The sequence below is a fragment of the Loxodonta africana genome, chromosome 18 (genome assembly GCF_030014295.1).
Source record: "Loxodonta africana isolate mLoxAfr1 chromosome 18, mLoxAfr1.hap2, whole genome shotgun sequence".
Classification (NCBI taxonomy): Eukaryota; Metazoa; Chordata; class Mammalia; order Proboscidea; family Elephantidae; genus Loxodonta; species Loxodonta africana.
In genome coordinates, this window is record NC_087359.1 from 71,693,257 (window position 1) to 72,724,672 (window position 1,031,416).

The following is a 1,031,416-nucleotide window of genomic DNA, read 5'->3' on the forward strand; positions in this document are numbered from 1 at the left end:
GTGACTTTGACCAGGCAGGCGGAAGCCGGCTTTGGCCCCGCGGGAGGGGTGGGCGGAGCAGGGGAGCGGCTTGGGGTCGGGGCTTGGGGAAGAAGGCGAAAGGGGAAGCTGCGACCTACGGCTTCCTTCTCTCGCTGCGACCCAGCGCCCCACTTCCTCCTCCTACTTCTATTTTCTTTTAACCCTTAAAATGCCTTCACCTCTGCTGTGCTGCCGGTCTCCGTGATCCCTCTCCCCCTTTTGCAGAACCCTTCCTAGAAATATCAGCCAATCCAGACTCTCAGCGCTGCTCCTCCAGCCTCTGGGTCTGACTTTCCCACCTTTCCTCGCGGGCTCCATTTCCCAGCCCCTGGGGGTCTTGCCTCCAGGGTCAGGCCCTCTACTTGCTTCTCGCCTTCTCCCTACAGCTGACAGGGCAGATGGTGTCATCACGGAATCCCAGAAGTCACTGCACTTCCCAGTGCCTCAGTTTCCGCATTTTCAAAGTGCGGATAAGAAGGTTGGTTTCTGCGCACGCAGGCAGTACTGGCAATGAAAGAATAGCAGTTTATTTAAGGGTTAACAAAGGGTAAAGCTGGAATTTCCACTGCCAGTATTAATTGGGACTCTGTGTTGCAATATCAGTTAAAACCAAAAAACAAAAGAACACCCGTTGCCGTCGAGTCGATTCTGATTCATAGCGACCTAATAGGAGAGAGGAAAACGGCCCATAGCGTTTCCAAGGAGCTGCTGGTGGATTCGAACTTCCTATCTTTTGGTGAACAGCCGTAGCTCTTAACCACTGCATCACCAGGGCTCTGCAATATCTGTTAGAGACATCCCAAATCGGCCGCAAGGTCATCGGAAGCCATAACCCTGCCTGAGGCCTTGAGAGACTTGACCGCCAAGGACTTCTTTTCCTGAATATTTAAATACCAAAAAAAGGCAACTTCCCCAAAGGAATAGAAACTGTACTCTCGGCTGAACACAGGACTTGCTCCAGCTTGTAGTTAGAAATGGAAGAGAGCTCCAAACCCATTGACTGCGACTTCTACTCTTCTCCTCCACAGCTGGAATCTCTAGGTGGCGAAAACAATTAAGTCCTCCACTACTAACTAGAAAGTTGGTGGTTCAAACCCACCCAGAGGCACATCAAAACAGAGGCCTGGTGATCTGCTCTGCACACATGGGGTCACCACAAGTCAGAGCCACCTTATTTTACAGATAAAGAGAGCTGTGTAAGGACGTGCACAAGGTCATACTACTTGATAAGAGTGAATAAGGACTCTAGGTTTTGGTCTCCCCAGACTCCTGCTTTTTCCACCACAAAAAATGCCAGCATTTGGAGGAAGAGAGAGGAGAAGGTGGAAACAGCCTGGAGGCGGCCAGGGTAGAAAAGAGGGGTTAGAAACTGATTTGGAATCGGGAACTGAGTAGCAAGAATGCCAGTGGGTGCCAGATCAAAATGGTGGATCACAAGAGCACTCTGAAAGGTCAAGATAATGCTAGAGAAGTTATGGGATTCTTGATTTCTTCTTCCATGGGCTGTATCCTTGGTGTTCCTAAAACTGTGATGGGGGAAAGCCAAACCAGAGTTGCTGGTTAGTGCTCACTCCTAGGGAGCTCAGCATCTGTTGAAGCTAACAGGGTCCCATCCTGCATCACCTCAGAGGTGGGTACTCTCTGCTCCACCAGTAGCTGTGACCCAGAGATTGAGCTTGTGTGTTCCTTTCCCCCTTAAACACCCAACTCCACCTGTGTTTCTCTGTCCCTAGTAGCACAGTGGTTAAGCGCTTGCCTACTATCAAAAGGTCGGCAGTTCAAATCCACCAGCTGCTCCTTGGAAGCCCTATGGGGCAGTTCTCTGTTCTGTAGGGTCACTATGAGTTGGAATCACTGGACAACAGGTTTGGTTTTTTTTTTTTAAGAGGGCAGCCTGCCAATCAGGAGATGTAATCAGCACCTGACACCTCGTGGCCAGAACTTAGAACTACAGCCACCAGGCACATTCTTCCCCTCTTCTGCTCCCTGCCTCCCCAGAGTGGCTGGTAAGACTTGGAAAGGCGCCTCTGTCATTAATTCCACACCTGATTACATACCACTTTGTTCAAGGAATGCTGACATCCTGGATGAGCCTAAAGGACTCAGACATACTGGATGCTTCAGCAGGACTGGTCGTCCACAACCGTCTGCACTGATCTGGTTAAAAGTCAGGGACCGGGCAGAGGGCTTATGAACGGGCCCTGGGGTGTGACATAGAGAGCGGACTCCAGTGGAAGCTCCAGAATGTCAGCACAGGATAGGCTTTGTTATCATTAGTTGCCACTGAGTCAGCTTCAACTCATGGCAATTCCACGTACGACAGAATGAAACGTTGCTCCGTCCTACGCCATCTTCACAACCGTCGGTACACTCGAGTCCATTGTTGTTGCTACTGTGTATTTTGAGTGCCTTTTTTTTTTCCAACCTAGGGGGCTCATCTTCCAGTACTGTATAGGACAATATTCTGATATGATCCATAGGGTTTTCCTTGGCTCATTTTTGGAAGTAGATTACCAGGCTTTTCTTCCTAGTCTGTCTTAGCCTGGAAGCTCCGCTGAAACCTGTCCACCATGGGTGACTCTGCTGGTATTTGAAATACTGGTGGGATAGCTTCCAGCATCACAGCAACACACAAACCACCACAGTACAGCAAACTAACAGACGGGTGGAAGACGATAGACTTAGGGTCACTATTTTTAAACTTAGATTATATGTTTTGGGAGGAGCTGATGGAGTGGGGCCAACCTTCATGTTCCACTCCCCCAAAGCCAGTCCCTTGGTGTTGCTACTTATGGAGGTCTGACCTTTGTCCCAGGCATCTGAACCCTTTGGGGAGAGATTTGCAAGCAGAAGCAAAATGAGCCATTTCATGGGGTTTTTTTTTTTTTTTTTGAGACATGGGTCACAGCAGCAGAGCAACTGGGTGAGAGGGTGGAGGAGGCACACGCTTTGGCTCTGCCCCCTGTGTTGTTGTTAGCTGCCATTGAGTAGACTCTCTCGACTCACGGCAACCCCACGGCAACCCCACGGCACCACGGAATGAAACGATGCAATCCCCATGATCAGCTGTGAATCAGACCATTGTGATCCATAAGGTTTTCACTGACTGATTTTTGGAAGTAGATGGCCAGGCCCTTCTTCCTACTCTGTCTTAGTCTGGAAGCTCCACTGAAACCTGTTCAGCATCATAGCAACGTGTAAGTTTCCACCGACAGAGGGGTGGTGGCTCTGCACGAGGTTCACTGGCCGAGAATCTAACCAGGTCTCCTGCGTGGGAGATGAGAATTCTACAACTGAACCACCATTGCCCCCGCTGGCCCTGTGCAGACTTCAGGAGAAGCATTGTCTTGAAACCACAAAGCCTTGCACCCTCGGGAGCACGGGAGCCTGACCCCGGCACAGTCACTGCTGTGAGACCACCCTGGGGACACCCACAAATAACTGAGGAGGCTTTCAGGGAGCTGGAGCAGAGGTCAGAAACTCACATGTCTCCAAGGGCCAAAGGGGTCGTAGAAACTCAGACAGAGCTAGTGAGATGGTGTTCCCTTAATATGTTATGACACATCACAGCAGCGTTGTTTATGCTCTGTGCCTCCTGAAACAAACCCTGTTGAAATTTCAGTCATTTTTTCCAGGTCAATAAGTTTTTCCTTCCCCACACAGCTTTTCCAGATTCGTCCTAGAAATTCTTTCCTAGTGGCATCTTACATCGCATTCTTTAAACAGACACACTTTGCATATTAAACATATAGGAATAGTCTTCACTTCCGCCAAGAAATGTGCTCTTGAATCACGTAGCTCTCTTGGCTTCTTTTATTTTTTTTCCACATTTGAATAGAGGCAGAATTACGAGAAACACTTCACTTTCATCTCACTTCCATTCTAAGAAAAACAATAACCCAAATGCAAAAACTGGCAATGACCCTGTACCCTGATGTCAGGGGAATAATAGGGGATGGAGACAATAGGGTATGGTGAGGATGCAAATGAGGACGTAAATGAGGGGGCCTCTGAAGGGGGCTCTGCACTCAGCTCCAGCCCACTATGGCCATGTGGGAATGAAAGACTGGTGTGGTTAGACCTTACGATTTTCTTTCTTTAAATGAGACAAAGTATACGTTTATTAGTATGCTTTTTCGTTTTGTTCTTTCAGTGAAAGTTTACAGCTCAATTTGTCATATAAAAATTTATACACATATTGTTATATGACACCAGTTGCAATCCCTATAATGTGACAACACACTCTCCCTTTCCACCCCGGGTTTCCCATGTCCATCCAGCCAACTCCCGTCCCTTCCTGCCTTCTCATCCTGCCTCTGGACAGGACCTGCCCATTTGGTCTCATGTATCTGCTTGATCTAAGAAGCACACTCTTCGCAAGTATGATTTTATGATTTGCAGTCCAGTCTAATCTTTGTCTGAAGAGGGGGCTTCGGGAATGGTTTTAGTTCTGGGTTAATAGATTGTCCGGGAGCCGTGGCTTCGAGGGTCCCTCCGGTCTCAGTCAGACCATTAAGTCTGGCCTTTTTACATGAATTTGAGTTCTGCTCCACACTTTTCTCCTGCTCTGTCAGGGACTTTCTGTTGTGTTCCCTGTCAGGGCGGTCATTGGTGGTAGCCGGGCACCATTTAGTCCTTCCAGTCTCAGGCTGATGGAGTCTCTGGTTTATGTGGCCCTTTCTGTCTCTTAGGCTCATAGTTTCCTTGTGTCTTTGGTGTTCTTCATTCCCTTTTGCTCCAAATGAGTTGGAACTAATTGATGCATCTTAGATGGCCGCTCGCTAGCTTTTAAGATCCCAGATGCCACTTACCAAAGTGGGATGCAGAACATTTTCTTAATAAACTTTGTTAGGCCAGTTGACCTAGATGTCCCCTGAAACCATGGTCCTCAGACTGCAGCCCCTGCTACTCTGTCCCTTGAAGTGTTTGATTGTGTTCAGGAAACTTCTTAGCTTTTGGTTTAGTCCATTGTGCTGACTTCCCCTGTATTGTGTGTTGTCCTTCCCTTCACCTAAGACGATTCTAGTCTACCGTCTAGCTAGTGAGTTCCCCTCTCCCTTTCTCCCCACCCTCGTAACCATCAAAGAATGTTTTCTTCTGTGCTTAAACCTTGTCTTGAGTTCTTATAATAGTGTAGACCTTACAATTTCTAAAGAGAAACCCAAACCCGTTGCTGTCAAGTCAGATTCCAACTCCTAATGACACTATAGGACAGAGTAGAACGGCCCTATAGAGTTTCCAAGGCTATAAATTTTCCAGAAGCTGACTGCCATATCTTTCTCTTTCGAGCAACTAGTGGGTTTGAACTGCCTACCTTTCCATTTCCATTAGCAACTGAGTGCTTAACCACTGCACCACCAGAAGTCCTAAAGAGAAAGGAGAAATTGGAATTCTTATCTGAGAGCTCCTGATTATAAAATGCTGCCAACTAATTCAAAACAGTATTTAAAAACCCTTTGCAGGCCAAACCACACGTGACCTACTGGCTTTTGACTTATGACATCTGTTTTATATTATATAGGTAGGAGCATGAAGCAGTGAAACCTGAATTATTTCTGCTAGTATGAGCTAATTGTTCCCACTGGCTCGAGAGACAGTTTATACAAGGAGGTATCAATGTTAACAGCTTATTAATGTTGTCCACCACATTAATAGGACACAGGAGAAAAACCATACAGTTGTCCTGATAAGATGTCCCTGATTAAAACTCATAATGACTAGGAATAAAAAGGGAGTTTGTCAACATGAAAAATAATATCTATCTCAGTACAACAGATAATTTGATGCTTAGTGATGACCTGGAGCCTTGGTGGTGTAGTGGTTAAAAGCTTGGCTGCTAACCAGAAGATCGGCAGTTTGAGTCCACCAGCCCCTCCTTGGAAACTCTATGGGCCAGTTCTACTCTGCCCTATAGGGTCGCTATCAGTTGGAATCCACTCGATGGCAACAGGTTTGGTTTTTGGTTTATTTTTAGTGATGACCTGGAAAAGAAGACACATACAGTCCTTGTCAACAAAGGCCGTCCTAGGAAAATGAGGAGCAAAACAAGGATGCTCACAATTGTGAATAGTTTTGACAATATTCTGACACTCAAAGCAAAACAGTAACAGAGGAAAAATAAATCTGGGAAGGAAGAGTCAAGTTTATCATCATTTGCAAGCGATATCCCTGTCTACCTGAGAATCCCTAGCTAATAGACTGAGGAATATTTAGAAGTAATAACAGCATTCAGTAAAGGTCAGTAAAGTAAAGCTGGACACAAAAATAACTATATGAAATGTAATAGCTTTTTATACATCAGCAATGACCAAATGCAAAATATAATAGAAAATAGAGCTCACTCAACCCAGCCTGAAGATAGGAAATTCAAAGGACCCAGAATAGACAAAACAATTTTTAAAAGGAAGAATAAAGTCGGAGGACTTTCATTTCAACTTATTCCAAAGCTACAGCATGATAACCAAAACAGTGGGATACTAACATAATATAGATTTATAGATCAATGCCATGGGGCAGTTCTACTCTGTCCTACAGGGTCACTATGAGTTGGCATCAACTCGACAGCAATGAGTATGGATCAATGGAATAAAATCAACAGTTGAGAAATAAGCCCTCACATTTGCAGTCAATTGATTTTCGACAAGCCTGCCAAGACAATTAAGTGGGGGGAAGAATAGTCTTTCAATAAATGGTGCTGAGACAACTGGATATCCATATACAAAGGAATGAAGTCTGGCCCCTACCTCACACCGTATACAAAAGTTAACTCAAATTGGATTAAAGACCTAAATGTAAGAGCTAAGACTCTTAGAATAAAACAGCTTGGAATTGGCAATGGTTTCTTAGATACGACATTAAAAGCACAAGCAACAAAAGAAAAAAATAGATAAATTGGACTTCATCAAAATTAAAAACTTAGTCCTTGGAATATATCCTAGAGAAATAAGAGCCTTTACACAAACAGATATCAGCACGCCCATGTTCATTGCAGCACTGTTTACAATAGCAAAAAATGGAAGCAACCAAGGTGCCCATCAACAGATGAATGGATAAATGAATTATGGTATATTCACACAATGGAATACTATGCATCGATAAAGAACAATGATGAATCAGTGAAATATTTCATAACATGGAGGAATCTGGAAGGCCTTATTCTGAGTGAAATTAGTCAGTTGCAAAAGGACAAATATTGTATGAGACCACTATTACAAGAACTTGAAAAACAGTTTAAACAGAAGAAAATATTCTTTGATGATTACAAGAGTGGGGAGGGAGGGAAGGAGAGGGTTTTTCACTAATTAGATAGTAGATAAGAACTATTTTAAGTGAAGGGAAAGACAACACACAATACAGGAGAGGTCAGCACAGCTGGACTAAACCAAAAGCAGTTTCCTGAATAAACTGAACACTTCAAAGGCCAGTGTAGCGGTGGAGGCGGGGGGAGGAGGGGCTTGGGGACCACGGTTTCAGGGGACATCTAAGTCAATTGGCATAATAAAATCTATTAAGAAAACATTCTGCCTCCCACTTTGGAGAGTGGCGTCTGGGGTCTTAAACGCTAGCAAGCGGCCATCTAAGATGCATCGATTGGTCTCAACCCACCTGGAGCAAAGGAGAATGAAGAACACCAAGGACACAAGATAATTATGAGCCCAAGAGGCAGAAAGGGCCACGTAACAGAGACTACATCAGCCTGAAACCAGAAGAACTAGAAGGTGCCTGGCTACAACCGATGACTGCCCTGACAGGGAACACAACGGAGAACCCCTGAGGGAGCAGGAGAGCAGTGGGTTGCAGACCCCAAATTCTCATAAAAAGACCAGACTTAATGGTCTGACTGAGACTAGAAGGACCCTGGAGGTCATGGTCCCCAGACCTTCTGTTAGCCTGAGACAGGAACCATTCCCAAAGCCAACTCTTCAGACAGGGATTGGACTGGATTATGGGATCGAAAATGATACTGGTGAGGAATGAGCTTCTTGGATCAAGTAGACACATGAGACTATGTGGGCAGCACCTGTCTGGAGGGGAGATGAGAGGGCACAGGGGGACAGAAGCTGGCCGAATGGACATGAAAATAGAAAGTGGAGGGAAGGAGTGCGCTGTTTCATTAGGGGGAGAGCAACTAGGAGTATATAGCAAGGTGTATATAAATTTTTGTATGAGAAACTGACTCGATTTGTAAATTTTCACTTAAACCACAATAAAATTTTTTTAAAAAATTAGAAATTTTTGTGCTTCAAAGGACACCATCAAGAAAGTGAAAAGATGAGGACTGGGGACCACGGTCTTGGGGGACATCTAGCTCAACTGATCCAACATAGTTTATAAAGAAAATCTTCTACATCATCCTTTGATGAGTAGCATCTGGGGTCTTAAAAGCTCACGAGCGGCTATCTAAGCTACATCTACTGGTTCCATCCCATCTGGAGCAAGGGAGAATGGAGAAAACCAAAGACACAAGGGAAAGATTAGTCTAAAGGACTAATGGACCACAAATACCACAGCCTCTACCAGACCGAGTCAGCACAGCTAAATGGTGCCTGGTTACCACCACCGACTGCTCTGACAGGGATCACAATAGAGTGTCCCACACAGAGCTGGAGAAAAATGTAGAACAAAATTCTAACTCACAAAGACCAGACTTACTTGTCTGACAGAGACTGGAGAAACCCTGAGGATATGGGCCCCGGACACCCTTTTAACTCAGCACTGAATTCACTCCTGAAGTTCACCCTTCAGCCAAAGATTAGACAAGCCTATAAGACAAACAATAACACATGTAGTTCAACCATGTGTACAAGACTAAATGGGCACACCAGCCCAAAAGCAAAGATGAGAAGGCAGGAAGGGACAGGAAGGCTGGACACATGGAAATGGAGAACCCAAGGTCAAGAAGGGGAGAGTGCTGACGTATTGTGGGGTTGGCAACCAATGTCACAAAACAATATGTGTGTTAATTTTTTAATGAGAAATTAATTTCCTCTGTAGACTTTCACCTAAAGCGCACACACACACACAAAGTGAAAGGACAAATCACATAATGGGAGAATATTTTTGCAAATCACATATCTGATAAGGGATTTATATCTATAGCATATAAAACCACATATAGCTTAATAATAAGAAGACAAAAATCCCAATGGAAAAAAAAAATGGGCAAAGGAGCTAAGTAGACATTTCTGCAAAGAAGCTATACAATAATGAATAAGCACATGATAAAAAGTTCGACACCATTAGTTTTCAGGGAAATGCAAATCAGAATCACAATGAGATACCACTTCACACCCACTACGATGGCTGGGATCAAAAAATTACATAATAACAAATATTACCAAGGATGTGGAGAGATCGAAACTTTCACACATTGCTGGTGGGAATGTAAAATGGTGCAGCCGCTTTGGAAAGTAGTCTAGCAGCTCCTCAAACAATTGAACAGAGTTGCCAAATGACCCGGCCTTTCATTCCAGGAGAAATGAAAACACGTCCACACAAAAATGTGTACATGAGTGTTTATAGCAGCATCATTCATAATAACCAATAGGTGAAAACAATCCAAATGTCTGTCACCTCATGAAATGACAAACAAAATGTGGTATAATACCCACATTTAATTACTAAAAATTACCAAAAATAGGTTGCTATCCAGTCGATTCCAACTCAAAGTGACTCCATGTGTTACAAAGTAGAGCTGAGCTCCATAGGGATTTTTCAGCTGTAATTTTTATGGAAAGAGATTGCCAGGCCTTTGCTCTGTGGTGCTGCTGGATGGATTCAAACCACCAATCTTTCGGTTAGGAGACCATAAACTGTTTGTGCGACCCAGGGACCCTCTGAGCTACTATAAAGCTTCAATAATCAAGACAGTGCGGTATTGGCAAAAGAAGATAAATAGATCAATGGAACAAAATATCCCCCAAAAAGACAAAACAAATATAGTCAGCTAATCTTTGACAAAGGAGCAAAGGTAATTCAATGGAAAATGATAGTTTTTTTGACAAATGGTGATGGAGCAACTGGATGGCTTCATGCAAAAAAAAAAAAAAAATGTAGACACTGATCTAATACCTTTCACAAAATTATCTCAAAACGGATCACAAAACTCAATGTAAAATGCAAAATGATATAACTTCTAGAACATAAAAAAAAACATAGGAGAAAATCCAGGTGACCTTGGGTTTGAATTTTTAGATAAAATATCAAAAGCACAATCCATGAAAGAAAAAATTGTTAAGTTAGACTTCATTAAAATGGTGCAGTTTAATAGAAATACCATTAAAAAACAAAACCAAACCTGTTGCCGTCGAGTCGATTCCGACTCATAGCGACCCTATATGATGAGAAATACCATACGATCCAGCAATCCCACTCCTAGCAATATATCCTAGAGAAATAAGAGCCGTCACATGAATAGATACATGCACACCCACGTTCGTTGCAGCATTGTTCACAATAGTAAAAAGATGGAAACAACCTTGGTGCCCATCAACAGACGAATGGATAAACAAACTGTGGTACACACACACAATGGAATACTACGCAACAATAAAGAACAACAATGAACCTGCGAAGCATCTCACACCATGGATGAATCTGGAGGGTGTTATGCTGAGTGAAATAAGTCAGTTACAAAAGGACTAATATTATATGAGACCACTATTATAAGAAGACATGAAAAGGTTTATACACAAAAAGAAACAATCTTTGATGATTACGAGGGAGGGGAGGAATTCAGAGCAAAAGACACTAAATAGACGATAGGCAAGTGGTAACTTTGATGAAGGGTAAGAAAGCACAATTTATACAAGGTCATGGAAGCTCCACAGACACATCCAAACTCCCTGAGGGACTGAACTGCTGGGCTGAGGGCTGTGGGGACCATGGTCTCGGGGAACATCTCACTCAACTGGCATAACATAGGTTACAAAGAAAATGTTCTACATTCTACTTTGCTGAGTAGCATCTGGGGTCTTAAAAGCTTGTGAGCGGCCATCTAGGATACTCCTCTGATCTCACTCCGTCTGGAGCAAGAGAGAATGAAGAAAACAACTGCCACAGCCTCCACCAGACTGAGTCCAGCACAACTAGGTGGTGCCCGGCTACCATCACTGACTGCTCTGCCAGGGATCACAATAGAGGGTCCTGGACAGAGCTGGAGAAAAATGTAGAACAAAATTCAAACTCATTAAAAAAAAAAAAAAAGACCAGACTTACTGGTCTGACAGAGACTGGAGAAACTCTGAGAGTATGGCCCCCGACACCCTTATAGCTCAGTGATGAAGTCACTCCTCAGATTCACCCTTCAGCCAAAGATTAGACAGGTCCATAAAACAAAATGAGACTAAATGGTCACACTAGCCCAGGGACAAGGATGGGGACAGGAAATCTGATAATGGGGACCCCAAGGTGGAAAAGGGGAGAGTGTGACATGTCATGGAGTTGGCAAGACAATATATATATTAACTGTTTAATGAGAAACCAGTTTGCTCTCTAACCCGTCATCTAAAGTACAAAAAATAAAATAAAGTGACACAGTTTATGGTACTTCTGCTCTACAAAAGACACTGTTAAGAAAATGATAAAACAAGCCCCAGACTGGGAGATCTTTGTAAAACATATAACTGAAAAAGGACTTGTATCCAAGAACACTTAAACACAGCAATAAGAAATTAAACAGCACAAATAAAAAATGGGCAGAAGATCTGAAGAGACACCTCACCAAGAAGACATACTGATGGCGAATAAACCTATGAAAAGATGCCTATCATGTATCATTAGGAAACTGCGTCTTACAATAGCAATGAGCTACCACTACACACTATTAAAATGGCTGAAGTCTAGACACTGACAACACTAGATGCTGGTGAGGACGTGGAGCAACAGAAACTCACCTCCATTACTGGTGGGAAGACAAAATGGTAGCCGCTCTGGAAGATGGTTTGCCAGTTTCTTACAAGGCCGAACGTAGTCTTACCCTCAATCCAGCAATCATGCTCCTGGGCACTTACCAAATGACTTGAAATTTTATGTCCATATAAATACCTGCACATTAACGGTCACATGTTGTCTGTCAACTTGGCCGGGCCATGATTCTCAGTGGTTTGGCAGTTATGATGTAGTTTGGCAGTTGTATGATGCTGTGATCACTTCCATGATGAGATTTGATATAATGTGATCACCTCCGTGGTAGCATCTGCTGTGAGTAGGCAATCAGTTGAAACGGTGTTTCTTTGGGAGTGTGGCCTGCATCCAATATAGGTGGACTCTCTGACAAGGCTCATGGGCTTTTGCTCACTCTGAATCCTGCAGCTGGCTCCTGTTCATTTGTCCTCTGGTTCCTGGGACTTGAGCTACCAACTTGCCTGTGGTCTTGTCTGCCGATCTTGGGATTCGTTGGTCTTCGCAGCCTGTGAGCAAGAGCCCTTGGGTTCGCCAGCCCCTGTGGCTACATGAATCAGGGGAAACCTCCAGCCTGACCCACAGATTTGGGACATTCCAGCATCTGCAACCCGTGAGCCATTTTGTTTATATAAATCTCTCTCTGTATATATTTATATGCTTTACTGGTTTTGCTTCTCTAGAGAACTCAGCTTAAGACAGAAACTTCATGATTGCCAAAAACCAAGGAACCAAGCTGTCCTTCAAAAGGCGAATGGATAAACAAGCTGTGGTATGTTCACACAGTGGAGTATTATTCAGTGATAAAAAGGAAATGAGCTATCAAACCACAAAAAGACATGGAGAAACCTTAAGTGCATGTTGCTAAATGAAAGAAGCCAGTCTGAAAACACTACATACTGTGTGATTCCAACTATATGACATTCTGGAAAAGTCAAAACTATAGAGAAAGTGGAAACCCTGGTGGCATAGTGGTTAAGGGCTACGGCTGTTAACCAAGAGGTCAGCAGTTCGAATCTGCCAGGTGCTCCTTGGAAACTCTATGGGGCAGTTCTACTCTGTCTTACAGGGTCGCTATGAGTCAGAATCGACCTGATGGCAGTGGGTTTGGCTTGGTTTGGTTTATAGAGAAAGGAAAAGGATTATTGGTTGCCAGGGGTTCGGGAGGAGGGGCATAGGGATGAATAGGTGGAGCACAGGGAATTTTTAAGGCAGTGAAACTATTCTGAATGATACCGTTATTGTGTATACACAGAACGGTACAACACAAAGAACGAACTCTCATGTCAACAGTGGATATTCTAGGCTGGGTTCTCTAGAGAAGCAAAACCAGTAAAGCGTAGAAATGTATATATACAGAGATCTATATTAAGGAAGTGGGTTCACTCAGTTGCAGAGGCTGGAACATGGGTCAGGTTGGAGGCTTCTCCTGATTCACCTAGGTGCAGGGTCTGGCAAGCCTAAGATCCAGAGGTCAGACAGCAGGGCTCTGGCTCACAGGCTTCCAAAGACCAATGAATCCCAAGATAGGCAGGCAAGACGTCAGGTAAGCTGCTAGCTCAAGTCCCAAGAACCGGAGGCCAGATGAACAGAAGCCAGCTGCAGGATGCAGTCTGAGCAAAAGCCCAACAACCTTGCCACGAAGTCCACTTATATTGGATGCAGGCCACACCCCCCAAGGAAACTCCCTTTCAGTTGATTGGCTTCTCACAGTAGATTCCATCATGGAGGTGATCAAGTTATATCAAATCTCATCACGGAAGTGATCACATCATCATACGACTACCAAACTGCTTCATAACCATCAAACCACTGAGAATCCTGGCCCAGCCAAGTTGGCACACAACCTTAATAATCACAATGGACTTTAGTTAGTGACGATGTATCCACACTGGTTCACCAGTTGTAGCAAATGTACCACACTAACAAGATATTAACAATCAGAGAAACCGTGAGGGTGCTAGAGGAAGCATGTGGGAGCTCTCCGTACTGTCTACTCAATTGTCTATAAACCTAAAAAGGCTTTAAAAAATAACGGCTGTTAATAATAATAAAGAAATGAAGTAGTGATACATGCTAACAGGAGTGAGCCTTGAAAACATTGTGCTAAGTGAAAAAACAAGTCACAAAAGACCACGTATTTATGATTTCATTCATATGAAATGTTCAAAAACCCATTGCTGTTGAGTCGATTTCCAACTCAGAGCGACCCTGCAGGGCAGAGTAGAAATGCCCCATTGGGTTTCCAAAGAGCAGCTGATGGCTTCAAACTGCTGACCTTTTGGTTAGCAATCAAGCTCTTTAACCACTGTGCAAGCAAATCCCATGGAATGCCTAGTACAGGCCAATCTAGAGACAGAAAGTGTATTCGTGGTTGCTTAGGGCTGAGGGAAGAAATGGGGGTGAGAGCTAAAGGGTACACGGTTTCTTTCAGAGGTGATCAAAATGATCTAAAATTTAAAAAAAAAAATTTTTTTTTTTTAATGGTTGCACATGTCTGTGAATATACTAAAAACCATTGAGTTGTACACTTTAGTTGGGTGAATTGTATAGTGTGTGAATTTTACCTTAATAAAACTGTTTTTAAAAAAGAAAGAGATGCTGACGAGAACATGGAAAAATTGGAACCTCACCCTTTACTGGTAGGATTGTAAAATGTTGCAGCTGCTACAGAGAACAGTTTGGTGGTTCCTTAAAAAGTTAAACATAGAACTACCCTATGACTCAGCACTTCCACCTCTAGGTATACACCCAAAGGAATTTAGAGCAGAGACTCAAACCGACACGTGTACACCAATGTTCATTGCAGCATTTTTCACAGCCTCCAAAAGGTAGAACAACCAAAATTGTCTTCAACAGATGAACAGATGAATAAACTGTGGATATACGTACAATGAAAAATTATTCAGCCATAAAAAGAAGTGAAATTCTGATACACGCTACAACACGGATGAACCTTGAAAAGGACAAATATTTATGATCCAAACTATATGAAACAGGCAAATGTATAGAGACCAAAGTTTATCAGTGGTTACCGGGGATGGGAGGGAGGGGGCAAGGGGAGCCCCAGCTTAGGGACCCCGAGTTTCTGTTCATGGTGGTGGAATCACTTGGGAATGGATAGACACGGATTATAATTAGTGTCACTGAGTTGTACACGTAAAAATGATTGAAATGGCAAAATTTTTTTTTTACCACAATCAAAAAAAAAAAAAAAAGAAATGAAAGTGAATGTCACCACAAATATTTACTACAGACATCAAAAATATGGGATGACAATATGAATACATTTATACCAATGTATTTGAAAATTTAGATGAAATGGACTAATTCATGGAAAACACAGCTTACCAAGACTGACACATAAAATAAAAAATCTGACTGGTGTTATATGTATTAATGAAATTAAATCTATACTTAAAAACATTCTCACAACTATGTTGGCACCTCCTGTCTGGAGGGGAGATGAGAGGGCAGAGGGGGCCAGAAGCTACCTGAATGGACAAAAGGAGAGAGAGTGGAGGGAAGAACTGTTCTATCCCATTAGAGGGAGAGCAATTAGGAGTGTATAACCACCCCCATAGCAAAAAAAGGTGTATATAAATTTCTGTATGAGAGACTGGCCTGATTTGTAAACTTTCACTTAAAGCACAATAAAAATTAATTAAAAAAAAAATTCTCACAAAGGAAAAAAAATTGGGGGAAGCAGTAAAAGCAGTACTTGGTAGGAAATGAAAAAAAAAATTTTTTTTCACAGCCTATTAAATGCTAAAAAGTAATTAAATGTCTACGGAGTTAGGAAAATAGCAACAGAATAAAAAAAAAAGAGAAGAAAATAAAAATAAGAGCAGAAATCAATGAAATTGAAAACATATATCAACAGAGAAAATCAACTAAAGCCAAAAGATGGTTATATGAAAAGACAAACACTTCTGGCAAGATAGGTAAGAAATAGAAGGCAGAAATAAATAATATTAGGAATTAAAAAGGAGAAATAACTACAAATGCAGTGTAGATTACAAAACTAATAATATAATGCTATGAACTATTTCATGCTAATAAATTTTAAAACTTAGATGAAATGGAGTTTTTTTTTTCCCTGGAAAAAAATAAAACCAGCTCAAGAAGGAAGGGATACAATGCCTACAGGTCCCATAACTTATTCAGAAATGGAAGCAGTAATTTAAAATCTTCTTATAAGAAATACCCCAGGCCCAGGCCATTTTATAGGTGATTTCTAGCAAACTTTCAAGGAACAGATCGTTTCAATCTATACATTTCAGAAATTGAAGAAAAAGGAATATTCCCCAACTCGTTTAATGAGGGCATCTTAACCTTGATACCCAAACTAGGTAAAGATAGTAGAAGAAAAGGAAATTACAGGTAACATGATTTCTGAGGCTAGGTAGAAAAATATTGTTGCTGTTGTTAGGTGCCATTGAGTCAGTTCAGACTCATAGCGACCCTACAGGACAGAGTCGAACTGCTCCGTAGGGTTCCCAAGGAGCGGCTGGTAGATTAGAACTGCTGACCTTTTGGCTAGCAGCCGAGCTCTTAACCACTGCACCATCAGATAGCAGAAGAAAAGAAAATTAGGGGCAATTATTTGTGAGCCTAGATGGAAAAATATTAGGAAACCAAAAATGATAATACATTATGACCACATGAGTTTATCCTAGGAATGCCAGGGTATTTCAACATTAGAAAATTCTATCGTGTTATTGAAGAACCTGAGCGGCTCAAACAGTTTGCACTCGACTACTAACCTAAAGGTTACAGTTCAAACCCACTCGGTGATGCTGTGAAAGAAAGGCCTGGTGATCTCCTTCTATAAAGATTATAGCCGAGGAAACACAATGGAGCAGTTCTTCTCTATAACGCATGGACCTACCATGAGTCAAGATCGTCTCTACGGCGAAGAGCTTTGTGGTGTTTTAAATTGCCCTATTCTCATTCTTCTCTCCCCAGCTCCATGGTAGACTTGGAAACGAGCAGCCTTAACACCATGGTAGCTGTGAAAATGAGCAACCTAGCAGCCACTAGAGATAGCAGAACAGGTTTGGAGCATCCCCAAAAAGCCCCTTCCCTGGAGAACTGTCACTATTTGAGCTGTCTGGAAGCTCCCTGTGAAAGCTCCATCCGCAGGGCGTGTTTTTGTTTGACCTGACTCAGAGCTTGCTCAGTGAGGAAAGCCCTACTCCCAGGACGTTTGTTGAAACCACTCTGCAGCGATTATTTGACAGTGCAGCTGCCTAAAGCAGCAATACCAGTTGAGACACACAAGAAGGTGGCCAAAAAATTGGAAGGAAAATCTGGGGAATGAGATGTCCATAGGGGGAAAAAAAAACCCTGCTCTCATCGAATCGATTCCAACTCACAGCGACCCTGTAGGTCAGAATAGAACTGCTTCATAAAGTTTCCAAGAAGTGTCTGGTGGATTTGAACTGCCGACCTTTTGGTTAGCAGCTGTAGCACTTAACCACTATGCCACCAGGGTTTCCAAAAAGCCAATGCCCAACATGAGGCTAAAGCCCATAATCCTAAGATTAAGAGTCTCTAGCTGTACAGACTGAGCTAGCCCAGCACTTGATGTCCATATGGGGACTTTAAAAAGCTTTGACATATTCCTTGGGATCTAGAAGGCTGAATACATGTGGGTGGATGTTCACATATCTAAGGGAAACCTGAGAAGGCCCTACTTTCTATGTCTAGCTGATCTTGAGGCTCTGCACAAGCAGGAAGTGAAAGCTAGGGCAGAGTTAAAAAACTGCTAGAACTTCGAAGGCATGCCACAACACACACACAAAGCCACTTGTCAAAGCATGGGAGACTTACTGGACTTTTCTGAAATTTTTCTACAGAGGTTTCTCTTTCCTCTGCTGGTGTCCTGCCCCTATGACAAGTCTGATTCTCAGTTTGTACTCAGATTCACCAAATGCCCTTTGGAAAAAAAGGCCTGATGATCTCAGCTTACCTAAAACGTATGCTTCCTTTTCTAGAATTTTAGTTAATCTAGTTCTCTTGGCTTCCACAGCTCTTTGATGTATTTAAAAATATGATTTTGTGTAATTAATGCAGTTGTTTCTACTTATTGCAACAGTAGCTGGCCACTACTTACTGCATTCTACTTGGAAGTAAAGTCTCCATATGGATTAAATGTGAAAAACAAAACTTTAAAACTTTAAAAGGAAAATATAGGAGAATATCTTTATGGCGGTAGGTTAAGAAAGGATTTGTGAAACAAGACACAGAAGTCTTAATCATAAAAGAAGATTAAAATATTTTCATCACCTTAAAATTAAGAATCTCTGTTCATGAAAAGACACTATAAAGAAAGTGAAAAACATATCTCAAACTTGGAGAAGGTATTTCCAACATAAGAGAGATAATAATTTATTTCTTGGTAGTAGTTATGTATTTTATAATTATTTATTAAGCTATTAATATCTGCCGTATGCCCTTTTCTGAATGTATGCCGTATTTCATAGTGAAAACATTTTTAAGTTCTTTGAAAGGGGTCATCTTTTTCATTGTGTCAACATATGCAGCAATGTTACGTGTTACAGTGTTAACAATGGAAGCCGTTTCCTCCCTTAAGTTGATTCTGTCTCAGTCTGCTGAGGCTCAAATCCGTCTCACCATATTATCTTACCGTTTTTCTCAAAAGGCAACCTCACCTCCAGTGTTTGCTGACTCCTGGGTGGAAACTCTGGTCGTGTAGTGGTTAAGAGTTCAGCTGCTAACCAAAAGGTTGGCAGTTCAGATCCACCAGGCGCTCCTTGGAAATCCTATGGGGCAGTTCTACTCTGTCCTACGGGGTCACTATGAGCCGGAATCGACTTGACAGCACCGGGAGGAACCCTCTTGCCACCCTCATACACCAGCACCAGCAGGCTTTGGGGATTCCAGATTTTGATATCTCTTCTCAAGTCACTGTGTCAACTATGCATCGTCCTTGAAAACAGTTGTACTCATTGTCATCCACACTCGCCTTGATCCTGGCTGTCCTGAGTCCCACACCCGTACTATGGGTCCACAGCCCCTGTCTAGTCAGCAGCCCCTACCCCAACAGCAGAAGATGACCTGATTAAACCAGCTGTTTCTAAAGCCGGGGTCCTTCATCATTCTTAAGTCGCAGACCCCTTTGGCAGTCCTGTGAAGCCTATGGACCCCTTTTTAGAATAATGTTTTAACTGCAGAAAACAAAATACATAGGATTACAAAGGACACCAACGATACCGACTTAGAGTCTTTACATAAAAAATGGATCATCTAGTAATGTACGTGTTTCTTTATTAATGCATTAAATAACACGATCTGTGGTGGATCTAAAGGCACAATTTTGAAGTTGTGGAAGCATTAGTGATATTTCGAGTCATCCACAGCGACTGCCATGTGAGAAGAAAACACCTGTTATCCCACTGGGGACAAAGTCACAGTACTGCCTGTTGATACCACTGTGGTCTGTTGCCTGGGTTCGTTATTAAAGGAAGTACTAAACGTCAGTGGGAGGTGAGTGAAAATAAAGACACAATTTTTCCCCTCCTAAGTTCAGGGGAAGGGGCCCTGGGGGTGCAGTGGTAAAGTGCTCAGCTGCTAACCAGAAGGTCGGTGGTTCAAACCCACCAGCCGCTCCACAGGGGGAAGATGTGACAGTCTACTTCTGTGAAGATTACAGCCTTGGAAGCCCTGTGGGCGGTTCTCTGTCCCATAGAGTCTCTGTGAATCCAAATTCACCCAATGGCGACGGTTAAATTCAGAGGCCTCAGGTTAAGCGTGAAGTGAGAATGGGGAACGAGCTCGCATTACGGGGTTCTGGTATTTTAGAAAGAGGAGCATACCCTTCCAACTGATGGAGAGTAACTGCCCGTGACAGTCTCCCGCCTTTTCTCTGACAGGCCTCAGAATCGGATTCCTGCGGCTTGTCTACTTTGCAGCCCTAGACCATCTCCTCCTCCCCTTCCACGCACCTCCAAACTCCCACACGTACACCCTGTGGACAGTGGAGCCACAACTCGTGGTGTAATTGCCCGGAGCTCACCCAGAAGGCCTCCTGAGGTGAATTTCTGTGGACCAGCCCTCAGAGGGGTGTGCAGACAGAGTGGGCACCAGGCGCAGCTGCCCAGGTCTAGGTCCTTGGCTGTAAAGATGGTCCTGACTCCAGGGATTGGGCCAGCAGGAACCCACAAGAATATTGCAGACTGTGCTCCCAGGGCCCCTGCCCCCCTGCTGCTGCTAGTGGGCAGCCAGGGCTCATAGGGATAAATGCCAAGGAGACAGCCACTTGCCTTCTGGAATATTCTCACCTCCAGATTTGGGAGCCCCTCAGGAGAGGATGAAGGTCTGCAAGTTGCCCGCACCTTAAGTCGTGATAATATGACCATCGGAGCTGCCTATGTTTCATAGGAGCCCTGGTGGTGCAGTGGCCGAGAGCTACGGCTGCTAACGAAAGGTCAGTCATTCAACTCCGCCAGTCACTCCTTGGAAACCCTATAGGGCAGTTCTACTCTGTCTCATAGGGTCGCTTTGAGTCGGACTCGACTGGATGGCAACGGGGAATTTTTCAGATTCCTGGGGCCTTCCTAATGCCTCTCAGAATTAGAGTAGAAATAACTTCCGTTTGGGACAGAGTTTGATTATATCATTATGTCCTCGTCCACATGCAAAGCCAAGAGCCATCCCCACCTTGTGCTCCCACTGCTCAATGAACCAGCTTTGAAATTACTTGGGAGGCTGTGTGGCTAACTGAAGAAGAAAACAGGTACCGGACAACCTGAGTTAGAAACCGCAGCCCAGTACACAGCTTGATGAAGGTAAATGGTGTCATTAAAAAAGTACACAAGAAAAAAGGACCTATTGGTAATTGCTATGGAATAGATAATCTTGAAAAAACAGCAAAACAACCAAAAAATATATGCATGGGTATATATGTATGCATATATGTGTATAGGTATGTATATACGTGTGTATACATAAAAAAATACATACATAAGCGTAAGCATATATATATTCATATATATATACATGTGGTTATATGCACATATATTCATATATATAATGAAAAACATAGGGACACAATCAAGAATACTTCTTAGACATATCCGAACACCTCACAGGATTGGATTTCTGGGTCTGAAGGATTAGGACCATAATCCTGTGGGAAATCTCAGTCAATTGGCAGACTATAATTCATAAAGTTATGTTCTACATCCTAGTTTGGTGAGTAGTGTCTGGGGTCTTAAAGGTGTGTGTGGTCTTTACTCATCCTTAGCAAAAAAGAAAGAGGGAAAACAAAGACTCAAAGACGAAACTAGTCCACAGGACAAATAGTCTGCACAAACATGGCTCATCCATCCTGAGACTAGAAGAACTAGATGGTGCCCAGCTATCACTACCAAATGTTCTAATCAGGGCCACAATTAGATGACCCTGATAGAATGGAAGAAAAATGTCAAACAGAACCTCAATTTCCTAAAAAACAAAAACCCAGACCTATTGGACTGGTTGAGACTGGAGAACTCCCTGAGAATGCCTTAAGATACTCTTCAAACCTTGAACTGAAACTAACCCCTGGGGTCACCTTGTAGCTAAAGATCAAATTGGCTCAAAAAATAATATCACCTGTAAGTATTATGCTTCTTTCAAAAATCACCTATATGAAACCAAACCGTCCACAATGACTTTAAAACAAAGATGAGACTGTATGGGGGGCAGGGAAACTAGATTAATGAAAATAGAACAACCAAAACAGAAATAATGAGAATGTTCATGCACTGTGAAGGGTATAACCAATGTCACTGAACAATTTGTGTAGAAATTATTGAATGGGAACCTAAACTGCTGTGTAGACCTTCACCAAAAACACAATAAAATATTATTTAAAAAAGAAAGAAACCGCAGCTCCTCCACCTACTTGTTATTTGACTTTAGGCAAGTTATTAAACCCTCTGTGCCTCTGTTTCTTCATCTCCAAAATGGAGGTAATAACAATACTGCTCTCATAAGGTTGTTATGTGGGTTAAATGAGATGATAGACAGAAAAGTGACAAGTACATTTGGTCTATAGTAAGTACCAACTGAGATTTTACTATTATTAGTAATTGGCATCAGTTTAATAAAATACCTCAGCTAAGTCCTTCTATCTGTGTCTCCACTTAGTCAACACACACTCCACTTTCTTTTTCATTTCATGACTCTGTTTTTCTCTCAGGAATTAGGCTCTCTTTCCCATTTTTTCAGAGTCCATTCCTTTTTGCCCCAAACTACTTCCTGACCCTCTTTCCCCCTGAATGACCTTTCTTGGGGAAAAGAGTGGGACAAGCATTGGAGGGGGAGTCCGAAAGCTGGCTCCTAATCCTACTTTTGAGGTACCCGTGCAGCCTTGCCCAAGTCACTTCCCCTCCCTGAGCCTCAGCTAAATGTCTAAGGTCCTTTCTACCATGAATGTGGCTTCGTCAGTCTTTTATACATGTCCTGCATGTGCCTGTGTGTACGCAGGTACTATGCTATTCAGCTCTTAGAATGCCCTGACTTTTTGTCTTCACTGTGGACTCTCACATAAAGGTTCAGGATATGGACTCTGGGGTCAGAGGACCTGGCTCCCAATGCTGGCTCTGTCACTTTCTAGCTGTGGGACTTTGGGAAAATTACTTTACCTCTCTGTGCTTCAGTTTCCTCGTTTGTAAAACGAGGGTGACAGTACCTTATTTCATAGCATTGAGGAGATTAGAAGAATTAATACCTGTACGGCACTTGGAACAGGCTGGGTACATAGAAGTGATCAATTAAGTGCTGGCTATTATTCTGATTTCTGGAACATTCCAAGCTACCTCCTGGCTTATGGCCTTCACCTGTGCTGCTCCCTTCTCCACCCTCTTCACCTTCTCATCCCCCAGGTTTCAACTTAGATGTCACTTCCTCAGGGTTGCCCAGCCCACCCCCACCCCCGGGCCATCCCAGCCCTTGTTCTGCTCTCGCCCATGGGTCCTGTGCTTTCTCGTAATGTAATGCCTACCTAAGTTGCAATGACATAGCTACCTGTGTTACTGTTTGTTGGATGTCTGTCTTTCCAGCTAGGCTGTAAGACCTGTGAGTATGGGAACTGTGTCTTCTCAGTTCCCACTGGTCCACCATAGTGCTTGGCATTCAACAGGAATTCAATAAGTGCTTGTGGACTAAATAAACCACACAGGTTTACAGCTGCAGGTGCATGGATGCTTGGGTGAGAAGACACCTGGACTGTTTGTCTGAATAGCAGACATCAACAGAGTTGCAGGCATTTAATCCTTTTGGGGAAGAGTTCTGGGTCCTTCATCTGTTCCTTTTAGACCAGACAGTCTGGGAGGGAATGCTTGAGGAGTCAGATCCATTTTGCAGGTGGCCAGCTGGCCCTGAGACATCAGTTGGCAGAGGGGGTGGAATGTGTCCAGAAAGACTAAGCTGCCCTGCCCAAGAGAGACCCTGAGCTCCTTATGCTAAATCAGCTGCATTCCAAGGATACCAGGGAGGGGATTGGGTCATGTCATACCTGCTTCTCAGGACAAACAAGCCGAAAGTTGGCAGGGAGGTGCCATAACTGCCAAGAGAAAGGAAGGGCCAGATGCCTGGGCCAGAAAAGCCCCATAGCAGGTGGAGGTAGACATAATTAATGGAGCCCAGTGAGCAAGCTTGTTCATGCCAACTTGTCAAAACGACATCCCAAGGAGCCCTGGTCTCGCTAGCTCCATCCCTGAGAGAGCAGAGTGAGGAGAGCTTGGAGCTGACATGCCAAGCCAATGTACAGCCGGAAATTCTCACAAGCCAGGGGTTTGGTCAGAGGCTCTGGTCCCTGTGGCTGAATCAGGATTATGTCTGCTGATTTACTTCCCAGCTGGGTTTCAGGGAAAGCCTCAAAAAGACCACTGGGTTGAGCTTGAGATTAACAGGAGAGGCCCAGCCTCCCTCAGGTTCCCCTTTTCTGGATAAACAGCTAACATGAAGGCGGACACTCAGGGGAAAAGGCCGCCTCCCACAGCCCCCCTCTCTCTGGAACCCCCTTTGAGTCCTGGGTCTAGTCTCAGCTAAGTCTATTTGTGTGGACTAGAGAAAAGAGAATACTTTTTACAAGTCGAGCCTCAAGCAGACCAAGTACCAGGTTTACTAGAAATGCCCAAAACAAGTTTGACCCTGGACCAGCGGTTCTCAGTGGAGATGCCATTGTTTCATACAGTGGCATTGGGTTGGAGGGGTACTACTGTTATTTAGTAGTTAGGGGCCAGAGATGCCAGATAGCTGCAACACATTCCACGTATGGGACCGCGTATACGACAAAGAACTCTTCTTCCTTTACAACTTTTGAATGACCCACTGGACATTCATGTGGATGAAAAATCACCTGTGTTTAGATCCTAATTTTATTTTGTCTATAAACACACACACAAAACCAGGTGCTATCGAGTCAGTTCTGACTCACAGCAACCCCATGTGTGCAGAATAGAATTGTTCCACAGGGTTTTCAAAGCTGTGACCTTTGAGAAGCAAATTGCCAGGCCTTTCTTCCAAGGCTTTTCTGGGTGGTTGAGGGCTTAATCATTTGTGCCACGCAAAGACTCCACAAACACTAAGGTTTCTTCATATTTTTTAACATACACCCCCTTTCCCAGAAGGGCAACTACTACCATGTACTAATGTTCTAAGCTCTTTTTATTCCCAGCCTAGAATCTTCCTGAAGGAAACTTTACACGATCGACGATGTTGCTTAGAATGCCCCAATGTCTCGGCCTGATAACTAGGCCTGTGATAGCATAGTGTCTTCCTCCCCGTGTCTCATCATGTTATTTTAAAGGCTGAATAAAGCACAAGCATAAAAGTGTGGCCATATGAAGCCACTCCACCCTGTTCACTGCCAGAGGGTACTGCATTTTTGTTGATGGTGACAGGTGTTGCTCATCTTCAGGTGCCACTTAGTCAAGAATTATTGACCATTTCAGAAAACTGTGTTTTCCTGGGCAATGCCACTCAACCTGTATCAGACCTCATTTGTTCCTGTAGTCTTCTTGATAATTCTATATATAGATGCTACATTTGACTTTTTCACTCTGTCATCTAATGGAATTGTGCCAAAGCATTTTCACATTGAAATACTTGTAATTGTACAATAAATGACTTGATTTTACTCTTCCTTTATGTTGATATGGGGAAAGAATTTATGGGCGTGGGAAGGCTATATTATCAACAATTTTCACTTCAGGATGATAAGGGAAAGTGTTATAAAATATTTCTTGTTAAAAAAAAAAAAAACCCAAATCAAACCCACTGCCATCGAGTCGATACCAACTCATAGCGACCCTACAGGACAAAGCAGGTCTGCCCCATAGGGTTTGCAAGGAGCAGCTGATGGATTCGAACTGCCAACCTTTTTATTAGCAGCCAAGCTCTTAGCCACTGCACCACCAGGGCTCCAAAAGAAGGGTGCTTTTTTTGCAATAAGAGAAAATAAACAACGGCAGCAAGGGAGAGTGCCATGGAACCCCTCTTCCAGTGATTGACGCAGATTAGAGAAATTTGCCACATTTTAGGTGATACTGCCATATACAGCAGCTTAGGGCCACAGCCACAGCATCAGCCAAGTTGCATTGTTAACCAAGGCCATACGTTAACTGTGCAGGGGACCCAGAGGCCACTTTCTCTGCCTGAAATGGTGTGCCTGCGCCACCTAGTGGGCCATGGGAAAGTAGCAGACCTGTGAAAAAGATTAACCAAAAAAAACCCCGCCAAACTCGTTGCCTTCCAGTCATTCCAAATCATAGCGACCCTACAGGACAGAGTAGAACTGCCCCCACAAGATTTCCAAGGCTGTAAATCTTTATGGAAGCAGACTGCCACATCTATCTCCCGCGGAGCGACTGGTGGGTTCCAACCGGGGACCTTTCGGTTAGCAGCCCACTGCTTAACCACTGGCCACCAGGGCTCCGTGAAATAGGTTGAAGCGCTGTAATTTGCAGAAAGATAACGATAATAACATGAATAATGGCGACGTCAGCTAACACTTATAGGATGCTTACCACAGGTCGTCACTTTACATATTTTAATTCATTCAATCCTCACAAAATCCCTGTGAAGTAGTCACTGTTATTCCCATTTTTCACATGAGGAAACTGAGGCACAGACAGGGTAAGTATCTTGACTGTGTTCAAGTAGCTAGGGAGGGGCAGGCTGGAGTTTGAACCCCGGTGGTCTGGCCCCACAGTTGCTGCACCTACCCCACTATGGCCTTGCAGGGACTACTCTCTTAGGAGACACTCTTCTGAGAGTCAAAGGTTATGCTGAGTGTGTGGAGCTATCTGCAGCCATTTATTTCAAGGCAGGGGGATTGCAAAGAGAAGGAAGAATAGAAAGTTAAAACCTAGGTATCAGGACATGGTAAGGTTCAGAACAGTCTTGCCGTTGTGTGGACCCTAGAAATCTTTGTGCATGTGAGGAGGAAGAGGACAACCGCCCCATAGGGCTTCCAAGGAGCAGCTCGTGCATGCAAACTGCCAACGTTTTGGTTAGCAGCCAAGCCCTTAACCACTGCGCCACCAGGGCTCCACCTTTGAAACGCTTAAATCCTCAGTTATGCTCTAAGCTCCACGAGGACAGAGACCGTGTCTCCTTGTTCACTTCTGTATCAGCAGTACTTACCCCAGGGTCTGAGGGGTACTGAATACTCAATAAATAATTTTTTTTACCTAACAGATTTATTGAGATATAATTCACATTCCACACAATTCACTCATAGAAAGTGTACAGTTCAATGGCCTTTAGTATAATCACAGAGCTGTATAACCATTACCACAGTAGATTTTTGTCACCCTCCCCATGAAAAAAAAAAACAGTACCCACCAGCACTCAGTCCTCCTTTTCTCCCAACCTTCGCCCCCAGCCCTAGACAACCACTAGTCTACTTCCTGTCTCTGCAGATTTGCCTATTCTGAACTTTCCATATAAATGGAACGTACTGTATGTGGTCTTTTGTGCCTGACTTCTTTCACTTAGCATGGTGTTCTCCAGGTTCATCCATGTTATAGCATGCATCAGTACTTCATTCTTTTTATGGCTGAACAACACTCCATTGTATGGATATATCACATTTTACTTACCCATGCACCAGCTAGTGGACATTTGTTGCCACCTTTTGGCTATTGTGGATAGTGTTGGTGTGAACATTCATGTACAAATTTTTGTTTGAGCACCTGTTTTCAGTTCTTATGGGTCTATAGGAAACCCTGGTGGCGTAGTGGTTAAGTGCTACGGCTGCTAACCAAAGGGTCGGCAGTTTGAATCGGCCCGTTTGCTCCTTGGAAACTCTGTGGGGCAGCTCTACTCTGTCCTGTATGGTCGCTATGAGTCAGAATCGACTCCACGGCACTGAGTTTGGTTTGGTTTGGTTTGGTTTGGTTTGGATGAGTCTATAACTACAAATGGAATTGCTGAGTCATATGATAACTATGTTTAACTTACTGAGGAACTGTCAAACTGTTTTCCAAAGTGGCCACACCATTTTACATTCCCACCAGCACTGTATGAGGGTTCCAATTTTTTCACATCATCACCAATATTTGCCATTATCTGTCTTTTTTATTACAGCCACCCTAGTGGGTGTGAAGTGGTATCTAATTGTGATGGGCCATTGCTTTTTAATCATAGACTAACAGGCTCCCAGAGGAGTCCTGGTGGCACAGTGGCTGAGCGCTTGCTGCTAACTGTAGGATCAGTGGTTGGCACCCATCGGCAGCTCCGCAGGAGAAAGATGTGGCAGTCTGCTTCAGTAAAGATTACAGCCTTGGAAACCCCATGGAGCAGTTCTGCTCTGTCCTATAGGGTTGCTGTAAGTTGGAACTGACTCTACAGCAATGGGTTGGTTTTGGTTTGAATAGGCTCCCAGACTGTTGGAGTTGGGTAGGACCACAGCAATCATCTGGGCCGATTGTTTATTTTACAGGAGAAGCAATAAAGGTGAAGAGTGAAGTCAGCAAACCAAGGTCAAAATTAGTAAAGGAGGCAGTAACAGAACCTATGTTTTTTCTTTAAAGAAAGTAAACGAAAGCCAGATGACCAAAAAAGATTAAAGGTCTGAATGATATTATCCTCTGAAAACCTAGAAGTTTCTGCAACAGTAAAAACCAGAAGACAATAATTCAATAACTAATAACTGACAGTTATAGTTAAGTCCATCCATTTATGTTCTAGCCTCAGAGTAAAGTAAGCACTTTACCTTCATTGTCTCATTTAATGCTAACAGAGCTGTAAGCGGAAAGGGTTATGACCTTAGAATCCTACATCTAGCTAGTGTCTAAGTTAATGGAGAGATATTTTCAGACTGGCAAAAAGTCCACCGGCTCTACACCCTTCCCCTAAGGGTTACTCAAAGTACTATTTCAGTTGTGTGAGAAATTAATCAAAATAAGGAACTCAGGAGTGAGGAAGTATAAAAAGAAACACCAGTAAATAATGAAGACAGAAAAACTGTGTTGCTAATGCAGTTTGCAGTCTTAGTACAAACGTCAAAAAGTAATTCTTGAAAGAGAAGACACTTGAGGTAAACTATTAATAACGGCCTGAAGCTAGAATCCTAGTTTATGCCAGCAAACCTGCGCCCTGGAGGAGCCTCGAGCTCTGAGGAGGGCTCCCCGTGCTGGCCTCGCCTGAACTGTCCCAGGCACTGGAGCTTGGAGGAGACACTCCGGGGAGCGGGCGCTCTCTGCCCTTCCCAGAAGGCTTCCTGCGTCTCGCCTGATGAATGGAGGGTTCCTTCAACCTCCCCTCAGGTCGTCTTCAACTTTCCTAAGTTTTAGGAGCGTGAATGACACCTTCCCCTAGTTTTTGGTGGCGACAGTCTCTGTGTTATCTGTTCAGTCATTTCGGTGGTAACTGGGGGGAGGCGTGTCAGCTCGCCATCTTGGAGCCAGGGCGAGGGGACCAGTGGAGCAGAGCCTTGAGACTCCGCCCTGAGGTGGTGACCAGAGGGACATAATCGCACGTCTTCGGATAAGACTTCTCCACTCCCTCCCCTCCCACCACCCGGCACCCGATCAGAAAAAAAAAAAATAGAGTGGGAGATCCAGCCCCCAGGGCAGCCAAAGTGGGTGGAATGGGTGGCCTTCGCTGGGGCTCCGGCGCTCCCCAGTTGATAGCCACCCTGCGCTTCGGTGCTCTGGCTCAGCTCTGCGGGAGCCGGCGCGGCAGGACGCGGGTGCGAGCGAGTGGCGGGCTTCTGCCGGGGCGGGCTGGGAAGCCGGGTGGCCGGGGGCTGCGGAGCCGCGGTGGTCGGCCGGCCTGACACCACCTGGCGGAGTCTCCGGGAAGAGTCTCAAAGGCGCGCTCCTCCGCGCCCCGCGCGCACGCACACCGGCAGGAGCCGCCGAGAGCTCGCCGCCTCCTCCCGTGGGCGCCTGGGGCGGTAAGTGCGGTCGGCCGGGCGGGAGTTCGGGGCCGGTGGGGGCCGCCCAGTGCGGCCCCGCGCCCGGGAAGCTCCGGCCCGGGCTGCGGGCGGGCGGCGCCCAAGTTTGGGGAAGGCCGGGGAGGGCAGATGGAGCGGCGCAGAGCCTGCGCGGGAATGGCTGGGCGGCCGCGGGTCGGGGCCGTCTGGGGGCGCCTTCCCGGGCCGACCGTGGGGCGAGGCCCCGCGCGCTTGGCGCCCTCTGGCCGCGGTCCCCGCGAGCCCAGCCTGCCCCGGGCCGCGCCCCCGGCTCCGCGCCTGCCCGCCCCGCGGTCGCGCACGGTCACGCCGGCAGGTCGCGCTCGGCAACCAGTCCGGCCCGGCCCCGCCGCGCCCGCGCCCCTGGCCACCCCGCCGGGCCTCTCGCGCCGCGCCCCTCGCCTTGCCCATCTCCAGCCGCTCGCTGTTTTCGCACCTCCCAGTGCCCCGGTCCCGGCGCCTGATTCAGTGCTTAGTAATTAATTTGGCGTTTCAGAATGGTCAGCGGGCTGGATAATGGGCGCATTCATCCCCCGGGCTAATCTGAACAGAGGTGGGAAGAAAGGCTTTCACAGACAGAAAATGCCATTCGCCGAGCGCTCAAAGGGGCTGTCACTCCTAGAATAAATCGCCGCCGCGCCCGCCGGCTTCTCGGGCCATTTCCATACAGCCCGGCCCGCGCCGCGGACCCGCGGGCCTCGGCCTCCGCTCCGGGAATCACTCACTCGAGTGCCTTCTCCTGCTCGACGGGAAAGTCGGGCGGGAGCGGGACCAAGGCGGGGGCCGAGGGGAAGCGGGGAGCCAGGAAGCTCGGGGTAAGGCCTCTGGGGACAAAGAGACTGATTATCAAATAAAATACTCAACTATAAGGAGGCGCGGCCTGGGGCGAATTCAAGTCGCAGACACTGGAGCTGCGATTCAGAGGGCAGCCGTCCAAACGCAGAAGACGCCCAGAGCCGTCAATAGCTCGCTCGAGGTCACACAGCAAGCCTCTGAGTTTCCCAAATTGTGAATCGAATTAACGCACAAGTATAGATCACAGATATAGGGACCGGCCGGTGCCGTCCCGACCCGCACACTGATATTTTATTCCGGGTTTCTCGTACCAGCTTGTCCGCCCGCGGGGCCTGGGAGGTGACCCGATGCCCTCTGCGGTCTGCTGCTCGCCATCACTGCCCAGACCCTAGAGCCCATCCGGGAACGTCAGCTGAGCGGAGGACGACGCCTTATTCTCTGACCCCTTTTCGACCCCGCGCGGTGCCCGGGATCTCCCCCCGAGAGTTGGGCGCAAACGGCCTTAGAGGTCCCAAGTGCACGGAGCCTTTCGCTGGAGGCGCCCTCTGCCCTTTGGATCTTGGGCTCCAGCCGCCGCCCTACCACGGAAGATCCCCCTTCGGGTGGAGAGCTCACGGCAGCACCCCCCAGCCAGGCTGTGGAGCCTCCGGGTGGGCAGGCCTGGCTCTATCTAGCGAGACGCTCCAGGACCTGATTTCCCAGCCGTCCGGGTTCGCGGTGTGTCCACCTCATGAGGCAGATTTGGCTGTGGGCTCTTCCGCCCAGTGCAACACTCCTGCCCTGTGAAGAGGTGGAGCTGTGGCTCTAAGGCTGAACCTAGGCTCCGTACGAAGCTGCAGTAGCAAGGGGAAGCGCTGGGGTGAAGAGATTTCTGGAATGGCCACATGATGTAGACAGCAGGTGGAATTCCATGAGTGGAACAAGGAAGCTCCCCTGTGTCTCAGCTTCCTTGTTTGCAAAGCAAGGGATGAAATGCCCTCATACTTGGGAAGCCCTCGACCCCGGTGCTCCACACGCAGTGGCCGAGTCCCACACCACTCACAACCCAGCCACCAGTCCTGCTGCACTCTCTCCTGGCTTCTCCCAAAGTTTACACCAGCTTCTTCCCTTGGAGCTTTGGTGAGTCCTTGAGTCTTCAATGGCACCAACGGTTTTTGCTTGGCTGCTGATAGTTGGCGGTTCAAGCTCACCCAATGGCCCCGTGGAAGAAAGGAAGAAAACCCTGTGGAACTCAGTTCTGTAACACGTGGGGTTTCCATGAATCAGAGTGACTCCGTGGGCAACCAGTCTTGAGTCTTCAGTCCCCAAATTTCCTCTTAGAATGTTCCTCCACTCACCTGCTTCTGGATTCTGATACGGAGTTCTCCTAGAGGGGAAGAGCTGGAAGGGGCCTTTCTGGGATTCGAGAGCCATTGTACAGATGGCTATACCAAGGCCTGAAGCCACTTGCCTGTGTATGTCACCCAGCCTGTGTTTGCAAGAGGGTTTGACCTGGAGTGGACTTCCTGGCCTCTGGGCCCTAATGCTCACGGCCCCACCCCTAGATGGTGCTTCCCTAGGCCTGGGGAAGGGCCCAGAAATCTGCATTTTAAACAAGCTTCCCCAAGCGTTTTTTGAACATCTTTTATTGATGTAAAAATGTAGATAACACATTTGCCAATTCGGCATCTTTCACGTGTACAAGTCGGTACACCATTTCCGTCAATTATGTTGTGTAACCATTACCAATATCCGTTGCCAGATTTCTCCCAAAGCATTTTGACGCAGCTGGTAAAGGACCACCCTTAGGGAGATGCAGCCGAAACTGGGCTCTGCCCCCAACAGCTGCTTTTCTGTGGCTTGTGTTTGATCTGTCCCTCACCAGCTCCACCAGGCTGTAGTAGGTGGGGATACCTCAGGATCCCCCAGACTGTGCGGGGGGAGGGGCTGAGCACCCTGATGGACAGCATATGGTATTAGTGTGCAGGCTGCTGGCAGACTGGGGACTGAGCCTCCAAACCCAGAGGCCTCCTCTTACCAACACGCTCTCACAGCTGGACCGAACGCTGCATACTGCAGGCCCCACACAGATGGCACAAATGTGCCCAAAGGCTCTCCTTAGCAAGGCAGACCCTGCCTGTGCTGGGGACAGAGCTGCCTGCCACAAGGGGATCTGTGCCAGCAATAACCCAGGTGTGAGCTGGGGCCCACATACCCAACACCTGCCTCTTCACCACTCTGGGGCTCGGAGGGAAGGAGGTGTGAAAGGGGGGCCGGGGAAAGCCTGGAAGAGTGGAAGAAAGCAAGCGGTGAGCAGAGGAGAAGCCGTTAGGAAAAGAGAGGGGGGAAGGGGAGGGGACGAGTCTTATTTGTGTCAGCCGTTTGTAGCTGTGGATTGTAAAACTGGGCAGGATTCTCTGGAGTAATTCATAGTGTTTGGACAAGACAAACATTGTTCTGCTTTAAACAAACCTCCAGAAAGGTCAGGCTAGTTCATCCCTTTGCTTCGAGTCGCTGAGACTATCCAGATGATGAGAAAATCAGATCTTAGCTGAGGGGGCCCAGGGAGGAGACAGCTGTCTCCCGAGCCCTTTGGATCCTGGGTGAGGGCACCCAGCACAGAGGGGGGCCTTGGCTCCCATTGCAAAGGGCTGGCTCCTACTCTGCACCCTGGATCCAGGAGACTTGGGGGCTGAGGGGTACACATCACAGGCTGAGGTTTGGATGACGCCGAGGACAGCCTGAGTTCTAGTGCAAGGCCAACGTGCCCTGCAATGTGAGTCTTGTTTATGTGGACGAGGAACTGTGGGAAATGAAGAAGGCTCATGGATGGACAACTGCATCAGATCAACTAAACTCAAGCCCAACTCCTGGACACCAAAAAACCCATCTTCTGTATCTGCAAAGACATTGGCTGGGACCCTCCGTTCATTTGCTGTTGTTTTTGTTAGTTGGCTCCGACTCGTGGACACCCCATGTACAACAGAATGAAGCATTGCCTCGTCCTGCACCATCTTCATGATCATTGGTGTGTTTGAGACTGTTGTTGTGACCACCTAGTCAATCCATTTCATTGAGGGTTTCCCTTGCTTCAACTGGCCTTCGAGTTTACTAAACATGATGTGCTTCTCTGCTATTGGTCTTTCCTGATGACATCTAGCACTATATCAGACAATATTCTGTTATAATCCATAGGGCTTTCATTGGCTAATTTTTGTAAGTAGATTGCCAGACCCTTCTTCCTAGTCTTAGCCCAGAAGCTCTGATGAAAACTATCCACCATGGGTGACCCTGCTGGTATTTGAAATACTGGTAGCATAGCTTCCAGCATCATAGCAACGTGAAAGCCACCACAGTACAACAAACTGACAGATGGGTGGTGGTGTGTTCATTTAGCAAATGTTTTTTTTAATACCTACTCTATGTACCAACAACCACTGTGCTAGGAGTTTGGGATTGTACTGAGACAGAAAGATGTAACACCCATTCTCATGGGACCTACAATTTGGCTTATCTTCCCCATCCTGTCTTCCCTGAGAAGCTTCTTCTCAAAATTTCACTTCAAGCTTCTCCACCACCACCATCGCCCCACCAAGCCCCTTTGCTGAGGCCCAACATACCAGTTTTCAGAAGCAGGCCTGACGCCGAGTGCTCAGTAAGTGCCAGTAGGGTTATGACTCCTGTCTTGAGGGATCTACTTGACCCCAAGCTGAAGCTGATACTTTTTATTGGTATTTATTATTCATGCTCATTGTCATATTAATTATTAATTAGCAATTTATTATTGATGCTCATTAATACTAAACCTCAGAACTTCTGTAGTGCTCATCATGACTGTCCTGTACATGATCTCCAGTTGCCCAGGGCAGTTTGTCATCCTCTAAAGGGACAGTGTCCTTGTGGTGCATGGTGATGGGAGTGGCCCTGGATTATCTGGTTCCACATAACTTTATAAAAGTTGTATTTGTTTAGGACAGTTCAATGTCCTTTGCATATGCTTTTTAACCCAGCACTCCTGATATCCGTAGAAGGGGTGGAAGGAAGGAAGGAGGCAAGCCAGACTACTCCCCACATTTTTCAGAATAGGAAGTTGGTGCTCAGAGGGGCAGAAGTGACTTACCCAACATCACAGACACATTAAGAGAGGGGAGAGTGCATGACTGAAACACAGTTGGAATAGTGCCCTTGGGCGCCCCACCCTGCCGACCCACCAAGGAGCTCCCTGCAAACAGTGCTAAGAACCCGGGCTCTCTGGCAGACCCCGTAAAGCAGGTATTTGACCAGAGGCTAGGAAGTTACTAGGCCAGATCATGTCTGTCAAGCTTGTGTCTAGTCTCTGGCATGATTCCACGGGCTGGCATGATGGCCCTCCTTGCCTAACACCAGCTTCCGTAGGTGAGGGAGCGGTCCCTATCTCTGCCCCAAATCCTCGCTTTCTTTATGTTGGTTGAATAATCCATGCATTTACCCATTCTGTTTGGAATCAATGGTCCGTGTCTGTTTTTATTCGTTACCACCTGTACCACCTCCTGGAGTTAAGTCCCCTAAATTTTCTCTGCGTGTGACATATAGACCAGTAATATCTTATTTTAGTAGTATTTAGGGAAAATGACCTATTCCACACAATCGATTTTTGTCTTCAGTGGAAACCTCCTTTAGCATGGAAATTCCTTATGTCATCATTATTCATGAAAAAATGTTTTCTATCAAAATCATGATTTTTTTTCCCCACCTAAGTTCGTGGATGCTCCTTAGATTCAAGGTTGGCAAGACTACATCTCACATCCTTTGGACATCTTATATCAGGAGGAATCAGTCCCTGGAGAAGGATATCATGCTAGGTAAAGTAGAGGGTCAGTGAAAAGGAGGGCCCTCAATGAGATGGATTGACACAATGACTACAACAATGGGCTCAAACGTAACAATGATTGTGAGGATGGCGCAGGACCAGACAGCGTTTCGTTCTGTTGTGCATAGGGTTCTGTTGTACACAGGGTCACTAAGAATCAAAACCAACTCAATGGCACCCAACAGCAAACAACAACAAAGTTAGTGGGATCAAATATAGCAGGTACCTTCTAAGTGTTGTTGAATGGGTGACCCACAATCCATTTTGATGACTCACAATTTGCTCAGCAAGTTGCGTAAGTTCCTGGGCAATTTGCTCAGCTTCCCGGGCCTCAGTTTCCTCATTTGTAAACTGGGAGCATTGGACAGGACACTCTCTAAGGTATGCTCCCATTCTTCTCTAATTCTTCTGGGCTCAAATTCAGTAGTGCCCTCAGAAATTCTTGGTGGTTGCATGACCTGCCTGAATTCTTAGATGGTGCCTGGGACAGATTCTCCTGTCAGCTGTCACTTCTCAGACTGTCAGTGCTCAGCTGTCACCTGTTCCCCGAGGGTCCTAGTCTGTGGTTCCCTGTGACCCTGGAAGAGCAGAAGATGGCTGACCTCAGCGTACCAACACTTCTAAGTGAGGAGGTTCTGATGTCTCCTGTGGACTTTCTCTGATGTTGTGGCTACTGTTCTCTCAAATGCCTATGAGGCTATTTTCTTACTTCTGGAACGTGTTCTGAATATGGTTGCTGGAACCCTGGCCTCCAGAAAAGAGAGTTTACAGTGCCTTAAGAAAAACAGTAAGCACTTGGCAAACTTCCATTGAAGGTGCTGAACTCAGCATTATGGGGAGGTTAAGGGTGGTGCAATGGTTAACATGCTTAGCTGCTAACTGAAAGATTGGAGGTTCAAGTCCACATAGAGGCACTCCAGAAGAAAGGCCTGGAGATCTACTTCTGAAAACATCAGCCATTGAAAACCCTACGGAGCACAGTTTCGCTGTGACACACAGGAGGTCACCATGAGTGGGAGTTGACTCAGCGGAAACTGGTTTTGGAGTCCCTGGCTGGTGCAAATGATTAATGCCCTCAGTTGCTAACCAAAAGGTTGGAAGTTCGAGTCCACCCGGAATGGTGCCTCTAAGTCAACTCAGTGGCAGATGGTTTTTAAGGAACCGTAATTTTTTAAGATGTTATCACTGCTCACGAGAAGAAAACTGAAAGAAGCCTTAAGGAATGTCTCAAGACCAGAGTATTACTGGTTTTTCTTTTTGATCCTTCCATTTACCCCAAGCGTGCATTTTAAGATTTGAAGAAGACCCTCTTAATCCTGGCATTCTGGGGACTCGCTGGCGTATTAGTTTCCCATTGCTGCTGCTACGATTTACCACAAACTTGGTGGATTAAAACAATAGAAACACCTTCTCCTGTGGTTCTGGAGGTCGGACGTCTGAAATCAAGGTGTCGGCAAGACAGCACTCCCTCCAGAGGTCCTAGGGGAGAATCTGTTCCTTGCCTAGTCCAGCATCTGATGTCTGCCAGCATTCCTCTGCTTGTGGCCACATTACTCTAATCTCTACCTGCATCTTCACATGGCCTTCTCCTCTTCTGTCTTGTCAGATCTCCCTCTACTTCTCTCTTACAAGAAAGTCTTTGATTGCATTTGGGATCCACATGAATAATTCAGAATTCCTCAAGATCTTTAATTTAATCACATCTGCAAAGTTGACGGGGTGTGTGTGTGTGTGTGTGTGTGTGTGTGTGTGCATATAATGTAACACTCACAGGTTCCAGGGATTAAGACATGGATATCTTTTGGGGGGCCATTCCCCAGCCTAGCGCAGCTGGTCACCCCTTCAGTTGTCCATGATGCTGTGGTTTTTAATTGATTAACTTTAACGAATTTGTAGTATGTGCCTATTTTGTGCCAGGCAACCTGTTTAATACTGGGGATTCAGAGGGGAAACATGCAGCTCCTCCCTCAGCAAACTCATGAGTAAGTCAGGGAGCCAGTATGGTATTAAGAGCTATGGAAAAGCAAGCACAGGGCTGTGGAAGCACCAGGAGGGATCCCTGGAAGAGTCCCAGTAAGTAAAATCCAAACTCCTTTTCAAAGTCTGCAAGGCCAGCATGGCCTGGCCCCTACCTACCTCTCTACCACTCCCTCTTGCTCACCAAGCCCCCACCAAGCTGGTCCCTTCCTGTCCTTACACCAGTCAAGCTCTGCCTCAGGACCTTTGCACTTACTGTTCCCTCTGCCTGGAATGCACCCCTGCAGCCCCATTGTATCCTCATGGCTCCCTTCCTCCTTAGTCACTCTTCTTATCTAGATCCTTCTCAGAGAAACCCTCCTTGATTGCTGTTGTTACCTGACATTGAGTCATCCCCTGACTCATGGTGACCCCATGCACAACTGAATGAAACACTGCCCTATCCTGTGCCATCCCTGTGACTGGTTATGGATCAGACTGTTGTGATCTGTAGGGCTGTTCATTGGCTAATTTTCAGAAGTAGATCACCCGGCCTTTCTTCCTAGTCCTTCTTAGTCTAGAAACTCTGCTGAAACGTGTTCAACATCATAGCAACATACAATCCTCCATGACAGACAGGGCTGGCTGCACCTGAGGTGCACTGGCTGGGAACTGAACTCACACAGAAGGTGAGAATTCTACCACTGAACCATCACCACGACCCTCTCCTCCCCAGTTATCTTGTCTCAGCCCCACCTCCCCTGCTTTGTTTTTTGTCCAATCACTTATCACAGTCTAATTGCTCTTCTCCTGGAGTCTCCACATCCACACACTTTTTTGAGGCTTGATGACTAGAACTTCCCAGAAGAACCTAAGTGTGTCCTGTTTTGTTTCCAGTTCTCTTTCTAGGAATGTATTTAGCCTTTTATTGGTCTTAGTAACTCAAGTGGATCAGAATGGAGGCAGTGTAGCACCTCTAGGGGTTATTTATATACGTGAGGAGCCATTTTTTGACTGTCGTAATGACCGGTGTATGTGTGTAGGGGGTGTGGGACCTACTGGCAGGGGTGGACAGGGGTCAGGAATGCTAAATGTCCTGTGGTGGACAGGACATTTCCACACAATGAAGAGTTTTCCAGCCCCAAATGCCAATAGCATCTCCATGGAGAAACACTTAAGGAAACACTTTGTATTTGAGTCCTAAAACCTTAACTGAGAACCTTTCTTCCTGTAAGGGTGCTTAAAATTATTTTCCCCAAATACATCATCTTTGACTAAATCTGCCTGTGTTCTGCGGCCCAGTCGTAAGCCCCCTGAGATCCTTCTTCAATTTATCCCCTTTTTATGGCATCACTTCAGTGTCATCTCTAAGCCTTGAGGTGACGGCGAGGGGACTCCCTCTTTCAGAGTTCGTATAAATGATCCATGAGCTGAGCCCCAACTCTGGGCTCAGAGGCCCCCCACTATTTTCTCCACCCAGAGAACCATCCTTTTATCTGCACCTTTTGTTTCCTTCCTCAAGGCCAGCCTTCCATCCATGACAAAGCTTCCCCCCATGGTGACCCATTTTCTTTATTTTAACAGCGTTTGGGGTGGGACCTTGTCAAAAGCTTTTTGCAAATGAAAATACACTACATCTGCTGGTTCCCCTTATCCACAGGCATTTTCACCCCTTCAAAGAGTTCTGGTAGATTAAAGGATTTGGCGGATTTGGGGTTTGTATGGGCTTCTATGCCCAACCCCGGAGTCCTCAGCCGAGAAGCAGAAGCCTGCAAAAGGGGAGGCCTAGGCTGAAAATGCAGATGAACAGCACGGAGGAATTAGATGCACACTGTCAAGCTGTCCTTCCATATTCCGAGGCCTTTTCCAGAATAGTTACACCTTCCGAAATCCTGTCAAGAGACCTGGGATCCCTTGAGCGTCAGCCATGAGGCTGGTCAGGTGAGCTGGTTACTAGAAGGCTGGAATGGGAAAAAAAAAAAAAGGATGTCCCTAATTCTGCCAGGGTGAGAGATTTGGTCACTAGAGCTGAGGATTATGATCATTTACACGCAAAACAAAACAAAATCCAACTATCATGCATTGAGCCCCAACTACGTGCCAGCTGCTCAGATACGTTTTTTAATTCCCATAATAAGCCTGGAAGGTAAGTGTGGTTTCCCCCATTTCACTGTGAGAAAACCGATGTTCAGATGGGTAAAGCAACTTGCTCAAGGCCACAGGAATTAATAAGCGATAAATCAGAATCTAACCACCCGTCTGTCAGTTTGTCATACCGCGGTGGCCCCGTGTGTTGCTCTGATGCTGAAAGCAATGCCACTGGTATTTCAAATACCAGGAGTCGCCTGTGGTGGACAGGATTCAGCAGAGCTTCCAGACAAAGACAGACCAGGGAGAAAGGCCTGGTGATCTACTTCTGAAAATTAGTCATTGAAATTCTTACGGGTCACAACAGAACATTATCTGACTCACTTGATTTGGACACATCAGAAGGGACCAGTCTCGGGAGGAGGATGTCATGTCTGATGAAGCAGAGGCTCAACAGGGCGAGGGAGATCCTCGGGGGATAGACTGGCACAGTGGTCACAGTGACCGACCGGCCAGCAGTCCTGAGGGTGACGCGGGACTGGGCAACGTTTCGTTCTGTTGTGCCTGTTTGCCATGAGTTGGAGTCGACTTGATGGCAGGTATCTGTCTGTCTGTCTGTCTGTCTATCAGTCTATCATCTAGCTAGCTAGCTATCTAGCTCTCTCTCTGTCTCTCTATCTGTCTCTCTATCTGTCTCTCTATCTATCTATCTATAGATTTGAATCAAGGCTTGTCTAAGTCAGGTTCTTTCCATTTCTGAAGGAAATACAATCAACCCAGGCCACAGCTGACCCTTTTGGAGGGGCCAGATGCCCCCGATCACCAGATGCTGCTGATCTTTCCATTCTGTATCTGGGGTCTGGGAACCAGATCACCTAGAAGCCCAATTAATCCAGGCCACAGTTCATACTTCCGATAGGGATGAGTCCCTTCCCTCTGTTGGGGGATGGCTGAGATCCATTTCTGTTGGAAAGCTTACGACCAGCCCGGCCTGTCTTGCCCGTGTTGTTCTTGTTATTAGCTGCCATCCACTTGGTCTCCGACTCATGGCGACCCCATGCACAACAGATTGGACCATTGGACCCATAGAGTTTCTGCTGCTGGTTTTCAGAAGTAGATCACCAAGCCTTTCTTCCTAGGCTGTCCTAGTTCGGAAGCTCCACTGAAACCTGTTCAGCATCAGAGCAACACGTAAGCTTCCACTGACGGGTGGGTGGTAGATGTTCACGATGTGCACTGGCCAGGAATTGAACCTGGGTCTCCCGCAGGGAAGGTGAGAATTCTACCACTGAACTACCACTCCCTGTCTTGCCCATGGGTGCCGATTAAGAACTCCAAGCTCTGGAACCAGACCATTCTGGTTCAAAATTCAGCTCCTCTACTTACTAGCGACGTGGCCTTTGCCAAATTACTTCTCTGTGTCTCAGTTTCCTCATCTGTAAAATGGAGATGATAATATACCTACCTCATAAGATTGTCATGAGGATTATGAGTTCATGATTTTAAAGTGTTTAAACGGTGCCTGACGCATAGTAAGCATTACGTAAAGGCTTGATTTTAAAAATAAAACTCTTGGTCATGTCCAAGAGGAAGGCTTTTCTGGTTATCTCATTTCTCTTAAGCCCTTACTCTCTTTCTATCCTCCTTCCTCATAAACCATTAATCTGTGCCATCTTGGGCCCCCAGCCCCTGGGGGTCCCCTCCCCTGCATCCTCACCCTGTTCCCTGGTTGCTTCCCCCACCTTTATGCTTACCCCACAACCTGGCTCTCCCCAGAGGCTCCACCGGCACTGCAGCCCTCTTTAGTGGGGTCTTCTTCCTCCCACACCACACACACCCCAGGCTCAGGAGGTGGAAGCTGTGGTCTTCCTCCATCCCCAGTGCTCCTTCTATCTTCATTAAAACAACAGCAATGAAACACTGCTCCTTTAAGACCAGAGCCAGCGGCGATTCCACCTTCTGCATCTCCTTGGAATCATCTTGTTGTCTAGTCACTGTCTTTTGTGCTGAAGACAGCCACACCTGGACCAGTCTTCATCTCTGCCCCAAGCTCTGATGCTGGCCCAGGTGACTTTAATACCCAGATGGACAGCCCACCCAACACCTTGGTCTCCTCATCTCCAATCACCTTCACCTCTGCTTCACAGCTGAACCCCCCCTCTTGCGCTTGTCATCACCCACAGCTGTTCCACCTCTGGAATCATCAGTTCAGACATCCGTTTTGGGAAGAGAACTTCCTCTGTTATCCCCTCCCCATCTCTTCATCTATATTCCTGAACCCTCTGGGCAAGCTGTGTCCAATAGAACTTCCTGAGCGGACAGAAATGCTCTTTATCTGCATTGTCCGATCAGGGGCCCCTTGTCACACGCGGCTATTGAGCAGTTGAAAGATGGCTAGTGCAACTTGAATTTTAAATTGCATTTCATTTTAATTAATTCAAGCTGAAATTGACAAAGCTACATATGGTTACCGGCTACGGCACAGCTACAGAGCCCTGGCCCCTCTGTTTCCTCTTTGCAGCTCTGTCCTTGTCTTAGTCATCCAGTGCTGCTGTAACAGAAATACCACAAGTGGGTGGCTTTAACAAACCGAAATTTATCTTCTCACAGTTTAGGAGACTAGAAGTCTGAATTCAGGGAGTCAGTACCAGGGAAGGCTTTCCCTCTCTGTCAGCTCCGGAGGAAGGTCCTTGTCTCTTTTGAGTTTCTGCTCTTGGGCAATCTTCATGTGGCTTGGCTTCTCTCTTCCCCCATCTCTAATCTGTTCCCTTGTTTAATCTCTTTCATATCTCAAAAGAGATTGACTCAAGACACCCCCTACACTAATCCTGCCTCATTCACAGGACAAAGACGGCCCATTCCCAAGTGGGATTATAACCACAGCATAGAGGCTAGGATTTACAACACAGATTTTGGGGAGACACAGTTCAGTCCATAACGGTCCTGTCTTTACTTCCTTCTCTCCTTGGCTTCATCTCCGTGGTCCCCCCCATCAGCCACATTCCTATCCCTGTTTTTCTGCCCCGCCTGCTGACTCCTGAGCGAACCTCAGCCCCGGACCACTCCAGCTGTCTGCTTCCTCTGGGTCTACGCTGGGGCTGCTAAGCATTGCTGGGGGTGGGGGCGTCCCATGACTTTGCTGGTTGGCATTTTTTCTCGTGGATGTTCGCCAACCTCAATCGCCATTACAGTCCAGTCGATTTCAGCGTATGGCGCCCCCACCTGTGTCGGAGTAAAACTGCTCCACAAGGTTTTCAGTAGCAGATTTCTCAGAAGTAAATCATCAGGTCTTTCTTCTCAGGAGCCTCTGGGTGGACTTGAACCTTCAACCTTTCAGTTAGCAGCTAGTGTATTACCATATGCACCACCCAGGGACTCCCTAACCTTAATAAACCTGAAACCGAACCGGTTGTCATCGAGTCGCTTCTGACTCATAGTGACCCTATAGCCCCACATAGGATTTCCAAGGAGTGGCTGGTAGATTTGGAGTGGCTGGTAGATTTGAACTGGCGATCTTTTGGTTAGCACCCGAGCTGTTAACCACTGTGCCACCAAGGCTCTTCAACCTCAATTTAAAAAAAAAAAAAAAAAAGCCTGTTGTCCTTGAGTCAATCCCGACTCACAGCGACCCTATAGGACAGAGCAGAACTGCCACATAGGGTTTCCGAGGCTGTAATCTTTACAGAAGCAGACTGCCCTATCTTTCTCCTATGGAGTGGTTGATGGGTTTGAACTTCCGATCTTTCAGTTAGCAGCTAAACGGTCAACCACTGTCCCATCAGGGCTCCTTTCAACCTCAGTAGGACCTTTAATTCCACCCAGCAAAGATTATCTTCTTCTCCGTAATGACCTTAACAAGGCTTCTCCCATCCTTTAACCTCCAATGCTCCCTCCTGCTTCCCTTCCTCTCAGCAGATGGTGTCATTTCCCACTTCATTGAAACAAGAGAAGCCTGCAGACCACCCGACCCACCCTGCTAATTTTACAAGGCTAATTTTATCTGTCTTCAACCTCCCTTTCTGCTGGCTCCTCCCTATCAACATTTACACGTGTTCAAATAACCTTATCTTATAAACAACAATAAAAAGTCCCGACCTTCCTTGGATCCCATGTCACCTTTCTGCCATCACCCCTATCTCTTCCCTCCCACTTGTATTCACACTTCTTGAAAGCAGTAGCCTACACTATCTCTGCTTTCTCACCTCCCAGTCACTCCATAACCTGAGGCCACACTATCTCTGCTTTCTCACCTCCCAGTCACTCCATAACCTGAGGCCGGCTGGCTTCTGTCCCCACCACTCTCTTCAACTGTTCTTGTCAAGGTCACCAATGACTTCCTTAAGTAGTTTAATCCCGAGGACTCTTTTCAGATCTTATCTTCAACTCCCAGGCTGTGACAGTGCTCAGGGCTCCCCCTTCCTTGCAACATTCTTGCCCCTTGGTTTCCAGAACACCTGACTCTCCTGCTTCTTTTCCTGCTCTGGCTACTTCCAAGTTTTCTAGAAACGGCCACATTCTCCCCTTCCCAGGGTGATCCCTTGGGCTTCGCAGGTAAGGCTGTCTGTGTGCCAAGAATGATGGTTCCCCCTCCCACCGCATTCCTTGCAGACACACCTGGGAATTTGCTTTCTCACCCCCCCGAGCCCCACTATTGTGTTTTGAACTCCGTTTTGTACCGTGGAGCCTGCTGCTCCGAGTCTGATCTGCCTTTGTAGGTGTGTATTTATAACCCCCACTTTGAGAGGCTCTCACAACACTTGGACATCTGTTTTTTTCATTTGTCCCATCAAAAGACAGCCTGCTTTAGGAAGGGACACTGACAAATTAGAGGGCATTGGGAAACTACCATGTGATCTAAAAGCAATGACCAGTCAGAAATCACTATGAGAACTGAGGGATGATACAACATAAAATAAAAACCCAAACTAGTTACTGTTGAGTCGACTCCCATTCATGGTGACCCCATGTGTGTCACAGTAGAACTGTGCTTCATAGAGTTTTCAATGGCTAATTTTCTGGAAGTAGATTGCCAGGCCTTTCTTCTGAGGTACCTCTAGGTGGACTCAAACCTCCAACCTTTCAGTTAGCAGCCAAGAGCATTAAATGTTTTTACCACCCAGAGATTCAGAGGGTGACAGAGAGCTGGTTTCAAAAATGTGAAGAGGCAGAGACTGGGTCAGGACTGCTATGTAGGCTGGAATTGGACCAAATATAGAAATAACAGGGAGGTGGGTTTTGAATGGAGGTAGGGCGGTCCTACTATGTCTCCAGAAGTTCTGTACCTCCAAGGTGAGTGTAACAATCCTGCCTACTGGGAATTACTAAATGAGATCAATGTAGCCCTACTTGACCACAATAATAGTAGAAAGTGCCCCACCCCAGCCCCATCCCCACTGAACACACTGGCCTAAGCTTAGCTGACGACTTGGAATAGCCACACTCCAGGGAGGGCGATTTCAAACTTGTTGCCACACAAGAGCCATCAAAAACCCTGCTGACAGAAACAATATAGCGGGAGGAAGGCTTGGTGTGCACTTGCCAATCCGGCCTTCTAGATACTCCAGAATATACCCAAATCGATGGGCAGTGACCTGGGCACCCTGATTGGCCTCTTTTGGACCCCTCTTTACCAGAATGTCTTTTCCTGACTTAGGTCTTGGTGTGATGCCATCAGCTCACATTGAGGGCTGATCACAGAAACCCCTCACTGTTGTGTCTATTGTGGGGATGTTGTCGAGGATGTTTGCTCATTACCTCACACTGTGTTCCCTTTATGAGGCCCCCCAGGAGAAATTCCTGTCTGATTTTAGTAGCAAGAATGGTTGTAATTCTCTTGAGCAATAGGTCTGTTTTTATCTCGTGGACACTGGGAATTGTGTAACTGACATGGTCTCCTTTTCATTTTGGCTGCGGGAAAGCTTAGGGATAAAACTGCAGCCCACCCACAGGAGGTGAATAGGGCATCCCAGGACCGTTTAGCTTCATTCCTCTCGCTACTCTGTCTTCCTTCCATTTTTCTTTCTCCTCTTAGCTTTCATTCTTATTTCATGGTACAAAATCTAGAACATACAAACAAATAAAAATCGCCTGTAATCTCATTAACCAGTGACAGCCACTATTAACAAAGCTGTCATTTTATAGTTTTTTAATAAAAATGAGATTATACTGTGCATAGTGTTTTTTGGGGGGCATAAAACTAAGCCAAACCAAACCCGTTGCTGTTGGTTCCCACTGTAGCGACCCTGTAGGACAGAGTAGAACTGCTGCATAGGCTTTCCAAGGCTGTAATCTTTAGGGAAGCAGACTGCCACGTCTTTCTCCCAAGAAGCAGCTGGTGGGTTCGAACTGCTGACCTTTCAGCGAGCAGCTGATCACTTTAACCACTGTGCCACTAGGGCTCGTTTTGGGGCATACTAAAGAAAACCCAAGCGCATTGCAGCCAAGTCGATTCCAATTCACAGCGACCCTATAGGACGGAGTAGAACTGCCCCATAGGGTTTCCAAGGAGCACCTAGTGGATTTGAACTGCCAAACTTTTGGTTAGCTAGCTTTTAGCCACTACACCATCAGGGTTTCCTGCACAGCGTTATGCAATTTACTTTTTATGTCATGAACATCTTTCCATTAATTAAATATTCTTCTTTAACATAATTAAAAATTTTTTTTTATAGATCTAGTAATTTAATACTAATAACAATTCAATACTAATAACTAACATTTCTACATCCACTCACTATGTCCCTGGCTTTATGCATATTTATATATGCATGTATGTAAAAATAAAACCAGTTGCTGTGGAGTTAATTCCAACTCATGTGTGTCAAAGTAGAACTGTGCTTCATAAGGTTTTCAGTGGCTGAGGCTGATTTTTGGAAAGTAGATTGCCAGGCCTTTCTTCCAATGCACGTCTGGGTGGGCTTGCACTGCCAACCCTTTGGTTAGCAGCCAAGTGCACTAACCATTTGTACCACCCAGGGACTCCATGTGAAAATATACACACTTGTGTTATATAATATACATATATGTTATGTAACTGTGATATTTATATGTGTTGACTCATTTGATGCTCACAACCCTATGAAGTAGATACTATTGTCCCCCTTTTACGGATGAGGAAACCAAGGCACAGAAAATTTAATAGACTTGCCAAGGTCACACAGTAGAACCGGAATTTGAACCCACCCCCTCTGGCTCCAAAGTGTGTCCTCTTAACTGCTATGCTGACTTTCAGCATACTATTGTATACTGTCCACAGTAGTTAAACATTTCCTTTATTTCCTTTTGCTTCACTTCTAATTTATGTCACTTTGCCATATTTTCAGTACGCTTGTGAGTCACCTGAAATCCTGTCTTCCCCAAGGCAAGGCATAAATAAACAGTGCAGAGAGTGGTAAATGGCGCAAGAAAGGCAAAGTGAAAGCACCACTCCAGGGGAGAGGAAGAACACAGGTTGCCCTGCAATGGAATGGATTTATTTCTTTGTGCTGTGCTGAGCTCCCATCCCTGGAAGTGCTGACTTGGATGGTGTCTCTCGGGAAGGCTGGGCCAGATGAGTCCTGAAGCCCCTTCCAAAGCATAGAGTTTTTGAATTTATGACAATACCAATAAGACAAAATGAGGCACTTAACGGAGATAAATGCAGCAAGTTAGCTGAAGGGCCAACACCAGGCACTGGGGCTTTCCATCCAAGTCTATTACTAGCTCAGGCATCTAAAAGTACCAAAGCAACAGAGACTTCAGTTCCAAACTCTCAGCCCACTGTGTTCTTTCCCAAAGCTGTTTGGCCGCTCCTGCAAGATGGCCAGAGAATGCTGTCACTGTCCTCAGTTCTTGTGCTAAACTGGCAGAGAATAAGGCCAGAGAGAAGCTGATGCCCCATGAGACTATAAATTGGATGGGATTCTCCACTTGACAAATGTGGCCTAGTGAGAGGAGCCCAGGTTTCTATTCCTGGAGTTAACGTTTACTAGCTGGCAGATCTTGGGCCAGTTTCTTGACCTCCTGAGACCTCAGTTTCTTCATCTGCAAGATGGAGTTAATGCCTACTCTTTGCAATGCTGTTGTGGGGATCTCATGAGGTAGTCCAGTGCAGGGGAGACCTAGTTAGGTAATAAACACGCCTCAGGGGAGCTGGGCAGAGCCAGGCTGCTCCCAGTCTGAAGCCTTGCAGAGCAGTCTGGGAGGGGCACTGGCCAGTGCCCAGGTGCCCTCGGCTTCTCGCCCCTTCAGACTCCTGCCCGCCACAGCTAACCCTGGCGCGAAGCCGCGTTCTGGATAGATAGGCCACCCTCACAGCGACAACTGGAGGGTGGGAAGCAGCTCCTTCCCCAGACCCCAGGGTCTTGGGCAGGAGTGGAGAGCAGGCAGAGGCCACCTCTTCCTCCTCGCGGATCCAGGCTGTCTGCCCGCAGGGGCAGGGCCCTGAATGCGGTGCCACAGGGGCCACGAGGCTGGGTTAGAGGAAGGCCCGACCTCGGCGCTGCAAAAAAAAAAAAACAAAAAAACAAACACAGATGTGTTTGGCTGGGACCGGAGAGAGAAAACCGTCCCCTCCCCCAGCCGGCGCGCTCCCCGCGCGGGGGCCGGCGGAAACCTGCGGAGATCTCAAGCAGCCGGGCCGAGGCGAGGTTGACAGTACCGGCCGACCACCCCTCGCCCCCCGCCGCGGGGCGCGTCGGGCCCAGCCCCCTCTCCGGGGCTTCCCCGGGCGCCCCTCTCGCTTTCTCTTTGTCTCTGCTTCTCTTTCTCGGGCTCCCCGGTTCCCACCCGCTCGCATCCTCGCTCCGTCGCCGCGCCCCCTCTCCCTCTCTTCGCGGCCCGAGCCGGGTCCCTTAACTTTCTTCTTTCCCGGGGTTAAAACTTTGCTCTCCGGCGGGCGGCTGCTCGCAGACGTTATTGGCCGGCGCCCCGCCCGGTGCCCCGCCCCCCGCCCCCGCGCTCCCCTCCGCCCCCCACTCTCAGCGCGAGTGGCGGCGGCGGCGGCGGCGGCGGCGGCGGCGGCGGCGGCGGCGGAGCCTTCGGGGGCGTGCGTGCGTGTGTGTGAGTGCGCGCCAGCCAGCGGGAGTGTGTGTGCGCCCCGGGCGCGGGCAGGGCAGGACTCCGACCTCGGCGGGAGCGGCGGAGCCGGTCGTCTGCGGCGTCACCAGGGCGCGAGCGGCGGCGGCGGCGGCCGAGGCTGGGGCAGCGGCGGCCGCGCCGGGCATGGAGCTGGCAAGCCCGCGCTGAGACAGGACGCGCCGGGAGCAGCGAGCAAGAAGCTCTCCGCCGTCCGGCGCGCGGACTCCTGGCTGGGGCCAGACAAACTTTTCTTTCTCTTTTGCCCTCTCCAGAGGTAAAGTCCCGAACGCAGACTTTCCGGCGGGGACGCCATCTGGGGAAGCCGAGAGGGAGCCCCCTGCTACGGGAGGAAGGGGCGCGGACCGTGCGGGTTTGGGGCACCCGAGCTCTCCTGCGTCCGGGACTTTGGGTGCGAGGCGGGCTGGCTGGAGACAGGCAGATGGGCGCGGGGATGCCTCTTGGGCGGCATGGAGGCGGCGGTAGCTGGGAAGCCGAACGTTCGCCAGCGGCCCCAGCTCACCGCCCTGCTGGGAGGAAGGGATGCGGGTAATGCGGGCTCAGGAACACCGGGACTCGCCTGCCCGCGGGACTCTGGGGAGCGAGGCGGGCGTTCGGCCGCGGGCTCAGTGCTGGGGAAGCCGGGCGTTCGCCCGCGCCTCCGCTCGCCGCCCTGCCGGGGGTGGAGGGCGCGGGGCGGGCCGGCTGAGCGCAGCTCCCCTCTCTCCGCAGGCGCCTTCAGCGGCGGGCGGACCGATTCCTCGGCGCGGCGGGGCCGGGGCAAGCTGGACCCAGCATGATGCGCGCAGTGTGGGAGGCGCTGGCGGCGCTGGCGGCGGTGGCGTGCCTGGTGGGCGCGGTGCGCGGCGGGCCCGGGCTGAGCATGTTCGCGGGCCAGGCGGCGCAGCCCGACCCTTGCTCGGACGAGAACGGCCACCCGCGCCGCTGCATCCCGGACTTCGTGAACGCGGCCTTCGGCAAGGACGTGCGCGTGTCCAGCACCTGCGGCCGGCCCCCGGCGCGCTACTGTGTGGTGAGCGAGCGCGGCGAGGAGCGGCTGCGCTCCTGCCACCTCTGCAACGCTTCGGACCCCAAGAAGGCGCACCCGCCGGCCTTCCTCACCGACCTCAACAACCCGCACAACCTGACGTGCTGGCAGTCCGAGAACTACCTGCAGTTCCCGCACAACGTCACGCTCACGTTGTCACTCGGCAAGAAGTTCGAGGTGACCTACGTGAGCCTGCAGTTCTGCTCGCCGCGGCCCGAGTCCATGGCCATCTACAAGTCCATGGACTACGGGCGCACGTGGGTGCCCTTCCAGTTCTACTCCACGCAGTGCCGCAGGATGTACAACCGGCCGCACCGCGCGCCCATCACCAAGCAGAACGAGCAGGAGGCCGTGTGCACTGACTCGCACACAGACATGCGCCCGCTCTCGGGCGGCCTCATCGCCTTCAGCACGCTGGACGGGCGCCCCTCGGCGCACGACTTCGACAACTCGCCGGTACTGCAGGACTGGGTCACGGCCACCGACATCCGCGTGGCCTTCAGCCGCCTTCACACCTTCGGCGATGAGAACGAGGACGACTCGGAGCTCGCGCGCGACTCCTACTTCTACGCGGTGTCAGACCTGCAGGTGGGAGGCCGTTGCAAGTGCAATGGCCACGCGGCCCGCTGCATGCGCGACCGCGACGACAGCCTGGTGTGCGACTGCAGGCACAACACGGCCGGCCCCGAGTGCGACCGCTGCAAACCCTTCCACTACGACCGGCCTTGGCAGCGAGCCACGGCCCGCGAGGCCAACGAGTGCGTGGGTGAGTGGGGCGCCGGGGCGGGAACGCGGGCGGTGGCTCCCAGGCCTCACAGCCGCGGGTCCTCGGGAGCACGGGTGGTGGCCACACCTGGTGATTGCCAGCCGCGTGGACGTCGTGGGAGCCGTGGAAGGCGCGTTGGGGATATCCTGGACCCGGGAGGGCTCAGAGCGAGTCCCCTCGACTCGCGTGGCGCCCGCTGTGGACCCCAGGGTTTGCACCCCTTGCGCTCTGCGAAGTTCAAAAATTGGAGAAATGCTGGTGGGGGGGGGGCGGCTTGGAGGGGGAGCTGCAGAAAATTTGCCCACAGGTACCCCTGAGTCCCTGATCGAAACGCAGACACTCACTGCCTTCCCCTAGGTTTCGCTAGAGCCCGGGATCCACCTCTGCGCCCACCCCCCCTTTCCTTAGGCTGCAGCTGGCCGCGCGGTTGGGGACCCCGGCCTCGTTCCCGGGAAGTTCCAGCTCCACAATCCCAAATCCCTTGGGAAATGGCACAGAACTCTTTGCAGCTTGGGGCCAGTTTGGTACCGGACAAGTATCGCTTATCCGTCTTCCATTTGTCTTTTATGGTTTGAAGAGAGAAAAATTTTTTTTTTCCTTTTGAACGGTGTGTTTGTGTTAGCAAAAGCAGAGTGATGTGATTTCAATTAATTGCTGTCTACAGATTACAAAGGAGAGGCCCGTAATTATTTTAAACTAATTCAGTCCTGGTCCAAAAAAGCCCACCACATTTTTTTGTTAGCTTCAGGGTTTGGTGAAATTAAACAGCTTTGAATTAACTAAAGGGCCCAGCTTCTCCCTTTTAATGGGGTTTCAATTCCTGAAAGAGAAATCTGACAAAACTGAGCACTGCTGAATACTGTTGGGTCAAAAATGAGGCTAAAAAAAGGGTGCGTTCTACTTAGCTGCTGTAGAAGCTGTCAGGCAGCAGTTTCTCCCCTGCCAAAAAAAAAAAAGTGAGGGGTGGGGTAGTACAAAAATTTTTTTAGTATGGAGTGTAAACTTCCAAACCGTAACATTTTAATTTAATGAGAATTACTTACCCTACCAAAAAAAAAAAAAGGGGGGGTGGGGGAAGGGAGCATTAGTACCTAAAAATTTTTGGTATGAGATGTAAACTTCCAAACCCTGGCCTTTTGCTTATTTATTTTTGTCTGTTATTGCACAGGGTTTGTCCATTCGTTTTTACAAAAGTGGAATAACTATAGCAGCTAACCTTTTACTTGAACGAAAATTACTTGGTCTGTCACTACGGCATTTGGCGTGCACCTTTTGTGAACTTGTAGATTTTTTCTACCCCTCCCCAAACCGCCAGTGACACTCTCTCGAGTTGCCTCCCCCTCTGAGGCACATTGCATAGTTCGCTGGTCCCCACAAACACACATTTTGAGGTCTGGTTCTGATTAATTGTGTCATGTTGTTGTCGAATAGTTTGCGCCTCATGACTGTGGATGCAGGCTTTTGAGCAGGCGAATGGAAAACATGTCTTGGAGGGCCGGGTCTGCGCAGAGGCCCAGCCAGGCCGGCCTTGTCTGCAGCGGCTTTGCCTCCTGTCGTACGGCCAGGCCTCCATTTTTGCACTGCATGTCCCGCGTTTGCAGACCTAATTGTTCTTTGCCCTCCTTCATGGGACAGAACGGGTGCGAGCTTGAAGAGACTTTTCAGTATTCCACAGAGGGGTAGTAGTTACGCCCCAACTTAGTGGTCTTCAAGAATAAAATCCCTTTGATCTGCTCAATTCCCTCAGAAATGTTGGTTTTTCCCATCTCTTCTCTTTTTTCTCCCCCTGCCTCTTTTCTTTTCTTTCTTTTGTGTGGAAAAAGTCCTTTATTGACATTTAAAGAGTGTTCCAGGGCTTTGCTGTATCAGTTTTAGTTTGTATGTACATATGAAAGATGACTCTGTATTATCACCAGCAGGCTCCAGTTGGACAAAGTCAAGTGAATACCCTGAAACAAGTAAATACGATGCTGAGGTAAAATGTGACTGGCTCGAGGATTCGTCTTAGCTGCTGGTATTGTTCAGGGTCACCACCTACCCATTCCCCACGTCAGTGTGCTTGTGGAGGGAGACCCAAACCGCGCTTGCTATCGTGGAAGTCACCCACTTGAAGTCATCCCTGTAGTTTGGGATTTTGTCTTTGTGGCCAAAGCACTAACTAGGCACACAAATTGGATTGACCATTTTGGTCAAATTGAGCAGTCAGCATATTAACTAATGTCATTAGTAATTGGTTTTGTTCAAAAAGATTAATTAGGCCAAATAACTGCATAATTTACATGACAAATGTTCGGTGAACAACATTTTCTAGGTTTTACGGAAGTGATTTTTAGTTCTCAGTAGTTAAAGTATCTTCGCATCTTGCCAATGATTCAGTCGTCTCATAAAAGCAAAGCCAGTTTAATTCTGTTAAGGTTATTTATAGTTTTCTTTTTTAATAGATGCTCTGATACCTTGTAGATTTAGCTGGGAACATCAGGTTGAAGTTCCATAAAGTCTTAATTGAAGCCTTGGTGATTTTTCCATCATTCTGCAAAAGAGAAAGCCAGCAAGGACAATTTCAGAGTGATTTACAATGAAAGGTCGAGAGCTTTTTATGAAAAGGCCCTGTAGCGGAGCTATGTGAATGAATTAGTATTTAACAGGTGTTCCGAGACACTAAAGGGCACTGTGCTAGGAAAAAACATTAATAAATCCTTCAAACACTAACTTTGGTACCATCATCGACTGAGATTTTTCCCCCCGACATAATCCCATTCTGCGAATTTCACTGTTGACGTATGAAGCCCAGCTACCCGGAGTATTTACAACTAAGGCAGAAAAGTACAGAAGTATATATTTTTTACATTCCAAAAATCAGTCTTGATAAAAATGAAGCATTATCACTGTCCCGTTCTGCCTTTGCCTTTATAAAGTAACGATATGTGGTTTATAATAGACTGACGTGACATCTTTCCCTAAGGTAAGCCGCCCCGCTCAAAACTCCCCCTCCCCCAAAAAAACCCCAAACTTTGAAACAAATGGTTCTTCAGCATGGGGCTGAAGTGTTTCAGATTATTAAGAAATGCACAATGCACCTTAGAAGATTTTTTTGGTCCAGCTTTCTGTTCAGTGGTGTTTGAAGCTTGAATTCTCTCTATGGACTAAACGTGGACTTTTGTAAAGCCCAATTTTATTTTAAAAGGAATTTTGGATTTCTTCTGGAAAAAAGGGGGAGAAAGAAAAGAAAAACCTTCCAAACAATATGAAAGACAAGAGTATGTATAACATTACAGCCTCGACAGTTCTCTGCGGAATAACTAAATACTTTCTTCCTCCCATATGTATCAGCAGTGTTCACAGGCCTCCGTTCACATGTGCACTGACATTCATCGTGTAAAGAATCATCCATGCATGGTGGGGGGGGGTGTGTACATTCAAGAGAAAATGCATGAACAGTTTTTAACCACCTGGGCTGCTAGGCCCTTTTTCCCCCTTCCTTTCTTTCAAAAGAGCATCTGAAGACCATATTGTGTTTCATAAATTATTGACATCAGTTTTAATCAGTGTCCCCCCGACGTCGGAGCTGTGTTAGTATTTAGTGCCTGCCGAAGCATGCTGTTTAATCTTACTGTGGGATGTCAGCATCAGCCCCTGCTCGGTTTGTGACAGGGCAAGCTTATGAAAACTTGTTTTGCGACTCACTCCGTGGCTTTGCATTGCCCAGTTGTAACCCAAAACCCACACAAAAGACGTCCCTGCAAGATGAGCACCCTGCCGGGCTGGCCTCCTATGGTCATGGGCACCTGCAATGTGATGCTGGTAATTGTTTAAACATGGCTTGGGTGTGAGTGGAGGGGGGTGGTCCCATGCTGTAAATGGCGCTTGTGCTTGGGCCCACTGACCATCTCAGGCAAGAGAGCGAGGTTCTATTGAGATGTTGCCATATGAAATCCAATGCCCTGCTAAAGACCTTTGGAAAAACCAGAAGGCTAAAATTATTTACTGCCTAGTTCAGAGCCTGGCACATAGCTGTAGATCAGTGGATGTTTTTTAGTAGTGTAATAATTATGATAATTATCATCATTATCATGATTAACCCTTGAGGGCTTATTCTTTGCCAAGCACTCTCATTAATTTAATCATCTCATCATTGTGACTATAGGTACTATGATTGTCCTTCTGTTACAATTAAGGAAGCCGGGGCTTAAAGACATTAAATGATTTACCCAAAGCCAGATAGCCAGTAGGTGGTGGAGCTGGGCTCCAGCCTGGTGCTTATGCATTGCTTCATTGCATCTTCTGTGGTGGTTCCCCATAGGAAGGAAGGAAGAGAGGGAGGGAGGGAGGGAGGGAGGGAGGGAGGGAGGGAGGGAGGGAGGGAGGGAGGGAGGAAGGAAGGAAGGAAGGAAGGAAGGAAGGAAGGAAGGAAGGAAGGAAGGAAGGAAGGGTAGATGGGTGGATGGGTGGGTCGGGGATGGATGGACGGACGGATGGATGGACGGATGGATGGGTGGGAGTTGCACATCCGCGTATAGGAGAACAGCTGGAACAACCTGTTATTTTTTGCTAGCACTAGAGGTGGTTCCCTAGTTGAATATATTACATTATTCATACATGCTTAAATATGAACATGTAATAAGAAGTCCTTTATCTTAACCATCAGGCCTAGTGGGAACTGGGAGGAATGTAAGTGACCCACCCATTATTGTCAAGCTGATTCCTACTCATAGTGACCCTATAGCACAGAATAGAACTACCCCGTGGGGTTTCCAAAGCTGTAAATCTTTACGGAAGCTGACTGCCACATCATTCTCCCGTAGAGTGGCTGGTGGGTTGGAACTGCCGACCTCCCAGTGAGCAGATGAGTGCTTTAACCACTGCACCACTAGAACTCCTTGGAATATAAGTGAAAGGGATTTAAATACTTATCTGTGGGTTCTCAGCCTTCACAGATGTAGCTGATGGCCACGTCTGTTGGCATCAGGGCCTGTGATCTCTCTCAAAGGTGGTGAAACAGAACAGAGCTCATAGTCAGAAAACCCTCTTTATAAGACTTCTCCTTTTGTCCCAGTGCTGAGCATCCCGTTGGTTCTCGGGAACATATTGAAGTCTAGGACGTGGTTAAGAAGCGTTGTTAAAGAGAGTGGTTTGGTGGGGAGTGGCATGTCTTGGTCGCTGGTGTGGTGCTGGTAGGAGATGTTCACGTATGTCAGCAGTCCAGGGCTGTCATTCATCCCTTGGGCTGTGTAGCAGCTGAAGAGAGGGTCTCTGCTGGGGTCCTCATTAGTGCCTGATGGGCAGGAACCCCCCAGCCCTGGCATCTCTGGACACATGTGTCCAGGTGGCCAAAAGTCCAAGGAGGCTGCTCCCTGCTATACTCTAGGAAGGGAGGCAGAGACCATTGGAGCAGACCTTCTGGGCTGGGTCTGCGTTTCCAGCCTTGCCAAGCTCTCCTGTAGCCCTGCCCAGACTTCTCTCTGACCTCCTCCTGTAGAAAAATGAGATCCTCGGAAAAGTATTTGAGACTTTATGTCCAGAGTAAATATTGGAAAGGCAGTGGGTTGAAATTCAGATGTTCCCTGGAAGGAATCCCCTCATTTTCTGCTCACAGCTGGTATCGATATTTCCTTCTTGAGATGAGTTGTGCTTTTCATTAAGTAAATTTTTTGTCTTGGGATTAAACCAACATTGTATTCTTAATAGACTTTTATGTTTACACTTCAAAAGTCCACTGGGTTGTTCTTCGGGTTATCTTGATGGCTTCTACGGTGTCTGCTGTGCGCGCTGGCTTCACCAAAATAAATGGCTCTCTGGGGAACTGGATTATCAAGCGGTCTTATCTGTCAATGTGTAAGTACAGATATTTTGTGAGCCGGGGTTTTTTTTTTTTCTCTCTCCCTTTTGTAAGCGATAATCATACTGTGGGTTTCTGCAGGGCTTTTCATTATGGGAAGCCCCCAGATCTCAGAGGGCTTTTGAAACTCTTAGGAGTTAAGCCTCATACTGGTAGAATGGCCCACCGCACTTTGCCTGTCGTCTGGAGAGCCTCGCCTGAGCCCTTGCTGGCTCCACAGCCTCGGAAGGTGGCTTGATGGCTGGGGAACTGCAGAGTTTAGAATGTCGGTCAGAGGTGAGGCCAGAGTTCTGAAGACAGACCACAAACCTTTACTTCATGTGCTAGGTGCACTATATGTGCTTTGTTTCAATTAGTCAGATAGCCACGAGGTATGGAAGCTTTCAAAAACAGATGTTCAGGCCACCAAAGGGCAGTTTTTATACAAACAGAACAAAGCGTACGCAAGTCTGCAGGGCACGTCTTGGCTTATTCAGCAACACTACTGCATACAGAGAGAGCAAGGGGCATCAGCAGCATTTATTTCAAAAGCTGATCAAGTAAATTTGTTGTTGTCGTGAGCTGCCATTGAGTTGGCCCGGACGCAAGGGGACCCCGTGCACCAAGGAATAAAATGCGGCCGGGTCCTGCATCATCCCTGTGATCGGTTGCGGATTAGACTGTTGTCATCCATAGGGTTTTCGCTGGATGATTTTTAGAAGTAGATTGCCAGGCCTTTCTTCCTAGACCGTGTTAGTCTGGCAGCTCCAGCGAAACCTGTTCAGCATCATAGCAACACGCGAGCCTCCGCTGACACACAGCCGGTGGTGACCCTGCTGAGCTTGAGTTGCTTTGGCCGGAACTGGATCTGGGCCTCTGCATGGGAGGGGAGAATTCTGCCACTGAAGCCCCAGTGCCTCCACCATGTAACAGCCATGTCCTTTTGTAACCAATTGCAAGGGAGAGTTGTTTGGAATTGTGCTAGATATCACCGAACTGCTGGCGCGGGGGGCACGGGTGAGGGAGGGAGTCTATAGACGCAGACATACTTGCCTCTGTGCTCTCCGCTGGTGTGCGATTTGACTAGTGCAAAACAGTGTAGTGAGCTCAGCATTGAATTTCTTTATTCTTATTCCAAAAATGTATCCCTCTTGTAGACTCAGAATGAGATATTAATTTGCCTTTAAAAGTGTCTCTCACTTGTGTGAATTTCCCCCATGTCAGAGGCAGTTTTTCAGAGGCAGAGGTGTGCTCTTATTCTCAGTCCTTTGCCTATAGAGATATTGCTCCCTCCCCGTCTCCAGGGCCTGGGAGGCCTGGGCCAGGTGTGTTCAGCCCTGAGGTGGTTCTGTCCCCTGACACAGAAGCAACTCGTCATGGGATGTTTGGATGTGGAAAGAGATTGTGTCTTGTCAGAGCCTTTCTCTCCCGACTTGTAGGTAGGCAGCCTCCTTCAGGACGGATGTTTCCATCAGAGGCATCCGCTGGCTTTCAGGCTACAAAGGAAGATGTCACCTGAAGGGCCAGGTATTCTGATCGTTCAGGAGTACCGTCAAGGAGCAGAGAGGTGGGCTCTCCCTTTGCTTGTGTTGGGCCATCCCTGAGGCTCCCTGAGCCTTCTGCTGTCAGAACTAGGACTAGCTGCAGTGATGTTGAAATGAATTCATGTTGTAGTGCATTTATGCACGCAAAGATGATCCAGAAGAAAGAAAGCTCTGTAGGTTTGGTAGCCAAAACCAAACCAGTTGCTGTCAAGTTGATTCTAACTCACGGTGACCCCATGTATGTCAGAGTAGAGCTGCTCCATAGGGTTTTCAATGGCTGATTTTTTTGAAAGTAGATCGTCAGGCCCTTCTTCCAAGGTGCTTCTGCGTGGACTTGACCCACCAACTTTTCAGTTAGAAGCCAAGTTTATTAACTGTTTGCACACCCGGGGACTCCACAGACTGAAAAAAAAAAACACCCAAAAACCAAACCCATTGCCATCAAGTCAATTCCAACTCGTGGTGACCCTATAGGACAGAGTAGAACTGCCCCATAGGGTTTCTAAGGAGTGGCTGGTGGATTCGAACTTGGCTAGCAGCCACGCTCTTAACTGCTGCGCCAACAGACTAAAGAAGCACCTTGTAAATAGACATTTATGGAGCCTTTACTCTTCAGGAAGCTGTGTTGGGTCAGGGGATGCGAAGAAGTGTGAGGTGGCTGTCTCCCACAGGTGGAATATGTTATCATCGGAAGGTTGTGCATGTAGAAAAGGTTGAGCACTTGCACTAAACTGTGCACGTGGGAAGCGCTCTGCTGCGTGCACAGGGCGCATGAGAGGTACTGAGTTTCTCAAGGGAAAAACCAACCATTTGCCGACTCGTAGCCACCTGACGTGTGTCAGGGTAGGGGACCCAAAACCGAAACCCAGTGCCGTCGAATCGATTTCGACTCATAGCAACCCTAAAGGACAGGGTAGAACTGCCCCATAGAGTTTCCAAGGAGCGCCTGGTGGATTCAAACTGCCGACCCTTTGGTTAGCAGCCGTAGCACTTAACCACTATGCCACCAGGGTTTCCAGGGTAGGGGAGGAGGGACGTATTTGGCTCCGGTGCCTCGGAAGGATTGGGGTTTAGTTCACTTCACGTTTTCCTCCTATACTTGTCCTATCGTAGTGTTTTGTTTTCTTCAATGCTAAGAGTTGGCCAGACCTTGGTTCTCTGAAAAAGGCAGTTTTCCTGGGAATATCGACCCTGAAGTTCCTGTGCAGGTCCTCTGAGCTGGCTGAGTTCCAGGACGGCCTTGGTGTGTGAGACAAAAAGCCCATCGCTGCCCTGAAACTCGAAGGAAATTAAATTATGCCCCAGCCTGGGTCAGAGCCCCAATGCCTGAGGCCTCCTGGGGCTTTTCCCACCCGAGAGGCTGGTCCCTCGACTCAGAATCACGTCTGTGCGGTATTGAGGGACAAGGACTCTTCACAAGTCTTCCCTCAGCACTCTGCTCACATTTGGGCCCACACAGAAAGTGCCGAACAATAACAGCTCCGATCCCAGCATGAAAAAGGAAACACATTGTGTTTACAGATACAGAATTTGGCGTCTGCAACGTGAAAGTACCTTTGGGTTGGGCGGCCCCAGGGCAGGGCGGTTGAAGACTTTGGCCCCCCTGCCCTCAGCCGTCAGTCCTGTGGCCAACTTGTTTTTCTCTCCCTGAGCCAGGCCTCAGAGGTGGGCAGGTAGATCTCAGCCAACTCTTTATTCCCACACCCAGCCCTGTCTCAGACCTGAGGGGAAATCACGGTGAGAAAGTGCTCAGCCTTCTGAGCTGCCACGAGGAAGGAAATTGCTTCCCACTCCAGTCCCCAGAAACCAATCCCTTGAAAACCACTTTCTTGGGCAGATTGGCCATCCTGATACCCAGAACTGCCAGGAGGAACGAGGTTCAGCCATCTTCTGAAGGTCTCACCCCAGTTTGTTTGAACCTGGGGTTGGAGTTGTTTTTTTAATTAAAAAGGCCCACAGAAGCATATGACCCACATGTAAGTGAAGAGCAAGTCCTTTTTTTCCCTGACCCACAGAAAGTACTCAGCTCTGAAGTCATGAGCAGAGAGCGCAGCATTCTGTCATAACAGAGGAGATACCAGCATATAAGTGGTGGGTGTTATGGTTGACGAGAACCCAGCTCCAGCTTCGCTGTGCCTGGCCTTAAACACCGCCTCTACTATCTGTGTCACCTCGGGCAAGTTACTCAACCTCTCTGTGCCTTTGATTCCTTAGTGTCCTGGGAGCCCAACTCAAGACCACGTTGGTATGTTGGGTGGGATGGAGAGGTCAGGATCCCTTGCATTGTGTCATGGAGAGGGCTTAGGGCAGGAGAGTAGGAAAAAGACCCAGAGGCAGGGCTATGATCCTAGATTTTTTTGCTTTTGTCAGTACACATTTCTGTACTATTGCCACGCTCTGTTCTGAATGCTTTACAAATACTACCTCATTTAATCCTCGCAACAGCCCTGTGGGATAGGTTCTGTTATTAAGTAGACTTCTTTATGGAAGTATACACAGAGAAAAGCACAGTTATAATCGTAAATCGATAACACCCATCTGTCAGTTCGCCATACTGTGGTGGCTTACATGTTGCTGTGATGTTGGGAGCTATGCTGCTGGTATTTCAAATACCAGCAAGATCACCCATGGTGGACAAGTTTCAGCAGAGCTTCCAGACTAAGACAGACTAGAAAGAAAGGCTTAGCAATCTACTTCCAAAAATTAACCAGTGAAAATGCTATGGATCACATCATAATGTTATGTGATACAGTGCTGGAAAATGAGCCCCCTAGGTTGGAAGGCACTCAGAATATACAGTGGCCCCCATGATGGATTGGAGCAAATCAAAGATCGTGGAGATGGTATAGGACCAGGCAACATTTCCTTCTGCTGACTCGATGGCAACTAAGAACAACAATCATGAAATGTAAGTATACAGCTCAAAGACTTCACAGCGTGAACAAGCCCCCATGAGCAGAACCCAGGTTAAGAGCATTACCTGCTCCAGAAGCTACCCTTGTGTTCCCTTCCAATCACTCTGGCCCCTTCCCTACCATGGATTGGCTTCGACTGTTTTTGAACTCTGTATAAATGGGATTGTATCTGGCTTCTCTTACTTGACGCTATCTTTTTGAGATTTATCTATGGGTTCACCTTGAGTTGGAATTGACTTGATGGCAACTAACAATAACAAGTAGTAATTTATTAGTTTTCATTGCTATATCATATTCTATGGTATAAATGTATCACAATTTATTTATCCATTCTACTTATGAAGGCATTTAGTTTGTTTTAAGGTTTCAGCTATTAAACATAGCGCTGCTATGACTGTACTTATCCATGAGTTTTATTTTATCTTTCAGTCATATATATCTTGGTGAAAATACACACACCAGAACGTTCCCGGATTCAGCAATTTCTACATGTATAACTTGATGCACTTGTGAATATGTTTCTGTTGGGTATATACGTAAAGTGGAATTGCTGGATCAATTTTTTTTTTTTTTTTAGGGTAGCTATAGGGTCGCTATGAGTCGGAATCGACTCGACGGCAGGTTGGGTGGGTAGGGTAGCTATCTGTTCAGCTTTAGTAGTTAGTGGTGATTTTAGGAGAAAGTGGTTATACAAAGTTACATTTGGTAGGTACTCTTATAATCTCCCATTTTACAGGTGAAGAAACTGAGGCACACAGAGGTGAAGTAACTTGCCCGAGGTCACACAGCTAGCTTGTGGTGGAGCTGGAATTAGAATTTAGGCAGTGTGGCTCTGGAGTCTTATTTTTTGCCCCTGTGCTAGGTTGCCTGTTGTCTTCAATCTATATAGCCCTGTCAGGGAAAATGCTAATTCTAGGGGACAGAGATGACTTTGGGCAAGTTGTCTTCCGTAAACTGAGGGTTTGGACTACTAAGACCATGTACGGCTCTGATATGCTATGGTCCAGTGGAATGCTGCCTCCTGCCTGAGGACTTTTCTGATCTTTATTACTCACCCCACCCCATCCCCTCTCAACTGGAGCAGCTCGACAGCTTGAATGATGTATTCCTGTCCTCTCCATCCTGTTGGAGTTTACTCAAAAGACTGTCCAGGTTCTAACTGGGGGACCTCACTTGGGCCTACCCTTGGAAACTGTTGAACATTGCCCTCTTTGTCACTTGTTGGCTCTCCCCCTTGAGAAAGGGAAGAACTGGGACCTTCCACTGTGTCAGCTAGGCAGTCTTCTCTTCAAATTATTATTCATGTTCAGCTGGGTGAATTTTCCCATGAACTGACCTCTTTAGCTAGCATGGCCATCAAGAAGTAAAATATTGCAGAAGGCCTCTTTATGCCCCTGCCGATCACCACTCCCTAGGGTAACCGCCATGTTGACTTCTAACAAGCCACAGATACAGTTTTGCCTGGTTTCGAACTTTATATAAATGAAATCATACTGTATGGACTCTGATGTCTGGCATCTTTTGCTCAGCGTTATTTCCTTGTGAATAGTCTTGAAACGTAACTTATAGTCGCTTTTAGCATGATGGATGATACCAACTTCTTGGGGATACTGCTTCTCTTGCTTGTTTTGTGTGCTGACCTTTGCTCATGGTGAATGAATTCCTCATTATTTTTATACTTTCTGACTGTAAATGTATCTTTATTTGGGATTTTGTGGAACTCCCACTATTCTTAGTTATGGAAATGCCTCTATCGAGTGATTTTGCGTTTGGTTCTGCCAGACATGTTAGAGGTATCGTTCGACTGGGAGTGATTTTTCCACTAATTAATCATCTTGGAAATTCTTGTATCAAATGAGTAGTCTGTGTTTGAACTCCAAACCCTCCCAGGCCTGAGGTTTTGTTTTTTCACTGTAGATTTTTTCCCCACTTTACTCAGAGCTTGGGGTAGAGAGAAACTTTGGCTGTCATCTTGGGTTAAATGACAAAGATTTTTAGTCTTCCTTTCATGGAGGATGCATTTGGAAGGTCCAGACTTTATGCCACCTTGGTTATTGCTTCAATTGCTTACCTGGTCTCTGCCTCTACCCTTGTCCAACCCCCAGTCTGTTCTCAACCCAGCAGCCAGAGGGAATGGCCAGTGCCTCAGCTCCTGCTCATCAGAGTAGCACCGGAGCCCTTTCAGTGTAGTGTAGTCGCCCCTGCTTCCTTTCTGTCCTTGTCTCCTAGCGCTCACTCTGCTCCAGCCACCAGGCTGCCTGGCTCTAACATGCCAGAGAGGTGCGCACCTTACCAACCTGGCACTGGCAGTTCCCTCTGCCCAGGTGTCCGAGTGGATGACTCCCTTGGCTCCTTCAGGTCTTTGAATGTCACTTCTCAGGGAAGCCTGCTGGAACTATCCTATTTAATCCTGCAAATATCTCTCCCATCCGTGTCTGGCTGTCTGTCTGTCTCGTACACACACACTCCACACAAACACACACAGGCTCTCCTGACCCCCCCATCCTGCTCTACTGTCTCTATTTTTCTGTAATACTTACCACCTTCTAACACACTATGTAATTTATTTATTCTGTATTCTTATCCCCCTCCTTGTTCCATTCTAACACTTGGTAGAATGTAAATTTATTAAAGAGCAGAGATCCTTGTCTGTTTTGTTTTCATAGGGGAGCTGGCATATAGTAAGAAAAAAAGAAAAAAAAATTTTTTTCTTACTATATGCATATAGTAGGTACTCATAAAATATTTGCCAAGGGAACGAATGCAGGGGGTCTTATTGCCAACTCACTTCCAGCTCCTCATCTCCTGTCGGTGTGTGGGTGTTAAAACCCAAGCCCAAAGCCATCAGGACCTGTTTCTAGGGCTAATAACCAGTCTTTCTTACCTCTTATCTTTCTCCTCCCTCTCTTTCCCTGCCCACTTATCACACGTCTCATGATCACTGTGGTGTCTCAGTGTTTCCCTTAATACTTTGGCTTTCAGATTCCCCTTTTATTTTTTATGAGACCCACTCTGTATTAAATCTTTTTTAAATTGTATTTTACCTAGTATTTCAGTGGTAGAGGCTCTTCGTTAGCTTAGCCCACCTTGTTGCCAAAACTCAAAATTGTGTATTTTAACACTTCATTCACGTGGAGTTACTTCTAACATATGGTGTGAGATAAGGATCTCATTTTTTTCCCCATCGAATATTTAGCCAGTTATTCATTGACAGTTATTAAAAAAAAAAATCACTCTTTGATTACTAATTTGAGATGCCATATTTATTAAATGCTCAAGTATTATATAAAATTGAATCTGTTTTCTGGATTTTCCGTTTTGTTTCACTGATCTGTTTTCCTGCCAGTTCCTGTTTGTTTGGGTAGTGCATTTCAGTGTCTGGTGGGGTCAGTATTCATTTATTCTTTTTTTGGTTATACTCATTGCTATTCTTGTTTATTTATTTATTTGTGCATAGGCTTTACATCAATTTGTCAGCTTTTAGTACAAACACTGTTGGTGTTTTGATGACAGTGGTGTTAAATAGAAACTTTGTGATAATTGATAGCTTTATAATATTTTAATTGTACGCATGTCAACATGACTGTTGTCACTTAATGATTCGGTTAGCTAAATGCCTTCATTAGGGTAGTTGGAAATAAAAAAGGTTGGGTTTAAGTCTGGACAAAATAATAAATTGTAGTGGTGTGTTTCACTTTGATTCTTCCAGACTAATTTTTTAAAACAGCTTAATCAAGGTATAATTGACATTCAATAAATTGCACATATTTAAAGAGTACAAGTTAGTAAGTTTTGACAAATGTATGTAGCTGTGAAACCACCACCACAATCAAGATAATAAACATATTCCTTACCCCAAAAAGCTTACTCAGGCCCATTGGCAATCTCTCCTTCCTACTCCTGCCCGTTTCCACTGTTGTGCTTTCTGTCATTATATATTAGTTTGCATTTTCTAGGGTTTTATATAAGTGGAATCATACAGTATGTATTCTTTTTGTCTTCTTTCATTCTGCATGACTATTTTGAAATTCATTCATGTTGTGTTCATCAGTAGTTTACTCCTTTTTATTGCTGGGCAATATTCCATTGTGTAAATGTTGCAAAGTTTATTCATTCACCTGCTGATGGACATTTAGGTTATTTCTGATTTTTGGCTATTACAGATAAAGCAGCTATGAACATTCCTGCACAAGTCTTTGCATGAACGTATACTTTCATTTTTCATCTTGTGGAATGACTGTATCCTGTGGTAGGTGTATATTTCACTTTTTAAGAAACTATTTTCCAAAGTGATTGTGTCACTTTGTGTTCATACCAGCAGTGCTTGAGAGTTCCAGTTCCTCCATATCCTCGTCAACATTTGATATGATCAGTCTTTTTCATTTTAGCCATTCTAATAGAAATGTTGTAAATGCCTATGTGATTTTAAGTCTTACAACCCAGAAGCACAGAACATCTCTTCATTTATTTATGTCTTTAATGTGCTCCAGCAGAGTTTATACTTTTCTTTATATTAGTCTTGCACATTTTTTATAAAAAGTTTATTTCTAGGTATTTATAAATTTGATTACTGTTATTCTTATTTTATTTTCCAACTGGGTATTTCATCATTAAATATGTTGTTTGCTACTGGTTTCAGGTAGATATTCTTTATTGTGCTCCGTGGAGCACAATAAAGTGACATTCCTGCTTTACTGGGAGGTTTGTTCTTTTTTTTTTTTAAGTCAGGAATATAGGAGGAATGTTAATCCTTTAGATGTCAATCAAAATGATCATATAGTTTTTCTGCTTTGACTATTAATACAATGAATTGCATTAGTTTCCTAATTTTTAAAATAGTTTTATGGAGGTATAGTTCACATACCGTACAATTGATACATTTAATTTGTATAGTTTAGTGGTCTTTAGTATACTATAGAGTGGTGCAACCATCACTAAAATCAATTTTAGAATATTTTATCATCTCAAAAAGAAACCCTGTACCCCCAATCAGTCACTCTTCATTTTCTCCTGACACCCTCCCCTGCTGCCCCACAATCGTAGGCAAACACTGATCAACTTTGGGTCTCTAGATTTGCCTAATCTGGACTTTAATGTGAATAGATAGAATATATAAATAGAATTATACAATATGGGGCCTTTTGTGACTGGTTTCTTTCACTTAGCATAATGTTTTCAAGTTACATGCATGTTGTGGCATGTATCAGTACTGCTTCCCTTTTTTAGCTGAATAGTATTTCATTGTATGGATGTATACCACGTTTGTATACTACATCTATCCATTTATCAGTTGATGGACATTTGGGTTGTTTCCACTTTTGGACCATTATGAATAATGTTCCAATGAACATTTGTGTACAGATTTTTGTGTGGACATATGTTTTCAATTCTTCTGGGTATATACCTAGGAGTGGGATTGCTGGATCATATGGTAACTCTATGTGTAACTTTTTGAGGAACTGCCAAACTGTTTTCCACAGCAGCTGCAACGTTTTACAATCCCACCAGCAATGTGTGAGGATTCCAATTTCTTGACTTCCTCGCCAATATTTGTTATTATCCATCTTTTTGATTATTGCCATCCTGGTGGGTGTGAAGTGTTATCTCACTGTGGTTTTGTGATTTCCTAAGTTTTAGCCATCCTAGTATTCTTGAAATAGAGTCTACTCGGTGATGTTATATTAGTCTTTGCTAATATTTTATTTTGGATTGTTACATCTGTTTAAAAGTAGGATTTGCCTGAATGTTTCTCACTTTATATTGCCTTTTGTATCAGGACTGTTCTAACCCTATAAAATGAAGTGGGAAACTCCTACTCTTTTCCGTGGTCTGGAATAGCTTAAGTAGTACGAGAGATAGTTGTTCATTGAAGTTTGCTAGAATTAGTCCATCTGGGCCTGGTGCCATTTTTGGAAGGAGTAATTTGATAACCATTTCATTTTTTTCCATGCTTACGTGTTTATTCAGGAATTTTTCAACTACTTTTGAGTCAAATCTGATGATTTATTTTCTTGGAAAATAATTAATTTTACCCGGGTTTTTATTTTTTAAGCATGGAGTGTTATATTAGTAATCTCTAAAAAAAAAAAAAAAAATCCCTATGTGGCTATAGCACCTTCCTGATTTCTAATAGTGGTCATATATTCTTTCTCATTGCCTAGATTTGGTTGTTTTCTTGGCATTTTTGAAGGTGATAATAGCAGCAGCTGATAATATTTATCGAACACTCACTGTGCACTGGGCCCATTGCTAAGTACTCCTCTTGTGCTGTTTAATTTTTAAAATCTTTACAACTCTATGAGTTAAGTGCTGTTATTCCCACTTTACAAGTGGTTCCCAAGTTAAGAAATTTAGCTTGCCTGGTGTCACGCAGCTACAAAATCCAGAGCTGGAACTCAAATAGCATCTCTCTGCTCTCAGAGCTGGCGCTCCTGTCTGCTTGCTATTCTAGACTGCCACTTATTTTTGAACACTTTCTATTGTTTTCTAATGCTCTGATTTCCCCCCTTTATCTTCCTAATTTCTTATTTAGGCCTTTTGGTGGACCCCCTGAGTTTTTGAATTGAATGCTAAGTTAAATTAATTTCGTTATTTTGTCATTCCTGTTTCACAGTGAAGCCACTTAAGGCAGTGACTTTTCCCTTCTAGAATAGCTTTGACACATCTTCCTGTCATTGCCCCTGTTGCTGCAATGACTGTGTTATCCTAGTTTTTATATTACCTTTGCTCTTGGGGAAACCCTGGTGGCGTAGTGGTTAAGTGCTATAGCTGCTAACCAAAAGGTCAGCAGTTCAAACCCACCAGGCTCTCCTTGGAAACTCTATAGGGCAGTTCTACTCTGTCCTGTAGGGTCTCCATGAGTTGGAATTGACTCGGCAGCAGTGGGTTTGGTTTCTGCTCCTGGAGTTATTTTTATATTGGACTTCCTTTCCAGGGGATTAGGCCCTTAAAACTACATATTTTGTTATTACTGTCTAGTTTTACTTTATTGCAGCTGGTACAGTTTTTGGTTTTGTAATGATCTCGTGTGCGTGTGTAAAATCACTTCTGTCGGTGTTCTATGGGAGCTGAAAGAGAACTTTGTTTTTAGAGTACAGAGTTCAATATATTTATTAAACTAACCTTATTGAGTGTATTCTTCAGATACTGTATCTCCTGGTTTTCCTTTCTGTCTGCTTGGGGCAAAAGCACACTATTAGTGGGAGACTTTAACACATCACTCTCAATGTTTAACAGATTAAGTGGCAAAGTCTACCAACTTTTTAAAAATTAAGAGATGTGCAGAAGTATATAAGGGGAATGAACACAAAGTGAAAGCAAGGGTCACAGAATAGAATTTAGAGCAGGATGCACTTAAATGGGACAAAACTGGCTATTTTGCACTGATTTCAGAAAAAATGTACAGTGATGTGAACTTGAATGTGCTGATTGTCACTGGGCCCTCCGTCTCCTTCCTGGTGAAAAGAAAGAGCTGGGCAGATGATTTCTCAGGCCCCTTCCAGCATACACATTCTGTGATGAAGGTTTTAGGGGTTACAGTTAGGTGATACTAAGGTTGGAATTAACTGGGAATAACGGTTAGAAGCACAGAAAAGGACAGGATGGTTTCTAGCCCGAAGCTGGAGCAGTTTGAGCTGACAGCTGGGGCCGAGTTTATTGCTTTGGCTCCTGCCTGTCTTTGCGTGAGCATCTGCCTTATTGCCTTTTGGCCTGGCAGAGGAGATTTGCTGAAATAGAAATCAGTCTGCAAGGACAAGATGGTGAGACCACAAGGACTCACTGATACGGGTGCCACCTCCCTTAATCAAATATAACCCCAAATGGCTTGGTTTGACTCTGGAATACACTAGCATCCCCAGGAGTTCTTAGCAGCCCAGAAGAGTATTTCCATAGGCAGTTTCCTACTGAAATGGGCAGGTACCCAGCTCTACTCCTGCCTCTATTTCTCCTCACCCTCTTGCCAAGGTGTGGTGGATTCATGGAAGAAAGAGGGAATGCTAAAGACAGGAGCGTGTTTCATAGAACCTCAGAACCATGAGAAAGACTGAGAATTAATGAACTAAGTGTCTAAGAAATTAAAAAAAAACACAGAATAAGCCTGGAAAAAAAAGGAGAGGTAAAAATAAGATCAGAAGTCAAGGAACTAGAAAACAAATACTCGGTAGAGAGGATCAACCAAAGCCAAAAGCTGGTTGTCTGAAAAGATGAATAAAATAAATATTTGGAAAGATTGATCAAGAAAAAAAGAGAAGGCACAAATAAACAACCTTAGGAATGGAAAAAGAGGTATAACTACAGATACAGCAGAACTGAAAAAAAAAAAAAAGAACATGGTAATACTGTGAACAACTTTATGCTAATACATTTTAAAACTGTGACCTCTGCACCATTTTCCCTAAGCCCTTAGAATATTTCCATACAGTGGTCCATAGATTCTCTGCATCGAAATCTTGTGGGAAATCAAAGAAAAGATAGATAACTTGGACTTTATTAAAATTAAAATCATTTGTGCTGCAAATAACACTTCCAAGAAAATGAAAAGACAGCCCATACAGTGGGGAAAAAAACCCTGCAAATCATGTAGCTGATGGAGCCCTGACAGCACAGTGGTTAAGAGCTGTGGCTGCTAACAAAAAGGTAGACAGTTCGAATTCACCAACCGCTCCTTGGAAACCGTATGGGGCAGCTCTGCTCTGTCCTGTGGGGTTGCTATGAGTCAAAATCAACTTGATGGCAACGGGTTTTGGTTTTTGGTGTAGCTGATAAGGGTCTTACCAGTTGCCATTGGGTTGACTGCAATTCCTGGCAACCCCGTTTATGTCAGAGTAGAACTGTGCTCCACAGGGTTTTCAGTGGCTGATTTTTAAAAAGTAGATCACCAAGCCTTTCTTCTGAGGTGTCTGTGAGTGGACTGAACCTCTAACCTTTTGGTTAGCAGCCAAGCGTGTTAACTGTTTGCACCACCCAGGGATTCCCGATAAGAGTCTGCTATCCAGGATGCATGAAGAACTCTCAGAACTCAAACATAAAAAGACAAGAAACCTGATTAAAAAATGGACAACAGATCTAAGTAGACGTTTCTCCAAAGATATACAAAGGGCCAATAAGCACATGAAAAGATGCTTGACATCATTAGTCATTAAGGATGTACAAATGAAAACCACAATAACTTCAGACCCACTAGGACGGCTGGAATCAAAACTACAATAACGTGTGCTGAGAGGATGTGGAGAAAGTGGACTCCTCACACTTTGCTGGTAGGAATGTAAAATGGTGCAGCTACTTTGGAAAATGAGCAGTCCCTCAAAACGTTACATGTGGAGTTACCATATGACCCAACAATTCTACTTTTAGGCATATACTCAGGAGAATTGAAAACACATGTCCACAAAGAAACCTGTAACAAATGTTCATAATAGCCAAAAAGTGGAAACAGCCCAAATGGCCACCAGCTGATGAATGGATAAACAAACGTGGTATATCCGTGAGCCAGACTGCACTCTTGGCAATTAACAACAACAGCGGTACAAACGGAATGGAATATTATTCAGCCATAAAAAGGGATGACGTACTGATTGATGCTGCAACATGGATGAACCTTGGAAACATTATGCTGAGTGAAAAAACTCCATCACAAGACCACATGTTGTAGTCATTGCATTTATATGAAATGTCCAGAGTTGGCAAATCCATAGAGACAGAAAGTAGTGGTTTCCAGGAGCTGAGAGAGTAGGGAATGAGGAGTGACTGCTCATGGATGTGGAGTTTCTCTTTAGGGTGATGAACATGTTTGAAAATTAGATAGTGGTGATACACAACCTTGTGAGTATAATAAGAACCACTGAACTGAACACTCTAAAAGGGTAAATTTTAGGGTATATCTCAATTAAAGAAAACCTTATGGGGAAGGGGGAAATGCTTATTAGAATGTGTATTTCCCATCCCTTCTGTGGCTTAATAAAATAAAATCTCTGGGGCTGGAATCTGGGAATCTGCATTTTAGCCAAAGCCTTAGATGAAACCAGTGGATACAGAGTTCTAGCAATCACTGTGCACTCTGTGTTTCAGGAGAGTCCCATTCCTAAATGTGGAAAGAAGAATGGAAATAGGAAATCACCATTTGACAAAAATCATAGTATTCATTGTTGCAGTCAAAGATCACACTGTCTGCTAAAATTGTTGTTGTTGTGTGCTGTTGAGTCCATTCTAACTCACAGAGACCCTATAGGGCGGAGTAGAACTGCCCCATGGGGTTTCCTAGGCTGTAGTCTTTATGGGAGCAGATCACTAGGTCTTTTTCCCTGCAGAATGGCTGGGGGTTTGAACCACCAACTTTAAGGTTAGCAGCCGAGTGCTTGACAATTGCACCACCAGGACTCCTGCTAAAATGAGTGGGTGAAAATAGGATGAGAAATAGAATATTTACATACTGTCAAAGTATCTTCCCATAATTACAAAAGGAAAACTAGCAACTGTACAGTGGAGAAACCTGCCAGGTACCGCCTTAACATTACCAGTACTGGGTTAACATCACCAGAACTGGGTTAACATTACCAGAACTGGGTTAACATTACCAGTATTGGGATAGCATTACCAGTACTAGGACATCCTGACATCGTGTGCCTCCCGATAGGATGCGCTGAGGAGAACATGTTACTTCTGTGGGATTCAAACAAAAAGTGGATAACCTGAATTCAATCATGAGGAGACATCAGGTAATCCCAAACTGAAAGACGTTCTACCAAATAACTGCCCAGGACACTTCAGGAGTACCAATGTCATTAAAGATAAGAAAGACTGTCACAGATAGAAGGAGACTGAGAAGACATGATATAAGATATAATGTAGGATCCTGTATCCTTCGTTGCACAGAAAAGAACATTATTGGAACAGTTGGTAAAATTTGAGTAAAGCTTGTAGGTTAAATAATAGTATTGTATCAATATTAATTTCTTGGTTTTGAAAATTGTATGATCAATATATAGGATATTAACACGTGGGCAAGGTGGGTGGAGAGTGTATGGGAAGTCTTTGTACCATTTTGGCTACTTTTTTTGGTCTAAAATGATCTCAAGTTGAAAAAAAAAAAAATCACTCCCCTAGAGCATCACCACTTCCAGTTGGAAAACCATTGGAATGATAGAAACCACCATCTGGCTCTGGAATCAGACAGCTGGACATCTAGCTCCATCACCTACCGGCTAGGTCTTGAGCCTCTCGGCCTCAGTTTTCTCATCTCTGATATCGGGATAATCACATCTCTGTGTGTGTGTGCGTGTTTGGTGCTGTCCTGTTGGTTCTGACTCATAGCGACCCTGTGTACAACGGAACGAAACACTGCCTCATCCTGCACCATCCTCACAATTGTTGCAGCCACTGTGTCAATCCATCTCCTTGAGGGTCTTCCTCTTTTTCGCTGATTCTCTACCAAGCATGATGTCCTTTTCCGGGACCTAGTCCCTCCTGATCACATGTCCTAAGTATGTGAGACAAAGTCGCACTATCCTCGCTTCTAAGGAGCATTCTGGCTGTACTTCTTCCAGGACAGGTTTATTCATTCTTCTGGCAGTCCGTGGTATATTCAATATTCTTTGCCAACACCATAATTCAAAGGCATCAATCCTTCTTTGATCTTCTTAGTCATTGTCCAGTTTTCACATGTATGTGAGGCGATAGAAAACACTATGGCTTGGGTCAGGTGCACCTTAGTCCTCAAACTGTCATCGTTGCTTTTCAACGCTTTAAAGAGATCTTTTGCAGCAGCTTTACTCAATGCAATACATTGTTTGATTCCTTGCTTTTTCTTAAATTTTATTGTGTTTTAGGTGAAAGTTTACAGTGCAAGTTACTTATTCAGAAATTCATATAAAATTGTTTCATGACATTGGGTGCAATCCCTGCAATGTGTCAGCACTTTACACCCCTTTCCCTTTACACCCTGGGTTCTCCCTGTCCATTCTTCCAGGTTTCCTGTCTCTTCCTAAGTTCTTGTGTTTGCTTTTGGCCAGGTGTTGCCCATTTGGTCTTGTATACTTGATGGAACTAAGAAGCACATTCCTCACATGTGTTATTGTTTGTTTTATAGGCCTGCCTAATCTTTGGCTGAAAGGTGGACTCTGGGAGTGGCTTCAGTTCTGAGTTAACAGGGTGTCCAGGGGCCATAGTCTCGGGGGTTCCTCCGGTCTCTGTCAGACCAGTAAGTCTGATCTTCTTTGTGAATTTGGATTTTATTCCACATTTGTCTCCCGCTGTGTCTGGGATGCTCTGTTACCAGAGCGGTTGGTGGTGGTAGCCAGGCACCATCTAGTTCTTCAAGACTCAGGCTGGTGGAGGCTGTGGTTCACGTGGTCACTTAGTCCTTTGGACTGATATTTTCCCTGTGTGTTTGGTTTTCATCATTCTTCTTCGCATCAAACACGATGGGACCAATAGATGTGTCTTAGATGGCCACTCGCAAGCTTTTAAGACCCTAGACTCTACTCTCCAAAGTAAGACGTAGAACATTTTCTTTACGAACTGTGTTATGCCGGTTGACCTAGATGCCCCCGAGACCGTGATCCCCAGCCCTTATCCCCAGTAACTCAGTTCCTCCAAGTGTTTGGATGTGTCTAGGAAGCGTCTATGACTTTGCCTTGTTCAGGTTCTACCGACTTTCCCTATATTGTGTGTTGTCTTTGCCTTCACCAGAGTTAACACTTCTCTACTGTCTAGTTAGTGATTTTCCCTCCCCACCCTTTCCCACCCTTGTAACCATCAAAGATTATTTTTTTCTGTGTGTAAACTTTCTCCTGGGGTTTTATGATAGTGGTCTCATACAATAGTTGTCCTTTTGTGATTGACTTATTTCACTCAGCGTAGTGCCCTCGAGATTCATTCATGTTGTGGATGTTTTTTGAATACATCATTGCTCTTTATTGTTGCATAGTATCCCATTGTGTGTCTGTACCATAACTTGTTTATCCCTTGATCTGTTGGTGGACACTTACGTTGTTTCCATCTTTTTCTATTGTGAATAATGCTGTAGCGAACATGGATGTGCATATGTCTAGTCATGTGACAGTTCTTATTTCTTTAGAATATATTCCTAAGAGTGGGATTGCTGGATCATATGGTATTTCTATTTCTAGTTTTCTAAGGAGGTGCCATATTGTTTTCCATAGTGGTTGTACCATTTTACGTTCTTACCAGTAGTGCATAAGAGTTCCAATCTCCCCTCAACCTAATTTGTTATTTATTTATTTATTGCCAGTAATGTCGGGGTGAGATGGTATCTTATTGTAGTTTTGATTTGCATTTCTCTAATGGCTAATGATGGCAAGCATTTCCTAATGTGTTTGTTAGCTGCCTGAAGGTCTTTTTTGGTCATGTGTCTTTTCACATGCTTTGTCCATTTTTTAATTGGATTATTTGTCTTTTTGTTGTTGAGGTGTTGAGCTAGTCTATAGATTTTAGAGATTAGACCCTTGTTGGATATGTGGTAGCCAAGGATTTTTTCCCAGCCTGTAGGTTCTCTTTTTACTCTTTTGGAGAAGTCTTTTGATGAGCATAAGTGTTTTATTTTTAGGAGCCCCCAGTTATCTGGCTTATCGTCTGTCGTTTGATTTCTTGACTGCTGCTTATGTCCTGGAATTGTTGGAGGGTTAAATGAAAGGCTTGTGTAAAATGCTGAGTGCAGTGCCTGTGTATACCAGGTGCTCCGGAAATGTATACACATGTCTATACCTGCTCAGGGGAGTTGCTGGGGGATGCAAACGGTTAACATGCTTGACCGCTAACTAAAAAGGTTGGTGGTTCAAATCCACCCAGAGGTGCCTTGGAAGAAAGGCCTGACCGTCTACATTGAAAACCCTGTGGAGCACATTTTTTCTCTGACACACACACATGGAGTCACCACAAGTTAGAATCGACTCAATGGCAACTGCTTATAGCTGCTGAGAGAGATTCCCTCCACCCTTCGGTCCCAGTCCCCCTCTTGCCTTGGGAGAGAGGAATCAGTCCTACCTAGACAGGCTCTTTTAGTCTGGCAGGGAGCCATATAAGCACCTTGGTCTGGCAATTGAGAAAAGGTACAGGATGGGAGAGGGGAGGCGACCCTTGAAATGGCCAAGCCCCAGCAGAGCAGCCTGGCCTGGGAAACTTCCTCAAAGGCTCTCATTGGCAGGCTGCTTAAAGTTACACCAACATCAAACAAAAAGGGTTTTCAGACACAAAGGAAGGCTCAACCTGGCCAGTGCCAGGCTCAGCTTGGCATCTGAGTCCAGAAATCCAACTCTTCGGAGCTCGCAGACAGGCCAGACCGTCCCTGGTGGCTTCCCAGCCCCCACTCCAGGAATGCCAAGAACCCAAGTTAGAGCTCCCCACCAGGACCTGCGCCCTGTTGTTAACCCCTGGGCTGTATTCACCAACATTCAGTAATAGCCGGTGCAACCAGGGCGCTTATTCTGCCGACAGCTGAGACTGGGCCACAGGCCCAAGGTTGGTAGTCCCCCTACCTGTCTTCAATTCTAACCCTGCCTGCTTTGCAGGATGTAGGTGTGTGTGCTGGGATGGTTTTCCTAATTCAAGATAAAGCAAAAAGTAGGTAGTCTCAGGTTCCCATTGGGCCAGGTACTTTGGGTAGTTTTTCAGCCTGTGTTTTTACGTAGGTCCCCCAGAGTCTGTCAGTTGGATCCCCCCATGTGACCAAAGGCACACGATTGTAAGAGGGTGAGCTATAGTTAAGGGCATAATCATAAAACATTGGAATTACCAAAAAACAAACAAACAAAAAAACCCGTTGCTGTTGAATCTACTTCGACTCATGACATCGCCATGTGTGTCAGAGTAGAACTGGCCTCTGTAGGATTTTCACTGGCTGATTTTTCAGAAGTAGGTTGCCAGACCTTTCTTCCAAGGTACTTCTGGGTCCACTTGAACCTCCAACCTTTAGGTTTGCAGCCCGGTGTGTTAACTGTTGGCACCACCCAGGGACCCCGGGAATAACCAGAGTACATTTTAAGTGTGCTTCCCTACAACCTGCCAATTCCCCCTCTCAGTGCCCACCCTAGAAGAACACATGAGGTTCTTGGGTGGTGCAAATGGCTAAGCATTTATCTGCTAACTGAAAGGTTGGCAGTTCTAACCCACTGCTGTAGCCTGGTCTCAGCTGTTGGCAGAATAAGCCCCGGAAGAAAGGCCCGGAGATCTGCTTCCGAAAGGTGACAACATTGAAAACCCTATGGAGTGCTTCTGCTCCGTCATCATCAGCCAGGCATGTGCAGGTCTCCCGGATTTATTGGTAATTGCCCCCCAAAAGAGAAAAAAAGAGAGAGAGAGAAAAAACAGTAGGTAAATGGCTAAACGAGCTGGTGTATACATGTTTGGAACATAATGCTGGAGGTCAAAACCTAAGACTGTAAGTGCTGTCGCGGACAGGGCCCCGTGATCTATAGACTGCAATACATGCAGTAGGATACCACTTAGGAGCTGACGCACACTGACACACAGTGAGCCCTTGAACATAGGGACCGTGTCCTCATCTCTGTATCCCTCGCTAGCCCAGCTCTGGCACAGAGCAAGCCCTTTTGAAATAGCACGAGTTTCAGAAAACTTGTGACTCAGCTGAGTTTGCTGTTATCATGAGGATTAATGAAGAACCAGGCCCGAAGATGATTTCTTTCTCAGTGCTGCACTGGATGACATCCAGTCTCCCAGGCCGGGGCTGGCAGACTGCAGCCTGTGGACTCAATTCTGTCCGCGGCCTGTTTTTGCGAGTAAACTCTTTTTGGAGTACAGCCACGCCCATTTGCTTACGCATTGTCTACGGCTGCTTTCGGGGTCCAACAGCAGAACTGAGTAGTTGCAACAGAGACCTTACGGCTGCAAAGCCCAAAATATTTATTATTTGGCTCTTCACAGAAAAAGTTTGTTGACAACATCCTAAGCCCTTCTCCCAGACCAGCCCAGTTTTTTCGATACCTGGGGAATATTGAACGGAATTAGCACCTCCTGCTGTTGTGTATGACTTGGTGGGGCTTGGAGTTGCTGTTGTTAGCTGCCATTGAGTCTGCCCGAGCCCACGGAACGAATTCTACCCGGTCCTGCGCCATCCTCATGATCGGTTGTGGATTGGACCATTGTGATCCACAGGGTTTTCATTGGTCGATTTTCAGAAGTAGATTGCCAGGCCTTTCTTCCTAGTCCATCTTAGTCTGGAAGCTCTGCTGAAACCTGTTCAGCATCACAGAAACATGCAAGCCTCCACCAGTGAATGGGTGGTAGCTGTGTATGAGGTGTGTTGACCGGGAATTGAACACAGGTCTCCCATACGGAACGTGAGAATTCTACCACTGAACCACTAATGCTCCCTGGAGGCTGGAAGCGCTCTCTGTAAAAATCTGGACTGATGGTTATTTTAGTTTAAATTAATCAGTTAAAAACACCTCCTTGTCCTTCCAACACACACATTAAATCCTGGGGCAAAAGTTCTCTGTGATGTCATTTCTCTGTGGGCATTTGTGTTGTTTCCTGAGTGTCCCCCAGCAGATTCTGATCCCCTCAAGGCCAAGGACTCTGGCTGTTGTCTTTTTGTCCTCAGGGCTTAGCAGGATCCCAGCACACAGTATAAAAAAGAGTGCACCTTTAGTGTCTTGCCCTATCCAGAGAGCATTAGCCAGAAATTAAGAAAATCTATTAATTAAAGGCTAGCAAATGGCTCATGAGTCTGGTGCCTTTGTGGGTTAAGGCTCCCTTTCTTAGCTGCATGGCTTATGAGGGCCTTGGTGGTTCAGTGGTAGAATTCTCACCTTCCAGACAGGAGGCCCAGGTTTGTTTCCTGTCCAGTGCATCTCATGTGCAGCCATCACCCTTGTGTAGTGGAGGCTTGGCCTTTCTATGATGCTGAACAGGTTTCAGGGGAGCTTTCAGACTAAGACAAACTAGGAAGAAAGGCCTGATGATCTACTTCTGAAAATCAGCCAATGAAAACCCTGTGGATTACAATGATCTGATCCTTAACTGACCATGGGGATGGTGCAGGACTGGCATCATTTTGTTTCATTGTGCGTGGGGTCCCATGAGCCAGGGGCTGACTTGATGGCAGCTGGCAACAATAACTGCTAGAGGGCTGAGAAGAGGGAGGGTGAACTAGGTGTCCTTTGGAGCAGGTCCAGCTTGCTGTGAATGCCTTGACCCCACAGATCCAGAGACATAAGTACCCATCACTCCAGGACATGCTCTTCGAGGCTGCTGAGCTGTGTTTCCTGGGGGCTGGGTGGTCGTGGGCTTGCCTTGGTAGGGATCCCCACAGGGGGCCCGACATTTGATGTTTTAGGCTGTACGTAGGAAACGGGAGGCTGCCACGAAAAAGAAGACTCGGTCTGATGGGAACTAAAGGGTAGACAGCGAACAGGATTCTCTGTCCTGGAGAACCTAGCAACTGGGCTAGCATTTCCAGAAGGGTTTTTGTCTGATTCACAGGCTAATTTCAGCAGCAGGGTGATTATCTAGAACAATGTGCCACACAGAGTGACATCCCTGACAAGCCGAAATGTTAACTTGAGGAGGCGTCACTTACTAGGGCCTGTCCAGGGCCTGGAAGCATGAGGGTCCTCATTATGGAGCGCTCTGGCCCAGGTTCCTTAGACTTGCCTCACGGAGAACCCGCTTCTGTTTTCTCTTTGAACAGGGATGGAGGGTGACACGGGGGGAGGGGGGTGTGTGGGGGGGTGGGGTATGTGGGGGCAGCGAGGGAAGGATTAACTCCCCCTTGTTTGTTCTATAATCAGTATATTCATCTTGCCTTGTCGAGGGGGGTCTTTCATTGCAATGAAAAAGTTTCCGCCAGGCAGTGTTTATCAAAAGGTGCCCTTATTAGGCAGAAAGAAAGAAAGAGAGAGAGAAATTCTTCAGAACGAGAGCGGGAGAACGAGAATAAATGCTACGTATCTGCAGTGAGAGGGCAACTTGAACTTGGTGAGTGAGGAGAGAGATGACTCCGAGTGTGGGGGACCTTCAGGGCTGAGTTTTAGCCCCAGCGTCTAGTCTGGCCCTGGTGGCCGCAGCTCGGGGAGCTGGAGCGCCCGTCCGTCAGGAGCACAAGCCTCCAGCCAGGCAGCACAACAGGAGCTTTGGGATGCTAATGGCCCTTTAGGAATGCTAAATGGAGCCTTTCTGTCATAACAAAGGGGCAAAATGAAGGGAGAAAGGAATTTTAGTTTTGAAGTTTCCTTGGGGAGGACCAAACAATGGGAGCTTAAATGGACAGTGTAAAAGTTTTATCTGTGTTATGAAAAAGAGGAATGGAGTACACATGCCCTCTTGGCAGCATCGTGGTTGAGTTAAATGGGTCCCAGAACGGCTCATTCGAGGCTGGGCTGGAGTTTGCTGGGTTTTAGCCACACTGGGCAAAACGCCGGAGTCCCTGGGTGGTGAAAACGGTTAATATACTCAGCTGCTAACCGAAAGGCTGGCGGTTAGAGTCCACCCAGGGGCTCCTCAGAAGAAGGGCCTGGCAGTCTACGTCCAAAAAGTCAGCCATTGAAAGCCTTATGGAGCACAGTGCTACTCTGACACACGTGGGGTCGCCATGAATCGGAGTCGACTTGACTTAGGTGCTTAGGTGAGCACCTCTCTGATCTGAGGAGCTTCTACCCACCTCACTGCATTCATTCATTCATCTCTTTACTCAGTCAGCATCCAGGCAGAGTTCTGCACGTTGCAAACACCACAGTTGACAAACAGGGCCTCTGCTCTCGTGACACTGACGTTCTATGGGGAAGACAGATGTTAAAGAAGTCCACGGTGAGAGAGAATACCAGGTAGCGAGAGAAGGGCATGTTACGCCTGATGCCGGGGAGGCCTCTCTGAGCAGGAGACATTTAACTGAGCCCTGAGTGAGGAGAAGGAGCCAAACATTTGGAGATTAGGAGGAAGACCGTTCCAGGTCAAGAGAACAAGTGCAGAGGTCCTGGCTCAGAAAGGGGCTTTCTTTGTTCGAGGAACAGAAAAAAAGGTCAGTGAGGAGAAAGCGGGGGGGGGGGGGGAGGTGGCTGAAGAGGTGGAGAGGAAGGCGAGAGGGCCGCCATCATGACTGGCTCTGGGGGCATGGTAAGGAAGTTAGTTTTTTTTTCTTTGCTGCCTTTTATTATCTTGCTCAGTTTTTTTCCCCCTAACTCCCCATTTCCTTCTCCCTCCAGTGCCTAGTAACCACTAATCTTCTGTCTGAAGGATTTACCTATTCCAGGTATTTCATGTCAGTAGGATCATGCATTATTTGTTCTTTTGTGTCGTACTTACATCATTTACATCACTCAGCGTAAGGTTTTCAAGGTTTACCTGTTTCATAGCACGTATCTGCACTTCATTTTTCTTATGGCTGAGCAATACGCCATTCTATGGATGTACACATTTTGTTTATCCAGCCATCTGTTGACAGACAACACTTGGGTGGTTTCCATCTTTTGGCTATTGTGAATAATGCTGCAGTGAACATTGGTGTACATGCGTCTATTTTCACATCTTTTGGGTATATGCCTGGGAATGGAATTACTGGGCCACATGGTAATTTGGGAGCCCTGGTGATGCAGTGGTTAAAAGCTCGGCTGCTAACCAAAAGGTCGACAGTTTGAATCCACCAGCCACGCCTTGGATACCCTATGGGCCAGTTCTGCTCCGTCCTATAGGGTCTGTATGAGTCGGAATCTTTATGGTAATTCTATATTTAAATTTTTTAGGAACTTGCAAATTGTTTTGCACAGCAGCTGTACTGTTTTACATTCCCCCCAGCAGTGGATGAGTGTTGCACTTTAGAAGTTTAGATTATATTCTGGGAAACAGTGGGAGGGGTTTAGGTAGGACAGTGGCCGGTCTGGCTGCTGGCAGAGAATAGGGGCAAAGGAGAAGCAGGGAGGGGCCTGGGCTGGATGGTGTGACTTACAGGTTGCCCAGGGTGTCTGCTCTGATGGCTCTGATCCAGGGCTGGCTGGCCTGAGACAGAGTGTGTGGGATGGTAACCTGAGGGATGGTCCCAGGCAGCTTGGGGCTAAGGAAGGGCACCTATGGGGTTTAGGCACCAGCCAGAAGACAAGTGAGGCCATTTGCCCAGCTCGTGGGGAACATGCCCCTGGTCCCAGCTTGTGATAGCTGAAACAGATGAACATTCACCTCAGCTGGCCCAGGGTCTCCTGAGAATCCAGAACTATGATTTCCACCCTGTGGGATGTGGTGAAGACACAGAGCCTGCAGAGGCGAATTTAGTTACCAAGTTATCAAACGCTGAAATTGAAAGGAAAGGTGTTCATACGCCTGGGCTCACCTCTCTCCTTTCAGGGGATCATGCCACCTCAGCAACTCCTGGTCTCCAGTGCACCCCCACTGCCCCCCGCAAAAAAACCAAACCCACTGCCTTCAAGTCAGTCCCGACTCATAGCGACCCAATAGGACAGACTAGAACTGGCCCCTGGGGTTTCTAAGGAGCGGCTGGTAGATTCCAACTGCTGACCTTTTGGTCAGCAGCCATAGCTCTTAGCCACTGCACTACCAGGGTTCCTAGGGAATGGTGAGGAGCCTTTGATCGAGCCTCAGTACGTGACTTGGGTAATGGTGTTGTAGTTACTGTGGGAAGGACAAGAGAGAAATTATTGGCTCGCTGAGACGAGGTGGTAAGCTGTTGCTAACCAATAAGCAGGTCCAGAGCGCCATGAGACACTTCCTGATGCCAGCGAGGATCCTTTGACCCTTTAGGCCACCGGTGACACCAGGAGAGCGTGCTCCAGGTGGGTGAACAGTGAAGAGGGTGAGCTGGCCACAGGAAGCCAGATGGCAGGAGAGGGCAGGCTCGCCTGGGCTGGTGGCACAGGGGATGAGAAGGAAGTGAGATCTTTGAAGGAAGAGTTAGTAGGGTTAGGGCTGGTCTAGTATCAAGGACAAAGAGCAGCGGGAGAGATGAGATAGCATCTACTGGGCGTGCTGGGCTGGCTCTGTGCTCCAGTCTGCTGGCGCAGGGCCCCCTCTTAAAAATTTTCCAGGACCCCAAAGAGCTTCCTTATGGGCTTCTATCTACTGACATTAGTGTACTAGTAATTAAATCTGAGAAATTTTATTTATTTATTTATTTATATTGTGTTTTAGGTGAAAGTTTACAGTGCAAATGAGTTTCTCATTCAAAAATTTATATCACAAATTGTTTTGTGACATTGGTTGCAATCTTGGCAACGAGTCAGCACTCTTCCCCTTTCCTATTCCACCCTGGGTTCCCCATGTCCATTCATCCAGTTTTCCTGTCCCTTCCTGCCTTCTCGTCTTTGCTTTTGGGCGGATGTTGCCCATTTGGTCTCGTATACTTGATAGAACTAAGAAGCACATTCCTCACGTGTGTTACTGTTTGTTTTATAGGCCTGTCTAATCTTTGGCTGAAAGGTAGGCTTCGGAGAGTGGCTTCAGTTCTGAGTTAGCAGGGTGTCGGGCGCCGTAATCTCAGGGGTCCCTCCAGTCTCTGTCAGACCAGTAAGTCTGGTCTTTTTTTTGTTAATTTGGATTTTTTTCTACATTTTTCTCCCACTCTGTCCGAGACCCTCTTTTGTGATCCCTGTCAGAGTGGTTGGTGGAGGTAGTGGGGCACCATCTAGTTCTTCTGGGCTCAGGCTGGTAGAGGCTGTGGTTAAAACTGGGAAATTTTTTAAACACATGAATACACCTCCCCTTAGCAGCCAGACTGATGATATCAACACATATCAAGTAGCCTCTAGAGAACTCCATTGTGCACTCATGAGACTGAAAAGGGCAAATAACTTCATGGGCCTCCTGAAGAGGTCTTGGGGGACCCGAGAGGTCCTGGGGCCATACTTTGAGAACTAGTCCTCTGGATGCTTTAGGGCTTTATGCATGTGGTTTGGGTATAAGTCTTCAGTAAATATTTGCTGCCTGGAGAATGTATCAGAAGCCACTGGAAGGCATTGGACTTTTAAAAATATGGAGCTGAATGTGGTTCGAGAAATAAGAACTTTGGTCATAGACAAAGAGGTATGAGCTGGTAAGACTGAGTAGCTCAGAGGGAAGAACAGAAAGAGCGGATTGCAGAGGGACAGGAGTTCGAGGCTGGGAGTGGGAGCATTGTTAGGTAACCATCCGCTCTAGAGCTCACAAGAATTTCCCTAGCTCCGGCTTCTCTCCTTTAGCTATTTTGCTTTTGGGTAGGGTGTGAGGGTAAAAGAGGAGCTGGAGAGCCTTGGTTTTTTATTTACTAAGAAAGTCAGGAATTATTTATACTCTTTAAATGGCAGGAAATTGGGCGACCAAAGTCACAGGCGCTTTTCATGCGTTACTTCATTTAATCTTTAGAGGAGAACCCTATAGAGTAGACATGATTTCTCCCCATTTCATAGATGCGTTCATTGAGACTCAGGGAAGTTAAATTACTTGCCCAAGGGCACACAGGTGAACAGGTGGGAGAACCAGGATTTGAACCTCGATTGAACAAAGATCAATCAGACCTAGTCCTTGAGGACAGAGACCTTGTAGTCTAGAAAGAGAGATAAGATACGTGGATAATATGCCAGTTTAAGGGAAATGTGGTGTGAGTGTCATACGAAAGGATGGCTGGGGAGAGATGAGAAATGGTTGGGACAGTTAGGAAATGTTTCAGATTCTTGAAGGTTGGACGGTGATGGGGTGAAACTTCCCAGACCAAGTGGGAGCATGGGGGTGGACTTGGGGCCGTTTATAGGATGTCTTAGATTCCAACGGAAGCCCCGGTAGCATAGTGGTTAAGAGCTATGTCTGCTAACCAAAAGGTCGGCAGTTTGAATCCACCAGGCAGTTCTTGGAAACCGAATGCGGCAATTCTACTCTGTCCTGTAGGGTTGCTATGAGTCGAAATCGACTCAACGGCAATGGGTTTTTTTTTTTTGTTTGTTTGTTTAGATACCAACATGGATGGTACGAATGGTTAATGCTTTCAGCTGCTAACTGAAAGATTGGGGGTTGGAGTCCACCCAGAGATAACTTGGAAGAAAGGCCTGGCAATCCACTTCTAAAAAATCAGCCATTGAAAACCCTATGGAGCATAGTTCTACTCTGAGTAGTTTACTAGTTAGATACCAGTGGGAAGATTTCTTAACCTGTGGAAATTTTTTTAAAAAGTAGAGAAGGAGCCTTGGTGGTGCAGTGGCTAAGTGCTTGGCTGCTAACTGAAAGGTCAATGGTTCGAGCCCACCAGCCAATCTGCAGAGGAAAGATGTGGAAGTCTACTTCCGTGATGATTACAGCCTTGGAAACCCTTTGGGGCAGTTCTACCCTGTCCTATAAGGTCACCATGGGTTGGAACCGACTCGGTAGCAGTGGTTTTTTGTTTTGGTTGTAAAAATAGAGAGAATAGTATAAAAAGCCATCATCTGTTATCCAACTTGCACAGTTTTCATCTCCTGGTCAATTGTGCTTTGTCTATATCCTGCCATAATCCTCTTCCCTTCCAATTATCTTTAAATCCCAGAGATCCTATCGTTTCAGTCATAAATATCTCAGTATGGATCTAAATGATTGGGACTCTTCTTTTGTAAGCATGGTCATAATACCATTATATGCCTATAGAATGAACAATAATTTCTTAATATCATTAAATATCCAATCAGTGTCCAGAGTTCCCCATTGTCTCATGAATTTTTTAAAAAAGTTTCTTTGAATCAGGGTCCATATAAGCTCCACATATTTCAATCTGTTGACCTGTCTCCTAAGTTCTCATTGAGTCTGGAAGCCCCTCTCCCTTTGCATTTGTTGAAACCCAGATGTTTGTTTGGTAGCCTTGCTGGTGGCAGGGTGCTATAGTTGGTTTGTTAGGCAGAGAAGACCTAGAGAAGCACACCATCAGAGAAGAGCCACATTCCCGCCGAGGGGACCAGGCCCTGTGGGCCTGCCCGGACTGTCCTTTCCAGCCTTGTGTCTTGGTGACCCCTGGGCATCCTGGTCTACTTCCCCTCTCTATACTCCATCTCCTGCTGGAGCTCACAAGACCTGCCCCATCTGCACCTCTCTGCTGCTCTGATCCACAGGGGTCAGTTTATTCGCCAAGTAGCCATCCGGTGCCTACTGCATGCCAGGCTCCAGACTGGAACCCAGCATTGACCCAGAAAAGATTCCTGGCCTCAGGAATCTCCCTTCTAGTGCAGGGAGCTGGTAGACCGTGCGGCTTCCTTATCCCCAGGGATTTGTATCCCACCCAACCAAAAACCTAGCCGCTGTGGAGTTGATTCTGACTCATGGCGACCTCACGTGTTACAGAGTAGAACCGAGTTCCTTAGGGTTCTCTCCGCTGTAATCTTTACAGAAGCAAATTGCCAGGCCTTTCTTTCCCTGCACCACTGGGTGAGTTTGAACCGCCAATATTTTGATTAGCAGCTGAGTGTACACTGTTTGCTTCGCCCAGGGACCTTCCATAGGGTCTTCAATGGCGGACTTTTTAGTAGACCTCCAGGCCTTTCTTTCAAGGTGTCTCTGAGTGGACTTGAACTTCCAACCTTTTGGTTAGCAGCTGTTTATGTTAACCTTAACAGCTAATGCCACCCGGGGACTCTTTGTGTTAATCAGAGACCACCCTGTGATATTGTGGGGGGCCAACTCTGGTATAACCTTTCATTTTTGACCTCACCGAATTTATTACGTAAACAATAGACAATTGGGGTCTTTTGGCTGAAATAATGTCATCACTTAATCTTCAATTTTACGTGTGACTGGTTGATTGCACACAGGTCCCATGACCCCCGGAGCCTGTTCCCTAGTGATTACCCAGGGTCATCAAGTCTTGTTTGCTTTTTGCTGTTCTTGGTGATTTGCTTTGCAGGGCCCATTGCACAACCTGATTCCCTTCTTGGTTAGCACACCTTTGTCCCTGTTGCCATTGATTTCTGAGGCATTTTCCATCCCATAATATTTTGGCTTTGGTTTCTTTCTTGTTTTTGTAATGCATTCTCTGACTGCCGTTTACAAAAGACTTCCATAAAACCATCAGGCTGGAAGGCGGGACTGTTGACCCACAGCGAAGCTTCATTGGCCTGCTGGCCAGGATCAGGTTTGAGAGGTTCCATGTAAGAGAATTTTCCTGAAAATTACAAATGATTCCTTTAAGTGCAGCACTTTTTATTTCATTTTACTCATTTTGAATAGCAATCTTTCTGCAACACACTTTATACTTACCTACCTTCCTAAACAGAGTGCTCCAACTCTAAGTTAGCTTTTTCTTAATGGCTCAGATCATCTGTTATGTTGTCTCTAGTGCACCAAGGTGTGTAGGCCTCAATGTTCTGGCCCTAATCATCCCAGACAGCTAAGTCTTAAGAGTTAGTATTGTGTGTGTTAGAAGCCCTGCTTTTCTTATTCATGAAACAGGGATAATGGTACCTACCTTACAGGATTTTGTGAGAATCAGGACCTACGTGGCCCATGGTAGGGCCCTGGTGGCACAGTGGTTACAAGCAACACTACTAACCGAAAGATCAGCAGTTTAAATCCACCAGCTGCTACTTGGAAACCCTGTGGTCCAGTTCTGCTCTGTCCTATAAGGTCACTATGACTTGGAATTGACTTAATGGCAACGAGTTTGGTTTTTGGTTTGGCCCATGGTAGGCACTCAAAAAAAAAAAGAAAAAGATAGCTTAAAGAAAAGAATGAAAAGTGGCAATAGACGGAGGCCGGATGTTTTCCATCATGAGTTCTTTTACTGTGTTTGACCTGATTTTAGTTTTTTGAGTCCTGAGCATTCAGGAAGCTCCTCTTCCCCCTAATATTTGTCCTTAAGCTGTTGAGGGAAAGGTGAACCTAAGAGAGGCTGATGGTATAGTGCTTTAAAACCAAAAAACTAGTTGCCATCGAGTCGATTCCCACTCTTGGTGACCCTGTATGTGTCAGAGCAGGACTGGGCTTCATCAGGCACATGGTCAACCTCTATGACAGCGTGTGTGGCAGGCACATGCCGGGGCCTGAGTATAATATGAAGGTGCCCAAGGTGTGGTTCTGGCCCACAAATTACCCTGGGGGAGAATGAAACAGGTACAAAAATGACTCAGGCAGATGGGAAGACCCCAGAGCTCAAGTCCAAACCACCGGGGCCACGTGTGGCTGAGTGAGGGTGTCTGTGAGCACGAGAGCATGGGGAGGGGAGTGGCAGGGTGGCCAGAGCTGACCTCTGTCAGAGCACACTGGAAACTGGATAAACCACACATGTGGTCTGAGCTGTTGAGTCAGCTCCAACTCACGCCTACCCCACGTACAACAGAACAGTATGTTGCTTGGTCCTACACCATCTTCATGATTGTTGGTATGTTTGAGTCCATTGTTGCGGCTGTTGTCGAGTACCTGCCAACCTGGGGGGCTCATCGTCTGGCACTATATTGGACTGTATTCTCTTGCGACCCACAGGGCTTTCCTTGGGTAATTTTTGGATGTCGATCACCAGGCCTTTCTTCCTAGTCTTAGTCTAGAAGTTCCACTGAAACCTGTCCACCATGGGGGACCCTGCTGGTATAGCAGTGGCATAGCTTCTGGTATCATAGCAACACGCAAGCCACCACATTGTGACAAGCTGACAGACCAGTAGTGGACACACAGTATACATGTAAGTAAATGTGTGTGTGCACAGTTATACAAAATAGTGGCCATTGTAATCACTGTAAGATATCTAAAGATATACATTTTTTTAAATTTTTATTGTGCTTTAAGTGAAAGTTCATAAATCAAGTCAGTCTCTCATACAAAAATTTATATACACCTTTCTATATACTCCTAGTTGATCTCCCCCTTATAAGACGGCACACTCCTTCCCTTCACTCTCTATGTTCTTGTCCATTAGGCCAGCTTCTGACCCCCTCTGCCCTCTCATCACCCCTCCAGACAGGAGCTGCCCACATAGTCTCATGTGCCTGCTAGATCCAAGAAGCTCACTCCTCACCAGTATCATTTTCTATATCTTAGTCCAGTCCAACCCCTGTCTGAAGAGTTGGCTTTGGGAACGGTTCCTGTCTTGGGCTAACAGAAGGTCTGGGGACCATGACCTCCAAGGTGCTTCTAGTCTCAGAACATTAAGTCTGGTCTTTTTATGAGAATTTGGGGTCTGCATCCCACTGCTCTCCTGCTCCCTCAGGGGTTCTCTGTTGTGTTTCCTGTCAGGGCAGTCATCGGTTGTAGCCGGACACCACCTAGTTCTTCTGGTCTTAGGCTGATGTAGTCTCTGTTCATGTGGCCCTTTCTGTCTCTCAGGCTCATAAAATTACCTTGTGTCTTTGGTGTTCTTCATTCTCCTTTGCTCGGGTGGACTGAGACCAATTGATGCATCTTAGATGGCTGCTTGCTAGCGTTTAAGACACCAGAAGCCACTCTTCAAAGTGGGATACAGAATATTTTTTTAATAGATTTTATTATGCCAGTTGACTTAGATGTCCCCTGAAACCATGGTTCTCAAGTCCCTGCCCCTGCTACGCTGGCCTTGGAAGCATTCAGTTTATTCAGGAAACTTCTTTGCTTTTGCTTTAGTCCAGTTGTGCTGACCTCCCCTGTATTGTGTGCTGTCTTTCCCTTCACCTAAAATAGTCCTTATCTACTATCTAATTAGCGACAACCTCTCTCCTTTCCTCTCGTCCCACTTTCGTAACCATCAAAGAATATTTTCTTCTCTGTTTAAGTTATTTTTTCGAGTTCTTATAATAGTGGTCTCGTACAATAATTGCCCGTTTGCAACTGACTAATTTCACTCAGCATAATGCCTTCCACATTCCTCCATGTTATGAAATGTTTCACAGATTCATCACTGTTCCTTATCGTTGTGTAGTATTCCTTTGTGTGAATATACCATAATTTATTTATCCATGCATCCACTGATGGGCAGCTTGGTTGTTTCCACCTTTTTTGCTATTGTAAACAGTGCTGCAGTGAACATGGGTGTGCGTATATCTGTTTGTATGAAGGCTCTTATATCTCTAGGATATATTCCAAGGAGTGGTATTGCTGGGTCGTATGGTAGTCCTATTTCTGGCTTTTGAAGGAAGCGCCAAATCGATTTCCAAAGTGATTGTACCATTTGACGTTCCCACCAGCAGTGTATGTGTTCCAGTCTCTCCACAGCCTCTCCAACATTTATTATTTTGTGTTTTTTGGATTAATGCCAGCCTTGTTGGAGTGAGATGGAATCTCATTGTAGTTTTGATTTGCGTTTCTCTACTGGCTAATGACGGTGAGCATTTCCTCATGTATCTGTTAGCTACCTGAATGTTTTCTTTAGTGAAGTGCCTGTTCATATCCTTTGCCCATTTTTTAACTGGGTTATTTGTCTTTTCGTAGCTGAGTTTTTGCAGTATCGTGTAGATTTTAGAGATCAGACCCAGATCGGCAATGTCATAGCTAAAATTTTTTTTCCCAGGCTGTAGGTAATCTTTTTACTCTTTTGGTGAAGTCTTTGGATGAGCATAGGTGTTTGATTTTTAGAGGCTCCCGGTTATCTAGTTTCTTTTCTGCATTGTTAGTAATGTTTTGTATACTGTTTATGCCATGTATTAGGGCTCCTAACGTTGTCCCTATTTTTTCTTCCATGATTTTTATCATTTTAGATTTTTATATTTAGGTGTTTGATCCATTTTGAGCTTGTTTTTGTGCATGGAGTGAGGTATGAGTCTTGTTTCGTTTTTTTGCAGATGGATATCCAGTTATGCTAGCATCATTTATTAAAGAGACTGTCTTTTCCCCCATTTAACTGACTTTGGGCCTTTGTCAAATGTCAGCTCTCATATGTGGATGGATTTATGTCTGGATTCTCAATTCTGTTCCATTGGTCTGTGTATCTGTTGTTGTACCAGTACCAGGCTGTTTTGACTACTGTGGCGGTATAGTAGGTTCTAAAATCAGGTAGAGTGAGGCCTCCCACTTTCTTCTTCTTTTTCAGTAATGCTTTACTTATCCAAGGCCTCTTTCCCTTCCATATGAAGTTGATGATAATGTTTCTCCATCTCATTAAAAAATGTCGTTGGAATTTGGATCGGAATTGCATTGTATCTATAGATCACTTTTGGTAGAATAGACATTTTTACTATGTGAAGTCTTTCTATCAATGAGCAAGGTATGTTTTTCCTCTTATGTAGGTCTCTTTTGGTTTCTTGCAGTAGTGTCTTGTAGCTTTCTTTGTATAGGTCTCTTATGTCTCTGGTAAGGTTTATTCCTAAGTATTTTATCTTCTTGGGGGTTACTGTAAATGGTATTGATTTGGTGATTTCCTCTTCGTTGTTCTTTTTGTTGGTGTAGAGGAATCCGACTGATTTTTGTATGTTTATCTTATATCCTGACACTCTGCTTAACTCTTCTATTAGTTTCAGTAGTTTTCTTGAGGGTTTTCTGTGTATAAGATCATGTCATCTGCAAATAGAGATACTTTTACTTCTTCCTTATCAGTCTGGATGCCCTTTATTTCTTTATCTAGCCTAATTGCTCTGGCTAGGACCTCCAGCCCAATGTTGAATAAGAGTGGTGATAAAGGGCATCCTTGTGTGGTTCTGGATCTCAAGGGGAATGCTTTCAGACTCTCTCCATTTAGGATGATGTTGGCTGTTGGCTTTGTATAAATGCCCTTTATTATGTTGAGGAATTTTCCTTCTATCCCTGTTTTGCTGAGAGCTTTTATAATGAATGGGTGTTGAGATTTGTCAAATGTTTTTTCTGCATCAATTGATAAGATCATATGGTTCTTTTGTTTTTTCTGTGATGGATTACATTAATTGTTTTTCTAATGTTGAACCATCCGTGTATACCTGGTATGAGTCTTGCTTGGTCATTTTGTTGAATTCTATTGGCTATAATTTTGTTGAGGATTTTTGCATCTAAGTTCATGAGGGATATAGGTCTGTAATTTTCTTTTTTTGTGGTGCCTTTTTTTTTTTTACCTGGTTTTGGTATCAGGGGTATGCTGGCTTCATAGAATGAGCTTGGGAATATTCCATCCTTTTCTGTGCTCTGAAATACCTTTAGTAGTAGTGGTGTTAACTGTTCTCTGAAAGTTTGGTAGAACTCTGCAGTGAAGCCTCCCAGGCCGGGGACTTTTTTTGTTGGGAGTTTTTAAATTACCTTTTCAATCTCTTCTTTTGTTATAGGTTTATTTATTTGTTCTACCTCTATTTGTATTCGTTTAGGTAGGTAGTGTGCTTCTAGAAATTCATCCATATCTTCTAGGTTTTCAAATTTGTTAGAGTATAATTTTTCGTAGTAATCTGATATGATTCTTTTAATTTCAGTTTGGTCTGTTGTAATATTGCTCATCTCATTTCTTATTTAGGTTATCTGCTTCCTTTCCTGTTTTTCTTTTGTCAGTTTTGTTAATTTTTTCGAAGAACCAGCTTTTGGTCTTGTTAACTCTTGCAATTGTTTTTTTGGTCTCTATTTCATTTAATTCTGCTCCAATTTTTATTATTTGCTTTCCTCTGGTGCCCGGGGGTGTCTTTTGTTGCTCTCTTTCTATTTGTTCTAGTTGCAGGGATAATCCTTTGATTTCGGCCCTTTTTTCTTTTTGTATGTGTGCGTTTATTGATATAAATTGACCTCTGAGCACTGCTTTCACTGTGTCCCAAAGGTTCTGATAGGAAGTATTTTCATTCTTATTGGATTCTATGAATTTCTTTATTCCATCCTTCATGTCTTCTATAACCCAGTCATTTTTGAGCAGGGTATTGTTTAGTTTCAAAGTGTTTGATTTCTTTTCCCTGCTTTTTCTGTTATCGATTTCTACTTTTATGGCCTTATGGTCAGAGAAGATGCTTTGTAATAATTTCAATGTTTCGGATTCTGCTAAGGCTTGCTTTATGACCTAATATGTGGGCTATTCAAGAGAACGTTTCATGTGCACTAGAAAAGAAAGTATGCTTGTCCACTGTTGGGTGGAATGTTCTGTATATGTCTATGAGGTCAAGTTGGTTGATTGTGGCATTTAGATCTTCCGTGTCTTTATTGAGCTTCTTCCTGGATGTCCTGTCCTTCACTGAAAGTGGTGGGTTGAAGTCTCCTACTATAATTCTGGAGCTGTCTATCTCACTTTTCAATGCTGTTAGAGTTTGTTTTATGTATGTTGCAGCCCAGTCTTTGGGTGCATAAATATTTAGCATGGTTATATCCTCCTGGTGTATTGTCCCTTTAATCATTATATAGTGTCCTTCCTTATCCTTTGTGGTGGATTTAACTTTAAAGTCTATTTTGTCAGAAATTAATATTGCCACTCCTGCTCTTTTTTTGATTGTTGTTTGCTTGATGTATTTTTTCCCATCCTTTGAGTTTTAGTATGTTTGTGTCTATAAGTCTAAGGTGTGTCTCTTTTAGGCAGCATATAGGCAGATCGAGTTTTTTTATCCATTCTGCACTTTCTGTCTCTTTATTGGTGCATTTAGTCCATTTATATTCAGCGTACTTGTGAATAGTGGAAAAGAGGAAGACCCTCAACGAGGTGGATTGACAGAGTGGCTGCAACAATGAGCTCAAGCATAACAATGATTGTAAGGATGGCTCAGGACTGGGCAGTGTTTCGTTGTGTTGTGCATAGGGTTGCTATGAGTCAGACCCAACTCGACGCACCTAAGAACAACAACAACAACATTAGTTTAGTGCTGTCATTTTGATGTCTTTTTTGTGTGTGTTGTTGACAGTTCCTTTTTCCCAAGGCACATGTTTTATATCTGAAGAGAATGAGCAGGCAGTCCAAGGTGTCGCCATTAATTGCCAAATGAATGGCAGTGACAGTGGGCGCTAGGGCATGTGTGGAAGACAATATAGGGAGTCATAATGCTCTTTGTGAAACACCTAGTGGTTTCATCTGCTCTGTCATTAGCTAGCACTGATGTGGGGTCGCAAGGAGCAGGCAACAAAGGTTTAGGGAAAATATGTAAGGAAAACTTAAAATTGAGAAAATTGCTTTGCAACTGATTAATAAACAAACAAAAAAACCAACCCAGTCGCTGTGGAGTCAGTTGTGATTCACGGCAACCCCGTGTGCGTCAGAGCTGAACTGTGCTCCACAGGGTTTTCAGTGGCTGAGTTTTTGTAAGTCCATCACCGGACCTTTCTTCTGAGGAGCCTGTGGGTGGACCTGAACTTCCAATTTTTGGGTTAGTGGCCAAGCATGTGTTTGCACCGGCCGGGGACTCTGTACAGCTAATTACCCGGCCATTCATTTCCTTAATTGAGCCACGCTAGTTTGTTTGATTTGTGCTCGTGAAAGACTACCGTGTTCTGTTGTGGTGGTAGAACACTTCGGTATGACAAGCAGAAACTCACAGCTCCTGGGGAGGTGGAGAGGCCCTGGTAGAAGAGACTAGGGAGGGCTCAGCCTGGGATGCTTTCCCTAGAGAGTACAGGAGTTGACTGGAGGTGGAAGAATGAGGTGAAGAAGGCAGCTGATTCTAGATTGGTGAGAGGAGTTACTCCCAAGACAAAGGGTGGAGCTGGCATTTTAAGGGAACATACAGTCTGTAAGACCATCTGGCTAGAACTTAGGCCCCAAGTGGGAGAGCAGTGGAGGATGGAGCAGAGCAAGGTGCTTGAGTAAGACAGCTTCGGCAAGATGGCGGTCAGGTTAAGGAATGTGGGATTTATGTAAGCAAGTAGTTCTCAAACTTCAACATGCATCAGAGTCACAGAGTGCTGAACTCCACCCTCAGAGGTTCTGATCTAGTAGGTCTGGGTGGAACCCCAGAATTTTCATTTCTAACAAGTTCCCAGCTGGTGCTGATGCTGCTGGTCTGGAAACCACACTTTGAGAATCATTGACGTAGGCAATGGGGAAACAGGGACAATCCTGATGATAATGGTGGCCACTGAATATGGCTATAGGAGCAATAACTCCTTAAAGCAGATGATTTTGTTCCTGAATCAATCTCACGTCACCTCAGATTTTTAGCCCCCAGTACTTAACCTCTATGGGGTCGCCATGAGTTAAAATCAATCCTCTAGCAACCGGCTTGACTTGGCTCAACCTCTAACAGGTTTGAGACCATTGTTATATTTTGATAAGCATAGGCATTCTTAATATGGAGCTTTCCCAGCTCCAAATTTTCGGAGCTGTGGCCTAACAGAAGATTTTTATATTACTTCCTGGACTGGAGAAGCAGTCTAGAAATTGCTGTTCCTGTGCCTAAACTGTCGGGATTTTTTAGGATGTAAAAAAAAAAAAAATTTTTTTTACTTCTTTTAGTGAGTTTTAAGGATATTGAAGAGAATATTGGGGCTTAAACCCTTTCTGGAAATTTCAGGCTGTGTTTATTGAGCCAGTGTTTCTGATAGGTTTTTGAGGTCCCTATCCACTCTTCCCATACAGAACAAAGGCTTCTCCAGGTGTGCACTTCACACTTGCTTCTTTGCAGCCAGCGGAACCTTTAGCTAAGGGAAAAGCCCTCCTACCTTTGGCTTCAAAGGGTTTTGAAATGCTAATTTGGAGCGATAAAATATTCTGACAGCCTGGAAAGTTATTCAGGGCAATCAGGCATCCTTGATTATTACAGAAACGTGAAGGGTAAATTGCTGCCGCCCAAGAAGTCACCTGCTCTTCCAGAGAAAGCTCAGAAAATAGCACATAAAATGGTTTTCAGACACTGCCTTTCAAGTATCATGCGATGGGGGTATCTGACACCCAGTGGTATCTGTGGATGTGAGAGTGTCAGCTCGTAGTAGAAATCTTACTTATTTTCTACCATTGTCCTCATGTTAAAAAAAAAAAAAAAGCAGGATTGTGGCAGACAGTTTCAGAATACGTTATAAAACCTGTTCTAATGTCTGTCTAAAATCTGAAAGCACATATTCTCGAACTTCTACTTTTCTTGTTTTTCACTGAGAAATCCTGCCCCAGAAATTACCATCAATATCTTTAAAAATTGTTGTTTAGAATAAGACTCTAATTTTCCTCCATTCTGTGGCCTCTTATAGGTGTTTTCACCAATGACTTTGAAAACTTAGCTGTGTTTTTGCCACAATAAGCATGAAATGGTGTTTCTCCTTGGTCGGAGCTCAAAGGCAAGGCTTAGTCGTCAATCCAAAGGCTCCCCTCCACCCCCCGCTGTGATGAGGTTCAGTACGTGGTGTCACAGAGTGAATTGTCTCCTTTAGCCAAGGCGGGTGCATGTCTGCAGGATGAGCCATTGTTCCCTCCCACTGCTGATGGAAATGAGAAAAGTACACCTTGATCACTTGCCCAGGGTATCCAGTATGATTTATTTATTTTTTAAGTTATTAAGTAAGACATAGAGCATCCTATTTACATAGGTCCCTTATCTGTTTTCTGCTCAAGTTCCAGTGGGTAGTTGTAGTTTATTGCTCTCCTTGAGGGAGTAGGAAAGAGGGGCTATGTTGTCTTGTAGGTATGTAGAAACCAAACAGTCGGTGGGGAGGAAAATGAGTATATTGAGTAAATAATATTGTTTACTGTGATGCTTACAGTAATTGGTTGGGGGTGTTAGCCCATAAATCTGTCTCTCCATCCATTCATCCACCCACCTGCCCACCCACCCCTCCATCCATCCATCTACCATCCATCTATCCGTCCATCCGTCCGTCCGTCCGTCCGTCTGTCCGTCTGTCTGTCCATCCAATCTGTCCATCCATTTCTGGCTCAGACTTCTCTCCTGGCTCCTCCTCCACATTTAGGAGATTCCCCTAGGGTCCTTCTCTCTCTTCTGTCTACAAATTATCTCTGTAGAGAATCTCATCTATGTTCTTGGCCTTACATAAAGCCATGCAAAGCCTCTCGGTTTTACCCCTCTGTCCCTGGCCTCTCTTCTGACCCCAGACTCCACAACTTCCAGTTTCTTACCGCCGCTTGGGGTGACTTATAGGCACCTCAAAGTTGCTTAGGCCAAATACTTAGTCACCCTTAATTCTCTTTTTCTCTCACTTCCCCCAATTCAGTTCATCACCAAGTCCTATCTCCACAGTGTTTCTCATCAGTCTATATCATGTCATCTCTCAAGCCGCCACCACCATCACCCACCTGGGTAGCTGCGGTGGCCTCCTCCCTGGTCTCCTGCTTCCACTCATGCCTCGCTTTCATCTGTTCCCACATGGCAGCAGTGTGATCTTACTAAAAGGTAAAACTCTCTGCTTTAGACCCTGAATGGCTTCCCTTGACCTGCAGTGCAGACTCCTGACCTGACAGGAGCCTGCCTCTCATCTCTGCATTCCCCACCCTGAAGCTGCACTGGCTTCCCCCTCAGACTTGCACAGCTCCTCCTTCTGTCACCTTAGGCTGACTCCTTCTCCTTTCTAAGACTGCAGCGCAAATGCCTCACTCAGAGAGGCCTTCCCTGACCACCTGCTCTGAAGTGAACCCCCACACCCATGTCATCGCATCGTCTTGTTTGCACAGTCTGAATTTATCTTGTTTATGTGTTTGTTCACTCGTTTAATGCTGGTCTCCTGACACCGCGAGTTCCTGTTTAAGGGCGATTCAGGCGGGCACAGATTCTGTCTGGGGATCGCTGTGCCTGCTCCCTGGATGAGTCCTGAGGGTAGCCTGTGAGAGAGGAAGAGGAAGCAAGGACGGCTCAGTAGGATTCTGTGCACTGAGGGAAGACACGAATGACCATGAGCAGAACACTGTGCTGGGCTCTTTGGCATGTGAAATTGTTGACCGTGTTACAGTGTGAGAAGAATGTAGAAATTTTAATACAGTTTACAGTTAATTCCAAGAAAGGCAAGAAGGCTTATTAAACAAATTATTACATTTAAAGTTGACTAAATGAGCAAACCCCTCCTTTATCATTTTGCTAATCCTGGCTTCTCTGCTAGAATATCTGTCTTTAGCCTGGGATTATCTAAGCTCATACATGTCTGTAAAAAAGGTACAAAATATAGGTACAATATCTACGTGTGGGAAGGCAGTAGAATGAATGTCCCAATGTGACTGTATTAATAAAACATTAGAATATGGATAGAAATACTGTAATGTATGTTATTGTCTGATGAAGAAAATTTCTAGTTGTGTTAGAGACATCGTAGGCTTGCGTCAGTTACATTCCGTGTGGGTCAAACCAAGGAAATTCAATGGCAGAAATTCAGAGTGGTAGGATCGAACGCATGAACTGTGTAACGTAAGTAGTGTGGAAAATAGAAACGTTGGTAGGAATGCAAGCAGTAATGACTGTGAAGGTCATTACATAATACACCTGCATTAGAGTGTAGCTGGCAGATGAATATCAAGAAGGGATGTGAGCTTTGAGTTTTATTTATTTATTTTTTAAATTGCGCTTTAGGTGAAAGTTTGCAGAGCATATTAGTTTCTCATTAAACGGTTAATGCAGAAATTGTTTGGTGACATTGGTTGCCAACTCCGCAACGTGTCAACACTTTCCCCATCAGCACCCTGGGTTCCCTGTTTCCATTCATCCAGTTTTCCTGTCCCTTCCTGTCTTCGCTTTTGGGCTGGTGTGCCCATTAGTCTCGTATATGTGATTGAACTATGAAGCATGTTCCTCACGTGTATTATTCTTGGCCTTGTAGACCTGTCTAATCTTTGGCTCAAGGGTGAACCTCAGGAGTAACTTCTGCACTGAGTCAAAAGGTCGTCTAGGGGCCATACCTTGGGGTTTCTCCAGTCTCTGTCAGACCAGTAAGTCTGGTCTTTTTTTGTGAGTTAGAATTTTGTTCTACGTTTATCTCCAGCTCTGTCTGAGACCCTCTATTGTGATCCCTGTCAGAGCAGTCAGTGGTGGTAGCCAGGCACCATCTAGTTGTTCTGGGCAGCTTTGAACCATGTTGCTGTTGTTGTTACTACTGTTGAGTCAGCCCCCAACTCGTGGCGACTCCCTGCACAACCGAATGAGATGCTTCCCAGCCCTGTGCCATCCCCATGATCAGTTGTGGATCAGAGTCTTGTAATCTATAGAGTATTCTTTAGCTGATTTTTGGAAAGTAGATCACTAAGCCTTTCTTCTTAGCCCATCTTAGTCTGGAAACTCCACTGAAACCTGTTCAGTGTCATAGCAACATGCAGCCCACCATTGACATGGGTGGTGAGATGCATTAGCTGGGAACTGAGCCTGGGTCTCCCTCATGGAGGGTGAGAATTCTACCACTGAACAACTACTGCCCCCAAAGTGAAACATAACACCAAAAAAACCAAACCAGCTGCCGTGGAGTCAGTTCCGACTCATGGTGACCCCGTGTGCTGCAGAGTAGAATTGTGCTTCACTAAGTCTTCACGGCTGTGACCTTTGGCTAGTAGTTTAGTGCTTAACTGTGCCATTCAGGGACTCCAAGTGAACCATAAACAAACAAACAAAAAAACTGTTGCCTTTGAATCGATTCCAACTCATAGTGACTCTATAGGACAGAGTAGAACTGCCACATAGGGTTTCCAAGGAGCAGCTGGTGGATTCGAACTGCTGATCTCTTGGTTAGCAGCCAAGCTCTTAACCACTGCGCCATCAGGGCTCCAAGTGATTCAGTAAATGTCTTGGACCCTCAGGCTATCATAAGATAGCACTTTTCATTATACTAAATACGTGGGTGGGATAAGGTACATTATATTCAGACATATTACAGGTGCATCCACGTACACCCATTCTGCACTGGGCCCCCTGCAACGAGAGCCATCTTCCTACATGACCCTGAGTTTCCATCGCTGGCTCTTACAGCATCAATCCCAGCTGCTTAGCGTGGAATCCCATTCTGTGTACTGTCTGTCCCAAACTACCTGTCTTTCTAACCTCTTTATGTTTGTGCTGGGCAAGTACACTTGGGTCTGTGTCTGTTGTTCTTCAAGTCCTCTGTCTGTCCGACTTCTCAACAGGTGAGATGGGGGCGGGGGCTCAGGCTTGGGGGATGAGTGCCAAGTCAGTTGCTTATCAGCCAGGAGGCTCTCTGCCCAGATGCTGAATCCTCTGGCACAAACCCACATATTTGCTTCTGCCTGCATGGAGTTTAGGTTTTGACCTTAAGCACAGTGCCTTAGTACCTTCTGTAACCTCTTACTCATCAGAGACGCTTAATAAATGTTTATTGACTGGATAAATGTGTAAATGGCCGGGCTAAAAAGGGATTCATGAGGTTTTTAGTGTGACCAGACAGTCAGATTATGTCCCCTAGTAAAGATCTTTTTTATAGGCCTTTTCTCGTTTTAGACCCTTGGGAGGGAACAGAGTGTCAACCTCAAATTTCTGGTGGAGGCTCTAAGATGCAGAAAGAGGAGAGGCTGGTTTCTAAATCATACGACAGAGATACAGAGCAACTCATGGCTCTCTTTCTGGCTGGTGCTCTGGACTCCAGACACACATCCATGAGTCCAGAAATAAACTTGTCTGATCTTCAAAGCAGGAAGCTGAAATTTCCCACCCTTGCAAGTAGTCTCTGGCCTCCCAGCCTGGCTTCCTCCATCTTTCACGAAGACCTGGTACCAAGTGCATGGTGCTGATGGATTTCACAATCCTGTGAGGTGAGCCGGCTGCTAAAACACTTTTTTCAGCCGTTACATTTGAATCGCCTAGGCACTAAGATCTCACTTCCCCTTCCAGGAATTTTCCTATTAAAATATTTTAAAGGTCTATTCAACTAGTTTATAGTTTTGGGAATTAAAGAAAGAAAAAGAGTAGAAATTAAGTTTTAAGGACACTTCTTTCTGGTCATTAAAGATCAGTTTGATTTCCACTTTATTGGCTTTTTGTTATTCCAAAGCAGAAGAATGTGCATTTTTTTTTCATATTTCGTAATTAAAATCCCTCAGCAGACTCTGCGTGAAGCTATTTTAGTTTGAATATAGATGAATCACTTTCACTGTGTTAAAAGCAAAATGATGGAGCCAAAGAAAGGCATTTTCTTTTTCAGAGGCCTTTGGGTCTTCTGAGCAGCATCTTCCCTTACTCTTCCCATCTTTGTCACACTGGAGGTCTTGCCCTGTCTGCATCTCAAGGACCCATCTTCTTGTAACCAACTGGGATTTGGGGCCAGAGAGGCCAGAAGGCAGGAGCCACTTGAAGCAAGAATGTGTAGACCCTGAGGAGAAGTGTTGTTCAGGGCTACTGGTTGCCCCGAAGGAAGAAAGACTGGTAAGGTTGACCTCTCTGTTAACAAAATGAAGTCTTGCTCCCACATTCATGACTACAATATGGTTGTTCTACCTTTGCCTCCCTTGGTGAGTATAGCAAGACCCCATGTCATGCCATAAACCAAATGAACCGCCTATGGACTATCCTCCTGGGAAGAGTTTGTGGATAACCCAAATACAAGCAAGCAGTCCCTTGGGAGGAAAACATTAATCAGTCTGGCAATGTTCCTGTGCGAATGGCTGAGAGCTTTCATGCTGGAGCAAGCTGGGCATCTTGCCCTTGCGTCTTCTTTAGTTGGCCATGTTGTCTTGTGAGTTAAGAGCTGGACTTCGGTGCCAGATTGTCTAGGTTCAAAACCCAGTTCTACCGCCTACCAACTCTAACTTCGGGCAGGTTTTGTGAATTAAATGAGTTAATTCAAGTGCTTGGAACAATGTTCATAGCAAGCACTTGATAAACGTTAGCTATGACCTTCTGAGTAGATTTTACTTAAGCCACTGGACTCCCCAAAAAGCAAATAAATCAGTCTTAGAAGGAGTACAACCAGAATGTTCCCAAGAAGTGAGGATGGTGAGACTTCAACTTGCTTACTTTGGACACGTCATCAGGAAAGCTAAATCACTAGGAAAGGAGATCATGTTTGGTAACGTGAGGGCCAGTGAAAACAAGAGAAACTCTCATGGGGTGGGTTGACATGATGGCCGCAATAATGGACTCAAACATACTAATGATTATAAAGATGGCACAAGAACTGGGCAACATTTTGTTCTGTTACACGTAAGGTTGCCATGAGTCGGAGCTGATTCGATGATAGCTAATAACAATAACAACATTAGTTAGGAAGACTCAGAAAATTTAATCTGTGGTTGTTTCTCCCCGCTAGAAAGTGAATTTTGCTTTACTTTTATCTGAACTCATTTCTCTGTTTAGAGAGGTCACAGAGGCCTAGGAAGTAAACATAGGGCAATTACTGTTAGTCTAATCCTCTTAAGATTTTGGAAAACTGAAATATGGTGAAAATATGGATTTAGAACCTTTATCTCCTACCTCCTAGTCCAGTACTCTGATCACTAACCTAAGCTGCCACTGATTTATACTTTACTTTTCAAAGACATAGGCTTGATGTATCAAAGCTGTCACTTTGTGGGGGTTAGACCCACAATTTGGTCTTCCTAGGACTTTTGGAATACTGTTTCAAAGTGTTCCTGTTACGTGTGACCACCACATTGTTTTCCTCAAGAGCTTTTCTACTGGTCCACGTTTTACCCCACTCCCCACAGGCCTCAATTCCTCCAACTCCTTGGAACTTTCCATGTGGGAGAATAGCCACAAGCCAACAGGCAATAGGACTGATGAACTCAGCTCTTTTCAACCTCTGTCAGCTGCCGTGAGCGAGCCTGTTCTCTCTGGGACACATCTATTTCTGAGGTAACATGGACTGACTGAACACTGATGCCCGTGGACAGAGTGATTTTCTTTAGTATTTCTCAAGTATTTAAAGGGCAGCCTCTGGAACCGCCGTATTAAGCTCCTGACATGGTCCAAGGCTCACTCTAAGCCTGTTTTGATCACTTTTCTAATATCTCTTCTCATGATCTGTAATTAGACTTTGTAATCCCTCCATTCTACTCTGTTTGACCTTTATCTTAAATTAAAAATTTAACGTAAAGTTTAAAGAACAAAAACATTGTTTGTGAAGAAAATAAAAAGCATTAGAATGAATTATAGTTCCTAAGCCCAGACTATCACGCCCTCACCGGGGCCCAAGGACTTGGCTGAGCCACTATAGTAGTGGGCTGAATAAAACCAAACCACACCAAACCCATTGCCGTGGAGTCAATTTCGACTCCTAGCCACCCTATAGGATGAAGTAGAACTGCCCCATAGGGTTTCCAAGGAGCGGCTGGTGGATTCGAGCTGCAGATCTTTTGGTTAATAGCCAAGTTCTTAACCACTGTGCCACCAGAGCCCCGTGGGCTGAATAGTGTCCCCCAAAACTCATGTCCACCCAGAACCTCGGAATGTAACCTTACTTGGAGAGAGGGCTGGTTAAGGATCTTGAGATAAAATCATTCTGGGTTTAGGGTGGGCCCTGAATCCAAGAACTGGTGTCTTTATAAGAGAAAAGAGATGGAGATTTGGATATAGAGGCACAGGTACACACACAGGGAAGGTGGCCAGGTGAAGATGGAGGCAGAGACTGGAGTTACTGTCACAAGCCAGGAGACAGGGGTTGTCGGCAACCACCAGACATGAGAAGACAGGCATGGAACAGATTCTCCTCTGGAGCCCAAAGAAGGAACCAACCCTGCTGACACCTCAATTTTGGACTTCTGGTCTCCAGAACTGTGAGAAAATACATTTCTGTTGTCTCAAGCCTCCTTGTTTGAGGTAATTTGTTACAGCCGCCTTAGGAGACTAATACAGCCACTGGCCCGAGCTACCAGCCCTGTGCTGAAGAGGGTGCACACCTGCCTTTCTGAGTGGCACAGTGCCCACCCATGGAGGCCGGGTTGTTTCGGGGGGTGGCAACGTGCCCGTCATGTAATGGCCAATTCCCCTACCCCCTAGCAAAGCACTTCAGCTGCAAACATATGCTTCCAAAGCCATGTTTAGGGTCTGGTGTCCCTCCCGAATCCCTAAGACATTCCGAGCTTGGCCTTCAAATCTGAACGGATGCAGGCGTCTGCCGAATGACAGGGGTGTGAGAGGCGCTTCCCTTGGCACCCTGGTCCCTACGTATCAGGGCAACTCGCAGAGCCTGTGATTCCAGCATCTACAGAGAGGAGAGAGCCCACATCTGCCTATGAGGGGCTGAGCAGACAGCAGCTCTGAGAAATGGGCGGGAAGCCAGGGTGGGCAGCGAGCTTTTCACCCCTCCTGCACTGAGGTCTGGCAGATGTTTCCTGGGAAGCAACCCCAAGGGGAGGACTTTCGCGGTGTGACCTGCCGTTTCCCGGGTGTCTGAGTGAAATCCTTCACCCCGGCTTCCTAGCCTCACTCCAACCCCGTCTCTGGTGGCCCTGGAGCCTGGGTTATTTGCTGTTTTTTCAAGAGAGCACCACACCCTCCAACTGTCTGCCAAGAGGGACCATTGTTCATGAGAATTCTCCCTGTCTCCAGCTAACCCCTAGATGCACTATTCTGGGTTTGTGGCCCTGACTTCTTTTTTTTTTTTTTCCCAAAACCCCCTCCTGACTTATTCTTGCCTTCTCCCAACCTGGCCTTCTCCTCCAGCTTCCTTTTGTGGTCCTAAAAGCTTGGTGAGGTAGGCAGGAGAGGCCTGGAGATGAAGCACGTCAGGAAAAATCTGAAGTGGCTGCTTGACCTGATCTGCAAAGCCTCTCTGCCACCGGCCTCAGAGTGGAGGCTGGGAGATGGCCTGAGCTCAGGAGAGAGATGTCAGCCGCCTGAGGGGGGCAAGCAGAGTTGGGGTGGGAAGGGTTGGGAGTGGGGGAGGGTGGGGTGGGAATGGGAGGGAGGAGAAGAGGAGAAGGTAGGCTAAAGAGTGAAAACCAGTCTCTCTCCCCCCAGAATGGAGCCGATTAACCTGTAGAAACGGAGGCCCTGCCAAGCCCAACTTCCTTGTTTTCAGAAACCTTGGCACACAGGCCCGGCTTCTGGCAGAGGCCAGGCCTCATCAGTGGAACCAGCAAGGCAGCTGCTGTGATTTTCTTTTTCCTCTCATTTCTGGCAATCGTGGAGGGAACTGTTTACTTTTTTCTTCCTCTTTCCTTCCCCACCCTCCTGTAGCAGGGAGTTGGTCCTGGTTAATGTTGAAGATCATAACATGATTACCCAAAGTCTCATGAAATTAAATCAACTTTTCTTCAAAGAGCAAGGGCTGGGGGGACTGTCTGATTGGTAGGCCAGTGAGGGACGAGGGGATATTGAAAGCAGACTGGCAGCCGAGCAGCACTCTGCACCAGGGAGGCCTGGCCGGGTGGAGGTGGAGGTGGAGGCGTACGGGACTGAGTTTGCAGACAGTGGCCCTGAGGAGTCAAGGTCTCCCACTTAGGCCCCAGACACCTGCTTCCTGAATGCAGGGACATGGGGGTGGAAGGTAGAAGTTGGAGCTGGGGGTGAAGGTGAATATGGTTCAGGAAGCTGAACCTGAAAATGAATCATCTGGGAAGAAACTAAACTCTGGAGGCTGGGCCCTCTGGGAGTTGTCCATCACCCCTGCCCTGGGAGTTCAGCAGGCCAGGTACAAACGCTAGGGCAGCCTCCCCGCTGTGACGGCAGCCTCCCCGCTGTGACGGCAGCCTCCCCGCTGTGACGGCAGCCTCCCCGCTGTGACGGCAGCCTCCCCGCTGTGACGGCAGCCTCCCCGCTGTGACGGCAGGCTCCCCGCTGTGACGGCAGCCTCCCCGCTGTGACGGCAGCCTCCCCGCTGTGACGGCAGCCTCCCCGCTGTGATGGAAATCTCCGTTTTCTCAGGGAAGGCACTGACATTGGTGGTAGGGTGGGTGTGCGGGGTGTGTGTGTGCGTGCACGTGCGTGTTCATGCTTTCTTGCATTAGATTTTCACAGACTGATGACTTTTTAGGGATTGAGAGGACCATAGAGATTATCGCACTTCTGACCTCCTGCCCAGTGCAGGAATCCCCTTTACCCTTAACCCCAGAAAGAACATCCAGCCTGTGCTTTCTCACCTCCAGGGACGAGTGTTCATGCTCTCCAAAGGCCAGTGCTTGGAGAGAGATTCTGGGAGTTCCTACCTGTTGATCCAGGTTCTGCCTTCTGGGACCATGGAGAGGAATGGTCCAGCTTGGTCAGTGCCCAGCACATGGTAGATTCTTCAGGTGAGCAAGATGGTTGCTTTCCCTTTGGCATGGCAGCCCATTGGGGTTCTCGGTTCTCCTTGATGTAGTGGGCTCAGTATCCCCTGCCTGGGTGTTTTCTGGAGCCAGGCCCCCACCACTTTTCAATGGTCTTGCAAAGGCAACAAGAAAGAAGGGAGCCATTTGGAAACAGGACCTGAAAGGTGTGTGATTCTTGTTGCCAATGTCCCAGCACCCTGGCCTCTTTGGGGGCATTGACCAGCTTGGGAGGCCCAGGAAATAGTGGATATGTTGCGTGAAGACTTCAGATGCTTGGTCTCCTGGCCTCAGAGGCAGAGGGCACCACTTAAGCAATGAAGGGAGCATCTGAGAGATGGCATTGGTGCTGGCCACTCGCAGCATTGAAGTCAAACCAGCGCAGGAAGGAAACTTGATGTTGGCGAGGGTGGCTTCCCGCAAGACCGCCTGTAAGGTCAGCAGCTGCATTTTTCTGAGGGTTTAGGGATGGGAAGCGGCCAGCTCGCTCCTGTTGGAGCTCAGGGCTGTGACTCACTCTCATCAAGGGTCACCGAGTGTCTCTCTGTGCATGGCCTTGGGCTGAACTCCTCACCTGGCCAGCCTTCTCGAAAATGTGTGTCATTCCTTACGAGCGGGTGAGCGAGTGTGCAAATCAGTGGAAATTCATCTCCACCATTGGAAAAACAACTCCAAGTTCATGACTTGTTGGCGTCAGAGGTGTGACTGCGAAAGATGGAGCCGAGTTTTTTGTTTTTCACCAAACAGACCCGAGTCGGCAGATCCACTTGAGTGCCCTGTCCACTTTAGTAGCCACCTTGGGAGGTGAAACACTTCTCCCACTGGCCTGTGGAGCCATTTTACCATTCCTATGGGAAAAGTCAGTCTTGTTACTTTACAGCACTGTTAGTTTTCGTCCAAAAACAGCATCATCCAAGCTTGATCCCCAAGCCTGTTCACGAGATCTGACATATCAGGGTTGGGGCTGGATGTGAAAGTCTTATCCAGCTCCAAGGGCGAGGAGCTGCCCCCACCTGGGATGTTCAGAAGTCCCTGAAGGCAGCTCCCAAACACAAGTCCTGGCAATGTTTTAGGCAGTGGTGGCATCGATGGAATAACTGAGCGGTTCTCACCCTATACCCAAGAGTCTAACTCAAAGGAATGTGTAGATGTGGCTGTTCTGGCTCATTAAAAAGTCAACCTTGCCACTTTGTACTCAGGCCTAGGTGGTTTGTGTACCAAAGAGTCTCTTTGTGTGGCACTGTAGCATTGTGATTCAGAGCATGGACTCTGGGTTCAAATCCCAGCTCTACTACTTCATGATGGTATGACCTTGAACAGGTTACCTACCTCTGTGCCTGTTTCTCTATGTAGAAAGTGGGAGTCTATAAGAGTTCTTATCTGGTTGTGGTGTTAGGTTAGTTAGATGAGTTTGTGCCTGGAGGTGACAGGAATGGAAAGGTGGAGAGGGCCTTCAGCATCCTCCTGTCAGAAGCCCCTCCCTTAGCTGCCTTGGGAGGAGGCCTTGGGTACCTCAGGGACTTCAGACCTAGGCTTCAGGCTGGGGCTGTATGTGGTCCTGCCTCAGTCTGCAGCCACCTGAAGGCATGGCTCCATGCCAATCTTAGCACCAAAGGGGCAGGACAGAAGTGAGAAGAAAACATGTTTCCCTGGAGAAGAAACCCGCCATTGAGCTGGTCAGTGGTTGGCAGACTTTTAGTTGACAAAATCCTACATGGAACCTGAATGTATCAAAACAAAAAACAAAAAACAAAACCTGTTGCCATTTGTGTCAATTCCTACTTGTGGAGACCCCGTTTGTGTCAGAGTAGAACTGTGCTCTGTAGGGTTTTCAGTGGCTGGTTTTTGGAAGCACCTTGTCTCCCAGTTTTGTGTCCCAAGTGTGAATCTGAATGTTTTGCTCACTTATATTGGAAGTCGGGGGACTGGGGTGTGGAGAGTGCATTTTTGGAGCCGAAATCTTGGCCACGTTGCTGCTTTTCTCTCTTCTTCCTGGAAATGGGTCCTTCTCTGTTCTTGTGGCAGGTAATGGTCAGACAGTTGGATGAGTGTCGAGTTGGCTGTGGTGCTTGTTTTCTGTCCTGTTTTGGGCATCTAAGAAATAAGGACAGAATTAAGAAAGGAAGAGAGAGAAGAAGGAACTGATAACAGCTGCAGTTAAAATGTGTCCAATAGTTGGGCAACCAGCTCTAACTCTCCAGTTGGAAATAGAAATATTAAAAAAAAGAAAGAAAGAAAGAAAAAAAGGGGAAGAAATTCTGTAGATTTTGGCCCAGAAGAAGGACAAGATTTGGGGCTCCATGTTGTTTGAGGAGCAAACCCAGGAGAACATAAGGTCAGATGCATTAAAGGTGACAGGGAGGGCACCCAGAGGCAACAGGATACTGGAGCCAGAGCCCTGGGCTGGGAGTCAAGAGACTTGGCTTCTGATTCAGACCATACCATCAACTCATGTTTGCACTTGCAGCAAGTCACTTCACCTTTCTGAGCGACACTTTCCTCACCTGTAAAATGGAGATAATAATCCCCAGCTCCCTCACAAAGTAGTTGTGAAAACCAAGCAGGCTAAGACAAAGAGGCCATACTTTATTTTTAAGGTGCTGTATGAATAATGAAGCTCCTGGTGGCTCAGTGGTTAAGTGCTGGGCTGCTAACCGAAAGGTTGATGGTTCAAAATTCTGCTTCTGTAAAAGTTACAGCCTTGGAAACCCTGTGGGACAGTTCTACTCTGTCCTGTAGAGTCACTGTGAGTTGGAATTGGCTCACCAGCAGCAAGTTTGGTGTATGAATAATAATACTAATAACTGTTATTATTATTATTAATGGCTGTTTCTGCTGGAAACAACAAACTGAGTAAAGATTGGGAAGATTAAACTGCTAGTAAAATATCTAGAAAGATTGGAAAGACGCCAGAGATGTTATCGGTGAAAATTTAAGGCAGGGGAAATGATGCATAAACCACCCATTTCTTTAGTTTAGGTATCAACAAACCTCAACCCTGCAGGAAAGCTCAGAATCCCTCTGAGGGGATGTGGTAGGGCTGATGCTAAAGGATCATCTATTAGTCACAGCATCCATGGCGGCTTATAGGACACTGGGCTTCGTGTTGGGAATGTGGAGCTCATCCCAAGGAAGATGACCTGCAGCGTTGTTGCTGTTAGGTGCCGTCATGCCGGTTCCTATTCATAGTGAACCTACGTACAACAGAACGAAACACTGCTCAGTCCTGTGCCATCCTCACAGTCATTGCTGTGTTTGAGCCCATCGTTGCAGGCACCTGTCAGTCCATCTCATTGAGGGTCTTCCTCTTTTTTGCCGACTCTTTATTTACCAAGCATGATGTCATTCTCCGGGGAGTGGTTCCTCCTGATAACACGCCCAATGTATGCAAGTCTAAGTCTTGCCATCCTCGTATCTGGGGAGCATTCTGGCTGTACTGCTTCAAAGACCGATTTGGTCATTCTTATGGCTGTCCATGGTATGTTCAATATTCTTTGCCAACACCATAATTCAGAGGCATGAATTCTTCTTTGGTCTTCCTTATTCATTGTCCAGCTTTTGCATAAATATGAGGCAATTGAAAATACCATGGCTTGGGTCAGGCGCACCCTAATCCTCAAAGTGACATGTTTGCTTTTTAAAACTCCAAAGAGGTCTTTCGCATTTTGCACATGACGTATTGCACTGGGCACTACAGTAACAGGTTTAATTATCATCACTCGACACTGCTGTTCCCGTTCTCAGACAGTGGTCAAGTACTCCCTGTCACCACTCAGGATTTTGTCCATCTGTCCGTCCATCCATCCAGGATTTTTTGAGCCCCTGATCTGTGTCAGGCACTGGGGATATGGTGGTGAGCAGGAGTCATGGTCCCTGCCTGCAAGGGGCACACAGTCTAGTATGGAGTTAGATAAGTAAGCATTATAAGCTGGGATGAAGCAACAGGGGAAGGCTAGGTTGCTATTTGAATATCAGGCCCAGTTCCCGGGGGTGGTAGGAGCATCACCTGGGAGGAAGGACATGGAGGGGTTAGCCAGATGAAAGGGACCACCAGTGCAGAGACCCAGAGGTGAGAGAGATGTGGCACTCTCCAAGTCCTCTTACTTAAAGGCCAGTCCAACCTTGAGCAGGTGGGGAGTGAAGCACAAGCATTCTGTCTTTCAATATCTCTGGCTGTTAGAATCCCAGCAACATCTTAAGAGGAGGACCCAGGAGGCTCCTTATACTTTGGGAGAAATTTGTTTAGCATCAGTCTCACCACGTGGCAGAGTGACTGCTATTCTAAGTTCTTCCTTATGGCTGAGGTTTTACGTTCTAGAGCACGACTTGCCCAGCGTCCCCCTCTCTAGAAAGACAAGGTACCTGAGTCTAACACCCGGGCAACATGAGGTAAAAAATAAGAAAAAAATGATGAGCAGTGTTTCACAGAATGAAACTGAGTTGGAGCCAACTCAATGGCAGCTAACAACAAGGTGGGTTTCTGCGATAGAGATGCGATCCCTGAAGTGTCTCCAGGGAAAACTTGATCACCTGAGTCACCCTTCTGAACTTCTCAGAAAGGGCCACAGAGTGCCTTGGACTTCACAGGTGAGCATCCTGGGAGGAGGCAGAGGATGGCATGGCCCAGAGGCTTTGAGCTGGGTAGATCTGGGTTCGAATCCCAGCTCTGCCACTTACTGGCTACATGACCTGGTAGTTCACCTTTCTGAGCCTGGTTTCCAGACTTGTAGAGTAGGGCTGATAATGTTCCCTGCCTCTCAGAGTTTTTGTAAGGATTAAATGAGACAGTGTATGTAAAACAGTTTAAACACAGGTGCTATCGGAAGTTATTAGAATAAAACTGAGTCTAGGAGAGGAAACTCCCGGGAAAGAAGAGCTACCATTCCTGAGCTGGTTAAATCCTAGACCAGATCCTGTGCTTCAGAGAGGGTCTATGTTTTATAATACGGGGAGCAGAAGATGAGTTGGGACGTGAACCCAGCATAAGTACCACACAGTGGCCAAGCACTCCCTGTCACCACTCAGAATTTTGTTCATCCATTCATCCGCTCATCCATCCCCCACCTTCGGAGCCCTTGTCCTGCAACCCACAGGATGTTCCCTGTTCTGCCTGGGGCCCAGGCCTGAGCACACAGTGGAAGCAGTGCAGGTGAAGTGTCTGAGACAAAATGAACCCTGGATGGGGAGGGACCTTAGACACCAGGAGCAAAACTCCTACCTTTTGTGGATACAAAAACTTCAACCTAAAGAACTCAACAAACAAGCCAAACAACAAGAATTTATGGAGCACCTATTATGTACCAGGGCCAGTTCTAGTACTTGGGGACACACCAGTGAATCAAGCAGACACAAAAGTCCGCATGGAGCTAGTAATGTGGAGGGGTAATGTGGTTTGCCCAAGATCACAGGTCTTCTCTCCTAGGCTTCTAGTTTACTTTGAACTCTTTCTTTGGGGTACATAGAAACTGACGTAAGAGGTCTGGGGTAATCCAGCTGAGCCCCCACGGGAAGAAATCAAACATCTAGGCGTGCTCTTGGTGGCTTCTGTAGTTCTTCCTAATAGCTCTCCAGCCTCTCCCCCACACATCTGCCTTGAGCCTGGGGAGAGAAGACCCATTGGCAGGAAGCAGGTCTCCCAATGGCAGAGAAGCAGAAACTTGACCGTACGTGACTCCCAGAATCCTTTGTGCAGCCCAGAGTTGAGGTCCTGACAGAAGTGCCCCTTATGCAGCTCCCATGTCGCTGCTCAATGGCAGTGGGGTTAGTCCTTCTTGGGGGAGGCAGACACCCAGTGGGTGAGCCTAGGTGAGTTACGTGCTATCTCCTTCCACCCTGGCTGCTGCTTCAGCATCTGGAATGCTTCTTCCTGAGCTTTGGGCTTTTTCCTATTCCCCTTTACACAGCGTCTTGCACAGCAGAGTGGAGCGGGGAGCTTATTTTCTCCTTCCCCACTGTATTGATGGCGTCAACGTTAAGTGGTGTTCCTTTTTCCTTGAAAACCATCCCTTGACCTAGCACCCTTCTAGCTACTTCTCTGATTCTCCCTTTCCTTTACTAGCCCCCGAAGGAGTGGTTTCCGAGGCAGCCATGTTTCCTGAGTCTGCGCTGTCTCTCAACAGTTTGTCTTCTGTCTTCAGCACACTGTTGAAACTGTTAAACAGAGGTAACCAATGACCTTGATAGATAAGTCCAGGGGCTCCATCTAGCCCCTGTCCTGCTTGACTTCTCTGAGGCTTTGGCCATACTGACCTCTCCTTCTCTTCTGAAACTCTCTTCAGCCTTGGCTTCAGTGATCATATACTCATTCACCTGCCCTCCTCTATGTCTTTGCTCAGGCCTTGTCTGTCACCTTGGCTTGCCCTCCTTCTCCAGCTCCTGAAAGGTATATGCTTCCTGAGGTAAGCCCTGCCTTCTGCTTAACTCTCCACACCTTTTGTCTCAAAGACCCCATTCATCCTTATGGTTGAGATGAAGATGATTCCAAATTATTCATTTAGATTCCAGGCTTTTCTGAAACATCAAATATTGTTCTGTCAAGCTCAGGATGCTTGAAGTGGAACTTTTCATCTTATTAACCGAAATGCCCTTTCCTCGTGGTCTTTTCTACTGATGCCAATGAGAGCCCTGCCTTCTTCTTTGACTTCTCAACTCGTTGTCTGGTCTTGTTAATTATCCCTTTGTTAGGTCCCATTTACACCTGTTCCTTTCCGTTCTTATTGCCAATACCCAGGCTTTCTGCACCTGGAGACTTCAGTGTCTTCCCAGCTAGTCTTCTTACCTCTTACTTTCCTCTCCAATCCCACCTGCACCTCAGAACCACCCTCTGTCATGAAGTACCGCCTCCCATTGTGATAGCATCTACATGGAAGCCAACCTGAGGGACAGAGAGAGTTCTAGTCTCAGGCCTGCCTTTCTCACCATTTTTACGTCTTTGAGGAGAAGGTTGATGACAGGCTGGCCAAATTTATGAATGGCAGGAAGCTGGAGTCGGGGAGAGGTGGGGTAGCCACAGGGGAAGCTCTTTAATGTCCCAGAGTTGAAGGCATGAGTTGGCCGGATAATCACATAAGTCAGATAAATATTTAAATAATATATTTTAACTTAAGATGTGTAAACGCCAAGCTTTTGATACAGGGCCCAGACTTTTTCTTTGAGCATGGATTGCTGGTTGGGTTCTGTGTTGTCTTTCTTACATAAACTTTGCCCATAATACATTGTCTGCAGCCTTGGGTTTCAGTTTCATGAGAGTGAAGTGATTCCTTAGAGACGCTTGTGAGGTTACCCAAGTTCAAAATCATATTTTTAAAAATAATTTTTCCTCCGTCTTTTCTGGGTATCTCTTTCATACCTCATTTGACAGCACTTCTTTTTTAAATTTAGTGACTTTTGTGGAGCCTTTCCAGCTTAGTTTTCCTAGAAACAGCACAACTTTTGACGCTGTTTGAAATGACGCTGTTTGGCAACACACACAACTGCCTGGTAAGTGCAGGATTGCTCAGAACACCACGGGGAGCCTGGCAGCCTCGAGGAGCACACACCTTCCTGTGGGCACCGGTTGGTGGGTTTTACAGAGAGAAGGTGTTATGGGTTGAATTATGTCCCCTCAAAAGTTATGTTCAAGTCCTAACCCTTGTACCTCTAAATAGACCTTGCTTGGAAATGGAGGTTTTCTTTATGTTAATGAGGCCTAAACCTAATCTCTTCTGAGTGGTGTCTTATGAAGAGAGCTGAAGAGACACAGACACACACAGGGAGGAGATGCCGTGCGATAACAGAAGCAGATACATGTTCAAGTCCAGGAACACCAAGGATTGCTAGCAGCTATGAGTAGCTGGAAGGATCCCTGCTGGTGCACTGGTTAAAGTGGTCAACTGCTAACCCAAAGGTTGGCAGTTCGAACCCACCAGCCACTGTGCAGGAGAAAGATGGGGTAGTCTGCTTCTGTAAAGATTGACAGCCTTGGAAACCCTATGGGGCAGTTCTGCTCTGTCCTTTAGGGTCGCTATGAGTTAGAATTGACTTGATGGCAGTGGGTTTGGTTTTTTGGACTAAAAGCTGAAAGAGACAAAGAAACTTCCCCTAGATCTGATGCCCTGAATTTGGACTTCTAGCCTCCAGAACTATGAGAAAATAAATTTGTTTTTTAAAGCCACCCACTTGTGGTCTTTTTCATTAAGGCAGCACTAAACCAAACCAAACCAAACCCACTGCTCTTGAGTCGATTCCGACTCATAGCGACCCTGTAGGACAGAGTAGAACCGCCCCATAGAGTTTCCAAGGAGCTCCTGGCGGATTTGAACTGCCGACCTCTTGGTTAGCAGCTGTAGCACTTAACCACTATGCCACCAGGATTTCCAAGGCAAGGCAGCACTACTAGGTAACTAACACAGAAAGGAACATGTAAATTAAACCAGAGATTGGTCATGAGAGGTGGTTTTTTTTTTTTTTTTTAAAAGACTGCATAACAGAATCAGTTTTGAAACTTGTCTTGGCTTACTAAAATGATGGAAACAATCTAATCAGATGAAAAATTTTGGGATAAATATGAAATCTCTGCCTCAGGTCCAAAAAAAAAAAAAAATGGATTGCACCATTACAGAATGGTGGATACTCATATCGGCAGCACATAGGGGAGACTTAAGGGTTTGAGCTGAAAGGAAGATTTACATGAGTCACCCATGGAGTGCGGCTGCCAAGGAAGGTTAATGTAGTCTTAGATCACTGTAGCTGTCTAGAAACAGGGAGGCTGTAGGGCATGCTGATCATCCACCCATACCCGTTCCATCCCTCCTCCTCCGTGTACAGCCATGTGACTCTGGGGGAATTGTACTGGATTTATCTAATCCAATCAGATGATTCTCTCCTCCTTGCCATAGTGATTGGTTCAGATAAACCAGGTCTGAGCCTGTCAACACACAGCATTTCCCTGGCTACAGGGATTGGTTCAGGAACAGGCATGTGACTCAGTGTAGGCTAATGAGACTTGAGAGGGCATTGGCTGGAGGCTTTCTGTAACTCTTTCCTAACTCTTCTGGGGAGATTCTGGAAGCCAGTCTTCCCTCTTACCTTGGATGATGTGGTGTATGGAAATGAATCTAGAATTTCTGCATCCATTTTGTACCACAAGGGACACCCACCCTCGGACGACACCAATACTGTGAAGGCCTAGTGAACAGATAGGTGAAACCAAGTCCTTTTTGACCTCCTTGAAGAAAACCGGATCTGTCTTTGGACTTTTCACTTACCTGAACCCGTGAAATCCTCTGAGGTGTGTGAGCCATTTAGAATAGAACTTTCGGTTACTTGGCACATGTTGTTAGCAGCTGTGGAGTCCACCTGACTCACAGTGACCCGTGAATGAATGAGACCCTTCCTGGTCCTGCACCGTCCCCATAATGACCTGTGAATTGGACTGTTGTGATCCATAGGGTTTTCATCAGCTGATTTTGGGAAGTAGATCTCCAGGCCTTTCTTCCTAGTCTTAGTTTGGAAACTCCACCGATACCTGTTCAGCATCATAGCAACACGCAAACCTCCACTGACAGATAGGTGGTAGCTGCACATGAGGGGCAATGGCTGGGAATTGAACTCAGGACTTCTGCATGGAAGGTGAGAATTCTGCCACTAAACCATCACTGCCTCCTTACTTGGTGTGTCTGTGTGTGTGTGTGTGTGCACACCCTGTCAAGTCATTCCCGACTCAGAGTGACCCTATGTGGGTTTGACTTTTAGGTTAGCAACTGAGCACTTAACCATTGTCCCACCATGACACATAGAGAGTCTCAGTTGCCCTGGAGGTGGGAACCCTTACTTCCTCGGTGTGAGACAGATGTCTTTGGAATATCGCATTTGCTTCAGAGCCCTGGACTTTTAGAGGCAGACCGAGGAACTGCAGGGAGACTTAAAAAGAGCTGCTGGTGGAGAAGGCTCGTGAACTTCAGGTTTAAAAAGCAAATACAATGGAGGTGACAATCCAGATTTATACATAGACTCACAACAGCACTTGTTTATATAGAAACCTCATCAGATACGTTTTTGAAAGTCTAAGGTTTGTAGAAATGCAGGTTGTCGTTAGCTTCAGGAGCACGTGTCTTGCATGAGATAAGATACACGTGTAGCTGCCACAGACATGCAGGGAATAGCAAGAAAAAGTTTTCACAAGGGTTCGGGACGATTTGAATAAAAAGAAGCTCTTTTGTCTTATTTCGGTAGGGGGATGCCCAAATCCCAAATGTCATCATTCCAGTGTCGAAACAGCCACCAAAGCACTGTTTCTACAAGATGCTGTCACGGGATGGCCCTTCCAGGGGGTGTGGAATGACTTGTCACAGGAGATGTCCATCTGGGGTCCAGTGTCCCTTGAGTGTTGGCTACTTTTTCCTGCCACACTCCAGAGCACCGGTGGGAGGAGACCTCTGGACATTCACCAGCCTCTGAGGGCCTCTTACAGCTTCGGTTTTGCTCTTTGCACTTTTTAACACTTGCTTCAGAGGCGATTTACTTCCAAAAAATCAGCCATTGAAAACCCTATGGAGGTATTGAAAACATACGTAGGATCACCAGGAGTTGGAATTGGCTTGATGGCAACTGGATTTTTGGTTCTGGTGCTTACAGGAACAAGTGAAGGAAGCAGCTATGTGCACTCGTACCAGTAACAGAGCCTAAATAAGATGCATTTCTGCCTCAATCGATAATGTATTAAAGCTGCTGAATAAAAACCAGGTGGCATGCTATGGAAAGGAACAAAAGAAATGAGCTGTGTGACCTGAGCAAGCAGTCTTCATTATTGTAACACCAAAAAAAAAAAACCCTTTGCCATTGAGTTTATTCTGACTCTTAGCGACCCTCTAGGACAGAGTAGAACTGCCCAGTAGGGTTTCCAAGGCTGTAGTCTTTTTTTTTTTTTAATTGTGCTTTAGGTGAAAGTTTACGGCACAAAGTAGTTTCCTATTCAAAAATTTATACACAAATTGTTTTGTGACATGGTTGCAATCCCTTCAATGTGTCAGCACTCTCCCCCTTTCCTGTTCCACCCCGGCTCCCTGTGTCCATTCGTTCAGTTTTCCTGTCCCTTCCTGCCTTCTCATCTTTGCTTTTGGGTGGGTGTTGTCCATTTGGTCTCCTATACTTGATTGAACTAAGAAACATGTTCCTTATGTATGTGTTGTTTGTTTATAGGCCTGTCTAATCTTTGGCTCAAAGGTGGACTTGGGGAGTGCCCTCAGTTCTGAGTTAGCAGGGTGTTCGGGGCCATAGTCTTGGGGTTTCTCCAGTCTCTGTCAGACTAGTAAGTCTGGTCTTTTTTTGTCAGTTTGAATTTTGTTCAACATTTTTCTCCTGCTCTGTCTGGAACCTTCCGTTGTGATCCTTGTCAGAGCAGTTGGTGGTGGTAGCTGGGCACCATCTAGTTCTTCTGGGCTCAGACTGGTAGACGCTGGGGTTCATGTGGTCCTTTAGTCCTTTGGACTAATATTTTCCTTGTGTCTTTGGTTTTCTTCATTCTCCTTTGCTCTGGACAGGACGGGACCAATAGATATATCTTAGATGGCTGCTTGCAAGCTTTTAAGACCCCCGATGCTACTCACCAAAGTAGTTGTAGAGTATTTCCTTTATGAACTATGTTATGCCAGTTGAGCTAGATGTCCCCCAAGACCATGGTCCCCAGCCCTCAGCTCCAGTGACTCAGCCCCTCAAGGTGTTTGGATGTGTCTAGAAAGCTTCCTTGGTCAAGTTGTGCTGACTTCCCCTATATTGTATGTTGTCTTTCTCTTTACCAAAATTTAACACTTGTCTGCTCTCTAGTTAGTAATTTTCCCTTACCGCTCCTCTCCTCCTTCTTAACCATCAAAGATTGCTTTTTTGTGTGTATAAACCTTTTCTTGGGTTTTTATAATAGTGGTCTTACAGAATATTTGTCCTTTTGTGATTGCCTTGTTTCACTCAGCATAATGCCCTCCAGATTCATCCATGTTGTGAGATGTTTCGTTGTTGTTCTTTATTGTTGTGTAGTATTCCATAATTTGTTTATCCATTCATCTGTTGATGGGCACTTAGGTTGTTTCCATCTTTGTGCTGTTGTGAATAATGCTGTTATGAACATGGGTGTGCATATGTCTATTCATGTGATGGCTCTTATTTCTCTAGGGTATGTATATTCAGTAGTTTCCCTGTGTAATCTTTTGTGTTCTCTATGTATAAAAAAAATCATATAATTTGTGAAAGGGATAGTTTTACTTCTTTCTTTCCAATCTGGATGCACTTTATTTCTTTTTCTTGCTTTATTGCACTAGCTAGGTTAGGACTTCCAACGCAGTGTTAAATAGGAGTGGTGGTAGAGGGCATCCTTATCTTGTTTCCATTCTCAGGAGGAATGCTTTCAGTCTCTCTCTCTTGAGAATGATATTGGCTGTTGGTTTTGTACAAAACCCAAACCAAGCCCTTTGCTGTCAAGTCAATTCCAACTCATAGCAACCCTGTAGGACAGAGTAGAACTGCCCCCATAGGGTTTCCAAGGAGTGCCTGGTGGGTTCGGACTCCCAACCTTTTGGTTAGCAGCCGTAGCTCTTAACCACTACGCCACCAGGGTTTTCAAAGATGCCCTTTATTATGTTGAGGAATCTCCCTTCTATTTCTATTTTATTAAGAGTTTTTATCAGGAATGAGTGTTGGACTTTATCAAATGTCTTTTCTGCACTGATTGAGATGATCATGTAATTCTTTTTTTTTTTTTGTTCTATTTATGTGGTGGATTATGTTGATTGATTTTCTAATATTGCATCATCCTTGCATACCTGGTATGAATCCCATACCTTGGCCATGGTGTATTATTATTTTTTTTAATATGGTGCTGAATTTTATTGGCTAGAATTTTGTTGAGAATGTTTACATCTATATTCATGAGAGATATTGGTATTTAATTTTCTTTTTTTTGTGGTGTCTTTTCCTGCCTTTGTTATTAGGGTTCTTCTGGCTTCATAGGATGAATTTGGGAGCATTTTTTCTTTTTTATGCTCTGAGATAGTTTGACTAGTACTGGTGTGAGCTCTTCTCAGGATGTTTGGTAGAAGTCTTCAGTGAAGCCATCCAGGCTGGGGCTTTTTGTTGTTGTTGTTGGGAGTTTTTTAAAATTATCTCTTTAATCTCTTCTTGTGTTACAAATCTGTTTAGATTTTCTATCTCAAGTTTGTGTTAGTTTAGGTAGATAATGTTTCTAGAAATCTGCCCATATCCTCGAGGTTTTTCGTATTTGTTGGAGTAGAATTTTTCAAAGTATTCTGCCATGACTTCCTTTTATTTCATTTGGGTCTGTTGTAATGCCCTCCATCTCATTTCTTATTTGAGTTATTTGCTTCCTCTCCTGTGTTTTCTTTTTTTGGGTCACAAGGCTGTAATCATTTTTTTTCTCTGAATTTTATTATTATTTTTTATTTTAATTTTTTAAATTTTACTTTAAATGAAGGTTTACAGAGCAAACTAGTTTCTCATTAAACACACAATATACATATTGTTTTGTGACATTGGTTGCCAACCCCACAGCACATCAACTCTCCCCTTCTCGACCTTGGGTTCCCTACTACCAGCTTTCCTGTCCCCTCTTGCCTTCTCGTCCTTGCCCCCGGGCTGGTGTGCACATTTAGTCTTGCTTTGTTTGATGGACCTGTCTAATACTTGGCTGTAGGGTAAATCTCAGGAGTGACTTCATTACTGAACAAGGCTGTTAATCTTTACAAAAGTAGACTTCCATATCTTTGTCCCACAGAGTGGCTGGTGGAGTCTAGCTGCCAAACTTTCAGTTAGCGCTTAACCATTGCGCCACCAGGGCTCCTTACTGTAACACAGAGACCTCAAAACACATTGGCTCAAGCAAATTAAAAAAAAAAAAAAAGTAAAACTGCTTGCCGCGGAATCAGTTCCAACTCCTGGTGACTCCATGTATATCAGAAACAAACTGTACTCTAGAGGGTTTTTATGACTGGGATCTTTTGAAAGTAAATTTCCAGGCCTTTTTTCTGAGGTGCCTCTGGTGGATTTGAACCTCCAACCTTTCAGATAGCAGCTGAGCACTTAACTATTTGTGCTGCCCAGGGACTCTTGGCTTAAGCAAGATGGATGTTTATTTTTCTCTCACTTAATAGCCAGTGGGTAGGGTATGGGCGCAAGTAAAATTATGCTAAAGATAATTAAAAAACGGTTGGAGCGGTTCATTGATAAGGAACTGCCAGAAATTCAGGCCAGATACAGAAGAGGATGCGGAACAAGGGATATCATTGCTGATGTCAGATGGATCTTGGCTTGAAGCGGAGACTACCAGAAAGATGTTTACTTGTGTTTTATTGACTATGCAAAGGCATTCTACTGTGTGGATCATAACAAATTATGGATAACATTGTGAAGAATGGAAATTCTAGAACACTTAATTGTGCTCATGTGGACCCTGTGCATGGTCCAAGAGGCAGTCGTTCGAACAGAACAAGGGGATACTGCATGGTTTAAAATCAGGAAAGGTGTGTGTCAGGGTTTTATCCTTTCACCATACTTATTCAGTCTGTGTAAACCCATTGCCATTGAGTTGATTCTGACTCATAGTGACCCTATAGGACAAAGTAGAACTGCCCCATAGAATTTCCAAGGAGCACCTGGTGGATTCTAACTGCCAGCCTCTTGGTTAGCAGCCATAGCACTTAAGCACTATGCCACCTGGGTTTCCGTTCAGTCTGTGTGCTGAGCAAATCTGAGAAGCTGGACTGTATGAAGAAGAATGCGGCATCAGAATTGGAGTAAGACTTAGTACAAAACCTGTAACAAGCAGACAACACAACCCTCCTTGCTGAAAGCGAAGAGGACTTGAGGTGCTTACTGATGAAAATCAAAGACTATAGTCTTCAGTATGGATTACACCTTAGCATAAAGAAAACAAAAATCCTCACAACTAGACCAATAAGCAATATCATGATGAATGGAGAAAATATTAAAGTTGTCATGAATTTCATTTTCCTTGGATCCACAATCAACATCCAGGGAAACAATGGTCAGGAAATCAAACGTCGCGTTGCACTGGGCAAATCTGCTGCAAAAGACCTTTTCAAAGTGTTAAAAAGCAAAGATGTCACCTTGAGGACTAAGGTGAGTCTGACCCAATGATAGTTTCAATCACCTCATATGCATGGGAAAGCTGGATAATAAATAAGGAAGACCAAGGAAGAATTGATGCCTTTGAATTATGGTGTTGGCAAAGAATATTGAATATACCATGGACTACCAGAAAAACAAACAAAACTGCCTTGGAAGAAGTACAGCCAGAATGCTCCTTAGAAGTGAGGATGATGAGACTTTGTCTCATATCCTTTGGACATGTTATCAGGAGGGACCAGTCCCTGGAGAAGGACATCGTGCTTGGTAAAGTAGAGGGTCAGTGAAAAAGAGGAAGATGCTCAATGAGATGGATGGACACAGTGGCTGCAACAACGGTCTGAAAATACCAATCACTGTGAGGATGATACAGGACCAGGCAGTATCCCTGGGGGTGGCTGAGTGAGTAGTCATCTCTGCTCCATGATGTCTTGCAGGACCCAACAATTACCCTGTTGCTCTGCCACCCTCTAGGATGTAGTCCTCATCCTCATGGTGGAAGCTGGTCCACCAGTACCGTCTTCCTTACAGCCTGCCAGAAGAGGGAAAGAGAGGAAGTGGTAGAAGAACAATTTCCTTTAAAGAAGTGATGTGGAAGTTGCACATGTCAGTTCCCCTCATAGTCTGTTGCCTCCAAATTAGACACATGGCCACACCTAGCTGCAAGGTATCCTGGAAAGTATGGTCTAGATCTAGCCGGTGGCCACGTTCCCCCAATAACTAAAAAGAAGGGAAGGAATGGATACTGGGGACAATTAGCTGTCTCTGCCACAGAGCCCCACGCAGTTCCTGCATGTATAGAACAAAGTCCATAGGATCATTAACAGTCCCTCCAGCCCTAGCCCTAACCCTTCTAAGCCTCAGTTCCTTCTTCTGTGAAATGGGAATGATAAAACTACCAATCTCAATGACACATATGAAAGGACTTTGCACAGTGCCCCACACATAGCTGCATAGTCAAGTGATAGCTGCCAGTATAGCTGTTTTCATTGAGTCGATGAAGAAATAAGTTTTGAACACCTACAAGGTGCCAGGCACGTTCAAGGCACTGTGAACTCAGCACTGAACAAACCAGACCAAAGCCCCAGTCCTCACGGGGCTAGCTTTCTCGTGGGGAGACAGGCAGCTCACACTCCAGGAGAACTGTCTCCTCTCCTAGCCACTCTCCTTCCCGGTTCTCCCTGTTACGGTACGCGTGATTTCCAAGTCAGGGCTGTCTGCAGTAGCCTTCCAGGTGGTCCCTTGCAGTAAGTAATGGAGCCTAAGGGAGATGCATTTCCACCCCAACTGATAAAGCTATTTAATAAACACTAGGTAGCATCTCATTTTTTTCTCATTAAAAAAAAAAAATGACAGTTTTCCTCCATTTTTTTCATGAAGGTTGTTATTATTTACTGGTATCAAGTGGAAGTAGGTGTGGGGTGGTAAGTTATCATGGCATCTTCATAACCAAAAACAAACTAACAGACATTAAAAAAATTCAGTTACTATTTCCTAAGCATCCGTCTCATGCTAATCTCGGTGCGTGGTGATGGAAATACGGTGGAGACCACCACGTGGATCCTGCCCTCAAGAAACTGACACTCTAGGGGGGACCACACTCCAGCTGTTATAATGAAATCTAGGATAATAAGTGCCATAGGTGGTCCTGTGGAAGCAGGAGGAGGAGGCCCCTGAGTCGTGGGACTGGGTCAGAGAAGGCTTACTGGAGGAAGTGAAATCATCATCAGATAAGTCATCACCGCCACTGTCATTATCACCACGATTGTCATCGCCATCATCAACACCACTGACATCATCATCACTGTTCTTGTCCCCATCAGAGTCACTATCACCATCATCATCATTATGCTTGCCTTCATCACCATTGTCATCGCTGCCACCGTCATCATCACCATCATCATCATTGTCATCGCTGCCACCATCATCACCATCACCATCATCATCATTGTTGTCATCATGCTTGCCTTCATCACCATTGTCATCACTGTCACCATCATCATCGTCACCATCACCATCATCGTCACAGTTAACATTCATTGGGTACCTACTACAATGTACTTGGTACTGTGCAAAGCTTTTTGCCTTCATTCTCCCACTTATTGCTCCCCATGATCCTGTAATTATTCTCATTTTTGAGATGAGGAAGATGAGACTCATAAAAGTTAAGTAGCTTGACCAAGGGTCACAGTAGGTTTCTTAGGGTCAGACTTAGGAATCAAGCCTTGTTTTTACCCACCACAGTAGAAGGATGAGCAGGAGTTGGCTGAGTGGGTTGGGGTCAGGTAGGGAGGGGTTCAGAAGCATTCCAGGGAGTGGGGATCTCAGCACAGAGGCCCAGGATGACAGAGCTGGGGTCAGGTTAGGACCCAGAGAGGCTCTGGGTGGCTGCACTGCAGAGGGTAAGGGGTGAGAGATGAGACTGGAGGGTGGAGGATGGTCCCATCCTTCAAGCCCTTGTCCGCCATATCAAGCATTTGGACTCCATCTTGATGACAACAGGAAGAAGATAATTAAAGAGTTTTTAAGTGAGGGATGGGAGAAGAGGACATGACTGAATTTGGCTGTAGAAAGATGACTGGCCTGCTCAGTGGACACTGAGCTGAGGAGAGGAGACAGAGGCAGGAAGATAGCAGCTGGGGTCTGAACCATCTACTCCCTTCCTCATCTGAGAGCCCTGGGGCTGAAAGAGGAAGGGGTCACCTCTGCAAATACGGCCATCTTTCGCTTCCCCCCAGGGGCTTGTCCCCTCAGATGCCCAGAACTCAAGCTGGGAGGCAGTATTCACTGCACTCTTTGCTCAGGACTGCTGCCTCTGACTTTGTTTGGGACCCTAGACCCGTGCTGATTTCCCTGATAGCTTTAAAGTGAATTCATGATCTACTCAAGAAAGCGATAGCCTCTGTCTCCTATTTATTTTCTTTTTTTAAGGCTAAAGACAAGGTACACATTCAGCCAGACCGTGCTTCCTAGACTTGATCCTATCTGGAACTGATCCTGTGGTATGGAGAATCAGAGGATTTAAGTCAGAGTCCTCCCCTGAGTGCTGCTGCGCTGTGGCAGCTTGGTTTCTCACACCTGGTCCTGGGGTTCAGGGATGGTGGAGTGGATCCTAAGTACTCCTCTTAAAGGGTTAGGGTCTGGGCCGAGAGGTCCATAGTTGGAAATTCCTAAGTTCTCCAGGTAACAAAGATGGCTCCTTGGGCTTACTGCCCTCAGAGAGCTCATAATCTAGTCAGGGGCAGATGTAGAAACACCGGCTCTACCAAGAGGCTGAAGGAAGACTCTTCTGTCCCCTCCTTCCCTCAGGCTGTGGCATAGCTTTCTGTGATTTTCCTGAAAATGAGGCTGCCACATCCAGAGCCGAGTGCCACATCGCCATACTGGAGTGGGTCAGCCTGGTCCCCAACTCCATCAAGCTGGCATTGGTGGGAAGCAAGAGGCAGGAGAAAACTACAGCAGCTTCTGAGGCCTGGGTGAGGGAGTTGGTGGGTGCCCAGGTGGGCATCTGTCTGCAGGTCAACTGAATTCAGGGGTCTTTTGACCATAGGAGTGTTTCATGACTTGAAGTTTCCCATTGTCTTGCCCTTGAAGACTTGGAAGAATCCCTGGTGCGTTGGGATCAGGAGTTTTGGGTCCCATTGTTGTTAGTTGCTGTGGACTTGGCTCCGACTCATGGTGACCCCATGTATAGCAGAACAAAACATTGCCCGGTCCCGCACCGTCTTCATAATCCTTGGTATGTTTGAGCCCATTGTTGTGGCCATTGTGTCAATCCATCTCAGTAAGGGTTTCCCTCAGCCCCCTTGGCCCTTCGCTTTACCAAGCGTGATGTCCTTCTCCAGCCGTCGGTTACTTCTAATGATGTGTTCAAGGTAAGTGAGTTGAAGTCTGGACAGTAGCCTGTGATCCATAAAATTTTCATTGGCTGATTTTTGGAAGCAGATCACCAGGCCTTTCTTCCTAGTCGATCTTAGTTTGGAAGCTCTGTCCACCCTGGGTGACCCTGCTGATATTTGAAATACCAGTGGCAGAGTTTACAGCATCATGGCAATACCATGGTATGACAAACCGATAGAAAAAAAAAAAAAAATCAGTTGCCATTGAGTTGATTCTGACTCATGGTGACCTTAGGGTGGAACTATGCTCCATGGGGTTTTCAGTAGCTGATTTTTTGGAAGTAGATCACCAAGCCTTTCTTGTTAGGTGCCTCTTGGTAGACTTGAACTATCAACCTTAGGTGAGCAGCCAAGTGTGTTAACTGTTTGCACCAGGTCTGGGCCCTAGGCCTAGGCTTTATCACTGAGTTACTGTGTGACGTTGGGCCAATCCCTTCCCTCTCTTGACCTCGGTCACCGTTTTGGGAAATGAAGGGTTGGCCTTAGATGTCCTCTGAGTCCCCTCCAGCTGAGATGCTGTACAATTCTCTGGAACTCCCAGTACCCCAGCGATGAACAGATGGTTGGATGGGCTCAGAGTCCAGCCTCTACACCGCTCCCAGGTGGATTATGCCTTTGAGGACTGAGACCTCGGTGCAGACCCGGAAGCCTGGAACATGTTCAGATAGCGCAGATGGAGGATTTTTCTGCTTCAATTATCTTCTTTGCAGGTTGTGGGTTTTCAGACGGGGCTGGCAGCTTGGCTGAACCGGGTGTCTATTTCCGAGCTGGTTGGAAGCAGGCATGGAGGACCTCAGGGTTGGAAATCTGTTCTTCTTCCAGTATCAAGAGTTTGAGCAATTCTAAACACAGAGAAGCAGCCATGCTTTGGGTTTCTTGTGGTCGACCGTCATGAAGCCCTCTCTCGCACCTGTCCAGCCCTGCCACATGGGATGTGTCTGAACTATTTAAACGGTTGGGTTTGCTGATTAATTTCTCCCAGCACCATGCCTGGCGCTTGGGTGGCCGCCATCGGAATGGTGGCGACTGATTTGAAGTCAACATAACCAGCCAAGGAGATAGACTTTGCTCCGTGATGGAGAACTGAGAACTCGAGGCATCGGGAGCCTCATTTCCACTTTAACTCTTTATTAACAAATTAGCAACAAGTATTTTGGTTACTTTCTATTTTCTACCTTGATAAACAAATTGCAGCAATGTTCTAGATGATGACGGTTTCTCGGTAAAGTACACAGTAATGAAAGTGTTATTTTTTAATTAAATGGCCTTTTAATTTGACTTCGTATTGAGTTTTTTGGGTTTTTTTTAGTGCCTTTTTTGGGGAATTTTTTTTTTGTGGTAAAGTATATTGGGGGTTCAGTGGTAGAATTTTCACCTTCTATGCAGGAGACCGGGGTTCAATTTCCGGCCAGTGTACCTCATGTGTCGCCACCACCTGCCTTTCTGTGGAGGCTTGCGTGTTGCTATGATGCTGAAAAGATTTCAGCAGAGCTGACAGACTAGGAAGAAAGGCCTGGAGATCTACTTCTGAAAACCAGCCAGTGAAAACCCTGTGGACAGGGGCTGATTAACCAGTAAGCACCATTTTACAGTAATCAAGGTACGCACAGGCTGAATTGTGCTTACGAATCTGTAGTGCACAGTTTTGCCTGGCTTTCAGTGTGGTGAAAACCAAGTGACGTTGTGCAGTACTGATTAGTAAGTGAGCACAATCAAACCCACGTGTAGCTTGGAAATGTCTCGTTCTGTTGTGCGCGGGGTTGACCTGAGTCGGGGGTGCACTCCATGGCAGCTAACAACAGCAACAAAATATTGTGACATAAAATTTGCCAGAGTCACCATTTTGAAGTGTCCAGTTCAGTGGCATTAATTACATTGACCATGTTGTAAGCCACCGCCACTAACCATTTCTTAAAGTTTTTTTTTACCCCAAAGGTAGTGGAAGTCTTTGCTAAAGTTTTCTCAGATGCACCCTCTTCCGATTCCCCGGGGGGGTTCTCACTCTTGGTCGGAATGTGCTAATTGCCACTTCTGAGGACCCCTCCTCTAACGCCTCTCCTTCCTTCCTGGAAAGGCCACCCTGAGTGTCGTGTCGGTGACTCGGCCACTTGGGGACCATCTCTCTCCGGCTCACCCCCAACACTGCAGACCTGGAGACACAGCTTTGTGTCCTCAGCTGCAGCCAGCCACTTGCCTGTGACAGTCTTTTTCCAGTCAGGGGTTTCATCTCCCTTTTACAACCTGGCTCCCTCCACCAGCCTCCTGCAGTTTCTGGCGAGGACTTGTTAGAGTGACCAAATAGACTTTTTTTTTTTGATGCACTAACAAAGCTATAACACAGCCTTGTGGTTACTAAGCAAAATTAACACTGCTATCTTCCATCCCTGAGAAATCCAAGGCCCACGCGTCCGCCCATACCTGTCTGCCCTGCGGGGTTGAGAGCGAGTGGCGGGGGGGGGGGCGGGTTGAGCATTTGACCACAGGCCACGGGTGGGTGGACAGCACCTGGTGTTCACACCTGCCTCCTCCCAACTTCAGTCATTGCTTCATCTTTTGGTGAGAACCAGGGAGGGCATGGGCGTCCTGAGGGGGACTGTTGATTTCTGTCACTTTCCAAAGCAGTCGACATTGAGCAAGGAAGCCTTTTAATGCTTGGGGCCATTTTTGAGCAGAGAGATGGGGACGTTGATGCTGGTTCATGAAGCCTGATGGGTGCGAGGCTGCTGCTCTGGAGACTGTGCTGGGACTGGCTTCTCGCTGCCCTCCCTCCCTGGCCATCTCTCTGCTCAGGCACAGAAACCAGGCCAAGTGCCTGAGGAACATTGAGCTTTTTGTTGTAAGGACGGGGGAATTAGAAAGTCAAATGCTTCTGCAGACTGGGCGCCAAGAGAAGGGGGCAGGGAAGTAGGCAGGAGGTGAGGAGGCTCAGTGCTCTCTGGGGTTTGCAGAGCCTGAGGTGGAGCAGGCAGATCAGGGCTGGCAGGAGCTTGCTTCTGCCCCAGCATCCTCCCACGGAACCCGTGCAGCCCAGGAGCCTGGCAGGGCAGGGGCGGGTGAAGCCGACCCAAGGAGATGGGCTGAGGAAGAGCTGGCTCGAGAAGGATCTGCATGCCAGGCTACAGAGTTGGCGGCGCCAAATGAAAGGTCTCTGGAGTGGGGGTCATGTCTCACCTTCTACACTAACACCTCCTTTCTTTGGCATTATCAGTGAGCGAGCCTTTGTTCCTAAGTGACTTTTCCAAAGAATCCAAGCTTTTAGGAGGGAACTATTTTATGTGTCACTCTTCCTTTGACAAAATAACTTTTTTCTTTTTGGTGTGAATTAAAAAAAAAATTATTTGGTTGTTGTTGTTGAGAATATACACAGCAAGTCATACACCAATTCAACAGCCTCTACACGTACAATTCGGTGATGCCGATTTCATTGTGGAGTTGTGCAACCAATCTCACCTTCCTTTTCTGAGTTGTCCCTCCCTGCTTAACATAAATCCACTGCACCCTACGGTTCCTGTTTAATCTTTCAAGTTGCTGTTGTCAATTTGATCCCATTTAGATAGTTCTTAGAAGAGCACACTGCTCAAGGCAGACATTTTTTACTGGTTAAGCTAAACTATTGCTTGGTTTTAAGAAGACTTCAGGGAATATTTTTGATTTAAGACTTAAAGATTATCTCAGGGCAATAGTCCCGGGGATTCATCCAACCTCTGTGGCTCCAGAAAGTCTGGAGTCTGTGAGGTTTTGAAATTCTGTTCTATATTTCCCCCTTTTGACCAGGATTCATCTATGGAGCCTTTCACCAAAGTGCTCAGTAATGATAGCCGGGCACCGTCCAGTTCTTCTGGTCTCACGGCAAAGGAGGCAGTCGTTCATGGAGGCAGTTAGCCACACATTCCATATCCTCCTTCTGTTCCTGACTCTCCTTCTTCCTCTGTTGGTCCAGGCAAACAAGACCAATTGTTGTGCCTTGGATGGCCACTTGCAAGCATTTAAGACCCCGGGCACTATGCAGAGAACTAAGAGGTAGAACAGAAGCACTAAGCGTGTTACTAGGCCAATTTATTAGAATGTCCCGTGAAACCATGACCCTAGTCCTCCAAACCAAAACCAAATCCAAAAAGCTCGAAGAACCTCATGGTACCAATAACTTTTTAAAATGTGTTTCTTATTTCAGTAGTATATTCATTTTAGAACATTTAGAAAACGTAGATAAGCTAAAAGAAGACAGTGACCCGCAATCCTGTTATACAGGGAAACTTTTGTTTACATTTTGGTATATACACTCCCTTTTACCTTTCAATGCATAGACCTTCAGTTTTTAAAAACAGTATTTTATATTCAAACAAGGACTATTTTGTAACCCACTTTTTTGAACTTACTGATATCTTGAGTATCCTACTGCACCATAATTTTAATGATTGCTTAGCATTTTGTTACATGAATGTACCATAAATTCTAACCAGCTTTACACTTAAGGTTTCTTTTTTTTTTCCTTCAAGTTTTCTCCTATTACCAACAGCACGTGAAGTGCGTCCTTGGAGCTAGCCCTCAGCGCTCATGTTTAATTCTTTCTTTGGGATAGATTCTTAGAACCACACCGGATAGGTCAGGGCCTATGTACGTCCTAAAGTTTTCTGAGTCTTTTATGCTGTTAGCTGCCATCGAGTAGGCCCCCGACTCATGGCGACCCCGGGCCCAACAGAAAAGTTTCAGAAATGCATAGTGGTGATGGTTGTGCAACGTGGTAACTGTGACTAATGACACCGAATTGTACTTCAAAATGGTTAAAATGACAAATTTTATGTCATATGTGTTTTATGGAAACTCAGGTAGCATAGTGGTTAAGTGGCTGCTAACCAAAATGTCGGCAGTTCGAATCCACCAGGCGCTCCTTGAAAACTCTATGGGGCAGCTCTACTCTGTCCTGTAGAGTTGCTGTGAGTCAGAATCGACTCCACAGCATGGGTTTATTGTTGTTGTTAGCTGCCATCACGTCAGCCCCTGACTCAAGGTAACCCCATGCCAAAGCAACGAAAGGCCGTCTGGTCCTGCACCATCCCTGTGATTGGCTGTGGAGCAGACCGTTGTGATCTGTAGGGTTTTCGTTGGCTGATTTTCATAAGCAGATCACCAGGCCTTTCCTTCTTATCCTGTTCCGAATCACAGGAGCATGAAAATCTCCACGGACAGATGAGGGCGTGTTGGCTGGGAATCGAACCCAGGTCTCCCTGTGGAAGGTGAGCATCCTACCGCTGAACCACCAATGCCCTGAGTCTTTTATACATACCGGCAAAATTCTTGTTAGAGAAGTTTTATTTGTTTGTGTATTTTCATTGGTACACTGAAGAGTAACGGCTTTCCATACCCACACTAATACTGTGTGTTGTCATTTAAAAAAATGGTCAGTTTAAATGGTAAAAAAGAGCACCTTGGTTTAAAAAGTATACATTTATTTCAACTTTTTTTTGTATATATGTCAGCCATTTGTATTCTTTCTTTTGGGAACTGCTTATTCATGAACTTTCTGTATTTTTCTATGGGGGATTAATATTTTATTAATACGTAAGGATTCTTTGTATCTTTAGGATATAAATTATTTGTTAAACCTGTTGCAAATAATTTCCTCAAGTCTGTCCTTGGCCTCTTGGTTTTGCTTCTACTGCTTGTCGATGTAAAAAAAAAAAAAAAAAAAAAAAAGCTTTTTTTTTATTGTGGTAAAATAAATATAACAGAGCATTTGGGATTTCAGCCATTTTTCTGTGCACAGTTTAGGGGCGTTAATTACATAACAATCGTATCGTGTAACCATCACCACTCTCCGTCTTCACACTTCTTCGTCATCCTTCTCAGAAACTCAGCGCCCCTCCAGCAATCACTTCTCTTCTTCCCCTCCCACCTGTCCCTGGCAACCACTGATGAACTTTGGTCTTTATGCGTTTGCCTGTGCTAGATAATTCATGTACGTGGGGTCATATAAGTGGGGTCATACAGTATTTGTCCTTAAAAACAAAGCGTTTCTTATGTGGAGACATCTCAAAGTATTTTCTTCGTATCATCTGCTTCAGTGGTCACTCTTAGCGACCTTGCTTCTCTAAGATGTCATAGATACTCATCTATATTTTATTCTAGCAATTCCAATAGCTTGACTTTTTTACATGAACGTCTTGAATCCATTTCTAAAATGATCTGATGTCTAGTGTGAGGTAAAGAATCTGACCTTGTAGGTTCCCAACATTGTCTCTGTTTTCCCACTGGTTCAGAATGCCCCCTTTCTCGTGTATAATCTTGGGTCTGTTCTTGGAGTTCTTTCTGCTCGATGCTGTGAACCTATATTCTTTTGCCAGTATCACACTGTTTTAATATTTTAATTATTTTAAGTCATGAATCCCGTGATTGCAAAAATTTCTTGCCTCTTCTCTTGCTCTCTTTTTCCAGATGAATTTTAGAGCTATTTGGTCAACCACAACAAATTCCTTTTGATTCTGATTGAAATGACATTAAGTTTATAGATGAATATTGAGGGAGTGGGAATCTTTATACTATTGAATCTTCTTGTCTGGAACTTGGAAACCCTGGTGGTGTAGTGGTTAAGAGCTACAGCCTCTAACCACAAGGTCAGCAGTTCGAATCCACCAGGTGCTCCTTGAAAACTCTGTGGGGCAGTTCTGCTGTGTCCCACAGGGTCGCTATAAGTTATAATCAGCTCAATGGCAACGGGTTATCTGGAATTTAGTGTGTCCATCAGAAGTCCATGTAGTTTTCTCATGTGGGTCTCTGTGTGTTTCTTGTTAAGTTTAAAGTTAGGCATTTTGAATTGGCAGCCATGTTAAATGGAGTCATTTCCCAGTGTATTTTCTAATTGTTTGTTGCTGATATATATCAAATAAATTGGTTTTCACATATTTATTTAGTAACTGGTCTTCTCACTGAACTGATGGACTGTCTTTCTGGGTTGTGTGGGTATAATATTATAACACCTTCAAATAGCAATTGTTCTGTCTCTTCCTTTCTAACATTTCTGCTGTATGGTTCCCTTTTCTTGTCTTATTGCATTGGCTAGAACACCCAGAACAATTTCAAGTAGGAGGAGTGATAGCAGGCATCTTTGCCTTAATTCTGACTCGAGTGGAAATGTCTCTACTGTTGTAAATTTCTTAAAGAGTGTTAAATGCAACCTAATCTTATTTTGGTGCTTCAGAAGGCGCTGTTAAGATATACTTTAAAATTGTGATATAATACAGCACGATCATCAGGAACCAGTGGGTCCCAGACTTATGTTTTTCTCTCATTCTCTCTCTTTTGCATTACTGACTTACTGAAACTTTCCTTAAATCTTTTCTTTTGCTGCCGAGCCTTCCGTTATCAATTATTGCTTTTGTCACTGAGTCAACTTCTAAAAGTTATCCTCCCCTTTTCCTTTTTTAAACTGATGTTTTAATTGAAGTCACAATTTGTGAACATGGAAAAAATTTCAGACACTACAAAAGTAAAAATTTAAAAGCAAAAAATTCAAACACTCTAATAAAAAGAGCTCCACCCACACCAAATGCTTTTCATACCTGAAAAACCAGCCACTGAAGTGACTTTTTATATCCGTCCAGGTGTATACTATGTGTGTACCAGGACATACACGAATATGTGTATCTTCAAATTTTTTACACTGATAGAAGCATGCTATTCACACAGTTGAGTGCTTTTTTTTTTCCCCCCCCTTTTAAAACTTATTTATTCTTAGTTTACATTCAATTTTATGTAGCTTACCTATTCTCTTTCTTGGTAAGGTCAGCATAAGAAGATGAACAGCAGAAAATTAGAAGATATATATATGTATATATACACATAGAGAGAGGGGGAGAGATCGTTTTTAAAATGTAAGCAGAGGCTTATATTTATAAGGATGTTCACCACAGCTGTTTTTGTTATAGCAAAGGACCAGAAAATCCTAAGTGCATAGGGGACTGTTCAAATAAATTACGTTGTGTGCATTCAGTGGAATAATGAGGGCTTGTGGTTGTTGTTGTTGTGAGGTGCTGTCAAGTCAGTTCCCACTCATAGCGACCCTACGCACCATAGAACGAAACACTGCTCAGCCCTGCACCACGCTTACAGTCCTTGTGCTAGACCCCACTGTTGTGGCCACTGTGTCAGTCCAGGGAGGGATTGGTATTTCCTTATTTAGAAAGATTGTCACAATATATTAAGTGTTGCAAATAATTTTTCCAGTGTGGTATTTGCCTTTTAATTATGTTTGTTTGTATTAAATTTAATCCAGAGGTTTTAATTTTTATGCCGTCAAACCAGTTACTGTTTTTTTCATGTGTTTTGCATTTGTCGGTCTACTGGCAAACTGAAACTTTGTCTAGTTGGTCTCTACTTTCCTACCTCTTTGTCTTTGTTCACGTTGTTCCTCTCTTTGGAGGACCATCCCCACAAATGTCCCGCTGTTGAGATCTCCTAGCCAATGTTGGAGTCTGTATCAAGTTCCTCTTCCTCCAGGAAGCCTCCTTAACTTTCTATAGCCAGTCAGTTTCTCTCTCTTCATTCTATTCATTAGGTTCTGCTTGTATTATGTTCAAGGGGCCCTGGTAGCACACTGGTTACAGTACTCGACTGCTAACCGAAAGATCGACAGTTCGAACCCATCAGCAGCTCTGGGAGATAAAGATGTGGGAGTCTGCTTCCATAAAAACAACAGCTTGGAAACCCTGTGGGGCAGTTCTACCCTGTCCCACAGGGTTTGCTATGAGTTGAAATTGACTCAATGGCAGTGGGTTGGTTTGTTTGTTTGTTTTGTATTATGTTCATACCTTACTGGAGCCGTGGTAGCTCAGTGGCTAAAGCGCTCAGCTGCTAACCAAAAGGTTGGCAGTTGAAACTCACCAGCTGCTCTGTGGGAGAAAGATGTGGCAGTCTGCTTCTGTACATTGCTTATAACATTTATCACATTCTGCGTTATAGCACAGTTTTGCCCATGTAGACTCTAAACTCTCTGAGGTCTAGAACCGTCTTCCATGTCCACTACCCTAGTAGCATCCAACTCAGGGAGCCCTGGTGGCACAGTAGTTAAGAGCTACAGCTGCTAACCAAAAGGTTGGCAGTTCGAATCCACCAGCTGCTTCATGGAAACCCTATGGGGCAGTTCTGCTCTGTCCCATTGGGTGTCTATGAGTTGGAATCATGGCAGCAGGTTTGGTTTCGGGTATCCAGCTCAGTGGTTGGCAGGTAGTAGGAGCTCAGTAAATATTTACTAGATTGAATCAAGTTGAATTTGGGTAGACCAAAGGATCAAGTCTAGCTCAGGGGGTTGGTTGGTGGGACAGAGTTCCTTACTGGTGGTGGAATTCTCCATATTGCTTGTGATGTCTGTTCCAAAAAGGAACTTGTTGTTTAAAAATTGCACACTTTTATTTATGGAGTCCTTAGCTTTTTGCATAAGCCGGTGCACAGTCAGTGATATCTGGCATTCTTGGCAAAAGGCCTGATCCCTGGGAGACTGTTGTAGGCAAACAGAGTGATTGAGGAGCTGGCCAGCCATGTCGTGTCCAGCCCAGAGCCTGTGACAGGGACCTGGCCAGGTGAGTGGAGAACCTAGCCTCATCTTATGCGACACAGAGCAAGACTGGATTTCATTACCAATCCCTGGCTGGGTGGGAGGCTTGGGGAGACCCAGCTATGTAAGATGTTGAGACCTCTGCTGTACCTTTTTATTGGGGGCTTGTGACCTGTGCCTAAAACATAAGAGGAAATAATAAACATGACAAGGTGCTCAACTTCATTAGCCATCAGGGAAATGCAAATTAAAACCACAAGGCACTACTAATACATACCCACCAGAAGAGCTAAAAAAGAAAAAAAGAGAGGGAGTATCAAGTGTTGGTGAAGTGCTCTGCTGGTGGGAATGTCAACTGGTACAACCACTGTAGAAAACTGTTTGGCAGGATCTACTAAAGTTGACATACGCACACCCTATGACCCAGCAATTCCACTCCCAGGCACATACCCATTAGAAATGTGTACACACGCTCACCACAAGTCATGCATTTGAATGTACATAGCAACAATATTTCTAATAGCCCCAAACTGGACATACCCATAAATGCCTGTCTTAGTTTCCTTGGCTGCCATAACAAATACCACAAAGTGGGTGGCTTTACAGAGCAGAAATTTATTCTCTCAGTTCCAGCGTCTGAATCCCATGTGTCCGTTGTCAGGACCATGCTCTTTCTCTGTTGGGTCTAGGAGAAGATCCTGCCTTGTCTCTTCCAGCTTCTGGCTCGTAGACAGACCCTTGTGTGCTATCTTTCTCCTGTTTGTGACCCTATTTTCGTGTCTGTTCTCCTTTTTCATAAGACACCGCTCAGAAAGGTTAGAAGTAGGACCCACCCTACTCCAGTGTGACTTAACTGATAAAACCTTCAAAAGAAGACCCCACTTCCCCAGACATTCACATTCACAGGTACAGGACTTAGGACTTCAGCGTATTTCTTTGGGAGACACAATTCAATCCGTAACAATGCCTATCAACAATAGAATGGAAAAACCAATTGTCATATATCGTGTGATGGAATACCATACAATAATAAGAAAGAGAACCCATAACTATGTGCAAAGTTGCCTGTAGTTGAGTAAAAGAAGCCAGGTGCATACTCTACAATTCCATTTAAAAACCAGTAAAGTTATGTAAGGTAAAAAAAAAAAAATCAGGCCCAGTTAATGTATGTGGTTGAAAGTCAGGTTACCCTGTTTGGGGATGGGGCCGGGGGCAGTGACTGTGGAAGGGACAGCATGATGGGGCTTTTGGGGGGTGGCTGTGTAATGTTCTGTTCCTTAATCTGGGTGCTGATTACATTGTGGGTCCTGTCAGTGGAAATTCTCTGAGCAGTGCCCATCTCTGAGCAATTTTCTGACGAATGTTATATGTTACTAGGAAGTTGTCAAGCGACCGGTAGCACAAGCCAGCTCTCCTGAGGGACTGGGCGGCGGGGTGGGAATTGATGGGTCAGTGGCATCCTCGCCTTCCATGTGGGAGACCCAGGTTCGATTCCCATCCGTTGCGTCTCATGCACAGCCACCCCCGGTCTGTAATGGAGGCTTGTGTGTTGCTGTGATACTGAACAGGTTTCAGCAGAGCTTCTAGACTAAGGAGAACCAGGAAGTAAGGGCTGGCAATCTACTTAAGAAAATCAGCCAGTAAAAACCCTACGGATTACAACAATTGGATCCCAAGCCCCTCATGGGGATGGCACAGGACCAGGCAGTGTTTCATTCCATTGTGTGTAGGGTCACCATAAGTTGGAGGCCACTCCATGGCCGCCGACAACACTGAGGGACTGGTGAGAAGTGTCAGCAGAAAGTGCTGCTGCTGAGCCCAGGACGGGCTCTAGGGGCAGAGGGACCCAGGAAAACCTTCCGGGGTGGGGAGTGCCTGATTTGACCTTGGAGGCAGGAGTGGCATCAGAACAGCCAAGCAAATAGGCTGACATGTAGAAGCTGGCACACTTGAAGGTGCTAATGCCAGCTAGAATGAAACTTTTCTCTCCCTGGCATATCTGGGCCAAACATTCAACACCAAAACGCCCTGGTCTGGGTGCTTTCTAAACCTGCTGCAGCATCTTGGGCATGTCCTGGAGACCGGGGGGACTTCAGATGAGGTGATCTGGCCTGTGGGAGGGCTGAATTTCCCACGTGGGCTTTATTCTGTGGCGTGAGAAGTTGGGACCACAGTCCTGGCCTGACATCCAAGGGCCCGCTGCCCAGAGGACATTTCAGAGTCAGATTCAAATTCCTGAACACTTACGGAGCGTTACTACACTAGGCCCCAGGCCCCAGGCCCCAGATTACAGCCAGGACCTGTAAGTGGGGCAGGTGGGGGGTACCGGTCCTGGGCCTCACTATGGGTAGGAGACCCTGTTAACTACATGAGGCCTGTCGGAGACCCAGCACTCTGGGGTCTTGGGGAAACACCTGTTCTCCAGCCCCATTGGGGGAAGCATTCATGCTGCCTCTCTGGGGCCAGAACCCTGGGGAGCTTCGTGACCAAGTGCCTTGTTTTGAGAATTCACTTAGATATGGGAGGTATGATGTTAACCTTCTTGCCAAGTGGGACAGGGTTCCCAGAAAAGCTGCCTTCAAACAGATGGCATTGAGGGAGAAACCAGGAAGGCTCTGCCCCTGGACTTGCAGGCCAGCTCAGATGGGTCAGCTCAGCCCGAGCTGTCTACCCAGCCCTAACAAATCGGATTTTCCCTCTCCACCACCCAACCCCAGACTTGTTCTTTAGGCAGCCAGTCACTTCCCCGGGCCTTTTCTACCTGGAGCCTAGTGTGTGTGAATGGAGGCCCCGGAAGGCTGAGGAACATTTTGGGGCTGAGAAAAGAATGCCTGCAGCCGGCAGGTGGGACGTAGGAGGCATTAATCCAGAATAATTTTCCATGACAGACAGTTTTGTTATAAATCTGTGAGGCGTGGGAGTTCCTCAGTGTGTGTGATATTACCTCTGGCTTGTGCAGGGAGAGTGGGGTGGGGGCTCCACGCTAAGGAAGAGCCAGGTTGCCCCAAAAAGGTTTTGGTTCCTTTGAATCTGGGCACACTCTCTTGCTTTCTTTTGTCATCCTGTTGGTAAAGAACAGCCAGTTGGCTATTACTGGTTACCACTGGTTCTTTAGGAACTGAAAATCTTACCCTCCCCCAAACCCCTAGGTGGGGATGGAAAAGACCCAAAGGTATGGGCAAAGGGGTTGACGAGAAGGAGAAAGAAAGTAAATGGAGAACAGACTTGTCCTAGTGTCCTTATCAAAGCTTGCTAGCCTTGGGGGAGACAAGAGATCATATCAGCCCTTGGTTCCCAAAGCAGTATCACTTGGGAACTTGTTAGAAATGCTCACTGGGCCCCACCCCAGCCTTACTGAATCAGAAACTCTAGTGTATTTTAATAAGCCCTTTGGGGATCACAAGACCTCTAAAGTTTAAGGACCACTGCTCCAGGCCTTTGCTTCACTAGGAGTGGTCCAAGGACCAGTGGCATCAGCATCACCTGGGAGCCTGTTAGAAATGCTGAATTTTGGGCCCCCCGCAGGCCTGCTGAATCAGAATTTGCACTCTATCAAGATCCCAGGTGATTTGCTGCACATGGAAGTTTGAGAAGCACTCAGTAGGCCACATTTCTTAGTCCAGAGATGGGAAGTGACTTGTCTGTGGTCACTCAGGTGGTAAATTGCAGAGGTGGGACTCTAGTCCACGACCTCACCTGCCTTGTAGATGAGATAGGGCAGTAGTACCTGACTCTGGGTACTAAGGATTTGTGCCTGGGTGAATCCATTCGCATTTTGTATCTTGAGGACAGAATTTTTATGTGAGCTGTCATCATGGGAAGATGATAGACTTGTGAAATTGTAGACCTGACTCAGAGTTAACCAAAACCAAAACCAAAGCCAGTGCCGTCGAGTCGATTCCGACTCATAGTGACCCTATAGGACAGAGTAGAACCGCCCCATAGAGTTTCCAGGGAGCGCCTGGCGGATTCGAACTGCCAACCCTTTGGTTAGCAGCCATAGCACTTAACCACTGCGCCACCAGGCTTCCTCAGAGTTAACACACAGAGCTAAATACCCTAAATGCTGTGGGTTTGGTTCTGGTCACAAATTTGCCATCTAAAAAAACAAAAACAAACCAGTTGCCCTTGAGTGGGCCCCACGTGCGTCAGAGTAGAACTGTGCTCCACTGGGTTTTTAATGGCTGGGACGTTTGGGAAGCAGTTCATCAGGACTTCTTCAGATGTGCCTCGGGTGCATTCAAATCGCCAACCTTTCGGGTGGTAGCCGAGCGCTTAACCATTTGTGCTACCAAGGGACTCCTTTTGCCATCTAGCCACTGGCATTTCAAACATATTTCTTTGCGTCATCATGCTCTTCATCATCATCCTCACAGCCCTGACCATTTATTGAACACTTAACTGGCCTCCATGCCCCGGGCCAAACACTTAAGTTGTCTCATTTGTCACACCGACCACATATTAATCTCATTTAAACTTGAGGAAACTGAGGCTCAGGCAGATAAGTAACTTGCTGACAGCCACTCATTTAGATCATAAGAGAGATGGAATTTGGACCTACCTACATCTCACTTATCCAGGTAAGCTAAGCAGCAACTTACCTTCTCTCCGGGAGCTTAGGTCAAAGAGTAGAACATTTTGTATTTGTGACTCTCTCCCAGTTCTGTGATTCTGGGGCAGAGTTAGCCTGTAAATGCCAGATTTTTTTTATTATTATTACCATATGTGGAAGTGTATCAAGACGTTTTATAACACAAACACTAATATCTGTATCAGTTTAAGCTTCCATATGTATTTTAATTAAAGACCGAAGTGGGAATTTTGTGTATCTCAGCCAGTTGGGAAAAAAAAGAGACTTAGAAGCCCAAATAAATGTGATTTATGCTCTTGCAGAAATGTGAAGGACATGGGTGCTCACTCCCCAGTTATGACTGATTCAGACTGTACATTTTAAGAGAGACAGGACGTTTGGGGAAAAAGCCCTCTGTGAACATGAAGACAGAGGGTTAGACTCAGAGGACTTTCAGCTGTGGATGTGACATAAATGCCCAGGGTATGGCTGACTTCTCCCGACTTTTCTTCCAGGCTATGGTCAGCAAACTAAAGCCTATAGGCAAAATCTGGCCACATGTCTGTTTTTGTCAATAAAGTTTTATTGGAACACACCCACACCATTTGTTGATGTGTTGTTGTCTGTGGATGCTTTCATGTTACAGTGTCAGAGTTGAGTAGATGGAATAGAGACTGCCCTGCAAAGCCAAAGATCTTTACTCTCTGACCCTTTACAGAAAAACGTTTGCCATCCCCTGGCTTATATCACCTTTTTGGATAATGTTTCATAAGTTTTCTTTCTGCTATCTGTCCTAAATGTTTAAAATCCATTCATTTATTCACTGGTTCATTCATCCAGCAAACATGTTTTGATCATAGTGGTAAGAAATGGTAGCTCCAGGACTGTGGACTCGTAAGAAAAAAACTATAATCACAGATCATATGCTTGATAAAAAGCAATATTCAGTACCTTTGCAGAAGGCAGGGGTGTTAGTAGCAAATAACAGAATCCATTAATTGAAGCAGAAAGGGATTCATTGAAGAGTTTAGCTAGCTCTCAGAATTGTTGGGAGGGACTGAAGAAAAAGACTCTAGGCTGATCTTTCAGGAACAGACTCCTCAAGCCACCCCTAGAATAAGCCACCAAGGGAGCTGCCACCTCCGCTCTCTTTCTGCGCTGTCTTCATGATTGCTGGTATGTTTGAATCCACTGTTGGTGCCATTTACCCTACTTGGCTGGTGACTGCCACACTGCTCTCCCAGGGGATTGCACGAATTCCCACCAGCTCTGCATGGAAGTTTTCCTTCCCCACATTCTAGCTAACACTTGGTATTATTAAACATGTGCATTTTTGCCAGTCTGATGGGTAGGTTAAGTTTGCATTGCATTGTTGTTCTAATTTGTATATGCCCGGTTGCTAGAGAGGCTGAGCATCTTTTAATGTTTATCAACTATTCACGTTTCCTTGTCTGTAACATGCATATGTGTAGCGTGTGTGTGTGTTATTGGGCTGTCTTTTTCTTATTTGTTGGAGTTCTTTATGTATTCCGGGTACTAACCCTTTGTCTGTTATACATGGTGCCGATATTTTCTCCCAGTCTGGTGTGGTCCTCTTTCCTGCTGCCCTTTGTGTTCCCTGACTTGATTTTATTTCGTGCAAGTGCTTGAATGAGGCCACAGCGATGCTTCCTCCCCAATGCACCTGACTTAGAATCTCAGGGTCTGTGTCAGTGAGAAAACCCAAGACCCCCTCCTCCCCTTTGCCACCTCCTGCTTCTTTCGCTGTCTAGGTAGAGTGAGCCCTAGAGCTGCCGCAACAAAGGACCGCAAACTGGCAGCCTTAAAAGAACAGAAGTGCAATTTCTTACTGTTCTGGAGGGCAGAAGCCCAAAACCTAAGGAGATGGGTTCCATGCCTCTTGCCTAGCTTCTGGTGATGGCTGGCAATCCTTGGTGTTCCTTGGCTTGTAGACACATTACTCCAATGTCTTCCTCCTTCTTCCCATGGCCTTCTTTCCTCTGTATCTCCGTGTCTTCTCCTTGCCTGTGTCTTCTAAAGACACTTGTCGTTGGATTTAGGGTCCACCCTAGCTCCTGAATGATCTCATCTTGTGATCCTTAACTTAATTACATCTGCAAAGACCCACTTTCCAAATAAGGTCACACTCACCGGTTCCTGCAGTGAGGACTTGGACATATCTTTTTGGGGCCATTCTTCAACGTACCAGGAGTCCCTGAGTGGTGCAAACAGTTAAAGTGCTCAGCTGCTAACCGAAAGATTGGATGTTCCAATCCACCCAGAGGTGCCTTGGAAGAAAGGCCTGGCGGTCTCCTTTGGAAAAGTCAGCCATCGAAAGTCTTAGGGGGCATGATTCCACTCTGACACACATGGATGCGGTCACCATGAGTCAGACTCGACTTGACGGCCACTGGTTTGGTTTTTGTTTTTTTATTCAACCTATTACACTAGGCAAAAACTATGCATCCCAGAGAACGACCAGGCTAAAAGCAGAGTGTCTGTGTGTGTGTGGCGGGGGAGGGTCCAGTGCTGTGAAGGAGCAGGAGTGCCTCCTGGGAGAGGCAGTGTATTCTGGGAGCTGTAGTCCCTCCACAGAGGAGTGGGGGACATGTTGGACATTGTGGTTTTTCACGTTTCTGTGGAGCTGAGCAGTGATCATAGGCCTGCAGAGTGGCCTATAGTGGAGACAGGTGCCGGCCGACTACTCTGTTAGCAGACATTTCGTTTGTACAGATCCTGCCCTTTTGAGGATAAGCAAAGGGAAGATAAACGGGACCCATGGAAAAATGCTGCAGAACACAGGAAAGAGAATGGCACCTGAAAGAAATGCCATTGCCGTTGCTGTCAAGTTGATATCCGACTCATAGCCACCCTACAGGCCAGAGTAGAACTGCCCCTTAGGGTTTCCAAGCAGCAGCTGGTGGATTTGAGCTGCTGACCTTTTAGTATAGCAGCCAAGCGCTTAAGCAATGCACCACCAGGGCTCCATCTGAAAGAGCCCGCCTCTAAAAATGATTACACTGCTGAACTAGGAGAAAATGTCAGGAGATCGGTACCCTCAAATTGCAAGAAAAGACACGTACTCTGTGAAGCTAAAGCAGACATCCCTTAGTAGAGATCTGAGATTAAAAGGCAGCTGCATGAACTGGGACTGGAGATGGAATATAGGGAAAGATGACAAGAAAACGAAAATCTAAGTCCAGAATCAAAATTCACACAGCACACCATAAGGAGTGAATTTTCTTTAAGGATGTTTGTTACAGCACTGTTTATAATAGCAAAAAAAAAAAAAAGGTCCAACAATAGGAGATTAGTTACATAAACTCTAACATGGCCACACAGTGAACCATGTATGATTCATAAAAGTATTGTATATTATTTATTGACTTAATAAGAGAAAGAAGCAGTAAGAATTTTTATTTCTTTTTTTAAAAAATGTACACGTGTTTACTTAGAAAAAGGGCTGGATGATTATTTTAAGTACTTAAGGTAGGAGTGAAAGTTACTTGTAATATATAAAAGGCATAGATTTCTGCAGTGTTTTATTTTTTGCAGAAATGTATTGATGTACTGTTGTTGTTAGGTGCCATCTTCACAGTCCTTGTTATGCTTGAGCTCATTCTTGCAGCCACTGTGTAGATCCATCTGGTCGAGGGTCTTCCTCTTTTTTGCTGACCCTCTACTTTACCGGGCGTGATGTCCTTCTCCAGGGATTTATCCTGACTGATAACATGTGTTACTTGGGTTAAAAGAAAAAAAAAAAAAAATAGGCATAAGGAAAAAAACCATGAGCATGGTAAACTGTTGGGAAGCACTTCCTTCTCTGAGGTTCTTTCATACCCTGGTTCGGACCCGACTGGCAACATTGCTGTACCTATTTGTGCTCCTTAGACGCGAGAATGGTGAGACTTCGGCTCGCTTGCTTTGGACGCATCATAGGAAAGACCAATCACTAGAAAAGGACATTGTGCTTGGTAGAGGGAGATGCTCAGTGAGACAGACGGATGCAGTGACTGCATTCAAACACAGCTACAGTCGTGAGGTTGGCGTGGACCGGGCACGTCTCGTCCTGTCTCACGTGTTGTTTGTTACTCACAGTGAGTCGGAGCCGACTCGATGGCACGTGACAACATCTGTGTTTGTGCCCACCTGTCTCTGCAGACTGTACCCACCTGACAGCATTCTCTACATTTCCAGAGCCTGCCACAGTGGGAGGCTCAGGCGAGATGCCCTGTGCATTTTGCTTGGGTGGGTTGGTGGTGGGAGAGGTGCCGGAAGACGGCACTGGCCTGGCTTAGCCCACAGCCCCACACGCTGCGTCTTCCCACCCACCAGCTTAGCCGTGAGGGCTCCCTTTCCTCCAGCCCGAGGGTGCACGTGAGGTTCCCACGGAAGCAGGGGAATGAGAGACCCACAGACCTGAGCTTGCTCTTCCAGTGAGCCAGAGGCATCTTGAGAGTTAAGGCTTTTGAGAAAAACCTTCGGGTTTGGGATGAGAAGTAGGAAATGGAGGCAGCTCAGGGGTGTTCTTTGAAGAACCACAATGCTGGTGTCAGCTTAGCGTGTCTCCCCAGGGTTGGGCTGGGGTACTCAGGCTTCCCTCTGACTAGTTAAAAAAGTCCTTCTTGATAGGACTTCCAGTAACAAGCTCAGTTGAGACACGGAAGACCTAATTGCTACAGTCAACCAACTTGACCTCATAGACTTATACGGAACACTCCACCCAACAGTTGCAAAGTATACTTTTTTTTTCTAGTGCACATGGAGCATTCTCTAGAATAGATCACATATTAGGTCATAAAACAAACCTTTGCAGACTCCAAAACATCAGAATATTACAAAACATCTTCTCAGACCACAAGGCCATAAAAGTGGAAATCAATAACAGAAAAATCAGGGAAAAGAAATCAAATACTTTGAAACTGAACAATACCCTGCTCAGAAAAGACTGGGTTATAGAAGACATTAAGGAGGGACTAAAGAAATTCATAGAATGCAACGAGAATGAAAACACTTCCTATCAAAACCTCTGGGACACAGCAAAAGCAGCGCTCAGAGGCAAATTTATATCAATAAATGCACACATACATAAAGAAGAAAGAGCCAAAATCAGAGAACTGTCCCTACAATTTGAACAAATAGAAAGTGAGCAACTAGAGAATCCATCAGACGCCAGAAGAAAACAAAAAATAAAAATCAGAGCTGAACTAAATGAATTAGAGAACAGAAAAACAATTGAAAGAATTAACAAAGCCAAAAGCTGGTTCTTTAAAAAAATTAAGAAAATTGATAAACCATTGGCCAGACTGACTAAAGAAATACAGGAAAGGAAACAGATAAACCGAATAAGAAACAAGATGGGCCATATCACAACAGACCCAACTGAAATTAAAAGAATCATATCAGATTATTATGAAAAATTGTACTCTAACAAATTTGCAAACCTAGAAGAAATGGATGAATTCCTAGAAAAACACTACCTACCTAAACTAACACAATCAAAAGTAGAACAACTAAATAGACCCATAACAAAAAAAGAGATTGAAAAGGTAATAAAAAAACTCCCAACAAAAAAAAAAACCCTGGCCTGGACGGCTTCACTGCAGAGTTCTACCAAACTTTCAGAGAAGAGTTAACACCAGTACTACTAAAGGTATTTCAAAGCATAGAAAATGATGGAATACTACCTAACTCATTCTATGAAGCCACCATATCCCTGATACCAAAACCAGGTAAAGACACCAAAAAAAAAAAAAAAAGAAAATTACAGACCTATATCCCTCATGAACATAGATGCAAAAATCCTCGACAAAATTCTAGCCAATAGAATTCAACAACATATCAAAAAATAATCCACCACGATCAAGTGGGATTTATACATTTTTTTTTAATGCAAGGTTGGTTTAATATTAGAAAAAGCATTAATGTCATCCACCATATAAATAAAACAAAAGACAAAAACCACATGATCTTCTCAATTGATGCAGAAAAGGCATTTGACAAAGTCCAACACCCATTCATGATAAAAACTCTCAGCAAAATAGGAATTGAAGGAAAATTCCTCAACATAATAAAGGGCATCTTTTTTTTTATACAAAGCCAACAGCCAATATCATTCTAAATGGAGAGAGCCTGAAAGCATTCCCCTTGAGAATGGGAACCAGACAAGGATGCCCTTTATCACCACTCTTATTCAACATTGTGCTAGAGGTCCTAGCCAGAGCAATTAGGCTAGACAAAGAATAAAGGGCATCCCAATTGGCAAGGAAGAAGTAAAATTATCTCTATTTTCAGATGACATGATCTTATACACAGAAAACCCTAAGGAATCCTCCAGAAAACTACTGAAACTAATAAAAGAGTTTGGCAGAGTCTCAGGTTACAAGATAAACATACAAAAATCACTTGGATCCCTCTACATCAACAAAAAGAACATCGAAGAGGAAATCACCAAATCGATACCATTCACAGTAGCCCCCAAGAAGATAAAATACTTAGGAATAAATCTTACCAAAGATGTTAAAGACCTATACAAAGAAGACTACAAAGTACTAGTGCAAGAAACAAAAAGGGACCTGCGTAAGTGGAAAACCATACCTTGCTCATGGATAGGAAGACTTAACATAGTAAAAATGTCTATTCTACCAAAAGCCATCTATACATACAATGCACTTCCGATCCAAATTCCAATGTCATTTTTTAATGTGATGGAGAAACAAATCACCAACTTCATATGGAAGGGAAAGAAGCCCCGGATAAGTAAAGCATTACTGAAAAAGAAGAAGAAAGTGGGAGGCCTCACTCTGCCTGATTTTAGAACCTATTATACAGCCACAGTAGTCAAAACAGCCTGGTACTGGTACAAAAACAGGCACATAGAACAATGGAACAGAATTGAGAACCCAGATATAAATTCATCCATGTATGAGCAGCTGATATTTGACAAAGGCCCAGTGTCCGTTAATTGGGGAAAAGACAGTCTTTTTAACAAATGGTGCTGGCATAACTGGATATCCATTTGCGAAAAAATGAAACAGGACCCATACCTCACACCATGCACAAAAACTAACTATAAGTGGATCAAAGACCTAAACATAAAGACTAAAACAATAAAGATCATGGAAGAAAAAATAGGGACAATGTTAGGAGCCCTAATACAAGGCATAAACAGAATACAAAACATTACTAAAAATGACGAAGAGAAACCAGGTAACTGGTAGCTCCTAAAAATCAAACACCTCTGCTCATCTAAAGACTTCACCAAAAGAGTAAAAAGACCACCTACAGATTGGGAAAAAATTTTCAGCTATGACATCTCCGGCCCGTGCCTGATCGCTAAGATCTATATGATTCTGTTAAAACTCAACCACAAAAAGACAAACAACTCAGTCAAAAATTGGGCAAAGGATATGAACATGCACTTCACTAAAGAAGATATTCAGGCAGCTAACAGATACATGAGAAAATGCTCTCGATCGTTAGCCATTAATAATAATAATAATAAAGCTATTAGAGAAATGCAAATTAAAACTATGATGAGATTCCATCTCACTCCAACAAGGCTGGCATTAATCCAAAAAACACAAAATAATAAATGTTGGAGAGGCTGCGGAGAGACTGAAACTCTTATACACTGCTGGTGGGAATGTAAAATGGTACAACCACTTTGGAAATCTATCTGGCATTTTCTTAAAAAGTTAGAAATAGAACTACCATACAACCCAGAAATCCCACTCCTCGGAATATACCCTAGAGAACATTTTTTTTTTTTTACACGAACAGATGTATGCACACCCATGTTTATTGTAGCACTGTTTACAATACCAAAAAGCTGGAAGCAACCAAGGTGTCCATCAACAGATGAATGGTTAAATAAATTATGGTATATTCATACAATGGAATACTACGCATCGATAAAGAACAGTGACGAATCTGTGTAACATTTCATACCATGGAGGAACCTGGAAGGCATTATGCTGAGTGAAATTAAAAAAACTAAAATTAGTCAGATGCAAAAGGACAAATATTGTATAAGACCACTATTATAAGATCTTGAGAAATAGTACAAACTGAGAAGAACACATACTTTTGTGGTTACGAGAGGGGGGAGGGAGGGAGGGTGGGAGAGGGTTATTTACTGATTAGATAGTAGATAAGAACTACTTTAGGTGAAGGGAAGGACAATACTCAATACAGGGAAGGTCAGCTCAACTGGACTGGACCAAAAGCAGTTTCCAGAATAAACTGAATGATTCGAAGGTCAGCGGAGCAAGGGTGGGGGTTTGGGGACTATGGCTTAAGGGGACTTCTAAGTCAATTGGCATAATAAATTCTATTATGAAAACATTCTGCATCTCACTTTGAAGTGTGGCGTCTGGGGTCTTAAATGCTAACAAGCAGCCATCTAAGATGCATCAATTGGTCTCAACCCACCTGGATCAAAGGAGAATGAAGAACACCAAGGTCACACAACAACTAAGAGCCCAAGAGACAGAAAGGGCCACATGAACCAGAGACCTACATCATCCTGAAACCAGAAGAACTAGATGGTGCCCGGCCACAACAGATGACTGCCCTGATAGGGAGCACAACAGAGAACCCTTGAGAGAGAAGGAGATCAGTGGGATGCAGACCCCAAATTCTCATAAAAAGACCAGACTTAATGGTCTGACTGTGACTGGAGGAATCCTGGCGGTCATGGTCCCCAAACCTTCTGTTGGCCCAGGACAGGAACCATTCCCGAAGCCAACTCATCAGACCTGGAAGGGACTGAACAATGGGTTGGAGAGAGATGCTGACGAAGAGTGAGCTACTTGTATCAGGTGGACGCTTGAGACTGTGTTGGCATCTCCTGTCTGGAGGGGAGATGGGAGGGTAGAGGGGGTTAGAAACTGGCAAAATTGTCACGAAAGGAGAGACTGAAAGGAGGGAGCGGGCTGACTCATTAGGGGGAGAGTAAGTGGGAGTATGGAGTAAGGTGTATATAAGTTTATAAGTGACAGACTGACTTGATTTGTAAACTTTGACTTAAAGCACAATAAAAATTATTAAAAAAAAAGTCCTTCTTGTGTAATGTCACTACATCATATGCTCAAAAATGGTTAAAATGACACATTTCCTGTTATATGTATTTTGTAGTTGTTAGTTGCTGTCGAGTCTGTGTGAGCTCCTGGCAACCCCGTGTGCAATGGAGTAAAATGCTGCCTGGTCCTGCGCCATCCCTACGATTGGTTGTGGATTGGACCGTTGTGTTCTGTAGGGTTTTCATTGGCAGATTTTCAAAAGTAGATTACCAGGCCTTTCTTCCTAGTCTGTCCTAGTCTGGAAGCTCCGCTGAAACCTGTTCAGTGTCACAGCAGCACACAAGCCCCCAATGAGGGACAGGTGGTGGCTGCACGTGAGCTGTGTTGACTGGGAGAAAAGTTTTCTGTCTCAGAGTCCACTGTCCGGAAAAGAAAGCTGTGTCCCAGGCTGAAACAACATCCTTGTCCACGGGAGGTTCCTGGAGCTGGACAGATCCCAGCTGAAATCCGGAGAACAATTCGATAAATGCTATGAACGCTCCCATCCATGTGGACCAGAGTTAATTTAAAAATCAGCTTCCGGGACACCATCAGGCGACATCACAAGAAAGGAAGAAGGCAGGCAGGAGCTGAGTTTGTGCCTGACTCCTCCTGCCACCAGGAGCAGTGACACAGGTCCCTGACGTGGCACGGCCACAGCTCCCAGAGAGGTGGGCTGTGGTGGGGCACTCTCGGAGGTGTCTGGGTAGCACTGGACGGAGCCTGCTGCCCTTGAGCGGCCTGCCCGCAGGGAGGGGAGCCTGCGAGGCAAGTAGAGCCCAGGCGTTGGCGTTTTCAAGCCGCAGAGGAAGGAGGTTCATGTCTCCCCCTCTGTGAACAGATTGAGGATTTTCCTCTCATCGGTAACACAAACATGAGCTTACAGGGTGGAGGCCCCAGGGACAGGCTGGGTGGCCGTTTCTTCAGCCTCTGCACATTCGCCTCTTCCAGGGGGCTGACGGCAGAAAAGCTCCTTAGAGGCCCGGCGAGCAGCGTGTGGGTCTCGTCATCTTGTTTGGTTAACCGAGCTCACCGCCTCTTGGTGCTGGTGTGGGCTCTGTTATCCTTGGAGGAGCAGCTGGGAGCCTTTCAGACCTTTGTCCACAGAAGCCGGTGGCTCTGGGAATACCCTGCGATCCTGATGGAACAGGTGCTCCTTGGTGAGGACAAGCAGTGTGGCAAGTGGGCAGAGCCGCCACAGGAGTCGGGAAGCAGTGGTCCAGGATCCACCCCCCCACCAACTAGCTGTGTGGCCTCAGGCACGCTCCTTCACGTCACTGGGCTTTACGTTCTCCATCTTTTGTTCCAGAAGGTCAAATAGGTGATTTCTGGGGTCCCTACTAGCTGTCTGATTCTGTGAATCATTAAGGGGCAGCTGTGATGGGGTGCTTCCTCCTGAGGGTCCTTCCTCCCCTTGCCCCCTTTGTCTTCCCACACCTCTCTGACTTCCCCTATTTCATCGTTGTTGTTAGTTGCTGTCAAGTCAGCTCCGACTCATGGGACCTTACATACAACAGAATGAAACAGCATTCCGCCCCGCACCTTCCTCACGGTTGTTATGTTGGAGCCCATTGTTGCAGCCACAGTGTTGGTCCCTCTCGTTGAGGGTTTCCTTTGCTTTCGCTGACCCTCCTCATTACCAAACATGGTACCCTTTTCTAGGGGTTGGCCTTTCCTGATAACGTGTCCAAAGAAAGCGAGACGAAGTCTTTCCATCCTCACTCGTAAGAAGCTTTACAAAGTTTAAATCCCAAGCCTTTCCATGGATAGTGGAGCTGAAGATGGTGTTGCCTCAGCTTGAACAGTGGGGCCAGAGAGAGCTCTCATCCACTGCGTTCTCACTGTCTCTTTAGAACCCTGAGAAGGTCAGCTCCGTTTGCCTCTCCATACAGAGTCTTGTTTGTGTTGCTTGGGGTCTGCCCTTTCACAGAACTTGTGCACGAATTCCTTCTTCTCCCCAGAAAAGGTGATAAGAAACATGCTGTTTTAAAGGCCGACCAGGTGGAGGACTATTCCATTATATTAAAATCCAAATATGGGGCATAAATATTTTAAAATTTTGAATAAAAAAAAAAATTTTTTTTTTTTTTTTAAATTTTGAATACTTCCTATTTATTTGAATTATCATTGGTTGCAAATACCTTGCCTGCTTTCAAGGTTTGTAGCCAAGACACAAGGGGTGGCTTTTGAGATGAAAGTGTGTGTTGTGACTCCCTGAATGGGGTGTGGGCAAGGGGCTGGGTGGCCCCCTTGTCACAGGAGGGGCACCAGTGCTATGGGTCCAGGTGGGTGAGTGACACACACCCAGTGAATCCGCTAGGAGTGAAAGGGTGCTTTTAGGGAAGTCTGCATCAGACATGATGTTATAGGAAAAACTGCAGCGTCTAGGGAAACTGTGTGAATAGAAGGAGGCAGAAAGGATATGAAGCAGATGGGTATGGGGAGCCAGGAGCAGGAGCTGCCTGGCAGCTGGCCGTGCTGCCGACTGGAGGGAGGATGGCCGAGGGTGGTGGTGCAGGACCGTGGAATGGCCCGTGACACAGGCCAGACCATCTGAGACCGGCCCCTGGTCTGTGCCCAAGCCCAAGAAAACCAAACCAAACCAGTTGTCGTCAAGTCGATTCTCACTCATGGTGGTCTTATGCGTGTCAAAGTAAAACTGTGCTCCATAGGGTTTTCATGGCTGAAGTTTTTTGGAAGTAGCTTCCCAGGTCTTTCTTCTGAGGTGCCTCTGGGTGGACTAGAACTGCCAACCTTTTGGTTAGTGGCCAAGCGCGTTAACTGTTGCACCACTCAGGGACTACTGATTTGCGCCCAGAGGGTGTGAACTGTTGACTTGCGAAGCCTCAGCTGTGCAGGGTTTATGTCCCCCACCCCCTCATCCCCCTTCACCTTCAAGCCTTTGGGGTGGAGGGCATAGTTCACCGTTGTGGAAGGGAAGCCATCTTGCCCAAGACCTTCACTGGAAAGGCCTGAGATGAGTGGAATCTGCCATTTTTGCTCACCACCCCCATGTTGGAAGAGAAGCGAGGAGTTCCCAGGGGTGCTTGAGAGCATGGGCTGTGGAACTACACTGTCCGGCTTCAAATCCTGGCTCTGCCTTTCTAAGTGTGTGACCTTGGGCAGGTTACTTCCTCTCATGTGCCTTAGTTTCCTCAACTTTACCCATTGCCGTGGAGTCCATTCTGACTCATAGCGACCCTAGAGGGCAGAGCAGAGCTGCCCCGTAGGGTTTCCAAGGCTTTAAGTCTTTACGGAAGCAGACCGCCACATCTTTCTTCCGTGGACCAGCTGGTGGGTTCAAACCACTGGCCTTTCGGTTACCAGCCACCAGGGCTCCCTCTGCTCAGCTTTAACAGGGGGATAATGTCAGTACCTGCCTCAAAGGGATATGAAGATTAAGTTCATTCTTTTCTTTAAACAGTGTTATTGAGAGATAATTCACATACCGTATAATTCACCCATTTAAAGTGGTTTTTAGTATATTCTGAGTTGTGCAACCATCATCCCAATCATTTTTGTCACCCCCAAGAGAAACTTCACACCCCTTAGCAGTCACTCCCCATTTCTTCCCAATGCCCCCCCGCCCCCGACAACCAGGACTACTTTCTGTCTCTCTGGATTTGCCTATTCTGAATATTTCAGATAATTGAAATCATATAATATGTGGTCTTTTTTGACTGACTTCTTTCATTCAGCACAGTGTTTTCGAGCTCATCCAGATTGTAGTGTGTATCAGTACTTCATCCTTCTTTATGGCTGAATAGTATCCCAATGTATGGATATACCACAGTGTATTTACCCATTTTTCAATTGAGGAGATTTGGGTTGTTTCCGCTTTTTGTCTGTTATGAATAATGCTGCTGAGCATTCATGTTCAAGTCTTTGGATGGATGTATGTTTTCTTTTCTCTTGGGTGTATATCTAGGAGTAGAATTGCTGGGTCATATGGTAACTCTGTATTTAACCTTTTGAGAAGCTACTAGGCTCGTTTCCAATGTGGCTGCACCATTGTCCATTCCCACCAACAATGCTTGAGAGTTCCAGTTTCTCCACAGGCTGGCCAACACTTGTTATCATCTCTTTTTGATAACAACCATCCTAGTGGGTGTGAAGTGCTATCTTATTATGGTTTTGATTTGCATGTCCCTCCCTGATATCTGATGACTTTAAACATCTTTCCATATGGATATTGGTCATTCGTAGATCTTTGGTGAAATGTCTATCCAGATCCTTTGCCCATGTTTTAAATTGGTAAGTGAGTTCTTGGAAGTGCTTAGAAGGAATGCCTTCCTCTTGGGAAGTGCTGTGTAAGTTCCTGTTAGGAAGATTATCCAGAATCAGAGACTACATCAGCCTGAGACCAGAAGAACTAGATGGTGCCTGGCTACAACCAATGACTGCCATGACAGGGAACACAACAGAGAATTCCTGAAGGAGCAGAACAGTGGAATGCAGACCTCAAATTCCCGTAAAAAGACCAGACTTAATGGTCTGACTGAGACTAGAAGGACCCCGGAGGTCATGGTCCCTGGATGTTCTGTTAGCCCAACTCAAGAACCGTTTGCAAAGCCAACTCTTCAGATAGGGGTTGGACTGGACTATAAGATAGAAAATGATACTGGTGAGGAGTGAGCCTCTTGGATCAAGTAGGCACATGACACTATGTGGTAGCTCCTGTCTGGAGGGGAGATGAGAAAGCAGAGGGGGGTCAGAAGCTGGCTGAATGGACGTGGAAATAGAGGGTGGAGAGAAGGAGTGTGCTGTCTCATTAGGGGGAGAGCAACTAGGATTATATAAGGTGTATATAAATTTTTTATGAGAGACTGACTTGTAAACTTTCACTTAAAGCAAAGCACAATAAAAAATAAATAAATAAATGAGAAAAAAAAAATTCTCCAGAATCTGGGATACCAGCTTCCACCTACCTGTGCCGGAGGTTTGAGGGGGCCTACATAAATGGATCAACATGTTGGGGTGGGTAGTTCACCTTTTCTTCAGATAGTCCTCCTCTAGGGGAGAGGCTGGACTTTTGGCCCCCACCTGCAGGCCAGTCTCTTACCTGACCCTTTCCACGTTACCTTCCGCGAAGTCCCTATAGTAGGGCACACCTGGCTGCCCACACCTGGTTGCCCCTGGTGTTAACGTCAGTGTTGCTCAGTATTTGGATTCTGTCCATCCTCGAGTACCCACAAGAGGCTGCTGAGGGGAGTGTGGATCGCCATGTGCGGTGCTGATGGGGGCCTGTCAGGACTGTACATGTTCTGCTGCGTCCCCCTTCTGCTGGCCCCTTAGCCCCTCCAACCGGTCATGGTGACTTTGTCTTGTGGCTACAGTTCCCCTGGTCTCCCATCCTTTCTGTGTTGTTTTGTAGCAGCTGCTTGCTGTTGAGGTGGTCCTTTGGCTCTGTAGGAGCTTTCCTTTTCCTTCTCTTTTTACTTAAAAATACTCAGGTTTATCAATCGATAAATTAAGTTCTGGGTGATGATCGGACTCAGGCGTGGTTTGACCCCAGCATTTCACCTCGGTCTTTCCTCCAGCCCTCCCCGGAGACCTGCTGTGAGCCTCAAGGGAGGAATCATACCAGGGACCTTGCTGATTAAACCACCTGGGTGAATGTCACTCCAAGTGGTGGGACAAGGGGGTAGGGTTATCCCTGTGTTAGTACAGGGCCGGGCACTTCAAGGACAGAGAAGGAAGCAGGTGGCACAGATGGACACGTCAGGGAGATAGCTGGATGTCATCATTTAAACCCCCTGAGGGATGAGCTGGTTGCAGAGTGAACTCCTCCACACAGCCAACTTGTTAATGAAAACACCCCAGTGGTGATAAAATGCCATGTCCTCCCAAAGGACCATTTTCTCTTCTTTTCCTAGAAGCCATTTATATTCAGATTTAGGTTCATGGTGCCTTTCACTTCTTTTCCCCTTGAACTAGCACCTCCCTGGCCTCCCTCTCCTGGTTGTGCGGGGGTAGTTACTTTTTCCTGCCGCGGTATAATATATCAGGCAATTGTGCCTCATCCTATTTTTGGTTTCCTCCCCCATCTTCTCTGCTACTCCGTGCCTGCTCAGAGCACGCCTCCTCTGTGGTTTTCCCCACTCAGCGCAGCCACTTATTTGTTCTCTGGACCCTCGCGGCACTTTTGTGCATATCTGTGATTATCGTACTGGCACTCTGTAGAGGCTTGGCTGCCCCTCTTCTTTACTGCCTGTGAGCCATCCAGCTGGTCCCTCTCCACCCACCCAGCCCTCCATAGGAATGTGGTCTGCAGCGTCCCCCAGCAGCTCAGCTAATGGGCCACACGAAGGCCCCATCCAGGGGTACACAGCTCTGGACAGGGACTGGCTTCCCTTGGACAGTAGAGTCCCTCCCCCTGTTCCCCCACCACCACACACACACCTCCCCATCTTTTCTTCCCTAGGTAATTACACCTACTTCCTCACATCAGTCCTCCTATGACCATTTCAGGAATCCCCGGGTGCTGTCAACAGTTAACGTGCTCAGTTACTAACCGAAAGGTTGGAAGTTCGGGTCCACCTGGAGGCACCTTGGAAGAAAGGCCTGGTGATCTATTTCCCAAAAATCAGCCATTGAAAACCCTATGGAGTACAGTTCGACTCTGACACACATAGGGTTGCCATGAGTCGGAGTCAATGGCAGCTGGTTTGGTTTGGTTTGGTTTTGGGGGACCATTTCCAGACCTTTCATTGTCTCAGCTACCTTCCGTGACACCCTCCAATTTGTCAGCACCCCTCTTGATAAAAGGAAAGCTGGAATGTGATCTAGTCCCTGCAAAGGGGATAGTATCTTTCTTGTTCTATAGACTTTTCAGGTTCTAGAGAGTTAGTTTCAGAATTGCTTTTTTTTTTCTTAAAGCAGCAACACTCTCCCCACACCTCAGAGCCCCTACGGTTTTGTTTATAACTAGCAAATGAATATTTGGATTGGAGGCTTTGGGGTTAGGGCAATGGCTTTTATTTCCCAGTAATACTCTTGACCAGACAGGGCATTTTACCGCCACTGGGGGGTTTTCATTAACAAGTGGGCTGTGTGGACTGAGTTCCCTTTATGACTAGCTCGTCCTCAGGGGAATTTAAATTACGACCTCTAGCCACCCACCTGATGTGTCCACCTGCAGCACTTTCATGCTTCTCTGTGCTGTGAAGTTTGACCCAGAGCAGGTGGGTCTAGGAGGGCGTTAAACACCATTGAGTGGCTGGGTGTCAAGGTACGATGCCAGCCCCCACAATCCTGTGTTTTTGTTTCTGGTTAAACTATTTTTATTGTTTTATTTTTCATATTATGAAAGTAATACCTGGTCATTGTAGAAAAATGAGAAAATAAAATTAGGAAAAAATAAGAAAATGCAAGTCACAGTTAATGACACTATGGCGTTTATTGCCTCCTAGACCTTTTTGTACTTCATTGTTATTAGCTGCTGTGGGGTTGGACCCCCTGCCCATGGTGACTCCATGCACAACAGGATCACTCGCTGATTCTTGGAAGCAGATTGCCAGGCCTTTGTTCCTAGTCCATCTTAGTCTGGAAGCTCTGCTGAAACCTGTTCAGCATCACAGCAACACGCAAACCTCCACTGATAGAGAGGCGGTGGCTGCAGATGAAGTACATTGACCGGGAATCGAACCCAGGTCTCTTTTATGGAAGATGAGAATTCTATCACTGAATTACCAGTGCCTCGTATCCTCATGGAAACCCTGGTGGCGTAGTGGTTAAGTGCCACAGGTGCTAACCCAAGGGTCGGCAGTTCAAATCCACCAGGTGCTCCTTGGAAGCTCTACGGGGCAGTTCTACTCTGTCCTATAGGGTCGCTATGAGTCGGAATTGACTCAATGGCACTGGGTTTGGTTTGGTTTTTTGGTCATATCCTCACGTGTACCACAAAAAACCAAACCCATTGCCATCGAGTCGATTCTGACTCATAGCGACTCTGTAGGACTGAGTAGAACTGCTCCATAAGGTTTCCAAAGAGTGGCTGATGGATTCGAACTGCTGACCTTTTGGTTAGCAGCTGAGCTTAACCACTGCGCCACAAGGGCTCCATCATCCTAAAAAGTTTTGGCTGGTTTAAAAGGCAAAAAGTGACACTTGATCATTTTAAATTGTATTTCTTTGATAGCTAATTAGCAAGGTTGAACATTTTTCAGAAGTTATATTTTATGAATTATCTGTTTGGGGCATTAATATATTTGTCTATTAAGAGTTCACCTTTTTTCTTAACGAAGTTGTTATCTATTAAGGGTGTAAACTTTTTGGTCATCTTTGGTCTTAAAAATATTTCTCCCAAGCTGTTGTTGATTTTTTTAAATTTGGATACTTTTTGACATATAGAAGCTTAAAATTGTTGTCTATTCAGATATGCATTTTATGGTTTTTGCTTTGGGTGTCATCCTTTAGAAAGGCCTTCTTGATCCCAAGATGATATAAATATTGACTTATAATTTCTTCTGGTAATTTTCCCTGTTTCCATTTTTACACTTAAGCTTTTTAATCTGTTTGAAATCTCTTGGTATAAGGTACGAAGGTAGAATATAACTATTCTCAAATGGTTATCTAGTTACTCCAGCACTAAGTATTACCCAGTCTGTCATTTTCCCCCCAGTTTTTCCTCAGTTTATCATATAAGTGGATCTCATTTTGGATTTACGATTTGATTGAGTTTTCTCTCTATTCTTATGCCAGTTCATGCTGTTTTGATTCTCGTGGTCTCTTCAAGAGACTTGTGTGAACATAAAACACCAGGCAGAACGTAAAGGAATATTAATGTCCTTGTCCCAAGTCTTTGAATACACTTACAGCAATTACCGTCACCCCTCGGCCCTCCTCATGGGAATAAATAGTCTGCGATTTTTAAAGCTCTTCAAGGGTCCTGGGTAGAGCAACTTCGCCCTTTGAACCAGGGAGTGGTCAGGTCTTGTTGGCGTGTTTAGCTTGCCCCCCGACAAGCACGCTGCCCCGACACCCAGGAAAGGCTGGGCCTGTGTCAGCATGGATCCCCACTCCCACCACCGCATCTCATGATCACATCCGTTTTTCTTAAAAAATCAGCAGCCCCACTCTGCTGACTCATGTTCTCTGCCTCCTAGTCTTTTCTTCCATAATTGGGTGTGCTGGGCACGATCCCTGTTTTTTCCTTCTCGAAGTGGGAATTCGGGGTGGAAATGTGGTGGAGGACACCGAGCTTGAGCAAGCTAAACGCCCCTTCGCTGCTCCCGCCCCAGGGTGTTGCCATGACGGCAGGCCCGTAGACCGTAGACTGAGAGGTTTCTAGCTTGTGCCCTCCTCCCACCAGCTTCTCTCTGGACTCCACTTCCGGAACTTGGACGGGAGCTCGTGGGTGGGAAGCTGCTGGGTGGTCTACCCAGACTTCCAAGGGCTGGTCGGCCACACCTTGTGCAGGGCCTGGGCCACTCTCAGGCCACACTTGGTGAAGCTTGCTTTTCCAATGCTGAGGACGACGGTGATGATGTGCTCAATGGTGACCAGACAGTGGTAGAGGTGATGGACTGGAAATCCTGGCTGGGCCTCCTGTTCACAGACCATCATTTAATTCACAGAGCACCTGCCTACTTTGTGCCCTAAACTGTGATAGATGGTAAAAGAAACCTGTTCCTCAGTGTTTCCCTTCACTCTTTGGGGTCCTGTTAGATACGACAGTAGAGCCAAGTGACTGATCACTCAGACCTTGCCTCAGGTTGGACCCTGACTCTGCCACTGCTATATGAAACTCAGTGCCACACTTTTCCTCATCTGTAAAATGGGGATAATGGTCCATAAGGCTGATGTAAGTATTATGTGAGGTAACATGTGGACATTTATAGTGTCTGGTTAGGAGTCCCTGGGTGCAAGCAGTTAATGTACCCAGCTGCTAATAGACAGATTGGAAGTTTGAGTCCACTCAGAGGTGCCTTGGACAAAAGGCCTGCTGGTCTACTTCCAAAAACTCAGTCACTGAAAACCCCGTGGAGCACAGTTCTACTCTGACACACTTGGGGTTGCCGTGAGTGGAAATTGACTCGCTGGCAACTAGTTTTGGTTGGGCACACGCCGAGTGTTTGCTGGTATTGTTGTAGTGGTTGTTGTCATTGTGTGCACATATGTCTTACACCTCTAGCGTGTCTAGCCTTGAGAACCTTGTACTCTTTTGTGTTCACCATCGCTCACCCTTCCACACAGTGGGCACTCAGCAGATGTATACTGAATTGATAAAATGAGTGCAGAATGATTCTTAACACTTACTGTGGTGGACTCTGGCACATCCGATTTAATCTTTCACAAAGCCTTTACATTAGATCTTATGTCCATTTTACAGATGCGAAACCCAAAGCTCAAGGAGCTTCAGTAACTTGGCAAAGGTTGTTCTGCGGACAGGTGGCAGGGCCAAGACTCGTCACCAGTTGCCCTGACTCCAGAGCCCATTCTTTCCCTCCCTTATAGCGAGACACAGGCAGTGGTGGGTGCTGGATGGGATCAGTTTGCTGGGGAAGCAAGAGAACTGCATTTCAAACATTGGAGATCATGTGGCACCTCATGGATTTAATAGAACCCAGTGAAGAGGTGGCATACAGGGGAAGGGCTAACAGTATTCAGGAGGGAGGGGCCTAGGCTTTTTGGAGCTGAGTAGACCTCACTGCCCTTGGGTTTGCTGTAGAAATTAGGAGAGAGAGGGTGTGGAAAGTGCTTGGTACATGGAAGGGGTTAAAACACTCAATTCCCGCCCCTCCCCAGGCCAACGCTCTTGCCTGGCCTGCTCTGCCCTGCTCAGTGTGGCCAGAGCTTTCTGAAAGGGTTCCTGGAGGGAGGAGGGCTTGGAGTTAGGCTCTGATGACACGTAGGAGGTGTGTGGTCAGGAGTCACAGAGTGAAGCACACACGGGGGTGAAAACCAGGCGTACTGGGGAGTTGTGGCCTTGAGAGACAGCATAGAGTCACATATCAGCGACGGGTTTGTGTCTGACCGACGAGGCAATGGGGAGCCAGGATGGGTGTTTGAGTAAGGGTTTGTCTTCACCTCCGGGGTGGATGTGTGTAGCATGCTATCCTGTGTCCCAGGCACATCTGGGAGAAGGACCTGTAGAAGATAGCCCTGGAGAGAGCAGAGTGGGAGAGGGAAGCCTGGGAGATGAGGTCAGAGAGGTAGTCAGGGGCTAAACCATGTGAAGCCAGAGGTGTTTGGACTTTGTTCCAGGTGTGAAGGGACGGGAGGGACGTGCGTTAAGCCAGCAGCCCCATGCTCCTGTTTCAGTTTTGATAAGATTGCTCGGGCTGCCCCGTGGCGAATGGACTTAGGAGGCAGGTGGAGGTTGGGAGAGTGGTGAGGAGGCCCTGCAAGTGGCCAGGGAGAGGGGAGGGTGGCTAATGTAGAAAGGATGGTGGAAAGAAGTTGGCACATTTGGGATATACTTTGGAGGTAATGTCCCCACAACATGGTGGGTTACTCATGGGGGCAAAAGGAAAGAGACAAGGTCCCATGGGTCCTCCTCCCCACTCCATGCTGGAGCTTTGTGGCCACTTGTTGGAGGACACAGGTCTTGTGGCAGGAACGGGAGCAATGGCTTCTTTGTTCGTCTTTGCGACAGGTTAGGAGGTGGCCCCAGGCCCGTGGGGAGGGCAGGAGAGGGGACAGTGAAAGGGGTGGCAGACGCAGAGAGAGGGACCAGCTGCCAGCCCTGGAGGCACTCTGCCTGCACTGGGCACACTTGGTCTTAAAAATCACTGTGGGCACAGGGGCTGGGGGGCCAAGTCCCAGGTACCCTAGATGTCCTGAGCCGTGGCCCTGGATTGGGAACCGGGGAATGTCTTCTCAGAAACTGTATGCCACAGCCAGTGATTCTGTTAATGAACTGGTCATGAATGGCTGGGGTGGGGTTAATTCTAGGACTGATTCAGGAATAGAGCGCTCACGTTTGTCTAAGGGCATCCCAGGCTACCCTTGGCCTCCGGGGGTCAGGGACAGGAATTTCTGATCTGACCCAGCCCCGCCTCAGAACTGTCCTGTGGTTCACCAGTGAAGTAGAGAGGATGCCGCTGCTAGCAGTCAGCCCTGGGCCCAGGGCAACAGCTGGAGGGACGCAGGAGGTGGCTCCCCAGCCTGACATCTACCCTGGGCCACGGGCTCCCTCAGCCCCTCGAGCAAAGCAGAGACTGCCCCCACCTCCCCCCGCCTGACTGTCTTTTTTCTCCTCTAAACCTCAAGGCTGCATGTGGATGTTTTCCTTGGATTCGGATCTTGAGAGGAGGAAAGACCCAAGGTCCTTGGCATGGCCGGTCCGTTTGGTATTCCCACCCCTTATAATGCTCCCTCCCCCATCCCCAGGCTGCCTGGCTGGAGGTCCCCTACCCTACCACAAAGTCCCCATGATAGGAATCTTCCTGGGATGTCCTGGCCCTGAGAGAGCAGAAAGACACAGCCCCCAGAGTCAAGCTAAAAACCCATTTGCCTTTCATCTGAGGTGATGTAGAACAGAAGAAACCAAACCGAACTGAATCCGTTGCCATTGAGCCGCTATGAGAACAGAAGAAACAATTTAAAAAGGAACCCAGGGGTCTGCACTGCCATTCCATTACTGCCGCTGCCACACGGGACCTGGGGCAAGGCCTCCGTTTCGTCACTTGCAGAGTTAGGGCTTGGCTCTGTGATCTGCAAGTCCTTTTCTGTGGTAACACTATCCGATGCAATGATGACTTTCATTACCTCGTCCAGCAAAAAAGAGAGGGCGGAGATTAACACCCTCCATTACGTCTTTGCAGAACTCAGACCTGAGGAAATTGAAAAACACTCAGGCCAGCGTGGAGCTGGGTTTACAGTGGGCCCGTCAGAGACTCCATCGCGAGACTCCACTGCTCATAAAGCTCTGGGACTCCTTGGGCCTCATTAAAAGGCACTTTACCTGAAGGGCCCCAGAGAGCCATCTGCACTGGGTGAGCAGAGTCAGAAGGAAGGCAGGGGCCCTGAGCCAGGGGAGGTGAGCGCCTGATGTCTGATGTAGTGGAAAGAATGCTCAACGTTGGGTTTCCAGTGTGGCTTCTGGTCCGAGTGCTGTTGCTCACTAGTTATTTTCATTCACTTTATCACTTTTCCTCTCTGGGAGGAAGGGGTCCCTTCAAGGCCAACTTTCTAAGGAAAATACTGAATTTCTGCTGAAGAAATGGAAGTTGTCAAGGATTTCATTCCACTCGGGTCAACAATCAATGCCCATGGAAGCAGCAGTCAGGAAATCAAATGACTTATTCTTTTGGGACAATCTACTGGAAAACATCTCTATGAAGTGTCAAACAGCAAAGATGTCACTTTGGTAACTGAGATGTTCTGGACCCAGCCATGGTGTTTTCAGTCGGCACACGTGTAGGTGAAAGCTGGACGATGAAAAAGGAAGGTGGAAGAAGAGTTGACAATTGCGTTTGAATTGCGGTGTTGGCGAAGGACATTGAATATGCTGTGGACGGCCAGCGGAATGAACCAGTCAGCCTTGGAGGAGGTACAGCCGGAACGCACCTTAGAAGTGAGGATGGCTACACTTTGGCTTGCTTACTTTGGAGACGTTAACGGGAAAGACCAGTCGCTAGAAAAGGACATCACGCTTGGTAAAGTAGAGGGTCAGTGAAAACAAGAGAGGTTCCCCACGAGCTGGACTGACAGAATAGCTGGAACAACGGGCTCAGACACACCAACAGTTGTGAAAATGGTGCCGGATCGGGCAACGTTTCCTTCTGTTGTACGTGGGGTTGCTGTGAGTCGAAGCTGACTTGATGGCAACTAACAACAACAGCAAGATTCTTTTACTTGTGTGTGTATTAAAAGGGAGATATAAATAACATAAGGAATCCCCCAGCTGTGGCACATTCAACGTCTGACTCCCCTGGTGCGAGTTGGCGATGCCTGTCATTTCTATGCCCTGTCATCCTCCGTGCCGTCAAGAGGGCAGGTAACACAACTTGCTAAAAGAAGGCTCCGCTGCTGCCTCCCTGTCTTCTTTCAGCTTTGCCTTTGGTGAACATGTGCCAAAAAAAAAAGACCAAACCCATTGCCATTAAGTCCATTTCAACTCATAGTGACCCTATAGGACAGAATAGAACTGCCCCCAGGGCTCCCAAGACTGTAAATCTTCACAGAAGCAGACGGCCACATCTTTCTCCTGCGGAATGGATGGCAGATTCCAACCACCAACCTTCCAGTTAGCGGCCGAGTGCTTAGCCACTGGGCTACCAGGGCTCCTTTTTGTACACGTGCAGACAGCAGCTATTTCTCCCTGGCTGACGGTGGTTCTAGAGGTGGCAAAACGCAGGGAAATGTATGTCTTTTGTTGCTGTTAGCTGCCGCCCTGTCGGCCTGACTCAGGTGATCCCACACACGATGGAACGAAGTGTTGCTCAGTCCTTTGCCATCTTCATGATTCCTGGCAGCTTGAGTTCATTGTTGTGGCCACTGTATATTTTGAGTGCCTTCTAGCCTAGGGGGCTGGTGTTCCAGCACTATTGTCAGGCAGTATTCTGTTTTCGTCCATAGGGTTTTCATTGGCTGATTTTCAGAAGTACATTGCCAGGCCTTTCTTTCTAGTCTGGAAGCTCCACTGAGACCTGGTCAGCATCATAACAACAGGCAAGCCTCCGATGACAGGATTGGCTGGGAATTGAACACAGGTCTCCCGCATGGAAGGCGAGAATTCTACCACTGAACCACCCGAATGCCCACATATTGTTTACATTAAACCAAACCATATCAAACCCACTGCCCTTGATTCGATTCTGACTTGTAGCGACCCTGTAGGACGGGGTAGAACTGCCCCATAGGGTTTCCAAGGAATGACTGGTGGATTTGAACTGCCGACCTTTTGGTTATTAGCCGTAGCTCTTACCCACTATGCCACCAGAGTTTCCTAGTTTACATTAGGGTTTTGTACAATCCTATGGGTTTTCACAAACGCATAATGCTTGTGTGTCCACCTTACAGCATCCTGCAGAGTAGTGTCACTGCCCGGTGCTCCACCTGTTCACCCCTCTCTCCTCCCGCTGAACTCCTGGCAACCACTGAACTTTTTATTGTAGTTTTGCTTTTGCCAGCTCCAGTATATAATGTTTTCAGACTGGTCCTTGATTCCCTTTTGATGAATGAATTGTTATCTCAGCCTCCATCTGAAGCCTGTCTCTAAATTCAAGTCTGGCCACATCACTTTGGTCTTTGACAGGCTAGCATTTGGGATGGTTTCTGCATAGCACTCTCTCAACCCCTTATAACCTGCCACAGCCTAAGCAGCTGCTCCCCCCATCCCTCAGCCCCACACACTCCTCGTGCTCACGTTCACACTCAAGCTCGTGGTCACGCTTGTGGTCACGCTCACGCTCTGGGCTCATTTCATCACCCCTGCGCTTTGAGCGCTAACCATCCATGCGCTTTCAGGAACATCCTGTGGTCCCACCTCCAGGCCTTTGCTCCCACTGTCTCACCTGCTGGGAACAACTCGCCCTTGGCCTCCTGGAAAACTCCTATGGGTCCTTACCTGCTTTGGACCCTCGTCCCCAGTACACACCCTGTACCTCCCCCCAGCAGGGGCCTGCTCCCACACACCAGGCCTGTCTCCATTGCTAGAATATGAACCTTCCAAGTGCAGCCACCATCCTGTTCACCTGTGTGCCCCACAGCCCCAGCACAGCGTGAGGTTGTCCTGGGTGTGTAGCGAGTCAGCAAAGCAATGAACGTTTTGGCCACGCTGACTGCAAAGCTCCACTGACTGAGGGTCAGAGTGACGTGGCTCAGCCTGACCCCTAGAGCATTTTAAATGCCTTTGGTTAAGGGTTCCGGCCACATCCCGATTGTAAAAGCTCGCAGTCCGAGATGAGGTTCTCCCCCTTACCCATTGACCATGCCTTCACCCAGCGATGGCCAGGGGAGCCATGCCAACTTCTCCAGGCCCTGGGCAACTGTTTCACTCCCTTCTGTCTTCATTACCTAGGCTGCCGTAACAGGAATACCACAAGTGGGTGACTTTAAAATGTAGAAATTTATTTTCTCACAGTTCAGGAGGCTAGAAGTCTGAATTCAGGGTGTGGCCCGAAGGGGAAGTGCTTCTTGGTTTATATCTGCTTCCTATTTCTGTCTTAGCCCACAGCTCTCGGAGTTGGTTAGATAGTATTTGTCTTCCCCACTGTCTGCTGGTGCGTGTTTCTGTCTTTGTGCTGCTCTTCTACCCTGCACCAGTATGACCGCAAATGACAGATTCTATCCTATTAAATTGCGTTGTGGAAGATGATTGTATTACATTACATCCACAGGTAGAGGGGTTAGGATTCCAACATATATTCTGGGGGGACACAGTTCATTCCACAACACCTTCCCTTCCCTTCAAAGTGCTCTGAAGCTGCATGTTTCCAGGGGTGAGTCCCAGGCACAAGGCTAATTGCCTTGGTCTGATAAGAATCCACAGGAGGTCTCTGAGAAGTCAGGCATAGGACACTGAGCTGGCAGCTCCGGTCCTCTATCCTGAGGCACCCCTCCAGAGAGGTGGCTTGGCTGCAGTTCTCCTCACTCACTGGACCTGTTGAGCTGTGGCCAGGAGGTCGGATGTCTACTTGAGTTTGTGTGAAAGGACCTGGACAGCCCAGCAGGCACAGAGCAAGCTCACCACCTTGCCCCCAGGCAACTGCTGTTTCTGACCCTAGGCCTAATTCCCTCAGCAGGTTGTGTTTCCTCCTGCAGCAGCCTTGGGGGTGTGTAAGCAAGGTCCCCTTGGCTCATTCTTGCCCTAGCTGGAAAGCAGGTGGGCCGTGGTCTTCTGTTTTTCGCGAGGACCTTCCCAGTGAATGTCTAAAAGCCCTGCCCATCACAGAAATGAGAATCTCCTCAAAGGCTGTTTGTGGGACCCCTCTGTTCCCGGGGAGTGAGCGCTCAGTGCCTCCTGAAGCCCAGCTGACTGATTTCCTGCCAGTCTCTCCTTTGAGTACCTGCGTACTCACCTTTCCCCAGCCTCACGTGCACCCCCTTGTGTTCCTAGCACTGCTGAGGTCGCCTCCATCTCTCCCCCAGACCAGTGATCTCATGTGCAAAACAAAGCTCGGTTAGATGGGGGCTTCTTCATCCTTGTGTGTTAGAGTCACCTGGGAGCTTTTAAAACTCCCCATGCCTGGACCCCTCTCAAAAAATCAGGGACTCCGGGGGTGGGGCCGTATGCTTTCCTTTTTAAAGCTTTCCAGGTGAGTCTAATGTGCAGCCAGGGCAGAGAATGGCCAGAATAGACAACTGCTCCCCTCTCCAAATCAGGTATTCCTTTTGTGCAGCCCTGTGTTTTTGGGGGTTCCATTTCACACGAAGGCACTTGTGGCTCACTGCCCTGCCAAGAACGTTCCAGGTGCAAGGTGAACGTCAGCCACAGTCCCTGCATCCTTGAGCCCATAGTGCTTAAGCCTGAGGCCTAGGGCCTTTTTAATGGTGGTAGCTTGATAGATATTTTTATTTGGTGACCTGAAATGAACCTAGCCAGGACTCAGCCATCTCTGGTGCTCCATAAAGAGTCCTTTCCTGCCGCTGGAGTCCCTGGTTGGTGCAAATGGCTAATGCACTCGGCTGCTAACCAAAAGATTGGAGGTTCGAGTCCACTCAGAGATGCTTTGGAATAAAGCCCTGGTGATCTACTTCCAAAAATTTAGCCGCCGAAAACCCTGTGGAGCAAAATTCTGCTCTGACGCACATGGGTCACCGTGAGTTGGAACCGACTTGATGGAACCTGGTTTTTTTTTTTTTTTTTCTTTCTGTCCCTACTTTGGTTCCTGAGAGAGGTGAGGAAGCCTACCCCTGGGTTCCAGACTCAGGAGTGCTGCCTCCTGGGTGGGCACCCCCATCCACATGCCCCCCGACCCTCTAACTCTCATGCCCTAAATCAAACCCTCGGAGTTCTTTACCCCTGAAACTGGCACCCAGTCCCCTCAGGGGACTCAGTAAGGCACAATTCCCTTCATCGCTGACTCTCCCCAGCAGTCCCTCCATTCCCCTGCTGGCTTGATTGAGGTCTTTGCTGTCCCCTACGTTTGTCTGTTCTTTGCATCTTCACCCTCGTCGCCTAGCTGGCCCCTTCTGTATTCCTACCAGAGGGTCACTGTCCTGGCTAGAAGGTTTGGAGAGCAGCTGTCTTCTGAGTCTGAAATGGGGCCACCTCCACGCCCGTCTCTAGCTGCCGCCCGGTGTAGCCCGCACACCAACCAGGCTGCGCCGACGTGGTTCTCCGCCATGCACTGCCGCTTCTCGCTGCTGAGCCTTTGCGTGTCCCTTCTTGGAAGACTCGGCTTGCTTCCTGCTCCCAGCAGTTGCTTGTCAGCCACTGGCAGGGGTCAGCTCCTTCCTGCTTGACCATCAGACCCTCTCCTGATCCCTGACGCCAAGGATTAGCCAGAGTCCTCTTCCCTGGGGGCCCATCATCTTCCTCCTGGATGGTAAAGATGGCCTGGCACGGTGGGGTTCAGATGGTTTATGTGGAGCCTGCTCTTTCTGCAGAGACTGGACTCCTGTGTCTGTGGGGCCAGTGCCTCACCTGCAGGTTAAGGCTCTGGAGCTCCCTGGGGTACTCACAGTGGAGTCTTTGCTGCTAAATCCCCTCCCTGGTCATCTGGATTTGGCTTTCAGAGTGGACAGGACATTGGCCTTGCTTTTAGGGACCAGAGGTCCAGTCCTTGGTCCCCCCACTAACTCTCTGAGCTCCTTTTCACACCTGCTGACTGAGCTCAACATGCATGTGTGAACATGCATGAACACACGTGAACACATGTGCAAACACACATGCAGTGCCAACACCCCCAGCTACAGAGTGCAGTGTGCGCACACACCATGCAGCACGTGATACCTGTCCTCCTCACTCCCTCCTGGGAAACTCTGAGCCCATTTCTTCCCATCTTCCTGGTGTTCTGAGTCACACTGCTTTCTGGAATCTTCCTAGAGCCAGCCCCCATTGAGGGGAAGCTGAGTCACAGGCCGTGGAAGGGACAGCTTGCCCTGCAAGGAGTGGGCAGGAAATTTTCTGGCCTCAGGCCAGTTGCTGGGGTCAGCAGGACAAGAGCTTTCCCTCATATTTCAGATCTGAAAAAACAAGACCAAACCGAACTTAAATTTATTTTATTCTGAAATAGTTAAGGATCAGGGATAGTGTGATGAATGCTGTCTGCCCACCAGCTTTACCAGATCTTAACAGTATTTTTTTTAAAGAAACTGGTCTTTATGAGGCCCCTCCCCCACAACCCCACCCCAGCGTTGCAAAGTGGGAACACACTTTGAGGAGAGAGGAAAGGACGTGGGAACCAAAGGCCAGGCCCTCACCTCTGCTCCCGTCACACGTTCCTTGTGGAATTTGAGGCTCTTCCTCTCACCTGTGGGCCGAACGAGGACAGAGAGCAGCCCTTTACAGTCAGCCCGGGTCTCTGCCGTGAATGTGAAGGAATGCACTTGAAGGGTGAGGAAAAGCAAGTAGAGGGGCCCTTCTCTCAGACAAATCATCCACTGTGGGGATACATGGAAAGTCTGATGGTCAGGAATCCTGTGGTAGTCTTCATTATTATTTTTTTTAATATAATTTTTATTGTGCTTTAAGTGAAAGTTTACAAATCAAGTCAGCCTCTCACATAAAAACTTATATACACCTTGCTACATACTCCCAATTACTCTCCCCCTAATGAGACTTTTTTTTTTTTTAATGAGACAGCCTGCTTTCTCCCTCCACTCTCTCTTTCGTGTCCATTTCGCCGGCTTCTAACCCCCTCCACCCTCTCATTTCCCCTCCAGGCAGGAGATGCCAACATAGTCTCAAGTGTCCACCCGATCCAAGAAGCTCACTCCTCACCAGCATCCCTCTCCAACCCATTGCCCGGTCCAGTCCATGTCTGAAGAGTTGGCTTCGGGAATGGTTCCTGTCCTGGGCCAACAGAAGGTCTGGGGGCCATGACCACCGGGGTCCTTCTAGTCTCAGTTAGACCATTAAGTCTGGTCTTTTTATGAGAATTTGGGGTCTGCATCCCACCGCTCTCCTGCTCCCTCAGGGGTTCTCTGTTGTGTTCCCTGTCAGGGCAGTCATTGGTTGTAGCCGGTACCATCTAGTTCTTCTGGTCTCAGGCTGATGTAGTCTCTGGTTCATGTGGCCCTTTCTGTCTCTTGGGCTCGTAATCACCTTGTGTCCTTGGTGTTCTTCATTCTCCTTTGATGCATCTTAGATGGCTGCTTGCTAGTGTTTAGACCCCAGACGCCACTCTTCAAAGTGGGATGCAGAATGTTTCTTAATAGATTTTATTATGCCAATTGACTTAGACGTCCCCTGAAACCATGGTCCCCAGACCCCTGCCCATGCTACGCTGGCCTTCGAAGCATTCAGTTTATTCAGGAGGTGGTCTTCATTTTTCCTGTGCTGTTTTCTTGGCTGGAATGCTTTTCTCCCCTCCATCAGGCACTCAACTCCTATGTGTCCTGCAAGGCCTGGCTAAAGTGATACCCCCTCCATGAAGCCTTCCTTGATGCCCCTTCAGAAATGGCCTCTCAATTTTCCAAGTCCTCCTCTCACGTCGTCAGGACGGTCCACCATCTGCCTGGAATTGAGTTATGCCCACTTGCATTCCCTTCCATCACATTGTAAACTTGCGGAGGCAGCGACAGATGGCATCTCATATTCACTTTTTTATTTTATTGGGGTAAAATATGTAGAGCATAGAATGGGCCTGTGTAACTATTTTTAAGGGAGCAATTCAGTGGCATTAATTACATTCCCTGCGTTAGGCAACCATCGCTGCTGTCCATTTTCGAATGCTTTTCATCACCCTCAACTCAGTACCCCTTAAAGAAAACCCCCACTGCCCACTACCCCGGCCCTTGATAACTGACCAGTAAACTTTAGTCTTGATGCATTTGCCTATTCTAGATATTTAAGTGGTGTCATACGATAGTTGTCTTTTTGTGTCTGATTTATTTCACTCAGCATGTTTTCATGGTTCAGCCACGTCGTAGCATGTATCAGGACTTTGTTTCTCTTTTTGGCCGAGTAGTATTCCATTGTATGTATGTGCGCACCACATTTTGTTTGTCCATTCATCTGTTGATGGACACTTGGGTTGTTTCCACCTGTTGGCTGTTTTGAGTAGGGCTACACATGACATGGCTGTACAAGCTTCTGTGTGAGTCACTGCTTTCAGTCCTTTTGGGTATATAGCTAGGAGCGGAATTGCGGGGTCACATGGCAGTTCTCTGGGTAGCCTTTTGGGGAACTGTCACACTGTTTTGTGCAGGGCTGTGCCGCTCGCTTTGGTACCCCCAGCCCTTCTTCCTAGGTCAATGTCTAGTGTGGAGCAGTGCATGGTGGGTGTTTGCTGAGTAAATGTGCTCTCTTTGTGTCTCTAGCACCTAGCCTGGAACCTGCCCGCGGCGGCGCTCGGTTAAGATGTGATGAGTGAATGAATGAATGAGCAAATACACACGGTGCCCTTGCCCTGGGGCAGGCAGGTCTTGACTAGTAAAAGTTGGTGAGCATTTGGAGCCTTCTGGGCTGGCCCAGCAGCTTTGCCTGCGTCTAACTCCAGGAATGAGGTGGGTGTTGCAGGATGCCCAGGCTGGGGCTCATGTCCCTGCAGTAAGCCCAGGGCAGGTTCCACTGAAGTCACGCTTGTCCACTCATGGAGTAGAATGGGCAACAAGGTGTGTCCCTCGTCCCCTCCCTAGCCCAGCCTCCTCTGCTCCCAACAGTGAGGCAGGCGGCCTCCCGAAGCCACAAGGCCTGCTGATTTGCATGAATCCTGGTGTGTTTTTTCCAGCGAGTGACTGACTTTCAATCGTCTTTGAAATGATTGCTCAACTTGAAAACCCCTCCAGGCGGGTGTCTGGGGTGGTTTGGATCACTGCTCAGCATTTCATTCCTTTCTCCAAATTGCTCATTATTTCATTTGCATAAATTTTAGTGGCAAGATCTTGCCCTGGGTATAGGAAGCGCAAATAGACCTTGTCATGGCAGCACAGCCCAGATGCCTTGCGAGGGGGTCAGTCTCACCGGAGCACGTGCCTCTCTCTGTAAGGGCTGTGGCTAGGCAGTCTCAGGAGGAAGATAAGAATGTGCTTCCAGAAGGCCTGTGTCGTATGTGGCTCGACGGCTGTACCCCAGATGCTGCCCCTCCCTGACCTCAGCCTGTCCCTTCCCCTCCCCAGCATGCTGTCACTAACGGCCCTGCCTGGGCGGGAGACAGCGGCCAGACAGACCCTCGCTCCCACCTGGGCTCTGGCATCCCCCTTGTCAGTCAGTCCATCCACACCTACTTATTGCTTGAGCACCCAGGTCTTGACAGCTGTGTGTGTGCTGGCCGACAAAGAAGCATAAGACACAGGAGATAAGACCCTGACTTACGGGCAGTGCAGACAAGACAAGACAGCTGTGTTAGGTACCTGGTGAGGGGACGGGCAGTAAGAGCTCTGGGGAGGGGGACCGAGCTTTGGGCCTGAGGCCATGCAGGGTTGAAGACGGGGGTTTGAGGAGGGTCTTGAAGATAGGCTTGGACCCCTTGAGAGCCGAGCTTCCCCCAGGTGTGCTGCAGGTTGCTGGTTCCCTCAGCCCTCAGGGCCATGGGGTGTCTCGGGGAGCCTGGCTGGTCTCCAGCAGCAAGCGGACCTAGGGCTCAGGTCCCTTGGGTTAACATGAATGTGCTGTTCAAAGAGTATCATTTCTTGGTGTGGCATGCAGTGGAGGAGGTTTGGAAGGCTGCTCTGGGCTAGTCTCCGAACAGCCTGGAGAGGGTTTGGTGAAAGAGTCTTCAGGGGAGAGTGAAGAAGCGGGCGTGGTTGCAACACAGTTTTCAGTGGAGAGCCATTGTGGGAGATGAGACCAGCAGGGTTGGTTGGGGCGAGATTGTGGAGAGCCTCCCGTGCCAAGCCAAGGAATCTAGACATTTCCTTTAGGCCCTGTGGAATCAGGGCAGGTCTCTAACCAGATAAGCAGCTTGATCAGAGAGATGACCTAGACCTGTCGAGTGGCCAAGGCCTGACACCCCATCTGTGGGCCAAATGAGGGCAGACAGGGAGGGGCCTTTTACAGGCAGCCCCAGTCTCTCAGCCTAGCACCTGCGCCCTACAGCTGTCAGCCTCCTACCCAGGCAGGACACCGAGGAAAACCATTTTTCACTGAACCCTGGCTTCAGAGTCGAAAGTTGAGAACACAGACTTTCCCTTCACCTGGCAAGGTCCAGGTGGTACATTTGCTGGGACCCAACAGGCTTCAGTTTCCCCCTTCCCCAAACCAGGGTTTCTTCCCCCTCAAACCAAGGTTTCACTTTTCCAATGATTCCTTCACCTTCTCCAGAAACCCAATCAATCCAGTGTCTCTCAGTATTGCCAAGAACCTCCTGTGAGCCCAGCATGCTTCTACGTTTAGTGAGAGAAAAAAAAAAAAAACATGGCACTTGTCCGTAAAGACGAACCATAACCACATTCAGTGGAATTTAAATGCAACGTTTTTGGACCATAATCCACTGTAAAAATATATATACTGTTACGAATCATGACCCAGTAATATATGGATCTGTGGAAACCCTGGTGGCATAGTGGTTAAGTGCTATGGCTGCTAACCAAGAGGTCGGCAGTTCGAATCCACCAGGCGCTCCTTGGAAGCTCTATGGGGCAGTTCTACTCTGTCCTATAGGGTTGCTATGGGTTGCAGTCGACTCGACAGCAGTGGGTTTAGGGTTTATATGCATCTGTGTATCTATCTGGAGTCACTGGGTGGTGCGAAGAGTTCATGTGCTTAACTGCTAACTGAAAGGTTGGAGGTTCGAGCTCACCCAGAGGTGCCCAAGAAGAAGGCCCTGGTGATCTGCTTCCAAAAGGTCACATCCTGGAAAACCCTACAGAGCACAGCTCTGCTCTGTGCACATGGGGTCACTGTGAGTCGTGGTGGACTCAAGGGCAACTGTGATTTTTGTTTTTTTTTTTAAGTCTATCCATACTGAAGATCAAAGATATAGCCTTCAGTATGGATTGCACCTCAACATAAAGAAAACAAAAATCCTCGCAAGTGGATCCATAAGCAACATCATGATAAACAGAGAGAAGACTGAAGTCGTCAAGGGTTCCATTTTATTTGGATCCGCAATCAGTCCACAATGCCCGTGGAAGCAGCAGTCAGGAAATCAAACAACGCATTGCATTGGGCAGATCTGCTGCAAGAGACTTCTGTTAAGTATTAGAAACAAAGATGTCACTTTGAGGACAAAGGTGTGCCTAACCCAAGCCATTGTGTTTGCAGTCACCTCATATGCGTGGGAAAGCTGGACGGTGACTAAGGAAGACCAATGAAGAATTAATGCATTTGAATTATGGTGTTGGCAGAGACTATTGAATATACCATGGACTGCCAGAAGGATGAATAAGTCTGTCTTGGAAGAAGTACAACCAGAATGCTCCTTAGAAGTGAAGATGTTAAGACTTTGTCTCAAGTACTTTGGACGTGTTATCAGGAGGGACCAGTCCCTGGAGAAGGACGTCATGGTTGGTAAGGTAGAGTGTCAGTGAAACAGAGGAAGACACTCAACAAGATGGATTGGCGCAGTGGCTGCAACAATGGGCTCAAACGTAGCAACGATTGTGAGGATGGCACAGGACCAGGCAACGTTTTGCTCTGTTATATATAAGGCTGCTCTGAGTTGGAATAGACTCAATGGCACCTAACAACAACAGCAACTATCTATCTATGTCTGTCTGTCTATCTGTTTATCCAAATAAAAGTTTAATAAGCCCTTGGGTATGTATGGTCCACTCTGACATTTTCTAAGAGCTCAGACTGCTTATCAAAAGGTCAGCAGTTCGAATCCATCGACTGGTCCTTGGAAACCCCGTGGGGCAGCTCTACTCTGTCTTCTAGGGTCACTTTGAGTCTGAATCACTCTGTTGACTTGATGGCAACAGGTTTGGTTTTAGATTTTTTTTTTTCATGCTGTTCATAATCCACAAAACGGATCCCATGACCCCCCGGTGGCCTGTTACCTGCAGTTTGATAAGCCCTGGTGCACTGAGAGTTGATGCTAGGGGACTCACACCACGCAGCAGACAGGCTGGGAGAGCTGTGTGCGCGGAACGTCTCTGCGGGCTGGTGGAGGCCATGTGCTGTGGTCACCGTGTGTTTTCTGGGTCACCAGGCAAGCTTGCCTGGCTGATACTGGCACCGTCACCTCTGGCAGCGTGGTAGAGTGGATTCCCTGCCTTTGCCAACTGCCGAATCAAAGAACACGGTGAAATATTTTTAAATGAACAAACAAAAAAAGAAGCTTAAAAAATGCACCACTGAGCTGGCAGGAGAGTAAAGGAACCCGTTGAGGCCTGCGTTTGTTTCTGAGAGCTGCCATAACAAAGTAACGAAACTGGGCGGCTTAAAACAACATGCTTGTCCTCTCACAGTTATGGAGACCAGCGGCCAAAATCAAGGTGCTGCAGAGCCATCCGCCCTCAGAAGGCCCAAGGGAGGAATCTTCACCTGCCGACCTCTCTTTTTATGAGGACACCACTCATATTGGATTAGGGCCCACCCCACTCAAGTATAACCTCATGTTAACGTCACTAATGACATCTGCAAAGACTGTGTTCCCAAAAAAGGTCACATTCACAAGTACTGGGGATTAAGACTTGAACGTATCTTTTGTGGGGACGCAAATCAACCCATCACAAGGTCCAAAAAGGGAAAGCAGATTTCATGGAGCAAGTCCTGGAGCTGGCTTTCAACAGGAAGATGGTTGTCAACCCCTTGTGACCTTGAGGCTCTGTGTGATGGCTGTGTGGATCTCAGAGACCTGAGGTAATACCAGGGCTCCCCCAGTGTAGGAAGTCTACCAGGAGACTGCCACACTCTCAGTGTAAGCGTACATGAGAAACACATCTGCCCTGCAGAAGGGAGAGCAAGGAACGCAGGTTGTTTTGACCTTCAAGCTGAGTGGAGGAGAAAAGATGATGCCCCTTGGTTATTCATAGCCATGAGCCAGCCTGCAGGTGGGTGTAAGGCCCATGTTCGTGGTACCTGTGCAGGTCAACAGAATCCCTGAGTGGTGCAAACGGTTAACACGATCAGGTGCTAACTGAAAGGTTGGTGGTTCAAGTCCACCCAGAGGCACCTTGGAAGAAAGGCCTGGCAATCTATTTCTGAAAAATCAGCCATGGAAAACCCTGTGGAGCAGAGCTCTACTCGGAGGCACGTGAGGTCACCATGAGCAGAGGTGACTCCATGACAACTGTTTTTTGTGCAGATTAAACATAATGGTGGCTTGGACTAGGGTGGTGGCAGTGCAGATGGAGAGAAGTGGACAGCTTGGAGAGAAATTTGAGAATTGACAATATAAAGGACTTGTTGATGGTTCAGCTAACGGGGCAGAGGGAGTGGGAGGTGACAAAAGTGACTCCTAGATTTCCAGCTTGCACTTTTGGGTAGATGAAAGCATCATTTCCTGGAAGACAACTGGTTTGGGAGGGGCTATCATGACTTTGTTTGATCTTGGAACATATGAAGTTTGAATTGTCTTTAAGAGATCCAAGATGTGGGGTTGGCAGTTAGATATATGTACCAGAAGCTCAGAGATTCCTGGTCTGGAGATAAATTTGAGAGTCATTTCTCTGCAAGAAGATAATAAGTGAACTGCATGAGATCACCAAGGGAGATAGTGAAGCAAGAGAAGAGGCCCAGCTTCTCCTGGAGGGACTCCAGCTTTCATTATGGGATAGAGAAGGGTGAGCATGTAAGGGAGACGGAGGCAGGAGAAAAACCAAGTGCTTGTGCTGCCGTGAACACCAAAGGAAGAGAGGATTGCAGGAAGAGATGTGGTGAGCCGTGTCAAAACTGCTGAGAGATCCAGCAAGAGAGATGGAAACATCTACTGGGTTTGCAGTGCAGTGATCAAGGGTGTCCTTAGCACGGGTGTTCTGGCGGAATAATGGCAGCAGAGAAGCAAGAGATGAGGCAATGGAGAGGCTTAGCTTATGTGGGGTGGGGGAAGAACTTATAAAGAGGGGAGCAGTTGGAGTGTCCGCCACCTGACTGTCACATTGTCATACTTTGGTGGCTTGAGTGTTGGTGTCATGCTGGAAGCTGTGTCACTGGTATTTCGTATACTAGCAGGTTCACCAATGGTGGACAGTTTTAGTGGAGCTTCCAGACTAAGACAGACTAGGACGAAGGTTCTGGCAATTTACTTCCGGAAGTGAGCCAGTGAAAACCCTATGGGTCACAACAGAGTATTGTCCAACACAGTGCTGGGAGATGAGCCCCTTAGGTTAGAAGATGGTTAAAATACACAGTGGCCACAACAGTGGACTCAAGCATACATGGGGTTGCCATGAGTTGGACTTGACTTGACGGCAACAACCACAAATTGAGCAAATTAAATGCCAGTGGGCTAGAGCAAACGAAAGGGAGAGACTGAGTCGGTGAGAGAGAGCAGGGAACGTAGCGTCTGTTTCTGAAGGAGGCAGGAAGGGGTGGGGCCCAAAACACAGTGGGCGACTGGCCCTAAGCTGGGGGTGAAGGAGCCTGGGGTCCTAGTGAAAGTGGCTTCCAGGTTGGGTATCAGGAGGTTGTCAGAGTTCTTGTCTAACGGCTGCCAGTTCCTCTGAGAAGTGGGAGGTGGGGCCGTAAATTGCACGTGTACAGATTGAGGAGGAAGATGGCTGAGCTGGAGGCTTGAAGAGGGCAGAACGGTTTGAAACAGGTAGTCTTACAGGGAGGTGACGGGAGAGAGAGTTGGCAAGAGAAGCAAGCAGGATTCCCAAGAAATCTCAAGGACTGAGCCATTCATTCATGAATGTAACAGATATCCCTGTGTTCCTGCTGTATGCCAGGCACTGTTCTCATCCTTGGGGATGTATTAGTGAACAAAATAGATAAAACATCCCTGCCCTCATGGAGCTTACGTTCCAGAGCGGGGGAGGCATAATAAACAAAACCAGTGTGTAAGGTATGAGTATGCTGCCAGATGATATAACAAAGTTAGTACGTACAGTATGTGCATGCTGTAAGATGACAGATCTTACATGAACCAGTTCAGGGAGACTAAACCCACCCTGACGCCACATTCTGTGATGGGTAACAAATCCCACACCACACACCAACTGAGACCTGTGGAAATCTCAGCTTCTTTTCCCTGTTTAGTTTAGACCCTAGCTGCCCGCACAACCCTTCTCTCTGACCCTAGGCACCCGGGGCTAGATCACTGGATACCAGCCAGAAGCTTGGAAGTCCACACAACTCCCTCCACTTCAGATCAGCCAGCTCATGCTACTACTTTGGGTCCTACAATTTGCTGGAATGACTCACAGAATTCATGGAGAGTATTTTTTTTATACCATACTTGGAGTCCTGGTGGCGCAGTGGTTAAGAGCTCAACTGCTAACCAAAATGTTGGCAGCTTGAATCCACCAGCTGCTCCTTGGAAACCCTATGGGGTGGTTCTACTCTGTCCTGTAGGGTCACTATGAGTCAGAATCAACTCGACGGCAACGGGTTTGGTTTTTGGTTTTATACCATACTTACTACAGATTTATTACAACCAAAAAGGATACAAACAAAGAGACACAAAGAGTGAGGTCTGGGAGGGGTCACTGCAGAACTTCCATGTCCCAAAGAGGGAAGTACCACCCTATTTCAAACATGGTCACCACCAGGAAGCTCCCCAAGTTTCTGGTTTCTGAGGCCTTTATCATCCTCACCACATGACTGTGATAGATTACATCATGGCTTTATGAGGCTAGTCACCACTGGACTCCCCCGGTCTGATAAGCCCCCACTCATTAGCCTCAGGTGTTGGTATGGTTTGAAAGAACCGAGAGCAAAGGCCAAATGACTTTCTGCCAGGTGGTTACACACCTTGGAGAGGCTATGGAGAAAAATAAAACAGAGGAGGCATTCGAGAGGGCTGCGGTGGTGGGATTGTAATCTTAAATGGGGTGGTCAGGGCCTGCCCCACTGAGATGGGACAACTCAGAAGTGAGGAGGTGGGGAGTGATGCGTGGCTGGCTGGGGAGACGTGGTCATGGATCTATGGAGGGACTGGTCATGGAGATGAAGGGGCCATGGACTGAAGGCATCTGAGCACTGACTTGTTTGTTCATGTAGATGCTTTTATGACCCAAGATGGTGGTAGGGCAAGGAGTGGAGAGAAAGCAGAGGCATGACCAAGAGGCTGTGAGGGAATGTGACTGGGAGGGGGTGGAATAGCATAGCCCATGATGGGAGAAGAAATCTCCTGGTAGCATACCAGGGCTGCATTTTTCTCAGCTGGAATGTCAGCGGTGCATGGGACCATTCTCTAAGGTCTCTGCCAGTGTGCCCAGCTCCACCACTCTGTAAATATCAATTATTTTGTTGCAACAGAGGAATACTGGAGTATGCTAGGCAGCTTGCCCTCTTCTGCCCTCACATTGCTATGCTAGTTTTGATTCTTTCTTTGCCTGCCAGACTTCAACTCTCTCTCCTTCTTGCTATGATGTGAAGTAAGAGTAAAGAGAGCCTGGGGAAGGACTACTTTTGTAGCATCAATCTTAGTATGGAAAATTGGTGACAACTATTTCGACAGATCAGAATTTTTTTTTTTTTTTAGTTACTAGATTATGTTTTAGAGCAGTTTTAGGTTTACGGAAAAATTGAGCAGATAATATAGAGAGTTCTCATATGCCCTCTCTCCCCTGCACATGGTTTCTTCTATTGTAACATCTTGCATTGTTGTGGTACATTTATTACAAATGATAAACCAATATTGATACATTGTTACCTGACATCCATAGTTTACACTAGGGTTCAATCTTAGTGTTGTACAGTCTTATGGATTTTGAGAGATGTCACCATTACAGTATCACACAAAACAGTTTCACCTCTGTAAAATCTCCTGTGCTCCCCCTAGTCACCCCTTTTCCCTCCACCCCTCACCCCCAGGCTCCTGGCAACCACTGATTTTTTTACTGTCTCTTTATACAAATTGGTTTTTGGGTTATAGAGAAATGGGGAGCCCTGGTGGTGCAGTGGTTAAGAGCTAGGCTGCTAACCAAGAGGTCAGCAGTTCGAATCCACCAGCTGCTCCTTGGAAGCCTTATGGGGTGGTTCTACTCTGTCCTGTAGGGTTGGTTTAAGTTGGGTGTTTTCTTTAGGCGGTGCAAATGGTTTATGTTCAACTACTAACCTAAAGGTTGGCAGTTTGAACCTACCTAGTGGTGCTGAGGAAGAAAGGCCTGGCAGCTTGCTTCTGTAAAGATTATAGCCAAGAAAACCCTTTGGAGCCGTTCTACTCTGTAACACATGGGTCACCATGTGTTGGAATTGACACAATGGTCAGGGGTTTGGTTTTGGTTATAGACGTATAGACATATATTGAGAGATTCTTTTCTTACTTTCTGTTCTTGACTCTGTTCTAGATGGTTTACATTCTGGAAAGAAAAGCTTGTCACAATGAGAATCCCTTAAAACTGTGGGCACAAGCCGTGCCAGGCCAATGCTAGAACAGTCATGTCTTAAATCTGGAGGTCCCTGAGAGATGAGCTGGGGTTACTTCCTCAGGGACTGAGGCCTGGACAGTCAAGGGCCTCCCCTGAGGTGAACCATGGTTGTGGTGCTGCTCTGGGTGTATTGTTACCTGCTTTTGTCTCTGTCCCTCCATAACGGACTCATCCAGGGCATAGACTATTTCTTACTCTGTGTCCCTAGCATCCAGTAGATCTATTCAGATGCCTGAAGCGCTGCTATCAGTAACGACAACAATAATTTCAGCTGAGCTTTTCCCCTGTGTCAGCCACTGTTAATGGGTGGGCACCATCATTGTCCTCACTCCCAGATAAGGCAGCAGAGTCACAGAGAGGGTAACAAACATGCCCAAGGTCAAGTACATGGTGGCTAGTGGTGACAGACTGGACTTGAACTCATGTATCCACTCCAGGCTCAACCTGTTCGTCTCCAAGTTGGTGGTTAGATTCTTGCCTTCTTTGTGGGAGACCCAGGTTCAGTTCCTGGCCAAGGCACCTCGTGTGCAGTACCACTCATCTGTCAGTGGAGGGTTGCATGTTGCTAAGATGCTGACCAGGTTTCAGTGGAACTGCCAGACTGAGTCAGACTAGGAAGAAAGGCCTGGCTAACTACGTCTGAAAATCAGCCAGTGAAAACGGCCTGGATCACAGCGGTCCAGTCTACAACCAATCACAGGGATGCAGCCGGATCAGGCGTTTCGTTCTGTTGTGCATGGGGTCGCCATGAGTCAGGGCAGCTCACGGCAGCTGGCAACAACAGCACTTGTCGAGAGGGTGCAAGCTCTGGGTAAGTGTTTAATAGGAGCTTTATCTCATGTGATAACGAGGTGCTTGTAATGACTTAGGGAGGCCAGGCAATTAGCCCTGGCCGCTCAGGTGGAAGGTTGGCTGGCGCATGCCCCAGGGCCCCATCTCCATGTCCCACCCCTCTGCCTTAGGATGTGTTTGCTGGTGACATGCACAAGCCAGTGGATGAAGCCCGTCCCTGATGCCCGGCCTCACGAGCCCAACTGTTGCAGTTTGTTTGCATTTATCATCTTAATGCGTTTTCCAGACAGAACCACAGACCAGTGTCCCTACCTCCTTTCCGAGTGTGTGCCTCCCCTGGGGCTGTGACATCTGCCCTGCAGACAGCTTGCTGCATGGCCCCAAATGGAGAGAGGACTGGAGGGAGGAGAAGGGGCCAGACTGACCAGGGCTGGAGGCCAGGCAGTGAGGAAGGCGGTGCCTCCTACCCAGGCCGGCCGGCTGCCCGCTCGCCCGCGCAGTTGTGCCGGCGCATGAAACCTGAACTCTGCAGGGAAATTTGCTGCACAATAAAGGAAGAGCGTTCTGCTTTGGGGACAATTAAAGCCATATTACTGTGGAATGACAGAAGATGCCCGGGGAATTCGCCAAACCCAAAGCAGCCAAAAGCACCAAGGCCAGGAAGTGTGGGGCATTCACATATGGGTCCCTCTGCATTTACAAGGGGCCTGTCTGGTTCCCAAACCCCCTAATTTTAGGGCAAGAAAAAACATTTCTAAAAACTTTACCCGAGGGGAACTATTGTCATTAAACAGCCCCCACCCAGCAGCCTTAAATAGTTCTATTCTGGTTATAAAACCAGCTGAGTTCTTGGTGAAGATGCCTTGGGGGAGGACCACGCCTCTTCATTCGTAGCCAAAGAGGAGGGGAGGGGTCAGGATTTGGAGCCAAAGTTGAGCCTTCCCGCACCACCACCCACCGCCTGTGAGCAGTGTGAGCTCAGCCTGGACCTCAACATCCTCATCTGCAAAATGGGATCATAGTGCCTTCCTCACCAGGTGTTTGGGAGAATACTGGGTGGAGTGTCTCTATCTTTTTTGTTTGGTTGGTTTTTAATGCTTTCCTTTGTGAGAGAAAGCAAAGTTGAAAAGCGTGGAGTGTTTAGCAGGGCAGATAGGTTTGTAGTAGCTTTCTATGCAAGCCTTCCGTGGCACGGTTTGAACTTCTGGAGAGGAAGAGGGATACGGAGATCACCTTTGCCAGGTCATTAGGTGGGCTGCTTGGGCTCTAAAGTTTGGGAGACCTCTCGGGAGGGCCCCATAGCCTTTCACAACACCCTCATTTACCTTCGTGACATACCTTCAGGGTGGTGGTGCGTGGATTTTATGAGGATGTGACAGGGAAGCAGCTTAGTAAGGTTCGAGGTGCAGACACCCACCATCCCTGCCTCATGGGGAGGTTGTGACTTGAAACTGTGTATGTCAGGTACTTACCTGGCTACCTGGTACACCATGATGACTCCAGCAGGTAGCTTGTTACTGTTTCATTGGCTAAGGTGAGCAGAGATGGGCAGGTGTGAGCTGCTCCATCTTTTTTCCTTCAATTATGGTAAATTCTGTATAACAGAACATTTGCCGTTTTAGCTGTTTTGAAGTATACAATTCAGTGGCATTAATTATATTCACCATGTCGTGCACCCATCACCACTACTGATTTCTAAAACATTTTCATCAGCCCAAACAGAAACTCAGTGCCCCTTCAGCAAGCGCTCTCTGTTGCCCTCTCTCCCAGTGCATGGTGACTGTTAATAAACTCCTACCTCTAGGCACTTGCCTACCCTAGATATTGCATAGAAGTGGGACCATACCATATTAGTCCTTTTGTGACTGACTTATTTCACCCAGCATAATGTCTTCAATGCTCTTTCATGTCGTAGCATGTCTCAGCACTTCATTTCTCTTTATGGCTGAGTAACATTCCATTGTCTGTATATACCACATTTTGTTTATCCACTCATCTCTTGATGACACTTGAGTTGTTTCCACATTTTGGCTGTTGTGAATAGTGCCGCAGTGAACATTAATGTCCAATACCTGTTTGAGTCCCTGCTGTAAGTTCTTTTGGGTTATGCTCCGGCAGTGGTTCCATCTTTGAGAGCCTCCTTTGGCTCCCATCACCCACCCTCTCCTTCCCACCCACCGCCTACCACATCTGGAAGACAATGGAGCCCCTTTGCTCTTTCTGCACCCCGCAGAGCTCTAGCACAGGTGGTCCTGCTGGATCTGGGCAGGAGAGTCTGGTCACCTCCTACCTCCCAAAATCTTCTGCCCATTAATTAGCAAACTGGAAGGACCCGCCAGCCTTTGGACTTGTCTGGGGGAAATCCAGCAGCCATGCCTTGGGTGGCTCAGCCAGGGACCAAGGCAGCAGCCCACCTTTGATGGTTAGCGAGCTAGGTATTCAGCCAAGCTATTGGCACTTAAGACATTTTGGAGGAGGAAGGTACAGGGACCAACTCATCAGGGTCTCTCCTATCCATTCCCTGGAAGGGTCAGTTCCTTGCTTTGATGCTTGCCTGGGAGTCTCAGCATGGCAGGACTAGGGATTGGGGTAGCTTGTGGTCTCTGAAGCCAAGGAGAAGTTCAAAATATTTAACAGCCGGTACTTCATGGCACCACCCTGTCACTTAGATGCCAGCTGTGTATAGCCATATTGTGGCGTTCCCAGGAGAGTCACCTGGCCCAGAGCATTTGAAACTCTGAAAGCGTGACTGCCTTTTTTTTTTTTTTAACTAAGCTACTGCTGTCCCTCTGTCTCAGCCGTACCCCCCTCCGTCACTGTCCTTTCAGAAGGCCCAGAAGCCGTTTGGGTAGTTGCTCAGTGGCAGAGCCGTTATCTGCCCACGAGAAAGCGTTTTCAGTAATCCGAAGGCTTTTCCCTGGCTGTAACTGATAACTTAGGACATCATTCCAGAAGGACCATTTGTTTTCCACAAACAAATCCCCCATACTTGCCTGCAGGGAAGCTTCTCTACCTGTCTTCTTCCAATGTAGATAGTCCCTACCCCAAAGACTTAGGGTCATTTTACTCAGACCCGCAATCAATGCCACTGGAAACAGCAATCCAGAAATCAAACGATGCAACAATAAAGAACAAGGATGAATTTGTGAAGCATCTCATAACGTGGATGAATCTGGAGGGCATTATGCTGAGTGAAGTAAGTCAATCACAAAAGGACAAATATTGTATGAGACCTCTACTGTAAAGACTCATGAAAAGGTTTACACACAAAAAGAAACAATCTTTGATGGTTACAAAGCAGGGGGAGGTGGGAATGGAAAAACACTAAATAGATTATAGGTAAGTGGTAACTTTGGTGAAGGGTAAGACAGTACACAATACTGGGGAAGCCAGCACAACCTGTACTAGGCAAGGTCATGGAAGCTCCATAGACACATCCCAACTCCCTGAGGAACCAAATTGCTGGGCTGAGGGCTGTGGGGACCATGGACTTGGGGAACATCTAGCTCAATTGGCATAACATAGTTTATAAAGAAAATATTCTACATTCTACTTTGGTAAGTAGCCTCTGGGGTCTTAAAAGCCTATGAGCAGCCACCTAGGATACTCCACTGGTCTCACCCCTTCAAGAGCAAGAAGAATGAAGAAAACTAAAGACACAAGGGAAAGTTTAGTCCAAAGGACTAATGGGCCTCCACTAGACGGAGTCCAGTACAGCTATATGGTACCCAGCTACCACCGCTGACTGCTCTGACAGGGATCACAATAGAGGGTCCTAGACAGAGCTGGAGAAAAATGTAGAACAAAATTCGGACTCAAAAAGAAAGACCAGGCTTGCTGGCCTGACAGAGACTGGAGAAACTCCAAGAGTATGGCCCCCAGATACCCTTACAGCTGAGTAATGAAGTCACTATCAAGGTTCACCCTTCAGCTAAAGATTGAACAGGCCATAAAGCAAAATGAGACTAAAGGGGCACACCAGCCCAAGGGCAAGGACTAGAAGGTAGGAGGGGACAGGAAAGCTGGTAACAGGGAACTCAAGGTTGAGAAGGGAGAGTGTTGACATATTGTGGGGCTGTTAACCAATGTCATAAAACAGTATGTATACTAACTGTTTAACGAGAAACTAGCTTGTTCTGTAAACCTTCATCTAAAGTACAATAAGAAAAAAAAAAGAGAAAGAAATCAAACTACCATTGCGTTGGACAAATCTGCTGCAAAAGACCTCTTTAAAGTGTTACAAAGCAAAGATGTCACCTTGAGGACTAAGGTTCACCTGACCCAAGCTATGGTTTTTTTTCAATTGCCTCATATGCATGTGAAAGCTGGACAATGAATAAGGAAGACTGAAGAAGAGTTGACACCTTTGAATTGTGGTGTCAGCAATGAATATCAAATATACTGTGAACTGCCAAAAGAATGAACAAATCTGTCTTGGAAGAAGTACAGCCAGAATGCTCCTTAGAAGCGAGAATGGTGAGACTACGTCTCACATACTTTGGACCTGTGTTATCAGGAAGGATTAGTCCCTGAAGAAGGACAGACCCTCAACGAGGTGGATTAACACAGTGGTTACAACAGTGGGCTTAATCATAACAACGATTGTGAGGATGGTGCAGTACTGGGCAGTGTTCCGTTCTCTTGTACGTAGGGTCGCTATGAGTCAGCTCAACAACACCTAACAACAACAACAACAGAGAGTGGACGATTTTGCCGGGACATCCCTTTCACTAACTCCTGTATAAGAATGTTAACATGGCCACTGGAAGCCTCAGCCTGGAGCGTCTCAGCACAGGGGCAAAGCAGTGTGTCTCCTCTAAGTCTCTTGAATTGAGAGGGGCCCTCCTCCCCAGAGCTGGAACCCCCTGTCCTGTGGCCCTCTACTTGAATGTGCCCAGAGTCAGAGAGAACATTCTCTCCCAGGGTGGCACATTCTGTTCTTGGTCAGCTCAACTCCCGTGGAGTGACCTGGAATCTGCTGTCTCCTATCACTCCCTCTGTTCTGTGGTAGGCCACCTAAGTTCTACAGTGATATGATTTTTAATTGAAGTCTTTCATTGTAATCTGTAAGAATGGCATGGGGACGGTATCTGACCTCTCACTTCACAAAGGGGAAGGAGAATCAAGATAACAGCCCAAGGCTGATTCCCAGGAGACGGAGGTCAGACATGCCTCCTCTCTCCACCATCTTTACCAGTTCTGACACCAAATGCCCCTCCCACAGCACTCTGTACTTCTGTGCTAGGTTTGATTATTCGTTGCAGTGACCACACAGAACTCACAGACAATACTCACAGTTATGGGGTTTATTAGCGAAGTAACAGGATTCAGGTTCAGAAACACTCAGGATACAGTTCTTCCATCAGGACAGCCTCTCAGGCATGGGATTTGTTCTCATTTAGCAGGTGGGGAGTCTCTGGGTGGTGCAAATAGTTAATACACTTGGCTGCTGACTAAAAGATTGGAGGTTCACATCTACCCAGAGGCACCTTGGAAGAAAGGCCTGGCTTCTGAAAAACCAGCCATTTGAAAACACTACGAATCACAGCACTACTCCAACACACGTAGGATTTCCATGAATTGGAATTGACTGAATAGCAGCTGGTTGGTTAGCACCTGGAGAAAGGGAAGCAATTAGGAAATGACAAGTTGGCATTTACCAGACAGAAACTGAATCACAACGCTTTGAGTTCAGAAAACCCAAATAGGCCTCTTCCCTCCTGCCCTGGTGAATTGAGAGAGCCTTTTATTTAACCTCTTCTGGGATTTGAGGTGTCGTGAATATTAGAGTTACTTTGATAAAAACCATCTTGTCAAATCACACATTGTATGCCTCCTTTGCCACGAGACCAGAAGCACTGGATGGTGCCGGCTACCATTACTGAATGTTTCGATCAAAGATTCTGTAGGAGAATTCTGATCAAAAGGGGAAAAATGCACAACAGAAGTTCAGAAGCTCATGAAATCCAGACTTTCTGGAGCCATGGAGGCTGGATGAACCCCCAAAGCTATTGCCCTGAGATAATATTTAAACCCTAAACCAAAAATATCCCCTGAAGTCTTTAATACGCCATAGTTTAGCTTAAATAGTAAAGAATGTCTGTCTTGAGCAGTGTGCTCTTTTAAGAACTATCTATCTGGAATCAAATTGACAATAGCAACTCAAACGATTAGATAGGAAACTTAGGGGGCAGTGAGTTTATGACAATGGGAAGGAACGATTCAGAAGAGGAAGGTGAGAATGGTTGTACAACTTGAAGGTGTAATCAGTGTCAATGAATTGTATTCGTAGAATTTCTTGAATTGGCGTATGTTCTGCCGTGTAGATTCTCAACAACAACAAAAATAAATTTCAAAAAAAACTGTACACTGTAGGCTAAGCATATGTTTGATGGGGGTCTGGAAGGCATTAGAGAGAGGGTTGCCATGCAATATTTGGGGCATTCTTATACTAGAAATTATTCACTGTTTACCTGAAATTCAGATTTCCCTGGGCATCCTGTATTTTTGCTTGCTAAATCTGGCAAACCTAGTTGGAATCTGAATTGGTGTTGACCTGTAGTGGCTCTCCAGGACCTGGATTTCCACCTGTCCCTGTCCCCGTCAGGAACCTCAGTCTCTTGGGTTGGTGACCCCATGTGCAGTATTGGATCCTGGGAGCAGTTTAGCCTGGTGCCCTGGTTTCTGGAACTTAACAACCCAACTCAGATAGCACTGATGGGCAGAAAAGCTGTCTGGCCTCCGACCCAGAGTCACTTAAAGAATTAAGTAAGCAGAGAGGGATGCTGCCTGTGGTAGGTACAGTGGGGAATGAAGGGTGGGCGTAGGGAAGGTGTCCCGGGAATTGCATGTTTCCCTGGCTGGTGTCAGGGGAACAGAATCGACTGCAAGTCGTTAGGCCTCCCTCGCCACCTGCCTGGCATGGACCCCACCCAGTGACGGGACCCTTTACAGAATGGGAAATGACTCCAGGGAGCTGGGAGCCAGGCCTGGCCTGCTCAGCTGGCAAGACAGCCCTCATATGTCTGTTTAATAAAGCACAGCCGGCATGTGCGCCACCTCTGGGGAAAAGAGATTGGAAGGGGGCCCCTCTGCTGCGAAGCAGGCATCTGGCCTGGGCGGACCAGTCACAAGGCGGAGATGATTTCCGGGCAGCACAGGCTGCCGGGTAGCTTTGCTCAAATACGCCTTAAACTTGGAAAATTCTCTGCCTCCAGGAATGAATTCCAACAGCCAGGGGGGTTTACCAAGCTTCTTGCTGCCCAAGGCTGGGCCACCCTAGCCACGCTGGAGGTCACAGAAAGCACCGTTTTGGGAGTCACCACTAACTAGCTCCAGGTCCTCGGCAAAGTCTCCGCCTCTCGGGGCCTCATTTTTCTCATCTTTTCTATGACGTGAGGGTGAGCTAGGAAAACTTTGAAGTCGCACCAGCACTGAAATCCTGTTTTTTGTGCTCAGCAGGCAACTTCCCCATCCCCTATTTGGCTGATAGATCTTAGGGCCTGGATGGGGATGGGGTGGAGTGTTCACTTAGGGACCAATTTTAAGGAAGAAGCAAGACCCCTGTATCCAAAACTCCATTTTGAAACCAATATCCTTGAGGGGAAGAGAGTTTGTATCTTGTAGGCCATGGGCAGCCACGGAACATTCTAGAACATTGGAGTGACAGGCTGAGGACCACAAAAGGTTCCAGAACGTTGGAGTGACAAGATGAGAAGAGTGTTTAGGGAGGGATTTGGGGTGGAGGGCCGACTAGGGGTGAGGGAAGCCTCGAGTCGGGAATGCCACAGAGTGGGGCCAGGGCTGAAGTCTGAGGGAGGTGACAGGGTGCGGCTGCCTGGGGCGGGGCTCTGGGAAGGGAACACAGAGGGAGGATCTGAGGAAGGCTGCAGACAACGAATTGATGACTGCTCAGGGCTTACCAAAGCCTGCTCAGCATTTCCTCCGCTGAGAGGGGCCTACCCGCCCAGCGAAATGAGGGTGTTTGTGCAGCAGAAGCCCTGAGTTATTCCTTAGCAGCCGAGGGCCTGGGAGACGTTAGGAGGGGATGATTTCAAAGCTGTAGGGGGAGATGCAGCAGCCAAAAAAGGGCAGGGGAAAGAAAGGCTAAGATGTTTACAGAGAAAAAAAAAGTCAGTGGAAAAAATGACAGTGAGGGCAAGAGGATTTGGGGGATGGCCCTGCATCCAGCGGGGGTGGGGCTGTACCCCACACAGCAGGAGAGCAACAAGGCCATGCTGTGCTTTTTTGGAAGGCGTGGCCTCTGACCCCACTCCCCTGATCCTGCCTGGGGGCCTGATCTCAACCCCCTGAAATTCCCTGTGCTGTCTGCTCTCCAGCAGACTCTTTGTGGAGACGATGTTAATAGGGTCGGCCTCCCTGCCCAGTTCAAGTTCACATTTCTGCTGGAAGAAGAAGGCAAGACCCACCGAACTCGAGACTTATCCCTCCTGCAACCCCTTCGCCAGAAGCCCAGGAGGGTCTGGCTAGATGGGGGCCCACACCCCTAATAGCGCTTTTGTCTGACATCTTGACAAAGGGGCCCGGGGCTTTTCCCAAGCCCTACAGGTGTGAAGAACTTGTTACTGTAGTGTTTGTTCAGCCCTGTGAGTGGCCGGGAGGGCTGTTGACAGAGGGCCCCTTTGTGTTCAGACTTGGCTGAAGCTCTCTAAGCCCTCGACAAACACAGGCCACTTATCTCCAGGGACTTTATCAGAAACCATCTAAAGCCTGTCTTTGGCAAGCAGGGGAACTCCAGCTTCCCCGGCTGACGCTGGGGACTGGGGTCTGAAAGCGTTTCCCGGTTTTTCATTTCCCTACTGCCTAGGTCCACCCCTTGTCGATTTTGTTTCTGATAGCGGAGATAAGCACAGGCCAGGGGGTCAGAGACTTTGTTTGGGAAGTTGGCGCTTTTGAAGAAATGTGTGGTTCTGCATATCTTCTGTCTGCCAAGAGGAGGCGCCGTCCAAGAGCGATTTAGAGACAGGTGGACATCTCTCTGGAGCCCTGGTGGCACAGTGGTTAAGACTCGGCTGCTAACCAAAAGGTCAGCAGTTCAAATCCACCAGCCACTCCTTGGAGACCCTATGGGAGTAGTTCTACTCTGTCCTACAGGGTTGCTATGAGTTGGAATCTACCTGATGGCAATGGGTTTGGTTTGGGTTTGGGCATCTCTGTAAGAACTTGGCTTCAGGGGCTTCCAGGCTGAACAGGGAAGCTTCCTGCTGCCAACTGTCCTCCTGAAAACCTTCTCACCAAGCCTTTCACCTGTCAAAAGCAGACTATTTTTTCTTCCTCAGCTACAAATGAATGGATAATCAAAACGTGGTACGTACAGTCAATGGAATATTACTCAGCCATAAAGAGAAAGGAAGTCCTGATACATGCTACGACATGGATGAAACTTGAAAACATTATGCCGAGTGCAGTAGTCAGTCACAGGACAAATAGTGTAAGATCCCATGTACGTGAACTATCTAGAACGAACAAGTGCAGAGACCAAAGTTTATTAGTGGTTACCAGGGGCGGGCAGGAGGGGGAAAGGAAGACACGGCACTTGGGGGACACTGAGCTTCTGTGAAGGGTGACAGAGAAAACTGGGAACAGATAAGGGTGACGGTTGGACAACATGACGAACATAATTAATGTCACTGAGTGTGTGTGTGAAGGTTGGCGAAATGGCAAATGTTTTGTTACATGTGTATTTACCACAATAAAAAAGGAAAAGAAGGAAGGGAGGGAGGAAGAAAATGGTTCCGTCTACCCGGTGTCCTAGCCAGCCACACCCTCTCTCTCCAGGACACAGGTGGGCCCCAGTCCTGTTGACTGTGTCCCTTCTGACGCTGTTACTCTGCGGCAGGCCTGTTACCTCCTGCCTGGAGCATGGAGAGTGTGCAGGGCTCCCTTCGGGGCTATAATATCATCCTGCCCCATCTCTGATCAGCCCTGCAGGCTGGAGGGAGTCTTACTGCTCTTCTCTCAGCCCTGTCACTGCCACGTGCAGTCCCACCCCGTGACCTGTCCACAGCATCGTTACCTCACCCCTGCCCACCCCTCCTGAATGCCCAGGACCCTCCTGGAGGCTTCCCTGCTGATGGGAACCTGTCCGTTCACCCGTAAGAGTTTAGGCATTGTGCAGTTACAGAACCTTCAAGGCTGGAAAGGAACGGAGAGATCATCAGAGCCAAATGTCCTCTTTTTTTTTTTAAGTTGTGATAAGATACACATAACAAGATGTTTGCCATTTCAACCAGTTTTACATGTACAGTTCAGTGACATTGGCAGTCCCTTGGTGGTGCAAATGGTTTCTGTTGGAACCCTAGGGTTTTCACTGGCTAATTTTCTAAAATATATCACCAGCCCTTTTTCCTAGTCCCTTAGTCTGGAAGCTCCGCTGCAGTCTGTCCACCATGGGTGACCCTGCTGGTGTTTGAATACCGATGACACAGCTTCCAGCATCTTAGCTACGTGCCAGCCACCACAGTATGACAGACTGACAGATGGCTGGGTTGAAGTTCCCAACGACAGCTCACCTGTAGATACGAGAGGGTCCAGGTCCCAGAAATGCTCAATTCAGCTCGGGCTTGACCCCTTTCCTAAACGGAGAACTTTGAAAGCCGTCTTAGTCATCTAGTGCTGCTATAACAGAAATACCACAAGTGGATGGCTTTAACAGGGAGAAGTTTATTTTCTCACAATCTAGTAGTTAGAAATCCAAATTCAGGGTGTCAGCTCCAGGGGCAGGCTTTGTCTCTCTGTCAGCTCTGGAGGAAGGTCCTTGTTCTCAACCTTCCCCTGGACTAGGAGCTTCTCTGTGCAGGAACCCGGGTTCCAAAGGACACACTCTGCTCCTGGTGCTTCTTTCTTGGTGGTATGAGGTCCCCCACTCTCTGCTTGCTCCCCTTTCCTTTTATCTCTTGTAAGATAAAAGGTGGTGCAGGCCACACTCCAGGGAAACTCCCTTTACATAGAATCAGGGATGTGACCTTAGTGAGGGATACAATCCCACCCTAATCCTCTTTAACATAAAATTACAATCACAAAATGGAGGACAACCACACAATACTGGGAATGATGGCCTAACCAAGTTGACACATATTTTTGGGGACACAATTCAATCTATGACAAAAGCCCAGCTCAGAATGTTACCAGCTCTACCATTTCAAGTGTTGGCAAGAGCTGGTCATTTCAGGAGAAGCTCAAAACTGGACTCGGAAGGAGTCCTAAGTGGCACAAACGGTTAAGCGCTCGACTACTAACCAAAAGTTGGCAGTTCAAACCCACTCAGACGTGTCTTGGAAGACAGGCCTGGCTATCTGCTTCCAAAGGGTATAGCCTTAAAAACCCTGTGGAAAAGGAAACAACCAGAACAGAAATAATGAGAATGCTCACACATTGTGAAGAATGTAGGCAATGTCACCGAACAATTTGTGTAGAAATTGTTGACTGGGAACCTAAACTGCTATGTAAACCTTCACCAAAAAGCACGATAAAGTATAATTAAAAAGCAACCCTATGGAACAGTTCTACTCTGCACACATGGGATCAACCATGAGTCAGAATCGACTCAATGGCAGCTGACAATAGCAACAACAAAGGGTGGCTGCAGAGTTTGCACTTGGAGACAGCCATCTTAGCAGCAAAAAACAAACAGAAAAAAACAAAACCAGTTGCCGTCTAGTGGATTCCAACTCGTGGTGACCCCATGTGTGTCAGAGTAGAACTGTGCTCCGTAGGGTTTTCAATGGCTAATTTTTTTGGAAATAGATCACCAGGCCTTTCTTCCCAGGCACGTCTGGGTGGACTCAAACCTGCCACCTTTTGGTTAGCAGCTGATCGAGTTAACCATGTGCACCACTTGGGGACTCCCAGGCAGCAGCAAAAGGGTATAAAAATTTAAATACCCTGGGGCGAGGGGTTGTCACAGTCTCTCTAACCCAGGGTTTCCCAACCTCAGCACTGTTGACATTTTGGACTGGATAACTCTGTGGTGAGGGGCTGTCCTGTGGAGAGTAGGATGTTTAGTAGCATCCTGGCCTCTGCCCACTAGACGCCCTTAGCACACCTCGTAGTGTGACAGACAAAATATCTCCAGGCATTGCCAAATATCCACTGGGGTGATTTTTCCCCTCGTTGAGGACCATAGTTCCAGTCCCACTTTGGGGAAGTTGTAAGAGCACTTTGTGGATGTTGTTAGGTGTTGTCGAGTTGATTTAGACTCATAGTGAGCTGATGTACAATAGCACGAACACGGCTCAGTCCTGCGCCATCCTCACAACCTTTTATGCTTGAGCCCATTGTTGCAGCCACTGTGTCAATCCATCTCGTTGAGGGTCTTCCTCTTTTTCATTGACCCTCTACTTTCCTAAGCATGATGCCCTTCTCCAGGGACTGGCCCCTCCTGACAACATGTCCAAAGTATGTGAGGGGAAGTCTCGCCATCCTTGCTTCTAAGGAGCATTCTGGCTGTACTTCTTCCAAGACAGATCTGTTCGTTTTTCTGGCAGTTCATGGTATATTCAGTATTCTTTGCCAGCACCATAATTCAAAGGCATCAATTCTTTGATCTTCTTTATTCATAGTCCACCTTTCACATGCATATGAGGCGATTGAAAACAGCAAACTTGGGTCAGGTGCACCTTAGTCCTCGAAGTGACATCTTTGCTTTTCAACACTTCAAAGAGGTCTTTTGCAGCAGATTTGCCCAGTGCAATGCATCGTTTAATATCTTGACTGCTGCTTCCATGAGTGTTCATTGTGGATCCAAGTAAAATGAAACCCTTGACAACTTCAACCTTTGCTGCGTTTATCATGATGTTGCTTATTGGTCCGCTTGTGAGGATTTTTGTTTTCCTTATGTTGAGGTATAATCCATACTGAAGACTGTGGTCTTTGATCTTCATTGATAAGTGCTTCAAGTCCTCATCACTTTCAGAAAGTGAGATTGTGTCATCTGTATATCGCAGGTTGTTAACGAGTCTTCCTCCAATCCTGCTGCCTCATTCTTTCTGCTTAACCCAGTGCCGTGGAGTCGATTCCGACTCACAGCGACCCTGTATGAGTCGGAATCGACTCGATGACCTTGGGTTAGGCAGAAAGAATGAGGCAGCAGGAGTGAGTAGATATTGTGGCCTTTACCAAGTGGCCACAGATGTAACTAGGAAAGGAGCTGGTAAGGGAAGCAGCAGGCCCTTCTCCCAAGCATTCAAGTGCCCAGTGCGCCCCAACCTACCTTGTGACCTGGACCTGGCGACAGTGCTGCGCATCAAGACAGGCCTGAGAGCTGTGCCTGCCCAGGCACCCAGGTAGCCTGGGTTTCCTGCATAGAGAGCCCCAGCCTGCAGATATTTTGGACAGTTCAGCTGCACTGGTTAAAGCGCTCGGCTGCTAACCAAAAGTTGGCAGTTTGAACTCACCAGCTGCTCCACGGGAGAAAAAGATGTGGCAGTCTGCTTCTGTAAAGATTACAGCCTTGGAAACCCTATGAGGCAGTTCTGCTCTGTCCTATGGGGTCCCTGTGAGTTGGAATTGACTCGATGGCAGTGGTTTTGGTTTTGGTTAAGCTGTAGACACTTCAGTCCCGAGTTCCCTGTTATGCTGCAGAAATGATACAGGCCCATTCTCAAGGCCCTGCCCCAGAAGGGAGGAAAGAATGGTGGGAGTGGGCCTGTGCGCTTGAGGATAGGAGGGGCTCTATGGTCTCCGTGTTCCACTGAGAGCACCCCTGGCCACGTGAAGTGTGACTGAGGGAGCCAGGGTCAGAGCCCCAGAGACTGGGCCTGAATATGGCTCACCAATGCCTGCTGCGTGTTTTGTGGGCCTGGGGTAGCCCTGGCGGATTGGGGCTTAGTTCGTCAGGATCTTTTGGGAGAAGGCCAGCATCTGTGCTGGATAAGCTCATCAAACCTGTGGATTCAGACTCAGTCCCTACTGTGTGCAAGGCTCTACTTAGCGTCCAACAGACCCGGTCCCTACTGTGTGCAAGGCTCCACTCAGCGTCCAACAGACCCAGTCCCTACTGTGTGCAAGGCTCCACTCAGTGTCCAAGGAGGAGCCCAGAACACCTTAGATGCGGGTTTTTCTCCTAAAGGACCGCAGTTTGCTTGAGCAGACAGAGGCGAATGGTTGAGTTAAAGCAGCAAGGCAAGTTTAAAGTAGCTCAAAATAATAGTAAAAGAAATATCACAAATATCCTAAGGCCTCATCTTGCCAGGGTGTGGTTTAGGCAGTATATATTTCTGACTGTCCCATCTGTCCTTCCTGTCTAACCTCCTTCCTCCTCTCTTCCATCCATCCAACTACTGACTCATCCAACCATCCACCCACCCACCCATCCACCCTTCTACCCACCCATCCACCCTCCTACCCACCCACTCATCCACCCACATACCCACCTACTCATCCACCCACCTACCCACCCATCCACCCACCTACCCACCCATCCACCCACCTACCCACCCACTCATCTACCCACCTACCCACCCATCCACCCACATACCCACCTACTCATCTACCCACCTACCCACCCATCCACCCACCTACCCACCCATCCACCCACCTACCCACCCATCCACCCACCTACCCACCCATCCACCCACCTACCCACCCCACCTACCCACCTACCCACCCACTCATCTACCCACCTATGCACCCTTCCACCCACCCCACCTACCCACCCATCCACCCACCTACCCACCCATCCACCCACCTACACACCCACTCATCTACCCACCTATGCACCCATCCACCCACCCCACCCACCCACCTACCCACCCACTCATCCACCCACCTACCCACCCACCCATCCACCCACCTACCCACCCGTCCACCCACCTACCCACCCATCCACCCACCTACCCACCCCACCTACCCACCTACCCACCCACCCATCCACCCACCCACCCACCTATCAACCCAACCACCTACCCACCCACCTACCCACCCACCCATCCATGTACCTACCCACTCATCCATCCACCCACCCAACCACCATCTACTCACCTATCTTTATCTTTGTATCTAGCCTTCTCTCTTACTCACATCCTCTCACTGGTTTTTCTCTGTGTCTCATTTGTAGGGTTTCAAACAACATGGTTCAGCCGGTTTGAACCCCTGCTGAGAATTTGCATTTCTAACAAGTTCCTTGCTGAGAACTTGCATTTCTACCCCAGATAAACTGAATCAGGATTTACATTTTAACAAGATCCCTAGTGATTCTTATGTATACCTTCCTGGGAACTTGTTCGAAGCCCTGCTCATTTGTACAACAAAAATTTACTGAGGCTGCTCTGGGTCAGGTGCCCAGGATATAAGGACAATCAGTCCTTGCCCTCAAGGCACCAACTCAGTTGATGAGAGCACTTGTCCCACTTGATCTAGGAGCTTGCTAGTGTTAGATGGGGCCCCTGGAGAGCTGAGAGTGTGCCTCCTCTCTGTATCCCCCCTAGTAAGTGGCACAGTGCCTGGCACCTAGCTCTCACCAGACACCCGTTGCCATCAAGTCGGTTCTGACTCACGGCAGCCCCATGTGTGTCAGAGTAGAACTGTACTCCACAGGGCTTTCACTGGCTGAGTTTTCGGAACTAGATTGCCAGGCCTTTCTTCTGAGTGGACTCGAACCTCAACCTTTGGGTTACCAGCCAAGTGTGTTAACCATTTGTATCACCCAGAGGCAAGTGTGTGTTGAACTTAACTGACCTGGGGGTGGTAGATGGTTGGGCAATTTCAGCTTGGTGGGGGAGATTCAGAAAAGCCCAAGGATCAACGGGAGCTCAGAATTGGTGATGTGCATTTGTTAGAATAGGACGAGGGGGCCCTTTTCAGTGGGTCCCTCTCCCCGTCTGGTTTCTAGGTAGGGAGTTAGGTGGGGAGCATCCCTTCCTCCTGCCTCCCTGCTCCTTGTTATGCCCCTGTGCCTGGAAGTCATCCTCACTGATTCCCACATGACTGCTGAGGGAGGGACCAGACCAGATCTAGCCAGGTGGCTGGGGGATCCCAGGATTCGCTGCAGAAACCAGGTACAGCTCCTTGTCCAGGCCCCATGCTGGTCCCTCAGCAGTTGCCCTGCTGCCCCCTCGTTCCCCGGCCCCATGCTGGTCCCTCAGCAGTTGCCCTGCTGCCCCCTCGTTCCCCGGCCCCATGCTGGTCCCTCAGCAGTTGCCCTGCTGCCCCCTCGTTCCTTGGCCCCATGCTGGTCCCTCAGCAGTTGCCCTGCCGCTCCCTCGTTTCCTGGCCCCATGCTGGTCCCTCAGCAGTTGCCCTGCTGTCCCCTTGTTCCTTGGCCCCCTGGCTGCTCCTCTGGCAGGACCAGGCCAGGCGGTGGCTGCTGAGCGAGATTAGCCACCTGACCTCTCTGTTCTTACAGAGCTGCCCTTCCCTTCCCCGCTTGAAATCCGATAATGAAACTAATACCCAATATTTTTGCCTCTGAGAGAAGCTGGAGATAAACAGGAAGGCCTGAGGGATTAAGGTGTCTGTGCGAGGAAGGGGCTGGGGTCAAGCCAGGAGCTGGGTGACACCTCTGTGTGCAGCTGATGGGTCCAGATGTGTGCTGCTCTGCCCGGTGCATTTTTCCGTTTGTGTCGAGAAAATAAAACAAAGAGAAAAGAAAACAAGCCATAAAATACTTTGGAGAAGCCTGAGTGCGGGCAATTGCCACTTGATGTCCCTCTGACAGCTCCAGGAGGAGGGGAGCAGGGAGGGTAGCCCTGGCTTTTATGTTCGGCCTCTGTGTTTCCTTTGCATGACCAGTTGTTTGGGAAGAGCCCTTTGTTGATGTGAAGTGCGTATGGAAGGGAGACCCCAGCACTAACACCCCCTTGCATGGGTGGGGAAGGGGGCTCAGAGGCTGGGCCCAGCCCTTTGGGGGATGCAGGACAGCTGGCGTTGCCCTGACAGGGGAGGACATGGTAGTGTCTGCCTCCAAGAAAGACCAGAAGATGCTGCTCCTGAGGTTGCCCTCTGTACAAGGGAGGCCTGAGGGCATGAGACCGAGTGACCCTTCTAGACCCCTGTCCGCAGGCCCATGTGCCAGGCACCCTGGCTCTTGTGCTTGTAGGAAAGATCCAGATTCTGGCTGTAGTCCAGGCCCAGCTATGACTTCTGGTGATGTGGGTCCTTTCCACTGGGGCAGTGGGCCAGAAGCAGAAGACCTGAGCTCCTCCTGTCCTGGCCCCCCCGGTTATCGTCTCCGTGGTCCTGGGCTGCGCTAGTCATTTAACCCCTCCGAGCACCCCACCATCACCCTTGTCTGTCTGGGTGAGTCCAAAGACACACTGAATTTGGGTGGGCAGGACAGTCCTCTGTGCCAGAGGGAAGGGAGTGTTCTTCTTTGTAGCTGCCTGAACTCAGCTCCAAGGGCTGGAGGTGCTGAGGGACCTTTGGTGAAGCTCTTAGGAGTCATTCTTCAGCCTAATTTGGCTTCCAGCTGCTTCCAGACTTCAGGGCGTGAGCTGAGCCTTCTCTCGCGTTCTTTCGTGTCCCCCACGGCACCTCCTCTGATACCACATCCATTCCTGCTGGTGACATGACTAACAAGTGAGAAATTTGGATGATGACTCTCAGAAGAGCATTTAAAGAAGCTTACCATAATGTCAGAGAGAAAAATTAAAGAGGCAAGTGTTTATTAAGTCACAAATAAAAATAATAAATGACCTTTCAGAAGCAGATCACCAGGCTTTTTTTCTGAGGCGTTTCTGGGTGGACTCAAACATCCATCCTTTTGGTTATCAGCCAAGCATGTTAACCATTTGCACCACCCAGAGACTCCCCAGGGAGGGAGACCACTGGGAACCAGAAGAGGGTGGTGTTGAGAAGGACAGAGACCCAGAGACCAGTTGTTGGCTGGACCACCCATGTGGTGGGAGAATTGTCCAAGTTGACGTGGAAGGGAAGGTGGAGCTGTGGGTCCAGAGGGCTCAGTGGGTGAGCAGAAGAAGGCAGCCCGAGCCTTGAACAAGTGGGGACTATGTGTGAGGGTAGAGATGAATGCCTGTGTATTGGCTTCCTAGGGCTGCTGTAACAAAGTCCCACAAAGTAGGTGCCTAGACAACAGAAATCGATTGCCTCCCATTTCTCGAGGCCAGGAGCCCAAATTCAAGATGTCAGCTGGGCCTTGCTCCCTCTGAAAGCTCTCAGGGATCCTTGTCTCTCCCAGCTTCGGATAGTCCAGATGTACCTTGGTGTGTAGATGCCTCTTCACATGGCTGTCCTTCCTCCCCATGTGTCAGTCTCTGTGTCTCTCCTCCTCTTTGGGTTAGGACCCACCTTCCTCCGGTATGGAACCCTGGTGGTGCAGTGGTTAAGAGCTCGGCTGCTAAGCAAAAGGTCGGCAGTTCAGATTCACGAGTGCTCTTTGGAAGCCCTATGGGGCAGTTCTACTCTGTCCTGTAGGGTCACTGAGTCAGAATCGACTCGACGGCAATAGATTTTCCACCAGCATGACCTCATTAACTTAACTGCTAATACCTTCGAAAACCTTATTTCCAAACAAGGTCTCATCGGCAAGTGCCGGGGGTCAGGACTTCAGTGTATTTCTGAGGGGGACACAATTCTGTCCATAGCACCTTGGAAGTAGTACTTGGAACAAGGAGGGTGCCAGCTTCACCTCCCATCTCTGAGGTGTGTAAGTGGCATGGGGGAGGTTTGGGGACTAAGTGGGGTTGAAGTAAATGAATAGCTTTCGTTTGAGAGGTGTCTTAGTCATCTAGTGCTGCTATAACAGAAATACCACGAGTGGATGGCTTTAACAAAGAGAAGTTTATCCTCTCACAGTCGAGTAGGCTAGACGTCCAAATTCACGGCACTGGCTCCAGGGGAGGCTCTGTCGGCTCTGGAGGAAGGTCCTTGTCATCAGCCTTCCCTTGGTCTGGGAGCATCTCAGAGCAGGAACCTCAGGTCCAAAGGACGTGCTCTGCTCCTGGCACTGCTTTCTTGGTGGTATGAGGTCCCCATGTCTCTCTGCTCATTTTTCTTATATCTCAAAAGAGATTGGCTTAAAATACTACCTAATCTTGTAGACCTCATCAACATAACTGCCGCTAATCCGTCTTATTACATCATAGTCATAGGATTTACAACACACAGGGAAATCACATCCGAAGATAAAATGGTAGACAACCAAACAATCATACAAGGGAATTGTGACCTAGCCAAGCTGACAGATATTTTCGGGGGACACAATTCAATCCATGACAAGAGGGAAGAGGAGGCTCAGGTATGGTCCAGGTCCCGCTAAACCCAACCCAGTACGTCCTGCTAGTTGTCCAATAAATGTGTACTGACACCAATAGTGGAACCAAGTAGAAGGCTTCTGAAGCACTAGAGCCTGGCTGGGTCCAGCAGTGGAGTGGAAGGGAGATGTCTCTTGGACCCCGTGAGTACCTGCCTGCCCAGTGCCCTTGCGTACCTCTGCCTAACAGCCTCTCCCTCTCTCCCCCTCAGCCTGTAACTGCAACCTCCACGCCCGGCGCTGTCGCTTCAACATGGAGCTCTACAAACTCTCGGGGCGCAAGAGCGGGGGTGTCTGCCTCAACTGCCGCCACAACACGGCCGGCCGCCACTGCCATTACTGCAAGGAGGGCTACTACCGAGACATGGGCAAGCCCATCACCCACCGGAAGGCCTGCAAAGGTAGGCGGTGCTCAGGGTGGGCCGTGGGGGCTGGGCACTGCCCCCAAGCCTGGGGCCTTGGGAACACCAGTCCTCCCTCTCTTTCCTCTCTGCTCCTCCCTTTCTATTTCTTTTTTCTAGCCCTCATATAGATCAGCGTAGCAGTTACACACACACGCAGCCTCCCTGGTATTTGGAGGTGCAAGCAAAAACAAAGGGGCGATGGAGAAATGGCTCAAAGGAGAAGAAAGGAGAAGGTGTGATACCTGCGAAGGTGCAGGGCTCGCGGGCCCCTGCGACACCTCCCCTCCCCCTATGGGCTTCTCATCCGCACAGGTGTGCCGCATACCAGAGCAGCCGGAGTCATGTTCACCAGGCTTAGTGTCGGGACAAAGGACTCTCTTTTACCAAACCCACGCAGACGTACTTCTTTGGATGTGTGGCCCCCCCTTTCCCCCCCAGACACACACACAGACACATACAGTTGCAGCAGGTCGGCAGCTTCAGGGGGCAGGGTGGCAGAAGGAACATTTAATCCATCTGCAAATAGGTTTACTTCTTGGGACAAAAAATTAAAAGAGACAGGAGACCATTTTCGTTCACTGAAGTAAGCACTAATGTTTTAACGTTCTGCTGTTTGTTTTTCTGCCACCAACAAAACCAAAGCAATGGTTGGATGACTCAGAGGAGCTGACGGAATGCCAGGGAGTTAGGTGATGTTGGGGGTGAGGAAGGTGCCTGGGTGGCGCAAACGGTTTGGGCTCGACTACGAACCTAAACTTGGCGGTTCACAGCCACCCGGCAGCGCCACAGAAGAAAGGCCTGGCGACCTGCTTCTGTAAAGATTTCGGCGAAGACTATCCTATGGAACAGTTCTACTCTGTAACACATGCGGTCGCCATGAGTTGCAGTCAACTCAGTGGCAGTGGGTTTGGTTTTTATGATTTTGGGAGAGTGTGAGAAGTGGGACCTGGAATTCCCACATCAGCTTTTGAAAATGTGAGGAACCAGGGCTTTCCTGGTCCAAAATGTTGTGCCGAGGGCCAGGGCCTGCTGTGAGCACGGCTTCCCAAGATGGTATTTGTCTCAGAGAGTTCTTAGGCCACAACCCAGCATGGATGGGGAAGAAGGGGTCCTGACTTGGACCAGGGTGCACCCTGATACAGGAGGGACCCCTGCCGTTACAGAATTAGGCCCAGGTGTTGAGTGGCAGAATTCTTGCCTTGCAGGTGGGAGACCAGGTTTGATTCCTGGCCAAGGTACCTCATGCGCACCCACCGCCCGTCTGTCATTGGGAGCTTGTGTGTTGCTATGATGCTGAACAGGTTTCATCAGAGTTTCCAGACTAAGACTGGAAAGGCCTGGTGATCTACTTTTGAAAATTAGCCAATGAAAACCCTGTGGATCACAACAGATTATTGTCCGATATCGTGCTGGAAGGTGAGCCCCCTAGGGTGGAAGGCACTGCACAGTGGCAGCTGCAGTGGACTTCAGACATGCCAAGGATCATGAAGATGGTGCAGGTTTGGGCAGCGTTTTGTTTTGTTATGCACAGGGTCGCCATGCTCAGGGGCCAACTCGACCACAGCTAATAACAACAACAGCAATGAGCTGCAGCAGAGAAACCCTTCGTGGCCACTGCTGAGCCTTTGGAGGAAGCAAAGTGTCATCTTCTTAACAAGAAATCCCCCAGAGGAAGGGCACTTGTGTACAGGACCGATTACATATTTTGTGGGGCTCAGTGCAAAAATTATTAAGAATTTCAAGATAAAACACGTGCAGGCCTTTCTGAGCTTAGGTTCCCATGCAACCGCACAGGTCGCCCACTCAAGTAGCCGCCTGCTTCTTGGGACACTTTTCCCAATAAACCCAGATTCCCCATCTGTCTCCTCCAGGAGAAATCCCTGCAATTCAAAATGAATGGTGATGAGTAGAGTGGCTCCCAGAAGGCTAGCAAGCTCCCCTTCTACCTCTGTGGACTTGCCTCTACCTCTGCTGGATGCCAAGAGAAATTTGAGCATCAAGGTAGCTGGACACTTCCATGTCAGAGAACAACCGAGCCTGGCGAGAATTCCCCCGGGAAACTGAGCAGAGAACAGGAAGGTGGTGCCGCCAAAGGGACCAAAGTCATGCAGGAAGAGGGCAGAAGGTTTGGGGTTTTTACAGATGAAACTGGAACACCTCCAGCTCCTTTGCCTGGGCCCAAAGTGTCTGTTGCCTCTTCTTTACAGAAAAAATTGAGGCTGCGGTCTTGTCAGCAACTGGCCTGCACATAGATTTCAGGGGGGATTGGCCAAGAAATTTTAATCAACAGAGGCTGCTGTGCAGAGGTGGGTTGCCCTGTGCCCAGGGGTGAGATGTTCTGAGCTGCTGCTGGATTCCACATGGGAGGGCACCGGTTATCTCCTGCTGTGCCAGCAAAGCATGTCTCCTGAGAGGCAGGAATGAGCAGGGCCTGGGTCATTGGGCCGTCTGCCCCCCACCCTCTCCTCTGTCGCTGGGACGAAGAGCAAGGGAGAAGTGCTGCCTCTCACTATTTGGTGTGGGAGATGCTGGGAAACCACAGGGCCCTGCTCACTTGGTTGGTGGCTTGGAAATGTCCTGCTCTTTTGCTGGTTCCAAGAGGAACAGATGTGGGCAGAGGAGAATGTGGTCTTGTTTTATTCTTTCCACTGCTGTAGCCAGCCTAGGTGGCTGGGTCTTCCTTCCCAGCCCCTGGACAGCAGCTGCCCCAGCTTTGGCGAGAATGCTGGGAGAAGAACCCGCAAGAGAGGAGAACCTAAAGATGGATTTTTCTAGAAGGACCTACCTGCATCCCTGTTGAGGAAATGTAGGAAAAGGTGAGACCCTGAATATTACCTGACTGGACATGCTTTCCAGGGCCCTGGCACCTGGTGGGTGAAGGAAAGCACCATCTGATCAGTCCTACCACAGACTGGGTGAGAAAAAGGATTCCTGGAAAGGCCCTACCCACAGGATTGGTGAGAAAAGACACTGCCTAAAAGATCCTGCTATGTAATTGTTGAGAAAAAAACACGACCTGAAAAGTCCTGCCATTTGATTGGTGAAGAAAGGCGTCTCCTGAAAGTTACAGATTGTCCTTGTTCTGACGTCACCACCTTGGGGGATATGGGGACTTTGGATCCCAAGTTCCCCCAGGGGACAGCCCCTGCCAAAATGAGAGACTTTGAGATCTTGACTGGAACAGCTTTGGAGCAGTTCCGGCTCCAGCAGGGGGCTGTGTTCCCTTGAGATCTTCACACGGGGCTTGTCCATCACGCTCCATCACAGGGTCCTCTACCTTATCCTTCCAGGACCTCTGGCTTAAGGAAATGGCTCCTTTGGTGGAAGACTTTGGCCCCATCATCTCGGTCTCCAATGTAAAGGTGTTTTTTTCTCAGAGCCTTCCAAATCTTATGGGAATGGAGCAAGCCCAGGCCTGAGCCCCCTTGGGTTGTCCCAGGGGGCCCTATTTGGGGCCTCAAGTGAAAGCTGCACCACTTTGCTCTGTTTTAGAAAAATTACACGGGGGAACTGGGGTGACTGGCAGGGGCCCTGGACTCCCAAGTTGGCGGTTGACCTGAGGATGCTTGGGAACAGTCTTGGGCCCTCTTTACCTCTTAACTTCCCAGGGCCTGGGAGGCCAGGGTGGGGGCTGAGGCCACCCATTCAGTGCTGGCAATTGGCTGGTTCAGGACCTTGATAAGTTTAGAGCCGGGCCGGGCCTGGACAAGAACAGCTCTGAGCAAGGGCGTTTGGTCCAAATATTATTATACAGGCCCTCAGTTGGGACGTTTCATAGCAACAAATTTGTTTGGTTCTTTCTTGCCTCCCCTAGTTTATACCCAAGCCAGGCTGGCGGTGCTGGTGCATACAAAGGGCCGTGATAAACATGCCCAGGGAACAGGCGGCTGCACTCTCCGGCTATTCAGCACGATTTCACAGCGCTGGGAAGGCCTCATTATGGTGTGGGCTGTCCTCCTATACCGAGTCAGAGGGGAGGAATTCTTCCTTTTCTCCGCAGAATGGTTTGTGAATGATACTCGTCCTGGAATCTGTCAAAAGAGAGAAGGTTTTGTTTACCATTTGTCTTCTTTATGGACTTTGGAGGCTCTTTCTCTTTAAAGCCGCCATTGAAGACGTGGCCATTTAACCATTTCAGCCATGTCTCCATTGATAGCCATATTAATTTATCATCCTCCCAAACCATCTGTGATGGATAAAGACATTCCAGGAGTCTCCCGTGAGCCGAATTGCGATGAGAATGAAGAAATGAACCACCGCATCCAGTACCGCTGTACAAAGGGCTCACGTTCCGTCCCACTGAGCAGCCTGCTTCTCGCAGGCCCTGCCCTGCCCCCTTCACGTCGACAGTTAACAGAGCAGAATGAAGGCCACTAAAAAGATGCCCAAGTCCCAAGAAGACACAGTCAGTAGCAGAAGCATGGATCGTTGTCTCTGTCTTTGCCAGTGTGTGTTTACAGCTCCTCTCCTGCCTTTAGTTCTGGCCGGTCTGCCAAGGGCTGGGTTGGGGAGGAAGTGAGCCCTAGCCTAGCCTCCTCTGGCTCCCTGAACTGTGGTGGCAGCTCCCCACGCCTTGCTCATTCTGGCAGTCTTGACCTTCACCTCCTGGCACAGTCAGCGCATTTGTCTCTGACTTGTGCCGTGGCTGTCGACCTTGGCTGTGGAGATTTACAAATACCGGTGCCTGGTCCCCCTTCCTGTCCCCACCCCCTGGTTAATTCGTAGTCCAGGTGAGACCTGAGCGTTGGGAATTTTAAAAACTCCGCAGCTAATTCTGTTGTGTAGCCAAGTTGAGAATCACTGTAGTTGAAGAATAAGAAATGTGGATGTTGAGTTGCTCTTGGTGCTGGTGGTAAAGGGAAGAGATTTGAGGGGAGAGATTTATTAGCAATGGATTTAAATGTTTTTATGACTCTGTTGATGAAAACCAGGGTATTTACAATTTCAAGTCTTGCTCGGCAGGGCTGGGAGCTTCGCTAGTGCGGCCTGATATGTGTTACAGTGTCCAAATCAGGGCCTGGGATCAGGGTTCACTGCTGCCAGATTGTGTGCGAGTGTGTGTGTGCACGTATGTGTAGTGTGTGCATGCGTACACGTGTGTGCACGTGTGTGCATGCATGTGTGTGTAGTGTGCGCATGTGAGTGTACATGTGTACACATGCGTGTGTGCACATATGGTGTGTATGTACATGTATGTGTAGTGTGCACACTCGTGTACACGTGCGTGTATGTTTATCCATGTATGTGTACGCGTGTGTGCATGTGAGCGTGAGCACACGTGTGGTGTGTATGCCTGCAGGTATGGGGTGTGCCTGTGTGTGTGTATGCGTGTGCAGATTCGATCAGTTGAGGGTTTAGGTATAGCACAGTCAAGTACCTGAGACCCCCCTCTTGGCCTTCCTGACTCCAAGGTAGTGTCCACACAGCCTGGAAAGGCCTCAGAACCTCAGCAGTGGCCTTTCACATTGTGAGGCCCTTGCCACTTTTCCATTTCTTCATAACTTTCTGGAGCTCTAGAGAAAGGGGCTGGTCATCTTAAGCAGGAAGGTACGCAGTGGCTCGTATGGCTCCCAGCTTAGAGGACAGAGACCATGACCTCAGGGGTGGACTCCGTTAGGGTGTGACTAAGACCAGCACCCGTGGAAGAGAAAGCAGTGCCTCAGGTCCTGCAGTCAACGAAAGAGCACAACTCCAGCTGTCGCCTGTGCTGGGGCATCTATTGCCTGTTGCCTAGGGAATGTGGGAGTCAGTACCCTGGTCTCCACATTTGACTCCATGTTTAAAGCCTGTAGGGCATTGGAGAAGCCATGTGACCTCCCTGGACCTCAGTCTCCTTATGTATAAAATTGTATCTGGATTTACGATCTCTGCCTCCCTTCCAGCTTTGACACTCCGTGTTCTGCATGCTCTTTTAAAATTCTCCAAATTCTCTGAGTCCCTGGTACAACGTGATTGTTTCTTGTAGCAGTGAAGTGTGTGGTCCAATAACTCGGAAAAGCTGGGGAACGGGAAATCAGGTGGAGGTGGTATTGTCCCGTGGTCTTTACAAATGATGACAGTCCCTGATCTGGAGACTCAGCCCACGTGGTCACCACTCTGAATCAGAATCTCCCAGGACCAGCCCTGCAGCTCACCCGTGGCCAGTGCCTTCCCCGCCGTGGGTGTCAGTCTTCCTGCCTATTGGGTCCTCTCTCATCCCCTAGATTCCACATGGACATTCCCAGAGGATCCCAGGGGTCCCTTGCACTGGAGAGAAGAGGCCCCTGGTCTTTGAGCCACCCCCAGCGAATGGGGCCCCAGGCTCAGCACCAGAGCGCTGAGGGCGTTTCACTTGGGAACTGGTAACGTAAGGGAAGGCAGCACCTCAGCCCCAGTGAACAGACTCAGGGTGAATAACTTTTAAAAGCATGGACCTTGAACTTACTCAGAAAGAGTTTAAGTTCCACCCCGGGCAAGTGACTTATTCCTGGGAGCCTCGGTTTTCGCATCTGAAACTGGGGGTGATAGTAGATCCTCCTGCCTCCTACGGTTACCGTGCTGATTAAATGAGATGGCGTAGGAGAAGTTTCTGGGTGTCTGTCATAGCATGCACTCCCTGAATGTGGACGGCTATTCCTACTTGTTCAGATAAAGAACAATACAATAACTCTCAAGTCTACCATTGACTGCCAGCGTACACACACAATGCAGGCAATTCTGGTGCTGGGAGAACTGCCACCTGGCCCCCTCACTGAAGGGCTCAGTCCTGGGGCGCACTTTGACGCGATTCCCACGGGAGCAGGCAGGGCCCCAGGGATTTGCCCTAACACCGTTGCACTGTCCCGGTAAAGGATTTACACGCTTTGAGAGCACAAATGACGAAGGAGTCTGATGGCAGAGACGAGTGCCCTGCAGCTGCTCCTGCAGGCCCAGGCAGAGGGGGGGACAGGTGGCAGGGTAGCTGCGCAGCCAGACACCATTCTGAGGAGGCTCCCTGACCAGCCTGGGGCTAGAAGCTGGATGACACACATGCATGTACACACAAAGACACATCATACATATACATACATACAGACATACAGACACACCACTCACATGCACAGACACACAAACACACCACGCATGTAGATATACACAGACATAAAGACATACACCACACACAGACGCACAAGTGTCTTCCCCCCACACAACCCCCCCACAGACACACACACACATATCCCTCCACACACAGGCACACACACACATCCCTCCACACACAGGCACACACACACATCCCTCCACACACAGGCACACACACACATCCCTCCACACACAGGCACACACAGACATCCCTCCACACACAGGCACACACATAATCCCGCACACAGACACACACACTCACAGTCCGACTATGGGAACCATCTGTACAACCTGTGCCTTACGCCTCAGCTGTGAAACAGGTGCAGGAAGACTCTCGTTAACTAGATCACTGAGGGTCAAATAACCCAGTTTGGGATTACGGGCTCCCCTCCCCCTTCACTTCCTGCTGTCTGCACCTTGATCTGAAAGTGGCAGGGGAAAGGAAAGGTCGAGCAACTTGAAACGTTTATTCTTTTGTGCCTCGTTAGCGACTGCTGGGGAAAGAAAGCATAGCTGCGGAGGAGGTTGACACGGACAGCTGCCACCAAGTCTGTGGATTACCTGTGGATTTAGCTTATCCCGGCTCCCTCATTAGCGTGGAGGATGGAAGAGCAGAGAGCGGCCACGGTGGAGGTTGCAGATGATCTAGGATATGAGGGGTTCTCTCTCCTCCTGCCCCCTCACTTCCTTCCTCCAGATGCACGGCGTAACTGAAATGGCTTTTCCCCACGGGAAGGGCAGCAGATCTGCCCTGAATTATGTCTGAACTGATAGAGACCATTTGCTTATGGAGTCAGCAAATACTGAGCACCTACTGTATGCTAGGCGCTGGGGCTACAGCGGTGACTAAAACAGACGTACTCCCTTGGAGCTTGCTTACTGGTGGAGGGTTGACAATAAAGAAGAAAACAACAAGAAGATAATTATAGATTGTGGTGAGTTACATGAAGGAAATAAACAGGGTGGCAATAGTCTCTGTGAGGGGGTCTAGGAGGGCCTCTCTGAGGAAAGGACGCCTGAAGTCAGAGCTGGAGTGTGAGCACCGAACAGTTGTGAGGAAGCTGAGGGAAGAACAGTCCAGGCAGAGGGAAAGACAAATGGGAAAGCCTGGAGGCAGAAGGTCCTGGTGGGCCCTTGGTCTGAAGGGATGCGAAGGAGGGAGCGGGTGTCTGAAGGTGGAGAGAGGGCAGGGTCAGCTCACTGGAGCCTGGAGAGGAAGTGGGGTTCTATTCTAAGACCACTGGAAGCCGCTGGGGGTCTTTAAGGACAGGGGTGACATGAATGGCATTGTCTGGCTTACTTTGCAAGAAGCCCCTTCTGTAAGACAAACCACAGATGGGGAGAAAATTTTTGCAAATCCTATGTTGGACAAAAGACTTGAATCCAGAATATATAAACCATTTGCTGTGGAGTTGATTGTGATTCATGGCGACCCCACGTGTGTCAGAGTAAAACTGTGCTCCATAGGGTTTTCAATTGCTGATTTCGTTCAGGCGGGGCCTATCGTCCAAGGCACCGCTGGGTGGACTCGAACCTCTAACCTGTTGGTTAGCAGCCCGGCGCATTAGCCGTTTGTATCACCCAGAGGCTCCAGAATATATAAAGAACTCTCGAGATTCAACAATAAGAAAACAAACAATTAGAAATGGGCAAAATACTTGACCAGACACTTCACCCAAAGTATATGGATAGCAAAAAAATATATGAAACATCATTTGTCCTTAGGGAAATACAAATTAAAACCATAGTAAGATACCAACACACCGCATAAGAATGTGTAAAATAAAAAGTGTTGACAATTCCAAGAGCTGGCGAGGATATGGAAAAACTGGAGCTCTCTTACACTGCTGGTGGGAGTGCAAAATGGTACAAACGCTCTGGAGGACCATTTCACAGTTTCTTATGACGTTAAATATATACTTACCATGTAACCCAGCAATCCCACTTCTAGGTACTTACCCCAGGGAAATGGAAATTTATGTTCATGACAAAACCTGAATTACCAGTGTTTGTAGTAACATTATTCATAGTGTCCAGAAACTGGAAACAACAGAAATGTCCATCAGCAGGTGAACGGATGAACAAAGTGTGGTCTATCCATACACTGGAACATTACTCAGCAATAAAGATGAATGAACTGTTGAGGCACCCAACAATGTGGGTGAATCTCAAATACATGTGCTCAGTGGAAGGAACCAGTCATACAGAACTGCTCACTGTACAGTTCCATCTCTAAGACATTCTAGAAAAGGCAACTGGTGCAAAGTTTTACCGTGCTCTACCGCTAACTGAGAGGCGGGAGGTTTTCGTCCACCCAGAGATACCTTAGAAGAAAGGCCTGATGATCTACTTCCAAAAGTCAGCCATTGAAAACCCTGTGGAGCACAGTTCTATTCTGACATGCATGGAGTTGCCATGAGTTGGGATCAACTCAACGGCAACTGGTTTTTTGTTTTTGTTTTTTTAGGTTTTCTAATGTACTTTTGGAGTCCCTGGGTAGTGCAGACAGTTAAGCACTTGACTGACAACTGAAGGATTGGCAGTTCAAACTCACTCAGAGGCACCTCGGAAGACAGGCCTGGCAATCTGCTTCTGAAAAGTCACAGCCGTGAAAACTCTATGGGGCAGTTCTACTCTGCAACACACTGGGTCACCACGAGTTGGAATCAATTTGTCGGCAATGGGTTTGGTGTTTTGGTTTAATACGTGTCTAGGTTAGCTTTGCCGGGGCTCTTGGAAGTCCTGGGATGTGCTTTTCTTCACTGGCAAACCAAGTCTCAACAAAAAGATTTTGGCACAATGAGGGCAGGTCACGGTGTCAGGACAGGGCCACCGGTAGGTGTGTGCCAAAGGCCTCATGTGCCCTGCAGCACAGTTAGTTTCCCTGTCCCCTCGGCTAGGACACGAAAATGAACAGTGGAAGTGGGGGCGATGGTCCAGGGGGCAGGCCACCACCCTGGTTCCTTTGGAGCCAATATGGAAGCAAACCATAGACTGATGGATTGGAAGTGACCTGAGTGAGCATAGACCTCTCCTTACAGATGAGCCACCCATGGTCCAGAGAAGGGAAGGCACTAATCCAGGTCCCATGGTGAATTACTGGCAGAGCAGAGGCCAGGCCTGGCTTTCCTGACCCCCATCTGAAACCATTTGGGTCTCCTAGCTGTGTGTCTCTGTCTGATGACCCAGAGTAAGGACAGTCTGGGTTCTCCTCCTCATCGGGAAGGCCTCCAGCTGGCTGCGTTTGTGAGAAGCCTAATTCTGCCTAGTTCTCAGGGACCTAAGGCTTCCATCTGCTCTCACCTTGCTCTTTATGGAAAAGGCTCGGGTAGCCTGTTTCCCAGGCCCAGGTGCAGCCTGCTCCATCCACCCAGGAGTGACCTCCGTGGAAAGGACTGACCCCTCTGAAGAAAATGGCTGACTTCCAGGGAAATGGGAGTCACCAAAGGCCCTTCCTCTGGCAGAAGTCGCTCTGACCTGGAGCGTATTCTCAGAAGAATTAGGAAGGCTTTCTTTGTCTCTTCACCATACACCCCGGCAGAGGAAAAGGCCTCACCTCATCCTACATTCTCCCTGGCTCAGCCCCACCTCTCGGCAACCCTGCCCACTGTGGCTCTCTGTGAACCTGTGTGTGTGTGTGTGTGTGTGTGTGTGTGTGTGCGTGCATGCACAAGTCTGACTGTGTGGTGTGTGAGTTTGTCGGAATGTATGTGTGTTGTGACTCTGTGTCTTTGTGTGTTTTGGGATGCACCCGGATGGAATGCCTTTGGTTTTCTCCTTCCGAGGGGTCAGGGTTTGGGGCTTCCTTGGTAACCACTGGGCGTGGACTCTTTTTTGACGTTGCTAGGCAGATTCCCTTCTCCAAGGTGGTAGAGGAACTCACTATGAGGCATTACCTTCTGTCCACTCCCTCCACCCCTTGAACTCACCCTTCTTTGCACAGAGGGTATAATTTGGGCCATCCCTAACAACAAGTGTTTGGGAAACATCCTTACTTTGGGTCATTTTGCTAGGAATTGAGGATGAGTTTAACGCATATATATGTTAGGATTGCATTTGGCTGCAAGAAACAGAAAACCCACCTAGCATGCTTTAAACAAGTAAGAGCTTATTTTTCCTGGCAGAACAAAAAGTATAGAGGTGGGCGGGCAGGCAGACTGGATAAGGAGCCTTGGGAGGCCCTCCGAGGTCCAGGCTCTTTCCATCTCTGCACTCCCCACCCCTTCAGCCTATGGTTTTCCTCACTAGTCCTTGGCTTTCTCGTCTGTGGAGTCATGCTAATTTCATCAGCTGTTAGGAGGATCAGAAGAGATGCCTTTTGTGAGAGTATGGCTGCCCTAAGGCGGTTTACAAATATATGGGCGGTAGTACACTTGCTAGATGAATGCTCTGCCTCTGGCAAAATGAAGTTGGTGGGTTTTCTGTCACACTGCACTGCAGAAGACCCAAGTACCCTTTTGAGGCTCCACCCACCCACCCTTTGGGACTCTGATGGCTTCTTTTTCTGGAACAATGATATGCTGGCATGGAGGAACAAGTCAACTTGCCACCTCTTTTAGACCAAGGTAAGAGGGGGCATTGGTGGTTTAGTGGTAGAATTCTCACCTTCCATGCAGGAGACCCAGGTTCAATTCCCAGCCAAGGCTAGTCATGTACGGCCACCGTCCGTCTATTACTGGAGGCTTGTGTGTTACTATGATGCTGACCAGGCTTCAGTGGAACTTCCAGACTAAGATGAACTAGGAAGAAAGACCTGCAATCCACTTCCAAAAATCAGCCTGTGAAAACCACATGGGTCACAATGATCTGATCCACAGCCAGTCATGGGATGGCACAAGACCAGGCAGTGTTCTGTTATGCTTGGGGTTGCCATGAGTCCAGGCTGACTCTGTGGCAGCTCACAACAACAAGGGGCTACTGTTCAGATTATTATAGAATCTTCGGAAAAGGATTGGCACCTCCTCACATTTAATCAAAGGATGGGCCCCTAAGAAGTACGCAGCCACAGCCGCTCTGTCATCACTGGGGGTGGCCCTCAGCCCCAGCAGACCTCAGCTAGCCCCAGTGCCTCACCAGCAGCTGAGCCAGTCGCCACCGCTGGGAGGGGGGTAGTGTGTGAGAACAATGGCATGCCCCCCAAGCTGTACCCACATTCTGCTCTGGGTCAGTTCCTGCCAAGAGGGACAACAGGGCCAAGGTGGCGCCCGTGTATGACTTGGTCCTACACCTTCAGTGACCGAGCAACCTTTAGTGACCCCCCTTCAGCCAAGTCCAACCCAAAGGCACTGCCATCAAGTCAATTCCGACTCATTATGACCCTATGGGACAGAGTAGAACTGCCCCATAGGGTTTTCAAGGCAGTAAATCTTTGCGGAAGCAGACTGCCACATCTTTCTCCCATAGAGCAGCTGGTGGGTTCAAACTGCTGACCTTCCGGTTAGCAGCTGAGCAGTTTTAACCACTGCACCACCAGGGCTCCATCAGCCAAGTCCGAGGAGCCAGAAATTACTGATGCACAGCTGTGTCCCATCAGCACCAAAGGGAGAGCGTTTTGGCATGAATTTTAGGATTTACCAGCAGGCTCGCGAAGCATGCCAAAGGAGGTCAGCAGGCCCGAGCCTCGGAGTCCACATCCGCCCAGTGTCCACGCCCATGTCAAGTGGCCTGGGACAGCTGTGGCCCTCTGCTTTCAAACGGCCAGCCTAGAGATGTCCCCCATGCTCAGTCACCTTTCCTGTCATGGGGACAGATTTAAGAGGCCTTAGGAAAAGATCGGAGTCCCTGGGTGGTGAAAACAGTGAACACACTTGGGTGCTAACCAAAAGGTCGGAGACTAAAGTCCACCCAGAGGCACCTCGGAAGAAAGGCCTGGGGATCTGCTTCTGAAAACTCAGCCATTGAAAGCCCTACCGAGCACAGTTCTGCTCTGACACACAGCGGGGCGCCATGAGTTGGCGTCCACTCCACGGCCACTGGAAATGAGGGAAAGGTCAAAAGCAGTCATCTCAACTCTCCACCCTCTCCCGCCACCCCTTCCTGCCATCATCATTGTCAGCATGCCCCAGGAACACTCAAGGCTGAACCTTTGGAATTCCTGGGTTCTCCTTTTCTTCTTACTAAATTTAAAATAACGGGGAATGAACTTAAATTTTGAGTAGATTTCAGCAGACTATTTCCGAATAAATGGTGTTACTCCTTATATATACGCAGTGGAATATTCCTGCTCAGAGCAACCCCATGTGACAGAGTACAGCTGCCCCTAGGGTGTCCTAGGCTGTACTCTTTATGGGAGCAGAGCGCCATGTCTCTTTTCCCCCTTGGAGCCTCTGGCTGGGTTCCAACCATCAGCCGGCATTTTGGTTAGCAGCCTGGCACTTAACCATTGTGCTACCAGGGCTCCTTAATGGAGCCATAAAGAGTTACGAAGTCCTGATGCATGCCACAACATGGGTGGACCTCGATAACATCATGCTGAGCCAAATAAGTTGGTCACAAAAGGGCAAATACTGTATGGGCTCTCTTATATGGGGAGGGGGCAGTTTGTGCCCCGGGGGCAGTGAGTTTATTGAATGGTGGTGGAACGATTCGGAAAGGAGGGGGAGAATGGTTGCACAACTTGAAGCATGTAATCAATGTCATTGAGTCGTCCGCATAGAAACTACTGAGTCTTTGTCTCTTCTGTCATGTGTATTTTCACTACAATTAAAAAAAAAAAAAGGCATGACTCCTGCCTACGAGGGGCAAGATGAAACGGTTCTATTTATTCCATGTGGATCCTCAAATGGGAGAAGCCAGCTGTCACACAGGCTGCCTGATTGGGGACCCTAGGGCTTGTCCCCTGGGCCTGTCCCCCCATCCCCTTCCTGACCTGACAGAGCACCCATGGCTAGCACCCTCATTACGAGCTTTTTCAGAAGCTCTCCCAGGTCCAGACACACCTTCAACAAACAGTTGTTCACATTCCTTTCCGCTTTCCTCCCTCCTCCCTCTTCCTAGTTCTCCGCATTCACCGCTGGCTGGGGAGGCCGTTTCCATCTGCAGACTGGTGCCCTCACGCTGAGCAGTGCTTGCAGGGGGAGTTCTCTTTTAGTGCTTGTGAGATCTCTGCTCTCACTTATTTTCTTGGATATCTTTCCCCATTTGGAGTAGAGACAATAGCGGCTTGTGGCGCCAATCGAGACTGCTGCAGAATGCCGTCTTGCAGAGAGTCCCCACCCTCTCTGGTTTGCCTCCTGAGTCCTGCTGTCCCCTCCCGCACCCATGCGAGGAGGCCACTGCCTGGAGACAGGGAGGCAGGCTTTAGCTGGCAATTCTGGTGCCTTGTACCTGCTGGTGGAGTTGCCAGATGGTGCAAATAATTTACACGCTCCGTTGCTAACAGAAGGGTTGGAGGTTCGAGTCCACCTTGGAAGAAAGGCCTGATGATCCAATTCTGAAAAATACCCATTACCTTCTAGTCGATTTCGACTCATATGAACCCTATAGGACAGAGTAGAGCTGCCCCATAGGGTTTCCAAGGAGCGGCTGGGGGATTCGAACTGCCAACTTTTTGGTTAGCAGCCTGAGCTCTTAACCACTGTGCCACCAGGGCTCCAAAAAGCAGCTGTTGAAAACCCAGTGGAGCACAGTTCTGCTCTGACACACACAGGGTTACCATGAGTCGGGGCCAACTTGACAGCAGCTGTTTTTTTTTTGGTACCTGCTGGCATAGCTGTTCCTGCCCAGAATGTCACGGTATTGGTGGGGACGTCTTCCCAAAGCCCTCTGGCCACCACATCACTCAGATGGGCTTCCTGAAACACAGGGAGGGAGCCTCGGGGGGCAGCGTGATGAGGGACAACCCCTACTCTCTACCCCTTTGAATCCGGGTGGAGGGTCGTGGAGCCTGCCCTTGATGCAGTGGCCACCCACTGAGAATCGGGGGCCTCTCGGCTCCAGCTAGGCCCTCCTTCTCCGAGACCCTGGAAGTTCCTGTAAGTCTCCAATCTTAGTTTGCACATTTTATCCCTGTGGTTATAGATTATAAATTACACTGTGGCTGTTTCTACTGCTACAGTGTGTGGGTTTTATGATCCAGAAGCTGGGTGCCCTGGTTGCAAAGCAAGGTAGACAGGCAGAGTAGGGTGGGAGCAGCAGCCTGGGGGAGCCGCACCTCCCTGTGACTCCCTCTGACGTGACGGAACTCTACAGCTATGGCTTCATCAGGCCCCAGACCCCATGACTCCCACCCAAAGGGTCAGCAAGGAAACCCATGGGCTGGAGGAATTAAAACCCGTGCATCTACCCTGTCCAGGGAAGTGCACCTCCACAGGCTGACTCCTGCGCTGACCATCAGGGCTGTGCCCGTTACATTCCTGAAAACATGTTTGAACGTAGGCCTTCCTCCTGGAACATCAGAAGCGCTCCCCAGCTTCACGTTCCTGCCACAAAAACAGTCCTTTCAAGTCTGTTAATTTTGATTTTCATTCCCCATTTCCAGGTAGGTGGGTGGCCAGGGTCAGAGTTTCTGGAATGTATGCAGGCTTGGCTGCTCATCCACTGGGCTGGGGTCCCTTGGGCGCTCCCGGGTGGGGAAGGGCCTGGGAAGTGTATGCCCTGGGCCTGGCTGGCCTCTCAGGGGCCCCTGCCCACATCTCTGACCCTTTCATTGTGTGTTCTCCTCAGCTTGCGATTGCCACCCCGTGGGCGCCGCTGGCAAAACCTGCAACCAGACCACAGGCCAGTGCCCCTGCAAGGATGGCGTGACGGGCATCACCTGCAACCGCTGTGCCAAAGGCTACCAGCAGAGCCGGTCCCCCATCGCCCCCTGCATAAGTACGTGGCTCCATCTTTATGAAGTCCCCGGCTGGGACTGGGGGCAACCCCTTCAGGACGCTTGTCCCTGGTGTCCCAGTGGGTTGAGCACTCATCAGCATGGATCTCTGTGTTCAGTGCCTGGTGCTCAATGAGACCCTGTTTGTCTGCCTGTGGGATTGTTGTAGCAAGAGCTATGGGATCAGCTGAGCCAGCCTGGCCCAGCAAATCCCTGTCTCAGCCCAGGGTCCTTTCCCAAGTTCCACCTTGACCCAGACCTTGGCTCGGCCTGCACTAGGAACTGCTACTGCTGCTGCTGCCACTGCCGTGGGATCCCAGCCTTCCCACGGCCCCCAGCAGACTCAGAACAGGAAGAACTGGAAACCCAAGGCCTCTGAGGGGAGCTGGGCAGAGCTCCTGGGCCTGGCACCCGCTTCCCAGGTCGCTACTTCTGAAGGGTGTCCCTGAAGGGTCCTAGGGGCCCTGTTAGACCAGGCATTAACCCTTTAGTGCTGGAATGTAGGGAGGTGGTAGTCCAGATGGCAGGGGTCACTCAGAAGGGTTTCAGTAGTTTATCACCAGTAGGGTCACCCCAGTGAGGATTAGCCCTGATTCGAAGAATCAAGCCTGGTTGAGAGCTGGCCCCTGCCCTTGGCCTTGCTGATTCCTTCTGCTGGGCTGACCTAGACCAAGAAAGGAGCGTGGAAGAAGCAGTGAGTCCCAGCTAACTAGGGAGACCTCAGGGATGAAGTTTGATTCTCTAGACCAGGGGTTGGTAAACTTGGGCCCATTTGGGCAGGTTTCCATCCCCCTCATAGGCTACCCCTGCCATGGGATCCTTCTCCACCAATGAGTGGAGGTTACAGGTGAGCAGGGCCCAGGTAACCCCATCATGTTGAGCAGGTAGGTTTGGGAAGCCCCTCTCTGCTGCTGGAGGGACTGAGCCCTGTTGTTGACACCCAAATAGTTGAGACCCTGTAAGACACACACGGAATTCGCTGGCCTAGGAGCAAGGGCAGCTCTCCACGTGCCGGCGTGCCCCTGCCTTCTCCCTGAATCCCAGCCCTCCTCACCAACCAGGGGCTGCTGCCATGCCAGCCAGCGGCAGGGATAGCTCCAGCTTCTACCACATGCCATGTCCCCAGCTGTGCTCCTGGCTTCGCTCTTCTCGCTGACTTTCTGTTCTTGAGCTGTCGATTAGGAAAGGGAGAAGGGGGGCCCCCAGGCAGAGGTGCAACCAAGGCAGGGCAGATGGGGCATGTGCCCTGGGCGCCGCTTGAGGAGGGGTGCCAATGAGCAGTTTCTATTGGCCATCATAGCTTCCATCACCAGCTGTAAGAGACTGTCCAGCAACTTAAAGCTAATTGCCATAGGCGACATTTTCTGTGGGTAGGCGCCCACCCCAGAAAGGTTGGGAGGAGGTGGCACTGTGCTTATTCTCTGAGGTCAAAAATAATGTTTTCTTACCTTGTTTTCTCTTCCTCCCATCCTGAACCTCACGAAGAGATTCCTGTAGCACCACCGACCACAGCAGCCAGCAGTGTGGAGGAGCCTGAGGGTAGGTTTCCCCTTTAGCTTCTCATGTCTTGCCATTGCTCTGTGGTGGGTAGGGGAGGGGCCGGAGAGGGGGGCATTAGTAAGGATGGGATCCTCCGCTAACCACCATCTCGGCACTGCTCAACTGCAGTGGTGCCCTCTAGGCTGTGATGTGGAGGAGGGATGGATCCACAGGGCATTGGTGACTCCTCCTCCAAGAATAAAAGACGGCGGGGATTAATGATGTCAGAGGCCAAGCCTCTACCCCAGGCCTGAAAACCTGTTGAGCTAAGGTCTGAGGTCACTGGGAAAGACATGAGTTACACACAGGCACTGGTTAGAACAAGGCTTTACTCACACAGAGAAGAGACAGAGCAAGGTCAGCTTCAGCCATGGACATCAGTTCCCCGTGGCCAGCGGGTCTCACTTTGCAGTTGATGCAGGGCTGGTGTTCTGCACGCACCCCTCTTTCATGCAGCAGTTGAAGGAACTCATTCCTTCCCCGCCAGGAACAGATATGGAAACGGGGCTGACCAAGTACCATGTGACACACATGGCATAAGCAGAGAAGAGAGTTTACTCTGTACCCAGAACAGGGAGAGGTTCCTTGATAAGGAGAAGAAATTGGGAGACAGAGCGAGAAGCTTAGCCTTCAGCCTGCATTATCAGGGACTGCTCTGGGGCCAAGGCTTCTGATTAGGTGGTCTAGGGGAAAGTTGCTGGGGCCACGGCAGACTGGCCTCCCAAAAAGCCCCACAAATTGAGCTCCTTCTACGTGTCCATCAAGGTCGCCAGCCCAACGCCATCTGAGCTGAGGGCACGTACTCCTTCCCAAGGCTCCACTTGGCTACAGAAAAGGAAGGGGCTGAATGATGGCAATGAAGAAAGAGTTCTTGAACACAGGGATGCGTGGTAGGACAGTGGGTGGGAGGTAGTGAAGGGGGACAGGGAAAAAAAACACATCCCTGCTTTTACTCACCTCTAACTGAAATTTGGTGCTTGACCAAGGTGTCCCTGGGTGGCACAGGAGCCCTGGTGGCATAATGGTTAAGAACTCGGCCGCTAACCAAAAGGCCACCATTCGAATCCACCAGCCACTCCTCGGAAACCCTATGGGGCAGTTCTACTGTGTCCTGTAGGGTCGCTATGAATCGGAATCAACCCAAAGGCAACAGGTTTTGGGTGGCAAAAATGGTTAAGCACTTGGCTGCTAACTGGTAGTTCAAGTCCACCCAGAGGTGCCGTGGAAGAAGGCCCTGGCAATCTACTTCTGAAAATCAGCCACTGAAAACTTCGTGGAGCACAGCTTTATTCTGACACACGTGGGGTCGCCACGCGTTGGGGTCAACTCGACCGCAGCTGTTTTTTTTAACTGAAATTTAGCATTTCCTCAGTGACGAATGTGGGCCACCAACCACAGCAGGATTAGCAGCACCTGTGACCTGGCCACCGGTAGAAATCACAGCTATTTTTACATCACATTCTAGTTGTTGCAGATAGCATGAAGTAGTGTTTATGCTCGTTATTTCTCCAAAATTACAGTCATTGTTAAACCCACCGTTAGATGATGATTTATAACGCATTAATAAAGAAGCACGTACATAATGAAACGGTACCATAAATCTGAGTTTTTAAAAATATTTGGATAACTGTATTTCAGTATTATTGGTTTCTTTTGTAGACCTATATCTTCTTTTTTATGCATTTAAGGTTATTATTCTGAGAAGGGGGCCGAGGCCTTCAGCAGGTTGTCAGAAGGGCCCCTGGCACAGAAGAGGTCGCGCACCCCTAGCTTTGGGCATGCAGAGGGCTTGGAGCCTGGGGACGGGCCGTCGTGCTGAGAGCGGCCCAGGCCTGCACTCAAAGCACTGGTCCTGGAGTCACATGGGACTCGGAGTAGGCGTGGGAAGGGGGGCAGAAAGAGTGACAGTGGGCGTCCCCACGTGGACATTCATGCCAGCTCTGGGAGCCTTTCCCTCTCCAGATAGGACTGTAGGAGCTGGGGGAAGGGCTGGCAAACCCGTGTGGTCACCTGAATATTTCACCATAAAGACTGTGGATACTGTGAGTATTGACGGTGCACTGGGAATTTGAGAGAAAGCAGATTCAGAGCTTGCAGAGATGCAGTCAGCAAACAGCCCGCCAACGGAAGGGACAGCGTGCGTTTTCAGAGTGCCCGAGGCCACGCTGGGGAAAGCCAGAGGTATTTTGGTCTTGGGTTGTTTGCAGAGTCGTTGGTCACCTTTGGTTGAGTGGCAGGGGATACTCCTTTCAGGAAAAACATCAATGAGAGTGGCCTGAAGGGAGCATCGTCAGGGCGAGCAGGGCTGCTGGGCGACAGAAAATAAAATAGAGAATGAAGGAGTGCTCTCTCTAAAACCACAATTCGAAGAACCATCCCACATGAGGTCAGCTTTAGGGTAGAGCAGAGTCCCTGAGTGGTGCAAACAGTTAATGTGCTCGGCTGCTAATGGAAAATTTGGCAGCTGGGGTCCACCCAGAGGCACCTCGGAAGAAAGGCCTGGCGATCTGCTTCTGGAAAAATCATCCATCAACAATCCTACGGAGCACAGTTCTACTCTGACACACATGGGGTTGTCATGAATCAGAATCAAGTGGACAGAAACTGATTTTTTCTAGGGTAGAGCTGTTTTGAAGCTATAATGCACAAAATGAAGTCTCAATCCTAGCTCTCCTTGATCTGATGTCTGTCATTGTCTAACTTCACAGTGATTTGCCTGAGCGGGACTCACCTGGACAAGATCTTTGGGGCTGTGCGTCCTTGTTCAGGTGACGCTTCCGAGCAGCGCTGTGTACGTGGCTCATCCAAGGACTAGGCAGGCATTAAGACCTCTCCCGCGACCCACTTTCCTAGTTCTTGCAGCTTGACTTTGAGCTTCTTACATTGTTTTTTTTTTTTTTAATTGTAGTAAATATATATGTAGGGGGCCGTTGGTGGTTGAATGGTAGACTTCTCACCTTCCGTGTGGGAGACCCACGTTGGATTCCCATCCGATATACATGATGCCCAGTTGCCACCCATCAGTCTTTGGAGGCTTGTGTTTTGCTATTATGTTGAACAGGCTTCAGCAGAGCTTCTAGAATAAGACAAACTGGGCAGAAAGGCCTGGTGGTCTGCTTCCAGAAAACCAGCCGGTGAAGACCCTGTGGCTCACAACGGTCCGATCCTGTTATGCATGGGGCTGCCATGAATTGGGGGCTATGATGGCAGCTAATATCAACAACAAATATGTATGTAACAAAACATTTACCATTTCAACATTTTTCACATGTACAGTTCAGTGACATTGATTACTTTCATCATGTTCAGCCATTACCATTATCCATTTCCAAATTCTTCCATCACCCTTAACAGAAGTGCAGTGTCCCCTAAACAGTGAGTCCCCCTTTTCCCCTCCCTGGCGACCACTAATAAGCTCTGTCTCTATGCATTTCCCTGTTCTGGATATATAAAACCAAAACCAAATCTATTGTCATCGAGTCAATTCTGACTCATAGTGACCCTATAGGACAGACTAGAACTGCCCCATAGTGTTTCCAAGGAGTGCCTGGTGGATTCGAACTGCCGACCTTTTGATTAGCAGATGAGCTCTTAACCACTGAGCCGTCAGGGCTCCATTCTTTCTTTCTTTTTTTTTGTAAATTGTGCTTTAGGTGAAAGTTTACAGCTCAAGCTAATTCCTCATACAAACATTTATACAATATTGTTATGTGACCCTAGTTGCAATCCCTGTAATGTGACAGCACACTCCTCTCCACCCTGTGTTTCCCGAGTCCATTCAACCAGCTCCCGTCCCTTTGTGCCTCTCGTCCCACCTCAGGACAGGAGCTGCTCAGGGCTCCATTCTCGATATGTAAGTGGGTTCGTATATCTGTCCTTTTGTGGCTGACTGATTTCACTCAACATAATGTTTCCGTGGTTCTTCCAACTTACAATGGCTTTTTGCCTTTTCCCTTCCAAATCAAAAATGGGACATGGGTGGGGGGGTGGGGTCAGGAGGAAAAAGCCCCATGAAGTTTCTGCACAGGCTACAAGTGGGAATAAAGCTCGGACGGTCTCCGCTCAACCAGCCAAGATTCCTGAGCAGCTGCGTGTAAACCCTCGTAGCTCCCTGCTCTGAAATGCTTTCCTTAGCCACCTTTGCTGACTGATTAGCTTTTCTGACTCCTTTTGATTGTTACTGTTAATTTCTTTTCTTTATTCTGAACCTTGAAAAACATAATTTAATCTGAAGCTAGCAGTTAATAAACCGAAAAACAGTTGAATTCTGACTCACGGCGACCCCATGCGGGTCAGAGTAGAACCGTGCTTCTTCCTAGGGTTTTCATCGCTGTGACCTTTCAGAAGCAGATTGCCAGGACTTCCGTCAGAGGCGTCACTGGCTGGGTTTGAACTGCCAACCTTTGGTTAGTAGCCAGATGTTTAACTGTTTCGCCACCCTGGGATAAACAACGTCCTTATAAGGTGCTTTCCTCACAGAGGGGCTGATGAAGCAGGTGCAGTCTTGTAGCTCCAGGACTCTCCGGCCAGAGACCCCGTCTGACCTGTTCCAGTGGCCTCCAGATTCCCAGACCCTCTCCTGGTATCTCTGGGGAACACAGGCCATCCTAAGACCCAGCTGCTGGGCTCTGTCAGCCTCCCACCACAAAGCGGCTGGGCTGGCCTTGTCTCAGCAGGCCAGGACATTGTCGGCAGGGGGCCAGGAGGCCCCCTGGGAAGCAGGTCCAGGAAGCTCAGTGCTTCCAAGCCTGTCGAGTCTTGCAGGTTTGAATAAGGAAGGCTCTGTGCAAGGCTGCCCAAGAAAAGCTTATTTACTTTTGCCTGCGCAATGGAGGAGGATTAATAAACCAAGAATTTGTCCTGAAAGCTGATGGACATAACCTCACCCTGAACCCCTCCTCCTGAAGGGCCAGCTCACTCGGGGAATGTCCTCACCTGCCCGCCAAGCTAGTCGGCAGCCCATCATGCAGCAGGGAGGTGAGGAACGCCGTGCGGTGGGAGGTCTGGAGAAGGACAGGTGGGGGAATTGGGCAGGAAGGGAGATAGAGACCCCCCACCCAAAAGGAATTGTGCTCAGAGCTCCCAGCGCACACCCGCTTAGTGCTTGGAGAGACCTCCACATTTGGGGCTGATGGGGGCCGTATGCCTTCCCTTCCCCTCCGTCTATCAGCTAGCTCAACAGTTGTTCTTGGTTTGCACATTATTCCGTTTGGTGGAGGTGCTTGGCTTAGTGGAGGGAGCCCTGTTCTAGGAGCCAAGAGATTTGGGGTGGACTTATTATTATTATTATTTTCTTCACTAGCGGTGAGGCTGGGGGCCTTTCTACCTCCCTTGATACATGAAGGAGTGGGAATAAGTGCCCCCTGGAGCCCTCCCTCCCCTGGTTCTCTGGGGCAGAGTGAGTTTTCTCATGCAGTAGGAATGAATGACCCTCTTCTTCTGTGATGATTTCATCAGAGATGCCTCTGACAAGCCCATATGCAAGCCCTTTCAGTGGGCAGAGGTGCGCCAGTAAGTATCTAACAACTGGCTGTTCAGGGGAATGCCAGTTTCCCTGGTGTAAATACTCCCTCCATGGCCAACTTCAGGCTACCCATCATGATGTCACTGAGCATGGAATTGAGACGATATGTACAATTGGTTCTTGGAGCCCACGTGACTCCAGCCACCACTGTCTCCCCCCCAAACCCCGGATGCCTCAAGTGGAATTTTGACACCGAGATGAGGAAATTCAGAGGGATGAAGGGCCACCTTTGCTGGTGAGAAGCTGCTGATCTTTTGCTGACCTCCTCGGTTTGAAGGGGTAAGGCTGCCTTTTGAGTAGGAGCTGGACCCGGGGTTGAGGTACAAGAGTGAAGAGTCTACTCCTGGGCACCACCAACCTCTTTGGGTCCTCTCTCATGGCCCTGTCTCCCCATTACCTTCACCCCATTTGGAGCCCTATGTAGTACCTTTTGCTATCTGCTCTATTGGTCCCAGCCTGGGGGTGCGGGTGGGGGACTTCCAGAGCAGCCCTCACAGCCCTCCAGGAGAACCCATGGCAGACTGGCAACTGAGCCCAAACAAGCTCTGGTGTTACCTGGTGTGTGTGTTGGTGGTGGGGTGAGGGGTGACCTTAGAGACATCACATCTGGCAGTCTCTCAGCACCCCTGTTTTTTAAATCTAAGACAACTGGGTTTATACCAGGGCTTTGAACTGGTTCATTCCAGTTTGAACCCCTACTGAGAATTTCCATTTCAGATATACTGAATCAAAATCTACATTTTAACAAGATCCCCAGGTGACTCTTATGTATAACTCCCTGGGATCTTGTTAGAAATGCAAATTATAAAAAAATCACCAGCTTCATATGGAAGGGAAAGAGGCCCTGGATAAGAAAAGCATTACTGAAAAGGAAGAACAAAGTGGGGGGCCTCACACTGCCTGATTTTAGAACCTATTATACCACCACAGTAGTCAAAACAGCCTGGTACTGGTACAACAACAGATACATAGACCAATGGAACAGAATTGAGAATCCAGACATAAATCCATCCCCATATGAGCAGCTGATATTTGACAAAGGCCCAAAGTCAGTTAAATGGGGAAAAGACAGTCTCTTTAACAAATGGTGCTGGCATAACTGGATATCCATCTGCAAAACAATGAAACAAGACCCATACCTCACACCATGCACAAAAATGAACTCAAAATGGATCAAAGGCCTAAATATAAAATCTAAAACGATAAAGATCATGGGAGAAAAAGTAGGGACAATGCTAGGAGCCCTAATACATGGCATAAAGAGTATAGAAGACATTACTAACAATGCAGAAAAGAAACTAGATAACCAGGAGCTCCTAAAAATCAAACACCTATGCTCATCCAAAGACTTCACCAAAAGAGTATAAAGATTACCTACAGACTGGGAAAAAGTTTTTAGCTGTGACATTTCTGACCAGCGTCTGATCTCTAAAATCTACATGATATTGCAAAAACTCAGCAAGAAAAGGCAAATAACGCAATTAAAAAATGGGCAAAGGATATGAACAGGCACTTCACTAAAGAAGGCATTCAGGTAGCTAACAGATACATGAGGAAATGCTCACGATCATTAACCATTAGAGAAATGCAAATCAAAACTACAATGAGATTCCATCTCACTCCAACAAGGCTGGCATTAATCCAAGAAACACAAAATAATAAATGTTGGAGAGGCTGTGGAGAGACTGGAACACTTATACACTACTGGTGGAAATGCAAAATGGCACAGCCACTTTGTAAATCAATTTGGTGCTTCCTTAAAAAGCTAGAAATAGAACTGCCATAGGATCCAGCAGTCCCACTCCTTGGAATATATCCTAGAGAAATAAGACCCTTTACATGAACAGATATATGCACACTCATGTTCACTGCAACGCTGTTTACAATAGCAAAAAGATGGAAGTGACCAAGGTGCCCATCAACAGATGAATGGATAAATAAATTATGGTATATTCACACAATGGAATACTATGCATCGATAAAGAACAATGATGAATCCACGAAACATTCCATAACATGAAGGAATCTGGAAGGCATTATGCTGAGTGAAATTAGTCAGTTGCAAAAGGACAAATATTGTATGAGACCACTATTATAAGAACTCAAGAAATAGTTTAAACAGAAAAGGAAATACTCTTCGATGGTTACGAGAGTGGGGAGGGAGGGAGGGAGGGAGAGGGGTATTCACGAAATAGATTAGATAGTAGACAAGAACTATTTTAGGTGAAGGGAAAGACAACATACAATACAGGAGAGGTCAGCACAACTGGACTAAACCAAAAGCAAAGAAGTTTCCTGAATAAACTGAATGCTTTGAAGGCCACAGTAGCAGGGGTGGGGGTTTGGGGACCACGGTTTCAGGGGACACCTAGGCCAATTGGCATAATAAAATCTATTAAGAAAAACATTCTGCATCTCACTTTGGTGAGTGGTGTCTGTGGTCTTAAACGCTAGCAAGCGGCCATCTAAGATGCATCAGTTGGCTTCAACCTACCTGGAGCAAAGGAGAATGAAGAACACCAAAGACACAAGGTAATTACGAACCCAAGAGACAGAAAGGGCCACATAAGCCAGAGACTACATCAGCCTGAGACCAGAAGAACTAGATGGTGCCTTGCTACAACCGATGAGTGCCCTGACAGGGAACACAACAGAGAACCCCTGAGGGAGCAGGAGAGCAGTGGGATGCAGACCTCAAATTCTCCTAAAAAGACCAGACTTAATGGTCTAACTGAGACTAGGAGGGCCCCAGAGGTTATGGTCCCCAGACCTTCTGTTGGCCCAGGACAGGAACCATTCCCAAAGCCAACTCTTCAGACAGGGATTGGACCGGACTATGGGATAGAAAATGGTACTGGTGAAGAGTGAGCTTCTTGGCTCATGTAGACGCATGAGACTATGTGGGCAGCTCCTGTCTGGAGAGGAGATGAGAGGGCAGAGGGCGTCAGGAGCTGGTTGAATGGACATGAAAATAGAGTGGAGGGAAGGAGCATGCTGTCTCGTTAAAGGGAGAGCAACTAGGAGTATACAGGAAGGTGTATATAAATTTTTGTATGAGAGACTGACTTGATTTGTAAACTTTCCCTTAAAGCACAATAAAAATTAAAAAAAAAGAAATGCAGATTCTCAGCAGGGGCTTGAACTAGAGCAAAGAGGTCAAAGCCCTTGTTTATACAGATCCTGCAACCTGGATAAGCATGAATTAGTCTCTAATTTTAGGTTTTTGTTTTTAAAGATAAGGAGTTGTTGTTGTCAGCTGCCATCAGGTTGACTCAGGGCAACCCCATGCGTAATGGGATTAAATGCTTCCAGTTTCTGTGCCACCCCATGACCAGTTTTGGATTGGACTGTTGTGATCCACAGGGTTTTCACTGACTGATTTTTGGAAGTAGATCGCTAGGACTTCCTTTCTTCCTAATCCATCTTAGTTTGGAAGCTCCACTGAAACCTGCATCATAAACCATCATAAACCGAACATCATAAAGCATGAGAAACCAAACCACAAAACAAACCTGTTGCTGTCGAGTCAATTCCGACTCATAGAACCCTATAGGGCAGAGTAGAACTGCCCTGTGGGGTTTCCAAGGAGCAGCTGGTGGATTCAAACTGCTGACATTTTGGCTAGCAGCCGTATCACTTAACCATTGTGCCACCAGGATCTGGCATTCAGCATTATAGCAACACGCAAACGCCCACCGACAAACGGGTGGTAGCTGTGCACGAGGTGATTTGATTGGGGATCAAACCCAGGTCTCCCTTACAGAAGGCAAGAATTCTACCACCGAACCACCATTGCCCTCAAGGCAGGGAATAGGCTGCGAAATATGGGAAGTCGTGCCAGTAAGACTTGAATGCAGTATTGGCAAGATATAGGGGGGACATGGGCAGGGAGAGGAGGGAGGAAAGAACACTGAATTGGGAGCCTAAGACCTGAGTTCTGCCTGATCTCCCGTGGCTTCCTCTTTCCTCTGTGAAACAGGGCAATGATAGCGCTGCCTTGGAGGGTTGTGGAGAGGGTCAAATGGGATGATCCACGTAAAGCCCTTGATCCACTGGGGGGCCTATCGTGGGTAGGTACTTGCTTAATAAAACCCAATGAAAAATACAAACACAACAGTATAGCGAGGGGTTGAACTGAGCTCTGTCTAAGATCATGTCAGCTCCTCCATCCAGGGAGGTGGGATGAGTTGTCAGCATGGGGACAGGTGTGGAGTGTCAACTGGATGAGGCCTCTAGGGAAGACCTCGGAGGCCTAGCCCCCCAGATGACATCTATTCGGTGGAATACTGTTCAGCATAAAAAGGAATGGAGGTGAACTTTGAAAACGTGCTTCTTGAAAGAAGCCAGTCGCAAAAGATGGCATATTGCTTGATTCTGTTTTAATGAAATGTCTAAAACAGGCAAATCCAGAGAGAAATTGGTGGTTGCCAGAGGCTAGGGGGAGCAAGGAGTGACTGCTTAATGGGTATAGGATCTCCTTTTGAGGTGACGAGAAAGTTCTTTTTGTTGTTGTTTGGTTTGTTTAATTTTGTTGTGCTGTAAGTAAAAGTTCATAGCTGAAGTTAATTTCTCATTCAAAAATTTATACATACATTGTTTTGTGACATTGATTGCAATCCCTGCAATGTGACAGCACACTCTGCCTTTCCACTCCGGGTTCCCTGTGCCTATTCGTCCAGTGCCTGTCCTTTCCTGCCTTCTCGTCTTGCTTTGGGGCAGGAGTTGCCCGTTTGGTCTCGTGTACTTGATTGAACTAAGAAGCACATTCCTCACATGTGATATTTTGTTTTATAGGCCTGTCTAATCTTTGTCTGAAGAGTGGGTTTCGGGAGTGGTTTCAGTTCTGAGTTAGCAGGGTGTCTGGGAGCTGTAGTCTCGGGGGTTCCTCCAGTCTCTGTCAGACCACTAAGTCTGGTCTTTTGTTGTGAATTTGACTTCTGTTCCATGAGAAGTTCTTGCACTAAATAGTGGTGATGGTTGTACAACGTTGTGGATGTACTTAACGCCACTGAACTGTATGCTTTAAAATGGTTAAAACAGCACATTTTATATTATGTATATTTTACCATGATTTTTAAAAAGGTTAAGTGCTTGAGGTCAGAGCCCAAGACTGGAGCGAGTCTGGTTTGTCCGTGGCTGAGATGGGTAGAGAGCAGTGGCCGTGGTAACGGGGCACTGGGGCATGGCCACAATGGAGGAGCTGGGTACATGTTTGCCTTCCTGTCCTCTCACTCACCAGAGCCTTTTCAGGACAGCGGGTGTTTCTCAGCCCCTCGTCCCTAAGCAGGAGTAGCTCAGCCAACCCGGCAAAATGGTGGACACCCTCCGTTGCCTTCCAGACGTACAGCAGTGGGCGCACTGCCTCATGCCGTACTGGAGAGTCCAGATTCACAGCTCGATGCCTCTTCCTTCTCTTGGAGTCATCTGGGGAAGGTGCCGTTCCCTGGGCCCAAGCAGAGGAGCCTTCAATAATCCTGGCATAGCAGAAAGGCACCTGTGGGGCCCGCAGAGGGGGCTGCTGGAGGGAGCTAGGATCACTGGCCATGCAGGCAGCTGGCTGCTTGTAAGAAGGTGGTCTGTTACTTGACCAAGACACTGGGTCCCAGAGTGTGGAATGAAACGAGGTATGAGGCTGTTTACCTCCCCAGCGAGGGCTAGTGAGGTAAAGAACATCACCAGACAAGCTTTATCCCAAGGACAGATTGGGCCAGAACCAATCTAATAAAATCTAATACAAGATAAATACATTCTGGCTAAAAGAAAGAGGAGACAACTTGTATATAATGCTTGCTCTGTGCCAGGCACTGTTCTAAATGGTTTACACTGGTAACTATTTAACCATCTTGTCAACCCATATGAAGTAAGTACTGTGCTTATCCCTGTTTTACGTAAGAGGAAACAGGTACAGAGGTTACTAAGCACGAGCAAGCAGTGGGGCTGGGATTCTAACCCACGTCGCCTGGCCTCAGAGTTTGCGAGTGATATTGACCACCATGTCATTCTGTCAAGAGGCAGAGTGTTGTTTAGTCAGTTTAGGGTAAATTTTTACATTTCTGACCCATACTGTGGTAACGTCCTAACGAGAGAGAAGACAAACGTGTGTGTTCACAGGGACGAGAAACCAAGGTAGAGATAAGGGTTACCAGTTAGAAGCTGGAATCTTCTGTGGTGCCAGAGTCCCTGGGTGCTAACCAAGGTTGAAGGTTCAGGTCCACCCAGAGGTGTCTCAGAAGAAAGGCCTGGGGATCTATTTCCAAAAAGCCAGCCATTGAAAACCCTGTGGAGCACAGTTCTGCTCTGATACACACGGGGTCATCATGAGATGAGTCAACTCAATGGCAAATGGTATTCCTGAAGGTACCCGTTAAAGTGGCTCGTGTGCGTGTGGTCAGGGTACTGACGTGGAGACTAGAGTGTCTGAGGCCATCAGTTCAGGCCATGGGCAAAGCGGTTAGCACAGCCTGTCCCTTTGGTCACAAGGGGGCCCTGTCAGATGGGACAGATGAATCAGCTAGTACCGGAAAGCTGGCAGGGGACGGGCTGGGGCGGGAGGGCCATGGTGCCCTCTTCACACACACACAGGACAGCACTTGTTGGGAGCCATAAGAACAAACGGAAAAACACGGGAAGAAAATCCACTGGAAATTGTTAGAACTGATAGGCGAATTCTTCAAGGGGGCCATCACAGAATTAACACGGGGTCAACGTCTCTTCATGTCAGCAGTAACTAGTTAGGTTAAGTGGGCAAGAGCATACAGTGGGCTACCTGGCTGTAGAACGAGCTCAGTAAACGTACATCGTTTCATGATAGGGCAAGTCTCGGGTTACCGCTGTCTGTCTGACTTACAGCAACTCAAACCTGCCCTTTAATGTTGTGTAAATTTGCCCTCACTTTGAAACAATTGAACCAACCCCTGCTGGCAACAAGTTCTCCACTGCAGTCACCTTCACTTGGTGCCTGTGCAGCTTTGAAATCTTTGAAAATCATTTTAAATCACTGAAAAGGCTTCCAGGAACAGGGCTTCCAAGGAACAGCTGGTGGATTTGAACTGCCAGCCATTTGGTTAGCAGCCTGAACTCTTAACCGCTGTGCCACCAGGGCTCCACTAAAGTAAGGTTAGATAAGAACTATATGTACCTGTTTCGACTTACCTACAAATTCAATTTAAACACACGCTTAGGAAAGGATCTCATTGGTAACCCGGGGACCACCTGTAGTGGAAACAAAATCTCACTTCTAATAGGGACAAATAACAAATGCACAGAAATAAATGTAGCAATAAAAGGACAGCCTGTGCAGGAAAAAAAAGATACTACTTCAATGGAGGTTAACAAAGACTAGAGAAAATAGAGGGTTTTCCCATGTTGTGGGAGGGCAAGACTCAGCACAGTAAAATGTCAGTTCTACAGTCAATCTACAAATTTTGCATAATTCCAGTCCAAGCCCCAATAGGATGGGGTATGATCCTAAAGTTCAGCTGGAAGAACAAATGAGTGAGAATAGCCAGGAATACTTTAAGAAGAATAACAAAGGGTGACTTACCCTACCAGATATTTTAAAATATTGTAAACATGGTATTTAAGGTAGTGTGGTAGTTGCCTAGGAATACAGAAATCACTAAAGCTGAGCAGGAACTCCAGAAAGGCTCAAACGTAAACACAAGAACTGAGTATATGGTAGAGCTGTGATGGTAAATCAGTGAGGAAAAGGATAAGTTCATCATTAATGTTGGATAAATTAATCAGTGCCGTCGGGTTGGTTCTGACTCATAGTGACTCATGTACAACAGAACGAAAGGCTGCCTGGTCCTGCACCATCCTCACAATTGTCATTATGGTTGAGCCGATTGCTGTAGCCGCTGTGTCAACCCATCTTGTCGAGGGTCTTCCTCTTTTTTGCTGACCCTCTACTTTACCAAGCATGATGTCCTTCTGTAGGGTCTGATCCCTCCTGACAACGTGTCCAAAGTATGTAAGACGCAGTCTCACCATCCTTGCTTCTAAGGAGCATTCTGGTTGTACTTCCTCCAAGACAGATTTGTTTGTTCTTTTGGCAGTGAGTAGTGTTGGGAAAACTGGCTATTTAAAAATATAATAAAATTAGATTTTTACTTCATGGTATATACAAAATCCTCAACAGACTACACACATATATATTTTTAATGAATCCATAAAAGTTCTAGAATAAAATATATATAAGTATCAATGTAATCCTGGGGTGAGAAAAGCTTTCTAGATGTGATACAAAAGTCAGAAATCAGAAAGGGAGAGATTTGAGTAGATAAAAATGGGAAACTTCTGTACTTCAAAAAAGCTGTGAAAAATATTTGTGAAATGGCAGACCAAAGATTAATATCCTCAGTAAATAAAGAGCATTTATACTTTAATAAGGGAGAAAGACCCTACTACAAAACTGAGCTGAGAAAATGAACTGGAAATTTAGGAAAGAACCGTAGTAATAAGCATAGTAATTATTACGCTTACTTATAATCAAAGAAATAACAAGCGTACAATTTTTTAGAACCTATAAGGTCCCTGGGTAGAGCAAATGGTTTGCCTGGGGCTGGTAACTAAATAGGTTGGCATTTCAAACTCACCCAAAGGTACAGCAGAAGAAAAGGCTTGGCATCTACTTCCCTAAAGATTATAACCAAGAAAACCCTAAGGAGCAGTTCTACTCTGTAACACCTGGGGTTGCCATGAGTCGGAATTGACTCAATGGCACAAAAGAATGGTAATGTGAGATTGGTGCTATTGAAAATGAAAAATAATTCTCCATGTTGGAAAAAAATAAAACCCAAACCATTGCCGTTGAGTTGATTTAGACTCATGGCAGCCCTGTGTGCTTCAGAGTAGAACTGTGTGTCATAAGGTTTTCTTGACTGTAATCTTATGGAAACATCTCCAGGCTTTTATTCTGTGGTGCAGCTGGGTGAATTCGAACTGCCACCCTTTGGGTTAGCAGTCAAGTGCAAACCATTTACACCACCCAGGGACAGAGGGTTGGAAAACAGGCACTTACCTACTCTGGTGGTAGGAGGGTAGCTTGGTACCACTTTTATGATGGCTGATTTGGCATCATGTATCAAAATTCCAGGAGTCACTGGGTGGTGCAGAAGGTTAACCCACTTGGCTGCTAACCCAAAGGTTGGAGGTTGATGTCTACCCAGAGGTACCTTGGAAGAAAGGCCTGGTGATTGACTTCCCAAAAACCAGCCATTGAAAATCCTACGGACCACAGTTCTACTCTGACACACACGGGGTCGCCATGAGTCAGAATCAACTCGATGGCAAAGGGTTTTTTGTTTTAATACCCAATCCGTATTCAAAATTTCTTGGCTTTACTAAAAGTGCCTTTTACAGCTGGTTTGTTCAGAGGTTCAATTATTAAAACATTGTGCAATAGTGTGACATACGAAGTATTGTATTTAGAAATACATCTGTCCTCTCAGTCATGACTGCTTTTGAGAATATAATGGGTGTGAAGTGGTGTATAAAATGGGTAGTGGTACCCACTTAATGTTGTCATCATTAACCCCATTCCCATCTAGTTGATACTAACTCACAGTGACCCTACAGGACAGAGTATAGCAGCCCCATACGGCTTCCAAGGCTGTAGGTCTTTACAGAAGCAGACTGCCACATCTTTCTCCCGCAGAACAGCTGGTGGGTTCAAACCACTGACCTTTCATTTAGCAGCTGGGTGTTTAACTGCTGTGCCACCAGGGCTCCTGTCGTTAACCCCACAGGCTCCTAAAGAAGGGGCAGTGCGCGTCCAGGCAAAACTCGGGTGCCTGTGACTTTGTGGGGGTGCGAGCTCAGCCTTGTTCAGAGTTGATGTCCCCGAAGAAGGGGCACCTCTGCAGCAGAGGGGATAAGGGAGCAAGACACCATCAGAAATACACGTCATGCCTCCTGTCGGTGGAAGCAGAGGATGCGGAAGATAAAAGACACTCAGTAGTCATCCAAGGTGCCCATCACGGGCAGGGATTTAAACCAGGCTTTCTCAACCTCAGCACTGTGGCATTTGGGGCCAGAAAATTCCTTGTTGTGGGGCTGCCCCGTGAACTGTAAGATGTTTAACAGAGTCCCTGACCTCTACCCAGTAGATGCCATTACCCTGCCCTCTGGCCAGTTGTGACAATCAAAACCATCTCCAAACATTGCCCAATGTCCCCTGGGGGCACAGCAGCCCCTGGTTGAGAAGCACTGGGTTAAACCCAGCTGCCCTGACCGGCTTCAGCCCATTTCCCAGAGCTCTCATCTTGAAAAGCTCATCGAGAGACTGACCCAAGGGAGCCTGGGACTTTTCTAGCAAGGGAAACCTGTTCACAGCTCGCTGGCTTGAGCCCAGACAGATCCCACGTGGCATTAGGCTGAACCATATGTAATTGCCAATACTGGATCATTTGTGACCCACAAAAATGGCAGTTTCATATGGTCCAACTTAATGTTAGCTTCCCCTGGGCCAAGAGACCCTGCTTCGGGAAAGCCTTCCTGAATTAGTTTCTGTCTGGTCTTTCTTTTTCTTGCTCTGTCTCTTTCTCTCAGTCACTTTCTCAGGCTCTGTCTCTGTCTCTGCTTTTCCTCTATCTCTCTCTCTCTCTCTCTCGCTCTGTCTGTCTGTCTTCTCTGCTTCCACCCCCACCACCTCCGCTTCACTCTCCCTGGTCACCTCCTCCCCTCCCCCCCTCCATTCTCCCTTTTTTGTGCCCTCCCCCCAGTAAGGCTGCTCTGGTTGGGGTCTGCACAAAGGGCAGGGGCAGAGGTCAGGCTGGGGGTGAGCAGGAGCCGGGAGAGCACGCTGCCCCCCGCCGCCCCGTGGCCAGGAGCTTCAGTCACCCCAAGGAGCACAAAGGGAGCCATTTGCATTGTGGGGTTTCAGGACCCCCATTGTTCCCCTGTTGGGGGCCTTTGCAGGTGGAGCTGCCTTCCGCCCTGAGGGGATAAAGGGATGAGCAGGGAGGCCAGAGGAGCAAGTAGGGGCGGAATATTTAGCTCTTCTTGGGAGCTCTTCCCACTGGAGGCTCAAGGGGGCTGGCTGATGGGAACGGGAAAAAAGTGACAGGTGTCAGCGAGAGAGAGAGGATCGCAATCCCTGGGACCCGCCCCGTGTCACGCAGCTGTCACAGCGTCCTGCTGGCAGACTATGAGAAGGGGGCTTGTGGTCTACAGAGCTGGGCTGAGGCGGGGGTGGTGCAGAGACCCCCCAGGACGGCCTCTGCCCCAGAGCTCTGCTGGGAAACACTCTGGGGGCTCCTGCCAGGGTCCTGGGCTGGCTGTGGTGGGGAGGGACACGCAGTGGCTGGGCCATGCAGGTATCGTGTCCTGTGGACCTCCAGTGCACAGGTGGCCCCCTTCAGCCCCCAACTGCTGTTGGTCTCAGCCCTGCAGAACCTCAATAGTCCCTGACCTGGAGGAAGTAAAGCTCCTCCACCCTCCACCACCAATAACCCTAGGGATGAGGGTGGGCAGTACCCACAATGGTTTCTTTGCTACCTTAAATACCTTGCCAGATGTAAAACCACTCTAAACTTAAAGTAATAACAGTAATGACGACAACCACAGCAGCCATAAACTCAATCTCTTACTTCAGGTCGTGAGTTTTGAGTATTTCATGACCCCCACCCAGGTTTTTTTACCCACACCCTAGTGAAGGCCTCTACAAGCCCTGTGAGAGCTTTGGGCTCAGTCTTCTCAATGGAATGGAGGGGCTGGGCTAGGCAATCTGTTTGGCCCCCTCCCAGTTCAGAATCCCTGAGTCCCAGCTGGAGCACTGGGGAAGACCAGTTTGGAGGCGACTGGATTACCAAGACTGCCCTCCCATTCTCCCAGGGTGCAGTCTGCAGCTCAGCAGCTGGGCAGGGCCTGGTGGGCAGAGGGGCCCTGGGTGCTTAGCCACAGTATCCAGGGACTTGCCTGGGGGCCTCTCTCAGGGCTGTGTTGAGGGGACTACAGAGGGATTTGGGTCAGGAAGGGTGCCTGCTCCAGGGAGGTGAAGATGCTGGGTTGCCTCGCTGGTGGAGACGCAGACCATCAGAGTTGGAAGGGACCACCACGGTGCTGAGGCTGGGAGGCTACCAGCTGCTTCCCTCCACGGCTGGTAGGATGCTTAGAATGTCCTCCCGCACCACCACCGCCTGTTGAGAGGTCTCTCCTTTCTGCTGCCCTCTCCCTTCTCCTGAAGCTACAGGGTGGCCACAGGAAACAAGCTTACTGCCTCTGCCCCGAGACATGGCTGAGATTTGACCCTGTCAGTCTTGACCCTTGTATCTTTGCCACTCAGGCCCGAGCTTCCACTTCAGCAAGGGCAGAAACCAAAAAAACCAAACCTGTTGCATTGATTCCAATTCATAGCAACCCTATTGGACAGAGTAGAACTGCGCCACAGGGTTTCCAGGGAGCACCTCGTGGATTCAAACCGCTGACCTTTTTATTAGTTAGCAGCTGTAGCTTTTAACTGCTACACCACCAGGGTTTCCTCAGTAAGAGCAGTGAGTCAGTAGTTCTTGGAGCAGTGGGGACCATCTTCTCCAGCGGACCTTCTGGGGAGGTCAGCTCCTCTCCAGGGGAGATCATGGCTGCTATCATTTACACTGGTTTGTGGTCTCATGAGAAAAGGAGAGAGTCCTTTGGTTGGCAGAGATTTGAAGCGAACCAAGGTCTGAAATGGATGTGTTGGAGCTGGGATGCACCGGCTGACTCGTGAGAGCTGATGGCACTTCTCTCTGCCCTGCTCTATGTTCAGGGCAGCGTACAGGTAGCTTGAAATTGGGCCACGGTGGGAATATTTATACTCTGGAAACTGACAAATGCTACAAATCCAGCCTTTTTCTCCTCAGAGAGCTGATTGTTAAGCATTTATCAGCATGGTGCTGTTAGCCGCTGTCGAGTGAGCCCTGACTCAAGACGACCCCGTGTACAACAGAACTAAACGCTGTCCGGTCTTGAGCCACCCCCATGATTGGTTGCAGATTAGACCATTGTGATCCAGAGGGTTTTCAGTGGCTGATTTTCGGCAGTAGGTCACCAGGCCTTTCTTCCTTGTCAGTCTTAGTCTGGAAGCTCTCCTGAAGTCTGTTCAGCATCATAGTAACATGCAAGCTTCCACTGACAGACAGGTGGTAGCTGCGCATGGAGTACGTTGGCCAGGCTGTACCTGTAAGTAGTTTGATGGGAAGGGAAATTTTATTGAGATTTGGAACCATCTGTGGATTTATGTTTTGTCTACTCTGCATCAGCCCTACAGTGCGCAAAGACCTGATGGTAAATACCTAGGGTCCTGTGCTCTCCTGCTGATACCTAATTAGTCACTCAGTCTTCCTGATATCGCTGAAATCGCCCTTCTCTTCCATCCACACAACAGCTGCTGCTGTCCTAAGTCAAGCTGTCTTTACTTCGCACCAGCCCTGTCTTGGTCAGGGCAGGCTAAGTGCTGTAACAAATAGCCCCAACAGTTCAGCAGTTTCTTGCTGACACAGCAGTTATTGCAGGTGCTCCTGGCTGAACGGCTCCCTTCCAGGCAGTGAGTCAGGAGCCCAGGCCCCTTCCATCATGTGGCTCTGCCATCTGCTAGGGGCTTAGAGTCATCCGCTGGTTTCTCTGCATCCTGTCTGCAGATGGAGAAGAGAGAGCATAAAGGATCCCATGGGAGACTTTTATGAGCCAGGCCTGTTGTGCATCACATTCCATTGTCCTGAACTCAGGCACATGGCCACACCCAACTGCACAGGGTGCTGGGTAATACAGTCTGTATGCCAAGGAGGAAAATAAAATGGTGTTTGGTGACCATATATAAAAAAAAAAAATATATATAGAACCACGGAAACCCTGGTGGCGTAGTGGTTAAGTCCTATGGCTGCTAACCAAGAGATTGGCAGTTCAAATCCACCAGGTGCTCCTTGGAAACTCTATGGGGCAGTTCTACTCTGTCCTGTAGGGTCGCTATGAGTCGGAATTGACTCCGCAGCAGTGGGTTTTTTATATAAAACCACACCAATTGCCGTCGAGTCAATTCCAACTCATGGCAACCCCATGTGTTTCACAATAGAACTGGGTTTTTCAAGGCTTTGACTTTTTGGAAGCAGATTGCCAGGCTTTTCTTCAGAGGTGCCTCTGGATGGGTTTGAACCTCCAACCTTTAGGTTAGTAGCCGAGAGCTTAACCATCTGTGCCAGCCAAGGACTCCGACCACATGTAGCCTTTGTCGTAGACTCTTGTTCACTCAGCTGACTCCAGCGGTGTCTGTGGCCACCATGGTGTCCAGTCATAGGTGTTAGAAAGTGATGTGTGAGCTTCAAGGGCCTTTCTCTGTGTAGGAAGCATCTAGCCCAGTCTTGGCCCAGGGCTATGTGCCCTGCCTGACAGCTGACTAGGTCTGGGGTGTAGGGACCCCCAGGGAAGTAAGCAAAGGTGACACCAGATTCCAGGGCATGACTTCATTGGTACTGGCTGAACTAGCCGAGCTAATCGGCTAGCGAACTGGCCAGGTGGACGCAAGGATCCCTCTCTTTCATGACCACCCCAGGGAGCCCCAGCTTAGCTTCCCATTCTCTGCTCGGCTGAATCACCCTTCAGTGTCAGCAGCAGCTCCAGGCTGTGTCCACCGTTGGCTCTCACTGGTGGAGTATGTGCCAACTGGATCCCCATTGGGACAGCTTTGTTTTCCCCGCTGAACACAAAATCCCCTGTTCACTCAGAGAGCCGACAGGGAGACCCCATGGGGCTGGCCTGATGGGAGCAGATACCAGTGAATACAGTGCACCAAGGGCTTCAGCTTATTAAAGGCGACTATACAGGATAACTCTGCCGCCGAGTGGGAGATAGAATGGAGGGCACAGAGCCGTTCCAGGAGATTAGCAGCCACAGACTGACAGAGGCAGGTGCAGCCTTTTTCGCAATTTGGAAGGGTTTATGAAATACTGATCCTGTGCTCTGTAAATCCTTCCCTTGGCCTTTCCCGGGCTACAGGCTGAAAATGGGGGATTTCTTGTTCACCCAGGCTTGGTAGTGGTTTTTAGTACTTCCCCCTACCCCCACCAACTCCCAGCAATCTTGGGAAGCCTGATCAGAGGATTCCTGCCTTTGTTCATTTATTCATTTCTGTTCATTCACTCATCAACCACACGTTTACTGAGGACCTGGGCTAGGCGTTGGAGTTAGAGAGATGAGTAGACCATGGATCCCTGCTTTGGGGACTCAGGGTTTACTACGCAAGAATGATGCATAAAGTTGTTGTTGTTAGTTGCCGTCGAGTTGCCTTCAAACTCGGACTCACCTACCACAGAAGAAAATGTTGCCTGGTCCTGTGTCATCCTCACGATTGCTGGTGTGTTTGAACCCATCATCGTAGCTATTGTATCAGTCCATCTCAGTGAGGGTCTCCCTTGACCTCGCTGGGCCTCCACTTCAGCAGACATGATGTTCTCCTCTAGCGATTGGTCCCTCCTGGTGACGTGTCCAAAGGGAGTAAACCAGACAGTGTTCTGTTGTGATCCACAAGGTTCGCATTAGCTAATTTTGGGAAGTAGATCACTAGATTTTCTTTCTAGGCTTAGTCTGGAAGCTCCACTGAAACTTGTCCGCCATGGGTGACCCTGCTGGCATTTGAAATGCTGGTAGTGTGGCTTTCAGCATCACAGCAACACACAAGCCACCACAGTCAGACAGACTGACAGTCGGGTGGTGGGGTCTATTGTTACTTGGAGTATGTAGAGAATTCTTTACTTCCCTGAAGCAAACACAATGCCTTTATTCTCCGTACGACAAGGTAGCAGATTTTGGTCTTGTCAGGGAGGACTCCGGTACCTGCCATAGTTCAGACATTGTTGCGGACTGAGTTGTTCCCCATAAATGCGGCTTTCAGATACATGAAGTTTAATTGATTGAAATGCCACAAAACTTTTTTTTTTTTTAAAAGCATTTTGGATGGAAATCTTTTCCCAATGTTTCACCAACTATCCTGCCTTATTAAGGAATATACACTGAACATAATTTCACCTTTCAGGATGATTCAGGCATCCTAAGAAGGAGTTGTGCTGTAACACTGTCGTACCCTTGCAGCTTATTCAGCTGTTTTCAGGACAGTTCACCTCTATTAAAAATGGCCCTTGGCTAGGGCGGGGGTTTGGGGACCATGGTTTAAGGGGACTTGTAAGTCAATTGGCAAAATAATTCTATTATGAAAACATTCTGCATCCCACTTTGAAATGTGGCATCTGGGGTCTTAAATGCTAACAAGCGGCCATCTAAGATGCATCCATTGGTCTCAACCCACCTGAATCAAAGGAGAATGAAGAACACCAAGGTCACACGATAACTAAGAGCCCAAGAGACAGAAAGGGCCACATGAACCAGAGACTTACATCATCCTGAGACCAGAAGAACTAGTTGGTGTCCGGCCACAACCGATGACTACCCTGACAGGGAGCACAACAGAGAACCCCTGAGGGAGCAGGAGATCAGTGGGATGCAGACCCCAAATTCTTATAAAAAGACCAGACTTAATGGTCTGACTGAGACTAGAGGAATCCCGGCGGTCATGGTCCCCAAACCTTCTGTTGGCACAGGACAGGAACCATTCCCGAAGACAACTCAGCAGACATGAAAGGGACTGGACAGTGGGTAGGAGAGAGATGCTGATGAAGAGTGAGCTATTTGTATCAGGTGGACACTTGAGACTGTGTTGGCATCTCCTGTCTGGAGGGGGTATGGGAGGGTAGAGGGAGTTGGAAGCTGGCAAAATTGTCACAAAAGGAGAGACTGGAAGGGCTGACTCATTAGGGGGGGAGCAAGTGGGAATACGGAGTAAGGTGTATGTAAACTTATATGTGACAGTTTGACTTGATTTGTAAACGTTCACTTGAAGCACAATGAAAGTTAATAAAAAAAAAAAATGGCCCTTGGCTATTCTACGTCTGCTCTTCATAGTTTCTTGCAGAGAGCTCTTCTTTGTTCTCTGTTTGCTAGCTGTTCCTTCTTCCTGCCAATGTGTCTGTCTCTAGAAGGTTGCCTGTCCTTTAACTGTATTGATTCTAATGTACTATGTTCTAGAAGTGGTGATACCAACGTTTACTATCGTTGTTCGTAAACAAAGAGTAAATAAACTATGGGTGAGGGCCTGAAGGGATTTCCTTTGTGATAACTGTTTGACTGCTTTAGCCCTCTTCCCCCTTGGTTCTCATCTGTTCTAGAGGATTGACAGTAACAGACAAGTGGCCTCCAGTTAAATGAGATTTTACAGTCATGAGCACTATATTCAATTTACATTGTACCTTCTAAAAAATCTGAAGAATTTTCACCTTCGATATAGATGTCCGTAAGGTAAACCCTGGTGGGGGAGTGGTTAAGTGCTATGGCTGCTAACCAAAGGGTCAGCAGTTCGAATCCGCCAGGCACTCCTTGGAAACTCTATGGGACAGTGCTACTCTGTCCTATAGTGTCACTATGAGTCGGAATCAACTCGACGGCACTGGGGTTTGTAAGGTAAAAAGGCGAGGGATGAGGCTTTTTAATTCTCACATCAGAGAACTGAGGAGCAGAGAAGTTACGAAGAGGGGCCAGCTGGGACTGTAAAGTGGTGCAGCTGCTGTGGAAAAGTTTGGAGGTCCTTCAAAAAGTTAAGCACATAATTACCAGATGATCCATCAGTTCTACTCCTAGGTATATACCGAGAAGAATTGAAAGCAGGAATGCAAACAGGCACATGTACCCCAGTGTGCATTGCAGCACTACTCACAATAGCCAAAAGGTGGAAACAGCCCAAATATCCATCCACAGATGAATGGATCAACAAAATGTGGTCCATCTCTACATTACTCAGCCATAAGGAGAAATGAAGTGCTGATACACGTTACAACATGAATGAACCTTGAAAACATTATTCCAAGTGAAATGTCAGTCACAAAAGGACAAGTACTGTATGATCCTACTTGTATGAAATACCTAGAATAAGCAAGTATAGAGAGACCAAAGTTTATTAGTGGTTACCAGAGGCAGGAAGGAGAGAAGGGGAAAGACAGAGTTATTGTTTGGGGGTCCTGAGCTTCTTTTAAGGACTATAGAAAACTTTGGAAATGGTTAGTGGTGAAGGTTGCACAGTTTGCTAAGTGTAGTTAATGTCACTGAATTATACATGTAAGAAAATGATGACATGGCAAATGTTTTGTTATATATATACTTATCACAATAAAATAAAAAAAGAAGTAGAAGAGTGACCAGCATGATGAGGTTTCTAAAACCCATGACCCCTGAGGACTGACGAAGGAAGCAGGGAAACTTGGAAGAAGGGGGGCACTTCCTCCAAAAGCCTTGAGAGCTATTCTTTGGGTGAAGCAGGTGGTTGGCTATCCTGGGATGCTCCAGAAGGTGGAACCAAGGCCATCGGGGGGATGTTATAGAAAGGAAGGGGAGACTCAGCTGACAGAAGTCCTGTCTAACCCTAGGATAGGTGGTAAGGCAGACTCAGGTGGCAAGAGTGACAACAGGAGGTGCAAGGTGAACTGACCTTTTAGAACCTTTTCAACTCTGAATTGGTAGGTTCTGTGGCCTGTGTCCAGTCCGTCAGTCAGTTGCAAGTGACAGAATAGATCAGGGATGGCAAGAATATGTCACCTTTAATATCAAGCAACTAGGAGCACCTTATCGAGTATTCTGGGTCCCTTTAGGGTTCTGCAGTTGATTAGTGATGTCTGCTATGAGATTGGACAGGGAAACTGGTGGCCTGTGTGCTACCTGTTTACTCTCCCTGGCCTTGGTACTTGCTCTCAGTGATTACTTCCTCTGTCAATCTTCATTTTTTCCAGAGATAAGTTGCTCATCATCAAGCCTTTCAAACTAGGAACCCTGAGTTTCATACCTGCTTTCCTGTTTTTTCTTTTCCCTCTTGCCTGCCTGGGCTCTCATTAGTCACCAAGGGCCAGAAGTCTGGTCTGCCATTTCTGATACCACTGAGGGAAGAGACATCTTGGGTCCTTTGGATGTGGCCTATCTGCTCCTTCCTTTCTCTGGCTGGTTGTGAACACAGCTGTGTTTCCTGAGGGCATGGCTGGCGGGAGAGGGGGAGGGGGCGTCAGGTGGAAGCTGGTGTTCGGGGAAGGGGTATGACAGTAGGGATGGATGGGAGTGGGGACACGGAAGCTGAGAGGATGGGCCCATGAGAAGGGGCTGCCCCTTGCATTGGGGTGTGGGAGGCCAGAGTCAGTGCTCAGTGGGCATCAGATTGTCCATGGCTTCAGGGACAGAGACCTCTCTGAGTGGCCCTGAGCTGGAGTGAAGTGCAGCTGCTGTTCGGGAAAGTGCCCCACCAGCACAGTTTTAGGCCTCAGTTTTCTCATGTGTGTAATGGATGTGACAGTTCTAATAATACCCACCCTGCTGACTTACGGGGTCATTGTGCAGCTCAAATGAGGTTTTCAGAGGTGTAGGGGGTCCCTGGGTGGTGCTTTGCTGCCAGTTGATAGGTGGACGGGTTGACTCCACTCAAAGGTACCTCGAAAGATAGGCCTGGTGATCTGTTTCTGAAAATCAGCCAATGAAAACCTTATGGAGCACAGTCCTACTCTGACATACATGGAGTCGCCATGAGTTGGAATTGACTCCATGGTAATGGGCTTTACTGGTGGGTTGTAGACTCATCAGCATCTCAGGTGTTCCCTCTGGAGACGGCTGAGCTCCTGGTGGGTCACGTGGATTAGACACAGCTGACCTCCGAGGCTGAGATCTGCAGGCAGGAAATGGGGTGACCCAAGATCTATGGGGACAGGTGGTAGAGCAGGTCTGAGGTGATGTGTGGGCTAGAATTAATCCCCTCAGTGTAGGTGACACTAGGATTGGGGGTGGGCAGCCGAGGGTCCAGAGAAAATTCTGGATGTCCAGAGCTGTTTCAGTCTGCTGAGGTCTCCAGCCTCCAGTCAAGAGGGCTTTTTTCAGTCCCAAAGGCTCTGAGCAAGAGGCTTTAATCTAATTACATGCTTTATTTGAACCAATTTGTTTTCCAATCCATCTTGTTCAGTAAGAAGAAAGAGCGTGCTGGGTACTCATTTGCACCCTCTTGTTCCAGGTAGAGAAGACGGACTGCTTCCCTGCCTTACAGGGTCAGCGCAGCCCGACCTCTCCGGCTTGCTACCGTACCCGCAAACCAGGCTGCAGCCTGCCCTGCCCTGTGAGGTGGGGGCTGGGGCGGGGACACCCACTAGGGGTGGGAAGTCTTGCTGGTTTGCTTGTCCAGTCCTAGGAAAGCTGGCCTGTGCACACCCCTGTTTTCTTTTCCTTCAGGGACCCCAGTGTACCAGGCAGGGCCAAAATGAGGATGGGCTTCTGAGCCAGGCGACCTGGGAAGGAACTCTCGTTCCCACAAGGGTAGCTGGCCCAGCACCTCCTTGACTCTTCCTGTGAGAGCTGTCCTCAGAACCCAAGGCCAATGATTTCAGACCCGCACGTGTGTTTTTATAACAAGAAACCCAAACCAGTTGCCGTCAGGTCGATTCCAGCTCAGTGCAATCCTGTGTGTGCAGAGTAGGACTGCGCACCATAGGGCTTTTCATGGCTGTGGCCTTTCAGAAATAGATGGCCAGACCTTTCTTCCAAAGTGTCTCTGGGTGGGTTTGAACCGCCAATCTTTCAGATAGCGGTGGATTTACAATCTGCATGATTAAAGCCCAAACAAAACACTGGAGCCCTGCAAAGCTCCCTGGAGAGGGAAGATGCCCTGGCTCCCACTGCATTCCCCGTGGGAGGAGCTGCAGTCTCTAAGCCTCAGCTTTTTGTGTTTAACAGGGTTTTCCAAAATTGCCTTTTTGTGCTCTCTGTGTTTTTTCGGTAATCCTGCTTTAGGCCTTTGCTGCCCTGTTGTTTATGCAGACTTGCTTCTTGGTGCCAGGCTTCTTTGCAGAGTCTGCGTCTTCTACCCTTTGCCTAGGGAGTGCAGGGCTTGTCTGGGGCCGTGCGTTCCTTTGCCAGCTACGCGGTGGTGGCGGCTGTTGTCGTTGTGTGAAGCAGAGTTGATTCCGACTCATAGTGACCCCACAGGACAGAGGAGAGCTCTTCCATAGGGTTTCCAAGACTGTATTCTTTACGGAAGCTGACTGCCACATCTTTCTCCCAAGGAGCGGCTGGTAGGTTCGAACTGCCGACCTTTTGGTTTGCAAACAAGTACTTTAACCACTGCACCACCAGGACCCCTAGGTCCCCCTTTTATCCAATTCATTCAACAAACACTTATTAAGTGCTTGTTGTGTGTCCTGGGCCCTGGGGATGAGCCAGTGAAACAGACACTGGTCCCTGTCTTCAGAGAGGAAGACAGACAATGAAGAAACCAAATTGAAAAATAAGTGGTAAGTGCTGTGAAGGAATCGGGTCCTCTGAAGATGGATTGCCTTTTGGAATAGCCAAAGGTCAGTCATTGTTGCGTGAAGTAAGTGCCTGCTTGAGCGAGAAATATCTTTGGGTATACAAAACAAATTGGATGTGCCAGAAACACAATGAGATGAGTTTTCTGTCCCCTAAATTATAGTAATAATAATAATAAAACCAGTTACTATGGACTCGACTCCAACTCATGGGAACCCAATGTGTGTCGTAGTGGAACTGTGCTCCATAGACTTTTCATGGCTGCTTTTTTGGAAGTAGATTGCCAAGGCCTTCTTCTAAGGCACCTCTGAGTGAACTCGAACCTACAACCTTTCAGTTAGCAGCAGAGCCGATTAACCTTTTGCATCACCCAGGGACTCCAGAAACAATAATGTTGTTTGGTGCTGTTGAGTCAGTTCCGACTCATAGCGACCCTGTATACAACAGAACAAAACACTGCCTGGTCCTGTGCCATCCTCACAATTGTTGCTGTGTTTGACGCCATTGTTGCAGCCACTGTTCAGTCCATGTCAATGAGGGTCTTCCTCTTTTTTCTGACCTTCCAACTTACCAACCTCGATGTCATTTTCTAGGGACTGGTCCTTCCTGATAACATGTCCAAAGTACGTGAGAAGCAGTCTCACCATCCTTGCTTCCAAGGAGTGCTCTGCTGTACTTCCTCCAAGACAGACTAGTTCATTCTTCTGGTAGTCTGTGGTATGCTTAAGATTCTTCACCAGCACCATAATTCAAAGGCATCAATTCATTGTCCAGCCTTCACATGGTTATGAGGCAATTAAAAATATCGTGGCTTGGGTCAGACGCACTTTAGTTCTCAAAGTGACGTCTTTGCTTCTCAACACTTTAAAAAGGTCTGCTGCAGCAGATTTGCCCGATGCAGCACATCGTTTGATTTCTTGACTGCTGCATCCGCGGGCGTTGATTGTGGATCCAAGTAAAAGGAAATCCTTGACAACTTCAGTCTTTTCTCTGTTTATTATGATGCTACTTACTCGTCCAATTTTGAAGATTTTTGTTTTCCTTTTGTTGAGGTATGATCCACACTGAAGGCTGTGGTCTTTGATCTTCATCAGCAAGTGCTTCAAGTCCTCTTTGTTTTCAGCAAACAAGGATGTATCATCTGGGTATCATAAAGTGTTAATGAGTCTTCCTCTAATCCCAATGCCCTGTTCTTCTTCATATAGTCCAGCTTCTTGGATTATTTTCCCAGCATACAGATTGAATAAGTATGGTGAAAGGGTACAACCCTGACGCACACCTTTCCGGACTTTAAACCATGCAGTATCCCCTTGTTATATTCGAAGGACTGCCTCTCGGTCTACGTACAGGTTCCACATGAGCACAATTAAGTGTTCTGGAATTCTTATTCTTCCCAATGTTATCCATAATTTGTTATAGTCCACACAGTGGAATGCCTTTGCATAGTCTATAAAACACAGGTGAACATCTTTCTGGTATTCTCTGCTTTCGGCCAGGATCCATCTGACATCAGCAGTGATATCTCTTGTTCCACGTCTTCTTCTGAATCGAGCTTGAATTTCTGGCCATTCCCTGTCGATGTACTGCTGCAACCCATTTTGAATGATCTTCAGCAGTTTAACTTGTGTGTGATATTAATGATATTGTTTGGTAATTGCTGCATTCTGTTGGATCACCTTTCTTTGGAATGGGCACAGATATGGATCTCTTCCAGTCAGTTGGCCAAATTTCTTGGCATAGATAAGAGAACGCTTCCAGCGTTGCGTCTGTTTGTTAAAACATCTCAGTTGGTGTTCCGTTAATTCCTGGAGCCTTGTTTTTCGTCAGTCCTTCGGTGCAGCTTGGACTCCTTCCTTCAGTACCATTGGTTCTTGATCATATGCTACCTCCTGAAATGGTTGAACATCGACCAGTTCTTTTTGGTGCAGTGTCTCTGTGTATTCCTTCCATCTTCTTTTGATGCTTCCTGCGTCGTTCAATATTTTGCCCATAAAATCCTTCAAAATTGCAACTTGAGGCTTGAATTTTTTCTTCAGTTCTTTATGCTTGAGAAATGCTGAGCTTGATCTTCTCTTCTGGTTTTCTAACTCCAGGTCTTTGTACATGTTATTATAATACTTTGTCTTCTTGAGCTGTCCTTTGAAATCTTCTGTTCACCTCTTTTATTTCATCATCTCTTCATTTGCTTTAGCTACTCGATGTTTACCTGTGTTTTATCGACTATGCAAAGGCATTCAACTGTGTGGATCATAACAAACTATGGATAACACTGTGAAGAATGGGAATTCTGGAACACGTAATTGTGCTCATGAGGAACCTTTACATAGATCAAGAGGCAGTTGTTTGGACAGAACAAGGGGATACTGATTGGTTTAAAGTCAGGAAAGGTGTGCATCAGGGCTGTATTCTTTCACCATACCTATTTAATCTGTATGCTGAACAAATAATACCAGAAGCTGGACTATATGAAGAAGAACAGGGCATCAGGATTGGAGGAAGACTCATTAACAACCTGCGTTATGCAGATGACACAACCTTGCTTGCTGAAAGTGACGAGGACTTGAAGCACTTACTAATGAAGATCAAAGACCACAGCCTTCAGTATGGATTGCACCTCAACATAAAGAAAACAAAAATCCTCACAACTAGACTAATGAGCAACATCATGGTAAACGGAGAAAAGACTGAAGTTGTCAAGGATTTCATTTTACTTGGATCCACAATCAACTGCCATGGAAGCAGCAGTCAAGAAATCAAAAGGCACATTGCATTGGGCAAATCTGCTGCAAAGGACCTCTTCAAAGTGTTGAAGAGCAAAGATGTCACCCTGAAGACTAAGGTGCGCCTAACCCAAGCCATGGTATTTTCAATCACATCATATGCATGTGAAGTGAATGAATGAATAATGAATAAGGAAGACCAAAGAAGAATTGATGCCTTTGAATTGTGGTGTTGGCAAAGAATATTGAACATACCATGGACTGCCAGAATGCTCCTTCGAGGCAAGGATGGCGAGACTGCATCTTCCATACTTTGGACATGTTGTCAGGAGGGATCAGTCCCTGGAGAAGGACATCATGCTTGGCAGAGTACAGGGTCAGCAGAAAAGAGGAAGACCCTCAATGAGGTGGATTGACACAGTGGCTGCAACAATGAGCTCAAGCATAACAACGATTGTAAGGATGGCGCAGGACCGGGCAGTGTTTCGTTCTGTTGTGCATAGGGTCGCTATGAGTTGGAACCAACTCAAGGGCACCTAACAACAACTAACACTTGATGTTCAAGAGCAAGTTCTAGCATCTCTTCTGACATCCACTTTAGTCTTTTCTTTCTTTCTTGTCTTTTTTAATGACCTTTTGCTTTCTTCATATATGATGTCCTTAATGTCATCTTACAACTCATCTGGTCTTTGGTCATGACTGTTCAGTGCATCAAATCTATTCTCGAGATGGTCTCCAAATTCAGGTAGACTATACTAAAGGTCCTATTTTGGCTCTTGCAGACTTGATTTAATTTTCTTCAGCTTCAACTTGAACTTGCATATAAGCGATTAATGGCCTGGTTCCACAGTTGGCTCCTGACCTTGTTCTGACTGATTATATTGAGCTTTTCCATCATTTCTTTCCATAGATGTAATCCATTTGATTCCTTGTTTTCCGTGTGGTGAGGTTCATGTGTATAGTTGCTGTTTATGTTATTGAAAATAGGTATTTGCAATGGATAAGTGGTTGATCTTGCAATATTCTATCATGCAGTCTCTGGCATCGTTTCTATCACCAAGCCCATATTTTCCAACTACAGATCCTTCTTCTTTGTTTCCAGCTTTTGCATTCTAATCACCAGTAATTACCAATGCATCTTGACTGCATGTGTGATCAATTTCAGACTGCAGAAGTTGGCAAAAATCTTCAGTTTCCTCATCTTTGGCATGAGTGGTTGGTGCATAAATTTGAATAACAGTCGTATTAACTGGTCTTCCTTGAGGCATATGGATATTATCCTATCACTGACAGAGTTGTACTTCAGCATAGAGCTTGAAGTATCCTGTCAGTTTGTCACACTGTGGTGACTTGCTTGTTGTTGTGGTGCTGAAGCTATGCCACTAGTATTTTGAATGCCAGCAGGGTTACCCATGGTAGACAGGTTTCAGCTAAGCTTCCAGACTAAGATAGACTAGGAAGAAGGACTTGGCGATCTACTTCTGAAAAAAATTGGCCAGTAAAAACCTTATGCACAGCAGCAGAACAGTGCCTGATATAGTGCCGGAAGATGAGTCCCCCAGGTTGGAAGGCACTTAAAATACAACTGGAGAAGAGCTGCCTCCTCAAAGTAGAGTCGACCTTAATGATATGGATGGAGTCAAGCTTTCGGGACCTTCATTTGCTGAGGTGGCGCAACTCAAAATGAGAAGAAACAGCTGCAAATGTCCATTAATAGTGGAACGTGGAAAGTACAAAGTATGAATCTAGGAAAATTGGAAGTCGTCAAACATGAAACAGAACGCATAAAGGTTAATATCCTAGGCATTAGTGAGCCGAAATGGACTGGTATTGGCCATTCTGAATCAGACAATCATGTGGTCTACTGTGCTGGGAACGACAAATTGAGAAATTCAAAAAACAATAATAGCTAACAATTTTTAGTGCTTATCATGTTGCTTGACCTTTAAACGATTACAAACTCGAGTCCTCATTTAATAGATGGGGACTCTGAGGTGTAAGAAGTCCAGCAACGTGGGCACATGGCTGACGAGTCACGGAGCCTGCTGCTACCCCATGACTTGCCGGGTTCTCCCCACTCCCGGATTCCCATCCTGAAAGTTGGGGCAGCTGATGGTGTCCTGACATCTGTTGTTGTTGGGTGCCATCGAGTCACTTCTGACTCATAGCAACCCAATAGGACAGAGTGGAGCTGCCACATAGGGCTTCCTGGGCTGTAACTTTTACTTAAGAAAATTGTCAGGCCTTTTGTCCCAAGGAGCAGCTGGTAGGTTCAAACTGCAGACCTTTCAGTTAGCAGCTGAGCACTTAACCATTGTGCCACCCGGGCTCCTCTCATGCTGGCATCTAGGTCTGCGCACTGACACTCCACACCCCAAAGTTAGCCGGCCAGGTCTAACCTGACCGAGGTTTCTGCCTCCTGATGTCGGGTGCCACTCTAGCCCTCTCCATCCCAACCCATGCCCTCTTTGTTGTAAAAGAGCTTTAAAAAAAAAAAAAAAAAACTTGTTGCTGTTGCGTCGATTCAGACTCATAACGATCTAATAGGACAGAGTAGAACTGCCCCGTAGGGTTTCCAAGGAGCGCCTGGTGGATTTTGAACTGCTGACCTTTTCCCTAGCAGCTGAGCTCTTAACCACCATGTCACCAGGGTTTGAACATGAAAGAGCTTAGCTGCTTTTAAAAGATGCATAAGCCCTTTACCCAGCCTTGCTCAGGGATGTCACCAGAATTATTGCAAAGGGAGCTGACCGATGTATTTGTTTGGGGAGCCTGTGTCTGAGGGTTTTCTGTTCAGGCAGCCTTGGTATCTTACAGGGGCAAAGCACCCAGCATGTTTTAGTCTGCTGTGTTCAGGATCGTGCTGGAGAACTCAGTGCTTATGTTTCAATGGGTCCAAGAGTCATACAGCAGTGCACCCACCATCACCCACACTTCACTGGGTGCTGGGGCACAAGGACCACTTCACCACTGAGGGAGGAGGCAGACAGACAATTCTGGGCTCTGAGGTGGGTGCTGAGAACAGCGGGGGTGCCCAGCTGTGCTTGGGGGCAGAGAGGAAGGGAGAGACGGCTTCACAGGGAAATGGCTCGGGGACGGGTTTTCGTGCGCTGGGGTTCTCCGAGAGGAAAGGCACTCGAGGCCGAGGTGTGCTGGCTGTGCCTGTGAATGGCCCCAGTGAAGTTTCTGCATCTCCCTGTATCCATGGCGTTAGGTCCTGTTCTGTCCAGACACTCAGCAAGCGGAAGGACTCAGCCACCATTCACCCTGTTGGAGAAAAAGACGCATCTGAGTTAGTGGAGCAAGTGTTCTAGGACTCTAGGCTGCAGGCATCGACAAGGGCTGCATCTTTATCCCGGGCACCTTTCCTCCCCCGCTGCCTGGCCTCTGGGGCCACAGCACAGCCAAACAGGGCCTTGGAGGCAGGTGCACACCTACTGGGGGGACAGGCTTCATCGTTCAGATCTGCCACGCCAACCACTTCTTGGCTTGTTTGTAGTTTCTGCTGAGGACCAGGGCCAATGACTCCTTCTCAGAACTCAACCCTTCTCCCTGCCATAGAAGCCCCACCCGCCTGGCCCCGCCTCTCCTGTTGTCCTGTCTTCGTTCCCCCTTCACTCTCTGAGCCTACCACACCCGATTGGCAGCACCTGCTCATCCCCTTCGGGTCCTGGATGAGAGGCCATCTTCTTGAGAGACTGTCTCTGACCACCCTCGTCTCTGTTCCTGCACCTTAGTTGTCATTGTTGTTGCCATTGAGTCGGCTGCAACTCATGGTGACCCCATATACAACAGAATGAAATGTGGCCCAGTCTTGTGCCATCTTCACAATTGTTGGTATGCTTGAGCCCATGATTGTGGCCACTATGTATTTTAAGTGCCTTTCAACCTAGAGGACTCATCTTCTAGCACAATGTCAGACAATATTCTGTTGTTACCCATAGGGTTCTCTTGAGCTGATTTTGAGAAGCAGATCACCAGGTCTTTCTTCCTAGTCTTAATTGGGAAACTCCACTGAAACCTGTCCACCATGGGTGACTCTACTAGTAACTGAAGTGCCAGTGGCATAGTTTCAGAATCATAGCAACATGCCTGCCACCAGTCTGACAAACTGACAGATGGGTGGTGGCACCATAGTCCTTCACCCCCAAATTCTGTGAATGGGTAGGACAGTTATTATTATCACTGTTGTCGTTAGTTGCATCAAGTCAGTTCTGTCTCATGGCGCCCCCATGTGTGCAGAGTAGAACTGTGTTCTGGGTTTTTCCTGGCTATGACTTTTTGAAAGCAGATTGCCAGGCCTGTGTTCCGAGGTGCCGCTGGGTGGGTACAAACTGCCATCCTCCTGGATAGTAGTCAAGCAGCTAACCCTTTGTGCCACCCAGGGACTCTTCATTATCACTGCTGTCCCATTTTACTGATGAGGAAACTGAGGCTCAGAATGGCCAAGGGCCCCAGATCACAGGGCTGGTGCAGTGATACCTTTTTTACAAGAAAGACTTGTCTCTGGAGCCCCAATCGGTAGACTTCCACTTGCATCCTTGGGCCAGAAGTGGGTTCCGTGGCCATGGGGAGCTGTAAAAGAGTTTTTAGAGACTTTCTTGATCTAGAAGCTTTGAGTTTGCTATTTGGGAAAAAAAGGAGAATGGGTGTCAGGGAGGCAGTAGCAGACATATCAAACCTAGGCCTGACGGTCGCGGCTGTCACAGTAGGCGGCTTTAGAGTAAAGCACCCAGAAAGGAGAGCGCTGGCCTGGGTGTGCCCTTGTACAGTTGTGCGCCCTCCAGGACGCCAGGGGACCTGCCTTACTTCTGCTGGTAGAGCGAAGGAACTGTCTGTGAAGTCAAGGTAAAGGTGGCCACACTGGAGAAGGGACAGAAAGAAGGGGACAGGGGTTCCCTGGGGAGCGCACAGTAGTGGGGGCTGCAGCAGAGCCCCCGGAACCCATCTTGATGCTGGAGGAGGATCCAGTGCTTGAGTCTGCCAGGACAGAGCACGCACGTCTGTGCTTCTTTACCCAGGGCGTTTGTGCGCCATCCTTTACCCGGAGGGAGGTTCCTGCGGGAAATGGCAGTTTTCTACTCAGACCAGTTCAGGCTTCTCAGGGAGTCCCTGGGTGGTGCAGTGGTTAACATGCTCAGCTGCTAACCAAAAGGTTGGAGGTTCAGGCCCACCCAGAGGTGCCTGAGAAGAAAGGCCTGGTGATCTGCTTCTGAAAAACCAGCCATTGAAAACCCTGTGGAGCACAGTCCTGCTCTGACACACGTGGGTCACCAGGAGTCGGGGTCGGTCGACTCAATGGCAACTGGCCGTTAGACTTCTAAGAGCCTAGAAACTGGCTCTTTGTAACCACAATACACAGTAGGGCTCATGTTCTGGTGACTTCAGGTGTGAGGGTGGGCCTGGTCAGCGCAGGGGACCCACCCTGGGTAGTGAGAACATGAAAGCCAGCCTCAGCCCCGTGCAACTAAAGACCTCACACCCAGCAGCCCCAGGTGGTCCAGGCCCGGCCCGGAAACTCTGGTGGCTTTGCATTTAAAATAGAATCCAAACCTTATCAAGCCCCACACGGCCCACTGGGCTTTGTAACTCACTTCTGCTCCTCTGCACAAGGCACCCAGCCTTCATTCAGCCCCTGGAATATGCTGGGCACTGTTCTGCCTCAGGGCCTTTGCACAAGCTCTTCTTCCTGCTTGGGAACTTCTTCCCTCAGAGCTCCTCAGCCCGGTCTCCTTCTCCTTCACCCTGGTCAGCTTTCACCCTTGTGACCACCTCGTTAGAGCAGCGTCTTCACTCCCAATCACAGCACCCAGTGAAGTGTCTCCAAAGTGTTCCCAGGACCTGAAATTATCTCGGGAACCATTTTTGCCTGTGCTTATTATTTTTCCCTCCCCCCCGCCCCCTCACCCCAGACAAGCCTAGGAGCTCCTTGAAGGCAAGGAGCTCTATCTAGTTTGTCCTCCCCTTACCCATGCAACTGGCACGGTGCACGCAGCTGAAATGCGGTAAATTTCTGTGGGCCCACTGCTCGCTGTTCCATTGACCCTCCTTGGTGTTGACATGTGCGGGGTTGGGAGAGAGTAAAACGTCTCTCCCTCTCTCTCTCTCTCACACACACACACGCTCACAGGCACACACACACGTACACCCACCATCTCTCAGAGAAGGCTGTAGCACTGCCCAGCTGCTGAAGCCCCATGGATTAGGAATACACACGTCACCTCATTGAATACAGACATCACCTCGTTACAGGATTCCTGGCCCCCCATAAGTAGGTGTTCTTCATCTTCACTAAAGAAAGGATTCGTTGAAGAATACTTTTAGTGCTTTTGTTAAATGCACGAATTGTATCCGCATTGTAGTAAAATTAAAAATAAAGATAAGGAAACAACCCAAGTGTCCGTCGACAGATGAATGGATAAGCTTTATTACTCAGCCATAAAGAGAAATGAAGTCCTGATACATGCTACAGTACAACGTGGATGGACCTTGAAAACATTGTGTTGAGTGAAATAAGTCAGACACAGAAGGACAAATATCGTCTGTTCCGACTTACCTGAAATATCTAGAACAGGCAAATGCATAGAAACGGCAGTTGATTCCTGCTTACTAGGGACTGGGGGAAGGAAGGAATGGAGAGTTACTGGCGAAGGGGTACTGAGTTTTTGATTTGTTTGGGGTGATGGATAATAGTGATGGGAACACAACACGGTGAATGTAATTAATGTCACGGAGTTGTACACTTAAAAATGGTTAAAATGGCGAACTTTAAAATTTAAGAATATATACTGAGAGATAAGGCAAAGCCAAAAAATAAAAAAACAAATCTGTTGCCATCAAGTCGATTCCAACTCATAGTGACCCTGAAGGACAGAGTATAACTGCCCCCATTTGAGTTTCCAGGGAGTGCCTGGTGGATTTGAACTGCCAACCTTTTGATTAGTAGCTATAGCTCTTAACCACTATGCCCCCAGGGTTTCCTAAGGCAAAGCAAGACTGTAAAAACTAGCTGACGTTCTGTCTGTCACCCAGAGATCACCACTGTTAACACTTTAGTGTGCACTATATTCTTCTAGGCTAAAATCCAAACCGCTGCCCTGGTTGGCAAGTCCCCAGGGACCCCCTGTGAGCCCCATAGCCTCATCCCTGGCTGGAGTCTCCCCCTCCCCAGCTCTGACCTCACCTCCTTTTGGGTTCTCCTTTCCCACTCTGGGGGCTCAGCACCGAGTGGGGCCTAGGATGCGCCTGTTCTACACTTGCCAGGGCTGGCTCCTCATCCCAAATGTTACCTCCAGGGCTGGCCAGCACATCTGAGCAGGTTTCCACCTTTGTCCCCCATTCTCCACCACGCATCCTGCCTGTTGTCTTCATGCCAATCTTATGAGTGTGACTGTTGTCGTTAGCTATTGCCAAGTCAGCCCCAACTTACAGCGACCCCACGCACAACAGAATTGGACCATTGTGATCCATAGGGTTTTCACTGGCTGATTTTCCAAAAGTAGATTGTCAGGTTCTTCCTAGTTTGTCCTAGTCTGGAAGCTCTGCTGAAGCTTGTTCAGCATCACAGCAACACTCAAACGTCCACTGACAGATGGGTGGTGGCTGTCCTTAAGGTGCTTTCACCGAGAATCCAGCCTGGGTCTCCTGCATGGAAGGTGGGAATTCTACCACTGACCCACTGCTGCCCCCTGATTGCTTGACATGTCCCTTGCTTTAATGCCGCCACGACTCTCCCATTAGCTGCAGGATATACCCCGTGGCTTCCAGAACCAGCCATGTGGAGGTGCCTAGTAAAACTCTGAGTGAATTCATGTTGTTGTTGTTAGGCGCTATCGAGTCCGTTCTGACTCATAGCAACCCCATGTACAACAGAACGAAACACTGCCTGGTCTGTGCCATCCTCACAATTGTCGTTACGCTTGAGCCCATTGCTGCAGCCACTGTGTCAACCCATCTCGTTGAGGGTCTTCCTCTTTTTTGTGGGCCCCCTGGTTTACCAAGCATGATGTCCTTCTCCAGGGACTGATCCCTCCTGATAACATGTCCAAAGTATGCGAGACTTAGTCTCACCATTCTTGCTTCCAAGGAGCATTCTGGTTGTACTTCTTCCAAGACAGATTTGTTCATTCTTCTGGCAGTCCATGGTATATTCAATATTCTTCACCAACACCACCATTCGAAGGTGTCAATTTTTCTTCAGTCTTCCTTATTCATTATCCAGCTTTCACATGCATATGAGGCGATTAAAAACACCATGGCTTGGGTCAGGCGCACCTTAGTCTTTAAGGTGACATCTTCACTTTTCAACACTTTAAAGAGGTCTTTTGCAACAGATTTGCCCAATGCAATACATCGTTTGATTTCTTGACTGCTGTTTCCACAGGTGTTGATTATAGATCCAAGTAAAATGAAATCCTTGACAACTTCAGTCTTTTCTCCATTTATCATGATGTTGCTTATTGGTCCAGCTGTCAGAATTTTTGTTTTCTTTATGTTGAGCTGTAATCCATACTGAAGGCTGTGGTCTTTGATCTTCATCAGTAAGTGCTTCAAGTCCTCTTCACTTTCAGCAAGTAAGGTTGTGTCATCTGCATCACACAGGTCTTCCTCTAATCCTGATGCCCCTTTCTTCTTCATATAGCCCAGCTTCGCAGATTATTTGCTCAGCACGCAGATTGACTAGGTGTGGTGAAAGGGTACAACCCTGAACACACCTTTCCTGACTTTAAACCACACAGTATCCCTGTCCTGTATGAACAACTGCCTTTTGATCTGTGTACAGGTTCTGCGTGAGCACAATTAAGTGTTCTGGAGTTCCAATTCTTCACAATGTTACCCATAATTTATTATGATCCACACAGTCAAATGCCTTTGCATAGTCAATAAAACACAGGTGAACATCCTTCTGTATTCTCTGCTTTCAGCCAGGATCCAGCTGACGTCAGCAGTGATATCCCTGGTTCCACGTCCTCTTCTGAATCCAGCCTGAATTTCTGGCAGTTCCCTGTCGATGTACTGCTGCAGCTGCTTTTGAATGATCTTCAACAGAATTTTACTTGCGTGTGATATTAATGATATTGTTCAATAATTTCCGCATTCTGTTGGATCACCCTTCTTGAGAATAGAAAAAATGTGGATCTCTTCCAGTTGTTTGGCCACGTAGCTATATTCCAAATTTCTTGGCATAGATGAGTATTTCCAGTGCTGCATCCGTTTGTTGAAACATCTCAGTTGATATTCCATCAATTCCTGGAGCCTTGTTTTTTGCCAACGCCTTCAGAGCAGCTTGGACTTCTTCCCTCTGTACCAGTGGTTCCTGATCATATGCTACGTCCTGAAATGGTTGGCCATCGACCAGTTCTTTTTGGTATAGTGACTCTGTGTATTCCTGCCATCTTCTTTTGATGCTTCCTGCATCGTTTAATATTTTCCCCATAGAATCCTTCACTATTGCAACTCAAGGCTTTAGTTTTTTTCTTCAGTTCTTTCAGCTTGAGAAATGCCAAGTGTATTCTTCCCCTTCTGTTTTCTGCCTCCAGGTCTTTGCACATTTCATTATAATACTTTACTCTGTCTTCTGGAGCCACCCTTTGAAATCTTCTGTTCAGCTCTTTTACTTCATTTCTTCCTTTTGGTTTAGTTACTTGACATTCAAGAGCAAGTTTCAGAGTCTCTTCTGACATCGATTTTGGTCTTTTCTTTCTTTCCTATCTTTTTAATGACCTCTTGTTTTTTTATGTATGACGTCCTTGATATTCCACAACTCGTCTGGTCTTCAGTCATTAGTGTTCAGTGCGTCAAATCTATTCTTTAGATGGTCTCTAAATTCAGGTGGGATGTACTCAAGGTCATATTTTGGCTCTTGTGGACTTGCTCTGATTTTCTCCAGTTTCAGCTTGAACTTGCATATGAGCAATTGATGGTCTGTTCCACAGTTGGCCCCTGGCCTTGTTCTGACATGATATTGAGCTTTTCCATGGTCTCTTTCCACAGAGGTAGTCAATTTGATTCCTGTGTATTCCATCTGGCGAGGTCCACATGTATAGTTGCTGCTTGCGTTGGTGAAAAAAGTTGTTTGCAGTGAAGAAGTCATTGGTCTTGCAAAATTCTATCATGTGATCTCCAACATCGTTTCTATCACCAAGGCCGTATTTTCCAACTACCGATCCTTCTCCTTTGTCTCCAACTTTTGTATTCCAGTCACCAGTAATTATCAGTGCATCCTAACTGCATGTTTGATCAATTTCAGACCACGGAAGTTGGTAAAAATCTTCAGTTTCTTCATCTTTGGCCTTAGTGTTTGGTTCGTAAATCTGAATAATAATAATAACTGGTTTTCCTTGTAGTCGTATGTATATTACCCTATCACTAACAGTGTTGTATTTCAGGATAGATCTTGAATTGTTCTTTTTGACGATGAACGCAACGCCTTTCGTCTTCAATTTGTCATACCCAGCATAGTAGACTCTATGATTGTCCAATTCAAAATGGCCAATACCAGTTCACTTCAGCTCACTAATGCTTAGGATGTCAATGTTTATGTGTTCTGTTTCATTTTTGACAGTTTCCAATTTTCTTAGATTCATGCTTCGTACATTGCAGGTTCCGATTGTTAATGGATGTTTACAGCTGTTTCTTCTCATTTTGAGTCGTGCCACATCAGCCAAAGAAGGTCCCGAAAGCTTGACTCCATCCACATCATTAAGGTTGACTCTACTTTGAGGAGACAGCTCTTCCCCAGTCATATTTTGAGTGCCTTGCAACTTGGGGTGCACATCTCCCGGCACTGTATCAGACAGTGTTCCACTGCTATTCATAAGGTTTTCACGGCTAATTCTTTTCAGATGTAGACTGCTGGGTCCTTCTTCCTAGTCTGTAAGCTCCGATGAAACCTGTCCACCTTGGGTGACCCTACTGGTATTTGAATACCAGTGGCATAGCTCCAGCATCACAGCAACACGTAAGCCCCCGCAGTACAACAAACTGTCAGACACATGGGGGGAATGGGTGATACATTCATGGAAGTGGGGTTGCTGCACCAAAGGTGTGTGTGCTTGCCAGGTACTCTCAGGAAAGTCTGTATTAATTTGCACCCCCAACCACTTGGGTATGTGTGTTTGCTTTTGCTAACTTCCTAGGCAAGCGTGGTATATTCCTGGTGATTTAAGATGTGTTTCTTGGATTATTTGAAGTAGAACATTTTTTCATCCCCTTGTGGTGGGTTTGTAAACTAGCTATTCTTTCATTTGTACTTTAGATTGCTGTCTTTCTTATTGATTCAGAAGAATTCTTTATAAAGATACCAATCTTTTGCTATGTTACAGGGTTTTTTTTTTGTTTTTTGTTTTTTTTACCAGTCGTTTGCCCTCATAAGTCACAAAGTACCTCACGCCTAGCCCCCCTGCCAGTCCATTGCTAGAGAATGCCTCATGTGCAGGGGTGGGAGGCTCTTGGTCTCTATGCCCTAGACCACAAAGTTAAACGCACGTTATGCTATCAAGGCAGGTAGGGCTTGGGGGTGATGAAGTGGGTGCACGAGACCAACACAAGCTTGGAGAGATACGTGGGGGCTACAGAACTGCCTGTGGACTTGGCTGTCCCAGGGAGGTGGCCAGACCACTGGACAAAGTGCTTGTTGGTGAGGGCGGCAAGAGGGTGGTGATGGGGGAGAGTCATGGAGCCACCTGCAGCCCAGGACCAGGGTGCGAGATTTGGTATGGCGGGGAGTGCCTCCTCCATCCTCAGTGAGCCTTCCCTGTGATGGCTGTCGTCAAACCCACAGACACCTGCAGCACCTTGACAATCAAACACATTGAAAATTGGGCTCACCGGCTGGCAGATCCCAAGCAACTCTGCAGCTCCAGGTCAGGTGGAGCCAAAACTCTCTGGGCAGCCTGGCCTCACCTGCCTTTTGTCACCTGCTGGTAGGCAGAGAGGCCAAGTCAAAATGCTGGTTGCCCCTCCTAACCCCACCCCCCTTTTTCTTGAGCTCTTTCACCCAGGGCCCCTCACCATGCCCACCCTTCCTGTTGGCGCCTGAAACCCCAACCCTCCAGGTTTCTCTGCCCTGGGGAGGAAGGATGTTGGTGGGGTGTCCATCACTCATTACACCCACCACCCGCCTTCCTGAGCCCGACAGCCCAGAGGCAGAGAAGCAGAGGTGCTGTGCTGGGGCTTTGAGAGCGAGACCCCTGCCAGCTCCCCGCCCTGCACCAAGGGGAGGTGCCAGATGCGGTGGCCCTGGCTCCGGTGGTGGGACGTGGCTCTGCCTGCCATATGCTGGGAGATGAGCTCCGATTGGTGAGCAGGCCTGCCCAGCAGGCTTCTGGCACCTGGCGCCCAGGAACAGACCAGAGGGCGAGCTACCCAAGGTGGAGGAAGAGGGCGGGAGGGCTGGCCACTGGGATTGGGCCTGCAGGGCCACCTCTTGGCGCTTGGCTGTAGGTTGGCCAGGGGAGCAGGTGGGAGGAATAAAAGGAAGGGCAGGCTGCTCCCGGGAGGAGCCGGATGCCAGCCAGCCAGGATGGGCCCGCTGTGAGCCGGGCAGATGGCGGCCTCCGGTCTCAGCGGCTCTCCCTGGGACTGAGCGTGTGCAAGTAGGGAGCCAGGCGGTACCCAGACCCAGCCCTGGCAACTCCTGTCTCTTGTTAGGGAGGGCAGGAGGGTGATCCTGCAGGTCAGCCAGTACTTACCTGCACCCTCTATGTCAGCCCCAAGGGTCCCCTGAGCAAGCGGAGTAAGCACCCACTGGACAAGAGTCTCGGCCAGGTGATGGGGATCAGTCTTTACTCAAAAATGAGATGGATCAGTTAGTCTACAGGGCTTGTGTGCATTTAAGGTTATGCTAGCTTTTATATTTGCTCCTGAACCGTTTCAGCCTTGAAAACCCTTTCTGCCCTGCACGCAGGAGGTCGCCATGAGTCAGAATCCACTTGACGGCAACAAACAACAACAGGCTTTTATATTAAGGCTGAACCGTGTAAAACTGCTTTTTCTTTTTTTTTTGTAGTTGAAGAATAATTGGTTATTGGCAATTTCGAGTCGTTCAGCCTAATAGCGTTCTGTTTGTTGCTGTGTTTCTGAACAGATCAAATGGCATAAAAATGAACTGCCCTTTAAATGTTTCAATGGACCGTTGTCTGAAACTGTCTAGAGCCAAAGATTTCTAAGACCATTAGTCTATTCAGATTTTATATCTCTTCTTTAGCTCAACCTGGTCATTTATATCTTCCTTAAAAAATAATGCATTGCATTCAGAGTTCCAAAATTTTAGTCTCCAGTCGTATGTTATAGTCTTAAAATTTATAAAGTGTTCTCTGCATTGTGGTTATGCCCTTTTTCTCATTGCTTGCTATATTGTGCCTGTTTTCTCTCTTTTATTCATAATTAGACATGACAGTGTTTTGTTGGGTTTCTTGTTTGTTTGTTTGTTTTGTGGCTTTTCAGGAAATCAGTTCTTGGATGTATTTGTAATTTTTGAGTTTTTTCAGTAAGCACTCTAATTTCTGCTTCTGTTTTTATTAATTCCTTCTGCTTGCTTTCTTCAGGTTTTGTTTACTCATCTTCTAACTTCTAGACTTAAGTACGCTTCATTTATTTTCATTCTTTCTTGTTCAATGATGGAAAATTATTGTTATGCCATGGTCAGGAGATGTGGCCTGTACAGTTTCAGCTTCCTGGAATTCATTTAGCCACCTCTCACTACTTCCGTGTTTCTGTTGCGCTATGTATTTCTATCAGTTTTTGCTTAATCTATTTCCTTGAGATGTTATTCCACACAAAACGATAAATGTGCTTATTGCCAGGGCGTCTGCTTTGTCTGTCTTAAATACTTTGGCCTTGGGTTCTGCTCTGTCTGATATTAGCGTTTGCACCTGTTGTTTTAGTCTTCGGTTTTCATTTGCTGATACGCCTTTGCCATTGCTTCCGTTATGAGCTTTTTCTAAAATCGCTTTATTTAGCATTATTTAATATTTTTAAATCAGCTTTCCCATAGAGCTGAGTCCATTAGAGTTATTATTTTATTTTTCAGGTGGTTGTTTTTCTGTTATCCTAATCTGTCATACTTGCTTTTTATCTTTTCTATTATTTTCTGGTTTGCCTTTTGACATATTAATCACTATTTATTTCCTATCTTTCCAGTATTTTGTGGGTATATTTTAGTGTTTCAAAAGCATTATGTGATCTGTTAGCTCTTATTGGTCGGAGTCAAGCGTAAGATAGCACCTTTTGCGTTCTCTGTGTTTAACACAGGGCGCTGCACTTTTGTTCCCTGCCTCATTCTGCTTAGCTTTTGTCAACATGATCTAAAGTTTCAAACTAAGTTTTTATAGTTATTTACGCCTGTGTAGGCTGATATTTCCTCTCGGACATTTAAAATTTATTTTCATGTCTGTATTCACTTTTAAAACCAAATTTGAAATCTGTTTGTTCACTGGTTCAGTGCTCATCATAGCCCATTTATAGCATGACGTTCCCCTCTTAAACTCATATTTTTGATTCACTTCAGTTGATTGAAAAACATTCTCAAGTACTTTTTTCAAAAAAGGATGCATGATCAGAGTATTTTCTGAACCTTGCACAGTGGAGAATATTTTTCGTTATTATGGCTTGCACACATATAAGACAGTCTAGCTAGGTATAAAATTCTCCAGTCACAAACTTTTCCCCCTCAAGACCTTATAGACATTGCTCCGTGGTCATTTGGCCACTTGTTTTTTATTTATTTTCTTAATCTTTACATTTTTCCCTTATACCGTATTTCATACATTTGCCAATGTATGTCTACATGTTGGTCTCTTTTCCCTGATTTTTCCAAGAATTCGAGTAGCCCTTCCCTTTTGCAAAGGAGCCCTGGTGGCACAGTGGTTAAGTGATCGGCTGCTAACTGAAAGGTCGGTGATTCAAACCCACCAGCTGCTCCATGGGAGAAAGATGTGGCAATCTGCTTCCATTAAGAATCCAGCCTTGGCAACCGTATGGGGCAGTTCTACTCTCTCCTATAGGGTCTCTATGAGTCAGAATCAACTCGACAGCAATGGGTTGGGTTTCCCTTCCAGATACCTAGGTCTGCCTTCATCACAGGAATCCTATGTTTGCTTTTTGTTTCTACTCTATTTAACCTCTGCCCTGGTTCTCTACTAATCACATGTCACCCCTTCACATTCTGTCTCAGATTTTTATCATTTTCTTTCATAGTTTCCATGTCTTTATTGCTTTCCCCTAAACTTTGTGAGAGTTTTTCCAATTTATTCTCCACGTTTCTGATTCAATTTTCTACAATATCATTTCCCATTACTGCTTCCAAAGTGGATTTTAATTGAGCTACTGGGATTTTAGGTTTTTGTTCTAGCTTTTGTTTTATCAACTCTTCTTTCTGTCTTGTATGGCCCTTTTTATATCACTACACGGCCTTTTCAGCACAGCCTGGCCTCTCCTTATGGTTTTCTGCCCCTATTTCACAGAGGCTGTGTCTTTTTAGAGCTTAAGTCTGCCACCTCCATTGGGTTACCTACCGTCTATGGCTGACCCTTGTACTAGAGAGTGACGGCTGGCTTCCTGTCTCAAATCCACACTGGGTGGCAGGGGGACATGCCCACCTCCGTCTCCAGTTTCCTGTTCCTACTAGGCTTTTATGTAGAGTCACTTCTGCTCCCTGGAAGTGATATCTTTGCCCTTTTCCCATTGACTGACTTTCTGAGTCTTTGCATCAGTGATTTAGATCAAGATGCACGTTCACAAATGCACTGCCACCACTGCCCTTCCACTCTCTCTCCCTCCCCTCCTGAGCTTCCTCTCCCTGTAGGACGGCGTCACCACCATGGCCCCTGCCCACGTGTTTCCTGGTGGTTGTCTGTCATCCTCCCTCCTTCCAGGATCTTTCTCTTCATCAGACAAAGGGCTATGTCTGGAGGTAAAACCTGGGCAGGTTTTGCTTATTCCACCCCCATCTGCCTCTAATTATTGGAGATTGCTCCCAGATTCCAACATGGGGTCATCTATCAGTTTTGTTTTTGGTGTTACTGCGAATTTTCGTTCTTTCACTGTCTTAATAGCTATTTTAGAACAGAACTGGGAGAGCCTATGTGGGTTGCTGCCAAGCAGATACCATTCTGAAGACAAAGTCAAAGCTGCATGTGAAAGCTGTGGTTTGTCTACCTAAAGCTGTCTCTGTAAGCTGGGTGTATATTTGATAGAGGAAGAAATTACAGGAATAATTCTCTTATCCAGGGTCACTTGTCCAATGCAGCTATCTGGAATATGACCAAAACAACTAGTTCCCAAGCAGCCAAGCAGTTCTTACAATGTGCACGTCCTGAAGGTTATTCATTTTACCCGAAGGAGGACATTTCAGTCTCTCACCCCAAGACTGTCTACCCATGTTTTACATACAATACTAACAAGCTTGGTTTTTCAATCGTCGTAGCTCACAACGGATTTGTCTTTATTAGTTCCTGTAGAGCGGACTCGGATTCATGGTTACCCCACGCACAGCAGAACAAAACGTCGCCTAGTCCTGAGCCATCTTCTCGATGGTTGGTGTGCTCAAGTCCGTTGTTGCGGCCACTGTGTATTTTGAGTGCCTCCATCCTAGGGGCTCATCTTCCAGCACTATATCAGGCAGTGCTCTGTTGTGATCCATAGGGTTTTCATTGGCTGGTTTCTGAAAGTAGATCACCAGGCCTTTTTCTTAGTCTGTCTTAATCTGGAAGCTCCTCCGAAACCTGCCCACTGTGGCTGATCCCGCTGGTATTTGAAGTAACTAGCGGCACAGTTTCCAGCATCACAGCAACATGAAAGTCACCACAGTAGGACAAACTGACAGGTGGGTGATGGCACAACTGAGTTAGAGTCAGCAGATCTGAAGGAAGTAGGGGACGCTTTGCAACAAGCACACTGGACAAGAATTTTCAGCTGACTGAGAGGAAAGACGGTAAACCCACCAAAAATAATAAATAATTGCCAGCACTCCGAGGCTGACGCCAGTTGCTGTAAGGGCAGACAGCTCGAGGTTCTCTTCCAGCTTAAGTCAGTAAAGCACCCGTCCAGGCCTTTCATCCAGGAAGCTGGTGCTCTGTGTACGTCTTAGATGCAGAGACCCCGGGCCTGCCCTCCTGACATCTTACAGTTGGTTACGACAGGGGCTCTAACCCCGGCTGCCTGTGAGAATCCTCCGAGTGGGGAGCTTTGAAAATGCAGACCCTCAGGCTGCTCTCTCAATCACAATCTGTGGGTGTGCGACCCAGGCCATCTGTGGTCTCTAAAGCTCCCTGGTGGTTCCATTGTACAGCAGCACTGGGGGCCACTGGGTTGAGAGCGTAGACTCTGCAGCCAGGCTGCTTCACTAGCCACAGGACCTTGGTCAAGTCCCTGAGGTCTATGTACCTCAGTTTCCTCTGTAAAATGGGCTAAAGGAAGAGTTGAGAGGAGCCATGTAAACCATTAGGACAGTGACATCTTGAAAGCGCCATGTCTGTGGCTGCGATTCTTGAGGTGCAGACTCTTGGTATTCATCAGTTCCTCATTGTTATCACAGTTCATTCAGTCACTCTTGTGATTTGTCAAGACAGGGCCTGGGAGCTTGATTTAATTGGCCAGCAATGGATGCCACACCTTCTGGACAAGTTCTGTCCCAGGTGGATACTTGGCTCTGAAAATGGGAGCTTTAGATGGAGATGGGTTACTCCAACACCGTTTATCATTTGTCATCCTGTGGTGGCTTGCATGTAGCTAGATGCTGGAAACTGTGCCAGCAGTATTTCAAATACCACCAGGGTCACCCATGGTGGACAGGTTTCAGTGGAACTTCCAGACTAAGACTAGGAAGAAAGGCCTGGCAAACTAATTCCAAAAATCAGCCAGTGAAAGCCCTATGGTTCACAATAGTATACTGTCCAATAGAGTGCTGGGAGATGAGCCCATAGGTTGGAAAATACCAGTGAACTGGAGCATGCCAGTGGTCATGAGCACGCCACGTGACCAGGCAGTGTTTCGTTCTGTCTTATGTGGGGTTGCCATTCAACAACAACAAAGATCCTCCCCAGCCGGGAGAGTGGTGCAGAGGGAAGGAGAGGAGGTGAGCTGGCGATGCAGACGGCAGACTGTTGGGAAGACTCGGCTGCTGCCCTCTGCCCCGCACTGCAGGGCTGGATTTGGGAGGCCCGTCTAGTGTCTGTCTGAGCTGTGGCTGGGAATAGCATCTTCAAGGTGAGAGTAGCAACACCTCTCTCGCAAAGGTGTCCTGAGGCTCAGAAGGGCTGACATGCTAAGGGGCGCTCTGTGAACCCAGGCAGTTGACAGCAGGGCCAGGACGCAGCAACGTGTCCCGACCCGCTGAGAGGAGGCAGCTCGTGATTTCCTGTGATGGGAATTAAGTCCTGACATGGGCGAGAGCCTTCCTTAAAGACCAACAAGAAAGACGTTAGAGTGGATTCATGGCTGTCCTGCGGGGATGTCACTCAGCCTGCTTGCATTCCAGTACACTTTCCTAAGTGGCGCAAGTGGGGCGAGCCCAGCCGGCTCACTCAGGACTGCCAGGACTTGCTCACAGCCGGGTTCAGCCACAATAGTGGCTTTGCTGTGCGTCGTCTGCCCCGTGAGCTGGCAGAGACACGGCTGAGAGACGTAGTTGAGGGAAGGGATGATGATGGTGGTGACGACGTGCTGATCTGTGTATCGGAACTGCCGTTACCTCTCATCTTGACTCCTCGGGCTTGGCCATAGTAGAATGAAGGTCACCCTGGATGACCCAGCCCCTCCGTCCCAACAGGGCCCTACGTGGATAACCAGCCAGTCTTCCAGCTGGTGGACTATCTCTGTACTCTGCCATCCCTGTGTCCCACAGGGCAGTGGGAAGGGGCTGATTTTCTCTCACTTCTTGGGACTGGTTGCTAACTGGGGTCCAAGAACTGGCCCGGGAGGGGCAGGGGGCTGCTAGGCCCATGGCTGCAGGACACTGGGTGGGATCGACTTTAGTTGAGGCTGCAGTCAGTGCACCCCAGAGTTTAGGAGGCAGCTGCCTCCCACGAGGCCAGGGTGCTGACTTAGGATGGGGGACGTCTCCAGTTTTGCTCTTCTGTCCTCTGAATACTCCCTGCTGGTCTAAGCCATAGGGGCGCTGGGGGGCCTGGCTGTGCCCTGTGCTCCCAGGCAAGTCTCCCCTCCCCCACCTGAGCCTGGGTTTTTCACCATGCAGGATGAGGGGCTGGCAGCTGCTCCTGAGAGGTCACCTGTTGATGTGTGTGTGTATCCCCTCACATGCCCAGTTGCCCTCTGGCCACCCGTCACCAGCACACACCCAGCCCACATGACCAGCTGTGCCTCACCTCGACACCGAGAACACAGCCTGGCTGCTGGTCTCTAGCTGTGCTTCACACCTGGCTCGCACTGAGTGGGACTCCATTGGAGTTTATCCAGATGCAGCCTGACATACCAAGAGCCCAGTGGCCTCGGCAACTCAGACCCAAGTTCAAGGCCCAGTCTTGGCACTGTCTGTAATTCACTGGGCGGGTAGAATGCTCTCTCTGGGCCTCAGCTCTCTTGTCTGCAGAATAGGAATAACACATTGAGGCATAGTTGTGAGAATGGAATACAGTCCACATGTAAAGTGTTGGGGGTGCTTGTCAGGCATGAGGACCTAGTGACAGAATTACATCACCTTCCCAAAGAGCAGGAAGAGGCGGCAGGGAGAGGGCATGGTGGGGTGGGATGGAGGTCTGTATCTGGGGTAGATGCCAGCTGCCCCAGAAGAAGCAGTCCGATTGCTGGCAGGCCTGGGCACCCCGCACACGCTGCCTGCTCGTTCTGGGCTCCGGAAGCCCCTGAAGTGACACCGGCAGCAGCAGGCTGGGCAACCCTGCCTCTCAGCAGTAGAGCCCATTAGAACTGAACTCCCTCCGTGGGGCATTTTATTTGCACACTCCAGTAGAGTGGACACCAAAGGGGTTTTCTAATGCTTCATGGGCTGCTAATTTCCTCTGTGACCCCTTTTGTTGGGGCCTGACCCCAGCCAGAGGCTCTGTGCTGTGAAAGCCAGCATCTGACACAGACCCAGGGCGCGGGGTGACAATGAGGCCTCTATCGGTTTTAATCAGGCTCCAGTTGCGTCTTAAGAACAGGGGGAATTTGTGTGGCGCTCGGAAGCCCTGGGTGGCACAATACGAGTGCACGGAGTCTCATGAAGGCTGGGGCGGCCTGCAGGCAGCGGCTAAAGGATTCGTCAGGCCAGAGGAGGGGCTGGCTGGGGGCCCTTTGTCCCAATGCCTCTTTAGAAGACCGGGCCTGCCCTGAATGGCCGCCTGCCTGAGCCCGCGCCGAGGCCTGACCGAGGGGTATCAGGGCTGCGGGTATTCAGAGAGGCGGCCTCCCACCCGCCCCACCAGGCTATTCATCGCCAGCCTAATTAGCTTCTGTCTCTGCTCTCTCCCCTGCCCTCAGACTGCGACTCCTACTGCAAGGCCTCCAAAGGGAAGCTGAAGATTAACATGAAAAAGTACTGCAAGAAGGACTATGGTAAGTGAGGGGGTCCCCAGTGTCTGGGGAGGGGGAGCGACTGTAGGACCAGTGGGGAGTGGGGCTGGGGTGCAGGTGGCCCTGGGTGGGTGTGGGAGGCCAGGAGCCCAACCTGTGGACACAGGCAGGCGCCAAGCCGGATGGATTCTATGCCCAGGGATTTCTCATCTCTTCCATCTTGGCCCTCAGAGGCAAGGGGTGTGAGGGGGCCCCAGCTGGCCTGTGGGGAGGCCTTCAGGCCAGCAGAGCAGTCCAGAGGCTGGGATTTCCAAGCTGGGCTCTGGTTCCCCACTTTGCCCCAATGGACTTTGTGACTGTATACCAATCGCTTTACCTCTCTGGTCTTCAGTTTCCTCATCTGTACCGTACTGATCCTGAGTCCGTGTTTCTCAGAGTGCAGTCCTCCAGGCAGGCAGAAAGGGGTGGGAACTCCATGTGTGTTTTACATGCAGGCCCTGAGGCTGCACCCTTCAGGGAGGCGCTTCTGCAAGGCCGAGGTAGCATGGGGGGAGCTGCACTTTTTGGTGGTTCAGTGATGGAATTCTTGCTTTCCATGTGGGAGACCTGAGTTCGATTCCCAGCCAATGCGCCTCACGCACAGCCACCGGAGGCCTGCATGTTGCTGTGATGCTGAACAGGTTTCAGTGGAGCTTCCAGACTGAGAGACTAGGAAGAAAGACCTGGCAACCATTAAATAATCAGCCAGTGAAACCCTATAAATCACAACAGTGTGATCTGCAGTTGATTGTGGGGATGGTGCAGCACGGGGCAGTGTTTCATTCCGTCGTACGTGCGGGTCACCGTAAGTCGGGGGCCTGACTCCATGGCAGCCAGCAACAACTGGTAATTCTGATGCACTTGCAGTTTGAGTATCTTGCAAGGGGGGATCCCCGAGGGCCTTTCCCAGGTGAGGGCCTCCCTGTCAGCCGCACCCTCCGGTCCCTTCACCGGAAAGCGTGTCCTGTCCCCACTCTTGTTGCACCCCATCCTCCTTGGCCCCGGTGACAGTGGACCCCCCTCCATCTGACCCTTCTTACCTGCCTGCTCTGAGCACTTGCTGAGGCTCTCGTCAGCCACCCCAGCCTGTGGCAGGCTCTGTGGGGCTTGGTCCCTGCGTGTGGTCCTGCTGTCTGGGGCCTGGGATCTTCCACCATGGGGCCCTCATCCCGACCCTGGTCAGCCTGGCTGCCTCAGGCCAGGGCTGTGCCTGCTCTTTGCATACCTGCCTGCCTCCCTCCCCGCCCCGTCCTGTCTTGCTTGTCCCCTCTCCCGCTGGTCCTGGAGGCAAGTTCCCGCCCAAGTCCTCGGCAGCCCCGCAACCCCAGCATGAGCCTGGCATCCTCTGGGGGGATAGAATGGCCTTGCTCTCCCAGCCAGCCTCCCAAGGCCACCGCATCACACTCCTCTTCCTTCCCGCCCCGTTTGAAGGAGAGTGCTCACAGCATAGCCCCCGTACGTTCCAAGAAGGGGGCCTCAGAACCACTCAGACGTGGGTTCCAGTCCAGTGGGACCTGGGGTGAGGCTGGCGCTTATATGAGCCTCAGTTTCCTTGTCTGTAAAACAGAGATGATACCACCTGCTGTGCCGGTGTGGAAAGCACCCAGCACTGCCGTCCAGGGTATCTACTGGGGACCCAGTAGGAATGGCCTCTACCACTGTTGGTCCCAAGGAAGTTGTGAGAAAGGTAGGAAGGAAGAGATAGGTGAGGAAGGGAAGACCAGCTGTGGAGGAAGTGTTACTGTCCAGGGCCCCGCCTCCTTCCCCAAGGCCTGTGGGGAGCTCCGGGGCCAGGGGTCTGGCAGCCCTACCTTGGAACTCCAGCCCCGTGGGTCCTAACTGGTCCAGCTGTTGGAAACCAGATTTAAGGGCTTTTTCCCTTTAATAAGGAAAATGGTCAGGAAATTTTATCATAATGGAATGAATGATGAGGCCCCAAGGACCCTAAAGGAATTTTGAGAACTTCTAAAACTTTCTCTTTTTATTGTGTGTGTGCACGCGTGCGTGTGTGTGTGTGCACATGTACATACATACAGAGTACACACTGAGGCTCACCCACCCCCCAGGTTGCTTGATCCCCCACCCCTACCCCACCAGGATGAAGCCAGAGCAAGCTGGCAGGTTTCAGCGTGTCATTTCAGAATTCATGGGGCTGTGGAAGTCCACCTTCATAATCCCTCTGGGTTTCACAGTAAATTCTCAACAGCCCCGTTAAAGTGCCTATGGCCCAAGGTAGTATGGAAACTCCCACGGGAAAAGAAATCCTGATTTTGCAAACACACTGTGAGACTGTTTAAAGATAAAGGAAGTGCTGCCTCCAAGCCAGGATGGCAGCCGCATAGAGAGGCCCCAGGCTGTGTCAAAATAAGCTGGTGTGGCCCTGGACCCTTCGCACACCAGCAGGCAAGCCCCCTCTATCTGCTGTAGGGGGCCTGGCCCCCTCTTTTATAGACCCTCAAGAGCCCCTTAGCCCCTGCTGGCGGCGCCCTCTTGGGGCGGGGAGGGGAGGGCCTCTGGGTTCCATTTTGCCCTGTGCGCCTGACCCCGCCCTGCCCTGACCCACCTCAGGCCCCACACCTCACCTGTCCTTTTCACTTCCTCATGGGTTATCGGTGTGAAAGCAGGTGCCAAAGATAGCAGCTTCAGATAGCAGCGTCATTCTCTCATGTATGTCCCAGATGGGGATGCTGGCCCAGCCAGGCAAGGTCACACAGCCTAGTGCCACAGCCAGGTGGTGGCCCAGCCTCCCTCTCCTTCCAGTGCTGCCTTCCCAGGGCTGTCCCTCCCCCACCACCTTTAGGCCCCAGGGCCATACCTGTCACAGGACCAAGAGAGGTGAGCGTGCCCAGCCTTCCAGACTTCACCATACCTGGCCACCATGGTCCTTCCTGGAGTGTTGCTGGGACCTCCACATTCCTGCTGCAGGACAAGACTGAGGAGCAGCGCGTGGGGTGGGGAGAAGCGGGTGCCGCCTCAGGGAGCTGATGGAGCTGAAGCAGTTGGGCTGTCAGCCTTAACGTCCTCCTAACCAGGTCCCCAGTCTGCCTCCCCAAGGCTGGGACTGGCACTGCCCCGTGGTTCCCCAAAACCCCTCTGTACCCTTTCTAGGGTCTCTAGTCCCCAGAGCTGTCCTTGGCATTCTTGGGGTCACTTGTCAAAAGCTGGGGAGTCATGCCCACCCCAGCTCAGCTTCTAGGCTCATGTGTTCAGGCAGGAGGCAGGACAAAGAAAGCGTCAGGATGGGGTTGAATGAGTGTTGGGCTTGTTGAGGGGGGCGGGGCCTCAGGGAGTGACACCCACAGGGCCTGGGTGGGCAATGGGAACAGCCCAGGGTCCATGGGCTGTGGGTGGGGGCAGCCCAGGCAGCAGGTGCAGGCCTTGCTCTGAGCTGGGGAGTGAGGTCTTAAGTTGGGGTCTACCTGATCGTGTGGAGACTCTGCATGGAGTGTGGAGGGGCACCCCTCTCATACCTCTCTGCTTCCTGGGCAGACCTGGGCCACCCTTGGGGGAAGGAGGAGCTAGAGGAGGAGGAGCCAGAGAGCAGGTGAGGCCAGGCCAAGGAGGGCTGGGAGGGAAAGGCCCAGGGCCAGCATAGCCCTGCTCTGGCAGACCCCCAGCAGCCCCAGGACCCCTTTCCTGTTTCAAGGCCAGCTGAGGAGGGTCTTGATGTTGTGTGGCTGGAGCACATAGATTTGGGCCTCACGGACCCTGTGAAGGGGCCAGTGCATGACAGGTGGGGAGGGGGCTTGGGAAGTGGCCTGGAGTGGGCTGGTCCTGCCCTGTGATCTCTCTGGCACTGTTTACTAATGAGAGAGGGCCCAACCAAGGAGGGCTGGGATGAGCACTGAGCAAGGTGAGAAGGAATTGGGGGCCGCCTTAGGTCCCTGGGTGGCGCACACAGTTTGCATTCAACTACTAACGTAAAGGTTGGAGGTTCAAACCCACCCGGTGCCACTGAAGAAGAAAGGCCTGGCAGTCTGCTTCTGTAAAGATTACAGCCCAGAAAAGCCTATGGGGCAATTTCACTCTACAGCACATGGGGTCGCCGTGAGTGAGAAGCAACTCAATGACAATGGGATGGGGTTTTTTTGTTTTGTTTTGTTTTCAAAGCTAAGGCCCTGCCATGCGTCTCACATGGAGAGACCCCGTGACAGGGAAGCGTGGCCTGTGCCCATCTGTAGGGCAAGGAGCACTGGCCCAAGAGTCTGGAGATGTGATTCCCAATTTGCTGTGGGACTTTGGACAGCCTGGGCCTCAGTTTCCTCACTCATCAAATGGCAATGTGACCTGGGGACATGGCGCCTTTCCAGATGAGACACTGAGAAGGCCCCACCACGCCAGGCACCATCTGTAAGGCACCGGGGTCAGTGGGGACGCTGCCATCTCCCTTGCTCACATCTTGGGGTGCCACCTCTGTCCTCTGTTGCCCTCTAGGGGAATCCAGTTCACCTTGCAAATGCCTGAAAAAGAGCCGAACAGAAGGCCAAGTAAAGGGAAGAGGGGTTTTTTTATTTTCAAACGTCTTAGCATTTCCTGCCAAGTTCTCCAGGGAATCCTAACCTCAGAGGGCCCTTCCTCTCTGGAAAAACTCTGAGTTGTGCACGCGTGCGTGTGTGAGTGTGTATGTGTGTGCGTGACTGTGCTGTGTGGTGCACGTGCTCGCATGTGCTCACACACAGTTTGCCTCCTTTGGGCCTGCGAACCATGGGCAGAGCGCCTCCCTGTGGTGGTTAAATGCCTGTCTGATGGGGCATTTACCCGGAAACCAGGCTTCACCAGTCGACTCCAGGCAGTGAGGATGGCACTGGTTCCCTGTGCTCATGGTCCCCAAACCTGGGTTTTTTGTTAGGGATGTTGGACCAGGCCTGAGTGGGGGCTGGGCACTTTAGGCTGAGGCCTGGCGAAGGTTTGGAACCTGGAATATTCTTTGGCTGGTGTAGAAAACAGCATCCTCTAGCCTCTGCTCTGGCCTGAGACGGAAGTTGGGAGCCAAGAGAGGTCCTGGCTTTGCCGCTCTCCTGGCTTTCTGCTGTGAATGCCCCCAGCCCCTCTTGGCAGGTCCTCTCCCCACTCCGCACCCTTTCCCCGGCTGTAAGAGGCTCATTGGCCTTCCCCCAGCCCCCTGCACTCTCTCCTCCAGCTCCCTGCTGTCTTTATTCTGTCTGTCCCTGTCCCCTTTGGATGCAGCTGCTCACAGGAGCGTAAAGGCTCCACTGTCCTGCAGCCTTCACTTGCTTCCTCCCCGCCTCCCACAGCTGTAGCCCACAGGCACCCTCCACACACACAAGCACACACCACATACACCCACATGCACCCATACGCACGCACACTCACACATGAGCACACACTGCATACATGCGCACACATGTGCGTACTCACATGCACACATGAGCACTCACATGCACACACTCACACATGCACAGGGATGCACGTCTCAAGAAATCCTGGCTGCTCACACGCCCATGCCCCCAGGCCTTCCCTCCACACGTTCATCGTTCATTGAGCAGCGGCTGCAGGCCCGTCCCAGCATGGTGCTGAGGTTGCATGTGTGAGGTTACGTGGCCTCTGCCCTCACGGAGCTTACAGTCTAGGAGGGGACAGAGACACAGATGAGAGCCACAGAAGGTGGTTGGTGCCGTGGGTGTCAGCACAGGTGCAGCCCGAGGTGGGTGCCCAAGGGGCCAGTGTTTACCAGCAAAGCAGGGATCCCAGGCAGAGGGGGAAGTTCTCCAGGGCACAGAAGCTGGAAACAGGCCGTGAAATCAGAGAACAGCGAGTGGGCGGTAGGGAGCATGCTGGGTACAAGGGAGCAGCACAGGGAGGATGGAGGGGGCTAGGGAGGGTCCCTGGAAGGCCTCAGGGCAAGCCTGTGCCCCAATAACACTCTCACCCCATGGAGAGCCACTCTGGCTGGGGGGCACACGGGGCTCCTGCCTGCACCCCAGCATGGCCTGGGTGCTGCTGCCTGCCCCTTCTGCCACCCTGGGATTCAGGACAACGGGGAAGATGGACCGTTCACTCTGAAAGGGGAGATCATCTCAATTTTGCCAGTTCCTGGAAAAATTACCCATTCCCAGAAATGTTTATTAGTCACCTCTTTTGTTGAAAGACAGTTTGGCACCACCAGATGGAAAAATCAAAATACTTGTCACAAGATGGTTTGTCTCCAGTCTTCATCCTGAGATCCCATAAGGATTAGTCCTGAGGACGCCGCTCAGGGGGCAGTCCTGTCAGCATCTGTGGGGAGAAGCTGGTTTGCTAGGCTGTGTGCTTGTGGACTTTCTTGGGGGCCTGGTGGCAGAGGGTGGTCTGGGGACCTAAGCAAGATTATGACATATCAGCACATGCACCCCACCCCCTGTGTGCTCTGGCACCTTCTGAGGCAACAGAAATCCAGGAGAAGGGTTTCCCATTTCCTGTCCTGGCCAGGCACTGGACTAGGCATTTCACCCCCTTCATTCTCATCCCTACTGAACCCTCACCAATGTGGTGCGACAGAGGGAGTTTTATCCCTGTGGATGGGACACCGAGGCTCAACCAGATATGTAACACTCCCAAGACCAGGACTCCAAGGCCTGAGATCTTTCTCCTCCCTCCTACCAGGGAGCTGAGCCTTTGGCAGCATGGGGAGCAGGCACAGCAGTTCCTTAGAAGGCTCCAGAACTGGTACCTTGACTCTCCCTTGACCAACGGGATTCTTGACTCTTGGCTCTTGGTCAGCCTCGGCAGACAGGCCACAAAGACACCTTCATGGACAGAGCCAGGAACGGTCTCCGTGGTGGGGGGGCTGTCAGTGACGCTGGGAGAGGTGAGGTTGGCCTGACCATTCCAGCGACGGGCATGGCCATGGGGCTGGAGGAAGGTTATGGGGAGATCTGTGACGGCTGGTGGCCAGTCCCGCCACCCGTGGAGGTGAGGTGGAGATAGGCTAATGGTGGAAATGGTGGAGACTGCCAGGGTGCTGATGTGGATCGAAGGTCCCTGGGTGGTACAAATGGCTTGCGCTTGACTACTAACCTAAAGTAGGTGGTTTGAACCCACCCAGTCGCGCTGTGGAAGAAGGTCCTGGCAGTCTGCTTCTGTAAAGATCACAGCCAAGAACGCCCTTTGGAGCAGCCCTACTGTGTAACGTGGGGTCGCTCGGAGTTGAAGTGACTTGAGTTCTTTTGGATGTGGATTAGATCGTAGTGTCAGTGGTGGTAGGGATGGAGGTGGCAGTGGGGGTGCAGGTGGAGCCCCATCTTCCTCCAGCTCTTGTCTGGTCCCTTTTGCTGGATAGAAGGGGAGTCGGGGTGGTGAGGGGGGTCACACAATTTGGACCTCTTTCCTCCATCTAGCCCAGGGGACATGGGGCCTCCCACATGGTGGCCTTTCCTCCCTTTTTACACCCCTCCCCTTCCTGTTCTGACCTGGGGGTCAATAGCTATTTGGGTCAGGGTTGGTCCCTTCAAGTGCTGAGAACAGACAGGTTACCCACCCAGCATGTGGGTGAAGCTCCTGCATTGAGAGCATGGCGTGAGTTTGGGGCTTGGGTGTGGGCACAGATGATAGAGTAGCACTCGGGGGCTGTCCCCCAATGGGAGGGTCACATGGGGAGGCAGGCAGTTGACAGGGCCCCAGCTGAGGCCAGGGAGGCAGCTGGCAGTGGTGGCTGGAGAGGCCACCTCCCGGGATTGTCCTCAGGAGACCAGGCAGCAGCACGTGGCGTGGTATTTCAGAGGCTCTCTGACCCTTCCCTGGGGGTCACTGGCCTCCTGGGGATCCTCCAATTTCCCCAGCCAGATGTGACCTCCCCCCATGAGTGCCAGCCCCATATGGAGTCCAGATGTGGAGCTGGATTCGTGTGAGTCAGCCTGAGGTCGCAGGATGTGGTGACCACCAGGTTGAGCAGGGAGAGCTAGCTGGGCCCAGTCACAGCTTGACAGAAAGCCCCCGAGCCCACAGGACACTCTGCTACTCAGGGCCAGGCTGTGGGGGCACTGTGTGCCAGGGGGTTCCTGTGTGGCCAGGTCTGGGGTGGACAGAGCCCATCCCAGCAGAGCTACCCACTCCCACAGTGAGGGCACCACAGCCTCAGCTCAGGCCTCCCCAGAGCATGGCAAGGGGCTGTGTTGAGGGAGGGGTGGGCTCCAGAGTGGCCTGCCCTGGATGGGCAAAGTCTGGCCCAGCCCTCATCAGTCTGTTCTCCCTGGGATGTCCTTCCTCCTGAAGTCTCCATACCTGGGTCCCCCCTGCTCTGAGCCTTCTGGTTTTAGGAAGGAAGAGTGGGCAAGGAAAGCTCCGAGGGGCCTCAAGGTTGTCGAATGAAAGGTATGGTCTCTCCTTTTACAGCCAGGGACCCTGAGGCTCAGAGGGTGGGGTGGGGTTAGGGACCTGTCCAAGGTGACAGAGAGCCCACCAGCCAGCCCTGCTGCTAACCAGGCCCCCTGTGATCACAGAGCGCTCCCCCTTAACCCGAGGCGGGATGGGGTGTGTGTGTTTCCCAGGAAGTGCACCAGGTGGTGTGGTGGGTCCTGACACTCCACCTGCCTTCCGTGGATTACTGTGTTATGGCCTCCAGGATTCCAGCACCCCAAATGCTCTTGCCAGGCTCCCTCCCTGAGACCGGCTCTGCAGCACCCCCACCCCCAACCCCCCACCACCCCACTCCCCCCCCCCCACATGAGAGATGGGGCAGACCCGCCCTTCTGAGGCTGCCCTGGACCCTGCACCCTCCTACCAGTAGGGGGTGTGGCGTGAGATCAGGAGGCACCTTTTCATCTCAAGCACCAGCATTGACCCATCCGAGTGCGTGTGACTGACAAAGGTCACCCCCCAACCTGGGGCTTCCTAGCAGGGCTCCACTATACCTCTCTCCTCGGGGTCTTCCTAGGTTCCTGTCTCCAGAACCTGGGGCACGTTCTTGGGGTTTCCTTGGGGAAGCAGGTTGGATCCTTGAGGAGGGTTTGACTTTTAGGGATGGACAGAAAGTGCTCAGAGAGGGTGCGGCACATGAGGGTGCATGGGGGGACCCAGGCTGGGCTTCAGGCCGTGTCCTGGAGCTGGTAGGGAGCGCTGCCCTGCATGGCCAGCTGGGGGAAGAGGGGGTCCGCTTTGTTCTCATGCAGAGGGGCTCACTGGTTGTGGGGCCTTGATGTGGGGATGGGCTGTGGGCAGGTCTGTTACATGAGGGTTCCCCATGGGCTGCTCCCCTCCGTGTGGTTCCTGTTGTTAGTTGCCTTCGAGTTGGTCCCGACTCACAGTGACCCCGCCAACAACAGAAGGAAACACTGCCTGCTCCTACATCACCTTTACAATCGTTGGTATGCTTGAATCCACTTTTGTAGCCACTGTGTAGTTTGAGTGCCTTCCAACCTAGGGGGCTCATCTTCCCGCACTATATTGAACAATATTCTGTGTGATCCATAGCGATCCAATTGCTTGCTTTTGAAGTAGATTTCCAGGTCTTTCTTCCTAGTCTGTCTTATTCTGGAAGCTCCCCTGACGCCTGTTCACCACAGGTGACTCTGCTCATATTTGAAATACCGGTGGCATAGTTGCCAGCACCACAGCAACATAAAAGCCCCCATAGTACGACAAACTGACAGACGAGTGGTGGGTTCCTCTCCGGTATGGGCATGAATTTGCAACCCTGATGAACCTCTGGCCAGAAACACCCTCTGCACCAAGCTTCCTGTGAACCCTGGAAGGACCCAGGGGTGAAGGGGGCTGGGCTGAGGCCCTGTTGGGTAGGCCGGCCCTCTCACCTCTCCTCCTCCAGAGCCCAGCTTCATTAATGCCAAGGGCCCTGGTCTGGGAGAACCCTCACTGCTAGACCTTCCCCGCACCCAGAAGGCCCCACCCGCCCCCGTCTGTGGGCGGGGGCTGGGTTGGGTTGCCTAGCCAAGCTTCGAACACTGGACTGAGGATCTGGGCAATGGAGACCTCTCAAGGGGCTGTCCTCTAATGTCCCGCCCTGGGCAGCCCACCTCAAGGACGGGGGAAGAGCACTGGGTGAGGAGTCAGCCGGGCCGCTCCAGTTCCTGGGCACACAGGGAGAGCGAGGCAGCCTCCCTTGGGCTGCTTTGTGGGCGGGACCAGCCTCCACCCTGGGATGAGGCAGGGTGGGGGCCAGTGGCACACTTCTACCAAGCTGGAGCCCCTTGCAAAGTAGGGTGCTCTCTCCTCCCCGAGAGCCTGGGGGTGCAGGTGGCCAAGCTGGGCCAGACTGGGCCGCCCCCTGGGGAATAGGGCCAGTGTCCTTCCTGGAGCCCAGCACTTGAACCTTCTGACGGTCCCTCCTCCTGGGATCACAGCAAGTGATAGATGGTCTCAAGCTCGGCACCCCTCTCCTCTCCTGAGAAAAGCCCCCCAGCACCAGGACCCAGCAGGGGAAACTGAGGCAGTATCCGTGTTGGTTCAGTGAGGGGCATACCATTATTTCTTTAGCTGAAGAGGAAAACCAATGGCCAGGCCTAAGTTGGGGATTCCTCCTTTTCCAAGACCTGATACAGTGGAGGGGGGTGGGTGCGGGGCATGGCAGAAAGTGGCTGCCCCAATTCCCAAGGACTCCCGGAGCTGGTGGCTGTGGCTGGTGGGCGGGGTCTGCTCACAGTGAACCTCCATCCCTCCACCTCACTAATGGCAGTGGGGCAGGGCTGTAGTGACAACTTGTCCTGGGTGTCAGCTGGCCTGGGCCGCCCTGCACCCCTGCCCAGCACCCCTGCCCAGCACCCCCGCCCAGCACCCCCTGGCGCCCTTGCTGCATCTGCTCACCCCCGCACAGCCGTATCCCTGAATGCAGGACCTGGCTCTGCTGGCGGTTTCTGCCTTCATAGGCGGCTGGGAAACATGTGGTCAGAGCTGCGTTTTATGAAGGCAGCTGGAACTCATGACACGCTTTCTATACTGGGAGATTTATGGGGCTGTGCGGTTTTAATGGTTGCTGTGAGCTTAGTGTCCTCCCCCATTGAGTCCTGGCCACTGTCCCTGAGGCTGATGGGTGACAAGCCTTCCTGAGCTTGACGGGCCTAACAGGAAGGTATGGCTGGGGTGGGGGGGGGGGGTGCGGTCAGAGACTCACCACCCAAGCCTCCTTTGGGGGGCAGCGCTGCAAGGTCCCCGGGCCACCCTGAGCATCCCATAAATCCAGGAGACCTCCTGGAGGCAGGAAGACTCCCTGCAGGCGTGTCCCCAAGCTTGGCTGGGGGAGGCGCTCCGGCAGGTTATTTTCCTGCTGGGCGTCGGTTCCCCACAGGCAGATGAGTGAGCACATCTGGGTTCTCCACGATGGCCAAGCAGCTCCACCAGAACCTGCCCGGCCCAAGTGGGAGCTTTGATCCCAGCAGGAGGTCCCCAACCCATGCAAGGCCGGCAGTCCCTGCCAAGCTGCCTCCAGCCACTAGCTTTCCATGGTGGTGGCAATACCAGGTTTTTGGAGGGCCCGGAGGTGACAGGCTCTGGTGGCTCCTGGGGTCGGAGAGGGAAAGAGGGAGGGGAGGAAGCAGGTTTTGGATCCCCAGGGCTCTGGACAGAAAGCAGGGGTGCTGCAGGCAGCAAGCCACCTTTTGGAGGCATCCATGCCAAGGCTGTGACCTGAAGCTGTTGCACTTGGTGGCCTGATAATGCCCCCAACACTGGGACTCTGGGAAGGTCAAGGACCCTGGGAAGGATGGCCAGGCCTGCTTCTGTGGGAGGACACGCAGGTGCCTTGAAACGTGGCCCAAGGTGTGGCAGTCAGGCCCACAGGGGTGCTAGGCAGGGCAGGCTGTATTCTGCCCTTCTTGCCCAAGAGGGTGCACCTCAAGACACTCAGCTCCCCCTGGCCCTGCCTCCTGGCCTCCTGCATCCTTGGCCAGAACCAACCCAATACAGTCTGCCTCTCCCAACCCTGGTCTCCATGGGCCTGGGTCTCAGCCTCCTCCTCAGCCCCTTACAGCCCTGGCCAGCCCTTCAGAGCCAGGTGTGGGTACCGAGGAACAGAGTAAGTGCCCACTGCCAGCCACAATGCTTAAGCCCTTGGGTTAGGGCAAGGGAGGCAGCCCTGATACTCCTCCTGCCTTGGGGCTGAGAAGGGTTCCCTGCACAGAAATCTTTTCTGTGAACCCGAGAATTGCTGGTTGAGGTGGGGGCTGCTGTCTGCCTGGCCTGGTGAACGGTCCTGGGGGGCCAGCTAGAGGAACGAGGGTTCACATGCAGGCAGGAGACACAGTCCAGCTTGGCCTGGGCTCTGCTCCACAGAGTCCTGGACCGCAGAGGCCGGCTCTTTGCCTTTTCTCTTGTATTCCTGGGGGCCTGCTCTACCCTGCAGACCCTCTGCCCCCACAGCTTGCTTGGGGCCCTGGGCGAGGGGGGGTGCCACTGCCCTCAGGTGGGCTTCCCATAGCCAGCCTAACCTGGTCGGCTGCTCGGGCTCCAGTTCTCAAACCCCAGCACCGACCGTGTCTATACCAAGAGCAGAGGTCTCTTCCGGGACAGAGCCTGGGGGACAAGGTATGAGACTCTCAAAGAACCCTTCTAGACCCAGCCTGAGCCCTCATTCTGTGTGGTGAACAAGGACTCAGAGGAAGGGAGGGATTCAAACATGGACCTCAAGTTGTACCAGCCCTGGCTCCCACTCCCCTAGAAAGGCTGGGGACCGTGCCAGCCTCTGCCTCAGTGACTCTTTGTCTCGACTTCAGGAGATGGTTGCTCCCACTTAATGCTGGTACCTCTCCCTATAGACAGTCTCTTCCCCTGAAGGGCACTTAGTGGAGCCCTACACCCGGTCTGATTTCGTGGTCTGCCTTTGTGAGGGTGGACTCAGTAGGTGGTGCCAGTGGTTAACACTCTTGGCTCCTAACCAAAAGGTTGGTGGTTTGAGTCCACCCAAAGGTGGCTCGGAAGACCTGGTGAGCAGTCACTGGAACCCTGTGGAGCAGAGTTCCCCTGTGACCCACCTGGGGTGGCCAGGAGTCCGAGTCCACTGACAGCACCTGGTCTTTCTGAGGTGACCTCATCTTCCTCACTTCTGAATTGGGTGAGGGGTCCACACTGTAGCCCCGTGCTTGGGCCTGGCTGAGGACAACTGAGGACAGGAGTGCAAGCACGCGCAGTGGGGTTTGTGTGTCTTACGAGCTGAGGCTAAGTGGCTCGGGGTAAGTTTCAGTAGCGTGGGTCTAAGGGGGCTGCCCTGGGGGGCCATGGTCATACGATGAGGCATGGCTGCCTGTGCCCCCGGTCCTGGGCTGGGCGATCCCACAGGAATGTCTGGGCTGGTGGGGCCCCAGGCTCCTTGTAGCCCCGAGACCCTGGTGGTTGCCGGCTTGCAGCCAAACAGGGCCGTCCTCGGTGGCGGCAGCGCTGGCCACGAGCCTGCGCGCTGCTGCCCGCCCCCACCAAGCGTGCGGCGCAGGCCTGCCTGAGGTCAGTGCTCAGCGTGTATTGTGAATATTTTCAGCTGTGTGTGCACTGTGGGGACTTGGCCCGTGCACCGCGTGCGCAGCTCATACTTGGTGGGCTGTGTAATGCGCTGGGCGCTGCCAAGTGCGGCGGAACTGTGGATGCCTTCCAGCAGGGTCACATGAATCCGACCATCACCCTTCCCCGGGGGCGGGGGCGGGGGCGGGGGCCACTCCCACCCGGGGTGCGTCCAGGGTGGGAGGAGAACAAGGGCCAGTTGCTTTGTCCCCGTTGACCTGTGTCGACTTCTCTGTCCCTCTGGGTTCTCGAGGACAGCAAGGTGTCCAGGGAGGGCACCTCTCAGTGCTGTGTCCCCAGTGGCAAATCAGGTCATCTTCGGTCCTGTGCTGGCTATGCCTGGGGACAGGGAGCCTGCTCAGGTGCTGCTGCAGCACACCCTGGGGTGGCAGTGAGGGTCCTGTCTGGGTTTCTGGGGCGTTCACTGAGGGAAGGGTGAAGTCCAAAGACCAGGAAGGTGGAGCAGGGGTCACTTAGCCCCTGCTGTGAAGGTCTCCCAGGGAGTGAGGAGGTCCCTTGGGGGACTGGAAGGCCAATCCAAGGGCAGACCTTGTCCAGCCAGCTCTCTCTGAGGTCGCTGCTCAGCAAGATCTGCCCTCGCAGCCGCCCTGAGCTGAGGCCTACCAAGACCCCAGAGGTGCGTGGTGCGTGGCCTCGAAGCTGCATTCTCCGGGGCCTCAGCCAGAGGCACCTCCCCAGCCAGGGGGACACTGTGATCCGGCCAGGGTCTGAGGTGCCGCACAGGGAGACAGCCACACACTGAGGGAGGCTCATTCTGCATTCGGCTCAGCCCTGGGGAGAGGAAACCAGGGCTCTCAGGGACGTGGGGTGGGAGGGGTCTCCCCTGTTGCTTAGCGGAGGGGCACTCAGTTGCCACGGCGACCTTGGTCTGCACAGTCAAACACACACAGCCCAGCCACTTCTCCAGGCTGGAGGACTCCCTGCCCCCTCTCCGAGTTCATACTAAGTGTTGAGTCCCCTGGTGACAAAAACATGGAAACGGTTGCCATGGCAGCCATCCTTTGGAGCCCTCAGACTGGAGTGCAAAGTTCAGGGTGCCCAGGAACAGCTGAAACAAAAATATGGGACAATTCACCACTTCTCGCACCCGAGAAGGATGAGTCAGATGGTGTTTGCTGGGCCCCTGGGCCCTGCTGGCCCCTGCCCCTCCCCATGACCCTGTCCAAGCGTGAGCACAGGAGGAGAGCCCCAAGGGCCCCTGGGAGGAGGGCAGAGTGGTCCCCAGAGACCTGGGGAAGAACTGGCAGCACGGGGAGGCAGGGGAGCTGGGGGTGGGCACGCTGCCTGGATACACGACTGGGAGTGATGTCCGCCTCCATGGGCGCTCTCTGGGGGATGCAGCCTCGTGGCTGTCCCAGGCTGGGTGTGGAGGTCACCAAGAGGGGCAAACTACTCCTCGCTCAGCTGGGCTCAGTCTGCTCAGCAGCCAGTGCAGTCCTCAGCCTGGCCCAGGGGACAAGTCTCTCTCTGCTCAGCGGGGGAGGGGACAGGGCACAGTGGGCGGGCTCAGCAGGGGCAAGAGGCCTCGCTCTGAGCTGTGCCAGGAGGGAGGGGAAGATGGCCAAGTTGTCCCTGAATGGACGTTAGTGGGGCAGCAGCCTCCCCATTTCCCCTGGACTGGGGAGGGGGAGTGATCAGGTGTCCCACGGGGAGTTCCCATGTGGGGCCCACGATGCTCTGGTGACTGAGATGCACCCCAGCCAAAGGTTCCTGGGTAGGTGGACTGCTTGAGAAACTAGTACACACACACACACACACACAAAGCAGTAGACTAAAGGCTCTGAAAAGTCTTGTAGTAAGGAAACCTGTTCCCTTTGATTATTCCAGTTCTGCACAAATTTATTGAGCAAGGTTCCCCCTCTTTTTTAAAGGGTATTTTCCTCCTTTTTTCTAAACACTTCTTAATATCCTACAGAAATAACGTTGGTTAAAACTTACCAGGGCGGTGATGCTCCCACATGTTCCCTGGACCAGCAGCATCAACATCACCTGGGAACTTGTCAGAAGTGGATATCCTGCCCTCCTCCCCTGCCCCCAGATCTGTTGAAACTCTGGGGCTGGGCCCAGGAATGTGTGTTTTCACAAACCCTCTAGGTGATCTTCACCCACACTCCAGTCTGAGAATGCCCATAGCAGGGGGCATGCTGTCAGGGAGTGGGGAGGACAGGAAGTAATCTGGGGACATGAGAGGGTCAGGAGGGAAGGAGGTGTCAGCACAGGACCCTGATGCCGGAAGAAGGCTCTGTGTTTCTTCAGAGAAGGCTGAGGAGACAGGGCCAGACTCCAGTACCTTCTGCATGTGGGCACTGGGCCCCCATTCTGGTTTTCTGAGTTTGGGTTGAGGGCATGTGTGGGGTGTCAGGAGGCCGGGTGTGAAGTGATGGGGGAATGTCTGGGGGCCACTGACATGTCCCCAGCTTGTGAGGAGAGGCTAGCACTGGTCTCTGAGGGCACCTATAGGCTTCCTCTGGCCTTCCTGGGCCTTGGTGGGAAGCAACTGCCAAGAGGGGGCTCGTCCCCGAGGGTAGTGCTGGGTGGCACTTTCAAAACAGGGAGACACAGGCAGGAACGGCTTCTTGGAGCAGTGGCCCTGGCCCGGGCATCGGGGATGAGGGTTCCAGGATCGGCATTGCCACCACTGTGGGGTACGCTGTGCAGTCACCCCCAGTTCTGGGTCTCCTTTTCCTCAGACCAACCGGGCTGCCCCTCCCCCAGGCGCCCTCTGCAGGCAGGGTGGACACAGCCTGAGGAGCTGGGGGCCCAGGTGCACCCCTGCCCGTGGCCCACCCGCTGCCTGTGCTTCCTCACAGCCGTCCAGATTCACATCCTGAAGGCCGACAAAGCGGGGGACTGGTGGAAGTTCACGGTCAACATCATCTCCGTGTACAAGCAGGGCACCAGCCGCATCCGCCGTGGTGACCAGAGCCTGTGGGTCCGCTCGCGGGACATCGCCTGCAAGTGCCCCAAGATCAAGCCTCTCAAGAAGTACCTGCTCCTGGGCAACGCGGAGGACTCGCCCGACCAGAGCGGCATCGTGGCCGACAAGAGCAGCCTGGTGATCCAGTGGCGGGACACGTGGGCGCGGCGGCTGCGCAAGTTCCAGCAGCGCGAGAAGAAGGGCAAGTGCAAGAAGGCCTAGCGGAGCGGCGGCGGCCGGGGCGGGCGGGCGGCGAGCGCGCAGGCGCCCAGGGCCACGGCCCCGGCCACGGCCACGGCCCGGCCACTCCCACGCCCAGTACCGCGGCCACGGCCAGGCCACGCCCACGCACAGGCCACGCCCACACCCGGTACCAGGGCCACGGCCCGGCCACGCCCACGCCCAGTACCGCGGCCACGGCCAGGCCACGCCCACGCACAGGCCACGCCCACACCCGGTACCAGGGCCACGGCCCGGCCACGCCCACGCCCAGTACCGCGGCCAGACCACGCCCACGGCCCGGCCACTCCCACGCCCAGTGCCACGGCCACGCCCACGGCCCGGCCACGCCCACGGCCCGGCAGGGACTTGGGCCGGCGCCGGCTTTCCCAGCGGGGTGGGGGGTGGGGAGGGGCGGTGGGCGGCCCGGGGGCGGGGCCTGGGCGGCCCCTCCCCGCCCCCTGCGAGCCCCCGGCCTGGTGCGCGGTGCGCGGTGCGAGCGGGCGAGGCCCTGGAGAAATGAGGACGACACTTAGCTACCTCACGGGGCTCCTTCCAGAGCTGAGACGCGCTTCCTTAGGGCTGGGCGGGGTGGCGGTGGAGGGGTTGGGGGCCTGACCTGGGGCCCGAGGGACTGGCCCAGAGCCGCACGGTTGGGGTCGTTGATGGTTGCGAGAAGGGGACCGGAGAGGGAGAACTGTGAAGTCTCAGGCCGGCAGCCACGGGGAGGGGGGAAGGGGCTGAGCAAGCCCAGCGGAACCACCACCCCAACCACGAAAGCCGGCAAAGCTCCGTCCCTTCTCCCCAGCCTTTCTCTGGGAAGTCCCACGGAGGGCTTGGCTGGGATGACCTGGGCCTATGTGGAGGGGCCTGGCAAGCATTTGTGGGAAGGGGAAGCAGTCCCCACGTGTCCTGGAGGTCTCCATTGCCACCTGCTGACTTGGTCCTCCCTGGGTGGGGCCCTGGGGTGGGAGACAGAAGACCCCTCTGGTACCTGCCCTTGTCCAGCAGGGGACTGGGAGCTGGCCCGAGACTGTGGCCCATGCAGAGGGCACTGTGCCCAAGGACACCCCTGAGAAGCCCGAGCCGGGTGGTCACTGCCTCATGCTGGCACTGCCTGTTTGAGGAGGCACTACGAAGGCAAAACCTCCCAGAGAGTTTCCTTTTTGGAAACTTGGAACCAGCGCCTTTTATGACATTTTCCAGGGAAGGGGGATGGGGGCACTGGCTGGGTTTAGGGCAGTGACACTATTTGTATAATGACATCAGCTCCCACAAGGCCCCTCAGCAATGTCAACAGCTGGAAGGGCCTGGCTGGGCATGAATTGCAGCCTGGAAGGGTGGGTGGGTCCAGCCGGGGGGGAAGGGGCTTGTTGGGTCAGGGGAGCATTTGCTGGCCCAGCGGGTGCCACGGACAGGCAGGGCAGGGACGGCCAGCTTTCTGGGGCCAAGGAAGCCATGACCACTTCCTGTTGCTGCTCTCCCTCTCAGCTCCCCAAGGGAAGGAACATAGGCTGCTGGGCCAAGAAAGCCTGCAGCAGCCACCCCACCCTGGGGCTGTGCCCATGGCTGTCTTGGTCTAGCCTGGGCTGCACCTTGCTGACTCCCATACCCCCAGTGTGCCCAAGACCCCCTTCCAGAGCCTCCTAGAGACACTGCCCCCAAGCAGGCATCCTTGGGCCTTCTGGCCAGATGCCTCATATTCCTGTGCTCTTGGGCCTCCAGGCTCCTGACCTCCCCAGCTCTATGCACTGCCGAAGGGCCACTAGCTGTCCCTACACCCCCCGCACTGAATCGGAGGCCTGGCACCCCCCCGCAGTCAGAAAATTGGTTTCATTTTCTCTGCCTGAATTTGGTTGCTTCAACACGTTGTACCAGGAATGAAGCTCAGCCCTCGGTGGGCTGGCTTCCCTTGGCCTCCTGATGCTGCCTGTATAATGGCTGCTGTTCCCTGAGTACTTGCTCTGGGCTGGGCATTTTGCACACGTAATGTCATCTTCGTGACAGCCCTGGGAGGCGAGATGCTCTGTCATTTTCACCGGTGAGGAAATGGAAGCACACATGCCCCAGGTGGCTCTGCTAGTCAGTGGCAGAACTGGGGTCCAGACCCCAGAGCCAGGCTTTCTAATCACGGGCGCGCGGCCTGGCCCTGCACACTGCTCAGAAGCTCACCCACTTACCTCCCAAAGCAGGCAGCGGGTGCTCCTGGGTGGGCTCCAGGGGGCGCCATGGAGACACCCTAGTTACTGCCCCTAAGATCCTGCATCTGGCCTGGAGAATAGAAGTCTGGGGGCTAGGGAGGGCACAATAACACCTTTGGAGGTGGCAGCAGGGGCTGTGGGTGAAGCGGGGTGTAGACTTGTCAGAGGACAGCCCATGCTGGGTGGGGTGGGGCACCAGGAAGGTAGCCCTTGGTGGTTCCCAAGAGTCATCAGAAAGGAGGTTTAGCTGCTTGGGGCTGGTTGGAGGGATTCCAGCAGAGTCTGGTGGAGCTGACTTCAGGGGCAAGGAGAAGACCCAGTGGCCAGGAGAAGACCCAGTGGCCCTGGGAAGGGGTATCTGATGTCCCTGAGTCCAGGCCCCTGAGGCCGGAAGGTGATGCTGGTTTGCTGGCTGCTGTTAATATGTCAGGCCTCTGCGTTTTCCTGGGCCAGTCCTTGAAAGGATTTCTAGGGCACTTGTTGAGTTTCTTTGTTCTCAGCTGGATGGCAGCTTGGCCCTAACACTTCCCACTCTGGGTCTCACTGCCCACCCTGGGTCTCACTCTTGGGGCAAATGAGGGGCTTGTACTTGTGGCCTCCGAGGCCCCTCCAGCTCCACAGGCAGCAGCCCGGCAGGCAACATGGTATCTTGCTTAAATTCAACCACCCTCCAGCCTTGCCCTCTAGCACCCAGAGGGAAAGGCTGTCCACCTCGTGGCCTGGCTCCCGGGGATATGTCAGGTAGGAGAAGAGGTCACTATTGGGACCTCCCAGTCATCACAGGCTGCCTTCCCCACATCACAGACCCCTGCTCTTCTCTGAGTCCAGCCACCAACCCTCAGTGGGGAGGCCCTGTCCCTGGGGAAGCCCCCCCCACTCACCCCTGGCCCCAAGGAAGAGACAGAAATAGGACTGGAGGTATTCCGGTTGTATAGTTAGGAAGGGATGTAAAATGGGATAGATTTGATTTTGAAGAGTGTATTAACCAGAATTGTGCTATGTAGGTGTTTGAAGAAAAACATATCAAATTAGTTTTTTTAAAAAAAACAGGTTCCCCAGTTGCCCCTTTTCTTATCTGCTGGGTGGTCTGGTGGCTCTGACAGCTGATTGCCTGCTTTACTGACACACAGCCATGCTGGGGACCTGGGGTGGAGGAAGGGGGGTCATGGGGCAGCCCCCACGCCATCCTGCCTGACTTGAGGAAGACAGTGGGACCCTGGACCCACCTGTAGGCGGCGTCCTCGGGGCCCTCAAGTTGGAGGAAAGGACACCTCTGGTCAACCCCCAGGGAAGCTGGGAGTTACCCCCAGGTCCCGAGTGACCTCCTGGGACTCTGCCTCAGTAGTAGCAGGTAGAAAATGGGTCCAGACTTTCTTGGACTTGCCCCAGGTTGGAATGAGACTGAAATCAAGAAGAGACCCTAAGGGGTCCCTTTAGGAAACTGAAGAATGTTGGGGTCTCAACATCCAAGGGGAGCCCCCCTGAGGCATAGAATGTGGACAGACTAGACTCATGGGGTCACTGGGCCATCACGGCTCCTGGACAGGCCATCTGAAGAGCCCGAGCCGTGCCATACCCCAGGGGTACCCAAATGTGTATCTCTGGGGCTTACCCTGCCAAAAACAAACCCCCACCCTGGTGTCACTGGACACCTCTTCCCAGTCCCTGCTCCCAGATGCACTTCCATCCTCCCTTGGCTCCCTCCTGGATGTCGGATTTCTGTTCCCTCAAAATTATTGTAAATGTTTAGTTGTGACCATGACATATTGTTTGGGTCAGTGTTCCTTCCCAATGCATACTAATATATTATGGTTATTATATATGAATATATTTAATGACATGGAAAAAGTTGTGGATTTTCTTTTCTTTTTTAAGTTTTTTTTTTTTTTTTTGGCTAGAGTTGTAATGGACCCAGATGGAACTTGTAACGTGGGCCCCACATGATAGAACTAAATTCAGATATCAGTTCAATAAACTCTTGTACACTGTTCTCTATCTCCCAGTCTTCCTTGGTGGCCAGGTCTCTGGGGTGGCGGGCGTGTGGGAGGGAGGAGAAGGATGGTGAGTCTTCAGACCCCTTAAGGAATGTGGTTTCTGGCCTAGGAATTCCCGGCAAGAGAGAGACCCCAGGGTTTTCACTCGGTGTACGGGACAGAGCCCTAACTCACCCTGAGAAGGCAGGATAAGGAAGCTTCACTGGGGAAGTCCCAGGGGCTTGCTGAAATCTTGAGCTACAAGGCCCTCAAGTGGGACCATCTCTATTTCAGTTCCCCAAGAAACAATCCCTGGGTGCTCTCCTTGCCACTCCCTGGGGCTCCAGGACAGGGGGGAATACAGGAATGAGAAATGAGGGGCTCCTCCCACTTGCCCCCCAAACAACAGCAGGGCAAAGGGGACCCTGGAACATGCCCTTGTGACTCAGAACCTGCCAGCAAGGTTCCTGCCTTTCACATAACCAGTTTCCTCTAGTCAGAGTCAGATAAAGGCTCATAAGAAAATGCGACAGGATTAGTGACACTCAAGAGATCTGGCAAGAGTTTTTTTCAGACCGTTGCTCAAGGCTTCGTGCAGCCAGAGACTGGGCAGACGCCAGTGCCGGCAGCCCCCTGGAGCTGAGCTTGCTGAGTTTGGAGAGGCTATATTTAAACCTCTGCATGGTTGTGATTTCTTTATTAAATAAACAACTCAGTCATTAGGAACACGTTGTGTTGCCACGCAGAGTGGAGCTGGTCATCACCAGGAAGCCGTGGTTTCTGCACCCAGCTGTTTTGACGAGAAGCCTCAGCCATGGGGCATGGTCAGCCCCTAGGCAGTTTGGGCTCAGCTGGCCCCGGAGGCATGAAAAGCACATCCCTGCTGCATGGAGGGCTGGCTGGAAACGCCTTGAGCTCCTTCTCCAGAAGAAACAGGTCCAGCCCAGCCTCCTTCTGGGGCCGGTGGATACATGTGTGGTCTTGATGTCCCTGCTGGAATGCCGTGCCTGGCAGTGGGTTGGCAGGGACAGGACCCGGGATGCAGGTCTCAGGGGGTCTGGCAGCCTGTTGTGCAGTCTCAGGCTCTCCCTAGGGCCAACTCATACCCAACTGGAGCATTTGCGTAATTGAAGACCCCTCTGAGACGGGGACTGAGACTTCTGTGCTGCTCTTGGAAGTCTGACTCACACACAGTTTTCGTCGTTTTACTCGAGGGTTTGGTTCTCAAGGACGCTGGCCATGTAGCTATCTTCATCCTTTCTGAGGATGCAGTGCTTCCTCTGGGACTCCCCACAGCCAATCCCTGGGGCAGCTGCCACCCCATGCCCAGGCCTAGAGGAAGCACACTGTTGACCAGAGACTCTGTCAGAATGTGAATGGTCAACAGCTCTGCTGCAGGCTGCTCATTCACCCTTGCTTCCTGGGGGCTTACACTCTAGGTGGGAAGGGAAGTCTTTAACATCCGCCCAACTCAAACAGTAGGGGAAGTAAGCTGCTTCAGCGACCTAGAGGCCCAGGATGGTTGGAAAAGCCCATTTTAGAGATGGGACTGCTGAGTGATCCCCATCAGGGACCCAGGGTCCAGGGCAGTCCAGTCCAAAGCCCAGGCCCCTGCCAGGTCACAAAGCTCCCTGGGGCCTGCCTGACATTCCAGGGGACTCACACATGTGGAAAGCTCCTCTTCTCCTCCCTTCTTAGCCCCCCAGAGAGAGTGCCTGGAATGGGTACTGGCCACTCAGGGTAGAGACACCCGTAGGTTTCAGGTTCTGATGAACGGCCATCCCTTCCTATGCTCTGTTGGGACTAAAGACATGAGAAATATGCCAAGAGACGCTGGGAGGGAAAGGACCAACAGAGTGCCAGCGAGAAGTACAGTGTACGGGTAGGTTAGCTCGCTGCCTTATCAACGGGAGGCTCCACAGGACAGTCACTTCAGGGAAGAGGCAAATGCTTTCTGCCACTGGCATGAGGTTTGGAGGGAGTCTGTGGGGTTGTCTGAAGCAGTGAGAGGAAAGACAAGTCTTAGCCTCCTTTTGACATAAGAAGAAAACAAATACTTAACTTCAGCAGGGCAAGGTTAGAAAACCCAGCTAGTTAGGAGGTGATCTTTAGTCTGTGCCAGAGGCTCAGGGGAACTCTGAACCTGAGGAAGCCAGGAGCACAGGTGTCTAAGGAAGCTGAGGGACGCTTCCGTGGGGAGGCAAACGTGGAGGTAAGACCGCGGCTCTCTTTCTGTCCACTCGTCGGGAGAGACCTGGCAGTCCCCGCACACAGGGCAGCCAGGATTTCAGCAGCGGTCGCGTGGAGGAAAGGTCCAGGGATCTCGGCTAGAAGGCTGTGGGCAGCTGAGGAAAGCAGCTGGAGTATCTTTCACATCAAACCACAACCAACTGTGTCCAGGCCAGGCCTGCGGGCTCCTGAACAGCACTTCTGGGGGCTAACAAGAGCTAAGACTTAGTTACAGTTATTAATGGTCACCAAGTTTAGATGGAACAAAAGCACCAGTTGTACCCAGATATTTGTATTTCTTTATATGGTATCCAGACTTAAAGTGTTTATAATTAATAATCAGGTAAGTTAAACAATACTTACACTGTTATTTTAACAAAGCATATTTTCATTGAGAAAGCCCAGGGCCGAGGCTGTGTCTTGCCTCTATTCTTTATGCTTGGGGTGCGGGCTCAAGGCTCACCCATCATGTCCACAGCACCGCAGGCCACCCGGGACTGCAGTCCTGACACCTTTGGGGTAAAAGGCCATGCCTTGCCAAACCTGACTGGAAATGCCACCTTCAAATTAGCCACCTTAGCTAGGATGGGTCTTGATGCAACAGATCCCAAAAGAGGCCCATCCAGGGATTGGGTATCTGTGCCACTTTTGGTCTGCCCTTCAGTTAAGACTGGGGTGGCGGTCTCCCGGGAGAAGCCCCCACCTTGAGGGAGATGAACCAAGGAAAGCAGCGCCTTCCTGCCTGGCACCTCCCCACCTCTGCTGCCTGACACCACCTGAGGCTTCCACATCGGGGCCTCACAATCCATCCTCCCCACCTGTGGGACCAGAGAAGTGAAGTAACGTGTCCAGAGCCACACAGCTAGCAGTGTGGGGGCTGGGCCTGGGGCCCATTTGGTCCAGAGAACAGAGGCTGTTGTGTGCACACATGGGCTCGGTGTTGTGGCTGAAAAGGCCTTTCAATGGGACGGAGCCAGGACTCTGTGGCTCTGGCTCAAAGACACCCTACGAGTTGCCGGGGCTCCGTGCTGAGCAAGTCAAGAGGAGGTGAGAAAGTCAAACAGACCTTCAATGCCGCCTTGCAGGAGCCCCAAAGTGGGGGAGTCCCCAGAGACGGCTGTTTATCCAGATGCGGGTTTCACATGGCAGAACGAAGAGACACGGCCCTGCAGATTCCTGCTCTTCCAGCGGGTGATCTAGTGGCAACCACCCACCCCCGACCAGGGAAGTGCTTTCCAGGGCAAGTGATTTCCCTTCACCATCCGATTCCCTGACGGCAGGGCTCACCCTCCTCAGGCTCACCTCCCCACCCTCTCACCGCTCTGCCCTCTCCAGGCGTAGCTTGGCCCTGGCCATGCTGTGGAATCTGCCTAGCTAAACCCCAAGGCCTTGGCTGCGTGTGGCTGGTACCCTGGAGGTCAGCCTGGATTGGGGTCTGAACAGACGGGAGCCTGGGCTCATGTGTCTGTCCTCACCATAGTTTCTGTCCACTGTCTGTCCTCATGCTGGTTTGTTCTAGTGCCTCGGTTGAAAGCATTGCTAGAACCCCTTACTCTGGAGCTGAGATTGCTCGGAGGCCATCTGGTCCACTGTCTTTTTAGACTTGTGGTAGAGGAAGTACCCTTTTTTCAGCCGGGCCAAACAGGGGGCCGTGTGCTGACATGTGCTACTAACTCGCTCTTCACAACGACCCAATGTTCTGATCTCCATTTTCCAGGTTGAGAAGAAGAAGGCATGGAAAGGGCATTCTGCCTCTGGTCATGTGGCTGTGAGTGGTGTGGTGGTCCCTAGGGCAAGTCCCTGCACACATTTCTTTTCTCTGCCGTCTGGGCACTTCCTGGTCCCCTCACCGTTAAGGAGGGCCATGGGACTAGTTCTGCCCAGTGAGCTGTGAGCAAAGGTGAAGGTGACCTTCCAAAGCCCTCTCTTCCTCTGCTCCAGAGACCTGGCAGTCCAGACGGCGGCTGTCCCACCAGCCTGGGCTCTGGATGAGGAGACATGTTTGGAGCCCCCGGCCCAGGTATGAGCCAGGCAGTCCCCTTCAGGGCCCGCACCCTAACCCACGTGCTGGGCTGCCTCCAGAAGCACAGGGTCACTAGCTAGTACACGCAGCGCACGGAGGCAGGGCTGCTCAGGTGAAGCAGGGCGGGCAGGGCCGGGAGTGACCAGCACCTCTCTGGGAGAGCTGCCATCGGGACGTCACTGCGTACAGCTCCCAAAACACTGGAAGGCAGGATCCCCTCTGAGGCAGCCAGGTGCCTGGGCTCCCAGACCATGGCTCTTCTCAGCACCTGGCGTCTCAGGACCAAAGGTCTCCAGGTCCTAGGACATAACGCCAGGCAGGCTGCACTGCGGCTTTCCTCGACGGCCATCTTTGTCCAGAGGGGGCTTCCGGTCGTGACTTCTGATGACAGAGGCAGGCAGTATCTGGGAAATCCACAAGAGGGTCCCACAGGCCCCACCACCTGCCCACGTTCTCCTTTTCTCAAGTGTGAAATCAGTGGAACCCTGGGCTTTGGAAACCGCCCACCACCAACCCCAATTCATTTTCCTCATGCCATGGTGGGCCTGCCCGGCCTGTTGGCTCGTTCTGCCTCCCGATGCAGAAGAGAAAGGGCACAGTACGGCCCCCACCCCATTCCACCTCAGACCTCACCAATGCGCCTGTGAGCTGGTATCCTCTGCGGGCCTACCCTGAGTGTCTGCCGTGTTTTATACACACACACGCACGCACGCACGCGTGTGCACATGTACCCCACACTGCGTGCTCAGAGCCAGTATAGGAGCCAAATACAGACCCTGTTCTCCTAAAGTCAGGTGTTTCCTGTCACGCCGCCAGCCTGATCACCCCGCCCCATCCACCTTGGAAAATGAGGAGTCCCCATCACTGAGGAACCAGAAAAGGATGTGCTCCCAGTTCTGAGGGTGGTTCCCAAAGTAGAGCCCGAGAGTAACTCTGAGCAATGGCAGCGAGCCCACCAAAAGGAGTGCTGTGGCTTGGTACAGTGCCAGCGCCCCTGTGGGAGTCCTGGTGTGGGGGCCACATGCCCAGCCAGGTGGCAGCCTACCGCCCCTCCCCACGCCTTCTCCCTGCTCCTCCCCTACCTGTACACCCATGACCCTGACTGTTCACTAGCTGCTGCATACATGGGCATGTGCTTCCCCAGGCCGACCAGATCCTGGGCATTACAAACCGCCTATTAATTCTGTACCCCAGGATGCCCAGCACAGGGCAGGTGGCCAGAGTCCACTGGTGGCCGTGGCCAGCTGCCCTGGTTACAGCGACCACTGAGGAGCCTCTGCACGGTTCCCCGAGGAGCTCGGCCACACGAGGCCTGCCCCTCCAGGCCCCCTTTCTGAAACAACGCACATGGAGAGTTCAGAGCACAGAGGGCGTTTATTGAAGGCAGGTTTTGTGTACCAGGAGGTGCCGGGCCTTGATCCGGTGTCAGCAGGTGGCAGCCCGTGCTGCATTAGTTGGTAGGCCAGACTGCCACGACGACAATAGCCACGAGCAGCAATAAAATCACCACTATCATCCCTGAAAGACAAGCGGAAAATCTCCTTAATGATTCCTACCTGAAATCTTCGCACGCCCTGTCAGCTGTGTGTGGAGAAGAGGGTGGCCCAGCTCTCCACATGTTCACTCCCTCTGAGGACAGTCTTCTGGTGGGTGGATGGGGGTCAGCAGCAGCCTCTCTAAGGACAGTCTTCTCGGGGGGGAGAGGACAGGGGTCAGCAGCGGCCTCTCTGAGGACAGTCTTCTGGGGGGGGAGGACAGGGGTCAGCAGTGGCTTCTCTGAGGACAGTCTTCTGGGGGGTGACAGGGGTCAGCAGTGGCCTCTCTGAGGACAGTCTTATGGGGGGGTGGGGGTCAGCAGAAGCCCGAAGACAGTCTTCTGCAGGGGAAGACAGGGGTCAGCAGCGGCCTCTCTGAGGACAGTCTTCTGTGGGGGGGATGGGGGTCAGCAGCCTCTCTGAGAACAGTCTTCTGGGGAGGGGATGGGGATCAGCAACAGCCTGAGGACAGTCTTCTTGGGGGGAGGAAAGGGGTCAGCAGCAGCCTCTCTGAGGACAGTCTTCTTGAAGGGGGACAGCGGTCAGCAGTGGCCTCTCTGAGGAAAGTGTTCTGGGGAGGGATGGGGTCAGCAGCGGGCTCTCAACCCTGGCTTTGCAGGCTGCTGGTAGTGGTGGGGAGGTGCTCCAGGGAAACCAGAAATAGCCCAGCCCCCTCAAGAGTAGTGCCAGCAAAGTGCCAGGACTGCTGACTGCAAGACTCGGGGGATCTGGGAGAGTGGAAGCTGCTGAAAATGCCCCCTCATGACCCAGTCAGCTTTTGCATTGATGAAGCATAGACACAGTAAAGGGCTTCAGTTACAAAACATTAATTCTAGGGTCCATTTTCTCCCCTAGCCACATGGCTTCACCTTTTCTTCTTGAGTCTAAGATATCACTATCTGTAAAAACAGTCCTCAATAGAGGGACTTTTTCTTACTATTTTTGGAATTGGTATTTTCTAGTTTTATTTCCTAAAATGTTTGGCTGGCAACACAACTTGACCAAGACAAAGTCATAGACGCTTCACAGACACATCCCAACTCCCTCAGGGATTGAGTTACTGGGCTGAGGGCTGGGGACCATGGTCTCGGGGGACATCTAGCTCAACTGGCGTGACATAGTTAATAAGGAAAATGTTCCACATCCTACTCTGGTGAGTAGCGTCTGGGTTCTTAAAATCTTGTAAGCAGCCATCTAATATATGTCTACTGGTCCCACCCCACGTGGAGCAAGGGAGAATGAAGACAACTGAGACACAGGGGAAAGATCAGTCCAGAGGACCAATGGACCACAACTACCGCAGCCTCCACAGACTGAGTCCAGCAAAACCAGATGGGGCCCAGCTACCATCACTGAATGCTCTGACAGGGATCACAATAAAGGGTCTCAGACAGAGGTGGAGAAAAACATAGAACAAAATTCAAACTTACAAAAAAAGACCAGACTTACTGGTCTGATGGAGACTGGAGAAACCCCAAGAGTATGGCCCTCAGATACCCTTCCAACTCAGTACCGAAGACACTCCTGAGGTTCATCCCTCAGCCAAAGATCAGACAGGCCCATAAAACTAACAATAGTACACACAGCTCAACCATGTATATGAGACTAGATGGGCACCCCAGCCCAGCGAGGGGACAGGATAGCTGGACAAATGGAAATGGGGAACTCCAGGTCAGGAAGGGGAGAGTGCTGACACGTTGCAGGGTTGGCAACCAATGTCACAAAACAATATGTGTATGAATTGTTTAATGAGAAACTAATCTGCTCTGTAAACCTTCACCTAAAGCACAATTACAAAAAAAAAGTTCACTCGCAGTCTCCAAATAAGATAAAACGTTTGGCTGGAAAACACCAAGGTGAGCATCAGCCCTTCCAACGAGTCTGCTCTGAACCCAACGCTGCCTCACCCCCCCAGGGTGACTTTGATGAATCAGGCCCCAGAGAACACAGCCCACACTCAGTTAGTGCCCCGTCTTCCACATTTACTCACCTGGTATTTAATGAGCGCGTCCCACGTGTCATGGGAAGCAGCGGTAGAAATGTCGCCTCACATGCGGGAGACTTGGGATAGATTCCTGGCCAATGCATCTCATGATAACCACCACCTGTCTGTCATCGGAGGTTTACGTGTGGCTATGATGCTGAATAGGTTTCTGCAGAGCTTCCACACTAAGATGGACTAGGAAGAAAGGCCTGGCAATAAAGTCCTATAGGTCACAATGGTCCAATCCCATTGTGTATGGGGTCACCACGAGCTGGGGCTGACTGGACTGCAGCTAACAACTACCAAGAGCCAGGCACCAGACGCAATGTAGTTACAGCCTAGGGGCTAGAGCTTATTGCTACAAGGTGAGCACTCACCCAAGTTGGTGGGCTGAAGAGCCCCTGGGCTACAGATGGCCCAAGATGGAAGTCAGGTACAGACGAGACAAGGATGTGAAAATGCCCTGGGGAGGCCCCTGTCAGAAGACCTTCCTCCCACAGTCCCTCAGGAGGCCCCTGTCAGAAGACCTTCCTCCCGCAATCCCTCAGGGGACAGCTGCAGAGCCCACCAAGGATGTTCCATGTAGGCACTGTGAGGGCTATAGGGAATCAGTTTCCTTACTTCCTGCTCAGACCACACAATCTTCTGACAAAGTGTCTTCCTTCTTGCAACACTGGGAGAGAAAGGAGAACAGGAGGCCCAGGGCGAGCGGCGGTGCCGTGGAGAGGCTGTGGGAATGTGCACAGGCCCTGCCCTCAGCATGGGCTTCTCTCCCCCGCTGTGGGCAGTGAGCTAGCACACTCCCCGGCACAGCACCTGACTTTATAACATGCACTTCGGGGATGCTGGCTTTTGTTGTGACTACTCTGCTCCAGGACAGTCTTCCCTGGCCAGAACCTACATCCTTTCCCCACTCCCAGCCTTGTTCCCAAAGGCCCTCACTTCCTTCTGCCCAGTCAAGTCCCACCTACTTCTCAGGCCCAGTGGAAGATGTATTCCTTTCTCTCCAGGAATCCTGGCATCGTCCCTGAGCTCTGGGCATACGCCCGGTTGTCCTGTTCACTTGGCCATTGTCATTGACCATCTTGGACTGAGAGGTCTTGTATGTATTTAAAAGTTTAATCAGAGAACAGAAAATAAAACACCCGCGACCCACTTAGCCCCACTGGACACCTGACTGGCATGCCAATCTCCCTCTCAGCAAACGGCAGCCTCGCCCGGTCAGCTGCTTCAATTAAGACCCTTACCATCCTTGGTTTCTCCCTTCTCTTGGGCCCACATCCAATCTGTCAGACTGTGTCATAGGCCTGGAGAGGCCAATTCTGGTACCAGATCTAAAAACACATTCTATACCTCTCTCTGCTTAGTATTTTCTACTTGGGGCATATCACTAACATACTAAATAATTTTATTTATTTATCTTATTAGCTAGAGCTGGACTCTAGAGAGACAGTGTCCACATGTGGCTATTTAAATTAATTCAAATTAAATTACATTAAAAACTCCGTTTCTCAGTTGCAGTAACCATATTCAGGTGCTCACTAGCCACATGTGGCTAAAGGCTACCATATGGGACGACAGAAAACAGTCCTATCATTGCAGAGGGTTCTGTTGGACAGCACTGGTGTTGCTGTGGGGTTTTGATTATTTTATTTACCCCTGTATCCTCGGCATCTACAACAGTGCCCTGGCGCACAGTGGAGACGCCACACAGATGTGCTGAAGAATACATGAATGAATGGCTGCCCCATGTCTTTTAAACCCTCACTCTATACTTGGGTAGTTTTTACGAGTTCTGCGTTCTCTTCTTCCTGAGTTGGTTTTGTTAAATTATAATTTTTCTAGGAAGCTGCCCATTTTTTTTCTGAATATTCAAAATTATTGGCATAAAGCTGTTCATTATATATTCTCTTATAATTTAAAACGGACGCTGCACCTACGCCCTTTTCATTCCTAACATCCGTTAGCTGTGCCTTCTTTTTCCTGGCCTCCCTTGCTTGCCATTTTTAGTAACTTTTTCCAAGAACAAATTTTGACTTTGTTGATCACCTCGTTTCTTTGTTTTCTGTTTTATTAATTTCTGCTTTTATTTTTATTAACTGTACTCATAGATTTTCTTTGGAATTACTTTATTGCTCTTTCGCTAACTTTTGAATTGGAACTTAACTCGTTTTCCATCTTCCTCCTAAATATTACCTTCTAAGCCTGTAAGTTTTGATATGGCATAACGTCATTTGTTGTTGATTTCTAAATTCTAAATATTTAAAAAATTTCAATGATGATTTCTTCTTTGGCCCAATAATTATTTAGAGGTGTGGTTTTGAATTTGCAAGTATATTAAAGCATGCTTATCAAAATACCTTCCTGTTTTTAATTCTGAGATAATACATGTGCTAGACTTTGATGTGAAAACACCTGTGACTTCCATTAATGATAAAGTCACAAGTACTACTAATACTGCTATGGTTTGTTGCCTACATTTGTAATTTAAGAAAATACTAACCCTCAATTAGAGGTTAAAACCAAACCAAAACCAAAATGAAAAAACAAAACCCATTGCTGTTGAGTTGCTCCCAACTCCGAGTGACCCTGTAGGACAGAATGGAACTGCCCCGGAGGGTTTTCAAGGCTGTGTTTTTTATGGAAGCAGACCGCTACATCTTTCTCCTGGGGAGCAGCTGGTGGGTTCAAACTGCTTGCCTTTCAGTTAGCAGCTGAGCGCTTTAACCGCTGCATCATCGTGCTCCTTAATTAGAGGCTAGTGAAAACAAAAATGCAATTTCTTTCCCATCCAAGTTCATGGACTCCCTGAATTCTATCCACTGATCCCTGGAGTTCACGGAGGTCTGGTAGTGTGAATTTTAGCCTGTGGTTTTAAATATTGAGAAACAACTTAAAAATACATGCCATGCTTCCCTGTCATCTCCCTGTGATGGCAGATAAATGTTTCCTAATACGCCTTCTTTCTCTGAGGATACAGCCTTGGAGGGTCCTCTCCCTCAGGGCCCTAAGGGTTTTTCTCCTGGCTTCCTGAGGACGGACACTCAAGCCTCTATATCAGGGGTCAGCAAACTATGGCCCATGGGCCGTATATGGCTTGTGGTCTGGTTTTGTACAGCTTGTCAGCTAAGGATGGTTTCTGCATTTGTATAGGTTTTAAAAAAAGAAAAAAAACTGAAGAGGAGGAAGAACATGTAACAGACACCATAGGCGGCCTACGAGTCTAAACCACTACTGCCCAGCCCTTTACAGAACACGTGTGCCGACCCCTCCACTCCACCATCATGGCTGCACCCCTTCACTCGGGCACTGCTGGCTTCCTGTTCTCTCTCCATTCTCTCAGTGGGGGGTTTCTCTTTCTTCCTCGCAAATTCAGCTATGCATTAACAATTTGGAGGAAGGGGTGAAATGTTTTATCCAGCATTTCAAGATGTTTGTAGCTAGGTTTCTGTTTGCGTGGTGTGTGTGTTAATATTATCTTAGTCCACTTTGTTGCCAAAACCAGGAGAACAAATGTCCTTTTCATTTACTTCAGCCTCACATCTTCAGGGTGACCAAAGGCTTCACCTGGGCAGGAGTCACACTAATTCTTGGTCATTCTGCCACGTACATGATGTTTGGTGGAAAACTTGTTCCAGGCTGGAATGGAAGGCTTACGTGGTACAGTATCAGGAGAAAATAATGGAGACAGAGGGGTGGATGGGCTGGGATGGAGCCATACTGGGAGCATTAATGGCACCCCGGAGCCTAGGCTTACCCTACAGGCAACAGGGAGGAGCTGAGTTCTGAAAACCAGGGAGGTGATGAGTGATGTTTTAGGAAGAAGCATTGTTACTGCTGCTCACGGATCACAGTGGGGAGAGTACTTGAGCAGAGAAGCTCTTTCTACAGCAAGGGCTCTGGACTGAGGTCACGATGGCCTGATGAGACAGCTGAGGCCAGGAGAGTGAGATAAGGAAGGGATGGCTATGAATAAATCATTTTTAAAACGTGACCTTGGGTGATTATGTGAACAGAAGAACAAGTGATGAAAACAAAGAAACCAAGAACAGCTGGGTGGGAGAGAAAAACCATACAACCAGTCTTAGTTTATACACGTGAAGCTTGAGATCCAAGGGAAGAGGCCTCACAGTATCAGTTGTGACCACCATCTCCTGTGTGGACCACCACCATGATCTGCTAACCTGCGCTTGCTTTCCTCAATTTATTCTCCACAGGTTAGCTGGAGGAAATCCCTTTAGGTGGGGCAGTGGTGGTTCCGTGGTAGAATTCTCACCTTCCAGCTGGAGATCGGGTTCAATGGCTGGCCAACGCACCTCATGGACGGCCACTACCCATCTGTCAGTGGAAGCCTGCACGTTGCTCTGACGCTGAACAGGTTCCAGCAGAGCTTCCAGACTAAGGTGGACTAGAAAGAAACGTCCGGCGATCTACTTCTGAAAAGCAACCAGTGAAAACCCTGTTTATCACAACGGTCAGATCTGCAAACGATCACAGGGGTGGCACACGAGCTGGCGGCGGTTCCTTCCATTGTGCATGGGGTCTCCATGAGTTGGGGCAGGACTGGTGGTGACTCAATGGCAGGTAACAACAGGACCGATCTTTTTAGGCCGTACGTAACATGATGCTACTTCCTGCTGAAAACCCTCCAACAGCTTCCACTGAAATGCAAACTCTTGGTTGTGGTCTAGAAGGCACTGACGGTCTGGCCCCTGCAGCCGCATTCCGTGCCCTGTGACCGGGCACCCTGCTCCTGTCCCTTCCGCACGCTGTGCTCCTCCCCGCCTCCTGGCTCTCCCGTGTGTCCTCTGCGCCCCAAGCGCACTCTTCTCTCTGGCTTAGTTAATCCCCACGTGTCCTTCAAAACTTGGTAGCAGTGTCACCTCCTCAAGGAACTCCTTCCTGACCTCCATACAGTGGCTCTTACCATCCCCTGGTTCTGCCGCAGCTGCCCTTATTCCATCACCACACGTGTGCTGAGCTGTCTCTCATCTGTCTCCTTCATCAGCACGTGAGCTTCTACAGAGGGACTGTGCCCGTCCTGTCCCCACCATATCCCCAGGACCTAGAACACAGCCTGGCACACAAAAGAGCTCCAACATTTTTCTGAATAAATGAGTATATGTATTGAATACCTGGAAGGAACGAGAGGAGCCAATAAGAAAAACACAGAAGTAGTAGTCAGCAGGGGGGAAGAGACTGAGAAAATATGTTAAGGAGGCTGAGAGAAGAGAAAATTCAAGAAGTGGTCAATACCACCAACGAACACTACAAAATGCCCAAGGGGATGAGGACAGAGGACAGTTTTAGCAAATGGCGGCTGGGTTTATACGAACCATTATTAATGTAGTGATTCTTTCACAGCTGCTAATTTTTCCATCACAGAAACTAAATTATTCTAATTCTGCCATAAAAAACAAAGCAAAACAAAAAAACAGTTGCCATGTAGTTGACCTCAACTCATGGAGACCCCATGTGTGTCACTGTAATACTGTGCTCCATGGAGTTTTCAATGCCTGATTTTTCAGTAGATTGCCAGGTCTTTCTTCCAAGGCACCCCTGGGTGAAGTCACACCTCCAACCGTTCAGTTAGCAGCCAAGAACGTTAATTAAGCATTTGCTCTGCCCAGGGACTCCCTCCCATTGCCATAGTGAAAGTAAAGGTATGACTTGTGGAAAATGAACCTGCACTTCAGTTGTGACATCTGAGATAGGAACCTGATGATATGGGATAAACCAGGCTCTTGTTCAAAGACGAAAAGTGGGACTTTAAGAGCAGTGACAAATATGACTTTTACATTCTAAACCCTTTCAGAGCAAACAGGGGTCCTCCAGGTAGGAGAAGTTCAACAGGTTTAAGTAAACTGGTATGCACTCAGGGTCAAGTGACAAAGTCATTTTACGATGGCAAGTGACGGTGATAAGCAAAAATCAATTGTAGCCCTTTAGATTCTTTTGGTCAAAGAGAAGGTGTTTGCACACCTTATCAGTGCAATCCTTTCTTTTGGAGAAATTTGGCTTTCTTGGAATACGATCACAGCCCTGGCACCTCGCCTGAGTAGAGTTTCTCTCCTCTGAAGGGTGGTGTTTCAGAGTGAGTAACCGAGGGTCTTTTTAAAACCAGGGACAGCTATGCCACACCGTACATTAATACTCACACCTGTAGGCTTTGTACAAGCGCTACAGGTATATCACCTTGCTTGATTCTCCCCAACAAAGAGCTCCTCGCTCCAGTTTGTACACGAGGAAGCTGAGGTTCTAGAAGGCTAACCTACCTAAACTCCTATGGCTGGTAAGAGGAAGAGCTGGAACTGGAACCCAGGTGGGTCTGGTCCCTCAGTCCATGCTTTAACCCTTTCTTGCACACAAGGGAGCCTGCCGGGGGATCCCAACTTATAACAGAGTGGGCTTTATCAGGGAGAGAGGCTTTCATCCTTCAGGATGAAAGACTGAGATGAAGATTTTCTTCTCTTTTTCCTACTTTCTTTTCTCTCTCTCTCTCTCTCTCCCTCTTCTTTCTTTCCTTCCCCCCCCCCTCAATTTTTAATTATGGAAAAATTTAAACATTATACAAAAGTAGACAGACTAGTGTAATGAACGGCACCTAATCACTTAGCTTTAACAATTATCGGTTCATGGCCTATCTTGCTTTACCTATACCTTCACCTGCACCCCGCCCCCAGTGTATTATTTTAAAGCAAATCCCAGACATATTTCTTCTATAAATACTCCAGCAAGTATCACTAAAAGGTAACAACAACAAAAAGTGTCAGACCAGTTCCTGTCACATCAATCCCAAACCCTGGTGACCCCACATGCGTCACAGTAGACCTGCGCCTGAAGGGTTTTCAATGGCTGTGATCTTTCAGAAGTAGATCGCCAGGCCTTTCTTCTGAGGCGCCTCTGGGTGAACTCGAACTGCCAAGCTTTTGATTAATAGCCCACGCTACACCATCTGTGCCACCAAGGGACTGCCACTAAAAGGTCAGGCATCATTAAGACACACACAGGCAGAGCCAAGATGGCGGAACAGACACTTCCAGCGAGTCCTCTTTACGACAAAGACCCGAAAAAACAAGTGAAATGAGTATATTTGTGACAAGCTGGGAGCCCTGAGCATCAAAGGCAAGCTTAGAAAATGAACTGAGCGGCAGGGGGAGGAAGAGACGGTTCAGAAGCGGAGAGGAGTTACTGGACCTGAATCACGTGGAGCCCTCAGGCACCATTCCCGGAGCGGCGGCAGCGGCAGGCTGGTCCTAGCATTTGGCCGCAGTTTCCTCGGGGAGAAGCAGCCAGCCACACAGCCTGCTCACACCTCTAGAACCTGAGGAGAACGGTGCTCTGGGCAAAAGCTAAGCACTTGAGTATACTTTACTGCGCCCCACCCCACCCCCAAGCCGGCTTCAGCGGCTGAATCCCTAGGCCTCAGATAGACTCTGGTGAGCACTTAGAGCCATCCTCCAGGCTTTGGGGAAGGAAAAAATTTGCATTTGGGGGAAAAGATAATTTGCTAGCTCCACTAACCGGGGGAGCTCAGGACAAAAGCAGCTCCTGTCCAGGCATAAACTGTCTGTGGACTTTGAGCACCTTTCCCTTCTGCGTGGACCTGTGTGGACCTATCTCGGGAGAACAGCCCCTTGTTGGCAGGCTCCAACCATTTCAGCTGTGTGGTGGAAAGGTGGGTGTTTGACATTTGACATTGCTTTGCCTATTAAACAAGGTCCTCACCTACCCACATCAGGGACCTAAGGACTGGCAGCTCCACTCAGGTCACCAAGCCACCTGCAACACACGTCCAAGGATAACTGGTACCTCCCTGTCCTTACAACCAAAACCTTTGGGTGCCCATGGTCTGTCTGCAGAACACACCCACTTGCACACTCTAGGGAACAGGGACATGCTTTCCTCAGAGACACTTGGGGGTTGGTTCTCAGGCCCCTGCCTTGTTCAGAGCATGACCCCCTGCAGCAATCAGATACTGGTATATACGTCAATCACCCCTGCCCCTGTAAGATTGTAGGATAGAGCCTGTACCACACACTTGATGATCAGCTACCTGGACACCTGAGCTGAATTCATATAAGAAAACTGAATAGACTCCTAGACTGATATACCTGATAACAGCTCTAGTCATCTGGGGACAGGACATCAGAGCTCTGAAGGTGAAAATAATCAAGCTAGCTCACTCAAGCAACCCATAGGGGTACACCAAAACAAAACAAAGCAAGAACCTACAACACAGTAAGCAAGCATAAACTAATACAATAACTTATTGATAGCTTGGAGACAACACTGAATATCAAGTCACATAAAGAAACAGGCCATGATCACCTCAACAGGCTCTCAAAACAAAGAATCCAGGGATCTTCTAGATGAAAGTGCATTCCTGCAATTACCAGATGCAGAATACAAAAGTTTAATATACAGAACCCTTCAAGACATCAGGAAGGAAATGAGGAAATACGCAAAACAAGCCAAGGAACACACAGATAAAGCAACTGAAGAAATTAGAAAGTTTATTCAGGAACATAATGAAAAGTTTAATAAGCTGGAAAAATCCATAGACAGGCAGCAATCAGAAATTCAGAAGATTAACAATAAAATTACAGAAGTAGACAACTCGATGGAAAGTCAGAAGAGCAGAATTGAGCAAGTGGAGGGCAGAATTTCTGAACCTGAAGATAAATCACTTGGCACTAATACATCTGAAGAAAAATCAGATGAAAGAATTTTTAAAAAATGAAGAAAACTTAAGAATCATGTGGGACTCCATTGAGAGAAATAACCTACCACTGACTGGAGTACAGAATAGGGAGGGATGACAGAAAATACAGAGAGAACTGTTGAAGATTTGTTGGCAGAAAACTTCCCTGATTTCGTGAAAGATGAGAAGATATCTATCCAAGATGCTCATCAAACTCCACATAAGGTAGATGTTAAAAGAAAGTCACCAAGGCATATTATAATCAAACTTGCCAAAACCAAAGATACAGAGAGAATTATAAGAGCAGTGAGGGATAAATGAAAAGTCACCTACAAAGGAGATCCAATAAGAACAAGCTCAGACTATTTGGCAGAAACCATCCAGGCAAGAAGGCAATGGGATGACATATTTTAAAAATTGAAGGAAAAAAACTGCCTGCCAAGAATCATATATCCAGCAAAACTGTCTCTTAAAATATGAAGGTGAAATTAAGACATTTCCAGATAAACACAAGTTGAGGGAATTCGTAAAAGCCAAACCAAAACTACAAGAAATACTAAAGGGAGTTCTTTGGTTACAAAATCAATAATATCAGGTATCGACCCAAGACGAGAACACTGGGCAGAGCAACCAGAAGTCAACCCAGACAGGGAAATCGAAAAAAACAAAGAAAGACTATAACAAAAAAATGCTCGAAACAGGGTAACAGCCGTTATTCTATAAAAGAAGACAACATTAAAACAATAAAGAGGGACTAAGAAATGTAAATATAGATCTTTCATATGGAGAGGAAGTTACCGTGATACAAAGAAATAAAATTAGGTTTAAATTTAGAAAAATAGGGGTAAGTACTAAGGTAACCACAAAGGAGACAAACTATCCTACTCATAAAAATAAAATAACAAGAAAAAAATACTCACCAGAAACAAAATCAACAATAACAAATATGAGGAAAGGACAATATATAAAGATAATCTACTCAGTGCATAAAATTAACTGGTAAAAAGAAACTGTCAACAACACACAAAAAAAGACATCAAAATGACAGCACTAAATTCATACCTATCCGTAATTACCCTGAATGTAAATGGACTAAATGTACCAATAAAGAGACAGACAGTGGCAGAATGGATTAAAAAACAAGATCCATCTCTATGCTGCCTACAAAAGACACACCTTAGACTTAGAGACACAAACAAACTAAAACTCAAAGGATGGAAAGAAATATATGAAGCAAACAACAGTCAAAAAAGAGCAGGAGTGGCAATATTAATTTCTGACAAAATACTTTAAAATTAAATCCATCAGAAAGGATAAGGAAGGACACTATATAATGATTAAAGGGACAATATACCAAGAAGATATAACCATATTAAATATTTATGCACCCAACGACAGAGCTGCAAGATAAATAAAACAAACTCTATCAGCATTGAAAAGTGAGATAGACAGCTCCACAATAATAGTAGGAGACTTCAACACACCACTTTCGGTGAAGGACAGGACATCCAGAAAGAAGCTCAATAAAGACACGGAAGATCTAAATGCCACAATCAACCAACTTGACCTTGTAGACATATACAGAACACTCCACTCAACAGCAACCAAATATACTTTCTTTTCCAGTGCACATGGAACATTCTCTAGCATAGACCACATATTAGGTCATAAAGCAAGCCTTAGCAAAATCCAAAACATTGAAATCTTACAAAGCATCTTCTCTGACCATAAGGCCATAAAAGTAGAAATCAATAACGGGAAAAAAAAATCAAACACTTGGAAACTGAACAATACCCTGCTCAAAAAACACTGGATTATAGAAGACATTAAGGATGGAATAAAGAAATTCAGAGAATCCAATGAGAATGAAAACACTTCCTATCAGAACCTTTGGGACAGAGCAAAAGCAGTGCTCAGAGTCCAATTTATATCAATAAATGCACACACCCAAAAAGAAGAAAGGGCCAAAATCAAAGAATTATCCCTACAACTTGAACAAATAGAAAGAGAGCAACAAAAGACACCCACAGGCACCAGAAGAAAACAGATAATAAAAGTTAGAGCAGAACTAAATGAAATAGAAAACAGAAAAACCTTTGAAAGAATTAAGAAGACCAAAAGCTGCTTTTTTGAAAAAAATCAACAAAATTAATAAACCACTGGCCAAACTGACAAAAGAAAAACAGGAGAGGAAGCAAGTAACCCGGACAAGAAATGAGAGGGGCGGTATTACAACAGACCCAACTGAAATTAAAAGAATCCTATCAGATTACTATGAAAAATTGTACTCCAATAAATTTGAAAACCTAGAAGAAATGGATAAATTCCTAGAAACATACCACCTACCTAAACTAACACAAACAGAGGTAGGACAACAAAATAGACACATAACAAAAGAAGAGATTGAAAAGGTAATAAAACTCCCAACAAAAAAAAGCCCTGGCTCAGACAGCTTCACTGCAGAGTTCTAGCAAACTTTCAGAGAAGAGTTAACACCACTACTACTAAAGGTTCTTCAGAGTATAGAAAAGGACGGAATACTACTAAACTCATTCAGTGAAGCCACCATATCCCTGATACCAAAACCAGGTAAAGATAACACAAGAAAAGAAAATTATAGACCTATATTCCTCATGAACGTAGATGCAAAAATCCTCAACAAAATTCTAGCCAATAGACTTCAACATATCAAAAAAATAATTCACCATGACCAAGTGGGATTCACATCAGGTATGCAGGGATGGTTCAACATTACAAAAACAATTAATGTAATTCACCACATAAATAAAACAAAAGACAAGAATCACATGATTTTATCAATTGATGCAGAAAAGGCATTTGACAAAGTTCAACACCCATTCATGACAAAAACTCTCAGCAAAACAGGAATAGAAGGAAAATTCCTCAACATAATAAAGGGCATTTATACAAAGCCAACAGCCAACATCACCCTAAATGGAGAGAGCCTGAAAACACTCCCATTGAGATCGGGAACCAGAGAAGGATGCCCTTTATCACCACTCTTATTCAACATTGTGCTGGAGGTCCTAGCCAGAGCAATTAGGCTAGATAAAGAAATAAAGGCATCCAGATTGGCAAGGAAGAAGTCAAAGTATCTCTATTTGCAGATGACATGATCTTATATACAGAAAACCCTAAGGAATCCTCCAGAAAACTACTGAAACTAATAGAAGAGTTCAGCAGAGTATCAGGTTACAAGATAAACATACAAAAATCAGTTGGATTCCTCTACACCAACAAAAAGAACACCGAAGAGGAAATCACCAAATCAAGGCCATTTACAGTAGCCCCCAAGAAGATAAAATACTTAGGAATAAATCTTACCAGAGATGTAAAAGACTTATACAAAGAAAACTACAGTACACTTCCGCAAGAAACCAAAAGAGACTTAAGTGGAAAAACGTACCTTCCTCGTGGATAGGAAGACTTAACATTATAAAAAAGTCTACTCTACCAAAAGCGATCTATACATTTAATGCAATTCTGATCCAAATCCCAACGACATTCTTTAATGAGATGGAGAAACAAATCACCAACTTCATATGCAAGAGAAAGAGGCCCCAGATAAATAAGGCATTACTGAAAAAGAAGAATAAAGTGGGAGGCCTTACTTTACCTGATTTTAGAACCTATCATACCGCCACAGTAGTCAAAACAGCCTGGTACTAGTACAACAACAGATACATAGACCAATGGAACAGAATTGAGAACCCAGACATAAATCCATCCACATATGAGCAGCTGATCATTTGACAAAGGCCCCAAAACAGTTAAATGAGGAAAAGACAGTCTTTTTAACAAATGGTGCTGGCATAACTGGATATCCATCTGCAAAAAAATGAAACAAGACACATACCTCACTCCATGCACAAAAACGAGCTCAAAATGGATCAAAGACCTAAATATAAAATCTAAAACGATAAAGATCATGGAAGAAAAAATAGGGACAATGTTAGGAGCCCTAATACACGGCAGAAACAGTATACAAAACCTTATAAAGAATGTAGAAGAAAAACTAGATAACTGAGAGCTCCTAAAAATCAAACACCTATGCTCATCCAAAGACTTCATCAAAAGAATACAAAGACTACCTACAGACTGGGAAAAAGTTTTTAGCTATGACATTTCCGATCAGCGTCTGGTTAAAATCTACATGATACTGAAAAAACTCAACTGCAAAAAGACAAGTAACCCAATCAAAAAATGGGCAAAAGATATGAATAGGCACTTCACTAAAGAACACATTCAGGTAGCTAACAGATACATGAGGAAATGTTCATGATCATTAGCCATTGGAGAAATGCAGATCAAAACAATGAGATTTCATCTCACTCCAACAAGGCTGGCATTAATCCAAAAAACACAAAATAACAAATGTTGGAGAGGCTGTGGAGTGATTGGAACACTTACACACTGCTGTTGGGAAATAAAATGGTACAACCACTTTGGAAATCGATTAAAAAAAAATTTTTTTTTTTATTTTAAAAAGCTAGAAATAGACTTGCCATACGATCCAGCAATCCCACTTCTCGGAATACATCCTAGAGAAATAAGGACCTTTACACGAACAGATATATGCACACCCATGTTTACTGCAGCTCTGTTTACAACAGCAAAAACATGGAAGCAACCAAGGTGCCCATCAACGGATGAGTGGATAAATAAATTACGGTATATTCACACAATGGAATACTACGCATCGATAAAGAACAGTGAGGAATCTGTGAAACATTTCATAACATGGAGGAACCTGGAAGGCATTATGCTGAGTGAAATTAGTCAGTTGCAAAAGGACAAATATTGTATAAGACCACTATTATAAGAACTTGAGAAATACTTTAAATTGAGAAGAAAACATTCTTTTGTGGTTATGAGAGGGGGGAGGAAGGGAGTGTGGGAGAGGGGTATTCACTAGTTAGAAAGTAGATAAGAACTACTTTAAGTGAAGGGAAAGACAGCACACAATACAGGGAAGGTCAGCACAATTGGACTAAACCAAACGCAAAGAAGTTTCCTGAATGAACTGAATGCTTCAAAGGTCAGGGTAGCAGGGACAGGGGTTTGGGGGCCATGATTTCAGGGGACATCTAAGTCAATTGGCATAATAAAATCTATTAAGAAAACATTCTGCATCCCACTTTGAAGAGTGGCGTCTGGGGTCTTAAACACTAGCAAGCAGCCATCTAAGATGCATCAATGGGTCTCAAGCCACCTGGATCAAAGGAGAATGAAGAACACCAAGGACACAAGGTAATTACAAGCCCAAGAGACAGAAAGGGCCACATGAACCAGAGACTACATCATCCTGAGACCAGAAGAACTAGACGGTGCCCGGCTACAATCAATGACTGCCCTGACAGGGAACACAACAGAGAACCCCTGAGGGAGCAGTAGAGCAGTAGGATGCAGACCCCAAATTCTCATAAAAGACCAGACTTAATGATCTGACTGAGACTAGAAGGACCCCGGTGGTCATGGCCCCCAGACCTTCTGTTGGCCCAGGACAGGAACCATTCCTGAAGCCAACTCTTCAAACATGGATTGGACTGAACAATGGGTTGGACAGGGATGCTGGTGAGGAGTGAGCTTCTTGGATCAGGTGGACACTTGGGACTATGTTGGCATCTCCTACCTGGAGGGGAGATGAGAGGGTGGAGGGGGTTAGAAGTTGGTGAAATGGACACAAAAAGAGAGCGTGGAGGGAGAGAGCGGGCTGTCTAATTAGGGGGAAAGTAACTGGGAGTATGCAGCAAGGTGTATAGAAGTTTTTATGTGAGGGACTGGACTTAATTTGTAAACTTTCACTTAAAGCACAATAAAAATTATAAAAAACAAAACACACACACACACACCCCACACATCCACAAACAGTTTGCTATTTCTTGAAGACAGAGCCAGAGAAGAGCCTCTGGCTGGGATGCAGGCAAGTGGTTCATCCTAGTGGATAGGGAGACCCTCCTGCCGGACACAAGGAGAACTTGAATAATACGCAGTCACGTGTGAGGGAGGGAACTTATTTCTTCTGCCTCCGAATAGCTTAAGCCTCAGGGGAGCTGGTCATCCATCCCCAGCGAAGGAAATGTCTGACATTTCAGAACGAGGAAAGACAACTGAATTTCTGGGAACCTGCCAAATTCTTAGACAATGGTGCTCTTTGCCACCAACCTGAGCACAAGAACACCTGGCAGCAGCTCCGACCAGGCGTCACTCAGCTCTGTGCACTGGCCTGCGGGCACCTGGAGGGGCGGGTTTTCCCTTCCAGTACCCAGTATCCCTCTCCAGGGCAGGAATGGGAGGCCAGAGTTTCCAGAGTGGAAAAAAATGTCCGCTTCCTTTGGTCAGTTTACCAGATGAGTATTACTCAACCACTTACAATATTTGTAAGTCCAGCTCATAGCAATTAAAAAAAGATGTAAGAAAACAAACTCCTTTCCAAACTGGGAAAGGAACGGTGTTGTGTTTTCTGAAGATCATTCATCTGGTTCATGTTTTTTTTCCAGTGAAAGACTGGAAACCAGGAAATTCCGGAGGCTGCCACAGTTGGGCACAGGTAACAGCTCTTAGCACTAACTGACATCTGAGGAAGATGAGGAGGAGGAGGAAACATGAAGTCCTGCGTACCCTGAGAGAGTGACCGTGGATCTCTGTACTGGCCGGTTCCACCCTTTAGCTATGGGGGATGTGGGAAGACAATCATGGGAGGACGGGATGGGGTGGGGTGGGTGGGGTGGGAGATTTTGAGGGCAGTTTGATGTGAAAGTGCTTTTATCTGGCTTTGTGTAATACCCCCCACCCCCCCGCCCCAGCCACACACACACACCAAAAAAACCAAACCAGGCGCCCTGGAGTCAACTCCGACTCATGGCAATGCCCCGTGTCACAGGGGAACTGTGTTCCGCAGGTTTTCGATGGCTGATTTTTGGGAAGGAGATTCCCAGGCCTTTCTTCCTGAGTGCCTCTGGGTGGACTTGAGCCTCCGACCATCTGGTTAGCAGCCGAGTGTGTCAAATGTTTGCACCACCCAGGGACTCCCAGAGAAAGCCATACTGGCTGCCTGTTATTGTTGGTTGCATTGAACCAAAATATGAATCCTCTTGTACCTCATACTGGAAAAGTCAGGGCCAACCAACCATGCCCACCCCACGTAGCTCATACAGGAAAGACCAACAGGGGACGTTCATGGAAGACTCATGGAGGCCCCCCCCCCAGTTCTGCCTGTCAATAAGTGACATTTGCTTATGAATTAACCAGTCGGTTCTCACTGATCAAACAGAATTTTTGCAGCCGACTCCTGAGTTTAGGTGGGGAATAAGTAGGAGAAAAGACAAAACTGGAATATTTGTTTTCAAAAGTTCATGTAAATGTCCTCTTTAATCCCATTACTGGGCAAATAAGCTCAGAATAGGGTAGACGCTGTGCAGAGAAGGCGAACATATTTACATTCTGATTTTCGGATTGAATGCTTTGAGGGCTACAGCTCCCCTCCAGGTCACTGCCCTACCAGGACCTGCCCATGCTGACGCTGACTTAGTCCGCTTCACAGTCACCAGCAGCCAGCCACTCTCTGGGGGCCCAGAGGCTCAGCTGGGTCGAGGAGCCAACACTGGGAGCTGGGGTTGCCGGCACGCTGGTGGGGGCAAAGGGCGCTTTCCTGTTTCCCTGTTCTCCCCTTCTGAATCTATTTTACCCGGCAGTACCACAGTTTTTAATTTCCCCCAGACAGTGCTTTCAGGAAAACACTGTGCAAAAGTCTTATCTGGTTTTCTGAGTTTGGTTTTGGTTCTTAGCCAGCTTATCCCTCCAGGCTTTCCTTTTTCTGCTCCGTGGCTAGCCATTTCTCTGCGGCTCAGCGGGGCCACCATCCACCTCCCAGATAGACTTTACAATCTCTTGTCCCTCTGCTCATACCCCATTCCCTTCTCCTGCCATCTCAGGGCCAAAGTCTCAAAGGCTCGGCTCAGATTCCACTTCTGCGGTCAAGTTCTGGCCTCCCCCAAAGTCAGAGAAGCATTTACAGTTCCTTGTCTTCCATCTTTCAATTCTTATGTTATTTTTTCCTTAGGTGGTAGGATCTCCACAAACAGGGAGCATACAGTTTGGTGGGGTAGGAGGGCCCTGGCTTTGGCATCGAGCAGACCTGAATTCAATCTGCCACTTAGTACCTATGCAATGTTGGGAAAGTCCCTGAACTCTCTGAGTTTATAAAATGAGACAAAAATACTGACTTCACAAGCTTGTCATGAGGATTCAGTAAGATGATGTATATAAAACTTGTGGAGCCCCTGTGTGCGGCAAACGATAACGCACTTGGCTGTTAACCAAAAGGTTGGTGGCTCCAGTCCACCCAGAGGTGCCACTTCCCGAAAAAAACAGTCATTGAAAACCCTATGGAGTACAGCTCTACTCTGACACACCTGTGGTCACCATGAATTCGAATCGATTTGATGGCAACTTTTTTTTTTTTTTTAATATAAAACTTCTATAACATAGCTGGCACTCGATAAATGGTAGCTATGACAATAACAATGATTACTGCTGGTATATATAACCCATTGCCTCAGAACGGGGACTGTGTACGGCCAACACTCCATAAGAGTTCTGGAGAAAGCCAGTTTCAGGTTAACAACAGAAATAAAACGTCACTCACTCCAAAACAGAGGGGAGAGGAGCAAAAACAGAGAGACACCTGGCTGGCATTCAGTTTAGAAGCAAAGAGGCCAGTTTACGCCACGGCCGGGTGGTGATGACGGGCATCACGAAAGGCTGGAAGTTCAGAGTGGAAGATCTGGCAGCATCCGCTGAAGTCATTAGCCACAGGAAGGGCAGCTGCTCGGGGCTAAATCCTGGCTTCGGTCAAAAGGCGGCGTCACACAATCCCGTGGACACCAGGTGAGGGGAGCTGTGAAAAACAGCCACGTGAAAGGCCTGCCAGGGAGGCAGCCGAGGTCAGGGCAGGACACGCACTCAGGGTGGGTCACAGGCAGGAGAAGAGAAGGCTAAAGCAAACCAAAAGGGGAACCTGGAAGACTGACAGAAAACTTGAGGGCAGCTCTGCCGTCGTGCCTGACGTTATAACGTGGCCAACAGCACAGAGAAGAAGCAGGGGTGGGCAGTCTGACCATGCTGCCACATGTAGTAATAACAATGATAATAGTAACAGAAACATAACAGGAAATAGAAGTCACGGTATTAAGAACTACTGTTACTACCAGAAAGTTTGACAGTATCCAAATTCTGTATTATTCTCATGGTAAGGCAATGAGGCTAGTACACTAACAATTCTCCCCATTTTACAGGTATGAAAATGGAGGCTCAGAGGTTAAGCAACATACCCCAGAGAGCGAAGCAAAGAACCGAGGCTAGAAACCAGTTCTCCTCCTGCCTCCCAGCGAGCCCCAGCCCCCATGCTGCCCTGGAGAGAGCCCTGTGAAGGCAGCATGCCCACAGCAGAGCAGCAGAAATGACCATGTTCTCTGGGAGGGAGCACCCCGGGGCTCAGCCTGCCTGGGTTGTGGGGGAGCAGGACAGAACATGGGAGTTCTGCAGGACAAAGGTAGAAAACAAGGTTTTTGACACAGAAGTGACAACATGACTCCTCAAAGAAATACATTAAAAGGCAAAGGATCGTCACCAAACATTGTTTTGGTTCTGACTGAAAACAAAGAAACACCTGAACCAGCCAGATCTTTATACCATGCTCACTGAATGCCTTGAAAACGATGATGGCCTAGAGGACGGTGCAGTGGGCAGGGGAGGGGCCCTGGCTCCAGGTGGCCTTTCCAGCCTGTGTGGGCAGGTGGCCCACATTGCTGCAGTCCGGCTTCCTCGTGGGTAACAGGATGACGTACACTTCCCAGGGCCGCGGGAGGATGACATGACGTTTTGTCTGCACACGGCCAGTGCTGACTAAAGGCTGGCTCCTTTCTTTTAAAAAGTGCAAGCTTCTTGAAGGTCAGAACTGTGCTTTTCTCTGAGGTCATTCTGTGAAGTGGCCAGCCCAGTGCCACCGGGTGTGTCTGGGCTGAGCTGAGATGACCCTGGGAGAGGCCTTCCTTACACTGGCAACACACCCCTGTCCTCCAAAGGCCAAGCTCCCACCTGGTGAAAATTCACCTCCCCAGTCCCCAGCCTGGTCCCCCACCTCAATGTGGACGAGCGGTAACGCTCGGTGAAAATACAGAAACTGGAAGAGAATTAGCTCTCAGGAAGGTGACGGCAGGCAGTGTGGAGACACATCTGGGGCCCAGAGAGAGTGAGCGCGTTCTCAGGCAGGAAGTGGGAATCAGGGTAAGGTCACCTGAGGAGTGGGGGTTGGGAGGAGAGAAAAAGGACTTGCCTAGCAACAGGAAATTAAAGGGGATTAGGAGTGCACAAGACGGGGCAGAAGAGCTGGGCGCTGGCTGTGTGAGAGGCAGCTCCTGGGGTCTGGAGTCCAGGACCCAGGCACCTCTAGGACGTCAGGTGGCTCTGGAGCAACAGCAGAACCCAAAGGCCTTGGAGGCCTGGCCATTAGAGCGCATCTCGCCAGCCCAGGGCTGACCAGGCTGCAAGGAAAGTTTCAGACCTGCTGGCCAAGCTGTCTCGACGGGCAGCTGGTCACAAGCACTGTCCTAGAGAGGAGTCCCGGAGTTCGACTTACCCACAGCAGAACTGAATCTGGCAAATGTTTGTTTGCTGCCTGCTACCATGGTGAAGGAGCCCTGGTGGCTCAACAGCTAAGCACTCAGATGCTAACTGAAAGGTTGGTGGTTCAAACCTACCCAGTGTCCCCACAGGAGAAAGACCTGTTGATCTGCTCCCGTAAAGATCACAACCTAGAAAAGCCTACGGGGCAGCTCTACTCTGTCGCATGGCATCACTATGATAGCACCTAACGACATGACTGTGGTGGAATTCTTGCCTTCTATGTGGGAGAGTCAGGTCTGATTCCTGGCTAAGGTACTCAAGTGCAGCCACCACCTGTCTGTCAGTGAAGGGTTGCGTGGTGCTATGATGCTGAATAGGTAGGTTTCAGCAGCACCTCCAGACTAAGACAGACTAGAAAGAAAGGTCTGGCAATCTACTTCCAAGATTGGCCAATGAACATTCTGCAGATCTCAGTGGTCTGGGACCAGGGCAGCGTTTTGTTCTGTTGTGTATGGAGGTCACTGGTTGCCGTGTGTCAGGGGCTGACTCGACAGCAACTGAACAACAACACGACTGTGGGTCAGGCCCTTTGGATGCTAAGATGTCCACCTGGCTCTCTGCGGGCCTCACGGTCTCATGAGAGAGGCAGAAAGTCAGCCCTATCCATGCCCCCAAACAAAACAAAGCTCTGCCAGTGATAACTGTTCCCAGAGGGAGAGTGTAAAAACTCACCGTTGTTTCCTCCACGGAAAATGCCAAAGAGTTTCTAGGCCCTACCTGTGCTCTTAACATGTTATTCACTTCCCGTCCCTGAAATGAGTTCCTCCTAGCAATCCCCACAGTCCAACAGCAGAGCTCACTTGTAAATAGATAATCCTTCCTATCAGCAAGCAAAAGTATCTTATTAGGACCTGTCAAGTCAATAATTTAATGCCAATTCTCTGACGCATCAGTATTTGCTAGGAAACAGCCCCTCGTTGGGCCGCTGAGTATTACTCCTGGGAACGTGAGTCTGCCTGGAGTCTGGCAGAAATTCAAGCGTCTTTGAAAAGACAGTCAGGAACTCTGCTACGGATATCTTGTTTTGACAATTCCCCCTTGACGGTGTGTCAAACGATTTCTGGATGGCTCCAGTAAGGCTATGGATTCGCCATTCCTGATCCCTTCATCTGTCTTCTGTGGACTGGGACACAGAAGCTGGCACCAGCTAGGAATACCCAGACAGGTAACAGAGGGCACAGTTGTCAACGTTCTCACTCAGGTGGAGAAAGGCAGGGCAGAGAGGCACGGCCATCGAGTGGATGCTTCTTAAATACATCAAATGCTTCTCCATGTGATTTTTTTTTAAAAAAGCAAAGCATTTGACCAAAATGCAAAGAGGCTACTGGGTAGGAGATCTGAACCAGGCCTCTGAGCTCCAAACCTCACAACAACACTCCGTAGGGTCATGTCTGTTCCACTTGACCCTGCCTCCAGAGACGTAGCTGACTGGTCTAGAGCTTACAGTGAGGCCAACTGCATTCTCCTCTCCAGGAATTCTGGGTTTTGAACTGAGCCCAGCTGGGGCTGAGTTACAGTAGTGGTAACACTTGGGAGAAGTGGCCCACAACCTCAGGCTGGAAAGTGCCAGGACCTGCCTAAGTTCCCACACTTCCTGAGATTCTCACAACTTTATTCAAATAAATTACATTTTTTTAAACCCCCCAGTGAGCCAGAGTCATTTCCTTTTAATTGTAACCAAGAGCTTTCGGTAAAGAGGTCATCAAAAATAACTATGTGTCTCTAGTTACTTAAAAAAAATATAAGAGTAACATGGGAACAACTTTGCTTTCCTAGTTTTGTCTTGAAAGGACTGTACAACGGCACTGCTCCTCGGGACACACAGTCTCCTGCTGCATCAAGCCTAACTCTGATTAGTTAGGGTCACAACAGACTAGCTATTGCCATTAAGAGGCCTTTCCCGATACCAAACTCTTATCTTTCAGCCACATATCCTATTAATTTACAAGTATGCTTTGATTAATGATGCAGATGTAGCCCCAAACAGTCAAACTAAATAAAAAAGATAGGCTCAAGTCCTGAGCAAAGATGAGGCCAGGAGAGTTCACCCACTGGAATCAAAGCTAACAAGAAGACCCTGGATAGGGTGAAGTAGCCGCATGTTGGGGATTCCTCCTTCCCCAGGGAGCACTGTGTCGGGGCACATCAGTTGCCTGGCTCAGGCAGGTCCCAGACAAATGCACAGTCTTCCTTCTGCTACAGTGCTTCTCACAAGAGCCGTGATGATCACCATTGCTGATGCCCTCATTATCTCCTGCTCAATAACTTCAATCGACAAAGAAATGGGAGGTCCCCACTCTGGATGTGGTTAGTAAAGCAAGGCCAATCTTGATATCCTATTTTGCATCTCTATGGTGGCTTTTAATTTATTCAACAAATATTTATAGAGCATCTAGAGGTGTCAGCACTGTTGTAGGCACTGGGAATCCAGCAATGAACAAAACAGACAAAAGTCCCTACCCTCATTGAGTTTATATTTTAGTATCGTAGCGGTAGAAACCCTGGTGGTGTAGTGGTAAGTGCTTCAGCTGCTAACCAAATGGCTGGCAGTCCAAATCTGCCAGGTGCTTCTTGGAAACCCTACAGGGCAGTTCTACTGTCCTACAGGGTCGCCACGAGAATTGACTCAACGGCAACAGATTTTTTTTTTTTTTTATGGTAGTGGCAAGGGTGGAGATAACAAAATAAGTAAATTATGTAGTGAACTAGAAGGTGATAAGTGTCATAAAGAAAAACACAACTTATCTCTTCCACTGTGCCTCCTAGATGGTAGCTGAAAGATACACAGCCCCTTTCCCTCGGGTTCTAGGGGCATATGCGGGAGGGTGCGCTAATACTTCCCAGACACGAGCAGTCATACAGTGGGATTTGGAAACATATTGCGGGTAAGATCAGGGTGCCTTCCTACATGGCATCAGGAAACTGCCATCCTTAAATGTCAACAATATGTAAGCTTAGAAATAACACATTATGCAAGTTGGTTGGAATGAAGAGTGATGTAATGACAACTGGAAACAGAAAGGAGACTTATTATGAGTGTAGAAAAAGGAGAACTGGAGAGGAAGGACTTGTCGATGGGCTCCCAGCACTTTCCAGGAGAGGGGTACGCTGGCCCGCCAGCTCTGGTACCTGCTTGGTCTGCTGGAACATGTGGTCTAACATGAAGCAAGAAGTGGCATGCTGCTTCCTGGAGAGCGGCTACCTCTTGGAGGGCTGTTTTGACAGCTCTGTGCCATTATTAGGGGCCACTGCACTTCATACTAGCTGAGGGTTGCAAAGGGCTGGCCACCAGCTGGTTGCTGAAATCAGAAGGCAGCCAATTTGTGGTGGTAGGAGGAGGATGAGATAGTCGACGCACAATGTCAGCAAAAGTTTGGAAGAACTCGAGCAGACGCATTTCAATTACAGTGGGGGCTGCAAGCACTAGAACACCCTTGGGTGGAGAGCTACTCTGTCATTTTCGAGGCCACATTTCCTCCCACCTAACCTTGGCCTGGAAACTGTGGTGGTGCAGTGGTTAAGAGCTACAACTGGCAGTTCGAATCCACCAGGTGCCCCTTGGAAACTCTGTGGGGCAGTTTTACTCTGTCCTACAGGGTTGCTATGAGTCAGAATCAACTCGACAGCAATGGGTTTGGTTTGGTTTTTAATCCTGGCATTCCTTTGGCCTCCAAGGTGACATGCATTATATATAATCAAGAGCCACAGTAGGGAGGGCAGAAGAAAGATGACTGTTAAGGGCTGTGAAAGAAGAGAAAAAAAAAAAGCTTCATCTTTTCTCAATCAATCAGAACATACATCATAGTTATTCAGTTTGGCTGTGAAACCTATACGCATCATTGAGGCAGAAAAATTAACTCCACTGTGTTCAAGAGGCCACCATTAAGTGGTCCTAAGATCTATGGCCCCTGACTTCCTGCATCATATGTGGGACTTCCCAGCGGCGCAACAAAACGGCGGAGGGCCCGAGCGTGGATGTGGATGCAAAGCTGCCCTCTCTCGGAAGCCCTAGAGTGTCCCAACTGAAGTTGTATTGCGGCCTGTGAAGTCAGTCGGCTTCCATTTAAATCATGGCTCTGTCATTGGGGTAAGGCACCCAATTCTTTGGAGGCTCTGGGTGGTGCAAATGGAGAGTGTACTCAGCCGCTAACCAAAAGGTTGGAAGTTTGAGTCCACCCAGAGGTGCCTCAGAAGAAAGGCCTAGAGAGCAACTTCTGAAAAACCAACCATTGAAAACCCTATGGAGCACAGTTCTACTTCGACACACACAGGGTCACCATGAGTTGGAAATGACTTGACAGCAGCTGGTTACTGAATCCTCTAAGCCTGAAATAGGAAAAATAACAACTGTTAGCCACAGAGTTGTCATGGAGACAAACCAAGATAATGCTTCATGCTCATGCTGAGCACATCACCTGGCACATGGTAAGTTCTCGACTGATATTAGCTGCTATCATTACCTGCTGGAAATTGTTCTTGCTATAAAAGTAGCATTCACAACCATCAATCCCTAGACAGAAGGCACCCTGACCCGCTCCCTAACCGTGACCACGTCATGGGGGCTGTCACAGAGGCACTGCTTTGTCAGAGTCTGAGTATCTAGGGCTGCCATGCCCTCCGCACTGCAGGACACTCAGCTAGAAAGGGCTGGAGGGGAAGTCAGCCACTGCCCACCCTCAGGCACAACTGCCATCCGTGTAACCAAACGTGGTTGCCATCACTGCTTGAAAATCTTCTCTAGCTCTCTCTTCAAAGACTGTCATACAGGCTTCTCCAAAGGCCTGTATGTCTAAATTAAGAAAGAACACCTCCATAAAATACAGTTCCTATTTACTCTATCAGAAAGGACGTGTCTCTTCTACCCAGAGTGCCCTGGTGGTCTCCCCTCCACGCCTGGGACGCTAACCCAACAGCATCACTGCAGTTAGACACTGGATGGTGGGGACAGCGTGACAGTGGCCCAGCACAGAGGCCGACTGCTAACTTTTCATTAGTAGCAGGAAGAGAGCCATCAGACCCGGGGCCCTGGAACAGGCATGACCAAGGGCAGTGGAGTAAGAACGAAATAGAGATTTAGTTCTACACTGCTCTACATGGGTCAGGCAAAAGGGCCTCTTACCAAATGCAGCATTGGGGCACGCAGTTCATTCAAGGAAATAAATACGTGGGAGACACAGTGACAGGCTGCAGAGCCCTCGCACCAAAGCAAGGTGTGAACAGACATGCTCACACTGTGGAGTGAAGCAGCCTCTCCTTCGTCATGATGGAACACTGCAGTTACGTCACCACCATCTAGTCCTATTCACAAACACTTTCCACCACCCCAAAGAGATCCTTCCATGAGGAGAATATGATCCCCAAAACATCCCTCCTTGGCATACAGGGAGGCTGATACTTTCAGAGTTTGCTGTCGTGGAGTGGCTGACGGTCAGTGGTCCTAAGTGAAAACTTAAGAGTAGGAACTGGTGCCCTGCAATGCCCCTACGTGGGTCTTGGACACAGCCCCACAGGCTCTAGGAGTAGATTCAACCCTGTCACCAGCGAGCCTACCAAGAACAAACAGGCGAGATGGCAAACCACAAATTCTAGAATATGGTCAGGCCAAAACTTGTTGAACAAGGCTTCTACCAGCAAGAAGGATGGAGAGAAGTATCTGAGGCCGAAGGATTCACTGGCAGAGCTGAAAGTCAGGGAAATGGCTTCACCCAAGGAAACCAGCTGGAGTGCTGTTGTTATAAGAAACCAGGCTTAAGTCACTTCCAGGGATAGAGCAACCCAGGTAAAAGTCCTTTCCTCCTAAGGTGTTCACCGTGGAAGGGTCTTAAATAGGCCAGAGAGACAGAGCTGTGAAGAGGCATACTGAGGCCACAACCGTGTGTCATGAGTTGTGGTAATACCAGGCATTTGCCTATCAGTACCACACACAAGGACACAAAATATCTGCCCTTCGGGTGTGTGTTGTTGGTGCAACTAATCAAAGGTGCTTAAGAATAATATTAAAATAATGTCAGCAACTTCTGCTTGCCCAGTACCCTGGAAAGAAGCAGCACAGACAATTCAAAATGTTCGATTTGGCTCTGCGGTATCTGCTGGTTTTCATCCAACACGGTCTGTCAGATACTTCAGAGTTCATTTCAAAGCAGAATAATAAAGTTTATTTCTGACGCATTCCCAAGGAAATTACCCAGTTTTCCCATGTTGGCCCCCCACTTTCATCATGCCACACTCGCCCCCACTCTGGGCCTTGGTAGAACCTTTCCACACTGCTTCCCACGTCCTCCGCCTGCTTCTACACCCCAGCAAGCTGACACGCCCTAGGCCTTGGGTAAAAGATACTCCCTCCCCAGGGACGCCTTCTCTCCCAGGCCCAAGGCAATCCTAGAAGCTTGTCCTATAGTTATTCTGCATCCTGAACACTTACATTACAGAAGTTAACTACTTGGTTCATGATGTACCTTCCCTGATAGGCTGTAAATTCTTTGGGAGAACAGACCACGTTTCTATGATCTGCGTCCCCAACATGGTATCCACACGTGCCTAGCAGAGATTGACAAATTACATATACACATATACATGTATGTATACACACATACATACATGTTATATGTGTGTTGTACGTTATACGTGTGTGTATATATACACATATATATGTATTACATATACATATACCTGAGGCATTGGCAGTTCAGTGGTAGAACTCTTTTTTAAATTGTACTTTAGATGAAGGTTTACAGGACAAACTTGATTCTCATTAAACAGTATCTATATTGTTTTATGACATTGGTTAAGAGCCCCATGACATGCCCGTACTCTCCCTTCTCGACCTTGGGTTCCCTTTTACTAGCTTTCCTGTCCCCTCTTACCTTCTAGTCCTTGCCCCCGTGCTCGTGTGACCCCTTAGCCTCGTTTTGTCCTATGGGTCTGTCAAATCTCAGACTAAAAGGTGAACCTCCAGAGTGACTTCACTACTGAGCTAAAGGGCATCCAGGGGCCATACTCTCGGGGTTTCTCCAGTCTCTGTCAGGCCAGTAAGTCTGGTCTTTTTCTGAGTTAGAATTTTGTTCTACATTTTTCTCCAGCTCTGTCTGGGACCCTCTATTGTGATCCCTGTCAGAGCAGTCAGTGGTGGTAGCTAATTGTGCTGGCTCAGTCTGGTGGAGGCCATGGTAGTTGTGGTCTAGTAGTCCCTTGTGTCTTTGATTTTCATCATTTTCCCTTGCTCCTGAAGGGGTGAGGCCAGTGCAGTATCTTAGATGGCTGCTCACAGGCTTTTAAGACCCCAGACACTAGTCACCAAAGTAGAATGTAGACCATTTTCTTTATAAAATGTTACGCCAATTGAGCTAGATATTCCCTACAACCATGGTCCCCACAGCTCTCAGCCCAGTAATTCAGTCCCTAAGGGAGTTTGGATATGTCCAGAGAGCTTCCATGACCTCACCCGGAACAAGTTGTGCTGGCTTCCCCAGTATTGTGTACTACCTTACCCTTCACCAAATTTATCTGTGGCAGAATCCTTGCCTTCCATGCAGGAGTCCCGGATTCAATTCCCTGCCATTACGCCTCATGTGCAGCTCTATACTTATCTTTCAAATAAATGAACAGAGTTACATTTTAGTGAGATGTCTACGAGATTGCCCGAAATGTACCCTTCCCCACTTTCTACCCTTTCTGTGTGAAACAGCCTCGTGAGAAAACCTGCTACAGGGTTTTACCAAACCCTCGTTGGTTTTTTTCTAACACCAATGACTCAGAGTTTTCAGCCAAGTGGACCTTTTTTGTATCTCATCAAACTGTCCCAGTTCACCTTCCATTCATTCTCTGTAACTTTCTATCACCCTTGTGATGGCTTATTTTACTTGTAAACTTGGCTAGGCTATGGTGCCCAGCCGTTTGGCCAAACGTTAGTCTAGGTGTTGCTATGTGATTAAACATGAAAATCAGCTGACCTTAAATAAAGCAGGTTACCCTCCATAACGTGGGTGGGCCTCACCCAATAAGGTGAAGGCCTTAAGACCAAAAATTTGAGGTTTCCTGAGAGAGAAGTATTACGCCTTGAGACTAGGACATAGCTATCTTGCCAGAGTCTCCAGCCCGCTGCCTGGCCTATGGATTTTGGACTTGCCCATGATTGTATGAGCCAATTCCTTAAACTGAATGAATGAATGAACAAATAAATAAATCTCTATATATGTATGTATGTATCTTACTGGTTCTGCCTCTCTGAAGAATCCTGACTAATACAACTTTACAACTACAGACATTCCTGGGAAGTAACCAAAAGTTACACGACAATAGAAATGCTAATGTTTGTGTTTAGAGCAGGTTACTCACAGTATGATGGGGGCCCAGGAGCATCAGCGTCACCTGAGAGCAAAATCAAGGGCTCCACCTCACACCTAATCAGTCAGAATCTCTGGAAGCGAGCCCAGGAATCTGTGTTTTCACAAACTCTCCAAGTGATTCTTCTGGTGCAAGTGGGAGAACCACTGGTTCAGAGGTCAGAATCAAAAGCTCTGCACCACAAAATGAAATCTCGTCTGTCGACGTGACAGGAAGAGCTGCGGCTTTCCCTGGGTACCAGGAAGAGAACAGGATGGAGGCAATAAATCACAGAAGCTCATGGCAGAGTCCCCAGTTGGTGGGAAGGTCAGTCCTAAGGGCAAGGCAGGCACCCAATGACTGTCCCTGCTGGATGTACCACTTTGCAATGACGTGGAGCACCATAGGACGTGTCTGACCCTCAAAACTCATTTGCCCTCATAATCACCCCTACCCTCATGCCAATACTGCCTGGGCCTCAATTCCTCTTGACAAGAACGTTCTGTTCTGAGGAGTTCTGCAGGACCCATAGCAGCAGATGGAGTGACCGAAAGACTGCTCCTTGCTTAGAATAACTTCGACCGGAATGCTGGACTTTTCTACCTGGCATCAGGTTGGTTAACACAGATGGCCTTAGCTGCTAAGGAACTCCTCTTTCTAACAGAAAAGGCTCTAGAGAGCAGGAAGAGCTGTAGATGTGGACAACAGGGCAGGAAGCGGCTGGCGTGATTTCCGCTTCAAATGTGATTCGATAGGCCCAGTGTGAAATCTACTTCCCCGCACAGGGATCCGAACCTTGGATCCTAATCTTGTTATTTCCAGGGCACCTAAAGATTGAAGATTGCAGATTCTGAAGTGCTGGGTGCAAAATAAAGAGGTGCTTTGCCCCTCACTCACACACAGCTAGCCATAGCTGCCCGTCATCACGGGGGCTCACCAAGGCCGGCCTGCTGAAGAGCGTGTTTCCAAGTACCCCAGCCTCTCAGAGCGCCGTGGGTGAGGAAATGAGAGAGGGAATGTCTAATGATTAGTTCCTTATGGGCCTTCCATTCTTTACACCCGCTGGAACACTTCTGCAGCATTCCTGATGGCAGGGCTACGAGAGGAGTTCTTTCTTTCCCGAGCACTGTCTTTATTGACACACTAAAGAGGGACCCGCCTTCCCTCCCTGCTCATGTCCCTCCCTCACCACGGCCACGCTCTCCACACCACTGCTCGCTCTCTAAGAATGCAATAAACATTTCAGCACAATCTTCTCAATCCACATTATTTATAATATTCCGAACATCCGTGGAGCCTGGCTAGAATGCTAAGTAATAAATCAAACTTAACAACACCAAAGAAGGAAGGGCGGGGGGCAGGGCGATCACCCTTTGGCTAGGCGAGCGCCTGAGACATTTCATTCCCCAAAGGGTTTAGTTATGTTAGGAAAAGTGAGATGGGGACGAGACTCAAGGTTTAGAATGACAGAGAGGCAGGAACTCAAATCTATAGGCATAATCATAACTTTTTATAAATCTCAAACAAGCTTACCTCTCTGGGGTGTCATGAGGATAAATGAGATACGTGGGAAGTACTCTGAGGGCCTTGAATAAGTGCAACTGGAGCCCAGTTCTCCAATCTGGGTCCAAAAGGTCATCTTCTTGGAATGGAGAGGACTAAACGCTGCCTCCTCTCCTGGACCTCCAGTCATGGCTCATTAACGTCCCCTCTGAAGGTTCGAAGGTGGCACGGGTGAGCCTTGAGGTGGGCCATGCGGCAGACCAGGCGTGCAGTGTGATTATGGCAGCTCGGCGGCGAGGGCCAGCTCCGGCCGCCACTCTTGGCAGCGACCCTGCCCCCGCTCTAGTGAGGACCGAGCCAGGCGGCCACACACAGACAGAGGTCTCTCTGCTCCTGCCTGGGGTGGAAACAGAACTTGCCCTACACCCATATTGCCGGGTGCTGTGCAGGTTTATATAGTCTGGTTTTCTCCTCACGGAGGGAAGAATCTGGCTCACAAGTTAACTGATGATTGCAAAATTTATCTAAACAAACATGGAGGCCAGCAGAGGCTATTGGCTAATTGCATAATTGGCCTGAGGCCTTTCTGCTTTGGCGATTCCCCACTGGTTCCGAGCCTCGTGCTGGAAGTCCAAGCTGCGCAGTCTGGCCTCGAAGCGGGCCTGTGTTTACGTGGCTAGACCTCACTTCAGCGTCTCTGTTGGTGTATAGTCTAACATGCTCTGCAAGCTGCTGGGAGCGGTCCCTTCTGACAGGTTCCTGGACATGACGGGCGCTGCTTTTTCCTTCTCGTTGAAGGGCACCAAACATAAGATTACAGTAAGCAAATCACAACCCACATTGTTATCACCACAGGACCGTGTTGGCTCTGGAAAACCAGTCATAACTAGTGCGTGGTTCTGAGCATTCTCTGCAAGAAAGTCAGGCAAGAAGGTTCTTCTTATTAAAGTGGCCAGGCTTGCCAACTGAACTAGCTTCTTTACTCTCCCATTTTGTATTTCAATCTAGTTTGGTTTGTTTATAGGACAGACACGTCTTCCCGTTCAGATGTGTCACCTGCCTGTTGGCTCAGGTGGGGATATGATCTCGATCAACGTTCCGTTCCAGGAAGAACTTGATACCAGCTTTATCTTCTGTTCATCACTTCTACGAATAAATGTCTAGAAAATAGATTTATGGGTGATAGCCACATTTGTTTAAACAAAGTCTTCTAAAATAGTTGTATCGAATGTCACCAAGTCATAGAAGCCACCAAAATCTTAATGACTTGACTATTAAAGTTTAATGGTCTCTTTACTTCTGTTCCTCTTCTTTTGCTTCTGATGACACCGACGCTCTCGTTAGCTCTGCCCGGCAGGACGGAGTGGTCTACCCAGAGCTCCTGGCTTCTTTGCCACTCTCACTCCAAGCATTCATGAGCTCTCCACCACCGCCCAGGCTGCGCTCCCGTCCCTTAGGGCTTCCCCCATCGCTGTAAATAGAGCTGCCCCCCGACACCTGACTCCTCCTTCCGAGCCCCCTCCCCGGGCTCCCCCTCACCCACGGATATACCCTGTCATCCCCTCTCTATCCGTACAGTGCCAGTGACCTGCAGCCAGCAGCCAGTTGCTGTCAAGCCGGCCCCAACTCCTGGCCACCCCCCGTGTGTCACGGGAGAACTGCACCCCCCAGGGCTTCTCAAGAGATGATTTTTGGGACACAGATCACCAGACCTTTCCTCTGAGGCACCTCTGCACCGACTCAAACTTCCAATCTTTTGTTTATCAGCCAAGTGCGTTAACTGTTTGGACTACCTGATGACTCCCAGTGATTTCTACGGAGTGGTCAAACACATGGACTTTAGAGCCGGCCTGCCTGGGCTCAAATCCTAGCTACCCACCCCCTCTCTGGGTGATTATGGGCAAGCCACTTGACCCGTCTGGGTCTTACTTGTAAAAGGAGGATAACAGTAGTACCGTAAAACCTACGAAAGCCAGAACCTGGGTAAAGTGTCAGAGAAGGAAAACTCACTAAAAAGAGTGATAGAAAAGTGGTAGGTAAGACTGCACCCTGTGAAAGGTGGAAAACCTGTCAGACCTGGAAAAACAAGGCAGTCCTGTTGCGTTCCGGCGCTCACAGGTTTTACTGTATATTCAGTATGCTGGGAAGAGTATGCGTAACACAGTAAGTGCTCAATAAACACTTGCTTTTCTTCTAACGAAGGCTTCACACGTTTCACAGTATACCTACAAGCCTCTTCAAATGGGATCTATTTTGACCAAAATCCTGGCTGAGGGGTGAGCAAAGGCAGCTGTGGTTTATACCCATGATTGCAGCCATCAAGCCATGGGTGACTTGGGCATACAATCGACAGGCTGGCCAGCCGCCTGTGACCCATTATAGCCCAGCACGTGAGCTGAGCTGGGTAATGAGATTCTTTTCTCTGGAATAAAACTAGAAAATAAGGAGCAATGCAGGCTTGCCAGGTCTGTCTCAGTCCTGACAACGGTAACTTGTGTCCTTATGATAAGTCTACCTCTCCTACTGTAATGTGAGTGGTTCTCTGTGTGCTTTTTTTCCCAACCCAAAGATCCCGATAAGAAAAAGCCTTAATTAATTAAAAAAAAAAAATTTTTTTTTTTTTTTTTATACAGTAAAACCTGTGAAAGCCAGAGCCTGTGTAAGGCAGAAACCCGTGAAAGAAGGAAAATTCAAATATTTCCCACTTAAACAGGCGGTACAAAAGTGGTAAGACTGCAGAAAACTTGAAAAGACCCGGAAAAACAAGGTAGTCCCACTGACTTCTAGCTTTTACAGGTTTCACTGTATCTTATGCTATAGATACAGGCACTTTTAACAAAAGACAGATTTTGATTAAAGGAATAAATTTCTAACTGCAAAATTTGGGGTCATCAGCAAGATGGATAGAAAGCTTTCGATCACTTCTGAAATTAGACTTTTTTGGGCCATTAACATGCTTAAGATATGAACAATATCAGCTTTAGTCAAAGCCGCCTTTTAACATCCACCCGCATTTCCAGCCCAGGTTCTACGCTGTCTGTAGGTTTCATCAGGATAAAAGACTTCATGGTTTAAGGTGAGTAAAGAACAAACTCTGTTCTGATTAACTTCCTTGTCACTCTGGAGAGTATCCCTACCACTACTTTTCAAATAAGAAAGCCTGAAGCTCTCTGGAGAAAAGGGTATAGGTGGAGATATAGGAAAAGGGATAGCCAGAAATGACAACTGGTTAGTGAGGGCAGAACTTAAGTGGGGGGTCTAGGCTGAGTAGACAGAAGAGAAGCCAGTCCTCCTCCATCCATCCCTCCCCTACTATGTGCCAGGCACCATGCTAGGTGCTGGTAATATGACAATGGTCAAGATGGACAGGACATCTGCCCCCGAAGAACATGCAAATGGGGAAGGCAGGCATTATTCAAATAATCACACAATTTAAGAAATCGCAAATCAGGGACAAGTGCTAAGAAGGAAACAAACGGTGCTATGATAAGAACTGCTTTAATGGGGTGGGTAGTTGGGTAGGTATGGCCTCCTGAGGTGGTGATAAGTTGAGACCTGAAAGTTAAGGAGCCAGTTACAGGAAAAACTGGGTTAAGACCATACCAGCTGGAGGAGCACAGAGCACTTGGTGATTCCACCGACCAGAAAGGAAGCCACTGGGGCTAGAATTGGCAAGTGAGGACAGAGGTCAGGACGAGTTTGGTGAGAAAGGCAAAGGCCAAGTTCTTAAGTCTCTTGGGGGTCATGGTAAGCAGTTGGATTTTATTCTAAGTACAAGTGAATACACTTATGAGTTTAAGCAGATTTATGTAATACAATCATTTAGGCCACTGTGTAGAGATGGGATTGTAGGGGACTGTGAGTAAAGTCAGCAAGACCATTCAAAAGGACTACTGCAGTATCCAGGTAAGAGGGTGGCCAGGAACGCGGTATTTTAGAGTAGAACCACCAGGGTTTCCTTCTGCATAAGAATGGGAGAGGAGTGGTGAAAGAAAATAAGATTTCCACCTTGAATAACTGGGTCAGTAGGATACCATCTACTGAGACGGAGAATACTGGGCGGGGAGGCGGTGGAGTACAGATACGCTGTAGAGGGATTTAAGTTGAGATAGCAAATAAGTAGTTGGGTGAGCAGTATCAATCTGGAGCTCAGAAGAGAGGTCTTTGTCGGGATGATGGTGACAGATTGTGAGGCCAAACAGGAGTGGAGAGAGGAAACATCCTGGGGGGTGCGGAGCCCTGGTGGGGAGAGGAGCAGCAGCAGGAGGAGGTAAGAATGGGGAGGGTAGAGAGCAGGAGCTCCAAGTTTGGGGGCTTCTAAGGCTAGGACCAAGAGCTGGTGAAGGAGAGGACTGAAAGGACGTCTGTGGCTCTACCACTATCTGAAGACGACAGCAGCGGCAGTACCCATGACAGCTGGCGCTTACTGAGTGTCTACCGTGTGCCCAGCACAGTGCTGTTTTACGTCCATCATCTCTAGTACTCACAGCAGTCCTGAACACTGGTATCGTTATGGTCATTGAGTAACCTGGGGTCCGAAGCTCAGAAAAGTTAAGCAATCTATCTAAGGTTTCAGAGCTCTTCAGTGTTGGACCTGGGCTTTGAACCCAGGTTTGATTAACTCCAACAGTCATAGCCATAAAGAGTTTACAATAAAGGTAAGGCTGCGTGTAAGTACAAAAGGACCTAAGAGTGCCGATAACCCAACCTGCAAACCATCTCTTCTGCCTCCGCGGCCTGCTGTTCAGTTCCAGCCTAGTCTGCTCCGGATTTCTTCCCGTCGTCTCTCTGGTCTCTACCATAAAACACCCCTCGTAGCTGTGTGCCTCCCTTTTGCCGTCCAAGTCAACCTTCTTCCTAACTATGAACTCAAGAGTTTAACCACATCTATTCCTTAGTTTCCCCTCAAGAACTACTATTAGAACTAAAGGAAAGAGGCTGGTTAACAAATAACTGGATAAATTCCAACCGCTTTCTTATAAACCAGACACAATTAGAAAACATAATGAAACAAGTTTATTAATAACTAAACTAAGAAACACAGGACAAAGGAGTTAACAAAAACGTACATAGCTGATGTTTTAAAAATTCTACGACTTTATTGAGAGACATAAAGGAGAATCTGAATAATAAAAGAGACATTCCCCTAATCCTGGATGGGAAGATTCCATAAAGTCAGCATGTCAGTTCTCTCTAAATTAATATAAACATCTAAATCAATTATATTAAAAATAACAGCTGGGTGTTCAGGAACTTGCCAATTTTTTTGTGAGGCCACTAGGACTATTCCCATTTTACAGATGAGGAAACTAAGGCTTAGAGAGGTTCAGAAAGTGGAATCTATTCTAAGGAAATAAACGTGGTGGCACAGAACAAGGTACTTACATAGTTGCTTGCTGCAGAATTGTTTACGAGTGAAATAATTAAAAATACCCTAAATGTCCAACAACAACAACAAAAAAGGGCAGGTTAAATATATGTATATAAAATTTAATATTATATAGGTATTAAAAAGCATATTGTAGAGTATACTTACAATGGACACAGAAAATTTCCCCCATGATATTATTTGATTTAGCACACTGGAAAATACAGCATGGTATTTCTCATCGTTGTTAGATAAATAATAATAATAAAGAAAACAGACAAAAGGCGGAGCAGAATGTAATGCATTAATTAACAGTGGTTATTTCTGGCTGGCAGGACTTCAGGTTTTTGATGATCTTTAATTTTTTTTTTTTTTCCAAGAAAGATTTGTAAAAAGAAAAGCGAAAACAGGAAAAGGTTCCAATCAAAAATGGCTTTCCACCATAGGTGACCCTGCTGATATCTGAAATACTGGTGGCGAGGCTTCCAGCATCACAGCAATATGCAGGCCACCACAGTACAACAAATCGACAGGTGGGTTCGAAAAAGGCGGAGGGAAAATGGAGAGAACACTCTTCCTCCAACTTCTTGGGTTATTTGTCGCATGAAGAAGGCCAGTAGCTTTGCCCCTCAAAACACAAAGCTATTACGTGGCCCTCTGGACAGGTACCAATTTTGCCCCAGAAGGTATGTCCCTATTCACGTTCCCAAACCTGGTGGAAATCAGGTCAGAATCACCAAAGCCCCAATCTCTAGTTTGTCATCTCCTTCTCCTGTGAAAAACCTCAGAACCACTGGTTACAGCTCGGACCAAAGGAATATGACTGGTGCACCTGCTTCCCAGGGCCTCCCCAGGACAGAGCAGCACCCCACAGGCAGCACCCTACCGGGGCTGCTGGGCATTTGTGCGTAAGAATAATGGCTTTAAAAATCCTGTGTCAGGGTGCTCCATATTCTCCCTAAGAGTCCATCCTCCCATCTTCCCCTCCATCATCCCTCCCCCATGGCTCTTCTCGGAGGCAGCTCCACAGTGAGCGGAGAGAACTCTGTGAAAATCTGATGACAAAACAGTGATTATGCACTGGTTGATAGCAAATGGAGTCCCTTGGTGGTGCCAACGGTTAACATCCTTGGCTGCTAACTGAAAGGCTGGAGGTTTGAGTCCACCCAGAGGTGCCTTGGAAGAAAGGTCTGCCGATTTACTCCCCAAAACTCAGCCACTGAAAACCCTACGGAGCACAGTTCCACTTTGATCTACATGGGGGCACCATGTGCCAATCGACTCCATGGCAACTTTTTTTTTTAAATAGCAATTAGCACTTGGTGTGTGTTTCCAATATTTTGAATTACAATGAGTAACATTTGATGAAATTGATAAAGGCCTTGAAAAAATACATTATTTTGAAAATGAAATACAAAGCTAAAGAACACGCATTCAGAAGTCACTCAGATAGAGCTGGTGGGCACCACTACCCAAACACATGCACTGATGCAAATCGAATGCTTCTAGAAGCAGCTCCTGTTGGAAACCAACAGGGCAATGTGAGGCAAAGCTGCGCAGGTAAGTCTGCCTTCTAAGCCACGAAAACTCTACTTCCATGGCAAACTCGTTCCTGTTTTTTTTTTCAATTCAAAGAGGAAAGGATCTGGTATCAATTGTTTTCACTTATAGATTCCTTGTTATGCAGTCCACAAACATATATTTAGCATTCTGTATGTGCCAGGTGCTGGGCTAGGCCCTGGGACAATGAGGCAAATAAGACAGAGGCTCTCTATGAGCTCATTATTTGGCTCAGGGGCTGGCAAACTTTTTCTGCTAACGACTAGATTTTAAATAGTTTAGCCTTTGTGGGCCACACATCTCTGTCACAACCACTCAGCTCTGCATTGTAAATGGCAAGTAGCCATAGACACTATGTAAACGAATGAGCGTGGCTTTGTTCCAATAAAACTTTATGGATGCTGAAATTTGAATTTCGAACAATTTTCACATGTTGCAAAACATTACTCTTCTTTTTTGATTTTTTCCCAACCATTTAAAAATGTGAAAACTATTCTCAGCTTGCAGGCTGTACAAAAACAGGTGGCCGGCCAGATTTGACTCATGGGCTGCAGTTTGCTGACCCCTGGTTTAATGAGAGAGATGACAGACAGCCAGAGTCTGTGACAAGGGCTATGACAGAAACATGTAAAACATGCAGTGGGAGCAGAGAGGAGAACCAAGCCAAGGTGAGACTGAGCGAGAGTGGGTGGGAAAGAGTGGGGCGTGGGTTAGAAATCAAGGAAGGATCAAGGGGATGGAAGGGAATCCCAAGGAAAGGGAACAGCCCTGAGATGAAATGCAATTTGCAAACGTGAGGAGCTACAAGGAAGCCTGTACGTTGCTATGTGTGTATGTGGGTGCATGTGCAGGAGATAAGAAGGGAAGCAGATCCTGGAGGGTCCTAAGTGTCATCACAAGGAGTTTGGGCAACAGGGAGCCTCTGAGAGGTTTTAGGGGGAGAAGTGAGAGTGAAAGGGAAGAAAGGGAAGGGCTGATAAAAGCAAATCTGTGTTTTCCAGAGCTCACTCAGGCTTAAGTGTGGAGACAGGACTGGAAGGGAGCTGGGCTGGAGAAAGGGAGGTCAATTAGGAAACAGCAGGGCGAACCCAGGAGATGAGAGGGACCTGAGCTAAGGCTGAGCGTGGGGACGGAAAGATGGGCATGAATGGGAACCCAGGAGATGAGAGGGACCCGAGCTAAGGCTGCGTGTGGGGACAGAAAGACGGGTACGGATCGTATACATATTAAGGAGGGAGAACCAACAAGACTCAGCGTGTGGGGGTGGAATGACGGATATGGATCGCATAGATAAAAGGAGGGAGAACCAACAAGACTTGGCGACAGATTGGATGTGGGGGGCTGAGCGAGAAGGAAGAGGCAGGAATGATTCCCGGGTATTTGCCTTGAGAAACTGAGTGGTTGGTGGTCTCGCTTATCAAAGTAGAAAATAAAACCAAAAACCTGTTGCCATCGAGTCGATTCTGACTCATAGCGACCCTATAGGATAGAGTAGAACTGCCCTAGAGGGTTTCCAGCCATTTGGTAAGCAGCCGTAGCTCTTAATCACTGTATCACCAGGGTTCCAAAGAAGAAAACAGAGAAAGAAAAGCAGGATTGGAGATCAGGAAATCAGTTTTGGACATGCTAGGTATTACTCTGAACAAGCCTTTGACAGTATAGTACTGGTTTTCTTTACCAGGACTGCAGAGAACTTGTCTTTTGGGCTGGCAGACAATTGGGGAAAATGTCCTATCCGGTGGGGGCTGGGGGAAGAACTATACCTACTTTTAGCATCCTACATGTGAAGCTGATATAGTCCTTTGAAGCAATTACAAAAGTGTTAAGAGGGCTAGGACATGGTCCAGCACCACTGGCTGGTAGAGGCCTCCCCAGCAGGCTCTCTTTGGGAACTTTCTGCTGCTATCCTATGGGAGCCAAGTCAGATGTCATTTCTCCATTTTCTTCCCTTTACCCCAAGACTCCCCAAATGGACACTTTTATGTTTTTGTACATTTTGGTTGATGCTTGATGATATTTTCTTATTATAATTCTTCCCCCTTGACATTCCAGAGTACATACCTTCATTTCTTACATTGTTTCAAAGTATGGTAAGAAAGTTTTCAACAGAAAGGCATGTTACTGGAAGCCATCCTATTTATTAACGAAGCATTCAAAAAAAAAAAAAAAAAAAAACCCATTGCCGTCCAGTCAATTACAACTCCTAGCGATGCTGTAGGACACAGAACTGCCCCATATGGTTTCCAAGGACCACCTGGTGGATTCAAACTGCCAATCTTCTGGTTAGGAGCCGTAGCTCTTAACCACTAAGCCACCAGCGTTGCTATGAGTCGGAATCGAAGCCTTAGTGCTCAGGAAAGTCTCTAGGTGTCTGTTTTCTTAACTTATAACTACCTGCATCACCCTAATTCTTATATATTCCACCACCCATCTGTCAGTTTGTTGTATTGTGGTGGTTTGCATGTTGCTATGATGCTGGAAGCTATGCCACCGGTATTTCAAATACCAGCAGGGTCACCCATGGTGGACAGGTTTCAGCTGAGCTTCCAGACTAAGACAGTCTAGGAAGGCCAGAACTTTTGAATATTAGCCAACAAAAACCCTATGGATTACAACAGCATATTGTCCTTTATGTAGTGCTAGAAGATGAGCCCCCTAGCTTGAAAGGCATTTAAAATACACCACAACAATAGACTCTAGCATGCCAAGGATGATGAGGACGGTACAGGACCAGGTAACGTTTCTTTCTGTTGAAGATGGGGCTGTCATGGACCGGAGCTGATCTGAGGGCAACGAACAATAATCCCTATACTTAGCTGTTTATCAGAGTGTGAGGGGAAAAAGTCAGCCAAAGGAAAGGTAGCCTTTTTCTCTGTTAAGACTCCTACCTGGTCAGTCTATCTGGCCAAGAAGAACAGAACTGAGATTCTCCTGCTCACCTGGTGGCAGCACACCTAACTGAAAGAATAATTCTGAGAGGGAATTTCCAGGCAAGAGCTAAGCTTGCAAATTTGAATACATGAAATGAGAGAGTAGCTTTAGAAGGATGAACCCCCCACCCCCAATACCCCCCAAGTGAGGATTTGCACATATCTGGCTTCTAGCCAACAGATATCTATGATATTGGCACAAGGTGGTAGAAAGTCACGAAGCAAGAGAGTTTATGTACTTGTTGTGGAACACAGACAGGGGTCCCAGGGAATAAAGGAGTCCAGAAACTCTGACAGCATCTTCAGTAGGAAAAAATGGAGGTTCACAAACTGGCTGTGACCCCAAGTGAGCAGGATCTCAGAGAATCTACTTTAGGAAGCTCACGGGGCTGCCAGTAGAAAGTCCTGAATCTTGCTGCCATCAAGTAATATCCTTCACTCTGTCAAAAAGTTGTGGGTAATCAGAGATTACTCTTTTTAAATGGAAGAGTTTTTTTCCCTTTCTATATAAATACCCAGCCTTCAGTGTTTGAGACGGAATTCTCAGAGTTCTCATTTCACTGGGGTTACAGTATCACCTCAAGACAAGTGCCGACCAGGGCACCTTGGAATGCAGAGCTTTTGCAATGGTAGAGTGATACTCTGTTCATTTAATACGCTTAAAACGTACCCACCTTTTAAAATTTATATATATATAAATATATGTATATCTATAAATATATATATAAGTACCAAAGGTTTCCAACAACTTCTCAGTCTATATGGATTAAATTACAGTTCTTTTTATTTTCTGGAATCATTTTCTTAATCAAATACACAAAATTATTATAGTCTCTTCAGAGAAGTTTGATGGAAACTGTAGCCAGAATAGTATCAGGGATTTTCTTTTGATGCTGAGAGCCAGCAATCACGGTACTGGGCACGGCTCTCTGACTGGGGTGCGTTTCCTCAGGAGAGGAAATGATTTTTGAGAATACTGAAGCCTTTTTTTATCCTAGGGCAGACTAGCAACACCTGTACACAATCTTGCTGGACAACAATAAGACTTTTCTGAGGTTTCATGTCACGACCATTTAATTTAATAGCTCTGAGATTTTAAACAGGACACTAATACCTCAGTTAACTGGTACAATTGGTGAACTGGGGATTCCAGCTAAGTTAATTTTTCCATCAACTAATAGTAACCCATTTATGCAATGAAATTTCCTGAGCAGGGTACAGGGGATATGGGCATCTCTTTTCAGGTATGTACAATTGTATGGTTTGTCTCTCTCTGTTTTATTTATTCTTTTAGAAAAATCAGCATTTTACCTCCATAAATCTTCTAACAGACCAATAACCAACCACATGTAAGAGGCCTCACCAAGTGAGTAAAATAATAATAATAACGAAAGTGAAAGAAAAGGAAAAGGTTAACTCTGAAGATCTTAGCTAAAGAAAATAAACCCAGAGCGTAAAAGAAAATCTGTTCCCCTCAATCCGTATAGCACTCACGTAACGTGCCAGGCACAGATCCACACACCGGGGATACAGAGGTAAACAACACATGTTCCTGTGGACCTCGGAGGCTCGCAGTTTACATATGGGTGAGGGAGAAGACTTCAGAAGATTCAGTAAATGACAGGTGTTTAAAAAAGTTCCTTTTAAAGCATAAAAAGCCAGTCTTGCCTTTACAAAGTCAAGGCAAATAGAATGTGCTATTTTTTTGACAGTTTCTATATGTACCATTTAGTGACACTGACTACATTCTTCGAGTTACTGAAATGTACTTTTTAAAATAATTAGCAAAAAGAAAATACATTTCAAGTTGCCTCTAGATCTTTCAGTCAGCAGAATAGTAAGGACTTTGTATCTCAACTTCAACTTAGCAGAATTAGAGCACTCCCAAAGTTCTTAGGAATGGTAGAGGTAAATGGGTAAAATTAACCTAAAAAAGCACCTGGTTGGACTTGCCTGGGGCTCAAATACCCTCATTCTCCTTGGCCTCTCCCCATAGCTTTGTTTTAAACTGACATATACAAAGTCCTTCAAAGTGACGGGTGGAGCTTTGTTTCTTTCCTCTGATGGTTTCCAGCAGGCAACCTTGGCCTTAAGATGGTAAGTTTTCTGGAATACAGGGTTCATTCTCCCAGATTCCCAGGCTCCTCCCCTGGAGACCCTGATTCAGTGGCTCTGGGATGGGGCCCAGGACTTTGTATTTTTAGCGAGAACATCATGTGATTCTTATCATCAAGGAACTTTGGGAAACATGGCCCCTGGACGAAAGATCTGCCTAAGACTCACCAGGGGCTGCTTGGAGGGAGAGGCAGATTCCCAGGCCTGAAGACCCAGAGAGTCAGGTTCAATAAGTCTGAGGTTAGGCTCAGGAATCTGCATTTTTAGCAAGTAGCTTAGGCAGCATCTGGTTGACAGAAACACTGCCCTTGGTGCTGATGAGCCTCCAGGCTCTATTCTGCACGTGTCAGATGTAAAACAACAGGAACCAGGGAGAGCTGTGCTGAGATCCTAAGTCGTGATACAAAGGAGCGGCATCCAGGACATTTCAGTCCACCTGGGACTCCAGGCTGTCCACTGACCTGGATGGGACCACCTCTCTGAGGCCAGGGTCGAGCCCAAAGTATTACTGACAGAGAGATGCCTCTCTGCCCCTGTCTGGGACAGATCTAGAGTGCCTATGGATGCAAGTCTGGCAGTTGGAAACAGTGATCCCCTTGGTTAAATAAATACAGAGTGGTAGAATGCCTTGGAATGGTTATAGGCAGGTTATATCACGCCTGAAATCGCAAACGAAGCTACCACATGCACCATAGTCTGGTGGTAAATGAACACGTTGTTTACTACAAACTCTGCTGGAATAAACCATCCTCACACACGGCTGCTAAGGCATTTGTGCTCAGAAAAACAAATACTTGAAAGATGAACAATACTTGCACATTTTTCCTTCAAAAGTGCTGACTTTACTCCATAGTTTTGAAAAGTTGTAATGAATTTCTTCTGGAATTCCCATGGTACAGCATCTCACATTGTCAATAACTATATGGGCCCCTCTGGTGATGCCAAAGGAAATTTCAGACTCGGTAGGGCTGAGAAAATAGGCAAGGTCCTAAGTGGGATGAAAAACCCCACTTGAACGATTACCCATGAAGGTAGCGTGCACTCCAGCCAAGTGGGTGGATTCCAAAAGCACCGTGGCAGTTCAGCTGTCTTGATTTCAAACCCCTGCCCACATGGCTCGGATTCGCAACTTAAATATTCGGTATGAAAAGAAAGTTATTTAACTGTTAACACAGGATTCTACTCCAAAAGGGAGAAGGAAAAGCACGTTTCGCCCCCCGCCCCCCGCCAGATACTGATCTTTGACCTCTAGGTATCGGTGAGCAACACACAATGATTCTGGGTTTGGAAACCTACGCTGCCTGCTATGTTGGGGTGGGCAGTTACAAAAAAACCTTGTCTCCAGCACGGCCAGAACGGAAGATTTTTATGCATGGATAGTACAAGCGGATCTTTTTCATTCTGGAAAGAAAGAGCACTTAAAAAAGGTTTGGTGAGGAGGCTTTACGGTGGTATTTCAACTCAATACATCTTTCAAGTTTGATAGCTTATAAGCTCATGGCTTTGGTTCTCCTCTACAACCTTCACACAACTCTAAGCTGTCCGCCACAGCTGCAGAGGTCAGGTCTTTAAATGAAATAAAGAAATTATGGCTTCAGGGAACAAAGGAAAGGGAAAAAAAGCCCTGTTAGCTGAACCACACGGCCCCACGGGATTGTGTGTGGTATGTATTACTGATTAACACTGCTCACTGTGGCAAGGCGGAATCCTTGAGAGATCCAGAAAATCAGGAAGAGTGCAACGTGGGAGAAAGGGCGTGGGCTTCAGAGGCATACCTGGGTTCAGACTGCCACTTGGCTACTGCTGAGCTACAGGACCTCGCAAAAGGGCCTTCACCTCTCAGAGGCTTAGTTCCTTAACTGCAACGGGGGATTGACATGACCTAGCTCACAGGGCTGTACTGAGGCCTGGAAGGGAGGATGTGTGTGATACGCTGGCTTCTGTTGGACAGGGCAAACTGAACACCCACGGCTATCCTGCCTCCTCCCAAAACTCCACTGAAAGGAGGCAAAATGGCATAAATCCATAAACCAGACGAACAGGAGAGAAAGTGACATCAGATCAGATTTAGCAACAACGTGTTGGAGATGGGAAATAAATGCACAGGTGAGAAATGACTTAGACTGGAAGACGATACCAAGGAGCTGAGTGGGGACGGGGTGAGAATCCAAAGCAGGAAGCTGAGTGGTGGGAGGCACTTCTGAAGGCAGAGCTGGAAACGGGGGGCTGGTTAAAGACTGGAATCCCTGGGTGGTGCCAACAGTTAAATTCTGGGCCACCAACCTAAAACTTGGTGGCTCGAACCCACCCAGAGATGCCTTAGAAGTAAGACCTGGCAACCTGCTTCCAAGAGGTCACAGCTATGAAAACCCTATGGAGCATACTTCTACTCTGCGCACGTGGGGTCGTCTTGGCTTGACAGCAACTGGTGCTTTGGTTAAAGACTACATGAGGCCCAGGTACACCCAGAACCCCTCCTGCACCCCATACAGTCAGGTAAACTACTTCCCTGTCCTCTTAAGAGAGGTTCACCCAAGAAACTGGACCACGAGGATAACAGGCACAGAAGAAGGAAGAGTAAGGAAAGAGGCTGAAAATAGGGTGATTAAGTAAAGTTTTCACATAGAATGGGGAGCTCACTGTCCCCTCCCTTGTCAGGCTTCCAGAGCACTAACAGCTAAGCTTCTACTCCTCCAGTCTTCTTAGCCAAAATGGACCAACCAAAGAGAAACGACCTTCAGATACTTGGGATCCCCTAGTAAAATGACTAGGTCCTTCCCTACCTGATCATCTTCCTCTGAAACCTACAACAGGTGCCACCCATACATGTAGCACTTTTAAATGTTTCTTTTAGTGCTTCATTTTTAAACATTCATAGGGGGCCAAGCATCACTAGACATTTGAGGGAGGTGAAACAGAAACAAGAAAACAAAAGAACAACAAGCTCCCCCTCTCCCCCACCAAACAACAAAAAACGGAAGTCAGCGAAAAGATACAATGCAAAGAATGAAAGAAAACTTCAAAGAAAGTATAATCAATATCTTCAGAGAGGTAAGAAAAGATTTTGTATCTATGAAACTAAATTAAAATAGAATGGCATTAAAAGATTAGAAAACAAAACTTGAAAGTTGAAAAATAAGACAGCAGCAGTAAAGAAATCTGATAGGCAGATTTTAAGATGCACCTGAAGAAATGCCCTAGAAATGAACAAAAAAGACAAAAAAATAAAAAATAGGGGAGAAAAAAAATATGGAAATTAAAGGATTAAACCAGTAAGCACAATATCCAATTAATGGGTGTACCAAACAAAAGGAAGAAAAGAGAAAACACAGCAGGAAATTATCAAAGTTACACTATAAGAAACTTTTTTCAGAAAAGAAGGGCATGAGTTTCTGAATTGAAGTGTCTACAAAGTGCTCAACTCAACCAAAGAGGGGTGGGGTCACTCTAAGGCCTTCTCTGTGAAATGCAGACTGAGGCTGAGGAGAAGCTCTCAAAGGCAAAGCAGCACGCAACAAGGTTCAGGAGTCAGAATGCATCACCATCAACACTGGAAGCTAGAAGACAATGAAAAATACCTTCCAAATTCCAAGAGCAAATTGTTCCCAACTTAAAATTCTACTTGTAGCCAGTCTATCAATCAACTGAAAGGAGAAGAATAAAGATATTTTCAGGCATGTAAATATCTCAAGAAATTTACTTCTCACATACTCTTTCTCAGAAAGCTAAGGGGAGGGGGCAGGGCCAAGATGGCACAGTAGTCAGGAAATTCCTGTGGTCCCTCTTACAACAAAGACCTGAAAAAACAAGTGAATTGATTATATATAAGCTAGGAGCCCTGAACATCAAAGGCAAAGTTGAGGAATTGGACTGAGTAGCAGGGGGAGGGAGAAACAGTACAGAAGCTGTAAGGAGTTGCAAGACCTGACCCGGCAGGAACCGACACCCCACAGGCCAATTCCACTGGCTGGAGAGCGGTAAAGCAAGCAGTGGTGTTTGGGACACCTTTTCCACATTGGGAGAGAACGAGCAGCAGAGAGTCTGCTCAACCCTCCAGACCAAGTGAGAAGCAGTGCTCAATCGGCAATAGACTAACTACCTGAGTTTAACCTACCTCACGGATCCAAAAATACCTCTTTGGGAAAAACCTCTCTCTCACTTAACTGCTCCCTTCCTACTCTGCACTGGGTCCCAGTTGGCTGATCCCCTGGGCTGGAAGAAGGACCCTGCACTTGCCTTGAGCCATTCTCCTGGCCTTGGAGACTAAACACATTAACAAACAGGTAAAAAATAATCTACAAGCTCCCCTAAGCTGGGAACTCAGGACAGAAACAGCTCCTTTGCCTAGGCTGTCCATGGACTTTGAATGCCTTTCACTTCTGCACAGACCTGAGCGGGCCCATTTCAACAGCATAGGTAGGCCCTCGTTAGCACAGGGTATACGCCTGAAGTCTAACCTCGACTGTATCAGCTGTATGGTGGAGAAGCAGGGTTGTGAGATCTGACACTGCTCTGCCTATTAAGCAGGGTCCTCACCTACTCACCTAAGAGGCCTGAGGACTGGTGGCTCCACCACAACACCTAGCCACCCCCAACAGTGGTCCAAGAATAAGTGGTGCCTCCCAGTCCTTACAGCCAACAGCACCGGGTGCCCACAGTTCCGCTGCAAAACCTAACCACCTACGCGCTCTAGGGAATAGGGATATGTTTTCCTCATAGACACTCAGGGGCAGTTGTCAGCCCCCTGCCTTGCTCAGCTGTGTGACCCCTTACTGCACCCAGATACCTGTGCCTACACCCATCATTCCTGCTTGTCTAGGACTGTAGGTGAGAGCCTGTACCACACACTTGGTGACTGACTACCTGGACACCTGTGCTGAATCCATACAAGAAAAGCGAATAATCCTGGGCTCACATATCTAGTAACAGCTCTAAGCACCTGGTGACAGGATGTTAGAGCTTCAAAGGTGCCAATAATCAAACAAGCTCACTCAAGCAGCCTATCTGGGCATACCAAAACAAAACAAAACGAGAAGCTAGGACACAGTAAGCGAACATAAAATAAACACAATAACTTATCGATGGCTTGGAGACAAAAGTCAATATCAAATCACATAAAGAGGCAGACCATGACGGCTTCAGAAAGCTCCCAAAACAAAGACTCAAGAAATCTTCCAGATGAAGAGAACCTCCTGGAATTACTGGAGGTGGGATACAAAAGATTAATATACAGAACTCGTCAAGAGATCAGGAAGGCGATCAGGCAAAATGCAGAACAAGCCAAGCAGTGCACAGATAAAGCATTAGAAGAACTTAAGCAGATTAGACAAGAGCATAATGACAAATTTAATAGGCTGCAAGAATCCACAGAGAGACAACAAACAGGAATTCAGAAGATTAACAATAAAATTTCAGAATTAGACAATTCAATAGAAAGTCCTAAGAGCAGAACTGAGGCAATGGAAGTCTGAATTAGTGAGACTGAAGATAAGGCATTTGGCACCAACATATTTGAGGAAAAATCAGATAAAAGAATTAAAAAAAAAAAAAAATGAAGAAACCCTAAGAATTATGTGGGACTCTATCAACAGGAATAACCTACGAATGATTGGAGTACCAGAACAGGGGGGATAACAGAAAACACAGGGAGATTTGTTGAAGATTTGTTGGCAGATAACTTCCCTGATATCGTGAAAGATGAGAAGATATCTATCCAAGAAGCTCACCAAACCCCACACAAGGTAGATCCCAAAAGAAAGTCACCAAGACGTATTATAATCAAACTTGCCAAAACCAAAGATAAAACGAGAATTTTACAAGCAGCTAGGGATAAATGAAAAGTCACCTACGAAGGAGAGTCAATAAGAGAAAGCCAGGGGGAAGACATGTTCCATCACAATGAAGGATTCTGTAAAACAAGGAAGAAGATATGAGTTCGAGGAAACAGGGGCTCTGACAAAGAGAGAGGTGATGGCAATTCTCAGGAAGATATTGAAGAGAAGTCTTAGAACAGTAGGCCTCCTCGAGAACGGCCATTTCAGATTGGAACAGAAGGATGGAGGTTCCTGGAGGGCTGGCTCCAAGGAATACATGGAAAAGACAGATTATTGGATGAGTGTTGACCATATCCAGAAGAATTTCATAGCTCTGCAGTAATTTAGGGCAAGAATTGTAAGAAGCAAAGGAAAGAAATATGATAAGTCCAGGAAAAACAAAATAGTGTATAAAAAAAGGAAATCTAATTATAGTAAACTATGTGGCCACCTAATAATGTTGCTATAGTCAAAATGGAAATCACTGAATAAGGATCAACTAACAACTGTGATTTCCCCCTATTAACACGTGGAGGGAGGAGCACCTGTATGTGGAATGGGGGAGGGAGACGACTAACTTGACATCTTTCATAGCAGGAAGTTAACAGACAACATCTAAAATTTTAAGAAAATCAAAGCATATTAGCTTCAGCATATTATATAGAAATATGAAAGTAAAACCAGAAGAAACATGTAGAAGACAAAAGAGTTGGAAGTACTTGCCTCTGGGGAGTGGAATGGGGAAAGGAGAGTGGAACAAGTAACTGTTGGTTTCTATTTTGTTTTTAAATACACCCCGTAGTACTATTTGTCTTTTAAAACTATGCCCAGATATTATTTTGATCCATCACCAGGCCAGGTTCTACATTAAAAGCTCACCTCTGTGGTCTGGCCTGGGGATCAAGGGCAGGTGTGGGGGAGAGGGGTGAGTCTCACTTCATCTGAACCACATAGAATAAGCAGACAGTGGGTACAAGACAGAAGACAAAGACAGATGTCCATGCAAGCATCCCCTCGGCTGCCCGGCACACAAACCCACACATACACAAAATTTCAATAATCTAACATACATCTATCTGCTTAACATGGCCCTCCCATGTGCAACCAACAAAACCCCTGGGTGGCACAAGTATTTAGGCGCTTGGCTGCTAACCAGAAGGTTGATGGTTGAGATCCACCCAGAGGTGCCTCACAGAAAGCCCGGGTGATCTCCTTCAGAAAGATCACAGCCACTGACAACTCCGTGGAGCACAGTCCTACTCTGACACACACGGGGTTGCCACGGGGTGGAATCGACTCAACGGCAAATGGGTTTTTTTATTTCTGTTTTTTGTTTATGTGCAGCTGAAACTGCATGCACCTCTGTCTCAGTTACCCGGCGCTGCTGTAACAGGAACACCCCACACGGGTGGCTTTAACAGAAGGAATTTATTCTCTCACGTTTAGGAGGCTGGAAATCCGAGTTCAGGGTGCGGCTCCAGGGGAAGGTTTTTTCTTTCTGTCAGCTCTGGAGGAAGGTCCTTCTCTCTTTTGAACTTCTGCTCCTGGGTGATGTTCACTTGGCTTGGCTTCTCTCTCGCCTCATCTCTCCTCTGCTCACTTGTTTAATCTCTTTTACATCTCAAAAGAGACCGACTCAGAATACACCCAACACTAATCCTGCCTCATAAACATAACAAAGACAACACATTCCCAAATGGGATTATAACCACAGGCTTAGAGGTTAGGATTTACAACACGTATTTTATTTTTTTTGGTGGGGGAGGAATTCAGTCCATAACAACTTCCTTCCCAAAGGGAAAAAAGTCTCAAATCACATCTGGCTACTGTATACACAGGGAATGTCCAGGGACCTCCATTCAACAAGTCCTGGATCTCTGGACTCCCAACTTGGTCCATACTATGACTAAATGACAAACTTAATCACCTGCAACACATCCACTGTAACAAACAAAGGTAGAAGGAAAACCTGGTTTTGCTCCTCAAGGCTCCCATCTGGAAAAAAGGAACTGGGGAAACGACCTTTCCCAAGCACATACCCTTCCTATTAGGCCCTGAAAACTCCCTTCTCCAGGAGGCTCAATCCTGTCTAGCACCCTGTGCTGAGGAGGCTACCCAGTGGGACCTCTACCACTTAGGGAAGGTCAGCTTCGAAGAGGGAAGCCTCACAGTGAGGTGAGGATGCAAACCAGTGCTGGGAAGAAATGAGGACTCCATCAGATCCAAGAGTGTCAACTCAAATGAACCTTGCTATCAACCAAATGGAGCAAGTCTCTGTGTGTTCTGTCAAATTACTGTGGGGTTACGTGTTTTAATGACCGTGACAAACACTGAGTACCCGGAAAAATCTTGCCTCTCTTGGAATAGTGTTTCCTTTTTTTTTTTTTCCTGTGAGACGTTATCATTATGTAACACATCACATTTCCCTTTTTGTGTTGGTTTTCCAGGGTTCTCGGTGCTAAACTCAAGGCTCAAATGTGCTATCAGTTTACGGGTTTGATATATTGTATTTATACTCCCTTCTAACAAACATGGAGTCGTCATGAGTTGGAGCTGACTGGATGGGAACTGGGTTTTTGGTTTTTTTTTTTAATCTTTAAACATTTTCTTTTACAGCTTGGTTATATAAATGTCTTTTATTATAAGTTACCCCATGTCGTCTTTGAAATATGGAGGTTTACAAATTATAAATAAAATCAATCCTGAGAGAGAGGCTGGGCTATGTTTCTTGGTTTTCTCTACAAGGTTCTTAGAGACTGAGGCCAGAGGAAGAAATGGGGCTTTGGATACTCTACAAGCTAAACTCTGTGAACTTACCCATTTATTTATGCTTTTGTGTATGTTTTGCTGTTGTTTCCAAGGAAAAGTTCTTTTTAAAATCTTCCAGCCTTGCCTTAGTTGAACTAAGGGAAAGAGGAATTTATTTATTTATTTTTTTCATGTCTACGTATTCCTGAGTACTGGATATGGTGGTGCCAGCTAACTAGACCAGAACTAGAATTTGGGAATGAATGTCAGAGCTGGGGGCTGATGCACTTTGAGAATCCAGGAGGTAAGAACCAGGCCAAACGTGGATAGATGCTGTCCCTGCCCCCCGGCAATTCCTCTTCACGGTCAAGGAAAAGCACCAGACAAATAAATAGACACTGAACGTAGGAATCATATAGGGTAAAGAAAGAAGCGCTTTTAAATTCAGTGACACAATCTGGAGGGAGGTGCCAACTGGTGGGGCTTCAAGTGTTGATTGGCTTTGAGACTAGCCCCTGCAGCTTAGATGTGTCACCACCATGTGGCGGAACAGAGAGTAACAGGCACATAGAACCAAGTGGGTTTCTGCTTCAAGGACTTCAAAAGCTTTTCTAAGCCATAGCTCAGAACAAAAATGGAATCTGTTTTTATTAACCTTGTCTCTTTCATAACACAACACAGACTTCAGAAAGATAACTTTTACAGCAGACAAAATAAAGAGGAAGCACTCATATACTTCCCTGTTGTTAGCTGCTGCCAAGTCGGTTCCCAACTTATGGTGACCCCATGCACGACGGAAGGAAATGCCGCCCAGTCGCGTACCATCCCCGTGAGCAGTTGCAGATCAGACCATTGTGATCCATGGAGTTTTCATTGGCTGGTTGTTGGCAGTACCTTGCCAGGTCTTTCTTCCTAGTCTATTTAGTCCGTAAGCTCCAGTGCAACCTGTTCAGCACCACAGTAACATGGGATCCACCACAGATGGACAGGCTGTGGTAGCACACGAGGTGCACTGGCTGGGAATCCAACTCTAGCCTTTCGCACGGAAGGTGAGAATTCTGCCGCTGAATCGCCTTAAACCAAAAACCAAACCCCTTGCAGTCACGTTGATTCTGACTCGTGGCAATCCCACGTGTTAACCTATGTGTTAGGTGCCATCAAGTTGGTTCTGACTCATACTGACCCCATGTACAAAAGAACAAAACGCTGCCCGGTCCTGCACCATCCTCACAATCGTTGCTATGTTTGAGCCTATTGCTGCAGCCACTGTGTCAATCCATCTCACTGAGGGTCTTTCTCTTTTTCGCTGACCCTCGACTTTACCAAGCATGATTTCCTTCTCCAGGGACGGATCCCTCCTGATAACATGTCCAAAGTACGTGAGGCGAACTCTCACCATCCTTGCTTCTAAGAAGCATTCTAGTTATACTTCTTCCAAGACAGATTTATTCGTTCTTTTGGCAGTCCATGGTGTATAGTCAATATCCTTTGCTAACACCATAATTTAAAGCATCAATTCTTCATGGGTCTTCCTTATTCATTGTCCAGCTTCCATATGCATATGAGGCAACTGAAAATACCACGGCTTGGGTCAGGCACATCTTAATCCTCAAGGGGACATCTTTGCTTTTTAACACTTTAAAGAGGTCTTTTGCAGTAGATGTGCCCAATGCAATATTTCGTTTGATTTCTTTTTTTAATTTTTATTGTGCTTTAAGTGAAAGTTTACAAATCAAGACAGTCTCTCACAAAAAAACTTACATACACCTTGCTACATATTCCCAATTGCTCGCCCCCTAATGAGACAGCCTGCTCCATCCCTCTACTCTCTCGTCTGGTGTCCATCTCGCCGACTTTTAAACCCCTCTACCCTCTCATCTCCCCCCCAGGGAGGAGATGACAACGAAGTCTCAAGTGTCCACCTGATCCAAGAAGATCCCCCCCAGGGAGGAGATGACAACGAAGTCTCAAGTGTCCACCTGATCCAAGAAGATCACTCCTCACCAGCATCCCTCTCCAACCCATTGTCCAGTCCAATCCCTGTCTGAAGAGTTGGCTTTGGGAATGGTTCCTGTCCTGGGCTAAAAGAAGGTCTGGGGGCCATGACCACTGGGGTTCTTATAGTCTCAGTCAGACCATTAAGTCTGGTCTTTTATGAGAATTTGGGGTCTGCATCCCACTGCTCTCCTGCTCCCTCAGGGGTTCTCTGTTCTGTTCCTTGTCAGAGCGGTCGTTGGTTGAGCCAGGCACAATCTAGATTTTCTGGTCTCAGGCTAATGTAGTCTCTGCTTTATGTGGCCCTTTCTGCCTCTTGGGCTCATAATTACCTTGTGTCTTTGGTCTTCTTCATTCTCCTATGCTCCAGGTGGGTTGAGACCAATTGATGCATCTTAGATGGCTGCTTGCTAGCGTTTAAGACTCCAGATGCCACTCTTCAAAGTGGGATGCAGAATGTTTTTTTAATAGATTTTATTATGCCAATTGACTTAGATGTCCCCTGAAACCGTGGTCCCAAAACCCCTGCCCCTGCTACACTGGCCTTTGAAGCATTCAGTTTATTCAGGAAACTTCCTTGATTTTGATTTAGTCCAGTTGTGCTGACCTCCCCTGTATTGTGTGTTGTCTTTCCCTTCACCTAAAGTAGTTCCTATCTGCTATCTAACTAGTGAGTACCCCGCTCCCACCCTCCCTCCCTCCCCCCTCTCATAACCACAAAAGAAATGTTTTCTTCTCAGTTTAAACTATTTCTCAAGTTCTTATAATAGTGGTCATATACAATATTTGTCCTTTTGCAACTGAGTAATTCCACTCAGCATATTGCCTTCCAGATTCCTCCATGTCATGAAATGTTTCACAGATTCATCACTGTTCTTTATCGATGTGCAGTATTCCATTGTGTGAATATACCATCATTTATTTAACCATTCATCTGTTGATGGGCACCTTGGTTGTTTCCACCTTTTTGCTATTGTAAACAATGCTGCAATGAACATGGGTGTGCATATATCTGTTCGTATAAAGGCTCTTATTTCTCTAGGATATATTCCAAGGAGTGGGATTGCTGGATTGTATGGTAGTTCTATTTCTAGCTTTTTAAGGAAGCGCCAAATTGATTTCCAAAGTGGTTGTACCATTTGACATTCCCACCAGCAGTGTGTAAGTGTTCCACTTTCTTCACAGCCTCTCCAACATTTACTATTTTGTGTTTTTTGGATTAATGCCAGCCTTGTTGGAGTGAGACGAAATCTCATTGTAGTTTTGATTTGAATTTCTCCAATGACTAATGATCCTAAGCATTTCCTCACCTATCTGTTAGCTACCTGGATGTCTTCTTTAGTGAAGTGTCTGTTCATATCTTTTGCCTGTTTTCTAATTGGGTTATTTGTCTTTTTGTAGTTGAGTTTTTGCAGTATCATGTACAGTTTAGAGATCAGGTGCTGCAAGGAAGTGTCATAGCTAAAAACTTTTTCCCAGTCTGTGGGTAATCTTTGTATGCTTTTGGTGAAGTCTTTGGATGACCATAGGTGTTTGATTTTTAGGAGCTCCCAGTTGTCTAGTTTCTGTTCTGCATTGTTAGTAATGTTTTGTATACTGTTTATGCCATGTATTAGGGCTCCTAATGTTGTCCCTATTTTTTCTTCCATCATCTTTATTGTTTTAGATTTTATATTTAGGTCTTTGATCCATTTTGAGCTCGTTTTTGTGCATGGAGTGAGGTATGGGTCTTGTGTCATTTTTTTGCAGATGGATATCCAGTTATGCCAGCACCATTTGCTAAAAAGACTGTCTTTTCCCCATTTAACTGTTTTGGGGCCTTTGCCAAATATCAACCGCTCATATGTGGATGGATTTAAGTCTGGATTCTCAATTCTGTTCTATTGGTTTATGTACCTGTTGTTGTACCAGTAACAGGCTATTTTGACTACTGTGGTGGTATAATAGGTTCTAAAACCAGGTAGAGTAAAGCCTCCCACTTTGTTCTTGTTTTTCAGTAATGCTTTACTTATATACGAAGTTGGTGATTTGTTTCTCCATCTTATTAAAGAATGTCACTGGAATTTGGATTGGAATTGCATTAAATCTACCGATCACTTTTGGTAGAATAGACATTTTTATAATGTTAAGTCTTCCTATTTATGAAGAAGGTATGTTTTTCCACTTACGTAGGTCTCTTTACTCTGTCCTATAGGGTCGCTATGAGTCGGAATCAACTCGACGGCACTGGGTCTTTTTTTTTCTGGGAGGTCTCTTTTGGTTTCTTGCAGAAGTGTTTTGTAGTTTTCTTTGTATAAGTCTTTTACATCTCTGGTAAGATTTATTCCTAAGTATTTTACCTTCTTGGGGGCTACTGCAAACGGTATTGATTTGGTGATTGCCTCCTCGATGTTCTTTTTGTTGGTGTAGAGGAATCCAATTGATTTTTTATGTTTCGTATGTTTATCTTCTATCCCGATACTCTGCTGATACTCCCCATATGGAAGATCTATGACTACATTTCTTAGTCCCTCTTTATTGTTTTAATGTTGTCTTCTTTTACACAATAACATCGCTGTTACCCTGTTTTGAGCATTTTTTTAATCTTGCTTTGTTTTTTTGATTTCCCTGTCTGGGTTGACTTCTGATTGCCCTGCCCAGTGTTCTAGTCTTGGGTTGATACCTGATATCATTGATTTTCTAACCAAAGAACTCCCTTTAGTATTTCTTGTAGTTTTGGTTTGGTTTTTACAAATTCCCTAAACTTCTGTTTATCTGGAAATATCCTAATTTCACCTTCATATTTAAGAGACGGTTTTGCTGGATATATGATTCCTGGATGGCAATTTTTTTCCTTCAATTTTTTAAATAAGTCCTCCCATTGCCTTCTTGCCTGCATGGTTTCTGCCAGGTAGTCTGAGCTTATTCTTATTGGCTCTCCTTTGTAGGTGACTTTTTGTTTATCCCTAGCCGCTCTTAAAATTCTCTCTTTATCTTTGGTTTTGGCAAGTTCGATTATAATATGTCTTGGTGACTTTCTTTTAACATCTACCTTATGTGGAGTTCAATAAGCATCTTGGGTAGATATCTTCTCATCTTTCACAATATCAGAGAAGTTTTCTGCCAACAAATCTTAAACAATTCTCTGTATTTTCTGTTATCCCTCCCTGTTCTAGTACTCCAATCACTCGTAGGTTATTTCTCTTGATAGAAGTCCCACATGATTCTTAAGGTTTCTTCATTTTGTTTAATTCTTTTATCTGATTTTTCTTTAAATATATTAGTGCCAAGTGATTTATCTTACAGTTCAGAAATTCTGGCTTCTACTTGCTCAATTCTGCTCCTCTGACTTTCCATTGAGTTGTCTACTTCTGTAATTTTATTATTAATCTTCTGAATTTCTGATTGCTGTCTATGGATTTTTCCAGCTTATTAAATTTTTGATTATGTTCCTGAATAATCTTTTTAATTTCTTCAACTGCTATATCTGTGTGTTCCTTGGCTCGTTCTGCATATTGCCTCATTTCCTTCCTAATGTCTTGAAGGGTTCTGTGTATTAATCTTTTGTATTCTTCCTCTGGTAATTCCAGGAATGCACTTTCATGTAGAAGATCCCTTGATTCTTTGTTTTGACAGCTTGTTGAGGCAATCGTGGTCTGTTTCTTTATGTGACTTGATATTGGCTGTTGTCTCCAAGCCATCTATAAGTTATTGTATTAGTTTATTTTATGTTTGCTTACTGTGTCGTAGCTTCTTGCTTTGTTTTGTTTTGATATGCCCAAATGGGTTGCTTGAGTGAGCTAGCTTGATTATTTTTGCCTTTGGAGCTGTGACATCCTGTCCCCAGATGGCCAGACCTGTTATCAGGTGTATCAGTCTAGCAGTCCATTCACTTTTCTTGCATGAATTCAGCTCTGGTGTCCAGGTAGCTGATCATAAAGTGTGTGGTACAAGCTCTGTCCTACAGTCTTAGAGGGGCAGGGGTGACTGGTATAGGTACCGGTATCTGGTTGCAGCAGGGGGTCACACTCTGAAGAAGGAAGGAGGCTGAGAATTGTTCCCCATTTGTCTCTGAGGAAAGTGTGCCGTGATGCCTAAAGCGTAGATAGGTGGGTTCTGCAGATGAACCATGGGTACTCAGTGTTTTTGGTTGTAAGGACTGGGAGGTACCAGTTATGCTTGGACCCCGGTGCGGGTGGCTGGGTGACCTGAGTGGAGCTACCAGTCCTTAGGGCCCTGATGTGGGTAGGTGAGGACCCTGTTTAATAGGCAAAGCAATGTCAAACATCAAACACCCAACTCTCTGCCACACAGCTGAAACGGTTGGAGTCTGCCAACAAGGCCCTATTCTCCTGAAATAGGCCCACACAGGTCCACGCAGAGGGGAAAGGTACTCAAAGGCCATGGACTGTTTATGCCTGGACAGGAGCCACTTCTGTCGTGAGCTCCCCTGATTAGTGGAGCTGGCAAATTATCTTTTCTCCCAATTGCAAATTTTTTCCTTCTCCAAGGTCGGGAGGATGGCTCTCTGCACTCTTCAGGGCCTGTCTCAGGCCCAGGGAATTCAGCCACTGAGGCCAGCTTGGGCAGGGGCAGTGGGGGTGGGAGGGGGGACGTTAAAATATAAGCAAGTACTTAGCTTTTGCCGAGAGCGCAGTTCTTCTCTGGTTCCAGCGGTGCAAGTTGGCTGTGTGGCTGGCTGCTTTTCCCTGAGGAAACTGTGTCTGAACGCTAGTACCAGCCCACAACCTCCGCTCCGGGAATGGTGCCTGAGGGCTTCCTGCGATTCAGGTCTGGTAATTCCTCTCCGCTTCTGAACCATCTCTTCCTCTCCCTGCCCCTCAGTTCGTTTTCTAAGCTTGCCTTTAGGGTTCCTAGCTTGTCATAAATATACTTGTTTCACTTGTTTTCTTGGGTCTTTGTCGTAAAGAAGGCTGGCCAGAAGCATCTGTCTATACTACCATCTTGGCTCCACCTCCAAAGAGGTATCTCATTTGATTCCGTGACTGCTGTTTCCATGGGCGTTGACTGTGGATCCAAGTAAAATGAAATCCTGAACAACTTCAATATTTTCTCCGTTTATCATGATGTTGCTTATTGGTCCAGTTGTGAGGATTTTTGTTTTCTTTACGTTGAGGTGGAATTTATACTGAAGGCTGTGGGGCTTTGATCTCCATCAGTCCTTTTCACTTTCAGCAAGCAAGGTTGTGTCATTTTGCTTCAAATAATCCAGCTTCACAGATTATTTGCTCAGCATATACACTGAATAAGTATGGTGAAAGGGTACAACGCTGATGCATACCTTTCCTGATTTTAAACCCTTGTTCTGCTCAAGCGACTGCCTCTTGGTCTACGCAGAGGTTCTGCATGACCACAATTAAGTGTTCTGGTACCCATATATATAAAAAAAAAATAGCTCCATATATATTACAGCACTCTTAAACATTATAGCTTCCTATAGCACCCATATATAGCTCCATAGGGTTTTCTTGGCTGTAATCTTTATGGAAGCAGATTGCCAGGCCTTTCTTCCACAGCACCACTGGATGGATTCAAACACCTAACCTTCAGGTTAGTAGCTGACTGCAAACTGCCTGCACCACCCAGGGACCTTGGAATCACCTTGTTGTTGTGTGCTGTTGAGTCAATTCTGACTCATAGTGGCCCTATACGACAGAGAAGAACTGCCCCACAGGGTTTCCTGCCTGTAATCTTTACGGGAGCAGATCATCAGGTCTTTTCTACTATGGAGCCCCTGGTGGGTTCAAATGGCCGACCCCTTGGTTAGCTGCTGAGTGCTTAACCATTGTGCCACCAGGGTTCCTTGGAATCACTTTAGCACCCATATATTTCTCTAAAAAAAAAAATATTTCTCTAAAAAATAGCTACCTGCTAATGGCTAATCTCTAGCAGGCTTCATTCTAAGGCCTACAGGGAGAAATTCCCTCTTCCCATCTCCAACTAAAAGAATGCCCCTTCTTGACTCTGACATTGAAGCCCTTCAGCAGCAGAGATTTCAGTCCTGGCTCTAGCTTACTAAGGCTTGCAGAATCATCTTGTTAACTACCCTGCACAGGTCTGCAAAAGGTGGAATTTCTTTTTGAGCCAACAAGGCTTCCCTTCACTCTCTGTCCTCTGGCTGTCTTTCAGAACCTGCCTGGCCCAGTTCTTGTGCCCCCAGTCTTCAAATACCAGTAGGTATGCAAATGGCATTCCGCACCCCCGCCCTCAAAAACATACAGCTGTATTCCTGGTCAGCAGGTTCTGTGAAAACTATTTCTAATACGGTTTAAATTTTTTAAACAAAGTGATGAAAAATGGTATAGAGCATGAGTGTTTGCTAGCTTTCATCATGGGTACTGGTTGGTTAATTTAAATTCAACTCACCAACATTATTGAATTGGGTTGAACCACCAAATAACCATGGGGAGGCAGTAGTCATATACCTTCATGTCTACCGGGAAGATGAGAAAAAGTCACTAATATTGAGCACTTACGATGTACCAAGCATTGTTTTAAGGGCTATAAAGAATTTAATTCATTTCATCCCCAGGCCTTTCTTCCAAGATGCCTCCGGGTGGATCTGAACTGCCAGCCTTTGGTTTAGCAGCTGCCTGCGTTAACTGTTTGTGCCACCCAGGGACTCCTAACTTGCTCAAAGCCACAAAGCTGGCACTAACAGAGCTGGCTGGATTCAAAGGCAGAAAGTCTGGCTGCCGAACCCTCACTCTTAACTATTGTGTTCCACAGCCTCCTGGGGAAGCCATTTGCAGCTCTCTTTTTTTTTAAATCAGTTTAGGAAGGGTTCACAGAAGGTCTGGAACGTTAGCAAGTGTTTTATAAAACGCGAATGGGCACGTGGGACAAATGGTTTACGTGTATGAGACAGCTTCAGAGAACTCTCAAAGATTTAAGTTCCTTCTAGTACGTAACTACAGTGAGACAGGAGATGTGAGAAGGTCCAATGATCTACCCAGAAAACATTATAAAAATAAAATATTATAATCGATTCTGAAATGAATACTGCACTTTGTACCTGGCAAAGAATCTTTATATATTATCCATTTTCGCTTTGCAATAACCCCAGGGTGTTATATTTGTTTAAATTTTTTAATTGGTCACAACTTGTAGCCATAAGTTTTTTTTTCTTCATTTTACAGATGAAGCGACTAAGGCTCAGAAAGATGATGTGACCTGCCCAGCTCATTGGTGGCTAGGGTCTGGGTTCTGAGACACCTATTACAGCGCTGTTTGCCACTATATCATGCTAACTTGACTCACAGGGCCACCAAAGAACTACTAGCGAGAAGGGCGGCAGAACACAAGAAATGAGAAATAGAACTCCAGCTGGAAGGCCCGGTGGTGCTAAAGGGGAAAGGGGAGAACTCACATTTTCTGAGCCCTTACTGTGGGCCCCAATGGCTGGGAGAACTGGAGACAGAACAGAATCCCTGAAAGAGAAGGTCCCTGAGTAGAAAGCAATCGCTGATTCTCCACCATGGCCAGCTTCGGACGATGGTGGACCAGCCGAAGCCTGAGGCTTTGTAAGCAAGCGTTTTGGCTGTCTTACATTCCTTAGAACAGAAAGCAAGGAAAAGTTGGATCACTATTTAAAGACTTCCTGGGTCAAGCAGGATGTATGGGAAGGAGTCTTAAAAACAGCACGTGCAGAGGGAACACAGGATAGATGCCTCAGTAAAGGGCTGGGAAAAAAGGAAGTAAATTGTTGAATGAAAAGATTTAAAATAAGTAAGGTCATTTCTAGATAATGAAGAAATGACAAAATAAGGATTAGCTGTGTGAGAGAATACGAATACCGGTTATTTGCATGAACTACCACCTACCATGCAACATGACTGTGATTTATAATTAAATGAAAAGGATGGCAGTACAGAGTAGGGGCTAGGCGGCTCCAGAGTGAGAAAAAGGTCATGGCCGAATCGTCATGACCAAATCCTGTTTCTGCTAATACCCACTGGGTGGCTTTGGGCAAGTTACTTAACGTCTCTGGGCCTCAAAGGCCCCGTCTTTCTTTCTTTTTTTTTAAAAACATAAATTTTACTGAAGTATAATACATATGGAAACCCTGGTGGCATAGCAGTTAAGTGCTACAGCTGCTGCTAACCAACAGGTCGGCAGTTCCAATCCGCAAGGCGCTCCTTGGGAACTCTATGGGGCAGTTCTACTCGGTCCTGTAGGGTCGCTATGAGTCAGAATCAACTCGATAGCACTGGGTTTGGTTTTTTTCGGTATAATACATACACAGAATAGTGTACTAACTGTAAGAAGAACTGGATAATTTTCTAGTTGCCCTATCTCGTAAATTGGAATAATAATAGTATTTGTCCCATAGGGTACTATTATTAGACCCACACGGTAAGGAGCCCTGGTAGTACAGAGTTACATGCTCGGCTGCTAAACGAAAGGTTGGCAGTTTGAACCCACCCAATGGCTCCATGGGAAAAAGACCTGGTGATCTGCCTACATAAAGATTACAGCCAAGAAAACCCTATGAGGCTATTACACGGGGCCGCTATGAGCTGAAATCGACTCAGTGGCACCCAACAACAACAACAGCACCACACAGGGTAGGTATACAGGCTAAACGACACATGCTTGTGAAGCACTCAGCTCTGCCGTGCCCGATGCCCACAGATGCTCCGCAAATGTCAGCTCTCATTATGCAGGTATGGTGGCCTCATTTCACTGCAATTCTAAAACTGATTCACAGATGTTCAAACCTTACATTATTTTTCATATAGCCTGGTAATATATGTCCAACCTAAGGGGGAAAAACGTGCCTGCTGCTCCCAGTACAGTTTAGTGAACGCAGCAACTCCCCTTTAAAGCTGAGTATAAGAATCTCAAGAGTCCCTGGGTGGTGCAAACAGTTGATACCCTCACCTGCTAACTGGAAGGCTGACAATTCAACTCCACCCAGAGGTGCCTTGGAAGAAAGCACTGGCAATCTACTTCTGAAAAATCAGCCACTGAAAACCCTGTGGCCACAGTTCTACTCTGACACACGCGGGGTGGTCACGCGACAGAATCAACTCCAGGGCAAGTGGGACTCATCTAGGAATCTCGTTACCGCCACTCTAGTTTAACGGGGTAAATGACGGTCTTTCCTGACTCTTCACTTACTTAAAATGCCTAGTAAGTTTAGAGTTACAAGCAGGGATAAGGGAGGCAATAGAAAAGATTTGAAAAGCTTCTTTGGTTGATACATGGGAATGAAAAAAGGAAGCTCTTAATTTTAGCATATGTGACTTCTCAAACTAGTTGGGTAGGTGTTACAGCTTCAGTGCCAGGCAAGAACAGGTACTAAACACATGTTTATTAACCAGGGACACGATTAGAAGGCACTTTCTGGACAGCCATTTGGGCTCCCAGTGCTCCTTTATAAACAAAGCTCCGTCTATGTACCTTACAAGGCTAGACCAAGTGGTCACCCACACGGGCCTAACCTGATGACTCAGAGGAAGTCCTTTCTGCTCCCAAATATCTTCCCAGCACAGCATCAGGGTGCCTGAAATTCTGCCACCCAGGTGGATGCCTGTTTGGGTCATGGTCCTTCTCCTCCTCTGTTCCCATTTAAAATGGAAATATTGCTGGCTGGAAAAACCCATTCAGTCCCCGATATGCTGATTCCTCTGAGCATAAATCAACCCACTGGAGTCCTTTCCTCTTGAGCAGAAGAGGTGGATGTGGAAAGAGCGCAGCGACTGCAGGAGGGGTGGGTGTGGTTAAGCATAGGAGTGGGTGGGGGTGGGCCTCGGCAAAAAGGTTGGGCACAAAAAAAGGAACTTTTCCCACATCCTTCATTTTGCCCAGAGCCAGCGCTGGAACCCACAGGCGTAAGAGAGGATCTGGCAATGGAAAAGCTGGCAGGGAAACTAACTGAGGTTTTCCTAAGTGTCCCTTCACCTTCTCCCTCACCCTATCCTATTCCTGCCTTATCCTTTCCCTCGTCTAAGGACTTCTCTGTAAGCAGACATACTTCTGTTGTTCCACTTCAAAAAGGAAAAAAATCTGAGTGGCATCCACGCTTGCGAACATTCCTCCGCCACCTCTCAGAGGACCCAGGTCCTTTTAAGTATAAGTAGTGAGGGCAGATGTGGCTTAAAAGAAAGATGCTTGAGGGAAACTTACAGTCTGTGACCAATCGGCCAGATGCGCTCACCTTACCACCACCTGGTTTTTCTCTTGTCTGTGTTCTGTGAGGGCTCTTACTTTCATTCGCTCTCCATTAGCTCAAGAAGGTCATTTCCCTTTGGCCTGGGGTTCACAGTCTGAAGGCCACCTTGGGTTCACATATGCTTCTGTGCTTCAGACGGCACTGGTGACCAGGACAAGCTCTTTCCAGCATGCGTTCAGCACAGGCACTGTGACCTTCTCTCTCAGATTCCTATCTCACCACAGTTTTCCACACTTTTTTAAGCTGCAACTTCAGCTGGTGCAAATGTGGTTACCTGATTAATTCGGAACACATGCTACTCAGAATGCTGAATCTCACCATATCTGCATATCATTTGCAAAGCAAACTGAAGAACTGGATTTTAGCTATAAAATCCCAATTATTTGAAGGAGAGACGTGCCTGTTTCTGCACCATTCTCACACTGTTCAACACTGATCATATCACTTCTTGCTTCCAATCAGTGGAGCAGGGTTTTCTGTCTTTAGAATCTATCCTTTCAGGTTTTTTATTACTCTGAACTTAATGTAAACACCTTTACTTTCTGTTTGGGTTTACCTTAATCAACTAATTTTTCCAACACTTGAGGATGAAGAGATCTTTAAGTAGTTATCTAGTAGAGATCTTTGAACCCAGGCATGCTGTGAACATAAATCACAAAAGATCAACATTGATTTTGCCTCTTTTTACAAATTTTCAGAGTTGAAAATTCCCCCGTTTCAAAAACTGAAGAAATTAGGCATGACACATATTTACAAAGCTCTATCATGTGTTACACATTCTCTTTCCTTTTCAGACATGGGTTTACTTTCCCAGAAGCATGCCGTTTGCAAACACAAAAACAAAATACAATTGCTGGTTTTTCTTACCAACATTATTTCCCATGCAAACATTTTTTTTTTTAACTGACACTTTTGGTGGGGCCAAGATGGCAGAATAGTCAGACGCTTCCTGTGGTCCCTCTTAAAACAAAGACCCGAAAAAACAAGTGAATCAATTATATATGACAATCTAGGAGCCCTGAACATCAAAGACAAAGTTAAGGAGCTAGGCTGAGTGGCGGGGGGAGAGAGAGACAGTTCAGAAGCTGTGAGGATTTGCTAGACCAGACCTGGCCCATACCCTGCAGGCTGGACTGCCTGGCATGCACGGGCTGAGGCAAGCAGTAGCACTTAGGATGCATTTTCCACATCGGGAGAAACTGCATAGTGGACAGTCTGCTCAAGCCTCCGGAACCAGGGAGAAGTGGTGCTGAATCAGTGAAAGTTAAGTATAAGCCTCTAACCTACAGTACCAGATCAAAAAAATCCTCCCCCCCCAGAAGCACTTTTCGTCCATTTACCTGTCCCCTCCCCACTCTGCTCAGGGGCCCAGTCCAGCTTCAGCGATTGCCACAGCCCCCAGATCGGAAGTAGGACCCATCATGTACCCCAAGTCATTCTCCCAGCTTTGGAGAGGGAACAAAATTAACAGAGAGGAAAAAATAATCTGCCAGCTCCCCTAAGCCAGGAAGTTAGGGCAGCCACAGCCCTTTGCCTAGGCACAGGCATAAGGGGTCCATGGAATTTGAATGCCTTTCACCCTGCCTAGACCTGTGGGGGCTCATTTCAACAGCGTAGGCTCTAATTAGCACAGTACAACAGGATATATACTGAAGCCTATTTTCAACTGCAACAGCTAAGGGGAGGTGACAGATTTGTGACATTTGATACCATCCTGCCCACTGAACAAGGTTCTCACCCACCCACATCAGGGGCCTGAGGACTGGTGGTTCCACTCACTCCACCTAGCCACCTGCAACAGGAGTCTGAGAATAAGTGGTGCCTCCCAGTCCTTGGCCAACAGCATTGCGTACCCAAACTCCAGCTTCAAAGTCTACCCATCTATGTGCTCTAGGGAACAGAGACATGCCTTCCACCTAGGCACTCAGGGGCAGTCATCAGCCCCCTGCCTTCCTCAGCACATGACCCTGTACTGCAGTCAGATACCTGTGCCTACTCCAGTCACCCCTCTCCATCCTGTCCATCTGGGACTGTAGATGAGAGCCTGTACCACAAGCTTGGTGACTGACGACTTGAACACCTGAGCTGAATCCACACAAGAAAAGTAAATGGACTCCTGGGCTCACATATCTAGTAATACCTCTAACCACCTGATGACAGGATGTGAAAGTTTCAAAGGCACCAATAATCAAACAGCTCACATGACCAGCCTATTTGGGGCACATCAAAACAAAACAACAAGCTAGGACACAATAAACAAACATAAAATAAATATAATAACTTCTTGATGGCTCAGAGACAATAGTCAATATCAAATCACATTAAGAGGCAGGCCATAATGGCTTCAGCAAGAATCAAAACAAAGAACCAAGAAATCTCCTGGAGGAACATAATTTCTGGGAATTACCAGAGGTAGAATTCAAAAGATTAATATACAGAGCTCTTCAAGAGATCAGAAAGGAGATCAGGCAAAATGCAGACCAAGCCAAGGAACACACAGACAAAGCAACAGAGGATCATAAGAAAGTTATACAACAGCATAATGACAAATTCAATAGGCTGCAAAAATCCATATAGAGACAGCAAACAGAAATCCAAAACATTAACAATAAAATTTCAGAATTACACAACTCAATAGAAAGTCATAGGAGCAGAATTGAGGCAATGGAAGTCAGAATTAGTGAGACTGAAGATAAAGCGCTTGGCACCAATTTATTTAACGAATTAAAAAAATAAAGAAACCCTAAGAATTATGTGGGACTGCATCAAGAGGAATAACCTAAGAGTGACTGGAATACCAGAACGGGGTGGGGGAGGGGGGAGGGCGGATAACAGACAACCCAGAGAGAATTATTGAAGACTTGTTGGCAGAAAATTTTCCTGATATCAAGAAAGATGAGAAGATAGCTGTCCAAGAAGCTCATTGAACCCCACACAGGGTAGATCCCAAAAGAAAGTCACCAAGACATATTATAATCAAACTTCCCAGAACCAAAGATAAAGAGAATTTTAAGAGTGCCTAGGGATAAAATGAAAAGTCATCTACAAAGGAGGGTCAATAAGACTAAACTCTGACTACTCAGCAGAAACTATGCAGGCAAGAAGGCAATGGGATGACATATAGATAAAGCCTTGAAGGAAAAAATTGCCAGCCAAGAATTATATACCCAACAAAACTGTCTCTCGAATATGATGGAGAAATTAGAGCATTTCCAGATAAAGAGAAGTTAAGGGAATCTGTAAAAACCAAGTCAAAATTAAAAGAAATGCTAAAGGAAGTCCTCTGGATAGAAAACCGGTAACATCAGATGACAACCCAAGACTAGAACAACCAGATATCAACCCAGATAGGGAAATCAAAATGAATCAAAGCAAAAACACTGAAAATAGGGAAACAGAGACACCATTATGTAAAAGATGACAACGTTAAACAAAAAAGACAGACTAAATAATTTAGTCATAGAACTTTGATATGGAGAGTAAGTCAAGGCCATATTAAGAAATAAAAGATTGGTTTAAACTTAGAAAAACAGAGGTAAATATTAAGGTAACCACAAAGGAAACTAACAATCCTATACATCAAAATAAAAAAGAAGAAAAACATAAAAGACCTAGCAAATACAAAATCAACAACAATGAAAAAGATTAAAAGAAAATACATAAAGAAAAATGACTCGGAATAGGAAATTAAGTGGAACAAAGAAACTGTCAACAAAACAAAAACATACATCAAAATGACAGCACTAAACTCATAAAAAAAAAAGTTATAATTACACTGAATGTAAATGGATTAAATGCACCAATAAAGAGACAGAGAGTGGCAGAGTGAATAAAAAACCACACTCAGTCTATATGGTACCTACAAGAGACACACCTTAGACTCAAAGACACAAACAAACTAGAACTCAAAGGATGGAAAAAAATATATCAAGCTAACAACAACCAAAAAAAGAGCAGGAGTGGCAATACTAATCTCTGACAAAACAGACTTTAAAGCAAAATCCACCACAAAGGATAATGGACACTATATAACGATTAAAGGGTCAGTACCCCAGGAGGACATAACCATAATGACATGGCTCCAAAATACATAAAACAAACTCTAACAGCACTGAAAAGAGAAATAGACAGCTCTACAACAATAATAGGAGACTTCAACACACCACTTTTGGTGAAGGACAGAACATCCAGAAAGAAGCTCAATAAAGACACGGAAGATCTAAATGCCACAATCAACCAACCTGATCTCACAGACATATACAGAACACTCCACCCAACAGAAGCCAAGCATACTTTCTTTTCTAATACAGGTACAACATTCTCCAGAATAGACCACATATTAGGCCACAAAGCAAGCCTTAACAAAATCCAGAACACTGAAATATTAAAAAGCATCTTTTCTGACCATAAAGCCATAAAAGTAGAAATCAATGACAGAAAAAGCAAGGACAAAAAATCAAATACATGGAAAACGAACAACACCTTGCTCAAAACCTACTGGGTTACAGAAGAAATTAAGGATGGAATAAAGAAATTCACAGAATCAAGTAAGAATGAAAACACATCCTACCAGAACCTTTGGGACATAGCAAAAGCAGTACTCACAGGTCAATTTATAGCAATAAATGCACACATCCAAAAAGAAGAAAGGCCCAAAATCAAAACATTCACCCTACAATTCGAACACATAGAAAGAGAGCAGAAAAAGAAGGCCACAGGCACCAGAAGAAAGGAAATAATAAAATTAGAGCAGAAATAGAAAATAGAAAAACAACTGAAAGAGTTAACAAGACCAAAATCTGGTTCTTTGAAAAGACAAGAGAGGAAGCAAATAACCCAAATAAGAAATGAGATGGGCAATATCACAACAAGCTCAACTGAAATTAAAAGATTCATAACAGAATACTATGAGAAATTGTTCTTCGACAAATTTGAAAACCTAGAGGAAATGGACAAAATTTCTAGAAACACACTACCTATCTCAACTAACACAAACAGAGGTAGAACAACTAAATAAAACTATAGCAAAAGACGAGATTGAAAAGGTAATTTAAAAACTCACAACAAAAAAAAGCCCTGGCCCAGAGGGCTTCACTGGAGAATTCTACCTAACTTTCAGAGAAGAATTAACACAACTACTACTAAAAGGTATTTCAGAGCATAGAAAAGGATGGAATACTCCCAAACTCATTCTACGAAGCCAGCATAACCCTGATACCAAAACCAGGTAAAGACACCACAAAAAAAGAAAATTACAGACCAATATCTCTCATGAACATAGATGTGAAAATCCTCAACAAAACTCTAGCCAATAGAATTCAACAACATATCAAAAAAATAATTCACCATGACCCAGTGGGATTCATACCAGGTATGTAGGGATGGTTTAATATTAGAAAAACAATCAATGTAATCCATCACATAAATAAAAGACAAGAACTGCATGATCTTATCAATTGATGCAGAAAAGCCCAACACTCATTCATGATAAAAACTCTCAGCAAAATAGGAAAAGAAGGGAAATTCCTCAACATAATACAGGGCATTTATACAAAGCCAACAGCCAACATTATCCTCAACAGAGAGAGTCTAAAAGCATTCCCCCTGAGATCGGGAACCACACAAGGATGCCCTTTATCACCACTCTTATTCAACACTGTGTCGGAGGTCCTAGCCAGAGCAATTAGGCTAGAAAAAGAAATAAAGTGCATCCAAATTGGTAAGGAAGAAGTAAAACTGTCTCTATTTGCAGATGATATGATCTTATATACGGAAAACCCTAAAGAATCCACAACAATTGGAACTAATCGACGATTTCAGCAAAGTATCAGGATACAAGATAAACAAAGAAAAATCAGTTGGATTCCTCTACACCAACAAAGAGAACTTCAAAAAGAAATCACCAAATCAATACCATTTACAGTAGCTCCCAAGAAGATAAAATACTTAGGAATAAATCTAATCAGAGATGTAAAAGACCTATACAAAGAAATCTACAAGACACTACTGCAAGAAACCAAAAGACACACACATAATCAGAAAAACATATCTTGCTCATGGATAATAAGACTCAACATTGTGAAAATGTCCATTCTACCCAAAGCAATCTATACATACAATGCAATTCCAATCAAATTCCAATGACGTTTTTGAACGAGATGGAGAAACAAATCACCAACTTCAGATGAACAGGGAAGAAGCCCCAGATAAGTAAAGCATTACTAAAGGAGAAGAACAAAGTGGGAGGTATCACACTAGAACATATTATACCCCCCACGGTAGTCAAAACAGCCTGGTACTGGTACAACAACAGATACTTAGACCAATGGAGCAGAATTGAGAATTCAGATGTAAATTCATCCACTTATAAGCAGCTGATATTTGACAATGGCCCAAAATCCATTAAATGGGGAAAAGACAGCCTCTTTAACAAATGGTGCTGGCATAACTGAATATCCATCTGCAAAAAATTAAACAAGACCTCATACCACACACAAAGACTAACTCAAGATGGATCAAAAACCTAAATATAAAATCTAAAATGATAAAGATCATGGAAGAAAAAATAGGGACAATGCTAGGATCCCTAATACATGGCATAAAGAGAATACAAAACATAACTAACAATAAATAAACATCAGAAAAGAAACTACGTAACTGGGAGCTCTTGAAAATCAAACTCTTATGCTCATCAAAAGACCTTACCAAAAGAGTAATAAGAGAACCTACAGACTGGGAAAAAATTTTTGGCTACGACATATCCAATAAAGGTCTCATCTCTAAAATCTGTAAGATACTGTAAAACTTCAACAACAAAAAGACAATAACTCAATTAAAAAATGGGCAAAGGATATGAAGAGGCATTTCACCAAATAAGACATTCAGACGGCTAACAGATACATGAGGAAATGCTCACGATCATTAACCAATAGAGAAATGCAAATCAAAACTACAACGAGATACCATCTCACTCCAACAAGGCTGGCATTAATCCAAAAAACACAAAATAATAAATGTTGGAGAGGTTGTGGAGAGACTGGAACACTTATACACTGCTGGTGGGAATGTAAAATGGTACAATCACTCTGGAAAACTATTTGGCCCTTCCTTAAAAAGCAAGAAATAGAAGCACCATACAATCCAGCAATCCTACTCCTTGGAATATACCCGAGAGGAGTAAGAGCTGTCACACCAAGAGATATATGCACACCCACGTTCATTACAGCACTGTTCGCAACAGCAAAAAGATGGAAGCAACCTAGGTGCCCATCAACAGACGAGTGGAGAAGCAAATTATGGTATATTCACACAATGGAATTCTACGCAACCATAAAGAACAATGACGAATCCTTGAACCATTTCACAGCATGGATGAATCTGGAAGGCATCACGCTGAGTGAAATCAGTCAGTCGCAAAAGGACAAATATTGTATGAGACCACTATTACTAGAACTCAAGAAAAGGTTTAAACACAGAAGAAAACATTCTTTGATGGTTACAAGGGTAGAGAGAGTGAGAGAGGGGAATTCACTAACTAGATAGTAGACAAGAATTAGGTGAAGGGTAGGATAACACACAATACAGGGGAAGACAGCACAATTGGACTAACCCAAAAGCTAAGAAGTTTCCTGAACACAACCAAACACTTTGAGGGACAGAGTAGCAGGGGCTGAAGTCTGGGGACCATGGTTTCAGGGGACACCTAGGTCAACTGGTGGCATAACAAAGTTTATTAAGAAAACGTTCTGCATCCCACTTTGGTGAGTGACACCTGGGGCCTTAAAAGCTTGGGAGCGGCCATCTAAGATGCATCAATTGGTCCCAACCCACCTAGAGCAAAGGAGAATGAAGAACACCAATGACACAAGGAAAATATTAGCCCAAGAGACAAAAGGGCCACATAAACCAGAGACTCCATCAGTCTGAAACCAGAAGAACTAAATGGTACCGGCCACCATCAATGACTGCCCTGACAGGAAACACAAGAGAATCCCTGATGGAGCAAGAACAAAGTGGGGTCCAGAACTTAAATTCACCTAAAAAGACCAGCCTTGATGTCTGACTGAGGCTAGAGGAACCCCGGAAGACATGGCCCCCGGACTCTCTGTCAACCCAGAACTAAAACCATTCCTGAAGCAAACTCTTCAGACAAAGATTAGATTGGACTATAAAACATAAAATAATACTGGTGAAGAGTGTGCTTCTTAATTCAAGTAAATACAGGAGACTAAATGGACAGCTCCTCTCCGGAGGCGAGATGAGAAGGCAGATAAGGATAGGAGCTGGTTGAGTGGACAAAGGAAATCCTACCCCTTTGCAAATGTGGTGATCTTCCTTTCTCCTCTTTTATTTTCCTTTGCTTACTGCAGAGGCTAGGTCTTCCAAATTAATATAGATCAGTGGTGAGAAGGGACATTCTTGTTTTGTCCCTGACTCGATCTCCTAACTTTTCACCATTAAGCAAAATGATTGTATTTAATTTGTCATTAAGGTGCCCTAGTGGTGCAGTGATTAAGCACTTGGCTGCTAACCGAAAGGTTGGGGCTGAAACCCACCATCAGCTCAGTGGGAGAAAGATGTGGCATTCTGGTTCTGTAAAGTTAACAGCCTTGGAAACCCCGTGGGGCAATTCTACCCTGGGGCCACTATGAGTCCGAATGGACTCTATGGCAATGGGTTCAGTTTTTTTGGTTTTAGTTTGTGACAGTTACAATTTAGTGTGGCAATGGAGTACACTTTAAGTCCTAGTTTCTGAACAGTTCTTTTTTTTTTTTTTTTAAACTAGGAACAGATACTGAGCTCCATCAAATGTCTTTTTAACATCTACTATGTTGATCACATGGCTTTTCTCCTTCAGTTTAATAATGTGATGAATTATGTTAATATATTTCCTAATATAAGCTCTCTTCATACTTTCGGGAAACCGGGTGGCATAGCGGTTAAGAGCTACAGCTGCTAACCAACAGGTTGGCAGTTCAGGTTGGCAGTTCGAATCCACCAGGTGCTCCCTGGTAACTCTATGGGGCAGTTCTACTCTGTCCTACAGGGTCGCTGTAAGTCAGAATCGACTTGATGGCAACAGGGTTTTGGTTATATTTTTTAGATCAATTTGACTTAGACAGTGTTTTGATCTTTCAGTAGAGAACTGGAATCAATTTCCTAGTGTTTTATTTAGGATTTTTCTAATTATATTCATAAGTGAGGCTGGCCTGTACATTTGTGTGTAATGTTATCCTTGTTGGGTTTTGATACCAGAGTTATTCTAGCTTCATAAAGTGAACCGAGAAGCTTTCCTTCTTTTCTGTATCCTGAACAGCTTATATAGCCTGGAAAGTGTTTGTTCTTGGAAAGCCTGAAAGAATTTTCCTATACGACTGCCTAACACCAGGGTATTTTCTGGTAGATAATTCTTTGTATGCTTCTCAAATTTCTTTCACAGTTACTACCCTGTTCAAGTTTTGTAGCTCTTCTTTAAACTATTTTGGAAATTAGTAGTTTCCTAGAAAACATCTTCATTTAGTTATTAATTAGCATAAATCTATGTCATATTCTCCTATTTTTAAAATCTCAGCATTTGTGTTTTACATCCCCTTTCTCATTCTTAATATGGTGTCCTTGAGGGTTTTTTCTTTTTTGTTATAATGCTTAACATACATTTATCTATTTAGTTTCACCACCACCATCAGTGGCCCTCCAGTTGACCCCAACTCAAGGCCATCCCATGTGTGTCAGAGTAGAACTGTGCTCCATAGGGTTTCCAATGGCTGATTTTTTTCCCCTAAATAGTTAACCAGGTCTTTCTTCCAATCTATTTAATTAGACTTTCCAAAGAGGCAGCTTTTATTTTTATTAATAAACCTACCATTTATATGTTTTCAAACGTAATGACCTTTTTTTGTCCTTCATTCTTTAAGTTGGTTTGGTCTAAATTCTTAAGTAAAATCCTCACTTTATCTACTCTCATTTTTCTGGTTTATATTCTTCTATTCCTGTGAGGATTCTAAGTTATAAAATCAAAACACCAAACCTAGAGCCATCGAGTCAATTCCGACTCACAGCGACCCTATAGCAACCCTATAGGACAGAGTAGAGCTGCCCCATAGAGTTTCCAAGGAGCACCTGGCGGATTCAAACTGCTGACCCTTTGGTTAGCAGCTGTAGTACTTAACCACTACGCCCCCAGAGTTTCCATTCTAGTTTATAACTGTGCTTAAATAGTCATCCTTTTGCAAAAGTTACAGATTAGCCTTTTCATTAGCCTCCCCTGTGGCATAATATGCCATCTGACCAGTCTCTAAACGAAAAACGACTGAGTCCTTGCCCAAGTTTACAGAGCACTTACACTACCCCGTCAATGCCCGAAGGAGCCTTGGTGGTGCAGCGGCTAACCGAAAGGTCAACGGTTTGAACCCATGAGCCACTCCATGCAAGAAAGAGGTAGCAGTCTGCTTGGGTAAAGATTACAGCCTAGGAACTCTAGGGGCAGTTCTACCCTATCCTATAGGGTTGCTATGAGTAGGAATGGACTTGACGGCAACAGATCAGGGTTTGTCAATACTCTGTACCTCTCCACCCTATCAACAGTGCTGGCAATGAATGCTGCTTTTTGGACTATTACTAACATCTCTTTATATGTTTGATTTGAAAGATCTGGTTTCTTAAGGAATTTATATGAACATGAAAGTGTCAGCACTGGTGAAAGGCAGAATTAGAGTTACTTCATCTTTTAAGTTTTGTTTGTATTATCTTCAGAAATATGCATTAATTTTACAACATTAAAAGAAGATATTTTAAGGAATGTCACATATTTTAGATATATTTTCAGCCAAAAAGTTAAAATAAATTTCTAGCACTTAAAAATTAACCTTTCAAAATCAGTGATCAAGGTGGCATCTACAATCAGTAGGAATAAGGACGAACTTTTTTAATAAATGGTGCTGGAACAACTGAGTAGCCATTTGAAAAAACATCAAGTTGAACCTTTATCTCACACCAGGATAAACTCCAAAAGATCAAAAATTTAAACACAACAAAGAGAATCTTTAAAGTCCTAGAAAAGAAATCCACGAAAGAATTCCTTTATATCCTTGGAGTCAACTATTCAAAATCTGGATGTCATAAAAGAAAAGACTGACAATTATAATTACATAAAAATTAGAAACTTTTAAACAACAAAACAATATCACAAGCAAAGACAAATGGCAAATTAGGAAAAAAAAAAAAAAAAACTTGAAACTCATTATCACAAAGGATTTTTCTCCCTAATTAAAAAAAAAACAACCAAACCCGTTGCCGTCGAGTCAAAAAGATTAGCAATCTATAGAAAAATGCACCAGGAACGCTGATAGACAGTTGAGGGGAAAAAAAGAAATACAAATATATCAAAAGGTATTCTACTTCACTCACAATAAGATAAGTAAATAAAAACTATCAGGTCAAGTCATATGAAATTACCAACGTCTAACAATTTCTGATCTACGCGATGGCAATTTTACGTGTCTAGGCCTGATACGATGGAATGGCATTTTTCATCTATCAGGCTGACTGAATTCTACAAGCTGAGCAACACACTCTTCTGGTGAGGCTGTGGGGGCAGCAGACACTAATACAGTGCTGCCGGGATTATAAAACGGTTTAATACCTACGGAGAGCAAACGGGCAAATTTATCAAAATTTCCACTTCTAGGAATGATAATCCTACACATATATAAAATGATTTATCTGCTAGGTGCTGAAGAGTATACATAATATGCTACCTTTCATATAAGAAAGGGAAAGGAAATATAGAATGTATATATATACACGCATACATACCCACCCATTGCTGTCGAGTCAATTCTAACTCATAGCAACCCTATAAGATGGAGTAGAACTGCCCCACAGAGTTTCCAAGGAGTGCCTGGCAGATTGGAACTGCTGACTCTTTGGTTAGCAGCCATAGCACTTAGCCACTATGCCACCAGGGTTTCCACATGCATACATATGCGGAATATATATATATATACATATACACACACACATACACATAGAATATATATATATATATATATTTGCTTGAATTTGCAAAAAGAAATACTAGAAGGAGACATGAGAAGTTGATAAAAGTGGTTATATGGGGAAGAGGGGAGTGGGGAAGACAGGGAGAGGGGAGTGAAACTCACAGAGTATACTCTTCACTACATTGGTGGTTATAGTATATAAACTCATTGCCGTTGAGTTGATTCCAATTCATAGTGACACTATATGACAGAGTAGAATTGACCCATAGAGCTTCCAAGGACCGCCTGGTGGATTTGAACTGCTGACCTTTTGGTTAGCAGCCATAGCACTTAACCACTATGCTACCAGGGTTTCCTTATAGTATACTCAAAATAAAAAGTAAATTTTAAAAACTTAGTCTAATCTCCAAAATTTACAGGAAAGTCCAACATCTCTGCAACAAAAAGACAAACAATTCAGTTAAAAAATGGGCAAAGGATATGAACAGATACTTCACCAAAGAAGACAATCCAATGGCTAACAGACACATGAGGAAATGCTCATGATCACTAGCCATTAGAGAAATGCAAATCAAAACCGCAATGAGGTATCATCTCACCCTGACATTACTGGCACGAATCAAAAAAACAGAAAATAATAAATGTTGGAGAAGCTGCAGGGAGATTGGAACTCTTAAGCACTGCTGGTGGAAATACAAAATGGTACAACCATTTTGGAGAACGATACGGCACTTCCTTAAAAAGCTATGATCCAGCAATCCCACTATCCTAGAGAAATAATAGCCATCACACGAATAGACATATGCACAGCTATGTTCACTGCAGCATTATTAACAATAGCAAAAAGATGGAGACAACCTAAATGCCCATCAACAGAAGAATGGATAAACAAACTATGGTACATATACACACAATGGAATACTACACTAAGAGAAAGAGCAACGATGAATCTGTCAAGCATTTCACACCATGGATGACTCTGAAGGGCATTATGCTGAGTGAAGTTAAGTCAATCACAAAAGGATAAATACTGTATGAGATCACTACTATGAAAACTCATGAAAAGGTTTACACACAAAAGAAACAATCTTTGATGGCTACAAAGGAGGGGGGAGGTAGGGAGGAAACAACATTAAGTAGTGAAGGGTAAGACAGTATACAATACTGGGGAAGCCAGCACAACTTGACCAAGTCAAGGTCATGGAAGCTCCATAGACACAAGCAAACTCCCTGAGGGACCGAATTACTGGGCTGAGGGCTGGGGACCATGGTCTGAGGGAACATCTAGCTTAACTGGCACAACACAGTGTTTATAAAGAAAATGTTCTACATCCTACTTTGGTGAGTAGGGGTCTTAAAAGCTTGTGAGCTGCCATCTAAGATACCAACCCCCCCCCCAAAAAAAAAAACCCAGTGCTGTCGAGTCGATTCCAACTCATAGCAACCCTATAGGACAAAGTAGAACTGCTGCATAGAGTTTCCAAGGAGCGCCTGGCAGATTCGAACTGCCCACCCTTTGGTTAGCAGCCGTAGCACTTAACCACTATGCCACCAGGGTTTCCTCTAAGATACTACTCTGGTCCTTTTCCATCTGGAGCAAGGGAGAATGAAGAAAACCAAAGACACAAGGGAAAGCTTAGTTCAAAGGAGTAATGGACCACAACTACCATAGCCTGCACCAGACTGAGTTCAGCATAACTAGATGGTGCCTAGCTACCACCAATGACTGCTTTGACAGGGATCACAATAGAGGGTCCTGGACAGAGCTGCAGAAAAAAGTAGAGCAAAATTCTAACACACAAAAAAAGACCAGACACTTACTGGCCTGACAGAGACTGGGAAAACCCTGAGAGTATGGCCCTTGGACTCCCTTTTAACTCAGTACTGAAGTTACTCCTGAGGTTTACCTTTCAGCCAATGATGAGACAGGCCCATAAAACAAAATGAGACGAAATGGGCACACCAGTCCAAGATTAAGGACAAGAAGGTAGGGGGGAACAGGAAAGCTGGTAACAGGGAACCCAAGGTCAAGAAGAGGAGAACGCTGACATGTTGTGGAGGTAGCAACCAATGTCACATAAACGATGTGTAGTGTTTAGTGAGAAACTAATTTGCTCTGTAATCCTTTATCTAAAATACAATAATAAAAAAATTTAAGTAAAATTACGGGTATTGAAAATGTTGACAATTAAAATGACTCCTTCACCAATGTTCTCCATAAATGATCAGTGTTGCTGCAATGTAGAGCTGAGATGCAGTGACACCCGTGAGCGCCAGAACTTGACGGGACTGCCTTCCTTTTCCAGGTCTCGCAAGTTTGCTGCCTTTGATAGGGTGCAATTACCCCTTTTTTATCGCTCCCTGTTTAATAGGAAATATTTGAGTTTTCCTCCTCTGACAGGTTCCTGCCTTAACACAGGTTCTGGCTTTCTCAGGTTTTGCCATATTTACAAATATTTTTACCACTCCAACAAAACAAACAAAAAACCATGAATCTAAAGTTTCACCACTGGGCTGATTATTCTCCATTTGTCTCTCTAGATCCTTTCTCCACTCTTCTCTGTACCTTGTTTCCGGGGACTGACTGCTACACACTGCATCACCAGGGCTCTCCAACCTTCTGGTTTCCTGTTGGGCTCTGCCAATGGAGGCACAGGCTAGCGGACTGAGGTCAGGAGAGAGGCTGGGGTATTTCTTCTCCTGTTTCTTCCTTGCTTCAGCACTGTGGTTCTGGCAATGGCTGCATCCCCTTACAACCATACCTCCTGTCTTCTGTCCCCTTCTGTGTGGCTCTAGTCTTAAGGAGTTCCCACAGCACTGCTTTCCCCCTTGCTCCTTTGCGTCCAGGGGTAGTAACAGCTTCCTACTACTGCTAGTCTCTAGGTGCGTCAATATCTCTTGTTCGTTCCCTTATCCCTGCCCATACCTCTGTAGATTAAATTATTTCCAAAATCCCAGTTTAGTGTGCCATATATTTCCTGCTGGAAACCTGGCTGATAAATTCACTCATCTGTTTTTTTAAAAAAATAAAAATTTTATTATTTTCTTGTTTTGAGATCCCAAGGCCAGTTTATTCAGGGAATATTTCACACGCACACATGCCGCAGTATTATTGCTCTCAAAGTATCTTTTGACTTTCCAAATTCATGATTCTTCCTCCTTCTTTCTCCTTTTGATAAGCCTCTTAAATTTTTTCTGTATAGCCATCACTTTACTACTTAACTCACCTGAATAACCTTTGTCAGAAATCTTCCTAACCATTGTTCTCTCACCCCTCCCCTCCCTCCCTCCATCCAGCAAATTTTTTTTTTTTTAGTATTGGCCAGGTACTGGGATTACAATGGTGTGTAAAAGCAGACAAGATCCTTGCATACTCATAGGAGTTTAAATTCTTGTGGAGAGAGAGATAATAATTTGATCATACAAAAAATGTGAAATTGCAATTGGAAAAGCGCTATGGAAGGAAGTGTAGGAGTGTCTAACTCCCTGGTATGGAAGTCAGAAAAGGCTCCCCTGAGGAAGTGAGAGGTTGAACAGAAAGAGAGGAGGCAGGTGCTTCTGGTCCTTCTCTTTTCCGAGAGCCTTCCTTTGGGCAGGAATTTGCTCTCCTCCCTCTGAACTTTCTGAGTTTTCCCTAATAGCTATGTGATGTGGGCAATATAGCATATTTGTTCTGACCCAATTTTTGAATCAACCTCATCACACTCCATACTTTCATTTCAAAAAGACTGTGTGTATCCCTCTGTCCTTTAAAGACACAGTGCAGAATATTCGGATTCCTTCTCTCTGACTACACTGTATTCTAATGAGATATATATATATATTTAAAAAGAAAATCTATTTTGTACTTGTTAGCTGATGGCATTGAATTTTTAAAAAAATAAATGTGAAATGAACCTAAAAAAAAAACAATAAAAAAACTTCAAGAAGTATATTTCATTTTTTCTGCAGTGATCTTGTCTAGTTGTTTGCTTGCCATAACTAGATTATTCTTTAAATTCTCATTTAACTAAAAAAAAAAGGGGGGGGTGGGGCAAATTAGCATGGTCCATTGGAAAAATAAAAACCTCCCCACTTCCAAGCAGCCAACATCCAGAGCTATTTGCCAAACTGCTAGTCCTACCTCTGGATGGACATTTTTCTCACTCATTTATGTTGTGAGGGAGAATATCTTCCATGAAGCAAACATTTTTCAGATTTCAGCTTTTCAAATGCACGGTACTTGTGATAAAGGGTGTTTTCAAGCCCTCTTCTCCACTTAACCTGCCAGCTAACTTGGGAAACCATTAGCTCAGGCTGCTACAATTAACTCAGGGCTGCTTCTTGAAAAAAAAGGCTCACACAATTCCCAGCTACTTATCATGCAAACAACCTGGGAGACTCATTTTCCTTGCAAGGCAGCAGGAGGGCTAAATTACTGCGATAAGTAGATTATTGGGGAAAAAGTCACACTCAGAGGCCTTATGAAATGATTAAACCCTGGGAAATTCATCCCCCTAAATTCCTGGCCCTTGATAGTACACATTCATTACTGACTCCTGGATCATCTGCAATGAAGAACCTTCTTTGGAGGCAATAAATACTCCCACTCCGCTGAATTTTCATTTAACTTTTCCAACAGTTCTGTGGCCCTGATGAGTGACATTCATCATATACGCAAATTAAAAGAAAGGAGGTTTCAGACTGCTAATATTTTTTACATTTCAAAATAATAAAAGTACAAACCTAAAGGCAATAAAATGATTACTCTTGGAAAATATGGTCTTACTTCTTTTCGTTAACCTCATAATTTCATATGAGTAGAAATTTTTTTTTTTTTTAGAAACCATTTAGCGTTCAATTAACAACAATCTTCAATCTATTGTGACAAAAACAGGCTTTCCTCTAGAAGTACTTCCTTATGAGGTGTTGATGACCTTACTAATCAAGTTGATGAACAGCCTGAAATGACGTTTTTGAAAAGAAAATGTCCAGGAAAGGGACTTGAATAAATGTAGACATGAGCTGGAGAAAGAAAATAAACCCTCAAAACTGGCAAGAAGCAAAAACAAAGAACAAACCAACCAACCAGGAGCTCTGATAACCTGAATCTAAATAAGAGAACTTCACTGTAAGACTGTTAGGATCAGTGTGGAATTTATACTTGGAGCTACTGCGTTGTGAACAGTCAGATAAACTGTACGGAGCACAAGAGCAACCCGAGTTATCCAAAATATGGCAGAGCACTCACATGAAAATACTCAAAGAATTACCAACTCTCTAAGTAAAACTGATGGGGCAAATGGTGGTTCAGTGGTAGAATTCTTGCCTTCCATGTGGGAGACCCAGGTTCGATTCCCAGCCAATGTACCTAAAGTACAGCCACCGCCCATCAGTGGAGGACTGCATGTTGCTATGAGCTGAACGGAATCCTGGTGGTGCAGTGGTTAAGAGCTCGGGTGCTAACCAAAAGGCTGGTGGTTCAAATCCACCAGCCACTCCTCGGAAACCCTATGGGACAGTTCTACTCCGTCCTATAGGGTTGCTATGAGTCGGAATCAACCCGACAGCAACAGGTTTGGTTTCTGTTTTTGGTATGATGCTGAACAGGTTTCAGTGGAGCTTCCAGACTGAGGTTGACTAGGAAGAAAGGCCCGGCAATCTATTTCTGAAAATTAGCCACTGAAAACCCTGGGGATCACAAGAGTCTGATCACCAGCTGATCATGTACATAGATCATGGGATGGCACAGGAATGGGCACATTTTGCGCCATTGTCCATGGGGTCACCAGGAGTCTGGGGCCAACATGAAGGTAGCTAACAAGCACACCTGAGCCTGTTTAATAGAATGAAACACTTTTGCTTCTTCTTGTACAAATGGCATAGTCATTAACTCCCAGGAATGCAGGTCTCCTCCCACCTGTGGGATAAAGGGAAACCCTGGCGGTGTAGTGGTTAAGTGCTACAGCTGCCAACCAGAAGCTCGGCGGTTCAAATCCACCAGGTGCTCCTTGGAAACTCTATGGGGCAGTTCTCCTCGGTCCTATAGGGTCGCTTTGAGTCGGAATCGACTCGAGGGCAGTGGGTTTGGCTTTTGGTTTTGGTTGGATAAAGTGGAAGACCTGGAGTGAGCAGAGTCTCTGCTGGGTGGTCGGATGGAACAAGAGGCGAGGACCACTGAGGCTGAGGAGGGCAGCTGGGGAAAGAGCACTGGATGAAAAAGTAGTGTCTCCTTTTATTTTTTAATCCAGCCTGCTCTTCTCTCTGAATACGAAACCTTCAGCAAACCATATAATTTTTCAAAAATTCTTGGAGCCGGTTTTACATGTACATAAGGAGTATGTGCTTATTTTTGGAGGAGAGTGTGATATGGAGTCCCTGGGTGCTGCAAATGGTTAAGTGCTCAACTACTAACTGAAAGGCTGGTCGTTCAAAGCCACCCAGAGGTACCTCTGAAGAAAGGTCTGATGATTCTACTTCTCAAAGGTCACACAGTCTTGAAAACCCTACGGAACAGTTCTATTCTATACACATGAAGTCATCGTGAGTCAAAATCGACTGGATGGCAACTTTTTTTTGTGATATAATCTGCTGAGGTTAGCCTTGTGGGGTAGGAGTTGTGGGTGGTCTGTGGTGATCTGTTCACACTCAATTTACAATATGGTTATCCCCATTTTTATAGATAAAATACCAGAAGCTCAATGCTAGAGCTGGATTTCAAATCTGTCTGTCTGATTTTGGAACCCAAAGTCTAAACACTAAAAAAAAAAAAAACACTACACTAAAAAAAAAAAACTTACCCTAAAAGACCAAAAACAAAAAAAACCAAATCCACTGCTGCTGAGCCGATTCTGACCCATAGCAACCCTACAGGACAGAGTAGAACTGCCCCATACGGTTTCTTTCCAAGGAGCCGCTGGTGACCACTGTGCCAGACAGTAGAGAAAAAAGTACTAATTGATATTCCAAATTTGCTGTACTTTATCAGAATACATACTACTGGATATAACAAATTTGATATTTTGAAAGAGGACCAGCAAGTTGAGATAATATACAAAAAACATCACCCTACCTATTCAATTGCTGTCTGAAACATTTATCTGCAATAGTATAACAGTATATTTCAAAACAGATTTGAGATTCAAATCAGAAAGTACATCAAGGAAATAATACTGAATGGAGAAAGCAGCAGTTTTCACTTAAAAAAAAAAACAGAAAAAAATTTGGTAATGGAGTATTGCTTGTATAAACCTTAATAGGTGACATTAACAGTGAAATATTAATCATCATTTATAGTTAAACAGGAAAAAAATGTTTTTGATACCTAGGTAAAGATGCACAGATATCTTGGTATTCCCATGTCAATTTTGACTATAGTAGACTGAGGGAATGCAAATACAGTATAATTATTAAGAACATGAACTGTTCAAATCCCAGCTCAACAACTAGCTAGGTGTGTGACCTTGGGCAAATTACTTAAGCTCTCTGTGCCTCAGTTCTTCATCTGTAAAATATGGACATTAAGTGTGCCTGTCTCACTGGACTGTGGTGAGGATTCAATGAATTCATATGTTAAAGTGCTTGGAAAAGTGCCTGGATCATAGCAACCAGTTTATAAGTATCAGCTAAAATTACTCTTAACTATAGGGGAGAAACCTAGACCAGCACAGAATATTTTAAGGGATAGCTTAAAAGGCAGAAGATGCATAAGTAGGTCAAAGGATTGAGGAAATTGAGGGCTGGTAAGAGTTGAAATCCCCCACGTGTCTGTCACTTTGTCCTACTGTGGGGGCTTGGGTGTTGCTGTGGTGCTGGAAGCTATGCCACCAGTATTCAGATACCAGCAGGGTCACCCATGGAGGACAGGTTTCAGCTGAGCTTCCAGACTAAGACAGACTAGGAAGAAGGACCCGGCACTCTACTTCTGAAAAGCATTAGCCAGTGAAAACCTTATGAATAGCAGCGGAACATTGTCTGATATAGTGCTGGAAGATGAGCCCCCCAGGTTGGAAGGCACTCAAAAGATGACTGGGGACGAGCTGCCTCCTCAAAGTAGAGTCGACCTTAATGACGTGGATGGAGTAAAGCTTTCGGGACCTTCATTTGCTGATGTGGCATGACTCAAAACGAGAAGAAATAGCTGCAAACATCCATTAATAATCCGAACCTGGAATGTACGAAGCATGACTCTAAGAAAATTGGAAATCGTCAAAAATGAAATGGAACTCATAAACATCAATATCCTAGGCATTAGTGAGCTGAAATGGACTGGTATTGGCCATTTTGAATCAGACAATCATATAGTCTACTATGCTGGGAATGACAACTCGAAGAGGAATGGTGTCGCATTCATCGTCAAAAAGAACGTTTCAAGATCTATCCTGAAGTACAACGCTGTCAGTGATGGGATAATATCCATACGCCTACAAGGAAGACCAGTTAATACAACTATTGTTCAAATTTACGCACCAACCACCAGGGCCAAAGCTTAAGAAATATAAGATTTCTATCAGCTACTGCAGTCTGAGATTGATCAAACATGCAGTCAAGATGCATTGATAATTACTGGTGATTGGAATGCGAAAGTTGGAAACAAAGAAGAAGGATCAGTAGTTGGAAAATATGGCCTTGGTGATAGAAATAATGCCAGAGATCGAATGACAGAATTTTGCAAGACCAGTGACTTCTTCACTGCAAATACCTTCTTTCACCAACATAAATGCTGACTATACGCATGGACCTTGCCAGATGGAACACGCAGAAATCAATTTGACTACATCTGTCGAAAGAAACAATGGAAAAGCTCAATATCATCAGTCAGAACAAGGCCAGGGGCCGACTGTGGAACAGACCATCAATTGCTCATATGCAAGTTCAAGCTGAAACTGAAGAAAATCAGAGCAAGTCCACGAGAGCCAAAATATGACTTTGAGCATATCCCACCTGAATTTAGAGACCACCTGAAGAATAGATTTGACGCACTGAACACTAGTGACCGAACACCAAACGAATTGTGGCATGACATCAAGGACGTCATCCATGAAGAAAGCAAGAGGTCACTGAAAAGACAGGAAAGAAAGAAAAGACCAAGGTGGATGTCAGAGGAGACTCTGAAACTTGCTCTTGAGCATCGAGCAGCTAAAGCAAAAGGAAGAATGGATGAAAGTAAAAGAACTGAACAGAAGATTTCAAAGGGCATCTTGAGAAGACAAAGTATTATAATGACATGTGCAAAGAGCTGGAGATGGAAAACCAAAAGGGAAGAACATGCTCAGCGTTTCTTAAGCTGAAAGACCTGAAGAAAAAATTCAAGCCTCGAGTTGCAATAGTGAAGGAGTCCATGGGGAAAATATTAAACAATGCGGGAAGCATCAAAAGAAGATGGAAGGAATACACAGAGTCATTATACCAAAAAGAATTAGTTGATATTCAACCATTTCAAGAGGTGGCATGTGATCAGGAACCAATGGTACTGAAGGAAGAAGTCCAAGCTGCTCTGAAGGCATTGGCGAAAAACAAGGCTCCAGGAATCGATGGAATATCAACTGAGATGTTTCAACAAACAGATGCAGCGCTGGAGGTGTTCACTCGTCTATGCCCAGAAATATGGAAGACAGCTTCCCGGCCAACTGACTGGAAGAGATCCGTATTTATGCTTATTCCCAAGAAAGGTGATCCAACCAAATGTGGAAATTATAGAACAATATCATTAATATCACACGCAAGCAAAATTTTGCTGAAGATCATTCAAAAACGGCTGTAGCAATATATCGACAGGGAAGTGCCAGAAATTGAGGCCGGTTTCAGAAGAGGACGTGGAACCAGGGATATCATTGCTGATGTCAGATGGATCCTGGCTGAAAGCAGAGAATACCAGAAGGATGTTTACCTGTGTTTTATTGACTATGCAAAGGCATTCAACTGTGGGGATCATAACAAACTATGGATAACACTGCGAAGAATGGGAATTCCAGAACACTTAATTGTGCTTATGAGGAACCTTTACATAGATCAAGAGGCAGTTGTTCGGACAGAACAAGAGGATACTGATTGGTTTAAAGTCAGGAAAGGTGTGCATCAGGGTTGTACTCTTTCACCATACCTATTTAATCTGTATGCTGAACAAATAATACCAGAAGCTGGACTATATGAAGAAGAACAGGGCATCAGGATTGGAGGAAGACTCATTAACAACCTGCGTTATGCAGATGACACAACCCTGCTTCTGAAAGTGAAGAGGACTTGAAGCACTTACTAATGAAGATCAAAGACCACAGCCTTCAGTTTGGATTACATCTCAACACAAAGAAAACAAAAATCCTCACAACTGGACCAATGAGCAACATCACAATAAACGGAGAAAAGATTGAAGTTGTCAAGGATTTCATTTTACTTGGATCCACAATCAACAGTCATGGAAGCAGCAGTCAAGAAATCAAAAGACACATTGCAACGGGCAAATCTGTTGCAAAGGACCTCTTCAAAGTGTTGAAGAACAAAGATGTCACCCTGAAGACTAAGTGCGCCTGACCCAAGCCATGGTATTTTCAAGCCATCATATGCATGTGAAAGCTGGACAATGAATAAGGAAGGCCGAAGAAGAGCTGATGCCTTCGAACTGTGGTGTTGGTGAAGAATATTGAATATACCATGTACTGCCAGAAGAACGAACAAATCTGTCTTGGAAGAAGTGCAGCCAGAATGGTCCTTAGAGGCAAGGATGGCGAGACTGCGTCTTCCATACTTTGGACATGTTGTCAGGAGGGATCAGTCCCTGGAGAAGGGCATCATGCTTGGCAGAGTACAGGGACAGCGGAAAAGAGGAAGACCCTCAATGAAGTGGATTGACACAGTGGCTGCAACAATGAGCTCAGGCATAACAACGATTGTAAGGATGGCTCAGGACCAGGCAATGTTTCGTTCTGTTGTATACAGGGTCGCTATGAGTCGGAACCGACTCAAAGGCACCTAACAACAACAAGAGTTGAAATTAGTGCCATGGGGTTGAGGCTTACAGGGAAAGCAAGCAAGCTGGGCTGATGTGTTAGAATAGGGAAGGATCAGGAGACTGAAGGTCACTGTGAGGTTAAAGAGCAGGTCTGGGAGGAGTGAGAAAGGAGGGATGACAGAAAGTGTCGCTGAGCTGTTTCCAACTCATAGCGAGTGACCCATGTACAACAGAACAAAACACTGCCCATCCTGTGCCATCTTCATTTCTGGCAGGTCCCTGTCAATACACAGCTGTAACTAGTTTTGAATGATCTTCAACGAAGTTTTACTTATGTGTCATATTAACGATATTGCTTGATAATTCCTACATTCTATTGGATCACCTTTCTTTGGAATGGGGACAAATATGGATCTCTTCCAGTCAGCTGGCCACGTAGCTGTCTTCCAAATTTCTTGACATAGACAAGTAAGAGCTTCCTGTACTGCATTTGTTTGTTGAAATATCTCAGTTCGTGTTCCATCAATTCCTGGAGTCTTGTTTTACACCAATCACTTCAGTGCAGCTCAGACTTCTTCCTTCAATACCATCGGTTCTTGATCATATGCTACCTCCTAAAATGGTTGAATGTCGACCAGTTCTTTTTGTTACAATGACTGTGTTTTTCTTCCATCTTCTTTTGATGCTTCCTGTGTCGTTCAATATTTTGCCCACAGGATCCTTCAAAATTGCAACTCGAGGCTTGAATTTTTTCTTCAGCTCTTTCAGCTTGAGAAATGTTGAGCATGTTCCTCCCTCTTGGTTTTCTAACTCCAGATCTTTTCACATTTCATTATAATATTTTACTTTGTCTTCTGGAGCTGCCCTTTGAAATCTTCTGTTTAGCTCTTTTACTTCATCATTTCTTCCATTTGCTTTGGCTACTCCACATTCAAGAGCAAGTTTCATAGTCTCTTCTGACATCCATTTTGGTCTCTTCTTTCTTTCCTGTCTTTTTAATGACCTCTTGCTTTCTTCACGTATGATGTCCTTGATATCATCCCACAACTCGTCTGGTCTAGTGTTCAATGTGTCACGTCTATTCTTAAGACGGTCTCCAAATTCAGTGGGATATACTCAAGGTTGTATTTTGGTTCTCATGGACTTGTTTTAATTTTTTTCATCTTCAACTTAAACTTGCCTATGAGCAATTGATGGTCTGTTCCACAGTTGGCCCTGGGCCTTGTTCTGACTGACGATATTGAGCTTTTCCATTGTCTCTTTCCACAGATGTAGTTGATTTGATTCCCATGTATTTCACCTAGTGAGGTCACGTGTATGGTCCCCATTTATGTTGTTGAAAAATGGTATTTGCAATGAAGAAGCCATTGGTCTTGCAAAATTCTATCATGCGACCTCTGGCATTATTTCTATCACCAAGGCCATATTTTCCAAGTACCAATCCTTCTTTGTTTCCAACTTCTGCTTTCCAAACACCAGTAATTATCAATGCATCTTGACTGCATGTTTGATCAATTTAAGACTGCAGATGTTGGTAAAAATGTTCAATTTCCTTATCTTTGGCATTAGTGGTTGGCACGTAAATGTAATAGTCGTATTAACTGGTGTTCCTTGTAGGCATATAGATATTATCCTATCACTGATAGTGTTGTACTTCAGGATAGATCCTGAAATGTTCTTTTTGACAATAAATCCGATGCCATTCCTCTTCAATTTGCCATACCTGGCATAGTAGACCACAGGACTGTCTGACTCAAAATGGTCAATACCAGTCCATTTCAGCTCACTAATGCCTAGGATATCGATCTTTATGTGTTCTATTTCACTTTTTGGCAACTTCTAATTTTCCTAGTTTCATACTTTACAATTTCACGTTCTGATTACTAATGGATATTTGCAGTTGTTTCTTCTCATTTTGAGTGGTTCCATATCAGCAAATGAAGGTCCCAAAAGCTTTACTTCATCCATGTTATTAAGCTTGACTCTACTTTGAGGAGGCAGCTCTGCCCCAGTCGTATTTTCAGTGCCTTCCAACCTGAGTGGCTCATCTTCTGGCACTGTATCAGACATTGTTCCACTGCTTTTCATAAGGTTTTCACTGGTCAATTTTTTCCAAAGTAGACCACCAGGTTCTTCTTCCTAGTCTTAGCCTAGAAGCTCTACCGAAACCCATCCACCATGGGTGACCCTGCTGGAATTTGAAATACCAGTGGCACAGCTTCCAGCATTACAGCAACATGCAAACCACCACAGTACGACAAAGTGACAGAAATGTGCTGGAAAGGAAATCTAGGTTTTCATTATGTAGAGCTGGAAGCAATGTTCTAGGAAAGGACATTACTTGATAATGGCATCCTTAAAATATTATAAGCATCCTTGGAATTCTGGTTCCAGTCAAGATGAAGTATTCCATGTGCCCTAGACTCACACAAGTTCAAGCCTGTAGTCACAGTGGTCTGTCTACCTGGAGTAACTCCCTCTCCTTACTTTCATTTCACCTTATCTTCTCAAAGTGCCATTTTTCAAGGAGCAAGTTTTAATTTCCCTTATTCCACATACACTTACAGCAAGTCATCGCTCCCTTTACCTTAAATTCCCAAAGCATCTTACCTACATTGCTGTTACATCATTAATCTCTTTTTGCCTCATATTTAAAAATTATTTACATGTGTTTCTCATATCTTGGACGGAACTAAGCTCCTTGAGGCAAGGTATATATCTGACCGACTTTTGTGTTCTTCTCAGCTCCTAGATCAGTATTTTGTATTCCAAAAATCTTTGATGAATGAAGAATTAATGATTACGTACCTTTCACCACATCACTTTAAGATTTCCAATGTCTGTGAGGAAAAGGATTGCCAGATGGCCAGCCCATCTGTTTGAGGCTCATTCTAACCAAAATGGTAAACCTCTAAAAATGTCTATAATTCTAGGCCCTATAATACTTATGGAAACCCTGGTGGCGTAGTGGTTAAGTGCTATGGCTGCTAACCAAAGGGTCAGCAGTTTGAATCTGCCAAGGCTCCTTGGAAACTCTATGGTGCAGTTCTACTCTGTCCTATAGGGTCGCTATGAGTCAGAATCGACTCGATGGCACTGGGTTTATAATACTTATACTGTGGGCTTTTCCCTAAAGGATGAGGTTGGGAATATATCTTTTATATCTTTATATACTCCATAATGCCTAATATAGTACATACACAAAGAATGGTTATTGACCTAAGTCGTTATTATCTGGGACATGCGGATGAGCCTGAACTTTGTCTCACTAAGGTTGTCTACCTATTAGATTTTTGTATGAAATGTTTGGGCAGATGAAACACAGTAAAAGACATTAGATCAGATTGACTCTGGAAAAGCTATGGTTTAAGAAAGCAGACTGTAGTCATATGTTTGTCTCCTCTCCCTCTTAAGAAGAGATAATGAGGATGAGAGGAATGAAAAAGCTATAGAATTCTGCAAAAAAGACAAGAACTAGAGAGGAATCCTCAATGAAAGGGAAACCTCCACAGATTTTTTGAAGACAGTGGTAAATGGGATAGGGGAGCCAGAACTGAAGAGGGTGCCAACTGGCCAAGCACCGTCCCTGAGAGATTCCAGACTTAGAGACAGCGAGAGTGAGAAATGGGGCTACAAGCAGGGGAATTCACTGAAGATCTTTGTACGACCCCCTCCTACTTACAGAGTGACAAAACCGCCAGGCGACCAGAAGCTGTCGTGTTTCCTCTACAGAAATTCAGCAAACTATTTCTGGGGCGCTAGAGCTGCTGGTGTGGATATTGCCATCCTAAGCTGAATCCTCTTGCTTTTTGGCGTACTGGAGAAGGGGAGTATCCCCCAGCAACCTAGCTATGAGGGTTATCACTTAACCAGATCCATTTATACACAGATCTTCCCAACAGCCTATTTCCAAATTCTTACATACGAACTAGACCCCAAGATTCATCAAGCATTTAAACAAAGCCTAAAGCACAACACAAAAAGCACAAGATAAACAAATAGGAAAATTGACCCTGGAGAATACGGAAATAATTCTGATAACAGAAGAGAACTTAAAACCAAGATAAAACAAGACAAAAAAAAAAAATGCTGGCTAGTACCCTTGAAGAGGTTTGGAGAAAATATTGCACCCATAAAAAAAAGGACAAGATCCAATGGAAGAGAACCAAGGATAAGAAAGCCTCTAGGGAATTAAAACACCCACACCCAGATATTTAGACATTTCAGAATGGCAGCAATAAAGCAAAGACCCCAAAATCTTCCAGGATGAAAGACAAACAAAATGACAAAAAGAAGATACATAAAAGCAGGTCACAAACAAAAGAATAAGAATCAGACTGGCATCAGACTTCTCAGCAACCCTGGATAGTAGTAGACATTAAAGCAAGTTCTGAAGGAAAATAATTTGCAATTTAGAATTCTATACTTAGTCAAACTACCAATTAAGCATGAGGGAACAAAGAATTTTCATACATATAAGTATTTATAAGACATACCATTCATAACCTCCTGTTTTAAAAAAAAAGTCGAGGATCTAGTCCAGCAAAATGGTTAAAAAAAAAAAAAAATGAGAAAAAGGAAGACATGAGATCAGAGAAACAGTATAAAGACCCAGGGTAACAATGAATAGAAATGCCAGGATGACAAGAAGTGTAATAAGCTCAAGAAAAAAACAAACCGAACAAAAAACCAATTATTCAGATTGGAGCAGAAGGGGTCTAGAAAGGGGCTCCACTGGAAAACAAATAAACCAACGAGTTAAAACAGGAAATAACAAACAAACCAAAATATAAATAAATATTCTCATAGATTATCTGATGAATTTTCCAATGTGGAAATCAGTATTGCAAGGCATTTTATAAAGATGCTGATGCATTTGGAAAAAATTACCCAAAAGTGCACTGAAACCCAAACAGAAGAAACAAGGGAATTATCAACACCGGGAAAATCAAAACATTAACAAAACAGAAAATGTAATAGCAGCATATAACTTAATACTAGTAAACAATATTTACAGAGTCAAGATCCCACTCAGATTAGAAGTCTAAGGACTCTAGGATCTAGGTCTCCACAAAAAAAAAAAGGAATTCAGTTCAGAAAACCTTTAATACATAATAAAGGCAAAGAATGCAAGAAAAAAAGAAAGGCAATTGGAAACTCCAGGAAATATAAAAGGCAGTATTAAAAATTTTTAGTATAGACAAAAAGCCACTTAGAACAAGCAAATAAGAACGGGAAGTCAGTGGGATTCTAGAAGAATGGAATGGCTTCTGAGTAACAGAATGAGTTTAAAACTGGAAGATATCAGGGGTATGGTAAAGAAGGCACACGTTTCTTCTCCCAAAAGAAAAACAATGAGAAGAACTACAAAAAAAAAAAAAAGAAAAAAACATCAAATCTGAAAAAAAAGAATTTTTGTCTTAGCAAAATAAAATGTAGCATGGTTTTAAGCCAATGATGGAATGTATCAATCTCCTTTGATTAACACAGGGATTGTGACTTTGGAATTATAGAGAAGGAAATGGGATCAACATGGCTCAATTCTTGGTTTTTCATATAGACATAATAATATGGAAGCTATTTATTATCTTTTAACTTCTGGAATCAAATAATAGACTCAAACATACCAAGGATCATGAAGATGGCACAGGACCAGGCAACATTTCATTGTGTTAAACAGAAGGTCAACTCGACGGGAAACTAACAACCACATCAACAAAGTTGAGAAATCAAAAAATAGTGAGTATACACACATAATTAAGTAAAAAAGAAGTAATTACCAGAAGAAGCAAAACAAAAAATAGTCCAAAGTTTTTGACAGCAGAGGTCTGGCTGATTTTTTTAAAAACTGTGCACATGTATTATTTGATTATGTTAAAAGGTTAAAAAATGAATGTTTACTCTGAAACTGGAATTTTTGGCTCATGACTACCAAGAAATTAACCTTTAACATGTACTACTAGATAAGTTGATTTCTACTCATCTTTTTTTCTGTCCTTGGGTTATCCAGACACGGGATGGCAGTACACAAGTCCTAGGGGAACGGTACCCAAACAGCGCCCCACAGCGTATGTATGATGTAGGAAGTTTAAACTGTGAGCTACTGGTCATCTCAGGGAACTTCTACTACAAATCATTACAAAGAGGAAGATCTCCCCACTGCCAGAATAACCCTGGGTCTTACCAGACGTCCATGTTCCTGCTAGACAGAATAAGTGAAATGTCTTATATTTTCCTTTTGAAAGAACTAGGAACAGCTCAAGGATTTGCAGAGCAGAATGAAAGAGGAGCTGTCACTGAGTTCCTTAGGACTCACAGCTTGAAAGGAAAGAGGAGGCCCACAGGGGGCCTGTGGACCAGGCCCAGAGGGGAGGCTGAGCACTTCCCCAGCCCGGGGGGTGGGACCACAGCTCTTAAAGCCACAGATCTCCTCTGTAAGCACAGAGACCCTCACAGCAGGAATCCATTCACACCAGTCACCCTTGGAGACTGCTATTTATGCTAAAGAAATTTATCCCACTCCATTGTATATTTCTTGTCCAGAGCTCTCTTGGATCCCTTGTTTGGGGCCTTAGTCCTACATTGTGAGGAATGGGAAGGGAGAGGCCATTTGAGAGGGCAGGGATGGCTCATGATGGGTCTGTTAGCTTTGCAGTCATTCTTTCCTTTGGGAACCAAACTCAATTTGGGTGCATTTGCTTAAAAAAAAAAAAACAAACTCATTTCAGGATGAAGAAATGTTAGTTGTGTCTCATTCTTTTTTGCAAGAAAAATAACAGTAGAAGAAACCAAAGGCTTTCTAATGCATATAATCCATTCACGTGAGGAAGATGCAGTTGCCGTTATTCCAGGCATCGGTGCGAACACTGCAGCTATAGCTCCTGAAAACTGAGAGGACCTTAAAGACAGGGGACCTTTCCTCACCAGAGAGGCGCTAATCTTTATCTTGCAAAAAGTTAAGGGGAAGCCCCTTCTCAAACATTTTCTTTCCATACAGGACATAAACATATGCTACTGCTTTCAGGAATTCTGTGAGCCAAATCCTCATAAATCCTTTCAGTTGTCAGATCAATTATTTCTTCTAACAGCTAATGAACTAATAACCCTTGGAAATTTCTCCTTCCCTGGGTTTAAGAGAGAGAGAGAGAACTTGATGGGGAAAATCAATTACGGGCCACACAGCAATAAAAATAACAAATTCCTTATCATTGTTTTTTTAGAGAGAGCTTTATTTTGTCCAAGAGCTACATTCTGGACCTGCTGCCCAGGGAATCCCTCAGCTGTTAGCAAATGGGCCCTGTGTCCTGAGGGCAAATGTGCTGGGCTCTTTGTGGCTGGTGCCGGACATGAGCGCTCAAGCTGTCCCACGTGGGGGGACCCTGAAGGTCATCTGGGCCACACTCTTTCTAAAAGCAGGAATCCTTCACAAATAATTCAGGATCTGGACAATAGTAAAAAAAAAAAAAAAAAATTTCCCCCCTGATAACCAGAGGGCACACTAAACAGAAAGCATTTATGATAGGTGACAAATCTGAAGGCTGGGCAGTTTCCAGTCATAACCTTCAGGGTCAGTGGTCATCTTAGGGCTTGTGAGGATATCCCTACCTGTCATTAAATTGTCAAGGATGAAGTTCAGGGAAATGTCACATCACTCATGGCCAGAATATGAAGTGCCAGGTATGTAATTAAGATGGTGGCTGAGCCCCGGATGGACTTCCAGAGCAGGATGGGCTAAGAAAAAAAAAAACCTAATAAACAGGGACCACCTAGAAAGATGGCACACAAATAGTATGACCGTGGGAATATAACAGACATGCTGAACGTGGTGATGCTGCCTCTGGCTTCTGGGTCAAGGATGCTCCAGGAAATTATTTTCTTTACCTTCCACAGGCATGTTCTATCAGTAAGTAATATGTTTAAAAAGTGACAACAACAATATTCAAAATTTTGCCAGGGGCTGGGGGAGACAGGGGACAGAGAGTTGAGCCAAACTCAATTTCCAGCACTTGAACTGAACTCTTAGCTGAAGCAAAATCACTTGATCTCTGACGTTACTGCTCTGTCTCTAGAGGGCCACCTAGCTGACTGGGTGAACTTGCAGTCACTGTGTGAGTGACGCTGGGCACAGGGCAGGGTCATCATTCCATGAGAGCAGAAAGGCCACTCATGAGGAGCCCACACCACCCAACACCAGGCAGGCGAGGAGGGGCCGAGGAGACACAGAACCGCTTTGAGTCCTATCAGGCCACTGAAAACAAAAAGCCAGTTGCCATCAAGTGAACTCCAACTCACGGTGACCCTATGTGTTTCAGAGTAGAACTACACTCCATAAGGTTTGGCTGTGAACCTTCCTAAGTAGATTGCCAGAGGCGCCTCTGGGCAGATTCGAACTGCCAACTTACCGGTTAGTAGCTGAGGGCTTAACTGTCTGCCCCACCCAGGGACCCACTGACAACTTGGGCAATCACAAAGTCAGGAGGGCAGGGAGCCAGGGCGTTGGGGCAGCTATAACTACAACCCAGAAGGTAGAGCACTTAATGGTAAAGAAACAAAATCACAACCAAGTAAATAGCAAATGGATGAGCAGCACAGATCAGAAGAGGCAGAGATGAGAGAATGAGAGTTTGGGTCCCAGCAAGGTGGAAAGGAACACGAGGGTCCTGGTAAACAAGGGCCAGGGTCTGGCAAGTCTGAGAAAGCCAGCCAGGGTGGTTGCCAAACCAAAAAAAAACCATTGCCATCAAGTTGATTCCAACTCATAAGGACCCTACAGGACAGAGGAGAACTGCCCCATAGGGTCCAAGAAGGAGCTGGTGGATTCCACTTGTCAACCTTACGGTTAGCAGGCAAGGTCCTAACCACTGTACCACCAGGGTTGCTAGGAGCAGCAAACCCCAAAGGGTGCCTGCTCTCCAGGTCTACTGATGACAGCCGGAAGGAAGGTGACGCTATGGTGACAGCCCACAGGTCCCTGCTCTGAGTGAGGCGAGGGTGCAGATCCCCTGGGAGGTCCTGGCAGATTCAAAGGGAAAAGGAGAGATAGGCAGGGAGAGAAGCAGAAGGAGAGAGGCTCCGTGTGCCTCCTAGTACTCATACCCAGGGCTTTATTTGAATTTATCACCTCTTATTAGTGTCTTTTGAAATGCGAATTAGCTGATTAACCACTGTTCACAGCCTTCCAACTGTTCTTTATTCTCTAGCATTCAGTAACTTTGTTCTAAATAGGCTAGGCCACAGTAGCCCACCAGGGGGAAATTATTCTCAAGGTTACAAGAACAGTGACCACAGTAAAATTACTCCCTACATTGGATGGAATCAAGTTGGGGGTGAGACTGTGCCTGGAGCCGGGCTCTAGCCACCCCTGGTTTACATACAAAGCCCTGGAGGACACTGTTTATCTCTTGTGTTAGCCCTCCAACCCATCGGTAGGATTTATGAACAAGATGCTGGAAAGCAAGACCCGCTATTTTCAACCCCCTACCACTTTTTTGTTGATTATATTCGTTTCATAAAAGGTTCATTAGTTCTAGGTCCCTGAGAACTGGCCGTACACTTGCTTTAGCTTTCTGTTTGGGACGTGAGTTCACATCCATGAACAACATGGGGTGACCTCTGGCAAAGCCTCCTTCGCACTTGCTCCTGTCTCCAGTTTGGCAACACCACACAAAGGCAGTATGGCATGTATACACTTTCCGGGCTGGGCCCCCATTCAGAGGGGACTGGAGCCTGTGCGTAATGGGTCCCCTACAGACAAAGCCAGCAAGTTTCTTAATTAAGTCTAAGTGAAAGACAGAGCCTCCTCACATCTTCAGAGAACCTTCCTTCAGGACTTCAAAAACACCCTACACTGCCTATCAAACCCAGGCACCAATAACCAGCTGACCATTTTTCTCTTTTTAAATATAGAAAGCCGAGCCTCCAGCGCCAACTCTTCAGGCTCCTCTCACTTTCCCTGCAATTGTAGACAGGCCTCTGGTTTCTAAAACAGGAAACAAAGGGACTGCTTGTGTGTCAGGGAAGGCCTCGGAGGGTCTGCGTGTCATTCCGGCCTTCCCCAAAGCACGGCACTGTCTAAAGAGCTTTTAAACTGGCTTAGCCTCACTACCATTTCCATAGGTATCAAAGAATACGCTGAAAAACCAGCATAACGTACATGTATCCCTTAAACACAAGTCCTAGGGTGGGACGATATTAAAAAAAACAATTATTATCTAATTGCCTTTTCAAGTATGTGATTTCTCACCTCCCCGACGACCTGCCCCCCTCCGTCCAATCCCCAGTAGCCCTCTCTCTCTCTCTCTCTCAGGCAGGCCTTTCTGTTTTCCGGGCTTTGCTGTGATAATGTTCTCTGCAAACAGAAACCAATTATTCTGCAGCAGTAAGTCACCGGGAGTATGAATTGCTTTAATTTTTCCCCCTTTTAGCAGCTGCCCAGGGTGGGTTGGGAGGTGGACGCAATAATGAAGCTGGAATGAATACTAAAACCACACTGAGGCAGGCTGTCCTGTGGGGAAAACGATGCTCAAAAATCAGGGTCCGTTTTTGTTGCAAGAAGCTAATCAATGAGTCAGGCATGGCCGTAAATGAGCTTTCTGCTCTGAATCTGCACCGCCACTTCTCAGCTCTCCCCGGTGGGTCCTGTGCACCTGACCAGCTTGTAAAAACGTCACCTCACTGTTAAAGTGCTAAACACGCCCTGTTTTTCCTTGCCTGTTCTCTCCCTCCCTCCCCCCTTTGCCTTTTCCTCCTGCAATTCTTTGCTTTCTCATTAGAAATGCCCAGCAACGTCTGGCAGACAAAGACACCGCAAACAAAGTGTATGGAAAGGGGGGAAAAAAATTAAAAAGGAAAAAAGTGCAGAGGAATTCTTCATTCACTGATCTCTAGAACACACTAATATCTGAAACTGTTGGCACAGCCGAAGACACTTGGGCGGCGAACAATGCGAGCAGTGATTCGAAGTCTGGGATCTTCAAATAAACGGCCTCGCTGTCAGGGCCACCAGGAAGGAGAAGAATGGCGATATTAGCTGACCTTCATGTGCTGTTTCTTCAGACCTGACTGCTGAACCTCTGTTTGCTTGTTACTGGGATCTCTTGGCTAAAAAATTTAGCATTTCCCAGGCAACTGAAGAGCCAGTTTATTAGGTAAATAAACCAAGCCTTTCGCAGTCTTTTCTCCGTGATGGCAACAGGGGTGAATCGGAATGAGGGTTGAGTTGGAGTCAGGGAGGATGACTAAGAGGCAAAGATCGCATCATTTTTCCTTCATTCCAAGCACCAATGAACAATGAAGACAGAGTTTACAAATCACGAGTGCAATACCCTGGCTTTGGTTAACTAACCCGCGTCACCCACCAAGTAAGGGGGACCAGACTCACCAAACTAGGCAACAAAAACAGCCGCCTTCTTCCTCTAGAGATCTAGATCTTCAATGACATTTCAATTACCCCACGTTGACGAGTAACTGGAGACTATATTATAACACATAAAAATGGAGTTATTGGTGGTGTATTTCATTCAGCTGCCATAATTATTTAAACGCTCTTATGTTTTTTTTATGTTATCCAAACCACTCTCTGGTGAAAATCTTAATGATGTTAATAAATAAGTAACGCAGAACTGTATCATTTTTCAGAGTCTAGATTCAGAGGGCCTCCTGGCTGTCTAGACTGTATCACAATCAGAAATTATTGTATTTCTGTGTCTGTTTACTGTTGACTATCTCTCCTCCCTCGCTGCTGTGATATAAGCTCCATGAGGACAGGGATCACTGTTGAACCCTCACACAGCGCCCACCAGAAGCCAAAAACCATTTGTCAAACGAGGTAATGTTATTTTTACCTGCCTTTATGAAAATGCAATGTCTTTGAAAGCTCCCCGCTGCCACACCTAAAGGGCTATGAGATGAGAACAAGACTCAACTCTTCTCATACGGGGGCAGTTCCCTACTGGAAACGAATACAGGAGTCCAAGTTTCCTGCGGTTCCCAACTTTCCAGCGAAAACGTACCTTATAATAAACGGTAGAAATGTTTACTCTTACTTAAAGCTGGAGATCATGTAAACATATATAATATACACATTCTCAAAAAGTTATACAGTCGTTAGAGACGCTTTGTTGGAAAATATGTAGACAGAAATTCTTCAGACTTCAGGAAGTGAGAAAAAGCAAATCATATGGTGTGTAAGGTATGATCCTACAACGGTTTTAAAAAAGGTCAACACGTGTCTATATATATACACATAGAAAAAAGATTTTAAAATATACCTAAAATGTTAATAGTGTAAGTGATAGGTTTTTATTTTTCTTGTTTACTGTTCTCTACTTAACTATTTTTTTACAGTAAATCTACAATTATAATCAGAGAAAACCTTCAATAAGCCGTTTATGAAAAGATAATGTATTAGTAAACGCAGGGGTCTCTGCCTCAAGAGCTTTGAAACATAAATTACAGTTACGTCAATACAACAACAGGCACCCCAGGTGGCGTATGTTCACTCACACACACTCACACACACACTCTCTCTCTCTCCGTGGGTGTACACGTCTAAGGCTATGCGGCAACATCTCAGCGGATTCTGTGGGTAAGTGTGTATCTTTTTGCTTATTGAGAGGAGACCGCTACACAAGTTTCGGGGAAGTTTTTCTCTCTCAGCTTGAAGCAATCCAGTTTCACATTTCCGTGTTTTAAGGGAGATTTTACTCCAGGATGCTCAGTTACTCTGAATAGGTGTGACATTCCAGGCTGATGGGTATTCATACCTGTCAACAGCTGTAAATTAGCATTTCAAAACCCTTCTAAAGTGCTTTATGAACTTTTGCAGTATGAGGATTCAGCGCCTTGCGGAAAAGCAAATACTGAGAGCAAACCCGTGAAAAGGCTTTCCACTAGGGAGGAGCAGTCAAAAGGAATGCTGAAGAAAAAGAGCCACCCAAAAAAACCAAACCCATTGTTGTCAAGTCGATTCTGACTCCTAGCGACCCTAGGACAGAGTAGAACTGCCCCACGGGGTTTCCAAGGCTGATCTTAACAGGAGCAGGCTGCCACATCTTTCTCCCGAAACGGGGACGGGGGGTTCAAACTGCTGACCTTTCAGTTAGCAGCCTAGCGCTTAACCACTGCACCACCAGGGCCCCTTCATTAGAGATCTAGGTGCCAAATATAACTTCAGAAATCTATAGGCCCAAAATTACCACGTTGGGAATTAGGAATATAAACCCTTACCTTAAATTTTTAATTGGATACTTAGAGGGGTAATAAATATACTTGAGAGGAAAAACTCCAGGATGAAACTGGAAAACTGGCAATATTTACTCATCAAGGTTTTTCCCCTTTCGCTTCCCGTTCTGTGGTTCCTTTTCCTCTCTTGTTCCTACAAGGCTACAGCTAAAAATGAGTGGAGGGCTTGAGGCTCAGAACAATTAAATACATGTTTATTTCAGCTCAAAACATTCCCTTGAAAATGTAACTTTCCCGTAAAATGGAATCAGGTAGTCCTAACTGCTCAGGAAACAATCAAAGGGAACCCAGAGCTTGGCAGATCAAGAAGACTCTTGGACAACGCCTAAGAGGACTGGAGATAGATTTCTAAAACATGTCATCTCTTCAAATGAATGTGAAAAAATATCTTGAGAATTCCAAGGGAACATACACACTGGTTCTTAAAATAAACTTTGAAGTACAAAAATTAAAGAGAAAGAGCTGCTTCTCTGAGTACAAGACACTGTTGAAGCTGTGGAAGCAGCAGCTCACTGGTATTTCAAAGGAGGGTGAGGATTTATTCTAATTTCCACAGCCGCAGGACAGCAGGACAAAACCCTAGGGACCCTTTCTCTCCCCGTCTGTGAGGCTGCCTTGACTTTCTCCTGGGCCACTCGCTTCTTTTCCATGCCTCTCCCTCTTTTTATTATTTATTAATTGATAAGTTTTTCAAGCCTCTCATTCTTAATTACTCAAGTACAGCATAATAATTTAAGCATACAGTAATATCTTCTGGAATATGAGAGTTGTGATTGTTAAGGAGTCCTGGTGACGCAGTGGTTAAAGCGCTCGCCTGCTAATCCAAAGGTGGCCGTTCAAACCCACCAGCCCCACAGCGGGAGAAAGATGTGGCAGTCTGCTGCCATAAAAATTACAGCCTTGGGAACCTTATGGGGCAGTCTACCCTGTCCTACAGGGTCACTATGTGTTGGAATCGACTGTGGCAATGGGATTGTAGTGACCCTTAGTCACCTTTGAGTGATTCCGATTTCACGGTGACCCCATATGGAGAGCTGCATCATAGGGCTTCCCAGGCTGAAATCTTCATAGTCTCTGCTGAGGGGTAGCTAAGAGTCCAGTGAAGGACACAAATAATCAACACACGAATAATGTCCGATGTCATGCTGGACGACAAGCCCCTAGGTTGGAAGGTACTACACAGTTGCCTCAACAGTGAACTCAAACACACCAACGATCACGAAGATGGCACAGGACCGTGTGAGGCTTCATTCTATTACACACAAGGTCGCCATGAGTCGGAGCTGGCTGGACGGCGACCAACAACAACAACAACAAAGTCAGTACCTGACTGAGGAGGGGCATCCTGTTCCATGAGGACACACAGGCATGTGTCCACCAACACCCAGATGTGGAGAGAAGGGTGTCGGGAAGGTTTTCTACCACAGTCGTTCCAGCTTGACTGAACATTAGAGTCATCTGGGCAGCTTTTAAAATCCTGATTTACTACACCCCGGACAAATGACATCAGAATTTACAGGAAGGGGGACTCCAGGCACTGTTCTCTTTTAAAGCTCTCCAGGTGATTCTGCTGTGTAGCGAGAGCAGGGAACTGCTGTTCTAGGGCCTCTCCACTTAGTGTGCGTCTGTGTGCGGGCCTTGGGCCAGCAGCATCCACTCCATATCACCTGGCAGCTGCTACATAATATCTGTTTTTGTCCTTACCCCAATTGTGGGAAGGTTTGAATCCAGCCTGTTGGATTCTCAGTTCCCCTACTTCAGATCCACTGAGGCCGAGTCCGTATTTAACAAGAGCCCCAAGGGCTTTGAATGACCTGCTCTTGAGGATGTGCCTTCTAAACCGAATGCTGAAGTGCTGAACTGTTAGCAAAGAGAAATGAGGCAGCAAAAAGCAGGTATTCTGAACAGACGGAGCTACCTGTGCAAAGCCACCAAGATCAAAGAAGACCTGGGGGGTGGGGGGTAGCAACTAGTTCAGGATGGCCAGACTACAGTCCCCTGGAGAGAAGAATGTGTGGTGGGGGGGGGCGGGCGGAGGGGGGTGCAGTATGGCAGGAGAGGAAGTCGGAGGGAGGAAAGAAGTGCTAAACTATGTAAACCATGCTAAGAGGTTTGGACTTTATCCTAAGGGCCCTGGGGTGCCCTGAAGGGTTTTTCAGCTAGAGATGACTCAGATTCCCTGAGCCCTCTGGGGATACCTCCTGAAGACACACTGTTCCCCTGGGCCTCAGGGCTTTAGCTCATTTCATTCCCTTGGCCCAGAGTGGATTATCCAATACACAAGGTAAACACAGGCTTACTTGTGCTTATTTACTAATCTGTAGTGAACAGTTTCACATGGGTTTCACTTTGATGTAGCGTGGTAAAACCCGTGTGAAATTGTTCACTACAGATCAGTAAGTAAGCTTGTTGGATAATCCACCCTTGCCTTAGCCTGAAACTCCTTACTCATTTCAAACTATCAAAATCCTACCCATCTTTTCTGCACTAACTGGATTCGAAATGCCTTCCAGTCACTGTGGCTGGAAATGACCCCTCTCTGGACCTGAACTCAACAGCACTTTGGATGAAACACTCACAGGGCCCTTATTACCAGGCTACTTTATTTCTGAAGTTAGGTTAAAAGTTCAGCTGCTAACCAAAAGGTCAGCTGTTCGAATCCACCAGCCGGTCCCTGGAAACCCTACGGGGCAGCTTTACTCTATCCTATAAGGTCGCTATGCGTCGGAATCAACTTGATGGCAATGGGTTTGTTCTGGTTTCTTTTCCTACTCCCAGACCAAAGCTTGTCAAAGAGTAGTTCAAGGATCACCTATGGGGGGGAGAGTGTGCTTGTTAAAATGCAGACTCCCAGGCCCAAGACCCATGGAATCAGTTTCTCTGTGCATGGGGCCCAGATGTTTACATTTCCCAAAGCACTCCAGGTGACTGTCATGAGTACCAGAGCTAGAGAATCACTGCACAAGATGACGGTCTCCTGGAGACCTGGGGCCACTTTAGAATCCTAGAACCTGACATTGCACCTCAGCACCCCATCCTTGGCACACTATTACTCAGGAATTGAGTAAGTGAAATGTCTTGACTTTCTCTCTCTAGTAATCCATGATAAATTAACTAAATCAAGGTGTTTCCAAAACCAACAACAACAAAACCGTATACGCCTTAATTAAATACGGCAGAAAAGCACTTCCTCGTTCCTGACTTGAACCCAGTCTGTGCTCAGAAAGGGCTTTTTCTGCAAGAGTGGGGGATGTGCCTGGTTTCCCCCATCATGGGTAATCAACAGGCTGGATCCAAACCTTCCTACAGCTTGGGTAAGGACAAAAACAGATATTATGCATATCTGCAAGTATGCTGTAAAACTGAGAATGCCTTACCTCTGTTACTATCACTAATTTTTTAAAATTGTCATTTAAAAAAAGCCAGATGCTGTTGAGTTGATTCGGATTCCCAGGGACCCCATGTGTGTCAGAGTAGGACTGTGCTCCACAAGGGTTTCAGCGGCTGGTTTTTCAGGAGAGCACCAGGCCTTTCTTCCAAGGCGCCTCTAGGTGGCCTCCAACCTTTCTGACACCAGCCGAGCACATTATCAGTTCGCACCTCCCGGGGAAAAACACTAATCACACATTATGGCGGTTGCAGCTCTGTCTTGTATTCTGGTGGCTGTGATGGTTCTTGGTCTCTCCGTTAGACTTCAAGCAAACTAGAGGCTGGGCCACAGCTTCTGCACCTCAGTGTCCTCCCTGGAGCACAGCGGTATGGAAGGGACTGAATAAAAATGTGATGCGTGGGCTAAAGACAAAGACATCACAGGAGCCTAAAGGTAATGTCCACTAGTTGGCTTGGAACCTGGACCTGTGTGGGAATTCTCCAAACACCTATTGAGGCCTGAGGCTTCTGTTTTCTCAGCCTATCAGAGAGGGAGCTGCTTCATTCCCTCCTGTGACTCTCTCTGCCTCATTGGACCATGAAAGGGCTGTGATTCTGCCCCCCATCCCCATACACAGAGACTCTCAGCATTTAACACCCCCCCAAACCCCCAAATCTCAATCTGGTGAAATTCCATTTAAAAATTCATTGCACTGAATTTTTGTAAAATGAAAATAACAAAAAGATTATTAAAGACATCTGGTTATATGAATTAACGGAGACTTTTATTACTAAACTCAACCGTAAAAACGTAAAAGTGATAAACACTGGCGTGTTTTTCTCCTATCCTTTAAATCCCAAATCCATAGTATCAATATTCGATTCCCGATTTTCCAGAAAAATCTACTTTTACAGATCCCAAACCCATTCCAAAAAGGGGAACTGCTCTTCTCCTTATTTTGATTTGTACACTGAGCATATTAACATTTAACGGCCACGCTGCATGTGGAATCGTCTCTAAGTCGTAACTGTAAGAGACTGGGTTCCTCTGGTTGTACCACCTTAAGAGTATGCTGCCAAAAATTTTAAATTAAGCAATTTCACGTGGAAATTCAGATTTCTGGATTTCCTTGAAAAATCAGAAGAGACAGCACTATCGGGCCCACATGGCTACCTGGCAACAGTCACCTGTGGCTCACGCCTTGTGAAAGGGCATGGGGTCTCTAGTCCAACGCCTCTCCACTCCAAAGTGTACCTGTTCCTGTCCCTGCCCCACTTCTGCAGGCATCTGATGCCCTGTGGTGAACACAGAGGAAAGCACGGTTCCTTTCCCAAAGACATTCATGTCCAAACATTTTTAATAAACCGAAGAGTAAAAACATATCAGCACAGAGAGAAAATAGAGTATTAGCTACAACAAGACACAACTCTTAAGTGATGCTGAAGAAGATTTGAAGCAGCGAGGACGCCAGTGTGGGCAAATGCTGATAAGCAGAAAAGCACAAACTATGCTCGCAGAGGCGGGCAGAGATTGGTGGCTCACTGGTAGGATTCCTGCCTTCCATTCAGGAGACCTGGGTCCAGTTCCCAGCCGATGCACCTCAAGCACAACCACCACCGGTCTGTCCGTGGAAGCTTGCGTGTTGCTCTGACGCTGAATAGGCTTCCGCGGAGCTTCCAGACTAAGGTGGACACGGAAGAAAAGCCTGTTGATCTAGTTCCAAAAACCAGCCAATGAAAACCCTATGGATCACAACTGTGTGATCAGCAACCCATCACAGGGATAGACTGGGCAGCATTTTGTCAGATTGTGTGTGGGGTAGCCATGAATCGAGGGCTGCCTCGACAGCTGCTAACGACACCATGTTTGGAGGAGTGGAAACGAAGTGGTCTGGCTGAATGGCAAGCTTCCACAGGGGCACAGGCACGAGCGGAAGGTTTCCATAGGGGCACAGGATCAAGGTGGCGGACAAGACCGCAGGTGGAGAGACTGTGAAGGCCTCAGATCCAGGGCAGAAGAGTGTGCAGTGTGGGCTGTGTTCTGGGGCAGGCAGGCACTCTGGAAGGTTCACTGTGAGGTGCCTGGCAGAAGAAGAGCAGTGGTCAGGATGGTCAAGGTGGTAGCTGTATCTAAGGTGCACAGAAGAGAAGCGAGGGCAGACAGGGAGATAGAGGAGCCTATGCAGGAAGCTACAGCTGTAGCCCTCATGGCCGACTGAGAGTGGTGACACTGAGGATGCAGAAGGGAGAGACCCGAGTGGCTGAGAACTGCTACGTATGCCCAGTGAGCAGTAATGAAGGAAGATGAGGAGGAAGGAATCAAATGTGAAAGAAAAGGTCCGGGCTCGAGCCACTGGCAGAACATTGGCGCGAAACACAAATACTGGAGCGAGACTAGCCCTTTGCTTTGGCTTCACACGTGTACAGGTGTGAGCGTGTGCGTGTGTGTTTATGGTAGTGGGTGAGGGGTTAGATGATGAATTTGGTTTCACACATGTCGAGTGCCAGAAAATGACAGGATGATCGAGAGGAGGGTGTGTGGGCCCAGAACACACTCAAATGACAGGTGTGACCACAGGTCTGCACTGAACTGTGCGGACTCCTGAGAAAGAAGAGCGGACGCTGAAGACGAAACGCACCACAAAACCCAGAAACATTTCTACGCCGTCTCAAGAAACAGCAGAGATTTAATTCTTCAATAAGTAGCTGTAGAAACCAAACCAAACTGTTACCCTGGATACTCCCAACAACTCCAAGTTTTTACTTAGCCTTTGGAATGATGGATGGGGCTCAGTTTACCCAGGGACAGTAAAAGTTGGTGAAAGGGGGTCATTGCAACTATTGTCTCTACTGTGAGGGGCAGAGTCACAATGAAGCCATGACAGAGCTAGGTCTATTTAAACAGCCGAAATGATCACTGTAACTGTTTTCTCTCTTAAAACACAACATACTTTTAGCCATATTTCTGCTTCTCAAAGCCTCTCATACAAAGAACCCAAAAGTGGAAGATGCCAAAATAGTCCTGGGCCCTAAAGAGGCCTTCATTTATCAATTCCCAACTGGTTCCCATGCACCCCCTTGCCAGGCCCTTTCACTTTTACAGAACCAAGCTATAAATCCTGCCATCGGATCAGGGGTGGCAGCAGCAGTGGAGATGGATGTCAGACCAAGGGTGGGGAGGTGGAGTGGAATTCCCAACTGGGAACAGATAAGTATGCTCACTGGCAACGGCTGCTTCCAGATTTCTCACGGGCTGCTCCTGTTCAGACTCAACCTGCCACCCTCGCTCCCTCTTCACGCTCTCTGGGTTCCGCGCTTCCATGCCTTCCATCGTCTTGGTTTGGGTTCTTTTGTAAAAAATCAGGTTAATCAACTGTAACTATTAAAAAATAAAGGTTAATTTTCATCCTGTGCCTTTAACCTTTTTTAAAGGAGAGAAACATGTTACATGAGCAACAAACAATGAGTACATATGAACTGACTCATGGCACAGCAATTTAAGTTACAAAGTGAATCTACCTTGCTCGTGTCCCAGGGTTTGTGCTGCACAGGGACAGAAGCCTTCCCTGCACTTCCTTGTTGTTGTCATCGTCAGGTGCCGTTAAGTCGGTTCCGACTCCTAGCGACCCTATGTGCCACAGAATGAAACACTGCCCGGTACTGCACCAGCCTCACAATTGTTGTGTTTCAGTCCATTGTTGCAGCCACTGTGTCAATTCCTCTTTGTCGCTGACCCTCTACTTTATCAAGCATGATGTCCTCCTCCAGGGACTGGTCCCTCCTGATAACACGTCCAAAGTATGTGAGATGTAGTCTCACCATCCTTGCTTTGAAGGAGCATTCTGCCTGTATATCTTCCAAGACAGATTTGTTTGTTCTTTTGGTAGTCCATGGTATGTTCCTTGTAGGTGTCACCTCTTAAGGTGTCCCATTTGACTTGGGCATGGAGGGGTGAAGAGAGTGGGAGCTTTGGAAGGTTTACTACCCAGACTACTTTCCAAGACTGTGGAAGTTCCAGGTACAATGCTGAGGCCAGGGCAGCCTGCCTTTGATACTAAACTTCTTTCTTTCTGTGCTCGCTTCCCAACCCCTAGTGCTACTCTGCCCAGCTCCCAGGTACCCGGCTATCCCAGCTGTCCCCAGCCTATAAGATTCACAGTGCCACCTCATCTAGCCTGTCTCCCCTCATCCCCACAAATTATAAAATTATAAAATCATTTTCCCACTAATAAACCAATTCCCCTAACATGGATGATTTCCTGGCAATTAAAAAAAATGCTCTAAAATGAATAACAAGCTCTATGACCTCCCTCTACGCAACGCCAAACTCAACCTTTTCACCTGTGTTAGTAATTTGTTGACTTACACCATGGATCATTACTTGGCAGCCAAGGGGCCAAGTCTGATTTGTAGGTATGTTTTGAGCTGGGCAGTGTTGTAAAAATTGGCAAATTTCACATAAACCCAGGTTTCTCTCTTTCTTAAAAAAAAAAAAAGGGCACCAGATCTAGTTGCCCTGGACCCCCAGTTTCAAGCAGCAACAATCAATGGGGGTGGACAGCAAGCCCCCATCTCTAGATGGGCAGGAGCTCTCCAGCTCACAGGGTACTCACCACTCCCGACTGTCATATACCTGATGTCTTAGTTATCTAGTGGATGACTTTAACAAAGAGAAATTTATTCTCTCACAGTTTAGGAGGATAGAAGTCTGAATTCAGGGCGCCAGCTCCAGGGCAAGGCTTTCCCTGTTGGCTCTGGGAGAAGGTCCTTGTCATCAATCTTCCCATGGTCTAGAAGCTTCTCAGCACAAGGACCATGGGTCCAAAGGACACCCTCTGCTCTTGGCTCTGCTTGCTTGGTGGTAATGAGGTCACTCTCCTCCCTGTTTGCATCTTTTTTTTATATCTCAAAAGAGACTGACTCAGAATACAACCTAATCCTATAAAGATTGTGGAGATTATGTCCGGCCTCTTTAACGTAACTGCCTCTAATCTTGCCTCTTTTATATCATATACAACATATAGGATAATTACATCAGGATCACAAAACGGAGGACAACCACACAATACTGGGAATCATGGCCTAGCCCAGTTGACACACATTTTTCAGGGGTACAATTCAATCTATAGCACCTGGTATGATGGTTAAGATTGTGTGTTAACTTGTTTGTGCCATGATTCTGATTCTCAGTAGTTTGGCAGTTATGTAATGATGTAATTTGCAGTTATATAATGATACAGTCATCTTCCATGATATGATCAGCCAATCAGTTGTATGGGGAGTTTCCCTGAGGGTGTGTCCTGCATCCAATATATGTATACATGGACATTCTGGTAAAGCTCGCGTGCTTGCTCTGGTTCCTGCATCCTGTTTATCATCATTTGACCTCCGGTTGTTGGGACTTGAGCCAGCAGCCTGCTGCAATGCCTGCCGATCTCAGGATTCATCAGCCTCCACAGCCTGTGAGCCAGCAGCCTGCCGTCTGACCTGCCAATCTTGGGTTCATCAGTCCCTGCAGCTACATGAGTCAGAAGCTTCCAGCCTGACACGTGACCCACAGATTCATGACTTGCCAGCCTCTACAACTGAGTTAACCATTTCTCTCTCTCTCTCTCACACACACACACAGAGCCCTGGTGGCACAGTAGTTAAGAGCTTGGCTGCTAACCAAAAGGTCCACAGTTCAAATCCACTAGCCACTCCTTGAAAACCTCTAGGGTCATTATGAGTTGGAATTGACTCAATGGCATTGAGTTTGGTTTTTTGGATATAAATGTATATATGCATCACTGGTTTTGCTTCTCTAGAGATCTCAGCCTAAGGCACCCAGTCAGTTTGCAGGGCACCCACCACTCCCGGCTGTCTGTGGCTCTCATTTTCTTCTCCTGACTGGCATTTGAATTTGTGGTCCCTAGCCTAAACGAGTCTACAAATAACCAAACCCCACTGCCATCAAGTCAATTTCGACTCATAGTAACCCTACAGGACAGAGTAGAACTGCCCCATAGGGTTTCCCAGACAGTATATCTTTACGGGAGCAGACTCTCACATCTTTCTCCCTCGGAGGAACTGGTGGGTTTGAACCGCCAACCTTTAGGTTAGCAGCCAAACTCTTTAACCACTGCACCACCAAGGTTCCTTCTCCAAATAACAGCAATAAAAACCAAACCCACTGCCATCAAGTGGATTCCAACTCACAGTGACCCTATATGACAGAGTAGAACTGCCCCGCAGAGGGTCACCTGGTAGATTTGAACTGTCGACCTTTTGGTTAGCAGCCATAGCTCTTAACCACTATGCCAAATTTCATTGAGGTGGGGAGAAGAAATACTTTAACGTAGGGGTCTTTTCTAGTTTTTTGCTATATATCTGAACGTCTGCAATGCCTAATCCAAATACATACATATTCTTCACAGTTAAAATTGATTCAGGAAATCTTCTAAAAATAAGTCACTGGTGGTCCCTTCTCTATTAAGACAAAGAAAGGCAATCACGGCAGAGGAAGCAGACTCCACGCAGGGACACGGAGGCCTTCTTGACTGAGCACCTCTCTTTCCCTCTCGGTCCCACTCTTCTCTCCTTTTCTTCCTCTCTCGTCTTTTAAATGTCCTTCCTCTCACCTCTCCTTTTCTCCTCCTCATCTCTCTCGCCTCGACTCAACCATTGATTACCACAGGAGCACACATCTTTGAGAAGTCTGCTGTCCATCCCACTCAACCTCACTGCTCAGTGCTCTGCCTTCCTGGTGTGTCATGGAAAATTAAGAACTTTTGAGAGGTTCCATGGAAAGAATCAGTTTAGCAAGCAAGGACCACAAACCACTAACACTGCTCACATCTGGTCACTGTTCTTTACAAAACTAAAAAACTTTATCAAACACTCAATGGAGAGCCTTCCAGCCTGTGCAGGTCTAAGGGCTGATTTCATATGTATCCAAATAAAGTATTTTGGGAAAAAGAAAATAAACTCAGAAACCAGGAGGCCAGGAAGTGAGCAGATTCCCTTGTGCTCCTAACTTGCTGACTGGCGCTAGTAAGACCACAGGAGCGGCCACACTGAGTCAGACCTGGTGCTCCTCCCTTGCCGGTTTTCTGACGGTAACACAGAGGGACACGCTGCAAAAAGGAACGCCTCTCCTTGTCAGCAGCTTCGAAGGCTAGATGTGCCTCCAACTTACCCTAGTTTACTGCAGTGATCCATTATCATACTACAGAGAGCGGTTCTTAATCCTTGAAACCAGGAAACCCCCAGCTTTCCCAAATTGCCTGGGCTGCCCGGAACCAAGGGATCATAGAAAAATTACTCTTTATGAAAACCGGTCCTTGTTTTTAACGGAGGAATGCTGTGTGTGGAAGCCTTTTCTCCATTTTTAAAAATATTGTGGTAAAATACACATAACAAAATGTATCGTTTTAACCATTTTAAAGTGAACAATTTAATGGCGTTAAGTAAATTTGCAATGTCGTACAATCATCACCGCTATCTTGTTCCAGAGCTTTTTCATCACCCCAAGTGGAAACTTCAGCCCTCCTGTGCCTGGCAACCACTAATCTCCTTTCTGTCTCTATGGATCTGCCCATCCTGAATATTTCACATAGACGGAATCATACAAAATGTGGCCTTGCGTGTCTGGCTTCTTTCACTCAGCACAATGTTTTCAAGGTTTATCCATGTGGTAGCGTGCATCGGTACTTCATCCCTTTTTATGGCTGAATAATACACCATTGGATGGTGTGTGCAGAAGCTTTTAACAAACAAACAATGGTGGCTGGGACTGGTTTGGTTTGGTTTGGTTTTGGGTAGTATGTGGCTTGTTTTCATTTATCCTAAATATCTGAGCATTGTAAACTATGGGGGACAAATCCAAGTATATCCTTGGATTTGGTATAGACCGTTCATAATCTGATAAAATCTCCATCCCTGTTCAAATTTCATCTTTCCAGACTGACAAGACCTTGGAAACAAAAAGTGTGACAACTCAGAAAATCTCCGTTCACATTGTTATCTCAGTTGCCTTTTGCAGAAATTCAATTCAAAGCCAATCATTTTGCTGCTTGCTGGGAATCAGAGAGATACTGTTACTGCCCTCAAGAAGCTCAAGGCCTAGTGAGAAGATAAACAATTTCACCACAGAGTGCCAGCTTTCAGGATGGAAATCTAAATTCTAAGTGACAAGTTCACACAGTATTCCAGCTGAGGGAGCACATTAGCTTAGTACAAGGACTAAAATGCTTTGGCTTCTTCTCGACGTCCAAGTTCTTCTAAGAAAAAGGCTACAGTGGAATCGGTGTTGCTTTCTTCAGTGGCTGGAGCCTTACAACCCTATAGGTGAGGCACCTATTATGTTTGCTACGGCAATGCCTTGCCCACATTAAGATGCATTTGTCTTCACATATCTTCCTGAGATTTCAGACTAGATTGAAAGAGCTTGCTAGAAATTTCACTAGGTATCCATTTGTTGTACTGGGGTGGCTTGCGTGTTGCTATGATGCCGGAAGCTATGCCACCGGCATTTCAAATACCAGCAGGATCTCCCATGGTGGGCAGGCTTCAGCAGAGCTTCCAGACTAAGACAGACTAGTAAGAAAGGCCTAGAGTTCTATTTCCGAAAATTACCTAATGAAAACCCTGTGGATCACAACAGGATATTGTCTGATATAGTGCTGGAAGATGAGCCCCTTAGGCTGGAAGTCACTCAAAATACACAGTGGCTGCAACAACGGACTCAAGGATACCAATGAGGGTGAAGATGGTGCAGGACTGGACAATGGTTTGTGCTATTAGCCGTGGGATTTTCATGAGCTAGAGCCAACCCAGTGGCAACCAACAACAACATTCATTTTCTCCTTAGATAACGTATCAAAACGTGAACAAAGACATTAATCTGTGAAACTTCACTGTCTGTCTATATTTCCCTTTTTCCTTTCTTATTTTGAAAAATTTGAAACCTACGTAGAAAAAGCAGTACAATGAACACCTATATCCCCTTCATTGAGAGCCGCCAATTAACATCTTGCCACATTTGCTTTCTCTTTATATGTGCGTGTGTGTGTGTGTGTGTGTGTGTGTATGTTTTGCTAAAACTTTCTAAAGTAAACCGCAAACACTGTGACACTTCATTCCTAAAAACTTCAGCATTCTTAAGAACAGGGACATTCTCCAACAAAATCACTACAGCATTGTTACGTCCAAGAACTTCAACATTCATACAATATTATCTAATACAGTTCCTAATCAAATGTCCTCACTATTCCAATAATGTACTTCTGGCTGTTTTTTTTTTTTCAATCTAGAATCCAATCAAAATCACAAATTGCATTTAGTGTCCACGTCTCTTACAGACTGCCCCCCAATCCGGGATGCTGTCCTACAGACTGCCCCCCAATCCGGGATGTTGTCTTACAGGCTGCCCCCCAATCCGGGATGTTGTCTTACAGGCTGCCCCCCAATCCGGGATGTTGTCTTACAGGCTGACCCCCAATCCGGGATGTTGTCTTACAGGCTGACCCCCAATCCGGGATGTTGTCTTACAGGCTGACCCCCAATCCGGGATGTTGTCTTACAGGCTGACCCCCAATCCGGGATGTTGTCTTACAGGCTGACCCCCAATCCGGGATGTTGTCTTACAGGCTGCCCCCCAATCCGGGATGTTGTCTTACAGGCTGCCCCCCAATCCGGGACGTTGTCTTACAGGCTGACCCCCATGGGATGTTGTCTTACAGGCTGCCCCCCAGTCCGGGATGTTGTCTTACAGGCTGCCCCCCAATCCAGGATGTTGTCTTACAGGCTGCCCCCCAATCTGAATCACGCTCATTGTTTGTCTTCATCAGATTAAAAGCCTCTGCGTGGTACAAATGGTTAACGCACTTGACGGCTAACAGAAAAGTTGGAGGTTCAAGTCTAGCCAGAGGCACCTTAGAAGAAAGGCCTGATGACCTACTTCCAAAAAAGCAGCTATTGAAAACCCTATGGAGCACAGTTTTACTCTGACACACGTGGGGTCTCCGTGAGTGGGAAGCGACTGGATGTCGCCTGGAGGAGGAGGGGGCTGATGAGGCTGAAGCTCACGTTTGTGGCACAAACACTATGCAGGTGATGCTCTGGTGCTCCCCAGTGCGTCCGTTTGGAGCCACACAACGCCACCTCGTCACTACTGCTGATGCTCAGTTCAGTCACTCTGTTAGAGTGTTGCTATGCATTGAACTGTGTCCCCCAAAATTATGCGTTGTAAATACTAATCTCGGTACCTGTGGTTATAATCCCATCTGGGAATGGGTTTTCTTGATTATGTTAATGAGGCAGGATTAGTGTAGGGTATGTCTTCAGTCTGTTTCTTTTGAGATACAAAAGCAGAGGTGAGGGAAGACAGATGCCCAGCCACCTGAAGATCCCTGATGAACACAAGCTAAAAAGAGACAAGGACCTTCCTCCTGAGCCAACAGGGAAAGAAAGCCTTTCCCTAGAGCCGGCACCCTGAATTTGAACTTCTAGCCTCCTAACTGTGAGAAAATAAATTTCTGTTTGTTAAAGCCACCCACTTGTGGTCTTTCTGTTACAGCTACACTAGATACCTAAGACAAGTCTCTTTCCTCCTTTGTAGTTAATGAATCATCTGTGGGGTAAAACACTGTGAGAAAGGTGAGTATGCTACTTCCCACAACCTTTTACCCCATAGTTTTAGCGTTCATTCTAATTCTGAAACATTCACACTGGTGGTTGTAAAGTGGTGATTTTCTGACTTTATCGACATTTATTACTGGCAAAAAGCCTCTCCCCATCCTCACTTTTACCTATTTTTCAGCATCACTGTGGATTCACGGATATACCTGTTAATCCAGTGTTTATAACCCATTACCATCATGATTCTTTTTATTGCCTCATCTGCCCCATGTGTGACCAGCAGGAGTTCCTTTCAGCCAGCTCCTGTGTTCCTTGGAAATGACCTCATTATTCTTTGAGTATGTCCTTGATTTCTGACACAGGGGGTTCTAGACTTGCCTTATATTTCCCTGTCCTAGACCTGGAGTCAGTTTTTCTACAAGCAGCCTTGGTTCCTTTTTTATGGTGAATAGTATTTAGAAACCAAAATCTGGGTGCTAATTGTGCTCACTGCCATTGGAGTATCATTGCTTCTAGGCTCTTTCAGTGGTTAAAGATAGGAAAATTATTATTTTTAAATTACAAGTTCATAATAACATTTCCAATTCAAATCTAACACTATGCTATGGATTGAACTGGGTCCCTCAAACAGATATGTTGAAGTCCTAACCCTGGTACCTGTAAGTATGAGCTTGTTTGGAAATAGGGTCTTTGAAGATGTTATCAGCTATGTTAACACGAAGTCATACTAGCATATGATGGGTCCTGATCCAATCTGAGTGGTGTTCTATAAAGGAGAAGAGATGCAGACAGGCACAGGAAGGACGGCCATGTGATGACGCATCTACAAACCAACGAACGCCTGGGCTAAAAGAAGCTGGGAAAGACAAGAAAGGATCTTTCCCTACAGACTCAGACCAAGCGTGGTCGGGCCAACAGGTGAGTGGACTCCTAACAACCAGAACTGTGAGACAATAAATTTCTGTCCCTATAAGTCACCCAGTTTGTGGTATTTTATTATGGCAGTCCTAGAGGACTAATACACACCACAAAGTTCTTTCTTAACTTTTCCAATTTGTACCATCCTGGTTCCCAACAGCATCAATACCCTTAGTCAGTCTCTCCTGTAAACACACAAAGTCTTTCCAGAATTTCTCTACTAATACCACTCCCAACAACAAATCTACTTAGTAAAGTTCGAGATTTCTACAGTTCATTGTCCTCAGAATACACCCAACAAAGGGTGTACGAAGTACTTTGTTTAGAAGTTATTTGACTTTATTTTTTCTGAATGAACTCTGTATTTTTTAATTAACAGATCTTTGTTTACTATTTGTAAGTTTATCCCCCAAGACACAACAGAACCTACATACCTAAAGAACCTCAATATAAAAAAGTATTTTATCAAAATGATTCATGCACAAATAAAAAAAAGTCAAATAATTCTACAAAGGATTGCAATAAAAAGACTCACCAATCTCTGCCTACTCCTTCTGACTACCCCCATTATTATAGTAGACATTCATTTTTCACTTCTTTTAGCTGTTTCTTGTGTTATGTACCTCTACAAATAATACACCCATACTATAGTCTCTGAATTTCATCAGTTTTAGATAGTACATAGTCACTTTTCTTAGATTATATGAGAATTTAGCTCTCTTACACTGCACCTCTTCCCTCTCCCATCTTCCTTATAGTTGTATCATATAATTTGGTCAAATTAACATCTAATTATGGCTATATATAAACTCACCGTTAACTCAAATAACATACTATAATCATGTTTCCTTTCTTTGTATTCCTTTTTGTTTCCCTGGAGTTAACAATGGCCTCACTTTTTCATTTGCTTAGATTCCCTCCAGCTAAGCCTTCTCACATCCTCATACAGCAAAACACATCATTGTTTTCCCCTTGATCTTCAGTGCCATCCGACAACGGTCTACTGGTCTACTGCACAGTTGACATCCTGGGTCTTCCCACTGCTATCCTTCCGGGAATTCCTTCATTTCTGGCATCCCAGACCTTCTTGCTGAGGTTACTTCCCCATTTAGGGAGAAATGTCTGCCAGTAGCTTCCTGCGATAGTCCACTACCATCCAGTGTTTCTATTATACTATTGGAGGCCATTCTGATTTCAGATCCTATGAACATGATCTGTTTTCATTTTGTTTTGTTTTTCCAGCCCTTTGAAGCTTGTAGAAGCTTCTCTTCATCTGGGTGTTCTGAAATGTCATTATGTTACGAAATTCACGCTGACCTTTTTTCATTTCTTAATCTGGGTACCTAGTAGGCTCTTTCAAAATGGTCACTTACGTCCTCCTTCAGTTCTAGGGAGATCCCTATATTATTTTCTTTGATGATTTCCTCCGTCCTGTTTTCTCATGGTGGCATTCCTGTTTTTTGGATCTTGGACAGATCCCCTAATTTTTATATCCTTCCTTAGTCTTCTGGCTCTACTTTCTGGAAGATCTCCTCAACTTTATCTTCCAATATTCTACTAACTACAATGATTTTGGAGTATTTTGAAATTCACCTGGCCTGGCATGACTTGAAGAACACTTCTAACCCAACAGTCCTTTAGAATACATATAAGCCTCTTCCAGTGCAACAGGTCCATGAAGAACCTGAAAACTCTGAAAGAAACATCAAAGGCTGGGGAAACATCTCAGACAATTTTCAGTGAAATAGGTACAGAACATCTCAACGTTCCCTATCCAAAGAACGCTGTCACCACTGTTGGCCTATGTTGCCTCTCAGCCCCACGCCTGCCCTTCTCAACTTCGCCGTTGTCATACTGGAGCTTCGAGTCATAGACTACTCTTCCCTGGCTCTCTTGCCAGCTGGCTTCCTGTTATGTTCTACCAATATAAGGTACTGGCAGGAGTTCAGAAAGCAAGAAGAGGGGTGAAGCTGTTCTTCCTCTCTTTCCCCATCTGCTTCTAGCAGTGTCTCTGGAAATGTCTACATTGCCTCAGTGTTCCCCGCTTCAGCTGTGACAGCCTCTCTTTAGCAGCCCCAGAACGAGTAAGGCAGCCCCTCCTCTGGTCTGGGGGCATCTCTTCATGGCCCCAGAATTAACCCAGGAGCCCCTCCGAGGAGGTTCCAGCAATGGCTGAGCAGCAGTCCCAGGAGTACAGCAGTGAGTGTGCTCTTGGGCTCTGGTAAGACTTCTTCCACATCTTTGTTCTCCTGGATCTACGGGTGGTAGCTGCTTTACACAGTTACTAACTGCCCCTTTGCATTCTCTCAGTCCTTCTGACACTATTGTAACAAGTTCTCTGTATTAAATCTCCTCTGGGTGAAGTATCTACTATGGTTTCTCTTTTTCCTGACTGGCGCCTGACTCACATAGCCTCCTTCAGGGATTTTAAAAAAAGCCTGTAGAAGTTTCATTAGCAGAAAGAGCTAAAGGCACAAAGCCTCATCTACGGTTATGACTTCAAAAGTATAGTCTGACTTAAATTGTCCTACAGATTAAAAAAAAAAAACCCGTTGCCGTTGAGTTGATTCCGACTCATAGCGACCCTATAGGACAGAGTAGAACTGCCTCATAGAGTTTCCAAGGAGTGCCTGGTGGATTCAAACTGCCAACCTCTTGGTTAGCAGCCGTAGCACTTAACCACTGTGCCACCAGGGTTTCTGTTTACAGATAAAGTTATTGTGGAATACAGAATCTGGTTGGCCTTTGTCTCTGGTTCCTGGGAGGTGGCCTCTAAAGTCTTGAAATTTCCCAAGTGACTGGAATGTCTTTATAATTCCTGGTGGGTCTCCGAGACTACACCTGATGGTTTGTGCTAACAACGTGACTCCCGGTGGGCTCCTGGATAGTTTCTGCTAATGACATGACTCAGGATGGGGCTGTCCACGCCAGAAGCACTAACCACGTGATCAGAGGTTTGGAGCCACAAGACATCAGCCCGACCACAGGAATGGAAGGGGGCCTGGAGACTGTGCTTGATCACATGGCCAATGATGTAATCAATAATGTCCATGCAATGAATCCTCAATATAAACTCTGGACACTGAGGCTTCGGTGAGCTTCCCTGATTGCTAGTATTCTTCTGTACTGTCCCATGTCAACGTGCCAGGAGGGTGACACGTCCTGATGCCCCAGGGAGAGAGCCCTCCCAGACCTCACCCTATGAGCCTCTCCCTTTGGCTGGTTCTGATTTACATCCTTTGGCTACAACACAACTGTAATCATAAGTGTAGCACTTTCAGTGAGTTCTGTGAGTCATTCCAGCAAATTATCAAACCTGAGCGAGAACTCCCCAAATTTGTAGCCGGCTGGTCAGAAGTGAGGGTGGCCTGGGATTCCCTGGGCTTATGGCTGGTGTCTGACGTCTTGGGCAGACTTGGCAGTCTAGGGGACTGTGATCTGATTTGGCCCAACTGCAGGAAGCAGGTGAAGGAAGCCCTCTACATTCCTACACCTTTAGAAGATGGCAAAGTTATCCTGATGTGAACTAAAGTGGATATCCACTCATTTCCAGAATAAGCAGCCAGGTGAGTAACAGACCCCCTTCATAAGTTGTGACTGATGCAAAAAAAAATAAGGAAAATGGTTTGCATATTGCAAGATGACAAAAACAAAAACAAAAAAGAAACACCCTTTCATGAAGAGATGAAACTGAGCTGCAAGAAGGGTGCGTCAATCTTCAACCTTGCAAAAAAGGCAGCCGTGCTACATCAGCCAGGTGTTGACTCGCTATCTGTGACACACTTTTAAAACAGGTAATGAAAATGGCAGGAAAACAGGTACGTAAGGGGTTTGTTTAAAAGTAAGTTGTAGAGTATATCGTAAAAATATTACATAACAACATTTTAAAACCTACATTTCTAGGACCATTCCTATCTTCTAATGTATCCTGTAACACCCTGCCAGATGGCTGCATGCTCTCTGACACATCACGGAGAGGGAGTTGCTGGCTGGGACAGAAAAAATGAAACAGGATGGCATGGTTTCATGGATGCCGGCTGAGAGGGTGGGATGAGGTGGAGGGCCTTTGAAAGGAATATTCTTGACAGAGATAACGAACAGAGAAGAGCTGTGAAGAGAGGAAGACTGAGGGGCTGAGAGAAAACAGAAGAGAGAAAAAAAAAAGATGACTTTTCTTTAAAAATATGAGGCGTTTTTTAAAAAGTTACGGAGAAGAGAAAAAGAGAGCGAGAAGAGTGGAAAGAGGAGAGAGGGTGGGTGGAAGGCAGGAAGGCAGGAGAGAGCCCGGGAGCAGGGCAGGAGATGTAATTGAAAGATGGATGGATGAAGGCTCTCCTTGACTGGTGTATGTGTGATAATCCAGAGCCCATCAGTTGTTCATGCTCCAGGGTTGTCCGCTCAGAGGGACCTGGTTGGGATTATTTCTAGCATGTTCTCACTGAAGCTAAGGAGCTTCGCTTGGACTTTGATCATTAACATGGAGGAAAAGAGATTACTGTCTGCGAAGTTACTATTCTCAAAAAAACACATCATCTCTGGGAGGAAAGGTTAAATAGAGAACCTCGAATTCCCAAAAAGAATTTCTCCAAAGGGTTCCTTATAACCTTTTGTCACCTACAAACCCAACAGTTCTCCAAGTATTCAGCAATGCCAAAGACACCTGATTGGGTTTATCTGAAATGAGCACTGTAGATAAAAAAGAGTTTGTATTTCACCTTATATAGTAAAACTACTAGGTTCATTTTGAGAATTACCACTTTTCAGTCACCTCATATTCATGTGGAAGTTGGATAATGAAAAAGGAAGACAGGAGAAGCATTGGTGCATTCAAACTATAGTGCTGGCAAAGAATACTGAGTATACTGTGCACTGTCAGAAAAATGAACAAATCAGTCTTAAAAGAAATACAACCAGATGTTGTTTAGAAGAGAGGATGGTGAGATTTTGCCCACTGACTTTGGACACATCATCAGGAAAGGACATTCTCTAGAAAAGGACATCATGGTTGGTAAAGTAGAGGGCCAACAAAAACCAGGAAAACCCTCAGTGAGCTGGAATGACACCATGGCTGCAACAATGGACTCAAACATACCAACGATCATGAAGATGGCACGGGACTGGGCAACATTTTGTTCTATGTGGGATCACCACCATGAGTCGGAGCCAACTTGATGGCAACATAACAATATAACAACGAATTGGTATAAGCTATAGTAATTTTATTTCCCCTTTTTTTGAAGAACCCATATATGCCTTTAAATAGGTAAATATTCCGATTTGCTAAAAACAAGTTATGCTCAGCTTATCAAAGGCTAGAGGAAGCAACCACAGGAGAAAGAGAAGCCTTTCTAGTTGATTCTTCTTTTCCTTTTCCTTCAAATATAAAATTATTTCACGATCATAATCTCTACTTTGCAAAGTGGTTGGAAATATGTTTATTTAGTGCTTAAAGTCTGCTGGCTTTTTTTTTTCCCCCCTGAAAAATCCACCTACCATCTGCTACTGGTGTAAAAGTATTTTTTTGAGGGGATGGAGGAATATTTAAACTTAACTACAACCTGTGATATGCAGATGATAAACCTTGCTTGGTGAAAGCAAAGATGACTTGAAGCACTTACTGATGAAGACCAAAGACTACAGTCTTCAGTACAGATTACACCTCACCATAAAGAAAACAAAAATCCTCACCACTGGGCCAATAAACAACATCATGACAAAAGATTGAGGTTGTGAACGATCTTACTTTACTTGGATCTACAATCAATGCCAATGGAAGTAGCAGTCAAAAAATTAGACCATGTACTGCATTGGGCAAATCTGCTGCAAAAGATCTCTTTAAAGTGTTAAAAGCAAAGATGTCACTTTGAGGAGTAAGGTGAGTCTGATCCAAGTCACAGTATTTTCAATCACCTCACATGCACGCGAAAGCCAGACAATGAAAAAGAAAGACCAAAGAAGAACTGACGCCTTTGAATTATGGTGTTGGTGAAGAATACGGAATATACCATGGACTGCCAGAATGAAAAAACAAATTTATCTTGGAAGAAGTACAGCCAGAATGCTCCTTAGAAGTGGGGATGGTAAGACTTCATCTCACATACCTTGGACATGTTATCAGGAGGTACCAGTCCCTGGAGAAGGACATTATGCTTGGTAAAGTACAGGGTCAGTGAAAAAGAAGAAGACCCTCAAAGAGATCGACTGACACAGTGGCTACAACAATGGGCTCAAACATAGCAATGAATTGTGAAGATGGCGCAGGACCAGGCAGTGTTTTGTTCTGTTGTACACAGGGCCGTTATGAATTGGAACTGATTTGATGCCACCTAACAACAACAAAAACATTATAACCATTAAGCAACAACAAAAACATTATGACCATTAAATAGACTGGAGCCATCACGTGGCACCAAGGATATGAGACACAGCTTAAGAAATACTTACACAAGGAAAAAACCCAGGTGGTAGTTCCAAAACACATTTATAAAAGAGAGAGAAGCAGCATTGAAAAAACAGGCAAATTGGAACCTTCGTCCATTGTTGGTAGGAATGTAAAATGGATACAGATAAGATAATCATCTTTTTGTTCGTTTTGTTTTTTGGGAGAACTGGAAGTTTAGCCTTTTTAAGGAACAGAAAGTATAAAACAAGAAATTCAGTGTCACAGAGAATATGCCTGTCGCCTACCAAGATGAAAAGCATACCCCCTAATTCTTTCAAACATGATTATCTATAAACAAAATGGAAGTCAGAGTAGCAAAATGGAATAAATGGCATTCTTTATTTATCAAGGATATAAAGAACATGATTTAAAAAAGTTGATGTTAGTGAAATCATTCAAAGAGTATAAAGTCAGAGAACTGTTAAATAAGAATGGTGAAGTCACTGCAAATTAAATACGCCAGGCATAAAATTTTAATTTTCTATCTAGGCTTCAAAAATAAATTGCCGGTATTTTGGATGTATGTATATATCAGTGATCAGTTAAGTGTGCTTTACCAATATTAACAGAAGCGATAAGAATGAGAGATGGCAATAATGACGCTCACTTCACACACGGGCAGGTGTTGGGGTGCCCTTTGCCCCTTAAGTAGGCGCACGAATAGTAGGTAACGCGCACTGTGAGCACGCACAACTCACTGTCTCGGGACTACGGGGGATGCTGCTCAGCCCAGCCAGTATCTGCTGTCCCCACAGGGCCGGGTGAAAGAAGATGAATTAACTGGTGAACAACTATTACCAGAGAACACGCACAAACACGAACATAAGTAATATCATCACTCAAGTCCCAAACAGTGTAATTATTACTCAATATGAACAGAAACTGCTCCTAGAAATCACACCTTATCTTTCCAAACCACACCAAGCAAAAACAATCATCAAAAAACAATTCAACTTTGTGATCATCTCTGACCCTGTGATGATAGCAAAAATCACTGCCTCGTAACAGATGATAAGCGTGGTGGTCTCCAAGGTGGTCACGGAGAGAGCTCTGAGGCTGTCAGCCCGTATCAGTCACTTTCTATTAAATAAAGGCTTTCCCATTTTGTGCTTCTCTCAGAGGCTTCATTTTGCCTGGATGAAGCTGAAGCATCAACAATGAACTTCCTGTTGCTATTCCCACTCCCCAAATAAATGCTGTTGGCAGAAAAACAGGCTTTCCCCAGTAAAAACCCAACACAGACAACCGTGATAGGGTCCCATATAAAGGACGTTCTGACTACAAACACTTAGCATGTGCGTTATACAAACTTCATGAGCAACCACGGGACATGGGAGTTGGTATTTTAGGGTGCCAACAGAAAGGGGGAGGTCCACGTGTTATACAATTCACCTCCTGAAGTGAGAAGGAAGCAATTCCAAACAGCCATCTGAGTGTTCTCCTGTATCGCACGAGCAGGTCTCCGATGCCTTTTACACTGTATCACTTCACTCCTTCACGTCTGGGGGCAGGGGTGGCTCAGTGGTGGAATTCCCACCTTCCTGCGGGAGACCTGGGGTGGATTCCCGGCCAACGGACCTCATGTTTGGCCACCACCTGTCTGTCACTGGGGGCTTGTGTGTTGCTCTGATGTTGAATAGGTTTCACCGGAGCTTCCAGACTAAGACAGACTAGAAAGAAAAGCCTGGTGATCTACTTCTGAATATCAGCCAGTGAAGACCCTATGGATCACAACGGCCTGACCCTGTTGTGCACCGAGACACCACGGGCTGCAGGCTGATTCAACAGTAGCAAACAACAACATTTAGTATCTGTTATCTCCATGACGGAAAAAAGGTCATTTTTCTAAAATAATCCAGATATGCCTAAAGGGGGATATAGTTTTAAATCAATTGAAAAAGGTTTGTTTCAGTAACAGCAGCATCTTATTTACTTTTGTTAATACTGATAGCTAGGTGGATGTTTTCTGCATTAACGTACCAAAGCCATAAGTTGGGGTTTACAGTCTTCATAAATGTGATCGAAGTTACAATCACGCACATTTTTCTGTGCCAATAAATAGACTTCTACATTATCAGTTATTTTATTTTTTTTATTGTGATAAAATACATCACATAAAGTTTGCCATTTTAATCATTTTCAAGTGTACAATTCAGTGGTATTAATTACAGTAACAATGTTTTGTAACCATCACTACTATTGGTTTCCAAAACTTTTTAATCACCCCAAACCGAAGCTCAGTGCCCCTTAAACATTAACTTCTCCACCTCCCCCCAGCCCCCAGTAACCACTCATCTTCTTTCTGTCTCTACGCATTTACCTATTCTAGATACTTCATGGAAGTGGGATCACAAGATATTTGTCCTTTTATGTCTGGCTTATTTCACGCAACATAATAGTTTTAAGATTCATCCGTGTTGTAGCATGCATCAGAACTTCACTTCTCTTCGTGGCTGAGTCATGTTCCATCGTATGTGTACATGGCATTTTGTTTATCTACCATCAGCTGATGGACGTTTGGGTTGTTTCCATCTTTTGGCTATTGGGAATAATGGTGTAATGAACACAGGTGTACAAGAATCTGTCTGAGTTCCTGCCTTCAAGTCTTTTGCATGTATGTCTAGGAGTGGAATTGCTGGATCACACGGTAATTCTGTATTTAACCTTTTAAGAACTGCCACAATGTTTTCTACAGTGGCTGCACCATTTTACATTCCCACCAATGGACGCTCCCGATGAACGGGCATTCCAATTTCTCCATTATCATTTATAATGGCCACGTAAAGGTGGTAAGTACCAGAAACAGGGTGTGAGAGCAGAAAGTAATGAAGAGGAAAGAGAGAAATGTCAGAGAGAGAACAAACAGATAGGGGTTGTCTAGGTAGATGTGAAATAGTGGTCCCAAAGTAGTATACCACAGATACATTCTTATTTGACCCACATGTACTTTTTTAAAATGCGAATTTATTATTGAAGCTAAAAAATTGGGATATTTCCCTTAAAGATCTAGATTTCAGGCTTCTCTTAAAAAAAAAAAACAGATGATCTGGCATTTCTAGGCTCACATTCCCACTTGGCAGAAATCTGCTGCTTACTCTCTAGTTTGCCACGGGACAATCAGAGCTACCTGTTTCATTCATAAAGGCTCTGTCTTGTTCCTGTCTAGTCCCTGAAGGCATCTGAAGGGATGAAGGAAGCTTTGAACTTGGAAAAATAGGAAGCATAGGACAGGAAGCTGATTTGGGGATAAAGTTAACACGTCTCCCCAAAACATGCAGTGAGTACGAGCTTGTTGGGGGCAGTGAGGAGAAACTGGCAGCAGATGAGACAGACCTTGAGATTCAGGCGAGGTACAGCCTTACAGTGTAGAAGTGTTAGTTGTGACAGCATCCTGGAGAGCAGATGAACCAGCTTCAGGAAAAAGTGTCAAGAAACAGAGGGCAGAAGACTGGGACCTAAACGTTGTCCTCAACAGAGAGGAGGCAGAGGAAGAAAAACCAAAGAGACACAAAGACTGAGTTAGCCCCCTAGGTTCCTCATGATCTTGTTCCAGCCTAGCTCTAGCTTCGTTTTCCACGTCTCTTCGGCAGGCACCATTAATCCTAGCCAGACAGTTCTACTTCCAGTTTGAGAAAGTGTGTGTTGTTTCCTGTGAAGTGCCTTCTTCAAGCCTGTATTTCCCATTGTCTGAAATCAATTTCTCCTACCTGCTTTTGTTAAATTTCTATTCAACTTTCTAAAATTAGTTCAAGAGTTGCCCCAACCAGGTTGCTTCCACATGTCCTGTGTATTAGAGTTTTTACCACACTGTCCTGAGTTTGCTGTCTTCCCACTAGCCTAAGTCCTCCAGGAGGTCAGAGATCAGGGTCAGAGGCCAGGTTGTATTGGATGCTTTATCCTCAGAACCTGACATGCAGTGGTACTCACTAAATGATAACAGAGCAAAGGAAGGAAAGCAGCAAGCCCCTAGAGTGGTAGGATAGATCTTGGGATAATGCTGGGTCACAGAAACTAAGGAAGAAGAGCTATTTTTGATGGAGAGAACCACCTCAAATGCCAGAAGTTACAGAGAATGAAGACAGAAGAGAGGCACTGAATGTTGGCAGGAATCTGTCAACAATTGACCTAACTGTTACAGAGTGGGGGACACAGTTTCTGATACATTATTAGAAAATAATCTGGCAATATACATCAAAAGGCTTAACACCACTTGCACACTGTGGCTAAATAAATCTACTTGGGAAATAGTGTGTCTGTAATGGATAACTATTTTTTACTTTTCTGGCTGTCCAGATCCAACTCGTTTCCTGTTTTGAGGGTGTTCCATCACATGAAGTCCCGCAGGGCATCACCTCTGCCTGCGACATGCCCAAGTTGCCAGGTCTGGTCAACTGGGCAGTGCCCCCTCTGACCACATGGCTGTGGCGGTGGCTGGCCTCAGCACCCAACCAGACTCTTCCTGCCCAGAGACGGCTGCTTTGCCCCACCCCCAGCTTGCTGACAATGCTCGGGGTCTCACAAAACCTTCCCGCCAGGTACCCACTGTCATCTCATAAGACTGTCACGAGTCAGCCTCTGATTCTGGCATGTGGGAGCACCCTAACCGATACCCTACTTGAAAGAAAAAATCCTAAACATAGGAAAGTTTTGTGCAGCCAGTGCAGCATGGTTATATAGAGCAAAATGCGGAAATATCTAACGTCCCCAAGCAGAGCTGCTTGATTAAACGATGGCCACTCTACTTGACAGAACAGTACTAACCACTAAAAAAAAAAAAATTTGTTTATGACAACAGGGAAAATGCTTACCTTAAAACATTGACAAAGGGAAGGATTTTAAGTACAGTATTATAATCTTGCAGAAAAAAATGACTAGAAATAAAGTACCAAAATATTAAGAGTAGATGTGAATTTTTTTCCTCAAAATTTTAAATTAATTTTTAAATTACATAAGTAATACAGGCTTACTATAAAATATTCTCAAGATACATAAAGAAAACTTTAACAAGGTCCCTTGGCCCATGCCTTGTCCACCCACCGCGCTGAAATAACCAACATTAACTAAGTCCGCCGTGTACCTGTTCTCTGCTTAACTTCACGCTCTCACAAACACTTCTACACGGAACTTCATGAGGTCTCTCTTCTCTGCCCTTCTCCCCTCCCCCCATTTAGGGGTCATACTGTACACATTCTGCTCGGTCTGGGTTTGCTTTTTCACTTCCCACACTCAGAAGAAGCTTCTTCTACTCATTCTCCCTGGGTGGTGCAAATGGTTAAAGGGTTTGGCTGCTAACGGACAGATTGGAGGTTCTAGTCCACCTAGAGTAGAGCTGACACACGTGGGGTTGCCATGAATTGGAATCGACTCGACGGCAGCTTTTTTTTTTTTTTAATTCTTCAGACCTGTGCTGTAGTGTCATGTCTTCTGGGAAGACTCTGAATACTTAGGCTTATGGAGGCCCTTTCCAGGCTGTGTAACCCGCAGGCATTAGTGATTCACACTCTGAGTGTCCTCAGGGCAGGGGCTGCGCCCTCCCTACCTTTTAGCTCCAGTACCTAGCCCAGTGCCTGGCACACAGACGATGACAATAACTACGGTGCCATGAAAGATGAAAGCACTGAATGAGGTAGCAATAAGCTTGAGGAGAAGACAGCTCTGAGTGCAGACAAGGCCTGAAGGACTGAGCGTTTTTTCAGCGAGGCTGAATTAAGGATAACACAGAGGGTACAGAGACAGACACCAAATCAAGCAAGCTTGTCTGCTGTCCTATTGATTCCGAGTCATGCTGACCCGAGGCGTTATGGAGTAGAACTGAGCCATAGGTTTTCCCGGCTGTAATTTCCATGGAAGCAGATTGCCAGGCCCTTCTTCCACGCACCACTGGATGGGCCCAAACCACCAGCCTTTTGGTTAGCAGCTGACGGCAACCTGCCTGCACCACCCGGGACCGCCTTAGAGATGACACCATGCATGTGAAGAAGAAGGGGTCCGAGGAACTGAACTAGATTATCTCAGCAAAGGATGGTAAGAGACAGAAAAGTAGGGGAAGAGTAACCAAGAAGAAATAGTCTTGGTAAACAGTAAGAGGTAATTAAAAAAGCTCACACAGTTATTCTTTTGCTCCAAATTGTTAGTGTTTGTGGTAAGGTTTCTAAAACAATTTTTTGAAGGACTAAAGAGTCCCTAGGGTCAGTCAGATAAACTGTCTGACAACTTGGAGCCCACTTTCTTACCTAGGTTTCTTAAGGTTCAAAAGAATTCACATAAGAAAAGTATGTTGAGTGCCACGTAAAGGTAAGGAAGCACCATTACCATCCACATCCGCACTAGAGGTGGCATCTACTGATTCCATGACTGAGAGCAGGCTTCAGTCACAAAATTCTAAATTTGAGTTTATTTAAAAAAAAAAAAAAAAAATTCTATTCAGAGGATGATGCTACCTTCTTAGCTTTGGAATATCTCTGCATAACTTATTCAAGTCATCACTGTTCTCCTTAAAGGGCCTTCTATGCTAGAGCCCTGGTGGCACAGTAGTTAAAAGCTCAGGTGTTAACCAAAAGATCAGCAGTTCAAATCCACCAGCTGCTCCTTGGAAACCCTACAGGGCAGTTCTACTCTATCCTATGGGGTCACTATGCTTCAGAGTTAGAAGCCTAAGGAAGAGCAACCCTTTTAAATCTGTATTTTAAAATGTTGTTGTTAGCTGCCGTTAATTGGTTGTGTGACTCACAACAACTCTGTACAACAGAGCATAACGTTCCCCACTCCTGTACCATCCTCACCATCATTGGTATGCTTGAGTTCATGGTGAAGGCCGCTGCGTATTTTGAGAGCCTTCTAATCTAGGGGGCTCATCTTCCAGCATTATATTGAACAATATTCTGTTGTGATTCATAGGGTTTTCATTGGTTTATTTTCAGAAGTAGATTTCCAGGCCTTTCTTCCTAGTCTCTTACACTATAAACACCACTGAAGGCTGTCCACCATGGGTGACCTTGCTGGTATTTGAAATACCGGTGGCATAGCTTCCGGCATCACAGCAATACGTAAGCCACCACAGTATGCCGAACTGATCAGGCAGGTTGGGAACATTCTTCTCATAGCTGACATTTACTGAGGGTTCACTAGTACCAGTCACTATGCTCAGCTACATTTTCTCATTTAATCCACAAAATAACTGTGTCTGCTAGTAATCTCTATGCTCATTTAGAATTAGAGAAGGCAAGTAACTCTTCACTTCCGCAGGCTGTAAGTGGCAGGGCCCAAGTTTTGACCCAGGTTTGTCTGGCCCCATGCCCAGGGGCCTGAGTACCGCCTACTCCATCTTCCTAAGACTATGAGGATGTTGTGAAGAGCCGGAAGGCAAAATCAATGGTTCTAGGCTGTGGGAGTATTGCTGCTGTGTCCGCTGGCCTTATTTCTAACCACATCACTGAAACTGAAACATTGCTAAAATCACAATAAATGTGCTTAGACAACATTACGTAATAGTCAACATGCTGAGAAACAATACCGTCCCTCAGCCCGAGTCATTCAGAATTCTTAGTCTGAGCTTTCACAATTGGCTCCCTCAGTCAGACCCAGACAAGGCTCTATTTTGAATTCTAATGAGGACGTGGCGCGCTGAATATTTAAACTGCAATTACAAGATCCAGGTCCTGCTTTTACAGAAATGCCCTATTTCTTTCTTTTCCTAAATACAAGTCACAGACCTGAAAACACAGGTCGGCACCGGTAGGAAAACATCAGTCTAATGTACGTTTAAAAGCTAGAAAAAAATATCTTGTTTTCTGTCCTATAGTACTAATGGGGTGGGGGAGGGGAGAGGAAAAAGGAAAACCACGCAGAGATCGTGGAAATGTCTAAAGTGGGGGCTCCGAGTGAAAGGTCCACAAAGAGGTGCTTGAGTCCTTTGTGAACAACTGAATAAACAAATTCATCGTCAGGGCCTTCTTGTGGGTGGCCCCCTCGCAATTTGGTCTGTATTTACAACCAGAAATGGACTCACTGCTAAAGCATCTATTTGTGATCTATCAGACCAGCAAGGAAGAAATGCCGAGGGCAGGAAAACTAAAGAACATTTCATAGCTCATCGTCTATTTTTGAACCCCTTTGAGTAAAGTGATGATACACAGGCTGCTATCCCCAGCTCACTCGAGTCCTCTGGTTAAACTGTAACCAAGTGCAGTGTGAACACACTGGAATCGACATGCACTTGAATCCCCACTCAACTGCACACGTACGAATAGTTAAAACATACCCTGCCTGCAATTTTGTGTATGCATGTGTTTTTTAAATATATAATGATCAATCTAGCTTTGAATTTGGGAAGGCCAGGTGATTAACTCTGTGTTACGTCTTGAGGTTCTTGGACTAATCTCCTGCCTCCCAAATGACTTTCTTATTAAGGTCTTAAATGAACTTGCACGGCTTTGAACATCCTCTTCTAAACGCTAGCATTTATACAAAGGGAACAGGGTTTACTTTTTTCTGATCTGTCCTGTGGTTGATTCTCTGTACTGCTGCTACCCAATACGTCCACCGAGTTTTAAATTTCAGCTATTTTTCATTTCTCTAAGTTCCATTTAATGATTTTTCAAATTTGCTTTGTTACTTTTTAGAGTTTCCTGTTCTCAGAATATACTTTCAAGCTTGTCATTTATTTCTTTCCACAGAATAAGCATAGTTGATTTTATAATCCGTGTCTGATAATTCTAACATTGTTTTAGTCAATGCGATTGGTTTCCACAGCCTGTTGCTGGTCCTTGGTCAGGCTGTCCTGTTTACATGTATGCTTAGGCTATCTTTGAGTGTGTGCTGGTCATTGCCTTTAAAAAATTACTTTTAGTTGATTCTTAAAGACCTAGGATAAATATGCCTTCCTCCAGAGCAGTATTTCATTTGATTTTGGTGCCTGATCCACCCTGCGTATGTATGCACAGGGTATAAATCCATACAGAGGGCCTTTCTGTGACCACAGCTTGTCAGGAACTGTCTTTTTTCCTTTCCTTTTTCCTCTATTCTGCTCAATGCCAAGGCTGCAACAATCTCCAATAGCTGGAGAGAATGGAGAAAGTTCACATTTCGTTCACTTTTACCCTGAAGGTGTGGCTCTCTGGGGTCCCAGCTTAATGTGAAAAGGGTCTATTACGCTTCCCAATTTAAGTGGGCTCCTGGCCTTAATTTCCCCCTCTCCCCCTTCGCTTGCCTGTTCAGGCTATGGAGGTTCCTGATTCCTGCCTGCAAATGGGCTTTATCAGATAAAGAAAGAGACTACAGGAAAATACCTAAGAGTCTAGAGGCTGGACACAAAACAATGATCAGACAATGATCAGTCTCAGTTTGCCAAGGGTTTACTGGATCTACTCAGGAAATTCCACAATATGCCTGTGTTCATAGGGTTAACAGTAATCAGTTGAAGACTTAGAAGGAAACTGTTAACCCAGTTAGGTGTCATAAATACAAGTCTGATCTCCCCAGAGCTTTAGAGGTCATATCCTGAAACCATCAATATGCAAAACTAGCACTGCATGTCAACAAACGCATATGTAACTGCAAACTTCCCTTAAAAAAATAAAAATTCAAGTTATTTTCCTTTCCAGGTATCAGCCATCAGAAATGATACAAGGCTCGCTTTTTGGTTGTTGAGCTATGATATCAGTGAAACAGTAAGGAAATACTAGAAAAAATAATTGAAGGGATAAGAGAAGAACTTCTTTCTAAAGTATTTCCACTAAAAGAATATGTGCTGAGGACCACTATATTGCAAATATAAAAAACTACCAATATATCAATAAAAATGTTCATTCCAAATTAATAGCAATATGGTTGCTCAACACACAAATACGGCCTCAGGAAAGTTGTCACTTAATCTGTGAACACTCTCCCTACTTGAGACATACAATAATAAAAGCTAATAATTGCTCACTGCTTACAACGTGCCAAACACCGTTCTAACTGATCTATATAAAAAACACACACGTACACAAAATTGCACACAGGTGTGTGTATGTATGTGTATATATATTTACATTCATTTATTCCTCACAACAACCCTCTGAGGTACACGACATTATTATCCCCTTTTCGGAGATGGGGAAACCAAGGCAAAGGGTAGTTGAGTGGCTTTCCTGAGCTCACACAGGGGGTGAGTGGTGGAGCTGGGATGTGAGTCCAGGCTCTAGGGTCCACACCCTTGACCACAAGGCTATAGTGCCTCTCCACATACATATGGAGAGCCAGGGAGGCTGGCCCGCATTAGACATTTCACATATTCTGTACAACTGAATTTTGACAACCAGGTATCCACTTTTTTACAGCTGAAGAAACTAAGGCTCAGCAAGATTGTTTATACAAGAGTCAAAGAGAATAAGAGACAGTGGTGCGAGTGAACCCACATCTCTCTGTCTCTCAAGTTTTAGGATTTAGTGTGAAAAACAAAGTTTCCATAGACATAAGTTATGTGGGAAAACTGGCAAAGCAAAATCAGGGTGGGTTTGCTTCTGCCAGGAAGCAGAAACGAGCATAGGACAATTCCAACAGAATCAGGAAGGCATGGGCTGGTATCTGAAGGAGGAGAATTGCTAGCAGGAGGGGAAGCAGAGCCAGGTGATAAAAAGAAAACCAGCAGGGCCCCTCAGGGCTCCAGTGCCTCCAACTTCCAGGTAGCTGTCTGCCTGACACCTGTTGTAGAGTTTTCAGTTTCAACCAGCAAACACAGGCAAGGAAGGTAATGAATGATTCTCCAGCCGTACATCTCAGGTCACCCTTGTACTGAGGTACTTGTTCTAAAACTGGAGAGATTGGATCCATTTTTCATATCAAAAGGGCTAAAAGTTAGGCAAAGCATGTCCTCAGATCACTAGTTTTTATTCCTGTTGTATTTCTACTTTTAGTGAAGAGGTTAGCTTTACACTTGGTCCGCCTCTGAGAACAAGTGCTGATTACCGCTGCTGTCAGGCCATTTATTATCACCTGCCTTTGGGGAAGGCACTGTAGGCAGACAATGATTTACACCTCACAGAAATCTGCATCTGAATGACTGCGGAATAACAAGTGCAGGTAAGCCTTGCTTAATGTCAGTTAGGCGACATCCCACCATCCTACCGCATATACCGCATATTTCTTTTTAAAGGGAAAGCGGCTCTTCTTTCCTTTATTATTTCCCCCAATGGTTTTAAAGACCTCAGACCCAGACTCTTGCAGCACTGGACCACAGGCAGGATACAGGCAGGTGAGGCAGAGGACAAGGCTCTGGGCGCAAGCTTGGGCTTTGAAAGTCCTTGGGTAGGCAGCGGGGCTGGGCTCGGAGCGCTCCGCTCCGCCTCCCTCGCTTCCTCTTGCTCTCCTGCCTCTGGGCTCTCAGCTGCTGCTGCTGCTGCTGCCTGTTCCTCTGGCCTCTGCGGCAGCTCCAGCAGCAGCAGTGGCAGCGGTGCGGACTGGGGCAAGGACGGGGATGACCAAAAGCGGGCTCCTCTAAGATTTTAATAGGATGTTTGTACAACATCCAAATCACATAATGTCCTATTTCACAGAACGTATGGTGGACGTTAAACAACGCACATCGGTACCTGCATCAGAATTGCTTGGCGTACTTGTTAAATAATGAATACTTTCGTAGCAACCCTCTATGACAGAGGAGAACTGCCCCACTGGATTTCTTGGGTGGGTTTAATCTTTACAGAAGCAGATCACCAGGTCCTTTCTCCTGAGAGCGGCTGGTGGGTTTGAACTGCCAACCTTTCAGTTAGCATCTGAGCACTCAACCACTGCACCACCAGGGCTCTAGAAACACCACCTTAGACCTTCTCAATCAGAATCTCCAGAGGAGGGCCCAGGAATCAATACTTTAAGCAAGTACTCCAAGTGATTCTTATCTTGGCATCCAAAACAAAACCAAGCCCATGCTGTCCAGTTGATGGCAACTCATAGTGACCCCACAGGACAGAGTACAACTGCCCCATAGTGTTTCCAAGGCTGTGATCTTTATGGAAGCAGGCTGTAACATCTTTCTGGGGCAGAGTGGCTGGTAGGTTTGAACCGCTGACCTTTCGGCTAGCCGCCAAGCGCTTAACCACCGCATCACCAAGGCTCCCTCACATGAGGTATCAAGACGTAAAGTGACTTGTTCAAATAAAACATTACTAAACATAGGGTTGGAACCCCAGAGGACTTCAGAACCTGGTGTCTAACTACTCTGCAGTCCAAGCTTGAACAATTAAGCGTATGATTGCAAAGGGCAAGCTAGGTCACCTTTAAACTCAAAAAGTCCCCAACCAACCACCTGTATGATGTCATACAATTTCCCAAACTATATCCGTTGTAAACATAAAGTTTTCTTAATTAAAAAAAAAAAGTTAACAATGTATTATACTACCTCTGAATCTAAAACAATTCCCTTCATTTTAACCTGATTTAAGGATCCTTTAGCAATGTCAATGCTTCATCAAATGGGACTGTCCGTATCGGAGGAGCGACCAAATCCCCACAGCAATTAGACAAACGCGGGAAACTCTAAGCAGAGTAAACCTGCAAGCAGTCAGAGGAGCAAAACCGTAATTACGGCTATGTCTTACCACAAGATGTTGACCTTCTGTCCACCATAGTCACACGCCTGGTTTCAGTGCGAAGCTTCTCATCAGTATTCTCCACCAGGTTGGCAAGGTCGTCAATTATCTCTGGGAAGGAAGACAAAGAGGCATGACTAGCACTCTAAAAATACCACGGTTTACATCAAAGCAATACAGCTGCGGTAGAGTCCTGGAAATAATTCTCTCAAGTCCAGTAAGTAAAAAGGTAAAGAACGCATGCAAATTCTTTGAAAATTGCAATTCTAGCTCAAAAAGAAAAAAAAAAAAGTAGTATAGAAAAAAAAAAACTGGTTTCCCACAATTCCAGGTGACAGAGGAGAAATGTCAATACATTCTAGGGAAAAGAAAGCGTGGCCCAGCCAACCTGTCCTGTCAGTAAAAAGGCAACAGAAAATACAGAAGACTTCAAGGAACACCTGGGTGCTTCCTGTGAAAACCCGGTGACGATGAAATCTAGCGAACCAAGAGATGACTAAAAAGAAAGAACTCTAATCCATAAAAAGAAAAATCGGTAAGTTGGACTTTGCTGAAATTAGAAAACTTCTGCTCTGCAAAAGACACTATTAAGAGAATGAAGAGACAAGCCAGAGACCGGCAGAAAATATTTGCAAAACATTTATCTGATAAAGAGGCTATATCCAAGATATAAAGAACTCAAAACTCAAAAACAAGAAAAAAAAAAACAACCTGAATTAAAAAAATGGACAAAAGATATTAATACACATCTCCCCAAAGAAGACACGCAGGCAACAAATAAGCATATGAAAAGATGCTCGACATGACATGTCCTTAGGGGATTAAAAACTAAAGCAACAATGAGACGCTGCTACACACCTCTTGTTGCTGCAGTCACTTGCTATGGAGTCGATCCCTACTCACAGCACAACCCAGAGCGCAGAGTAGGGCTGCTCCAAAGGGCTTTCAAGGCTGTGACCTTTTGGAAGCAGATCACCAGACCTATCTTCTGAGGCACCTCTAGGTAGGTTCGAACAGCCAAACTTTCGGCTATTTTTTCAACGCTTTTTGGCCATTTGTGTCACCCAGAGCCACATCTACTGGAACAGCTAAAATCGAAAACACTGACACCACTAAGTGCTAGACAAGATGTGGGGCAACAGAAACTCTCACCTGCCGGCGGGGGAAAGGCAAAGTGGTACAGCCGCTTTGAGGGGCCTGGGGGCTTCTCACACAAAGCGAAGTATATGCCTGCCACAAAACCCAGCAATTGTACTCCTAGGGACTTACCCAAACGAGCTGGAAACTTCTATTCACAGGAAAACCCGCACACACGTTTATAGGAGCTTTATTCACACCCGTCAAAATCGCAAACAACCAAGATGTCCTTCACTAGGTGAATGAATAAACAAACTGTGGTCCATCCACACAATGGAGTATTGTTGTTGTGATGTTGTTAGGTGCCATCGACTCGGTTCTGACTCATAGCGACCCTATGCATAACAGAACGAAACACTGCCCGCCCGGTCCTGCGCCGTCCTTACAGTCGTTGTTATGCTTGAGCTCACTGTTGCAGCCACTGTGTCAATCCACCTCGTTGAGGGTCTTCCTCTTTTCCGCTGACCCTGTACTCTGCCAAGCATGATGTCCTTCTCCAGGGACTGATCCCTCCTGACAACATGTCCAAAGTATGTAAGACGCAGTCTTGCCATCCTTGCCTCTAAGGAGCATTGTCTGTACTTCTAAGACAGATTTGTTCCTTCTTTTGGGAGTCCGTGATATATTCAACATTCTTCGCCAACACCACAATTCAAAGGCGTCAATTCTTCTTCAGTCTTCCTTATTCATTGTCCAGCTTTCACATGCATATGATGCGATTGAAAATACTATGGCTTGGGTCAGGCGCACCTTAGTCTTCAGGGTGACATCTTTGCTCTTCAACACTTTAAGGGAGGTCCTCTGCAGCAGATTTGCCCAATGCAACGCGTCTTTTGATTTCTTGACTGCTGCTTCCACAGCTGTTGATTGTGGATCCAAATAAAACGAAATCCTTGACAACTTCAATCTTCATTTATCATGATGTTGCTCACTGGTCAACTTGTGAGGATTTTTGTTTTCTTTATGTTGAGGTATAATCCATACTGAAGGCTGTGGTCTTTGATCTTCATTAGCAAGTGCTTCAAGTCCTCTTCACTTTCAGCAAGCAAGGTTGTGTCATCTGCATAATGCAGGTTGTTAATGAGTCTTCTTCCAATCCTGATGCCCCGTTCTTCTTCATATAGTCCAGCTTCTCCTATTATCTGCTCAACATACACATTGAATAGGTATGGTGAAAGAATACAACCCTGACGCACACCTTTCCTGACTTTAAACCAATCAGTATCCCCTTGTTCTGTTCAAACAACTGCCTCTTGATCTATGTAAAGGTTCCTAATGAGCACAATTAAGTGTTCTGGAATTCCCATTCTTCGCACATGCTATCCATAATTTGTTATGATCCACACAGTCAAATGCCTTTGCATAGTCAATAAAACACAGGTAAACATCCTTCTGGTATTCTCTGCTTTCAGCCAGGATCCATCTGACATCAGCAATGATATCCCTGATTCCACATCCTCTTCTGAAACTGGCCTCAATTTCTGGCAGTTCCCTGTCGGTATCCTTTTCTGAATGATCTTCAGCAAAATTTTGCTTGCGTGTGATATTAATGATATTGTTCTATAATTTCCACATTCGGTTAGATCACCTTTGTTGGGAATAGGCATAAATATGGATCTCTTCCAGTCAGTTGGCCAAGAAGGTGTCTTCCATATTTCTTGGCACAGACGAGGGAGCACCTCCAGCGCTGCATCTGTTTGCTAAACATCTCAATTGATATTCCATCAATTCCTGGAGCCTTGTTTTTCGCCAATGCCTTCAGAGCAGCTTGGACTTCTTCCTTCAGTACCATTGGTTCCTGATCATATGCCACCTCTTGAAATGGTTGAATAGTGACTAATTCTTTTTGGTATAATGACTCTGTGTATTCCTTCCATCTTCTTTTGATGCTTCCAGCGTCATTTAATATTTTCCCCATGGAATTCTTCACTATTGCAACTCGAGGCTTTAATTTTTTTCCTCAGTTCTTTCAGCTTGAGAAACGCTGAGCGTGTTCTTCCCTTTTGGTTTTCCATCTCCAGCTCTTTGCACATGTCATTATAATACTTTACTTTGTCTTCTCGAGAGGCCCTTTGAAATCTTCTGTTCAGTTCTTTCACTTCATCCATTCTTCCTTTTGCTTTAGCTGCTTGATGCTCAAGAGCAAGTTTCAGAGTCTCCTCTGACATCCACCTTGGTCTTTTCTTTCTTTCCTGTCTTTTCAGTGACCTCTTGCGTTCTTCATGGATGACGTCCTTGATGTCATTCCACAACTCGCCTGGTCTTCGGTCACTAGTGTTCAATGCATCAAATCTACTCTTCAGATGGTCTCTATATTCAGGTGGGATATACTCAAGGTCATATTTTGGCTCTCATAGACTTGCTCTGATTTTCTTCAGTTTCACCTTGAACTTGCATATGAACAACTGATGGTCTGTTCCACAGTCGGCCCCTGGCCTCGTTCTGACTGATGATATTGAGCTTTTCCATTGTCTCTTTCCACAGATGTAGTCAATTTGATTTCTGTGTGTTGCATCTGGCGAGGTCCATGTGTATACTCACAGTTTATGTTGGTGAAAGAAGGTATTTGCAATGAAGAAGTTGTTGGTCTTGCAAAACTCTATCATTCGATTTCCGGCATCGTTTCTATCACCAAGGCCGTATTTTCCAACTACCGATCCTTCTTCTCTGTTCCCAACTTTAGCGCTCCAATTGCCAGTAATTATCAGTGCATCTTGATTGCATGTTCGATCATTTTCACACTGCAGCAGCTGATAAAAATCTGTTTCTTCATCTTTGGCCCCAGTGGTTGGTGCGTAAATTTGAATAACAGTCGTATCAACTCGTCTTCCTAGTAGGTATAGGGATATTATTCTATCACTGACAGCATTGTATTTCAGGATAGATCTTGAAACATTCTTTTTGACGAATGCAACACCATTCCTCTTCGAGTTGTCATTCCCAGCATAGTAGACTATATGATTGTCTGATTCAAAATGGCCAATACCAGTCCATTTCAGCTCACTAATGCCTAGGATATTGATGTTCATGCGCTCCATTTCATTTTTGACGATTTCCAATTTTCCCAGATTCAGAGTTCGTACATTCCAGGTTCCGATTATTAATGCATGTTTGCAGCTGTTTCTTCTCATTTTGAGTCGTGCCACATCACCAAATGAAGGTCCCAAAAGCTTTACTCCATCCATGTCAATCAGTCGACTCTACTTTGAGGAGGCAGCTCTTCCCCAGTCATTTTTTGAGTGTCTTCCAACCTGGGGGCTCATCTTCCAGCACTGTATCAGACAATGTTCCGCTGCTATTCATAAGGTTTTCACCGGCTAATGCTTTTCAGAAGTAGACTGCTGGGTCCTTGTCCCTAGTCTTAGTCTGGAAGCTCAGCTGAAACCTGTCCTCCATGGGTGACCCTGCTGGTATGTGAATACCGGTGGCATAGCTTCCAGCATCACAGCAACAGCCTAGCCCCCACAGTACCACAAACTGACAGACACGTGGGGGAATGGAGTATTATTACTCACCATTAAAGAGAAATGAAGTATCATCGTGTGAGAAGACATGGAGGAACTTTAAATGTATGCTGCTAAGTGAAAGAATCCAGTTTGAAGGAGCTACAAACTATCCGATTTCAACTAAGTAACATTCTGGAAAAAACAAGACTATAGGGACAATAAAAAGACCAGTGATTGCCAGGGGTTCAGGATCGGAGGAGGGATGAAAAAAGTGGAGCCCACGGCATTTTTAGGGCAGTGAAGCTATTCTGCATGCTGTAATGGTGGACACATGACATTATGCATTTGTCAAGATTCACAGAGTGAACCCAAATGTAAACTATGGACTTTAGTTAATAACTATGTATCAATACTGGCTCATCAGTTGGAACAAATGCACCACAGAGGTGCAAGTTAACAGAGGAAACTGTCTGGGGGAGAGCAGGTATAGGGAGCACCCTGCGCTTTCTGCACAGTTTTCTGTATACTTAGCACTGCTCTAAAAAACAAAACCGTGGCCGTCGAGTCAATTCTAACGCATAGTGACCCTAGAGGACAGAGGAGAACTGCCCCATAGTGTTTCCAAGGAGCCGCTGGTGGATTCAAACTGCTGACCTTTTAGTTAGCAGCCAAAGTCTTACAAAGTGTATTAAAAAACAAAAACAAAAAAAATCTAGAATGGAGAAGTGAGAGACCATGTCATAAGAGATAATAGAACTGAATCCATTTAAATACTGAGCTAAGAATAAAACACTGGATTACATTACAGAAAGATACCTAACGTTAAAAGAGTCAGCAGAGTAACTATGACTGAGAAGTCAGGAAGCAGTTGAGGAGAGAAGAAAGGGGGAAAGGGGTTGAAGCCACTGAGCTTCATCACTCATGAAAAGGCTGCATTGGTTGCTGAAAAGTGAAACACAGTGAAACTTACAGCTTTCTTAAATGACCAGAACTTCAGCGTTGCATGTAAGTTACTCAACCTTCTATGGACCTTTTACTAATTACTATCTCTTCTAAGGAATCAATGCTGTAAAGTTTATCATTTTTATGTTAATTTTTAAAGTGAAATTAAGCACTTATCAAAACTTAAAATAGCAGATACAGTATGATCCTAATCATTTCTAGCCATCTTTTATATTTACAAAGCCAAAGGGATAAACCTGGATGACGTTAACCTAATGGTAATCTGTGGCATCACTAAGGGGGTGCAGTCTGTACCCCCGAGACTGTCCGAGGGAATGACACCAAAATGACCCCAGTGTCCACCAGTGGCGGTGGCAGCGGGTGGGCAGCAGCGCCATGGGAGGGGCTGCCATAGCAGTGGCATCATTAGGGTTGGTGTTACCCAGTGCGGTAGCTCGTTGCCGCCACCACCACTCGCCTCCCATCAACTTCAAGCAACCAGGCCCTGGCGCCCGCCACTGGGCAGAGAGGAGGGTCTCCACCTTGGCCAATGGGAGAAGTGGGGAGCTGTGGGGAGCGACACTTACTGATGAAGATCAAAGACCACAGCCTTCTGTGTGGATTACACCTCACCATAAAGAAAACAAAAACCCTCACAACTGGACCAATAAGCCACATCATGATAAATGCAGAAAAGTTTGAAGTTGTCAAGGATTTCATTTTACTTGGATCCACAATCAATGCCTATGGAAGCAGCAGTCAAGAAATCAAACGACCTATTGCATGGGGCAAATGTGCTCCTAAAAACCTCTTAAAAGTGTTAAAAATAAAAAATGTCACCTTGAGGGCTAAGGTGTGCCTAACCCAAGCTATGGTCTTTTCAACTGCCTCATATGCATGTGAAAGCTGGACAACAAATAAGGAAGACAGAAGAGGAAGAAGAATATTGAATATATTACCATGGACTGCCAGAAGAAGGAACAAATCGGTTTGGGGATAAGTACAGCCAGAATGCGCCTTAGAAGCAAGGATGGCTAAACTTCATCTCATGTACTTTGGATATGTTATTAGTAAGGACCAGTCCCTGAAGAAGAATATGATGCTGGGTAAAGTAGAAGGTCAGTGAAGAAGAGGAAGACCCTCAACGAGATGAACTGACACAACACAGTGACTTCAACAGTGGGCTCAAACATAGCAATGACTCTGAGGATGACGCAGGACCAAGCAGTGTTTCGTTCTGTTATACCTGGGGTCGCTATGAGTCAGACAGCACCTAACAACAACCTCTATTCCCTGTCTCAGTTAATGGCACAACCATTCATTTGCTTGCCCAAGCTAGAAATCTTCAGAGTCACTTTGCCTCCTCCCATTTTCTTCTTAATCTGATGTTCCATTTGTTAGCCACTGTTGTTGGTTCTGCCTCCCCAGTACCTCTCAATCCTATCATTCTCTTAAACTGTGATTAATATCTCACAAAATTGTGCCAGTCTTTCTGAAACGATGTGCTAACTTATCTTCCTGTTTCTAGTCCTGAACCCTTTCAACCCATTCTCCATAGTATGTTGTTGTTCGGTGCCACTGAGTCTATTTCAACTCATAGCAACCCCATATGACAAAGCAGAGCTGCCCTATAGGGTTTCCTAGGCTATAATCTTTATGCAAACAGAGCACCATATCTGTCTCCCGCAGAGCCACAGGGTGGGCTCAAACTGACAATCTTCGGTTGGCAGCCCAGTACTTAACTGTTGCACCACTGGGGCTCCTTCTCTATACTACAGCCAAGAACATATTGTTTTCTCATATTTTAATTAATTAAAATTTAAACAGCCACATGTGGCTAGTGGCTACTGTACTGAACAATGCCGCTCTGAAGCAATCACTTAAAAGAAGAAAACCAAACATATGCATACACCCCACCAAGAGATACAGCTTTAAAAAAAATAGAGGAAATAAAATGAAATACAAAAAAATGCACAATTCACCCAAAAGGAGGCACAAAGAGCAAATAGGACAAAACCCCCACAAGTATCTAGATGGCAGACTTCACCTCGACCATATGGATGTTGTTGTCATTATTACTTGCTGTTGAGTCAGTTCCAACTCATGGCAACCCCACGTGTGCAGGGTAGAGCTGCTCCACAAGGGTTTCAAGACTGTGAGCTTTTGGGAGCTGATCACCAGGCCTGTCTTCTGAGGTGCCTCTGAGTGGGTTCAAACCACCAACCTTTGAGTGCTTAAGCATTTGCCCCACCCAGGGATGCCTCAACCATATCAATAGCACATTAAATTCAATAGACTAAAGTCCTCAGCTAAAAGTCACAGAATGTTAGACAAGATTTAAAAAAAAAAAAAAGGAAGATCCAAGGATATGCTTTTACCAGAAGCTCACTGTAAATATAAAGAAGAGACAGTGTCTGCACAGGAGAAGCCAGCATGGCTATATTAATATCAGACAAGGGAGACATCAAGGCAGGAAGTCCTACCAGAGATAAAAAGGAACCTTTCATCATTATGCACAGACACATGTAACGAAAATGGAAAACCCTCCAACATTAAGGGAATCGTTTCTAAATAACCCATGGATCAAAGACGAAATAATAAGTTATAACAGAATGTTGATAATGACAACCCAAAATAAAATTGTGGGTTGCAAATAAAGTTGTGCTTCCAGGGAAGTTTATTGCTCTAAGTACATACATTAGAAAAGAAGAAGGATGAAAAATCAATTATCAGACTAAAGGAAATAAGTATATCATCATCTCAGTATGTGTGGAAAAAGGGTCTGACAAAGTCCACTGCCCATTCATGATACAAATGTTCAGCAAATAAGAATGAAAGGGAACATCTGCAGTGGGATGAGGGACATCTTTGGAAAACGTAGAGCTAACATCATCCTTTACGGTCAAACACTGAGTACGTTTTCCCTAAGATTGGGAACAAGGCAAGGATATCTGTTCTGGTAACTTCTGTTCAACACTGTATTGGAAGTCCTATGATAGTCAATAAAGCAACTGTCTCAGTTAATGGCACAACCATTCATTTGCTTGCCCAAGCTAGAAATCTTCAGAGTCACCTTGCCTCTTCCCATTTTCTTCTTAATCTGATGTTCCATTTGTTTGTTGGAATCTATTCTTTACACCTACTAGAGCTACTAGGTGAACTGAACCAGTTTGCAGATGGAAGGTCCATTACACAGGAATGCTTTTTACAATACGCCTGGCAGCTAGATGTTTAACCTTTGGCTGAACACTTCCAGTGACTGGTAACATGGAAATTCACGACACAATCAGTTCCATGGCTGAACTTGGGGATGGCTCTACTTACTATAAAGTTCTCTATACTGAGCTGAAAACCTGCCTGCTTTCAGCTTTCACCTTAGTTATTTCTAGAACAACACATACCAGTGTTCCTTATTTCACAAGACAATTCTCCCAATATATCTCAGTCTTCTCTAAGCTCCAAGCATTAGCAGATCCCCTAAGGAAGTGATTTCCAGGTCTTGTGACACCCTGATGCTAAATTCAGGCAGTATTCTTCCTAAAACATGATTCAAGGACTTAGATACATGGTTTCAGCTTTTTTCTGGTCAGCAAAGAATATAGTTGAGTTTATATACAGTTATTCTACAGGACAGAATAGAACTGCCCCACAGGGTTTCCAAAGAGCGGCTAGTAGATTTGAACTGCTGACCTTTCGGTTAGCAGTTGCAGCACTTAACCCACTGTGCCACCATATATATAAAAGTGAGTATTTTTATGATCCATTTCTCATGCCCTGATAGAATATTCCACAGTAACAGTTTTGCTTTGCACATTTCTTCGTACATTGTTCTTTTGCAACTAATTACAGTCAGGTTTGCATGATATGTTTTAATGCCTCAATACGTCATAAAATTCAGGCTTAATAAGCCTCTGCCATTATCAGAAAGCCAGCTGCAAACTATTCTTTGTCTGACACCAACTATGTCAACTGTTACATGTCATCTGAGTTTCTAGGGAGTTTTTTTAAAGTTTGTGAATATTCATAACCATGACATTGTTAACTACCGTCAACTCATGATGACCTTATCTAAACAGGACAAAATGTTGTCCAATCGTGTGTCATCCTCACAACCGCCAGCGTATTCAAGTCCATCTTTGCTGCTAACATGCCAATCCACCTCATCTTCCATGTCCTTGTCGGCCTCCTGTTGTTGTTTACTGTTGAGTCAATTCTGACTCATAGCGACCCTACAGGACAGAGCAGATCTGCCCCATAAGGTTTCCAAGGCTATAAATCTTTATGGAAGCTGACTTTCACATCTTTCTCCCACAGAGCAGCTGGTGGGCTCAAACCACTGACCTTTTCGTTAGCAGGTGAGCACTTAACCACTGTGTCACCAGGGCTCTTGTTGGCCCTCTACTTCACCAAATATGATGTTCTCTAGCAACTGATACCTTCTGATGTCATGTCCACCAGCAAGTGAGTCAGACAGTGTTCTGTGGTGATCAGCAGGGTTTTTATTGGCTAATTTTCAGAAACAGATTGCCAGGCCTTTCTTCCTAGTCTGTCTTCAGGAAGCTCCACTGAAACCTGCCCATCATGGGCGATCCTGCTGGTATTTGAAATACTGATGACATAGTTTCCAGCATCACAGCAACACACAAGCCACCACAATATGACAAACTGCCCCCAATTCTTTTTTATGCCCTTCATTTTTTAAAATTATTTTTTCTGATTTTTCCTCAAATAAATTGGGGTCAGCAGGTTCATCTTCAATCTCACTAATTCTGACTTCCATTGCCTTGATTCTGCTCCTAAGACCTTCTATCAAGTTGTCTAATTCTGAGATATTATTGTTAATCTTTTGGATTTCTTGTGACTTTCTCTGTGTGGATCCTATCAGCCTGTTAATTTTGTCGTTTTGTTCTTGTATTGTTTTCCTGAGCTCTTCTATTGCTTTGTCTGTGTGTTCCTGGCTTGGTCTGAGTTTTGTCTGATCTCCTTCCTGATCTCTTGGAGAGCTCTGTATATTAGTCTTTTGAATTTTATCTCAGTAGTTTCACTACCTTACCTTCCTCTGGAAGGTTAACTGGTTCTTTATTTTAGTCGCTTGTTGGAGCCATCTTGACCTGCTACTTTATGTGATTTGATATTGACTGTTGTCTCTGAGGTATCAATAAGTTATTATACTTATTTATAGTATGCTTGTTTACTGTGTCCTAACTTTTTGTTTTATTTTGTTTTGATATGCCCAAGTAGGCTGGGTGTGTAAGCTACTTTGGTTATTGGCGTCTTTGAAGCTCTCAAGTCCTCTCACCAGGTGGTTAGAGCAGCTATTAGGTACGTGAGCCCAGGAGTCTGTTCACTTTTCCTGTAGAGGTCTGACACAGGTGTCCAGGTTGTAAGTCACCAAGTGTGTGGTACAGACTCTCACCTATAGTCCTAGACAGGCAGGGCTGCATAGGGTGTTTGGAGCAGGCACAGGTATCTAGCTGCAGTAGGGGGCTATGTACGGAGCAAGACAGGGGGCTGAAGGCTGCCCCTGGGTGCCTGGGTGGAGGGCATGTCCGTGACCCCTAGAGCGCATGGTGGGGGCGGGTATTGCAGCTGGTCCTTGCGCAACCAATACTCTTGGCTGGAGGGACTGGGAGGTACCACTTATTCTCAGAGCCCAGTCATGGGTGGCTAGATGGAGTGAGTGGTACCACCAGGCCTCAGGGTCTGGTGTCAGTGGGTAAGGCCCCTGTTTAAGGAGCAGGGTGGTGTCAAATGTCACACATCTGCAGCTCCCCCTTGGCTGCTGCAGTTGAAAATTGGCTTCAGGTGTACGCAGACTAATGCAGCAAAACTCAGTAGTCAACAACAGACAACGCTGAAGAGGGGAAGGTTTTAACTCAGACCAAACACAAGGTTTTTCGTTTTGGTTGTCAGTGAAACCTCTTCTGATAACTAGGTTTTGTTGTTGTTGTTTGTTTTTCAACAACTCTATTTTTTAAGTTATAAAACTTAATAGACTCTAGACCCAGTGCCGTCGAGTCAATTCCAACTCATAGCAACCCTACAAAACTTAATAGCAGTTTAAAATGAGAGAGGAAAAAACGTCAATCATTATCTAAACATCCCAGTATAATAACTATTGTAGTCACTTCCCTTGAAAGATTTTACATAAACGTATACATTTTTATGTAATTGTAACATATATAAAAGCCTTTTTCTCCCTTAACATGATGTCATTTGTGCTTTTTATGTAGTGATATAGTCTTCAGTTACAATTTTTAATGGTTACAAATATTCAATCCATTACATAACATTCATTAAATAATGGCCCATTGCTGGATACTGAGAATGCTCCTATATTTCTAAGTAGGCAACGAACAAAACCAAAAGCCTGTTACCATCGATTCGACTCCAACTCAGAGCAACCCTGTAAGGACATGCCGTTTCCCAGGAGTGGCTGGTGGGTCCAACTGCCAACACTTTGGTTAGCAGCTGAGCTCCTGACCACTGCGCCACCAGGGCTCCATACAACGACTACTTCCCTGCATGTCATTTTCTTTCTTTTGTATCATTTCTTTCAGTTAATGAAGTGTGACTATGACTGCAGCGTGGACTTTGAAACATATTGCCAATTATTTTTTAAAGGTTTATACTGCCAGTGTTGGCTGGTTTAATCGAATTCACTCCACTTGTCAGTCACTGCAATATCAAAAGGAGATTCCCTCAGCCAGGGAGCCTAGGGGAATTCCCACCTGGCAGACCACTGGGTGGAAACTCCCCTCACCTCAGCCTATTAAGAACAAATTAAATACAGGTTTGAGAGCACAGGCTGTGAAACAAACAGATGACTGTTTTCAGGTTCCTGAGAAGAAAGCCTCCAAAGAAAAACCGATATGTGGCTTCCCAGTAAGTATTTGTGCTTGGTTTCAAGAAGGAGCTCGTATTTCTATAATGTGTTGCTTTGAGACACTTGAGTGCCATTCCAGCATGGAACAGAAAAACAGACAATGTAAAGTTTGACAGGAAGCTGACAGAATCAAAAGCAGTAAGAATATCACATGGCATCAAAATACCTGACTCCAATTATACATCATCATTTTTCTATACTTCTAATTACAGTCTCCACAAACGCTGTGTAAAGGCAGAAAGTGTGCTATATATTTTCAAATGAGTTTGGTGCCTTTTTGCGCTCATAATGGATGCTAGCAGTGGTAAAGTCATTTGTCATTATGACTTTCCCTTATATTACTGTTATGGACTGAATTATGTCCCCCCCAAAATATGTGTTATAAATCTCAACCTCCATGTCTGTCGGTGGTTATAATCCCATTTGGGAATGGGTTGTCTTTGCTATGTTAATGACGCAGGATTATTGTAGGGTGTGTTTTGAGTCAGTCTCTTCAGAGAAAAAAAAAAAAGATTGGGACAAGCAAGCAAGCAGAGATGGAGCAAATATAGATGCCAAGCACATGGAGATCTCCTAGGAACTAGGAAACAGAAGCTGAAGAGACAAGGACCTTCCCACAGAACCCACAGAGAGAGAAAGCCTTCCCTTAGAGCTCGGACCCTGAATTCAGAATTCTAACCTCCTAAACTGTGAGAAAATAAATTTGTTTGTTAAAACCAACCACTTATGGTGTTTCAGTTACAGCAGCACTAGGTAACTAAGACCATTGCTAGTAATATTTGAGGAAAATGCTGAAACAAAACTGTGAATAAAGAGCCTTCCTGGAGGCATCAGCTTAACACCCTCTACTCCCTACAAACACAGCAATGATTGTGAGGATGGAGCAGGACCAGGCAGTGTTTTGTCCTGATGTGCACAGGGTTGCTATGAGTCAGAGCTGATTCAACAGCACCTAACAACTCCCTACAATTAGAACCACGTTTCAAATTATCAGTGACAACTAAAATAAAGTAGGGGGAATCTCTAATAATACCACACCCTACGAGAAGTTGACATATATATTGTAGAAACCAGGAACACAAGGCAAGACCAATCTGCGTCCCAGCAAAGGAAAGGTAACAGCTTGTCTATGGCACCCTGTAGCAAGGAAGCCAGCTGGCCACTCAGGAGATCCCAGGAGAGCCTCTGGGAAGAACTCTGGCTTTGGAGAAACTCCCCTGGGCCACACCAGCTCACACCTTATCACAGCAAATGGGCCAGGTTCAACAGAAAGGCTCTTGTTCCTTCTCTCCTTCCTCCCCACCACAGACCAAGGCCTTTTCATTCCTTCTTCATCTGGGTCTAAATATATGTAGCAGAGGCCTTCCCTAAGCTAGAATCCTTCCCAACTTCTAATAATGGACAGACATGGGTTGCTATCTGCCGATGAGCAAACAGACAACAGGCAGAAATAAAGAGTTCAAAATGAAGGAATGACCTGAGGAAGATCAGACAGAATGTCCTCTCCCTCTTCCTCCTTCTGCCTAGAAAATAAAATACTGTCATGAAAAGGATAAACCTTGAGAAACTGTTTGGTTTCTTTTTTTTTAAACAATATTCAAGAGGACACTAAATCAATTCAACAACAGAAAGCCACAACAAGGGAACACTTTAAGATTACTGAAAACAGAAACATACTTGTCAAGTTAAAAACCACAAAGAAGGCAGTTAGGCGGACTGTAAAACAGATTTTTTTTAAAAAGGCTTGAATAATCTCCCAGAAGTCACGCAAAAAGGGTTGGAGAGTAGAAAATGTGGACCGGGGGCGGGGTAGGGGAGAGGGAAAGACAGGGATAAAGATCTAGGAAAACAGGAACAAACACAATAACCAAATAAACAATAAATTTTCCTTGAGCTGAAAAAATAATTGAGTCTTCCTATTAAAAAAAACTCACCAAGTTCCACGCAAAATTAATGAGAAAGGTCTAGAAATATTTCAGAAAATTTCTGAATTTCAGGTAGACTATTAGTCCTGTAGACTATTCTCTGAGTCTTTGGCCTCCTTGTTTCTCTTTTGCTCCAGACTCTTTATGGCTGTGTAGTATTCCATTACGTGTATGTACCACATTTTGTTTACCCATTCATCTGTGACAGGCACTTAGATTGTTTCCATCTTTTTGCTATTGTAAATAACACTGCAATGAACATAGGTGTGTATATATCTGCTCATGTCAGTAGTTTTAGTTCTCTAGGGTATATACCCAGGAGTGGAACTGCTGGATCACAAGGTAGTGTTATTTCTATTTTTCGAGGAAGCACCATACTGTTTTCCAAGGTGATTATACCATTTTACAACCCCACCAGCAGTGGATAAGGGTTCCAATCTCTCCACTTCCTTGCCAGCATTTGTTTCCTGTTTCTTTTAACTCAGTGCCATTTTAGCAGGGGTAAGACGATAACTCATTGTAGTTATAATTTGCATCTCTTTAATGCCTTATTGGAAACCCTGGTGGTGTAGTGGTTAAGTGCTATGGCTGCTACCCAAGAGGTTGGCAGTTTGAATCCACCAGGCGCTCCTTGGAAACTCTATGGGGCAGTTCTACTCTATCCTGTAGGGTTGCTATGAGTCGGAATCGACTCAACAGCAGTGGGTTGGTTTTGTTGGTTGGGTAATGGCTTATAGGAGCCCTGGCAGCACAGTGGTTAAGCACTCAGCTGCTAAATTGAAATGTTTGCAATTTGAACCCATCAGCCACTGCCCCAGAGAAAGATGTGGCACTCAGCTTCCATAAAGATTACAGCCTTGGAAACCCTATAGGGCAGTTCTACACTGTCCTATAGGGTTGTTATGAGTCAGACGTGACTCGACAGCAGTGGGTACGGTACTGAAATGAACTATTACATGGGTGTATGTGTGTATTATATATACATATATATAAATTATATCTATATATGTGTGTGTATATATATGTATTTATATAAAATAAAATGACCTTTAGGAAAATATTTGAGAGACAAATGACACTTTACCATCCCCCCAAGTATGTGTGTATACTACTCAAAAGTATCATTCTTGAAAAAAAATTTTAAGTATTTTCAGATGGTGAAGAAATGAATGAAAAAGGAAATCAAGACTAGGTGAATCACGGTATAACATAAAACAAATCACGGTAAGCAACGAATCCATCAAAACAAATCTAACGTTGTGAAACTTAATATTAACACAAACTTTTTCATTGTGAAATGTAAGTCACATAAAGAGAAGTATTTTTAAAAATGTACAATTTATACAATATGGATGGAGCTTGAAGTCATTATGCTGAGTGAAATAAGTCAATCACAAAAGGACAAATATTTTATGACCTCACTTCTACATAAAGACAAGAAAAGGCAAATGTATAGAGACCAAAGCTTACTAGTGGTTACCAGGGACGGGCTGGATGGGGAAGGGGGCTGGTTAACAGGGACGGAAAAATTGCACTGATTCAGGGTGGGGTTACACAGCTAATTATTGCTTCTGTTCTACCTCCTAGTTCACTGCACAGTGCCTGGGGCCTTAAAAGCTTGCAAGCAGCCATCCAGGGTACAATTGGTCTCTACTTACTTGGAGCAACAGAGAAGGAGAGTCAGGACTAGGAGGAGTATGGAATGTGTAGCTTATTTGCCTCCATAAATAACTACCTCCTTTGCTATGAGACCAGAAGAACCAGATGGTGCCCGGCTACCATTACTGCATGTCTTAGTTATCTAGTGCTGCTTTAACAAAAACACCCCAAGTGGGTGGAACAGAAGTTTATTGTCTCAGAGTTTAGGAAACTAGAAGTCCAAATTCAGCAACCCAGCTCCCCGAGAAAGCTTTCTCTCTCTGTCAATTCTGGAGGAAGGTCCTTGTCATAAATCTTCCCCGGTCTAAGAGCTTCTCTCAGCACAGGGGCTCCAGGTCCAAAGGACACGCTCCGCTCCCAGCTCTGCTTTCTTAGTAGCAGGAGGTCCCCCTATCTCTCTGCTTGTTTCTCTCTTTTGTATCTCAAAAGAGATTGACTCAAAATGCAAGCAAATCTTATAGATTGAGTCATTTGTCATTCTCATTAACATAACTGCCTCTAATCCTGCCTCATTAACATCATAGAGGCAGGATTTACAACACATAGGAAAATCACATCAGATGACAAAATGGTGGACAATCACACAACACTGGGGATCATGGCCTAGCCAAGTTGATACACAGTTTTGAGAGACACAATTCAATCCATAACACTGCACATTTTGAGCAAAGATTCTATAGAAGAATCCTGATCAAAAGGAGAAAAATGCTGAACAGAATTTCAAATTCTCATGGACTCCAGACTTTCTGAAGCCATGCAGGCTCAATGAAACCCTGAACTATTGTCCTGAGATGATCTTTAAACCTTAAACCAAAAATATCCCCTGAAGTCTTCTTAAAATCAAACAATAGTTTAACTTGACTAGTAAAGAATGTCTGCCTTGAGCATTGTGCTCTTTTAACAACTATCTATATGGGATCAAATTGACAATAGCAAATCAAAAGATTAGATAGGAACCTTAGGGGGCAGTGAGTTTATGTTAATGGGGAAGAAACAACTGAGAAAAGGAGAGTGAGAATAGTTGCACAACTCAAAGAATGTAATCAGTGTCACTGAACTGTACATGTAGAAACTGTTGAAATGGTATATGTTTTGCTGTACATTTCTCAACAAAATAAGTTTTTAAAGTATACAATTTAATGAGTTATCACAAAGTGAACATTCATTTAATTATCACACAGTTGGAAAAAAAAAAAAGCTGCTAACATTTCAAAAGCCACCCACGTGTCCCCATCTAAGCACTACATCCTCCCTCTCCTCCCCAAGTACTCAACATTCTGATTTTTATATAATCACTTCCATGCTTTTCCTTATAGTTTTACCACCTATAGAAAGTCAATGATTCATGCCATTTTGCAACCACCAATGTAATAACTGATTCAGGGAAGGATCATCTATTGATATTAAACCACAGGGTGAAATGCTGTTGGGATGCAATATTTTCATAATCTCGAAGTATTAGCCAACAGATTACTTATTAGTTACAGCAAAGAAACATGGACAATGCACTTCAACCAAGTAAGCAGAAAGCATCAGCAATAATGCAACAAGCCATCACTTTAGATCTCCTGGTGTGATGCAATGGAAAGTACACAGCTTTACTTATGTGGTCTTTTTGCCAAAAATATTTAACGTGAATGTGATCATAAGGAAACACTTGGCCAAATTTAGATTGTGGGAACTCCTACAAAATAATTCGCGTGGACATCTTTAAAAATGTCTGTGGCAAAAAAAAAAAGGGGGAGAACTAAATTAAAGGACATTAAAGAGATGCAACAACTAAATGCAATGGTCGAATGCTAGAGCACAGCCTCCCAGGTGATAAAGGACATTATTGCAGCAATTGAAGAAATTTAATTCTGGACTCTATATTAAACAATATTATTATATCAAAGTTAAGTTTCTTGAATATGCTAATGATATTGTGGTTACGCAGGAGAATATCCTAGTTCTTAGGAGATACATACTTAAGTGTGAGGCACCCTCACCTTGCTTTTAAATGGTTCACAGAAATATTACACACAAAGGAAAGGAAAGAGGGAGGCAGGGAAGGAGAGAAGGAGCGAGAAAGGAAGGAAGAGCTAAAATGTTAATAGTTGGCAAATCTAGACGAAGGGTAGCCAAGTATGCCCTTCAGGAATACCTTCAACTTTTCTGTAGGTTCGGGAAAATTTTTTAAATAAAAAGCCCTCACCCCCACCAAAAAAAGCCAAAAACTTGGATTAGGTTAAAGAAAAAAAGAAAAAGAAACCCTACTACTATATACTGTAGGAGTACAAGGCAGAATGGGGTAACTAAAGCCCCAGATTTCAAGCTGGAGGAACAAAAGGGGAGGCTGGAGGAAACAAAAAGTACCAAGAAGGTCATGTAAAGGGAGGGGCTTAGGAAAGCAACCCCTTAAAGGTGTTTATGAACTACTAGATTCAGCCCTGAGCTGTACATGCATAGAACAGATCCTAAATAGCATACACAGACACAGAAAACTGAAAACCACCCAAGCCCAAGATTAGCCGCTGACTGGCACACATGCAGAGCAGACCCAGAATACCACTGCAAAAGCTATGAAAACTTAACCGACACTGGAATCACAGTGCATAGAAGGCTGTCGGAACTTGTGGCCTGAACCCAACTAGGTCAATTTTCTGATAAAACAAAAATATCAACATTATCCACAGGATTTAAACAAAAATTCGAGTCTCATAACATAATAATCAAAATGACCAGGATACAAACCGAAATTACTTAGCACATGAAGAACCGGACAATCTCACGTGGCATGGGAAAAGACATTCAAAAGATGCCAATGCTGAGATGACATAGTTAGTGGAATTATCAGACAAAGACTTTAAACAGCTATAATAAAAATGTTCCAATATGTAAGTATTGAAATAAATGGTAAGATAGAAAGTCTCAGCAAAGAAACAGAAGATATACAGAAGAAACAAACATAAAATTTAGAACTGAAAAATATAATAATTGAATTGAAAAACTCACTGGGTGAGCTCAATAGCAGAATGGAGATGACAAAGGAAAGAGTCAAAGACTTGGAAAGATAGGTCAATAGAAATTATATAATCTGAACAATAAGAAGAAAAGAGATTGGAAAAATATCCAAAACAAACAGAACCACAGGGACTTATGGGACAATGCCAAAGGTCTAATATTCATGACATCAGAGTTCCAGAAAGGGTGAAAAGAATGTGGTGAGGGCGGGAGGAAATGTAAATATATATATGAATATGAAGGAAAAATGACTGAAAATTTCCTAAAGTTGGGGAAAAAACAAAAACCTACAGATTCAAGAAGCTCAGCAAACCCCAAATAAGATGAACCCAGAGAAATCCATGCCCAGACACATAATAATTAAACTACTGAACACGAAAGACAAAGAAAAAAATTGAAAGCAATTAAAGAAAACCGGCACATTATTTATAGAGGAACAAAGATCCGAAAGACTGGATTTCTCATCAGAAATCATGGGGGCCAGAGGGAAGTGGAACACTACTTTCACAGTGCTAAGAGGAAAGAACTATTAACACAGAATTCTATATCCAGCAAAAATATCCTTCAGGAATGAAGGTGAAAAAAAGATACCCTCAGAAGAATAAAAACTAAGAGAATCGATTGTCAGCAGACCTCTAAATGAACTGTCAAAAGAAGTTCTTTAGACAAAAGGGAAACGATTATCAGGACACTCGGAATATCAGGAGCAAAGGAAGAGCAACGGGAATGGTAAATATCTGAGTAAATAGAGCAGACTATTCTTCTCCAATTGAGTTATTTAACATATGTTTGACAGCTGAAAGCAAAACTTATTATGTCTGATTTTCAGTGTATGTAAACACAATACATATGACAAATACAACATAAAGGGGAGAGGGTAAAGGGACCTACATGGTGGTAACATTTCCACACCCCAGTTAAAGGTGGTAACGTTTCCACACCCCAGTTAAAGGTGTAGACTACAAAATGTTAAGTATGTATAATCCCATCCCTAGAACCACCACTAAAAAAAAACACAATGGAAAAACTAATATGGGATACTAAAAAAGCTGACATGTATGATTTCTTTTATATGACATTCTCCAAAAGACAAACCTATAGTGATACAGAAGAGACCAGTGGGTGGGTGCCAGCAGCTGGAGATGGGGGGAGGGTATGACCGCAATGGAACAGCAGGAGGTAGTGTTTTGGAGTGATGGAACTCTGGGTCCTATTTGTGGTAGTGGTTACACAAATCCATACATGTGTTAAAATCCACCAACCTATACACACAAGAAAGGGTCATTTTACTGTAAGTTAATGTAAAAATTGAAATAAAAAATATAATGAACAGAGAGGCATGGGTAAACGCAGAATCTCATCAAACGTAGTGCTTACAGATGAAGAGAAATAAAAAAAAGAAAGAAGGAGGTTTAAAGAAACAACAGAAGAGAATGTTGTCACCCAGGACAGCCTATCAAGAAGAGAGTGTGGCATATTCCATGTCTGGTGGATGGGCAATTAGGCAGTCAGTGTTGACCAAGCTCAGAGCTGCTCTGTGTGTGGGCGGCGAGGGTGGGCGAGGGTGATGTCCCTGAGTCGCAACAGTGAATGCATGCCAAATGTGGGGAAGAAGAGACAGCCAGACTACACTGGTTTATTTTTAAAAGCCCCTGTTATTTAAAACCATAACAATAGCTGCTAATATTTACTGAAGACTTACCATGCACTAAGCCATTTATTCCCAATCTTGAGTTGCACATAAACCAAAAAACCAAACTCGTTGCCACTGAGTCGATTTCAGCTCATAGCAATCCCATAGGACAGAGTACCACTGTTCCATAGGGCTTCCAAGGAGCAGCAGATGGGTTCGAATTGCTGACCTTTTGGTTTGCAGCCTGAGCTCTTAACCACTGTGCCACATATGGAGACCCCTTTTAAAGCTGAAAAAAAAAAGTCTACACCCCTCAATATTGATGTTATTTTATTTAAATAATTTAATTAAACATAAGAACAAATGTAGGTGTGCATTGTTTTTAATGCTCTTCATTGGTGTGCATTGTTTTTAATGCTCTTCATTCTAGAGTGTTAAAAGCAAATATTCTTTTTTTTAAAAAAACTTGTTTACAACAATAATTTAATGTTGACAGGTAAAGAATTTTTTGTGATTACTAAACTGCACCTTGAAAGGTGACTATGACATAGGTCCCTTGGGTTTGTCCTGCTCCACCACTGTGGGCTATGTGAACACTCCATTTTCCCCTCCAGTTTCTTTATTCCAGCTGTGAAGATAGCCTTTACACGGTGCATAATGACAGCTTTTGGCCTTCTCTTGGAAGCTCATGTTTGATTTATATATTAAGTACACTTCTTTTCTCATCAGTGAAGTACTACTGGGATCAAAGATAACTACACACACAAACACAAATGGGGGCTGGGATAGCATTACAACACAAAACACAGAGGCGGAGCCAAGATGGCAGAATAGACAGGCGCTTCCAGTGACCCCTCTTTACAACAAAGACCCAAAAAAACAAATGAAATGAGTATATTTGTGACAAACTGGGAGCGCTGAGCTTCAAAGCCAAGCTTAGAAAATGAACTGAGGGGCAGGGGCAGGAAGAGACCCTTCAGAAGCGGAAAGGAGTTACCGGACCTGAATCATGGGGAGCCCTCAGGCACCATTCCGGGAGCTGCGGTAGCAGGCTGGTACTAGCGTTTGGCTGCAGTTTCCTCACGGAGGAGCAGCCAGCCACACAACTCACTCACACCTCTGGAACCTGAGAAGAATGGCACTCTTGACAAAAGCTAACTACTTGCATATATTTTACCGCGCCTCCCCATCCCCAAGCCAGCTTCAGCGGCTGAATCCCTGGGCCTCAGATAGGCCCTGTTGAGCAACTAAAGCCATCCACCGGGCCTTGGAGAAGGAAAAAAAATTGCAATTGGGGGAAAAGATAATTTGCCAGCTCCACTAACCAGGGGAGCTCAGGACAGAAGTGGTTCCCGTCCAGGCATAAACCGTCCGTGGACCTCGAGCAACGTTCCCTTCTGTATGGACCTGTGTGGGCCTATTTCAGTAGCATAGGTCCTTGTTGGCAGACTCCCACCATTTCAGCTGTGTGGTGGAGAGGTGGGTGTTTGATGTTTCACATTGCTTTGCCTATTAAACAAGGTCCTCAATTACCTACATCAGAAATCTAAAGACTGGTAGCTTCACTCAGGTCACCCAGCCACCCACGACAGGAGTCCAAGGATAACTGGTACCTCCTAGTCCTTACAACAGAAAAACTTGGGTCCCCATGGTCAGTCTGCAGAACCCACCCACCTACACGCTCTAGGGAACAGGAATGTGCCTTCCTCATAGACACTCGGGGGTCAGTTCTCAGCACAGCACCCTGCCCTGTTCAGAGAGTGACCCCCTGCTGCAATGAGATAGTGCTACGTACACCAATCACCCCTGCCCCTCTAAGACTGTAGGACGAAGCCTTTACCACACACTTAATGATCAGCTACCTGGACACATGAGCTGAATTCATACAACAAAAGTGAATGGACTCCTAGACTGATATACCTGGTAACAGCTCTAGGAATCTGTGGACAGGATGTCACAGCTCCAAAGCTGAAAATAATCAAGCTAGCTCACTCAAGCAACCCATTTGGGTGTATCAAAACAAAACAAAGCAAGAAGCTATGCCACAGTAAGCAAACATAAAGTAATAGAATAACTTATAGATGGCTCACAGACAACAGTCAATATCAAGTCACAGAAAGAAACAGACCATGATCACCTCAACAAGTTCTCAGAACAAAGAATTCAGGGATCTTCTAGATGAAAGTGCATTCCTGAAATCATCACACCAGAATACAAAAGATTAATATACAGAACTCTTCAAGACATCAGGAAGGAAATGAGGCAATATGCAGAACAAGCCAAGGAACACACAGATAAAGCAACTGAAGAAATTAAAAAGATTATTCAGGAACATAATCAAAAATTTAAAAAGCTGGAAAAATCCATACACAGACAGCAATTCAGAAATTCAGAAAACTAATAAAATTACTAAAGTAGAAAACTCAATAGAAAGTCAGAGGAGCAGAATTGAACAAGTAGAAGCTAGAATTTCTGAACTCAAAGATAAATCACTTGGCACTAATATATTTGAAGAAAAATCTGACAAAAGAATTAAACAAAATGAAGAAACCTTAAGAATCATGTGGGACTCTATCAAGAGAAATAACCTTCGAGTGATTGGAATACCAGAACAGGGAGGGATAACAGAAAATACAGAGAGAATTGCTGAAGATTTGTTGGCAGAAAACTTCCATGATATCGTCAAAGATCAGAAGATATCTATCCAAGACGCTCATCAACCTCCACGTAAGGTAGATGCTAAAAGAAAGTCACCAAGGCATATTATAATCAAACATGCCAAAACCAAAGATAAAGAGAAAATTTTAAGAGAAGCTAGGGATAAATGAAAAGTCACCTACAAAGGACAGTCAATGAGAATAACTTTGGACTACTCTGCAGAAACCACGCAGGCAAGAAGGCAATGGGATGACTTATATAAAAAACTGAATGAAAAAAATTGCCTGCCAAAATCATATATCCAGCAAAGGTGTCTTTTAAATATGAAGGTGAAATTAGGACGTTTCCAGATGAACAAAATTTAGGGAATTCATAAACACCAAGTCAAAACCACAAGAAATAATAAAGGGAGTTCTATGGTTAGAAAATCAATAATATCAGGTATCAACCCAAGACTAGAACACTAGACTGAGCAATCATGTCAAACCAGACAGAGAAATCACAAAAATAGAGCAAGATTATTAAAAAAAAGCTCAAAACAGGGTAACGGTGGTTATTCTATAAAAGCAGACAATATTAAAACAATAAAGAGGGACTAAGAAATGTAATTATAGATCTTTCATATGGAGAAGGAGATACAGCGATACAAAGAAATAAAAGTTAGGTTCAAATTTAGAAAAATAGGGGTAAATAATAAGGTAACCACAAAGGAGACAAACAATCCTACTAATAAAAATAAAATACAAGAAAAAAAAAAAAATACAGACTCAGAAGAAACAAGATCAACAACAAAGAATCTGAGGAAAGGACAATATATAAAGATAGTCTACTCAGTACATAAAATTGAGTGGGAAACAGAAACTGTCAACAACACACAAAAAAGACATCAAAATGACAGCACTAAATTCATACCTATCCCTAATTACGCTGAATGTAAATGGACTAAGTACACCAATAAAGAGACAGATAGTGGCAGAATGGATTAAAAAACAAGATCCGTCTATATGGTGCCTGCAAGAGACATACCTTAGACTTACAGACACAAACAAACTAAAACTCAAAGGATGGAAAAAAATATATCAAGCAAACAACAATCAAAAAAGAGCTGGAGAAGCAATATTAATTTCTGACAAAATAGACTTTAAAGTTAAATCCATCAGAAAGGGTACAGAAGAACACTATATAATGATTAAAGGGACAATATACCAAGAAGATATAATCATATTAAATATTTCCACACCCAATGACAGGGCTGCAAGATACATAAAACAAACTCTATAAGCATTGAAAAGTGAGATAGAAAGCTCCACAATAATAGTAGGAGACATCAACCCCACCACTTTCGGTAAAGGACAGGACATCCGGGAAGAAGCTCAATAAAGACAGGGAAGATCTAAATGCCACAATCAAACGACTCGAACTCATAGACATATACAGAAAACTCCACCCAACAGCAACCAAGTATACTTTCTTTTCTAGTGCACACGCAACATTATCTAGAATAGACCATATATTAGGTCATAAAGCAAGCCTTAGCAGAATCCAAAACACTGAAATATTACAAAGCATCTTCTCTGACCATAAGCGAAAAGCAATAACAGGAAAAGCAAGAAAAAGAAATCAAACACTTGGAAACTGAACAAAACCCTGTTCAAAAAACACTGGATTATAGAAGACATTAAGAATGGAATAAAGAAATTCTAGAATCCAATGAGAATGAAAATACTTCCCATCAGAACCTTTGGGACACAGCGAAAGCAGTGCTCAGAGGTCAATTTATATCAATAAATGCACACATACAAAAAGAAGGGCCAAAATCAAAGAATTATCCCTACAACTTGAACAAATAGAAAGAGAGCAACAAAGAAACCCTCACATACCAGAAGAAAACAAATAATAAAAACTAGAGCAGAACTAAATGAAATAGAAAACAGAAAAACAACTGAAAGAATTAACAAGACCAAAACCTGATTCTTTGAAAAAATCAACAAAATTGATAAACCATTGGCCAAAATGACAAAAGAAAAACAGGTGAGGAAGCAAATAACCCAAATAAGAACTGAGATGGGCGATATTACAACAGACCCAACTGAAATTAGAAGAATCATAATCAGATTACTATGAAAAACTATACTCAAACAAATTTGAAAACCTAGAAGAAATGCATGATTTCCTAGAAACACACTACCTACCTAAACTAACACAAACAGATGTAGAAGAACCAAATAGACCCATAACAAAAGAAGAGATTGAAAAGGTAATAAAAAAATTCCCAACTAAAAAAAGTCCTGGCCTGGACAGCTTCACTGCAGAGTTCCACCAAACTTTCAAAGAACAGTTACACCACTACTATTAAAGGTATTTCAGAGCATAGAAAAGGACGGAATACTACCAAACTCATTCTTTGAAGCCAGCATATCCCTGACACCAAAACCAGGTACAGACTCCACAAAAAAAAAAGTACAGACCTATATCCCTCATGAGTTTAGTTGCAAAAACCCTCAACAAATTCCAGCCAATAGAATTCAACAACATATCAAAAAAATAATTCACCGTGACCAAGTGCGATTCATACCAGATATGCTGCGATGGTTCAACATTACAAAAACAATTAATGTAATCCACCACATAAATAAAACAAAAGAATCACACAATATTATCAATTGATGTAGAAAAGGCATTTGACAAAGTTCAACACCAATTCATGTTAAAAACTCTCACCAAAATAGTGAGAAGGAAAATTCCTAAATGTAATCAAACCACCAAAAAAAAAAAAAAAAAAAAAGTAATAAAGGGCATTTATTCAAAGCCAACAGCCAACGTCATCCTAAATGGAGAGAGCCTGAAAGCATTTCCTTTGAGATTGGGAACGAGACAAGGATGCCCTTTATCACTGCTCTTATTCAACATTGTGCTGGAGGTCCAGATCAGAACAATTAGGCTAGATAAAGAAATAAAGAGCATCCAGATTGGTAAGGAAGAAGTAAAAGTATCTCTATTTGCAGATGACATGATCTTATACGCAGAAAACCCTAAGGAATCCTCAAGAAAACCACTGAAACTAATAGAAGAGTTCAGCAGAGTATTGGGATATAAGATAAACATACAAAAATCAGTTGGATTCCTCTCCACCAACAAAAAGAACATCAAAGAGGAAATCACAAAGAAGATAGAATACTTAGGAATAAATCTTACCAGAGATGTAAAAGACTTATACAAAGAAAACTACAATATACTTCTACAAGAAACCAAAAAACATACCTTGCTCATGGATAGGAAGACTTAACATTATAAAAATGTCTATTCTACCAAAATCTATCTATACATTTAATGCAATTCCGATCCAAATCCCAACGAAATTCTTCAATGAGATGGAGAAACAAATCACCAACTTCATATGGAAGGGAAAGAGGCCCCAGAAAAGTAAAGCATTACTGAAAAAGAAGAACAAAGTGGGAGGCCTTACTCTACCTGATCTTAGAACCTATTATATCGCCACAGTAGTAAAAACAGCCTGGTACTGGTACAACAACAGATACATAGACCAATGGAACAGAATTGAGAATCCAGACATAAATCCATCCCCATATAAGCAGTTAATATTTGACAAAGGCGCCAAAACAGTTAAATGGGGAAAAGACAGTCTTTTTTAAAAAAGGTGCTGGCATAACTGGATACCCATCTGCAAAAGAATGAAACAAGACCCATACCTCACTCCTTGCACAAAAACGAGCTGAAAATGGATCAAAGACCTAAATATAAAATCGAAAACAATAAAGATCATGGAAGAAAAAATAAGGACAACGTTAGGAGCCCTAATACATGGCATAAACAGTATACAAGACATTATTAACAATGCAGAGGAAAAACTAGATAACTGGGAGCTCCTAAAAATCAAACACCTGTGCTCATCCAAAGACTTCACCAAAAGAGTAAAAAGACTACCTACACACAAGGAAAAGGTTCTTAGGTATGACATTTCTGATCGGCGCCTGATCTCTAAAATCTACATGATACTGCAAAAACTCAACTACAAAAAGACAAATAACCCAGTTAAAAGATGGGCAAAAGATATAAACTGATACTTCACTAAATAAGATATTCAGGTAGCTAACAGATACATGGGGAAATGCTCACGATCATTAGCCATTAGAGAAATGGAAAACAAAACTAAACTGAGATTTCATCTCACTCTAACAAGGCTGGCATTAATCCAAAGAACATAAAATAATAAATGTTGGAGAGGCTGTGGAGAGACTGGAACACTTACACACTGCTAGTGGGAACGTAAAATGGTACAGCCACTTTGGAAATTGGGCGCTTCCTTAAAAAGCTAGAAATAGAACTACCACAGGATCCAGGAATATCACTCCTTGAAATATATCCTAGAGAAATAAGAGCCTTTACACGAACAGATATATGCACACCCATGTTTATTGCAGCATTATTTACAATAGCAAAAAGATGGAAGCAACCAAGGTACCCATTAACAGATGAGTGGATAAATAAATTATGGTATATTCATACAACAGAATACTACGCATCAATAAAGACCAGTGATGAATCTGTGAAACATTTCATAACATGGAGGAACCTGGCAGGCATTATACTGAGTGAAAATAGTCAGTTGCAAAAGAACAAATATTGTATAAGACCATTATTATAAGAACTTGAGAAATAGTTTAAACTGAGAAGACAACATTCTTTTGTGGTTATGGGGGGGAGGATAAAGAACAGGGATGAATCTGTGAAACATTTCATAACAGGGAGGAACCTGGAAGGCATTATGCTGAGTGAAATTAGTAGCTGCAAAAGGACAAATATTGTATAAGACCGCTATTATAAGAACTTGAGAAATAGTTTAAACTGAGAAGAAAACATTCTTTTGAGGTTATGGGGGGGGTAGGAGGGGGTACTCACTAATTTGATACTAGATAAGAACTACTTTAGGTGAAGGGAAAGACAACACACAATACAGGGGAGGTCAGCACAACTGGACTAAACCAAAAGCAAAGAAGTTTCCTGAATAAACTGAATGCTTCGAAGGCCCCTGGGTTTGGGGACCATGGTTTCAGGGGACATCTAAGACAATTGGCATAATAAAATCTATTAAGAAAACATTCTGCATCCTATTTTGAAGAGTGGCATCTGGGGTCTTAAACACTAGCAAGCAGCCATCTAATATGCATCAATCAGTCTCAACCCACCTGAATCAAAGGAGAATGAAGAACACCAAAGACACAAGGAAATTATGAGCCCAAGAGACAGAAAGGGCCACATGAACCAGAAACTACATCATCCTGAGACCAGAAGAACTAGATGGTGCCCGGCTACAACCAATGACTGCCCTGACAGGGAACACAACAGAGAACCCCTGAGGAAGCAGGACAATAGTGGGGTGCAGACCCCAAATTCTCATAAAAAGACCAGACTTAATGGTCTGTCTGAGACTAGAAGGGCTCCAGTGGGTCATGGCCCTCAGAACTTCTGTTAGCCCACAACAGGAACCATTCCTGAAGCCAACTCTTCAGGCATGGATTGGACTGGACAATGGATTGGAGAGGGATGCTGGTGAGAAGTGAGCTTCTTGGATCACGTGGACACTTGAGATTAGGTTGGCATCTCCTGTGTGGAGGGGAGATGAGAGGGTGGAAGGGGTTAGAAGCTGGAGAAACTGACACGGAAATTGAGAGTGGAGGGAGGGAGCGGGGAGTCTCATTAGGGGAAGAGTAATTGGGAGTATGTGTTATGTTGTTGTTAGTTGCCCTCGAGTCGATTCCGACTCATAGCAACTATACGCACAACAGAACGAAACACTGCCCCGTCCTGCGCCATCCTTACAATCGTTGTTATGCTTGAGCTCATTGTTGCAGCCACTGTGTCAATCCACCTCGTTGAGGGTTTTCCTCTTTTCCGCTGACCCTGTACTCTGCCAAGCATGATGTCCTTCTCCAGGGACTGATCCCTCCCGACAACATCTCCAAAGTAGGTAGGACTCAGTCTCGCCATCCTTGCCTCTAAGGAGCATTCTGGCCGCGCTTCTTCCAAGATAGATTTGTTCGTTCTTTTGGCAGTCCATGGTATATTCAATATTCTTTGCCAACGCCACAATTCAAAGGCATCAACTCTTCTTCGGTCTTCCTTATTCATTGTCCAGCTTTCATATGCATATGATGTGGCTGAAAATACCATGGCTTGGGTCAGGCGCACCTTAGTCTTCAGGGTGACATCTTTGCTCTTCAACACTTTAAAGAGGTCCTTTGCAGCAGATTTGCCCAAATGCAATGTGTCTTTTGATTTCTTGACTGCTGCTTCCATGGCTGTTGATTGTGGATCCAAATAAAACGAAATCCTTGACAACTTCAATCTTTTCTCCGTTTATCATGATGTTGCGCATTGGTCCAGTTGCGAGGATTTTTGCTTTCTTTATGTTGAGGTATAACTTTGATCTTCATTAGCAAGTGCTTCAAGTCCTCTTCACTTTCATCGAGCAAGGTTGTGTCATCTGCATAACACAGGTTGTTAATGAGTCTTCCTCCAATTGTGATACCCCGTTCTTCTTCATATAATCCAGCTTCTCGTATTATTTGCTCAGCATACAGATTAAATAGGTATGGTAAAGAATACAACCCTGACGCAGACCTTTCCTGACTTTAAACCAATCAGTATCCCCTTGTTCTGTTCAAACAACTGCCTCTTGATCTATGTAAAGGTTCCTCATGAGCTCAGTTAAGTGTTCTGGAATTCCCATTCTTCGCAGTGTTATCCATAGTTTGTTATCCACGCAGTCAAATGCCTTTGCTTAGTCAATAAGACACAGGTAAACATGCTTCTGGTATTCACTGCTTTCAGCCAGGATCCATCTGACATCAGCAGTGATATCCCTGGTTCCACGTCCTCTCCTGAAACTGGCCTCAATTTCTGGCAGTTCCCTGTCGATATATACTGCTGCAGCTCTTTCGGAATGATCTTCAGCAAAATTTTGCTTGCGTGTGATATTAATGATATTGTTCTATAATTTCCACATTCGGTTGGATCACCTTTCTTGGGAACAGGCATAAATATGGATCTCTTCCAGTCAGTTGGCCAAGAAGCTGTCTTCCATATTTCTTGGCATAGACGAGTGAGCACCTCCAGCACTGCATCTGTTTGCTGAAACATCTCAATTGATATTCCATCAATTCCTGGAGCCTTGTTTTTCACCAATGCCTTCATAGCAGCTTGGACTTCTTCCTTCAGTACCATTGGTTCCTGATCATATGTCGCCTCTTAAAATGGTTGAATATCAACTAATTCTTTTTGGTATAATGACTCTGTGTATTCCTTCCATCTTCTTTTGATGCTTCCCTCATCGTTTAATATTTTCCCCATGGACTCCTTCACTATTGCAACTCGAGGCTTGAATTTTTTCTTCAGGTCTTTCAGCTTGAGAAATGCTGAGCATGTTCTTCCCTTTTGGTTTTCCATCTCCAGCTCTTTGCACATGTCATTATAATACTTTACTTTGTCTTCTCAAGATGCCCTTTAAAATCTTCTGTTCAGTTCTTTTACTTCATCCATTCTTCCTTTTGCTTTAGCTGCTCGATGCTCAAGAGCAAGTTTCAGAGTCTCCTCTGACATCCACCTTGGTCTTTTCTTTCTTTCCTGTCTTTTCAGTGACCTCTTGCTTTCTTCATGGATGACGTCCTTGATGTCATGCCACAATTCGTTTGGTGTTCGGTCACTAGTGTTCAGTGCGTCAAATCTATTCTTCAGGTGGTCTCTAAATTCAGGTGGGATATACTCAAGGTCATATTTTGGCTCTCATGGGAGTATGTAGCAAGGTGTACGTAAGTTTTTGTGTGAGAGACTGACTGGATTTGTAAACTTTCACTTAAAGCGCAATAAAATTAAAAAAAAAAAAAAAAAGATAACACAGTGGTCATCCAGATGATCCAGAATGTTAATGTTTGAATATTATCACATTTTTGTGCGTGGAAACACAAAAAACAATAAAAGAATTTCCAGAGTCCAGAGACAAAACCTGTCAACCCCAATTCGGGACACAGTGCTAAAAACATTACATACATTATCTCATGGAGGCATTGAACAACCCTATAGCAGGTAAAATAAGACCTCACCAGTTTTCTTGGCCCTTTAATAGAAAGTTTATTTTTTTAAATGTAAGCCAGGGGAAAAACTTTTGCAGTTCTTCAAAAATCTAAACATAGAGTTACCGTAACATCCCAACAATTCCATTCCTAGGAATGTACCCAAAAGAATTGAAAACAAGAACTCAAACAAATACTTGTACACCAGTGTTCACTGCAGCTTTGGTCATAACAGCCAACAAGTGGAAATAACCCAAGTATCCATCAACAGATTAATGGATAAATAAAATGTTGTGTATCCATACAATGGAATATTATTCAACCATAAAGAGGAATGAAGCTCTATGTTACAACATGGATGAACCTTGAAAACATTATGCTGAACAAAGTAAGTCAGACACAAAAGGACAAATACTATATGATCCCACTTATATAAAATGCTTGGAATAGGCAAATGCATAGAGATGAAAGTTTATTAGTGGTTACACGTGACTGTGGGGAAGGGAAATGGGTAATTATTACTGAAAGCATACTGAGTTTCTGTTTAAATACCAAACCCATTGCTGTCGAGTCAATTCTGACCCGTAGCAACTCTATAGGACAGAACAGCACTGCCCCATAGGGTTTCCAAGGAGCAGCTGGTAGGTTTGAAGTGCTGACCTTTTGGGTTAGCAGCCATAGCTCTTAGCCACTGCACTACTGGGGCTTCCAGTTTCTGTTTGGAGGGATGAAAAACATTTGAAAATGGGTAGCGGCGAGGGATGCAAAACATGGTGCATGCAATTCATGTCACTGGACTGTACACTTAAAAATGGTTAAAATGGCAAATGTTTTGTTAAATAGATTTAACCACAATAAAAAAATATATATAAACCAAATCAGAATCTTCGCTAAACAAGGTGACAAAAGAATGCTTTCCGTCATTATAGAAGACTGGAATCCTGGTGGTAATGTGCTCTGCTCGGGGTGAAGCAGTTTACAGATAATCACCACGTGTTCTGTAGCATCATGCATGCATGAAAATTGGTGGCTGAAGCTACTTTTTATAGCAGCTGTTGTCAATAACTTTGCCTCTTGGGCTTGTAGGCCCACTCTGCTCACCTCATATCCTGGTGCTGCACACTGGCTCAGTCTACCTCTTAATGTTTGTATCTCACAATCTACAGTCAAGAAACACAACATGTTAGCCTCCACATTTTTTTTTTTTTAAGCTTTTTACAGCCGTAGACAGAATAGTATAACGAGCCCCTACACCCATCATCCAGCTTCACTACATCTTCAAGGCTCTCTGTTGACTTCACTGCTGTAACATCTACATACATTCCCAGTAAATGTTGGTTGGTTGCTTAGGTATCTTCCTATGATCAAACGTTCATACATGTTCTGCCTGGCAGAGCTGTGCCCCAATGAACTTCAGTTTAATTAACTATCTATAAGGGTCTTATTCTTAAAGATTTTGTGATTTGCCATGAAATACAGATCACAATGGGTTAAGATAAATTCTGGAGAATTCAAACTGGACTCTGGGTTAGGTCTAAGATTCAGAACCTTAGAGAAATACTAGGGGCAAATGAAACAAGATGGAAGACTGCAAAATTCATCTATTTCCCATGTTAAATTCCATGATACTGCAAGAAAGATATATACCAAGAGTATCAATCCATACCAGCCAAGGGGGGGGGATAAAAAAAAAAATGAGTTACGTAACGGGCCATAAAACGTTGAAAGCAGCATCTTCTCTACAGAGAAATAAAGTCAGAGGAAAACACAATGTGAGGGATTCCAAGTCTAGAGTCACTGTATATAAGAAAAGGGACAGGACTCAACGGCATTTGCTGGATGAGTAATTACAGAGACAGATTTAAGCCATATCCACACACTGGTTTCCCATTTGGGCCAAACACTGGGCAGCAGTGGTATCTGCCCACAGGCATAATTACTGTTAGAGTAGGAGCCAGAGAGGCAGGACAATGCCTCAGGTGGTTTCTGATACCCAAAAAACATAGACCCCTTCATAGCATTCTGGGCTTTCTGCTGTCAAGGGCTGGGCGTGGGCTAGGAAAGCCAAGAGAAACACCTCCAAGGAACTCCGTGTCAGGAAGGATCTCTCAAGACAACTAACAGGGAATACTTCCCAGAGACTCAAAGAGCTGGTAGCCAAGCTGTGAAGACCTCTGATGTGGCTACTGAGCACTTGCAATGTAGTTAGTGTGACTGAGGAACTAATTATTTTATTTTAATTAATTTAAATAGCCACATGTGGCTAGTAGCTATTCTATTGGATAACATAACTCTAGAACAACCTCTAAATGCACACACACACACACACACAGAGATATCTAAAAATTCAATGGAAGAGATAAAATGGAATGCTAAAAAAAAAAACTCAATTGACTCAAAGAGAAGGCAAGACTAAAGGACCAAAGAACAAACTGGATGAATAAAACTAAATAAAAAATAACCTAACCTAGTCTGTTGCTATCGCTTTGATTCCGACTCATGGCGACCCCATGGGTTACAGAGTAGGACTGTTCCATAGGGTTTTCTTGGCTTTAATCTGTATAGAAGCAGACTACCAGGGCGTTCTTTTGCAACGCCACTGGATGGGTTCAAACTGCCAACCTTTAGGTTAGTAGTCAAGTGCAAACTATTTGCGCCACCATTATATGTAACTGGATTAAACACCCAAAATAAAAGGCAGAGATGATCAGATTGGATAAAAGGAAAGACTCAAATATAAGCTCTTCACAAAGACATAGGTTGAAAGTAAGAGGCTAAATAAATATATACCATGTAAACACTAAAAATGAGAAAACAAGGTTGGCTATACTATTATCAGGTAAAGTATATTTCAAGATTTATATCCAACCATTTCAGGAGGTAGCATATGATCAAGAACCAGTGGTACTGAAGGAAGAATTCCAAGCTGCACTTGTAAAAAACAAGCCTTCAGGAACCGACAGAATACCAACTGAGATGTTGCAACAAACAGACACAACACTGGAAGCGCTCGCTCATCTGTGCTAAGAAATTTGACAGGTAGATACCCAGCCAACTGACTGGAACAGATCCATACGCACGCCCATTCCAAAGAAAGGAGATCCAGTGGAATGTGAAAATTACCAAACAATAGCATTAATATCACAGGCAAGCAAAATTTTGCCAAAGATAATTTAAAAATGGCTACAGCCATATATCAACAGGAAACTGCCAAAAATTCAAGCCAGGTTCAGAAGAGGACATAGAACGAGGGATATCGTCACTGATGTCAGGTGGATATTGGCTGAAAGCTGAGAACACCTGAAGGATGTATACCTGTGTTTTATTGACTACGCAAAGGCATTTCTGTGAATCATAATAAATTAGGGATAACCAAAGAATGCGAATTCCAGAACACTTAACTGTGCTCATGTGGAACCTGTGCATAGATCATGAGGTAGTTGTTTGAACAGAACAAGGGCATACAATGTGATTTAAAATCAGAAAAGGTATGCGTCGGGGTTGTATCCTTTCATCATACCTATTCAATCTGTATGCTGTGCAAATAATCTGAGATGCTGGACTGTATGAAGAAGAACGGGGCATCAGGATTGGAGGAAGACTCATTAACAACCTGCAATATGTAGGTGACACAATCTTGCTTGCCGGAAGTGAAGACAACTTGAAACACCGATGAAGATCAAACACTACAGCCTTCAGTATAGAGTACATCTCAACTTGAGGAAAACAAAAATTCTCACAACTGGACCAATAAGGAGCATCATAATAGATGTAGAAACTACTGAAGATGTCAAGGATTTTATTTTACTTGAATCCAAAACCAATGCCCATGGAAGCAGCAGCCAAGAAAACAAAGGGCGCGTTCCATTTCTGCAAATCTGCTGCAAAAGACCTCTTTAAAGTGTTAGAAAGCAAAGATGTCACTTTGAGGATTAAGGTGTGCCTCTTGTTTTCAATCACCTCATATGCATGTGAAAGCTGCACAAAGAATAAGGAAAAGGAAAGGGGAATTGATGCCTTTGATTTATGATGTTGGCAAAGAATACTGAATATACCATGGACTGCTAGAAAAACAAATAAATCTGCCTTCAAGGAAGTACAGCCAGAATGTCCTTAGAAGCGAGGATGGCAAGACTTCATCTCACTTACTTTGGACATGTTATCAGGAGGGACCCATCCTTGGAGACATCATGTTTGGTAAAGAGAGGATCAGTGAAAAAGAGAAAGACCCTCAGTTAGATGGACCGGCCTAGTGGCTGCAACAATGGCCTTAAACATAGAAACGATTGTGAGGATGGCACAGGACCAGGCAGCATTTTGTTCTGTTGCAGACAGGGTTGCTATGAATCAAAGGCAATTCAACAGCACCTAACAACAACAACAAGAAGTAAATTTCAAGATCTACTTCCAAAAAAAATTAGCCACTGAAAACCCTATGGAGCACATTTCTACTCTGACACACAGGAGGCTGCCTTGAATTGGAACCTATTTAACTGGTTGGTTAAATTTGAAGACGAAGAGTTTTACTACAGACAATGAAGAATTTTTTTGTTTGTTTAAATTTTTACTGTGCTTTAAGTAAAAGGTTACAAATTGAGTCAGTCTCTCATACAAAAATTTATATACACCTTGCTATATACTCCTAATTGCTGTCCCCCTAATGAGACAGCACACTCTTTCCCTCCACTCTATATTTTCGTGTCCTTTCCGCCAGCTTCTGACCCCCTCTGCCCTCTCATCGCCCCTCCAAACAGAACATGCCAACATAGTCTCATGCGTCTACCTGAACCAAGAAGCTCACTCTTCACCAGTATCATTTTCTATCCAATAGTCCAGTCCAATCCCTGTCTGAAGAGTTGGCTTTGGGAATGGTTCCTGTCTTGGGCTAACAGAAGGTCTGGGGACCATGACCTTCGGGGTCCTCCTAGTCTTAGTCAGACCATTAAGTCTGGTCTTTTTACGAGAATTTCGGGTCTCCATCCCACTGCTCTCCTCCTCCCTCAGGGGTTCTCTGTTGTGTTCCCTGTCAGGGCAGTCATCGGTTGTAGCCGGGCACCATCTAGTTCTTCTGGTCTCAGGCTGATGTAGTCTCTGGTTTATGTGGTCCTTTCTGTCTCTTGGGCTGATAATTACCTTGTGTCTTTGGTGTTCTTCATTCTCCGTTGTTCCAGGTAGGTTGAGACCCACTGATGCATTTTAGATGGCCACTTGCTAGCATTTAAGACCCCAGAAGCCGCTTTGCAAAGCAGGATGTAGAATGCTCTCTTAACAGATTTTATTATGCCAATTGCCTTAGATGTACCCTGAAACCGTGGTCCCCAAACCCCTGCCCCTGCTACGCTGACCTTTGAAGCATTCACTTCACTCGGGAAATCTCTTTGCTTTTAGTTTAGTCCAGTTGTGCTGACCTCACCTGTACTGTGTTGTCTTTCCCTTCACCTAAAATAATTCTTATCTACTATCTAATAAGTGTAAACCTCTCGCCCTCCCTTCCTCCCTCCCCCCTCTAGCAACCATCAAAGAACATTTTCTTCTCTTTAAACTACTTCTCCCGCTATTATAATAGTGATCTTATACAGTATTTGTCCTTTTGCAACTGACTAATTTCACTCAGCATAATGCCCTCCAGATTCCTCCATGTAATGAAATGTTTCACAGATTCATCGTTCTTTATCGTTGCGTAGTACACCACTGTGTGAATATGCCATAATTTAACCGTTCATCCGTTGATGGGTACCTTGGTTGCTTCCATCTTTTTGCTATTGTAAACAGTGCTGCAATGAACATGGGTGTGCGTCTATCTGTTTGTGTAAAGGCTCTTAAATCTCTATGAGTTATTCCAAGGAGTGGGATTGCTGGATCATATGATAGTTCTATTTCTTGTTTTTTAAGGAAGCGCCAATTCAATTCCCAAAGTGGTTGTACCATTTGACATTCCTATCAGCAGTGTATAAGTGTTCCAGTCTCTCCACAACCTCTCCAACATTTATTAGTTTGTGTTTTTTGGATTAATGCCAGCCTCGTTGGAATGAGATGGAATCTCATTGTAGTTTTGATTTGCATTTCTCTAACGGGTAATGATCGTGAGCATTTCCTCATCTGTTAGCTACCTGAATGTCTTCTTTAGTGAAGTGCCTGTTCATATCCTTTGCCCATCTTTTAATTGGGTTGTCTTTTTGCAGTATCATGTAGATTTTAGAGATCACACACTGACTGGAAATGTCATAGCTAAAAACTTTTCCCCAGTCTGTAGGTAATCTTTTTACTCTTTTGGTGAAGTCTTCAGATGAGCATAGGTGTTTGATTTTTAGGAGCTTCCAGTTATCTAGTTTCTCTTCTGCACTGTTAGTAATGTTTTGTATACTGTTTAGGCCGTGTATTAGGGCTCCTAGCGCTGTCCCTATTTTTTCTCCCACAATCTTCGTCATTTTAGATTTTATATTTAGGTCTTTGATCCATTTTGAGTTCATTTTTGTGCATGGTGTGAAGTATGGGTTTTGTTTCATTTTTTTTGCAGATGGATATGCAGCTATGCCAGCACCGTTTGTTAAACAGGCTACCTTTTCCCCATTTAACTGACTTGGGGCCTTTGTCAAACATCAGCTGCTCATATGTGGATGGATTTATGTCTGGGTTCTCAATTCTGTTCCATTGGTCTATGTATCTGTTGTTGTACCAGTACCAGGCTATTTTGACTACTGTGGCAGTATAATAGGTGCTAAAATCAGGCAGAGTGAGGTCTCCCACTTTATTCTTCTTTTTCAGTAATGCTTTACTTATCCGGGGCCTCTTTCCCTTCCATGTGAAGTTGGTGATTTGTTTCTCCATCCGTTAAAAAATGTTGCTGGAATCTGAATCGGAATTGCATCGTATCCATATATCGCTTTTAGTAGAATAGACATTTTTACAATGTTAAGTATTCCTAACCATGAGCAAGGTATGGTTTTCCACTTATGAAGGTCTTTCCTGGTTTCCTGCGGTAGTGTTTTGTAGTGTTCTTTGTACAGGCCTTTTACACCTCTGGTAAGGTTTACTCTTAAGTATTTTATCTTCTTGGAGGCCACTGTAAATGGTATTGATTTGGTGATTTCCTCTTCGATGTTCTTTTCGTTGGTGCAGAGGAATCCAATGGATTTCTGTATGTGTATCCTGTATCCTGATACTCTGCTGAACTCTTCTATCAGTTTTAGCAGTTTTCTTCAGGATTCTTTAGGGTTTTCTGTGTATAAGATCATGTCATCTGCAAATAGAGACACTTTTACTTCTTCCTTACGATCTGGGTGTTCTTTATCTCTCTAGCGTAATTGCTCTGGCTAGGACCTCCAGCACAATGTTGAATAAGAGTGGTGATAAAGGGCATCCTTGTCTGGTTCCCGATCTCAAGGGGAATGCTTTCAGACTCTCCATTTAGGACGATGTTGGCTATTGGCTTTGTATAAACGCCCTTTATTATGCTGAGGAATTTTCCTTCTATTCCTATTTTGCTCAGAGTTTTTATCATGAATGGTGTTGAACTTTGTCAAATGCCTTTTCTGCATCAATTGATAAAATCACGTGGTTCTTATCTTTTATTTCTATGATGGATTACATTGTATTTTTAATGTTGAACCATCCCTGCATACCTGGTATGAATCCCACTTCATCATGGTGAATTATTTGATATATTGTTGAATTCTACTGGCTAGAATTTTGTTGAGGATTTTTGCATCTAAGTTCATGGGGGATATAGGTCTGTAATCTTCTCTTTTTGTGGAGTCTTTACCTGGTTTTCGTATCAGGGATATGCTGGCTTCATAGAATGAGTTTGGGAGTATTCTGTCCTTTTCTATGCTCTGAAATACCTTTAGTAGTAGTGGGGTTAAGTCTTCTCTGAAAGTTTGGTAGAACTCTGCAGTGAAACCGTCCGGACCAGGGCTTTTTTTTTTTGTTGGGAGTTTTTTGATTACCTTTTCAATCTCTTCTTTTGTTATGGGTCTATTTAGTTGTTCTACCTCTGTTTGTGTTAGTTTACTTAGGTAGGTGTTTCTAGGAATTCATGCATTTCTTCTAGGTTTTCAAATTTTGTTAAGAGTACAATTTTTCAGAGTAATCTGATATGATTCTTTTAATTTCAGTTGGGTCTGTTGTAATATCTCCCACCTCATTTCTTATTCAGGTTATTTGCTTCCTCACCTGTTTTTCTTTTGTCAGTTTGGCCAATGGTTTATCAATTTTGTTAATTTTCTCAAGGAACCAGCTTTTGGTCTTGTTAATTCTTTGAACTGTTTTTCTGTTTCATTTAATTCTGTTCTAATTTTTATTATTTGCCTTCTTCTGGTACGTAAGGGTTTCTTTTGTTGCTCTCTTTATATTTGTTTAAGATGTAGGGATAATTCTTTGATTTTGGCCCTTTAAAGAAGAATATTTTATAATTTAAAAGGCTCAGTTCTTCTAGATATAATAGACCTAAATGTGAATGTATCCAATTATAGGACTTCAAAAGATAGAGAGTAAAAATTAACAGAAGAGGGAAATATACATCTATAATCATAGTTATATTTTTTATCTTCCTTCTTGGATATTAATAGAACAGATAAATATAAAATCAGTAAAGAGAAAAGATCTGAAGAACATAATCAATCAACTTGATCTAATTTACTTTTGTAAAAAATCCCACACAATAGTAGTATAAAACATATTTTTTTCAAGTACACATGGAACATTCACCAAGAAAGACCATATGCTAGGCCATAAAATAAGATATATTAAATATCCATATGAATATAGGTGTAAAAATCTTTGACAAGATATTAACAAAGTAAATTCAGCAATATATAAAAAGGGAATACCGAGAACAAGTAGGGCTTATCCCATCAATGAAAGTTTAGTGTAAATATTCAGTCAATGTAATTCACCACACTAACAAAATAAAAGAGAAAAACCACACGATCACCTCATAGAAGCAGAAAAAAAAGCATTTGAATGAATGGCCATTCATGATACAAGCTCTCAGCAAACTAGGAATGAGAGGGAACGTCTGCAATGTGATAAATGACATCTATGAAACACCTCCAATGTACACACCTATTATAAAAATAAAAAGAATGGCTAAAATACAATGACTTACAATACCAAATGCTGATGAGGACACCAGCATCAGAAACCCTAATTCATTATTCATAGCTAGTACTAATACAAAATAGTATCGCCACTTTGGAAGACGGTCAGTTTCTTTCAAAGCTAGATATCATCTTACAGTATAATCCAATAATTTCACTCATAGGTACTTACAATTGATTTAAAAACTTAAAAAAACCAAAACCAAACCCAGTGCCGTCGAGTCGATTCCGACTCATAGCGACCCTATAGAACAGAGTAGAACTGCCCGAGAGAGTTTCCAAGGAGAGCCTGGCGTATTCAAACTGCTGACCATTTGGTTAGCAGCCGTAGCACTTAACCACTATACCACCAGGGTTTCCTTTAAAAACTTAGGCTCACTCAAAAACTTGCATGCAAATGTTTATAGCAGCTTATTCATAACCACCAAAAAACTGCAAGAACCCAGATGTTCTTTGATAAATGGATAAACTGTGGCTATTATTCAGCAATAAATTCATTCTCAATTCATTGTATTTAAAAATACAATGGAATATTATTCAGCAATAAAGAGAAATGAGCCATTATGCCACAGAGTGACACAGATGAACCATAAGCGGATACCGCTAAGTGAAAGAAGCCAGTCTGAAAAGTACACTGTATGTTTCCAGTTACATGACATCCTGGAAATGGCAGAACTGTGGAGGTGACATAACCATCAGTGGTTGCCAAGGATTTGGGAGGAAGGGAAGAATAGGGGAAATACAGGGGATTTTTAGGGCAGTGAAACTAGTTTGTGTAATACTACAATGGTGGATATATGATAGTATACATTTGTAGAAACCCATAGGACTATACAGCACTAAGAGTGAACCTTAATGTATGCAAATAAAAAAGTAATTTAGAAAGCCAGAGGATCCCAGGGAGGAATGCACACTGACAAGAGCATCTAACTGTATTACAAACGTAGGAACAGCCTCACCGAAACAGGTGGGGACAAGGTACTGACTTAAGTAACGCTGGAAATGAGTGGAGTCTGTAAGAATAAGGCCAGAGGAACCGCATGCAGTGCTGAATTCTAGTTAGCAAGTTTTTTTTCCCACAGGAGTATGGGTGAAGAATTCTGATACTGGTATACACGTATGTTGTTGTTAGTTGCCATTAAGTCGGTTCCCCCTCATAGCAACCTTATGTACAAGAGAACGAAACACCGCCCAGTCGTGCTCCATCGTCACAACTGTTGTTATGCTTGAGCCCATTGTTGCAGCCACTGTGTCAGTTCACCTTGTTGAGTGTCGTCTTCTTTTCACTGACCCTCTATTTTACCAAGCATGGTGTCTTTCTCCAGGGACTGGTCCCTCCTGATAACATGTCCAAAGTGAGGAAGATGAAGTCTTGTCATCCTCGCTTCTAAGGAACATTCTAGACTGTATTTCTTCTAAGACAGATTTGCTTGTTTTTCTAGCAGTTCATGGTACTCTCAATATTCTTCACCAACACCTTAATCCAAAGGCATCAATTCTTCTTGAGTCTTCCTTACTCATTGTCCAGGTTTCGCATGCATATGAGGTGATCAAAAAAACCATGGCTTGGGCAGGTGCATCTTAGTCCTCAAGGTGACATCTTTGTTTTCTAACACTTTAAAGAGGTCTTTTGCAGCAGATTTGCCCAATATAATATGTCGTTTGATTTCTTGACTGCCACTTCCATGGGCGTTGATTTTGGATTCAAGTAAAATGAAATCCTTGACAACTTCAATAGTTTCTCCATTTACCATGATGCTGCTTATTGTATACTGAAATTTAAAAATTAAGTAAATGGATGACAGATCATGGGAGCCAGTTTTCTCACTACTGGAACAGGAATTTACAGATAAGCAAGGGATCAAGGCTAGAACGATACATGTGGTAATGGATTAGAGTAGAAGACATAAGTATGAACTCATGTTTGGCTTAACATAAAATTTGGTGCTGGCGAAGAATACTGAACATACCATGGATTGTCAGAAGAAATCTGTCTTGGAGGAAGTACAGCCAGAATAATCCTCACAAGTGGACCAATAAGCAACATCATCTGCAGGTGTACATATACAGGTGAGTATACACACATATATTTTTTAGTGCTCTGTCATCTGAGAGAGTCTAAAAGAAACAACACTCCAGTAGCAACAAGCACCCTGAGCACCCAGATCGTGGTTAGTAATATCACTCTCCAGTGACAGGGACTAGGGCTCCTTGGAGAAAAGGCTGATTTTAGGACTGAGTGAGGAAATACACAAGATGAGCCCAGAGCATCACGTACTGCCAGGAAGTAAGGAAGTGCTAAAATAACAAAAACACATTGATGGGGGTACGTCCAAGGAGCATGGGAACCAACTAAAAGAGCTCCCAAAGGTCAAAGCTGGAACAATTCCGCAACATAATCAAGTAGCATTGGATTATAACCCAAAGTATAAAGTAAATATCCATGAGTTCATATCGATATAAACAACTGAATAAATTAATAAATGAAGGAGATGAGACAAATCTCCCATACAGAAGAACTTCAGGTAACTTAGGTACATACTCTGCTGCCCACAAGGGAAAGCATAACTCCCCACTCCTTAAGCGTGGGCTGTACACAGTAACTTCATTCCAAAGAGCAGACTACAGAAAACAGGATAGGAGAATGGAATAACTGTACAGTGGAGAAATGTGACAAACACGGCCTCAGCCAGGTGATCAAGGTCAATATTAACAGTCACAAATCATGTTGATAGTAAAAATTCTTGATATGATGTGATGAAAATGGCACTTCACCTCTACGGTCTTCCTCCTAATAGCCCATAACCCCAGTCTTATCATGGTAACAGCATCAGACAAATTCCAATACTAGGGCATCCCAGTACTTCTCGAAACTGTCAAGGTCATCAAGAAGGAAAGCCTGAGGAGTTGGCACAGCTCAGAAGAGGAGTCTAAAGATTTAAGCCTTGCCCCACGAGACAGAAAGGGCCACATAAACCAGGGGCTACATCAGCCTGAGACCCGAAGAACTAGATGGTGCCCAGCTACAACCAACAACTGCCCTGACAGGGAACACAACAGAGAATCCCTGATGGAGCAGGAGAGCAGTGGGGTGCTCACCTCAAATTCTCATAAAAAGACCAGACTTAATGGTCTGACTGAGACGAGAAGGACCCCGGAGGTCATGGTCCCCGACCTTCTGTTAGCCCAAGACTGGAACCATTCCCAAGGCCAACTCTTCAGACAGCGATTGGATTGAACTATAAGATAGAAAACAATACTGGTGAGGAGTGGACTTCTTCGATCAAGTAGACACATGAGACTATGTGGGCACCTCCTGTCTGGAGGAGAGAGAAAAAGGCAGAGGGGGACAGATGCTGGCTGAACGGACACGGGAATACAGGGCGGAGAGGAGCGTGCTGTCTCATTAGGAGGAGAGCAACTAGGAGTATATAGCAAGGTGTATATAAATTTTTATATGAGAGACTGACTTGATTTGTAAACTTTCACTTAAAGCACAATAAAAATAAAAAAAAAGATTTACAGCCTTGGAAACCCTATGGGGCAGTTCTACTCTGTCCTATAGGGTCACTATGCATTGGACTCGAAGGCAATGGGTTTTTTGGTTTGCTGATCTTTACAGGGAAACCCTGGTGGCATAGGTCAGCAGCTCAAATCCACCAGGAGCTCCTCGGGCAGTTTTACTGTCCTATAGCATTGTTGTGAGTTGGAATCGACACAGTGGCAACGAGGTTTTGTTTGTTTGTTTGTTTGTTTTTTAAGGAAGCAGATTGCCACATCTTTTTCCCATGGAGCAGTTGGTTGAACCTCCGGCCTTTCAGTTAGCAGCCAAGTGCTTTAACCACTACACCACCAGGGCTCCTTTTAATATTCTTAGGATCCCTATTTATATGCAAGAGTGAGAATACAGTAAGAGAACTTATTAATTCCTGAGTGACTCCAGTGAGCAAGGGACTATTATCTTCAGCCTTTACAATAAGCCATGAGGCAAGTTTGAAGAAGTTAAGTGATTTCTCCAAAGTTACACAGCTAGTAAGTGGCAACGCTGGGTGTGAATTGCAATCTCTCCAATTCCTGAGGCATTTTTACAACATTCAGAAAGGAAAAAGAGGCTATCAGATCAAGCATCACATGACTGCCTTGTTTGTTCTATTTCTGTTTTGTTTTGTTTGAAAGATGGATCTTTCAAGTTTCCTCATAAGTACCTTCTAAACTATTGTTAAGTAAATGTTTAGTTAGTATCCACCGCAATGAACACACAAGTTTCAGGCCAAATTTATGATCCAGTTGAGAGTAAGTCGGTTCTGATGTAAATCGAATACCTCTTTTTTATTTTAGTTTTCATTATTATTGCCTTTATTATCAGTATCTTTATAAATATATATTTGTCTTTTGAGGTTGGAAACATTACATATAAACTCACAGCTATGATGATATTAGCAAATTACACGCTGCTACACTATATGTAGTACCTATTACTAACAATAAGATGTACCAAAAAAAAAAAAAAAAGGGGGATGTTCTTAAAGGTGGTTTGTTGTAACGTGAATATGTCATAAATTGGGGACTACCTGTACTTTGTAATAATTTTTTTTTAATAGTCAGTGGAATTATTTAAATGCTATAAAACTAAAAATACAAACTTATTTTTAATTGTTACAAATATATACAGTTGTTACTTGTTGTTATGCTGTATCTTATCGGTCAAAACTATGATTTACCTAAATGTCAAATCCTTGGTCAAGAATACAATCAACAACTGTAAGCCAAGGTCATTTGTGTATATTTTCCCTCCTCACAATTAACTGCATTGCACTGGGCAACTCAGCTGCAAAAGACCTCTTTAAAGTGTTGAAGAGCAAAGATGTCACCTTGAAGACTAAGGTGCGCCTGACCCAAGCCGTGATACTTTCCATCACCTCCTATGCATGAGAAAGCTGGATAATGAATAAGGAAGACCGAAGAAGAGTTGACACCTTTGAATTGTGGTGTTGGTGAAGAATAATGAATGTATCATGGACTGCCAAAACCATGGACTGCCAAAAGAACGAACAAATCGGTCTTGGAAGAAGTACAGCCAGAATACTCCTTAGAAGGAAGGATGGGGAGGCTGCATCTTATATACTTTGGACATGTTGTCAGGAGGGATCAGTCCCTGGAGAAGGATATCATGCTTGGTAAAGTAGAGGTAGAGGGCCAGTGAAAGAGAGGAAGGCTCTCAATGAGATGGATTGACACAGTGGCTGCAACAATGGGCTCAAGCATGGCACAGTACGAGGCAGTGCTTCATTTTGTGGTACAAACGGTCGCTATGAGTAGGAATAGACTCAATGGCACCTAAGAGCAACAACACAATTCACTATAGAAAACCCTGGATAATTTTTTTGTTCTCTATTTTATCACTCAAGCTTCTAGAAAGTCTTTCATGAAATATCTAGACCCAAAAAACTGAATCTCTGATCTTTTTGAAAAATAGCCTACACTTCAAATCCAACAGAATCTGTCCGCCTGAATAATTTTCTTTACTCTGGGACTCAGAAATGCTCACAGAATCACAGCCTTAAGTTCCCATATCTGCCCCTGCTACTGCATATTTACAGCATGTTCAAATTCATATAACATGGTTAGAACAAAACATGTAAAACAAAAAGAAAACAGGAATGAAAAAAGTCTTGAATATTATTTCTGAATTCTTCCAGTTAGATCTCAACAAAACAGATTAGCTTTTTATGATGTTCATAAAACTACATTATTTCTAAGGTAGGGCTTACCCTCCCTGTTTCCACCTAATCTTACATAAATGAAGCTTTTTATTTAAATATTTATGATGCTATCTAAATGTAAAAATTAAAACTATAAAATTCTCAGGAGAAAATTTAATGGCAAGGCTGTTGGGCCTAGCTTTTAATAATGGATTATCTAATAATACAAGCACAAACTTCAAAAGACAAAATAAATAAATGGGACCTCATAAAAATTAAAAATTGTGTTCATCAAAAGACTTTACCCAAAAAGTGAAAAGACAAGCTACCGACTGGGCGATCATCTTTGGAAACCGTATCTCCAATAAGAGCCTAATAACCAAAAAAATATGTAAAACTTTGACAACAACAAAAAGGCAAATAACCCAATCCAAAAAATGGGCAAAGACTTGAAAAGGGACTTCATCAAAAAGGAAATTCAAATGGCTGCCAAACACATGAAAAAATGCTCAATGCCCTTAGCCATCGGAGAGATGCAAATCAAAACCACAATGAGACACCATTTCACTCTCACTAGGATGGCTAAGACAAAGAAAACAGCAAATGCTGGCGAGGATGTGGGGAAATTGGAACCCTTGCCTATTGCCGGTGGGAATGAAAAATGGTACAGAGGTTGTGGAAAACAATGTAGTGGTTCCCCAAAAAACTAAAAATAGGACTACTGTACGATCCAGCAATTCCACTGTTAGGAATATACCCAAGGGACTTGAAAGCGGTGACACAAACATACATATGTACACCAGTGTTCACAGGGGAGTTTCCTTGGGGGTGTGGCCTGTATCCAGTATGCATGGATGTTCTGGCAAAACTCACCTCTCTCCATCCTGCATCTGACTCGTCATCCTCTGACCTCCAGTTTTTGGGACGTAAGACAAAAGCCTGCCACCTGACCTGCAGATTTTAGGATCTGCCAGCTCCCGAAAACCCCGTAAGCCAGCAGCCTTCAGCCTGACATGCCGATTTGGGGTTCATCATCAGCCCCTGCAACCACGTGAGTCAGAAGAAACCTTCAGCCTGATGCCTGACCCATGGATTTGGGACTCGCCCGCCTCCACAACTGCGTGGGCCATTTCCTTGAAATAAATCTCTATGTTTATATATATGCTTCATTGGTTTTGCTCCTCTAGAGAACTCATCCTAAGATAGTTGCACAGACAATTAATGTAATTATGTCCATAAGCTGTATACCCGGAAAATGTTGAATTAGGAAAAGTTGTGTAATAGATATATTCACAACTACAACAAAGAGCAGCTGCTGAGGCTGCTTATGTACTACAGCCAAACACCTCACGGGATTTGGTTTCTTGGCTTGGAGGTTTACGGTCATGGTTTCATGGGACTCCCAGTTAATTGGCCTAATATTGTGTTCAGTGCTTCTGTCCCATCTGCTAGTTTGAAGCGTAGTGCCTGGGGTCTTAAAAGCTTGCAAGTGACTATCCAAGGTACAATAATTGGTCTTCATTCGCTTGGAGCAACAAAGAAAACAGGAGAGTCAGGAATAGGTGGAGGATATGGAATGTGCAGCTAATTGCCTCCATGAACAACTGCCTCCTTGGCCAGGAGACCAGAAGAACTGGATGGTGGCTGGCTACTCTAACTGAATGTTTTGATCAAAGATGCTACAGAGAATTCTGATCAAAAGGAAGAAAGTACAGAACAGAATTTCAAATTAACACGCAATCCAGATTTTCTGGAGCCATGGAGGCTGGACAAACCCCTGAAACTACTGCCCTGGCATAATCCTTAAGTCTTAAACCAAAAATATCCCTTGAAATGTTCTTAAAACAAACAATAACTTAGCTTAGCTGGTAAAGAATGTCTGCCTTGAGCATTGTGTTCTTTTAAGGTCTATCTATAGGGGAATAAGCTGAAGACAGCAACTCAAAAGATTAGATAGGAACCTTAGTGGGCAGTGAGTTTATGTTAATGGGAACTACTCAGAAGAGTGAGAATGGTTGTACAACTTAAAGAATGTAATCAATGTCACTGAATTATAAATGCAGAAATTATTGACTTGGTGCGTATTCCGCTGTGTATATTCTGAAAGGAGCCCTGGTGGCATAGTGGTTAAAAGCTTGGCTGCTAACCAAAAGGTTGGCAGTTCAAATCCACCAACCACTCCTTGGAAACCCTATGGGGCAGTTCTACTCTGTTACAGGGCCACTTGAGTCGGAATTGACTCGATGGCACCTAACAACAACATATTCTGAAAAACAAGAAATAAATTATAAAAAAAAAATTTTTTTATGATGATGGCAAGTTGCAATTGTAAAGCATTGTAACCATTTCTTATGTCATTTGATCCTCCTGAAAATGCCGAAAAGTAGATAGGGAAACTGTCGTAGTTTTATACATGTCAACACTGGCCCACACAGAATGTGTAACTTGCCCAAGTTACTCCGTTAATAAGAGGTAGTTAACTCTGTTAACAAGAAGGCAAGTTTCTGGATTCCAATCCAAATGCTCTACCCAGTGTTACATGCTTCTTGTGTCTCACATTTCAGGTCTATGTCTAAGTCCAGACTAAACACAGTCTGCATTTTTCCCATTCCATGGTAACAACACCTTGATTTCTTTGTAGTTCCTTTTCTTACAGAAGATCTCTGCTACAGTCCAGATGGTTGGTTAATACTTAGGTTCTCAGGGATTCAGTACTGTGACATCTATTGGTCAGAAAGCTGAAGGTAACCATGTAGTCTTAAAAAAACAAATAACTTCAAGAAGACACATTTCCCTATTTAAGAAGGCATTTCTCCTTTGCAGAAAAGTTATCGACCTTCTGTCCAAGTAGCCCTCACACTTCAGACAGATTTTTAGGTGTGTTCTAAATTCTCCATTCTAAAAAAAAAGTGTCTATGGGGAAAAGAACGGGACCAGCACTTTCTCGAGGCAGGTATTTCTAGACACAGCTCTTGGCGCCTCAGTGCACCCTGCGGTTGTGACTCTCTGATTATATATACCTGTATATTGCTTGTGTCTTAATTTGTATTATTATATGTATTTTTAAATCTCATGTATACAATGTCTCATTTTGTTCCAACACTGCTTCTTGGAGTTCTCTCCAAGCACAGTGCAAAGTACTAAATAACATCTAGTGCAGCTAAAGCAGCGGGGGAAGGCACGGGTCCCGTTAATTAAAGGGCTGCTGACTCGAAAAGGTCCCAGTTTTATAGAACATATAATACACTAATACTCTAAATTTCATTTTCCTCCGGTGTGCCAGTTATCAGTTTGCTGCCTCACGGCTCCAAGTTCACCCACCAGTACCTCCTCTGCGGTGAGGGACTGAGCTCCATGGGCACGTTCTCCTCTGCAGCGAGTACGAGGTTGTTCTTTATCAGCAGAGGGCACTGAAGGGACGCTGCAGGAGGAAGGGGATTCTCCTGGATCTGGTTTGCCTGCCTTGTTCTTCTCCCCAGTACTGTGTGGCTGGAGCAGTGGACACACGGATGAAGAAAACATCCAGCAGTGCCCTGATCCAGTCGTCAGCCAAGTCCACAGTCCCTCAGCGAGTCACAGCCCTGGCCTAGTGACCACCATGCCACAGCCCTACTGACGTGGGCACCACACACCCCAGGCCTCATACACCCTGCCAGTAAGCAGGCTTCCACAGCCCTGATTCCCTCTGTATGCCTGCCTACCCATCTCGGCCTGCTTTTACCCCAGAAGGATGTTTCCAGTTTGTCAGTCCTGGCTGTGGCACCTGTCTGCCAGCCTCAGCTCACCTTTGCCCAGGAGCAGTGTTTCCTGCTTACCTGGGGACCGTAGGCCAGCTCTGGCCCACGCAACCCTGCAAACTTCTCTGCCATCCAGTGGGCTGTGGAGAAGTTCACACCTCCTCCAGTGATGCCTGGATCCCAGCTGTGGGGCTCTGTGTCCAGGAACACCGGGAGCAGCTGAGGAAGTGGGTATGGCGTGGGGGAAGTAGGGGTACTAAGTGTGAAGTCTGCCTACTGACATACAGGAAGCTTATCTCACACCCCATACCCCGAACCTCTTTCCCCAGTCAGCATCCAGAACTCTAGCAGGAGATACTCTCCAAGAGAAGGCTGGAGGATTATTCTCCAGGAACAGGCTAGCTCAAGAAAAAGATACATACACATACATAGATACACACACACACACACACACACATGCACGTGTGTATACACCGTGCTCTGATATTTGAAACTCTCACAGTGAAGTGGCGGGATCCCTCTTCCACTGTCCTGTATGGTAATGTACCTGTTAGCAAACTGTACTCTGCACAAGGTCCCTCCAATCAGCTTTTTGGTGCTTCACTTTTAAAGGAGACTGTTTCACCAAGAGTCAACAGGCATTTGAAACAAAGCTCCAAAAAAACTGGTGGGGGGCTGTGGAGCAAAAGAAAACTGAAAGACACACACACACCCTTAGGTAAGAAAAGACAACTATCCACCAAATAACAGAAGGGTAGAAAAAGAAACATTCGGAGAACAATAGGGTTCTTAGGAATTAAATTAGGACAGCAACAATAGCTCTATATCTTGATTGTGGTCATGTGATAAAGTGATACTGCCTCTCAGTCCCAAATGCACAAACTATATGCACACATTCCATCAACGTCTGACTCCTTGTTTTGATTAAAAAAAAAAAAAATTTTTTTTTTTTTATGTTTTGATAGTGTGCTATAATTATATAAGATGTAACCACTGGGGAAAACTGGGTAAAGGGTACATGGGACCTCTGTGCTATCTCTGTAATTTCCTGTGAATCTATCATTATTTCAAAAGAAAAAGAGATAGGATAGCAAGGGGGGAGGAGGGAATTGGAAGCAAGACAGGGTTTAGGACATCATTCAGAAAATAAAGTAATATGATAAAAAAAAAAAAAAAAGCAGTGAAAAATAGGAGAAAAAATTTAAATGGAAGATTAATTCTTGAGGGCCAACACTGATGATTACAGGAACTAGAGAGAGAGGGAAGGGAGGAACAGCCAGGCAGAGCCTGACTACAGTTCATCCAAACTGGACCAGGGGACAAAGGACAGGGAAGGGGGGTCTCCAATCAAAGGATGAAACTGACCGATTACCTACAGTGTTTGTCTATACAGGTAGTCCCCCATTTACATTGGGGTTCCATTCCAATGACTGTCATAAGTCGGTTCCGATGTAAGCTGAAGACCTCATTTTCTCTTTTTTTAGTACTCATTATTATTGCCTTTTATTATCAGTGTCTTTATAAATCATAACATCAAACATCTGAGAGTGAGCATCTGACAATAACATCAGCAAATTATACACTGCAACACCGTATATGATATATATTACAAACCATAAGGTATAAGAAAAAAAAACAACAACAGATGGTCCTAAGTCAGGGACTCTGTATCAAGAGGAATTCCACATTTCTATTAGAGGTATGGGGGATGAAAGAGCATCAATAAAGACAACCGAGCAAATAAAAAACATAAGAGGCAATGACTGACTTTAGGGGAAAAGTGTGTAATGAAATAAAATCTGATTGTAGTACACCCTGTGGCTCAGCTGTGAACAGCATCTGCATTGTCATAATGCTGGCAGCATTGATTTAACTACAATCTGTGACCTAAAGGTAGAGGAGGGGAAGTGTGCATGTGTGGGATTGCTCTAGGTTAAATTAGCATCTTCCTTAGGAAGAAATCAACAGACATCTAAGGTTGAAAACATTAAGAAATAGCAGTGTATTATTTTGAAATGCAGAGGTGAATAGTAGGGGAAATCGCTGGAAGAATCAGAAGTGGGGAAATAGAACTTTGGGGTGGGGATGGCTGATGGTGAAAACTCCTGTTTCTCATAAGCCTTCTAATTCTCTTTGTGTTTTCAAACTATGTAAAGGTATTATTTTCATAAAAATGTAAATTTTAAAATTTAAGTCCAAAGAAGAACATTAAATGAATATCACAGGTGAGTATGGCAAAAGTCATGAAGGGTTTGGGAACGCCGCCTAGGCAACGAAGAATCACTGAAGGGGGTTAGCAAGGAAGTCACCTGACTAGAACTATATTTTAGAAAGAAAATTATTTGGTTAGAAAAAACAAAGGATAGACCAAAAGAGAGAGAATTTGAAGGTAAGAAAATCAGCAAGAAATTTCTCACGAACATCATACAGATCTGAGGGAAGAGAACTCTGGACTCTGTTTGTGGCAGGAACACTGGAATGGTATAGGAGTGGCTCCTACAAGGATGTCTCAGTCTTTATGCATCTAGTAATTCCGACTATAAATTAGTTTTCAATACAAGGAAGGAGACAGCCAGTCCAGGAGACATAAATATTGAAGTTTTTCTTGTAGAACATCTCATTTTTATGGATAAAGAAACACTCTGGGTGATAAATCAGTCTTTCAAGAGATTCCACCTCGTGTGGACTTCAACCATGTCCTGGTAGACCACGCTTGACTAAGCTGACTATCAAAGTTCTGGCCCTAAGAGTTGAGAAGCCAAGCCTGGAAAGTAATGGCCCCTGGTGAAAACCACAAAGCCACACTTGCCCATACATCCTTTCCCTCACCAGGGCTCTGGCCTGCATGTTCAGTAACACATACTAGGGAATATCAGATTAACCTTTTGTTTTTCCTTTACAACATGGCTACAAAAGATGGATCAGAGAAAATGAGTAGAAAATGAATCTGGGTTTCAGAAAGACACATGACAAATGAACCAAAGCTATTATCTCCTGCTAGTCATCAGTCAGAAACATGTCTTATTCCAGAAAACAGCCCTCTAGGGACCCTGTGAAGGTCTGTGAAAATCAGGAATTCTGAGAAAGTAAGGATATACTAGGAACAAAAGAGTATAGCTTACCTGAATGCACTCAGGCCAAGCTACAAATTGGAAATCAAATAAGTCCTGGACACACATACACACACCCACACACACCCACTATTGCTGAGAACCTGGCTACTTCAAGTGTGGTCCTGGGACCAGCAGCAGGGGCAGCCCCCGGGAGCCTGTTAGACATGCCCAATCTCAGGCCTCGCCCCAGACCTAAGAAATCAAAATCTGCATTTTAACAAGATCCCCAGGGGACACCTATGACTATTAAAGTCTGAGAGGCACTGACTGAGAAGGTGGAGAAAGGTGTCCTCTGGCTCTGGCTTTTCCCCTAGTGCCCGAAGGGGTAGAAACGCGGCAACTACCCAGGCGTCCAAGGCTGCCTGGCGGGAAGAGCCACGAGTGCAGCATAAAGTGCTGAGGAGGGCCTGGCAGCTATGCATCTTCCGGCAACGCACTGACTCCAGAGCACCCAATCCTTTCTCTGCTAGATTTCAGGGTAAAATAAGAGCAAGGGCATGAACCACAGGCTCCTCTCTACAGCTGCCTATTTTATTTAAACTAAAAATGCTAAACATTAATTTTAGTTGTACTTAATTGAATAATTTCTCGGGGGAATAGTTCAGGGAGAGTTTAAAACTGCCTGTTTCCAAAAGCCATTACAAATTGGCATACACTGTAATGTCACCGTGCCAACCAAAACAGTATGCTTTAACATCCCTGGGGCCGCCGTCTCTCCAGATGTGTTCAGAATGCCTAGTAATGTAACGCAGGCAAAAACCGTATTTACATAAAGTAGGATTTTGAATATCCTTTTCCAATTATCTGGAATGAGATACTAGATCCCTAATTGGAAGCACTGGGGTGGGATGGGGTGGGGGGGAGAGGCCGGGTCAGTGGTTTCTCTCTTGTGAACGCTTTTACTAGCAGAAACTAAGGCGGTCTCTATAAAACAAATCTCCTTTGCCCAGCGAATCATATAAACATCTATAAACTCAGAAACTACATGGTCACCTATAATTAACGAGCTTATGGTTAAAAGATGGATCTTATCTTTTCCTGTGAACTGTAAATACAAAAGGCTGGGGTTAGGGGAAAAAGAAATGGAACTCAAGGAAAAGAAATAAAAAAAAAAAAAAAATCTTTGGCAAGAGAACAGACAAAAGCACTTGGTGTGCAGGTGTTGCTCCTCTGACCCTCATCCCACCCAGATGCCTTTTCTGGAATTCTATGTCACGCTTACATGAATGCTACAGATTCTGACCTTCCCTTTTATTTCTGACTAATAATTGTCTCAACACCACTGCAAGGTAAGGCATCACTGTTTACCCTTGATTTGCGACGTGCACTCTGAATTAAGTCTATTGATCAGGAATAATGTTTTTTATTCTCTAATTTGAGCTTGAATCACCAAATATTAAATGATGTATTTTACACTTTGTGCTAAAATGGAAGTTTCTGCCCTTAGCGTCTATCTAATAAACATCAAATTGAAAACTGCAGTTTAGACCATATAAGCATTTTTGTGCAAATCAGCACACCACTCGGCTGCTGCGGAGGTTCTGGCCCCCATACATACATCATAAACTGCTGTAACATGCCACAGAATCAGGCCATGCTTCGTTACCAAAGCTGTCTATTTTCACAGATGTCACAGAGACGCCATCTGAAAAGCTATGCAAATTGCAGCTGTTCCTGGCTGTTAGCAAGACACACTTGGAAAACTTGCTCCCTAAAATGTTCAAATTGGAAAGGGTTTTCCACATACAAATTAATTACTGTATTCCATGTGTCGACAGGCAAACACTCTTGTGTTTACACTTCAACTTGACAAAGGGAATTTAAGCACATTACCGATAAACCTCTAAAGGAAACAGTCTGGGTATGCATTTACTTCATGACATTTTTTTCTAAGCCTTTTCAAAACATTTTTATCAGGAGGTGTAACGTGCAAAGAGAAATGCAAAAAAAGGACATGTACAGTTAACAGGCACAGAGCAAAAACTCTATAACCATCCTGTGCTTGACCAACTTGGTATCGTAATGAAATACCAAGCAACCTCTTAAAAACCTAAACTCATTCGTTCAACCAGGTGATCAGCAAACATTTACTATATGCTAGGCACTGTGTTATGTGTGAATCTGAACACTTAGCAAGTATTGCCTGCTAGTATGTTTCTACAAGTAAGGTAAGCATCCCTAAGTCCTAATACTTCCCTACCTGGATTTCAAAGCCAGTAAATATCACATGGACAAGGAGCAGTTTTCCTCAATAAATCTACCTTAGAGGTTTGTGCCCTTGGGGTGCGTAACCATATATCACTGCTGCGAGAGCCACGAGAAAGGGCTTGGCGGTCAGTAACACCCAGACGTGAACTCTTCTCTTTGACCCACAGCAGTGGTGAATGATGTTTCCAGTGAACTTCTGATTAACCCTTGAGGTTAGGCCTCTACCCCCAGAACAAAGGCCTACCCACATGGGAGCTACTTAGAAATTTCCCAAGCACCTTGCAAACAGCCTTATTTTTCACACTGTGCCTAGATCTTAAAAACGCATTTGTTCGGTATAGAGATTTAAATTCTTGGTTATAAGGCTAATGGTCTCTTAACCTCAAGAAAAACTTCCTCCACAGCTTTGCTTTAAGATCATTTTTCCTTACTAATCACAAAGTTTTCAAGTAAACTGGGTTTTCAAGATTCTCAGAAGTTCAGCTATTTCCAAATTGCACACAGAAAATTCATACACTGCATGGTCCAAGAGAATCATTGTTAAAACGATACACATAACAACAGCATCATTTCCTCAAGAGGTTCCATTTCTGTCAGGAAAGGAGGAAGAAATGTAAGCCAAGAAAGGTAATTTAAGCCAATAATCTACAAACCAGGGCGTGTAAGACGATTCATTCAAATGCTGAAAGAAAATACTACAACTTCTGTTAATACTGAAAACACCATGGCTTGGGTCCTTGAGATAATACTAATTGCCACTATTAAAGGTGCATACTTTTGTTCTATATATTATAGGACTCCTAAAAACAGAAATTAAAAAAAGGATGCAATTAAAAAAAGAAATACAGTATTTATCTCATCCTATAATATAAAAAAAAAAAATTTTTTTTATAATATACAGAACAACAGTGTGCACCTTTAATAGTGGCAATTAGTGTTATCTCAAGGACCCAAGCCGTGGTGTTTGCAGTCGCCTCATATGCATGTGAGAGCTGCACGATGAATAAGGCAGACCAAAGAAGAACTGATGCCTTTGACTTGTGGTATTAGAGAAGAATATCGAATATACCATGGACTGCCAAAAGGAAAAACAAATCTGTCTTGGAAGAAGTACAACCAGAACGCTCCTTAGTGGCTAGACTTTGTCTCACATAGTTTGGACATGTTATCAGGAGGGATCCACCCCTGGAGAAGGACATCATGCTTGGTAAAGTAGGGGGTCATCGAAAAAGAGGAGGGTCCTCAACAAGACGGACTGACACAGTGGCTGCAACAATGGGCTCAAACAAAGCAACGATTGTAAGGATGGCACAGGACCAGGCAGTGTTTCATTCTGTTGTACGAAGGGTCACTAGGAGTCAGAACTGACTTGATGCCACCGATTTGATGGTACCTAACAACCACCACCACCTTCCTGCATTATTTTGAGAGCCTTTGTTATAATGGAAATCCTGGTGGTGTAGTGGCTAAGTGCTATGGCTGCTAACCAAACAGTTCGCTGTTCGAATCTGCCAGGCACTCCCTGGAAACTCTATGGGGCAGTTCTACTCTGTCCTATAGGGTTGCTATGAGTAGGAATTGACTCGATGGCAATGAGTATTTTTTTTTTTTTTTTTGGTTTTTGTTATAATACATGTTTGTTCACAGAATGCTCTTCCCATGTAACATGATTTGTCTTGGGGCTTCTGGTAGAAGATGATGAAAATATGTCGATAACCGCTGAGCCAAAGAGTAAGTAGATAGGAAGTAGCGAAAGGGCATAATCAAAGGAAAAGATAAAGAGTTTCAGGACATGAGTAGATGTTTGCTTTAGGAAGAAAAATGGCAGCAGGAAAAAGAAAAAAAAAAGAAAAAGAGTGCCTATTTAATACTTACTGGACACCAACTACATCTCAGACACTGGGCTAAGTACCAGAGATACAGCAGTGATTGAGACAGACACAACCCCTGACCTCAAGAGAAAATATACAAAGTACAGAGGAGCTGAACTAGGCCAGTGACGCAGACTGGGGATGCAGGGAGGAGAGACACTGGGGTGCGAAACTCACCCAAATTGTCACCGTGAGAAGAAAAATTTTTGTTCCCAGGCAAACTCACTAGGGCTATGCTGATGTTTTCACTTGAGATATAAACTACTCAACACTCTCCAAAGGTAAGGAGCAAAGGGAGAGGCTGAAGTCCTAGGCTGATGGTAGTGGGATGTGGCACTGTGGTTCCTGGGATACAGCTGTGAATGTCATACAGGAGATCTGCTTCTTGAGATGTGGGAGACGTGCTCACCAGAGCACTCGGGAAGAGAGTTCCTGAGCATCAAATTATAATTCCACAGCACAGGTTGAGAAACATAGGGTTTTGAATGGTTAGCCTTAATTTCTCCATTGTTTTCTTCTCTCTTCTCATTTATCTTGGCAGGGCATTCCCCAGGCCTAAAGAACAAGTTTCAATCCTAGAGGAATCTCTGCAGGTTTCCAACGTTTCAAACTATCCCAACAGCACATATATGCATGGAATATTTGCTGAATGAATACACTATATAAAGAAGCTCAAGAGCAAGAGCACCTCAGTGAAGGCAGGGCTGAGGTGGCTACAGGAAAGGGGCTGCCAACATTGGCAGAAGGCTGGGCTTGTATATATCTGGACAGAACGAACTTGTAAGGACAGCCATGAATGTATGTATTCTCCCTCCCTCCTTCCTCCCTTCCTTCTGTTCATCCATCCATCCATCCATGCATCCATGCACGCATCCACGCATGCATCCACCCACCCATCCATCCACCCATCCACTCATCCACTCACCCACCCATCCATCCATCCAACTTTGAAGGCAAATGCCAGCATCCGAGACTGGAGAAAATCAAGGAAAACACAGGCTCCTCCTGAGTGGAGATGAGTGACAGCTACAGAGTTTCTATAAGAGGGCATAAGCACATCAACAGGGTTGGAGTGCAGGCGGCTGACACTGCTTCTCAAAACACTCTGTGGTACAGGACTTTTTTTTTTTTCATTTCTAATCTGTCACAGGCCAATGCTTTTACAAAATATAATAAAAAAGGATTACCAGAAAAATGCATTTGGATGCACGTGGATGCTGTGGCAACGTCCAAATGTTGCAAAGGTTTCTGAATTCTTACTCTCAGTTTCTGCGCTTGCCTCCTTATGAACTGGTGACAAACAGTTCAAGGACCAGCACTGGTGTAGTAACCACACTATGGGCTAGGAGACGTGCCTGAGGCCATGTGCAGAATAGCACATTATTTGTACTCCTGAAGTGCTCGGTTAGAACTATAGCTGATACCCAGAGCGTCATGGGGCCAGACAGCCCTTACCATGGTCAACTACAAGAACTGGTCATGCCACAGATCTGTTCATGTCTGCTTTAAATCTTCCTCCCCAGTCACAAAACATAGCTTTTCATGCTTATTTGGTTTGATACCAACTGCCTGATTTCCAGAGTCCACTCCTTCCCACAGCCTGGGAAGGACCAACACCCAAACCCAAACCCAATGCCATCAAGTCGATTACAACTAATAACGACCTCACGGGGTTTCTGAGACTGTAATCTCTACAGAAGCAGACTGGCACATCTTTCTCCCTCGGAGCTGCTGGTGGTTTCAAACTGCTGACTTTTTTGTTAGCAGTCAATCACTTTAACCACTGTGCCACCAGGGCTTCTTGGGAAAGACCAATAGGCCTTAATAAATATTTGTAGATAAGGCTGATAAATGATTGCCTCTTTCTCTAGCAGCTTCAATCTTTTTTTCCTTTCTCCAGACACCTTTCCTTTAAATGTTGACATCTGTCTGGGTTCCTCTCCTTGTGTCCGAATCTTACTATAAAACAAAACCTCAAGCTTCCTCAGCTGACGCTGATGACCTCACTGGTTCTCGCCTGCCCTGGTTCGCACCTCCCTTTCGCTGATAAATTCCTGGCATACAGTGTCTACCCCTTGTGGATACTCTGGCTTCTCCAGGTAAGGTCCTTCTTAACCTCCCAGAACCTGGTTTCTACCCTGACACATTCTCGTGAAAGTGCTCCTTCATCAATGGCCCCATGACAGACTATTTCAAAAGCAATGGCTTTTTTCCTGATTATCTTACGCAAACCCTCCATGGCTTTTGAAACAGGCTGTCCATCTCGTATTTGAAACTCTCCTCTAACAAATCCCATGAAAACATACCGAATGAACTGCTTCTGCTGTATCGTGCCTCTAGCTTCTATGCTGGCATCTTTTCTCCCTGTAGAGTTTCCCCCAAGTCTGTGTCCTAGCTCCTCATACCTTGTAAAATTAAAGAGTTCCCCTGGACGTATTTATAACCTGGAAGTGACCCCTACATGGACAGTTGCAGGCAGTCATTCCCCTCGCATTCTAGTCCCCTATCTCCAAGCACCTCCATGTCAATGGGAAGGTTTCACCCTTACTTTATACAAGTGCTCTCAGCCCTGGTTGCACATCAGAATGCCCTGGGCCTTTTTAAATAATAAAACACCAGGGTCTCATACTCCGAGATTTCAATGTAACTGGGCTAGAGGGCTGTAAAAACCCAGGCTTTAGTAGGGTTTTTGTTTTGTTTTGTTTTGTTTTAAATACGAAGCATTTAAAACCACTGCCCTAGAACAATGCTTCTCCACCTTGGCTGCACACTGGAATCACCTGGGTAAGCTTTAAAAATACACACACCTAAAAAGTTGTGGAAAAAAGTAATGGTGCTGATAGTTCACAATGCCACTGAACTGTGTACTTAAAAAAGGATAAAATGGCAAATTTATATACAAGTTGAAATCAACTTGACTACAATGCCACACTCCAAACCCAAACCAAACCCACTGTCATCGAGTCAATTCTGACTCACAGCGACTCCACAGGACAGAGCAGGACTGCCCTACAGGGTTTCCGACGCTGTCATCTTTATGGCACAGACTGCCACATCTTTCCCCCAAGGAGCAGCTGGTAGGTTTGAACCTCAGAACTTGCAGTTACACAGATATGTTCTACCACAATAAAATTTAACAAACATTTATATACATGCCTGGTTCCCACTCCCGGAAGTTCTGATGTAATTGATCTGGGGTGTGGCTTGGACATTTGGATTTTTAAAAACTTCCCAGACGATTCTCACGTGCAGCAAAATTTGAGAGCCACTGCTCAACATGTCTAAATCTGAACTCATCTATCACTCCAAATCAGACGTTCTTATTCTCAGTGCTGTGTACAATTTCCTAGTCCACGGTAAATTTCGGTTTAAAAAGACTTCATGTACCGACATGCCTTAGTGCTTAACCACGCAGAGTCCTGTGTTACCTGCTGACTGTGTCAGTCTCCCCTCCCCGACTGTAACGCAAGCTCTCTGAAGACTGAGCGTATTTTATAATTCTCTTTCAACACCTACACCGCCACGCACACTGCCAGGCACGCAGCAGAGCCTCAGTGTACACTCCTAACCAATAGTTAGTTTGCAGGTAGAAGCGCTGAGTCTAATACCAAGTTCCCGGCTACGTTAAGACTTCTTGAGGGAAATAACTGCATCTTAAGCTTCTTTTCATCTCCTCCGACAGCTATCGTGGTTCTTTGCATTTATTAAATAGTAAATAAACATCCATTTTACTTTATGGCCACAAATCTAGAACAACAATCTTATTGTAGACTTTGTTCTTCTTTTTTCCCAAGAGAGAAATTTTACTTTTTTTTTTTCTAATTTGTCTGGTTTTCTTTTTTTTTCCAATATTGCCACTCCAGCTTTCATCCATTATTATTTTCATAACCCATATTTTTCCATCCTTTATTTTTAAGTTATCTGCGTCCTTATATTTAAAATGTGCTCTTTGGGCAGTCCATGGTTGGGTCTTGATTTTGTGTTGAGGTTGAGAGTCACTGCCTTTTAATTGGTGTGATTAATCTATTTAAATTTAATGTAATAATTGATTATGTTGGTTTTAAATCTGCCATCTTACTATTTGCTTTCTTGTCCTTGTTGTTCCTAACTCCAGAGTTTTCTTAGACTAATTACTTTTTAGTATTTGACTTTACCTTCTCTAGTAGCTTATTAAGGAGCCCTGGTAGTTAAAGTGCTTGGCTAACTGAAAGTTCAGTGGTTCGAACCCACCAGCTGCCCCTCAGGAGAAAGATGAGAAAGTCTGCTACTGTAAAGATTACAGCCTTGGAAGCTTTATGGGGCAGTTCTATTCCATCTTATAGGGTCTCTTTGAGTCGAAATTGACTCAATGGTAGTAGGTTTGGTTGGGGTTTGGATTAGCTTATTAGTGACGCTTGTTTCATTTCTTCCTCTTTTTTTATTCTTTACTCAAAAGAGTTTGAGAAGCCCTGGTGGCACAGTGATTAAGTGCTCAGCTGCTAACTGAAAGGTTGGCAGTTCGAACCCATCAGCCACTCCAAGGAAGAAAGATATGGCAGCCTACTTCCTTAAAGATTACAGCGTTGGAAACCCTGAGGCGGTTCTACTCTGTCCTACAGGGTCATTATGAGTCAGAATTGATTCAATGGCATTGGGTTTGGTTTTTTCATTTTTTACTCAAGGATTTAAAATATGTATCTTTATTACAGTTTACCTCCACACAAAATTATACCACTTCATGTACACAGTGGTCAGATCTTATATACTTCCATTCTCTCTCCTTTCTTTTATGCTAGTATGTCACGTATTTTACTTTCATATATGTTACATATGTTTTTCTTTAGTCAGTTATCTTCTGTTACTGTGGCAAAAATACTGTACATTTTTAAGTGTTTATCTTGAAGGAAAAAAAAGGTTTTCACATCACAAGTGACTAAACCAATCATTTCTCTACTAAGATGAAAAAACAGTTTCGGAGACTTTTAAGGGTTGGGTAAACACTACAACTACTATTCTGGAGAAAAACGAGGCACTAAAGGAAAGTGTTTAAGATAAATCCCCACTAGAAGATTGGTTCTAGTGATATTCCAAAAGAGACAAATCCAGGAAGGCTTATTCAAGATATAAAATATAATGGACTCGTCTCTCAGAGCTTGCCCTTTGACTGTGATGCTCTCCCCATTTTTCTGATACCAAGAAAATGTTTCAGTTGAAAACTAACAGCCTCTAACTTATAAACGCTTGTTAGTAAACAGTTACGTTTCTAGCAAGGGGGCACACCATGGATTCCAGTCAATACATGGCATGGCTGGGATTATTCACAGGAGAAAGGTGGAAGAAGGAAGTAAATTTCAGGAACAACAAGGACTACATATACATCAAGAATGCCCTACCCAAGAATGCCAAGGGCTTCTCCCACTGGGAACGGAAAGCCCTTTCGTTATCAGAGAGCTGCTAGGTCATTAGGTCCATAAACAAAGTCACTGGCTTCAGGACTCAGCCCAACTGAAAGGGTCAGGTATACCTCCACTGATAAAGCTCTTTTCGGTGTCTGAGCTCTACTGGAAAACATTTTTGCTACCAACCACCCTCCCAGAAAAACATAAACCAACCATAGGAGAGGGAGGGGCATCAAGTCTAGCTACTATAAAAATAAAAACAAAAAGCTACTATATCCCATACCAAAAAAACCAAGCCTATTGCCGTCAGAGTCGATTCCGACTCGTAGGACACTTTAGGACAGAATACAACTGCCTCGTAGGGTTTCCAAGGAGTGGCTAATGGATTTGAACTGCCAACACTTAACCACTGCACCACCAGGGCTCCACTATATTTTCACAAAAACTTCAGACAAATTAGAAATTATCTATGTATAGACCTTTTATTTTAGTATAGGTTAACTTTTCAACAATTGCACAAATGTCATCCTTATTGTTCATTTGATGACTACTTTTTTTTTTCTGTAGTACTTGTGCGGTGAAATTAAACTACTATGAACTAACCTGCTGAACCCTTCCATAATAAGGGTGTTGGGCTGCCTAGATGATGAATAACACTGCTCATACTCACAAAATTCTTGCTGAAAAACTGGAAAAGCATGGTCTCAGTAAGTATTGTTAGATGGTGAATTCATGGCACACAGAACACACTCAGTAGGCATCTGTCGTCTGAATGAGTCCTAGGAACTCATGAATTGTAGTCAACATCCACCATCAGGGACTCTCGGAGTCCCTGCCCAGAGCAGCTGCCCTAAACCTTTCCTTAAAAAACTCTCCTTACGTCCTTTACCCCTTACATCCCTCCCTTCTCATTCTCAGCAAGCGCCCTCGTCAATTTTTACCACCAGGAAAAGAGGGCCTTTAGAAAAGAGCTCTGCCAAGTCCTCTTCGCTCCACCTCTACACTTACTTATAGATGCCCATCACCACCATCTTTATGTTCTCTCTCCCCGAAGGTGAGCCCTCCACCTGAATGTGGGATCCCACTATGCCCCCACCTTCTTTGAACCTTGCTTCACCCACAACTCTCTCCTACATCTTCCACTTCTAGATTCTGGCTCCTTCCTCAGCCTGGTGACATGCTCAAATCTCACCCTTCCTGTTAAAAAACCAGCCCTCCACCTTCATGCTTTTTAAACCTTCCTTCTTTCCTTCAATACCAAGCCTCTTCAGAGGAGAGTCTACAATTCTGTCTCCACTACTTGGATCCTCACTTACTTCCAAACTATTACAACTAGATCTGGGGCTCCATTATTTTAGAGACACTGTTTTTGCTGAGGTAATTAAAGACCTCCTGGAGGATTCCGGTGCTTATTGTCAGTCTTCATCCTACTGACTTTTCCACAGTACTTAAAGCTTCTCAGAACCCTGGACTTGACTTCCTCACTGCTGCTCTACTGGAGTTAGAGCTCTCGTTTTACTCAGCTAGAACAAGGTTTCTCAACTCGGGGTTGTGGAAAGGCATTTTTACATACAAATACTTATGTGTATGCACATAAATAAATTTGGGAGCAGAGAAGGGTCCATAGCTTCATCAGCTTCTCGGAAGGTCTACGACCTCCCCAAGAGCGAAGAAACACTGTTGGACTGCTGCAATAGCCTCTTAACTTGTTTCCCTGCCTTGAGTTCTTACACCTACCCAGTCTTTAGACCTGCCTAAGCCAATCTTCGGAAACCCTGGTGGCGTAGTGCTTAAGTGCTACGGCTGCTAACCAAAGGGTTGGCAGTTTAAATCCACCAGGTGCTGTGCTCCTTGGAAACTCTATGGGGCAGTTCTACTCTGTCCTATAGGGTCGCTATGAGTTGGAATCAACTCAACAGCACTGGGTTTGGGTTTTTTTTTTAATCCAACCATCACACTATCAAAATTGGCCCAAATCTGGCCCAACCCTTCTTTTTGTAAACAATGTTTTATTTGAATACAACATGCTCATTCACGTCCACATTGACTACGGCTGCTTTCTTTTTTTGCACTACACCCACAGAGGTGAGTAGTTGCAACAGAGACCATATGGCCTATCCTGCAAAGCCACAAATGCTACAATCTGACCCTTTACAGAAAAATTCCCTGACTCCTGGATCAGACCCCTCCTCTACCTTCAGAAGTAGCAGTTTTGAGAATTAATTTCTTAATGGTCACTGCAGTGCTGTGTGAAATAGAAAATACTGGAAACAAAATGTCTATCATTGGAGGGCTGGTTGAATTACTGCACCATGCAGCTCCTAAAAGTTAAGTCAATATGTCTACACTGATAGGGAACAATCTCTGGGGTTCATTAGGATAAAACAGCAAATGTTTGTAGCACACATTTCTTTTTTCTTAAAATAATAAATAAGTACATATATACAGATATGCATAAAATTTCCTCCAGAATTGCAAGAAACTTTCACTTTTTATTTTGTATCCTTCCATATTCTCTGAAATTCTAACCATATGCATATATTTCTTTATGCTCTTTTAAATGTCAATAGGTATAAACTGAATGAGGAAATTATGGTTCGCTTATTTCTCTTATTTATAAATCTCTGTATTTAGAACAATGAAAAAGATAATTTTAAAAATTACCTTTAAAAAATATAAAATTATATTTTTTAGAACAAAATAAAAAAATTTTCAGAACAAAATGTTATGTTAAAATCTGACATAAGTTATATATTTCGATGAGCTTTTTATTTTTATTTTGCCCTTGAAGTCAGTGATCCTAGACAGGAACAAGCAAAACCCTCTCCCCCGGGTTAGATATTTGCCTGCCAGGAAAGCCGGACACCGCACCAGACATCTTGTACGGTGCTGCCCGTGTCAGCCACGCTGAGTTTCAGTCTGAGGGTTCTGTTGATTATTACTGAAGAGCGTACACATCTGTCAGACACAGGACGCTGCAAATCTGCCACTGCCAGAGCTGCGTACAGCGGCGACTTGGACTTCAACACGCCAGTCAGCCATGACAGGTCAGTTTGCAGGGTTTATCTATGTCGCCTCGTGGTCCCTAAACATTTTCCAGATGTGCTGACCTCATAAAACTGCCACCTACCACAGGCTGTGAAAGAATTGCTCTGAGACGGTATTTTCCCCAGCCCTTGACTATAGCTACACGTGTGGCTCCTTGGTTGAGTGATACCCAGCTAGAGGTCGGGCACCGGTCCTGGGCCAGCCCAGTGGCAGGCATTTTTGCATCTGGCCCATGCTGAGTTTACAGCCTCTTCTCGATCCCAAGGCTCTGATGCCAAGCCCACACCCTTTGTGCCCAAGTGCTAGGAGCTTGCCCATTCTTGTTCCTTGGGGCTTAATTAAGCTTCTGCTTTGTTCTGGGGCCCTACAAAATCGGGTCACTGCCTTCCTCTCTTGACCTTGTCTGTCCTGAACCCTGTTCCCTTGGTTGGGTCCCCATAACCTGCTGCTGGAGCTGTCATCTGCCACACTGAACACCCACCCACTGCAGACGCCAGACTGACCAGCGCCTCTCTCCCTCTGCCTGCCTCGGGTCTCCCGCGAGACCCTTCCTGAAGTACATGCCTGGCCTTCCTGCCTTCACCTGTAGCTACCATCTCCATTCTTCCTGGATCTTTGCTCTCCTATTGTGAAATTCTGGTTTCCTGATCCTCACTCATCATCCCTCTGGGTCAGACATGGCCCATTATTGATCAAGCCCTAGTTACAGTATCAGCTTTCTCATAGAAGCGTCCTGGACAGGTGGCTGGGGGCACGATGGATATTTTCAGTGTATTTTCTTCAAAATTACAAATCAAATTAACAGAAGAACTGATCCAAAATTGAAAATAATATCTGTCTTGGTGTTGCCTACATGCAAGACACTTTGTACATTCACCAAGGATGCAAAGACGTGACAGTCCCCTGCCCTTAAGGAGTTTGAAATTGAGTAGAGAGGAAACAAGTTCAGAAATAACTATAAATAATTCAAGGCAAAGAATACTACATGACACAAGCGAGGGACAAAGTGCTATGGAGTTTAAGGAATAAAGAGATCATATCCAACTGGGAAAACAGAGGAAGAGATTCATGTCTGAGGCGGCCTTTGAGGTGGATACTGATAAATGATCAGGATTTCTATGCGGTGGGATGCAGGCCATAGTTTCTGACCAGGAGAAGGTATATTTTTCAAATCCTATATATAAACAGTGAGTAAATTTGGCCTCTTGTCAAAATGTTCTTTCTAGTCAGCTGGGGTTTTTGCCTGAAACACTATATCATCCCGTGTTGTGCAGAGGAAACGCATCTTTTAGTGAGCCATCATTCAACCCACTATGAAATCTCAAAAGCTCTGAATTTATCACCACCGCCTGATTCAGGTTCTTTCTTTTCAATAGTATAATTAACCATATTTCATATAGCCATTATGTTTAACAATCATGTATACTATTAATACCTGTATGACAAACGCCATGGTTTCTCTGACTGTCATTAAAACAAAGACGTGCACCTAAAACAAGGAGCGCGTCACTTAATAACTGCACTTAATGATGGTAATAGCTGCCCAGCACTGCGTGGACTTTAAACATCGCCACCTGGAGATTTTAACAGCAACAAGTAAATCATTTTAAAAACTTTCCTTATGATCCATCATGAGCAAAATGTCAATATATTAAGATGTTATCTCCAGTAATGCTTGCAAACTAATTGCAGTGCAGGATTTAGTTCTTCCTTCTAGTTAAGTGACACGTTAACTGTTCAGCTTCACAGCTCTACCGCGCAGGGAAGGCTCCCTGAGGTAGTCTACTGAAGCTGCCCTCCTCAGCCCAGATCCTAGCGTCTGCTGGAGTGACTGAGTTCAGTTCAGGCAAAAAAGCTCAATACACATGTCTGAAGACCGGATGTTTATATAAGAATCAATCTCTCTCTCTCTCTGTCACACACACACACACACACACACACACACGGCTAAACATGGCTTCAAAGTCACATCCTTTATCATGTAATAATATCCTCTCTCTTCTCAAGTGGGATCAGCCAACCACTAAAAAACACTGTGTTAACTAAAATGCAGACAATCTGTCTTTTAATTTGATACAGTGCCAAGAAAAAAAAACCTATTGCTTTCAAGTCGATTCCGACTCACAGCGACCCTATAGGACAGAGTAGAACTGTCCCATAGAGTTTCCAAGGAGTGCCTGGTGGAACCGAACTGCTGACCTTTCGGCTAACAGCCATAGCTCTTAACCACTACGCCACCAGGGTTACAATGCCAAAGTAGCCCCCAAATCCTTAATTTCACCTTCTGAATGATGTCCTCTGTGTTAATAAAGAAGTGGAGTAGAAACCATATTATGTGGAGATTTTCAGAGGTTTTGAACTGAGAAGACAGAATAATTCAATCTAAGTTATGTCTAGGTGTATTTATTAGCTAAAAGGTAGATCCCAAAAACCCACTGCCGTTGAGTCGATTCTGACTCATAGCGACCCTATATGACAGAGTGGAACTGCCCCTTTTGGTCAGCAGCTGTATCACTTAGCCACCACACCACCAGGGCTTCCAAAAGGTAGATAGGTAGCTTGAAATTCCTCTTTTACCACTAATTACCCCCTAATTTCTATGATTTCCACAACAATCTTCAGCTTCTCAAAGTTTACATTTCCTATTTTCTCCTTACGAAGTGGTTGGAGATGAGAGATTTTTGTTCTCTGTGGGTTTTCAGGCATTCACCAACTCACGAACAGAATGAACCCCCAAAATTTATCAGTGATGTGGTTGTTTCGAACTTAAGAATGCCAGAATACATTTTCCCATAGAAATGCTGTTGTATATATGGAAAACCAGTTCCCAGGCAGCCCACAAAACCTACTTACCACAACTTAAGAGTGACAGTATCACCTACTGTAGGATTCCATATATGCAGAATATCTAGAATAAGTAAGTTTACAGCAAGAAAAAGCTGATTGGTGGTTTCCAAGGACTGGGGAGCAACTGCTTAACAGATACAGAGTTTTCTTTTGGGGCATGAAAATGTCTTGGAGCTAGAGAGAGGTGGTTGTACAATGCTGAGAGTTACTAAATGCCACTGAACTGTTCACCTTAAAATGCTGAATTTTATGTTATGTGAATTTCACCTCAATTTTGAAAAAGAAAAGAATAACAATATTAAATAAACCATACCTGAGGGCTAGAAAAGAACATCATGGTAGGTAATGTGGAGGGTCGGTGATGGTGAGGGAGGCCCTCGTTGAGATAGAGTCACACAGTGGCCGAAACAATGGACTTAAACATAGCAACGATCATGAATTTGGCACAGGACTGGACAACGCTATGTTCTGTTATACATCAGGTCACTAGATGTCAGAGCCAACCCGACAGCAACCAAAAATACATAATGATCACCACATACAACAGTTCTGAATCTGATCTCCTGTGAGACGTCAGGAACTCGTCTTCCCAGTTTGGCTGTGACCATCACCTTGGCCTCCTGAGAGTTGGCTACTGAAGGAGGAGGGCAAAATTCCCGTGGGTGTTTCTGCTCTAACATGGTATGTACATTCCGGAAAACCTCACATCCTGGAAAACCACACTCTAAAAATTACAGGGCTTATGGTGGAAAACGGGGCTCAGGTAGACCATTCAGAACTTATATAACTTTGTAACCAGAGCACTAACCAAAAGAATAATTAATAAGCTGGACAGCCCCGGCAAGCAGCTCAGCTGTGGCTGCTTCCGGGGATATTAATCATGTGCACAACACTGGGCTGGCAATGCTGGTTTGCAGACACAGTGAAGTTCTGAACCAGCTGTTGAGGTGGGCACAGGAGGCAGAACCCAGAGCATGGCAAGGCTGGGGGTGTCCTCTCTGGGGAAGGAGCCCTGGCTAGGTGCAGCTGATCATTTTTAATTGACTTAAAATAGAGGTGAAAGGGCACCTGTGGTCTGCGAGGGCCCTCTCCTTCCCTGCTGAAGGGTGTTGTTCTATCCTGCGATTCCCACTCCCTTCGCCCAACAAAGACTGCCTCAGAGCCAATCCAGCCTCTAGGAGATACCAATGCCGTTCCTCTACTTTTCCGCTGAGCTAACGTGGTTGTGCAAAGGTAACACGCTCAGCTACTAACTGAAAGTCTGGTGGTCTGGGTCCACCCACAGGCAACTCTAAAGAAAGGCCTGGTGCCCCAGTGCTGAAGAGCCAGCCCAACGGAGCACAGCTCCGCTCACAGGGTCACACGTGACCTGACGGCTTCGGGTTTGTGTCACAGAGCTACGAGGTGCAGCGGATAAACTGCAGACTCCTGGGAGCTCGCCGCCTGGCCGAGAAGGACCTTTCCCAGGCCTGCCATTCCCAAACCCACCGCCGTCGAGTCAATCCCAACTCATAGTGACCCTGCAGGATTTCCCAGGCTGTAAATCTCTGCGGAAGCAGACTGCCACATCTTCCTCCCACAGAGCCACTACTGGTTTCACACTGCCAGCCTTTCATTTAGCAGTCAAGTGCTTTAACCACTGCGCCACCAGGGTTCCATCCCGTTTCCAAGTATTCTGAATTACAGCAGGGGCAGCCATCCTCCAGGGGTAAATTCTCTCGACATCCACACTGATTCAGGCAACTTTCTTGTATTCTTCTTAGCCATCAGAAATGATTCCCACTCTCTCTGAAAAGTAAGTTAATCTTGGGTGGGTCAGTCTGCTTCCCAGACCAGCACCGTCCAAAAGAAACGGCATGTGAGGCACGTGTGTAATTTTAACTTTTCTAGTAGCCACATGAGAAGAGTAAAAAGAAACAAATATATTTAATCATATACTTTATTTAGCGCAATATATCCAAAATATTATCATTTCAACACGTAATCAATATAAAAATATTAACAAGATATTTTACATTCTTTTTTGGGGGGTACTAAGTCTTACACTTACGACACCTCTCAATTTGAACTAGCCACATTGCAGGTGCTCAGAGCCACCTGTGGCTTATTGGACAGCACGATTCTACTCGCAAGTCCTGTATACAGCAAGGCATCCTATTTCTAAAGATAAATAATCAAAAGAAAATACAACCCAACGAAGTGCACACACACACAAATGCTTTTCAAGGTCATATTCTTATACTCCAGGAAAGGGTACCTTTGACTTGGTCAGTTTCACTACAAAACTGTATGAATCCATAATTATGCAGAACATGAGTTAATCAGAACATCCCATTCCCTCATTATAACCAACCAAAAACCCGACTCATGGTGACCCTACAGGACAGAGTAGAACTGCCCCATAGGGTTTCTAAGGAGCAGCTGGTAGATACAAACTGCTGACCTTTTGGTTAGCAACCAAGCTCTTAACCACTGCGCCTGGTTTTTATTGAATAAATAATGAGTTGGTGAGCATGTCAATGGGTGGCAGGTTCTAGGGAAGAGAGAAAACCATCATGATGCTGACGCTGCAGTAAAGTTCTAGAAGGCTCTCCTAGCTTTACTAACTGCGAAAGTGCCAAGGTAAAGCTGACTTGTTTAATTAAAACAAGCTGATTTATTTAATTAATAGATAATTGACAGGATAAAGTTGACTTGTTTAATTAGTAGACTAACAGCAACTGTAAGGCCAAGATCAACATTCAGACATTCAGGTGTTAGGACCATGGATGTTGCACTCTCCAAATACGGGTCAAGGCTGAGTGAGTAGACGTTTCCCAGAAACCTTCCTTCCTTCTCCTTTCTGAAGGTGGCGTGTTCTTATGACTTTTGGTTCACAGAATGTCTCCTAATGCTGTGAATACCTTACCAAACGGTAGATTCCCCTCTTCTCTGTCTCCTTGTTTTCTTTCTAACAAGCAAACTACACATTTTTTTAAATGGCACTGCTGTAGTGGATGAAAGGGGTACAACTATACAATAATTTTAAGTTAAAAACAAGTATTTGAAGGAATAAAATTCCAGTTCTAAAGCCTATTCTCTAACCTTTTCTTCCAACAAGAAAACACTGCTTTCACAGATTTCTTTTTTTAAGTTCTCAAAGAACAATAAGTTCCCACTGATTCCATAAGTTTTATTATGGCAGAAGACGACGTGGGGCCAACATTTCAGAGTACCAAACAGTGTTAATTAATTCCACTGTAACCTCCTCACGTAAGGCCAGTGCTTGCAAGCAGATGTGCTGGCTAAAAATTTCAGGTCAATCTCAGCACATTATTGAAAGTAACCTCCCATTCCTCTGAAGAGTCTGGCATGCAGCTTGCAATCTACGGCAAACGGCTTGAACACATGGAAAAGTGGAATTTTACAACTCCTGATTCCCACTCTCCCTTTATTCCCAAGCCTTTGCAACCAAATAGAAAAAAAAAAAAAAAATGCCCCGTAGTCACACGCATCCCATGCTAAATATCAGCCACTAAAATTAAAGGTGAGGAAGCAATTTTAAACACGGTAACCACAAATGTTTGGGGGGGAACTTTCACCTCGTTTCTCATAAACTAGAAAGTGTACTCCGCATTCCTTTTGATTTCTAATGACCAATGCATTAAAACGATTAACATTTCGTTTCCAACACGTGTCTGTTTCAGAGCTGGCAGCTGGGCTATTTATTATGCTAGCTGGTGATAGAATTAAGTATAGAGTCTTTGAAAACATTTACAAGCTTTCCCTCTAACCTTCCGTGTACTTTCCAAATTAGGCTCCTTTGATTTTTATTAGCTAGAGGTTTACATACTGCAAGACTAACACTGTTACCTTCAGAATAAATTGTTTATGGCTCAGGTGCGGTTTAAAACATTTCCCTCCACGGAATACTCTTGAGATCGAGGAGAAGAAAAGTTGAACTGGTTCATTCTGAATCAACAATTTCCCTTTGTGAGTAAAACAATAATAAGGCCACACAGGTATGGACACAGTCCCGGCAACCAGTTGTGAAAAGAGTTCTAGGCCGATAAAAACCTTCCTTCGCAGGCTCCCAGGCGCTTTATCATCAGGAAATCAGTGTACTCATCGAGGGCCTTCTAATATACCCTTCAGATTTATTCTTTGATGTTAACATTTTGACACATTAGACAAGGCAAGAGGAGCCTGGGCCACAGAGCAGTGTGGGTTCAAACCATGACTCCCTTCACTTATTAGCTATGTGGCCTTAACCAAATAATTTAACCCGAGACGTGGTTTCTAGATCTGCGCAATGGGAATAATACCTCTCACTCTATGGCTTTATTGAGGGCATCGGCATGGCGTAGATGCTCATTTAGTGGCTTCGGATGAAGTCAAGCGGATCCTCCTTCACAAAGCCGCCCCTCCCCTGCCCCCGGGTCTTCCACCCGCCACATCACTCATTACACATTCATTCGTTCACTCGGTCACCAACTGTCTACTGTGCTCGCTGGAGATAAAAAGATGAATCAAATTCAGTCCCTTCTCTCAAGGAACATGCAGATATTAGGACAGGAAAAAAAAATCTAAAATAGTGAGTACTGCACAGAGTATAGTGGGGGTCCAAAGAACCCCTTCTTCGAAAAGCAGGAAAACCCTCCTACGAAAGCAGGAGTTTTGTGAAAAGGTGGCATTTGAACTGTGACTGTGTCTTTTACATGAGGACTCAGCAAGGGCACCACATCAGTGGGAACAGCATGTGAGAAGGTAAGAAGTCACAGCAAAGACTGCGGAACCCAGTGAGGCCACAGAACTGATGAGGCTGGCTAGGGCTTCGGATGGGCCTTAGTGTCCAAACTCTTAACATTGAGCTGATGAGGCCAGCTAGGGCTTCGGATGGGCCTTAGTGTCCAACCTCTTAACATTGAGCTGATGAGGCCGTCTAGGGCTTCGGATGGGCCTTAGTGTCCAACCTCTTAACATGGAGCTGATGAGGCCGTCTAGGGCTTCGGATGGGCCTTAGTGTCCAACCTCTTAACATGGAGCCGATGAGGCCGGCGAGGGCTTCAGATGGGCCTTAGTGTCCAAACTCTTAACATTGAGCTGATGAGGCCGTCTAGGGCTTCGGATGGGCCTTAGTGTCCAACCTCTTAACATTGAGCTGATGAGGCCATCTAGGGCTTCGGATGGGCCTTAGTGTCCAAACTCTTAACATGGAGCTGATGAGGCCGGCGAGGGCTTCAGATGGGCCTTAGTGTCCAACCTCTTACCATTGCTATTTTAGCCCAAATGTGAGAGGAAGCCACCAGAGGTTTTTCGCCTGAGAATAACACAATCTGAGTTGCTTTTTGTGTGCTTTTCATTGTGGTAAGATATATATAACATAAAATTTGCTGTTTTAGCTGCTTTTAAGTATACAATTCAGTGACATTAATTATAGTCACAATGTTGTGAAACTATCACCATTGTTGTTTCCAAAACTTTTCCATTACCCCAAATAGAAACTCAGTGCCCATTAAGCAGTAACTCCCATCTCCCTTCCCCACAGCCCATGGTAACCACTAACCTACTTCTGTCTCTAAGCATTTGCCTATTCTAGATATTTCACGTAAGAGGGATCATACAATCCCCTTCTGGGTCTTACTTATTTCACTTGGCGTAACGTTTTCAAGGTTCACTCCTGTCATAGCATGTATCAGAACGCCATTCCTTTTCGTCCATTGTGTGTGTATACCACATTTTGGTTATCCATTCATCTGTTGGTGGGCATTTGGGTTGTTTCCACCTTTTGGCTATTGTGAATCACACTGCAATGAACACTGGTGTGCAAGTATCTATTTGTGTTCCTGCTTTCAATACATCTGAGTATATACCTAGGAGTGGAATTGCTGAGTTACACGGTATTCTATGTTTCATTTTTTGAGGAACCACAAAAGTTTCTTCCAGAGGCTGCACCATTTTACATTCCTACCAGCAATAGGCCAGGGTTCCAATTTCTCCACAACCTGATCAGCACTTCTTTTTTTTTTTTTCTCTAACTCCCATTCTAGTGGGTGTGAAGTAGTATTTCATGTGGTTTCGAATGACATTTTCCTAATGACTGACGATGTTGAAGGTCTTTTCATGTGCTTGTTGGCCATCTGTATTTCTTCTTTGGAGAAATGTCTGTTCGAAGCCTTTGCCTGTTGTTTTTTTTAGGTTGTTTCTCTTTCTGGTGTTACCATGGTAAGTCCAATGATTGCAAGAAAGGCAAATAAGATGTAGACAGGTAGAATGGGAAGAGTAGACAAAGGTGTCTGCTTAGTTTTAAAAGTGGTAAGAGACCTGGTATACGTGAGATAAAAGGAAGAGGGCTTGGACATGGAAAATGATTATGGTTTTGGAAAATATCAATACAAGAAAACATCTGTTGAAGGTAATATGGCCAACGTGCTTAGGACAGAACCTTGCCTCTTTGTGATACTCAGGATAATGATTATGATGGTGATGAATATAATATAGTGGATGATGACGAACTCTCTGAAAAGTCTGAAAGAGCTGAAACATGTTTGGCTGATATCAGTGCGGCCCCGCTCTGGGATGTAGGGACCCAGGCGGATTTACAAGAGAAAAAGCAGCATTGTTTGTATGTGGCCTCCCACCATCTGTTCTTCCCCCAGGTTAGTGGAATGAAGCAGACTCTCTGGGCAAGATATTGATTCACATTTTTCAAGTGCTGACTCCTGGTTTGGATGGAGAGCTGAGGTCAGAATTCTTGTGTCCTTTTCCAGCCAAACAGATTTTAGGACAGGCAAGCAATCACAGAATGCTCTTCAGGGCAATAAATATGAGAATACTTAGTAATCTCCCTGGGGTATAAGGAAGCATAAATCATGTCTGTAAAGGCCCATGACAAACTGAAATGAAAAGCACTCAGAGTAGAAACATACAATGAGACCACTACTGCAGCCACTCACTGGATTCTGAGCACAGAGTCCTACAGTAACTTAATGAGTTTTATGGTTTCAAAAGTATTCATCAATAGCTAAACATCAGGTGGCTTAAATATGCCACGACTCACTCATCTGTCTAAATGGGCTACAGTTCCCAACATTTACTGGCTCGCTCAAAATGGCCAGTTCCTTTCTTTTTTTCTTATTAAGTACTTCTTAAAGGAGCCATTAACAGGAGGATTCACTCGTCAGGCCTCAAATGATTTGCAGCTGGGAGATCCTACAAGTATGGATCCATTCATAAGGCTGATATTAACAGAGTTCAGGAAGGGGAAGGGGATCCGGGGGGAAGTAACCCAAATGGAGAGTAAGAAGGGCAGGGATTATCTTTTCACGGGTTCACAAGTGAACAAATGAAATTATGTGAGTCCAACGACCACAGCTTTTCCCGTGCGTTTAAGGGCCAACTCCCATAGATCGATTAAGGACAAACTAAATTATAAAAGTCACTGCTAAACGTTTATTCTGTAGGAGTTCATTTAATACTGTCCTTCCTGCTACAAAGGGAGACCAGCTGTCGCGCCATTTAAGAGCGATTAGTCCAAGCATGATACCATACCTGTTAGGCTAAACTTTGTATCTATGAGCAAGGAAGTGATTTCCCACTTCCGGATTTTCTCTTCACCTTCTCACTGTCAAAGACACTAAGTGGGATGGGACCTAAGGCATCCAGTGCAGCCATTTTCCCAGCTTAGGAACCTCTAATGCTCCCAACCTAGCCTTGGTTTGCAGCAACTGTGGCTCATCTTTAACCATGAGAAAGCTTTTCGTGAGGCAAAAGCCAAAGCTGGCACCCTCTGGCCCTAGTGTTGGCCTCTAGAGTGACGCAGCTGTTGCCGTGGAGTCCATTCTGACTCGTGGTGACCCAGCCGGGCAGAGTAGAGCCGCCCCATAGGGTTTCCAAGGCTGTCATCTTTACAGAAGCAGACTGCTACATGTTTTTCCTGTGGAGTGGATGCTGGGCTCAAACTGCAGTTGAGCGCCTTAATCATTGCACCACCAGGGTTCCTTAGAGTAAGGCAGGGCAAGCATATTTCTACTTTTAAAATTTGATAATCTCTATAATCTCTCCTCTATACCACACCTCTTTTTTTTTCTTAAATAGCTGGCCCCTTACAACACAAAGTGTGGTCCAAGGACCAGCAGCTTTGGCATCACCTGGGAGCCTGCCGGAAATGCAGACTCTCAGGCCCCACCACAGACCTCCTGAATCAGAATCTGTGTTTTCACAAGATCTCCATTAAACAATAGTCCTCATTTCCCCGTCCCCAGTCCCCCGTTAACTTCTATTCGACTTTCTTTCACTAAATTTGCCTATTCTAGCCACCTCGTATAAGTGAAATCATAAACTATTTGTCCTTTTGTGTCTGGCTTATTTCACTTAGCATAATGTTTCCAAAGTTCGTCCATGTTGTAGCATGTATCTGAGCTTTATCCCTTTTAATGGCTGAATAATAGCTTATTGTTAGCATATATGGAGCCCTAGCGGCTCAGTGGTTAAGCGTTCCGCTGCTAACCAAAAGGTCAGCAGTTCAAATCCGTAAGCCGCTCCTTGGAATCCCAACGGGGCAGGGCAGTTCTACTCTGTCATATAAAGTCACTAGAAGTCAGAATCAACTCCGCAGCACACAACATCACCTCTTATCTAGTTGTCATTGTACTTATCTAGTTATATGGCCTCAAAGCCTGGGAATCATCTCTGATGCATCCCTTCCCCTTGGACTGACCTTCGGATCCAACACGAGAGCTTGCTGATTCCTCCTTTATGATCTCTCTCAAGTATCCCTTCTTTCTATTCTTACTGCCACTCTCTTAGTTACTGCTTCACCCCAGGCTTACTATATAAAAAAAAGAAACAATTGCCAGTCAATTCTGACTCACAGTGACCCTACAGAACTGAGTAGAACCGCCCCATAGGGTTTCCAAGGAGCAGCTGGTGGATTTGAACAGCCAACCTTTTGGTCAGCAGCCGAGCTCTTAACCGCTGTGCTACCAGGGCTTCAGACTTGATATAGTGGTCTCCAATTGGTCACTGACATCCACGATATTTCACATCTCTGCCTGATTAAATCCACAATTAATCACTGCTTTTTGTTTTGTTTGTTTTTATTACTGTCGCTGTTGTTCTAAGCTATCTTCAGTAGTTCCCAATACTTAAAATATTCGCTTCATATCCTATCATTCTTAAGTCTTTCTGAAGCTTTCGCTCACTTACCCTTCACTTCACTGTGACTGGCCTCCTCTTGGTCTCTAGCACCCAGGGGTATGTTTTACTCCCATGTCTCTCAGTCCTTCTTACCTGCTTCCCTCACCTGCTTCACTCAAGCTGTGCTCAACATCTCCACCTCAGGCCAAGTAACAAACGTACAGAGCTACTCAGAAAATTAGCAATCCTGAGTATGGAAAGGCAAATGCTAAAATGGGCACAACAGAACAGAATAGATTACAATGAGAAGGGACCTTAGAAATTTAGTCAAAAATCATTTGACCTTGTTAATTGAGCTCCCCTGATTTTCCTTATACTTACCTGGCTGCTGGCTGCTACTTCCCATAAATCATGGTGTTCCTTAGAGCTCTGCCCTAGGACTTCAGCATTTCTCTACATTCAGTACCACAGCTTCTCTGTACATTCAGTACCATGGCTTTGATTACACCATCCATAGGCTCACTCTCAGATGTAAATTTCTAGGTTATACTCCCCACTCCCGCCCTCCCCACCCAGTTCCAGACTTGCACACCTAACCTGAGAGTGCCTCAGGCCTCTCTGAACTCAAGGTCTTCCCACCTGACCTGCAGGTACACGTTCCCCTTCCTATGTGCCCTCTATCAGTAACTAACGGCATTACCATCTATGCAACTGCACAAGCCAGAATCTAATGCACCCTCAAGTAGATCGGCGGTTCAAATCCGCCAGGCGCTCCTTTGGAAACTCTGTGGGGCAGTTCTTCTCTGTCCTATAGGGTTGCTATGAGTCAGAATCGACTCGATGGCAGTAGGTTAGGTTTGGTTTTTTTTTGGTTTCAAATTGTCCACTTCTCTCCATAGCCTCACCACCCCCAACCATTCCAGTCTAGGCCAATATCATCTCATGACTATTTCAAATCACCTCTTGGCTGGTTTTCCTGCCTTTAATCCTGACCCTCTCCTGTTCATCATCCACATTATCCAAAACCATTTCTTCTTCCTGTAAATGTAACTGGTCATCTTGCAGCAACAGGGGAAGTGGTATCAGCAGCTCAGAGGACATGTGAGATAGCCTCTTGGAACTCACAAAAATATTTAAAAAGGAAAACCAATGAGATTTGGACATTTGGACATTAATATAAACTCCTTGGGCTTTAATGTGAGTATAAATTCATTTATACTCAAAAGCTGGTGAAATCTGGAGATATTCTGGTTATAGATTGATAACTACATAATTTCAAAGATGGAAGAGTTAACTGGGGCTATGAAGAGTTGACTAGATATGTGGGGAGATACTCCCAATCTTGGCAGATAATGTCAATCATCACGCCCTTCTGCGGCACATCCTCCCTACACACCTTCAAAGGCAGACTTGGGGAGGAGGAGGGTCCAATACGAGGAGGGCAACACACTAATTTTACGAGTTGAGAATATCCCTGTTTGGGGATGACGAGTTGAATCAGTTACTAAAACTAGCGGTAGGTTCTTCACTTCTTTTCTCTCTGCCAGAACAGAACTAGGGATTGGTTCATTCATCCTTCACGCATCTCCTGTGTGCCGACTATTTGTATGTAAGTGGAGAACACAAAGATGGATCTGCCACAGTCCCTAGCCCGATGGAACTTTAAATTCAGCAACGCGGTACAGTTTGCTACAGTTACACACAGGATGGTACTGGAAGGTAACAAAAGGCTCATTTAATGTAACCAACTTACCAACCCCAGAAATTCCTTCAACAACCCAGTGGAATGCCCCGCTGAACAGCAGTTTGAGGCCTAAGTGATTTCCACCCTCTTCTTCCAGAGTTCCCTTCTTTCCACCTTATCTGTCTTATTTTACTGGCTGCTCCATGGGTTTGGTGATCATCACTCTCTAGGGAGAAATGACATACTCCATTTACCCTGACCAAAGTGCGCAATGTCCCATTGCTTCTTTATATCTCTGGGCTAAATGACAATTGAACAGAATCTGTGTATCCAGCGGGTTAAGTAATCATAGACAAGAAAGAACAGTTCGTGTTACTAAATTCCCAACTTTCTTGAAAGTTCTCCACTTTGTTTCCCGCTATCCTTAAATAATTCCCTCGTCTCTGTAATCATCAATTCATTCACACCTGCCCTGAAAACACCAGAGCACTGTATCACAGCTAATTTGATATAAAAAGGCTTCCTTACACTTCCACTTCCTACCCACTATTCCTTATGCCATTCCTCATCCACATACCCTTCCATGCATTCTTCCCTTAAGCTACTTCCTCAGATCTACCGACTCAAGTCCTTCTGCTACGCCATGGTTTCTGGACTATTCTGGCCCCTCCCCACCCCAGGAAACTTTAAGGAAGATTTCTCGTAAAAGTTCACAACTGGTAAAGCACATTATATGTGTTCTGATTAGTACTCATTCCATGGAACTATTTACATCCCAGATCTAGTCATTGTACCTCAATGAATAACAATAATAATAAACTAAAACCAAACCTGTTGCCATTGAGTCAATCCCAACTCATGGTGACTCTATGTGTTACACAGTAGAACTGCTCCATAAGGTTCTCTTGGCTGTAATCTTTATGGAAGCAGATTGCCAGGCCTTTCTTCCATGGTGCCTCTGAATGAGTTCCAACCGCCAACCTTTAGGTTAGTAGTCAAGCACAAACCATTTACACTGCCGAGGGCCCCACAACAATAATAAAAACAATACACCTCAAAGTTCTGTAGCATTTTTCACAGCCGCATCATAACACTGGCTTCACCTTGAGCTTGGTGAAGTCAACTAAAATCCTAAACCCCAGGATGTTTTTATTTAAGTACGCAGTCTCCAGAGATGGTATAACTAGTATCATAAACGTATCATCTTTACTAAAGACAAACAAAAGATATTTATCTTGTATTTATATGTGAGTGTATACATACGTGTATGTGTGTACACATATATACTTTTTTTTTTTTTAATTAATGCTTTTAGTACGACTTCCCTGATCTTTCAAGGCAATTCTTTAGGATACTGGCTGTGAATATTTGCATGGATTTTTCAATAGCTGGATGTGTAAAGGGAGACAGACTTTTTGTCTTTACTTCCAAAGAGAATTGAAACAGACTCTTTCTTTCAAAAGTTGGCAGAGATCGGTGGCAGAGGGGTCCAGCTCATTTGTAGAAGCAAACATGTTGCCGTCTAACCCAGATGGATCACCAGCTGGGAAGCAAGTCATTCCGCTGTAGGCTCACAATAACGTTGGCTCTTTGCCTCACCGCTGGCCATCAGCGACAGATTCATATGCAGCTCTCTGAGAGGAGAAGCTGGCTGAAGAGAGCTTGGGGAAGCTAAGCAGGTTGCAAGTGCATTATTCATGCACTCCCTGCCTAGAAAAATAAAGTTTCTCACCTTCCTGACCTGAGTTTGGAAAACCGTTAGGGGCTGTGTTTGCTTTGTGACTTACAAGGCTGCTTACAGCTTTCCAGAACAACATAAAAAATGAATACCTATTGGCACTTTCCAATGAAATGCCAAAATCCACAAAGAAAATGACCCAGGAACTTTTTCTTTTTTCTTTTCCCACTGCGAGTGAGAAAGAAGAGACATGATATTTCATGTCACTGCTTAAAGAGTTTGTTTTGTAAAAACAAATGAAGAGATACAGCTTGTTACACCACCCATAGCAAGACAGTCCAGGATCTAAGAAAGAGAACAGTGTTGCCTGGGTTTCTTTCAGAATAGGGAGGGGGACAAAGGCTCATAAAACGCAGAGCTTTGTAACACCATATAAGCAGGCAAGACCTATCTCCTTGTTTAAGAAAACTGGCACCTAAGGTACCATTTGAAAAACAGATCAACCTGGTGATATGCTTTATTTTTTATGTTTGAGTTATTAAATTTTCCACTTTTTTAAACCACAAAAAACACACTTCCTTGCTTCCATGAACAACTGCCTAGTTTGCCATGAGACCAGAAGAGCTGGATGGTACCCAGCTACCATTACTGAATATTCTGATCAAAGATTCTATAGACAAATCCTGATCAAAAGGGGGGAAATACAGAACAGAACTTCAAATTCTCATGGTATCCAGAATTTCTGGAGGCAGGAGGCTGGATGAACCCCTAAAACTATTGCCCTGAGATAACCTTTAAACCTTAAACCAAAAAATATCCCCTGAAGTCTTCTTAAAATAAAAAAACCTATCTATATGGGATCGAATTGACAATAGCAACTCAAAAGATTAGATAGGGACCTTAGGGGGCAATGAGTTTATATTAATGGAGAAAGAACAACTCAGAAAAGGAGGGTGAGAATGGTTGCACAACTCGAAGAATGTAATCAATGTCACTGAACTGTACATGTAGAAACTCTTGAATTCGTATACTTCTTGCTGTGTATATTCTCAACAACAAAAAACCAAACAACTGTTTACCTTAACTAGTAAAAAACATGTGCCCTCAGCATTGTACTCTTTTAAGATCTAGCTATATGGGATCAAACTGACAACAGCAACTCAAAATATTAGATAGGAAACTTAGGGGACATTCTATGTTCATGGGGGAGGAATGACTCAGAAAAGGAAGGTGAGAACGGCTGCACGACTCAAAGAATGTAATCAGTGTTACTGAACTGCACATGTAGAAACTTTTAAATTGGTATATATTCTCAATAACAACAACAAAATAATTTATTAAAAAAAAAAAAGCACTTTCAGCCTACTACTTGTTCTTTCAACCATAATGATGTTTTAAGTACATTAATATCTCAGTAGTTATTTTCTCCACTTCTTTTCCATTATCTTGCAATAATGAATACTTCAACCAAAGACATTTAACACAAAAAAGTGGAATTATTACACAGAGGTCAGGGGTAGCCTTATTCACCACAGTATTGCCAAAGCCTAGAAGAACACCTGATACAATCTAGGTCCTCATTAAATATTTGCTGACTATTTGCCAGAAGGAAACCCTGGTGGCTAGTGGTTAAGAGCTATGGCTGCTAACCAAAAGGTCAGCAGTTCGAATCCACCAGACACTTCTTGGAAACCTATGGGGCAGTTCTACTCTGTCCTATGGGGTCACTATGAGTTGGAATCAACTTGATGGCCACAGCTTTGGTTTTTGTTGTTGTTGTTGTTGTTGTTGTCGGAAGCCAAATTAGCAACACCATTACCTATTATCCTAGCCCACCATTACATACTATCAAGTCCATCCAGAGGTGCTTTGGAAGAAAGGCCTGGTGATCTACCACTAGAAAATCAGCCACTGAAAACCCTACAGTTCTAATCTGACACATATGGGGGCGCCATGACTTGGATTTGACTCAACGGCAATGGCTCAGTCAGTCAGTCAGTAGGTTTAATGACAAAATTTCACGAGCAATTTTCCCACAATTTCCCACAAACATTTTAATGAAGAAACACAATCGTGACTGCACCATTTCTGCTATTACCACTTGGCCCGCAGTTAGAACTATTAGCGTAAACATACAGCTGGATGTAACGCAGCAATGTAGCCCCTGGGATTAATGTCTCCCAGGCTAGTGAGGGGGAGAGAGCAAACTACTGTTTTCCTTTTGGTGTGAGTGCTGCACAGGTTACTATCCACAAAGGCAGAAAGGAATAAATGTGTAGTAGTTCATGACGGGGAGAAGCAACAGTTTTTTGGCAGTAGTACAAAGCCGGGAAATTTAGCAGTTTCCAGAGAGTTTCGTATGCTTTTCAGTGAAAGGGTTTGTGATAGCACTTCCTAATGAAATGCCAAAATCCACACCGAGAGTGATTGAGTAGCCTTTTTTTTTCCATTTTCCCACTGCGAGTGAGATAGAAGATACACGATGTTTCATGTCACCGCCAAAATAGTTTGTTTTGTAATAATATATGAAGAAAGACAGCTTGTTACACCACCTGTACCATAGTATTTGTTAGTATTTTAATAGGTGATTAATCTTGATTTGATAGGACTTAAGATTTTTATTTTTTGGCACATATGCTTAAGCTATTATATTATAAATCTCCAACATTTCAGCAAATGTCATCCTGACTGTTCCCTACTGCATAGAACACTACCGGTGAAATGTTCAAGGTCAGGAACTTGGATTCTTTACCCACTGTATTCAGGAAAACCAATTTATTGTTCTGTCTCACTAAAGAGGGGTGATTTCTTTGGGGCCTATATCATATTGGCAGTCAATCTAGAAAACTTATAATTACTTTTAGGCAATGGAGGTTTGGTAAGTGCACTAATCTGTCTCTGTGAATTTAAACACACACCCTAGAGCCATTGCTATGACAAAATTCTGAGTCAACATTTTATATTACTTTGTAAGAATGAAGTGTGTGCTTTATATGTTTGACTGGGATCTTCTGACGTAAAATCAAGAGTATGTCTTTGCGCTTACAGAATCTGAGTAAGGTTTTGAGGTGTTTTTCAAGCAACTTTCACACTGAATGGTCCTGGTTTGGCAAGCTGATTTTCTTATCAATGTATTGGAATAAAAAATAATTATTATTATATTTGGCATTAAACCAAATCACTACAAATCATTATTTAAATTGAACTAAATTTAAGTACTTTCTAAAATATAAAAAAGATTATTTTTTAAATGGCCAGAACACAAAACTTTCACTACTCAGACAAAGAGAGGTTTTGCTTTTTAAAGGTAAGGGTAAGTGCTCTACATTATAAAAACTATTCACGGTACCAATTTTTTAAAGGAGACTGTCGTGGATTGAATTGTGTCCCCCCAAAATATCTGTCAATTTGGCTAGGTTGTATGATTGTGTGATTATCTACCATTTTATCTTCTGATGTGATTTTCCTACGTGTTACAAATCCTATCACTATGATGTAGTAAGATGGATCCGTGGCAGTTACACTAACGAGGGCTACAAGTTCAGCGAGTGTCTTAAGCCAATCTCTTCTGAGATATAAAAGAGAGAAGCAAGCAGAGCGACATGGGGACCTCATACCACCAAGAAAGCAGTGCCAGGAGCAGAGCACATCCTTTGGACCTGCGGTTCCTGCGCTGAGATGCTCCCGGATCAAGGGAAGACTGATGTATCACAAGGACCTTCCTCCAGAGCTGACAGAGAAAGCCCTCCCCTGGGATGCGACGCCCTGAATTCGGACTTGCAGCCTACTTGACTGTGAGAGAATAAACTTCTCTTTGTTAAAGCCATCCACTTGTGGCATTTCTGTTACAGCAGCACTAGATGACCAAGACAGGTACTAAAAATGCCTAAGAATTTTAAAAAGATACAATATTGAGTACTTGCAAGGATGAGGTGCAAATATTGCTAGTAGGAATGCAAAATGGTAAAATGGTACAGCCGCTTTGGAAAACTGTTTAGTTTCTTAGAAAATTAAACAGACTTACCATAAAAACCAGTAATCCCACTCCTAGGGATTTATTTACCCAAGAGAAATAAAAATACTTATCCACGTAAAAATCTGACCACAAATGTTTATAGTGGCTTTATTCAAAATTGCCTAAAACTGGAAACAACCCAAGGTCCTTCACCTGGTGAATGAAGAAACAAACTGTGGTACAGCTTTACGATGGGCTATTTCTCAGCAACAAGGGACTACCTAGTGATACACGGGACAACACGCACGCATTACAAATGCATCACGCTTGGTAAAAGTAGCAGGATACAAAAGCTATCAACTGTAGGATTCCACTTATATTCCATTTTGGAAAAGGCAAAACCCCGGGGATAGAAAACAGATCGGTGACAGCCAGGGCCTGGAGGTGGGAGAGACTGGACTAGTGAGGCGCATGAGGAAACTTTCTGGGGTGATGAACCTGGTCTATATCTTGACTGTACATATTAGTCAAAATTCACAGAATTCTTTCACTGAAAAGGGTAGAACCTAGCAAGAATAACAACAAAAAAAGGTACGAAAGGACAGTAATGCTTTAATGATAGACGTCCCTTCGAATTTACTTCTGACTTTCACCAGTATTCACAGGCACATTTTTATATAGCTACCGCATAAATTTATGATTTCTAGAAATCGGGTTAACTGTGCAGCTCCGGCAAAGACCAGCATGGTGACGTGGCACGGCCAGGCCCATGAACCAACTTCAGACCAGCAGCTTTTTCCTGCCCATGCAGCAGCACCTCTCATGAAGCGGTGTTTTCTCTTGGTTGTATTCTCAGGACTTGGTAGATGTATGTGCTCTTAACGCCCAACGGAGGAACTCCGACTAACATCTTGAAGCAAGACCCTTTTAGTGGCCTTCCTCCATGAAAGCTGCTGCCTTCTCCCCTACTCCAGCCACTCAGCAAACCTTCACTGAGCAGGGACTGTGTACCGGGTCCTGTGCTCTGCACCAGGAACGCAACGCTGAGTAAGGCAACCATATTCACCTCATGCCTTCTCTCTCTCCTAAGGCAATGCTGTCCACACGAACTTTATCCCTCAAAACTTCTGGCATATGTTATATTTTAAAACTCTCTCCTTTGTTTATACTGTCCCTCCCTTCCACCATTTATCATGTGAATTCCCCACTTTTCCCAGACCTAATCCACAACATAATCCCATCAACTTCTTAAAGCCTGACTCAAAGAGTAGTCAGCTTGATTCCACTTCTATCTCCTAGCAGAGAAAGAGCAGGGTCATAGAAGTCGATATCATTTCATCACATCTTCTCACCGCACACTCTGTTACTAAGCGTGCTATCTCAGGACATGGGCAATCCCATTTGAGAACTTACACAAGGCATTCTTTCAATGTTTAATGTAATCTTCCAAAGTCAGTACTCTTTCCCTTTGGGTGTAATGGTTTTCACAATTTTTCTAAATCAAATAGCACCTCTGGCATAAGACATGGCCCCTCCTGGGGTCAGGAAAGCTGGTAATGGGGAACCCAACGTTGAGAAGGGAGAGTACTGACATCTTGTGGGGTTGGCAACCAATGTCACAAAACAATATGTGTACTGTTTGATGAGAAACTAATTTGCTCTGTAAACCTTCATCTAAAGCACAATTAAAAAAAAAAAAAAAAGATATGGCCCCTCCTAGAGCTCATGCTTTCTAATGACCTACAGGACTTACTTAAAATATTATATATATATATATATATATATATATATAGTGTCAATTCAAAGTAAATAGAATCCCTATTCTAAGAGTTATAATTTAACTCTTATATAAATGACTGAACTATTTTTACAATTGTATAAATAAACCTATCTCAAAGTTTTCGTTTCAATAAAAAATGATTGTTTCAGGAAGAATGGAAAAATACCCAAGATGTTGGTGTTTTCCCAAAATGATCACTGATTTTTGACTACTCCATAAGAAACAAATGTGGGATTTAAATATATATGTGTGTGTTAATATGTCTGTGCATATATATGTAACAATATATACATAATACATATGTATATATATATCAAAAACATATACATATACAAGTACAAATACAGAGAGACACACATACATGTATCTATACACACACTTATTCCCTGGATTCTTAGAAAAATGAACAGAAGTTTCATTGCTTAGAAAATCTGAGTTTGATAATTTGCTTTCTTTTTCTTCCTTGGTTTAATTAAAGCTATATCTGATTTATGCTTTTCTCTTAATCCTATTAAGTTCCCTTGATAATTTACAGTTAAAATACAGAAGCAAAGTAATCTCTCTTAATATAAGGAACATGAAGTTTTCTATTGGGGTCAAGCAATAATGCTTAACTATAAGATCTGTCCCAATGGCAGTTCCATTATCACTATGACGGGGCAGGTACGTGACTCAAATTCTAGTTACTCACTAGTAAAAAACACTAGTAGGTAGTACATAATCTGGTTCCTCTTTGATGTTTTATTCTGAGCAAGTATTTTATTTTCACCCCAGAAGCATTATAATTGAGGTCAGCACTCCTGAAAGATCAGCATGGGCAAGGTTCAGGTCCATGACGAGCATTCTCAGGGAATGAACTTCTATACCCCTTTAGCTGTCAGTGACTTCCAGGTGAAAAAATCGACTTGGGTACTCTCAATACCCAAGCTTCCTGATGGAGCCTCTGTGTGCCCAGAAACGCCTCCATGATTAGCTCTATTTTCCCCTCATTCAAACCACTTTTGTGGTTGTGGGGCGTTAATTGATTCCGGAGAAAGATGAGCTAAGAGAAGAAAAATTCTGTTCAATCTTTAAGGAAATTTAGCTACCAAATCCAGAAAAATAATCTTAACTATTAGTTAAATATAAGTGTATTCCTATTTCTAAACACTGATCTCAGTTACTCAATCATAATGCTTCCTGGGAAAGGGCATCAGTCATGTAAAGCACACTGCAGCTCTGACGAGTTCAGGGAGATGGCAAGCAGTGCCCACCTTTGGGAACTGAAGCCGAGTCTGAACACATGGGGCAGGTAGCCCTTCCAAACTGAGAGTGACTTCTGGCTCTCTAGATGGCAGCAGCTGTACAATGAGTGCTGCTTCGATATAGGTGAGCACCCCTGAAATATCGGCACGTGCAAGGTTCAGATCCATGACAAGCATTCTCGGGAACGTGAACTTCCATAACCCTTCAGCTGTCTATGACTTCCAGGTTAAAAAATCTGCTTGGGTACTCTCAGATAGCCACATGCCTGAGTAGGATAAGCATTGGAACCTCAGCCTTCTTTTAAGCCCTATAGCCCAGCCTGGCTTGACCCTTGTATGGAGATCCAAAAGGCTATTTCCTAGGCCCTGAAACCCACTAACACCGCTTCACAGGGTAGGTTCATCCAACCCAATGTAAAACTCCAGGTAAACCACTTAGCACAGCATACCTGGTGGATGTTGGATAATGTTTGTTGAATTATTAAATAAAATAAACCATGAGTCTCTTGCTCTCTTAAGAGGACTTATTGTTAAGACCCTCTGAACCTTCTGTAAAAGCCTCTGGTCCAGACTATAGGTGACAGGTAAGTGTAGATTGTAAACGCAGAAGAGGGAAGGGAAGGCTGTGGGATACTGCTATGTTTAACATTGTTTTTGCTGACAAAAATAGTGATGTCATAGATTCATGTGAGGAGGGTGAAAAAAAATATTTCATAAAATTAAAGTGGAAAAGCTGTATCTCTAAATATGTTTTCTAAGTTATTTTACAACCAGCAAAAAAAAACAAACAAAAAAAACAGTTGTCACTGAGTCAATGCGGACTCATGGTGACTCATGTATGTCAGAGAAGAACTGTGCTCCTCAGGGTTTTTAATGCTGAATTTTCAGAAGTAGGTCGCCAGGCCTTTCTTCCAAGGTGCCTCTGGCTGGACTCAAACCTCCCAGGTGCTGGTTAGCAGCCCAGCGTGTTAACTGCTTGCACCACCCAGGGACTCCTAAGTTTTACATATATATATATATATATATATATATATATATATAAAATACTTAAATAACAAATTGAATATCGTAAGTAGATTTTTGATTATGTCAACTACAGACCTAAAAGTAAATATAATTCAAATTGGGCAAAAAACTTTTGGAGGAGTCTTCTCTGTGGAAAAATAAGGAACTATGTTATATTCAGGCACACATTCAGGTATGCATTTTTACATCAGTAGACAAATAATAGTGAAGGCTTTGGGGATAGGGGTAAGGCACAGCCAGGAACACAATGTGGCCCGCTGAAGTGGAAAAAAAGCACAACTGAAAAGATTACAATGTAGTAGGTAATAAAAAGAGCAGTTGAATCAAAAACAGTAAAATTTTGACAGTGGTATCATGAAGGGAAGAGAAGGGAAGGAAAGGAGGAACCCAAACTATGGACAAGAACACAGACCCTCTAGTAATACAGAAAACGTGCTTTGCAGACAGTACATTTTTATTCACAGAGTGGGCTCACTATATACACACAATCTTCTACCCAAGGCTCTATGAAAATTATTTACAAAACTCTGTAACTTGCTGCTCTAAGGGAAAGTCTGTGACCAGGAAGTCTACACAGGGTTCCGATCATTTCTTAAATGAAAAACTCTACCGACACCCGCTCTTTGCTTTTATTAGTATTACCAACACCCCCTTCCCACTTGGCTAACAATACAATTCTAGTCAAAAAGGATTCAGATTCAGGGAGGGACCATCATGATCAAGGACATTAAATATGCAACCATTAGAGGAAGGTCCTTGGCTGGCAAAAATGGTTTGCGCTTAACTACTAACCTAAAAGTTGGCAGTTTGAACCCACCCAGTAGCCCCACAGAAGAAAGGCCTGGAGATCCACTTCTGTAAAGATTACGGCCAAGAAAACCCTATGAGGAAGTTCTACTCTGTAATACATGGAGTCGCCATGAGTTGGAATCGACTTGATGGCCACAGGTCTGGTTTTTTGGAACCATTAGAGGAGGCCCCAACTACACAGGGCAGGCGCAGGACACCCTGAGAAGAGAACCCCATGCTCCCAGGGACCCATATTGATCTTTGTCTACTTTCGAAAAAGTTTGCTGGTGAAAGGGAGGAGGAGGAGGCAAGGCCGAGCACGTGTATCCAGGAGATGAGGGACAAGGCAAGTGCAGAGGATGACTGTGGGTCTCAGGATGGTCTCTGAAGCACAAATGACAAAAACTAATTGGAAACCCAGAAGTGGTGGAGAAAAGGCTTGGAAAACAACATGAAATAGCAGTTGATCTTTGGCCTCTCTGATCTGAAGCCAGGCTGAGCCTCCAGCTGAGTTCACGGAGGCCAGTGAACAGCTGGCAGATGATAACTGCCTTCATAGTTGTCAGCAGCATTTGGTTAAAACCAGCGCGACGGCTGTTCCCGCTTTGTGGAGGCGGGAAAAGGGTCTATGTTTCCCTTCATTTCTACCTGTGCCTGAGCTATTCTAAATGAGGAAATCATCTGGATTTGTAAAAATAATCACTTCTTGGCATGTTCACAGAGCCTGCTGAAACGTTATTTCGGAAAGGAGAATCTGGATGCCTGGAGGTCACAATGGGAAATGAATCCGGCAATTTGAACGTGCACCTGCTGACATTCCAGGCCATCCCGGTATTCAAACAATTTATCCATCCTTCCAAACACCTTTTGTGTCTTATACTATACTGTGACTCAGAAAACAGCTCTGTTTTTTAGATGTGGATTCTGGGTTTTTGCTCCAACATTTTCTTCACCATTCAACAAATACTCATTTGAATTCTACCGTATACACAGTCCGACGACAGCAACGGGTGGTTATGGGTATACACAGTACCATGCTAATCATGGGTAACCCTGGTGACGTAGTGATTAAGTGCTACGGCTGCTAACCAAAAGGTCGGCAGTTCGAATTCACCAGGCGCTCCTTGGAAGCTCTAGGGGGCAGTTCTACTCTGTCCTATAGGGTCGCTATGAGTCAGAATTGACTCAAGGGCAATGGATTTGGTCTTCTTTTGGTTTGTGCTAATTACGTATGTATGAATTAGGACATCAATTATTCTAATCAATTATGATACATCAATTAGGCTGAAAGTAGCAGATAATCTGACTCAAACTGGATTGAACAACACAGAGACTTGTCTCACATGGTAAGAAATTTGGGGGGAGGAGACGTCCACAGTAGGCTGATTTGGAGGTTCAACAAGCCATGAAGTACCCAGGTTCTTCTCATTTCTCTATGTTTCCTTCTGCTGCTGTGACAAACCACTGTAAACTAAGTGGCTTAAAACAACACAGGTTTACTACCTTACAATTTTAGAGGTCAGAAATCTGACATGAGTCCCACTGGGCTAAAGTCAAGGAGTCAGCAGAGCTGTGTTCCTTTCTGGAGGCTCTCGAGGAGAATCTGTCATTACCTTGCCTTTTTCGGCTCCTAGAGCCTGCTTGCATTCCGCTTAGAGAGTCTCTGCTACTTGTAGCCTAAGCTGCCCTGATTGATACACACAGGCTTAGCAGTCTTGTGCCTCCCTCTTCCACTTTTAAGGGCCCTTGTGATTACATTGGACCCATCCAGATAATCCAAGATAATCCCCCCATCTCAAATTCTGTACCTTTAATCACATCTGCAAAGTTTCTTTTGCCACATAAAATAACATATTCACAGGTTCTGGGGATTAGGACGTGAGCATCTTTGTTGTTGTTAGGTGCCGTTGAGTTGGCTCCCACACACGGCAGCTCCATGTACAACAGGGTTATGTGCCATCTTCACAACTATTGATACATTTGAGTCCATTGCTGCAGCCACTGCATATTTTGAGTGTCTTCTAACCTAGGGGGCTCATCTACCCACACTGTATTGTAAAATAGTGTGTTGTGATCTACAGGGTTTTTATTAGTTAATTTTCAGAAGCAGATCACCAGGCCTCTCTCCTCCTAGTCTGTCTTAATCTGGAAGCTCCACTGAAACCTGTCCACCATGGTAACCCTGCTGACATTTGAAATACTGGTGGCATAGCTTCCAGGATCATAGCAACACACAAGCCACCACAGTGTGACGGACAGGTGGTAGACACCTTTGGGGGTCATTATTCTTTTTACCACAGTCTCTGTTCTCCAGCCTCCATGACAGCTTTGCCCTTAGGCTGATTCCTCTCACAGTCATAAGATGGTTACTACAGTAGTTTCAGGTGTCACATGCAGATTTACCTTCCAAAGGAAGAAAAGGGAGAGCCATTTCTTTCTTGTGACACTGTTCAAAGGAAAGAAACCTTTCCCAGAAGTCCTAGAGCAGATTTTCCTTCATGTTTAATTGGCTGAGATGGGTCAACTGCCCATTACTAATCCAATTTTTGGCAAAAAAAACAAACAGCTTTTTCATGATTGACATAGACTAATAATGTGGGATGGATGTCAAAGAGTCATAATGAATATGATTTTTTTTATGAAGAGCACTGAGGCTCAGTTTGAATTTTACTATGTATTCGAATCATGGAGCCCTAGTGGCACAACAGTTGAGAGCTATAGCTGTTAACCAAAAGGTCCTCAGTTCAAATCTACGAGCCACTCACTGGAAACCCTATGGGGCAGCTGTGCTCTGCCCTATAGGGTCACTCTGAGTCGGAATCGACTCGACAGCAATGGGTTTATTCTAACTATAAATACTTTTGTATATACTACTATCATATGTGTAGATATAGATGCACTGGCTGGCTATTAAGGACAGGAAAGTTGAGTTGAAATTCAAAGTTTTCTGTCAAAAGAAAACTCCTCAATACTATCACAGCGTTGTCAAAAATAATCATGACAATTCAGATGCTTGTACACCAATGTTCAATGCAGCCTTATTCACAACAAACAAAAGATAGAAATGACCCAAGTGTTCATCAACAGACGACTGGCTGAACAAAATGTGGTACATACATAGAATGGAATGTTGTTGTTGTTAGCTGCCATTGAGCTATTACTTGGCCGTGAAAATGAATGAAGTCCTAACACATGCTACAACATGGATGAACCTTGAAAACTTTATGCTGAGTGAAGTCAGTCAGACACAAAAGCACAAACGATGTATGATTCCAGTTACATGAAATATCTAGAATAGGTAAATGCATGGAGACCAAAGGTGATTAGTGGTTGCCAGGGGCCAGGGGGGAAAGAGAAATAGGGAGTTATTGCTTAAGGAGTACTGAGCTTTTCTTTGGGATGATGAAAAACCTTTGGAAATATAGTAGTGATGGGTGCATAACATAGTATTTGTAACTAATGTCACTGAATGCTACACTTAAAATGGTAATTTTTGTTTTGTTTTATGTATATATATATATATGAAACCACGGAGATATATCTATGTGTGTGTGTATATATCTCCATCTACAATAAAATTAAAAATAAAAAAAGTACTCAGGACTTTGAGAAGTCCACTCCATGGGTTGCTAGAAATGTGGCTTCAGCATCACAAAGCAGAGGATGGAAGAACTGTTTGGAGCTGGGAGACAACGGCTAAATAAGGAGAACAACAAGCAACTACCCTGTGATTCCAGAGGCGATAAGCATTTGTCTCTTTGTAACTTGGTAGTACCTCTCTGAGAATGATAAAGGAGGTGAATGGGCTTCAGAGCATATTTAAAGGCTTTTAAAAACAGCTTTCACATTTTGGACTTCTTATTTAGCTTCAGGGCTGTAATTGCTTCCTCCCTCTACAATCACATCACAATATTTAGTTCTAAGTTCTTGGATGTTACTGTCACGTCCATTCTTTTTTTTAGGCTTGAGGGAAGGGTAGACAAGAATACAGTCATACTTGTATGTCAACTATCCTTTAAAAAGAATTACCAAATTCACGGTAACCTTTTGATCCTGGAGGAAAGCGATGAATATGTACAGTGGTTAAAAGGGAATCCTTTGTCATCAGACCGACCTGGGTTCAAATATTGGTTCTGACACTTAGTAGTTGTGTGACTTTGGCAAGTTCCTTAGACTCCCTCAGCCTGTCCGTAGCTATCATATGGCATCATAATGGTACTTATCTCATAAGTGGTGGTTGTGAAGGTTAACTAACCGCCACCATAAAATTTATTAAGCTGGCCTTCACCTGTTTGTTTGTTTTTTTCCTGCATCGACAGCCTAGTTAAGAAAGATGTGTCCCATCCTTGCTTTCGAGGGTCCTGCCTCTGGGGCAGCACTCACCTCAGTGCACTACGATGATTTTCTGTAGTATAATCACCTCTCCGACCAAAATCAGAGTTCTTTAAAAGAAGAACTGTACATTCCTCACCATATACACAGTTCCAGGACAAAAACAAATGCCACTTCATTAACTGGGTGACCTTAGGAAAACGTTCAGTTCTCTGAGTCTGTTTCCTCATCTATAAAATAGGAATAGCACTGCCACTGACAAGGCTGCTGTGAGGACTCAACATGATGCTTCATATAAACCGTGAGGAAATGCTCCCGAACCAGGGCAGGCGCCCAGTCCACAGCCGTGCTGATGTTTATTCACCTGATAACACAGATACTGACAACGAAACGTATCAGTAAATAGAATCTACTTCATTGAGGCTTTTTAAAAAATTCTTAAATTATTTCTTCCAAATAAAATGATTATAACTTTCCAGTTCAAAGGCAAGTATTTTATTTACTGATCACAGGGATGAAACCGTCTACTTTGAGACAGTAACCACACCGCTCCATACTTCGTTCTGATTCTCAAACACCAGCAGCTGCAAGAAACAATTACAAACAAGAGTAGTTGTCTTAGCAAAAGATCTTCTAAGGTAGTCCTGTAAATAGAAAGGTGTGCTGAGGGATTTAAACTGTGATTTGCAATTATGACACACACCCACATTAAGAAGACAGCCATGACACAAGGCAAATATTTACACCTCTGTTACAAACCTACTGCTGGCTAGGATCCTTAACCCAAGTCTGGAACTTAGCTCAATACCTCAGACAGTGGGAGACGGACAAATGACTGCTGGACAACTTTTTTTTAGATTTATAAAATAGCACATGGAGGAAAGAAAAGTATTGAGATATAAAATGAAACCCTGATCTCTGGCCTGTAGAACTTACTAAGTACAATACTGAGGTTTCTGGAAGGCTCAACGTGTTAAAAAATCTCAAGAGTGTGTCAGAAGTAAAGAGTGTCCTAAGTGGGCAAGTTAACGAATGTTCAAAACAAGCGTGAGAGCCAGACACAGGGACGAGCTACGGAACATAAGGAGCCTCGATGCCAATCTCACCCTCTGACACACAAACTCTCGGTCACGCCTTTGAGCTGCCTCAGAGTTAATGTATTCTCCGTCACGAAGCTGTTCAGCATTACCCTGCTCCCCAGAGTCATCCAATTCTCTTTCCTTTCTCACAAGAACACTTCCTCGGTAACAGACAGAGGATTATTACTTCAGTTTTTTTTTTTTTTTTAACTGGAGAAATGTCAGGCATGTTATTTTCAGAGTGATTTAAACAGCCCTAGTGTTATAACTAAACAGAAAGAACAAAGATGCTAAAATATTAATCATCCTGCCCGGCTGTCCACTGGGAGTAGCTGAAAATGGCAACACACTGCTGTCTTCTGGCTTCGTGTCCACGTTACGGCCTGTGCAGCTCATAAACACTCCCTTTCCTGAACACACCGAGCAATCTCAGGAAAGAATTTGCCTCGGTGAACCCTGACTGGCCAATCAAAACCAGAAGGTTCCAAGTTCAGTGACTGATATCAGAAATGAACTGTACGTGGTGAAAAGGCAACGTTGTGTGCTGGAGAAATTTATACCCCAAGATCAGCCATATCACAGGTGTGCGGGATCACCTGGAGAAACCGAACTTTAAAAAAGGCAAGTTTCAACATGCCTGCAAGCAGCACGCCTGTCACCACAAAGTACAAAGAAGTGAGCAACTCTACGTTGTATCTGATAACTACAACAACAGCAACAACAATAGCTGCCATGTAGTGAGGACTTACAGGACTTAATCTCGGGCAGTCACCGTGCCTATCCACTGTTTATACATTATCCTATTTAGCTTAATCCACAACCCATAAGGTAGATCCCTGTTCTACATATGAAGGGAAAGAAGGGATAACAGGCTCCAAGCAAGTCAGCAGAACACATTACATTAGTTCTCAAGGATTGAAAATAATCCTCTGTTCTCTGAGACGATTTAGGCAAAGGTCCTTGTCATCAATCTTCCCCCGGTCTAGGGGCTTCTCAGAGCAGGGACCCTAGATCAAAGGACACACTCAGCTCCTGGCACTACTTTCTTGGTGGTATGAGGTCGCCCTCCTCTCTGATGGATTCTCTCTTTTTATATCTCAAAAAAGATTGACTAATATAAAACGACAGAGATCACGGAAGAAAAATAGGGACAATGCTAGGAGCCCTAATACACGGCATAAACAGTATACAAAACATTAGTAACAATGCAGAAGAGAAACCAGATAACTGGGAGCTCCTAAAAATCAAACACCTATGCTCATCCAAAGGCTTCACCAAAAGAGTAAAAAGACTACGTACAGACTGGGAAAAAGTTTTTAGCTATGACATTTCTGATCAGCGCCTCATCTCTAAAACCTACACGATACTGCAAAAACTCAACTGCAAAAAGACAAATAACCCAATTAAAAAATGGGCAAAAGATATGAACAGACACTTCACTAAAGAAGACATTCAGGTAGCTAACAGATACATGAGGAAATGGTCACGGTCATTAGCCATTAGAGAAATGCAAATCAAAACTACGATGAGATTCCATCTCACTCCAACAAGGAGGGCGTTAATCCAAAAAGCACAAAATAATAAATGTTGGAGAGGCTGTGGAGAGACTGGAACACTTATACACTACTGGTGGGAATGTCAAATGGTACAACCACTTTGGAAATCGATTTGGCGCTTCCTTAAAAAGCTAGAAATAGAACTACCATACGATCCAGCAATCCCACTCCTTGGAATATTTCCTATAGAAATAAGAGCCTTTACATGAACAGATATATGTACGCCCATGTTCACCGCAGCACTGTTTACAATAGCAAAAAGACGGAATCAACCAAGGTGTCCATCAATGGATGAATGGATAAATAAATTATGGTATATTCACACAATGGAATACTACGCATCGATAAAGAACAATGATGAATCCGTGAAACATTTCATAACATGGAGGAATCTGGAAGGCATTATGCTGGGTGAAATTAGTCAGCTGCAAAAGGACAAATATCATATGTGACCACTATTATAAGAACTAAAAAAATAGTTGAAATGGAGAAGAAAATATTCTTTGATGGTTACGAGAGTGGGGAAAAAGGGAGGGAGAGGGGTTTTCACTAATTAGATAGTAGATAAGAACTATTTTAGGTGAAGGGAAAGACAACACACAATACAGGAGAGGTCAGCACAGCTGGAGTATACCAAAGGCAAAGAAGTTTCCTGAATAATGTGAACGCTTCGAAGTACAGCGTAACAGGGGCATGGGTTTGAGGATCATGGTTCAGGGGACATCTAAGTCAATTGGCATAATAAAATCTATTAAGAAAACATTCTGCATCCCACTTTGGAGAGCGGCATCTGGGGTCTTAAACGCTAGCAAACGGCCATCTAAGATGCATCTATGGGTCTCAACCTACCTGGAGCAAAGGAGAATGAATAACACCAAAGACACAAGGTAATTATGAGCCCAAGAGACAGAAAGAGCCATATAAACCAGAGACTACATCAGCCTGAGACCAGAAGAACTAGATGGTGGCCGGCTACAACCAACAACTGCCCTGACAGGGAACACAACAGAGAACCCCTGAGGGAGCAGAAGAGCAATGGGATGCAGACCTCAAGTTCTCATAAAAAGACCAGACTTAATGGTCTGAGACTAGGAGGACCCCGGGGGTCATGGTCCCCAGACCTTCTGTTAGCCCAAGACAGGAACCATTCCCAAAGCCAACTCTTCAGACAGGGATTGGACTGGACTATGGGATAGAAAATGATACTGGTGAAGAGTGAGCTTCTTGGCTCATGTAGATACATGAGACTATGTGAGCAGCTCCTGTCTGGAGGGGAGATGAGAGGGCAGAGGGGGTCAGAAGCTGGCCGAATGGACACGAAAATAGAGACGGGAGGGAAGGAGTGTGCTGTCTCATCAGGAGGAGAGCAGCTAGGAGTACAGAGCAAGGTGTATATAAATTTTTGTATGAGAGACTGACTTGATTTGTAAACTTTCACTTAAAGCACAATTAAAAAAGAAAAGATTGACTCAAGACACAGCCTAATCCTGTTGATTGAGTCCTGCCTCATTAACATAACTGCTTCTAATCCTGCCTCATTAACATCACAGAAGTTAGGATTGAAAACACATAGGATAATCACATCAGAACATAAAATGGAGGATAATCACACAATACTGAGAATCATGGCCTAGCCAAGTTGACACACATCTTTGGGGAACACAATTCAATTCATAACAGACCTGAGTTAATACTGTTGTTGTTAACTGCTGTCAAGTCAGCTCCAATTTATGGTGACCTTACGTATAACAGAATAAAACACAGATCGGTCATGCACAATTCTCACCACGGTCGGTATTTTTGAATCCATTGCTGTGGCTATTGTCTCAATCCGTGTCATTGAGCATTTCCCTCATTCCTGGTGACCCTCTACTTTTATTTTTACTGATTCTCTACTTTACCAAACATGATGTCCTTTTCTAGTGATTCGTCTTTCTTGAAGATATGTCCAAAGTAAGCAAGTCGAGGTTTTGCCATCCTCAATTAGTTCTAAGGAGCATTCTGGTTGTATTTCTTCTAAGACCGATTGGTTCATTCTCTTGGCAGTTAATATAAGATACAGAACACAACTTTGGGGAAAGTAGCTACTGTGTTCCATTTAAAATAAAAGGGAGAAAGAGCACAAAACCTAGTTCCTAGGAAACTAGACGAAGGCTTAGAATCTTTAAGTGGTTTCTTGTGGGGAAGTTTACCTGTCCCCAATTCAAAATCCACCCTTTTCATTTTTCCCTTAATTAATTAACAGCAAGAATTACCAATGAAGGGTGAAATTTTAAAAAGAAGGAAATGATAAAGTCTCACTGATTTTCTTTTGTAAAGTAAAAGGAGCACTCACTATGCTGAAGCTGTACTTAGTAGGACATTACCCCTACAAAATGCAGCAAATAATTTCTACTGTTTGTTTTTGATTCCCTGGAGAGGGCCCTTTGTATCTGGCTGACAGATTCTAGTTGTTTTTGAACAAGCTGTAATTGAATAAGTATGTAAACACAGAAAGCCCTAAAACATAAAGCTCCCATAATAATATATATTTAACTCCAAAAAGCAAAGGTGAAAAGACACAATGTTCCATATTTTTAATATCACTACTAACGAAGGCAGAATCCCAGGGTGGTGCGAAGGGTTCACGTGCTCGGCTGCTAACCAGAAGGCTGGAAGTTTGAGTCCACCCAGAGGTGCCTTGGAAGAAAGGCCTGGTGATCTACTTTTGAAAAATCAGCCACTGAATACCCTACAGAGCACAGTTCTGCTCTGACACACATGGCGTCACCGTGAGTCAGAGTTAACTCGATGGCAACTGGTTTAACTACCAAAAGCTATGGTTAGAAACAGGGTAGAAGCAATACACTGGTTTGACTTCAGGAATTTATAAACATCTTGCAAAAATGCTGGGTTGTTGTTGCTGTATGTCACCAAGTCGATTCTGACTCACAGCAACCCTATATGACAGAGGAGAACTGCCCCATAGGGTTTCATAGGCTGTAATCTTTATGCGAGCAGATCGCCAAGTCTTTCCTCCTGCGGAGCATCTGGTGGGTTCGAACTGCCGACCTTTAGGTTAGCAGCTGAGCACTTAACCACTGCGCTATCTTAAAATGTTGGTTATGGGGCATAATTTCCAAAGATGTACATTCTAGTTAATGCACTCCCCATCTGGCCTGGTCAGTTTCTTAGTCCACACCTAACACCCGCAAATGCTTAAAACTGACAGGTACATACCCAATGTGTGGTGGCCATGGAGGTGCCTCATCCAGTTCCCCCGCCAGGGAAGGACTTTTTGCCCCAGCTACTGGGCGTGCTGTCAGCAGACAGCCTTTCAGCTGTCAGCCTCTTCGGGAATTTTCTTAAGGGAAGAGAGCCGCCTCGCCCAGTGGTACCTCCTTCCCAGGGCGTCTATCATCCAATAACTGATCAAGACGGTGGCATAAAGACTCAGCTATATGAGTTCAACACAGGACAAGTCTGAAAGGCCATTTTAGCTGCAAAGTTCCCAGCGGGGTTGGCTGAGGCTGTCCTCAAGCTCGACTTCTGCCTTGGCCACTCTGGCTTTCATCACCCCTCTTCCACAGGTGACCATCCCAAGGCCCTCCTTAACAAAATCCCGCACTTAACTCCCTCCCTAAGTCTGCTCCCCTGAGAATCCAGCCTGTGACTCAAAACCTCTGTGGCTAAAAGAAATCCCAGTTTCAAGGTAAGTGGCACAAGTGGGGTGAAAAAAAAAAAAAAAGCTTTGCTAACTATCTTGGTACTTTTTCTTCTCTACACAACCTACATCCCAATAGGTCTTTAAAATTTAACCTAGATAAAGCCCGAGCACAGCAGCCTGGGTTGGACGCCTGCATGATTACAGCTGGATAAAGAAGAAAACTAGAAGGCTCAGCAAGGCAGGTGGAGCTTTCACTTTCCCCAGGGAGCTGGGCGAGCAGTGTCACCATCCACTTGAATCCGGGTCTAACGCTACCTTCTCTTTCTCACATACACACACCCTCACACCCCGAAGGGTCCAAGGCCACCCTTGCCCTTCTCTCTCTCTCTCTCTCTCTCTCTCACACACACACACACACACACACACCCACCCTACCCTCACACTCCGAAGATGCTCCATGTCTCTTCCTCTTCCTTCACGTGGAAAACTGAGGCCTAACTACACTGGCATTATTCAGGTTACATGTATGAAAATGATATAAGATGAAAAACAAGTATGACCACCTCGTTACTTTACATCCTAAACCACGACTTCCAGCCCGACCTCTCCATGGGCCTACCTTAAACACATCTCACAAAAACACAATGACTTCTTCCTAGACTCTGCCTATTCCTAGCAAGAAAAACATCAGGGAAAGTGTTATATTTAAAACAACCACGACCACCAAAGGAAGGCAAAAATGGCTGTTCTCATGCCCTTTAGCTGGATGACAAAAGAGAACAGTGAAATGAGTCTTCACCCTATTCCCACCCCTGGAGACAGGCCAGGCTTAGAAGGAGTTTAAGAGCCCCGTCCTACATGAGCTGGAAGGCAGAAGTGAGGGTCGCTCCTAGACAAGAAAGGAAGCTCAGGATTATCCTGTGCGAATGCCCCAAAAGGGTACAGAGACACACTAGGGGTCTCCTTAAGTTCAGTCAATCATAGGCACACAACCTCGCCACTGAAATATACTCAAAGGCAAGACAGCTGATTAGAAACACAGTACTGAAAATGACTAGTTGTTAATTCCGTATATAATGAAGACTTTTTAAAGCTGTACTTAATGGATTTCAGACTGACCAATCTGATGTCAGTTCAGTTCCTAAACCACTAGTTAAAACGGTCATAATAATAATACAGGGTCCTTATCATGGCATCAAAATATTTTCCCTAAGACTTTACCCTCTTGGCCAGACTGTCCAGTTTAGAATGAGAATGCTGTGTCCCTCCCCAAAATAAACTTCCAGGACCACATACCTTCCTGCTCAAGCTCCTTTAAGGATTCTAAATCAATCAAAACAACTACTCAGCAACTTCAGTTCCTTTCTTATGCTCTTTCCCTGCTTAAGCACTTGGTTCTGATCAGGCCACTTCCTTCCTGCTGCTTTGGTTTTTATTACCAAAGTTCTTCAATCCTTTTCATCACCTCATCTGCTGAACAACTCCCACATTCTCTGAGAACCCTAAAGAAGAGCCAAAGGACCTAAAGGTCTTCAATAAGGTGACTGGCCTTCACGTACTCTAGATGAAGCTGTGAAGAGCTAACATTTGTCTTCAGTAGCTTTCACCTTCTTCCTGTATCCCTTCCCTTCTGAAGGACACACTCCTACTTTTCCCAAGAATCAGTGATCTCATTCTTCCTATCACAGAGAAAAGTTAACACAATAAACAAATTGTATCTGGTGTAGGGCTCTGCGTAGAAAACAGTTCACAGAACAGGCCTAACTGTACCCTTAGACAGGCTTTCTTATATGGTTGGCCCTTGGCTCGTATCTGGGAACTCTGACTTTGGGAGGATCCCGTACGTGATAAGAGTGGCTCACTGTGACTAACCTGTACTAACGATATAGTTTATGCTGAACATGGGCTTTCCTTCTAGAAGTCTGGAATTTGGGTACACGCCAGGCAGGGGGTGGCTACATGAGCAGCCCCCAGTAAAAATCCTGGGCACTGACCAAGGGTCTAATGAGCTTCCCTGGTTAGCAACACTTCACACGTGCTGTCCCGACTTGCTGCTTGGGGAATTAACTGCGTCCCATGTGACTCCACGGGTGCAAGATCCTTGGAAGCTAGCTCCTGGTTTCCCTTGGACTTCGTCCCATGCACCTTTTCTCTTTGCTGGTCTTGCTTTGTTTCCTTTCATCATAGCTGTGAGTACAACTATACACTGAGTTCTGTGAGTCCTCATCCCATCATCAAACCTTGGGGTGGTCCTGGGGACTCCCAACATAGCCTCCAGGGAGAGCTCCAGGTTTCTCCTCCTGGCAAAGGCACCCAGGAAAAGGAACAATGTCATTATTGGGCCAGAGTGGTAGGATGTGGAGCTTCCCGTGCTGCTTGCTAAGAGCTCTTTGCGCCTGTGCAGTGTGACTGCTTGCCTTTTCCTTGGAGATTCTCTTCGGCCTCTCTTTTCGGCTTGCCTTTTGTAGTCCTTCCTCCAATTCAGCTGCTACAGTTGGATGGGCCTACAACAGCCCTCTTGGAGATCAAACAGAAACCTTAAAACACGAAGCCCAGGGGAAAGGACGCCTGAACCTAGCCCAGCTGCTCTAGGGCTTGAGGATAAATGTCCTTTTCCTTGACAAGCTTTTCCATAGCTTTTCCTTTGGAAAACCCTTGCCTTTCTCTGGCCTCTCCAACTGGTTAAATGGCAAGGGTTGAGACTAAGGGCCTAGAGAAAGGGCTAAAGGAAGTATTAGGCCAGAGGGCAAAAGAAGTCCTTGTGAGTCAAGCAGGGCAAGGTTCAGGTCATCATCGGAACTCAAGCTCGCAGCAAAGCCGTGTGATAGACACCGCGCAGCAAAGCCGTGTGATAGACACCGCGCAGCAAAGCCGTGTGATGCACACCGTGCAGCAAAGCCGTGTGATAGACACTGTGCCTACATCTAAAGTGTCTTCTTAGCATAGTCAGCAAATTCTGAGAATCTGGATTCCTTACCCTCACTCACCCACTCACTCTCTCTCTCTCCTGCCTCCCCAGATTACTATAACTTGAAGGCTAAGGTGCGACTGACCCAAGCCGTGGTGTTCTCAATCACATCATATGCATGCAAAAGCTGGATGATGAATAAGAAAGACCGAAGAAGAACTGACGCCTCTGAATTGCGGTGTTGGCAAAGAATATTGACTATAGCATGGACTGCCAAAAGAACGAACAAATCTGTCTTGGAAGAAGTACAACCAGAATGTTCCTTAGAAGCAAGGATGGTGAGACTTCATCTCATGTACTTTGGACATGTTATCAGGAGGGACCAGTCCCTGGAGAAGCCCATCATGCTTGGTAAAGTAGGGGGTCAGCAAAAAAGAAGACGACTCTCAATGAGATGGAATGACACAGTGGCTGCAACAATGGACTCAAGCTTAACAACTGTGAGGATGGCACAGGACTGGGCAGTGTTTTGTTCTGTTGTGCATAGGGTCACTGTGAGTTGGAACTGACTAGGCAGCACCTAACAACGACAACAGCCCCTGTAAATTCCCTTCCTATACATAAATTAGGGTCCCTGAGTGGTGTAATGATTAATGCACTCAGCTGCTAAAGAAAAGGCCAGAAGTTCAAGTTCACCCAGAGGTGTCTCAGAAGAGAGACCTAACAATCTACTTCCCAAAACTCAGCCATTGAAAACTCCATGGGACACAATTCCACTGACACACATGGGGCCACCGTGAGTCAGAATCAACTCGAAAGGAACTTTATTTTTAGTACACAAAATCGAATGTTCCGATAAAGAACCGATCACCAAATATTTAATGCCACAAATGCATAGACAATAACCACAGTCTTCCATATCTGCAATTGTATTGTCTCATCTTTAGTCAAATTCACCCACAAACACATCAGATGATCACTTGGAGGCATCACTCAAATCACAGGAGCCCCAGAACACATCTTCACAGACTATATCAAAACCTTGTTTTATCGAAGCCTCCAGAACCCCAGCTGCTTCTGCAAAACAATTCCTGTAGATAATTTGACTTTGTGAAAAACGGAAGACAGACTTAGTGTTCAAGACAGCAAAGGGAGCACATGTGGCCACCTCCTTTCCTCCCAGGAGCACAATCAAATGGCACTACAGATATTTTTTTAGAGACTAAATCCAGGTGGCAGTGAAAAACACAAAAGAGTACTATGGTGCAGAAATAACATTGAAGGCTTTCTTAAAAAAGGAAGATAGCTGGTCCTGACGACTAAACCAAAACTGAAAACAAATTGCAACTTGAAATACATGAGGCGACAGAGAGAAGCTCTCTCCTCCTGGCAGAACCCTGGAGAAACTCAAAGCTTGGAGTCAACGGCTACTGGAGACACGGAACGACCTACCAAAAAATGGCTGTAAGGCAGTAACTGGGGTATCTGAGCGGAGCCTTCTCTACAGAACACCTGAGCCAGTCAGCCCTTCCCCTGTCCTGTGGATCCTGCAGACGTAGTATTTGCTACCAGCTGGAGGGAGCCGCAGACAGCTCTCTCTAGAAAGGAGGTTTTGCCTGTGGAGTGCCCATGGTACTGGTGTCAATGTTAGGAAACGTGAAAGGGGCGTGGCAAAGGATCCTGAATCTGCTTGCCTTCTCTTCTATCTAACCACATACCCTAAAGAGAAACTTGCCTATCGGTATAGCCTCCTTACACAGCTTACGTACTCACCTCATTCAGGAAAAAAAGCCTTTTGGGTAAATAAATCTACCCGAAACGCAAAGAAAGTCTGTGTTGGTTACCAATACTAATCAGCATGGTCCTTCATTCATAAATATGAAGAGTCCATGCAGAATTAGCAGGTATGTAAGGAAAAACCTGTACTATCGAAGAGAAAGATGAAGACAAGCAAACCCAAACTTACCTGGAGGAAAAAGAAATAGTTTCAAGGGGCAGAGATAATGTCTAAGGTTCTAATCAGTATCCTTTAGAGGTTAAAAAGATTTCATGACCTGAAAACAAAAAACACACTGCCATGGAAAAAAAAAAAAAAGACATTGTGAGCATTAAAAACTTCTTGGTGTTTAGAACTATAGTTCCCAAATTTTAAAAAATTAGAAGAGCTGAGTAATAGAATGGATACGACAATTATGAGAACAAGTCAATAAGACATGTAAGTAAATATAAATAAAATACTGATTGTAGAAAAAAGGGAGAAGCTCATTTTAAAACAACACAGAAGATTTGAAGTGTGAAGGGGAGTTTAAGAATTCTAAAGTTGCTTTGTTCAGAGATGTTTATTTGATTTAGACTTTGATAGAAAAATATAAATTTAGGAATGCATGTTTAAAATATTAGGGTGGCTGTGGCCCAAGGTGGGTGGCCTGACTGAGTGTCCCATTCTTGGCTGAGGGTGGAAGAAATTAGTTTTTCCATAAAACTGCCATTTCCTACCTCCTGGCTTTATAGGGAGCGCCCCCTTTCAGCCCCTCCCAATGCACAGATAAGCAGACTCAATTCCCATCTCCGCAGGTGTCAAAACCTTAGTCAGTAAGGTCCGTATCCGGTTCAGCCTCACTGGGGGCCATGAAGTCTCAATTCCATTCACTGCTGTGGGCTAGTGTCTTCGTGTCTGGCACCTAGAGAGCTCGCTTTTTTGCTTTCAAGTTCACTAAGAATTTTTTTTTTTTTAATTATTATTGTACGTTAGATGAAGGTTTATAAAACAAACTAACTTCTCGTTAAACACTTAGTACACATATTGTTTTGTGACATTGGTTACACCAATCCCATAACATGTCAACATTCTCCCCTTCTTGACCTTGGGTTCCCCTTACCAGCTTTCCTGTCCCCTCCTTCCTTCTCATCCTTGCCCCTGGGCTGTTGTGCCCCTTTAGTCTCATTTTGTTTCATGGGCCCGTCTAATCTTTGGCTGAGGGGTGAACCTCAGGAGTGACTTCATTACTGAGCTGAATGGGTGTCCAGGGGCCATACTCTCGGGGTTTCTCCATCAGCTAAGAATTTTAAAACAATTTTTTAAGATGTTTCAACTAGCATGTTCATGTGTTTGGAAAGATGAATGGGGGCACTCCCCCACTGGCTCAGTCTACCATTTTGATCAAAAGTCTATATTGTGAATAATAAGAGATAATAATGGAAAACATGTTTAGAGTTCTTACAATGTATGAAAGAGGACTATTCTAAGAACTTCGAATATATAACTTATTTAATCCCCATAACAAACCCATAAAGGAAGTACTATTAATGCCCAGGTTACAGATGAGAAAGGGCAGAGAAAGATTAAGTAACTTGCCAAGGTCACATAGCTAGTATCGGAGGTAGTCTGGCTCCTAACTACTAAACTTTGCTGCCACTCTGATATTCATCCATGCAATTCAACATTTTTGGTCCCCACCCCCCACCAGACACCAACCAGACACATGAGCAGGATTACACTTCCTAGTGGTCGGTGTGGTCATATGATTTGTTCTGGGCAATGCCTTGTGATTCAAAGTGGTATGTGTCACTTCCGGGCCAGAGCATTTAATTACCCGAGCACATTCTTAACCTCTGGGACAGTGATCGGCAATGTTTGAAATGGTGGCTGCTCTATCATCCAGGGATCTTGAGTAACTATGCCCACTGCTGACCCACGATGGACACGTATAGAGAGAAAAACAAGCATTTGGGGTTTTCAGTCACTTACATTTGGGGGCTATCTGTTACCATAGAATAAAATATCCTGACTGATACAGCCTCTCGGCTACTTTTCTAAATGAAAAAAATAAAGGAGAGGGGGGTGGATAACTAACTAACTAAAAGACAAACAGAATATATAACTTCCAAACCAGTAGAATCACCCAGGAGAGACTAGATGGCCTAGCGAGTGCTCCCTGAGGCTAAGGATCTAAATTCTCACCCAAGCCAAGAAACTAATAGAAAAACTGGTCTGCAACCAATGTCCCCATAAGATGCTAGCAGTAGCAGCCCCAAAACTGTACCATATGGATGCTTCTATAATCCAAAACCCACCGTGGGACCCTCTATAGGAAATAGCTCTGGTCAAAGATAAGTTCAAACACAGAAAAATTCCGAAGTAAGAGGAGTCACCGTGAGAGAAATCAGCAAAGCAATAAAGAAAAAGTCACCCTCAAAGAACTTTATTACAACAGCACAGTCAGGGACAGGTTTTAAATGTTTAAAATTCTCAACAAGGTCAGGAAAGCAACAGAATCTGTGAGGCAAGGAAAGGTCAGTACAAAAGGAGAAGAAGCGATTTTGATGACAAATCAAGCAGATTTCTGGTTAAAGATGCAAGACTGAAGATACTTACTGGCCTCTGCTCTTTCCTACAAACGCTCTGAAAATAATGGCATAGGGATTTTTTGTTTTTAGGAAATAAAGGACAAAAAAGGTGAAAAAGGAGACAATAGGAACAAAATCTGCAAGCTAAAAAGCTTGGGTATTTGGGACATAATTTCTTGAAAATGAATAAAGTAAGCCAGTTACTTCAAGGAAAACAACTGACAGTGTTGGCTGCCAATGGCGAAATCTAAGCTTTTGAGTGGAAATTAGAATGTATCTGCCACCATGATCTTGGCAGTTTCTAAATACCTGAAGACTTTCCTGATAAGACTGGTAGTTACATGATGATGAAAAAAATTTCTTTTATTTCATTTTTTGTAATGAAATATGTCAATATTTGGAAAAGCTGCCTAACTCAGTGAATCAATATTTTCCGAATGATCAATGCATTTTACAAAAGCATGCATGGGTAAAAGATCCACTGGAAGTACAAGATAGACTACGAGATTGAAATGTAACGAGTACAAAAAATTAACTGGTAGGTTTTCAGGTAGATATGTTTGAGTTCCACATTGCAACTAACTTTTAAGAAACTTTTAAGACAAATTTTGGCATAATATCAAAGAAGAGTATTTACAATATCAGGAAAACTACTAAAATAACTCCTCCTTTTTTCAATTACATATCTCTGTGGCATTTATTTTATATACTTCAACCGGAACAAAATATTGCAACAGAAGGAATACAGACACAAGAACCCAGCTGTCTTTTATTACACCAGACATAAAAAGACAGTTATAAAAACATGAAACAATGTGTCTGTTTCTCATTAATCTTTTTGTTTTGGAAAATACAGCTATTTTCATAAAATTTATTTATGTTAACATGTAATTATTTATTATTGTTATTTTTAAATGAATTAATTTTTTAACTTTCCCCATTTTCATTTCAAATACAGTTAAAATCGCTAGCTATAACCCACATAAATAAAAGCTCGCTGATGTTCTCAACAATTTTTAAGAATATAAAGAGATCTTAGACCACAAAGTTTGAGAATTACTATACCAGATAAATACTAACCAAAAGAAGGCTTATGTAGTGATATTAATATCAGATTAACAGGCCTAAGGCTGAAAAACATTAGAGATAGATACTTCCATAGTGATAGAAAGATACAGCCACCACCAAGATAAAACAATCATGTATGTCTATGCGCCTAACAACATTTCCTTGAAATTATTGGATCAATTTTTTCTTTATAAATTTCAAGGAAATGTTGTTAGTTCACAAGCTTTGAAGGAGACTTTACTCACTGCTTTCAGAAACTGACAGAGCAAGCAAACAGGCAGTAAAAATACGGAAGATGTAAGCAACATAATTAAAAAGCTTGATCTAAAAATATGTATAAAACCTTGTCTCCATCAGACTAGAGCACACACACTCTTCTCAGGCACACATTAGAATCCCACCCCCACTGCCGTTGAGTGGATTGCGACTCACAGTGACCCCACAGGGTTTCTCAGGCTGTGAATCTCTACGGAAACAGACTGCCACATCCTTCTCCCGAGGAGCTGCCGGTGGTTTCAAATAGCTGAACTGCGACCTGCGGTTAGCAGTCAATCACCTTAACCACGGCGCCACCAGGGCTCCTACACTTTAGAATTACCCCCCTCCAAAAATAAAAAACATTTTGGTTGAGCAGGTTCTGAAGCATAGTGCCCCTACAGGACAGAGTAGAACTGCCCTATAGGGTTTCCAAGGAGCGGATGGTAGATTCAAACTTCTGACCTTTTGGTTAGCAGCAGAGCTCTTAACCACTGCACCACCAGGGCTCTACACATTAGAATAGTTACTAAAAATTGTGTTACCAAACCTCAAAGGAAATCTTAGCAAGTTCAGAAGAACTGGTAACACCCAGAGCATAACCCTCTGGCCCCTGTGCATTCCAATCAGAAAATCCACAATAAAAAGATGGTTTAAAAACGCGTATGTTTGAAAATGTTGAAGTAATGCATTAAAGACAAAAATCAATGGCGATTATAAAACATTAGGTAGGAGATGATAATAAAAGCACTAGACATCAGTATTTGCGAGGTACAGAGGAGCTATCTAAAGGAGAATGTCTAGCCTTTTGTATATATGAAAAGAAGAAACAGCGTAAATTAGTAAGGAGTCATAGTCCTGTTCAAAGTTACTGTTGACATACAATGACTAAGATTGCTAATTGTGGCTAAAATGACCAAAGTCCTTCCCAGGAAAACAAATTCTCTGTAGCTTGCAGGGCCTACAAGCTATTCACACAGAGCCCCTGCACCCCTCTTTCCCCAGACCTGGCTCCTAACCCCTCTGCCAGTTCATCCTGGTACAGTCTCCTCATTGCGCATTCATTTCCAGCCACACAGGCCTTCTTTAGATTCCCCAAACTTGCACAGTTCTCTCCAGCCCCCAGGCCTTCACACGGATGTCCCCTCTCTCCCTTGCAGGTTTCATCTCCCACTACTCCTTCACTGGCTAACTGCTGCCCATTCCTCAAACCTCAGCTCTGTCCCATCACTCACAATTAGGTCTCCTATCATTCCCTGTCACAGCAGCCTATTCTTTTCCCTGACACCACTTAGCACAGTTTGATATAATACCTTTATTTTGGGGTATGGTCATTCAACGTCAGTCTCCCCCAGCCAAACGGTAAGAGCCACAAAGGAAGGGATTTTATTTGTAGCTGCTACTGCTGTTTTTCACTACATACAAGGTAATCACCTCTCCAAAATCTTACTTCCCCACTAGGACAAAAGCTCCCTGAGGACAGGAGTCATGCCTTCTGCCCACCGTTGTATATGTGGATTCTGGTGCAGTGTTTAGCACATAATAATAATAAAACAACAAACCCAAATCCGTTGCTATCAAGTCCGTTCCGATTCATAGCCACCCTACAGGACAGAGTAGAGCTGTGCCATAGTTTCCAAGGAGCGCCTGGTGGATTTGAACTGCCGGCCTTTTGGTTAGCAGCCATAACTCTTAACCACTATGTACATAATAGGCATTCAATATTGGTTGAATGGATGAACAGTTTGGAGAATGTACTAAAGAAGGAAAAATACTATTTTGGATTTGTGGGAAAAACTTAGTAGTAAACGTTTATTTAATCTAGACACAGAAAAGTTATGGAGCTATCCCGTAACATGTTCAAACATGTATACAAATGCGGGCAGAAGAAAGGTGAGTTCTAACACTGATGATAATTCTGTACAACAAGAGAATTTATGACACCTTCTGGGAAGACTGTCGAGAGAAGGAGATGATTATAGATCAGAGATGACTCACTGTGGTTCTTCCCAAAGATGGCAGAGGTGAGGGGAGAGAATGGTCTCACCAACTCCTTTCCAGGCCAAGATTCTCTGAGACCAGACAACTCACAAATCTACTTATGCAGGAAATGCGGACTTGAGAAGTCACTCCACTAATCCTCTCCTTGTTGTCATTGTTAAGGTGCCGTCGAGTCAGTTCCAACTCATAGTGACCCTATGTACAACAGAACGAAACAGTGCCCGGTCCTACACCATTCCTACAATAGTTGTTATGCTTGACCCCACTGTTGCAGCCACTGTGTCAGTCCATCTCATTGAGGGTCTTCCTCTTTTTCTCTGACCCTCTACTTTACCAAGCATGATGTCCTTCTCCAGGGACTGATCTCTCCTGATAAGATGTCCAAAGAATGCAAGACAAAGTCTCGCCATCCTTGCTTCTAAGGAGCATTCTGGCTGTATTTCTTCAAGACAGATTTGTTCATTCTTTTGGCAGTCCACGGTATATTCGATATTCTTCACCAACACCCCAATTCAAAGGCATCAATTCTTCTTTGGTTTTTCTTATTCGTTGTCCAGCTTTCGCATGCATATGAGACTACTGAAAACACCACAGCTTGGGTCAGGAGCACCTTGGTCTTCGAGGTAACATTTTTTGCTTTTCAACACTTTAAAGACGTCTTCTGCAGCAGATTTGCCCAATGCAATGCATCGTTTGATTTCTTGACTGCTGCTTCCATGGGTGTTGATTGTAGATCCAAGTAAAATGAAATCCTTGACAACTTCAATCTTTTCTCCATTTATCATGATGTTGCTTATGGGTCCAGTTGCGAGGATTTTTGTTTTCTTTCAGAAGGCAAGCACATTAGGTTCTGAGGGTGCAGTGTCAGACAACGTCACTCCTCCACAGCCACTGCCTTACTAACTAAAAACTCACGGACCTAGAAGGCGTCGTTTCAGCTCAGACGTGATCTCCGCACCAGGAGGGCCAAGGGGAAGAGCGCAAGTAAATCACACAGCATCGGCCTAGGGTACGGCTGAAACCGAAGTCCGCGCTCTGCAGCACTCCAGACTGAAACAAAAAGGATCTTCTTACAGCAGCACTTCCCGACATCAGCGTTTCAAACACCACCTTCAGAATTTCTGCTGGACTCCTCTTTCACCTGGACCAGACAGACTTAATGTTTTTCTTTATATCAACTCGCTGTTATTTTTCTACTTATCCAAGTCAACCGAATAAGGAAATCTTACACCGCTGTGAAATCACAGGTCTCACGCGCCAGTCCTCTTGTCTTCCATCACACATTGAGATATACAACTATTGACAAGTAAAATGCTTCTCTACATGTTACCTAAAACCAGCCTGCCTGACACACTTCGGGAAGGTTTTATAATGAGTAAGCCACAAAGAGATTCCTTCACCAAACTGCCTATACATTTCTCCAGTGCAAGACTAAATTCTGTTATCAAAGGGCTAGGTACACTCTCTTCAAAAGGTAAGAGGGGCTACAGACCTGTGGATGGCTCAATGTACATTTCTGGCATAAAAGTCGTCAGCCTAAACTCACCGACGACTGGCAAAAAGACACAGTGATTACTCGTACTCGTTTCCTGTGCTGCTGTAACAAATAGTCACACACTTAGTGGCTTAAAACAACACACGCTTATTCTCTCACAGTTCTGGAGATCAGAAGTCCAAAATCAGTTACACTGGGCCAAAGTCAAGGTGTCCGGAGGGACGTGCTCTAGGACGCCCCAGGGGAGAATGCATTTCCCTGGCCTCTTCCAGGCTCTAGAGCTGCAGTACTCGCATCCCTTGGCTCATGGCCCCTTCCTCCATCCTCAAAGCCGGCAGCACAGCACCTTGCTTCAGTCAGTACACTGCTTTCTTCTGTGTCCCGTCTCCCTCCGCCTCCCTCTCATAAGGACACTAGTGATTATATAAGCCAGGATAATCTCCCCATCTCAAAACCCTTAACTTAATCACATTCGTGAAGTCCCTTCAGCCATACGTAAGGCAGTATTCACAAGGTATGGGGATTAAGTCGTGCATCTTTGGGGGGCTGTTATTCAGTCTACCACATTACTTTTCTAAACTTTTCACATGAAATTCAGGTGAACGGTTCTAACAGACCCTTACAATGTTACTCCACTGTTTTACCTTTTTCAAATGTAAAAGCTTTATCGTTTGGTATCATTCAAGGAGTCTAGCTGCACCTTCTAGCTCTTTCAAAGGACACACTGGTCTCTTCCATCCCAGTATCAATGCCATCCATCCAAGTAGCCTTTTCTACCACCCTGTTACTAGTGTGCCCCCAAGACCACCAAGGCCATGCCCACCCTGGCTCATTAGTCCCCGCTCTGTCCTTCAGGGAAACATAGTGAACACTCAGTGATCTGGCATGTGGGTCAGAGGTGGGGTGGGAATATGAAGCAACTTGAGTCAGAAATAAGAGTCTCTACCAACTGACCGACCTGCTGCGGTAAGATGTGCCCACAGGTCTGTCAGCTTCTACGGTGGTGCTGGACTGCGGCCTCATGAGTGGTAATCTCTTCCACAAATGCCTAGCAAAATTTTCTAATTCAATACAGCAAATACGTAGTGAACACCTTTAGCTATAATGATCCTGACTTTTAGAAATATCTAAAATACCAATTTCTGAAGCTGTATTCCCTAATTTAACAAGTATTTATCCATCACTAACTCCCTGCCATGTGAGTTAGAAAGTGTGGATATAATGGTGACGAGGAGCCTCAGTGGCGCAAGCAGTTTGCAACAGGCTGCAAACCTAAAAGTTCTCAGTTCAAACCCACGCAGTAGCTCTGCGGAAGAAAGGGCTGACCAACTGCTTCCATAAAGCTTACAGACAAAAAACCCTATGAAGCGGCTCTACTCTGTAACACAGGGAATCACCATGAGTCAGGGCCCAACTCAACAGCAGCTAACAACAACAACAACAAAGAATAGAGTGCCTGCCTTCAAGTAACTTATAGTACAATGGAAAGAAAAAAAAAAAAAACCTGTTGCCGTTGAGTCAATTCCAACTCATAGCGACCCTACAGGACACAGTGGAACTGCCCCACAGAGTTTCCAAAGAGCCGCTGGTGGATTCCAACTGCCAACCTTTTGGTTAGCAGCAGAGCTCTTAACCACTGCACCACCAGGGCTCCCAATGGAAAACAGAGACAGATAAATGTCAATCAGAATACCAAATGATGAATGCTATGACTAGGGAGAAGGATCCCTGGTGACACAACAGTTAACCACTCGGCTGCTAACCTAAATGTTGCTGGTTTCAACCCCCCAGCAGCTCTGCAGAAGAAAGAGCTGGTGACCTGCTCCTGTAAACTGTAACTTCACTCTGTCACACCAGGTCGCTGTGAGTTAAAATCAGCTCGATGGCACCTAACAACAACACGACCAGGGACACGTAAGGTAACAGGGGAGCGTGCAGGAGGGGAGATTTCCCAGAGGAAATGACGTACCACCCTAAGCTGAAAGGAGAAGAACGAGTCCATGTTAGCCACAGTAAAATGTGTCGGTAGGGAAGGGGTAGTGCGGCAGGGAGGGAGGAACAGCTCCTGGCAGGAGAGGAGAGACGTTCCAGGCAACGGGAAAAGCTTAAGCAAAGCAGCACGAGCCAGGCCAAGTGTCCTGGCCCAGCTGAGGAGCGGAAGCAGATCAATACAGTTGGAGTGTGTAATTCCAGGGAGAAGTATGCAATGACCAGACCGCTGTGACCAATTAGGGGAGCCACACAAAATTAACCATGTGACTAGGCCTGTGTTCTAAAAAGAATACTCTGATGCACGGTGACAAAAGGCTGAGAAGAGATAAGACACGAGGCAAGGTATCAGGCTGTCCCAGTAATCACAGCAGAAGATGACAGTGGCCCAAACTAAGGAACGGCCATGAAAAGAGTGGACAAATTCTAGTGGGTCTTTAAGGGGGCAACTGGCAGAATTTGATGACTCACCAAAGATGGGTGAAGAAAGAGTAACTGGATAGATGGAGGAGGCATTCATGGACATAGGGAATTTACACTGGCTTAAACTATGTATTTATGTATATCTATTCTGCCTTCCCAGGAAAAACTCTCAAATTAAATAGTAAAAAAATACATGCGTGTATTGTTATTGTTGTTGAAATCAGAAAGGAAAACACTAAGTCAGACCGATAGTAACTTAGAAAAGATAAAACTTAGAGAATTGATCCAGGAGATCTAACATCTGACCAGCAAGAGTTACAGAAAGAGAAAATGAAGAAAAATAGAAGGGGATTACAAGAAAATTTCCCAGAATGGAACATTGGGATTGTAGGGGATTCCCAATCATCCTACGCAATGAATAAAAATATACCTATATCAAGGCATATGATCGTGGCATTTCAAAACACCAGGGATAAATAAAAGATCCTAAAGGGTTCCAGAGAGAGGAAAAATATCAAGTATCACATATAAAGTATCTGGAATCTTAACAATAAAAGGCCTAGAAGCAATGATACCCCAGTGACAATAAGTATATCCCACAGAGAAGTCTTGGTTTCGAAACACTAGTCCTTGGTGAAAAGAGCCAGAGCTCCTTGAAGAAATAGCTGTTTCCAGGCCAGGACAGGAACAAGGCGAGTCTAGAACACTGTATTCTTGTAAAACGCAGGGAAGTGCTCAAAGGTTGACACAGACACAGAGTTCTGTTTAGGGTGACGGAAAAACATGGGTGTGGACAGTGGTGACGGATGCACAGCAAGACGAACATAATGTCACTGAACTGTACACACAAAAACTGTTGAAATGGCAGACGTTTTGTTATATGTATATACATTTACCACACATCAAGGCATAGAACCTCCTTGAAGTACACAATTTGACCTTTGGTCGTCGTTTCTGGAAGCTGGACCACACCTAAAGCCAGTAAGTGGGGGCCGACCAGACCAAGCGGGGCCACTGGGGACCGACGATGGCTAAGCCTCAGGAGATGTGATGAGGCCAAAAAAGGCCTTGGAAGATGGGGCCTCAGTGGAGAAGAGTGAACATCTGCTCTCGGGAGGGTAGGTGCATCCCTTGGGGACGTGGGGACATGGAAGCTCTGTACCAAGACCCTCTCAGACCTGCCCGCCCTATGTGCTTGTACCCTTTCTTCCTGCTAGATTAAAGACGGCCCTTTCCCTGGAGTTTGTGAGTCACTCCAATGAATTACCAGTACGCGGTGACCCAGGCCCAGGTGAATGGGGATGAGAAGAAAATGGGTCAGCACCTGCTGACCTAGGCCCAGGTGAGTGGGGATGAGAGCAAGAGATAAAAGGAAAGGGAACCAAGCAGAGAGTCGGGGACCTTATACCACCAGGAAATCAGCTCCAGAAGCAGAGCATGTCCTTTGCACCTGGGGTCCCTGCACCTAAGAAGCTCCTCGACCATGGGAAGATTGAGGACAAGGACCTTCCTCCAGAGCCAACAGAGAGAGAAAGGCTTCCCCTGCAGCTGACACCCTAAATTTGGACTTTTGGCCTACTTTACTGTGAGAAATAAATTTCTTTTTGTTAAAGACATCCACTTGTGGTATTTCTGTTAAGGCAACGCTAGATGACTAAGACAGAATTTGGAGAAAAGGCTGCACTGGTAGCTGGGGTCTGAACTAACCAGGGAAGGGAAGCTGAGATTTCCAGAGGATGCAGTTGGTGTGTGGAATGGGATTTATTATCCACTACACATTTGGCATTCCCCCCATACCCCCAAAAAAACCCACTGCTGTTGAGTCGATTCCAACTCATAGCAACCCTACAGGACAGAGTAGAACTGCCCCACAGGGTTTCCAAGGCTGTAATCCTCACAGAAGCAGACTGCCACATCTTTCTCCCACAGAGTCGCTGGTGAGTTCAAAATGCCAACCTTTCATTTAGCAGCCGAGCACTTAACCACTGCACCACCAGAGCTCCTCATTTGGCATCAGAGGTGGATGGTCTTGGCCTCCCTGGGCTGATTTGATACAAATGGTGGTGACAATGGGATGCATTTGAGAGGTCCTGACTTTGCAAACACACACACACAGAGGCACCAAAAGGACTGGCCAAATCAGGGATAATCTGAGCAACAAGAAGAATAACGCGGACCAGCACACGCCCGCAGGGCTTTGTTGCACAGCCTGTTCTACGTGCTATTTCATCCATGAGAATCAAGCCTCTGCTGTTCCTCCTGGTGCTGACTTTAAGGTTTCACGAATGCCAAAATGAGGTGTCAGAAACACCTGTTCCATTTACATAACTGAGCCCTATTGTCTTAGTCATCTAGTGCTGCTATAACAGAAATACCACAAGTGGATGGCTTTAACAAAGAGGAGTTTATTTTCTCATGGTAAAGTAGGCTAAAAGTCCAAATTCAGGGCCTCAGCTCCAGGGGAAGGCTTTCTCCCCCAGTCGGCTCTGGAGGAAGGTCCTTGTCCTCAATCTTCCCCTGGTGGAGGAGCTTCTCAGGCGCAGGGACCCCCCGGTCCAAAGGATGCACTCTGTTCCTGGTGCTGCTTTCTTGCTCGTATGAGGTCCCCAACTCTCTGCTTGCTTCCCTTTCCTATTTATCTCTTGAGAGATAAAAGGTGGTGCAGGCTACACCCCATGGAAACTCCCTTTACATTTGGATCATGGATGTGACCTGGGTAAAGGTGGTGATAAAAATCCCACCCTAATCCTCTTTAGCGTAAAATTACGATCACAAAATGGAGCATAACCACAGAAAACTGGGAACCATGGCCTAATCAAGTTGATACACACATTTTTGGGGGGACATAATTCAATCCATGATACCTGTTCATTTTCTTGTTTTGGTATTCTAATTTTTAAAAGGCCCAGTCTTCTTGAATATTAACCTTAAAGAATTTTTCAGTAAACCAGAACCACAACTCTTCATTATGGAACAGCAACTGGGTCATCCGGTATGTGTCCTTGGTGTCCACCCATTCATACAGTTCACCTTAAACTGGCAAGCCCTGGGTAGCATAGTGGAAAAGAGCTTGGCTGCTAACCAAAAGGTCAGCAGTTCAAATCCCCCAGCCGCTCCTTGGAAACGCTACGGGGCAGTTCTACTCTGTCCTCTAGGGTGGCTATGCATTGGGGTCAACTCGACGGCAATGGGTTTATGAGATGATCTCATTGGTTTACCTCCCCATCCCTCCCTCCTGCCGTCCTGCCACCTTCCCCAGCGCCCCAACCCTCATATACTGTCTTCCATCACTGTCATTTTCTCTTAACTGCTAGTCTTTTTGGACATTAGGCTTGGTCACTGGCACATGAACAACGTAATTAGTGGTGTTACTCAGGCCCTTCATAATTCTACATGGGAAGATTGAAAACTGAATTCCTAACTGATGTTAAATTGGCCCTTCAGCTTTATTGTTATGCTCTAAGTACAACGTATTTTGTTAGTAAGGTTTCCATACTTAATTCCAAAACGGCCTATTTGGCCATTATCCAAGCCCACTGTTTCTTTTATTTAATGAAAAACAAAAGAATAATTCACCAGGGCACTAAATCACACAGTGATGGTTACAACAAACACGGTATCCTTCTCCAGAGTTCTCGACGACTCCTTACACGCTTGGCTCACAGCAAAAATCCAGAGGGGGCTTCAATCCTGTTCCGAACACCTATAGACATAATGATGGCCTATTTTGACTTTAACTAAACGAATAAAGGATTGTTATGGCCCTGGCAGGGATATAATTTTTTATCCTCAGAGTCATTCGGTTATTGTGAAAGAAAATGGCTGACTCTGCCCTATTTCTGAGGAGCAAATATGCACATTTGAAAACCACCATCATAACTGGGTTCTCTCTGGGAGGCCACCACAGAGAAAATCCAGCTTATTTAGACAACTCATGGAAAAATACCTCACATCTGTACACACACATCCATCTGAGTCTGGAATGGGGAGGCGTGGGGGAATAAGCGAAAACGACGGGGGGGAAATTCGTGATTAGGGGAAAGAGTCTCTGACTGTGACTATGACAGTATATTGCCTATCTTGCCTTCCATGTGGGAGACCTGGGTTCGATTCCCAGCCAATGCACCTCGTATGCAGCCACCACTCATTATCAGTGGAGGCTTGCATGTTGCTACGACGCTGAACAGGTTTCAGCGGAGCTTCCAAACGAAGACTGACTAGGAAGAAAGGCCCGGTGATCTACTGAAAATCAGCCTATGAAGACCCTACGGATCACAATGGTCCGATACGCAGCCGATCACGGGGGCAGCGCAGACCAGGCGGCGTTTTAGTCCATTGCGCACTGGTGACTCCACGGCTGCTACCAACAACAGCGACGTCCATGTTCTAAGCCCCACAACTGCTGAATGTGTCAGGTTATGTGGCAACGGCGAGTTAAGGTTGCTCGTCAGCTGATTTTGAAACAAGGAGGTTACCCTGGATTGCCTGGGCGGACCCAGTGTAACCCCAAAGGTACGCGGAAGTAGAAGAGGGAAGGAAGCGGAAATTAGATACGATGTGAGACAGGCTGAACGCGCTGCTGTTGGCTCTGAAGATGTAGAAGGGACCAAGACAAGTCTTCAGCATTGTGTAAAGGACATGAACCAAGAAATGTGGGTGGTCTCTGGGAGATGGAAAAGGCAAGGAAATGTATTCTCCCCTAGAGTCTCCAGAAAAGAATGCAGCCCTGCCGGCATCTCCATTTTAGCCCATGAGATTCATGTCAGACTTCTGACCCACAGAACTATAAGATAATAAATTGGTGTTATCTTAAACCACTAAACTTATCGTAATCTGTACAGCAGAAACAGAAAACTAACGCAGGTAGGGCCTGGGCTTTGGAGTTTTTTAAAAGCTCCCCAGGTGATTCTAATATGTAGCACAGTGTGCTAACTCTGAAGCAGAGGAAAGATAAGACTAAGGACTGCTGGTGGTATTTCCTACTCTGGAATAAGGTGCAGTGATGTGATCTGGGAAATTAGTAAATCACTCCAGCAAATCAGGCACCATCAATTCTTCATCATCTATTCACAGACTGCTACACCGAGGACAATCTAAACACATCCCAGGATACGCACGTTTCACTAGTTTGGTGGCTGGAGTTCCTTCTAGTCTGACCCACTGAATTACCTTGGGACAAAGAATAATTATACACCAACAATTACGCAGATTTTCTATAGAGCTTATTTTCTTGTCAAAACTGTCTTTCGAGGAAGAAACTAACCAAAAACTGGATTATATGATAACATAATTATATATATATGTAATTATATACAACACATATTACAATATTTGTTATATTACAGGAAAACCTGCAAAAGCTGGAACCTGTGTGAGGCAGAAAACTGTAAGAAAAGGAAAACTCAAATATTTTCCACTAAAATGAGCAATAGAAAAGTGGTAAGGCTGCACTCTGTCAAAGGCAGAAAACTTGGGAGACTCAGAAAAACAAGGCAGTCCCACTGAGTTTCGGTTCTCACAGGCTTCACTGTACTATATTCACATTGGCACCATCAGGAAAATTATTAAATTGTCCTCCTTCCTGTGCTTAAACTATTAAAAACCACTATTAGGATTATGAAAGGAGAAGGCTTCTCAGTTTGCTTTAGTAATCTACTCATTTATGATTAAAAAAACAGTTGCTATTGAGTTGATCCTGACTCATAGCAACCCTATAGGACAGAGGAGAACTGCCCCATAGGGTTTCCAAGGAGCACCTGGTGGATTCAAATTGCCAACCTTTTGGTTAACAGCCATAGCACTTAATTACTACGCCATCAGGGTTTTCACAATAGCTGAAAGGAATAAATAGCACTGTGGTAACAAATGAACTCATTCTTCCTAGGTATCCTAAGGAGAAAGGAAGCACTCGTATGATTTCAACAAGTGCAGTCTCCCCTTCAGGGCAGCATTCATCCATTCTCAGGGCTTCAACTGTCACTTATACAATGATGACAACTGTTCTTTTTCTTTTTTTTTTAAGTTTTATTGTGATTTAGGTAAAAGTTCACAGTGCAAATTAGTTTCTCATTCAAAAATTTATACACAGTTTTTTTGTGACATTGGTTGCAATCCCCGCAATGTGTCAGCACTCCCCGCCTTTCCCTTTCCACCTTGGGTTCCCCTGTCCATTCATCCAGTTTTCTTGCCTTCTTGCCTTCTCATCTTTTCTTCGGAGCAGGTGTTGCCCATTTGGTCTTGAATACTTGATCGAACTAAGCAGCACATTCCTCAAGCGTGTTACTGTCTGTTTTGGACTTCAGGAGTGGCTTCAGTTCTGAGTTAACAGGGTATCCGGGAGCCACAGTCTCGGGGGTTCCTCCAGTCTGGTCTTTTTTTGTGAATCTGAATTTTGTTCTACATTATTCTCCTGCTCTGTCTGGGACCCTCTATTATGACTCCTTTCAGAGACATCGGTGGTGGTGGCCGGGCACCATCTAGTTCCTCTGGGCTCAGGCTGGTGGAGGCTATAGTTCATGTGGTCCATTAGTCCTTTGAACTAATATCTTCCTGTGCCTTTTGTTTTCTTCATTATTCTTTGCTCTGGATGGGATGGGACTAATAGATGTATCTAAGATGGCCCTCACAAGCTTTTAAGACCTCAGACACTAGTCAACAAAGTAGATGTAGAACGGTTTCTTTATGAGCTACGTTATGCCAATTGAGCTGGATGTTCACAACTTCTCTTGAAAGCCATTCCATCATGAGTACTATCACCAAAAGCTCAACCCTTAGACCCTTTTACTTTTCCCTCCCTACTTTGTCTTCCTTAGAGAGTAAGCTAACATACTCAAAAAGGCAATCAAATTAGAATAAGAAGACCTGAGTTTGAATTTCAGTTCTGACACTTTTAAGCGATAAGACATTGGACAAGTTCCTCAGCTTCTCTGACCTTCATCTCTAATAAACAGGGTGACATGACTTTCATGATGTCGTTGTACAGATTAAATAAAATGACTGTAAAAATGGCATGGCAGTGGCGTCTGACTTCCTCCAACTTCACAAGGGGGAAGGAGAATCAAGATCAGCAGCCCAAGGCTGATTCCCATGAGGAGGTCAGACATACCTCCACCCTCCAACCTTTTTACCAATTCTGACACCAACTGTCCATCCCACAGCAGTCTCTACTTCTCTGCTGAGTTTGATAATTTGTTGCAATGACCACACAGAACTCATAAACAAGACTCAGGATTTTTGGGTTTATTAGGGACAATTCAGGTTCAGCAACACCCAGGATACAGTTTTTCAATCAGGACAGACTCTCCTCAGCCATGCCTGTATGCATACCTCTCTCTGGTTCCTTGCCCTCTGCCCTGTTCAGACAAGTGCTACAAAGCTCTTTTAGCTCTGCTAAGTGCCTGGAGGCACACCACTCTGCCAGTAAGCCTCGGCCCAAAGGCCCTCAGCTCTCTCACTCCATGGGTTGGTGAGCCTAGCTCTACTGCCAAGCGCGTAGAGGCACTCCACTCCGCGGAAGCCCTGTGCCCGAAGGCGCTCAGCTCTTGCTCCATGGGTCAGCACACCTACTGTAATCGTCTTGCTCAGTGGGCCAAGAAGCTCACCATGCCGTCTCCTGCCAGTCTCCTGGTTCAGCTGCCTTTGCTGCCACTGTTTCTCTGCCACTGCTTCTCGCTGTCTCCAGTGTTACACCTCTCTCTCTCTCTGTCTCCTGGGTCTAGGAGGTCTCAGCGCAGGGATCCTGGGTCTGATGGACGTGCTCCACTCCTAGCTCTTCTTTCTTGGTGGTGGTAGGTCCCCCTCTGCTCTGGATCGACTGCTCTTTTAAGCCCAGCAGGATGGCAAAACGGACCAACCCCCTCCTTAGGGTTCCATATGCCTTATATGCATGGTCCCAACCACACAAGGTGCCATGCACCTTATTTACATTATTAGCAAGCTAGCCAATTGCCTTGGTGCACCTCATTTTCATAGTCCTCACCCAGTCATTTGGTGAGAGTTACAAAGGGCCATATTATGTAATTCACTGTACCACATCGACTTCTAAGAAAGTGCTTCCTAGCACATAGTAGAGCCTTTCGATAAACGTTAGTTTCACTAAAACTCAACTATTCTTATAGTTTCGTACATCACCTCTATGCTAAAGTTCCTCACATTTATTTTCTTTGGCCCTGTCCTCTCTCTGAGCTCTGGTACTGTACCTCCAACTGTCTACTTGACAGTTCCACCTGGATCTCTCGTGGGTACCTCTAATGAGACATGCCCCAAACTGGACGTAGGATCCTACTCACAAACCAGTGACCCTTCTCTATTTCTCCGGATTCATTCGTAACATTAAAAGTGCCGTCAGTCCTTTGTATCCATCCTTTCCTTCCCATTCTTGCTACTACAACTCTCGCTCAGGCACTCATCACCTCACACCACAAACCTCAAGCACAGAGCCTTTCCGGCCACCTCCCTGACTTAAAGCTCTGTCTCCCCTAATCCATCCTGCCTGAGATTGCAAGTTATTCTTTCTCCAATCAGATTTGTCACACCAAGTCCTGAACAAAATCTTCAAACACTTCCCCCCCGCCCCGACCCCTGCAGCCTGGCATTTATGACAAATCCACTGGGTGTACTGATGATATGAAGTACACGCAGCCTGAGTGTCCTAGCCTCACAGTGTACAAAGCACTGAGCAATGCCACATGATTACTGCGTGAAAATAAAGCTCAGATAAATGGATCATAAAGCAAAATATTTTTAAAAGCAGCTACTGAGAACTGGAATTTTTTGAACAAATTTTCTTTATGCAGTATTTAATAACTACAATCTAAATCTGTCACAAACCACCCTCAATTACATTAAACTACAATAATCCATTCCATTAGTGTTAAACCACTTTACATGTTTCATAATAATAAGAAGACTCAACAAATATTTCAGCCTTTAATATATACACTAAATTGCAAACCTGGTCAATCTCAGACTTCTCCTTACCATTTTGTTCATCCAATTCACTTCCAATTTCCTGCCCCATTTGTTTTTGGCGGCTTATGATGGAAGAAAGGGCATCAAGGCCTGCATCCTGTTCTGGAAGAAAAAGAAAAACAATCAACTAGCTGAAAAACCAGTGAAAGATAATTTAAACTCAGGAATGTACCACAATTCAATATATGATGAAACTAATATTTTAAGTCACTCAGGAAAAGACAGATAAAACAGTTAACATTATCAGAACACAACAAAGAAAAAATTAAATAACTCATACCTTATACTAAAATGATGTCCAGATAATTTGTTTCTAAATATTAAAAATAAGATTTGACTACATAAACATTTAAACTTTCCAACATATAACATGTAAAGAACACGTAACATCAATTAAAAAAAAAAAAAGACTTAATATCCCAATTTTAAAAATGGCCAAAGGATATAGACTGGAAATTCACAACAGAATAAAAAACAGAAAATAAATAAAACTTTTGACCTTACTACTTTTTTTTTTTCTTTTGGCTTATCAGATTTGTAAAGATTTTAAAAAATGATAATACCCAGGGCTAACTAAAGTGCGAAGGACTAGAGGCTCCTATGTACCATGTGATGGGAGGGTAAGTGGATACACCTTTCTAGAGGGCAAACCGGCCCATCTTTTTATCTATCAGTTCTGTTTCTAGGCATATATAGTAATATCATGTTCAGACGGTATGTAACGATATTATATAAGGATATTCCCTGAAAGGCTGCTTGCTACGCTGGTTATCAATCTACTGCCTCTCAGCTCCAAATTCACCCTTTTTGACTGCTCTGTCAAAATGGATCTGGACCCTTAAAATATTTTTTCCTTTGCCAGCTTTGTCACCTGAGGGCGCTGGAGAGACACTGCAGGAAGAAAAGGGTGTTTGCTTTCCGGTTCCAGCCTGCTCTCCTGAGAGGATGCTGTGCGCTTCAGTACAGGTCCTGCACAGCAGCCAGCAGCACCCGGTGAGCAGCAACCTCTCCCAAAACAAACCCTCCTGACATACCCTCTCACTGGCAATTTGTAGCAGAGTGTCTGCAGCCAGACGGCTCCCCATGAACAGCTTTCCCTGGCACCCCAGGACGCAGATTTCCAGCAAGTTCTTCGAGCACCACAGTGACTTCTCTGCCATCCAGGAATCCCAGCTGTGCCCTCTAAAACAAGGTCTGAATCTCAGCCTTGGGGGTGTGGTGCCCTTCCCTGAGTATGCTGTCTTAGCCCCAGAGGCTGTGATTGCTCCTTATGCCAATTACTGGACTACAGTCCCTGGGTGGTACAAACGGTTAACATACTTGGCTGTTTAGCTGAAAGACTGGCGGTTCAAGTCCACCCAGAGGTGCTTCAGAAGAAAAGCCTGGAGATCTACTTCCAAAAAATCGGTCCCTGAAAACCTCATAGAGCACGTTCTACTCCGACACACACGGGGTGCTGTGGGCCAGGATCCCCTCAACAGCAGCTGCTGCTGGCTTTACTTCTCACTAGCTCATCTACGCTCACTCTGATCCCCATTACAGTTAACGAGTCTGTATACTAAACTTGCTCTGTTCAAAATTCTCTCCCAGTTGCACCCAGACTGACATATTCATAACAGTGAAAAAACTGTAACTACCTAAAAATGCCCAAACACAGGGATTGGGTTACAATTTATAGTGTATCTATATAATGAAACACTATATGGCCATTAAAAACAACGGCAGAAGTGTATTTTGATGTAGAGAGGAGCCTATAGTATGTTAACAAATAAAAAGGCAGGATACAAAACCATGTAAAGTAAAACAGTGCTTTTGTTTTAAAAAAGGAAAATGTATTCCTTTTCTGGTTTTTTGAAAACTTAGAGAGAAAAGAACTCAAATAACTCAAGAGCCTTCGTTTAAAATGTGATATTGGCTTTTTGAACTAGGCTGTCTCAGAAGTGTCTTTGTGAGAACTTCTCGCCTTTGCTTTCGGGTGCATTAGGAAGAAACCTGTGAGGCTGAATGCAATGACTGTTTTTACCCAAGCAATATGCCAGGTGGTCTCTCGCTTCTTTTATGGGGTTTTAAAAAGAATTGTTTCACAGAAAGACCGATCTATAAAAGCAGAAATCTCAAAAGTCTTATTACCCAAGATCACATTAATAATTATATATTTTTTTCATCTTTTTATGGAATTAAACCATTACACTTAACTCATTAATTCATCTGGAATTTATTTAAACTAATGGTGTGAGGTAAGGACCCCTTGGTGACATACTTTGACACTATACACTTTTTTAACCATAGAAACAGCCTGTTGTCTCTAGGGATTGTTCCAAGTAATCGTTTTATAGCAAAATCACTTTATAATGAGGTTCTTTGGGGTCTTTAGTAACAACCACTTGGATGGCCTCCAAGATAAACCTATCTTCAACCTAGTTCTACTCTAGGATGGCCGATGTTATACTAAAATTCCAAACGCATCCAAAGAATAATCTATATATAGAACTGGGGGTCAAGTGTCAACATAAATGAAAAGGTCAAACAATTTAAAAAGAGGAAAGGAGATTCTTCCAGGGTTTTCAACTAGGGAGTCATTAATGTTCTGAAGTTGCTTTATGCAGTAGAGACACAGGTTATGAATGAAAAATACCTAGATTATAATCTTCTCTATCCAAACTCCCTGAGGGACTGAATTGCTGGGCTGAGGGCTGTGGGGACCATGGTCTTGGGGAACATCTAGCTCAGTTGGCAGAACATAGTTTATAAAGAAAATTCTGCTTTGGGGTGTAGCATCTGGTGTCTTAAAAGCCTGTGAGCAGCCATCTAAGATACTCCACTGGTCTCACCCCTTCGGAAGCAACGGAGAATGAAGAAAACTAAAGATACAAGGGAAAGATTAGTCCAAAGGACCACATCTATCACAGCCTCTACCAGATGGAGTCCAGCACAACTAGATGGTGGCCGGCTACCACTGACTGCTCTGACAAGGATCACAACAGAGGGTCCCTGACAGAGCTGGAGAAAAATATAGAACCAAATTCTAACACAAAAAGAAAGACCAGACTTGCTGGCCTGACAAAGCCTGGAGAAACCCTGAGAGTATGGCTCCTAGACACCAATTCAGCTCAGTAATGAAGTCACTCCTAAGGTTCACCCTTCGGCCAAAGATTGGACAGGCCCATAAAACAAAACGAGACTAAAGGGGCACGCCAGCCCAGGGGCAAGGACTAGAAGGAAAGAGGGAGCAGGAAACCTGATAATAGGGAACTCAGAGTTGAGAAGGGAGAGTGCTGACATGTCATGGGGCTGTTAACCAATGTCATAAAACAATGTGTACTAACTGTTTAATGAGAAACTAGTTTGTTCTGTAAACCTTCATCTAAAGTACAATAAAAAAAAATTTTTATATGTATTTTTTGTTGCACTTTAGGTGAAAATTTACAGAGCAAATTAGCTTCTCATTAAACAATTGATGCACATGTTGTTTTGTAACATTGGTTGCCAGCCCTGCAATGTGTCAACATGCTCCCTTTCTCAACTTCAGGTTCCCTATTTCTACTCATCCAGCTTTCCTGTCCCCTCCTGCCTTCTCTTCCTTGCCCCTGGGCTGGCGTGCCCATTTAGTCTTGTTTTGTTTTATGGGCCTGTTTTTTTTTTTTTTAATCTTTGGCTAAGAGTGGACCTCAGGAGTGACTTCAGTACTGAGTTAAAAGGTGTCCAAGGGTCATACTCTCAGGCTTTCTCCAGTCTCTGTCAGACCAGGAAGTATGGTATTTTGTGTGTGTGTGTGAGTTTGAATTTTGTTCTACATTTTTCCCTTACTCTGTCCGGGACCCTCTATTGTGATCCTTGTCAAAGAAGTCGGTGGTAGTAGCCAGGTACCATCTAGTTATGCTGGACTCTGTCTGGTAGAAGCTGTGGTAGCTGTAGTCCATTAGTTCTCTGGACTAATCTTTACGTTGTATCTTTGGTTTTCTTCATTCTCCCTTGCTCCAGATGGGGTGAGACCAGTAGACATATCTTAGATGGCCACTCACAAGCTTTTAAGACCCAGATGCTACTCACCAAAGGAGGATGTAGAACATTTTCTCTATAAACCATGTTATGCCAATTGAGCTAGATGTCCCCTAAGACCATGGTCCCCAGCCCTCAGCCAGTAACTCTGTCCCTCAGTTTGGATGTGTCCATGAAGCTTCTATGACCTCACCTTGGTCAAGTTGTGCTCTTCCGCAGTATTGTATACTGTCTTACCCTTCACCAAAGTTACCACCTACCTACTGTTTAGTGTTTTTCCCTCTGCCCCCTTAACCATCAAAGATTATTTCTTTCTGTGTGTAAACCTTTACATGAGTTTTTACAATAATGGTCTTATACAGTATTTGTCCTTTTGTGACTGACTTATTTCACTCAGCATAGTGCCCTGCAGATTCATCCATGTTGTGAGATGATTTGCAGATTCATCATTGTTCTTTATCGTTGTGCTGTATCCCATTATGTGTGTGTGTACAATAGTTTTTTTATTCATTCATCTGTTGATGGGCACTTAGGTTGTTTCCATCTTTTCACTATTGTGCATAATGCTGCAATGAAATCACAAAAGTCTTTTTGCCCAAGATCACATTAATACTTATATTTTTTTCCTCATCTTTCTACAAACCATTACATTTAACTCATTAAATTATCTGGAATTTATTTTAAACTAATGGACTGGCATAAATATGGCTATGCATGTGATACCTCTTATTTCTCTAGGATATATTCCTAGGAGTGGGGTTGCTGGTATGGCATTTCTATTTCCAGCTTTTTAAAAAAGCGCCATATCATTTTCCAAAATGGCTGTAACATTTTGCATTCCCACCAGTATTCTCTATCAAATTTGGCTCATTATCTGACTCAACTACCTAGAGTCCATCTCTCTAACGTAAAACAGAATCCAAAAAACCAAACCCACCGCTGTCGAGTCAATTCCGACTCATAGCAGCCCCAAAGGGTTCCCAAGGCTGTAAATCTCTACGGAAACAGACTGCCACATTTTTCTCCCTTGGAGCGGAGCACCTGGTGGTTTCTAACCGCTGACCTTCGGGTTAGCAGTAGATAGCTTTAACCACTGCGCCACCAGGGCTCCTTGCAAAACAGAAAGAGGGCTAAAAATTCTGCTCTGCTCAAATAATTTCTATTCACCCTTAGCACTGCCTCACCACGTTAAGTGCTACCATAAATTTTCCATTCCATTATTAAAAGCCACAGAAGGCCCAGATAACCACAATGTGTATGTATTAATGATATTCATTCCGATGACCTGAGGCTCTCCAAGTCCTAAAACAGCATTCCTGAGAGGAGAGGAAGGGCCATCTTAGAGATGTTCCAATGTAAAAAAAAATGTAAACCACCTGATAAATAGGAGCAGGTGGTAACTGATCAGACATATCAGGGAGAAAATAAAATGAGCTTGAATCACTGTGCTGAGATGTCTTCCAAACAGCCAAAGAAAAAGTAAATCATGTTTGATTCAGTTTTTGATTGAAGTATATTTTTGCTGTATTCTAACTTGTAACCTATGAATGGGAATGCCTAATTATCTGGCAAATAAAAAGGAGAACAGTCCAGTCTCTAAACAATCTGGATAAATCAGGGTTTACTTTATAATCAATGCTGAACAGGTTTCAGTGGAGCTTCCAGACTAAGACAGACGAGGAAAAAAGTCCTGGCAATCTACTATCAAAAAATCAGACAATGAAAATCCTGTGGATCACAACAGTCCAATTCCATTGTGCAAAGGGTCACCGTGAGTTGGGGGCCAACTTGACAGCAGCTAACAATGACAACAACAGGGACAAATAAGGAAAGATTAGGTAAAGGTGGTTAAAGAAGTTAATCACTACTTTGAAAAGACCCTTGGAGCAAGCTTTAAGAATTGGTGTTTGTTATTAATTGAATTGTGTCCCCCAGAAATGTGTGTCAACTTGGTTAGGCCATGATTCTTAGTACTGTGTGACTGTCTACCACTTTGTCATCTGACGTGATTTTCCCACATGTTGTGAATCCTACCTCTAAGATGTTAATGAGGCAGGATTAGAGGCAGTTATCTTAATGACACAGGACTCAACCTCCAAGATTAGGCTGTACCTTGTGTCAACCTCTTTTGAGATATAAAAGAGAAAAGCGAGCAGAGAGACAGGGCACTTCATACCACCAAGAAAGCAGAGCCAGGAGCAGAGTGTATCCTTTGGACCCAGGGTCCCTACACTGAGAAGCTCCTTGACCAGGGGAAGACTGATGACAAGGACCTTCCCCTAGAGCCAACAGAGAGTGAAAGCCTTCCCCTGGAGCTGACACCCTGAATTCAGACTTCTAGCATCCTAGACTGTGAGAGAATAAATTTCTGTTCGTTAAAGCCATTCACTTGCGGTATTTCTCTTATAGCAGCAGTAGACAACTAAAAAAAAAAAAAAAGACAGCGTTTTTGTTTGTTTTAAGATTTTAGAGAAGGAATCCTTCTGGTCTAGGTAACAGCTACAAGATACGGTATCTTCAAAGAAAGTTGTCTGAAAAGTCATGACTGCAAGAGTTCAAAGATTAGCTACTAAGATTGCCCAGTGTAACATGGAGTCTGGTTAGCCACTCTTCCCAACCCTACCACTTCATATGAAAGTACTGAGAGACCTAAGGACACAGAAATCTAGAACTAATGCATGACTTTCTGCTAGAATCTAGGAAGAACATCTACAGAATTACGGTAAGACTAGATGGAGAGGCTTCCTAGATACGCCTAGACAACCCTTGGGATTGTTTTACTGGGTTAAAAGGCTTGGGACCACAGTCTCGGGGGACAACTTAGTTGATTGGCGTATCATAGTTCACAAAGATAATGTTCTACATCCTAGTTTGGTTAGTAGTGTCTGGGGTCTTAAATTCTCGTGAGCAGCCACCTAAGATACAACTATTGGTCTCTACTTATATGGAGCAAAAGAGAAAGAAGGAAATCAAAGGTTCCAGAAGAAGCTAGTCCATGAGACTAGCAGTGCACATGAACCACAGACTCTTCTACCTGAGACCAGAAGAACTATTTGGTGCCCAGCTACCACAACCAAATGTTCTGACCAAGGACACGGTAGAAAGTTCCAGATAGAATGGGAGAAAAACGTAGAAAAAAAACTTAAATTCCTAAAAAAAAAAGGCCATACCTACTGGACTAATAAAGACTAGAGGAACCCCCAAGACTATTGCCCAAAGGTAGCTTTTGAACTTGGAATCGAAGCTATTTCTACAGGTCACCTTTCAGCCAAAAAATAGATTTGCATATAAAATTAACAGTATCACCTGTGAGTAATGTGCTCCCTAAACAATTAACTATATGAGATCAAATGGTCAACATTTACCCAAAAGCAAAGATGAGAAGGCAAGGAGGAAAAGGGAAGCTAGATCAATGGAAACGGAACAAAGGGGAAATACATAAAGGAGAATGTTGACACTTTGTAAAAATTATAACAATGGCATGTAACGATTTGTATAAAAATTGTTAAAGGGGAACCTAGTTTGTTGTGTAAACTTCTGCCTAAACACAATAAAATATTATTAAAAAAAAAAAGAGAAAATCTGAATGTTTACTCATGCCAGACTTGATTGAATTAATAAATTGTTGTTATTTTTCAAAAATAAATAAAATGGGTCTGCAAAAAAAAAAAAAAAAAAAGGCTAGATGGAACCAATTAAGAAAAACCTCACAAACAGAGTACTAGTGAATAAAAGTCTGCAACCTGACTCAGGAACACGGGTCTGTACTCGTGAAAAGGGAGAAGCAGCCCAGGTGGAGCCCAGCAGTCTCCCGGAGGTAAGGAGGATCCAAATAGGCCAATGAGGCTAGAATACACAGGGCAGAGCACCAGAGGGTCCACCTGGAATGTTCAGCTGAGTGTTGGTCAGGGTGCTCAAGGACACTCCTCAAGGATGGGGAAAGAACCACCCAAAGGGTAGAGGAAATGATTCCTCTGAGCTCAAGTAAGTTCAAGCATAGCTCCTATTCCCACCACCCAGGTCAGCTCATAATTCACGGAGCATCAGGTAAGAGTACTCGGCATGGTTCTGGCTCAGTAGTGAGTAAATCACCTCCAGACTGGGGTCAGCAAATGTTTTCTGTAAAAGCCCAGATAGTAAATACTTTAGGCTTTGTGGGCCACGCAGTCCCTAGGGCAACTACTCAGCTCAGCCGTTGTAGCAGGAAAGCAGCCATAGCTAATATGTAAATAAATAAGGGTGTCTGTAATCCCATAAAATTTTATTTACAGACCCTAAACTCTGACCTTCATATAATTTTCCCAAGTAACAAAACATTATTCTCTTGATTATTTTTCAACTATTTAAAAATGCAAAAATCACTCTTAGCTTGCTGGCCATGCAAAAACAGGTGGGGGCAGGATGTGGCCCACAGGCCGTGGTTTGCTAAGCCCTGCTCTAGAATTAATGCTGTTCTGATCCGCCTCACAGAGCAAAATCCAAATAACTGCATCCTAGAACAAATCTCAACAATATTCCTAAAAATATAAAAATACCTAGCACTGAACAAAGAAATATTTCCAGTATCTGGCATCCAAACAAAACAGTGCATGCAAAGACACAGGAAAACACACTCAGTTACGGGCAAATCAGTCACCTAAAACCAACCCAGACATGAAACATGTGATAAGATTAGTAGACAAGAACATCAAAATGGTTACTATAACTCTATTCTGTACGTTCAAGAAGCTAGAGGCAAGACAGCATGTTAAGCAAAAATAGAGAAGATATTTTAAAAAAAGAACCAAATTGTTAACTCTAGAAAACTACAATGTATAAGAAGACAAAGACACAGAATGAATTTGACAGCAGGTAGAAATTGCAGAAGAAAAGATTACTGAACCTGAAACCATAGTAACAGATATTACCCAAAATGAAATACAGAAGGGAAAAACATTTAAAAAAAAAAAAAAAGAGAGAGAGAGAATCAGTGAGCTATGGAACAATTTCATGTGGCCCAATACACATATAATCAATTGGAGCTCCTAACAAAAACAAAAAAAAAATTTATTTTAAGAAATAATAGTCTTTTACCAGAGGTCATTCAAATGGCCACCAAACACATGGAAAGAAATGCAAAGTCATTAGCCATCAGAGAGATGCAAATCAAAGTCACAACGAGACATCATTTCATTCTCACTAAAAAAAAACTAGGATGGCTAAAATAAAAAAACAGAAAATAACAAATGTTGCTGAAGATGTAGGGAAATTGGAACCCTTATCCATTGCTGGTGAGAATGCAAAATGGTACAGCCACTGTGGAAAGCAGTGTGGTGGTTCCTCAAAAAACTAAAAACACAACTACCATATGACCCATCAATTCCATTGTTAGGAATACACCCAAGGGACTTGAAAGCAGCAATGTGAGCTGACATATGTATCCCAATGCATACTGCAGAACTATTCGTAATAGCCAAAAGGTAAAAATAAACTAAATACCCATCAATGAATGAATGGATAGACAAAATGTGGTACATACATACGAAGGACTACTACTCAGCCAGGAAGAAAAACAAAGCCTTGACACAACATGGATGGAGCTTGTCAACATTGCGCTGAGTAAAATAAGTCAATCACAAAACAACAAATATTGTATGACCTCACTTATACAAAAAGATGAGAATAGACAAATGCACAGAGAACAAAGTTTATTAGTGATTACCAGGAGCAGAACGGATAGGGGAAGGGTGGCTATGCCTACGGGATGGGAAAATCACAGTGATTAAGGGTAATGGCTGAACAGTCAGTCAATGTAACTGATGTCAATAAGCTGTACACCTGGAAAAAGCTGAATTGGTAAATTTACCAAAAAAAAAAGAACAGCTGCTGAGGCTACTTAAAAAAAAAAAAAAAATTTTTTTTTTTTTTTAATGTACAACCAAATACCTCATGGGATTTGGTTCCTTGGTTTGGAGGTTTAGGGTCATGGTTTCATGAGGCATCCCAGTTAATTGGCCTACTATTGTGTTCAGTGCTTCTGTCCTACCTCCTAGTTCTTTGCAGAGTGCCTGGGGTCTTGAAAGTTAGCAAGTGGCCATCCAAGGGACAACAACTAGACTGCATTCACCTGGAGCAACAGAGGAAGAAGGAGAGTCAGGAATAGGAGGAAGAAACAGAATGAGTGGCTAACGGCCTCTATGAACAGCTGCCTCCTTTGCCATGAGACCAGAAGAACTGGATCGTGCCCGGCCACCATTATTGAATGTTTTGATCAAAGATTCTATGGAAGAATCATGATAAAAAGGAGGAAAATACAGAAAAGAATTTCAAATTCGCATGGAATACAAAATTTCTGGAGCCATGGATGCTGGATGAATTCCTGAACTATTGCCCTGAGATAATCATTAAACAAACCAAAAATATCCCCAGGAGTCTTCTTAAAACGAAACAATAGCTTAGCTTAACTGGTAAACAATGTCTGCCTTGAGGATTGTGCTCTTTTAAAAACTATCTATATGGAACCAAAAACCAAACCCAGCACCGTCGAGTCTATTCCGACTCATAGCGACCGTATAGGACAGAGTAGAACTGCCCCATAGAGTTTCCAAGGAGCAGCTGGCGGATTCGAACTGCCGACCCTTTGGTTAGTAGCCATAGCACTTAACCACTAAGCCACCAGGGTTTCCAAATTGACAACAGCACCTCAATAAAAATTAGAAAGGAAACTCAGGGACCAGTAAGTTCATGTTAATGGGGGAGGAACAATTCAGAAAAGGAAAAGTGGTCACACAACTTGAAGAATGTAATCAATGTCACTGAATTACACATGTAGAAATTGTTGAATTGTTGTATGTTATGCTGAGCACATTCTCAACAACAAAAAAATTAATTTTTTTAAAAAAGAAACAATGGCCAAAAATTTGCCAAGCTTTGTGAAAACTATAAACTCACATATCCAAGAACCTCAATAAACCCCAAACATAAGAAACATGAAAAAAAAAAAAAAAACTACATCAGGGCACATCATCATCAAATCACTGAAACCAGTGATAAATAAAAAATCTTAAAAGCAGACAAGAAAAAAAGGCAAGAGGAAGGAAAAGAGAATGACATATTTCTGGTTGGAAACAACCTAAAGCATAAGACAACACCATCTTTAAAATACGTAAATTTTAAAAACAAACAAAACCCACCTTTCAACCTAGAATTCTATGCCAAGCGAAGATATCTTTTAAAAATGCAGGCAAAATAAAGACTTTCTGACCTACAAAAGGTGAAAGGACTCATCAGCGGTAGACCTGCACTACAAGAAATGTTGAGAGCAAGTCCTTCCAGCAGAAGTCAGAGGATGACAGATGGAAATCTAACCTACACAAAGGAACAAACAGCACCAAAAAAAGATAACTGTGTGGGTAAACATAGAAGAATTTTACTCTTAACATGTAAATGCCTTTAAAAGATAAAGACTGTGTAAAGCAAAAATAGTCACATTGTACTGTGGAGTTTATAACATGTATAGAAGGAACACGGATGACAACAACGGCACAAAGGCCAAGAGGAGAGAAGCTGAAGTGGGCTATTGAAAGGTTCTTACACTACACATGAAGTGGTCTGATAGCACTTGAAGTTAAGACTGCGATAGTTAAAAATACACACTATAAACCCTTAAAAAAAAAAAAAAAGCCAATGAAAGAATGCAACAAAAAGTTATACTAACAAGCCAAAAAAAGGAAGTAAAAAGGATTCATAAAAAATATTCTAAAGAGGATAAAAACAATAAAGAACAGATGGGACAATAGAAAACAAACAGCAAGATGGTAGATTTAAATCCAACCGCATCAACAACCATATTAAATGTAAATATCAGGTCTAAACAGATGAAAAAGGTGGAGCATGTCTATCATGGATTGAACTGTGCCTCCCCAAAGTACCTGTCAACTTGGCTAGGTCATGATTCCCAGTATTGTATGATTGTTCACCATTCTGTCATCTGATGTGATTTCCCTATGTGTTGTAAATCCTATCACTGTGATGTAATAAGATGGATTAGTGGCATTTATATTGATGAGATCTACAAGATTAGATAGTATCTTAAACCAATCTCTTTTGAGATATAAAAGAGAGCAGAGAGACATGGAGACCTCATACCACCAAGAAAGCAGCGCCAGGAGCACAGCGCACCCTTTGGACCTGAGGTTCCTCCGCTGAGATGCCCCCAGACCAAGGGAAGACCAACAACGACCTTCCTACAGAGCCAACAGAGAGAGAGAGCCTTCTCCTGGAGCCAGCGCCCTGAATTCAAACTTGTAGCCTACTGGACTGTGAGAGAATAAACTTCTCTTTGTTAAAAGCCATCCACTTGTGGTATTTCTGTTACAGCAGCACTAGGTAACTAAGACAGTGTCAGAGAGAATAAAAAAGCAAGACCCAATTATATGCTGCTTACAACAATAGCACTTTAAATAAGTTAAAAGAAAAAAAGTGAATAAATACATACCATGCAAACACCAATCAAAAGTAAGTAGGAGTGGCTATATTAATATCAAAGTAGATTTCACAGTAGAGACTATTAGTAGGAATAAAGAGGATCATTTCATAATGACAAAGGGGTTAATGCATCAAGAGGACCAAACAATCCTAAATGTTTATTGCAAGGTATGGAGCCCCCTTGCAGTGAACAATTTGTCTTTGGTCCTGATTCCTGAGAGCCAGAACACACCTGAGGCCAAGGAGTGAGGGCTGACCAGATCCAGAGTGACCATCGGGACTGATGTTGACTAAGCCTCAGAAGGCATGATGTGATCAAAGTAAATCCCATCCATAGAGAAAAAAGAAAATAATAAAGATCAGAGCAAAAATAAGTAAAATGAAAAACGGGGAAAAAAAAATCAATCAAACTAAAAAGTAGTTCTTTGAGATGATCTGATAGTGTCTAGCCTAAAAGGACAGGTGGGAGGGAACAGACACAAATTAAAATCAGATTTTACAGCTATTAAAATGGTAATAACAAAGTATTAATGATTTTATGCCAATAAATTTGACAACTTTAGATGAAATGGACAAACTCCTTAAGAGATACAAACTACCAGTATTAGATGCAAAAATACTGACGCAAAAATTTGTAACAAAATTTTGGCAAATCAACTCCAACGATATATTAAAAAGAAAATACATCATGACTAAGTAGCATTCATATCAGAAATGAAAAGTTGATTCATCATATGAAAACCAGTAAGTGTAGCTCATCATATTAACAGACTTAAAAAAGAAAAACCACACAATAGCCTCAATGTTGTTGTTATTATTAGGTGCCATCAAGTCAGTTCTGACTCATAGTGACCCTATAGGACAGAGTAGAACTGTCCCACAGGGTTTCCAAGGAGCAGTTAGTAGATTCGAACTGCTGACCTTTTAGTTAGCAGCCGAGCTCTTAACCACTGAGCCATCAGGGCTCCATTAGCCTCAATAGATGCAGTAAAAGCATCTGACAAAACTTTACGTCATTTCTGATAAAAACTGTTAGCAAACTAGGAGTGGAAGGAATTTATTCAACCTGACATAATGGCATCTACAATAAACCTACAGTTAATATCATACTTAATGGTAAAAGACTAAATGTTTCTCCCCTAAGATCAGGAATAAGGCAAGGATGTCTGTGTTCATTACTCCTATTCGACATTGTTCTGGATGTTGTAGCCAGTGCAATAGGTTAGAAAAAGAAATAAAAGGCATCCAGATTAGAAATAAAGAAGTAACTGCCTTTATTCACAGACAGCATGATCACTTACATAGAAAATCCTAAAGGGTATACAAAAAAGCTACCAAAACAAATCAGTGAGTTTATCAAGGTGGCAAGATACAAGATAAATGTACAAAAATCAATTTTTATATACTAGGAACAATTAGAAATTAAAAATTTTGTCATTTACAATAAAATAAAAATATGAAATACTTAGGGATGGGTCTAATAAAATATGTTCAAGACATGTATGTACACTGAAAACTATAAAATACTTCTGAGGAAAAATTAGAGAAGAACTAAATAAATGGATAGACCACATTCACAAAATGGAAGACTCAATACTATTAAGACGTCAGTTCTCTCCAAATTAACCTATGGATTCAATATAACCCCAATCAAAATCCCAGGAGGCTTTTTTGTAGAAATTGAAAGCAATTCTAAAATTCACATGGAGATGCAAAGGACTTAAAACAGTGAAAAATTTTTTGAAATAGAACAAAGCTGAAAAGCTTATACCAACTGACTTAAAAGATTTATAAAGGTACAATAATCAAGACAGTGGGGTATTGATATAAAGATAAACAATTGGATTAATGGAACAGAACAAAACTCAAACCAAACCCAATATTGTCAAGTCAGTTCTGTCTCATAGGGACCCTATAGGACAAGGTAGAATTGCTCCATAGGGTCTCCAAGGCTGAAAATCTTTACGGAAGCAGACTGCCATATCTTTCTCCTGCAGAACAGAACAGAGAGTCCAGAAATAGACCCATACATACATGGTCAACTGATTTTAACAAAAGTAGAGAAAAGATAATTGTTTTAAAAAATGGCTCAATAACAAATTGATATGCATATTAAAAACAACGATGAATTTCAACATACCCTAATATATAAAAAATTAACTCTAAGTGGGTCAAAGACCTAATGTAAAACCTTAAACTATGCTGGCGAGGTTGTAGGGAGGCTGGAACCCTTATCTACTGCTGGTGGGATTGTAAAATGGTGCAATCACTATGGAAAACAGTATGGTGGCTTCCTCAAAAAGCTAGAAATAGAAATACCTTATGATCTAGCAATCCCACTCCTAGGTATACACCCAAGAGATATAAGATCAGTGACACGAACAGTCATACGCACACCTATGTTCGTTGCAGCTTAATTCACAATAGCAAAAAGATGGACACAATCTAAGTGCCCATCAACAGGTGAATGGATAAACAAATTGTAGTACATGCATACAATGGAATACTACACAGCTATAAAGAATAATGATGAGTTCTCAAAACATCTTACAACACGGATGAATCGGTATACTGAGTGAAATAAGTCAATCACAAAAGGACGAATATTGTATGATTTCACTGTCATAAAAAGACAAGAATAGGTGTACATACGGTAAGCAATGTTTTTTGGTGGCTACCAGGGGCGGGAGAGGGATGGAGGTGGAATCACTTTCTAAATAGCAGATATTTGTCATTTTTGGTGATGGGAAAGGCAATACCCAACATGGGTTAAATATGCACATACAAGAATAAGGGATAAATTCTACATGACATACACAATAACAGCAAAAAAAAAAAAAAAAAAGACTCAGAATGACCCTATGGGACAATGTAGAACTACTCCATAGGGTTTCCAAAGAGCAACTGGTGAATTTGAACTGCTGACCTTTTCATTAGCAGCCATAGCTCTTAAGCACTGTGCCACCAGGGCTCCGAAGCAATAACAACCGAAAGATTTACGTGTGGTTACTCAGGTAGATAAGTATGCATGTATGTGTACAGGAAGGCACATGTGAGTATCCACATGTGCAGGTACAGGTGTATTTGCAGGCACATGCATATACATGTTTGTGTGTGCTGCATATATATTCATATATATAATAAAGCCCGTAGGGGGCACAGTTACGGATACTTCCTAGACATAACCTCACGGGACTGGTTTACGGGATTTGAAGGCCTAGGACCATAGTCCTGTGAGACAACTTGGTCAACTGGCATAACATAGTTTATAAAGTTTATGTTCTACATCCTAGTTTGGTGAGTAGCACCTGGAGTCAAAAGCTTGTAAGCAGCCATCTAAGATACAACTATAGGTCTCTACTTATCTGGAGCAAAAGAGAAAAAATGAAACGAAAGACTCAAAAAAGAAACTACAGGACTAAGAGTCCACCCGAATCACAGCCTCATCTATCCTGAGACCAGAAGAACTAGATGGTACCCAGCTACCACTACCAACTGAACAGGGACACAATAGACAGTCCCTGATAGAACGGGAGAAAAATGTAGAACAAAACTCACATTCTTATAGAAGATCAGACTTACTGAACCAGTAGTGACTAGAGGAACCCACAAGACTGTCACTCTGAGATATCCTTTAAATTTGGAACAGAAACTACTCCCAGAGGGCACCTTTCGGCTAAATCACAGATTGGCTCATAAGACAAACAATATCACCAGTGAGTTACTGAGCTTTCAAAAAAAATCATCTATATGAGACCAAGAGTCAACATTTAGCCTAAAACAAAGATGAGATGATAAAGGGGGCAGGAAAGCTAGATTAATGAGAACTTAACAACCAGAAGGGAAATAATGAGAATATTTATGCATTGTGAAAAATGTAACCAATGTCACTGAGCAATATGTGTATAGAACTTTTTAAATGGGAATCTAATTTGTGCAAACTTACACCAAAAGTACAATAAAATACTGTAAAACTTAAAAAAAAAATTGTTTTAACCTTAAACTATAAAATTTCTAGGATAAAACCTCTGTGGCCTTAGGTTAGTCAAAGATTTCTTATATATATCCAAAATCACAATCTATAAAAGAAAAAATCAGTTAATTGGACTTGACCAAAATTAGGAACTTCTGCTCTTTCAAAGACACTGTTAAGAGACTGAAAAAAGTAAGACACAGACTAGGAGACAATATTTCTAAAACACATCTGACAAAGGACTTGGATCTAGGATATATAAGAAATTGTTATAACTCAATAAAAAAAAAACAAATAATCCAGTTGAAAAAGGATAAACCATCTGAACAAACTCTTAACCAAAGGAGACACACAGACAATAAAAAAGCACATGCAAAGGAGATTCACTGGGCTTTAAACCAAACGCCAAACCCACTGCCGTCGAGTCGATTCTGACTCATAGCAACCCCACAGGTCAGAGCAGAACGAGGCCCTCCTAGGCTTCCAAAGAGCAGCTGGTGGATTCAAACTGTGAGCTCTTAACCACTGCACCGGCAGGGCTTCCATGAGTCATTAGGGAAATGTATATTAAAACCACAATGAAATATCGCTACACACCTATTAGAATGGCAAAAATTAAAAAGACTGATGATACCAAGTCTTGGTGAGCGTCTGGAACAAATGGAAGATTTATATGATTCTGGCGGGCATGTAAAATGGTACAGACACTTTCAAAATTAGTTTGGCAGTTTTTCTTAAAAGTTATACATAAACCTACTACATGACTGAGTCATTCCACTCCTAGGTACTTACCTAAGACACATGAAATCTTATGTACATACAAGGACTTGAACATGAACACTCATAACAGTTTTATTTGTAATAGCCAAAAACTACAAACAATCCAAACGTCCATCAACGTGTGAATGGATACATTGATTGTGGTAAATCTGTACAATGGAATACTACCCAGCGACAAAAGACAATGACCTACTGACACACACAACATGGACGAATCTCAAAACAGTACGTGCTCAGTAAAAGAAGCCAGGCTGTATGACTCTACCTACATAAAACTATACAAAATATTAACTAATTTAGAGTAATAGAAGTAGATCAAAAATTGCCTGGGACACGTGATATTGGTTACTACCCCTACAATGTGTCAGCACTCTCACCATTTCCACCCCGCCTACCCCGTTTCCATCCATCTGGTTTCCCTGCCGCCCCTTGCTTTCTCATCTTTGCTTTTGGGTAAATGTTTACCCTTTGGTCTTGTATAGTTCATTGTTTAAAGGAACACATTCCTCACAAGTGTTATTGTTTATTTTTTGGGCCAGTATATTATATATATATGTATTATCATTATATATCATATATATTATATATGCTGTGTACACTTTCACCTAAAACACAATAAAATATACATATTTTTAATTACGCTGAGGGGTGTGCAGACCATGGTCTCGGAGAACATCTAGCTTAACTGGCATAACATAGTTTATAAAGAAAATGTTCTACATTCTACTTTGGTGAGTAGCGTCTGGGGTCTTAAAGCCTGTGAGTGGCCATCTAGGATACTCCACTGGCCTCACCTCATCGGGAGCAAGGGAGAATGAAGAAAACTAATGAAACAAGGGAAAGATTAGTCCAAAGCACTAATGGGCCACCACTACCACAGCCTCCACCAGACTGAGTCCAGTACAACTAGATGGTGCCCAGCTACCGCCATCGATGCTCTGATAGGGATCACAACAGAGGGTCTGGGATAGAGCTGGAGGAAAACATAGAATAAAATTCAAACTCACAAAAAAAGACCAGACTTAGTGGCCTGACAAGACTGGAGAAACCCTGAGAGTATGGCCCCTAGATGCCCTTTTAGCTCAGTAATGAAATCACTCCTGAGGTTCACCCTTCAGCCAAAGATTAGACAGGCCCATAAAACAAAACAAGACTAAATGGGTACAGCAGCCCTGGGGCAAGGGCTAGAAGGCAGGAGAGGACAGGAAAGCTGGTAATAGGGAACCCAGGGTCGAGAAGGGAGGGCGTTGACATGCCGTGGGGTTGGTAACCAATGTCACAAAACAATACATGTACTGATTGTTTAAGAAGAAGCTAGTTTATTCTGTAAACCTTTATCTGAAGTACAAAAAAAAAAAATTATGCCAAGTGAAAGAAGCCAGACACAAGAGGACAAATACTATATGATCCCACTTATATGAAATATCCAGAAGCAGCAAATCCAGAGAAACACAAAGTAGATTAGTTGCCAGGGAGTCAGGGGAGGAAGGAACGGGAAGTGACTGCTAATGGGTACATAGTTTCTTAAAAACAAAAAAACAAATACAAACTTATCAGAATCATACACTTTAAATATGTGTAATTTGTACTGTATCAACTATACCTCATTTAAACTGTTTAAGAAAGGGAGAGTTAGAAAGAATAACGTATCTGTACATACTGACATGAAAAAATGTCCGTGACACATATTAAGTAAAAAAAAAGTATATCATGACCCCATTTATATAAAATGTGTGTGTTTGTACTGTATATATGCATGTACATGAATAGAAAAAACATCCAGGGAAATACATATTAACCCATTTACAGTTTGGGCTTGGAGAAACAATAAGAAGGGTTTTTCTTTTTATATAGCCTTGTATTGCTTTACCTTTAAATAACAATCATGCACTGTTCTGAAATTTAAAAAGGAGAAAATTTAAAAAATAATTAGCAGGTTTAGCAAAAATATACAATTGACCAACAAGTACATGAAAAGATGCTCAACGTCACTATTCATTACCAAAGGGGAAAAAAAAATCCACTGCCATTGAGCTGACTTCAACTCATTGCCACCCAGTAGGACAGAGTAGAACTGCCCCGTAAGGTGCCACATCTTTCTCCTGAGGAATGGCTGGTGGGTTCAAACTGCCAACCTTTGGTTAGCAGCCGACTGCTTTAAGCACTGCACCGCCAGGGCTCATTAGGGGAAAGTAAATCAAAACCACAGTGAGATACTACTTCACCCCCACTAGGATGGCTATTTTTAGGAAAACGGAAAACATCAAGTGTTGGCAAGGATGTGGAGAATCTCAGGCCCTCATCTACTGTTAGTAGGATTGTAAAATGGTGCAGCTGCTGTGGAAAACAGTTTGGCAGTTCCTCAAAAAGTTAAACACTGAACTACCATTAAAAAAAAAAAAAGGTTTTTTCAGTCCAGTCACTTCCGACTCATAGTGACCCTATAGGACAGAGCAGAACTGCCCCATAGCGTTTCTAAGGAGAAGCTGGTGGATTTGAACTGCTGACCTTTTGGTTACCAGGTGAGCTCTTAACCACTGCACCCAGCAATTCCACTCCTAGGTATACACCTAAAAGACTTGAACGCGAGGACACAAACACTTGTACGTCATTGTTCACTACAGCACTATTCACAATAGCCAAAACCACCCAAATGTCCATCAGTGGATGAATGGATAAGCAAAATGTGGTATATACATACAATGGAATATTACTCAACCATAAAGGGAAATGAAATTCTGATACATGCCACGACATGGATGAGCCTTGAAAACACGCTGAGTAAAATACCGCATTTTTACGCAAATGACACACACCTTCTATGTTTGCCAACCACGCTCCCCCAGCAAGGTATTTGCATAAGCACGCTATGGTAATTTTTTTTCATAATTTTTATTGTGCTTTAAGTGAAAGTTTACAAATCAAGTCAGCCTCTCCCACAAAAACCCATATACACCTTGCTATACACTCACAATTACTCTCCCCCGAATGAGACAGCCCGCTCTCTCCCTCCGCTCTCTCTTTTCGTGTCCATTTCGCCAGCTTCTAACCCCCTCCACCCTCTCATCTCCCCTCCAGGCAGGAGATGCCAACATAGTCTCGAGTGTCCACCTGATCCAAGAAGCTCAGTCCTCACCAGCATCCCTCTCCAACCCATTGTCCAGTCCAATCCATGTCTGAAGAGTTGGGTTCAGGAATGGTTCCTGTCCTGGGCCAACAGAAGGTCTGGGGGCCACGACCACCGGGGTCCTTCTAGTCTCAGTCAGACCATTAAGTCTGGTCTTATGAGAATTATGCTAATTTTTTACAGCAACATGTGAAAAAAAAACTGGCATAGCGGCACTTAGGAAAATACCTCGCTGGGGGAAGTGTGGTTGGCAAACAACCGTATAAGGCTTGCCTTATTTGTGTAAAAATACAGTAAGTCAGATACAACAGAACAACTGCATGATCTCACTTATATGAAATATCTAGACGAGGCAGATGTATAGAAGCTAAAGTATACCAGGGGTGGGTGGGAGAAGGAAATGGGAAGTTACTGCTTAAGGGGCACTGAGCTTCTGTCAAGGCTGAGGAAAAATTTGGAAACAGATAGGGTTGATGGTTGTACAACATGGTGACGTAACTGATGTCACTGAACAAAAAAAACGGTGAAAGGGCAAACATTTTGTTATATAGGCAGTCCTCGGGTTAGGAATCTCTGACATATAGACAGCTGGTACTTGCCCTTTAATGTTATGTAAATTCGCCCTCACTCTGAAATGACTGAATCAACCCCTGCTCACAACAAATTCTTTATCACAATCACCTCCGCTCACTGCACATCCAGCTTTTACATCATTTAAAAGGCTTCGAGCCTTTTCTTGCCCTAAACTAAGGCTAACTAACAACTGGATGCACCCATTCTGACTTACCTACAAATTCGACTTAAAGATTTAAAGACACACTTAGGATGGATCTCATTTGTTACCTGGGGACTGCCTATATATATTTTTACCACAATAAATAATAATAATTAGCAGGTTTAACAGCTGCTAGGCAAGATGAACTTAAAGGTAAAAGCCAAATTGACTTATTTTTATACAAAAGAAAGATGGAGTCTTGTGTTCAGGGAATAACTCCTGATGGCAAAGAAAAGGGAGGGCACAAACAGCTGATTCCCCTGGGCATAGTACACTCCCCACCGCTCTCCCTGCTCTCGGCCACTTAGAATCACTGCCTCAGTGAGCTCTCCCAACAGATGACAGCAGCTATCTCTCCCCCAGGCATGCCTAAGCCACAAAAACATCAAGAGCTGTGAAAGACCAACAGTTTTCACTCTGATTTTCAATGGGGATAAGGAACATTTGTGGCTGGAGTCCAAATCTGGCCAGGCTTCTGAGCCCACACTCCAGGGGTGTCAGTACCTTGGATAATTCTCTGCTGTTGTTGCCGGATTTCGTCAAAGCCCAAGCCTCTGGTCTCCTCCGGCTCCTCAAGGAGCCACGGGTTGGAAGCTCCTCGCTTAGCCCCTCCAGTCATCAGGCTGGACCTAAAACAACATTAAAGGGGTTACAGATCCCAAAAATATAGCTCAGGTGCAAATCAGTCCCACAAATGCAAAAGTGGCCAGCCTCACGGGCTTCAAAAATTCAATTCAACTACAGTTTACTGCATTCTTAGTGTATGCCAGGAACAGTGTCAATGCTGGAAGAAAGACAAGGATGGACAAGGCACAAGCCTGGTCTCCTAGACAGTTCTAGCCTGTTAAGGAGTCTACGGCCGCATCTATAAACGCTTACAAATCCTTACAGACACATTTGAGTCAATCACTGTGGAAGACGTTGGTAAATTAGGTTCTTAACTTTCAAAAACTTCCATTCAAGGCCAAATGGAAGTGACCTTTTTATTAGGACAAAGTTTGTCTCACAGGCCACGTGACACCAAAGGCAGCAATATTATTTATCAAGCAGATACAATATTGTGACTACAGATTCTAGCATAAGAAAGGACCATATAATTTTGTTTTGCTTTAAAGGATATTTGGTTGCTCACAGGGTTTCAAATCCAATTTTACGAATACAGTGTAGCATTCATAACATAATAAACAATTCCCAATTGTCAATCTTAATCTTTACTCTCCCTAGTAACCCACATACCCCTTCGGTGCCAGACATACTGGTCTCCTTACTGTCCGAGGAAGAGGGAACAGAGACGTTCTGCATCAGTCCAAGTTTACAGGAACCTTCTCATCAACGGCATCTCCTCTCCTGACCCTGCCTGCCCACTTTCTGTCCCAGCTGCAAGGATCCTCTTGTTCACTAAACCAGCTCTGACCACTTCAACCCAGACATGGACACTTTACATACTTTAGACAGCCCACAGGATTCATAAAAATAACAATGATGATAACGATGCCGATACAAGGGTAGTGACAGTAATAGTCAACACATAAAGCATTTATTGTGTACAGAACCAGCTCTAGGTGATTTACATGTACTTACCCGTATCTCAGGGAAACCCTGGTGGCTAAGAGCTGCGGCTGCTAACCAAAAGGTCTGCAGTTCAAATCCACCAGGTGCTCCTTGGAAACCCTATGGAGCAGTTCTACTCTGTCCTATATGCTTGCCATGAGTCGGAATTGACTCGACGACAGTGGGTTGGGTTTGGTTTCGGTTACTCATATCTCAGTTGCTTTTAATTCTTCCAGCCCTTTTGACATCTCTTGTATAGAAATAACTGCTGCCTTAGTGTTCAACCTTTTATATTGATGTGCTTCATGTCTACTATGTAGAAGCAGGAATTGAAAATTAGCCTTCACACAACATGGAGTGAATGGCTAAGAGCATAACCTTGAATCCTGGCTCTGCTACCAATGGCAATATATGAAGAGTAACATCTACCTGATAGGGTGGTCCTGAGAATTAAACGAAAAATAATTCATTTGTTAGAAAAACATTTGCTGAGTACCTACTATGTGGCAGGCATTGTTCTCATCAACACAAATAAAGGAGAAACAGAACACAGACAGAGAAGAGCCCCGCCCTTAACAAAGCATATATTCTTACTACCAAACCCGAACCAAACCCGTTGCTGTCAAGTCAATTCCAACTCATAGCGATCCTATAGGGCAGAGTAGAACTGCCCACAGGGTTTCCAAGGAGCAACTGGTGGATTCAAACTGCTGACCTTTTGGTTCGCAGTTGAGCTCTTAACCACTGTGCCACCAGAGCTCCACATTCCTGTTAGGACTACTGCTTTCATACTGTTGGGGGAATAATGTGTGAAATGTATGCAAACGCCTAATGCAGTCAGTGCTTGGAAGATAATAATCTTAGAAGATAATAATAAATATCAACAATTTATCATTGTACCAACTGTTGCATTCTATACACAGAAAAAAAAAAGAAAATACACAGAAGACACTGAAAAATTATTTTCTGAATGAAGGAATATGTCCTAAAAGGACATATCAATTTCATTTTTAGTTTAGAACCATAAAACCCATAGAAAAATATCATATATATTAAGAAACAAACTCAAGTAAAGCAGAAAGAAAATTTTTGATTCCTTAGACTAAAATTTTAAACACAGAGCTGGTCTCTATACTCAAAAGTACTAACATGTCAAACACAAGTATAGCTTTTTTTCTACTTTATTGAAAATACAGATGTGTTTCTATAAGCCTTGCTGTACTTGGTTGACCCCAAGTATCCAAAATGTCAAGGTTTCAGGTTTATTCCCTCTAACGATCACTCAGTTTTATCTAGCTTTGAAGCCAGGGACAGAAGGCAATGGGAAAAGAAAGGAAGGAAGGAAGTTTACAATCAAAGTGTATCCCTAATTCTTAAGCCAGCCTATGAGAGCCAGCTTTAGATCAAAAAAACCATCCGGGAGTGGCCATCTAAGATACATCTAATGGCTGGAGCAAAGGAGAATAAAGAAAACCAAAAAAACAAGGGAAAGATTAGTCTAAAGTACTAATGGACCACAACTGCCACAACTTCTGCCAGACTGATCCCAGAACAACTAGATGATGCCCGGCTCCCACCACCGACTGCTCTGACAGGGATCACAACAGAGGGTCCTGGACAGAGCAGTAGAAATATGTAGAACAAAATTCAGATTCACACACAAAAAAAAAAGACCAGGCTTACTGGTTTGACAGAGACTGGAGATACCCCAAGAGTATGACCCCCGGACAGCCTTTTAATTCAGTACTGAAGTCACTCCCAAGGTTCATCCTTCAACCAAAGAGTAGACAGGGCTATAGGCAAACAATAACACACATGAGGAATGCGCTTTATAGTTCAGTCACGTATACGAGACTAAATGGATACACCATCCGAGAAGGCAGGGAAGGACTGGAAAACTAGACAAATGGAACAGGGAAACTGGGGTGGAGAAGGGGAGAGTGTTGACGTATCACGGGGTTGACAACCAATGTCACAAAACAATTTGTGTATTAATTGTTTGATGAGAAACTAATTTGTTCCGTAAACTTTCACCTAAAGCACAATTAAAATAAATAAATTGTATGCCTGTACAAAAAAAAAAGCCATCCGGGGTTGTATGCACCGTTCATTGCAAAAGCAAGGGCTGAAAACCAGTACCATGGGTCAGAGGTATATAAAGTTGCCTCTAAAGTACATCAGGGATCAGCTGTGAGCATCCATTCAAGTTAGTCTATTGTATTCAAACCCACCCACCAGTATCACCGAAGGAAGGCCTGGTGACCTGCTTCCATTAAGGTTACAGTGAAGAAAACCCTATGAAGCAGTTGTACTCGGTAACACATGGGGTCACCGTAAGTCAGAATCGACTCGACAGCAACAGGTTTGGTTTTTGATTTTTATCCCAGGTGACATTTCTCATTTAATGTTAATGCTGGAATGTCCCACTGGTAGCTCTTGTCACACAAAAAGTATTACTTTTTAAAATTAGCATGAAAGGGGAAAAAACATAAGAATTTTTCAGCCATCTCAAAACACAGCAAATTAGAGCTACAGCCTTTAATTGCATGCTTTTAAACAACCACCAATTAGAGAATAACAGCGACAATGGGCACAACTTAATACTGATGTCAAACACACATATGAGAAAGCACCAGACATACATGAAAGAGTCCCCAGGGCTGAGTAACACCTCTAAAATCTTAACCACTGGGAAAATTATTTTGGCCCCAACCCCATGTAATTCAATATCAAAGCAATACTGAACTGTCGTGCACAGAAGTTACATGCTCTAAGGAAATAAAAATCATTTCTTAGTGCCTTCTCTCTGGGTTATCCAATTCCAAATGTTTGGTTAGTTCTTCAAAACCGGATCAATCAATCTCTAGCACTCTCTCTTTTTTGTTTGCTTTGGTGTTTCTTTTTTGCTGGTGCCCCAAACCTACTGGGAAATCCAGCCTTGAATAAGCCTTTACTAAGAAGAGTGGGTAAGACCACAGTTCTTATTTTACGGACTTCTTTTCTTCATTAGGTTTTATGCTCAATCTGGGGTGATGCCTATTATTATTTGGCACTGTTCTAGGTACAAAGAAAAGTGGGAAGAATTTAAGACGTAATTTTTGCTATCAAGGAGTTTATGATCAAATTAAAAGGAAAGACTAACGCACATGAAGCAATTACTAAGAGAACAGCTCACTTTGAATCCTTGGGCTCTTCAGCCCTGGTTTTCTCATGCATAAAATAAGGGATCTAAGTAGGTTAGTGGTTTTCAACCCTCTTTCTGGCCCAACACTTGAGGAATATGACACACTTGTTAACAGCAGTTAGTCAACAAACACTGAAGGGGCTGGGGGTGAGTGGGGAAGATTCACCATGTTGATAGGAGGTGGCGAGTATCCTTTTTTTTCCTTCTAAATTTTATTTATTTTGTTGTTGTTGAGAATATACACAGGAAAAACACACATACCAATTCAACAGTTTCTACATCTGCAATTCAGTGACATTGATTACATTCTTTGAGTTGTGCAGCCATTCTCTCCCTCCTTTTCTGAGTTGTTCCTCCCCCATTAACATAAACTCGCTGTCCCCTAAAGTTTCTATCTAATCTTTCCAGTTGCTGTTGTCAATTTGATCCCACATAGACAGTTCTTAAAATGCTCAAGGCAGGCCTGTTTTTTTTTTTTTTTACTAGTTAAGCTAAACTATTATTTGGTTTTAAGAAGACTTCAGGGGATATTTTTTGGTATAAGGTTTAAAGATTATCTCAGAGCAATAGTTTCAGGGGTTCACCCAGCCCCCGTGACTCCAGGAATTCTAGAGTCCATGCAAATTTGAAATTCTGTTCTGCATTTTCTCCCTTTTGATCAGGATTCTTCTATGGAATCTTTGATCAAAATGTGCAGCAATGGTAGCCAAGCACCACCCAGTTCTGGTCTCAGAGCACGAGTATCTTTTTTTAATCTTACATATTATTTTCCACCTTTAACTAGATGATCTCTAAGATCCTTACAGCTTTAATTAAAATTTTCTCATTAAGTTCTAAATTATATAAATGTTGTCATTGTTGTTAGGTGCCATCGACCCTATGTACAACAGAACGAAACACTGTCCGGTCCTGCCCCATGCCCACAATCGTTGTTATGCTTGAGCCCATTGTTGCAGCCACTGTGTCAATCAATCTCATCAAGGGTCTTCCTCTTTTCCGCTGACCCTGTACTCTGCCAAGCATGATGTCCTTCTCCAGGGACTGATCCCTCCTGACAACTTGTCCAAAGTACGTAAGACACAGTCTTGCCATCCTTGCTTCTAAGGAGCTTTCTGGTTGTACTTCTTCCAAGACAGACTTGTTTATTCCTTAGGCAGTCCATGGTATGTTCAATATTCTTCGCCAACACCACAATTCAAAGACATCAATTCTTCTGTCTTCCTTATTCATTGTCCAGCTTTTGCATGCATGTAATGCAACTGGAAATACCGTGGCTTGGGTCAGGCGCACCTCAGTCTTCAAGGTGACATCTTTGTATAAACAAGATCACCAAAAAAGGATCAGTTTCCCCCCAAAACCCATTCCCTCTTCCCCGGTCTTCCCTATTCAGTAAAAGCCTACCACTGACTCACTGGCTCAGGCCAAAAACTGTGGAATCACTTTTACTCCCCTTTTTCTTTCACACTCCCCAACATCTAGTCCATTAGCAAATTCCATCAGCGATACCTTCAAACCATGTCTAGAATCTGACCCTCTCTCCTCTGGTCCTCTGCCACGATCCCAGAGCTCTGGCTCCTGCTTCTGCGCCTACCCTCTGCAGTCCATTCCCACACAGAGGCCAGAGTGGGCACTGTCCACGCAAGCCTGGTCAGACAGGCAAAGCCACAGAGACAGGGTGCGAGCACATCAGTGGCTGCCAGGAGGAGAGGGGCGAATGGGGAATAACTGTTTAATGGGCTCGAAGTTTCCTTCTGGGGTGATAAAAACATTCTGGAACTAGATAGTGGGGATGGTTGCACAATACTGTGAATGTACTAAATGCCACTGAACAACACACATTAAAAAAGAGTGACGTTTATGGTATGTGCATTTTACCACAATAAAAAGCAAAATATAAATGAATAAATATATAAATAAAGGCAAGTCCTTCCTCTGCTCAAAACCTTCCAGTTGCTTCCCATCACCCTTAGCATAAAATACAACATCCTCAGGGTAACCTGTAGGTCACACTGGCCTCCTTGCTGTTTCTGGAACGCACTGAGCATGTTCCCATCTCAGGGCCTTTGCATCTGCTGCCCTCCCCCCTGTGAAGGCACTCCTCCCCCAGATGGCCACTCGGCCTTGCTCCCTTACTTAATCTCTGCTCAAATGTCACCTCAGAGAGGTTTCCCTGCCTGCCGACAGTATCTAAAACAGCACTCTTCCCTGTTAACTCTTTAGTCCCCACCCCCTGATCTCACCTTATTTTTCTTTATAGCACTTAAGCTACCAAACATTATATACTTGTTTGTTTTCTCTCTCCAGCACTAGAACCGAAGCCCCACAGACAGGGACTTGTTCATCACTACACCCTCGGTATAATGAATGACTAAATTTATTCAGTAAAAACCGTAAGTAAATGAATGAAACCCATTTTTTAAAAAGTAGTCAGGAAATCGTAACATCACACACTGGTGCTGTGTTTTGAAATTTCAAAGACCTTTCACAAACATGATCTCACCTGAGTCTTAAACAAGCCTGAATGTAAGTCAGATCAGGCATTACTGACAAGAAAACCAAGGCAAAGAGGTATCAAGTGACTTTTTCAAGGTCATACACATTGTGGCAGAGCTAAGGGTTCAACTCACATCTTCTGACACTTAATCCAATGCACTTCCTTTTTACTACCAATTCAGGAAAGGTTCCATAAAGGTAAGGAGACTCACGACAGCCTTGAAGAACGGATACGGTTTAGAGATGTGACAGAACGATGGCAACACACTCTAAGAAAGGGTAAAAGCATGAAGGGTGTCTCCAGGGCAGAGAATGTGTGCCCACTTGTGCGTGGGATAAAAGCAAAGAGTGGGCCAGATTATGGGGGGCCGGGTGCAAACGGTTAAATGCTCAGCTACTAACCAAAAGGTTGAAGGTTTGAATCCACCCAGAGACATCTTAGAAGAAAGGCTTGGCCACCTAATTCCAAAAGATCACAGTCATTGAAAACCCCATGGACCAAACGGTTCTATTCTGACACTATGAGTCAGAACTGACTCAACGCAAATGGTCTTTGGTTTTGTTTGGATCTAGTAAAGGAATTAATACCAAGGCAGGAAGATTTAGCAAGCCTCTATAGGTTCTCCTAACCCTTTCATCCTCACACTCATCCAGAATCTTATCATTTTAGCATTCCATTAGTTCTTTCCCATCATATAAATTCTTAAGCAACTACTTTCTCTCCCGTTCACAGCCAAATTTCCTTAAGAAATAAGTGGTCCAACGACGGATAAATGGATAAATGAAATGCAGTAGATGCCTATAACGAAATACTATGCAGCCATAAAGAATGATGACGAGCCCTCAAAACATAACGTGGATGAACCTGGAGGATGGTAATCACAAAATGACAAATATTATATAACCGCATTTTTATAAGAAAAGAAAAGACATATACACAGAGACCAACGCTCATAGGTGCTATGGAGGATGGAGGGGACAGGAGGAAGCACACTCAAGACAGCAGACACTTATTATTTTCGGTGATGGAAAAGGCAGCATCAAATGTGGGTGAAGTAAACACAGCTTGACCAAGGTAAATGATGTCACTAAGAACCGCACAAGAGAAAAGAACATTTTTGGTAAAGGACGTGACAAATATAATTTTGCAACACCACCAGCTACAACCAAAAAATATGTGTGTGGTTACACAAATATGTATATAGGCATATATGTGTATTGGTATGAATATGTGGGTACATACGTGTACACAGAAAGATGTGTCTGTAGGTATATGTACTTATAGATATCTGTGTGCATGCATGTATATTCATATATATGTATAATAAACCACATAGCGGACATAGTTACAGATAATCCTTAGACATAACCAAATACCTCGTGAGACTGGTTTTCTGCGTTTGAAGGCTTAGGACCATCGTCTCATGGGACAATTCAGTTAACTGGCGTAATACAGTTCATGAAGTCTGTGTTCTCCACAGTGGCATCATGGGGGGGAGCGGGGGGGCGTGTACAGGGGATATGGACTGTACTCGGTGGCACTGTCAGAGGGGACGACACCAAAATGACTGTGTATAAATTTGTTGTGCAGTGTTTCAGCAGAAATTTATTATTTTTTTATAAAAATATCCCTGTAGTTAGTTATTAGCAACAAAAACATTTTTTGTAAGCCCAGCTTACATGCATCAATATACCTACAAGGCTAAAACTCTAGGCTCATTTACTTCTGGAACCTCTGACATGCTCCAGCCACGTGATCATTATCACCCAATTACAATGACGCTTCGAATCACGTGGTTCCATCTGCGCGCACTACAAGCATTCGCTGCTGTTTTCATTGTCACTGGTGTATTTATAGGCGCCGATTTTGTCAAATTTTCTGGTGTTTTAGCTACATTATTGTGGTAACTAGTATTTGAAACTTGTATCAGTAACTTTTTAAAGAATTAAGTAGTAATTAAAGGAAAAGGAGAAAAATCAAAAAAGGCTTCTACTCAGTTACTGATAATGTTGTAATCCAATGTAGATTTTACAAAATAATTTTGTTAGTATTCATGTAATCTAAGAAATATTACATTTAAGCAATTTACAACTATATTTATCAAATATTATCCTATGATTAAAATTGATAATAAATATTACTAAGGATTCTGCATGGTCTGGTATGAGAGGAGGCCCATGGGAGGAGGTCCACGGCAGGGAAGGATGACACCATGAGTTACTGCACGGGGTGACACAAACCCTAGTGATACCACTGGCTCTACATCCCCACATGGTGAGTAGTGGCCGGGGTCTTAAACACTTTTGAGTGGCCATCTGAGATACAACTATTAGTCTCTACTCGTCCAGAGCAAAAGAGAAAGAAGGAAACCAAAGGCTCAGAGAAAAAACTTGTCCACAGAACAGAAGAACTAGATGGTGCCTGGCTACCACTACTGACCATTCTGATCAGGGCCATAATAGATGGATCCTGGTAAAATAGGAGAAAAAAGTAGAATAGACTCAAATTGTTAAAAAGTCCAGACTTACCAGACTGGTTGAGACCAGTGGACTCCCTGAGACTATCGCCCTGAGATACTCTTTAAACCTTAAACTAAAAATACTCTTTGAGATCACCTTTAAATAACAGATTGGCTCATAAAATAAAGAGTACCTCTTGTGACATTAAAAAATCATCTATAGGAGACTGAATGGTCCAAAATTAGCAAAGCCGAGAAGGTAAGGGGGCAGGAAAACTAGAGTACTGGAAATGGTACAACTAGAACAGAATAAATGAGAATGATGACACGTTGTGAAAAAGGTAACCAATACCACTGAATAATTTGTACAGAAATTGTTAAATGGAAACCTAATTTGCTGTGTAAACTTTTACCTTAAACACGATAAAATATCATTTACAAAAAAAGAACAATGCTCACCAGTTCCACTTCCCAACAGCATTCACTCTTCAACCCGCTGCATAACCCAGCTTCTGCTCCATCACTCTACTGAAACAGCTCTCACCCATGACCTCCTCACCTCAAAGCCTCCCAGTGCTCGCTCTGCCCCTGCAAGGTCTCAGCTGTCACAGCTGACCTCCTTCCCTTATCCATGAAACCTCTCCTCCCCACTTCCTCACTCTCTCCTATGACAGTTCCTCCTCTCTAATTTGCAGGTAACTCTTCTCCATCTGCCCCTTTAATGTTGGTGGTCCTCAGGGAGTCTATTTAGGTCTGTTCTCTGGTTTCAGTCTGTAAGAAAAGATGCTAACAGTGCTTAAACATTTTTATGCCCCAACACAAATGAAACAGGACATGTACCTATGAGTCATTATGGTGGTGGATTCTCAACTGGGGGTGAGCGGGGAACACACTAGCAGGGCAATATCAGAACGTGGGGTGGGGAGGAAGAACAGCATATAAATAGTTAAAAAGAAATCCCACATATCAAAATTCAGGAGAAGAATGTCCTCCCACCCTCCTCCTGACTGAAAATCACTTTGCTAAAGGATTATAAACTTATCTCTACCCAAGATACTTTCCTACAGGCTCTACGTTTGCATTTATGGCTTTTCATTTGGCATCTCCAACCGGGTATTCCACATCCAAACTCAATATATCCAAAATCAAATTCATCACTTTCACCCCTTAAGCTGTTTCTTCTCCTAGGCTCCCTGTTTTGGTTAGCAGCATCACTACATTCCCAAGCTACCCAGGCCAATTTTTTTGGCCCCCTCTCCCACATGTCATCAATTACCAAGGCCCCCTCAGAAATGGTTTCCAAATCCGTGCCCTCATTTCCATCACTGCTGGTCCCGCACTGGCTCAGACCCTCATCTCTTGTGCAGAACACGGCAGTAGCCTGCTGACTGGTCTTCTTGTCCCCTGGCACCACCATTCAAATCACCTTACAACTGCTGCCAGAATCATCCCTCTAAAGCAGAGATCTCACCACGCCATTTCCCTGCTTTAAAATAGGAATCTATTTTTCTTCACTAATCTCGAGAAGCTATAGATCAAGTCGAAGCTTGATCAATACAATATGGCCCTAGAGTATCTCAGCAGCCTCAGATCCCAACATCCCCTTTATACACCCGACTTCGTCCTCAGCTCCACAGGCTGCTCACCACTATTTAGACAAAGGCACAAACTTTCACACTCTCAGGTTTTTGTGTGAGTCTGGAGGGTCCCCGCCCCCACCCCTTTGTCCATCTGGCAAAACTCTATTCATCCCCTAAGGCTCAACTCAAACGTCACTTGTGCTGTTTAGTCTTTCCCGATCCTCTCCCCACCCCCTTCCCTTGAATCAATCACTCCTTGCTGCTCCCAGGGCACTTTGCTCACAACCTCCGACGTGGCGTTTATCAAGCAGGATTGTAGTCAGTTATTTACTCATCTGTCTCCCTTACTGAGTTATGAGCTCTGCAAGGAAGGAGGCCGCAGGACAGTCATGTTTATATCCCCGGCACCAAAAGCAGAGCCTCAGAGTATGCCAGAGAATAAAGCATGCAGCAAATGTTGACAAAACAGAACTAGGAAAACCACTGAGGTTTTTAAGCAGGAGAGAGACAAAATGAGAGTGGTATTTAGCATTTCTATCTTGAGAGATTTAAAAAAAAATAAGTTAAGCAAAACACAAAACTTGATCAACAGCTATTGCTGTTGTTAGGTGCCCTCGAGTTGATTTCTGACAGAGTAGAACTGCCACAGAGGGTGTTCTAGGCTGCAGTCTTCAGTGAGCAGATCGCCAGGGCTTTCTCCCACGGAGCTGAGCAGGAGCCGCCAGATGGGTTCAAACCTCCTACCTTTCAGTTAGCAGCTGACCACTTACCCGTTTCGCCACCAGGGCTCCTTCATCTACTGCCGCTGTTGGTTTGGACTCACAGCAGCCCCATGTGACCACGCAGGGCTGCCCGTGGGGTTCCCCCGGCTCTGATCTTCATGGGAGCAGATCACCAGGGCTTTCTCCCACGGAGCCACTGGAGGAATTCCAACCACACAACCTTTTGGTTAGCAGCTGAGAGCTTAACTGTTGCACCACCAGGGCCACTACCAGCCTTCAAAAGACATCAGCAGTAAAGACAGTGGGCAATGAAGTTCAAGAATTTGGAGACATTACCAGAAAGGGATTCTATCAGTAAAACCCTTCTGTAGCTCAACCTCACTTTTGGAATAAAAACTAAGGAGTGTTTCTTCTTGGAACATAAGTTAAAGAAAGGAAATGCTAAATATTATGTGTTTGAGCTTAAGAGAGAATTTTTTAATTATTTTAAATCAATAATTTTTATTCATATTCTTTTAAGATGGAACTTTTCTAACAAATGGAACTTCTCGAATAAACACCATATGAATAAATGGACTAAATAGTATCTTTATCTTACAAAGGTTTTATCAAAAAGTTTTCATGGCTACTTCTAAAGACATAAAAAGATCTAATTTTCATCCCAATTAGCAAATAATGAACACTACTAAATTATAATATTAAATAATGTGGGGAACAGATAAGTCCATATTTTCCTGCTGACAAAAATAAAGCTGAAGTTTGGGTTTCCAGGGAGTTATCAACTGAATATAGAAATTAAAAAGCCGTGAATTCCAAGAGGTAGCTTTCTTTCGCTTTTCTTAGCATTTCAAAATGATGTCAAAGTGACTCTATAAAATGTTTGTTTTGTCTGAAAAAATATCAGTGTTTGAGGGTTCACAGGCCACAGGGAGGTTTGCCGTTGGGCCTAAGAAGACATTTCCAGGGTGTCAGTGAATTCAGTGGAGTCTGCAAATCTTTGCAGCTGGACTTGCCTCTAGATGTGAAAAAGCTGCTATGGTAGGAAAGGAGTAATTCCTTCTGAATATTTTTTTTTTGTAGCTTCATTCTGTGAAAATACAAAGATGAGCAGAGGCTCAAATTTCAATCAGAAATAGATTCTCTGACATGCATTCTTTGGAGACAAGGTCTGGCAGCAATATGCAGAATGGATTACACAGCGGAAAGGCTGCAGTCAGGAAGGAGGCCCAAAGGCTGGTGCAGTAATTCAGGGGTGAGTGAGGCGGGCCTGGACAAGGGAAATAACAAGAAGCAACAGGGCAAAAGGGACAACTAACGCAGCGATTCAAAGGAAAACTCCACAGTGTTGGTGAAAAGGCTGGCTATGGGGTAAAGATTCCAAACCTGGGTGACTTGGAGAATTGACATGACTTAGGGAGAGGGGAAATTTTCATTTCCTTTCAGAATTTTCTCAAGCTTCAACATAGCTCCTAACAACCCCAAAGTAAAACTGCTCCTTTAAGAACATGATTTATGGATGTGTGGATAACTGTAGCCATCTTTACCAGACTGTTAACTTCTTTAAGTCCAGTCCTCTGTCTTATTCTTTTCGTTGCAACCCACCCACCCATCCATCCATCCATCTTAAAAACACTTACTGAATACCTTCTATGTGTCAGACACTAATCTATGGGCTTGGGAATAAACAAAAGAGACACATACCTGACCTCATGGAACTGATACTCTTTGTTGTTGTTAGGTGCCATTGAGTCAGTTCTGACTCACAGAGACTCATGGCAACCCTATGCACAACAGACTGAAACACTGCCCGGTCCTGCACCATCCTCACCATTGTTGTTATGTTTGAGCCCACTGTTATAGCCACTGTGTCAATCCATCTCATTAAGGGTCTTCTTTTTCACTAACCCTCTACTTTACCTAGCACGATGTCCCTCTCCAGGGCCTAGTCTCTCCTGATAACATGTTGAAAATACATGAGACAAGGTCTCGCCATCCTTGCTTCCAAGGAGCATTCTGGCTGTACTTCTTCCAAGACAGATTAGTTTGTTCTCCTGGCAGTCCATGGCATATTCGATATTCTTCGCCAACACTATAATTCAAAGGCATCAATTCTTTTTTGGTCTTCCTTATTCATTGCCCAGCTTTCACACGTATATGAGGCAACTGAAAATACCATTACTTGGGTCAGGCGCACCTTAGCCCACAAAGTGACATCTTTGCTTTTTAACACTTTAAAGAGGTCTTTTGCAGCAGATTTGCCCAATGCGATAAGTCGCTTGATTTCTTGGCTGCTGCATCCATGGGCATTGATCGTGGATCCAAGTAAAACAAAATCCTTGACAACTTCAATCTTTTCTGCATTTATCATGATGTTGCTTATTGGTCCAGTTGTGAGAATTTTTGTTTTATGCTGAGGTGTAATCCATACTAAAGCTATAGTCTTTGATTTTCATCATTAAGTGCTTTAAGTCCTCTTCACTTTCAACAAGCAAGGTTGTGTCATCTTCATATCACAGGTTATTAATTAGTCCTCCTCCAATCCTGATGCCACATTCTTCTTCATATAGTCCACCTTCTCAGATTATCTGCTCAGCATACAGACTGAACAAGTATGGTAAAAAGATACAACTCTGACACACCCCTTTTCTGATTTCAAACCACACAATATCCCCTTGTTCTGTTCAAATGACTGCCTCTTGGTCTATGTACAAGTTCCTTATGAGTACCATGAGGTGTTCTGGAATTCCTATTATTCCCAATGTTATCATTGGTTATGATTCACAGATTCAAATGTCTTTGCATAGTCAATAAAACACAAGTAAACATTTTTCCGGTATTCTCTGCTTTTAGCCAAGATCCATCTGACATTAGCAATGATACCCACGTTTCACGTCCTCTTCTGAATCTGGCTTGACGTTCTGGCACTTCCTTGTTGATATGCTGCTACAACCATTTTTGAATTACCTTCAGCAAAATTTTACTTGTGTATGGTATTAATGGAAACCCTGGTGGCGTAGTGGTTAAGTGCTACAGCTGTTAACCAAGAGATTGGCAGTTCAAATCCACCAGGCGCTCCTTGGAAACTCTCTGGGGCAGTTCTACTCTGTCCTATAGGGTCGCTATAAGTCGGAATCGACTCAACGGCAGTGCGTTTTGGGATGGTATTAATGATACTGTTCGATAATTTCCACATTCTGTTGGATCATCTTTTTTTGGAATAGGCACAGATATGGATCTCTTCCGGTCAGCTGGCCTGGCAGCTGTCTTCCAAATTTCTTAGCCTAGACAAATGAATATTTCCAGTACTCCATCTGTTTGTTGAAACATCTCAACTGGTATTCCGTCAGTTCCTGGAGCCTTGTTTTTCACCAATGCCTTCAAAGCAGCTTGGACTTCTTCCTTCAGTACCATTGGTTCCTGATTATATGCTACTTTGAAATGGTTGAACATCAACCAGCCCCTTTCGGTATAGTGACTCTGTGTATTCCTTTCGTCTTCTTTTGATGCTTCCTCTGTTGTTCAATATTTTGTCTGTAGAATCCTTCCGTATTGCAACATGAAGCTTGAGTTTGTTCTTCAGTTCTGTCAGCTTGAGAAATACCTACTGTGTTCTTCTCTCTTGGTTTTCTAACTCTGCATTTTTGCATATTTCATTACAATACTTTGTCTTCTGGAGCTGCCCCTTGAAATTTTCTGTTCAGCTTTTATCATTTTTTTCCAATAGGTTTAGCTACTCTACACTCAAGGGCAAGTTTCAGAGTCTCTTCTGACATCCATTTTGGTCTCTTCTTTCTTTTCTGTCTTTTTAACGACCTTTTGCTCTCTTCAGGTATGATATACTTGATGTCATCCCCCAACTCGTCTGATCTTCGGTCATTAATGTTCAATGCATCAAATCTACTCTTGAGATGGTCTCTAAATTCAGGTGGAATACACTCAAGGTTGTACTTCGGCTCTCCTGGACTTGTTCTAATTTTCTTCAGCTTCAACTTGAACTTGCACATGAACAACTGGTGATCTATTCCGCAGTCAGCTCCTGGCCTTGTTCTGACTGATGATATTGAGATTCTCCATCATCTCTTTCCACAGATATAGTTAATTTGATTCCCTTGTATTCCATCTGGTGAGGTCCACATGTATAGTAATGGTTTACGTTGCTGAAAAACAGTATCTGCAATGAACAGGTCATTGATCTTGCAAAATTCTATCAGGCAATCTCTGGCATCATTTCTTTTTTGTTTGTTTTTTAAAATAATTTTTATTGTGCTTTAAGTGAAAGTTTACAAATCAAGTCAGTCTGTCACATATAAACTTATATACACTTTACTACATATTCCCAATTACTCTCCCCCTAATGAGTCAGCACACTCCCTCCTTCCAGTCTCTCCTTTCATGACCATTTTGCCGGTTTATAACCCTCTCTACCGTACCATCTCCCCTCCAGACAGGAGATGCCAACACAGTCTCAAGTGTTCACCTGATACAAGTAGCTCACTCTTCATCAGCATCTCTCTCCAACCCATTGTCCAGTCCCTTCCATGTCTGAGGAGTTGTCTTCGGGAATGGTTCTTGTCCTGGGCCAAGAGAAGGTTTGGGGACCGTGACCGCCAGTATTCTTCTAGTCTCAGTCAGACCATTAAGTCTGGTCTTTTTATGAGAATTTGCGGTCTGCATCCCACTGGTCTCCTGCTCCCTCAGGTGTTCTCTGCTGTGCTCTCTGTCAGGGCAGTCATCGGTTGTGGCCGGGCACCATCTAGTTATTCTGGTCTCAGGATGATGTAAGTCTCTAGTTTATGTGGCCCTTTCTGTCTCTTGGGCTCATAGTTATTGTGTGACCTTGGTGTTCTTCATTCTCCTTTGATCCAGGTGGGTTGAGACCAATTGATGCATCTTAGATGGCCGGTTGTTAGCATTTAAGACCCCAGACGGCATACTTCGAATTGGGGTCTGGCATCATTTCTACCACCTAAGCCATTATTTTCCAACTACTGTCACTTCTTTTTTGTTTCCGACTTTCCCATTCCAATCACCAGTAATTATCAATGCATCTTGATTGCATGTTGGATCAACTTCAGAATGCACAAACTGGTGAAAATCTTTAATTTCTTCATCTTTAGCCTTAGTCGTTGGTGCATAAATTTGAATAACAGTCGTATTAACTGCTTATCCTTGTAGGTGTTATGGATGGAACTGATTCCCCAAAAATGTTTATCAACTTGGCCAGGCCATGATTTCCAGCACTGTGTGGTTGTCCACCATTTGTGATCTGATGTGATCTTCCTATGTGTTGCAAATCCTACCTCTATGATATTAATGAGGCAGGATTAGAGGCAGTTATGTTAATGAGACAAGACTCAATCTACAGGATTAGGTTATAACTTGAGTCAATTCCTTTTGAGATATAAAAGAGAATCCAGAAGAGAAGAGAGGGGACCTCGTGCCACCAAGAATGAAGAACCAGGAGGGGAGTGCGTCCTTTGGACCCAGAGTCCCTGTGCTGAGAAGCTCCTAGAGCAGGGAAACATTGATGACAAGGACTTTCCCTGGAACTGACAGAGACAGAAAGTCTTCCCAGGAAACTGGCACCCTGAATTTGGACTTCTGACCTCCGAAACTATGACAGAATAAATTTCTCTTTGTTAAAGCCATCCACTTGTGGTATTTCCGTTGTAACAGCACTAAATAACTAAGACACAGGCATATGAATGTTATCCTATAATTGGCAGCGTTGTACTTCAGTATAGACCCTGAAATGTTCTTTTTGACAATGAATGTGACACCATTCCTCTTCAATTTGTCATTCTCAGCACAGTGGATGATATCAGTATCTGATTCAAAATAGCCAATACTAGTCCATTTCAGCTCACTAATGCCTATGATATCTGTCTTCAAGTATTCTATTTCATTGTGGCAACTTCCAATTTTCCCAGATTCATACTTCATACATTCCATGTTCCAATTATTAATGGATGTTTGCAGTTGTTTCTTCTCATTTTAAGTCATGCCACATCAACAAATAAAGGTCCCAAAAGCGTCACTCCATCCACATCATTAAGATCGACTCTACTTTGAAGAGGCAGCTCTTTCCCAGTCATGTTTTGAGTGCCTCATGAGGGACTCATCTTCCGGCACTGTATCAGACTATGTTCCCTTGTCTATTCATAAGGTTTTTTTCACTGGCCAATTTTTTTTTTTTTAGAAGTAGATCACCAAGTCCTTCTTCCTAGTCTGTCTTTGTCTGGAAGATCTGCTGAAACCTATCCGCCATGGGTGACTCTGCTAGTATTTGAAATACTGGTAGCACAGCCTCCAGCAACACGCTAGCCACCATGGTACAACAAACTGCCAGACAAGTGGCAGGCTGATACTCTAGGGACAATCAATTCTTAACATTGTGTAAACACTTCATATATTGTATAAATTTTTAAAATAAATAATCTTATTGAGTATTAATGCAAAATAAAGAAGAACTCAAATGTGAAAAATATCTTACATATTCACAGATTTCACCATACACAAAAACATAAACAAAACTAATTGCGTTGAGTCGATTCTTACTCATAGCAACCCTATAGGACAGAGTGGAAGTGCCCCATAGGGTTTCCAAAGAGTGGCTGGTGGGTTCGAACTGCCAACCTTTTGGTCAGCAGCCTGAGCTCTTAATCACCGCGTATCTTTATAATCTAGCACAATCAAATCTTTCTCTACTTTAAACCAATCCCATTTTTCTCCACCCACTGGGGGCCAACCCCAAACCGAACTTACTGCCGTCAAGTCAATTCCGACTCACCGCAACACTACAGGACAGAATAGAACTGCCCCATAGAGTTTCCAAGGAGCACCTGGTGGATTTGAACTGCTGACTCTTCGTCCAGCAGCTGTGGCTCTTAACCACTATATCACCAGGGTTTCCACTGGGGGTCAAATTTACCAATAAAAAGTTTTAACATTAAAATAAAACCTTAACAAAACAGTTCACAGAAGAATAAAAATACAAGGTGTAAAAGGCCATCAGAAGTCATTATGTTGAGCACCAACCTAGATTTCAGAAACCCCTGTTTACTATTCCTGAGAGAGTCATCCAAGCACTATGACATCAAGCAAATAAACTCAGAAGGAACTATTCCTTCTCTTAAATGTATGATTGTGAGGTGTCTTAAAAGGAGAAGAGAGGATTCAAAACTTTTGTCCGTCAATTTGAACAAAAAAGTGAAAAGACAAGCTACCAACTGGGAGAGTATCTTTGGAAACCATATATCCAATACGAATGTAACAATCAAAATATATATAAAATGTCGACAACAACAAAAAGACAAACAATCTAATAAAAAATGGGTAAAGGACTTGAATAGACATTTCACCAAAGAGGACATTTAAACAGCACCAAACACATAAAAAGACACTCAATGTCATTAGACATTTGAAAGATGCAAATCAAAACCACAATGAGATATCATTTCACTCCCACAGAATGGCTAAGATAAAAAAAAAAAAAACATTACTAACAAAAAATAGCAAATGTTGGCGATGATGTGGGGAATGGAACATGGTACAGCCATTGTTGAAAACAGAGTGGCAGTTCCTCAAAAAACTAACAACTACCATATGACCCAGCAATTCCACTGTTAGGAATATACCCAAGCTACTTAAAAGCAGTTACGCAAACAGACATATACACCAGTGTTCATTTTAACACTATTCACAACAGCCAAAAGGCATAAACAAACTAAATGCCCATCAGTGGATGAAAGAATAAACAAAAGGCAGTGCGTGCATACCACTCAGCCAAAAAGAAAAATGAAGTCTTGATACATGCTGCAACATAGATGGAGCTTGACAACATCCAGCTGAGTGAGATAAGTCAGTCACAAAAGGGTAAGTATTGTATGACCTCACTTAGATAAAAACACAAGAACAGGCAAGTGTATAGAGACCAAGGTTTATCAGTGGTCACCAGAGGTGGGAGGGAGGGGGAAGGGGGAGTCATTGCTTACGGAGCGCTGAGCTTCTGTTTACAGTGATGGAAATTCGCACTGATTACAGGCAGGGTTGCACAGCCGATTAATGTAATTTCTGTCAATAAGTTGTACACCTGTAAAAAGTTGAATTGCCAAAAGTTGTGTGATAGATAAATTTACAACCACAAAAAACGGCAGCTGCTGAGGCTGCTTCAGTAAAACCAAACATCTCATGGGATATGGTTTCTTGGTTTGGAGGTTAGGGTCATGGTTCCATGGTATATCCCAGTTAACTGGCCTAACATCGTGTTTAGTGCTTCTACTTCCTAGTTCGTTTCGTAGTGTCTGGGGTCTTAAAAGCTTGCAAGCAGCCATCCAAGGTACAACAATTGGTCTCTATTTGCCTAGAGCAGAAGAGGAATAAGGAGAGTCAGGAATATGTGGTTAACCACCTCCATGAACAACTGACTCCTCTGCCATGAAACCAGAAGAACTGGATCGTGCCCGGCTACCATTACTGAATGTCTTGATCAGAGGTTCTATAGAAGAATTCCAATCAAAGATAGAAAACAGAGAACGGAATTTCTGGAGCCATGGAAGCTGGGTGAACCCCCGAAACTACTTCCCTGAGATGGATAATCTTTAAATCTTAAATCAGAAACATCCCCTAAAGTCTTCTTAAAACCAAACAATAGTTTATCTTAGCGAGTAGAAAGGTCTGCTTTGAGCACTGTGCTCTTTTAAGAATTATCTGTATGGGATCAAATTGACAACAGCAAGTCAAAAGATAAGACAGAAACCTTAGGGGGCAGTGAGTTCATGTTAATGGGGGGGAATAATTCAGAAAAAGAGGGTGAGAATGGCTGTACAACGCCACTGAATTGTACACATAGAAAATGCTGAATTGGTACATATATCCTGCTGTGCATATATGTATATTCTCAGCAACAACAAAAAGAAAGAAAATGGGCAGTAGGGGGTAACACACAATAGGAATGCAAGAATTCCAAGTGAGTGATGCGTTAGCAAAATCAAGAGCTGCTCTGCCAAATTTGTGGTGCCTGAGAGCCATCTGCTGGTCAGCAGTTAAAGCTCAACTACAAAACGTGTTAAGCAATTCAATGATGGATACCAGTTCACTCCAATTCATGCAGGCCCCAAGCATGTCAGAGTAGAACTGAGCTCCACAGGGTTTTCAGTGGCTGCTTCTTCAGAAGTAGATTGCCAGGCCTTTCTTCCAAGAAACCTCTGGGTGGACTGGGACCTCCAAACTTTCCATTAGCAGCCAAATGCATTAACTGCTGGCCCCACCAGATTCCCTGCTTTATTACACAGTGCGCTCTTGAAAACACGCTCAGATACAGACTGAGCAAAAGTCAACAGTCTGCTTGGATATTATGAGCTGCGCCTTTTCGACACAACCTTTGATAACATCGTTCCAACAGCTCTATATCTTCTTTGACTTTATTCTTCAAAAGCGAACGCGGTTAGACAACAAATCCAATGAGTGTCCGATTGAGGCTAACAATTTGCTGCTCTGGGCACGCCTGATGACTTCTATCTTTGTCTCAGTTCTACTGTTTCCCCTTACTTAGCATATTTGTTTCCATTTTCATTCATTTAAAAAAATAAAGTGGAAATGCAATAAAATATTCTATTGCTTATGTAAATTAACACTGCTGTATGGACAAAGATGGCAAGTCTATTGAAACTAAATTGTTGGCTGGCAGCAAAGCCACCAACAGGAGTCAGGAATGCGTTGTCTGTCAGCTGATGTACAAAACCCCAAATTTGGCATTAAAAGACTGTTCAGGGGTAGCAATGAATAGTGAGCATACATTCAGGACGCACAAAAGCCAAGGCTGCCTATATAAGCACCATTTTCATCTCAGTATCCCTACTTTTTATTACACCAATATCAACTCATGCTCTTCCCTATGACATTCCTTCCCTCTGGGCTAGGGCCCAGCAATCTGTATTTTAAGCTTCTCCAGCGGATTTTTAGGCAACCAGCTGGGCACCAGTGGAAACTAATGGTCTAGAAAGGGGAGGATTAGAGAAAGTACACGAGACAAGAGAGAAAACACAAGGTATACAAATCGTGCCTACTCTGTAAGGGCTATCTCAAGTCTCGTTACCTCCGCAGTCTCCTCAACCTCCTCTTCCTTGCACCAGTCTCTCCCTTTTCTAGCCTAAGCCATTTATGGTCCACACCACACAACTCAGCGCTTCATTATACACTACCGTGTACTGTTCTCTAATTGTTTTCTGCAGGATAAAACAGTCTCCCCAGAGGCCCTGCAGTCTCTGCATTCTCCTCTGCTAAGATCAGTGCTAGCAAGTACTTGGTGTCAATAAAGCACTTTCCAGAACACAAAGTACCTTCTCATATTTTTATCTCATTTGAATTTCACAATATTCTGGGGAGTCATTATTATCTTGAGTCAAAATTGAAACCCAGGTCTTCTAACTCTAACTCCTTTGTTCCTTCCACTGAATTACTCGTGCAAAATTAACAACACGCTGCTTCAACGCACGGTAGTGGATAACAATGTCCAAAGGACAAAGTACTCAAAACCAGAGAAAGGGATGAACGATGGCCCCTAAAAGGGAACCGCATCACAACCCCGTGTGACAGACTGGAACTGCCCCATAGGATTTTCTAGGCTGTACTTTTTATGCGCCAGGTCTTTCTCCCACGAGGTGGGTTCTAACCACCAACCTTTCAGTTAGCAACCGAGCATTTAACCGTTGCACCACCAGGGCTCCGCACTGAGTCGCAATTGACTCAATGGCACCTAACAACAACAAAAGGGAACCATGGTAAGATACCAAAACCAAGAGAGTGAAGTCCTAGTTCTCCCTGCCATTCATTCTCTGTGCACACAATGACCTCTCTGAGAAGCATCTGTAAACCAAAAAAAAAAACCCCTTCTCTAATCATCTCTTAAGATTATTATCAATGTCTGTGAAATGGCTGCCACATGACCCAGCAATTCCACTCCCAGGTATATACCCACGACATAAAAACATAAAAAAAAAAAAAATCCTATAAAAAAAACTTACACATGACTATTCACAGCAGCATTATTCATGACAGCCAAAAGGTGGAAACAACCCAAATGTCCATCAACTGATGAATGGATAATGGCCACGTAGGCTATCCATACAATGGAAGATGACACTCCTGCCACAAGGAAGGAAGTACTGATATGTGCTACAATACGGATGAACCTTGGAAACAGTACGCTAAGTAAAAGAAGCCAATCACAAGAGACCACATATGGCATAATTCCACTCATATGCAATATAGGGAACAAGGAAATCCACACAGGCAGGAAGCAGATTAGCGGTTGCCTAGGGCTGGGGATGCAGGGGAGTGCCAGCTAACAGGTGCAGAGCTGCTGTTGAGGTGATAAAACGTTCTAAATTTTCTAAAAATGACTGTGGTGATAGTTGCTTGTATCTGTGGATATACTATAAACCATTGAATTGTACACTTTAAATTAGCAATTGTATGGTATGTGAACTATATCTCAATAAAGCTATTTTTTAAAAAAAGATCACTATGAGTGTTAAACAAAATAATGTACATAAAAATTGGTACACAGAGAAGAGAAATAGAAAACTCTTTTTAGCAAAACAACAAAATATTTTTAATTAAAAATGTATTTATAAAAACTACAAATTGGAAAGTATTAAACATTTTTTAATCGACATAAAGTTTTATAGGTAAGTCCTCTTTCTTCTTCCTGCTAATTAATTGGTGGGAATTTTCTTCCTTTTTCAATTTCTGAGTGATTTTTACAATTTAGAATGAATATGTGTAAGGGTTGTTGCTGTTGTTAGTTGCTATTACATTGACTCCAACTCACAGTGACCTGATGTGTGCAAAGCAGAACTGTGTTTCATAGGTTTTTCAAGGCTGCGATCTTTAAGACACAGGCTGCCAGGCCAGTCTTCCGAGGCACCCCAGGTGGGTCTGAAGGGCCAGCCTTTCAGCTAGTAGCCCAGTGGCTGACTGTTTGCACCACCCAGGGACCTACATATAAGGGTAGGGAACCCTTTTACTTTCCTGAACTAAAGTCACAACTTTAACAATAGTCACGGACCACAATTCAAAACAAGATATCCATCAGATGAGCAAAGCCCAACAAGCTCTGCCACGTCTACAGATGGCTCAGATGTATGAAAATGGTATCCCCATGTGCTCCTGCTGGGAGTGGAAAGCCCTGCAAGTGTGCTGCTGCTGGGAGTGGAAAGCCCTGCAAGTGTGCTGCTGCTGGGAGTGGAAAGCCCTGCAGGTGTGCTGCTGCTGGGAGTGGAAAGCCCTGCAGGTGTGCTGCTGCTGGGAGTGGAAAACCCTGCAGGTGTGCTGCTGCTGGGAGTGGAAAGCACGGCAAGTGTGCTGCTGCTGGGAGTGGAAAGCACGGCAAGTGTGCTGCTGCTGGGAGTGGAAAGCCCTGCAAGTGTGCTGCTGCTGGGAGTGGAAAGCACGGCAAGTGTGCTGCTGCTGGGAGTGGAAAGCACGGCAAGTGTGCTGCTGCTGGGAGTGGAAAGCCCTGCAAGTGTGCTGCTGCTGGGAGTGGAAAGCCCTGCAAGTGTGCTGCTGCTGGGAGTGGAAAGCACGGCAAGTGTGCTGCTGCTGGGAGTGGAAAGCCCTGCAAGTGTGCTGCTGCTGGGAGTGGAAAGCACGGCAAGTGTGCTGCTGCTGGGAGTGGAAAGCACGGCAAGTGTGCTGCTGCTGGGAGTGGAAAGCCCTGCAAGTGTGCTGCTGCTGGGAGTGGAAAGCACGGCAAGTGTGCTGCTGCTGGGAATGGAAAGACCTGCAGGTGTGCTGCTGCTGGGAGTGGAAAGCCCTGCAAGTGTGCTGCTGCTGGGAGTGGAAAGCCCTGCAGGTGTGCTGCTGCTGGGAGTGGAAAGCCTTGCAGGTGTGCTGCTGCTGGGAATGGAAAGCCCTGCAGGTGTGCTGCTGCTGGGAATGGAAAGCCCTGCAACTTTTAAGAAACAGATGTGACAATGGAGCCCTAGTGGCCAAGTGGTTTAAGAGCTTGGCTCCTAACCAAAAGGTCTGCAGTTCCAATCCACCAGTCACATCTTAGAAACCATATAAGAGCTCTACTCTGTCCAATAAGGTCTCTATGAGGCAGAATTGACCTGATGGCAATGGGTTTTGTCTGTAGGTAACTATCCTACAGAAATCAAAACAACAGTCCCTAAGGATAATTACAACATTGCTTTTAATGGCAATAAAAAAAAAAAAAAAACCTAAACCCCAATATCCATCAAATGGGGAGTAGTTGAAAAAATACCTATATATTCATATTGTGGAATTATGTAAGTATTGAAAACAATTTGTTACATCTACTCGTTTGGAGAAATGGCCAAATTTAAGTGAAAAAAGTACATCACAGACTTATATGTGTAATACAATTTTACTTTCATAGAAAATAGGAAAGGAAAACCCGTATTTATGTAGATAAATTTGTAAATATTTGTACAAGCACAGATAAAAGTGGGGGAAAAAACCTCCAGACAGTTAATTCAGGTTACTTCGAGAGAATGGCACTGGAGGGAAGAAAAGGGAGACTATTAACTTTTGGGTTATATGTATTCATTCTAAATTATAACAATCTGACTTATTATAATAAGCAGGTATCATGTTCACAACTTTTTTTAAATCCAATTCAAGAAAGTTCATTTCCCCATAGGAGGTGTGAAGGGAGTGAGGAAGAGAAGATAACAGGGGAACAAAGACCCAGGTAAGGAAAAGACAACTTGGGTGGAGACAATTAGAGGAATTGAAAGTATCCCTCTTCTTTTAAAATTAATAGGAAATAAAAACTAAAATTGAGAAATGCCCAACCAAACACATTCCTAGGAGGAAAAAGCAAAAGATATAAAAGGAAAAAGTAAAGAAGGAAGTTAAATGAGAGGGAAACAGGAAGAAACAAAGAAAGACTAGGGATGGGACAAAAACCTGTAAGAAGTCATTAAGGAGGAAGCGTAAAAATGACAAACAGGTCTGCAGTTACACAGATGGAGAAAATTAAAGAGAGAATTGAAAGATGTTTATAAAGGTGATATGATTTCTATTATAAAGTTAGGAAGTCAAGGATAATCTTATCATTCTCTCCTCTCTCACAAAGGAGAAAAATCCCAGCTCCTCAAAATCCACAACTGGGAGATGGGCTGAGTAAAAGTTCTCCCCTTCTATTTACCTACATCCCCATCTTGTTGTCTGTTCACAGCATAACTCCGTGTGTGTGTGTGTGTGTGTGTGTATAAAATATTCCCTCTTGACGTCATACTCAGTATCAGTTCACACACCAGATTAACCTTTACATTCGTACAGAATATGGAGACAAGATCAGAAGCTACGGACTCCAGAAATGTAATTTAACAAGAATTAACAAATGCAAGCAATCATCTGTCTGCAGTTCTAAAAAACAGAATGTACGGTTCACTGGTAAGGGGGTTCTTCTTCAAAGGTACGTAAACCTCATCGGGATGACATATGGTGTTAACTATCCTAGTTTCTTTTTTTTTTTTTTAATTTCTATTGTGTTTTAAGCGAAAGTTTACAAATCAGATCAGTCTCTCAAACAAAAATTTACATACACCTTGCCATAGGCTCCTAATTGCTCTCCCTCCAATGAGACAGCACAATTCTTCACTCCACTCTCTCCTCGGGTCCATTCGTGTAGCTTTTGGCCCCCTCTGCCCTCTCATCCCCTCTTCAGACAGGAGATGCCAAGATAGTCTCATGTGTCCACTTGATCCAAGAAGCTCATTCTTTGCCAGTATCATTTTCTATCCCATAAAAAAAAAAAAAAAAAATCCCATAGTCCAGTCCAATCCCTGTCTGAAGAGTTACCTTTGGGAATGGTTCCTGTCATGGGCTAACGGAAGGTCTGGGGACCATGGCCTCCGGGGTCTCTCCAGTCCCAGTCTGACCATTAAGTCTGGTCTTTTTAGGAAAATTTGGGGTCTGCATCCCACTGCTCTCCTGCTCCCTCAGGGGTTCTCTGTTGCGTCCCCTGTCAGGGCAGGCATTGGTTGTGGCTGGGCCCCATCTAGTTCTTCTGGTCTCAGGATGATGTAGTCTCTGGTTTATGTGGCCCTTTCTGTCTCTTGGGCTCATACTTACCTTGTGACCTCGGTGTTCTTCATTCTCCTTTGCTCCATGTGGGTTGAGACCAATTGATGCATCTTAGATGGCTGCTTGCTAGCATTTAAGACCTTAGGTGCCACTCTCCCAAGTGGGATGCAGAATGTTTTAACAGATTTTATTATGCCAATTGACTTAGATGTGCCCTGAAACCATGGTCCCCAGACCCCTGCCCCTGCTACGCTGGCCTCTGGAGCATTCAGTTTATTCAGGAAACGTCTTTGTTTTTGATTTGCCCCATTTGTGCTGACCTCTCCTGTATTGTGTACCGCCTTTCCCTTCACCTAAAATAAAACTTATCTACTATCTAATTAGTGGATACCCCTCTCCCACCCTCCCTCCCTCCCCCTTCTCGTAACCATCAAAGAATACTTTCTTCTCTGTTTAAACTGTTCCTCCAGTTCTTATAATAGTGGTCTTATACAATATTCGTCCTTTTGCAATTGACTAATTTTACTCAGCATAATGTCTTCCAGATTTCTCCATGTTATGAAATGTTTCATGGATTCAACATCGTTCTTTATCGATGTGTAGCATTCCATTGTGTGAATATATCGTAGTTTATTTATCCATTCATCGGTTGAGGGCACCTTGGTCACTTCCAACGTTTAGCTATTGTAAACAGTGCTGCAGTGAACATGGGTGTGTGTATATATATCTGCTCATGTAAACGCTCTTATTTCTCTAGGATGTATTCCAAGGAGTGGGATTGCTGGATCGTATGGTAGTTCTATTTCCAGTTTTTTAAGGAAGCCCCAAATCAATTTCTAAAGTGGTTGTACCATTTGACATTCCCAACAGCAGTGTATAAGTGCCCCAATCTCTCCACAGCCTCTCCAAAATTTATTCTTTTGTATTTTTTGGATTAATGCCAGCCTTGTTGGAATGAGATGGAATCTCATTGTAGTTTGATTTGCATTTCTCTAATGGCTCATGACCGTGAGCATTTCCTCATGTATCTGTTAGCTTCCTGAATGTCTTCTTTAGTGAAGTGCCTGTTCATATACTTTGCCCATTTTTTAATTGGGTTATTTATCTTTTTGTGGTTGAGTTTTAGCAGAATCACGTAGATTTTAGAGATCAGGCGCTGGTCGGCAATGTCATAGCTAAAAACTTCTTCCCACCCTGTAGGTAGTCTTCTGACTCTTGGTGAACTTTTTGGATGAGCGTAGATGTTTGATTTTTAGGAGCTCCCAGGTATCTGGTTTCTCTTCAGCATTTTTAGTATTGTTTTGTATATGGTTTATGCCATGTATTAGGGCTCCTAACATTGTCCCTATTTTTTCTTAAATGATCTTTACCATTTTAGACTTTATATTTAGGACTTTGATCCATTTTGAGTTAGTTTTTGTGCATGGTGTGAGGTATGGGTTTTGTTTCATTGTTTTGCAGATGGATATCCAGTTATGCCAGCACCATTTATTAAAAAGACTGTCGTCCTGACAGGGAACACAACAGAGAACCCCTGAGGGAGCAGAAGAGCAGTGGGATGCAGACCCCAAATTCTCATATGACCAGACTTAATGGTCTGACTAAGACTGGAAGGACCCTGGTGGTCGTGGCCCCCAGACCTTCTGTTGGCCCAGGACAGGAACCATTCCCGAAGCCAACTCTTCAGACATGGATTGGACTGGACAATGGGTTGGAGAGGGATGCTGGTGAGGACTGAGCTTCTTGGATCAGGTGGACACTTGAGACTATGTTGGCATCTCCTGCCTGGAGGGGAGATGAGAGGGTGGAGGGGGTTAGAAGCTGGCAAAATGGACACGAAAAGAGAGAGCGGAGGGAGAGAGCGGGCTGTCTCATTGGGGGGAGAGTAATTGCGAGTGTGTAGCAAGGTGTATATGGGTTTTTGTGTGAGAGACTGACTTGATTTGTAAACTTTCACTTAAAGCACAATAAAAATTATTTAAAAAGCTAGTCAAAAAATAGGGTAATCAAATATGAAAAAAATGTGAGCCATACCCTTCACCAAATTAAATTCCAAATGGATCAAATACTTGAACAGTTATAAAACCATGAAAGTACTAGAAAAAAATAGAATTTCTTTATAACCTTGGCTACACTATAATTATATATAATAACTGTTGTTGTTGTGGTTGTTAATTGCCACTGAGTCGACTCTGACTCATGCTGACCTCATGTATAACAGAGTGAAACACTGTCCAGTCCTGCGCCATCCTCACAATTGTGGTGTGTTTGAGCCCACTGTTGCAACCACCACATTAATCCATTTCATGGAGGGTTTCCCTCGTTTTCGATGACCCTCTACTTGACCAGATATGATGTCCCTTTCTGACAACTGTTCTTTCCTGATGACGTGTCCAAAGTAAGGAAGTTGGTCAAGAAATCAAACGATATATTGTTTTGGGAAATATAATAACCAAACCTGCTGCCATCGACTCGAGTCCAACTCACAGCAACCCTCTAGGATGGAGTAAAGCTGCCTCTCAGGGTTTCCAAGGAGCAGCTGGTAGATTTGAACTGCTGACCTTTTGGACATCAGCTAAGCTCTTAACTACTACGCCACCAGGGCTCTGGAAATATAGTAACTACATAAATTATGCCTTGGAAGAAGTACAGCCAGAGTGCTGCCTAAAAGTGAGGATGGCAAGACTTCATCTCACTTACTTTGGACATGTTGTCAGGAGGGACCAGTTCCTGGAAAAGGACATTATGCTTGGCAAAGCAAAGGGTCAGTGAAAAAGAGGAAGATCTTCAATAAGATGGATTGGCACAGTAGCTGCAACAGTGGGCTCAAACTTAGCAAAGATTGAGGATGGCGCAGGACCAGGCAGTGTTTTGTTCTGCTGTACACAGGGTCGCTATGAGTCAGAATCAACTTGGTGGCACCTAACGACAACGTAAATTATAAAATTCCTAGAAGACAACATCAGAGAAAATCTAGGTGACCTTAGATACAACACCAAAAGAATGATTCATGAAAGAAAAAAACCAGTAAGTTGAACTTTGTTAAAATTAAAAACTTCTGTTCTCCAAAAGATACTGTTAAGAGAATAAAAAGGCAAGCCACAAACTGGGAAAAAATATTTGTTTTAACACTTATCTGATAAAGGACTTGTATGCAAAATTTAGAAAGAACTCTTAAACTCAACAGTAAGAAAACAAACAACTCAATTAAAAACTGGGTAAAATATCTGGACACTTCACTAAAGGAGATACACAGATAGCAAATAAACATATGAAAAGATGCTCATGGTCGTATGTCATTAGGAAACTACAAATTAAAACAACAATGAGATGCTATTATACACCTATCGGAACAGCTACAATCCCCAAAACTGACAATATCATATGCTAGCAGGGATGCGGAACAGAAACAAATGGTATGGTTTGGCAATGTCTTACAAAGCTAAACATAGTCCTACCACATGATCTAGCAATCATACTCCTAGGCATTTACCCGAATGAGTTGAAAACTTACATCCACACAAAAACATGCACATGAATGTTTTTAGAAGCTTTGTTCATACTCACCGAAAATTGGAAACAACCAGTAGGTCTTTCAATAGGTGAATGGATAAACAAATTGTGGTAAACCCATACAATGGAATATTACTCAGTGATAAAAAGAAATGAGCTATCAAGCCACAGAAAGACATGGAGGAATTTTAGTGCATATTGCTAAGCCAAAGAAGTCAGTCTGAAAGTTAAAGGCTAAATACTGTATGATTCCAATTAAATAACATTTTGGAAAAGGCAAAACTATAGAGAGAGTAAATAGATGAGTACCAGGGGTTTGGGTGGAGGGAAGGCGAGAGTCCACAGAGCATAGGAGATTTTTAGGCCAGAGAAACTATTCTGCGTGATACTGTAATGGTAGGCACATGGCATTACGCATTTGTCAAAACCCATAGGGCTGTACGACACACAGAGAGAACCCTAATGTGGACTACGGACTACAGTTAATAAGAACGCATCGATGTGGGCTCATCAGCTGTAGCAAATGTACCACACTAACACAAGACGTCAGCAATAAGGGGTAGATGGGAACTCTCTACCGTCTGCTCCATCTTCTGTAAAACTAAAACGGCTCTATAAAATAAAGTTTATTAATTAAGGGAAAAAATACACTGGAGAATTTCATTATAGCCTTGGATACACTATAATTATATATAATAACTACATAAAACTCTAAGCTATAACTATATAAAACTATTCATATATATACGCCCTTAAAACCCACTGCTGTCAAGTTGATTCGGACTCACAGTGACTCTATAGGACAGAGCAGAACTGCCCCGTAGGGTTTCCAAGGAGTGGCTGGTGGATTCGAATTTGGTTAGCAGTCGTAGCTCTCAACCACTGCACCACCATATATATAGAGAGAGAGATACATACATAGAAATGTATAGCTAGAAATATATATATATACACACACACAGATATATATATATCGGATTAGAGTAAGATTCAAAAGGTTAATAGCACTCTCTTTTTTTCAGGGAAGCCTATATGGAAACAGGCACTGACATAAATTGCTGCCGGAAGTATAAACTGGTTCTACCCCTCTGGAGGGCAATGTGCCAAATGCTATCAAAATTACAAATGCTCACAGGTCTCCCTCGATATTTGAAAGTAGAGTGTTCCTATAAAACCTTTCATATGCTGAAATGTGGTAATGCGAAGAAGCAATTACCATTAATTTATATAGAAAAAATTTTTGAGAGTTCCCAGACCCAGAAAATAACCTACCAAATAACACATAAAACCTAAAATCACACTAACAAAGCTATGGCGGCTTTGTAACTGTAGACCCCAGGGAAGGAGCTTGGCAAAGCTGCTCTTGCTGTTTGAGGTGCAAGCTGCCTCTTTAATGGCTCGCTGCAAAACGAACACTGAACACTGTTTCCGTTTTTTGCCTTTTTTCATAAAAGCAAAAATCCTCTTTGGATTTCTTTCGGTTAGCGAAAACAGGTACTAATGTAGGTCTTTTATAAAAGCAAACTAGCTTAAGGTAAACTTTCAAAAAGTGGGGGTACCTATATACCCTTTCACCTAGCCATCCTACTTCTGACAATTTATGTAGAGGTATTCTTTCACATACTCACGATCCCTCATGTATGAGGTAATTCGCTGCTGTATTTTTTAACAGAAAAAGATTGGCAACAATACACACATCTATCAATAGGGAACTGGTTAAATAAAGTATGGTACATGCATACAATGAAATATTATAAGCAATAAAAACTAATGAAAAAACCTTAATGTGCTGACTTGGGAAGCCCTCCAAGATATTTGATGAGGTGAAAAAAGAAAGTTGTAGAAGAATATGCATAATATGCTACCATTTGTGTAAAACATGGAAGAAAATGTATTTATATTTGCTGGTATACACTTAAAGGATACACCAGAAATTATTAACCATGATCACTTATGCCGGGCAGCGGGTAACACAGTGTGAGGTAAGCCTTTCACTGATGCCGTCAGACACTTTAAAAAATCTTTCAGCCACATGAATGTATTACTCATGCAAAACACAATGTCCTTCCTCTCCTCTTGGTAGTATGTCTGGCTGTGTGGCTGGGACTTGCTACAGCTGCCCTGAGAGGGTAACAGGAGTCAGCCTGAAGACAAAGCCAACGCCCTGACGGAGGCACAGCAAAGGGGTAGCAAGAACCGAGATCCTTGACGTCACTGGGCTGTTGAATTAACCAACCCTCCCACCTCTCTAACTTGAAACTTACTATTCTGTGAGATACTTTCCCTATTTAAGCTATTTTGAGTAGGGTTATCTGTTACGTGTGGCTGAGGCTCCTGACTAGCGTGCCATCCACTTTGTAAATGCTGGCTTGGGTGGTAAGAATGATAAACACCATCTCCTTCAGACCTTTAGGGACTGTACCTAGTCCTCCTCCTCTGACTACTGCAGAAACAATCTCCTCTTCTAAATCTTCGTAGCACATTACACGTGTCCATTTGCACATATTTCACTGCACTGTAATTTCTTTGTTTTTATGTTTCCCCTTTCTGACTGAAAGGAGCCCTGGTGGCACAATGGTTAAGAGCTAGGCTGCTAACCAAAAGGCTGGCAGTTTGAACCCACCCAGCTGCTCCGAGGGAAGAAGACCTGGCGATCTGCTCCCATAAAGATTATGGCCTAGAAAACCCTATGGGGAAACTGTACTGTCACAGGAGATCATTACGAGACAAAATCAACTCCATGGGACCTAACAACAACCACCACCTGACTGAAGTTTTCAAGAACCAAGCATTATAAATAATGAACAAATACAAGGGTCACCTCTCAGTCCACCTCATTTGTTTCTATGAACTCCTGATTTTAATTTTACTATGATTCTGATCTTACTAAGGAAGTAGCAAGATTATGTACCAAAGTTACTTATCTTTCCAACAAACTACCCAAAATAATAAGTGAGACAGACATAAGGATACATGCTTCACCAAGTTTCATTTCACTTTCCTCTTCTTGAGCAGAGAGCACTTTCCTTTTCTTGAGCAAAAAAGATAACATTTCCCAGCCTCCCTTGCAGCTAGGTTGGAGTCATGTGATTAGTTACAGCCATTGGTTGCGTTATGCCACTTGCAGACCAAAGCATATGAGGGGTGTGAGTTTTCCACACCTCTCTCTTCTCCTGTAGTGATGAACATGGAGATCTTGTGTCAAGACACCACAGCCATTAAATGGAAACACCTGAATCCCTGAGTCACTGTTTGAAGGGAACAGTCTTGGAGAATCACCAGATTTTACAAGAGGGAAGGAAAACAGTTCTCAGGTGTTAACCTCCTAAGATTTCCAGGTATGTTTAGTTGCTAGAGCATAGCTATCACATGCTGACTCATTCAATCCATCAATCAACAAAAATTTGCTGAGTGTCTACTATATATCCAATTCTGTCCTGGGTACTAAAGGAGAGACAGAAAAAAAGTAAAGACAATCAGTCGTTGAGAAAATATTTATTAAGCATTGAGGTAGGCTTTGGTCCCTATCCTCAAGGTATTTAAAATCTAGATGGAGAAACAAAATGTACACTGCAAAGAAAAGAGAAACACAGTTAAGTACTAACCATGCTGCCTCCGTAACTAAACTGGTTCCCCCTGATACCCGCTCAAAGCACAATGTGCTTTCCTGTTAATTTATTTTACTTATTCGTGTGGTTCTTTAATTCATGGCCATTTCTTTCATTGGAGTATACACAGCTCAAAAGCAAAACACTAGCTGTTCTTTGTTGTTTGTTTTTTTGCCACGACATTCCCAGTACCAGTCCTTAGCACACAGTGAGCCCTCAATAAACATTTCTTTAATGAAAGAAGGTTCCTCTTCATCACAATGGTTTTGCTTCCTTACCTATTTTTCATTAAATTAGCAGAACATTTTCTTTTTCTTAGCTGTACTTAATACATTCTTGGTTCAATTACTCTTGGGTCCACTTAAATGGAAAAAAGCAAAGCTTTAGTAATTTTAGCACATCCTTTACACGGTGGAAACCCTGGTGGCGTACTGGTTAAGTGCTACGGCTGCTAACCACAGAGTCAGCAGTTTGAATTCACCAGGCGCTCCTTGGAAACTCTATGGAGCAGTTCTACTTTGTCCTATAGGGTCGCTATGAGTCAGAATCGACTCCACGGCACTGGGTTTGGTTTTTTTTACATGGTAGAAAAACCAGAAAGTTAGTGTCTTTCTGGGGCATAAATAAAAGGGAGAAATAATTAAGGCTTCTCCATTGTCTCAGAAACCCTGGTAGTGTAGTGGTTAAGTGCTACCACTGCTAACCAAAAGGTCGGCAGTTCAAATCTACCAGACACTCCTTGGAAACTCTATGGGGCAGTTCTATTCTGTCCTCTACGGTTGAAATCGACTTGATGGCAACGGGTTTTTGGTTTTTTCTATTGTCTCACATGATCAGGCTAATGATTCATATGTATACTCCTTAGCAAGAAGACTAGGTGGGTCGTATGTTAACAACTTTAAGCAACAAAAAGCATAAATCAATGATTCTTTACGAAATCTAAGTGCTATCAGGTACAAATCATCCCTCTTATAAAACAGACTTAAACCCAAGGAACACATTCAATGACGTAAAATAGGGGCGGGGTGGTTTTAATATAAGATTTAACGTGGATTTTTCTTTTATCCATCTTGGCTTCCAATACAGTGATAAGAAATATAAATTGGAAATATAATGCTTTTGTCAGTAGCTCAAAGAAAAAGCAAATACATGAAATTAAAGTTTCTAGTCTAAGAAAATGTGAATACTTCATTATCATCTCCTGCTCTTTTTTCTGCTTTTAGTAATTGGCTCTGCTTGTCAATAGAGCCTTCCTGACATATAACTACCACCTCAAACTCTGCCTAACTTCCTGTTTCCTAAAATCCCCAACAGAGCTGGTGGTGTGAAGACTAAAGCTCAGCCAATTAGCCACCCACTACAGCCAACTTAATCACATAACCTTTGAGATGGTCACAGGGCAGTGGAGAATGTGAAGATTTTTTTTTCTCTTTACTGACAAAGATTTAACTAATTGTGAGACTGAGCAATGCCCTCAGATATAAAGGGGCAATGGAGTTTTAAATCTGAAGCTGTGTCACTGCTTGCTAAGTTGGGGCTTATCTTCTTCTAAGAGACAGTGCTGCACAGAGACTTCTTTAACAAGTTTCCAAATACCCTAAATTAGTCAACCATTGCTTATTTAGTCCAAGGCCTCACATCAAGGCTTACTGCTTTAGAATAATGATCGGTAATCCTTAAGGTAAAACGAAGATTCTGTCACATGACAGGCCCGCATTCAGTGATGTGATTGCCACATTAATGTCTGCTTGAAGGAAATGCTAATCCAAACCAAATCCTGACAAGACTCTTCTCCCCTTAATAAGGCCACAGATGAGAATGAAGGGAAGAGGGACAGGAGGACTCCTGGGAACAAGGGATGGGAAGACAGACGGAGGAGACTCAAGGGTTTAGGCAAGAGTGGCCGAGGTGAGAGGCAAGTCAGGGGAGGATTACACAAAGCAAACAGGAAAAAGAGAAACAGAGGTAGGGGATTCCAGCAGAAGAGACGGTCACGTGGCTCCCAGTGAGTTCTGGTAGGGCTGACTGATCTTGTTGTTGCTGTCGGTAATCACAGGGCCTGGAAATACTGATGAGCAGATCAGCCCCAGAGCTCCAACAGTAAATGTATTGTTGTCATAGCCTAGCATTAATGACAAAATGTGCAGCAGTGAGTATGTCTATAGCATTTCCCAGTTCTGACAAGGTTTTATGGTCAATGTGTTTCTGTAGGTATGACCTAAGGAAAAGACATGTGCCTGGCTCCCAAAGTGACAAAGCAGCCCACACTGACCTCTCTGAGATCAAGAATTACAGAAGCAAACAAAAATGTTAAAAAACATGTGCCTGGCTCCCAAAGTGACAAAGCAGCCCACACTGACCTCTCTGAGATCAAGAATTACAGAAGCAAACAAAAATGTTGGAGGAGCCCAAAAACAGGAATAAACGGTTGAGAGGACTGGGGAAATCTTTGTGAGTCATTGAAGACAGCAGAGAATCCAACCGGCAGAGAAGGAAATGAGGTTTCTCCAGAGACACGGCTGAAAGGTCCCTGTAGTTGGTGTTAGAAATGATGAGACAATCTGACAATCAAGAAGCAAAGGATAAAACTGAACTGTGAACTGAAATTGGTCATGTCTACAACTGAATTCAGAGCCTCAGAAGACTAGGTGCAAGCAAAAGAATGATTATGGTATGAGAAGTTGAGGATGGAAAGAGAGGCCTCGAGGTTGGGGATTAGGGGGGAAAAAAGGCAAAAATAACACTGACATAGGCAGGTGAGTAAGTCAAAGACCAGCCACTCTGACGTCAAATCTAAGACAATCTATTCCTATCAACCTACTGACTTTAACATTCATTCATGAACTCATCTTTACATGCAGTACTTGCCCCTAGTAGGTCCATATTGGGGCTATCCTCCCTGACTAGTTAGGTCAACACTACCTAGTGTCCATTTCCATAGTGCTGGATCAAGTTTCCCCAGGATTCTTCTACATAGTATTTGAGAATGATCTTATCTAGAACACATTTTCTTACTGACCAGATTCCCCTGGAACGTCGATAGGACTTCCACTTTCTGGACAGGTATATGTGGACGCATTCCTGTTAGGGGGGTGTCTTAGTCACCTGGTGCTGCTATAACGGATATAGCACAAGTGGATGGCCATAAGAAAGAGAAATTTATTTCCTCACAGGAAAGCAGGCGAAAAGTCCAAATTCAGGGCGTCAGCTCCAGGGGAAGGTTTTCTCTCTCTGTGGGCTCTGGAGGAAAGTCTTTCTCATCAATCTTCCCCTGGACTAGGAGCTTCTCTGAGCAGGAATCCCAGGTCTAAAGGACGCGCTCTGCTCCCAGTGCTTCTTTCTCGGTGGCACGAGGTCCTAATTCTTTGCTTGCTTCCCTTTCCTTTCTATCTCTTGAGAGATAAAAGGTGGCACAGGCCACACCCCAGGGACACCCCCTTTACATTGGATCAGGAATGTGACCTGGGTAAGGGTGTTACAATCCCACCTAATCCTCTTTAACATAAAATTACAGTCACAAAATGGAGCATAACCACACAAAACTGGGAATCATGGCCCAGCCAAATTGATATGCATTTTTGGGGGGACACAATTCAATCCATGACAGGTAGGTACAATCTAAAGCAATCCCAGCCTGAAAAGGATTCACCAGAATGACGCAGGAACTCACCTCCCAGGTCACCCGTTACTCTCCTTCCTCATTTTACGTGCAACGACTTACTTTCTTCAAGGTGATCAATACCCAGTTGCCACACTGGTTTCTCACTCTCAGCCTAGACCCACGTCATCTGGACTGGATGACCACTGTTACGTCCATTCTTACCTTCTTCAAATTATTCCTCAGGACTCATTTCTCCTCTATTTGTTTTTGTTAGATTCCACTGAGTCAGTTCTGAGTCACAGCCACCCGTGTACAATAGAAGAAAATGCTGCCCGGTCCTGCGCCATCTTCATAGTCGTTGCTGTGTCTGAGCCCACTGCTGCATCTCTACAGTACTTACATATTTTTAAACAGAATTCTTCTAGAAGCTTATTCTGAACTATTCTAGACTTCTGTTCCTAAATAACAACAACAACAAAAAAAAACCCACAACAATATATATGTTGCCCTCATTTTCATTTTGAGAGCATGTCAATATGCCTGGTCAGTTGCCTTGATTATTTCAAAATCCTCAGTTTCAAAGTCCTTCCCAGTTTCCCCTCTATCTGGTCCCCCTGGCCTCTTGCCCCCTAACCATTCACCAAAGAGCAACACCTTTAGGACCACCGTTTGGGCAGTCGTAGGGGTAGGACTTAACATGTCCTCAGAAGGCCTGAGGACATGTTACCACTAACCGGCCAAATTCCCTAAAAGTCTCCCATCAATTAATTCACTTCGGTTTAAGTCCTGGCACTCAAGGAGGCTTCAGGAGATAAGTCACTGCCAGCCACTGGCTCCATTGCTAGAATTAACGTGAAGCTGTTTTCTAATAAGACATCGAGCAGCAAGCCAAGCACTGACAGACAAATTAGATTTGAAAGGTAAGGATGAAAGTGTAGGGAACCAGGCGCAGAACATGGAGCAGTAGAGGTCAAGGGACCAGGTCCCTCTGGAGCACTCAGAGGGTATCTGAGGAGGGACAGGAGGCCTCTGGGAAGCAAGGGGGCAGCACACACTCACTCCGAGTCTGATGACAGCACACACTTCAGTAATAACATCTCATACATTTCACATTTGTAAAGAAGTCCCGGATGGTACAAAAAGGTAACACGCTCAGCTGCTACACAAAAGGCTGGAGGTTCAGCTCCAACCAGAGGTGCCTCAGAAGAAAGGCCTGGTGACCTGCTTCTCCAACACGAGTCCCCAAAAGCTGTACGGAGCACAGCTCTGCTCTGACACACACGAGGTCCGTGAGTTGAGGCTGCCTCAGCGGCAACTGTTTTCCAAATCTGTAAAGGTTGCAGTATTTACAAAGCTTTCACCTCTCTGGAAACCCCTGGAAACCCTGGTGGCGTAGCGGTTAAGAGTTGCAGCCGCTAATCAAAGGTCAGCAGTTCAAATCCACCCGGCGCTCCTTGGAAACCCTATGGGGCAGTTCTACGCTGTCCAGTAGAGTTGTTATGAGTCAGAATCAACTCGACAGCAACAGGCTTCAGCCATCTATCACCTCATTTGATGCCAACAACGATGAGAAATAGGCAGATGTGTATTCCCATTTTAAGGTCAACAACTTTGAAGCCCAGATAGTGGGGTGATAATAAACAATAGAGCTGAGACCTTCTAACCCCAGTTCAGCTCTTTTTACCGTACAATGGTCAAGAGTTTAGATCTGGCAGCATAGAGATCTAGATGAAATTCAGGCTGAGACTTAGTCGTTTTGCAATCTTCTACCCGTTACTTTGACCCTCTGGGCCTCGGTCTCTTCTTGGTGAACTGGTGGTATCAGCAGCACCTACCTCAAAAGGCGACTGTAAAAGAAGACGCCCTGAACAGATGTACGGAAAGAGCTAAGCACAGTGCCTGGCACACAGAGACCAAACAGTAAACACAAGCTATTCCTCCCTCACTGGCTCCCACAGAAATGACTTAAAATTTCATTTAGTTTCCCAAATGTCGTAGTTTCCTTCTGAAAATATTGGACCATTCGTTACTGAGAAGACTGGGACCGACAAGAAAAGAAAGCTCCATCCTCTTAAGCTTGCCCTAGGTTGTGGCTCACACCCCAGCCGCGTGTTAGAATCATCCAGGACCCCCTTTACCCAACCCCTAGTCTGACTTAATTGGTCTGAGGTGGGGTTCAGTAATGCGTAGGCAGGGTCAAAAACCATTCCTCTTGGGAAGCCAGATTATTCCTAACAAGGAATGAGGCAGAAACAATCTGCCTCTCCACAAATGAAAGCATCATCCCTAGTGGGGAAGAGGGCGAGAGGCCAGTTTCTATCCTAAGCTCATTTCCTTCTGTTATGGCTCCCACAATGAAGTCAAGGGAGTTGCTGGAAGCAAGGGGGAGCCCAATGCTAAAGACGTAACAATTTATGGTTCGTTAACCTCAGCCTTGGAAAGCTGGACCGCTTCTCTGGGTCTTCCAGCCGAGCTGAGCTCAGAGCAGCTGTCAACTGTATAGTGTGAACCACTCACTGGCAACAAACAGTGAGAATAATTCAACTACCTGCTCCTCGGCCTCCTTGAACGCTGGACTGCAGTCTTATTTTACAGACATTTTTTCAACATGCCAATAAAAAAACTCGTTTCTCTGCACAGATAACTCAAATGACTTCAAGAGTTTAAGAGTCAACTAACAGAGCAGAAAGCTCAACCAAAGAATGCAAAAGAAATTTGCCGACTTAGTCTTGTATTCTACCTAAGCATGACCCACCCAAGATGGGACCAGCTGAAAATACCTGCTTTATTCAACCTAGAAAACGAATGAAAACCAAATTGAATAAAAATTGTAGTCAAACACCGTAAGTGAACAGGATACATTTTACTAGTTAAAGAAATTAAACTATTCAGGAAAAAGCTGTCATCTGTGCCAATAAATTTTCACCCACCAAGTAATCCCTGTAAGTGAAAACATCATACCTGATTAGATCTGGTTCTGCACCCTCATTCTTAAAGGATGCCAGAAGTAGTCTCTCTCGAGTTACAAGATCATCCAATAGGTTCTGTCTTCGATCCCCTTCAAGCTGGGTTCTGCAGATATCTCGTTAAGGTGCAACAGTGGATGAGTTGCATCATTTTACCAGTTACGTGATTAAGTTAGCTCTCCAAGTCAGTGGTAATTTTACAGACTCTAATCAACAACATCCAAAAGGTATCTGAACCATTCTTATCCTTTCCCCACTCTGACCTTCCACTTCACTGACCCTTCAAGCTTAGGACCTCGACAGTGCCATAGCAGAGAATTTACAAACACAGACACAGACCCACGATACGGCTTCTTTCACTGAGAGATATACTAAATAAATATTCTCTTCCTCTCAAAAAAAAACCAAACCTGTTGCTGTCGAGTCGATTCCAACTCATAATGACCCTACAGGGCAGAGCAGAGCTGCCCCATAGTTTCCAAGGAATGCCTGGTGGATTTGAACTGCCGACCTTTTGGTAAGTAGCCATAGCACTTAACCACTACACCACCAGGGTTTCCCTCTTCCTCTCAGCGACCAATATTTAAGTGAGTATTTCTGTCAGTAAGGCAATCTGGCTCCGCGATGCCTTAGATTTTAAGTTCTAAGCGTCAGTGCTCAAAGAGTGTTTTCCTGAACATTAATGCCCTAAGATGCTCTGTTTAGGGGGAAAAAAAAGGGTTCTCTATAATGCCCTTTCTTTCGTATTAACACACCTATTAACATACCTGAAGTACATTTTATAAAATGCTATTTTGTGCACCAGATTTACTCTTAAAATTGCCACCATCAGTTAATTAATTAAATATATGATCTTTAGCTCCAAAGAAAATTGCTTTAAAAATCAGTTTTGTTATTCTAATATGTATGCCAGACTAGGAGTTCAAAGGCCAGAGTTTTAGTCCTATTTCGAGTACTATCTATATGATTTTGGAAAGGTTACTTCACCTTTTTGGATCTGTTTCCTTATATATGAGGTCAAATAATCTCTAACACCTTTGCCAGCACAATCCATTAGTGATCATTAAAAAAAATAAGGCATGACTAAACCTAAAGTTTTATATATTAGTTTTCTTGAATAAAGCTACACAAGCTCTTCTAGGCTAAATCGTACGTGTGTGTGTGTGTGTTTTAAAAACCAAAATAAAGGAATTGTTGAGGGAGAAAACTGAAGAGAACCGGAGAAAGCTAATGACGATTTTCGAACGGACATATCTCACCCAGGCTTAAAAAATGAGAGTAAAAACAAGCTACCTTTACTCTTTGGGCTTTACCTGGCTTTTGCTCTTTTATTAAATGTCCTATCTTTTATTAAAGCTAAAACATTGATGATTCAAAATAGCCCCTGGGCACAATTTCCTAGTTCTAGTAATGGCAAGCCATTAATGAAATGGATACTTTAGATTTATAATTTTCTTTTGAAAAAAAAGATTTTAAAACATTACGTTTAGGCCCAAAAAAGTTTCTGAGAAGTTGGCAGACTCAAATAATAGCATCACCATTTCCCTGGGTGCAAAACCAGGGTCCAGTGAGTCTATAATTTCTCAGTGATCATTTTGATTTAAAAAAAAAACAAACAAAAGCTGACTAGCTAGTAGAACAGTAGATGGATCCAGTAACAGACAGTAATTAGAAAATCATAAACCTCCTAACCAGTGTAGCTGAACAGGGCTAGTGGCTTCAGATGAAAAGATAAAAAAGGATTCTGTCAGCATTCCACAACGCCAGACTTTTCTGAGTCATATCACTACCATTATTTCCCAGTTCCAAGCGAACCATCTTGGAAACCTTGACGTAGTAACGACAATTAAGAAACAGGGGGCTTAAGTACTTCCTCAATATTAATAAGGGCCAAACGTTACCCTGTTGATGAATACACTATCAACAATACATACGTGTTTTGAATTTGTGGTAAATTACCAATAGTTTTCCTGCCATCTGAAAGAAGCTCCTCAAAAAAAAAAAAAAAAAATGTCAGAAGCTGTGACAGGAATTACACAAGACAAAATGGAAATATTAAGTTATGCAAACTACCGATTGTGTCACAGTGTCCTGTTCAACCTTCCCTTGCAACCTTTGCCCGGTAGCACTTCAGTGTCTGACCAACCACGCAGACATATCTGCTCTTCTGCAATCTAACATTAAAACAAGCACAGATTCAAAACGGCTCAAGGATTTAAACATAGAAAATGACAGTGTAAAAGCATCCTAAGAAGAAGACATAGGAGAACTTCTTAATAATCCTGTAGGGAAAACCTTTCTAGGCAAGACTGAAACCTAGAGGCCATGAAAAAAAGTATATAAATCTGGCTATATAAAAATTTTAAATATTTGCAAAATAAAATTGCAAATGACAAATTAATAGTGGCAAATAAAAAGACTAAGTACATAACGAAGCGCAGGAAAAAAAAAAGAAACACTAATAACTCTCCTCAAATGGAGACACGCCTCACACGAGCAGAAGAAATGTGGGTTACGGAGCCATGACAGGACAGTTACGGAGAAAGATGCGGAACTGAGCGCTCTCAGACACTCGTGGCGAGAATGTAGACAGGTCCGACCAACCGCCAGATTGTTTTCTAAATATCTAGCAAAATTTAAAAGGCATTTTGTTTCAGCAGGATTTTCTCCTACAATATATTCACACATCTATACAAAGACCTGGAGCCCTGGTGGCACCACGGTTAAGCGTTCGGCTACTAACCGAAGGGTCGGCAGTCTGAATCCACCAGCCACCCCTTCCCAGTGAAATTTGATGATTACGTCTGTAGATTAGTAACCGAAGAACAGAATCACAGACTTTTCAGGCTAGAAGAGCCCTTAAAACAGTAACCAGTTGCTGCAGAGTCCATTCCAACTCCTGGCGATCCCACGTGTGTCTGAGCAGAAATGTGCTCAATAGGATTTTCAACGGCTGCTAACCAAAAAGACAGCAGTTGGAACCCACCAGTAGCTCCACGGGAGAAAGACATGGCAGTCTGCTTCAGTGAAGATTTACAGGCTTGGGAACCCTAGGGGGCAGTTCTACTCTGTCCTATAGGGTCGCTGAGTGAAAATCAGCTTGATGGCAATGGGTTTGGTTTTTGGTTTTACCAGACACCAGTAAAAACTCTGTCACGAGCTGGTGCGCTGTTTGAGAACCACTTTACCTCTGCTGGAGCCACAAAATACCTCAAAAATCTATTTAATTGGCCTCTCTCCACACCTAGAGCATTCTGTCTACCTCTCTACCCACCTACTTATCTAGCTAGCTATCTTTCTGCCCTAAAATATCAAGCGGAGAAAAGTTAGAGATTTTTTTAAAATTATTTCTGTAGGCCTTCCCTGAAAACGGAAACCCTGGTAGCACAGTAGTTAAGAGCTACGGCTGCTAACCCAAACGTCAGCAGTTCGAATCCACCAGGCGCTCCTTGGAAACTATATGGGGCAGTTCTACTCTGGCCTGTAGGGTCGCTATGAGTCGGAATCGACTTGACGGCAGTGGGTGGTGTGTGTTGTGGGTCCCTGAAAACACGAAAACACCTTGTGATACTGAACCCCCTTTGTAAAGAGATTTCTTATTCCCTTCAAAGCAGTAAAAGTGCTGTCTCTCAAAGCCCAACAAAAAGACGGGCTTCCCTTAAAGCCAATTCTAAGAATAACTTCCGCTCTACCTGACGTTCACGCACAGCCCCCTGCAGTGCACACCTCTCCTCAGCTGTCAAGGTGATCACAATTACATCTCAAAGAAGCACTGCCAACAGAGGTGCATGTTTTCCAGTGATTTTAAACTCTCTGGCTATAGGACTTTGGTTTGGGAATCGCAAGCTAACTCATTCAAAAGTACAGAACTTTCATTTTAATTTCACATTTACTCTTGCCAGCAGAAAACTACCTTTTCAGGAAAGAGCAAAAACATTTATGCCTAAACTCCATGAATTTAATTGTGTAGAAGGCATTTTCACAGGACTTATGTTTCTGGCAACTCTTAGTGTTCTCTGGAAAACCCCACTGATGCAGGAAGGCATAAATTTATTAAGTAAAGGGTCATAAATGCTCAACTACCTGGCACAGTAAGGAAATGTGATACTCAAATATTCACAGTAAAAAAGTTACCAACATTAATTATACCTCAAAAAAGGATTACGAAGTCTAAGAATTAGAACATCCACAAAGTATATTTAATACACCCTGTTGAACAAGTCAACTCCGTTTCGTCTTTCTGATGAAGAAGGTTCTTGAAGACTGCCATTATAAACAGGATTTGTCTTGGTGCTACAGCAACCTGCTCATTACAGTAACAGGGAATTCTAGCTGAGGATGTGCCAGGTGACACTGACTGTATTATTTCTACTAAAGTAGAATTCAGCTCTTAAAAAACTTGCTTTGTCCAACTCTTCAGATAGGGGTCAGACTGGACTATGGGATAGGAAATGACACTGGTGAAGAGTGAGCATCTTGGATCAAGTAGACACATCAGACTGTGTGGTCGGCTCCTGTCTGGAGGGGAGATGAGAGGGCAGAGGGGGTCAAAAGCTGGACAAATGGACAAGAAAATAGAGAGTGGAGGGAAGGAGTGTGCTGTCTCATTAGAGGGAGAGGAACTAGGGGTATACAGCAAGGTGTATATAAGTTTTTGTATGAGAGACTAACTTGGTCTGTAAACTTTCACTTAAAGCACAACAAAAAAAATAAAAATAAAAAAACTTGCTATGTGGTCAGACCAACCAGTGTTTGAATCCTGGCTCGTCCATTTCCCAGCTGTGGGGTCCTGAGTAGATTACTTAAGCTCTCAAACATTCTTCTCCTCAGTGTAGAAAACTCCCCTGCTGGAGTGCTGGATTCTCTTTCCAAATCCCTCAGTGACTTGAGGTGCAAAATTGGACTCAGCCTCAATGAAAGAACCACCAAGGCAAAATAATACTATAAGCTTAGGGGGTCTGATAGATCTTAAATCTGGAATGATAATTCCCACAGAATTATTAAAGTATTTGGGAAGAGGAAGGAGGTGAAGAGAAGAGAACACAAGATGGTGGAATAAAAGGAGAATTAAAAAGAGGCCTTCATAATACAGAAGTTACTTACTTCCTCCTTCCTAGACTATCGAAAGAAAAATGGTCTCCCTGAAAATTCAGAAGGCTATGAGCACCCCCGTGTGGTAGATTATTCTAGTTCCATCCCCAAGTAGCGACTGCAGTTAGAGTAGAAATGGACCCAACCCCTTAGTCACGATGCAAAAATAAATAAGATTTTAAATAAGACTGTTAGATTCCAGTTGAGTTTTTTTTTCTCTCTCCTTAGGAAATTCTGAATTAGCCACATTAAGCTCCTTATTTTCTTCATGTGTTTAATCATTTCTGTTCAGTGTTTTTAATGTTTTTACATAATTCAGCAAGTTTGGGGTGTAATTCTGAGATCCCCACAAATCCAAAGTCTGAGATTTCAAAAGATATCCAGATCGTAAGCACTCAGGAAAACAAAGTGAGTTAGGACTGTGGAATGCTTAAGACTCTATAATTACTAACTAGTAGAGATTATTTTTTTTTTAGAGATTATTAATAGAAAAAAGTAAAACTTAATTTTTATATGTTTCTTATCTGACAAGTTTATCACATAAACTTATAAAATGAATAACAACCAGTTACCTTAAGGGAAGACAGCAAATACACAGTTATGAATATTATACTGTGAAACCATATTTAGGCATTTTAGTGCATGTGTTCTGGGTGACACCACAATGAGTTTACACAGACGTTCTGGACTCAGTTCTGAATGTGGAGAAAACACCCCTGACCACCTGAAACTACCTGAGGTCTACATATTAAGACTTGTTAATTTTGGTAAAACGAAAACTCTATATAATAGATTAACTGTGCACTAACAAATGATACTGAGACAGAGAGGAAAGTTACAAACTAAATGTATCATAATATTCCAATTATGTTAAAAAATAAGACCCCACTTGTTTACTGAAATTAAGCTTTTATTTGAAACTTAAACCCACCAAACCAAACCCACTGCTGTCGAGTCGACTCCGACTCATAGCGACCCTATAGGACAGAGGAGAACTGCCCCATGGAGTTTCCAAAGAGTGCCTGGCGGATATGAACTGCCGACCTCTTGGTTAGCAGCTATAGCACTTAACCACTACGCCACCAAGGTTTCCATTTGAAACTTAGTAGGTTAATAATTGAATATCTGGAAAATTATGCAACTAATCTAAACCAACTTCCCTGGTGACATAAAGGACTTACACTTGGGGGAAAAACTTTTTTTTAACATCTCGTATTACTTTACCTGGAGCCTTGGTGGTACAGTGGTTAAGAGCTTGGCTGCTAACCAAAACGTCAGCAGTTCGAATCCACCAGCAGCTCCTTGGAAACCCTATGGAGCAGTTCTACTCTGTCCTGTAGGGTCATATGAGTCAAAATTGACTCAACAGCAACGGTTTTTTTTTGTTTGTTTGTTTAATGTTTTACCTAAAAACTTATATTCCTACATTTTCCCATATTTAAAACCAGGCAGTAACCATTTCCTGAGATACCGAACTTCGGGGGCTTTAGAACAGATTGCTGATAATTCAATGCAACGATGAGAGAAGACCAGCTTGAAGTCAGTTTCCAAACCAACATAAACTCAGGTTTAAAGGATTAGTTCAGGTAACAAGTCACATGTATTTTTTCCTAAATTGATAAAATTATAAATTTCTTACAAAGCTGCTAATATTTGACAGTGCTGGTGGGAAGTTGAGATGATAGCATGACCTGCGTCAAGCAAGTGCCCTCCCCACAAACCAGAAACAGGAGCCGGGTTTCTAGGATAACATGGCAAACCAGTCACATCCCAAACAGCTACGTGAACAGAAAAAAAAAAAGATGTATGGTTTCAACTGGCATTGGCCTCGTCAAGAACAGAACGTACCATTAAAACCCTGCAAACTTCAGAAGCAGAATCAGCTTAGGATTGTAACGGGAGTTTTCCTGTTGGAGAGTAACTAGCCATTTTCACGGCAGTCTAGACAGGCGGCAGTGCACCGCTCTGCATAAATACAGTACTAATGGAAAGCGTTAGCTTCCTGCTCAGTAGAGGTTACACCCAAATAAATTAATTCCTTCAGTAGGTCTTGCTTGGCCAGCATATTCACTGTAAAACATATAACAGACACTAAAAATAGAAATCAAGATTATAGGCAATATTTTGGAAACCAAGTCTTCCTCAAACTGTGGAAAAAAATCTGGGTGGCCCAGATTCCTTCCCTTCTTAAAATAAGACTGCTTTTCCTCCCACTCTAGAAAAGAGGTGGAAATGTTTACACGGATACATCTGATGTGTTGACACAGCTCTTAGCAATAAGTCCTTCAAAAGGGCGATCTTTTCCTTCAGATTCTGCAACAAAGCTCTGATTGTCACGGTAAGCTGAAACGAAAAGAACACATCCTAAGTATTCCAGTCCAGAGGTGTATACCAAGTAACATTATGTACACTGTGCTTTACATTCTATGATTCTACCAAGGACGGGTCGCAAGACATGTCTAGTCTCCAAATGACAGAAACTCAGGGCTGTAAAGAAGCTTAATGGCCACCTGATCCAGCCACCCATCTGATACCTGTATCCATTCGTCAACCTGACCAAGTGGTAAACCAGCCCACCATGAATTTCTGCACTGACTCGCTACTTCCAAGGCGCCCTCTGTCAGCTCGCCCTCACAGTAAGCTGAACTCAGTACCCTGGGATTCTGCCCTCTGATCCTACTTCTCTACCTCAGGGCCATGAAGGAAAAGTGTCATCATCCTCCTTTCACACAAAGGTGTTCACCTACTTTACATCAGCAATTGTGTACCCAAGTCTTTTCTCCCACAGTTCCCTCAACCACGCTTCAAACAACGGGGCTTCAAGTCCCCTGGCCTTCCTGGCCATTCTTCTCTAAAAGCCTGGTATATTTACCTCCCACTGAAAAGTTCATAGCAATGTGGTTTTTTCACAAGAGGAATGTGAATTACACGTGACTTCTTTTTCCAGGAGTGTGTGAATTTTCTCCAGTCGTTCTACAAACACTGTTCACAAACACTGTGACTCTAAATGCTACATTAAAGGTTGTGGGGCGGGAGGCATCTCAGGAATTTGGAAATATAAACAATAAAGCTGCCCATTTAAATTAAAACATAATCAACCATGGATGAATAAAATCAGAGAGATGTGACATTACTTTAAAATGACAGAATATCAAAGGTTTAAGTTGCTATTTTATTAAAAGTAGCAATTATATAACTGCCATAGAACCAGGTGCTCCTGCTGAGATCAACAGGGTCCCATGAAGGAAAACCTGCAGAACGCTAGGGGCTGGCCCTGGCTGCACAACCTAGCAACCTGCCGAGGGGTCAGCAAACAAGACAAGTGTGACCTTAACTATGCCAATACTTCTGGGAATCAGAGAAAGACCTAATTCGAGGAGTAAAGGGTAAAAAAAGCAAGCACAAAAACACGATATACACACAACAGGCTTATTAAAGAGTCTACAGAATTAAAGACCAAAAGTATCCAAGAGATGAAGAAGTGTATAGCCATAAAAATTATGACGCAAATCCAAATTTGTTAACATAGAAATATATCCATTACGATTTGTTTTTAAAAAATCAAGCCATAAGATGAACTGTAGAGTATAAGTATACCCGCATAGGCAAAAACTGCCCAGGAATTAGGTACACCAAAATGCCATTACGGTTTTCTCTTAAGTAGTCGGATTTCTTAGCATCTTATAAGAAAATGACTACTTTTATTATCTGGAAAAATTTTCTGTTACCACAATTAAACAGAAGGTTTCCAAAGCACACGAAAAGATGGGAAGCCTAATTCATTTTGCAAGCTAACATAACCCTGATAAAAACCACAGACAGAGACAGCAGAAAACGGAAATCACATGCCAATTGCACTTAAGGATTATAAATGTAAAAGTCTTTTTAAAGCAAAATCAGAATTACATTAAAAATATATATATCATAACCAGGTAGAATTTATTCTAGTAATTTAAGAGCAGGCTGGTATTAATAAAGCTCACAGTGTTAATGGTTAAAGCAGAATAAATATGTGATTAATACAATGCGGATGAAATTCCTTTACAATTAATTTCTAATAAAAGCAAAGGAGAAAAACTAAGAACCAAACACTACTACCTTAACTGTAATTTTATTTAACAGTGCTCTAGAAATTTTAACCAATGCAATAAGACAAGTCAAAGAAATATATTAGAAGGAGATGAAATAACCATTAATTGCAGATTGACGGTCTACTTGGAAACTTAAGAGAATCAACTGAAAGATTACTAGATTCCCCAACATAATAAAGGGCATCTAAACAAAACCAACAGCAAACATCATTTTTAGTGGAGAGAGGCTAAAAGCATTCCCTTGAGAAGGGGAATAAGATAAGGATGCCCTTTATCACCACTACTATTTAACACTGTGTTGGAAGTCCTAACTAGAGCAATAAGGCAAGAAAAAGAAATAAAGGGCATCCAAATTGGAAAGGAAGAAGTAAAACTAAAACTATATATATTCACTGATGATATGATCCCATACAAAAAGAATTTCAACAATTCCACAAGAAAACTACTGGAACAAACAGATTCAGCAGAGTAGCAGGATACAATAGCAATATACAAAAATCAGCTGGATTCTTACACACCAACAATGACTTCGAAAGGAAATCAGGAAAACAATTCCATTTATCAAACCCACTGCTGCTGAGTCGATTCCAACTCATAGTTCCATTTACCATAGCCCCTAAAAAGATAAAATACTTACAAATAAACCTAACCAGGGACATCAAAGACATGTACAAAGAAAACCACAAAATGTTATTGCGAGAAACCAAAAGAGACCTACATAAATAGAAAGACATACCACACTCATGGAAAGGAAGACTCAATATTGTGAAAATGTCAATTCTAACCAAAGTGACCTACAGATAAAAAGCAATCTCAATCCAAATACCAACAGCATTCTTTAACAAAATGGAAAAACTAATCACCAACTTTATATGGAAAAGAAAGAGGCCCCAGATAAGCAAAGCATTACTGAAGAAAAGAACAAAGTAGGAGGCCTCACACTACCTGAACTTGGAACCTACTCTACAGACACAGTGGTCAAAACAGCCTGGTACTGGTACAATGATGGACACATAGACCATCACAGAACAGAATGGAGACCCAGACATAAACCCATCCACCTATTGTCAGCTGATCTTTGACAAAGGACCAAAGAGCATTAAATGGAGAAAGGACAGTCTCTTTAACAAATGGTGCTGGCAAAACTGGATGTCTATCTTTAAAAAAAAAACACGACCCCTACCTCCCACCATAGACGAAAACGAACTCAAAATGGATCAAAGACCTAAATATAAAACCTAAAATGATAAAGATCATGGAAGAAAAAATAGGGACAATGCTAGGGGCCCTAATACATGGCATAAATTCAATACAAACCATAACTAACAATTCACAAACACCAGAAGATAAACTAGATAACTGAAAGCACCTAAAAATTAAACACGTAGGCTCATCAAAAGACTTCACCAAAAGAGTAAAAAGAGAACCTATAGACAGGAAAAAATATTTTGGCTACCACATACCTGACAAGGGTCTAATTTGTACAATCTGTAAAATACTTCAATAACAAAAAGACACACATAATCCAATTAAAAAATAGGCAAAGGATGTGAACAGACACTTTACCAAAGAAGACATTCAGGCAGTTTACAGAGACATGAGGAAATGCTAGCGATCATTAGCCATTAAACCCCCTAAAATCAAACCCGTTGCCATGGAGTTGATTCTGACTCGTAGCAATCCTACAGGACAGAGCAGAATTGCCACATAGGGTTTCTAAGGAGCAGGCTGGTGGATGAACAGCAATCCAAATTACAATGAGATACCATCTCACCCCACATTACTGGCACTAATCAAAAAACAGAAAATAAAAAAATGTTAGAGAGGTTGTGGGAGACTGGAACACTTATACACTGCTGGTAGGAATGTAAAACGGTACAGCCACTATGGAAAATAATATGGTGCCTCCTTAAAATACTAGACTTAGAAATACTACATGATCATGCAGTCCCACTTCTAGGAATATATCCTAGAGAAATAAGAGCCAACACGTGAATAGACACAGGCACACCCATGCATTGTTTACCATAGCAAAAAGATGGAAACAACCTAAGTGCCCATCAACAGATGAATGCATAAACAAATTATGGTACATACATACAACGGAATAATATCCAACAATAAAGAACAAAGATGAATCCACGAAACATCTCACAACACGGATGAATCTGGAGGGTATTATGCTGAGTGAAAAAAGTCAATCACAAAAAGACAAATATTGTATGAGACCAGTATTATAAAAACCCAAGAAAACGTTTACACACAGGAAAAAGCAATCTTTGATGGTTATGAGGGATGGGGAGGGGGAGGGGAAATCACTAAGTAGATAAGAGACCAGTGTTAACTTTGGTAAAAAGAACAACAACATACAATATAGGAGAAGTCAGCACAACCTGACCAAGGCAAAGCCAAAGAAGCTTCCTAGACACATCTAAATACCTTGAGGGACCGAGTTCCTGGGGCTGAGGGGCGGGGACCAAGGTCTCAGAGGACATCTAGGTCAATTTACATAACACAGTTCATAAAGAAAACATTCTACATCCTACTTTGGTGAATAGTGTCTATGGTCTTAAAAGCTTCCAAATGGCCATCTAAAATACATCTACTGGTCCCGTCACATTTGGAGCAAAGGAAAATGAAGGAAACGAAAGACACAAGGAAAATATCAGTCCGAAGGGACTAATGGACCATATGAAACACAGCCTCCACCAGGACCACATGAAACACAGCCTCCACCAGCGCGAGGCCAAAAGAACTAGATGGTCCCTGGCTACCACCACTGACAGCTCCGACAGGGATCACAATAGAGGGCTCCAGACAGAGCGGAGAAAAATGTAGAACAAAATTCAAATTCACAAAAAACACCAGCTTACTAGTCTGACCGAAACTGGAAGACTATGGCCCCCGGGCGGCCTTGCTAACTCAAAGTTGAAGCTACTCCAGAAGTCCTCCTTTCAGCCAAAGGTTAGACAGGCCTATAAAACAAACAATAACACATTTGAGGAAAGAGCTTCTTAGTTCACTGGAGTATATGAGACCAAATGGGCAACACCTGCCCAAAAGCAAGAGCCGGCAGGAAGGGACAGGAAACCTGGATCAATAGCAACAGGGAGCCTGGGGTGTAAAGGGAAAAGGGGAGAGTGCTGACATACCGCAGGGATTGCAATCAACGTCACAAAACAATTGGTGTATAAATTTTTGAATGAGAAACTAATTTGTGCTGTCAACTTTCACCTAAAACACAATAAAAAAGAAAGATTATGAGAAACCAGGAGTTTGAGTACAATGATCAATTATAAACTGAAAAAAAAAAGGGGGGTGGCATTCCTAAAAGCAGATGGACTAATCACTGTTTGCTGGTTGATAACAGTCTATTTGGGAAGCCGAAGAGACTCAACCGAAAGACCATTAGAAACGGCAAGGGAGTTCTGTACGGTCATCAATTATAATGTGAAAAACATCAAGGGCAATCCTAAATTTAAGTAATAACTAGTAAGAATTTTTTAAATCGTATTTTTTAAACTTCATTAATAATACCAAGAAAATCTAAAAAGTATCTAGTGCCTGGCATACAGTTACTGCACGTTAGATATTGCTGAAGAAAAAAGTGGAAGTAAATAATACTATAAACATAGAAATTCTTCTCAATTTAATCCATAAATATACGACCCGTCTCTTCAATATCCCTTTTGGAGTTCTTTTACGGGGGAAAGGGTGGTAACTGAGACTCAGTACAAAGATTTCCTACCAAAGTTTGGTTACATTACTCTAAACGAAAGAAAAAAGAAGGAGAATATGCAAAAGCCGTGAAGCTGAGTAATAACGGGGGCACTGAACAATCATTATGAAAAACCAAGAACTGCAAGGGTCCGATGCTGGCAGCTCCAACAGCCTCGTTAGTGAAACAGAACGGAAGGCCCCGAAACGGTGCAGCGGTGTGAGATTTAGGGAATGGAACACTGGACACTTCATACCAGGAGTGGGGTGAATAATTTAACAGATGGAAAAAATAAACTAAAGTCAGAGGCCTACAACATACCAAAATAAACTTAAAATATTTTAAAGATTCAGATGTTAAAAAAAAAACTAAAATAAAATTTCGATCATTAGGTAAACTGCTTACACACTGTCTGGGTGTGAAAGGCCTTTCCAAGCATGCTCTCCCACAAGAATAGACCACAAATAAAAATACTGGTAAGTTCAGGAGCATTTTCAAAACACATAACGTTAAAAGATGTCATTTACAAAATCAAAAGCCAAATTAGTAGAAAAAAAGATTGTAACAAATACGTCATATCAAGGCTTAATTTAGCTAACATATATAGAGATTACTTTCAAATAAAGCAATAGGTGAAGGACATATACAGGCAATTCATAAAAGAAGCACAATTTCCCATAACTACAGGCCATTATTACTGAATGGTGTAAGCAGTAAGAAAAATGCATGTTCGATTATTGTGGCATAATACTTTTACCCATCAGAGTGACAAAGATTTCTAAAAGATAATTGCTATTGCCGTAGAAATGTAATTCTGCAATATAAACGCTTAAAAGGCTTAAAATTTTACACAGCCTAAATCTAGGAATTCCACATATAGGAATTTGTTCTAATATGGGCAATAATTTGGCTACACTGAAAAATCATTTGTAATTAGAAATAACTGAACTGACCAACGGGAAAACACTGGTTAAATGGATCAGAGACCTAAATGTAAAAAATGAAACCATCTATTTACTCAAGGAAAACAAATAAATTCCTTCATAAGTTGGAAACAGCAAAAACCTAGCTACGATGGAAAACACAGATGTCAACTACATCAAAAAAAAAAATGTTTTACATGACAAAAATACCACAAGCAAAGTCAAATGACAAATGATATAAGAGAAGAAAACAATTACATCACAAAGTGATAATCTCCCTAATATATAAAGATCTCTTAAAGATTAAAATTGAAAAGACCAATGATCCAACAGAGAAATGGGCAAAAGATGAGAAGCTAGTTCACTGGAGAGCCCTTACACGATGGAGAACATACTCTACTTGACTCTAGTATGAGAAATGCAAATTCAAAACTACCCTGAAATAGTCTCTCGTTTTTCGGATTGGCAAAAATTCAGAAGACTGCCACCACCCTCTGGATGGCCAGGCGGTAAAGACACAGACACGCACACATTCCTGGTGGGGGTGGCAAATGTGAAAACCCTCAGGGAAAGGAATCTGCTAACAAATTACATATGCCTTTACAGGATCACTGTGAGTCGGAATCGACTTGATGGCAACAGGTTTGGATTTTTGGTTTTTCGACCCTAAACCAAACCAAAAACACCAAACCCAGTGCCGTCGAGCCGATTCCGACTCATAGCAACCCTATAGGACAGAGCAGAACTGCCCCATAGAGTTTCCGAGGAGACCCTGGCAGATTCGAACTGCTGACCCTTTGGTTAGCAGCCGTAGCACTTAACCACTACGCCACCAGGGTTTCCTTTTCGATCCTGTGACCCTAAAATCCAGATTCTAAGAATTCACCCTTAAAAGATACCACCAAAAAAAATTTTTTAAAAAAAGCACAAAGTCATCTATCATAGCATTATTCATAAGCGCAAAAGATTGGAATTAATCTGAATGCCCATCCTTAGAAGAGTGGTTAAGTGACCCGTGGTACACCCACACAACAGATCGCCATGCAACCATAAAGAAAAGCAAAGAAGCTCTCTCTGAATTAATATGGAGAGATTCCTAGGGCATGTTATCAAGTGAACAGAGTGAGGTACAAAAGTATACATAGTACGCCATCTTTTGTGCAGAAAAAAGAAAGGAAATAAGAGTACACACATGAGCAGACACATGCACACATGTACACACACACATATGCTTATTCTTGCAAAAAGTAACACAGGAAAAATAAACCAGAAATTAATAAAAATGGTTACTTAAAAGCGGCAGATGAAGACAGGGAAGTACAAAAAGGGATGGAAACAAGACTTTGAATGTACCTTTTTATATAATTTTGACTTTTGAACAATGTAACACTTTTTTTATATTACATCAAAAAGGTTGGGAGAAAGAAAACCAATCCTAAAAAAGAATACAAACAGAAACAAAAGATAGTATAATACACACACACACACACACACACACAAAGAATCAATTGTAAGAACTTTTGAACAGAATAACCTGAGTATTCTTAGTGGGGTATCTTCTAAGCTCAAAAAAGACACAAATCTTGAACGTTGAGTGTCTGTAGTGGTACTAGTGTAGTAATTCCTAAACTATTTTCTGTAAACTGTAAGCACAGACCAAATGAGTAAAAATATACTGATGCTTTTGGAAACCAGGGCTCTCACTGCAGGAGAAGGAAAATAGAAGATGGAGCGGGAAAAATTGGGAAGAAACCTGTGGTGCTGGATGAATGGACGGTATTGGTATGAACTCATGATTTAAAAAAAAAAAAAAAACTATTTCTCAGCCCAAATCTACTGCTGTTTCTGGAAAGCCCGAGAGCTAAGGATGGCTTTTATTTTTTTTTTAGTGTAAAAAAGACTATTATCCTTTTGGTGAGGATAGTTGGTCAAGGGTTAAGGACATCGCCTGTTGGCCTGCAAAGCCTAAAAGATATGGGGAAAGTTGACTAACCCCTCAACTAGACTAGAAAACTGTAAGAAACTTCTAAGATAAAACAGGAGAAGTTAAATGAATTTCATGCTTCATCTTGTCTCAGCGATCAAATGACTATTAACTGGTTCGTTGTAATGTCAATTCAATGTAGGCAAGCATACAGGCCATTATACGCATATACACTCATATAACCCAAACCAAACCCATTACCATCGAGTCAATTCTGATTCATAATAGCAACCCTATAGATCAGAGTAGAACTGCCCCATAGGGTTTCCAAGGAATGGCTGGTAGATTCGAACTGCCAACCTTCTGGTTAACAGCCATAGTTCTTAACTACTGCACTACCAGGGCTCCTACTACTTCTGAGCCTGTACGTCTATTTAGGTATGTATCTTCAGACCTCAAAACTCAAGCAAATCTTTTAAATGCTAACCCTCTCCCGGTCTTACCTTGGTTGTATTCTCACCATTTCTTTCATACTGATTTCTTTGTTGAATTTTCTCTGCAATCTGTTGCGCAATTTGACAAGTGGAATCATATGCGGAGAACCTGCATCAAAGTCAAAAGAAGAAAAATGTTTGTCTCTATACAAGACATCTCTGTATTATCTAAGTTTAAGTTTTTAATTCTCGTCAAAATTCAATCTTCTGAGATGGATAGCAGAAGTTTAAGAAGAGGAGTTAATAAGAGTAACAGCGTGTACTAAATGGTACTTCCTTTGTCCAGGCACTGTTTGAATGCAGTGTTTGTAACAATTCACTTAATTCACACAAAGAACACTATGGGGGGTAGAAATGGAGCCCCAGAGAGGGTAAGTGACTAGGCCAAGTGGTCCTGCCAGGTTCAAACCAAGGTTGTCTGATCCCAGAGCCTGTGTTCTTAACCACTCCGTTATTCTGCCTATGACAAAGTGTTTGTATTCATTCATTCATGAAAGAGTCAACAAACATTTACTGGGGGCCTCCTCTGTACTGAGCACCGTTCTAGGCCCTGAAGGAAACAACAGAAAACAAAACAGACAAAGCCCCTGCTTTCAAGGAGCTTACCTTTTAGTGGTGATAGGCACAGAACAAATAAATGCACAGTATGTCAGGTGCTGATGTGTGCTAAGAAAAATAAGCACACAAAGGGACAGAGAAGGAGAGGGGAGGTGCTACTGAAGATCAGGTGAGGGAGTCAGTCATGCCAATAGTTGGGGGTGGGGGTGAGGGGATGGGTTTATAGGGCAGGAATGGCAAGTACTGTGTATCCTAAAACAAGGACACACACACACACCTGACAGCAATGCCTTCCGGAATTCCCTCAAAAAATTTACTGAGCTCCTACTTGTTATTCACCTGCGCTGGGGCTCTCTTAGATTCATGATGAATTCCCAGGAGCCCTTTATTTTTCCTTCCGTTATAGCATTTTAACTTTCTATCCTGTTTAGAGAAAAACACTAAAGTATGTATATTTATTTCACCTCTCCTACCAGACCGTCTACTCCTAGAGCAGGAACTATGATGTCCTAATTTTCACTTGAGAAAATAAACAATCCATTTTCTAAAATCTTTGAACTGCTACATATCACTTGTACACTGATGTTTCTCTGAATGAAGGAAAAATGATCTCCCATCAGCTAATAACTAGGCGCCTGATCTGGGCCAGGTGCCACGCTGAGCTTTACACTTTAAACTTCATAAGGATTCTATGCTGTTGTTAGTTGTTGTCGGGTCGATTTCGACTTGTGGTAACTCCATGCGTGTCAGAGTAGAACTGCTCCATAGGGTTTTCAAGGCTGTGACCTATCAGAAGCAGATCACAAGAACTGTTTTCCAAAGCACCTCTGGATGGGTTCGAACTATCATCCTTTTGGTTTGTAGTCAAGCTCTTAAACATTTGTGCCACCCAGGAACTCCCATGGAATGGGTGCTATTGTTATCCCTCTTTCACTTATAAGGTAAGCCTTTATAAGTTGCTTTCCCAGTTTTAAAAGTTTATAAAAATACTAAAAATTTTCCCAGTTTTAAAGGCGTGAAGCCCATTTTAAACTCAGATTCTTATTCCAGAGCTGTACCTTAACCACTATGCTCTTAAATAGCATCATTTGTGTGTGTGTGTATACATACATATATATATATATATATATATCTTTAGCACTAGAAGGCAGTGGGTTTTTGCTACACATTGGAATCACCTGGGGAATCTTTTTTAAAAATAACAATACCTGCCACCCAACCCCAGGCATTCTGACTTTTTTGGTACGAGACCCAGGCAAGAGTTTCAAAAGCACCTCAGGTGGTTCCAACCTGTAACAAAGTTTGGGGACCACTGGGTCGCTATGAGTAGGAATCGACTCGATGGCACTGGGTACTGGGGTTTAGCTTAGAAGTAATGGGCACCACATTATGGTGTCAAGAATACAGGTGCCTAAAGTACAAGTTTAGGAAAATTCACCTGACATCCACTTACATAAATAGTTGAAAGTGACAGCATAATGACCAGAGACCGGTTGGAAGATTTCTCCAGCTATTTAATTCCATAACTAGCTACTGAGTACTCGTATCTACAAGGTATTGTGGAAAAGATAAAGGATATTTCTGAAATGTATGGTAGAAACAGGTCACATAAAAGAAATGTCAGAGATATTTAAAAGAAATAAAGTCAGTGGAGCTTAGTGGTTAATTTGATATGACGACTAAAGAAAAAGTGAATGATTAGAAGACTTATACAATGAAAATTATAAAACCCTGCTGAGAGATTAGAGAAGACTCAAATCAATGGGAAGATGTTCTGTGTTCATGAATTGGAAGACTTAATTTGTAAAGATGTCAATACTAACAAAAGCGATCTGTAAATCCAACACAATCCCAATAAAAGTTCTAACAGCCTTCTTCGCAGAAATGCAAAAGCCAATCAATCCTCCACTTTATATAAAACGGCAAGAGCTTTGAATAGCTAAAGCAATGCTGAAAGAAAAGAACAAAGTAGGACGGCTCACACTTCCTGGTATCAAAACAGATTATACAACTACAGTAATTAGCCTGGAAATGGCATAACAATAGACACATAGGCCGATGGAATAGAACTGAGAGTTCAGAAATAAACCCACACATCTACAGTCAACTGATTTTTGACAAGGTGCTAAATTCATTTGATGGCGAAAGAAGAGCCTCTTCAATAAACAGTGTTGGGAAAACTGGATTTCCACGTGCAAAAAAATGAAACAGGATCCATGCCACGTACCATACACAAAAATAAATTCAAAATAGATTAAACACGTGAACGTGAAAGCTAAAACCATTATGTTCTTAGAAGAAAACACAGGAGCCATGCTGCCCAGCCTAGCTTTCAACAATGCATTATCAAATACGATAACAGATGCATACACAGCAAAAGACAAAATAAATAACCAGGACCTCATAAAAATTATAAACTTTTGCTCATCAAAAGACTTTATGAAAAAAGTGAATGGATAAGCTACTGACCAGGAGAATATCTTTGGAAAACATATAGCTGACAAGAATCTAAAAACCTATATATATATATAAAGCACTGACACCTGAACAACAAAAAGACAACCCAATCAAAATATGGGCAAAAGACTTGAATAGACACTTCACCAAAGAGGACATTCAAATGGCCACCAAACACATAAAAAGATGCTCAATGTCATTAGGCATCAGACAGATGTAAATCAAAATCATAATGAGATACCACTTCACTCCCACTAGGATGGCTAAGAAAAAAAAAAGAAAATAACAAATGTTGGTGAGGATGTGGGGAAACTGGAACCCTTACCCATTGTCCATGTGAATGCAAAATGGTATAGCCATTGTGGAAAACGGTGCGGTGGTTCCACAAAAAACTAAAAACAGAACTACCATAGGACCCAGCAATTCCACCGTTAGGAAAACATCCAAACAACTTGAAAGCAGCGACACAAACACTATATGTACACCAACGTTCACTGGAGCACTATTCACAATAGTTAAAAGGTGGAAAAAGCCTAAATGTCCATCAATGGGTGAATGGATAAACAAAACGTGGTACATACATACATACAAGGATATGCTCGTTGTTATTATTAGGTGCCCTCCCTATGTGTAACAGAATAAAACACGGCCCGGTCCTGCACCTGCCTCATAATCGTTGCTATGTTTCAGCTCATTGTTGCAGCCACTGTGTTAATCCATCTCATTAAGGGTCTTCCTTTTCCTTTGATGACCATTTACTTTACCAAGCATAATGGGCTTCTCCAGGAACCGGTCCCTCCTGATATTTATAACCAACGTATGTGAGGCAAAATCTCACTTCTAAGGGGTACTCTGGCTGTACTTCTTCCAAGGCAGATTTGTTCATTCTTCTGGCCGTCCATGGTATATTCAATGTTCTTCAGCAACACCATAATTCAGAGACAACAATTCTTTTCCTGCCTTATTTATTTATTGTGCAGCTCTGAACATATACGAGGCAACTGAAATTACCATGGCTTGGGTCAGGCGCACCTTAGTCCTCAAAGTGGCATCTTTGCTTTTTAATGCTTTAAAGAGACTTTTTGCAGCAGATGTGCCCAATGCAATACATCGTTTGATTTCTTGACTCCTGCTTCCATGGGCACTGATTGTGGACACAAGTAAAATGAAATCCTTGACAACTTCAGTATTTTCTCTGTTCATCATAACATTGTTTATTAGTCCAGTTGTGAGGATTTTTGTTTTCTTTATGTTGAGGTAAAGCCCTCACAGTGCAGTGGTTAAGCACTGAGCTGCTAACTGAAAACCCACCAGCTGCTCTGGAAAGAAAGATGTGGCAGTCTGCTTCCATAAAGATAATAAGAGGAGGAGAAAATGGAACGTGTGGCTAACTGCCTCCACGAACAGCTGCCTTTGTCAGGAGGCCAGAAGAAATGGATGATGCCTGGCCACCATAACTGAATGCTTCGATCAAAGATTTTACAGAAGAATCCAGATCAAAAGGGAGAAAATGCTGAACAGAATTTCAAAGTTGCACAGACACCAGGCTTCCTGGAGCCAGGGGGCTGGATGAACCCCTGAAACTATTGCCCTGAGATAATCTTTAAACCTTAAACCAAAAATAGCCCCTGAAAAAGTCTTCTTAAAATCAAACAGTAGTTTAGCTTAACTAGTAAAGAATGTCTGCCTTGAGCACTGTGCTTCTTTAACAACTATCTCTACGGGATCAAACTGATAGACAGCAACTAGAAAGATCAGATAGGGAACTTAGGGGTCAGTGAGTTTATGTTAATGGGGGAGGAACAACTCCAAAAAGGAAGGTGAGAATCGTTGCATAACTCGAAGAATGTAATCAATGTCACTGAACTGTACATGTATAAATTACTGAATTGGTATATGTTCTATTGTGTATGTTTTCAATAACAACAAAAATAAATTATTTAAAAAATGAATGATTACAGTTCTCAGGTCCAAGTGACTAAGAGGGTGGTGATGCCACTAACAGACAAAACTAAACAAAGCCCGCTGCCATCGAGTAGATTCCGACTCGAAACAACCCTATAAGACAGAGTAGAACTGCCCCATAGGGTTTCCAAGGCTGTGAATCTTTACACAAGCAGGCTGCCTCATCTTTGCCCTTCAGAGTGGCTGGTGAGTTTGAACCACTGACCTTTCAGTTAGCAGCCAAATGCTTTAACCACTGTTCCACAGAGACAGAAGAACTGGAAAGGGGTAAGTGAAATAATTTTTCAGACTTTGAACTATGAAGTACACCTCTGTTCTATCAGAAAAATACTGCATGTTAGTAGTGCCTGGCTACTAACCAAAAGGTTGGCAGTTCAAACCCACCCAGAGGTACCTCAAAAAGTAAGGCCTGGCAATTTGCTTCTGAACAGTCGCAGCCTCGAAAACCCTATGGAGCTGTTTTACTCTACACGCACGGTGTCGCCATGAGTTGCAATTAACCTGAGGGCAACTAACAGTATGTGGAACTGACTTTAAAATACAGCAGCAAAAAGAAAAAAAAAAAAAAAAGGTGTGGAGGGCAAAGATGAAACGAGAATTGCAGATTATTAATAGTTACAGAAATTGGGTGATGGGAATAAAGATGCTCATTATACTATAATACTTGGTTTTTTTTTTTTTAGCTTAATAACATAATAAAAATTTTATTTAAATAAAGACGAAAAAAAGAACGTTACTGACATCCACTGTTCCCTAATACCTTTACTCTGAAATGTTTATTTCTTGTACTAATGAAGGTTACAAGGAAAAAATAATGTCCAACTATAGTATAAAATTATGGAGGTCTTACTGTTTTTTTTCAGAAATGATATGTCATCAACAAATCAGCTGCCATAGTGATAAAGCTAATTAACTTTAGCAAAGAACCAGTTCATACACAGTATGGCAATAACTTACTACTTCTGTTAAACAATGAGCTTATCACTTGTTTTTAATATGCCATTAAAACAGTAACTAACCAGTTGTCATCAAGTTGATTCCAACTCACGGCAACCACACGTGTGTCAGAGTAGAACTGTGCTGCACAGGGTTTTCAATGGCTAGTTTTTTGGAAGCAGATTGCCAGGCCTTTTTTCCAAGGCACATCTGGGTAGAATCAAATAGCCAACTTTCAGTTTAGTGCTAACCATTTGTACCACTAGGGACTCCACCTAGGGACCCTGCCATTAAAGTAGTAACTACTGTTCCACTGTAAACAATAGAACCGGATTCTCTAGGTGGTACACATGGCTAGTCTGCTTGGCTGCTAACAGAAAGGTTGGAGGCTCCAGTATAAGAGGTTCAGATCCACCCAAAGGTGCCTTGGAAGAAAGGTCTAGCAAACCTACTTCTGAAAAATCTGCCGTTAAAAACGCTGTGGAGCACAGTTCTATAGTGAAACACCTGGAGTCATCATGAGTCGGAACTGGTAAGCATTAGAACACTACACAAGAGTGAGGCCTCAGTGACCTCTAATAGCCAACAGCGCTCGGGTAAAGCTGTAGCCAACAGCACACGGGCAAAGCTGTAGCCAACAGCGCACAGGCAAAACTGTAGCCAACAGCGCTCGGGTAAAGCTGCAGTCAAATCTGTTTTTACAGGTTTTCTAAAGTCCTTTTCCGCACCCCTCTCTACCTCCTAATCAGCAGCTCGGCAGTCCACTCTGAAAAACCAGTGGACACTAGCAAAGCAGAGGTCCCTTCCTGTGTCACTCCCAAAGGTCAAATGAGAAAGCCACTTACTCAAACTAGTGGATAACAGAAAAATATTATAAATGCTTTTCCAACATTAACAATGGAAGAGGCCTGAGTCCCCAGTTAAGGCTTCCGTCAATCTAAATAAATGGTGTTGGGCCTGTCCCTTATTTCTGGGCTTTATTTCCTACCTTCTGCGTAAACTGCGGAAAGCCTCGTGGCGTAGTGGTTAAGTGCTACAGCTAACCAAAAGGTTGGCAGTTCGAATACGCTAGGTGCTCCTTGGAAACTCTATGGGGCAGTTCCACTCTGTCCTCTAGGGTCACTATGAGTCGGAATCGACTTGACAGAAATGGGTTGGGTGTAAACTGGGAGTCACTTGGTGGTACAAACGGTTAACAGGCTCAGCTACAAACGAAAGGTTGAAGGTTCAAGTCCACCCAGCCACTGAAATCCCTATGGAGCACTACTCCACTGTGATGCACATGAGGTCTTTTCCAACACAAGGCTGTATATTCATCACTACTTTTTTCTAGTTCTTTTATGGTTCTGTTTCCACATTTAGCTCTGTAGTACATTTTGGTGCAGTGCATCTGGCTTTTTGTCCCTCCCAAATATCAGCCATTTAAAACCCTTTTGAACAAGCTCTACTCTGACACACACGGGGTCATCATGAATCAGAACCGACTGACAGCAACTGGTTTTTAGTATTACGTGTAAACTGAAGGGGTTGGCTTCCAGGAGGTGGAGGCAACTTAGCAATATGTATCAAGGGACTAAAAAATGTTCATACTCTTGAACCCAACAGTTTCACTTTTAGACAGTGAGCTCAAGGAATAAGAGATGGAACAATGGGCCAGCCTTTGCAATAGTTTGTTTTTGTTTTTTAAGTAATTAATTACCTACTCTAACAAAGAGGATATTGGTTAAATAAGTCATTCATGTGACTATTTTAACACCATAAAAATCTTGTTTTCAGAGAATATGTAATCACATGGAAATATGCTCTGTTTTGGAATATATATATTACACAGATTAAAGTAAGGAACTCATTTGAAAAATCAATAGTGGCTATTTCCAAATGGTAGAGTTAAAGATGCTATATATTCTCTACAAATTTTCACTATTTTCTAAATTTTCTACCCCAAGTGTACAGAACTGTTAAAATTAGTTTTACACCAATGATGAGACTGACACAAATGATGTAGATATTAGGCAGCTGCTTTCACCTTGATCTTGGAATCCATTCTCCTAATATCCAGACCGCCTGCAACCTAGACAATCATAACCTATATTTAAAATACCAACATAAAACATATACGCCAACAAGAACTTTATGATGCTACAATACATTTTTAATTATTAAACAAAAAGTTCAAGTTCAATATGCTACAAAGATGAATTCCTCGGAATTAGAGCTTGTCTTTGACCATTCAGTCCTTGAGACCGAACGGTTCGTCGTTATTAATCGCCCTTATCAGCTGATGTTTTACTGCAGAACACGTTGCTGAAACGAGTCTTCGTGATAATTACACACAACAGAGTAAAATACCTTATACAAAAAAGTGCGTAATTTTCCTCCCAGGTTCCTACAAATTTTCTGAACGACGAGATTTAGGTCCTACCCCCAACTGGATGGGGACGATGGATTCTGAGCCCTGGTTTCTCCATCCGTGAAATAAGGAGGTTCACTAGCTGGACGGCCGTCCCCCCACAAGATTACTTTTACTTCACTTTGACAGGACTCGGGGAAAGCCTACACCAGCCGGCCCCCCAGTAGGACGGGCGGGAAACCCCGCAGCGAAAGGCACCCCGGAAGGGCCAGGGAAACATTCGGAGATCCGACCCGCGCCCTCCGGTCCCCAGGGGTCCCCCGGTCTCCTCCGCGGCCACCCGCCGCCGCAAAGACCCGGGGTGGCGGAACGCGGCTGAGCCCTCCACAGAGGACGGGCCCTTGCGGCCCTTCCCCTCACCCCGAGGTCCCTCCAGCCCTCAGGCCGGGCGGCCGCCAGCTCCCCGGACGCCCGGCCTCCCGCCAGGCTGCCTCGCGGACGGCCGCCCCCGCCCAGGGCTCACCAAGGGTCGGGCGCCATGGCGCGGTCTCCGCCGGAGGCTGGGGCACTTCCTGTTTGCGGCCGCTGACTACGGCGGCCCACGCGGCTCACACCCCGCGGCTCCGCCGTGCGCCGGGGCGCCTGGAGTTTGCCAAGGGGGGAACCGCAACGCTAGGGCCCGAAAACTACGCTTAAAAAAAAAAAAAAAAGAAAGCGCTCCCCTGGGCAACGGTACGTTGCAGCAATCTGTGCCTATTAAGAAACGCAAACTGTTATGTGCAATTAAAATGAAATTGCAGCTGAGCAAAATCTAAGCATTTATTTTCGCAGGAACGTAGGAGCGCCTTTAGACCTTTCTCTGCTGCTGTGTGCCCTGGAATCGGTTCTGAATCATAGCGACCCTATAGGACGGAGGACAACTGCCCCATAGGGTTTCAAAGGTTGTAATCTTTAAGAAAGCAGAGTTTTTTCTCCCGAAGAGCTGCTGGTGGATTTGAACCACCGACCTTTCAATTAGTGACCTAGCGCTTAACCATGTTATTTAAAATTTTATCCTGCTTTAAACAAGGGGTCGAACGAAGTATCAATTATGTGTTATTTTACTGGACAGAGTAGAACTGCCCCATAGACATTCCAAGGAGCGGCTGGTGGATTCGAACTGCCTAACTTTTGGTTAGTAGCAGAGCTCTTGAACACCAGTGCCACCAGGGCTCCCTTCCCATCAGAGGCAATCCTCTAAATTGGATTATAAAGAAAAAAAATCTCGCTAGGTGCTTGATTATATAGTTACCAAGAATGTCACAGACTCTATATGGGAAGGAAGGGAGTGTCACTTTTGTGCCTTTAAATAATAAAAATTATTTAAATAATTTCCAGAGAAAGAGAAGGGGAAAATTGGCGCCCCTTTTGCAAGAAGGAAAATCAACTGGACCAGCCCTGGCCGGGTTTCAAGAAAGTAGATCTGGTGCGCATGCGCGCTGCCGTTACCATAACGACGAGAAGACGCTGCACCGGCAAGAAGACTAAGAAGAAAAGTGAGCGGTCCGGGGATGGATACCCAAACTTCGCCCGAGGCCGAGGTGGCCGAGCTGGAGCTTGAGGCGGTGATCGGCTTCAATGGTGAGGCCTCGAGTATCTCTGGGCTGCGTAGTTTAGGAACCCCGGGAACGTGTAGCGCAAACAGCGACAGTGAGACTCTGGGTAGCACCTGGGGCCGGGATGGGGTGGACGTCACCGGCAAAAGCCCTGGCCCGAGGCCCAGCCTGGCCTCTCCCGTCCGAAGACCTTGGAGAGTCACTTCCTCCCTCCGAGCTCGACACCCTCTACTACCTAAACCAAAACCAAACCAAGCCCACTGCCGTGGAGTCCTTTCCAACTCATAGCGACCCTGTAGGACAAGAGTAGGTTTCCAAGCTGTAAATCTTTATGGAAACAGACTGCCACATCGTTCTCCCGCAGAGCGGCTGGTGGGTTCGAACCGCCCACCTTTTGCTTAGCAGCTGAGTTCTTTAACCACTGCACCACGAGGGCTCCTCCTCTAGCACCTAAAAGGGACTAAATGTCTCTCGGAGCTGGAAGGATGAGTAAGGGGGTGGGAATTGGCTCTGGCCGAAGAGCTAATGAGGAGAGGTTCCTCTTTTAACCCTTTCCCACTAGGACACCCCTCCCTGGTTCTAAGCCCACGCAGCCCGCAGAGCACCGACCTTCCTAACCACCGGATGCTGCCTTCTGTGTCGGCCCCTTCTAAATCTCAGCTGATGTACTATTGAGAAAACGCTGGCGAAAGGATGTGTGTTTGAGTAACCTATTTAGAGGATGATCTTGGTCCTCTAAGCCAAGAGAAGGATTTTAGGTCACCATTTGGAGCCCTGGTGGTGAAGTGGTTAAGAGCTCAGGCTGCTAACCAAAAGGTCAGCAGTTCGAATCCACCAGCCGCTCCTTGGAAACTCTACAGGGCAATTTCTACTCTGTCCTATAGGGTGTCTATGAATTGAAATAGACTCGGCGGCAATGGTTTTGTTGTTGTTGTTGTTGTTGTTGTTTGGTAAGAAACAGATGGAATCCATGGCAAGCTGGAGTGATGTTTTGATCAGAGGAAGCCTTGTCACTTTGTTAAAATCTTAGTTTTGACTGTTGCTATTGTTGTTGTTAGGTGCCGTCGAGTTGGTTCCAACCCATAGCGACCCTATGCATAACACAACGAAACACTGCCCGGTCTTGGGCCATCCTTACAATCATTGTTATGCTTGAGCTCATTGTTGCAGCCACTGTGTCAATCCACCTCATTGAAGGTCTTCCTCTTTTCCACTGACCCTGTACCCTGCCAAGCATGATGTCCTTTTCCAGGGACTGATCCCTCCTGACAACACGTCCAAAGTATGTAAGAGGCAGTCTCGCCATCCTTGCCTCGAAGGAGCATTCTGGCTGCACTTCTTCCAAGATAGATTTGTTTGTTCTTTTGGCAGTCCGTGGTATATTCAATATTCTTCTTCAACACCACAATTCAAAGGCGTCAGTTCTTCTTCTGTCTTCCTTAGTCATTATCCAGTTTTCACATGCATATGATGCGATTGGAAATACCATGGCTTGGGTCAGGCGCACCTTAGTCTGCAAGGTGACATCTTTGCTCTTTAACACTTTAAAGGGGTCCTTTGCAGCAGATTTACCCAATGCAATGTGTCTTTTGATTTCTTGACTGCTGCTTCCATGGCTGTTGATTGTGCATCCAAGTAAAATGAAATCCTTGGCAACTTCAATCTTTTCTCCGTTTATCATGATGTTGTTCATTGGTCCAGTTGTGAGGATTTTTGTTTTCTTTATGTTGAGGTGTAATCCATACTGAAGGCTGTGGTCTTTGATCTACATTAGTAAGTGCTTCAAGTCCTCTTCACTTTCAGCAAGCAAGGTTGTGTCATCTGCATAACGCAGGTTGTTAATGAGTCTTCCTCCAATCCTGATGCCCATTCTTCTTCATGTAGTCCAGCTTCTCCGATTATTTGCTCAGCATACAGATTGAATAGGTATGGTGAAAGAACAACCCTGACACACGCCTCTCCTGACTTTAAACCATTAGGTATCCCGTTGTTCTGTCCAAACAACTGCCTCTTGATCTACGTACAGGTTCCTCATGAGCACAATTAAGTGTTCTGGAATTCCCGTTCTTCAGAACGTTATCCATAATTTGTTATGATCCACACAGTCAAATGCCTTTGCGTAGTCAATAAAACACAGGTAAACATCCTTCTGGTATTCTTTGCTTTCAGCCAGGATCCATCTGACATCAGCAATGATATCCCTGGTTCTACATCCTCTTCTGAAACCGGCCTGAATTTCTGGCACTTCCCTGTCGATATACTGCTGCAGCCGTTTTTGAATGATCTTCAGCAGAATTTTGCTTGCATGTGATATTGTTCTACAATTTCCACATTCGGTTGGATCATTCTTGGGAATAGGCATAAAGATGAATCTTTTCCAGTCAGTTTTGACTATGTCTGCCTATTTGCTTTGAACAAGGAACCCTGGTGGCGCAGTGGTTAAGCACTCAACTGATAACGAAAGGTGGGTTCAAACCCACCAGCCCCACTTTGTGGGGAGAAAGATAAACCAAAAAAAAAAAAAAAAACTGAATCCATTGCCGTGGAGGCATTAATAATGACCCTATAGGACAGAGTAGAACTTCGCCATAGGGTTTCCCAAGGCTGTACATCTTTGCAGAAGCCAACTGCCACGTCTCTCTTCCATGCATCAGCTTAGTGGGTTCAATCCACGGACCTTTTGGTTGGCAGCCAAGCACTTAACCACTGGACCACCAGGGCTTCTCTCTCTAAAGATCACAGCCTTGGAAACCCTGTAAGTTCCCACTCAGAATTTGATTGACGCTTAAAGGGAGCTGCGAAGAAGCAGAGCATTGTGGGAGAGAGCAGGGAGTCAAACAGTGGAGCAGCGGGGCTGTGAGCTTTTGTAAGATGATGGTTGCTTGGTCTTGCGGTCTCATTGGCCCTGCCCACTTTTCAAGTGTGATTTTCACACTTCCTGTGGATTCTGGGAGCTATCTGTATTCCTTCCATAAAATTGTTTTTCTGCTAATGTTAGCGGAAGTTGACCCTTCTTGATAGGAATCAAACAAAAAAAACAACCACCAAACTTATTGCCCTCAGTGTATTCTGACTTATAGCCACCCCCTTGGATTTCCAAGGCTGTAAATCTCTAGGGAAGCTGACTGCCACATCTTTCTCCTGTGGAGCCTCTGGTGATTTCAAAACCCCGAATTTGGGTTGCTGTCAGTACTTCGGAAAGCCTAGGGATGTAGTGGTTAAGTGCTAGGGCTGTTAATCAAGAGGTCAGCAGTTCAAATCCACCAGGCGCTTCCACTCTGTCCTATAGGGTCGCTATGAGTCGGGATCGACTCAGTAAAAAAAATGGCAGTGGGTTTTTTGTTTTGTTTTGTTTTGTGTCAGTACTTCAACCACTGTGCCACCAGGGCTCTCTTTGATTGTAAGCAAGAACCCTCATAATTAAAAGCCCAGAAAAAACATCTGAAGAAATGCACACCCGTTAACAATGGCTATCTCCCAGGACAGGGTTTTGCAGGACACTTTCACATTTGTTTATTTTTATCATAAATATTTTAAACCTACAGAAAATTAGAGAGGAAGCTGTAATTCTGTATCTGCACATGGAATTAGTAAATGTTGATCTTTTTCCTTGTTTAGTTTTTTAAGGAAAGAAAATGTACAATTCAAGTCTCCACTCCTATCACTCTCCTTTCCCCCATGTTAGTGGCAACACTTATCCTAAAGTTGATGTGTACTCTTCCCAGCTATGTTTTCTAAATTTTACTATATGTATATATAACACTGAATGTACTATGGTGCATGTATTATATATACAGAATTTATAGTATAAATCTCCATGTTGGAAAATTTTACATAAATAGTATTATGCTGTGCACATTTTAAAACCTGTGTTTTTTCACCCAAAATTATTTGTTATGTCTATGTTGACTCATGTTGATTTCACTTGTTTAACTCCAATACTATGTTCCCTTTTACGAATATACCAACATTAGTTTTCTCTTTCCTTCTGATGAATTGTGTCCCCCAAAAATATCTGTCAGTTTAGCTGAGCCATGATTCTAGTATTGTGTGATTGTCCACCATTTTATGTGATCGTCCACCATTTTATGTGATTTTCCTATATGTTGTAAATCCTATCACTATGACGTAATAAGATGGATTAGTGGAAGTTATACTGATGAGGTCTACAAGATTAGGTAGTGCCTTAAGCCAATCTCTTTCGAGATATAAAAGAGAGAAGCAAGCAGAGAAACATGGGGACCTCATACCACCAAGAAGGCAGTGCCGGGAGCAGAGTGCATCCTTTGGACCTGAGGTTCCTGTGTGGAGAAGCTCCTAGACCAAAGGAAGGCCAATGCGTCACAAGGGGCTTCCTCCAGAGCCAACAGAGAGAGAAAGTCTTAGCCTGGAGTTGGCGCCCTGAATTCAGACTTCTAGCCTCCTGGACTGTGAGAGAATAAACTTCCCTTTGTTAAAGCCATCCACTTGTGGTGTTTATGTTATTAGCAGCATTAGATGGCTAACAGAGATGAGTATTTAGTTTGTATCCAACTTTTTACTACTATGAATAATGCTGCAGTGAACACCTTTGTACATGACCCATGGGAACAATTGGAAGAATTTCTCTAGGCCATACACCTAAAAGTGGAAAGGCTGGGTCTAGGGTATGTGCATCTTCAACTACACTCAATGTGGACACGTTGTTTTTCAAAGCAGAGTTGCAAATATCCTCTCCTGATTTTGGTTTTACTTTTCATTCTGTCTTTAGTCATAAGAAGCTTTTAAACTGTAATGTATTCGGAAAAATATATCAGCCTTTCCTGTTATGATTAGGTCTTTCTGCGTTATGGTTAAGAAGTCATTTCCTACACCTGTGCATACCTTGAGTCTCCTTTTTCATAATTAGTTCTTCGATTTACCTGGAATGTATTGTTTGTGAATAGTGTGAAGTAGGGATCTAATTTTACTTTTTTCCATATGGATAGTCATATGATTTATTTATAAGGAGCCTACAATTAGGAAAAGAGTTTAAATACATGTATTTTGCAGAAATAGATAGCCCCCCAAAACAAACTTAGTATTATAAGAACTTAGTGCCTAACGAAAATCAACATAATTAAAGTGAAATGAATGGGGGAGGCCATAACTACATTTTCAGCCATTTGAGGAAAAAAAAAATTCATTTAAATACTGAAATCACGTCATGCACCAAAATAAATTCCAGAGGGAGTTAAATATGGGGGAAAAATCATTTAAAAACAGAAGACAATATTAATAAATATTTTTGACTCTTTGATGGGGAAGGAAATAGCAACAACAACAACAAAAAGACAGAAAATACCCAGTGTAAAAATGGCATGATGGAGGCATCTGACCTTCACTAACATCACAAGAGGGAAGGCAAATCAAGATGAACAGACCAAGACTGATTACTGTGAGGTGGAGGTCAGACATACCTCAGCTCTCCAACCTTCTTACCAGTCCTGACACTAACCGTCCTTCCACAGCACTCTCTACTCCTCTGCTGGGTTTGATAATTCATTGCAGTGGCCACACAGACCACACAGGCCATACGCACAGTTATGGAGTTTATTAGAGAAGTAACACATTACAGTTCAGGATCAGGAAGAACTCAGGATACAGTTCTTCGATCAGGAGAGCCTCTTGTCAGCCTTGTGTGCAGGCAGGCCTCTCTCTGGCCCTCAGCACCGCAAACCCTCGGCTATGCTTGGACAAGTGTTACAAAGCTCTTTAGTTCTGCCAATAAGTGCCTGGGGGCACCCCACTCTCTGAGGAAGCCTCGGCCCGAAGACACTCAGCTCTCTCTATCCATGAGTCGGCAAGCCTGGCTCCCTGACACATGGCCAGAGGCACCCCACTCCACCACGAAACCTCCTGCCCAAAGGCACTCAGCTCTCTCACTCCACGAGTCAGCACATCTTCTTTAAATGCCTTGCTCCATGGGCCGGGAAGCCCACTGCAACATCTTGAGATGGCCTCGTGGTTCTGCTGCCTCTACTGCTGCCATTTTTCTGCAGCTGCTTCTCACCATCTCCAGTGTTACAGCTTTCTCTCTATCTCCTGGGTCTAGGAGGTTCTTAGCACAGGGATCCTGGGTCCAAAGGAAACACTTCACTCCTAGCTCTTCTTTCTTTGTGGTAGTGAGGTCCTTCCCTGTTCATCTCTGGGATGGCTCATTTTAAGCCTAGTGGGATGGCAAAAGTGACCCATCCCCTTGTTAGGGTTCCATACACGTTATTTGCATGGTGACACCCCCATAAGTGTGCTATGCACCTTATTTGCATTATTCGCGACCTATAAGAACCTTATAAGAACCCCATTTGCATAGTTACACCCAATCATTTAGTGGGGATTACAAGACCGTGGCAAGAAAGACCTTTTAAAAGCCATCCATCATACTAGACCTGGCAATAAACTTAGAAATATATCAGATCTTTATGAAGAAAAATTGGAAGTGCTACTAGAGGACGTAAAAAGAGACTTAATGGAAAAACATACTCTATTTTTGGAAAGTGCCATAATATATCCTCATAAAAATCATTTCTGTTTAAATTAATCTATACATTTTATCTTCCTAATAAAAATACAAGCATGACTTTTTAACTAGACAATCTGATTTTAAAGTTTATGTTATAAAATAAATGTGCAAGAATAACATAAAAATTCTGACCAAAGATGAATGCTAATGGAGGACCTAAGTATATTTCATCTTAAAATTTAGTACAAAGATTTGTAAATATTAAGGTGGTTTTTTGCAGCCACCTATCTAAAGGACAGGGAGATGCCAGAGGAATGGGGTCTCACTGTGGGAGGATGGACCTGGTGGTTACTTAGAACTGAAGCCAAATTTTTATCTTTGCCAAACTTTTGGCTAAGGTAGTGGATTCACATCCTACCTAAGCCTGTGACCTCACCCAGACAGGCTGCTGGGAACACCAAAGGCTTCTTGGAATTGCAAGAATTGGCCCTAGGGCCTTGCTGCCTGAAGTCTGATCCACAAATCAGCATCACATCACCTGGGAGGCTGTCAGAAATGCAGAATCTTAGGTCCCACTCCTGACCTGAAATCAGATTCTGCCTTTTAAAGGTATCCTCTGGGATTTTGTTCATTACTTGTTAAGGAGTCTTTCCCCAACCCTGATGCCACATTCTTCTTCATATAGTCCAGCTTCTGGGATTATTTATTCAGCATACAGATTGAATAAATATGGTGAAAGGATACAACCCTGATGCACACTTTTCCTGATTTTAAACTACCCAGCACGCCCTTGTTCTCTTCCAACAACTGCCTATTGGTCTATGTACAGGTTCCACATGAGCGCAATTAACTGTTCTGGAATTCTCGTTCTTCACAATGTTATCCGTAAGTATACGCAGATACGCAGATAACACAACCTTGCTTCCTGAAAGTGAAGAGAACTTGAAGCACTTACTGATGAAGGTCAAAGACTACAACCTTCAGTATGGATTGCACCTCAACGTAAAGAAAACAAAAATCCTCACAACTGGACCAATAAGCAACATCATGGTAAACAGAGAAAAGATTGAAGTTGTCAAGGACTTCATTTTACTTGGATCCACAATCAACACCACGGAAGCAGCAGTCAGGAAATCAAACAATGTATTGCGTTGGGCGAATCTGATGCAAAAGATCACTTTAAAGTATTAAAAAGCAAAGATGTCACCCTGAAGACTAAGGTGCACCTGACCCAAGCCATGACATTTTCAATCACCTCATATGCATATGAAAGCAGGACAATGAATAAGAAAGACTGAAGAAGAATTGATGCCTTTGAATTATGGTGTCGACAAAGAATATTGAATATACCAGGGACTGCCAGAAGAGAGAACAAATCTGTCTTGGAAGAAATACAGCCTGAGTGCTCCTTAGAGGTGAGGGTAGTGAGCCTTCACCTCACCTACTTTAGACATGTCATCTGTCATGGATTGAATTCTGTTCCCCAAAATGTGTATCAACCTGGCATGATTCCTAGTATTGTGTGATTGCCCACCATTTTGTCATCTAGTGTAATTATCTATGTGTTATATATCCTACCTCTATTGTGTTAATGAGGCAGGATTAGGGGCAGTTATGTTAATGAGGCAGGACTCAATCTACAAGATTAGGTTGCATCTTGAGTCAATCTCTTTTGAGATATAAAAGAGAGAAGAGAGCAGAGAGACATGGGGACCTCATGCCACCAAGAAACAGCCAGGAGAATAGCATGTCCTTTGGCCTCAGGGTTTCTGTGTAGAGAAGCTCCTAGACCAGGGGAAGATTGATGACAAGGACCTTCCTCCAGAGCTAGCAGAGAAAGAAAGCCTTCCCCTGGAGCTGGCACCCTGAATTCAGCCTTCTAGCCTCCTAGACTGTGAGAGAATAAATTTCTCTTTGTTAAAGCCATCCCCTTGTGGTATTTCTGTTATAGCAGCACTAGATAAGTTATCCAAAACAAGATGTTATCCAAAGGTGACTGTCTGGAGGCAAGGTAATCGCCACTTTTGGAGATGGCCACGCAGGAAGACATCGTTACCATGTCCCTGGAGAAGGACATCATGCTTGGTAAAGTGGAAGGTCAGTGAAAAAGTGGAAGACCCTCAATGAGATGGATTGACACAGTGGTTGCAACAATGTCCTCAAACATCTCAATGATTGTAAGGATAGCACAGGACCAGGTAGTGTTTTGTTCTGTTGTAAGTAGGGTCTCTGTGAGTCAGAACCGACGGGATGCCACCTAATGACAACTAGGGATTTTATCACATTAAAGTTTGAGAAGCACTGTACTAGACCAGTATGTATGGGGGCATTCTTGGAATGTTCACCTTCCATGCAGGAGACCTGGCTGATGTACCTCATGCTCAGCCACTACCCACCTGTCAGTGGAGGCTCGTGTGTTGCTATGATGCTGAACAGGTTTCAGTGGAACTTCCAGACTAAGAGGACCAGGAAGAAAGGCCTGGTGATCTGCTCCTGAAAATTAGCCAGTCAAAACCCTAGGGATCAAAGCCATCCAATCCTCAACCAATCCTAGGGATGGTACAGAACCGGGCAGCATTTCATTCCACGGTGCATGAGTCAGGGAGCTGACTCGACAGGCACCCAACAACAACATATTACACAAACCTCCTTGTCGAGGGAACAGAATGAACTGTTACCATCACTTCCCCTCTCCCCCATCCCCAGCCCAGCTTCTTTTAGTTACACTAAGGCTTATTGCAGCAGTCAAGAAATCAAAAGACACATTGCATTGGGTAAATCTGCTGCAAAGGACCTCTTTAAAGTATTGAAGAGCAAGGATGTCACCCTGAAGACTAAGGTGCGCCTGACCCAAGCCATGGTATTTCCAATCCCATCGTATGCATGTGAAAGCTGGACAATGAATAAGGAAGACCGAAGAAGAGCTGATGCCTTTGAATAGTGGTGTTGGCAAAGAATATTGAATATACCATGGACTGTCAAAAGAACGAACAAATCTGTCTTGGAAGAAGCACAACCAGAATGCTCCTTCAAGGCAAGGATGGCGAGACTGCATCTTACATACTTTGGACATGTTGTCAGGAGGGATCAGTCCCTGGAGAAGGATATCATGCTTGGCAGAGTACAGGCTCAGCAGAAAAGAGGAAGACCTTCAATGAAGTGGATTGACACAGTGGCTGCAACAATGAGCTCAAGCATAACAATGATTGTAAGGATGGCGCAGGACCGGGTAGTGTTTTGTTCTGTTGTGCATGGGGTCGCTACGGGTCGAAACCAACTCGAAGGCACCTAACAGCAACAACAAGGCTTATTGCAAAACTTTTTTTTTTTTTAATTGTGCTTTAGGTGAAAGTTTACAGAGCAAATTAGTTCCTCATTTATACACAAATTATTTTGTGACATTGATTGCAATCCCCACAATGTGTCAACACTCTTCTGCCTTTCCACCCTGGGTTCCGCACTGTCATGGAGTGAATTTTGTCCCCCCAAAATGTGTGTATCAACTTGGTTAGGCCATGATTCCCAGTATTGTGTGGTAGTTCTCCATTTTGTGATTGTAATTTTATGTTGAGAGGATTAGGGTGGGATTGTAACACCACCCTTACTCAGGTCACCTCCCTGATCCAAGGTAAAGGGAGTTTCCCTGGGGTGTGGCCTGCACCACCTTTTATCTCTCAAGAGATAAAAGGAAAGAGAAGCAAGCGAGAGTTGGGGACCTCATACCACCAAGACAGCAGGACCAGGAGCAGAGCGTGTCCTTTGGACCCCGAGTCCCTGTGCCTGAGAAGCTCCTCGACCAGGAAGATTGAGGACAAGGAGCTTCCTTCAGAGGCGACAGAGAAAGAAAGCCTTCCCCGGAGGTGACGCCTTGAATTTGAACTTTTAGCTTACTTTACTGTGAGGTAATAAATTTCTCTTTGTTAAAGCCACCCCCATGTGGTATTTCTGTTATAGCAGCACTAGATGACTAAGATACCCGTGTCCATTTGTCTCATTTTCCTGTCCCTTCCTGCCTTCTCTCTTTGCTTTTGAAAAGATGTTGCCCGTTTGGTCTAATTTACATGATTGAGCTAAAAAGCACGTTCCTCAGGTGTTATTGCTTATTTTATAGACCTGTGTAATCTTTAGCTGATGGGTCAACTTCCGGAGTGACTTCAACTCTGAGTTAAAAGGGTATCTGCGGGACATCGTCTCAGGGTTCCTCCATTCTCTGTCAGACCAGTAAGTCTGGTCTTTTTTTGTGAATTTGAATTTTCTTTTACATTTTTCTCCTGCTCTGTCTAGTACCCTCTATTGCGATCCCTAACAGAGCAGTCAGTGGTGGTAGCCGGGCACCATCTAGTTGTTCTGGGCTCAGAGTGGTGGAGGCTGTGGTAGTTGGGACCAGTAGATGTATATTAGATGGCCGCTGAAGACTCCAGATGCTACTCACCAAAGTCAGATATGTAGAACACTTTCTTTATGAACTATCTTATGACAGTTCACCTAGATGTCCCTGAGACCATGATCCCCAGCCGTTAGCCCAGTAACTTCATCCTTCAGGGTGTTTGGATGCATCTATGAAGTTTCCAAGACTTTGCCTTGGTTATGGTGTGCTGACATTCCCTGTAATGAATGCTGTCTTTCCCTTCACTAAAGTTACCACTTATCTACTATCTAGTTAGTGATTTCCCCACCTTAAATAAACAACAACAACAAAAACCTGTTTTAGTTATCTAGTGCTGCTGTAACAGAAATACCACAAGTGGATGGCTTTAACAAAGAGAAGTTTATTCTTTCACAGTCCAGTAGGCAACAAGTCTCAACTCAGGGAGTTGGCTCCAGAGGAAGGCCTTCTCTCTCTGTCAGCTCTGGAAGAAGGTTCTTGTCATCAGTCTTCCCTTGATCTGGGAGCATCTCAGCACAGGAACCTCAGGTCCAAAGGACATGGTCTGCTCTTGGTACTGCTTTCTCAGTGGTATGAGGTCCCCATGTCTCTCTGCTTGCTTCTCTCTTTTATGTCTCGAAAGAGATTGGCTTAAGACACTACCTAATCTTGTAGACCTCATCAATATAACTGCCGCTAATCCGTCTTCTTTCATTACGGTGATAGGATTTACAACATATAGGAAAATCACAGAAAACGATAGGCAATCACATAAAATGGTGGACAATCACACAATACTGAGATTCATGACCCAGCTAAGTGGACAAATATTTTGGGGGGACACAATTCAATCCATGGCAATGACCAAAACCAAACTCATTGTTGTTGAGTCAATTCTGACTCACAGTGACCCTACAGGACAGAGTAGAGCTGCCCCATAGGGTTTCCAAGGAGCGGTGGTGGATTCAAAGTGCCAACCTTTTGTCTAGCAGCCATAGTGCTAAACCAGTGTGCCACACCCCTCCCAAAACCTTTCTTTTTGGTGTTCAAGTAAGCAATTACCAGCCACTTACGTACCTGATTATTTTTTTAATCTTCTCTCTCTTTTAGGACACGTGCCCAATGGTCTGAAATGCCATCCTGACCAGGAGCATCTGATTTACCCTTTGGGCTGCACAGTCCTCATTCAGTCGATAAATACTAACGAACAGAATTTCCTGCACGGCCATGGTAACAATGTCTCCTGCGTGGCCGTCTCCAAGAGTGGAGTTTACCTTGCCTCTGGACAAGTCACCTTCATGGGCTTTAAGGTGAGTACACTGAACATAACTCATTGTGAATACATTTAGAGGTACCTACATTGACAAACTACCACTTTGGGCTGTTAACTCTATGTGGCCATGTGTTTTTCTTCTTCTTTCTTTATATCCTTGACTCTTCTCTCTGCTCATTTCATTTTATCAGGCTGGGAGCGAAGGAATCTGATGTTTTTACACCGTATTTTGTGGCATGTGTGGTAATGCTCAGGAGCAAAAGTCACTGTTGTTAGAAATGTTCCCGTTTGGTTGCTGTCATGTGTGTAAAACATGATCTCATTTCTTGAGAAGTAACTATTACTGATGCCTTTTCGCCAAGAGGGGTACCTATCTTCTCAGATCTTTTTAAAACCTGTCTACGTTTCTGACAGTGTATTCTTCCCCCAGGCAGATATCATTTTGTGGGATTATAAGAAAAGGGAGCTGGTTGCTCGGCTGTCACTTCACAAGGGCAAAATTGAGGCTCTGGCTTTTTCACCAAATGATTTGTACTTGGTGTCGCTAGGAGGACCAGATGATGGAAGGTAATGAGCTAAACACATTTACACTTTTCCACCAGGTGTGTTTCCACAGGTAAACGCCAAGTACCCTCTCCTGTCTAGCATTCTCTGTTGGCCAGTCCCTTTTTGAGTGTGTGTTGTGTAAAAAACCTGTGAGAAAAATGCCAGAGGGCAGTGCTTCTCAAACCTAGCCTCCCATCAAAATCAGCAAGAGACGTTTAAAGAATTACTAATGCCTGGTTCCCACCTTCAGAGGGTCTGACTTGATTGGTGCGGGCTATGGTCTGGGCTTTAGGAATATTAAGATTCCCAGGTAATTCTAATGTGCAGCCAAATTTGAAAACCATTGTCGTCAAAGAAAGACATCATTGTCATCGTTGTTGCCCTTGTCTTCATAAAGAAGAGCTAATTGTTTTAAAATTGAGCACTTAATGTGTCACAAGTGTACTGAACACTTTAATGGCATTGTCTCAGTTAAGCCTCTCAACAACTCTATGAACTGGGACTTATTGATGCCATATGGCAGATAATTTTTTTCTTTATGTTAAGGTATACAATCCACACGGAAGGCTGTCATCTCTGATTTTTATCAGTTAGTGCTTTAAGTCCTCTTCACTTTCAGCAAGCAAGGTTGTGTCATTTGCATATCGCAGGTTGTCAGTGAGTCTTCCTCAAATCCTGATGCCAAGTTCTTCATACAGTCCAGCTACGTGGATCATTTGCTCACCGTACAGATGGAATAAATATGGTGAAAGGACACAACCTTGTTGCACACCTTTCCTGATTTTAAATTACAAAGTGTCTATCCCCTTGTTCTGTTCAAATGACTGCCTCTTGGCAACATCATGATAAAGGGAAAAAATATTGAAGTTGTCAAGGATTTCATTTTACTTGGATCCATGGAAGCAGCAGTCAAGAAATCAAACGAAGTATTGCTTTGGGCAAGTCTGCTGCAAACGATCTCTTTAAAGTGTTTAAAAAAAAAAAAAAAAGCAAAGATGTCACTTTGAGGACTAAGGTACAGCTGACTCAAGCCATGATATTTTCAGTTGCCTCATATGCGTACAAAAGCTGGACAACGAATAAGGAAGACTGAAGAAGAATTGATGCCTTGGAATTATGGTGTTAGTGAAGGGTATTGAATGGACTGCCAGAAGAGCAAACAAATCTGCCTTGGAAGAAGTACAGCCAGAATGCTCCTTAGAAGCAAGGATGATGAGACTTTGTCTCACATACTTTGGACATGTTATCAGAAGGGGCAAGTCCCTGGAGAAGGACATCATGCTTGGTAAAGTACAGGGTCAGCAAAAAAGAGGAAGGCCCTCAACGAGCTGGACTGACACAGTGGCTGCAAAAAAAGGTTCAAATATAGCAACAACTGTGAGGATGGCACATGACCAGGCCGTGTTTCGTTCAGTTGTACACAATGTTGCTATGAGTCGGAACCAACTCGAGGGCACTTAACAACTACAATGACGGACAAGGAACCAAGGTCACCAGCTAGTAAATAGCAGAGCTGGGTTACAAACCCTGGTAGTGTCAGGTGTCCAGAGGTGACATTTTAAATTTTCCTCACCAAGACATGACCTTTGGTAGAAAGAGAACACATATACATGAAATTGAAAAAAAAAAAAAAAAGTATATTTAAAAGCATTATATTAGGGACAAGAATCAATGCAGTATGTATTCCTAAGTAAATGCTAAAAGAACATTTAAAAAAAAAAAAAACACAAACGCATTGCTGTGGAGTCAATTCTAACTCAGAGCAACCCTATAGAACAGAGTAGAACTGCCCCATAGAGTTTCCAAGGAGAGCCTGGTGGACTCGAACTGCCGGCCTTTTGGTTAGCAGCCATAGCTCTTAACCACTATGCCGCCAGGGTTTCCAAAGGAATATAGTCTAAAGAAAAATAGTAACCCTGAGGCTTGTGTCTGTTTTAATACCTTGATGTACTTTCACATATATTTTCTCATTTGAGCTTCACAGGTTTATTAAGAAGGACATTACATTTATATGTATTCATATATTATGTATTTATATATATATTGACAGTTCTCCTCTTAATGTATAGTGAGTCAACAAAATTTTCCTAAGATTTCCTCCTTCCATCTGCATCTAAGTAGTCACGCCTCCCAGGAGCCATCCCCATTTGACTGTTTTGGATGAAAAATGTATCCAGAAATCTTCTAGTAACATCGTAGTATTAACATTCTTAGCTCAACATAAAGCAGATGTTTGCAACCTCGGCTGCACACTGGAACGGTCTGGGGAGCTTTGAAAACTACTGATGCCTGGGTTCTACCCCCAGAGATTCTTGGAGCTTAGCCATTGGCCCATCCCCACCCCTGCACCTTGCCAGGGAGATGTGGAGGCTAGGCCTTGGAGGAGAGAAATGCCCTTTAAACAAAGTTAATCTGCAAAAGTGTCCATCTCCTCTGTAATTTTCAGCTCGATTTTAGGCTATCTAAAACTCACTTGCAGAAAATTTGGGGAATGTTGAGAAGCCTAAAGAAAGAAAGAGAAACCTTTCTGTATTAGGAAAACGCAGTAGACCCAACCCTGAGTCCGCACTGCGGTGAGGAGGAGGGGCTTATGCTGAACATTTTGGACAATCAAGATCAACCCTGAAACTGTGGGAGGGGTCCGTTCTCCCCAAACCAGCTGGCTTCCACACAGAGGGGAGGAACAGAAGGGACCCTGGGAACTGTTTGCAGTTGTAACCTATTTATGTAACTTTTTTTGCCTTGACGTTATACTATCCATGTTGTAACGCAACCTGCTTTTTAATTACCTTTGCACCATGGACATCTTATATGTGCGTATCTAGAGACCTATACCTCATTCTTTGCAATAACTGCTTAGTATTCCATTGAATGGATTGAATGCGCTGGGGTTTATTTTACCAGCTGTCTATGTGGGTGTCTTTATAGAGACCCTGTATTGTCCTACTATGCAGAAGAAGCCAAAATTCAAAAGTAGAGGTACTAATGCCACCCCTCAAATTCTCCCCTCGGTCATGAAGAGTTCCACTCTCCAGAAGCACTTGAGTTTGTTTTTTTGTTTTACAGCTGTATCGAGAAGTACTTCACATACCATAAAATTCACCTGCTTAAAGGATATGGTTGAGTGGTTTTTAATATATTCACAGAGTTGTGCGACCATCACTGTGATCAATTTTAGAGTATTTTTAACACCCCAAAAAGAACCCCAGTACCCATTAGCAGTCACACCTCATCCCCACTCACTCCCTCCCACGACCACCTCAGTCCCAGGCAACCACTAAAGTATTTCTCTCCCTATGGATTTGCCTATTCTGAAGCTTTCATATAAATGGCACCATATAATATGTGGTCTTTTGTGTCTGGTTTCTTTCGCTTAGCATAGTTTTTCAAGGTTCACCCATGTCGTATCGGTACTTCACTTCCTGTGGCTGAATACTGTGCCCTGGTATGGATACGACACTATTTGTTTAGCCATTCATCTGTCCGCGCATATTTGGTTGTTTCCATTTTTTGGCTATCGTGAATAATGCGCCTGTGAACATTCACATACAAGATTTCGTTTGAACATGCGTCTTCTCTCAGGCATGAGGACCTTGGTTTTCACAGTCTTTGTTTTTTACTTCATCATTGTAACTTTTTAAGTGAGTTCTCTCTCCATTTGTCCACTTTAGATGCTATCTATCAATTTCCCACTGAAAAAGGAATCGTTCGTGGTGCTTATACCACCTCTTAGCTCCCTGTTCCCCGTTATGTTTGGTTGTAACGTGATTTTAGACAACCTTCGATAACACATTCTACATGCAGAAAGTCTGGCAAACACAGACGTACATGTTTTTATATTATTTACTTTTGTAACATTTGCATTCTTTTTCTTTAATATTTTGCACCAACTATTTAACGCAACACCCCCTCCCCAGCATTTTTGGTATTATTATCCAAACACTATTCACTTTAAGAAGTCCCTAGGTGGGACAAACGGTTTGCCCTCAGCTACTAACCAAAAGGTTAGCTGTTTGAACCCACCCAGCGCTGCTGTTTGAACCCACCCAGCGGTGCTGTTTGAGTCCACCCCACGGTGCTGTTTGAACCCACCCAGCGGTGCTGTTTGAACCCACCCCGCGATGCTGTTTGAGTCCACCCAGCGGTACTGTTTGAGTCCACCCAGCGGTGGTGTTTGAGTCTACCCAGCGGTGCTGTTTGAACCCACCCAGCGGTGCTGTTTGAGTCCACCCCGTGGTGCTGTTTGAACCCACCCAGAGGTGCTGTTTGAACCCACCCAGTGGTGCTGTGAAAGAGTGGTCTGGTGATCTGCTTGCATAAGACTAACCCAAAACCCAGTGCCATCAAGTCGAAATAAGACTACAGCCAAGAAAACCCTGGGAGCACAGTTCTACTCTAAAGCACAAGGGGTCGCCGTGAATTGGAATCAACTCCATGGCAAGGGGTCAAGGGGTTTACTCATTTGAGGACTAAGTCATATGATTGCACCCAGGAAGAAGGAAATGCAACCCTAAATCAGTGCTTCTCAGTGTGTGGCCCCCAGATCCATCAGCCTCAGCATCACCTGGGGCTTATTTGAAAAACAAATTCTTGGGCCCCAACCTAGACCTACTGAATCAGAAACTCTGGAGGTGGACCCAGTAGACTGTTTTAACAGTCCTTCTAAATCAATGTGATGCTCACTTGTTTTGGGGAACACTGCCTTATGTTATATTCTTTATTGAATCCTCTCCCATTTTTTTTCTTTTTCTTTCTTTTTGTTTTGCTGTAACACTTCCCCAAGGAAACCTTTTACATGGAATAAGTGGGTAATAAGCTTTAACACTTTGCTGCAAAATGTCTATTTTATCACCAGACTTGATTGACGGGCTCCCTGGATGCTAGCCTCATAATTATTTCCCTCCAAAATGTGTTACATGTCACCCCATTTGTTTCCTGATATCCAGTGTTATTGAGGAGCTGGGGGGCGGGAGGGTTGGGTTGGGAAAGGTCAGTGTAATTTTTTTATTCCTTTGTTTTTTTCCTTTCTGGAACCACTAAACTAGTTGTTTCTTGTTTTTAAAGTCTGTTTTGTTTTCCCATTTTGGCAGTGTGGTGGTGTGGAGCATAGCCAGGAGAGACGCCATCTGTGGCAGCCCTGCCGCCGGCCTCAATGTCGGCAACGCCACCACCGTGATCTTCTCACACTGCCAGGATGAGATGTTTGTTACTGCTGGAAAGTACGTGTCAGCGCTCTGTCTTTCCAGAACTCATAAATCGCTATTTACTTGTCTAGAAAACATTAGTTAATTACAATCTGGGGAAACATGTCTTTCATCCTGGACAAATACCTTCTACCATAATTTTCACAATTTTGTAGTCGTTAGAAATCCTGTTAGCTGAAAATATTTTAAATTACGGTTATCAAAAATCCTGTGCTTCCTATGGAAAAAACTCTGCCTATCTGTGAAATGCATTCCAGGTTCTTGTTTGCCACTGATAACACATTATGCTCAATCCATGTTCACAGACTAATTTGCAAAATTGCAAAGATTCACCCACTGGTTGACCTTTCTTACCACCTGCTCTTGGTTTACCAGTTGCCATAGTGACCCTATAGGACAGAGTGGAACTGTCCCACAGGGTATCCAAGGCTGTAAATATTTCCAGAAATTGACTGTCACATTTTTCTCCTGTGGAGCAGCTGGTGGATTCGAACCCCAACCTTTCAGTTAGCAGCTGAGCGCTTAACCACTCACGAAATGATAGTTTGTGAATGAACTGTGCCAGGAAGATTCAGCTGGCTGACCATTAGTTACATGAGATCATTTCTGATAGGACCAGCTGGAACGAGCTAATTGTGACCCAGTTGGAGGCCTGAACAGAGGCCAGCATCCGTCCAAGAGAAGAAATTAATTTACAGATTCACTCTTCAGAGCCCTGTGTAGAGTTTGAAGTGAAGATTAGACATGTATAAAACCATCCTTTTTTATGTCAGTCAGAAAACGTAGGGTTGAAGTATAGGTTGGGTAGAACCATCCTCTCCAACTCTCATGAAAATGTCATTGAGGCCTCCCATTGGTGAACGGCACACATTGTTGGTTACTTTTCTCATGGGAGTAAAGAATTTATGCCGCTCCAGGTCTACACTGTTTCTTGGCTGCACCTTGTGGTATGCAGCATGCATTTGTTCAGAAGCAAATTAAGAGAAAGGAAGAGACCATGAAACTAACTGGCCAACTTGAATGCCAGGCCCATCGAGCAAATCTTAGTAGGACAGTGCTTTACTCCTAAAGCAGCAGACCGTGTTCTTCCCTGTCTTCTGAGGCCACCCACCAGTGCCCACGAAGCCCTTCAACTCTGTTCACATTTACAGAGTGGTTTGACTAAGCCTTTGTTTTATGAGATCTCTCAAAAAAAAAAAAAAAATGGCAGGAGCTGGCCCATCCTGATGTCTATGGACAGCATTCCTCTAGGAGTCAAACACTGAATCTTACACACACACAATCTAGTACAATCTGTATTCTAGGGGAAGTCCCTGAGTGGTATAAACAGTTAATGTGCTCAGCTGATAACCAAAAGGTTAAAGGTTCGAGTCCACTCAGAGGTACCTCGCTAGAAAGGCCTGATGACCTACTCCCTAAAACTCAGCCACTGAACACCCTATGGAGGTACAGTTGCGCAACTAATTATTGTAATTGCTGTCAAGAAGTTGTACACCTGTAAAAAGTTGAATTGGCAAAAGTTGTGTGATATATTTACAACAATGACACACACACAAAAAAAAACTGTAGCTGCTGAGGCTGCTTATGTACAGCCAAACACCTTATGGGATTTGGTTCCTCAGGAGGTTTGGGGTCATGGTTTCATGGAACATCCCAGTTCATTGGCCTAATAACTTTTTTTAATGCTTCTGGTCTGGCTCCTAGCTAGTTGCATAGTGCCTGGGGTCTTAAAAGCTTGTAATTACCATCCAAGGTACAACTGATCTCTATTTGCCTGGAGCAACAGAGGAAGAAGAGGCAGGAATCCTAGTAGGATATGGAATGGGTGGCTAATTGCTTCCACGAACTACCGCCACCTTTACCATGAGACCAGAAGAACTGAATGGTGCCTGGCTACCATCACTGAACATTTTGATCAAGGATTCTATAGAGGAATCCTCATCAAAAAGGGGAAAATGCAGAACAGAATTTTTTATTCTTATAGTATCCAGACTTCCTGGAGCCATAAAAGCTGGAAAAACTCCTGAAACTATTGCCGTAAGTTAATCTTTAAATTTTAAAACAAAAATATCCCCTGAAGTCTTCTTAAAACCAAACAGTAGCCTAGCTTAACTAGTAAAATATGTCTCCCCTGAGCACTATGCTCTTTTAAGGACTATGGATCTGGGATCAAATTGACAACAGCAACTGGAAAGATTAAATAGGAATCTCAGGAGCCAGTGAGTTTATGTTAATGAGGGAGAAACAGCTCAGAAAAGGAGGGTGAGGATGGCTGCATGACGCAAAGACTGTAATCAGTGTCACTGATTTGTACATGTAGAAGCTGTTGATTTGATGTATGTTTTGCTGTGTATACTCTCAGCAACAACAAAGAAATAAATAAACAAAAAACCCAATGGGGCACAGTCCAGCTCTGACAGACATGGTGTTACCATGGTTTAGAGTTGACTCTACGGCAGCTGGTTTGATGTTCTAGGTCTGCCTCAATTTCATGTGATACTGATAACGGAGAAAAAATTGACCCTGTAAATAAGATTTCTGATATGGCACCCACATACCCTGGGTTCTCCACCACAGTCCCAATTTCGTGTATTCCATTATATTGTTCTCATGAGATGTGGTGTAAATTCTAACTAAAAACTTTAGCATCTAGATTACATCTATCAGAAGGCCATGGAAAAATGGCTTTTTTTTAAGCACTTACTGTGTACATAACTCAGGGGTGGGGAGGAGCAAAAGAAGAAAAACAAAAAAGAGAGAAACTGAGCCTGATCAACATATTTTTTAATCAATCTTTTCTGCCTTGGGATGTTAGCTGAAATCTTTTGACTGTGATATTGACTATGAAATTGTTATACACCTATCAGTTCAGATTAAGTCAACATACAGTGATTAAATGCCAACCATAAACCAGGCCCTGTATGAAGGGCTGACTTCCCTTAACTTTTTGAGTTGCTTAGCTTCATTTTGCCTTCCTTAAAGACAGGAGTCTCCATGCTAAAGTAAAAGCCAGTTGCAGTGAAATTGATTTCGACTCAAGGGGACTCCATGTATGTCAGAACAGAGCTGTGCTCCATAGCTGATAAATGGCAGACTTGTGGAAGCAGATCGCAGGGCCTTTCTTCTGACATGCCTCTAGGCACCTCAAACTGGAACTACTGACCTCTCAGCAGCTGAGCACTTAACTGTTTGAGCCATCCAGGGACTCCCCATACTAAAGTGCTCCTCTTTAAAAAATTTTCCTCAAAACTACTATATCAGCCTGAGACCAGAAGAGCTAGATGGTGCCCAGCTACAACCAATGACTGCCCTGACAGGGAACACAACAGAGAATTCCTGATGGAGCAGGAGAGCAGTGGGATGCAGACCCCAAATTCTCATAAAAAGACCAGACTTAATGGTCTGACTGAGACTAGAAGGACCCCAAGCTCATGTTCCCCAGACCTTCTGTTAGCCCAAGACTGGAACCATTCCCAAAGCCAACTCTTCAGACAGGGATTGGACTGGGCTATAAGATAGAAAATGATACTGGTGAGGAGTGAGCTTCTTGGCTCAAGTAGACACATGAGACTATGTGGGCAGCTCCTGTCTGGAGGGGTGATGAGAAGGCGGAGGGGGACGGAAGCTGGCTCAATGGATACAGGGAATACAGGGTGGAGAGGAGGAGTGCGCTGTCTCATTAGGAGGAGAGCAACTAGGAGTACATAGCAAGGTGTATATAAATTTTTGTATGAGAGACTGACTTGATTTGTAAACTTTCACTTAAAGCACAATAAAATTAAAATGAAAATTTTTTCCCTCAAAAAAAAAAAAAAACCTTGCAAGAAACGCTGGTTTGCTCTTCATTTGTTTACTTGCTTATTTATATGCCTGCTTGTTTTCAGTATAGTGGATAGAGCACTCACTTCAGACTCAGAGAGTCCCTGCTCCGCTCTGTGTAAAGTCCACCTCATGGGATCACTGTGAGTGTTTAATGAAAGCTTAATTGTAGAGCTGTCAGCTGTAGCAAGGCCTTAGAAATGTTTCGTTCTCTGCCCTTCAGCTTCTTCAACAGAACACAGAGAAGAGATGACACAGTTATCAAATATGTAGTTATTTGATTGTGAAATCTTTTTTTTATAGTGGGACAATTCGAGTATGGGAACTGGATCTCCCAAATCGAAAAATCTGGCCAACTGAGTGCCAAACGGGACAGATGAAAAGAATAGTGATGAGTATTACAGTAAGCATTACTTTAAGTGTTACGTTGAGTAGCTGTTGGTACAAGCTCTTGTTAACAGTGCTGACCAAGGTGTGTGTGTGTGTGTGTGTGTGTGTGTGTGTGTGTGTGTGCATGCGTGCTGGGGGGTCCTGGAAGGTAAATGTCTCCTCTTCTTTGTACTGATGGTGCAGTAGCCATGGATGGGGAGATGATGACCCGGGCATATGGCAAAAGACCATACTTAAAACCTATGGGCACAGAAAGATTACAACAAAAAGTAAATACACACCTACCTGGAAATTACTAACAGAAAAAAAGGAAGGGAGGGAGGGAGAGAGGGAAGGAAAAAGACAGAAAGAGAGCATGCATGTTAACATCAGACATAGACCTCAGGTGAAGTGCACAGGCCGGTCGGGTCCAGTATCTTCTTCAGATCTGTGTTTGGTCCTGGCTCTGCTCCTCTCAGCGCTGCTCTAACTCGCCTTTGAGCCTGAGGAAATAGCCATGAGCACTCCTATGAGGTCTTCAGGGAAAGCTCATCCCACTGCTGACCACGGGTGCTCATGGCATATCACTCTCTTCCCCAGATGGCCGACGATGATAGCTTTTTCTACCTGGGCACCACAACTGGAGACATTTTCAAAATGAACCCCAGGACTAAACTGCTGACGGACACTGGCCCCTTGAAGGACAAATTCAGCCTGGTAAGCAGAGACAGCGGGCACTGTTCCGCCCTGCTGTTTTCCTAGCCGTTTCTTCCTTCCACAGGTAGCACAGACTTGCATTAAGAAAGGGTCTATGGAAGAACAAACAGGAAAAAGTCTGTGATATAACCGAGGCCACACTTAAATTAGCAAAAGGTGCATCGACTAGTTCTCTGAGCCCTGATCTCCAGTTCACATCCGGGATAAAGGCACATCTATCTAGGTGTCGTTAGGAATCCCTGGGTGCTGCAAATGGTTAATGCGCCCAGCTGCCAGTTGAAAGGTTGGCAGTTCAGGTCCACCCAGAGGCATCTCAGGAGAAAGGCCTGGCGATCTACTTCTGGAAAACCAGCCATTAAAAAAACACCATGGAACACAGCTCTACCCTGACACACATGGGGTCGCCATGACTCAGAACTGACTTGACAGAAATTGGTTTAGGTGTCCTCAATTTGGAAATCAAACCACATCTTTTTTTCACATCTTGAAGGCACGGGGCCCGTGGCTTTGTGATTTGTGACCGATTGGCCCAACACTGGGGCAGCCCAGTCGTCCCGGGTAAAAGAAGTGTGCTCCTTGATCTACAAGACTATATACGTATGTTTTCCCTAATTTAATAACTCAGATCAGATTTTCACCTCAGCTGACTTTATAAGAAATGAGAAAGACCTAGATGTTGCCAATTGCTTACATTTGCAGAATTTCTGATAATTCTGGTTAAAAGTCCAGCGAGAGACTTTGTATTTAAACCAAAATAGAAAGACTACAGTCAAAGGGTAACTTTATATAGTAAGAGCTGTTATTTCTGGCACCTCAGAAAGTTCCAAAGGCTGTTTCTTCTAAACTTTGTGTTTGAAGCTTATACTGGGTTCTGCACCTGCCTGTCTCAATTCTGATAACAGAACAGATGGTTTTAACTAAGCTTACTTTTCCACTTAGCAGATATTCCCAAGAAGGTTTGAAATGTTGTGCCATGTACCTAAGAAAATGTCAGTTTTCTTAATCACATAATCACTTAATATCCAAATTTTAAGGTGACCTGTAGGAATGGGGGACACCCTTGTTGGTGTAGTGGTTAAGAGCTTGGGTGCTAACCAAAAGGTTGGCATTTTGAATCCACCAGGCACTCCTTGGAAACCCTATGGTGCAGTCCTACTCTGTCCTATAGGGTCGCTATGAGTCGGAAGTGACTCGATGACACCTAACAACAACATAGGAATGGGAAGGTGCCCTAGTGGCGCAGTGGTGCAGTTCTCAACTGCTAACTGAAAGGTCGGTGGTTTGAATCCACCAGCTTCTCCAAGGGAGAACGATGTGGTGGTCTGCTCCTGTAAAGATTTACAGCCTTGGAAACCAGATGGGGGCAGTTCTACTCTGTCCTATGGTGTTGCTATGAGCCGGAATCAACTTTACAGTGACGGATTTTATATTAATGGGAGAGAGCTATAGTGTATAGGTAAAGACTCCGCAAGAGGTCAGGGTTCTTCTAATTACTTTTAGGAGAGGGATTCCAACATGTTAGTAGAGAAAAGCAAAGAAGATCAGGTTAAAAGAAGGCAAGACTCAGAGCCCTGCCAGCTCCGACACTTGAGACAAAACTAAAACTAAACCAGGTGCCGCTGAGTCAGTTCCAACTCCTGGAAGACCCCAAGTGAGTCAGAGTAGAACTGTGCTTCGTAGAGTTTTCAATGGCTGATTTTTATCAAACATAGATTGCCAGGCCTTTCTTCTGAGGCAATTCTGGGTGTACTCAAACCTCCAACCTTCTGGTTAGAAGCCGAGGGCTTAACGGTTTGTGCCACCCGGGGACTCCTGACACACCTCCCAAGGGCTCCATAAAATACTAGTTGAAAACTACTGATCTGGATATTTCTTCTTTTTTTTTTTTTTTATGTTTTAAGTGAAAGTTTACACTTCAAGTTAGTTTCTCATACAAAAATTTATACACACATTGTTATGTGACCCTAGTTGTTCTCCCTATAACATGACAGCACACTCCTCCTTTCCACCCTGTATTTCCCGTGTCCACTCAACCAGCTCCTGTGCCTTTCTGCCTTCTCATCTCACCTCTGGACAGGAGCTGCCCGTTTACTCTCATGTATCTACCTGAGCTAAGAAGCACTGTCTTCACAAGCATTATTTTATGTCTTATAGTCTAGTCTAATCTTTGAAAAGTTGACTTTAGTTTTAGTTTTGAGCTAACAGGGAGTCTGGGGACCATGTCCTCTGGGGTTCCCCCGTCTCAGTCAGACCATTAAGTCTGGTCTTTTTACTAGAATTTGAGTTCCACACCCCACTGTTCTCCTGCTCCATGAGGTATTCTCTGTTGTGTTCTCTGTCAGGGCAGTCATCGGTTGTAGCCAGGCGCCATCTAGTTCTTCTTGTCTCAGGCTGATGTAGTCAGTGATTTACGTGGCCCTTTCTGTCTCTTGGGCTCATAATTACCTTGTGTCTTTGGTGTTCTTCATTCTCCTTTGCTCCATGTGGGTTGGGATCAACTGATGTGATCTGGATATTTCTGATTCCTAGTACTTGGGACCAAACGCCTGTCCAGAAAAGATGGCTGGCTGTTTTAGCATCCTCACACCTTTAGCATTTTCGTCTCACATGTATGCTTTAATTCCTAACCATTCAGGTCAGACAGTAAATTCCACAAAGCAATGGGATGCCTCCTATAAGGGTGGAAAGAAAATCATTCTTATGGAAAGAGGGGATGGGGCACCACTGAAGACTTTTGGTTTGAATACCAAGTGATCTTGGGCAGTTACCCATTTTTAAACCCTTCTTAGATATTTTCCCTGTGGTTAGAAAAGTAAAGAATTGCAATAGTTTGTTGTTAGTTGCTGTCGAGTTGCCTCCTAACTCACGGTGACCGCATGTACAAAGGGATGGGACTGTTGTAATCCACAGGGTTCATTGGCTGATTTTCAGAAGATCACCAGGCCTTTCTTCCTAGTCTGTCTTACTGCACTGCGTGATGGGCGACACCAACTCCAGTGACACCACTGCCTTGGTGCCCCTCCCCAGCGGCGCCAGCTTGCCCACCGCCACCTCGGACTCTGGGGTCATTTTGGTGGTACCCCTCTGACAGTGTTAGAAGGTGCGATTTGCACCCCTGAACCCTCTTAGTGATGCCACTGGCTGGCTCTAGAACCTGTGCGCTTAACCACTGTCATCTATAGTTTTTAAAAAGTTCATTTAGAAGTTACACATATGTAGCTTAGAGGCTCTAATGCTTTATACTCCTTGCTTCCTCAAACTTTACAGTCCGTGAACAAATGCTGAGAATGTTCATTCAAGCATTTTTTTGTTTTGTTTTGTTTTTTCTTTTCTTTTGAATTGTGTTTTAGGTGAAAGCTTACAGAGCGAATTAGTTTCTCATTAAACAGTTAATACACAAATTGTTTTGTGACATTGGTGGCCAACCCTGTGATGTGTCAACACTCTCCCCTTCTCCACCCCGGGTTCCCTGTTTCCATTTGTCCAGTTTTCCTGTCACTTCCTGCCTTCTCGTCTTTGATTTTGGGCTGATGTATCTATCCATTAGTCTCCCATACATGAGTGAACTAGGAAGCATGTTCCTCACATGCGTTACTGTTTGCCGTATAAAACCACCAAACCCACTGCTGTAGAGCCAATTCCGACTCATAGGAACCCTATAGGACAGAGTAGAGCTGCCCCATAGGTTTTCCAAGGAGCGCCTGGGAGATTTGAACTGCGGACCTTTTGGTCAGCAGCTGTAGCTCTTAACCACTACGCCACTAGGGTTTCCTATTTGTCCTATAGACCTGTCTAATCTTGACTGAAGGATGAACCTTGGGAATGACTTAAGTTCTGAGTTAAAAGATTGTCCGGGAGCCGTACTCTGGGACTTTCTCCAGTCTCTATCAGACCAGCAAACCTAGTCTTTTTTTTGTGAATTTGAATTTTGTTCTACATTTTTCTCCTGCGCTATCTGAAACCCTCTATTGTGATCCCTGCCAGAGCAGTCAGTGGTAGTAACCAGGCACCATCTAGTTGTTCTAGGCTCAGTCTAGCGGAGGGTTGTGGTGGTTGTCTCCTTTGGACTAATCTTTGCCTTGTGTCTTTGGTTTTCATTTTCCTTTGCTCTGGATGGGATGGGACCGGTAGATGTACCTTAGATGACCACTTGCAGGCTTTTGGGACCACAGACACTACTCACCACAGTTGGAGGTAGAGCATTCTCTCTCTATAGTATGTTATGCCCGTTGAGCTAGAAGTCCCTGGAGACCTTGGTCCCCAGCCCTCAGCCCCAGTAGCTCGGTCCCTCAGGGACTTTGGATGTGTCTGTGAAGCTTCTATGACTTCGATCTGGTCAATCTGTGCTGACTTCCCCAGTATTATGTACTGTCTCACTCTTCTCCAAAGTTACCACTTAGATACTATCTAAACCAAAAAAAACCTGAACCTGTTGCCATCAAGTGGATTCCGACTCATAGTGACCCTATGGCACAGAGTAGAACTGCCCCATAGGGTTTCCAAGGAGCAGCTGGGGGATTTGAACTGCTGACCTTTTGTTTAGCAGCAACATGCTCAACCACTGTGCCACCAGGGTCACGTACATTAGTGTTTTTCTCTCCCCACCCCCTGCCTGGTAACCATCAAAGATTGATTCTTTTTGTGTGAAAGCATTTTCATGAGTTTTTATAATAGAGTTCTCGTATAGTATTTATCCTTTTTTTTATTGTGCTTTAAGTGAAAGTTTATAAATCAAGTCAGTCTTTCATACAAAAACAGTATTTGTCCTTTTGTGATTGACTTATTTCACTCAGCATAATGCCGTCCAGATTCTTCCATGTTGTGAGGTGTTTCACAGATTTATCAATGTTCTTTATTGTTGCATAGTATTCCATTGTGTGGATGTACCACAGTTTGTTATCAGTGCGTATCATGTACCATAATTTGTTTACCCATTCATCTATTGATGGGCACTTAGGTTGTTTCCATCTTTTTGCTATTGTGAATAATGCTGAAGTGAATATGGGTGTGCATATGTCTATTTGTGTGAAGGCTCTTATTTCTCTAGAATATATTCCTAGGAGTGGGATTGCTGGATCGTATGGTATTTCTATTTCTACCTTTTTAAGGAAGCACCGTATCGCTTTCCAGAACGGTCATACCATTTTGCATTCCCACCAGCAGTGCATAAGAGTTCCAGTCTCCCTGCAGCCTCTCCAACATTTGTTATTTTCTGTTTTTTTTGATTAGTGCCAGTAATGTAGGGGTGAGATGGTATCTCATTGTTGTTTTGATTTGCATTTCTCTAATTGCTAATGATCGTGAGCATTTATTCATAGGTTTGTTAGTTGCCTGAATGTCTTCTTTGGTGAAGAGTCTGTTCATTTTCTTTGCCCATTTTTTAATTGGATTGTTCGTAGAGGTGTTGACGTTTTCTGTAAATTTTAGAGATTAGATCTTTGTTGGATACGTTGTAGCAAAATTTTTTTCCCCAATCTGTAGGTTCACTTTTTACTCTTTTGGAGATGTCCTTTGTTGGGCATAATTGTTTAATTTTAAGGAGGTCTTATTTATCTAGTTCATCTTCTGCTTTGTGTGTGTTTTCAGTTATGTTTGGTATTTTATTTATGCCATATGTTAGGGTCCCTAGTGTTGTCCCTATTTTTTTCCTCCTTGATCTTTATAGTTATAGGTTTTATATTTAGGACTTTGATCCATTTTGAGTTAGTTTTTGTGTATGGTGTGAGGTGTGGACCTTGCTTCATTTTTTTACAGAGGGACAACCAGTTATGCCAGCAGTATTTGTTAAAGAGACTGTCTTTTCCCCATTTAATGGACTTGGGCACTTTGGCAAAGATCAGCTGACCATAGGTGGTAGATGGATTTCTGTGTTCTTAATTCTTTTCCATTGGTCTATGTGTCTGTTTTTTGTACCAGTACCAAGTTGTTTTTACTACTATAGCTGTTGTCTCAGTCATCTAGTGCTGCTATACCAGAAATATCACAAGTGGATGGCTTCAGTAAACAGAAATTTATTCTCTCACAGTCTAGTAGGCCAGAAGTCCAAATTCAGGGTGTCAGCTCCAGGGGAAGACTTTCTCTGTTGGCTCTGGAGGAAGGTCCTTACCATCAGTCTTCTCTTGGTCTAGGAGCTTCTCAGGCACAGGAACCCCAGGTCCAAAGGACGTGCCCTGCTCCTGGTGCTACTTTCTTGGTGATAAGAGGTCCTCCTGTCTCTCTGCTCGCCTCTCTCTTTCGTTATGTCAAAAGAGATTGGCTTAAAACACAATCTAATCTTGTAGATTGAGTCCTGCCTCACTGACATAACTGCCACTAACCACATCTCGTTAACATCATAGAGACAGAATTTATAACACACAGGAAAATCACATCAGATGACAAAATAGTGGACAATCACACAATATTGGGAATCATCACCTAGCCAAATTGATACACATATTTTTGGGGGACACAATTCAGTCCATAACAACTGTACAGGAGGTTCTGCGATCAGGTAGTGTAAACTCTCCTGCCTTGTTGTTCTTCAATAATGCTTTGCTTATCCGGGACCTCTCTCCTTTCCTTACATAGTTGGTGATTAGTTTTTCCGTTTCGCTAAAGAGTGCCGTTGGTATTTGGATTGAGATTGCTTTATATCTGTAGATCGCTTTGGGTACTGTTGACATTTTCACAATGTTGAGTGTTCCTATCCATGAACGTGGTATGTTTTTGCATTTATGTATGTCTCTTTTGGTTTCTTGCAGTAGTGTTTTATAATTTTCTTTATATAGGCTTTTACATCCCTGGTTAGATTTATTCCTAAGTATTTTATCTTTTGGGGGAGTATAGTAAATGGTATTGCTTTCCTGATTTCCTTTTCAAAGTTCTCTTTGTTGGTGTAGAGGAATCCAACGGTTGTTGATTTTGTATCCTGCTACTTTGCTGAATCCTTCTATTAGTTCCAGTAGCTTTCTTGTGGAATTTTTTAGATTTTCTCTGTATAGGATGATATCATCTGTGAACAGAGATAGTTTTACTTCTTCCTTACCAAGGTGGATGTCCTTTATTTCCTTATCTTGCCTTATTGCTCTAGGTAGGACTTCCAGTACGATGTTGAATAAGAATGGTGATAAAGGGCATTCTTGTCTGGTTCCCATTCTCAGGTGGAATTGCACTGAATATTAATGATAAGACTCCTTGGCCTTGTTCTTAAAGGGTGTTTCTCCCCCCAGGGGGTGTCAGCTGTCAAGTGCCTGAAGATGGGGGGTCTGTTGTTGGGCTCTGGAGCTGGATTGCTCGTCTTCTGTAAAAGCCCCAGCTACAAAGTCATCAAGTAAGTTCTGGGCCCGACAGGGTTGTGATGGGGAGATACCCACCAGAGGGCGGTTTGCTTCAAGCTAGCAACTAAGTGATATTGGCCAATTGACATTTGGTGAAACAATTTCATCTTGGTGTTAAAATGAGTAGTTGGAATCACAATAAATGATGGTTTCTCTGCCAATGAAAAGACAACAGCTTATGTCAAATCAAGCCAAAACCAAACCTGTTGCCATTGAATTGATTCCGACTCATAGCAATGCTAAGGGTCAGAGTAGAACTGCCCCATAAGGTTTCCTGGGGTTTTGAACTGCAGAACTTCTGATTAACAGTTGAGCTCTAAACCTACCTAAAGGGGATACTGTCCTTTTAATAGACACATTATTATTAAGCTAGTGCATTGAGCCATCACAAAGGAAATGTGCTGTTACAAACATATCCAACAAATAACCCCAGATTTCAAACTTTTCAAAATTGGTTCATTCAACAAAATTTATTGGGCACTTTTTATTATGTGCCAGGCACTGTGCTAGTAGTTAATACATTTGAATACAAACTTTAACACAAATAGCCAACATTTACCAGCAATTTCTATACGCCAGACAGTATGCTGTGCACTTGTCATGGTTTATCTAATTAAAATAAAATAAAGTAGAACCTTATATATTGTCATCAGCAGATATTTATTGAGTACTTCTTCTGTCCAAACCAATGTGCTAAACAGTAAAATAGTAAAGAAAAATAAGATGTGGTATTTGTTCCCCTGGAGCTTAAAATCTGGTTTGGGGATAAAATATATACACATGAAACAGTCACTACACTACAAGATGGTACATAAGCACAAACTTCATGGTTCAGATAAAGTAAAAAATACCATGGGTGTTGGAGAGAAGACCAGAGAAGGGAGGGATCACGTTGGGCTGCAGAAGTCGAGGAAGAGTCTTCACAGAGAAACAGAGGCAGAAGTTGAGCTCAGCTCTAAAAAAAGCCAGCCAGTCCTAGACTTGCTCCATATGGCCTCAGCTAGCTCCTAGAAAGCATGTGTGTCGTAGATACAAGCATCAGCTGTCATCACTCAAACAAACATATGCAGAGCACTCGCTGTGTGCCCGGCGCTATTTTAGGTGCCTGGGATATATCAATGAATAAAGCAAACAAAGAAGAAAAGAGGTCCCTGACGTCATGGAGCTGATATTCTAGCAGAAGGGAAAATACAATAAGTAATAAACAAGATAAACTGAAAAGTACGTAGTTTTATAGGGTGATCAGTATAATGGAGATGAATGAAGTAGTTTAAGGGGGATTGGGGCTTAAAGGGGGGCAGCGGGGGATCAGGTTGCAATTTTACATTTAGTGGTCAGGGTAAGTCTTATTGAAAATATATTCTGACCAGTTTAAAGTGGCTGTATGAGGAAGAATAAGGAGGGAGAGGACTGTAGAACAATGCTGGACAGACTTTGGATACATGAGGTGAATATAATAAATGACAAACCCAAACCTGTTGCTGTCGAGGTGACTCATAGTGACCCTATAGCACAGAGTAGGAGAACTGCCCCACAGGGTTTCCAAGGAGTGCCTGGTGGATTTGAACTGCTAAGCTTTTGGTTAACAGCCGTAGCTCTTAACCACTAGGCCACCAGGGTTTCCATAATAAATTAGCTCTCTATTTTTTTCACCTCTTGTTTTTTTATTTTAATAATTTTTATTGTGCTTTAAGTGAAAGTTTACAAAACAAGTCAGTCTCTCACACAAGAACTTATATACACCTTGTTACATGCTCCCAATTGCTCTCCCCGTAATGAGACAGCCCGCTCCGTCCCTCCACTTTCTCTTTTCGTGTCCATTTCATCAGCTTCTAACTCCCTCTACCCTCTCATCTCCCCTCCAGGCAGGAGATGCCAACATAGTCTCAAGTGTCCACCTGATCCAGGAAGCTCACTCCTCACCAGCATCCCTCCTCAATCCATTGTCCAGTCCAATCCATGTCTGAAGAGTTGGCTTTGGGAATGGTTCCTGTCCTGAGCCAACAGAAGGTCTGGGGGCCATGACCACCGGGGTCCTTCTAGTCTCAGTCAGACCATTAAGTCTGGTCTTATGAGAATTTGGGGTCTGCATCCCACTGCTCTCCTGCTCTCTTAGGGGTTCTTTGTTGTGTTCCCTGTCAGGGCAGTCATCAGTTGTAGCCGGGCACCATCTAGTTCTTCTGGTCTCAGGCTGATGTAGTCTCTGGTTCATGTGGCCCTTTCTGTCTCTTGGGCTCGTAATTACCTTGTGTCCTTGGTGTTCTTCATTCTCCTTTGATCCAGGTAGGTCGAGACCAATTGATGCATCTTAGATGGCTGCTTGCTAGCGTTTAAGACCCCAGATGCCACTTTCCAAAGTGTCACCTCTTGTTTTTAATATGCAGTTGCTCACGTTGTGATGAAGATAATGAGACTCAGCAATTATTATAAGATTCTGCCTCCAGAAAATATGCTATTAATGTCTCCAAAATAACCCTGTGTGGCAGAGAGGCTCAAATTGGATGCAGGGATTTCTGCCTCCTTAGATTTTAGTAGATTGATAAAGCAGCTCACATGAAAAGTCGTGGAGATTAAAAAAGGAAGGAATGTGCTCAGAACAGACTGCTAAAGTCGTGATGCCTTTGGCCTTACCCTCCTTTGCTCTGGGGCATCCCTTATGCCATAGCTCTGGGCTTCCCCTTGTCTTCTCGGGATCCCTTATGCCATAGCCAGTGCTTCCTGGTTGCTCCCTTTGAGCTCTCGTGCTTTACCTCCATTGCCTCTAATCTTCCCTACAACTCTGTGATTGAGTAAACTGAGGCAACTTGTCGAGAGTCTCAGAGCTCTAGTTAGTGAAGAAGCTGGAATATTCTTTGGAGTCCATTTTATTAAAATCCTTGCTTTAAACGTTCTTTCTTCATTAACTGTTCTGTGTCCTACCAACAAATAACCTTTCTAAAACACTGCATTTCTCAGTCTGCTTCCTTGTCCAAAGCCCCCATTGAATGCTTATGGTCAAAACTAAATTAGGAGGTTGTTGAATTGGTGTGTCTCTTGTTGTGTGTATTTTCACCACACACACGCACACACACACACACACAATTCCTCATGAGGGACAAATAGGCACAGAATTCAGATAAATGAAAAGAAGAGTAGGCTCTTGAGTGGGAACTTTCGACAAAATATAGATGCTATTTTCCCCTTAAAACAAAAACGAAAAACCTAAATTAGTTGCAGAGCAAGGTTTTGTGCTCCTGGCCTCACTTATTTATACATTCTGTAAACCAGACAAAACACTTCATGCTCATTAAAGATGGGGGGGGGGGGGGGTGTGGAGTCTAAAGTGTGGAAGAAGAAAAAAATAATCCCTGCAAGTTCTAGTGAAGACAACCACTGGTGACATTTTACTATTTTTTCTTTGTTATTCATACAAATTTTAAATAATATAAAATTTTGCATCCCGATTTTTTTTACTTAACGCAAGCCTCATAAACATTTCAATGTTACAGAGTAGCCTTTTAACCATCATTTGAATGGCCAGCTAAATACTCTATGAAGTTGATGGCTCATAGATCTTTCAACCATTCTGTTACCGTTGGCTATTTAGATTGTTTCCAACTTTTTCTCTTAAACAAGGGTATAATATCATTTTTTTATGATTTCAGGATTAGTTTCCAGAAATGGAATTAATAGAGTGTTTAATTGCCATGGTTCTGGTCATTTGCACCCATATGCATACCCGGAATGTTCTCTGTTCAAATTTTACCTGCATTGCACAACACGTTTCAGATTGTATCCCGCTGATGAATCTTCCCTTACTATTTATTTAACCTTTGCTGACCATGGGGTGCACAATATTCCTGCCTCTACAACTGTGTCATCTCCTTGAGGTCATGTCCCAGGATACGTGGAGGATTTGTACACCGTAACGATTTAGATAAGGGGCCCTGGTGGCACAATGTTTAAGCACTCAGCTGCTAACTAAAAAGTGGGCAGCTTGAACCCACCAGTGTCTCCAAAGGAAAAAATGACCCGGCGATCTGTTTCTGTGAAGATTTCAGCCTAGGAAACCCTGCGTGGCAGTTCTACTCTGGTTCTCTGGGGTCACTATGAATTGAAATCAACTCGATGGCATACAACAATGATTTAGATGGTTAATAAGTATTTGTGATTGATCGAATGAATCTACTTTGCTTTTTTTCTTTTTAAAGGAAAATCCAGCTACAAGGTGGCATCACTTCCATCACACTTCGAGGTGAAGGACACCAGTTTTTTGTAGGGACAGAAGAATCGCACATTTATCGCATCAACTTCACAGATTTCAAAGAGACTCTCATTGCTACTTGTCACTGTGAAGCTGTTCAGGATATTGTCTTTCCATTGTAAGTAGAAGAGAAAAACATTTTCATCCTAAGCATTGAGATCATGTATATATGATGCCTTGTACAAGGGAATTTAATTTTATTAATTTATTTTCAACATCTCTTCATATAATTATGATTTCTCTCGTGTAAAAAGCATGGGGCCAGAGCCTGACCTCTGCTAACTTCACCAGAGGGAAAGAGAATCAACATCAACAGCCCAAGGCTGATTCCTCTCAGGTGGAGGTCAGACGTACCTCTCTCCCCCTTCTTTACCAATTCTGACACCAGCCTTCCCTCCCACGGCACACTCTACTTCTCTACTGTGTTAGATAATTCATTGCCATGGTCACACAGAACTCACAGACAATACTCATGATTGTGGGTTTTATTAGGGAAATAACAAGTTACAATTCAGGTTCAGGAATGCTCAGGATACAGTTCTTTGATTAGGAGAAATTCTTAGCAGTGCCGGCATGTAGATCTCTCCCTGGCCCTCAGCCCCTTGGCCCCTCGGCCCCTTGGCCCTTCTGCCCCTCTGCCCCTCCGCCCCTCAGCCTGGCCTCTGCCCTGCTTGGCAAGTGTTACAAAGCTCTTTTAGCTCTCCTGATAAGTACCCTGAGGCACCCCACTCTGCTAGTAAGCCCCAGCCTGAAGGCGCTGAGCTCTAGCTCCTTGGGTCAGCAAACCTAGCTCCATGAAGTGCCTGGAGGCACCCTACTCCTCCAGGAAGTCTCCTGCCTGAAGGTGTTCAGCTTTCTCACTCTGTGGACCCAGAAGCCTACTGCACTATCTCCTGCCAGTCTCCTGTGGTTTCCTGCCTCTGCTGCCCACCTTTTTCTGCCCCTGCTTCTCACTATCTTTGCTTTTATAGCTCTGTCTTTCTCTCTCTCAGCCTCCTGGTTCCAGGAACTTCTCAGCCCAGGACTCCCAGGTCCAAAGGACTCACTTCACTCCTGGCTCTTCTTTTTTGGTGGTGGTGAGATCCTTTCTTCCCACCTCTGGTAGGGCTCATTTTAAATCTAGCAGGAGGGCAAAACTGAGCATTCCCTTTGTTAGGCTTCCATATACCTTCTTTGCGTGTTGTTAGGTGCTGTTGAGTCGGTTCCAACTCATAGTGACTCTATGCACAACAGAACAACACGCTGCCTGGTCCTGCACCATCCCCACAGGTGTTGCTATGCTTGAGCCCATTCTTGCAGCTACTGCATCAGTCTATCTCATCAAGGGCTTTCCTATACTTTATCAAGCATGATGTCCTTCTCCAGGGGCTGATTCCTCCTGAAAACAAGTCCAAAGTTTGTGAGACGTAGTCTTGCCATCGTTGCTCCTAAGGAGCATTCTGGTTGTACTTCTTCCAAGACAGATTTGTTCATTCTTTTGGCAGTCATTGTGTGTGGGTCACAAAGACTACAGCTAAAAGGGCTATATTAAGTAATTCGCTGCACTGCATCTCTTTCAAATTCTCTGATGTAGTGAAATTATTCTAACAGACTTGCCATTGCCTTCACCACGTAGTTACACTAGTTTTCCCAACTCAGATTTGGGCTTCTTTAGAATTTTGACTTTTCTAGTAAACCCATCATGTAAAGAATATAACAGACCAGCAGAACTTTTCTATGTTTTTCTCAATGCTGTCTGGAATAAGCTTAATGGTACCTTCTTGCAAACCTCTTTCACGTCATTTGTTTGTACGTCTTTGGTTCTCCAGATTTGGCAGACCTGGGGGTGGTGGGCATAAGAGGCCTCCCGGATCTAGTGGCTGTATTTCTCGGTAAATGCCACACAGAACAAGCGAATAGCCATCCGTGAATGTGAAGATTGTATGTCAACTTGGCTGGGCCGTGATTCTCTGTGGTTTGGCAGTTGTATGATGATGTGGTCACTTCCACGATGAGATTTGATATAATGTGGTCACTCCATGATGGGATCTGCTGTGAGTAGCCAATCAGTCGAAAGGAAGTTTCCTTGGGGGTGTGGCCTGCATCCCATATAGGTGGACTCTCTGGCAAGGCTGAAGGCTTTTGCTTTCCCTGGATCCTTTGCTTTCCCTGGATCCTGCAACTGGCTCCTGTTTGTCTGACCTCCAGTTCTTGGGTCTTGAGGTAGCAGCTTACCTGCCGTCTTGCCTGCTGATCTGGGGATTTGTTGGTCTTCACAGCCTGTGAGAAAGAGCCTTGCCCTCTGACCCGTTGATCTTGGGTTTGCCAGCCCCTGCAGCTATGTGAATCAGGAGAAGCCCCTATCCTGACCCAGGGATTTGGGACATTCCAGCCTCTACAATCATGTGAGCCGTTTCCTTGATAAAAATCTCTCTATATATATATTTATACACTTTACTGGTTTTGCTTCTCTAGAGAATCCAGCCTAAAACACCATCAAAAAGAACTTCGGTCATGGTTTGCCATTATTTGATGATGAAACACATTTTGTCCTTGGTAAGATCCATTCCAGGAAGTTGGTCAGACAGTTTTTGCTCTGAACGTCCTCATTATTTAGCTTGAATTTACGAAATTCAAAAGCATTGTTGTTTAGATTAGTGAGACTCACTTTCAAAACTCAATCCTGAGATCATGAGATCGGGATTCCCTGAGTCCTTATGATTAGGTTCTTACGAATATTTCTAATAGTGAACATGGTGGGTATTTTCTCACCGTATGAATCTGTATTTGAAAATAAATCAATCATTTACTTTAATTGTGGTAAAAATATACTTAACAAAACATTTGCCAATTCAATAATTTCTATACGTATAATTCAGTGACATCGATTGTATTCTTCATTTTGTGCAACCATTCTCACTATCCTTTTCTGAATTATTCCACCACTATCAACATAAAGTGTACAATCTTTTGACATATTGGTACTTTCTTATATGTCTATTTACAAGTTATCCTTTTTTAAAAAAAAAAAAAAACCTGGCAGACAAATTTACTGGGCTTTTCTTCCTTGCCCACATCTCATTATTTCCTCAAAACTAAGCAAAGAAGTGTTTGGGTTGTCTGCAAACATAAATCCTAGCACCCTTATCATTTTCTCCTTTGAAGTTTTAGTGAGATTGTCTACTTTACATTTAAGGGTTTGTTGAGCCTCTTTTAATATAAATATTCCACAGATATATTTATCTCAAGAGATGTTACTTACCGGCCTCTAGTCTACCAGAGCATTGAGAGATTCTTAAATTGATTTTTTGTTTTTGAGCAGCTTTACCTTACCCTTCCTAAAGGAAAAGGACTACAAAAAATTGACCACAGATGACCTGAGGGCATCGAAAGCTATTTTACACCAGAAACTTTTAAGATCATCAAGCCTTTGGAGAGTCAGTGAAATCTAAAACGCACCCTTCCCTATATCCTGGTGAAACACATTTTATTGTCAGAGATGCATCTGAGAAGCAGTGTCTGTCTTTTATGGCCGCACCTCTCAGCCTCTTTATGGTGTCTTTGCAGTGGCACTGCTGAGCTATTTGCTACCTGTGCCAAGAAAGACATCAGAGTGTGGCACACGTTGTCCAACAGGGAGCTGCTGCGGATCACTGTGCCCAACATGACCTGCCACGGCATTGATTTCATGAGAGATGGGAAGAGCATTGTTTCAGGTAACATCTACCTGTCAAGATTCGGATTCGGGCTCCGGCCATGGATTTGATTCTCGTCATTCTCTTTCTACAGTAGTCTCCATGTGGGAGTCACCCGGAATAGCCTCCCACTGCCTACCCCTCTCCTTTCTTATAATCTAGACTCTCTTTTGAGTTCTCCTCCAGCTGGGAGACTTTCGGAGCTAGGAAGAACCAAACAGTAATTTCTCTTCTCCCAGATTGCTGCATATAGCACATTATCTTTCTCTAGAGCACAGAAATTTAGTAAATGCAATTACAATGTGGTTTTGAGGACTTACTGAGCACAGGGCACAAAAACAAAAAAACAAACGAACAAAAAAACCCGAGATACAAATCCAAATCAAACCAAGTTATGCCCCCAAGGGAGTTTATTTTTAATTCAATATATTATTTTATACCAAAGTATTTTAGCTATAAATTACAAACACCATGATATTCCACCTCTTGATACTTCAGCAGGCATCTCAAAAAATAATATTTTCCTATGAAATAACAATTTCTTAATATTTTCTTACGTCCAATACATATGCAAATTTCTCAGTGGTCAAAAAATAAATTTACTGGTTCACATCAATGAAAAGTCAAGAGGCTGGATCTTTAGATGCAGCTATTAACATGATGAGATCAAGAACCCATCTCATTCCCTCTCTTCTTGGCTCTGTTTCCTCCATGTTGGCTTCTTTCTCAGGCATGTCTTCTCACTTCTGTTATCTCCACCCTAGTCCTAGCCACCATCAGCTCTCTCCTAGCTTACTCTAACGGCTTCCTACCAGGGCTCCCTGTGTCTACATTTGCCCATTACCCTCTTTCTCCAGTCTATTCTGTTTTTAAATGTAAGGCAGATTATATCATTTCTAAAGCTCCAAAGACAAAGTCCCTGAAATGGCCTACAAGACCCTACATGATGTCTCTCTGCCACCTCTACCTTCTTACCTCTGATTTTTCTCTTACTCCTCACCCTTCCAGCCATCCATGATTCTTTGCAGTTCCTCAAACACACTGGGCATATGAACTTTGCTCTAGTTCTGGCTGCCTGGAATGTTCTTCCCCCAGAGGCCCCCATGGCTCACTCCTGCACTCCCCCACTTCCTTCAAATCTTTGGTGAACTGAGATCTACCTTAAGCATCCTATTTAAAACTGGTCAAGAGGTGACACTAAAGCCAGCCTTAGGAAGACCTGGGAAGAGCATTCCAGACAGATGGAATAGAAAGTGCAAAGGCCCTGGGGATGGGAAATCACTGGGTAGTGTACTGGGAGCTTTAGTAGTATTAGGGGAGGTTGAAAAGCTAGGTAGGGGGAGGATAGTAGTTACTGCGTAGGATTAAGAAATTTGGATTTTTATTCTGAGTGCAGTGAGAAAAACTTCTGGAAGTCTTAATCAGGGAGGTGACATGGTTTTAAAAGCTCACCGTGGCTCCTGTGTAGATAACGGATTGTAGGGGAGCAAGGGTGGAAGCCAGAGGAGGCTGTTCTAATAATCCGAGAAAGAGATGGTGGTGGTGGCCTGGACGAGGGTGGTTGCAGTGGAAGGGTTGAGAAGTGGTTGTATTCTGGATGTTTTCTAAAGGTACAGTTGATGGGACTTGTGGATAGATTGAATGTGTGGGGTGGGGGGCAGTGTGGAGTAGAGCAGAATCAAAGATGGCTCTGAGCTTCTTGGCTTGAGCAACTGATGAATGATGTCATCTTCTATTAAGATGGGGAAGAAGGTGGGGTCAGGAGCATCAGATTTAAGGCTGTGTGGCAGAAAGTCAGTGCTTTATCCGAAAATATGGGAAATTCTACATCCCAGGGGCGATATCAACTAGAAAGTTGTGTGTACAAGTCTGCAGCTCATGGAGAGATGGGAGCTGGCCTCCCTACTTCCTTCACTTCCCACCTCCCTTACCTGGGGTGGGATACACCTGGAGGCAAGTTCAACCAAGACAAAGAACTTTTTTGCCTCAGCCAGGTGTTACCAGTTTGGGACATTAGGGGGAACAGGGATGTAATTACTGGCAGTTGTGGGGGCTTCCTCTTTCTTCTATCACCCTCATACTCCCCAGACCTGATGATGTAGGACAGCAGCACTCTGTGGAGAGGACAAGTCTACTGATCCCGCCTGCTTTTTGTTTCCCTTTCATGCCAGCGTGGGATGACGGTAAAATCCGAGCCTTTGCCCCAGAGACAGGCCGACTGATGTATGTCATTAACAGCTCTCACAGGATCGGAGTGACTGCCATCGCTACCACCAGCGACTGTAAAAGGGTCATCAGTGGCGGTGGGGAAGGAGAGGTACTGTTTCTGAAAGCAGACTCTTTCTAAAACAGAGCCCTTGATTTAGAGCACCTGGCCCACAGGAGGCCATCAATTTGATTTTTAAATACATACCTGTACTAGGATTCTGGCAGGACCAAATGAAGATTTTGTTTACATTCTAAAATACATCATAAATTAAAATCCTAATAATATAATTATACATATAAATATATTTGTTCTGAGAAAAGACAGGCGTGAATTCTGATTCTATATAGAGTTGAGCTATGAATCCACGAACACTGAGTGCTTACTCTTTGCCAGGTCCACACTGATAGACTGTCACATGTGGGGTGGGGAGAGGATGGACAAGGGGTTTTTACTGGCACATATTGTCATCTCATAATTTATTTTGCAAATTCAGCTTCAAAGGGGTTATTTTCTCTTCAAGAAACCTTCCATGGCTTTCGGCAGCCTGTTAACCAGGTGGCAAAGGGACATCCGTTCATAATCCCCAGGTCCAAATTCCAAGGTGGTGCTTTGCCAGAGATTTGGGGTAACTCCTTTTTCCCCGAGGACCACAGTTATATAAATTTTTATATAAGTCTTTATCTTTTAAGGCAGATGATATTTTTAAAACTAACCCTTTAATGCAACCAGGGGTTTTGACTGTTATTTTGTAATTACACTCAGCCTTCTCTTCCATCACTTCAAGGAGTCTAAAAGGCCTCTGGCTCATTTTGTATCCCAAAGTCTTCCCTTCTTCTACCTAGGAATTCTGTCTGTCTGTCAATTTTTTCTTAGCTACACGCATTTTTTCCCCTTCTCTTCTTGACACTGTCATAGGAAAAGCTTCTTGGGGAGAAGAAACAGCATCCTGATGCAGCCTTTAGTAGAGTTTAGACAATAAAGCTTAGTGGCTGAGAGTTTGGGTTGCCCAATATTACATCATTTGATTTCTTGACTGCTGCTTCCGTGGGCATTGATTGTGGATCCAAGGTTTATTGGTCCAGTTGTGAGGATTTTTGTTTTCCTTATGCTGAGGTGTAATCCATACTGAAGGCTCTAGTCTTTGATCTTTATCAGTAAGTGCTTTAAGCCCTCTTCACTTTCAGCAAGCAAGAGTATGTCATCTGCATGTTACAGGTTGTTAATGAGTCTTTCTCCAATTCTAACGCTGCATTCTTCTTCATATAGTCCAGCGTTTTGGATTATTTGCTTAGCATACAGATTGAATAAGTATGGTGAAAGAATACAGCCCTGAGGCACACCTTCCTGTTTTTAAACCGTGCAATATCCCCTCGTTCTGTTCCAATGACTGCCTCTTGGTCTATGTACGGGTTCTGCTTGAGCACAACTATGTGTTCTGGAATTCCTATTCTTCCCAATATTATTATTGGTTATGAACCACACAATCAAATAACGAGGAGTGTGTCAATAAAACAGAGGTAAACATCTTTCTGGTATTCTCTGCTTTCAGCCAAGATCCATCTGACATCAGAAATGATATCCCTTGTTGCATATCCTCTTCCGAATCTGGCTTGAATTTTTAGCATTTCCCTGTTGATGTACTGCTACTTGTTTTTGAATCATCTTCAGCATCATTTTACTTGAGTATGATATTAATGATATTATTCAACAATCTCCTCATTCCGTTGGATCATTTTTCTTTGGAATGAGCAAATATATGGATCTCTTTCAGTCGGTTGGCCAGGTAACTGTCTTCCTAATTTCTTCTCATAGATGAGTGAGCACTTCCGGTGTCGTATCCATTTGTTGAAACATTTCAATTGGTATTTCATCCATTCCTAGAGGCTTGTTTTTCACAATGCCTTCAGTGCAGCTTGGACTTCTTCCTTCAGAACCATCGGTTCTTGATCATGTGCCACCTCTTGAAATAGTTGAACGTCAACAAATTCTTTTTGGTACAGTGACTGTGTATTCCTTCATTGTTCTTTTGTTACTTCCTGCATTCTTCAATATTTTGCCCATGATAACCAACCAAACCCATTGCCGTTGAGTTGATTCCAACATATAGGCCCTATAAGATAGAGTGGAACTACCCACAGGGTTTCCAAGGAGTGGCTGGTGGATTTGAACCACCAGTCTTTTGGTTAGCAGCTGTAGCTCTTAACCACCAAGCCACTAGGACTCCGTTTTGCCCATAGAATACTTCAATATTGCAACTCGAGGCTTGAATTTTTTCTTCAGTTCTTTCAGCTTGAAAAATGCCGAGCATGTTCTTCCTTTTTGGTTTTCTAACTTCAGGCCTTTGCACATTTCATTATAATACTTTGTCTTCTCAAGCCACTCTTTGAAATCGTCCATTCAGCTCTTTTACTTCATCATTTCTTCCTTTCTTTTTAACTGTTTACTCTATGTTCAAGAGCAAGTCTCAGAGTCTCATCCATTTTAGGCTTTTCTTTCTTTCCTGTGTTTTTAATGACCTTTTGCTCTGTTGACATATGATGTCCTTAATGTCATCCTACAACTTGTCTGGTCATCAATCATTAGTGTTCAGTGCTTCAAATGTTTCTTGAGATGGTCTCTAAATTCAGGTAGAATATACTCAAGGTCATACTTTGGCTCTCGTAGGCTTGTTTTAATTTTCTTCAGCTCCAACTTGAAGTTGCATATGAGCAATTGATTGTCTGTTCTGCAATTCTCCCCTGGCCTTGTTCTGTGTAGGCACGTTATTTACATGGGTGCATTATTTGTGAAAAAATACGGTAGACAAATTATTTCACTTGGCTTAGCCGTGGCCCTTGCATTATTGGTTTTAGTAGTGGATGTCTGATAAATTTCTCAGCCTGAAGGTAGAGACAGGTACAGGCTCCATGGAAGATGATTATATTTTATGCATGAATATTCCTGGCCTTCAACTTAGCATTCCCACTCCATACAACTGAGATGAGAACATGGAATTTACGAAAAAAAAAAAAAAAAGTCAAGCACAGCAGAGGTTAAAAAGCTCTTGGGATTCTTATCTTTTCAAAAATATCAAGCTTGTTTTAAAAGGACAAATATTGTATAAGACCACTATTTTAAGAAGTCAGAGAAATAGTTTAAACAGAGAAGAGAATATTCTTTGATGGTTACAAGGCAGGGGAGGGAGGGAAGGAGGGAGAGGGATTTTCACTAATAAAATAGTAGATAAGATCTATTTTAGGTGAAGGGAAAGACCACATACAATACAGGAGAGGTCAGCACAGCTGGACTAAACCAAAAGCAAAGAAGTTTCCTGAACAAGCTGAACACTTTGAAGGACAGTGTAGCAGGGGCGGGGGTTTGGGGACCGTGGTTTGCGGGGACATCTAAGTTAATTGGCATAATAAAATCTATTAAGAAAACATTCTGCATCCCACTTTGGCAAGTGGTGTCTCTGGTCTTAAACAGTAGCAATCGGCCATCTAAGATGCATCTATGGGTCTCAACCCACCTGGAGCAAAGGAGAATGAAGAACACCAAAGACACAGGATAATTATGAGCCCGAGAGACAGAAAGGGCCATGTAAACCAGAGACTACATCAGCCTGAGACCAGAAGAACTAGATGGTGCCTGGCTACAACCGATGACTGCCCTGACAGCGAACACAACAGAGAACCCCTGAGGGAGCAGGAGAGCAATGGGATGCAGACCCCAAATTCTCGTAAAAAGAGTAGACTTAACGGTCTGACTGAGACTAGAATGACCTTGGAAGCCATGGTCCCCAGACCTTCTGTTAGCCCAAGACAGGAACCATTCCTTAAGCTAACTCTCCAGACAGGGATTAGACTAGACTATGGGTAGACAATGATACTGGTGAAGAATGAGCTTCTTGGATCAAGTAGACATGTGAGATTATGTTGGAATCTCCTGTCTGAAGGGGAGATGAGAAGGCAGAGAGGGTCAAAAGCTGGCTGAATGGATTTGAAAAGAAATAGAGGAGGGAAGGAGCGTGCTGTCTCATTGGGGGAGAGCAATCAGGAGTATATAGCAAGGTGTTTATAAATTTTTGTAATGAGAGCCCTACTTGATTTGTGAACTTTTTCTTAAAGCACAAAAAATTACAAAAAAAAAAACTAAGCTTGTATTAAAAGGATGGAAACCCTGGTGGTGTAGTGGTTAAGAGCTACGGCTGCTAATCAAAAGGCCATCAGTTCAAATCCACCAGACGTTCCTTGGAAACCCTATGTGGCAGTTCTACTCTGTCCTGTAGGGTCGCTATGAGTTGGAATTGACTCAACAGGGAACAGGTTTGGTTTTTTGGTTTTGGTATTGAGAGGATGTGCTTTGTGGTTTCAGGTGAGGGTATGGCAGATAGGCTGCCAGACCCAGAAGCTGGAAGAGGCCCTGAAGGAACACAAGTCCTCTGTGTCCTGCATCAGAGTGAAGAAGAATAACGAGGAGTGCGTCACAGCCAGCACAGATGGGACTTGCATCATTTGGGATCTTGTGTAGGTTCCTGTGATGGGGAGGAGGAAGCGACACTGACTAAGCACCAGAATCTAGTGTTACACAGGACAAAACCCAACAACTGCAGCATCTCATTGAACTTGAGAGAAGGCTCAAATGAAGAGTAGGAATCTTATTTAAGGCGACAGTAAAAGGAACGTTCATCAGAAGGCGTTCATCTCTGTCACTCTTCCTTGGCATTCAAGGCTTACGGATGCTGGTGGAAAGGGTATAGCTTCGTGGAGAACTGAATCTTAGAAGTTTCTGGATGGAGGGGGAAGTAGATTTCTGAATATACATAGTGAAAAATGATTTAACTTACACAAATTCAAGTTTTCTGAAAAAAAGGAAGCAAGGAAACTAACTAAAGTAATGCAGACAGCTCAGCTCCTCTTGCCATTTCATCCAGTCAAGTCAAGCCCAGAAGGAGCGTGTGATGGGGCAGCAGTGGTGGCATAAATTTGCCCTCTCCTTCAGTTGGCCACTAGTGCAGGGGGTAAGAGCTATGGCTGCTAACCAAAAGGTCTGCTGTTCACATCCACCGGCTGCTCCTTGGAAACACTATGGGGCATTTTTACTCTGTCTCCACGGCAACTGGTTTTTTGATTTTTTTTTTTTCAGTTGGCTGCATTCCCGGGATCTCTTATAAAGTGAGCATATCATTACCCTCGTGGGGTGCTTAGGAGTCCCTAGGTGGTAGAAATGGTTAATGTGTTTGACTGATAACTGAAAGTTTGGAGGTCCACACAGAGGAGCCTGGGACGAAAAGCCTGACAAACTACCTCTGAAGAATCAGCCATTGAAAACCCTGTGGAACGCAGTTCTACTCTGACACAAATGGGGTTGCCATAAGTTGCAATCAACTTGGCAGCAACGAGTTTTCACAGGATGCCCAAATCCAAGTCAACTAGACCGAAGCACGTAGACTTGATTGTAGGAGTGATTCAAGGATTTTCAAGGGTAAATTTTGAATTTTTGACAGTAAGCATTTTTGTTGTGTGCTTTTATTTTAGAATTGGACCCTGTTCCACCAACCCCTGCCCTGCACCCCTGTACCACTCCTAAGAATCATTGCCTCTGTATAACTGCATAATAGACTTGAATAAGTCAGAGTTGGAAGGAAGACGATATATACAGCAAAAGAATGTGAAATGTTCTTGTTGGAGACAAGAGAATGGGCAAGAAAGGCAAAGGCAGAGAGTTTTTTTCATTTAACACATTAAAAATAGAAACAAAAGTAAGCCTCTGTCTTCTAGCCTGGTGTGTCTCCAACTTCACTACGTGCACCAATCGCCTGGGGATCTTGTAGAAAGTAGACTTTGTTTCAATAGGCCAGGAGTGAGATTCTGCGTTTCTAACAAGCTCCTAAGTGATGCCTGTGGTGCTGATCCAAGGACCACTCTTATAGGAAGGTGTTAGCCTACAGTTGAACTTCCCACTGGGAAAAAACATGTAACTAGAAGGGCATGTCTACACTTATTTCGATGACTGGTTGTGACCATCTCAAATCCCTACAGCCTCCCTCTTGTTTAGCAGGAATCGTTGGCACCAAAATCTTTAAAAACCCTCAGCTATGTTTGAGCTCTTCCATAGCGAGAAGAAACTGTGAAGAAGGTGCGTTTTTAGCGACTAGAGCCTGGCCTGTGAGACGGTTACCCAGTACTATTGTCTATGGAAAAAGAAGCGATGTCTATATATCTCTTGGTGTAGTATCTACAGCAATGATTCTCAAATGATTATGGACATAAGACTCAACTGAGAAGCTGGTTAAAATGTAAATCTGTGGGCCTCATGCCAACGAACTGAAGCCAAGTCTTTACAGGAGGAGCCCAACAACACCCATTTTTCAAAAGCCCTCTCCACCCTCCTCCATTGCTAGTGAGAATGTAAACTGGTGCAGACATCGTGCTTTGCCTTGGTTTCTCAAAAAAGTTAAACATAGAATTACCATTAAAGAAAAACCCGCTGCTGTTGAGCCGATTTCGACTCATAGCTACTATATGATCCAGGAATTCCATTCCTAGGTATAGACCCAAAAGAATTGAAAGCAGGAACACAAACGAATACTTGTACAGTTCAGCACTCTCCGTAATAGCCAAAGGGTGGAAACAACCCAAATGTCCATCAACAGATAAATGGATAAACAAAATGTGGTACATACGTACAATGGAATATTACTCATCCCTAAAGAAAAATGAAGTCCCAAAACATGCTACAATATGGATAAAATAATTAGTCACAAAAGGACAAATATTCTATGAGTCCATTTGTATGAAATTTCTAGAATAGGCAAGTATATAGAGACCAAAGTTTATTAGTGGTTCCCAGGGATGAGCAAGAGGGAGGGGAAGAGGCGGACTTAGTGCTCAGGGGACACTGAGCTTCTGTTAAAGGTGGTAGAAAAATTTGGACACAGATAATGGTGATGGTTGAGCAACATGATAAACGATTAATGTCACTGAATCATACACATGGAGAATGTTGAGATGGCAAATGTTTTATTGCATATATATTTACCACAATGAAAAGAAAAGTGGGAGAAAAAAAAAAAAAGCCCTTCCCCACACTTAGTCAGTCCCTCAGCCTACAGGGACCTCTTCTTCCAAGTGGTGGCCTCGAGAATAAAATTATCTCGTGCGGGAGACAGCATGTTGGCTGTGAGGTCAGCCTCTCCTACTTCCTTCTAGTCAGAACCCAGGCTTCCTTGCTGAAACCTGTTCAGCATCAGAGCAGTACCCAGGCCTCCACTGACAGATGGATGGTGGCTATGCATCTATGTTGGCTGGGAATTAAACCCAGGTCTCCCACGTGGAAGGGGAGAATTCTACCACTGAGCCGCCAATGACCTCATAGTCTGAGTTAGGGGAATCCGTGCTGAGTTCTGTGCTTTGTGTTTAGAAATGGGCCCTGCCCACCATCTTCTGACAGCCGCCCTTAGGTGCAATGCCAGGTCACATAATGGAGTAGACAGAATAGCCAGAACTCTATTTTGAGAAAATACAAATGCCATTGTGCTCAGCAGTGTTTGCTGTTGGGGGTAGATAAACCAATCCAAGCTTGTGCCAAATCTAGTTTGAATAGTCAGTTTTCTGGGGAAGAGAAAGTCGACTTTCACAGCTTTAGAATCTGTTTTTCAGGCGTCTTAGGAGGAATCAGATGATCCTGGCCAATACCTTATTCCAGTGCGTTTGCTATCATCCTGAAGAGTTTCAGATCATTACCAGTGGGACAGACAGAAAGGTACGTACTCCCAGCAAGGCTCGAGATCCTTCTTGTACAAAAGCAAAGCAGTGAAGCACTGTGGCTGAGGGTGCAGCCTCCTGAGACGTGTCGCCAGTTCAAAGGATGGTTCTGCTGCTGAGCAGCTGTGTCACTTTGGAAATGCTGTGTACCCTTGTAGAGTCCCTGAGTGGTACAACCGGTTAATGTGCTTGGCTGCTAACTAAAATGTTGGAGGTTTGAGTCTACCCAGAGGTTCCTCAAAATAAAGGCCTGGTGATCTACTTCTAAAAAATCAGCCATCGAAAATCCTATGGAGCACACATTGGGTCTCTATGAGTTGGAACTGACTCAATGGCAACTATTTTTTCTTGGTTGTTGTTGATGTACCCTTCCAGTGCCTTAGCTTGCTCATCTGTAAAATGGGGATGATGATACCACTGACATTGTAGAGTTGCTGTGTGGATTAAAGCCATACATACATACATACATATATATATATATATATAAACCATTGCCGTTGAGTCGATTCCGACTCATAGCGACCCTGTAGGACAGAGTAGAACTGCCCCATAGGGTTTCCAAGGAGCACCTGATAGATCTGAACTGCCAGCCTTTGGATTAGCAGCCATACCTCTTAACTACTACACCACCAGGGTTTCCATAAGGGTTTCCATACATACATACATATATATAATGCTTATAGCAAGGGGCCTGGCGCATAGTAGGTACTCAACAAAAATCAGCTTTTATTATCAGGAAATTCCTGAGACTGAAACCAAACTGCTATGCCCAAGCCAGGTGTCACTTTGGTTAAATTCAAATTGAAAGATAATAGAGCTTCTCACCTCTGATCTCTCTAATTCATCAATGTATTAAAATCTCTTGCACTGAGAAGTCTATGCCCCTGGATGAAGATTGGTCCTTCTCTTTGAGGGAAGGTTTCCCCTTAGAGAGACGTAGAATGCTAAGAGGTCATCCACCTGACAGCCGTATGAGATCAGCCAGATCTCAGCCACATTACTTGCACATCCAATTAATGACTTTGGATTCCCCTACCAGGCGCTCCTTGGAAACCCTATGGAGTAGTTTTACTCTGTCCTATGGGGTTGCTATGAGTCAGAATCAACTCAACAGCAACAGGTTTAACTCAGACTACTTCCATGCAGAAGACCCAGGTTCAATTCCCAGCCAATGTACCTGATGCATCGCCGCCACCTACCCGTCAGTGATACTTGCCTGTAGCTGTGATAGTGAACAGGTGTCAGCAGAGCTTTCAGACTAAGACAGACTAGGAAGAAAGGCCTGGTGATTTATTTCTAAAAGTCAGTCAGTGAAAACCCTATGGGTCATAACTGTCTGATCTGCAACTGATCATGGGATGGTGCAGGATTGGGCCCCATTTCATTCTGTTATGCATGGGGTCACCATCGGTCGACTCAATGGCACCTAACAACAACAATTTGAACTATGAAATGACTTTCAGACAACTGAAAAATAATGTCTTAGTTATCTGCTGTCGGTTTTTTTAGGTGCTGTTGAGTTGGTTCTGACTCATAGCGACCCTATGTACAACAGAACAAAACACTGCCTGGTCCTGCCCCATGCTCACAATTGTTGTTATGCTTGAGCCCATTGTTGCAGCCACTGTGTCCATCTATCTTATTGGGGTCTTTCTTTTTTTTTCTTTGACCCTGTACTTTACCAAGCATGATGTCCTTCTCCAGGGACTGATCTCTCCTGACAGCACGTCCGAAGTATGTAAGATGTAGTCTTGCCATCCTTGCTTCTAAGGAGCATTCTGGTTGTACTTTGAATCTACGACAGATTTGTTCATTGTTCTGGCAGTCCATGGTATATTCAATATTCTTCACCAACACCACAATTCAAAGATATCAATTCTTCCTCGGTCTTACATGATGCAATTGAAAATACCATGGCTTAGATCAGGCGCACCTTGCTTTTCAACACCTTAAAGAGGCCTTTTGAAACAGATTTGCCCAATGCAATGCTTCGTTTGATTTCTTGACTGCTGGTTCCATGGGTGTTGATCGTGGATCCAAGGAAAATGAAATCCTTGACAACTTCAATCTTTTCTCTATTCATCATGATGTTGTTCGTTGGTCCAGTTGTGAGGATTTTTGTTTTCTTTATGTTGAGGTGTAATCCATACTGAAGGCTTGTCTTTGATCTTCATTAGTAAGTGCTTCAAGTCCTCTTCACTTTCAGCAAGCAAGGTTGTGTCATTTGCATTACACAGGTTGTTAATGAGTCTTCCTCCAATCCTGATGCCCCATTCTTCTTCATATAGTCCAGCTTCTCGGATTATTTGTTCAGCATACAGATTAAATAGGTATGGTGAAAGAATACAACCCAGACACACACCTTTCCTGACTTTAAACCAATCAGTATCCCCTTGTTCTGTTCAAACAACTGCCTCTTGATCTATGTAAAGGTTCCTCACGAGCACAATTAAGTGTTCTAGAATTGCTATTCTTCAGAATGTTATCCATGATTTGTTTTGATCCACACAGTCAAATGCCTTTGCATAGTCAATAAAACACAGGTAAACATCTTTCTGGTATTCGTTGCTTTCAGCCAGGATCTATCTGATATCAGCAATGATATCCCTGGTTCCACGTCCTCTTCTGAATCCAGCCTGAATTTCTGGCAGTTCCCTGTTGATAAACTGCTGCACCCTCTTTTGAATGATCTTCAACAAAATTTTACTTGCATGAGATATTGTTCAATAATTTGTGCATTCAATTGGATCACCTTTCTTGGGAATATGGATCTCTTCCAGTCGGTTGGCCAGGCATCTGTCTTCCAAATTTCTTGGCATAGATGAGTGAGCACCTCCAGCGCTGCATCCGTTTGTTGAAGCATCTCAACTGATATGCTGTCAATTCCTGGAGCCTTGTTTTTCACCAATGCCTTCAGAGCAGCTCGGACTTCTTCCTTCAGTACCATTGGTTCCTGATCATATGCCACCTCTTGAAATGGTTGAATGGCGACTAATTCTTTTGGGTACAATGACTCTGTATTCCTTCCATCTTCTTTTGATGTTTCCTGCGTCGTTTAGTATTTTCCCCATAGAATCTTTCACAATTGCAACTTGAGGCTTGAATCTTGTCTTCAGTTCTTTCAGCTTGAGAAATGCCGAGCGAGTTCTTCCCTTTTGGTTTTCCATCTCCAGCTCTTTGCACGTGTCATTATAATACTTTACTTTGTCTTCTTGAGCTGCCCTTTGAAATCTCCTGTTTAGTTCTTTTACTTCATCATTTCTTCCTTTTGCTTTAGCTATTTGACTTTCAAGAGCAAGTTTCAAAGTTTCTTCTGACATCCATCTTGGTCTTTTCTTTCTTTCCTGTCTTTTTAATGATCTCTTGCTTTCTTCATGTATGATGTCCTTGATGTGATTCCATAGCTCGTCTGGTCTTTGGTCACTAGTGTTCAACGCATCAAATCTTTCTTCAGATGGTCTCTAAATTCAGGTGGGATTTACTCGAGGTCGTACTTTGGCTCTCGTGGACTTATTCTAATTTTCTTCAGTTTCAACTTGAAATTGCATATGAGCAATTGATGGTCTGTTCCACAGTTGGCCCCTGGCCTTGTTCTGACTAATGATATTGAGCTTTTTTCCCTCATTACTTTCTACAGATGTTGTTGATTTAATTATCTAGTGCTGCTACAACAGAAATACCACAAGGGGGTGGCATTAACAAACAAATTTGTTTTTTCATAGTTAGGAGGCTAGAAGTCAGAATTTAGGGTGCTGGCTCTAGGGGAAGGCTTTCTCTCTCTCTGTGGACTCTGGAGGAAGATCTTTGTCTCTTTGAGCTTTGCTCCTGGGCAATCTGCGTGTGGCTTGGCATCTTTCTTCCCCCATCTCTCCTCTGCTCACTTGTTTATTAATCTTTTATATCTCAAAAGAGATTGACTCAAGATACACCCTACACTAATCCTGCCTCATTAACATAACAAAGACGACCTATTCCCAAATGGGATTATAACCACAAGCATAAAGGTTAGGATTTACAACACGTATTTTGGGGAGGACATAATTCAATCCATAACAAATAGGTTGCATTTTATCTTCTCACCAGCTGTAGAGAAGGTTGATGATTTTAAAAGTATAAAAGGTGGCTTCTGAACATAGATTCCTCCCCTTCTAACTATCACCATCCAGTTAGAATCTGGGAGTGGGCCTTTTTCCTTCTGAAGTTTCTCAGGTGATTACAATGCCAACCCAGATTGGGAAACACCTGTCCAAAAATACTTTGTCATCAAAACCCAAGAAATGCTACCTGGCCCAAGCTAGGATTTTCCCTACAGTGACAGAATCATGGTGGGGGGAGGGGTGGTGAGGGGGCCGGCGGGGTGGGCAGGGAGGTCTGCCACATTTCTAGTCTCTAATGATTGGCCATGTTGGCCTCTTTGTGTCTCACCAGTGCAAGCTGACTTATACCTGCCCGTGCAAGCTGACTCATACCTGCCCAGCCTTCAACCCCATGGCTGAGTTGTGGTCTACTAGGCCCCTGCTTGGACTGGGGGTGGAATGGGTATTAGGGAATCAATCATGATATCACTATAAATGCTATGATGGATGTATGGCGCATCAAATCTCTAAATTAGTGTGATGTTTGCCATATTCTAGATTCCCGTTTATGAGACACGACCTTCATGAACGGTCTATTCTCCTCTTACTGGAATTTAGAACTTTCACCAGGACATTCAGTCTGTAGTCTGGAATAAATCGGTAAACCTAGCATTATTCTAAGTGCTGGGGATATGACAATGTCCCTGTTCTTGTGGAGCTTGCTTACTTTATTTATTTCCTCATTTATTTTGGGTGGGAGGGGACAGATTTGGACAATACACATGTAGATGGATAAATGAGTGAACAATGAGTAATAAATGAACAAGATGATATGGATGGTGAAAAGGCTAAAAAGGAAACAGCAGTCGCTGTTGAGTCAAAGTTGACTCATGGCTCCCCAGTGTGTGTCAGAGTAGAACAGTGCTCCGCAGAGTTTTCAGTGGCTGATTTTTAAGTAGATCACAAGGCCTTTCTTCCAAGGTGCCTCTGGGTAGACTCAAACTTCCAACCTTTTGGTTAGCAGCCAAGTGCATTAAGAGTTTGTATCACCTGGGAACTCCAAAAAGGAAAGAGAACAAGTTATATGTGCACTGGCTGAGTGGGGGGAAGCTCCTTTAGCTAGCATGGTCAGGGGTGAAAGCCTCCTTTAAGGAGGTGACATTTGACTGAGGCCTTAGATCCAAGGGAAGAGCATCCCAGACAGAGGAAGCTGGAGAAAGACTGAGCCCCTGATAGGGTTACCGAGGAAAGCGTGGCTTTGACTTCCTTGCCATGGAAGGCAGGTAGTCAAGCCCCAGCTACTTCTGTGGGTGTGACTCCTCAGAAGCATGGATTTTGGTATGTTCTCATATACTTCTTTGTGTTTCTACCATGAAAACAGAACTTTTTATTAAAGCAACTTAAGCATCAGTAGAAATTATAAAGAAAAAATACTTTAAGTGGGATACCCAGTTTGTAGCTAGGCTCAGAGGAGCACAGTTTCTAAGCACAAGGGCTGGAACACAGCATGTTTCCACCAACATGAAGCAAAGATAAGTGGGGTAATACATGCCCAACACTCCTGATTCCTGGTCAACCTGCTCTTCATTTAGAAAGAAGTTTTATTTTTGAGTAGGCTGTATATTCACAAGTTTCAAAGTTCAGCAACAGTATATTCAGAGAAAGAGTTCTTTCCATTCGGCCCTTCTCCCAGCCTCCCTATCCTAGTTTCCCTCCTGGGGAGGGGTCCAATGTTATCACTGTCTTTAAACCCCACCCTGCTGAATGCTTTATTGCTTCAAGGAAGAGGAAAGAGTTGAACTAAGGGTGGGGTGAGGAAAAGGAAGGAGTCCCTGGGGGGTGCAAATGGCGAGCATTCTTGGCTGCTGACCCAAAGGCTGGCCCCCAGAGGCACCTTGAAGAAAGGCCTGGCTATCTACTTCTGAAAAATCAGCCATTAGAAACTCTGTGGAGCACAGTTCTGCTCGGACACATGCAGGGTCGCCATGAGTCAGACAGACTTGATGGCATCGGTGGTGGTGATGGAGGAAGAGGGAGAATCCAGCCACAGTGGGAAGGTGACTTGGTAAGGCCCTGCCTCCTGAAACTCTCCAGACCGCTCATTCCCCAATCAGAAGGAAGGAAATGCTTTGTCCTGGCTCTGTTTCAGAACAAAAGCTGGAACCCCGGGTGCCTTTGCTGTTTTCTTTCTTTTACAGCTTGCTTCAGACTCAATCTGCTTAGTCTTATCAAAAGCACTTTCTGCCCCAATCCAGGTTTATCAGCATATCAACATCTCTTGAAATAGAATGCAAAATATTAAACAAACACAAAAATAGGGTAATGGTTTCTCCTCCCCCTGCCTTTGCCTATTTATAATTTCAGCCCATCTCACCCCTCAGTGTATTTTTACTACCTTCTATATAAAGTCAAGCCATCTTCTGGGAACCTGTGCGTGGACCATCCCACTGAGCTGAATCCTGCCTAATGCTTCTTTCCTGAATTCCAGATTGCTTACTGGGAAGTATTTGATGGGTCGGTAATCAGAGAGCTGGAAGGTTCCTTGTCTGGGTCAATAAATGGGATGGATATCACAGTGGAAGGAGTGCATTTTGTTACAGGTTAGTCTTGGGATCAGAAAAAAACGTCAAGCTTGGCTTCCTTAGATGGGAACATGGGAATCTCAGGTGGGAGACAAGTCGAAGAGACCACAAAAGGGTCTAAAGGGCAACCTGGTTAGACTCGGACTTGAACACTGCAGCTAACATGGCTGGAAAAGAAAAATCCAAAAGTTGCCTTTCAAAGACGGGAATGTTTGCACAGGAACATTAGGGACACACAAAAAGATCAGCCTTCCATTGTGGGCTTACTTTTCTTTGGTGGCCACTGATGATAAAAATGGAACTTTAAATGGCCTGGTCTATTCAGATGCCTTCCTATTTTATTTCCTGCCAAAGCCTTAAATGTGAGTCTTTTTATTCACTTTTATTATGGAATGACACTATGCCCTCCACCAAAATAAATGAATAAATCAGCATTTCAAGGGGGCATTTATCACAAAACATGCCTGTTGGAACAATATCAACGTTGTTTCTTGCCAGGCATTTTGATCCTCTAAGATATTAAGAAGTAAATGCTCCAAATGAGTTAAAGCTTCACAAATATATTAACTTAAAGCTATAAAACTAGACAGAGTGTCATTCCAGTTAGGCACACAGTTGTATATGCTTACCTGTACACTTCTAGAAAGAGACCCTGGTGGCACAATGGCCAAATGCTCGGCTGGAACCACGAGGTCGACAGTTCGAACCCTCCAGGCCACGAGGGAGAAAAGACCTAGGGAACCCTGTGGGGCAGCTCTGCTCTGTCATATAGGGTGCGTATGCGTTGCAATCGACTCTACGGCATACAACGACAACAACACTTGGAGAAAAAAGACTGAAAGGAACTAAACCAAGAATGTTGTTTATGGTTTTTCTGGGTGGTGAGTTTAAGGGTGATTTTACCCTCTTTGTATTTTTTTCCTCCCAAATTTACTACAACAGGCATAGATTTTTATAATCAGGGGAAAGTGTTCGTCTAAACACGAAGAATGTTTAGAAAACAATCCAGTTATTTGAAATCAGGGCTGTTTCTCTCCATCCAGGCACTACTGCCGCATTGTTAGATAACTGTTTGTCTTTTTCAGGTGGAAATGACCACCTGGTGAAAGTCTGGGATTATAACGAGGGTGAAGTGACTCATGTTGGAGTGGGACATAGTGGCAACATCACACGCATCCGGATAAGCCCAGGCAACCAGTACATTGTCAGCGTAAGTGGCGACGGAGCCATCCTGAGGTGGAAGTACCCCTATGCCTCATGAAGCAGCCTGGACCACCTGGAGCCACCGCCTCACCCAGTTGTGTTGAAGGCTGAGCTTAGGTCACTCCAAGACTGGTCTGGATTTCTCATGCCTGTGTTTTTGTTCCTTAGCCCAACTATCGTACGTCTAATTTTCTCCTTTCCCTTGTAGAATGCATTTCACATTCATAAATTTTATATTAAAATTGAAATGTGCTCAAGAATGGTATATCTAGACTAATTAAAAAAGCGTTTTTTTCTATTGTGACTAAATCCCAGTTGTTTGTTCCCTGTCATCAGCTCTTTTCTGTGGAAAAGCCCCAGCCCTTCCCCGGATAGCATTTCTGTTACCCCCTAAAATTAAGGCGGGCTGAATTTACATTCTTAATCATCACTTCAGTAGTCAAGCTGCATGGGGCAAGACTTGGGTTTGAATCCAGATCTCGGGTAGATTTCTTAACTCTCTGAGCCTCAGTTATTCTTTTGTAAAGTGAGAATAAATTCTTGCTCAAAAGGTTATTGTGAGAATTTAGTGATACAATGTATTAAAGCCACCACTTGTCTGTCAGTTTGTCATACTGTGATGTTGCTATGGTGCTGGAAGCTATGCCACCAGTATTTCAAATACCAGCAGGATTACCCATGGTGAACAGCTTTCAGTAGAACTTCCAGACTAAGACATAGGAAGAAAGGCCTGGAGATCTACTTCGAAAAATTAGCCAGTGAAAACTCTGTGGATCACAGAGTGTTGTCCGAGACTTCAACTCACTTACTTGGGACACGTCATCAGGAGGGATGGGTCACTGGAGGAGGACATCATGTTTGGTAAAGTGGAGGGCAAACGAAGACAAGGGAAACCCTCAATGAGATGGATTGACACCATGGCCACAACAAGGGACTCAAGGATGCCAGTGGTCACAAAGACTGCAGGACTGGGCAATGTTTCATTCTGTTACACACAAGGTCAGCATGAGTCAGGAGCTAACTAAATGGTAACTAACAAAAACAAGAACAACAATAATGTGTTAAAAGCAGCAGTGGAATTCCTGGCACAGAGTATAGACTGAAATGTGAATTATTCTGTGTTGGCAAGTTAAATGTGTTTGTTATTGTCTTAGTTCTCTGGTTGTTGCTATAACAGAAATACCACAGGTGGATGGATTTAACAAACAAATTTATTCTCTGACAATCTAGGAGGCTAGAAGTCTGAATTCAGGACGCCAGCTCCTGGGGAATTCTTTCTCTCTATGTCAGTTCTGGGGGAAAGTCCTTGTCATCAACCTTCCCCTGGTCTAGGAGCTTCTCAGCACAGAGACCCCAGGTCCAAAGGACACGCTTAGCTCCAGACACCTCTTTCTTGGTGCCATGAGCTCCCCAACTCACTGCTCACCTTTTTCTCCTTTTATCTCTTGTAAAATAAAGTGATGCAGGCCACACCCCAAGGAAACTCCTCTTACATCCCATCAGGGCTGTGACCTGAGTAAGGGTGTTGCATCCCACCCTAATGCTCTTTAACATAACCTAATCATGCCTCGCTTACCACAGGCAGAGATTAGGATTCACAACACAGAGGATAACTCCATCAGGTTACAAAATGAAAGACAACCACACAATACTGGGAATCATGGCCTAGCCAAGCTGACACAATTTTAGGGGGACACAATTCAATCTATGACAGTTAGGAATCTTGGGGTGACTACCAAAGATGGAATTTCAGAGATGTTTTGTTGGGGACGGTCATAAAATCTTTCTTCCATGCTTACTACCAGAGAGGTGATGGAAGGGACCGTTTTTTTCCAGACAGGGTAATTGAAGGCAGTTTTCCAGAAACACCTCAGGACTCCACTCACAATCTTTTGTTCTAAGAATATTTTTTAACGAGTACTTCTTTTTTTTTTGCATCAGGAAAACTGCCGCTATCCTATTTGAAATACCAAGAAGGATATTTAATAAAGGATGCTCGCTTATTAAATAACAAGCAACATTTCAGGGCGTTGATGTAATATGCATCCTGGTGATCTCTTTTTAAGCGAAAAAGTGATGAGAAATTCATTTTGCAAGACCTTGCCTGATTAATTATAAACCTGACAGAGGATGATGTGAGCAGAGGCCCCGGAGTTACCCAGGGAATCAAGGGCCGGGCAAGGCCAAACTCATTCTGATACGATGACGACTCAGCAAGGATTTCGTGTTAAGGAGTGAACAGGAAAGCGCGTAGGGGGCGCGCCTGAGAGCCGGAAAACTTCCTGGTGAGCTAATACCGAGGTTGTGGGAAGGGCCTGCGCGGGGCAGTTCGCAGCACCGGGCTCCAGTTCCGCTTTCGTGCTCAGCCGGGAGCTGAGCTCCTGCACTCTAAGTTAAACCTCCCTGAGCCCGTTTCTCCACCAATTAGAACGAGGACGATCAAGTCTCACTTGGAAGTTTTAGGGACAATGACTGATTTGGTCTGTACTTCCAAAAACAAACCACAGCCACCCGGGTGATTCTTCAGTGGGTAACACGCGGTTCCCAGGTCTGATCCCAGGAGGGCGCGGCAGAGCGAAGGCTCTTTTCCAAGGGGGCAGCGTGCCCGCACACACCTGAGTCTGCGGAGGAACTAGCAGTCGCTGAAACGTTCCCCACCCTTCGCAGCTGTGCGCCTCTCTCACTGCTCCTGAGGCCGCCCTTTTAAGACCATCTCCCCTTTTCCTTCATTCACCTGGACGTAATTTCAAGAAGCCTACAAATAGCCCTGGCTTTGCGATTTACTAGGGGCTTTCAAGTTTATCATTCTTCCGTGGTAGGGGAGGAGCCCTGGAGGCGCAGTGGTTAAGAGCTAGCTGCTAAGCAAAAGGTCTGCAGTTCGAATCCACCAACCGCTCCTTGGAAACCCTATGGAGCAGCTGTACTCTGTCCTATAGGATCTCTATGAGTCGTAGTCGGCTCCACGGCAACGGGTTTGGTTTTTTTTTTTTTCCCCCCCCGTTTATGGTGGCGGAGAAACCGAGGCAGAGGTTAAACCCAGGTTCGCTGGCTTCTCAGAGGTAAGGAAGTGTTGGGACCGTGACAGCAGCGACTCGCAGTAGGGTGGCCGGGCACAGCCCGGGGCTGGCCTTGGGGCCGGATTCCCCGAGGGGCGGAGCAGCCCTGCCCTTAGCTCCACCCCCTCCCGCTCCCGCACACCTGGCCCGCAGGTAGCCGGCGCCCCGGCCCCTCTCCGAGTCTGTAAGAGCTTGTTAGCCGCTCGCCCGCTTCGGGCCCGTGGGCTCTGCGCGGGGAGCCGCGCCGGCGGGAGCCATGGACCCCGACCCGGGAGCGGAACTGGCCGGCCCGGGGGATGCGAGCGCACAGGGGCCGCCCCTGCCCCGCCGCCGCAGCTCCCTACGCCGCCTGCTCAGCCGCTTCCTGCTGGCTCTGGGCAGCCGCGCCCGCCCGGGGGCTTCGCCGCTCCGGCCCGGATCCTGCAACGGCGAAGGCGAAGGGGGCTTTGCCCACGCCCGGGTCCCGGCTCCGTCCGCGCCCGGGAGCCCCGGGGAGGAGCGCCAGCCCAGACCCCAGCCCCAGCTCCCCGCTGGCGACGGGGCGCGGCCCCCAGGCGCGCAGGGGCTGAAGAACCACGGCAACACCTGTTTCATGAACGCCGTGGTGCAGTGCCTCAGCAACACCGACCTGCTGGCCGAGTTCCTGGCGCTGGGACGCTACCGGGCAGCGCCGGGCCGCGCCGAGGTCACCGAGCAGCTGGCGGCGCTGGTGCGCGCGCTCTGGACGCGCGAATACACGCCCCAACTTTCCGCCGAGTTCAAGGTAGGCAGCGTGCGGCCACAGCCCCGAGCCGGCCCTTCTGGTTTCGCTTTTTGAGAAGTGCATGTTCAGAGAAGGGTTTTCTTGGGCCTTCTTCAGATGGCAAGGACCAGCTCAGCCTCGCTTACCGCCTTTGTCTTGAGTTAGTTTGATGTTTTGTCACTTGCCTGTATTTTCTTTGTGAATTAATTTCTCCCAGGTATTTTGAGCGGCGGCGCGGTGGGGAGGTCCGAGAGGGGGCTCTGAGTTTATCTAACAAATAGATTTGTTGAAGCGTCGAAGGCCTATGGGCCAGACAGTGTTGTAATGCTAGTGACGGAGCTTCCGGTCTGCAGGGGTGGGGAGCGGGGAGTCGGACATGGAAGGCCTGGGAGGAAGGAGGTGGGTTGAGACCCTAGTGATGAGAAGCACGGAGCCAGGCCAAGATCAGGGAGTAATCCAGGAGAGGCAACAGTACAGGCCAGGAAAGCTGAGTACTGGAAGCAGGAAAGAAAACTCCTGTCTCTGGAGCTAAGGGGGATAAGGAGGGAGGTGGGGGTGGCTGGAGCAAGTACGGTCATGGAGGCGATGGTAAGGAGTTCGAATTTTATTCTAAGTCCAGTGGAAGCTGAGAACCCACTGTGGGCCAGGCACTGTATTGAGTGCCCAGGAGAGGCAGTGGTGCGCCATTTTGGAGATGACATCCTTTGGCCTGATGCCCTACTATGTGTTAGCATGGGGTTGCATCCAGTGACCCCAGGATCACGTCGACCTGCTGCGGATGCTGCAGGGAGGAGGCTTTGTGAATTGTACTACGTCACCCAGGGTAAAACACAGCGTTTGAGTCTGTTTGGAGTAGAGTTCATGATAATGGATGCCCATGGCTGGCTTCCTGCTGGAAAACCACAGCCCGGGCAGAGAGCAGAAGCTGCCCACAGACCAGTGCTTGTTGCTCTTTGGGGGAGGGGGGAACCTGTCAGTGTTCATTCCACAGGCATTAGGGCTCTTGAGTTTCAGCCTGAGAAAGCAACCCTTGTGACCCAGAAGGAGGCCAGCCCCCACCTTCCTCTCTCCTATGTCTTTAGCGAAGTAGTGTTCTGAGTAGTCAGTGGATCATCAAGCAAATGTCATTAATGCCTCTTTTGGATAACATTTTATTTTATTTTTTTAGTGCGAGAGACAATATAGTGGTTATAGCTGGAATCCTAGAGCCCTCCTTAGCTTTGTGATCTTGAGGAAGTTACTAAACTTGGCCAGGCCTCAACTTCCCTCATCTGCAAAATTGGGTCATAATGAATGAGTTGTATATGTACAGCACTTAGAACAGTGCCTGGTCCACAGGAAGTGTTTGTTATTGTCACTATGAATATACTTTCTCACCTGCAGAAACCTGGAGGAGGGAGGGAGGTATTCCTTGTGTTGCTTTTTTCTTGCCAGATGCAGTCCCATCCAATTACTGCCTTGATGGGAGAGGCTGGAGTACCTTGAAAAAAAAGTTCCAGGTTATGACCCTTGGTGACTCACCAGGGTTTCTTATCTTCTGCTCTCAAGTCCCTGAGGCCTGGAAGCTCCCTTCAAACCTTGGGGAATTAAGTGTAACTTAGTAGTTAACCTTTTTTTTTTTTTTAGTAGTTAACATGTTAATGAGGGTGACCTAACCTGGAGTTTCCTGGGGCTTTGGAGTAGCCAGTCCTGGAGGATTCCACAATCCAGGTTTTTAAAAACCTTTCCTATTGAAATCTAGGTGGGTTCTTCATATTTTACAGATGAGGAAACATTAATTTCATTCAACAAATATTTATGGGGTGTCCAGACACTGTGCCCAGAGCATGGAATACTGATGAGTGATAAGTAGAAAACCAGATCCTGGGGCTGCTCTCCGGGAATTTACAATGTAGTGGGAGAGACACCACACCCAAAACCCATTGCCTTAGAGTCCATTTTGACTTCATAGCGACCCTATAGGACAGAGTAGAACTGCCCCATAGTGTTTCCAAGGCTGTAAGTCCTTATGGAAGCAGACTGCCACATCTTTCTCCTGCAGAGTGGCTGGTGGGTTTGAACTTCCAACCTTTTGGTTAGCATCCAAGCACTTAAGCACTGTGCCACCAGGACTCCTCGTGGGAGAGATGAATATTAATTAAATGATCACACAGGCACACGGTGACAATGCTGGAAAGGGAAAACACATGGCACTATGGCCGGAGGGGAGCCCTGGTGGTGCAGCGGTTTGGAACTCAGCTGCTAACCAAAAGTTTGGCAGCTGGAATCTACCAGGGGCTCCTTGGAAGCACTATGGGGCAGTTCTGCTCTGTCCTATAGGGTCGATATGAGTTGGAATCGACTCGTAGGCAATGGGTTATAGCTGGAGGGCCAGTGAGTTGAATTTTAGAGAACGAGGGGTCAGCTAAGAGCCCTTTAGGGAGGCTAGGAGACGTGAATCCATGAAAGCCAATGGGACAGGTTGTATAAGGTCTGATAGCACATATTAAGGAGTTGGTCTTTAAGACAGATTGTTAGCTTCAGACAAAGGAAGGAAGGAAACTGAGGAGGGGCCTGCATCCCAGAGTAAGTTAAGGAGTGGGTTTTCCGTGCTCTCCCTTCCGGAGCCACCTACGACGACAATTTGTTTTAACAGCAGATGAATAAATACGGAAAGGAACTCCTGTCCTCGTTATTGTCTGTAGTGCCTGGCTTTCCTGATGATGTAATTGAATATGTGTATTCTAAGAGTCTGAGAGTACTAAATGTGGAAAAAAAAAAAAGACCTGTGATTCCATCTAGAGATAACCATTGTGAACACATTGATGTTATAAGCATATGCAAACCATTGGAATTCTAGGTTTTGTTCTGCCTTTTTCATTTAAGTCTTTCCTTGAGACTTTATTAAAAAGCCAGGCCCTTTCTGCTAGCACCTGACAGAATTAATCATTTGCCACCCCGGGACTGTGTACATACATACACACACAGACATATAAACCTACATACACACATATGCATGTATACATACAGATACATATGTAGTCATTAAAAATATCCTTTAAAACTTAATATTTGTATAATATTTCACTAAATTAATCAGAATTAACTAATTAATTATGGAGACATTTACATACTATCAATTTTCCAGTTCTCATGCTGCAGTGAGATCATGGCCCTCAGCTCTGATTATTTTCGTAAGCTTAATTCCTAGAGATAGCGTTCGTGGTGAAAGCAGAGGTATGACTACTTTATTACTTCCTTTTTATTTATTAGTTCAACTTTATCGAGGTATAAATTATAAACAGTAAAATGAACCCATTGTAATTGTAGAATTCAGTGAGGTTTGACAAATGTGTATTACCTATACGTGTAATCGCCACCACAGTTTTAAGTATTTTTTTACTTTTTGTATCACCTTTATTGGATATAGTCATTTTTAGGACTCATATTGATAAACTTCTTTCCAAAAAAAATTATGTCAAGTTTCAGAATGATATGTCTTTTCCTGGGCATTGGAATATTCTTCTTTTTTATTAATTTATCAAAGAAAAGAAAATATAACATTTTATCTCTTTGATTAGGAGAAAAGTAGAGGATTTTTTCCTGTTTGCTTGGAAAGTTTGCTTTGGGGAACTTCCTGTTGGTGTCATTTATCGATGCATTCTGCCTGGGTCATGATGTCCTTTTTACTTGTTTTTCTGAGTTCTCATCCCTTGTTGTATTTGCCGTAAATAATTTCCCCAAATTGTCTCCCTCCTCCTCCTACCCCGATATCGGCAGTTTCAGACTTATTTATAGCAAACCTTTGGATAAAGTTTCTATTTTGTGTACTTCTAGTCTCTCTGTGGTTATATTAGGGATTTCAGCCATCTGGAGTTTATCTCGGCTTATGTGCAGTGAGGATCACTTTCAGACCTGCAGCCAGAAGTATTCCTCAAGAGGTACTAGAAGCATTTTTGGAAAAACAATGACGCTTTCTTCATCAGTCTTGTGCTTTGGAAATTCTGGACAAAACAGTAAGACTTGACATGTAAATAGCCTAAAAAGCATTAAACAGAAAGAAAATTGCTAAATAGTTATAGAAATCCATATTTTATAATTATTGCTGTCACTGACGGGGTTAGATACCAGATAAGACATCAGAAGCAATAGCTATTTGGAATACATAAAAATTAGATTCCATTCATAAAAGTTCAGAAATATGAAATAATTAGGAATAATTTTAATAAGAAATATATAAAAAATTTTGTCTTTGGGAGAGAAAATAACACATGGTAGAGTCGTACCATGTTGCAGGATAAACCAAAACACCAATGCCATCGAGTCGATTCCGACTCATAGCGACCCTATAGGACAGAAATACCAAATATTGCTGGTCATCCCTCCAAAATTAGTATTCAGCTCTAATACAGTTCTAGTCACATTTCAATAGACTGTCTATGGAATGTCTTCAGTAGGAATAAATAGGTTAATTTATTTAAAAAAAAAAAAAAATCCTGGGAAATGTTGCCAGGTACTGTTATAACTGGAAAAAGACCAATAAAAAACAACATTCACTGTAACAAAAAAAAAAAAAGGAACGTACAAATAAAAACAATCACCCATGATCCCATCCTCTGATAACCATTTGTTAATATTTTGGCATCTATTTTCTGGTCTTTTATCTTTCTTTCTATAAATATGTATAAAACAATCCCAAATACATATCTTTGCACTCTTTGTATTTTTTTTTAACAGGATCATTTGTTTTCTTTCCCCATCAGTGTTTCTTCAAACGTAAGTTTTAGGGTCACCTCATGGAAACCCTGGTGGCGTCGTGGTTAAGTGATACGGCTGCTAACCAAAGGGTCGGCAGTTGGAATCCGCCAGGCTCTCCTTGGAAACTCTATGGAGCAGTTCTACTCTGTCCTATAGGGTCGCTATGAGTCGGAATCGACTCGACGGCACTGGGTTCGGTTTTTTTTGGTTACTATGGGCATGCTGTTAAGTTTTCCCCCAAATAACTTTGCTACATGGAGATGTGTACCCCATCAGTTGCCATGGATTCAACTCTGATTCATGGTGACCTCATGCGTGAGAGACAACTGTGCTCCATAGGGATTTCCACGGCTGAGTTTTCAGGAGTAGATTACAGCCAGGCCCTTTCTGCTAGCACCTGACAGAATTAATCATTTGCCACCCCGGGACTGTGTACATACATACACACACGGACATATAAACCTACATACACACATATGCATGTATACATACAGATACATATATATATACATATACGTATATAGTTGTGTGCTGTTGAGTCAATTCCAGCTCATAGCAAGCCTGTATGTCAGAGTAGAACTGCCCCATAGGGTTTCCTAGGAGCCCTGGTGGTAGAGTGGTTAAGAGCTTGGCCGCTAATCAAAAGGTTGGCAGTTCGAATCCACCAGACATTCCTTGGCAACCCTATGGAGCAGTTCTACTCTGTCCTTTAGGGTCACTATGAGTCAGAATTGACTTGACGGCAATGGGTTAATCTTTACAGAAGCAGACTGTCACGTCTTTCTCCAGTGGAATGGCTGGTGGATTTGAACCAGGGCTTTGAACCTCTTCTGCCCAGTATAGTCATGGCCAATGAAGAGAAACCCTAATGGACTCGATTTTTTAAAATGTGGGTGAACCACAAGAGTACCTGAAACAGGAAAAATTACAGGTTAAGGCCTTGCTAGGAACTTAATCTACCTCTTAGAAAACAACGGCAGCGTGCTCATTGCATAGCAACCAATCCTCTTGACTGGCAGAGTCAGAAACAGCGGTGCCTGGCTCAAAGACTGTGGCGGACTGTGGCACTTTGAATGTGTGTTGCTTTCTACAGTCCCGGCAATAATGCAATCTCCCACATCAGTCTCCTGAAAGTGCTCACTATGCCACTTTCCAATCTACCATTCCAGGGCTTTGGAATCTCGTTGTAGTTTTGATTTGCATTTTTCTAATGGCTAATGATTTTGAGCATTTCCTCATGTATCTGTTAGCTACCTGAATGTCTTCTTTAGTGAAGTGTCTGTTCATATCTTTTGCCCATTTTTTTAACTGGGTTATTTGTCTTTTTGTAGTTGAGTTTTTGCAGTATCATGTAGATTTTAGAGATCAGGCACTGATCGGAAATGTCATGCTAAAAACTTTTTCCCAGCCTGTAGGTAATTTTTTTACTCTTGGTGAAGTCTTTGGATGAGCATAGGTGTTTGATTTTTAGGAGATCCCAGTTATCTAGTTTTTCTTCTGCATTCTTAAAAATGTTTTGTATACTGTTTATGCCATGTATTAGGGCTCCTAACGTTGTCCCTATTTTTTCTTCCATGATCTTTATCGTTTTAGATTTTATATTTAGGTCTTTGATCCATTTTGAGTTTATTTTTTGCATGGTGTGAAGTATGGGTCTTGTTTCATTTTTCTGGAGATGTATATCCAGTTATGCCAGCACCATTTGTTAAAAAGAGTGCCTTTTCCCCATTTAACTGCTTTGGAGCCTTTGTCAAAGATCAACTGCTCATATGTAGGTAGATTTGTGTCTGGATTCTCAATTCTGTTCCATTGGTCTATGTATCTGTTGTACCAGTACCAGGCTGTTCTGGCTACTGTGGCGGTATAATAGGCTCTTATAAAATCAGGTAGAGTGAGGCCTCCCACTTTGTTCTTCTTTTTCAGGAATGCCTTACTTATCCGGGGCCTCTTTCCCTTCCATATGAAGTTGGTGATTTGTTTTACCATTTCATTAAAAAATGTCGTTGGAATTTGGATCATAATTGCATTAAATGTATAGATATGGCTTTTGGTAGAATAGACATTTTTATAATGTTAAGTCTTCCCATCCATGAGCAAGGTATGTTTTTCCACTTACGTAGGTCTCTTGTTTTCTTGCAGAAGTGTTTTGTAGTTTTCTTTGTATAGGTCTTTTACATCTCTGGTATGATTTATTCCTAAGTATTTTATCTTCTTGGGGGCTAGTGTAAATGGTATAGATTTGGTGGTTTCCTCTTCGATATTCTTTTTGTTGGTGTAGAGGAATATAACTGATTTTTGTATGTTTATCTTGTATCCCGATACTCTGCTGAACTCTTCCATTGGTTTCAGTAGTTTTCTTGAGGATTCTTTAGGGTTTTCTGTGTATAAGACCATGTCATCTGCAAATAGAGATACTTTTACTTCTTTCTTACCAATCTGGATGCCCTTTATTTCTTTATCTAGCCTAAGTGCTCTGGCTAGGACCTCCAGCACAATGTTGAATAAGAGTGGTGATAAAGGGCATCCTTGTCTGGTTCCTGATCTCAAGGGGAATGTTTCAGGCTGTCTCCATTTAGGATGATGTTGGCTATTGGCTTTGCATAAGTGCCCTTTATTATGTTGAGGAATTTTCCTTCTATTCCTATTTTGCTGAGAGTTTTTATCATGAATGGGTGTTGAACATTGTGAAATGCCTTTCTTGTCTTTTATTTTATTTATATGATGTATTACATTAATTGTTTTTCTAATGTTGAACCATCCCTGCATACCTGGCATGAATCCCAGTTGGTCATGGTGAATTATTTTTTCGATATGTTGTTGAATTCTATTGGCTAGAATTTTGTTGAGGATTTTTGCATCTAAGTTCATGAAGGTTATAGGTCTATAATTTTCTTTTTTTGTGATGTCTTTACCTGGTTTTGGTATCAGGGATATGGTGGCTTCATAGCATGAGTTTGGGACTATTCCATCCTTTGCTAAGCTCTGAAATACCTTTAGTAGTAGTGGTGTTGTCTTCCCTGAAAGTTTGGTAGAACTCTGCAGTGAAGCCGTCCGGGCCGGAACTTTTTTTTGTTGGGAGTTTTTTTTTTTTTTTATTACCTTTTCAATCTCTTCTTTTGTTTTGAGTCTATTTAGTTGTTCTACCTCTGTTTGTGTTCGTTTAGGAAGGTAGTGTGTTTCTAGGAATTCATCCATTTCTTCTAGGTTTTCAAATTTGTTAGAGTACAATTTTTCATAGTAATCTGATGTAATTCTTTTAATTTCAGTTGGGTCTGTTGTAATATCACCCACCTCATTTCCTATTCGGGTTATGTGCTTCCTCTCCTGTTTTTCTTTTGTCAGTTTGACGAATGGTTTATCAGTTTTGTTGATTTTTTCAAAGAGCCAGGTTTTGGTCTTGTTAATTCTTTAGATGGTTTTTCTGTTTTCTATTTCATTTAGTTCAGCTCTAATTTTTATTATTTGTTTTCTTCTGGTGCCCGAGGGTTTCTTTTGTTGCTCTCTTTCTATTTGTTCAAGTTGTAGGGATAATTCTTTGGTTTTGGCCCTTTCTTCATTTTGGATGTGTGCATTTATTGATACAAATTGACCTCTGAGCGCTGCTTTCTCGGTGTCCCAAAGATTCTGATAGGAAATGTTTTCGTTCTCATTGGATTCTATGAATTTCTTTATTCCATCCTTAATGTCTTCCTTCCATAATCCAGTCTTTTTTGAGGAGGGTATTGTTCAGTTTCGAAGTGTTTGATTTCTTTTCCCTGCTTTTTCTGTTATTGATTTCCATTTTCGTGGCCTTATAGTCAGAGAAGATGCTTTGTAATATTTCAGTGTTTTGGATTCTGCTAAGGATTGCTTTATGACCTAACGTGTGGTCTGTTCTAGAGAATGTTCCATGTGCACTAGAAAAGAAAGTATACTTGGCTGCTGTTGGGTGGAGTGTTCTGTATATGTCTATGAGGTCAAGTTGGTTTATTGTGGCATTTGGATCTCCCGTGTCTTTATTGAGCTTCTTTCTGGATGTCCTGTCTTTCACTGAAAGTGGCATGTTGAAGGCTCCTACTATTATTGTGGAGCTGTCTATCTCACTTTTCAACGCTGATAGAGTTTGTTTTATGTATCTTACAGCCCTGTCATTGGGTGCATAAATATTTAATATGGTTGTATCTTTTTGGTATATTGTCCATTTAATCATTATATAGTGTGCTTCCTTATCCTTAGTGATGGATTTAACTTTGAAGTCTATTTTGTCAGAAATTCATATTGCCACTCCTCCTCTTTTTTGATTGTTGTTTGCTTGATATATTTTTTTCTATCCTTTGAGCTTTAGTTTGTTTGTGTCTCCAAGTCTAAGGTGTGTCTCTTGTAGGCAACATAGAGATGGATCTTGTTTTTTAATCCATTCTGCCACTCTCTGTCTGTTTGTTGGTGCATTTAGTCTTTATACATGCAGTGTAATTATGGATTGGTTTGAATTTAGTGCTGTCATTTTGATGTCTTTTTTTGTGTGTTGTTGACAGTTTCTTTTTCCCACTTAATTTTATGTGCTGAGTAGATTATATATTGTCGTTTCCTCGTATTTGTTGTTGTTGATTTTGTTTCTGCTAAGTCTCTATTTTTTTCTTGTATTTTATTTTGATGTGTAGGATAGTTTGTCTCCTTTGTGGTCACCTTATTATTTACCCCTATTTTTCTAAATTTAAACCTAACTTTTATTTCTTTGTATCACTTTGTCTTCCTCTCCATATGGAAGATCTGTGACTACATTTCTTAGTCACTCTTTATTGTTTTAATGTTGTCTTTTACATAATAACATCACTGTTTCCGTTTTGAGTATTTTTTTAATCGTGATTTATTTTTGTGATTTCCCTGCCTGGGTTGACTTCTGATTGCTCTGTCTAGTGTTCTAGTCTTGGATTGTTGCCTGATATTATTGATTTTCTAACCGAAGAACTTCCCTTAGTATTTCTTGTAGTTTTGGTTTGGTTTTTACGAATTCCCTAAACTTCTGTTTATCCGGGAATGTCCTAATTTCACCTTCATATTTGAGAGACAGTTTTGCTGGATATAAGATTCTTTGCTGGCAGTTTTTTTCCTTCAGTTCTTTTTATAAGTCATCCCATTGCCTTCTTGCCTGCTTGGTTTCTGCCGAGTAGTCCAAGCTTATTCTTATTGACTCCCCTTTATAGGTGACTTTTTGTTTGTCCCTAGCCGCTCTTAAAATTCTCTCTTTATCTTTGGTTTTGGCAAGTTTGATTATAATGTTTCTTGGTGACTTTCTTTTAACACCTACCTTATGTGGAGTTCCACGAGCTTCTTGTATAGATATCTTCTCATCTTTCACGATATCAGGGAGGTTTTCTGCCAACAAATCTTCAACAATTCCCTCTGTTTTTTCTGTTGCCCCTCTCTGTTCTGGTACTCCAATCACTCGTAGGTTATTTCTCTTAATAGAGTCCCACATGATTCTTAAGTTTTCTTCATTTTGTTTAATTCTTTTATGTGATTTTTCGTCAAATATGTTAGTGCCAAGTACTTTATCTTCAAGTTCACAAATTCTGCCTTCTACTTGCTTAATTCTGCTCCTCTGACTTTCTATTGAGTTGTCTACTTATGTAATTTTACTGTTAAACTTCTGAATTTCTGATTGCTGTCTGTGGATTTTCCCAGCTTATTAAATGTTTCCTTATGTTCCTGAATAATATTTTTAATTTCTTCAACTTCTTTATCTATGTGTTCCTTGGCTTGTTCTGTGTATTGCCTCATTTCCTTCCTGATGTCTTGAAGGGTTTTGTATATTAATCTTTTGTATTCTTCCTCTGGTAATTCTAGGAAAGCATTTTCATCTAAAATATCCCTGGATTCTTTGACTTGAGAGCTTGTTGAGATGATCATGGTCTGTTTATTTATGTGGCTTGATATTGACTGTTGTCTTGAGCCATCTACAAGTTATTGTATTAGTTTATTTTATGTTTGCTTACTGTGTCGTAGCTTCTTGCTTTGTTTTGTTTTGGTGTGCCCATATAGGTTGCTTGAATGAGCTAGCTTGATTATTTTCACCTTTGGAGCTCTGACATCCTGTTCCCAGATGGCTAGAGCTGTTATCAGGTATATCAGTGTAGGAGTCCATTCACTTTTCTTGTATGAATTCAGCTCAGGTGTCCAGGCAGCTGATCATCAAGTGTGTAGCACAGGCTCTGTTCTACAGTCTTAGAGGGGCAGGGGTGATTGGTGTAGGTACCGGTATCTGGTTGTAGCAGGGGGTCTCACTCTGAACAAGGCAGGGTGCTGAAAATCATCCCCTGTGTGTCTCTGAAGACAGTGTGTCCCTGTTCCCTAGAGCGTACAGCTGGGTGGGTTCTGCAGAGGGACCGTGGGCACCCATTATTTTCGGTTGTAAGGACTGGGAGGTACCAGTTAACCTTGGACCCCTGTCATGGGTGGCTGGGTGACTTGAGTGGAGTTACCAGTCCTTAGGCCCCTGATATGGGTAGGTGAGGACCCTGATTAATACGCAAAGCAATGTCAAATATCAAACACCCAACTCTCCAGCACAAAGCTGAAATGGTTGGAGTCTGCCAACAAGGGCCTATTCTCCTGAAACAGGCCCACTCAGCTCCATGCAGAGGGAAAAGGTACTCAAAGTTCATGGGCTGTTTATGCCTGGACAGGAGCCGCTTCTATCCTGAGCTCCCCCAGTTATGGAGCTGACAAATTATCTTTTCCCCCAATTGCAAATTTTTTATTCCTCCAAGGTCAGGAGAATGGCTTTAGGCGCTCAACAGTGCCTATCTCAGGCCCAGGGAATTCAGGCGCCAGAGCTGGCTTGGGGGGGAGGGGTGCGGTAAAATGTATGCAAGTACTTAGTGTTTTTTTTTGTGTGTGTGTGTGCATTAAGCGAAAGTTTACAAATCAGGTCAGTCTCTCATACGAAAATTTACATATACCTTGCTATACACTCCTTAATTGCTCTCCCTCTGATGAGATAGCGTAGTACTTCCCTCCCCTCTTTCTCCTCGTGCAAGTACATAGTGTTTGCCGAGAGTGCCATTCTCCTCAGGTTCCGGAGGTGTGAGTAGGGTGTGTGGCTGGCTGCTCCTCCCTGAGGAAACTGCGGCCGAACGCTAGTACCAGCTCGCCGCCACCGCTTAGGGAATGGTGCCTGAGGGCTCCCTGCGAATCAGGCCCAGTAACTCCTCTCCGCTTCTGAACCGTCTCTTTCTCCCCCTGCCCCTCAGTTCATTTCTAAGCTGGCCTTTGATGTTCAGGGCTCCTAGCTTGTCATAAATATACTCATTTCACTTGTTTTTTCAGGTCTTTGTTGTAACAGGGTTTGCCAGAAGTGTCTGTCTCTTCGGCCATCTTGTCTCCGCCTCCTGAAATAAACTTTTAAAATGCTGAGATATACACAGAAAATGACAAAGTTGTTATACAATTTAACAGAAGGACAGCACAGAGGGACGAGGGAATGTGGTTTCTTGAGGGCAGGGAGTCTCGTCTGACTTGGTCACGGTTGTGTCCCCAGCGTCTGACTTGGTCACGGTTGTGTCCCCAGCGTCTGACTTGGTCACGGTTGTGTCCCCAGCGTCTGACTTGGTCACGGTTGTGTCCCCAGCGTCTGACTTGGTCACGGTTGTGTCCCCAGCGTCTGACTTGGTCACGGTTGTGTCCCCAGCGTCTGACTTGGTCACGGTTGTGTCCCCAGCGTCTGACTTGGTCACGGTTGTGTCCCCAGCGTCTGACTTGGTCACGGTTGTGTCCCCAGCGTCTGACTTGGTCACGGTTGTGTCCCCAGCGTCTGACTTGGTCACGGTTGTGTCCCCAGCGTCTGACTTGGTCACGGTTGTGTCCCCAGCGTCTGACTTGGTCACGGTTGTGTCCCCAGCCCCTGGAACAGAACAGCATGGTCGTTGTTGTTCGTTGCTGTGGAGTCAGTTTCAGTTCACGGGCCTCTCGTGTGTGCAGAGCAGAACTGCCCTACGGAGTTTTCAAGGCTGTGAGCTTTCAGAAGCAAATTGCCAGGCCTGTGTTCCGAGGAGCCCCTGGGTCATTTCAAACTGCCAGCCTTTTGGCTAGCAGTCGAGCGCTTAACTGTTTGCACCACCCAGGGACTCCTGTAGCACATGGTTGGTACTCAGTAACTAATAACTATTTATTAAAGGAAGGAAGGGCTGGCTCAGTTGTTTCAAATCTGACCACAGGAAGAGAAGTTTGATTGTGTCTCTTAAATTTCATGCGTATTAGAAAGTGTCAGTAAGGAAGCTACATTGGTCATATTTAAGGAGGAAGTTTTCATTAGACCCACGGTTGAGAGTCGGGTGCTCACAAAGAAGAGAGAGTTGAAGCTGTGGGAGTGAGTGGAATCACTGAGGGAGAGAGCAGGGCAGGAAGGCTGGGGAACACTTATTTACCTGTGGGGTAGAGACAGCGTGGGAATGGACAGATGGAAGGATGGCAAGGGGGTGCAGGGCCCCAGAGATGAAAGGATGGGCACTTCAGGACGCACAGGACAGTCAACAATATCAAGATACTCAACCTAGAAAACACCGGGTTTTCAAAAGGACAGGACATATGTTAGTAGTCTTTTCGGAGAAGAAGGTGTACCTTTTCTTATGTAGGGAGTACTTGAGTGTGCAAATGATTAATGCACTCAGCTGCTGACCGAAAAGAAAACCCTGATGGCGTAGGTGTGGTGTGGCTACAGCTGCTAACCAAAAGATTGCACCAGGTGCTCCTTGGAAACCCTGTGGGGCAGTTCTACTCTGTCCTACAGGGCTGCTATGAGTCAGAATCGGCTCAATGGCAACGGGTTTGGTTTTGAATTTACTGACCAAAAACCTAAAGGTGCCTCGGAAGGAAGGCCTAGTGATCTACTTTTGAAAAACCAGCTATTGGAAACGCTGTGGAGCATAGGTCTACTCTGACACAGGTGGAGTCACTATGAGTTGTAATTGACTCCATGGCAACTAGTTCTGGTTCTCCTATTCAGGGAACCCTTGTACCATTTTGGGACACTGCCCCAGGCTTCATTAGGAAAGAATGTTTCTTATGCTGCATTTTTTTTTTTTTATTATTGTACTTTAGATGAAGGTTTACAGAACAAACTAGCTTCTCATTGAACAATTAGTACACATATTGCTCTGTGGCATTGATTACCAATTCCATGACATGTCAGCACTCTCCCCCCTTACCTTGGGTTCCCTCTTACCAGCTTTCCTGTCCCCTCCTACCTTCTTGTCCTTGCCCCCTGCCCTGGTGTACGCCTTTGGTTTCGTTTTGTTTTATGGGCCTGTCTAATCTCTGCCTGAAGTTTGAACCTGTAGGAGTGACTTCATTACTGAGCTAAAAGAGTGTCCGGAGGGGGCCATACTCTCTAGGTTTCTCCAGATTCTGTCAGGCCAGTAAGTCTGGTCTTTTTTTGTGTTAGAATTTTGTTGTACATTTTTTCCCCAGCTCTGTCCAGGACCTTCTGTTGTACTCCCTGTCATTTTTCTCTGTTGTCATCCCAGGTTGGGGGTGAATAAAGACCACCGGCAGACTTAGTGCTAGTAGATTCTTTAGCTGGTTGTTTGAAAGGACCAAGCTGAACATCCAGATTTCTTTTTGTCCTTCCAGAATGCTGTTTCCAAGTATGGGTCTCAGTTCCAAGGCAATTCCCAACACGACGCCCTGGAGTTCCTCCTCTGGCTGCTGGACCGTGTGCATGAGGACTTGGATGGCTCTTCCCAAAGAGGAGTGTCTGACAAGGTCAGTTACTCTTTTTTTTGTTTTTAATTTTTATTGTGGTAAAATAACATGTAACAAGAAGTTTGTCATTTTAATAATTTTTAAGTGTACAGTTCAGTGGCACTAATTACATTCATCATGTTGTGCTTCCGTCGCCACTATCCATTTCCAAATGGTTTTCATCCCCTGAACAGAAGCCCAGAGCCCTGGTGGCCCGGTGATTAAGAGCTTGGCTACTAACCAAAAGGCCGGCAGTTCGAATCCACCAGCCACTCCTTGGAAACCCTGTGAGGCAGTTCTACTCTGTCCTACCAGGTTGCTATGAGTGAGAATTGACTTGATGGCAATGGGTTCTTTTTTACGCAGAAACTTAGTTCCCCTTCAGCAATTACTGCTGTTCCCCCCTCCCAGCCTCCCGCCTGTGGTAACCACTAGCCAACTTTTGTTTCTATGCATTTGCCTATTCTAGGTATTTCATATAAGTGGAAACATATATTTGTCCATTTGTGTCTGACTTATTTCACTCAGCATAATGTTTTTAGGCGTCATTCTTTTTTTAATTTTTATTGAGATTTAAGTGAAAATTTACAAACCAAGTCAGTCTCTCATACAAAAACTTATATATACCTTGCTATATACTCCTAGTTGTTCTCCCTCTAATGAGACAGCACACTCCTTCCCTTCACTCTCTATTTTCGTGTCCATTCGGCCAGCTTCTGCCCCCTCTGCTCTCTCATCTCCCCTCCAGGTGGGAGCTGCCCAAATAGTCTCATGTGTCTACTTGATCCAAGAAGCTTACTCTTCACCAGTATCATTTTCTATTCCAACCACTCCACTGCCTTTGGGTTGATTCCGACTCATAGCGACCCTATAGGACAGAGTAGAACTGCCCCATAGAGTTTCCAAGAAGCGCCTGGCAGATTCAACCTGCTGACCCTTTGGTTAGCAGCCATAGCACTTAACCACTACACCACCAGGGTTTCCTTCTATCCCATAGTCTGGTCCAATCCCTGTCTTAAAAGTTGGTTTTGGGAGTGGTTCCTGTCTGGGGCTAACAGAAGGTCTGGGGACCATGACCTCTGGGGTCCTTCTAGTCTCAGTTGAACCATTAGTCTGATCTTTTTACAAGAATTTGGGGTCTGCATCCCACTGCTCTCCTGTTACCTCAAGGATTCTCTGTTGTGTTCCCTGTCAGGGCAGTTGTTAGTTGTAGCCGGGCACCATCTAGTTATTCTGGTCTCAGGCTGTTGTAGTCTCTGTTTATGTGGCCCTTTCTGTCTCTTGGGCTCATCATTACTTTGTGTCTTAGGTCTTCTTCATTCTCCTTTGCTCCAGGTGGGTTGAGACCAATTGATGCATCTTAGATGGCCGCTTGCTAGCATTTAAGACCCCAGACGCCACTCTCCAAAGTGGGATGCAGAATATTTTCTTAATAGATTTTATTATGCCAATTGACTTGGATGTCCCCTCAAACTATGGTCCCCAAACCCCTGCCCCTGCTATGCTGGCTTTTGAAGTGTTCAGTTTATTCAGGAAACTTCTTTGCTTTTGGTTTAGTCCAGTTGTGCTGACCTGTCCTATAGTGTGTATTGACTTTCCTAAAATAGTTCTTGTCTACTATCTAGTTAGTGAAAACACCTCTCCCTCCCTCCAGGCATCACTCTTGAAACAGCAAATTGTGTTTGATTTAAAATTTTTCCTTCAATATTTATTTAGTTCTTCATGACTGAATCTTGAAAATTAGATTCCTGTATAGTCTGGTTACTGTATACCCAGGGCTGCCTTTCCCTACTCCCTTCTCTGAGCTCTGTGTGCTTTAGACAAGGCAATCCCTCCTATTGCAGTATTTCTTGGAGCCCTGGTAGTGCAGTAGTTAAAGCCTTCGACTGCTAACCAGAAGGTCGGCTGTTTGAAACCACCAGCGGCTCCGTGGGAGAGAAATGTGGCAGACTGCTTTCAAAGAGATGCACAGCCTTGGAAACCCTGTGAGGTCACTGTGATTTGGAATTGATTCGACGACAGCGGGTTTGGTTTAGGTTTGAATGCCAGTGATAAAGTGATTATCCAAACCAGTTGCCATCAAGTCATGGTGATCCCATGTGTGTCAGATTAGAAGTGTGTTCTATAGGGTTTCTTTAAGTGGCTGATTTTTCAGCAGTAGATTGCCAGGCCTTTCTTCTGAGGTACCTCTGGGTGGACTTGAACCTCCAACTGAGCTGTTAATCATTTGCACCACCCAGGGACTGATGAAATCAATAGGGTTTCCTTTTGGCTTAACATTTTTAAAACCTTCTTTTTGTCCATATTCTGTGTGTTAGTGTGGCCGTTTGGAGACCATGGGTACCATTCCTTATTACTTTCAGATGGTACTGCCTCAATTTACCACTGTGGGTTCCGTTACTATATTTTTATGCAAATAATGTATGTCTTCTACATTTGTTTGCCAGCTGCACCCTCCTTCAAGAGGTAGTTTCCTAAGCATGCTGCGCTAATTTTTTTTTCTATTGTGCTTTAAGTGAAAGTTTACAATTCAAGTCAGTTTCTCATACAAAAACTTATACATACATTGTTATTCCCCATGTCCATTCAACCAGCTCCTGTTCCCCTCTGCCTTCTCATCTCCCCTCTAGACAGGAGCTGCCCACATAGTCTCATGTGTCTACCTGAGCCAAGCTCACTCCTCACCAGTATCATTTCATGTCTTATAGTCCAGTCTAATCTTTGTCTGAAGAGTTGGCTTTGAGAATGGTTTTAGTTTGGGGCTATGAGAGAGTCTGAGGGCCATGACCTGTGGGGTCCCTCCAGTCTCAGTCAGACTATTAAGTCTGGTCTTTTTACTAGGATTTGAGGTTTGCATCCCACTTTTCTCCTGCTCCATCAGGGATTCTCTGTTGTGTTCCCTGTCAGGGCGGTCATTGGTGGTAGCCGGGCACCATTTAGTTCTTCTGCTGTCAGGCTGATGGAGTCTCGGGTGTGTGTGCCCTTTCTCTTGGGCTTATATTTTCCTTGTGTCTTTGGTGTTCTTCATTCTCCTTTGCTCCAGGTGGGTTGAGACCAATTAATTATGCTAATTTTTTAAACAGCAGCGTGTAAAAAAAAATTCATATAGTGGTGCTTATGAAAATACCTCTGGGGGGAGGAGGGAGAAGGGCACAGTTGGTAAACAAACGTAGAAGGCGCAGGTTATTTGTGTAAAAAGGTGGTATTTATCCTACAGAGCAGCAATTCCCAGCCTTTTTTTTAAGACACATGGTGGATGATTTTCACATGTGTACATTTAGCATTTCCAGTTTTTGATGAAACCCCAAACCTTTTTAGGGGGAGGAGAGGACTATAATAATTGATACTAGCCACAGTTAATTGATATATCAACTATGTTCCCTGTGGCCTTTGCTAAACAAAAATCGAGGATGGGTTATGTTCTAATCCCATCCTTTTATCTCCCACTCGAGAAAGTAAAGATGAGTGAAGTTATAAACTGAGTGAGCGAAGTTATGACAACAATATTTAAGAAGGGGTTTCACGGACTTTGGTAATTAATCAGCAACGCGTTACTTTTGTTGTATTTCACAAATGAGCTAGACTCAACCATGAGAACTGCCATACCAGTTTATTTTTTTTTGAATCTGGACACTTTATTTCTGTTCCTCTCATGAATCAATTAAAAACCTCTCAGGTCATTTTGAGGTTTGTCAGTGGCTACCTTCCCATTCCTTCATTGTTGGGAGCCCATTGCTCTGAATAAGAGGAATGAGAGGCTCAGCAAGCTGAGGGTTTTTCTTTCTTCAACTTTACCCACATAGCCGGATGTCATCTTTTTTTCTTTCTCTTTTATGACAACTCGCAACTTAAAGAATGTAACTGTATGTCTCAAGTAAGAAGAGACCTATATTTGTGTGTGTGCAGGGGCAACCATCACCACTGTTCCCAAAAACCTTGTCATCACCCTAAATAGAAACTTAGTACCCTTTAAGCAAAAACTTCCCATTCCGCCTCCCCTCAGCCCACGGTAACCGCTCCTCTACTTTCTGTCTCTATGCATTTGCTTATTCTAGATATTTCATAGAAGTGAGATCATAGAATGTTTGTCCTTTTGTGTCTGGCTTATTTCACTCAGCATGATGTTTTCAAGGTTCCTGTGTGTTGTAGCAGGTGTGAGAGCTTTATTTCTCTTTGTGACTGAATAATGTTGCATTGTACGGATATACTACGTTTTGTTTATCCATTCATCTGTTGATGGACATTTGAGTTGTTTTGAATAGACCTATTTAAAACAACAATATAATGTTATTAAAAGCTAATAGCTTTCCCTAGCTGTGACAACAGTTTTAATGCCTAAAACAGCATTAATTGGTTGTCAAAATGCATAGAACAAGGGAAGTAACGACTGTCCTGTACTCTGTGCTTCTCCAATCACAAATTGGAATATTACGTATACTGTGAATAACCACTGCCATTTACAGAGTGCTCCTAGGGTTATTATTCCCATTTCATAAACCAAGAATCAAAGAGGTTGGATAACCTTCCCTAAGCAACACAGCTAAAGGAGGGACAGTCAGGATTCAAGCTTAAGGGGGTCTGACTTGAAAATCTATACTCTTATATTAGAAATAACCCCCATCATCCCTAGGGAAGAAAGGCCTGGTGATCTGCTTCCACAAATCAGCCAATGAAGACCTTATTGATCACAACGGTTCAATCACCAATTGATCGTGGGGATGGTGCAGGGCCAGAAGGCGCTTTGTTCAGTTGTGTATGGGGTTGCCACGAGTCGGTGGTTGACTCAGTGGCACCTTGGGCAACAGCAGCATCCCCAGAGTGGCTGGTGGTGGTGGTTCGTGGTAGAATTCTTCGCTTCCGTGAGGCAGACCTGGGTTCGGTTTATGGCCACCTTGTGTGTAACCACCTCCCATCTGTCGGTGGAGGCTTGTGCGCTGCTACGATGCTGAGCAGGCTTCAGCAGAGCTTCCAGACTGAGATGGACTAGGAAGAAAGGCCCGGCGACCTACTTCCGAAAATCAGCCTGTGAGAACTCGAGGGCTCACAGCAGTCCAATCCGAAACTGATCACGGGGCCGGCGCAGGACCAGGCAGCACTTAGTTTTGTCGTGCATGGGGTTGCCGTGAGTCGAGGGCTGACTCAATAGCAGCTGACAACATAGCAACAAGATCACCCCGAAAACACACAAACAAAACGGTCACCGCTGCAATGAAACCCGGATGTACGATACACCCAAAGTTTATGGGGGTTTCTCTTTGTTGTGGAACTATGGGTGATTTTTCTTTTATTTATTGTGATTTTCTGTTTATTTTATCTAGATCCTTTTAGTTGTGAGTGACAGAAATTTCACCTGATGCAACTTAAAGGGAATTTCCTGGCTTTTGTACCCAGGAAGTCCAAGGGTTGGGTCAGCTTCAGACAGGGCAGGATTCAAGGGCTCAGATGATGCCATAGGTCTTTGACTCTCTTTAGCTCTTCTCTCTGGCTTCTCAGCCCAGCTCGGCACATATGATGGCAAGAGGGCCCCTGTAATCCCAAAGCTATGCAGTCTCTGAAGGACCTGATTGTCTCATCTCGGTCTGCATGTCCACCCATGGACATGTGGCCAGCAAAATGGAGTATTTTAATCAGGCATCCTGGTTTGGATACCTGTGGTAGTGAAACTCCAACAAATTATGTGGCCAAAGACAGCTTTTCTAGAATTGGGATAGGTTGTTTCCCCAAAGAAAGGAATGCTGAGCAGGTAAACGTATGTCTACTATACTGTATTCCAAAATTTTACAGTGAATGACCCCCAGACGTATCAGGCCCTAATCCCTGGAACCTCTAGATGTAACCTTATATGGCAAAGACTTTGCAGATGTGATTAAGGATTTTGAGGTGGGGAGATGATCCTCAGTCACCCACGTGAGTCCTAAATGCGAGCGTTCTTATACGAGAGAGAAAGGGAAATTTGAGAGACAGAGGAAAAAGCCAAATGAAGACAGAGCAGAGCGATCTGAAGATGCTGGCCTTGAAGGCTGGTGTCATGCAGTTATAAGCCCAGGAGTGCCAGCCACCAGATGCTGGAAGAGGCAAGGAATAGATTCTCCCATAGAACCTCAGGGGAGAGCTCTGCTTTGGGGGCACTTTGATTTCTGTCCAATAAAACTTCTGGCCTCCAGAACTGAGAGAATAAATTTCTGTTATTTTAAGCCACCAGTAGTTTGTGGTAACTTGTTACAGCAGCCACAGGAACCTGATACTCAAGGGAACACACAGAAGGACTAATGGTGTTGATGTGCAAACTGGCTGACTGGAAAATGTGGACAGAAACAGTTTAGCGGGTGGAAGATGGGAAGATTTGGTGTGGGTGTGTTTGAGGTGATGCCAGCCCACCCAAGTGGCATCTAGACGCGTGAGGCCAGCAGGTTGGAGATAAAGAACAGAGGGGTCATCAACTCAGAAGAGGTAGCTGGAGCTGGGTGAGTACGAGTGAGCATATGCCAACGTTTACCCTTCAGTTTTGCTCTTTCGTCATTTTCTTTCTGCCTGTCAGAGAATTTAGGAGGTCAAGGGATTGGAAGCGCATTGAGTTATGGTACAGGCAGCACTGAAGGTCCAAATTCTGTGCAGGGCCTAGGGCCCGAAAGGGATGACGGGCCAGCAGGAGGCAGTAGACTCAATGGTTTGGAGGAGGTTGAGTGATTGAGGTACATCTAATCTTCCTTCCTTTCCTCATTTCTTTGCAGCTTCAGCCTGAAACCAGTAAACACTCTGAGAACCTGTCATCAACTGCTCAGCTTCCTCTAGGTCAAAGCTTTGTGCAAAGCCACTTTCAAGCACAATATAGGTAAGAATGGGTTGTGTTTAGAATTCATTACCCAGGGCTCAGCCTAATTATTTGCCAGATTTACCCTGAGATTAAAAACAAAAAAAAAAACCCAGAAATATCCTTCTCTCTCCCACTTTAATTTCCATTTAACAACTTAGGCCTATCCGACCTTTAGTAATTCTTCTTCTCCTTGTTCCAGCCTCTCCCCTTATGTGAATGTGGAGGCCAAGATCTTACCAGTGAGCAATCACTGTGAAGTAAGGGGAGCCCGTCCTTTATTTTCTTTTCAAGCCAGGGAGTCGAATACCAGCATTGTGGAGGTTATTAAAAAATAGATAATAACATGGCTTTTGAGTTCAGAAAGTATGTACCTCTTACTGGGGTTTTATATATGACAGTATCAGAGAATCATACAAGGCAGAACATTTTCAAGCACCACACTTCAGTGAGAACGCTAATTATAGTGGGAGGTCAGAGAGAGGCAAAATCCCCCTGGGATTCATGGAGGAGGTGTGTCTTTCGATGGGCTCTGAAGGGTGAATAGGATTGAATGGGTAGGAGCATATTCAACAAGAATGAATATAAGCTTAAAGGTGAGATGTGCTCAGTGATCTGGACTTAGGGGAAGCCAGGTTACAGAGAACTTCCTCCAGGTGAGGTGCTTGCCCATGTACGTTTTACTTAATTCTTAAAAGAGCCTCAGGACATGAATGTTACAATCTGGGAGGCTGGGCTTTTCCCAAGGACACATGTAAGTGACAACCAGGATGTGTCCTCTGTTCTGTCTCTGAAGCACAAGTTCTGGATTTGCTCTCTTTGTAATTCTTCGTCTTCTGTTGCTTTTCCATCTCACCGGCTTCTCTTTTATTGTGATTTTCTGTTATATCAGTTACACAGAACGTATGCCCACTTGTTCTCTAACATGAGTACTAAAAAAAAATTTTAATATATAGTTTTTTTGTGAATACTGCATTAAATCATCTTCAAAGGTGTACTTGTCTCTGAGTCTTCTGAATACCATTTCCTTGTTCTCTGCAGTTTTTCATCAGCCATTTTTGGGGTTTTTTCATGTTATTTACTTTTCTTCAAACGATCATTCAGTCTTCTAGAATTCATTTACAGCCATTTATTTCCACACTTCTTGTCCACTTATTTTGGAGATTTGTATTCTTTGTGTTTGGAAAGGAGGTCACTCAAAATTGCCCAGAAACTGATTTAGGATTTATATTATATTCAATAATCACCAATAAAATAAATAGGATGTGATCACTGTCTTCGAGGGTGATTGTTTATGTAGGAAGACCAAATATTCTCTGAAACACTTTGGAAGAAGACCAGAGTTGCTTTTCGCTGGAGCAGAAAATCCACACCCTTGATGTTCTCTTGCTCTGCTCCATCAGACAGGAGGACCATGAAGAAATAGCCAGAACGACCAGGGGTACCCAGTTTCTATCCTTGGTTGCTTAGAATATTAAGTTATGGAAATTTCTTCTAAAGGACCCCAAATTTCACTGTTGTACCTGAAGAAAAAAGGCCCAGGTGTTTCCTGAGGGGTGTGATAACAAACTATGAAGTATGAATACAGGACACCTAGATATCATGGCTACTGTATTAGTTTTCCTAGGGCTGCCGTAACAAAGCACCACAAACTGGGTGCTTTAAAACAACAAAAACTTATTCTCTTGAAGTTCTAGAGGCTAGAGGTCTGAAATCCAGGTGTTGACAGAGCCACACTCCCTCTGAAAGCTGTCATCTTTCTCTGCCTTGTCCAGGTTCTGGTAGCCCCAAGTGTTCCTTGACTTGTGGCAGGGTAGCCCAATCTGCCTGTGTCTCCACATGGCCATCCTCTGTGTCTGTCTCTATATCTCTTCTATTCCTAGAAGGACACCAGCCATATTGGATTAGGGTTCATCTTCATCTTAATTAATCACATTTGCAAAGACACTATTTCCAAATAAGTTCACATTCACACATACCAGGGGTTAGGACTTGAACTTATCTTTTAGACCAAACCCGTCTCCATCAAGTTGATTCTGACTCATAGTGACCCTGTGAGACAGAGTAGAACTGCCCCATAGAGTTTCCGAGGAATACCTGATGGATTCAAACTGCTGACCTTTTGGTTAGCAGCCATAGCTCTTAACCACTACGCCACCAGGGTTTCCAAACATGTCTTTTAGGGGGGTCAAAATTCAACCCTAATAGCTATCAACCTTCTGTAGCCATGAAGGCTTCTCGTAGGGCGTCTGTCTTATCTTGAGGCGCTGAAAGCAGAGGTTACTAGAAACAATTAAGGAAACAGAGGAAAAGAAAAATAGAGGAAGAGAAAGAAGAAAATCCAGAAGGGAAAGGTGGACATAAGGGGGGCATGCTAGAGAGTAGGGGAAGGTCGCCAATAGTTACCACTGGGTAGAATTCATTTGGTTTGTTGTAAAATAAGTTCACTCCTCTACTCACACTCTTCTCTGCCCTTTTCTCCTTTCATCCACACAAACTCTCTCCCCCTTTCTGTCATCCAAGTGTTTAGGTGCCTGCTATTGTGTTTGGTACAGTGGTTACAGTGAGGGGCAAAGCTCCCTGTCCATGAGAGAGAAATACTGATCAAATATGTATTCACTGATTATGTAGATATTTAACTCATGCCTGCTGTGTGCCAGGTAGAGTCTCTGGGTGGTGCGAACAGTTGTGCTTGGCTGCTAACTGAAAGGTTGGAGGTTAGAGTCCACCCCGAGGCACTACAGAAGAAAGTCCTGGCAGTCTCCTTCTGAAAAATCAGCCGTTGAAAACCCTGTAGAGCACAGGTGTGCTCAGACGTAACGTGGGTCACCATGAGTAAGTCAGTGTTGACTCAGCGGCACATGGTTTGCTTTATGTGCCAGGTACATTTCTAGGTGCTGGGAGTTGAGCTGTGAACAAGACCCAGTGCCTGTTCTCAAGGAGCTCACATTCTGTTGGGGGAGGTGTTAGATAATACACAGGTAAATAAACAACTTATGATCGTGATAAGGGAAATGATAGGGAGTCACTTGGGAGGTGGGGGAGGCAGCCAACCCTAGATAAGGTGGTCAGGGAAGGCTTCTTTTCACAGGGGACATTTGAGCTGAGTGACAAGGTGTCAACCACTCACTCAAACCAGCTGGGGACAGAGAATTCCAGGCAGAGGAAACAGCAAAGGTAAAGGCCCTAAGGTGGGAATAATCTTGGCCGGATCAAGGAGCAGAAAGGCCATCGTAGCTGCCAGGTGGCGAGTGGGTAGGAGATGAGGCTGGACAGGAAGGCAGGACCTGGTGGCCAGACAGAAATTCAGTCCATGGGTAAGGAGTGTGGATTGTACCCTAACTGGCACCAAAAGCCGTTGGAAAGTTTAAAGCAGGTGCTGTCTATCAGCTAGTTACTCTGGTTGTTATGGGAAGAATAGAAGTAGGAGCAGTAGTGGAGATGCAGAAAGAGAATGCCGAAGCTGGGGTGGTTCAGTGGTCTTACCCTCCATGCAAGAGACAGGAGGCCTGGTGGCACAGTGGTTAAGAGCTTGGCTGCTAACCAAAAGGTTGTCAGTTCAAATCCACCAGCTGCTCCTTGGAAACCCTATGGGGCAATTCTCCTCTGTCCTATAGGGTCACGGTGAGTTGGACTCGACAGCGATGGGTTTTTTTGAATGCAAGAGACCTGGGTTCAATTCTTGGCCAATGCACTTCATACGTAGCCACCGCTCATCCCTCAGTGGAGGCCTGTGTATTACGATGCGGAACGGATTTCAGTGGAGCTTCCAGACTAAGAGTAGGAAGAAAGGCTTGGTGATCTAGTCCTGAAAATCAGCCAGTGAAAACCCTCTGGATCACGATGGTCCAATCCCTAAGTGATCACTGGGATGCAGTGTTTTGTTCCGTTGTGTATTGAGGCGAGGACCAACTCGATGAGGGCTAAATCAGAAGAAAGACTGATGGTGGCTAGTCCAGAGGGGGTGTAAAGGTGGGGAGAATGGATGGATTCCGCATGTGTTTTGGTTGTGGATTCAACAGGACTTACTAATGGGTTCAGGGAATGGGGTAGAGGGACTGAGGGAAGACCAGAGCCTAGGGTGACATCTGGGTTTTTCCGTAATAACTGGTGAGCTCTTACGTGCACATTACAGGTACCTGACTCAGTGTGGGGCGAATCAGGCAGGGGTGGAGGTGACATTTGAGCAGATCAGGTTCTAAGGGCTACAAGTGCCGTTCGGGTAGCTTTCCCCCCCGTAGGCTGATGACTATGAGGTGAGATGTTCATACCACAAACGGGCTGGTGACAGCTCAAAACACCTGCTTCGAGCCTGACAGTCTAGTAGAGGAAAAAGCAAGTCCCCGTACCCATCTAACTGGGGCTCTTGAAGTCCGAGCAGTGACTTTCTGTAGCAGCCGCTGGGGCCCAGCCCCAAGTTATGCTCATGAGCTGTGGTACCTGCAGCTCTGGCCGTTCTTTGGCTTCCTGGCCACTGAGGAGGGCTTGCCCGGGATGGGAAGTCGCTCAGGTACCATGAAATCATGGCGTTGAGACATGGCAGTGCTATCATAGCCTAATTCAGGGCTTCTGCTCATTGAGGTTCTCCTTCCTCCATCCCTTCTCCCCTTTTTAGGGGGCCGGGTTTCTTTCTTTCTTTTTTTTTATTGTTAAAAAATATGTATAATACAACATCTGCCACTTCAACATTTTTCAGGTATACAGTTTTGTGGTATCAGTTGTGTTAATTGTGTTGTGTGACCATCACCCATGGGGGGCTGGGTTTTTGATTTTGGTTGGAAAGAAGGAAGATTACTAGTAGGCGCTGGAGGTTGTAGACCTTTGGAATAAACGTTAGTTATTCTATTTGGTTATTACTTCAACCTAGAAACATCTGTTACGTTGGACTTATGGCTAGAGGAGGGAGTGTGTGTGTGTGTGCGTGGGTATTTCAGTTCTTCGTGTAATTAGTAGCCTTTGTTCATGGAAAGTGTAACTTGTGGTCCCTGTTGCAGGCAGTGTTTTCTTTTAGGCAGAATATATTTTTGATCAGTCACTGGAAAAGGACATTGTGTTTGGTAAAGCAAGGGCCAGCGCAAACCAGGGAGACCATCCGTGAGACGGACTGACACAGTAGCTGCAACGATGAGCTCAAACACACCAAGGATCGTGAAGGTGGCGCAGGACTGGGCACCATTTTGTGTGTCATGCGTGGGGTCACCGTGAGTTGGAGCCGACTCGACGGTGACTCACAACAATGTGTTTTTGAAGGCTTTCTTAGGGCACGTCAAGGAAAGGTGAACCCTTGTTTCCGTGTTGTCATGACCGTCATTCACCTGGATACCCGTTCCCCTGTCTGGTGAGCAGGTAAAGGCATTCAGCAGCTCTGGAAGGTCAGAACGGCATAACGGGCAGCATCAAAACCTGGGGCCCATTTCTGGGTGTTTGCAACTGGTGGAAAGCAAATAGCAGTACTCAGTCTGGCAGCAGCTGACTGGATTCGCTTTGTAACAGATACGATTTGATAAGGAGAATGCCTTAGAAAAGTGGACAAAGGCAGTGGGGTGATTTTCTTCCCCTTTCTCTGGTGAGAACTTGGTTGTCCATGTTCTGGAGGGCACAGTAAGGATGCAAGGACCTCCCAGGTTTGGACTACTGCTGTAGCCAGGTAACATCCGGCGTTTTCTGTGTAAGTGAAGCTGTTTCTCCTTCCACTTCCTGATCTGTTGAGCACACTCACTCTGAGAAACAGGTAACCCTTCACATTCTTTGTGTGGTTTATATTACGAAAACAGTACATTCTCTAAACATGAAATTAGATCACTCTGTGTTTTTTTTTTCTGGAGTCTCTGAGTAGTGCAGATGGTTAGCATGCTGGGCTACAGACTGAAAGGCTGGAGGTTCACGTCCACCCAGAGGTGCCTCAGAAGAAAGGCCTGGCAATCTACTTGTGAAAAATCAGCCATTAAAAACCCTACGGAGCACGTTCTATTCTGACACACATAGAGTCGCCATGAGTCTAATATATGTTAAAGTAAGGGAGTATAGAGGATACAAATAACTGTGTGTATATTACGCTGAAAAAGAAGTGACCCTTCACTTCCTTATATAAGATTCTGCAGGAATGATGACGAACCTGGACTCTAGAGGCTGGGCCTAGCTCTGTCACTTAAACGCTGTGTGTCCTTGGGCAAGTTACTTAACTTCGTTGTGCCTCAATATTCTCCTCTGTAAAATGGGGATAATCAGAGTACCTACCCCCATAAGGTTGTTATGGGTGATAAATGGGTTTATGTATGTATAGCCAGGAAACCCTGGTGGTGTAGTGGCTAAGTGTTACAGCTGCTAACCAAGAGGTTGGCAGTTCAAACCTGCCAAGCGCTCCTTGGAAACTCTATGGGGCAGTTCTACTCTGTCCTATAGGGTCGCTATGAGTCTGAATCGACTCGACGGCAGTGGGTTTTTTTGGGTATGCATAGCCTTCAGAACAATGCCCATACTTAGTAAACACTGTTTAAGTGTTAGCGATTATTAACCAGTTGCCTTCAAGTCAGTTCTAGCAACTACTGTTGGCTGCTATTTTCTGAACTTGGTTGTTTCTGCATCTGTCTGTACAGTAAGGAAACTGAACTGCTTCAGTGGTTCTCCGTCTTGGCGGAAGGCTAGAACAGCCTGGGAGCTTTTAAAAATGCTAATGCCTGGGCCCCAACACAGCCCAGTGGAAACAGAATCTCTGGGAATAGGGCCTGGACATCTGCATTTTTACAAGGCTTCCTGTATGATTCTGGGGCACAGTTGTGCTGTGAACCAGGGAAGTATATAAATGGGCCTGAGATCCCTTCCAGCTTGAAAGCTGGCCTGCGTACTTCTGTTTGGAGGGGTGGAAGCTCCCTTCCTGTTCTCAGTGCGCTGACGTTGTCGTTCGTTGCCATCGAGTTGGCTGCGGCTCACGGTGAACGTTGCCTGGCCCTGCGCCGTGTGTGTGATTGTCGCTATGCTGGAGTCCGTTACTGCGGCTGTTGTGTCAGTCCGTCTCATCCAAGGCCAGCTTTCCAATTTACCAGCCATGATGTCCTTTTCTAGCAATTGGTCTTTCCTGATGATGGGTCCAAAGTAAGCAAGTCGGTCTTCCTATTCTCGCTTCTGAGGACCCTTCTGGTTGTAATTTCTTTTAAGACCCACCTGTTTGTTCTTCTGGCAGTCCAAGATATACCCACTATTTTTTGCCAGTGCCATAACTGAAATGTGACAGTTCTTCTGTCTTTCTTATTCATGGTCCGTTTTTCACATGCATATGAGGTGATCGAAAACATGGCTTGGGTCAGACATACCTTAGTCATCAAAATGACATCTTTGCTTTTCAAAACTTTAAAGAGGTCTTTTGCAGCACTACGAAGTGTGATTAAACTTTAATCTCTTTCTTTTCCCTCACAGATCTTCCTTGACCTGCCCCCACTGCCTGAAACAGAGCAACACCTTCGACCCTTTCCTGTGTGTGTCACTACCCATCCCCTTACGCCAGACCAGGTATGTGAGTGTCACAGCACGCCCAGAGAGCTTGGCCTTGTGAGTGCTCCTTACGGGGGACCTTCCGCCCAGAGAGCCCGGTTTCGTGCGTGCCCCTTACTGGGAACCTTCCGTCCAGAGAGCTCCACTTTGTGCGTGCTCATTACTGGGAACCTTCCACCCAGAGAGCTCCACTTTGTGCGTGCTCATTACTGGGAACCTTCCAGCTTGGCAGCTGCAGTGTTTGCTCTTTTGCTTCTCAGCCAGCATTTCTCAAGAAATTAGTCTTGTAGCCGGGTAACATTGTGAATTAAAGTGAAAGGTTACTGTGTCCCTTCTTAGCTGAGAAAGGAGATATAGACAGATTGGTTTTGTTGTTCAGCACCGTTGCCAGGCTTGCATCTTTGGCCCGTTCAGGAACTGGCACTGGCCAGTTAGGATCACTTGGTCAGACGGGGGCAAACCAGAGAAAATCTGTTGCCACCTGATTTTCCCGGCTTTATTTTAAAATCTTTTTCTTCTTTGTGGGCTGTAGGAAACAGATTTCTTTAAGGAGCAAAGAAAAGGAAAAGGGTTGGGGGAGATTGAGAAAAGAAAAGAGGAGGTGGGGTTGGGTGAGAGACGTGGGGGCTTGGGTCTCTAAAATCAGGGATCCTGTAGAAGCCCAGGTCTTAGCAAGGACCGTTCAGGCAACTGGCCAATGTCAATGTCATGAAATTCTAGTGAGTTCTTATCCTATATGAAGTACCTTCACTGGCATTAAGATAAAGGCATTTCCTCTTTCTACCACCCATCTGTCAGTTTGTTGTACTGTCGTGGCTTGTGTGTTGCTATGATGCTAGAAACTATGCCATCAGTATTTCAAATACCAGCATGGTCACCCATGGTGGACAGGTTTGAGTGAAGCATTCAGACTAAGACTAGGAAGAAAGGCCTGGTGATCTGAAAATTATCAAGTGAAAGCCCTGTGGATCAGAACAGAATATTGTCTAGCTGCACTCAGACGTACCAATGGTCATGAAGGTGGTGTAGGCCCAGGCGGTATTTTGTTCTGTTGCCTATAGTGTTGCCATGAGTTGGACTCGAGCTGATGGCAGCTAACAACAGTAACGACAACAACATTCTTCTTCATGTTGCGATACACAACCCAGGAGACAATGGCTTACCCCAGCCCTCCTTCTCCCTCCCTCTCTCACTGCTGTCTGTTGCGGTCAGACCGGTCACTTTCACTTCTTCCTGCATGGCTGGTGTCCTGGTAACTAGCCTCCTTGTCGGAGGTACTTCCCATCTCCATCAATACCATGTCTCTTGTCCTCTACCCACTGAAATCCTGGATTTTTAGGATGTAGCTGAGGACCTGACATCTTCATAAAGCCTTACTTGGCAACTTAACTCTTTCTGCTCTGAAATCCTGTGCTACTGATTGTCGAAGCCACAAATGTAACACTGGCTCGGACTGTCATCATCACTGCCATCTCAGATAATGTCTCCTGATCGACGTGCCCTAAGATTCCCGACTTGATGCAGAACAGTACAGTGGTTAGGCTCACTGGTGCCGGAGCCAGACCACCTGGGATGAAATCCCAGCCCTACCAATGAGCTATATGACTTGTACAGTTTCTTAACCTCTCTGTGCTTCAGTTTCCTCATCTGTAAATAAGGAGACTGGTAGTACCTACTTCAGAGGGTTGGTTGGGGTGAGGATTGGATGAGTGTATCTAAAGTATTTAGAACGGTGCCTGCTTAGCGCCATGGAGAACAGGAGAAACCGTAGCTGGAGCAGTGAGCCTTGGTGTGCTGGTGGAGTTAGTAGGAAGTGGAACTAGAAAAATTGGGGGCAAAATGGCTATGTTCCCATGTCATTGTTAGGTGCTGTCGAGTTGATTGCAACTCCTCGTAACTCCATGTGACAGAGCAGTAGAACTACCCCATAGAGTTTCCTAGTAATCTTTATGGAAGCTCTTTCTCTATTGGAGCTGCTGGGTGTGTTCAAATTGCCAGCCTTTCAGTTAGCAGCAGGTGCTTAACCGTTGCACCACCAGGGCTCAGTGCCCAGGGAGGATTTCAGTAAGGAGAGCATCATTAAAGGCGTTGGATTGTACTGGAAGCAGCAGCCTGACTGTTTTACATTGGCTTCTCCTTAAGATTATCAATTTGTCAAATTGATCCTTGAGACTGTAGATCTGTATGGTGATTCTTAATCAAGTATTCCCCCCCCCCCCCACTTTTTTTTTTTAACTCACTGGTAAAGCACAGGCACTCCCCGCTGTGACCCTGGGAAGTTTGTCTCTCCACTGCCACCTGGTGACAGTATACCTAAGGTGCAGGATCCCAACCAGGAAGCCAAGATCAGCCCAAGTGCTGAATTCAGCCCAGTGTCAGTGCTGTTGGTTTTGGGACAGTTCTTGTCAGTTCTCTAAGGCTGTGGCCCTCTTCCTATTTTCCAGATTCTTGAGCGTCACCTTGGCCTTCCCATCTAAGAGCCAGCGGTTCCTGCGGGTTGGCCTGGCTGTGCCGATCCTTAGCACGGTGGCAGCCTTGAGGAAGATGGTTGCAGACGAAGGCAACGTCCCTGCAGACGAGGTGTGGTGCAATTACACTTCCATGGGGGCTGGTCACTGGATGATGGCATGTTTACTGGGCCAGCCATCTAGGCTGTTAGGCTAATGAGTGACTCCAGATGACTGTAGTGTGACTCACGGGTTTCTGTTTGATTAGTGTCTGGGGCCTGTGATGACTGGGCCTTGGCCTCTCCCTACATTACACAGAATGACCAGAAAAGGACACTTTTGTCTTCCGAGAAGGTGGTGATAATTGTGATCATTCTAATAACAGCTGCCCATCAGTAGTGCTCGCTGTGTGACTATTCCTTGAACTTTATATTCCTAGCCGATTTCATCCTCACAGCCACCCTGTGAAACAGATACTACAATTATCCTCATTTTACCAATGAGGGAAAAGGAGGCACTGAGAAGTTAAGTGACTTGCCCAAGGTCACACAGCTGCTAAGCTGCTAAGGCAAGATTTGGGTATAGATGGCTTGATTTCAGAGCCTAAGCTACTATGCTGCATTTTCACTCCTGAGAAGCAGACCAGGACCCTCAAGGGAGGGCAAATGAGATACGAGGAACTACTGAGGAAGCTGAGGGTGCTCAGCATGACAGAGGAGACTTCTTTCTTTTTAAAGGGGCCTTGGTGATAGGATGGAAACCCTGGTGGTGGTGTGGTTAAGTGCTGCAGCTGCTAACCTAAAGGTCGGCAGTTCGAATCCACCAGGTGCTCCTTGGAAACTCTGTGGGGCAGTTCTACTCTGTCCTATAGGGTCGCTATGAGTCAGAATCGACTCGATGACAGCGGGTTTGTTTTTTTTGTTTTTTTGGTGATAGGATGGATTCACTGTGACTCTAGGGGACAGAACTCATAGCAGGGCCCCCCACTATGGGTGAGGGAAGGGGTTCTAATTGCCATTCAGTTACTTGGGAGCTTTCTGACCTTAGACAAAGTGATTGAACCTCTATTTCTTTAACTATAAAATGGAAAGAGTCATTTTCCTGACTATCTCATGGGATATTTTTAAGTTAAAAAAAAAAAAATTTTTTATTAAGGTTTACCACATAAATAAAGTTTAATATATCTTAAAACTGTATAGTCTTGAATTTCACGTATACCTACATCTGTGTAAGTACCATGGGTATCAAGCATTTCCGTCACCTCAGCAGGCTCCTTGCTGCCCCCACCCAGTCCACTCCTCTGACCTGTACCATCACCTCCTAGACTCTTTCTGAGCATCAGATGGAAAAATCTTCATGTATATTGCTTTGTAAACTCCAAAGTACAGGGACCTGTGGAGAGAGACAGAGTGGGACAGTGGGTAAGGGCACTTGGGAAAAATGGCAGTAATAAAAGATCAAAATGAGGACGTCTGAGAGAGGTCAAGTTTAAATAATGGAGTAGAAGGACATTGAGGGATCCGAGAGGTAAAATGTGTTTGTTGGAGTCCCTGCGTGGTGCAAGTGGTTAAGCATTAAGCAAAAGGTTGGCGGTTCAAACCCACCCAGAGGTGCCTTGGACGACAGGCCTGGTAATCTGCTTCTGAAAGGTCACACCCTTGAAAACCCTGTTCTACTCTGCATGCATGGGGTTGCCGATAGTTGGAATTGACTCATTCCATGACAACTGACAACAGTAACACCTGTTTGTTCAGGGAGATATTTGGCTGGAACTTAGAATCTATTTTGATATTTTGTTTTCTTTAACTGGCAAGTTTATTCCACTTATTAACTATGAGCCCTGGTGACATAGTGGTTAAGAGCTCAGCTGCTAACCAAAATGGTTGGCAGTTCAAATCCACCAGCTGCTCCTTGGAAACTCTACGGGGCAGTTCTACTCCGTCCTATAGGTTCGCTATGAGTTGGAACTGACTCCACGGCACTTAACAACAACTGTGATCACAGTTTCTTTTCCCTTCTCCTTCCAACACTTAGATGATACTCCATTGTCGCAGTTGACATGTCTTTGATCAATCTGTTGTGCCTACTGTGTGTCATTAGTAAAACCGAGTAAGCAATTAGTCAAAACGAAGGAAAGGGCAAAGAGGGCTGTAAGACTGTCAGTCACTTTCAGATTTCTTGTTTGCCAAGTTCTCTGAGAAATCAAGGGGGAAAATGACCCTTCTCCTTCCAGGTGATCTTGGTTGAACTGCATCCCAGTGGATTCCATCGGTCCTTCTTTGATGACGATGACTTGAACAGCATTGCAGAGGGAGATAACGTGTATGCTTTCCACTGTCCTTCGTCACCTGGCCAGGGGAGACGCTCAGGTACGGTAGTGCTCTGCATCGTTCTGTGGGGATATTGTGAGTTACAGGTTTGAGAGAGCACTCATTGAGGGCTAAGGTATAAGACATGTACTATGTTTTTTTCCCCCTAATATTTGGTGTAGAGACAATTGTATTAAAACTTAATTCAACTAAAATATCATACAAGGATTCCCAAACCTTGGAGGGTATCAGAATCACTTGGCTGGCTTGTTAAAGCAGATTGCTGGGCTCCACCCGTGAAGTTTCTGGTTTGGTGCGTCTGGCACAGGGTCCAGACGTTTGCATGTTGACCAAGTTCCCAGGTGATGCTGATGCTGCCGGTTCTGGGGACCAGACTTGAAGAATCACTGTGGTGTAGGTGCGGGGTAATCTCTGTCTTCGGTGCTGTTACGCTTCAAGGTCTGTGCTTTGAATAAAAGTCTTACAAATTTGGTCAGTAGATACAAAAGTGGAAGTTAGTGACTTTTTGCTAATAGTTCACTTCCAAATGCCAGCTTTCTCTAAGCTTTGGATTAGCTAAAGTGGTCCATTTCTGACAGTCTTTCCTTGCTGGTCAGTATACATCTTGGACCAATTAACCAGTCAGGGAGACCCATGTTTAAAGGGTCCTGTGCCAGCATTATCAAATTCCCCAGATGACTCCTGTGCTCTGGCCCCGTACCCTCAGCCAGCCTGGGTAACAGCCTGCGGAAACTGGACGTCTTCAGTTGCCCCAAGTCTACGGGGAGGCTCAGGGCCTGGAATCTGTAACTAGACATGACTGACCCTGGTTACACGATAACCTCAGTTGACATTCTGTCACAGGGGGCGAAATTTCAGAACTGACGGGGAATTGAGGGTAGTCCATTTCCCCTACTTCTTTAGCGGAACAATCCTCACCTTCTGTGTACTACTTCTGTTGACTTTTTAAAAGAGTGGCTGCTCTGGGGCTCTCTGATCCAGGCAAAAAAGCAACCAAAACCGTTTTGGAGTATTTGTCAGATCGGCTTTGGAAAGTGTTCATTAAATCCCTGCCCTTATTGCGAAAGGATGGACTGAACGCAACTGCAGATTTACCACCCTTTGTGTGATTTTTGTACGCAGGTGACCCAGGTGCCAGACCCTTCTTGTGTCCTTTCCTGGAGCCCTCTAGTGTTGTCTCACTGGTGGTTTAGAGATGCTCAAAGAGAAAGAGGGGTTAGAGAGACTGAGGTTCTGACCCAGCGAACAGATGCTTTAAGAATGCAAACGCAACTCTCTGTCTTCCAGTTCATCCGTCGGGTCTGCCGGTCTCCCCCCGCTTGGCAGCCCGTGAAGGTCAGCGAGGCAACAAGGTGCTAATCCTCTGTTGTAACGTGGTGGGGTCAGGGCAGCAGGCTAGCAGGTATGTGTAGCTCATGCTTTTTATTATCTTTCTTTAAATGTGAAATCAGAGATTTGTTGACATGTACTTGGGATTCTGTCTAGACCAAAACCCAGTGCCATTGAGTTGATTCTGACTCATAGCCACCCTATAGGACAGAGTAGAACTGCCCCACAGAGTTTCCAAGGAGCGCCTAGCGGATTCAAACTGCCGACCCTTTGGTTAGCAGCCGTAGCACTTAACCACTACGCCACCAGGGTTTCCATTCTGTCTAGAGTGATTCTAATTTGATAAAATGAAACGTATATTCCTAAGTGAGGGCAGTAGTAGTTCAGTGGTGGAACTCTTGCCTTCCACGCGGGAGACCTGTGTTCAATTCCCAGCTGAGGTACCTCACACACAGCCATCACCCTTCTATCGTTAGTGGCTTGTGTGTTGCTGTGATGCTGAACAGGTTTCAGCAGAGCTTCCAGACTGAGGATGGGCTAGGAAGAAAAAAAGGCCTGGCAATCTACTTCTGAAAATCAGCCAATGAAAACTCTGTGGATCACAGTGGTCTGATCTGATCTCAGTCATGGGGATGGCACAGGGAGGCATTTTGTTCCATCGTGCATGGGGTCACCAGGAGTTGGGGGGCTACTTGATGGTAGCTAACAACGTATTCCCAAGGAATAAGCTAGGAATAGGGTGTGGAGTACTTCCTGATCAGGAGGGTCAAAAATACCTACCTTAAGCAGATAGCTGACATCATCCTTAACAATTAAACATTGGAGGTTTTCCTGTTAATTGCGGGAAGCAAGGTTCCTGCTCTCATCACTATTGTTTTATGTTTATATTTATGATATAAAACATAATTTTATACTCTGTCGTTTACAATGTGATGTAAGGGTATAACAAGACAAGGAAAAAGGAGCTTGCTCTAAGGAAAGAGGGGATAAAATTGTCAGTATTTGTAGATTATATGATTGTCTAGAAAACCAAGGACTGGAAAGTGATTAGAACCAATGAAAGAGTTCAGGAAAGTGACTGGTTACATTACAAATGTACAAAGCCAGGTAACTTTCTTGTAAAGGTAGAATTCCAATAAAAAGTTTTAGATTGACAAAATGTTTCTGAAATTTATCTGAAACCATAAACTGGTAAGAATACTCAGAAAATATGGGGGTGGGGGGAGGGATGAGGGATTGTACTATTAAAACAGAATAAAGTTTTAATTATTGTAATATTGTGATACAGTCAGAGAATATACAATTAAATCAAGGGAACAGAATAGGTCAAACTATATGTAAATTTTTATCCTATGATAAAAATGGTGCTTCATACCACTAGGGAATGAATGCATTATTTAATAAGCGAGACTGGGTAACTGATGTTTTTCTTACTCCCACCATAAATTCTCATATATAAATTCCGGGTTGGTTGGAGAGAGAATTACAAAAAAGGAAACCTTAAAATAACTTACTGAAGCCAATATAAGGGAATATTTATGTCTTTGGGTAGGGGCCTGTTTTAATACCTAAGGCAAGGAGCTATAAAGGAAAAAATTAAATGTATTTAAAATATCAAATTTGAAACTAGAGGCAAATTTGAAAGGCAGAGGACAAGTGTAAAAAATACTTACACCATGCGACAGGTGAAGAAACGAGACCTATCATATAAAACCTAGCTCTCTCAAATAATTAAGGGACAAACACTCTTAGTAACGTGAGCCACAGGGATTAACAACAGCTCACGGAAGAAATGGAAGCAGAGGTTAACATAGCCTGCCTCATCAGTAGTGGAAGAATTTCTGATTGCAATAGCAAGATACCATTCTTAACCTTTGAGATTGTCAAAGAGTTTTTGAAAATTGGCGATACTCATTCTGGGCAAGAGGCCAGGGAATCGGGTATTGACCTCACTGGTAAGTTGGTATGACTTTTCCGGAGGACAGTTTGGGAAGAAATAGCCTTAAAAATTTGGCCTTGCAGTTCTACTTCTGCAAATTTATCCTGAAGAAGAACTTGGTCAGGTGCACCCAAAGATATAGGTACAAGAATATATGAAGCTCCTGAAATCAACAAGCATTGTTTAAATAAAAACTTTGAAGTCACCTGCATGCCTGTCAATAGAGCGTTAGTTAAATAAACTGATCCGTCCATACAATGAACGCCCAGTGACCTCCCTGGTACAGACACCCCGCCTCGTGTTTGAGCTGTGTGTGACCAAAGTTTACCCAACAGTTTCACATTCTTACCTCATGTGGTGTGGCCAGGGCACAGTGAGTGGCTCGGTGGTCTGTCCAGAGTTGCCTGTGGCAGAGCTAGGATTGACAGCCACGCTTACAAATAATGTTCTTGGCTCTGCTACCTCCCTGCTGGATGCTTATGAATCTGGGATATGGAAAATATGCCCAGTTATGAAAATATTCCTGAGACACAAAACTGACAAGGATGTCAGCTGGACTGGGTTCCCTCTGGGTTTATCTGTGCCTTGCTTTCCTCTGGTTCCATTGTTCTTTTATTCTACTCTCTGCTGTAACCAGCTGCCATTGAGTCAACTCCCAACTCGTGATGGCCCCGTTTGTCCGAGTAGAACTGTACTCCATAGGGTTTTCAGGTTTTGTGTCTTTGGGCCTTTATTTACATCCTAATGTCTCCTTTTCAGAGCCCCTGGGTGGTGCAAACGCTTAAACACTTGACTTCTAGCGGAAAAGTTTGGTGGTTTGACCCATCAGAAGCACCTCAGAAGACGGGCCTGGTGATCTGCTTCCCAAAGGTCACAGCCTTGAAAACCCTATGGAGCGGTTCTACTCTGTACACATGGGGTTGCCGTGAGTCAGTCGACTCGATGGCAGCTGGTCTCCATGTGTAACGAGGATTGTGTGACCTGGGTATATGGTTGGCAGTTGCACTGAGCACCTACTGTGTACGAAGCCTTGTGTTTCGTGCTGAACTCCTCCATCATCCAACTGAGGAGCCCGTGAGCTGAGCAAACACTCACGACTGTCTGGTATTTTTGGTTTTTCCTTTACTGAAATGACCTGTTTTCCTTGGGTTTTCAGGTTTGGGCCACCTTTCCTGGTAAGGGAAGACAGAGGCATTTCCTGGCCCCAGCTCCAGCAGTGTATTCTCAGTAAAGTCTGCTATCTCATGAAGAGGGAGGCCCCCCTGCAGGTCAGTGCGTGTGTGTGGCGTGTGTGTGTGTGGCGTGTGTGTGTGTGGCGTGTGTGTGTGTGGCGTGTGTGTGTGTGGCGTGTGTGTGGCGCGTGTGCGTGTGGCGCGTGTGCGTGTGGCGTGTGTGGCGCGTGTGTGTGTGTGCCGTGTGTGTGTGTGGCGTGTGTGTGTGTATGGTGCATGTATGTGAAGGGGTAGGGGTGGGGATTCCAGGCGTAGCTTATGAGGGAGAAGAATTTGCTGTTAATGAGAGGGCCCCCATCGGCTCATAAAACAACTTTAATTTATGCTCTGGGAAGTAACCATTTTACGACCCGTAGTATTTTACTCTTTGTGACATTACGGAATGCCTTTCATGGGACAGAGCTTTTTCTTTTTAAATCTTTCAAAACACTCTTGGGTTAACGACTGGGGTTTACATAGTTAACTCTCAGTTTTGTATATTTACGGCTTTTCATAGTTTCTTCTCAAGGATAGCATATTGTAATAAATGGTAACATATATTTGGATCAAAAATTGCAAGGGGCTAAGGTACAAATTTTTGTGAAAAAATGAAATTGATCATTATACCCCAATATAAAAGTCTAGGTACTAAAATAATATCGTCCAGTTTTCGAAAAGCTGAGATGAAACTCAAAGGAAGACACCTCTTTGCCTTGTTCATTTATTTATTTGTAGATTGATAGTCTCTTAATAATAATAAAAAAATACATCCTGAAATCATTACTTTTAGCCCTATAGTATCAGAAACAATTCAGATGTTTGCTTGACAGAGGAGATGTTGAATTTTTTGGGAACAGTCCAATAGGATCTGAATTTTGTTTTCCCCAACCAGTAAGGTCCCTGGGGGGCACAAACGATTTGTGCTTGACTACTAACCTAAAGGTTGGCAGCTCGAACCTAACCGTCAGCACCATGGAAGAAAGTCCTGGCCATCTGCTTCCATGAAAATTAAAGCCAAGAAAACTTTATGGAGCGGTTCTACTCTGTAACACATAGGGCTGCCATGAGTCAGAATCGATCAACAGCCATCGGTTTTTTTTTTTTTTTTTGTATTTTCTTAGTAAGAGCTTTGCATTTGGGGGATATACCAAACTTATTTTGGAGATTAATCCTCACAATTAGTTCCTTCCTGCTCAGGGAAAACCATATGTTTGATTCAGGATGTATACCACATATCAATTCGTTAAACGCTTTGCCACCTTTATCTCTGAAGGATTCTGCTATGTCCTGCACAGCATATCTGTCAGAGTGCCAGAATTAGAAATCCTCACTTCTTCGCAAGTAGGTCAGGGTATCTAGTAATAGCTTCTACATCCTGCAGCCCTTGTGCCCCTGATTGTTGAAACTGGATAAAACCACCTTCATGTGAACATACAGCTCAGCTGTCCTTGATCTTCACCTGCTCTAAAAATGGCATGGCGGCAGCATAGTCGTCGTCAGACCTCTTCGTTGAACTTTACAAGGGAGAAGAATCAAGGTTATTAGCCCAAGGCTGATTCCTACGAGGCAGAGGTCAGAAATGCCACCTCTCTCCAACCTTGTTACCAACTCTGACACCAACCGTCCCTCCCATGGCACTCTCTACTTCTCTGCTGGGTTCAATTATTCATTGCAGTGGCCACACAGAACTCACAGACCGTACTCAGAGTTATGGGGTTTATTCGGGAAGTAACAGGTTACAATTCAGGATCAGAAACGGCTCAGGATACAGTTCGTCTATCAGGACAGCCTCTTCTCAGCTGTGCCCACAGGCATGCCTCTCTCTGGCTTTTGGCCCCTCAGCCGCATGGGCCAGCCTCTGCCCTGCTCTGGCAAGTGTTACAAAGCTCTTTAGCTCCACCAATAAGTGCCCAGAAGCACCCCACTCCACGATTGCCCAATTTTTTCCACGGCTAGGGAGACAGCATGCAGCTCAGCCCATTGAGCTGACCTGTTCTTACCTTCCTTAATCAGGGTCTTTCCAACTGCTGGTCTGAATGCTGCAGCTTTCCACATCAGATGTTGTCCACGTGCCCTGGGACTGCCATCCATGAACCAAGCAGCCTTCCAGTAGTCAGCAGAAAGTGGTTTCCAGGGCACTGTCCATGTGGCAGTGGGCTCTGACAGCTTCTCGGGTGATTCCAGGGTAGGACCTATGGGAAAGAGGCTACCTGCTCGCGGATATGGCAGCGGGTGCCTCCCTGCATTCTCCCAGTAGCTTGTTCTTGTATGGACCATTTCCATTTTATTATAGAAATATTTTGGGCACTGCCTTCCTTATTAGAGTGTTTCTCTGACATCACCCAAGACATTATGGTTATTTCAGGTTTCATAATAATTTTATGTCCTTCTGCCATTGAAGCAGTCTCAATCAAAACCCAACAGCAGGCAAGTGATTGCCTTTCAAATGGCACGTGCTGTGATGCAGCACCTGGAAACTTTCTAGTCCAGAATCTCAGTGGTCACCGTAGGGCAGCGTTCTCAGGTTTTTGCCATAAACTCCAGTCTTTTTACGCACGTGTGGCAGACACCTCCAAAATCATGTCTGAATGTGGATTGTAAGAGCCTAAAGGCAGGGAGAGTGAGACCGCTTTGTGTACTTCAGACGTAGGCTGCTGTGGCTCTGGCCCCCTGAGTGGTTTTATGGATGGGGGCCGAGCAGTATTCCCAAATGTGGAATATGTGTTCTCTAAAATCCAAATAAACCAATCAAACACCAGCTAAACATTGGGCCTCCTGCTTAGTCTTGGGGGTAGGTAGTGACAACAGCTTGTTCTTGCTTGCCTGTGGAACATTGTGGGTAGCTTTTGCCCAAGTTATACCCAGGAATTTTACCATTTGGGCAGTGCCCAGGATCTATGCTGAATTTATTAACCAGCCTTTTTTGGTCAGGAAACCCTGGTGGTGTACTGGTTAAGTGCTACGGCTGCTAACCAAGAGGTCGGCAGTTCAAATCTGCCAGGTGCTCCTTGGAAACTCTATGGGGCAGTTCCACTCTGTCCTATAGGGTCCCTATGAGTCGAAATCAACTTGATGGCAGTGGGTTTGGCTTTTTTGGGGTTTTTGTTGGTCATGTGGGCCATCACTGTATTCAAATCAGCCCTAGCCTGTTCTCCAGTGTTTGATACTAACATAATATCATCAATATAATGTGTCATTACACTTGAGATCTGCACCAAGTCCAATTTTCTTCTAACCATGCAATGACAGTAAGCCAGTGAATTCAAGTAACTTTGTGGCAATACAGTGAAAGTAAAGTGGGATCCTTCCCACTTAAAAGCAAACTGCAGCTGGCTGTTTTCCAAGATTGGGATTAAGAAAAAGGCATTTGCAAGCTCAGTAACTGAGTACCAGTCTCCTTTAGCCTGCTGTATTTTCTGCACCGTTGATACCATGTCTGGAACAGCTGAAGCAACAGGTGGTACTACTTTATTTAGCCCTCGATAGTCTACTGTCAGCCTCTGTGAGCCATCTGCATTTTTTTTTTTTTTTATATACAGGGGTTGCTAAACACAGACTTTGTTGGCACCAACACTCCAGCCTTTAGCATGTTGTTAATCAAAGCAGTAATCTCCTTTTGTTCACCTGGTATCCTTACTGTTAACAACCTGCATGGGTTTGGGCAATTCTACTGGTTCCCATTTAGCATGTCCAATCAATACTAGCCTAAGGGCAGACTTCCGTGCCTTCAGTTTTACAATATCACATAGAGGGAGCGTTCCCCAATTAGACATAATATCCACACCAATAATATATTCAGGTAAGGGAGATGCAACTACTTCATACAAGATCTGTTTAAATCTTCTAATTCTCATCCAGACTTTCACTTTAGTCCCATCAACCATTGTATCCCCCAATCCCTCCAGTCTAACCTCAGGCCCCTTCAAAACTTTATAGATTATAGTACAATAATCAATACTGGAATTGGAATTACAGTACATTAGGCTCCTGTGTCCAGGAACCTCAAGAAGGTCTCTTGCCCACTTCCGGGCCACTCACCCCACGCATGCATATGGCCTCAGGTCCCCTGCTGGGGGCTGGACCAAAAACCCTGGCCCCCTGGTTAATCCTTATCTTGATTGACTAAGCCTCTGCTTCAAATGATCCCAGGTGGGACTTCCCATCACTAAATTCTTCCTGACTAGGGTGAATAGAATGGACCTATTTAGGCCTCTTTCTTTTTTTTTTTTAACGTTGGGTGACCGGCAGGCGCTTCCATTGGTCCACCCAGCCTCCTATAGTGCTGCATTAGAGCCTTTGTCTCAACTCCATCAATGTCTGCTGTATTCACCCCATTTCCTAGTAACCACTTAAAAACCTCTGTCCTGCTGGGGTAAGTTCTTTCCCTTGCCTCTGCATTTCTCCAATGAATCACCCTCATGTTTCTCACATCTGGAAGACCCATGCGGAGAAGCTGGGCCAGCACATTCAACCAGGTTTCTTGGATTGTTGCTTTGTTCTGCAGCAGCAAGGTTACATGGGGTGCCCCTGTGTAGGAGGGGCTCCCTTGATTACGGTATCTGCCACGACCTGTGTAAGGGACGTGCTCATTGGATGAATATCCTAATCACCCAAAGCCAGCCCAGCATGGCTTGCGTAAGCACATCAACTGCTTCTTTTGGAATGTTCCATTGGGTGTTTAGAGTGGAAGAGGGGCGGTTTCCCTTCTTAGGGTACACAAATCTCACTGTAAATTTTATTCAGTCCACCAGGCTGGCCGTCCACATCGGGTTAACCTGCTGTGTAACTAGATCCTGAATCATCATTCCTGACTGTTCCATAGTGAGTTGTGGGTCTTGAATCAACCCAAACATACTCTTCCACATTCTGCAGCATTCAAAACTAAAGATAAACCAAAAAAAACCAAACCCAGTGCCGTCGAGTAGATTCCGACTCATAGCGACCCTATACGACAGAGTAGAACTGCCCCACAGAGTTTCCAAGGAGCGCTTAACCACTGTGCCACCAGGGTTTCCAAAACTAAAGACACTACCCCTAAATTAGTCACCCTCACAACGCATGTTAATAATGGTTCCTCAGGAAGCTGAAAATAGCGATCGACAAATTGAAGCAACTCCTTTACACTATACACCACCCCGGGTTTCTGTAGTTTCTTCGTTTTTTCTGTTCCCCTCCTGGACTACCTTCTTGGTGGCCAGCGGTGGTGGGGGTACTTCCTGTTGATTTTTCCTTTCTGGGTTGGCCTCAGAGACTAAACTGGACTGGATCCGGGCTTGGTTCAGTGCTCCGCTTTGCCCCTACAGTCTTTTTCCCTGCCATTGCTGCTATTACTGATAACAGAAACCAAGGAATTGTGTGTCTGGCCCTTTCCTTATCACTCTGTGTTTCCACATTCATCCAACTAGCCAGTTCCTCAGGAGTTAGATCCACCACTCCTACTTCCATGAATAGCCTTTGCCTTGCTTAACTGATGGCAACGTCACAGCTGCGTTCATCCATGGGTGTTTTTCATCCCATCCAGAAACCTAAGGTTTCTCCTTCTCCCATTTATCCACCTTTTTCCAAAACCACATATTCCAGCAAGTCTGGGCTGTTGTAGTGAATCCCGTCATTCTGACACCAACTAAATGAATAATTTCTTTTATAAGGATCAGCACCAAGCTGGTTTCTATGAGGCAGAGGCTAAGGATGTTCTAAATGTTCAACTTTTCCAGATTGCTCTCCCACTCCATCGTCCTAGTGTCAGCTACTTCCCTTCCCCTCAGTCCTCTCCTTCTGATCTTTGGGCTCTATAGTTCACTGCAATGTCTCACAGACCTCATGCACTATACTTACAGGTAAGTGGTTTGTTAGGGAAGTAACAGGGTACAATTCACAATCAGGAATGACTCAGGATAGAGTTCTTCAATCAGAACAGTTTGTCATCAGCCGTGCCGGAAGGTAGGCCTCTCCCTCTGGCACTTGCTTTGGGCGGGAACCCTGCCCTGCTCTGACAAGTGTTACAAAGCTCTTCAGCTCTGCCAATAAGTGCTGCAGGGGCACCTCACTGTGCCAGTAAGCCTTGGCCGGAAACTGCTCAGCTCTCTCGCCCCGAGGGTCAGCACACCCACTGTAACTGTCTTGCTCCATGGGCCAGGAAACCCACTCTTCTGTCTTATGCTGGTCTTCTGGCTCTGTTGTTTTGCCACGGCTTCTCGCCGTCTTGCGCCATCTCCAGTGTTGCAGCTCTCTTTCTGTCTTCTGGGTCTAGGAGGCTCTCAGTGCAGGGACCCAGCGTCCAAAGGACGCACTCTACTTCTGCCTCTTCTCCGTGGTGGCAGTGAGGTCCCCCCTTTTCACCTCTGGGATAGCCTGACAGCCTGGCAAAACTGACCAGTCCCCTCACTAGGGTTCCATATACCTTACTTGCATGGTCCTACCCTGCAGGGTTCCATGAACCTTATTTGCATTATTAGTAAGCTATCCAATACCCTTGGTGTGCACAGGCACCTTATTTGCATAGTCCCATCTAATCATCGTGTGGGAGTCACAAAGATTGTGGCTAGCTAGAAGGGCCATGTTAAGTAAATCACTGCACTGCACCTGCTCATATCCATGCACCTTCACCTCCATACCTCTATATTCATTTTTATTTTAGAATTTGATCAGGCAATCACTGGGGGCAGCAAAAGTCTAATACAGGCAACTTCCATCCTGGCACTAGATGCTTTCCCACAGACCCATTGGCAAATGTGTGGTTGGGCATGATTTTCCTTAGGAAAACGAAAAAAAGGCTCGTTGCTGTCAAGGCGATTCCAACTCATGGCGACCCCATATGTTACAGAGTAGAACTGCTCCATAGGGTTTTCTTGGATGTAACCTTTATGGAATTAGACCGCCAGGCCCTTCTTCTGCAGCACCACTGGGTGGGTTGGTATCCCCAAAAAACCCAATGCCATCGTGCCACCCAGGGATCTTCCTTAGGAATAATGTGTTCTAAATGGCTGTGAGCTTCCCAGCTAGCCCACCTATTTAGCCTATAATGCTTTTCTTGTTGTTAGTTGCCATCCAGTTGATTCTGATGGAGACCCCTTGGATACAGAGTAGAACTGCGCCCCAGGGGATTTTCAATGGCTGTGACCATTCGGAAGTAGATCGCCAGGCCTTTGCTTCTGAGGCGCCTCTGTGTGATTTTGAACTGCCAACTTTTTTGCTAATAGTTAAGCACTTAACAGTTTGCACTACCCAGGGACTCCTTTTCGTAGTATATTAAGTACTGGCTCAATAGGATAAAAGTTGGAGAAGAACATATCCAGAATTCTTAACACTGGAACTGAAGAGATTAAAAGTGGCGAATGTGTGTCGAAGGCTCTGAAACAGATTTCTGTAGCCAATAATAGAAGACGGGAAATTTCTTGTACAAATCATAGACATTTTGCAGAATTAATTTACATGCGTTATAAAAAAAAAGATTTGTCATCAGCAAAAATGTTTGAGGGTCTAGGCCAGCACTGGATCTTACCCTGCACGGAGGGAAGGCTGCCTCCATGCAGTTGTTGGTGTCTGATTATGTACACCTGTGTCGTCTGAACACTGGGGCTCTGATGTAGGGATGACAGAAGGAAAAGGTTTCCCCAGATCTAAGTAATATTCTCCCTCCCTTCAGTGGCCAGCTTTGAACCAAAGCCCCCTGAAGTCAGCCATTGATTTTCTCTTTGTCCAAGCTATAGATCAACAAGTCCCCTGGGTGGTACAGACCTTTTTTGTGCTTGGCTACTAATCAAAAGGATAGGAGTTCAAACCCATCCAGCAGTTCATGGAAGTGTAGCCTGGCAATCTGCGTCTGTAAAGATTACGGCCAAGAAAACCCTATGGAGACCACATGAACCACGGCGTCCACTAGCCTGAGACCAGAAGAACTAGATGGTGCCCGGCTACCGATACCGACTGCTCTGATTGGGATTCTAGTAGAAGGTCCTGGACAGAGTGGGAGAAGAATGTAGAACAAAATTCAAATTCATAAAAAAGATCACACTTAACTGGTCTGACAGAAACTGGTAGAACCCCTGAGACCATGGCTCTTAGATACTCTTCAACCCTGGAACTGAACCCACTCCCGGAGATCACCTTTCAGGCAAACAGTAGACAGGCCTAGAAGGTGAACAGTAACACCCGTGAGAAACATGCTCCTGAAAATGATCAATCATAACAGACCAAAAAGGCAGCATTTGCCCAAAAACAAAGTTTGGAAGGCAGGAAGGGGCAGGAAAGACGGGCAAATGGAAATGGGGAACTCAGGGAAGAAGTGGGTAGAGTGCTGTCACACTGAGGGTATTGCAACTATGTCATGAAGCAAAATGTGTATAAATTATTGAATGGGAAATGAATTTACTTTGTAAACTTTCACCCAAACTACAATAACGTGTTCAGAAAAAAGAAAACTCTATGGGGCTCAGTTCCACTCTGTAACCCATGGGATCACCATGAGTTGGAATCAACTCAACAGCAATGGATTTTTTTTTTTTTTTTAATAGTCCAGTTAGAAACTGAACGCTTCGAAGGCCAGAGTAGCAGGGGTGGGGGTTTGGGTACTATGGTCTCAGGGGACATCTAGGTCAGTTGGTATAATAAAATCTAGTAAGAAAACATGGTTCATCCCACCTTGGTGAGTGGTGTCTGGGGCTTTAAACGCTAGCAGGCAGCCATCTAAGATGCTTCAATTGGTCTCAACCCACCTGGAGCAAAGGAGAATGAAGAACACAAAGACACAAGGTAAACATGAGTCCAGGAGACAGAAAGGGCCACATAAATCAGAGACTGCATCAGCCTGAGACCAGAAGAACTAGATGGTGCCCAGCTACCACTGATGACTGTCCTGACAGGGAACACAACAGAGAATCCCTGATGAGAGCAGGAGAGCAGTGGGATGCAGACCTCAAATTCTCATAAAAAGACCAGACTTAATGGTCTGAGAGTGGAAGGACCCCAGAGGTCATCGTCCTCAGACCTTCTGTTAGCCCAAGACTGGAACCATTCCCAAAGCCAACTCTTCAGACAGGGATTGGACTGGACTATAAGATAGAAAATGATACTGGTGAGGAGTGAGCTTCTTGGCTCAAGTAGACACATGAGACTACGTGCAGCTCCTGTCTGAAGGGGAGATTAGAAGGCAGAGGGGGACAGAAGCTGGCTGAATGGACATGGGGAATACAGGGTAGAGAGAAGGAATGTGCTGTCTCACTAGGGGGATAGCAACTAGGAGTACATGGCAAGGTGTATATAAATTTTTGTATGAGAGACTGACTTGATTTGTAAACTCACTTAAAGCACAATACAAAAAAAAAAAAAAGGTCCAGTTAGACATACAAACTCTTTGAGCTTCACACTCAGGACTGTCTACAGCCTGGTTCTGATTTACCTTACCGACCTCACATCCTGCTGCTCCCCTGCCCACCTGGTCTGCCCACCACCAAAGGACTCAGAGCTCTCTCTCTCTATTTTGGATCATTCTGTCTTCCCAGGGCCTGTTCCTCTTTCCTGGAATTATAGTGCTTTCCTCTTCCCCTAAGTTCAACCTATCTTTCATCATTATTATTATTTTTTAAGTAAGAATTTCTGCCTTTTACCTTTGTCAGATTTTGGAAGAAAATTTTATTTTTTTCCAGTTGTAGCCAAGGTCATCAGTGACAACTTTAGTACCCGTCCCAGTTAAACACTTGTTGTTTGAACTTACTGTGTTCATTTTTGGGGGGGAGAAGTTTCATGTATTAAACATAGCATTAGATCACACATTAAAAGATGTAGTATGGATATTTTTTAAAAACAAAGCATTTCATTTGTCTTGTTTTTGAATACGAGTTCTTAAGAGAATATTCAAAATAGACTATAGAAAAAAAAAAGATACATGGTCGAGTAGTTTATGTGCCACTTGGAGTCTTGATTTAAGGCAGTGTAGACACTACAGGATGACCCCTTTCCTCTGTTCCTGTCTTGGCAGAACCTGGGGGTGCCGTTCTCCATCCGGGTTGTGGGGCTCTCCCTGGCCTGCAGTTACTTATCGCCGCAGGACGGTCGGCCCCTCTGTCACTGGGTAGTTGACAGGTAAGTGGTACACCAGATTCAGTTAGAGCATGAAGGTGTCCTTATTATATGAGTATGAGGCTTTGAGGCTATGTGTTAATAAATACATAAACATACAAAAATTTGTATGACTTTGAGGCGGCGTATCAATAGGTACAATATATACCTGACTTTGAGGCAGTGTGTTAATGAAATTGATCACAGTGTTAGCTACTCTTGATCACTTGCCTCGCTGGTGACAACCACCATATTACGTGCATTTACACATGCTGAGTTTTCAACCGTTACGTCTAGACAGACACACTTCAAGGATGCTCTGCACAGCTGCTAGCGGGTGCTGCTTTAGCACCAGGTGGAGGGGGATAGCAACTCGGTTTAGGCCTTGCCCGTGTTGGGTATTTGTGTAGGACGTTCCAGTAGGTAGCTGGGGCTGCCTTGGGAGATTTGACCTGTATCCCTACAGTCACCCAAATCCTCAGAGCTTGAAAGCTTCCAAGGGAGTGAGGGGAGAGGGCTGCGAGGCTGTTTTAGGACCAAGCCTTCAGCAGACTCAGCAGCTACACAGGCTTGGCCAGTACTGTATCTAAGTGGCAGTTTTGCTCTATACATTAATCTTCTCCAATTGGAGGCTTCCTCCCTCCTTCCATTGTGAAAATGGAGGATTTGGGATCTTGTCTCTTTCTTTACGTCAAGATACCTGATTTTGGCTTATGGCCCACTTGTGTATTTCTGGTTGGAAGACCAGTCCTGGGGCTGGAGGCAGACTGTTGGGCCTGTAGAGCTGTGGGCAGGACGCTCTCTGTTTCCTGATGGCTTCCTTGCTCTCTGCTCAGGGCTCTGCACCTTAGGAGGCCGGGCGGCCCCCCACACGTGAAGCTGGCGGTGGAATGGGATAGCTGTGCTAAGGAGCGGTGAGTTAACTGAACTGCCTCCAGCAGAGGGAAGACAGGCTTTGCCTCCACCGATCGGTCTTCCCTGAACCCAGCGTGAGTGTAAGACAGTGTGCACGCGTTTCTGATGCAGTGCACGCCATTCCTTGAGAAACCCTGGGGAGAGTGATGGTGGTGGCGGTAAGTTCTGGAGCTCTACCCTGTGCCGGGCGCTGCTCCGAGCACTTCCAGCGTTACCGTTAGTGCCATCAGGTTGGCCTCAACTCATGGCGGCCCCACACACAACTGAATGACATGCTGCCTGATGCCGTGCCGTCCCGATGATCGGCTGCAGATGGGACTGTTGTGACCCGTGGGACTTTCACTGGCTGACTTTCTGGAGGAGATTGCCGGGCCTTTCTTTCTCATCTGTCTTAGTCGGGAACCTCTGCTGAAACCTGTTCAGCATCAGAACTCGCAAGTCTCCGCTGATAGATGGGTGGTGGCTGCACATAAAGTACATTGGCCAGGAATCAAACCCAGGTCTCCCACGTCAAAGGCGAGAATTCTACCACTGAGCCACCATCGCCCTCCTGAGCACTGTACCTTTGTGCAGTCTATTTCATTTTCGGTACAGCTGATAAAGCACTGCTTTAATCCATATTTTTCAGTGGAAACTGTGACACAGAGAGGTTAAGCAATTACTCAGTCACACAGCTTGTACTTGGCAAAGCAGGGGTTTGAACCCAGGCTGTCTGGCATGAGGCCATGCTCTTAATCATCATACCTGGCTACCTCTATAACGATGAGTACATCAGTCTTACTTTGCAAAAGTATCTTGTTCAGTCCAACAAATACTTACTGATGTATGAGGTGCCAGGCCCTGTGTAGGGTGAGGAAGACAAAGGTGATTAAGCCAAGGACTTGGTGTCTCAAGGAGCTGATTGGGGAGACAGACAGCTGCAGTAAAATGAAGTGAGTGCAAAGTCAGACGTATGCATGAGGCACCCCAGGAACCCTCTGGACAGGCGCTGTAGCCACCCCTGGGGATGCCCTCCTCCTTGTTGGTTGTAGAGCCATAGATAAACCAGCCTTCAGGGTGAGAAGCCTTCCTTGCCCATTGGTCTTCTCCCCGTGCAGCCTGTTTGGGAGCCTCCAGGAGGAGCGGGTCCAGGATGCGGAGAGTGTGTGGCAGCAGCAGCAGGCACACCAGCAGCCCAGCTGCACCCTGGATGAGTGTTTCCAGTTCTACACCAAGGAGGAGCAGGTCTGCCCTGGGCACATACCCCAGTGGGAAGGGGGCTGGCTGCTTTGCAGTGGGTTGGCCGTCTGCCAGGGGGCTTCAGGGTCCTGGTGGCTTCCTTTCCAGCTGACCCAGGATGATGCGTGGAAGTGTCCCCACTGCAAAGTCCTCCAGCAGGGGACAGTGAAGCTGAGTCTGTGGACCCTACCCGACATCCTCATCATCCACCTCAAAAGGTTCTGCCAGGTCGGGGAGAGAAGAAACAAGCTCTCCACGCTGGTGAAGTTTCCGCTTTCTGGCCTCAACATGGCCCCCCATGTGGCGCCAAGAAGCACTGGCCCCCAGCCCGGCTCAGGCCCCTGGCCTTCCTGGAAGCAGCCAACCTGCCTGCCCAATGGCTACCCACTGGACTTCCTGTACGACTTGTACGCTGTCTGCAACCACCACGGCAGTCTCCAAGGTGGGCATTACACAGGTGAGCCTGGTCTCTCGGTGCACAGTAGGGGTTTCATGTGTAGTGGCTGTGGGGCTAAGCACCGGGGCACCATGGGAAGAGCCTGGAAGGCTGAGCTCACTCAGGCCCAGCGTGAGCTGAGTCCTCACTGCACACTGGGCGCATGCGAGAGGGAGGAGACGCAGCCCAAACCACAGAGCTAGGTTGGTGGTTGGAAGGTAGAGTTAATTCCAACCTGAATTTAAGATCATGTCAAATGCAGGATGGTAGTTGTTGGAGCTGAGAGAGTGACATTGATCTTCATCTGTGATTCAATGCAAGGAGACTTACTTACTGGGTTTGGTGTTTTTTATTCTATGATGTTGTTCATTGCCATTGAGAGAGCTCCGACTCATGGTGACCTCACGTGCAACAGAAGAAAACACTGAGTAGTCCCGCCACCATCCTCATGATCGTGAGCGTGTTTGAGTCCATTGTTGCCTTCAACTTATGGGTCTCATCTTCCAGCACTATATTAGTTAATATTCTGTTGTGATCCACAGGGTTTTCACTGGCTAATTTTTGTAAGTAGATTACCAGGTCTTTCTTCCTGATCTGTCTTAGTCTGGACGCTCCACTGAAACCTGTCCATCTTGGGTGACCCTTCTGGTATTGGAGATACTGGTGGCAGAATTTCCAGCATCATAGTTAACACACAAGCCACCAGAGTCTCACAAAATAACAGATGGATGGTGGTTTATTCTGTTTATCTGTGGGGTATGTAATCCCTCAGGGAAACTTGAGAGCAGTAGACTAGTGGAAGGACAGAAACGAACAGTCGCACAGTGTTCTCAGTTGTGCCTAATTATCCTTTTAAGCACTGGAAAGAGCATCATGATTGGCCATTTTTCTCCGTTGTTATTCATTGTTTCTTCCCCACCCATGCAGTGAAATGGTTAACAGCAAGGCTGTACAAGAGCGACTTGTAAACAGCAGCAGTAAATAGTAACTGAGTGTAACTACTGTGTGGATCGTAGTGGAGACAGATCCTTATGATTCGGAGAGGTCCAGACATAGTCCCTGCCATGGCAGGAGACCACAGATAACCGTGGAGCGAGAAAGGACAATGTACTACCAGGCAGGGACCGCAGGAGTGGGAGGAAAGGTATTAGGAGAATGGAGAGATGCTGGGCCAGCCTGGGCTGGTCAGGCCTAACATGATGGTGTGACCAAAGTGGCCCCCACTTCCCAGGCAGCTGGTTCATGTTGCCGTCCAGTTCTTTCTGTAGCTGCTGAGCCTAGTCTTTTCCACCCCTTGTGGACCAGAAGTTGGGAACTCCGGGTTTTGCCTTTAGCCAATGATGGGACCTTGGGAAGGCCAGAGCCTGTGTGGAAGGAGAGTGTATTAACCAGGAGCGGTGGGCTGTATGGAGCCTTCATAAAACCATCAAGGCTGTCAGGATCTATCCGTTGCAGTCCAGGGCAAGAGCCTGTGCAGATGTCAGTGTGGTAGGTGTGGATCTCAGACTTCAACCTCTAGGGTATAAGGAATGTAGCTTAGTTTTCTGTAACCCAAATGGCTCTTTCACGTCCAAAGCTCTCTTCACTACTTCCTTGTCCATGTAATTACCAGCCTGTCATTCTGCAACATGGGCAGGATAGTACCTGCCTTGTGGGGATGCTTATGATTAAACCTAACGTGTGCCAGTTGCATCTCACAGTGGAGACTCTCAACATTTTGTAGCTTCCATGTACCATGTTTTACATAATTGCTGTCATATCATGGATATATTTTTGTTTTCAATGTTTCCCCCACTTAACATGTCATAAATAAATTTAAAATATTTTTACTGAACTCAAATAAGGTACCACCTACCTAAATAAGTTGACTGAATTTCTTGACTTATCGGGTATCAGTATGACCCAGTATGCTCACCCATTTATGTGTGTATGTGTGTGAGTTTATGTATATATGCATATACTTATACAGGGAATTCTTAATTTACGATGGGGTTCCATTCCAGTGGCTCTATTCTAAGTCTATTCTGATGTAAGTTGCATACCTTGTTTTTTTTTTTCATTATTATTGCCTTTTATTATCAGTGTCTTTATAAATCATAACATTGAACCTCTGCGAGTGAACGTCTGAGAAAGATAACATCAGCAAACTCTGCTGCAATGCTGTATGTAGTACATACTGCTAACCATAAGATGTACGCCAAAACAAAACAAAACAAAGCAAAGCAAAACACGTTAGTAAGTGCAGTTCATCACAGCTCGAATACATCGTAAGTCGGAGACTACCTGTAAACATACACATGTATACATACTAAACAGAAGCTTCAAGAGTAGTCACTCTTACTACATTTGATGCTCCCTGGTCTGTTCTATTCGAGAATAACATAGACTTTTCCACTTTTAAAAATACTTTAAAATATTTTCTTCTAAGCGCACTGTAATCTACTTTATTACACACTTAATCAGAGCCGTGCATTTGGAAGTTTCTCAGAAGAAATGGGGGAGAGTGTTGACATTATTTTTTCTAAATTAAAAAAAATTTTATTGTGCTTTAGGTGAAAATTTACAGCTCAAGTTAGTTTCTTATTGAAAAATTTATAGATATTTTTTTTTTCGTGTGACATTGGTTGTAAACCCCACAATGGGACGGCACTCTCCCCCTTTCCACCCCAGGTCCCTGTGTCCATTCATCTAGTTCCTGTCCCTTCCTGCCTTCTCATCTTGCTTTTGGGCAGGAGCTGCCCATTTGGTCTTGTACATTTGATTGAACTAAGAAGCGTGCTCCTCACGTGTGCTGTTGTTTATTTTATAGGCCTAACTAATCTTTGTCTGAAGGTGGACTTCTGGAGTGGCTTCAGTTCTGAGTTAGCAGACTGTCCGGGGGCTGTAGTCTTGGGGGTTCCTCCAGTCTCTGTCAGACCAGTAAGTCTGGTCTTTTTTTGTGAATTTGAATTTTGTTCTACATTTTTCTCCCGCTCTATCCAGGACTCTCTATTGTGGTCCCTGTCTTAGAGCAGTTGGCGGTGGTAGTTGGGCACCATTTAGTTCTTCTGAGCTCAGGCTGGTAGAGGCTGTGGTTCGTGTGGTCCTTTAGGCCTTTGGGCTAATATATTCCTCGTTTCTTTGGTTTTCTTCATTCTCCTTTGCTCCAGATGGATGGAACCAATAGAAGTATCTAAGATGGCAGCTCGCAAGCTTTTACGATCCCAGATGCAATTCACCAAAGTAGGATGTAGGACGTTTTCTTCATGAACTCTGCTATGCCAGTTGACCTAGATGTTCCCCCAGGCTATGATCCCCAGCCCTCAGCCCCAGCAACTCGATCCCTCAAGTTATTTAGATGTGTCTAAGGAAGTTCTGTGGCTTTGCCTTCATCAGGTTGTGCTGACTTCCCCTATATTGTATGTTGTCTTTCCCTTCACCAAAGTTGACGCTTGTCTACTATCTAGTTAGTGATTTTATCTTCCCCTCGCCCCACCATGGTAACTTTCAAAGAATGTTTTTTTTTCTGTGTGTAAACCTTTCCTTGAGTTCTTACAATAGTGGTCTCATATAAAATTTGCCCTTTTGTGAATGACTTATTTCACTCAGCATAATGCCCTCCAGATTCATCCATGTTGTGAGATGTTCTTTGGATCCCTCATTGTTCTTTATCAGTGCGTAGTATTCTGTTGTGTGCATGTACCATAATTTGTTTACCCATTCGTCTATTGATGGGCACTTAGGTTGTTTCCATCTTCTTGCTATCGTGAATAATGCTGCAGTGAACGTGGGTGTGCATATGTCTATTCATGTGACAGCTCTTATTTCTCTAAGGTATATTCCTAGGAGTGAGATTGCTGGATCATATGGTATTTCTATTTCTAGCTTTTTAAAGAGGCGCCATATTGTTTTCCATAGTGGTTATACCATTTTACATTCCCACCAGCAGTGCTTAAGAGTTCTACTCTCCCCACAACCTTTCCAACATCTGTTATTTTCTGTTTTTTGGATTAGTGCCAATAATGTAGGGGTGAGATGGTATCTCATTGTAGTTTTGATTTGTGTTTCTCTAATGGCTAGTGATTATGAGCATTTTCTCATGTGTCTGTTAGCCACCTGAATGTCTTCTTTGGTGAAGCGTCTGTTCATATCCTTTGCCCATTTTTTAATTGGATTATCTGTCTTTTTGTTGTTGAGGTGTTGAAGTATTTTATAGACCTTAGAGATTAGACCCTTATCAGATACGTCACAGCCAAAATTTTTTTTTTTACTCTGAAGGTTCTCTTTTGATAAAGTCTTTCGTCAGATGGATCCTGGCTGAAAGCAGAGAATACGAGAAGGATGTTTACTTGTGTTTTATTGACTATGCAAAGGCATTCGACTGTGGGGATCATAACAAATTATGGATAACATTGAGAAGAATGGGGATTCCAGAACAGTTAATTGTGCTCATGAGGAACCTTTACATAGATCAAGAGGCAGTTGTTCGGACAGAACAAGGGGATACTGATTGGTTTAAAGTCAGAAAAGGTGTGCGTCAGGGTTGTATTCTTTCACCATACCTATTCAGTCTGTATGCTGAGCAAATAATCTTAGAAGCTGGACGATGTGAAGAAGAACGGAGCATCAGGATTGGAGGAAGACTCATTAACAACCTGCGTTATGCAGATGACACAACCTTGCTTGCTGAAAGTGAAGAGGACTTGAAGCACTTACTAATGAAGATCAAAGACCACAGCCTTCAGTATAGATTGCACCTCAACATAAAGAAAACAAAAATCCTCACAACTGGGCCAGTGAGCAACATCATGATAAACAGAGAAAAGATTGAAGTTGTCAAGGATTTTGTTTTAGTTGGATCCACAATCAACAGCCATGGAAGCAGCAGTCAAGAAATCAAAAGACGCCTTGCATTGGGTAAATCTGCTGCAAAGGACCTCTTCAGAGTGTTGAAGAGCAAAGATGTCACCCTGAAGACTAAGGTGCGCCTGACCCAAGCCATGGTATTTACAATTGCATCATATGCATGTGAAAGCTGGACAATGAATAAGGAAGACCAAAGAAGAGTTGAAGCCTTTGAATTGTGGTGTTGGCGAAGAATATTGACTATACATGGACTGCCAAAAGAACGAACAAATCTGTCTTAGAAGAAATACAGCCAGAATGCTCCTTCGAGGCAAGGATGGCGAGACTGCGTCTTACGTACTTTGGACATGTTGTCAGGAGGGATCAGTCCCTGGAGAAGGACATCATGCTTGGCAGAGTACAGGGTCAGTGCAAAAGAGGAAGACCCTCAACGAGGTGGATTGATACAGTGGCTGCAACAATGAGCTCGAGCATAACAACGATTGTAAGGATGGCTCAGGACTGGGCAGTGTTTCATTGTGTTGTGCATAGGGTTACTATGAGTCGGAACCGTCTTGATGGCATCTAAAAACAACAACAACAAGTTTTTAATATTTAGGAGTTTCCAGGTATCTAGTTTCTCTTCTGGCATTTGTGTATTGTTAGTTATGATTTACAGTGTATTTATGCCATTTATTAGGGCCCCTAGTTTTGTCCCTATCTTTTTTACCATGATCTTTATCCTTTTAGGTTTTATATTTAGGTCTTTGATCCATTTTGAGTTAGTTTTTGTGTATGATGTGAGGTATGGATCTTGTTTTATTTTTTTACAGAAGGACATCCAGTTATGCCAGCACCATTTGTTAAAGAGACTGTCTTTTCCCATATAACATACTTTGGCCCTTTGTCAAATATATTAGCTGCTCACCGATGGATGGATTCACATCTGGCTTCTCAATTCGGTTTCATTGGTTTGTGTTGTCTGTTGTTGTAACAGTACCAGCCTACTGTGGCAGTATGATAGATTCTAAAATCAGGTGGTGTGAGGCCTCTCACTTTGTTCTTGTTGTTTAATAATGCTTTACTTATCTGAGGCCTCTTCCCTTTCCATATAAAGCTGTTGATTTGTTTCTCTATCTCATTAAAGAATGCTGTTGGAATTTGAATAGGGATTACATTGTAGATCGCTTTGGGTAGAGTTGACGTTTCACAAAGTTGAGTCTTCCTGTCCATTGGGTTTTTGGATCCATTAGCATGGTGTGTTTTTCTATTTATGTAGGTCTCTTTTGGTTTCTTGCAGTAGTGTTTTGTAGTTTTCTTTGTGTAGGTCTTTTACATCCCTGGTTAGATTTATTCCTAAGTATTTTATCTTCTTGGGGGCTGTTGTAAGTGGTATTGATTTGATGATTTCCTTTTCGAAGTCCTCTTTGTTGGCATAGAGGAATCCAGCTGATTTTTTATGTTAATCTTGTATATCCTGCTACTTTGTTGAAGTCTTCTATTAGTTCCTATAACTTTCTTGCGGATTCTTTAGGGTTTTCTGTGTACAAGATCATATCATCTATTAATAGTGATAGCTTTACTTCTTCCTTGCCAATTTGGTGCCCTTTATACCTTTTTCTTGCCTTATAAAAAAAAAAAATTTTTTTTTTTTTATTGCTCTAGCTAGGACTTCCATCACAATGCTGAATAAGAGTGGTGATAAAGGGCATCCTTGTTTGGTTCTCATTCTCAAGGGGAATGTTGTGTCTCTGTTGAGAATGACCATGTTCGCTGTTGCTTTTATATAAATACCCTTTATTTCTCATCTATTTCTGTTTTGCTGAGAGTTTTTATCAGGAATGGGTGTTGGTCTTTGTCAAATGCCTTTTCTGCATCAATTATGATCATGCGATTCTTTTATTTATGTGGTGGAATATGTTGATTGATTTTCTAATGTTGAACCATCCTTGCATACCTGGTGTGAATTCTGCTTGGTCACAATGTATCATTTTTTTGATATGGCATTAAATTCTATTGGCTAGAATTTTGTTGGGAACTTTTGCATCTGTATTCCTGAGGAATATTGGTCTGTAGTTTTATTTATTTATTTAGTGGTATCTTTCTAGCTTTGGTATCAGGGTTATGCTGACTTCATAGAATGAATTCAGGAGTATTCCTTCCTTTTCTATGCCCTGAAATAGTTTGAGTAGTATTGGTGTGAGCTCTTCTCCGAAAGTTTGGTAGAATTCTCCAGTGAAGCTCTCTGGCCAGGTTTTTTTTTTGTTGTTGTTGTTTGCAGTTTTTTAAAGTACCTCTTCAATCTCTTCTTTTGTTATGGGCCTGTTTAGTTTTTCTACCTCAGTTTATGTTATTTTAGGTATGTATTGTGTTTCTAGAAAGTTATCTATTTCCTCTAGGTTTTCAAATTTATTGAAGTACAATTTTATATAGTATTCTGTTATAATACTTTTTATTTCACTTGGATCTGTCGTGATATCACCTGTCTCATTTCTTAGGTTATTTGCTTCTTCTGTTTTTTTTTTCTTAAGTTTGGCCAACGGTTTGTTTGTTTTGTTGATCTTTTCAAAGAACCAACTTTTGGTCTTAATTCTATTGTTTTTTTGTTCTCTATTTCATTCATTTCTGCTCTATTTATTATTTCCTTTCTTCTGGTGCCTTTGGGCTTCTTTTGCCGCTCTCTTTCTATCTGTTGACGGCACTGGGTTTTTTTTTTCTATTTGTTTGAGATGTAGGATTAAAGTTTTTATTTTGGCCCTTTTTTGATGTTTGCGTTTATTGCTATAAATTGACCTCTAAGCACTGCTTTTGCTGTGTCCCAAAGATTTTGGTAAGATGTATTTTTCATTCTCATTTGATTCTATAATTTTTTTATTCCATCCTTGAGTTCTTCAAGGATGAAGTGATTGAAATAAGCGATTGACTATTACCCAGTAGTTTTTAAGCAAGAGGTTTTTCAGTTTCCATGTATATGATCTTTTTTTTCCTTGCTATTTCTGTTACTGATTTATACTTTTATGGCATTGTGATCAGAAAAGATGTTTTGTATTCTTTCCATGTTCTGGATTTTGTTGAGGCTTGCTTTGTGGCCTAAAAAACATTCTTGAGAATGTTCTATGTGCGTTGGAAAAGAATGAATACTTTGCTGATCTTAGGTGGAGGGTTCTGTATATTTCTATGAGATCAAGTTGGTTGACTGTGGCATTTAAATTTTGTGTATCTTTATTGAGTTTCTTTCTAGACGTTCTGTCATTTACTGAAAGTGGTGTGTTGAAGTCTCCTACTATTATTGTGGAACTGTTTTCTCTTAACAAACTCTGTTAGAGTTTCTTTTATGTATTTTGGAGCCCTGTAATTGTGTGTGTATATATCTATTATGGTTATGTCCTCCAGGTGTATTGACCTTTTACTCATTATATAGTGTCTTTCCTTATCCTTTATGGTGGATTTTGCTGTAGAGTCTATTTTATTGGAGATCAATATTGGCACTCTTGCTCTTTTTTTATATGGTTTTCTTGATATATATATTTTTTCCATCCTTTGAGTTTTAGTTTATGTCTTTGTGTCTCTTTTAGACGGCATATATATGGATCGTGTTTTTTTAATCCATTCTGGAACTCTCTGTCTCTTTACTGGTGCCTTTAAGCTATTTGCATTGAGTGTAATTATCAATAGGTATGAGTTTACTGCTGTCATTTTATTGTGTGTGTGTGTGTGTGTGTGTATATATATAAAATTTATTTTTCATTTTTGTGGTGTTGACGATTTCTTTGTTTCACTTAATTTTCTATGCTGAGTTCTTTTTGTTTATGGATTTTCTTTTCATTATCGATTTTGTGTTTCTGATTCTCTGTTTTTCTTCTTTTTTATTTTGATGGGTAGGTTTTTTGCTTGTTTTGTTTTGTTTTTTTTTGCTTCCTTTGTGGTTACCTTGAAATTTAACTTTATTTTCCTAAGTTTAAACCAGTCTTTTATTTTTTGATATCATCTTGACTTCTCCTTATGGAAGTTCTATGACTACACCATTACTCCCTCTTTTTTGTATTTTGACATTGTTGTCATTTACATATTGACATCTCTGGCTCCCTATTTTCAGTCTTTTAGCTTTGCTTTATTTTTGAGAATTGCCTATGTAGGTTGGTATCTGGTTGATCTGTCCTGTGTCCTAGTCTTAGATTGTTTTCTGATGTTGTTGGTTCTCTAACCAGAGGACTCCTTTTAATATTTCCTGTAATTTTTGTCTGGTTTTTACATATTCCCTTAATTTCTGTTAATCTGGAAATGTCCTAATTTTGCAGTTGTATTTGAGAGACAATTTTTGCAGGGTATATAATTCTTGGCTGGCAGGTTTTTTTCCTTCAGGGCTTTATGTATGTCATCTCATTGCCTTCTTGCCTGCATAGTTTCTGCTGAGTAGTCAGAGTTTAATCATATTTGTTCTCCTTCGTAGGTGACTTTTCATTTTTTTCTAGCTGCTCTCAGGATTCTTTCTGTATCTTTGGTTTTGGCAAGTTTGATTATGATATGTCTTGGTGGCTTTCTTTTGGAGTCTATCCTGTATGGGGTTCGTTGAGCTTCTTGGATGGGTATCTTCTTGTCTTTCATGATATTAGGGAAGTTTTGTGCCAGCAAATGTTTAACAATTCTCTTTTTGTTTCCCATTATCACCCTGTTCTGGAACTCTGATCACACGTAAGTTTTTCCTCTTGATAGTGTCCCACACGATTCTTAGGCTTTCTTCATTTTTCTTCATCCTTTTTTCTGAGGTTTTTGCAAACAAATTGTTGTCAAGGGATTTGTCTTCAGTCTCACTAATTCTGTCTTCCATTGTCTCAATTTTGCTCCTATATCCTACTATTGAATTGTCTAATTCTGAAATTTTATTGTTAATCTTGGATTTCTAGTTGCTGTTTTTATATGGTTTCTTGTAACCATACTAGAAACCATACAACTGTCATTTTGTTCTTGTATTGTTTTCATCAATTCTTATATTGCTTTGTCTGTGTTTTCCTTGGTTTTGTCTGCGTTTTTCCTGATCTTTTTCTTGACCTCTTAGACAGCTCAGTGTATTAGTCTTTTGAAATCTTTATCAGGTAGTTCCATTGCCTTATCATCCTCTGGAAGGTGTTCTGGTTCTTTATTTTGTTTGCTTGCTGGAGCCATCTTGTCCTGCTTCTTTATATGATTTGATATTGACTGTTGTCTTTGAAGCATCAAGAAGCTATTGTATTTATTTATTTTATGTTTGTTTATTGCATCCTGAATTTTTGTTTTGTTTTGATATATCCAGTAGGCTGTGCGTGTGTGCTACTCTAGTTGCTATTCTGGCCAAGTTGAAGCTCCTGTCTCTGTGTGGGTGGGGCAGGTAGTAGGTGTGTGAGCATGGGACTGTTCACTGTTCTTGCAGGGCTGCTGAGGATGTAGGTGGCATTTTTGGTGAGATAATGTATCTGTCCTGCTGGTCACCTGGCATGGCTACAGGGGGTATTCTCCCTGGTCATTGGGTTGGGTGTTGTGTGTGTGCTCTGCTGCTTGTTGGATGGTCGAGGCAAAGATGCCCAGGTCATCAGTTACCAGGCGTGCTGTGTGGGGACTGTCAGTTACAGTCTTGGTTGGGCAGGTCTACGTCCGGGTGTTCTGAGAAGGTACAAGTCTCTGGCTGTAGTCGGGGGTGATGTGAGAGGAGAGGCAGGGGACTGTCAACTGCCCACAGGTGCCTGGTTGGAGGGCATGCCCTTGTCTGCTAGAGCATGTCATGGTTGGGTGTGGGGGGGGGGGGGGGTTGTGCAGCCTGTCCTTGAATGCTCAGTGTCATTGGCTGGAGGGATTGAGGGGCACCACTGGTCCTCATGCCCCCATTATGGGAGCTGGGTGACATGGGTGGTACTGCCAGCCCTTGGGCTCCCAGTGTGGTTGGTTGAGCTCCCTTCTTGGGGGCAGGATGGTGGTGAATGCCACAGGTCTACAACTCCTGCTTGACTGCTACAAGTGAAGTAGGCTTCAGCTTGGAACTTTGCCCACCATGTCACAAAATGGTCATGCTGTGCCAGCTTGACCAGCAAGGTACTGGTGTGGCTGATTGCAGGGGCTGGAGGGTGCTGTAAGTCTGTGGACCCCCTGTGCCAGTGGGTGGGTGGGTGGAGGGGTGATCACCTTGGTCCAGGCAGAGAGTTACTGGCTTCAGGGTTGGCCGATGTTGAATGCAACAGATCTGCATCTCCTGCTTGGCTGCTGATAGCCGGCTTTGGCTGGGAACCCTGCCTGCCTTATCCTAATGAGGACATGCTGTGCTGACTCAGCCAGCAAGGTGCTGGTGCAGCTGATTGCAGGGGGTGGAGGGTGCTGCAAGTCCATGCACCATCTACACCAGCGGCTGGGCAAAGGGACGGGCACGTCCAGGTCGGGGCCGCGAGTTCCTGGCTTAGGGGGCTTGGCAGTGTTGAATGCCACCAGACTGGTGTCAGAGTGAGGAGGGCGATGGGTGAGGGGAAGGAAGTGCCCTTCAGCTCGTGCAGCTCTGGCGGGGGTGCTGCGGTGTGCATGATGTGTTGGGTGCTTGCACTTAATTTTCGCAGGTCTGGTATCACTCCTATTTGACTTTGGAGGTATGTGCAGAGTCACTTCTGCTTAACTGTACCAGGTGGGGTGGGTTTTGGCTTGGGATGCTACTTGTCTCAATATGTCTGTGTTGTGCAGATTTGGCTAGCAGGACGCCAGTGATCCATAATTCTCCATTTCTACTGTTTTGGAATTGTTTCTCCTACCTGTCATTCAATCTGATTCTTCAGCTTTGTGTTCAATGCTTAGGGTTCCTAGATTGTCATATATATCTGATTCACTTGTTTCTTTGGGTCTTTGTTGTAAAAGGGACAACACGAAGCATCTGACTATCCTGCCATCTTCGCCCACCTCCTTCACATTATTTCTGGCTAAAATAACTTGGCGCTTCCTTTTATTGGAGACTTTTGACTGAGCAAGAGCTACAAAATAAGGATTCAATTTAAAATAACAATATACTTTATCAGTGTATTAGTAAGAATGTGAGAGTACAACTTACTGGTCATTTCTAATTCTACAAAATTCATTTATGGCTACAAATGGACTAATTTTTTTCACTCCATTACAAGCAGGTCCAATTTTCATCTCTGCCAGTGGGAAATGCCTTCCTGGCTTTTGGGGCTCCAATAATTGAGACTTGGGGTTTGGGCCTTTGCAGCCTACTGCCGGAACTCCCTGGATGGTCGGTGGTACAGTTATGACGACAGCACAGTGGAACCGCTTCGAGAGGATGAGGTCAATACCCGAGGGGCTTACATTCTATTTTATCAGAAACGAGACAGCATCCCTTCCTGGTCGGCCAGCAGCTCCATGAGAGGTAGGTGCTGCTTCCTGTTCCAGGAGATGGGGAGTTGGGAAGTCACGTTAGGAATTGGGAGGATGCTCAATAAGATGTGAAGAGGAGAGGCAGGGAAGGATCAGAAAGAAGCAACCTGGTTGTTGCTGTACAAGTGTCCTGTTTGTAAGGATATGGAGTAGACATATTGAAATCCAAAAAGGGGAAAAGAATAATTGTTCATGTCTGGGGCAGGTGACACTTGGTGGTGTGGAATTCTGTATTCCTGGTCTTACTCCCGTCAAGCCAGATTTAGTTAAACTCATACAGTAAAAGAATAGGAGTCCTTGGGTTGTACAAATGTTTAACATGCTTGGCTGCCAATCAAAAGGTTGGTGATTTGAGTTCACTCAGAGGTGCCTTGGAAGAAAAGCCTGGCAATCTATTTCTGAAAAATCAGCCATTGAAAATCCTATGGAGCACAGTTCTACTCTGACACATGTGGGGTCGCCGTGAGTTAGGGTCAGCTCCACAGCAATTGGATAACAAATCAAAACCCACTGCTGTCGAGTTGGTTCTAACTCATGGAGACCCTAGAGGACAGAGTAGAACCGCCCCGTAGGCAGTCTTTACAGAAGTAGACTGCCACGTCTTTCTCCCACAGAGCAGCTGATGGGCTCAAACCATTGACCTTTTGATTAGCAGCTGAGCGCTTTAACCACTGTGCTACTAGGGCTCCTAGCAAGTGGTTAGGTAGATAATATAAACCTATGTTAGTCCTTCCTCTAGAAAGGGAGGGCCAGTTGTAAGGGATGCAGGGCCTTTTCTAGGAAATGTTAGCTCCTTAACCACATTCCAAATGATATGTTTATTGGAATAAGATCCTCAACCTTGGTTGGAAGTCTAGCGATAGAAAGTCAAATTTGACCTTCTTAGGTGGTTTATTTCACTCTGCACACCAGCCACCCTTATCTTTGAGACAAGAAAGCATTTTTTTTTATTACTCAGATTTTCTCCACAACAGTTTTTGAAAAATAACACCAAGAATCTCCAGCAAGTCTAAATCAAACCTAAGCAAGGTCTGGCTTTCTTTTACAGAAGATAAATGTTGAAAGAAGAATAGAAAATATACCATATTTATTGTTGGTGACAAGTAATTTCATGAAAGCCATTTCAGTACTCATCATCATACTTTGATTTCTGTGCCCAAATGCCTTCCCTGATTTTTAAGGAACACATGAACAATGGATCACATGAACAATGGATCACATGAACAATGGATCACAGGTTACACCTGGTACTGTGGCATCAACTCCGACTCATGGTGGCCCCATGTGTGTCACAGTAGAATTGTCCTCCATAGGGTTTTCAGTGGCTGGTTTTTTGGAAGCAGATTGCCAGGCCTTTGTTCTGAGGCACTTCTGGGTGGACTTGAACCTCCAACCTTTTAGTTAACAGCTGAGTGTGTTAACCATTTGCACAGCCCAGGGGTTTTGTTAATCACAGTTAAAAAGCCTGTTTTTTATGGAATTCTGCTGTGGTTCTCTTTGTTCCAGGGCTCAGAGATGGGGGAGTGGGGCTGGGCACGGCTTTGAAAAGCTCCTCTGGGACAATGGAGCGATGAAGCCGGGATCTAGCCTTCCCTGTCTGTTTTCTCTGCAGGTTCCGTCAGCTCCTCCCTATCTGATCACTGGCTCCTGAGGCTTGGGAGCAACAATGGCAGCACGAGGGGGAGCTTGCTGTCCTGGAGCTCCGCCCCCTGCCCCTCCCTGCCGCCCATGCCCGACTCTCCTGTCTTCACCAACAGCCTCGTCCATCAGGAAAAGGGTATGTTTTACCACATTTATTTAAATCGCTGACTTCATTTTCTACAAAGGCCATTATTTCTCATGTTTATGAAAGTGTTTGCATTTTATAGCCTTGAGTGTAAAGAATCAGTTGTTAGGAGAGTTTATTTGACTCTCAAATAAGGTCTTTCCTGACCAAGCCTTCGCCCACCTCTCCCACCCAATCCACTGCTCTCCAGCCACAGGCGTGTTCTTTCTCTGGTCTTCTGGGGTTTCCGTTCTAATGGGGAAGATGAAGTGTAAACATGCAAACTAATAGAGTGATGTGGCTAGAAGCAGTACCAAGGGCTAAGTGGTAGATAATCGGAGGAAGAAGACATTGATCTGGGGATGAGGGAGAAGGGGAGCAGAAGGCCCTGTTAGATAAGGTGGGTAGGAAAGACCTTTCTGAGTAGGTGGCACTTGAGCAGACACCTGAAGTGAGGGAGAGAATGAGTCGTGTCGAAGTCTGGAGAGTGTGTTCCAGACAGAGAACTACCAACAGTGAAGGATCTGAGGTGGGAGTGAGCATGGGATAGGTGTCAGCAGCAGAAGGAAACCAGAGTCGTGGCCAGAGCAGGATGAATGAGGAGGAGGGCGATGGGAGGGAGGCAGGGGCTAGATCGTGACCTCGGATCATGGTACGAGCATGGATTTTTCTGGAAGTGCAGTGGATAGCTATAGAGGATTTCGAACAGGGAAAGATGGGATCTTACTTGTATTTTTAAAACACCTACCCTGGCTGCTGAGTGGAGATTACATCATAGAGGGGCAAGAGTGGAAGGAAGAGTGCCAGTTAGGAGGCTATTACAGCTACCTAGGTGAGAAAGTGGTGCCTCGGACTAGTGTGTTAGGTAAGAGATGGTCAGGTTCGGGATATATCTTGGAGACAGAGCTAACAGCATTTGCTGATTTTGCCTGTGGGGTGTGAGGGGAAGAGTAATTAAGGATGACTCTTTGTTAGGGCCGAAATAACTAAGTCAATAGTGATACATTTCATAACATGGAAAGATTGGGAAGGAGCAGAGTCAGTTTTGGGGGAAATCAAGAAATGTTTGACATGGTCATTTTGAGATTCCTGGAAGACATCCAAGTCAAGACGATAATTAGGCAGTTGTCTAGCACAAATCTAAGCTGAGAAGTGTGCCCAGGGCTAGAGGTAAAAATTTGGAAATTATCAGCCCGTGCGTGGAATGTAAGACCATGGGGCTGGCTGGGCTCTCCGAGAGATATAGTAAAGATAGAAAACAGTAAAAACGTAGGATCAAACCCTGGAGCTCCCCACAGGGAGCTTGGTTGAGCAGAGGTGAAGCGGCCGACAAAGAAACTGAGAAGGAGCAGCCAGTGAAATGGGAAGAAAGCCAGTCCAATGTGATTCAGAGATGCGAGAAGAACACGGTCGTGGATGTGGTCAGCTGTGTGAAATACCACCGAGGGATTGAGCTAGGTGAGGACGGAAGGTGACCGTGGAGCTGACTGGGGGAGAGTGCCCAGCGCTGGCCAAGCTCATCTGTAGTTAGTGTAGAGGAGGAAGATTAGAAGCGTGGCTGCAGTAGACGGAGAAGAGGCTGGGGTTGAGGAGGTGACTGTGGGTGTAAATGCCACCATATATGGTCATTAGAAGGCCGGTGGCTGCTGAGGAGTGTGGGCTCACGGCAGGTTTTGTTTTCCTTTGCTAAATGGGAGATGATAGAGCACCTTAGTGTTCAGATGATCCAGTCTAGAGGGCGAGAGAGAGGAAGATGCAGGAGACTGAGGGAATAACTGTGGAAACAGTCCTTAAATAAGAATGGTGTGTATATGTGTATGCATTGAGTGTGGGGTGTGTGTGAGTGTGTGTTTGTGTGTGGGGGGATGGGGTGTGTGGGGTGTGTGTGTGTGTGGTGTGTGTGTGAGTGTGTGTGGGGATATGGGGTATGTGGGGTGTGTGTGTGTGGTGTCGAATGTATGTATACAGTGTACATGGTGTGTTTGTATGGTGTGTATGTATGGTGTGCACATGTGTGGTGTGCGTAGCATGTGCTGTTTGTGTGTGCTGTGTATGATATGTGTGGGGTTATACGGCTTGTGGGATGTATGTATGTATAGTGTCTGTGGTGTGTGTGTATAGTGTGGTGTGTGTGATGTGTGTGGGCTATGGGGTATGTGGTATGCATGTGGGGGTGTATATGTGTAGTGTCTGGGGGGTGTGTGTGGTCTGGTGTGTATGTGTCTTCAGCCTCTGTGCTCCTTCAGTGAGAAGACTGTAACACATTCTAATTACTCTTTAATTTTCTTGATTCCTATTAGCTCATGTATTAGATTTTTAAGCTTTTTTTTTATTAAAGTCTAGTATACATACAGTAAGTATACTAATCACAAGTGTACACCTGATGAATTATCATAAAGTAAATGTACCCATGTAACTATCACCCTGATTAAGATAGAGAAGGTTCCAGAAATCTGCTCCTGCCCCAGTCATTCCTATTTCCCTTCTCCCCAGAGGTCAAAGTAGGCATTATTCTGACTTCTAACACTGTAGATTAGTTTTGCCTGTTTTGGAACTTTATATGAAGGGAATCATATTATATACATTCTTTTTGTTTAGCCTATTTTGCTTAACATTGTGAGACATATATATTTGGTCTGTAGCAATAGTTCTTTCATTTAATGCCTTTTGTCAAAGAGATAACTCAGAGACATATAGTTTTCCGTACTATGTTATATATGAGAAAGAGAAAGGTATGCTGTTGTCTTTTGACTGTTCACTATTGTCAATTAAAAAAAAAAAAAATCCAGAGATTTGTAAAAGAAAGAGCAAAGCGTTGGGGGAACCCATCTTTTTTTTTCTTCTAAGTTTTATTTACCAATTCAACAGTTTCTTCATGTACCATTGAGGCACACTGATTACATTCTTTGAGTTGTGCAACCATTCTCACGCTCCTTTTCTGAGTTGTTCCTCCCTCATTAACATAAACTTCTTGCTCCCTAAGGTTCCTATCTAATCTTTCTAGTTGCTGTTGTCACTTTGATCCCATATGCAAAACCCAAACCAAACTTGTTGCCATTGAGTCAACTGCAACTCATAGTGACCCTATAGGACAGAGTAGAACTGCCCCATAGGCAAGGAATAATTGGTAGATTCGAATTGCTGACCTTTTGGTTAGGAGCCAAGTTCTTAACCACTGTACCATATATGTGCCATAGTTCTTAAAAGAGCATAATGATCAAGGCAGACCTTTTTTGCTAGGTAAGTGAAACTATTGTTTGGTTTTAAGATGACTTCAGGGAATATTTTTGGTTTAAGGTTTAAAGATTATATTTCCAGGCAATAGCTTCAGGGGTTCATCTACCACCCTGTGGTTCCAGAAAGTCTGGAGTCCATGAGAATTTTAAATTCTGTTCTGCATTTTCTGCCTTTTGATCAGGATTCTTCTATGGAATCTTTGATCAAAATGTTCAATAATGGTAGCTGGGCACCATCCAGTTCTTCCAATCTCGTGGCAAAGGAGACAGTTGTTCATGGAGGCAATTAGCCATATATCCATTTCCTCCTCCTATTCCTGACTCTCCTTCTTCCTTTGTTGATCTAGATGAACAGAGAGAGACCAATTGTTGTGCCTTGGATGGCTGCTTTAAGCTTTTAAGACCCCAGGCTCTATGCGACAAACTTGGAGGTAGAACAGAAGCACTAAATATGTTATTAGGCCAGTTAACTGGGGTATCCCGTGAAACCATGACTCTAAACCTCCAGACAAGGAACCAAATCCCGTGACGTGTTTGCTTGTACATAAGCAGCCTCAGGAGCTACTCTTTTTTTTTTTTTTTTGTCCTTCTTATAAATATATCTATCATACAACTTTTGTCAATTCAGCTTTTTACAAGTGTACAACTTCTTGATAGCAATTACAATAATCAGCTGTGCAACCCTACCATTAATCATTGCAATTTTTCCATCACTGATAATGCCCCTTTTCTTCCTCTCTTCCGCCCCTGGTAACCACTAGTGAACTTTGGTCTCTATACATTTATGTTTTCTTGTCTTTTTATACAAGGGGGGGTCATAAAATATTAGTCTTCCTGTGGTTAGCTTATTTCGCTCGGCATAATGTCTTCAAGCTCCATCCACACTGTAGTATCAAGACTTCTTCTACAGGCTGAGTAGTATCCCATTGTATGTATGTACTACATTTTGTGTATCCATTCATCTATTAATGGGCTTTTAGGTTGTTTCCACCTTCTGGCTATTGTGAATAGTGCAATGAACATTGGTATACAAGTCTCTTTTTCAATCTCTGCTTTCAAGTCTTTTGGGTATATACATAGGAGTGGAATGTCTGGGTCATATGGTAGTTCTATTTTTAGTTTTTTGTGGAACTGCCACACTGATTTCCACAATGGCTGTATCATTTTGCATTCCAGCCAGTGATGGATAAGAGTTCCAATTTCCCCGCATCTTTGCCAACATTTGTTATTTTCTGTTTTTTTTTTTTTTTTTTTCATTCTTAGCCATCCTAGTAGGAGTGAAATGGCATCTAATTGTGGTTGTGATTTGCACTCTCTGACAGCTAATGACACTGAACATTTTTTCATGTGTCTGGTGGCCATTTGAATGTCCTCTCTGGTGAAATGTCTATTCAAGTCCTTTGCCCATTTTATGATTGGGTTACTTGTCTTTTTGTTGTTGTCAAAGTTTTATATATATTTTTTGGTTATTAGATTCTTATCAGAGATAAGGTTTCTGAAGATATTCTCCCAGTCAGTAGTTTGTCTTTTTACTTTTTGGGTAAAGTCTTTTGATGAACATTTTTAATTTTTATGAGGTCCCATTTATTTATTTCGTCTTTTGCTGTTTGTGCTTTTGTTATTATGTTAGATAATCCATTGCTGAAAGCTAGGCCTGACAGCGTTGCCCCTTCTTGTTCTTCTAAGAATTTTATGGTTTTAGTTTGCATATTTAGGTCCTTAATCCATTTTGAATTTATTTTTGTGTATGGTGTGAGACGTGGGTTCTGTTTCATTTTGCTGCATGTATAAATCCAATTTTCCCAGCACCATTTATTGAGGGGACTCTTCTTTCCCTATTGAGTGGACTTAGCACCCTTGTCAAAAATCAGTTGATCATAGATGTGCTGGGTTATTTCTGGACTCTAAATTCTATTCTGTTGGTCTAAATGTCTATTGTTATACCAGTACCAGCCTGTTTTGACTACTGTAGCCGTGGAGTATATTTGAAAATCAGGCAGTATAAGTCCTCCCACTTTGTTCTTCTCTTTCAACATTGTTTTAGATATTCAGGGCCTTTTGCCATTCCATATAAAGTTCAGGCTTGGTTTTTCTATTTCTGTAAAGAAGGCTGTTGGAATTTTGATTGGGATTGCATTGAATCTGTAGATCGCTTTGGGTAGTACTGACATCTTAACAATATTAAGTCTTCCAGTCCATAAACATGGAACATCTTTCCATTTATTTAAGTCTTCTTAAATCTCTTTCAGCATGTTTTATACTTATTGCATAAGTTCTTCACGCCCCTGGATAGATTTATTCCTAGGTATTTTAATCTCTTAGAAGCTATTGTAAGTGGGGTTGTTTCCCTATTTCCCTTTCAGATTTCTCACTGCTAGTGTCCAACTGATTTTTGTTTGTTGACCTAGTACCCTGCAACTTTGTTATATTCCTCTATTAGTTCTAGAAGTTTTCTTGTGGACCCTTTGGAATTTTCTAGGTATAGAATCATATCATTTGCTAATAGAGATAATTTTACTTCTTTTTTTCCAATCTTGAAAGCTTTTATTTATTTTTCTGTCTTATTGTTCTGGCTAGGACTTCTGATACAGTATCGAATAGAAGTGGTGAGAGCGGGCACCCTTGTCTTCTTCCGGATTTCAAGGGGAAAGCTCTGTCTTACTCCATTAAGTATAATGTTGGCTGTTGGCTTTTCATATATGCCCTGAATCATACTGAAGAATTTCCCTTCTACTCCAGTCTTCTTTAGGATTTTTGTCAAGAAAGGTCTTGGATTTTATCAGACACTTTTTCTGCATCCATAGAGATGATCATATGCGTGGCCCCCTCCTTCTTTTCTTGGGTTCACTGATGGGCCAGAATCTACCACAGAGGTCACCCTGAGTGGTCTGACCTGAAAAGTTTGACTTGACCGTCAGGGGAAACATCTTGAACTATTATGGATTTCTGGGTTCTTGAGTTATTTATGGGTTCTCCAAAAATCCTTGCTGTGGACCATACCCTCCTGGTTCTCTCTGTGCAGTGTATGCCTTCTGTGGCTCCTCCTTCTCTGTCCTCCCATGGCACTTCCGCCTTGGTGGATTGCACCATTTCCAGCATCAAAATTTCCCAATTATAAGAGTATTTCACATTTTGTTTATTTATTCTATTGTAGTTTGATATTGGGGTTGTTTCTGGTTTGCTACTTTGGAAAATTACTGCTATGAACTTAATTGTTCATGTCTTTCCTTGTATTTATGACTGCATTTCTGATGAGTGCATAACTAGGAATGGACTTGCTGGGGCAGCAGCTGCTTATTTTTGTATTTATAACGCCACTGTATCAAAGCACTCAACACAGTTCTGGCATCTACCAGATTCTTATTAGATATTCATTAGTGAATAAATGGGATCGTAAAAATGGTGTGGTGGAGGCATCAGACCTCCTCTAACTTCACAAGTGGGAAGGAGAGTCAAGATCAACAGCCCAAGGCTGATTCCTCTGAGGAGGAGGTCAGACATACCTCTACCCTCCAAACTTTTTTTTTTTTTTTTCACCAGTTCTGACACCAGCCATCCCTCCCACGGGGCTCTCAACTTCCCTGATGGGTTTGATAATTCATTGCAGTGGCCATGCAGAACTCATAGGTTATAGGGTTTGTTAGGGAAGGAACAGGTTACAATTCAGGATTAGAAATGATTCAGGATACAGTTCTTGGATCAGTACAGCCTATCCTCAGCTGTGCCACCAGGCAGACCTCTCTCTGGCCCTCGGCCCCTTGGGCCAGCTTCTTCCCTGCTTGGTAAGTGTTAAAAGCTCTTTTGCTCCAGCAGTAAACCTTGGCCCAAAGGCGCTCAGCTCTCTTGCTTCACGGGTTGGTGAGCCTCACTGCAGCCGTCTCGCGCTGGTCTCCTCGTTCCTGCCACCTCGCGCCGCTATTGCTTTAGCCGCTGCCGCACTACCGTCTCTCACTGTCCTCTGTGTGATTGCACCTCTCTTTCTGTGTCTCCCGGGTCTAGGAGGTTCTCAGCACAGGGACCCCAGGTCCAAAAGACATGCTGTGCTTCCATCTCTTCCTCTTGGTGGTAGTGAGGTCCCTCCTTCCTGCCTCTGGGATGGCTCATTTTGAGCTTAGTGGGATGGCAAAACTGACCCTCGTTAGAGTTCCATACACCTTGTTTGCATGGTCCCACTCCCACAAGGGTGCCATGCACCTTATTTACATTTTTAGAAAGCTATCCAAGCCCCTTGGTGGGCCACAAACACCTCATCTGTATAGTCCCACCCAGTTATTTGGTGGGAGTTACAAGACCATGGTGGGAAAGGCCATGTAAAAGCAATCCATCACCCTGCAAGAATAGAATGTTCAAGCTATGGTTTTAGATTATTTAAGTCAACCTTCTGGTTTACAATGGTTTATGTTTCACATTTTGGTTAATTTATTCTTCAGTGTTTGGCGTTGTGCCTCACGATATTTCACTGTTAGAAAAAATGCATCTCTGCGTGCATCTTGGATTTGTGTCTGATTTCCTTAGAATACATTTCTGTGCAGACAGACTGTTTAATGTGTTGTGGTCTGGCTCTCCTTGTCTGGGCATTGCTTTTTCCCCTCGTATTTTCATGACTGCACGTTTAGGGCAACACCTATAAAACAATGGAATCCCTTGGTGGCACAAATGGGTTAGCACTGGGCTACTAACTGACAGGTTGGAGGTTCGAACCCACCCAGAGGAAACTTGGAAGAAAGGCCTGGTGATCTGCTTCTGAAAAATCAGCCATTGGAAACCCTCTGAAACACAATTCTACTCTGACACGCATAGGATCGCCATGAGTCAGAATTGACTTGACAGCGACTTTTTTTGTTTTCTTTTATGTGAAACAGAAAAGACTTTCCCAAGCTTGTTCATTCCCATCAGCATTGTCTCTGACAAGCTCATAAATCCATCCCAGCTCTGTCTTACGGAGCAGTACCTCAGGCCATTTCTCAGGGCTCCCACGGAGAGATGTGTTTGACACTCCCTTGAGGAGGCAACTTCAAAGGATGGCCCAGCTTTTCACAAGGTGCTCAGATAGGAGTCAGGCGCAGCCACAGGAAAACTCCCCATCTCTGCTGCTTGCAACAGAGGGGCAGGGTGGGAAGTAACATTTGTTGAGGAATAACTTTCCACCAGATCCTGGCAGGCATTTCACTTACTTTATCTAACGTAGTCCTCAAAAACCCAGGGAGAGGCGCAATTATAGCCAATTTTTACAGAGGAGAAAATGGAACCCGGAAGTCACCAATCATAAGCTCACCTACTGGAAATGTTGTTAGCTGCTGTCAAGTTGGCCCCAACTCGTGGCGACTCCACGTACAACAGAACAAAAGGCTGCGCAGTCCTGCACCATCTCCAAGCTTGGTTGTGGATCGGATAGTTGTGATCCGTGGGTTTTACACTGACTGATTTTTGGAAGTAGATCGTCAAGGCTTTGTTCCTCCTCCTTCTTAGTCTGGCAGCTCCCCTGAAACCTGTTCAGCATCACAACAACACAGAAGCCTCTGCTGATAGATGGGTAGCGGCCGTGCATGAGATGCGTTGGCCAGGAGCTGAACCTGGGCCTCCCGCACCGGAGGCAAGAATTCTCCCACTGAACCACCGGTGTGACACGGCTGAAAAATGGACCTCAGTCCCCTCTGGTTGCCAGTCCTAGCTCCGAGACTCTCAGACGTAAATTCCAACTTAGAGTTTCTTCCATTCAGACACTGCAATAACCTTGCCTCTAAGGGGAGCTTTCCCTCTTCACAGATTTTGAAACCTGTTTGAGAAGCTATGAAATGGTTGAAAAATCCAGCCTTGTTTTCTTGTTATTCATAAACCTGGGCGAGATCAAAATCTAGGATATTGATTTTCACTAACAGTTGGTGCCAACACTTCCCCTCACCTCCATGGGTTTGGAAATATGTGGGAGGGTGTTTTTGGCTATCGCAGTTACTAGGGGCTGGGGAAGAGAGGGAGGCCACCAATGTTTGCCGTTAGTTGCCATCGAGTTGGCTCTGACTCTTGGTGACTTTATGTACAATAGAATTAAATGTCGCCTGGTCCAGCACTACCATCATGATCGTTTGTATGCTTAAGTTCGTTACTGTGGCTCTCTTGTCAATCCATCTCTTTTGAGGGTCTCCCTCATTTTTGCTGAGCTTCTACTTTACCAAACATGATGTCCTTATCCAGCAATTGGTCTTTCCTGATGACATGTTCAAAGTAAGTGAGCTGAAGTCTCGCCATCCCCGCTTCTAAGAAGCATTCTGGTTGTATACTAGCATTTAGTGTCCTGCAATGCCCAGGGGAGGCCTGGTGGCACAGTGGTTGAAGTGCTTGGCTGCTAACCAAAAGGTTGGCAGTTCAAACCCACCAGCCGCTCCACGGGAGAAGATGTGGTAGTCGGCTTCTGTAAAGGTTTACAGCCTTGGAAACCTGGTAGGGCGGTTTTACTCTGTCCTAAAGGGTCACTATGAGTGGGAATCAACTTGACAGGAGTGGGTTTGGTTTTTTTTTTGGAATGCTTAGGGATGGTACCAGTCAGTAAAGAATTGTCCTTACCAAGGTCAGCACCCCACTTTAGAGAAACACTGTTAAGCCTAAGGCAGAGGCGTAGCGAGGGTAATCAGCCTCCCTTCCCTCCTCCATGATGCTGGCAGGGGGTGGGGCTTGCCGGCCAGCCTCATCTGGTGCCCCCTTGGACTTGTGCCTTCAGGCAAATGCTCATTTCTGGTCCCCCTCGCTATGCCTCTGGCCTGAGAACATCATCTTTCTGGTGGCTCTGGTTATGGCGGGACATAGTAACAATGAAGACTTCTTAAACTGAGATGGGTGAGTCCAAGTTTTGTAGGGAATATCTAGTAAACTAGTTGTCCTCAGGTTGACTCTGACTCTTGGTGACTCCATGTGTGTCAGAGAGGGGCTGTGCTCCATACCGTTTCAATGGCTAATTTTTCCGAAGTAGATCCTCAGACCTTTAGTTCAAGGCGCCTCTAGGTGAACTTGAACCTCCAGTCTTCCCATTGGCAACCAAGGGCATTAATGTTTGCACCACTGACGGGCTCCCTGGCTATAGCATATACACTTGGGAGTGGTGGGGGAGTGGTGCTCCATAAGAAAAAAATATAAAAATACCTTATTGTGCCATTTTTATAAAAACATGCCTATGGGTTCGAGACTTCAGCCTCCTTAGCTTCTCCGTATAATAACAACCTTCAATTATAAAAATTTCCTCTGTGGCTTTTATTGTGCCTCAGAGGTTGGCTTTCTCCTTTTCAGTGTTTACTGCAGAGGAAGGCATTTCAATTCTGATTTCCTCTTTGATCTAAAAGTTTATCTGGGAGTTTGTTTCTTAGTTTCAGTTATTTCATTTTTTTGTCACCTTTTTCTTTATTTCCGATTTCGTGGCTTATGATTCAAGAACGTGGTTTAGAAAATTACTCCTTTATTGATTCTGAGTTGTCTTTGTGATAAAGTACATGCTGATCGTTTTGTAAATGTTCCCTGTAAAATAATGTATGTTCTCTGTTTGCGGGCTGCGAGTTTTGTATCGTAACTATTAGGTTAGGTGATTGTTTTATTCAATTCCCCTATGCTTTTAAATCTGCCTTATCTAGCTCTGCCTGGATTTAGGAGGTATAATAAAACCTTCCTCTTTAACTGTATTTTTATCAAGTAATCCTTGAATCTTAATACTTTCTGGGTTATATTGTAAGCTGCTTTGTTAATAGGTATTCACAAGTCTATGACCATTAGATCTTCATAACTTGTGCCCTTTATCCTTCTAATGTTGCGCTTCATCCTGTTTAGTGTTTTTAACCTCAAGTTAGGCCTTGTTCAAGATGAATAATTTCACCTCCTCCTTTTGTTTCTTCGCATTTGCCTGGTAGGTCTTTACCCATCTCTTTATTGCTTTATGAGCCTACCTTTTTGAGTTAGTTTTAAGTGATTTCTGGTAAACAGCATCCTATGGTTTTTTTTTTTTTTTTTTTTTAATAAGTAAAAATTTCAGTGTCTGTCTTGTAATGGGAGAATGCAGTTCATTCATATCTAAGGTAACACCTGCAAAACGTGATTTCATCTGAGAATTTGTATTTTTTATCTTTCCTGGTTTGGTCTTGTTACTTTTTCCTTTTTATCCCCCTTGTTAATTTGTAAGTTCTGCTGTTGTTACTTCACACATTTTTCTACTGTTATGTGGATGTCAGAGGCCAGCTACTTCCCTGAGGATTCCTTGGGTGGTACAGACAGTTACCATGCTTGGCTGCTAACAGGAAGGTTGGAGGTTCGAGTCCACCCAGAGGCACCTCAAAAGAAAGGCCTGGTGATCTATTTCCGAAAAATCATCCACTGAAAACTCTCTGGAGCGTAGCTCTACTCTGACGCTCATGGGTTGCTGTGAGTCAGAATCAACATGATGGCAACTGGCCAATCCCCCGAGGCACTCTATGTCACCACCAGCTCCTCTCCTTCCTCCATAAGGTGAGACCTAGACAATACTTCCGCGTCACCACTCTTTCCCTGCCTTTCACCTCCTCCCTCTGGGCTGTTTTAGAATCCCCCACGCCCAACTCTTAGCTTTTGCTGAGATGGGTCAGTACTCTGCGGTGTTGATTCAAATGCCCCTTGTGGTCCCTCTTCTGTCCCGAGCGCACTGACTCAGCCTGATGTTCCATGCTCTGTCCGTCTGTCCTTGTCTGCAGGACGGACCGCATGGATGCAGGGCCACAGCTCATCGCTGCTGTTCTGCCCTTTGTCATCCCCTCCCGGAAGGCTTGGCTCTGGTTCATTCCTATTTGGTCAGAGCTCTTTCTCAGCTATGTGGCTGATACACTCTCTAAATCCTTGCCCAGCCACAAATCTTTTCTTTCACCTGCAAGTGAGTGGCAGCTCGGTTGCCTGCAGGGCTCTGGAGTGACATCCTTTTCTCTGAGGCGTCTGTAGAGACTTTCCCACGGTCTCCCAAGCCCCAGAATTGCAGGTGAGAATCCTTTTGATGTGAGAGTCACTTGTTCTTTCTGCCTGGAAGCTTTACAGATTCTCTTTTTGAGCTTGGGGTTCAGGAATTCTACAGAATATGCCCAGGGTGTTTTCGTTCATCAACCCTGCCTAGAGCTAAGGGAGGCCTTTCTTTCTATAAGCTCAGGCCTTTTTTGTAGGGGAAATTTTCATTTATTTTTTGCTTCATTATTGTCTCTCCAGAGTCCCTGCATGGTGCAAACAGTTAACACACTTGGCTGCTAACCTAAAAATTGGTGGTTTGAGTCCACCCAGAGGCACCTTGGAAGAAAAACCTGGTGATCTGCTTCCAGAAGAACAACCATCGGAAACCCTGTGGGGCACAGTTACACTCTGACACACACAGGGTTGCCATGAGTCAGAACGGGCATGATGGCAGCTGGTTTTGTTGTCTCTTCTGCTTCCTAAATCCCTACCATTTGTCTGTTGGGTCTTCTGGTCTCTAAGTACCTGCCCCTCCTCCTTTTTCCCTTGTGATGCATATCTCTTTGCCATTTTGCTCTGTGGTCTGAGATGTTTCTTTCACTTTGTCTTTCAGATTGTTCATTTGAGTCTCGATAGTAACCAACCTTTCAGTTCATTTTCTCAATTTTAAAACTTGGAAGTCACATTTTTGGGTTATTTTGTTCTTCTGTACTTGAATGTCCTTAGGAATTTTTAAGTTATCTGTTTTCTCCAGTGGTTCTATTTCATTAGTAGTTTGATTGTTCTGTTTATTCTTTAATGTAGGTGTTTACAGCAATCAATTTCCCTCTGAGCACAGCTTTCGCTGTGTCCCGTAAGTTTCAAGGTGTTATATTTCTTTTTCATTCGACTAAGTGTTTTCTGATTTCTCTTTTGGTTTCTTCCTTGACCCATTGGTTTGCTCTGTTTGTTCTTAATTCTCTGGCTGCAGGACCCCTATGTGTGGTTATTTTTCTGTTTCTGCCCAGTGGAGCTCTGACCGGCTGTGATTCTTGGGAGCGAAGGAAGGCACAGTGGTCTCGGCTCCTGATGGCCGATGGCCAGTGGTAGGACCAAAACCAACCAGACCCATTGCCGTCAAATTGATTCTGACTCATAGCGACCCTATAGGACATAGTAGAACTGCCCCATAGGGTTTCCAAGGAGCGGCTGGTGAATTTGAACTGTGGACCTTTTGGTTAGCAGCCATAGCTCTTAACCACTGCAGCATATCCTTTTTCCTTCACAGCCTTGTCCCATTGTCTCAGTTTCAGAGGTGGAGATGCCCGATTTCCTTAGCCAAGGATAGAAAGTCATATAGGAATCAAGGTGGCTACATGGACAGGAACAGGCATGGCATTTCTCAGGACAGTATCCACTAGTTCCAGAGCCCTCCTGTGGGTGCGGCCGTGCCCACCAGGGCAGAGGCACCAGCTGTGCAAAGAGGGCTCTCGCGGGACCCGAGAAGCTCATCCTGTGTCCTCTGGGGCCTGTATAACCTTCAGGAAGAACTTAGCTATCCACATTCTTAATGTCAACTGTTCATTGGCTCTGGGTCCTTCCTGGTTCAAACTGGGTGTGAGCAAGGCCACAGACTCCTCTTGGAGTGGGGATAGGGAATTCGGGGAGGGGGAGCCTGAACAGCACACCTGCATCTAGCTCCCAGCATCCCAGAAGTCCATTTCCCAAGCGGGGAGCATCCAGACAAGAAGGGCGCTGCTTAGTAGATATGGCAGCAGGCTCTGCCTTAAAGGCCCTAGAGAGCACAAACTGTTTGCCCTCGGGTATTAACTGAAAGGTTTGCAGTTAGAATCTACCTGGCGGCACCACAAGAAAGGCCTGGCGTTCTACTGCTGTAAAGATCACAGCCAAGAAGACCCTATGGAGCACAGTTCTACCTGACACACGTGGGGTTGCCATGAGTCAGAGTTGACAGCAACTGGAACTGGGACAGCTGTGTTCTCATTTCCTTCTGTCCTTACACCATTTATGTCTCAGTTTACCCAATGCTCTTTCTCAGATCGCGTTATAGTCCAATAAATAGCATGAAAGAAAGAAAAGAGTGCCGAGGGGGCTTTTTCAGCGCTGTCTTGAGAAAGAGGAGAAACGAGTTTCTCTGGCCTCTGCGAGGTCTGTGAAATATAGCTCAAGTGCTGATGTCAGCTCTGGCCGCAGGGCCTTTCATACCAGGAAGAAAGGAAGGGCAGCTATTTAGGTCGGCTGCCAAGTCATCTAACCACCTGCCAGGGCTGCAGACGACCTTCTCTCCTTTTGAAAGGCTAAAAGTCACAGCTTTGTCCTCCTCACACAAAGCCTCCCTTCTGGCCTTCCCGGGGCTGGGGGACAGAACAAATCTCACACATGTCCCAGATACCAGAACCTTTTTTTCTGAGGTATGGGAATTTAATGGGGGAGCAGCCAGATCAATCCAAATGGAAATTACAAGTATTTTGAGTGCAATTGTGTCTATTGCTGGTAACACAAAAAAAAGAGGGCAGAAAAAAATACAAAAAAAATTATCTGTGAAAACCCTGAAAGGCAAAATGTCCTAGGAACCCCTGATGTGCTGTCAAAGTCCTCCTGTGGCTAACAGGCTCTACCCCTCTTCAGTCCCTTCTTCCTGGGAAGCCTGGCTAACGAGGACTGTGCTTCCCCCGTGGTGCTCACAGGGACCCTGCCCCGTTCCTCTGTTCTCCCCAAGCCCTCTGCTGTGCCTCTGGAAGCCCGGGGTCTTTCTCCTTAAAGCGCCACTGTCTCGCTTTGCTTGTGCTACCGGAGCACAGACACCAGGGGGTGGGTTTAAAGAACAGGAGTCTATTTTCTCACAGCTGTGGTGGCTAAAAGTCCAGATCGGAGTCTTTGCTGTGTGGATGGCTTCCTTGTTGGTAGCTTCGGGCACTCCTTGGTTCCTTGGCTTGTAGGCGATCGTCACCTGGTGTCTGTCTTTCCCCGTGTGTGTCACCCATGTGTCTATTCTGGTGTTTTTGTAACAGAAGTGATTAGGTTTAGGGTCTACCCTACACTGATATGATCTCAACTGATTGATTATTTACATTCCCTTAGATGATATTATGGCAGGTGAATACAGTACATTATATTAGATGTGGTTATGTTACATCACGGGAGACACTTGTGGTTCGAGGGTAGAATTCTCACTTTTCGTGCAGGAGACCCGGGTGCCGTTCCAGCCCCTGCACCTCGTGCACCGTCACTACTTGGCTATCAGTGGGTGTTGTTTTGATGCTGAACAGGTTTCAGCAGAGCTTCCTGACGAAGAAGAAAGGACTGGCCATCCCTTTCCCAAAGCCAGCCAATGACAACCCTATGGATCCACAGCCAAACACTGCACAGGACTGGTAGCATCTTGTTCCTTTGTGCATGGGGTCACCATGAGCGGAAACAGGCTCGATGGCAGCTAACAACAAAACAACAACATTCGGTTACATTATGGAAGCTAATCTGCTCACTTAAGGCCAGCTGATCTAATCACCTGCAGCTACACCGTGACAGCAACTGGACGAGTGTTTGGCCGAACAGCCGGGAACCAAAGCCTAGCCAAGTTGACACATAAACTGTCACAACTCTTTTTTTTGTGACAGTGGCCCTTGCTCATTTTTGGAGTTGCTCCCATACTCCTTGAGGATCCAGCATATTGAGAGTGGACAGTTGGGTGAAAGGTTTGTGTTGTTGACTGAGTCTTCCCTAAACGCATGTGACTTCCCTTGACCATGTGGACTGTGTGTTTCTGCTGAAGGTTTCTTTCTCGGTGATTGTAGGCATCCTGTAAATCAAGGCATTTTAATGGCACAAGAACTAGTGGCTGAGTGTTTCTTAAACTTCAGCACACAGTTTGGTTATGAGTATGTTTGCTTTAGATTGTTGATGCAGGAAAGAATGAAGAAGAAAGTAAGCCATAATAGCACCCCCTGGCCCCCTGCACACCTCGTTGTTTTAGCATTCATTTCTTCATGTTCGTTTATGTGTTTCCACATGCATGTGTAATACACATACGTACACACCTATACACGTATGCATGTGTATATAATTATTTTTACAAGTGGGATTACTTTAGTTTTCCCTAGACTCTATTTGTCACTTAGCAGTATATATCAAAAACTTCCCACGTACATACAGCTATTTCAAGGCAAATAAGGAAGAAGGCATGTGTGGCAACTCTGATGAAATTAAGCACACAGTTCCATTTTTAGCCCAGGATGAACACCTGAGATCCTTGGGTTTGAAAGCTGCAGTCCCCTAATTTGACCTGGAAAAGCAGGGACTTTTGCTGAGCAGTCCATTTCATGGAAGTAATTTAAAGATGGGTGAAAATGAAGTTAAATCTTGGAGTTAGATGCCCCTGAGACTGGACTTTATCAGGAATCTGAGATACCATGGCCTATAAGTACCTTCTACCTTGCCCAGTGATTTCAAATATATGTCAACGGACTTCCATAGAACTGTGGATGAAAACACTGAAGCTCCACAAGGGCAGGAACAATATGGTCTTGTTCACTGCTGTATCCCCTATATCTAGCATTGTGGGTGATAGTTGCCATTGAGTTGGCTCTACTCATGGTGACCCCATGAACAAGGGAGTGAAATACTGTCCGATCCTGCACCATCCCTGTGATCAGTTGCAGATGGGACCTTTGTGATCCACAGGGTTTTCATGGGCTGATTTTTGGAAGTAGATTGCCAGGCTTTTTCTTCCTAGTTCATCTGAGTCTGGAAGGTCTGCTAAAACCAGTCTAACATCAAGCAACACGCAAGCCTCCGCTGAAAGATGGGTGGTGGCCATGCATGAGGTGCATTGGCCGGAAATCAAACCACGGGAATTCTACCACAGAACCACTAATGCCTCATGCCTAGAATACTAAAAGAAACAAACAAAAAAACCTGTTGTCGTTGAGTCGATTCCCGCTCACAATGACCCAACGTGTTACAAAGTAGAACTGCTCTATAGGGTTTTCCACCCAGGGAACCCCTGCCCATCCCAACTCATAGCAACCCTATAGGACAGACTAGAACTGCCAATAGGGCTTCCAAGGAGCGGCTAGTGAATTTGAACTGCCAGCCTTTTGATTAGCAGCCATATCACTTAACCACTACGCCGCTTAGTGCCAGATATGTCAGAGGCACGCTATAAATCCTTGTCCTATGAACGGCAGTGCTGCAGTTCCCCTTCCTGCGGCTGGAATATTCTCTGGCACTAACGCTCTTGGTGTCTTTCAGCAGGGTTGGAGTCCGGGCCATTGGTACGGAGCATCCAAGGCAGAAGCATCAGCATGAAGGCTCCCACCCCTTCCCGAACCAAGCAGGGAGCCTTCAAGACCATGCCCCTCCGGTGGTCTTTTGGACACAAGGAGAAACCACCCGGTGCATCCGTGGAGTTGGTGGAGTACCTGGAGTCCAGACGGAGACCTCGATCCACAAGTCGGTCCATTGTTCCGCTGCTGACCCGTGCCACAGGTAGGAAAGAGAGGTCACCCACGCCGCGCTCTAACTCCACCCTCTCCACGCATGAAGAAGACAGTGGACAAGCCAGTGGGGGCGCACAGGTCGGGGTGTCCCACCTCTCGGCCCATGCCAACCACTGTCCGGTCCCTGGAAACTCAGACGCTCTAAACGCAGCAAGAAAACTACAGGAAAACATAAGTCAGGATATCAGGCTTCCCAAAAAGTTTGACCTGCCCCTCACTGTGACGCCCTCAGCTGAGAGTGAGAGACCAGCCCGACCCGAGGGCCAGAGGAGCGGGAACTGTAGGGCCAGCAGCCATCTGGGAAGCAATAGCAGTGTAACCTCCCCCAAGGAGGTGCCCAATGCTGTGGGGTTATATAGAAATAGCAAGGACAGTCGCCAGAACACGGTAGCCAAGGTAAGGGCCGATGTGGACGAAAGGGACTCAGAGACAGACAGATACCATCAGGGCACGCTCTCCCTCCTGAGGTCTGTGTTTCGGAAGAAGGAGAACAAAAGGAAGAGCGACAGGGCCGAAGTTGCCCCGCACGCGTCCTCAGGCACCCTGGTGCGTGGCAGGCTGAGCCCAGCTTCCGAGGCGCAAACTCGAGGCCCGTCCCCTTCCCTGGGGATTAGGGAGAGCCTGGCCAGGGGCCCGGCCAGCTACCTGGAGAGGGACCTCTGCTCGGCGCCCAGCTCTCTCCCGCTTCCTCGCAAGGCCAGCAGGCCCACGAAGGGCAGTGCACTTGGCACTTCCCAAAGGAGTGTCCCGGGGGAACAGACTTCCTACAGCACCTTGCAAAGGGTGAAATACCACACTCTTTCCTTAGGCCGGAAGAAGAACTTACCGGAATCCAGCTTTTGAAGGCCCATTCCAGTGTTGTGTGAAACTGGCTGGCATTCTTGCAATTTTGCACTGAGTAGCTACAATTGTCAGGGCACACCCATAGGTAGCCTGTGTTGAGTGGGCTTTTGCTAAGTCAGTTGTCTTGGGTGGGGGCGGGGGGTGGATTATTTTTCCCCCTTCTTCATGTCTAGACTTCCAGCACCCAATGTCCAAGTATCTTCCTGTATTGTTGGGTGCTTTTATACCGCCAGGCCACTAGAGGGTACTGTTGGGTCAGCATTACCATTTCAGGGCAAGAACTGATCTTTTGTTTAAATAATTCAGGACCTGAATACCTGTACTCCAGAGTGATTTGGATGTAGGTAAACCTTTGAGCATAATTAATAAAAATGTTTATTATTTTTGTTGTATCAAATATTGTCATTGGCAACTCCTTTTAAAAATCTTTTTTTTAAACATTGGTTGGACTTAAAATCTTTTTCTTCCTTTTTTAATGCTTCTCTGGGATAAAGCATTAAAGAGAGAAAAAATGTAATAGGGATTTTAAGGCAAAATTCTAGGAGAGAGATGGGAAAGATGAAGTTTTAAAATATTTAATATATAATAAATTAATTGTGTTAAAGTTTTTTCAAGGTATTTTAAAAAGATAACTATTTTGGTACTATGAACAAAAGGAAGTTCTTTTTTTTTAGTTATGAGATCTATGTATAATTTTAATAAAAGTCCATCACTGAAATATACAAGTGGTTGTCTGAATTATTGACATCTTTTTTTTTTTTTTTTGTGATAAATGAGGAAACGCTGGTGGCAGAGTGGTTAAGAGCTATGGCTGCTAACCAAAATGTCAGCAGTTGGAATCCACCAGCTGCTCCTTGGAAACCCTGTGGGGCAGTTCTACTCTGTCCTATAGGGTTGCTATGAAGCGGAATAGACTTGACAGCAACGTGGTTTGTTTTCTTTTCTTTTAGGTTTGTGATTGACTAATTTTTGTTCCTACTGTGTAAGCCTGGTTCATTGCTACTGATACAGAAAGTAGTTACTTGAGTTGTTCTGAAATTTGAAAATGCTTTTAATTAAAAGTACTTCCTTTTTTCTAAAGAAATACAAGTCTATCAGCTCACACTTGTGACTCCTTTCTCTCTAGAGTTCTTGTACTTGCTGGGTTTCAGGCCTGCCTTGATGCACCATTAATTGACTGTCCCTGGGTGGTGAGAACGGTTAAACGTTTTACTGCTAACTGAAAGGTTGATGGTTCGAGTCCGCACAGAGGCTCGGAAGAAAGGCCTGGTGATCTGCTTCCAAAAGGTCACAGCCCTGAAAACCCTATGAAGCACAGTTCTACTCAGCATAAGTAGGGTTGCCATAAGTCAGAACTGATTTGATGGCAACTGGCTTGGCTTGGCTCCTGTTTTCTAGAACTGAGCATCAGTCAGGAGATAGAAATAATTAACATAATAGAGAAAGCAGGAAGACCCTGCCATAACCCAGAGGACTACATGTATACTAGTAGACCTGTGTGTTAGTGTGGTGCAGTGAACTGCCTTTATATGGTCCTTCTAGCCATGGTCTGGCATTGGTCATTTTGAATTGGACAGTAATATGGTCTACTATGCTGGGAATGGCAACATGAAGAGGAATGGGATTGCATTCATCGTCAAAAAGAACATTTCAAGATCTATCCTGAAGTACAGTGCTGTCAGTGATAGGATAATATCCATATGCCTGCAAGGAAGACCAGTTAATACGACTACTATTCAAATTTACGCACCAACCATTAAGGCCAAAGATGAAGAAATTGAAGATTTTTTTATCAACTTCTGCAGTCTGAAATTGATCGAACGTGCAGTCAGGATGCGTTGATAATTACTGGTGATTGGAATGCGACAGTTGGGAATAAAGGAGAAGGATCGGTAGTTGCAAAATATGGCTTTGGTGATAGAAACAATGCCGGAGATTGCACGATTGAATTTTGCAAGACCAACAACTTCTTCATTGCAAATATCTTTTTTTTACCAATATAAACAGCAACTATACACATGGACCTGACCAGATGGAATACACAGGAATCAAATTGACTACATCTGTGGAAAGAGACAATGGAAAAGCTCAATATCATCAGTCAGAACAAGGCCAGGGGCCAATTGTAGATTGGACTATCAATTACTCTTATGCAAGTTCAAGTTGAAACTGAAGAAAATTAGGACAAGTCCATGAGAGCTGAAGTATGACCTTGAGTATATCCCACCTGAATTTAGAGATCATCTCAACCATAGATTTGACAAGTTGAACACTATTGACCGAAAACCAGACAAGTTGTGGAATGACATCAAGGACATCGTACATGAGGAAAGCAAGAGGTCATTAAAAAGACAGGAAATAAAAGACCTAAATGGATGTCAGAAGAGACTCTGAAACTTGCTCTTGAATATCGAGTAGCTAAAGCAAAAGGAAAAAATGATGAAGTAAAAGCTGAATAGAATATTTCAAAGGGTGGCTTGGGAATACAAAGTAAAGTATTATGATGATGTGTGCAAAGACCTGGAGATAGAAAACCAAAAGAGAAGAACACACTCAGCATTTCTCAGGCTGAAAGAACTGAAGAAAAGATTCAAGCCTCAAGCTGCAATACTGAAGGATTCTATAGGGAAGATATTAAACAATGCAGGAAGCATCAAAAGACGATGGAAGAAATACACAGAGTCACTATACCAAAAAGAATGGGTCGACGTTCAACCATTTCAGGAGGTAACATATGATCAGGAACTGCTGGTACTGAAGGAAGAAGGCCAAGCTGCCCTAAAGGCATTGGTGAAAAACCAGGAATTGATGGAATACCAATTGAGATGTTTCAGCAAAGGGATGCAGCACCGAAAGTGCTCGCTCGTCTATGCCAAGAAATTTGGAAGACAGCTACCTGGCCAACTGACTGGAAGAGATCCATATTTATACCTATTCCCAAAAGAGGTGATCCAACCGAATGTGGAAATTATAGAACACTATCATTAGTATCACATGCAAGCAAAATTCTGCTGAAGACCTTTCAAAAGCGGCTGCAGCAGTATATGGACAGAGAACTGCCAGAAATCCAAGCCAGATTTAGAAGAGGACATGGAACCAGGGATATCGTTGCTGATGTCAGATGGATTCTGGCTGAAAGCAAAGAATACTAGAAAGATGTTTACTGTATTTTATTGACTATGCTAAGGCATTTGACTGTGTGGATCATAACAAATTACGGATAACATTGCGGAGCAGGGGAGTCCCAGCACACTTAATTGTGCTCCTGAGGAATCTGTACATGGATCAAGAGGCAGTCGTTCGAACAGAACAAGGGGATACTGCATGGTTTAAAATCAGAAGAGGTGTGCGACAGGGTTGTATCCTTTTACTGTACCTATTCAATCTGTATACTGAGCAAATTATCTGAGAAGCTGGACTGTGTGAAGAAGAATGGGGCATCAGGATTGGAGGAAGACTCATTAACAACCTTTGTTACGCAGATGACACAACTTTGCTTGCAAAAGTAAAGAGGACTTGAAACACTTACTGATGAAGATCAAAGACCACGCCTTCAGTATGGATTATACCTCAACATAAAGAAAACAAAAATCCTCACAACTGGACCAATAAGCAACATCATGATAAACGGAGAAAAGATTGAAGTTGTCAAGGATTTCGTTTTACTTGGATCCACAGTCAACATCCATGGAAGCAGCAGTCAAGAAATCAAAAGATGCGTTGCATTGGGCAAATCAGCTGCAAAGGACCTCTTTAAAGTGTTGAAAAGCAAAAATGGCACCTTGAGGACTAAGGTGCACCTGACCCAAGCCATGGTATTTTCAACTGCATCATATGCATGTGAAAGCTGGACAGTGAATCAGGAAGACCAAAGAAGAGTTGATGCCTTTGAATTGTGTTGACGAATATTGAATATACCATGGACTGCCAAAAGAAAGAACAAATCCGTCTTGGAAGAAGTACAACCAGAATGCTCCTTCAAAGCAAGGATGGTGAGACTAAGTCGCACATACTTTGGACATGTTACTGGGAGGGATTAGTCCCTGGAGAAGGACATCATGCTTGGTAGAGGGTCAGCGAAAAAGTGGAAGACCCTCAACGAGATGAATTGACACAGCAGCTGCAACAATGGGCTTAAGCATAGCAACAATTGTAAGGATGGCACAGGACCAGGCAGTTTTTTTTCTGTTGTGCATAGGGTCGCTATGAGTCGGAACTGACTTGACTGCACCTAACAACAATAGCCATGGTCTGGCTACTCTTGCAAAATGATTGGGTGTGGCTATGCAAATAAGGTGCTATGGTCCACAAAGGGGATTGGACAGTTTGCTAATGCAAATAAGGTCCATAGAACTCTTGCAGGGGTGAGGTTATGCAAATAAGGTGCATGGAACCCTTGTAGGGGATTGGCCAGTTTTGCCATCCCTCTAGGCTTAAAGGGAGCCAATCTTAGAGGTTGAGGTGGGCCTCACTACCATCAAGAAGAGCTGGGAACAGAGTGTGTCCTTTAGACCCAGTGTCCCTCTGCTGAGAACCTCCTAGACCCAGGAGACAGAGCTGTAACACTGGAGATAGTGTGAGATGGCAAGAAGTGGCAGCAAGCATGGCAAAGTCCAGTGGCAGAGAAGTGGCAGCAGCAGAACCAGCAGACTGGCAGGAGATGGCACAGTGGGTTGCCTGGCCCATGGAGTGAGGCAGCTACAGTGGGCTTCCTGACCCACGGAGCAGGAGAGCTGAGCACTTTTGGGGAGGAGACTTGTTGGCACAGTGGGGTGTCTTGGGCACTTGTTGGCAGAGCTTAAGAGCTTTGTGACATTTGGCCGAGGCTGAGAGTGAGGATTGAGAGTGAGGGCCAGTGGTGGGCACGGCCTAGAGCAAGGCCTGCCTGCAGGCATGGTGGAGAAGGAGCTAAGAGATTGGAATCTGTTGGCAAACTGTAATCCTGTCTCCTGAGTTGTTCCTGTTACTTCCGAGTTGGTCCTGATCCTAAGCTGTAACCTGGTACTTCCCTAATAAATCCTGTAATTTTGAGTATGGTCTGTGAGTTCTATGTAGCCATTTCAATGAAGTCTTGAACCCAGCAGAGAAATAGAGAGTGCCATGGTAGGGACGGCTGGTGTCAGAAATGGTGAAAAAGTTGGAGAATGGAAATATATCTGAGTTCCACCACGTAGGAATCAGCTTTGGGCTGATGCTGATCTTGATTTTCTCCCCTCCCCCTGAAGTTAGATGAGGTCTGACACACCCATTTTATAGTAGGCATTTCAAAAACAGTCAGTGTTCTTTCCAAGTCTTAAATTGATGTAATTTGAGGCAATGTGGAAGACATGGTGGTCCGTGCCCTCTTGGGTTATAGGAGAAATCTAGGAGTCTTTCTTCTCTATCTGGTTCTTTCTCCTCTGCTCATGCCCTGGACAATTTGTCATATTTAGTTTCCGTGCTCTTCCTAAACTCAATCTCACTTCCTGTGTTCTCCAAGGGGTTGAGCTGTGACGCAGACATGAGCCCCCAGGTCTCTCTCCTAGAAGGCCTCAATCTTTAGCATACTCTTGGATAGTTGGGGTATCTTGGGAAGGTTCCGGTTGCTAGTGATGTTCTCTGTCGTGCACCACAAATTGGACCAGTGACCCCAGGCTCCTCACTCTGGAGGTTCAGAAAGAAGCAATCATGCTTGGACCCTGGTGGGTACATCAATCATCCCAGATCTCAAACAAGGATGCTCTGCACATCCCCCAACTGAGCTTGCTTCCCCCTCTAATAGAGGGCCCTGGTAGGGAAGGCTGTGAGCACAGAGCATGAGAATTTCTGGAATTTCTTCCCAGACTGAAGAATGTTAAGACTGTGGTTCCAGCTTGGCCATGCATCTGACTCTAAGGCTACCAGCATCTAGACAAGTGGCAGTTAAGGAGGGAGCATGGGATTTGGATGCTTTTTCCAATCACAAAGATCCCCTGGAAATTTTTAGGTTGGGGCTAGGGAAATGTTGAGAGTCATTGTGCCAGAGCATAACCAAAGATAGAATTAGCTCAGTGGGGCAGGAAGGGCCTCCCGTTCCTTCTCTGGAAGCCCAAATGCTCTGCCTGCCTCTATCCCTGTGTCCTGAGGTATGATCACTGGTCTGATGGTGAGAGGCCATCCCTGACTCCTAAAGTGTCCCCAGGTCTGGAACCCCCTTCATTTTTCTTCCACTGGTGGAAGGAAGGGCTTTGAAGTCCAGAACCTTGGACCGGGAGGTCAGAAGCTCCAAGGACCCTCAGGGTCAGAGGAGAAAAATATGAAGACTAGAGGAGGGGAGAACATAAGTGTAGTTGCACTTCCGTAGCTGCGTAAGTGTAGTTCTGGGAACAAACGAAGATGTGTGTGTTACGTCAGCCTCTCCACATTCTATCAGCAGGATCTCACCTGTACCATCTGTAGCACTACCTTGATGTCCTGAGGGATGGTGAGTTAATCAAGCCCTGTGCTGACTTTATTGCATCCCGGAGCTGCAGATATAGCAGTTAATAGTTACAGCTAACCATTTATATAGCACTTACTGTGCGTTAGACCTCTTCTAAGCACTTTACAATATTAATTCATTTAATTCATAATAATCCTTTGAGGTAGGTACCGTCATCTCTGTTTTAAAGATGAGGAAATTGAGGTACAGAGAGGTTAAATACTTTCCCAAGGTCGCACAGTAAGTAGCAGACTAAAATTTGAACCCAGGTGTCATGGATTGAATTGTGTCCCCCCCAAAATATGTGTATCAATATGGCTAGGCCATGATTCCCAATATTATGTGATTGTCCACCATTTTGTCATCTGATGTGATTTTCCTATGTGTTGTAAATCCTACCTCCATGATGTTAGTGAGTAGAATAGGCGGCAGTTATTTTAATGAGGCAGAATTCAGTCTATAAGATTGGATTGTGTCTTGAGCCAATCTCTTTTGAGATATAAAAGAGAGAAACGAGCAGAGAGATGGGAATCTCATACCACCAAGAAAGGGCTGGAAGCAGAGTGCGTCCTTTGGACCAGGGGTTCCTGCGTGGAGAAGCTCCTAGTCCAGGGGAAGATTGATGACAAAGACCTTCCTCCAGAGCCAACAGAGAAAGCCTTCCCCTGGCGCCGATGCCCTAAATTTGGACTTCTAGCCTCCTAGACTGTGAGAGAATAAACTACTGTTCGTTAAAGCCTTCCACTTGTGGTATTTCTGTTACGGCAGCACTAGATGACTAAGACATCAGGTAATCCTGGCTCTGGGGTCCATGCTCTGAATCACTAGGCTACACCACCTCTCTGAAGGTATCCTGCTTAACCCTGCTAATTAAAACCAGATTTTCTCTGGTGATCTTTGTTCATCAAAATACAGAAAAATGCATTTGCAGATCACTAGCTTATTCCCAAGCGCCAGGAGCTGTATTTATTTATTCTGGCAAGGAGACTGCATCTGGAAAAGCCCCTGTGAGTAGACTTACTGCTTGATTAAATCTTGTAAGTGCAGTTATTCTCCAAGACCTGTCAACCTTTTGCTCTAGTAGAACCATGGAACCGAGTGGTGATGTGATAGGAATCAGAATACTGCATGTTTTACATCTCGGTGGCATTAATTTCTGATCCTTCCAGGGGTGTAGTTTTCTTTTGATTCATCTTGTTTGGGGTGGGGAGGGGGCTCTGCTCCGGTGACACCTGCCTGGCCTTACCATAATGTACTTAATAAACATTTAAGGGTCCACCATGTACCGAGCTCGATTTCAGGCTCTGGGAGTATAATAGTAAAGGAGACAAGCATGATTCTCGCCTTCAGGGAATTTACAGTTGGAAGAGACAAAAAAACTAGTAGACATAACTATGGTAATTGCCATCAATTACCTGGGATCGGCCACTTTGGGCTTCCCCCATTTCCACCAAGATCAAAGTCCTCATTTGAACAGCAGCCCTATCCATTCCTGTTTAACTCAAGGATAGCCATTAAGTGCTTTTTAAAGACTTGTTGCTTACTTCAGTCTTCTACCACTTGTGGTATAAGTATTGTGAGATAAATAAACAGGATCACATGAGACTTGGCAAAGGGAAACCAATGAGGGTATTCAACCTGTCAATTATACACTCAGAATGTTGCAATATCCCAAGAAAGGGCCCCGTTTCCACTGGACCTGCCACAATGCAAACTTGGGTTGTTATTACCTGCAGTTGAGTCCGCCCTGACTCATGGCAACCCAAGCACAACAGAACAAAACGCTGCCCAGTCCTGCCCTATCCCCATGATGAGATGCAGATTGGATCATTGTGATTCATAGGATTTTCATTGGCTGATTTTGGGAAGGAGATTGCCAGGCCTTTCCTCCTAGTCTGTCTTAGTCTGGAAGTGCCACTGAAACTTGTTCAGCATCATAGCAACATGCAAGCCTCTATTGACAGGTGGGTGATGGTGGCACATGAGGTGCATTGGTGGGGAATTCAGCCCAAGTCTCCCACATGGAAGGTGAGAATTCTACTACTGACCCACCCACCACTGCCCCTCAGTGTTGCTATCAAACTGACATCTATTTATTACCGAGTCACCATATGCCCCTCTCAGGCTGACAAAGTCAGTGGTGGCATGGATTTCTGCAGATTGGGGTCAGCCCAGGTAAATGGCTGCAGTTCCTTTTGGGAATGGCTGGGAAAAAGGTTTATGGGACAGCTGTGGTATCGTAACAGAGTTTTTCCACAATGGTATCCAGCCACCCCATCATTTAAGGAAGTCTGGATTTGTGAACTGACTCAGATCAGGGAATTGGATAAAAAGGCACTCTAATGCAAGTCAAATTTCCAGGCCTGGAGAATTTTTTGATTATTCCAAGTAATTAAGACTTGACTAACCTGCCTGTTGATTTAGTTTCTGGGGATTGCAAGCCCTAGCCAGAGTTATCTCAATGTTACATAATTTCTGGAGATCTGACTAGCACGCCTGCCCTGTAGCCTATCACACAACTCTCCACTTTGCCTTTGAAAGTTAATTGCCATCAGTTACCTGGGAGTGGCCACTTTGGGCTTCTCCCATTTCCAGCAAGATCAAGCTCTTCATTTGAACAGCAGCCCTATCCATTCCTGTTTAACTCGAGGATAGCCATTAAGTGCTTTTTATAGACTTTGTTGCTTCCTTCATCGTTCCATCGCTCATGGCAAGGTTGAAAGGCCTGTGTACTATTGGTGACATGTGAAGACGAGAAGTGGTGTGTGGTCAGAACACAAAGGAGAGAGCCACACGCACCACTCTTCTGAACTCTATGAATTCCTTCTAATCAGAGCCTGGAAACCCTGGTGGCGTAGTGGTTAAGTGCTACTGCTGCTAACCAAAGGGTTGCCAGTTCGAATCTGCCAGGCACTCCTTGGAACCTCTATGGGGCAGTTCTACTCTGTCCCATCGGGCCGCTATAGGGTTGCTATGAGTTGGAATCGACTCGACGGCACTGAGGGAATCAGAGCCTTTAGATTTCATTTCTTTATGACTACAGTTAGGTCTGGGTGGTGTTAACCGGACCAGCAGACTTTGAATTTACTGGTAAATGTATCTAAACATCAGAGTCCCTGGATGGTACAAATGGTTAACACACTTGGCTGCTAACTGAAAGGTTGGAGGTTCTAGTACATCCAGAGCCTTCTTGGAAGGAAGTCCTGGCAATCGACTTTCAAAAAAATCAGCCATGGAGCACAGTTCTGTTCTGACACACATGGGGTCACCGTGAGTCCGAGTTGACTCGACAGCAGTTGGTATGGTATGTAGGGTGTGTCATATATATCAATACATTGAGCATCATCCAAAATTATATTTCATCTGTCCTGGCTGACTACTTAGAAATTCATCTCCTTAAAAAAAAATCACTTTTTGCAGAATTTCTGATGCTTCTAGTTATCTGCGCCTTACTGCCCTACCCTTACCATGCTGCATTTTGTTCTAAAGTCTCTATTGAACTCTGACTTTGGTTACTAGAGAAGCAGCAATGAAAGGCGGGGCATTAGAAAAATGATCAGCTGTTTCCCAAAAGGCAGGCATAATTGAATCAGAAGAGAAGCCCAGTGAAGATCATTTCAGAGGGGTCAAGGGACACACTAGAGTCCAAGTATTTTGAATTCTTCCAGATATCCTAATTCCAACTTGTCACATTATACTTTTTATCAAGCAATGCCTTGATTTTAATACAGGAGACTTGGAAAGATTGTGAATTCAACTGTCAGTGTAATCCAGAAGCCTGTGGAATTAACCTCTGAATTTGTTTCTCACCAGCTTGAGTTTTGAGAGTTCTTTAATTTTTCTAGATACAAGTCCTTTATCAGGTATATTCTTCGAAATATGTTCTCCTGGTCTATGACTTGGCTTTTTAGTCTTCCAACAGTGTCCTTTGAAGAGTGAAATTTTTCATTTAAAATAAGTCCAATTTATCAATTTTTAAAAATGGATTATGCTTTTGGTGTCATAGCTAAAAAAATTTTTTTTTTTGCCTAGCCCAAGGTCACAATTTTCCTTCTATATTTGCTTCTAGAAGTTTTATACTTTTAGATCTGTGATCCATTTTTAGTTCATTTTTGTGTATAGTGTAAGATTGAAATTTAATTTTTAGTGTATGGGTATCCAATTGTGCCAGCACTATTTGTTGAAAACAATATATTTTCCCATTGAATTATCTTCGAATATTTGCTGAAAATCAATTGACCACATATGTGTAGGTCTATTTCTAGACTCTAATCTGTTCCACTGAACTTTTTGTCTATGTTTGCATCAATACTACACTGTCTTGATTATGTTGCTTCATAAAAGTCTTGAAATCTGGTAGGGCTTATATTTTATTTTTTCTTTTTCAAAGTTATTTTGGCTATTTTAGTTCCTTGCTAAAGTTATTTGGCTATTTTAGGTCTTTTGTGTTTCCATATAAAATTTAGAGTCAGCATGTCAATTTTAATAAGAAAGGTTCTGGGATTTAACTTGGGGTTACCTTAAATCTATAGGAAAAATTTAGGAGAATTGACATCTTAACATTATTGATACTTCCGATCCATGAACATGGTATGTCTCTCCATATATTTAGGTCTTTTTTAGGTAGAATGAGGCCTCCCACTTTGTTTTTCTTTTTCAGTAATGCTTTACTTATCTAGGGCCTCTTTTCCTTCCATATGAAGTTGGTAATTTGTTTCTCCATCTCATTAAAATATGTCATTGGAATTTGGATCGGAATTGCATTGTATCTATAGATTGCTTTTGGTAGAATAGACATTTTTATAATGTTAAGTATTCCTATCCGTGAGCAAGGCATGTTTTTCCACTTATGTAGGTCTCTTTTGGTTTCTTGCAGAAGTGTAGTTTTCTTTGTATAAGTCTTTTACATCTCTGGTAAGATTTATTCCTAGGTATTTTATCTTCTTGGGGGCTAATGTAAATGGTATTGATTTGGTGATTTCCTCCTTGATGTTCCTTTTGTTGGTGTAGAGGAATCCAACTGATTTTTGTATGTGTTATCTTCTATCCTGATACTCTGCTGAACTCTTCTATTAGTTTCAGTAGTTTTCTTTAGGATTCCTTAGGGTTCTCTGTGTATAAGATCATGTCATCTGCAAATAGAGATACTTTGACTTCTTCCTTACCAACCTGGATGTGCTTTATTTCTTTATCTAGCCTAATTGCTCTGGCTAGGACCTCCAGCACAATGCTGAATAAGGGTGGTGATAAAGGGCCTCCTTGTCTGCTTCCTAATATCAAAGGGAATGCTTTCAGGCTCTCTCCATTTAGGATGATGTTGGCTGTTGGCTTTTATAAATGCCCTTTATTATGTTGAGGAATTTTCTTTCTATTCCTATTGTGCTCAGAGTTTTTATCAGGAATGGGTGTTGAACTTTGTCAAATATCTTTTCTGCATCAATTGATAAAATCATGTGGTTCTTGTCTTTTATTTATCTGCTGGATTACATTGATTGTTTTTCTAATGTTAAACCATCCCTGCGTACCTGGTATGAATCCCACTTCGTCATGGTGAATTATTTTTTTGATATGTTGTTGAATTCTGTTGGCTAGAATTGTGTCGAGGATTTTTGCATCTAAATTCATGAGGGATATAGGTCTGTAATTTTCTTTTTTAGTGGTGCCTTTTTTTTTTTTTTTTACCTGGTTCTGGTATCAGGGATGTGTTGGCTTCATAGAATGAGTTTGGAAGCATTCCATCCTTTTCTAAGTTCTGAAATACCTTTAGTAGTAGTAGTGTTAACTCTTCTTTGAAAGTTTTGTGGAACTCTGCAGTGAAACGGTCCGGGCCAGGGCTTTTTTTGGTTGGGAGCTTTTTTTATTACCCTTTCAATCTCTTCTTTTGTTATGGGTCCATTTAGTTGATCTACTTCTGTTTGTGTTAGTTTAGGTAGGTAGTGTGTTTCTAGGAATTCATGCATTTCTTTTAGGTTTTCAAATTTGTTAAGGTACAATTTTTCGTAGTAACCTGATATGATTTTTTTAATTTTACTTGGGTCTGCTGTAATATCGCCAGTCTCATTTCTTATTTCGGTTATTTGCTTCCGTTCCTGTTTTCCTTTTGTCGGTTTGCCCAATGGTTTAGCAATTTTGTTAATTTTTTCAAAGCACCAGCTTTTGGTCTTGTTAACTCTTTCAATTGTTTTTCTGTTTTCTATTTCATTTAGTTCTGCTCTAATTTTTATTATTTCCTTTCTTCTGGTGCCTGAGGGTTTCTTTTGCTGCTCTCTTTCTATTTGTTCAAGCTGTGGGGATAATTCTTTGATTTTGGCCCTTCTTTTTGTATGTGTGCATTTATTGAAATAAATTGACCTCTGAGCACTGCTTTTGCTGTGTCCCAAAGGTTCAGATAGGAAGTGTTTTCACTCTCATTGGGTTCTATGAATTTCTTTATTCCATCCTTAATGTCTTCTATAACCCAGTCTTTTTTGAGAAGGGTATTGTTCAGTTTCCAAGTGTTTGATTTCTTTTCCCCACTTTTTCTGTTATTGACTTCTACTTGTACGACCTTATCAAAGAAGATGCTTTGTAATATTTTGATGTTTTGGATTCTGCTAAGGCTTGCTTTATGACCTAATATGTGGCCTATTCTAGAGAATGTTCCATGGGCACTAGAAAGTATACTTGGCTGATATTTGATGGAGTGTTCTGCATATGTCTATAAGGTCAAGTCTATTGATTGTGGCATTTAAGTCTTCCGTGTCTTTATTGAGCTTCTTTCTGCATGTCCTGTCCTTCACCGAAAGTGGTGTGTTGAAGTTTCCTACTATAATTGTGGAGCTATCTCACTTTTCAGTGCTACTAGAGTTTGTTTTATGTATCTTGCAGCCCTGTCATTGGGTGCATAAATATTTAATATGGTTATATCCTCCTGGTATATTGTCCCTTTAATCATTATATAGTGTCCTTCCTTATCCTTTGTGATGGATTTAACTTAAAATCTATTTTGTCAGAAATTCATTTTGCCACTCCTCTTTTTTGATTGTTGTTTGCTTGATATACTTTTTCCATCCTTTGAGTTTTAGTTTGTTTGTGTCTCTAAGTCTAAGGTGTGTCTCTTGTAGGCAGCATATAGATGGATTGCGTTTTTTACTCCATTCTGCTACTCTCTATCAGTGCATTTAGTCCACTTACATTCAGCGTAATTATGGATAGGTATGAATTTAATGCTATCATTTTGATGTCTTTTTTTGTGTGTTGTTGACAGTTTGTTGTTCCCACTTAATTTCTTGTGCTGAGTAGCTTATCTTTATATATTGTCTTTTCCTCTTATTCGTTGTTGTTCATTTGGTTTCTCCTGAGTCTCTATTTTTTTCTTGTATTTTATTTTGATGAGTAGGAAAGTTAGTCTCCTTTGTGGTCATCTTAATATTTACCCCTATTTTTCTAAATTTGAACCTAACTTTTTTTTTTATATTGCCTTGTCTTCCTCTCCGTACGAAAGATCTGTGACTACATCTCTTAGTCCCTCTTTATTGTTTTAATATTATCTTTTACATAATGACATCACTGTTGCCGTTTTGAGCATTTTTTAAATCCTGATTTATTTTTGTGGTTTCCCTGTATGGGTTAACATCTGATTGCTCTGCCCAGTGTTCTAGTCTTGGGTTGATACTTGATATTACTGATTTTCTAACCAAAGAACTCCCTTTAGTATTTCTTGTAGTTTTGGTTTGGTTTTTACAAATTCCCTGAACTTCTGTTTATCTGGAAGTGTCCTAATTTCACCTTCATATTTGAGAGACAGTTTTGCTGGATGTAAGATTCTTGGCTGGCAATTTTTTCCTTCAATTCTTTTTATAAGTCATCCCATTGTCTTCTTGCCTGCATGGTTTCTGCCCAGTAGTCTGAGCTTATTCTTTATTGATTCTCCTTTGTAGGTAACTTTTCATTTATCCCTAGCTGCTCTTAAAATTCTTTCTTTATCTTTGGTTTTGGCAAGTTTGATTATAATGTTTCTTGGTGACTTTCTTTTAACATTTACCTTATGTGGAGTTCAGTGAGCATTTTGGATAGATATCTTCTCATCTTTCACGATATCAGGGAAGTTTTCTACCAAGAAATCTTCAACAATTCTCTCTGTAATTTTCTGTTATCCCTCCCTGTTCTGATATTCCAATCACTTGTAGGTTATTTCTCTTAATGGAGTCCCACGTGATTCTTAAGGTTTCTTCATTTTTTTTTAATTCTTTTATCTGATTTTTCTTCAAATATGTTAGTGCCAAGTGATTTATCTTCAGGTTCAGAAATTCTGCCTCCCACTTGCTCAGTTCTGCTTCTCTGACTTTCTATTGAGTTGTCTACTTCTGTAATTATATTGTTAATCTTCTGAATTTCTGATTGCTGTCTGTCTATGGATTCTTGCAGCTTATTAAATGTTTCCTTATGTTCTTGAATAACCTTTTTAATTTCTTCAACTGTTTTATTTGTATGTTCCTTGGCTTGCTCTGCATATTCCTTGATCTCGTTCCTAATGTCTTAAAGAGTTCTGTATATTAATGTTTTGTATTCTGCATCTGGTAATTCCAGGGAGGCACCTTCATCCAGAAGATCCATTGATTCTCTGTTTTGAGAGCTTGTTGAAGTGATCATGGTCTGTATCTTTATGTGGCTTGATATTAACCGTTGTCTCCGAGCCATCTATAAGTTATTGTGTTAGTTTATTTCATGTTTGCTTAATGTATCCTAGTTTCTTGCTTTGTTTTGTTTTGATGTGCCCAAATGGGTTGCTTAAGTGAGCTTTTTTTGTTGTTGTTAGGTGCCGTTGAGTCAGCTCTGACTCATAGTGACCCCATGCAAAACAGAACGAAACACTGCCCGGTTCTGTGCCATCCTTACAATCGTTGTTATGCTTGAGCTCATTGTTGCAGCCACTGTGTCAGTCCACCTCGTTGAGGGTCTTCCTCTTTTCCGCTGACCCTGTACTCTGCCAAGCATGATGTCCTTCTCCAGGGACTGATCCCTCCTGACAACATGTCCAAAGTATGCAAGGTGCAATCTTGCCATCCTTGCCTCTAAGGAGCATTCTGGCCGCACTTCTACCAAAACAGATTTGTTCATTCTTTTGGCAGTCCATGGTGTGATCAATATTCTTCGCTAACACCACAATTCAAAGGCGTCAACTCTTTTTCGGTCTTCCTTATTCATTGTCCAGCTTTCACATGCATATGATGTGATTGAAAATACCATGGCTTCAGTCAGGCGCACCTTAGTCTTCAGGATGACATCTTTGCTCTTCAACACTTTGAAGAGGTCCTTTGGAGCAGATTTGCCCGGTGCAATACGTCTTTTGATTTCTTGACTGCTGCTTCCATGGCTGTTGATTGTGGATCCAAGTAAAATGAAATCCTTGACAACTTCAATCTTTTCTCCGTTTGTCATGATGTTGCTCATTGGTCCAGTTGTGAGGAATTTTGTTTTCTTTATGTTGAGATGTAATCCATACTGAAAGCTGTGGTCTTTGATCTTCATTAGTAAGTGCTTCAAGTCCTCTTCAGTTTCAGCAACCAAGGTCGTGTCATCTGCATAACACAGGTTGTTAATGAGTCTTCCTCCAACCCTGATGCCCTGTTCTTCTTCATATAGTCCAGCTTCTCATATTATTTGTTCATCATACAGATTAAATAGGTATAGTGACAGAATATAACCCTGATGGCACTCCTTTCCTGACTTTAAACCAATCAGTATCCCCTTGTTCTGTCTGAACAACTGCCTCTTGATCTATGTAAAGGTTCCTCATGCATACAATCAAGTGTTCTGGAATTCCCATTCTTTGCAACGTTATCCATAATTTGTTATGATCCACACAGTTGAATTCCTTTGCACAGTCAATAAAACAGGTAAACATCCTTCTGGTATTCTCTGCATTCAGTCAGGATCCATCTGACATCAGCAATGATATCCCTGGTTCCACATCCTCTTCTGAAACCAGCCTGAATTTCTGGCAGTTCCCTGTATATATACTGCTACAGGCGTTTTTGAATGATCTTCAGCAAAATTTGGCTTGTGTGGGATATTAATGATATTGTTCTATAATTTCCACATTCAGTTGGATCACCTTTCTTGGGAATAGGCATAAATATGGATCTCTTCCAGTTAGTTGGCCAGGAAGCTGTCTTCCATATTTCTTAGCATAGACGAGTGAGCACCTCCAGCGCTGCATCTGTTTGTTGAAACATCTCAATTGATATTCCATCAATTCCCAGAGCCTTGTTTTTTTGCCAATGCCTTCAGAGCAGCTTGGACTTCTTCCTTCAGTTCCATTGGCTTCTGATCATATGCCACCTCTTGAAATGGTTGAATATCAACTAATTCTTTTTGGTACAATGACTCCGTGTCTTCCTTCCATCTTCTTTTGGTGCTTCCTGCGTCATTTAATATTTTCCCCATAGAATCTTTCACAGTTGCAACTCGAGGCTTGAATTTTTTCTTCAGTTCTTTCAGCTTGAGAAACGCCGAGCATGTTCTTCCCTTTTGGTTTTCCATTACCAACTCTTTGCACATGTCATTTTAATACTTTACTTTGTCTTCTCGAGAGGCCCTTTGAAACCTTCTGTTCATTTCTTTTACTTCATCAATTCTTCCTTTTGCTTTAGCTGCTTAAGAGCAAGTATCAGAGCCTTCTCTGACATCCATCTTGGTCTTTTCTTTCTTTCCTGTCTTTTCAACGACCTCTTGCTTTCTTCATGGATGATGTCCTTGATATCATTCCACAACTCGCCTGGTCTTTGGTCACTAGTGTTCAATGCATCAAATCTATTCTTCAGATGGTCTCTAATTTCAGGTAGGATATACTCAAGGTCATGTTTTGGCTCTCGTGGACTTGCTCTGATTTTCTTCAGTTTCAGCTTGGACTTGCATATGAGCAATTGATGGTCTGTTCCACAGTCAGCCCCTGGCCTTGTTCTGACTGATGATATTGAACTTTTCCATCTTCTCTTTCCAGAGATGTAGTCGATTCGATTTCTGTGTTCCATCTAGCGAGGTCCATGTGTATAGTCGTCGTTTATGTTGGTGAAAGAAGGTATTTGCAATGAAGAAGTCGTTGGTCTTGCAAAATTCTATCATTTGATCTCCAGCATTGTTTCTATCACTAAGGCCATATTTTCCAACTACTGATCCTTCTTCGTTTCCAACTTTTGCATTCCAATCACCAGTAATTATCCATGCATCTTGATTGCATGTTCGATCAATTTCAGACTGCAGCAGCTGATAAAAATCTTCTGTTTCTTCATCTTTGGCCCTAGTGGTTGGTGTATAAATTTGAGTAATAGTTGCATTAACTGGTCTTCCTTGTAGGTGTATGGATATTATCCTATCACTGACAGCGTTGTACTTCAGAATAGATCTTGAAACGTTCTTTTTGACGATGAATGCAACACCATTCCTCTTCGAGTTGTCATTCCCAGCATGGTAGACTATATGATTGTCTGATTCGAAATGGCCAATACCAGTCCATTTCAGCTCAGTAATGCCTAGGATATTGATGTTTATGCATTCCATTTCATTTTTTACAAGTTCCAATTTTCCTAGATTCATACTTCGTACATTCCAGGTTCCGATTATTAATGGATGTTTGCAGCTATTTCTTCTCATTTTGGATCGTGCCACGTCAGCAAATGAAGGTCCCAAGAGCTTTACTCCATCCACGTCATTAAGGCCGACTCTACTTTGAGGAGGCAGCTCTTCCCCAGTCATCTTTTGAGTGCCTTCCAACCTGGGGGGCTCATCTTCCAGCACTATATCAGACAATGTTCCGCTACTATTTGTAAGGTTTTCGCTGGCTAATGCTTTTCAGAAGTAGAATGCCGGGTCCTTCTTCCTAGTCTGTCTTAGTCTGGAAGCTCAGCTGAAACCTGTCCTCGTTGGGTGACCCTGCCGGTATCTGAATACTGGTCGCATAGCTTCCAGCATCACAGCAACACACAAGCCCTCACAGTATGACAAACTGACAGACACATGGGGGTATGTGAGCTAGCTTGATTATTTTCATCTTTGGAGCTCTGAAGTCCTGTCCCCGATGACTAGAGCACTTATCAGGTATATGAGCTATGGGTCCATTCACTGTTCTTGTGTGGATTCAGCTCAGATGTCCAGGTAGCAGGTCTTCAAGTGTGTGGTACAGGCTCTGTCCTATAATCTTAGAGGGGCAGGGGTGTTTGGTCTGGGTACCGGTATCTGGTTGTAGCAGGGGGTCATGCTCTGAACAAGACAGGGGGCTGAGAACTGTCCCCCAAGCATCACTGAGGAAAGCGTGTCCCTATTCCCTAAAGCATACAAGTGGGTGGGTTCTGCAGATGGACCATGAACACCTAATGCTTTTAGTTGTAAGGGCTGGAAGGTACCAGTTACCTTTGGACACCTGTCGTGGGTGGCTTGGTGACCTGAATGGAGCCACCAGTCCTTAGGCCCCTCATGTGGGTAGGTGTGGACCCTGCTTAATAGGCAAAGCGGTGTCAAATATCAAACACCCACCTCTGCACCGCACAGTTTAAACAGTTGCAGTTTGCTAACAAGGGCCTATTCTCCTGAAATAGGCCTGCACAGGTCCAAGCAAGGGGGAAAGGTATTCAAAGTCCATGCATCATTCTTGCCTGGACAGGAGCCACTTCTGTCCTGAGCTTCCCTGGTTAGTGGAGCTGGCAAATTATCTTTTCCCCCTCATGTGAATTTATTTCTTCTCCAAGGCTGAGAGCATGGCTCAGTGCACTCAAATGGGCCTATCTCAGGCCCAGGGAAATCATCAGCCACTGAAGCCAGCTTAGGGGCTGGGGGCACTGTAAAATACACACAAGTACTTAGCTTTTGCGGACAGTGCCGTTCTGGAGCTGTGAGTAGTCTGCACAGCTGGCTGCTTCTCCCTGAGGAAACTGTGGCCGAACGCTACCACCAGCCTGCTTCAGCCACTCCTGGGAATGGTGCCTGAGGGATCCTGGCAATTCAGATCCAGCAACTCCTCTCTGCTTCTGAACTGCCTCTCTCTCCCCCAGTTGCTCAGTCCGTTTTCTAACTTTGCTTTTGATGTTCAGGGCTCCTACATTGTCATAAATGTAATTGTTTCACTTGATTTTTTTGGTCTTTTTTTGTAAGAGGGATCACTGGAAGCATCTGGCTATTCCACCATCTTGGCCCTGTCTCCCTAGGTGATTTTTTGATGGAGCACCATACTCATGGGTAATATCCTTCATTTTGTGTGCCAATCTGTTATTTTGCTAAAAGGTGACTTCAGGTGTAGTTTCAATTCAAGATTTAAAGGGTATCTTAGGGTGATAGCCTCAGGGAGTCCTCTAGTTTCAACCAGTCCTGTAAGTCTGGACTTTTTAAGAAATTAAGTTCTCTGTGCATTTTTCTCCCATTCTATCAGGGCCCACCTATTGTGGCCCTTATCAGAATGGTCAGTAGTGGTAGCCGGGCACCATTTAGTTCTTCTTGTCTCAGGGTAGATGAGGCCATGGCTGTTATCTCTGTAGACTAGTTTCTTCTCTGACACTTTGGTTTCCTTCTTTCTCTTTTGCTCCTGATGAGTAGAGACCAATGGTTGTATCTTAGAAGGCTGCTTGCAAGCTTTTCAGACCCCATATGCTACTCACCTCACTAGGATGCAGAGCATGAACTTTGTGAACTATGTCATGCCAATTGCCTAAGTTGTCCTATGAGACTAAGGTCCTAAGCCTTCAAACACAGAAAACCAGTCTCACAAGGTGGTTGGTTATGTCTGAGAAGTATCTGTAACTCTGTCCTCTATGAACATCTATGAGTGCACACACATATATGTAGACATACACGTACTTTTATCTGTGCACACATATGCACACACATATATGTCTGTATACGTACATTGTGACCATACACTTGTTTTTTTGTTATTGTTGATGTTGCTGCCAAATTATATATGTTATATTCCTTAGCACGAACATTCTTTTCTCTTGTGAACTTCTTAGCGGTATCGTTTACTTTGTTGAAGCTGTGCTCATTGCACCCACATTCATTGCTACTTTTCCCATTGCCAAAAAATAACAAGTATCTGCAATCTAGAGAGTAATTCTCACTCCCCCACCACCCATCCCTGGTAACCACCAATGAACATCGGTCTCTCTATATTTATCTATTCTCATCTCTTTATAAACGTGAAAACATACAATATTTTTCCTTATGTGATTGACTTATTTCGCTTAACATTATATCCTCCAGACTCATCCACGTTATAGTATGTTCTGCATACTCAACATTGTTCTTTATGGTTGCTTAGTATTCCAGTGTACGTATGTACCACATTTTGCTTATGCGTTCATCTGTCGAAGGTCACTTAGACTGCTTCCATTTTTTTGGTATTGTGAATAACGCTGCAATGAACATAGGTGTGCATATGTCTGTCTGTATTTTTTTTTATTTATCTCTAGGAGTGGGACTGCTGGATCATAAGGTATTTCTATTTCTAGTTTTTTGAGGAAGCACCATGCCATTTTCCATATTGATTGTACCCTTTTACAATCCCATCAGCAATGGAGAGGGATTCCAATCTCCCCACATCCTCACCAACATTTGTAGTTATCTGTTTTTTTTTTTTTTTTTTAATCAGTGCCATTTTATCTGGGGTGAGATGGTATCTCATTTTCGTGTTGATTTGTATCTCTCTAAATGGCTATGAGTCAGAATGGACTCAATGGTAATGAGTTTGTTTGTTTTTGAATGGCTAATGATGGTGAGCATCTTTTCATGTGTTTGTTGGATACTTGAATGTCCTCTTTGGTGAGGTGTCTGTTCATGTCCTTTGCCCATTTTTTAATTGGGCTGTTTGTCTTTGTTGTTGAATTGTAAGGAATTATTTTTAAAGCGTGAAAATGGCATGGTGGTCCTTTAAAAAAAAAAAGTCCTTATTAAAGGAAAAAAATTCATCAGTTCACTAAAACAGAATTGACTATAAACCATCTATGCAGCTCTAGAGTTCTTGCAATTCTTTTCTCTCTTTTTATTGCAGTGAAAACACACACACCAAAACTCCACCAACACAACAACTTCCACATTTACAACTCACTGACATTGATTACATTTTCCATGTTATGCCACCATTATCACTATCCTCATTCAAAACACTTCAGCACCATTCATATAAACTCAATACCTTCCAAACAAAAATTTCCTCCTTCCCCTTCCTTCCCACCCCCAGCAACCATTAATAATCTTCGGTTTCTATATATTTGCTTATTTCTTGTTGTGAGATCATACAGCATTTATCCTTTTGCAACTGACTTATTTCACTCAGCATAATGTTTTCAAGGTTCACCCATGTTGTAGCATGGCATCAGAAATCCATTCCTTTTTACAGCTGTATAATATCCCGTTGTATATATATACCACATTTGGTTTATCCTTTTATCCATACAGTTCTGTATCTGAGCCTAGCAACACAGAAATGGAGCAGTTGGTTTCAGGTAGTTTCTTTTAGTATTCACTTATGGCCACAGATGAGTTAATTATAGCACTAGACAACTGAACCAGTTGTAACCTTTATATGGTTGCTCTCAAATTAATAAATAAGGAAGAAAGTATAGAAGAAAACAGAAATGGTGAGAGCATTTGGAGCTGTGACAAAGAAATGAAAACAAGAATCCTCTATTGAGTCTTGCCTTTTCCTTTTGCCCTGATGTCTCAGAGATCTTCTTATTCCTGAAAAATTGCTCTTGACCTTTCATCTTTTTTCCAGATTGACTTTTGTTTAAAACTCTGGCTGTCAATACCACGGAAATGCACACACTGGCAAATTCACACACACACACACACACACACACACAATGCAGTGTTTGTGAAACAATAGCCAATTTATCTAATTTTTCTGTGTTATGGTCTAAGGAGCCCTGGTGGTGCAGTGTTTATGAGCTCGGCTGCTAACCAAAAAGTCGGCAGTTCAAATCCACCAGCTGCTCCATGGAAACCCTGTGGGGCAGTTCTACTCTGTCCTATAGGGTCACTATAAGTTGGGATTGACTCGACGGCAATGGGATTGATTTGGTTTTTTATGGTCCAAGGAGTACATCAGTGTTGGAATTGGAAGACTTAGGTTCTTCTCCTGATTTGGATCCTATCTGGAGTCCTTTCCTGCAGGGTATCTACCATGAGGTGCGTCCCTTGGAGGTGAGAAAAGTAAACTCTTTTTTTGGACAACATCTGCCCCAGAATCCAGAGAAAGATAACCAAGACCTTGACTTCCTGGTAAGTGAACACACCCTTGCAGGAACATTAAGAAAGTGGAAGGGGAAACATTGGAGACCCCGAAAAACCTTGACAAGAAGTGGTTTTAAGCCATATAATTTGACTTCATATATATATATATTATTATTTTTGGACCCTGTTATATGCAGCTGAGTAGTTAAAAAGGAATTATTGTGGCATAATTGAAAAATAATCATTATAGTCTCATGAAAGGAGCAGAGAAAAATTTAGCACCTAACTTGGGTACTGCTGAGGAAAGCAGTAAGAGTTATTAAGAGTTATGACTGAGAAGAAAGAGATAAGTGGGGACTTGAGCATAGACCACTCCTGTTCATTTCTCTGCTCATTTCACAGTACTTTGCCAAGTTGCACTGTTCACTCCTCCATGAGTGAAGTACATGTGCAGTTAGTATGCAATGCATGGATAACTGGATTTTCCCGTATCAGCTTTCAGTTTGGATTTCTAGGAGTACGTTGAGTTTCTACGTGGGGAGTGCAGATAATCAGGAAGGACTTGGTAGAACTGGTGGATGAAGAATTGGCTTTGAAGGAACGGTGAGCTTGTGTGGTGGAGCTGAAAGGAGGATATAGGGCCCTTGGGGAGCCAAGCCCCATTTGGTTGTTGAGGTCTGTCCAAATTTTTAGTGGGATCAAAAATTTAAACAGTTATTTTTAAAGCATGTGACATCTCATTTGAACAAGAATACTTAGGTGGCCTGGCATGTTCAAAAGGTTACACTGCAGACAGAGAAAAGGTGAAGGGTATTTATTCACATCCCAGGTTATTCATTATGTAAACCCTTGAGGTACATTGATGTCTAAAATAAGCATGTTCTTATTGAATGCACATGGGATGAGGTGGACCTGAACTCTTTCTGTTGGTCGAAAACCCTAGGAATAGCCACATTTCTCTCACTTCCTGACAGCTGGACAGTGCCAGGTCAGGGCATGGAAAAAGAATGGGTTTGTAGCTTTCCTCTCTCCTCCATGGTCCCTGGCTCATTGCCCACAGACTCAAAGAAAAATGGGACTAATGTCTTCTCAACAGGAAATCTCAGGTTTAAGTAATTATTTAGACCTGAGATTTGGATAGTGATTCTAAACTACTCATAACTGATCAAAAGAAGGAAATGTTCTAATGGGTTCCTTTTCCCCATTTCCTAGTGAGAAGGCATCTGGAAGAGAAGATAAAAAAGTGAGCCAACATCTTTTCCTTGTTTAAATGTTGAAAACTCAGTTGTATTTGGATGGAGTTAGATTATAACGGGGGTCTGAGTGGGCCTTTATTTGGGTAGGGTTGCACAATTGAGTCCAATAGAGAGAAATTGACTAATCCATCCATCTATCCATCCGTCCATCCGTCCGTCTGTCCGTCCATCCATCCATCCATTTATCCACCCACTCACCCATCCATCCATCCATCCATCCATCCATCCATCCATCCATCCATCCATCCATCCATCCATCCACCCACCCACCCACCCACCCACCCACCCACCCACCCACCCACCCACCCATCCATCCACCCACCCACCCACCCACCCACCCACCCATCCATCCATCCATCCATCCATCCACCCACCCACCCACCCACCCACCCACCCACCCACCCACCCACCCACCCATCCATCCACCCACCCACCCACCCACCCACCCACCCACCCACCCACCCATCCATCCATCCATCCACCCACCCACCCACCCACCCACCCACCCATCCATCCATCCATCCATCCACCCACCCATCCATCCATCCATCCATCCATCCATCCATCCATCCATCCATCCATCCATCCATCCACCCACCCACCCACCCACCCACCCACCCACCCACCCACCCACCCACCCATCCACCCACCCACCCACCCATCCACCCACCCACCCATCCATCCATCCATCCATCCATCCATCCATCCATCCATCCATCCATCCATCCATCCATCCACCCACCCATCCATCCATCCATCCATCCATCCAATCTTTGAATCCATCCATTCAACCTACTATATGCCAAACATTGTCCTGGATTTTGGAGTACTCTGCTGATAAGGGAAGACAAAGCCCTGCTCTAAGGAAGCCTACATTTTCATCAAGGAGAGACAAAAAACAAGAGGCATTTTCAGATAGTGGTACAGGGTGATGTTCCAAAACAACTGGGAAATGATTAGTGATTATTACAGATTCCAGTTCAAACCCCTTTGACTATAGACATTCTTTTCTCTCTATTAAAATTCTCTCTTCTAAATTCTTATGCAATGAATATTTGGGTCTTTTTTATAAGATTTTTGTCTAATTGGTAAATTGCAGTAATGGGACAGGATTTATTGTACTTATTTGAATAACAAATATGTTTGTGAGGAAAATTTGTCTGTAGAAACACAGGAAGGTAAGAGGTAAAGAGAGGCATGTGGAATTCTGGAACACGAGCCAAGAAATGGAGTTTACTTAAAGCTCTTTAAATCTCCAGAGATCACACATCAATCAGTATTTCATTATCTGTTAAGAAGGGACAGGAACCCCAGCTCCTCTCAGCCTCAATAGAGAGGAGCCAGTCTCTATGGCTGACTGACATGTCATTGTTCTACACAGATGACTCATTGCTGGGAGGAAGAGAAGCGTGTGCTCACACATGACATGGTTAGGTTTGAATCCAGGACTCTAGTGGGTGCCAAGAGGGCAAGGTGAGTAGATCATGAGCCATGGAGCCAAAGTTTTCCCTCATCCTTGCCCTTGACTTCTCTGTCCTGGATGCCTTCACTCCCCCTTTATTTCCTTTCACTCTTCAAGCCATTCCAATTAGTTGTACGCATCCAAAGCTATGAAACTGCTTTTGCTAAATTGTCAGTGATTTCCTCTAGGCTTATTCAATGGCTTCCTATAAATCCCAAATATCCTTGTTTACTTTCTATCCTAATCCTGTTCCATATTTCAGCAGCATTTGACACTGTGGGTCATTACTTCTTTTTGGAAAGCTCATTTTCTTTGAAATTTGTGACACTACAATTTTCAGCTCCCTCTCACATCTGTGGGGAAACCAGATTTGCAGCTGAGAAATTGGGAAAAGCTTCAGAAAGCAAGCAGCTGTCTAGCTGGGCTTAGAGGGAGGAGGGGACGAGTTCACCAGGCAGGGAAGAGGGAAAGACGGTGCCTTACTCCCAGCTCCTAGCTTATTCTCTGAATAACATACCTCTGAAATATCTTGTTCCCTTTTTCTAGAGAGAAGGTTCTGAGAGCAGCTCATCTCAGGGGGGCAAGTGAGATTGTCTTCAAGCACTTTAAATTCAGGTTCTTATAACTTTCATGCGTACCAGTTCTCAACTAGTTAGGGGGTGGGGGCAGGTGACCTTGCCCTTCAGGGGACTTTTGGCAATGTCTGGATACATTTTCAATTCTCACAACTGGGGGGTGGGAGTAGGGTGGGCAGTGCTACTGGCATCTAACCATTAGGGGCCGGGGCCAGCTGCTAATCATCCCACAATGCATAGGACACCCTTCCACAGGAAAAACTTATCCAGCCTCAAATGTCAGTAGTGCCAAAGATGAGAAACCCTGCTGTACCCTTTTCTTAATTGACTGTTTTTTTTTTAAGCCGACAGTTAGAAATTATATTATTGAGCTACTGCTGCTAAACAACAGGTCAGCAGTTCAAATCCGCCAGGTGCTCCTTGGAAACTCTATGGGGCAGTTCTACTCTGTCCTGTAGGGTCGCTATGAGTCGGAATCGACTCAACGGCAGTGGGTGGGTTTTTTCATTGCTAAAAGCCCTATTTTAAAGTGGATGAATACTACACTTTTTAAAAAGGGCTTGTAGATAACTGTTATGGATTGAATTGTGTCTCCCAAAAATGTGTGTCAACTTGGCTAGGCCTTGATTCCCAGTATTGTGTGGTCTTCCTCCATTTTGTGATCTGATGTGATTATCCTATGTGTAAATCCTAACCTCTATGATGTTAATGAGGCAGGATTAGAAGCAGTTATGTTAATGAGGCAGGGCACAATCTACAGGGTTAGGTTGTATCTTGAGTCAATCTCTTTTGAGATATAAAAGAGACTAGGGAGCAGAGAGGACAGGGATCTCATTACCACCAAGCAAGAGGAGTTGAGCGGAGCATATCCTTTGGACCTGGGTTCCCTGCACTGAGAAACTCCTGAACCAAGGGAAAAATTGATGGCAAGAACTGTCCCCCAGAGCTGACAGAGACAGAAAGCCTTCCCCTGGAGCTAATGCCCCAAATTTGGACTTCTAGCCTCCTAGACTGTGAGAGAATAGATTTGTTTGTTAAAGCCGTCATCCACTTTCGGTATTTCTCTTATAGCAGCACTAGATAACTAAGATAGTAACTTTAGAGGAAAAAAAAATGCTTATTCTAAATAGACAAAACCACCTATAAACCTTGCCATAAATTAGCTTCTGATCTGTCATCCATGTTTTTACATAGTTGTGATCCATATAGTATTTTGGTATATGAATTTGCTTGTAACCCTTTAAGTCTTCAGGGATCATACATAAATCAGTGACTGTTTAATAAGCATACATTTTGTTATCTGTTAAGAAGGAAAAGGACTCCCACTTCCTTTCAACCTTAGCAGAGAGGAGCTAGTCCCTGTGGCTTCCACTACTCTCCAAAATGATATCAAAGGAATAAAAATATATAAATTCATAATGACAAAGACAAGAAGAGATGATGACGGTGGTTTCTCCCTGCGAACATATCATCATCCCCCAAAGTTTCCTCATGTCCCTCCTCCCACTCCCCACCCCCTTCCCCAAGCAATTATTGATCTTCTTTCTGTCACTATACTTTGTGTTTTCTAGAGCTTCGTATAAATGTTATCATACAGTATGCAATTTTTCTGGTCTGGCTTCTTTAAGTGTGATTAGTTTGAGAGTCATCATGTTGTTTGTATCAATAGTTCATTCCTTTTTACTGCTGGATAGTATTCTATTACATGAATATACCATAATATATTTATTCAACTGTTGATGGACATTGGGTCATCTCCAGCTTTGGCTATTACAAATGAAGCTGCTATAAATATTTGTGTTTGTGTGGACATATGCTCTCATTATTCTTGGGTAAATATGTAGGATGATGGACTTGAACATGCCATTGGTTGTGAGGATGATACAGGACCGGGCAGTGTTTTGTACTGTTGTACGTAAGGTCACCATGAATCAGAGTTGACCCAATGTCAGATAACAACAAATACGTAGAACGGAATGGCTGGTCATATGGTAGTTGTATGATTTAACTTTTTAAGAAATTACTAAACTGTTTTCCAAAGTGGTTGCAGCATTTTACATTCCCACCAGCAGTGCATGGGAGTTCCAGTTGCTCCATCTCCTCACCAACTCTGGTAAGGTCGGTCTTTTTAATTTTAGCCATCCTGATAGATGTGTGGTTGTACCTCATTATGGTTTTAATTGAGTATCCTTATTGACTGAGGATTTTAGACATTTTTTTATGTGCTTTTTTGACATTCATATATCTTCTTTGGGTGAAGCATCTGTTCAAATCTTTTGCCCATTTTTTAATTGGATTGTTTTATTATTATTGAGTTTTGAGAGTTATTTATATATTTTGGATGCAAGTTATTCCTCAGACATGTGATTTGCAAATATTTTCTGCCAGTCTGGGGCTTGTCTCTTTGCTTTGTTAACAATGAGAACACTGGCTAGAAGATGGCTTAGAGTCACGTTACTCTAAGACACTTGTTTTGCAGGTGAGGAAAACTGAAGACCAGAAATGTCAAACGAATTGCCCAGGGTTGCACAGGGAAATGATGTCTGAATGTAGACCAGATCTAAGACTCCTGGTTTGTGGCTCAAGGTTTTTCTTTTTAATTGTTTTATTGTGGTAAAAATACATATAACAAAATATTTGAAATTCAATGTTTTTCACATGTACAATTCAGTGACATTGATTGTGTTCATCATGTACACCATCACCACTGTCTGTCTCCAAATTATCAGGCTCAGCATTCTTTGTCTCAAAGCAGGCTGCCTCTTAGTGTTTCTTTCATAAAATGGTTTAGCCTCTGCCCACTCTAACTTAGGTTGTACTAAAGCAAATCCAGGATTAGTAATTGAGAAGTAAAATACTCAGTCAAGCTAGACCTAAAAATGTATTGTTAAATTCTGCCTAACCTCCCCAAACTCTTTTAAAATATTTTATTTAAAATATTTTATTCAAGCTGGTATTCTAAATAAGTAGGTAGTCTAACTGAATAGTTTCTGTTTAGAATTTTAGTATGGCTAAGATAATTCACTGTAAATGATATCTTGAGATTATTCCCAGAGCATTCCAAAAGAAGAAAAGAAATAAAGCTCCTATTCTGACATACAACCTGGTCAGATTTGGCTTGAGGACCCTTGTGGGAACTAAAAGGGTAGCAGATATTTCTGACCAGTGAGTAGACCTTGTGCACAATATATGTGAGAGAAAATTTTTCCAAGAAATACTGGGACCTAAGATATCAAAGATTTGAGGAAATGTAGAGTTAGAAGGGGGCTTTGGAATACATCTGGTCCAACCAAACCCTTTTCACAGCTATGAAAAGGAAATGGCTATTTGCCTTGCCCAGAGTCACCCAGTGACAGCTGAAATGTGATTCAGTTAAGAGGTGACAAAATAGGACTATATGAAGACTAGGAGATTGGAATTAAAGGCCAACCATTCTGGGACAGAAAGGAAAAAACAAGACAATGCTGGAAGTTTTAAAAAGGAGAATGTATTATCTTAGTCATTGTGTTGGTTAGGTTGTGTGTCAACTTTGCTGGGCTATGATTCTCAGTGGTTTGGCAGTTATATAATGATGTAGTTTTTGGCAATTATCCTCCATTTTGTGATATAATGTAACCACCTGATGTGATCAGCCAATCAGGTGTAAGGGAAGTTTCCTTGGGCGTGTGGCCTGCATCCAATATATATGAATGTTATGGCAAAGCTCCCCAGCTTTTGCTCATTCTGGATCCTGCATCTGGCTTGTCATCATCTGACCTCTGGTTCTTGGGACTTGAGCCTGTGGCCTGCCATATTGCCTGCTGATCTTGGGATTTGTCAGCTTTCACAGCCTGTGAGCCAGCAGCCTGCCGTCTTACTTGCAGATCTTGGATTCATCAGTGTCTGCAGCCTCTGAGCCAATAGCTTATCATTTGACCTGCCTATCTTGAGTTCATGAGTCAGGAGAAGCCTCCAGCCTGATGCCTGACCCACAGACTTAGGACTTGCCAGCCTCTACAATGACATGAGCCATTTTCTTGAGATAGATCTCTCTCTCTTTCTCTCTCTATAAATGTATATGTATATACACACACACAAGAACACACATAGTGTATAGTGGAGTCAAAACAGTAATCAGAATAATTTGACTTACATAGAGTTATGGTGTTAGCTATTTAGTCATGGTTTTCCTAGGAGTGAAATAGATGAGAAAAATATTAAAATATTAAATATTTACTTGATCTGTACAAATGGAAGAATTCTAGATCAAGTGAATGAAAGGCAAAAGAGAAAGCGATGGCCTCTCAATCAATTCTCAGACTTGAGCCAGTTTACAGGCCCACAATCCTTTAAACAAAGGGAAGGCTTGGTCCCCTTGAGGAAGAACCCCAATACAATGCCAAAAATTTATACCATTAATCTTTCTCCCAGTCTTCCCCCAAGAGGATCTATAGCCTTTTATGACAGTTACTGTTCATTGGCAGAAAGAAAATAATCAGATTTTGGGGGATTACTGGATAGTGGTTCTGAACTGATGCTAATTCCAGGAGACTCAAAATGTCACTGTGGCCCACCAGTCAGAGTGGAGGTGTATGGAGGTCAGGTTATTAATGGAGTTTTAGCTTAGGTTTGTCTCATAGTGGATCCAGTGGTCCGTGAACCCATTTCCAGAACGTGTAATTGGAATAGATATATTCAACAACTAGCAGAACCCCTGCATTAGATCTTTGACAAGTGGAGTAATGGCTATTATGGTAGGAAAAGCCAAGTGGAAGCCATTAGAACTTCCCCTACCTGGGAAAATAGTAACCCAATAGAAATGCTGCATTCCTGGAGGGATTGCAGAGATTACTTCCACTTTGGAGGACGTGAAGGATACAGGAGTGGTGGTTCCTACCACATCCCCTCACCTATTTGTCCTGTGAAAAAAACAAATGGATCTTGGAGGATGACAGAGGATTATCACAAACTTACCCAGGTGGTGATTGCAATGGAAGCTGCTTTTCCAGATGTGGTTTCATTGTTTGAGCAAACTAATACATCTCCTGGTACCTGGTACACAGCTATTGATCTGGCCAATGCCTTTTTCTTGCTTCTGATTTCGAAGAACCACAAGAAGCATTTGCTTTCAGCTGGCAAGGCCAGCAATACACCTTTAGTGCCCTACCTCAGAGGTATATCAATTCTCCAGCCCTATGTCGTAACTTAGTTTATAGGGACCTTGATTGCCTTCCTTTTCACCAGTTGTCACACTGGTCCATTACATTGATGACATTATACTGACTGGACTTAGTAAGGAAGAAGTACTAATGATTCTAGACTTGTTGGCAAAACATCTGCATGCTAAGGGGCCCTGGTGGCACAGTTAGAAATTAATTCCACAAAAATTCAGGCACCTTCCACCTAGTGAAATTTCTAGGGGTCCAGTGGTGTGGGGCACTTTGAGATATTCCTTCTAAAGTGAAGGATATATTATTGTATCTGGCCCCCCTCCACACACACAACTAAAAAGGAAACATAATGCCTGGTGAGTCTTTTTGGATTATGGAGGCAACATATCCCTTATTTGGGTGGCTACTTTGGCCTATTTATCAAGTGACTCAAAAATCGAGTAGTTTTTTGTTTTTTTTTTTAAGTTTTTATTGTGCTTTAAGTGAAAGTTTACAAATCAAGTCAGTCTCTCCCACAAAAACTTGTATACACCTTGCTACGTACACCCAGTTGCTTTCCCCCTAATGAGACAGCCCCCTCCCTCCCTCCACTCTCTCTTTTCGTGTCCATTTTGTCAGCTTCTAACCCCCTCTACCTTCTCATCTACCCTCCAGGCAGGAGATGCCAACATAGTCTTGTGTCCACCTGATCCAAAAGCTCACTCCTTACCAGCATCCCTCTAAAAATTGACTATTTTTGAGAGGGCCCAGAATAAGAGAAGGCTCTGCAATAGGTTCAGGCTGCCAGGTAAGCCACTCTGCCACTTGGGCCATGTGACCTGGGTGATCCAAGGATTCTTGAAGTGTTAGTGGCAGATAGAGTTACTCTTTGGCATCTTTGGCAGACTCCTACTGGTGAATCACAACGCAGACCTTTAGGATTTTGGAGCAAAGCTCCGTCATCTGCAGATAACTACTCTCCTTTTGAAAAACAGCTTTTGGCTTATTACTGGGCCTTAGTAAAGACTGAACACTTAACCATGGGCCACCAAGTAACTATGCAGCCTGAGCTGCCCATCATGAACCAGGTGTTGTCTAACCAACAGAATCATAAAGTCGGATGTGCACAAAAGCACTCTATTACTAAATTGAAGTGGTATATACAAGATCAGGCTTGAGAAGAACCTGAAAGCACATGTAAGTTACATGAAGAAGTGGCCCAAATGCCCTGTCACATTACCTTCCTTCTCCCAGTCTATACCTATGGGCCCATGGGGAATTCCTCAGGATCAACTGACTGAAGAAGAGAAAACTCATGTCTGGATTACAGATGGTTCTGCGTGATATGCAAGGACCACTCAAAAGTGGATCATGGCTGTACTACAGCCCCTTTCTGGGACCTCTCTAAAGGACAGTGGTGAAGGGAAATCTTCCAATGGACAGAACTTCAAGAAGTGCACCTGGTCGTTCACTTTGCTTGGAAGGAGAAATGGCCAGATGTGTGATTGTGTAGTGATTCATGGGCTGGGCCCATTGCTTAGCTGGAGGGTCAGAGACTTGGAAGGAACATGATTGGAAAATTGGTGACAAGGAGGTATGGAGAAAAGGCATGTGGATAGATCTTTCTGAACGGGCCAAAGAAGTGAAGATATTTGTGTCTCATGTGAACGCCCACCAAAGGGTAACCTCAGCAGAGGAGGATTTTAAAAATCAAGTGGATAGGATGACGCATTTTGTGGAAACCACTCATCCTTTTTCCCCAGCCTCTTCCATCATTGCCCAATGGGCTCAGGAACAAAGTGGCCATGGTAACAGGGATGGAAGTTATGAATGGTCTCAGGAACATGGACTTCCACTCACCAAGGCTAACTTGACTGCAGCCACTTCTGACTGCCCAATCTGCCAGCAGCAGAGACCAACACGAGTCCCTGATATGGTGCCATTCCTTGATGTGATCAACTAGCAACCTGGTGGTGGGTTGATTACTTTGGACCACATTTTGTTCCTACCAGAATACTTACTCTGGATATGGATTTGACTTCCCAGTATGCAGTGCTTCTGCTAAAACTACCATTAGTGGACTTACAGAATGCCTTATCCATTGTTAAGATATCCCACACAGTATCACCTCAGATCAAAGGACTCACTTCGCAGCAAATGAAATGTGACAATGGGCCCATGCTCATGGAATTCACTGATCTTACCATGTTCTCCATCATCCTGAAGCAGCTGGCTTGATACAATGATGGAATGGCTTTCTAAAGACACAATTATGGCACAAGCAAGGTGGCAATACCTTGCGGGGTTGGGGAAATGTTTTCCAGGAGGCTGTATATGCTCTAAACTAGCATCTGATATATGGTACTGTTTCTTCCATAACCAGGATTCATGGGTCCAGGAATCAAGGGATGGAAATATGAGTCACAACACTCACTATTATCCCTAGTGACCCACTCACAAAATTTTTGCTTCCTGTCCCACCACCCTATGCTCTGTTGGCGTAGAGGTCTGAGTTCCAAAGGAGACACAACACTAATTCCATCGAACTGGAAGTTAAGAATGCCACCCAGCCAATTTGGGTTCCTCATGTCTCTGGATTATCAGGCAAAGAAGGGAGTTACTTATTCGCTGGCGTGATTGATTCTAATTAGCAAGAAGAAATCAGATTGATATTACATAGTAGAGGTAAAGAAGAGTATGTCTGAAATATGGGCAATTCCTTAGGATGTCTCTTAATACTCCTATGCCCTGTGACTAAAGTCAATGGAAAACTACAGCAACCTAGTTTTGACAAGACTACTAATGGCCCAGACCCATCAGAAATGAAGGTTTGGCCAACATTCAACATCATTCTTAAAGGAGAGAGGCTGAAATCAGTCCCCTTGAGAACAGGAACAAGACAAGGATGCCCTTTATAACTACTCCTATTTAGCATTGTGCTGGAAGTACTAGCTAGAGCAATAAGGCAAGAAAATGAAATAAAGGGCATCCAAAATTTGTAAGGAAGAAATAAAACTGTCCCTATTTGTGGATGATATGATACTACATATAACATATAAAAAAAAAAAAACACCCAAAAAACCTCATGAGAAAACTACTGGAACTAATAGAATGATTCAACAGAGTAGCAGGCTATAAGAAAAGCATACAAAAATCAGTTAGATTCCTGTACACCAATAAAGAAAATGACAAAAAGGAAATCAGGATAACAATACCATTTTTAATAGCCCGTAAAAAAACAAAATACTTAGGAATAAACCTAACTAGGGTTGTAAAATACCTATACAAAGAAAACTAAAAAAGACCTACCTAAAAGGAAAAACATACCTTGCTCATGAATAGGTGGAGTCAACTTTGTGAAAATGTCAATTCTACCCAAAGCAATCTACAAATAAAATGGAATCTTGATCCAAATACCTACGGCATTCTTTAAAGAGATGGAAAAGCTAATCATTAATTTCATATGGAAAAGAAAGAGGCCCTGGATAAGTAAAGCACTATTGAAAAAGAAGAATAAAGTAAGAGGGCTCGCACTGCCTGACCTCAGAACCTACTATACAGCTAAGGTAGTCAAAACAGCTTGGTACTGGTACAATGACAGACACCTTGACAGATGGAACAGAATTGAAGACCCAGACTTAAATCCATCTACCTCCGGTCACCTGATCTTTTACAAAGACCCAGAGTCCATAGGGAAAACACAGTCTTTTTAACAAATGGCGCTGGCAAAACTGAATGTCCACCTGCAAAAATGTGAAACAGAACCCATATCACACACCATACACAAAAACTAATTCACAATGAATCAAAGACCTAAATATAAAACCAAAAACTATAAAGTCATAAAAGAAAAAATAGGGTCAATGATAGAGTCCCTAATATATGGCATCAACAGGATATAAACCATAGCTAACAACACACAAATGGCAGAAGATAAGCTAGATAACTGGGATCTTCTAAAAATTAAACACTTATGCTCATCAAAAGACTTCATCAAAAGAGAATCTACACACTGGGAAAAAAACTTTTGGCTATGACAAATCTGACAAAGGCCTAATCTCTAAAATCTACAGGAAAATCCAACAACTCTACAAGAAAAAGACAAATAATCCAATTTAAAAATTGCCAAAGGATATGAACACATGCTTCCCCAAAGAAGACATGCAAGTGGCTAACAGACACGTGAGGAAATGCTTGAGATCACTAGCCATTAGAGAAATGCAAACCAAAACCATGATGAGAGATACCATCTTGCCCCAACGTTATTGGCACGAATCAAAAAAACAAAAAATAACAAATGTTGGAGAGGCTGTGGGGAGATTGGAATTTTTATGCACCAGTGGTAGGAATGCAAAACGGTACAATTATTCTGGAAAACAGTTTGGGGCTTCTTTATCAAAAACCCACTGCCATCGAGTCAATTCTGACTCATAGCGACCCTACAGGACAGAGTAGAACTGCCCCATAGAGTTTCCAAGGAGCGCCTAGTGGATTTGAACAGCAGACCTTTTGGTTAGCAGCCATAGCACTTAACTACTATGCTACCAGGGTTTCCAGGGCTTCTTTAAAAAGCTAGAAATAGAAATACTGCATGATCCAGCAATCCCATTCCTAGGAATATATCCTAGAGAAATAAGAGCTGTCACAGGCATAGACATATGCACACTCACATTCATTGTAGCATGGTTCACAATAGCAAAAAGATGGAAACAACTAGGTGCCCACCAACAGATGAATGGATAAACTATGGTACGTACAGACAATGGAATACTACGCAATGATAAAGAACAAACTTGAATCTGCAAAGCATCTCACAGCATGGATGAATCTGGAGGGCGTTCTTCTGAGTGAAATAAGTCAATCACAAAAGGACAAATATTGTATGAGACCACTACTGTAAAAACTCATGAAAAGGTTTACACAAAAAAAGAAACAATCTTTGATGGTTACCAGGGAGGGGATAAGTGGGAGAGAAAACACTAAATAGACAATAGATAGGTGGCAACTTTGGTGAAGGGTAAGACAGTATACAATACTGGGAAAGCCAGCACAACTTGTCCAAGGCAAGGTCATGGAAGCTCTATAGACACATCTAAACTCCCTGAGGGACAGAATTGCTGGGCTGAAGGCTGTAGGGACCATGGTCTCGGGGAACATCTAGCTCAATTGGTATAACATAGTTTATAAACAAAGTATTTTACATTCTATTACGATGAGTAGTGTCTGTGGTCTTAAAAGCTTGTGAGCAGCCATCTAAAATACTCCAGTGGTCTCACGCTGTCTGGAGCAAGGGAGAAAGAAGAAAATCAAAGACACAAGGGAGATATTAGTTCAAAGGACTAATGGACCACAACTACCGCATCCTCCACCAAGCTGAGTCCAGCAAAATTATATGGTGCCTGGCTACCGCCACTGACTACTCTGACAGGGATCGCAATAGAGGATCCTGGACACAGCTGGAGAAAAATGTAGAACAAAATTCTAACTCACAAAAACAAAAACAACCAACCAGACTTACTGGTCTGGCAGAGATTAGAGAAACCATGAGAATATAGCCCAGGACGCCCTTATAACTCAGTAATGAAGTCACTTCTGTGGTTCATCCTTCAGCCGAAGAGCAGACAGGCCCACAAAACACAACGAGACTAAAGAGGCACACCAGCCCAGGGGCAAGGACGAGAAGGCAGAATGGGACAGGAAAGCTGGTAATGGGGAACCCAAGGTCAGAAGGGGAGAGAGTTGACATGTCATGAGATTGGCAGCCACTGTCACAAAACAATATGTGTATTGCTTAATGCAAAACTTGTTTGCTCTCTAAACCCTCATCTAAAGTGCAATAAAAAAATTTTTTTAAAAAGAAAGAAATGAAGGTTTGGGTCACCTCACCAAGCAAAGAACCACGACCAGTTGAGAGGCTTGCTGAGGACAAAGGGAATAGAGAATGGGCGGTAGAAGAAGGTAGTTCTAAATACCAGTTACAACCATGTGACCAGTTGCAGAAATGAGGACTGTAATTGTTATGAGTATTCCTTCTTTGTATGTGTGCATCGAGTATTTTTGTTTTCTTCGCTTATAAAATATAAATGGGTCCAGCGGGTTTTTGGTTCACATATGTTACTTGTATCATGTTAGGAGCAAGCATGACTTTTTAATTGTCTTTATTTAGAGATCGTGTGTGGTTTAAGGAGATGTGTACAGATACCAAGTTGACAAGGGGTGGATTGTGATGGTTAAGGTTGTATGTCAACCTGGCTGGGGCGTGGCTCTCAATAGTTTGGCAGTTATGTCATGACATAATTTGGCAGTTATGTAATGATGTAGCTATCCTCCATTTTCTGATATAATGTAACCACCTCCATGATGTGATCTGATGTGACCAGCCAATCAAGTGTAAGAGGAGTTTCCTAGGGGTGTGGCTTCCTTGGGGACATTCTGGCAAAGCTCTTGGCTTTTGCTTGCTCTAGATCCGGCATCTGGCTCATCGTCATCTGTCCTCTGGTTCTTGGGACTTGAACCAGTGGCCTGCCATATTGCCTGCTGACTTTGAGTTCATCAGCCCCTGCAGCTACGTGAGACAGGAGAAGCCTCCAGCCTTATGCCTGACCCGTGGACTTGGGATTTGCTAGCTTCTACAACTGCGGGAGCCATCTGTGGGAGCCATTTCCTTGAGATAAATCTCTTTTTCTATATATATGCTTCAGTGATTTTGCTTCTGTAGAGAACCCAGCCTAATACAGTCATGGTTTCAATAATTAGTGGCCTCAAGTCATGACGTATAAATGCTATCAGGTTCAAGCTACTTTCTTTCCTTTTTTAGCTCTCTTTTTTCCTTTTTTGGTTCATAGCTCAATGGAGGCAGAGTTTATCCATTTTGCAGATGTATTTTTTCTTTAACGATTGAGTTAAAATGATTTAAAGGCACAATGTAACATGGATTAGTGTACTTAGTCTTTTAAGTTAAAAAAGCCAACTGCGTAAATAAATTTAAGGATAGATCTGAGCTGAGAGTAAGGGCAAGAGTATTCTTGCATATTTTGGGCTACTCAAACCGCATTTGGGATCTTATTTTAAGGCGAACATTGGCAAATTATACCATCTCCAAAAGATGGTAATGGGGGCTGGAAACCATGTTGTATTTGGAAGGCTTGCAGACAGGAATTTTACTTAAAGCTTGGTGAAAAGAATCATGAATCAGGATGCAAAAACCAAACCCGTTGCCAACAGTGACCCTATAGAACAGAGTAAAACTACCTCATATGTTTTCCAAGCCTGTAATCTTTACCGAAGCAGACCCTCACATCTTTCTCCCATGAGTGGCTGGTGAGTTCAAACTGCCAACTTTTCAGTTAGCAGCAGAGTGCTTAACCACTGCACCACCAGGGTTCCATAAGAATCGGGATGCCAAAAAAACAAAACAAAACAAAACCCCATTGCCAACAGGTTGATTCTGACTCATAGTGACCCTATAGGACAGAGTAGAACTGCCCCATAGGGTTTCCAAGGAGCAGCTGGTGGAGTTGAACTGCTGACCATTTGGTTAGCAACCCAGCTCTTAACCACTGTGCCACCAGGGCTCCAGAGATCAGCATACTTGTCTTTAAATATCGAAGGGATACCGTACTAAAGAGGGATTCCATTTTTTCTGAGTTGTCCCTGATGATCAAACTAGGACCAATAAAAAGAAAGGTACTCAGAGGCAGATCTTGACTCCTTGAAAAGAGGTACATTCTATTAGGTTTCACTGCTCATGGTCAAAGGGCTGCGTTACGCAGGAGTGATCAGGGATATCATAGGGTTCCCTGCATTTTTAGGAAGTTAGGACTTGGAGGGGAGTCCCTGGGTGGTACAAATGGTTGAGTGCTTGACTACTAGCTGAAAGATTGGTGGCTCAAAGCCACCTAGTGGTGCCTCAGAAGACAGGTCTGGTGATCTACTTCCGAAATGTCAGAGCCTTGAAAACTCTATGGAGTAATTCTGCTCTTCACACATGGGCTCTCCATGAGTTGGAATTGACTTGACGGTAACCAACAACAACAACAGAACTCGAAGGCCTCGAAAAGCTCTTACGTGTCCCAAGATTCAGTACATGTGCCTTCTTTCTCCACCCTTTCTTTCCTCTTCCTTCTCTTTTCTTGTTGCATTACCCCTACAAGAGTGCACAGAGGATGTGCAAGACTAGGTCACCCAAATCTTACTTTCTCTTTTTAGGCACCCTTTGGGAAAATATTGTTTTATGTATGTTTGTATATATATATATATATGTATACACACACACACACACACACACACATATATCCCTACTCCTCGCTTCTTGGCTGTCTCGTTATTTGACATTTCCCATTATGATAATAGTAAAAATCTTCTATCCAGCCATTTTGTGCATTAACAATGTAAGTCTCGTAGTAACGAATGCCAAGATGGGAGGTGAAAGTGACACTGGCTGTGACGGCTTGGCTGGGCCATGATTCTCAGTGGTTTGGCAGTTATGTAATGATGTAATTTGCCAGGTATGTAATGATGTAATCATCCTCCATTTTGTGATCTAATGTGGTCATCCTCCACTTTTGTGTAATTTCAATTTTTACATAGTGAGCTTTGGAACCTATCCATGTTGATAAGTGAGAAGTGAGTGTACATAAATATGTGTAAAATCACTAAAGGGGTAAAGTGAAAGAACCCTTCTTTGGCTCAAAGACGTATTCCTGCCTAGAGCTTTCTCTATCCCTGGAATGCTTTTGGCCAGAGCTTTGTAGAAGCAGGCACCTCCTTCCCTCTGTTTATAATCTTTCTATTTGTTGAGTGCTGAGCAGTTTCGGGAGTCTCAGGGTGATGCATAAGATTAACTTGGCTGCTAACTGAAAGGTTGGAGGTTTGAATCAACCCAGAGGTGCCTGAAAAGGAAGACCTGGAGATCGACTTCCGAAAGCTCAGCCGTTGAGAACCCTGTACAGTTTTACAGTGATGCGCATGGGGACGCCATGAGTTGGAATCAACTTGATGGCAACTGTTTTTTCTTTTTTTAAAGCACTTTCTATCCCTTATCTCTTTAATCCCTGCATTAATACCCAAGAAGCAAGAACTATTGTTATTCTTATTCTACAGATGAGGAAATGGGGGTCTGGGAAGGCCAGGTAACTTTCCCAAGATCGCACAGTACGTGATAGGGCAAAGCAGGGCCCAGGTCTTGTTGCCCTTGAAGCAGACGTTCTTAACCCCTATGCCATCCAGCCTCCCCGCGTGGCCTGAGAGAGCCGCAGACTTGGAGTGGAGCTTGGTCCTGTACCTGGCCTTACACCATTTTAGACCCGTGTGCATTCTAAAATCTTTCCTATCCTTTATCTAGGGAGGGGACAGCTGGAGTTATATATCAGAAAAGGGTGAGTGGCAATGCTAAATATTCAAGATTTGCTAACATTCAAGCTGCAATAAGGGGCTCAAACATAGCAACTATTGTGCAGATGGAGCAGGACTGGGTAACGTTCCATTTTGTTATACATAAAATTGCCACGAGTCAGCGCCGACTTGAAGGCACCTAACATAACTTTTCAAACTGCTATTTTCTATGCAGGGAGAAGAGATTTTATGCCAAAGGCATCTTCAACTAGAAGGTAACTATGTTGGAGATGGCCTTCCTTGTCATGAACATGAGGAGAGGTGTAAAGCCATAGAGAAAAATCCTTAGTACCATGGCCCTTGAGCAATAAAAATAGTCTTCATTAAAGGAAGTACTGTATTTCAGTGATTCTAAGCACACGTGTTTTCACACTTTAAACCAGTTGCCGTTAAGTCAGTTCTGGTTCATGGCAACCCCGTGTGTGTCAGAGCAGAGCTGTGCTCCACACGGTTTTCCAAAGCTGATGTTTTAGAATTAGATCACCAGGTCTTCTTCTAAGGTACCTCTGGACAGACTTGAACCTCCAACCTTCAGTTAGCAGCCTAGTGCGTTAACCATTTGCAGCACTCAGCGACTTTTCACTCTTAAACATCTATGAAATTGGGAAGTGTTCCACAATGGGTGCTAAGTCCTGATGGCGTAGTGGCTAAGAGCTCAGCTGCTAACCAAAAGGTCGGCAGTTTGATTCCACCAGATGCTCCTTGAAAACCCTAAGGGGCAGTTCTACTCCGTCCTATAGGGTCGCTATGAGTTGCAATCAATTCGACAGCAGCGTTTTTTTTTTTTTTTTTTAGCATTGTGTCTTTATTGATTCGTCAGTGTACATTAAAAAAAAATCAATGGCACCTTAGATTTAATGAAATACAGTAGATGAGTCATGTCAGAATTGGGTCATACTGACTGTTGCTTACAATAGTTATTCCTTAGCTAGAACTTTGGGTTTGCTTTAAAAATTAAAAAAAATTACCGGCAGTAGGTTAACTTTTGCAGGAGGAGGGCGTGTGGTTCTATGAATTTTAACCATGTGTATAATCCTGTGATCACCACCACAATCGGGGTACAGAGCAAGTCCCTTGTCCCTTCATGGTTCCCTCCCCAGCACTCTCCAGCCCCTGGGGATCACTGATCTCTTCTCCATAGTTTAGTCTTTTTGAGAATGTCATATAAACGGGATCAGACAATATTTAACCTTCTGAAAATGACTTCTTTCACTCAGCATATGCCTTTGAGTTTCATTCAAACTTGTGTTTATTAGAAAAAAAACAACCAAAAAAAGCCCAAACCCGCTGTTGTCAAGTCCATTCGGATTCCTGGCAGCCCCACGCGTGTCGGAACAGAACTGCTCCATGGAGTTTTCATGGCTGTGACCTTTTGGAAGCAGACCTCCAGGCCTTTCTTCTGAGGCACCTCGGCATGGGTTTGAACTGCCAGCCTTTCGGTTAGTAGCCAAGTGCTTAACTCTTTGTGCTACCAGGGCCTCCTACGGTTATCAATAGTTAGTTCCTTTTTATTGCTGAATAATAGTTCATTACATGAATGAACTATAGTTTGTTTATACATTTATCTGTTGAAGAAATTTGGATTGTTTCCAGGTTTTGGCAATTACAGAGCTGCTAAAAATATCCGTGTGCAGGTTTTTGTAGGAACATAAGTTTTAATTTTTCTAGGGTAAATACCCAGGAAAGCAATTGTTGGATCACATGGTATGTGTGTGTTTAGCTTTTCATGAAACTGCCAGGCTGTTTTCTAGAGTACCTGTACCACTTCGTAGTCCCACCAGCAATGTATGAGAATTCTAGTTGCTCTGCGTCCTTGTCAGCACTTGGTATTGTCAGTAGTTTTTATTTTAGTCATTCTAATAGGTGTGTAGTAGTGTTTCATTGTGGTTTTAATTTGCCTTCCCCTAATGGCTAATGATGATGAACAACTTTTCATGAGCTTATTTGCTATCCATATATCCTCTTTGATGAAGTATTTATTCAAGTCTTTTGTTCATTTCTTAATTCAGTTGTTTGTTCTCTTACTATCGAGTTTTGAGGCTTCTTTATATATTTTGGATATAAGCCCTTTGTGAGATATGTGATTTGCAAATGTTTTCACCAAGTCTGTGTCTTGTCTTTTCATTCTACAAGTCTCATTTTCAGAGCAAAAGTTTTTTATTTTGATGAAGTCCAATTTAACTTTTTTTTTTTTCTCTTTCTCTTTTATGACTCTTGCTTTTGATCCTGTCTAAAAACTTTTAGCTGAATGCAGGTCCCAGAGATTTTCTAGTAAAATTTTTGTACTTTCATGTTTTACATTTAAGTCTAGAATCCTTTCACGTTAATCTTATATAAAGTGTGAGATTTAGATTAAGGTTCATTTTTTTTTTTTCCATAAGAACATTCAAATATTCCAGCACCATTGGTTGACAAGTCTATCCTTTCTCTATTGGATTAGTTTTGCACCTTTGTCAAAAATCAATTGGACATATTGTGTGGGTTTGTTTCTGGACTTTCTATTCTGCTCCACTCATCTCTTTGACCATCCCTTCACCAACAAAACACTGTCTTGATTACAGCAAGTGGTTCACCTTGTTTTTAAACAGATATTGTTCTTCTAAAGGGATTTGGCATATCCCGTGATGTGTTAAATGTTGAACTAGGCGGGAGTCACCCAGTGCTAAAAATCAAAGGACTAAGGGTCACAGACTATGAGTTGGAATCGACTCGACGGCACTGGGTTTGGCTTTTTGGGTTTGTCAGGGTCACAGAGTTGTGAGCGGTTGCCTCTGAGAAGCGGAAATCAAGAGAGTAAGGACGGGTGGGTGGGGCAGAATCTCAAGCTTTTCATGACACACTGAGTTAGTTATAAGCTGAGTTTTTATACTCTGTACCTATCTTACTTTGAAATATTTAATATCAGTTTTTATTATTTAAAAACAAACAAGGAGAACCTGTAGACCAATACTCATTGCACCACTTTTCACAATAGCTGAAAGGTGGAAACAACTGAAATATCTATCAGCAGATGAATGGATGGGCAAAATGTGGTGTATCCGTGCAATGCCACGACGAGAAATGAACATCTGATGTATGCCGCTACACAGATGAACCTTGGAACATTATGATGAGTGAAATAAGTCATTCACAAAAGGACAAATATTGCATGATCTCATTTATACGAAAAAGCAAGTATATAGAAACCAGTGATTATGAGTGGTTACCTTAGAGCCCTGATGGCTCAGTGGTTAAGCGTTCAGCTGTTAACCAAAAGGTCGGACGTTCCAATCTACCAGCCACTCCTTGGAAACCCAATGGGGCCGTTCTACTCAGTTCTGTAGGGTTGCTATGAGCCTGAATTGACTCAACGGCAAAGAGTTTGGTCTTGGTTTTTTACTGGGGGTAGGAGGAAGAGGGCGAGGTGAGCTTTTCTTTAGGGGGCACTGCATTTATGTTAATGGTGGTAGAATGATTTGGAAAATAATTTGGAAAAGGATAGCGACAGCGGTCCCAGAACTTGAGGTGTATATTTTCACCACAATAAAATAAAAAAAAAATTAAAAAAGGTAAGTGAGGAGAAACAGGAGAAACGTTAATGGAAATTTTGGGGCCCTGGTGATGCAGTACAGGTCGGCAGTTCAAATCCACCAGGCGCTCCTTGGAAACCCTGTGGGGCAGCTCTACTCTGTCCTGTAGGGTCACCATGAGTCAGAATTGACTTGGCGGCAATGGGTTTGTTTTGTTTGTTTTTTGGGGGGGCAATGCTCCACTTTTTGATTTGAGTGCTGGTTTCAGATGTTTTACCTTTGTGCCAATTCATTGATCTTGATGCTTAAGATCTGTGCACTTTTCTCTACGTATTTTACACTTTAATCAAAGAGTTTACCAAAATAGTAGATACCTCTGGAGACTGGGATTGCGAGTTAAGAGATTAGATGAAGAATTTTACTTTCATTTTATAGTCTTCTGTTGTGTTATTTTTCCCCCCACGTTCCCGTATTATCTTTATAAAAAGGATATTTAAAGGGATTTTCCGCGTGTCGACTACACCAAAAGAAAGAGGCGGACCTTTACGTCTGTGTGTGAATGAAGATGTCCAGGACGTACTCCTAAAAGGGAAAGCAGGTTCTCCAGCAGTATGGCACTGTGAGATGCTTCAAAACAAACTGGGAAGTTAGGTACCAGTTGACTTTGCAGGACCTTTTTTTTCTTTCGTGGTATTTCTGCCAGAACAGAAACCCTGAGGGACAGAATTGCAGTAGAGGGTGGGGATTTCGTTTTCAATGCTATGCTTTTCTGTATAGGACTTTAATGAACATGTATTAATTTGATGGAAACCCTGGTGACATGGTGGTTAAGAGCTATGGCTGCTAACCAAAAGGTCGGCAGTTCGAATCCACTAGCCACTCCTTGGAAACCCTATGGGGCAGTTCTACTTGGTCCTACAGGGTTGCTAGGAGTTGGAATTGACCCAACGGCAATGGTTTTTTTTTTTTTTTCCTTATTAATCTGACTACTACACAAATTACTAAAGACTAGGGAGCACTGAGTTTGTGTTAACGGTGGTGGAATAGTTTGGAAACGATTGTGATAATGGCAGTACGACACGAGGAAGGAAGTCAATGTCACTGAATTGTGGATGTTGAGATTGTTGTATGGATGAATGTTTTAGTGTGTTTATTTCCATCACGATAAGAAATAAATTGATAAAGAAATAGCAAAGCTGGTTATCAAATAACAATAAAATTCATGGGCAGCCTTATTTAGACATTTTGGTCAATGCGAGGAGTCACGTTCGTTGAGAGCTCTTTGAGATTGTAGCCTTGAGCCGTATTTATCTTTGAAACACCTGTAGCACCTGGCACATGGTGGGTATTCACTGCCCCATAGAGTTTCCAAGGAGCGCCTGGTGGATTTGAACTGCCGATGTTTTGGTTAGCAGCCATAGCTCTTAACCACTACCCCACCAGGCTTTCCTACTTAGTACTACTTAGAGTAAAATGAATGAACAATAAAAGTTATTCTTAGGAAATTTGAAAGTTAGTGTCTTCATTGTTTTGGCTTGTTGCTTCCGACTTCTCTTTAGGTCTTTTCTTTCCACTAATCCACTGTGATTTACTCCCCTGTGCCCCCACCTAGGACCAGACTTAACAAGACCCAGAGCCATAAGGTGGGAATCAGTGAGATGTTACAAGCCGTCTGTCCTTATCATTGGTCCCTTCTTAGAGATCTCGTTCTCGTCCTTATTTACATGACCCTTGTTATGGATTGAATTGTGTTCCCCCGATATATGTGTTGGGATCCTAACCCCCTACCTGTGGAAGTGGTCCTTTTTGGAAATCGGGTTTTCTTTGTTATGTTAATTAGATCATACCTCAATAGGGTGGATGCTAAATCTAATCTCTTCTGAGATAAAAAAAAGCAGGTTAGACACACACACACACACACACACACACACACGCACACACAAAGGTAGAAGACAGATGTCTTTTGAAAATTGTCTATAATCCAAGGGACCAAGGAAAGCCCAGTATTACCTACTAGGAAGTAATCAACACAGCTGAGACCTTGATTTGGAGTTTTAGCCTCCAAAACAGAGAGATGTTTCTGTTCTTTAGAGCTACCCACTTGTGGTATTTGTGTCTTGGCAGTCTAGGTAACTAAGACACCCATGTATTTGACTTACGTGGCTCAGGAATAACTCCTACTTGCAGGATGCTAAAAGAATGCCACTCTGGTGCTGAAGGTGTGAGGGCTGAGTTCTTGTCACCTGAATACTCTTAGATCTTCAGATACTCAAACTACTTCATTTATCTCCAAAACAATGCTGTGAAATAAGTACTAGCTTCACTCCATTTCACCAATGATAAGCTTAGAAAAGCCTATAACTTGCCCAATGTTACACAGCCAGTACGCTCTGCAGGCAGAACTCTTGGCAGTTTTGTCTGACCTCACTCACGTACGTCTTTGTAATTTCAGGAACAATTAGAAGCTCCAGACTTGACGTAACTCTTCTCAACCTCTTTTAGATTACAACCTATCTAAGGTCCTAATGGCCTTCCCTAATGGTCCAGGGAGGTGGATCTGCCATACTTTTATGAGAGTATATTAGCACCACAGCTACATATATACATGGTGTAAAAAATGCTGTTGTCTTTTTTTCTTAAACAACTTTTTTTTTTTTTAAATCATTGTTAATTTTTTTAAAATTTCTAAATAGAATAATAAACCCCAGTGCCGTTGAGTTGATACCGACTCATAGGGACCCCATAGGACAAAGTAGAACTGCCCCGTAGAGTTTCCAAGGAGCACCTGGCAGATTTGAACTGCCGATCCTTTGGTTAGCAGCCGTAGCACTTAACCACTACGCCACCAGGGTTTCCAAATAGAATAATAAGATCCATTAATTGTATTTTAAAATTTGAAGAAAAGATTGGCTTTGGGGCTTATAATTTTTTAAAATAATTTTTATTGTGCTTTAAGTGAAACTTTACAAATCAAGTCAGTCTGTCACATATAAGCTTATATACACCTTACTACATACTCCCATTTACTCTCCCCCTAATGAGCCAGCCTGCTCCCTCCCTCCAGTCTCTCCTTTTGTGACCATTTTGCCAGTTTCTAACCCTCTCTACCCTCCCATCTCCCCTCCAGACAGGAGATGCCAACACAGTCTCAAGTGTCCACCTGATACAAGTAGCTCACTCTTCATCAGCATCTCTCTCCAACCCATTGTCCAGTCCCTTACATGTCTGATGAGTTGTCTTTGGGAATGGTTCCTGTCCTGGGCCAACCGAAGGTTTGGGGACCATGACCGCCGGGATTCTTCTAGTCTCAGTCAGACCATTAAGTCTGGTCTTTTTATGAGAATTTGGGGTCTGCATCCCACTGATCTCCTGTTCCCTCAGGGGTTCTCTGTTGTGTTCCCTGTCAGGGCAGTCATCAGTTGTGGCTGGGCTCCAACTAGTTCTTCTGGTCTCAGGATGATGTGAGTCTCTGGTTCATGTGGCCCTTTCTGTCTCTTGGGCTCATAGTTATTGTGTGACCTTGGTGTTCTTCATTCTCCTTTGATCTAGGTGGGTTGAGACCAATTGATGCATCTTAGATGGCCGCTTGTTAGCATTTAAGACCCCAGATGCCACACTTCAAAGTGGGATGCAGGATGTTTTCTTGATAGAATTTATTTTGCCAATTGACTTAGAAGTCCCCTTAAGCCATAGTCCCCAAACCCCCGTCCTTGCTCTGCTGACCTTCGAAGCATTCAGTTTATCCTGGAAACTTCTTTGCTTTTGGTCCTGTCCAGTTGAGCTGACCTTCCCTGTATTGAGTATTGTCCCTCCCTTCACCTAAAGTAGTTCTTATCTACTATCTAATCAGTAAAATAACCCTCTCCCACCCTCCCTCCCTCCCCCCTCTCGTAACCACAAAAAATGTGTTCTTCTCAGTTTATACTATTTCTCAAGATCTTATAGTATTGGTCTTATACAATATTTGTCCTTTTGCATCTGACTAATTTCACTCAGCGTAATGCCTTCCAGGTTCCTCCATGTTAAACAACGTTTAAAAGTTATAAGATATATCATAAATTTGGAAATGTGAATCACATATGCAAACAGCGTTAAGAATAATAATCACTGTGTACCCACCTCTCAGCTTAAGGGCCACCAACTCTGAAGTCCTGTGCCTTTCCTTGGTCACATCCCCACCCCTCCTGTCACAGGGGCAACCACTCTCCGTATTCCTGTTAATTCCTTCCTGAATTTTCTTTATATTTTTATCATGAGTATGTTTATGCGGAAATAAGATACTGTTTAATTTTGCTTATTTTTGAACTTTAAATTTTATCTTCGATGTCTGTATCTTTAATTTTGCAAATTTTATTTATTTATTTTTCCTTTTTTTCTTGTACTTTGGATTAAGGTTTACAGAGCAAGTCAGTTTCTCATTAAACAATTAATGTACATATTGTTTTGTGACATTGCTTGCCACCCCCACGACTTTCAACACTCTCCCCTTCTCGACTTTGGGTTCCCTGTTACCAGCCTTCCTGTCTCCTCCTGCCTTTGCAAATTTTAATTTAAGGCCATTTATTTGGGTTTAGGGTCATTAATTTGTTCTCCTTTCTTTTATGAATGGTTGTCTTAGTCATCTAGTGCTGCTATAACAGAAATACCACAAGTGGATAGTGTCAAAAAAGAGAAATTTATTCTCTCACAGTCTCTCACAGTCTAGTAGGCTACAAATCCAAATTCAGGGCATCAGCTCCAGGGGAAGGCTTTCTCTGCCTGTCAGCTCTGGAGGAAGGTCCTTGTCATCAATCTTTCCCTGGACTAGGAGCTTCTTAGGCACAGGGACCCTGGGTCCAAAGGACATGCTTTGCTTGCTATGCTTCTTTCTTAGTGGAATGAGGTCCTCATCTCTCTGCTTGCTTCCCTATCCTTTTATCTCCTGTAAGATAAAAGGTGGTGGAGGCCACACCCCAGGGAACTCCCTTTACATTGGATCAGGAATGTTACATCCCACCCTAATCCTCTTTAACCAGAGGCAGAGATTATGATTTATAACACCCAGGTAAATCACAAAACAGAGGGCAAACAATACTGGGAATCATAGCCTAACCTAGTTGACACATAGCTTGGGGGGACAAAATTCAATCCATGACAGTGGTCATATCTAAACTGGACATACTTTTCTATTTGACTAAATTCTTTTCTTCATCTTTATTTTTACTCTTCACTTCTGCAAAACCTCAGATGATGTAAGTTTGGGTGTGAAATTCAATTCAACTTGATCGGAACATCATCTAAGATAAACAACCATATCGTATCTCATTGTGCAGAACGAAAGAGTGAACCAAACACCACCCAAGGATGTAGATTGATTTGTTTGATTTGGGTGAACACAAACTAGACATCCTGATTCTCTTCAAACTCACTATATCACAAACTTCAGCATCTTTTTTTCTATGATCGAGCTTCCCAGATTCCCAGTAAAACTTCCAAGCCATCTTTGACCTCCATTCCTCTGTTACCCCTCACTCCTAATCTCACCAGTTACACATTTCCGTGTCACTCCTACCTGTCTCTGCCCTTCATTCTACCTGACTCTCCCTACCATCACCTGGATTATTGCACCAACCTCCTAACATGTCTCCCAACTCAACTGTTGCCATTCCAGTTGCTCTGACACACTTGTCCCACTGCTGTCTTTCTGTAGCTTAGCTCTGCCCTACTTGTTTGACTATTCGTCCCCTCTTCTTCCTCCCCCTCCCTTGGAGAGTCAGTCTCACCCACATGAATTGGAAGGGGCAGCCCTAGGGGTGACTGAGTCAGGGCTGTACTCTTGACTCAACTTGGGCCAATTTTTCTTTCCTGGAAACTTGGAATGGTGGTGGCAGTGCGGGGCAGAGGGAAAGGGGGACAAGCTGGGGTTTGAGAGACTGAGTCAGCTTGCTCTAGAGAATAAAGCTCTGAGATTTTGTACATTTAGGTCAGATTTGACGTCTCAGCAAGTCAAGACCTTGTGGAAACCAGAATAGAAACCCTGAGTTAGCAAAAGAAGACAGCTTGCAAAGAGGAGAGAAAAATATGGCAGATAAAGAGAATCAGACAAGAGACCATGTGCAGAGAGAGAGAGAGAACGGAGAAGTGCCCCAACACATTCCAGTTCACAAAAACCCTGTGTAGTAGGTTTAAGAGATTTTGGGGCTAAGCAGAGAAAAAGATAGTGCCACAAGATGACAGTGTTGTAAAACAAGCTACTTACTGAGTCAAGGTTTTGACAGTTGTTAGCATGCAGGGTGGGTAGCGGTGGGAGCTCCTTGCAGCAATGACAGTTCCCACAGGGAGCTACCAGAAGGACTGAAGAGGGTAAGGGAGCCAATCGTCCAGGAGATGGAGTGGTAAAATGTTTGAGGGGCTTAGGACAATCAGGGTGGCCCGTGGTCCACACTGGTTGGGTCATGGAGTGTCTCCATCAGCCTATTGATTCACTCCTGGGAGGGACTACAAGTCAGACAAGACCCTCAGCTTCCATGAGAGGTGAGGGAGGCAGGGCTGGGGGCTGCCTGGTGAGAGCCTGCAGCATGGCGGGACCGTTCTTGGCTGGGCTAGTGACACCTTCCTTGTTGTTGGTGCTGGCATCCAGGTACTGCTGAGTCGACTTTGACTCATGGTGACCTCGTGTGTGTCAGGGTAGAACTGTACTCTGTAGGGTTTTCAATGGCTGATTTTTCAGAAGCAGATTGCCAGCTATTTCTTCTGAGGCATCGCTGGGTGGACTTGAACCTCCAATCTTTTGGTTAGCAGCCAAGAATGTTAACTATTTGCACCACCCAAGTGTGTTCAGAAGGATGTTTTGTGCCTCCTTGAAGGAATCGCCCCATTTCCTCTGGTTCTTGACATCCCTAAGGAAATCTCACAAATTTCTTCTGGGTATTGGCTGTACCAATCAAGGTCCAGGCTGGAGACAGGTACCCACTCAGATGGGATGGTGGAGAGTTTAATGAAGGGACAAGATACAAGATGAGCAGATTAGGGAAGCTAACAAGGATGATGAAGTGTCCAAGCCTAACAACAGCCAGGAGCCATTAGTAACCCCAGGCCTGAGGGGGTGACAGGAGGGAGCAGTTACTGAGTGTGGCCACAGGAGAAGCTGGCCTAGGAGGACCTGCGGCCCTTAGTGGGGGTGGCAACAAAGTCACAGCCTCCTGGTGGGAGGAAACTAGAGACTAAACCTTCCAGCCTCATTCTCTTCCTGCCAGCCAGCCTCCAATGGCTGAACCCAGCCACAGTCAAGAAGCGAGGGAGCCCGTTGCAGCAGTCCACGAAGGCCAGCCTCCAGGGCACTGAGACGGAGAGTTGCCGAAACTGGAGGGACAAGTGGAGAATACCCAGGGCACCGTGTCTGTATTTTTGCTATCGTCACACCAGCCTGTAATCTGCTCTCAACTATGTAAAGATTCTAGTGCTGTACAGAAAAATGCCCAGTTGTCAACAGTGCTTACCGGGGTACGTGACTGTGTCTTCTGTCTCTTTATGTGTTCCCATGTCTTCTACTTTTATAGATATCAGGGGAGAGGGGCAGAAGGAAAACAACGTCTACTTGTGGTGAGTAGTGAGGGCTGGTTGGGGCGGTCCCTCTGTGATCTGGGACCATCACGGACCCTAAAGCCTTGTCCCTCTGTGTCCCCCGGGGGCTAACCACCCCCAGGCTCCCTTGGCTGCTGGATCTCACGGAACGTGATCGCCCTCAGTTTCTCGTCTGTAAAATGGGTTTGAAAACATCAGTCCTTCCAGTGAATCAAAGCTGATGGGTAGACCAAATGGGATCTTGGAAGGGAACGCCCAGTGAAGACCGTGAAACCGAATGGAATTATGTGGGACCGTTTCTGCTTGGCTTTGCAGGGTAAAGTGGAGAGAAGACCAGTTGCCATCAGGTTGACCCCAACTTGGGGAGACCCCAGTGAGCGTCGGAATAGAACTGTGCTTCACAGGGTTTTCAATAGCTCGTTTTTTGGCAGTAGATCGCCAGGCCTTTTTTCTGAGGCCCCCTCTGGGTAGACTCAACCCCCCAGCCTTTCAGTTAGCAGCCGAGCACGTTGACCCCTTTGCACCCACCCGGGGACTCCAGCGGCGAGAAGTGTAGCTATAAAATGTTTGGAGCCTCAGTGACACCTGGTGGCCATTCTTGATCTTGCATGACATGGTTTTTTTTTTACCATTAAAATAATTTTCTTTTTCTTATATGTATAATTTGGAGCCTTGGTGGCGCAGTGGTTAAGAGCTCGGCTGCCAAACGGGAGGTAGGCAGTTGGAATCCACCAGCGACTCCTTGGAAACCCTATGGAGCAGTTCTACTCTGTCCTATAGGGTCGCTATGATTTGTGGGTTTTCTTTTATTAATGTGGTGAGATAATTCATCTTGAGAGGGTAGCAGGGCCTGGGAGGACACTGGAACAGCTGAAAGGCAATAGAGGCAACCACGGACAGGAAACTCAACTGCAGGCGCATGGGGCACCTGCCAGTCCGCCCTCCTGGGTCTGGGTCCGTGCGCGGATCTCTGGCGCCCTCTGCCGGCTGTTAGGGGAACAGCAGAGCAGAGCCGATCCACCCCACCCCCCCTTACACGGAGGTTCCTTCTTCCTGTCCTGTTGAGCCAGGCGTCATCCTTTGGGAATTCCCGGGGAATCCTTCGCTCTTCAGAATGCGGCATTAGTGCTAGTGTGGACGCTTCTCAGCGCCCCCCCCCCCCAGGGTCCCACTCTGGGGTCACCTGAGGCCCTAAAGAGTGCAGGTCGGGACCCCAGGGCTGGTGGACAACTGCTAACGCTCGTCTGCTAACTGAAAGGTTAGTGGTTTGAGCCCATTCAGCCGCTCTGTGGGAGAGAAGACCTGGTGGTCGGCTTCCGTAAGGTTATAGCCAAGAAACCCCATGGGGAAGTTCTGCTCTGTCTCATGGGCAGGGGCGGATTATCCGATAAGCAAGGTAAGCAGGATTTAATCGTGTCTGCAGCTGGAAGCCAGCAGCTGCTCCTTGGAAACCCCACAGGGCAGTTCTGCTGTGTCCTACAGGGCTGCCGTGAGTTGGGATCAGCTTGACGGCAACAGGTTTGGTTTTGGTTGGTTTATTCACTAATCTGTAGTGAACAATTTTAAGTACAGATTAGCAAGTAAGCACAAGTAAACCTGTGCTTACCTTGCTTGCTGGGTCATCTGCCCTGTCAATAAACTGTCAGGGACGGTAAATTTGAAAAGAGGCTTTGATTCTGTAGGAAGGTGCTGTGGGGTTGGGAGGGAGACAGATGCCAGCTGTATCTAGAAGCAGAGTCTTTGATGTGAAAAAATGTGAAATTGTTCACTACAGCTAATCTGGTAAGCAAGGTAAGCACTGTGCTTACCCTGCTTGTTGGATTATCTGCCCCTGTACATGGGATTGCTATGAGTAAAAAACTGACTCGATGGCACGTACAACAACAAACGTGTCCCTGTGCACACCGTAAAACAGATGCTGTCCAGTCGTTTTTGACTCACGACAACCCATGTGTGTCAGGGTAGAACTGCGCTCCGTAGGATTTTTTCGATGGCTGACTTGTTGGAAGGAGATCACCAGGACTTATTCCAAGGTGCCTCTGGGTGGACTCGAACCTCCAATCTTTTATTTAGCTGCCAAGTGCGTCAGCCACGTGCACCTCCCAGGGAGATGTATTGATTTTGTAAGTAACATACCTTCGGGGATGAAATCTGAGCCCTCTTTCGTCTGCACGTATTAGAAGAGCTAACTCAGCAGTTATGAGATTAGAGCAAAAACGTCCCCTGCCCGTTATCTGTTGCCATCGAGTCGATTCCTACTTGTAGTGACCCATACCCTACACTTTACAAAAGCCCGAAAATAATAAACTATTTTGTATAAGACAAGCTAAGCTAAGCTAAACGGCCACCAAGAGCAAGGATGGCAGTTTGCAGTGAGTTTTGCTCTGAGGATGTAAGAAAGCCTGGAGTGAGGTGGATGGTTTGCGGGCAGAGATTCTCAAGCTTTGCTGCACATTAGAACCAACTAAGGATTTTTCAAAGGAGCTGCGTGGTTGAATTGTGTCCTCCTATTGGGAAATAGGGTTTTCTTTGTTATGTTAATGAGGCCTACTCAAATAGGGTGGGTCTGAAACCTAATCACTTCTGCATTATAAAAAGAGCAGAATAGATGGAGACAGATGCTCATGGGCAAGATGCCATATAAAGACGAACACACATAGCAGATGCATCTACAAGCTCAGGAGCTCCGAGAACTGCTGGCTGCTAGGCTGGAGCCCTGGTGGTGCAGTGGTTAAGAGCTTGGCTGCTAACCAAAAGGTTACCAGTTCAAATCCACCAGCTGCTACTTGGAAACCTTATGGGGCAGTTCTGCTCTGTCCTATAGTGCCACTATGAGTCAGAATTGACTCAACAGCAGGTTCAGGGTTTAGACCTGAAATAGACAAAGAAGGACCTTTCCCTAGGGCCACACCCTGAGTTCAGAGATCTAGCCCTCTGAGCTGTGAGGAAATCAATGTCTGTTCTTTAAAGCGACGCACTTGTGGTATTTGTGTTATGAAAGCACCAGACGGGTGCCTGGGGCCTGCTTCACACCAGTTAAACCAGTCTCTCTGGGGAGGAGCTGGCATCAACTTAACTGCTCCCCAGGCGGTTCTGATGTGTTGCCCAGCCTGAAAATTACTGCTAGGTGTGGTGAACATTTAAATGTAAACTAATTAAGATTACATAAAATGAAAATGTAAATTAATTAAGATAAATTGAAATAAAAAATTCAGCTTCTTAGTCTCATGGGCCACATATCCAGCACTCAATAGCCACGTGTGGCCAGTGGCTGCCATATTGGACAGTGCAAATATAGGGCATTTCCATCGTTGCAAAACGTTCTACTGGGCAGCACTCTCCTAAGATGTTGTCAAGTCTTGCCACTTTTGGATGGTGTCTTGGCAGGTCACCCTTGTATAACATGGAGGTGGCTTTCTGAGTGAGCAGGCTGATGGTCACAGTGTGAAGAGGCAGTAGGCTGTTAAAAGGGCTCTGTTTTTCTGCTCCTTTGTCACCTACAGAGTGTAGAAGCTTCTGGAAGTGTGTCCAGGAATGTTAGGGATTGAATTGTGTCCCCCAAAATATGTGTTGGAATCCTAATCCCTATACCTACTCCCTATGCCTGTGGATGTGATCCTTTGGGAAAGTGGGTTTTCTTTGTTATGTTAGTGAGGCCATGTCAGCGTAGGGTGTGTCCCAAAGCTAATCACTGCTGAGTTATAAAAAGAATAGGTTAGACACAGGCTGAGGCACACATGGGAAGACCCGTGTACCTGAGGATTGCCGGGAAGCCAGGGAACATCTGGTACTATGGACAAGGGAGGAATTGACATGGCCATGAACCTGATTTGGACTTTGAGCCTCCACAACTGTGAGAAAATAAATTTCTGTTCTTTCAGGCCATACACACATGGCATTCTGTCAAAACAGTGCTAGGAGACTAAGACAGGGACTGATGAGTGGGAAACACCCAGAGACCTCTAGCGTCTGGGCTGGCCTCGGGGACATCTACTGGGATGTGAACATCTCCCCCCGAGACGGTCGGGGTTGGGGGTGTAGCTTCTGTGCTGAGAGGACAGAAAACCCAACACCTGCAAGAAAGCCTTTATTCCCCTCAGGTGACCCACTGGGCTACTGCAGTTAACTCTCCTCTGGGACACTGAGCTTCTCCTTCACCCCACAGGCCACTACAGCGAAGAAGAACTCAGGGAAGAAGGTGCGGATGTACACGGCAGCCTTGGGCATCGGGTTGGCCATGAAGACTTCTTGCTTCTTCCGCCTTACGGTGCGCATCACCTCCTCGGCCACATCCACCGGGTGCACCCCGTAGGTCAGCTTCCTGAAAAAAACTGAAAGCCCCCAGGAGGGGGGGTGGGGGCTATTACAGCCTCAGCGGGAACAAGCTGGCCAGAACCCTCTGCGTGCCCAAAGAGGGTGCGTGTGCAATGCCTAGAGTTTAGAGTATTCTAGAATAGTAATAATAACGGTGAGGTGTACTTATGGAGCGCTTACTTCATGCTGGTTGTCGTTCCAAGTCTTTACAGCCGTAACCTTCAATCCTCCCAACAACGCTACCAGTACTGGATGAGTGACTCTGACTCATGCGACCCATGTGTGTCTGAGTGAAGCTCTGGTTCATGAGGTTTTCAGTGGCTGACTTTTTGAAGTAAATCACCAGGCCTTTCTTCCGAGGTGCCTCTGGGCGGACTTGAACCACTGACTTTTCAGTTAGCAGTGAGCATGTTAACAGTTTATACCACCAAGGGACTCCCCCAACAACTCTATGAGGCAGGTGTTCCCTTTAACCCTCATTTTCTGAAGGGGAAACTGAGGCACAGAGCGATTAAGGGACTTGCCCATGTTCAAACATCTAACATGGCAGACACAATCTCTGAGGGCAAACAGCCTGATTCTAGACTCTTAACCTCTGGGTTGTGTCCTAGTGAAAAAGAACAGGAAGGTTCTTAAAGACCATCTCCTAGTTATTAACTTGGAGAACTGAGGCTCAGAAACAGGCAGTGACTTGACCAAGGTCACAGAGCTAATGAGTGACTGAGCTCAACCAGGCCTTGGTCCACTGGCTTACAGATTAGGGTTCTGTCCACTTGGTGCCTCAGAGCTAAGGTTTGGGGCCCCTTCCCTGCCGTTAGCCGGCTGCCAATGTCCCATCACCTCCAGTCTTAAGCTCCAAGAACACCCCATTGTGCTCAACGAAACCAGACTGTCCCAGAGGTCTCTCCCTCCCACACCCCCCACGTTCCTGGCGCCTCTGTCCCTCTGCAGCCCCTGTGCCTCCAGCTGCCCTCTGGAATCTCACATTTCCAAATGGAGGCTTCCCAGTTTCCCTGCCCCGGATACGTGTGGTACGACCGAATGAAGGTTGGGCTCACGGTGCTGACAACAACGTCGTATTCCTCCACTTCGGCCCGGAGGCAGTCAAAGAAGCCTAGCACAGCGTGTTTGGAGGCAGCATCTAGAAGAGAAAGCAGCCAGAAGTGGGTATGGTAGGGACCCCAGCCCTGCTTCCCAGGGGGAACCTTGGAACAAGAGGGGCGACATGCCATGTTCCTAGAAGGTCAGAGCTGGAAGGGGCCTCTGATGTTCCCTCACCCCGCCCCTCCCTTCACAGATGAGGAAACAGCCTTCTTCAGGGTATGATGGAAAAAGCTTACCCACCTACCAGCTGTGTGACCTTGGGCAAGTCCCTTTACTTCTCTGAGGCTCAGTTTTCTTATCTTCAAAATGGAGATAATGTCTCCCTTGCCATGTTGTGAAGACCAAATGAGCAAATGTGTATTAAATGGCTGGCACAAGCCGCCATTCCCTTTCCTTGCTGGGAAGGTGGACACCTGAGTGACTTGTCCAAGGTTCCTGGGCCAGGTGGTGGCTGCAGTGGGCCTGGAGCAAGGACTGACTGCAAACAGGCAGAAGATATCTTTCTGGGGGTGACGGTAATATTCTAAAACCGGGTTGTGGCGATTGTTGTATGACTTTTGCTTCCTGCCCCCCTTTGCTTCAGAGAACCTGTCCATGTAATCCACTCATCAAATTCAATTCAAATCGTAGAGGCCATGGGTCAGGTAAACAATAGTTCCAGAAATTGGAGAAAGACTGGACACTCCTTAAAGCTTAGGAAAGTTGGAGCCGTCTCCGGAATATAGTGAACCCCAACTTCACATTTTGCAGGTCTTTATTGGAGGCTGAATGAGGCAGCGGTTGGACATACCGTGGACTTTACTGACACAAAGGGAGTCCCTGGGTGGTACAGAAGGTTAACACACTCGGCTGCGACCTGAAGGTTGGAGGTTCGAGTCCACCTAATGGTGCCTCAGAAGAAAGGCCTGGGTGATCTACTTCTGAAAAGTGAGTCACTGAAAACCTAGTGGGGCACAGTTCTACTCTGGCACACGTTGAATTGCCATGAGTTGAAGTCAACTTGAACAGCAATCGGTTATTTCCATGATTGGATTTCAGCAGGATTGCAAATTAAAAATGCCTGTGGGCACAATGGGGCCCTGGTGGTGCAGTGGTTAAGCATTAGGTCCTAACCTAAAGGTCGGCAGTTTGAATCCACCAGCTGCTCCTTGGAAACCCTATGGGGCAGTTCTACTCTGTCCTGAGGGTCACTAGGGGTCAGAATTGACTCGATGGCAATGGGTTTGGGTTTTTTTTTTTTTTTTTTTGTCTGTGGTGCACAATGTGAGAAGGAGAGGAGAGGAGCAGCCCAGTGGGGCCGTGGTGACCAGGAAGCATGGGCCCTGTCCAAAGGCAGCATCACCACTTGGCTCCAGCTGATGGTAGCCTCTCAGGAAACTTGGGGCTGTCCCAGGGTGGCATCCCTTTAGCTGTGGCATTTATGTGGGAAATTCTGTGCTCCTTATTTCCTTTCCACAGGGCATCAGATCTTCTGATTGTTTAAGCGAAGCTGGAAATCCTGGTATTTGTTAAAATGTCCTGTATTTAAATATTGACAACTAGTTCAAAAGAAAAAAGGACCTCTGGTGGCACAGTGGTTAAAGCGCTCGGCTGCTAACCAGAAGGTCAGCAGTTTGAACCCAGCAGCTGCTCCTCGGGAGAAAGATGTAGCAATTTGCTTCCGTAAAGATGACCAAAACCCATTGCCGTTGAGTCGATTCTGACTCGTGGCGACCCTATAGGACAGAGTAGCACTGCCCTGTAGCGTTTCCTAGGGTATAGTCTTTGCGGAAGCAGACTGCCACATCCTTCTCCTGCAAAGCGGCCAAGTACTTAACTACTGCACCACCAGGGCTCCGTCCGTAAAGATCGCAGCCTTGGAAACCTTATGGAGCAGTTCTACCCTTTCCTGTAGGGTCACTATGAGTCGGAATCACTTGAGAGCAATGGATTTTAATTAAAAATACCATCATGCTGGCCAAACCAAACCGAGCTGGACACCAGCCTCAGGTTGCCCCCCGACCCCCGGGTTTATACAATGACTACGTACATCATCTGCACTTATGTGGCTCACTGTCCCATGAACGTTATATACTGAATCAAGGGAGGCAGAGGAAATATTATCCTTGCCTCACGAATAAGTTCGAATGAGGAGCTCAGAGAGGTTACGTGAACGGTGCCAGGTTACACAGCAAGAGGTAGCGGAGCCTGGACTAGAATCCAGGCCTCCTGGCTCTTCATGTGGTTCATGGTGAATGCAATTTTGTCTGCATGAAAAGGGTTAGCATAGCCACCAGGGAAATGCAAATCAAAACCACACTGAGATACCACTTCACACCCTCTAGAATGGCTATAACCAAAAAGGTGGACAAAAACAAGTGTTGACGAGTATGTGGAGAAATGGGAACACTGCTGGTGGGAATGTAAATGGTGCAGCCACTTTGGGAAGCAGTCTGGCAGTTCCTCAAACTCTTAAACATAGAGTCGTCATATGATCCAGCAATTTCACTCCTAGGTATTTATCCGAGAGAAATGAAAACACGCCCACACAAAAACCTATGTTCATAGTGGCATTATTCATAATAGTCAAAAAATGGAAACAACCCCAATATCCATCAAGGGATGAAGGGGTAAATACATTGTGGTACATACATGCAATGGAGTATCATTCAGCCATAAGGAGGAAGGAAGTAGTAGCGCATGCTACAATGTGTATCAACCCTGAAAGCATGATGCTGAGTGAAACAAGTCAGCCACAAAAGGCCACGTATTATATGACTCTCTTTATGTGACATGTCCAGAATAGGCAAACTCATAGAGATAGAAAGTAGATTAGTGGTTGCCTAGGGCTGGGGTGGAAACCCTGGTGGTACAGTGGGTAAGTGCTACGGTTGCTAACCAAAAGGTCGGCAGTTCAAGTCCACCAGGACCTCCTTAGAAATCCTGTGGGGCAGTTCTACTCTGACCTATAGGGTCACCATGAGTCAGAATCCACTCGATGGCAACAGTTTTGGTTTTTGGCTTAGGGCTGGGGTGTGGGGAGATTGGAGAATGACAACTAAGTGTGAGTTTCCTATAGGGTCACCATGAGTCAGAATCGACTCGATGGCAACAGTTTTGGTTTTTGGCTTAGGGCTGGGGTGTGGGGAGATTGGAGAATGACAACTAAGTGTGAGTTTCCTTTTGGGGTAGTGAAAATATTCTGAAGCTGATTGTGGTAACGGATGCACAGCTCTGTGAATATACTAAAGGCCACGGAATTGAATGCTCTCAGTGGGTGAATTGTATGGTATGTGAATTATATCTCAATAAAGCTATTACCAAAAAAATGAACAGTTACCAGCTTGTTTTTCATGCATCCACCAATTTCCTGATTCCTTCATTCAACACACGTGTTTAGGGCACCTGCTCTGGGCAAGGAGCTGGGGAGGAAGAGGTGAGTCAGAGGTAGCTCTGCTCTCATAGAGCCCAGGTGAAGCAGACACACCGATGGGTGATTTCCATGTGGTGGGGCTAGTGCAGTGAGAAGGGTGTGTGCCCGTGACAGCAAGGAAACAGCACAATGTCGGTGCCCAGCTCCAGCCATTGTGGGTTGCCAAGGCTTCCAATCTCCCCACCTGGGTCAATGCTAAGCGAAGGTCCTACCTGTGCAGAGGACCCTGGCCACACTCATGCCCTCCTCAGGAGTTCCAGTGCCTGTCAGAAGCCAGACCCAAAGGAAGAAGAAAGAGAACTTAGGGCTAGCCCAGGCTGGGATCTCTTCAGTTCTGACATTTACATGGGGAACTCTGCACCACTTAATTCCTTAGTTGCAGAGATGCCAAACCTTGGCAGGCGCAGGTAGAGACAGCCTGGTTAGAATTCTTAGTCCTCATTTCTGTTGTGTTTCAGAGATGCTCCAAGGGAACCACATGCCCCATATTGGCTGGTGAGCAAAGTGTCCACTGGAAAGCCCATACCTCAGTGTATCCTATCACCTCCGCCTGTGACCCCAGCACCGGGTTTTAAGCATCCAATTGCTACCTGTTGAATGAATGAAGGCAAGGAAAGTGAAAAGTTATCCAGTTCCTGAAAAATAACATGTATGTGGAGTTTAAAAATAGAAGGGATATCAGGACTTCATTTTTTTTCAGGGCTGACTAATAGTCCATTGTGTGGATACTGTATACCACATTATGTTTATCCATTCTTCTGTTGAGAGACATTTAGATTGTTTCCACCTTTTGGCTATTGTGAATAGTGCTGCAATGAACATTTGTGCCTGTGAATTGTATATGTAAAAAAATGTTGAAAAGGCAAATGTTTCGATATATATTTTTTCATCACAATTGAAAAAGAAAGAAAGAAATAGAAGGAATAGTGGTGAGATTCAGAAGTGGCCTGTGGAAGAAAAGGGAAATGAGGAACGTGGAGAGACTGCCTAGTGTGCACCAAACTCCATTTTTCCCCTCCTCCTGGCGCCACAGGTAGATGGCGCTTCCCAGTGTCTCCTGAAGTTAGGTGTGGTCATGTGACTGAGTTCCTGACGACAATATGTGAGCAGAAGTGATGTGTGCTACTTCCTGTTCTGGGGCTTTAGGCATTGGACATGTCTCTTTGACACTCTCTTGCTCTTTTGCCCAGCCAGAACCCGGATGGAGCAGGGACTCAGCTTTGACTGTGTGGAAGATGATGTCAAAGCAAAGACTTGGCATGATCCTGGGTCCCTGAATGACTGAGAGCGGTGGTGCCTGCTGACCTGGACCATCACACTGACGCTGCATGGAAAAAAAATACTCTTCTTCATTCTTACGTCATAGTCTTATAGCACCATGACTTAGGCTTAAGCTAACTAATGCCAAGGGAAGAGGAAAATCAAACACTATTGGGGGACCTGCCCTTTTTTCTTTCCTTCCTTTTTTCATCCTACCCCTTGATCTATCAAACAATTACTGAGCTCCTATTTTGCACACAGTGTTGTTGTTAGCTGCTACCAACTTGGCTCCAACTGATATCGACCTCATGTACAACAGAACAAAACATTGCTCAATCCTGCACCATCATCGTGATTGTTGGCATGCTCTAGTCCCTTGTCACGGACACTGTACATTTTGAGTGCCTTCCCACCTTAAGGGCTCATCTTCCAGCACTATATCAAATGATATTTGTCATGATCCACAGGCTTTTCACTCATCGTTGGAAGTAGATCGTCAGGTCTTGCTGTCAGTCTGGAAGCTCTGGTGACATCGGTCCACCATGGGTGGGTGACCTTGCCGGTATTTGAAATACCAGTGGGATAGCTTCCAGCATCACAGCAACAAGTGAGCCACCATGAAGCCTTTGCCGAGACTTCCACCCGCTCCATCAGGGTTCCCCCACTCCAGCAGCCCACCAAGCCAGGGCTTCTAACTGCATGGAAGAAAAATAGGACTACACTGCGGCCCTAGCCATAGTTTGAATTTGGTGCCAGAATCCCACACAAGATTTTGGTGCACGCGCAGGACCTGAAAAGCTGTGTCCTCAACATCACCTGAACATCACCGACATGATTCAACATCTGCACCTCCAAATGTGGACATGGGAGGGCTAAGGGTGAAGAGCTTGGGGCACTAAACCCAACTCCAGATGCCATGGTGAATAAAAAGCTTCCCAACCCCCTCAGATAGCGAGCACGTGGCCTTATGGTTGCTAGACCCCGCATTGCTCCTTGTCTGCGCAGACAAATTTCCACTTTCTGTTTCCCTTGCAACTGGTGGTGTGGCATCTGTCTTTATTCTGATCGGCTAATAGATCAGTTACAACCACAGGGTGACAAGCTGATAGGTGGTATTGCAGGCAGTAAAGAAGTACATGCTCTGCACCCTCCCAGGATGTACATCATGGGAGGTGAGAGTGTCTCCAAAATTTTTCCAGATGGAACCCAAGAACATACATCTAGAAGTCCCTCTCTTCCTTGGGCTTTTTAAAGGACTCTCTCCCTTGGAACTGCCCCTTTCCTAGAATTCTGACCCTTTCTTTTTTTCCTTCTTCCTCTCTTTGTGCACCCATCTTTCCTTTCCCAATTGTAGTCCTTTGAAGGTATCTTTGTGGAAGAAGGGACATTTGAGCTGGGTTCCGTTCACCCACATCAGGAATGTGACCTTCTCCTGAATTGATCATGTTCAGCTGGAACATGTGAGAATGTCAACTTTGAGAGGGACCTTATCTTCTCTGTCTCATTGGCTCCCATAGTGCCCTGCATTCCCTAGGTGCTGGGAAAAGTGGGACTGAGGAATGAAAGGAAAAAACAGCAGACCCCTCCCTCCCTTGTAACCAGAGGCCTAGTTCTGGACATCACATCTCTGAAGAAGGCCTTTTTGTCTTAGTGACTTACAGGCAGTACGGAACGGAATTCCAAACTTCCCTTGGACGTTATTCACTAACACGATCTGGCCAGTTCTCCGGGAGATCATGTTGGGAAGCAGGGCTGGAAAACACAGGACAGTGAGTCACTGTTAAAAATTTGAGACCGACCTGGGCAGTAGCAGGCAATCCCCTTTTCCCTACTCCCACCCCACACCTGACATCACAAATGGTTCTTCTACCTTCCGGGTAATTAGAGTGCAGCAAGACCAAGTTGGGAAGGACTCTGGCATCATTTTGTCCAGTGTTTCCAAAGAGTGGGCCACGTTCAGCTGGTGAATTGCTGGGCAATTTTAAAATGACCCACCAATGAGCCATTAATTAGCACTCTTTTCAGTAGTGAGAAAGGAATTTCTCTTTGAATTCTCCAGTTATGTCAAGAAAAAAGTCTCATTTTGATGCTAATATGTCTTTAACAGCTCTCTTGCTTGTGCTGTCTTTTAACAAAGAGAGGAAAGAGCTCAGCTCTAAGCTTTCTCAAGCTCTCTTGGGGGAGAATTTACCAGCATTGGTTAGAAGGTAGAAGGGATGGTGGTGAGATTTGCTTTCAGGGTGCCTTGTATGTATTGAGAGTGAAAGATCTTGTTTGTGTTTTTAAATTTATGGTGGTATACGTTTTCTTCTAAAGTAAGTTTCATTTAAAGGGAGGAAATTTAAAGAAGGATATTCAGCAAATAATAGTACAGGTGGGGATGTGGCAAAAAAGGAAATGACGAGACACAGAAGGCTCAGTTTTTGGAATGGTTGATTAAACCCACTCACTTCAGACTGGAGATGAACAACTGAGGCCCAGAACTGGTGGCTAGACTCAGGTGCCTCAGCATGTTAGAGGCCCAGACAGAGAGAGAAACCGGCCCTGGTCTTTTCCACTCCACTTTTGGCGTCCCTCAATTTAATGCCAGTGAGTAGCCCCTTCAGGGGTTGATGGAAAGGCACACCTGTGCTGGCCTGCTTGGTCACAGGGACTGAGCTAGGGGAACCCTTATCTTTGGAACATCATTTTAGGGACTCTTGGAAGTCATCTCTTTGCTCCAAATGCTTCTTTCCCTTCACCTGTCCTAAAACTCAGAATCCCGTTATTAGAGGTTCCCAGTATGGGACTATTCTCAGCTGAAGAGGGGATGACTCTCAGACTGTGCCTTCTCAGTCCCTGCCAGGGCCTTCCACTCCCTAAATGCAAGATTTTTTCCCCCCATGTGTACATCCTCCCTTTTGAGGTTCTTTTTTTCTTTTTCTTTAAAAAACTTGTATTTTGTTTAAGTATACATGTAAAACAAAACATTTGCCACTGTAATACTTTTTAAGTGTGAAATTCTGTGACATCACATTCACCATGTTGCGTGACTATCAGTACTATTCCTTTCCTAATGAAGTTCTGTTCTGATAAATCTGTATTTTTTTTTGGGGGGGAGAAGTGCTTCCATTCTTGGTTCTATTCTATAGTCATCTCCTGTCCCAGTCTCCCAGATTTCACATCACCATTTGAACTTGACTGTGAGAAATCTCCACCTGGATGCCTCATAAACCCATTGCCGTGGAGTCAATTCCGACTCATAGCGACCCTATAGGACACAGTAGAACTGCTCCATAGAGTTTTCAAGGAGCGCCTGGTGGATTCCAACCGCTGACCTTTTGGTTAGCAGCTGTAGGGCTTAACCACTACACCACCAGGGTTTCCAGATGCCTCATAAGAACCATCATTTTGTGCTTTCAGGGGCGACATCCTCCTGACTTCCCTGTTTCTGTAAAGAGGGTGATAATATACAGGGTCTCTTGGATAGGAGTAAGAAGAAAAGGGTAAAGGACAGGGCTTGGGTGAGGAGCGTGAGTTGCAAAGAGAGGGAGGTTGGAATATCCCAGTAAGATACTTTCAAAGTCCCCTTTCCTTCATCAAAATTCACAGTCAGAACATTGAAAGCTTTCACCAAATAAGTAGGAATTTTTTCAGGAGGAAGAGTACCTAAGGAGTCCACCCAGAAGTAGATAACCATCTGGCTATGTAACAGAGCCCTCCCTAGCAGCCGCTGGTCAAGAAACCCACAGAAAGTCAAACTCACGAGACCTTTGGTCAGCGTAATGGGCCCAAAGTAATTGGCATCCATGATCTTTTTGTCGAGCTCCAGAGAAATCTTATGGGCAGGCGCCTTCACCTTCACACTGGCGTTGTTGATGAGGATGTCCACACAGCCATAGCAGTCTAGGACCTCTTTGGCCACATCCTGGACACAGCTGATGTCTGAGAAGTCCAAGAGGACCAGCTTTGGGGTAAAGGTCTGGTGAAACCAATGAAAGAATCAACACACTTGTGGTAATACCTTCTTGGCTTAGACCTTGGGGTCTCTCAATTTAATAGCCACCCCTTCTGAAACTGAGAACTCATGGAACAACTCCAAAAAAGTGAACAGGAGGCAGCAGAAATGCCTCTGGGGTGGGGGGGGGGAGGGAGAGATTCAAGGATAACCCATTCTTGGGAACCAGGACAACTATAACAACAAAAATTCCTAATGTGAATATGCAGTAATAATTCTGAACCTTCGACAAGGTTGCCTGAACTGATAAATCCAAATGGATATCACTCTTCACAGCTGTCCCCTTTGGAGGCTGTGTACTTATCCAGTGGTGACCTTGTGACTTACAACCTTTCTGAGCTTCTTTTTGGAAATGGCCTTCCAAACTGGCTTACAAGCCACAAGAAAATCCATCACAATGTCAAAGAGAGAAATTGATAGTAGATATCTTGCTTTGATTTTGGTGTTTTCTTACCCACAGAACCAAATAATCACTTTGAAGAAACCCCTGACCAAAATGAATCCATCAGCAGCTTTTCTCTTACCCGAAGTTGCAGATCTTTTCTTTCCTGCTGGAAGACTGGCCTTGGTGGTGTTGTGGGTAAGTACTACGGCTGCTAACCGTAAGGTCGGCAGTTCAGATCTACCAGGCGCTCCTTGGAAACTCTATGGGGCAGCTCTACTCTGTTCTGTAGGGTCACTATGAGTTGGAATCGACTTGATGGCAAGGAGTTTGGAGGATGGGCTTACTAAATTTGAATTTCAAAAGATATGGCTGGGTGGAGAGGCAGAGACCGTCTTGAGAATTTATATCCTTTGATCTCAGTAAGAGGGGGAGGGGAGAGTTCAATCAATTATGTTAAGGTTAGCGAATGATTGATGATCTTCCATATTTCTCCCTCCTTTCTCTTTGTAAGCCCATTGTACCTAGCTTCTTCGGCCATTTCCCTTTTCTGGAATCAAAATGGTCTCCCTACATGTATGTAGAATAACTGCTCAGAACAAACTTTTTATTCAAACTTTGGTGAGTTTAGATTATTTTTAACAACAGTAATTCGTAGCCACATTTTGTTTTTGACCAAAGTCATATAGTTGGCAAAATATTTTTAGTGCATCTTACTACACACCAGGCTCTGTGTTCAGCCCTAGACATTCAGTTCACTCTAATGGTCTAGAGGGGGAGATGCTGTGATAATTGATTATACATGTGATAAATACAACCCCAGTGCTTGACAGACAGCCTAGAAAAGAGGGTTCCCAGGTCAAATTTGTTTGGGAAACGCAGAGTTCTATATGTTCTCCTTGGATATACACAATGTACATTACTGTATCAAAGGTGCAGAAAAGTCTTGCAGTAGTTTCCCACACAACTGACCGCAGAAATGCGTTTTTACCCAGTATCTAATAACATCCCAAGAAACACATTTTGGAGAATGCTGTGTTGTTCTATTTGATCTCTCTCTTCAAATACCAGACTTAGCTCTGAATTACTTTTGGTTGTTTCCAATAACCAAATTCAACCTCGAAGGCAAAGATTTTTTTTTTCCCTTAAATCCTGATGAGGGCTCTGAAGGCAATTCCCCAAACAAAGCTCCAGAAATGCTCTGAAAACTGAAACCACGTTGAAATAAGTGTTCACCTCCTGGGTGACTTTTTGGAAAGGGACATCATTTCTCTGATTTCCTTGCAAGAGAGGTCATCTGAGGTATTATTATTATTTTTAAAATCAGCCATGAGTGTTTCTAATAACCCATACTTATGGCATTCCTTAGGAGTCTTGAGTGACATAAAAAGTTAAGCGCTCAGCTATTAACCAAAAGGCTGATGGTTCGAATCCACCCAGCGGCATCTTGGAAGAAAGACCTGCCAATCTACTTCTCAAAAATCAGCCATTGAAAACTCCATGGAGCACAGTTCTACTCTGACACACACAGGGTCGCCATGAGTTGAAATCCACTGGGCAGCACCTGTTTTACTAGTTTTATGATATTTCTTCCATCACTTGTCTGTCAGTTTGTTGTAATGTGGTGGCTTGTGTGTTGCTGAGATGCTGGCAGCTATGTGACTGGTATTTTAAATACCAGCAGGGTCACCCATGGTGGACGAGTTTCACTGGAGTTTCCAGACTAAGAGAAAAGACCTGGTGATCTATTTCTAAAAAGAAAAACTGGCCAGTGGGAACCTTATGAATAGCAGCGGACATTGTCTAATACAGTGCCAGAAGATCAGGCCCCCAGGTTGGAAGGCACTCAGAATCAACTTGGGAAGAGCTGCCTCCTCAAAGTAGAGTCAACTTTAATGACATGGATGGAGTAAAGCTTTTGAGACCTCCATTGCTGCGGTGGCATGACTCAAAATAAGAAGAAATAGCTGCAAACATCCATTAACAATCAGAGAATGGAATGTACGAAATATGAATCTAAGAAAATTGGAAGCTGTCAAAAATGAAATGGAATGCTTGAAGACAGATACTCTAGGCATTAGTGAGCTGAAATGGACTGGTATTGGCCATTTTGAATCAGACAATCATATGGTCTACTATGCTGGGAATGAAAAATTGAGGAGGAATGGCGTCACGTACATTGTCAAAAAGAACATTTCAAGATATATCCTGAAGTACGATGCCATCAGTGATAGGACAGTATCCATAGGCCTAAGAGGAAGACCAGTTTATGCACCAAATGCTAATGTCAAAGATGAAGAAATTGAAGATTTTTACCAATGTCTGCAGTCTGAAATTGATTAAAGATGTATTGATAATTACTGGTGACTGGAATGCCAAAGTTGGAAACAAAGATCAGTAGTTGGAAAATATGGCTTTGGGGATAGAAACGATGCTGCAGAACATATGATAGAATTTTGCAAGACCAATGACTTATTCTTGGCAAAAATCTTTTTCAACAACGTAAATGGAGGCGATACACATAACCTCACCAGATGAATACACAGGAATCAAACTGAATACTTCTGGGGAAAAAGATAATGGAAAAGCTAAATATTATCAGTCAGATCAAGGCCAGGGGCCGACTGTGGGGCAGACCTTCAATTGCTCATGTGCAAGTTCAAGCTGAAGCTGAAGAAAATTAAAACAAGTCCACAAGAGCCAAGGTATAATTTTGAGTATATTCCACCTGAATTTAGAGCCCATCTCAAGAATAGACTTCATGCATTAAACACTAATGACTGAAGACCAGATGAGTTGTGGGATGACATCAAGGATGTCATACACGAAGAAAGCAAGAGGTCATTAAAAAGACAGGAAAGAAAGAAAAGACCAAAAGTGATGTCAGAAGAGACTCTGAAACTTGCTCTTGAAAGTAAAGTAGCTTAAGAGAATGGAAGAAATGAAGAAAAAAGAGCTGAACAGAAGATTTCAAAGGGTGGCTCAAGAAGACAAAGTAAAGTATTATAATGAAAGGTGCAAAGACCTGGAGTTGGAAAATCAAAAGGGAAGAACACGTTCGGCATTTCTTAAGCTTAAGGAACTGAAGAAAAAATTCAAGCCTGGAGTTGCAATATTGAAGAAGTCTATGGGCAAAATATTGAACAACACAGAAAACATCAAGAGAAGATAGAAGGAATATACAGAGTCACTGTACCAAAAAGAGTTGGTCGATGTTCAACCATTTCAGGAGGTAGTGTATGATCAAGAACTGCTGATACTGAAGGAAGAAGTCCAAGCTGCCAACTGAAAAAAAAAAAAAACTGAAGGCACTGGTAAAAAACAAGGCTCCAGGAATTAATGGAATACCAACTGAGATGTTTCAACAAATGGAGGCAATGCTGGAAGCACTCACTTGTCTACGCCAAGAAATTTGGAAGAGATCCATATTTGTGCCCATTCCAAAGAAAGGTGATCCAACAGAATGCAGAAATTATCAAGCAATATCATTAATACCACACACAAGTAAAATTTTGCTGAAGATCATTAAAAAATGGTTGTAGCAGTACATTGACAGGGAACTTCTCGAAATTCAAGCTGGATTCAGAAGAGGACATGGAAATGAGGTACATCATTGTTGATATCGGATGGATCTTGGCTGAAAGCAGAGAATACCAGAAAGATGTTTACTTCTGTTTTATGCACCATGCAAAGGCATTGGACTGTGTGGATCATAACAAATTATGGATAACATTGCAAAGAATAGAAATTCCAGAACATTTCATTGTACTCATGCAGAACATATACATAGACCACGAGGCAGCCGTTCCAACAGAACAAGGATATACTGCATCATTTAAAATCAGGAAAGGTATGTGTCAAGGTGGTTTCCTTTCACCATACTTACTTGATCTGTATGCTGAGCAACTAATCCAAGAAGCTGGACAATATGAAGAAGAATGGGACATCGGGATTGGAGGAAGACTCTAACAACCTGTGATATGCAGATGACACAACCTCACCTGGTGAAAGTGAAAAGGACTTGAAGCAGTTACTGATGAAGATCAAAGACTACAGCCTTCACACAAAATGATACTTGTGAAGAGTGTGCTTCTTAGTTCAAGTAGATACATGAGACTAAATGGGCAGCTTCTGTCCAGAGGCAAGATGAGAAGGCAGAAAGGGATAGGAGCTGGTTGAACGGACACGGGAAACCTGGGGCAGAATGGAGGAATGTGAGGTCACCTTATGGGGATAGCAACTAGGGTCACAAAGCAGTGTGTGTACGAATTTTTGTATGAGAAATTAACTTGAGCTAAAGCAGAATAAAACAAGAAAAAGGAAGGAAGGGAGGAAGGAAGGAAGGAAAAGAGTGCAGCTTCCAGTATGGATTACACCTCAGCATAAAGAAAACAAAAATCCTCTCAACTGGACCGATAAGCAACATCATAATAAGTGGAGAAAACAATGAAGTTGTCAAGGATTTCATTTTACTTGGATACACCACCAACGCCCATAGAAGCAGTGGTCAGGAAAGCAAATGACGTACTGCATTAGGCAAATTTGCTGCAAGAGATTTCTTTAAAGTGTTAAATAAAGATGTCGCTTTGAGGACTAACCTGAGCCTGATCCCAGCCATGGTGTTTTTAATTGCCTCATATGTGTGGGAAAGATGGACAATGAATAAGGAAAATGGAAGAAGAATTGATGCCCTTGAGTTATGGTGTTGGCAGAGAATATGGAATATTCCTTGGACTGCCACAGAACTAACAAATCTGTCTTGGAAGAAGTACAGCCAGAATGCTCCATAAAAGCGAGGATGGCGAAACTTCCTTTCATGTACTTTGGACGTGTTATCTGGAGGGACCAGTCTCTGGAGAAGGACATCATGCTTGGTAAAGCAGAGGGTTAGTGAAAAAGAAGAAGACCCTCAGTGGGATGAATTGACTGCAACAATGGGTTGCAACAATGGGCTCAAACATACCAACAATTGTGAGGATGCCGCAGGACTGGGTGGTGTTTCGTTCTGCTGTACATAGGGTCGCTATGAGTATGAATTGACTTGATGGCACCTAAGAAGAATAACAACGTGATATTCTTTATCTCCTACATCCTCTTTGAGTCTGACTCAAATAGAATGGTGGGGGTGTCATAGACACAGAACAAATTTTTGGCATGGTGAGTGCTCAAAATTAATAGACCTCTTGCGATTGGCAGACATGCCTGTGTCAAGAGCAGTGGGACCATTACCTCACACTTCCCCAAGCACTCATCCAATTTCACCTCACTAAAAGAATACATTTGGCAAAATGCTGCCCCTCAACAATCAATGAAAGCTAAGCGTGCTCAAACCACTGCTAGAAGGCCTTACCTTGCTGGGGTCAGCCACGCTGATCAAGGCATCATAAAGGCTCTCCAGCCTCTCCCAGTTCTTTGCACACAGCACCAGCCTTGCCCCTGCGGTGTGGAACACACGTGCACACTCTGTGGAGAAGAAGGAAAGAGAGTGGGGCAGTATGGGGATGGAACCACTGATGGCAGGACCCCTTTCTTACAAATTCAAGAATCTTAGTGGTCATTTCATTCAACCCCCTCCCAGGGCTGGACGTTTTTCTAGTTTCAGCTTGGTTGCTCCCTGTGATAGGGAGTTCACCACTGGGTGAAACAGCCCCTTCTGTGGCTGGAATATTCTGATTATGAGAACATTCTCTTCATACCAGACAAAAAGATGACCCTTGTCCACCTAGTCCTCCAGGACCACAGTTCCAAGTTTACCTAAATCTAAAGACATTGGAAACACCACTATGTCTTTTCAGACCAAATGTCACCAATTCCTTCCATATTGCTTATGTGTCTAATTTGACTTTGAACTAATTCCTGACTCACCCAACACAGGACTTTCTAAACTGAGCAATGCCTGGTAGACAGAGCATTCTTGTATACTAAAAATTGTTGACAGTTGCCATTGAGTTGGTTCCAACTCCTGGCGACCCCAGGCACAACAGAACAAAATATTGCTTGGTCTTTTGCCATCTTCATGGTCATTAGTTTGATCAAGTCCATATGTGGCCACTGTGTATTTTGAGGACCTTCCAATGTAGGGGCTCATCTTCCGGCACCATATCAGATGATATTCTCTTGTGATCCATAGGGTTTTCAACACATAAGCCATCACAGTAAGACAACCTGACAGATGGGTAGTAATAACATTAATAATAATGATACTTAAAAACAACGAAAGCTAACATATTTTGAGGGTCCAGGAACAGTTGAAAGATCTTTACTTATATTAGCACTTTTAATTCTCACAATAACCTTATGAGGGAGTAGCTTGGGTCAGGTTCCCTAGAAGCAGAGCCTGGGACAAGGATTCAGGAGAGTGGGATTGACTGAGCCAATGCTCTTCTGACAGTGGGAGAGGGAAGCAGGACAGGGCAGGGGAAGGTGCCAGTCTAGTCTAGTTGCTGTTCCATGCTGTAGTCTAACATAATCAATCAATCAGTTGAAAAGGAAATCCCTTAGAATGTGGTCTGCCCCCAGACTGTAAATAGATGTTTTGACAGAACTCTTTGTCTGTCTTTACTCTGCACTCTTCCTGTCACCTGGCCTGTGCACCTTGGGACCCAAGCCAGTAGGGGTCTCCAGCCTGTCATCTGACCTACAGATTTTGCACTCGACAGCCCCCCACAATCGTGTCAGCCAGTTCCTTGAAGTAAATCTCTCTCTCTGATACTCTTTCTGTTTCTCTAGAGACACCTAAGACAAGGGCTTAGGAGCTTAAGCCAAACTGTAGAGCTGTCCCACCTTGAGGCAAGTTGTTGTTGTGTGCCGTCAAGTTGATCCAGACTCGGGGAACTTATAGAGCACATCACCAGGTCTTTCCTCCCACAAAGCGGCTGGTGGGCTCCAACTGCCCACCTTTTGGTTAGCAGCCTAGTGCTTAACCATTGTACTGCCAGGGCTCCCTTTTTGGGCAAGAAGACTGGCCTTTGGTGTGCCTGTCTCAATCAGGCATTGCTGAGGGCTGGTCCTCTCAGGGAGGGTAGAGAGGGTATGTAACTCCTGGGCCAGGTGATGTGCACTGACCCACAGGTTTTGGACTTGACAGCCAGATTTCTGGAGAAGGGGCATCGGTGAGCCATTAGCAGCTAACACTCACAGCACCTGGGTGAACTGGCCAGGTACGGGGATCTGGGTAGTCACTCATAGCAGCTACTACAGGCTGTACCCGTTGCTGTCCCTCTTTACAGCAGGATGTGGTGGACCCAGAATGACTGGGGATGCCAAAGGCTAGTTGAGCAGCACAGAGTGCCCCCTGGAGGCTGGATACCATGAGTGCAACGGACAACGTGATCTCATGCTGGCTGAATTTATCCTGCAGGGCTCAGCACTCTGGTGTGGGTGGAGAGAAGGGGGCCAGTTGGAGAGAACAGTTGGTTGGGGTTTGATAAGTGGGCATTGAGGGCAGGGGAATTGCAGTATTGAAGAGAGAGCGGTTGAGATGCTGGGCCATGTAGTCTCAGCCAGAGGGGGGGAGAAGTGAAGGCAGGAAGAGCAAAGAAAAAAGAATGAAGTAGAGGGCTCTAGGCACGGGAGGTCTCAGAGAAGCCTGAAAACAGTATGGTGGGTGCAACTGAGAGAACTGGAGGGAAGGGTACTGTGGTCGGCTTTGCTGAATGAGGGATCCTGAGTCAAGAAGCCACTGGGCTAGCGATGTCACCTTGAGTTGCCTAGGACCATCAAGAACGGAAGATATCTCAAATGGAGACACTTAGTGAGAAAAGGACTGCCCATGATGATTCTGGATGGCAAAACCCAGTAAAGATGTCAGCTCGTCTCCAAGTTGATTTGATGCAGTAAATCGAGATCCCGACAGGTCTTGGAAAGCGACAGAAGAATTCTAAGTTTTATTTGGAGTAACTTACAAACTTTATTTGAAATGATACATATGCAAGAAAAGCAAGGAACATTTAAAGCAGTGTTAGTGGTTCAAGAATAGATAGAAATATTGATAAAAACAGAGCCAAGTTTTGATAAGAATTCGGAATATGAAAAGTAGGCACACTGTATCAGTGGGAGAAGAATCTGTTATTTAAAAAGTGGTATTTGGGCTGTGGGATAAATATTTGTTGCTGTTGTTAGGTGCCATTGAGTCAGTTTTGACTCACAGCGACCCTAAGTACAGCAGAACGGAATACTGCCGAGTCCTGCATCAACCTCACAATCATTGTTATAGCTTGAGCCCATTGCAGATATTTGGAAGGGACAAAAAGCTAGATACATCGCAACAAGATGTCTTAAATAGTCAAACGTAAAAACAGAACCATAAAAGAATTTGAAGAAAGTAGAGATGACTCTGTAGTCTTGTGCTGGGGAAAGATCTTCTATGAAAGAAGTCGTAACAGAAATGATTTATAGTTTTACCCTTAAAAAATTTTCTTAAAGCAGAAACCATAAATATAACTAAGAGCAAAATAAATTGAGAAAGATATTTATAATCCACATGTCAGGAAAAACAAAACAAAACAATTGGTGACCTCATGTTTCTCAGAATAGAGCCGTACTTGATAGGGTTTTCTGAAGTGGATCTCCAAGCCTTTCTTCTGAGTCATCTCTGGGTGGATTTGAACTGCCTGCCTCTCGGTTAGTAGCCAAGTGCATTGATTGTTTGAACAACCCAGGGACTACACATTCAGAAAAGGGTTAATTTATTTGATATACAAAGAACTCTTACTAATCAATAAGGAAAGAATAAAGACCCCAATAAAGAAATTGGCTAAGGACATGAGTAAATACTTCATAAGAGAAGCACAAAGATCTAACATAAAGAAGATAAGAGTTCAATGCTAATAATGAAGAAATGCAAATTAGAACACAACACTTTTTTTTTTTATTGTGCTTTAAGTGAAAGTTTACAAGTCAAGTCAGCCTTTCATGCAAAAACATATACACATCTTACTATGTACTCCTAGCTGCTCTTCCCCTAAAGAGACAGCACACTCCTCCTCTCCACCCTGTATTCCCCATGTCCATTCAACCAGCTGCTGTCCCCCTTTGCCTTCTCATCTCCCCTCCAGACAGGAGCTGCCCACATAGTCTCATGTGTCTACTTGAGCCAAGAAGCTCACTCCTCACCAGTATCATTTTCTGTCTTATAGTCCAGTCCAATCCCTGTCTGAAGTGTTGGCTTTGGGAATGGTTCCAGTCTTGGCTTAACAGAGGGTCCAGGGACCATGCCCTCTGGAGTCTCTCTAGTCTCAGTCAGAACATTGTCTGATCTTTTTATGAGAATTTGAGGTCTGCATCCCACTGTTCTTCTGCTCCATCAGGGTTTCTCTGTTGTGTTCCCTGTCAGGGCAGTCATTGGTTGTAGCAGGGCACCATTTAGTTCTTCTGGTATCAGGCTGATGCAGTCTCTGGTTTATGTGGGCCTTTCTGTCTCTTGGGCTCATATTTACCTTCTGTCTTTGGTGCTCTTCATTCTCCTTTGCTCCAGGTAGGCTGAGACCCAATTGATGCATCTTAGATGGCCTCTTGCTAGCGTTTAAGACCCCAGATACCACTCCCCAAAGTAGGATGCAGAACGTTTTCTTAGTACATTTTGTTATGCCGATTGACCTAGATGTCCCCTGAAACCATGGTCCCCAGACCCCCATCCCTGCTACTCTGGCCTTCGAAGCATTCAGTTGTATTCAGGAAACTTCTCTGCTTTTGGTTTAGTCCAGCTGCGCTGACCTCTCCTGTATTGTGTGTTGTCTTTCCCTTCACCTAAAATAGCTCTTATCTACTATCTGATTCATGACTACCCCTCTTCCTCCCTCCCCACCCTCTTAACCATCAAAGAATATTTTCTTCTTTGTTTAAACTTTTTCTTGAGTTCTTATAATAGTGATCTCATACAATATTTGCCCTTTTGCACCTGACTAACTTCACTCAGCATAATGCCTTCCAGATTCCTCCATGTTATGAGATATTGCATGGATTCATCATTGTTCTTGATCATTGCATTGTGAATATACCATAATTTGTTTATCCATTCATCTGTTGATTGGCACCTTGGTTGTTTCCATCTTTTTGTTGTGAACAGTGCTGCAATGAACATGGGTGTGCATATATCTATTCATGTGATGGCTCTTCTTTCTCTAGGATATATTCCGAGGAGTGGGATTGCTGGATCGTATGGTAGTTCTATTTCTAGCTTTTTAAGGAAGCGCCAAATCGATTTCCAAAGTGGTTGTACCATTTTACATTCCCACTAGCAGTGTACAAGTGCTCCAGTCTCTGCAACCTCTCCAACATTTATTATTTTGTGTTTTTTGGATTAATGCCAGCCTTCTTGGGGTGAGATGGAATCTCACTGTAGTTTTGATTTGCATTTCTCCAATGGCTAATGATTGAGAGCATTTCCTCATGTATTTGTTAGCTGCCTGAATCTCTTCTTTAATGAGGTGTCTGTTCATATCCTTTGCCCATTTTTTAATTGGGTTATTTGTCTTTTTGTAGTTGAGTTTTTGCAGTATCATGTAGATTTTAGAGATCAGGTGCTGATCAGATTTGTCATAGCCAAAAACTTTTTCCCAGTCTGTAGGTGATCTTTTCAGTCTTTTGGTGAAGTCTTTAGATGAACATAAGTTCTTGATTTTTAGGAGCTCCCAGTTATCTAGTTTCTCTTCTGCTGTTTGTGCATTGTTATGGTTCGTATGCCGTTTATGCCATGTATTAGGGCTCCTAGCATTGTCCCTGTGTTTTCTTCTACGATCTTTATCATTTTAGATTTTATATTTAGGACTTTGATCCATTTTGAGTTAGTTTTTGTGCACGGTATGAGTCTTGTTTCATTTTTTTGCAGGTGGATATCAGTTATGCCAGCACCATTTGTGAAATAGACTGTCGTTTCCCCATTTAACAGACTTTGGGCCTTTGTCAAATGTCAGCTGCTCATATGTGGATGGATTTATGTCTGGATTCTCAATTCTGTTCCATTGGTCTACGTATCTGTTGTACCAGGACCAGGCTGTTTTGACTATTGTGGCGGTATACTGTACTCTAAAATCAGGTAGTGTGAGGCCTCCCACTTTGTTCTTCTTTTTCAGTAATGCTTTACTTATCCAGGGCCTCTTTCTTTCCCTTCCATAGGAAGTTGGTGACTTGTTTCTCCATCTCATTAAAAAATGCTATTGGTATTTGAATCAGGATTGCATTGTATCTACAGGTTGATTTGAGTAGAATAGACATTTTTACAATGTTGAGTCTTCCTATCCACGAGCAAGGTATGTTTTCTCACTTACGTAAGTCTCTTTTGGTTTCTTGCAGTAATGTCTTGCAGTTTTCTTTGTATAGACCTTTTACGTCTCTGGTTAGATTTATTCCTAAGTATTTCATCTTCTTGGGGGCTATAGTAATTGTATTGATTTGGAGATTTCGTTTTAGATGTTCTCTTTGTTGGTGTAGAGGAATCCAACTGATTTTTTTTTTTTTTTGCCATTTTTAAAAACAGCTTTATTAAGATATAATTCACATACAATAAATCCACCCATTTAAAGTCTACAATTTAATAGTTTTTTATATATTCACAAAGTTGTGCAATTATTACCACAATTTGACTTTAGATCATTTTTATCATCCCCTAAAGAAATCCCTTATCCATTGGCAGTCACTCCCCAGCCCTAAACCTGTTGCAGTCAAATCAATTCCAACTCACAGCCACCCTATAGGACAGAGTAGAACCGCCCCGCCGAGCCTCCAAGGAGCGCCTGGCGGATTCGAACTGCCGACCCCCTGGTCAGCAGTCGTAGCTCCCAACCACTACACCACCAGGGTTTCCACTCTCCCCAGCCCTGTGCAGTCACTGATCTACTTTCTGTCTCTATGGACTTGCCTATTCTGGACATTTTATATAAATGGTATCATATGATACGTGTGTGTTTGCGTGTGTGTGATTTATAATGTTTTCAAGGTTTCATCCTTGTGGTAGCAAGTATTGTTACTTCATTTCTTTTTATTACCAAATAATATTCTGTTGTATAGATTTACCACATTTTATCAGTTGAAGGATATATGGGTTGTTTGTACTTTTTGGCTATTAAGAAAATGCTGCTGTGAACATTCATATACATGTTTTTGTGTGGCCATATGTTTTCATTTCTCTTGGTATATACCTAGAGGTGGAAGTCCTAGGTCGTGGGTAAGTCTATGTTTAACATTCTGAGGAACTGCCAAACTGTTTTCTAAAACTGTTGCACCATTTTACGTTCTCACCAACAACATAAGAGTTACAGTTTCTCCGTATCGTTGGTTCCACTTGTTATTATCTTTTTATTTTAGTCTTCCTCATGGATGGGAAGTGGCATCTCAATGTGGTTTTGATTTATATTAACCTAATGGCTAACGGGGAGCCCTTGTGGCACAGTGGCTAAGAGCTCAGCTGCCAACCAAAAGGTCGGCAGCTCGAATCCACCAGCCTGTCCCCAGAAGCCCAAGGGGTGGTTCTAGTCTGTCCCATAGGGCCGCTGTGAGTCAGAATTGACTTGACGGCAACAGGTTCAGTGGCTGATGGTAAAGTAGAAGGTCAGCGGAAAAGGAGAGAACCCTCAACAAGATGGATTGACACAGTGGCTGCAACAGTGGGCTCATACATAGCAACGATTATGAGGATGGTGCAGGACCGGGCAGTGTTTCGTTCTGTTTTTCATAGGGACACTATGAGTGGGAACCGACTCGACGGCACCTGACAACAACAACGGCTAATAATGTTGAGCGTCTTTCCATGTGCTTATTGCTTATTTGTATATGTTCTTTGGAAAAATATTCAGATCCTTTGTTAATTATTTAATTGCATTATTTACCTTTTCTATTGTCTAGTGGTAAGAGTTCTTTATATATTCTGGATATAAGTCCGTTGTCAGATATATGATTTGCAAATACTTTCTCCCATTCTGTGGGTTGTCTTTTCATTTGCTTTTTAAAAAAAATTTCTATTGTGCTTTAAGTGAAAGTTTACAAACCAAGTCAGTCTCTCACACAAAAACTTATATACGCGTTGCTACACACTTCCAGTTGCTCTCCCCCTAATGAGACAGCCCTCTCCCTCCCTCCACTCTCTCTTTTCATGTCCATTTCGCCAGCTTCTAACCCCCTCCACCCTCTCATCTCCCCTCTAGGGAGGAGATGCCAACATAGTCCCAAGTGTCCACCTGATGCAAGAAGCTGCCTCCTCACCAGCATCCCTCTCCAACCCATTGTCCAGTCCAGTCCATGTCTGAAGAGTTGGCTTCGGGAATGGTTCCTGTCCTGGGCCAACAGAAGGCCTGGGGGCCGTGACCACCGGGGTCCTTCTAATCTCAGTCAGACCATTAAGTCTGATCTTTTTACGAGAATTTGGGGTCTGCACCCCACTGCTGTCCTGCTCCCTCAGGGGTTCTCTGCTGTGTTGCCTGTCAGGGCAGTTATTGTTTGTAGCCGGGCATCATCTAGTTCTTCTGGTCTCGGGCTGATGTAGTCTCTGGTTTATGTGGCCCTTTCTGTCTCTTGGGCTCGTAATTATCTTGTGTATTTGGTGTTCTTCATTCTCCTTTGATCCAGGTGGCTTGAGACCATATGATGCATCTTGGATGGCCTCTTGCTAGTGTTTAAGACCCCAGATGCCACTCTCCAAAGTGGGATGTAGAATGTTTTTTTAATAGATTTTATTATGCCAATTGACTTAGATGTCCCCTGAAACCATGGTCCCCAAACCCCCGTGCCTGCTATGCTGGCCTTCGAAGCATTCAGTTTATTCAGGAAACTTCTTTGCTTTTGGTTTAGGCCAGTTGTGCTGACCTCTCCTGTATTGTGTGTTGTCTTTCCTGTCACCTAAAGTAGTTCTTATCTACTATTTTATTAGTGAATACCCCTCTCCCACCCTTGCTCCCTCCCTCCTCTCGTAACCATCAAAGGATATTTTCTTCTCTGTTTAAACTATTCCTCACGTTCTGATAAAAGTGGTCTTACACAATATTTGTCCTTTTGCAACTGACTAATTTCACTCAGCATAATGCCTTCCAGATTCCTCCATGTTATGAAATGTTTCACAGATTTAATGTCTTCCAGATTCCTCCATGTTATGAAATGTTTCACAGATTCATCACTGTTGTTTATCAATGGGTAGCATTCCATTGTGTGAATATACCATAATTTATTTATCCATTCATCCATTGATGGGCACCTTGGTTGCTTCCATCTTTTTGCTATTGTAAACAATGGACATGGGTGTGCATGTATCTGTTCGTGTAAAGGCTCTTATTTCTCTAGGATATATTCCAAGTAGTGGGGTTGCTGGATCACATGGTAGTTCTATTTCTAGCTTTTTTAAAATAATTTTTATTGCGCTTTAAGTGAAAGTTTACAAATCACGTCAGTCTCTCACACAAAAACCCATATACACCTTGCTATACACTCCCAGTTACTCTCCACCTAATGAGACAGCCTGCTCTCTCCCTCCACTCTCTCTTTTCGTGTCCTTTTCGCCACCTTCTAACCCCCTCCACCCTCTCATCTCCCCTCCAGGCAGGAGATGCCAACATAGTGTCAAGTGTCCACCTGATCCAAGAAGCTCACTCCTCACCAGCATCCCTCTCCAACCCATTGTCCAGTCCAGTCCATGTCTGAAGAGTTGGCTTCGGGAATGGTTCCTGTCCTGGGCCAACAGGTCTGGGGGCCATGACCACTGGGGTCCTTCCAGTCTCCGTCAGACCATTGTCTGGTCTTACGAGAGTTTGGGGTCTGCATCCCACTGCTCTCCTGCTCCCTCAGGGGTTCTCTGTTGTGTTACCTGTCAGGGCAGTCATCGGTTGTAGTCGGGCATCATCTAGTTCTTCTGGTCTCCGGATGATGTAGTCGCTGGTTCATGTGGCCCTTTCTGTCTCTTGGGCTCATAATCACCTTGTGTCCTTGATGTTCTTCATTCTCCTTTGATCCAGGTGGGTTGAGACCAATTGATGCATCTTAGATGGCTGCTTGCTAGTGTTTAAGACCCCAGATGCCACACTTCAAAGTGGGATGCAGAATGTTTTGTTAATAGATTTTATTATGCCAATTGACTTAGATGTCCCCCAAAACCATGGTCCCCAGACCGCTGCCCCTGCTATGCTGGCCTTCGAAACATTCAGTTTATTCAGGAAACTTCTTTGCTTTTGGTTTAGTCCAATTGTGCTGACCTTCCCTGTGTGGTGTGCTGTCTTTCCCTTCACCTAAAGTAGTTCCTATCTACTATCTAATTAGTGAGTACCCCTCTCCCACCCTCCCTCCCTCCCCCCTCTCGTAACCACAAAAGAATATTTTCTTCTCAGTTTAAACTATTTCTCAAGTTCTTATAATAGTGGTCTTATACAATATTTGTCCTTTTGCAACTGAGTAATTTCACTCAGCATAATGCCTTCCAGGTTCCTCCATGTTATGAAATGTTTCACAGATTCATCACTGTTCTTTATTGATGCGTAGTATTCCATTGTGTGAATATACCATAATTTATTTATCCATTCATCCATTGATGGGCACCTTGGTTGCTTCCATGTTTTTGCTATTGTAAACAGTGCTGCAATAAACATGGGTGTGCATATATCTGTTCGTGTAAAGGCTCTTATTTCTCTAGGATATATTCCAAGAAATAGGATTGCTGGAATCTATGGTAGTCCTACTTCTAAATTTTTAAGGAAGTGCCAAATCGATTTCCAAAGTGGTTGTACCATTTGACATTCCTACCAGCAGTGTAGAAGTGCTCCAATCTCTCCACAGCCTGTCTGACATTTATTATTTTGTGTTTTTGGATTAATGCCAGCCTTGTTGGAGTGAGATGGTATCTCATTGTAGTTTTGATTTGCATTTCTCTAATGGCTAATGATCGTGAGCATTTCCTCATATATCTGTTAGCTACCTGAATGTCTTCTTTAGTGAAGTGTCTGTTCATATCCTTTGCCCTTTTTTTAATTGGGTTATTTGTCTTTTTGTAGTTGAGTTTTTGCAGTATCATGTAGATTTTAGAGATCAGACACTGATCAGAAATGTCATAGCTAAAAACTTTTTTCCAGTCTGTAGGTAGTCTTCTTACCCTTTTGGTGAATTCTTTGGATGAGCATAGGTGTTTGATTTTTAGGAGCTCCCAGTTATCTAGTTTTTCTTTTGCATTGTTAGTAATGTTTTGTTTACGGTTTATGTCATGTATTAGGGCTCCTAACATTGTCCCTATTTTTTCTTCTATGATCTTTATCGTTTTAGATTTTATATTTAGGTCTTTGATCCACTTCGTGCTCATTTTTGTGCGTGGAGTGAGATATGGGTCTTGTTTCATTTTTTTGCAGATGGATATCCAGTTATGCCAGTATCATTTATTAAAAAGACTCTCTTTTCCCCATTTAACTGTTTTGGGGCCTTTGTCAAATATGGACTGATCATATGTTGATGGATTTATGTCTGGATTCCCAATTTTGTTCCATTGGTCTATGTATCTGTTGTTGTACCAGTACCAGGCTGTTTTGACTACCGTGGCAGTATAATAGGTTCTAAAATCGGGTAGAGTAAGGCCTCCCACTTTGTCTTCTTTTTCAGTAATGCTTTACTTAATCGGGGCAACTTTCCCTTCCATATGAAGTTGGTGATTTGTTTCTCCATCTCATTAAAGAATGTTGTTGGAATTAGGATCGGAATTGCATTAAATCTATAGATTCCTTTTGGTAGAATAGACATTTTTATAATGTTAGGTCTTCCTATCCATGAGCAAGGTATGTTTTCCACTTATATAGGTCTCTTTTGTTTTCTTGAAGAAGTGTTTTGTAGTTTTCTTTGTATAAGACTTTTACATCTCTGGTAAGATTTATTCCTGAGTATTTTATCTTCTTGGGGGCTACTGTAAATGGTATTATTTTGGTGATTTCCTCTTCGATGTTCTTTTTGTTGGTGTAGAGGAATCCAACTGATTTTTGTATGTTTATCATGTATCCTGATACTCTGCTGAACTCTTCTAGTAGTTTCAGTAGTTTTCTGGAGGATTCCTTAGTGTTTTCTGTGTATAAGATCATGTCATCTGCAAATAGAGATACTTTGACTTCTTCCTTGCCAATATGGATACCCTTTATTTCTTTGTCTAGCCTAATTGCTCTGGCTAGGACCTTCAGCACAATGTTGAATAAGAGTGGTGATAAAGGGCACCCTTGTCTGGTTCCTGATCTCAAGGGGAATACTTTCAGGCTCTCTCCATTTAGGATGATGTTGGCTGTTGGCTTTGTATAAATGCCCTTTATTATGTTGAGGAATTTTCCTTCTATTCCTGTTTTACTGAGAGTTTTTATCATGAATGGGTGTTGACTTGTCAAATGCCTTTTCTGCACCAATTGATAAAATCATCTGATTCTTGTCTTTTGTTTTATTTATAGGATGGATTGCATTAATCGTTTTTCTAGTGTTAAACTATCCCTGCATACCTGCTATGAATCCAACTTGGTCATGGTGAATTATTTTTTTGATATGTTGTTGATTTCTCCTGGCTAGAATTTTGTTGAGGATTTTTGCATCTAAGATCATGAGAGATATAGGTCTGTAATTTTCTTTCCTTGTGATGTCTTTACCTGGTTTTGGTATCAGTGATATGGCGACTTCATGGAATGAGTTTGGGAGTATTCCGTCCTTTTCTATGCTCTGAAATACCTTTAATAGTAGTGCTGTTAACTCTTCTCTGAAAATTTGGTAGAATTCTGCAGTGAAGCCTTCCGGACCAGGCCTTTTTTTTGTTGGGAGTTTTTTGATTACCTTTTCAATCTCTTCTTTCGTTATGGGTCTATTTAGTTGTTCTACCTCTGTTTGTGTTAGTTTAGGTAGGTAGTGTGTTTCTAGGAATTCATCTGTTTCTTTTAGGTTTTCAAATTTGTTAGAGTACAGTTTTTCGTAGTAATCTGATATGATTTTTTTAATACAGTTGGGTCTGTTGTAATATCGCCCATCTCATTTCCTATTTGGGTTATTTGCTTCTTCTCTTGTTTTTCTTTTTTTCAGTTTGGACAGTGGTTTATCAATTTTGTTGATTTTTTCAGAGAACCAGCTTTTGGTCTTGTTAATTCTTTCAATTGTTTTTCTGTTTTCTATTTCATTTAGTTCTGCTCTAATTTTTATTATTTGTTTTCTTCTGGTGCCCGAGGGTTTCTTTGTTGCTCTCTTTCTATTTGTTCAAGTTGTAGGGATAATTCTTTGATTTTGGCCCTTTCTTCTTTTTGGATATGTGCATTTATTGATATAAATTGACCTCTGAGCACTGCTTTCTCTGTGTCCCAACGGTTCTGATAGGAAGTGTTTTCATTCTCATTGGATTCTATGAATTTCTTTATTTCTATCCTTAATGTCTTCTATAATGCAGTCTTTTTTCAACAGGGTATTGTTCAGTTTCGAAGTGTTTGATTTCTTTTCCCTGCTTTTTCTGTTATTGATTTCCACTTTTATGGCCTTACGGTCAGAGAAGATGCTTTGTAATATTTCAATGTGTTATATTCTGCTAAGGCTTGCTTTATGACCTAATATGTACTTTATTCTAGAGAATGTTCCATGTGCACTAGAAAAGAAAGTATACTTGATTTCTATTGGGTGGATTGTTCTGTATATGTCTATGAGGTCAAGTTGGTTGATTGTGGCATTTAGATCTTCTGTGTCTTTATTGAGCTTCTTTCTGGCTGTCCTGTCATTCACTGAGAGTGGTGTGTTCAAGTCTCCTACTATTATTTTGGAGCTGTCTATCTCACTTTCCAATGCTGATAGAGTTTGTTTTATGTATCTTGCAGCCCTGTCATTAGGTGCATAAATATTTAATATGGTTATATTTTCTTGGTATACCCTTTAATCATTATATAGTGTCCTTTCTTATCCTTTGTGGTGGATTTAACTTAAAATCTATTTTGCCAGAAATTAATATTGCCACTCCCACTCTTTTCTGATTTTTGTTTGCCTGGTGTAATTTTTTCCATCCTTTGAGTTTTAGTTTGTTTGTGTCTCTGAGTCTAAGGTGTGTCTCTTGTTGGCAGCATATGGACAGATTGTGTTTTTTAATCCATTCTGCCACTCTCTGTCTCTTTATTGGTGCATTTACATTCAGCGTAATTATGGATGAGTATGAATTTAGCGGAAACCCCAGTGGCGTAGTGGTTAAGTGCTACAGCTGCTAACCAAAGGGTCGGCAGTTCAAATCCACCAAGCGCTCCTTGGAAACTCTATGGGGCAGTTCTACTCTATCCTATAGGGTCGCTATGAGTTGGAATTGACTCGATGGCACTGGGTTTGGTTTTTGGTTTATGAATTTACTGCTATCATTTTGATGTCTTTTTTTGTGTGTTGTTGAGTTTCTTTTTCCCACTTGATTTTGTGCTGAGTAGATTTTCCCTATATATTGTCCTTTCTTCATATTCATTGTTGTTGATTTTGTTTTTGCTGAGTCTCTATTTTTTTCTTGTATTTTATTTTGATGAGTAGGATAGTTTGTCTCTTTTGTGGTTACCTTATTCTTTACCCCGATTTTTCTAAATTTAAGCCTAACTTTCCTTTCTTTGTATCACCTTGTCTTCTTCTCCATATGGAAGATCTATGACTACATTTCTTAATCCCTCTGTTGTTTTAATGTTGTCTTCTTTTACATAATAACATCGCTATTACCCTGTTTTGAGCTTTTTTTTTTTTTTTTTGCTTTATTTTTTTGATTTCCCTGTCTGGGTTGACTTCTGATTGCTCCGCCCAGTGTTCTGGTTGACACCTGCCCAATGTTCTAGTCTTGGGTTGATATGATTGATTTTCTATCCAAAGAACTCCCTTTAATATTTCTTGTAGTTTTGGTTTGGTTTTTACAAATTCTCTAAACTGTTCATCTGGAAATGTGTGAATTTCACCTTCATATTTAAGAGACAATTTTGCTGGATATATGATTCTTTTTTTTTTTTTGTGATTCTTGGCAGGCAATTTTTTTCCTTCAATTTTTTTAAATATGTCATCCCATTGCCTTCTTGCCTGCAGGGTTTCTGCCGAGTACTCTGAGCTTATTTGTATTGGCTCTCCTTTGTAGGTGACTTTTCGTTTATCCCTCGCTGCTCTTAAAATTCTCTCTGTATCTTTGGTTTTGGCAAGTTTGATTATAATATGTCTTGGTGACTTTCTTTTAACATCTACCTTATGTGGAGTTCCATGAGTATTTTGGATAGATATCTTCTCATCTTTCACAATATCAGGAAAGTTTTATGCCAATAAATCTTCAACAATTCTCTCTGTATTTTCTGTTATCCCTCCCTGTTCTGGTACTCCAATTACTGGTAGGTTATTTCTCTTAATGGAGTCCCACATGATTCTTAAGTTTTCTTCATTTTTTAAAAATACTTTTATCTGATTTTTCTTCACTTATGTTAGTGCCAAGTGATTTAGTTTCAAGTTCAGAAATTCTGCCGTCCACTTGCTCAATTTTGCTCCTCTGACTTTCTATTGAGTTGTCTGCTTCTGTAATTTTATTGTTAATCTTCTGAATTTCTGATTGCTGTCTGTCTATGGATTTTTCCAGCTTATTAAATTTTTCATTATGTTCCTGAATAATCTTTCTAATTTCTTCAATTGCTTTATCTGTGTGTTCCTTGGCTCATTCTGCATATTGCATCATTTCCTTCCCAATGTCTCGAAGGGTTCTGTATATTAATCTTTTGTATTCTGGCTCTGGTAATTCCAGGAAGGCACTTTCATCTAAAAGATCCCTTGATTCTTTGATTTGAGAGCTTGTTAAGGTGATCATGATCTGTTTCTTTCTGTGACTTGATATTGACTGTTGTCTCCGAGCCATCTATAAGTTATTGTATTAGTTTATTTTATGTTTGCTTACTGTGTCATAGCTTCTTGCTTTGTTTTGTTTTGATATGCCCAAATGGGTTGCCTGAGTGAGCTGACCTGATTATTTTCACCTTTGGAGCTCTGACGTCCTGTACCCAGATGGCTAGAGCTGTTATTAGGTATATCAGTGTAGGAGTCCATTCAGTTTTCTTGTATGAATTCAGCTCAGGTTTCCAGGTAGCTGATCACCAAGTGTGTGGTACAGGCTCTGTCCGACAGTCTTAGAGGGACAGGGGTGATTGGTGTAGGTACTGGTATCTGGTTGCAGGAGGGGATCACACCCTGAACTAGGCAGGGGGCTGAGAATTGTCCCCCATGGGTCTCTGAGGAAAACATCTCTGTGATGCCTAGAGCGTGCAGGTGGTTGGGTTCTGCAGATGGACCATGGGCAGCCAGTGTTTTTGGTTGTAAGGACTGGGAGGTACCAGTTATCCTTGGACCCCTGTCGCGGGTTGCTGGGGGACCTGAGTGGAGCTACCAGTCCTTAGGGCCCTGATGTGGGTAGGTGTGTACCCTGTTTAATAGGCAAAGCAAACTCAAAGATCAAACACCCAACTCTCTGCCGCATAGCTGAAACAGTTGGAGTCTGCCAACAAGGGCCTATTCTCCTGAAATAGGCCCACACAGGTCCATGCAGAGGGGAAAGGTACTCAAAGTCCATGGACCACGTATGGCTAGACAGGAGTCACTTCTGCCCTGAGCTCCCCCGGTTAGTGGAGTTGTCAAATTATCTATTCCCACAATTGCAACTTTTTTTCCTTCTCCAAGGCCGGGATCATGGCCCTAGGCTCTCTACAGGGCCTATCTCAGGCCCAGGGAAATGAACAGCTGCTGAAGCTGCCTTGGGAGTGTGCGGGGGGTGCAGTAAAATATAGGCAAGTATATGCTTTTGCCGAGAGCACATTCTTCTCTGGTTCTGGAGGTATGAGTAGGCTGTGTGGCTGGCTGCTTCTCCCTGAGGAAACTACTGGTGAACGCTAGTACCAGCCCACCGCCATGCTCCGGGAATGGTGCCTGAGGGCTCCCCGCGATTCAGGTCTGGTAACTCCTCTCCGCTTCTGAACAGTCTCTTTCTCCCCCTAACACTCAGTTTGTTTTCTAAGCTTGCCTTTGATGCTCAGGACTCCTAGCTTGTCATAAATATACTCATTTTACTTGTATTTTTAGGGTCTTTGTTGTAAAGAGGGCTCGCAGGAAGTGTCTGTCTATTCCGCCATCTTGTCTCCACCCCAACTTATTTTTGTATGTTTACCTTGTATCCTGATACTCTGCTAAACTGTCCTATTAGTTTCAGTAGTTTTCTTGAGGATTCTTTAGAGTTTTCTGTTTATAGCACTAATTTTAAGTGATCAAAAAATTAAAGGCAAAAATGGCAATAGTCTTGGCAAGGTTATGAGAAAAAGGGCTGGTTTTACACTCACTGTTGGTGGCAATGTAAATTGCTAGAGTTTCTTGGAAGAAGAATTTGACAGTGTCCTTAAAACTAAGTGAGGACTTTGACCCAGTGATTTCATTTATGGGCTTTTATTCTAAGCAGATAATTAAGAATGTCTTCATGGACATAGTTATAATATTGTTTATCTTGGCTGCATTTATAGCAGTAAAAAAATTTGGAGATCACTGTAAATGTCCCCTACAACAGGAGATTGGTTAAGTAAGTTATCTTTATGGGGAGTATCTCCAAGCCCTTAAAAAAAAATGTTGCAGACGTGGATCTTCTGACGAGGAAGAAGTTCATGATATAGTAAGATTCAAAAGAGATTCAGAACAGTGTGTCTAATACAGTGCTGTAATACTTGACTTTGCAAGTTTGTGTAATAAGAAGTTCTTAGCACAAATGGTTAAATACTTGGCTACTAACCAAGAGGCCTGCTCCTTGGCAACCTCCCCACTGCTGAGAAAGGAGCATGTTGGGGTCTATCATTGTCTACCCACATGCTCCCTCCATCTTATGATAAGGACACTGGGTAGCTGAGGAGGCCTGTGGCCAGGAACCAGACCAAACCTCTGACCTCAGTCTCCGTAGGAGAGGCAGCCAGGAGCGCTCCCACCATGCTATTTCCATCTTCTATGCTGACACTTTTTCCGAGTGGGGCAGGGAGGCTGGAGCTCAGGGGTACGCTCATTTCCTGGGAACAGTAAGCCCAGAGTCACCGCTCCCAAATGGGTCATTTCTGCTGAAGCCAGGACTTGGGTATGCCCAGGTGTTCTTATTTTTATTTCTTTATCAGCTCATTATGAAGAATGGGAATTCGAGAACGCTTAATTGTGCTCATGTGGAATCTGTACATAGAGCAAGAGGAAGCTGAACAGAATGAGGGGATACTATGTGGGTTAAAATCAGGAAAGATGTGTGTCAGGGTTGTATCCTTTCACTATACTTATTCAATCTATATCGTGAGCAAACAATCCAAGAAGCTGGACTATTTGAAGAAAAATGGGGCATCAGGATTGGAGGAAGACTCATTAACAACCTGCATTATGCAGATGACACAGCCTTGCTTGCTGAAAGCGCAGAGGACTTAAAGCACTTATTGATGAAGATCTAAGACTACAGCCTTCAGTATGGATTGCACCTCAACATAAAAAACAAAATACAAAACGCAAAACCAAACCAAACGCGTTGCCATTTAGTTCTGACTCATAGCAACCCAATGGGACAGAGCAGAACTGCCCCATAGGGTTTCCAAGAAGCGGCTGGTGGATTCAAACAGCTGACCTTTTGGTTAGTAGCTGAGCTCTTAACCACTGTGCCATCGAGGCTCCCCTCAAGATAAAGAAAAGAAAAATTCTCACAGCTGGACCCATAAGCATCATCATGATAAACCGAGAAAATACTGAAGTTGTCAAGGATTTCATTTTACTTGGATCCACAATCAACCAGAAACAGCAATTGAGAAATCCAGTGATCCACTGCATTGGGCAAAATTGCTGCAAAAGGCCTCTTTAAGGTGTTAAAAAGCAAAGATGTCACTTTAAGAACTAAGGTGCTCCTGACTCAAGCCATGGTGTTTTTAATCGCCTCATATGCCTGCAAAAGCTGGACAATGAATAGGGAAGACTGAAGAAGAATTGATGCCTTTGAACTATGGTGTTGGTGAAGAATATTGACTATACCGTGGACTGCCAGAAAAAAGTACAAATCTGTCTCAGAAGAAGTACAACCAGAATGCTCCTTAGAAGAAAAGGTGGCGAGACTTTATCTCGCGTACTTTGGACATGTTATCAGGAAGGACCAGTCCCTGGAGAAGTCCATCATGCTTGGTAGAGTGTCAGTGAAAAAGAGGAAGACCCTCGATGGGATGGATTGACATTGTGGCTACAACGATGGGCTCAAGTTTGACAATTGTGAGGATAGTGCAGGACCGGGCAGTGTTTTGTTCTGTTGTACATAAGATCCGATTCAATGCCACCTAACATCAGCTCAGCATTTATCTTGTGTCAAGCAAGTTGGCACCAGGCCTTTTCTTTTTCACTTAACAAACATCAATTGAGCCTTACTTCCATATTTCACCAAGGTAAAGATGCTTCCTGATTTCAGAGATATTAAAATGAAAAAGAGTAGCCTGTGAGGATTGTAATACCATTGACTGTAAGACAATCACCCCAATTCCAGAAATGTGTAAAAGTGAGAAGCTTCCTCCTGGAAGCGATGAAACACAGGCAGGGCTGAAACTCAGCTGGTACTCTTACTGTAGACACAATAGGGACAAGAAGAACAATTCCCAAACTTGGCTGCATTGTGTGGGTTTGAGGGGAGCATTAAATGTCTCTGTCTTTGTCTGCTTGGTTTCCTTAGTAAGCAACTGAGCTCTGGGCTCCTTGCCACTATTCAGTGATATTCACTGGGCTCCTTCGGGTTCCAGGGGACCAGGCCATGCTGTGGGCTGTGGCTGCGCTTTTTTTTTTTACTTGCCTTGGACCTGAGAAATGGAGCAGCTAGGTCCTTCAGTCACTGTGGTCAGTAGCCGATTCAGGCTGGACATTTATTTAAGGTCACACACACCCAGCTTCTCAAGTTACTTCTAAATACTTGGACTTTCTTTTTTCTGCTTTGCATTTATTTCCAGAATGGGTCAATAAGATACAGTTTGAAAAACAAAAACTGCAAAACCACTGATACTGGTCATGACAGGAACAAGGCCCTGTTTCTCTGAAAATGCCATTTTGCTCCTAAATGTATTTCTTGGTACCTCATTTGTAGAATGTGTGACTATCACCTAATATGATTTAAAAAAAATAGACGAAACTATTAAATATGTATCTCTCAGTGAGGGCAGAGGTAGTTCCGTGGCAGAATTCTCACCTTCCGTATGGGAAACCTGGGTGCGATTCCCAGACAGTGTACCTCATGTGTCGCTATGACGCTGAACAGGTTTCAGTGACGCTTCCGGACTAAGAAGGAAAGACCTGGTGATGTACTTTGGAAAATCAGCTAACGAGAACCTATTAATCACAGTAATCCAATCAGCCACGAATGGTGGGGCTGGCGCAGCACCAGGCAGCCGTTGTGTTGTGCGTGGGGTCGCCATGTGTCAGGGGCTGACTTGATGGCAGCTAACAACGACATCTCTCAGCAATAGATAGAACTGCTGGACAGAAAATCAGCAAGGATACAGAACCGAATGACACCGTCAACCCACAGGCTGTATTAGACATTTCTAGGACACTCCCCTCAAAAATAGCAGAACACATATTGTTTTCAAGCATCTATAGAACATTCACCAAGGTAGACCATATCCTTGGTCATAAAACAAACCTCAACAAATTTAAAATAATTGAACTCATGCAACCTATGTTCTCTGTCCATATTAAAATCCAATAGAAATCCATAAAGCAAATGTACAAGAACATACTTCTCCAAATGAGGGTCTTTTCTCATCAAAAGGCTATTCATTAAATAAACATTTTCTTTTAAGTGCCTACTACAGGGGTACTATAGGCCCAACATTTAGTTAGGTGCTGGGGGTACCGGGGTGAGCAAAGCACGGGCTCCATCATCAGGGATCTTGTGTCTAGTGGACCAACTGAGAAACACACCAAATGCAGATGGTGTAAGAAGTGTGCTGACGGCAGTGTGTTTATACAGGAGCCACGGGGCCAAGAGGCCCATCATTCAAGGACTATCCAAGGGGAAAGAGCAATTAAGGTGGCAGGGAAGGCTTCATGGTGACGATCTTATCCAAACCTAAAAACCAAACCCACTGCTCTTGAGTTAATTCTGACTCATGAGGACCCCATGTATTACAGAGTAGAACTCTTCCGTAGGGTTTTCTTGGCTATAATCTTTATGGAAGAAGATCACCAGGCCTTTCTTCTGCTGGGAGGGCTTGAACCGTGAACCTTTAGGTTAGTAGACGAGTGCAAACTGTACTACCCAGGGATCCATTGAAGACCATAGCAAGGGTCACATGGTAAGATCTTCTAGCTAACTAACAACAGCATCTCACAGATGCCACCAATGGAAGGGCCCTTTGAGGACATCCAATTCAGGGGTTGCAAACACAAATGCCTCCAAGGCCAGGAGGTTATATGGTGAGTATGTAATATGGTAGTATGAAATCAGTGCTTGAGACACAATTTAGACTAGTAGGGTATGTGGCACTTTGGAGTGTTCTGCCTAAAATTATTCATCATCATCATACTTGGTGTCCCTTACAACACCAGGTACCAAGTGGTTTTAATTCATTTGTTCTTCGAAACAACATTCTGAGTTAGAGACTACTATTATCACTATTACAGATGACAAAACCAAGGTAGGGAAGTTAAGTACCATGCCCAAATGTCCCAGCCAGTAAGTACTGGATCCAGGAATTAAACCCAGCTCCCAAATCTAAGCTTGTAGCAATTATATTGCCCCCCCCCCAAAAAAAAACCCAGTGCCAGCTAAGGATTATACACTTCAAAATTTCTGCAAACCCCATGAAAGCAAAACAAATCACACCTGCAGACCAATTTTGGCCCTCAGGCAGTGCATTTGCAACCCTTTAGCCTGTCCTTTCCCGTATCAGGTTAGGAAGCTGCCAGCTCCAAAAGAAAAGGAACTTGCTGGTTAATGACAGACACTAGAAGAGGATTGACCCCCTGTCCAACAGGCTCGCCCACACACCACCCTACCACTGCTGGTCCCTCAGGACAGAGGTGGGCACACGTGGAAGAGAAGCCAGCTTACCCTTGCCCAGCCCTGAGATGGCATCGGTGATGACGACCACTTTGTTCTGCACGGCCGACGTGGACCAGAGCCGGGACACCTCTTGATAAATGAAGAGGAGGCCGCTGATTGCCAGGAGCAGCAGGGGCAGCATCAGCACTGCCATGACTCCCATCTTGCTCTGCGGAAACACGGCAAAGAGAACTGGCTTTTCAAGGAGACCCAGTGGTGACACCTGGGGCGGGGAGGACCAGGGCTGCAAGGCCACACGCATTGGTGCACCCAGCCTGAGGACCTGTTTCCCGGGAGCTCAGCTCTGTGCAAGCTTGTAGACGGCAGCTGAGCCCAGCACCCAGCCAGCCTGCTAATCCCCAAAGGCCCCACGAATAGGAAATTACTCACGGTGTCTCCGAAGGCAAAACCAAATCCAGGGGGCCTGCCCTCCCCCAAGGCTTATTATAATTTAATTAAAATGGGCCTGCATTGTCGGAAGGGAATCCATGTGTTAAGGCCACTTGCTTGGGCCCTAATGGCTATTTATAACCCTCTGTTGCTCTAAAGGACTTTTCAGGGTAAATATAGTCTCTTCTGATACTTGGAAACACATGCTGGCCGGCTCTGGTTTCACAGTTCTTGTCAGGACTTTGAAAGCCCTCCTGGCTTGCTGGCAATTAGAGGTTTCCTTCACAGTTAGGGGCTGAGAATTTGGGATCAGGACTTGGGATTTTCAGCACAAACATCTTTGCTCTCGCTTCGTGTAACACTCAGATCAGGTAGCTTCCAGGTAGCTCTGTCGGGTCGCCCAAACTTTCCCTCCTGGTGGGGGAGGAAAGCATAGAAAAGCTGTTAAATGGAAGAGAGCCTGTTGAAGGATGAACAACTTGGAGGTGTGGCATGAAATATTCGAAAGGGCCCTGTCTAAGGAATGTTTTTTCATCAGCCAAGTTATTGCACCTCTCCGAGCCTTAGCTGGAGTCCTTGGGTGCCATACTCGGTTAAGTGCTTGACTATTACTCAAAAGGTTGGTGGTTCAAACCTACCCAGAGATGCCTCAGAAGAAAAGTCCAGCAATCTGCTTGTGAAAGGTCACAGCCAGGAAACCTCTGTAGAGTGCAGTTCTACTTTGCAACACATGGGGTCACCACGAGTCAGAATCCACTCAATGGCAATTGGTTTGTTTTTGGTTTGATCCTTATCTTTCTCAACTATAAAATGGGCTTAACAGTCTTATCCTGGAGGCTTGTTGGGACAAAATAAGATACTGCATATTATCAACTTAGCATAGACTAGAAGAAAACTGTCGCTGTTGTTAGGTGCCATTGAGTCGGTTCCAACTCATAGCAACCCCATAGGGTTTCCAGGGAGTGGCTGGTGGATTCAAACTGCCAACCTTTTGGTAAGCAGCCAAGCTCTTAACCACTGTACCACCAACCCAAACCCCAAGTCTCCTTTAATCTTTAATGATTAAAAATACAAAGCAGCAGTTAATCTGCATTCTCCCCTCCCCCAGTCCCTGGTAACCACTAGTCTACTTTCTGTCTGTATGGATTTGCCTATTCTGGGTAATTAATATAAATAAAATCACACAGTATGTGGCCTGTTGTGGCTGGCAGATACTGTTATAAACAGTAAATTGTGGGGCCCCCACGAATGTTCAATAGGCTGAAATGCAGTTCCTGCTATCTTGGTCCTTCTTTCCAGCCAGGTCCAGCTCTTTTTCTGCTGTGTGAACCCTTGCCCACTCTTGATCTGCCTTTGGAAGGGTAGGCGCTCCCCGCTGGCGGAGCTATTCATGCATAGGTGTCAGGGCTGTGGTGGAGGGGGAAGCGAAGATGAGACAAGAGCTTGGGTGTTGGAAGTCCTGTCAGGCGCCAAGATTTGTTCAATATTCATGTTAGTATTCGTTCTTGCTGAGGTTTCTGCTTTAGGACCGGAATTCAGAGAAGCTATACCATGCCTGGAAACCCTGGTGGTGTCGTGATTAGGGGCTACGACTGCTAACCAAAGGCAGTCCAAATCTGCCAGGCACTCCTTGGAAACTCTGTGGGGCAGTTCTACTGTGTCCTATGGGGTCGCTATGAGTCATAATTTACTCAGTGGTAGTGGGTTTGGTTTTTTGGTTTACATCATACTTGGATCCATAATCAACAGCCATGGAAGCAGCAGTCAAGAAATCAAAAGACGCATTGCATTGGGTAAATCTGCTGCAAAGGACCTCTTTAAAGTGTTGAAGAGCAAAGATGTCACCTTGAAGACTAAGGTGCGCCTGACCCAAGCCATGGTATTTTGAATTGCATCCCATGCATGTGAAAGCTGGACAACGAATCCGAAGTCCGAAGTCCGAAGAAGAATTGACGCCTTTGAATTGTGGTGTTGGCGAAGAATGTTGAATATACTATGGACTGCCAAAAGGACGAACAAAACTGTCTTGGAAGAAGTACAACCAGAATGCTCCTTAGAGGCAAGGATGGCGAGACTGCGTCTTACATACTTTGGACGTGTTGTCAGGAGAGATCAGTCCCTGGAGAAGGACATCATGCAGAGTACAGGGTCAGCAGAAAAGAGGGAGACCCTTAACGAGGTGGACTGACATAGTGGCTGCAACAATGAGCTCAAGTGTAACAACGATTGTAAGGATGGCGCAGGACCGGGCAGTGTTTCGTTCTGTTGTGCATAGGGTCGCTATGAGTCGGAACCAACTCGACGGCACCTAACAACGACAATCATGCCTGGAAGACGTCTGTTCTAGAGTTTAACATTTGCTGCTACCACAACTCATCTGCTAGTTTGTGATGACTTGTGTCAGGAGGCTGGAAGCTATGCCACTGGTATTCCAAATACCAGCAGGGTCACCCATGGTGGACAGGTTCCAGTGGAGCTTTCCATAGCTTCCAGCATCATGGCAACATGCAAGACACCACAGTACAACGAACTGAAAGATGGGTGGTGGATAGTCTTTATTACATTGTATTAATTTCTTGTCCATTTCCTTACTCATTTGTGGGTTCCTTGAGGACGGGAACTCTGTCTAATTCCCGTTTTTATTTCCCGTGCCTGGCACAGTGTGACACAGGGCAAGTTTCAATAACTGCAGGTTGAGTGAATGAATGCCCCTTCTGCTAGTTTGGCTCAGGACATGTCATTAGGCTTCTGTTTCCATTTCTGCCTTAGTCCTTCGATGTCTGCTAAGACTGAATGCAAACCCTTACCTACTTGGTGGAGGCTCAAATACTCTCCTTAACTCTATTCAGCTTCCCCTCTAGAACTCTAAACTTGGCTTCTTTCCAAACTCCAGCCAGGGTTCTGTAGGCTGGTTGATTGTGTGTTGTCTTTTCCTGGATCCCCTCCTTCTAAGAAGGAGTTCTGGTGGGGACCTGGGGACCATGGTTTCAGGGGACATCTAGGTCAATTGGCATAACAAAGTGTATTAAGAAAACATTCTGTGTCCCACTTTGGTAAGTGGCATCTGGGGTCTTAAAAGCTAACAATCAGCCATTTAAGATGTGTCAATCGGCCTCAACCCACCTGGAGCAAAGGAGAATGAAGAACACCAAAGACACAAGGAAAACTATGAGCCCAAGAGAAAGAAAGGGCTATATAAACCAGAGACTCCATCAGCCTGAGACTAGAAGAACTAGATGGTGCCCGGCCTCCACCAGTGACTGCCCTGACAGGGAGCACAACAGAGAATCCCTGATGGAGCAGGAGAAAAGTGGGATGCAGACCTCAAATACCCACAAAAAGACCATACTTAATGGTCTGACTGAGACTGGAGGCACCCCAGAGGTCATGGCCCCCAGAATCGCCGTTAGCTCCAAACAAACCATTCTGGAAGCCAACTCTTCAAAGAGTAGACTGGACTATAAGACATAAAACGTTACTGGTGAGGAGTGTGCTTCTTAGCTCAAGTAGACACAGGAGACTGTGGGCAGCTTCTGTCTGGAGGCAAGATGAGAAGACAGAGGGGGATAGGAGCTGGCTGAATGGACACGGGGAATGCAGGGTGGAGAGAAGACGTGTGCTGCCACGTTGTAGGGAGAGCAACTAGGGTCACATAGCAATGTGTGTGTAAGTTTTTGTATGAGAAACTGACTTGAATTGTAAACTTTCACTTAAAGCACAAAAAAGGAAAAAAAATCTTAAAAAAAAAAAAAAAGGAGGAGCCCTGGTGACATAGTGGTTAAGCTCTCGGCTGCTAACCAAAAGGTTGATGGTTCAAACCTACACTCTATGGAAGAAAGATGTGGCAATTTGCTTCTGTAAAGATTACAGCCTTGGAAACCGGATATGGCAGTTCTACTCTGGTCTATAGGGTCTCCTTATGAGTTGGAATTGACTTAACGGCAGTGAGTTTGGTATGGTTTTTTGGTTTGCTTCTAAGACTCGCCCACCAACAGAGAGTCCATCGTGCACCTGTAGCCATCTGTGCCAGAGCCCAGCTCCCTGTTCCTTACCAGGCTCCACAATTTGCTGTCTGCCTTGGGGAGGAAGGCCTTCAGCTAGACCAGTGCCTTACTCTTTCTAAAAGCCCAAGCTTCCTCCCTTGTCCTCGGCTGACTGCCGTCGTGGTCTATCAAGGTCTTTGACCTGGGTCTAGGTGACTGAGAGCTAATCACCCAGGCATACCTGGGAGTCTCTGATGCCAATGGACGAGATGTTCCCCTTGCTGGTCACACCTGCCCTGTTCACTCCAGTCAACCCTCCTCCCATAGGCCTGCCTCAGTTAATGATATGTCCATCAACCCTGGTTCAGAAGCTGGAAACCTGGAAACCAGGCTTCATCCCGCCTTCCTCCCACCTCCTCATCAGTGTCACTAAATCCTGATAATTTATCTCTGATGTATTTTCCCGTTATCTTCTCTCCTCTCCATCTCTGCTGTGGCAGCTATAGTTCAGCCTTTTTCATTTGTTTTAACAGAAAATTAAATGAGGTTGTATTTGAGTTTTTCAGTTTCTCTCTCTTTTTTAATAACAGCTTTATTGAGATATAATTCCTGTACCATCCGATTCACCTGTTTAAAGTGTACAATTCAATGGGTTTTAGTATATTCACACAGTTACGGAAATATCCTCATAATTTTAGAATATTCTAATTACCCCAGAAGAAACCCTGTACCCATCATCAGTTCCACTTCCCCTGACCTACCCGCTAATCTGCATTCTGTCTCTCTGGATTTGTCTGTTCTGGGCATTTCATATGAATGGATTCATACAATATATGGTCCTCTGAGACTAGATTCCTTAACTTAGCATACTGTTTTCAAGGTCCCCCTAAGTACTGTTTTCAAGGTTCCTCTATGTTGTAGTAGGTATCATTTCTTTTACGGCTGAATAATATTCCATTGTATGGACTTACCACTTTTTATTTATCCATTTACCATTTGATGGACACTTAGGTTGTTTCCACTTTTTGGCTATTGTGAATAATGCTGTTACAAACATTTGTCTGGACATGTTTTCATTTTCCCTTACACCTGGAAGTAGAATTGCTGGGTCATATGGTAACTTCATGTTTAACATTTTGAGGAACCGCCAGGCTGCTTTCCACAGGGGCTGCACCATTTTACATTTCCGTCAGCAGCGTATGAGGTTCCAGTTTCTCCACACCCTTACCAACGCTTGCGGTTGTCTGTCTTTTGTATTATAGCCATCCTAGTGGGAGTGAAGTGCTACCTCATTGCAGCTTTGACTTGCATTCCCTGGTGGCAAATGATATTGAGCATCTTTCCATTTGCTTATTGGCTATTTGTGTACCTCCTTTGGAGAAATGTCTATTCATATCCTTTGAGCATTTTAAAATTGGATAGCCCTCTTCATTTTTGGAAAACCGTGGTGGCATAGTGGCTAAGAGCTATGGCTGCTAACCAAAAGGTCGGCAGTTCAAATCCACCAGCCCCTCCTTGGAAACCCCGTGGGGCAGTTCTACTCTGTCCTATAAGGTCGCTATGAGTTGGAATTGACTCGATGGCAACGGGTTTGGTTGCCCCTTCGCCTCCAGTGTTGTCCCTCTCTGATTGGTTAAAATCCAAATCTGGCATGTTGCTCTCCAGCCTACAGACTTTTAGGCGTTTGCCATTACCCCCTTTTGGTCTGGGTAAGTCTCATGTATTTAGCCATGTTGTTGGTTATTTATTTAGTATATGCTATGCTACTTCTTTGACTTTCAGACTTGTTATCTCTAAATGGCGGTAAGAAGACACACCCCATAAGGTTATAGACATCCCAGGAGAGAGGCAGACTTCCCAGACTTCAGTCCTTTGAGGAACCCATCATGGTATTCTACATTTCTGCTCACTACCTCAACTGTAAGCTAATGTGTTTTTTAATCAGCTCCTTTAAAAAAAACTTAAATTTCTTTAAAAAGTAATTTGAGGTATATTCTGGTTACATTATTTCTATTGTACATATAATAACTAATTAAAATTAAACATGCTTCCTGAGAAGCACTCTGAGTCACCTCTGGGGTGGCAGTGGGATTGAATACGACACTGGGAAATGGTGAGATGACGGGTGTGGTGGTTGTGCTTTGTGAGCCATGAACTGCCCTAGAAGACTGGGGGATGGTCGCGATTTCATTAGGAGCTTGACCATGTCAAATAAAAACAAACCCAGACTTAGTAAGGAGAAAGTTTATTCAACGAGAGTGAATAACCTTGTTGGTCAGCCATCTATGTGACTGAAGTGTCCTTTAACCTTCAGATCATGGGGCTGTTTTCCAATCTTCCCCCAAACTCCAGACATATGTGTGGGCACACATGCACGCACCCTCCTTGCACACAGAGATACACACAGACACACAGACAGGCCGGTACACATATGCACACACAAAGACACACACACACACAGACACACATGCACACACAGACACACACACACACATGCACACACAGATACACATGGACACACACACACACAATTGTTTCTCGGGGCAGATTCTCAGTCGCCCTTGTATCCACCCACATAGTACTTGTACACACACCTCATAGGTGTTTTATGACTAGAAAATGTTTACAGGAGCAAACCTAATTCTTGTCTTGTTAAGTAGGCCTAGTAGCCTAATTTCAGTCTTCAGTAACGTCCCTCTGAGTTTCAGACTACCCAGCTGTGCTTCCCAGGGGTGTTCACCTTATGACAGAAACGCAGCTAAGTTGTCAATTGCATCAAAAGGATCGTTTACTGATTCTGAGTCAACTGAGTGATTTAGGGCTGAATCGATCGATTTTGGAAAAATAGTTGGATTGCTGGGTTCGGACTGTAGCTTTCTCACTGCTTCATCTCTGAATGCATCGCTCACTCCTGTCCAGCCACCTGAGTCAGCTGCTGCCTCTTCCTTGCCACCCCTCTGACCCATCTTGTTGGAGGAAACATGGACCCTTTGCCTCTGGAGTCCCCTGCACTCGGTTGTGGATGATCCAGGAGGGCCAGAGTCTGTTCCACGTGATGGCATATTTGTTGTTCAGAACCGGGGACACCCTGGAAACTGCCCTGCCTGGTGATGTAATTAATAGACATGGATCAGTATTTGAAAGACTGGCCCCAAACAGACATTTTGCTAATACTATAAAAGGAAGAAAGCCTGACCCCTTACTTCCAGGAGAAAGGGTGTGATGCCTAGAACATTGCAGACACCTGATAAAATTCAGTGAGTGGTCACCTAAGGATGATGGTGTCCAGGCTAAAAATGGCTGGTGGATTTTCACACCTTTGAGCCCAGCTTTCTGCCATTCACGGTCACCAAGATTTTCACCAATGTTTCCCCAACTCGCTGGCAAAGGCTCGGACTCTATCTGGTCTCCTTGTACTCCCACAGGGCCTAGCTTAGTGCTCACACGTGGTGGATACAGGAGTTGTATTCACCATTGTGCTTATTAAGTCCCAGGCATTGTTGAAAGATCTTCACATACGTTAACTCATTTAATCCTCGTAACCCTTAAGATAGATGTGATTATTATCCCATTTTGTTGTTGTCGTTAGCTGCCACGGATTTGGCCCCAACTCATGGGAAGCCCATGCTCAATGAAACCAAAGGCGGCCCATTCCTGCTCCATCTCCAGGATCGGTTGTGAATTGGACCACTCTGATCCACAGGGTTTTTGTTGACTGATTTTTGGAAGTAGATTGCCAGGCCTTTCTTCCTAGTCTGTCTTAATCTTGAAGTTCTACTGAAACCTGCTCAGAATCAGAGTCAAAAAAGCCTCCACTGAAGGATGGGCGGTGCCTATGCTTGAGGTGGATTGGCCAGGAATTGAACCTGGGTCTCCCATATGAAACTTGAGAATTCTACCGCTGAACCTCCACTGCCCCCAATTCTCTCTCTCTCTCTCTTTTTTTTTAACACATGAGAAAATTGAGGCATAGAGAGATTATATGACTTGCCCAAAACCAAGGTGAGGGGCCAGGATTTAAATCCAGGCAGTCTGGCTCCAGAGTCCATGGTCTTAATAAAGAGCTATATTACTTCCCACAAAATGCTTAAAAAAAAAAAAGTCTATTTGATAAAAAAAATATAAATAGACATAAAGAAATACATATATGTCTATCAAGTAGACATATATATTGAATATATATTTATTTATATATAAAAATATATTTCAACATATAAGTTTAATATATACATATATTTGTAAAATATATATTTGAGCATTTTCTAATTACCAGTCATTGTTATATATGATGGGAGTACAGAAAACAGTTTTTGCCACAGAGAAGTCTGCAATCTATAATGGAGGAATAGATACATAAAAAAAAAAAAAAATTTTAGTACTGAGGTATTAAAATCCACCTGGGTCCACCTTACAGCAAAAAAAAAAACAAAACAGCAAAGGTAGATAAAAACGGGGTGGTTCTGTTTCTTGACCTGGGGGATGGTTATGGGGGTGTGGTCACTTTTGGAGAAGTCATTAAGCTGTACCCCATGATGTGTGTACTTCTCTGTATGTATGTTAAACTTCAACAAAGGAGCATCTAAAAAGTCTAAAACGAAACAAAATGACTTGGGGGTCCAGAGGCCGTAGCAAAGAGTTCATTTTTTAAAATCGTGGTAAATATATCTATAACGAAACATTCACCATTTCAGCATCCTTCCCAAGTACAGTTCAGTGACGTTGTGTTCATCACGTCGTGCAGCCATCACTATTACCGGGTTCTGGAGTTTCCATCACACTCGACAGCATCCCCTAAACAATGACTCCCTTTTACCTACAGTCCCGCCCGCCCCTGGGAACCACCAATAAACTTAGGTCTCTATACACTTGCCTGTTCTAGATATTTGACATAAGTGGGATCATACAATATTTGTCCTTTTGTGACTGACTTAGTTCACTCAGCATGTTTTCAAGGTTCGTCCATGTTGTAGCATGCATCAGGACTTCATTTCTCTTTATGCAGAGCAATATTCCATTGCACGTGTGTTCCAAGGAGGCTTGCCTGGTGGGCGCAGTGGTTAGGTGCTCAGCTGCTAACCAAAAAGTCGGCTGTTTGAACTCACCAGCCGCTCTGTGGGAGAAAGATGTGTCAGTTGGCTTCTGTAAAGATTACAGCCTTGGAAACCCTAGGGGGCAGTTGTATTCTGTCCTGTAGGGTTGCTGTGAGTCAGAATCAACTTGACGGCAATGGGTTTTTTTAATGTAGGGTCCACATTTTGCTTGTTTGTTGATGGCCAGTTGGGTTGTTTCCACCCTTTGGTATTGTGAACAAAGAACGGATTTTGACTTGAGCTGCAGTGACCGATGGCTTTCTGTTCTGCCTGGTGTCTAACTGATTACTGGCTCCTTTCCCCAAATGCCATTCGTGCCATCCTATGATGCAAGCCTCAATCATGTGGCTCCAAGTCATTTGTTTCTTCCTTGGCACCTTCCACTACAATCTCCACAGGTTTTTTTTTTTTTTTTTTCCCCAAGAGCAAACTAAGAGAGTGTCTTTTTGGGAACGGTTCGGGCTAATTTCCACCTCTCTAGAATCAGACCTTGGCTTGATAGCCTGTTCGTCACACGGGATCTACCCATGGAGATAAACCACGTCTAAGCACACGCACACACTGTGGAAACCCGAAGTCCTTGGTTTACATCCTGCTCTACGTGAGGAAACCGTCCAGAGGGTGCCAGCACGCCTTCTCTGGGTTGGCTTATTCTGGCAAAACTCCATTTTATATTTCTTCAGATATGCTTGGGGCAAGGAAACACAAAATGCCATGAAACCAGTCTTTGTTAGGTAGGTACTTGACTCGAACCCCAAACATGAAGTTAACAGATTTTTTCCTCTTTATTCTATGATAGTGTTTCTTTTTACAGTTTAGCACAAGCAAATTGACATGTTTACTAATGACATAAATACAATTTTTTTTTAAACGATTCTAAACTAAGACATATTAGAGTTTTTAGACTTTGGCAGTCCACTCTTTCCCTGCAAAACACAAGCTATGTGTCTATTATAGACTGAATAGTGTCCCTTAAAAATATATGTGGAAGCTGTAAGCTCTAGTGCCGGTGAACTTGATCTTGTTCGAAGACATTAAGATCAGTTAAGTTCACATAAGGTCATACTGGAGTAGGGTGAATCCTAATCCCATGTGAGTGGTGTCCTTGTAAAAGAGGAGAAAAGACACAGAAAGAAAGGTACAGAAGGAAGATGGCTCTGTGACCACAACGAAGCTGCAAGCCAAGGAATGCCAATGATTGCCGGCCATCACCAAAGCTAGGAGAGAGGCATGGAATGGATCCTTACCAAAAACCTCAGAAGGAATTGATATAGCTGACACGCTGAATTTGGACTTCAGCCTCCAGAACTGTGGGACGATAAATTTCTGTATGTTAAACCACCCAGTTTGTGATATTTCGTTATGGCAGCCCCTAGGAAGCTAATACTGTGCAGTGTCTACCAACCTGTGGCCTCAGTAACATCCTAGCTTAAAATAGAGGATCAAATGTATACAGGGATTGTAACTGAACACATTAGGGAACACTCAGGAGGCCACAACTTCAAACAAGACTTTCAAGGTTGGCAGTATTTATTTTTAGAAACAAAAGTGGCTGGCAAGTTAATTTAAGCAGGACAATTCAAACATTTGTTCCACTTAACTGTGATAAGATGCTATTCCATTTGATTGTGTTTTCATCTTTGTTCTATTATTTGCCTATCTTTCGAAAGTGATTTTACTATAAGCTAGAAGTTAGGAGATTTCAAATAAAATGTATTTTCAAAAGTAACACAAAACTTATTTGTAAGTTTCTGTCTTCTTGATTAAAATAAAGTAAGCCTGGGGATAGCCATACATACTTCATTGTGTGTGCCAAGTAGGAAAAAAAAGAAAAAATTCTGAGGTCTTCTATCAACGAACTTATGTGGGCAATACCTTTTGCATGCTTCGTAGTTAAAACCTTGCTCTTTCCTTTTTTCAGCTTCTCTTCCCCTTAGTGCTCACATGCACCCTCTTTCTTTGTTACCCTTATTAAACTCACTGTCAGGAAAGCTTGGTAAGCTGATTTACACTACAGTGTAAATGGTCGAGACCAGTAATAACCATTATCTCACTTAAACACACTGGTATTTTAACAAGAATCAGATGCTGAAGCCAGAGGTCTTTAGTATGGGGTGAGATGGGGAGTGTATGTGAACTGCAGCCTTTGAAAGCCTACCCACGAGATGCTCATTGTGAGTACATGTGCCTGGCTTGCCTGCCTGTGCAGAGCTGACACTAACAGGCATTGGCTAGCACACAGACACTCTGCCTGGGGCACCTGGTGGCAGGTGCCCAGATCCATTCACAAGGGCATGTTGAGCGGGGCTGGAAGCAGCTCCTATTTCCTGAATACTCTTCGGAGCCTCAGGTTCTGGGAAGTTGTGTTGAGGGTACAGACTGCACTTCTGTACCCTCTGCTCCTCTGTGGATTCCAGATGGGGTGATGTGTATTTCCTCGTGTCAGTGACCGATACAGCCATGCAGAGGGCATAAGAACCCCAGGTGAGGCTGTCAGCGAAGGGCACAGTTAGGGAAGGGCTTGAGGCTATGATTCCCAGATCCTGGATGTACCCAACTGGGACAGTCCCAGAGACCATCCAACCTATTGTTGTGCAATGGTTGAGAGAACAGGCCTTGGAGTCATCCTCCCGGGCTGGCACCATGCCCCACCTCCTATTAGCTGTGCCACCTTGAACTGATGACTTCACCTCTCGGTATCAGTTTCCTTATCCACAAAACTGAAGTAATGTTCATTTTTCCACACAGGGTTGTTGTCAGGTTTCACGTGGGAAGCGCTTAGTTAGCATAGTGTCTGCTACATAATAATAGCTTGTTGTTGTCATCTCTAACTCACAAATATTTGTAAAAAATAACTTTTTCAGATTGGGAAGGTTAAAAGTAAGAAGAGTTCAAAATCTAATAAATCATGAAGCATAAAGCTAACAGCAAACAGACGAGTTCACCAAATCCTAGAATAATAAGGTGAAGGAGTGAGTCCTGAAAGGGTTATTTATTTTACAAAGAGGAGAGTAACATAAGAGCTTGCTATTTAAGATAAAAATGTAAGTATACATACACATATTTTTTTCTTTATTGTGCCTTAAGTGAAAGTTTACAAACCAAGTCAGTCTCTCATACAAAAACTTGTATACGTCTTGCTATGTACTCCTAGTTGCTCTCCCTCTAATGAGACAGCACACTCCTTCCCCTCACTCTCTGTTTTCGTGTCCATTTGGTCAGCTTCTGTCCCCCTCTGCCCTCTCATCTCTTCTCCAGACAGGAGATGCCCGCATAGTCTCATGTGTCTACTTGATCCAAGGAGCTCACTCTTCACCAGTATTATTTTCTATCCCACAGTCCAGCCCAACCCCTGTCTGAAGAGTAAGCTTTGGGAATGGTTCCTGTCTTGGGCTAACAGAAGGCCTGGGGGCCAAGACCTCTGGGGTCCTTCTAGTCTCAGTTGGACCATTAAGTCTGGTCTTTTTACAAGAATTTGGGGTCTGCACCCCACTGCTCTCCTGCTCCCTCAGGGATTCTCTGTTGTGTTCCCTGTCAGGGCAGTCATCGGTTGTAGCTGGGCACCATCTAGTTCTTCTGATCTCAGGCTAATGTAGTCTCTGGTTTATGTGACCCTTTCTGACTCTTGGGCTCATAATTACCTTGTGTCTTAGGTGTTCTTCATTCTCCTTTGCTCCTTGGTTGAGACCCATTGATGCAACTTAGATGGTTGCTTGCTAGTGTTTAAGACTCCAGACACCACTTTCCAAAGTGGGATGAAGAATCTTTTCTTAATAGATTTTATTATGCCAATTGACTTAGATGTCCCCTGACACCATGGTCCCCAAATCCCTGCCCCTGCTATGCTGGCCTTTGAAGAGTTCAGTTTATTCAGGAAACTTCTTTGCTTTTGGTTTAGTCCAGTTGTGCTGACCTCTCCTGTATCGTGTGTTGTCTTTCCCTTCACCTAAAATAGTTTTTATCTACTATCTAATTAGTGAATACCCGTCTTCCTCCCTCCCTCCTTGCTCTCGTAACCATCAAAGAATATTTCCTTCTCTGTTTAAACTATTTTTCAAGTTCTTATAATAGTGGTCTCATATAATATTTGTCCTATTACAACTGACTGATTTCACTCAGCATAATGCCTTCCAGATTCCTCCATGTTATGAAATGTTTCACGGATTCATCATTTTTCTTTATTGATGTGTAGTATTCCACTGTGTGAATATACCATAATTTATTTATCCATTCATCTGTTGATGGGCACCTTGGTTGCTTCCATCATTTTGCTATTGTAAACAGTGCTGCAGTGAACATGGGTGTGCATGTATCTGTTCACTTACACATATTTTTAAGAAGTAGATATGCTTCTGAGGTCCACATCAAAGAGAACTGCTGTGACCTTATATGACATGGCTGAGAGTTTCTATTAGAGACAGAACTTCTATATCATGTTCTTGTCTTTCTATTAGAAACGGGCTGGATCTCCCCTCATTGAAGCATTTTTTAGGAGTTACATCTCAGGACATTTTCCCTCAGCTTTGTTTAAAAATGCAAAAACAAACTAACAAACAAAAAACAGTGTCGCCATTTCCTGAAGACTTACTATGCACCAAGAATTTTATAAACACCATCTCTTTAAATTCTATAAAAATATGCAAGGCAGGTATCATTCAAGGAAATTGAACTACAAAAAGCTAAGAAACTAACCCAAATTCATAAGAGTAACAGGTGGCAGAGCTATGGCCAAGGTCCATTGCCCTACAAAACCTACATGCATCCCTCTTGGTCCACCAGGGCTTAAGCCCCATGATCAGCAACTTACTAGTATGATCACCCATAGTCCCATGTCTGCGGCCTCCAATCTTCTGGTCCAAGGTTCACTCTGATTTAAAAATGGTTGTGTACCTCACGTGGGCCACCATGCCTAGTAGCCCTGTGAGGAAAGCTTTGTGAGATACATTTTAAACGCAATAAAATGGAAGAGCTTCTCCACCTTGCATGAAGTTGATATAAGGCAGCCTTCCAGCATCCTCCTCCTTAACCCTTCCAAGTAGCCACCCATGTCTCAGATGTATACTTGCCCAGTGTCACACGACCATGAAGTAGCAGAGATCTGAACCTGGGCAGGATTTCTCCACAGACTCCTGCTTAACAACTATAACTAAACAAGACAATTTCTCTTCACAGAGCTAGTGTACCCTCTCCCCAGAATAGTGCTAAAGACACAGCTGTAAATCTTACTCAAAGCACTATTGCTTCTACCCAATGGGATTAATTCAGTCACTTATCCAGTAGATCAGCTTTCCTGCTGAACAGGCTATTGGCAGGAAAAAGTCAGCCTGTTCTTTGACAGTAGGTAAAACCAACCTGAAGCTTTGCCTTTCCCTCTGGGGCAGGCTGAGATAGATGTATCTGCAAGCACCATGAGGATGGCTACAGAGGCATCCACCTTGAGCCAGTTGAACCCAGAGTCATGATAAGTCACTCTGAAGCCCAGGAGGATGGCACTTGCCAATATCAGAAAGATATGCAGGATCTCAACCCCTATGGACAGTCACAAAACACCTGTAAAACAAGGAGATGGCAGAAGTGCTGGCATTTAGAATTCAGGAGTAGTGCAACGCTCAATCCTTTGATTTAGTTCACCTCTACATTCTGAAATAAGCACGATGGACTGAAAATCAGATGGCTCTGCTGAATCTTGGAACATTGGTACCGAACAGGGTCTCCTTGGGCCTGAAAGAGGAATTTGTAAGGAGTACACATAGCTGGAAGAAGGAAAACAAACAAACAAACAAAACAAAGCAAGAGCTAAGCAAAGCCCTTATTTAAGAACATGAGAAATACTGAGGACCTCTACTTCCCAGTCCAGAAAGTCAACATGTTTTTCCAAATCCACCAGAAGACATTATCTTTGCCTTTGTAAAGAAAAAGATACACAAACAGAGCAGGGGAGTCTGAGAGCTGAAGGGCTCTGCCTAGAGGTACCAAAACCCATTTATTTCTGTGGGAGCCACTTGTTTACCCTTTGGATGGGATCCAGTCTTTGGCTCCAAGGAACTTTATCAGGTGTGGAGGGGAGTGGAGAATCTAGGGGACAGAAAAGGAAACTAATATTTGTAAAAGGCCCACTACAAGCCAAGTTAGGTACTGGGGGTGTAGCAATGAATGAAACGGACATTATCCCTGCCTTCTCAAAGCCCATATTCCAGCTGAGAAAACAGTAAGAAAGTAATTACAAACCTGAAGAGTGTTATAGAGAAGAAAGTGTGCTGTAGGCGGTGGTGTGTTGGAGCTCTTCTCTTCTCTACTGTGTTCAGCTCACATCGACAGCTTGAAAATGGCCACAGTAGGAGCACTGACACCACGGGAATCAGCAAATGCTACCAATCATAGCTTCCCCCAGAGCACGTGGGGGGAGCCTGTGGTTCTAGGTTTTGGACTTGACTTCATGGAACAACCGTAAATAACTCTCTCATCTTTTTTTTCTCCAGCCCCAACAAAAACAATAAAAATAGTCCAAGTTGTGAGGTATGATAATGGACAGAAGCGTGACATCTTAGTTATCTAGTGCTGCTATATGAGAAATACCACAAGCGAATGACTTTAACAAAGAGAAATTTATTCTCTCAGAGTCTAGTAGGCTAGAAGTTCAAATTCAGTGCACCAGCTCCAGGGGAAGGCTTTCTCTCTGTATCAGCTCAGGGGAAGGTCCTTGTCATCCGTCTTCCCCCAGTCTAGGAGCTTCTCAGCACAGGAACTCTGGGTCCAAAGAATGGGCTCTGCTCCCTGTGCTATTTTTTGGTGGTATGAGGTCCCCTGTCTCTCTGCTCGATTCTCTCTTTTATATCTCAAAAGAGAGTGATTCAAGACACAACAGAATCTGGTAGATTGAGTCCTGCTACGTTAACATGACTGCCTCTAATCCTACCTCATTAACATAGTAGAGGCAGGATTTACGACACGTAGGAAAATCACATCAGATCACAAAATGATGGGCAACCACACAATACTGGGAATCATGGCCTAGCCAAGTTGACACACATTTTTGGGGGACACAATTCAATCCATAACATTCCACCCTTTGGTCCCCCCAAATTCTTGTCCTTGCTACATGTAAAACACATTTACCTTGTCACATCACAGCAAAAGTCTTAAATCATCTCCAAGTTCGAAATCTCACCTTCTGCAAAATTCCTCTTCATCTGTGAAATCTAGAGTACGAGTTATCTGCTTCCAAAGAACGATGGCGGAACAGCCACAAGCTAGACGTTTCCATTACAAATGAGAGAAATTGGAGGGAAAGAAGGGATAACAGGCACCAAGCATTACACATTACACTACATCAGCCAAACACATTACATTAGCTCTCAAGGCTGGAAAATAATCCTCTGTTCTCTGAGACCATTTATAGAGTGGCCCTGCCCTCCAGACTCTGGATGTTAGCCACACTCTCTGGATTCTGGGTGGAGGCCCCACGGCCCTGGGCTTCAGCTTAGCCTTCCACGCCCCAGGAAACAGCAACTCTGTCCCCTCAGCTTTGGGCAGCCCCATTGTCCTAGTCCATCTGAGTGGTCACTGTACCCCCAGACCCAGCAGACCCCGTTCTTCTGCCCCTTGAGCATGGCAAGCCACCCCCACAGCTTTGGGCGGCAGATCAGGCCCCATCCTGCTGGCACTTGTGAACTGCAGCCCCACACTCTGGAACCGAGTTGGTGATGATCTGACTCTTTGAAACCTAGGAGGGTGTGGCCATACCCTTAGAAACTCCAGAGGTCATGGCTCCACTCTTGGGGACCCCAGAGGCCGTGGTCTTACCCTTTGAGACTTAAGCAGCTCTTCTTTCTGTGTTCCTTGTTTCTTCAGCTTCTACTTCTTGGTTCCTTGGCCCCTCGGTACGTCTGCCCTGCTGGGGCAGGTGTTCCAATGCTCTGTAGCTCCAGTGATAGGTGCCTGGAGGCACCCCACTCTGCCAGTAAACTTCAGCCAGAAGGCACTCAGCTCTCTTGCTCTGTGGGTCGGCAAGCCTATCTCCACTGTTAAATGCCGGAAGGCACCCTACTCCACCAGGAAGCCTCCTGCACAAAGGCACTCAGCTCACTCCCTCCATGGGTCAACTCTAGCACTGTCTCATGCCAGTCTCCTGGTTCAGTGGCTGCCATTTCTCAGAAGCTGGTTCTCGCCATCTGTGCTCTCTCCAGTGTAACAACCTTCCTCATTTCCTCCTGATTCCTCACCAGAATTATCTTTGATGTCCATAATTCCACCAACAGTCTCTTCATGGTAATCTAGGCTTTTACTATTAGGTATTTAAAAAATTATCCAGCCTCTATCCATTCACAATTTCAAAACTGCTTCCACATTTTAGGTATCTGTTGGAGTAGCACCCCACTCTCAGCACCAAACTCTGCCTTAGTTATCTAGTGGTGCTATAACAGAAATACCACAAGTGGATGGCTTTAACAAAGAGAAATTTATTCTCTTACATTCTAGGAGGCTAGAAGTCCAAATTCAGGGTGCCAGCTCCAGGGGAAGGCTTTCTCTGTCAGCTCTGGGGGAAGGTCCTTGTCATTAATCTCCCACCTTCGAGGAGCTTCTCACTACAGGGACCCTGGGTCCAAAGGACGTGCTGTGCTCCTGGTGCTGCTTTCTTGGTGGTGTGAGAGCTCCCGTCTCTATGTTCCCTTCTCTTTTTTATATCTCAAAAGAGATTGACTCAAGACATAACCTAATTTTGTAGATTGAGTCCTGCCACTTTAACCTAACCACCTCTAATCCTGCCTCATTAACATTCTAGAGGTAGGATTCACAATACATAGGAAAATCACATCAGATGACAAAATGGTGGGCAATCACACAATACTGGGAATCACGGCCTAGCCAAGTTGACACACATTTTTGGGGGACACAATTCAATTCATAACGGGGGGAAACTGTGTTTCTATTCCCTTAATTGTATCCCCCATCATCCATTTCAATTTGTTCGTAGGTTGCGTGTTGCTGTGATGTTGGAAGCTATGCCATCGGTATTTCAAATACCAGCAGGGTCACTCATGGTGGACAGGTGTCAGCAGAGCTTCTAGACTAAGATTGACTAGGAAGAAAGGCCTGGTCATCTACTTTTGAAAATAGCCAACGAAAATCCTATGGATCCTAAGAGAATATTGTCCCATATAGTGCTGGGAGATGAGTCCCTTAGGTTGGAAGGCATTCAAAACACACAGTGGCCGAAACAATAGACTTGAATATACCAAAGATCGTGAAAACGGCACAGCACTGGGCAGCATTTTGTGCTGTTGTACATGGGCTCGCTATGAGTCAGAACCAACTTGACAGCAAATACCAACAACAAATAGTATCCCAGGTCATTTTGAACAAAGAATGGGGAAGGTGGTGGACTACTTCATTGTTCACATGTATGTGGTGCCTCTCCCTATGGGAGCATGATACAATCCTGCACTATTAAACTCGGGTTTGGTCATATGACTTTCTTTGGCCAGTGAACTGGGAGCAGAAATAAGGCAGGCAGCTTTTGGTCAGAAGCTTTAAGAGCCCAGCATTTGTCCCCATGTTCTCTTTCCCTTGCCTCTGCGATTATGGAGCACATACCAAGATGGGTCCCCATCAGCCTGGGACCTGAATGGCTACAATGAGGAAAGACTTCTTATCAACCAGAAAAGTACACAAACACCAGCTGGAAATAAATATGCTGGTTTAAACCATTGGGATTTGGGGTTGTTTGTTATTGCAGCATAACCCAGCCCATTTGGACGGAAACTGTGAGACTTAGACCAGCGGTTCTCAGCTTCAGAAACAACCTCAGTTATGATGTGAGTCTCAAATAATTCATTACTGGTTACAGGGAAAGTAATAAAGATTGTAATGATTATTATTTTTTAATGTAGAGCGGATTCAGAATTATCTGTTACTAGCAACACTAGTCACTTGCATTACACTGCGCTTTCCTGAGTGTGAAAGAAAAGGGAGGAGTTATTGTTTGAGTCCCTGAGTGGTGCAAGCAGTTTTCCATGGGCTGCTAACCTAAAGGCTCCACAAAAGAAAGGCCTGGCAAACTGCTTCCATAAAGATTACAGCCAAGAAAACCCCATGGAGCAGTTCTAGTCCGTAACACATGGGGTAGCTATGAGTTGGAATCAACTCGACGGCAATGGGTTTGGATTATTCATGCGCCAGATATTGGGAAGAGCCCATAACCCACAACCAGGCTTAGTTATGTGGTCCTGGGGGCTGTGCTTTGCATGTGAGTGTCACCTGTCATGCTGCACGCATTGGGTGAAAAGTTTGCCTTAGGTACATAATTCCTTTGAAAGAGCCAAGTCCATGAATGTCTACTTGATGTAGAGATGTAATCAAATCCTGGTTTGGGGGTGCGTGACAGGTAGGGAATTGAGACCATAGCAAGTCACTCTCTAGGGTTCTTGCCTCACTCTTCATTAACACTTCCTTCCAAAACGGAATCATAGACCATAGAGTGGGAGGAGCCTTGGAAATCACCTGGTTCATCCTTGCAGTTTAGAAGAGGGAGTCCAAGGACCACAAAGGGAAAATGACTTGTACAGGACAGCACAGGTTGTGGCAGTTTTAGTATTAGAACTCAGATGTGATGAAGTCATTCCTCTCCAGCACTGGCACAGTGCAATCCAGTGGATGGTAGGGACGGGGCCAGGGAGTGCAAAGATGACTAGCCTCAGGAGGTGCTCCCAGTCTTGTCTGGTAGGAGCTAGAATAGAGCAAGGTGTGGAATATACAGGGGCATATGTCATGGACTCTTCAAAGGAATGGCTTCTTCGTCTCTAAAACAGCCTCAGTAATCTCCACTTCAACCTTGCTTTGAAGATAAAGGAGCTAATAGATGGGAAGTCTTCTATTATATTTAATATGCACTTAAATCTTACTGAAATAAAATAAGTTCTGTGGGTCTTTCTGCATGTAGCAAGAACGAATCATTATTTATTCCTACACTTCGAGTACCCAAAAGGCAAGGGTCAGTTCACCTACCTTTTCTGGTTGTTTTCAGGATCAGAAGGAAGTTAGAGGAGCATCTTTAGGCTTCAGAAAATGTTCTTCTTTGATAGAAGAGAAAATTCTAGGTAACTTCCTTCTTCAAGAACTTGAATGGCTCCCTGTTTACTCTAGCATTAAGACCACATCCCTCCTCCTAGTTTTTATGTCCCCCTTCCATCAACCTGACCTCCCAACACAGAGCCCATCTCTTTGCTTCTTTACCACGACCTAGCATCCACCTTCTACTGCATTTGGGATCAAATGAGAAGCATCACATATATCAGCCAGCACACGCTTTTGATGATATGTGTCTAAGGTCAGAGTCCCTGGTGCAAATCGCTAACACACTTGACTGCTAACAGAAAGGTTGAAGGTTTGAGTCCACCCAGTGGTGCCTTTGAAGAAAGCCCTGGCAATCTGCTTCTGAAAAATCAGCCATTGAAAACTCTGTGGAGCACAGTTCTACTCTGACACACATGGGGTCTCCATAAGTTGGAGTTGACTCAATGGCACCTGGTCTTTTGTCTAAAGGCTATAAACCTTGAGATTTACCATGTTCTTTCTCATGAAATCCCAAGTGCCCATGGCCTTCATCCTTCACACTTCTGCACTGCCCCTCTGCTGAGCTATGGAAAGAAGAGAAACGAAGGGTGGGTTTGTGATACGACCAATTGGCTGGGATACTTTCCGACGGAATGGGTAGGCAAGATTTCATTTGTTGCATAACTGTCCACACAGATGGCATTAGGACGGGTGTTTACCCAACCAGAGCTGAGAGCAACAAAATCAGGAACCAGACCATTCATCTCCAGTCACAGCGGTCTCTGCAGATTTTTAACTAAGTCCACCTTGGATTTATGCAATTGGAAATATTTTTGGGTTTATTCTCTGTTTTGGGCAGGAGCAGCCATATATATCATAGTTATAGTAGCAAAAATTAGTCCGAGGCTCCCCAAATCTACCTGGGAGGTCCCCTAGCTTTGGGGAATTATGACACTCATTCCTTGCTGTCTTGCAGAGCACTTGGGACTTATTATGGTTGAATTGTGTGGCCCCCAAAAGATATGTTGAAGTCCTAACCCTCAGGACCTGGGAATGTGACCTTATTTGGAAACAGGGGTATTGTAAATGTGATTAGTTAAGATGACGTCATTAGGATGGGCCTAATCTCTTTATGACTGGGGTCCTTACAAAAAAAGGAGAAGAGACACAGAGACAAACAGACACAGAGGAAAGATGGCCGTGTGAAGCAGAGGCAGAGATTGGAGTGATGTTGCCATAAGCCAAAAACACCTGGGGCTAGCAGGAGCTGGAAGAGACAAGATCTTCCTCTCAAGCCCTCAGAGAGAGCACGGTCCTGCCCACACCCTGAATTCAGAGATCTGGCCTCCAGAGCCATAAGACCAGAAATTTCTATTGTTCTAAGCTACCGTGTTGTGGTCCTCAGGTACAGCAGATGGAGAAACAAAGAAATGCAGTACTTTTGGCATGTCGCCTCCTCGGGGCCTCCCCACAACCCCGTGAGTCAGGCCAGCAGGGAGAGCAGTGGACAGACCTCACGGACAGCACGGGCCTTTAAATCTGTAAGGCCTGGCTTCTATGCCTGGGTCTGCTACAGTTGGTAATCACAAGAAGTTTCATGACTTCTCCCAGCCTTGCTTTCTTCATCTGCAAAATGGACGTAATAAAAGTACTCCAATGAGAAAGCTGTGAAAATATTTTGTGAATTGCCTTACACATTTGTGTGCATTTCATTATTGATAGCCTGTTGCCATCGAGTTGATTCCTACTCATAGTGACCCTATAGGACAGAGCAGAGCTGCCCCATGTGGTCTCCAAGGAGCACCTGGTGGATTTGAACTGCTGACCTTTTGGTTAGCAGCTATAGCTCTTAACCACTGTACCACCAGGGTTTCCTCATTACTGATACGGCAAGTACCAATATTCCCGTTTCACAGATTTGGGAGCCAGGCTCTAACAGACTGGTAGAGTCCGGAATTCAAACTGGGTTTTCCCTCTTGAGACCCAGTCCCTTTTCCTGCATCAGCCCCTGCTGTCTCCATACACAGTGCCTGGAGGAGTAAGAGTCTAACTTGTCTTCTGAAGGGAGTCACCTTTTCCAACAGGACTAAGGGGGAGGCCGGGTGCAGAGCCAGGGGCAAGGGAAGGAGGGCGTGGAGGCCAGCCAAGGAGATTAAGAGACTTCACAATAGTTTAGAAGGCTGAGTTTAACTCAGGCCAAGAGAGTTAGATCACAGTGACCCCTTGATTAATATAAATCCTCAGAAAATGGTGTTCCTTTTGAATGAGGCCAGCAGGATTAAAAGGAAAAATCTTTATAAATCCCTGAAGCCACAGAGGCGGGTGTTAAATAGCTCCTGAGTGCTTCTCCAGCCAAGCGAAGCAGCTAGCCAGCTCCAGGAAATGGTATCCAAGTCCTCAGCACTTGACTTTGGCATTTCCAATCTGCTTGCCACCCCGCTTCCCCTCAAAGCCCCTCTTCTAAGCCTTGCCCTCTCCTTTGGGGTGCCCAGGACCCTCTGCCCTTGAAATTTTGGAGATTAGCAGAACAGCATAGAATGTGATATTCAAACGTTTTGTTGATTGCCCAATTCGCCCACAGAAAAGGACATTTCATCTGAGTGCTGCCTCAGCAAGGAATTTTCATTTCAAACTTGCACTTCAGAGTGTGGTATAAAAGCCCTTATCTCCTTTCAAAGGCATTTTAGGCATTGGTGAGAACGTGGACAACTACAAGATGGCGTGTACAGACGATGGCATGTAACCCTCTAGGTAAGGGCTTCCCTGGAGGGTCAGCTTTAGGGGGATTGAGTCTCTGGGTTGTGTAAACACTTTGCTCTCGACTACTAATTTAAAGGTTAATGGTTCAAACCCACCCAGCAGCACCATGAAAGAAAGACTGGTGATCGGCTTCCACAATGTTTACAGCCAAGAAAACCCCATGGGGCAGTTCTACCCTGTAAACGTGGGATCACCATGAGTCAGAACTGACTGGACAGCAGCGCATTTGGGGTGGCAGATGGAGATACAGCTAATTCGGAAGGAAAATACCCAGTGAAGTCCTTGGGGACAGCAGGGCTGGGAGGTGGTTAGATGTCTAGAGGCCTCTTTCTTGAACTTGTTTGGGGCCAAGGAACATCTGCCCCACCCTGGAGCTCTTTCTGGTAGATCTACGGAGCCCACCTTGCTGCTGCTGACCCTCTTTCTTTCTTTTTTTGTAGTGCTTTAAGTGAAAGTTTACAAATCAAGTCAGTCTCTCACACAAAAACCCATATACACCTTGCTACACACTCCCAGTTACTCTCCCCCTAATGAGACAGCCCGCTCTCTCCCTTCACTCTCTCTCTTCGTGTCCATTTCACCAGCTTCTAACCCCCTCTACCCTCTCATCTCCCCTCCAGGCAGGAGATGCTAACATAGTCTCAAGTGTCCACCTGATCCAAGAAGCTCACTCCTCACCAGGATCCCTCTTCAACCCATTGTCCAGTCCAATCCATGTCTGAAGAGTTGGCTTCGGGAATGGTTCCTGTCCTGTGACCCTCTTTCTAAAACACAGTTTGGGTTCTTTCCTGTTCACCTTCCAGTCCTAATCCTTTTCTTTCTTAAGCCCCAAATCTTCCAGGTGCAGGAGATAAATTAGACTAAACAGCAGGTGATTGTATGCTGCAATCTCCATCTGGGGGCCTCAGGCCACATTCTGCTGTAGACGTGCTTTTCTGGCCTGTGCCATGTTTTAAAGATTTTTAAAAAAAAAATCCAGATGTCATACTTTCCTTGAAAAATCAAAATATCTGATAGTCCTGGGCCCATAAGCCCACATGACCACGAAGCTTCTCTGAGCAAGATGCTGTTCTCGTCAGCTGAGGCAAGAGTTTTCAAGGTCATCGGCATTCCCAGCTAGCCCTGCTTCACTCATTTTTTGTTACCATCTCTTACAACCATTTGAGTTTTCAATCCCTGATACATAGCTTTTGTTTTAGTCTCCAGTATGTTTGATATTATTTTAGTTTTATTTAGTAAAAATTATTCCTAAGTGTGTACTTTTTAATAAAGTAATAATGATATTTAGAGACCCTGGTTTACATCTTTATGTATTTAGAAATACATTAAATGTGAGCAGAGGTTTTTTAGATTGCTTAGACACAAAGCTATTTGTTGACAATTGTCTTAGCCATCTAGTGCTGCTGTAACAGAAATACCACAGGTGGGTGGCTTTTACAAAGAGTTTATTTCCTCACGGTAAAGTAGGCTAAAAGTCCAAATTCAGGGCATCGGCTCCAGGGGAATTCTTTCTCTCTCTGTCAGCCTTCTCATCAATCTTCCCCTGGACCAGGAGCTTCTGTGCTCAGAGACCCTGGGTTCAAAGGACATGCTCTGCTCCTGGAACTGCTTTCTTGGTTGGTATGAGGCCCCTCCTCTCTGCTTGCTTCCTTTTCCTTTTATCTCTTCTAAGGTAAAAGGTGGTACAGGCCACACCCCAGGGAAACTCCCTTTACACTGGATCAGTGATATGACCTTAGTAAGGATGTTACAATCCCACTCTAACCCTCTTTAACATAAAATTACAATCAGAAAATGAAGGACAAACACACAATACTAGGAATCATGGCCTAACAAAGTTGACACATATTTTTGGGGGGCACAATTCAGTCTATGACACTGCCACCCTTTGGCCCCCCCAAAATTCATGTCCTTGCTCCATGTAAGACACAACAATTAGAAGATTGGTTGCCCTTCAGTTAAATTTTGCAGCATTGTGGGATAATATAAAAAGTTCTAGGTTATGAGTTAAGAAATTTGAGCTTGAGAGGCGGCACACAGCTGCCCTCGTGCTTTCTGTTAGTTCACTGCTTTTTTCCAGGCCCCTGTTATGTGACCTTGCTGAGACAGTCTTATGTAACTCCCTGGCATGTCCTTGACCACATAGAATTTCCACCCCCTCTACTGCTGGGTGCGGAGATCTGCTTTGGTCCTGCTGCTGCCAGGGAACTACTGCCTTGTAGGTAAGTCTCCCTAATAAAAAGTCCTTTGCCACCACACTGGAGTTGCCTGCCTCTTTTTTCGGTCTCTTCAGAAAACCAAACCTATTGCCACTGCGTAGATTCTGATTCCTAGCAACCCTATAGGACAGAGTAGAACTGCCCCATAGGGTTTCCAAGGAGTGTCTGGTGGATTCAAACTGCCAGCATTTTGGCTAGCAGCTGAGCTCTTAACCACTGTGCCACCAGAACTCCTTTTGGTCTCTTTGGAGACAAATTTCAAGTACTGGTCTATGCCTGGACAGAGCTCCATGTTTAACTCTATCAGGACAGCTGTACAACCTTCAACGGGATACGTACACCTCTAGAATTCAGTTTTCCTATCTGCAAAATGAGTCTATTGTTCTATGTCAGCCTTTTCCAAAGTTATGTTTCCCTGAACACTAGTCTCACCGAATATCCATATTTTATACAATATTTTTTCCTATGGTCAACTAATTTTTTTTTTTTAATTAAAAAAATTTAAATTATTATAATTTTTTACTCCATGTGTGTCAGAGTAGAACTGTTTTCAATAGGGTTTTCAATAGCTGATTTTAGGAAGTAGAATGCCAGGACTCTCTTCAGAGGCATCTCTGAGTGGGGAGGGGACTCAAACTACCAGCATTTTGGTTAGCAGCTGAGCTCATAACTCCTTGTGCCACCAGGGATGTCTATGGTCAACTAATTTTGGGAAACACTGGGATATGTAATTTCTTTATTGTGAGATTTCTCAGAGATTTTAATATGCTAGTGTGCATTGAATTTCTAAGAAGAAAATGTAATATGCAACATTTTCCAAATTTATTTGACTATCAAACTCTTTTCATTTATTTTTACAAAGAATATCTCACAAGGCATCTCTGTGGGATTATCTTTGAGAAAACCCGGCTAAACACTTGCTAAGGTCTCTTTCTGTCCTGACATGAAGTATGTAAGTTGCCCATAAATCAGAAAGAGGTCAAGAAATTCATCCTTTGTTTCTACGAATCATTGAGAATGTCAATACTCCTTAAAATTCAGTGTGTGTCCCTGCCAACATATAAAATACCCTTCAGTGGTGTAATCAATGAGAAGGTGGGGTTTGTGTGTGTGTCATTGAGGACTAAACAGTTGGCAAAGGTGCCAAGCTGTTGCCACCAAGGGAATGGAGGCCCTCTGGACTCAATAAGTCTTTGTCTTTCTTGTAAGGATACACAGGGGAGACAATTCTGGGTTCAGCTCTAACAGATTTATTTTACTTGTGACAAGTAAAAGGAGTCAGTGGGGCCTTATGCCTCTCCAAAAGACTGACTTGAAAAGGGAAGCAAGCCTAGGGCTTTGCTATGGGTTTGGCGGAGACAATAGGGTAATGAATATTTAGTGGGCTTCTTTCAAGGGGCGGGTACTTCTCAGAATGGCTATGCATACTAATTAGGTTGCACGCACATCTGGAATCCAAGATGGAACCCGCTGATATTCAAGATGGAGTCCCCTCGGCAGCCTTTGGCATCACTTATTATGGGATATAGTGCAATACATCACCATCTTCTGAGGGCTAAGGAAGGTTAAACAGCGGTCACACTTTGTTCTGCGCATGCGGAGTCTGTAAAGGGGGAAGGGACTAGAAAAACACCAAGAAAGAGATAGTAATTCAAGGGTTGTTCCAACCTTACCTCATGTTGACAGGATGTGATTCTTGTTTTCCCGACTTCCAGATGGTAACCTTTTAAGAGCTCTTTTTGTCCCACCAGCACAGTTAACCCTATCTGTCTTAAATGGAACTCCTGGTCTCTAGAGGAAGGAACCAGAAAAGTCTTCACATGGGCCCTTAAATATGTTTTAGGCTGAGAAGGCCCACCCTGCCTGGGTAACAGTTTTTATCAGAGAGCTCAGGAGCAGTTTATATCATATACCTGCATAGCACTTGTGTGAATATGTAAGGTACTCACCGCATGCAGGTAGACAATTTATAGCTGCTTCCAATCTTCCCCAAGCATTCTTTGCCTTGATTGCACTTAATAGATGAGGTTTCCACTTCGGCGCTTTCCAAAAACCAACTCATGTAGAGCCTCTTCTCCCAGTTCTCTGTTCACTGAGAAGCAGCTCCCATATCTCTAATTTTCTAATTCTTGTCTTCAAGTTCAGGTTCTACTCTATGCCCAGCCTCCCCTGACATTACAAATAGTAATGCTCCCAATTTTATCCAGTTAAGCCTTTTTTTTTTTTTTAGGGGATATCGTCCTGCTCACTTCCTTGAGCTGGAATGATTGCAGTCTTGTATTGTGTAGGAGGAGAGGCTGCCTCAGGTGACATGTAAGAGCCCTGTGAGTTAAATTCTTCTGTGATGAGGCTTCCTCTCCCTCTCCTGCCTTGTGTTCTGATGCGACACCTGGGCTATCCGGCCTCAGACCTTCACTCACTCAGTGCTGTCTGCCTGCAATGTCCTCACCTCCAATCTCCATCTGTTAAGATGGTAGTCTTACACTGAGACCTAGCACAATGGTCACTTCTTTGTGAAGCCTTCTCCATCCCCGGAGCTGTAAATAACCTCTCCTTCTTCTGCATTCCCATGTCATGTTTGAGTCTTCATTATGTCAAAAACCTAAATGCACAGAGAAACATCAAAAACTAGTGTAACAGGATATACTTATTGTGAAGAGATAAAATTTGAGTCAGGCAGTGTCAACCCAAAGGTATGAAGGTATAGGGAAGGTGCTCCAAAGGGGAGACAGTGAAAGCAGGTTATATGGGTCATTGTTATGGTAATTTCTCGGGAGATAGCATCAAAGTACAGTGAAGGGTTTCAGGGCCTGTGGGCTACAGAGTCTCCAAGGACCGGCCATACATCCTAAAAGACAGCCTCTAGTCAGACCCTGGAGCCCTGAGGGCGCAATGGTTAAGAGCTTGGCTGCTAGCCAAAAGGTCAGAAGTTCAAATCTAGCAGCCACTCCTTAGAAGCCCTGTGAGGCAGTTCTCCTCTGTCCTTAAGGGTCACTATGAGTCGGAATCGAATAGACTCGATGACAACAGTTTTTTTTCAACAGTCAGACCCTGGAGATCCTGCTTCTTGAAGCCAGCTGCACATAGATAATTTTCTAAAAGAACTCAATGCCTAGGGCAAAACTGTCTCTGCTAAGCTGCTTACTAAGCTACAGTTAGACTTGAAGGTGACTTTAGGGAACCAGTTCCCTAAAGGCTCAAGGTTCAAAAGGACTCTTAAGGGCGAACGGCCTAGACGGGTCACCTCAATTCTACGGCCCAGAAATCTGGATTCCAGGAGAATTAAAGCAGTTTTGTCAGTTATAACCATTATATTTTTTCTTATTTTCTTTTTATCCCAGATGTCTCCTGCTCGATCGTTAGCTCTCAGCACTGTGGCTGCTATGGATTGAATTGTGTTCCCCTCAAATATATGCTGGAATCCTAACCCCTATACCTGTGGATGCTATGGGTCGGAATCAACTTGAGGGCAATGGGTTTGGTATACCTGTGGATGCATTCCCATTTGGGAATAGGGTTTTTTTTGTCATGTTAATGGTACCACGTCAGCGCAAGGTGTGTCCTAAACTTTATTGCTTCTGAGTTACAAGAAGCAGCAGAGACACAGCGATAAGGAAGCACAAACAGGGGAAGACTTATGCTACCTGACGATCATGAGAGCAGATGTATCTACAAGCCCAGGAACTCCAAGGATTGCCAGCTATTAGAAGCTGAATAAAGAAGGACCTCTACCTACAGCTACACTCTGAATTAGGGCTTTTAGGCTCCTGAACTGTGAGAAAATAAATTTCTCTTCTTTAAAACCACCCACTTGTAGTATTTCTGTTATGGCAGCACTAAGAAACTAAGACTGTCGCTAGCTTACCTAGCCCTGTGCCCTACACAGGTAAGGTTGTTAAGTGAATGTGTGCCAGTTGGCTCCATGCTGCTCCGAGTCTCCTCTTCCCCAAGGTCTTTGCCTTACACTGGGGCATACTTCTCTGACTCTGGTGTGTGTGATAATCGCAGGGGTGCATGTTTGAAATGCAGCTATCACCAGAGGGAATAGAGACCTGAGGAGAAAAAAAAAACAAATGCCAAGGATGGGAAAAGAAAAGGTAATTCAAAATTCCAGGAAAAGCAAAAAGCTGTAACAAGAAAAAGAATGTAATCATAGAACCCCCCTTGATTCTGCAATGAACAGTATTTTTGTAGACAAAATAAATGACTGGCTTAATTGATTTAAATAAAATAGTAATATAACTAAGTTAGGGTGATGGCCAAGGTGTTGTGGGGGGTGGTGGTGTGAGAGAATTAAATCCTGTCTATTATTACAGGAAGTCAATAGCTAACATCTAAGATAAAGATTGTAGACATGTCAGCCCATTTTTTGGAAACATAGAAGCAAATACCAGAAGAAACAACTAAGTGAAAAGTGGCTTTCCCTGAAGGGTGGGACTAGGTTATAGAGAGGGACGGGAAGAGGCAAGGGACTTCCGGTTTTTCTTATAAGACTTTCAAAATGATATTGGCTTAAAAAAAAAGAATGCATGTTTCTAGACCTTACCCAAGGCCTACTGAGTCATAATCTCCAGGGTTGGACACATGGAGTTTTATACCTTGTTTTAGTCATCTAGTACTGCTGTAACAGAAATATCACAAGTGGGTGGCTTTGACAAAGAGAAATTTATTCCCTCACAGTCTAGTAGGTTACAAGTCCAAATTCAGGGTGTCAGCTCCTGGAGAAGGCTTTCCCTCTTTGTCTGCTCTGGAGGAAGGTCCTTGTTTTCAATCTTCCCCTGGTCAAGGAGCTTCTCAGGCACAGGGACCCCAGGTCCAAAGGATGTGCCGTGCTCCTGGTGCTGCTTTCTTGGTGGTATGAGGTTCCCAACTCTCTGCTTGCTTCCCTTTCCTTTTATCTCTTGATAAAAGATGGTTCAGGCCACACCCTAGGGAAACTCCCTTTATATTGGATCAGGGATGTGACCTGGTAACGGTGTTACAATCCCACCCTAATCCTCTTTAAGGTAAAATTACAATCACAGAATGGAGGACAACCACACGATGCCGGGAATCATGGCCCAGCCAAATTGATACACACATCTTGGGGGGAGATAATTCAATCTATGACACAACGATACTTGATAACTAACGTGATGCGTATATATAGCTGTGGAAGTAGAAGGAGAGAATCCTCAGATTGTGACCATGAGATGGTCTGGTGACCATGAAGGCGATGGTGGTTCAGTGGTAGAATTCTTGCCTTCTATGCTGGAGACCCGGGTTCAATTCCCAGCCAATGCAATTTACGTGCACCAACCACCCTTCTGTCGGTGGAGGTTTACTTGTTGCTATGATGTTGAACAGGTTTTAGCAGGTCTTCCAGACTAAAATGGACTAGGAAGAAGAACCTAGTGATCTACTTCAGAAAACCCGCCAGTGGAAACCCCATGGATCACAACTGTCTGATCCACAACCAATCATGGAGACAATGCATGGAGATAATGCTTTGTTCCTTTGTGCGTGAATCAGGGTCCAACTTGCTGGCAGCTAACAACAACAACATGGTGATCATATTTTCCGTACCCAAACCCTGGGACTGTCTTGGGAATCCTCCAGGATGCAGGGTAGTGAGACTCCTGAGTTTGTCCATGAAGAGAGAGTAGACTTACAGGACGATAACACTTCCCAGAGGTGGGGTGCAGGGAGAGGCCCCTCCAGGAGCCTTAGTTCCAGGCACTGCTGCGGTGCTGACCTGGGCACCGGAGTAGGTAAGACAGGGCGCTGCCCCTCGGCCACCACTACTGAGGCCGCAGCATTCAGAGACTCATTCTTGCTGCCTCTCACTTAGACAAAAGCATGAGGTCAGGAGAGAAATGGGGATGGCGAGGGGAGTCCTCTACTTTCACCCTTGGGGGCCTTGCTTTCCCTGGAGGGTGGGTGCTGAAACTAGGCCGCTGAATGTCAAGAGGTGGAATTCCTCACTCTCGGTTCTGTGTGAGGTAAAAGCACTCCTTTCTGAAACATGTGCTCTAAATGTTCACCCTCACTTCCCTCTTCTTTTTCATTTTCCTTCACTATTTCCCTCACTACCACCAAGCCCAACTCCACAGAAGGTGCAAATTTTGATAAATTGGGGCTGAATAATGCAAACAGTTAATGTCCTCTGCTGTTAACCAAAAGGCTGGAGGTTTGAGTCCACCCAGAGGATCTTGGAAGAAAGGCCTGGTGATCTACTGCAAAAAAATTAGTCTATGTGAGACAGATAAGGTTAACTGTGCTGGTGGAACAAAAGAGCTGTTAAAAGATTACCATCTAGAAGTTGGGTAAACAGGAACCACATCCTGTCAACATGAGATAAGATTGAAACAACTCGTGAATTACTATCTCCTTCTTAGTGTTTTTTTAGTCCCTTCCTCCTTTATAGGCTCTGCATGTGCAGAAGAACAAAGTGTGATGGCTGTTTACCCAGTAAACCCAGTGCCGTCAAGTCAATTCCGACTCATAGCAACCCTATAGGACAGAGTAGAACTGCCCCGTAGAGTTTCCAAGGAGTGCCTGGCAGATTCGAACTGCCAACCCTTTGGTTAGCAGCTGTTGCACTTAACCACCTTCCTTATCTCCCTGAAGATGGCAATGTAGTGCCAAAGATCAGTCCGCTTGCACTGTATCCCATAATAAGTGATGCCAAGGGCTGCCAAGAGGACTCCATCTTGAATATCAGCGGGTTCCATCTTGGATTCCAGATGTGCACGCAACCTAATTAACATGCACCTCTATTCTGAGAAGTACCCGCCCCTTGAAAGGAGCCCACTAAATATTCATTACTCTATTGTCTCCACTGATCCCATATAAACCCTAGCCTTGGTTCCCTTTTCCAGCCCTCCTTTTGGAGAGGCTTAGCCCCCCACTGACTCCTTTTGCTTGACTGAAACAAAATAAAGCTTGCTGAAGATAAATCTTGTCTTTCGCATATAGTCTTGCTTGGGAAAAGACAAGGACCCTTTGAATCAGATTGGCGATTGGTAACATATGGAGCACAGTTCTGTTCAGACACACACAAGGTCACCATGAGTTGGAGCTGACTTGAGGGAAACTGGTGTAACATGGTGGTAAGGGGAGCAGGCTTACCAGGGTTGTGACATGAAGCTCTCTGAGCCTCTATTTCCTCACTCATGAGCTGAGGAAATAATCTCTACTTTCCGGGTTATTTTACTGATTGCCTGGGATAAGGGTCTAACTTGTCAAGGGTCATGTTTGTGCCTGTGGTAAGTGCTATGTAAAGGTAGCTCCCTTCCCATCTGTGATGGTGAAAATTTGTTTTCTAAGAGAATCTTCTGTTCCAAGACCTCCTAAAAGTGCAGGAGAAATACGAGGGATACAGCTCAGAGCTAGGGAGGAGCCATCTTTGAATCTCCAAAGCTTGGGTAACAACAGTGAATGGTAATTGCTATCATTTAATAAACACAAACACCTATGATCAATGTGTCAGGCACTGTCTCAAGTACTTTGTGTGAATTCACTCATTTAATCTTCACAACAACCCTAGGAAGTGGGTACTACTATTGTTCTCCTTATAGAGCCTCGCCTCACACCCTCCTGCCCCGGAATCCAAGGTACTCCAGTGTGCAGCGTCCACGTGAGCACCTGTGACCTGAGAAGGCCCACGCGGAGAGGCACAGAGCCAGGACATCTTCCTGTCCTCCCAGGACCTAAGTGTGGAGGGGAGCTGTGGGATTTCTGTTGTTTGTATGTTTTGGAGTCCCTGGCAGAGCAGATGGTTAAATCGATGGGCTGCTGAGCGAAAGTTTGGAGGTCTGAGTGGAGAGCAGACATGCCTGAGGAGAAAGGGCTGGGATCTGCTTCAGAAAAATCAGCCATTGAAAACCCTGTGGAGCATTGTTCTATCCTGACACACATGGGTCACCAGCAGTCGGCATCGACTCTACACCAACCGGTGATGGTTTGTTTTAATTTTATTGTGGTAAAATATGTAACGTAAAATCTACCATGTTAACCATTTTGAAGTGTCCAACTCAGTGAAATTAATTACATTCACCATGTTACGTATCCATCACTGCTGTTACAAAAGTTTTTCATCACCTCAAACAGAAATTGAGTGCCCCTTAACCAATAGCCCTGGTGGTGTAGTGGTAAAGAGCTACAGCTGCTAACCAACAGGTTGGCAGTTTGAATCCACCAGGTGCTCCTTGCAAACCCTATGGGGCAGTTCTACGCTGTCCTTTAGGGTTGCTATGGGTCTGAATTGACTCGATGGCAACAGGTTTTGTTTTGTTTTCCTCTCTTTCCCCAGCCCCTGGGAACCACTAGTAAACTTTTGCCTCTACGCATTTATCTGGTCTAGACATGTTATACAAGTGGAATCATACGATATGTGACCTTTTGTGACTGGCTTCTTTCACTCAGCGTACTATTTTCCAGGTTCATCCTTGTTGTGGCGTGCATCAGGTCTCCGTTTCTCTTTCTGACTGAATAATACTCCACTGTACGGATGTGTCGTATTTTGTTTATCTGTTCACCTGCTGATGGACACTCGGGTTGTTTCCGCTCATTGGCTATTGTGAATACTGCTGCAACGAACATGGGTGTACACGTATCTGTCTGATTGCCTGCTGCAAGGTGTTGGTTTCTGGATGAAGCCAGGGGAGGGCTGATGGGTGTCCGGGTGGGACTGTACCACCCTTGCGGTTTGCATTGAGCAGGACCCTCAGTATTGGTTCCAGAAACAGGGACTCCTGAAGATTGCATGGGGTGTGTTCCTTGCCTAGTCCTACTGAGAGGACTGCAGAGGAGGGCTGCTCGGTCCGGGGACTCTGAGTGACACGAGACACAGGCGGGGCTGCTTCAGGGCCTGTGTGCTGTGCAGAGTTGGAAGGGACAGTCTGCCCCCCACTCTGGTGCAGAATTCAGCACTATGCTGGAACCTCCAAAGCTGGCAGAGATATCTCTGGGCACCATCACTGATGCCCTCACCAGAGTGTCCGTGGCAGGAGTGTTGATGCTGAGGGTGTTTAAGGAGCAAAGGACATGAGGAAGGAGCAAGGGCAGGAGAAAGACAGCAGGAGATTCCACATGGCATCTGGAACAATCAGGCCCTTGGTTAGATGTCAGACGCCTTCTGAAGACCCCAGATGTAACCAAGATTATACCTGCAAGGGCAGGTAGGAGGACGGGCGGTGAAATCCGGGTTAACATCACTTTGTTTGCTCTTTCCTGCTGGCGAAGCTTGAGAAACTGTTTTATATGCTCTCAATCCCATTGCCGTTGAGTTGATTCCAACTCATAATGACCCTATCGCACAGAGTAGAACTGCCCCACAGGGTTTCCAAGGAGTGGTGGATTAGAACTGTTGGCTTTTTGGTTAGCAGCCGTAGCTTTTAACCACTATGCCAGCAGAGTTTCCGTGCTCACAATTGCCTTATAAATTGTGTGCATTTAGGTTGTGCTTTTTTTTTGTTTTCCGCATATCCTGGTAGGAGAAGTTGCCATATTCTACCACTAGATGGCGCCCATCCCACTGGTGGGGAAGCCATGTGTAGACTCAACCTTTGTCCCTTCAGAAAAAGGATGTTTTTGAGATAAAGGTCAAAGACATCAGATAGCATATTCTTTTTTTGTTGCTGTTGCCAGTGTCATTCCTATATTAAGTGTTGAAAAGCTTATTTCTTACTTTCTAACACACACACACACAAATTTTTATTGTGCTTTAAGTGAAAGTTTACAGTTCAAGTTAGTTTCTCATACAAAAATTTATATACACGTTGTAATGTGACCCTAGTTGCTCTCCCTATAACATGACAGCACACTCCTCCTTTCCACCCCAGATTTCTGGTGTTCATCCAACCAGCTCCTGTCCCTTTCTGCCTTCTCATCTCGCCTCTGAACAAGAGCTGCCCATTTAGTCTCATGTCTCTACTTCAGCTAAGAAGCACTCTCTTCACGAGTATCATTTTATGTCTTACAGTCCAGTGTAATCTTTGTCTGAAGAGCTGGCTTTGGAAAAGGTTTCAATTCTGGGTTAACAGAGAGTCCGGGGGCCATGTCTTCTGGAGTCCCTCCAGTCTCAGTCTTTTTACTAGAATTTGAGTTCTGCACCCTACTTTTCTCCTGCTCCATCAGGGACTCTCTGTTGAGTTCCCTGTCAGGGCGGTCATTGGTGGTAGCTGGGCACCATCTAGTTCTTCTGGTCTCAGGCTGATGGAGCCTCTGGTTTATGTGGCCCTTTCTGTCTTTTGGGCTCATATTTTCCTTGTGTCTTCGGTGTTCTTCATTCTCCTTTGCTCCAGGTGGGTTGGGACCTCTTGATGCATCTTAGATGGCTGCTTGCTAACTTTTAAGACCCCAGACACCACTCACCAAAATGGGATACAGAATATTTTCTTAATAAACTTTGTTATGCCAATTGACCTAGATATCCCCTGAAACCATGTTCCTCAGATCCCCGCCCCTGCTACTCTGTCCCTCGGAGTATTTGGTTGTGTTCAGGAAACTTCTTAGTTTTTGGTTTAGTCCATTGTGCTGACTTCCCCTGTATTGTGTATTGTCCTTCCCTTCACCTAAGATAATTCTTGTCTACTGTCTAGTTAGTGAATACTCCTCTCCCCCCTACTTGTAACCATCAAAGAATGTTTTCTTTTGTGTTTAAACCTTTTCTCGAGTTCTTATAATAGTGGTCTCATACAATATTTGTCCTTTTGCAACTGATTAATTTCACGCAGCATAATGCCTTCCAAATTCATCCATGTTATGAGATGTCTCTCAGATTCATCATTGTTCTTTATCATTGCGTAGTTTCCCTTGTGCGAATATACCATAATTTGTTTATCCATTCGTTCGTTGATGGACACCTAGGTTGTTTCCATCTTTTTGCTATTGTGAACAGTGCTGCAATGAACACGGGTGTGCATATGTCTATTAGTGTGATTTTATTTCTCTAGGATGTATTCCAAGGAGTGGGATTGCTGGATGGTATGGAACTTCTATTTCTAACTTTTTAAGGAAGTGCCAAATTGATTTCCAAAGTGGTGGTGCCATTTTTCATTCCCATCAGCAGTGTATAATTATTCCAGTCTCTCCACAACCTCTCCAACATTTATTATTTTGTGTTTTTTGGATTAATGCTAGCCTTATTGGGGATATAAGACTCTTTTAATATGCTGTTGGATTCTGTTCACTAGTAATTTGTTAAGGGTTTTTGCATCTACATTCATAAGAGATACTGGCCTGTAGTTTCTTTTTTTTTTTTTCCTTTATAGTGTGTTTGTCTGGTTGGATATAAAGGTTATGTTTGCTTGGGTCTGGGTTTTGCTTCATAGAATTATTTAGGGAGTATTCCTTCCTTCTCTATCTTTTGGAAGAGTTTAAACAGTATCGATGTCCATTCTTCTCTAAATGTTTGGTAGAATTCCCAACGAAGCCATTGTTGGGAGGTTTTTTTGTTGGGAGGTTTTTGATCTCTGACTTGGTTTCGTCACTTTTTATGGGTCTGTTGAGAGTTTCTATTTCTTCTTGAGTCACTTTGGGTAGGTTGTGTACATCTAAGAATTCATCCATTTTATCTAGGTTATCCAGTTTGCTGCCATGCAGTTGTTCTTAATATTCCATCATAATTCACTTTATTTCTATTGGGTCAGTTATAATGTCCCCTCTTTCATTTTTTTTGTTTTGGTTATTTGCGTCTTTGTCAGTCTAGCTAATGGTTTGTCCTGGAGTTGTCAAATTAGGCTGTTAGTTTGAGATCTTCTTTTTTTTATGGAGACATTTATTGCTATAAGTTTTCCTCTGAGCATGGCCTTCACTGCATTCCATAAGTTTTGGTATGTCGTGCTTTGATTTTCATTTGACTCTAAGAAATCTGGGATTTCTCTTTTGATTTCTTCCCTGACCCATTGGTAGTTTGTGTGTTGCTTAATTTCCATATGTTTGTGTATTTTCCAAGTTGTTTTTTTCTGTTATTGATTTCTAGTGTTACTCCATTGCGGTCGGAGAAAATACTTTGTATGATTTCAACCTTTTAAAATTTATCAAGACTTGCTTTGTGACCTAAAATGTGACCTATCCTGGAGAATGCTCCATGTGCACTGGAGTAGAAAGTATATTTGCTATATATGTCTGTGAAGTCTAATTAGTTTATAGGGTCATTCAGGTCCTCTGTTTCCTTGTTGATCTTCTTTTCAGATGTTCTGTTCTATATTGAAAGTGGTGTGTTGAAGTCTTCAGTTATTGTAGTGCTATTTCTCCCTTCTATTCCATCAGTGTTTTCTTTATATATTTATGTGCTCCAATGTTGGGTGTATATATATTTATGATTGTTAAATCTTCATAATTAATTGACCCTTTTATCAATATATAATGTCCATCTTTATCTTTTCTGACAGATTTTGTCTTAAAAGCTACTCTGACATTAAGATTGCCACCTCAGTTCTCTTTGTTATTATTTGCATGAAATATTTTTTTCCCATTCTTTCACTTCCAATCTATTTATGTCTTTGGTTTTGAGATGTGTCTTCTGTAAACAGCACATAGTTGGATCATTTTTTAAAAAATCTGTTCAGCTACTTTTTGCCTTTTGATTGGAGCATTTCCTCCATTTCCACTCACCGTGACTGCTGTTGAGAAGTGAGTTACTTCTGACATTTAGTGTTTGTGTGTGTGTTTTAGGCCTTCTTGTTTTCGTCCTTCAGTACCGCTTGCCTTTGTGTTTTGTCGGTTTATTGTAATGAGCCTTTTTGATTCCCTTCTCCTTTCCTTTTATGTATGTTTTTAATATATATTTTCTTAGTAGTTACCATGAGTATTACATTTAAAAGCTAGTGTTTATAACATTCTAGGGTAAGCTGGTAACAGTTTAACTTCAGAAACATAAGAAATTCTATATCTGTACTGTTTCTCTCTCCCCCGTTTGTTGTTGTTATCATTAATTACTTCTTTATATTTCATGTGCCCTGTAATATAATTTTATCCTTGCCTTTTATATATTTGTTATTAAAAAACATGAAGGGCAAAACATTTAGAATTATCAAGCATGAATACCTTGCTACTAGCCCTTATACTTGCCCATGCAATTCCCTTTTCCCTTAATTAGGGATCTTTCTTTTTATGTATAGCTTTGAATTACTTTCTAGTGTCTTTTCCCTTCTATGTACAGAACTCCTATTGGTGTTTTTTGGGGGGCTGATCTGGTTGATATGAATTCTCTCAGCTTCTGTTTGCCTGGGAATGTTTTAATTTCACCCTCATTCTTGAAGGATAGTTTCACTGGGTATAGTATTCTTGGTTGGCAGTCCCCCCTCCCCCCATTTTGACACTTTAAATATATTATTCCATTGCCTTCTGGCCTCCATATTTCTGAGGATAAATTGGTACTTAATCTTATTGGGGATCCTTTGTATATGACTTTTTGCTTCTCTCTCACTGCTTTCAGAATTCTCTATCTTTAATTTTTGAGAGCTTATTATTATTATTATTTTTTAACTATGATGTATCTTGGTATAGATCTCTTTGAGTTTATCTTGCTAGGGTTTCTTTGAGCTTCATGGTTTTGTAGATTCATGCCCTTTGTTAGATTGGAGAAATTTTCTTTCATTATTTCTTCAAATATTCTTTCTGTCTTTTTCTCCTATCTCCTTCTGAAATTCCCATGATGCATATATTAAGTCTTTTGTTGTCCTATAATTCCTTTAAACTGCGCTCAACCTTGTTGAGCCTCTGTTCTTGTTGTTCTTCAGTATCTGTAATATTAACTATCTTATCCTCTAATTTGCTAATGGTTTCTTCTGCCTGATTAAATCTGTTAGTAAGTCCTTCTACTGTGGTTCTCATTTCAGTTATTGTATCTTTCAGTTGCAATATGTCTTTTTTTTAATCCCCATTTTGTTCTTGCATTGTTTTCCTTATTTTTTTTTAGCTCTTTGTCTATGTTTTCCCTTAGTTCTTTAATTATGTTTAATGTTGTATTATATTCTTCCACATTTTTCATTATTTAGCCATCCCTAGATGTGCTTTCATTTCCTTTGTCATGTTCATTTGGATGGGCCATTGTTTCTCTGTTCTTTGTGTCTCGTGTGATTTTTTGTTGGAGCATTGAAATTTTTGAGGGTGTTAACTTTCTCAGTTTTCTCCAGTATTTGTTTTTTTTGTCCACACTACTTTCTGCAAGAAACTCTTAAGTGGGCAGAGCCTTTGATCTTTGCTTACTGTTTCCTCTCCTTTGCGATAGCTCCTTCTCCCTCCCTGGTTTAATTGGAATTCAAAAGTTCTAGATCTTGTTTTTTAACTTTCAATCTCTCCAAAACACACCAGTGAACACTTTGTGTTTAGTCTGTGCACCAGTGGGCACTGCCACTCAGGTGAGGTATTATGTACTAATCAATATGTCCACGAGGGGGGTGCAGTCTTGTCTCTCTGGTTATTACTCCATTCCCTTCTGTTTCTTCAATCATGTTTTTAGTTGGAAAACCCACATCCAGTGATTCCCCTTTGAGGCTGGGTGTTACTCTCGGTTTTGCCCAAGGTTTCCTTTCCTGCTCTATGGTGGCTGCTTATATTTGAGCTGGCATTCAGGTGAAGCACAGGCAAACTTTCCTTCACTTCAGGGGGAGGAGGGGCTGCCATTCCCCAGAATGATCTCCAAGAGATCTGCCTTGTTGGTTTCAGAGCCCTAGAGGCCGTGTGGTGGTTGGGAAGCAATCTCCACCTAGGTGACCCACCTCATGGCTCCACTATAGGGAACCTTTTGTAGGAGTTTGTATTAGTCCAGCAGCCAACAGTGTCCAAGTGGGGAAGGTGTTGGCACACTCCAAATGGACCCCCAAGAGGCTGTCTTATTGCAGTTGGAGCCCCCCCCCAGAGTATGTTGACTGTGAATGTAAGCTCCACTAAAGATGTCTGCTTCTTTGCACGCAGCAGCCACAGTCAGCAGTCCTAGCACTGACTGAAAGGAGGAGCAGACAGACCAGAGCTGACTCCCTGGGAGGTCTGTCCTGTTGGTTTCAGAGGCCTGTGCTATGAGGTGTGCCGGGAGGCAGGTAGAGTGTTGACTACAAGAACAGACTCCATTGCGTGGGACTTCTGTAGCAATTTGTAATAGGCTTGCAACCAACAGTATCTGGGTGAGGAAAGTACTGGCACACTCCAGACAGACCCCCACGAATGTCTGCCTTGTTGATTTTAGGGCAGAAGTTTGGGGTCTTTTTTCTTTGCACAGGCAGGGACTGTAGTAGTTAGGGAAGCAGGCTCTTTTTCTGGGGCCATTATCCCAGTTCACAACAGCTGGTGGCATGTGTGGCTGGGGGAGGAACAGGGATGGTGGGAGAAGTGATTTTCCTACTGTTCTGACTTGGTGATTCTTGTCTGTCTGCAGTTCCCCACTGCTTTCCTCTGCTCCTTGATTCAGAGTCCCTCAAAGCCAAGCACTGTTCCCTTGTTGTATTTGTGGGGGAAGGTCAGAATGATGGTTGTTTATATCACCATCTTCCCCTTGTCACTACGTTTTTAAGATTTCCATTAAGTGATGCTCACCTGTTTCTCTCAATTGTTCAGAATTCACTCAGTCAGATACATTAATTAAGATAACTCCCATGGTTGAACTCAAATGGAAAACAAACCGAAAACCTGTTTTTCTTATCTCTTGCTGATCTGATGTTTCATTCAATCCTATTTTTGACCCCAGCCTCTAGTTTAGGACACTGGGGAGACGTGGAAGGGGATGCTGGGAGCTGAATAGGGAGAGGTGGATGAGAAGGGCCAAGCAGAGCTTTCTAGCACCGTAATGAGCCTATAAGAGACTAGGAACTCACCAAGAAAGGGTAGGAGGAGGGTATGTGTCTTACCAAGTAGCCATGGTCAGATGACTCCAGTCAGAAGACGTGGGTATCCCTGCTTTGCCATTTATTTGCTGTGTGGTCTTGGGCAAGCAACCTAACCTCTCTGAATCTCAATGTTTCTCAGCTGTCCAGTGGAAAATTATGATACCACGATAGGGTGTTGTGAGGATTTTGTAAATGTGAATTGTGATGAGAATGAACTAATGTCCTAATAGTAGGTGATGGATCATGAATTCCATAGGATCTTCCCAGGGGCTTGAACAGCATGACTCAGAACAAGTGGGCAGCCAAGAGGAGTGAATGTTGGACTTCTCAACATGGCGTTTTGCTATTGTGTAGACATAACCTGAGTCTCTGGCGATGAAAGGCAGTGTTGCTCTCTCCTGGGGCAGGTAACTGTCTCTTCTGTCGTCTAGCATAAACAGGGCCCACACAAGACCCTGCCTTATGGCTGGTCTCAGCCTGGCCTTAACAAGCTTAATGACTTAGTAAGAAATATCCCCCACTCATGAAGACTCTGCCTCAGAGCTGGGCAAGCAATCCTCTCCTGCCAGCTGTTCCTCAGAAGCTCAGACTTGGGGACTGTCCCACCCCGGCCTTTGCATTGAGCAGGACCCTCAGGGTTGGAGCCCACTGATTGCCTTCCTCCGTCTCCTTGACCTCTGCTGAGGAAGTTCCAGAGAGCACAGCTGACTTGGTGAAGGTCTGGGAAAAAGCTCCCTGCTTTGGGGGTGGAGGGGCGGGGCGGGGGGGTGAGGCACTGTTGATGAGAAAATTTGGCAATTCCATAGATCTCTCTAGACGGGTCAGACGCTCTTGGCGGCGTGGCAGGGATTTGTGCAAACATTTTCTCGTTGTTCAAAGAGGAATGCAAGAGCAGGCTGCCTGTGTACACCGTGGCCAGGCTGAGAGATGCACCCACGCTGGTGAGCGTGCAGCGAGGACGATGAGGCCGGGACCCAGCAGGGCAGGGCCTGGGAGACGAAGACCGGGGCCCCCGCCTGGAGCCCGTGGGCTGCTGAGGGCCACCCCTGCGCCCCGGGGGACCAGCCCCCTCCCCTCCCACAAGAAACTTGCTCTCCAGGCCCCACTAAGGCCCTTCCTTGCCCTGGTGCTGCTGGTTTCCATCAAACAAGTAAGAGTGGTTTATTATTTATTACTTTTATTATCATCGGTTGTGCACATTTTCTGATTACAGAAGCAGTTTGGGCCTCTTGTAGGCAATCTGGGAAACAGACGAGACTATTAGGAAAATAATGACCAACCAGAGTCCTAGCACTTAGAGGTGATCACTGTTAATACTTGGGCATATTTTCCCCAAATCCTTTTTCTTTGCATTTTTTACACAGCTGAAATTATGGTGCATTAAACATTTTGTATCCTGGTTTCCCCTTTGCACCATATAATTATAAGCATATTCCCATGCCAGCAGAACTTGGTAAATATCATTTAAAATTGCTGCCTGTGTTCTTTGGTGTGCCTTTTCATTCTCCCAGGTTTGAGCCTTTAGGTAGAACTGCTAGGGCTGTCCTTATTTTTCCTTTCTTTTTTCCTTCCTTCTTTTCTTTCTTTCTTCTTATTATAAGGGTATAGAATACTCTTTGTTTAAAAAAAAACTAATAAAATGAAAATAAACACACGAAAAAAGATAAAATAAATGAAAGAACTGTTACTTCTCTTCTGTTTTTATCTTTCATTTCTCTTTTTTCTTTTTAGTTTTTCTACCTTCCCTCCTTTTCTTTTTATTATAAAAGCATAGAATACTCATTGTTAAAGAAATAACATATAGTACAAAAAAGTACAAACATAAACAACAGACCCATGTATTCCACCATCCAGCAATCATTCATATTTTGGGACTTCTACTTCCAGATATTTTTCTACCATTTATTTACATGCAGCCTTTTAAATAAATATGGGATCTTACGATAAATATTTTTTGCAATCTGCTTTTTTCATTACAAAATGCACTAATGAAACAAAATGACATTTTTAATGAGCACATGCTATGCACCAAGTCTGGTGCCGGGCACCCCTCCCCTCATCTCTCACTTCCCGTCCTCTGCAATCCTATGAGGGAGGTTCTCTTGCTAGTCCCATTTTAAGATGAGAAAACTGAGTCTCTGGGAGGTCGAGCAGCGTTTTTCTATGTCAGTCAGTGTAGACCCACGGCATGACATGGAAGGGCTTCGAGGATGTATTGTAATGTGTTGACTTACCCTCTACAGGTGGGCGTTCTGGAAGATCACCTCATTCTTGTCCAAGGAGACTAGGCCTTTGACCCTCCTCTTTTCAGGGTTCCATTTTTATAAAGGGCCATGATTTGAAAGAACCTCAGTTCCACTCGTCTGAAGATAGTGCCTTGAGGAATGGCTCTTTTCCTCCCTCGGCCCATGGGCACAGTTAGTCCCTGTTTGCAGCTACCCTGTTTCCTTTCCTTCCTCGGCCTTCTCAGTGCCCTGGAGCCCCCGTCCAGGGTAGGCTGCAGTGCCAGGGCTCATCTAGTGTCTCCTTCTCAGGCTTCCCCGGTGATAGGCCAACGCTGACCAGTTGCCTTGGCGCAGACTCTGACTCACTGCAATCCCATGTGTGTCCGAGGAGAGAGGGCTCCACTGGGTTCTCAGTGGCTGATTTGTGGATCTCTAGGTCTTTCTCCCGAGGCACCTCTGGGTAGACTTGAACCTTCAACCTTTCAGTCAGCAGCCAAGTGTGTTAACTATTTGTACCACCCTGGGGCTCCTAGATCGGTCCCTACCAAATTCTCTGCGTCAAATCCCCGCAGAGGTTCACTTCAAGCCTCCATGATCGCAAATGTGAGGCCAACCAATGATCTATTTTATGCAATTCTTGCCTTGTCAGCCTCTTGCTGAGTGTCCAGGACAGTCCTGAGGGTCACCTGGCCCTGATCTGTCTCTGGCCCCAGTGATCCAATCAGTTAGTGGTTGGATATTGTTGGGAGAGTAGATATAGAGTTCTCATCCCTGCCTCAACTCTCTGAGTATCTCATGTGAAAACCAGGTATTTTCAGCTAATTGCCTGTTTTGTTACTTTCTACCCACACGTATATATTAGTTGCCTCCTAGGTGCCAAGTGGAGTCCTGGTGGCACAGCTGATAAGGGCTATGGCTGCTAATCCAAAGGTCAGCAGTTCAAATCCCCCAGCCACGCCTTGGAAACCCTAGGGGGCAGTTCTACTCTGTCCTATAGGGGTCTCTATGAGTTGGAATTGACTTGACAGCAACTTTTTTGCTTGTTTGTTGGTTTGTTTTTGGTTTAGGTGACAAGCAATGCCAGGCATTTATTCCAAAGTGTCTCTGGGTGGACTCGAACCTTCAACCTTTCAGTTAGTAGCTGAGTGCTTAACTGTCTGCACCACCCAGGGACTATAGCACTTTGCATTTTATTATAAAATGCCTCCATATCATCAGCTTGCTTAAATCTTACAACAAGCCTCTGAGAAAAGTACGATTACTGAACCCATTTTACAGAGGGGGAAATTAAGATTCAGGGGGCTAAACGGTTGCCCATGATCATGTAGTTTGTGAGAGGTAGAGCTGTCGTGTCTATTCAAGGAGCTTGAAGTCCTGCGTTCTTTCTCCCAGGGACTCCTTGGGAGCTGTTGACATAGGAATATTTACCTATTACAACTGCAGAGTCTGCAGTGCCTCGGGCGGGCTTACAGCACTGGCAAAGCCATAGCCTGGTCCTTTCGCTCGGGTTCTCATAGTTCATAATGAGCCCATTAGCAGCATTCCGTCCCACCCTCTGGCAACCACTCTGCTCTCAGAGCCTCTTTGCTCTGTCTGTCCTCCAGCGTGTGTCTATAATTCTGATGGCCCTTCCTCTTGGTTCTCCATCTTAAGCCCCATTTCTCTCTCCAGATGTTTATATGAGAAGGCTTTGCGTAGACTTTCATGATGAATTTTGCTTATAGATGCTTTCCTTGCATGGAATATAAATGACCGTGTTGTGTTTTCTGGCAGGAAGTCTTCATAAAATTCACTTAATGAGAAATTCTCAGGGATAGTTTAGTTTTAAAGTTCAAGCAGGGAAATAGTGCTATCCTCCCCCCACCTCCCCTGATTTAACTCAATTAGCAGTTTTTCTGGCATTATAAAAACATAAGCCCGTTATAAAAATATAAACATAAGCTTTGCTGCCACAAAAACATAAGCCTCTTTGAGAAATGAATCTCTGGCCTTTTATACATTGCTGGTGGTGGTGTCAAATGGTGCATATTTTGAGATTAAAAAAAAATTTTGGTGAGAATAGACAGTTTGGCAGTACATTATCAAAAACCTTTAAAAATGTATGTATACTATGACCCAGAAATTCCAATTCAAAGAATTTCTCTTGAGAAAATAAAGTTGTGCTCAAAAATTTAATGAGGATGTTCACTACAACGTCATTTATATTTAGCAAATGTATGAAAGCTACTTGGATGTTCAAGGCTAGAGGGTTTAAAAGATAAATTACGTTCCATCATCCACAGAATATTACATAACTGTTAAAATGGTGTTTTAGAAGCGTAGTTCTTGAGAAGAAAATATATTTGCAGTATGCTTTCTAGTGAAAAAAGGCTACAACATACAGTGGTGTTACCAGGGTTAGTGCCACCCAGTGTGGTAACTCATGGTGTCACGCCCCCCATGGACCAGATCAGACAGAATCCTTAGCAATGTTTTTTGCACTAATGTTACTTGTGAATCGTAATTCCCATATATCACTCCTTCTTTTCCTTGAATTACTTCATTCCCAAGAAAGTTATTGATATAGACTCACAAATACTGGTTACCACAATATTGTAGCTAAAACACCAGAAAATTTGACAAAATCGTTGACTATAAAAACACGGCCCGCAATGCAAACAACGATGCACGCTTGTAGCACATGCAGACGAAACTATGTGATTTCAAGTGTCATTGCAAGTAGGTGACAATGACAGCTCTGACCAGAGCACATTAGAGGGTTCAAAAAGTAAATTAGCATAGAGTTTTAGCTTCATGGAAACCCTGGTGGCGTCGTGGTTAAGAACTACAGCTGCTAACCAAAAGGTTGGCAGTTCAAATCCGCCAGCTGCTCCTTGGAAACCGTATGGGGCAGTTCTACTCTGTCATGTAGGGTCACTATGAGTTGGAATCAGCTCGATGGCAATGGGTTTCTTTCTTTTTTAGCTTCGTAGGTATATTGGTACTTGTAAGCTGGGCTTATGAAAAATGTTTTTCTTGTTATAACTACATGGATATTTTAACAAAACAATAATAAATTTCTGCTGGAACACTGCACAAAAATTTTATAGACTGTCATTTGGTGTCAGCCCCTCTGACAGTGTCACCCCGTGCAGGCGCATGCCCCTCACCTTCCTAGTGATGACACTGTCAACACAGTATGATTCCATTTGGGTTAAAAAAAAAAAAGAAGAAAAGGAAGAAGGGAAAAAGATTTATGTGTACAGGGAGAAGATTCTGGAAAGAGATGGTAATTTCTGGGCAATGAGGTTATGATTCCACCTTTTCCCCTTTTTGTTTATCTATAATTTCTGTTTTAACTACTGTCAAGTGTATTCCTTCTCTAACAAAGAAAAATGTAAGATTTATTTAAAGAGAGGCAATAGAATTCCCCCCCGTCCTTAATTCCTCCTCAGTCAAGTCAGTTGTTTTTGCTGGTCGCCCAAGGGAAAGAGAAATTCAGGTCAAGTTGGACTTTTCCAGTTAAAAAAAGTATCCACTAATGTATGTCCTTTCCTCATTACTTTGTCTGGGAATCTGGGGGTCTGCCTGTCATTGAACTTGTGTTTCTGGGGGTCTTCAGGACAAGTACCTGGAAAGACAGTGTGACCCCTAGACTTACCAAATCCAGTACTTTTAGAGCTTTTTGTTTTTCTGCTTTTGACTATGGACATTAGCCATGACAAAGAGCAGGGGCGTAGAGGAATTCTGTTCCAGGGACAGGTCATGTAGCTAGCTGATTTTATTGCCTCTTCCTCACCTGGGTTCCAGGGAGGTTCCTGAAGGCATAAATAACACCTCATTTGAAAAAGCATCTTCCTTTGATGACTTGGATGATTCCAGAAGCTTATTATCAACCCATCTGCTGAATTTATAAAGATAATGTAGGTAATTTATAATTATATTTAATTTATAGATAATTTATAAAGATAATATATGGTCCCACTAGAATGTTTACATAATAAACTTACATCTTACCTCTTGGGCCATAACTCAGGGAGACGTATTATTAGTAGAGATTCAAAACTCTTTGGAGACTGAAACCAAGGGGTAAATATGCCAATTATTTCATCATTATGATCATCATTATTACGACTTATTGGCTAATCTCAGGGTTTCCCAACTGTGTTCTAAGGTGTCCAATGTGCTGCTGTGAATGCACAGGGGTGCCGTGAGATATTCTAAGTTTTCAGATGAAGTGCAGTGATGTATGACTTCTGCCAGACACCCTGCAAACTACTAGCTTGAGGTCATGCACAGTTTCAACGTTAGATCACGCTGCATTCCTTTTGATGCCATCATATCTTTAAAAAATTGAGTTTTTGCAGTTACTGTGATAAAAAGCAAGTATGAGACGAAAATCAATGTAGAATAGGAAATTAAGATGGTGTCTTAGTCATCTAGTGCTGCTATAACCACAATATCACAAGTGAATGGCTTTAACAAACAAAAATTCATTGTCTCACAGTTTGGGAGTCTAGAAGTCCAAATTCAGGGCACCAGCTCTAGGGGGAGGCTTTCTTTCTCTGTTGGTTTTGGGGGAAGGTCCTTGTCTCCTTTCAACATCTGTGGGCCCAGCGTTCCTTGGAGATCTCCATGTGTCTTGGTGTCAATCTTCCCCTAGGTCTAGGAGGTTCTCAGCACAGGGATTCCAGGTCCAAAGGACACACTGCACTCCTGGGTGTTTTTTCTTGGTGGTAGTGAGGTCCCTCTTCCCTCTGCTTGCTTCTCTCTCCTTTTATCTCTTGTAAGATAAAAAGTGTGACACAAGCAAGGGTGTGACTTGAGTAAGGTGGTGACCTGAGTGAGGGTGTGATTTACTTGAGTAAGGCTGTGACTCGAGTCATGCCCTTCAGCAAGGGTACAACTCAAGATACACCCCCACACTAATCCTGCCTTATTAACATACAGAGGATTAGGATTTATAACACATGAAATGGAGGATAATTGCACAATAACCACAAAATGGAGGATGATTACATCAGGTCACAAAAAATGGAGGATGATTACATCATTACACAACTGCCAAATCATATCAACTATGTAAACTGCCAAACTACATCATTACGTTACTGCCAAACTGCTGAGAATCGTGGCCCAGCTAAGTTGCCACATGTTTTTGGGAGACAGAATTCAAGCCATGACAGATGGCAATGTCCAATCTGATTCTGAGATTGGAGAAGTGGTGTAATGTCCAATAGGCACTAAATTATGAACATCACTACTTACTCAGTGGTTTGACCTACTTATTTAATAAATGAAATATTAGATATTTCTTTTGGCCTAGGAGTGCTATGAAAAAATTACTGAGACACTAAGGGCACCACGAACTTAGAAAGTTTGGGAACCTCTGGTCCAACGATGATCACACTAGTTCTTCAAAAAGTTGACTTTGTGATTCTCTGGAAAAGATGCAAAGGAATCACCCACAGACCCCATCAGGAGTACCACAGTGTGTGTGTGTGTCGGTGGGGAGGGCATCTGGGCAAAGGAGGGAGAGGGTTTGTTGTTGTTGTTGTTGTTGGTTGCCATCAAGACGATTACAACTCATAGCAACCTTATGCGTAACGGAATGAAATGTTGCCTGATCATGTGCCATCTTCAGGATCGTTGGTATGTTTGAGTCCATTGTTGTGGCTATTATTTCAGTCCATACCATTAAGGGTTTTTGTTGACCCTCTACTTTACCAAACATGATGTCAAAGGAGAGGGTAGATTGGACTAGTTACTCATGATTTGAAAGCTTGCTGTTCCTTGGACCAGTAGATGGGTTTTCTGTATGTGTGTGTGTGTTTTGCTTCCTTGAATTTGAATGCCTTTAGATCTAATGTCAGCCCAATGCCAAAGGCTTCCCCACTCCCTATTGTTATACCTCTTATTTCACTTCTTTGAGTTACTTGCCTCACCCAAGAAAGCATTTGAGTTTGTTACTCTTTGTGAGAGGAGACAAACCTCAAAGTCAATTGATTAATTGAGTGACCTTAGCCCAGATCACATATTTAAACCCTCCTCCCTGTATTCCCCACCCCCAGCCCTCCTCTGCCCCACAAACATCCCTTTGTGCCTCCGTTTCTTTAGTTGTAAAGTGAGGAAACAGGAGGGCGATGACTCCTGCCCTCACTAGGGACTTGTACTCAGAAGTGAAGGATTTATCTCAGCCCTCAAAGAACTTACGGAGCAGTGAAGGAGATGGACAAGTGAACAGCCAATGACAACCCAGTGTGATGGCCCCTAGGAATCACTCATGTGTGAGGTCGAGCGGCAATGAGAAGGGTAACTAGCTCAAGACTTCAGGGAGAGAGGTGGCCAAGTATGACTTCTCAGGAGTCCCTTGGTTTGATGTTGAACCTTGAAGGGTGAATAGGAGTCAGCCAGGTGAAAAAGACGGTGGGAGGGAGTGCCAGTGGGATGTGCAAAGATGTGAAGTCATGAAGGAGCATGAGAATGTGGAGAGATTTGGGACAAAGATGGCTGAGATGTCAAATCATAAGTGTGCAGGCTATAACTGAAAGGCTTTAAGCAGAAAAGCCCTGTACTGTGGAACAGCATGGCGGGTGGACAGCGGTACCAGTCCAGAGGTGGAAAAAATAGGAGGGAGGGTTGGATGGGAGAAAATTTAGAGGGTAGAGTCAACAGAATCTGGTGACTGGTTAAATGTGGGGGTGAGGGTGAGGGAGATATCGAGGATGGCTCCTGGTTTCTCATTTGTGACTGAAAGAACAATGGCACCAGGGACTGAGCTGCAAGGGGAGAAGCCTGTTTGAAAGTAGAGAATGATGGGGCAAGAATATCACTTGACTTTGTATACCAGCCAATTACATAATTGTCTGATCTTTGGTTAATATGCTCGGCCGCTAACCAAAAGGTTGGGGGTTCGAGTAAACCCAGAGGCTCCTCAGTAAAAAGGCTTGAGATGTACTTCCAAAAACCAGCCATTGGAAACCCCATGAAACACAGTTCTTCTCTGATGCACTTGGAGTCGCTTTTAACTCTACAGCAGTTGTATCTTTAGCTGATTCCAAGTCCTTTAGGGCAGGAACGGTATCTTGCTCATCTCTGTATGCCTTTCCATTTCTCCTTAAGGCAAGGCCTGGCACACAAAAGGTGCTCAATAGAGAAGAGTAAATTGAATGATAGAAGAGAAAAAATCATTTTAAAACAACAACAAAGTGGTATAAATACCCAATTAGAAGTTGTTAGATTACCCAACCACCTGGAAAGTCCAAGCTTATGCTGCATTTCCAAGGTTCTATGGAGCAGGAAAGTCCCGGGGCGGAGCGGGGTGGGGGGGCGCAAAAGGTTGGTGGTTTGAACTCAACCAGTGGCACCATGGAAGAAAGACCTGATGACCTGCTTCCGTAAAGATTGCAGTCAAGAAAACCCTAAGGAGCAGTTCTGCTCAGTAACATGAGGTCACTATGGGTTAGAATCAACCTGACGGCTATGGGTTTGCTTTTTTTTTTTTTTTTTTTAATGGGACAGGATAGTTAAAGTCAGAAAGAAAAAAAATCCCAAAGCCTCAGTACGGCAGCAGAGCACCCATATACCCATTGTCTTTGACTCTGGAGCCACAGGGCCCTGGATGGGGGGTGCAGACCCCTACAATCTCCTGGCTCTTTTCTGACCCATCATTGTACCTTCTTGGTGCAATACTTCTCTCTTTGGTACCTGCACAGTCTCAGGCGTGTGCAACTGCTTGTCTGCGATGGTGTGAAACTTCAAGATAAGCATATTGCATCCTCTTGAAATGTCAACCTCGCTTGAAGATTTTGAAAAAAATCTTTTCTATGTGTATTAAAATTAGTATGATTAGGTTTACAGGGAGCATGCAAAATTCACATAAATTTTTAAGGTAGAACAGAAGGTGCCAAAGGCGTTCTGTTCTTGGTGCAGGCCATTGGGGTACTTGAGTGGGAAGGTCTAGGAATCACGGTGAGGGGTGATAGTAGGGTCACAGCTGTGTTTACAGCTATCTGGGAATCACCATGCTTTTGTCTGCTCAGGTTACAGGCTCTCTCCTTGAGGAGACAACCCGGAAGTGGGCTCAGTACAAAGAGAAGTGTCTGAGGGACTTACTCAAGGAAGCTTCTGGTAAGCACATGTATTAGTTATCTCTGGCTGTGTAAAAATTACCCCAAAACTTAGTGGTTTAAAAACAATAATCATTTATTATCTCTCACAGTTTCTGTGGGTCAGGAATTCAGACAGGGCACAGTGCGGATGGCTTATTGAGACATTGTTTTGTTCCCTCCCACATCTGTTGGTTGATCTGGCTGTCAGTTGAGAGTCTAGCCACTACTGTTGGCCAGAGTCTCCACGTGGCCTCTGCGCATGGCCTGGGCTTTCTCACAGTATGGCAGCTGGGCTCCAAGGGCAAGTATCACCGGAGGCCGTATTGCCTTTTATGACCTAGCCTTAGTCACATAGTTTCATTTCTGATATGTTCAGTGGGTGATAATGTTACAAAGGTCTATCCAGGTTCAAGTGGAGGGAGCATAGACCCCCACCTCTCATTGTAAAAAGAGCACACGTGAGATGGGATGTGTACTGGTGTCGCCATCTTTGATAAAAACACAATCTGTCATGGCACACTCACACGACATGAGTAACTACTGTGAATTAATTTGGCAATCTATTGCCAGGGAAGAAGCCCTGTGGCACAGTGGTTAAGTGCTCGGCTGCTAACCGAAAGGTTGGCAGTTCGAACCCACCAGTTGCTCTGTGGAAGAAAGATGTGGCAATCTGCTTCCATAAAGATTACAGCCATGGAAACCCTGTGGGGCAGTTCTACTCTGTCCTATAGGGTCACTGGAGCTGGAATAGACTCGATGGCAATGGGTTATGGGTTATTGTTGGGGGGAATGAGGGAAGTTGGGTTCCCAGGCTCCTAGGGTGTTAACTGAATCTGAGTGATAACATTTCTTTTATCCAAGCCTACACTAAGTTCAGGGCATTTTAGCAAATGTTTTAGCAGCTGGATCATGGCCGCGGCCTCTCTGCCCACAGGTTGACTCTGTGTGCACCCAGATGTGTATGCCCACCTTCAAAAGAAAGAAGGAAGAGAGGAGAGGAAGCCTTGACCATTGTCTCTGAGCATCAGGGCACGTGGATGAAAGCTACCCCTTCTCTCCTTCCCTGCTTCTTTCAGATTATTTCCTTCAGAGGCCTGGAGGTTGGCAGGAGACTGTAAACACTCCATTCCTTTTCCTGACCTGAAGGCATTCCCAGGCTCCGAGCCACAGCCCTCTCCCTCTAAAGACTCCTTCATCCTGGACAGGGACAATCAAGGCTTGCTAGCAATGATAAGTGCCACCTCGCACTTGGGGAATACTGTTTTCTGAGGTGAGGGCAGGGTAGGTCCCGTTCATCTGGAGCCATGCTGTTAGCAGCTTGGTCAGCTGAGCACCTGCCTCACACAGACCAGGTTCTGACCCCTGGCAGCCAGGTCCTCAATATGCCCTGTATCAGCTCATAACCTAGCAGATCTGAGTTTGCAGGGGTTTGGATGCCATTTATCTGGCTTTTCGCTCCACGTGGCCCCTGAGTTCTAGCCTAATAGGGAGCAGATGGTGGGAAATGATGCTTGCTCCCAGGGGTCAGGAGTTTGCAATATAGAAGTTTGGGACCCAGCCTGAAACAACCCCTTCATTTGATTGCAAGAAGTCCATAAGGCTGGGTCTCATGTTTGTAGCTTCCCAGTGCCAAGTGCTGGGTATAACGCATCCCCTGAGCTTGAGATGGTCTGAATATTTGATAATGACCGTTAGATTAGTCTTCACATGGAGAAATATGACCAGGTATTTCTTGTGTTGGATATATGTGTCTAAAAACCTCAGTAATTTCACAGATCACCTTAGATCCACTGGTCATTTTGCTTTTCACAGGGTGAAGTTTTTCTAGGATCTAATCGGTGAAAGTTGAATAACTAGTTATCTATGGAGCAGAAGGCCACTGGCTGAACTTTCAAGTGTCCTCCTGAACCCAAGTTCCTGTGAGAGTTTAGTTCATGTAAGATAAACCAAAATAGCTGTGACGTGCACATTGACATAATCGACTGGGCCACGGCCAGAGGTCGTGTTGGGTAGACAAAGCCACAAAGTTTGGGGTTGCATTAAGCGTTCCTGTCCAACTCCCCTCTTTCCTCTTCATCCCTGACCCATTTGGTCATTGCACAGGTCCCATCAGATTCCAGTGCCAGGGAGGCGGGCTCCGGGCTCCTGGTTGCTTCTTCCTGCATCTATGAGCCTTGTGCTCAAACATTGCTTTTTACTTGGACCCCTCTTCTCTCTGCGGTGGAGTCCCTGGGTGGCACAAAAGGTTAATTCGCTTGTCTGCTAGGTGAAAGCTTGGTGGTCTGAACCCGCCCAGAGGAGCCTCAGAAGACAAGCCTGGTGATCTACTTCTAAAAGGTCACAGCCATTGAACACCCTGTGGAGGACAGGTCTACTCTGCACACACAGGGTCGCCATGAGTTGGACTCAACTCCATGGCAGCCATGTTTTTCCTTCTCTCCACAGGCGTATTTTGTAACGGGACATTTGATAAGTATGTTTGCTGGCCTCATTCGTCTCCAGGAAATGTCTCCGTGCCCTGCCCTTCATATTTACCTTGGTGGAGTGAAGGTAATAAGTCATATCTTACCAATTCCCAGCAGTTCCTTTAAAGGCTGGTCACTCCTGGTAGACCAACCAGGGGGAATTAGAGAGAGGGCTCCGATCAAGGGCTTTTCTCATGTCCCTTCTCCCTGCAAGAGGCACCCCCCTAAACTCTCAGTAACGTATCTTCCTTCTTCTCTCTGCTTCTCCTCTTGTCTTCTGAGATTCTATTCCTGGATATTCCATTTATATAATGGCTCTTTACTTTGAAAACTGTGGGGTCTAGTCCCTGCTACCACAGAATTTGGCTGCAGCGAGGGCAAGAATTATCACCTTATTGGAGGGGAGAAGGAGATGGAGGGGAAAGATTGGGACACTCATATCCACACAACTTTTAGCTCATTAGCTGAGGAGAACAGGTTTAAAATTTCCCTTAAATACAAACAGTTCATGCACTTGGCTGCTAACTGGAAGTTTGGAGGTTCCAGCCCACACAGGAGTGCCTTGGGAGAAAGGCCTGGTGATCTGCTTCCAAAAAATCAGGCATCGAAATCTCCATGGAGCAGTTCTACTCTTAAACACATGGGGTCGCCATGAGTAGGAATCAACTTGACAGTGACTGGGTTTTTATAAGCATACGAAGGAGCCGCCATTGAATTGGTGCTTTTCAATTCTGCAGGACTTGGATAGAGAATTGAACTACTTGACTTGCCCTGATCCTGTGTAAAGGAAGTGAATATCACTTAGAAACCCAGGATGGTTGGCTTAGTTACCTAGTGCTGCCACAACAGAAATACCACAAGTGGGTGTCTTTAAAGAACAGAAATTTATTTTCTCACAGTCTTGGAGGCTGAAAGTCCAAATCAGGTTCTCAGCCATGTCAACTTCTTCTGTGAGCCTCTTTCTTAGTTTTGCTGTCTGTTGGCGATCCTTGGCGTTCCTTGGTGTCTGCCTTCCCTGTTTGTGTGTCTCTTCTGGTCTTTTGATAACTCAGAAGTGATTAGGTTTAACATCTGCCTTTCACTGATGTGACCTCATTCATGTAACAAAAGAAAAACTCCTTTTTCCAAGCAGGGTCTTATTTATAGGTACAGGGGTTAGGATTTTAACACATATTTTATATACATGAGGGTAAGTCAAAAAGTATTGCTACAAAATCATGGAAACCTATTAAGCAAAAACATCAAAATGTGAAGCTATTGTTTCCTGACACGTCCTCCATCTAGGTCTGTACACTCCTGAAGGTGGTGTTTCCATCTCTTCAACCCTTTTCTGAAGAATTTTGCACTCTTTGATTTACACCATGTCAGAACAGCAGTTTTGGCACCCTCAAGGGACTGAAATCGTGTTCCTTTTAAATGTTCTTTGAGTTTGGGGAACAAAAAGAAGTCTGAAGGGGCAAAATCAGGACTGTGAGGTGGATGGAGTAAGGGTTCCCAATGAAATTCTCATAAGACAGCTCTTGCTACCTTCAAAGAATGAGCAGGTACATTATCATGATGAAAAAACATTCCTCGGTGCAAATTTCCTGCCCTTTTTCTCACCAATACAGTTTTCAATTTTCTTAAAATTTCTTCATGATAAGTCCATGTGATAACCGTGTGTCCCTCAAGAAAATCTATCAAGATTGCCCATTTGGGATCCCAAAAAACAGTCTCCATAACTTTCCGAACGGTCTTCCCTCTCTTGGCTCATCTTAGAGGTCTTCCTGACCTTCCTTAAAATGCACGATCCATCTAAAACCTGTTACTTCATGTGGGGCAGTGTTCCCATAAATTTGTCGCAAAGCTTCAGTGATTTCGGAAGATGTCCACTTGAGTTTTGTTACAAATTTGATATTGGCCCTGACCTCAAAATCATTTTTTTTCCATGGCACAAAAAGTATCTTTTTTTTTTTTTTGGAACACTCAAAGGAGCCTAAGACAAGTGTATTACTGAGAGAACTTGTCTGCAGCCATCCGCTGATCACAGAGACATGTGTAAACATGTTTTGTTTGGAATAAACCCTGTGTATATGTTTTTTTATATGTACTGGAGAACTAGTAGCAACATTTGTTTTTTTTTTTTTTTAAATTGTGCTTTAGATGAAGGTGCACAGAGCAAATTAGTTTCTCATTAAATAATTAAGATACATATTGTTTTGTGACATTGATTGCCAACCCCACAAAGTGTCAACATTCTCCCCTTCTAGACCTGGGGTTCCCCGTTACCAGCTTTCCTATCCACTCCTGCCTTCTCTTCCTTGCCCCTGGGTTGGTGTGCCCATTTAGTCTTGTTTTGTTTTATGGGCCTGTCTAATCTCAGGCTGAAGGGTGAACCTCAGGAGTGCCTTCAGTACTGAGTTAAAAGGCTGTCCGTGGGCCATACCATCAGGGTTTCTCCAGTCTCTGTCAGACCAGTAAGTCTGGTCTTTTTTGTGTGTGTGTGAGTTAGAATTTTGTTTCACATTTTTCTCCAGCTTTGTCTGGGACCCTGTATTGTGATCCCTGTCAGAGCCGTCGGTGGCGGTAGCTGGGCACCATCTAGTTGTGCTGGACTCAGTCTGGTGGAGGCTGTGGTAGTTGTGGTCCATTAATCCTTTGGACTAGTCTTTCCCTTGTGTCTTTCGTTTTCTTCATTCTCCTTTGCTCCAGATGGGGTGGGACCATTGGATTATCTTAGATGGCCACTCACAAGCTTTTAAGATCCTAGACGCTAGTAGCAATGTTTTTTTGACTTACCCAGGTGTATATATATGGGAATGTTGTCTCATATAAAACAGAATATACACAGCAAAGCATACACGAATTCAACGGTTTCTACATGTACCTTTTAGTGACATTGATTATATTCTTCAAGTTGTGTAACCATTCTCACCCTTCTTTTGGGAGTTGTTCCTCCCCCATTAGCATGAACTCACTGCCCCCTAAGCTTCCTATCTAATCTTTCCAGTTGCAGTTGTCACTTTGATCCCATATACATAGCTCTGAGAAGAGCATACTGCTCAAGGCGGACTTTTTTTACTGGTTAAGCTCAACTATTGTTTGGTTTTAAGAAGACTTCAGAGGATATTTTTGGTGTAAGGTTTAAAGATTATCTCAGGGCAATAGTTTCAGGAGTTCAGCCAACCTTCACGGCTCCAGGAAGTCTGGAGCCCATGGATTTTAACACATATTTTGGGGGGACAGAATTCAATACATAACAGGAATGTTTCCCCATCTCTGACCCCCAGCACACAGGTTCTTTGGCTATTTTATTCTGGAAAGAGAGAGAAGAGATTCCTGGTTAAAACTCTGTTGCCTTTGACCATAGACCATGGGCAAATCTAAGACCAGGTAAAAGTATTCTCTGGAAACATAAGTGCTTACACAGCTCCAGACAAAACAGAGTGAGAATGAGTTTCTGAGAAGATAAGAGGATAAGATTTCATATTTAATTTCAGCCCAATAAATCATCGCATCAGTGAAAGTTTGATTGAATGTTTTGAGGCCTTTTGTGCAGAGAATTTGGAAGGAGGGTAAATTTCTGAATGGGACAGCTAGGTACAGACTTTATGGAACCGCTCTCTGGTGAAATCCAGATGGAGTCATCTGGGAAACATGAGAATGTGAGACCTAAGGGAAGGTGGAAGGATGGAAGCAGTGAGCTCGTGGGCCACAAGGTCTGAATGATTCAGGCGAGCAGTAGTTGTGGAAGTCAGCTCAGTGAGGTGGGGAGAGCACTGGGCTGGGGGACAGGAGGCAGGAGACCCCTGTCCTTCTGTTTACACTCAGGCTTTTTCCTTTTATCTTGATTATATATATATATAACAAAACATTTGCCGGTTTAACCATTTTTAAGTGTCCAATTCAGGGACATTAAGTACACTCAGCCTGTGGTGCACCCATCACCACTACCCACATCCAGATATTTTTCACCCAGTGGTGGTTCATTCTCACCTTCCATGCGGGACAGAGGGGCTCAAATCCAGGCTAACGTACCTCTTGCGCAGCCACCACCCATCTGTCAGTGGACGCATGTGCGTTGCTACGATGCTGGGCAGGTTTCAGCAGAGCTCCCAGACTAAGATGGGCTAGGAAGAAAGGCCTGGAGATCGACCTCTGAAAATCAGCCAATGGCAGCTAACCACAAGTATTTTATGTAAGTGGGGTCATATAGTATTTGTCCTTTTGCATCTCACTTATTTCTCTCAGCATAATGTTTTCAAGGTTCACGCGTGTCATAGCATATATCAAGACTTCATTTCTCTCTATGTCTGAATAACATTTCATTGAGTGGATACACTACGTTTTGTGTGTCCATTCCTCTGCTGGTGGACATTTCGGTTGATTCCACCTTTTGTCTGTTGTGTCTAATGCTGGAATGAACGTTGGTGTACATGTGTCTGGTTGAGTTGCTGCTTGTGCTCTGAAACTTTTGACAAGTTCTGGATCCCTCTGAGCTGTAGTTTCCTCATCTGAAAAGAAAAGTGAACAATAGCTAAATTTTAAGATTATTTTAAAGGTCCCTAGGTGGCACACATGGTTTGCCCTCGATTGCTAATTTAAAGGTTAGTGGTTCAAACCCACCCAGTGATACCATGGAAAAAAAGGTCTGGCGATCTGCTTCCGTCAAGAAAACCTTATGGATCACAGTTCCACTCTGCAACACGTGGGGCCACCATGAGTCGGAATCGACTCAACAGCAACTAACAACAATGTTATTTTGCGGAATAAATGAGAAGGCACACAGAAGCTGCCACAGAGTAGGTGCTTAGTAAATCATAGATGAAGCTGTGTCCGAGGTTGAGCTCCTTGGATTCTTTCAGGTGTTTAAAGCCCCAGATATCCAGGGTCTCCTCAAGGATACAGGGGAAATACCATTACCACTTAACTGCCCCTTCCCGACAACTAAAAACGCACATTCATTCCACTTTAAGAGAAACAAAGTAAAAATCCAAAATTACAAAGAAGTTGACTTAAAGGCTCTTACAAAACATGTTCTGGGTTTCTGGAGTGTACTAAAAGGGGTACACTTTGCAAAAGGCAGAAAATTACTCTTCCACTCAACATTTTGTTCATTAAATCTTTAGAATCCAAATAGGTCCCTGTAGGGAAAAAACAATGTGGAGATGATGAAGTGGGTTTAGAGAAGAACATCTCATAAATGTAAAGGGGTGGAAAAGAATTCTTGTGAGATAGAGGAATGAGCATTATAATATAAGGGAGGGAGCTTAATGGTGAATACAGGGTGTAATGGAATATACCAAAAAGCAAAACCATTGCCGTTGAGTTGATCCCAACTCATAGCAACCCTGTAGGATAGAGTAGAATTGCCTCCTAGGGTTTCCAAGGAGTGGCTGGTGGATTTGAACTGCCAACCTTTTGGTTAGTAGATGCGCCATTAACCGCTATGCTACTATGGCTCCTTGATGGAATATAAACCAGTAAAACTAGTTGCTGGCGAGCTGACTTCAACTCAAGGCTGTCTCATGTGTGTTAGAGTAGAAATGTGCTCCACAGGGCTTTCAGTGGCTGATTTTTCAGAGGTAGGTTGTGAGGCCTTCTTCTGAGGCACCTCTGGGTGGACTCAACTCTCTAACCTTTCAGTTAGCAACAGAGTGCTTAACTGTTGTACCACCCAGGGACTCAAAGTCTGATAAATGTGGCTGGGGCCTGATTGTGAAGGACATTGTGCATTACACTAAGGGTTTTACTTTCCTGTGTGCAGAAAAATTACGTGGAGCCACTGAAGGGATGAAGGCATGGGAAGAACATAATAGATTTGTAGTTTGGGAAGAGAACTTTTAAAAAACTCTTACTGTGTTTTAGGTGAAAGTTTATAGCACGAATTAGTTTCTCATTCAAAAGTTTTATACACAAATTGTTTTGTAACATTAGTTGTAGTCCTCACAATGTGTCAGCACTCTTCCCCTTTCCCTTTCCACCCTGGTTCTCAGTGTCCATTCACCCAGTTTTCCCGTCCCTTCCTGCCACCTTGTCTTTGCTTTTGGGTGGATATTGCCCGTTCGGTCTGGTATTCTTGATTGAACTAAGAAGCACATTCTTTATGTGTGTTACTGTTTATTTTATAAAAAAGAAAGAAAAACCCAAACCTGTTGCTGTCGAGTCAATTCCGACTCATAGCAACCCTATAGGACAGAGTAGAACTGCCCCATAGGGTTTCTAAGGAGTGGCTGACAGGTTCGAACTGTGGACTTTTGGTTAGCAGCCGAGCCCTTAATCATTGTGCCACCAGGGTTCTGTTTGTTTTATAGGCCTGTCTAATCTCTGGCTGAAAGGTAGACATCAGGAGTGGCTTCAGTTCTGGTTAGGAGGGTGTCAGGTGGGAAGAGAACTTTGATGGCATGTGCCTGTTAGACCAGAGGGATGGAAGGGAATCAGGGAAGCAAATCTGGGAGCTACTGCAGTGGTCCGGAAAAAGAGATGGTGAGGGCCTGGACTCAGATAGAGGCAAGGGGCTGGGGAGGCGGGGAAAGTTTAAAGAACAGTATTGGTGGTAGGATGGTCAAGACTTGTCACCAGAAGAAGTAGAAATCAAGGGACAGAGAGGAGTGGAATATAGAGGAGAGGAAAGCAAGCTCCTCCTCCTCTATTCCCCTTCTCAGTAATGGTCTCACCTTCTATCTGGTCCCATTCAAACTCATCTAGCTGGTACCCCAGTTCTCTGACTCCACTTCTCCTTCATTCCTACCTCAGCTGCTTTAGGGTGGGCTCACCATCACCCTCATCTCTGCTTCTTTGGTTTCCTCACTGGTCCCTGCCTCTGTCTGGCTTCCTTCCAGTCCATCGTCTAACCCAACCCACCTACCCACCACACCATGGTTATTCATCCATTAAGTCTAACAATTACATCACAACAAGTAATGTGATTGGTGTCACCTGATTTGCACAAGTAAAATATTTTGATTTGGTGAATGTTGTATTAAAATATACTTACCACAATAAAATTTTTTTGTTAATGGCCGAATACAAAAATGTGTATACACCATGATCTCAATTGTGTAAAAATTGCACATATACAAAGCCTTAAAAAATGGAAGGAACATCAAAATGTTGATAGGAATTCTCCCTTGGTGATTAATTTAAGTCTTTTCACTTTTCTTTCTCATTCTTTTCTCTGTTTTCTACAAAAAGCTTGTCATATATTTATGATTAGCGGAAAGAGTAACTTGTAAAGAAACACATTTCTGAAGGTCCAAGTTTAGGATGATGGCACGTCTTGAAGAAAGAAGGCTGGCTGTAAGGGAATTTGGAAAAAAAAAAATCAATAAATTGCTTTCGTTGGCCCACTATGTGCAGGGCCAGGACTAGGAAGATCCCATACATGTCCACGTCTCATTGGCAAGTCCAATCCCTGGTCCTCCTTCAGGGAGGGCTCCTGGAACAAATGGGCCTGAGTCACAGCAGCAGCCAGTGTGGGAAGAGCCTTTGGTCATCACTCTTTCATTTAATCATCTCCACAACCACGGAGGGTCTGAGCCATTATTACCCACAGTTCTTGATGGAGAGAACAGAAGGCTCGGAGAGTGGGAGGACCTAAGCCCACCAAGCTGGTAAGTGGTAGAACGGGCTTTAACCCTGGTCTGTCTGCCTCATGGAAACCCTGGTGGTATAGTAGTTAAGAGTTTGGCCATTCCAAAAGGTCAGCAGTTTGACTCCACCAGGCGCTCCTCGGAAACCCCATGGGGCAGTTCTACTCTGTCCTATAGGGTTGCTATGAGTCGGAATCGACTCGATGGCAATGGGTATGGGTCTGCCTCATGCCCACCACCTCCTCCTTCATGGCGCTGCCTCCTAAACATCAGAAAGAGATATGCCCCTCTGAGGAAGTGTCAGTAGCTAGAGGCCACGTCTCCCAGCTGGGCTGCACCTTAAGGCAGTTAGAACATCCCTGAGCCACCAGGAACTAACTCCAGAGACTTCGGATAAACACAGCAGACATTAGAGGATCATGGCAAGTTACGAAATTCAGAGGCCTCTGTGTTTTTCTCTGCATCCCAAATAAACAGTAGGGATTCCACCGAGCCCCCAAAAGGGAAATGAAAACCCCTTATCCCTGGGATTTTCCACAGCTTTGCGGTAAGAGTGAAGGCCTGAAAGTGTGCTTGGTTGGGTTGTGTGTTCTGACCTTTCCTCTAAGCTCTGTTTACTTTCAGAGAGCTCAGGAAGGGCCTACAGACGCTGCTTGGCTCGGGGGACTTGGCAGACGCGGGAGAACACCACGGTTATTTGGCAGGATGACTCGGAATGCGCTGAGAACCACAGCTTCAGGAAGAACGTGAGTCTGCTTGGGCCGCTGATAAGGCACTGGGGCCCTGAGCCACCCTCTGAGGGGCTACCTGAGGCATCAGCCAGCTTTGGGGCCACACAAAGAGTCTTCCCTCAGCTTGTCTGCTCTGAACGCGGCTAGGGAATGCTCAGGACCACACAGAACATCAGCCTTTGCGTCAGGCCCTGAATTTCCTCTATTAAACCAAAGAAAAACCAAACACTTGCCATGGAGTTAACTCTGACTCACAGCGACCCCATGTGCTTCAGAGTGGAACGGTGCTCTACAGGGTTTTCAAGGCTGTGACCTTTCAGAAGTAGATTGCCAGGCCTTTCTTCCAAGGCATCTCTGGGTGGATTTGAACTTCCAACCCTTTGGTCAGTAGCTGAGCACTTGCTCATGTGTACCATCTGGGGACTACCTGGGGTGAGATATGAAATTCTAAGGGAAGCCAATCTTTTAGCATTGGTCCTAGTTTTTGTTCTTGTTGTTCCCTCCACCTGCAACGCCCTTCCCCCGGTTGCTCTCCGGCTGTCTGTTTTATTATTCATGTTTCAGCTCAAGTGTTACCATTTCAGAGAGGTCTTCTTTCTACCTCCTGGTCATTTTCTACCACACCACCCTGATGTATCTCCTGTATAGCATGTGTTGGGAGGCAGTGGTGGATTAGTGGTAGAATTCTCACCTTTCATGTGGGAGACCTCTTTAAAGTGTTAAAAAGCAAAGATGTCACTTTGAGGGCTAAGGTGTGTCTGACCCAAGGCACGGTATTTTCAATCACCTCATATGCATGTGAAAGTGGGACAATGAATAAGGAAGACTGAAGGAGAATTGATGCCTTTGAATTATGGTGTTGGTGAGGAATGTTGACTATACCATGGACTGCCAGAAGAACGAACAAATCTGTCTTGGAAGAAATACAGCCAGAATGCTCCTTAGAAGCAAGGATCACAAGACTTTGTGTCATGTAATTTGGACATATTATCGGGAGGGACCAATCCCTGGAGAAGGACATCACACTTGGTAAAGTAGAGGGTCTGTGAAAAAGAGGAAGACCCTCAATGACATGGATTGACTCAGTGGCTGCAACAATGGGCTCAAGCATAGCAATGATTGTGAGGATGGCTCAGGGCCAGGCAGTGTTTCATTCTGTTGTATGTAGGGTCACTATGAGTTTTAACGGATTTGACAGCACCTGACAAACAACATCATGAGGGAGACCCAGGTTTGATTCCTGGCCAATGAACTTCATGTGCAGCCACCACCCATCTGTACGTAGAGGCTTACATGTTGCTATGATGCTGAGCAGGTTTCAGCAGAGCATCTAGACTAAGATGAACTAGGAAGAAAGGCCTGGTGATTGACTTCCAAAAATCAATCAGTGAAAACCCTATGGGTCATCACGGTCCAAGGCCCAAGGAGCAACCAATCCTGGAGATGGCGCAGGACAATGCAGCATTCTGTGACGTTGTGTGTGGGGTCACTGTGAGTTTGGGGCCGACTCAACTACAACAACATAGCACACGTCACCCTCTGAAATTCTCGTGTATTGGTTTATTTGTTTTCTGTCCCTCTCATTACAAGGTAGGCTCAGTGATAGCAGGGGCTTGTGAGTCTTGAGTGAGGCAGTACAGCACTCTAGGGCAGACAGCCCGCCCAACTTCATATCCAGACTCCTTGCTTAGAACCTTGAACCAGGTACTTCCCCTCTCTGTGCCTTGGTTTCCTCATCCATCGAAGAGGGATTGTGTTTGCTGCAAATGATGGTTGTGAGGATTTAAAGAGGTGATAAACAAAATTCTTAGGAGAAAACCTGGCGACTAGTAAGTATACTCTTACTCCGAGCTTTGTTCTATCACCAGCATCTAGCGTAGGAACCGGTACCTCGCAGCTGGCTAGTAAACAAATCTACACTCAAGACCTCTCTCTGCATGTCTTCGTTCCAGGACTCTGTTCTGCAGTTCCCCCAGTACAGCCCGCTCCTCTCCACCTGCTCCTTGTAGTCTTGCTCTCCTCCCTAAAGACTTCCGTTTGCCCAAGTCCCTCCCACTTTCCTTCAAGGTGTAGTGCAGGAGATGGCACGGAACAGAGGAAAAGGCCTTTGGGAATCAGACAGATATCAGTTATCCAGGAGGGAAATGGTAGAATTTTGCTTTCTTTCATTTAGTCAGGTCACAAACATTAATGAATCACCTACTGGGTGCTAGATTCTTGTGTCAGCCATTGGAAATAGAGTGAATAAGACATACTATTGTCAAGGAGCTTAGAGACTTGTTGGATAGAGACAAGTGAAGAGACACGTGTGAAGATGGCTATGATGTGGGACTACAGGATGCCCAGGGGCACAGAGGAAGGGGGAGCTGACCCAGGTTGGGTGTCAGGGAAGGCTTCTCAAAGGACGCAGCACTCAGCTAAGCCCTGAAGTGTGAGAGAATAGCCATGTGAAGAGTGAGAGCAAGAATATTTCTGGTGAAAGGAAAAACAAGTACCCGGAGTGCAAGAGCACTTGGGGGCTGTGCGGCAACGTTACGTGCTGGGGTGTGGGCGGGCAGAAATTCAGGAGGGGGACACAGCTGAGGTGGACAGCTGGGGAGAGGTTCCATGAGGAAGGAAGTTCAATGGAGTTAGGGCTTTGTCCTGAATCATTTGCTCGTTCAAGTGAAGGAATAGACTTGAAAGAATCGCTCTGGGAAGATGGAGAGCAGCTAGGAACAGGGCAAGGCTGGAGGCAGGGGTATCAGGCAGGAGCCATTTCAGTGGCTCAGCCCGGATATGGGGAGCATGCTCATGGAGATGGAGAGAGTAGGGAGGATGGATTTACAGGTTACCCAGGAGGGAAATGGCAGAACCAGGTGCTGGTGCTGAGTGAGAGGGCATTCTCAGGGGTAACAAAAGCTCAGGTTTCTGGCTTGGACCAGTGAGTAGACCTGAGATGCCCTTCATTGATATAGAAGGCAGCCGTGGTGGCACAAAGAGTTAAGTGCTTGGGTGCTAGCCATAAAGTTTGGCAGTTCAAGTCCACCCAGCCTGGCGACCTACTTCCAAAAATTCACAGCCATTAAAATCCCTATGGAACACAGTTCTACTCGGAAACCAAGGCTTTTTACTGGTTTATTCCACTTTAAATTCCTGCTGAGAATCTACATTTCCAGCCCAGATATACTGAATCAGAATCCACATTTTAACAAGATCCCTGGGTGATTCTTATGTATAATAAAATCTGAGAACACTGCTCTACTAGTGGAGCCCTGGTGGTGCAGTGGTTAAAGCAACTGACTGCTAATCGAAAGGTCGGTAGTTCGAAACCACCAGTGGCTCCACGGGAGAAAGATGTGGCAATCTGCTTCCACAGAGATTTGTAGCCTCAGAAACTCTATGAGGTTGGTATGAGTTGAACTTAACCCGATGGCTGTGGGTGGGGCTCTACTAGTGGTTCTCAGAATTGGTCCCTGACCAGCAGCATCAGCATTGTCTGGGAACTTGTTAGAAACGCAAATTCTCAGCAGGGATTCAAACCAGAATGAACTGGTTCAAAGCTCTGTCTGAGACCCATGGGGTTGCCATGCGTTGGGATCCACTGGATGGCAACTGGTTTGATTTGGTTTTGGTCCACTGATACGGGGGACACAGGAAGCACCCTTGCCTTTGACATGTCCTAGGTTCTAGGTATTTCTTTCCTTTTTCTTTTTTTAAGCAGAAAAAATAATTTATTGAAAAGCTAGGGAATAGCTATGGAATTCCTGGAAAGCTGCAGAAGCAGGCTGGGTGAACAGGCAGGAATGAGGGAGGCCAGGGTCTGTCCCTGGGGAGCACCAGAGGCCTTGGCTTGCAGCTTGTACCACTATCCCTACTGCCAGAATGGGATCTCCATCACCCCGGCTTCTCTGGGCCACCAGCTCCTGTATCCACAGTCTGGGAAAGAAGCATCTGGTTCCCCAAGTACAGGTCAAGTGCCTACATCCAAGCCAAAGCAGTGGTTGGGAAAGCAAGTATTTGGCTTTTTCAGCCTTCATACTGGAAGGCAATTCTGCCTCCCACCAAAACAAAACAAAACAAAACAAAATAAAAAAAAACCCATTGCCGTTGAATCGATCCTGACTCACAGCAGCCCTGTAGGACAGAGTAGAACTGCCCCATGAGGTTTCCAAGGAGCGCCTGGTGGATTTGAACTGCCGACCTTTTTGGTTAGCAGCCATAGCTCTTAACCACTATGCCACCAGGGTTTCTTCACGTGATAGAAAATACTCCAAACGGAAAGGGGGGGTCCCATACGGGGCAGCTGAAAAAAAGAAAAAATAAATAACTACAACAATAACAACAACAAAAAATCCTTAGTGTTTTATCAGTTGAGGATAACAGCTTTATAGTTAATAACCCGTTACCGTCGAGTCGAGTCTGACTCATAGCGACCCTATAGGACAGAGTAGGACTGCCCCCATAGTTTCCAAGGAGCCCCTGGTGGATTTGAACTGCCGACCTTTTGGTTAGCAGCTGTAGCACTTAACCATTACACCACCATGGTTTCCTTAAAGTTAATGGTTAATGGAATTTTTCTGGTTAATCTGTAACTTGAAATGGTAAATATTTCTAAAGTATTCGTGTATTTTTTACTTCAGTTTTTTTTAAGTGCAGTAAGATAATTCAGTATTTGAAAGACTACAGCTCATAATAAGCATGTGATCTTGAACAATTTATAATCTCATTTGGTATTTAACTTTCTTCATTTGTAAATGAGTATTTTAATAAGTCTTACCTCTCAGGATTATAGCTCAAATAAATGAACGCATGCTAAACAACTTTCATATTGAAAACACTAAATTATCATTAAGTCTTACTGCTATTCTTTTGGTGTCTTGGGCTCATTATTATTATTTTTAATTTTATTGAGCTTTGGGTTATTTTAGGAGCTCTGGTGGTGCAGTGGTTAAGAGCTCAGCTGCTAACCAAAAGGTCACCAGTTTGAATCCAGCCACTCCTTGTAAATCCTATGGGGCGGTTTTACTCTGTCCTATAGGGTCACTATGAGCTGGAATTGACTTGACGGCAACCGGTATGGGTTAGGTAAAAGTTTACAGCAAATTAATTTCTCTTTCTAAAATTTATACACAAATTGTTTTGTGATATTGATTGCAGTCCCCGCAGTATGTCAGCGCTCTTCCCCTTTTACACCCCGAGTTCTCCTTGTCCATTCATCCAGTTTTCCTACTTCTTTCTGCCTTTTCGTCTTTGCTTCTGGGCAGGTGTTGCTGATTTGTTCTCATATACTTGCTTGAACTAAGAAGCACATTCCTCACGTGTGTTATTTTTTGTTTTATAGGCTGTCTAATCTCTGGCTCTTTTCTTTCTTTCCTGTCTTTTCAGTGACCTCTTGCTTTCTTCATGGATGATGTCCCTGATGTCATTCCACATCTCGCCTGGTCTTCGGTCACTAGTGTTCAATGGGTCAAATCTATTCTTCAGATGGTCTCTAAATTCAGATGGGATATACTCAAGGTCATATTTTGGCTCTCGTGGATTTGCTCTGATTTTCTTCAGTTTCAGCTTGAACTTACATATGAGCAGTTGATGGTCTGTTCCACAGTCGGCCCCTGGCCTTGTTCTGACTGATGATATTGAGCTTTTCCATCGCCTCTTTCCACAGATGTAGTCAATTTGATTTCTGTGTGCTCCATCTGGTGAGATCCATGTGTATAGTCGCCGTTTATGTTGGTGAAAGAAGGTATTTGCAATGAAGAAGTCATTGGTCTTGCAAAATTTCTATCATTCAATCTCTGGCATTGTTTCTATCACCAAGGCCGCATTTTCCAACTACTGATCCTTCTTCTTTGTTTCCAACTTTCGCATTCCAATCACTAGTAATTTTCTTTTTATGTATTTATTTTTTATTGTGTTTTAGGTGAAAGCTTACAGAGCAAATTCGTTTCTTATTAAACAGTTAGTACACAAATTGTTTTTTGATGTTGGTTGCCAACCCTGCGATGTGTCAACGCTCTCCCCTTCTTCACCCTGGGCTCCCTGTTTCCATTCGTCCAGTTTTCCTGTCCCTTCCTGGCTTCTTATCTGTGTTTTTTTTATATCCATTGGTCTCATACACGTGATTGAACTATGAAGCATGTTCCTCACTTGTGTTATTGTTGGCCCTATAGACCTTTCTAATCTTTGGCTGAAGGGTGAACCTCAGGAGCGACTTCAGCATTGAGTTAAAAGGGTAACCAGGGCCCATACTAGTTTCAATAGTTTTCTTGTGGAACATCTGGGATTCTGTATGTGTAGGATCATATCATCTGTGAATAAGGATAGTTTTACTTCTTCCTTTCTAATTTGGATGTGCTTTATTTCTTTTTCTTACTTTATTGCTCTATTTAGGACTTACAGTAGGAGTGGTGACAAAGGGCATCCTTGTCTTGTTCCCATTCTAAGGGGGAATGCTTTCAGCCTCTCTCTGTTGAGAATGATGCTGGCTGTTGGTTTTGTATACCAAAACCCAGTGCCGTCGAGTCGATTCTGACTCACGGCAAGGTGCCCTTTATTATGTTCAGGAAATTCCCTTCTATTCCTATTTTATTGAGAGTTTCTGTCAGGAGTGGCTGTTGGACTTTATCAAATGCCTTTTCTGCATTGATTGAGGTGATCATGTGATCTTTTGTTTTATTTATGTAGTGGCTTACATGGTTTGATTTTCAGTGTTGAACTATCCTTGCATAAAAAAAAAAAAAATACCTGGTGTGAATTCCACTTGATTGTGGTGTATTATTATTTTTTTAAATATATGATGCTGAATTCTATTGGCTAAAATTTTGTTGAGAATTTTTGCATCTATATTCATGAGAGATATTGGTTTGCAATTTTCTTTTTTTTTGTGGTGTCTTTGCCTGGCTTTGTTATCAGGGTCGTGCTGGCTTCATGGAATGAATTCAGGAGTATTCCTTCCTTTTCTATGCTCTGAAATAGTTTGAGTAGTACTGGTGTGAGCTATTCTCTGAATGACAGAATTCTCCAGCGAAGCTGGACCAGGGCTTTTTTTTTGTTAGGAGATTTTGTTTTAGTACCTCTTCAATCTCTTCTCTTACTCTGGGTCTGCTCAGATTTCCTATCCCAGTTTCTGTTAGTTTAGGTAGCTAGTGTGTTTCTAGAAGTTTGCCCGTTTCTTCTATGTTCTGATTACTATTTTTCGTAATATTCTGTTATGACCCTTTTTATTTCAGTTGGGTCTGTTGTAATGTCCCCCATCTCATTTCTTATTTGAGTTATTTTCTTCCTCTTCTGTTTTCTTTTGTCAGTTTGGCTGATGGTTTGTCAATTTTGCTGATCTTTTCAAAGAACCAACTTTTGGTCTTGTTGATTCCTTCTGTTGTTTTTCTGTTCTGTATCTCATTTATTTCTGCTCTTATCATTTCCTTTCTTCTGGTTGCTGCGGGCTCCTTTTGCTGTTCTCTTTCTATTAATTCTAGTCGTAGGGCTAAAGTTTTGATTTTGGCCCATTTTTCTTTTCTGATGTGTGCATTTATTGCTATAAATTGACTTCTGAACACTGCCTTTGTTTGTCTCAAAGGTTTTGATATGATATGATTTCATTCTTATTTCATTCTAAGAATTTTTCTATTCCCCCTTTGATTTATTCTATTACCCAGTTGTGTTTAATAAGTTGTTACTGAGTTTCCATGTGGTTAATTTTTTATCCTTGCTCTTCCTGTTATTGGTTTCTACTTTTATGGCATTGTGATCAGAGAGAATGCTTTGTATTATTTCAATGTTTTGGATTTTATTGAGTATCGCTTTGAGGCCTAAAATGTGGTCTATTCTGGAGAATGTTCAGTGTGCATTGGAGAAGAATGTATGCTTTGCTTCTGTTGGATAGAGTGTTCTATATATGTCTATGAGGTCAAGTTGCTTGGTTGTGGCCTTTACATCTTCTGTATTTTTGTTGAGTTTCTTTCTAGATGCTCTGTCTGTCACCGAGAATGGTGCGTTGAAATCTCTTACTATTTCTTTTTTCAGTGCTGTTAGAGTTTGTTTTATGCACTTTTGAGTCCTGTTGTTGGATATGTAGTTATTTATTAAAGTTATATCTTCTTGGTGGATTGTCCCTTTAATCATTATATAGTGTTCTTCCTTGTCTTTTATGTTGAATTTTCCTTAAAGTTGATTTTATCTGAGATTAGTATTGCCACTTCTGCTCTTTTTTGGTTATTGTTTGCTTAACGTATTTTTCCATCTTTTGATTTTTAATATATTTATGTCTTTGTGTCTAAGGTGTATCTCTTGTAGACAGCATATTGATGGGTCAAGTTTTTTAATCCATTCTGCCGCTCTGTCTCTTTATGGGTCCATTTAAGCCATTTACATTCAGTGTGATTATCGATAGGTATGAGTTTATTGCTGTCATATCATTGTGCTTTTTTTGTGATGCTGCTGTTTTCTTTGTTACTCTTACTCTCCTGTGCTGAGTTCCTTTTGTTTGTTGATTTTCTTTTCATTTCCTTCATTCTTATAGATTTTGTGTTTACTGAGTTTTTGTGATTTTCTTTTCTTTTTCCAGTGTTAGGTTTGTTAACTTTCTTTGCGGTTACCTTGAAACTTATCCTTATTTTCCTATGTATGAGCCACTCTTTTATTACTTGATATTGCCTTGCTTCCTCTCCATTTGAAAGTTCTATGCATACACCATTTATTCCCCCTTTTATTGTTTTGATCTTGGCTTCATTTGCAAGTTGACATCTCTGGTTCCCAGTTTTAAGTCTTTTAGCTTTCTTTTATTGTTGAGAGCTCTTAATAGAGGTTGACATCTGGCTGATGCTGTCCTATGTCCTAGACTCAGGTTGTTGTCTGATGTCATTGCTTCTCTAACTGAAGGACTCCCTCTCATATTTCTTGTAAGTTTGGTTTTGTTTTTATGAATCCCCTTAACTTGTGTTTATCTGGAGATGTCCTAGCTTCTCCATTGTATTTGTGAGAGAGTTTTGCAGGATATGGTATTCTTGTTTGGCAGCTTTTGTTTCTTTCAAGGTTTTATATATGTTATTCCATTGCCTTCTTGCCTGCATAGCTTCTGCCAAGTTATTAGAGCTTAGTTTTATTGTTTCCCCTTTGTAAGTGACTTTTAATTTTTCTTAATCTGCTGTCAGGATTCTTTCTTTGTCTTTTGTTTTTGAAAGTGTGATTATGATGTGTATTGGTGACTTTCTTTTGGGGTATATCCTATATGGGGTTCGTTGAGCTTCTTGAACGGTCACCTTTTGTCTTTCATGATATTTGGGAAATTTCCTGCCAGCAAATCTTCAACAATCTTCTCTGTGTTTTCCATTCCCCCTTTCCCCCCAACTTCTGGAACTCTGATCATGTGTAAATTTTTCTCTTGATTATGTCCTACATAATTCTTAGGTTTTCTTCATTTTCCTTCATTCTTTTCTCTGATTTTTCTTCAAACTCACTGATTCTGTCTTCCATTGTTTCACATTTGCTTCTAAAACCTTCTATTGAATTGTCAATTTCTGAAATTTATTCTTTATCTTTTGGATTTCTAGTTGTTATTTTTGTATGATTTCTGTTTATTTATTTTGATGTTTTGTTCTTGAATTATTTTCCTGAATTCTTCTATTGCTTTTTTTCCATGAGTTTGGCTATATTTTCATTGTTTTTGTCTGAGTTTTCCATGATTTTGTCTGTTTTTTTCTTTTTTTGGTTTTGCCTATGTTTTCCTTGATCTCTTTCCTGCTCTCTGGGAGAGCCCTAAATATAAGCCTTTGGAATACCGTATCAGCTAGTTCCACTGCCTTTTCTTCTTCTGGAAGGTTATCTGATCCTTTTTTTTTTTGGTCACTTGCTGAAGGCCTCTTGTTCTGCATTTTTATGTGTTTGGGTATTGTCTGTTGTCTCTGGGACATTAGGTTTTATTTTCTTTATCTATTGATTGTGTGTTCGTTTGTTTTGACCTGCTTTTTTGTTTTGTTTTGTTACATCAGGATGGGAGGGCCAGGTGTGCCTTGCTACTTGCTTGTCTGTGGACATGCTAGCTCTCACCACCTTATCTGGGCGGGCAGGGCAGCAGCAGGCAGGGCAAGCCTGCTTCATCGTACACTGGTTTTGCAAGATGGCTGGGGATGTACTGGCTGGGCACTGTCTGCCTCCTGACGTTGGTCCAGTGGTATGAGAGTATTTACAGCCCCTCACCAGATGGGCAGGAGTGTTGGATGGGGAGTGAAACGGGCTCGCTTCCCACTGTTCAGCAGCTGGTTGAGTGGCAGGAGGGGAGGGGCAGTACAAGTCAGGAAGTGGGGGGGGGGGTGGAATACAGGACTAGGTGGGTGGGAGCAAGAAAAAAAGGAGGGGCGACACAGCAAGGTCTGGCAGATGGGATGGGGAGAATCTGGGGCAGCAGTGAGCCAGTGCGCTGGTGGCACTCTATCTGCAGCAGCATGGCAGGGGCTGACTGGAAGGAGGGGGTTGGCATACAGGGCTAGGTGGGAGGGAAAAAAAAGTAAGAAAGGAAAAAAGGGAAAGAAAAGAAAAAACGGTCATATGGTGGAGGCTGGCAAGTGAAGGCAGGGCAGACCAGAGGCAATGAATGGGCTGGTGTGCTGGTGGCTCCCTAGATTGGTGGCATGGTGGGGGCTGGTGGAGGGGGAGGTGGTGTATGGGGCTAGGTGGAAGGGAGAAAGCAACGGAAGAAAGAGAGAGAGAAAAGCTATGTAGTGGGAAGGAGTGAGGTGGGCACAAGGTGGGGGGGCTTGTATTGTAAACCCTAGTGGTGGGGGCTGCCTAAACAGCAGAAGGGTGAGGTGAAGTTGCCTTTCTGCACTTCTTGTCTGGGGTTGTTGCTGGCTGTGATTCAAGATGGCCATGCTGTGCCATGTTAGTTGGCAGGGGGCCTCCACTTCATTTCGCTCCTCATTCTCTGTTTTCTCTCAGTTTCTTCTTCCCTTCAGCGTTTGATCTATTTCTTTATCCCTTCATTTTACGCTCAGGCTTCTAGGATTGGCACTTGTATCTTTTTTTCCTTAGGTTTTTTTGGCTCTTTACTGCAGAGGGACAGTGTGGTACATCTATCTAGAGTGCCGTCTTAGCTCTGCCTCCCTAGGTTCTGGATATTTCATTACCTAATTCTTTGCCTTAACTTGATCCTGCAAACCTCTCACTGTCCCCTCTCAAGCTGTGGTTAATGTCTTTCATGTTTTGTTAGATTTTGAATTTGTTTAGTCTTGTAAAAGTAATTTTAATATTTTCTTATTGAACACTAAGGATATTTTCATAAAGTCCGAGGATAAGGGAAGGCAAGGAGTTCAGTTATATGTGACTTAAGCCATGTAACCTCTCCGAACATCCATAAAATGGGGTTGATAATATGACTTTGCACAGGTTGTTTGTGAGACTTGAGACAAGCAATGAATGTTGAGTGATTAATGTCTTACCCGACCCCCTACGAAAATTATATCCCTCTTCAAACCATCCCTGGAACAAAGGCTTGGCGATCTGCTTCCATAAAGATTACCGGCAAGAAGACCCCATGGAGCAGTTCTACTTCATAACACATGGTGTCTTAGTTTGCTAGTGCTGCTGTAACAGAAATATGACAACTGGATGGCTTTAACTAACAGAAATTAATTTTCTCACAGTTTAGGAAGCTAGAAGTCTGAATTTAGGGCACCAGCTCTAGAGGAAGGCTCTCTCTGTCCATTCTGAGGGAAAAGCCTTGTCTCAGCTTTTGTAATCCTGGCATTCTTTAATTCCTTGGTGATCTGCATGTAGCATCTACGTTTCCCCCATTTGTTCTTTCTTCTCTCGGAGTTGGCAACCCTGTAGGTGCAGTGGTTAAGAGTTATGGCTGCTGGCCAAGGGGTCAGCAGTTTGAATCCACCAGGCGCACCTTGGAAACCCTGTGGGGCAGCTCTACTCCGTCGTATAGGGTCGCTATGAGTCGGAATCGACTCGATGGCAAAGGGGTTTGGTTTTCTCTCTGAGTCTAATCTGCTGTCTTATATCTCAAAAGTCATTAGGTTTAAGACACACCCTACACTGATACAGCCTCATTAACATAACAAGGAAAACCCTATTCCCAAGTGGGATTACATCCACAGGTATAAACCAAAAACCTACTGCTGTCCAGCTGATTCCAACTCATAGCAACCCTACAGGACAAAGTAGAACTGCCCCACAGGCTGTAAATCTTTATGGAAGCAGACCACGTCTTTCTCCTGTGGAGTAGTGGGTGGGTTTGAACCACTGATCTTTTGGTTAGCAGCCAAGCGCTTAACCACTGTACCACCAGGGCTCCTTATCCACATGTATACTGGTTAGGATTCCATTATTTTGGGGGGACACAGTTTAATCCATAACACATTGGGTAGCCATGGGTTGGAATTGACTTGAGGGCCATGGGTTTGGTTTTTAATTAGTTGGTCTAACTAGGGCCTACAGGGAGCCCTAGTGGCACAGCAGGTAAGAGCTCAGCTGCTAACCTAAAGATCTACAGTTCCAATTTACCAGTTGCTCCTTGGAAACCCTATGGGGCAGTTCTACTCTGCCCTACAGGGTTGCTAGGAGTGAGAATCCACTCGACGGCAATGGGTTTGGTTTTAGCGGAGCCTACGGTGCTCCGCCTAGTTGTGGCTCATCTCCTTCAAAGCTCAGTGGGAGTTTGCACGTTCTTGGTTCTCTGAAGTCTGTTTTATCTTCCCATCTGAAGAACCTTCTACTGGATCTTCTACATCTGCAGGAATTCCTTCTCATCATCTTTTTAACTTTAATACCTAATCTGGGTTGATAGGATGACACAGTTTTACTGTGTGGCAGGTCACACCTCTTAAAGGTATTTAAATGACACCCGTGGTTGGGTTGGATTCAGCATATCTCAAGACTTGTTCTGACTTTTCTCATAACACAAAACCATGCTAATGGCATGCCTTGAATTAGACAGATTGTATGTATTTCTTGTCTTGCCTCCTGGACTTGAAGCTGCTGCTTGAGGACAGTGACAAAGTTATAGTCATATTTGAACTCCCCCACCTCCACCCTGGCCTAGTACTGTGATACACAATAGCCTTTACATATACCAAAACCAAACCCACTGCTGTCAAGTTGGTTGTGACTCACAACAGCCCTACAGGGTTTCCAAGGCTGTAAATCTTTATGGAAGCAGACTGCCACATCTTTCTCCTGCGGAGCTGCTGATGGGTTCCAGCCACTGACTTTTCGGTTAGCGCTTTAAACTCTGTGCCACTAGGGCTCCTCCTTTACATATTAAAAAAAAGCCCAAATCCATTGCCGTCAAGTCGATTCTAACTCACAGTGACCCTGTAAAACAGGGTAGAACAACTGACCCATAGGATGTCCAAAGAACAGCTGGTAGATTCAAACTGCCCACCTTTTGGTTAGCATCCTAGCTCTAAACCACTGCACCACCAGAGCTACAGATACACTTAATACACAGTGACTGGTTTCACAAAACCTGGTTGCTTTGGGCTGTAGTGGGGCCTAGGCAACAACAGTGATTCTAAAGTTCCTCAAGTAATTCTAATATGGAGCCAAGATATAAAAACAGAGTTCACTAGGACTTCACTGGCACATGTGGAATGCCTGGCCGCCTCTTCTGGGCTTAGGTTGCAGCTGCTACATCCCCAAGTCAGCAGATGGGGACAGCAAGACCAAATTTGAAAACCGCTCTTTCCAAGCCAAGAAGTAGATATTTCTCTCTCTTGAAAACTGAGGACAAGACATCACTTCTCCCCCTCTGTAATGGCCATATTTCCAAGAATTCAAATGCTTAAAAAAAAAAACTTCTGACCATGTTTACCTGTGTTTCTAATAGAAAGTGAAGTGTTGCCCAAAAAAGGCCAGTGTTAGTAAACCCCTGCCCTTCAAAGTTTTGCAAACAAAATGTATTTCCAAATAATGACACACTAGGGGTCCTTATGTATGTTAAATGGCACTTTTTAAGGAGACAGAGAGAGTGTGTGTGTGCGTGAGTGCACAAACACCAACAAGTATGTTTAGCTTCTTCAGTATGAAATTGTGTTTAGTGATAAAGAAATAAATTGTTATCTTGCCTTGTTGTTGTAGGTGCCGTTGAGTCGGCTCTGACTCATAGCGACCCTATGTACAACATGGCCCGGTCCCACACCATCTCACAATCTTGCTATGTTTGAGCCCATTGTGGTAGTCAGTGTGTCAATCCATCTTGTTGAGAGTCTTCTTCTTTTTTGCTGACCCTCTACTTTACCAAGCTTGATGTCCTTCTCCAGGGACTGGTCCCTCCTGATAACACGTCCAAAGTACGTGAGATGAAGTCCTGCCTTATGTCTTAGTTATCTAGTGCTGCTATAACAGAAACACCACAATCAGATGGCTTTAACAAACAGAAACTTATTTTCTCACAGTTTAGGAGGTCAGAAGTCTAAACTCAGGGTGCCAGCTCTCTGGTAAGGCTTTCTCTGTGTCGGCTATGGAGGAAGGCCCTAGTCTCTTTTTAGCTTCTGCTCCTGAGCGATCTCCATGTGTCTTGGCAACTCTGCTTGCTAGCTTGTGTTTAATCTTTCTTGTATCTCAAAAGAGGATGACTCAAGATATAATCTTTCTTGTATCTCAAAAGAGGATGACTCAAGATATACCCTACACTAATTCTGTCTCATTGACATAACAAAGACAACCCCTTCCCAAATGGGATTATAATCACAGGCATAGAGGTTAGGATTTACAACACATATTTTTGGGGGACACAGTTCAATCCATAACACCTTACTTGAAACTGTTTTCTTTACCCTTAGAAAAAGTGCTTTCTCTTCTCAAGTGTAGAATTTAATTGACACATATATCCAACCCCACTGCCATCGAGTTGATTCTGACTCAGCAACCCTATAGGGCGGGGTAGAACTGCCCCATAGAGTTTCTAAGGACAGCCTGGCAGATCTGAACTGCCAACCTCTTGGTTAGCAGCCATAGCACTTAACCACTGTGCCACCAGGGTTTCCGACACATATATACAATATATAATTTTAATACACATAATTTAATGATAATTTTTACTTTCAATATAACTTATAACATAGATCAATTTTTACATATATATAATTTTACAACATTTTATTTAGAAATTTTCAAACATACAGAAAAGTTGAAAGATAATAAAATAAATGTCTATTATGTCCTCTATGTAGATTCAAAATCTATTAACATTTCCCCATATTTGCTTTCTCTTTGTTTCTCTCTGAATTATTTGAAAATAAGTTTCAGGCAACAGGAGATTTTATCTCTAAATATTTATCATGTACCTCCTAAGATTAAGGACATTATTCCATGAAATTCTAATGCCATTATCCCAACTAAAATTCATGGTAATTCGATCACACCATCTGATGATTCATCCACATTGAAACTGCCCCCGTTGTTCCCACCAAATTTTTATATCTTTTTTTCCCTGAACCAGGATCTTATCCAGATTCACACAGTGCATGTAGTTTTATATCACTTTAGCATGTTTTAATCTAGAATAGTCCCCACCCTTCACTTTCCCCCCCTGACGTTGGCTTTCTGAAGAGACCAGAAAAGTTTTTTTGTAGAATAATACATCATGACTAAGTGGGGCAAAATAAAAAATGCAATGTGGATTTAACATTTGAAAATGAATCAATGTAATTCATCATGTCAACAGGCTAAAAGAAAAAAAAAGCCAGTTGATTGTCTCAATAGATGCAAATTATTTGACCAAATCTAGCAACTGTTCACGATAAAAACTCTCAGCCAACTAGGAATAGAAAGGAAATTTCTCAACTTGATAAAGGTGTCAAATAATGGCCTCGCACATCCCCACCCTCAGAACCAGTGGATATGTTACTTTGTATAGCAAAAGGGACTTTGCAGACGTGATTAGGTTAAGGATCTTGAGATGGGGAGGTGATCCCAGATTATCCAGGTGGATGTATTACAAAGGGTCATGAGTTTAGTTTTTGAAGGTGATGGAAATGTTCATTATCTTGATTGTGATGATGATATCATAGGTATATTTATTTGTCAAACTCATCACATTTTATACTTTAAATACATGTAGTTGATTGTGCCTCAGTCATACTTCAATAAAGCAAGAAAAGAGTTAGGCAGAGTAGTTTACAACATCCTAGCAGGTGATAGGAATTCACTGTGTATTCTTGTACAGAAGCTATTTAGAAACATAACCTCAGCAGTGATATGCACGATGGGCTGGGTAAGAAGATGTGACTCCATTGGAAAATCACACTTAATAACAGAATTTCTAGTAAATTATCTTCTGTTTACAATCAGGCTATCCTGGGATGCTAGAGGGCAGTGGTGTTTCAGTGGCAGAATTCTTACCTTCCACGAGGGAGACCACAGGTTTCATTCCTGGCCAACGCACCATCAATCTGTCAGTGGAGGCTTGCATGTTGATATGATATGAACAAGTTTCAGTGGAGTTGCCACACTAAGATAGACTAGGAAGAAAAGCCTGGCCATCTATTTCTGAAAATCAGTCAGTGAGAACCTCATGGATCATAATGGTCTGATCTTGTTGTTCACCATGTGCTGGGGGCGACTTGATGGCAGCTAACAACAACAATCCTGGACTCACAGAAAATATCTCCATCCCCAGGAATCTGGCCCCATCCATTACAGAGAGAGACCCCTAGATTCCAAGGACAGCATTTCAGGGACAAAGAGATTATTTTTATTCCCAAGGTACCCCCCTTGTCCTGGACATAATTCCTCTATGACATTGCGAGTTTTGGTGCATCAGTGCCGGTCTGTGGGCCCAGTCATGGAGGTGGGACCTCCATGGGCTCTTTGATCATCAAGGCTCCTTGGCCTCTGAGATGTGCCAGAAAGCAGTTTAAGCTCTCCTACATGGATTTCAACAAGGATAGGGAAGGAAAGGCTTAAAAACATTTGGGCAACCAGGGCATGTCTCAGTTCATGCCTGGATCCTTAGTGGTCCTGGTCATGGAGCTGGGTGGTGGTCATCATGTTGGCTCTTTCTCTGTGTTCAGGTGGAACATCGGGCCTTGCTGTCAACTTTGCAGCTGATGTACACCGTGGGATACTCCCTCTCCCTTGTCTCCCTCTTCCTGGCTCTGGCCCTCCTCCTGTTTCTTCGGTGAGTGGAACTTCTGCTAACATGTATTTCGGCATCATACACCATGTAATTTGCTCATTGTCTACCTCTAGAAGACAGTAGAAGACTGGGATGGATGATATCATGGTTTTCAGATCTGGAAGGGATCTGGAGGAACCCAGAATCCATCCATCCCACTTTTCAGGTGAAGGGGAGATAGAGGGGTATCAAAGGTCCGATGAGAATCATTGAGTTACCTCGGGTCACAATGCCAGTTAGCAGCACAGCTAGAACTTGAATCTGGGACTCCTGATTCTGCCTTTGCCTCTTTTGGATTAGATAACCTCCTCTGTGCCCAAGGAACCCCTGGGGGATGCAAACAGTTAATGCACTTGGCTGCTAACTGAAAGTTGAGAGGTGCCTGGGAAGGAAGGCCTGGCCATGTACTTCCAGAAAATCAGACCTTGAAAACCCTGTGGAGCACAGTTCTACATTGACACACAGGGGATTACTACAAGTCAGGGTTGACTCAATGGCAACTGATTTGTGTGCCTGACCCTAGTCTAAATCCCTAAGTGCCACCTTAGACTTAAAGACACAGACAAACTAAAACTCAAAGGATGGAAAAAAAATATACCAAGCAAACAACAATAAGAAAAGAGCAGGAGTGGCAATATTAATCTCTGACAAAATAGACTTTAAAGCAAAATCTGCCACAAAGGATAAGGAAGGACACTATACAATAATTAAAGGGACAACATACCAGGAGGATATAACCATATTAAATACTTACGCACCCAATGACAGGGCTTCAAGATACATAAAACAAACTCTAACGACATTGAAAAGTGAGATAGACAGCTCCACAGTTATAGTAGGAGACTTCAACACACCACTTTCGGTGAAGGACAGGACATCCAGAAAGAAGCTCAACAAAGACACGGAAGATCTAAATGCCACGAGCAACCAACTTGACCTCATAGACATATACAGAACACTCTACCCAACAGCAGCCAAGTATGCTTTCTAGTGCACATGGAACATTCTCTAGAATAGACCATATATGAGGTCATAAAGCAAGTCTTAGCAGAATCCAAAACACTGAACTATTACAAAACATCTTTTCTGAACATAAAGCCATAAAAGTAGAAATCAATTAACAGAAAAAACAGGGAAAAGAAATCAAACACTTGGAAACTGAGTAACACCCTGCTCAAAAACGACTGGGTTATAGAGGGAATTAAAGATGGAATAAATCCCTAATTGCACCCACTACTGCCACAGCCCATTCTCACCACATCTACCACAGGCACTATTTTTACAGAAGAAATTAAGAAACTTCCCTAAGGCAAATCAGTGAGTGGCAGAACTGGGATTTTAGTCCAGGTCCTTCTGACTCCAATTAGCTATTAATTCTTTGAGAGCTTACTCTGTGCCAGACACCATTCTAAGTACTCAGTGTGCACTAATTAAGTCATTTAATTCTTATAATAAGCCTAGGACATTAGCATTATTATTACCCCCATTTTCTAGGCGAGTTAACTGAATATGGAGAAATGGAGTAACTTCCCCAAGATCCCATAGCTTGTAAGTGACAAACCAGGAGGAACCCCAACAGGCAAGATAAAGATGGTATACAGGATTTTCACTCCTGTATACCATCTTTATCTTCTGAGATGGCTATGGATGTGTTCGAACTGCCAACCTTTAGGCTAGTAGTCCAGCACTTAACCTTTTGTGCCACCAGGTTGGCAGCTTGAATCCGCCAGGTGCCCCTTGGAAACTCTATGGGGCAGTTTTACTCATAGGGTCGCTATGGGTCGGAATTGACTTGATGGCACTGGGTTTGGTTTTGGTTTGGTTTATACCATCTTGAGAATCCAAAGCTTGAGTGCATTTCACTAAATCATGTTTTTAGAAGGCACTCGAGTGAGATAATTGTGGGCCCACTAGGGAGTCCGCCAAGGGTGTCTCTTGGTCCCAGCCTATTCAGGAGCATAACTGAGAATAGCGTGGCAGAATGCTCATTGGACGTGGCTTGCACGAGATTTGAATGGGGATCTGAAGACCTGGATGCTAGTTCTGGAACAGCTCCCACGTGGGGTCTGCTAGCCTCATGTCTGGCCTTAGTCCCAGGATGCTCTATAGCTCCTGGAGCAGAGTCATGACCATCTACCCCATTGGGAGAACAATTCTTCAGCAATGGAAGAATTTCACAGCCTGTGCTTCACTGACTGTTCCTGACCTCCTTCACTCACCTTCCCAAAGTCCCAGAGCCAGGCCAGGAGGAGATAACTGGCCAGCCATGCAGGAAGTAACTTCAGCTCAGCCCGAGTTGACCAGGTGTTTATTTTGCCTTGGGTGCTTGAGTGAGACCCAGTCCTGGCCCTCGAATAGCCCTCAGTCTAGTTAGAAGAAGAATGCATAAATCATAAAACACGAGGAGCTTCCTCAAGCCGTCTAAAGCAAGGCAGGGTGGAGTACATGCTGCATAGAGGCATAGGTGGGCTTCAAGAACACAGTCAGAAAGGGTTCTTTCTTTTAAAGAGTGAGGATGCATAGTTTCACATCAACTGATATGCTAAAGAGCCTTCAGTAGGCTCCAGGTGGGAAAGAGAGAGGTAAATGAGGACTGACATTGACTGGACACTATGTGCCAGGTCTGTTACACATAAAGTCGCCATGAGTCAGAGCCGACTCGGCAACTAGCAACCACAAGTGTATGACAACTTGACAGATTTAATCCTCTTGCAGCCCTTTGAGGGTAAGCACAATAGAGCCTCTGAGAGCTATACTCTGGCCCCAGACTTTCGGCATCTGAATCTCAGATTTATCACTTACTTGCTGTGGAATTTTGAACAGGTGACTTAGCCCTTCTGCCTCAATTACCCCATTTGTAAAATCAGGGTGATGATACTGCCTGCCTGAGCGGGGGTTGTAAGGAGTAAGGATGCCCGTAAGCACATCCACATGTAAATAGCTTGGAACATAGTCTGGCATGTTGAACGTGTCATATGGGTCTTAGCTGTCATTATCTCCATTTTCCAGATGAGGAAAATGAGGCACAGAGGTAAGATCACACAAGCTAGCAGGCCAGCCCCAGGGCCTACTATGAATTCTGTTCTTAGTGACGAACACGCAGGTGTGCCGGGCACACCTGTTGGCCCAAGCCATTCTCTTCTAAGGAAAGCTGTTGGCTTTCTCCTTGCACAGGAAACTCCATTGCACACGCAACTACATCCACATGAATTTGTTTGCTTCTTTCATCCTGAGAGCCCTGGCTGTGCTGGTGAAGGACGTGGTCGTCTACAACTCTTACAACCAGAAGCCCGACGATGTGAATGGGTGGATGTCCTACATGTCGGAGGTAATCCCCTTGTCACCATCGGCCCCCCCGACCTGCTGGGGCAGTACTGGGAGTTAGAGGACAGGGGATGAGCTGGGGGGAGGAAGAGGGGTACAATGGGCTGTCGAAGACTTTCCGGTTACAGAGGCAGCGTATGACTTAAGAAAACAGCAAACTCCGCAGAGTTGAGCAGGAAAAGGACATCAGAATGGAAGAATTCGCTGCAGCCGCTCTGCATCCTTGGATGGAAAATTTCTTTTTCTGTAAATAAAGGAGTTGGAACAAACCAACCTTTTTAAATTATTACTATTTTCTAAACTAGCAAAGCTTTTTCCCATTGAAATCTGCGTCTATTGAGATGGTTTTCTTTTATCCTATTAATGCAGCCACCTGTTAAAGTAGCCTTGTATTCCTGGAATAAATCCAACTAGATTTTGCTATGTTATTCTTTCTCTTATATTGCTGTGTTCAGTTTGCTAATACTGTGCTTTGTTTAGCATTTTTCTCATCTACATTACAGAGAGAGAAATTGGCCTGTAACTTTCTTTTCTTGTAAGACTTTTGTCAGGTTTTGGTATGAAGTTTATACAGACCTCATAAAACAAATTGGAAACTGTTCCATCTTCTTCTGTTCTCTGGAAGAATTTATTTGAGATTTGATATTATTTCTTAATTAAACGTCTGATAGAATACACCAGTGAAGCCGTTTGGGCCCAGAGGGTTTTCTTTGTTGGAAGGCTTTTAATTATGGATTCATTAAGAACCTCAGATTCAAATTTTCTAATTTCTTCTCGTGTCAGCTGTAGTAACTCATGTTTTTCTAAGTATTGGTCTATTTCATCGAAATTTAAAAATTTATTGGCATAATATTGTTCATGATACCCTCTTAAGAGCTTTTCAGGTTCTATTGAATCTGTAGTGGTATTCCATTTTTCATTCCTTATGTTATATGGGAAATCCTGGTGGTGCAGTGGCTAAGTGCTACAACTGCTAACCAAAGGGTGGGCAGTTCGAAGCCACCAGGCACTCCTTGGAAACTCTATGGGGCAGCTCTACTTTGTCCTACAGGTTCTCTGTGAGTTGGAATTGACTCGACTGCAATGGGTTTGGTTTTTGGGCTTTGTATTTGTATTTTTGCTCTCTTTTTTCCCTTGATTATCCTTGCCAGAAGTTTCTTAATTTGATTGGCCTTTTCAAAGGACAGGTGTTTGGCATTATTGATCCCCTTTATTGAATGTTCTCTGTTTCATCAATTTCTGCTTTTATCTTTGCTACTTCTTGTCATCTATTTTCTTTGAATTTATTGTGATGTTCTCTTTCCAACCTTTTTCACTTGAATAATTAAAATAACTAATTTTCAGCCTTTTCTTTTCTAATAGATGTATTTAAGGCTGTAAGTTTCCTCTAAGTATAGAATTAGCTGCACACCACAAGTTTCAAGATGTAATATTGTCATTGCATTCTGTTCAAAAATAATTTCTAATATCCATTATAATTTCTTCTTTGATCCATGGGATATTTAGAAGTATATTTCCTGTTTTCCAATTGCATGGATATTTTTTAGTTATCTTTCAGATACTAATTTCTAGCTTAATTGCACTGAGGCCAGAGAACATGCCCTTTAGTGTTTCCTTTAGGGCAGTTGTTCTCTGTTTCTGTTTGTCTAAAAAAGTTCTAGAATGCCAGGGAAGAGTCTGGGCTTTAACACTCACACAAAGCCCTCTTTTACATTTTTATATTATTGCTAGCTCTCTGAGATGGTCAGCAAGGGTCAGGAGAGGGGTAAGGAGGAAGGGGCTGTGCCTGGAGAGAACCTTTTCTATCCACTCTGGATCCAGATGTTGAGAAAGCCTGAATACCCTCTAGTACTCTCTCCTCTGCAGGTGTCTGCCTCCTGTCGCTCGGCCCAGGTTCTCCTGCACTACTTCGTGGGTGCCAATTACTCATGGCTGCTGGTCGAAGGCCTTTACCTCCACACACTGCTGGGACCCACGATGCTTTCCGAAAGGCGGTTGTGGCCCAGATACCTGTTGGTGGGTTGGGGTGAGTGACCTGAACTCTCAGCCTCCTCCCCTGGGTGTCCATGAGAGCATGGGAGCCTGAGAGAACCTTTCGTAAGAGTTACAGACCCATCTGGAAAACACCACCGTTATCACCATACCATCATGCCATCAACACCACCACTATCATCACTACCACCACCACCAACATCATCATCACCACCACCATCACCAGCAACACCATGAATACCACCACTATCATCACTACCACCACCACCATTACCAACAACACCATCTACACCTCCACTATCATCTTCACCACCACCATTACCAACAACACCATCAACACCACCACTATCATCATCACCACCACCATCACCAACACCATCAACACCACCACTATGATCATCACCACCACCATCAACACCACCACTATCATCATCACCACCACCATCACCACCAACAGCAATACCATCAACACCACTACCACCATCATCAACACCAACATGGTTACCAACAATAACACCATGACATTACCAACAGCGTCATCATTAGCATTGTCACCATCACCAATAACAACACAATTAACATCCCTCAATGACAAGGAAGAATGACAAGAGGCTCTAAAGGGAAGTGCACGCACCCACGTGTGTGTGTGTGAGCACACATAGACATATGTGCTGTTGACCCAATGCACTCAATTAAGAATTGAGAAGATTTTTGGTGGAATCAGATGCCATTTCTTTCACCTTGTCAACATCTAAGTCTTCCAGATGAGGTTTTCTGGATTAAAAAAAAAAAAAAAAAAAAATTGGCCAGGTCTGGAACCCCTGTCTTTACAAACCAACCCTAGGAGAATTTGAGGCAGCAGGATTCCAAGGAAAGAAACATGGCCTGTGAGTCGGGAGATCTCTGGGTGGTGCAAATGTTTTGTACTGGACTACTAACCTAAAGATTGGCAGTTTGAACCCACCCAGAAGCACCACAGGCGAAGGGCCTGGCAATTTCCTTCTGTAAAGATTACAGCCAAGAAAACCCTATGAGACAGTCCTCCTCCATAACACAGGGGTCATCAAGAGTCAGAATCAACTTGACAGCAATGGATTTGGTGACTCGGGAGATTTTGGTTAATATCCTCAGATAACCTCTGAGCTGCTCTGTGACATGTGGCAAGTCTCTTCCCCTCCTCAGGTGTGAGCTTATCTGACATTAATACAATGATGAGCTCTGTGACGTCCTAGGTCTCTCCAGCTCTCACAGCCTGTGACATTTGGATTTCTATAGATTTAAGCGGCTACATTTGACCCCATCAGGGTGGGAGGTAGGCACGTTTGGCCAAGTAGCTCCTAACTTCATTTCTCTTTGTTTTCTCCCCAGGCTTCCCTGTGCTATCTGTTGTCCCTTGGGGTATTGTCCGCGCCCAGCTGGAGAACACAGGGTAGGTTATTCACCTGGTTTTATACTTCCGTCAGCCAGTAATTCCCAGATATGCCCAAATATAAGGAAATACACCATCTTCTCACAGAGAATATCCCACCTTCTCTTGTTTTAGCCATCTTGGATATATAAACTTTAGGAATGTAGATAAAATAATGAAAGGCCTACTCATAGTAATTTGTTGTTGTTATTAGGTGCTGTCGAGTCAATTCCGACTTGTAGCGACCCTATGTAGCACAGAACAAAACACTGCCCGGTCCTGCGCCATGCTCACAATCGTTGTTATGCGTGAGCCCATTGTTGCAGCCACTGTGTCATTCCATCTCGTTGAGGGTCTTCCTCTTTTTCACTGACCCTCTGCTTTACCAAGCATGATGTCCTTCTCCAGGCATCAGTTCCTCCTGACAACATGTCCAAAGCATGTAAGACCCAGTCTCACCATCCTTGCTTTTGAGGAGCATTCTGGTTGTACTTCTTCCAAGAAAAATGTGTTCATCTTTTTGGCAGTCCATAGTAATTAGTTTATTAATTTAGTTATACATGAAAATTAGCACAAAGATGCTGTATAGGTAAGCAGTGGCCCTGGGTATGTAAGGATATAAATACAGGAGTGGTTACTGCAGCATTGTTCACAGTGAAAACAAAACAGTCAAACAAGCAAAAACAATTAAAAAAGCAAAACAAAAACCAAGAGGCAAAAAACCTGAATGTTCATCAATATGGGAATTGCTAAACAAATTGTTGTGTACTTATATTGCAGAATATTAAAAAAAAAAAGAGGCTATTAAAAAAAGTTAGGTCTATATCTTTTGACTTACAGGGACTGAATTTCAACACATGTTGTTAAGCCTGCTGCTGAATAATATAAATCATGGGATCCCATTTTTTCCTTCCAAACAATCACCACCACCACCAAAAAAAAAAACCCTATATAATTAAGGATATGTGTTTATATGTTTGTATGAGTGTGGAGAAAGATGTGGAAGGATATACACCAGGCTGTTAACACTGAAGAGCAATTTAATGGCAAGAAGAGTCAACAGTGCTAGTAATGCTAGGAAGTGATTTTAGTTCCCTCTGCCCCTTCTCCCACCCCTCAGGAGAATGATTGGTGGAGAGCAAGACTTGTGTGTGAGCATCCTTCTTCCACAGGGCATGAGACTTTTCCATTGCATCTGACCTTGTTTTTAAGTCCTCTTGCACTGCCTGCTCCTTCCCGTTAGGTGCTGGGGAACCAATGGGAACAAGAAAATCTGGTGGATCATCCGAGGACCCGTGCTGCTTTGTGTAACAGTAAGGATCATCCCATCCTCCCTTCTACCCCTGAGCTCACAACCATGGGGTGCTCCCCATCCCACCCCAATTCTCTGGCTCAGAATGAATCTGGGACAGATCCCTTGAGAAGTAAAAGCTGCTATGTAAGCAGGATCCACTGAAAGAGAAGAAATAAGTTAAAATCTCTCTTTCTGTTTTAGGAACTAAACTCAGGGTTGCAGTTTAAGCCTCCTTCTCCCTGGGTCTTCAAACTATGTAAAGAAACCTGTAATAGGTTCAGCTCAGTGAACCTGTATTGAAAGGCTGTGATATGTACAAGGCCCTGGGGTATAGGTGGTCTCAGCAATGGAGAAGCCCAGGGATAGTAAAAGCAGGGCTATGGGTTTACATATTAACACTTTAACAGGCGAGAGGAAGAGACTAAGGAAACTTTCTTCGGAGGAGCAACATAGACAAGTAATAGTAACCCAAAGTTGGGATGAGAGTTAGAATCAGGTGCTAAATGCTACTCTGAGACCTTGAGGAGGAAAGGTCTTTATTTGTGTGGCCCAGAATATCTGGGGTGAGGAGGAACTGTCCTGCCCAGGGTCATAAAGCCCCTTAGATGATAGCGTGAGAGAACGAAATCTGTCAGAGAAGCTCAGGGAAGGGACAGGGAGTTAGCAAAGAGCTGGAAGGATTAGCAAGTTCTATTGAGAGAGGGAGAGAATCTTCCTGCCTAGACACACTGCCATCACCCCTGGGTGCCTGCCTGGTGCTCTACTCACCTCTTCTCCAAGGGGCTGCCCTGCTTTCCATTTTTGTGATTTTACATAAATAATCTGGTGTCGTAGTTCCCTGGTGCTGCCGTAACAGAAATTCCACAAGTGTGTGGCTTTAAAGAACAAAAACTTATTTTCTCAGAGTTCTGGAGGCTAAAAGTCCAAATCGGGGTCTTGGCCATGTCGATTCCTTCTGTGGCTTTCTTATGGTTTCTGGCATTTGCTGGCAACCCTTGGCGTTCCTTTGCTTGTAGACAGTCCTCACATGGCATCTGCCTTTCTCCAGTGTGTGTCTGTGTCTCTCCCACTATTTTTATAAGACACCACTTAGAAACGATTAGGTTTAGGATCCACCGTGCTCTGGTAGAACCTCATTAGCACAGCAAGAGAAAACTCCTTTTTTCCAAACAGAGTCATATTTATAGGTACAGGGGTTAGGACTTCAACATATGTTTTGGGGAGACACAATTCAATCCATCCCATCTGGTTGTTTGTGGTTTATAGAAGAGTAAAGTTAGTTTTTTTTAGAAAAACATCAATGTTTGTCAATAATAGAAGACAACTCTTTGCTCAGACCTGTGTGCGACCTGGAAGGAAAAGTATTCATAGAAATGCGGGCGGGGGGGGAGGCGCAAGGGGACAAAGAGGGTGGAGAGTTCCTCGATAATTTCAAGCCCTGCACGAGTGGCCTGATACTTCCCCTCCAGGCATTGTACTCATAGCTGAGGGTGAGTGCGCAAAATGAAGCCTGACACCACACATCACAAGCATAGCATCGAAAGCCCTGCCTTGCCTCCTCCACCTCTCACTTCCCCATGCCTCCTCTCCACTCCAGCCACAGAGCCCAGCTGTAGTTCACAGACCCGCCGTCCTGCTGGACACCTCCACTGCAGCTTAGGAACCTACTGAGTGTCACCTACGTACCAGTGCTATTCTAAGTGGTTTATGTATATTAGCTCATTTAATCTTTCCAACGTATGAGGCAGGGACTATCATTATGCTTATTTTATTGACAAGGACAGCAAGAAAATGAGAAGCTGCTTGCCTAAAGCTATAGAGGCAGTAAGAGGGGGATCTCGGCCTGAAGCGTCTGACTGGGTGACAGCTCACACTCATAATCACAACACCGGGCTGCTGCTCAAAGAATGTTTATTGCCTGTAGCCCATGTTCCTGGAGTAGTGACTGCCATAGGCTGTTTCATGCATCAGTATCTTGGTTCAGACTCTCCTTGGGTTCAATTTTCTTCTGCCGTCTTAACCATCTGGCTACCCATTACTCATCTTTCAAGACTCAGGTCAAGCATCAACTTCTCTGTAACACCTCACCTGATGAAGTAGAAATGGCTGTTTCCACTTTGTGAGGTGGGGTGTTCACAACCTCCTTCTTCATGTCCTTCTTGGATCCTCTACAGAAAACCAGTTACCATCAAGGCTGTTCTGACTCATGGCGATCCCATGTGTGTCAGAGTAGAACTGTGTTCCAAAACATTTTCCATGGCTGATTTTTTGGAAGTAGATCACCAGGCTTTTCTTTTGAGGTGCCTCTGGGTAGACTCAAACCTTCAACTTTTCAGTTAGCAGTGAAGCACATTAACTACTTACACCACCCGGGGACTTATCCTACTGCCCCAGTAATGCTTTATTGCAAATATTTATTTAAAACTCATCTCCCGCCACAGTGAGCCTCATGTTGTAGTCATCCTGGCACCCAGCCCAAGCACATGACAGGCCCTCAATAAAAGTAGTCAGTGAACATCTGTGACCCACATGCCTGGGCACTGAAAAGTTCCCCTGACTGGGTAGATTAAAGCAGGATGGAGGTCAGCAGCCCTTTGAGAGGGTGGAAGTTCAGATTCCGTCCATTTGAATCCTTCATGTTTGCCCTGTGATCCTCAAAAGGCAACATCAGCGGTTCTCAAAGTTAATTGTTCACGGGATCACCTGGATATCTTTTTTTTTTTTTTATTAACTTTTATTGAGCTTCAAGTGAACGTTTACAAATCAAGTCAGTCTGTCACATATAAGTTTACATACATCTTACTCCGTACTCCCACTTGCTCTCCCCCTAATGAGTCAGCCCTTCCAGTCTCTCCTTTCGTGACAATTTTGCCAGCTTCCCACTCTCTCTATCCTCCCATCCCCCCTCCAGACAGGAGATGCCAACACAGTCTCAAGTGTCCACCTGATATAATTAGCTCACTCTTCATCAGCATCTCTCTCCCACCACTGTCCAGTCCCTTTCATGTCTGATGAGTTGTCTTCAGGGATGGTTCCTGTCCTGTGCCAACAGAAGGTCTGGGGACCATGGCCACTGGGATTCCTCTAGTCTCAGTCAGACCATTAAGTATGGTCTTTTTATGAGAATTTGGGGTCTGCATCCCACTGATCTCCTGCTCCCTCAGGGGTTCTCTACTGTGCTCCCTGTCAGGGCAGTCATCGATTGTGGCCGGGCACCAAATAGTTCTTCTGGTCTCAGGATGATGTAGGTCTCTGGTTCATGTGGCCCTTTCTGTCTCTTGGGCTCTTAGTTGTCGATTTTTTTTTTAATTAATTAATTAATTAATTTTTTGCATTAAGTGAAAGTTTACAAATCAGGTCAGTCTCTCATACAAAAATTTACATACACCTTGCCATACACTCCTAATTGCTCTCCCTCTAATGAGATAGCACGGTTTTTCCCTCCTCATGTCCATTCAGGTAGCTTCTGGCCCCCTCTGCGCTCTCATCTCCCCTCCAGACAGGAGGTGCCAACATAGTCTCATGTGTCTACTTGATCCAAGAAGCTTGTTCTTCACCAGTATCATTTTCCATCCCATGGTCCAATCCAATCGCTGTCTGAAGAGTTGGCTTTGGTAATGGTTCTTGTCTTGGGCTAACAGAAAGTCTGGGGACCATGGCCTCTGGGGTCCTTCTAGTCCCAGTCTGACCATTAAGCTTGGTCTTTTTACGAGAATTTGGGGTCTGCATCCCACTGCTCTTCTGCTCCCTCAGGGGTTCTCTGTTGCGTTTCCTGTCAGGGCAGTCATCGGTTGTGGCTGGGCACCATCGAGTTCTTCTGGTTTCAGGCTCGTGTAGTCTCTGGTTTGTGTGGTCCTTTCTGTCTCTTAGGCTCATAATTACCGTGTGTCTTTGGTGCTCTTCATTCTTCCTTGCCCCAGGTGGGTTGAGACCAATTGATGCATCTTGGATGGCCGCTTGCTAGCGTTTAAGACCCCAGATGCCACTCTCCAAAGTGGGATGCAGAATGTTTTCTTAATAGATGTCCCCTGAAGCCATGGTCCTCAAACCTCCACCTCTGCTATGCTGGCCTTTGAAGTGTTCAGTTTATTCAGGAAACTTCTTTGCTTTTAGTTTAGTACAGTTGTGTTGACCTCTTCTGTATTGTGTGTTGTCTTTCCCTTCACCTAAAATAAAACTTGTCTACTATGTAATTAGTGAAAGCCCCTCTCCCACCCTCTCTCCCTCCCCGCTCTCGTAACCACAAAAGAATATTTTCTTCTCTGTTTAAACTGTTTCTCCAGTTCTTGTAATAGTGGTCTTATACAATATTTGTCCTTTTGCAACTGACTAATTTCACTCAGCATAATGCCTTCCAGATTCCTCCATGTTATGAAATGTTTCATGGCTTCACCATTGTTCTTTATCGTTGCATAGTATTCCATTGTGTGAATATACCATGATTATTTATCCATTCATCCATTGATGGGCACCTCGGTTGCTTCCAGCTTTTTCCTATTGTAAACAGTGCTGCAATGAACGTGGATGTGCATATATCTGTTCGTGTAAAGGCTCTTATTTCTATAGGAAATATTCCAAGGAGTGGGATTGCTGGATCATATGGTAGTTCTATTTCTCACTTTTTAAGGAAGTGCCAAATCGATTTCCAAAGTGGTTGTACCATTTTTCATTCCCACCAGCAGTGTACAAGTGTTCCAGTCTCTCCACAACCTCTCCGACATTTATTATTATGTGTTTTTTGGATTAATGCCAGCCTCTCACTGTAGTTTTGATTTGCATTTCTCTAATGGCTGATGATCGTAAGCATTTCCTCATGTATCTGTTAGCAGCCTGAATGTCTTCTTTAGTGAAGTGTCTGTTCATATCCTTTGCCCATTTTTTAATTCGGTTATTTGTCTTTTTGTGGTTGAGTTTTAGCAGAATCATGTAGATATTAGAGATCAGGCACTGATTGGAAATGTCATAGCTAAAAACCTTTTCCCAGTCCGTAGGTGGTCTCTTTACTGTTTTGGTGAAGTCTTTGGATGAGCATAGGTGTTTGATTTTTAGGAGCTTTCAGTTATCTGGTTTCTCTTCTGCGTTTTTAGTAATGTTTTGTATACGGTTTATGCCATGTATTAGGGTGCCTAAAGTCCCTATTTTCTCTTCCATAATCTTTATCATTTTAGATTTTATGTCTAGGTCTTTGATCCATTTTGAGTTCATTTTTGTGCATGGTGTGAGGCATGGGTCTTGTCTGATTTTTTTGCAGATGAACATCCAGTCATGCCAGGAACGTTTGTTAAAAAGACTGTCTTTTCCCCAGTTAACTGTCTTTGGGCCTTTGTCAAATATCAGCTGCTCATATGTGGACGGATTTATGTCTGGATTCTCAATTCTGTTCCATTGGTCTACGTATCTGTTGTTGACTACTGATATCTTGAAAAATTCTTTTGTGACTGGGTGCCACCCCCTGAGACTTGTGTTTAATTGGTCTGAGAGGTGGCCTGGGGATTCTAATGTGCAGCCAGGGTTGACAAACATTTTCTACACCATCACTATTCAAAGTGTAGTCCTCGGACCAGTAGCATCAGCAACATTTGAGGGCTTTTTAGAAATTCAGATTCTTAGGTCCCATCCCAGACCCACTGCATCAGAACCTGCGTTGTGACAAGATGCCCAGGCTTAAGGGCACACATTAGTTTGTGAAGCACTTTGTGTGCACCAGCGGTTATCAAAACTGGCTGCCATGAGAAACATCTGGTGAGGTTTTAAAATATACTGATGCCTGGATCATACCCCGGATCGGTTACATCAGAAATTTTGGGGGTGGGGCCCAAGTAGTTGTAGCTGAATTGTTGTAAAAACAGCATGGGGGCACTGTCTGACCTCCTTTAACTTCACAAGGGGGAAGGGGAATCATGATCAAGGCTGATTCTTATGAGGCGGGGGTCAGACCTGCATTTTTTCTCTGCCATCTTTACCAATTCTGACACCAAATGTCCCTCCTACAGTACTTTCTACTGAGTTTGATAATTCTTTGCAATGGCTACATGGAACTCACAAACCATACTCACCATTATGGGGTTTATTAGGGAAGTAACAGTTATACTTCAGGCTCAGGAATGTTCAGGATACAGTTCTTCCATCAGGACAGCCCCTTCCCAGCTGTGCTCAGAGGCTGCCTCTCCCTGGCCCACAGAGTCTACCCAAAGGCACCCAGTTTTATCACTCCATGGGCCAGGAAGCCCACTGTGCTGTCTCCTGCGGGTCTCTCCTTCCTTGGTGGTGGTGGGCTTTTCTCCTTCCCACTTTGGGGTGGCTTATTTCAAGCCCAGTGGTATGGCAAAACCAACCAATGCCCTTAGTGGGCCACAATTACCCTATCACATAGTTCCACCCAATCACCTGGGTGAGAGTTACAAGACCATAGCCAGAAAGGCCACACAAAAAGCAATCCATTACGCCACAATCGTAGACTCTCAAGTGACTGTAATACGTGGCAAGGGCTGAGAACCCTACTCTAGACCATGCTGCTTTGTCCTCCAGTGGCTGGCTGAACCACGTGCTAATTCCTCCTGGCTTGACAAGTTCTGCAGCTTTTTTGTTGCTAGATCGACATACTCTCCTACCAGGTCAAGAGAATGTGCTCCATCTTCTCACCTTGGATAAAATGTCTTTATATGCTTTTGTTCCTACAACTCTAGTCATGGCCAGCTCCACAGATAGGACCCAGGTACCTTATGTCTGAGTGGACTCCCCATCTTCCCATCCAAATCTCCTCTTCCTGCTCTTCCCACTTAGTGAATGATTCTACCATCCATCCACCCAGTTACCCAAGCCGGAAACCTGAGTGTCCTCCTAGCTTCAGTTCTTTTCCTCCTGGCAGCTCCTACTAAGACATCAAGCCTTGTCATTCTACCACTAAGGATTTCTCCAAGCCATCTCCATCTCCTTAATCCTGCAGTCTCTGCTCTTCTTCAACTATTGAGATTTCTTGAATTGAAATCTGCAAAAACCTCCTGTTTGGTCTCCCTTCCTTCATTCTTGCCCTCTCCAATATAGCCTCTGTATTGCAGCCAGATTGATCTTTCTTGAAGAAAATTTTATTATGTCTTCTGCTTGTAACTCTTTAATAGCTTATTACTGACCTCAGGGTTGATTATGAATTCCTAGAGTGGCAAGTATTGCCATTCCTCTGCCTACCCATCCGACTACTCAATGTGCTAGTTATATGGGGAAACTCACAGTTCCCAGAGATCCATCATGGTGTTTCATGCATTTGCACATGCTGTCCCTATTTATGGAATGCTGCAATGCCCATCAGATGGTCCCACATCTGTAGGAGTGATCACTACTCCTCTTTGGAGATTGAGCCCTTTATTAATCTCTATGTTCCTGAAATTAAGGAATGTCAATGGGTATGTCTGGAAGGGACAATTTCATGAAAACCTTTAGTTCTATGAAAGTTTTAGACAGATAATTGCTAAAATGTTATTTGTGTCTGTGGGGCTTGGACAAGAGAATATGGGCTTCAATGGAAATGGGAAATCTTTCCTTCGGTCACAAGAAAAAACATTTGACTATAAACTGATGAGACACTGACATGGACCCTAGAGAAAGGCTTTGGATTCTCCATCTCCATTGATTTCTGAGAAGAGAATCTGTCCTGAAGAATTGGGAGCTGACTCTGATGCTTTCCCAACTTCCCCAGCTTGTAGGATTCTGTGATTTTGTACACTGGTTTTGGTGCTCCCAGGAGAGTGCAAGGTATGTGTTTTTGTTGTTGTTGTTATTAGCTGCCGTTGAATTGGCCCTAAACACATGGCAACCCCATGCACAACAGAATGAAATGCTGCCCAGCCCTGTGCAATCCCCACAACTGGTTGCAGATCAGGTCGTTGTGATTTACAGGATTTTCTTTGGATGATTTTTGAAAGTAGATCATAAGCCTTTCCTGCTAGTCCATCTGGAAGCCCCACTGAAACTGTTCAGTGTTGTAGCAACACCGAAGACTCCACTGACAAATGGCTGAGGTGCTTTGGCTGAGAATCAAACCCAAGTCTCCCACATGGAAGTCAAGAATTTTTCCACTGACCCATCAGTGCCCTCTTATGAGTGGGAAAAGAAAAGTTGTAGGGTGAAGTGGAAGGAGCCAGCCTAGGAGTCAGGAGTCCAGGCTGCATCACTAAATTGTGGTGTGTCCTTTAGCCAAGGACATTTGACTTCTGTGGGCTTCTGTTCCCTCATTTGTAAAATCAGATTTGGACTAGACTAGTAGTTCTCAACCAGGGGAGATTCTGTTCCCCAGGGGATGTCTGGCCTTGTCTGGAAGCATTTTTGGTTGTCACAAATGTGCTACTGGCATCTGCTGGGTGGAGACCAGGGATGCTGCTAAATATCCTACAATACACATAACATCCCCCACAACAAAGAATTAGCCATCCTCAGATGTCAATAGTGCCAAGCTGGAGAAGCCCTGGTCTAGACCGTAGCTGCACAATAAAACAATCTGGAGAGGTTAGCAAAAACACTCAGCCTGAATTCTACCCTAGACTGATGGAGTCAGAACTCCTACTATACAGGGCTTTCATAGTGCTGGAATTGTGTTCATTCATCCTCTTGCATCCTCATTTAACATTTATTGAGTACCTTCCCTGTGCTTGTCCTGGTACTCAATTTTTTGGGGGAAAAATAGATGAATGTTCCCGTAGATTCTGCCCTTAGGGAATTCAGAATCTAATAGTTATCATTCTGAGACTCATTAGACTGTGACTGAGCCAATATCTGCCTTCATGTTTGTTTAGAGGATCACACACTGCAGTTTTCCATGGATCTGAGTAGACATGACCCTATCTCTAAAAAAGAATCCCTCAACCTCAGATATTGTCTGGTTAAACTGAAATACCAAAATGTAAGATAATAATCAAGAGCTGATAGGATTTAGCATTTCGGGGCACTTCACAATCTTCTTTCATCTTGGCCAAATTTGAGCCTGGGCCCTGTTTTCCAGAGCATGGAGCTGATGCTTCTACAGGAAAGCCATGGTTTAGAGCAGTGGGACCAAGGAGAGTCTCCCACCCCAGGCCAAAGCTTCCTGGTGAGCATCCCCAGTTGCCTTAGTCAGGCATTTCCTACCGTCCCCAGACTGTGTCTTCATTTGCTGATCAGCATTTGGGTTGGTGTGAATGTACGTCATGCTGGATTTTCAGACATATCAGCAGACTTCATCTGCTGCTCTGTTGGTACCATATTCCCTATGCTTCAGAAATGGCCATGATGTGACATCCCATAGAATCCAGTTGCTCTCTGGGTCTTTCATCTCCTTCAGGGTACAAGATTTTACTACTTAACCCGTTACCTTTGTGTGTAGTTTTATAGTTGAACCACATTGGAGCATGGTATATTCTTACATCCTAGTCTCCACTCCCCTCAGTAGAAAATCAGTAAAGCCTTGATTATTCCAACCCTCCGAGGATAGCCTTACAAAATAATTACACTGTACAACTGCGATCTATCCATATCCTGCTCCCTCTAGTTACCACATTTACCAGGATAAACAATTTAGTCTGATGCCCAGTTGAACAGCTTTCTTAAGCCAATGAATAGAACGAACCATCTGTTGACATGAAGTTATAAAGTCAAATGTCTTTATTCACTCTTGTTGAATCTTCTCTGACCGCCTCAGAACTTGGCAAAGTCAGGAAATTGGTAAAACGAATCTTTTCCTGCTTCGTACCTCTCTGGGTCCTCTATACCACCAGGAAGGCAGTGGCTTTCTGCTCTCTCTGGCTTTGTAAACATCTCATTGCTGTATTTCCCTCCTCTGAAGAGTTACCGTAGACATCTCCCCATATCCTGGATTTCCCTTCCCCATCAGCACTTACCTTTGCTGTGCTCTATCTTCTGCTTTCCATGGTGAGAGTAAGTCAGATAATAGGTATATATTGGGTTCTTCATTGTTGTAAAACTGAATGAGTGAATGTATGAATACATGAGAGATAGAGAAAGGGCTCCCCTTCCCCTTTCCTAACTGTTCCTTACTGTCTATGTGATATGGGCATTTCAGCAGGGCTCTTGGGAGAGGGAGTGTTTTAACCCAAAGGAGTAGCTTTATGATAGGGATTTTAGTCCACATAGCAGGTCAGTGGAGAAGGGTTTTGGGAGTAGGTGGAAGAGTTTGGGGGTAGGTGGAAGAATTTGACATAGATTAGGCCCTCCTCTGAGCTTCTGGTGTACTAGTGATCATCTCTGCCAACCTTTAAGACCCAGGTCTGTGCAGAGAAGTTGGAGTGCCACAGAAATGTCAATAAGAATGTTACATCTGATATAGAAGGGAAATTGCTCAACATGGTAAAGGGCATCTATGCAAAACCAATGGGCAACATTATTCTTAATGAGTGAAAACATTCCCCTTGAGAAGAGGATTAAGACAAGGATGCCCTTTATCAACACTACTATTTAACACTGTGCTGGAAGTCCTAGCTAGAGCAATAAGGCAATAAAAAGAAATAAAGGGCATTCAAATTCATAATGAAGAAGTTAAACTGTCCCTATTTTCAGATGATATGATACTATACATAGAAAACCCAAAAGACTCCATGAGACAAATACTAGAACAGAAAGATTCATCACAGGAGCAGGATACAAGATAAACATACAAAAATCAGTTAGATTTCTATACACCAATAAAGACAATGATGAAAAGGAAATCAGGAAAACAATACCATTTATAATAGCCCCTAAAAAAATAAAATACTTAGGAATAAATCTAACCAGGGATGTAAAAGACCCATACAAAGATAACTATAAAACACCACTGTAAGAAACCAAGAGAGATCTACATAAATGGAAAAACATACCATGCGCATGGATAGGTAGACTCAACATTGTGAAAGTGACAATTCTACCCAAAGCAATTTACAAATACAATGCAATCTCAATCCAAATACCAACAACGTTCTTTGAACAGATGAAAAAACTAATCATTAACTTTATATGGAAAGGGAAGAAGCCCCAGATAAGTAAAGCACTACTGAAGAAGAATAAAGTAGGAGGACTCACACTACCTGATCTGAGAACCTACTATACAGCTACGGTAGTCAAAATAGCCTGGTACTGGTACAATGACAGATACGTTGACTGATGGAACAGAATTGAGAATCCAGAAGTAAATTCATCCACCTGTGGTCACCTGATCTTTGACAAAGGCCCAAAGTCCATTAAATGGGGAAAAGACAGTCTTTTTAATAAATGGTGTTTGCAGAACTGGATGTCCAACTGCAAAAAAATGAAACAGGACCCATGCCTCACATCATATAAAAAACTAATTCAAAATTGACCAAAGACCTAAACATAAAGCCAAAAACTATAAAGTGCATAGAAAAAAAATAGGATCAATGCTAGAGACCCTAATACATGGCATTAACAGGATACAAACCATAACCAACAACATACAAACTCCAGAAGATAAGCTAGATAACTGGGATCTTCTAAAAATTAAACACTTATGCTCATCAAAGGACTTCACCAAAAGAGTGAATAGAGAACCTACGGACTCGGAAAATATTTTTGGCTATTACAAATCAGACAAAGATTTACTCTCTAAAATCTATAAGGAAAATCCAACACCTCTACAAGAAAGAGACAAATAATCCAATTAAAAAATGAGCAAAGGAAATGAACAGACACTTCACCAAAGAAGACATACAAACAGCCAATAGACACATGAGGAAATGCTCGTGATCACTAGCCATTAGAGAAATGCAAATTAAAACCACAATGAGATACTATCTTATCCCAACATTACTGGCACCAAAAAAAAAAAAAGCAAACAGAAAATAACAAATGTTGGAGAGGCTGTGGGGAGATCAGAATTCTTATGCACTGCTGGTGGGAATGCAAAATGATACAACCATCTTGGAAAACGATATGGTGTTTCCTTAGAAAGCTAGAAATAGAAATACCACATGATCCAGCAATCCCACTCCTAGGAATATATCCTAGAAAAATAAGAGTTGTCACACGAATAGACATATGTACACCCATGTTCATTGTAGCATTGTTCACAAGAGCAAAAACATGGAAACAACTCAATGCCCATCAACAGATGAATGGACAAACTACAGTATGTACACACAATGGAGTATCATGCAACGACAAAGAACAATGACACATCTGTGAAGCATCTCATAACATGGATGAATCTGGCATTATGCTGAGTAAAATAAGTCAATCATAAAAGGACAAATATTGTATGAGACTACTACTGTAAAAACTCATGAAAAGGTTTACATACAAAAAGAAACAATCTTTGATGGTTATGAGGGAGGGGAGGGGTGGGGATGGAAAAACACTAAATAGACAATAGATAAGTGGTAACTTTGGCGAAGGGTGAGACAGTACACAATACTGGGGAAGCCAGCGCAACTTGTACAAGGCAAGGTCGTGGAAGCTCCATAGACACATCCAAACTCCCTGAGGGATGGAATTGCTGGGCTGAGGGCTGTGGGGACCATGGTCTCGGGGAACATCTAGCTCAACTGGCATAACATAGTTTATAAAGAAAGTGTTCTACATTTTACTTTGGTGAGTAGTGTCTGGGGTCTTAAAAGCTTGTGAGCAGCCATCTAAGATACTCCACTGGTCTCACCCCCTTGGGAACAAGGAAGAATGAAGAAAACTAAACATACAAAGGAAAGATTAGTCCAAAGGACTAATGGGCCACAACTACCACGGCCTCTACCAGACTGAGTCCAGTACAGCTACATGGTGCCTGGCTACCACCACCGACTGTTCTGACAGGGATCACAGTTGAGGGTTCTGGACAGAGCTGGAGAAAAATGTAGAACAAAATTCTAACTCACAAAAAAAGACCGGACATACTGGCCTGACAGAGGCTGGAGAAACCCTGAGTGTATGGCCCCCGGACACGCTTTTAGTTCAGTACTGAAGTCACTGCTGAGGCTCACCCTTCAGCCAAAGATTAGACAGGCCCATAAAACAAAAAAAGACTAAAGGGGTACACTAGCCCAGGGGCAAGGACGAGAAGGCAGGAGGGGACAGGAAAGTTGGTAATAGGGAACTCAAGCTTGAGAAGGGAGAGTATTGACATGTCGTGGTGTTGTTATCCAATGTTATAAAACAATATGTGTACTAACTGTTTAATGAGAACCTAGTTTGCTCTGTAAACCTTCATCTAAAGTACAGTAAAAATTAATAATAATAAATCTAAAAAAAGAATGTTACATCTGAGAATGCATTCAGTAGTGTCTGGGACCTGGGAAAGGGGGCCTTATGTGTTGGGGGTCCTAAGTGCCCCTTACTAGGTTACAGAATCCTAGAGCTGACTGAGTTCTTGAAAAATCTCCTCATTCAGCCCCATTCCTGCTTTTGCACAAATAAACAAACCCCCAGTGCCGTTGAGTTGATTCCGACTCATAGCGACCCTATAGGAAAGAGCAGAACTGCCCAGAGAGTTTCCAAGGAGCACCTGGTGAATTCCAACTGCAGACCTTTTGGTTAGCATCCATAACTTAACTACTACACCACCAGGGTTTCCTTTGCACAGATGAAGAACTAAAAAACAAAGCAAACAACCAGCTAAAGAGACATACCATTGAGTCAAGTCCAACTCATGGCAACCCCATGTGTGTCAGAGGAGAACTGTGCTCCATAGAGTTTTTTTGGCTGTAATTTTAATGGAACAGATAGCCAGGCCTTTCTTCCACAGTGGTGTGGGGTGGGTTCAAACCTTTAACCTTTTGGGTAGTAGCCGAGAGCAAATCCAGGGAGGTAAATGAAGAACAGCACCACCCAAAGGTGATCGCTAACTCTTTGCTTCTTGGGAACCTAGTTGGACGGAGGCTTCGTGGTAAACCAGGCTGGTGCCTTTGTTCCATGGCAGTGAGGACGTGCTTCCTCCACATGGCCAGTTGGGTTATGCCCATTTTCTCTTGCTTGGTCTCTGGAAGACACAAAGAACAGCAAGCCAACAGGCTTCTCATGACAACCCTTCATTTCTTTGGAGACGGTCATGATTGAAAGTAACTCACTGAAACCTGTGCCTTTCCCCAGTTAAGCTTACTTTGTGAGAAAAATGCCTGTGTTCCACACATCTCTAAGCCAAGGACACAACGTTTTCTCTTTATGATGAAAAGCAGATATCCCATTAAAAGGGACAGGTTACTTGGTTACACTTAGTTTGTACTAAATATTCTCTGGCAACATCCATCATTCCTTTTGGTGCGTGGATTGGACAAATAGCCTCTTGCCTGAAACTCTAGCCTTTTGGCATTTAGCATTGATTTTTTTTTTTTTTTTAAGGCCAAGGAAGTAAGTAATAACGCACATGTTGGATTCTACAGCTTGTGTTTCAATACGTAGTTAAAGGCTATTATTTCTAGTCAGAAACACTAATACTGTCCTGGCTCAAATTCTGTAGAGAATTTACTCCATTAGTTGTCACCCTATCACCTTCTCTAGGAGTCCTGGGTGGCGCAAATGGGTAAGCGCTCAACTACTAACTGAAAGGTTGGTGGCTTGAATCTACCTAAAGCCACCCACAGGTGCCTGGTGATCTGCTTCTTAAAGGTGACAGCCCTGAAAACCCTAGAAAGTACAGTTCTACTCTGCAGCACATGGGTCAGAATCAACTCGATGACATCGGGTTTGGTTTGGTTTTTGGCTTTATCACCTTGTCTGTCAGGTCTTTCTCCCTTGCAGAGAGGCATTCTCAAATCTTCCCAGTCTTAGAAACAAGTGCAACCAAAAACCTCCTTCCAGCCCTGCAAATACGAGCAGGGGGACTCTGTCTCTGTCCTGCGTCCCTTGCTGACTGTGGTTCTATCCCTGTGCTTCCCTCTACAGCCAACATTGTCTACACTTGCTGTTTCCCCCTCTCTACATTTCGTTCGTACAACAAAGCCTTGTGATCTGGCTGTTCTCCCTGGTGCCCGAGGCAGCTTCTCTCCTCCAACTCATTGCTAAATGCAGTCTTATCTTGCTTCAACTGTGTATAGAATTTTGTTGTTGTCAACTGCTCTCAAGCCAGCTCGGAGTCATGGTGACCCCGTGTATAATAGAACAAAACGTTGTCTGGTCCCGTGCCATCTTCTTGATCACCAAGATGCTTGAGTCCATTGTTGCGGCTGTTGTCGTGCCTTCCAACCTGGGGAGCTCATCTTCCAGAGCTGTATCAGACAATATTCCGTTGTGACCGATCGGGTTTTTATTGGCTAATTTTTGGTAGTAGATCACCAGGCCTCTCTTCCTAGTCTGTCTTAGTCTGGAAGCTCCTCTAAGACGCATCCACCGTGGGTGACTCTGATGGTATTTGAAACTGGGGCGTAGTTTCCAGCATCATAGCAACACGCAAACCACCACAGTATGACACACTGACAGCTGCTATTTACACGTTCTTCAAATTCTCCTCTTCACGAGCTTCCAGGACACCACTCTCTGGTGGCTCACTCCAACTGCTGAAACTCCTCTTTCTCAATCCCCTTTGCTATCTCCTCTTCCTCACCTTTCCCTTCGTTACGAGGTGATTTCCTTAACTTTCTTTTTCTCAGTCTACACAGTCTCCCTGAACAATCTCACCAACTCCAAAGGCTTCATGCTCTGCCTGTGGTCTCTCTGCTGAAGTCTAGACATGAATATCTACTGCTTTGGGGCATCTCTTGTGGCCAAACTGGACTCCTCATCTCCTCTGCCTCCAAGGCTCTTCCCGTTCCCCGTGGTCCCTGTCTTGGTGAGTGGCACTACCACACATTTGGGGTCTACCACAAAACTTCAGGATCATCTCTGACCTCACACCCAGACAAAAGTCATTTGACTCAAACTCCTTAATCATTTCAAATTTGCCACCTCCTCTCCATCCCATTGTACCAGGGCTGTTGGTTTAGGTCACCACCACCAGGACCACTGAAGCTGCCTCCACCTGGTCTCCCTCCTCCAGCCTTGCCCTCATCTAATCCATTCTCCACACTGCTGCTAAAATGATATTTCTGAAATGCAAATCTGATCAGGTCACTTCCCGCTTGAAACTCATCACTGGCTCTCCATTGCTTTCAGATACCACCAGACCAGTTGCTGTCAAGTCAACTCATGGCGACCCCATGTGTGTCAGAGTAGAGCTGTGCTCTATAGGGTTTTCAGTGGCTGATTTTGCAGAAGTAGATTGCCAGGCCTTTTTTTCAAGGTGCTGCCAGGTGGACTTGAACCTCCAATCTTTTGGTTAACAGCCGAGTGCATTTAACTGTTTACACTACCCGGGAAGTCCATTGCTTTCAAAAGAATACCCAAAATCTTTAGTGAGTTGGTGAAAAGCCATGTTTCAACTGACCCTGCCTCCTGCTCCAGTCTCACTTCTCACAAGCCACACACCAACCCCACCACCTGCTCTTCCACATCCCAGGACTCTACCTTTGGCTGTCCCCTTGCCTGGAATGTTCTCCCTCCTGTCTTTACCGGTACTAGTCCTAGTGTGACTCGAGTCTCAGTTTAGAGGTCACCCCCTCTGGGAAGCCTTCACTGGCCAACATCATCTGGGACAGGTTCCCTCTTAAGGTTGTGATTGTCCCCTGGCCACCCCTCTATCACATCACACTGTATTACTTAGTGGATACGCCAGTACCCTGTGAGCTCATTAAGGGCAGGGGTCAGTCTTCTAGCTCTTAGACTTCAGCATCTAACACAGGACCTGGTATGTAGTAGTTGCTGAATAGTTATTGACAAAAAGAATGAAATATTTTTCTGCAATTTCCCTTTTCTTATGGTTCTGACTCTTCTGTCTCTTCGTCTTGCCTCTTTGTTTACTTCTTCAGGAGAGGAAAAGTCCTGGGGGAGGGGCGACCTTCCCTGGTCCCTACATCCATTTAAAATGTTCTGCCTTTCTCCTGTTCATCTGCTTCTTCCTTCTGAAGCTACTATGTTCTCTTCATCTTTCTCCCACTTAGTTTGTAGCCCTCCCTGAGCTGATTTTGCCCCAGATCCAGGTACCACATTGTCTTCCCATAAGGCTCTATCTCCACCATCAAAGCTTAATTATTTATTTATTGTGGTGTAAAACGTATGACTTAAAACAATAGTAAACATACCTCACACGGTTTCTGTGGGTAAGGAATTTGGGAGTGGCTTAGCGGGCACTTTCGTCTCATGATCTCTCGTGAGGTTATAGTCAAGTTGGTGGCCAGGCTTGCAGCCATCTGAAGGCTGGATCAGAGCAGGAGGATCAGCTTCTCAGGTGGCCCACTCACATGGCTGGCAAGATGGTGTCAGTTGTTGGCAGGAGGCCTAAGTTCTTCCCACGTGAGTCTCTATGCAGGCTGCTTGAGTGTCCTTGCAACATGGTGGCTGGCTTTCCTCAGAGTGAGCAATCCAAGAGATAGAAGAGGGAAGAGGGAAGAGAGGAAGAGGTCACATAGCATCACTTCTATCATATTCTTTTCATTAGATACAGGTAACTAAATCACATTCAAGGGGAGGAGAATTAGGCTCTGCCTTTTGAAGGCAGAAATGTCAAAGAATTTGCAGGCATGTTTTAAAGTTTCTACCAAGGCTGATAATGAAGGATTGAATTTGCCAGTCCATGATAATTGTGGAAAGTAGTCTAGGAAGTGGAAAGTGTGTACTTTCCAATGAATGGCAAGACAGCAACAGGACCTCAATTTAGATACCAAAAGGGCTGCGGTTCTTTACAAAAGAGAGGCAGTGTGGCATTCTGTTTAAGAGAAGGAGGGTTGTAATCAGATAAATATAGATTTAAATACTGGCACCCCACTTAGCTGTGTAATGCTGGGAGTTAATCTTATCTCCTCTGTACCTCTGGTTTCTCATTGCATTATGGAGATAAGGATAGTTGTATCTACCAGAGGGTTGTTGTGAAGGTTAAATAAAATAGTGTGTGGAAAGTTCTTAGATCAATGCCTGGCATGGTAAGTACTCAAAAAATGTTGGTTTATGATAATAACGCAAATGCCCAGCTGTCTTTCTCAGATGGCTTTAGTGGTGGGCCTCCCTGAGGAGGAAGAATAAACTAAATGACTTCTCAAGGTTCCTTCCAGACCCTCTGTTCAGATGGCTTTTGGACAGTGGGAATTACTTTTAGCGCTTACTACTTGACCGGCTGACTACCAGATTTCCCCTGGTTAACGTGGTCAAGGAACTGATGGCTGAGTCCTAGGTGACCTTGATATTCATGGCCGTATGGAGACCATCACTTACTCACCCACATCTTCTGGTTTTCTTGTTTTTTTTTCAAGGTCAATTTCTTCATCTTCCTGAAAATTCTCAAGCTTCTCGTTTCTAAGCTCAAAGCCCATCAAATGTGTTTCAGAGATTATAAGTACAGGTGAGTGTCCTGAGGTCAGTACAAAGCCCATCAAATGTGTTTCAGAGATTATAAGTACAGGTGAGTGTCCCGAGGTCAGTACCCAGCACTTGAAGGTTATTTCAATCCCTTCTGGCTGTTCTGCCTTAAGTCCAGGAAGGGACCCCAAGTTTCATTAGTATGTGTCTCTTCATTAGTTTGGGTATAGGAAAGAGACCCTTCAAGAAAGGTCTCATAGGACCATGCAGGACTTTTGACAAAAATGAGGACCTTCTGACCCCATGAAAATGAAATAAGTGGTGAGGAATCAGGAACGCACTCATTCTTCCAGCAGAAAACTGTGAAATACCCCTGAGAATGGGTGGCTTGTGTGGCATGGAGAGTCGTCTGAAGGGAAGTTTGACAGCTGACGTCCTTGTGGGAGGATTGGATGTAACGACGTAAAGGACACATTTATAACTCAGCAGAGTACTTGGGGTTCTGGAGACCTTGATACATTTAGAGTCCAAGGGAAGAGGTTCCTCCTGCCGTCACCGTTTTTTGTGACTTGCCTTTGCTATATCCCATCCTCTGTTTTCTGTATTGACCGCGATGCCAGTTCACAGTCATATCTTAAGTATTTATTGAGTTCTTCATCACTGTAAAAACGAATGAATAAATGAGAAATAGAGAAAGAGCTCCCTTCCTCCTCTCACAGTCATTCCTTACTTTCTAGGTGATGTATGCATTTCAGTAGGGCTTATGAGGACAGGGAAACCCTGGTGGCATAGTGGTTAAGTGCCACAGCTGCTAACCAAAACGTCAGCAGTTCGGATCCACCAGGTGCTCCTTGGAAACTCTATGGGGCAGTTCTGTTCTGTCCTATAGGGTTGCTATGAGTCAGAATCGACTTGAGGGCAGTGGGTTTTTTAATGGGTTTTTGAGGAGAGAGTTGTTCCTAGATGGAGTAAACAGTTAATGTGATTGGCTGCTAACCAAAAAGTTGAAGGTTTGAGTCCATCCAGAGGCACCTCAAAAGAAAGGCCTGGCAATCTACTTCCAAAAAAAAGAGCCATTGAAAACCCCATGGAGCATGGTTCTTCTCTGAAGCACATGGGGTCACCATGAGTCAGAGTTGACTAGATGGCAGCTGGTACTGATACTGGTTTGAGGAGAGAGTGTTTTAGCCCAAAGAAGTAGCCCTACCGGTAGGCATTTTAGTCCCACGTAGCAGGCCAGGGGAAGAAGGTGTGAGTGAGGATGGCTATCACCCTGTTTCTCACTCTTTCTAAGGCCAGAATGGGGCCTGTCTCAGGGGCTGCAAAGGTAGCTTTTTCCTTTTATGTGGCAAGTGTTTCATGAATGCCTCTGATGCAGTTGGCACTATGCCTGGAACATAAAGGTAAGTATAATGAGGACCCTGTCTTCAAGGAGAACACATCCTGAGTCACTAAGGATGGAATGTTGGTGAGGAGGCTGGTGCTGGCCATGACTCCAGACTGACCACCTGACCTTGGGCAAATCACTTGGCCTCCCTGGGCCCGTTTTTTAATGTGTAAAATAGGAGTCACACGAGACCCACTCCCCGCTTGTTAAGGAGATAAAATACCAGTAGTGGTTGCTGTCGATTCGACACCAACTCATGGAGACCCCAATGTGTGATCCCGTGTATGTCAGAGTAGAGCTCTTCTCCAGAGTTTTCAATGGCGGATTTTTTTAAGGTAGATCACCAGGCCTTCTTTCCGAGTTGTCTCTGGGCAGACTCAAACCTCCAACCTTTCGGTTAGCAACCGAGTGCGTTGACTGCTCATACCACCCAGGGACTCCTTAAGAAGATAACAGGAGACCATAGACACGAGTGGCCCAGCTGAATCAGACGTAGTCAGTGGTATTTGCCCAGGACCCACACTCCCGGAGGTCCAGAGAGTAAACACAGTTCAGGACTGGTCAAATGCATACTATATTTGCTAGTTGGGGCTTTGGCCCAAACATTTTCCAAAACCCCCCTAGCCCCAGGGAACTGGTCTGGACTGGACCACATGGAGCCACTCTGTCTCCTTCAGGGCCTCCGGTCAAGTTTCCCAGTGGCTGAGCAGGCTCTTTGGCCCCTTTCCCAAGGCTCAGGCCCCATCTCGGCTCTCTCACTATCTCTGAGGGTGAAGGTCCAGGGCTGAGAGCACAGATGGTCTGCCCTGCTCGGGTCTATTCATGAAGGGCAGTCCTCTCAGCAACCAGGTGCAGGGAAAACCAGGACTTCCCAGAAACCAGCCAGAGGCCAGCACTCCCAGGGGACAGAAGCAGGGAAAAGACGAGTCCCAAGACACCACTTTCCGTGCAGACCCAGAGCCTGAATCCTGATGGTTTGTGCCTCTAAAGCCCACCATCTCCCCAGGGCCCAGACCCACAGCAGCCCCTACCGTAGCTTCCATCCTCACTGCTCGCAGCTTCACCGGACAGCTGGCCAAAAGCATAGACCCTTGAGCCCTACCACTGGGTCTTCCCACTCAGTAACGTGGGATGGTGTGTACTTCTTACTTGGGAGATCCTGATACACAACCAGAATGGAGGACCGTTGGCCCAGACAGTCTAGTGAAATAACACATAGAATTTTCTGGTTGGGCCATGGTGAGTGTGTTCCTAGGCAGCCTCAATATTCCCTTTTCCAAGGTCCCCCCTAAAGTGATGCAAGACAGAGGTATCCAAAATTTTATAATCAAGCACCCCTATCAGTAAAGAAATTTTGAGCATGTCCTCATCATATGGTTTATTAAACTAATGGGTACAGTATGAAATACACCAAGAAATCGAAATAAAAAGGATAAAGAAAATATACATAGAATTTCTATTACTATGTTGTCTCCCAATCCCAAATGGATCACCTGGCACGGCCCTGGAGTGTGCACACCCCCTGGGCAGCCATCGATTTGGTGGAGGGAAAATCAAGATGCAGGGGAGACCCTCATGCTGGGCAATGATTCAGGAAGGCTGCTTTGCGGGGAGAAAGAGTACCCCTGTCTGACATGTATGATCCCTCTGAAAACTCCTTTTCCTTTCCTTCAGCCCTTTCACTGGTTCAAGGAAAAAGCTTGGTAAGAGGAACCTGGGTGTGTGACTGCCTTGGAGGGTTTGCAGCACCTGGGGCCCGTAATGGGGACCTATCAGTCTTCCTGGGTGGCTGAGACAAGGGAGGACTGCCTGATGCCAAGTGAACTCACAAGAGACTTACATGTATAAACTAGACTGTACAAAAATTCATTTCTTACGTGTGTGGGAAGTGGGGCTAGGGGAGGAGATGACTTCCTAGTGCTCAGACTGGTCATAAAGTTTTTTATTCTGGACACCAGAAGACCCAGCCACCCAAAGTGGTCCCTGGAATATTGCCCAGCAGAGTGACTGGCATTGCAGGATTGCTGACGGTGGCCTGATGAACCACCTCATCCACCTGCCCGGTGAGGGGACGGTTCATTCCCCAGAGCCAGGGCCTCCCACGCAGGGGAACCAGTAAATCACTTGCCATTGAGTCAGCTCTGACTCGTGGTGACCCCGTGTGTTGCAGAGTAGAACTGTGCTCCATGGGGTTTTCAGAGGCTCATTTTTTGGAAGTAGGTCACCCGGCCTTTCTTCTGAGGCAACTCTGGGTGTATTTGTACCCCCAGTAAGGCTAAGGTGGGATAAGTACTTAGAACTTTTTGTTTTTTTGTGCTTCCTCCCTACCATTTTGGTTGGCCATCTCCTTTCAGCTTACTTACCCTTTCTCCGTGAAGAGTACAATATAATTTATTAGCTTATGCTTATTAACTAGCAAAAAGATCGGGGCCTGTCTCTCAGAACACGCTCAGACCACCTTATTTTACTCCCTTGGCTGCTGAATCCCACAGCACATATGAGTACATTTTGCCAGTTTTTCTCAGAAACTGCCCCCCCTTCCCAAAAAACAAAACCAAACCCATTGCCGTTGAGTTGATTCCGACTCATAGTGACCCTATAGGACAGAGTAGAACTGTCCCGTAGGGCTTGCAAGGAGCAACTGTTGAATTTGAACTGCTGACCTTTTGGTTAGCAGCTGAACGCTTAACTTCTGTGCCACCAGGGCTCCTTTGCTCAGAAAGCAGTGCCAATTCCACTTCCAGGTTCTGGGAGGGCAACTTACTGTCACCGTAATGGATCATTGACACCCGCAGCTCACACTGCCCTCTTCCACGTTGGAAGGTTGCTCCTCTACCACATTGCCCGCCATGTTTGTTTTCCCTGAGAGTCCCCTGCTGGGGTAAGGAGGAGGGGACCATGGGACCCTGCTCATTTTGCCTGAACTCTGGTAGGAGCAGCCTTGCCTCTCACTCTCCCAGATTTTGAGAACTTTCAGAATGCAGCTCTCAAGATTTGGCCCCCCCCAACCAGAAGTCTATTTTAGGAAAGTTTAAACACATTGAGGTCCTGCCAAAGAGGCAAGTTGCTAGGAGCCAGAGAACTTTCTGTAGCCTAGCCTTGACCCCGGGGTTCTACCATTCAAGTGGAGGAAGTTGTAAATGGCCCAGTTGTCTGGCCTGGAGAGGGAGAGCTGAGCCAAGCGTGAAGGAGGAACTTCAGGGCTGTAAACAGCAAGAATAATGCCCTTGGAACCCGCACAGAGACTAGGACCATTGGCTCCGTCAGAGTTCTCTGTTCTGTGTGGTTCCCAGCACGGATCTGTGTTCTTCCCCTAGATAAAAACCAAACCAAACCCATTGCCGTTGAGTCGATTCTGACTCATAGCGACCCTATAGGTCAGAGTAGAACTGCCCCATAGAATTTCCAAGGAGCACCTGGTGGATTTGAACTGCTGACCTTTTGGCTAGCAGCTGTAGCACTTAACCACTACACCACCAGGGTTTCCTTCCCCTAGATAAAAAATAAAGGGGCTTAATTTTGTATACGAAGGGTGGGCAGAACTCTTAGAGAATTTAAGAGTTGTTCTATAGTAAAGGAGAAGTTTTCCTTAATGTGCCAAACCCCAGAGTCCTTTCTGAAAGTTGTTCTCTGTGGAAACACCGAGTGAAGGTAGTCTGCAGTAAGCACCCAAGACTAAATGTGCCACAACTGGTTGTCTTAAAGTCGACTCCAACTCGTGGCGACTCCTGCCAAGCCCGTGTGTCTGAGTAGAGCTGTGCTCTGTGGGGTTTTCAATGGCTGATGTTTTTGGAAGTTGATGGCCAGGCCTTCTTCTGAGGTGCCTCTGAGTAGACCCGCGCTTCCAACCTTTCAGTTAGCAGCTGAGCCACCCAAAATAGGTCATAAATACGTTACAAGTGGATGTAAGATCGACCAAAGTCATTGAGATTGTAAGCAATTTGAGGGCAGGGACTATTTCTTTAAAAATAATAATAGCTAAAGCTGGTTGATCACTTACCATGTGTCAAACCAAAAAAAAAAAATCAAACCCTTTGCCGTTGAGTCAGTTCCTACCCATAGTGACCCTATAGGACAGAGTAGAACTGCCCCTTAAGGTTTCCAAGGAGCACCTGGTGGATTCAGACTGTTGACCTTTTGGTTAGCAGCCATAGCTCTTAACCGCTGTACCACGAGGGCTTTCTGTCACGTGTCAGGCAGTACTTATTCTGGGTGTTTGCCGCATGTTATCTCATCATCACAATGACGCTGCCAGGTAGGTGCTGTTATTAGCATAATCCTCACTTTACAGAAGAGGAAACTGACAGGTTAAAGTCACATTTCTAGTAATTGGCGATGTTGGGACTCGAACCTACGTCCCAAGGACTGTCCCTGCACTCTGCTGAGCTTGAGTACAACCCTCCTCCTTCCACTGTTCTTGCTCATGGGCTCAGAGCACATGCTGGATAAATATTTATTGAATAGTTAAATCGCTTCAAGGAATTAAACCATTTAAATAAACAAATGATTATAGATGAAAAATAAGCATAAACACAGCCCATAAGAGTAAACTGCTATAGTTAATTGTGGATTTTAAATCTCAGCAGAGACACAAATAGTACTTTGTCTAAGGTAGAAGTTAGAATGAGGTGAAGAGTGAGGGATCCCTTCTTATATCCGTCCCGAGGGGTGGTAGTTACTTAAATTGCCTCGAAGTCTGTATAAATATGGTTTTTCTTGAAAAATAATCTCCTCCTAAATGCAGTGTGGAATCCTGGATTGATCCTTGAACACAAAGATGACCGTAGTGGAAAAACAGGTGAAATCCAAATGACATCTGGAGTTTAGTTATTAGTGATGGACCAATATTGGTTCCTTAGTTTAGACAAATGTTCTGCAGTTATATAAGATGTTAACACTAGCGGAAGCCGAGTGGGAAGCATACAGGAACTCTCTGTACCATCCTTGCTACTTTTCTATAAATCTGAAAATCTAAAAGAATGCCATTAAAACAAACAAACAAACAAACATACCGTCCTAGCCTGTGCAGTTGATGGTAGGGCATGGGTCTGTGTGCACGTACATAAGCACCGTAACCACAGGTCTGGGTGCACGTATGTAAGCACCGTAACCACGGGTCTGGGTGTACGTATGTAAGCATAAGCACCGTACCCACGGGTCTGTGTGCACGTATGTAAGCACCGCAACCACGGGTCTGGGTGCACGTATGTAAGCACCGCAACCACGGGTCTGGGTGCACGTATGTAAGCACCGTAAGCACGGGTCTGGGTGTACGTAAGTACGGTAACTGGTTGCTGTGGTGCCAACTCCGAGTCATGGCAACCCATGTGTGTCAGAGTACAACTGTGCTCCGTAGGGTTTTCAATGGCTAATATTTTGGAAATAGGTTGCCAGGCCTTTGTTTTGAGGCTGCGAACCTCCAACCTTTCGGTTAGCAGCTAAGTGCGTTAACTCTTTGTACCACCCAGGGACTCCTAGTATGTAAGTATGTATCATTAAAACCCAGATAACCCAGAACAAGGGTCACGAACTCAAACACTTGCAAGGGCCAAGCCAGTAACACGAGTGAGGAGTGCAGGCTGTGTGGGGCCTGGGATCCTCTAAAGGGACAGCCAGCACCCAGCTGCAGCTATGACTGCCAAACAGGAACTTGGGCCCACTATTGCCAGATCGGAAACCGTGGTGGTGTGGTGGTTGAGAGCTACAGCTGCTAACCAAAAGGTCAGCAGTTCAAAGCTACCAGGCACTTGGAAACCCTGTGGGGCAGTTCTACTCTGTCCTACAGGGTCACTGTAAGTCGGAATCGACTAGACAGCAATGGTTTTTTTTTTTTTTTTTTTTTTGGTTACCACATCTCCCCATTTTTCAAAAGAAGCTGGGAATCTGAACATTCTCCTAATTATTTAAATATGGTTCCAATAACAAAAATAACTACAAGGGATAAGCAAAATCTGTCAGCTGGTCAAATACAGCCCATAGTCACCAGTTTGCAACCTCTGAACCAGAGGGTTTTAAAAAATGCTCCTGGAAGTAAGACTCTTGAAATCGTCTGTCCTTGGAGCCCCTTAATGTTGGGTAGCTAAGCGACTCCTACACGGGGCTGGCGGTGGGCGGTGGGGCGTTAAGTTTCGGGGAAGAGCTGCAGCTTAGCTCAGGAGAGCCACATCACCAGGGCCTGCTCTCTGTCTCCCCCTCCTCCTCTCTCCTCCATGGTCAAAGCACAGGTACACACAGCCCATGTGGCCAGGGTAGGCACCCCTGCCTGGTGGCTCATGCTCAAAAAGGTAAGGTTTTGTGTTTTTTTTTTGGTCTCATTGATAACATTGCATTTGAATGACTCTCATAGACACAGGGTTCATAGCAAGTTCTTTCTCTTGGACAGAATTCAACCTTCCCGGAGAAACTGGCCATGACTTAGCCAAACCAAACCAGACCAAACCAGACCAAACCAGACCAAACCAGACCAAACCAGACCAAACCAGACCAAACCAGACCAAACCAGACCAAACCAGACCAAACCAAACCAAACCCACAGCTGTTGAGTCGCTTCTGACTCATAGCGACCCTATAAGACAGAGCAGAACTGCCCCGTAGAGTCTCCGAGGAGCGCCTGGCGGATTCGAACTGCTGACCTTTTGGTTAGCAGCTGTAGCCCTAAACCACTACGCCACCAGGGTTTCCATGACAGCCAGTTGCCATCAAGTTGACTCCAATCCATGGTGCCCCCGTGTGTGTCAGAGCAGAACTGCGCTCCATAAGATTTTCAGTGGCCAATTTTTCAGGAGTAGATTGCCAGGCCTTTCTCCCAAGGTGCCTCTGGTGCCTTTCTGTTAGCAGCTAAGTGTGTTAACCTTTTGCACCACCCAGGAACTCCTCATGTCCTTGTGCTTCTACATCCCTGACTCCAGAGGTTTGGGGGATAAACCTCCTCCTAGTCTGGCCCTTTAAGAGAAGTAGCTTAGACTTAAATGAAGCTCTTTTTAGTTAATGTGTATAAGACCTGTATTTCTGTTTGTGCTGTAAACATGAGTCACCTTTGCAAGTCTAGTTTTAAACCAAAAAGTTGCCCGATAGTAAAGAGCAGTAGCTGCTTGTCAGAATTCTACATGGAGTTGCTTAAAATTCAGACTCCCAGGACCCAGCCTCCAGGGACTGTGATCCGGAGGGTGGACACTGGGGCCCAGGAATCTACATATTTTTAACAGGGCTCCTTAAGGAATTCTAATAGCCACGTTTGGGAACACTGATATGGAGTGTTTGGGCCAGCTGTGTACTTCAACCACGTGGGCGGTACAGAGGAATGTTCGTCTCTGTATACAACAGGGAACCTCCAAACAGCGCTTTTATGAGGAGGATCAGTTTTTCACTTCCTGCAGCCCTCGCTATCATCAGGGTTGTGGGTCAGCAGAGAGTTGGATGGCGAAGCCCTACATGGAGCGTGCAAGGCTTGAATGTAAAGTCAGAAGCCCCACTGCTAGGCTGGGACTTGCATTTAGTGGCTCTGTGACCCTGGGAAAGTCCTTTTCTCTCCCTTCTCAGGCTCAGTACAGCGCCAGCACTGAAAGTCCAGAAAAGGCTGGACGATAAGATACTTGTCAAACCTTGTAGGGATGGAGCATTCCAGAATGGCAGACACTTGCATGGAAGTCTGTCCATCAGAGAAAATGTTAAGGTCTATAAAACAAACAAAACCAGTCGCCACTGAGCGGATTCCAACTCACGGTGACCCCATGTGCTTCCGAGTAGAAATACGCTCCATAGGTTTTTCAAAGGTTGATTTTTCAGAAGCAGATCACCAGGCTTTTCTTCTGAGGCACCTTTGGGTGGACTTGAACCTCCAACTTTTTGGTTAGTAGCCGAGTGCATTGACCTTTTGTGCTACCCAGGGACTCCTTAATGTCTATAACCCAGACCCAGTGCCGTTGAGTCGATTCTCACTCTATAGGTATATCCTAATCTATATGGGGGGATTCATTCGTTCAATTAATGTTTCCTGAGCATCTACTGTGAGGTGGGCGTAAGTTTGCAACAGTGAACAAAATCACACTGGCCCTTAAGGTATTAAATATGTAGTCAAGGGGACAAGCTGAAAAGTTAGCTATTCACCAATAGGATCAGAGGTACAATAATGGCATGCTGCAGGGGAGCAGAAAATGTTGCCCATTCACAAGGTGGCCTTCATAACAACTATTTGGTTGTCGTTTACAGATTGGCAAAATCAACGCTGGTCCTCATTCCTTTATTGGGTGTGCATGAGATCCTCTTCTCTTTCATCACTGATGAGCAAGTTCAAGGATTTTCAAAACTGATACGACTCTTCATTCAGTTGGCACTGAGCTCCTTCCATGTAAGTGAGCGTCTGAATCATGATGTCTTGGCTTTGGAGCAAACAAAACGCATGTGGTCTAAGCAGCCTTGAAATTGAGAGAGCCCATGGGTACAAACTGAGTTCCGGCATTAGCCGGCTCCATCGATGAGAGCCTTTGGCGTTAGAGGGATGTGCAGATGAAAGTGTTGCCTTAATCCTACCAGCGTGACTCAGTGACTAAGAAGGGAAAAGTAGTCGGTGTCCTGGGCTGTAAGAGTTGGTGTGACTCATGATCATATGAACTGTGAGTGTCAACATGAAGCCTTTTATTAAGTGCCTATTTCTCCTGGATTCTCTGCAGAGCTTTGTGCCACTGTCTGCAGGGCAAGTGACATTACTCACAACATGGGACAACTTGGGTAAGAATCAGTGAATCCAAACTAGGGAGCATTAGAACCTTGACAAGTGTGTGGGGGCTGAAACTAGAAGAAGGGGTCAGCTATGGTTATGTTATCTGAGTATTTGGGTTACCTATCACTATGTAGGAAACCTTGGTGGCGTAGTGGCTAAGTGTTACAGCTGTTAACCAAAAGGTCAGCAGTTCGAATCTACCAGGCACTCCTTGGAAACTATGGGGCAGTTCTGCTCTGTCCTAAAGGGTCGCTATGAGTTGGAATTGACTTGACGGCAATGGGTATTGCTATGTACAAACTACCCTAAAACTTTTAGTAGCTTAAAATGATGTGATGGTTAAGGCTGTGTGTCAGCTTGGCTGGGCCACGACTCTCAGGTTTGGCAGTCATGTAATGATGTAGTTTGGCAGTCATGTAATGATGTAGTCATCTTCCATGATGCAATCTGATGCAATCAGCCAACCAGTTGTAAGGGGCATTACCTTGGGGTGTGGCCTGCCTCAGACTTTGGACATTCTGGCAAAGCTCGCTTGCCTGCTCTGGATCCTGCATCCAGCCCATCATCACCTGACCTCTGGTTTGTGGGACTTGAGCCTGTTATATTGCCTGCTAATCTTGGGATTCATCAGCCTTTGCAGCCTGTGAGCCAGTAGCCTGCCATCTTATTTTCCAGTCTTGGGATTTACTGGCCTCCACAGTCTGTGAGCCAGCGGCCTGCTGTCTGACTTGCTGATCTTCAGTTCATCAGCCCCTGCAGGTATACGAATCAGGAGAAGCCTCCAGCCTGATGCCAGATCCATCGATTGGGACTTGAGAGCTGTCACGGATTGAATTGTGCCCCCCAAAAATAAGTGTATCAATTTGGCTAGGCCATGATTCACGGTATTATGTGGTTGTCTTCCATTTTGTGATTGATATAATTTTCCTGTGTGTTGTAAATCCTAATCTCTGCCTGTGGTTAATGAGGCAAGATTAGATTATGTTAAAGGGGTTCAGGGTGGGATGTAACATCCTTGCTCAGGTCACATCCCTGATCCAATGTAAAGGAAATTTCCCTGGGGTGTGGCCTATGCCACTTTTTATCTTACAACAGATAAAAGGAAAGGCAAGTGAGCAGAGAGAGGGGCAACTCATACCACCAAGAAAGCAGGACTGCAGCAGAGTGTGTCCTTTGGACCCAGGGTCCCTGCATGGAGAAGCTCCTAGTCCAGAGGCTAGCCTATACAGCAGCCTATACAATGATGTGAGCCATTTCCTTGAGATAAATATTTATCTCTCTCTCTCTATCTACTTACCTATCTATATATGTATACTTCACTGCTTGTCTGGTCACCTAGAGCTGCTATAACAGAAATGCCACAAGTGATTGGCTTTAACAAAGAAAAGTTTATTCTCTGTTCAGTAGGCTGGAAATCCGAATTTGGGGTGCCAGCTCCAGGGGAAGACTTTCTCTCTCTGTTGGCTCTGGAGGAAGGTCCTTGTCATCAGTCTTCCCTTTGTCTGGGAGCATCTCAGTGCAGGAACGTCGGGTCCAAAGGATGCTCCCAGCACTGCTTTCTTTGTAGTATGAGGTCCCCCTGTCTCTCCGCTCACTTCTCTCTTTTATATCTCGAGAGAGATTGGCTTAAGACACTATCTAATCTTGTAGACCTCATCAATATAACTGCCGCTAATCCATCTCATTACATCATAGTGATAGGAAATCACACTAGATGACAAAATGTTAGACAGTCATACAATACTGGGAATCATGACCTAGCCAAGTTGGTAGATATTTTGGAGGGACACAGTTCAATCCATGGCACTGCTTTTGCTTCTCTAGAGAACCCAGCCTAAGACATTTGGTACCAAGAGTGGTACTAGGGAAAGAAAATCATAAGGTTGAGTTTTCTAAACTTGTTCTCAAGTCTGACTAGTTTTAAAGGCTCTGATGACTCTGCCTCCAGTAGTGAAGAGGATGTGGCTAAAGTAGTAAAAAATGTTTTTTCTTTAGTGTTTTAGTATTAGGGAAAATATATTTTCTCATTGTTTTAATATAGCTGTATAAACTGTAATTAATCTCCAGTCCTTGAAAAATGGTGCAGGCTCTGTTCAAAATATAACTGAACAGCCTGTTCCGCTCTTAAACATAACAAACACCCTAATACCTTACAGCATATTTTCCCTTATTCGAAATAGGTGATTGAGAACTTGACGTGGCTAACGCCATAATGATGCTGTAAGTAATCTCTAAACATTTTTTAATTGCACCAGCTGCACCGGTCTCCTCCGAAGGGGTGCGGTGCTATCTCAACTCCTGTAGCTTTAATGTCTCCTTTCTTTATTGTCTTGAGAAATGGCCTTCAGCCTGCAAACCGACAAGAAAGTTTGCTTTCTTGCTTCCTATCTCAGCCACAGTGGACTTGACAAAACAGCCCCACTAGCTGAGAAATTCTTATGAGAGTTTTTCAGCCTGTTATAAATATACTGATTAAAGTCCAGGTGCCTGACATGTTTATCTTTAGTTTAATAAAGAGTTTTTATAGTTGTTTTATAATGTGTAAGACCATCTGTAGACTACATACTCAAAATATTAAGTAACTGTAATCTTTTCGTATAAAACCCTCCCATCAGCCCTTTAAGACAGACAAAATTTGGGAGAAATTTAACCCCCTCTGTCTCTTGAATACCGGTATTCAATAAAGCCTTCTTACTACTTATCTCCTCCTGTCTCAGCATTAGCTTTGCGGCAGGCGGCTCGAACCCGCGATTTGCAGTAACACTGCTAATCCATGGTATGAGTTGGCAATATTAATACACAAAATATCACCATCAATAGATTAAGTATTTGTGAGAAGTAAGGCTCTGGTTGATCGCATGTTTGATACTTTTCTACAATTTTGTCAGAATGAGAAGTATAGGGAAGCTGGCTGGTTGGTCCTACTTTTGTTAAACGAAGTGGTTAAAGTGAGAGATGAGCTCAGGGCTTCAGCGTCACAGTGGAAGCATCACATAAAAGTTGCCACTTGTGACCTGAAAGAAAGCCTCATATCTCTTAGTCACAGAGCTGGTATTGCTGAAAACCATTATCCCATCCACCCCCACCTGGTGAGATTGACCCAGCTGTGCCTTAAGAACCTTTTTTTGAGATATCACCTGGGATGGCGCCTCAGGTGTTGCCTGAGGTAGATACCTTATAAGACATTGCTGAAAGTTTCCAGTATCTACCACAACCTCCACCCATTTTTGCTTCTAGACTTAAGTCCCAGTGAGCCCCAAAAGGTGAAGTACAAAGTGTGACCCAGGAGGAGGTGTGCTATACTCCAAAAGAACTCCTTGACTTGTCTAATATCTACAAACAGAAACCTGGGGAATATGTGTGGGAATGGCTTTTAAGGCTATGGGATAATGGTGCAAGGAACATAAAGTTGTATCAGTCTGAGTTTATTGATAAGGGTCCCCTAAGCACAGATTCTTCATTCAATATTTTTAGTTCAAGGGGTTAGGAAAGGATCTAATAGCTTATTTGGTTGGTTCAATGAAGTATGGATTATACAGTGGCCTACACTAAATCAAGTCGAAGTGCCAGACCTGCCTTGGTATACTATAGAGGAAGGTATCCAGAGGATCAGAGAAATTGGCATGTTAGAGGGGATTTATCATGTTAGACCCATAGACCCACACATGGAAGGCCTATAGGACACATCTTTTACCACAATGGTGAGGAACAAATCTGCGAATTTGTGAAGGGAGCCGAAGCATCCTTGAAGACTGCTGTGATTGCTACTTTAAGTCAGATTGGCAGTGGGAACCGCCCTAACTGAATTAAGACACCTAACTACAGATGAGGCTGATTGGACCCCATGGTGGTAGGGGCCAAGTGGTGGCACTCAGTCGACAAAGACAAGGTGGACGTAGTTACTGTAATGGACAACAGAGTCAAAGCAGTAATGAGGACATCTGACTCTTGTGAACTTATGGCATTGGCTACTTAGTCAAGGAGTCCTTAGGAGTGAAATAGATGGGAAATCTACTAAATATTTCCTTGATCTGTACTAGCAGAGGAATTCTAGGTCAAGTAAATGGCAGCCTAACTTGAATCACCAGAATTGAGAATCACAGCTCTTCAATCAATTCCCAGACTTGAGCCAGTTTACAGACCCACAACCTATTGAATGAAGGGGAGGCTGGATCCCCTTAAGAAAGGAGCCCACTATGCTGCCAAAAATTTATACTGTTCATCTTTCTCCCAGTTTTCCCGAAAAGGATCTAGAGCCTTTTATAGAAGTGACTGTTCATTGGGGAAAAAGAAATAACCAGACTTTTCCAGGGATTACTGGATACTGGCTCTGAACTGAAACTACTGTGGCCCAAAACACCACTGTGGCCCACCAGTCAGAGTGGGGGTGTATGGAGGTCAGGTTATTCATGGAGTCTTAGCTTAGCTCAGGTTCATCTCACAGTAGATCCAGTGAATTCCAGAATCCATCCTGCAGTGATTTCCCCAGCTCCAGAATCCATAATTGGAATGGATATACTCAGCAACTGGCAGGATCCCCAAATCGTATTCCCAACAAGTAGAAGCCATTAAAACTGCTCCTGCCTAGGAAAATTGTAAACCAAAAGCAATACTGCATTCCTGGAGGGATTGCAGAGATTACTGCCCCCATCAAGGACTTGAAGGATGCAGGGGTGGTGATTGCCATCACATCCCCATTCACCTCACCTATTAGGCCTGTACAAAAAACAGATGGATCTTGGAGAATGTCAGTAGATTATTGAAAACCTAACCAGGTGGTGATTCCAATGGAAGCTGCTATTCTAGATGTAGTTTCATTGTTTGAGCAAATTAATACATCTCCTGGTACCTGGTGTGCAGCTATTGATCTGACCAATGCCTTTTTCTGAATTTTGATTTTGAGGGAACACCAGAAGCAACTTGCCTTCAGCTGGCAAGACTAGCACTAAACCTTTACTGTCCTACCTCAGGGGTATATCAACTCTCCAGCCCTACATCATAATTTAGTCCACAGGGACTTTGATCACCTTGCCCTTCCACAAGACATCACACTGGCCCGTTACATTGGTGACATTATGCTGACTGGATCTAGTGAGGAAGACGTGTCGATGACTCTAAAAACATTTTCATGTTACAGTGTGGAAAATTAATCCAACAACAATTCAGGTGCCTTCCACCTCAGTGAAATTTCTAGCGGTCCAGTAGGCCCAAGCATGTTGCAATATTCCTTATAAAGTGAAGGCTAAGTTATTTTATCTAGCCGCTCCTACAATTAAAAAGGAAGCTCAATGCCTGGTAGGCCTCTTTGGATTTTGGAGGCAACATATCCCTCATTTGAGTGTGTTACTCTGGCCTATTTATCAAGTGATTCAAAAAGCTGCTAGTTTGGAGAGGGAGCCAGAATAAGAGAGGGTTCTGCAACAGGTTCAGGCTGCTGTGCAAGCCACTCTGCCACTTGGGCCATGTGATCCAACTGATACAATGGTGCTTGAATTGTCAGTGACAGATAGAGATGCTGTTTGGAGTCTTTAGCAGGCCCCTATTAGTGCATCTTAGAATTTTGGAGTATAAGCCCTGCCATCCTCTGCAGATAGCTACTTTGCTTTTGAGAAACAGGTTTTGGCTGGTTATTGAGCCTTAGTAGAGACTGAAAGCTTAACCATGTGCCACTAAGTCACCATGCAGGCTGAGCTGCCCATCATGAACTGGGTGTTGTCTGGCCCACAGAGCCATAAAGTCAGACATGTACAGCAGCACTCCATCGTTAAATGGAAGTGGTATATACTAGTAGTATATACTAGATCTGGCTCCAGCAGTACCTGAAGGCAGAAATAAGTTGCACGAGGAAGTGGCCCAAATGCCCATAGTCTCCACTCCTGTCACATTACCTGTCCTTTCCCAGTCTGCACCTGTGGCCTCATGGGAAGTTCCTTATGATCAATTGGCTGAAGAAGTGAAAACTTGATCCTGGTTTACAGATGGTTCTGCTAATATGCAGGCACCACTCGAAAGTGGACAATGGCAGAACTGCAGCCCCTTTCTGGGACCTCCCTGAAGAACAGTGGTGAAGGAAAATTCTCCCAATGGGCAGAACTTCGAGCAGTGCACCTGGTTGTTCATTTTGCTTGGAAGGAGAAATGGCCAGATATGCATTTGATTCATGGGCTGTAGCCAATGGCTTGGCTGGATAGTCAGGTACTTGGAAGGAACATGATTGGAAAATTGGTGACAAGGGGGTGTGAGGAAGAGGTATATGGATAAAAAAAAAAAAATAGCCTCTTTAATGGTCCAAAGAAGTAAAGCTATTTGTGTCTCAGGTGAATGTTCACCAAAGGGTGACTTTGGCGGAGGAAGAGTTTAACAATCAAGTGGATAGAGTGATAGACTCAGTGGAAAACAGTCGTCCTCTTTCCTCAGCCACTCCCATCATTGCCCAGTGGGCTCATGAGCAAAGTGGCCATGGTGACAGAGATGGAGGTTATGCATGGACTTCCACTCACCGAGGCCGACTTGGCTACAGCCACTGCCAAATGCCCAATCTGCCAGCAGCAGAACCAACACTGAGTCCCCAGTATGGCACCATTCGGCAAAGTGATCAGTCAGCAACTTTGTGACTGGTTAATTACACTGTACTGCTTCCATCATGGAATAGGCAGCATTTCTTTTTTATTGGGATAGACACTTACTCTGGATATGGATTTGCCTTCCCTGCACACAATGCTTCTTCTAAAACTACCATCTGTGGACTCACACAGAATGCCTTATCCACTATCATGGTATCCCACACAGTATCACCTTGGATCAAGGGACTCACTTCACAGCAAGTGAAGTGTGGTAATTGGTCCATGCTCATGGAATTCACTGGTCTTACCAAGTTTCCCATTATACTGAAGCAGCTGGCTTGATAGAATGATGGAATGGCCTTCTAAAGACACAATTACAGTACCATCTAGGTGGCAACATTTTGCAGGCTGGGGGTAATGTTCTCCAAGAGGCTGCATGTGCTTGCAACCAGCATCCAATATATGGTGCTGTTTCTCCCATAACCAGGATTCATGGTTCTAGGAATCAAGGGATGGAAATGGGAGTCCAGCACTCACTATTATGCCTAATGACCCACTCGTAAAATTTTTGCTTCCTGTCCCCGTGGCCCTATGCTCTGCAGGTCTACAGGTCTTAGTTCCAAAGGGAGAAATGCTCCCACCTAGAGACACAACACAGATTCCATTGAAGTGGAAGTTAAGAATGCCAGCTGGACACAGGGATACAGGGTGGAGAGGAGTGTGCTGTCTCGTTAGGGGGAGAGCAGCAAGGAGTACATAGCAAGGTGTATGTAAGTTTTTGTATGAGAGACTGACTTGATTTGTAAACTTTCACTTAAAGCATAATTAAAAAAAAAAATCCAGAAAAAAAAAAGAATGCCACCTGGTCACTTTGTGGTCCTCTTGCTCTGGATCAACAGGTAAAGAAGGGAGTTACTATATTGGCTGGTGTGATTGACCTTTACTCCCAAGGGGGAAATTGGATTGATGTTGCATAATGGAGGTAAAAAAAGAGTATATCTGGAATACAGGAGATCCCTTAGAGTGTCTCTTAGTACTACCATACCCTGCGATTAAAGTCAATGGAAAACTACATCAGCCCAACTCCAAGATGACCAGTAATGGCCCAGACCTTCAGGAATGAAGGTTTGGGTCACCTCTCCAGGCAAAGAACCACCACAAGCTGAGATACTTGGTGAGGGTAAAAGGAATACGAAACGGGTGGTGGAAGAAGGTAGTTCTAAATATCAGTTATGACCATGTGACCGGTTGCAGAAATGAGGACTATAATTGTTATGAGTATTTCTTCCTTGTGTGTGTGCATCAAATATTTTTGTTTTCTACACTTTTAGGATGTGGGATGTAAGTGGGGCTCGTGCATTTTCTGTTTTACATGTATTGGTGGTATCATGTTAGTCTCAAGTGTGACTTTGTAATTATCTTTATTTAGAGGTTGTGTATGGTTTAAGGAGATGTGTACAGGTGCCAAGTGACTAGGGGTGGGCTCATGGTTAAGGTTGAGTGTTAACTTGGCTGGGCCATGATTCTCAGTGGTCTGGCAGTTATGTAATGATGTAATTTGGCAGTTATGAAATAATGTAATTTGGAAGTTATGTAATGATGCAGCTACCATCGATGATGTGATCAGCCAATCAGTTGTGAGGGGAGCTTCCTCACAGGTGTGGCCTGCATCCATGGACGTTCTGGCAAAGATTGCTTGCTTGTTCTGGATGCTGCATCTGGCTCATCATCATTTAACTCCCAGTTCTGGGCCTTGAGCCTGCCATATTGCCTACTGATTTGGGATTCATCAGCCACCGCAGCCTGTCAGCTAGTGGCCTGCCATCTGACCTGCCAATCTTGGGATTCGTCAGCCTCCACAGCCTGTGAGCCAGTGACCTGCTGTCTGACCTGCTGATCTTGGGTTCCTCAGCCCCTACAGCTACGTGAGTCAGAAAAAGCCTCCAGCCTGATGCCTGACCCATGGACTTGGGAGTTGCTAGCCTCTGCAACTGCATGAGCCATTTCTTTGAGATAAATCTTTCTCTTTCTATATATATATATATATACACACATACCCATATACGTCCCCCATGCATCTGTCAGTTTGTCATACTGTGGGGGCTTGTGTGTTGCTGTGATGCTGGAAGGTATGCCACCAATATTCAAATACCAGCAGGGTCACCTATGGCAGACAGGTTTCAGCTGAGCTTCCAGACTAAGACTGGCTAGGAAGAAGGACCCAGTGGTCAACTTCTGAAAACAATTAGCCAGTGAAAACCTTATGAGTAGCAGCAGAACATTGTCTTATATAGTGCCAGAAGATGAGCCCCTCAGGTTGGAAGGCACTCAAAATATGGCTGGAGAAGATCTGCCTCCTGAAAGTACAATTGACCTTAATGACATGGATGGAGTCAAGCTTTCGAGACCTTCATTTGCTGATGTGGCACGACTCAAAATGAGGAGAAACAGCTGCAAATATGCATTAAATTAGAACCTGGAATGAAGTACGGATCTAGGAAAATTGGAAATTATCAAAAATGAAATGGAATGCTTAAGCATCAGTAACGTAGGCATTAGTGAGCTGAAATGGACCCATATTGGTCCTTTTGAATTGGGCAATCATATGGTCTACTATGCCGGGAATGACAAATTGAAGAGGCGTGGCATTGCATTCATCATCAAAGAGAACGTTTCAAGATCTATCCTGAAGTACAATGCTGTCAGTGATAGGATAATATTCATACACCTAAAAGGAAGATTAGTTAAAACAACTATTATTCAAATTTATGCACCAACCACTAAGGCCAAAGGTGAAGAATTTGAAGACTTTTACCAACTTCTGCAGTCTGAAATTGATCAAACATGCAATCAGGATGCACTGATAATTACTGATAATGAGAAAGTTGGAAATGTAGAAGGATTGGTAGTTGGAGAATATGGCCTTGGTGATAGAAATGAATCTGGAGCTTGCATGATTGAATTTTGCAAGACCGATGACTTCCTCATTGCAAATACCTTTTTTCACCAACATAAATGGTGACTACACACAGGCACCTTACCAGATGGAATACATAGGATTCAAATCGACTACAACTGTGGAAAGAGGCAATGGAAAAGCTCAATATCATCAGTCAGAACAAGGCCAGGAGCTGGCTGCAGATTAGACTATCAATTACTCCTATGCAAGTTCAAGTAGAAGCTGAAGAAAATTAGAACAAGTCCACAAGAACCAAAGTATGATCTTGAGTATATCCCACCTGAATTTAGAGACCATCTCAAAAATGCATTTGACACGCTGAACACTAACAACCGAAGACCAGATGAGATGTGGAATGACATCAAGGACATCACACATGAAGAAAGCAAGAGGCCATGAAAAAGACAGGAGAGGAAGAAAAGACCTAAGCGGATGTCAGAAGAGACTATGAAACTTGTTCTTGAACATTGACTAGCTAAAGCAAAAGGAAAAAATGACAGAGTAAAATCGCTAAACAGAAGATCTCAAAGGACAGCTTGAGAAGACAAACTATTATGAGGACATGTGCAAAGAGCTGGAGATAGAAAACCAAAAGGGAAGAATATGCTCAGCATTTCTCGAGCTGAAAGAACTGAAGGAAAACTTCAAGCCTCCAGTTGCAATACTGAAGAATTCTATGGGGAAAATTAAACAATGCAGGAAGCATCAAAAGAAGATGGAAGGAATACATAGAGTCACTATACCAAAAAGAATTGGCTGACATTCAACCATTTCAGGAGGTAACATATGATCAGGAACCAATGGTACTGAAGGAAGAGGTCCAAGCTGCGTTGAAGGCATTGGCGAAAAACCAGGCTCTGGGAATCAACGGAACATCAACTGAGATGTTTCAACAAACGGATGCAGCGCTGGAGGTGCTCACTCGTCTATGCCAAGAAATTTGGAAAACAGCTACCTGGCCAACTGACTGGGAGAGATCCTTGTTTATGCCTATTTCCAAGAAAGGTGATCCAAACTGAATGTGGAAATTATAGAACAATATCATTAATATCACACGCAACCAAAATTTTGCCGAAGATCTTTCAAAGGGAGCTGCAGCAGTATATGTACAAGGAACTGCCAGAAATTCAAGCCGCATTTAGAAGAGGACATAGAACCAGGGATGTCATTGCTGATGTCAGATGGATGCTGGCTGAAAGCAGAGAATACCAGAAGGTTGTTTACCTGTGTTTTGTTGACTATGCTAAGGCATTCGACTGTGTGGATCATAACAAATTATGGATAACATTGCTGAGAATGGGAATTCCAAAACACTGAATTGTGCTCATGAGGAATCTGTACATGAATCAAGAGGCAGTCGTTCGATCAGAACAAGGGGATACTGTACGGTTTAAAGTCAGGAAGAGTGTGTCAGGGTTGTATCCTTTCACCATACCTATTTAATCTGTGTGCTGAGCAAATCATCTGAGAAGCTGGACTATATGAAGAAGAACGGGGCATCAGGATTGGAGGAAGACTCATTAACAACCTGCGTTACGCAGATAACAGAACCTTGCTTGCTGAAAGTGAAGAGGAATTGAAGCACTTACTGATGGAGATCAAAGACCACAGGCTTTACTATGGATTGTACCTCAACATAAAGTAAACAAAAATCCTCACATCTGGCCCAGTAAGCAACATCATGATAAGCGGAGAAAAGATTGAGGTTGTCAAGGGTTTCATTTTACTTGGATCCACAATCAACAGCCATGGAAGCAGCAGTCAAGAAGTCAAAAGAGGCATTGCATTGGGCAAATTGGCTACAAAAGGCGTCTTTAATGTTTTGAAAAGCAAAGATGTCACCTTGAGGACTAAGGTGCACCTCACCCAAGCCATGGTGTTTTCAATAGCCTCATATGCATGCGAAAGCTGGACAACGAATAAGGAACACCGAAGAAGAACTGACACCTTTAAATTGTGATGCTGGAGAAGAATATTGAATATACCACGGACTGCCAAAAGAACGAAAAAATCTGTCTTGGAAGAAGTACAACCAGAATGCTCCTCAGAGGTAAGGATGGCGAGACTACACATCTCACATACTTTGGACACGTTATCAGGAGCGATCAGTCCCTGGAGAGAACATCATGCTTGGTAAAGTAGAGGGTCAGCAAAAAAAGAGGAAGACCCTCAATGAGATGGATTGACACAGTGGCTGCAACAATGGGATGACGCATAGCAACAATTGTGAGGATGGCGCAGGACCAAGCAGCGTTTTGTTCTGTTGTGCATAGGGTCGCTGTGAGTCGAAACCTACTCAACAGCACCTAACAACAGCAACAACATGCATATACATACATACATACATATAAAAATATATATATATTTATATATGCTTCACTGGTTTTGCTTTTCTAGAGAACCCAGCCTAAGACAAATGACAGTCATCTTTATTATTTTGCATGATTCTGGGTGTCCTAGCTACACTGCTGTAATAGAAATACCCCCAAGTGGGTGAATTTTAAAGAACAGAAACTTACTTGTCTAAGTGGTACATGTGAAATTTGTACCCAGAGGTTACCCTGTTGCCGTCAAGTCCATTCCGTCTCATAGCAACCCTGTAGGACAGATTAGAACTTCCCCATAGGGTGTCCAAGGTTGTAATCTTTATGGAACCTGGCTGCCACATCTTCCTCCCATGGAGTGGCTGGTGTGATCGAATTGCTGACCTTTCGGTTAGCAGCCGAGCACTTTAACTACTGCACCACCAGGGCTCCTATGCTATGGTGCCTCTGTGGTGCCCTGTGAGGATCAGAACCAGAAGACACCAAATTCTCTATATCAGAGTCTTAAAGCCACTGCCACCAGACAGGGTCAGGTGCTGAGCTTCTGGGCGCAGAACAGAAAGTGCCCACCCACACCACGTTCACCAAGGGCCAAGAAGATGAGTCCTGAGATGTGGCTCATGTCATCGGGAAATTTTCTTTTTCTCTCCTGTTAGAGCTGAATTGTGTTGCTTTGAACCAAGACAGAGGACACATTGTTTTTTTTCCATTATGAAAACATGTTTACTTCCTTTCAATTTTTTGAGGATTTCAAGGGCTAAGGCTTAGTAACTTGTAAATTACTTAGTAAATGAACCAAAGCACAAAGCCTACAGCTGTATGTCAGTAGTATTTGATGGCCTTTCCCCCGCTTCAGAGCATGATCCGTCCTGTAAGCATTTCTTCACCTGATCTTCCATGTCCAAGGCCGGCTGAGGACCAGACACTCATGTGGGGTAACGTGGGCCGATTCTAAGAAGGAATCCCAGCCTCTCAGACTTCTCTGGCAAGGGGGGATATTTGGTTCATCTGGGTTTATTGCTGTGTAACGAACTACCTCAAAACTTCCCCACTTAAAGCAGGAACCATTTTATTGTCTTTAATGATTCTGGCTGGGCTTAGCTGGATGTCCTTTTGGTCCATGTAATTTTGACTGGGGTTGTGATCACCTAAGGGCTCAACTGGACTGGAACATCGAAGACGGCACAGTCAATGGTTAGGTGTTGATGCTGGCTACTGTCTGGGAGCTCCGCTGAGGCTATTGACCAGTGAGCCTCAGTTCTCCTCTGTATGGCCTCTCCATGTGTCTTGGCATCTCATAGCATGGCAGCTGGACTCTGAGACGGAGCATCCCAAGAGCCAATGCTCTAAGAAAGAGAAAGTAGAAACTTACAGTCTGCATAAGGCGTAGGATCAGGAGTCCCAGAACGTCACTCCACCACACTGTGTTGGTAAAAGCAGCCACAAAGTCATCCCAGATTTAATGGGAGGGAAAGTGAGGTCCTACTCTTGCTGTAAGGAGTGGAATGTGTCTACAAGGATGGGAGAAATCGTTGGGGCCATTCTGGGGACTAGTGACCACAATAGAGCATATGGTCCTGGAGCCAGCTAATGCTCTGCTAACCAACTTGCACCACTGTTCCTGAGACAGTGGCTCTGCGGAGTGCTTTACACCAAGACTGAGCCAGAAACACACAGAGGTTGTGGGTGAGCAGAGGCCTCCCACTTTCTGCACTACTCTTGCACTGTTCCCCTCTATCCCACCAGGGAGGGGAAATTTCTGATACCCATTGCCTTTAGAAGAGGCCTGGTGGTGCAGTGGTTAAGAGTTCGACTGCTAACCAAAACGTTGGCAATTCAAATCCACCAGGTGCTCCTTGGAAACCCTGTGGGGGCAGCTCTACTCTGTTCTGTAGAGTCACTATGAGTCGGGATCACCTCCACAGCGCCTAACAACAACATTGCCTTTAGAAGCAAGAAAAATAAATGTAACAGCATTTACCAGTTATTGAGCACTTACTTTGTGTCAGATTCTGTGGTTTGCACTTACTCATGTTATCTCAATATATCAGTGCCACTTCACAGATGAGCCAAGCGAGGTTCACCAAAGTTAAATGAGTTGCCAAATTCACATAGACAATAATGGACAGCATTGAGATTTAAGCCTACATTCTTCTGTTTGGGTTTTTAGGTTGTATGTAACAGAGAACAACTATTAAGTAGAATTCTCTGGAATTCACTGGAAGGATATTGCGGAGTTCAGAGGATCAAAGAGTAGAATGGAAAATTGCATTTGGGAAAGGACAAGAAGCAGGGAGCTCTGAGGTCTGGACAGCAGTAGGAGGAGACGGGACTGGACACCCCTGTTTCATTCTTTTTCAAAACAGAGTGAAAGGCAACATTACCCCTTTCTTATTTAGGAACAATGGTCATTGTAGTTTGTACGTTTCGAGGAGGATCAAAAGTCTAGTGAACTTATTTCCTTCTCTTTCACATAGGCCCCCAAATTAAGGAGAAGACACGAAGCAGAAGAGTCTAGGGGAGGTCTTATTCTCATAGTTCTTCCTCAAGAGAACATAGGTAATGGAAAAAGAAGGATTATCCATGCTGAACTCATGGGCAATGATAGAGACAGTGAAGAGAAAAGAGCCTGGCTCAAATGAGTCAAGTCATCCCAAAATTTGTTATATTTTCCCAGGTGGATTGTCCACCTCTCACCTCCAGGTGATAATTGTGCCCATGGGTGAGGCATCTGTCAATTCTGTATATAATCCCCAGGTTGGTAGTTTGTAGCTTTGGAGCTCCATCAGGGTTCAGGTTCACGTCAACGGGCAACTAGATTTTCAAGGAAACGGGAGAACATTAGGTCAAAGGAACAATCCAGCAACAGACTGAGGGGAGACTGATACAGAGGTATCTGTTTATCTTCCCTAGTTCTGGTCTGCAAAATGTCTGAATCTTCTGAATGCTTTAAGGTGAGGGTTCTTCCTATCTGTTTCTCTAGAGTGTGTGGCTGGAGGAAGATGACTGCCCTAAAACTGGGCTTTTGGGCCCCTTAGAAACCCCAGCTACTTTAGGGCTGGTCTGCTTCCTTGCCCACCTAGCTGGGAAGTCCTATCTATTATGCCCACAGGGAGGAGGTTCTGGCTTTCAGGTTTCTGTTCTCAGCTCAGAGGCTTGGCAGGTTTGAAGAAATGAGCTTCCATACTCAAGTGTGGTCAACATACAACTAAGACACGCATAAGGAGACGGGTGAGTAGGGTTGGTGCCTTAGTTACCTAGTACTGTAACACAATACCAAAGTGGGTGGCTTTAAAGAACAGACATTTGTCTTCTCAAAGTTCTGGAGGCTAGAAGTCCAAACAAGGGTCTCAGCCCTATTGATTCCTTGCTTGTCAATAGCCCCAGGATTCTTCGGTTCCTTGATGTTCCTTGGTTGGCCTCATTAACAACAAAACAAAAACCCTATTTCCAAACAGGATCACACCCAGAGGTATAAAGGGTAGGAATTCAACACATATTTTGGGGGGACACAATTCAATCCATAACCGTTGGTGTGTTTGATCTGAGTGCATTTAAGACAAAGGCAGTAAGAAACAGAAAGTTAAAACCCAAGCACAAGGAGGTTGATGGTATGAAGATAGTAGTGGAAGTTGGGAGACCTAGTAGTGCAATAAGTAAGAGCTCAGCTGCTGACCAAAAGGTTAGCAGTTCAAATCCACCAGCTGCTCCTTGGAAACCCTATGGGGCAGTTCTGCTTTTTCCTATAGGGTCATTATGGATTGGAATTGACCCGACGGCACTGGGTTTGGTTTTTTGGTTTCCTGTAAATTGATCATCCCAGATCTCCTCTATTTTCAGAGCTAGTTTTGTTGAATGGGCATGGATAAAGATAAAGAGCCAATGAAAAAGAAGTACCAAGCAGATTGGCCAAGAAGCGGGCTTTCCTGGGGCTTGCCTATCCATCCATCCATGGAAAGGAACACTTTCCAAGCTAAGCCTCCAACAATTCCAGGGCTGCTGAGATACTGCCTGGCATGGCATCTAACTTCTCTTAGAGAAAAGACAAAACTGAGGCCTGAGAATGGGTCAAAACCTTCCAGAGAATCAGTGATGTCAGAGAGGAACAGATGGAGAACTTCCTTCTAAGCATAAAAAAGACTGTTATACCTTGGGAAATTCTTTCATCAGTGCACATGGAGGCCAGCATCCACCCAGGCTCTGCTCAGAACACTGGTCCCAGGAGATAGTAATAGGCATTGCCTGAAGGAAGAGCTCCGTGTTTAAATGGTTTATATGGTTTGAGAAAGTCTGAAGGACTTCTCGGAGCTGTGAGTTGACTAATGTGGACTGTGGCTTTCTAAGAGGGCATAGAGGATCCCCCAACTTGGTTGACCATGAAACCCTTTTTAGAAACCTCTCTTAGAACCTAGCTTCTGAGCCAGCTTTCTGAATCACGCCCACAGCTTTCATATGGCTTCTGCCAAGGAGGAAGGAATTCTCACGTAGCTGGAGCGAGCCCTGGAGGTGGAAGCAGATGGTTGGGAGGTGAGAGGAGGGGTGGGCAGATGTGTGGGTGCACTTTGGGTGGATCCATCTTAGTGACTCCATCAGCAGGAATTAGCATAGCGCCTAAAAGACTCCTTTCTTTGCTGCTTTGGAGAGTCCTTAATTCTTCTAAAGACTTATTCCCCAGAGAGTTTTGCCAGCCTCCTACCGTTAAGGGATCTTTGGAGAGACTCCCGAGCATGGTGATATATGACGTGAGCACCATATGTTCTGTAGGCCCCACTTCCTTCACGCTTGCTATCTAGAATAAGAGTTAACCAGACTCCAGGATGTTCCCAACACAATGAAGAGAGAAACTGAGGAAGTGAAAAGACTGGTTCGTGATATGAAATCTTATTTTAGCCAACTTGTTGGTGAGAATTTTGGCACACTGGAAGCCAGCCACTCTGAAATCATGTGCCTGGAGACAAATATTACCTGCCCTGACAACCACTCAGGGTAGCCACGACCCTCCAGTGGGAATGCGCGTGTGGAGATATTAACTGGAACTAACGTGTCCGTTTAGGAGCTATAGCCACAGAATGTCTAGGCGCATAAGAGAAGGAAAATTCTGCACGGATGGGCAGAGTCCTAGCATTTGACTGGTGACGTGAGAGTCAGTGTAGTCTCTGAGTGGTACAAACAGTTAACTGGTGGTTCGAGTCCACCCAGAGGTACCTCAGAAGAAAGGCCTGGTGACCTATTTCTGAAAAATCGGCCATCGAAAGCCCTATGGGGCACAGCTCTACTCTGACACGTGATAGTCATCATGGAGGTCTCTGCCTGGCTCCAGCATGGATGTGCTGAACAAGCCTTACCAAGAAAGAGCAGAAAAACCTTCCCCCAGGGCAACATTTTGTAAATCCTTTTTAATTTCAGCTCCTTTCTGGCACCAAGCCTCCCTTACCAGGGGCTGGGGTGAGAGAAATATTCTGAAGAGAGATGGGAGGAAGCAGCCTGCTGCTGGGACCTTCACCCTCTGGTTGGAAGTGTGCCCTTTCCTTGTGAGTTCCTGGTACTTTATGAGATTTTTCCCACAAACGCTCAAGCGTTTGGGTCCCATGCACACACCCAGCTCCAATGTATCAGGCCCACGGCCCAAATTCCGCAGACCTTCACGCCAGTTAGGGAAAGCCATGGCGTGTAGGCTATCACAGGTGGCTGCTTCACAAATCGGGATGAGCAGGTGTCGGGGAAACAATGAGGCAGCGACGTTAACTGAAGCATCTTTGATTCCAGACCCCTGACGATGAAGCAGGGAATCCAGAAGACTTTTCCTACTCCAAGAGGTTATCCTTGTTATTGAAACTGCCCCAACAAAAATGCTCTGTAAATGAAAATGTCACCGTCATTCTTGTGTCCACAGTTCTAAACACTGGAAAAGACAACAAGAAGCGAACTGCCCTGTAATATTTTAGAAGCGAATCTGACTTTGTACACATGGCAGAAACCTGACTCATTCCTTCATCCACTCACTTATTCAACAAGTATTTGTTGATTATGGGTCAGGCATTGTTCCGGGTGCTGGGGACCTGGCAGTGAAAAACTATATAAAGATGCTAGTCTTGTTGGGGGCCAGGGGGAGGGACAGAGAACAACCAAATAAACAAATAAATAGTAATATGATTCTGGTGCTGTGAAGAATATGATAAAATAGAGCACTATGATACTGACTGGAGTGGCTACCAAAAACTGGGTGGACAGAGAAGGCCTCTCTTTTAGGTGAGTTTTGAGCTAAAACCTGAATTTTGAAAAGCCAGGTATGTCAAGATCTGAGGGGAAAATGGTCCAGGAAACAAGAAGTGCGAAGGGACCTGAGAAAGAAGTGAACTGCGATAACCAGCCTAGCCTCCAATATGGCCCCCGATGACTTTCACCTCCTGGTATTTACACTGTTGTGTGTTCCTCTTCCACACTAAATAGGGTTGACCTGTGTGACTATTAGGATATTGCGGAATGAGGGTAAGTGACTTTGGAGGCCAAGTCATAAAAAACATTGCAGTTTCCGCCCTGCTATCTTGGATCACTTCCTCTGGGGGAAGCCAGCCGCCATGTTGTGAGGACACTCATGCAGCTCCATGGAGAGGGACTGAGGCTTCCCGTCAACAACCAGCACCAACTTGCCAGGCACGGGAGTGGGCCATTCTGGAAGCAGATCTCATAGCCCCAGTCAAGCCTTCAGATGACTGTACTTCCAGCCAACATCTTAACCACAACCTTCTGAGAGACTCTGAGTTGGTATACCCAGTTAAGCCACTAGAAGATTCTTGACCCACAGAAAGAATGTTGCTGCTAGCTGCCACTGAGTTGGCCCCCACGCACAATGGAATGGGACCAATGTGATCCATAAGATTTTCACTGGCTGATTTTTTCGCAAGTAGTTTGTCAGGCCTTTCTTCCTAGTCTCTTAGTCTGGCAGCTCCACTGAAACCTGTTCAGCATCATAGCAACACACAAGCTTCCACTGAGAGATGGGTGGTGGCTGCACCCGGTGCATTGGCCGGGAATCAAACCCTGGCCTCGTGCATGGAAGGGGAGAATTCTACCACGGAACCACCACTGTGCCCAGAAGGTATGTTACGGGATAAATATTAACAGTTTTTATCCACTAAACTTTCAGGTGATTATTTTATGTAGCAGTTGATAACTAATTCGTGAGCTTGACATGCTGGAGGAAGTCAGAAAGTTCATGTGCTGAAATATACTGTATTTTTAGGCAAATAACGTGTGTCTTCTACATTGTCTGTCAATGATGCCCTCCTGTTATGAGATGTTTTTGTAAGTGTGCTTTGCTAATTTTTTTTTTTTTTTAACCGCGGCATGTTAAAAAAAATTGGCGTATGGGGTGCAGACCCCAAATTCTCATAAGACCAGACTTAATAGTCTGACTGAGACTAAAAGGACCCCGGTGGTCATGGCCCCAGACCTTCTGTTGGCCCAGGACAGGAACCATTCCCGAAGCCAACTCTTCAGACATGGATTGGACTGGACAATGGGTTGGAGAGGGATGCTGGTGAGGAGTGAGCCTCTTGGATCAGGTGGACACTTGAGACTATGTTGGCATCTCCTGCCTGGAGGGGAGATGAGAGGGTGGAGGGGGTTAGAAGCTGGCGAAATGGGCACGAAAAGAGAGAGTGGAGGGAGAGAGCGGGCTGTCTCATTAAAAAAAAAAAAAATATTAGGGGGAGAGTAATTGGGAGTGTGTAGCAAGGTGTATATGGGTTTTTGTGTGAGAGACTGACTTGATTTGTAAACTTTCTCTTAAAGCACAATAAAAATTATATAAAAAAAAATGGCGTAGCGGAGTTTATGAAAATACCTGGCGAGGGGAGGGCATGTTTGACAAGCAAATGTAGAAGGCGTGCGTTATTTGTGTAAAAATACAGTAGTAGCTCTGGAGAAGCATGCTACAAGATAAAGCCAGAGACAGAGACACAGAGTCTAGATCATCTAGAGCCTTCCACAGATAGGGGTTTTATTTTATTCTAAGTGTGATAGAAAACCACTGGAGTGAAGTGATCTGATCTTTCTTTAAAAAAAAAAAAAATTCTGACTTAAAGGAAAAGGTATTTATTACCTCAAATAAATGAAAATTTCAGGATCAGATATAACCGGATCCAGGTCCTCAAACAATATTGTCAGAAATCTGTCTCTCGCTATCTCTGCCTCAGCTTTTCTCTGTGTTAGCATCATCCTCAGACAGGCTCACTCTCTCCGTGAAGCTGGGCAGATGGTGGCCAGTGTCTCTAGGCTTTAAAAAAAAAAAAAAAAACCAAACCCGCTGCCATCGAGTCGATTCCCACTCATAGCAACCCTACAGGGCAGAGTAGAACTGCTCCATAGAGTTTCCAAGGAACACCTGGCGGATTCAAACTACTGACCTTTTAGTTAGCAGCCATAGCACTTAATCACTGCACCACCAGTGTTCCCGTCTCTGGGCTTACGTCATCTAAAAAGCTGGCAAACCCAGAGAAGAGAATAGATCCCTCTTCCTCTCCCAATGACAAGAACTCTGATTAGCCCTGCTGGGGTCACATTCCTATTTGGCTGATCCTGATCCACGGAGGTGGCATGATTGACAGACCAACCAGAAGCCCAGAGAATAGGGAGGGTCAATTTCCAAAACGAAAGGCCCACTATGGACAAGTGGAAATAGGACAGTGCCCTTGCACAGAGTCCACACACTGTATTTGTGTAACTGAAGGGATGATGTAGGGTCTTTGGGGTTTAATCACCATTGACTATGAGCACCCATGAGCACCTAAGCAAACAACTAGATTGATATGGGTGGTGGGCGTCAGAACAAGCAGAAGAGACCCATCCAAGTTCAAGTTAGTGTAACCAGTATGACCAACTCTAGTTGGTGTAGGCACTGGGGCTGCGTGCCTTTTCTGGGGCTATTCCATCTAGGGCAGGCCTTTGGACTTTCCCAATAGCTCTCAGACAAGCCTCCCAGGAGTCCAATTTCATGCCACCTCTTTCTTTCATTCCAGGGATTACTCGTGGCCTTCCAGTACTGCTTTGCCAACGGAGAGGTACGTTTTCCACGCTGCCATCCCAGCTGCATGAGAGACTGGGGCTGGGGTCCTACTGGCCCCGGAGGTTTCTGCTTATGTGATGGCGCTGTGGGGGCACATACGGGGACCAGCATGTACTGGGACAAGATCGTGGTATGAGCATCCGGTGGAGGCAGCTTAGTAACACAGGAAAAAAAGGTTGGGATGGGCATGAAGAAACTCAGGTCGCAGTCCCAGCCCTGCTGGAGACGTGCTAGGAATACTACAGTGCAATAGAGGGAACGAGCCTGAACTCTGGATTCTAAAAAGCTAGATTCGAGTCTGAGTTCACTCACTCAGGAGCGCTGAGAGTTAGTAGTCGCTTTGCTTCTTTGAGCCTCAGTGTCCTTATCTGTAAAAGTGGGAATAACAACTCCTTGCCTCATAGTGTTGCCCTAGACATGCCGAGCAGATAGTAGAGGCTCAGTACGTGATAATTATGATTATTTCTTTCATTGTTATTATTGCACAGCCCCAGCCGGCTCTCTGCTTCCCTGGGAAGAGGCTTGAAAAGGGGAGGGGCAGAGGCCAGGACAGGTTTTTCTCCCGTCTTCATCCTCAACCCCATCCCAGGTTTAAATATTTATTTCCGTCTCCTCCCACTAGAATATAAGCTTCTTTTTCTTTCTTCCAACTACACTGTAGGTTTAAAAGAAACTGTATTAGTTACCGTTTTATTAGGAGAATCTAATAAGCCTGAAGAAGGAAAAGTTGATGACGGAATAAATTGTATTTTTTATTTTAAACTTTCTGAAAAGCAGACTTCTGTTGAATGTAATCAATAAACGTTGTATATCGAAATACAGAATCAGTACGGGTTGAAATCACGATGCCCCTCTGCTTCCACTCTTCAAGGTCTACTTCTTTTCTCCAACGTTAAGGTCCCGTGTCAACAAAACAGACCACAACTTATGCTATCATATTAAACTAAATCCAAAAAGATTCTGACTCCCGGCGACCCTGTGTGTGACAGAGTAGAACGGAGCTCCACACAGTTTTCTTGGCTATAATCTTTCCAGAAACAGATTGCCAGGCCTTTCTTCCGTGGCCCCGCTGGGTGGGTTCAAACCACCAACCTTTCAATTAGTAGTTGAGGTCAAGGGACCTAATTACATTAGCTGACCTTTAATACAGATTTTAAAGTCTAAACATTTCCTCACAATTTGGGGAAACAGTCCCTTTGGGACTCCACACATAGTCTTTGGAGGAGACAGACCCCATCTCATTTGATTAAATTTCTGGGCGCTGCATACTTGTTCTCCAAGTTATAGGAATACCACTTCCACAAACCATCCATTTTAATCAAGACTGTGAGAACAAATCCACATTTTAATCGTAGGGCTGTATCATTAACTATCATCTGATAGAACAAATGTTGGTTATTTTGAAGTAATTATGTTAATCGAGCGAGTGCCTTAGACCACCAGGAGGCTATGCGTGTGAAATGCAAGCGTCCCGACAGCAAAGCCCTTATTCTTTTTGCTGACTGCTGCTGCTGCTTCTCTGTCTTCACGTGGGGCTTCTTACCCATCGGGCAAGTCCTGCCTCAAAAGCTGCCTCCTCAGAGTCCTTTCTGGAACACCGTATCGGAAGGTTTTATCTCTTTACCCTGTTACTCTGCTTAGTGACCTCACCGTATTATCACCATTTGAAATACTCAACTGTTTTTGTTTGCTTCTCTTTATCTGTCTCCCACAATTAGAAGGTAACTTTCCCAAGAATGGCACAGAGTTGCCACTCAATAAATATTGGCTGAATGGACACACGACTAAATGATTCCAAGACACTAACCCCACCTGTCTCACCTGGCAGGTGAAGGCCGAGCTGAGGAAACACTGGGTCCGCTTCCTGCTTGCCCATCACTCGGGCTGCAGAGCCTGGTTCCTGGGGAAGAATTTCAGGTTCCTGGGAAAATGTCCCAAGAAGCTCTCGGAGGAAGACAGCGCGGGGACCCTGCAGAAGCTGCAGCTCTCACCTGGTAGCGGCGGGCAGCTCCTGCACCTGACCATGCGGGGCCTGGGGGAGCTGGGCACCCCGCCCCACCGAGGCCACACTGCCTGGCCCCGGGGCAGCAGCCTGTCTGAGAGCAGTGAAGGAGACTTCACCCTGGCCAACACCCTGGAGGAGATTCTGGAGGAGAGTGAGATCTAGGGAGGAGGCTGTGCTCTGGCTCTGCTCCTTGGGGACCTGTGAGATTAGGGACTGAGAGGGCCGAGGACAGAGGAAAACTGCTGGGTGGATGTTGCCGAGAATCCAGAATCTTGACTCTTCCCGGGCACCAGAAACGCCTTGACATGGTCTGTCTGGAGGTTTCCATGCTGTGTATGGAAGAAGCTGTGCTAATACTCACAGCTTCCTGCCAGCCCTTGTCTTCCTCCTAACTGCACTCGGCGTGTTTTCCAGAATGATCTGGACCAGCCCCTGGGGTCTGGCTCTAAATGCAAGTGAATCGAGTCCTATATAAAGAGAGGGTCCCCATGTAGGGAGAACAGCCCCCTAACAGAGGCCAGTCAGAATCTCTTGCTTTACCTGCAGAGCACACGGTTCCCATCTGAGGTTGGGTTTAGGGTGTGTGAGAACCACTTGGGAAGTATTTACAACGCAAAGTCCTAGACTCCCGCCAGAGATTCCAAGAGAGTGAGACTGGGATGACGGCCGGGAATTGGATTTGTTTCAGGAGCGTGCCAGGTAATTCTGATGCACGTCCACACTTTGAAAACACCGGGCAGGGATGTGAGGGAGCTCGAAGCCCCCTGGCCTGGCCCACGGCAGGAGACAGTGGGAGGGGTCTTGCATTTACACCTGCCCTCCACTGAGATGCGTAGCCCCACGTGACCCTCCAGAACGCCATTTCTATCCTTCTCTCCTCCTCTTCTGTCCAGCTTCTTCTGCATTTCTTGGTCTCAATTCTTTGCTCATGGTAGGAAGAACAAGCTCAGCCCCCAGCCTTCCTCTGTGGCTCGACCCAGGTCCCAGGTCCCCTCTGAACCTCTCAATGGTCGTCCCCTCACCTCTGTGGCTACATCTGCCTCTCTGAGCTTGGCCTTTCCGAGCCTTCTCTTCCCCAGGTGTGAAAACACCCTGGCGATTTTTGGTTTACCATTGGCACGTTCACGGCCAGTCACCTGATCCAGAATGTTGGCCCACTGTGCTCCCTGGTATGAGTTCCCTGCTGATAAGATTGTCATCCCCACATGGGAATGGGCGTTGAAAGCAGGAGGGACCCATTTAGAGAGAGAAGACTGGCTGAACCTGGATATGCTGAGGCAGGCACCGGGGGGCAAGGCTCATGAGGGGCGGGCTGTGGGACCTGCTCTGTTCATGGGGAATCCCAGTTGTGCTCCCAACCTTGACTGGAGGGAAGTTATGGAGGTCATGAGGACTGTGCTCAGGGTCTGAAACTATTAGGCAGGAGGTTGAAGGAAGACCAAAGGAGGAACAGCCTAGGAAAATAATAGCATGGAAATATACATGACCATGGGTGGGGTATGTTGCCATGGGACTAAATAGTGCCTTATATTAGGGACAGTAAGATACTTATCAAGTAGGGCTGCCAGACTGAAAAATACGGATTGCCCAATTAAATTTGAATTTCAGATTAGCAGCGAATTTTTTTTTTTTTTTGGTATAAATATACTCCATAAAATTCAAATTTAATTGGGCATCACGTATTTTATCTGGCAGCTCTATTGTGAAGGGTACTTTGCAGCAGAGCGAGGACTAGGGTGACACAAGCAAGGCACTCTTCCCAGGGGCGAAATTTAACCCGTTGCTGTCGAGTCGATTCCGACTCCTAGCGACCCTATATAGGACGGAGTAGAACCGGCCCAGGGGTTTCCAAGGAGTGGTTGGTGGAGTCGAACTGCCGACTCTTAACCACTTAGCAGCCGAGCTCTTAACCACTGAGCCACCAAAACCAAACTGATCAAGTATGGCCCTCGGGGCAGCCACTCGTTTTTAGGAATGAAGTTTGATTAAAACCAGACCTGGGATTAGGGTGAAGCGAGCAAGGAAAGGCTGTACAAGAGCACTATTGGATCCCAACGTGATTTAAATTTTTGATATCCTCTTCATGACTTTTTTGCTTTATTTTTTTTTAAATATTGCCTTAAAGTGTGATTTCTTCTGATAATGAATTTTCTTAGAGCTCCCATAAATTTCGCGCCACGATGAGTGCCTCACTGGCCTCACCCTAGTCCTGGCCCTGCTCTGCAGGACGGAAACTGCAGCAAAGGCACCAGACAAGTACATTACAAAGCAAACGTATATTTTTTGGTGTCCGGATTCATCCGTAGTTGAAGCTTTAAGGTATATGTCCTTCTGATTTTTTCTCTTGACTGCAAATGTCCCTGACATTTTAATTTTTCCCTACCGTTTCTCACCGGCCTCGGTGCTCCTAGACAGTCGGGACCGTGGGGAGTCCCCAGTGCTCGCCCAGCACGGTGGCGGTGCAGACGAGGTGCTCCGTACACACGGGTCGAATGAGTCAGGGCAGAACTTTCTCTCGGGAGCATCAAGTGCTGTTGGGATGAAGTTACACGGGAACCTATCGGGAGGAACGCTTGTTTTTTAGAGCATTTGTAAACACGTCCTCTGCCCCACACTCAAAAATGGGGTAGCATACATGCACTGCTTATTCCTGCCCTGCTAATTATTAAAACGATGCTTATTTCATTTTATTTGTATTTTGTGAATTCTTTTACATGTGTTTCTTGCTGCAGCTGAAGGTCTCTCACACCCTTGGAGATCCTGGTGTACTGTTCCAGGCCAGAAATGGGAGGAAGTGCTGTGTCATTTAACCTGGGACCCGGAAGGTCCACTGTCTTAGGGCCGGAAGAGGGGGCAGAGAGGTAGGGAATGGAGGCAGAGGTCAAAAGGGAGGAAGGCAAGTGTCTCCCCTTTTCTAGACCATCCCCTAGCTCAATCAATTTGCTTGTGTCCCTGAAGGCCCAGGCTAGTGGTTCTCAGCCCTGACTCCCATTAGAATCACCTGGGAAGCTTTTTAAAGACATGGAGCGCTGAGCCTTACCCCCGAGGTTCTGACTGAAATGATCTGGGTGGTCCTGGGCACTGGTATTTTTACAAGTTCCTGAGGAATTTTAATATGGAACCAAGGGTGAGAACCCTGGACTAGGCAGAGGGGAAGGAGGTGAAGCCTTCCCTTGCAACCGGCAGCACCTCCCTGAAGTCCAAATACCATCCTTCCACCTGGGTAGCATTTTGTTGTTGCTAGCTGCGTTGAGTTGGCCTCCAACTCGCGGCGACTCCATGTACAACAGTACAAAATGCCACCCGGTCCTGTACCATCCCCATGATTGGTTGCAGATTGGGCTGTTGTGACCCATAGGGCTTTTGCTGGCTGGTTTTCAGAAGCAGCTTGCCAGGCCTTTCTTCCTAGTTTGTCTTAGTCTGGAAGTGCCCCTAAAACTTGCTCAGCATTATAGCCATACACAGGCCTCCACTGAGAAACAGCTGGTAGCTATGCATGAGATGCACTGGCCGGGAGTCGAACCTGGACTCCCTCAAGGAAGGTGAGAATTTTACCACTGAACCAGCAACGTTCTCTATTAAAAACAAAACAAAAACGAAAAAAAACCCTGTTTCCATCAAGCCAATTCCAGCTCATGGTAGCCCCATGGGTACAGAGTAGAGCTGTATTCCATAGGATTTTCAAGGCCGTGACCTTTCACGTCTTTCTTCCGAAGTGCCTCTGAGTGGGTTCAAACCACCAACCTTTCGGTTAGTAGCTGAGCACTTTAAAAAAAAAAGGTGGACATCTATTTCTACAACCCATCCTTCTTAACGCTAATAGCATGCCAATTTTCCTCTTGGAAACCACACATCCCTCACTTTTAGTCCAAGAAGCTTGAGTTGTCCTGACTCCACCCATAGCTCCAAGAGTGGGCATGGAAACCTTCTTGGTCAATAACATCCTCCCAGATATCGGTTTAGGGATGGGCCCATAAGCAACCAGAGCCAATGAGAGGCAATCCTGGGACTTTGACTGGAACTCTCAACAGAAAGACATTTTTCCTTTCTTGCTGAATTTGGACCCATGAAAAAATCAGCCTGGACCTACTGGTGGCCATTTTGCCAGCCTGGTGAAATCCTACCTGAGAATATGGCCACCACAGCAGAAAGCAGAACCAGGAGAGGGAGAAATGAGCCCTGAGACATTGTTGGAGCCCCCGGAGTAAGCCAGACCTGAAGCTGGAACTACCCTTAGAATTTCAGTCAGGTGAGCCAAAAACTTTCCAGTTGTATCACCACAGTTTGTGTCGGGTCTTCTGTCCTTTGCATCTGGAAGAGCCTTGATGCCACAGCTCCTCATCACCTCTACCACTTCCACTTCCCTTCAGCCAAGTGGGATTTTCTACTGCTCCCTGGTTCTCTTGGCCTGTTGTCCCCTAGAGTGCCACAGAGTTGTACAGGGCTTCTGTCCAAGCACCTTGCCACCCTAAGCTAACAGAAGATGTGCTAGTTAGGTTCTCCACCGGCCAGTAGAAGATCCAGTGCCCTCTTTACCAACAAGGACCTTATTATGCAGTGTCTATCCTTTTAGCGGCGTGCCGGGGTGGTGCAAATGCTTAACGCACTTGGCTGCTAACCAAAAGTTGGAAGTTCAAGACCACCCAGAGACACCTTGAAAGAAGGGCCTGAAGATCTACTTCCAAAAAATCAATCATTGGAAACTCTATGGAGCACAGTTCTGCTCTGACACACATGGGACTGCCATGAGTCGGAATTGACTTGGTGGCAACTGTTTATTTTTTTATCCTTTTAGGCTGACCTCAGAGAGAAGTGAAAAGCCCCTAGCACGCCCCAACCAACCAGATTTATTCATGGAGGGCAGAGTGGAGTGAGGGAAAGAGCACTGGAGTGAGGCATTGAGCCTTTGATTGTACCTTAGACTGTCCTGGGCTAGCCCCATGGTCCATTTCTCCCCCTGACCTGGCCCCGGGGTGGCTCACCATGTCTGATGCTGGCAGGGTGCTGTGGACAGCTGATTCTAATAATAACCTCCCCCTCCCAAAACCTTTGGACTTGATGCTGTTTAAGCCTCCTACCCCCTCCCAGAATTCTCTATCCTATCTGTCCAGGTAGAAACTATTGAGACAGTGCAGTGTAATCAAACAGAGTCTGGCAAGTTCGAGAACCAAATCCTACTGTCATGTCCTGACCTCAGTGTCTTCATCTGTAAGAGGAGGACAGTAGTGCCTCCATCAGTGAAATGATGCCTACAGAGTGCCCAGCATGATGCCTGGCTCGCCGGAAACGCTCCACCAATAAGTGTTAGGGTTATTCTCATGTTCTCCTGTCACAAAGGGAAGTGCTCTGGGGTAGTGGTAATAGTGTCATTGGAGAGCCTAAAGCTCGGGGTTGGGTGTTGGGGGACATCCCACAATGCCATCAAATGGAGACACCCTGCCTTAGGGGTTGCATAGAGTTCAGGCAAAAGTCCAGGGCATGGGTCTATTTTTCTGCCCTCATCTTGGGACTTCAGGCTGGAGAATCGATAGGCCTTCAAGGAAATGAGGACGATGGTCCTATAGAGCCCACTGATGGCGTTCTTATATAGCCTGGGCCCTGGAGCTCTGAGGAGGGAGTGTGGGCCAGTGGCAGTCCTGGCCTGGCCTCTACTCATTCGCTGGATAGCCTTGGGCAAGCTGCTTACTGCCACTGGGCCTCCCTTTCCTCACCTCTGAAACCTGGGACCTCAGCCATGCCTCTGGCTCTATCTTCGTCACTCATCATTTCCAAAGCTGAACACGTCATCATCCACAGAAACCAGAAACTTCCCTTAGGTTTCCCATCTCAGCAATTGGGTGAGTGGCATCACTATCACAAAGAGATCATGTCAGAAACATCCGGGCTCCCTCCTCCTCCTTCCCCGCAGCCAGTCAGGTGGATTCTGCCTCCTAAATATCTCTTGAAGGGTCCAGTCCCCGTCCCACTGCCGCTCCCCTGGCCCAGGTCACCTGGGCGACTGCAGAGTTCAATAGCCAGGCTTTCTGCCTCCAGTCTTTCCCTTTGATTCATTCTCCCCAGAGGATTCTCTTACAAGCATAACCCTCCTCCAGCCCCCACAATAGTACCCACCCCCCAACCCTAAAGCCCCAAGTGCACACCATGGGCTACAGGGGTGGCTTTGCATGCTCTGGACTCTACCTGCCTTTAGGCTTAGCTCACACTTTGGCTCCCTCCCTGCTGTACTCTCCAGCCACACTGGCCTTCTCATGCCACTTGAACCTGAAATGCTCATTCCTGCCCCAGGGTCTCAGCGTTGGCTGCTGTCTGAACCACGATGCTTCCCCACCTCCATCCTTTCCCCCACCACAGTTCTCTCTGCCTTGTTCAGTCCCTGGGTTTTAATTTAGATGTCTCTTCATCAGAAACGTCTTTTGCGATCCTCCCAGAACAGGCGAGTCCCTCCCTTTATATCTTCCCATAATGCTTTGCATGTCTCCATGGTAAACTACCTCCCCCCGCCCCCCACCTTCATGGCTTCTTCAAGGTCCCTATCCCATTCTGGGCTGCAAGGTCTGAGAGAATAGGACCATGTCTGTCTGTCTCATTCCCAGCACAGTCCCAGCATCCTGGCCTACAACTGCAACCGCAACCAATCGTCTTTTAGGTCCAGCAGGCGAAACAATTTCCTTTTCTAATTTAAGAACAATCTGCCCAGCTGTGTGCCAGCTCCTCTTGCGTTTATTGGAACCTGCTTACCCAGCACCCACAAAGGAGCTTACACAGGCTGACATTTTGGGCTCCGATGACCTAATCCTGGGATTACCTTGGAAGCACGGGCTGGTGGGGCAGGGGAACAGGAGGTGGGTGGGCTGTGACATGAGGGGCACTGAAGACAGAGGAAGGGAGGAACCATGAACTAGTAAAGATGCTTCCGTGTGGCCGGGCTTGTGCTGTGGGTTTGGAGGCCTCTCTCTGCCTCTGGACAGTGTGTGTGTTTATGTGTGAGTGTGTTTATGTGTGTGGTGGGGAAGGGGAGGAGAAGAGCTAAGCAGTTGGGGTCAGGGTTTCTTCTCCTTTAACCTTTCCTTCACTTTTTGAGGCTCAAACTGGATCAGTCGCAGAATTTCCTTATTGGCCAGGGTCCCCTCAATGAATTCCTCCTCTGTGAGTTTATCTGCATGGGGGAAAAAAGGCATTGTCAGATGGTTTCAGAATGCCATCAGGCCGGTGTCAGGCCCCGATGCCCAGCATGGATGTACCCGCTATTAAAATATTGAATACTCTCTGCCACCAAGAGTGCTCCAGATATCCTACTCTTCCCCAGGACACTTGGACCCTCCCATGACCCAGAAAAAAAAAAAGAAAGGTAAAGCCTGGCACCCTCAGGGAGGCCCTTTTGGTGCTGCGTGTCTCTTCTGATTGGTGGGTGTCCCTGCCTTGCTGGTTATTCAATATTTTAAATATTATCCCAGGTCTCAAGCCTAAATTCTGGGGGACTGAGCACAGCAAAGCACAGTCAGGCCCGGAGTATCAGCCGAGAAGCTGGGGACCATGTCCATCCCAGGAGTGGGGGAATGAGGGGGTAGGGGTCTAGTACGGTGCCTGGGGGAACCTCACTGGGAGACATGGGGCAGTGTGGCCCTGTGACTCCTAACTGACATCTCCTCATGATTCCTTCTCATGCACCCCCCGCCCCGATCTACTTCCCCTATTTGGGGTCAGGACCAAGAGAGAGCCTTGCTACTGCCAGGCACCGTTTGTCAGGGTGTTTTCACCAGGCTGTTGTTAGCTGTTGTTGAGTCAGACCCTGACTCATGGCACGACCCCATGCACAACAGGATCAGACCATTGTGATCCACAGGGTTTTCACTGGCTGATTTTTTAGAAGTAGATTGCCAGGCCTTTCTTCCTAGTCTATCTTAGTCTAGAAACTCTGCTGAAACATGAGCCTCCACTGACAGGTGGGTGGTGCTGCTCATGAAGAGCATTGGCTGGGAGCTGAACCCGGGTACCCCACATGGAAGTCGAGAGTTCTACCAGTGAACCACCAATGGCCTCTTTTACCTGGTAGGCTACTGTATTCAGTTCAGTCCAATGAAATGCAAGTTACTGAGCCCTACCACTGTGCCAGACACCACTGTACTTGGGGCTGAGGCTGTTGTGGGGGGGTCAAGAGTGGCACAGAAAGGAGTGATAGGAAGTCCCTGTCATCCAGGAAACTCTTGGTTTCCTGGGGAAGATAGTCCTATGTAGAGATAACTCTAGAAGGAGACAGGTGTTGCTTTCTGCTCATAGTTGTGTTCTCATAGCACCTAGTACATAGTAGGCGCTCAACCAAGCTTGACTGAGCTGAGCTGGATTTCCACTGGCTTATGTTCTTTTTTTTTATGTTCTGGGCCTTTTAACTGCCCTTCACCCTTCCTCCACCCTTCAGCAGTGGCAGCTCAGTGTGGTAGCAGAACTGACTCTGCTGACCCTCATGGTCATCTCCCACAGATCCCCTTCAGACAGCCCTGGCAATGCATGATGGGATGGTGTCCCTGGGCCTGCCGGGGTACTATGACTCAGCACGATAAATCTTGTCAGGTCTCCGGGAAACAGCTTACGCTGTCAAATCAACGGCTACCGAGGAAAAGGTATTCACCATCATCTTTCTTTCCAAAGAACCCCCAGATCTTCTCGGCTCGCTTTTCTGGCGTGTTTTCATCTTCCGGAAGATGCTTCATGTCCTCAGGGTTGATCATTTTGAAAATAGCCTGCACCAAATCGAGAGGAGAGCTGGTTAGAAGGAGCAGGAGGGGGTGGCAACCCTGGGAAAACCTGCATCAGGGGCTTTGGGTCACCTCCACCATGGCTATCCTCCTTTACTGCCCCCGTAGCCTCGGAGTCCAGTGTCCTTTAAGGCAGTGGCTAACCTACAAGCATCCAGGCCCCTGCTGACCCTGCTGAATCAAAATCCCCGGGGGCGGGGCCTGGGACAGGGAATGTGGGGGAGGGGTGCAAAACACTCCTACTTCTTATTTTGTACCTTTCTGTGCTGTTTGAATTTTCCAACCATGTAGACATTTTTTCACTTAAAAAAAAAGAAAATAATAAAAATCTTTTCAATAACCCGTGACACCATGAGGATTGAGTTTGGACACCACTACTTTGGATGCTACTGCCTAGAGGTTTTAGAATATCCAACAGCTTCTGCCAGGTCCACGTGGCACCTCAGTTGTCTAGAAGGATTGACTGATGATAAAAATGGTTTATATTTATCGAGCGCTTAATATGCGCCACTTTTCTAAGCATTTTTTACATCTAACCCTCACAACAACCTTATGAGGTGGGTATTGGTCTCATTTTAACAGATGAAGAAACTGAGATGACTAACTTGCCAAAAGTCACCTTGAATCTTCTAGAACCTTCCATCCATTCTAGAACCTACATCCTTGCATTACATCATAGTCCTCTCACTTCTTTATTCCTGGAATGCCTTGGAGAGCCCTCAGGCCAAGGCTGGGGAAAGGAGAAGGGGAAGCATCCATTGCTAAGAATTTCCAACCATTTTCCAGGGCACAGAAAGCCCCCCATTTATCATTCCACTCAAAGTCCTAGCAACCGAAGTATAGGTGGCTCCCCTGACCACCTGCCCTGAGTGATGGAGAACCATATACTAGTGTAACAGCTAAACACTGGAGAGGGATCGGCTGCCTGTCCCACCTGGCTTCCAATATTGAAGCACAGACTTTCAGGGTCTTGGGAAAGGCCATGGAAACCACTGAATTCTTGCACTTGGCCCCAGGGGTGGATTATCCGATAAGCAAGGTAAGCACGGTACTTACCCTGCTTACCAGATCATCTGTAGAGAACAATTTCACATTTTTTCACCACATCAAAGATTCTGCTCTAGATATGGCTGGCATTTGTCTCTCTCCCAACCCCACAGCACCTTCTTACAGAGTCAAAGCCTCTTTTCAAATTTACAGTCCTAGACAGGGACGGATGATCCAGTAAGCAAAATAAGCACAGGCTTACTTGTGCTTACCTACTAATCAATAGTCATGAATTTCATTTGAGTTTCATGTGGTGAAATCCATGTGAAATTGGTCACTATAGATTAGTGAGTAAGCACAAGTAAGCCTGTGCTTACCTTGCTTACTGGATAATCCAGCCCTGCTTGACCCAGAGAGGTATATGGTTTTCCCAAGGCCACACAGCTAGTTGGTGGCAGAGCTGGGACTAGGACCTGTAAATCCCAACTCTCAGGCCCACGTTGTGTCCGACCTTGTGATCCGGTGAATCTCAGAGCCTTGGCTCTGTCTTGCCACAATCATGGCCACTGACTCTTCCCTCTCTCCCTTCATCCTTTCCCCTTCCTTCCTTTCCTCCTCCGGATCACCAACCTATAGAGCTCTGCTGGGAATAGCATCCTTTGGTGGCTCTGAGGACTTGGCTGGAGTCACCAGGTGGTGCAAATGGTTAACACGCTCAGCTGCTAACCACAGCTTAGGAGGTTCAGGCCCACCCAAAAACGCCTCAGAGGAAAGTCCTGCCAATCTAGTTATTAAAAAAAACAGCCACTGAGCACCCTATGAAGCACAGTTCTGCTCTGACACACGTGGGATCACCATAAGTCAGAACGGACTTGAGGGCAACCGGTTTTACTGAAGGACTTGGCCACTGTCCCAGGCCACCCAGAAGGCCTCACAGCTAAGCTGGTGGGGACCTGCTCTCCAGACTGTGCCCAAATGACAAAGAGGTTCACACACGCCTGCCCTTAACAGGAGGCCCAGGCAAAGCACGAAGCTGAGTCCATCCGCCACAAGCTTCATTCTTTGTCATTCTATCTGTTTTTTCCTAATAAAGGTAGGAGAATTGTGCAAATGAAAGCATGATTACAAATGCACAAAAAATTATTCAAAATATGAAAAACATTCTCTCTCCTAACAAGAATGGAATTAGAAAAATAAAGCAAATGGCAATGGGTGGGGGGTGGGGGTGGAGGGTGAAAAAAGAATGAATAAAAAGATACTAAATTAAGGAAAATATGACTGACATAATAGAAAAAAAATGGAAACATCCTAATTGCCCCCAAATCTAGGAAATTATTTTTAATAATTTTAATAATAAATGGTTAAATTATTTATGATATTTTCACAAGATGGAACTCTAAGAAGCTATTCAAAATGCTTTTCAAGAACAGTTAATGATCCAGAAAATACTCATGATAAAATAGCGACTGGAAAAGTATGACAAAAATCACACATAAATAGATAATTCTGAAATGGTTTAAAAATACACAGATAAAAAGCTGAAAGGTATATGAAAACCAACCCGTTGCCCTCAAGTTGATTACGACTCATGGCCACCCCGTGTGTGTCACAGTAGAACTGTGCTCCATAGGGTTTTCAGTAGCTGGTTTTTCAGAGGAAGTTTGCCAGGCCTTTCTTCTGAGGTGCCTCTGGGAGGACTTGAAACGCCAACCTTTCAATCAAGTGTATTAACCCTTTGTAGCACCCTGGGACTCCAGAAAGGTATGTCCCAATATGTTAATAGTAGTTTTCTCTGGATGATAGAATTAAAGGCAATTTTTATTTGCACATGCTTCTAGGTTTCATGGGAACCCTGGTAGCATACTGGGTAAGTGCTACAGCTGCTAACCATGAGGTCAGCAGTTCAAATCCGCCAGGCGCTCCTTGGAAACTCTATGGGGCAGTTCTACTCTGTCCTATAGGGTCGCTATGAGTCGGAAACAACTCGACAGCTGTGGGTTTGGTTTTTGGTTTTTTGTTTTTTTTTTTATAGGTTTCATGATTTATATAATAAAGAAAAATTATTTTAAAGACTCCTGAAACATTAGCGACATTAACACTCATTTGTGTTGGGATATATGTGAAGGCAGGATGTGTCAGCCTGTAAGAAGGCTCTAGTAGCGTCCAGTGGTTAAATTGTTCTAGAACAAGAGATAGGTGAGAAAGCTGAAGGTGAAGTGACCCGCCCAATGTTATGAAGAAAATTAGGTCTAGAACCCAGGCCATCTTTGTTTTTTTCCTACTGTATAGTCGAAACATGTTATGTGTATAAATTTTAATTGAGGTGGAATTTGAATGTATATTGTTGACATATTTGAAAGACATTTTATTGAAGGAAGGAAGAAATGAAAGAAGGAAGGAAAGAAGAAGGGAAGGAAGGAGGAGGGAGGAAGGAAGAAGAGGAAATAAAGGAGGGAGGGGAAGGAGAGAGGAAGGAAGGGAGAGAGAAAGGAAGGAAGGCTGGAAGGGAGAAAGGGAGGGAGGGATAAAAAAATGTGAATATTGGGAAATACTCAGATTCTTCTTTAGGAAGAAAATCAAGCTGTAGGAATGAGCCCAGCCCTCTACAGTGCCCGCCTATGAGAGGCCCTTCTTCGTCACGTGCTCACAGCCCTGGAGGCACAAAGCCTCTGTCACTCCACCCTCCAGACCTCGCCCCTCCCAAGCTCTAGCCCCTTCTGCAGCAGCAGCAGCAGCCTGACCCCGAGTGACTCCAGCCCCCATCCCCAAGCCGGGAGGCAGAGACTGACCATGATGATCTCAAGCACTTCATTTTTGCTGATGGAGCCATTGCCGTCCACGTCGTAGAGGGAGAAGGCCCACTCCAGCTTCTGGTTGGTCTTGCCCGCGGTGGTCATATGCAGGGCGATGACATACTCCTTGAAGTCCAGGGTGCCATCGCTGTTGGCGTCGAAGCTGCGGAACACGTGCTGGGCGTAGGCCTTGGGGTCAGCGTCGGGGAAGAACTTGGAGTAGATGCTCTCGAACTCCTGCCGGGTGATGCGGCCGCTGGGGCACTCTTTCAGGAAGGACTGGTACCAGGTGCACAGCTCCTCCTCCGTGAACTTGGTGTTCAGCTGCAGCTCCTCCAGGATCTCCTTGGACAGAGCCCCGCTCTTACTGTTTCCCATTGGTGAGGCCAAGTGGGCACCAACTGGCTGGTCGCTGCTGGGTGGTAGGTGGAACCGAGGTCTCCTGCTGCCTGGCTTGGTGCTGCTGTGAGACGGGAGACAAAGACATGGGAGCTTAGGAGGATTTGTGACTGGTTCTCTCTGGTACTTGGAGGGAGGAGGGGCCCTGGAGCCTGGGAGGGGGCAAGCTCCCAGAACCCCCTTGAGATTAAAATGAAGAGCTGAGAGCAGGTAATCAATTGGTCCTGGTCCCTTGGGAGAATGCTGGGAGGATAGGACAGGAGGTCAGAAGCTTCAGAGTGAACCCGTCGCCCTTGAGTAGACCTGACTTATGGTAACCCCAGGTGTGCTGAGTAGAACTGCTCCAGGGGTTTTCAAGGCGGTGACCTTTAAGAAGCACATCAACAGGTCTTTCTTCTGAGGTGCCTCTGCGTGGGTTTGAACCATCAGCCTTTCAGTTAGTAGTCAAGTGCTTAACCGTTCGTGCCACCCAGGGACCCCTCAAAGCTGGAACCTTGTACGAAGGCCTTTCCCCACTGCCCTCACCCATCTCTCCACCATCCCCAACATACGCAGAGGTCTCTAAGAGCCATGCTGTTCACTGCCCTTCTTCTGCACTCACTTGGAGCTTCTCAACAGGGATGGCGTCTCCTAGCAGACCATCTAATGCAGCGCTTAGGAGCACAGGCTCTGGGCCAGCTGGCCTGAGTTCAAGTCTCAGCTTTGCCCCTTACCAGCTGAGTGACCCCAAGCACCTTTCTTTTTTTGCTTATTGGTCGGTAGTTTTTTTCTTATTGTTATAAAAATGTATATAACATTTGCCACTATATATAACAATTGTAGAATTCAGCGACACCAATTACATCAATCACCCTGTGCCACCATCACCAACACAAGCACGTTTACCATAAACATTTTTATTTCCTATTGTTTTTAGTTGTTTATTGAGTTAAATATGTCACTGCCACAGTTAAAGGCTGCTAATGCTTGAGTTAAAGGACATGAAGACAAAGGGGGAAACCTTGGTGGTGCAGTGGTTAAGAACTATGGCTGCTAACCAAAAGCCTGGCGGTTCGAATCTATCAGGTGCTTCTTGGAAACTCTATGGGGCAGTTCTACTCTGTCCTATAGGGTCACTGTGAGTCGGAATTGACTCGACAGCAACGGGTTCGGTTTTGGTTTTTTGGTAAGACAAAGGGTCTTTAATAGAGTCATGTGCCACGTAACATCCTTTCAGGCAACCCCTGACTGCATATATATGTCCGTGGTCCCATAAGTTATAATTAAGTTCAGAAATCCTGGTCAGAGAACAGAATGTAGTGGACATAACCAGACGTATTGAACACAACAGCTTCCTGCACACAACACGTGTATCTCATGTCTCTTATATACAAGTGATTGAGCTGCCAGACATATAATTGTACAGTACATATATGACCTATTAACATATATCTTTGTAGTCATAATAAACACCTGTGTTACTGGCTTATGGATTACTGTATTTTTCTTTTTTTTTATTGTGCTTTAGGTGCAAGTTTATAGCTCAAGTTAATTTCTCATTCAAAAATTTATACACATAATGTTTTGTGACATTGGTTGCAATCCCCACAATGCGCCTGCATGCTCCTCCTTTCCACCCCAGGTTCCCTGTGTCCATGTGTCCAGTTCCTGCCCCTTCCTGCCTTCTCATCCTGCTTTTGGACAGGAGCTGCCCATTTGGTCTCGTATATTTGATTGAACTAAGAGGCACGCTCCTCACAATTAGCACGTTTCTTAATCTTCCTCTGCCTGGGATGTTCTCCTAATCCTTCACCTACTTCGTATCTTTGCTTAAATACCTCCTGGTCAGCAAGGCCTACCTGAGCACTGCATTTACCTGCTATAGTACACCTCACCCTAACCCCAGCCATCAGCCTGCCCCTAACCAGTTCTCCTGTTGTTTCCCTGTCTTGCACATATACCTTCTGACCTACTATTTATTTGTTCTGTCTGTTATGCCCCCTTCACCAAAATAAAAGCTTCACGAAGGCAGGGATTTTACTTGTTTTGTTTCCTGATGGAAGCAATTTACATGCCTGGCTGCTAATCGAAAGATTGGAGGTTCAAGTCCCCCTAGAGGCTCCTTGGAAGAAAGGTCATACAATCTACTTCTAAAAACTCAGCATTGAAAACCCGATGGAGCACAGCACTACTTTGACACCCATGGGGCTGCCGTGAGTCAGAGCTGACTCGACAGCACTGATGATGGTCCTTGTGGTATCTCCATTGCTGGAATAGTGCCTGGTGGGTTTGGGCCCTTAGTAAATATTTCTTGAATAAGTGGACGATTCATTGTTCAATTTGATGCGTTGCTATTCATTGTCACTGTGAGCCTCAGACGAGTTAATGTGTATAAAACAATTAGAATAAAGCCTGGCACATACTGAGTGCTAAGTACATGTTAATCTTTGTTATGATCCATTTATACCAGAGATCAAACAATGAACTCTCTACAGGGACCAGCAAATACAGTGGGTGCGTGAAGCAGGTGGGTCCATCGAGGAGGCAGTAGGGACTGGTAAGGCCTGTGTCACACATGGAAGGAGTTGCTAACTGGAGTTTGGCCCAGTGTTAGATTTTCTGTTTATTCCAGAGAGATCCAGAATCTGTACTTTCATATGCAGTTTTCTGATTCTTAAACTTTGGCAATTAATTAAAAAATTTAAAAGCACTGTGTATGACAAACAAACATATCTGTGACTCAATGTCAGCCTGCAGGCCATCCATCTGCAGCTAAGCATGGTGCCTGGTGCTAGGAGACAACTGCTGAGTGAACGAATGGGTAAAGAAAGGAGTGACAGGAGACAGGGAGCCTTTCAAGGGAAGGCTTCGTATCATTGAATTCAGCGGACATAGGATTCAACAAAGGGCCCAGCGTGGATGTTTTGTACTTGAATTCTCATCGCCCAAAGAAAGGGTCAGCTGTGACCTTGACTTAGCTGGCTAATGCTAGAGGAGGTGCCCCTGGAACCCCAGAAGTGTCATCTGGAGTAGGAGAGATGTCCCCTCTTTGCCCAGGGTGGGCAACTATGAAGAATAAACCCCCCGGTCTCCAGACAGGTAAGTTTGGGTTTGTACCTTATTTCATAACAGGTTAGTGGCAGGGAAAAGCAGGTCCGTACGGCTGGGAACCACCACGTGTCTATCAGTTTGTTGTACCGTGGTGGCTTGCATGTTGCTATGATGCTGGAAGCTATACCACTGGTATTTCAAGTATCAGCAGGGTCACCCAGGGTGAACAGTTTCAGCAGCGCTTCCAGACCAAGACCAGACTAGGAAGAAAGGCCTGGCGATTTACTTCTGAAAATTAGCCAATGAAAACCCTATGGATCACAACAGAACGTTGTCCGACTCCCTTGCTTGGAACACATCATCTGGAGGGGGGTTGAATTTCTGGAGGGGGACATCATGTTTGGTGAAGCGGAGGGCCAAGGAGTTGCTTGATGGCCATGGATTGGCACCATAGCTGCAGTGACAGACCTGATCATGCTGGTGATTGCGGAGGTGACATAGCACCAGGCAGCCGATGTACGTAAGGTCACCAGGAGCCAGAGTCGACTCCACAGAAGCTAACAACTGCTGGAAAAAGCCACCTGCCAGGCCCCCCCGGCATTGCTAAGAAAGACTGAGGGGTTCAGGCACTGATCCACTCCCCCCCACGCTACCCCCACCTGCTCCCCCCCCGCCCCGCCAACTCATATCCTACCCCCTGTGGTTCCAAACAGCATTTCTCAAGAGACCTTAATGTTAGGTATGTGTGTGCGTATGTGTTTACTAACTTTGCCATCAGATCATGAGAGAATATTATTTCCTCATTGGTGCCCTCTCTCTTCCAGACGTTCACCGTCCTGAAGCAGAGCATTTGTTCTCAGGAACAGTCAGAAATAAGTCAGTCACCAAGCTTGAAAACAACCAACCATCAAACCCCAGGCCGTGGGTCAGGCTCCCGCTCACTTCTAGAGCTTCCTTGCAGCCTGATGCCTCCCTGGGGTATGGAAGAAAAGCGAGGCCACAGCCTCTGCCCCTTGCCTCCAGCCCCAAGTGGGCCGGGGGGCCATCAGAAGTGCCTCCTGCGTGCCAGGCCTGTTCACGTTAGGTTTGCATATGAGGACAGACCCATGTCACTGCCTGACCGAGGTGACACAGTTGCAAAATGGCAAAGCCAGAAGGGAAACCCCAGTTGGTCAGGCTTCAAGTTCAGGGTTCTTTTGGTCGGCAGCTGAGTGTGTTAACAGTTTGCCCCACCGAGGTCTTCTACACCTTCCTTCTTTCTTCAAGAGGCCTGAGCCTACTGGGCAAGAATCTCCATTTCTGCCAGTGGGAAGCTGGGGTTGCCACGATAATGGAAGTGGCAATTGACAAGGAGAGGTGGCCCCGGGTTAGTGCAAAGGCAGCCAGAGCCTGTATCTTTTCTGTCCTCTCCAGGGACAAGGAGGAAAGAGCTGGGACCAGGTTGGAGGCAGCCTGGTACAGCCCAAATTCTTCAGGTCTCTGTGCCCAGAAGGGGCTCAGCCAGGGAGGGGACCTCCAGCAGCTGTGTTGATGCTGCAGAGAGTAAGGGGTCACGACCTGGAGGTTTGTTTGAAAACCTGCATAAACATCTTCTATCAGAGGCAGAGTTTATGCTCCTTAGGCAAACAAGTTGTTGTAGATGAAATACAGTGCCTGGATTTGTTAAGTCTGAGTCAGGCAATAAACTCTCCCCAAGTCCCAAAAACCACTGAGGGCCGGTGTTGGGACAGGCCACAGGTCTCCTCAGGGAATCTTAGTTTGTGTCTCCCCCGCCTGGTCTTTTCTTGACTGAAAGACGCAGACTCTTCCCAGAGCCTGACCCCGCTGCACTTCAAGCCGAGCTCTGCCCTGGCTCTCAGCTGGGGCTCCAGCTTCTACCTCTCACCCCATTTCTCTGCCCTCTCCTGCTGTGAGCTCGAGGGCTAAGTGACCCTCCCGCTCCCTGCCAGTGTGAGTGCCTGCACTGAGTCTGCACTGAGAGGGAAAGGGGGTGCAAAGGTGGGGGGAGAGACAGAGAAAGGGAAGGGGCCTCCTTCCCTGGCTGCCCCCACTCCTCGTGGTAAATCCGTTGTCCTCTCAGTTGCTCAGACTGAAATCCTCGCAGTCACCCGCAGCGCCTCTTTCTGTCACGCCCCACCCCAGCCTGTCAAGAAATTGTCTCTTTCCAGTCTGACCACCTCTCCCCACCTCTGCCATGACCCCCTGTGCAGGCACCCTGGCCTCACCCCTGTGTTCCCGCACTTACACCCAACAGGTCTTCCTGCTTCGCCTCTTGCACCTACAGTCCCAGTGGGCCCTACAAAAACAAGTCAGATCCTGTACTTCTTGGCTTGGAACCCCACAAGGGCACCCCATTCTCCCCAGACTAAAAGTCAAAGTCCTTCAACAGCCAATAATCTAGAATCTTCCTCTGTCTCCGCCATTTTCCCCATGACCTCGTCTTCTGCTTCACTCCTCCTTGTTCCCTTTGTTTCTGCCATACTGGCTCCCTGCGTTCCCCACAGGAGTAGGTACACAGCCGACTTAGGGCTTCTACTCTTTTCTTGTCTCCGCCTGGAACCCTCTTCTCTACCTGCTGGGCCCACTTCCTTTTTGTGCTGATCAAATGTCACTTTCTTAATGAGTCCACTCCAACCACCCTATTTAATATTGCAAAATACTCTCACCACTGGGACTCTGGACCCCCCTCATCTGCCCTCGTTTTCTTTTCCCACAACACTTGACACAGCCTAAACCATGGAGTAGATTCCAACTCGTGGTGGCCCCACGTGTGCAGAGTAGAAACGCTCCGTAGGGTTTTCCTGGCTGTGACCTTTCAGAAGCAGATCACCGGGCTTTCTTCTGAGGTGCCTCCGGGTGGGTTTGAACTAAACCCCCAAGCTTTCCGTTAGTAGACGCTTACTCATTTGCACCACACGGGGCCTCCTTAACGTCTCCTCCACCCACACGATAGTTATTACGTCTATTGTATTTGCCCGTCTCTCCCTTTTAGAATGTAAGGTCCACAGAGGCAGGATGTTTTTCCTTTCTTTCTTTTTTTTTTTTTATTGTGCTTTAGATGAAAGTTTACAGAGCACATTAGTTTCTCATTAAACAATTAATACACATATTGTTTTGACATTGGCTGCCAACCCCGCGACGTGTCAACACTCTCCCCTTCTCAACCTTGGGTTCCCCATTTCCATTCATCTAGTTTTCATGTTCCCTCCTGCCTTCTCGTCCTTGCCCCTGGGCTGGTGTACCATTAGTCTCATATATGTAGTTGAACTCTGTGCATTATTCTTTTATTATGCCTGTCTAATCTTACCTGAAGGGTGAGCCTCAAGAGTGACTTTAGTACTGAGTTAAAAAGGTGTCCAAGGGCCATACACTCAGGGTTTCTCCAGTCTCTGTCAGGCCAGTAAGTCTGGTCTTTTTTTGTTAGAATTTTGTTCTACGTTTTTCTCCAGCTCTGTCTGGGACCTTCTATCGTGATCCCTGTGAGAGCAGTTGGTGGTGGACTCACTCTGGTGGAGACTGTGTTAGTTGTGGTCCATTTGTCCCTTGGGCTAATCTTTTCCTTGTGCCTTTGGCTTTCTTCATTCTCCCTTGCTCCAGACAGGGTGGGACCTGTGGAGTATCTTAGATGGCCACTCACAAGCTTTTAGGACTCCAGATGCTACTCACCAAAGTAGGCTATAGAACATTTTCTTTATCAACTATGTTGTGCCAATTGAGCTAGATACTCCCCGAGACCATGGTCGCCAGCCTTCAGCCTAATAATTCGGTCCTTTAGGGAGTTTGGATGTGTCTATGGAGCTTCCATGACCTTGCCTTGCTCAAGTTGTGCTGGTTTCCCCAGTAACGTGTATTTTCTTACCCTTCACCAAAGGTACTTTTTCTATTGTCTAGTGCTTTTCCCTTCCCACGCCTCCTCTCCTTCATAACCATCAAAGATAGTTTGTTTCTATGTGTAAACCCTTTCATG

The 1,031,416-nt window shown here is 44.6% G+C and overlaps 8 protein-coding genes and 1 non-coding gene across 10 annotated transcripts; 5 read left to right on the plus strand and 4 right to left on the minus strand.

Moving 5' to 3' along the window:
- Positions 1-48,876: 48,876 nt before the first annotated feature.
- On the plus strand, positions 48,877-281,262 carry NTN1 (netrin 1). Its single transcript, XM_003416782.2, has 6 exons — positions 48,877-49,894; positions 196,925-197,113; positions 212,879-213,028; positions 214,512-214,565; positions 264,594-264,668; positions 280,934-281,262. The coding sequence occupies exons 1-6, from the start codon at positions 48,877-48,879 to the stop codon at positions 281,260-281,262; spliced, it is 1,815 nt and encodes a 604-aa protein (XP_003416830.2).
- Positions 281,263-291,040: 9,778 nt separating this feature from the next.
- STX8 (syntaxin 8) lies at positions 291,041-635,906 on the minus strand. 2 transcript variants are annotated; one of them, XM_010596609.2, is made up of 8 exons: positions 635,840-635,906; positions 627,060-627,159; positions 618,149-618,243; positions 610,805-610,915; positions 570,577-570,701; positions 548,962-549,054; positions 425,239-425,340; positions 291,041-291,203 (listed from the first exon to the last, which is right to left on the minus strand). In XM_010596609.2, exons 1-8 carry the CDS (start codon positions 635,854-635,856, stop codon positions 291,136-291,138), a joined length of 711 nt encoding a protein of 236 aa, XP_010594911.1. In that variant the 5' UTR covers positions 635,857-635,906; the 3' UTR covers positions 291,041-291,135. The 2 variants fall into 2 exon arrangements, with proteins under 2 accessions (XP_010594911.1, XP_023412223.1); XM_023556455.2 differs by lacking the exon at positions 291,041-291,203 and adding an exon at positions 395,353-415,202.
- A 126-nt stretch (positions 635,907-636,032) lies between these two features.
- CFAP52 (cilia and flagella associated protein 52) lies at positions 636,033-692,795 on the plus strand. The gene is made up of 14 exons (XM_010596610.3): positions 636,033-636,936; positions 648,869-649,068; positions 649,462-649,598; positions 654,668-654,796; positions 658,904-659,003; positions 659,570-659,686; positions 666,898-666,998; positions 671,196-671,366; positions 674,795-674,943; positions 677,094-677,239; positions 681,485-681,636; positions 684,772-684,874; positions 691,441-691,552; positions 692,620-692,795. The coding sequence occupies exons 1-14, from the start codon at positions 636,867-636,869 to the stop codon at positions 692,793-692,795; spliced, it is 1,863 nt and encodes a 620-aa protein (XP_010594912.2). The 5' UTR covers positions 636,033-636,866.
- Positions 692,796-696,049: 3,254 nt separating this feature from the next.
- USP43 (ubiquitin specific peptidase 43) lies at positions 696,050-780,351 on the plus strand. The gene is made up of 14 exons (XM_064270362.1): positions 696,050-696,556; positions 710,882-711,013; positions 717,724-717,824; positions 725,217-725,309; positions 727,736-727,871; positions 729,972-730,107; positions 731,356-731,470; positions 734,493-734,604; positions 744,524-744,627; positions 745,440-745,517; positions 746,616-747,193; positions 759,213-759,371; positions 760,992-761,156; positions 778,574-780,351. Exons 1-14 carry the CDS (start codon positions 696,050-696,052, stop codon positions 779,662-779,664), a joined length of 3,507 nt encoding a protein of 1,168 aa, XP_064126432.1. The 3' UTR covers positions 779,665-780,351.
- A 54,905-nt stretch (positions 780,352-835,256) lies between these two features.
- DHRS7C (dehydrogenase/reductase 7C) lies at positions 835,257-873,253 on the minus strand. The gene is made up of 7 exons (XM_003416787.3): positions 873,063-873,253; positions 872,682-872,841; positions 851,010-851,122; positions 845,031-845,241; positions 842,940-843,032; positions 836,490-836,645; positions 835,257-835,521 (listed from the first exon to the last, which is right to left on the minus strand). Exons 2-7 carry the CDS (start codon positions 872,833-872,835, stop codon positions 835,313-835,315), a joined length of 936 nt encoding a protein of 311 aa, XP_003416835.2. The 5' UTR covers positions 872,836-872,841; positions 873,063-873,253; the 3' UTR covers positions 835,257-835,312.
- Positions 873,254-884,326: 11,073 nt separating this feature from the next.
- GSG1L2 (GSG1 like 2) lies at positions 884,327-889,900 on the minus strand. Its single transcript, XM_023556166.2, is given in 5 exon segments — positions 884,327-884,625; positions 886,943-887,009; positions 887,012-887,056; positions 887,536-887,685; positions 889,879-889,900. Coding segments are annotated over 5 exon segments (543 nt in total). The 3' UTR covers positions 884,327-884,366.
- A 13,478-nt stretch (positions 889,901-903,378) lies between these two features.
- Positions 903,379-903,449, plus strand: TRNAR-UCU (transfer RNA arginine (anticodon UCU)). Its single transcript has one exon. It is a non-coding gene; the product is annotated as a tRNA-Arg (tRNA).
- Positions 903,450-924,137: 20,688 nt separating this feature from the next.
- On the plus strand, positions 924,138-1,011,650 carry GLP2R (glucagon like peptide 2 receptor). Its single transcript, XM_003416788.2, has 12 exons — positions 924,138-924,309; positions 926,736-926,840; positions 934,951-935,072; positions 952,055-952,161; positions 955,333-955,486; positions 957,349-957,508; positions 958,843-958,903; positions 960,126-960,195; positions 978,419-978,507; positions 988,060-988,198; positions 1,009,437-1,009,478; positions 1,011,312-1,011,650. The coding sequence occupies exons 1-12, from the start codon at positions 924,204-924,206 to the stop codon at positions 1,011,648-1,011,650; spliced, it is 1,494 nt and encodes a 497-aa protein (XP_003416836.2). The 5' UTR covers positions 924,138-924,203.
- Positions 1,011,651-1,018,322: 6,672 nt separating this feature from the next.
- Positions 1,018,323-1,025,255, minus strand: RCVRN (recoverin). Its single transcript, XM_003416925.4, has 3 exons — positions 1,024,018-1,025,255; positions 1,020,115-1,020,226; positions 1,018,323-1,018,644 (listed from the first exon to the last, which is right to left on the minus strand). The coding sequence occupies exons 1-3, from the start codon at positions 1,024,396-1,024,398 to the stop codon at positions 1,018,529-1,018,531; spliced, it is 609 nt and encodes a 202-aa protein (XP_003416973.1). The 5' UTR covers positions 1,024,399-1,025,255; the 3' UTR covers positions 1,018,323-1,018,528.
- Positions 1,025,256-1,031,416: the final 6,161 nt, after the last annotated feature.

Coding starts and splice junctions, on each gene's coding strand:
- USP43 (XM_064270362.1), top strand. CDS start 696,050: ATGGACCCCGACCCGGGAGCGGAACTGGCCGGCCCGGGGGATGCGAGC. Junction 730,108..731,355: donor TGGCCAGGGGAGACGCTCAG/GTACGGTAGTGC, acceptor TCTGTCTTCCAG/TTCATCCGTCGGGTCTGCCG. Junction 745,518..746,615: donor GATAGCTGTGCTAAGGAGCG/GTGAGTTAACTG, acceptor CTCCCCGTGCAG/CCTGTTTGGGAGCCTCCAGG.
- STX8 (XM_010596609.2), bottom strand. Junction 618,244..627,059: donor ATGGTGAGAATACAACCAAG/GTAAGACCGGGA, acceptor TTTTCGTTTCAG/CTTACCGTGACAATCAGAGC. Junction 570,702..610,804: donor GCAGAACCAGATCTAATCAG/GTATGATGTTTT, acceptor ATGTTGTTTTAG/GTCCAGCCTGATGACTGGAG.
- DHRS7C (XM_003416787.3), bottom strand. CDS start 872,835: ATGGGAGTCATGGCAGTGCTGATGCTGCCCCTGCTGCTCCTGGCAATC. Junction 845,242..851,009: donor GCGTGGCTGACCCCAGCAAG/GTAAGGCCTTCT, acceptor TGGTTTCACCAG/ACCTTTACCCCAAAGCTGGT. Junction 836,646..842,939: donor AATTCCGTTCCGTACTGCCT/GTAAGTCACTAA, acceptor TTTCTCTTCTAG/ATGCTGCCTCCAAACACGCT.
- RCVRN (XM_003416925.4), bottom strand. CDS start 1,024,398: ATGGGAAACAGTAAGAGCGGGGCTCTGTCCAAGGAGATCCTGGAGGAG. Junction 1,020,227..1,024,017: donor AAGTGCTTGAGATCATCATG/GTCAGTCTCTGC, acceptor GATTTGGTGCAG/GCTATTTTCAAAATGATCAA. Junction 1,018,645..1,020,114: donor CTTTGGAAAGAAAGATGATG/GTGAATACCTTT, acceptor TCCCCCATGCAG/ATAAACTCACAGAGGAGGAA.
- GLP2R (XM_003416788.2), top strand. CDS start 924,204: ATGCTTTTGTCTGCTCAGGTTACAGGCTCTCTCCTTGAGGAGACAACC. Junction 957,509..958,842: donor ATACCTGTTGGTGGGTTGGG/GTGAGTGACCTG, acceptor TTTTCTCCCCAG/GCTTCCCTGTGCTATCTGTT. Junction 1,009,479..1,011,311: donor ACTGCTTTGCCAACGGAGAG/GTACGTTTTCCA, acceptor CTCACCTGGCAG/GTGAAGGCCGAGCTGAGGAA.
- CFAP52 (XM_010596610.3), top strand. CDS start 636,867: ATGGATACCCAAACTTCGCCCGAGGCCGAGGTGGCCGAGCTGGAGCTT. Junction 649,599..654,667: donor GGAGGACCAGATGATGGAAG/GTAATGAGCTAA, acceptor CCATTTTGGCAG/TGTGGTGGTGTGGAGCATAG. Junction 677,240..681,484: donor GTGGCGGTGGGGAAGGAGAG/GTACTGTTTCTG, acceptor TTGTGGTTTCAG/GTGAGGGTATGGCAGATAGG.
- NTN1 (XM_003416782.2), top strand. CDS start 48,877: ATGATGCGCGCAGTGTGGGAGGCGCTGGCGGCGCTGGCGGCGGTGGCG. Junction 213,029..214,511: donor CCCCATCGCCCCCTGCATAA/GTACGTGGCTCC, acceptor AACCTCACGAAG/AGATTCCTGTAGCACCACCG. Junction 264,669..280,933: donor GTACTGCAAGAAGGACTATG/GTAAGTGAGGGG, acceptor GCTTCCTCACAG/CCGTCCAGATTCACATCCTG.